Source organism: Nomascus leucogenys, chromosome 19 (genome assembly GCF_006542625.1).
Source record: "Nomascus leucogenys isolate Asia chromosome 19, Asia_NLE_v1, whole genome shotgun sequence".
Classification (NCBI taxonomy): Eukaryota; Metazoa; Chordata; class Mammalia; order Primates; family Hylobatidae; genus Nomascus; species Nomascus leucogenys.
Genome location: NC_044399.1, coordinates 60,408,570 through 61,558,432, shown reverse-complemented (window position 1 = coordinate 61,558,432; position 1,149,863 = coordinate 60,408,570). Strand labels below are relative to the sequence as shown.

Sequence of the window (1,149,863 nt, the reverse complement as noted above, 5' to 3'; positions counted from 1 at the left end):
AAAACATGGGGTGACTGCTAAAAGGTAAAGGATTTTTTAGGGTGATAAAAATTTTCTCGATGTGGTGATGGTCGTACGGTTCTGTGGATATACCCCAAAGCCACTGAACTGTACACTTGAAAGGGAAGCATTGTGTGGCACATAAATTATATCTCAATGTAGCTGTAACAACAACAACAACATGGCTCATGCCTATAATCCCAAAACTTTGGGAGGCCAAGGCAGGAGGAACATTTGAGGCCAGGAGTTCAAGACCAGCCTGGCCAATGTAGGGAGACCCCATCTCTAAACACACAAACAAAAAATAAATCAGCCAGGCATGGTGGCAGGTGCCTGTAGTCCCAGCTACTTGGGAGGCTGAGGCAGGAGGATCCTTTGAGGCCACGGGTTCGAGGCTGCAGTGAGCTGGGATCATGCCACTGCATTCCATCCAGGCTGGGCAACAGAGGGAGACCCTGTCTCTAAAAAAACAAGAAGAAGAAAAACCCCTCAGCCCTCCACAGGCATAAACAGTAACATCTGCCCTTGTACCAACGAGGACAGCAAAATGTCAAAAGCACACAAAGTAGACCTCCTAGCTGGGTGGGATGATTATAGGGATTTTTTTTTCTTTATTTCCCTTGAGGTTTTGTTACTTCCATAATGAAAACACTTGATTTATATATCAAAATATTGGCAAGCCCACACATTCCATGTCCTGGTCACCTGAGTTCTGGAATCACCTGCTCCACCAGCTACGTTCCCATAGCAGTTGACACAAACTTCTGCTGCCACACACAAGGCCAGAGAGATCATGCAGCTTGTCCAATAGCACTTCCTTCGAGTGGCAGAGGGGAAAGGGTTAGAGGAGGCTTCCTGGGGTAGTGGCTTTTATAGAGTGAGGGAGGCTTTGCAGTGGGGCAGTTGTTAGGAGTTTGCCCAGGGGTGCCATGCCCAGGAGAGTGAAGAGAAAAACGCCTAGTGGGGAAGGCTCTGGCTGACAGGCTGAAGAGTTGGGTCATCCTGCTGGGACGCCAGTCCGCAGAGGTCACAAGGCGGGGCGGGGATGGTCAGAGCACTATCCAAAGGAGTGGAGATTTTACAGAGGGAGAGGAGGCAAATGGTGTCCGGCTGGTTGCTATGAGTGGTTCCTGCACGCCCGGCAGCTGCTGGGCCTGGGCTCTGCTCCAGCATTTTCTGTGCCCAGAATCCCCATTTCCCCTTTTCAGAGCCCAACCTCCATCAGGAAACGTTCCCTGAATCACCCAATGTATTAGGCCATTCTTACATTGCTGTACGGAAATATCTAAGACTGGGTAATTTACAAAGAAAAGAGATTTATTTGGCTCACAGTTCTGCAGGCTGTAAACCATAGTGCCAGCATCTGCTTGGCTTCTAAGGGGCCTCAGGGAGCTTTACCAGTGTCAGAGGGTGAAGTGGGAGCAGGCATGTCACATGCGGAAAGCAGGAGCAAGAGGTGGGGGGAGATGCCACACCTTTTTTTAACAACCAGATCTAGTGAGAACTCACTATCATGAGGACAGCACTAAAAAGGATGGCACTAAACCATTCATGAGAAACTGCTCCCACAGGCCAATCACCTTCCACTAGGCCCCACCTCCAACACTGGGGATTACATTTCAGCATGAGATTTGGGAGGACAAATTTCCAAACGATAGCACCCAAGTAGGAAATCTCCAGCACAGGGCTGTACCCTGTTCCCTTCTATGTTGCAGTCCACTGAGTTTCATGTCCCTGGTGTCCCTCACCAGCAGAGCTTCCCCTTCTCCGTCCTCTCCCCACCCCAGCCCCACCTGGTGCCCTCTGACTCACAACAACAACCCGCCCCTCTTCACAAAGTCTATGTGAAATGAATCATACATTTTCCTGACTCCTTCAACCCCTGATCCATGCTAGGATTTGAGCTGGACTCACTGGGTCTATGGGGGTGCCAATTATTATTATTAAATATTATAATAATTATTATTAACAGGCTATTATTCAGGAAACACGAGGAGGAAGGGTGGAATCTGAAGAGAGTCATGGCATTTAGCTTTTTTTTTTTTTTTTTTTTGAAACAGAGTCTCACTCTGTCACTGAGGCTATAGCACCATGGTGGGATCATAGCTCACTGCAGCCTCAACCTCCTGGGCTCAGGTGATCCTCCCACCCCAGCCTCCCAAGTGGCTAGGACTACAGGTGCACACCACCATGCCCAGCTACTTTGTAATTTTTTTGTATAGACAACGTCCCACTATGTTGCCCAGGCTGGTCTTGAACTCCTGGGCTCAAGCAATCCTCCCATCTTGGCCTCCCAAAGTGCCGGGATTACAAGCGTGAGCCACTGCACCCAGCCGGTTTAGTCTTGAAAGCAATTGGTGTGCAGTGAGCAGAGCCCCGGTCTTAGCAACAGAGAACCCAGGTTTGATTCCCAGCTCTGCTGTTGATGTTGGACAAGTCAATTAATCTTTCTAAGCCCCTATTTCTTATGTATAAGATGGGATAACAATATCTACTTCACAGGGTCAGGCTAAAAAGGGACAGGAGGAACCATCTGCCATCTGACTACCTCTACATCCTGACTCCTGGAAAACAACTGCAGTGATGAAAGCATTTGGGTAGGTTAGGACTACAGCCCTAGAAACTCACGTGGGCCTTTCACTGGTGAAAGTGGAAGGGTATGTTTCGTGAACAAACTGACCCTCCATGGACCTCTTCCAGACTGCTAGTACACATCCTCTCATCTTTCACCCCTCTCATCCTGCCTCAACTGCCAGAGCAGAATCCAGGTGGCATACAGATGGTCCCAGAAATGTCATGAAAGGCCCAGGTTCTCTCTGTCTTTCTGCTCTGCCATCTTCAGTAGCTTTCCTCTTAGGCTTGTTGCCACATGGTTACAAAAAGGCTGCCACAGCTGCAAGCACTGCTTGCTCATGCAACCTCATTCAAAGCAGAAGAGGGCTAGCCTCCCTACCGTTTATCATGGGGTGAAGTCATGGATGACGTGCTACCCTACACCAACCATGAGCACAGGGAAATGGAATGATCATGCCTGGCTTTGACCAAATATGGTTTATCCCATGGGGAAGAGGGAGAGGCATACCTTTCCCAAATATGTTACCCTCCAAATAAACTTGGGGCTCTACAAAATAAAGAGGAAAGGAGTACAATGCACATTGCCCCTCAGTGTCTGTGTGAATGTCAGAGGGAAATTTTAACTCTAACCTGAGAGCTCCAGGCCTCACTGGCTTGTACATAAAGATGGCACACAGCAGGAGTCACAGGCTACATTTCAGAACAGCTGACTCTCTCCAGGCCTCAGCTCCCCACAAAATCCCTCAAGCACTTCTGGAAGTCAACAAGGGTTTCTTACTGTACCTCAACGTTCTACTTCTCTCTGACATCCAAGGACTTGTCACTGATTCAAGCTTGGGACTGGGTCCATTTTTACTGAGGATGAGCCCAATCCCAGGAGGCTCCTCAGTCTCCGGTCAGTGAATGACTGTTGGGTAGTTCTTGCCAAGTCTCCAGAGGCAGCTCTGCACCCCAGAGATGGACACGGCCAGACTCCTGCACCATTGCACACACACATCGCATGTTCCCAACACTGATGGGCTTTAAGTTCTTGGACTAAAAGACTTTGCCTTCTATTGCTTCTGTACTGTCTTTCCTAGGGTTCTTGAACAATGTTTGCAAAATAGTGAGCACTTAATACTGTTACCACATGTATTGTTTCAGAAGTAAAGTGGGTGCCAGGCAGTGCACTTCAATTTCCTCAAATCTGAAATGAGAATAAAGTTAAAATAAGGACCAAATTATATGATAAATATAGAAGCACATTAAAGAGTATTCATTCCATATATGTATGAAGTAATGTTACATATACATTCACTTTGCCCTCAGACATTCAGAGAAAATGTAACTTCTTTTTTTTTTTTTGAGACAGAATCACAGAGTCTCCCTCTGTTGCCCAGGCTGGAGTGCAGTGGCGTGATCTCAGCTCACTGCAAGCTCCACCTCCTGGATTCATGCCATTCTCCTGCCTCAGCCTCCCGAGTAGCTGGGACTACAGGCACCCGCCACCACTCCTGGCTAATTTTTTTTGTATTTTTAGCAGAGACGCGGTTTCATGTGTTAGCCAGGATGGTCTCGATCTCCTGACCTCGTGATCTGCCCGCCTCAGCCTCCCAAAGTGCTGCGATTACAGGCGTGAGCCACTGCGCCGTGCCATGTAACTTCTTTATTCTCTGAATTGTCCTGAACTTCTTCAGCCTCTCCCAATGAAAGAGGCAGTGGAGACAACTTGGATTTTCCAATTCACATTTTTTGAGTCCAATTACCAGGATGGTGGTGAAGGGAAGCCCCAGAATGTCTGCTTTGCAGCAGTCCTGGTTAATCAGTTCAGAGTTGTGTGAAAAGACAGAAGGCTCCAGGAGGAATGTTTCCAAGAAAGAGTAGAAAGAAGCAGCCAGGCACTGTGGCTTACGCCTGTGATCCCAGCACTTTGGGAGGCAGAGGTGGGGGGATCACAAGGTCAGGAGTTCAGACCAGCCCGGCCAACATAGTGAAACCCTGTCTCTACTAAAAATACAAAAAATTAGCCGGGCGTGGTGGCGGGCGCCTGTAGTCCCAGCTACTAGGGAGGCTGAGGCAGGAGAATGGCATGAACCCGGGAGGCGGAGCTTGCAGTGAGCCGAGATCACGCCACTGCACCCCAGCCTGGGTGATAGAGCAAGACTCTGTCTCAAAAAAAAAAAAGAGTAGAAAGAAGCAATTACTTGCTATGTTTGATGTTATGGAGAGATATTTGGTATACATTCGGAGATCTTAGCAAATAGTGATAGTTACTAAGAAACTAAACAAATAAGGGAGGTAATTAGTAACTATAAAAAAAGAAAGTTGAAGAGAGGAAATGCAATAACAGTACATGTTTCAGTGTAAACCTAATTATACAGTCAAAATACTGTGAAGCAGATTATTAACCAAGTGATACTGCCTGCTAAGCTCAAGAGGATGTTTAGAAATATGTAGACATGTTTTGGGTTCCCACTGTTATATAATCATTACTGGCAATTAGTGGACAGAGACCAGAGATGTTAAATATCCTTTACAATGAAGAATTGTCCCACCAAAATGCCAATATTGCTCCTACTGGGAAACTGATATAAACACTGAATAAGAGCCGGGTATGGTGGCTCATGCCTGTAATCCCAGCACTTTAGGAGGCCAAGGTGGGCGGAACATGAAGTCAGGAGATCGAGACCATCCTGGCTAACATGGTTGAAACCTCATCTCTACTATAACTACAAAACATTAGCTGGGCGTGGTGGCGGGCGCCTGTAGTCCCATCTACTCAGGAGGCTGAGGCAGGACAATCACTTGAACCTGAGAGGCAGAGGTTGCAGTGAGCCGAGATTGCCCCACTGCACTCCAGCCTGGATGACAGAGCGAGACCCCACCTCAAAAAACAAAACAAAACAAAACAAAACAAAACAAAACAAAACAAAACTGAATATTGATTTAATGAAAAAAGTTGATAAATCTCTTTTCCTTCCTTCCTGTCTTTCCTTCCTTCCTTCCTAACTTCCTTCCTTCCTTCTTTCCTTGCTTCCTTCCTTTATCCTCTCTCTCTTTTTTGACAAAGTCTCACTCTGTTGCCCAGGCAGAACTCCAGGACTCACATGATCCACTCACCTTGGCCTCCCAAAATTCTGGGATTACAGATATGATCCACTACAACCAGCATGATAAAACTGTCTTGAGGAAATGGAGGCGTGGAAAAGTGTGTGTGTTTAGGGGTGGGTGAGGGAAAAGTTTAAACCGCAGTTGCCTGAGATGTCAATACCAGGCAGGACTAACAAGAAGCTGGTAAAAAATTAAAAAGAAAAACTAAAAACTGACATGTCCATAGGAGGCTTTGAAAAGCTCTTATTCAGGCCAGGCATGGTCGCTCACGCCTGTAATCCCAGCATTTTGGGAGCCCGAGGTGAGTGGATCACTTGAGGTCAGGAGTTCGAGACCAGCCTGACCAACATGGTGAAACTCCATCTCTACTAAAAATACAAAAATTAGGCAGGTGTGGTGGCTCACACCTGTAGTCCCAACTACTTGGGAGGCTGAGGCAGGATAATCGCTTGAACCCAGGAGGTAGAGGTTGCAGTGAGCCAAGATGGCGCCATTGCACTCCAGCCTGGGTAATAGGAGCAAAACTCCATCAAAAAAAAAAAAAAAGAAGAAAAAAAAGAAAAGAAAAAAAAAAAAGAAAAGCTCTTATTCCTGGGAATATATAACACCTTGTGCATGTGCATAGGCCCAGGAAAGACATGAAAATGCCATAATCTGTCACCTTTGGCTGACTTTGGGGCTGTGCATAAGCAGGAAATGAAGGCTAAGGTAGAGTTGTCAGTCGTGAAAGTGTACCCCAACACACATCATAAGCCCTTTTGCAAAGGCTGGGGGACCTATAGATTCAAGGCATTTAAGGAAATTGCTATCCAATTATCAGCTGACCACTAAGCTAACTAGGCAGAGACTTTAGCTGCTGCATGTGACAAAAAATACAGACATCACAGAATTTGTCCAGGAAATTCACTAAACAAATGAGCAGCAACAACAGCAACAAACAGTATCAACCACAAACCCTAGAGTGGCAGGATCCAATTTTCAGAGTTGCCACATTGTATTATTTTAAATGTTGTGCTTTCAACAAAATATTGTAAGACATGCATATAAGAAGGAAAATATGGCCCACATACAGGAGAAAAAAGAAACAATAGAAACTGTTCCTAAGAATGTCAACATGTCGGATTTACTAGGCAAAGACTGTATGTATGTATGTTTTATTTATTTTTATTTAATTAATTTTTTTAGAGATAGAGTTTCACTCTGTTGTCCAGGCTGGAGTGCAGTGGCACAGTCATGATTCACTGCAGTCTCGAACTCCTGGGCTCCAGTGATCCTTTTGTCTTAGCCTCCTGAGTAGCTGGAACTACAGGCATGTGCCACCATGCTGGCCAATTTTTAAATTTTTTTGTAGAGATGGGGTCTCATTTTGTTTTCCAGCCTGGTCTCAAACTCTTGGCTGCAAGTCATCCTTCTGCCTCAGGTGCCCAAAGTGCTGAAATTACAGGCATGAGCCACTGTGCCTGAGGCCTAGACAAAGATTTTAAATCAGCTATTTTAAACATGTTCAAAAAATTAAAAGGGGCCAGGTGCAGTGGTTCATGCCTGTAACCCCAGCACTTTGGGAGGCTGAGGCGGGTGGATCACCTGAGGTCAGGAGTTTGAGACCAGCCTGACCAACATGGTGAAATCCTGTCTCTACTAAAAAAATACAAAGTTAGCTGAGGTGGTGGCTCACGCCTATAATCCCAGCTACTTGGGAGGCTGAGGCATGGGAAGTGCCCGAACCCAAGAGGCAGAGGTTGCAGTGAGACAAGATTGCACCACTACACTGCAGTCTGGGTGACAAGAGAGAGACTCAATCTAAAAAAAAAATTAAAAAGGAATCTGTCTAAAGAATTAAAGATGTCTCACCAAACAGAGAATCTCAAAAAAGAGATGGAGATGATGAAGAATCAAATAGAAATTCTAGAGTTGAAAAGTACAATAACAGGCCAGGTGTGGTGGCTCATGCCTGTAATCCCATCACTTTGGGAAGCCAAGGGGCAAGGAGGGCAGGTCACTCGAGGTCAGGAGTTCAAGACCAGCCTGGCCAAGATGTTGAAACCCCATCTCTACTAAAAACAAAACAAAAAAATTAGCTAAACATGGTGGCATGCTCCTGTAATTCCAGCTACTCAGGAGGCTGAGGTGGGAGGATCGCCTGAACTTGGGAGGTGGAGGCTGCAAGATCACGACACTGCCCTCCAGCCTGGGCAACAGAGTGAGACTCGATCTCAAAAAAAAAAAAAAAAAAAAAAAAAAAAGGACAATAACAAATGAAAAATTTAATAGAAGGGCACAACAGCAAATTTGAACTTGCAAAAGTAAAAATTAGTGAACTTGAATGCACTGGTTAATTGAGATAATCCAATTTGAGGAACAGAAAGAAAAAAGATAAAAGAAAAATCAACAGAGTTTCAGAGACCTCAGGGATATCATTAAGTGTACCAATATATGCAAAATGAGAGTACCAGAAAGAGAGTGAGAGAGAAACAGAAAAATTTAAACATAATGGTCAAAAACTTCCCAAATTTGATGAAAAAGAAATATGTATATCGAAGAAACTCAGTGAACTCTAAGTGGGATAAAATCAAAGATATCTACACCTAGACACACCACAGTCAAATTGTCAAAAGCTAAAGTCAAAGAGAATCTTCAAGGCATCAGGAGAAAGGTGACTTATTATGTACAAGGAACCCTCAATGAGATTAACATCTGACTTCTAATCAGAAGTCATGGAGACCAGAAGAGGTGTCTACTATGACATAGTAAAAGCTCTGAAAGAAAAAAACTGCCAACCAAAAATTCTCTACCTAGTAAAAATATTCTTCAAAAATGAAGCAGATATTAAGAGAGTAGATAAACAAAAATTCACTAAGAGATCTACAATAAATACTAAAGGGATTTATTCAGGCTGAAATGAAAGCATACTAGACAATAACTCAATATGCATGAAGAAATAAAGTACACCAGAAAAAACTACTACAAAGACAACTATAAAAGAGAGTATGAAATGTAAATACAGGCCAGGCGCGGTGGCTCACACCCGTAATCCCAACACTTTGGGAGGCCAGAGTGGGTGGATCATTTGGGGTCAGGAGTTCGAGACCAGCCTGGCCAACATGGTTAAACTCTGTCTCTACCAAAAAATACAAACATTAGCTGGCATGGTGGCATGCGCTTGTGGTCCCAGCTTCTCGGGAGGCTGAGGCAGGAGAATCACTTGAACCCAGGAGGCAGAGGTTGCAGTGAGCCAAGATTGCACCACTGCATTCCACCTTGGACAACAGGGCAAGACTCTGTCTCAAAATAGATAAATAAATAAATAAATACAAAAGACAGCATAAAACTATAATTAGAAATATGTACTGATGGGCACATAATGTATAAAGATATTACTTGTATGATGTTAATAGCCAAAAGGAGAGGAGGAAACAGAACGATATAGGAAGAAAGCTTTTTTATATCATTATATATTCTGAGATTTTAACAAATAATTGACAAGAGAATTAAAAGGATACACTAGATAATACCTATTTAACAAAAAAGAAGTAAACAGTGGAGGAATAGAGGAACAAAAAGGATATAAGATATATAGAGGCCGGGCGCAGTGGCTCACGCCTCTAATCCCAACACTTTGGGAAGCCAAGGTGGGCAGATCACAAGGTCAGGAGTTTGAGACCAGTCTGGCCAATATGTAGTGAAATCCTGTCTCTACTAAAAATACAAAAATTAGCCAGGCATAGTGGCATGCACCTGTAGTCCCAGCTACTTGGGAGGCTGAGGCAGAAGAATTGCTTGAACTCAGGAGGCAGAGGTTGCAGTGAGCTGAGATTGTGCCACTGCACTGCAACCTGGGTGACACAGCCAGACTCCATCTCAAAAAATAAAAAAATAAATAAAATATATACAATGATCAGGTGGGATTTATCTCAGGAATGCTAAGTTGGTTTAATGAATAAGATTTAATTATATAATATACATTATTAATAGAATAAAGGAAAAATAACATGATCATCTCAATATACACAGAAAAAGTATTTGGTAAAATCTAACATCCTTTCATGATTTGAAAAAAATCAACAAAATGGAAATGGAAGGAAATATCTTCAATCTGATAAAGGACATCTATGAAAAACTCAAAGCTAATACAGCATACTCAGTGATAAAACACTGCAAGCATTCCCTCTAAGATCAAGAATAAAACAAGGATTTCGCTCTCACTTCTTCTATTCAGAATTGTATTGGGGGTTCTAGCCAAGGCAATAAAGCCAAAAGAAAAATTTAAAAAACAAATAATAAGAGGCATCCAGATTAGAAAGGAGAACTAAAATTCTCTCTCTCTCTCTCTCTATATATATATATATACATATATATATATACATATATATATATATACATATATATATATACATATATATATATATACATATATATATACATATATATATATATACATATATATATACACATATATATATATATATTGCAAATGCCATAATCTTGTATATAGAAAACCCTAAGTGATCCACAAAACAAAAACAAAACCTTTTAGAACAAATAAATGCCCTTCAGCAGGGTTGCAGAATACAAGATCAGTATCTTGGACAAAATATAAAATTAATTGTATCTTTACTCAATAGCAATGAATAATCTTAAAATAAAATTAAGAAAACAGCTTCATTTATATTAGCATCAAAAACAAAATTCTTAGGAATAAATTTAATCAAAAAAGCATAAGACTTTTACAAAGAAAACTACAAAACATAATTGAAATAAATTAAAAAATACCCAAATAACTGGAAAGACAGTCCATGTTCATGGACTGGAAGACATTATTAAGATGGCAATACTACCCAAATTGATCTACATATTCAATGCAATCTCTCAAAATTTTGCAAAAATTGACAAGCTGATCCTAAAAATTATGTGGAAATGCAGAGGACCCAGAATAGCAAAAACAATCTTGAAAAAGAAAAACAAGGCCGGGTGCGGTGGCTCACGCCTGTAATCCCAGCACTTTGGGAGGCCGTGGCGGGCAGATCACAAGGTCAGGAGATCGAGACCATCCTGGCTAACACGGTGAAACCCCATCTCTACTAAATATATAAAAAATTAGCCGGGCGTGGTGGGTGCCTGTAGTCCCAGTTACTCGGGAGGCTGAGGCAGGAGAATGGCGTGAACCTGGGAGGCGGACCTTGCAGTAAGCCGAGATTGCGCCACTGCACTCCAGCCTGGGCGAGAGTGTGAGACTCTGTCTCAAAAAAAAAAAAAAAAAAATTGAAGGACTAACACCTCTTTTTTTCCCTTTATTTTTATTTGTTATTTTTAAATTTTTGCTTTAAATTTAAATTTTTTGTTATTTTTAAATTTCTTGATTTCAAAACTTATTACAAAACTATAGTAATCAAGACAATGTGGTACTGGCATAAGGGCAGACATATAAATTGATGAATTAGAACTGAGAATCCAGAAATAAATCCTTACATGTATGGTCAATTGATATTTGACAGGGGTTCCATGATAATTTAATGGGAGAAAGAATAGCCTTTTTAACAAATGCTCCTGGGACAGCTGGGTATCTACATGCAAAAGAATTAAGTTGAACTACTACCTCAAGTCATATACAAAACTCAACTCAAAATGGATCAAACACCTAAATGTAAGAGCTAAAACTATAAAAATCTTAGAAGAAAACATAGGTTGTAAATCTTCATGACCTTAGGCAACAATTTCTTTTCTTTTTTTTTTTTTTTTTTTTTTTTTTTTTGAGAGAGTCTTGCTCTGTTGCCCAGGCTGGAGTTCAGTGGCGCATGATCTTAGCTCACTGTAACCTCTGCCTCCCGGGTTCAAGCGATTCTCCTGCCTCAGCCTCTCCAGTAGCTGGGAATACAGGCATGCGCCATCACGCCCCTAGCTAATTTTTGTATTTTTAGTAGAGACAGAGTTTCACCATGTTGGCCAGGCTGGTCTCAAACTCCTGACTTCATGATCTTCTCACCTCGGCCTCCCTAAGTGCTGGGATTACAGGCATGGCCCACCACACCTGGCCAACAATTTCTTAATTATGACACCAAAAACCCAAGCAATCAGATAAAAAAATAGATACACTGAACTTCATAAAAGTTAAAAACTTTTGTACATCAAAGGGCACTATCAAGAGAATAAAAAGACAGTTCACAAAATGGGAGAAAATATTTGTAAATCATGTATCTAATAAAAGTCTAGTGTCCAGGCTGGGTATGGTGGTTCACACCTGTAATCCCAGCACTTTGGGAGGCTGAGGTGGGCAGATCACCTGAGGTCAGGAGTTTGAGAATAGCCTGACCAACACGGTTAAACCCCGTCTTTACTAAAAATACAAAAATTAGCAGGGCATGGTGGCAAGTGCCTGTAATCCCAGCTACTCGGGAGGCTGAGGCACGAGAATGGCTTGAACCCGGGAGGCAGCAGTTGCAGTGAGCTGAGATCATGTCACTACACTCCAGCCTGGGTAACAATGAGACCCTGTCTCAAAAAAAAAGACAAATAATCCAATTTTTAAAATGGGCAAAGGACTTGAATAGACACTTCTTCAAAGAAGATATACAAAAGCAAGTTGCGTAGCTTGTAACTTGATCCTGTGTAGAGAGGTGAAGTGGCTGAGGCTGCAGGTGACTGGATGACCTTCCCAGAGCCACCACACATAGCTGGTAAGTGGCAGAGCTGGATCTTAAGCCAGGTGTGTTTGCATTCCTGCTGCCCCTCTGGTGATGCCCACACCATGCCCATCCCAGGGCCAGATCTGCATGTGAATCCTTGCTAAGGAAAAGGACATGGAGGTCTTTCTTAGGCTATTTCTACCCAATGTTGATGTCCTTCAAAGATATCAGATCTCACTTCACACATGAGTGGGTGCTGGGGAGGACTGAAGGTTTCCAGCCTTCTGGAGTAAGATGAAGAGTTGCCTCAGGGAGACCTGGGATTTAGGCTCTTGGTAGAGGCCAGCATTGAAGCGCTAAGCTCCAAGGGTAAAGTTCCAGGTGGGATAACATACACATTACATATGGACATCCTGCATTTCTCTTTTCTTTCCTATCTGTGTGGCTCCTTTTAAATTTTTTGTAGAGATGGGGCCTTGCTGTGTTGCCCAGGCTGGTCTCAAACTCCTCGGCTCAAGCGATCCTCCTGTCTCAGCCTCCCGAAGCACTGGGACTACAGGCATGAGCCACAGTGCCTGGCCAGCACTGCATCTCTATCGTGTGTTTTGATATGTGCAGGGTGCATCCTCCTTCATTCTTATTCCAAATTTTCTTAGCTTCATCCTTCCCAGAGAACTCAGGCTTACTTGTCAAGTTCCAAACAAGTGCTGTCAGGCCAGCTGTGCTGAACAAACACTCAGGTGGATATTATGGATTTTAGCAGACACTGTTTTCTCTAAATGAAAAAATATGGACATTTTAATGATAGTTTTGAGATTTGGCACTTGAGACTGAGGTCAGGAAAATAACCATAATGCCCAGGGCCTGCTGTTTGTGAGCATTTCAGCTTTTTGCTGAGCCTGGGCTAAGCTAAGTGCCCATGGTGCTCTGCTCCACCCGATGCAAATCATCACCCTTGGAAATTCAAATGTCTCTGGGTAAGATCTGAGTGTGGCAAATGAGTCAGTGAAAGTTCTTCCTGGCCAGGCACAGTGGCTCACGTCTGTAATCCCAGAACTTTGTGAGGCCAAGGCATGCAGATCGCTTGAGCTCAGGAGTTCAAGACCAGCTTGGCCAACACAGCAAAACCCTGTATCTAGGAAAAATGCAAAAATTAGCCAGGTGAGGTGGTGCACACCTGTTGTCCCAGCTCCTCTGGAGACTAGGTAGGAGGATTGCTTGAGCCTGGGAGGCGGAGGGTACAGTGAGCTGAGATCATGCCACTGCACTCCAGCCTGGGTGACAGAGTGAGACCCTGTCTCAAAATTAAAAAAAAAAAAAAAAAAAGGAGACATATAAACCAATTGTAGTGTCTCACATTCAAATAAACCAACCACAAAAAAAGTATAAAAATTTAAAAAGTTCTTCCTAAGAGGCTCAACCGGGTCGCCCCAGGATGCTCACTGTTTCTAATCACCACAGCCCCGATTCTTCCTCTGCCTTGCAGAGCCCCTGCAGGGTGTGGGGTCAGAGACACATTCTGGTCCAATGCTGCAGCCTTCTGTCAACTGTGTGGCCTCGAGGCAATAGGATAGCTTCAGTTTCCCCAAGCTGACATTTTTTAACATCCTCTTAAACATTTTGATGGCATTAACCAAAATGTACATTCACATTATTGTGCAACCATCACCTCCATTCACCTCACCTTTCTCATCTTGCAAATCTTAAACTCTGTCCTCATTAAACACTAACTCCCCATTTTCCCCTTCCCCCAGCCCCTGGCAACCACCGTTCTACTTTCTGTCTCTATGAATCTGACTACTCTAGTACCTCATGTAGGTGGAATCACACAGGATTTGTCTTTGTGTCTGGCTTACTTCACTCAGCATAACGTCCTCAAGGTTCATCCAGGTTGTAGCACTGTGTCAGAATTTCCTTCCTTTTTAAAGTTGAATAAGATCCCATTATATAGATGAATCATGTTTTGTTTATCCAGTTATCTGTAGATGGACGCTTGGGTTGCTTCTACCTTTCTGCTGTTGTTCAGAGTGCTGCTGTGAATGCGGGTGGGCACCAGGTTGACTTTTGACACCAGGTGGAGGGAGGAGAGCACAGTGCTCCTCGGCCACCTCCACAAGGAAAGCCCTCCTGGCCAGGGCAGTCCCTCATGAACTGGGCTGAGAAGAGCATGGTCAGTGAGTTTCTTCCTTGATGGTTCTACTGCAGCCTCAGCACATCTTGGAGTCCACTCCATGGCTCCTGGGCTCACCTGGTCATTTCATTCACCTGACTCCAGAAAGTGTTCCTGGCTCTTTCCTGTTTTAGTCTGGATGCCACTTCACATTCCACACCACTGTCATCTCCAGAGGGTTGAAACATTCTTAAACTGACCTAAATGTCTACCTCTTCCTGACCCCCAAATTGTCAGTAGTCCACTGGGAACTCACGGTGTCAACTCACGGTGTCATCAGAAAACCCCTACATCCTCCTCAGCCTCTTCTCAGATGTCCCTCCACTCTCTCACTCTGCTAGAAGTCAGGTTCTCCCCTGAAGATGCTGTTTCTCCTGCAGCTCTCTCAAGGGGTGGCTGTTTTTGTCTCCCACACCCTGCCTTCTCTGAGGACCTGCAGCTGGCAGAGCTCTTCTCCCTACTTTTCCAGAATATTCCTCCCCTCTCCTTCCATAACAACCCAGCCTCTCCAAAAGCATGCTTGGGGACCACATCACCCTCAAGCCCTGCTTGCCACAGTCACCTCCAGACCTCCAGCCACTCTGACCACTCAGGGAAGGTTTCTCATCCTCCTCACACTGTCCTTCTGTCGCCAGACACTCCTGTGCTCATTTCTGGCAGCTTCAACAATGTTGCCCATGAATCCTCCTGCCTCTGCTTCCCAATATCTTCCTCCACAACCCTCTTTCCCTCCAACACACCTGACCCACCTTCATGGAGTCCTGGCCAAGGCTGAGACTTGTCACTCTCAGTAACTGCATCTTCTCCAGAGTTTCTGCTTCAGGTGTCCCCTCTTGGACAACTGCCTCCACCTTGCCAGCCTATTTCCTCTACCTGTCCCCCAGCCTTGTCTGGCTGACATCCAGTCCCGTGCCCTTGTACAGCTGCACCTGCTGTAGGAAGCAATGACACACCTCAGCCGCCAGCCTCTCCATGCTCAGCCTCCCTGCTCCATGTGTGCCTGGAATCTGGCTCCTGCCCCATCTCCCTGGCATTTGCACAACCTCCCTCACTGGGCATTTTCCCCCACAGGCAAGAGAATGCACTGTTATATTTCCATACTTTCAGAAAAAAAAAAAAAAAAAAAGGAAAGAAAACACTCTCCCTAACCCCACATCCCTTTCCGATGATCTCCTCATTTCTCTGTTCCTCTTTACAGCAAGACTCCTCCCAAGTGAGGTCTGCCTTCGGTCCCCACTCCTGACACCACCTTGTAAAGCCACCAGCAACATACGTCTCGCCAAACCCAATGGCCGCCCCTCAGGCCTTGCTTAACCGCTCAGCAGTTTGTCACCCATCACTTCCTCTTTCTTGAAACCCACGGCCTCGGCTGGGCGCGTTGGCTCACGCCTGTAATCCCAGCACTTTGGGAGGCCAAGGCAGGCGGATCACGAGGTCAGGAGATCGAGACCACCGCGAAACCCCGTCTCTACTAAAAATACAAAAAGTAGCCAGGCGTGGTGGTGGGTGCCTGTAGTCCCAGCTACTCGGGAGGCTGAGGCAGGAGAATGGCGTTAACCCAGGAGGCGGAGTTTGCAGTGAGCCGAGATCGTGCCACTGCACTCCAGCCTGGGCGACAGAGCGAGACTCCGTCTCAAAAAAAAAAAAAAAAAAAAAAAATCCCACGGCCTCCCTCCTGCCCACCCAGCTCAGCCGCTCCTGGGAGGCCCCAGGGCTTGGTCTTTTTTCTTCTGGGGCTTTAGGCTTCTATATTTCCCTGTCTACTCACCTTCTCCACTTGGATGTCGAAAGCCATCTTGCACCTGACTCTGGATCCCTGAATCTTCTCCATGTCAGCAGCAACAGGCACTGAGGGGCATCCCGGATTCCTCTCCTTCCTGCACTCCCCACAGCCGCTCCATCTGCTCTGCCCTTGCTGGGCTGAGTCCCCTCATCTCTCACCTGAACTAATGTAATGGCCTCCTAGCCAGACCTTACTTTTATTTTATTTTATTTTATTTTTTGAGACGGAGTCTTGCTCTTGTTGCTCAGGCTGGAGTGCAGTGGTGCAATCTTGGCTCACTGCAACCTCCGCCTCCCGAGTTCAAGTGATTCTCCTGCCTCAGCCTTGTGAGTAGCTGGGATTACAGGCGCCCACCACCACACCCAGCAATTTTTTTTTTTTTTTTTTTCCTGAGACAGGGTCTCACTCTGTTGCCAGACTGGAGTGCAGTGGCTCAAACTCGGCTCACTGCAGCCTCCGCCTCCTGGGTTCCAGGGATTCTCCTGCCTCAGCCTCCCGAGTAGCTGGGACTACAGGCGCGTGCCACCACGCCCGGCTAATTTTTTATATTTTTAGTAGAGATGGGGTTTCACCATGTTAGCCAGGATGGTCTCGATCTCCTGACCTCGTGATCTGCCTGCCTCGGCCTCCCAAAGTGCTGGGATTACAGGCGTGAGCCACTGCACCTGGCCTAATTTTTTGTATTTTTAGTAGAGATGGGGTTTCACAATGTTGGCCAGGCTGGTCTCAAACTCCTGACCTCAGGTGATCTGCCTGCCTCGGCCTCCCAAAGTGCTGGGATTACAGGCGTGAGCCACCATGCCCAGTCTATTATTTTAAACTCTTGTGCCTCTACAATCACTTCTCTGCATGGCTACCAAAGAGATTGCTTATTTTAAAATTTTTATTTTATTTTTTGAGACAGGGTCTTGCTCTGCTGCCAAAGCCGGAGTGCAGTGATGCAATCATGGCTCACTGTGGCTTCGAACGCCTAGGCTCAAGTAGTCCTCCTGCCTTGACCTCCTGAGTAGCTGAGACCACAGGTACACACTACCATGCCGAGCTGATTTTTAAAATTTTTTTGTAAAGATGGGGTCTCACTATCTTGCCTAGGCTGGTCTCAAACTCTTGAGCTCAAGCAATCCTCCCACCTCGGCCTCCCAAAAAAAAAAATTGTTTAGAAATGTAAATTAGGTCCTGCTCAGAACTTTGCCATTCCTCAGATAAAGCCAGGGAGGTTCTGCCCTACCCATCTCTCATGAGCCACTCCCTAGCAGCTGCCTTGCCCATTCTGCTGCTCACACTGGCCTTCTGCTGCCCCCCACACCCTGACCCTCTCCAGTGAACAAGTATGTCCCTGCCACAGGGCCTTTGGACATACTGTGCCCGCCCATCAAGCTCTCCCCAGATTGTCACATGGTTCCCCTGCATACCTTTCAGGTATCTGCTCACATCGTGTCACCCACTCAGGGACTTTCTCTGACCATCCTCCCTAGAATAGCACCCCTCTCCCTGGCTCTTCTTTCCTCGCCTTGCTCTGCTTGTCTTCCTAGTGCTTATCAACACCTGTCATCTTGTGTATTCGGCTGTTTCTTGTCTGCGTCCCCTACCAGAGCGTGAGCTCCAAAAGGGCACAACCCCATTTGTCTCACTTACTGTTCTATCTCCAGCAACTGGCAGGGTGCCTGACACATAGGAGCCTGTAGAGCATCTGCAGAGGAATCTTGGGGCTGCTCAGAAATGCGAGGCTGAAAGCGTGGAAGTAAATAAAACTTTTTATTTTATTTTTTAATTTTTTAATTTTTTTTATTATTTATTCAGAGGCAAATGCAACCAGCTATTTTAAACAATAAGTTTGTATAAGTAGAAAAAATTGCTTTGGAGAAAAAAATAAGGAATTCCTCTCATCCCATGCCTTACCCCTAAATCGGTTTTTTTTTGTTTTTGGTTTTTTTTTTTTTTTTGAGATGGAGTCTTGCTCTGTCGCCCAGGCTGGAGTGCAGTGGCAAGATCTTGGCTCATTGCAAACTCCGCCTCCTGGGTTTAGGCAATTCTCTGCCTCCACCTCCCGAGTAGGTGGGATTACAGGCATGCACCACCGCGCTCGGCTAATTTTTTTGTTTTTTTTTTTAGTAGAGACGGGGTTTCACCATCTGGGCCAGGCTGGCCTTGAACTCCTGACCTCGTGATCCACTCGCCTCGGCCTCCCAAAGTGCTGTCTGGTTTTTACACTTTTGCAAAGGAGGTCACAATTACCAACTCAGGTTAATTATTCAAATATGCAAAAAGAGAACAGTCAAATCCTAGTACTAACTGCATAGAAGTACTGACACAGAGTTCACTAACATTTATTACTTCACCTCTATTTGAAGGGAAGACCTCTCATGCAATATAACAATGAAGCATGCTTAAAATTCATGAAGTTAACATACAACAGTGTTAGATTACTATTTATAAATAGGGAGATACATATAAAAAGAAACTTTCAGGCTGGACTTGGTGGCTCCTGCCTGTAATCCCAGTACTTTGGGAGGCTGAGGTAGCAGGATCGCTTGAGGCCAGGAGTTTGAGACCCCTATTTCTATATATATTTAAAAAGTAGGCTCAATCTTGGCTGACTGCAAGCTCCGCCTCCTGGGTTAACGCCATTCTCCTGCCTCAGCCTCCCGAGTAGCTGGGACTACAGGCATCCACCACCACGCCAGGCTATTTTTTTTTTTTTTGTATTTTTAGTAGAGACAGGGTTTCACCATGTTAGCCAGGATGGTCTCGATCTCCTGACCTCGTGATCTGCCCGCCTCGGCCTCCCAAAGAATACTGCTTAACTTTTTAACAATAAGCTTGTATTACTATGGGAAAAGTAAATATACTTATTTAAAATGTATATAAATTCATACCCCACCATGTACATCAAGATAAATCCCAAATGCATCAAAGATTTAAGACAAAACAAGAAAGTTCTAAAAGAAAACAATGAAAGTTCTAGAAGAAAGTTCTAGAAGAATGAAAGTTGTAGAAGGTTATAAAGGAGCACACCTTTATAACCTTGGAATGGGGAAGGGCTTTCTAGCTTTGACTTATCCAAAGCCGCAAAAGGGCTGGGCACAGTAGCTCATGCCTGTCATCCCGGCACTTTGGGGGGCCAAGGCGGGTGGATCACCTGAGGTCAGGAGATCGAGACCAGCCTGGCCAACATGGTGAAAACTTGCCTCCACTAAAAATATAAACATTAGCTGGGTGTGGTGGTGGGTGCCTGTAATCCCAGCTACTCTGGAGGCTAAGGCAGGAGAATGGCTCGAACCTGGGAGGCAAAGGTTGCAGTGAGCCAAGATCATGCCATTGCACTCCAGCCTGGGCAACGAAAGCAAAACTCTGTCTTAAAACAAAACAAAACAATAACAACAACAACAAAAAAAACAAAGCTGCAAAAAAAGAGACAAAAATTTTAAAAATTTTCTGCATAGCAAAAACAAATCATCATAAGCAAAAACAAAGACAATCACTGGGGAAGCTATTTGCACCTCAAATCACAGACATCATCTCTCCAATGTACTAAAAGCTCCAAGATGAGGTTTCCAAACACTCACTAAGAAATATGGGCAATGGGACCGGGCGCGGTGGCTCACGCCTGTAATCCCAGCACTTTGGGAGGCCGAGGCGGGTGGATCACGAGGTCAGGAGATTGAGACCATCCTGGCTAATACGGTGAAAGCCCGTCTCTACTAAAAATACAAAAAAATTAGTTGGGCATGGTGGTGGGCGTCTGTAGTCCCTGCTACTTGGGAGGTTGAGGCAGGAGAATGGTGTGAACCCGGGAGGTGGAGGTTGCAGTGAGCCGAGATCGCGCCACTGCACTCCATCCTGGGTGACAGAGCGAGACTCCATCTCAAAAGGAAAAAAAAAAAAAAAAAAAAAAAAAAAAAAAAAAATATATATATATATATATATATATATATAGAGAGAGAGAGAGAGAGAGAGAGAGAGGCAATGGCATGGTGTGGTGGCTCACGCCTGTAATCCCAGCACTTTGGGAGGCTGAGTCGGGCAGATCACCTGAGGTCAGGAGTTCGAGACCAGCCTGGCCAACATGGTGAAACCCCATCTCTACTAAAAATACAAAAAAAAAAAAAAAAAAAAAATTAGCCATGTGTGGTGGCAGGTGCCTGTAATCCCAGCTACTCGGGAGGCTGAGGCATGAGAATCGCTTGAACCTGGGAGGCAGAGGTTGCAACGAGCCGAGATCACACCACTGCACTCCAGCCTGGGTGACAGAGCCAGACCCCATCTCAAAAAAAAAAAAAGAAAGAAAGAAATATGGGCAATGAATATGAAAAGGCAGTTCACAGAAAAAGGAACACAAATAGAATTTTAAAACATATTCAGTCTCATTTATAACCAAATGCAAATGAAAACTAAATTCAGACACCACTTCTCCCCTATTAGACCGGCAAAAATCCAAATGTCTGACAGCACACTCTGTGGGCCAAGCTGTGGTTAAAGAGACACTCTCCTATGATGCTCATGGGAGAACAAGTTAATCCAATTCCCACAGGAGCAATTTGGCATGTTCTGTCAGAAGCATAAACTCTTTGACCCAGCAAGTATATGTTTGAAACTTACACACATGAACATATACATATGCACATTAATGACAGCATTGTCATAAGAGCAAAAGACTGGAAACAGTCCCTATCTTCATCATCTATGGGGTGACCTTACATCCCAGTTTGCTTGGGACAGCCCTGGTTTACACCTTTGCCCCAGTATAATTAATAATAGAGCCCTGTTCACTCTTGAAAATGTCCCAATCTGGATGGTTTTATGGCTACCCTAATCATAGGCGACTAGATAACTGATGCTACACCCATATAATAGAATACCATGCAGCAGAAAAAAAGAATCTGGATGCTTTCTATGTATTGATAGGCAAACGTCTCCAAGACACGTTGCTAAGTGAAAAGAAAAAAACCCAAACAAAAACAAAAGGCCAGGTGCAGAATAAAATGCATAGCATGCTAACTTTGGGGTTAAAAATAAGAGGATATGATGCTACTCATATTTGCCTGTATGTGCCTAAGAAACTCTGGAAGGATACACAAAATACTGATAACAGTAGTTACCAGTGTGTATGCATCTGGGAAGGGAAGGGAAGACTGAGTGGCAGGGTCTTTCACTGTATATTTTTTCATAATTTTTTATTTTTGAGTCAAGTAAAAATAAATGTTTGAATCTATTCAGAGTTAAACTTTCAGATGAAAAAGTGTATAAATTGTCACAGACTTCTAATTCCCTACACAAGTCATCCTTCCTTTTTGTAACAGAACCCCAGATAGATTTCCCACCCTTCCTTGAAGCTAGGTGTAGCCATGGGACTAATGAAATATAACAGAAAGTGTCACATGAGTCTTCTAGGAAGACATAAACTTTATCCTGTCACCTGGGATAAAGTTGTGATAACTAGAACTCTGGTAGCCATTTTTATTTATGATAATAAATGACACTCCCTTAAGGATGTGAGAGCTAAAAGGTGCCTGGATCCCTAATAATTTTGTGAATTCAGCATGCTAGCTTTGGAAGTTTTACCTCTGGACTTCTTTTTTTTAATGAGAAGGGAGGAAGTTTCTTACCTTAAAGCACTGTTTTTCAGGACTCTATCCCTTGCCACTTAACCTAATTCTAACTGATACTGACGTGTGCTGATAAACTACCAAAAAATAAGTTAATTTTCATTACCCATTTTTGGTGTGATGACAGGACATTTTTATTTTATTTGTGCCTTTGGTAGTTTCTGTACTGAACATGTATTTTAGCATCAACTGTCACTTTAAAGCAACATTTGCAGTTACAGAAAACGGATATTCTAGTTTCTGGTTGTGTGTCAGGTAAATTTCACTTTCAAAGGAGATAATGACAGCAACCATCAAGACAGATAATATCTCCAGAAGCCATTTGCAGTAGTGCTTTGTTAGCAGCAGAGATCCCATAGCATCCCTGCTGCTGCAGAACAGGCTGAGACCTTCCAGTTGAGGAAAAGTCGCCTGTTGCTTTAAATTGTAAGCGAGACCTAGAAGATGCTTGGAGTCAGTTCTGATTGAGATTTGCCAAAATCTCCAGGCTCAGCTTGTCTGCTTTCTGCTGGGAAACAGGTTTCCATTGTCTACGACTGTCTGAAGCAGGGGAGAAATCCTCCATGGCCTGGGGAGATGGATGATAAAACTCACATGGGTGCCCCACTGGCTCACTGACTCATCCTGGAATGATCGGAAGGCCGGAAGGCTGGCACATGTTCTTGGACTCAAACATCGGTTTCCTATATCGCCATATACAAACAATTCCAGAGCGAGAGAATTTTTATAGAAGACCTGTTGAAAGTGGCTCTGAGAAGACCATCAGCAGGGAGCTCCCAGATGCCTGCAGTTGTGCAATCTGTGAGTCATCCTGTTGGCCCCCTGCTGTGCTTCTCCAGCTGGGCTCACAGCCTCCAAGGGATGAGGCCTGTCACAAATACCTGCACGGTGCTGTGATGCACCTTTCTGGCATGTCATTTTTATGTAAAAATTTGTGGTGGGGAAAGTTGTCTTTTTTTTTTTTTTTTTTTTTTTTTTTTTGAGAGTCTCACTCTATCACCAGGCTGGAGTGCAGTGGCATGATCTCGGCTCACTGCAACCTCCACCTCCCGGGTTCAAGTGATTCTCCTGCCTCAGCCTCCTGAGCAGCTAGGACTAAAGGCGCGTGCCACCACACCCAGCTAATTTTTGTATTTTTAGTAGAGACGGGGTTTCACTGTGTTGGACAGGATGGTCTCAATCTCTTGACCTTGTGATCTACCGGCCTCTGCCTCCCAAAGTGCTAGGATTACAGGCGTGAACCACTGTGCGTGGCCTGAAAGTAGTCATTTTTATATGAAACAATCACTGTTATGTCATGAGGGGAACAGAAACTATTTATTTTATATAAATTCAGGGGGTACAAGTGCAGTTTTGTTCCATAGGTATATTGAACAGTGGTGAAGTCTGGGCTTTTGGTATAACCATCACCTGAATAGTGTACATTGTACCCATTAAGTAACTTCTCATGCCTCACTCTCCCTTCTACCTTCGCACTCTTCTGTGTCTCCCATGTCTATTATTCCACTCTGCATGTCCATGTGTACATATTATTTAGCTCCCATTTATAATGAAAACATTCAGTATGTGAGTTTCTGAAAACTCTGAAGCATTTGTAAGGCTTCAAAATAAAAGATTTCAAAAAATTATTGTAGTACACAGCTTCAAACTGTGTTCTGAGACCGCCTAGGGTGCCACTGGGGTACGTTGGTCTAGGGAAAAGGTTTAAAACTCTGGCTTACAGGATTTCACGCTGACACTAATTGAAACTATCTTTGGGTCTGTATTATATCCAGTCTTGTCTAGACACATTCACCCAATTTCTTCATGAACAAAGGTGTTTTTTTTTTTTAAATTATTTTTATTTTTTATAAAAGGTGGCTGGAAAAAGTGGGTCTTTTCCATCCTGTAGACCCAGCTGGCCACTGGAGCCTCCTCTGCCCCACCTGGCATCCCACCTGGCCTCCCTTCCCTTCCCGCCCGCTGGGCACCTCCGCTGCAGTACCTGGTGGCTGTCTCCTGACCTCAGGAGGCTCAACCCTTGCAACATGCCTGCCACTGGGCTTCCACGCACCCATTTCCTGCTGAGGAGGTGGTGCCAGGACACACTAGGGGACCAAAGACACAGGTCCCTGCCCTGGCACAGCTTGTAGTCCCTGGTTGAGGGTGGCAAACAGACATTCACCCCAAAATGACACCCACAGCTGAAGAGTTAAACATGTGATGATGGCCCTGAAGGAAAAATTAAGGCCACATTTTTTCAGGGAGCCCAGTTTAATTGGGGTGGGGGAATGGAGAGGTGCTTCTCTAAAGCAGTCTTGTTTTAGGTAGTCCTGAAAGGTGAGTAGAAGCTGGTAGGTAGAGGACAGACACAGGGATGACTCAACAGGTTGCAGTGGGATTGGATGGGCACCTTCTGAAGGCTTTGGCTGGAAAATTCAGGTCAAATAATCCAAATTGGTTCCTACCAGGGCCTGGAATAGGCCACTGGGCTTTAGAACAAGACACCTCCAGTGGGCGCCATGGTTGTAGGAAGGCAGGGAGCCCATCACAGTTTCCTTCCCCAAGAGGTGGCAACGAGGAGGCCACGCTGCATCTGGAATGTATCTGCTTAGGGATGCCAGCAGTCAGGCTGGGCACTGGACAGCTGCCCAGGATGCAGAGGAGAAAATAAACCTCCTCCTGGAGACTGAGAAGGGACAGAAACTGGATGTTGGTGGGGGCGCTCAGGACCTGCCTGGGTGGTTCACTCAGGCTTCACTATTTGCTCCTCCTGCCTGGGCCTCTGGCTGTCCCCAGTCACACAGTGTGACCTGCCTGCCCCGAGGCTCTTACACAGCTGCCAGCAAAATCTGAAATTCAGATAAACAACCAATAATTCCTGAGTCTGTCCCAAATATTGCAGGAGGTGTACTTATGCTAAGAAATTATTCACTGTTGGCCAGGCGCGGTGGCTCACACCTGAATCCCAGCACTTTGGGAGGCCGAGGCGGGTGGATCACGAGGTCAGGAGTTTGAGACCAGCCTGGCCAACATGGTGAAACCCCATATCTACTACAAATACAAAAATAAAATGGGCGTGGTGGCGCATGCCTGTAATCCCAGCTACTGGACAGACTGAGTCAGGAGAATTGCTTGAATGCGGGAGGCGGAGGTTGCGGTGAACCGACCTCATGCTACTGCACTCCAGCCTGGGTGGCAGAGCGAGGCTCTGTCTCAAAAAAACAAACAAAAAGAAATTATTCATTGTTTATCTGAAATCCAAATTTAATTGGGCATCCTGTGTTGTATGTGGTGACTGTACTCAGCCTACAAACTAGGCCCGTACCGGAGGAAAGGTTTAAGACTCCGACTTTTAAGTGGCCAGAAGAGGCAAAAGAAGATATAAGCCCAGGGCAATGCACTGAATATTTGTGTCCCCCTCTCCAAATTCCTCTGCTGAAACCCGAACCAAGGTGATGGTATAAGGAGCTGGGGCCTTGGGGAGGTGATCAGGTCATGAGGATGGAAGGATTCCTGCCCCTGTAAGAGGAGGCCAGGAGCAGCTCGCTCTGTCCCCCAAGTGAGGACACAGCAAGAAGGTGGCCTTGGGCAACCGGGAAGAAGGCCTTTTCCAGAGCCCGACCACGCTGCCACCCCGAGAGCAGACTCCCAGGACCACAAGACAGTAACGTCGTTTCTAAGCCGCCCAGTCTAAGGTGCCTCGCGACGGCCCCCTGGATGGACAATCACCCACAAGGATACGGAGGAGGACAGCCCGGGCCCAGTGCAGGCTCGGGAGAGAGGGAGGGAGGGAAGGACAGTGGCGGGAGGCGGGGCTGGGACCGAGCCCGAGCACTCGCCTGTCCAGGCGAAGTTTGGGGCGGCTTCCTGTGGCAGGGCCAACGGGCCGAGTAGGCGATGACTGCAGGCCCCTGCCCTTGCCAGGCCCGGAGCGGTCGTCTGCTGAATGGAGCCCCCGATGCGGCCAGCACGGGCCAGGCTGGGCAGGGGCAGGAGCCCTTCGGCAGATCCCGGGTCACCGGCGCGGAGCCACAGCGTGGGGAGGTCCCTGCCGCTGGAGTCCCGCCCCGGGAGCGCGAGGTCGCCGGGCATCCCTGTTCCCTAGCCCGGAGCCCCGCCTAAGGGCGCCCTCCAGTGCCTGCGAGGGCAGGGCTGGGCCGGGGGTGGGGGAGTTGGGGGGGAAAGGGGTCCTCGGGCGTCAGACCCCAGCCCGGCCCGCACCATCCACGAGGTGCAAGGGCACGGTCCCAGGATGGGCAGCCGCAGCCCTGAGGGGATTTGGCCGCGCCGGCTCAGCCTGGCGCCTTGCGGGCGCCCCTTGGAAGCCCTGAGGGAACGTGCCCCTCGGGACTCCGTGGGTACCGCTGTCCCCGCCCAGCCCCCTCTTCAAGAGGACACCGGCGTACCGTGTCTGGCTCTGTTGCCCAGGCAGGGACGCAGTGGCGCAATCAGAGCTCACTGCAGCCTCTACCTCCTGGGTTCAAGTGATTCTCCCGCCTCAGACTCCCAAGTAGCTGGGACCACAGGCGCCACCACGACCGGCTCATTTTTAGTTTTTTGTGGAGATGCAGTCTCTTTTCATTGCCCAGGCTGGTCTTGAACTCCTGCTCAAGCCATCCTCCCGTGTTGGCCTCCCAAAGAGCTGGGAAGCCACTGTGCCCGGCCTTGTTTTTCAAGTAAGAGATTACAGCAAGTGCTCTTCCTTCTCCAGGACAAGTGGCCGATGGTGAGGCACTGAGCAGTGGCTAGGAGTGCAGGCTTTGGTGCCAGATCACTTGGGTTTAAATCCTTGCTTTGCCTTCTCCAAGCTGAGCTGCTTTAGGCAAATTATTGAGCCTGTCTTTGCCTCAGTTTCCTGGTCTATAAAATGGTCTAGCAATGACCTAATTCACTGGTGCCGCAACCCCTTCGAAGGGAGGAGACCACCCCTCATATTGTCTTATGCCCAATTTCTGCCTCCAAAGAAAGAAGAAGTAAAAACTAAAAGGCAGAAATGAAATCCACAGGCAGAGAGCCCGGCACCATACCCTGGGCCTGGTAATTAAAGATCGACCCCTGACATAATCAGTTATCTGTAGATTACAGACACTGTATAGAAAAGCACTGTGCAAACCCCTGTCCTGTTCTGTTCCATTCTAATTACCGGTGCAGGAGCATACAGCCCCCAGTCATGTACCCCCTGCTTGCTCAATTGATCACGACCCTCTCACGCGGACCCCCTTAGAGTTGTGAGCCCCTAAAAGGGACAGGAATTGCTCACTCAGGAGCTCGGTTGTTGGAAACGTCTTTATTCGGCTCCTGGCCGAATAAAGCCCTTCCTTCTTTAACTCGGTGTCTGAGGGGTTTTGTCTGCGGCTTGTCCTGCTACACTTCAACTCAGGGGCTGGCTCAGAACCACGGTCCTGCTGGGCTTCCAGCTGCAGTAGCACAAAGCTGCAGTCCCCAGTAAGGCTGACTTGTTTGGGAGAAGCCTGATTCCCATCCCAGGACACATATCAGCCTGCAGCCCATCCCGCTTACCAGTGCCTTTGGAGGGAGACAGCTCTGGGCTGCAAGAGTCTTCGCCTGTTCTTAAGCAGGCAGCCATAGTCAGTGCCATGTGACCCCCCCACCCCAGCTGACAGCCAGGGCAGCCGACTGCTAACTGGTTAGTGACCCGTGAGGTGATCCCATGTGAAAATCAGTGCCTGCTCAAGCAGGATGGGGAGACCTAACGCAGGCCGATCTGATTCTTCAGCTTGTGTGATGGTTAACTTTATGTGTCAACTTCACTGGGCCAAGGGATGTCCACATAGCTGGTTAGACATTGTTTCTGGGGTGGCTGTGAGGGTGTTTCTGGAAGAGATTAGTATTTGGGTTGGTGAACTGAATCAAGCAGATACCTTCCCTGACATCAGTGGGCATCACCCAATCCACTGGGGCTTGGATATAACCAAAAGGTGGAGGAAGATTGAATTCTTTAGGCCTTTGAACACCACCACTGGCCTTCCTGGGTCTCCACTTGGACACAGCAGATTGTGGGACTTCTCAGCCTCCACAGTCACATGAGGCAGTTCTGTATAATAAATCTCATTCCCTATCTGTCCACCTGTCTGTCTATCTATCACCTACCTATCTCCTATTGGGTCTGTTTCTCTGGAGAACCTTGACTAATACCGCTTGTAACTATAACTAGAAAATACAGAAAGATTCCATGGATTGTGAATGGGCGGAGAAAGAAAGAAGAGATGACTATGGCAGGCAGAATAATGGTCCCCAGAGATGTCCACTCCTGAGTCCCTGGAACCTGTAAATGTGTTAGCTTACATGGCAGAAGGGACTCTGCAGATGTGATTAAGGTTAGAGACCTTGCAATAGAGAGAACAGCCTGGATTCTCCAGATAGGCCCAATCTACTTACATGAGTCCTTAAAATCAGAGCGCCTTTCCCAGCAGCAGAGAACCAGGGGAGATGTGACTGGAACAGCCACAGAAGCAACACTGCTGGCTTTGAAGATGCAGGAAGGGGCCACAAGCTAAGGAATGCAGGCGGCCCCTGGAGGCTGGGAATGGCGAGAAGGCAGATTCTCTTCTAGAGCTCCAGGAAGGAAGCAGCACTGTGACACCTTGATTTTAATGCAGTGAGGCTATGCTGCACTTTTGAACCCCAGGACTGTGAGATACCAAGTTCCTGTTGTTTTAAGCCACTGAGTTTGTGATAATTTGTTACAACAGCCACAGGAAGTGAATACAATGACAGTGAGCAGTCATGACCCAGCCCAAGATAGTCACGAAACGAGGGTTGCCCCAAAAGACCTGAACTTTGAGGAGAGTTGCCTAAGAAGTTAGGATCTGAAGTCAGTGCACAAGTTGGAAATTCTCCTGTGTCAGTTGCCATCAAGCTACCATCTGCAACATCTAAAAATCCTCTCAAATGGCCCCAACACAGCCAAGTTTTCCTCCAGGGATGGGCTGAGCATTAGGTGAAACAGTTCACTTGCAGTTAAGGCCCATACTGTGTCCAAACAAACAAGCAAGCAAAGAAAGCTTTAAATGCTGAAACTGCACTCAATGTCATGGGACACTCACACAATGGGTGACCCACAGGAGCTGAGGCTGTAGACGGGACCAGCTACATGATTCGTGCTTGCTCTGGGGCACATGATTATTGGCTGCAATGGCAGGTGACAATAGACACATCCTGTTTTTTAACAGCTGGGCGCAGTGGCTCACACTTGTAATCTCAGCACTTTGGGAGACTGGGATGGGAGGACCACTTGGGGCCAAAAGTTTGAGGCCAGCCTGGGCAACAAAGCAAGAGCCCTCTCTCTACAAAAAGTAAAAACATAAAAAGTCAGCTGGGTGTGATGGCATGCATCTGTAGTCCTAGCTACTTGGGAGGCTGAGGTGGGAGGATCCCTTGATCCCAGGAATTCAAGGTTCTAGTGTGCTAGGATTATGCCACCACACTCCAGCATGGGCAACGGAGTGAGATTGTCTCAAAGAATTTTTTTTGAATTAACCTTGTTTTTTCTTCCAACTATAGGTGGTCAAATGTGTGGGAGTAAAATGTGAGTTCGAAATGCCTTCCCAGGACTCAGTATGGCTCATTTTCCTCCTTGCCATGAGCTGCATGTCTGTCCCTGTGATTCCAGGCAGCCCGCCTGGGTGTCTGTTCCTAGCTATCAGAAGAGCACAGTGAAGTCCTCCTGCCCCTGAGAAGATCGAAGACTCTGCTGTGGTCAAGGTTCCTTCTCCAGCCAGATGTGTTGTCTAGGATTAGACTTTTCAAACGGTGGCCAGGCCTTCTGAGGTCACATGCAGCAGTAAAAGCAAGCTGCGGCTAACTTTTCCCATGTTCCATTTTCTGTTTTGCTATTTTTCTGATATGAGGGTAATGATCTGGTTTAAACGGTGATATAAATAGTAACCCAGATGGACATATGGGAGGGGTGACGGGACCAGCCCTTTGGCCTGCAAGATGTCCAGGCCAAATCTTTTTATAGCATATTTTTCATAATCTAGAAAAATCTTGGTAAGGTTTTAGTAGGGCAGGTGAGTCAAGTTACAATGTATCAATTTAATGAGTTTGGAAGGTTCAGAGATTCTGCTTGGAAATTGTGTCCATTCATGACACCACAAGTGATATTAGCAAAGAAAGAAGGAAAAATGACAAAGGTCTTAGAATGGCCAGGTTTTGAGTTTCCCTCCACGGGTGTTTCTTGTTTGCAATTCTGGGATTTTCACCATCAATCTGGAAAAGGCTGGAAACAACTGTTGACAAGATTGACTGCAGCTCTGAAACCAGGCTGGATGCGGAGGTGTTTATTCCTGGAGTTCAATGAAGAATTCCAAGTCAGAATGAGGGTGAGTGGGAGCTGGATATTTCCACTAATTAATCAAAAATTATCTATTTAGCAACTGTTACACATTAGGCTGTAGCATTTTGAGCCAGTAAATACACAGCTCTGCTTCCAAGGAGCTCAGAGTGCAGGGTGTAAATGCACAGCCTAAGAATCCAAGCCCTTCTGGCTCAGGGAAGGAAGAGCCAGCTGTGGGCCAAGGGACACAGGGTGGGCAAGTCCCCGTGGGCTCCCGGGCAGCAGAGACCACTGCCACAGACAGTGCAACAACAGATGCCTCAGGGGGCACATTGGGAGCCTCTCACCTGACACCTCATTTAATACGACCACTTTCTAAGGTGAGTGCTTTCTCTCCGTCACCATATGAGGAATCTAGGCTACAGAGGTGGAGGAAGAGGCCCTGGAGCTTCAGTGCAACTAAGTGGCCTGCAGCCAGGTACCTGTAAAGTGTGTGTGCTCAGACAGCCCAGGCTTGAAATGTCCACGGATGATGCTTCATTCTTGTAGTGGTCCAGGCCACAGGATGGGAACCTCCCTAATGGGGCCCGAACAGTGGCAAATACGGAAGAGATCATCCCAATTGCTAAGTCATTGGCCCTCCATAAAATGCCCATGTGTGCATGTGTGTTTGTGTGTGTGTGTTCACATATGCATGTATGAACCACTGAGCAGCTGAAGACAGCTGCACGTGATCAGATGCTGGGCAAATGAGACGTGGTATCTCCTGGACACAGCTTCTCTTGTCACCTGACAGCCCAAGAGGGAAGTGAGCCGTGGCTGCTATCCTGGCTAGGTGATAAGTGATGATTCCTTATCCGAGCCTGTGCTGTCTGAGAAGATGCAGAGGCCCTAGGGAGAAAAAGGCTGGGACAGTGTGGCTTCCCTGGGAGGAAGAAGTGAACATTTCAGGACAGGCAGCCTCACTGCCCTGAAACACCACCTGCATTTTTTTAAATTTGATACAGGTCTCCCTCTGTCACCCAAGTGGGAGTGCAGTGGTGCAATCATAGCTCACTGCAGTCTGAACCTCCTGGGTTCAAGCAATCCTCCCATCTCAGCCTCCCAAGTAGTTGGGACTACAGGCATGTGCCACCAGGGCCTGGCTTTTTTTTTTTTTTTTTTTTTTTTTTTTTGAGACGGAGTCTTATTCTGTCACCCAGGCTGGAGTGCAATGGCACAATCTCGGCTCACTGCAACCTCCACCTCCCAGGTTCAAGCGATTCTCCCTGCCTCAGCCTCCCGAGTAGCTCAGGCCCCTGCCACCACACCCAGCTAATTTTTGTACTTTTAGTAGAGACGGGGTTTTGCCATGTTGGCCTGGGTGGTCTCAAACTTCTGACCTCAGGTGATCCACCCATGTTGGCCTCCCAAACTGCTGGGATTACAGGTGTGGGCCACCACACTCAGCTGGCCTGGCTAATTTTTTAAAAAAATTTCTTGTAGAGATAGGGTCTTGCCATTTTGCTCAGGCTGATCTTGAACTCCTGGGCTGAAGCAGTCCTCCTGCCTCAGCCTCCCAAAATGCTGCCATTACAGCATGAGCCACCATGCCCAGCCACCACGTGTTATTTCTATGGACAGGACATGCCATTTCTCTTCTACATGCATGTCTATTGGCAAGTAAAATGGTAGTCAGGGAATCTCCTTGAGTTATAAAAATAAGTTGCACATGGCCTTTCTTTCATATGATGTTTCTTTCCTTCTTGTTAGCCTAAAGGGATCAGGATAGAGACCAGAATGGGTGAGTTTGGCTAAAGTAATCGGCAACTTGGGCTCCCACTGGAGAGCGGCTGGTATGGCTCCAGTGTGGAGGGAGGGAAACCACAACACCATCCAGCATAGAAACTGCTTTGAGCAGAGCTGGTTCTAGATCATTTACATGTAATCACTCAGAGCCAATCACAGTAAACACTGACTCCAGGTATCCCAAAACCACAACTGCCTCCCTACACAAACCCCTGGAGTAATTTCAGCTTAAACCCAACAACCAACAACTACTTGGGATATTACTTTCCCCCACTTCAATAGCAGGCAAAGTAGAAGCACAAGGAGAAAGAAAAATGCGTCGGTTATGTCAACAAAAGACAGTTGCGTGAAGCAGCACAAGTAATAACTCTCCGGTTGAATTGGTTCTGACTGTGCCTCAAGTTTCACTTAAAAACAAAGGCGTGGGTGATATAATGACCATCACCAAGCAGTTGCTCAGGAGCTCCCACAGGCTGCCTGCCCTGGGGCCACCAGGGAGATCCCTGACCCATTCAGTGGTTCTCCATCCAGCTGTGCATTGGAGTCGCCTAGAGAACTTTCAAAACATGTAGACTGCATCTCTGGTCCCATTCCAGACATTCTGAGTCAACCAACTGGGGCAACCAGTTTTCAAAACAGTGCCCTGAAAATTCTGATACAGAGCTGCAGCTGGGATACACTAACAGAGCCAGGGCAGACTCTCTTGTCCCCAGGTTAGTGGTGGCTTGAGACTCAGGGATCCACTGACCTGCAGAGCCCAGCTGCCACCTCTGCAAAGGTCTGGCTTGGAGGAGGGGACCGAGCTCCTGCCCTTTCCAGGTATGGGAAGGGGCTGAACCTGCAGCCCCTGGGGTGTCCAATCTTTTGGCTTCCCTGGGCCACACTGAAAGAACTGTCTTGGGCCACACATAATATACACTAACACTAATGATAGCTGATCAGCTAAAAGAAATCGCAAACAAATCTCACAAAAAGATTACATATTTGTAGGCCGGGCACGGTGGCTCATGCCTGTAATCCCAGCACTTTGGGAAGCCGAGGAGGGTGAATCACCTAAGGTCAGGAGTTCGAGACGAGCCTGGCTAACATGGTGAAACCCCATTTCTACTAAAAATACAAAAAATTAGCCAGGCATAGTGGCACATGGCTGTAATTCCAGCTACTCGGGAGGCTGAGGCAGGAGAATCACTTGAACCGAGGAGACGGAGGTTGCAGTGAGCTGAGATCGTGCCATTGCACTCCAACCTGGGTGAAACAGCAAAACTCAGTCTCAAAAAAAAAAAAAAAGTTTATGTATTTGTGTTGGGCCACATTCAAAGCCACCCTGGGCTGCAATGTGGCCTGCGAGCCATGGGTTGGACAAGGTTGCTCTAGAACGTGGCTCTGAAGGGGCTCAGATCAGCAATCAGAGATGTACTTTGAGTAGTAATGGCAGTCACTGTCATTCTCAGTGACTCACTGGAAGGATGATCCTTTGTCAGAGGAGCACCAACAGGCTATTTTGCACTTAAAACAGCAAGGGATGGGCATTACCCATTTCCCTCAACCACCTGTATGAGCCACACCCTCACTCGCTGTGTAGTGCACACTGATGTGCCCAGAAGAACACTGCAGAGCCACCAGATGGGCACCTGGGCTGGACCCAGCCCTTCTGAGGGACTGGGGTGGCTCTGGGGAGGGCTCTGCTGCCATTCAGGGTAACCAGTAGGGTGCCAGGGGCAGCTGCATTCCTTTTTGTTAATTAACAACAGGCCTTCACTGCCCACCCCTAAGGGCTTCTTTTTCCCATGCTGATGTAAGAGGCCTGGGAAAGCACTGAAGGCCAAGACAGTCCAGAGCCAAAATACTGTTGGGATTTGCTGTCAGCCCAGGGTCCCCAGAGGCACACACCCTCAGCCTGCTCAACCCTGCAAAGCAGACACAGGCCATTCCCACAAACATGACCTCCTGTCAAGTTCTGTGGGGGACAAGCCTGTGTGGGTGTGAATGGGAGTCTTAAAGAACCGGAGGTCAAAGGCGTGGGCAACGAGGACTGTGAGTTCCCTAGCATGAAAGAGGCCGGCCACTCCGGAGCACACAGACTACGATGGCAGAGGTGTGGGGCGCCTCCCAGGGACTCCAGCAAGGCAGCCAGGGGCTCCCTTGCATTATCACAGGCTTTCCTTTTGCTACAATGAATCAAATAAAGGACTATGAGAGCTAAAAATGTAATCAAGTTTTAGGTGTTAACGTTGTTACCTAGAATTCTCATATTTCCCGAAAGGCAGGGCCCACGTGTTTCCAGGTTGCCCTGAAGCAAATGTTTGTTTCTGTGTGTGTCTTTTTGATAAGAGAAAGCACAAGGTTCCCAAGAGCAAAGTTTTGTTGTTGTTGTTGCTGTTTTTTCAGAGACGTAGTCTCACTCTGTTGCTGTCACCCAGGCTGGAGAGCAGTGGCTCAATCATAGTTCACTGTGCCTCCAACTCCTGGACACAAGCAGTCCTCCTGCCTTGGCTTCCTAAAGTGCTGAGACTATAGGTGTGAGCGCTACCACACTCAGCCAAGGGCAAAGTTTTTATAAAGGCAAAAGCCAGGGTATTTTTAGCAAAAAAAGAGACTAATTTGGAGATGCTGTTTGTCTGAATCTCTGTGCAGATGATGTACCCGTTCACCCAATGTAATTAGCAAAACAAGCCTGGGGGTGGGGTCTTGGTCTGGAAGGAGGGAGGCTGCCCTCTTTAGAAGGGTCCCACGGAAGAGCAAAGCGTCCCCAATTTACACTCCAGCTGCGTTTGCATTTGAGACAGGTACGCTCTGTTTCTTATTTGGGTGTTGGTCCACTAGGATTGAGCCTGCTTTTGAAGTCCATCTAGCTGGGTGGTGGGGCAGAGCAGGGTCCGTGGACAGTAATCAGGTGCTTCCAGGACAAACTGCAGTGGGTGGCAGTGGTGGCTGTTCCAGGCCCTCAGGGGTTACATCCCAAAGTACTTGTAGATTTGGGCCACATACTGCATCACTCTCTGCCAGTCGGGCCAGTCTGTGTTCAGCATCTTGCTGTGAGCTCCTGCTAGGGAAGGGGATGGGGGACAGAGCACAAGGCAGGACATCACAGACTCCTTCCCCTCAGGGACTTCAATCCAGGTTAGGGCTTACACTGCCTGGAAACCCTCCACCTACACAGATGGAATATGAAGACCAGCACAGGTGGAGCTGAATGTGATGAGTTAAAAGACTTTTTCTCCCACTTACTCAGGAGATACTACCCCTTTCCAAAAATGGAAGACATGTTCTCCTGCTGCTTTCATCTTTTAACCGTATGACAGCATTTTAAAAAGGTTTAAAAAGAAAACTCAGGCATGGTGGCACACACCTGTAGTTCCAGCTACTTGTGAGGCTGAGGTGGGAGGACTGGTTGAGCCTGGGAGGTTGAGGCTGCAGTGAGCCATGATTCTGTTACCGCACACTAGCCTGGGTGCTCTGGGTGGACAGAGGAAGTCTCAAAAAAAAAGAAAAAAAAAATCACCTATAATTTAACGATTAAGATGATTTCCAAGTTTCTAAATTACATTTGAATACACATTTCTAATTCCCCAGGCTCCCAGCACAGTGCATGTGCTATTATGTGGGCTGAGCATTTCACACCCGGGTCCCCGTGCTGCTGTGCCATTGTGCGGGCTGCCATTCTAGTGGATGCACACTGACCAGGGAAACTGCTGTCCACAAGGGACATGGCGTGCAGTGAACGCTCACCTTGTCACCACCACAGACTTTGCGATCAGCATCTTTGTGCAGTATTTTCTTCTGTCAAACTAGTCCCTCAAGATAAATTACTAAGAGTGGGATTATCATGAAAATCTTGAACCAATTTCGAATGCAACTATTTATTTTACCAGCATTAAGTGTTACCATTTAATGTGTTTTTTTGTTGTTGTTGTTGTTAGTTTGGTGATTTTTTGCTTATTTTTATTTTTTGCTAATTTGCTGGTTTTTACTGATTGATTTACTTTTGTTCATTTTGCAAGCAAGCTTGTATTGAGCACGTATAAGGTCCAGCCCAGAAAGGGAGGGGCAAGGGCATCCTGTCAGGCACTCAGTCAAGCTTTTCTGAAATTTGTGTCACTGGACATATTTAATAATGAACTTTGGGATTGAATTTGGATTCCTGGGTGGTTACAAGAGAATAGTTGGAAAAGATCCTGATGTAAAGCCAGAAGCAGAGATACCATAGAAAAGTAAGGCTGAACTCAGCACACTGGTCCCCTGATTCAACATCTGAACAGACTTCATCTATTCTGCTTCCTGGTGATGCTAAAAAATTATCAGCATATCATTAGTCATGGGAAAGGTGTGGAAAAGGAGTGAAACATTCCAAGCAGGTACACCCAGAACAATTAAAAAAAAACCACTTTCACAGTATACAAGGATAGAAAGTCTCCTTCTACCTACACTGCTCTAGCCATGACTACACACAGACTGAAGCCTGGCAAGCTAAAATCCTTACCATGAAGGTCTGATAACATGACTTACAGAAAGCAAGTGATGAAGAATTGGGCATGCTATTTGGGGGATACAAGAGCTCTGGGCAAAGAAGGGATGCCTACAAACCCAAGAGAGATGGCAAGCTTTCCTCTGTATGATGGGAAGGGTGTCTTTAAACTCAGAGAGGACTCAGAAGTCCAATCAACATTCACAGTTTTACACAGACTATCTTACATGCTTGAACGTCATAATACTTGAACTAAACATATTTGATACATTGTTAACATCACATTTGAGAATTTGTGAAGAAATATTTTGCACATGTCAGAAGAGAGTATGCTGTATTAGGAATAATCTTATAATGCATGACATTTGTTTGAAATAGTAATTAAAACCTTTCAAAAAACCACCAGACCCATATGACTGCACTTGTGAATTCTAATACTTAAGGAAGAAATTATACCAATTCTACGAAATCTCTTCAAAAAATGGAAGAGGATGGAATACTTCCCAACTCATTCTATGATGCCAGCATTACCCTAATACCAAAACTAGACAGAGACATTACAAGAAAACTATAGGCCAATTTCTCACATGAATACAGACACAAAAACCCTTAACAAATATAGCAAATTGAATCCATTAATCTATAAAAGTATAATATATCATGATCAAGTGGGGTTCATCCCAGGAATGCAAGGGTGGTTCAACATTTGTAAATCAATGTAATTCATCATATTAATCAATTAAATGAGAAAAACCATATGATCATATCAACAGATGATGAAAAAGCATTACATAAAATTCAACAACCATGACAGTTATTTGTGCTAATTCTCAGCAAACTAGGAATAGAACTTCTTTTGCCTAATAAAGGATATGTGCAGAAAACAACAACTAACATTATACTTAATAATGAAAGACTTGAACACTTCCCTCATAAAATCAGGAACAAGGCCAGGATGTCTTTTCTCATCTGTCCTATTTAACACTGTACTGGAAGTTCTAGCTAGTGCAAAAAGACATGAAAAAGAAATAAATGGCATACAAATTGGAAAAGTAGAAATAAACTGCCTTTATTTGCAGATGACATGACTGTCTATGTAGAAAACCCCAACAGGTTTACATGCAGGTTTAGCAAAGTCTTAAGAATACAAAGTCAGTATACAAAATTCAACTGTGGCCAGGCACAGTGGCTCACGCCTGTAATCCTAGCACTTTGGGAGGCTGAGGTGGGCAGATCATAGGTCAGGAGATCGAGACTATCCTAGCTAACACGGTGAAACCCTGTCTCTACTAAAAATACAAAAAAAATAGCCAGGTGTGGTGGCGTGCACCTATAGTCCTAGCTACTTGGAGGCTGAGGCAGGAGAATCACTTGAACCCGGGAGGTGGAGGTTGCAGTGAGCCAGGATTGCGCCACTGCACTCCAGCCTGGTGACAGAGCGAGACTCCATTTCAAAAGAACAAAACAAAACAACAACAACAAGTCAATTGCTATCCTATATACCAGAAAAGAACAACTGGATTTTGTGATAATAAAAAAAAAAGCCATTTACAATCGCAACCCCCCCCCCCAACAACAACAACAAAAAGAACTAAGGTCTAAATCTAACAAAATATGTGCAGGATCTATATGCAGAAAACTACAAGATACAGATAAAAGAAATCAAATCTCTAAATAAAAGAAGATATATTCTGTGTTCCTGGACTGGAAGACTGAACACTGTTCAGATGTCAGTTCTTCCCAGTTTGATTTACAGATACAATGCAATCCTAATCAAAATTCTAGCAAACCTTTTTTTTTGGTAGATAATGACAAACTGAGTCTAAAATTAAAAAGGCAAAGGTACTAGAATAGCTAAAACATTCTGAAAAGAACAAAGAAGACTAGATTTCAAGATTTTTAATAATGCTATGTTAATCAAGACAGTGTAGTATTGGTAAGGAACAGATTATAAATCAATAGAACAAAAGAGAGCTCAGAAATAAAACCACACAAATATAGTCAACTAATTTTTGACAAAGGTGTACAGAAAGTCAATTGCTAAAGGACGCTCTAACAAATGGTGTTGAAATAACTGGATGCCCATATGCAACAAAAACAAAAAAAACCCAAAACCTATACTTTATTGTTTACACAAAAATAAATTAATTCAAAATGGATGATAGACCTCAATGTAAAAAGCAAAAGTACAGGCCGGGCGTGGTGGCTCACGCTTGTAATCCCAGCACTTTGGGAGGCCGAGGCGGGCAGATCATGACGTCAGAAGATCCTGGCTAACAAGGTGAAACCCCATCTCTACTAAAAATACAAAAATTAGCTGGCATGGTGGCGGGTGCCTGTAGTTCCAACTACTCGGGAGGCTGAGGCAGGAGAATGGCATGAACCCGGGAGGTGGAGCTTGCAGTGAGCCGAGATTGTGCCACTGCACTCCAGCCTGGGCAACCGAGAGAGACTCCATCTCAAAAAAAAAAAAAAAAAAAAGCAAAAGTACAAAAGTTCTAGGAAAAAATATAGGTGAAAATCTGTGTGATCTTGGCTTTGGTGATAAGTTTTTACAGACAACAGTAAAATATCATCAAGAAAGAAAAAAATTGGCTGGGTGCAGTGGCTCCCGCCTGTAATACCCGCACTTTGGGAGACCGAGGTGGGAGGACCACTTGACCCCAAGAGTTCAAGACCAGTCTAGGCCACATAGCAAGACCCTGTCTCTATTTTTAACTTAAATAATAAATAATTTTTTAAAAGTTAAAACTTTGTGCTAGGAGAGATTCTGCTGAGAGAATGAAAAGACCAGCCACAGACTAGAAGAAAATATCTAAAAATTATATATATGATAAATGACTTGTATCCAGAATACACACAAAAAAAATTCTTAAAATTCAACAGGAAAATAATCAGATCAAAAAATGAGTAAAAGTTCTGAATAGTGACTTGACCAAAGAAGATGGGCTGGGAAATAAACCTATGAAAAGAGGTTCTACGTAATTTGAAGTAGGGAAATACCAATTAAAGCCACGAGATACTATCTACACATATTAGAGTGGCTAAAATCTAAAAAATGGTAATACCAAATTCTGATGCAGAGGTGGGGGCAACAGGAACTCTCTTACTTTTGAACTCCCACTTTTCACAACTAAAACCACCACCAAAAAATCAAATCATTTATGGAATAACTTTTGTAATGTGGACACAAATTCTTTCAAAAGATATTAATTCACCCAATAATTTTCCAAACAAGAAATTGAAAACCCACAGGGAGATAGCAAGTGAGATGCTAGGGTGGCGATAGGATGGGAGGCTTGACAGTGGGTGCTGGAGGCAATTTTGAAGCATAGGTGCATAGGGAGGGTCTCCGGGTAGCATTCAGCCTAGAAGGTGCTTTCTTCCCCCTACGTAGTGCTAAAGTTGGCCTTTCTAAGTAAAATTTCCAATTTACATAAAAGGTGAATTTAGCAAAGTTCCCACTGTATCTAAACAAAAATACAGCCTAAAGTGGGTAACCACAGAAAATAATATATATTTTTCATTTCAATCTTATATTTTTCATTTTAACCTGAAATATACAACTATACATACTCATTTGCCCATCTAATGATTTGAACCTAGGCCTTTTATTTGAACATGGTCCAAGGTTGAGGGCTTGATGCCATCTTTCTTGCAAAAGCCAGACCCAAAATAGACAGTCTAGAAAGCCCTAATTTACTTTTTAAAAATTTTCAAGTGGAGCAAAAATTTAAAGACAGTTATGAAGCAAACTGCAGAATCCATCTAGATGTTTATAATTGCTTCCAATCTTTTAATAACTACTCATTGTGAAACATAAGATACATTTGAAAAATATATAAAATATAAATTCATAATTTAATGAGTTATTATAAAGCAAATATTATATATAATCACCTCCCAGATCACAAAGTAGCACCCTATCTGCATCCCAGAAGCCCCTGGGGGCCCCTTCCCATCACAACCTGCCATGACAGGTTGCCAGTGAGCCCTCCAGAATCTTCTGCACTGTTCATCTGACAAGAAGAATGCTTCTACTTTGCATCTGAAGCTGATTCTGAACTTCAAGGCTACTGAGGAACTGCAGATCCAGAAGCTGAGTAGCCTTTGTAATAGTATGTCAGCTCTGAGATAGGGAAATCATCCTCCCATGTGGTTTGGTGTGGACAGCCATGGGATAGATTAGCATGGAGTAAGTATCCAATTCATGGGATGCTGAAGACAGAACAAATAAGATGGAAGAGAAAAAGGCTCCAGCCAGGATGAAAATGAACTTGGTTTGGAAAACATTGGCTGATGATAAATGGATGAGCAAAATGTGGTTTATCCGTACAATGGGATATTATTCAGCCTTAAAAAGGAAGTGACCCAGCGCAGTGGCTCACGCCTGTAATCCCAGCACTTTGGGAGGCTGAGGCAGGTGGATTACCTGCGGTCAGGAGTTTGAGGCCAGCCTGGCCAACATGGAGAAATACTTGTAAAAATACAAAAATTAACCAGGCTTGATGGCGCAGGCCTGTAATCCTGGGAGGCTGAGGCAGGAAAATCGCTTGAACCTGGAAGGTGGAGGTTGCAGTGAGCCAAGATCACACCACTGCACTCCAGCCTGGAATGACAGAGCGAGACTGTCTCAAAAAAAAAAAAAAAAAAAAAGGAAGGGAATCCTGGTACATGCTAAACCTGGATGAACTTTGAAAACATTATGTTGAGTGAAATAACCCAGTCACAAAAAGACAATTCCCATATGATTCCACTCAGATGAAGTACTAGAGTACTCAGATTCACAGAGACAGAAAGTGGAATGGTGGTTGCCAGGGGCTGAGGGGAGGGAGAATGGGGAGTTAATGTTTAATAGGTACAGAGTGCCGGTTTGAGAAGATGAAGAGTGCTGGAGAGGAAGGTGGTGACAGCTGCACCCACAACATGAATGGACTCAATACCACTGAACTGTAAACTAAAAATTAAGACGGTGACTCTTATGTGTATTTTACCACAATAAAAAACAAACAAGATAAAACTTCTTGCTCTCGGGAGCTCGTGGTCTTGCGGAGGTGGTGGGGGGAGATTTGCCGTATGATCAGATAAATTACAATATAATAGGGCATGTGCTCCATTATACCATGAATAAATTGTGTTTTAGGAGCCAGAGGGTGAACACAACTGTCACCATGGTTGAGGGCATGGGCTCTGGAGCCGCCTGCCTGGACTTCCCTCTTGCCTATGCTACCTATGAGCTGTGTGCCTCAGTTTCCCCCTGTAGTGTATTCATTTTGCAGAACCTCCGTGAGGGTTCAATAAATCCATGCATGGAAAATGCCTAGAATGAGTAAATAGTAAATATACATAGTAAATACGAAAAAAAGTGCTTTCCATGTAATCAGCTCAAATTAGCTTTTTTTTTTTTTTTGAGATTGAGTTTTGCTCTTGTTGCCCAGGCTGGAGTGCAATGGCGTGATCTTGGCTCACCACAACCTCCGCCTCCTGGGTTCAAGGATTCTCCTGCCTCAGCCTCCTGAGTAGCTGGGATTACAGGCATGCACCACCACACCCAGCTAATTTTGTATTTTTAGTAGAGACAGGGCTTCTCCATGTTGGTCAGGCTGGTCTCGAACTCCTGACCTAAGGTGATCTGCCCACCTCAGCCTCTCAAAGTGCTGGGATTACAGGTGTGAGCCACTGTGCCCGGCCTCAAATTAGCTATTTCAGTATAGCTAATCAAGTTCAGACTGCAGAGTAGGTGCGGTCATGCCTCAGGAATCACTTTGTGGTGACCTCTCTAGAGGGAGCCTGCAGCACCCAGTCTGTGTGTGCAGCTGCTGTCCTGGTGGGCATGCTGGCACTCAGTGAGCAACAACCCTCATGGACTAAACGGCCTGGTACAGACATGGCAGTCCTGGGGACATACGTTCTGACTTTTTTTACAACAGCGATGTCACATATCCTCCCTCACCAAATTCTTTCTGTGGGGAATTGCTCACACTTGCAACTGGGCTGGCTAAGTTGCTTTCCTTACATGGTAGCCGAGGAGGAACACTTTCTAAGATCTGGGGAACGCTGCAGAACTTCACTTTTAAAGATTGCATCCTCTCACACCAGTCAGAATGGCTACTGATAAAAAAGTCGGGCTGGGCACGGTGGCTCATCAGTACTTTAAGGGGCCAAGGTGGGAGGATTGCTTGATCCCAGGAGTTCAAGACCAGCCTAGGCAGCATGGTGAGAATGCATCACTACAAAAAAATTTTTTTTAATTAGCTGGGCATGGTTGCACATGCCTGTAGTCCTAGCTGCTTGGGAGGCTGAGGTGGGAGGATCACTTTAGCTTGGGAGGTCAGAGCTGCATGAACTATCATCATATCATTGTGCTTCAGCCTGGGTGACAAGGCAAGACCCTGTGTCAAAAAAATAAAAAATAAAAATAAAAAGTCAAAATATAACAGATGCTGGTGAGGTTGAGGAGAAAAGGGAATGCTTATACCCTGTTGGTGGGAATGTAAATCAGTACAGCCACTATGGAAAGCGATTTGGAGATTTCTCAAAGAACTTAAAACAGAACTACCATTCAACCCAGCAATCCCATTACTGGGTATATATCCAACAGAAAATAAATCATTCTACCAAAAAGACAAATGCCCATGTATGTTCATTGCATCACTACTCACAATAGCAAAGACATGGAATCAACCTAGGTGTCCATCAGTGGTGGACCGGATAAAGAAAATGTGGTTGGCTGGGCGCAGTGGCTCACGCCTGTAATCCCAGCACTTTGGGAGGCCGAGGCAAGCAGATCACGAGGTCAAGAGATCGAGACCATCCTGGCCAACATGGTGAAAGCCCATCTCAACTAAAAATACAAAAATTAGCTGGGCATGGTGGCACGTGCCTGTAATCCCAGCTACTCAGGAGGCTGAGGCAGAAGAATCACTTGAACCAGGGAGTCAGAGGTTGCAGTGAGCTAGAATCACGCCACTGCACCCCACCTTGGCGACAGAGAGAGACTCTGTCTCAAAAAAAAAAAAAAGAAAAAAAGAAAATGTGGTACATATAAACACCATGGAATACTATACAGCCATAAAAGAGAATGAACTCATGTCCTTTGCAGAAACATGGATGCAGCTGGAGGCCATAATCCTAAGCTAACCCACATAGAAACAGAAAACCAAATATTGCATGTTTTCACTTATAAGAGGACACTAAATACTGGGTAGTCATGGATGTAAAGATGGGGACAATAGACACTGGGGACTACAAGAGAGGGAATGGAAGAAGGGAGGCAAGGGTTGAAAAACAACTGGGTGCTATACTCACTACCTGGGTAAGAGGATAAGTCATACCCCAAACCTCAGTAGCACACCATATACCCATGTAACAAACCTGCACATGTACTCCCGGAATCTCAAGTAAAAGTTGAAATTATAAAAATAAATTAATTAAAGCTCTCATCCTTGCTAATATGTTACACCCAGAAACTTCTATGTACTTGAATATATACATATAAGAAAATTTTCCCTGCATAATCTAACTACAGAACTTGATGGAAGATTTATGGATTATTACTGCTGTCACTTCTGACTGGGTGTAGTTTAAAAGTGTCGTGTATAATTCAATATATTATTTCTCTTTCTTTTTCTTTTTCTTTTTTTTTTTTTTTTTTTGGAGACAGAGTCTCGCTCTGTTACCCAGGCTGGAGTGCAGTGGTGCTATCTTGGCACACTGCAACCTCCGCCTCCCGGGTTCAAGTGATTCTCCTGCCTCAGCCTCCCAAGTAGCTGGGATTACAGGTGTGCGCCACCATGCTCGGCTAATTGTTGTATTTTTAGTAGAGACGGGGTTTCACCATGTTGGCCAGGCTGGTCTAGGACTCCTGGCCTCAAGTGATCTGCCCACCTCGGCCTCCCAAAATGCTGGGATTACAGGCGTGAGCTACTGTGCCCGGCCCATATTATTTTTCAATCCACATCACGGTATTGAAAAACAAATGTAAGAATGTAGGAAATTTCTATTTCGTTGGTGGAATAAGCTGGTTAAAATGTTCATAAACACTCCTAAGTGACTTTAAGATTAATTATCATGTGTGTCAGCAGCTCCTCACAGACCATCCATACAAATAAAATCCCTGGCTCTGACAATTAGGACCATGATCTCATTCTCTTCCCAGCTAACTTCTATAGTGCATTAGACAAAAATTAAGACAAAGATAACAAATTTAAAAAGCAAGGCTGGGCGCAGTGGCTCACGCCTGTAATCCCAGAACTTTGGGAGGCTGAGGCAGGTGGATCACGAAGTCAGGAGTTCGAGACTAGCCTGGCCAACATGGTGAAACCCCATCACCACTAAAAATACAAAAATTAGCCATGTGTGGTGGTGGGTGCCTGAAATCCCAGCTACTTAGGATTTTGAGACTCCATCTCAAAAAAAAAAAAAAAGTGGGAGATTAAGAAAGTGTTAAAACCCAGCTACTCGGGAGGCTGACGCAGGAGAATCGCTTGAAACCGGAAGGTGGAGGTTACAGTGAGCCGAGATCGCACCATTGCACTCCAGTCTGGGCAAAAAAGCAAAATGCCATCTTAAAATAAATAAATAAATAAATAAATAAATAAATAAATAAATAAAAATAAAAAATAAAAAGCAAATATTAATTACAACACTCCAAAGAAAAATGTCTTCTGCATAGAATATAATCTTCCAACAAGGTCTCATTGTATCTTTATCCTTATTGATCTCTCTGTTGGTACTGGTTAGTTTTGTTGTTTCTGAAAGGAGGTCCCTGCTACTCCACCCTAGTCAGATGTGTAAGTTTCCTCACTCCTTTTTAAATTCCCTGGACTTGTAAATACACAATAGGGATATGCTTCTTAAAGATTTGTTGGGACATTTTTTGCTTGTGCGACTACATTTTAAAGTATGAATTCAACCCCTTTAATGGTTAAAGTTTTACTTCTTTTTGAGTAAGTTTTGGAGAAATATTTACATTCAATATTTGAAGAAATATATTTATATTTTTCTAGAAAACTGTCTATTCTGTTTCAGAAATATTCTGGCATAGCACTGTTCATGGTGTTGAGCTTTCTACAATAGCTGTACTTTTACTTTCTTATTTCTTAGACTCCCCACATCCTCTGAGGGTTATCAAATTATAACTCACTGTTATTTCAACTTAGATTTTCCTGATCACTAATGAGATTAAACATCTTTAAAAATGTCTATTGGACATTTGTGATCTTCTTCTGTGACTTGTCTGTTCTAGCCTTTGATAATTTCCTGCTAGGTTGTCTTTTTATTACTGGTTAGCAGAAAGCTGTGGGGGGTTTTTTTGTTTTGTTTTTGAGACAGAGTCTCACTCTGTCACCCAGGCTGGAGTGCAGTGGGGTGATCTTGGCTCACTGCAGCCTCGACCTCCTGGGCTCAACCAGTCCTCCCACCTCAGTGTCCCAGTTAGCTGGGATCACAGACATGCAACATCACACTTGGCTAATTTTTAAATGTTTTGTAGAGATGAGGTCTTGCTATGTTGCCCAGACTGGACTCCAACTCTGGGGCTCAAGTGATCCTCCTGCCTCAGCCTCCCATAGTACTGGGATTACAGGCGTGAGCCACCATGCCTGGCTAGAAATTTTTAATAGATTACCTATCTTGTCTTTGCTCTTTCTGCAGTTTCATTATAATGGGTCTAGATGAATACTTTCTTTTATTCATCCAGCTTGAGATAAATGAACAATCTGTGAACTCTTGTCTTTCATCATTCTGGAAAAATTTCAGGTGTCTTATCTTCAAATATTGTTTCCACTCCATTCTTTCTATCCTTTTCATCTGGAATTCACTGTGGGCATGGGGTATGGCCATCGTCTGATCTTTTGTTTTGTCTATGTCTCTTAAGCTCTGAGACAGACAGTATTAGATAGACCAACAGTCATTCCCAAGCTCTCTCTCCCTTGCAGACTTCCCACTAAAGAAGCTGAAAAATGTTATATGTTCCCTTCCTCAAATGCCCTTGCAGCCTGGGACCATGTAACAGAGTACTGCCAATGAGCCAGAGGAACCCGGGGAGCCTTTTACTTTTATTCTTTAAAGGGAAAAAATAGGAGGGACTTGTCCTATCTCTTCTTCTTCTTCCTGCCCTGCAGGTGGAAGTGATGTCTAAAGTTTGGCAGCTAAAAATAATCAGCCACACAGGAACAAGTATGGGGAAAAAGCCAACAGATTAAAGATAGTGAGCATGGAGAGGAGAAACTCTGGGGCCCTGATTACAACACTGAGTGGTGAACCAATCCTGAAACTACTTTTGTTAAAAAAGAAAATTAACATTTTTAATGGTTTAAGCAACTGTTGGTTTCTTCAAGGTAAACACATACTAACTCAACCCCTCTATTATATTTTCTATTTTTTTAACATCTCTTTTATATTCTGAGTAATTTCCCTATATTTATTTTCCAGTTCATTAGTTCTCTCTTCTCCTGCATCTGATCAGTTTGGCAACACATCTCATTGTGGTTTTAATTCCAAATTTTCATTTCTAGAAGTGTTATTTGATTCTTTTTCCAAATTTCTTTTTTAAATAGAATCATTCCTTCCTCGTGGTTTCTATTGCTCCCTTTATCTCTTTAATATGTTTAAATGCAGTTTTTTTGTAGTCTTTTATTATTTATCATCTCAAGTTCTGGTAGATAATCCTTTCATTTGCTGTATTTGCTGACTAGCTCAAGTAGATAATTTTCTCAAGTGTTTTGTCATTTTTAAAGCAGCTATTGTGTACTATAAGCCCAGGGGCTTCCTGTATCTGAGAGCATAATCTAAGGTCTCTATGCAGCATAGATATTATAAATCTGGACTCCAAACCTCATCTGGCCTGGTTTTCTTTCCTCATAAGAGACTTTCTCTCTTTTTCTCTCTCTCTCCTTTTTCTCTCTGCCCATACCCAAAAAACACCAGGTAGAGACCAGCTTCCTTATAACCTCCCTGGACTGGCAGGTGGAGTTGCAAAAATTTCTGCTTTTACTAAAAAGAGCAGCATGTTGTGAGCCTTGGCTTTACACAGGGGTCTTGGTACTAATGCTGTGTTTATGGGAGTGCAGGGCTTTGTCTCTTTTTCCTGTGTGGGCAAACACTGGGTTCCCCAGGTGTGTTCCTCAATCCTCCCTCTCTATGCTTCCCTAAGACCGAGGGCCCGGATGCTCTCCTCCACTCTGACAGCTTTAAATACCATCGCTGTGCCTGCCCTCTCCAACATAGCAGCCACACGACGTGGCTATTTTAATTAAAATTAATTAAAATTAAAATTGGAATCAAAAATTCAGTCTTCAGACACACTAGCCATATTTCAGGGACTCAAGACCCCATGTGGCTGGTGGCTGCCATGAAGGCAGCACAGATACAGAACATTTCCATCGTCTCAGGAACCTCCATTAGATGGCATGGATCATGGATGACCCCCAGATCTGTGTTTCCAGCTCTGCTCTCCCATCCCGGCTCCGGATTTGTCGTGCAATCGCCTGCCTGCCATCATCACCTGCATATTTCACAGCACCTCAGACTCCACATGCTTTAAATAAATACAACCTTTCCCCCAGAATGTTTAATAATCCTGTCCAGTCTGCTTCATGAACAAAGCACCCCACAGAAAAGTAATTTAAAGATTTTAATATTCTGTGATGGTTAATTGTATGTGTCAAATTGGATAGGCATGGTACCCAGATATTTGGCCAAATATTATTTTAGATGTTTTCGTGAAGGTGTTTTTTAAAATGAGCTTAACATTTAAATGTTAACATTTAGTTTAAATTAGTAGACTTATTAAGTCTACTTAGATGAGGACCATCTAATCATGTGGATGGTCCTCATCTAGTCAGTTGAAGGCCTTCATAGAAAAACACTGACCTCGCCCAAGAAGAGGAATTTTGTCAGCAGACGGCCTTCACACTCAAAGCATCAACTCTTTCCTGATTCTAGCCTGCTGGCTTACCCTGAAGATTTTGGAGTCGCTAGCTTCTATACTCTTGAGCTAACTTCTTAGAATAAATCTCTCTCCCCTCACCACTACCCCCAATATTCTACTGATTCTGCTTCTCTAGAGAACTCTAACATCTTAAAAAATTAAATTACTTTGCTCAGTTATTGTCATTACCATGACCATTCTTTGGACTTTATTTAAATCCTGATGTGGAGTAATCAAAACAGAGCTTTTAAACATATCTATGCCCTCCCCATCTCGGAAAATGGCCCTGTCCAAACAGACACCAGGGTGCTGTCTTTGACTCCTTCCTCTCCTCCTCCCCTACAACCAATCTGTCACTAAGTCCAGTTGATTCTAAGACATATTTAGAATCTTTCTATGTCTTTCCATCTGCGTTGCTACCACCCTCGTGGTTACTGGGTGAGGCCAAACCTGAGCCATGGAAGCTCTGCAGGCCCTGCCCCCTTGGACTCCCTGGATCAGCACAGCCTCTCTGGCCCCACTAACTGCATCCAGCCAACCGGCTTTCTTCCATGTCCTGGACCACACCAAGGTGTTTCCTGGCTGCAGCTACTCCTTCGCCCTGGCTCCACACTGCTGCCTCCTCCACCTTCTGACACTGGTTTTGACATCACTGCCACTGTCTCCCTGGTCTAAATGTGATCCCTGTCACTCACTCTCACAGCACTGAGTTTCTCTCTGGGCTCTTTGACGACTTATCCTTGTTCATTAATTACTTGTTACAAAGTCTACCACTTGCTTGTCTGTGTAGTTCATGAGGGCATGAGAGTTCAGAGTTCATGAGTTCAGAGGACATGTCTCTATTGCTGACTGCTGTCTTATTACGGTGCCCGGTCCTTGGCAAGAAATTCTTGAGTGACCGAGTGTAGGGCCCAGCACAGCATTTTCCAAAGTATGTTCTGTGGGACATATTGTAGGATGTTCTAGGTCAGGGGCTGGCAAACTGCTGCCCATGGGCCAAACAAATCTGGCTTATAGCCTGTTTTCATATAATAAAGTTTTGCTGGGACACAGCCATGCCCATTCATTTACAAAGTGTCGAAGGCCTCCTTAGCCTGATGGTAGAGTTGAATAGTTGCGACTGAGACCAACTGACCCACTGAGCCTATTACGTGGCCCTTAACAGGGAAAATCTGCCAACCCTTGTTATGGTGATTGTAGTAAAATAAACAAAAGTTAAGAGGTTATGTGGATCTGATCTATGTTGGGTTAAACAGTCACACAGATTTCTTAATGTAGGACTTCTTGAAGTCTTTAATGTGGTAATAGGCACTATGCTGTCTACAAATGTCATGTAATATACAGTGTTCCAGCAGGGAATGTTTTGTTGGTGCTTGCTGGTTCTTTGGAATAGGCTTTGAAAAATGCTGGCCAAGGTCTTGAAACATGAAGGTGAGATTCCAGCGGGGCCTTCTCTGGAAAGCAGTGATAGGAACTTATCAGTGGCTACAGTGGGGAGCAAGAAAGGGAGGAGGGAGGGAGGGAGGGAGGGAGGGAGGGGAGGAGGGAGGGAGGGGGGAGGGAGGAGAGGAGGGAGGGAGGGAGAGAGGGAGGGAGGGAGGGAGGGAAGGAAGGAAGGAAGGAAGGAAGGAAGGAAGGAAGGAAGGAAGGAAGGAAGGAAGGAAGGGCTGATTATCTTAAGGGGCTGGAGTGTGGTGTCCACTCTGAATGATAACATTTAGAATTTATGTACAAGATTTATTGGGAGGAAAAAGCAGAGCAAAAACAGAAACTTAACTGATTATTTTTCCCCAGGGAAATGGTACTCATTGCAAATTATCTCTAACTTTCCCTAGGATATAAATACCTTAGAGATATTTCTCAGTAGGATATGGGACTTTTTGATAGAAGGAAGTCGCAGATATAAAAAAGGTTAACATTCCAAGCATCTCCAAAATTAGTTAGGTCTCTAAGAGAGCTTAGACAAATATTGTGTAATATACAGAATTTTATTTCCCTCAATGCAGCAAAAGTCATTTGAGAAAAATGAAGATATTGAATTGCACATGGGAAGGTAAAATCCTAATTTTAGTGCATATCCAAGAATATCTTCCCAGAGTGTTGAGGTTGTACTAAAGTTCCCGACGGGGGAATGTAGAGACAGTACTCATGAATAATGCAGCAGGACGGGGCAAAGCCAAGCCACAGAGCCCACGGCATTTGCTTCTAGAAGATGCTTTCGCTTGCCTTGATTGCCTGGTTACTTGCCTTGCCTTGGTTACTAACATTTCATAAAGACATCAATCACTGTGGGGGAGAAGCTGCAGGGTACACACTGAATTGTGTACTGTGCTAAATTCCACTGAGGACACAGTTGGATTCGTGGCTGCATTCCCAGTACTTCTTCACCTTTGCCAAGGTCCTCTAGGTGCCTCCATGAGGTGTCTATTAATGAATTGACTCTGTGTACACTAATTGCTCAAGTCAAAACATAAAAAAAAAGAAAGAAAGGAAGAAAAAAGCAAAGCTTCTTGGGAAGGAGGCAGGAGACTGATTAGAAAATGCTGTATGGGCCAGGCATCATGGCTCATGCCTATAATCCCAGCAGTTTGGGGGGCTGAGTCAGTTGGATCACTTGAGGTCAGAAGTTCGAGACCAGCCTGGCCAACATGACGAAAAAATTTGGCTGAGCACGGTGGCTGACACCTGTAATCCCAGCATTTTGGAAGGCCAAGGCGGGTGGATCACCTGAGGTCTGGAGTCTGAGACCAGCCTGGCCAACAGGGCAAAACCCTGTCTCTATTAAAAATACAAAAATTAGTCAGGCGTGGTGGTGCCTGTCTGTAATTCCAGCTACTCAAGCTACTCCTGCTGAGGCGGGAGAATCGCTTGACCCCGGGAGGCAGAGGTTGCAGTGAGCCTAGGTCACACCACTGCACTCCAGCCTGGGCAACAAGAGTGAAACTCTGTCTCAAAAAAAAAAAAAAATTAGGCCAGGTGCAGTGACTCACGCCTGTAATACCAGCACTTTGGGAAGCAGGGGTGGGCGGATCACCTGAGGTCAAGAGTTCAAGACCAGCCTGGCCAACCTGGGAAAACCTCGTCTCTACTAAAAATACAAAAAAAAAAAAAAATTAGCTGGGCATGGTGGTGCATGCCTGTAGTCCCAGCTACTGGGGAAGGCTGAGGCAGGAGAATTGCTTGAACCTAGGTGGTGGAGGTTTGCAGTGAGCCAAGATCATACCACTGAACTTCAGCCTAGGCGACAGAGGGAGATTCCATCTCAAAAAAAAAAAAAAAAAAAAAAAAAAGCTGGGCGTTGTGGTGCACGCCTATAATCTCAGCTACTCAGGAGCTGAGGCAGGACAGTCACTTGAACCCAAGAAGTGGAGGTTGCAGTGAGCCGAGATCACGCCACTGCACTCCACCCTGGGTGACAAAGTGAGACTCCATCTTGAAAAAAAGAAAAAAGAAAGTGCTGTACATTCATTCTTGCAGGAACCAGCTGTCTCAGGCTGATGGCGATCTAAACAGCCTCATTCCCAGGATCTCTCTGGGGTTTTCCCAATAGGTCTTTATTATTACAGCTGTGGAATCAGTTTGAGTTTTTGGGAAAATGTAACAGTTTACAGATCACAGAGGATAAAAGCAGCTCATTCCTCACTGGAGCTCAGCATGTGCAATAAGAGCCCAGGGAGGACCACACTTACATTAAAGGTCTGGTTAGAGAGAATACAAAGCAAATGCACACATAAGCGGGTTCATGTGAAATCTCAGCAAATGCAGCCTGTGCTCCTTCCCTGCTGTGTATTCAGTGTTCAGTCCTTGCCTGGGACAGACATATACACATATCCAATTTTATTTATTTATTATTTATTTATCTATTTTGAGACAGAGTCTCACTCTGTCACCTAGGCTGGAGTGCAGGTGGTGCAATCTCGGCTCACTGAAACCTCTACCTCCCAGGTTCAAGCGATTCTCCTGCCTCAGCCTCCTGAGTAGCTGGGACTACAGGGGCCCGCCACCGCGCCCGCCACCACGCCCGGCTAATTTTGTATTTTTAGTAGAGATGGGGTTTCACCATGTTGGCCAGGCTGGTCTTGAACTCCTGACCTCAGGTGATCTGCCTGCCTTGGCCTCCCAAAGTGCTAGGATTACAAGCATAAGCCACTGCACCCAGCCACAGATATCCAATGTTAGTACCTCTGTTCCAATCTCAGGCTGTCTGGTAAACCTCGAGTGGCCTCGTCCTGCACATGGAGAGCACAGCCCTTGGGCATGGGCTTGTGGAGACCTGCACATAGGCTCCTGGGTCCCCTCTCTTCATAGCATCCTCCTTTCTAATGCCCCATTCCATAAAATGGGCTGCTTCAGCTGCCCTCTCTCATCACCGCCTTCTTAGCCAGTGGGGCTGCTGTGCTCTGCTCAGAGGCCAGCTCCCTGCACTGGGAGCTGGATATTGTTCCCAGGCAGAGAGCTGGTGAGCTGGCCATCACTGCAGGAGTTTCCCTTCTCTCAGGGATTAGTCCCACACTGCTTGTTTCCTAGAGATGAGTTCCAGATGGCTAAGCTTAAAAACCAAAATTATAACATTATAAAAAGAAAATACAGAAGAACTAAGATTATAATCCTGGGGAAAGAAAGCCATATAAGGCACAAAATACAAAAAAATAAAAATAAATAAAATAAATAAAATAAAGGACTGAGAAATTTGACTACAAAAAACTAAGTTTCTGTATGACAAAATTAAAACCAGTATATATATAGCAAATGACTAATATCCAGAATATATTCCTATAATCACTAAGAAAGAGATAGGTAACTCAAGTAAAAATTGGCAGGGAAATGAACCAGTAACATACTGAAGAGGAAACACAAATAGTCTGAAATGTACGAAAAGATGTTCAGTCTCATAGAAAATGAAAATGGTAAAGTATCATGTTCACTCACTAGACTGGCAAAAATTTAAAAAGACTCTTAATCTACAGCGTTAATGAAGATGTGGGGAAATGGGTAGTCTTATATTGGTTGATGGGAACATAAAATGGTACAGGCTTTTAAGAAGGCAACTGGAAGTATTTTTTAGAAAATGAAAATACGATTTGACCCAGTAATATCACATCTAGGTGTCCAGTGGAGAGGAAATGGACAAGACACACCCACAAGGACGTTTACTGCAGCATTACTGTTCAAAACGGGGAACTGAAAATATCTGAATTATCTATCAATTAGGCTAACAGAACTTTTATTTATTTATTTATTTTTTGAGACAGAGTCTTGCTCTGTTGCCCAGGCTGGAATGCAGTGGCATGATCTTGGCTCACTGCAACCTCCACCTCCCGGGTTCAAGCGATCCTCTTGCCTCAGCCTCCCAAGTAGCTAGGATTACAGGCGCACGCTACCACACCCAGCTAATTTTTGTATTTTTAGTAAAGACAGGATTTTGCCATGTTGGCCAGGCTGGTCTCGAACTGCTAAGCTCAGGTGATCCACCCACCTCGGCCTTCTAAAGTGCTGGGATTACAGGCGTGAGCCACCACATCCAGCCTAGACTGAGTAAACATTTAAAAAAATTTTATAAAAAACATCTATTACTCCATTTGCTAATCTTCAGACATTCCTGTAAAGCTCATGGCAAAACTGATGCTCTGATTTTTGATGGGTTTGCTATATGCAGCACCTTCTAGGTACTTGATGTTTTTCACTAATTATTTGATACATGTCAACCTAAAAGGTTGGACCTGTGCATTTCTACATTTCCTAATGTGGTCAAAGAGGTCTGGGAAGGATAGAGAATAGCAAATTAATAGATTTAGTATCCAAAAAGATTTCGATATGCCAGAAATAGGAACCAAATTAAGTGAGCTGACATTTGATTCTTCTTCATCTTAATGTGCGAGTGTTTAAATTTTTTCACAATGACCAGCTATTACTTTTACAAATTACACATTTATAAAAATAATACACATGATTAAAAATATTAGTGGCGGGCTGGGTGTGGTGGGTCATGCCTGTAATCCTAGCACTTTGGGAGGCCGAGGAGGGTGGATCACCTGAGGTCAGGAGTTCGTGACCAGCCTAGCCTGGCCAACATGGTGAAACCTTGTCTCTATTAAGAATACAAAAATCAACTAGGTGTGGTGGCGGGCACCTGTAATCCCAACTACTGGAGAGGCTTAGGCAGGAGAATCGCTTGAAACTGGGAGGCGGAGGTTGTAGTGAGCCGAGATAGTGCCACTGAACTCCAGCCTGGGCAACAAAGTGAGACTCTGTCTCAAAAAAAAAAAAAAAAAAAAAAAAAAATATATATATATATATATATATATATACACACACACACATATATATACACACATATATATGTATATGGCAATGTGTATTGTATTATATTGTATTGTAGTGGCTCGCCCTTTCCTGAAGCCCCAGAGTTCATCCTGCCTCCTGTACACCCCAACCTCCGGCTGTCCTGCCTGCCTGTGCCACAGCACGGGTGAACCACGTGCGGTAGGACCACACTTCCCTGCAGGTGTACTCCTCAGCCCCTCACGCATGGAGGGCTTTGGAAATGTTTGTGTGGACTCTACTCCCAGCCTTGAGGGCTGAACTGCTAGTGAATCGTGCAGGTGGCTCATGAGAAGGTGTCTCCAGCGTTTCCTTGGGGGATGCCATATATATATGGCATCACATATAGCTAAAACAGGCCAATGTGGATTCCAAAGTCATGAATAAATAAGAGTTCTAGTAATTATATGATTCTGTGTCAAACAAATCGTGAGGGATTGTCTTCTCCTTTTTATTCCAAAAATTTTGAAGAAGACTTGGCTGTAAATGAGGGAAGCAAGATGCAATTAAATCCTTGCCAGAAAGGCAGACCTTAATGTTTTTACCTTATGTGATAGGTTAAAGATGTCTACAGATTCTGGGACATCCTCCATTTAAGAGACGGAATCCAATTCTTTTCCCCTTGAATCTGGGCTGGCCTTAACAATTTGCTTGAATGAGGAGTAAGTGACTTGGGACTCAGAAGACCAGTTCCTAAGAAGCTTGAAGTTCCTACCCAGGATTCTTGGAATGCTCTCTTGGACCCCTGAAGCTCCTGGGGTGTGTGGAAATTCACGCTGGCCGAGTATACAGGCTGCACGGAGAGAGATGGTGACCCCACTGTCCCAGCCGCAGCCATGAGGGCTGGTGACCAAGGAGCAGACGGCAGTCATGCCCAAACAAAATGAACACTGTTGTTAATTCTAACCCACTGTGTTTCAGGGTGGTTTGCTCTACAGCTATAGCAACCAGAACACCTGATCTGACTTCTTTCATATCTGCTGCAAAGGAGTGAATCACATCGCTGTGGTGGTGGAAAGCAACCTACTGTCCCCCAAGCAAATAACCCTGGGGTTCCTTGGAATTCTTTTCCAATTCTGATGCTGTTCATATTATTGTTCTAGTCACCTTATTTTATATGGCTCATTATCTCCCAAATCAAGTTTGGCAACTTCTGCTTTTTTTTTGTTGATGGAGTCTTTGCTCTGTCGTCCAGGCTGGAGTGCAGTGGCACGATCTCGGCTCATTGCAAGCTCCACCTCCCGGGTTCATGCCATTCTCCTGCCTCAGCCTCCCGAGTAGCTGGGACTACAGGCCTCCATCACCAAACCCGGCTAATTTTTTGTATTTTTTTTTAGTAGAGACGTGGTTTCACTGTGTTAGCCAGGATGGTCTCAATCTCCTGACCTCGTGATCTACCACCTCAGCCTCCCAAAGTACTGGGATTACAGGCGTGAGCCACCGCGCCCAGCCTGCTTATCTTTTAAAATTTAAAAAAATGCAGACCTCCTCAACCCACTCAGTTCAATGTCATTACTACTCTGAAACATGAGTTGCAGGGGCCACGCTCATGGTTGTTTCCATTGTGTCTTCCCTTCCGCAGTGCTAGGGTGGGCAGAATGACATGTGAAGGGGGCCTTCATAACACCTTTCCAATCGGATAGGGCAACCTGCCTTCATCAGCACTCTTTCTTTAAACTTTCTTCTTGTTTGTTCTTCCATGTGAATTTTTAATTATTTTAAGTTCAAGAATAAAGAAAGTCTGTTGGGATTTCAATTGGAGATTAATTTGGAATAATTCGCTTTTTAAATGGTTCCTCTCACTATCTGCACTGACGGCACTGAGGGTTTGAGACTGGGAAAGAGGAGACAGTGACCATGGTGAGCTGGTCCAGGAAGCAGTGCCCTTCCCTTTACTCCTCTGTGGGTGAGAGCCTTCCCATGGCAAGAGGATGGCTATGTCCCAGAGATGTTCAGGTGGATGCTGCATAGCCTCTCCCTGGAGACAGAATCACAGGAGATTTACATCTCAGGAGTGGCTGGGGCCCCATCTTTCTTACTTCCTCTGTTTTCACTTGACAAACACTCAGGAGTCCCCACCTGCAGCGTTTCCTCCCTGAGGTTCCCTGGCTTTGGCATTGTGACACAGGGTCTGGTTGCCTTGCAAGCACGGGCCAACACCTCCTGCCCCCTGGCTGGGTCCACTTCCTCTGGCCCACCAGCAGCTCAGGCAGTGGTGGCCTTGCACAGCGCCTGAAGGCAGGCGAAGCCCAGCGGCTCAGCAGGGGCCTCTGGTTCTTCTGTGGCATCCTGAGAGCAGGTCTTCTCTGTGCCCTCAGTTCAGGACCCACACGATTCCCTGCCATCTTCTGTCCCCAGGACCATGCTCCCGGCCTCTGGACAAATACTTTCCTGGAATTTTCTTCCTCTCCTTTCTTCTTCTGCCTTTCTGTTAAGTTGGCTACCTCATTTTCATAAATTCCACTCTTCTTCCTTGCTTGCTGCTTCTAAAAAAGGTCATAGCTATGCACAGCTCTGCTGGCTCCTCTCCTCCTGGAGTCACCCAGGGTCAGTGGACTGGAAGCCCCCCTAAGCCCCATCCTGCTCCTTGCTGAGCATTTACCTGTGTCCGGAAGCTCCCCCAAGGAAACGCTGGAGACACCTTCTCATGAGCCACCTGCACGATTCACTAGCAGTTCAGCCCTCAAGGCTGGGAGTAGAGTCCACACAAACATTTCCAAAGCCCTCCATGCGTGAGGGGCTGAGGAGTACACCTGCAGGGAAGTGTGGTCCTACCGCACGTGGTTCACCCGTGCTGTGGCACAGGCAGGCAGGACAGCCGGAGGTTGGGGTGTACAGGAGGCAGGATGAACTCTGGGGCTTCAGGAAAGGGCGAGCCACTACAAGATTCCTCATGGAGTTCTGGGAGCCCGGGAAACAAAAGTCTGGTTCATTCTTTCTTTTATAATAAGTCCTCACTTAATGTCACTGAGAGGTTCTTGGACACTGTGATGTTAAGTGAAATGGTGATGTGCTGTGTGACAAAACCAGTTTCACTGTAGGCTAACTGATATGAGCCACAGTTGAGTTCCCATGGCTTATGGTATGTGGTTTCACCCAAAGCTGCAGTTTCCAGGAACCAACTGGCCACGCTAAGAACTGAACTGACATCAAATTGAATGAAGCCCCTGGCTAACCTAAATGTCCACTGCTCTGAAGAGTAACAAACCAACCCAAACTGTGACCAGCTCCTCCTTCTCTCATTAAAGCAACTCAGTGTGACTTCAGGAAAATGACTCAACTTTTCTGCCTTTAGTTTTCTCATCTCTCAGATGAAGTGGCTAGATTAAGTTAGTGGTTCTGAAATAAACAGTTATGAAAACTGTTCTTCCAACTTCACATTTCTGCAGAGGTTTATTTTTTGTTTTTGTTTTTTGTTCTTTTGGTTTTTTTTTGATACGGAGTCTTGCTCTGTTGTCCAGGCTGGAGTGCAGTGGCATGATCTCAGCTCACCGCAACCTCTGCCTCCCGGGTTCAAGCAATTCTCGTGCCTCAGCCTCCTGAGTAGCTGGGACTACAGGCACGTGCACCATGCATGGCTAATTTTTGTATTTTCAGTAGAGTCAGAGTTTCACCATGTTGGCCAGGCTGGTCTCGAACTCCTGACCTCAAGTGATCTGCCCACCTCGGCCTCCCAAAATGCTGAGGTTACAGGCGTGAGGCACCATGCCTGGCCTGTAGAAGCTTTTTTAAAGGTACGGTTTGCAAACCGCAAAATCCAGTGATCTTTTATTTTACAACCTCTGTCTATGTTTTACCTTGCGTTGTCCCAAAGAACAGCCAGCAGCCACACATGGCTGTTTAAATTAGTTAAAATCTTAAACAAATTTACAAGAAAAAAACAACCCCTTTAAAAAGTGGGCAAAGTACATGAACAGACACTTCTGAAAAGAAGACATTCATGTGGCTGAGAAACATATGAAAAAAGCTCAACATCACTGATTTAGAGAAATGCAAATAAAAACCAAAATGAGATACCATCTCACACCAGTCAGAATGGCGATTATTAAAAAGTCAAGAAACAATGGATGCTGGCAAGTTTGTGGAGAAAAAGGAATGCTTTTATGCTGTTGGTCAGAGTGTAAATTTGTTCAATCATTGTGGAACACAGTGTGGCAATTCCTCAAAGACCTAGAAGCAGAAATACCATGTGACCTAGCAATCTCATTTCTGGGCATATGCCCAAAAGAATATAAATCATTCTATCACAAAGATACAGGCATGCATATGTTCACTGCAGCACTAGTCATAAGAGCAAAGACACAGAATCAGCCCAAATGCCCATTAATGATCGACTGAATAAAGAGAATACGGTACATATACACCATGGAATTCTATGCAGCCATAAAAAGGAACGAGATCATATCCTTTGCAGAGACATGGATGAACCTGGAAGCTATTATCCTCAGCAAACTAATGCAGGAAAAGAAAACAAAACACTGCATTTTCTCACTTATAAGTGGGAGTTGAATGATGGGAACACATGGACACATGTGCACGAACAACACACACTGAGGCCTGTCTGGGGGCGTGGAAGGAGTGAGAGCACCAGGAAGAATAGCTAATGGATGCTGGGCTTATTCTTAGTAAGAATTAAGATGGGTGATGGGTTGATCTGTGCAGCAAACCACCATGGCACATGTTTACCTATGTAACAAACCTACACATCCTGCACATGTACCCCAGAAGTTAAAAGTTGAAGAAAAAAAATTTTAATAAATTTTAAAATTAAAATTCAATTTCTTAGTCACATTAGCCACCTTTTAAGTGCTCAGCAGCCACCTGTGGATAAGGTTCAGCCAGCACAGATCTAGAACATTCCCATCATTACAGAAGGTTCTACAGGACAGCGCTGCCCCGCACTTACGCAAACATACATGCATAGTTCCCCTCTTTTATGCAGATGGCAGCAAGTTCTACTCCCTTACCAAGATATACAGAGCTAGGTCCTTCATGACATCTGGAGGAACAGTTTCAGTGTGGAGGCCAAGGGACTGGATGCTGGGCCCAACAGCAGGAGTTCAGTCCCAGGTCTGACCCTTACTAAAGTGTGACTCTGAGCAGTCATGGGGCCTCTTGCTGCTTTAGTTTCATATTCATAAACTGGATATAAAATGCCTAACTCATGGGATTGTGGTCAAGACCAAATGCACTTAGACAATGTCGGTCACATGGTAAATATTTCATCACTGCTAGCTTTACTTCCGTCACCACTGCCTACCTCACTCTCTGATGACACATGCAGGTCCATCACATAGATGGAGACAGCAGGCATTTAGGGTGTTTCTAGTCTTTGGTTATCACAAACACTACTGCAATAATTATCCTCCTAAGCACGTCTCTACACACAGGTGGAATCCATTTTGACGGATTCTGCCAAATTGCCCTCAAAGAGGTTCTTCCACCTTAGACTCTGCCTCCCAACAACACACGTGTGACTGTGTCCCTCCACCATACAGCATGTGCCCTTTGATGACCGGCTTCTTTTTACTCAGCACAGGCCCATCCGTGTTGTGGTGTGTGTCAGCCACACTGCTTCTGCATCCACCCATCCACCTTATTCTCTCAATGCCCCAATCCCTATCATGGTTCAGGAGTTGTGGGTTTCCTCCTGTCCTCCAGAACCACAGTTGTGGCTGAGAGACCACCTGCCACCATGGCTTGAAAACCCTTTCCAACTCTGTATTAAACCCATATTCCTGGCCTATGTGGAAAGACATTAAGTCATAAGTTAATCCACAGTTTTAGAAAACATGATTTTGTTCACATTACAATGTTCTAGCACTCCAAAGAGAACATTTTTAGTAAGTGAAAAGTTTTTAAAGGAAACAGCACTTCTATATTTTTGGATGTGCTTACTAAGAAAATAATATGTAATAATTAAAGAATTAGTTCTAAGGAATTTTGTTCCAAGATTAAGTTTATACTAGAAAAGTAAACTTCAGCCCCCTGTTAACCTCTTATCCTTAGAAAGGCTGAATTCAGCCTCTAAAATCATAAGTGTCTTGTGGTGAAATTACTTCTCTTTCCCAAATGGACAACATTTCATGAGTAAGGGAATGGAAAAAATGCTCAGTGCAGATTCACGTGGGACTGTAATTATCTAAATAGGCTCACCTGCTGTCCTGGGGGGATGGAGAGGGAAAAGCAGCAAATATCAAGGCCTCCTTTTTCTGAATGGTGACATGATGGTTTTGGTGTTGGGTGGTGTCATGCTGCAGCACCAGCTGCTGGCATATTTGACCTACTGAGTCAAACCTGAGACAAACGGCCCATGGGAGGAAAGAAGACAAAGAAACTTGAGAATCACCCTCAGTCTCCAGGGGGAGGACACATTCTGACAATATTTTATTTTGAAAATCCTATTTTTCCTTCCTAAAGCTGGCATGACATCTAGTATTTCTATTTATACAGAAAAAAGTGTAAATGGGCAGTTTTGATATAGATACTTCCTTCAAATGACCCTGGAAAGCCAGAAAATGAGGCTAACTCATGATAAGAACCTTTCTTTTGTTTTAGAGACAGGGTCTCACTCTGTCACCCAGGCAGTAGTGCAGTGGCATGATCACGACTCACTGCAGCCTTCAACTTCTGGGCTCAAGCAATCCTTCTGCCTCAACCTCCCAGAGGGTTGGGATTACAGGCATGAGCCACTGTGCCCGGCCAAGAACCTTTAACTGGAGTCCAGTGCAGTCTCTAAAAGCCCACCTCGTGAGTTCCCTCACTTCCTCCCACGTTTCACAGGAATTTGGCAGGTCGGAAGAGGCAGGATGTGGGCCCTTAGCCTGCAGGGTGGCTGAGTTTCTGGTCTTCCTAGATGCTCCTCTCAGCCACCGGCCACCACCTCCAGGGGACATGCTGGCCTCTGCTCTCCCTCCACAGCCCACTGGAGCCTCCGCTGTTATCCTCTGCCTCTGTTATCCTCTTGCCTCTAATTCTCCAACATGGACCTCGATGAGTTGCCTTGATGATGGCCTGGAGCCCAAATTGCTGGCAACCAAACACTCTCTCCTTTTCCTTAAGGACACGGAGGACCTAATCTTCCCGTCTTTCAGGTAGGTGGTGGTGAGGACAGGGAGGGGAGCTGCGTTCCATACCTCTGAGAAAAGGGAGAATAAATAAAACAGCTAAGTACTCCTATTAGAAAAAGCCAGTCTTTCCACACAGGCCAGGAATATGGGTCTAACTCCGCTGGCTACAGAGTCAGTACGGGTTTTGAAGCCATAGTGGCAGGCGGTCTCCCAGCTGTGGTTCTGGAAGACACAAGGAAAACCACAACTCCTGAACTAGGATGGGGTAGGGGCTATGGAGAGAAGAAGGTGGACAGATGGATGCAAAAGCAGCGTGGCTGACACACGCCGCAACATGGATGGGCCTAAGGACACTGTGCTGAGTGAAATCAGCCCCTCATCAAACAGCACAGGCGGTGTGGGTCCACGTCTATGAGGTGCCCAGAATGGGTAAATTCAGAGACAAAGCAAAACGGTGGTTAGAGGCTGAAGACCAGGAATAGGAAGCTCCCTCCCCAGTGTTTAAAGCATACAGAGCTCAGTTTGGGATGATGAAAACATTTTGGAAATAGAAAGTAGTGATGACTGCACAACCAGGTGGACATGCTTCATGCCTCTGAACTGTACACCTAAAATAGTTAAAATGATAAATTTCATGTTATGTCTACTTTACAATAAAAAATAAAAAAAGAGGCCAGGCGTGATGGCTCACATCTGTAATCCCAGCACTTTGGGAGGCCAAGGCAGGTGGATCACGAGGTCTGGAGATCGAGACCATCCTGGCTAACACAGTGAAACCCCGACTCTACTAAAAATACAAAAAATTACCCAGGCATGGTGGTGCACGCCTGTAGTCCCAGCTACAAGGGAGGCTGAGGCAGGAGAATCGCTTGAACCTGGGAGGCGGAGGTTGCAGTGAGCCAAGATCGTGCCACTGCACTCCAGCCTGAGTGACAGAGCAAGACTCCGTCTCAAAATAAATAAAAATAAAAAAAGAAAATCCAGATCAAGAACAAGGCTAAAGGGACAGACCACGCCCCTCTTCATCAAAGCACCAATAAAAGGAGCTAAGTGAACTTCATTTGGCAAAAATGGATCCTCCCTGTGAAATTAAAAGTACTTTCATCTGGCATCATCATTTTAAAAAAATGTTTAAAAAGTACTTTAAGCATATGCCCTACTTCAGAAAATGGTAAGTAATCTTGCCCAATTAGGATGAAGAGTTTCCAGTTATCCCTTTAAAGAGCTGCTAAGGAGTTCTGCTTGGCCATGTGGTTGTTTCTGTCCAGGGGCACCCTGGTGCTGCAAGGCTCAGTCTTACAGAAGCGTCAGCTCACGAATCCAGGCACGACCCCGTGCGTGCTGGTGACTAGGCATCAGATGCCACAAAACGCTGGTGTGGATCCCTGAGTGGGCCACGTCTGTCCTTCTCTGTTCACACTGCTTTCTCACCACCCTCACCCTTGTAGGCTGCTGTCCGACCCCAACTCCTCCAACTCACAGTGCTTCAGATCTGCTCTGGGTCTTTGGAGTCCCTCTTGCTCCCAGGCACGGCCCAGACTTTTAGGTGCTCCCCTGGCAACAGTGGCCAATGGTCTTGGCCCTTGCCTAAGGCTCTTCCTCCATTCTACCCTAGAAAGCAGCCCTGGCAAGAGCACCTGGGCCCAGACCCTGCCTCCAACTCTGATTTCTAACCTCAAAACACAGATGGAAACAATAATATTAGTATTGTAAAATGTATACTTCAAGATTAAAAGGACTAACTAAAATTAAAGGTAAAAGCCACCAAGAAGACAGGGCTAGAAACCTTTATGTATGGTTTGACATAATCACCTAGAAATCAAAGCTTTTGACATAAACCACAGTTAAGAGTGAGAGACTTCAACACATCTGACTCAGAATTCAGCAGATCAAGTGGCCACACGGGATGGGAGACACTCGATCTCCCACTGAGGCACAGGGGTCGATGACGGGCCTCAGACCACTCACACCTTGAGCCCTGAGAAGAGGAGGAGGCCTAGCCTTACTTCTGTACAACTAACAGGTCCTTTCAGAAGACTTTCACCAAAACAAGAGTATCAGTCCCAGGGAAAACTTCAGTCTTCACGGTTAGAGAACATAAAAATTGTCTGGAACTTTTAAATGAGAAGTTTCCCAACTTCCAACCAATTTTTTTTTTTTTTTAAAGCTTCAAGTTTTAGTTTGTCAGATTGGAGAGTCAGAGTCTCATACCCAGAATATAAAACATCTTTGGCCAGGTGCAGTGGCTCATTCCTGTAATCCCGGCACTTTGGGAGGCAGAGGCAGGCAGATTACGAGGTCAGGAGATCAAGACCATCCTGGCTAACATGGTGAAACCCCGTCTCTACTAAAAATACAAAAAATTAGCCAGGCGTGGTGGTGGGTGCCTGTAGTCCCAGCTACTCGGGAGGCTGAGGCAGGAGAATGGCGTAAACCCGGGAGGCGCAGCTTGCAGTGAGGGGAAATCGCGCCACTGCACTCCAGCCTGGGTGACAGAGCGAGACGCCGTCTCAAAAAAAAAAAAAAAAAATCTTTGGCTGAGAATTAATTCTGTCACCAACACTACTAGAGAAGGTAGTAAAATAAATACCTATACCTATTATTTTTTCTTTTTTTAAAAAAAAAAAAAGTCAGGGACTCACTCTGTTGCCCACACTGGAGTGTAGTGGCATGATCACAGCTCACTGCAACCTTGAACTCCTGGGCTCAAGCAATCCTCCCACCTCAGCCTCACAAGTACCTGAGACTACAGGCATGTGCCACTATGCCCAGCTATTTTTCTAAAACGTTTTTGTAAGGGGAGGTCTTGCTATGTTGACCTGACTGGTCTCAAACTCCTGGCCTCAAGCAATTCTCCCACCTTGGCCTCCTAAAGCCCTGAGATTATAGGTGTAAGCTACTGTACTTGGCCCTTATTGCATTTTTGACTATATAAAAAGATGATACAGGGTTTTAGAGCTCACTAACATCATAATTTAAAATATCAGGCCTTATTAACACAAAACTTCATTTACACTTAAAGCAAGCAACCACAAGCCAAATATCTCTTCATGAATAAGAGTATAAAAAATAATATGCTTCATACTAAATATTAACCATAATCAAGTAGAGATTTCCCACAACAGTAATAAACCATAACCAAATTGGAATTTTGCCCCCAGATATGTAAGAATGTTTTCCTACTAGAAAATCTATTTATGTTATTAATTACATAAATAAGTTTAAAAAGAAACCATATGAATAGCTCATTAACTGCCAAAAAGGAATTTGCTGTAATTCTTATCTATTTTGGATTAAAAAAAACTCAGTAAATTCAAAACAGATGCAAGCTTCCCTTAATTGATAAACTATTCATCAGAAAACAATACAAAAATCTTATTTAAAGTAAGATACTGCTATTAATGGAAAATAAAACAAGAATGTCCAGCATTAGTAAGTATTAGTTGTTCCGGCCTGTCATGAATGCAATAAACCCAAAAAAGTACAAGAGGTATAAACATTGGAAAGAAGAAATAAAATTATCATTATTTGTAATAATTTATCTAGAACACAAACAAGTATAATGAAATAATGAAAAATGCCAGGGCATAAAGGTCATCATGACAATGCGCATCACAGCACTGGCTGACACTCACGGGGTCCTGGCTGAGACACAGGACGCTGTGCCGCACTCAGGTCACGCTCTCATTTCTCTGCTCAGCAGCAACCTGTGGCAGAGGACCAGACCCACAGAGCTGCAGAAGGGAACAGCAAGTTCAGGCACCACTCAGTTCCCATTCATATCCTAGGCCTATCAGGTAGTTCAAGAGAGATGATGAAATAAATGATGCTGAAATAAGTGGCCATCCAGAACAAAGGAATATGTGTATTTATATAGTGTGTGTGTGTGTGTGTGTGTGTGTATGTACGTGTGTGTGTGTGTATATATATATATATATATATATATATATATATATATATATATAAAGCATATCTGGAACCTCTGTGACAGATATGGTTAATATCCTTCAGAAGAAACGAATAAAGCTCTCTGAGGCCTCTTGGCAGACAGCGATGAAACGCAGGCACTCACAATCTCATTCCGTTGTGAAGCCCCACGAAACCACAGAAAGGAATTTCTTTTTTTCCCCCAAAAGCATTAACTGACAAGGAAAAAGAAAACAGGAAAGAAAATAAAACACTGGCAGCTGAAAAGCTGATGGACAAGAAATAACTAACATAACAGACCTAAGCAAACTAAATCCCAAGCCAGCAGTGGGGAAGGGCAAAGACTCCACCTGATTATGGTACAAAATCCCCCAAAGGCTCAGGAAATTAGTGGCAAGAGGTGCTTCAGATGGGGGAATGAAGGTGGTTAAAAACAGGAGGATTGGGTTCGAGATCTGTTCACAGAGCAGCCAAAGCTCCAGACACTCTTCTCTGCACACCAGAGGATAAAATGAAGCCTCTGGACCAGGTGGATATTGAGCAGCTGAGGCACAAGTGATGCATCGAAAACAAGGGAATTAAGTGAATTTACAAGGTGAGGGCTGAGATAGTCATTCTCCACCCCCAGGCCTCTTCTCTGACTGATCCCATAATCCTGGCTGCCAAGTCTAAGCCCTCAAGCAGGAGACTGGAAGGCCCTTCTCTGGGGAATGGATGAGCCCAAGAGGAAGGACCTAAAGACACTGACATCAGGAGTTTGTCATGGACTTGCCACGGGGAACAGCTCTCTACTATTAAGACCATAGTTGCAGGCTGCATACACAGGCCCGGGCAGTGGTCAGCTTTGCAGAGCCTCCACCTAAACATGAGCAGTCAAACCTCGAGCATAAAGATAGAGACCTAAACATACCAATGGATCAAAGGAACTGTAGGAAACAATCCAGGTAGGGAGATTTGGTGATAGAATCAACCTACAATCTTCAGCAAAATTCATATGTGACATTACATCTAGGAAACAAGAACAGGATGCTATAAAAAATTTAGGGAACAAAAAAAATCCTAGAAGTTAAAAATATGATAGCAAACATATATGATGGAATTTTATTCAGCCTTAAAAAGAAATGAAATTCTGACATGCTATAATATGGATGAACCTTGAGGTCATTACGCTAAGTGAAATAAGCCAGACAAAAAGGACAAATACTATATGATTTCACTTATATGAGGTACCTAGAGTAGTCAAATTCATAGTGATACAAAGTAGAATGGTGGCTGGGGGAAGAGGGGAATGGCAGGTCAGTATTTAATGGGTAAGAGTTTCAGTTTTGCAAAATGAAAAAGTTCTGGAGACTGGTTACTCAACAATGTGAATATACTCAACAATACTGAACTGTACACTTAAAAATGGTTCAGATGGTAAATTTTATGTTATATGTATTTTGCCACAATTAAAAATAAGAAAATTGAAGTGATGCAAAAACAAACAAAAAAAAGATAACAGAAATGAAGCATTTAATAGAATTTGGAAGATTAAACTTAGGGAAGCCTCAAGTTTAATCCCAGAAAACAAAACTGTAAGGCAAAGAGACAGAAAACAGGAGAAAAAAAATATGATAATTAGGGGACCAGGGTAAAGGGAGTTCCAGAAAAAGAAAACAGAGTAGAAGAAATTACCAATGAAATAATTCCAGAAAATAAAGACATGAATTACTGTATTGAAAGGATGCAGTGAGTGACTAGCATGATAAAAAACAAACAAAAAACCTTAAGCTATACAGCAAGGCAAACCACACTGAAAGTTTAGAATCCTGGGAACAGCCTGAACCTCCTATGAGCTTTTGGAGAGAAAAACGTCACAAAGGACCGGAATTATTTTCTTCTTGCTGCAACACTGGCAAATAGAAGACAATGGGGCAATGCCCACAAGATTATAAAGGGAAATAGTTTCTGACCTAAAATGTTATACCCAAGGAAACCATCAAGCATTAGGGTAAAACAAAAATGCAAGGCCATAAAATTTTACCTTCTATGAACCCATTCTCAGGGTGATACTGGAGGAAAAAAAAGAAAAAGAATAGGATGTAGGATACAGAAGACCAAAAAAGAGAGAGGCAAAGAACTAACAGGGAATCTGTGTGCCAGGCAGAGAGGGCAGCCATGACGGAGGAGGTCAGAGGCTCGAGAGAGATCTCAAGATGACACTGCTGTGATCCCTGACCCCTGTGATATGTGGGGATATCTCACAAAGAGTTGGGGTTGAATTAATGACATTTACATAGAAAACTAAGTAAAGAGGCTGGGCGCGGTGGCTCACACCTGTAATTCCAGCACTTTGGGAGGCCGGGGTGGGTGGATTACCTGACGTCAGAAGTTCGAGACCATCCTCGCCAACATGGTGAAACTCCATCTACCAAAAATACAAAAATTAGCTGGGTGTGGTGGCATGTGCCTGTAATCCCAGCTATTTGGGAGGCTGAGGCAGGAGAATCACTTGAACCCAGGAGTAGGAGGCTGCAGTGAGCCAAGATCGTGCCATAGCACTCCAGCCTGGTGACAGAGTGAGACTCCATCTCAAAAAAAAAAAAAAAGAAAAAGAAAAAGAAAACTAAGTAAACAGACAAAAATATGATAATTTTAAGTGGAGGGTGAATAAAAGGTTGTGTAAAAGAAAAAGCAGCAGCAGTGTATACTACTACATGGCTAATCTATGAATGACACTCACAGCATCTTAATGTGAACTCCAGGTACACAAAACCACAATCAGAGAATGCAAAGACAGGAAGCACAGAGGCTGGGGGCTGAAAAGAAATAAATCCTCATCTTTCACAGTAGGAGATCAAAATATAACATCTAAAATGAAAAACTAGAAACAGCAGTGATAAGCATACTATTTAGCAATGTAGAGGTAAATGCCAAAAAATCAGCAAGGTGACTTGAAAATGCTTGACTCTGGGGAGCAGGAAGCGGAGCTCTCAGGCCAGGCTAACTGCTTTGCTCATCAGGATCTCTGCAAACTTGATTATGGGAACACAGAGCTTTCTTAGAAATAAAAAACAACACAAAACAAAAAACTGTTGCAAATTTTGAGGAAAAAAGAAGAACATGCAAACAGAAAAGCAAGCAAAGCAATTGTACTAGTAATTCACGGAAGAAAGATGTAAATGACTAACAAACTGATAAAAAGTGCTTCACTTTCATCTACAATGAAGAATTAAAAGGAATGCCATTTTCTCCTCTTAGGCTGAACAAGATCAAAAGAGTACACGTATCCAGTATTGGGAATGTGTATAATCTTGCACATTGTGTAGAGAAGTGTAAATTAAATAGCCTTACAGGAGAGCAATTTGAGAATATATATTAAAATGGAAAGTATAACACACCCTTTTGCAAAGCAAATTCACTTCTAGGAACTTATTTTACAAAAATTTAGCAGCATTTCACAACTATTTAGCACAAGCATAAAAAGGCACGATAAGTGATATTCATCATTATGGCCATTTTTTATCCCCAGAGATGGTGTCTCTCTTTGTTGCTCAGACTGGAGTAGGGTAGCACGATCATAGTTCACTGCAGCCTTGAACTCTTGGGCTCAAGCCATTCTCCATCTTCAGCCTCTCAAGTAGCTGGTACTACAGGTTCATGCCACCAAAGCTGATTATTATTTATTTATTTTTTGGTAGACACAGGGTCTCACGATGTTGCCCAGGCTGGTTTCAAGCTCCTGGCCTTAAGTAATCCTCCCACCTTGGCCTCCTAATGTGCTGAGATTACAGGAGTGAGCCACTGTGCCCAGCCATGACACTTTTAAAAAATAGGGTAAAATACATATATTTTAATTTTATTTTATTAAAAAAATTAATCCCCCTCCCTACCTTTCCCTTATGAGTCTCTAAAGTCTACCATACCACTCTGTATGCCTTTGCATACCCATAGCTTAGCTCCCACTCATGGGTGAGAACATATGATTTTTGGTTTTCCACTCCTGTGTTACTTCATTTAGAATAATGGCCTCCAGCTCCATCCAAGTTGTTGCAAAAGACATTATTTCATTCCTTCTTATGGTTAAGTAGTATTCCATGGTGTGTGTGTGTGTGTGTGTGTGTGTGTGTGTGTGTGTGTGTGTATGTAAAATCACATTTTCTTTATCCACTTATTAGTCAATGGGCACTTAGGTTGGTTACACATCTTTGCAATTGTGAATGTGCTGCTATAAACATGCATGTGTGTCTTTTCCATATAATGACTTTTTTTCCTTTGGGTAGATACCCAGTAGTGGGATTGTTGAATTAAATGGTAGATCTATTTTTAGTTCTTTAAGGAATATCCATACTATTTTCCAAAGAGGTTGTATTAATTTACATTACCACCAGTAGTGTATAAGCGTTCCCTTTTCCCCACATCCATGCCAACATTTATTGTTTCTTGACTTTTTAATAATGGTCATTCTTGCAGGAGTAAGGTGGTCTCTCATTGTGGTTTTATTTTGCATTTCCCTAATGATTAGCGAGGTTGAGTATTTTTTTCATATGTTTCTTGGCCATTTGTATATCTTCTTTTGAGAAATGTCTATTCATGTCCTTTGTCCACTTTCTGATAGGATTATTTGTTTTTTACTTGCTGATTTGTTTGACCTCCTTGTAGATTCTGGATACTAGTCCTTTGTTGGACTGTAGTTTGCAAATATTTTCTCCCATTCTGTGGGTTTTCTGTTTACTCTGATTATTATTTCTTTTGCTGTAAAGAGCTTTTCAGTTTAATTAGGTCCCATTTATTTATTTTTGGTTTTGTTGCATTTGCTTTTGGGGTCTTAGTCATGGATTCTTTGCCTAGGCTGAAGTCTAGAAGAGCTTTTCCAAATTGTCTTCTAAAACTTTTATGGTTTCAAGTCTTATATTTAAGTCTTTGATACATCTTGAGTTGATTTTCTGTACAAGGTGATAGATACACAAGTCAATAAATGTGACATCGCGTAAACAGAATTAAAAACAAAAACCATATGATCATCTCAATAGATGCGGAAATAGCATTCAACAAAATTCAGCATCTCTTTTGATAAAAGCTCTTAACAACTAGGCATAAAAAGAACTTGCCTCAAAATAATATATATGTGGATATATGACAAACCCACAACCAGTGTAATACTGAAGGGGGAAAATTTGAACACATTCCCCATGAGAACAGGAACAAGACAAGGATGCCCACTTTCACCAATCCTATTCAACATAGTTCCGAAACTCCTAGCCAGAGCAATTAGGCAAGAGAAATAAATAAAGGTATCCGGATTAGAAAAGAGGAAGTCATATATCTCTATTTGCAGATGATATGATCATATACCTAGAAAATCCTAAAGACTCTTCCATGAGACTCTTAGATTTCATAAACAAATACAGTCAAGTCTCAGGTTACAAAATCAATGTACACAAAGAAGTAGCACAGCTATACACCAACAACGACAAAGCTGAGAATCAAATCAAGAACTCAATCCCTTTTACAACAGCTGCAAAACAAAAACAAAAACCTAGGAATATACTTAACCAAGGAGGTGAAAGATCTCTACAAGAAGAACCACAAAACACTGCTGAAATTATAGATGACACAAACAAATGGAAACACATCCCATGCTCATAGAATCAACATTGTGAAAATGATCATACTGCCCAAAGCAATCTACAATCTGCTGAATGAAATTCCCATCCAAATACCAACATCATTTTTCACAGAATTAGAAAAAACAATCCTAAAATTCTTTTTTGAGACGGAGTCTCGCTCTGTCGCCCAGGCTGGAGTGCAGTGGCGCAATCTCGGCTCACTGCAAGCTCCGCCTCCCAGGTTCACGCCATTCTCCTGCCTCAGCCTCTCCGAGTAGCTAGGACTACAGGCACCCGCCACCATGCCCGGCTAATTTTTTTTGTATTTTTAGTAGAGACGGGGTTTCACCGTGGTCTCAATCTCCTGACCTCGTGATCCGCCCGCCTCGGCCTCCCAAAGTGCTGGGATTACAAGCATGAGCCACCGCGCCCAGCCAAACAATCCTAAAATTCATATGGAACCAAAAAAGAGCCTGAATAGCCAAAGCGATCCTAACCAAAAAGAACAAATCTGGAGGCATCATATTACTGGACTTCAAATTATACTAGTTACCAAAACAGCATGGTATTGGTATAAAAGACCAATGGAACCAAATTTGTATATTTAAACCAGTTTAAAGTGTATAGTTCAGTGGCTTTTAGTACATTCCCAATGTTGTGCGACCATCACTAGTCCAGAACATTTTCATCACGCAACAGAAAACTGTACTCACTAAGCAGCCACCCCACTCCCTATTCCCCTCTCTCCTCAGCCCCTGGCAACCACTCATCTGCTTTCTGTTTCTGTGGATTTGCCTATTTAGGATTTTTCTTATAAATGGACTTGAACAAGATGTAGCCTTTGCACCCAGCTCTTTCACCTGGCATGACATCTTCAGTGAACATTCATATTGCAGCCTGTGTCAGTGCCTTACTCCTTTTTAAGGCTCAGTAAAAAGCCCATGTTCAAAGATCAGAGGGAGGACCCACAGGACGCAGCATGAAGTCATGGCCACAGCTATGCACAAATTTATTACAATGAAAGGACACAAAGCCAGATCCGCAAAGGGAAAAGGCGCAGGGCGTTAAGTCCAGAGGCATGAGCTTCCAAGAGTCCTCTCCAGCAGTCACGGGCACGTTTAATTCCCCCAAGGAATTAATTAATTAGTGAGGGAAACTCATTAGGGACTCTGCATCCAGCGTTTTTATCAGGGGCTGGTCACATGGGCCCCTCCTGCCCAGCATATACCACATTCCAGACTCCTCACAGGAAAGCCGCTGTTCAGCACAAACCACGTGGTTACACCAACAGTTTCAGCACCGTGAGCCCGTCTCATCAGTTCTGGGAATGGTGTGAACCCTCCTGTAATCCTAGTTCTCAGACTCCAGCCGAGGGCCAGCCTTGCAAGCAGCCTTGCTAAGGAGAGCCGTCCCAGGCCTCCTGGGTTAACTCTTTTCTGCACAGAGGCAAAAACAAGGCTGCCAACAGCATCTGGGCTTTGTATTTTAAGGTGATCTTACTCAGTTTCGTTTCCAAAATTCCCGAGGAAGAGGCTGATGGGCCCAGCTTAGACTTGTTGGGGCTGCTTCTTTGGTGTTTGTGTACATTAAAGTGGGAGAATGCGTCCCTCCCCATCTGCTGTGCGAACAATCTGACAGGTCTCTACACTGTTTGATATTTTTGTTTAGAAAGCCATTTTTATTCCTCAAAGTTTCATACCTCTGGGAGTGCACACACCACTAAGAGTGGGAGCCGGTGCCCCAAAGCACACTGGCTCGTGACAGAAAACCAACCAGAAACATGGCCATCAGGAGAGGACTGTGTCTCCCACAACATGGGAAAGCCCTTCGTCTTTATTTTCAAACAAACTCCACTGTTAGGCTGTAGCACAATGCCTGTGCCACTTCAGAAGCCACTGTGTCACAAAAGGCACAGAAGCAGGGAGAGCGGGTAGAAAAGGCCTCAACAGAGTGGAAGCCCACGGTGCCGCACATCTGCTATTGGGGCTCTATCTTCATAATGAAGTCAGGGAAAGGACCACTCTGATGGCAATAAATAAGTCAAAGGATTTATGTTTTTTGAATTGTGCATGTAGCCCTCAAGAGATCTCTCTCAAAAAAGACAAGAAACAGAGCCCCAGGTGGGCTGATATTTCAGGGGCTGCTTGCTATTGGCTAAGGAGATTTTAGTGCTTGTCTGCGAGAACTCAGAGACAGAAAAACAATTTGCCTGCAACGTAGGTGTTCTTTCCAGATTTAAAACAAGATTCAGTTTGGATAACACTCTGTCATCCAGGATGGAGTGCAGTAGCAGGATCTCGGCTCACTGCAACCTCTGCCTCCTGGGCTCAAGCTATCCTCCTGCCTCAGCCTTCCAAGTAGTTGGGACTACAGGTATGTGCCACCACAACCAGCTAACTTTTTTGGTATGCCCAGCCTGGTCTCGAACTCCTGGGCTCAAGGGATCTGTCTGCCTCGGCCTCCCAAAGTGCTGGGATTACTGGTGTGAGCCACCCTGCCAGGCCCCAAATAGGATTTGAACTACAGGAGATACATGCATATATCTTCATCTAAGGAATATGTGTATTAGGTTGGTGCAAAAGGAACTGCAGTAATGGCAAAAAGACACAATTACTTTACACCAACCTAATATATATCTTCATCTAAGTAAATTTTTTCTATAAAGTGTCAAATTGTAAATAATTTCAGTTTGGTAGGTCATCTAACTGAAAAATTTCTGTTGCAACTACTCAGCTCTGCAGTTGCAGCAAAAAACAGTTCTGGAGAATATGTAAATGAACGTGTGGAGCTGTGTGCTTACAAAACTGATTTACAAAAACATGTGGTGGGCTGGATTTGCCATTCATCTGACTCAAGACTTAAATCTAGTTTAACAGTATCACATTACTATTTCAAATTGCAAAAGCTTTGATGATATAAAATGCTCACTTTTATTATCTTTATAAAATAAGAAGGGACCATGTCAAAATGAGAAAATTCTGAGTTACAACACAGTATATGCAATTCGGGCTAAGGGCATTTTTAGGTAAGCCACTTGGAAAAATGCCATTTTTCTGAAAAATGTTTTTATCACTCTTTTATGTGTATATTTTAATTTAAAAAGTCACAGTTTAGGAAGAAATAACTGACTTGTGAATTGTCACAGGGCTGTGAAGTGGGATAGCAGCACTGTGGATTGTGCCCAGCTCAGAAGGCCCCTCAGGTCCATTCCTGATGCTGTCATTCCAGGAGAGCACCCTCCTCATGGGTTTTATTTCTCCATTTTAAATCTTTTCTCAGAAAGCATCTGGTTTAATTATTAACCACAATACTTATTCATGGCCTTTCCTTCAGATTTTCCACCTCCAAATTGTAGGTCATAATATAACCTTTGATACAAAGAATATGCTTGGATTATGAATGATAATAACAAAATAAATACTTGTGAATCCTGCCTCCCAAGTAAAAACTAGATTACTAATAACTTGTATCTATCTCTTTTACTTTATTGTTTTGCTTCAATTATTATTATTATTATTATTATTATTATTATTATTATTATTATTATTTGAGACGGCGTCTCGTTTTGTCACCCAGGCTGGAGTGCAGTGGTGTGATTTTGGCTCACTGCCACCGCTGCCTCCTGAGTTTGAGCAATTCTAGTGTCTCAGCCTCCCGAGTAGCTGGGATTACAGTTGTGCATCACCACGCCTGGCTAATTTTTATATTTTTAGTAGAGATGGGTTTTCACCATGTTGGCCAGACTGGTCTCAAACTCCTGACCTCAGGTGATCCACCCACCTCGGGCTCCCAAAGTGCTGGGACTGCAGGCATGAGCCACTGTGCCTGGCCTTCAATTATTTTTTAATATACAAAGTAATACATGTATATTTTTTAAATTATAGTTTGATAATATTTATAATTTAAATAGCAGCTCCTACTCCACCCAATGTACTCCCTCCCTCCCAACATCTTCCTGATCCCTCTACTTAAGCCCTTCAAACTATATTTATTATTTTTAAATAAATAACTTACTGGTATATAAATCACACAACACAAAACATACCCTTTAAAAGTGTGCCATTTGGTGGGGTTTTTTTTGTTTTTTTTTTTTTTGAGATGGAGTATCGCTCTGTCACCCAGGCGGGAGTGCAGTGGCATGATCTCAGCTCACTGCAACCTCCGCCTCCTGGGTTCATGCCATTCTCCTGCCTCAGCCTCCCGAGCAGCTGGGACTACAGGCGCCCACCACTAGGCCCAGCTATTTTTTTTTTTTTTTTTTTTTTTGTATTTTTAGTAGAGACGGGGTTTCACCATGTTAGCCAGGATGGTCTCGATCTCCTGACCTCGTGATCCACCCATTTTAGCCTCCCAAAGTGCTGGGATTACAGGCGGGAGCCACCGCGCCCAGCCTTATTCAGTGGTTTTGAGCATATTTACAAGGTTATGCAACCACCACTGTCCACTTCTGGAACATTTTCAACCCCCAAAGAAGCTCTGTCTTATCAGCAGTCACTCCCCATCCCCTCTCCCCAGCTCCTAGCAACCACCCATGTCCTGTCTCCATGGATTTGCCTATTCTGGACATTCCATACAAATAGAATGATACAAGATGTGGCATTTCGCACCTGGCTTCTTTATGCTAAAAAAACGCAATTTTAGAAACATTTTTTTCCGTTAAAAATACAACATATTTAGCCGGACACAATCGCTCATGCCTGTAATCCCAGTACTTTGGAAGGCCGAGGCGGGTGGATCACCTGAGGTCAGGAGTTTGAGACCAGCCTGGCCAACGTCTCTACTAAAAATACAAAAAATCAGCCGGCGTGGTAGTGTGTGCCTTCCCAGCTACTCAGGGGGCTGAGACAGGAGAATTGCTTGAACTGAGGAGGCAGAGGTTGTAGTGAGCCAAGATCTCGTCACTGCACTCCAGCCTGGGTGACAGAGTGAGACTCCATCTCAAAAAAAAAAAAAAAAACAAAACAAACAAACATACACACACATACACACGCATACATATATATATATAAGATGTTCATTGCAGAAAATATAAAAATACAGACAAGCATGAATAAATTTTAAATATTCACCCAGAGATAACCAATGTTAACATTTATATAGATCTCTTTTGCAAAACTGAAATTATACTCCCGAGACTTAAAATCTGCTTTTTGACTTAACGTACTGTGCACATTTTTTCCTGTGCCTTTAAATAGATTTTCCCAACCCATGATTTTTAAGGGCTTTATAATATTCCACCATACACATACACCATAATTTATTTAGTTGATTCCCCTATTGTTAAAAATGTATACCATTTCCAGTTCTTTTAAAATAATTATAAATAAAACTACTATGAACTTACTTGCAATTACATCTTTACAGGCATCCATGACTATATCCTTCACATAAATATCTAGAAAGACAATTTCTGTGTTAAAGAACATACTCATTTTTAAGATTCCTGATACACACTGCTAAATTGTCCTCCCCAAAGGCAGTATTCATCTGCACTCCCAATAATGGTGTAGTAGGATTCTCATTTGGACCACCTTTTCATTTTGAAAAACTTCCAATATTGTAAGCAAAGAAATAGCATTTCACGCTGGGCACAGTGGCTCATGCCTGTAATCCCAGCACTTTGGGAGGCCGAGGTGGGCGGATCACCTGAAGTCGGGAGTTCAAGACCAGCCTGACCAACACGGAGAAACCAAAAATACAAAATTAGCCAGGTGTGGTGGCACATGCCTGTAATCCCAGCTACTCAGGAGGCTGAAGCTGGAGAATCGCTTGAACACAGCAGGCAGAGGTTGCAGTGAGCCAAGATCGCACTACTGCACTCCCGCCTGGGCAATAGAGTGAGACTCCATCAAAAAAAAAAAAAAAGAAAAGAAATAGCATTTCATTCTTTCATTTGCATATCTTTGGTGACCAATGGGATTGAGCAATTTTACATTTAGTTTATAAAACAATTTCAATATTTCTGGCTATTTATAACCATCTACAATGCTTGTTAATGATTGAAACTAACCACTTTAACTTATGTAGTAGTTCACCACATTGAGCTCCAGGATCTACAGTCAGAGGTGGTTGTCTGAGCCTGTGCTGCAGAGAAGATGTTCAATGCTCTGGGAAGGCAGGGTTGCCACATTAAATCCCTTGGCAACACATGGGGGGGTGCGACAAACGCAGGCACTAAGATGTCCATGACTTCAAGGGTAGCTACTTTCCAGCTGGGATGGAACAAAGGTCAGGCAGCCATCACCTTTTGGGGGCTTTGAACCCTCACGCAGAAGCCCCATTTCCAGTAGAAATAATAAACCTATGATGCAATATTGGTTCAACTCTCCAATCTCATCACGCCCACTCTGTGCCAGCCAACCATCACCCTGGCCACAGAGCCTTCTTCTGTCCCCCTAACATGGCAAGCTCCTTCCTGCCCCAGGCCCTTGGCTCTAACTGCTCCCTGTACCTGGGATCCTTCCACCCCATCTCCACAGGGCTGGCTCTTCCTCTCATTCTGGTGCAGGTGTACACGTCACCTCCTCAGCAGGCCTTCCCAACCTGGAGCACCCCAGGCACTCCTGTTCATCCTGTGCAATTCTCTGCACAGCCCTTGGGCCTGTTCCCCTCCCCCTTCTCTTTCTTTATTGTCTGTCCCACTGCCTTTGACCCACCTTTTTCCTGGGGGTCTAGGCCTGGTTGCTGAGCACAGCATCCAGCAAGTATTTAGAATATATTTACTGAGTGCACACATGTGTGCACAGAGTTAGCCTGAAGACCGCCCCTCCTCCATCAATCCCTTGGACTGGAACTTGTTTGGTCATTCCACAGTCATGACTCACCTAATGGACTGTCTCAGGTTGGGGCTGAAGTATCCCCATGATGTACCCCCCAACCCTGAAGCTGCCCTGAACTGAAAGTTCTGGATGCAGCACTGCCCCCGTCAATAGCGTCAACAGCAGCGCCCAGTCTCCAACACCTGCTCTTCCTGCAGCCTCAGCAAGGCTCCATTCATCCTCTGACTCTACTCCTCTGGGCCCAGTGCTTGCAAAATAAAATCATAGGCCCCTCAAATGTTGATTCAGCCTGGATTACAATGAAAAGATAAAACGTGAATCACAATGATGTGCAAGGAGTGCTTGGAGAAGAAACATTCCTGCTGACATTGAAATTCTCTTACTAAATTGTCTTTTCTCAATGATCTCACGTCAGTGACCTCACTGCAGGCACATAAAGGATGAGGCAGTTAGAAGATATTATACTCCAGCGACTATAAACGTACTGGGAGGAGAAGCATGATCAGAAGAGGGCAAAGGTCTTACTTGAGTTTAAACATGTGGTGCTTCGCTTACTCATCAGAAATCACAGTCATTCTGTTCAAAACGTCCTGAGAAGGAGAAAGTAGCTCCCTGAGCTACTCAACCATCTGCTATAGTTTTTGGTTTAGTTTCTCATAAATGAAGTCCTTAACTATGAAGTATACTACGGTAGCAAGGCTTGCAAACAGGCTCGTTATAGAAAATAACATCTGCTTATTATCATACAGGATATAGGAAAATGGATTTCTGTTAAGAGGTAAATGAACTCAAGAGTCGTGAGGTGAATGACCCACTCCATGGGCAGTGTAGGGCTTTCTCTGTCAGGAGGCTTCAGAATCTTTAGGTCTGGCCTTGTAGGATGCTTGACATAAGGGGTGCCTCTAGTGAATCCAAATCCAACTATGGAATCTTCGTTCTTCCTTGGTGCCTGTGGGCTGACTGGGACAGGCCAGCACTAAAGCATTAAAGTGCTGAGGTTGACAACTGCAAGTGTGGTGCCACCGGGTCCTTTGTCCTCTCTCTCCTTGTCCTGATAGGCAGGAGATGGTCAGTTTGCTTTGCCCTCTGCCTTCCCCTTGCTGAAGGACCTTGGCCTGTAAGTCACCTGATAAAAGTGTGAAATTCAGCCCTAGGTCTCTTCTCAGTCCTCTGTCACTTCCCAAGAAGCATGACGAGGCACAGCTACCACACACCTCCATGGCTCACACCTTGGCTGCGTTCCTAGGGCTCTGCCATGTCCTAGACTTTGTGGCTGACAATGGTGATGTGGTTGAGGTCATAGGGCAATTTTAAAAGGGTGAAGTCTGCCAACACTGGAGTGAACTTGGAATCAGATTCCTTCCCAGAGCCTCCAGATAAGAGCCCAGCCAACACCTGGACACATGGAGCAGAGAACCTACCTGGGCTCATAGGGGCTTCTGATGTACAAAACTGTGAGCTGCTAAATGGGCATTGTTTAAATGACTTTGCAGCATTTTGCAGCAACAGAAACCTGATAGAGTGCAATTACTGGGACCAAGAAATAACAGAGAATTCCGCAGTTCCTTAGGATCAGATTATTTTCCTGGCCTAGATGGTGAAAGAGTGGTGGTCTCTTCTTCAGGCCATCAATGTCTCCATCGTCATGTCCACTGTGTTTCTCATCTTTTACAGCATGCAGACGGCTGGCAACTGGAGACACAGAACTGGAAAGAGTTCTCTCAGGCTTAGGCATGAGTTTTAGATCAGAGGTTCTCAATGCTGTCTGCATGTTAGAATCACCTGAGTAGCTGTCCTAGGCAATTCTGTGGCTACAACAAAGTACCATGGGTGGGGTGGCTTATAAACAACACAAAGTTCTTGTTCACAGTTCTGGAGGCTGGACAGTCCAGGGTCAAGGCAGGTTTCGTGTCTGGTGAGGGCCCATTTCCTGGTTCATGGGTCACACCTTCCCATGTGTCCTCGCACGGTGAGAGAGGGAAAGCAGCTCTGAGGTTTCTTGGATAAGGGCTCTCACCCCAGGAGGGGACTGAGTCACCTCCCTAAGGCCCCACTGCCTAACATGGTCACATCGGTGATTAGGTTTCAACATACCAATCTGGGGTTGGGATAAGAGGAACACAAACACTCAGACCACAGCAGCAGCTTTTTAGAAACCCTGGTTCCTGGGGCTCTCCACATTAGAATTTGATTCTTTAGATCCAGGGTTAGGCCCAGACACAGGTATTTTTAAAAGCTCTCTAGGTGGTTCCAATCCATAGTCCACATTGCGAACCCTGCCTGAGGGGCTGAATTATAAGACGCCCCTATGACTTCTACTCCCTGGTGTCAACCTGATGTTATTCCCAAGATTACCTATGGCAAAGGGATTTTACACATGTGATTAGCTGATTAATGAACTGATCCTAAGGTAGGGAGAAGATCGGGTGGGCCTGACCTAATCACATTGGATGTTTAAAGGCAGAGAGTTCTCTCCAGCTGGTGGAAGAGGAAGTCTGAGATTGGAGGCACGACCATGAGGGCACTGCCATGCGGGATCAGCCTTGATCTAGGAGCTGAGCGTGACTCCTGGCCAACAGCCAGAGGGAAAATGGGGACCTAGGTCTTACCACCATAAAGAGCTCATCAATCCCTGGATAAGCATGGATGCAGGCTCTCCCCAGAGTCTCAGGGTGAGGGCGCTGCTCAGCTGACGCCCTGACTTCAGCCTCAGGGGACCCTCAGTGGACAGCCCAGCCTCACAAGCCAAACTTCTGACCTGCTGGGAGCTAATGAACATGTAATGTTTACCTCGCCAAGTCTGTGATAATTTGTTACCCAGTGAAAGAAAACTAATGCAATGACTTAGATGAAAGCAATAAAAGTACTTGGCCATTTCTAGCCAAACTGTTTTCAAAGTTATGTTTTCCACAAGAGTGAACTTTGCTGTCACTTTACATCTTTTCTTTTCTGCTACAATACTGCTCTAATATTCTAAACTGACACGTGAAACCAGAGGACTTTAAAATTCTTAAACTTGGCCCATTGTAACTTCCTAAGGATTATGGATTCCAGCTTTGGAGATGCAGGTGAGATGTATGGACTCCCCATCCCTGCCCTTGCCTGATTCACCAGTATTGGCAAAGGGCCCAGGGAGCACAGCTAAGGTGCCACCCATGAAGGGGCGAGGCAGCTGTACCTCTTGATGCTTCTTGGGAGGTGACAGAAGACTTAGAAGAGACTTAGAGCTGAATTCTACACATTCATCAGAGTGTCTTTTTACCCCAAGATCCCCCAGCTGAGGGAAAGCAGAAGGCAAAGCAAACTGAGAATCCCTTGGCCTAGCTGATGTATGAGGGCATCAGGCCAGGGACAGAGGACAAAGGACCTGGTGGCACCACACTTGCAGCTGTCAATCTCCAAACTGCAGAGCACCCCATGTGACAATTTCTGGCCACGGCAAGGACCTCAGCACTAATGCTTTAGTGCTAGAAAGTCCCTGTTTCCTGCTGGCTGTCAGCCAGGGGCCCTTCTCGGCTCCTTCTCACGTGCTCCTCCCTCTTCAAGCCACTAAGAACACAAAGAGTCCTTTTCACACTTTGAATTTCTCCGATTTCTGCCACAAGCCAGAGACATCGCTTGGCTTCTAAGGGGCTCTGTGATTAGGTGGGGCACATCCAGACCATCTCCCTGTGTCATATAAAGGGATGGACATTATACTAGGGAGAGTCATGGGGGTTATCCTTAGAATTCTGCCTGTCACATTCACCCTTTTGGCTTTCTGTCCTTTCAGAATTCTTACTGGTAATTACATTCCAGATAGAGATTTTCCCATCATAACACAAAACTAGGAGCTCAAAGTAGACTTTTAGACGAAAGAAAAGGAGGTGTAGGGGTTCCCTGGGTCAGGGCTGCCTTTATCTTGGAAAACAGCTAACAGGCATCAGGAGCATGAAATGTGAAGACTGAGAGTAATTTGCAGGGCCTTCCTAGGAGTGACTTATTCCAAAAAGATCCCAGGGTGCCTGAGTTGAGCAGAATGTGTGGAAGGGTCTCCTAGGAGCATCATTTTGAGCTCAGTGAGGGCCTCACTTCATAGTGAGGGCAGACTCACATCCTTTCACTGGGTCTCAATCCTGGGCCACTCGAGATGTCGGGCAGCTGGCTCGGGGCTCGGCAGGTGGGTCTGGCTGTGACGCTTACTTCCCAGTGCTGCTGACCTGGGACGGCCACCATTGTGTCACTTCAGCTCCAATCGCACAGTCACGGCAGTGAGGACCTCCTTACTCTGACCCTCCACACCTAGTCCTTGGTGGGACATAAACCTTCATGCAGACACCAAAGCCCTTCAGGGGAGGGGAGCAAGTGCTCAAATGTCACCTCCCTGACCACTGTGTATAAACTGTACCATTCACCCAACATTCCCAATCCTCCTTTCCTGCTTTATTTCTCTCCACAGCAATACAACCTTCAAATACGGTACACGTTACTTTTTAATTTTAATTAACTGCCAGTACCCCTGAGAATTTAAGTTCCATGACAGCAGGAACTTTTGCCTATTTCATTCACTGTGTAATCCCCAGCAACTGCAATTACCTGAAGCTGAAGAGGTCTCTCAATAAAAATTCATTGTTGAAATAATATATAATTCAATTCATTATTGAATAATATATTAACAAAGACCAACAGAAACAGATTACAGAAGCCAGAAATAAAGCTGCATACCTATGATCATCTGATCTTCAACAAAAACAAGCAACAGGAAAGGGCTTCCTATTCAGTAAATGATGCTGAGATACCTGGCTAGCCATATGCACAAGAATGCAACTATACACCTACCTTTCACCACATACAAAAATTAACTGGAGATGGATTAAAGATTTAAATGTAAGACCTCAAACTATCAAAAATACTAAAAGAAAACCTAGGAAATGCCCTTCTTGACATTGGCCTTGGCAAAGAAATTTTGGCTAAGTCCCCAAAAGCAACTGCAGCAAGACCAAAAATTGACAAGTGGGACCTAATTAAGAGCTTCTGGACAGCAAAATAAACTATCAACAGAGTAAACAGACAACTTATAGAATGGGAGAAAATATTCACAAACTATGCATCTAATATCCAGAGTCTATAAGGAACTTAAACAGATCAACAAACAAAAAACAAATAACCCCATTAAAAAATGGGCAAAGGACATGAACAGACACTTCTCAAAAGAAGACATACGAGTAGCCAACAAACATGAAAAAATGCTGATCATCACTCATCATCAGAGAAATGCAAATCAAAACTGCAATGAGATGGCCTTCTCATCAGTCAGAATGGCCACTAAGAGTTGAAAAATAAAAATAAATAAATAAATAAAAGTTGAAAAATAACAGACACTGGTGAGGCTATAGAGAAAAGGGAACACTTATACACTGTTGGTGGGAATGTAAATTAGTTCAGCCAGTGTGGAAAGCAGTTTGGAGATTTCTCAAAGATCTTCAAACAGAGCTACCATTAAACCCAGCAATCTCATTACTGGGTATGTACCCAAAGGAAAACAAATCATTGTACCAAAAAGACACATGTACTCGTATGCTCATTCCAACATGAGTCACAATAGCAAAGACATGGAATGAACCTAAATATCCATCATTGATAAACTAGATAAAGAAAATATGGTACATATATACCATGGAATACTACACAGCCATAAAAAGAAGGAAACCATGTCTTTTGCAGCAAGATGGATGCAGCTGGAAGCCATTATCTTAAACAAACTAATGCAAGAAGAGAAAACCAAATACCTCATGTCCTCAGTTATAAATGAGGGTAAACATCAAGTATATGGAGACAAAAAGATGGGAATAACAGACAGTGGGAACTCCGAAAGAGGTGAGGGAGGGTGGGGAGCAAGGCCTGAAAAGCTAACCACTGGGTACTATTCTCATTACTTGAGTGACGGGATCAATTGTACCCCAAACCTCAGCATCACACAATATACCAATGTAACAAACCTGCACCCCTGAATCTAAAATAAAAGGTACATGGCTACTGGTTTTCAAAAAGACTATGAACCATCTGACTTTCACCCGTTCTTTTTGCCTTCCTAATTCTGAGAGAACAAGCCTATGAGCCATCTTACACAAACAGGTCTAGACAGAATATTTTGTGAAGAGTAAATGAAGCAGACACATATTTATATTTCTAATCTTACAGAGATTTAATAACGAATGGAAAGTACTCCAGGCAAAATGAGTTTCGGGTTTCATTAAATGTAAAATGTTATGAAAACTAATATAAGACATTCAGAAAAACAAACAAAAAAAGCACTCCAGCAGGAAATACTATTCTTAGGATCATGACTGGAAACATCTTATTTTCTGTCTCTTCACTGCAATCTCATTACAACAAGGTTACATCAAAAATGTGAATTGCCTTTTCATATCCACTCTGGCAGCTGCCTCAGTCCATTTCTGTCAGGTGGGGGACAGCACAGGTAGCATCAGTGACGTCATTCCTTTTTTTTTTTTTTTTTTTTCCTTTTTCTTGAGACGGAGTCTCACTCTGTTGCCCAGGCTGGAGTGCAGTGGCACGATCTCGGCTCACTGCAACCTCCACCACCTGGGTTCAAGCAATTCTCCTGCCTCAGCCTCCCAAGTACCTGAGATTACAGGCCTGTGCCACCAAGTCCGGCTAATTTTTGTGTGTGTGTGTGTGTATGTGTATATATATATATAATATATATATATTTTTTATATATTATATAAATATATATATTAAATATATTATATATATATATATTTTTTATATATTATATAAATATATATATATTAAATATATTATATATATATATTTTTTAATAGCAATAGGATTTCGTCATGTTGGCCAGGCTGGTCTTGAACTCCTGACCTCAGGTGATCCACCTGCCTCGGCCTCCCAAAATGCTGGGATTATAGGTGTGAGCCACTGCACCTGGCCAGTGGTGTCATTCTTGAATGATTGCTCCTTTTAACTGTTTTCTTCAATTTCTCATTACCATTCCTATCTCCTTTATGCTAAATCTCCTGCTGGCAGCTGCCTCCCTCTGGCTTCTTATTCTTTCCCATGTCCTTGGCAGTGTGGCTGATGGGCTAGGGAGGCTGTAATCAAGGGACCTTCCTTCATGGCATGGTCCAGTCTGGGAACAGGGCAGAGGCAGAGTGGACAGAGTAGCAGGAAGAACAAACAGGAACAAACAGGGGTCTAAGGCACGTTTATACTTTGGGAGCCTCTATTACTGGTCAGTAACATGATAGACCCCTCCCTCCCTCCCTTTTTTGAGACAGTGTCTCCCTCTGTCACTGTCACCCAGGCTGGAGTGCAGTGGAGCTATCACAGCTCATGGCAGCCTTAAACTCCTGGGCTCAAGTAATCCTCCTGCCTCAGACTCCCAAAGTGCTGAGGTTTTTTTTTTTGTTTTTTTGTTTTTTTTTCTGAGATGATGTTTCACTCAGTTGCCCAGACTGGAGTGCAGGGGTGTGATATCAGCTCACTGCAACCTCTGCCTCCTGGGTTTAAGCGATTCTCCTGCCTCAGCCTCCTGAGTAGCTGGGATTACAGGTGCATGCCACCACGCCCAACTAATTTTTCGTATTTTTAGTAGAGACGTGGTTTCACCATGTTAGCCAGGCTGGTCTCGAACTCCTGACCTCAGGTGATCCTCCTGTCTCGGCCTCCCAAAGTGCTGGGATTACAGGCGTGAGCCACCGCGCCTGGCCTCTTTTTTTTTTTTTTAAACATAAAGTGAAAAGAAGCTAATGGCAAAGATACAAGATACATACACTCTGGGTAGATTCTGGTTTTAAGACATCTGACTGCTGATATGACAGAGACTCCCAGTTCTGCTAATTTACTATCTGGGCTGCATCTTGGCTGAGACTGGGTTTTTCCTTCCACCTTCTTTCTCTCCCCACCTCCCGAAAAAGCTTGAGGCTGGGAAGGGAGTGTTGTGGTGCCAGAATCGTCAGAAAGTTTGGCAAAATATTGTAAGAATGCAGTAGGAATTGGTGATTTTAAAGAGAAACCAGTTTCTATTTAGTGGGAAAGATACAACAATAAAGCTTTTACAGGAAAAAGTGAGACAATATGTTTATGATCCATGAATAAACAATTTTTTTTTTTTTTTGAGATGGAGTCTCACTCTGTTGCCCAGGCTGGAGTGCAGTGGCATGATCTCGGCTCTCTGCAAGCTCTGCCTCCCGGGTTCACGCCATTTTCCTGCCTCAGCCTCGTGAGTAGCTGGGACTACAGGCGCCCGCCACCATGCCCGGCTAATTTTTTGTATTTTTAGTGGAGACGGGGTTTCACCGTGTTAGCCAGGATGGTCTCAATCTCCTGACCTCGTGATCCGCCCACCTCGGCCTCCCAAAGTGCTGAGATTACAGGCGTGAGCCACCGTGCCCGGCCATAAATAAACAATTTCTTATACAGAATACAAAAAGCACTAACCATTAGACGAAAGACTGATAAATTAGACTTAATTAAAATTAAGAACTTTGTTCATCAAAAGAAAAAAATTTAAGGCACACTGGGAGAAGGTATTTGCCATATATGTATTTGACAAAGGACTTACATGGAGAATACATAACGAACTCTTAAAAGCAATAAGGAAGAGAATGACATCTGATTCTTAAAATGGACAAAAGTTCATATCCTGTTTACAGAGCCAATACTCACCCTCCCCACTGCCAAACAAACAAATAAAGTGGGCAAAAAACCTGAGCAGGTGCATCCCAGAAGGGACTAGCCACATGGCCAATTTGCATATGAAAAGGTGCTCAATCTCCACTGCCAAAAGAAAAATGCAAATCAAAACCACAATGAGACACTACTACACATTACCCACATGACCTCCAGTAAAAAGACTGATGCTACCAAGTGTTGATGAAAATGCACAGAAATTGACCTCTCATAAATTGCTGAGAAGACATAAATTATACAAATATTTCAGGCATCTGTTTGGTATTATCCTAGAATGTATGCATACCCTAAGACCCAGGAATTCCATTCCGAAGTATGTAACCAACAGGAACAAGCACATATGTGTTTCAAGAGACATCGACAAGAACATAACGGTGCTATTCACCTTAGCCCCAAACTGGACTTGACTCAACTATCTATCAATAATAGAATGGATAACTAAATAATGCTATAATCCTACAATGGGTTACTAAATGGTGAAGAAAATGAACAAATTACAGTATAGGTGACAACATGAATAAATCTCACTGATTCAATACTGTGTAAAAAAAAAAAGCCCCCCTCCATCTCTGTACAGGGGAGCCTCCATTTTCTGCCTTCTCCCATCTTTCTTGCCTATTAAACTCTCCGCTCCCTAAAACCAAAAAAATAAAAAAGATAGATGCAAAATTACATAGTTTTTAAAATTCCATTTGTAATAAAATTCAAATGCAAGCAATACTAACATAATATTTGGGGCTGTATACTTTCGTGAAAATCCATAAGGAGAATAATTGAGGACAATGGTTATCTTAGGGAGTAGTAAGGGGTTATGATGGGAAAGTTATAGGAAAGGTCTGTGGGAGCTGGGTTATCTTAGGGAGTAGTGAGGGGTTATGATGGGAAAGTTGTAGGAAGGTCTGTGGGAGCTGGCGATGCTCTTCTTCTGGATGCGAGCGGAGACTGTATGACTTTTCACTTCCTCATAGTTCAAGAGACTATCATTTGAGGCCAGGAGTGGTGGCTCATGCCTGTAATCCCAGGACTTTGGGAGGCTGAGGTTGGCGGATCACCTGAGGTCAGGAGTTTGAGACCAGCCTGGCCAACGTGGTGAAACCCCATCTCTACTAATAATACAAAAATTAGCCAGGTGTGGTGGCTCACGCCTGTAATCCCAGCTACTCCAGAGGTCGAGGCAGGAGAATTGCTTGAACCTGAGAGGCAGAGGTTGCAGTGAGCCGAGATCACGCCACTGCACACCAGCCTGGGCAACAGAGTGAGATTCCATCTCTTAAACAACAACAACAAAAAACTATCATTTACATTTTGTGCATTTTTATCTTTGTGTATAGTGTTTCACATGCACAAAAAACTTAAACTTATACCAGGTATTAATTCCTTTTCTGAACAGAAAACAGATACTGTCCTAGTAAACAAAAGCTCTTTAAACTAAATGCAAACAACTCTGAAAGCAATAGAAAGAAAATATTTGGAGAAGTTTTGGAGGCTCATTTATGTAGGGCCTTTATATGAATTAGGCAAAGCACTCTTCTTTGGGAGTGTAATTTAGCAAAAGCTGTATCCTTGGGTGGAGGCCCCACTACAGCATTCTTTCATGCATTCCCACTGATCACAAAACCCACACCACTACCTCACTGACGCCATACCCACTAACAGTCACGCAAAGAAAACAGCCATTCTATATTGTTCTTCAGTGCTCTCATAATGTTTAACCTTGCCTTTTACTTAAAGGATTATAGGAACTGGCCTTAGGAGATCCAAAATATCCAACCAAGGTTGCAAGTATCCCACCTCAGGAAGGAATGCTAAACAACTGATTCATACAGCCTTGCTGCCACTAACCAGAGCACCAGGTGGCCCATTACTCAAGACAACCATTGCCAGCAGATAAGCTGACTCACGTCCCCTCCACTCACGTTCTCTACCCTGCCCAGCCCACATTCCCTACCTTGACATCAATTTCCGCACAATTGCCTAATAAAAGAAATCCCTATCAGCTCATTTCAGGGAGTCAGTCAGAGAATCCTCCCTCTCCTGTGCTTCCTCCCTTGTGCCTGGGCATATGCTCCAATAAAGCCTTGCTAGGAAAACTCTTTTGGCCTGGTGAGAATTTCTATTGCCTCAAGAGCCTAAGAACCCGTGGTCGGTAACACTTTGAGCAAAGAAAAAGGTCCCCCTTCCCTAGGGAGATGCAGCTCTGCATGCACCCATATGTTTGCTGGGTGGAGAGCAAACTGGCTTCCCGTTGCATATGCCTGTCTAGGAGAATAGAAAGATGATAATTACATGCATATTGGCCCACCAAGCACAGGCACACATGGAACATGTACTGGCACAGGACTACTACTGCCCAGGGCTGGTGGAAGCTGGCTGACGTTGTCCCTTACCACATAACCTTCTGTCTTCTTCTGGTACCATTTCACTACAGCGTTGCACTTGAAACCGCCATATTCCTGGGCCAAGGCCACCAGAGGGTTTCTTCTTTCCACACTGGTTAGAGAGAAGAGCACATGTTAAGGAGAAGATGCTAATGTTCAGAATCCTCAAATTCACAAGAAATAAATGCCTACTTTAGAAAAGCAAATGTCTAGTTTATTCAGCCAGAATCTGAAGAAACAACCACATTAGTTACATTAATAACATATTTGATGTCTCACAGTGTGAAACAAACATGAAATTGTGCCTCCTGACTGTCATGAGTCTGGGGAGAGTTTTGCTACATTTTGTTTTAAAATCCATCTGTTGCTCATCCATCTAGTCTTTTATTTGTGTAAATATAATTCAGGCTAGAACCTTTAATTCAATCTCATTTGAATTAAGGATATCTATACAAAAGCATTCTACAGGTTTCAAGACTATATCAGTATCTAAATAACATTTAAAAGGTAGAGACTGGCACAGCACAGTGGCTCACGTCTGTAATCCCAGCACTTTGGAAAGCTGAGGCAGGAGGATTACCTGAGCCCAGGAGCTTGAAACCAGCCTGGGAAACATAGTGAGACCTCGACTCTGAAATAAATAAATAAATAAATAAATAAGCTGGGCATGGTGGCACATACCTGTAGTCCCAGCTATTCAGGAGGCTGAGGTGGGAGGACTGCTTGAGGCGAGGAGTTCAAGGATGTAGTGAATTATGATTATACCACTACACTCTAGCCTGGGCAACAGAGCGAGACCCCCATCTCTAAAAAATAATAAAAAAAAATTTCAAGCTATATTGGAAGGTCATATTAAAAATACCAGATTTCCTGCCATTGCTTTATCTCAATGAGATAAATGTAAAATTGAAATAAATTGATTTTACTAATTTAACTTTTCACCATGAAAGATAAAACATCAATAGCATATTAATATACACATAGCCTTCCTGTATGCATTTCTGGTATAATGAAAAGGAGAATTTTAGAATAGCACTAATTCTGGTTTTTAAAACCTCTTTTGATTATTTAAATCTCATGCATATAAACAGGACAATATATAATATCTGAGGCTTTAAATTAAACCTCTGAAATATATGACTTCATCTATTTGGGTGCAAATATAGGCTACATCCAAAAGTATAACAATAAGACCTAGCTTATTCATTCAGACTTCCATAAATCCTTTGACAGTACCCTTATTAGTAATTATAATATTTATTAAAAAGCTACTACTAGCTACTTGGGAGGCTGAAGCAGGAGAATTACTTGAACCCGAGGCAGAGGTTGCAGTAAGACTGTCTCCCAAAAAAAAAAAAAAAAAAGCTATCACTCCAAAAGTAGCCAATTTTGTATATTGATAAACAATACATTCATATTGTATATGAATGAGCATACTCATTCATAAGTTTTACTGAGTGAAATGTTATGTGTGTTGCACAATGCAAGCGGCTGGGAGAGATACCAAATGTAAGCTGAACATTTACTGTCCACTAAATTACAGCATAAATGGAGATAAAGGCACATATTGTGCAGAAGTTATCCACACCACAAAGCAGTACAGAAATTAAACACTGGAAACAGTGTAAGACACCGAAGTCAGAAAAGGGAGATGTTGGCCAGGCATGGTGGCTCACACCTGCAATCCCAGCGTTTTGGGAGGCTGAGGTGGGCAGATCAGGAGTTTGAGACCAGCCTGGCCAAAATGGTGAAATCCCATCTCTACTAAAAAAAATACAAAAATTAGCTGGGTGTCATGGTGCATGCCTTTATAATCCCAGCTACTTGGGAGGCTGAGGCATGAGAATCACTTGAACCCGGGAGGCAGAGGTTGCAGTGAGCCCAGATCACGCCACTGTACTCCAGCCTTGGTGACAGAGTGAGGATCTGTCTCAAAAAAAAAAAAAAAAAAGAAAAGAAAAAGAAAAAAAAGGGAGAAGGGAGATGTCAATGCTGCCAGGTGTTAGCTATAACTTCATGAAAGTTTTGACCTTTAAATAAAGAGAACAGTATTTAGCACGTGAAAGGACAAAAGGAAGACAATTCAAGTTAGAACCTTATACACAAAGACTTACACTCAAATATGCTTGTGCAATATTGCTAAGGCACGGACTAAAACAGGTTCAGGTGGAGGGAGAGGCCGGGCCATTCTGGCAGGTAGGCAGGGGTGGTGCTAAGTAGTGGAGCATCTAGAAGATCAGGATGAGGAGTGAGGATGACAGAGTCATGGGAAATTTCTGCAAAGTCTGCAGCAGTATGTGCTCAGTGCTTCAGAAGATTAACCAACACGAAAAAGGAGGAAGACATGAGAGAGGAAACAGTTGAAAGAGGTTTGCTGTAACCTGCATGACCAGGGGCACTGAAAAGGGAGGAGGTGACAGAGGTGTGGCAGCAAAGACCAGCTCTTAGTGACCACCCTGCTGGCCTTGCAGTCCTCTCCCTCTGCCAAGCCCTCCTTCACATCCCTGCAAAAGTCCTCCTTAAACACTGATTTCAAAATGCCTCTCTAATCCTTATATGCCACTGTTTTCTGATGACTCCTCCTTAAAATATGGGTCCAATCTCACTGTACCATAACTCACAAACAGGAACAAAATCCCACAAACTTGGTGGCTCCTGAGTGCTTTACCAAAATAAAGCACAAACCTCTTCCTTAGCAATGAAGATTTGCAACATGGCTCCAACCTGCCTTCCAGCTGGAAATGTCCTAGTCACCTATCCATCCACCCAACAAATACTGACAGAGAGCCTACCATACATATATATGGCAGAGTCCCTGGCCTTAGCAAGCCCACAGTCTAGTTCAGACACACACTACCACCCACATTCCCTGAACTTCTACTTCTCTCTAGACTTCTTATGACAACTAACAACTCTCAAGTACTTTGTCTATTCAGTATTGTTTTTTTACAGCTCTTAATTTCATCTTGCACACTACTTACTGTCCAGCATCCTCCTTTTAAACTCACTGAAGACGGGCACTGCATCTTAATTATTTTCATGCAGCAAATATTTGTCAAAGTCAATTGGCCAGGAGAACAAAACAGAAGGAACAATCAAAGCTGATCAGCCCTATGTTTTTCTGATTTCTTACTGTTAAAGACATGATACCTGAAACTGCTTCGTGGTTCCCTCTTTCTTGGGGCCACTTCCACTTTCCCTCTGGTGGAGGTGCTCAGCAGTCTCACGTCCCCAAAGTCCAGAGAGGGGGGGTCTGCTGAGTGACTCCAGCAAGGAACTCTTGCAGAGGTGGGGGTCTGGCTTCAGTTCCTAGGTCCTTCCCTTTCGAAGATCTGTGGGAACGACCACATGATCACCTATTCCTGAAGAAGAGGCTCTTGATTGCCATCAAACATCATACTGTAGTACAATACAGTTCTCATTTTATCCTCAAGTATAAACATATATATGTTCTGATGTAATGAAAATGCAATAGGGACGTGGATTCTCCAGGCAGGACCACTACATCCTTTATAGGATGTATATCTGAATCAACTCTTGTTCAAAAATTATTGTGAATTTCAAGACGATGTCATCAGAGCATTAAACCAAGCTTGCACCTTTCTAAGGACCTTATGAAATTGCCCTTACCTGGAGAAAGACATTACCTGCCCCCAGGTAATGTTTTGTTTTAATTGACAGACATCTGAGAGAGAGACAGACAGAGAGTGGCAGGAAAACGCCTCATGTGATGATCAGGTCACAGGCAGCGGCAGACAAGAAGCTGGGAACCAAGAAGAACTATTTTACATGAGAAAGGCCATTCCAGCCACAGGGCCTGGTTCAGTAAAAAAGTAGAAATCATTCTGTAGCAGATAGAGCTGCAGATAAAACCCCTCAGACACCGAATTAAAGAAGGAAGGAGTTTATTCGTCCGGGAGCATTGGCAAGACTCCTGTCTCAAGAGCCGAGCTCCCCGAATAAGCAATTCCTGTCCCTTTTAAGGGCTCATAACTCGAAGGGGGTCCTCGTGAGAGGGTCGTGATTGATTGAGCAAGCAGGGTACCCTGACTGGGGGTTGCATACACCAGTAATTAGAACGGAACAGGCCGGGCGTGGTGGCTCATGCCTGTAATCCCAGCACTTTGGGAGGCTGAGGTGGGCGGATCACGAGGTCAGGAGATCGAGACCATCCTGGCTAACATGGTGAAACCCCGTCTCTACTAAAAATACAAAAAAAAAATTAGCCGGGCGTGGTGGTGGGTGCCTGTAGTCCCAGCTACTCGGGAGGCTGAGGCAGGAGAATGGCGTGAACCCAGGAGGCGGAGCTTGCAGTGAGCCGAGATTGCGCCACTGCACTCCAGCCTGGGCGACAGAGCGAGACTCTGTCTCAAAAAAAAAAAAAAAAAAAAAAAAAGAACGGAACAGAACAGGCCAGAGATCTTCACAGTGCTTTTCTTATGCAAATAATTGATTAGGTCAGGGGTCGATCTTTAACTACTAGGCCCAGGGTGTGATGCCGGGCTGTCTGCTTGTGGATTTCATTTCTGCCTTTTAGTTTTTACTTCTTCTTTCTTCGGAGGCAGAAATTGGGCATAAGACAATATGAGGGGTGGTCTCCTCCCTTAATTCTTTCAAGGCTCATTCTGCTGTCATATTAGTCAGAATCAAAACAGATAATGAAATAGACTGAATCCTCTAGATGGTATTTCTTTTTCTTTTTTAGATAAGGGGTTTCGCTATGTTGCCCAGGCTGGATTTGGACTTAACCTCCTGGGCTCAAGTGATCCTCCCACCTCAGCCTCCTGAGTAGCTAGGACTAAAGGAGCATGCCCTGATACCTGGCCAGATGATATTTCATAAAGGACCATAAAAATATAGAACAGGAGAAACCTTTCAAAGATTGTCTAGTCTATAGTTATAGGGGAAACTGGAGCTGAGAGAACTAAGTGCCTTGTTTAGAGCTACACAGCAAGCCAGAGACCAGGCCCACAGTTGCTGCCCATGACCCACAAATACTCACGGAAGAAAACAATCCTTCTACAGCTCACAGCCACCAATTATGGGTACTAAAGTTGGGAGTGGGGCTAATTAGCTCTAAATAGCAGAGAAAAACAGTATTTACATCACTAAAGAGAACAAAAACAGCCCATTAATCCCTGTTTCTGCAGCTTCTGATGACCTCAATGTTGACAAGCAACTTCTGGGGATTGCTGGAAGCAAGCAATTGTCACTGTGATCCTTTGTTATTACAGTAAATAGAATCATCCAAGCAGACAGGTGCCTGGAGGGGGCTAAGTGGGGAGTATCGTCAATGAGGTATTTACTTCAGGGCAATAGTTGTTGTGGTCTCAACTTTAGTATGCATCTTGGCAATTAAAAGAATGGTTTTTTTGGCCAAGCATGGTAGTTCACATGCTTTGGGAGGCTTAGGTGAGAGGATTGCTTGAGGCCAGGAGTTCAAGACCAGTCTGGGCAACAAAGCAAGACCCTATATCTTAAAAAAATCAGCAACAAAGTTCCTGTCTCCCTAGCACAAGCACACTAAGAGGTGGAGCTGGCAGGAGATAAGACATTTATTCCTTGTGTCGGCTGCACTGCTGGATCTAACGTCCATGACACGTCCATTATTCTAGGGTTGAAACTGCAGTAAATCAAAAGGCTTTTATGTTTATATAATTTACCTGAGAGGGGAAGGTCAGGAAGGTCCAAGCATTGAGTCATCCCTTTGCTGGCCGACCGCACACTGCTCTAAGCCGGATGCCTCTGTAAAAACCGGGGGGGGGGGGGGGGGGGGGGGGGGGGCACCAGAATGGTGAGCTTGTAACATCAAGAACAGCACCAACACAGGTGCGTGTGTGTGTGTGTGTGCGTGTGTGTCCAACAGTTCTTAAACACAGTGGAATAACTGGGGGAGTTTTTAATTAACTCATTTATTCAAATAGGTAATATATGCAATAGACACAATCCTCAAAAGAAACAAAAAGGGCAAATAGTGAAGAGAAAGTCTCCCTTTCATTCCTGCACCCCAGTTCTCCTTCCCAAGAGTACTCATTACTAATCAGCTTTGTGAATCTTTCCTGGAACGTTCTCTATATTCAAGGATGTGTGTAAAAGCATTCTATTTTGAATGGTCAACAAGTATATGAAAAGATGCTCAACATCACTAATCATCAGGGAAATGCAAATCAAAACCACAGTGACATGCCACCTCACACCTGTTAGGAAGGCCATCATTAAACCCAGAAAAAAACAAGTGCTGGTGAGGAGGCAGAGAAACACTTGTGCACTGTTCATGAGAGCGTACAATGGTGTAGCCATTATGGAAAAGAGTATGGAGGTTCCCCTCAAAAACATAAAAATAGAACTATCAAATGATCCAGTAATGCCACTTCTAGGTATTTATCCCAAAGATGTGAAAACAGAATCTCAAAGAGATATTTACACTCTCATGATCACTGCGGTGTTATTCACAAAAGCTAAGAGGTGGATGCAACCCAAGTGTCCACCACCAGATGAATGGATGAAGAAAAGATGGTATATAATATACAATGGAATATTATTCACCCATAAAATGGAAATATTATTCACCCATAAAAAGGAAATCCTGTTCCATGCTACAACATAAATGAGCCTTGAAGACATTATGCTAAGTCAAAGAAGCCAGTCACAGAAGGACAAATGTTGCATGATTCCATGTATGTGAGTGTATTAGCCCGCTTCATGCTGCTATAAAAACAAGCCAGTTACCTCCAAGATACAATGGGAGTACAGGCATTAATAAATGCTCCTGTTCCAAATGGGAGAAATTGACCAAAATAAAGAAGCCACAGGCCCCATGCAAGTCCAAAACCCAGTGGGGCAGTCATTAAATCTTAAAGCTCTGAAACGATCTCCTTGACCCCATGTCTCACATCAGGTCACACTGATCCAAGGGGTAGGCTCCTATGGTCTTGGGCAGCTCCATCCCTGTGGCTTTGCAGGGTACAACACCCCTTCTAGCTGCTTTCACGGGCTGGCGTTGAGTGCCTGTGGTTTTTCTGGGTGCACGGTACACACTGACAGTGGATCTACCATTCTGGGGTCTGGAGGACGGTGGCCCTCTTCTCACAGCTCCACTAGGCAGTGCCCCAGTGGGGGTTCTGTGTGGGGGCACCAACCTCACACTTCTCTTTGGCCCTGCCCTAGTAGGGGATCTCCATGAGGGTTCCATCCCTGCAGCAGACTTCTGACTGGTCATCCAGGCATTTCCACACATCCTCTGAAATCTAGACAGAGGTTCCTAAACCTCAGTTCTTGACTTCAGTGTACGCACAGGCCCGACACCACATGGAAGCCACCAAGACTTGGGGCTTGCACCCTCTGAAGCAATGGCCCAAGCTGTACATTGGCCCCTTCTAGCCACCACTGGAGCTAGAGCAGCTGGGACACAGGACACCAAGTCCCAAGGCTGCACAGAGCAGGGCGGCCCTGGGCCCAGGCCACAAAACCATTTTAACTCCTAGGTCCCTGGGCCTGTGATGGGACAGGCTGCCACAAAGATCTCTGACATGTCCTGGGGACATTTTTTCCCACTGTTTTGGTGATTAACATTCGGCTCCTTGTTACTTATGTAAATTTCTGCAGCTGGTTTGAGTATCTCTCCAGAAAGTTGGTTTTTCATTCCTATTGCACTGTCAGGCTGCAAATATTCCAAACTTTTACGCTCTGCTTCCCTTTTAAACATAAGTTCCAATTTCAGATCATTTCTCTCAAGTTCAAAGTTCCACAGATCTCTAAGGCAGGGACAAAATGCCATCAGTCTCTGCTAAAACACAGCAAGAGTGACCTTTGCTCCAGATCCCAATAAGTTCCTCATCCCCATCTGAGACCACCTCACCCTGGACTTCATTTTCCACATCGTATCAGCATTTTGGTCAAAACCATTCAACAAGTCTCTAGTAAGTTCCAAACTTTCCCACATCTTCCTATCTTCTTCTGAGCCCTCCAAACTGTTCTAACCTCTGCCTGTTACCCAGTTCCAAAGTCACTTCCACATGTTCAGGCTATCTTTATAGCAGTACCCGACTCTACTAGTACAAATTTACACTATTAGTCAGTTTTCACGCAGCTATAAAGACCTTCCCTGAGACTGGGAATTTATAGAGTAAAGAGGTTTAACTGACTCACAGTTTCGCATGGCTGAGGAGGCTTTAGGAGATTTACAATGATGGTGGAAAGGGAAATAGGCACCTTCTTCACAAGGTGGCAAGAGGGTGGGGGAATGGGGGGGACAGAGAAAGAGAGAGTGCGTGTGGAGGAGGAACTGTCAAACACATAAAACCAGGAACTGTCAAACACTTATAAAACCATCAGATCTCGTGAGAACTCACTCACTATCACAAGAACAGCATGGGGGAAACGGCCCCCTTCACATCCCACCAAGTCCCTCCCTAGACACATGGGGATTACAGAGATTACAATTCGAGATGAGATTTGGGTGGGGACACAGAGCGAAACTGTATCAGTGAAGAATCTAAAGCATTCAAACTCACAGAAGCAGAGAGTAGAGTGGTGGCTGCCAGAGGCTGTGGGGAGGGCAAGTGGGGAGTTGTTCAGTGGGTACAGTTGCAGTCAAGCAAGATAAAAAAGTTCTAGAGGACAAAAAGATGGCAACAATAGACATTGGAGAGTGGTAGAATGGGGAGGGGGACAAGGGTTGAAAAACTACCTATTGGATACTATGCTCACCACCTGAATGATCGGATCAATTGTACCCCAAACCTCAGCATCCCACAATATACCTATGTAACAAACCTGCACATGTACCCTGAATCTGAAATAAAGTTGAAATTTTAGAAAAAGTTTCTGGAGATCTGCTGTACAACATTGTGCTTATAGTTAACCGTACTTAAAAATTTGTTAAGAGGGTAGTTTTCATGGTATATTTGTTCTACCCCCATTAAAAAAAAAAGCATTTCAGAATGCAGGTGAGAGTGATATTATTCAAGGAAAAACCTTGAAGAAAAACCCTCTGTTATTCTAAAAACACAAATGTTATCACAGGATTCCATTGCTTTGCATACCGCTTTGCTTCTTTCACTTACTGGTCATTCTCTACCTACCTTCTTGGTGGCTTCTCATGGGAAGTGTCACACAAGAGGCCAAGCACAGGGCTCTGGGGCCAGATAGCCACCAACTAGCTGCAAGACTCTGGGTTACTTCATTCTCTGTGCTTCATTTTCTTTATCTATAAAATGGCACTGATATAAATAGTACCTACCCCAGAAGATTGTTGGGGGGATTAAATGAGTTAAATCTGGTCGGGTGCGGTGGCTCATGCCTGTAATCCCAGCACTTTGGGAGGCCGAGGCGGGTGGATCACTTGAGGTCAGGAGTTCAAGAGCAGCCTGGCCAACATGGTAAAATCCCATCTCTACTAAAAAAATATAGAAGTAGCCGGGTGTGGTGGTGCACACCTGTAATCCCAGCTACTTGGGAGGCTGAGGCAGGAGAATTGCTTGAACCCAGGAGATGGAGGTTGCAGTGGGCCAAGATGGTGCCATCGCACTCCAGCCAGGGCAACGAGCAAAACTCCATCTCAAAATAAATAAATAAATAAAAAAGAGTTAAATCCAGTTAAAACAATCAAAACACAGCCTGGTACATAGTAGACATTCAGTAGATTTTAGCTATTTTCATTGCCATAATTTATTTGATTGATTCTCTGTTAATACTGGCATTGATATTGATTTGAGTATTAGGAAATGAACATCCTGGTACATCTGTCTGTGTACATGAGTGAGCAGGGCCATTGTGAGGCTTTCCAAAGCATTCTTTCCCTCAGAGCTCCTACTCCACATCGCATTAAACATAATTCCATGTATCCATGCCCCACATAAATATAATGGTATACAGTTTTCAAAAGTAGTTTTATATCTTGTTTTTGAAATGAGCTGAACAAAAGTGACAACATGGGGCATTCCTATCTCATTCACAATCTTGTGGGAAAACGTCCAATATTTCACCATTAAGTATGACGTATGATGTAGATATATAATAGAGACCCTTCATCAGATTAAGGAATTGCCCTTCTATTCCTAGTTTTCTAAGACTTTTCATTAAGAAAGGTATTAATCTTTATTGAATATATTTTACTGTCATCTACTGAGATGACTGTATACTTTTTATACCTTTGTTAATGTGGTAAATTAACTCTGGTTGGTTTCAGTAGTTAAAACCACCTTGCATTCCTCGAATAAACCCAATTTAACATGATCTTTTAAATGTATCTCTGAGGCCAGGCGCAGTGACTCATGCCTGTAATCCCAGCACTTTGGGAGGTCAAGGTGGGCAGATCATCTGAGGTCAGGAGTTCGCGACCAGCCTGACCCACATGGAGAAACCCCACCTCCACTAAAAATACAAAATTAGCCAGGCGTGGTGGCGCGTGGCTGTAATCCCAGCTACCTGGGAGGCTAAGGCAGGACAATCACTTGAACTTCGGAGGCGGAGGCTGTAGTGAGCCAGGATCGTGCCATTGCACTCCAGCCTAGGCAACAAGAGTGAAACTCCGTCTCAAAAATAAATAAGTAAAAAATAAATAAATGTATCTCTGAATTAGGTTTTCCAAGATTTTGTTCTGGATTTTTGCATGGAGGTTCATGAGAGAGACTGACCTTTTAATTTTCCTGTCTTTTAATGTCCTTGCAAGAATTAGGTATCAAAGGTATACCTAATGGCCTCTTAAATGGTCTAAGAAGCTTTACTCTTTTTTCTAGTCTTTTTCTAGTCTCTGTATGAATATGTAAGATTGGTGTTATTTCTTCCTTAAATGTTTGGGAGAGTTCATGATGAAACCATCTGGGCCTCCTGGCATTTCCTTTGAGAAAAATATTTAAATTACAGACTATCAGGATTTCCTACTACTTTTTCTTATGTCAGTTTAGTAAGTGATGTTTTTCTAAGATTTTGACCATTTCATCAACATTTTCTAATTTATAGAGTAGTACTATACAGAGCAGTAATCTGTAATCTCCTCATCACTGTTTTCATAATTATGGGATCTTTAGTGATACACCCCTTTAAAAATTCCTGATATAGCTAATTTATGCCTTTTCTTTATGTCAGCCTTGTCAGACGTTCGTCAATTTTAATAATCTTTCAAAAGAACAAACCTCATGCAGAACTTTTTAAAACAATCTTTTCATCACAAGTACACTGGTAAAAAAGAAATCTGTTTTTGTTGGACTGAAAGCATCTTTCTTTTGTGTTCACCTTTGAAGGGTATTTTCACCAAGTACGGTATTCTAGGAAAGCAGGCATTCCTTCTGCATTTTGCAGATGCCACTGCATTGTCTTCTGGCTTCCATCATTTTTGTTGAGAAGGCAGATGTCAGTTTTAGCTCTTGCTCCTTTGACATTAAGGTTTCTTTTTTCCCTTTGAGGGCTTTTACGATGCTTTCTCTTTCATTACTAGCAGTTTTAGCCTAATGTGTCTAGGTGGTTTTCTTTGCATTTACTTTGCTTTTGGTTCATATTGTTCTTGAATCTAGGGCTTGACATCTGTTTAGTTTTCAAAATTCTTGGCCATTATCTCTTCCAATACTGCTTCTGCCCTATCTGTCTTGTTTTTCTTGTTTTCCCTTTTAGGGACTCCAATTACACATTAGATCTTTTTGCCCCATCCCATATAGCTCTTATGTCCTTTTCTCTATTTCCTATTCTTTGTTTTCTCTGCGCTTCAGTTCAGATATTTCTATCAACTTGTCTTTAGTTCCTTTAGCCTCTCTGAAAATGTTTAATCTACAGGTAAACTTTGTTGAGTCTTAAATTTAGGCATTTTATTTTTAAGTTATAACATTTCTAATGGATTCTTTTTCATAGATTGTGGTTTTCTGCTGAAATTATCCACCTTGTTACTTATTTTCTTTACTGGATTAATCTCAGTTGTTTTAAAGTCCGTGTCTAATATCTGGATCTCCTGTGTCTGTTTCTGTTGCCTATTTTTCTCTTGTTTTTTCATCATTTGGTATTATCTATTTGTATACTTAGTATTTTTAAAATTGACTATGACACCATATTTTTTTTAATGTGGCTATAAGTTGAGGTTCTGGATGATGTAATCTTCATTCAAAGAGTATTTATTTCTGAGTCCAGAAGGCAGTAAGATAGGGAAAGATCACTTAAATTCAAACCCATGTTTCTATGGGTTTTAAGACTGAACAAATAAAAGACTTCTTTAAGATGTTAAGGAAGAATATTTTCATAATCTAATAGCTAGAAAGGTCTTTTTAAGGCAGGAAACAAAACACTTAAACTCATAAAGGAAAGCACTCAACACAACATGCAACATTTTTCTTCAGTAAGATATAACTTCAAACAAAGTTCAAAGATAAAGAAAATAACAGCATTACATATAAAAAAGTTAAAAAGCACAATATATCAAGATTTCTTACAAATAGGAAAAAGACTAATACCTCAAAATAAATACAGGCAAAGTATGTAAGTTTTCATTCACACATATAAAAGATAGATAAACGGTCTGTAAACATATGAAGAAGTGTTCAACCTTACTGAAGGACAAAGTAAATCAAGATATTATTGCTCATTTAATCTTTAAAATTTATAGAGTGTGAAAATTCTGGGAAAACAGTACCTTGCATGCTATGAGTGGGAGGGTAAACTGAAGGGCAACGTGTCTGTCAAGTTTTTCAACGTGCCAGGACAGGTCAAATACACTTCCTTTTCTAGGACTCCATTTTCCTTTTCTAGGAATCAATGTGTGGAAGATCTCAGGACAGGCTCACTTGATTCCATCCTTGTCTCTTTGAAGGGTGACTTACTGACTTACATGAGACTGGAAAGCTAAGGGGTGTATTTGCCAAAGTCCTTAAAGCTTGGCTCATCAAGTGGCTTAGTTTCTGTCAAACAGGCCCCTTCTCAGAGGATGTGGAAGGTATAGGGAGTAGAAGGCTGCCCTTCTGCAGCTTCTCCTGGCAATCATGGCTGGGAAGGCATTTGCTGTTCTGTGGCAGGGAAGTGGAGATTCTTGGGTCTGTTCCACCATCTTCTGGGCAGTATGTGGCAGGCACAGAGCATGGTGTGCTGGCATGGACTACACCTGTGGCTGTGTGGTCCCAAGGCTGATCCTAGATCTTGGCAGCAGTGGTGGACCTGGGCATGTACCTACAGAAAGACTTCCTGATTCCGGCAGGAACAGAAGCTCCTTTACTGGACCAGCATTGAGATGCTCTGGGAACCCTTCCTGGAAGCTCAGTGGACGGAGCCTACTGCCTTCTCCAGCCCTTCCAGTACCAAATGCCCTGGATTAAATCCCTTTCTGCTTAACTACAGTGATCTCTCATATTTGCAAATGAATCTTGATCCACCCTTATGCAGAAATAGCCCCTTTAGTGGTCAAAAAACTGCATAAGGATCTTCACTTTATTGTTTACCCCATGTAACCTAAAATCTATCAGTAGAAGTATGGCTACATAAATTGATGTGTATTATGTAACCTTTACAAAAAGGAACCATTTCTCCAAATGTTGCAATGTAAAGATGTCTCAGACATATTCCTTTATTCATTCAACAAATATTTGTTGAGCTTCTATCATGATGTGACCATGTTTCACTCCCTGTTATCGACAAAAGATACATTAGCAAGCAAAATAAACAAAAATCTTGGTCCTCACGGAGCTCACATTCCAATGATAAAGTGAAATGAGTAAGTATTGGACTAATGTAGTATAATCCAATTTACACAACACACCCTCTCTCTACACACACAGACACAGACACACACACACACATACGTATAAAGAAAAACACCTAGAGGGATATAGAACAAACCATGAGCAGTGGTTATTCCTGGGGCTCATCTACCTGGCAGGAGAGACAGCAGCTGCTGGGGAGGTCCTCATTGGTATTTCACTTAGGGGGCTTCTAAGGGCCTTATGGACAGAAGTATTCTGTCCAGTTCCACTTGCCAAGAAAAGAGATGGGAACATTTACATGTTGTTCCAGTTCAAAATAGCAAATAATACTTTTTGATTTACCTTTTTGGTGACTTGAGAAGTATTCCATGGTGTTTAGTGTTGTATTTATTATCCTTTTCTCCTCTGGACTAGAGCTGAATTGGAGAAATGAGAGGGGAGGAGGAGTTAGCTGAGTGGAGGCCAGTCCTAGATGTAGGACAACGGAGTAAAGCGAAAATGTTTAAATAATGAAGTGCCTAGGGGTGGAAGGAACAGGAAAGTTCTTGCACAAACTGTTACTGTTCATTTCCCATCTTCACAGACTCACTCACTGGGCTTTCATGTCTTTCAATATGTGTAGTTTAATCTTCATTTAATTTAATTGCAAACTATTTTAGCAGAGATAATAACCAGGTACATTCTAAGATTAATTTTTACTACAGTCTTTTTTTTTTTTTTTTTGAGACAGAGTGTTGTTCTGTTGCCCAGGCTGGAGTGAAGTGGGGCGATCTTGGCTCACTGCAAGCTCCGCCTCCCGGGTTCACACCATTCTCCTGCCTCAGCCTCCTGAGTAGCTGGGACTACAGGCGCCTGCCACCATGCCCGGCTAATTTTTTGTATTTTTAGTAGAGACGGGGTTTCACCGTGTTAGCCAGGATGGTCTCGATCTCCTGACCTCGTGATCCACCCGCCTCGGCCTCCCAAAGTGCTGGGATTACAGGCGTGAGCCACCACGCCCAGCCTACTAGAGTCTTTCAATACAATGGCATGTTCATTGCAGTCCAGGAAGAAAGATACTGTTACAGTGGACAGATGCATATTCTGTTTCTTCTATTTGCTATCTTTATGTGTACAGTATATGTATGAAGTATAGCTATGCATCTTTCTCATATATGAAGATAAGCATGACTAAAGGGGTATTGTGAGTCTATCAGAAAATTCCAGGAAAAGCTGGGAGCACACCAAGATCAGGAGTGACAGATCAACACAGGTGCTCACATACAAGACCAGGTAGAAAAATGTCTAGCAGGCTGCAAGATGGGGATGGCCAAGGGTGCCTACAAAAGGGTCAGGTACACAGTTGTGACACCTGGTTTCCTTGGAGATGAAGCCTCTGGCTGACCATGCTAATTCTCATGAGATAAGAAAATGGCAAATAGTAGTGACCTGAATTTAATGGCTATGAGAGGCAGAAAAGAAATGAGGCAAGGCAGGAACTGGAGAGGAGGAGGAGGCAGAGAGGAAGAGGCTGCTTTTGTGTTATTCATGAGTCAGGCTCTCCATCAGTGCCTCCCCAGAGCCTCGGCCAGGCTCCTGCATGCAGTGGCTGCATGTGGTAGTACCTGGAAAGTGCCCTTGTGGTTGTAACAACGTGGGGCCAGGGTAGAGTCGAGAAACGTTTGATATGTCGGGCCAAAGTTTGAATTTGGAGCTTTGCTTATAGAAAAAAATGATTAAATACCAGGGCATCCCAAATCAAATGACTTGATGAGTGACTTATGGTGGTCATGGGCTCTGAGGGCATTGGAGATGTTCTGTTAACACAGACACCAGGCCACTGGCCAGCAGCATCGACCTTGGAGGACGCTGGCTCTTCATCCACAGGTCCGCATGGCAAAGGTCAAATCAGACTGAAAAGGTGGAGGACATCCCCGTAGGAGAAAAAGACACAGGAAAACAGAGCTGATGTGGAGAAAATAAAGCTGGAAGGGAAATTCTAAATTTAACATCCTATTTTCTCTACCAGCTTTGCATTAGGAAATAATGTAGGCATTGCTCTCGATATTTTAAAAAGCTGTTTCTTGAGAAACGGTCAAAAATGATATTTTTATATGTAGAATGACTTGACATTAGCTCTAATTAAGAAGCCTGTATGCTGGAAATTGTGAAAAAATGCAAATGTTACTGATCATAAACATTTTGCTTATTGCCAATGGTGAATGCAGTGGATTGGCTTGTTGGCAAATGCTCCAAACCCCACGTAACATAACACACAGAGGCTGGAAAGATGAAATCTCAGAGCTCTCCTGCAGCTGGGATTTTGGGTGTGATTTAAATTTCACCAATCAGAAAGACTTGGGCAAGACCTGGAGTGGCACCTGAGTCAGGGGGAGAGAGGCAGGGCACAGGGCGTTCACTATATGCACAGAGACTGTAGCAGAAACAAGATGCTTCTGGTGCTGTTAACTGTGCTGGCAGCTTTCCAACTGGGTGGGCAGCTTTCTGAAGTTAAGGCTCCTGTCCTGGTGGAGGGAGCAGGTTCCCTGGTGGTCCAATTCTGTGTGGAGACTTTGGGAGCTGCTCCTGGAAGCTCAGCCCTCCCAACAATTCTACAAGCCATTTAACACCTTGCTACCTAAGCCAACGAGAGTGCAATCCATTATACACAACATAATCCTGACTCAGACATTCTGTCTTCTAAGCCTAAGAATCGTAACACAACTCTAAAATAACACTGCAATTCTGCATGAGGTGAAGCTCCTGCTCTCACCCAAATTCCCTGGTGTGTTCTTTGTGAGGTTTCTAAGTTTAAGCACAGACTCACAGAAAGTCTTTTATGATAGATCATTGACCCAATCCTCAATCCTCTCATGCATGGCTTCCTCATCTAGGGGACTTTGGCATGTCATGTGATCTCCCTGTGAATGAGCCAAGACAAGGACTCCCAACCTTCTGATTGCTAAATCATTGCTCTCTTCATTATATCATATTGCCACAGCTGTTTTGCAAGATGACTAATTTATGAGAATAGTTCAACCAACGTATCTGGAAGTAGATTTTAAAAAGGTCAGTGGAAGTTTAAAATATTTATTTACTGATTGTTTTGAAGTTAATCTAGCTACTCATAAGCTTCTGTGGTTGAATTTACAGTGTACTTAATTCTCTAAGCTTTCCTCTGTTGCTCTGTAAACATGAATAGAATACATTTCACAGAAACAGAACTTAAAACAGTTAACCCACACTGTCTTACACTCTTGACTTCACAGCCCCTTCTTTTGAGTGGAAAAAAAAATCAGTAAACTGAAAACTTCATTGGAAGAAACCATCAGGAACTTAACAAATTGTAAGGGGTTGGGCTTTTAAATAATTTTTAAAGGTTTACTGACAGGAACTGGTTTTCACATTTTCCCCTTTATGTTACACAGAATAAAATCAGGTGGCAAATATGCAGAAAGAGAATGAAATCAGGTTAGGTCTGAGGAGAAAAAAATCTCCTCTGTCTGCACCAGCCATTCTCAGGAAGGTCATCAACAAACAAAATGGGCCACCTTCTTATCAGTCCATTTAAATGACTTGGTGCCCAAGGCCTCCAAGGACAATCACTGTAAATAATTCATGTTCATTTCCTTATTTGATAATTTAATAAGAACAAAATAGAGACGCCTACATTCTGCTGAGGTATTCCTTTCAGTTATCTAAGTTTCTCTGCAATTCAAAATATTGAATGATAAATAGACTCATTTAGAGTGTATAAGAAAAAAGCAAGGCCACAAGAATTAATTTCCAGATGTTATTTCAAATGCTCAGTCTGCTTGGCTAGAACAATATACAAGTCAGTCTGAGAAAACCCTGCATCATTTAAGCAGATTAGAGAAATACCCACTAAATACTCACCATGTTATATAACAGCAATTGTGTGTGTGTGTGTGTGTGTGTGTGTGTGTGTGTGTGTGTGTGTAGGTGTATGTGTGTGGGAGGCATTCACAAAACAAAGCCTGAACCGAATAACTAAAGAAAATGGTTATTAAGAATGCTATTGGTGGCTGGGCACTGTGGCTCATCCCAGCACTTTGGGAGGCCGAGGCGGGTGGATCACTTCAGGTTAGGAGTTTGAGACCAGCCTGACCAACAGAATAAAACCCTGTATCTACTAAAAATACAAAAATTAGCCAGGCGTGGGTGGTGGTACACATCTGTAATCCCAGCTACCTGGGAAGCTGAGGCAGTAGAATCACGTGAACCCGAAAGGAGGAGGTTGCAGTGAGTGGAGATTACTCCCACTCCAGCCTGGGTGACTGAGCGAGACTCTGTCTCAAAATAAAAAATAAAAAATAATTTTAAAAAATACTATTAGTATCCAGGCCTGGTGGCTCACACCTGTAATCCCAGCACTTTGGGAGGCCGAGGTGTATCACTCAGGCTGGAGTGTAGTGGCACCATCTCGGCTCACTGCAGCCTCAATCTCCCAGGCTCAAGCGATTCTCCCACTTCGGCCTCCAGAGTAGCTGGGACTACAGACGTGCACCACTACACTTGGCTAATTTTCTATTTTTTTTTTTTTTAAGAGATGAGTTTTCACCACATTGCCCAGGATGTTCTCGAACTCCTGGACTCAAGCGATACATCTGCCTCAGCTTCCCAAAGTGCTGGGATTACATGCATAAGCCACTGAGGTTGGCTCTTTCTTTAGTTACATCACTGATGAAATAGCAGCTTTGTGTTTAGGGGCCATATTTAACACAACAAAATGAAGCATGTGTTCTGCTTGTCCCCAGCATATAAAACTATGTTAATAATTGAAAATTTCACTGAAACAAATATGCATACATAATATGGTTTGGTTCTGTGTCCCCACCCAAATCTCATGTTGAATTGTAATTCCCATTGTTGGAGGTGGGGCCTGGTGGGAGGTGATTGGCTCATGGGGGCAGTTTCTAATGGGTTAGCACTGTCCTCCTAGTGCTGTCTTGGGATAAGCGTTCTCAAGGGATCTGGTTGTTGAAAGTATGTAGTACCTCCTGCTTCATTCACTCTCTCTCTCCTGCCAGCCATGTGAATACGTACCTACATCCCCTTCACCTTCCACCATGATTGTAAGTTTCCTGATGCCTCCCTAGCCATGCTTCCTGTGTGACCTGTGGAACTGTGAGTCAATTAAACCTTTTTTTTTTTTTTTTACCTTGAGACGGAGTCTTGGCTCTGTTGCCCAGGCTGGAGTGCAATGGCACGATCTTGGCTCACTGCAAGCTCCGCCTCCCGGGTTCACACCATTCTCCTGCCTCAGCCTCCTGAGTAGCTGGGACTACAGGCACCCGCCACCATGCCCGGCTAATATTTTTTGCATTTTTAGTAAAGACGGAGTTTCACCATGTTAGCCAGGATGATCTCAATCTCCTGACCTTGTGATCTGCCTGCCTCAGCCTCCCAAAACGCTGGGATTACAAGTGTGAGCCACCGTGCCTGGCAATTAAACCTCTTTTCTTTATAACATACCCAGTCTCAGGTAATTCAATTTTTTTTTTTTTTTTCAGACTAAGTCTCGCTCTGTATCCCAGGCTGGAATACAGTGGGGTAATCTCAGTTCACTGCAACCTCCGCCTCCCAGATTCCAGTGATTCTCCTGCCTCAGCCTCCCAAGTAGCTGGGATTACAGGTGCGTGCCACCATGCCTGGCTAATTTTTGTATGTTTAGTAGAGACGGGGTTTTGTCATGTTGGCCAGGCTGGTCTTGAATTCCTGACATCAAGTGACTCTCCTGCCTTGGCCTCCCAAAGTGCTGGAATTACAGGCATGAGCCACTGTGCCCAGCCTCAAAGTAGTTCTTTAAAGCCAAGTGAGAACAAACTAATACAGTATAACTCCACTGTATATGACAGGCACAGTACCGTGTGTCTTAAAAATGTTATCTGATTTAATTTTCCACAAAACCTCCACATATTATATCTTATTTTAGAGGAAAATTTGATGATGGTCACATGGTTCATGAATGGTGAATCTGGGATGCAAATCCAGCTCTGGCCATGCCTTCTCAAATTTTCTGTTGTGCACAAGTGTTCTGTGAGAGGAATACAAGGTTCTAAAAATAATGCTGATGGTATTTCTTCTTAAAATATAATAATATTTAAGAAAAAACATTCCCAATATTTCTTTCAACATTCCTATTTTTGTATAATAATCTGTTCTTACAAGGTGGCAACCCATACCTGTGAATAACATTTGGAGGCCAGACTTTCTGATGGTGTGTCACACACAGCAGGTGACATGCACGCACCCTATAAGCAAGCAGGCAGCATCTCCACAGAGCACAACAAGGCGCACGGCCCTCCTCACTGAATGTTGGTCTGCCTTCTACATCTTACCTTGTCATTTAAGACCATATACATGTATGTCTGTAATTATTTCCCTTTAAAACTTTTATTTAACCTCTCTAATTTGTTGCTTTCTTTGTTATATTAGAGAACAGAGTCTTCAAATGCCAGTGATTGTCTATAGCTTTCACTTCCTCAAGACACCAGTTTATGTTGTTTATTCTGATCCAGGCACAGGTGAGCTCCTATACATGATTTTTTTTTTGTTTTAATGTTTAGTAGAAACAGGGTTTTGCCATGTTGGCCAGGCTGGTCTTGAACTCATCACATTAAGTGATTCATCCCCTTTGGTCTCCCAAAATGCTGGGATTACAGGCGTGAGCCACCATGCCCAGCCCATGATGATTTTTGTTTATTTGTTGTTTTTTTTTTTTTTTTTGAGACAGAGTCTCGCTCTGTCACCCAGGCTGGAGTGCAGTGGTGCAATCTCGGCTCACTGCAAGCTCCGCCTCCCGGGTTCATGCCATTCTCCTGCCTCAGCCTCTCCAAGTAGCTGGGACTACAGGCGCCCGCCACCATGCCCGGCTAATTTTTTTTTGTATTTTTAGTAGAGACGGGGTTTCACCGTGGTCTCGATCTCCTGACCTCGTGATCCGCCCACCTCGGCCTCCCAAAGTGCTGGGATTACAAGCGTGAGCCATCGCGCCCGGCCGATGATTTTTTAAAGTATTCAAGGGTAACTCCATTTGGGAAGCGTTGCATGGCACCACTGCTACCTTCACAACTGGCAGATTAATATTTGTGAAGAGGGCGGGTTGTGCCAACCACCTGCTCATGCCTGCTGGGATCTTTTCTGAACAACTGGATGAAGCCCAGCCCCAGACCTTTCGATTGATCTCCCATGAGTCCCCTCTACCCGTCTAGTTTTTGGACTATACACCCAGCCACCTGAAGTTTTTTTTCTTTTATGTCCTGCCTCTGTGCCTTTGCTCATTCTATGCCCTTGCCTGGAGTGTAATTTTCTCTAAATACTTCTTACTGTTTTACACAAAACGAATCTAAGAGAAGTTTGTCCCTCTACTGTGAGACAGAAATTATGAAATACTCTGTCTCCAGATGTCAAACAGTATCTTCTGAATTTCACTTTCATATTTCAATATAAGCATATTCAACAATAAAATTAAACAGGATAAGATGGCAATTTGAACACAAGCATCTTCATCTACAAATGTGAACAAAAAGAATAAAAGAAACAGTAAAAATCTTGTAGTCAGGTATCATCTACAAGCCTAGACTTTGAAGAATTTCTGCTAATAGAGAGTATGTGGTGGGGGGGAAATCAAAATAAAATACCAAGAGCTTTCCCCCAAATCCCTTCCAAAGAAAATGGAGATAAAGGAAACCCTCCACTAATGTCCCCCACCCTAGAAGGCCAGGGCTGGCGAGGAGCACAAGCCCAGAGAGATGCAGGGCATTCTGGCAAAGGATCAGGAACAAGAGGAATTTACATCTGAGGAGGCCAAGGTTGGTTTACCCCAGACACAAAGGACAGTAGTGACAAGGGACAGGGCAGGAGAAGCCACAGTGTGCATCTAAAATGGACGAGGGGCATGCAAATATAGACCCAGAGAGTTGGCTCTGTATTCCAGGCTCACTAAGCAGAGAACAAACTGGACACAGGCGAATTTCCCCGTTAGGCACTCACCCTTTTCTACTCTACCTGAGCTTCTGTACCTTTCAATATGTTATATATGCACCTTCAAGAGCCTTCCAACACGTTTCAGTCATAAGAAGATCCTAAGCACTGTCAGGTAAAGGCAGTGGAACTGAGCAGGATCCAGACACTGACCTGGGCCAAATGTCAGGCCCTGCCACACCTGGATCTGCTTCAGCAAGAGAAGGTGACAAACAAAATAATGCCCTGCTTGATGCAAATATTTTTTTTAAATTTTTATTATTTTATTTTATTTTTTTTGTGATACAGTCTAACTCTGTCACCCAGGCTGGAGCGCAGTGGCACAATCTCAGCTCACTGCAACCTCCACCTCCCGGGTTCAAGAGATTCTCCAGCCTTAGCCTCCCAAGTAGCTGGGACTACAGGCACGTGCCACTACGCCCAGGTAATTTTTGTATTTTTTTAAGTAGAGACGGGGTTTCACCATTTTGGCCAGGCTGGTCTCGAACTCCTGACCTCAGGTGATTCACCCACCTAGGCCTCCCAGAGTGCTGGGATTACAGGCATGAGCCACCGCGCCCAGCTGATGCAAATATTTCATAATACAAAGTGAAGGGGACACTGCATGCAAGAGAGGACCAACGTTTGTAAATTCATGACCAGAAACAATTTGACACTGATAGTATCTACCTTAAAGTTCAATAAAATAAGACATAAATTAAAGATGACAATTTAAAATGAAAGGTGTGTTAAAAATAATATAATCAATCTAATAACTCATTAATATTTTAAAGCAGAACTAACTCAAAAGAAAAAGAAATGGGGGCATACTTAGGGCAGTTCTCTCTGAATGCAGATGAAATGAACCACGTAAAGGTGGGATTTCAATTCAGTGGACAAAGGATGGTGCTGATAATAGTGCTGGCATGACCAGCTATCTAACCGGGAGAGAAAAACCCACAGCTCACATCAGATTAAATAAAGAAAGGTGGATCAAACGCCTGCGTGTGTGTGTGTGTGTATCTCTGTGTGTGTGTCTGTGTGTGCATGTGCATAAAATAGATGATGAAACTTAATAACTTATTTGTAACAAATAAGATTGGAGAGGGAAAACCTTCAAACAAACAAAAAGAAATAATAAAAGAAAACACTAACAGTTAACATTATATAAAAATAAAAACTTTTCTATGATACAGATGTTAAAGCCAAAGGCCTGTGGTACACTGGGGATAAAAACACGTCTTTGGGCAAGCACAGTGATTCACAATTGTAATTCCAGCGATTTGGGAGACTAAGGTGGGAGGATCACTCAAGCCCAGGAGTTGAAGACCAGCCTTGGCAATAAAGTGACACCCCATCTGTACAAAAATTTGAAATAATTAGGAAGCCATGGTGGTGTTCGCCTGTAGTCCCCGCTATTTGGGAGGCTGAGTAGGAAGATTATTTGAGCCTGGGAGGTCAAGGCTTCTGTGATCGTGCCACTGCACTCCAGCCTGGGTGACAAAGCAAGACCCTGTCTCAAAACAACAACAAAAAAACCCCCAAAACAAAACAAAACAAAAAAACCCCGACACATCCCTAATAAAATATTGACTTATAAACTGATGAGAAACAATCAGCTCAGTGAAAAAATAGGCAAAAGTGCTACGCTAGCAATTCTAGAAGGGAAAGTGCAATTGGTTAGTAAACATAAAAATATGCTCAGAGAAATACAAATTAAAATCTAGTAAGATAGTATTTTTCACTTATCCTATTGGCAAAAATAACATCAGTGCTTTCTGTGGCTGCTCAGACTATGCAGAGATGGGCACATTCATCAAGAGTGAAATGTCGGCCAGGTGTGGTGGCTCACGCCTGTAATCCCAGCACTTTGGGAGGCCAAGGCGGGCGGATCATGAGGTCAGGAGATCGAGACCACCCTGGCTAACACGGTGAAACCCCGTCTCTACTTAAAAATACAAAAAATTAGCCAGGCGTGGTGGTAGGTGCCTGTAGTCCCAGCTACTCGGGAGGCTGAGGCAGGAGAATGGTGTGAACCCAGGAGGCGGAGCTTGCAGTGAGCCAAGATCGTGCCACTGCACTCCAGCCTGGGTGACAGAGCGAGACTCCATCTCAAAAAAACAAACAAACAAAAAGAGTGAAATGTCACAGCAGTCAGGTGAGTAAACTGGAGACCTCTATTAAGATAAAAATGTGTATATTCTCTAGATCAGCATAGTTTCAGAAATTCATCCTATAAAAATAAAATCACAACTATATAGGACTATATGTATAAGGACTCGTATTACAGCATTATTCGTAACAAAGAAAACTATAACCTTGCTGGCATTAGTAAGACAATATTTGAATATTCCAGGGCACGTCCCTCCTGCGGAAGGCCATGCAGCTCTTAAAATGAGTTCGCTTTGTATGTATTGACCTGGAAGGATGCCCATGTTACATGAAATAAAAAGTGAAGGTGCAGCGTACTGTGTAGAACACAGTCCTGTTTATATTTAAACATATATAAATGAAGCCTATACATTTTATGATTAACAAAAAATATACACACTGTTACCAGTGATTACCTTGCAGGGTGAGTACTGAAGGAGGAGAAAGATTAGTATTTTTCTTGACACATCTCCATTTTGCTACCAGTATACCTAAATATTACTTCATAATTAGGAAAAAATCCAATACATTGATTCACCAATCTATTCATTTTTAAATTTCAACAAGACATATCTAGATTAAAAAGTCCATGCTATATTTTCTGAGATTCTACAGTTTTGCTTAAAAATTAATTCATGCAAAACTAGTGTTTTTGCTCCACGTCCTCTTGTTCTAACAATAAAATCATTCATATCCCAGCTCAACCTTCTATCTACAACTTATACTTAAAGTCCAGTTTGTTTCTCCTTCAAATTATATTATTTGAGGAGGCTTTGAAGTTCTGAAACTATATTCATGAAAAAACGTAGAACAAAATGACATAAAGGCCCTGCAGAAACATAGCTGGTGATTAAAACTCAGGCAGCAGGCCAGGCATGGTGGCTCACACCTGTAATCCCAGCACTCTGGGAGGCCGAGGTGGGCGGATCACAAGGTCAGGAGATCGAGACCATCCTGACTAACACGGTGAAACCCCATCTCTACTAAAAATATAAAAAATTAGCTGGGTGTGGTGGCGGGCACCTGTAGTCCCAGCTTACTCAGGAGGCTGAGCCAGGAGAATGGCGTGAACTCGGGAGACGGAGGTTAGTGAGCCGAGACTGCACCACTGCACTCCAGCCTGGGCGATACAGTGAGACTCCGTCTCAAAAAAAAAAAAAAAAAACCTCAAGCAGCAGACAAGCTTCTGTATAATAACATTATTTAGCATTTTACAAATGCTTACAGATAAAAATACTCAGCAGTACCTGGAGTAAAGATAGGACAAAATGTGGGGTGCAAATACAGTGGTGCCTTTTAAGTTGAGGTTGCAGTTTTCTAACTGTTTATATTTAAAAACATCCAGCAAATGAGTTTTAAATCATCCTAACAACTCTGAATACGAGGTAAAGAGCTCCCAGAATATGCAGTCCTACTCGCAAGTATTTAAGTTATTTTTACACAGAAGATATCAATGTCTCTTCTTTCTCACACCAAGCTAATGTTTCTAGTGATTCTGTGCTGTCTGGTTTGACACCCCAAAACATCTTCCTGAGTTTAAAGAGCATTCCTGTTCCTAATTTTCCTTTTATTAGACAGTAACTCTTGCCTTGTCTCATCCTTTGGATAAGATACATACTGGCTTTAGGTCGGGCGCGGTGGCTCACACTTGTAATCCCAGCACTTTGGGAGGCCGAGGCGGGTGGATCACGAGGTCAGGAGATCGAGACCACGGTGAAACCTCGTCTCTACTAAAAATACAAAAAATTAGCAGGGCGTGGTGGCGGGCGCCTGTAGTCCCAGCTACTCGGAGAGGCTGAGGCAGGAGAATGGCGTGAACCCGGGAGGCGGAGCTTGCAGTGAGCCGAGATTGCGCCACTGCACTCCAGCCTGGGCGACAGAGCGAGACTCCGTCTCAAAAAAAAAAAAAAAAAAAGATACATACTGGCTTTCCTTTGGATAGCTAATAGTTCCACGCTGAGAACTGCAGGAGGTTTCTGCCTGATGGAGGTTGCTGAGTTGGATTTGGATCTTCACAAACACAGGTATTTCCGGAAGTTTAAAATCACATTTCTGGAAGTTTAAAATCCACATAAAAATTGTGGATCGCTCTGAGTTGAACACTAAGTTTCCAGGGTGAGTTTCATCCATGAGGCTTTTGGTGTAGTTGTCATTCAACTGTTTTCCATTAGATTTCTATTGCCACTGTCACAATGCTTACCTATCTGGCTTAACAGCATCCTTTATGATCAACTGCCGAGACCAGCTTGGTCGGGAGACCCTAACCCAGCGGCGCTAGAGGAATTAAAGACACACACACACAGCAACATAGAGGTGTGGAGTGGGAAATCAGGGGTCTCACAGCCTTCAGAGCTGAGAGCCTCGAACAGAGATTTACCCACATATTTACTGACAGCAAGCCAGTGATAAGCATTGTTTCTATAGATTATAGATTAACTAAAAGTATTCCTTATGGGAAACAAAGGGATGTGCCGAAATAAAGGGATGGGCTCTGGCTAGTTATCAGTAGCAGGAGCATGCTCTCCTTAAGGCACAGATCGCTCATGCTATTGTTTGTGGTTTAAGAACGCCTTTAAGCAGTTTTCTGCCCTGGGTGGGCCAGGTGTTCCTTGCCCTCATTCCGGTAAACCCACAACCTTCAGCGTGGGCATCATGGCCATCACAAACATGTCACAGTGCTGCAGAGATTTTGTTTATGGCCAGTTTGGGGGCCAGTTTATGGCCAGATTTTGGGGGCCTATTCCCAACAATCAATGAAACATCTACTTGTGTTTAGCCCAGCAAGATTCTGGAAATCAAACCAAAGCTTAGTGGCACTTAGTTTCAGATGAGGTAATGAAGTCAGACCCTGTGTGAAGAGGCACAATCAAGACCCCACAGAAGGAAGCCAAACTTTCTGACTTCTTCGGAATAAGCATTACTCAGATCTGCTCTCAACATTCCAGCTGCAAATAACTCTCCTTCATGAGACCTGTACTTTGTTTTTTCAGTACAACTTCATTTTATTCTCCAAATAAAAGACTGTGGAAGCTTCTGAGAAAAAGAAAAAAGAGTGAAGGATCATCTTTGATCATGCGGTGAGCTGATTCCAAAATGTGGACAAAAAGCAAAGACTCAAAGGCAATGATTCCGACAAACAGTGAATGTCACAAGGAGACACCTGGGCTCTTTATAAAGAGGCAATTTCTCTTCTACACATTCCCCCTTTCACATAGAGATGGCTGTGGCTCCCAATCATGGGAAGAGCTGGGCTGTCTTTCTTCCACCAAATGCTCTGCTAGCTGACAGAGCCCATGGAGAGGTGAAAATAGAAATGGGGAGGGAGAGGCTGTAAAGGAGTTACCTAAGGCAACACGGTCTTAGTTCACAAATGCAAGAATTTCCAGCTTACACTGTCCTACAGGGACAAGCTAATGTCCAGGATAGGCCAATGGGTTTTAATTCCTACTGTTCCAATTTTTTGGAAGCCAAAGATTTTCGGACATAAAAAACTGTCAGACTACAAATGCCTGTACTAGGCTCCTCCACCAGAATTTCTCCAACAAAGAACTGTGTGGTGAAGCAGAGATGCCCACGAAGAACACCACAGGCCCCTCCAGAATTTACAGAGAGGCTTGTGCTTCCCTCTACTGTCAAGGCCAAAAAACTTTTTTTCTTTCATAATTTCAACCTAAAAATCCTAAAGGCCTAAGAGAAGCTTATGTCCACACTGTTCAAATCTGTAAAGATGCGGTTTTGGAAACAGGGAGGCAGACACAGCTATTTAGAATTACAGACTGTGTATCTATGTCATACATGTAAACTATAAAAAAAAAGTACTAGGTGAGTCAACAGATAATGCTGGCTACAGTAATAGGATATGAGAGGACCAGGTTCTACATTAAGGTCCAAATTAAATGCCAGAAGCCCCTGTTCATCACGGCTTCTAAGGTGAGGTCTGTTCAGAAATTGTTTAGGAATCCTCAGCAGAATGGGCCCCCTCCACCTGGGACAGGGGCTCGGTACCACAGCATCTGCAGCAAGAGAGCTTGAAAAGGGACCTTAGGGACCCAAGAATCTATACCTCCAACTTCCACCCTTCCCCTCTCCGCAGCAGCTGGAGAACATGTGCTGAGCGGCTGTGACCCATTAGAGCCATCAGAGCAACACAGAGGGCAGTACGGGCACATGCAGTGACGCTCGGGCTGACACTGATGTGCACACACGGAGTTAAGCCAATTCCAGTGGAGTCTGCACATGCTGTGCTGCCACACTGCTCACCTCCGAGAGGGGACAACCCAAGAACTGGTGGTGCAGGCAGAACACATTCGAATCACAGACATTCTATTTAGATACCAATAGCATTAATTAGGCACAGATGTTAAGTGTGTTTAACGATTTCTTTTAAAGATGTTTTCCATGGATGTTTACTGGTGTTATATAAACACTGTAAGAATTAGGTAAGTCACCCTGAAATAACAGCATTTACTGTTTCAGAACAAGAGAAATAAACAAACACAGTAAATGCAGAGGTCTTTCCCCGCACTGCTCATCAACAATGGGGAAACCACTGTGTCAAAGAGGTTCAAAGGATTGCATCAGAAAGATGCTAAGGCTGGCACAGGAATTTCTGACTCTCCTACCAGGGAAAGGTCAGCTGACCAACCAGTCCACAGAATAGCAGAGCTTAAACGGACCTTGAAAACTACTCACTTTTCCCACCTCTTTTAACAGAGGCAGGAGACGGGGCTGGGAATGAGATATTGCCAGTTGGCTGCAAAGATGAGGCTGAGAATGAGATACTGCCGGCTGGCTGCAAAGATGAGGCTACCACCTGCCTTCCCCACATACCTTAACATCAGTTATTCTAACTCTGAAATAAAAATATTTTTGAAAGTGTAACAGGGCTGAAGATCATTGATGAGTTAGATAATACCCCACTGTGTAGTCACTGAGTTCCGGTAATAAATGCTGATTTGCATTCCTGCCTGGGCGCTTCATCTCATGCCTATCAGCCTGGCTGCAACCATCCCCGTTGAGTGCCCACGGGGGCAAACAGAGCTTAAGAACCAGGTAATCCCGTGTCAGGATCCAGGTGCTTTTTGGGTGTTCTTACCTTCTCTCAGTTATACTTGAAGATCTCATCAGAGAACGTTCTGCAAGTTCTTTGGCTGTGGCTGAACCAAGGATGACTTTTGAGTTCTCATTAGACGACTGCCAAAGTCAAATTGAGTTTCAATCAAGAACTCATTCAGCCAAGATGGAAACACTGGCTGGCTTTTGGAGCTTGGAGGGTGTGAGTTGGTTTTAGTTCTTGCTCATGGGGTAGGTTCCAGAAGTGACCAAGCCATGAGGGAGTAATTGCCCAATAGTCAACTCTTCAGAGGTGACAGCTTGCCAGAGAAGTGCAAAATCAAACAAGAAACCATCACTGGCACTTGTCTGACTTCCTGCAAAATGCGATTACAGGCAAAATCATTATGATGCCTGATTTCAGTACCATGACATGTTCTCATTGGTGTCAGTTCTAAAATTTTGAAATGTTTTGTGGTAAGGGATTAAACTGCTATATTGAGAAAGTAATGTTGCAAATCACTGGAAAATCAAAAAAGAAAATTCTGTGTTTAAAAAAACAGTGACGTTAAGATTGAAGATGCAGGATGCAGCATAGGGAGTCCTAAACTGCCAGGATGCATGTGGAGATTTCCTAGAATATCAGGGTTCACACTGCATGGTATGGCCTGTGTCTCACAGTATACATAAGAAATGCAGCAGCTCATACAAGAACCTGGCTATTCAGGGCTACCATGGAAACTTAGGACTTATCTTTTACCATTTATCATTAAAATAACGTCCACGTGAAGCAACACAAGTTCTGACTGGGATCTTCTTCCAATGACAGACAACAGGGAAGCAAGACAGAGGCAAACAAACAACAGTAGACACAGAGGCCACCCAGAATGGCCTCACTGCTGTTTCAATAGGGAACACTGCAAAATCTAGTTTTCCTAAAATCCACATCCTTTGGTGGCCAGAGGGTAGAGGTCTGGCTATAAAGTAATGATCTTGTCTGGTGCAACTGTAGTCCCAAATACTCTTAAATGTCGCTATTAGCAGAGCTCTCTGGGCTGATAGGCTGTGTGTTTCTTCCCGTCAAGAGCAGAGGGGAATGTCATACATCAGCCAAATGCATGTTTTCCACTCTTTTTAAAATAAAGTGAGTTATGTCAAGGCCTTTTCAAGTAGCCCATGGGTGTTGTCAATAAGTAGGCACATCCCTGGGCCAGGAGGAATGTGTCCTTATTTGGTGACTCCTCCCCTCGGGAGTGATTCCAGCTTCTCCCACTGCATGGGAGTGACCTGTGTAAGGTGGTGGATTCATATTTATTAGTGTGCACTCCCTGCACTAATAAATACTAAGATTCAAGGAGCATCCTAGACTGGACTTCTATTCTTTAAGCCTAGCAGGATACTTGGCTAGAACTTGCCCTTCGTGGCCGGGCACGGTGGCTCACACTTGTAATCCCAGCACTTTGGGAGGCCAAGGCGGGCGGATCACGAGGTCAGGAGATCGAGACCACGGTGAAACCCCGTCCCTACTAAAAATACAAAAAATTAGCCGGGCATGGTGGCGGGCGCCTGTAGTCCCAGCTACTCGGAGAGGCTGAGGCAGGAGAATGGCGTGAACCCGGGAGGCGGAGCTTGCAGTGAGCCGAGATTGCGCCACTGCACTCCAGCCTGGGTGACAGAGCGAGACTCCGTCTCAAGAAAAAAAAAAAAAAAAAGAACTTGCCCTTCGTATGTGAGAAGCTTAGCAGCCCCTTATGCTGCTAAGCATGGCAGAAACTGGGCACTGGACAGAACGTTCCTAGTGGTGCGGTGGCGCTGGTAATGCAGACTGATCCCAGAAAAGAAACAGCAAAGCCTTGCACAGAGAGACATGAAGCGTCTCATCCCCACCAGGGAGCCCCACGCAGAGTGAACAAGTGAAAAGCAAGCATGGCCTGGGTGCCCACTAGACTCACGGAGAGGCAGCTCTGCTGGGAACCACCCTGCCGCGGCCCTGCACATCCCCCAGCTCCTTCTGCAGCCAGGCATTCTCCTCCTCCTTCTCCTCCAGCAGTTCAGCAGTTTCCTCTTCACAGAGCCCAGCTCCTGCTTCTCACTTGACATTGTTGGCCACTGCCACCGCAGTCTGCAGATCCAGCTGGAACCACCTCCATTCCATAGTCTCCTTCTGAAAATGCCAGAGCCCACCCGTGTCAGATGCCTGCCAGGGCTGGTGCCTGGGCAGAGACTCCAGAGCCCCTGTGTCAGTCACCAAGAAAGAACAGCCAGCAGTGCTTAGTGAGGCCCTGCTTTCACGGTGTCTCGCTGCTAGGAAAAGGCACTGGTGGAAATTATACCTTCAGGTTATGAGAGCTCTCCATCCTGACAACAAATGACTGCTTTGATTTTACTTCCTGCTGGCAAGAATTTACAATTTCAGGGCCCATGCCATGAAAATGTTCCAAGATAAAGCAGGATGGACAGAGTGATCCAGACCTCGGAGCGGGTAATTTATAGGAAGATGGTGGTGAAGGCTCCTGCCACATCTCCCCTGTATCTGCTCAGTCAGAGTCTTTAGCTGCCTCCCCAGATCTGACTTCTGTTTCTCCAGCTTGATCACATTACTTAGAAATAGACAATTCAGACAGGCCTTGGAAGAGTTGTGAGACTCTCGAGAGAGGATAAGTCAGGTAGCAAAGGGGCAGCTCCATATGCCACAGCAGGTGTTCAAATCTACTCTAAATGCATTCTACTCTAAATGCAACTTTTAGCATTTCAATTTACCCTGCAAAGAGGGGCTGGAAGCAGTAAGTTCCTCCAAGATAGGGAACACGATGATCTGAAAAATACGTGGTGCATATTGAGGTTACAGTCTCAGCAGACAGGATGCACAACCAAATAGCAGCACTACGGGAAGAGGCCTCCATGGCCACACACACTTGCACACCGAGCCCAGCCTCCCTTCCACTCACACACAATCATTCTGAGTGTCCTTTATTGCTGTGAGATAGAGGCTTTCACATAACAGAGCACATGACTGCTTATTCCTCCTGTGGTTTGTAAAGCACTTTCCAGAGTCATGGGTCTCAATGGCAGTTAAGCCTCTGAATCACTGGTGAAGCTTTTCAAAAGCACCGATGTTCTAGTCCCACACTCCAGACACCTGGAGGCAGAATCTCCAAGGGCAGACAGAACCCGGGGATGTGTGCATTTAACATCTTCCCACGTGGCTTGCCTGCCTCTCCCCACTTAAGGACACCTGCAGCCCCTCATTCTCCTCGCCTCCAGTTCTCTCCATATGGCTGAGTCATTCGAGTTTAAATCTGATGGTGTCAGTCACCAAGCTGAAATTCCTCAATAGGTCCTCATGCTCTAACCTAGAGCAGTTTTCTATGAAGGATGTGGATCAGAATCACCAGAGAAGGCTAAAAAGATGCTTGTGGGCAGGTCCTGCCCCAGCAGTTCTAGTTCTAGTGGGCCTGGGAGTCTGCGTCTGGGATCATTCTGCTGAGTAGAAAACACTCCCTAATTTCCTTTTATTTTTCAGTCCATTTCTCTCCCATCAGGATCCCATGGGAAGGAGTGATCGATCTAGGGCTGGATTCGTGTGTCTCGGGGTCTCTGAGCAAAAAGATATTTGAATAATACTTCAAAATCCTTTTAAAAAGTTTAACAGCTTTTCAAAAGATGGCTTGGGTTATTGTCAGTCTTGGATATATGATGATATAACCACAGGGGTGGGCCTAAATTTTGCTGTGGACATTAATTATACACTGGTTTCCTTGGTGTGTCTGTGCTGACTTTTAAGGATTTAGGGACAATACAACCCCATTCTCAACAGCAAAATATCACAAAAACAAAAACAAAACAGAACAGAACTTGTTTTCTTTGACTTTTCTTCTCAATCATGGTGCTGGGTTTGGAAGGATACACTGATGATGATGGCGTCCAGGTTTTCAGTTGTATCCTGAGAACAGCCTGGATGGCACCAACACTGAATGCTGAGGTTCCGCAGTTCTACTGCGTGTCATGTTCAAGAAGAAATGAGGCAGGTGCTGTCAACCCTCACTCTAACCAACTAATCAATATCTGGAATACACAGTCAATTCTCAGGTTCGTGCACAGAGTTGCCATGCACACCAAATCAGCAAACACTGAACTACTGTGAAAAATACAAGTTAATACAGGTTAGGTTCCTGAGATCCTCTGGTCACAACATTCTCATCAACTGAAATGCCATTTGCGTTATATAGGTTCATCTGCCAATATCTCCATAAAACAAGCAAGTCTCATCAGCAGTGGAAACCCATTCTTCCCACTTCCTTCTTCCTAACACTGAGCAAGTATTTTTAAATTCTTCCTCAGCCTCCCGATCTGCAGAACCTGCCTTGCCTGCAAGGTTAACCGTTCTCACACCTTACAGCCTTTTGAAACCTAGGAGCCGACCAGCACTAACCAAGAAGGATTTAATATTTTCCTGACCTTAGGCGATGTGCACGTACATGTCTTTGGTTTTCAGTCTCACAATAATGTTGCCCACTGCTTTTCAAAATTGGCTGTCTTCTCATGAATCCGTGAATTTGGCTGCTTTTCCATCTTTTCCACAGCTGCATCACACTCTACAGATGTCCCTTTAGCACGTCAGGGCAGCTTTACATACATATTGTCAAACTTCCTCTCCCTTTCTCTGATGCACTGTCTTGTCGATTCAGTAACTCAGGCTTAACAGCACAAGAGCTCATGCCTTCACGAAACTTCTCTAACACACGTGTTTTCTCTGCAGGTCTCTCTCAGCCTCCCTGTGCTTAGGGACAGTGGACAGCACTGCAGCACTGCACTTGGGGCCATTTTAAACAGCGAAGTCACCAAAACCAAGCAAAAAAATGCTAAAAGCACGGTCCTAAACAGACCATGGAAAAGACACATGTACTGTATGAGAAGGTAAAATGTCTCTCTGACCTCAGTGGGAAGCATAAGCACTGGATGACTCAACTTTTCACTTCTCTGTGCATGTCCAAAAATGACAAAAATGACTCTGTGGAAGTGCTCTGTGTGTTGATTTAGGGGTTAAAACACATTTGAGCAGCTGGGCGCGGTGGCTCATGCCTGTAATCTCAGCACTTTGGGAGGCCGAGGTGGGTGGATCACCTGAGGTTGGGAGTTCAAGACCAGCCAGACCAACATGGAGAAACTCTGCCTCTACTAAAAAAAGACAAAATTAGCCGGGCATGGTGGCACATGCCTGTAATCCCAACTACTCGGGAGGCTGAGGCAGGATAACGTCCGGGGAGCCGAGATTGCACCACTGCACTCCAGCCTGGGCAACAAGAGCAAAACTCCATCTAAAAAAAAAAAATTTAGCAAGCAGGTGAATTCACAAATGTTAAATCTGTGAATCTGTGAATAAGGAGGATCAACTGCACAGGGTGGAGAACTTCTCAGGCAACTGACCAGGCTATTCTTAGTAATGGCTGGTGTGACCTAAATGCTTTGTCCATTAAACCTTTTTTTTTTTTTTTTTTTTTTTTTTGAGGCAGAGTTTCACTCTGTTGCCCAGGCTGGAGTGCAATGGCGTGATCTCAGCTCACTGCAACCTCCACCTCCTGGGTTCATGCAATTCTCCTGCCTCAGCCTCCTAAGTAGCTGGGATTACAGGCACCTGCCACCTCACCCGGCTAAATTTTGTATTTTTAATAGAGACAAGGTTTCACAATGTTGGCCATGAGGTCTCGAACTCTTGACCTCAGGTGATCCACCCACCTCGACCTCCCAAAGTGCTAAGATTACAGGCATGAGCCACCACACCTGGCCACGTCCATTAAGTCTTTTATCACAAAAGCGAAGCACATTAGATGTGATAATTTGATAAGGCTCATTTGGACAAAGCAGGCAATGTTTAATCCCTTTTAAAAATTTCTTTCCCAAGTCAAAGTAAACAATGAGCTCATAAGCCACATAATGATGCCTCTTCAGCAACTAAGTGGCCAACATCTGTAAGTTACTTGATATCCTACCATCAATGGCACACATGCAGGAATTGTTTTCTTCCTTAGACCAAGAGCACGCATTTTTCATCCACTCTGACACCTATCATCCATCTCTATCAGCTCCAAGAGACAACACAGTGTCAATGCTTGGTGACAACACAGTGTCAATGCTTGGCAAGGTACTTCTTCTGAATAACCCATTCCTACCCCACAGAATGTCCTTAGGAAGAGTCCCTGTGAACACTCACACAGTCACAGCTGAAGTGTCCCAACTTGTGGCCTCCAAGCCGATGAGGCTGCTTAGAGACAGTGGCAGCAGCATGGCTCACACACAGCACAAAACAAGAAACATTTGTGGCCAGGTACAGTGATTCACATCTGTAATCCCAGTGCTCTGGGAGACTGATTTGGGACGATCGCTGGAGCCCAGGAGTTTGAGGCTGTGGTGAGTATGGTCAAACCACTGCATTCCAGTCTGGGCAACAGACTGAGACCCTCTCTCTAAAACAACAACAAACAACAAAGCATTTGCAATTTTTCACAGTCACTTATGTTGCTTACTCTTTTCTTCTGTTATCCAGTTTTCAACTTAGTTTAAGAGATTAATGATTGTTTCTTAGGTGACATTCTTCCCGGGAGATTATAGCACACTCAAATGAAAGACTCTTCATAAACCCCAGCCAACACACGGTCAAAAACCTTCCCACAGTCACCCACTGCTGCTGGGTTCTTTAGTGTCCTACTCACTCCCGTTCCACATTTCACCTGGGCTTGATCCCACTTATTTTTTAGCTCACTGGTAAGTTGATCGCTGTGTAACTTGACAGCCCTGTGCTGTTCCACCTGATCTTCCAGTGCAAACATGGTTTCTTTCATGTCTTTGATCTCTGCATCACTCTCTGATGATGCTTCTTGCAGCTTTAGGCTGGTTCTGTTTAGCTGTTCTGCTTGGTGATTACACATCTCCTTCAGGTATGAATAATCTTTTTCCACTTACAATAAAAGGAAAGTTCCCTGGTCGGTTTAACAACAAAGTTCCCACAGTCATCAGTCCACTACAAGCCAAAGCCCCATCATGACACAATATACCCATGTAACAAACCTGTACATGAACCCCCTCAGTCTAAAATAATACATCACAAAAAGCCCCTGGCAAGTCAGCAGCAGGCTCATGGACACAGTGGCAAAGACGCCTTTGGCATGTGCCGTTTCTTGCATTATTAGCCTCAGAAACAGCCGAGGCCACGAACAGTCAGAGAAACATGATGTACGCTTCCAAATGGCTGGATTCTGTGCCCCTTCCTACAAGCCAAAGGGAAATCTGCACGCACTTAAATATTCTCTTTCCTGCTTCCCTGGAAGGCACTGGCCCTGCCTGGTGTGGCCGCCCCACCGCACATCAGCTATGGGGTGGCGCCCTCTGCTGCTGAGCTGTGAACAACGCCCCTGAAGCAAGGCTGATCTTCAATCTCCTTAGCCATGAGATACTTTGCAGTAAGTTACAATGTTTCTTTAGAGACATACACTATGAAGGTGATAGAGAACCACAGTGGAAGGCACAGAGCACTGAAACGTATGCATACCAGAAGCAGAAAAGTGGCACAGTGCAGTCCTTCCACCTGTTCAATTTTCGATTGTTAAATATTTTAAATATAGAGGAAACTACCAAGAATAATGATAAACAGGTACCCAGACTTAACAGTAGTTAAATTTTGCCACACTTGCAAAATCTTTTTATTCTAGGAAGAATTTTTTAAAGCTTCAATGTTCCCTCCCACCTCAGAGAGTAATAAGCATTATCCTAAAACTGATACGTGGTCATCCCTTGAATGGTTTTTCACTTTTACTATATATGTATGTATCCATGATAACATGTAGTATTGTTCTGGGTGTTTTGAATGTTTTACACAATGTTATACTATATTGTGCTTTTAGAGTGTCGGGTTTGTAACATGGTAATATGCTCTATCCCTCACCATCTTATGCTTATTATGCCCTTGCACCTTGTTTTTAGCTGTGTTTTCAAAATGTATCCATACTGATATACATCCTGCTAGGTGGCTACTTTAGTTGCTGCATAGTATTCCACTGTCTGCAGAAGAAACTATCAACAGAGTAAACAGACAACCTATAGAATGGGAGAAAATATACATTGTTAAGGTATATATTAACAAAGGGAAGCCAGGCAGGTGGCTCAGGACTGTAATCCCAGCCCTTTGGGAGGCCGAGGTGAGTGGATTACCCAAGGTCAGGAGTTTGAGACCAGCCTGGCCAACATGGTGAAATCCCATCTCTACTAAAAAAATACAAAAAATTAGCCAGGCGCGGTGTCTCACGCCTGTAATCCCAGCACTTCAGGAGGCCAAGGCAGGTGGATCACTTGGTCAGGAGATCGAGACCATCCTGGCCAACATGGTGAAACCCTGTCTCTATCAAAAATACAAAAATTGGCTTGGCGTGGCGGCGTGTGCCTATAATCCCAGCTACTTGGGAGGCAGAGGCAGGAGAATTGCCTGAACCAGGGAGTCAGAAGTTGCAGTGAGCCGAGATTGCACCACTGCACTCCAGCCTGGTGACACAGTGAGACTCTCTTAAAAAACAAAAAAACAAAAAATTAGCCAGGTGTGGTACCGGGCACCTGTAACCGCAGCTACTTGGGAGGCAGAGGCAGGAGTATTGCTTGAACCCTGGAGGTGGAGGCTGCAGTGAGCTGAGAGCACGCCATTGCACTCCGGCCTGGGCAACAAGAGTGAAACTCCATCTAAAATAAATAAAAATAAAAAGGAACATAGCGAGAAGATATAACAATTATAAATTTATATAAACCTAACAGCAGGATCCCAAAATATATTTTTAAAAATTGACAGAATGAAAGGGAAAAATACTCTTACACTAATATTAGGATATTTCAATACACCACTTTCAATAACAGAACAACCAGACAGATCAATAAGAAAATACAGGACTTGAACAACACTACAAACCAACTGGACACAACAGACATATACACAACACTCCACCCAATAACAGGAGAATACACATTCCTCTCAAGTGCACATGGTACGTTCTCCAGGATAGACCACATGTTAGGCCACAAAACAAACCTTAACACATTCTTAAAAATTTTAAATAATTCAAAGTATCTTTTCTGATCACAATGTTATAAAACTACAAATCAATAACAGAAGGCGAACTGGAAAATTCACACATGTGGAAATTAAACACACTCTTCTTCAACTGGTCAAAGAAGAAATGACAAGGGAAATTTGAAAATATCTTGAGACAAAGGAAAACGAAAAGGCAACATGCCGAAAGTTATGGGATACAACAAAACAATGTGAAGAGGGAAGTTTATGTAAACGCATACACTGAAAAAGAAGAAACATAACCCAATCATAACCTAATTATACACTTTGAGGAAATAGAAAAAGAAGAGCAAACCAAACCCAAAGCTAGCAGATGGAAATAATGATTACGGAAGAGATAAACAACATAGAGATGGAAAAACAATAGAGAAAATCAACAAAACCAAAAGCTAGCTCTTTAAAAGATCAACAAAATTGGCAACACATTAGCTAGACTAATAAAAAGAGAGAAGACTCAAATTATCAAAATCAGAAATGAAATTTGTTAAGAAAAAGAGAAAACTCAAATTATCAAAATCAGAAAGGAAATTTACTAAGAAAAAGAGAGAAGACTCAAATTATTAAAATCAGAAGTGAAATTGGAAACAGTATTACTTATTTTGTGGAAATAAAAAAGATTATAAGAGAATACTATGAACAGCAGTATACCAATAAATTTTATAACCTGGATAAAATGGGCATATTCCGAGAAATACACAATCTACCAAAACTGACACATTAAGAAATAGAAAATCTGAATAGACCCACAACTAGTGAGGAAGTGAGGAGACTGAATCAGTAACAAGAAACCTACCGGCTGGATGTGGTGGCTCACACCTTTAATCCTAGCACTTTGGGAAGCTGAGGCGGGTGGATCACCTGATGTCAGGGGTTAGAGACCAGCCTGACTAACATGGAGAAACCCTGTCTCTACCAAAAATACAAAAATTAGCCGGGTGTGGTGGCACATGCCTGTAATCCAGCTACTCAAGAGGTTGAGGCAGGAGAATTGCTTGAACCCGGGAGGCGGAGGTTGCAGTGAGCCGAGATTGTAGCATTGGACTCCAGCCTGGGCAACAAGAGCAAAACTTTGTCAAACAAACAAACAAACAAACAAACACCAATGACAAGCACAAGACCAGACTGCTTTACTAGTGAACCCCACCAAAATATTTAAAGAATCAACTCTAATTCTTCTCAAACTCTTCCCAAAAATCAAAGAGGAGGGAACACTTCCTAACTCATTCTAAAAAGTCAGCATTACACTGATACCAAAGCCCAATGAAGCCATCACAAAAAATTACAGATGCAAATTTGTATTTAGTATTTAGATGCAAAAATTCTCAATAAAATATTAGCAAAGTGAACCCAACAGCATATCAAAGAAATTATTCACCATAAGCAAGTGGAATTTATTCCTGGAGTGCAAAGATGGTTCAACATACAAAAACAATCAGTAAAATGCACCACATTAAAAAAATTAAAAGGCCAGTGACAGTGGCTCATGCCTGTAATCCCAACACTTTGGGAGGCTAAGGCAGGTGGATCATGAGGTCAGGAGATCGAGACAATCCTGGCTAACATAGTAAAACCCCATGTCTACTAAAAACACAAAAAACTAGCCGGGTGTGGTGGCAGATGCCTGTAGTCCCAGCTACCTGGGAGGCTGAGGCAGGAGAATCGCTTGAACCCAGGAGGCGGAGGTTGCAGTGAGCCAAGACTGCACCACTGCACTCCAGCCTGGGTGACAGAGTGAGACTCCATCTCAAAAAAAAAAAAAAAAAAAAATTAAAGAAAAAACTACATTCATCTCAGTTGATGCAGAAAAAACAATTTAAAAAATCCAATACTTTTTCATGATAAAAACACAAGAAACTAGGGTAGAAAGTAACTTCCCTATCATAATAAAGGCCATATTTGAGAATCCCACAGCTAACAACACTCTCAGTGGTGAAAGAGGGAAAGCTTTCCCCTAAAGATCAGGAACAAGATCAGGATGCACACATGCCACTTCTCTTCAACACAGCCAGAGCACTTACACAAGAAAAAGAAAGAAAGGTATAAACATTGGAAAGGAGAGCATAAGATTATCTCTGTTCACAGACAACATAATCCTCTATGTAGAAAACACTAACAATTCCACTCAATGGGGAAAAAGACAGTCTCTTCAACAAATTATGCTGGAAAAACTGGATATCCATATGCATGAGAATGAAGCTGAATCCTTACCTGACACCATATACAAAAATTAACTCAAAATGGACTACAGGCTAAAACAATAAACATTTAAAAAAAAAAATAGGAGAAAAATTTCCATCAACTGAATTTGGAAATGATACTTTGGATATGGCAACAAAGGCATAGACAATGAAAGAAAAAAATTAGATAAATTGAACTTCATGAAAATTAAAACTTCTTTTAATTTTAATAGGACCAAAGGATACTACTGAGAGAGTAAAAAGACAAGTCACAGAATAGAAGCAAATATTTGCAAATCACATATTTGCTAAGGGATTGATATCCAAAATACATAAAGAACTCCTAAAACTCAACAGTAAGTAGTGTGCAAAATGAAATTAAGGGCTGTAAAAAACAATACTGAATAGGCAAAGTACTTGAGAGTTGCTAGTTGGCTCAAGAAATCTAGAGAGAAGTGGAAGCTCAAAGAACGTGGGTGGTGTCGTATGTCTGGACTAGACTGTGGGCTTCCTGAGGCCAGGGACTCTGCCATATATACGCATGGTAGGCTCTCTGGCAGTATTTGTCGGGTGGATGCATAGATGACTAGGACATTCCAACTGGAACACAGGTTGGACCCATACTGCAAACAGTCTTCATTGCTAAGTAAGAGTATCCAGAATATATCAGTATCCAGAATATATTAATATAAAGAATGCTTATAACAGAATAATGAAAAGACAAATTTCAAGAGACATTTTACCAAAAAAGACATATGACTGGACAACAAGCACATGAAAAGATGCTCAACATCATTTGTCACTAGGGAAATGCAAATCCAAACCACACTGAGATACCACCTCACACCCCCTGGGAAGGCTAGAATGAGAAAGGTGGTCAATGACAAGTGTCGGTGAAGATGTGGAGAAATCGGAACCCTCATGCATGAAGTGAATTATAAAATAGTGCAGCTGCTTTGGAAAGCAGTTTGGCAGGTCCTTAAAATGCTAAATGTAGAATTATCACACAACTCAGTAATTCCACTTCTAGGTATCCATCTACTCAAGAGAAATGAAACATGTTCACCCAAAACTTGAACCCAAAAGCTCATGGAGGCATTATTAATAATCACAGTGACCACAAAGTAGAAACAACCCAAATGTCCATCCACCAATGACTGGATAAGCCACATGATATATCCATAAAGTGGAATGTTATTTAGCCACAAAACTGAAGGAAGTACTAATACCTGCTACAACATGGATTGCCCTTGAAAACATTATGCCAAGTGGAAGAAGCTAGTCACAATATACCACATATTGTATGATTCCATTTATGGAAAATGTCCAAAATAGGCAAAGCTGTAGAGACAGATAATAAATTAGTGGTAGCCTGGGGTAGGGGAGGAATGAAGATTGACAAGGTTTCTTTTTGGGGTGATCAATATGTTCTAAAATTAGTTAGGGTGATGGTTGCATAACTCTGTAAATACACTAAAAAACAGACTTGTACACTTTACACAGGTGAACTTTATGGCATGGAAATTACATCCCAAGAAAACTGCTTATTCGAGGGGAGGCAAGAAGGGGGCAGTTGGTGGACAAAGAGGGAAAAAAGACTTTATTGTATCTTTCAATACATTCTGAGTTTCAAACCATCTGACTATAATATCTATTCAAAAGCAAATCTAAAATCAAAGGATCAAACAATTAAAAAGACTCCTAATTCTCCCCCAATTTGGGCTGGGGAATGGAGAAGGAGGCAGCTACCACCCACCCTGCCATAGTGTGAAGCAGTGGCTGAGTAAAGTCCGGCAGTGGGGTCCTATGTGACAAAGGCAGCCTTGGGGAGGTTCCAGGGCCCATTCATGGCCTGGAAGCCACCAAAGCCACTGGACCTGAGGGGGAGATAATGCCCGACTGACCAGATGGCAGATGCCCAACTGACCAGAGGAGCTGTCCGTGCCCTTCCTCCTCTACCACTATCTCGACCTACATAAAGTCCCAGAACCCCCATCAAGCCCAAAGAGGAGCACGAAAACCGTAAGACTGACACCAGCCAGGCGGAATAGAAGCTTGAGGGAGAAGCTCCATTAACAGAAAAGGAAGAAAGGGAATTCCTCTCTGACACTAGCTCTGTGGGCTGGGCTTACACCCTGGACTACCGCAGACTGGGATGCAGCATGGAGACTCTCCCCTGCATCCCAAGACCAGAGAGCAGCCAAGGAGTGTGATTCTCAGAGCTCTCGACTGCGCCTGTAGTCCCAGCTACTTGGGAGGCTGAGGCAGGAGAATGGCGTGAACCCAGGAGGCGGAGCTTGCAGTGAGTCAAGATCGCGCCACTGCACTCCAGCCTGGGCGACACAGCGAGACTCCGTCTCAAAAATAAATAAATAAATAAAACAGAGCTACAAATATTCTAAGCAAAATATCATATGAATGAAGCCACCTATGAAAACACAGTAGATCAATACTAAATGGAATATACACCAAAATGCAAGGTCCTTAATATTCAAAAAAAATCATGTAAGTCATCCCATTAGCAGAAAAATACAGGAGAAAATAGTAAGATCATTTAGCTGAAAAGTTTTTTAAAGCATTTAATAAAATTTAAAATTGAACCACAAACACACAAAAAAAACTTGAGTAAAATATAAAAAGAGGACGGGCCAGGCGCGGTGGCTCACGCCTGTAATCCCAGCACTTTGGGAGGCCAAGGCAGGTGGATCACCTGAGGTCGGGAGTTTGAGACCAGCCTGACCAACATGGAGAAACCCCATCTCTACTAAAACTACAAAATTAGCCGAGCATGGTGGCACATGCCTGTAATCCCAGCTACTCGGGGGGCTGAGGCAGGAGAATCACTTGAACCTGGGAGGTGGAGGTTGCGGTGAGCCAAGGTCACGCCATTGCACTCCAGCCTGGGTAACAAGAGTGAAACTCTGTCTCAAAAAAATTAAAAATAATAAAAAAAAAAGAAGGCAACTTCTGGCTGGGCATGGTGGCTCACATCTGTAAACCCAACTCTTTGGGAGGCCGAGGCGGGGGAATCACCTGAGGTCAGGAATTCAAGACCAGCCTGGCCAACATGGTAAAACCCCGTCTCTACTAAAAATACAAAACTTAGCCAGGCATGGTGGTGGGTGCCCGTAATCCCAGCTACTCAGGAAGCTGAGGCAGGAGAATTGCTTGAACCTGGGAGGTGGAGATTGCAGTGAGCTGAGATCGAGCCATTGCACTCCAGCCTGGGCGACAAGAGCGAGACTCCATCTCAAAAAAAAAAAAAAAAAAAAAAAAAAAAGCAACTTCCTTAATTTGATGAAATCTGATGAAGTGTAATACTAGCCAATAACAAACAACATAATTAATAGAGAATTATGGGAAGCTTTTTCCCCCAGTGCAGGACCAGACGAGGATGCCTGCTATCACTCTTTAATCAGCATCGTAGTGGAGAAACAACACAGTAAGAAATAAAAAAGCATTGGGATTAATTTTTAAACCAAAATAATTATCATTATGTGTATACGACACTATTACATGCCTAGACAATCCCTGAAAACCCCAAAACTGTTACAATTAATAACTCACTGGATACATTATTGTTATCAACCAGATTACTATATACTAGTATGAAACCAATAGAAAATAATGATCAAATTAGAGAACAAGTATCTATGACACAAATGAGCCAATAAAGGATCAATTTGCAGATTTAAGATAAATCCTTCAAATCAATATTTAAAAAGGACCCTACAAAAAGACGCACAAAATGAGCAAAGCATATGAAGAAAAGGCACAGAAGCCAATAAACATTTGCTAAACTCTACCTCACATGAAACCCGCCACTGCAAGTTCCAGGTGAGAGGATCCCTGCAGAAACACTGCAGGGCAGGATCCCAGGAGGCAGGACCACCAGGGAAGTGATGGAGTCCCTGCAGTGGGGAGGGTCTCAGGCCCAAGAGGGCCAGGTGGCTCCAAACCTCCTGCTCCAGCTTCCCCTTACTCCCCACACCAGGCACAGCCCCACGTGAGTGCCCCGATGCAGGGAGGATTCTGACTGGCCATGTCTTCTCTGCCACTATGCAGCCTGCTGAATAGCAGCCTCCTTGCCCATTACATCATTCCAGGCTTCCCTTTCATGGGTCACCTTCTCCCTCCCAACACAATGCCAGAATCCACCCCAGGAGGATAGGGACCGGGAACCAAACTGTGGCACCATGAGTGGAGACCCTGGAGGCAGACATGGGTGTAGGCACAGAGTGGAAACATGCTAGGCCTAGCCAACGGGTGACAATCACAGAGGATGGGGACATTCAAGGGCAGACACGGGCTGCAGGCACAGCAGAGAAGACCTGGGCTACAGTCACAGGGGATCCAGACAAAAAGGGAGCTCGCTGGCTACAGCTGCATGGCAGAGAGGCACACCAGGGACAGACATCGGTACAGGTGCAGGACAGAGGAGTAGGTGAAGGTTGGTGTGGGCAGGGGGCACAGAGATAAAGACACCCGAAGGCAGATGTGGCTGTAGGCTGAAGGGTGGAGTCACAAGAGTCCTAATGTGGGCTGCATGGACAAGGGCTGGAGACACAGGACGACAGGCATGGGAAGCAGGCACACTCAATGACAGGCCTCTGCTGCAGTAACAACAGATGGAGACACTCAACGAAAGAGACTGGCTGCAGGTACAAACACTGGGGATAGTTTTGGGCATAGTCTCCTGGGGGAAAGGATCCAGAAAAAGGACAGAAATGGGCTGAAGGCACAGGGTAAGGAAACACACGAATGCAGACATGGCCCAAAAAGCATGGATGAAAACACTCACTGTGGACATGGATTAGGGGGACAAAGAATGTAGCAAACAAGCTGGCATGGGCAGAAGCTCAGGGGACAGACAGACAAAAACATCAGAATGGGCTTCAAACACAGGGATTGAGGCACTGGAGGACAGCTACTGCCTGAAGGCTAAGGAGATGGCAACATTCAAGGCAAGCAATGTGCTGCAAGCACACAGGATGGAGACTCACACAGCTGGCACGGGCTGCAGGAGCAAGAAATGGAGACTTCTGACGGGGCATAAAGTGAAGGCAGAGGACAGACCAGCTGACAATACACAACGGCAGACGTGGGCTTCAGTCATTACGGGATGGTGATACTGGCAAGAAGAAACAGGCTTCAGGCACAACGATGGAGACACACAAGGCCTGGTATGGCTGTAGGCAATACGGGGTGGACACTGGGAGGTCAATGCGGCTGCAGACACAGGGTTTGGAAATATCTGACGGAAAATGTGGGCTGTCAGATAAATCCCTGCTTAGAGAGAAATTTACAGCCTTAAGGGAATGTGTTAGAATAGAAAAAAAGGTTGACAATCAATCACTTAAATTTCCTTCTCAAGAATTAAAAACAATCAAAATGAAAGAATGCAGAATTAAAGTAATAAAGAGCAGACATCAATGAAATAGGAAAAAGAATGCAACGGAAACAAATCAAGGATAAAAGCTGGCTTATAAGGCCAGGTGCGGTGGCTTACACCTGTCATCCCAGCACTTTGGGAGGCCGAGGCGGGCAGATCACGAGGTCAGGAGATAAGAGACCATCCTGGCTAACACGGTGAAACTCCGCGTCTACTAAAAATACAAAAAATTAGCTGGGTGTGGTGGTGGGCACCTGTAGTCCCAGCTACTCGGGAGGCTGAGGCAGGAGAATCACAGGAACCCAGGATGTGGAGCTTGGAGTGAGCCGAGATCCCACCACTGCACTCCAGCCTGGGCAACAGACAGAGACTCCTCAAAAAAAAAAAAAAAAGTTAGTTTATAAATATTAATATACTTAATAAACCACTAGTGAAACTAATTAAGGCAAAGAGAAAAGACACAAAAGACCAATATAAGGAATCAAAACAGAAGCCTGCTCTACAGAGCAGTGTATTAAGACACTACAAGGGTTCTGTGAAATACTTAGGACTACAAGCTTGACAACAGAGATTCAAATAACATCACACTGAAAAATAAACTTCCTAGGCCGAACACGGTAGCTCACGCCTGTAAACCCAGCACTTTGGGAGGTCGAGGTGGGTGGATTACCTGAGTCCAGGAGTTTGAGACCAGCCTGGCCAACATGCAGAAACCCCGTCTCTACTAAAAAATACAGGCGGGCACAGTGGCTCACACCTGTAATCCCAGCACTTTGGGAGGCTGAGGCAGGTGGATCACGAGGTCAGGAGTTTGAGATCAGCCTGGCCAACATAGTGAAACCCCGTGTCTACTAGAAACACAAAAATTAGTGGTGCATGGTGGCACACACCTGTAATCCCAGCTACTCGGGAGGCTGAGGCTGGAGAAATGCTTGAATCCGGGAGGCGGAAGTTGCAGTGCGCCGAGATCGTGCCACTGCACTCTAGCCTGGGGGACACAGTGAGACTCTGTCCCCTAAAAAATAAAAATAAATAAACTTACTAAAATGGACACAGAAATAACATAAAACAAGAAAACTCCTACATATACCAAAGGATTTGAATTATTAGAAGTCAAACCAGCCAACAAAAATACTGTTCCACACGGAAAATTCCATACCTAAAGAAATATTCCCAATATTTAAGGAAGAAAAGGAAGAAAACACCTAAATTTCTCAGACTCTTCTAAAGAGAAGTAGTATAGGAAATATCTTTCAGTTTGTTTTGTGAAACCAGCATTACGTAGGCCCTCTCTTTCATTAACAGAAATACAAATATTCTAAAAAAAAATCATACGAATTAAACCACAAATGAATTAAACCACATATGAAAATGTAACACATGGATACCAAGTGGGATATACTAAAAAATTCAGGATTGGTTAACATCCAAAAATAGTTCATGTAAAATATCCTATTTGCAGAAAAATAGGAGAAAAACATATAATTTACAGTACATGTAAATACACTGTACAGCAAGAAAGAAATAGGAAATAAAATTAAGGTACAATGACCAGACTAAGAAACAACTATCTGCACTAGAAATGACCCCATAAAGGATTAATTTATAGAATACCTTTTTAAATTCTTCAAATCAAAGTAAGAACACAAATGACCCAACAGAAAAGCCAGCACTGAAAATGAAGACAAAGACGCAAAGGCCAATAAATATTCACAAAACTTCGCTTCACTAACTTATTTCCAGCTCCAGATGACAGGAGGCCCTCAGGGACCCAGGAGGCAGGACCACAGGGAGGTGACAGCGCCAGCAGCAGGAGGGCGGGCCTCTGTCTTGGCCCGAGCCGGCCACAGCTCCTGGCGGGCTGCGGGGGCCAGGAAGCCCGAGCAGCCTGGCGCTCCTGGCCCCTGCACACACTTCCCTCCCTCCACGCCGTTCCTCTCTCTCTCTCTCTGTGCCTTGGGCCCCGTGGGATGCGCTCACATCCAGACTCACCAGGCCCGAGACGTTGGGAGAATGGAGAAGCGCCTGCGAGCCGAAGGGTCCTCCAGGAACACCTGAAGGAAGCTTCGCCTGCACCTGGGACACCCTTCCCTGATGCTGGCCTCAAGGCAGGCGCGCCGCACACGCTTCCGGTCCATGACAACCACACCGCAGAGCAGCACGAGACCCGAACCTCCACGAAGAGAAAATGGCGGAATGGGCCTTCGCCTCCCTTTTATCGTGGCTGTGCTCAACCGCTGTATCTTGTAAGCTTGGTTCTGATTGGGTGAGAAGGAACTTTTTTCGACAACTCTTATTGGATAATAGTCTCCATCTCTGACTGGATAATCTTAACTAATCAGAGTTGGAGACTTATCCAATCTGTGTTGTAGTACGAGTCTGCTCTCATCCTATCAGAAAGAGGCTTCCAGGATATGTCATTTGAATACAGACACTATAAAAGGGAGGCAAAGCTCTACACCTGCCATGGAGGTTGGGCTCATGTGCTCCTCCGCATTGGAGTTAGCCAAGGAGCGTGTGCAGAACACTTGCCTCGTAGGCAAGCCGTAGAGAAGGATGTCCCAGGTGCAGGCGAAGTTTTGTTCATGTGTTCCTGGAGGATTTTTCCCGTGGCAAGCGCTTCTCCATCCTCCAGCATCTCAGGCCTGGTGAGTCTGGATGTGACCGCTTCCCATGGGGGCCCCAGGCACAGAAAGATGCAAAGGAGGGTGGATGGAAGGGGAACGGGGGCAGGGCCCACAGAGCATCAGGTTGCCTGTTTCACCAGGCACCCCTGCTCCGGTGCAAGGCACAGGCCGGCCAGGCCCCCACCCAGCGCCCCTCCTGGGCTCTGGCCCTGGCACCTAGACCCATCCCGCCATTCTCCGCAGCTCCACTGCTCCGCAGGCAGGAGCTGCCGGCGTGGAACCTGCGGGCTGCAGTGAGCAGTGGAGGCAGTAGCCGCTGCTCCCTGGATTCCCCGGGATGTTTTTCTTTGGCTTTTTTCTTTTTCTATTTTATTTTAGATTCAGAAGATACACGTGCTTGTTTGTTATATGTATATCACATGCACAATGGGGGGGGGTTGAGCTTCTAGCATACCCATCACCCAAATATTGGAGGTTGTACCCAGTAGGTACGTTTTCAATTCTTCCCCCAACTTTTTGAGCCCCCAGAGTGTATTCTCTCCATCTTCATGTCCCTGTGTACCCACTGTTCTCACTTAATACATGAGAACATGCAATATTTGGCTGTTTCTGTATTAATTCACTTAGGATAATGACCTTCAGTTGCATCTGTGTTGCTGCAAAGGACATGATTTTGTTCTTTTTTATGACTGCCTGGTACTTTGTGGTGTATATGTACCACATTTTCTTTATTAGTGAACCGTTGGTGGATACTTACCTTGGTTCCATGACCTTGCTGTTGTAAGTTATGCTGCGATAAACATGGGAGTGCAGTGCCTTTTTATATAATGATTTCTTTCCCTTTGGGTAGACACCCAGTAGTGGGACTGCTGGGTCGAAAGGTAGTTGTACGTTTAGTTATTTGAGATACCTCCCTACTTTTTCCATAGAAGTTGAACTAATTGACATTCGCACCAACAATGTATGAGCATTCCCATGTCTGGAAGAGTTTTCCTAGGTTTTCTCCTCGGATCTTTATAGTTTTAGGTCTTACATTTAGGCCTTTAATCCATCTTGAGTTAATTTTTGTACAGGTGAGTGATAGGGGTCCAGTTTCATTCTTAAGCATATGGTCAGCCACTATTCCCAGAACCACTTAGTGAATACGGTGTCCTTTCCACGTTAACTTTTTTGAAGATCCATTGGCTGATTTTCCTAGCATTATTTCTTGAGCAAAATCCTTCAGTAGAATGTTGATGGAAGTAGTCAAAGTGATCACTCATGTATTGTTTCCAATCTTATGGAGTAAACATTCTTTACCCACTAACTTAGTTTAGGATGTTTATTGTAGGTTTTCTTAGATGTACTTGACCAGATTGTGGAAGTTCTCTTCGATTTCTAGTTTGGTTAGGGTTTTAATCATATGATGGATTTAGCCAAATGCTTTTTTTCCTGTGTCAATCATATTATCACATATAAGTCTGGTGGTCAAACCTGTAGACGTGTATAGTCTTATTACACACTGGATCGTGGGTCATTCTTATCTCTGCTTTGCCCATGCAGTGCACCAGCCTTCCTGTGCCCATTGATGGACTGAGAGGAAGATGAGCCCTTAGGATGCCTGCCATGCTCACTGTTAAGGTAGGACTCATCCTTCTCCCATGAGCACCAGTGTTTCTCCTGCCCATCTCTCAGTGGCCATTTCCTATCATTGGCCTGGACATTCTGGCACTTCAGTTCCCCAACTGAAGGTCTTGCCCCACCAAGTTCTTTGCACGGAAGTAGGTCATGCCTACCGGGAACATTTGCAGCTCCCCAGACTCCTCCAGGTGGTCAGTCCCTCATAATATCACCCAAGCAAGGCACAGAGGGAATCTGCCCAGTTAATAGAGCTTGTGTTCTGAAACCCACCATCTCACCTTTTAACTCACCAATGGCCCTTTCTCAAGGCCAGGGAAAGGAATGAAGGCTCATTGCTAAAAACTGCAACCTCAACAAGGCTGTACTTCCTTTTAGAGTCCCCTTACCCAGCATTTTCATTGCCTTGGAAGAAGTTCAGAATGCTTCTTTCTCTTGGTTTTGTTACTGACCTGGCAGACATGTTCTATTGTGTTTATTTGTGAAGAAGATCAGGTGCAGTTCACCTTCAGATTTGAAGGCTGACAGTACACCATTAGGAGGCATCTGATGGACTACCTCAACAATCCTCTGCTGGCTCAAGGTTGCGTTGACTAGATCTAGCTACCCTCTGACTGCCACCTGATGTCCACTTGTGGCACTATATGGATAATGTCCTTCTGCCCGATAACAAAGAGGGAGAGGTTCAATGGGCCCTCATATTGACAACTCAATGGGGATGAGCCATTGTCCCATATGATACAACAGCCTGCCATTTTCATCAAATTGTGGGGCTATATTTACTTATTTTTTTGGATGTAAAATGTTAGTTTTATAGGAAGAATGGAATTTAAAATGGCATTCTTTAAATGTGGAGTGTCCAAGTTCAACAGTCTGTACTCATTGATTTCTTCCAAAAACAGAAAAATTTAAGGGGCAGACCTGAACAAGTCACTAATTACTTGAAGCTATATGGTTTGCAAATGTTTTGCTCTTATTTCAGTACAGTTTCATATAATGAGATGGGATTTTTCCAAAACTGATACACTATAAATCTCAGTGGACATGCTAGTATCCTTTCAATAAATTTGCATTTCAATAATATGGACAATATCCAAGTATTATATACAGAAGGCTAAGAAACAGGAGAAATTGCCAGACTATATTATTCAAAACATCAAGAAACTGATGTCCGACTAATGTATTCAATCCTTGTTCTGGAGATCAACATTGTGAATGCATGAATTTCTAAGGGAAAAATTTAAAATTATAATTTACTCATATCATAAATTTTGATGTTGAGAAAATTAGTTTTTGGAATATATCTTTGATTTTTGTCACATAATAGAAGAAAAATCTCCAGCATACTAAATAGCATATGACATTATTTATGGCAAAACAATGATTCTAATTGATGTTTCCTTTTAAAAATCTAAAGAGTACTCATCCCTTGACCTTTCTGAATTCCCAAATATACTCCCTTAAATTAATAAAATTGAAAATGTAATTGTATCAGGAAAGAACTATTATATTCTTACATTCTTTTCAACATTGTTAAGCTATTGTTACTTTTTTAAAATTTTAGTAGGTTTTTGGAGAACAGGTGGTGTTTGGTTACGTGAATAAGTTCTTTAGTGGTGATTTCTGAGATTTTGGTACACCCATCGCCCAAAGAGTCTATACTGTACCCAACGTGTAGTAGTCTTTTATCCCTCACCCTGCTCCCACCCTTTCCCTGCCGAGTCCAAATTGTGAGGCTATATTTAGAGTAAGGAAGGCAGACAAAATCTACAACCAGTCGGCCTCAGGCTCTTCCCTCAGGGATCCCATCTCCACCAACAAGACCCAGGGCATCACTGGTATTTTTGGCTTCTGGGGAAAACATATGCCAAACCTCCAGTAAGTTCCATTTTTCAGGTCATCTATGAGACATCCACCTTCACTCAGGCCCTTCTCCAGAAGAAGCTTTAAGGGCTGACCAGCAGGCAATCCAGGAGGCTCTTCTATTGGTCTTCTGGAGGAAGGATTTGGAGATGTAGGCTTTAGGTTTCAAGGATGTCACTTTTGACACACAGAGGCTTTAGACTACCCAATCCAGGTCTCTTCTTCCAATGAGCTTTTGGCATAAATCCTGTGTTTAATGTGTTTGACTCTCTTGAGACAGCTGGCTGCAGCTTACCTAGCCCTCTCTGACATGGACACTAACGGGATCCAAGCCCATTACATTAAAAATAGATCCCCATTGTGCCTTGGGTTTGGGATCCTCATCTTTGTAAACTGGGCACCACCGCTGACCATCTCTTGCCAAGTGGAAATGGTACTCACAGGACTGAGCCAAGCCCGAATACTTAGGAGTTTCTGTGCCTCATGAGGATTTCAGTCTCTGCTCCTCCAATGTGCCTGAGGAAGACCTCCAATCAACAGCTCCCACTCAGCCTTTGGTTAGTTGGGGCCCTTCCACCAGCTGGGGGGCCATCACATTGTTGCATCAGGCGTATGCCTGCTTCACTGATGGCATGCAGAGGTGCCATCTGGGTAGCTACTAGCCATCCTTCTGCTTCAGACACCCCCTTCCAGCTGCAGAGGAAGGGTCACTCAGCTCAGTGGAGAGAAATTACAGCCATTGTCCTGGTTCTACCATCCAAGGCCATCCTGAAATCCACATCTTCACCAATTCTGAGGCCTTTGCTGATGGCTGTGGGTGGCGTCACACTGGATGACCATGACCAGGCACTGGGGTGGGGTTGCTTCCCTTTAGGGGTACATTGCTGATACTTAATAATTGTGCCACTTGTTCACCATGTGTCAGCTCACAGCAGTCACCAAGATGCTGTCTCTCAATATGACCAAAGGCAGACTGCCTTACCCACATCTCTACCCTTATAGCTGAGACTGTGGTACTTGGACTGGCTGGACCTCCTGGGCACACCTGACTTTGGGACATCTAAGCTAGGCCTAACTGTCAACTTGGATTTGCACATGGGGCTTCCTTGTCCCATCCAGCTCATTTGCTTGGGCCATCCAAGACTGGCTGCTCTGTTGATGAGACATCACTCTTTTTTCTCCCTTAGTCACATTTGGAGAGGTGACTACCCACATGCCAAGTGGCAGGTCGATTTTATTGGCCTACTCCAGCAAGGAGTAGGCCTCACCAGCTATGCTCACTATTGTTGACGCTTACTGCAGCCTGCTCCTTGCTTTTCTGTTGATGTTGACAGCCCAGAAGGTCTTCCTACCTCAGTTCTGACCCCTTTGTGGAACCCCCATGTCCTGTCCCCCATGGGACCTGTCGTGGGTGGGGGGAGGGGGGAAGGATAGCATTAGAAGATATACCTAATGTAAACGATGAGTTAATGGGTGCAGTACACCAACATGGCACATGTATACATATGTAACAACCCTGCACATTGTGTACATGTACCCTAAAACTTAAAGTATAATAAAATAAATAAATAAATAAATAAAAAGAAAAAAATCTCTGAAGGTTTGGAAACAAATTGGATGGAGCAGATAAAGATGAGTGCTAATTTTGACTTCACCCTTAGTCAGTGGCCATAGATGTTCTATTACTGTAATTGTACCCTTTACCTCTTCTAGGACATTTAGAGAGGTCTCCAGGGCTAGTTACCTTGTTATTTCAATGCAGAGAACAGTAAGTACTTCAGGGAAAATACATGTGAGTATCAATCATGGGGAAAATACTTGAGAGAGTAAAATGTGAATCTGTACATGAAAAAAAAAAATCAATACTGAGGCCGGGCAAGGCGCTCACGCCTGTAATCCCAGCACTTTGGAAGGCCGGGGCAGGCGGATAGCTCAAGCTGAGGAGCTCCAGACCAGCCTGAGCAACATAGTGAAACTGCATCTCTACAAAAAAAAAAAAAACAAAAAAAAAAAAACATAAAAATTAGTCGGAAGTGATGGCACTGCACCTGTAGTCCCAGCTACTTGGGAGGCTGAGGTGGGAGCATCACCTGAGCCCAGGAAGTTTCAGTGAGCTATGATCACACCACTGCACTCCAGTCTGAGCAACAGAGCAAGACCATGTCAAAAAAAAAAAAAGAAAAAGAAATGTCTTTCCTTTTTGGAAAGCTTGGATGACCACAAGGGGGTTGAGATTCTAAAAGCCGAGGGAAAGCTTCCCAGGGCCCAGCCTCCCCATACAATTCACAGGACAGGTCTGGAGTGAATGAGGACTACTATATCCATAAAAAGAAAGAGAAAGGAAAGACAAGACAATATTGCCCAATGAGTCAAGCGTGATCGTAGCACAAAGAAGCAGGGCACTCTTCCCCAGAGCAGGCCAGTTCAGAGAGGCGGTCCAGGGCTATGCCCCAGTATGGATCCCACCGTGCTCCTGCGCGGTGTCCCAGGGCCTCGTGGCACCTTCTTATCATCAGCCCGGGGCGAAATGCCAGACCAGATGGTAGAGGCAGAAGTCATGCAGGCAGGTGCCGTCCAGGGCATTCCAGGCCAGCTGAGTGTGCAGCCAGCGCCCAATTCAGACAGCGCCGCAGGCCGAGGCTGGCCCGCATAGGGACCGCGCTCGGGCTGGACGTCGCGCTCAGCGCGCAGGGCCCCCATGGACGTCGCGCCGCTGACCTAGCTGTCAGACATCGCCGCGAAGAGTAGGCAGGCTCGGGAGGCCGAAACGCTGTCCTCACCTAGAGCACTGCCAGGCTGCTGGAGAGGCTTTCCGGGGCATAGAGGCATTGTTCACAAAAGCCAAGAGGTGGAAACGTGTTCATCCACGGTGATATGGTTTGGACATGTGTCTCCTCCAAATCTCATGTTGAAATGTGATCTCCAGTGTTGTGGGTCCTATTAGGAGGTGTTTGGGTCATGGTGGTGGATCCCTCATAAATGGCTTGGTGCTGGCCTGGTGGTAATGAGTGAGCTCTCGTCCTATTAGTTCATGCAAGAGCTGGTTGTTTAAAAGAACCTGGCATCTCTTTCCGTCTCTCTTGCTCCCTCTCCTGCCATGTGACATGCTTGCTCCCCCTTCACCTTCCACCATGAGTAAAACCTTCTTGAGGCCTCCCAGAAGCCCAGCAGATGCTGGCACCATATTTCCTGTACAGCCTGCAGAACTGTGAGCCAAATAAACTTCTTTTCTTTATTAAGTTCCCCAGCCTCAGATGTTCCTTTATAGCAATGCAAAATGAGCTAACACACACAAATTAATGGATAAAGAAAATGTGGTATACACTCAAAGTGGAATACTATTCAGGCTTAGAAAAGAAGAAATTTCTGACATATGCAACAATATGGATGAGCTTTAAGGACAATATGCAAAGTGAAACATGCCAGTTACAGAAAAGGAAATAATTCTACTTCTATCAGGTACCTAGAATAGTCAAATTCATGGAATCAAAGAGAGGAATGGTGGTCACCAGGGGATGGTGGGAGGAGAAAACAGGGAGTTACTAATCAATAAGCATAAAGATCCAGTCAGGTGGCTGGGTGTGGTGGCTCATGCCTGTAACCCCAGCACTTTGGGAGGCCGAGGTGGGTGGATCACCTGAGGTCAGGAGTTCGAGACCAGCCTGGCCAACATGGTGAAACTACGTCTCTACTAAAAATACAAAAATTAGCCAGGTGTGGTGGTGCATGCCTGTAATCCCAGCTACTTGGGAGACTGAGGCAGGAGAATCGCGTGAACCCAGGGGGCAGAGGTCGCAGTGAGCGGAGATCATGCCACTTCACTCTAGCCCTGGCAAAAGAGTGAAACTCCATTTCAAAAAAAAAAAAAAGGCCGGGCGCGGTGGCTCACGCTTGTAATCCCAGCACTTTGGGAGGCCGAGGCGGGTGGATCACGAGGTCAGGAGATCGAGACCACGGTGAAACCCCGTCTCTACTACAGATACAAAAAAAATTAGCCAGGCATGGTGGCGGGCACCTGTAGTCCCAGCTACTCGGAGAGGCTGAGGCAGGAGAATGGCGTGAACCCGGGAGGCGGAGCTTGCAGTGAGCCAAGACTACGCCACTGCACTCCAGCCTGGGCGACAGAGCAAGACTCTATCTCAAAAAAAAAAAAGAAAATCCAGTCAGGCAAGATGAATGAGCTTGAGAGAGCTGCTGTACAGCAGTGTCCTGTACAGTCAACAATAATGGATTGCACATTAAATATATGTTAAGAAGGCAGATCTCCCACTAAGTGTTCTTACCTCAATAAAAAAATGAAAGAAAAGAAAAAGAAATACTGGTGCTGATGCTGGGCCATCCCTCAATTTGAACGTGGTTGTCCTGGGGTGGGGCCCAGACAGATAGGGTGGACGTGGTGCAACCAGACACTTTTATGGCTGTGCTCTGCACTTAGTAGTAATTACTATTATTTATTGAGCACCTGGCGTACTAAGCACCTTGTTGCTGTTTCATTGAGGCTTCCTAGTACCCTGTGAGGTTGGTGTTGTCATCCCCACCTGAGAATCAAGGAAACAAAACGTGAGGCCGTTTTCCTTCGGTCATCCAGCTGGAAGTCACTAGCGCCTGCGTTCAGCCCTGGTCAGCCTGACCCCAAAGGCTATGCTCTAGCTGCTCTGCTGTGGGACTCAGGCTCCTGCGGGACACAGACGTGGGCACCACATGCCCTTTCCTTCCACTTCTCTGTCCTTTAAGTTTTAGGGTCAATAGTGTAACTTTGCCCTGCACCTGTCCACACTGAATGGCCATCATCCAGATGGAAAAGGGGGTGGCTTGTGGCTCAGCATTAAGGAAGAACTTTCTGGCACTCAAAGGAGCTCCATGGTGAGATGGGCAGCCTGGAAAAGCAGAGGGCAACCACCACCATCCCTAGGAACCCACCATCCCTTGGGCACCCACCCCCATCCCTGCACATCCCCCACAATCCTTGGGCACACATCACCATCTCTGGGAATCTACCACTATCCTTGCACACTTACCACCTTACCTGCACACTGACCACCATCCCTACACACTCACCTCTGCCTCTGGGCACCCACTGCCATTCCTGAACATCTACCACCATCCCTGGGCACCCACCACCACCATCCCTGCACATCCACCACCATCCCTGGGCACCCACCCCCATCCCTGCACATCCCCCACAATCCTTGGGCACACATCACTGTCTCTGGGAATCTACCACTATCCTTGGGCACTTACCACTGTTCCTGCACACTGACCACCATCCCTACACACTCACCTCTACCTCTGGGCACCCACCGCCATTCCTGAACATCCACCACCATCCCTGGGCACCCACCACCACCATCCCTGCACATCCACCACCATCCTGGGGCACCTGCTACTGTCCCTGGGCACCCACTTCCATCCATGCACACCCATCACTGTACCTGGGCACCCGCCACCATCCCTGCACACCCACCACCATCCTAGGGCACCCACTACCATCCCTGGGTACCCACTACCGTCCCTGCACACCCATCACTGTGCCTGGACACCTACCACCATCCCTGCATATCTGCCACCATCTCTGGGCACCCACTTCCATCCCTGCACATCCATCACTGTTCTTGCACACCCACCACTGTCCCTGGGCATATCCACCACTATTTCTGGGCACCGACCACCATCCCTGCACATCTATCACCATCCCTGGGCACCCACCATCATCCCTGTGCACCCGCTACCATCCCTGCACACACACCACCATCTCTGGGCACCCACTACCATCCTTGCACACGCACCACTGTCCTTGCACACCTGCTACCATCCCTGGGCACCCATCACCATCCCTGGGTGTCCACCACTATCCCTGGATAATCATCTGAAATATCTGTTGGGAGAGGAAGTGTCATCCCTCAGTGTAGTGTGTGTGTGCGCGTGTGTGTGTGTGTGCTTGTGTGTACGTGTGGGGGGGGGGGCAGAGGTGTGCAAGGGGGCTGGATTAGATATCCTGCTCTGCCTCTGGACCCTGAGTGGAAGGGCTCAGGTGGGCTAGTCAAAGTTCCGTGGTGGAGCTGTTTGTGGAAGATGAGCTCACAGAGCTGGAGTTCTAGAAGGCCCTCCGTTGGCCTGGAGCCTGCCTTCCCCATTGTTCTCTTAACACTGGGTGCCTGGGGCCCTGGCAAGGTTATGGGGGACATCCTGAGCTGAAGCAGGGTTTTGGGCCACTGCTGCTGCTGCCATTGTCACCATAGTCTCAGCTCTGCAGGGAGCACCCCTGATCAGTGAGCCCCCTTTCCCTTCTTCCTGGGGCTGTTAACAGGGGCCCTGGGTTGGTCTGGCCAGAGAGGGATGGAGAAAAACAAGGTGGTGGTTAGGGTGGGGGTGTCCTGGCCTGGAAGAGTGACCAGCTGAGAGAGAGAGAGAGAGAGAGAGAGAGAAACTCTGGAGCTGCTGTGAAATGCTCAGGATGGAATTCCTTTTAAGTCACTTTTCTACAAAAAAAAAAAAATCAAAAACAGTCCATGTGTAGCAGTCAATTTGGTTTCCTCCTCTACAACTTCGGGATATTAATCCCACTCCTTTCAATTGCTGAGAGGATTGGATGACATTAAGTTAGAAAAGCTCTGGGAAAGGCCTGGCACAGTGTTCAAAGACTTGACAAACTCCACCAGGTTGGCTGCCTCCTCCTTCTCACTCCCCTCGCGGTGAGGAGAAGGGCTCATGCCCCTGTGGCCACGCCTTTTGTGGACTTGAGTTTCAGAAGCAGCCACAGAGCAGCTACTCCATGCCAGCAACTCTGCAGATAAATAAGACTGGCCACCATTCTTCAGAAGTTAACTTTGTGGTGGGAAAGACTGACATCTATTCCAGCCTGGTGTGACAGAGGAGGTGGAAGATCGGGTGTGTCAGAGTGTGGGGGGTGGTGGCCTGCCAGGAGACTCTCACTGGGGAACACACCTCTGATGAGACTCTTCAAGTATAAGTCAGAGTTAACCATGTAGAGGAAAGGAGAGGGTGAATGTTCTAGAGAGCAAGGTCATTGTGAGAGAACAAGGTGGCATTGCTGGAACATAACGTGTGAGTGAGGGAGTGGGCCGCAGGGCTGGGCTGTGAAGGGTCGTGAAGGGCCGTGTGGACCTCGAAGGGGCAGTGATGGTGGGAGCCATCCAAGGTGTCACAGGGCTGGGCTTTTCATTTAACAATTTGTTCTGATGGATGTGTATAGAATAGCTTGGAAGAGTGGTCGAGACACGATACAAGAAGACCATGAAGGAAGCCCGGATGGAGGTGTGAACCTAGGAAAGGACGGTGCTCTCGAAGGGAAGGTGGAATCCACAGGACATTGGGACTGATTGGTTGGAACTGGGTGAAAGATATCACGGGGAAGCAGTGAAGAATGACATCCGTATTTCCAGTTTGGGTAAATGGGTGGCCTATCATGTTTTAAAGCACGTAAGGAAAGTCACAAGGCAGAAGCAGGCATTGATGGGAACAGTGGTTCTGTTTAGATGTGCTGAGTTTGAGGTGCCTGCAGGGCATTCAAGTGGAAGTGTCCAGCCAGTAGTTGCCTCTGAGGTCTTGGGGAAGATGCCACAGGGGTCGCCAGCCTGCAGGCGGTGGCTAACAGCAGGGCTGCCCAGAGGGTTTCCTCAAAGTGGAAGAGAAGAGGGCTCAAGGCAGGAAGGCCTTGGAAAGCAGATAAGCATTTATGGCCTGGGCAGAAGTGGATTCCACCGAGGATAAGGAGGAGAGTCAGCCAGAGAGGGAGGAGGAAACCTGGGAGAGGGGAGCATCATGGAAACCAGGAGAGGCAAGCCTTTCAACAGGGGGTGGGGGACAGCATGAGTGCGGCTGAGAGCTCCCAGAAGACAGAGCCGAAGGGGGCCTCCTTGGACCCGCAGAGCAGTTTCAGCACGTGGTGGTGGCAGGGAGGCCAATTCACCAGATTGGAAAACAAATGGGAGGGGAGAAAGTGGTAGTTTTCCCCAGGAGTTTGGGCGAGAAAAGGGGGAAAGAGACAAGGGAGTACCAGTCAGCATGAGACTTGAGGGAAGGCATTTAGAAGCTAGAGACTGAGAAAGTCTCTACGAGCAGGGGCAGGAGGAGCAGGAGAGGAATGGTGCTAGCGCGCCGGGAGAGGAGGGACAACGGATGGAGCAAGGCTTGGAGATGAAGGACAGATCTAGAGCTTGGAGGGAAGATGGGCCTGCCTGGGAGTGGAGGCCCCACACCCAAACAATGATGGGGTGGAGATGAGGGTGAGGAGGCTACTGATGAGTTTGCAAGTGAGCGGGGCTAAGGCAGAAAGAGGAAGAAATTCCACAAGTGAGGACCTTGCTTTTCTTAGTGCAGCAGGAGACCAGATCATGTTCCGGGAGCCAAGGGGTGGGACAGCGTGGCGTGCTCAAGGACAATACCGAGGGTTTTCATTTCCTGTGAGGGAAATGCGAGAGAGAAATCTGAGCAGAGACAAGCGCGAGTACCAGTGCTAGTTGTAGTTCATAACAGAAACAACAACTCACTTATTTTTAGTGCCAAGAGCTAAGCTGTGCCCACGCCGTTTCTCATTTATTCTTCCAACAATCATATGAGGCAGGTGTTACTCACGTCCTCATTTTATAGAGGAAGAAACAAGGCTCAGGGAGGGCCCAAAGTCAGAGATGGAGCAAGGAGCAGAGGGGGGGTCCAAGCCGGACCTTGCTGCAAAGCCATGCCCTCAACCACTTTGTCATCCTCGGTGGCATTCAAGGTCCCGTGGAGGTTGGAGACCAGGGACACTCATTGGCACAAACAAGAGTTTGTACAACTCTCACTTTTTGACTCTGTGAAGGCGGAGAGCCTTCACAGGTGTGGAGGTGCAGAGGTCAAGAGAGGCATGGGAAGGCTTGTCAGAGGTGGTGGGCAGTGGGATAGGAGCTCACAGAGGTGGGGAAATGCAGGTGAGGACAAGAAGCAGGGATGACCAGGGCAGGGAAGGGACTGGCTGAGACACAGTGGAGCCGGAGGGGACTAGGTCTGGGGAGATGAAGGAGCCCTGAGGCTGTGACACCTAGGTGCTAATGTCCTCTGTGATTTGGGGGACTGGCCACACACAGCCAATGATGACAGGGCAGGGAGGTCAAACCAGACAGGCAGGCTGGGCTTCCAGGGAGAAGGGCTTTTTGCAGGTTATGGTTTAGAAGGGGTGGTGGGGGTGGAGGAGACTCTCGGGACATCTCGGGGTCTTGTGTGTGGAGAAAGAGCAGCTTCCCCTTGAGCGGGCTATAGGGGAGCAGTGTTCTGGGGGAGACCTTGTTTCAGTTAAGATCTGGAGATGGAGGGTCAATGCCAGAAGGGCTGTCCCTTGACAGCTGGGCTGAGAGACCCATGAACACACTGCCTGGCCATGCTCTCCAGGAGCATCTGCTCAGTGGGGCTTTGGATTTATAGAACTTTGTCTCTATCCAAACTTTGCCCCTTCCTAGTTGTAAAATCTTGGGCCTCAGGACTAAATAATCCGTAACATGTAATATGGAGCTTACAATAGGTTAGTTTTCTTCCTGTTTCTGGCCTGGGTGGTGTGAAGCAGGATGGGGAAGGAGAGGGGCTGGTCTCAGGGCAGGGTGATGCCAATCAGGAATGCAAGGGGGCTGATACGTGCTGCTGGAGCCTGGCCTTCTGCCCACCCCTTCTCTCCTCTCCCCTTTCCCAGGGGTGCACTCAAGCCCTGTTTCTTCTCCTTCTGTGAGTGGACCGCGGAGGCTGCTGAGCTGCCTGTCATCCCAGAGCTCAGCTCTGAGCCAGAGTGGTGGTGGCTCCACCTCTGCCGCCGGCATAGAAGCCAGGAGCAGGGCTCTCGGAAGGCGGTGGTGCCCAGCTGGGATCATGTTGTTGGCCCTGGTCTCTCTGCTCAGCTGCCTGCTACCCTCCAGTGAGGCCAAGGTCTATGGTCGCTGTGAACTGGCCAGAGTGCTACATGACTTCGGGCTGGATGGATACCGGGGATACAGCCTGGCTGACTGTGAGAACCCCTCTTCCTGGCTGGCCCTGGCTTCCCCACACCTCCCTGCCTCTTTCCCTCCCTCTCTCCTTCTCATTCAAGGGCTGTGGCTTTGGGAGCTTTTAGAGCCCTCCTGTAAACCGAAGATGATTTGAGATGGCAGGTAGAGAACAGCTGGCGCTGAGTTAAACACGCAGTAGGCAAGCAGCAGGCAACCAAATTGGAGTCATCCCTTCATTTTCCCCTGCTGCTAAAGTCGGGATCGAAGGAAACAAGCAGCTCAGTCCCCTAAACTTAACTATGGCCACAAGGATCAGACATTCCTTCTGAAATTAGAAGACAAACTGAACAGAGCAGTCATGCCAAACTTTTCAAGCTGGTGGTAGTTTTAGATGGCCATGTGGGAAGGGCAGTCACGCCGGGGCTCATCTTTCCAACAGGTCCAGCACCCTCTGTAGATTCCACCTGGGTCTTCCAAATCTTGTTACTGAAGATTTAGCACTTGTAGGCTGGGCGCGGTGGCTCAGGCCTGTAATCCCAGCACTTTGGGAGGCCAAGGCAGGTGGATCACCTGAGGTCAGGAGTTCGACACCAGCCAGGCCAACATGGCGAAACCCTGTCTCTACTAAAATTACAAAAATTAGCTGGGCATGGTGGCAGGTACCTATAATCTCAGCTGCTTGGGAGGGTGAGACAGGAGAATCACTCGAACCCGGGAGGCAGAGGTTGCAGTGAGCTGAGATCACGCCATACACTGCAGCCTGAGCAATAGAGTGAGACTCTGTCTCAAAAAAAAAAAAAAAAAAAAGATTTAGCACTTGTAGATTCATTCAACAAATTTATTGGGCCCTATTATGTGCTGAACAATGAGATAGTGGGAAGATTGCTGGGCTAAAAGTCAAGAGGCCTGAGGCCAGCCCCGACCCATGCTATTTGGTAGCTGGATGGGACCCTGGGTGAGTCGCTGTGCACCTCTAAGCCTCAGTTGATTGGTTTGCAAAGCAGGTGGGAGGGCACCTGCCCCAATCACCTTGATCAGGCAGGTGAGGCTCGGTGGAGCCAGCCTGGGACCTGTGCAGTGAGCACCCTGGTCTGGGGTGGCCGTAACTGTCTGACCCCCAGGCCTGTGCTCTGCCCTATGCAGGGGTCTGCCTTGCTTATTTCACAAGCGGTTTCAACACAGCTGCTGTGGACCACGAGGCTGATGGGAGCACCAACAACGGGATCTTCCAGATCAACAGCCGGAGGTGGTGCAGAAACCTCACCCCGAACGTCCCCAACCTGTGCCGGATGTACTGCTCAGGTAGCTGGGCCTGGGCCCAGGGCTGGCAGGAGTCAGGCCCTGCATTAGCTTTTGTTCCATTCCCAGTTTAGTTTGCTACCCCCATCTCTAAGTGAGGGTTCCCCCACATCAGGCTGGGCCCACGGAGGAGAGGGAGATGGGACAAGGGATGAGGATAGGTCTTCCATCAGTCTGAATTGGGGTCCCAGATAGGAGACTGCCTTAGGGCTATAGGAATGGAGGGAGGATTGTTTCTGATGGAGGGGGAGGGGGATAGGGTTGTACCTGTGCTTCTGGAGTGGTTGAGCAGGATTGGATTTAGGGGAGTGGAGTGTGTGTGTGTGTGTGTGTGTGTGTGTGTAGAGAGAGAGACACACACACACACACACACACACAGCTGGATGTCTCCTCCTCTCTCATTGTGTTTCTCTGCCTATCACCCCAGATTTGTTGAATCCTAATCTCAAGGATACCGTTATCTGTGCCATGAAAATCACCCAAGAGCCTCAGGGTCTGGGTTACTGGTAAGTAACTTGGGCTGGAGCCCCGCCGTGGTGGTATGGTTAGGACTGGTGGGCAGCAGCAGGGAACAAACCCCTTTCCTTCCTCACTTCTGGTTTAGAGCCCACACTCTCCTTCCTGTTCTTCTCTGCGCAGTGACTGGGAACTGCAGCTGATATGATCTCTCCTCTTCCCTGTTCTCCATCCTCAGGGAGGCCTGGAGGCATCACTGCCAGGGAAAAGACCTCACTGAATGGGTGGATGGCTGTGACTTCTAGGATGGACAGAACCATGCACAGCAGGCTGGGAAATGTGGTTTGGTTTCTGACCTAGGCTTGGGAAGACAAGCCAGCGAATAAAGGATGGGTGAATGTGAATGTGGCTCTCAGCGTGTCTGCAGGTGCCATGTCAGAGCCAGAGCACCTCCGTTTTCCCTCACCTCACCTGTCTGCGTGGGCTGGGCTTCCAGTGGACTCCAGAATGCCCAGCACCAGAGGCTTACCTCCATTTCTGGTGGCCTGGGGGCAGGCGTTTGGGGAGGGGGGCACCAGTGCATTTTTTGTCTACCACACCTGGCAAAGTTTGGGTCTAGGGTGGCCAGATTTAACAAAACAAATACATAACAACAAAAACAGGATGCCCCAGTTTAATTGAACTTTGGATATACAACAAATAATTTTAGGCATGTCCAAAATATTGCAAAGGAACATATTTATATTAAAACTATTTGACGTTTATCTAAAATTTAAACTTAATTGGGTGTCCTGTGTTTTACCTGGCAACCATAGCTGGATCTAGGGCTGTGCACCTCTGGCTTGATTGGGAAGGTCCTTGGGTCACTTATTTTCTGCAGCTTTGGTTGCAGATGGTGGTCACTGTGCTTTGGCCCTCCAGCTGTGACTACTAACACACACCCCTGCCACGCCGGGGTTGCTGCTTGGTCGCGGGAGAATGACCACTGGAGCTTCTGCTCTCACCTTGCTCTCTGGTGCCCTCTCGTGGCAGAAGATTCAAGTGCCGCTGATAGAGGCGGTGCGCTCACTTTGCCCACTACTGCTAGGAGGTTGGAGGATGGGATGGGAGTGACCGTGGCTTTCAATCCATGCAGTCTTCTGCCTTAGTCAGCACATAGGAAGCCCAGAAAAAGATAGCGTGGTCCCCTGCTAATCTGAAACGACTGCCTCTAAAGGAGGAAGGTGGGTGGGTCTCAGGATCACAGTGGATGTGGTGGCAACAGCAGCAGTTGCAGGGACAGGATGATGTGTGAGAAGCCTGAGCCCTGAATTCAGATTGTAGATTCTTCTGGAAAGGCTCCAAAGAAACCTGCAAGTACTGAACTGTTGGTTGAGACATGGCTGGTGACTCTTAGGGAGAGGAGGGGACGACAATGTCGCCCCCCACCATCCTCCTCCACCTAACTAATTCAGCTACCCTGAATGCTTCCAAGTCAACAAACACCAGAGGGGCGTGGAACGTCCACAATTAGCGAGGCAGGCCAGTTTCCTTCCCCTGCTGGTCTGGTCAAGATGATGATGAAACTTGAGAGCGACTCATGCAACGGGACAGAGTGCTGAAGAACCCTGCTGGGAGTAGGGGCGTCAATGACTAATGGAGCTATTAAATCATAAGTAGGGAGAAGCTGCTGTCTTTTCCACATTAAGGCAAACACGGTGTGCCTACCATGTGCCATGCATTATCTAATCTAGACCCTAGAACAATAGCTATGATGCAGGTACCATTATGACCACCATTCCATAGACAAGGAGAAACAGAGGCTCAGACGAGATAAATTTGCACCCAGCTCAGTGTGACTCCACATGTATGCTTACTCACGGGACTTCACTGACGGGTTGTTGTTATGGTCATCTGGCCTGGGACTCATGACCCATCCATCTTTCTTTTTTTAAAATTTTATTTTTTGTAAGATAAATTTAAAAATTTATTTTTATTTGTACAACTTATGGGGTACCTGTGCGATTCTGTTACAGATTGCATAGTGGTCAAGACAGGGCTTTTAAAGTATCCCTCATCTAAGTAATGTACACTGTCCCCATTAAGTAATTTTTCATTGTCCACCCCCCCATACCCTGCATTGTTCTGAATCTCCATTGTCTATTATTCTAGTCCTTTTTTTTGAGATGGAGTCTCACTCTGTCGCCCAAGCTGGAGCGCAGTGGTGCAATCTCAGCTCACTGCAACCTCTACCTCCCAGGCTCAAGAGAGTCTTGTGCTCAGCCTCCTGAGTATAGGCGCCCACCACCGCGCCTGGCTAATTTTTGTATTTTTAGTAGAGATGAGGTTTCACCATGTTGACCAGGCTGGTCTTGAACTCCTGACCTCGTGTAATTTGCCCGCCTTGGCCTCCCAAAGTGCTGAGATTACAGGCATGAGCTACTGTGCCCGGCCCCTATTATTCCACTCTTTATGTCCATGTGTACACATTTTTTCACACCCACTTAGGAGTGAGAACATGTGACATTTGACTTTCTGTCCCTGGCATTTTTCACTTAAGATAATGACCTCCAATTCCAACCATGTTGCTGCAAAAGACATGATTTCATTCTTTTTTTAGGGCTGAATAGTATTCCATTGTGTATATATACCAAATTCTCTTTTTCTATTCATCCATTACACTTAGGTTGGTTCCATATCTTTGCTATTGTGAACAGTGTTTTGATAAACATATGAATGCAGGTGTCTTTTTGACATAATGGTTTCTTTTCCTCTGGGTAGATACCCAGTAGAAGAATTGCTAAACTGAATGGTAGTTCTACTTTTAGTTCTTTGAGAAATCGCCAAACTATTTTCCACAGATGTATTAATTTACACTCCCACTAACAGTGTATAAGAGTTCCCTTTTTTCTGCCTCATCACCAACATTTGTTGTTTATTGCCTTTTTAATAAGAGATATTCTGATTGGGGTGAGATGATATTTCATTGTGGTTTTAATTTGCATTTCTCTATAATCAGTGATGTTGAACATTTTTTCATATAACTGTTGACCATTTATATGTCTTCTTTAAAAATGACTATGTCCTTTGCCCACTTTTTTTTTTTTTTTTTTTTTTTGAGAAAGGGTCTTGCTTTGTTGCCCATGCTGGAGTGCAGTGGTTTGATCATGGCTCATGGCAGCCTTGACCTCCTGGGCTCAAGCAATCCTCCCACCTCAGCCTCCAGAGTAGCTGAGACTACAGGCATATGCCACCACCATACCTGGCTAATTTTTGTTTTTTTATAGAGACAAGGTTTCACTATTTTGCCCAGGTTGGTCTTGAACTCTGGGACTCAAGCAATCCTCCTGCCTTGACCTCTCAAAGTGCTGGGATTTTAGGCATAAGCCACCATGCCTGGCTTGCCCACTTTTTAATAGGATTGTTTCTGCTTTTGAGTTGTTCGAGTTCTTTGTATATGCTACATATTAGTCCCCTATTGAATGAATAGTTTGCAAATATTTTCTCCCATTCTACAAGTTGTTTATTCTGTTGATTATTTCTGTTCCCATGCAGACGCTTTTTAGTTTAAGTCCCATTTGTCTATTTTTCGTTTTGTTGCCTGTGTTTTTGAGGTCTTAGTCATAAATTATTTACCTAGACTAATGTTCAGGAGAGTTTTCTCTAGGTTTCTTTCTAGTATTTTTATAGTTTTGAGTCTTACATTTAAGTCTTTAATCCATCTTGAATTGATTTTTGTATATGATGAGAGACAGGGGTCGTTTCATTCTTCTGCACATGGCAGAAGTTTTCCCAGCACCATTTGTTGAAAAAAGCATCCTTTCCCCAATGTATGTTCTTGTCAGCTTTGTCAAAAATCAGTTGGCTGTAAATATGTGGCCTTATTTCTGAGTTCTCCACCCTGTTCCACTGATCTGTGAGTCTGTTTTTTATACCAGTACCATGCTGTTTCGGCTACTATAGCCTTGTAATATAATTTGAAATCAGATAATGTGATGCCTCCGGCTTTGTTCTTTTTGCTTAGGATTGCTTTGGCTATTTGGGCCCTTTTTTGGTTTCATATAAATTTTAGGATTTTTTTTCTAATTCTCTGGAAAATGATGTTGGTATTTTGATAGGGATTGCATTGAGTCTGTAGATTGCTTTGGGAAGTATGGTCGTTTTAATGATATTAATTCTTCCAGTCCATGGTCCAACCATCCATCTTTGAAGGATTCGTGCCTTCTACTTCAACTTCAGACTTCTGTTGCCTGCCTGGCCCGGTTGCTTCACTGGGTCCCATTCGGCTTGTCTGGGAGAGGAGCCCAGGAGTAGGTGTAGTGAAGCTCTTGGAACCAAAGAGAACATTGTTAAAGGATTTGGGGGCTGTGAGCAGTGATGATGGCCACAGTCTCTTCAAGATGGGGCTGGGCTGGGATCAGGCCTGGACAAGGGACCCTGAAGGCCTGGGCTGGGTGGTTGACCAGGAGCAGGTGAAGACGGAGATGGAGAAGGAGTAATTAGGCAAGAGGGCCCTGATCAAAGCCAGGGAGGCCTCCCCTGTAATGAGGGCTACAGAGTGTTCAGGCCCATCTGAATGTAGAGGCCAGGGAGCCTCTACGTTGAGAGCTCAGCTCCTGAGGGACATGTTCAGGTTGGTGAGAGTGACCAGGCCATGTCCTGATGTCTCTCTCCTTCCATGTCACTCACCCCACTTACCATGGGCCATTAAGTCTTACCTCTTTTACTTTCTTTATATCTCTAGAAACTCTCCCTCCTTTCTATCCACATGCAGCTGCTTTAAATCAAGTCCTCATCACCTCTTCCCAAGGACAATTGCAATGGCTTCCTAAGAGCGTTCGTGTCTCTAACCTTGGTCCTTGGCACTCCACCTCCTCCCTCAGAGTGAGCTTTCTATCTTGTTTCTGCCTTGCATCCTAGGCCCAATAGCTTTTCTTATCTTTGGGTTAAAGTTCAAGTTCCTTGGCTTGGTATACAAGGTCTTTCATGACCAAGACTCAGCTGACTGCTACAGATTCAACTCTCACCTGTTCGGAAACTTTTGCTCTAGCTGGTTTGTGTCCTTGGTGGTTAGTTTCCCGAGGCTAGCATGCTGCTTCACGCCTTTCATCATCACCGACCATTCTTCTCCCATTCATTACACTCTGTCCCTTGAATGCAACAAGCCGTTTGCACCACAGGGTCTCTGTACCTGCTCTTTTGTCTTCCTGGAATTTTATTTCTTCAGATCTTTGTTTTGATTTTTTTTGAATTTCAAACTGTAAGATTTTTTATTACAGAAAAAGTTTTGGTGCCATGTGTTTGTCGTAGCGAGTGAGTAGAATACAAAGATAACCAAAGGTAACCAGTGTTAACCCAGGGCTCACTTGTTCACACTTTACATTTCCAGTTTTTTAAATAGATTTAATTTTTGGCTGTAGACTCCTATCCTAGCTGTTTGATTGCTTGATACATAATTAAACCAAACATGTCTAAAGCCACACTCAATCCTCCTAAAACAATATCCTTACCTTACTTGTGTTAATTTTAGTATTCTTCTTCCAGTCACTCAAATTTGAAAATACTGTCATCTTTGACTTTTTCCTCTCCATTTGCCACAGCCATCCTATAAGGTCTCCGTAATATCTTCAACTTCCACCGCCCTTTCAGATCTTGTTGCTTCCAGTCAAGTTTGAACTGTGCCTCTCATATAGTATTCTTTTTTGTTATTATACTTTAAGTTCTAGGGTACATGTGCACAACGTGCAGGTTTGTTACATATGTATACACGATTACATGTGTTTTGGTTTTTTGAGACAGGGTCTCGCTCTGTTGCCCAGGCTGGAGTACAGTGGTGTGATCATAGCTCACTGCAGCCTCCTGAGTAGCTGGGACTACAGGTGGACGCCACCACGCCCAACTAATATTTTGATATTTTTGTGGAAATATATTTCCTCAGACCTTTGGGTGACGCTCCCTTTTTCTTCAGTCAGGTCTTGTTTCAGTTTCACCTCCTCAAAGTGACTTCTCTGACTGCTGTAGCTGAAGGAGTCTTTCCCCTCTTTGTCACTATCTTAGCACTACAGCATGCTCCATTATCTGAAATTATTCCATGTACCTCTGAATTTATGTGTATCCCCTTTTCACTTGCCTATGCTAGATTATAAGCACCATGAGGGCAGAAAATTTGTTTGTTCCTTATATGTCTAGCACCTAGAATAGTACCTGGCACATTATACTCAATAAAAAAAAATGAACCTGTCGAATGCATGATTGATGCATGAATGAATGAATGGTAGGCACTCAGCTAATGTTTGCAGAATCAGTGAGTGAATAGGGCTTGCTACTATCTAATATGCAACAATTGATTCAATGATATTACTTAAGCACTACCTATGTGCCAGACCCTAGGCATCTCTCCAGATGGACCCACTGCCACCCCCTGCCCCGTGCCCCCAGGGATCCCTCTCTTGGGGATACTCTATCCCTCAGCCAGGTAACCACTCTGGCTGCTTTTCATACAAGACCTGCCTGCCTCCTCCTCGTCCGTACATGGTGTACAGTTTGGGCAGTTTGGGCAGAGGTGGAGCAATGGGGTTTTCTCCTTTTTCCTAGCCACCTGACCTTGGAAAAGTCACTCCACCTCTCAGAGCTCAGTGTTCCTCATGGGCAAGAGGAGCAAATGAAGGCCACCTTGGAATATTGTATCAATTGCACCTATAATCTATCATTGTAATCTATAATATAGAGCAGTGACGCACCCTGCATAGTGCCTGGCACAGAGTGGGGCTTCAGAAATGCCGGCTCATCTGGTTTTCCTGAGCTCTGGGGGTAGCAAGTTCCAACCTACCTGGGGAGGAATGGATGGGAACAGGACATGCCTGCCCCAGCGACCAGGGCTTCCTTAGGAGACCTGTACTGTGTCCTTCTCACTGTTTGCTAAGAAGAGAAAGAGAAAGGGGAAGGTGTGAGGAGAAGGAGCAGAAGGGGAATGGTTTGGGAAAAGTAGTAGAGAGTCCTATGGAAAGTAGGGGAGAATTAAATGAATTTTTATTACTTTTGGTAAGTCTCCCCCTTCTTGGATTAGTTTGGCTCCAGGAGACAGATTTAAAATGGGCTTTTCTATATCTTTTGTGCTAAGAGTGGACTGAATGTTCCTGGGGATGATTGGCTTGCTAAGGTGCTGTCCCTTCTCTACCTGTAGGTACAGGTGAGGGTTGCAGATGCCCCTGGCAGCTGAAGGAGGCTTTGCGGGGTGCTCTTTCTTTGTGGTCCATGCCCTTAGCTGGGTATGGCAGTTTTTCTCCACTCTGAGCACTGGCCTGAAGCTTCTAGGGCAGGGGAACTGTGGGAGGTGGGCCAGTCAGAGGGCACCCAGAATTTCCTGGACCCCATCACCTCTGTGCCTATGGCAGACATTGCAAACTGAGTACAAGCCTTTATCTTTACTGAGCTGGCATGTGTCCAGGAATCTTTCTTTTCTTTTTTTTTTTTGGAAACGGAGTCTCACTCTGTCGACCAGGCTGGAGTGCAGTGGTGCGATCTTAGCTCACTGCAACCTCTGCCTCCCAGGTTCAAGCGATTCTCCTACCTCGGCCTCCCGAGTACCTGGGACTACAGGCGTGTGCCACCACGCCCAGCTAATTTTCATATTTTTAGTAGAGATGGGGTTTCACCATATTGGCCAGGATGGTCTTGCTCTCTTGACCTCGTGATCTGCCCACCTCAGTCTCCCAAAGTGCTGGGATTACAGGCGTGAGCCACCGTACTGTTCGGGTGTTTCTGTACGTGCCTGTTGCCCACCTCTGCCCACCTAGACTGTGTCTTCTTGATATATGAATTCCCAGTACCTAGCTCAGTGCCTGGCATATAGTGAGCACACAGAAAATGCTCATGGAGTGATGGGGTCAGGGCAGAGACTCCAGCATGGTGCTGGGAAGTTTCCTTCCGGGAGGCTGGTTGAGCTGGGTGTGCTTTGGTGCCCACCAATCACTTTGTATTGGGCCTATTTTAACTCAGAACTGCTTTTGTAAAGAAGCCACAAAAGGCAGAATTACACTAAAGACAAATGGCCTATAATGATGATAAGTTTGCCACTTCCTTCAGAGGCATGGGGGAGAGGACAGCTTCAAGGAGGCAAAAAATCCGAATTCTCCATCCCAAAGCATCACTCACAGTCATTATCAAGGGGCGGATTTTCTTTTCAACAAAAAGCAAAACACATTGTGGCCTTGCTCAGAAACAAATGAGATGTCAGCAGTGGGGCGTGTTTGGGGGCTCAGTGGCAGCCAGCGAACATTATGCATGCATTCCCGGGTGCAGGGCATGAAGGGGGCATGTTCTTGAAGAACCAGGCCATGGACGTGTCTGCAAAGTGGATGCTACGGTTGCTTTTTATGTATACAGGTCTCTTCCTTCAGCCTTCTAAATCTCCACATGCATAAAATAATTTTATGAAATCACGTTTCCAAGTTTTTGTGTTCATATTCATTTGCTGCTCGTTCATTCATTTTGCCATCTGTGAGAACGCACAAGCTGCAGCAGGTGCCAAAGGTTTAAAAAAATTATGGCAGAAAGCACTTAACACTGATCAAATGCTATCTGTCCTTTTATTTTTTCTTCTTTCTGTAAATTGAAAAATGACAGTCATTATGTGATTTTAGGAGAAGAAATGTTGGTTGCATTTTGTGGTACTGTGGTGTTCTTTTGGAGGATTGTTTAGCACTTTCCCGATCAGGGTGACTTTGCCTAGCATCGGTGGATCCCTAGAGGATCACAGATGAGCTCTGGGGGTCCATAACCCTCCTGAAATTCTATGCAAAAATTTTGTTTTGTCAAGTAGCTGGGACTACAGGCATGCACTGCCACGCCTGGCTAATTTTTTGTATTTTTCATAGAGATGGGGTTTTGCCATGTTGCCCAGGCTGGTCTTGAACTCCTGAAGTCAAGTGATCCTCCCACCTTAGCCTCCCAAAGTGCTGGGATTACAGGTGTAAGCCACTGCACCCAGCCTGTAGGCAAAATTTTACGTATATCTATGTGACCATGTGCATTTTTTGGGGGAGAGAGTTTACAGCTTCATCTTATTTTTAAGAGTCAGTGATCCAAATAAGATTAAACATCAATGTTCTACAGGAAGAAAAAAGAAGAAAAGATAGAAAGTGTTTTATACACTTAAACTTATTTAATCCTCATAATAAGCCTGAAAACTAAGCATCAGCATTTCTGATTTATAGATGGAGAAATGGGGGCTCTGAGCAGTCAATTAAATATTTGCTTAGATGCCTGACATTCACTTACAACTTCAACTCATAGACTGCTAGAGTCGGGAGGCACCAAAGGGATTATCTGTCCATTTTCATCTCCTTCCTTTTTATAGAGGAGGAAACTGAGGCCCATAGAAGTGAAGTGAACTGGGCCTAAAGTCATGTGGTCAGTTTGCAGCAGAAACAGATTAGAAACTCAGTCTTCTGGCTGGGCATGGTGGCTCACGCCTATAATCCCAGCACTTTGGGAGGCTGAGGTAGGCAGATCACCTGAGGTCAGGAGTTTGAGACCAGCCTGACCAACACGGTGAAACCCGTTTCTACTAAAAATACAAAAAATTTGCCAGGTGTGGTGGCTGGCACCTGTAATCCCAGCTACTCGGGTGGCTGAGGTAGGATAATCGCTTGAACCCAGGAGGCAGAGGTTACAGTGAGCCAAGATCACACCACCGCACTCCAGCCTGGGTGCGACAGCGCCAGACTCCATCACAATAAAAACAAAAACAAAAACAAAACTCAGTCTTCTGACTTTGACCAAAGCCTTTGCCAACCCACTGCTTTATTCTTGAAAAACAAGTGAGTATTGGTTTCATCAAATGTTAAATTGAATTAGTAAGAGATTCTCCTCCTTCCACCCGTCCTCAAGCAGGGTTGGGTCCTACAGTCCTGTTTCATGTCCCCATGAACCTCATGCCCCCTAGAATAACTTGTTAGCCTTAGGAATACATAAATGCCTGCATAAAACGATCCCATGTGCTAAGAGGCTAAGAATCTCCAATGAGTGGGGAGAAAGGCATTAGCTCAAGAAATCAATCCTTGGCTTGGAAAATGTCTTCATAGCCTCCTGGGGAGCAAAGGAAAGAGCTTGAAGGACTTTAGCCGTGACACTCCTCTCAGCATGGTGGCCAGGCCCTTCATCCTTCGGCACCTGCCTACCTCTCATGCCCCTTCATGTCTTTGCTTGGGTTCTCCGGATCTCTTTGTAGAAACCCAGGATCTTTTCTTTTCTTTTACCAAGTGCTAAAGTTAAAGTCCACCATAATGTTTTTTCCTTATTATTTTCCCCAAATCCTTTTTCAGAGCTGAAGAGTCAATATGCTTTCTCCTTTCCAAAAACAGCAGATTGAATGACATGTTTCCCTGTTTGCTCTGTTTTCTAGGAAGGTCAGAGGCCATTTTATTATTATTCATATTTAAAACATACAAATTTATTATGTTACAGTTTAGCAGGTCAGAAGTTAGATATAGGTCTCATTGGTCCAGAATCAAGGTGTTGGCTGGGAGGCTGATGTTCTTTTTGAAGGCTGTAGGGGAGAATTCATTTCCTCGCCTTTCCCAGCTTCCAGAGGCCACCCCCACATTCATTGGCAACCCACATGTATCGACTACCCACATTCTTCCATCTTCAAAGTGAACAAGTTTGCATCTCTCTGACCCTTCTTTCATAGTCACATCTCCCTCTGACCCTGGCTGGAAAAGGGGGATCAATTTTGAGGACTCTGATTAGATTTGGGCCCACCTAGATAATCTCCCCCACTTAAAGTTGGTAACCTTAATCATTTTGGCAAAGTCCCTTTTGACAGAGGCAATTTTAAAGATCAGTAATTTAAATCTTAGATTACTAAGGAAATTGCTGATAACTAATGAAATAATTCAGAATGTAGCAATGAGGATGTTCATTTCAGCACAGATTATCACAGAAAACAATTGGTAATGAACCAAATGTCAGTCCCCAACCTACCTGGGTAATCACTGTTATGAATTCTCTCACCATAGGTTGGCTTTGCCTGTTCTCAAACTTCATATAAATGAAAGCTTACACTATGTGCTTCTTTCACTCAACATAATGTCTTTGAGGTTCATCTACATGGTTGTTTGCACCAAGAGTTCTTTCAATTACTGAATAGTTTTCCAGCATTATGTATGACTACACTACAATTTGCTTATCCATTCACTTGACAATGGGCATTTGGATTGTTTCCAGTTTTTGGTAATCATGAAAAAACTCCTATGAATATTTATACATAAGTCATTTTGTGGACATATGTTTTCTCTTGAGTAAATGGCCAGCAGTGGAACAGCTGGTTCGTAAGATAGGTATAGGCATGACTTTATAAGAAACTGAGCAACTGTTATCCAAAGTGGTTCTTCTATTTTATATTTCCACTAGTAGTGTCTGAGAATTCTCATTACTCTACATCCATGCCAAATCTTGACTTCGTCCACCTTTTTGATTTTAGCCATTTTTGTAGGTATATCGTTGCGTCTCATTTGTATTTGTGGTTCCCTGATGGATGATTTTGAGCACAATTTTATGTGTTTATTGGCGATTCATATATAATCTTTTGTGAAATGTCTGAGTATTTTGTCCATTAAAAATTATTATTTTTTAACTTTTACTTTTGGGTTGTAAGAGTTGTTCGTATATTCTGGATTCAAGTCCTTTGTCAGATACATGTATTGTAAATATTTTGTCTATACTGCCTAGAGTCTGTGGCTTACCTTTTCATTTTCTTAATGGTATTTATTTTTTAAAATCAACTTCAGAAGATATAATTTATATAAAAATGCATCCATTTTAATGTGCAATTTAATAAATTTTTACAAGTGTATACACCCTTGTAACAACTACCCTAATCAGATATAGAACACTTCCACGAACCCCCAGAATTTCCTATTTGCAGTCACTTCCTCCCTGCCAACCCTCAGGCAACCCCCAATATGCTTTCTGTTGTTATAAACTAGGTTTGCCTGTGTTAGTATTGTATATAAATAGAATCAGACAGTATGCATTCTTTTGTGTCTGGCTTCTCTCAGCATAATGTTTTTGAGATTCATTCATGCTTTTGCATGTATCAGTAGTTCATTCTTTTTTATTTCTGAGTTTTACTTCTTCCTGTCTTTATTATTATTTTTCTTTCTTTTTCTTACCTTGCTGCATTAACTAGAAACTCCAGTATCATGTTGGAATAAAACTGGAGAGAGAGGATATCTTCCCTTGTTCCTGATCTTAGGAAGGAGGGTTCATTATTACACCATAATATATTAGGAATATATTTTTCTTAAGTGTGCTTGCCACATTGGGAAAGTTCTGTCTTATTTCTCATTTGCTGAGAGTTTTTATCATCAATGATATATATTTTGGCAAATATACTTTCTACTTCTATTGAGATGATCACATGATTTTTCTCCTTCATTCTATTAACACAGTGAATGGTACTGATTGATCTGAAGAAGCTGAACCCAACTTACATTCCTGGGATAAACTCCACTTAGTCATAATTTATTATCCTCCTTATATATTGCTCTATTCAATTTGCTAATATCTCGTGGAGGTTTTTTGCATCTATGTTTATGAGGCATATTATATTTAATTTACTTTTCTTATAATCTCGTCAAGTTTTGGTATTGGGAGTGTGCTGACCTCATAAAACTAGTTATCAAGTGTTTCCTCTTTCTCAATTTTTTGAATTTGTATGGACTTGGTACCATTTCTAACTTAAATGTTTGATAGAATTTGCCAGTGAAGCCATCTGGACCTGGTGATTGTGTGTATGTGTGTGAAGATTTTTAATTATGAATTCAATTCCTTTAATAGATACAGAGACATTCAGATTTTCTATTTTTGTTCTTGTGCTAGTTTTGGTAAGTTGTATTTTTTTTCCCAAGGAATTTGTTCATCTAGATTTTTGAATTTGTGGGCATAAAGTTGTATGTAACATTCTCATCATTTTTTAATGTCTGTAGGATCTACAGTTATGTCTTTTCATGCCTGATTATTGGTAATTTGTATTCTATTTTTCCTTATTGTTAATAATTTCTAATTTCATTATGCTTTGGTCAGAAAACATCCTCTCCATGGTTCCATTTCTTTAACGTTTATTGAGATGTTTTTATGATACTGGACAAGAAAAATAAATCAATGTTCGATCTTGTTGAATGTTCCACGTGCACCTGAAAAGTATATGCATTCTGTAACTGCTGGTGTACTGCTTTACAAAAGGCAATTAGGTTTAGTTGTTTAATAGTGTTGCTCGGCCCTTCTATATCTTTACTAACTTTTTCATCTACTTATTCATCAGTTATGAGAGAGGACTATCAAAACGTCTAACTATGACTATGGATTTGTCTGTTTCTCCCTTTAGTTTTCTCAATTTTTGCTTTGGGTATTTCTGAAACTTATTAGGCATATACATATTTAGGATTGCTACATCTGCCGGATGACTTGATCCTGTCATCATTGTGAATAATCATCTCATACAATGTCCTTGTTTTGAAGTTTACTTTGCATGATAACAGACATGGCAGCTTTATTCTCCGACTATTTATCTTTCTCCATCTATTATTTTGTTTTCATCCTTCTACTTTTAACTGTCAGAATCTTTACATATTTAAGGTCATCTCTTTTTGAATGTGTTTTTAAGGTACATCTATTTGAGTATTGTATTTTATCCTGTCTGACAATCTCTGCCTTTTAATTGGAGGGTTTGATCTATTTACACTTAATGCAATTTTTCATATAGTTGGGTTGAAGTTATCATGTTGTTCTTTGTTTCCTATTTGTCCCCATTTCTAGTTCTTCTTTTGTTCACTCTCTTCTGACTCTTTTTGGGTAGGTTGAATATTGTTTTAGTAGTTCATTCCGTTTTCTCCATTGAGTTTCAATTTATACCTCTTTGTATTATTATTTTTAGTTGTTGCTCTAGGATTTACAATATTCATCCTTAACATCACAATATACCTTGAAGTAATATTATCCCAGTTCACATATAATTCTATTTATATTGCTTCTGTGTCATATATTTTACTTCTACATCTGTTATAAGCACTATAATACACTGTTGTTTTTTTTTTTTTTTTTTTTTTTTGAGACAAAGTCTCACTCTCTTACCGAGGCTCAAGTGCAGTGGCGCGATCTCTGCTCTCTGCAATCTCTGTCTCCTGGGTTTAAGCAATTCTCCAGCCTCAGCCTCCCGAGTAGCTGGGACTACAGGGATGCACCACCATGCCCAGCTAATTTTTGTATTTTTATTAGAGCCAGACTTTCACCATGTTGGCCAGGCTGGTATCAAACTCCTGACCTCAAATGACCCACCTGCCTCAGCCTCCCAAGTCACAGGCATGAGCCACTGTGACTGGTCACACTGTTAATATTATTTTTGCCTTAAGCAGCCCGTTGACTTTAAAGAAGAAAACTTACATTTTATATTTATCCACATACATCACATAGGACAGTAAAGAAATACATAGGTTTTCCCAAGGTAGAGCATCACACAGGAGCTCCTCCCTAAACCTAAGACCAAAATTTATATCCTCAGTATAAAGAAGAATCAGAGCTAAATTAGTCCCATTTCACATTCCCTGGAAATGGCAAATAAAAATGACTTGAGATTGGACAGATTTAAAGAAACTCAATCATTAGTGATTTACAGCAATTAATTTAAAAATTCAAATGTGCAGTCCAAACATACGTCCAAACACCTTTAGGCCAAGAATTAACATAATGTCGTCTCAGAATGGTGGTGCCTTTAGTAGACTCACAAAAAAATTCAAATTCTCTTTGGCAAATTTTCTTCCTACTAATCCTCAAAAGTGCACAAAAATAATTTTCAAAGAAAAATAAATATTTGTCATTCAAAGGCATCTAAGTACACAAGGAAATGACATTCCACCATTTGAAAGGAAAGCAGAAAAAGAGTACAAACAGATCCACAAAGGTTCATTAGTAGAAATATCACTGTTAGATTATAAAGCACATTTGCTTTAAAAAAATTTAAAAAAAAAGAATATATTTTTAGGAGACTAAAAAATTGATGTAGCAAATTTGAAAAGTAGCTTGTATAAAAATAGAGTATTTTAAATTAAAAACTCAAAAATAAACTCATCAGATTAGACACGGCCATGGTGAGAGTTAATAAATATTTCAGAATGCATTACAGATAATTTAAAAAAATGCAAAATGTGGACAGAATCATTAAGAGACATGGAAGAGACAGTGAGAAAGTGTAGCATGGGTTTAGTGAGTGTTCTCATAGAAGAAGGGAACTGCGAAGGGACAATATGTGATGGTATTTTGGCTGAAAGTTCTCTAGACTTTTGTAAGACACTAATCCGCATATTCAAAAATTCAATGCATGCTAAGCAAGCTACAATGGAGATAAACCTTTTCATTTTCTTAATGGTATTTATTACCTTTTCATTTTATACACAGTATCTCCTAGAGAAATAGTAAACAATCAGGAAGGGAAAAATCTTTCAATTAGCACTAGAAAAATCAAATTACCTTTCATCATATTGAAATCTGAAAGAATGAAAGGTAAAATAAACAATATTATTTGTTAAGAATAATAATGCCATTCTGAAATTCTCAACCAAGAAAAATATTCATCAACCTATGGCTAAATAACATATTTAGAGACAAAAAACAAAACGCCACCAGCAGAATTCCACTAAAGAAACTAAAAAGAAACTCTGAAAAGATGCTTCAGAAAGGTTGAAGTTCTGAAATCAAAGAATGAACAAAGAGCAAAATATATTGTAAACATACAGATAGATCTAAATAAAAAAATTAGGTGTTGAAACAAAAAGATATTTAAAATTAGATAAGCACTGCAATATGTATGTTGGGAAGCAAATTATTAGGGCTGAAGTATTCAAAGACCCCTTAATTGTCTGACAAGAGCAGAAAGGTGAGTATGACTTTGCAACTTTTTTTTTTTTTTTTTTTTTGAGGCGGAGTCTCACTCACTCTTTCGCCCAGGCTGGAGTGCAGTGGCGCAATCTCGGCTCACTGCAACCTCTGCTTCCCACGTTCAAGCAATTCTCCTGCCTCAGCTTCCTGAGTAGCGGGGATTACAGCTGCGTGCCACCATACCTGGCTAATTTTTGTATTTTTAGTAGAGACGGGGTTTCACCATGTTGGTCAGGGTAGTCTCCACCTCCTGACCTCGTGATCCACACGCCTCGGCCTCTCGAAGTGTTGAGATTACAGGTGTCAGCCACTGCGCATGACGGACTTTGGAACTTTAATAAATTCACTGGACATTATGCATTTCTCTGTTGTATCTAGGAAAACAATAAAAATAAAAGTCATAATTTAAAAACAAGACAGAAACTGATAGGAGAAAATGAGACATTATATATATATATATACAACAAATTAATAAAACAAATTAAGTATAAATGATCCAAGATTAACTTAAACCTAAGTAGACAATGCTTCTGTTAAAATACAAAGATTGGCAAAATTAAAAAATCCATCTCTATCATAGTTACGAGAGGCAACTAATATATAAATTTACAGAAACTTTGAAGTTCAAATAATAGATACTGTGTATATATGATATACATACAGACATACTACATGAATATAATTTTTTAAAAGGTTGCTATGTAGACAAAATAGAATGTAAGTTAGAAACATTTATTAAAATAAGTTAGTCTAACCAGTGTGATAAAAGTTTTAAGTTATTAAGAAGATGTGATGACTTCAATGTGCATTAGCCTGATACATATATACATATATACACACACACCACACACTCTCTCTCACACACACACACACAATTTAGAGACAGTCAAATTATATAAAGCAAAAATATCAGAAAGTAAGTAGAAATGGATAAGCCCCTAAATCATTATAGACATTTCAAACACACATCTTTCAGTAATAGATAAAAGAAAAAATTAAAAGAGTAAGTTTTTTGTTTTTTTTGTTTTTTTGTTTTTTTTTTTTGAGATGGAGTCTCGCTCTGTCGCCCAGGCTGGAGTGCAGTGGCGCAATCGCGGCTCACTGCAAGCTCCGCCTCCCGGGTTCACACCATTCTCCTGCCTCAGCCTCTCCGAGTAGCTGGGAATACAGGCACCCGCCACCACGCCCGGCTAATTTTTTGTATTTTTAGTAGAGACGGGGTTTCAACGTGGTCTCAATCTCCTGACCTCGTGATCTGCCCGCCTCGGCCTCCCAAAGTGCTGGGATTACAAGCGTGAGCCACTGCGCCTGGCCTAAAAGAGTAAGTTTTAAAAGAAGCTAGTGGATCTTAAAAAGGGCAAATGTTATATAAGGAACATGGATATTATAATTCATGTTATTTTCATGTTCATACAGAATACTTACAAAAATTAACATTTTCTAGACCATACCACAAATTCAAACAATTTTCACGGAAATAATGTGACACAGAATACATTTCCTAAACAAACAGCAATGAAGGTAGATATCAATACAAAAAAAGAAAGCTAGAAACATAAGTCTAATAATATTGGTTGGAAGCTATTTTAATGAATATTGAAATATTTTAAAGGTGAATAGTCAATACAAATGAACCAAACACTTTTGTAAGGCCACTAAGATGCATGTGTAATGTGTAATGCCTCCTTTAATAAGGAGTAAATCTGTAACATCACCTGGGCTATTTGACAACTGCAAAGTGAATGTGAGAAGGAGAGAAACAGTGAGAGAGAGATAAAACCAGTAAAATAAACATAAAGAACGAAGGAAATAGCCAGGCGCCATGGTTCATGCCTGTAATGTCAGCACTTTGGGAGGCCGAGGCAGGTGGATCACCTGAGGTCAGGAGTTCGAGACCAGCCTGGCCCAACATGGTGAAACCTGCTCTCTACTAAATATACAAAAATTAGCCTGGCGTGGTGGCATGCACCTGTAATCCCAGCTACTCGGGAGGCTGAGGTGGGAGAATTGCTTGAACCTGGGGGGTGGAGGTTGCAGTGAGTAGAGATCACACGCCACTGCACTCCAGCTTGGGCAACAGAGCAAGACTCCATCTCAAAAAAAAAAAAAAAAAAAAGGAAGAAATAGTACATGAAAAAGCAGAATTAAAGCAACTGAGCATATATTTAAAAATGCAAAAGCTCACTTTTTCAGAAAAATATTAAAATATTAAATCTAACAAATATCTAGGTAGACTGATGGAGAAAAATACAGAAAATGCACAAAAAAACAATTACCTGGAATGCGAAGGATACAAAACGTCCACAGTTGTAGATTTTAAATAAGCAATGACTTTGAGTTCAACCATGATGGGGTATATTGAAAAGAATCTCTCAGAAAAAAAGAAAAAGAAAACTGTTATAAAGCTATGTACAAAATGTTAAGCACTATTAAAGTCTTCCAATTCTACCAGTTATGGAGTTACTGGTCTTGGACTAACTCTCCTGAAAAGAAAAAAAAAACAAAACTAAAAACCTGGATAAAATAGCCTACCGTGGGCACTGGCAATGCAACCAAGCAGGTAGGAAATGGGTGCTACATTCTCTTTGTCAGAACACGAAGCATTCATACACTCTTCTCACCCTCACTCTCACCTTTTAATCTTAGATCTACTATTAAATGTATTCAACATTACTATCAATCCTTTGGTCAAAATTTCTTTACTCACATTTTGCTTGATGCACTTGGATAGACTGTTCAAGAAAGTGTGAGTAGTGAATTCCTCAAACTCTTGCATGTTTAAAATTACATTTTTGAACCTTGATGCTTGAAGTGTAGCTTGGGTAACGGGTGGGCTTTAAGCCATTTTGGCATGCAAGGGGTTGAGTTTATTAGGCATCAGCACCTCTGAAAATCGCGGGGATGCAGGCTTAATTTCAACACTATTCTAAATACTTGAAAGACGTTATATAATTCTTTAATAAACTCCTGTGTCTCCAAATGGTTCAGATTAACTCAATATCCATGATTAAACATCTACAAAATCAAGGCACTGTTATTTAGTGGAGACTTGCTGGCTAGTCTATGAGAGGAGGTATTGTTATTGTAATCTCATCCTCTCATAAAAGTGTATCATATTACTCATAACCAGCCCTTCATATTCTATTCCTATTTTGGTATTTTAAAATAATATATCTTTGAAACACTTGAATTCAAAGAGAGAATCTGAATAGTTTTTAAAATGTCAATGAAATGCCATTTCTTCATGCTTGAACAACTAAAAATTGACTGAAGTGCTTCTCTTCAAACTTTCTGGAACATTTTTTATCTAAATTCTAAAACAATCACAATAGGTTTTAACCACAAATGTGAGAATATTCTAAACGTTAGGGTGGAAAAAATTTTTAAATAATTTTATAGTAATTTTTTTCATCACAGTGACAGTGTGTTACAGTTTTTTAAGTCAAATATTACTGTAGACATTTAAGTCAAGATTCTACAAAGTCGTTCTAAAGTCCAAAATTTAGTTTCATATACAATATTATATATATTTGCATATAAAATTAATATATGTGAGCCATGTTTCAAATAGTTGAGAGATTATTATATCAAAGATTCTTGATTATATAAAATGCCAATTACTTATAGGCACACATGCTTTAAATAATTAAAAGGTAATTGTGGTTGATTCTACTCTTGCTACTGGCGTTTATATGGACATAATATTATGGTCTGAAGAATATTCAGTCAAATTTATCCCTCATATGATCAGAAGAACAATGCAAGATAGTTTACATCTGAAAGGAAAAAAAATCTTTATATGGTTCTGAAAGCCTAAATCATCAACAACTTGGATAATAATTAGCATAAAAATACACAAATATGCCCTCTTCCTAGCAGTAAGTACACAGTGACAACAGAATCAAAGCATGTGGCTATGTGCATGTTTATATTTCAAGATGCAGAGCACTCTATTCCTCTTCTCTGCCCTTTCTAGATGGCACAATTCCTCATGAATCTAACTGCAGTCATAGGGTGGATTAGGGTGACCTGCCATTTGTATGCAATTGATCTCTATTTTGGAAGTAATTAAAGTAAAAATATATTTTTAAAAGATAATTTCAAATTTCAGTGCAAACTAGCATGGTTTCACCCCTTTTCTTTGTAACATTTTTTCTAAGGTGGGAAAAGGAAGGTAGGCTTTCGTACGACTTTTAAGTTTTCAAAGTGAGACGCAAAATGGTGGCGCCAACACATTTCAAATCTGCTACATTTTGAATACACTTATTGGAGAAAAGATCTTCTCATCATTTTTCTCTTACAGGAAAGGAAATAACATGTACAGTTGACCCTTCAGCAACACGGAGGTTAGGGGTGCTGGCCCCCCTGCACAGTAGAAAATCCACTATAACTTTGACTCCCCCAAAACTTTACTAATAGCCTACTGTAAGCCTTACAAATAACACAACCAGTCAATTAACACATATTTAATATGTTATGTCTTATATACTGTATTCTTACAAACATGCCAGAGAAAAGAAAAAGAAAATCATAAGGAAAATATATTTACTAGTTATTAAATGGAAGTAGATGATCAAACAGGTCTACATCCTCATCCTTTCCATGGGCAGGGTGTGGAGAAGGATGTAGAATTGTTGGTTTTGCTAAGTGGAACTGCACAGTTCAAACCCCTGTGGTGCAAAGGCCAACTGTATAGCTATTGAATACCAATTTATTTTTAGAAATTAACCTCACTAAAATACTCTTAGAAGGATGCCAAGAAAAAAATGAATAAGTATTTTTGGTTCATCTATTTCATCATTTCATTTCATCCTTTCATTTCATCATTTCATTTCCTCATTTCATGATTTCATTTATTTCATTTCATTTCATCCTTCATATCATTTCATTATTTCATCTCATCATTTCATTTCATCCTTTCATCATTTCATCTCATCATTTCATCATTTCATTTCATCCTTTCATCATTTCATCTCATCATTTCATCATTTCATTTCATCATTTCACTTCATCTCATCATTTCATCATTTCATCTTGATTTCATTTCATCTCATGATTTCATCATTTCATTTTATCTCATCATTTCATCTTTTCATCTCGTTATATCATTTCATCATTTCATTTCGTCTTTTCATCTTGTCATTTCATCATTTCATTAATTCATCACTTCATTTCATTTCATTTCATCATTTCATATAATTTCATCACTTCATATCATTTCACCATTTCATTTCATCATTTCATCCTTTCATTTTGTCATCTCATTTCATCATTAATTCATCATTTCATTTCATATCATCATTTCATCATTTCACTTCATTTCATTTCATCATTTCATATCATTTCATCATTTCATATCATTTCATCATTTCATCTTTTCATTTCATCATTTCATCATTCACTTCATTTCATTTCACCATTTCACTATTTCAACATTTCATTTCATCATTTCATCATTCCATGATTTCATCATTTCATCATTTCATCTCATCATTTTATCATTTCATCCTTTCATTTCATCCTTTCATTTCATCATTTCATCTCATCATTTCACTTCATCTCATCATTTCATCATTTAATCTCATGATTTCATTTCATCTCATCATTTCCTCTCATGATTTCATTTCATCTCCATTTCATTTCATCTTTTCATCTCATCATTTCATCATTTCATTTATTTCATTTCATTTCATCATTTCACTTCATTTCAGCATTTCATTCCATCATTTCATATCATTTCATCATTTCACTTCATCATTTCACTTCATCATTTCATTTCCTCATTTCATTTCACCATTTCATCATTTCATTTCATCATTTCATTTCATCTCATCATTTCATCATTTCACCATTTCATTTCATCTCATCATTTCATTTCATCATTTTATCATTTCATCATTTCATTTCTTCATTTCATTTCATTTCATCATTTTGTTTCACCATTTCATCATTTCATTTATTTCATCATTTCATTTCATTTCAGTGACAGATGTATTTAAGTGCTAATGTGATGCCCAGGAGACACCCTATTTCCCTTTGTAAAACACCTCCTTCAACAAAAGGCAACCTCTCATGGCTGGCTAAGTCTACAGAGATACCAGCCTCTCTTCAACCACCCAATTTGATTTGGAACCTCAAACAGCACCTCAGTTTCATAAAAACCTAAAACATAAACACAACACTTGGTTGTAAATGAGCCAACAGTTTCTTGTCTCTTTCTCTGCTCAAGGCTTAAGGCCGTGTCTCCGCAACTACGTTCAGTGGAAGAAAAGATCCCCTGGACAAATAAGTTTGAGAACTGTTGTTGCAGGACTTCTCAGAACCTTTAAAACACAAATCCTCATCCGCAGGGATCTTCAAGAGGGAGATGGCTGATGCAGCACAACTTTCTTTCACAAGAGCATCTTGCAGAATACAGTATGAGATACAGAAAGGCTGCATTGAGTCTTTTTAAGGGCCCGGGCCTTGGTGGGGGTGGGGTAGGAGCTCTCCAGATAGCATCTAATGAGTAGGAACATTCAGGTTGCTTTCTTTTTTTCCTTATTGGCAAAACTGTGTGTGCACCATGAATGAAGCTGGTCTCCCTTATCTATATCAAAACTAAACCCAAATATGAAATTATCCATATCAAAACTAAACCTAAATTGGGACTCAACACCTCCAGGAGCCACGCGGAAGAAAGTCCCACCACACTTTAAAGTAGCTTACCTCATATTTGCGGAAAGCAAAACGCTTATGACCAGTATGCTGGTAATACAAGTCTATAGATAATGCTGTATGAAAAATTGTTTTTCCCAATCATAGCTGGCATAGTCCACATTTTGCATTACACTTTCCCTTCTTTTTTTAAATTTTAAACACAGGTCTTTTTCTCTTCTTTTTTTAAATTTTAATTTAATTATACAAGACGGAGTCTCAGTATGTTGCCCAGGCTGGTCTTGAACTCCTGAGCTCAAGCGATACATCTGTCTCCACCTCCCGAAGTGCTGGGATTACAGGCCTGAGACACTGTGCCCGGCCTTAAACACAAATCTTAATTCATTCTTACAATTATCCTGAGGTTAGAAAAATGGAAGGGGAAGAAAAATGGCAAGCAGGTAGGCTGACTTCGGCTTCATTATTTGGAAGGACAGTTTGCTCGGTTAAAACACACTACTGCCCACAAAGGCCAAGACAACAGAAAAATACAGACTTATATAAATAGATTTTATGTGACAGCAGTTTGAATGGAGACCTTTTCAATGCAAATGACAAACAGCTGTGCTTCGGAATAATGACAACAAATTTTTTATCTCAACAGCTGTCCTGAGAGCACGTCTCTACATCTCTACCTGCATTCTGGAATCAGGGAGAAAGCCAAAATGGACGACAAGACGCTAGATCAGCCGTGTCCAACCCTTTGACTACAAGGACTTTTCCGCCTATCTGTGGTGGTAGGTATCATGAAAATTATGCATAAACTTTTTTTTTTTTTTAAGCTCATCAGCTATCGTTAGCATTAGTGTATTTTATGTGTGGCCCAGGAGCATTCTTCTTCCAACGTGGCCCTGAGAAGCCAAAAGACTGGACACCTGTGCACTAGATCAAAAGGCTACTCCTTCTGGAAGCAATTGTAAAGAATTTCTGACATTATCTTAACATGAAAACCAATGGATAGTGGGACAGAATACAAAATCTTCAACAATTTTTCTTGTTGGTTTTTTTTTTTTTTTTTTTTTTTTTTGAGTTAAGGTCTTGCTCTGTGGCCCAGGCTGGAGTACACTGGGTGCAGGTTCAAGTGCTCCTCCCGCCTCAGTAGTAGCTGGGACTACAGATGGGCACGACCACCCCTGGCTAATATTTTATTTTTTGTAGAGACGGGGTCTCACTATATTGTCCAGGCTGGTCTCAAACTCCTTGACTCAAGGGATCCAGGACAGGATAACAGGTGTGAGCCACCACACCTGGCCATGTGCATGAACTTTTAAGACAAACACAAGGCCCCACAAAAGTTAAGGTTTTCCCACCTAATTTCCAGGGGATCTTTTGGTGCAAGGATGAGAAGCCCTTCAAAGTACACAGACAACTCCAAAGATTCAAGACAGTTCATTCGGGCTGAGCCAGCCCACTGGGCAGACTGACCTTCAAGAAAGGCCCACCCATGACATACACCAGATGGCTCTCCAAGAATCTCTCCAGTCCAGGCCGGGCGCGGTGGCTCACGCCTGTAATCCCAGCACTTTGGGAGGCCCAGGCGGGCGGATCACGAGGTCAGGAGATTGAGACCATCCTGGCTAACACGGTGAAACCCCGTCTCTACTAAAAAAAAAAAATACAAAAAATTAGCCGGGCGAGGTGGCGGGCGCCTGTGGTCCCAGCTACTCGGGAGGCTGAGGGAGGAGAATGGCGTGAACCCGGGAGGCGGAGCTTGCAGTGAGCCGAGATCGCGCCACTGCACTCCAGCCTGGGCGACAGAGCGAGACTCCATCTCAAAAAAAAAAAAGAATCTCTCCAGTCCTCAGGGTCCCTAAAGCACTGGACAGAGCTAGGAAAGCAAACCCATTTGCTTCTTCCTGCAGGAAACCCCTTGAGGTCAAGACCCCACAATCAGAGGAGGATGGAGTGGCTCACCCTCAGTCAACAGGCCAGACTAAGGTGGTATAATCTCTTAACCAAGGGTGTGGGCCTCCAGGTCTGACTCCCAACCCAGTGCTCCTTTAATAACCACCCTATGTTAATTCTCTTTAACAGGGGTTCCTGGCAAGTCAATTCTCCCTCAGGCATTCAGTTTCCTCACCTACAAGATGAGAGGGCTGGACCAGATGGAAATTCGCGGCGGGGGGGATGTCCGCGCGCAGCCCACTCCGCCCACGGGCCCCTCGAGCCTCCATCCCAGTTCCCACCACGCACCCGCCCCACAAATCCTGCCCAAGGTGAGGGCTGGTCCCGGGTCCTCTGGCTGCCGCATCAGCGAGTGCAGGAAGGAGGGGAAGCCTCCAAGGGGGCGACGCGGGCTCAAGGACGCAACTCGGCCAGGAGTGAACTAGGGCCCGGAGGGAGGTGTCCGGGCCGCTCCTCGAGCCCAGCCCGGGTCCCCGACCTGCTTACCTCCAGGGTCCGTATCTCCTGCTGGGTGAGGTCGTTGGACACAGCGCACTTGGTGCGCAGCCCGCGCAGGCTGCCTGTGGAGATGCCGATGAACTTCTGGAGCTCCCGCACTGCTGCAGGCGCCCGGCTGGCCGCGGCCCCTGCGCCTCCCTCCGCGGCCGCCGCATCACCCCCGCCACTGCTCTCCTTCTTCTCTCCCATCCAGGCGGGGAGACCGGGGCTCGGGGGCCTAGGCAAGGAACCCCCGAGCCAGGAGAGCTGGACCAGGAGCGCCCCTCGGCGCTGCCCGAGCCGGGACGCCGGTAGAGCTGGCAGCCGAGTCTGCCGCTCCCGCACTGGCAGCGAAAATCCGCGGCGGCGGCGGCGAAATGCCGGCGACCCCACCGCTGCGGCTCCCATAGCCTTTAAGTGGTGGCGGGGGCCGGGTCAGGGCGGCGGGGCATGCTGGGACTTGTAGTCCACGCCGCGCACCTGCCGCCAGCCCCCGCCTTGGGGGCCCGGACCGCGCCCGCACATCCCCCCCAACCCGCGAGCCCTCCTCTCCCCTCCCCTCCCGGCGGCCGCGGCGATGCAGGCGGTGAGGGCGGCCCCGACTGGGAGCCCTAGATGGGGCTGCTCCGCGCCAAGTCCTCCCTCGGGCTCCGACAGTCAGGGGACCGGCTTCTCCCCGTCCGCCTCCGCCCCCCCACCCGGCCTAGGAACTTCCCGCGACCCCCGGATGGGGCAGCGTCCCCTGGACGCCTGGCGGGTGTGCGTCCGCAGTTCCTCAGCTGCAGCCAAGCCCTGGAAGATGGGGACCAGGGAGGTTCCAGGATTTGCATGTGGGTTTAGGGGCTGCCATCTAGTGGGAAGGGGCTTACAGCACTTCTCCTGTAGAGCTGGCTCACAAAGCGCTCTGCTCTGGACTGCCTGAGCCAAAAGGATTGCTCAGGCTTGGAGAAAGACGAAGAGCTTTCTTCTGAACCGCATTTACCTACCAAAATAAGTGTCCCATTCCTCCGCCATTCCCCCGCCATTCCCAACCCACCAAGCCCACCCAGACACGGGGGACAGCACGCTAAATTGTCGGTAGCTTCGGAGCAAGTGGCCAGGACTCAAATTCTCACTCCACCACTGTGTAGGGTGAGACTTTGGGCACGTTCGATTTCCTGTGAATGCCCGAGTCTCCTCATCAAATAACTCCTTCATAAGGTTCCTTTGAAGAATGAGTTAATACATGCACAGCACCTAGATTGAGTACTCGCATCTGTGGTCCCTGGATAAATGTTAGCAATTCTTACTATCTAACCTCAGATCTGAATGTGGCCCTGGACCCAAGTAGTGGCCATGGAGCAGTACAGTACTGCCAAGGACTGGTAGTCCTCTGTCCTCTGTGCCTTTCTGTGCCTCCTAACCCAGCAATCAAGCCTCGACCATCTGTTCACCCTCCCCTCCCATTAGTTCACCCCATGTGTTCTATTATCTGGCAAAACTGAAAAACCAAGTCTCTGATCAAAGCTCCCACACCTTCATATTTTCAACATCTGTCAACCAGAAAAAAAGTCTCCCCTCTGAATTTTCTCTTGTAAGCTGCTTGATTGCAGAAGCCACTAGCTATTGTACCCTCTTTATAGTGCCAGATGTATAGTGCATGGGACACAGTAAAGGCTCCAACGTGCCTCAGGAGCTCTTTCCGCTAGTCGTACGGGATGTTTCTTTTACCTCTCAGGCCAGCCAAGGGTGTGTGTGTGTGTGTGTAGACAGTTGTTTTTTTGGTTCTGTTTTTGTGTTTGAGGATGAGAATTGGACAGGAGGTGGGATCCAAACATTATAGACCCTAAAACAATCAATACTAGGTGGCAGTTTATATTACACCTTCCTTTAATGTTTATATTACACCAGCCTTCAAAATAAATTAAGGGCTGGGCACCGTGGCTCATGCCTGTAATCCCAGCACTTTGAGAGGCCAAGGGGGAAGGATCACTTAAACCCAGGAGTTCAAGACCAGCCTGGGCAATATGGCAAGCCCCTGTCTCTAAAAAAAAATAATAAATTTTTAAAAATCAGATCTAGAAAGCAAAACTATAACTTTAAAATTTGTTTTTGCAAATTAACCCCTCCTCTGGAGATTTTCCAAATGCAAGGAGGTTCCTCCCTAACCCCTGGCCTTTCCCATTGAGAGTCATTGATCCAGTCCTCACTCAACTTATAAAAAGACCCCCTGCACGATATTATGAATTTCTCAACCTGTTACCTTAACCCCACCCGATTCCTTGCGAAGTAGTAACTATTATGAAAGGGAAACTAGTTGTGGTTCTCAAACTTGAACATGCATCAGGACCACCTGGAGGGCTTGTTAATTCCCAGAACCATGGACCTCACCTCTATAGTTTCTAATTTTGTAGATCAGAGGACAGAGCAGGAGAATTTGCATTTCTATCAAGTTCTCAGGTGGTACTGATGTGGTTAGTCTGAGCCCAGTCGCAAGTCTATACTTTGAGAAGCCTAGGTACAGAGGAAGGTCAGTGGGCAGAGAACTATCTCAAGGGACTATCCACAACCCAGCCTGGCTGGTTCAGAGCCTCTGTCCAGCAGCCAGAGCTGCCAGGCTTGAACGACTCAGTCATTCTAATGCAATTCACAGAAGATTTTTTTTTTTTTGAAACGGGGTCTTGCTCTGTCACTCAGGCTGGAGTACAGTAGCATGATCATGGCTCAGTGCAGCCTCGACCTCCCAGACTCAGGTGATCCTCCCACCCCAGCTTCCCAAGTAGCTTTTTTTTTTTTTCAGAAATGGAGTCTCTCTACATTGCCCAGGCTGCTGGTCTCAAACTCTCGGGCTCAAGCAATCCTTCCCCTTCAGCCTCCTGAAGTGCTGGGATTATAGGCGTGAACTACCATGCCTGGCTCACAAGAAATTTTCTGCTAAGTGCCTATTTATGCACTTACATCGAACTTGTTATTGCCACTGGGGCCTGGTCATCACATTCTCCCTCTAGGGCCACTTTATGTGGGAAGCCACATCCTGAGAAGAGCCACTGCCAGCTTGTGGCATTCATGCCCACCCATGTCACCACAGGGGTGATGTCAGAGCCTGCGACTGGACAAATGCCAGCTCCTTGGTTACTCTCCCGCCAGGTTCCATGCAGCGAGTCTCTCCTCTGTGGATACAATCTTCCCTCTGATTATCCAAAGCATTCAGCAGGCCACGGCTTTCCTTCCTCACAGATGGCCTCCAGCCTTCTTGCCTGGATTTGAGTCATCTGTCAGCCACGAGTTTACAGAACTGCCCCTTAGAGGTGGAGAAACTTTTTTGTTTTTGTTTTTTGTTTTTAAGAGGCGGGGTCTTGCTCTGTTGCCCAGGTTGGAGTGCAGTGGCGCGAGAAAGCTCACTGCAGCCTCAAACTCCTGGGCTCAAGCCATCCTCCTGCCTCAGCCTCCTGAGTAGCTGGGACTACAGGTACCTGCCACTGCATCTGACTAATTTGTAAATTTTTTGTAGTGACAGGGTCTTTCCATGTTGTCTAGACTGGTCTCAAACTCCTGTTCTTGGCCTCACTCTCCCAAAAGTGCTAGGATTACAGGCATGAGCCATGGCACCTGGCCAAAATAAGTATTTTTAAATAATCCCTTCATTCGTCCTTTTAACATTCAGTAAGCATTCATGAAGTGCCACGTACATGGCAGGCCCTGTTCTGGGCTCTGGAAAAGAGTAGCGAACAAAACCAATATTCTTACCCTTAGGGAATTTATGCTGTGGTAAGAGGAAACAGACAAGCAGATAAATGTACAGTGTGTTAGTGGTAACAGGTGGTATGGCACTGCAGGGAAGGGGACGGGGAATATGGCCTTTACAACTTTGAATAGAGCTGTTTTAGAGAGTGGGGTAGTCAGCTCTGTCTCTGAATCGTCGTATGACCTTTGGTGAGTCTTATATGACCTCAGGCAAATCTCCTAATCTGGTAGCGCAGCTTCTTATTTGCAAGATGGTGGTAATGTTTTATGAGGATGAACAGATTATGTAACACAAAGTAATGGTCATAAAATAAGAGTTCAGCATATTTAATTATTTGAGAAATATTTACTATATGTCTACTGAACTTTTCCAAATGCTTAACTCATTGAACTATGCATTACTTTCTTCCCCACCTTCCAGAATAAATCTCTTCTAGTTAGATGAATTCATCTATGTGTTGATTCAGGGTTTCAGCATCACCTCCAGGTTCTTGAGGCTTTTTCGGAGGCACCTCAGTAGAGACAGTTTGCTTACTCTCTCCTTCCTCTCCTCTGTCTCAGGTCCCTCCATTGCTTTTCCCAGCTTGTCTGCATCCAAACACCAACAGCAGCGGTGGGAGCATTTTCATGCACAGGCCCATGAAACATGAAGAGGACACTTACCATGCGCCAGGCTCTGGGGTAGGCTCAGAGCAAAGGAAGCCAAGTCCTTATCCCTGTGGAACATACATGAAGGGAAGGACAGGAAATGAATGCCAACAAATATATTACCAAAATAAACTGAGAATCATAAGCGCTATGCAGAAGAAGAAAAAAGCAAATAGCCGAGAGTCTCTGGTGGCTAAGGTACTTTATTAGGTGAAGTGGACAGAGAATTACTATCTCACCACTGAACTAAGATGTAAATAAAGAAAAGCAAACCATGTGGAATGTTCCAGGAAAGGAGCACTCCAGGTAGTGGGAACATCGTGTGCGAAGGCCCTGAGGTAGGAGCAGCTTGGCATACTCCAGGAACACAGTGAAGGCCAGGGGAGCCATAGCAAGATGAGGGAGAGGAGCAAGGGCTGGAGATGACATGGGAGAGCTATGCAGGGGCCAGATAAAGTGGGACATGGGAAGGAAGTTTGGATTTTTCTCCAAGCCTTTGTTACTCCTAATGCAGTCCAGGAGCAGCAGCAATTGCATGACCTGGGAGCTTACTAGAAACGCAGTCTTGAGCCCAACCCAGATAACTGAATCACAAACTGCATCTTAGCAAAATTCCCACATGACCCAAAAATACATTAAATTTTTAGAAGCACAGTACTCTAAGAAAGCCATGTTCTTTGCAGGTTGCACAGCAAGTTAGTGCAGAGCTGGGATTTGAACCCAGCAGGCCGGCTCTAGGAACTGTGTTTCTAACCACTGCACTGCCCTTTCCCTTGCCTCACAGGTTCTCCAACATCTACTGAGGACCTACTATGGCCCACTGCCTGTCCTATGCTTTATGCATAGGGAAAGTCTGTGTATTGAAGGAGCTTCCAGCCTAATTAACAATTTCCCTGTGGGTGGACACTTAAAGTCTTTTCTCCTTTTAAAGATAGCTTCTCGAGGAATGAAGCTTTTGTAATCTCAAAGCTGGACAAAAACTGTGCATCTAGTGGGTCAGAAGTTCTGCTTCATAGGCTGGGAGTGGTGGCTCATGCCTGTAATCCCAGCACTTTGGGAGGCCAAGGTGGGCAGATCACTTGAGGTCAGGAGTTCGAGATCAGCCTGGCCAACATGGAGAAACCCCGTGTCTACTGAAAATATAAAAATTAGCTGGATGTGGTGGCACATGCCTGTAATCCTAGCTACCCAGGAAGCTGACGTGGGAGGATTACTTTAGCCTGGAAGATGAATGTTGCAGGTGAGCCGTGATCATACCATTGTACCCCAGCCTGGGTGATGAGCGAGACCCAGTCTAAAAAAAAAAAAAAAGTAGTTATGTTTCATAGCTCTTGTTCATGCTTTCAGATTGCTTTCCAAAAGTGCAGAGTCCACTTAAACCACAAGCACCAGTGTGTATCTGCGAGTGACAATCTCGCCAGAACCTCCCCAGCACTGGGCATTGTCTTGCCAAAAAAGGTTTGGTACTCCATGAGTTCCACAGGCAGCTTCTTCCTCTGTGGGGTTCACATCCCAATCCAGTTGCAAATGGAGGGAAAAGTTTGTTAAAGGTGGATGGAATATTAAGTGACAGAGAGGATGGTGGATACACGTACGACTATGAAGTGGGCCAGATTCACGGGGCTTTTGCACTTAGACTGGGAAGAGTACTATCTTTCCGGGGTCTAATCTGAAAATGTTCCCTTGAGGCAGTGAGATTTCAAGAGCAAGAGGCTCAGACAGAGAACATATAACTTTGAGTTGAGATGTGCAAGTAAAAAAGGAAAGAAGACAGATTGGGAACATTTCTCCCCAAACATCCCACAGATAATAAATATTCCACATTATCATTTAATGTCACCAACCTCTCTTGTTCCCATCGCATTGTATTATAATTGTTTATACATCTGTCTTGTGAGCAGACCAGGATTCTAGACAGTTTCCTGACGTAGATAGTGACGCACTTTGTGTGGCATGATGTGCCAGACACACGGAAGATTCTCTGAGAACACTCGTTGAACTGGTCTGAACATCCCACACTATTGTATTATGCTGGTTCCTAACACTCGTACTGCAATATAATTCTGTGAAGAAGAATCACGTGCACTCTTTTCTTAGTGGGGCAGCAGGGCACGGGGCAGGTGGGAAGAGGTGAGCAAGAGCGAGGCAAAGCTTGAAAACTGTGCAGGGGCCAGGTGCAGTGGCTCATGCCTCACACCTGTAAACCCCGCAATTCTGAAGGTTGAGGCAGGTGGATCCCTTGAGCTCAGAAGTTTGAGACTAGCCTGAGCAACATGGTGAAAACCCGTCTCTATCAAAAAAATAAAACAATCAGCTGGGGTGGTGGTGCACTCCTGCAGTCCCAGATACTTGGGAGGCTCAGCTGGGAGGATCACTTGAGCCCAGGAGGTGGAGGCTGAAGTGAGCTGAGATTGCACCACTGCACTCCAACCTGGGTGACAGAGGGAGACCGAGTCTCAAAAAAACAAAACAAAACAAGGTATGGGCGCGACGGCTCATGTCTGTAATCCTAGCACTTTGGGAGGCTGAGGCGGGTGGATCATGAGGTCAGGAGTTTGAGACCAGCCTGGCCAAGATGGTGAAACCCCGTTTCTACTAAAAATACAAAAGTTAGCCAGGCATGGTGGCGGATGCCTGTAACCCCAGCTACTTGGGAGGCTGAGACAGTAGAATCGCTTGAAACCAGGAGGCAGAAGTTGCAGTGAGCTGAGATCGTACCACTGCACTCCAGCCTGGCGACACAGCAAGACTCCCTCTCAAAACACAAACAAACAAACAAAACCAAACAAAACAAAACAAAAAACTGTGCAGGTTATGGCAGAAGTCCACTGTCAGAAATACTCAGAAGCCCTCAGTACTAGGGAGAGGGGCACAGAGGGGCTCCACAAACTGCACCAGTCACCTGGCATCACCAGGGTGGACCCCCAGATGAGGGTAGGCCCCAGCCTGTATTGAGACAATAAGCAGTCAGAGTCCTGCAAAACTAGGCCCAGCAACCCAGCCTGCAGCAGTGGAGATGCATTGATTTGCATCTGAAAATAAGCTGCATCTGTATCTTTGCCACTGCTTCAAAAGGAGAGTAAAAAGAGGTTGTTAGCAAAGCTGGTGGGCAGGGTTGCAAAAGGAGGCTGAGTCTGTGGCTAACTGGGTTGTGCGCCGCATCAGACATTTGTTCATCTGTCCTAAGAGCCTGAGGGTGGTGGAGATGTTTGATGACAAATAAGGTGGTTGAGGGGGTCGGGGTGCCAGAAGGACCACAGAGGCCACACGGGAAGACAGAAGCTTTAGATGGGGCTGCTTCCTGCCCTGGGGATGAGGAACAGGCGAGGGGGCGGTGAGCAGGTATCGAGGGAGGGGTGACTTGAGGCTGACAGTGCACTCCTAGAGTGGCAATTCCATGCAGCCTGCTGTGCGCCTGTCAGCCTCTTGTCATCACAAACTTTTAAAGAGCCCAGAAGACGCATGCATGTCTCTGGGCTCACAGATCCACGTGTAGAAAGTTATTCTCCATGGAGGTTCCCACAGCACACACCCAGACATGTACCATAAAGCAAATCTCCCTAACTGTCCAGCCATAGGGAGGGCCAGGTTCACCATGTGGCAGGATGTTAGGAGCCTTTACAAAGAAAGCCATGAAGCTGTAGGAAGAGAACACAGAAGTTCCGGAATCGTAGTTCAGTGATTATAATTGTATATATGTATATATATACACATATATGCAAACGTGCATATATACATATATATACACATATATACAAACGTGCATATATACGTATATATACACATATATACACACACTTACATATATATAAAATGTGTTGCAAAGCTTAGAAGGATGGATTTATACCAAACTCTTTTTTTTTTTTTTTGAGACAGTGTTTCACTCTTGTTGCCCAGGCTGGAGTGCAATGGCACGATCTTGGCTCACTGCAACCTCTGCCTCCCGGGTTCAAGCAATTCTTCTGTCTCTGCCTCCCAAGTACTTGGAATTACAGGCATGCACCACCACGCCCTCCTAATTTTGTATTTTTAATAGAGACGGGGTTTCTCCATGTTGGTCAGACTGGTCTCAAACTCCCAACCTCAGGTGATCAGCCCGCCTCAGCCTCTCAAAGTGCTGGGATTACAGGCGTGAGCCAGTGAGCCCGGCCGTATACCAAACTCTTAACAGTGTGAACCCAAAATATCTGAGACAGGTCTCAGTTAGTTTAGAAAGTTTATTTTGCCAAGGTTAAGGACGTGCCCATGACACAGCCTCAGGAGGTCCTGATGACATGTGCCCAACGTGGTCGGGTTACAGCTTGCTTTCATACTTTTTATTTTTTTCTTTTCTTTTCTTTTCTTTTCTTTTTTTTTTTTTTTTTTGAGACAGAGTTTCACTCTTGTTGTCCAGGCTGGAGCACAACGATGTGATCTCAGCTCACCGAAACCTCTGCCTCCTGGGTTCAAGCTATTCTCCTGCCTCAGCCTCCCGAGTAGCTGGGACTACAGGCATGTGCCACCACGCCAGGTTTAATTTTGTATTTTTAGTAGAGACGAGGCTTCTCCATGTTGGTCAGGCTGGTCTCAAACTTCCGACCTCAGGAGATCCACCTGCCTCGGCCTCCCAAAGTGTTGGGATTACAGGCATGAGCCACTGCACCTGGCCACTTTCATACATTTTAGGAAGACAATACATCAATCAATATAGGCAAGGTTTACATTGGTTTGATCTGGAAGGGCAGGACAATTCAAAGTAGGGTGCAGCTTCCAGAGGTCAGATTTTAAAACTTTCTGATTGGCAATTGATTGAAAGAGTTATTATCAGTAGAAAGGAATGTCTGGGTTATGATAAGAGGTTGTGAAGACCTGGGTTTTGTCACACAGACGAAGCCTCCAAGTAGCAGGATTTAGGGAGAATAGACTGTATTGTTTCTTATCAGACCTAAGGTCCCCGTTGATGTGGATGCTGGAGGGTATAATGAGGCATCTCCCACCCCCTCTTCCATCATGGCCTGACTAGATTTTCAGGTAACTCTGGAGTGCCTTTGGCCGAGAGGAGGAGTCCATTATTTTTGGTTTACAACAATGAGAAGTGAGTTGGGGGAGAATTGGACTTTTATTTGGGTTATATTTTATACACATCTCTATTGTTTGGATATTCTGCAGCAAACATTAAAAAATTTTTTTAATGCTAAAGTCAAATTGATGCCTTCAAGTCTATGAACACTGTCATCCCAGCTGTTGCCTCTTGATGGCTGAACCTTATTCAAAGTGGCCAGGGGAAGTAAGTGATTCAATGCTTAGGGCTGGCTCAGTCACCCAGGGCACAGAGAAAGGTAGGGGAGGCTGCAAAGAGTATCTGGAGACACAGAGATTAATCAGGACATGCGGTAAGTCCAACTTGGGACACTTTTCTAAGAAAATCATCTGCCATGTGCTCAAATATTTTTTACAAGGATATGGACGGCAATATTATGTACTGTTTCAAACAAGCCAACTTAAATGTTCAACAGTAGAAGATTCGTTAAATAAAAAATATTATGTCGGCTGGGTACGGTGGCTCACAAGTCATCCCAGCACTTTGGGAGGCTGAGGCAGGAGGATCACTTGAGGTCAGGAGTTCAAGACCAGCCAGTCCAACATGGCAAAACCCCGTCTCTACTAAAAATACAAAAACTAGCTGGGCATGGTGATGCATGCCTGTAGTACCAGCTACTGGGGAGGCTGAGGCAGGAGGATCACTTGAGCCCAGGAGGTTGATGCTCAGTGAACTATGATTATACCACTGTGCTCTAGACTGGGTGACAGAATGAGACCTTGCCTAAAAAAAAAGAAAGATCTTGGCTCACTGCAACTTCTGCCTCCCAGGCTCAAGCAATTCTTGTGCCTCAGTCTCCCAAGTAGCTGGGACTACAGGCATGTGCCACTACACACAACTAATTTTTTGTATTTTTCATGGAGACGGAGTTTCACCATGTTGGCCAGGCTGGTCTTGAACTCCTGGCCTCAAGTGATCTGCCTGCTTCAGCCTCCCGAAGTGCTGGGATTACAGGCATGAGCCACCATGCCCGACCTAGTTTTGTCTCTTTTTAATCTATCCCACCATACAGCACCAATATAATTTTGCTAAAGCTCAATCAGTTTCTGTTTCTCTCCTTTTAAAATCTTGCGAACATTCTGCATTGCTTCTGGCATGAACTGGAAGCTTCTCTGTCACCTGACCCCTGTCTACCTCTTTGGCCTCGTGGCTTGCCATGTTCAGACTTCCTGAAAACCAAGACTCAGTGTTTTTACACTATCTGTGGTTCCTTAAATGTGCAGCTGTCTTTCCTGCTTTTGATGAAAGAGGTGTTGACTTGATAAACACAATTCCTCAGTATATCACAACACTATGGAATTCATCCTGAAGAATGCTGCACTCTGGGTAATTGTGTACTTGTTTCTTCAATCCACAATTCAGCTTCTGCTCCCATTTCCCCCAAAGTGACTTGGATACCATACTAGCAAAACCACACTACTTGGCTCTTCTTGGTTTATTATCTTGGCAAAATGACCCTATGTTCCAGCTCTCCTTGGCTTTCCAGTCTCCACATTTGCCCTCTAGGAGTTCTCTAGTTCTAGGCATCCCACCTCCTGGAGGCTATTTCTTTGCCTCGACACCCGGTGGTCTCCCCAACACTCTAGGAGAGGCCAGGATGTCCAGATTGACTGCCTCTCTTTCCTGATCCTCAGCACTTTTGTAATCTCTTCTGAGAGTCTGCTATTATCAGAGATTTCCCATATGTGTAATCTCAGAGAGTCATACCTGTAGAGGGACTGTGGTCATCTCTGAACTGGGAGTTGAAGACCTTGAATCTTGATATGCATCTTCTGTGACCTTGATCAGTCTTTTCACTTCTCTAGGTTTTGCTTTCCTAATCTGTACCGTGGCAAAACATATTGGGACCAGGTAAAACCACAGGCCATGGATATGCTGAGGAAAATGAAAAAAATACCAGGACATTTTCAAGGTCATGTTACTGCTGTGGCTGCTGGGCCTGCTTACAGCCTGGGAGGTTGAGGACAACATGACAAGACAAATGTAAAAATGCCCAAAATAGAGTTATCAATACAGTGGTGGTAAGGATGTGGAGGGGAGACCTCTTTATGACCGCAAGTGAGGCAGAAAGAAGGGCTTCCCTGCTCAGGGGTGAGGGGGTGGCCCTCTGAATGGAGCTCCCTGGAACCATGGATGACCCTTGCTGTCACTTCTTGCAACCCTGAGCTACAAAGAGTTGAGTCCATGTATAGTATCCATTATAATAAAACTACTGGATGCGTGGGTTGAGGGTGGGGGAGAAGGGAAGTATCACACTATCAGGGCTGAGGAATCACATTTTGGGTGGAATGTCAGAACACCCAGTTCACTCATACTCGGTTTACTCATTTGGCTACATAGGGGTTCACATCTTGAGTCCGTATTACTCATCACATCCCCCCCATGGAGATAAGCATAACACGGTTTCTGCATCAAGGAGCTCACTTTCTAGTCGGGGAGGCAACCATGTGAATAGATAAATATGTGATAGGTGGTAAGAAGGAAGTAGTTCAGGAGACTGCAGGAGCACAGGGAAGGATACAGAATTTATTTGGGAAAGAGGTCAGGGAAGTTTCTCTAGAGAAGATGAACATCTTTTTTGTCATGTATTTGAGTCATTTGTTATCATTGTTTATTGGCTCCCCTTGGCTTTCCAGTCTCCGCATTTGCCCTCCAGGAGTTCTAAATGGCACCAGTGCCTAAATTTTGGAGTGGGGGGAGTTAATATGGCTAAACAAAATGATACAAGTCGTTTTCAAACTCAGTGTGGACTTCCACTGGTGCAGACACAGTATCGTTATTAGGATCTTCACGAAGATCCCTCAAAACCGTTTACCTCCATGAGCCAAAGATCAGATCAAGGCTAGGAAACAAAAGCCAACAGACAAATGCATTGTATGGCTCAATGATGACTAATCACCCATTTTATCAATCATTATTCTCTGGAAGCCCCAGGACAGGCATCCTCCTAACCCCTCCACCCTGCTCATTCATACAGCTGCTCTAGTGGGAATTGAGACTTAACTTGGAATTACTTGTCTACAGCTGATAGACAGCCTTCTCCATCCTTCAGGCTTCCTGACACTTTGTTTCTTCCTCTGACATGACACTTAGCTTATTCCACCTCATGGGGTAGTTATTTCTGTCACTGTCAATGCCATCACTAGACACGCAACTCTTCGAAGGCAGAGATGGGGCTTCGTTCAGCTCTGCCTGCCCTGACAAAGAGCAGATGGTTAGTACATCGGGTTGAATAAAAATGTCATAGATAACGAAGTCTGTGTGTATCCAGAGAACATGAGACACATTCTGCTTTCCTTAAAGTAAGGTCCTTGATGCATGAAGATGAAACTACACTAACTAGGAAAGGCCAGGAGAGGTACTAACACACGTGCTATCAGGGAACACAGAATGTTACAGCTGGGGGCAAGGGTCTTGGAGAAGATCAGAACATTTGAAGCAAGAGCTGTACAAAGAAAAGGGAAAGGACAGAGAGAACAGATGAGAGAAGTGCCACTTGTGTGTGCAGGTGGGGGTGAGGGAGAATGCTGAGGTAGAATGACCTTGTGCTTTATGTAATGACCCTGAAGTACCCCAGGATGCTGCTCCAACCTCTCCTATGGCTCCCAGGTGCTGTAGGTCCCTTTTTTGTTTTTAACTTGTACTTCAGGTTCAGGGGTACATGTGCAGGTTTGTTATATAGGTAAATTGCGGGTTGCGGGGGTTTGGTGTACAGATTATTTCATCACCCAGGTAATAAGCAGAGTACCCGATAGGTAGTTTTTTTTATCCTTGCCCTCCTCCCACCCTTCACCCTTGAGTCGGCCCTGGTGCCTGCTCTTCCCTACTTTGTGTCCATGTGTACTCAATGTTTAGCTTCCACTTGTAGGTGAGAACATGCAGTATTTGGTTTTCTGTTCCTGTGTTAGTTCACTTAGGATAATGGCCTCCAGCTCCGTCCATGTTGCTGCAAAGGGCATGATGTTGTCGTTTTATTTAATAACTGAGAAGTATTCCATGGTGTATATATACCACATTTTCTTTATCCAGTCTACCATTGATGGGCATTTAGGTTGATTCCATGTCTTTGCTATTGTGAATAGTGTTGCGATGAACATACATGTACACATGTCTTTATGGTAGAACGATTTCTATTCCTTTGGGTATATACCCAATAATGGGATTGCTGGGTTGAATGGTAATTCTGTTTTAAGTTCTTTCAGAAATCGCCAAACTGCTTCCCACAATGGCTGAACTAATTTATATTCCCACCAGCAGTGTTCAAGTGTTCCTTTTCTCTGCAACCTCACCAGCATCTATTATTTTTTGACTTCTTAAAAATAGCTATCCTGACTGGTTTGAGATAGCATCTCATTGTGGTTTTGATTTGCATTTCTCTAATGATTAGTGGTGTTGAGCATTTTGTTTGTATGTTTATTGGCCGTGTGTATGTCTTCTTTTGAAATGTGTCTGTTTATGTTCATTGCCCACTCTTTAATGGAGTTGTTTGTCTTTTGCTTGTACATTTGTTTAAGTTCCCTATAGATTCTGGATACTAGACCTTTGTCAGATGCATAGTTTGTAAATATTTTCTCCCATTCTGTATGTGATCTCTTTACTTTGCTGATAATTTCTTTTGCTGTGCAGAATCTCTTTAGTTTAATTAGATCCCATTTGTCAGTTTTTGGTTTTGTTGCAATTTGCTTTTGGCATCTTCATCATGAAATCTCTGCTAGATCCTATGTCCAGAATGGTATTGTCTAGGTATCTTACAGGATATCATATTTTTTATAGTTTTATAGTTTTAGGTTTTACATTTAAGTCTTTAATCCATTGTGAGTTGATTTTTAGATACGATGTAAGGAAGGGATCCAGTTTCAATCTTTTGCATATGGCTAGCCAATTATCCCAGTATCATTTATTGAATGGGAACTCCTTTCCCCATTGCTTGTTTTTGTTAACTTTGTCAAAAATCAGATGGTTACAGTTATGCAGCACTATTTTGGAGTTCTCTATTTGGTCTATGTTGTTTTTGTGCCAGTACCATGCTGTTTTGGTTACAGTAGCCCTGTAGTATAGTTTGAAGTCATGGCTCCCTCTTTTTACTCTTCTTTCTTCTTCTTCTTCTTTTTTTTTTTTTTGAGACAGAGTCTTCCTCTGTTGTCTAGGCTGGAGTGCAGTGCTGGTTCATGCCATTCTCCTGCCTCAGCCTCCCCAGTAGCTGGGACTACAGGTGCCTGCCACCACACCCAGCTAATTTTTTATATTTTTAGTAGAGACAGGGTTTCACCGAGTTAGCCAGGATGGTCTTGATCTCCTGACCTCGTGATCTGCCTGCCTTGGCCTCCCAAAGTGCTGGGATTACAGGCGTGAGCCACCGTGCCTGGCCTACTCTTCTTTTTTCTTTCTCAGAGAAGACTGGGGTTAGGGGTGAGCAGGTGGATTAGAGTTGTAGACCTAAAGGCAGACAGAGATCTTGATCCAATTATCCTTATTCCCCTCATTTACCCAGCTTCACACACTCCTGTATTCAGTGCCTTTGTAAGATTCACCTTCTGCACAGGTGCCCAGCAGCTGTCAAACCAGCCAGGGCTTAACACAAGCATGAGCATTCCCTATGGACTGGTTGGGACACACCCACATCCTTAGATTACACATTTTGTCTGTAACATAGATAAACTCATTAAGAGGTATACAATTCTGTTTTGTTTTGTTTATTTTGCTTTGCTTTGTTTTTGAGACAGGGTCCCGTTCTGTCACCCAAGCTGGAGTGCAGTGGCACAATCACCACTCACTGCAGCCTGGACTTTCCTGGGCTCAAGTGATCCTCCCACCTCAGCCTCCTGAGCAGCTGGGACTACAGGTGTGCATCATCACTCCCAGCCAAATTGTTTTTGGTATTTTTTTGTAGAGACAGGGTTTCTCCATGTTGCCCAGGCTGGTCTTGAACTTCTGGGCTCAAGCAATCCACCTACCTTGGCCTCCCAAAGTGCTGGGATTACAGGTGTGAGCCACTGCACCCAGCTCAATCCTGTTTTTATACTAGAAGAACATTCTCAATCTGAGTCTTCCAAACTTGATTCTTATGGGTTTATTTGTCCTGTTCTTTTATCGGTCCAAGAAAATATCCTGAAATCTTTATTTCTCCTCCATTACCTCCTCGTTCTAGGACAGACTAGCCCTACCCCTTTCCTGAATTAAGTCTGAATATAATCGGTCTTTGAGTGTGAAATAGCTCCTAGCAGTCTACCAGTCAACGGTTTCTCTTTGTGGTCACACTCTGTGTTTATTCTGGAGACTACAGCATGGGAAGAAAATGGACTTTGGAGTCAGATGAATCTTGATTCAAATCTTGGCAGTGCCACTCATCAGCTCTGTGGCATTGAGCACATCAGTGACCACTCTCTGATCCTCAGTTGCCTTATCTATAAAGTGAGATTACACACCCCTGCTCAGGTTTATGGTAGGATTAGATATAATATGTGTAAGACAGCTTTCCCAGTGCCTGGTGCATGGTAAGTGTCCAATAAGAAGTTACAAATGTTCCTGAGTCACCTTACTGGGTCCCTCTGCACATCCAATGCTGGACTCTTCATGCCCAAGGAAACATACAGAGCACAAAAGTCGGTGGCACTCAGCTCAGCAGAAGAAGGCACAGGAAGGGGATGGGGGAGTCTTGGCTCCCCCTTTGTCCTCGGGGCCAGGTTTGTGGACAGCCTGGAAAGACTGACATGAACCCTCCAGCATCCGGGGGTGACAACCACCAACAGCAGCACAATTCTTGTCTACAAGCCACTTGTACCAGGTGCGAACATTTCATCTTTTCCTCTGGGGTTTGCAACTCTCTCCCCAGTCTCGGTCACTGCCTTTGGTTGAGCCACTTCCCTTTTCTTCTTGCCTGCACTTCCCTCATCTTTCCTCTATGATGACATTGCCCTGGGCAAGAGAAGCTGAGAGGAACTCCCCACCCAGCTAGCTTCAGGACCCATGACATCATCTCTACCATGGAAATTCCACTCACTCCCCTGTGCCCCCACATTTGTCCCAGGCCTCACAGTCCCTATAAAGAGAGATTCCCAACTCAGTATCAGCACAGGACACAGCTGGGTTCTGAAGCCTGAGTTCTGCAGCCTCACCTCTGAGAAAACCTCTCTTCCGTCAACACCACGAAGCTCTGCATGACTGTCCTGTCTTTCCTCGTGCTAGTAGTTGCCTTTTGCTCTCCAGCACTGTCAGCACCAATTAAGTCTACTTTTGCAGCAGCTATTTTTTTTTTCTTTTTCTTTTTTTTTTTTTGAGATGGAGTATCGCTCTCTTGCCCAGGCTGGGGTGCAGTGGCGCGATCTCGGCTCACTGCAAGCTCCGCCTCCTGGGTTAACGCCATTCTCCTGCCTTAGCCTTCCGAGTAGCTGGGACTACAGGTGCCCGCCACCACGCCCGGCTAATTTTTTGTATTTTTAGTAGAGATGGGGTTTCACCGTGTTAGCCAGGATGGTCTTGATCTCCTGACCTCGTGATCCGCCCACCTCGGCCTCCCAAAGTGCTGGGATTACAGGCGTGAGCCACCGCACCCGGCCTGCAGCAGCTATTTCTATTTCCCTTGCAGTGGGGTGCCCAGCCTGGTGTGCGACCAGGCTGTGGGAAGGAGGAGAGACCAGGGACAAGCAGCCGGGATTAGCTTGGGCTCTTTCCCTTGAAGGTGGCAGAAATGCAAACTCAAAGCAGTCTGTACCCCGTGGGGTTCCCCACACGCCCTGGCTTCAGGCAGGGCTGGATTCAGGCAGCAGCTCACACCCCGTGGGGTTCCAGACATGCCCCAGCTTCAGGCAGGGCTGGATTCAGGTAGCACCCCGTACTCTGTGGGGTTCCTGACACGCCCTGGCTTCAGGCAGGGCTGGATTCTGGCAGCAGCCCACACCCTGTAGGGTTCCTGACATGCCCCAGCTTCAGGCAGGGCTGCATTCAGGGACAGGAGTTCCAGTAGCCTCAGCTTTAAGTGGGGAGTTAAGGGGTTCAATGTCGACAGGAAAAATAGAGTTTTATGAAGCTCTGAGCAAAGTCCTGAGTCCTCTCTGAATGGGCTCCTCAGGCTGCCGAGCCCCTGCAGCTGGGGGGTGTGAAGCTGTGACTGACAGACTTCGGTCTACCCAGACCACAGACTGAGGAGGCAGAGGCGGACCTTAAAACTAGATGGGAACAGACACTGTAGGGGGCCAGGTCCCCATCTGAGGCCCACCTGCCTCACTGGACCAGCACCAGGGCTCGAGCCTGCACCCCACCTACCCACCTCCCTGCAATGTCCCAGCCACCTCACGTAGCTCTCTGGACACTGTCCCGGCCGCCCCACACAGGTCTCTGGACACCTTTCTGCTACTTGTGTCGCACTGTTGGTTCTTGGGCCCGAGCTGTTCCCGCCTCCCATGCCCAGCAGGTCCCAGTTATATCCCAGTTATGTCCGGTTTACGTCCCGGTTATGTATAGGTTATGTCCCAGTTATGTTCCGGTTATGTCCGGGTTAGGGCCTGGTTATGTTCAGGTTATGTCTGGGTTAGGTCCCGATTACGTCCTGGTTAGGTCCGGGTTAGGTCCCAGTTAGGTCCTGGTTAGGTCCCGGTTAGGTCCGGGTTATGTCTGGGTTAGGTCCGGGTTAGGTCCTGGTTACGTCCAGGTTATGTCAGGGTTAGGTCCCAGTTACGTCCCGGTTACGTCTGGGTTATGTCTGGGTTAGGTACCAGTTATGTCCCGGTTCTGTACCGGTTAGGTCTTGGTTATGTCTGGGTTATGTCCCGGTTAGATCCCGGTTAGGTCCAAGTTAGGTCCGGGTTAGGTCCCGGTTGTGTCCGGGTTAGGTCCTGGTTAGGTCCCGGTTATGTCCTGGTTAGGTCCTGGTTAGGTCCGGATTAGGTCCTAGTTAGGTCCCGGTTATGTCCAGCTTAGGTCCTGGTTATGTCTGGGTTATGTCTGGGTTATGTCCTGGTTATGTCGGGGCACATCTGTCAGTCATTGCTGTGTCCCAGCGATGGCAAATTTCAATGTCTGCAGCCATGAGCACTCACATCTTTCTCAGCTCTGCGGGTCAGCTGCAGGGCTCCCATCCACCCCAGGGAGGAGTCATGCCCAGCTGGAGCCTGGGTGACTGTGTTTCCCCATGTGAGAGCAGGGGATGTGTGAGCCAGGCCTGTGAGGTATAAGGCAACGTCTGCAAGGGCATCTGGGGAAGATGCCCCTCTGTGATGAAGAGAGAAGGACACACAAAGATGTCATCCGTTTGTCATCCTGCCCACTTGCCCCACTCCTGGCTTTGAATGCTGCCCTGTGAGCATGTGCTCCCTGGAGCTGTGGCAGCCTTTTTGCACTCACGAGGCAGCGAGCTCCAGGAGGAAGAGCCAGCGTGCTGACACAGTGGGGCAGAAAGCCAGAGACAACAGAATGGGGAGCGGGTGGCCTGGAGCAGCTACCTCCAGACATTTCATCCGGGAAGTAGCTGTCTGTACAGTTCGAGCTGCTCTTTGTTGGACGTTCTGTTACTTGCATCCTATGGATTTGGCCTCTGGCTGCAACCTGACAGCATCAGTTTGGGGAAACAAAAACATGTCTGTATTCAGGCAGAGAGGCATTTAACGTGGGGACGGGTACACAAATGTCAGAAGGGCTGTGCGGCCATCCCGGACACGAGGGGGCTGGGACGCTCTCAGTGCCAATGGGACCAGACACGAGGGGGCTGGGATGCTGGGTCGGGTGCACAAACGTCAGAAGGGCTGTGTGGCCATCCTGGACACGAGGGGGCTGGGATGCTCTCGGGGCCAACGGGACTGGCTGGGGAGCTCCTGGTGACCTGCAGAGGACTCTCCCTTCTCTCTCTCTCTCTCTGTTTTTTTTTTTGACAGGGTCTAGACTTGTTGCCCAGGCTGGACTCAAACTCCTGTGTTCAAGTGATCCTCCCATCTCAGCCTCCCAAGTAGCTGGGACTATGGGCATGCACCACTGTACTCAGTCTCCCTGCGCTTCTTTTAAGCTGGCTTTTCCATATAGTTCTCACCTCCTCATGGTTCTTCTTCAGTTAGGCCAGCTCCTCCTTCAGGCTCTCAATCTGCATCTCCAGGTCAGCTCTGGCCAGGGTCAGTTCGTCCAGCACCCCAGCACCCGGTGCATGCCATTGATGTTGGCCCCCACACTCATGCGCAGGTTCAACTCTGTCTCATACCTGGAACGACCCCAGAGAAAAGGAATGAGACACCCATCCTGACCACAGTGAGGGCTTTGTTCTCTTCTCCCTGCAGCTTCTCCCACAGCTGGTGCCTTGTGGGTGGTTTAAGGAGCCAGTCTTGAAAATGGCGTGGTTGAACACAGTGCCCATTGATTGCTCAGATATGAACATTCCTGGGGCCTGGGGCCTGGGGATAAGGCAGTTCATCTTGCTGCAGAATTCAGGAAGGGGTTGCGCTTCTAGCTTCAGCCAACAAATAATGCGTAAGTCCTCCAACTATGATTCCCTCCTGTACTTCAAGGGCAGTTGGGGAAGTGGAAAGTGCCTCTCCCTAAAGCAGCGGTTCTGAAACCTGGCTGTGGACCAGAATCACCCAGGTAACCTGCTATAAATAGCTGAATCAAAACTCCAAGGGTGGGGCCCAAGAGTCTTATTCTTTTATAAGCACCCCAGGGAGTTTGCATGCAGCTATTCTGGCACTGGCTAGTTCTATTTGGGAAACACTGCTCCAAAAATGCCCTACTTTAGGGACACTGGATGTTCTGGCCCACCACTGCAAACTCGCTTGGTGCGGAAGTCATCCGCGGCCAGATGGGCATTGTCAATCTGCAGAAGGATGTTGGCATTGTCCACTGTGGCCGTGAGGATCTGCAGGATGGAAAGGGCACAGGTAATTTGTCAAATGGACTTCACAAGCTGGACTTCACTGTAACCTACATTAAGCTCTTGCTTCATGTTCTTGCCTGAATTCCCCTTTCCCCCCACAAAACTTGACCATAGCAACCTAAAGGAAAACAGATGCCCCAGGCCTGTCCTAAGACTTTGCTAACTCATGGTCAACAGAGGGGGTAGATGCAGCCCCAGGCTTAGAGTCAAAAGCCCAGGAGTTCTGGTCGCAATTCTGCCACTGACTTGCTGCAAAACCTAATGGGTCTTGGGGCTTCAAGTTCCCCACCTCCAAGTGAGGAGAATAATCTGAGGCTCCCTAGCCCTCCTTCCTGATCTGGCCTCTCTTCTCTCTGCATCAGCCAGCCCTGCCAGTCCTCTGCAGAGATGCACATTCCTTTTCAAGCTCACGGGCCATGGGACTTCAAACGGAACTTTCTCAAGAGATAAAACCCAACTGACACAAGGGATTAGAAAAGAGGACTCAGGGGAAGAATAAGAAGATATATCGGCCCCTGAGCCTGATTGGAGTTCCCCACCTCATCACTGAATTTCCCTAATCCATGCAAGGCATTAGAGCCCAGCAGACTCCCGAAGGGAGGGCTCCCAGGTGATGTGGGAGCAGGGAGGAGGGGGCTGGAGTCAGGGCACAAGCCTGCCAGGCTCCCTTTGTGCAGGGCACATCAAGGGGCCACACTGATTGTCTCTGCAGGCTCTCCATGCCTTCCTGGCTGTGGGGAGGGACCAGCCTGTACCAAGGCTTACGGGCGGTGGCAGCCACAGCCCAGACTAGTGAGCTAATGAGCGGTTTGGATGTCTTGCCTGGTCCCGTTAGAGCCTCACTCCTCCCCTGTGCCGGAAGGTAGGACACAAGGGCCGCAGCCTTGGCTCTGCCATTAATTTGCCATGTGACCTGCAGCTGGTCACAGCACCTCTTGAAGCTTCAACTGCTTCCTCTGTAAAATATAAGGACAGGAATGACTGATCTCACTTGATCTGAGGATTTGAGATCAGAAGGGGATGAGCAGGCTGGGGAAGAGAGAGCATCCTCTCGCTGATCAGCTGTTAGGGCATCCAAGACCTCAAAAGAAGGGATCTGGGGTGGACTCTGTCCTATAGAGAAATCTTCAGGTGTCAGTGGCCTGGGGCATGTATTGTTCCCAGAAGGAGCTAGCTGGAATGGCACCTTCTGCTGCCCATTCACCCACCTCGTTCCTCAGATCCTCGATGGTCTTGAAGTAGGGACTGTAGTCTTTGATCTCAGCAGGCCGCTGCCTCTGGTACCAGTCACAGATCTTCACCTCCAGGTCAGCGTTGGCCTCCTCCAGAGCATGCACCTTGTCCAGGAAGGAGGCCAGGCTGTCGTTGAGGTTCTGCATGGTTACCTTCTTACTGCCCAGCAGAAGCCCATCACCATCAGCAAAGCCACCACCCAAGCCACCACCGAAGCCACCACCGAAGCCACCACTGAAGCCAGCACCAAGGCCACCACCATATCCTGCCCTGAAGCTACTACCAAAGCTGCTGCTGCTGCTGAAGCCACCGCCATAGCCGCCCCCCAGCCTGTAGCTTCCCCCAGAGGAGAAGTGGGAGGAGGAGACAGACAGGCTCCCCTGTAGGTGCTGGGGGCACAGCAGGACCCTCTGACCAGGACAGAGGAGATGCGGCTGGAGCCGCCCCTGATGCTGCCCCCGATGCCGCAGGAGCGCTTCATGGAGCTGGAGGAGGTGAACTGGTGGCTGCAGGTGCTCATGGTGCCGAGGAGGGAGGTGAGCGAGCGAGCAGTTGGCTAAAAGAAGGGAAGGTGCTCAGGAAGGCTGAGAGCGTGCTGTGGCTGCCTTCAACCCCAGAGACCTTTATATGCACCTGGGGAAGGCGGGACCCTCCTAATTGCTGACTCCAGGTCCCCCTCCGGATTTCATCACTCCTGGTCCTGTCCAACTCCTCGCTCTGGATTATTCAGCCCACGATCAACTCCGCTGTGTGCCGGCTCGGAGTTCCCACCCAGCTTTGAGAGTGTGGGGCTGAGAGAAAAACACACAAATGTGAGTTGTTGGTGACTCAGGCTAGGTGGCTGGGAATCAGGCTCCTGTTCCTGGAGCCCTTGGGGCCAGTGGGGCCTTGGCACAGGTGGCTTTGTGGCAACTGTGTCCCCAGGTGGTGAGTCAGCCCTTCAGAAGAACTCCCTGCCCCACAGTGATAGCCTTGGCTGAAAGAGACCTCAGTGATGCCATCCTGGGCTGTCTTGGGGAGCAGTTGCGGGGATCCTACACGTCCCACTCTGGGCAGGGGCAGAGTTCGTGTCTTCACTGTGCTTGCTGTGTGGCCTGAGGCTCCCCACCTCCCACCTCTGGGCCTGTTTCCCCTCAGTGGTGACCAGGCTGGACTGGGTGACTGCAGAGTCCCTTCTGGTTCTAAAAATCCTATGACTCTCTTTCCCCTCTTGGATCTAATTCCAGTTCCGGAGGCTGCCTTGAGCCCCCGGGATCTCCAGAAGTGTGTGCACCATACAAACAGCACTGGCCATGGAGCCAGACAAGCGGCACTGAGTCCCTGCTCTGCCTTTACCAGCTGTACAGCACACCCTGGTCCTATAGCCTCTTGGTCCTCAGTTTTCTCATCTGTAAAAGGGGATGACACACCACTAGCCACAAAGAAGCATGCATGAAGGACACCAGCGGCCCTTCCCCAAGGGCCAGCTCTGCCCCTCATCCTCCCTATCCTCCCCCTCCAGCCACCTGCTCCTCATACTTACCTCTACACACTGACACCCTCCCGCACCGCTATGCGGGGCCCTGTGCCCCCCACACTCCCAGCTGAAAAACACCACAGCCCCACACCTAGCTCCTCCGCTCCTCTATCACCCTCTCCTAATCACAGGCACCCCATCTGCAGGCTGGTGGGAGGGAGCCCCATCCTGCCACTACAGCCAGGTGTGACCCCTGTCCCCGCTGTGGGCCTCAGAGGCACCCCCTACCCTGTAGAAACAGGACTGGCTGGGGATCTGTTCCCAGCAGTTCTCTCTCCTGTGTCCACAGATCCCAGGCTGGGCCTGGCAGCTCCATTCATCCAGCTGGGGGAGAGCACTGGTCATGGGCCCACTCAGGCATGCATGGAGAGCCTGGTGTGTGCCGTATGGTTCTGTGAGCGGGGATGACGGGGGTGTTATTCCTGCCACCAGTCCTCAGGTAAGGGAGCTGGGATTCAGGGAGGATAAGTGGGCTTCCCAAGACACCAGTCACTGGAAGCTGAGATGTGAACCTACCTGCCTGTTCTCCTTGCCTAAGCCTGTTCCATCATCCTGAGCCCTCTCTCTGTGCATCTCAAATTTATATCATTTTCTTGATCAGAGGGGACAGAGGGGTAACCAGAGACAGGTGGAGATTCACTCAAAGTCACTCTGCTTTAAGCTGCAGAGCTGCAACTAGAACCCAGACCTGGGCTTTCTCCAGGCTCCCACCATGCCTGCAGGCGGGGCCAGTATACCCAACTCTCACCCACCTCCCCATGATCACTGGCATGAGGACTGCCTGGGGTGGGCGTGGCCTTGGCCTGAGAGGCTGGTCCAGCACCAAGGACTGGAGGGAGGAGGAGGGGTCTGGGCACCAAGACAGGGCCTCCTCAGGGTGCTGTGGGGCGTCCCTCGGTGCTGGCCATTGGCCTTGCTCTGCAGTGCCTCTGTGGAGGTGAGGAGCCCAGAGACAGCCTGCTTCTGCCTGGGCTCCACTGGGGCAGGCAATTCCTTGTCTCAGCAGAACCAGGGTTTTGTCGCTGCTACATCTCCCCTGGTCACTCATCCCAGAGATAAGAGCAGAACGGATGCACATGCCTTCAGAGCCAAACCTGGGAGAGGCAACGTGACGCTCCCCACCTGAACGGGTGGCCTGCCCATCCACACCTGTGGGTGTTTCTCATCGGGTGGGATGAGAGACTGAGAAAAGAAAGAGACACCGAGACAAAGTATAGAGGAAGAAAAATGGGCCCAGGGGACTGGCACTCAGCATACGGAGGACCTGCGCCGGCCCCAGTCTCTGAGTTTCCCTCAGTATTTATTGATCATTGTCATCTCCAAGAGGCAGATGTGGCAGGACAATAGGGTAATAGTGGGGAGAGGGTCAGCAGGAAGACATGGGAACAAATGTCTCTGTGTCATAAACAAGGTTAAGGAAAAGGTGCTGTGCTTTGATGTGCGCATAAACATCTGGGTGCATTAAAGAGCAGTATTACCGACAGCATGTCTCACCTCCCGCCCTAAGGCGGTTTTCTCCTATCTCAGTAGATGGAATATACAGTCGGGTTTTACACCGAGACATTCCATTGCCCAGGGACGAGCAGGAGACAGATGCCTTCCTCTTACCTCAACTGCAAAGAGGCCTTCCTCTTTTACTAATCCTCCTCAGCACAGACCCTTTACGGGTGTTGGGCTGGGGGACGGTCAGGTCTTTCCCTTCCCACAAGGCCATATTTCAGACTATCACATGGGGAGAAACCTGGCTTTCCTAGGCAGAAATCCCTGTGGCCTTCCACAGTGTTTTGTGTCCCTGGGTACTTGAGATTAGGGAGTGGTGATGACTTTTAACAAGCATGCTGCCTTCAAGCATTTGTTTAACAAAGCACATCCTACATAGCCCTAAAGCCATTAAACCTTGAGTCGACACAGTGCAAGTTTCTGGGAGCACAGGGTTAGGGGTAGGGTTACAGATTAACAGCATCTCAAGGCAGAAGAATTTTTCTTAGTACAGAACAAAATGGAGTCTCTTATGTCTACTTCTTTCTGTATAGACACAGTAATAGTCTGATCTCTCTTTCTTTTCCCCACCCCCACCCACACCCCAAAGAGGGGCAAAGGGGACCCCAGAATCTTGGACAAAAACTTAGTGTTCAGGTGTCAGGGTGGGCCTGGAGTTCCGGTCCAACCACAGACCCATCACCCTCAAAACTGAAAATGGTCTTCAAGGTCACCAAAGGCTGTCAATACCCCAACCGGAGAGGGCAAAAGCCTTATCCAAGTTAAGCAGCACAAAAGTGAGAGAGCAGAGACTCGAGCCAGCTCTAACTCCCAAGCCAGGATTCACACCGACTCCCGCAGTGGAGTCTCTGAGAAGTCTTCACTCTCTGGCCCCACCGTGTGTGCGTACACACACACCCCTTTCTCATTGGCTCACTGCCCCCCGCCAAGTTCCCCATACCAGGAGGTGTCAGGGCGGGATTATACACAAGCCCAGCACTGCAGACCTGAGGATCTGCGTGGGCTGAGAAGCTGCAGGAAGTTGCTGACTAATGCGCTAAACTGCTCAGCCAACTCCATAGATCAAGCACCTGCCTGCTGTGTGCACAGCTCTCGGGGGCTGGGGGTGAAGAGGGAGATGATGACATAGTCTCTGACCTCAGAAGAACTTATCATTTGACCCTGGAGGGAAAACTAACCCTGGAAAATACAGAACCTGGCTAGAAACCCTGGGTTGCTGGGCTTGCCTGCCACGCCCACACCACAGGAGGCAGCTGGGGTAAGCATTACCCCGCTGAGCCTCAGCAGTAGAGGAGGGGGCTGCCCTCCTGGCCTTGATCCCTGAAAGGGTCCTAGCAGAGGGAGGCACTAGCAGGGCCTCAGAGGATCTGAGTTAACAGAGGAGGAGGAGGCGTTTCCTCTGCACCAGTGATGCACACCTGCCCCAAGATGGCCAAGAGCCAGGACCACTAAGCCTGGTGAGCACAGAGAAGCCCGGTGGGCGTCCTCCAGGCAGAGGATTCCTCCCTGAACCCTGCCTCCTTCCTCCCTCCTTCGTCTTGCCCATGTCAAGCATGAGGCATGAGATCATGGCATACCTGAGGCGGCTGGGAAACACCATTGGCCAATGCCACGCCTTGGCCTGCAGTGATTCTCCAACCAGACAGATCATCAGAGTCCGCAAGAAGATTCGCAGCCCTGCTCCAACCCCCGCATCAGCACCGCTCAGAACAAGCCTGCTGGTGGGGCTGTTTTACAAGCTCCCCAGCCAACTCAGGCTGGGAAGGCAGGAGGCAGCTTAGGGGGCTGAGGAGGGGGACAGAGAAGCTGAGGGGAGAGGGGGGCTGCTGCAGGGCCCCCAGCCCCGAGTGGACAAGCCAGAGCCACAGGCTTCAGGGCAGGAGGAAGGAAAAGTAGAGCCCCACTGAGCCAGGACAGAGCAGCCTGAAATCGGGGCAAGCAGGGGCAAAACCTTGGGCAGGACATTCAGCCTCTCTGAGCCTCAGTTTCCTTCTCTGGGAAATGGGAATAACAGCCCTGCCTCACAGGCATATTAAGGGATTCGAGGCCAAATAAAGCACCTGGCAAAGGCTGGTGGCTAGCGTTATGTTTATGAGCAGGTGTTTATAAAGCGCCTACTATGTGCCTGGCACTGTGCTGGGCACTCAGACTCAAAGAACGAGACAGAGAAGCCCTAGAGACATAGTCTTCTGGGGGAGAAGGTGGTAAAGACAATCCCAATACACTCAAGTCAGGCCATGATGGGGTACTGGGGCCCTGCAGAGAAACAGAGGGAGCAGTGTCCCTGGGGGAGAACGAATGTCCAGGCCCAGGCTCTGCCCCTGTGACGTCTCCCGGGATCTGGGGAAATCTGTGAGTGCCAGGCCCACCTTCGGGGGTCCTCTCCCCTCCTGCATGTTTGACGCCCCCCTTCTGAAGGTGGGGCTGTCATAGCCCTTCACAATCCAACCACAGATCTGCAGCTTCTGCCTTGATGACGGGGTGAAACATTCTGTGCAGTGGGCAGGGTGGGTGTGGACGAACTGTGAGTCCCTCCATGAGTCCCATAGCTGGGTCCCCAGTCCAGCCCAGGCACATGTCCTCAGCAGCCTGGGCCCACTTGGGGTGCCTGTTCTGCAGAAACAAAGGGCCCGGACTCCTGTGCGAGTCTCAGGAAACCCCTAAGAGGGGCTCCCATTGCCCCCACCCCAGGAATGTGAGCGGGAAGCTGGTGCCCCCAGGAAAGGCTGCGGACCCCAGGGGGGTGTGGGAGAAAGAGTGGGCCTCTCTCAGGGATGTTTCTTCAAATGGTCACTATAGCTCAGGGTGAGGATGGGCCTCTGTCAAGCTCAGGTATCCCCTCGGCTCTGTGCATGGGGGGAGACCTGCCTGGCTCTGCTCCCTCTGTTCCCCTCATCTCCCCAGAACCTTGGTTGCCACAGGAGACCCACACTGCATAAGGGCTGAGGGACTGTTGTCAGTCCCTCAGGTCCCCTCAGGGCAGGCACTGTCTCTCGGGATCAGGACCGATGTCTCCTCCTTCCCCTGGACTCAGTGCAAACCAGACGCAGAACAATGTCATGATGTGGATGAGTGTCCCTCACCACATCCGTCCCCCTACAAGACATGCTGCCAGGTCAACCCCTGCAAGGGGGGTCTGGAGGCAGGCTACCACTGGCGTGGGCCTGACCTGAGAGTCCTATGTGTGTGTCCATCACATGAGACCAGGTATGGCAGCTCCATAGGGCAACCACAGATCCACAGCTTCTGCCTTGATGACAGGGGGTGAAACATTCTGTGCAGTGGGCAGGGAGTGTGTGGATGAACTGTGAGTCCCTCCTTGAGTCCCATAGCTGGGTCCCCAATCCAGCCCAGGCACATGTCCCCAGCATCCTGGGCCTACTTGGGGTCCTTGGACAAAGTCACTCAAGTCTCCCCACCAGCCCCTGGCAGCCACTTCCTCTACTGGCTCAGCTCTCCGGGCACACTGGGGGGCTCCCCCATTCTGGCCTCCTGAGCCTCCCACCCACTCACTTTGTGGAAAAGGGCTTCTTCCCTAGCAGAGGGGCACACTCTGGGACTCTCTCTGGTCCTTCTCACACTCTGACCCCTCCTCACTCGCGCCATCAGTAATTGTGGACCCCAGGCTCTACAGGAGGGAGAGATAGCCCTGCCTGGGGCCTGAGGTGGGGGAGGAGGTGGGGCTTGGTTCCTCTTCCAAGCACGGAAGCGGGGCCCACTCCCCTCCCATGCCCGTCTCCACTATTGACACCCCAGGCTCCGGGACAAGGGCTGAGTCACTGCTCCTTGGAGCCTCAGTGTCCCCATCCACACAACAAGGCGCCTTCCCCCAGACCCTCCCTGCTTCCTGGGACTATTCAGATAAATGAAGTCACCCTCCAGAATGAGCCATCTGCAGCCCAGGGCTGGTTCTTCTGGTTGTGGTGGGGGCCTGGTGCGAACAGTGCCTCCCTCCTGCCCTCCATGGCGCCATATTTGCTGCCAGAGAGCAGGGAGACGTCAGCCTCTGACGGAGCAGAGCCTGCCCTTGCTTTGAGCCGTGCAGATGCCGCTGCAGGTGCAAGTCCGCGACTCCAGGCAGCCATCTCCCCTGCGGAGAGAAACACTCTCCCGGATGTCGTAGCTCCGAGGTTCAGGGAGGGCCTGTGACCAGCCCAAAGTCACCCATACCCCAGTGGTCAGTACCCACCCCCATCCCTGGCCTCTGCCAGTCCCAAACCCCCACCAACCCAGGCTCAGAGGGCTCTGGTCACTCCCATTCTCCTCGGGCCTGGGCCCCACCCCCAGCCTCCAGGCACCAGGAGAGAGAGGGTGTTTGGGGGCCCTGGTCTGATTCTGCAGCAGCAGAGACACCACAGGTCCAGCAGTGATGAAGTGGAGGCACCCTCCTCCCACTAACCCCCTGCTTGAAGAAAACCAGGAAAGCAGGCCAACCCGCCTGGCAGTTTCCAGATTTACTAGAAGGAAGATTTCCAGGTGTTAGGCTCACCTCCCACAGACTGCTCCCCACAGCCACGTTTGCTGCCACCGGCAAGCGCTGGGGCTGGTGCTCAGAGGGTGCCGGGAGTGGCTGAAGCAGGACTGTTCCTTCTCATTTTCCTAGGAGGCAGTTTCTACCCTCCCTCACGCCACTCCTGTCCCTAGTGGGGAACCAAAGAGGATCCACACCGCCAGGGAGAGTGGCATTGCTCCCTGGGCACAGCCACCCCATCTGCAGTGGCCCCCACTCTGCCCCGTCCACATCCTGAGCAACAGCTGACCATGTGAGGAAACATCCCTGAGACAGGCCCCACCCTTTCTCCCATACCTGCCTGGGGTCTGTAGCCTTCCCTGAAAACACCAGCCTCCTGCTCACATTCCCAGGGCGGAGGCAATGGGAGCCCCTCTTGGGGATTTCCTGAGACTCACACAGGTGTCTGGGCCCCAACCACCCAGGCTGCCTCCCCCACCCACCCTACTTTTGTGCTTATCCCAGCCCTTGACCACCTCCTGCCCCATGTAGGGGGAGGGCACAGCCCACAGGACGGGAGGAGCAACTGATTGAGTGAGTCATCTCTGAGGATTCAGGCTCCCATACCTGAGATCTTCCCATCCATTTATGGATGAGAAAGCAAAGCTCAGTGAGGGGAAGTGACTGCCTAACTTGCCGAGGTCACAGAGCTACTCACAGGGCAAGCAGTGGCCACCTAGGACCACACCTGATACACTGACTCCACCCTGGGTCTAGCGCAGCCTGGACCACCCCCTGAAAATCTCCAGCCCTTGGGAGATGCGAGCACCCCCCTCCAAACTCTCCCCAGACTTACTCTTTATGCTGGTCTAAGCTGACCCCTGACCTGCCAGTCAACAACAGGGGGTACACAAGCACCATCTCCCCTCACCCTCTCTCCTTCCCATTTCACCCTTTTGTCCCTAGTGCCCACTTCAGGGGCCAGAACAAGGACACAGTTCATAGCTGAGTCAACGAGCTTTATTGTCATCAGGCAGGGAAGCATGGGGAAGGGACTGAAACCGGGGGCTGAGGCTGGAGAGGCCCGGGACTGCGGGGCAGATGGGGCAGCTGCCTCCCTGCCTCCTGGGGGGCTGGCCGGGGAAGCTGATTCTGACCCAGTGTGTCCTGCCAGGGAGGAGCCATGTGGACTCCATGAAATCTGTCTCCATTTCTCTGCAGTCTCCAGGACATAGATTTGCTCCCATCTCCCCCATCAGACTGGGATCACCAAGATAAAAACCAGGCCCCTATCTCCTCCATTAGACTAGGAACCCTGGGGCTAGGATCATATCTTCTCCATCAGACTGGAATTTGAAGGACAAGGACCATGTCCCTATCTCCCATCAGGCTAGAGTCCCCAGAGACAGGACTGTTTTTGCTCATCCAAAAGCTGTCAAAAGCAAAGATCGTGAGACCATGACAGGTCCAGAGCTGGGACCTGTCTCCTCCATCAGACTAGGATCTCCAAGGTAAGGACCAGTTCCCTGCCCCACCCCCATCAGACCAGACAGCGTCTCTCTCATTTGATCTTCTCCTGAGTATCAATCCTCAGTGCTAATGGGTCACTTCTCCCACCCCTGCTGAGGGACAGCCATCAACTCCTGGAGCTCCTGGGGACCCTGCCCCAGCAATGTGCAGGTGGGCTGCCTGTCCCATGCACCCAATCCCCAAGGCCTCAGCCACGAAGATGCTTATGTTCTTTCTTGTACTGAGTCTGCCTGAAAGAAAAAAAAAAAAGAGAGGAAATTAGATGTGAGTCTGAGAGCCCCACCCCTGCCAAGAGGCCCCCAGCCCTGACCCCAGGCCCCCCCCTCACTGGGCATTCTCGCCCTCCAGCAGGTGGTGGTAGGTGGCGATCTCCTGCTCCAGCCACGTCTTCACGTCCAGGAGGATCTTGTACTCCTGGTTCTGCTGCTCCATCTCGCAGCGAAGCTGGGCCAGCTGCTCCTCCACGCTGCCAATCAGCCCCTGGATCTGGGACAGCTACATGCAGTAGCGGTTCTCTGTCTCCACCAGATTGCCCTCCAGGGATGCTTTCTGCAGGATGGCAGGAAGACCAGGGGTCAGTGAGGGTTGTCAGTGTCCTCTTTTGGGCCCACCACCGTGCACAGGACTCTTCCTACCATGCTGGGCTGGGACTGCTCCAAGGCCTGCATGGTGCGCTGGAGCTCCAAAACCTCGCTCTTGCCGCTCCGGACCAGCTCACTGTTGGTAGCCACCTCGAGGTTTAGCTCCTTTGTCTGCAGACAGGACACAGGACAGGGTGGTGTGAGCCTGGATCCCTCTCCCAAGTCAGGCCTCCTCCCAAATCTAACTATGGAGAGAGTGGTGCCTTCTCATCAGCTTCCCATGTCCCAAAGCCCAGAAACATGCCATTTGAAATGTTAACTTTTTATGGTTAATCCCTGTGTGTGGGAGGCACAGACCAGAAACTTGAGAACCAGCCAGAACATGTAGCCTGGCTCTTGGTGCTAGTTCCTGACTTCTTGAGAGAGAGGTGAGGACTCCCAAGGTCTTTACCCTCCGCCTTTATTCTGTGGGGGCTCCCTACCTCCCCACCCACCCCCCAGATCCCAGCTTGAGCTCAGCTCCAGGTCTGTTGATGCAGCGGGTGACCCTGTGGTCCATGCAGCTTGCTGAGGAGGGGGCACCTCCAAGACACCTGGCTGTGGGCTTACTGTCAGTGCTAAGGCCCCTGAGCCCCAGCCCCTAAGAGAGACCTCTGGCCTGCAGCAGCCCTCACCTTGCTGAAGAACCAATCCTCGGCATCCTTGCGTTTCTTCTCTGCCATCTCCTCATGCTGATCACGCATCTCGTTCAGGATGCGGCTCAGGTCCACGCCTGGGGCAGCATCCATCTCCACATTGATCTCACCGCCCACCTGGCCTCGCAAGGCGTTCATCTCCTATGGAAAAAGGGGATGTGGATGTGTGCATCTGGACCCATCCTGACCTCTCACTCCCAAGCCTTCCCCCACGAGGGGACCCCACTCCCCACAAGGACCCCTCCTTTGTTCTCCCTCTGCTCTATCTGACCCTCTAAATGATTTTTATTCATCTGCTCAGTATTGCCTCCACCATCAGACTCTATCTCCCCCATTAGACCAACCGCTTTCCAAAATAAAATCTAATTATTAGGCCTATGTCCCCAAAATTTCCCCTCTAATTTCCAAGCTTCTATGTAGATGTTCAGCTTTGAGAGTTTGAAATGGGACAAGAAGGAGATTTCCTTACTTATCCCCTGCCCTCGTGAGGGAGGCCAGGGCAGGTAGAGGGAGCCTCTGTGGGACCCTGGGAGGTTCCTTGGGTACAGAGAAGCAGTGTGGTACAAAGAGGAGTCTGCCCTGCATGCTGGACCCCAATGATCAGGGCTCTGCAGACAGGGAAGCTCTCTAAGGTGCCTAATCCCAGTGCACCTTCTCTGCTTTCTCCCACGGCCTCAGCCGTGGCCCAGCCCCAGGGCTCTGCCACCCACTTCTCAGCATCTTTGACCTTCTGCCCCAGCCACCTCACCTCCTCGTGGTTCTTCTTCAGGTAGGCCAGCTCCTCCTTGAGGTTCTCAATGTGCATCTCCAGGTCGGCTCTGGCCAGGGTCAGCTCATCCAGGACCCTGCGCAGGCCATTGATGTTGGCCTCCACACTCAGGGGCAGGGCCTGCTCTGTCTCAAACCTGCGGTGGGAATCAGGGACTTCAGCCCAGGCTGCTTGGACCTGCAGGTCCAGGTCCTGGCTGCTCACCTGCCTTCATTTTGCCAGGACTCTAAGGGGTTGGAAGGGCTGACGAGAGGGTCTAGTGGAAACAAATTCCAGCCCTGGGGCCCTGGGACCATCACAGGGCCAGATCCCACGCCCATTAGCTTCCTTACTTCTCTCTGCCTCCCACCTCCCCTCCCTCTCTTCTATTCCCTGCCTAAGCCCAGCAACCTTCAGAACTGGCTGCCTTTACTGCATCCTGGACTAAGGAGTGGGGCTCCTAGGAATGTCCCACCCTGAGCTCCTGGGCCTTGCCACAAGCAACCAAGGAGTCCTGGGGTCAAGAGGGGTACCCTGAGATCCTCCCTCAGCTGGCCCAGGCTGCCCAAGCCCACAGCTAGAACTCACTTGGTGCAGAAGTCAGCAGCAGCCAGATGGGCATTGTCAATCTGTAGCAGGATGTTGGCATTGTCCACGGTGGCTGTGAGGATCTGAGGAGATGCGAGAGTAGTCAGGTCACTGGATGGGGGTGGCTGAGCCCACACCAGGGTTCTGAGCAGATCTTCCTGCCTGGGGGCCTCTCTTCCCGCCCAGCCCCTCCCTTGCCCTGTGCTGTATTATTGGCAGAGGAGGGGCAAGCAGGAGTCTGAAGGGCTGAAAGGTGCCTCTTCTTCCCCCGCTACTCAGTACCCCACCAGACCCCCATGCCAGGCTCAGCCTTAAAGGAGAAGAGACAGCTGGCTGGGAGTATGAGGCAACCAGAAAAGAATGGGAAAATGTCCGCAGGGCAGAAGCTGTCCCAGAATTCTAGAACAAGGGAGGAGATGTGGGCAACCCCGTCGTTTTACAGTCAGCTAGAGGGTGCCCCTGACAGGCTCCCCAGAAAGGAGGCTAAAGGAGCCCTCACCAAACAGTGGTTCCAAATCAGAAGTCAGGACCCCTCCTAATCCCTAACCCTGGGCTCCAGCCAGCCCCGCCCCCTGGGGTTTGCTGAGCCCGTCTTAAGGGACAGGAGGAGGAAAGGAGAAGCCAGAAAAATCCCCAAATAAGGCACATCAGAGGCCTTCCCCACCCTGAGGTTCCACCCCCTCCTTTCTGCCTCCCCCTGCAGCAGGTGCTATTGAGAGCTCAATCAGACACCCCCACTCCACATCTCCCAAAACCCCCTCCTGCTGACCCCTGCTCCAAAGGAGCAAGACACCACGCATCCAGCGGCTCACCGGCCCAGCCCTCCATCTGCATCCTCCTGCCTCATCCTACAACCTCTCCAGGTGGAGGAGCTCCAAGAGGGAGAAACTGAGGCTCCAAGGGGCTCCACGAGGCCTGTTTGTTCCTGACTCAGGCTGCTGCCCCCAGAAAAGGGGGATGTGGGCCACACAGCGGCCCCAAGGCAGGTTCCCAGAAGCTTTGCCACAGCCAAACTACCCTTGGCTCCCTGATACCCTATGGCTGGACTCCAGGCCTTTGGCCAGGGCAGGAGTTGGGGGGAAGAAGTCATGCCCCCTGGAGACCCCTCCCGCCAGCAGGCCCTACCTGGTTCTGCAGCTCCTCGATTGTCCTGTAGTACTGGCTGTAGTCACGGGCAGGCCCCGGGGCCTGCCTCTGGTACCAGTCACAGATCTTCACCTCCAGCTCAATGTTGGCCTCCTCCAGGGCGCGCACCTTGTCCAGGTAGGAGGCCAGGCGGTCATTGAGGTTCTGCATGGTGGCCTTCTCACCTCCGGCCAGCAGCCCATCAACGCCCCCAAAACTGCTGCCATAGCCACTGCCAGAGCCAAAGCTGTAGCAGCTGGACTAGCTGCTATCCCCGAGGGCGCTGCCCAGGCCACCAGCAGATCCCAGCCTGCAGGAGCCGGCACCCAGGCCGCCAGACAGCCGGCAGGAGGTGCGGGACGAGCTGCCCCCAGGCCAGAGGAGCCCTTGATGGAGCTGGAGGAGGTGAACTGGCGGATGGTGGCGGTCATGGTGGCGGCGGCAGGAGGCAGGCACACAGGGGAAGGGCTGGAGAGGAGAGGGGCCCCAAGTTGTGTAGGGCTGCCGGGGTTCACACGCTTCCCTGGGCTTTCATCATCACGGGCCACCTGCCAGCTCTCAGATGGCTGGGGACCCCCTCCCCACCCATCATCAGGAATTTGCCTCATTTCTCCAAATCCTCGTGCTGAGTGCTGTGCGTGTGCATGTGTGTGCCACTGCTCTCAGGCCTGTCACCTGTGATTCGGGCGAGCCCTCCAGCTACGCTTTCCCATGACCTAATACGGAGAAGAGGAGAAGGCAGAACTTCACCGTCCCCAGGCCCTCCCAGGCAGCCACCATGCCAGCCCGGCCCGCCTCAACCCTGTCTGGTGGGGAAATGGGTTGCAGTGTCAGGTGACCCCCCCGAAGTCGCTGTCTTTCACCCCACACTGCTCCACCCACGGTGCTGGCCCGGGGCTGGGTGCTGAAGAGAAAGAGGGGACCGAGAGCCTATCCTGCCTTGGAAACTGAGCCCAAACCCACCAGGCCCACCTCACAGCACAGAAACGCCATCAAGCCTCGGAGACCAACCCACAACGCAGATAAAGAAATTGGGGCTCCAGAGGGGTGCAGTGTCCACACTGGCCCCTTTTGCAGAGCCTAACACCCAGAATGCACTCTAGGAGCTACAGTTCCATCCAATCAGCTTCTGACCCTGCCCCATCCCTAGAAGCCCTTGCTAAACCAGTCTCCTCGTGTAAACCTTTCCCCAGGTTTACACTCCAGGCTGGGGTGGGCAAACAGGGGCTCAGTTATAGGATGGGGAAATGGTGGGCTGTGCTAAGAGAGGATCTAAACCAACTGAGAGGGGGATGCCCCCTTCCACTCCTCTCACCCTTCTGTACCCCAAGAGACCTCAGGGTCAGGTGAGGGGCATTTATCTCAGGTCTCAGCCCATAGGAAACCTAAAGGACATTGCCCAAGAAGAGGCTCTTGCAGAGACCCCAGCCAGCCCCCTCCCCACTCCGGGCTCCCCAAGATGTGGCTCCTCGGGTGGGCCATGTGCCCCACCCCACAGCCCCACCTTGCCCTGCTCACCACCCCAAGCCCGGCCCTGGGTCCCTGGCCGGCCTCTCCCTTGCACCGGAGCAGGGGTGCCTGGTGAAACAGGCAACCTGATGCTCTCTGGGCCCTGCCCACGTTCCCCTTCCATCCACCCTCCTTTGCATCTTTCAGTGCCTGGGTCCCCCATGGGAAGCGGTCACATCCAGACTCACCAGGCCTGAGATGCTGGAGGATGGAGAAGCGCTTGCCACAGGAAAAATCCTTCAGGAACACATGAACAAAACTTCGCCTGCACCTGGGACATCCTTCTCTATGGCTGGCCTACGAGGCAAGTGTTCTGCACACGCTCCTTGGCTAACTCCAATGCGGAGGAGCACATGAACCCAACCTCCACGGCAGGTGCAGATTTTTGCCTCCCTTTTATAATGTCTGTATTCAAATAACATATCCTGGAAGCCTCTTTCTGATAGGATGAGAGCAGACTCTGTACTACAACACCGATTGGATAAGTCTCCAACTCTGATTAGTTAAGATTATCCAGTCAGAGATGGAGACTATTGTCCAATAAGAGTTGCCGAAAAAAGTTCCTTCTCACCCAATCAGAACCAAGCTTACAAGATACAGCGGTTGAGCACAGCCATTATAAAAGGGAGGCGAAGACCCATTCCGCCATTTTCTCTTCATGGAGGCTGGGTTCGCAGCTGGTCCAGGCGTGCTCGACTGCTGTGTGGTAGTCATGGACCGGTAGCGTGTGCGGTGCCTGCCTTGAGGCCAGCATCAGGGAAGGGTGTCCCAGGTGCAGGCGAAGCTTCCTTCAGGTGTTCCTGGAGGACTTTCGGCTCGCAAGCGCTTCTCCATTCTCCCAACGTCTCGGGCCTGGTGAGTCTGGATGTGAGCGCATCCCACGGGGCCCAAGGCACAGAGAGAGAGAGAGAGAGAGAGAGAGAGGAACGGCGTGGTGGGAGGGAAGTGTGCAGGGGCCAGGAGCGCCAGGCTGCTCGGGCTTCCTGGCCCCCGCAGCCCGCCAGGAGCTGTGGCCGGCTCGGGCCAAGACAGAGGCCCGCCCTCCTGCTGCTGGCGCTGTCACCTCCCTGTGCTCCTGCCTCCTGAGTCCCTGAGGGCCTCCTGTCATCTGGAACTGGAAATAAGTTAGTGAAGTGACGTTTTGTGAATATTTGTTGGCCTTTGCGTCTTTGTCTTCATTTTTAGTGCTGGCTTTTCTGTTGGGTCATTTGTGTTCTCACGTTGACTTGAATAATTTAAAAAGGTATTCTATAAATTAATCCTTTATGGGGTCATTTCTAGTGCAGATAGTTGTTTCTTAGTCTGGTCATTGTACCTTAATTTTATTTCACATTTCTTTTTTGCTGGTAAATAAGAAACTAATTGATTGTGTAGATTGATTTTGTGTCGTGTTACCTGGCTTAATTCACATAGTCATAGCCATCATTTTTGGATTGTGGTGGGTTTTTCGTGTACTTATGTACATGTAGTTATGTACTTACGTACTTAATACTTATGTACTTAGTGTCAGCCACATATAATAACAGCTATATTGCTTAAATGTTGGTTCTTACACCTTTATTTTTCTTTATTGTCCCGATCACACCTCCTGAACACAGTGTGCCTGGTTCTGATTCCAGGGAAAAGGTTTCAGTGATCCTGTATTCCTTATGTAGTTTGCTGTAATTTCATTTTAGACAAACTTAATCCAATTAAGGAAGCTGCTTTCTTTTACATATGCTAAGAGTTAGTTATGACTAATTGTTGAGTTTGAATAAATGCTTTTTTTTACATATACTGTAAATAATCATATATTCTTCTTCTATTTTTCTGAAAATAGGATATTTTACATGAACTATTTTTGGATGTTAACCGATCCTGCATTTTTTAGTATATCCCACTTGGTATCCATGTGTTACATTTCCATATGTGGTTTAATTCATATGATATGATTGTTTTAGAATATTTGTATTTCTGTTAATGAAAGAGAGGGCCTGTAATTTTTTTTTCTAATGTCCTGTTCAGATTGTGGTGTCAACGTAATGCTGGCTTCACACACACACAAAAAAACACTGAAAAATATTTCCTGTATTTCTTCTCTTTGGAAGAGTCTGAGAAATTTAGGTGTTTTCTTCCTTAAATATTTGAAATATTTCTTTAGGTATGGAATTTTCCATGTGGAACAGTATTTTTGGTGGCTGGTTTGACTTCTAATAATACAAATCGTTTGGTATATGTACGAGTTTTCTTGTTTTATGTTATTTCTGTGTCCATTTTAGTACGTTTATTTTTATTTTTATTTTTATTTTTAGAGGGACAGAGTCTCGCTCTGTCTCCCAAGCTAGAGTGCAGTGGTGCGATCTTGGCTCACTGCAACTTCCGCCTCCTGGATTCAAGCAATTCTCCAGCCTCAGCCTCCTGAGTAGCTGGAATTACAGGTGCATGCCACCACGCCCGGCTAATTTTTGTGTTTCTAGTAGACACAGGGTTTCACTATTTTGGACAGGCTGGTCTCGAACTCCTGACCTCGTGATCCACCTGCTTCAGCCTCCCAAAGTGCTGGGATTACAGGTGTGAGCCACAGTGCCTGGCTGTATTTTTCAGTACAGACGGGTTTTCGGCATGTTGGCTGGGCTGGTCTCGAACTCCTGGCCTCAGGCGATCCACCTGCCTCGAACCTCCCAAAGTGCTGGGATTACAGGCGTGAGCCACCATGTCCGGCCTAGTAAGTTTATTTTTCAGTGTGATGTTATTTGAATCTCTGTTGTCAAACTTGTAGTCCTAAGTATTTCACAGAACCCTCCTAGTGTCTTAATACCCTGCTCTATAGAGCAGGCTTCTGTTTTGATTCCTGATAATTGGTTTTTTGTGTCTTTTCTCTTTGCCTTAGTTTCACTAGTGGTTTATTAAGTGTATTAATATTTATAAACCAACTTTTTTTTTTGAGACAGAGTCTCACTCTGTCGCCCATGCTGGAGTGCAGTGGTGCAATCTCAGCTCACTGCAAGTTCCGCCTCCCAGGTTCAGGCCATTCTCCTGCCTCAGCCTCCCGAGTAGCTGGGACTACAGGCACCTGCCACCCCGCCCGGCTAATTTTTTGTATTTTTTAGTAGAGACGGGGTTTCACTGTGTTAGCCAGGATGGTCTTGATCTCCTGACATCGTGATCCGCCTGCCTCGGCCTCTCAAAGTGCTGGGATTAAAGGTGTGAGCCACCGCGCCTGACCCTATAAACCAACTTTTTTTTTTTTTTTTTTTTTTTTTTTTTTTGAGACGGAGTCTCGCTCTGTCGCCCAGGCTGGAGTGCAGTGGCGCAATCTCGGCTCACTGCAAGCTCCGCTTCCCGGGTTCATGCCATTCTCCTGCCTCAGCCTCTCCGAGTAGCTGGGACTACAGGCGCCCGCCACCACGCCCGGCTAATTTTTTTTTTTTTTGTATTTTTAGTAGAGACGGGGTTTCACCGTGGTCTCGATCTCCTGACCTCGTGATCCGCCCACCTCGGCCTCCCAAAGTGCTGGGATTACAAGCGTGAGCCACCGCGCCCGGCCCTATAAACCAACTTTTATCCTTGATTTATTTCTGTTGCATTTTTTTTTCCTATTTCATTGATGTCTGCTCTTTATTACTTTAATTCTGCATTCTTTTATTTTGATCGTTTTTAGTTCTTGAGAAGGGAGTTTATATGATTGATTGTCAATCTTTTTTTCTATTCTAACACATTCCTTTAAGGCTGTAAATTTCTCTCTAAGCAGCCCACATTTTCTGTCAGGTGTTTCCAAACCCTGTGTCTGCAGCCGCATTGACCTCCCAGTGTCTCCACCCTGTATCTCCTACAGCCATGCCAGGCCTTGTGTGTCTCCATCGTTGTGCCTGAAGCCTGTATCTTCTCGACAGTATCACCATCCCGTAATGACTGAAGCCCATGTCTGCCATTGTGTATTGTTACCTGGTCTGTCCTCTGCCTTCACTTTATGCCCTGTCAGAAGTCTCCATTTCTTGCTCCTGCAGCCCGTGCCAGCTGTGTGAGTCTCCATCCTGTGTACTTGCAGCACATTGCTTGCCTTGAATGTTGCCATCTCCTTAGCCTTCAGGCAGTAGCAGTCCTCCTGTGCCTCAATCCCTGTGTTTGCAGCCCATTCTGATGTTTTTGTCTGTCTGTGCCCTGAGCTTCTGCCCATGCCAGCTTAACGTTTGCTACATTCTCTGTCCCCCTAATCCATGTCCACAGTCAGTGTTTTCATCTGTGCTTTTTGGGCCATGTCTGCATTCGTGTGTCTCCTTCCCCTGTGCCTTCAGCCCATTTCTGTCCTTTTTCTGGATCATTTCTCCCAGGAGACTATGCCCAAAACTCCTATCCCCAGTGTTTGTACCTGCAGCCAGTCTCTTTCGTTGAGTGTCTCCATCTGTTGTTACTGCAGCAGAGGCCTGTCATTGAGTGTGCCTGCTTCCCATGCCTGTCGTCCTGTGTCTCCAGCCCTTGTCCATGCAGCCCACATTAGGACTCTTGTGACTCCACCCTTCAGCCTACAGCCACATCTGCCTTCGGGTGTCTTTATCTCTGTGCCCCCTGCCCACACCAACCTTCACCTACTCCTCTGTCCTGCACCTGTACCGATGTCTGTCCCTGGTGTGCCTCTCTGCCATGCAGCTGTAGCCAGCGAGCTCCCTTTTTGTCTGGATCCCCTGTGACTGTAGCCCAGGTCTTCTCTGCTGTGCCTACAGCCCGTGTCCGCCCTTGAATGTTCCCATCCTCTGTGATTGTTACCCGTCGGCCCGGCCTAGCATGTTTCCACTCTGTGCCTACACCCATGTCTGCCTCCAGGGTCTCCACTCATGGTGCCACAGTTTGGTTCCCGGTCCCTATCCTCCTGGGGTGGATTCTGGCATTGTGTTGGGAGGGAGAAGGTGACCCATGAAAGGGAAGCCTGGAATGATGTAATGGGCAAGGAGGCTGCCATTCAGCAGGCTGCATAGTGGCAGAGAAGACATGGCCAGTCAGAATCCTCCCTGCATCGGGGCACTCACGTGGGGCCATGCCTGGTGTGGGGAGTAAGGGGAAGCTGGAACAGGAGATCTGGAGCCACCTGGCCCTCTTGGGCCTGAGACCCTCCCCACTGCAGGGACTCCATCACTTCCCCGGTGGTCCTGCCTCCTGGGATCCTGCCCTACAGTGTTTCTGCAGGGATCCTCTCACCTGGAACTTGCAGTGGCGGGTTTCATGTGAGGTAGAGTTTAGCAAATGTTTATTGGCTTCTGTGCCTTTTCTTCATATGCTTTGCTCATTTTGTGCATGTTTTTGTAGGGTCCTTTTTTTTTAAGCTGATTTGAAGAATTTATCTTAAATCTGCAAATTGATCCTTTATTGGCTCATTTTTGTCATAGATACTTGTTTTCTAGTTTGATCATTATTTTCTATTGGTTTCATACTAGTATATAGTAATCTGGTTGATAACAATAATGTATCCAGTGAGTTATTAATTGTAACAGTTTTGGGGTTTTCAGGGATTGTCTAGGCATGTAATAGTGTCATATACACATAATGACAATTTTTTTGGCTTAAAAATTAATCCTAATGCCTTTTTATTTCTTACTGTGTTGTTTCTCCACTACGATGCTGATTAAAGAGTGATAGCAGGCATCCTCGTCTGGTCCTGCACTGGGGGAAAAAGCTTCCCATAATTCTCTGTTAATTGTGTTATTTGTTATTGGCTAGTATTAGACTTTATCAGATTTCATCAAATTAAGGAAGTTGCTTTTTTTTTTTTTTGAGATAGAGTCTTGCTCTTGTTGCCCAGGCTGGAGTGCAACGGCTCGATCTCAGCTCACTGTAACCTCTGCCTCCCAGGTTCAAGCGATTCTTCTGCCTCAGCCTCCCGAGTAGCTGGGATTACAGGCATGTGCCACAATGCCCAGCTAATTTTGTATTTGTAGTAGAGACGGGGTTTCTCCATGTTGGTCAGGCTAGTCTCGAGCTCCTGACCTCAGGTGATCCGCCTGCCTTGGCCTCCCAAGGTGCTGGGATTACAGGTGTGAGCCACCGCGCCTGGCCCGTCCTCTTTTTATATTTTACTCAAGTTTTTTTTGTGTGTTTGTGGTTCAATTTTAAATTTTATTAAATGCTTTAAAAAACTTTTCAGCTAAATGATCTTACTATTTTCTCCTGTATTTTTCTGCTAGTGGGATGACTTACATGATTTATTTTGAATGTTAAGGACCTTGCATTTTGGTGTATATTCCATTTAGTATTGATCTACTGTGTTTTCGTAGGTGGCTTCATTCATATAATATCTTGCTTAGAATATTTGTAGCTCTGTTTATTTATTTATTTATTTATTTTTATTTATTTATTTTTTTTGAGATGGACTGTTGCTCTGTTGCCCAGGCTGGAGTGCAATGGTGTGATCTTGGCTCACTGCAAGCTCTGCCTTCCAGGTTCATGCCATTCTCCTGCCTCAGCCTCCCAAGTAGCTGGGACTACAGGCACCCACCACCATGCCCAGGTAATTTTTTTTTTTTTTTTTGTATTTTTAGTAGAGATGAGGTTTCACGTGTTAGCCAGGATCGTCTCGATCTCCTGACCTCGTGATCTGCCCACCTCGTTCTCCCAAAGTGCTGGGATTACAGGCATGAGCCACTGCGCCCAGCCCCTGCTCTGTTTATTAAAAAGGAGATACACACTGTTTATGAAAGAGGTGACATAATTTTATTCATTTGTGTTCCATAATGTGTCCTGGTCCAATTGTGTCCTCAATGTAATGCCAGCTACACGAAAAATTTTAAAAATATTATCTTTATTTTCATTTTAATGTTTTTCTTTGTATGGACTATTCCATAATTATGAGCTGGGAGTTTTACTTGTGGAACATTTTTGTTTGTTGGTTTGATTTTTTTTTCCAAGAATTTATTCAATTTGTTTAGTAGACCAGGAGTTTTTCTATTTCATGTTATGTTTGGGTCAGTTTGGGTAAGTTGGTTTTTAAATGTGGTGCGTTTTGTTCTCTGTTGAATTTTTAGACCCACATATTTCACAAAGTCCTCTTAAGTTCTTGTTAAGGTCCACAGGCCCAGTGAAGAATGTGTCTGTGTTGATTTCTGATATTGATGGTTTGTGTTAACTTCTCTTTTTCTTAATCACATTGACTGATGGTTTATTGATGTTATTTGTTGATTTGTTTTTGTTGTGCTTTATTTTTTACTTATTTATTGATGTCTGCTGTTATGTTTTTTATTGCCTTTATTCGGTATACTTCCAGTTTGATTGTTCCTTAGCTTTGATCCCTGAGAAGGAGCTGAGATGATTGATTTTCAGTCTCTCTTTGTTCTGACATTCTCACTTAGGGTGTATGTTTCCACCAAGCTCTGATCTAAGCATCTCCTGTATGCACTCAGCTGTTTCCAACCCCTGTGCCTGCAGCACTGTCTGTCTCCCAATGTCTTCACTCCTGTGTCCCTGCAAACATGCCATGCTTTGTGCATCTCCATCCCAGTGCCTGAATTCTGCAGGTTATCTCCATGTCTGCCCTTGTGTGTTGTCAGGTTTTGCCATCCTCTCAGCTTGCAGTACAGATCTTGCCTAGATTGTCTCCTTCCCCTGCGTCTGCCTTCCACGCCAGTCTTCATTTGTCTTTGGTCCCTCTGCGCGTAGCCCATGTCTTCCCCCACGTGTATCCATTCCTTGTCCATGTGGCCCACGTTAGGATACCTGGGTCTTCACTCATCACCTAGAGGTCCATATCCATCCTCAGGTGTCTTCATTCCCCAGCTGCCCTGTGCCTGCAGACATATCTGTCCTCAAGTGCTGCCATACCACGTGCCTGTGGTCAGTGTCTTCCTTTTGTATCTGAAATCCTTGTGGCTGCAGTGCTGCCTTCTCATGTGTCTGTCCCCATTTCCTCTGCTGCACCCTAAAGGTCTCGTGTCTCCACCACCTGTTCCTGCCTCGGGTTACAAGCGACACAGTTTGGTTATGTGTTCGCTGAAGGACGATTTGATTCCTTCCAGGTTTTCATCATTGTGAATAAAGCTGCTGTGTGTATTTTCTTGTTGGTTTGTATGTGGATGTGTTTTCACACCAGTTGGGTAGATGTGTAGGGGCACGGTTGCTGCATACTATGTGATGCTGCAGTTTCCTTTGCAATAACATGCCATGCTGTCTTGTGAAGTGGCTATGCCATTATGCAGTCTCCCCAGTAATGAAGGAGAGTTCCTGTTCTGTATTCTCGCCAAGGATTGGTAGTGCTGGCTTTTGCTTGTTTGTTGTTTATGTAACTGTCCTAATTGATGTATAGGCTATCTATCTCATTGCTGTTTTAATTTGCTTTCCTTAATGTACAGTGCATTACTTTTTTCTCCTAATTCCCTAGTGTTCACCATGTCTTTATGTGCTTATTTTCCATCAGAATATCTACTATTAGGAGGTATTGCTACATATATTTGTCCATTTGTTAAATGTAGTTTATTTTCTTACTTTTGAATTTCACAAGTTCTTGGTATATTTTACATGCAAGTTCTTCTTCAGATATGTGTTTGGTAAATGCTTTCTTTAAAGATAAGTCTGGCAAGGATGCCCTCTCTCACTACTCCTATTTAACATAGTATTGGAAGTTCTGGCCAGGGCAATCAGGCAAAAGAATGAAATAAAGGGTATTCAAATAGGAAGAGAGGAAGTCAGATTGTCTCTGTTTGCAGATGACATGATTCTGTATTTAGAAAACCCCATCATCTCAGCCCCAAAACTCCTTAAGCTGATAAGCAACTTCAGCAAAGTCTCAGGATACAAAATCAATATGCAGCAATCACAGGCATTCCTATACACCAACAATAGACAAGCGGAGAGCCACATCATGAATGAACTCCCATTCACAATTGCTACAAAGAGAATAAAATACCCAGGAATACAACTTACAAGGGACTTGAAGGACCTCCTCAACGAGAACTACAAACCACTGCTCGAGGAAATAAGAGGAGACACAAACAAATGGAAAAACATTCCATCCTCATAGATAGGAAGAATCAATATCGTGAAACTGGTCATACATTGGACATAAATCCAAAGAAAAAAACTACTTTAAATTTCATGTGGAACCAAAAAAGAGCCTGTATAGCCAAGACAATCCTAAGCAAAAAGAACAAAGCCAGAGGCATCATGCTACCTGACTTCAAACTATACTACAAGGATACAGTAGCCAAAACAGCACGATACTGGTACCAAAACAGAGATACAGACCAATGGAACAGAACAGAGACCTCAAAAATAACAAGACACATCTATAACCATCTGATCTTCAAAAAACCTGGCAAAAACAAGCAATGGGGAAAGGATTCCCTCTTTAATAAATGGTGCTGGGAAAACTGGCTAGCCATATGCAGAAAACTGAAACTGCACCCCTTCCTTACACCTTATAAAAAAATTAACTCAAGATGGATTAAAGACTTAAATGTAAAACCCCAAACCACAAAAACCCTAGAAGAAAACCTAGGCAATACCATTCAGGACATAGGCATGGGCAAAGACTTCATTACTAAAACACCAAAAGCAATTTCCACAAAAGCCAAAGTTGACAAATGGGATCCCATTAAACTAAAGAGCTTCTGCACAGCAAAAGAAACTACCGTCAGAGTGAACAGGCAACCTATGGAATGGGAGAAAATTTTTGCAATCCATTCATCTGACAAAGGTCTAATTTCCAGACTCTACAAGGAACTTAAACAAATTTACAAGACAAAACAACCCCATCAAAAAGTGGGCAAAGGATATGAACAGACACTTCTCAAAAGAAGACATTTATGTAGCCAAAAAACATATGAGAGAAAGCTCAACATCACTGATCATTAGAGAAATGCACATCAAAACCACAGTGAGATAACATCTCACACCAGTGGGAATGACAATTATTAAAAAGTCAAGAAACAATAGATGCTGATGAGGCTGTGGAGAAATAGGAATGCTTTTACACTGTTAGTGAGAATGTAAATTAGTTCAACCATTGTGGAAGACAGTGTGGCAATTCCTCAAGGATCTAGAACCAGAAACACCATTTGACCCAGCAATCTCATTACTGGGTATATACCCAAAGGAATATAAATCATTCTACTATAAAGACACGTGTACGCGTATGTTTATTATAGCACTATTTACAATAGCAAAGACATAGAACCAACCCAAATGCCCATCAATGATAGACTGGATAAAGAAAATGTGGTACATATACACCATGGAATACTATGCAGCCATAAAAAAGGATGAGTTCATGTCCTTTGCAGGTACATGGATGAAGCTGGAAACCATCATCCTTGTTTGTTTGGGGGGTGAGATCTATTGGCCCTGTAAGCAGAACATGAACTTTTGCCCGTTTATAAAATCAGATTGTCGGCTGGAAGCAGTGGTTCATGCCTATAATCCTAGCACTTTGGGAAGCCGAGGTGGGCAGATAGCCTGAGGTCAGGAGTTCGAGACCAGGCTGGCCAACATGGTGAACCCCTGTTTCTACTAAAAATACAAAAATTAGCCAGGCGTGATGGTGGGCGCCTGTGATCCCACTTACTTGGGAGGCTGAGGCAGGAGAATCTCTTGAACCTGGGAGGTGGAGGTTGCGGTGAGCCGAGATTGTGCCACTGCACCCCAGCCTGGGCGACAGAGAGACTCTGTCTCAAAAAAAAAAAAAAAAATCAGATTGTCATTATCTTCCTTACTGCTTTTAAGAGTTCTTTATGTATTCTTGGTATAAGTCCCTTGTCAAATAATTGTGTGGCAAATACCTTCATCCAGTGTGCCTTAAATGTTCTTTTGATGAACAAAGTTCTTAAGTCTAATTCATCAATCTTTTCTCTAACGGTTAATGCTTTTTGTATTCTGTGTAAGACATTGTTTATTCCAAGATCATGAAGATACTGTCCTATGTTTTCCTGCAAAAGCTTTATTGTTGTATCTTTCACACTAAATAGAAACCCTCTTTAAAATCACCAACTCTTACTGCATTCTTAAAATATTTTGCTAAACCTTTAGAAGATTCTGGCACCACAACACTCCCTTCCTAGCCTCAAGCCTTTTGGGGAGATGGGGACAGAGAAAGAAAGAAGCTGGCAGGGAAATCCCAGCCTCAGCCAAGACCTAGCCCAGATAGTAAATTAGCAGGGCTGGGAGTCTCCGTCATATCAGCAGTCATATGTCTTAAAACCAGAATCTACCCAGATTATATATATATCTTGTATCTGCCACTGCCATTACTTTCTTTTCACTTTATGTCAAAAAAAGAAAAAGAATACCAGCACTGAGGCAGAAGGATTGCTTGAGCCCAGGAGTTTAAGTCTGCATGAGCTGTGATAGCACCACTCCACTCTAGCCTGGGTGACAGAGGGAGACCCTGTCTGAAAAAAAGAAAAGAAAACCTGTCGTGTTACTGACCAGTAATAGGGGCTCCCAAAGTATAAACTCGCCTCAGACCCCTGTTTGTTCTTCCTGCTATCCTGTCCATTCTGCCTCTGCCCCGTTCCAAGGCTGGACCATACCATGAAGGAAGGCCCCTTGGTTACAGCCTCCCCAGCCCGTCAGCCATGCTGCCAAGAACACTGGAAAGAATAAAAAGCTAGAGGGAGGTGGCTGCCTGCAGGAGGTTTAGCATAAAGGAGATAGGAATGGTAACAGGAAATTGAAGAAAACAGTTAAAATGAGCAGTCATTCAAGAATGACTGCACTGATGCCACCTGTGCTATCCCCTACCTGACAGAAATGGACCGAGGCAGCTGCCAGAGTGGATATGCAAAGGCAATTCACATGTTCATTAGTGCCCTTTTATGATGTAACCTGGTCATAATGAGATTGCAGGGAAGAGATAGAAAATAAGATGTTTCTAATCTTGATCGTAAGAATAGTATTTCCTACTGGCGTGATTGTGTGTGTGTGTGTGTGTGTGTGTGTGTGTGTGTGAATATTTTGGATTAGTTTTCAAAACATTTTACATTTGATGAAACCCAAAACTCATTTTGCCTGGAGTAATTTTTATTCATTGTTAAATCTCTGTAAAATTAGAAATATAAATATGTGTCTGCTTTATTTACTCTTCACAAAATATGGTGTCTAGACCTGTTTGTCTATGATGCCTCATAGGCTTGTTCTCTCAGAATTAGGAAGCCAAAAAAAAGTGGTGAAAGTCAGATGGCTCATAGACTTTTTGAAAACCAGTAGCCATATGCATTTTACTTGAAATCACTTTCTTTTTACCTCACCAAAGTACAGCATGATAGGTTATGTTCAATCCCTCTCTCTCTCCGTGTGTGAGAGAGATATATATATGTATTTTAGATTGAGGGGGTACATGTGCAGGTTTGTTACATTGGTATATTGTGTGATGCTGAGGTTTGGGGTACAATTGATCCCATCACTCAAGTAGTGATCATAGTATACAGTGGTTAGCTTTTCAGGCCTTGTCCCTGACCCTGCCTCACCCCTTTCAGAGTCCCCAGTGTCTGTTCTTCCCATCTTTGTGTCTCTGTGTACTCTATGTTTAGCTCCCATTTATAAGTGAGAACATACAGTATTTGGTTTTCTGTTCCTGCCTTAGTTTGCTTAAGATAATGGCCTCCAGCTGCATCCATCTTGCTGCAAAGGACATGGTTTCCTTCTTTGTTATGGCTGTGTAGTATTTCATGGTGTATATGTACCGTATTTTCTTTATCCAGTCTATCATTGATGGGTATTTAGGTTCATTCCATGTCTTTGCTATTGTGACTAGTGTTGGAATAAACATGAGTGCACATATCTTTTTGGTACAATGATTTGTTTTCTTTTGGGTACCTATCCAGTAATGAGATTGCTGGGTCGAATGGTAGCTCTGTTTGAGGATCTTTGAGAAATCTCCAAACTGCTTTCTACTAAAGCTAATGGCTAAACTAATTTACATTTCCACCAACAGTGTATAAGTGCTCCCTTTTCTCTACAGCCTCACCACCATCTGTTATTTGTTTGACTTTTCAGTAGCCATTCTCACTAATGTGAGAAGGCATCTCATTGTGGTTTTGATTTGCATTTCTCTGATGATGAGTGATGATCAGCAATTTTCATATGTTTGTTGGCCACTTGTATGTCTTCTTTTGAGAAGTGTCTATTCATGTCCTTTGCCCATTTTTTAATGGGGTTATTTGTTTTTTGCTTGTTGGTTTAAGTTTTTCTTATAGATTCTGGATATTAGATACATTGTTTGTGAATATTTCTCCCATTCTGTAAGTTGTCTATTTACTCTGTTGGTAGTTTTCTTGGCTGTGCAGAAGCTCTTCAGTTTAATTAGATTCCACCTGTTTTGGTTGTTATTGCAATTGCTTTTGGGGACTTAAGCCAAAAATTCTTTGCCAAGGCCAATGTTGAAAAGGGTATTTCCTAGGTTTTCTTCTATAATTTTAATAGTTTGAGGTCTTACTTTTTTTTTTTTTTTGGGACGGAGTCTCGCTTTTTTGCCCAGGCTGGAGTGCAATGGCATGATCTCGGCTCACTGCAAGCTCCGCTTCCCGGGTTCACGCCATTCTCCTGCCTCAGCCTCCCGAGTAGCTGGGACTACAGGCGCCCACCACCACGCCTGGATAATTTTTTGTATTTTTGGTAGAGACGGAGTTTCATGTATTAGCCAGGATGGTCTTGATCTCCTGACCTCGTGATCCACCCGCCTCGGCCTCCCAAAGTGCTGGGATTACAGGCGTGAGCCACCGTGCCTAGCCGATAAGAGTTTTTGAAAACAGAAATCAGTATGTATTTTATCAAATGATTTAGAGTACAAAATTTTCTTCTCTTAATGTGTTACAACAACAGAATGACCTTGAAAAATTTTTTAATGTAGAACCAGTCCTGCATTTCTGAGATTAATTCATTCAACAATTCATTCATCCAACAAATATTTATTGAATGCTTATTATGTACAAGTAGTGTTCTCAGCACTAGGAGGAGGAACAAAAGAGAATCAACAGAACAGCAGTGAATAAAACAGAATCAAAATTCCTGGGCCATACCACCCGGAACAGGCCTGATCTCCCCTGCTCTCAGAAGCTAAGCAGGGTTGAGCCTGGTTAGTACTTGGATGGGAGGACCGGAGTGCCTACCTGCAGGAAGTACCCATTCTAGTTTGGGGGAAATGGAGAACTTTTGTTAAAACAATGTAAAGTATTCTGGAGAAAAATAAAACTTGGAAAGGGAATATGAAGAGAAGTGTGTTTGTGTGATTTTTTTTTTTTTTTTTTTTTTGAGATGGGGTCTTGCTCTGTCACCCAGGCTGGAGTGCAGTGGCGTGATCTTGGCTCATTGCACCTCCTCTGCCTTCTGGGTTCAAGCGATTCTCCTGCCTCAGCCTCTTGAGTAGCTGGGATTACAGGTGTGTGCCACTACACCCGGCTAATATTTTCATTTGTAGTAGAGACGAGGTTTCACCATGTTGGCCAGGCTGGTCTCGAACTCCTGATCTCAGGCGATCCACCCACCTTGGCCTCCCAAAGTGCTGGGATTATAGGCATGAACCACCATGTCCGGCCTGAAGTGTGTTTGCGTGATTTTTAAACGTGGTTAGGAAGGAAGTGCAGGAGAGGGCCAGGTGACTTCCTGGAAAAACATTCCAGACAGAGGGGACAGCAAATACAAAGGTTCTAAAGAAGCAAAATCTGGGCTGTTCAGGAAACAGAAAGGACAGCTGCAGAGCTTCAGTGGAGTGAGCAAGGGGAAAGAAGTGGGAGGTGATAATAGGCAGATCATGTAGGTCACTGGAAAGACTGGCTTTTAATCTGACAGATTAAAACGGGAATCACGACAGAGTTTTGAACAGAGCAGGGATATGATGGGAGTTACACTTTAAAAGGATCCCTCTGACTGCTCTGTGGAGACTATGCTAAGGTGGAGTGAAAACAGAACCAAAGAGACCAGTGAGGAGAATGCTGCAGTGATTCAGGTGAGAGAGGAAGATGGCCTGGACCAGGGGGTAACGGGAGATGATGAGAGCTAACTAGATTTGGGGGTCGACTGGATCTGCAGAAAGATTGGATAGGGTGTGTAATAGAGAAGAGTCAAGAATGACTTCAAAGTTTTTGCCTCCAGGTTAGATTGGACATTAAGATGGTGGAGACTGCAGGAAAGCAAGTTTAGGGAGAAAAGTAGGAATTGACTTTTGAGCATATTGCCCATTTGAGATACTATTTATGAGAGTTGGATTTATGAGTATGGAGTTCTGAGGAGAACTCCCACCCAGCAAGAGATAGAAATATGGGAGTCATCGGCTGGGCATGGTGGCTCACACCTATAATCCCAGCACTTTGGCAGGCCGAGATGGGTGGATCACGAGGTCAGGAGATCGAGACCATCCTGGCTAACATGGTGAAACCCCATCTCTACTAAAAATTTTGACAAATTTTGCCTAGTGTTTGCTAGCAGTTTTTACCACACTCCTTCCCACAAGTCTAATTTTCACACACACAAAATACTCCAATGTTTTCCAAAACTTCCTTCATAAACTGACTCTAAACCAACGCCTTGATTTGCAGCTGAACCTGAAAAACTCAGATGGAAATTATTCTAATTTCATTCAACAAGTAGCATTTCACCTACGCAAAGACTGAATAGGTGAGAGAAGACCTATACTTAGCAACCATATCCTTAGGTTTAAACTTAATAGTTACAATATTCAATTAAAAAAAATAGTTTAAACCCATATTGAAATAATGCTAAAAATAGACATGCTGCCTGTGCCAATTATTTTCCCTAGTGGGAGACTTTCCAGGTTAAACATCAATGTTGGTGGAATTCCTTCCCATAATTAAGGAGAGAGTGAAAAAGAAGGAACCTGCAACACCTACTTTCCTGTACAGGAAAGAAGATCTCTGACAAAACATAGCCCCTGGAAACCCCAAAGCCTTCTCTCAAAGACTACAAGGATCTCTCTCCACTGTCACTTCCTATAATGTTGAAGGATTTCTCATTGCCTGTCTTTGGAGAATCCCATTCAGTGTGCACACAGCAAAACTGCTGTTAAAAACTCAGCTGAAATCTGGATTAAAATTTTAAACATTTTAAATTCATAAACACAAACTTTACATGGGCCTCCAGCTCTGCCCAACAATCCTATTATATTTCTCTAGTTTGTTCACTCCCTTACTCTCTAAAGTGGCTATTTCTCTTTTCAACCTTTCTCAAGCCACCTTCCTTCTCTTCTCACCCTTAGCTGATAACTTGGCTCCTTATTTCACTGAGAAAATAGAAAAGATCTTTTTTTTTTTTTTTTAATCTTTCCACTCCCAAATCCATCATTCTACCAGTATCGGCAACCACGGAATCTGCCTTCCGTCAGGTTACAATGAATGGATGAACATCTAAGGACAAACCCTCTCTTTATGTGCTAGGTCCCATTTTCTCTCTCCTACTTAAGGATTTTACTCCTCTAATTAATGCTTATCCATGTTTATTTTTTCCTTTCTATCGGAACACTTCAATCAGCATACAGATATACAATAATATCACCCATTAAAAAAAGAAGCCCTGTTACTTCACATCTTTCTTCCAGCTACTGCTCCAACTCTTTAGTCCCTGTTTTTACAAAAGTCCTGGAGTTATTTCCCTTTGCCATCTGCATTATGTACTACCCATCACTTCTCCACAATCTGTGTTCTCCGTAGGATTTCCCCACCCATGCCTCTTTCTCAGAACTTAACCCAATTCCATGTGACGTGGACTGGATCTTTTCTCCAAGATGCTTCTCTGCTCCTCCTCCTTTTACAGAAACCAGAGTGGCTCCCCTCCCTTCTAGGCTTTCATTCAAAAGCTCCAAATTCCCTTTACTTAACCTTAAAAACCAATTTTATGGCCCGGTGCGGTGGCTCACACCTGTAATCCCAGCACTTTAGGAGGCCAAGGCAAGTGGATCATCTGAGGTCAGGAGGTCGAGACCAGCCTGGCCAACATGGTGAAACCCCGTCTCTAGAAAAATACAAAAAATTAGCTGGGCGTGGTGGCGGGTGCCTGTAGCTCCAGCTACTTGGGTGGCTGAGGCAGGAGAACGCTTGAACCTGGGAAGTGGAGGTTGCAGTGAGTTGAGATGGCACCATTGCACTCCAGCCTGGGTGACAAGAGCGAAACTCTGTCTCAAAACAAACAAACAGCAACAACAAAATTTTGCTTTTTCTTCCTCAACTTGTTCCTTCAGACTCTGTGTGTGTGTGTGTGTGTGTTGAAGGTGGAGTTTGAGAGGTTGTGGTATTTCCCTTTTCTAAACCAAAAGCCCTATTTAGGGATTTTTGCCAAACAAAAAACCATCTGCTCTGGTTTCCTCCTCTCAAAGCACAAAGCTTTAGAACCATTGTTTTCTTTAACTTGTTGCATGTCAGTTTAAAAATAGACCTCTCTTATCCTACCTAACAGCTCTAGGCATGGAAAGAGGGCAGTAAGCATTTAGAATGTCTTCTCCTGCCCACACATGATCACTGCATTGGCTCTGAGAAAGGGGAGAGAATATTTTTGTATTATCCCACCTTTTGTTGCAAATGCTTCATAATTCATTTTATTGTTTTTAAATTTAAAACATATGTTGGAACTAATATGCAAATTCAGTGAAGTTCCAGAATATGAAATTAACATACAAAAATCAGTAGCATTTCTATACACTAATAGCAAACCATCTGAAAAAGAAATTAAGAAAACAATTCCATTCACATAGCTACAAAAAATATATATATATATACTTAGGAAGAAATTTAGCCAAGGAGGCGAAAGACTTGTATGCTGAAAAATATAAAATATTGATGAAAGGAATTAAAAAAGACACAAATAAATAGAATAATATTCATGTTCATAGATTGGAAGAATTAATATTGTTAAAATGTCCGTGTTACCCAAAGTGATCTACAGATTCAGTGCAATACCTATCAAAATTCCAATGACATTTTTCATAGAAATAGAAAAAACAATTTGTATGAAACTACAAAGGCCCCTGAATAGCCAAAGGGATCTTGAATGAAAAGAACAAAGCTAGAGGCATCACATTATCTAACTTCAAAATATACTACAAAGCTATAGTAATCAAATCAGCTGGTACAAATACAGACACATAGACCAATGTAAGAGAATAGGCAGTTCAAAAATAAACTCACACATTTATAGTCAATTGATTTTCTACAGAAGTGTCAGGGGTTGTCCAGGGCTGCAGTCTTATCTGAAGGGTCAAGTGGAGGAGGATTTGCTTCTAAGCTCACTCAGTGGTTGTTGGCATGATTCAATTCCCTTTGGGCTATTGGAAGAGAGCCTCAATTTTTTACTGTTGACCTGTGACTTCCCTCAATTCATTGCCCTTCAGTCCTTAAAGGAAAATTGGATGGCACAGTATAGTACCCATGACAATACACTCTTTTTTTTTTTGGGCTTGATCCACTGCTTTGTATGCTTTCTGAGAATAGCTCCTCCAGGATTCTGATAGACCTCTTTTCTTGGGTGAAACTCAGTAGAGTAAGGTTAGTGAGATAAACTACAACACCTGATGCTGCAGTTGGCCTTCGAACTGCAACTGATACTCATCTTCTTCCTCCACCACCATCCATTTCGTATTCTCCTCACCCTTGGCTGGCTCTTCTGTTGGTCTCAGTGGGTCTTCTGGTGGTGTGACAAAGACCTTCATCCTTGAGGGGTCTGAAAGGCCTCTCTGCCTTTCTGATGTTTCTATGATTTTTATAATCAAAATTTTATCAAGGAGTACTGAGGAGGCAGCAGCCCTATTTGCTCCTGATGATCAGGGTCAATGACCCTTTCTAAGATGGTGAGATCTTTGCTTGCTGGTTCCTTGGCAAAAGGAGCCCAAAGTTGCCAGGCACCATCTATAGTTTATAGTTCAATAGGACTTGCTGTGCCCCTAGTGGAAGTGTTTCCTTTTTGGAAACAAGGCCTTTTAAACGATTTATAGAGTTCAGATGTGGAACAAAAGTGTAAGTGTCCCCAAGTGAGTCAAGGGGAGATATAATAACTTGGCTACTGCTGCTTCAAATCCTTGATTCCCAGACCCATGATTGTTCCTACTGGGGAGACAATGAAGATGTTTGATTTAAAGTATATACTTCATCATAGAGGATCATATCTCAAAGCTGGTGCTTTGATTATGCTTTCAACAGGCCATTTCAAGGTTCTATCAGCTGGCAGCATCTGGATGGTTTGGTAGGTAATGTGATCAGTTGGTCCTGTGGTCAGGGGGCCTATTGTCATACCTCCTTTACTATAAAATGGGTTACCTGGTCTGGTACAATGTTATGTGGGATCCTGTATCAGTGGATTCAAACTCCATAAGTCCTCAGATAGTGATGCAGGAAAAACAAATGCATATCCAAATAAGTATTGATTCCTAGCATAACGGATCTGTACTCCTTCAGTAGAAGTAGGTCCAGTGCAGTCAACTTGATACCTTATGTGCCAGTGGGTCTGCTTGCGAGATGGTATCATCTTGGAGGCTCAACATTGGCCTCTGGTCTCTGTTGCTTGCCAGGTTGGACATTCAAGCAAGGCAGTATCCAGATCAATCTATATAAGTAGGAGACCATGCTGTTGGGCCTATGAATTATCTCCATCCTTGTTACCATAGCCATTTCAGTCATGTGGCCATTATGCCAGCACTGGGGTGGCCAGTGTTAGAGGCCAGATGCTGTCAACTGGCTGAGTCTTTTTCTCTATCTGGTTATATAGTACCTTGCTAGTGGGAGTTAACATGTGCATCAAAGGTCTTCACACTTTGTGCCCACTCCATTTATTGATTCACATGCCTCTACTCCTAGTCCTCTTTGTACCTGATCTACCCATCCTTCTTCTCACCTCTCAGACTCTGTCAAGCCGCTACCTATGAGTTCATATATATTCTAATCGTAAGCCACTTCTTTTTCCACGCAAGAAAGATGACCATCCAAAATTCTTCCCATGGGGAGGATTTTTTCTCACCACTGTTTTTCAAGATGCTCTTCGAATAAGCTGTATTGTAGCTATCATTCTTTTGTTTACCTACACACATGTACAGACCTTCATGTCCATGAACCAAGCTCAGGCTTTTTCCTCCGCTCTAAGCTGGTCTTACGGGATCATATGGGGTCATAGGGCTATAGATGTGCACTTAGGAATGTCATTAGTACAACAGTGATGGATGATGTGGAATTTTGACCTTCTGATCATGTAGCTTCAGGGTATATCCATTGTCATCTTATCGTGCGTTGTTGCTAGGCACACTTGACCTTACGACTTGGTGGGTATGACAGAATATAGCTGGTGATGGGCAGCTGTAACTGCCTGGTCACTTGGTGCCTAGCATCCAGTATATTAGAAATTGTTTCTCAAGTGGCATCTAATTCTCCGCTGTGGATGACATGGCCCTGCTTTTTAGTCTTCTTAGATCTAGAAGAGTTCCTCCATTTTTATTCCTCCTTTCTTGCAATCTTTATCTATCTATCTATATCTATATAGATATATATAGATATAGATATATATATTTGAGATGGAGTCTTGCTCTGTTGTCCAGGCTGGAGTACAGTGGTGCGATCTCACCTCACTGAAACTTCTCCTGCCTCAGCTTCAGGTAGCTGGGATTACAGGTGCTCACCACCACGCCTGTTTAATTTTTTTTTTTTTTTTTTGGTTAGTTGAGACAGGGTTTCACCATGTTGGCCAGGCTAGTCTTGAACTCCTGACCTCAAGCGATTCGCCCACCTCGGCCTCTCAAAGTGCTGGGATTACAGGGGTGAGATGCTGTGCCCCCCTCACAATCTTAATATTTTTAAAGAGTAGAGGACAATCATTTGGGTTTGTCTGATGTTACCTTATGATGCGATTTCAGTTGTATTGTTGCTGGGATTACAAGAGAAATGAGATTGTAATCTTAGTGCATCATATTAGGAAGTACATGATATCAATTTATGCCATTACTATTGGTAATGTTAACTATGATTACTTGGTTAGAAATCTGATGTCTGCCAGATTTCTACATTGTAATCTTACTATATTGTACTTTGTAACTAATTAATCAGTATCTCATGGGGAGATACTTCACAACTATGTGAATATCCTGTTTTTCATCAAATTTTCATCCAGTAATTTTAGATTTTTACCTAAATCAATTGTTTTTGTGATGGTTGCCAATGAGTAATTTTTTTAATTTATCATTCCTTCTACACTTATTATTTCTCATTCTGCTGTAAGGAAGTACTTTCCCATTTCCCCAAATTAATTTGTTGATTAATATTAGTGTAAACACATGGATTCTTATTTTATTCAGTGAGTTATGATTCACTAATATAATTATTTATCCGGATGCTTGAGTTGTACAGAATTGATCAGTAGGAGCCACACAGTGGCTCATGTGTCTTTTTGATATGTCTCTATATCCTTTGGGTACTTTTTAATTTTATTAAAAAAAATTTTTTTTTGAGATGTTTTGCTCTTGTTGCCCAGGCTAGAGTGCAATGGCGCGATCTTGGCTCACTGCAACCTCCGTCTCCTGGGTTCAAGCAATTTTCCTGCCTCTGCCTCCCGAGTAGCTGGGATTACAGGTATGCATCACCATGTCCGGTGAATTTTGTATTTTTAGTAGAGATGGGGTTTCTCCATGTTGGTCAGGCTGGTCTCAAACTCCCGACCTCAGGTGATTCGCCCACCTCAGCCTCCCAAAGTGCTGAGATTACAGGTACCAGCCACTATGCCCGGCCCAGGACTCTGAATTCCTTCTTTGTACTTTTCTGAATTTTGTATTATCCTTTTGTACTCCTTCTTTGTATTGTCCTGACTTTTGAGGAAGCTCAAAACAGTTATTTTGAATCCTCTGTACGAAAGGTCACATCTCTCTCTCTCTCTAGGATAGGTCACTGTTGCCTTATTTAGTTCATTTGGTGAGGTCATGTTTTCCAGCATGGTTTTGGTGCTTATGGATGTTAATTGTTGTCTGGGCATTAAAGAGTTAGGTATTGTAGTGTTTGCAGTCTGGGCTTGTTTGTTGGGAAGGCTTTCCAAGTATTCAAAGAGAATTGAGTGTTGTGATCTAAGTCTTTGGTCACTGCAACCATATGTGCACTAGGAGAACCCCCAGCCCAGTAATGATGACTCTTGCAGACCTCTTAAGATATCACTTTGGTGGTCTTAAGTAGGATCCAAGAGAATTCCCTGGATTACCAGGCAAAGACTCTTGCTTTCTTCTCTTACTTTCTCCCAGACAGAGTCTCTTCTCCATGCTGAACTGCTTGGAGCTGGGTGACACAAGCAGCCTTGTGGCCTCAACAACTGGGACTGTACTAGGTCAGACCTGAAGCCAGCACAGCACTGGGTCTTGCCTGGCTACCGTCTGTTGTTCACTCAAGGCCTAAGGGCTCTTTAGTCAACAGGTGGCAAATCCAGCCAGGCTTGTGTCCCTCCCTTCAGGGCAGTGAGCTCTCCCTAAGCCCAGGGCAGGTCCAGAAATGCTGTCAGGGCAGGGCCTGGAGTTGGGAACTTTAGGAATCTACCTGGTGCTCTTTCCACTGCGCCTGAGCTGGCACCCAAATCGCAAGACAAAGTCCTTCCTACTCTTCCATCTCCTTTCCTCAAGGAGAAGGAGTCTCTCCCCCTGGTCACCACTATCCCAGGCCTGCAGTGATTACTGCCTGGCTACCAGTGATGTTCACTCAAGGCCCAAGAGCTCTTCAGTCAGCTTGTGGTGAAGGCTACCAGGCTTGAGTCTCTTCCTTCAGGGCAGTGTGCTCCCCTCTGGCTTAGGGCAAGTCCAGAAATGCTACCCAGGGGCCAAGGCCTGGAATCAGGGACACCAGGATCCTGCTTTGTGCTTTATCCCACTATGGCTGACTTGGTACCCAAGCTGCAAGACAAAGCCCCTTTACTCTTTCCTCTCCTTTCCTCAAGTAAAAGGAGTCTCTCCCTGTGACCACCACAGCTGGAAATGTGCTGGGTCACACCTGAAGCTGGCATGGCGCAGGATCTCACTCAAGTCTTGTGGTGAGTACTGCCTGGCAACTGGTGGTGTTAATTCAAGTCTGAGGACTCTTGGATCATCCGGTAGTGAATCCTGCCAGAACTGGTACTTCTCTTTAAGGTGTGGCTAGAGTGTGTCAAGAAATGTCCAGCAAATAGGTCCTGGAATGGGGGCCTCAGGATTCGGCCTGGAATGGGGGCCTCAGGATTCAGCCTGGTGCCCTATTCTGCTGTGGCTGAGCTGGAATGCAAGTTGCAAGACAAAGTTCTCTTTACCCTCCCCTCTCCTCTCCTCAAGCAGAAGGAAGTAGTCTCTCCTGGAGCTGCAAGCTGTGCTGCCTGAGGTTGTGGGAGGGGTAACACAAGCACACCCTTGGCCACCTCAGCTGTTGTCTCACAGATTGTGGGCACCCAAAGACCACTGGCTCCAAGCCCAGCACAGCACTAGGACTTGCCTAGGAATTTCAGTCCTTGTGGCCTAGACCACCTTTCAAGTTTATTTAGGACCCCAGAGCACTTTACCCCATGGTTGTGGGGCTAGTTGGAACTCAAGTTCTGTCTGGCTGCTGGGATGGATGATTCTTTTCCGGCTAGGGCCGGTCTAAATGTTTCCCTCGTGGTTACCAGGTGAATTCTGCCCTGTGTGGCTTTCCGCTGTGACAGACAGCACTGAATTCCAATGCAAAGTCCCACAAACACTTCACACTCGCTCCCCCAAGCACGCAGATTCTCCCTCTGCACCACATGGCCACTGCTGGGGATGAACGAAGGGTGGTGCCGACAACTCGAGATTGTCTTTCCCAGCCTCTTCATTGCCCATTTCCTTGATATAATTTTAAAGCCAGGTACAGGGATTTTTGGTTATGATGGTGTTTTTTTGCGTGGATGGTTGTTCTATTTGGTGTTCCTGTGAGGGGGATGATCACTGGGGGTCTCTATTTGGCCATCTTGCTCCACCCCCATCTTTGAGCACTTCTTTTTTTTTTTTTTTTTTTGTTGAGGCAGAGTCTCACTCTGTAGCCAGGCTGGAGTGCAGTGGCACGATCTTGGTTCACTGCAGCCTCCGCCTTCCGGGTTCAAGCAATTCTCCTGCCTCAGCCTCTGGAGTAGCTAGGACAACAGGTGTGCACCACCATGCTTTTGGTTAAAACACAATACTCCAAGCTCGTCATAATTTGTAAACCTCAGCTTCCTAAACCTCAGCCATTTCCCCAATGAAGTGAAGATAACGGTGTTTAGAAATGAAAGTCTGGGCCGGGTGCGGTGGCTCGTGCCTGTAATCCTAGCACTTTGGGAGCCCGAGGCAGGTGGATCACGAGATCAGAAGATTGAGACCATCCTGGCTAACATGGTGAAACCCCTCTCTACTAAAAATACAAAAAATTAGCCGGGCGTGGTGGCGGGCGCCTGTAGTCCCAGCTACTTGGGAGGTTGAGGCAGAAGAATGGTGTGAACCCGGGAGGCGGAGCTTGCAGTGAGCCAAGATCGCGCCACTGCACTCCAGCCTGGGTGACAGAGTGAGACTCCATCTCAAAAAAAAAAAAAAGAAAGAAAAAAAGAAATCAAAGTCTGCATTGTGTCTGAGTGTAGTGCTCATTGATACTGAGGCATCACTGCTTCTAGGTCCTCTTCAACAGACAGAGCTAGGAAATACATACACATATTTATGTACACATACACTACTCATATACACAATAATTAGGTCTGCATTTTGATAATACCAGATAGTCAGCATGCCTAACTTTGACACCTCAGCACTTCTGTTTTAAACCCTTAGCACCTTTCCAACACTCCTCCCTTCCCCAGCCTATTCTACAAAGAAGCTCCTGGGATATGGCAAGTTTGTTGAAGGTTGTGTTTTGTGCCATTTTGTTCACTGGAAGGCATTTTAGGCTGCTGGATAGGTTTGGATCCCTGAAAAATAATCAGAGCAGACTTTAGAGCTTAGACGATAGTCCTGATTCCTCTCATGTAATGGTATTTTCACAGAAATAAAAATCTGCTATTTTTGTAATTGGAAGAGGCAATTTGGATTTGAGGAGTCCATCGGTAGAAACTGCCCAATTGCAGCCCCTCTATTTAGTGATTATGTGGTCCATTTTGTGCCATAAGTAGATTCCCTTTTTCAAGCGTTTTTCTTCTTAAATGCTTTGCTCGCCAGGTTGCCTGTCATCACAGTTCTGCTGTACCCTCCCTAGCCATAGTTTGCAGTGATCTCCCCCTGCTGGAGATGGTACAGGAAGTACTAACTGCCAAGTGAAGAAAGAACTGCAACCATAAGGAGCTGGTTATCATCCTCCTTTTTTTTTTTTTTTTTTTTTTGAGATGGAGTCTCGCTCTGTCACCCAGGCCGGAATGCAGTGGCGCAATCTCGGCTCAGTGCAAGCTCCGTCTCCCGGGTTCATGGCATTCTCCTGCCTCAGCCTCCCGAGTAGCTGGGACTGCAGGCACCCGCCACCATACCTGGCTAATTTTTTGTATTTTTAGTAGAGACAGGGTTTCACTGCGTTAGCCAGGATGGTCTCGATCTCCTGACCTCATGATCTGCCTGCCTCGGCCTCCCAAAGTGCTGAGATTACAGGCATGAGCCACTGCACCCGGCCCATCCTCTATTTTTGCACAGTTGAACTGAATCTTCCCAAAGTAATATTACTCACCTAGCAATCATAGACTAAATGAACTCTATAAACTATATAACTATAACTCTACAAATTCATATAACTATATTACTATACATTCTATAAATGCATATGGCTAGGGAGGTCTTCTTCCAAGACAAGTAGGTCCCTGAAGGTGCTTCTCAATGATCATCTTTTTTCTCTCAGTTTATGGCAGGATGGCATTCTAAATGCAAAGGAATCAATGTTTTCACTTATCTCTTATGCTATATTTCTGCAACAAGTTTATAACATAATTCTCTCATTTCTAATACATGGACCAATCTTTCAATATATAGGGTCTCTTTCCTGTGCCCCAAACTTAATAATAAGTACTACTCCTCAGTGACATTTCCTATTAGCCTGAGGATTGTTCCCTGCTTTAATCTCTCAATAAAAGATTAAAAAGATAAAAGAAAGAAAAGGAAAGAAAACAGCTTGAGCTGTGTGCATGTGTGTGCCAGTATGCCTGTGTGTGGGTGAGAGTGTGTATGTGGTTGCTGTGCAAATGTGTGAGCATATTTGTCCCTTTTGTGTGAGTGTGAGTATATATGTGGTATGTGTGGCATGCATGTGGATATGTGTATGTGGTTTGAATGTGCTTTGCATATGTGCCCATGCGTATGCATGTGAGAGAGTGTGTGTGTGTGTGTGTGTGTGTGTGTGTGTGTCTGCGCATGCACGTGCACATGATAATTAGTTCTTTGTGTGCTATTGCTGCCTCCTAGTGGCATCTATTTCTTTCCAAAGTGCTGGCAAAACAGTTGGGAAAGAAAAGAAGCCCTCATATTGAAGTCTCCTGTGTCAGGCACTGGGTACATTTTTTCTATATATCTCACTTTTGTTAATTCAATCTCCCCAATCATCCCATAAGGAAAATAAATAAACTGAAGCTCAGGAAGATTATGTAACTTAGTTTACCCAGGTCACAAAGCTAATAAGTGACAGAACCAGATATCCAAACTTCAGAATGATATCTTTCGTACCATTTTTATACTGCTAGTTAAGCTACAATTTTTCCCAGTGGCTTCTTGGAAATATTTGCATTCTAAAGTTGGCGTTTTGCAGCCTACTCCTGAAACAAGTTGGTAGAAAAGATTGTTGTATATGCAAGGCTAGGAAATATCCTAGGTTGCTAGTTTTTATGGATACTGGCTAGGGCATTATGGCAATATGTATATCACTGAAGGGAAGGGAGAAAGAGTAGCCAGTTTATCTCTGTTAATATCCTATAGCATGAATTGCCCCAAGAGGCTAAGATAGAATAAGCAGCAGAAGGAGGAATGAAATGTTGAATATTGCTTAGTTCTAGCATAAGGAAGAAATCCAAAGTCACTGTGTTAAAGGCAGTGACTCTTTTCTTAGTAGTGAAGAAAAGAAAATATGCCTCGTCATTCTTAGTTTCTGCAATCTTTATACTGTATTTATTTATTTATTTAACTAAAAAAATAGAGACAGGGTCTCGCTGTGTTGCCTAGGCTGGTCTGAAACTCCTGGGCTCAAGTAATCTGCCTGCCTCGGCCTCCCACCGTGTTGGGATTACAGGCCTGAGCTGCTGCGCCCGGCCTATAATGCATTCATTTGTGGTATAATCTATACTTCTGTGGTCTGTAAATAGAAAGTTCTGCATTACTTACCATTCAATTTAAGGAATTTACCAGGTACAGGATTGTTTTCATATTTGTCTCTAATGTGTTTATGTAATAATTACAATTCTTGGTATTTACAAATTGTTTTCCATCTAGATAGCTAAAAGTCATTTACATTTTTCACTCTAATGATACAGAGTATCTTAATAATGCAAAATGGTGGATCATGGAAATTTGATTGCTTTGAATGTTAGCTTATGCATATTGCTAATTTTGAAACAATAAATTAAAAATGTGGAAGATACTTATCTAATATATCTATATAACTATATAAAAAATTCCACAAAAATAGATAAAGGACAAAAGAGATACTTTGCAGAAGAATAAAAGACTAATAGAGATATTTAAATATTCCAACTTCTCTAATAGTGAAAAATGCAAAGTAAAAAGACATGGTTTTTTTTTTTTTTCATACGATTAGCACAGATCTAAAAAACCATTAATGTGAGACAGTCATTTGCACAGACCATTGAGTGAAGTTGCAAATTTGCAAAATACTTCCAGTGAGCGATTTGGCAGTACTGATCAAAAGCCTTAATGCTTTTATAATGCCCATAAGAATATCTTTTATGGAGAGAGCTAAAATTTCAACTAAGGTGTATATATTCAAAGGCATTTATTGCAACATTATTTATAAGGGCAAAAATTGGTAACCACAGGAGAGTAATTAAGAAAATTGTCATATCCACATGATGATATAATAAGTAGATATTAAAAATAATAATATAGATATAAAAATTTGAATATATACAAATGTTAATAGTAGTTATTACTTAATGGCAGGATTACACATAATTTTTTTTCTCCTTTAAACTTTCCAGTATTTTTCAATTTCCTTATAAGGGAAATGAAACTTTGAAACCATGAAAACTTTTTATTTTTATTTTTTTATTTTATTTATTTATCTTTTTGAGACAGAGTTTCGCTCTTGTTGCCCAGGCTGGAGTGCAGTGGTGTGATCTTGGCTCAATTCAACCTCCACCTCCCAGGTTCAAGCGATTCTCCTGCCTCAGCCTCCTGGGTAGCTGGATTACTGGCATGTGCCACCATGCCCAGCGAATTTTGTATTTTTAGTAGAGACGGGGTTTCTCCATGTTGGTCAGGCTGGTCTCGAACTCCCGACCTTGGGTCATCCCCTCTCTACGGCTTCCCAAACTGTTGGGATTACAGGCATAAAGAAGCTATTTAATACACGTTTTACTTTTTCTCCTCTTTCTTTACATCACTCTTTTCCTTAACTTTATCTTTCCCCTTGTCAGCTTTTCTATCTTTTTGCTCTCTTCTTTCTCCTGCCCTTCTTTCTTGTCTCCATCCTGGTTGGCAATCTTGTTGTTGTTGAGGTTGTGCAGGGTGACCACAGAATGGATCAGTGAGGCCAAGTACACTACCACCATCTGGTCGTTGGTCCTCAGGTAAAAAGCTTTAATAGACTCCTGCAGGCTGATGTCTGGCAGCAGATTGAAGACGTCCTGCAGCTCGTAGATGATCTGGTGGTTGATGGGCAGCTTGCCTGTGGCTACTTTTTCCAGGTAGCTCCTGATATCCAGAAGCTTGGAGTTCAGTCCCTTCAAACCATGGACCTGGTTTGTGATCTGCTGGGACAGAGTGCCCACCGTTGTGTCTTTGATGTCTCATAACAAGTGTTTAACTTCAACTTCCTCAGCTTACTCTGCTCCAGTTTCACTGGTCACGTGTTCAAATGTTTTCAAGGTTGGAGTTCCATCATCATGGACTTCTTCCACTGAAATGTACGCTTCTGTGGGCAGCCCTAGGTCCTTTGGATTCACGTCAATAATGATCAATACTGAGTTATGATAGTATCTTTTCATGAGTTCATTGATGGTAATGTCATTCTTGTGTATATTCTGGCCTGTGTGGTACCAGCCAACTATTCTTTTTCTGGCATTGACTTTCTTAAACATTCCACACATGTTTTCCAAATAATCATGATCTAAAAACCACACAGAATTGTCTTTGTCATCTTCATCAAAAGGAACTGCAGAACTGTTCGATACATCAATTGCTTTCTTTTGTCATGACCCCCAAAACACACCAACAACGCGCTTCTGGTTTCCAACCTTGCCGATTCGGTTGAAATGATCCACCACGCTAAGCAGCACCGGGGGTGGCCCACCACCTTCTGTATTGCCAGCTCTGGCATCGAGACACACCTTGCCCAGGCCTGGCTCCCTGCGACCTGCAAACACTGGCAGCGGTAGTGATTTCCCTGGGGCTCCATCAGGCCTGGCTCTTCTTCTTCCCTCAGGTTTACATTTGACTTTGCAAAACAAAAAACCCAAGTAACAGTGGCTTAAACAAAGGTAATCTCTAGGTCTCCTACTATAGTTACCTTAATTTTATGGAGCAAGAGTTTAAATTACACAGATTGGCCAGGCACGGTAGCTCACGCCTGTAATCCCAGCACTTTGGGAGGCCAAGGTGGGCAGATCACCTGAGGTCGGGAGTTTGAGACCAGCCCGACCAACATGGAGAAACCCTGTCTCTACTAAAAATACAAAAAATTATTTGGGTGTGGTGGCACATGCCTGTAATTCCAGCTACTGGGGAGGCTGAGGTAGGAGAATCGCTTGAAGCTGGGAGGCGGAGTTTGCAGTAAGCATGCCACTGCACACCAGCCTAGGCAACAAGAGCAAAACTCTGTCTCAAAAAAAAAAAAAAAATGTATACAGATCATCAGATTTAATCCTTCAAGATGCAGGTTAGTTCAAATTACAGATGAATACTTATCTTTCTAATTAATAAAAGCTCACATTTTCATATTTTTTTTGTAGAGAATTGAATTCACATTGTTCAATGTCATCTAGACTAATTCTTAAGTTTATATTTTGAAAATAAGCAGATCCCTTTCAACGTGGGAAGTATAGCACAATTATCTTCCCACAGAGGAAAGAAAATTTTTTTAGGGTCCTCTTTATACTACCATTATCAACAATGTCACCATTTGATTTTTAAAAATTGAGATGTCATTTGTTTTTGAAACAAACCTACTTTCATTTAAGTCATTTGTAGCTGTTAGGAAACAATATTTTCAATAGAAATAATGTTTCAATGTCACTCTCTTTTTATCAAAGATAAAACAAGGTTCTGTATATATTTTCCTATACTGACTTTATAATCACAGCACAGTGTTTTCTTTATTTCCTCTCTATCCCAAAACATGATTTATATACCTTTTTTTTCTTTTGAGACAGACTCTAATTTTTTGTTTGTATTTTTAATAGAGACGGGGTTTCACCATGTTAGCCAGGAGGGTCTCGATCTCCTGACCTCGTGATCCACCTGCCTCGGCCTCCCAAACTGCTAGGATACAGGTGTGAGCCACCACGCCTGGCCGACTAGAGAATATTTATCTGGCTTCATCCTTGAGGTTCCTGAATAGGCTCTGAGTTCAGCAATTTCTTCCCAAATATTTGTAGAGGTCCCCAGGGTGAGTTACATGGGTGCTCTGTATATGATGGAACTACCCTATCATAGTGCTCTGTCTCTGACTGAACTACTTGGGAGGCTGAGGTGGGAGGATTGCTTGAGCTCAGGAGTTGGAGGCTGTAGTGAGCTATGATTATGCCACTGCACTCCAGCCTAGGTGACAGAGCCAGGCTCTGCCTCTAAAAAAAGAAAAAAGAAAATTCCCAAAGGAAGTTGTTCACACTGTAGGATTAGGAATCACTCTCTTACACAAAGAGGAAGATGCTACATGAAGGGCAACTCATGGCCAATACTTTGTTTCATGCATCATATCATCACTTTCCCCTTCAATTTTGCATATTGCCATTGAACCAGGTCTCTTTAGGATGACTTACTTTTTCTTTTTTTTTTCGAGATAGAGTCTCGCTCTGTCACCCAGGCTAGAGTGCAGTGGCATGATCTTGGCTCACTGCAACCTCCGCCTCCTGGGTTCAAGTGATTCTCCTGCCTCAGCCTCTTAAGTAGCTGGGACCACAGGCGTCCCACCACCACGCCTGCTAATTTTTGTATTTTTAATAGAGACGGGGTTTCACCATATTGGCCAGGCTGGTCTTGAACTCCTGACCTCATGATCCACCTGCCTCAGCCTTCCAAAGTGCTGGGATTACAGGCATGAGCCACCGTGCACAGCCAGGATGACTTACTTTCTAGGAGGTTCCTTGGTTCTCAGGTAAGGAGTTTCCAAGTGAAACTTGCCTACTAGTCATCTAAACATGACATGTAGGCTTGAGTTCTAAGGTGAATACAGCTCAGGCTCAAGCTGGTATCTCTTTCATGTTATATACACATAACATAAATAATAAAACTCTATATGCATATCTTAATATTTTTATTTGCATGTGTGTATATGAATGAAAAATATATAAATGAAAATGATATATATAAATGCAAAAAGTGACAATCAGCTTGTTCTTAAAAGTGGGAAGGGAGATCTACTCATCTTATTTTCACCTAAGCAGAGGAAATATTTAAAGACATTTTCATTTTCAGTTATATTTTTCTGCTATAGTTATTTCCTTTGAGATGAGCTTGAGCTTGTTACATTTTTTCTTTGATTTATCTTCTATTTTTCTTTTCATGTTCATTTAGACACCATTTGTCAAATTCATTTCATATCTTTCAGCAATGCAATTTATGATTCTAAAAATTGCATATATGTATTATGCACAACATTGTGAAATGACTAAATCAAGCTAATTAACAAGTGTTGCTTCACATATTTATCAATTTTGTGATGAGAACACTTAGGATATGCTCTTTTAGCAATTTTCAAGAACACAGTACATTACCATTTACTATGGTCACCACGTTGTACAATAGATCTCTTAGACTTACTCCTCCCATCTAACTTAAATTTTGTTTCCTTTGACTAATATCCTCCTCCTCCTGAGGCTGGAGTAGGGTAGTTTATCTTTCTTTCTTTCTTTCTTTTTTTTTTTTTTGTGACAGAGTCTCGCTGTGTTGCCCAGGCTAGAGTGCAGTGGCACAATCTCGGCTCACTGCAACCTCTGCTTTCCGGGTTCAAGCAATTCTCCTGCCTCAGCCTCCCGAGTAACTGGAATTACAGGCGTGTGCCACCACGCCTGGCTAACTTTTTGTATTTTTAGGAGAGACAGGGTTTCACCCAGTTAGCCCGGATGGTCTCGATCTCCTGACCTCCTGATCCACCCGCCTTGGCCTCCCAAAGTACTGGGATTACAGACGTGAGCCACCGCGCCCGGTCAGTTTATCTATCTTGAATGTATTAACTGACTGGTTAAATTCCTGCAATTGCATGCTTGATTTTGCATCCTTGATTCTCAGTACTAATGATCTGGATTATAGATCATTGCCTAGTTATAAACATGTTCAAGTATGCTTTTGAAAACTAAACATTCTTAAAAGCATTCTGTACCCTTTATTTTCCTTAGCATGATTTGTCTTTGACACAAGGAAGAGCTGTTGGTGTTTACTTCCAGTGGAATAGGTTTTAAAAAGAACCTTTTAAATAATTTGACTTGGGTTTTGACATATCAGAGAGAGGAAATTTTCACTTGAGACTCATTCAACTCTGATGTCTGTCCACATAGCGGATCACCCCTTCTGTGAACATCCTCCAGCCGCCCCATTTTCTGTGCCCCTATTCTTTCGCCACGGCCCCTAAGGTGATCATAAGCGACTCAGCGTGGGATGCGGGAGGGCAGCAGCATTCAAACTGCTGTCGGGTTATCCCGGAAGCTTCGACCGGGGACCCGCCAAGGGGCCCGCAAGCTGGGATGCGAGTCTGGCGGCTGCTAGGCCAGCAGGAGCGTCGCCATGGCAATGGGGCGGCGCGGACGCCGCCGCCTGTGGGCGGAGAAATGCCAGCGCGGAAGTCTCCGCCCCCAGCCTGGGGCACCGGTGGTCGCAGCCGCCGGGAACGTCGCCATGGCAACCGCACCGCAGGCTAGAGGGGTGGAGTAGGGGGCGGGGAAATGCGAGCGCGAAAGTCCCCGCCCCCGGGCTGTTGGGCGGCGGCGACCCAGCGGCCCGCAAGGATTTGAAACCGTTTGGCAGGGGCGGCGGCGGCGGCGGCGTTGGCGGCAGCGGCCGAGCGGAAAGCTTGCGTGTGGTGGTGCCAGGTTCTCATTTTTTTTTCCGAATTTCCTTCCCCCGCCCCTCCCACCGGGTTCTTGAGTGTAATTTTGCGCCGGTGGCTGCCGCGCCGCCCTTGCGGGCCCGTTCGGGAAGGGGCGTCGCCCTCAGGCCCTGGGCCCGTTCTCCGGGCCTGGGGGGCGTGCGCCCCGGGGGTCCCGGCGCTGCCCGCTGTGGTGTCCCCGGCAGGCAGAGCGCGATCCAGGCCGGGACGGCTTGGGAAAGTTCTAAGTAAAGTTTGATAAGCCGGTTTGATCGGTCTGACGTGGTCCAGGAGTCTGACCCAAGGGTTTGCGACTGGGAGAGGAATCTGTGTCCTGGATGAGGTAGGAGCGCGGCCTGGGCCTGGGCCTCGGCGGGCTGAGGAAGGGACTGCCAGGAAGGGCACCGCTGGAGTTTTCAATTCCGTCTCAGAAAAGAGTCTCAGAACAATCAACTGGATTTGCGGGGACAGAACCAGGGCGCTGGTTGGTTTGCAGAAAGTCATAGGCCTCTTGGAGAGGCCCTAGCCCAGCACCGCCGCATGTAGGATACTACCCTGTGTTTCTGAGTTAATTATTTTTAAGTGTTCAAGAGAACGACATAAGTAAATGTGAACAGCTTTTCTGATCATTGCACGGCTATTTTTATTTGTCTTTAATATTTTAAGATGTCAAAATAAGATAGAAAAGGCACATTAAATTCCATGAGCCTCTCCACAGTGGTCAGGCTGCAGCTTAGTGGAATGCATGGTATTAATAATTTGTGCAGTGTTCAGGCCCAGCTGTCACTGTCCCCTAAGAACCTAGGACAGTGATTTCACCTCACTTAAGCCTCAGCTTCTTCCTCTGTGAAATGACCATGGAAATGGTGCGGAAATTATAGGGCCCGGCCAGAAAATAAACTGAGATTTGTTTCTAAAGCACACACTGAGCTACGGGTAGGGTCAGGGAAGACTCCTGTCAAAACATCCACACGTGTAAGCCAGAGAAAACGTGCACCTGTAATCCTTTTTAATTTGGCGACATTTCCAGTTTTCTTTAATGACCCAATATACTTAAAATATGATTTGATTGAACAAAATGGATTTTACGCAACTTCCAAGAACGTTTGTTTTGTTTGGCAAGGAGTGTGATATGAATGAAGTGTATTCTTTGCTTGGCAGTTGTGACTCCTTTTTTTCCCAGACCTTTTAATACTCGTGGCTTGGTTATGTTTGCTGACTCTAGGGTAGGTAAGCCCATTTTGTAGCTGTCCAAAAAGAAGTTTAAAAAAAAACAACATGGGTGAGTTTAATAAAAGACATGATCCAAATATAGATTGTAGCTATAAGCAAGAGTCACCCAATTTACTTTTTTACCTTTGAAATTATTTATTTTTTTGACACAGTCTTGCTCTGTGGCCCAGGCTGGAGTGCAGTGGTGCGATCTCAGCTCACTGCAACGTCCGTCACCTGGGTTACCTTTGAAATAATTTATATAACTAATAGGCACACTATAATTACTCTAAGCCTAAGCCAAAGATGTTGCTTTACCTATTTTTCAATTCTAGTAATTTAAATTTTCAATTCTGATAAATGGTATGAAACTTTTGATAAGTTGGAACTTAGATACAATTTGTCAATATGATGTAATTTGTTTTAAAATTATTTTTCATTTTCAATTTTTTTTTTTTTTTTTTTGAGACGGAGCTTTGCTCTTGTCACCCAGGCTGGAGTGCAGTGGTGTGATTGCAGCTCACTACAATCTCTGCCTCCCAGGTTCAAGCGATTCTCCTGCCTCAGCCTCCTGAGTAGCTGGGATTACAGGTGCCTGCCACCATGCCTGGCTAATTTTTGTATTTTTAATTGGCTAGGCTTGTCTCGAACTCCCGACCTCAGGTGACCCGCCTGCCTCGGCCTCCCATAGTGCTGGGATTACAGGTGTGAGCCACTGCACCCGGCCCATTTTCAGTTTTTTTGAGACAGGGTCTCACTTTATTGCTCAGGCTGGAGTGCAGTGGCGTGATCTTGGCTCATTGCAGCCTTGACCTCTTGGGCTCAAGTGATCCTCCCACCTCAGCCTCCCAAGTAGCTGGGACTACAGATGCATGCCACCATGCCTGGCTAATTTTTGTATTTTTTGTAGAGACGGGGTCTCACTATGTTGCTCAGGCTGGTCTTGAACTCCTGGGCTCAAATGATCCACTCACCTTGGCCTCCCAAAGTGTTTGGATTACAGGCGTGAGCCACCACACCTGGCCAGTAAGATGTGATTTGTGTAGCAATAAATCCTTGAAGGTTTGAAATGTTAGTTTTTTTGTTTCTTTTTCCGTTTATTTTTTTGGAGAAAAATTAAAGGATAAGAAGAAGCAGATTTTTAGTTTTTACCAAATGTTACTTTGATTCTTGTTTTTTTTTTGAAGTGTATACTTCAATATTGCATGTCAATATAGCAATTCCAATTGCCTTTCTACTTTTCAAAATACTTTTTTTTTTTTTTTTTTTTTTTGAGACAGCGTTTTGCTGTGTCACACAGGTTGGAGTGCAGTGGCACCATCTCGGCTCACTGCAAACTCCGCTTCCCGGGTTCAAGCGATTCTCCTGCCTCAGCCTCCCTAGTAACTGGGAATACAGGCGTGTGCCACTTTGCCCAGCTAATTTTTTTGGTATTTTTAGTAGAGACGGGGTTTCACCATGTTGGCCAGGCTGGTCTTGAACTCCTGACCTCAAGTTATCCGCCTGCCTCAGCTTCCCAAAGTGCTGGGATTACAGGCGTGAGCCACCGCGCCCGGCCTTCAAAATACTTTTTAATTAGTTGGAGATATTGCTCACTTATATGTAAATTGTCAATATAATGGATCTGAGAGCTAGAGGTTTCAGAATGTTAATCTGAGCTTTGTGCTTGATTTCATGATTTTGAGTTAGTCATTTAATGGTTGAATTTTAGTTTCCTCTAATGTTAAACACTAACATTTCCTGCCCATGTCAAAGGATTTATTGAGAATTAGTGATTATGAGGAATCTTTTTTATTTAGCTTTAGCTATAGATGTTCTCAGGCAAATGTTTGAGTACATGGGCAGTATATAGTCTTTAGGCCCCGGAGTACATCTAGGCCAGAGCTGTGCTTTAAAACTCTGGGTTTATGAGTTTCCATTGGTTTTGTTCATCCATTTGAATTGTTGCTTTTCAACATTATGATCTCACATCCAGCACTGGTATCATAGCCTTCTGTTACCAAGTGCATAACTGATGGAATATATTGTATACATGTAAAACAAAACCAACCGACCAAACAAAAAATGATGAGTACCAGGTAATAAGCTAGGTACTTACTAAGATGTGTAAATCATGGTCCCTGCCTTCTAGGAGCTTCTCACAGATAATGGAAGATGTATGCATAATAATACACAGATGTGTAAAAAAAGATACATGCTGTACACAGATGTGAACAGTTTACACTGAGAACAGAGCAACAGCCAGTCTAGGGCAAGGGAGGGGGGCCAGCTTCACTCAGGTGACATTTGAGCTGCATTTACCTGACTCCAGGTGGAGGGAATAGCCTATGAAATTGCAAAGGGGGTGGGATCAGATAAGTCCTCGGGGGGTTTGACCATAGTGAGGAGTTCATTGTGGCAAGAGGGAAGTGGGCATTGGTGGGTTGGTGTAGTTAGGCAAAGTGTGTGTGTGTGGTGTGAGAGACAGGCCTAAATGCAAAGGTACTTGTATGCCTAACTTTGGGTTTGGATAGTATTCTGTTTTAGGCAGTCACGAGAGATTTTTAAACAGGAAGTGATAGGCTTAGCTTTGTCATTAGGAAACTCATTCTGGAGCAGGTGAAGAAAATGGACTCAAGTAGAGAAAACTGACAGTAGGGAGACAGATGATGAGGCTGCCGCAGTAGTTCAAGTAAGTGGTGGGCAGGCCTTTATCTGAGATTGTGGCAGTGAGAATAGGGAAGCAGGCAGATTTTGAGATATTTCTCAGCATTTATTGATGTATTGGTTTGTGGGGGTTTAGAGGATGGGAACATTGAAACTTCTAGCTTGGGAGATAAAGTAGATGATGTCATCAAGCAGAGTACAACATAGATTTATGGAGAAAAACATCAAGGATTTTTTTCTTGGACATATAAATCTAGGTAATAAACAGGACATTAGTGAATAGGTCCAGGAGCTATTGTAAATGAGTCTGGAGTTGCAAAGAGAGGCTGGAGTTTGAAATAAAATTTAAGGGTGAATGGCATGAAACAAATACTTGAAATGTTGGTACTGAATGCAATCACTAAGCGAGTATGAAAAGTCGGATCAAAAGGAGACTAAGGAAAGAGCACTGGAAAGTCCATATTGACTGTAGAAGCCAGAGCTATTGAGAGACCAAGAAGGAATGATCTGAGGCAGTAGGGGAGCCAGGAGTGAATGGAATCACTGAAGTCAAAGAAGAGTTTCTTAGGAGCAGGGAGTTGTCAGAAGTGGAAGATGCTGTGAGATGTCAAATAGGATGCAAACTGAAGACAGCCCATTGGATTTGGCAATTAGTGGATCACTGGTGAACTTTGAAAGATTTTTGCTACCATGATGGAGATAGAAGAGGTAATATACAGGGGGTGAGATCTGGATAGAAGTTGATGAAGTGGAGAAAGTAAGTGGATTTGGTAAATGGAATGCTAGAGTGAGGGGAGATTTTTAAACAGGAAGTGATAGACTTAGCTTTGTTATTAGGAAACTCATTCTGGAACAGGTGAGGAAAATGGACTCAACTAGAGAAAACTGACAGTAGGGAGACAGATGGTGAGGCTGCCGCAGTAGTCCAAGTTAAGTGGTGAGCAGGCCTTTATCTGAGATCGTGGCAGTGAGAATAGAGAAGCAGGCAGATTTTGAGATGTTTCTCAGCTGCTATCAGACGGGAAGGAGTCAGTGGAGATGGAAAATTTTACATAGCGGATAGGCAATTGATAGAGGACAGATAGAGGGAGAGTTATTGTGTCTGATACAGGAGCAGAGGTGGAAGAGTGTTTTCTCTGAGAGGTAAGTTGAGAGGTGGGAGGAACAACATCTTGGGGTGGTACCACCTGGCTATTATTTTTTCCATGAAGCAAGATGTATGATTTTTAAATTGAGAGGAGAGGCTGGAGTTATTCAAGGGGCTGTAAGATATTTGGGAAAAGTTTTAAAGCTGCTTCGTGGAGTAGGAAATAGCGAGACTCCTGAGGGTTCAGGTAATGTTGGAAGCTGACTACATACAAGGCAGTGCCATTTTTTTCCAGCAACCCTGTAGAGCATGAAGGAGGGCATCAAGGGATTGCGGCCTTGCCAAGTAGAAAGGAAAGATCTAGTGGAATAAGAAGAGAGCATTTAAGAGGACAAGAGGCGGCCGGGCATGGTGGCTCATGCCTGTAATCCCAGCACTTTAGGAGGCCGAGGCAGGCGGATCACGAGGTCAGGAGATCAAGACTAGCCTGGCTAACACGGTGAAACCCCGTCTCTACTAAAAATACGAAAAATTATCTGGGCGCGGTGGTGGGCGCCTGTAGTCCCAGCTACTTGGGAGGCTGAGGCAGGAGAATTCCTTGAACCTGGGAGGCGGAGGTTGCAGTGAGCCGAGATCATGCCACTGCACTGCAGCCTGGGTGACAGAGTGAGATTCCGTCTCAAAAAACAAACAAACAAACAAACAAACAAAACGAAAAGAAAAGAAAAAAGAGGACAAGAGGCTAGTTTCAGACGGATTTCTTTGCAAGATGACAGAGATGAGAAAGGGGAGTACGTGGTAGTCAGATGGTTGGAGCGTTGAGCCTCATGAGGGATTTTGGGGCTGAGGGAGGAAGAGCAGTAGTTGGGAAGTGGCAAGATGGATCTTGGTAAGTGTTTTCCTTCCACTGCGTGGTTGAGTGGAGAAAGTGAAAGACTACAGAGGATGCATGAGAGAGCAGGTGGGGAGAGAGAGAGAGAATGAGAGAGATTATGAGAGACCTTGGCTTACCTCTAATGACTGAGGAAAGTAAAGTCAGCAAGTAAAAGCTAGGATTTACTTACAGAGACAGGGTAGAGAGAACTTTCTATGAAGAGGTTGTTGATGATGAAATGGTGGAAACCATATGATAATGTGATAAATATTAGAAGCTGGTTTAGCAGATAGAGGGCAGTTTGTGGAGCAAGATAGCTTATGAGGCAGAACAAAGCTTTTCACCAAATATAGAATTTGTAAATGGAATAAATGAAAAATTGGCACCATTCATAATGTAAAGGTAGCGCACATCCCTATCAGGACATTTCACAATTTAAAGGAACATGTAGAGTGTGGATGTATTTTTAACTTAACAAATTTTGTCAAAACCTACACTTTTGATTTTTGGGATTCACCCCCTTTGTATTCAGTGTTTTTCTTGTTAATTAGAAGTATGATGACCAATATTTTATAGTTTTTAAAGAGGATTAAAAAATTTATATTTGGTGGGTGCAGTGGCTCATGCCTGTAATCCCAGCACTTTGGGAGGCTGAGGTGGGTGGATCATGAGGTCAGGAGTTCGAGACCAGCCTGACCAACATGGTGAAACTCTGTCTCTACTAAAAATAGAAAAATTAGCCAGGCATGGTGGTGTGTGCCTGTAATCCCAGCTACTCAGGAGGCTGAGGCAGGAGAATCGCTTGAACCCAGGAGGCGGAGTTTGCAGTGAGCCATGATTGTGCCATTGCACTCTGTAGCCTGGGCAACAGAGCAAGACTCCGTCTGAAAAAAATTTTTTTTAAATTTATATACAGCAAATGCACTTTTTTTTGGCATGTAGTTCTATCAGTTTTTACACACTGTAGGTTCTCATAACTTCCTACATAGACAGTGTACAGAACAATTCCAACATGCCAAATCGTTTCTTTGTGCCATCCCTTTGTGTTGAGACTCTGCCGCCACTGCTAACCCCATGAGCTGCTGATCCGTTCTTTATGTCTATATTATTTGCCTTTTCTAGAATGTCACACAAATGGAATTAGGCAGTATGCAGCCTTTTGAGAAGGGCTTCTTTCACTTAGCATAAGGATTTGAAGTTTCCATGTTGTGTGTGTATCAGTAGTTCATTCCTTTCTGTTGCTGAGTACTATGTTATTGTGTGGATATACCACAGTTTATTTAGTCCCCAGTTGAGGGACATTTGGGCTGTTTTCAGTTGTTTGGTGGTTATTTAAAAAAAATCACATTTGGATTTTTGTGCGTATATAGATTTTTCTTTTCACTTAGCTAAATACCTGGGAGTGGGATTTCTGGGTCATAGGCTGAGTGTGTGTTTATTTTTGTAAGAAACTGCCAAACTGTTTTCCAGAGTGCCTGTACTATTTTGTATTTCTACCAGCAATGCATGAGAGTTCCTGTTGTTGTACATCCTCACTAGCACTTGGTATTGTTTGCATTTTTAATGTTAGTGGTATCTCAGTATAGTTTTAATTTGCATTTCTGTAATGATATTGAGCATCTTGTCATGTACTTACTTGCCATCTGTATTTCTTCTTTGGTAAAGGGACTAATTTTTTTTGCTGATTATCGGGGTAGTTTGTTTTCTGATTGTTGAGTTTTGAGAGTTCCTTATGTATTCTCGATACAAGTCTCGTATGAGATGTATGATTTGCAAATATTTCGTTCTGGTCTGTGGCTTATCTTCTCAATTCCTTAACAGAGTCCTTTACAGGACACTTTTTTTTTTTTTGTGAAGTTCAATATATCAGCTTTCTTTTTTATTTTTGAGATAGGGTCTTGCTCTATCTAGTACCGAGGCTAGAGTTTAGTGGTGCGATCATGGCCCACTGCAGCCTTGACCTCTCACACTTTCAAGCAATCCTCCCACCTCAGCATCCCAAGTAGTTGGGACTACAGGTACGTACCACTACACCTGGCTAATTTTTATTTTTTTTTTGTTTTGTAGAGATGGGGTCTCACCAAATTACCCAGGCTGGTCTTTAACTCCTGGGTTCAAGCATTCCTCCTGCCTGGGCCTCCCAAAGTACTGGGATTACAGGCATGAGCTATCGTGCCTAGTCAGTTTTTCCTTTAGTGGGTAGTGCTTTTAATGTTGTATATGAGAAATCTTAGCCTTACTCAAGTTTGCAAAGATTTCCTCCCATGCTTTCTTCTAAGAGTTGTATAGTTTTACATTTTTACACTTAGGTCTGTGATGCATATTGAGTTAATTTTTATATACAGGATGAAGTTTAGGTTGAGGTTCAATTCTTTTTTTTTTTTTTTTGTATATGGATATCCAGTTGTTATGACATCATTTGTTGTAATAACTGTCATTTCTTCATGGATCACACCTTTGTTGAAAATCAGTTGTTCATGTTTGTTTTGGTCTGTTTCTGGACTTTCTAATCTTTTCCATTGATCTATCTTTTCACCAATACCAATTGTCTTGACTACTGTGGCTTTGGAGTACATCTTAAAATCTGATAATGTGAGTTCTCCAACTTTGTACTTTTTCAAAATTGTTTGGGCTCTTTAGTTCCTTTACCTTTTCATGTAAATTTTAGAGTTAAGCTTATCTCTACAAATAATACAGCTGGGTTTTGATTGGAATTGCACTAAATCTACAGGTCAGTTTGGGGAGAACTGATATTTAACTCTTATGAGTTTTTTTTTTTAAATGTCTCTCATCAGAGTTTTGTAGTTTTCAGCATACAAATCCTTAATATTTTGATTTAAAATCTTTTACAGATTGGATTATGGAAGTGGGAAGTGAAGAAGAAAAATGGGAGAAGCTGGATGCAGAATTTGATCACTTTGTGGTTGATATGAAGCCCTTTGTTCTAAAATTACCTCATAGGACAGGTAAGATTATGTTTGAAAATTAGATTCTTAAGATTAAGTTTTTTCTTTATATTATTTAGTCAAACCAATGAACTATCAACATGGAAGAAAAACTGATTTTCTCTAATAACAATTTTTGCCATTGACATAGGACTGTTTACACTGAGTTGTTCAAGGGTAGATAGACATTCAGAGATAATGTCTTGCCAAACTGTGGACAGATCTTATTGTGATGCCTCGTCTCACATGTCATGAGTTTACAGCACATGGATCTCTAAAGTTAGCTACAACCTTTTTTCTTGCATCTTTTTCTTTTCTCTATGGAAATTTTTCTTGCAAAGTTTTCTTCTTTCTATGGAAAGGGCCAGAGACAGGAGGAGCCTACTGTTCTCCTGTTCTCTGGCCCTTTTGTCTATCAAAGCAGAAAATAATCTATTGGCCTTTTATGCTTATTTGTTGGCAGAACAAAATCCAGTGTGAATAAAGTTTTGTTGCTATCTTGTCTCAAATTCCTGGCCTGTTATTTCTAATTATGGAATGAAAGTCTTTTTCTCAAGTTAGATAATTTTCATGTAACTTAAGGCACTAGAGAGCAATTGGAGAGAATTTTGGGGACTGGGAAGATTCTCTAAGCCATAGTAGGTATAAGATTGTCTGTAAAGGTAAATGTGACTTGGTAGCTTTTGAGTGGTAGGTTTGAAGTGGGACCAGGAAACTATGGCTTTTACTTTTTCCAAGTTGCCTGTTTCCCTGAGGTGTCTGAGTGGACTCTATATTCAGTGAGGAACTGACTCAGTATTAAATATAGCAATCCCCCCTAATCTTGAGGAATACATTCCAAGACCCCCAGAGGCTGCCTGAAACAGCTGATAGTACTAAAACCTATATGCGCTCTGTCTTTTCCTTTACATACACACTGATGATTAAATTTCGTTTATCAGTTAGGTACAGTATGAGATTGACAACAATAGCTAATAATAAAATAGAACAATTATAACAATATAATGTAATAAAAATTGTGTGAAAGTAATTTCCCTCTTTCTTTCTAAGTATCTTATTGTATTGTACTCACCTATTTTTGGACTGCATTCGAGTGTGGGTAACTGAAACAGAGGAAAGCAAAACCATGGATAAGTGGAGACTGTTGCCTTTATTCCAGGGAGCTGTGTTAGGAGAAGGGAGTATGATATATAAATTATGCATTCTGTGTTCACCTATTGTTCTAGGGCCTTCAACCTTTCCTAGTCCTGGGTAAGTTGCCATGGTCTTCCCTTGAAGACCTCCTCCTCTGCCTTCTGCTCTTGACCTTGTCGGGCTTTAACCTCTTCTTTCTTCCTCTGATATTTTTCAAAGGAATGTTTCATGTCCCATGACTCAAGTTCATGATTATTTGAATGATATCTAATGATATTTTTATATTGCATCCTCTTCTAATATTCACTACCTTTTTTTCTTTTTGTCTTAGATTTGCTGATTAGGAAACATTTGTATTAAAATTTCTCATTGTAAATGTATTTCAAATCAAACCATCCTCATATTTTATCTTTTTTTAAAAAAAGATTTTAGGGGCCGAGCACGGTGGCTCACGTCTGTAATCCTAGTACTTTGGGAGGCTGAGGCGGGTGGATCATGAGGTCAGGAGATCAAGACCATCCTGGCTAACATGGTGAAACCCTGTCTCTACTAAAAATACACACACACACACAAAAATTAGATGGGCGTGTTGGCGGGCGCCTGCAGTCCCAGCTACTTGGGAGGCTGAGGCAGGAGAATGGCGTGAACTCGGGAGGCAGAGCTTGCAGTGAGCCGAGATCGCACCACTGCACTCCAGCCTGGGTGACAGAGCAAGACTCCATCTCAAAAGAAAAAAAAATTAGGTACATAGAATTCATTAATTGTAATCTTTGATTCCTTGACACATTGTCAGTATTGGTACATCCATGGCTTTCTTTTATTTAATTAGTTTATGATAAGCAATCCGAAACTCACATCTTAAACAAGAACTAGAAATTCATAATAAATTACATCTTATTGCTAAATTCAACTTGTGATAATGGGTTTTCCCATTATTTTACATAGAGGAATGAATTCTTTCATTAACCAAATTGTACTAAATTCTGGACATTAGGATATTATATAGATTGCAGTTTGCTATGGGATGTGGAAAGTATGTAGATTGAAAAACTATTTACTTAAGTTTATCAGTTTCACTTTTGTATTTTCTTCTTGTTCAAAGTGTTCCCAATATTTCATGAAGTTTGTTTCATGATTATATAATTTTCACAGCAAAAAATACAAGAAATTTTAAAGGCATAAGTTTCCAACCTGAAATGATGTTTGCAACATAGTCAATCCGGTCTTAGTGATTTTTGTAGGTAAAACAATAAATGAATATGACCTTTGTAAACTAAAAGATTAGAGCAGATTTATGATTTGCATTAGATATATAATCCTCAAATTGACTTAGACTGATAAAAAATTAATACCAGAATAGTTTTCATGAGACCTAAAACAATCCTGTGTCATGGCAAGATAATATAGACCATTATATGTGGGTTAAACTGTGCTGTGATTTTTAGGTAGGTTTTGAAAAGAATAATTATTTCACAAAATGACATGTAAATAGTGCTCAATTATTTTTAAAGATGTTAAAACCCTCAATCAGTCAGCTACAAATCCCTGGGTATTATTGGATTTCATAAAACATTCAAGATTTAATTTTAGAATAAGTTGAAAATGCTTAGATAAATCAGAGATTGCATTTTATCTCTTTCAAGGTTTACATAATTAAAATTATGGAAAGATTTTTCAATACATCTAAAATTATTTTAGAGATGCAAAATTATAACAAAATTTTATCACAGAAATTTATTTATAAAACGTCTCCCAGCAAAGAAAAGCCCTGGACTTGATGGCTTCACTGATGAATTTTACTAAACATTTAAAGAATAATACCAATCTTACTCAAACTATTCAAAAAAAATAGGGGAGGGAGGAGTATTTTCAAAGTCATTCTGTGAGGCCAGTATTACCCTGATACCAAAACCAGACAAAGATACATCAAAAAAAAGAAAACTACAGGCCAGTATCCCTGATGAACATTAATGCAAAAATCCTCAGCAAAATACTTGCAAACAGAATTCAACAATATATTAAAAAGATCATTCATCATGACCAACTAGGATTTATTCCAGGGATGCAAGGATAGTTCAACATATGCAAATCAATCCATGTGATAAATCATAACACAATGGTGGACAAAAACTATATGATCATTTCAATTAATGCTGGAAAAGCGTTTGATAAAATTCAACATCCCTTCGTGATAAAACCCCTAAAAAAACTGGGTATCGAAGTAACATTCCTCAACATAATAAAATTCATATATGACAGACCCATAGCTGGTATTGTACTGGATGGGGAAAAACTGAAAGCCTTTCCTTTAAGATCTGGAATACAACAAGATTGCTCACTTTCACCACTGTTATTCAACATAGTATTGGAAGTCCTAGCTAGAGCAGTCAGGCAAGAGAAAGAAATAAAGGGCATCGAAATTGGAAAGGAAGAAGTCAAATTATGCTTGTTTAAAGATGCTATGATCTTATATTGGAAGTACCTAAAGACTCCCCCAAAAAACTATTAAAACAGATAAACAAATTCAGTAAAGATGCAGGGTACAAAATCGACATACAAAAATCAGTAACATGTCTATATGCCAACAGCAAACAATCTGAAAAAGAAATCAGGAAAGTAATCTCATTTCCAATTGCTACAAATAAAATAAAATATCTAGGAATTAACCAAAGAAGTGAAAGATGTCTATAATGAAAACTATAAAACATTAATGAAAGAAATTGAAGAGGACACAAAAAAATAGAAAGATACTGTATGTTCATGGATTGAAATAATCAATATTGTTAAAATGTCCATCCTACCCAAACCAATCTGCAGATTCAGTGCAATCCCTATCAAAATACCAATGACGTTCTTCACAGAAATAGAAAAAAACAACCTTAAAATTTATGTAGAACCACAAAAGACCCAGAATAGCCAAAGTTATCCTGAGCAAAAATAATAAAACTGGAGGAATTACATTACCTGACTTCAAATTATACTACAGAGCAATTGTAACCAAACCGTCATGGTACTGGCATAAAAACAATCACATGGACCTATGGAACAGAATTAAAAACCCAGATACGAATCTATACATTTATAGTAATTTCATTTTTGACAAAGGTGTGAAGGACTTATACTGGGGAAAGGACAGTCTCTTCAGTAAATGGTGCCATTTACTTAAGTTTATCAGTTTCACTTTTGTATTTTCTTGTAAAAAGTAATCCCAATATTTCATGACTTTGTTTTGTGATTACATAATTTTCACAGCAAAAATGCAAACATTTTTAAAGGCATTCTTCTGTATATGGATATCAAGTTTTCAATATCCCTATACAGAAGAATGAAACTAGACCCCTATCTCCCACCATATACAAAAATAAAAATGGATTAAAGACTGAAATCTAAGACCTCAAACAAGAAAACTACTAAAAGAAAACATCGGGGAAAATCTCCAGGGTATTGGTCAGGGCAAAGATTTCTTGAGTAATACTTCAAAAGCACAGGCAACCAAAGCGACAATGGACAAATGGGATCTCATCAAGTTAAAAAGCTTCTGCAAAGGAAACAATCAACAAAGTGAAGAGACAGTCCAGAGAATGAGAGAAAATCTTTTCGAACTATTCATCTGACAAGGGAATAACCAGAATATATAAGGAGCTCAAACAACTCTATACAAAAAAATCAAATAATCTGATTTAAAAATGGGCAAAAGATCTAAATAGACATTTCTCAATAGAAGACATACAAATGGTAAACAGGCATGTGACAAGATGTTCAACGTCACTGATCATCAGAGCAACACAGATAAAAACTACAGTGAGATATTATTTCACCCCAGTTAAAATGGCTTTTATCCAAAGACAGGCAATAACAAACACTGGCAAGGATGTGGAGAAAAGGGAACTCTCCTACACTTTTGGTGTTAAAGCAAATTAGTGGAGTGACTATGGAGAAGAGTTTGAGATTCCTCAGAAAAACTAGAAAATAGAGCTACCGTGTGATCCAGCAATCCCACTGCTAGTTATATACCCAAAAGAAAGGAAATCAGTGTATCCAAGAGATATCTACACTCCTATGTTTGTGGCAGCACTGTTCACCATAGCCAAGATTTGGAGGCAACCTAAGTGTCCATCAACAGACAAATGGATAAAGAAAATGTGATACATGTACACAATGGAGTACTATTCAGCCATAAAAAAGAATGAGACCCTGTCATTTGCAACAACATGGCTGGAACTGGGGGACATTATGTTAAGTGAAATAAGCTGGGCACAGAAAGACAATCTTCACATATTCTCCTAATTTTTGGGAGCTAAAAATTAAAACAATTCAACTCATGGAGATAGGAGGACGGTTTGCAGAGGGTGGGAAGGATGGGTGGGGAGGAAGTGGGGATGGTTAATGGGTACAAAAACATAGAGAGAATACGACCTAGTATTTGACAGCACAACAGAGTGATTACAGTCAATAATAATTTAATGGCATATTTAAAAATAACTAAGAGTATAATTGGATTGTTTGTAACACAAAGGATAAATGCTTGAAGTGATGGATAGATACCCCATTTATCCTGATGTGACTATTATACATTACGTGCCGGTATCAAAATACCTCATGTACTGCCTAAATATATATATCTACTGTGTACTTACAATAATTAAAAATTAAAAATTAAAGTTATTTAATGATAATCTAGAGATTTTATTTTTGAGAAAATATTTCTTTGTGTTTGTCTTTCTCATTTACCAATTACCTAATAAAGTTAAATTGTAGACCAGGAGTTAGCAGACAATGGCCCATGGGCCAACTCCTGCCCACAGTCTTTTTTTGTCAGGTTTTATTGGAACATAGTCATGCCATTTGTTTACTTACAGTCTCTGAGTGCTTTCCTGCTACAGTGGCAGAGTAGTTGTGCCAGAGATCATATGGCCTGTGAAGCCTAAAGTATATACTCTCTGGCCTTTAACAGAAAAGGTTTGTTGGTCCTTCTTTTAGACTAAAGCAGGTGCTATTATAGGTCTTTGTAATCGAATGTTTCATTTTATAAAAAATCAAGTTTCTAATAGTTCTTCTGTATTTATAGAACGGCAGAGGTGTGCTCTTTGGATTAGAAAGCTGTGCGAACCTTCAGGAACAGGTGCAGGAGTAATGGGGAGGAAGAATCGGAACCTGTATGCAAAATTATTATTGCATATGCTTAAACGAGGTGTGCTTGAAGGCCCTTTTACACACCGACCTGAACCCGGGACACTAAAAATTCTACCTTCATACATGGTAGGTATCAATGAACAAAAGATATATATTAGTTTCATTTAAAAAAAAGCATCAAGTTATCATCCCTTTGGGGAATGGTAATACTATTAGATTGTATGTGCTAGATAATATATTAAAATTGTTTTTTTCTTCATGATTCAGTTTTTTCCACCTTTAATAAAATACATGTATTGCTTATAAGGGGAGTATCCTTATTGATTTAGTTATGCCTCAGTATTCAACAATATTTCTAAAAAACTGAAAATGAAATTTTTTATATTGAGCTTTACTTTTTGCTAATTTTCACTGGATTATAATGGTAATTTTTATGTAATTCAGCAAATTCTAGTTTTTAAACTCATATATATTATTTAAACGTTCATGAGAGATTGGAGTGCACGATTTGTAAAAGTTCCTTTTTACTCTAATAAAATGACAGTAATAAATTGGAGTTTAAAAGTCATTTTCTGTACTTAAATTAATTTCATTGTCAAAATAAAGGCAGTTATTATGCTTGGTGGATAAATTGTCACTGTCCTGGTCCTTGTAACCATAAAATATAACTTGGTTTGTGTGGTATTTGAGTGCCTGTACTTAAGAAGGAGTACTAGGTATTGGTAGCTTTGGTAGTTGCTGTTAGGATATATATGTATTTTTTTAATGAACTGCAGAATTCCTGTGTGATGTATTTTAAAACTTTTTATATTTTATCAGTTTACTTAAAGCACAACTTAGTCAAGTTGCACGCTGAGCATTAGAGAATAATTCCTGTTTTCCGTGGCACAATGCCAAAAGTTTTAATGACTGTGTCATTTAAAAAGAAATTTCTGTGCATGTCCCATATGGAGTGGAGGATCTTGTGTCATCCTCCCTAAAGAACAGTGCCTTGAGGATTTTGTCTGTAGGATTGGGAGAATTGTTGCAGAGGTGTGCAGTCAATGCAGAGTTTTCTTTAGAAACGTGTAAAGGTAGAACATTTTATGAAGCACATCTGGATTTGAAGATACGAGTATATTGTATCATGTTTTCCCATTCACACAATTTCATAGAATCAAAGGGAAGGACTTTATTTAACAAATAATAATAATGTGAAAGTTTAGAGAACTCTCTTGGGTTTCCCAGCTAGTTAGTAGTGTGGCCAGAACTAAATCCTAGGTTTTTCACTCTGCTGTTCCCACCTTATCAAGGGATTCCTAATTTTAATTCCTGGGTTGCATTGTTTGTGTTTCTCATCCCACTGATTTCTTTTTGTGTGTGTGTAAAGTAGTTAGTGATTACAGAAAGAGATAGGATAGCATATAATTAAAAAAAAACTTTGTATTTAACTTTTCGTATTTAATATTCCTTTTGTAATATAAACATTACTATCAGATTTATCTGTTATGTACTTCTGTTTATTGTGTTTCTTAGACAGTAGAGTGCAACTAAAATGTAAATATGTTATCACTTAATGTATTTTAATATCTCATAATTCAATGTACATTTAATTTTTTAAATGTTTGAATGTAATTGAATTTGAGTATTTGAAAGGCTGTTATCAAACTTGAAACTTGGTGGAAATTTTAGTGGTTTTATTATAGTACATTTTGAAAGAATAATTTTTCTAATTTTTAAAAATCAGTCCATCTATTTTGATGAACCAAATCCAGCACAAGCAAAAGGTTCAAGCCCAGAGGGATTACCAGCCTGGGTACTGGGTGAGCCGGAGACAAGTGAACACAAATTAAATGAATCATGGAAACTCTCTTCTGGAGAAGATGACACTTTGGTACAGTCACCAACTGATGTCTACAGGTATGCTAAGAGAATGGGATTTTGAATGTGTTTCATCATTTAGTCTGTCTTTGGAACTGATTTATACATTCTGTTTTTCCTTTTTTTTAAAATGGTAAGTAGTTTTACTTTTCCCTTAACTGCACATTCAAGATTATTTTATATTTTTAGCCATTTAATAGATACCTGTTAACTTCATATATATTTTTGATTGCTTGACAAGTGGTCCCTGAGCATCTTTAAATGACACAATTATGTATTTTCCTTTATGACAAGCATACATTAAAAGCATTATCAATAACTTGAACAAAATATAATATCCTGCAAATCCACCTTGAACAATATTTGTTTTCACTTAATGATATAATGAATGTAAGCGTAAACCCCATTAGATGGTGCTTTCTTACTAGAGTATTAAATAGGTTTTTTTTTAGTGCAAATAAAAATAAATTTCTGAATTTTTGAAATGTACAAAAAGGCCATTATTGTGGTAGCATAATTTTTGGCTTTAGGGAAGGGATAGATGTAAATTTGGACTTTTATCAAATTTTTACTTTTCCGTTTGGCCTTATTCCTTGAAATGTTAAAATACAGGACAGTGTCAATTACCATGTACCATACTTTGTAGTTCAATCCTCACCATTCTCTTGGTAATTTTAATTTTAGAAATCTGTTTCTGTTAACAGTATAATCTTTCTTGTCCACTATAATTTTTTGGGTTTGTTCCTTAAACAGATATAGAAATATCATTAGTAATTTGAAATGTCTCCACAGTTGATGTAGTCTGTTTATATGTTTTTCAGACCTGAGATATTATGGTCGAAAAATATAAACAGGCTGGGCATGGTGGCTCACACCTGTATTCCCAGCAATTTGGGAGGCCGAGGTGGGCAGATCACGAGGTCAGGAGATCGAGACCATCCTGGCTAACACGGTGAAACCCCATCTCTACTAAAAATACAAAAAATTAGCCAGGCGTGGTGGCGGGTGCCTGTAGTCCCAGCTACTCAGGAGGCTGAGGCAGGAGAATAGCATGAACCTGGGAGGTGGAGCTTGCAGTGAGCCGAGATCGCGCCACTGCACTCCAACCTGGGCAATAGAGCAAGACTCTTGTCTCAAAAAAAAAGAAAAGAAAAAGACAAAAGTGAGAGATCCAGTCCATATGAAATTATTTCAGTAGAAAGGAGAAACAGAATGGGGAGGCAAAAAGGAAGAGGTGAAATAATTAAGGGCATGTTCAGAAGAGTAAAAAGAAACGAATAGATAAGTCTGTAGGAAGTGTGGTTTTAAAATACTTATTTTTACATTCATAGGAGAATTACAATTAGAAGAGGTGTAATTGTAGAAGTTTTGTAGCCTTTGAAGCAATCTTTTTATATGGAGGTATAAAGAGATTGTGGTCTGTGTACAAAGAAAAATATGATTCTTAGTTTAGCTGCAAAATACATCAGTTGTTTCCCAAAATATCTGCTAAGAGTCCAGCTAAATTCTGGGTTCCTTTCTAGATGTAATGAATGTGGAGTTTACAGTATAAAAGTGAACAAAAATAGTTTCGTGTATCTTAGAGCTTAGAGCATAGTTTGAAAATGTGTGATCTTCCTGAACTGAATGAATCGTGTGAGTAGATTTGTTTTGTTGGACTTAAACAATGTCTTTAACAATTTTAAATGAGTTGTCAAAATTAACATTTGGGGAATTTCATATAAAAGCCCAACTTTCTGGCTTCTCTTTAAAACTGGACACCTAGAATTTTTTCCAGGAGACAGCCATAGGTTGGAGCTAAGTAGTTCTTGGTTAACCCCCTTAGCGTATGCCTTCACGATTTTCTTCTAATTCCTGACACCAAATTTGATGTCTATTGCATCTGTTATTTAGCTTGAGTTTTTCCCCCCTTTAAGTAGGGTTAAGAGGAAAATGAAGTATTTGTTTTTCTATTTTTATGTTGTAGCAAGTGAAAGAAGAAAGGTAGAAAAGAGGGATCATGTGATTTAAGAAGGGAAGAGGATTGGGCACAGCCTGTGCGTCTGTGGTCCTAGCTATTCAAGAGGTGGAAGCAGGAGGTTAGCTTGGGCCCAGGAGTGTGAGGCCAGCCTGAGCAATAGAGTGAGACCTCATCTGTGAACAAAAAACAGAAGGGGAGAGACAGACACTACGTCTTTGTAGCAGTGAAGGATATCCTTATATCTGGCAGTATGATAACTCATCTGTTAAGCCCTCCAGACTTTTGATTTATAACCATTGTTAGATGAGTTGGGGAGAGAGATGAGCACATGGATAGTTTCAATGCAGTGGCTATGCGCAGTCATGGAAGTATTTGCAAGGATTCAGGTGTGTATAAGAGAAGGGTTCAGGATAGGAATAGACTTGAGATTTCCAGGGAGTCCAGGTGAGTAGATTTTTTTCTTCTTTGGAATACAGGATAAAGTTTAAGAAGATACAATGAGACTATCCTTCAACTATTACTCACTGACTTTTTTGAGAAATGAAACCGTAGTAAAATCCCCACAATTGTAAAAAATAACTTAATTCTCTTTGTTGGTCACCTATTATTAAATGGCATTTTAATGCAAAAGGATTGCTAGAGTATGAGGCATTCGTTGTCAGTTATATAATAAGTAATGGGAGAAACAGGCACTCTTGTGATCCTGGTGAGTCCTACCCATCCTTCAGAGATCGCAACGTGAAAGAAGCCTTATCTGATACCCCAGGGCAGTTTAGGCGACCCCGCTATTTACTCCTTTAGTACTCTGTGTTTCTTTGCTGCCTTCATCCCATGCGTAGAGGCTTACTATCTGTCCTGTGTGCTAGATTGTAAATTTCATGAGGTAGGAACTTGTGTTTTTGCTGTTTGCTGTATTTGCTATATTTCCAGCCCCTAGCACTGGGCAGGAACGTGTTAGGAATTCTGTAAGTATCTATATTCAAGAGTGAATACATGCATGAATGAGTAGATTGTGTTAGACACTGCCACATATTTAATCTGTACAAAATCCCTTTGAAACGGGTATATTGTGACAGAGGAAATGGCCTAAAAGGATTTTTTTTTCTTTTTAACATTTCAGAAAACGTTGAGGGAAGCATAAATTTTAGAAAACATGGAGGGAAGCTTGGATGTAGTTTATAGCGATTCCCTTCACACACTGTGAGGAATATGACAATGAAGGAACTGGAAAGGACATGCTTAAAATATCTTCTGTCAAATGTCAGAGTCACTAAGGTCAGTTAGGGCTGCCAAAACAAAATATCTCAGGGTATCTTATGTTTCTTTTAATTTAATAGTTTTAACTTGATTATTTTTACAATTTTAATTTGATTTAATTAGTTAGCAGATATTTGTAGTTTTTACATACATGAAGACATTTAAAAATAAAACTAACATTTACTTTAGCTAAAACCAAGAAAACTGATCTTAAGGTGAAATATGTATCATGTGTGACATCAGATCACATGTGGTGAATCAGCTACTGATGGTTCTGTCTTATTTCTTTTCTAAATTTCCTCCTTTAAGTGATCATAGTGTGCTAATGAAAAAGTTAGTATCTGCTAATCTTGACCTAATATATCTAATCAGTTCTGCAAGAAATTGTTTTAAAAAGTTTAAGAGGCTTATATTTGACACATGTATGTTTTTATAGTGAATAATTTATTGTTAGTTAGAACTGAAGTTTAATGCTGCCTCATAAATTTTACAGCCACTTCAACTTGTCCTTTGAAAAACCTCTTTAATCTTAAAAGATTTTTCCCCCTTAGTGTTTCTTTTTTGATCACTTTATAAAATCCTGCTTTACTTAGACCTTTTTGTATGTGAAGTATTTCTAATGGCATTTTAGATGATGCTGTTTGTGTCCTAGCCTTTTTATATTATTAAAGATGCAGAGTCCTTTTGAAGCCTTTTTGTTAGGACTCCCTATTCAGTAGAGATGGCACCTTTCCTTTACTTTTATTCTTCCTGTAGGATATGGTATATAGCCTTGTTCCAAACTTGTTAGAAGTATGGTGAGGTCATACTCCATCTGGCTTATTCTCACGCTTTATTTTTTCCTCCAAGTATACATTATATACTAGTGTACTTAGCATTTCACACCAAACAGCTTCAACACTTAGCTAGTAGTCCTCTCCTGGTTCTCTTCTTTGCTTTCATTTTTCATATTTCTTGGTTTAAGGTAATCTTATTACCCATATTTTCTATAAGAAAAACTACTGTTCCACATTGCATTGCTATTATATATCTGTTACTGCATTTTTATGTCAAATATCTGCCTATTTTCTTTTCTTTTTTTTTTTTTTTTTTGAGATGGAGTCTTACTCTGTCACCCAGGCTAGAGTGCAGTGGCTCAATCTCGGCTCACTGCAACCTCCGCCTGCCAGGTTCAAGCGATTCTCCTGCCTCAGCCTCCAGAGTAGCTGGGATTACAGGCGCATGCCACCATGCCTAGCTAATTTTTGTGTTTAGTAGAGACATGGTTTCACCATGTTGGCCAGGCTGGTCTCGAATTCCTGACCTTAAGTGATATGCCCACTTTGGCCTCCCAAAGTGCTGGGATTACAGGCATGAGCCACCATGCCTGGCCTATCTGCCTATTTTCTTGACAATGAAATATTTTAGTTATATTTGAGTTTGGAGCATTTAGAAAATGTTACTAAGGAGACCATAGACTTAGATCTCATGCATGTATAGTTTGGTTAATTTCATTTAGATCTATAATCATGAGCTATATCAATATATATTATCTTTCTGATCAGCCTTCAGATACTTACTGTGGAGGTCTGATAAAGACCTTAATTGTCTTGATGGTGGTCTTCATGATCCTTCTTCTGGTGTTCATACCCTTATATAATCCCCTCCCCTTGAGTATGGGCAGGACCTGTGACTTGCTTCTAACCAATAGATTATGGCAATGGTAATGGGATATTATTCCCAGGATTACATTACTTCATCTTGCTAGTAGACTTGCTGTCATTCCGTTTGCTGGCTTTGGAAGAAGCAGCTGCCACAAATCATACATGAATCAGATAGCCGTAAGGAACTGAATGCTGCTGACATCCACACGAGTCGAGAAGTGAATCCTTCCCTAGTAGAGCCTCTAGATGAGAACCCAGGTCTGGTCCAATCATGATTGCACCCTTCCGTGGCCCTAAACAGAGGACCCAGTTCAGCTGTGCCTGGACTTCTGACCTGCAGAAACATGAGAAAATTTATGTGTGTTGTTTAAAGCTGTTAAATTTGTAATAATTTGTTATACAGCAATTGATGACTAGTACAGTCTTTATCCTCATTTTAGAAAAGTATGCAATCTATATATATAATACATGTTAATAAAAACCTCAGTATAGAAATATTTAGAGTAAAAAGTCACAGTCCTTCTCTCTGTGTCCTCTTTATCCCACTTTCGAGTGGTAATCACCATTAACAATTTTGTGCATATCATTTTACAATAGACATCCACACCTATATAATTACAGGCCGGGCACGGTGGCTTATGCCTGTAATCCCAGCACTTTGGGAGGCCAAGCAGGCGGATCACAAGGTCAGGGGTTCGAGACCAGTTTGGCCAATATGGTAAAACCCTGTCTCTGCTAAAAATACAAAAAATTAGCTGGGCATGGTGGTGGGTGCCTGTAGTCCCAGCTACTTGGGAGGCCGAGGCAGGAGAATCGCTTGAACCCGGGAGGCAGAGGATGCAGTGAGCTGAGATTGCACCACTGCACTCCAGCCTGGGTGACAGAGCGAGACTCTGTCTCAGAAAAAAAAAAAAAGAAAGAAATTACAGTTGACTCATGTTGTACATGCTGTTCTGAGACTTGCTCTTTTTTTTTACTCAGCTGTGTCTTAAACCTGTATCATGTGGACTTTTAAATTATAGATAATCCATAATGTGGATATACTATAATTTAACCTGTCTCTTCTGCTTTTAATTTTTGATTGTTATAAAGAATGCCTGAGTTAACATCCTAGTAATCCATCATCATGTACCTTATTTAAAAATGCACCGAGGGTTTGTTTTAATCAGATATTATACGATGACAGACGTAGAGACAAGTTGCCTTTGAATGAAGAGTTCATTTCTCACAGTTTCCAAGAGGAGGGAGGCATGCCACATCGTGCAGGCCAGGTGGAGAAGCACAAGGGTTGGTCAGGAGGCAGAAGGAGCAAGGAGAAGCATGGATGAGAGCCTTTTTGTACAGTGGTGGGATGTTCCCTATTAGACAGAAAGTGAAACACCAATGTTGGGGTTTGTAGTTGGAGGGTTTGTAATATAATTTCCAAGTGCCCACAAAAAGACAGGGATGGTAAGGATGTGAACAACTTTGACTGTTAGTTTGGTCCATGATTTCAAGATGCCAAATTATCAATTAGAATATCAAGAATGATTATTATATGCCTGCATGTGTTTTGGGCTATTATGGATTCCTAGATGAGAAATTGCTTTGTTGGTGGGGGTATTAGTTGGTTCAACATCTTGTGCAATGGTTAAAAAAAAAAAATATATATATATATACACACACACACACATATACGTATATATGTATATATGTGTGTGTATATATACACACATATATATATAGGTTATTATGGCAAGGTCTAATAGGATAAAGTTAAGAAGTACATAAACTATAGGAAGCTTCCATTTGCATTTGTGTATATGTGTTTTAGAGGCTGTATGGATACATATGTGTTCGTGTGCAGGGAATCTTTCTGGGTACCACACATGAAACTGTTAAAGGTGGTTAGCTTTAGGGATTGGGACTATTTTGGAGTGTACATTTAAAAACATTCTTGTAAAAAAAATGTGTCTATGGTATTTTTAATAATCACACTCTTCTATTTTGATAGATACTGTCCAGTGCCTTCCGAAATATCTTGTTAAAATGTTTGTGCATACACATTGCAAATTAATAAATTTGTATAACGAATATATATACATTTAAACATAAAAAATTTTCTAGTAAATAAATGTTTGTGGATTCCACTTGTATTTCTAATTTGTGAAAGCAGAGGCCAAGTGAGGCAAGTCATACCATTTGTGGATCTCCTACTGCATGCTAGGTACTGTTCTGGAAATCTTTTCCAAGTCATCTGATTGAATCCTCTCTACAGTCCAGTGAGGTTGACATCATTGCCCTTTTGTATTTATAGACGAGGTAACAGCTTCAGGAAAGTCCAGTGACTTTTCCAGTGATGGATCCAATATTGGAATGCAGGGCCTTATGATTTCACACCCATGTTCTTTCTAGTGTATCATATAGGCATAAGTACTTTATGCTGCAAATATGGAAATTTCAGTTTTATCTGTTTTTTTCCATTTGTACTGCGTCAGCAATCCTGGGCAGCTATACCTTTGTTTTTGGTTATTTCTAGGTTGAGCTGAAAGAAAGCAGTTTGCCTTTGTTCACATTCCACTTCTGACACTTGGCAACCGTCTGTCCTCAGGCAGGTTACTTAATTTCTCTAAACCCCAGTTTCATCATTTGTAAATGGAGATAGTGGTAGTACTAACTTCGGGGTTAGTACTACCACTGTCTCCATTTACAAATGGAGTTGTAAGGACAAAGTGAAATAAGGCGTGTAGAGCCCTTGACAGAGAGCCTGTTAAGTGTTAGCTGTGGCTACCACCATCATCACTGGTATGGTGATTGTTATTGTAATAGTTCATCAGGGCCTTGCTTGTTAGATTGTTTGACCATTCTTTTGCTTCTCTAATTACTAATCCTCCCAAAGGTGTTATCTTAAAGTCTGTTGGTCATTAATTATTTTCAGTTACTAAAATTCATTTTGTATTCCCTGAGAAAAATAAATTATGATTCTGCAGAAAGCTTATGATTGTAAGTATGAATCCTGCACAATATCAAAATAAAGAATGGTAATTGTATTTTAAAAGAGGCTTTATAGGAATCTTTAAACAATATAACAGGCCTCTTTTTCAAGGATAGAAGGAACACAGAGTGGCTGGCCTCATTGTTTACATTTTTTCACGCCATGTATTTGAAGCTGCCTAAGTAACTGTTTTTTTTTTTTTTTTTTTTTTTGAGATGGAGTCTTGCTCTGTCACCCAGGCTGCAGTGCAGTGGCACGATCTCGGCTCACTGCAACCTCTGTCTCCCGAGTTCAAGCGATTCTTCTGCCTCAGCCTCCTGAGTAGCTGGGATTACAGGCATGTGCCACCATGCCTGGCTAATTTTTTTTTTGTATTTTTAGTAGAACGAGGTTTCATCATGCTGGCCAGGCTGGTCTCGAACTCCTGACCTCAGGTGATCCCCCTCCCTCGGCCTCCCAAAGTGCTGGGATTACAGGTGTGAGCCACTGGGCTCAGCCGGTAACTAATATTTTGATTTTAGTTCACATCATCTATATACTCTTCATGCTTTATCTCAAAGACAGAACACAAAAGTAATAGGTTGTATTCTTGCTTTACAATTCTGTGAAAAATGTTTTGAAGCTTCTTGTTAATGGCTTGCAATTATTTTATGTCTTTTCAGTGAAGTATGTGTGGTCTGGTAGCTTATCACCAAAGTGCAGTTAGGTTCTGGGATAGGGAAAGATGTAAAAAAAATGATTTAATAGCACTTATTATTTTTACTGAAAACTTTGATTAAAAGTTAGGGTAGGGTGAAGAGGAGTAATGTTAAATAAACCCTGACTTTTAAACACTGCTTTACAGTGGAAGAAATACGTTGCTTCTGCTTATTTGAGAGGAATTTATTGATGAAAAAGAAGGCATTTAATTAGATTTCTTTAGGTGCCATTTTATTAGGAGCCTACACCAGATTGCTTAGGATTTCTAGGAGAGTGCAAATAATTATTATTAACTACCTACTATTTTTACCATATCAGATTTAGGCTAATTTTATATAAATTATATATATCTTTTAACTCATGTTGGGTCATCTAAATAATACATGTGTTCATACCTATAAGAAAGAACTTGGAGAATGATTATCCTATTTTAAATGATTATAGAGGACTATAGTTTTTACATCTTTGCTTTAATGAGATTTTGCCATGGGTTATTTGATGCTAGATTTTAGTTTGGAATGAAGATTCTAATTATGGTCCTGCCCTTATGGAAAATGTGACTTGCTTTATAATGATCCTCTTTATGATGTGGTTTTCCAGGAATGCATTGTGGCAAAAAGCTGGGATTCTGTATGTCTTACCCCAATATAGCTAACGTTTCATTTTGTGTATGCAGTTTAATAACATGGCCAGCAGATGGTGATCAAGTATAATGAAAACCCACTTGTGGTTGAAGAAGTTAATCTATGTGAGCAAACATTTTTCACTTTAAAAATATTGATTTAATTTTTTAGTCTGGGCACACAAAAGAATCTTTTTACTTTGTTAAACTCCATTTTTATATGTAAATGATACTATACTAACATTATAAATTGCTCCTCCTGAAATTGTTGGATAATTTATCAGGGAGCCAATCAATACCTTTCCTTCTTAGTAAAACCTTCTTAAATATTACCTGCCAAAAGCACATTCATTTTATTTGTGAATAACCCTGATGTTTGGGCAAATATGTGTTCTACAGCAGTACTGTTAAATAGAACTTTCTGATGGTAATGTTCTATAGGTGGCACTGTCCAATATGGTTGCCACCAGTAAACGTGACTATTAAACACTTGAAATGTGGCTGGTGTGATTGAAAAACTGAATTTCTAATTTTAATTAACTTAAATAGCCACATGTGATTAGGGGCTACTGTGTTGGGCAGAACAGTACCAGATCTGAATCTTCTGCTTGGCCATTGGAAAACCTGACTGACCAGATGGAGAGCTGGTGGCCAGTTCTCTGTCTCGGGGATGTGGGGTGGGGATGGGGACTAGAGCTTGGGTGCTGGTGCATAGAAACTGGCTCTGCCACATGGGAGACCTTTCTTCTGTGCTTACTTGCATTTCATGGGCAGCTCCCTTTTTTGGTGATGATCACCCATGGTCAACATCTAGTTGCTCTTCTCTTGGTCAATTTCTGCTGTCAGAGGAGCTCCTACTAACAAAAAAGAAACTGTTTATAAATACACACATACACACACACACACACATATGTGTATATTTTTACTGAAAACTTTGATTAAAAGTTAAGGTAGGGTGAAGAGGAGTAATGTTAAATAAACCCTGACCTTTAAACACTGCTTTACAGTGGAAGAAACACATTGCTTCTGCTTATTTGAGAGGAATTTACTGATGAAAAAGAAGGCATACTGAAAAGACATAAAATAATTCCAAGCCATTAACAAGAAGCTTCAAAACATTTTTCACAGAATTGTAAGGCAAGATGGAATTTCACTTTGTCACCCAGGCTGGAGTGCAATGGCACGATCTCGGCTCACCACAGCCTCTGCCTTCCGGGTTCAAGCAATTCTCTGCCTCAGCCTCCTGAGTAGCTGGGATTACAGGTGCCTGACACCACGCCCCACTAATTTTTGTAGTTTTAGTAGAGACGGGGCTTTTCCGTCTTGGCCAGGCTGGTCTTGAACTCCTGACGTCGTGATCCATCTGCCTTGGCCTCCCGAAGTGCTGGGATTACAGGCTTGAGCTACCATGCCTGCCTTTTTTTTTTTTTTTTTTTTTTTGAGATGGAGTTTTGCACTGATACCCAGGCTGGAGTGCAGTGGTGTGATCTCGGCTCCCTGCAACCTCTGCCTCCCCGGTTCAAGTGATTCTCCTGCCCCAGCCTCCCGAGTAGCTGGGATTACAGGTGCCTGCCACCACGCCTGGCTAATTTTTGTATTTTTGGTAGAGATGGGGTCTCACTATGTTGGCCAGGGTAGGCCCCAACTCTTAACCTCAAATGGTCCTCCTGCCTTGGCCTCCCAAAGTGCTGGGATTACAGGTGTGAGCCACTGTGCCTGGCCAAATCTGACTAATTTGACAATCTTTTATACAATGGACACTTGCTGATAGACTCTTAACCTTGTACTCTAGAAATAGGACTGCTACATAAATGAGAAGTGAAAACTGCTTCTTAGAGTACTCAATAAAATATAACATTTCACACATATAAAACCACTTAGTTACTCATTAATTTTCAACATTAATGTGCTAATTAAGTGTCACTCTTAGGTATTTACTAAGATGAGGCCAAGTGGCAACTATTTGTAACTGGGATGGAGCAGCTTTGAAAATAATGGTCCTTAGGCCATTATTTCTCTTAGGCTTTTTTCTCCCCCAGTAAATGAGCTTTCTGACAATTGAGTCACATTTCTCTCTTTCTTTCTTTTAGTGAGTGAGGCTTTGTAATAACATCTTTTAATTTCACAAACAAGTTTCTGTTTGTCAGGTAATATTGAACAGTTTGGGTTGTCCTTTTTAATAAACAATAATGGATAACAGCTTATAAGTATATTTTGACATTTAATTTTAATGAAATTTAAATACTGAGTGTTCTAAGTCAGAGATATATTAATAAACAATGATTTAAATGTACGATTTTTTAAATTTGTTTAAGTTTTAAAATCAAGTGCGCCATTTTAAAGTAAGTAGTTGGAAATACAAAGTCTTAAAGTGTTTTTGGATCTGTGCTCACCTTTTTCTAGTTTTGTTAAGCATCTCATTTTTTTCATTTAGTTTTCTTTTTCTTTCTAATAAAGTTCTTTTTGAAAAATTAAAATAAGTATGTTGTGGCTCATTGGAAGTTATTTTCATTTTTTAATTTTCAGCATTATTTGATACTTTACTGGATTATTAATTGTTATTTATTTTTATGTTTCATAAGTATATTTAGTAATATACCCAAAGAAGACTGTTCTGCAGATGGTATATAACAATATTACCTGCTGCTCAGATAAATGAAAAGACAGGAAATCAGAAGTTCTCATTTTGGTTTTCTGATAATTTATAATTCAGTAGTTGTATTACTCTTAAAATATTTTACAGCTGTGAAACATAGCATGCATACAAAAAATGTGTATAGTGCACAGGTACAGTTTAAAGAGCCACTAGAAGATAAACATTTCTATACTTTCAACCTAGCCAATAAATAGTATATTACAGTTCTTCAGAAGACCGCTGGGTACCCTTCTCCGATTGCCTCTTCTTCCCTTTGCTTGAGAGGAAATTACTGTCCTATGTTTTGTGTTAATCAGTTATTTACCTCTCTATTTTGAATTTCATATAAGTAGAATCATACTGTATATATTATTTTGAGACTTGCTCCTTTCACTCATCATATTTTTCAGATTTATCCATGTTAATAAATATAGCTAGAGTTCATTCTTTGTCTTTTGGTAAACTGTTAAAATCAAAATACAACACACATGCAACAAGACACATCAAAGTGTAAAGCTTGATGAAGTTTTACAAAATGTATATATCCATGAAATCTCTTTCCAGGTCAAGATAGAGAATATAGCCACCTCCCCAGAAACTCTTTCTTGCTCTCTTCCAGTCATTTATCACCTCTTGAAGAAGGAACCACTATTCTGTATTATGTTACCATAGATTCGTTTTCATTGTTTCTGATTCATAAAGCATGTTCCCTATTGTTTCTGTCTTCTTTTGCTCAACATTATGTTGTGAGATTGATCCATGTTGTTGCATTTAGCAATGGATTTTTAAAATTATTGTATGAATATATCACAATTTATATATCCATTGTACTGTGGTTGGACTTTTGGTTTTTGATATTACAAGTGATTCTACTGTGAATACTCTTTTACGTCTCTTAGTACACAAGTATACACATTTTTTTGAGTGTTGACTTAGAAGTGTAATCATAGTAGACACTGCTATAAAGTTCCTCAAAGTGGCTGTACCAGTTTACATTTCCACTAGCAAGAATGAAAGTTCCCGTGGCTCTCCATCCTTGCTGAAACTCGGTTTGTAAGTTTTTTGTAATTTTAGCAATTATGGTATGGCAGATGTATAGTTTGAATTTGCATTTTCCCTCATGACTAATGATATCAAGATCTTTTTTAAAGTTTATTGACCATTTGGATATCCTCTTATGTGAAGTTTCTGGTTGTCTTTGATCTTTTTTAAGTATGAAAAAAAGGTTTGTCTGTCTTTTCACTGTTGATTTGTCTTTGTATATTCTGGATACTAATTCTTTGTTGAATACATGTGTTGCAAATATCTTTTTTCACTTTGTGGCTTGCATTTTCACTTTCACTGGTGTCTTTGTCCATTTCGTGCTGCCGTAAGAGAATACCTGAGATTGGGTGATTTATAATGAACAGAATTTATTGACTCACTGTTCTGTATCTGATTTTTTAAAAAATTATACTTTATAAGTTTTTTTTACAGTGTAATGTCATATGTATTTACTTATTTTTAAATTCGTGCAGAGTTTATTTTTTTTTAATATCCTTTAAGTTCTAGGATACATGTGTAGAACGTGCAGGTTTGTTACATAGGTGTACACATGCCACGGTGGTTTGCTGCCCCCATCAACCCGTCATCCACATGAGGTATTTCTCCTAATGCTATCCCTCCCCTAGCCCCCAACCCCCCGACAGGCCCCGGTGTGTGATATTCCCCTCCCTGTGTCCATGTGTTCTCATGTTCAGCTCCCACTTATGAGTGAGAATGTGTGGTGTTTGGTTTTCTGTTCCTGTGTTAGTTTGCTAAGAATGATGGTTTCCAGCTTCATCCATGTCCCTGCAAAGGACATGAACTCATCCTTTTTTATGGCTGCATAGTATTCCATGGTGTATATGTGGCACATTTTCTTTATCTGGTCTATTATTGATGGGCATTTGGGTGGGTTCCAATTCTTTGCTATTGTGAACAGTGCAGAAGTAAACATACGTGTGCATGTGTCTTTATAGTAGAATGATTTGTAATCCTTTGGGTATATACCCAGTAATGAGATACTGGGTCAAATGGTATTTCTGGTTCTAGATCCTTGAGGAATTTCCACACTGTCTTCCACAATGGTTGAACTAATTTACACTCCCATCAACAGTGTAAAAGCATTCCTGTTTCTCCACATCCTCTCCAGCATCTGTTGTTTCTTGACTTTTTTTTTTTTTTTTTTTTTTTGAGACGGAGTCTCGCTCTGTCGCGCAGGCTGCAGTGCAGTGGCGCAATCTCGGCTCACTGCAAGCTCCGCCTCCCGGGTTCACGCCATTCTCCTGCCTCAGCCTCTCCGAGTAGCTGGGACTACAGGCGCCTGCCACCACGCCCGGCTAATTTGTTGTATTTTTAGTAGAGATTGGGTTTCACCATGGTCTCGATCTCCTGACCTCGTGATCCGCCCGCCTCGGCCTCCCAAAGTGCTGGGATTACAAGCGTGAGCCACTGCTCCCGGCCTGTTTCTTGACTTTTTAGTGATTGCCATTCTAACTGGTGTGAGATGGTATCTCATTGTGGTTTTGATTTGCATTTCTCTAATAACCAGTGATGATGAGCTTTTTTTCGTATGTTTGGCCACATAAATGTCTTCTTTTGAGAAGTATCTGTTCATATTGTTTGCCCACTTTTTGATGGTTTTTTTTTTCTTGTAAATTTCTTTAAGTTCCTTGTGGATTCTGGATATTAGTCCTGTGAGAGATGGATAGATTGCAAACATTCTCTCCCATTATGTAGGTTGTCTGTTCACTCTTATGATAGCTTCTTTTGCTGGGCAGAAGCTCTTTAGTTTAATTAGATCCCATTTGTCAATTTTGGCTTTTGTTTCCATTGCTTTTGGTGTTTTAATCATGAAGTCTTTGCCCATGCCTATGTCCCGAATGATATTGCCTAGGTTTTCTTCTAGGGTTTTTATGGTTTTAGGTCTTATGTTTAAATCTTTAATCTATCTTGAGTTAATTTTTGTATAAGATGTAAGGAAGGGGTCCAGTTTCAATTTTCTGTATATGGCTAGCCAATTTTCCCAACACCATTTAATAAGTAGGAAATCCTTTCCCCATTGCTTGTTTTTGTCAGATTTGTCAAAGATCAGATGGTTGTAGATGTGTGGTGTTATTTCTGAGGCCTCTGTTCTGTTCCATTGGTTTATGTATCTGTTTTGGTACCAGTACCATGCTGTTTTGGTTACTGTAGCCTTGTAGTATAGTTTGAAGTTAGGTAGCATGATGCCTCCAGCTTTGTTCTTTTTGCATAGGACTGTCTTGGCTATGTGGGCTCTTTTTTGGTTCCATATGAAATTTAAAGTAGTTTTTTCTAATTCTATGAAGAAAGTCAATGGTAGCTTGATGGGGATAGCATTGAATCTATAAATTACTTTGGGTAATATGACCATTTTCACTATATTGATTCCTCCTATCCATGAGCATGGACTGTTTTTCCATTTGTTTGTGTCCTCTCTGATTTTCTTGAGCAGTGGTTTATAGTTCTCCTTGAAGAGTTCCCTCTGATTCCTTATAAGTTGCATTCCTAGGTATTTTATTCTCTTTGTAGCAATTGTGAATGGGAATTCACTCATGATTTGGCTGTTTGTCTATTATTGGTGTACAGTAATGCTTGTGATTTTTGCACACTGATGTTTGTATCCTGAGACTTTGCTGAAGTTGCTTATCAGCTTAAGGAGATTTTGGGCTGAGACGATGGGGTTTTCTAAATATACAATCATGTCATCTGCATACAGAGACAATTTGACTTTCCCTCTTTCTATTTGAATACGCTTTATTTCTTTCTCTTGCCTGATTGCCCTGACCAGAACTTCCAATACTATGTTGAATAGGAGTGATGAGAGTCTTGTGCCGGTTTTCAAAGGGAATGCTTCCAGCTTTTGCCTATTCAGTATGATATTGGCTGTGGGTTTGTCATAAATAGCTCTTAATATTTTGAGATACATTCCATCAATACCTCGTTTATTGAGAGTTTTTAGCATGAAGGGCTGTTGAATTTTATTGAAGGCCTTTTCTGCATCTATTGAGATAATCATGTGATTTTTTGTCATTGGTTCTATTTATGTGATGGATTACGTTTATTGATTTGCATATGTTGAACCAGCCTTGCATCCCAGTGATGAAGCTGACTTGATCGTGGTGGATAAGCTTTTTGATGTGCTGTTGGATTCGGTTTGCCAGTATTTTATTGAGGATTTTTGCATTGATGTTCATCAGGGATATTGGCCTGAAATTTTTTTTGGTTGTGTCTCTGCCAGGTTTTGGAATCAGCATAATGCTGGCCTCGTAAAATGAGTTAGGGAGGAGTCCCTCTTTTTCTATTGTTTGGGGTAGTTTCAGAAGGAGTGGTAACAGCTCCTCTTTGCACCTATGGTAGAATTCGGCTGTGAATCCATCTGGTCCTGGGCTTTTTTTAGTTGGTAGGCTATTAATTACTGCCTCAATTTCAGAACTTGTTACTGGTCTATTCAGGGATTTGACTTCTTCCTGGTTTAGTCTTGGGAGGGTGTATGTGTCCAGGAATTTATCCATTTCTTCTAGATCTTCTAGCTTATTTGCATAGAGGCGTTTATAGCATTCTCTGATGGTAGTTTGTATTTCTGTGTGATCAGTGGTGATATCCCCTTTATCATTTTTTATCATGTCTATTTGATTCTCCTCTTTTCTTCTTTATTAGTCTGGCTAGTGGTCTATCTATTTTGTTAATCTTTTCAAAAAACCAGCTCCTGGATTCATTGATTTTTTTGAAGGGTTTTTTGTGTCTCTTTCTCTTTCATTTCTGCTCTGATCTTAGTTATTTCTTGTCTTCTGCTAGCTTTTGATTTTGTTTGCTCTTGCTTCTCTAGTTCTTTTAATTGTGATGTTAGGGTGTCAATTTTAGATCTTTCCCACTTTCTCCTGTGGGCATTTGGTGCTATAAATTTCCCTCTAAACACTGCTTTAGCTGTGTCCCAGAGAATCTGGTACATTGTGTGTTTGTTCTCATTGGTTTCAAAGAACGTCTTTCTTTTTTTTTTTTTTTTTTTTTTTTTTTGAGATGGAGTCTTGCTCGGTCGCCTAGGCTGGAGTGCAGTGGCACGATCTCGGCTCACTGCAAGGTCCACCTCCCGGGTTCACGCCAGTCTCCTGCCTCAGCCTCCCGAGTAGCTGGGACTACAGGCACCCACCACAACACCCAGCTAATTTTTTGTATTTTTAGTAGAGACGGGGTTTCACTGTGTTAGCCAGGATGATCTTGATCTCCTTACCTCGTGATCTGCCCGCCTCGGCCTCCCAAAGTGCTGGGATTACAGGCGTGAGCTACCGCGCCTGGCCAAGAACATGTTTATTTCTACCTTAATTTTGTTATTTACCCAGTAGTCATTCAGGAGCAGGTTGTTCAGTTTGCATGTAGTTGTGCAGTTTTGAGTGAGTTTCTTAATCCTGAGTTCTAATTTGATTGTGCTGTGGTCTGAGAGACTGTTTGTTATGATTTCTGTTCTTTTGCATTTGCTGAGGAGTGTTTTACTTCCAATTATGTGGACGATTTTAGAATAAGTGTGATGTGGTGCCGAGAAGAATGTATATTCTGTTGATTTGGGGTGGAGAGTTCTGTAGATGTCTATTAGGTCCATTTGGTCCAGAGCTGAGTGCAAGTCCTGAATATCTTTGTTAATTTTCTGTCTTGTTGATCTGGCTAATATTGACAGTGGGGTGTTAAAGTCTCCCACTATTATTGTGTGGGAGTCTAAGTCTCTTTATAGGTCTCTAAAAACTATGAACCTGGGTGCTCCTGTATTGGGTGCATATATGCTTCCGATACTTAGCTCTTCTTATTGCATTGATCCCTTTACTAGTATGTAATGCCCTTCTTTGTCTTTTTTGATTTTTGTTGCTTTAAAGTCTGTTTTATCAGAGACTAGGATTGCAACCCCTGCTTTTTTTTTTGCTTTCCATTTGCTTGGTAAATATTCCTCCTTCTCTTTATTTTGAGCCTATTTGTGTCTTTGCATGTGAGATGGATCTCCTGAATATAGCACACTGATGGGTCTTGACTCTTCATCCAGTTTCCCAGTCCATGTCTTTTAATTGGGGCATTTAGTCCATTTACATTTAAGGTTAATATTTTTATGTGTGAAATTGATCCTGTCATTATGATGCTAGCTGGTTATTTTGCCCGTTAGTGGATGCAGTTCCTTCATAGTGTCGATGGTTTTTACAATTTGGTATGTTTTTGCAGTGGCTGGTACTGGTTTTTCCTTTCCATATTTAGTGCTGCCTTCAGGAGCTCTTGTAAGGCAGGCCTGGTGGTGACAAAATCTCTCAACATTTGCTCGTCTGTAAAGGATTTTATTTCTCCTTCACTTATGAAGCTTAGTTTGGCTGGATATGAAATTCTGGATTGAAAATTCTTTTCTTTAAGAATGTTGAATATTGGCCCCCACTCTCTTCTGGCTTGTAGGGTTTCTGCCAAGAAATCTGCTGTTAGTCTGATGGGCTTCCCTTTGTGGGTAACGTGACCTTTCTCTCTGGCTGCCCTTAACATTTTTTCCTTCATTGCAACCTTGGTGAAACTGACAATTATGTGTCTTGGGGTTGCTGTTCTTGAGGAGGGTCTTTGTAGTGCTATCTGTATTTCCTGAATTTGAATGTTGGTTTGTCTTGCCAGGTTGGGGAAGTTCACCTGGATAATATCCCGAAGAGTGTTTTCCAACTTGGTTCCATTCTCCCCGTCACTTTCAGGTACACCAATCAGACATAAATTTGGTCTTTTCAGATAGTCCCATATTTCTTGGAGACTTTGTTCCTTTTCATTCTTTTTCTCTAATCTTGTCTTCACACTTAATTTCATTAAGTTGATCTTCAATCTCTGATATCCTTTCTTCCGCTTGATCGATTTGGCTGTTGATACTTGTGTATGCTTCACGAAGTTCTTGTGCTGTGTTTTTCTGCTCCATCAGGTCATTTATGTTCTTCTCTAAACTGGTTATTCTAGTTAGCAATTCCTCTAACCTTTTTTCAAGGTTCTTAGCTTCCTTGCATTGGGTTAGAACATGCTCCTTTAGCTCAGAGGAGTTTGTTATTACCCACCTTCTGAAGCCTACTTCTGTAAATTCGTCAAACTCATTCTCCGTCCAGCTTCGTTCCCTTGCTGGTGAGGAGTTGTGATCCTTTGGAGGAGAAGAGGCGTTCTGGTTTTTGGAATTTTTAGCCTTTTTGTGGTGATTTTTCCTCATCTCATGGCTTTATCTACCTTTGGTCTTTAATGTTGGTGACCTTCAGATGAGGTTTCCTTTTTGTTGATGTTGATGCTATTCCTTTCTGTTTGTTAGTTTTCCTTCTAATAGTCAGGGCCCTCTGCTGCAGGTCGGCTGGAGTTTTCTGGAGGTCCACTCCAGACCCTGTTTGCCTGGGTATCGCTAGTGGAGGCTGCAGAACAGCAAAGATTGCTGTCTGTTCCTTCCTCTGGAAGCTTTGTCCCAGAGGGGCATCCGTCAGATGCCAACTGGAGCTCTCCTGTATGAGGTTTCTGTCGACCCCTGCTGGGAGGTATCTCCCAGTCAGGAGGCACGGGAGTCAGGGACCCACTTGAGGAGGCAGCATGTCCCTTAGCAGAGCTCAAACACGGTGCTGGGAGATCCACTGCTCTCTTCAGAGCCAGCAGGCAGAAAGGTTTAAGTCTGCTGGAGCTGCGCCCACAGCTGCCCCTTCCCCCAGGTGCTCTGTCCCAGGGAGATGGGAGTTTTATCTATAAGCCCCTGACTGGGGCTGCTGCCTTTCTTTCAGAGATGCCCTGCCCAGAGAGGAGGAATCTAGAGAGGCAGTCTGGTTACGTCGACTTTGCTGACCTGCAGTGGGCTTTGCCCAGTTCAAACTTCTCCATCGTGAGGCGAAAACCGGCTACTCAAGCCTCAGTAATGGCAGACGCCTCTCCCCCAACCAAGCTTGAGCATCCCAGGTCGACTTCAGACTGCTGTGCTGGCAGTGAGAATTTCAAGCCAGTGGATCTTAGCTTGTTGGGCTCTGTGGGGGTGGGATCCACTGAACTAGACCACTTGGCTCCCTGGCTTCAGCCCCCTTTGCAGGGGAGTGAACGGTTCTGTCTCGCTGGCATTCCAGGTGCCACTAGGGTATGAAAAAAAAACCTTCAGCAGCTATCTCAGTGTCTGCCCAAACAGCCACCCAGTTTTGTGCTTGAAACCCAGGACCCTCGTGGTGTAGGCACCTGAGGGAATCTCTGGGTCTGTGGGTTGTGAAGACCATAGGAAAAGTCTAGTAACTGGGCCAGAATGCACTGTCTCTCACAGCACAATCCCTCACGGCTTCTGTTGGCTAGGGGAGGGAGTTCCTCGACCCCTTACACTTCCTGTGTGAGGCGTCACCCCACCCTGCTTTGGCTCGCCCTCTGTGGGCTGCACCCACTGTCTAACCAGTCCCAGTGAGATTAACCGGGTACCTCAGTTGGAAATGCAGAAATCAGCCGCCTTCTGCATTGATTTCACTGGGAGCTGCTGACTGGAGCTGTTTCTATTCGGCCCTGACTCACAGTTCTGGAGGCTCAGAAATCCAGTATCAAGGTACTGGCATCTGATGAGGACCTTCTTGTTGTATCATCCTATGGCAGAAAGTGAGAAGAGAAAGAAAGAGAGAGGGAGGGAGGGAGAAAGAGAAGTGGGCCTAACTAGCCCTTCTATAACTAATCCACTTTGGCAATAATTATTTATGAGAGCAAAGCCTTCATGGCCTAACCACCTCTTAAAGGTCATACCTCTTAATATTGTTATAATGGCAGTTAAATTTAAACATGAGTTTTGGAGCAGACAAACCATAGCAACTGGTATCTTCTGTTGAATGTTATTAATTTTAATATAGTTTTGTCAGTTGACTCTGTTGTTGTGTTTTTTGTTTCCTGTTTGAGATTTCTTACCTCGCCTGTTACAAGATCAGAGAGTACTCATCTATGTTATTTTCTAGAAGCTTCTTATTTTACCTTTCTCATTTAGGTATGTGGTACATCTGGAATTGATTTTTATGTATGAAGTGAGGTAGGGGTCATGGCTAATTCCCTCTATCACAATGGATATGTGTTTGATCTAGCATGATTTTTATTTTTATTTTATTTATTTTTTCTAGACAAAGTCTCGCTCTGTCGCCTAGACTGGAGTGCAGTGGCGCGATCTTGGCTCACTGCAGCCTCTGCCTCCCGGGCTTAAGTGATTGTCCTGCCTCAGCCTTCTGAGTAGCTGAGCTTTACAGGCTCCCGCCACCACGCCTAGCTAATTTTTGTATTTTTAGTAGAGACAGGGTTTCACAATGTTAACCAGGCTAGTCGTGAACTCCTGGCCTCAAGTGATCCGCCCATCTTGGCCTTCCAAAGTGCCTAAAGATTAAAGACATGAGCCACCATGCCCAGCCTAGCATTATTTTTAAATGTCATTCACACTGCTGTAGTTGGCCCCCCCCCCCCTTTTTTTTTTTGAGATGGAGTCTCACTGTCGCTAGGCTAGAGTGCAGTGGCGTGATCTTGGCTTACTGCAACCTCCGCCTCCTATGTTCAAGAGATTCTACTGCCTCAGCCTCCTGAGTAGCTGGGATTATAGGCATGCACCACCACGCCTGTCTAATTTTTGTATTTTTTTTTTTTAGTAGAGATGGGGTTTCATTCTGTTGGTCAGACTGGTCTCGAACTCCTGACATCAAGCAATCCACCCACCTCTGCCTCCCAAAGTGCTGAGATTACGGGTGTGAGCCCCCATGCCCAGCCCTTGGCACCATTTTTGTAAACCAGGAGATCTTGTTTGTGTAGGTTTTTTCTGGTTTCTAGTTTCTTTCATTGGCCTGTTTATCTATGTGCTAATATTACACTGCCTTAATATTGTAGCTTTAAAATAAATCTTGATATTTTATAGTGTAGTGTAGGTCCTTCTTTTTCTTCCTCAAGATTGCCTTGGCTGTTCTTGGTTCTTTGCATTTCCATATACATTTCAGGATTAGCTCACCAGTTTTTACTTGCATATAAATGTGATGTGTGCATGTGTACGTGCCTATTGAGATATTTTATTATGAATGCATTGAATCTATAGATAAATTAGGAGGAATTGGTATCTTTATAATATGGAGTTATACCCAGAGCCCCAGGCAAACAGTTATCTTTTTTTTGGCCTTTTCTATAAATTTCATGGGTAATATGTAGTCCTATGTATCTAGTTTTTCCACTTACAATATTGTTTTTGAAGTTCATATTGTTTCTTGTATCAGTAGTTCATTCCTTCTTGTTTCTGAGTGGTATTTCATTGATGAGTATACCACATTTTGTTTATCCGTTCACTAGTTAATGGATATTTGGATTGTTTTCAGTATTTGGCTATTATGAATGTTGCTGTTTTGGACGTTCATTGCAAATTTTTATTTGAACATATGTTTTTCATTTCTTTTGGACAGATATCTAAGAGTGGGTTGTGTGGTAAATTTATTTTTAACTTAAAAAATCATCAAACTCTTTTCCAAACTGGCTGTTCCATTTTATATCCCCATTACCAATATTCCAGTCTCTTCACATGAGTATTCTCGTCTTTTCACATCCTCATCAGCTCTTGGTATTGTCAGTGGCTTTGATTTTGTCCATTTTAGTTGGTATGCAGTGGTATCTCATTGTGGTTTTAATTTGCATTCCCCCAGTGACTAATGACACTGAGCATCTTATCATGTGCTTATTGGCTATTTGTATATCTTCTTTGAAGAAATGCCTGTTCTAATAGTTATCTGCTCCTAACACACCCAACATACAATGGGCCAAGCAGAGGATAACCTCTACAGGCATTTCTAAAAAGTCACTAGTTTATAACAATTCTGAAATCCAGATAGGCAAGTAGTAGAATTTTCTTAGTTAAGTCATTCTTAAGTTTTGTAGAGGCCCTCTTGTTTGATTGAGGGGATCTGTCAGGCATACTCTTAATCTTTTTAAGGGATCTGTGGATGAATGCATAGTACTCTGAGATACACCATCTTTTATCTTTTCGATCTTCACAAAATATTTTACATTTATACCGTTGGCTTTATATCTATGCAGTGTCCAAAGTTTGCTTGGACTTTCTTAATTTAGGATGTTTTGCCATCTAGAGAGGCCGAGAATTTTTAAAACCATGAAGTCTTAGTTCCATTTTCTTTAACTTTCCTTGACTCAGTTTTACTCTACTCTTGCACCTAAGAGCAACAGCACTTAAAGCAATAGCAAATACTTTGTAAATCTTCTTAGCTATATTACTCACTTAGTTCATCAAGCATATTTTCTAATTTTCATGTTACTGAAGATGATGGTGTAGCTTTCTATCTCTAGGTAAAAAGGATCCCCCTTCTTCCCATTTCCAATAACAGGTTTCTTACTTCCTCTTGAGCCCCACTGGCAATATCCTCAAATTCCAAATTCCTACTGATGACCTCTTCAAATCAACTCTGTCTTTAGCACACTACACACAAAGATGTTTCCATATTCTTGGGCTGTACTTCGCTTTCAGATACCAAAATCTGTATTATCTATAATACAGATATCTGCAGTTATCTATTGCATGTCTTTCTAGCTATATGTTTTTAATTATATGCTTAGTATTTGTTCTAAGTATGTGCTAGGCAACATCTAAGAGAAATTGCATTACAAATTACTCCAAATCTTAGCAGTTTAAAGCAACATTTATTTTTTAATTTTTTTTATTTTTTTCTCATGGACATGGCTTAGCTGGGTTTTCTGGCTTAGGTTCTCCTATAAGGTTGCAAACAAAGTATTGACTGGGGTTGTGGTCCCAACTGAAGTCTAGATTGGGGGAGAATCCACTTCTATTCTCACTAATATGGTTAATAGGATTCAGGTCCTTGCAGGGGTATTGCTCTGAGGGCCTCAGTCTTTGCTGGCCGTCATCCAAAAGTCTCTCTCAGTTTTTTCCTATTCGGGCCTCACTATAGGATAGCCTACAGCATGGCAGCTGGCTTCCATCAAAGTGAACAAGTAAGAGAGCAAGAGAGAGGTAAGCATGATGGAAGCTAGAATCTTTTTGTAAGCTAATCTTGGAAATGATAGCTTATCACTTTTGTCGGATTCTGTTTATTAAAAGCAAGTTTCTAGGTCCAGACTATACTCAAGGGAAAGGACATATCACATGGGCATGCATACCAGGAGTTGGGGAAAATTGGGAGCCATCTTAGATGTTGCCTAGCGCATACTTAGAACAAATACTAAGCATATAATGAAAAGACATATAGCTAGGTATAGCTAGAAAGATGTGTAACTAGAAGGATTAAAATGGAATAATATAAAATATTCAGTGAACATAAAAGAAGGCAGGGAAGGAAAAATGAGGAGCAAAGAAGAGCTGTGACAAAACCAATAGCAAAATGACAGACTAAATAGAACCATAAATAATTACATTAAATATAAATGAACTTAACACTGGAAGCCAAAGACAATGATTTTTAGATTGGATAAAAGAAGCAAGAGCCAACTTTATATTATTTATAAGACATATACTTTAAATACAAAGATAAATAGGTTGAAAGTAAAAGGATGCAAAGAGATGTATCATGGAAACAAGCATGAAAAAGCTGGAATGGCTATACTGAATATCAGATAAAATAGACTTCACAATAAGGAAAAATTATAAGACAAATAGTCATTTTGTAATGGTAAAGAGTCTATTCATAAGCATGATATAATGATTATAAATGTGTATTTAGCAAACAAAAGAGCTTCAAAAATACATGAAGCAAAAACTAATAGTGCCAAAGGGAAAAACAGACAAATGCGTAAACATGATTGCATTTATTCCTTTTCTTGGGAATTGATGGAGCAACCTGACCAAAAAATCAAAAAGGATGTAGAAGATTCGAGGAATACTCTGAACTACCACAGCCTAATTGACATTTATAAAATACCCCATCCAATAACTGTAGAATGCACATACCCCAGTGTGGGGACCTTCAATACGCCGGATAGAACAAATGACAGAAGGTTAATAAATAGAGGACTTGAACAGTTCAGTAGACCAGCTGAACCTAACAGATATGTAAAGAACACTCCAGTGGCTGGGTGCGGTGGCTCATGCCTATAATCCCGGCAGTTTGGGAGGCTGAGGCAGGCAGACCGCTTGAGGTCAGGAATTCAAGACCAGCCTGGCCAACATGATGAAACGCCGTCTCTACTAGGGGTATTGTATTGTATTTTGTATTGTAAAAATACAAAAAAAATTAGTTGGGCATGGTGGCACATGTCTGTAGTCCCATCTACTTGGGAGGCTGAGTCACAAGAATTGCTGGAGCCTGGGAGGTGGAGCTTGCAGTGAGCCAAGATTGTGCCACTGCACTCCAGCCTGGGTGACACGGTGAGACTCCATCTTAAAAAAGAAAAAAAAAAAAAAAAAAAAAAAAAAAAAAAGAATGCTGGGTGCAGTGGTTCACGCCTGTAATCCCAGCACTTTGGGAGGCCGAGGTAGGCGGATCATGAGGTCAGGAGATCGAGACCATCCTGGCTAACCGGGTGAAACCGTGTCTCTACTAAAAAAAAAAAAAAAATTAACTGGACGTGATAGCATGCGCCTGTAGTCCCAGCTACTCGGGAGGCTGAGGCAGGAGAATCACTTAAACCCGGGAGGCTGAGGTTGCAGTGAGCTGAGATCACGCTACTATACTCCAGCCTAGAAGACAGAATGAGACTCCATCTCAAAAAAAACAAAAACAAAAACAAACAAAAAAAAAAACAAACTAAATTTACACCTTAAGGAACTAGAAAAAGAACAAACTAAACTTACTAAAGCTAACAAACGGAAGGAAATAATAACATATGAAACAGAAAAACAGTAGAGAAAATGAAACTACGAGTTGGGTTTTTGAAAAGATCAGCAAAATAAGCAAACTTTTAACTACATGGAATAAGAAAAAAAAACAAGACTCATTAACTAAAATCAGAAATTTAACACAAAGAAAAAGGGTTGTAAGAGAGGACTGTGAGCAACCATATGTCAATACATTTGATAATGTAGGTGAAATGGACAAATTTTTCACAACACATGACCTACCAAAACTAAATTATGAAGAATAGAATATCTGAACAGACCTTTAGTAAGCAGATTGAATCAGTAATCAGAAATCTCTCAACAGACAAAAAACTCGGGACCAGGTGGCTTCACTGGTGAATTTACCAAACGTTTAAAGAAGAATTAATGCCAATCCTTCTTCAAACTTTTCAAAAACATTGAAGAGGAAACACTTATAAATTTATCACGTGAGGCCAGCATTAAGTTGATACTAAAACTAGACAAAGGTGGTACAAGGAAAGTATAGGCCAATATCCTGACAAATATTTGCTGCAAAGGCCTCAGGAAAATACTTGTAAACTGAATTCAACAGCACATTAAAGGTTTACACATCATGACCAAATGGGATTTATTCGTAACTTGCAAGAATGGTTCCACATATGAAAATCAGTAAATGTGATATACTACATTAGCATTAACAGAATCAAAGGAGAAAATCCTCACACAGTCATCTTAATTGATGTAGAAAAATCTTTTCACAAAGTTTAACTCCCTTTTTTGATAAGAAGAAACTTAAATTGGGAAGATAAGGAAATTACCTCAGCACAATAAACACCATCTATTTAAAGCCTATAGACATATTCTTCTTATAGTGAAAGACTGAAAGCTTTTCTTCTAAGATCAGGAACAAAGAAAGTATGCTGTCTTTTGTCTTGTGTATTCAACATAGCACTGGAGGTACCAGCCAGGCAATTCGCAAGAAAAAGAAAAAAAGTCATCCAAAATGAAAAGGAAGAAGGAAAATTATCTTTGTTCACAGACATAAGCTTATATGTAGAAAACCCTAAGGATTTCACAAAAGCTGTTAGAACTAACAAATGGATTTAGCTTAGTTGCAGGATACAAAATCAGTGCAAAAAATTAATTAAATTTTCATATGCTAACAATGAACAATCTGAAAAGCAAATTAAGAGAATAATCTCATTTACAATAGCATCAAAAAGAATAAATTACTTAGGAATAAGCCTCAGGAGGTGAAGGACTTGTACACTGAGAACTACAAAACCTTGATGAAAGAATCTAAAAGAACACCAATGAATGAAAAACATCCTGTATTCATGGATTGGAAGACTTAATATTATTAGGCTGTTAATACTACCCAAGATGATCTACAGATGCAATACAATCTCTGTCAAAATTCCAACAGTGTATTTTTTTTCAGAAATAGAAAAATGCATCTGATATTGTTAGGTTGTATCCCCACCCAAATCTTACCTTGAATTATAGCTCCCATAATTCTCACATGTTGTGGGAGGGCCTCAGTGGGAGATAATTGAATCATGGCTGTTTCCTCCATACTGTTCTTGTGGTAGTAAATAAGTCTCACGAGATCTGATGGTTTTATAAGGGGAAACCCTTTCTCTTGATTCTCATTTTCTCTTGCTGCCACCATATAAGAAGTGCCTTTTGCCTTCTGCCATGATTGTGAGGCCTCCCCAGCCATGTGGAACTGTGAGTCCATTAAACCTATTTTTCTCCCCAGTCTGGGTATGTCTTTATCAGCAGTGTGAAAACGGACTAATACAGTATCCTGAAGTTCATATGGAATCACTTGGGACATTGAGTAGCTAAAACAAATTTAGAAGAAAAACAAAGTTGGAGGTCTTACACTTCCTGATTTGGAAACTTGCTGCAAAGCCACTATTATCAAAACAGTGTGGTACTGGCATAAAGACAAATATATAGACCAATGGAACACAATAGCCCAGAAATAAACCCTGACATATATGGTCACATAATTTTCGATAAGGGTGCTATGACCATTCAGTGGTAAAAGGACAGTCATTTCCACAAATGGTGTTGGGAAAAAAGGATATCCAAATGCAATAGAATTAAGTTGGACTCTCACTTTGCATCATATATAAATTAACTAAAAATGGATCAAAAACCTAAACATAAGAGCTATAATAGGGAAACATAGGGAAAAGCTTTATGACATTGGTCTTGGCAGTGATTTCTTTTTTGGATATGAGACCAAATATACAGACACATAAAAAATAGATACATTGAACTACATCAAAATTGAAAACTATGTACATCAAAATTAAAAACTGTACATCAAAGGACATAATCAACTGAGTGAAAAAGCAGTCAATGGAATGGAAGAATATATTTGCAAAGCATGTATTTGAAAAGGGGTTAATATCCAGAATATATAAGGAACTCATCTCAACAACAATAAAAAAAACTAGATTAAAAGATGGGCAAAGGACTTGAATAGACGTATCCCAAAGATAATATAAAAATGGCCAGGCTGGGCGCGGTGGCTCACGCCTGTAATCCCAGCACTTTGGGAGGCCGAGGCGGGCGGATCACGAGGTCAGGAGATCGAGACCATCCTGGCTAACACGGTGAAACCCCGTCTCTACTAAAAATACAAAAAATTAGCCGGGCGAGGTAGCGGGCGCCTGTAGTCCCAGCGACGCGGGAGGCTGAGGCAGGAGAATGGCCTGAACCCCGGGGGGCGGAGCCTGCAGTGAGCCGAGATTGCGCCACTGCACTCCAGCCTGGGTGAAAGAGCGAGACTCCTTCTCAAAAAAAAAAAAAAAAAAGGCCAACAAACACAAGAAAAGTTGCTCAACATCGCTAACCATAGGGAAATAAAAATCAAAACTATGATGAGATGTTACCTTACATCCATCAGGATGGCTACTATGAAAAAAATGTGTTGGTGAGAATGTGGAGAAATTGGAACCCTGTGCACTGTTGCTAAGAATGTAAAATGGTACAGCTGCTGTTGGAAATGACATGGTAGTCCTCAAAAAATTAAAAATAGAATTACATTTTCGAGCATTCCCACTTCTGGGAATTCTTTTTACATCCAAAAGAATTGAAAGCTGGGTCTTGAAGATATATTTGCATATTCATGTTCATAGCAGCATTATTTGCAATAGTCAGGAGGTAGAAGCAACATAAATGTCTATCTACAGATGAATAGATTAGCAAAATGTGGTACATTTAGAATGAATAATATTCAGCCCTAAAAAGGAAGAAAGTCTTGTCACATGGGACAACATGGATAAATCTTGAAGACAGTATGCTAAGTGAATAAACCAGTCACAAAAAGACAAATACTGTTTAACTTATATGAGGTCTCTAAAGTTGTCAAATTCATAGAAACGGAAAGTAGAATGGTGGTTATAGGGGCAGTGGGAAGCAGGGAATAGGGAGTTATTGTTTAATGACTGTAGAGTTTCAGTTTTTCAGGTTGAAATCTGGAGACAGATGGTGGAGATTATTGCACAACAATGTGAATATACTTAATACCGCTAAACTGTATGCTTAAAAATGATTAAGACTGTAAATTTTGTGTTATATGTATTTTACCACAATTGATAATAAAATATTTTAAAAAGAAGATATAATAATATCAGGAATGAAAGAAGGGACTTGACACAGATCCTACAGATGTTAAGAAGATAAGAGAATGTTATAAATCACTTTATACCAGTGACATTGTTGATGAAATAGACACACTGCTTGAAAGACACAAAAACTAAATACTGACTCAAGAAATGGGAAATCTGAATAGCTCTATATATACCAAAGAAATTGAATTCATAATTAACCACCTCACAAATCTCTTAAGCCCAGATGGTATCACTGGTGAATTCTTTAAGGCTTTTATGGAAGAAATTTTATCAATCTTCCCTGAGTTTTTTTTTTCCTACATGAAATAGAGAAGGAGGGAATGCTTCCCAAGTCATTTTGTTAGGTCAGTATTTCTCTGCTTCCAAAAGAAGACAAAGACCTTACAAGAACAGAAACCTACCTAGCATCATTCCCTTATCAACATAGATTTTAAAATTCTTAATTATCAAATCAGATCTATTAATAGATGGAGAGAATATTCTGAATAATTTGAGATTAACATTTGAAAATTTATGTATTTCATCATAGTTATAGAAATATAATCATCTCACTAGATACAGAAAAAGCATATAACAAGATGCAACACTCATCCATGATAAAAACTCTCAGCAAATTAGGAATAGAAGGGAACTTCCTCAGCCTGATTCATTATCCATGAGAAATGAAAGCAATTATAGAAAAGAAAAGAAAGTTAGGGGACTTCACTTTCCTGATTTTTAGGCTTAAAATCAAGCTGTAGTAATGAAGACAGTAGTATTGGTGAAAAAATAGATAGATTTATAGAATAGAATAGAAATTCCAGAAGTGAGCCCTCATATACATGGCCATTTGATTTTCCACAAAGATGGCAGTGGAATTGAGGGAAGGAAGGTCTTTTTATCAAATTTATAAATTTATAAATTTTTAATAAATTTTTATAAATTTATCAAATTTTTATAAATTTATCAATTTTAATAAATTTTTATAAACAACAATTTTAATAAATTTTTATAAATTTTTATAAACTTATCAAATTTTTATAAGTATATCAAATTTTTATAAATTTTTATAAATTTTTATAAGTTTATCAAATTTTTATAAATTTATCAAATTATGCTGTAAGAACTGAATATCCACTGGGGAAAAACTGAAATGAGTTATAGGCCTAAATGAAAATGCTGAAAGTATAGAGTTTCTAGAAGAAAACAGGAAATCTCTGTGATGTTGGAATAGGCAAAGATTTCTAAAATAAGATAAAAAAACACAAAACAATGAAGAAAAAATTTACAAACTGAACTATCAAAACTTTTTTTTAAAAAGGCACCATTTGGAAAATTATCTGGCAGGGTACAGAATGGGAGAAAAATTTTCATCACGTATATCTGATAAAGGACTTGTGGCTAGAATACATAAAGGATTCTTACAACTTAAGGGAGCACACAATCCAGTTAATGTGCAAAAGAGTTTATAGACACTTCACAAGAGAAAATATGTAAATGGCTAGTATACATACATGAAAAGATGGCCAACAGCATTATCAGGGAAATGCAAATTATAAAGCACAGTGTGATACCACTGCATACCCATTAGAATGGCTAAAATTATAAAGACTGAGAAAACCAAGTATGGTGGTGAGGTGATGAAGCTGAAAGTCTCATACACTGTTGATGAGAGTATAATATTGTACAACCACTCTGGAAAACAGTTTGGCTATTTCTTATAAATTTTAAGATAACTTATCATGTGACCCAGCAATTCTATTCCTAGATACTTGGTAAAGAGAAATGAAAACATATGTCCACATAAATACTTGAATGTTCATAGCAGCTTTATTCATAATAACCCAAATGGGTAAACAATCTAAATGTCCATCAACACATGAATAGAAAAGCAAATTATGGTTTATGTATATAATGGAGTACTACAAAGCAATAATGAACTTTTTTTTTTTTTGAGATGGAGCCTTGCTGTTGCTCACACTGGAGTGCAGTGGTGTGATTTCAGCTTACTGCAACCTCCACCTCCTGGGTTCAAGCAATTCTCCTGCCTCAGCCTCTGGAGTAGCTGAGACTACAAGTATGCAGCACCATGCCCGGCTAAATTTTGTATTTTTAGTAGAGATGGGGTTTCATCATGTTGGCCAGGCTGGTCCTGAACTCTTGACCTCAGGTGATCCGCCTGCCTTGGCCTCCCAAAGTGCTGGGATTACAGGTATGAGCCACCGCACCTGGCCAATAATAAACTTTTGATATGTGCAACAACATGGAGAAATCTCAGAAATATTCTTGGCCAGGTCAAGCCAGACATAAACATGTACATACTGTTTAATTTCATACATATGAGACTCTCGAAAATACTGCTTGTCTGGAATTGGAGGAAGAGGTAAGTTGACTCTTACCTCTCAGGCTCAAAGAATTTTTGGGTGTGATGGAAATAATATGTATATTGTGGTGGTGACATGTACTTTTGTCAAAACTCATCAAACTCTGCATTTTACAAGGATATGGTTTTATTGTATGCAAGCTATACCTCAATAAACAATAAAAATCAGGTACAGGTGTGGCTGAGTCTTCCATTGTGTGGCTTCTTTCAGCCTGAACCTGTGAACTAAAGGAAGACATTATTCTTTCCCACACACCTGCACAGCCAACAATGGTGAGAGAGGGACCGGAGAACTGCAGTAAACTTTCCCATTCAAAGAGCAGAGAAATGGGAGGCAGATTGCAATGATAGTTTATAGCAGTTCTGAAATCTAGCCAGGCATTTGTTGCCCGTTTCATGATAGGTCTTAGTGCTGCTTCTTGGGAGTGGTTCTTCATGGCTGTTTGCTCTGTTTTTCATGATCTTGGCTCTTCCCTCTGAGCTATCTTTCTGTTACCATAAGAAATAATTTGCTTTCAGCTGAATAGTTTTTTCAGCCTGCTTTCTGTTTGTATGAATTCGGGGAACCAAATGCATATTTTCATCTTGAACTCTTTCAAATGAAGCTATAATTCCTTTAAAAATTTTGCAGCTTTCTGTGTATCAAATTGTAATCCATTCCATTAGACAAACACCATATTCACAAATTTCTTTGAGACAGACTTTCTCTGTTTTGGTCCAGGAATCAGGATGCTGTGGTACAACACCCTTATGATTCTTAGAATCCCTCTTATCTGTCAGAGAGCTTCTAAGAGGTACAACATGGAAACGTTTAGAAGCCTTTTTGTTTTCCTTTTTTCAGGCATTGCCCAAATCTTTCTGAGGTCTTAACCAAGTGTTTAAAGTTGTGTCCTTGAAATTTTGATCCTGAGTCCATATTTTACTGGCAAAACCTTGGATTTGATCTTTGCCCTCGGATTGTTTCTTCCTTCAGAGCTTTTACTAGTGGAAGAAGCTGAGAATGAAAAATAATTTGCTTTTACCATCTTAAATTTCCTATGTTGGGCATCTGAATATATCTCTGGACCCTGCTTGAAATCTGAGCCTTGTCTTCTCTACTTCATTTCTCTTGATTTCTTCTGTTTCATACACAGCTAAAATAATCCATTTGGCAACAAAAATCAAATAAAATACCTAGGAATAAATTTAACCAAAGGTGTAAAAGATCTATACACTGAAAACTATAAAACATCAATGAAAAAAACTGAAATGGAAAGATATCCTGTGCTCATGGATTGGAAGAATTAATATTGTTAAAATGTCCATACACAAAGCAATCTACAAATTCAATGCAATCCCTATCAAAACTCCAATGGCTTTTTTCACAGCAATAAAAAATCCGAAAATTCGTATGGAATCACAAAAGACCCCAAATAGCCAAAGCAATCTTGAGCAAGAAGAACAAAGCTGGAGAAATGATGCTTCCTGATTTCAAAGTGTATTACAAATCTATGGTAATTGAAACAGTATAATACTGGCATAAAGACAGACATATAGACCAATGGAACAAAATAAAGAGCCCAGAAATAAACCCACGCATTTACAGTCAACTGATCTTTCACAAAGGTGCCAAGAACACACAATGGTTAATGGATAATCACTTCAATAAATGGTGTTAGGAAAACCGGAAGTCCACATGCAGAAAAAGAAAATTTGGCCCTCATCTTGCACCATACACAAAAATCAACTAGAAATGGATTAAAGACTTAAACATAAGATCTGAAGCTCTAAACGACTAGAAGAAAACACAGGGGGAAAACTTCTTGACATTGGTCTAGGCAATAACTTCTTAGATATAACCCCAAAACACAGGCAACTAAAGCAAAGATAGACAAATGGGATTTTATCAACTTAAAAATCTCCTGCACAGCAAACAATCAACAGAGTGAAGAGACAAGCTACAGAATCAGATAAAATATTTGCAAGCCACATATGTGATAATAGGTTAATATTCAATCTATATGAAGTACTCAACTGCCCCAAAACAACCCAATTTTAAAATGGGCAAAGAACTTGAATACACGTTTCTCCAAAGTGGACATACGATATATAACATGTTCAACATTACGAATCATCAGCAAAATGCAAATCGAAGCCACATGAGATATCACTCACACCTGTTAGAATGACTGTTATCAAAAAAAAGTTATCAAGTGTTGTCCAGGATTTGGAGAAAAGGGAATCTTTGTCCACTCTTTGTAGGAGCATAAATTGATATAGCAATTATGAAAAACAGTATGGAAGTTCCTCAACAAATCAAAAATAGAACTACCTTATGATTCAGCAAATCCCTCTTCTGGGTATAAAGCTAAAGAAAATGAAATCAGGATCTTAAAAAGCTGTCTGTACTCCTGTGTTCACTGCAGCATTATTCACAATAGTCAGGATGTGGAAACAACCTATATGTTCATCTACAAATGAATGGATTAACAAAACATGGTATATACATAAAACAGAATATTATTCAACATTAATAAAATGAAATGCTATCATATGTGACAAGATAGATGAAGCTGGAGGACTTTTGCTGAGTTAAATAGCCAATCACAATAGAATAAATACTATACAGTAGTCAAACTTATAGAAGAGGAGAGTAGAATGGTAGCTGCATAGAAGAGGAGAGTAGAATGGTAGCTGCATAGAAGAGGAGAGTAGAATGGTAGCTGCATAGAAGAAGAGAGTAGAATGGTAGCTGCCAGGGGCTTACAGACAGGGAAAATGGGGAGTTGCTGTTCAATGCATATAAAATTTCAGCTACAGAAAATGAAAACGTTCTAGAAGTCTGCTGCACAACACTGATGAGAGCTGCAATACTGTGCTGTACACTTAAAATCTTAAGTAGATCTCATGTTGCGTATTTTTACCACAATAAATAAAAGAAAAAAACTATTTTTAAAAAGGGAAATTTCTAAAATGTTTATTTAATTTTTGTTTTCAATATGATTCAAGCAGACATTTCATATGTGAAAAGGGGATGAACAGTCTGATGATAAAAATGTGCTTACAATTGAAAAACATGATTAGTAAATCTGAAAATCACGATGGAAACAGAAAACAGCAGATTAAATATTACAGAAAATCAACTCAGTGAATTAGAAAACCAGCTCAAAAAGTTCTCTGAGAAAACAAAAGAAAAAAATAAAAACATGGCTATAACTAATGGAAGTGTAAGAGATGAAGAATATAGATTCAAAATCCCCAATACAGAGATAATATGTATTCCAAGAGGAAATAGAAACTGGAGAAGCAATAAAGAAATAGTACTCACAATGCTCATCAAGATTATATGGAAAAGAGCCTTAAAGAATGAACTTAGGGCTGGGCACGGTGGCTCACGCCTGTAATCCCAGCACTTTGGGAGGCTGAGGTGGGCAGATCACTTGAGGTCAGGAGTTTGAGACCAGCCTGACCAACATCGTGAAACCCCAACTCTACTAAAAATAAAAATAAAAAAATATTAGCCAGGCATAGTGGTGTGTGCCTGTAATGCCAGCCACTCGGGGAGGCAGGAGAATTGCTTGAACCCAGGAGGTGGAGGTTGCAGTGAGCCAAGATTGCACCATTGCACCCCAGCCTGGGCAACAAGAGCAAAAATAACAGTAAATGGGATTGCTCTCTTGATTTCTTTTAGGATAATTCATTGTTAGTGTAAAGAAGTGCTACCGATTTTTGTATGTTGGTTTTGTATCCTGAAATTTTACTGAATTCATTTATTAGTTTAAATAGTTATTTAATGCAGTCTTTAGGGTTTTCTGCATATACGATTATGTCATCTGCAAATATAAACCATTTTCCTTTTTACTTTCTGATTTTGAACGCCTTTTTCTTGCCTGACTACTCTGGCTAGGACTGCTGTACTATTTAATAGGTGGTGACAGTGAGCCTTCTTGCCTTGTTCTTGATCTTAGAGAAAAAGCTTTTTTTAGCTTTTCACTGTTCGAGTATTATGCTAGGTATGGGCTTTGTCATATATGCATTTTATTATTTTGATGTACATTCCTTCTGTACTGAATTTATTGAGTTTTTATCATAAAAGAATGTTGAATTTTGTCATACTCTTTCTGCATCGATCCAAATGATCATACAATCTCTATTCTTCATTCTGTTAATGTGGGGTATCACATTTATTGTTTAGCATATATTGTACCATCCTGGCATCTTAGGGATAAATCCCACTTGATTATGGTATATGATTCTTTTAATGTGCCATGGAATTCAGTTTGCTAGTATTTTGTTGAGGATTTTTGCATCTATGTTCTTCAGGTATATTGGCTTGTAATTTTCCTTTATTGTAGTGTCTTTGTCTGGTTTTGGTATCAGGGTAATGCTGGCTTTGTAAAATGAATTTGGGCGTATTCCCTCTTCTTCAGGGTTTTGAATGGGTTTGAGGAGGATTGGCATTACTTCTCAAATGTTTGGTAGAATTCACCAGTGAAGTCATCTGGTTCTGGGCTTTTCTTGGTTGGGAGATTTTTAATTACTGATTCAGTTTCCTTACTAATTATTGGTCTGTTCATATTTCTGTTCTTCATGATTCAATCTTGGTAAGTTTTGCATTTCAAGTAATTTGCTCATCTCATCTGGGTTATCCAATACATTGGCATACTGTTGCTCTTAGTACTTTCTTACAGTTCTTTTTAGTACTTTTTTTTTTTTCTCTTGAGATAGGTTCTCACTCTGTCACCTGGGCTGGAGCACAGTGGTGCAATCACTGCTCACTGCAGCCTTGACCTTTTGGGCTGAAGCAATCCTACCTCATCTTCCCAAGTAGCTGGGACCTCAGGTGTGTGCCACCACATCCAGCTAATTTTTATTATTATTATTTTTTGTAGAAATGAGGCTCACTATGTTGCTGAGGCTGCTCATGTACTACTGGGCTCCAGCAGTCCTCCTGCCTCAGCCTCCCAAAGTGTTGGGATTACAGGCATGAGCCACTGCACCCAGTCATTCTTTTTATTTCTGTTAAATTGAGTGTAATGTCTTATCTTTCATTTCAGATTTTAGTTGTTTAGTCTTCTCTCCTTTTTTCTTATTCTGTGTAGCCAAAGGTTTTTCAATTTTGTTGATCATTTCAGTAAATCAACTCTTAGTTTCATTTTCTCTGTTGTTTTTCTATTTTCTGTTTTATCCCTGCCCTAATCCTTACTATTAATATTTACTTCCTTCTGCTGGCTTTGAGTTTAGTTTGTTCTTTTTTTAGTTCCTTAAGGTGTACATCTAGGTTGTTAGAGTTTTTTTCTTTTTTAATATAAGCTTTTACAGTAGTAAATTTTCCTCTTAGCACTGCTTTCACTGAAACCTACACATTTTGGTATGTTGTGTTTTTGTTTTCATTTGTCTCAAGATATTTTCTAGTTTCCTTTATTTTGCTTTCTGATTTGACTCGTTGATTGATGAGAATTTGTTGTTTCATTTTCACACATTTGTGGACTTAATAAGTCATTTTGGGCTGGGCGTGGTGGCTCAAGCCTGTAATCCCAGCACTTTGGGAGGCCGAGGCGGGTGGATCATGAGGTCAGGAGATTGAGACCATCCTGGCTAACACGGTGAAACCTCGTCTCTACTAAAAATACAAAAAATTAGCTAGGTGCGGTGGCGGGCGCCTGTAGTCCCAGCTACTCGGGAGGCCGAGGCAGGAGAATGGTGTGAACCCAGGAGGCAGAGTTTGCAGTGAGCCGAGATTGCGCCACTGCACTCCAGCCTAGTGATAGAGCCAGACTCTGTCTCAAAAAAAAAAAAAAAAAGTCATTTTGTTAATTGCTTTCTGACTGTTATATAGTTCCTTTGTTCATTTCTTCCTTATATTTCTTTGTGATCTGATGATTTGTTTGTTGTTGTTGTGGTTTGCTTTGATTTTTAAAAAATATTTTGTGTACCTACTATATTTAAAGAATTTGTGTTACCATAAGGCTTACATAAATCATCTTATAGTTGTAACAACCTATTTTAAGCTGATAACTTCGATTGCATTAAAAAATTCAATACTTTTACTCACTCACACACTTTGTTATTAATGTCCCAGTTTTCACCTTTTAATATGCTGTATTCATTAACAAATGATTTTGTGGTATGAAACCATCCAAGTTGTCCCATAAAATGGATGTTTATGGTTTTTTTGAATAAACACAGAAGTTAACCCACCCAGTCTTAACACTGGAGAAACTTAACGGTTGTCTTATTTGAGTTCCTTTCTCTGGAAACCAACCGTCACGTATTCCAGATAGTATCAAGGAACTGAAACTTACCAAATCACTGCATCTAGACAATGTTATGCCAGACCCCTCACCTATCATGATTGCCTGACCAACCATCTGCTTCCTGTTGACGAACTCCGCTTCCTTACCACTCCCTAATTCCTGTTTTCCCACAGGTAGTTAACATTTCTTCCCTCTATATAAACTAATTTTAGTTGGGCGAGGAGATGGATTTGATACTGATCTCCCATATCCTTGGCTTCAGTGCCCAAATAAAGCCTTCTTCCCTAGCAATACTCATTGTCTCATTGATTGGCTTTCTGTGCAGTGAGCAGTGGGACCTAGACTGGACTCCTTGTGTTTCGGTAACAGTTATAGTTATTTTTAAGATTTTCATCTTTTCATTTTTATGTTGAAGTTGAAAATGATTTATGCACCACTATTATATCAATAGAGTAATCTGTATTTTATATATAATTACTTTTATCAGTGAGTTTCATATTTTCATGTGTTTTCATGCCACTAACTAGTGTCCTTTCATTTCAACTTGAAGAACTCCCTTTAGAATTTCTTTTAAGTCAAGTGTAGTGGTGATGAACTCCTTCAACTTTTGTTTGTCTGGGACTGTATCTCTCTTTCATTTTTAAAGGACAGATTTGCATGGTATATACTAATATCCTTGACTGGCAGTTTTTCTCTTTCAGTAATTTGAATATATCATCCCATTCTCTCCTGGCCCATAAGTTTCTGTTGAAAAATCCTTTTACAGTTTTATGAGTCTCCTTTGTATGTAGTGAGTTGCCTTTCTCTTTTTGATTTCAAAATTCTTTGTCTTTGACTTTTGGCAATTTGATTATAATGTGTCCTGGTGTAGATCTCCTTACATTCAACCTACTTGGGATTCTTTGAGCTTCATAAATCTGGATGTCCATTTTTCTCCTTAGATTAGTTCTTTAAATAAGCTTACTGCTTTTCTCTCTCGTCTCTGTCTCTGACTTTAGTAATATGTAAATTGGCCTGCTTGATAGTGTCTCATAAGTTTCTTATGTCTTTTAAAAACATTTTTGCTCTGTGGAATCTATAATTTCAAATGTCCTGTCTTTGAGTTTACTGATTCTTTCTTGTACTTGATCAAGGCTGCTGTTGAGCCCCTTTAGTTAAATTTTTAGTTCAGTTATTGTATTCTTCAGCCTTCAAATTTTTCTTTTTAAAAATATTTTGTTTGTTAAAATACTCATTTTGTTTATGCATAATTTATCCTAAGCTTATTGAATATTTTGATTATGGTTATTTTTAATTCTTACCAGCTAATCCATTTACCTTCATTTCTTTGGGGTTGGTTTCTGAAGATTTATTTTGTTACTTTCTTTGGGCCATTTTTCATTTTCCTTGACCCTTTGTATTAATGTCTGCATATTTGAAAAACAGCCACTTCTTCCAGTCTTTATGGATTGGCTTTGTACAGGGGCAGACCTTCAGGAATTGGCCTGAGTAGAGATTATGGAGTCCTCATAAACTTTTTCTGTGGATATGTCTTCTCTGGACTTCGGTGTGTAAATTTCTAAATAGTGGGATTTGCTGGTTTCTGTTTTTAGGAGATCATAATCTCTTATTCCTTCTTATTCTGTGTCTTGTACTATGGGCCTTCTGGAGCTAGTAGCACACTGGCTCAATCCTTTTTTGGTTATTACTTGCTTTTTTATTTTCAGCTGCCCCTAGGCACTTAGTTTATGCTGCATCCCACCAGTGCTTCAAGACAGATGAGACAGAAACAAGTTCCTTGGGCAGTCCCCCAAGAGTCTGAATGTTGGATATATGCTTTAGTCTTCTCTTTCCCTCCCCAGGGAGAAGCTGTGGACCATGAGTTTTTCTAATTGTGTCATGCTGAGCCAGGGGTAGGAGCTCTGGCCGTGAGTGCTTACTAGTCCAAACCACCACCTTTGTTCTTAGTGGTCCCCAGGCATTTAGAGAATACTAGTCCTGTGAGTACTTGCAGAATCCTGTCCCTTAGGCAGCCCCTTCCAAAAGCCAGAATGTTGGACAGATGCTTCAGCTTTTTCCTTCCCCAGGGAGAGGTTGGGACTGGGAGTTTCCACCTGCTATTTCTGAGCTGGTGGGAGGGGCTATGGTCAGTTACTGCATACTAGTCCAAACCGGAGGCTTTGTTCTCAGCAGTTCCCAACCTGGGACCTTTTCCTGTCAGAGCTAAGATTCAGGCAAGACAGCAACAAGTCCCTTAAGTAACCTTGCTTATGGCGCAAGAGGATTCCACAAATTTTACTAGTGGCTTCAGTGTGGTTGGTTTCATGCTTGCCTGGGGTACAGGAGCCTCTCATCTGGTCTCTGGATGTCTCACAAAGGGAATTTTGGTCCATGTATTGTTGTTGAATTTATGTGTCCATTGAGAGAAGGAGAGTCTTGCTGACATCACCCCCTAAAGTAATTTTCTTTTACAGGAGGACATTTGATTGGTCTTCCTTTAGGCTTTTGTATCTTTATATATATATATATATATATATATATATATATATATATATATATATATAAAATATCATTCCTTATTTCTTTATCTGTACAAGGATAAGTTTATATTTTTCTAGTATTAAGAATCAGCATTGATACTTTGAGAGTGTTTGTGAATTCCTGTTGAAATATTTTCTCATTAGCAAAAAGTGAAAGGGAAAATTTATATTCTCCTAGTTTTATGGCTTAAGAGTAAAGGGCATGTCAGGGAATGTTACAAATGTACTGAATTTTTTCTTTCCATGTTGGTTTTGGCATCCTGAAATTAATTGAGGCACAATACCGCTTTTCTGCTTGACACAAGTACCATATTATGAGCTCACTGTGATCAGGTCCCCTGTACCAGTCGTAGGTTGTCCTTATAAGCACCAGGAGTTGCTGTTCTGTGTGGTGTGTGGCACTTGTTATTCATAAAAAGGCTTTTAAGGTTGAACTTTTCTCCCACTTTCTGTTTTCACTGTTCACCCAGACCACCAGCGCCATCACTGAATTTCAGCCTTTGTACTTACTTAGAGTTTAAGTTGTTTCCAGCTGGAGACAGTCTTATGGCAGAAAATGAAACTTCTGTACCTAATGTCCTGTTTTTCTTGTGTCAGCCAGATTTTAACAATGATACCGACCTTCTCCTTCAGTTGACTCAAATGCCCTCACAAGAAGCTGGCTTCCACAATGCCTCTCCATTACTTGGCCTTCATTGGTGCACGTATTAGGGGTAACATAATAAGTTTAGTTAATAATAATGGACATGTTGAATTGGAAGTAGGGCTATTCAATTTGTATTTGTAATGGGTTTGGAGGCCAAGAGAGAAATTTGGACTACAGATGTAGATTTTGTAAGCAAAACTTATTATTTGAAAAACTAATACATTGGATCATCCAGAGAAAGCATGTAAAATTAAAATAAATTAGACACAGAACTCTGGGATCACAGCATGTATGGATGGGCAAAGAAAGCTAGTGAAGGTTATTGTGAAGGGGATCTCTGAATGATAGGACGAGAACCATGGAAAAATAGTTTTTATTTGTTCGTTTGTTTTTAGACAGGGTCTCACTCTGTCACCCAGGCTAGAGTGCAGTGGAACAGTCACAGCTCACTGTAGCCTCAACCTCCCACAGGCCTCAAGTGATCCTCCTACCTTAGCCTCCCAAGTAGCTGGGACCACAGGCATGTACCACCACGCCCGACTGACTACTTTTTGTCACATGTTGCCCAGGCTGGTCTCAAACTCCTGAGTTTAAGCAATAGGCTGACCTTGGCCTCCCAAAGTGCTGGGATTACAGTTGTGAGCTACTGCACCTGGCCAGAGAATGGTTTTATGGAGCCATTGAATTCAGCATCTTTAAACTACTGTCTCTAATGTTTTAGTGACATCAACTAAATTAAGGACAGATTATGACTCATTTGCTTGAGTGTCTAGGAGACTGTTGATGACTTTAGTTATAGCACTTTTGGGATGAATGCAAGTCATATTGTAGTTGATTGAAAAATATATGACAAGTTAGAGCATGGATGCAATAACATTTTTGAAAATTTATTGTGAGGGTAAAGAGTTTGGTACAGAAGGACAGCTACAAGTGAATCAAGAGGGTGTGTTGTTTTATGTATGCAACCCTGTGCAATAAATAGATAAATATTTCAGGCTCCTTTTTAAATTAGTATTTTTTTATGAGAAGAATTTTAGTATTAAGCATTTTTCAATTTTTAAGTATAGATCTTTTTATGATTATTTAATCTATTCTTAAAGAAGAATAGGCCACTGCTTAGTATGACATATCAGGTTACCTCTCCTGATAGAGTTTTAAATGCTTATATCAGCTGATGCACATTGACTGGTATAATTATACTCAAAATATTAACTTTGCCCATTTTTCTCATTTGCTTTTAACTATTTGGATGTTTATGATACAGAATAGGGGTATAAAAAATAAGCAGCTCTCTTTAAAACAGCTTTTTCAGCCATTTTACGTTACTTATTAACTAGTCTAAGGAATGTTATTCTATCAGTTTTAGTTACAAAATACATTCATTTTAATATTGTCTTCTGAATTAATATTCTGTCTTTTGGAAATACTTAGCATAGGTCACAGTTCGTGAAGGAAATCCTGATATGGTTTGCAGTTGAATGTTAGTGACTTTAATTCGTTGTATAATGGTTATTTTCCATTTAATGTATCTTGAAGCAGTTGTTCAGAGAATAGGTGTTCATAATCATGGAACTTTCACTGAAGTGGTTTGAATAAAATCATATAAGAGAGACTCCAGGCTAAAGGAGGCCATTTAAGAATGTATTTTACATGATATTTATATTAGAGAAGAGTCTTTTTGATGAAGTCGATTTAAACTTGTTTCCTACTTACTCTGCATTTCACATTTTACCTAAATCAACATGGTGTGTTTTTAAATAGAAGACTTTGATATATCTGTGGTTTCTGACATGCTTTCAAATTAATTAAAACTTTAAACTACGTGAAGGTTTTGTTATTTTATATATTTTAAGGCTTCATGTTGATGTGGAACGTGAATCCAACCAAGTTTGCTGACCATAAAACAGTATTCTTCCCGTAGAATATATGCTTCATTTTCTCTCTTTTTACATTTGGGAAAATGGGAAAGGAGGAGAAAAGATTTAAATACAGGTGATTTATTATAGTCTGACTTAAAAATAGCATTTGCATAAGCAAGTCTGTGGCATTTATATAACCTCTTATAATTTAAATGAAATGAAATATAAATAAAATGGTTATTTGTATTTCTTTTCCTTTTTTTTTTTGATGTGGAACATCATTTTGTGTGTGTGTATTTTTTTTTTTTTTGTTGTTGTTGTTGTTGTTTGAGATGAGTCTCGCACTGTCTCCCAGGCTGGAGTGCAGTGGCACAATCTCAGCTCACTGCAACCTCTGCCTCCCAGGTTCAAGTGATTCTCCTTGCCTCAGCCTCCCAAGTAGCTGGGATTACAGGCACTCGCCACCACGCCCGGCTATGGAACATCATTGTTAATACAAACTATCATCTCATTTCCAAGGGAAAAAAAATGGTAATCCTAGATTCTAATACTCTGTGTCCTCTGAATTCTCCAAATGGTGATTGTGATTATTTTGGTCTCTTAGCAGGGAACAGTACACTGGGAAGCTCCGAATGAGATCACATTCCTTGAGTCCAACTCAAAGAGAAGATGGACAAAATAATATCCCAAAGATTTGTGTAAGATTAGATTTTACTTTTGTTTGGTTTTTGCTTGTTGTTTTAAAATAGCTGAACAAAGTTTTAATTTCATTTGTTGAAGTGCCAATGATTGCTTCAAAACAGAATAAAGTTGGATGATTCTGGTGAACATCCTGATGTCAAAGAAAGTGGGGTGTTTGGTATATAGTGTCGTATCCCTTCTACTTCCTCAGTGATTCTGAGGTGTTATATTCATCAATCTGTTGTTTCCCCTGTGTATCAAAGAATAACATTTTCCCTTTATTCAGAATATATGTGGAAATGATTATATACCCGATGATCATAAAATTAAGAAGAAACTGGAATTAACTTGTAGTGAAGTAGGGAACACTGCTTTTCTAATGAAGGTAAACTGTGTATATTTTGAAATAAGAATGTCTGTCTTGCATCTATTTGTTCAACATAGATTTGGTTTGGACAAGGTGCTAATGAGTACTCCAGTTAGCGTTTTTTTGTTTTGTTTTGTTTTTTTGAGATGGAGTCTCACTGTTGCCCAGGCTGGAGAGCAGTGGTGCAATCTTGGCTCCTCACTGCAACCTCCGCCGCCTGGGTTCAAGCCATTCTCCTGCCTCAGCCTCCCAAGTAGCTGAGACTACAGGCATGTGCCGCCGTGCCTGGCTAATTTTTGTATCTTTAGTAGAGACAGGGTTTCACCATGTTGACCAGGCTGGTATTGAACTCCTGACCTCAAGTGATCCGCCCGCCACAGCCTCCCAAAGTGTTGGGATTATAGGCATGAGCCACTGCGCCCAGCCCCAGTTAGCTTTGAAAAGAGAAACACTGTGCCTGCTTATTCCAGTCTTTATTGCCTAACTCTGGCTGTCTTGAGTTACATGACTTTTAGTTACAAGAGAAAGCATGTGTAACACATGACTGCTTTTGTTTTAGTTTTTTTGAGACAGAGTCTTGCTCTGTCGCCCAGGCTGGAGTGCAGTGGTACCTGCATGATCTCGGCTCACTGCAAACTCCGCCTCCCGGATTCACGCCATTCTCCTGCCTCAGACTCCCGAGTAGCTGGGACTACAGGCGCCCGCCACCACACCCGGCTAATTTTTTGTATTTTTAGTAGAGACGGGGTTTCACCGTGTTAGTCAGGATGGTCTTGATCTCCTGACCTCGTGATCCGCCTGCTTCGGCCTCCCAAAGTGCTGGGATGACAGGCGTGAGCCACTGCGCCCGGCCAACACATGACTGTTTTAGCACGTAGCACTATAAACATAACTTATTGCATTTTATCGAATGATAATTTGGAATTAAAAAAATATAAAGGGCAGCATATTTTAAATAGTGATAAACTACAATCATTATATTTACTCAGAATAAGCAAGGCAGGTACATTTTCTTATTTAAGAAATTCTTGTTGATGAGAAAAACATACAAAAAGCAGAGGACCACTAGTAGAAGTGATAATGAATTTTAATATAGTATTATAAATAATAATACAGTATTGTATTGAAAAGAAATGTAGAAACTCAGTAAAATATGAAGAACATTTTAGTGCATTTAAAAAAATTACTTCATAGTAATTTAAATGACCATAGATATAAATAGATACATTTGTTAGCAATTAAGCCTTCTAAAAGCATGAGAATGCTGTATCAACAAATCTAATTTTAAAATATACTTTCTGGGCTGTAAAATAGCCATTCTTTTCCACAGACCTACCTTTCTAAGTTTTTATGGTTTTCTGGTCATTGTCAATTTCTGGGCACAGATCTTAGGTTGTCTCTAGTTCATTATAGTTTTAATCTGGGGCTGATAAATGTGTAATACAAAAATTATACATGAGGGAAAAAAGCATGGAATTGTTATGTTTTAAAAAGTGAAGAATCACCATAATTGTGTTTTTTTTTGTTTGTTTGTTTGTTTTTGAGATGAAGTCTCGCTCTGTCGCCCAGGCTGGAGTGCAGTGGCGTGATCTTGGCTCACTGCAAGCTCCGCCTCCCAGGTTCACACCATTCTCCTGCCTCAGCCTCCTGAGTAGCTGGGATTACAGGTGCCCACCACCACGCCTGGCTAATTTTTTGTATTTTTAGTAGAGACGGGGTTTCACTGTGTTAGCCAGGATGGTCTTGATCTCCTGACCTCGTGATCCACCCGCCTTGGACTCCCAAAGTGCTAGGATTACAGGCATGAGCCACCGTGCCCAACCATAATTGTGTTTTTATGATGTGAGTCCAAAGATTATTTATCTTTATATTCAGTGTATGGGTGAGAATTAATTTAAGAACAAAGAGCTTCTTGGACATCAGCACAAAACTTCCCTGTTAACTATTTTTTATGAGAATAATTCATCTTTTCATGTCGCCCCTGTCCCCCACAACATACTTTAAAGCTACTGTGGTATGCCACAATTAAAACTTTTTGTAAAAGAACTTAAAGAGAAGAGCCTGGATTGATTTTTAATTTTTTTTTTTTTTTGAAATCTAGTTACTGTGTGAATATGTTGTTAAGGCAGCACATAGCCCTAAGCAGTCATTACTTAGAACTAAGAACTCTAGTTCAGTTGTAACCTAATCCTTTCCTTTGAGGGCAATACAGCATTACCAGACAAGCACACAAAACTCTCATTGCGCTGAATGACATGTATTTTGTCCTTTTTTTCTCCCTCCCTTCCCACTTCTTTCTCTTCTTTTCCTCCCTCTCTTCCTCCGCTTTCCCTTCTTTTCCTCCCTTCCTTTCTTCCTTCTTTCCTTTTTTCCTTCCTTCCTCCCTTCTTTCCTGTCCTTCCTCTTTATTTCCCCTTTTATCTCTTCTATCTTTTCCCCTTTTATCTTTTCCATCTTTTCCTTTTATTTCTTCCATCTTTCCTTCCTCTCCTCTTCCTTTTTCCCTTTTGTATTTCAGGAAGCTTATTCGAAAAAATCTCCTGTTTCTTTGGATGATAGTGACATTGAAGCTCGCCTTAATAGTTGGAATCTTGGGGTAAAAAAAAGTATTTGCTTTATGTATATATAGATGTGTCAAAATCATATTGTATGTGGATAATATCTGAACTAATTTGATTTTATTCAGTGAACGTTGGATGTTAGATATATGTTACTGTGTGGCCTTGAGAAGAGCTTAAGTATAGGAAATAAATAACATTCTGAACAAACATAAAATAGTCCCTGTCTCCAACAAGCTAACTTTCTTATGTGTGAAATAAGAGATATACACATGAAATAGTTAAATAATAATAAATAATAATTAAAGTTAGTATATGGTAGAATACCAAGATGAGTTATGTGAGTCACCCGAGGTGGAGGGGAGGGAAGGGAGAACTTGAAGCAACACAGCCATTTGGGTTAAAAACACTCAAGGGGACCCCATGGATGAGCAGCTGTTATGGAAAACAGCTTATAGAGGCTGAGGGTCGTGAACGTATTTGGTGAGGTAGAGAAGTGGGAATTGGAGGCAGAAATAGGCACGAAGAAAGATGTGGGGTATGTGAGCTGTTGTGATTGGGTGTTTGGAATTTATGTATGGAATCTGTGGGCACTGTGTCAGGCTGCGTTGCATTGGAGCTTTGAATGCTAAATTGAGAAGTTTAGCTTTTAAATTTTAGGCAATATTGAGCCCTGGATTTTTTTTTTCTCATTTCACTTTACATAAATGCTAACTGTTTAAATGCTTTTTTTATTTTTTTATTTTTATTTTTATTTATTTATTTTTATTATTATTATACTTTAGGTTTTAGGGTACGTGTGCACAATGTGCAGGTTTGTTACATATGTATACATGTGCCATGTTGATTTCCTGCACCCATTAACTCGTCATTTAGCATTAGGTATATCTCCTAATGCTGTCCCTCCGCCCTCCCCCAACCCCACAACAGTCCCCGGAGTGTGATGTTCCCCTTCCTGTGTCCATGAGTTCTCATTGTTCAATTCCCACCTATGAGTGAGAACATGCGGTGTTTGGTTTTTTGTCCTTGCGATAGTTTACTGAGAATGATGTTTTCCAGTTTCATCCATGTCCCTACAAAGGACACAATCTCATCATTTTTTACGGCTGCATAGTATTCCATGGTGTATATGTGCCACATTTTCTTAATCCAGTCTATCGTTGTTGGACATTTGGGTTGGTTCCAAGTCTTTGCTATTGTGAATAGTGCCACAATAAACATACATGTGCATGTGTCTTTATAGCAGCATGATTTATAGTCCTTTGGGTATATACCCAGTAATGGGATGGCTGGGTCAAATGGTATTTCTAGTTCTAGATCCCTGAGGAATCGCCACACTGACTTCCACAATGGTTGAACTAGTTTACAGTCCCACCAACAGTGTAAAAGTGTTCCTATTTCTCCACATCCTCTCCAGCACCTGTTGTTTCCTGATTTTTTAATGATGGCCATTCTAACTGGTGTGAGATGGTATCTCACTGTGGTTTTGATTTGCATTTCTCTGATGGCCAGTGATGATGAGCATTTCTTCATGTGTTTTTTGGCTGCATAAATGTCTTCTTTTGAGAAGTGTCTGTTCATGTCCTTTGCCCACTTTTTGATGGGGTTGTTTGTTTTTTTCTTGTAAATTTGTTTGAGTTCATTGTAGATTCTGGATATTAGCCCTTTGTCAGATGAGTAGGTTGCAAAAATTTTCTCCCATTCTGTAGGTTGCATGTTCACTCTGATGGTTAACTGTTTAAATGCTTTGAGGAAACAACAAAAAGTGCTTAAAATGATTTTAGAATATGTTTTATTATAAAAATAATTTATAATTTGAAAAATATAGAAAATCAGAGGAATAAAAATCAACAGAGACCTGTGTTAACATTTTGTTATATAACATACCTTTTCCTCCCTTTTTTCTGTGTGTTTTTATAAGATTCAACAAAATTTATTATAAATGCTATCTTATATGCAATTTAACATTTTATATGAGTTTATAAGAATTCTATATAAATGACTGTGAATGGTAGCATTTATTTTTCTTTTGGATGGATATTCCATAAACTTTTTAAGTGTTCTGCTATTTTTGGACATCTGAATTGCTGCCAGTTTGTTTAACACAAGTAATTTTGCAGTAAAATTCCGTATAAGAATCTTTTTATACATATTTGGTTGCTTTCTTAACTTACATTACACCTTTGTTACATTGTCTTCCAGAAAGTTCATATCAGTTTCAACCAGCCGTATCAGTTGTCCATTTTCTTCGACCAGCAGTATATCAGTTGTCCATTTTCCACCTATTCACTGACATTAGGGATTGTTATTTCAAAAAACTTAAAAACTTCCTACTAATAATGATCTTTAATGAAAGCAGTGCTTTAGGGAAATTGACTTGGTGGGAATATGAAAGTTCTATTGGATATGAGTAGAAATGGAGACAAGGTCCTGATTATCTTTTAGGTCTTTTTTTTTTCTTTTTCTTCTTCTTCTTTTTTTTTTTTTTTTTTTTTGAGATAGAATTTTGTTGTGTCACACAGGCTGGAGTGCAGTGGTGCTATCGTGGCTCACTGCAACCTCCACCTCCCGGGTTCAAGCAATCCTCCTGCCTCAGCCTCCCAAGTAGCTGGGATTACAGGTGCGTGCCACCATGCCTGGCTAATTTTTGTATTTCTAGTAGAGACGGGGGTTTCACCATGTTGGTCAGGCTGGTCTCGAACTCCCGACCTTCAGGTGATCTGCCCACGTCGGCCTCCCAGAGTGCTGGGATTACAAGTGTGGGCCATCACGCCTGGCTGTTTTAGGTCTTTATAGTGGACTGCATGTTAGTGTGATTGCTGGGAGGAGGGAAAGGTAAAAAGGAAAAACTTTTGAGAGAGTAAAATGTGCTAAGTGACTGAAAGGCTGAACTGAAGGACACCTAAAGGCTTGGTTCTGAGAAACGGAAACGTTGGCCTTTTGTCAGTTAATTGACTGTCAGATGAGGGCGGACCCATTTTAACGGTTTTAATTTAGATAGTGGAGTTTGAAAACTGGTAACCAATTTTAACGGTTTTAATTTAGATAGTGGAGTTTGAAAACTGGTAAGGTTAAATGGGGTAGTTCAAGGCCTAGAGCTTCTTGAGAGTCAAGAGCTGGAGGTATATGTTGGAGTCACACTGTTTGAGGAGGCAGCTGCGCCCAGAGACTAGGACAGCTCTAATCTTTGGAGAGCTCAGAAAGTCAGGAGGTCTGGGTGGAGAGCAGAGTGAGGGAGGATGTCTGGCTCATGGAATGGGCACAGTTAGAAGGTTGGGAAATGGATAGGAAATTAAAGTAATGTGGGCCTCCTATTAATTTTGGGAGTTTTCTAGAGAAAGAGAGAAGTAGAATTGATGAGAGAAGGATAATAAATCAAAAGAAAAACATTTTCATGTGTTAAGGTGCAGGGGAAGTTGCCATTGGAGGGAAGTGCTGTTACCAGTGTGGGAGAAGAGCACAGGAAATCCTTCAGAAAGACAAATTCCTTTTGCCAGAGAGCAACATCAAAGTGGAAAAGAAAATTCTGGAGCTATCCTTTTAAACTCGCCTTTGCCCTTAGCCACTTGAAACATGATATACATTACTTAGCACATAGAGTACTTTTCACGGTTGTTTAACTGTTTTGAGAATTAAATCTTTCCTTGGTATAATAAAATTAAAATAAAACATTTAAGATATTGTGAGGTAATACCTTAAAAGTAGGTCTGTCTAGGGTTTTGTTCGCATTTTTATTGTTCAAATACACTAACTGTAAAATATAAAAGTCTTGTATTTTTATATATTTATACCATATAGGCATTAATCAGGCTGAGCTGTATCTCTTTAAGTAGAATAATTTAAGTATTCAATTTATTAGAAAGCTTAGATTTTGCTTTGATTTTAGTTTTGTATGAGAATGTGTGACTGGCTTGTTTTCTTTCTTCCTCTGAGTGATCCATTAGTAGCCAGAGTTAATTTTTGTGCTCTGGACTACGGATACATTTTTTATATTACTGGTGTTACTGTCAACACCTTCATTCAGATGCCTTAGATGTTGTAGAATTTGAATTTTCTAGTTTTTGTTAAAAAATCAAGTTTTTCCCAAATATATTCTTTATTTTCCCAGAAATCAAATTCTCAAATATATTCTTTATTTTCCCAGGAGTATGTTAGTATTTTTTCTAAGAATACATAATTCAAATAGAGATTTATTTATTAAAAACTAGCAACGATATTTTTCTCTTGTATTTTTTCTTAATATTTAACTTTTTCAACATTTAGTTTTTGTGACGCTTTCTTGCTTACTCAATATATTGTATACCTATTTTGTGTCTGACTCTCTAAGTCACAAGCTGAATGGTTGTGCTGTGGGTATTCGCTATTCGTAAGTTCATTTGAGTACTTGCATGGATGGAGGCTTTGGAACATTCTCCCTTTAGTGACTCATGGATCATTGTGAAACACTATGTGTGTACCCATTTGAAAAAAAACTTTAAAAATTATGTCTTATTTGGTTTTTCAAGTTTTAGATTGTATTATTTATTTTGCAATTAATGTAATATCTTAAGATCTATGTCAGGAATATTGGAAGTTTTTGATGTTGACTAGGAATTATTTGTAGCTTCCTTTTTAAAGTGCTACAGTTTTAAGGTAGTAGAAAAAAGTCATAAGTATGTACATTCTGGTTTCTAGAATGTGCTTGTGAATTTTCTTTGATAAGTGAGGCATGTAATATTAACATTCATGAAATCACAATCATGAAACAAGTTAAGCATCCTGTTTCCCTTTGAATTTAAATCCCTTTATCTACTTTATAGGTATAGAAGTGGATGGGAAAAATTAGCTTTCTGACACAATTGAAATCTTCCATTGAATGAAGCTTTTAAATTGTAGCACTAAAAATCATGGTCATTACTGACTGATGGTTTAAAAGAAAAATGACCATACATAGAAAGACCAACTTTTATCCTAAGAAAATTATGTTACTCTTGTGTGATAATTGAATTGATAATATTTTCTTTGCAATTCTAATTACACAGAGATTTGTAGTCTCTTTTCTTATTTTTTCCTTTTTCTCCTTTCTCTTCTCTTTTTTTCTCTTTCTTTTCTTTTCCTCTTCTTCATGGGTCTTTATTGTAATTTTACTTAAGGTTACGGAGAAGGGAAATATGTTGTGTTCATTAATGGGGTACTTTGTGGTATGATTAGTTGGGACAATTCTCATTAAGTAAGCATCTAATTTCAGCTGTCTTATCTAGTTTTATTTTAGGCAATTTCATGTTTTTTTTTCATGTAGGTTAGAAACCTGCCCATTTTCTTTTTTTTTCTTTTTTTTAGAGACAAGGTCTTGTTCTGTCACCAAGGCTATCAAGTGCAGTGGCATGATCATAGCTCACTGCAGCCTTGAACTCATGGGTTCAAGTGATCCTCTTGCCTCAGCCTCTTGAGTAGCTGGTGGTGCACACCACCGTGCCTGACTCCTGTCCATTTCATACTACACAGTGGTCTTGGAGAGAAACTGAGCTGAACATTCTGATATTTTAGGCTTCTCATTTGGCTGTAGTTTTCCACAAATGAGTGAAAGTGTCATATTTTGAGACTAGGATAAAGTTACCCAAATGAAGAAGAGTTATGAGAGTGGTTTACATAAAAAATTAATACTTTGATAAGACAAATGTCTTTCTCTAGAGTGTAAAAATATCTGGAAGTATCTACTCAAAATGGTAACTGATAATTCCCCATGGTAAAATATCAGCACTTATTTTCTTAACATTTTAAGTGTTTTTTTAAATAGGAGTGTAACTATATTCAGAGTTTTATTTGAGAAGTTGACATTTATTTCTTTTAAAAGTGAATGTAAACTTCTGGCCATGAGTAAATCTATTACAGCCAGGTTCTCCCACAACCAAGAATTCTGGACAAAATACAAAAAGCGAACCACCTGGGGACTCTGAAAAGTCAATAATAACAGGCCGATTGAGAGGGAAGTTGGAATATGAAGAATCACTGATACAGTGGCAGGAAGTTTCCTGGTTTTCTGTTTGTGTTTTTTTCTTCCTTAACTCCCAGCTTTGACTCCAGGGTGGGCCAAATTGAGCGATTGTGTAGCAGGCGTGGATGGCAGAAACTTACAGAGCAGCCCATCTTTTTGGCCAGAGAAGTGGGAGAATGGAAGAATGTGAGGGGATTTTTTTTTTTTTCTTTCCTGGCCCTGCCTCTAGACCAGCCCCAGTGGAAAAACTATGCTATCGTGGTATAAGGGCAGCAGTTAGCGCCCATCTGTTTGGCTAGATCAACAGATAAAAGAAACCTATCTTCATGCAAAGAATATGGGAGGAACATTTTATATACTTTTTTTTCCCATGTCTTTTCGCTTGCGATTATACTTTCCTCTGAGAGTATGCCTGGTCACATGGAACTGTACAATAGTGCAATGAGGTTCCTTCAGAGTTTGGCCAGTGGGACTGAGAAGGAAGCTCTCAAAGCCAGAGAGTATGGAGGGAAATCCAGGAATGGGAAGAGTGGGAGAAGGGGATTGCTAGTCTGTGTATGAACCATACAAGTTCCAGTCTTTCTCCAAGGTGGACATGTGTGGAACATACCCCCCAAATCATAGTCTCATAGAAGTCTTAGAGAACTGAACTGTGATGTAAACTATTGCCCTAGTCCCAGACCACCCCCTGAGTGGTACATGTGAGAGGCAGACTCAAATGACATAGTAAAGACTTCAAACTTGGAACTGACACCAGAGCTACTGTCCGTAGGAGAGATGGAATTTGCAGACTGATCTGAACGCAGTTGATTGTCCACTGAGACAAACAAACAAGCATCGCCATTTTTCAGAACCTCACAATATAATTATAATTATTAAGATAATAATTTTTCAGATCATAGAGAATTAAACTAGAGATTGTTAACAAATTATTTGGGAAATCCACAAATATTTAGAAATTAAACAACACACTTCTAAATAATCCAGGGGTAAAAGAAAAAATCTTAAGGGAAATGAGAAAATATTTTAAAATGACAACACAACATATCAAAATGTGTGGGATGTAGCCCAAGTAGGTTTCATTGGGAAATTTACAGCATGAAATACTTATTTTAGAAAAGAAGAGGGGGATTCTGTTTCTAGAATGGTAGCATGAGGAGCTCCACAGATGTGCTCCCTAGCAAAACAAGCATAATTGGTAATTGGTAATTAAAAGTCTCTGGAAATTGTCCTAAAGGCATAGAGCAAATGAAGACATTTATTCAAGAAAATCAACTACAGCTTGGTAAGAACAGCAAGAGTTTTGGCACTTGAACCATGACTTGCTTTCACTTTTCCCCTGTTCCTCCTCCAGCTCAGCTTCACAGAAATTCCATTCCCCGTGGGTGTGGCAAAGAAGATGAAGTTTCTCTCCCCTCAGCTCCCAGTCAAGGGATACAGTATCGTATTGGGAGGGGCATGCTGCCAGCATTTCTTATCCCTTTGAAGTCTGAGTGGAGGTGGCTAAATTCCTGGTGAGTGCAGCTTAGTGGTTGGGGGAAAGGGCTCTCTTCCTCCACTCAGCCAAGACTGACAGGGCAGAAGCTCTGCCTCAGACACAGTAGGTCAAGAATACTGTGGCTTTCATTGTCCTTACCTTGACTTGTTCATAGGATAGAGATTTCACTCCAAGAGATGCAAACTGGGAACAAGAAAGCTATCCCTCTGCACAGTGCCCAGTGTAGTAGCTCATAGATTTTTGCACAGGGGGAGAGGCAGTCTGAAAACCAGTGAGATCAGAAGCTCTCCTCAAAGAAATGGACTAATGGAAACAGTGTTGGGAAGTTCAAACCTAAGGATGCTGTAGAAAACAATGGAGATTTTAAAGAGGAGTCTGGTGGTTCCTACTAATTAACAGCAATAAGCGAAACCACAGGCTAGTACATTCACCAGAGAGAACCAGGGACAGCGACAGCTAAGAAGAGTCCTCCTGGGATCAGAACAATCCTCAGAGACTACCTCAGCATCTACCCCTGCCTGAATTTAATTGGATCAGGCTATGGAGCAATTTATGACCAGGGTATTGTTGAAAATAATAGAACAAACAGCCAGCAATTAGTAGACATAATAGCTGGGTGTCATATCAAATTAGATTTACAGTTTGACAGAAAGATAAGGGGAAAAAACAGAGGAGCCCTGCCAAATCCACTGTCATCACAGGTGACTGTATGCATGCCCAAGGCTGCATACACTGAGGGGTGATTCCAAAGTCTTCACCCTGTGGGAGAAATATACTTTATGAAATAGTCTAGCCAAGCCACTAATCAAATAAACAAATGAAAACAATTAAAATTACTCATGGAGAGGGGAATCAGTGTCCAAAGTTGCTACATTGTATTACCTAAAATGTCCAAGTTTCAAGAAAAAAATTATAAGACATGCAAAGAAACAGGAAAGTATGGCCCTTATAGAGAGAAAAATTATGCAACAGAAATGGCCTGTGAGAGAGCTGAGAGACCAGATTTAACAAAGGCTTCAAAATAGCCATTACAAATGTGTTCAAAGAACTAAAGGAAACGATGTTTAAAGAAGTAAAGAAAACTGTGATGGGCCAGGTGCAGTGGCTCATGCCTGTAATCCCAGCACTTTGGGAGGCTGAGGTGGGCGGATCACGAGGTCAAGAGATCAAGACCATCCTGGCTAACATAGTGAAACCCCATCTCTACTAAAAATACAAAAAATTAGTTGGGTATGGTGGCGCACACCTGTAGTCCCAGCTACTTGGGAAGCTGCGGCAGGAGGATCACTTGAACCTGGGAAGTGGAGGTTGCAGAGAGCTGAGATCGCACCATTGCACTCCAGCCTGGGCGACAGAGTGAGACTCCATCTGAAAAAACAAAAAAACAAAAAACAGAAAGCTGTGATGACCATATCACATCAAATACAGAATATCATAAAGAGATTTAAATTATAAAAAAGAACCAGAGCTGGGCACAGTGGCATGCACCTGTAGTTTCAGCTCCTCAGGAGGCATAGCCACTGTACTCCAGCCTGGGCAACATAGTGAGACCCCCATCTCTAAAAAAGCAAAAAAAAAAAAAAAAAAAGCAGATGGAAATTATAGTGTTAAACCATATAACCAAAGTGAAAAATTCACCATAGGGGCTCAGCAATAGATTTGAACTGGCAGAAGATTCAGTGAACTTGAAGATAGATTGATAGAGATTATGCAGGCCAAAGAAGAGAGTGAAAAAAGAATGCAGAAAAATGAACATTGCCTCAGGGAAATGTGGAATACCATTAAGTGCACCAACATATGTGTAATGGGGGTACCAGAACAAGAGGAGACAAAGGAGCAGAAAATATGTTTGAAGAACGATTGGCTGGAAAATTTCTAGTTTGATGAGAAACATCAATTTGCACATCCAAAAACCTCAATGCACTTCAAGTTTAAATACAAAGAGTCACACCTAGCCACAGTACTAAAATTGCTGAGAAACAAAGAGAAATCTTTTTTTTTTTTTTTTTTTTTTTGAGATGAAGTGTCGCTCTTGTTGCCCAGGCTAGAGTGCAATGACATGATCTCAGCTTACTGCAACTTCTGCCTCCCAGGTTCAAGCGATTCTCCTGCCTCAGCCTCCCAAGTAGCTGGATTACAGGCATGTGCCACCATGCCTGACTAATTTTTTGTATTTTTAGTAGAGACAGGGTTTCTGCATGTTGGTCAGACTGGTCTCGAACTCCTGACCTCAGGTGATCCACCTGCCTCGGCCTCCCAAAGTGCTGGGATTACAGGCATGAGCCACCGCACCTGGCCAACAAAGAGAAAATCTTGAAAGCACCAAGAGAGACAAGAAGAAAGTTGTAAATTATGAATCTAAACGCCCATCTAAAGAAACTGGCGAAAGAACAAGTTAAACCCAAAGTAAGCAGATGAAGGAGATAATAAAGATTAAAGTAGAAATCAATGAAATTGAACACAAGCAATAATGAAAATCAGTGAAACCAAAAGCTGGATTTTTAAGTGATGAATGGAATCAATGAACTTTTAGCCAGACTGACAAAGAATGAAAAGAAGAATGGATTTGCTAATATCAAGAATGAAAGAGAAGATACCATTACAGACACAATAGATACTCAAAGTATAATAAGAGATTACTGCAAGCAACTCTCTGGGCATGAAAGGGAAAAAGTCCTTGAGCAACACAAACTACCAAAAATTCACTTAAGATGAAATAGATAACCTGAATAGTCCTATAGCTATTAAATAAATATAATTTATATTTTAAAACCTCCCAACAGGCTGGGCGCAGTGGCTCACACCCTATAATCCTAGCACTTTGGGAGGCCAAGGTGGCCTGATGACCTGAGGCCAGGAGTTCGAGACCAGCCTGGCCAACATGGTAAAACCTCGTCTCTACTAAAAATACAAAAATTAGCTGGATGTGGTGGCATGTGCCTGTAGTCCTAGCTACATGGGAGGCTGAAGCAAGAGAATTGCTTGAACCCAGGAGGTGGAGGTTGCAGTGAGCTGAGATCGTGCCACTGCACTCCAGTCTGGGCGATGAAGTGAGACTCCATCTCAAAAACAAAAACAAAAACCTCCCAATAAAGAAAACTTCAGGCCTGCGTGGTTTCACTGACAAATTTAATTAAACAATTAAGGGAGACATAATACCAATTCTGTACCATCTCCACCGGAAGAGGGAACACTTTCCAGTTTGTGTTGTGAGGCCAGTTTTATCTTAGGGAGATATTCACATATCTGGCAAATACCTTTATCCAGAATATATAAAGATTCTTAAACCTCAACAATAAGAAAACAACCTAATTAAAAGATGGGACAAAAGATGCTGTGATGAGATACCACTACACACCTATTATAATAGTGAAAACAAACACCTAACAATACAAAATGCTGGTGAGGATGAGGAGCAACTGGAACCCTCACCTCTTGCTGCAAAATATTACTTGGAAAACAGTTGGCGCTTAAAAAAATTAAAACACATTTATCACATGACCCACCAATCTCACTCCTAAGTATTATGTGTGATGAAAGTCTGTGTTCACACAAAAACCTTATATGCAAGTATTTAGAACAGCTCTCTCTCTCCCTCTTTTTTGGTAATTGTTCAAAACTGCAAATAGTCCTAAATGCCCATCAGCTGGAGACTGGATAAACAAATTGTATGTACATGTATACAATGGAATACTCTTTAGTAATGAAAAGGACTCAATTATCAAATCACAAAATAAAGTGGATGAATTTCAAATATATTATATTGAATGGAAGAAGCCAGACTAAAAAGGCTGTTTTGTTTTAATTGCATTTATATGGTATTGTGGAAATGGTAAAACTATAAGGATGGAGAACAGATTAGTAGTTTCTAGGTGTTGGGCTAGAATTTGGCCACAAGGGTATAAATAGCACTAGGGATTTTTATTTTATCATTTTTTAAGTTTTGGGGTACATGTGCAGGATGTGCAAGTTTGTTATATACGTGTGCTATGATGGTTTGCTGCACCTATTAACCCATCGCTTAAGCCCAGCATGCATTAGCTCTTTTTTCTAATGCTCTCCCCACAACCCTCTAGCCTCCCCTGACAGGCCCCAGTGTGTGTTGTTCCCTTCCCTGTGTCCATGTGTTCTCACTGTTCAGCTGCCACTTATAAGTGAGAATGTGTGGTGGTTGGTTTTCTGTTCCTGCATTAGTTTGCCGAGGATCAGGGCTTCCAGCTTCATCCATGTCCCTGCAAAGACATGATCTTTTTTCTTTTTATGGCTGTATAGTATTCCTTGGTGTATATGTACTACATTTTCTTTATCCAGTCTATCATTGATGGGCATTTGGGTTGATTCCATGTCTTTGCTATTGTGAATAAGCACTAGGGATTTTTTTTATTTGATGGAACTATTTTGTTATTTAAAAATTTTTAATTATGGATACATATTAGTTCATATTTATGGGGACGTGATATTTTGATACAAGCATACTATGTGTTATAATCAAATCAGAGTAATTGAGGTATCATTTACCTCAAATATTTACCATTTCTTTGTGATAGGAATATTTCAATGCCATTTTTCAGTTATTTTAAAATATACAGTAAGTTATTGTTAACTATAGTTACCCTACCATGCTACTGAACACTAGATTTTATTCCTTCTATCTAGCTACATTTTCGTACCTATTTACCAGTCCCTATTTAACCCTCACTCCCCACTACCCCTCCTAGCCTTTGGTAACCATCATTCTATTTTATACCTCCATGAGTTCATTTTCTTTTTTATAGCTAGCACATTAGCACATATGAGTGAGAACATGTGATATTTGTCTTTCTGTGCTTGCCTTATTTCATTTAACATAATGTCTTCCAGTTCTATTATTGTTGTTGCAAATGACAGTATTTCATTCTTATGGCTAAATAATATTCATTTGTGTATATATACCACGTTTTCTTTATCCATTTATCCTTTGATGGGCAATTAGATTGATTCCATATCTTGGCTACTGTGAATAGTGCTGCAGTAAACATGGGAGTTTACCATAAATGCAATAATCTGTCCCATGTTTACTACAGCACTATTAGATATCTCTTCCATATACTGATTTCCTTTCTTTTGGATGTAGACCCAGCATTGGGATTGATGAATCTTATGGTAGTTCTATTTTTAGTTTTTTAAGAAACCGCCATACTGTTCTCCATAGTGGCTGTGCTAATTTACATTCCCACCACCAGTGTCTAGGGGCTCCCCTTTCTCCATATCCTCGTCAGCATCCTTCATTGCTTGTCATTTTGATGTAAGCCATTTTAACTGATGTGAGATGGTATCTCATTGTGGTTTTGATTTGCATTTCTTTGATGATTAATGATTTGAGTATTTTTTTCATATACCTGCTGGCCATTTGTATGTCTTCTTCTGAGAAGTGTCTATTGAGATCTTCTACCCATTTAAAAATGAGGGATTTTCCCCCTATTAAGTTGTGTGAACTCTTTATGTATTTTGGTCATTAATCTCATGTCAGATACTTAGTTTGCAAATATCTCACATTTTGTGGGTTGTCTCTTCACTTTGTTGATTGTTTCCTTTGCTGTGCAGAAGCTTTTTAGCTTGCTGTGGCCCCATCTGTCCATTTTTGCTTTGGCTGCTTGTGCTTTTGAGGTCTTACTCAGATAATCTTTGCAGAGACCAATATCCTGGAGTGTTTCCCCAACAGAACTGTTTTCATTGTATTTTGCTGGTTATACCACTGTATTCTTTTGTCAAAGCACACAGAGGCATAGAGAGAATTTAAATTTAAAAAATTTAAAAAGTTAATATATTCTGCTGTTTTCCATGAGGAGTCAGCCATGAGCAACGTTTTATTTTTTTTGTCTTGTGTTTTATTTATTGTTTTAAGGAAAAGGAAGAAATTATTTGTGCTCCTGACCTGCAAGGATATATTCCATTTATAGCTGTAGCTAACGATGGGTAAAAGCGCTGAAGCCTATCAGAGTGACTAATAATTTCTGATTTTCTGTGTGGTATGTTTCCGTTTAAAAATCATGATTCACCTAGAGTTACCTTTTTGAAAGAACTGAAAAAAATTTTGAGACTGGGTGTGGTAGCTTACGCCTGTAATCCCAGCACTTTGGGAGATCGAGGCGAGTGGATCATGAGGTCAAGAGATCCAGACCATCCTGGCCAACATGGTGAAACCCCATCTCTACTAATTTTTGTATTTTTGTAAAAATTTTTGTAAAAATACAAAAATTAGCTGGGCATGGTGGCATGTGCTTGTAGTTCCAGTTACTCAGGAGGCTGAGGCAGGAGAATTGCTTCAACCTGGAAGGTGGAGGTTGCAGTGAGCCGAGATTGCACCACTGCTTTCCAGCCTGGCAATAGAGTGAGACTCTGTCTCAAAAAAAAAAAAAAAAAAAAAAAAAAGGGGAGATTGGAGAAATTACCATGCTTCATGTATTATTATTATTTTTTTTAATTTGATCACTTGCGTTTATTCTATTCTTTTTTAATATTTTTTTATTTTTTTGCACACAAAACAAACATTTTCTAAAAATACATGCAAACAAAAAGATGCATATCAAACGTATTAGGAAGGTTGCACATGGGAAGACGGGGAATAGAAATGGGGGTGGGAATTAAAAGAAAATAAATGAGAGAGGGACTTTGTATGGATCAACGATAATAACTCAATCCTCTGTTTGACAAAGGAGAAGGAAGAGGAAGAAAAAGAAAGTGGGATAAAGGATCAGAAAGGGAGGAAAATAGAAAAAATTAGAGTATGACTCCAGGGTAGACCTGTTTTGTTGTTGCTGGGTTGGTTGGTTGGTCTGTTGTATTTTTCATATGTTTCGCCATGTTGGCCAGGCTGGTCTCGAACTCCTAGCCTCAAGTGATCAACCCGCCTCGGCCTCCCGGAGTGCTGGGACTACAGGTGTGAGCCACCACGTCCAGCCCCCACATTGCGTCTGGCCTCCGTGGTAGACCTCCCAGAGGGGGCGTCCGGGCAGAGGCGCTCCCCACTTACCAGACGATGGGCGGCCGGGCAGAGGTGCTCCTCACTTCCCAGACGGGGCGGCCGGGCAGAGGCGCTCCTCACTTCCCAGACGATGGGTGGCCGGGCAGAGGCACTCCTCACTTCCCAGACGATGGGTGGCCGGGCAGAGGCGCTCCTCACTTCCCAGACGATGGGTGGCCGGGCAGAGGCGCTCCTCACATCCCAGACGGGATGGCCGGGCAGAGACGCTCTTCACTTCCCAGACGATGGGCGGCGGCCGGTCAGAGGCTCTCCTCACTTCCCAGACGGGGCAGCGGCCGGGCAGAGGTGCTCCTCACTTCCCGTCTTTCCCAGACGGGGCAGCCGGGCAGAGGCTCTCCTTACTTCCCAGACGGGGCGGCCGCCAGAGGCGCTCCTCACATCCCAGACGAAGGGCGGCCGGGCAGAGACGCTTGCTCCTCACTTCCTAGACGGGGCGGCGGCCGGGCAGAGGCGCTCCTCACTTCCCAGATGGGGCGGCCGGGCAGAGGCGCTCCCCACTTCCCAGATGGGGCGGCCGGGCTGAGGCGCTCCTCACATCCCAGGCGATGGGCGGCCGGGCAGAGACGCTCCCCACCCCCCAGACGGGGCGGCGGCCGGGCAAAGGCTGCAATCCTAGCACCCTGGGAGGCCAAGGCAGGCGGCTGGGAGGCGGAGGCTGCAGCGAGCCAAGACCATGCCACCGCACTCCAGCCCGGGCAACACTGAGCACCGAGTGAGCGAGACTCCGTCTGCAGTCCCAGCACCTCGGGAGGCCGAGGCGGGCAGACCACTCGAGGTCAGGAGCTGGAGACCAGCCTGGCCAACATGGCAAAATCCCACCTCCAGCCAAAGGACAAAAACCAGGCAGGGGTGGTGGCGCGCGCCCGCAATCCCAGGCAGCCCGCAGGCCGAGGCAGGAGAATTATGGGAGCTGGAGGCAGGGAGTCTGCAGCGAGCCAACTACACTCCAGCCTGGGCAACAGAGAGAAGAAAAGAGAGGAAGAAAGGAAGGAAGCTTGCTTCATATATTATTTTTAAAATGGTATGGCAGTTTCTAAAAGTGAATAAAAGGTATGGTTCCCGAACAAAGACCAACTAAAAGAATGGGATATGGATTTATAGACTTTTCACATAGTCATGGGATAGTTACAAAACTGATTTAACTGGGGCATAAAGAAATGCTAATTAAATGAGTTCATTTGAATAAAGCTAGACAGTAACATGAAAAGGATAGTTCCCTTTCCATGTTTTCACCTGAAAGCTTAAAATGAAGTACAAACACTCCTGAATAGCTTTGTGTAAAAACAGTAATGAAAACCAAGTGCAGATTAAAATAAATAATGGTAAAATTTGACAAAACATTCTGTGATGTGCTCAAAGTGATATTGAGGATCAAAGATCCCTTATTTAATTTAATCAATTAAAAAAAAAACCACGCCAAAATAAAAACAAAAACCTACAAGAAACAATCAAAATTTCCCCCAAAACATTAGAACTAATCAATGAAACAGAAGCTGGATCTTTGCAAAGAACAATAAAACGGAAAACTTTATGGTGTCTTCAGTGTGATCTAGAAACAAGAAAGGACAAAAAAAAAATGTTAATTGTTGAAAAGAGATCATAATGGTAGGTACAGAGCTCTCACAATTATAGGTAAGCACTGTATCTGCTGGTATATAAAATGCATCAGTGTGTAAGGAACGTTACAAATTTCAAGGAAAAGTTGGTAAATACTTTTTATTACTTACCCTTCCCTTGTCTTGTAGCTGGGTCAAATTTTTTCTTACCCTCTGCTGGGTCAAAATTTTCTTCCTCTGTTCTTCCTGTAAGAAATGTGGGAAGCCTGGCCATTGTACTCAGTGTGGCCTTCATTTTGGGGCTGATTTAGACCTGCTTTAACCTGCATTTCGGGGCTTATTGAGGGCAACTGTCAAACTGGCATAGCCAACAGACAAGGAAGTCCAGCTGAGATTGTTACTGAAACACCAGGGGTTCAGTCTAGGCCGTGCTGCTTGCTGCACAGAAGGCCAATCACTGAGACAACAATTATTGCCAAGGAAGAAGGCTTTAATTGAGTGCTGCTGCCAAGGAGATGGGAGATCAATCTCAGATTACTCTCTGAGTGACTAAAATTAGAGGTTTACATAACAGGGAAGAACTGTAACAATGTGTAAGAAAACAGGAACTAGGGAGGAATAAAGGAGCAATCATGGTGAATGAGGGGTCCAGCATTTCATTGTCTGGATGTGGTGATCTGGTCAGTTTCAGTTCTTTGATATTTTGTTGAGATGCCTGAGGAGGGAACTCAGATAAAACAAATGCAAGTTTCAAACTTTAAGACCAGAAGAGCCCATTTCTATGTTTATCCAAAAGAACCGTCTATGGGACTGTTGGGTTGATTTCAAGAATGCGCTGTCCCAGTAGATGAGCTGCCCAAGTTGCTGACTCACAGAATTGGGTGCTAAATAAAATGGTTGTAGTTTCAAGCCATGAAGTTTTGGGGTGATCTGTTATGCAGCAAAAAGCTAACTGATATGATAGATATTGCCAGTTTTCCAAAGTGACTGTGCCAATCTACCTTCTCAGCATCACTGTGTGCTAGAGCCCATTACTGTGCCTGTTCTTCGATACCTAGTATTGTCAGGGTTTTTTTGTTTGTTTGTTTGTTTGAGGCAGAGTCTCTGTCACCCAGGCTGGAGTGCAGTGGCATGATCTTGGCTCACTGCAACCTCTGCTTCCCAGGTTTCAGTGATTCTCCTGCTTCAGCCTCCTGAGTAGCTAGGATTACAGGTGTCTGCCGTCATACCTGGCTAATTTTTATATTTTTAGTAGAGACAGGGTTTCACCATGTTGGCCAAGCTGGTCTCGAACTCCTGACCTCAGGTGATGCATCTGCCTCGGCCTCCTAAAGTATTGGGATGACAGGCATGAGCCACTGTGCCTGGCCAGGTAATTTTTTTTTTTAATTAAAAAAAAGTAGCCATTCTTGAGAGTAGTTAGTGACATTGTATTGTGTGGTTTTAATATGTTTTCCTGATGACTAGTAAAGTTGGGTGCATTTTAATATATTTATTGTCAATTTGGATAGCCTCTCAAAGTAAAGTGTTTACTGAAAGCTTTGTCAGTTTTCCTGTTGTCTGCCCTTTTCCTATTCCTATATAAGAGCTTTTTCTCTATTCTGCATGAGAGTCCTTTTGGAATATAGTATTGTAAATTTTCTGTGGAAAAATGGTGTTAAAGTTCTAAAATATTGACTTAAAACATAATTTTGGAGCATATTCAATTCGGTGTTGAAGAGTGAATCTATTTTGTTCTATGGAGAGAGTTTCGGCACTTCTGACTGATGCTGTGATTTAAAAACATTTATTTTAGTTGTGTTGCTGGTAATATATTGCTTGACAATGTCCTTCTCGCTAAGATAGTATATCAGATAAAATGCCTTTTAATTTTTCTGGAAATGTAAAACTTCTCTATTTGATAACCATTAGTTTATAAGAGGTTCTTTGCTTATGTCAGTTTGACCAAATGCCAAGTAATTTTAAAAAACAAGTGGACAGAAAACTCTAACAACCAACAAACAAATCTGCTAAAAAAACCCCAAAATATCAAAAGCCAGTTTTCATTAAAAAGTATTCAGATGTCTGTTTTCATGTCTAGCCTAAGTTATTACATATTTTATTATTGTGATTCTATTTGCCTGTTAAGCAAGAAATGTGCAAACATGTTATTTATTCGTGCCATTGGAACTTAATTATTTTCAGCTTTGCTTTCTATACAGTATTTTCTTTGACTTCAGTGTTTCATTTAAGTCTTTTATTTTCCATTTTGGACATTTATTGTGGTATTCTTTTTTTGAGGTAGTATGAGAGAACAAGAACTTTTCTAAAAGAGCATAAAAAAGTAAATGTTAAGACTGTTTACAGATTGCTTCAAGTTCCATGTTACTTGTGGATTACAAAGTGGGAACATTGAACTTCAAAGCACATCTGGCTGCTGTTATGAAATCAGAAAATAGATTGCTTATTTCCCCCAAATAGACTCAAGAACATGCTTTACCATGAATAATTCCCATTGCATATTAAAATTGGTTATGAGACAAACTCAGTGTATTGTAAATGAATAACAACATAATTCACTGTTGTTTACAGTGTTCATTGTTGCTTTAAAAAATTAGAATAGACATTTTCTATTTATTTGTCAACTTGGGAAAGAAAATTTATGATGCTAGAATGAATCTTTAAATTATTTAATGGCTTTTAAAGATTAAGAGGATGAAATAGGAGTTACTTCTGCATAGTTGAAATGCTACATTATAATTAGCTGAACCAATATTTTGTACTCTGCTTGTAAATGTAGAGCCGAATAAAAATAAATCACAGATGGTTTTCTTGGCTTTTGGTTTTAAATTTTAAACTTAATTAGAGCTTGAGCATCTTTGGAAATTCCTGTTTCCTCTTTATTTTTTCCATTATATTTTGATTCTGCTTCATGAATTGGGTTTTGTATATTTGCAGAATTACATGTATCTTTGAAGAACTTACTTTCTATGCTGCCTTATACAAAACCCTGCAACATTCCAAAAGTAAATTATTACCTAATATATGGTATATATATACACATATACGTATACATACGTATACGTATATACATATACGCATACATGTATACATGTATACATATGTATACGTATACATGTATACGTATATACATATATATATACGTATATATACATACGTATATATACGTATATATACATGTATACGTATACGTATGTATATATACGTACGTATACGTATATGTATATACGTATACATATGTATATATATGAAGGTGTATATATATACCTTCAGCTGGTACATATTTAATTGCATGTACTTTGCTGCCTGCTGGAAATTTGCTGCCTCTGTTTTTCAAGTTGCAGTGTGTATATGGCACTGTGCTACTTATTTTTATTTTATTTTATTTATTTACTTTTTTTTGAGACAGAGTTTTGCTCTTGTTGCCCAGGCTGGAGTGCAATGGTATGATCTCAGCTCACTGCAATGTCTGCCTCCCAGGTTCAAGCGATTCTCCTGCCTCAGCCTCCCAAGTAGCTGGGATTATGAGACAGAGTTTCACTCTGGCACCCAGGCTGGAATGCAATGGCATGATCTTGGCTCACTGAAACCTCTGCTTCTCAGGTTCAAGCGATTCTCCCGCCTCAGCCTCTGAAATAGCTACGATTACAGGTGCGCACCACCATGCTCTGCTGATTTTTTTGTATTTTTAGTAGAGAAAGGGTTTTGCCATGTTGGCCTGGCTGGTCTCGAACGCCTGACCTTGAGTGATCCACCCGCCTCGGCCTCCCAAAGTGCTGAGATTACAGGCGTGAGCCACCATGCCTGGCTGGCACTGTGTTATTTACTGAAGAATATGCGCATTTCTCTGGTACCATGTATATATACATGTATACGTATATATACCATGTATATATATGTACGTATACATGTATATATACGTATATATACGTATGTATATATACGTACGTATATATGTATATACGTATACGTATACATGTATACGTATACATATGTATACATGTATACATGTATGCGTATATGTATATACGTATACGTATGTATACGTATATGTGTATATATATACCATATATTATGATTGCATTGTTATCTTAATAATTATTTCCCTGAGTAAAAGTACCAATTCATATACCCACTAGTAGTGTTTCACATCTTGAACATTTTTATTGTAAATTTTTAATTTATGCCAGTCTATAAAATTGTAAAATATCACCTCATTGTGATATTACTTTATATTTTTTATATTTCTAAGTATATTGACCGTATTTTATGTTTATGAGCCATTCATAATTCCTCATCAGTGAAATGTGCCCCAAGTTTTTTTCCTCATTTTCTTCAAGTGTGTTGACATGTTTTTTTTCACCTTTTTTTAAGTTTTTTATCTTTTTGAGACGAAGTCTCACTCTTGTCACCTAGGCTGGAGTGCGATGGCACAATCTTGGTGCACTGCAACCTCCGCCTCCCGAGTTAAAGTGATTCTCCTGCCTCAGCCTCCTGAGTAGCTGGGACTACAGGTGCCTGCCACTATGCCTGGCTAATTTTTGTATTTTCAGTAGAGATGGGGTTTTATCATGTTGGCCAGGCTGGTCTCGAGCTCCTGACCTCAGGTGATCCACCCGCCTCAGCCTCCCAAAGTGCTGGGATTACAGGCGTGAGCCACCACACCCGGCCTTTTCATTGATTTTTAAAGGCCTTGTTTACACGTTTTGGAGACTAATCATTTGTGCAAACATCTCTCAGTTTATGACTTGTTTTTATCATTTTCTTGATGATATATTTTTTGGAGAGGTTCTTAAAATGGTCAAGTTTATTAATTTCTCTCATTGATGCTTTTTTAAAACTTTTACTTTAGGTTTGGGGGTACGTGTGAAGGTTTGCTACATAGGTAAACACATGCCATTACCCAGGTATTATGCCCAGTACCCAATAGTCCCCTTTTCTCTCTTCTCCCTCCCCTCTCAAGTAGACTCCAGTGTCCGTTGTTTCTTTCTTAGTGTTCTTATGTTCTTGTAATTTAGCTCCCACTTATAAGTGAGAACATACAATATTTGGTTTTCTGTTCCTGTGTTTTTAATAGTTTGCTAAGTATAATAGCCTCTAGCTCCATTCATGTTCTTGCAAAAGAAATGATCTCATTCTTTTTTATCACTGCGTAGTATTCCGTGGGTATATGTACCATAGTTTCTTTATCCAGTCCGTCATTGATGGGCATTTAGGTTGATTCGATGTCTTTGCTATTGTGAATAATACTGCAATGAACATTCGCATGTGTGTTTACTGTAGAATGATTTATATTCCTCTGGGTATATATGCAGTAATGGGGTTGCCTGGGTCAAATGGTAGTTCTGCTTTTAGCTGTTTGAGCAATGGCCATACTGCTTTCCACAATGGTTGAACTAATTTACATTCCTATCCACAGCGTATAAGTGTTCTCTTTTCTCCACAACCTTGCCGGCATCTGTTATATTTTGATTTTTTTATAGTAGCGATTCTGACTGGTGTGAGATGGTATCTCATTGTGGTTCTGATTTGTATTTCTCTAATGATAGTGATACTGAGCTTTTTTTTCCGTATGTTTGTTGGCCACGTGTATGTCTTCTTTTGAGAAGTGTCTGTTCATGTCCTTTGCTCACTTTTTAATGGGGTTGTTTTTATCTTGTAAATTTGTTTAAGTTCCTTATTGATGCTGGATATTAGACCCTAGTCAGATGCAAACATTTTCTCCCATTCTGTAGGTTGTCTGTTTACTCTCTTGATAGTTTCTTTTGCTGTGCAGATGTGCAGAAGCTCTTAAATTTAACTAGATCCCACTTGTCAATTTTTGCTTTCATTGCAATTGCTTTTGGTGTCTTTGTCATAAAATCTTTGCTAGGACCTATGTCCAGGATGGTATTGCCTAGGTTCTCTTCCAGGGTTTTATAGTTTTGAGTTTTACATTTAAGTCTTTGATCCATCTTGAGTTGATTTTTTGTATTTATGCTTTTTTTTCATTTCTTGTTTAGCAAATCTTTCCTAGATTGAGGCCATAACATGATTCTTCTAAATTGTCTTCTGAAAGTTTTTGTAGTTCTGCTTTTAATAAGATTTAATCCATTGGGAATTTATTATATATGGTGTGAGGAAGTGATCTGATTTTATATTCTTCTATTTTTTGAACATTCCCTTCTTTTCTCAAAAATTGGCAATGCTAGATCTTTCACAAATTACATTATAGTTGGTTCAATTGGTTTGTCTACATTACTATAGTTTTATTGTATCTTTTCTTTTCTTTTTTTTTTTTTTTTTTTTTGAGCTAAAGTCTCATTTCATTGCCAGGCTGGAATGCAGTGGCGCAATCTCTGCTCACTGCATCCTCCGCCTCCCAGTTTCAGCTGATTCTCCTGCCTTAGCCTCTCAAGTAGCTGGGACTACAGATGTGTGCAAACATGCCTGGCTAATTTTTCTTTTTTTCTTTTCTTTTCTTTTTTTTTTTTTTTTTTTGAGATGGAGTCTTGCTCGTCACCCAGGCTGGAGTGCAGTGGCGCAATCTCGGCTCACTGCAAGCTCCGCCTCCTGGGTTCACACCATTCTCCTGCCTCAGCCTCCTGAGTAGCTGGGGACTACAGGTGTCCGCCACCACGCCAGGCTAATTTTTTGTATTTTTAGTAGAGATGGGGTTTTACCATGTTAGCCAGGATGGTCTCGATCTCCTGACCTCATGATCTGCCTGCCTCGGCCTCCCAAAGTGCTAGGATTAGAGGTGTGAGCCACCATGCCTGGATGGTTTTACTATATCTTTATAAGTTGCCAGTTGCCCCACCTTGATTTTTTTCATCAGGCATGTCTTCACTACTTTTGCCCTGTTTTTGTTTATATACATTTTATAAGGTCATTGTAAGTTTTACAAAATCCCTGTTGGAATTCTGGTTTGGATCACATTTAATTGCTAGATCAACTTAAGAATTGACATTTTTTGCAACATCGAGACTATCCAAAATGGATTCTACTCTCTATTTTTTTTTTCAGTCTTTAGCCCTAATCTTTTGATGAAGCTTATTTGCTCTATAAAGGTCTAGGGTATCATTTTGTCAGTTTATCTAGGAATTGTACAGCATATTAGAAATTATATCTTTGTAAATTCTTCTCCTAGATGATTTTTACTCATTTCAGAAATGCAGTTGATTTTTTGAAATGTAAAAAATTTTAAATTTGTATGGGAGCATAGTAGGTATGTATATTTATGAGGTAAATGAGATATTTTGATAACAGGCATATGATACATAATAATGACATCAGGATAAATGGGATATCTGTCATCTCAAACATCGATCCTTTATTTGTGTTACAGACAATCCAATTACACTCTTATAGTTATTTATAAATGTTGAATAAATTATTCTTGACTGTATCACCCTATTGTGCTATCAAATACTAGATCTTATTCATTCTAACTATATTTTCGTACCCATTAACCATCCGTACTTTCCCCAACCCCCTCTATCCTTCCCAACCTCTGTCAACCATTATCCTACTGTCGATCTGCAGAGTTCAATTGTTTTAATTTTTAGCTCCCACAAATAATTGAGAACATGTGAAGTTTGTCTTTCTGTTCCTGGCTTATTTTGCGGAATTTAATGATCTCCAGTTCCATCCAAGTTTTTGCAAATGACAGGATCTCATTCTTTTTTATGGCTGAATAGTACTCCATTGTGTATAAGTAACACATTTTCTTTTTCCGTTCATCTGTTGATGGACACTTAGCTTGCTTCCAGATCTTCACTATTGTGAACAGTGCTGCAACAAAGATGGGCATGCAGATATCTCTTTGATACACTAATTTTCTTTCTTTTTTGTATATACCTAGCAGTGGGATTGCTGGATCATATGTTAATTCTATTTTTAGTTTTCTGAGGAAGCTCTACCCTGTTTTCCATAGTGGCTGTGCTAATTTGCATTCCTATTAACACTGTACAAAGGTTTCATTTTCTCCACATCCTTGTTAGCATTTATTATTGCCTGTCTTTTGGATAGAAGCCATTTTAACTGGGGTGAGATGATATCGCATTGTAGTTTTGACTTGCATTTATCTGATGATCAGTATTGTTAAACCTCTTGTCATATGCCTGTTTGACATTTGTATGTCTTCTTTTAAGACATGTCTATTCAGATCTTTTGCCCATTTTCAAGTCGGATTATTGGTTTTTTTCCTATAGAGTTGTTTGAGCTCCTTTGCAAATATTTTCTCCCATTCTGTGGGTTGTCTCTTCATTTTTTGTGATTGTTTCCTTGGTTGTGCAGAAGCTTTTTGACATGACGAGATCTCATTTGTTTATTTTTGCTTTGGTTGCCTGTGCTTGTGGGGTAATTACTCAAGAAATCTTTGCCCACTCCAATGTCCTGGAGAGTTTCCCCAGTGTTTTCTTTTAGTAGTTTCCTAGTTTGAGGTCTTAGATTTAAGTTTTTCCTACATTTTTTTTTTTTTTTTTTTTTTTTTTTTGAGACAGAGTCTTGCTGTCGCCCAGGTTGGAGTGCAGTGGCGCGATCTCGGCTCACTGCAGGCTCCGCCCCCCGGGGTTCACGCCATTCTCCTGCCTCAGCCTCCCGAGTAGCTGGGACTACAGGCACCCGCCACCTCACCCGGCTAATTTTTTGTATTTTTAGTAGAGATGGGGTTTCACCGTGTTAGCCAGGATGGTCTCGATCTCCTGACCTCGTGATCCGCCCGCCTCGACCTCCCAAAGTGCTGGGATTACAGGCGTGAGCCACCGCGCCCGGCCTTTTTCCTACATTTTTATTTGATTTTTATATATGACAAGGGATAGGGCTCTAATTTCATTGTTTTGCATGTGGATATCCAGCTTTCTCAGCATCATTTATTGAGGAGACTATCCTTTCCCCAGTGTATGTATTCTTGTGATCTTTGTCAAAAATAAGTTCACTGTAAATATATGGATTGACTTCTGGGTTCTCTATCCTACTCCATTGGTGCGTGTGTCTGTTTTTATGCTAGTACCATGCTGTTTTGGTTACTGTAGCTCTGTACGATAGTTTGAAGTCAGGTAATGTGATTCCTCCAGTTTTATTCTTTTTGCTCAGGATAGCTTTGGCTATTCTCAGTCTTTTTTTGGTTCCATATAAATGTTAGTATTATTTTTTTCTATTTTTGTGAAGAATGTTGTTGGTATTTTTATAGTAATTGCATTGACTCTGTAGATTGCTTTGGGTAGTATGGACATTTTAACAATTTTGATTCTTCCAATTCATGAACATGGAATATCTTTTCATTTTTTTGTGTCTTCTTCAAATTCTTGCATTATTGTTTTATAGTTTTTGTTGTACTGATCTTTCACTCTTTTATTTAAGTTAATTTCTAGGTGTTTTATTTTATTTGTATCTATTGTAAATGGAATTACTTTGTTGATTTCTTTTTCAGGTTGTTTGCAGTTGGCATATAGAAATGCTATTAATTTTTGTATGTTGATATTGTGTTCTGCAGCGTTACTGAATTTGTCAGTTCTTATATTTTTTTGTCGTAGTCTTTAAGTTTTTTTAAGATACAAGATTATATAATCTGCAGACAAGCATAATGTGACTTCTTCCTTTCCAGTTTGCATGCCCTTTATTTCTTTCTCTTGTCTGATTCCTCTAACTAGGACTTTCAGTACTACGTTGAATAACAGTAATGAAAGTGGGCATCTTGTCATATTCCAGATCTTATAGGAAAGGCTTTCAGTTTTTCCTTATTCAATATAGATATGAGCTGTGGGTCTGTCGTGTATGACTTTTGATGTACTGAAGTATGTTTCTTCTTTCCCAAAATTTTCAAGATTTTTATCATGAAGGGATGCTGAATTTTATTAAATGCTTTTTCAGCACCAATTGAAATGATCATATGGTTTTTGCCCTTCATTATGTTGTTATGATTTATCACATGGATTGATTTGCCTATATTGAACCATCCTTACATCCCTGGGATAAATCCTACTTGGCCATGATGAATGATTTTTTTATGTGTTGTTGAATTCAGTATACTAGTATTTTGTTGAAGATTTTTGCATCAATGTTCATCAGTCATATTGGCCTGTAGTTTTCTTTTTTTGATGTGCCTTTGTCTGGTTTTCGTGTCAGGGTAATACTAACCTTGAGAATGAGTTATGAAATATTCCTTCCTCGTCTGTTTTTTGGAATAGTTTGAGTAAGATTGATACTTAGTTCTTTTTTAAATGTTCAGTAAAATTCAGCAGTGAAGCCATTGGGTCCTAGGCTTTTCTTTGTTGGGAGATTTTTATTACAGCTTCAATCTCATTACTTGTTTTTGTTCTGGTCAGGTTTTAGATTTCTTCCTTATTCACTCTTAGTAGGTTGTATGTGTCTAGGAATTTATCCATTTCTTTTCAGTTTTCAAATTTATTAGCATATAGTTGCTCATAGTAGCATCTAATTTTTTAATTTCTGCCGTATCAGTTGTAATGTCTCTTTTTCATCTCTGATTTTATTTATTTAAATCTTCTCTCTTTTTTTCCTACTTCATCTGGTTGAAGGCTTATTGATTTTATCTCTTGAAGAAACTTTTTGTGTTGTTGATTTTTTGTGTTTTTTAAATTTTCATTTCATTTATTTCTGCTCTGATCTTTATTATTTCTTATTATACTTTAGGTTTTAGGGTACATGTGCACAATGTGCAGGTTTGTTACATATGTATCCATGTGCCATGTTGATTTCCTGCACCCATTAACCCGTCATTTAGCATTAGGTATATCTCCTAATGCTGTCCCTCCCCCCTCCCGCTACCCCACAACAGTCCCCGGAGTGTGATGTTCCCCTTCCTGTGTCCATGAGTTCTCATTGTTCAATTCCCACCTATGAGTGAGAACATGCGGTGTTTGGTTTTTTGTCCTTGCGATAGTTTACTGAGAATGATGTTTTCCAGTTTCATCCATGTCCCTACAAAGGACACAATCTCATCATTTTTTACGGCTGCATAGTATTCCATGGTGTATATGTGCCACATTTTCTTAATCCAGTCTATCGTTGTTGGACATTTGGGTTGGTTCCAACTCTTTGCTATTGTGAATAGTGCCGCAATAAACATACGTGTGCATGTGTCTTTATAGCAGCATGATTTATAGTCCTTTGGGTATATACCCAGTAATGGGATGGCTGGGTCAAATGGTATTTCTAGTTCTAGATCCCTGAGGAATCGCCACACTGACTTCCACAATGGTTGAACTAGTTTACAGTCCCACCAACAGTGTAAAAGTGTTCCTATTTCTCCACATCCTCTCCAGCACCTGTTGTTTCCTGATTTTTTAATGATGGCCATTCTAACTGGTGTGAGATGGTATCTCACTGTGGTTTTGATTTGCATTTCTCTGATGGCCAGTGATGATGAGCATTTCTTCTGATCTTTATTATTTCTATTCTACTAATTTTGGGTTTGGTTTGCTCTAGCTTTTCTCATTCTTTAAGATGTATCATTAGGTTGTTTATTTGAAGTTTTTCTACCTTTTTCATATTGATACTTCTTGCTATAAACTTTACTGTTACTACTGCTTTTACTGTATCCCATAGATTTTGGTATATTGTATTTTCATTTTTGTTTGTTTCAAGAAAATTTTCCTTCTTTATTTCTTTATTGACCCATGGGTCATTCAGGAGCATATTTAATTTCCATGTGTTTGTATAGTTTTCAAAATTCTTCCTGTTACTGTTTTCTAGTTTTATTACCTCATGGGCAGAGGTAATAAAACTTGATGCAATTTAAATTCAAAAAAGTTTTTAAAGACTTATTTTGTGGCCTAACATACGGTCTGTCCTTGTGGATAATCTGTATGTGGATGAGAAGAACGTTTACATCCTTTGGATGAAATGTTCTGTAAATATTTATTAGGTTCATTTTTTTGAGATGGGGTCTGGCTCTGTTACCCAGACTGGAGTGCAGTGGTGTGATCTTGGCTACTGCAACCTCTGACTCCTGGATTCAAACCATCCTCCCACCTCAGCCTCCCACGTAGCTGGGACTACAGGTGCACGCAACATTGCCCAGCTAATTTTTGGAATTTTTGTAAAGACGGGGTTTTGCAGTGTTACCCAAGCTGGTCTTGAACTGCTGAGCTCAAGCAATCCACTCACCGTGGCCTCCCAAAGTGCTGGGATTACAGGCATGAGCCACTGTGCCTGGTCCAGTTGTGTTTTCATTTAGCTACTCTATGTCTTTTGATAGGAGAGTTTAGTTCATTTAAATTGAATGTTATTATTGATAAGTAAGGACTTACTCCTGCCATTTTATTAGTTGTTTTCTGGTTGTTTTGTGGTCTTCTCTTCCTTTTTCTTTCCTTCCTGTCTTCCTTTTAGTGAAAGCCATTTACTCACATGGTATGTTTTAATTTCTTGGTTTTTATTTTTTGTGCATTTGTTGTAGGTTTTTTGGTTTGAGGTTACCATGAAGTGTGCATATAATTTAACGCATTATATTAAACTGCTGATCATTTAACACTGATTGCATAAACAAACAAGGAAAAAACTAATAACTCTACACTTCAGCTTCATCCCCCCACTTTTTAACTTTTTGTTGTTTCTATCTTATTACACTATGTCTTCAAAAATTGTTAGTTATTATTTTTGAGTGGTTCATCTTTTAGTCTTTCTACTTCAGATATGAGTAGTTTACACACCACAATTACAGTGTTATAATAGTAATATACTTACTATACTAAGTATAATACTTACTATTACCAGTGAGTTTTATACCTTTAGATGATTCATTATTGTGCATTAATGTCCTTTCCTTTCAGATCAAAGAAATTCCTTTAGCATTTCTTGTAGGATAGGTCTGGTGTTGATCAAATCCCTCAAGGTTATTTTTGCTGGATATACCATTCCAGGATAAAGGCATTTCTTCCTCAGCACTTTAAATATGTCATGGCCCTCTCTTCTGGACTGTAACATTTCCACTGAGAAGTCTGCTGCCAGAAATGCCTACCAGGACCCAAGGCCTGGAATTGGTGACCCCAGGAGCCTGCTTAGTGCTCTTCCCTACTATGGCCAAATTGGTATCCAAAGTTGAAAGACAATGTTCCCTTTTGTCTTCCTTCTCCCTTCCTCAAGCTGAGGGGATTTCTCCCCATAGACACCACATCTGGGAATGTGCTGGATCATTCTTGAAGCTAGTATGACCCTAAGTCTTACCCCGGGCCCACGCAAGTACTGCCTGGCTGTCACTGCTAAGTATTCAGAGACCGAGGGCTCTTTAGTCAGCAGATGATGAATTCTGCCAGGAGTGGGTCCTTTCTTTCAATGTAGTGGGTTCCCCTCTGACCTAGTGTGTGTTTAGAAATGTTTGGGAGCTAGGCCCTGGACTGGGGGCCTCAGGACTCTGCCTGGTGCCATAGTCTACTGTGGCTGAACTGGTATCCAAGTTGCAAGACAAAATTCTTTTTACTCATCCCTCTCGCCTCTTCAGGCGGAGTGAAGGAGTCTCTCTCTCAGAGCTGCAAACTGTGCTGCCTGGGGGTGACACCAGCACTCTCTTGGCTACCCTGGCTGGTGTCTCACTATGTCACATGCATCCCCAAGCCCACTGGCTTTGAGCCCAGCACAGCATCAGAGATTGCCTAGGACTTGCAGTCTTTGTGACCTAGACTGCCTTTCAAGTTTATTTAGGACTCCAGTGCACTTTAGCCCATGGTAGTGGTGGAGTTTGCTAGAACTAAGGTTCTGACTGCTGGGATAAATGATTTGCCTCTGGCTAGGGTTGGTCTAAATGTTCCTCTGTGGGTGCACCCTGAATTCTGCCTGCTGTTTCTTTCTGCTGTGACAGGGCAGCACTGAGTTTCAATGCAGAATCCCACAATCACTGTGCTCTCCCTTCCCCAAATACACAGATTCTGTCTTCATGCCATGTAGCCACTGCTGGGGGATAGGAGAAGGGTGATGCAGGTGATTTAAGACTGTCTTTCCTACCTTCTTTGGCGCCTTATTCCTTAATATGCTAAAACCAGGTACTGTGATCACTCACCTGATTTTTCCTTCTTATGAAGGTGCTTTTTTATGTGAATAGTTGTTCAATTTGATGTTCATGCTGTGGGGAAAATTGCTAAAGGCTTCTATTCGAGCATTTTGCTCTGCCTCTTTGATTGCAGTTGACTTTTATATGTTGGTTTGGCATCTGGCAACTTTGCCAAACTCTTATGAGTTCTTTTATTTACTTGTTTATTTATTCATTTATAGAGTTCTATGTAGATAGGTATCTGCAAATGATGAGGTGTTCTAGTTTTTACTTTCTAATCTTGTACCCTCTTCTTTATTTCTATCCTCCTCCTTTTTCCTTTTCAAAAAACTGCTGTTTAGGATTCCACAACAGTGTTGAATAGGAGCATGTTCATAGTGGGTGGTACTCATTGTATCATTCCCATTCTTAAAGGGAATGCTTTCAGTTTTTCATGTTTTTTTTTTTTTTTTTTTTTTTGAGATGGAATTTCGCTCTTATTCACTCAGTGCAATGGCACTATCTGGGCCCATTGCAACCTTCACCTCCTGGGTTCAAGCAGTTCTCCTGCCTCAAGCCTCCCGAGTAGCTGGGATTACAGGCGTGCACCACCGTGCCTGGCTAATTTTTTGTATTTTTAGGAGAAACAGGGTTTCACCATGTTAGCCAGTCTGGTCTCCAACTCCTGACCTCAGGTGATCCGCCCAGCTCAGCCTCCCAAAGTGCTGGGATTACAGGCATGAGCCACTGCACCTGGCTAGTTTTTCATACTTGTAGTTTTTTCTTACTTATAGTTTTTTTTTGGTAGATTCCACTTATCAAATTAAGAATGTCTCTATTTTGTCAGGATATTTTAAAAAATCATGAATGTTTGTGGAATTTTTGAATTCTTCTCTCTCTCTTTTTTTTTTTTTTTTTTTTGAGATGGAGTCTTGCTCTGTCACCCAGGCTGGAGTGCAGTGGGTGATCTCGGCTCAGTGCAAGCTCCACCTCCCAGGTTCATGCCATTCTCCTCCCTCAGCCTCCCGAGTAGCTGGGACTACAGATGCCCACCACCACACCCGGCTAATTTTTTTTGTATTTTTGGTAGAGACGGGGTTTCACCATGTTAGCCAGGATGGTCTTGATCTCCTGACCTTGTAATCTGCCCACTTTGGCCTCCCAAAGTGTTAGGATTACAGGCGTGAGCCACCACGCCTGGCCTGAATTTTTCTTTATCTTTTGAGAGGATTATATAGTTTCTTCCTTTAATCTATTAGTGTTATAAACTCCACAATATATTATTTTCATTATATTATGTTTTTGTTCGTTTTCCTTTAAATAGTTATATATTGATTAAATGGATTGAAAATATAAGATTAAAAGCCTTATATATTTATGCAACCATTTACCATTTATGGCATATTTATTACTTTATGTAGAGTTTCCATCTGCTGTTATTTTCAGGTGTTTACACTTCTTTTTCTCACAGCTTGTCATAAACGTCTCTCAAAGTACCTGGCACATGGTAGATGTTTAGTATATAATTGTTGAAAGAGTATGATATAACCCCAGGTGTGACACAAGAAATTATTTCTTTGAAGGATCTCTGATATTGTTTTCTAGTTACATACGTACTCTCAGCTTTTTTGTCTTCTCAAAACTATCATGCTTTTATCTATTAAGGTGGAAAAGTAACTGTTGAGATGGTGAAACTTTTCTCAGCTTGATATTTTCTAATCTACACAAAATAATTTTCACATTTTTCTTAAAAAAATAACAAACCATCTCTTCTTTCTAAAATACATTTATAGCTTCTATCTAATAGCTTGTATTATTTTAAATTCCATGGTGATTTCATTTAGCTAGTCCCAAATAACCACTAAGTTTTTTGCAGTGTCTTTTCACAAAAACTCAGCATGATTCTGTTTTTTTTTCTCAGAATTAACATTATTTAAAAAGCATTTTTTTCCAGCATGTATTTAAACTATACAGTAATCAGAAACTGCCATTTAACTGGACTAATCAATAGTATTTGGTTTCCCAAAATCAAAATATAAGATAATTATCAGTTTGGTTTGTGCTCTCTTATTAAAGAAACCAGTTTTTCTTTTTTTTTTTTTTTTACAATTTTTATGATGAAAATTTTCAAGTAGAAAAAGAATAGTACAACAATAACTTATTGCTGCTGCTTTTTAAATTTTGTGATTTTGCCTTATTGGAACTATTTGAAAGTAAATTTCAAATGTTAGAATACTTAATCAGGAAACACCAGTCTGTTGACTGAAGGTTCCTTGATTATCTTTTTTTTTCCCTCTTGATTATCTTTTAACTAAGATAAAATGCTCATGCTCTAGTAGAGTCTACTGAATGGACCTTGTGATACAATATTTTCTGAATTCTTGCATGTTTCAAATGGTTTCCTATGGTCTTGATTCTTGGAGGAAATCTAGATTGTATATAAAATATTTGATTTGCATTTTCTTTACCTGAGTTCCTTAAATATAATGTTTTATATGATGTATGTTACAGTTGAGAAATGTGATACATACTTTTCATTTTTCATAAATATATAAATAAAGTTATAAACATCTTATTCTTTTTGACTGAGGGTCCAGAGAATTTTTAAAAAATATAAAGTTTAATATTTGGACTTTTATATTGTACTCTGAAAGATATTCAATATATCACATTGGATTTTATTCAATATATTGCACAGTCATCTCTCAGTATCAAGAGTTGATTGGTTCCAGAACATCCTCCTTCCTTCCCACAGATACCAAATCAGCAAATGCTGATGTTTCTTACATAAAGTAGTACAGTATTTATACATAACCTATGAATCATTAAATAATCTTTATATTACCTATAGTACCTAATACAATATAAATGATATGGAAATATTTGTTATACTGTACTGTTTTCTTGTTTTCTAATTATTACTTTGAATATTTTCAATTTGGTTGGTTGAATATGTAGATGTAGAACCCATGAATATGGAGGGCCAACTGTTTATGTTTCAGTCGATGGTCTTAGGTCAGTTTTCCAAGGTAAAGAGTGAGAATATTTAATATGATTCAGGTATTATTTTATTTAAGAATATTTTCTTAATAATTTAAAATATTTAGTTGCATTTACTTTATTTTCTTCAGGGAATCCAATTATACATTTGTTGTATTCTTGTTTCTCATTTTCTTTATTCATTTCCCTTGGATCCTTTTTAAATATGTTTTTGTTTCAGTTTTATTTCCTGGTTTTTGGCTTCAGGTCCTATCTTTATCTCTTGCTGTTACTATAGTTATCTTTTCTCTCTTGTACAACTCTTTTTTTTTTTTTTCTTTTTTTTGAGACTGGAATCTCACTCTGTTGCCCAGGCTGGAGTGCAGTGGCGTGATCTCGGCTCACTGCAAGCTCCGCCTCCAGGGTTCACGCCAGTCTCCTGCCTCAGCCTCCTGAGTAGGTGGGACTGCAGGCTTCTGCCACCACGCCCGTCTATTTTTTTTGTATTTTTAGTAGAGATGGAGTTTCACTGTGTTAGCCTGGATGGTCTCGATCTCCTGACCTTGTGATCCATCTGCCTTGGCCTCCCAAAGTGCTGGGATTACAGGTGTGAGCCATCACGCCCAGCCTCTCTCTTGTACAACTCTTAATTTAGTCTTCATTTCTTGGATGATTTTTGTTACTCTTCCATGTTTTTTTTTTCCTGAATCTAGTCACCTCCTATTTAACATCTTTGTATTTTTGTCTTTATTTTGATTTAGAGTATTTTTATGCCTGAAGTTATTTAAAAGTTATATTTGGGCCGGGCGCAGTGGCTCACGCCTGTAATCCCAGCACTTTGGGAGGCCGAGGCGGGAGGATCACGAGGTCAGGAGATCGAGACCATACTGGCTAACACGGTGAAACCCCGTCTCTACTAAAAATACGAAAAATTAGCCGGGCGAGGTGGCGGGCGCCTGTAGTCCCAGCTACTCGGGAGGCTGAGGCAGGAGAATGGCATGAACCTGGGAGGCGGAGCTTGCACTGAGCCGAGATCACCCACTGCACTCCAGCCTGGGTGACAGAGCAAGACTCCATCTCAAAAAAAAAAAAAAAAAAAAAAAGTTATATTTGAATACCTGTTGTCCTAGTGGTGGTGGAACAAAAGTATTATGAAGTATTGACATGTAGGAGAGCGTCCTATTTTAAGTGGGTTGCACAAAAACCCTGATGTATGAGAGTGGGGAGACATGGGAATCAAAAGGAAGCCTGTATTACTGTTTTCCTGTATTTTAGCTTTTTAAAAAAGTGTTTCCTTCTGCTGGCAGGTTTTGATTTTATATTTTCTATTTTATATATTTTGTGGATATTGGATTCTTTTTTTCTGTTCATGATTATCTATTAGATTTTTCTGAACAAATAATAGCCAGTGATTGTGTGGGAAGTGGTAGTGGGTGGCTTACTTTATTTGTTATTTCTGGACAGCCCTCCTCCTCTGCTACTCTGAAGTTTAATTTCTTTATCAAATGGTGCCTTTTGTGGTTGTCAGCCTGGCTTGTCTTCTTCTATTTTTTTTTTTTGAGACGGAGTTTTGCTCTTGTCACCCAAGCTGGAGTGCAGTGGCATGATCTCAGCTCACTGCAACCCCTGTCTCTTGGGTTCAAGAGATTCTCCTGCCTCAGCCTCCTGAATAGCTGGGATTATAGTCACCTGCCACTACGCCCAGCTAATTTTTGTATTTTTAGTAGAGACGAGGTTTCACCATGTTGGCCAGGCTGGTCTTGAACTCCTGACCTCAGGTCATCTGCCTGCCTTGGCCTCCCAAAATGCTGGGATTACAGGTGGGAGCAACGGCTCCTGGCCATGGCTTGTCGTCTTTTGATCCTTTGATTGTATCTTGTTTCTGCAGGGCCCTTATCTTCAGCTGCTTTATTTCCCTTTATCATGAACAACCTTCCTTCAAAGGTGCTTCTCTCTACCTCAGAAGTGATTCCTTCCTAGAACTTCCTCTTTGGTTCTTCATAGTTGCCAAGCCACTTCTTTTGTGCCCATCTCTGGCACTCTGAGCCATTAAGTTTTTTTGTGTGGCCCACTTAAGGTAGGCCACTCTTCTTTGACAGGTCAGTATTTGATGATATTTAGTTCCACCACTACTAGGACCTGGAGGTACTTCCTTTTTTCCCCATGCTACCACTCTGGTTTGGCTTAGGATCTAATTCTGCTGATTTGATATCTTTATTTGGCCACCTACATATTAATCCAGGGATTTGTATTCCCTTTCTCCTTTTTATGATGTAGTCATGGATGATGGGCATTTTTATTTAGTCTCTTTATCAATCTGTATGGGTCTTTGGAGGATGGGGAGAGACAGTTAAATTCATACAGTTGCCATTACTTTATAGGATCCGGCGTCCACATGAAAGAATTGTTTTGTGTATTTCCTTTAATCTAGATGCTAAAATAATTACACTTTATATCCTCTCTGTTGCTATACTCTTTTTAAGTTTTACTTGATTGGATTCTATTATAAATGTTATGACTTCTACATTTTTTGATTAATTGATTCTTCATTCACCCTTATCTTTATTGTCAAATTGGGTGTGGATTGTTCATTTTCAAGAATTATTAACCATAATAAATCATTTGGGGAACTTTTTCAAAACACAATGGGATTTTGGAGAAGTAGAATCCAATAATTTATATTTGAAATGTTTATCACTTGATCCTCATAGTACACTCCAGGATGTTAAAAGAAAAACCTTAAAGAAATTAAATTGAACAGAGTTTAGTAGGCAAAGAGTGATTCATGGATCAGGCAGCCCCTGAATCATAATAGGTTCAGAGAGGCTGCAGCGCTGCAGCACTACTGGATGATTGAAGATTTATGGACAGAAGAAGGATAATGACCTACACAAAATGGAAGTGAGGTACAGAAACAGTGGGGTTGGTTACAGCTCTGCATTTGCCTTATTTGAATTTGGTTTGAATGATTGATTGCCTTTAATTGGCCAAAACTCAGTGAGTGGCACAAAAGTAAGCTGTAGTCTGTTTACACATCCAGTTAGGTTACAGTTCACCATGAATGGAGAAACCTTTAGGCTGAATTAAAAATATCTGAGGAGGCAGCTTTAGGTTAATCTTAATTTAACAAGTGTAAGAACCACTACCCTAGGTTGAAGTGATAGTTTGTGTTCTTGTACTTTTTGAGATTATCCATGTAGTAATTTGTGGGTTTGTGATATGAAGAAATTAGACTTTCATGGTAATGATTTTTAATTATCACTTTATTTGTGAGCGAAATAGTAGAGATAACTATCAATGTGTCTACTTTATCATATAGTATATTCATGCAATAAATACTTTATTGAAAGGCTACTATACATTAGATATTTTGCTAGGTCCCAGAGATACAAAATTGAGAAGACGTCATCCCAGTACTCCTTCTGTTCAAAGAGAGATGTGGAGACATACTGATAAACACTCAAAGTATTACATAAGGGCTATGAGAGAGTGGACATAGGATACTTTAGGAGCTGATAAGAAGGTGGAATCAGGTACAGGTGACTCCTTTCTTTCCTCTTGTTTCTTCCTTCTTTCTGAAGAAATACTCATTGGGCACTGAGTTGGGTGCTAGGGATAGAGTGGTAAACAGGGCAGTCATGGTCTCTGCTTTCAGAGTCCACACGGTTTTGAAACAGGGAGATGCCAGATTGTAAAAGGGAACCAGCATCCAGGGTACTACTGGAGTAGTAGGAACTAAGTTTCCTGGGGGAGATGATTTTTAAACTGTGAGTCTTGAGTAAGTTACCCATGTGTAGAAGTTGGGGGAATGATCTTACAGGTTGCAAAGACTCAGACATGGGAGACAGTATAGTGCTTTTAAGTTAAAACAAATTGTCTGGTGTCCTTGGAATGTGGGGTATGGCGGAGATAGATGAATCTGAAAGGGAGATTTAGGGGGAGTCCCAAAGGAATTTTGTGTTCTCTTTGCTATTAGAAAGGTATGTTTAAGGATTCATATACCAAATACATCTGGGAGTGCAGTGATTAAATTGAGACTCTAAGAACAAATAGGTGTGTGCTTACAGGGTTTGGAGGGCTGGGCAGAGAAATTCAGAGGCGGACAGGCATGGCAACATCTGCCATGTTCTGGTAATATAGGTCATTGTGGATCCTGGGAGCATAAAATGTGAGGTGAAGGGTAATGGAAGATGAGAGTGGGCAGTTAGGCAGTGAGAGGATCATGAAGGTTCATTTTGGCATGCACAAGGGAGTTTATGTTTTATGTTTTATTTGTAGGGAGCCACTAAAAATGTATCATACAATACCCATTCTAAAAATGAATTAAATATTAAGAAATCTAGAAAATGTTTCATATGGCAGCTTAATTCTATATTTTATCAAATAATAATTAAAACTCAAAAATTAATAAATCCTTATTTTGTTTTATTTTTAAATTTTCAGATAGAAAATCCTCGATACCTGAGACAGAAGCCTATCCCAGTTTCTCTGGTATGTGAGAAATCCACTGGACTTTTTCTAGGGGCAGGTATTTTAAAATAAAATAATCACTAAGTTATTTATAGAAAATAATGCAGATATACATTAGGAAACATAATAGTTTTTGAATTTTATCACTTGGAAGTGATTTTTTCCTGCAGTGTTAGTACTATTTTGGTATGGGCCTCAGGCAATTTAGAATTTTTCTTTGGGGTTAAGGATAAACCAGGTCTGAAAACATGTTAAATAACTCCTGTTCATTCAGCAGATGACACCGAAATTCAGCCTGAGAAAATCCAGCGGTTTCTATGATGATCATTTTCTCTCTCGAATACGTGAGAAGGAGGTAGGAATGAGATATTGCTGATAAACCCTTTGATAATACAGTTTTAATATTTTATATAATCTAGGTTTTCAGGTTTTAGTTAAAATAATGGTATATTCTAGGAAGAGGTTGCATTTGAAACAAATACAAAACGTGATGCATGGTAGGCAGGATTTGTCTTTCTGTTTTGTTTTTTGTTTTTGTTTTTGTTTTCCAGAGACAGAGTCTCTCTCTTTTGCCCGGCTGGAGTGCAGTGGTGCGATCAGAGCTCACTGGGATCAAGCAGTCCTCCCACCTCAGCCTCCTGAGTAGCCAGGACTACAGCTGTGCCACCACGTCCAGCTAATTAAAATATTTTTTTTTGGTAGAGATTGGATCTTACTGTTTTTCCTAGGCTGGTCTTGAGCTGTTGGCCTCAAGTGATCCTCCTCCTGCCTTAACTTCTCAAAGCATTAGGATTACAGGCATGAGCCACCACACCTGAACAAAATTGTATATGTTTATTTTGTACAACATGATGTTTTGAAATATGTATACATTGTCAAATGGCTAAATTGAGCTTGATACATGAATCAACTCACGGACTTATCTTTTTTTTGTAATGAGAATACTTAAAATGTACTCTCATTGTGATTTTTGAAACACAATCCATTGTTATTAACTAAAGTCACTATGCTGTACAATAGATCTCTAGAACTTATTTCTCTCATCTAACTTAAATTTTGTATCCTTTGACCAGTATCTCCCAACTCCACTCTTTGTCGCTTGGCCTCAACCACCATTTCTCTACTTTTGTGAGTTCACCTTTTTTAGAATCCACATATAAGTGAGATCATGTGGTATTTGCCTTCCTGTGCCTGGCTTATTTCACTTAACAGCATGTTCTCTAGGTTCATCCATGTTGTACTAAATGACAAGATTTCCTTCTTTTTAAAAACTGAGTAACATTTCATTGTGTGTGTGTATGGGGGGGGATATGTATGTGTGTATATATATCACATTTTCTTCATTTATTTGTTGATGGACACTTTATTCTATATCTTGGCTATTGCTGCAGTGAACATGGGGGTGCAGGTAGCTCTTCAATATACCAATTTCATTTCCTTTGGATTTATACCTAATAGTGAGATTGCTGGATCATATAGTAGTTCTATTTTTAATTTTTCAAGGAATCTTCATACTGTTTTTCTATAATGGCTGCACTAATTTACATTACTGCCAACACTGGGCAAGGTTTCTCTTTTCTCCACATCCCCTCCAATACTGATCTTTTTTCTTTTTGTTGATAGCCGTTCTAATAGGTGTGACATGATATCTCAATATTGTTTTAATCAGCATTTCTCTGATGATTAGGAATGTTGGGCAGTTTTTCATATATCTGGTGGCTATTTGCATGTCTTCTTTTGAGAAATGTCTATTCAGATCCTTTGCCCATTTTAAAATCAGGTTATTAGTGTTCTTACCATTGAGTTGTTTCAGTTCCATATATATTTTGGATGTTAACCCCTTATTAGATATATGGCTTGCAAATATTTTTCTCATTGTGTAGGCTGTCTTTTTACTCTGTTGATTGTTTCCTTTGCAGAAGCTTTTTAGTTTGATATAATCTCATGTGTCTATTTTTTCTTTTGTTGACTATGCTTTTCGGTTCATATCCAAAACATCATTGCCCAGAGCAATGTCATGGAGCTTTTCCCCTATTTCTCTTATAGTAGTTTTAAAATGTCAGATCTTACATTTAAGTCTCTGTTTTGAATTGGAGAGAAGGGTCTAATTTCATTCTTCTGCATGTTGGATATCCAGTTTTCCAAGCATCATTTATTGAAGAAATTGTCTTTCCCCATTGTGTGTTCTTGGCATCTTTGTCAAAAATCAGTTGACCTGGCCAAGCATGGTGGCTCATGCCTGTAATCGAGCACTTTGGGAGGCTGAGGTGGGCGGATCACTTGAGGTTAGGAGTTTGAGACCAGCCTGGCCAACATGGTGAAACCCCATCCCTACTGAAAATACGAAAATTAGCCGGGTGTGGTAGGGCATGCCTGTAATCCCAGCTACTCAGGAGGCTGACACAGGAGAATCGCTTGAACCTGAGAGGCAGAGGTTGCAGTGAGCCAAGATTGCATCACCGAACTCCTGCCTGGGTGACAGAGCAAGACTCCATCTCAAAATAAATAAATAAATAAATAAATATATATAATAATAAAAATCAGTTGACACTAAATGTATGGGTTTATTTCTGGGTTCTCTATTCTGTTTCATTACGTCTGTGTGTCTGGTTTATGCCAGTTTTTACTATGCTTTTTTGATTACTATAGCTTTATAGTGTATTTTGAAGTCAGGTAGTGTGATGCCTTCACCTTTGTTCATTTTGCTCAAAATTGCCTTGGGTATTCAGGGTCTTTTTGGTTTCATATAAATTTTAGGGTTTTCTTTATATCTGTGAAAAATGCCATTGGAATTTTGATAGGGATTGCATTAAATATATAGATTTCTTTGGATAACATGGACATTTTAACCATTATTAGTTCTTTCAGTTCATGAACATGAGATATCTTTCCATTTATTTGTATCTTCTTTAATTTCTTTTATCAGTGTTTTACAGTTTTCATTATACTGGACTTTAATCTCCTTGATCAAATTTATTTCTAAGTGGTTTCTTTTTGGTACCTAGTAAGAGAGGGATTGTTTTCTTGATTTTGTATCGTTCATTGTCAGTGTATAAAATGGCTACTGATTTTTGTATGTTGATTTTGTATTCTGCAACTTTAGTGAATTCATTTATTAGTTCCAGCATTTTGGTGGAGTCTTTAAAAAAATTTTTTTTTACATATAAGATCATGTCGTCTGTAAATAGAGACCATTTCACTCGTTCCTTTCCAATTTGGATACAATTTATTTATTTATTTAGGAGACAGTCATGCTCTGTCGCTTAGGCTGGAGTACAGTGGTGCAATCTCAGCTCACTGCAGCCTACGTCTCAGGGGTTCAAGCAGTTCTCATGCTTGAGCCTCCCCAGTAGCTGGCATTACAGGCATTTGCCACTGTGCCCACTATATATATATATATATATACACAGAAACATGACTTGTGTGTTATTTATTTTAAAAATAAATAACACTTTTGGAAACTGTGAAACAAAATCCAAGAGTCTAATATACATGTAATTGGGGTTCCTATAGAAGCAAATAAGAATAGGGAAAGATTATTTAAAGAAATAATGGCCAAAAATTTCCCAAGTTTGATAAAATATAAAAATACTGACTGAGAGAACAAGATGCTGAATGAACTCTATGCAGGATAAATGCAAGAAAACAACACCTAGAAACATCACAAACTGCTGAAAAACAAAAACAAAAAGAAAAATCTTGGCTGGGCACGGTGGCTCATGCCTATAATCCCAGTACTTTGGGAGGCCAAGGCGGGCAGATCACAAGGTCAGGAGTTCGAGGCCATCCTGGCCAACATGGTGAAACCCCGTCTCTACTAAAAATACAAAAATTAGCTGGGCGTGGTGGCACGTGCCTGTAGTCCCAGCTACTCAGGAGGCTGAGGCAGGAGAATTGCTTGAATCCAGGAGGCGGAGGTTGCAATGAGCCAAGATCATGCCACTGCATTCAAGCCTGGTGACAGGGTGAGGCTCTGTCTAAAAAAAAAAAGAAAAAGAAAAAAAAAAGAAAAATCTTAAAAGCAGCCACAGGAAAACAGGCATTACATTCAGAGAAACAACAGGCTCCCCAACAGAAACAATAGAAACCAGAGGACAAAGGAATAACATCTTAGAAGTGCTAAAAGAAAAATTCAGATGACTTAACTTATCACCAGTAGAACTGCACTAAAACAAATAGTAAAAGATATTCTTAAAGATGAAAACTTAGATACTCTGAAATGAAGGAAAGTACTAGAAATAGTATGTAAGCAGAGATACATAAAAACCATTTTTATCTTCTCACAATTCCCCAAAACACAACTATTTAAAGATAATACAACAACCTTGAAAGTTAGGTTTCATAAGGTATTTAGAACATGACAATAGCACAAGTGATTGTAGGGTTAAATTAGATTATACTGTTTTAAAGTTATTAGATTTATGAGGTGGAAATTAGAAAATGGGAAAAGTCCAGTGTAAGCAGCACAACACTGACACTAAAAACTGACTTTGATATGGTAAGGATGCATAATTTTAGCCCAAAAGCAACCAATAAAGAAAACATACAAAGGGAAAGTATAGCCAAGAAGCCAATAGAAAAATTAAAATAGAATAACAAAAAAATAACTAAAAATAAGACAAGAAAGGAGCAACAGAGTAGTGAAAAATAAAAAAGGGGGTACCAGTGGAAACGGACACCAACAAGGTAGATTAAACCTAACCATATTGATCAGTAACTACATTAAATGGACTAAACACTCTAATTAAAAGAGACTGTTAAAAAATTAGCAATGGGATCTTGAATGGGAATCATTATGGTGGATGGGAGGCATGAGGACTAGATTGCAGCTCCAACTTGGACAGACAGAGCAGCGTGCAGAGGCTTGCATCGTGAATTTTAGCTCCAGAATGACTGCAAGAATGAACCAGGAATCCCGAGGGGACCCCCAGACCCTCTGAAGGAAGATGACTGCTCCTGCATGACCCGGGAGACACCCAAATACTGTGAGTTCCCAAACTGCAGAAGTGGGAAAGGGAGACCCTCCACTCCCAAACACATTTCCCTCTGGGAAAACTCAAGGTCTCGTTTCCAGAAGACGCTTCCGACCTTACCCGAGGCTGGGTCAATTTAGAGGGCTGAGCGAAATACAGGGGTAGAGGAAGTAGTAGGAAAGGCCCTGGGAGCTCGCTGGGTCCCCAAGCAGGTCATTCCTTCTTGGTACCACAGGGACCTTTCACGAGGGCAGCTAGAGGCATAGGGGGGAAATACCACAGAGAGAAGGAAGTCTCCAGCTGAACTTTATAACAATTTGAACTGGGCGAGAAGGCTCTGGGCCAGAACTCAGAGAAGGGTGCGAACCCAGTGTGCAGACTCCACAGGCGGGGTAAGAACCAAAGCCCTCTTCTTTTGCAGCTGGGAACTAGGTAGCCTGGGGCAAGTTCTCAAGCCCTGCTCACCCACTGCCTGGAAATAGACTCGGGGCTGCTAGGGGGACATGGTGGGGGTGAGATGAGCCCTGAAGACTGTGTGGGAGCTGGGGGAGAGCTGTGACTGCCAGCCTTCCCTCACTTCCCTGACAACCTGCATGACTCAGCAGAGGCAGCCATAATCCTCCTAGGTACACAACTCCATTGACCTGGGAACCTCACCCCTATCCCCCACAGCAGCCACAGTAAGAGCTGCCCAAGGAGAGTCTGAGCTCGGACATGACTAGCCCTGCCCCCACCTGCTGGCCCTTCCCTATTCACCCTGGTAGCTGAAGACAAAGGGCACATACTCTCGGGAGTTCTAGGGCCACGTCCACCACTGGTTCCTCTCCATAGTACCACAGCTGATGCTCTCTGGAAAGTGCCACCCTCTGGCAGGAGGCCAACCAGCACAAAAATAGAACTGTAAACCACTAAAGCTAAGAACCCTCACAGAGTCCATTTCACCCTCATGCCACCTCTACCAGAACAGGTGCTGGTATCCATGGCTGAGCAACTCATAGTTCACATCACAGGACTCTGTGCAGACAACCCCCAGTACCAGCCTGGAGCCAGGTAGACTCGCTGGGTGGCTAGACCCAGAAGAGAGATAACCATCACTGCAGCTCGGCTCACAGGAAGCCACATCCGTAGGAAAAGGGGGAGAATACTACATCAAGGGAATACCCCATGGGACAAAAGAATCTGAACAACAGCCTTCAGTCCTAGACTTTTCTCAGAGCCTACCCAAATGAGAAGGAATCAGAAAATCAACTCTGATAGTATGACAAAACAAGGCTCTTTAACACCCCTCAAAAAATCACACTAGCTCACCAGCAATGGATCCAAACCAAGAAGAAATCCCTGATTTACCTGAAAAAGAATTCAGGAGGTTACTTATTAAGCCAATCAGGGAAGCATCAGAGAAAGGCGAAGCCCAATGCAAGGAAATCCAAAAAATGATACAAGAAGTGAAAGGAGAAATATTTAAGGAAATAGATAGCATAAAGAAAAAACAATCAAAACTTCAGGAAACATTGGACACACTTAGAAAAATGCAAAATGCTCTGCAAAGTCTCAGCAACAGAATAGAATTGAACAAAAAGAAGAAAGAAATTCAGAACTTGAAGACAAGGTCTTCTAATCAACCCAATCCAACAAAGACAAAGAAAAAAGAATAAGAAAATATGAACAAAGGCTCCAAGAAGCCCGGGATTATGTTAAACAACCAAACCTAAGAATAATCGGTATTCTTAAGAAGAGAAATCTAAAAGTGTGGAAAACATATTTGGAGGAACAATTGAGGAAAACTTCCCTGGCCTTTCTAGAGACCTGGACATCCAAATACAAGAAGCACAAAGAACACTTGGGAAATTCATCACAAAAAGATCATCACCTAGGCACACTGTCATCAAGTTGTAGATTCTGGTCATTAGTCCATTGTCAGATGTATAGATTATGAAGATTTTCTGCCACTCTGAGGGTTGTCTGTTTACCCTGCTGACTGTTCTTTTACCGTGCAAAAGCTCTTTAGTTTGACTGAGTCCCAACTATTTATCTTTGTTTTTGGGGTTCTTGGTCATGAAATCCTTGCCTAAGCCAATGTCTAGAAGTGGTTTTTCCAATGTTATCTTCTAGAATTTTTATAGTTTCAGGTCTTACGTTAAGTCCTTAATCCATCTTCGTTTTCATGTAAGGTGAGAGATGAGGTTCCAGTTTCATTCTCCTACATGTGGCTAGCCAATTATCACAGCACCATTTGTTGAAAAGGGTGCCCTTTCCCCACTTTATGTTTTTGTTTGCTTTGTTGAAGATCAGTGGGCTGTAAGTATTTGGGTTTATTTCTGGGTCCTGTATTCTGCTCTATTCTGTGGTTTTGTATCTTTTTTTTTCTTTTCTTTTTTTTTGAGACGGAGTCTCACTCTGTTCCCATGCTGAAGTGCAGTGACACGATCTCAGCTCACTGCAACTGTGCATCCCCGGTTCAAGTGATTCTCCTGCCTCAGCCTCCCGAGTAGCTGGGACTATAGACATGTGCCACCACGCCCGGCTAATTTTTGTGTTTTTAGTAAAGACGGGGTTTCATCAGATTGTCCATGATGGTCTTTAACTCCTGACCTCATGATCCACCTGCCTCAGCCTCCCAAAGTGCTGGGATTACACGCGTGAGCCACTGCGCTTGGGCAGTGCTACATCTTTTAAGTGGAGCATTTAGGCCATTTACATGCAATGTTAGTATTGAAATGTGAGGTACTATTGCATTCATCATGCTCTTTGTTGCCTGCATACTTTGGGGTTTTTTTTGTTTTTTGTTTTTGTTTTTTAACTTGTATTTTTGTTTTACAGGTCCTGTGTGATTTATGCGTTAAAGAGATTCTGTTTTGATATGTTTCTAGGATTTGTTTCAAGATTTAGAGCTCCTTTTAGCAGTTCTTGTAGTGGTGGCTTGGTAGTGGCAAATTCTCTTAGCATTTGTTTGTCTGAAAAAGACTGTACCTGTCTTTCATATATGATGCTTAGTTACACTGGATACAAAATTCTTGGCTGATAATTGTTTTGTTTGAGAAGGCTGAAGATAGGGCCCCAATCCCTTCTAGCTTGTAGGATTTCTTTTTTTTTTTTTTTTTTATTAATTTTTTTTTATTATACTTTAGGTTTTAGGGTACATGTGCACAATGTGCAGGTTTGTTACATATGTATCCATGTGCCATGTTGATTTCCTGCACCCATTAACTCGTCATTTAGCATTAGGTATATCTCCTAATGCTGTCCCTCCCCCCTCCCCCCACCCCACAACAGTCCCTGGAATGTGATGTTCCCCTTCCTGTGTCCATGAGTTCTCATTGTTCAATTCCCACCTATGAGTGAGAACATGCGGTGTTTGGTTTTTTGTCCTTGCGATAGTTTACTGAGAATGATGTTTTCCAGTTTCACCCATGTCCCTACAAAGGACACGAACTCATCATTTTTTACGGCTGCATAGTATTCCATGGTGTATATGTGCCACATTTTCTTAATCCAGTCTATCGTTGTTGGACATTTGGGTTGGTTCCAACTCTTTGCTATTGTGAATAGTGCCGCAATAAACATACGTGTGCATGTGTCTTTATAGCAGCATGATTTATAGTCCTTTGGGTATATACCCAGTAATGGGATGGCTGGGTCAAATGGTATTTCTAGTTCTAGATCCCTGAGGAGTCGCCACACTGACTTCCACAATGGTTGAACTAGTTTACAGTCCCACCAACAGTGTAAAAGTGTTCCTATTTCTCCACATCCTCTCCAGCACCTGTTGTTTCCTGTTTTTTTAATGATGGCCATTCTAACTGGTGTGAGATGGTATCTCACTGTGGTTTTGATTTGCATTTCTCTGATGGCCAGTGATGATGAGCATTTCTTCATGTGTTTTTTGGCTGCATAAATGTCTTCTTTTGAGAAGTGTCTGTTCATGTCCTTTGCCCACCTTTTGATGGGGTTGTTTGTTTTTTTCTTGTAAATTTGTTCAAACCTGACAAAAACAAGAAATGGGGAAAGGATTCCCTATTTAATAAATGGTGCTGGGAAAACTGGCTAGCCATATGTAGAAAGCTGAAACTGGATCCCTTCCTTACACCTTATACAAAAATTAATTCAAAATGGATTAAAGACCATAAAACCATTAAAATCCTACAAGAAAACCTAGGCAATACCATTCAGGACATAGGCGTGGGCAAGGACTTCATGTCTAAAACACCAAAAGCAATGGCAACAAAAGCCAAAATTGACAAATGGGATCTAATTAAACTAAAGAGCTTCTGCACAGCAAAAGAAACTACCATCAGAGTGAACAGGCAACCTACAGAATGGGAGAAAATTTTTGCAACCTACTCATCTGACAAAGGGCTAATATCCAGAATCTACAATGAACTCAAGCTTGTAGGATTTCTGTTGAGACATATGAGGGGCCAACAAACATATGAAACATCACTAATCATCAGAGAAATGCAAATCAAAATCACAATGAGATGCAATTTCACACCAGTAAGAATGGCTATTACTAAAAGGACAAAAATAATAATAATACTTAACATACTGGCAAACCTGCTAAGAAAAAGGAATGCTGCAGGGCACAGTGGCTCATGCCTATAATCCCAACACTTTGGGAGGCTGAAGTGGCTGGATCACCTGAGGTCAGTAGTTAGAGACCAGCCTGATCAACATGGTAAAACCCCGTTTCTACTCTTGCATATGTATATCAGGATACACATATAAGGTTATTCATAGAATTATTATTTTTAAAGGCAAAAAATTAGAATAAAGTATCAAAAAGCAAGAAATATGACATTCATTAAATAGAAAACAGTGCAAACAAACCTATTACAATTATATGGCAGAACATGGATGAATGCCTCTGACATACTATTGGCAAAAGAAGCAAGACATAAAAGAATATCAAAAGTTTAGTTCTCTTTGGACACAAACAAATGAAAAAACATTCCATGCTCATGGATAGGAAGAATGAATATCATGAAAATGGCCATACTGCCCAAAGTAATTTATAGATTCAATGCTATCCCCATCAAGCCACCATTGACTTTTTTCACAGAATTAGAAAAAACTACTTTAAATTTCATATGGAACCAAAAAAGAGCCTGTATAGCCAAGGCAATCCTAAGCAAAAAGAACAAAGCTGGAGGCATCATGCTACCTGACTTCAAACTATACTACAAGGCTACATAACCAGAACAGCATGTTCCTGGTACCAAAACAGGTATATAGACCAATGGAACAGAACAGAGGCCTCAGAAATAACGCCACACATCTACAACCATCTGATCTTTGACAAACCCGAAAAAAACAAACAATGGGGAAGGGATTCCCTATTTAATAAATGGTGTTGGGAAAACTGGCTAGCCATATGTAGAAAAATGAAACTGGACCCCTTCCTTATACCTCATACAAAAATTAACTCAATATGGATTAAAGACTTAAACATAAGACCTAAAACCATAAAAACCCTAGAAGAAAACCCAGGCAATACCATTCAGGACATAGACATGGGCAAAGACTTCATGACTAAAACACCAAAAGCAATGGAAACAAAAGCCAAAATTGACAAATGGGATCTAATTAAACTAAAGAGCTTCTGCCCAGCAAAAGAAACAGTCGTCCGAGTGAACAGGCAACCTACAGAATGTCAGAAAATTTTTGCAATCTATCCATCTGACAAAGGGCTAATATCCAGAATCTACAAGGAACAATTTTACAAATTTACAAGAAAAAAAAACAACCCCATCAAAAAGTGGGCGAAGGATATAAACAGACTCTTCTCAAAAGAAGACGTTTATACGGCCAACAAACATACAAAGAAAAGCTCATCATCACTGGTCATTAGAGAAATGCAAATCAAAACCACAAAGAGATATCACCTGACACCAGTTAGAAGGGCAATCATTAAAAAGTCAGGAAACAACAGATGCTGGGAGGATGTGGAGAAACAGGAATGCTTTTACACTGTTGGTGGGAATGTAAATTAGTTCAACCATTATGGAAGACAGTGTGGAGATTCCTCAAGGATCTAGAACCAGAAATACCATTTGACCCAGCATTCCCATTACTGGGTATATACCCAAAGGATTTCATTCTACTATAGAGACACATGAACACATATGTTTATTGCAGCACTGTTCAGAATAGCAAAGAGTTGGAACCAACCCAAATGCCCATCAATGATAGACTGAATAAAGAAATGTGGCACATATACACCATGGAATACTATGTAGCCATAAAAAATGATAAGTTCGTGTCCTTTGCAGGGACATGGATGAAGCTAGAAACCATCATTCTCAGCAAAGTAACACAAGAACAGAAAACCAAACACTGCCTGTTCTTACTCATAAGTGGAGTTGAACAATGAGAACACATGGACACAGGGAGAGGAACATCACACACCGGCGACTGTGAGGGGGTAGGGGGCTAGGGGAGGGATAGCATTAGGAGAAATACCTCATGTAGATGACAGGTTGATGGGTGCAGCAAATCACCATGGCAAGTGTATACCTATGTAACAAACCTGCACGTTCTGCACATGTATCCCAGAACTTAAAGTATAATAAAAGAAAAAAAATTAAAGAAAAAATAAAAATAAATAAAAAGTTTAGTTTTCTTCATATAAAGTTCAAAATCTGGTAAAATAAAAATATTTCAATTTTCAAAGATGCAGGTATTAATGCTAAAATCAATATTAAAACAAATAGGTGAAAATTATCATCAGAAAAATCAGACGTGGTTACTTCTAGGAAAGAAGGAAGAGAATATGATTACAAGTGGTCAGACAGCAGGCTTCTTAGGATATTGGCAATTATCTAATTCTTGCCTGGGTGGCATTTACAATGGCATTCCTTTGTACAATTATTTATCAAATTATATGACATTATGCATATCTGAATGCTATGTTTCATAAGAAATCTATACTTGTTCTCTCATTATGTCAATAACTGTGGCTTTCTTTATCCTGGAGTTATTTAAATTATATATTTGACTAGCAGACTCACAGACAAAAAAAAAAAAAAAAAAAAAAAGGCCTAATTCCAAGCGCAGTGGCTCACGCCTGTAATCACAGCACTCTGGGAGGCTGAAGCAGGCGGATCACAAGGTCAGGAGTTCAAGACCAGCCTGGCCAACATGGTGAAACCCTGTCTCTACTAAAAATACAAAAATTAGCCGGGCATGGTGGCCCGCATCTGTAGTCCCAGCTACTTGGGAGGCTGAGGCAGGAGAATCACTTGAACCCAGCAGATGGAGGTTGTGGTGAGCCGAGATTGCGCCACTGCATTCCAGCCTTGGTGACAGAGCAAGACTCCATCTCGGGGGAAAAAAAAACCAAAAAAAAAAAAAAAGGCCTACTTGGCATTACATGTAATAAAGAAGCAACATCTCTTTTTAGGCAATAGATGGAAACATTCAATATGGGTGAAAAGAAAGGTCAAAGGAAATTTTTTTTTTCTTTTTTTTTTTTTTTTTTGAGACGGAGTCTCGCTCTGTCACCCAGGCTGGAGTGCAGTGGCGCGATCTCGGCTCACTGCAAGCTCCGCCTCCCGGGTTCACGCCATTCTCCTGCCTCAGCCTCTCCGAGTAGCTGGGACTACAGGCGCCCGCCACCACGCCCGGCTAATTTTTTTGTATTTTTAGTAGAGACGAGGTTTCACCGTGGTCTCGATCTCCTGACCTCGTGATCCGCCCGCCTCGGCCTCCCAAAGTGCTGGGATTATAAGCGTGAGGGAAATTTTCTGTTTCACAAAAAGAGTAATTTTTTACTCCGGTTTCTCTTCAGATTGTATAAATCTTTCGCCTTTTACCAAAGGAGCAGTTTCTACCATCTGTTCTCTGAAAATTGACCTCTTCTTGTTGTGTTGTCTCTTCTTTCATTTTCAGTGAGAGCATTTTTCCAAATGTCATAATGTCAAGAAGCCTTTTTTCAGATTACTAAAAAAAGAAAGAAAGAAAGACAGACCCATTGCTTGATGATGCTCACTGTCACACAATTCTGTGATGTGGATATCAGAGAAAATGTGTTAGCAATTACAAAGGCAAGCAAGTCCAAGTATGTTTGTGAGTGATGGGCTAAAGTTAAAATAAAGGATCACTGTCACTGAACATATGTTTTCCCATAACATATGAGAAATATGCCCAAAATAAATTGAAAAATTTTAAGAACATCTTAAAATATTTAATATGTGGGTCAGGTGCGGTGGCTCATGCCTGTAATCCTAGCACTTTGGGAGGCAGAGGCAGTGGATTCACCTTAGGTCAGGAGTTCAAGACCAGCCTGGTCAACATGGCAAAACCCTGTCTCTACTAAAAATACAAAAATTAGCCAGACGTGATGGCGTGTGCCTGTAATCCCAGCTACTTCGGAGGCTGAGGAACCAGAATCACTTGAACCCGGGAGACAGAGGTTGCAGTAAGCTGAGACCACACCATTGTACTCCAGCCTGGGTGACAGAGCGAGACTCTGTCTCAAAAAAAAAAAAAAATTTTTATATGTGTATCTGTAGCCACCAAAACAAACCAGTATAATTCTTTAACTCCAATAAAAGTAGATATTAATAGTAATATTAAATAATATTAGTAAATTAGATTAAATAATTGCCTTAATTCAATTAGTAATTTTACATATGTTACTCATGTTAACATCAAAGGTATCTTCCGAACAATTATGGATTTAAAATGGAAGTTGTATTTTATTAAATAGCTCCATTTCTAAAGGCTAGTTAAATATTTTAAGACTCGCTAAAACTTCAACAAAATTAAATACTTCAATAAATCCTTCATGACTGATATGGTTTGGCTGTGTCCTCACCCAAATATCATCTTGAATTGTAGCTACCATCATTCCCATGTGTTGTGGGAGGGACCCAGTGAGAGGTAATTGAATCATGGGGAAGGATTTTCCTCATGATGTTCTCATGATAGTGAATAAGTCTCATGAGATCTGATGCTTTTATAAAGGGCAGTTTCCCTGCACTTGCTCTCTTGCCTGTCGCCATGTAAGATGTGCTTTTGCTCCCCTTTTGCCTTCCACCATGATTGTGAGGCCTCCCAGCCATACAGAACTGTGAGTCCATTAAACTACTTTTTCGTTATAAATTACCCAGTCTTGGATATGTCTTTATTAGCAGCATGAGAACGGACTAATACAATGACACAGATGAACTCTATAATCTGTAAAAAATTGGTATCAATTAATTATCTCCAGACTTACTGGACCCTTCAATATAAGTATTTCAAACTCCCAAATTTTTATTTTATACCATTAAAAACTGACTAATGAGGTCAGGTGTGGTGGCTCATGCCTGTAATCCTAGCACTTTGGGAGGCCAAGGTGGGCAGATTGCCTGAGCTCAGGAGTTCGAAACCAGCCTGGGCAACATGGTGAAACTCCGTCACTACTAAAAATACAAAAAAATTAGCTGGGCGTGGCAATGAGTGCCTGTAGTCCCAGCTACTTGGGAGGCTGAGGCAGGAAAATTGCTTGAACCTGGGAGGCAGAGGTTTTATTTTTCTGTTTAAATTAGGGTGATTCTATTATCTTAAAAATCAATTCTTCAATCGTTTTTTCTCTCAGATAATTTCTGTTGTTCTGTTATCAAATTTACACACTCCTTTATCTGCTCTCTCTAATCCGTTAAGCTCATCTAGTGAATTTTTGTTCCTTTGAATTATTGCACTTTTCAATTCTGGAATTTTCATTTGTTTCCTTTTTATAATTTCCATTTATCTGCTGAGATCCCCTATCCGTTCTTTCATTAAAATAATATTTTTCTTTAATTTTTGAATATGTTTTCCTTTAGTTCTTTGAAGGTATTTTTATGAACTTCTTTAAAGTGTGGTGTGCTGAAGTAGAGTCATCTTGGGCCTTATTAACTTCTTTTATTTATTTATATTGATTTTGCCTAAGGATAAAATTTTCTTTTCTTTTTTATTTTTTTGGTGCATCTTTATTACTTTCTAGATAAAGGACCTTGTGGTTGATACCTTGTAGGGACTCTGGATTCTGTTGTTTTTCTCCATAGAATATTTTTTTTGTTGTTGTTCTTATAGGCTGTTCAATTACTAGTTAATCACCTTTAAGTTGTGTAGACTTGGTTTTTACATTCTGTTAAGGCAAATACATAGAAAGCCAAAGATATTATCCAACACCATGGGACCTGTCTTACAAACTATCTTTCTTTCAGTCCTTGTAGGTAGGTTTAGAATAGTCCTAAGGTGTGGCCTTTATGTTGTTTCAGCTGAATTCCCAGGTATTTGCAAGTTGTTAGGAAGCTGTCTCCACCTGGCTGGGCAGGTCTTTGGTGCCTCCCAGCACTTTAACCTGTAGCAGCTGTTACATTTTCTACTTTGTAGCAGTAATATTTTGTTATTCACCCAGGGTGCCCACATCCCAGCCATCAGCCTGTGGTTGAGGAGTGACAGGGAAATCTTTTGGGAAGCTTATACCTCTTTAGTGCCCCGCATTTAAGATTCTTTAACTGCCCAGAACTCTGACCTCTGCCTTCTCAGCTCAGTAGGCCTGTGGTGCTCTACATGGACTCCAGTTGTTGTACCCAGGCGGAAAGTTGGGACTATCGTGGTCTTCAATTCATGAGGATCACAGTACTGCTTGCCTGTTGTCCAATACTTGAGAATGGTTATCTCATATATTTTATCCCATTGTATGGTTAACAGTGGAAGGTTAGTGTGGTACTCTACTTCATTATAGCTTGAAGTAGATCTGCAAGCCTAATTTTTCCATCTTAAATTTGAAATTGATAATGTATATTCTGATGTCAGAAAAAGAAAAGTGTTTTTTGAAGTTAGGCTTCCTTGGAGGTCAAACTAATTAGAAATGTTTTTCAATTTCAGTCTATATAGATGAACACATAGGTACATATCTATATTTACATCTACATCTATATCTAAATCTGTATCCTTATACTGTCTTTATATACCATAGTAGCAAGATTGTTTCTCTATTTTAATCCTGGTGTTTCATCAGGAATCATGCCCTAGTTGTACATAATACATCCAGGATTCCTACTCTAGAGTACAGAGTGGAAATATAGAGCTATTCTGTAGCATCAAGGTAAGAGTTTCCAGAGATGAGATACTCTTAACTTTTTAAAAGGATGGCAGTGGAGAGACTTTCTTTGTAATATTACCCTTAGAGAAACTTGGTGCTCACTGTATTAACCAAGTTACTGAGCTGTACATTGGAGATATTGGGACAAACTAGCCTCCTTCTAATGTGATGCAATGAAAAAGGACACAGTATCACTTTAGTGTCATTCTTGCCAAAATCTCATAAACCTAGTCATGAGGAAACATCAGACAAATCCTAATGGAGAGACCTTTAATAACGGTCTGTACTCTTAAAACAAGGTCACTAAACACAAAGAAAGGCTGTTCCAGATTAAAGGAGAAATAAATAGTTGATGTGACAACTAAAAGCAATGCGTGATTCTGGGTTGGATCCTGGATTATGAAAAATAATAGCTATAAATGCTATTACTGTGATAATTTGTAAACTTGAGTATAAACTGTGCAGTAGATAATATCATTGTGTTAATATTACATTTCCTCAATTTTATAACACCACTTTGGTTATCAAAGACAGTGTTCTTGTTTTAAGGAAATATATATTGAAGTTTTTAGGGATAAAGAGACATGATGCTTCTAATTTACAAATAGTTGAGGAAGTAATATGTGTGTATATATATGTAGAGGTAGATATAGACATAAAATGACAAAGCATATAGGGCAAAATATAAAAAATTGGTAAATCTGGGTAAAGGGTATATGGGAGTTCCTTGTGCTGTTATTGCAACTTTTCTGTAAGTTTAATATTATGCCAAGGCAAAAAGTTATAACCAGAAGAATAGAATTTAGATAAATATCTTTGGTTGTAAGAACAGAGATCCATCAAGCTATGTAAAATAAAAAGAGACACAAAAATCCTTTTGAGTTCAACTAACCCTAGTGTCATTGAGATCGTTGGAGTGTCATTGAGATCGTTGCTTCCCTCGTATTTCAGATGCTATGTGATTTCTAATCTTTATTTGTGTATTTGCTCTACTTTTTTCTATATACTGGATTCGCCTGCTTTCTCTTGGTTGCTGCACTTTAGAACTTGGATTTGCTCCCCAAAATAGCTAACTTGGTGTGTTCAGATTCTTGAGAGAGAATCTGAATGATTGTTTGCTATCTAATGGATTGCTTAAGCATATCTCAGGTATTTATTCCTAACTTGGTCAATACATAATAAGGTGGGGCTGGTGAGAGGTGTTGTGTTGGGGTTATGGTAGCACACTCGATGGTATTTAGGGCTTACCGTCAGAAGCTGAGGGTATGATAAGTTCTCTGGAAGGTGTTATGGAAAGATCTGGCAATGAATCATGTCTCTTAGACCTGGCCAGCTTTGTCATACTGTTTTTTGGCTTTAGTTCCTTTTTAATAGACCCCAAAAATGCTTCTATGAAGGATCTTTACATGGAATTAGATTGTCTAGCCTCCTTTCTGCAAAAACGATGAAGAAATATTGTGTGAGTTAGAGGCAAGGGAATTGAATTTTTTTTTTTTTTGCATAGTAAATGGTTAACTGTCTCTTTCTCCACCATTCATAACATTTAAGTCATGAATTTGTATTGTGTTAACTTTTGTTTGTGAAATATAAAATCTCAGTTTGATATGTTAATATGATATGTATGTTTATCTTGCTAAATTTATATTATTTTGTATTTGAAACAGTAATTGTAAATATAAAGTGTATTTCAAAAATTTTCAAGAAAATATTTTGAAGGTACATTAATAATATTAAAATTTTTTTCCTAAATGTGGTTGATTGATATTTTTGCATACTTACTTTGTGCCACACATTGTCCTGGGTATGGTCAGTTAAATTATTTTATTGAATATAATTTTCACAATCCACTGAGGTAAGAATACTTTTCCTTAATTAGCAGGAGAGGAACTAGAGTGTCAAAGGGTCACTTGCTTAAAGTTGCAACAATGCATATATGGTGGAATTAGAGTTGGAAAAGAGTTCTGCCAGACTCCAATGTATAATACTTACTCTCTTAAATTGTGAGGAATCATGTGGCCAAATACTTTCACATTTGAGATAATCAATTTTATGTTGCTCTTCTTGAAACCTGTCACTACTGCTGTTTTAATTCTGGGATACACTTCTTATATTAACAAGATTGGTTACATTTTTGGCTTTGCTCAGAGCACCGTTGCATGTGGTGTTGGTTTGGAGAGGATAGAAGTTAAGGAATGCTTGGAAGGAGATAAAGTCACTCCCTTGAGGGAGCAGGGGTCTATGATTCTGGGAGAGAGAACTGGAAAACTGTCGAAAGATACGCACTTATCAGTAATTTGCCATTTTTATGGATATTCGTTCTCAAGTCGTATTTACATATGTAGGTTAATTAGAGTATTTTAAAATGAGCAAGTAGATCAAAGAAAAAAAATAAAAGGTTGGAAGAGACTTACTGAAATGAAAAATAATGAAGAGTAAAATACTGTGTGGATTTAAATGTAAAAGCAAAATATCACTTTAAAATGCCTTTTTCTTTTGTGCGGGAGAGAATGGGGAGAGTAGTGAATCTGTACTTAGTATTGTCAGTTTTGCCTACCAGGTGAAATTTATTTGAAAGGCTTTTAATTAGTTTGAAATTAATTAGAGGACTGAAATAAACATATTGGTATATGTAATGTGATTGCTAGAATCTGTGACTACAAGGTAGAGGTGGAAAATGATAACTGTCTTTTTTATAGGGAATTATTTTAGTTTAATTGTGTATTTTTTGCCAAAGGGAAAGTAAATTAATAACACCTTTGAAATATTTTTCTTGAAGTTGGACATGAAAACAAAAATGATGGAAGCTAAATTTCATGAAGAAAAGCTTAAACTGCAACAGAAACATGATGCTGATGTTCAGAAGGTAGGATATATATCTCTTGTTTTAATTATATTGAATACTAAAAATATTCTAGGTCTTATGATGATCCATCCAGTTATTCATCCATCCATCCATCCATCCATCCATCCACTTATTTATTTACTTTATGACATTCTGTTATAAGTGGAATATGCTAAACTAATATCCCAGCAAAAGTTGATTTTTTAACTTTATTAGCTAAACATATGTGTTTATTTAAAACCTTATATTTACATTACCTTTTAGTTCTTCTTTAATTGTTACATTTAGGCTGACCTTCTTATAGTCTTTTATCTGCATTCTGTCATTACCTTTCATGAAAGTTGAAATAAGACATCAATGGCAAATACTAGAATTTGTTTTATTCTAATATTCTTTTGGTTTTCTGGTAATTAAATTTCGTTTTTAATTTAAAAAGGAACTCTTGGACTTGTATGCATTTTAATGCTAGCACTGACAATAAAGGCTTGTTTTTCAAGTAGCTCATTGGGATTGATGCTTTCTAATCTTTCAGCCTGTATTTTCAAATAAAACTTACTTTTTTTTCTTAGCTGGCACAGCAAAAATCATTAATTATGGTTATCCTACATGGGATTTGGGTTGTGACTATATTTTAGTAATGATTAAAACATTTGGTGATAATAATGTATGTATGTGTTTTTTTGAAATACATGGAGGTTGATCCAAATGGAAACTTTGCATTTACTGTTTCAAAACTAAGCCTATGATTCTGCTTCCCAAAACTGAGTACTAGAGACAGAGGCAGGTAGTTGCAGTAATTACAGCATCAGGATTATGTATCCAAGCTTTCTTAAAAGCTTAATATACATATATAAATATTTAGTAAAGTACGTATTTGGCTCGTCCTTCAAAGCAATAAGGAGGAAACCACTGATTGGATATTAGAGAAAAAAAAACTGAACTCTCTTTTTCCAATTTCCTCTCACCCATTCAGATATTACAGGCAAATTTTTTTTGCTCTTACTAGAGTTTTACTTTAGTTTAAATTGTTTAGATAATAGTTCTCCCTATACGTATGTTAGAGAGTCAATAATATAATTTCAATATAACATGTACAATTGAAATAGAGTCTATTGATGTATAAGATAAATGAATATAAAAATTTATTTGGAAAAATTATGGTGATGGAATTTGAAATAGGTTTCTTGGTATGTCTGTTACAAAGATTTATTCAAACTAAAATATTTAATAATTCTTTCCAGAAATTTCTCTTTAAAATAAATCCTGAAATTTATTTGCAGAAGACAGTGCAACTAGTTTGAAGTGCCATGTAAAATACAAATAAAATTCTTAACTTTATGCTAGATTTGAAAAGTATATTCATCAGTTTATTGCTTGTCTGGCATTTTCTAAGCATCAGGAATTGGCGAGGTGTAAAATTTAGAGTGTTTTACCTATTAGTATACATTCTTTTTCTTTTTTGCTTCTTTATGGCTATTATTATCCAGAGATGGGATCTTGCTGTGTTTCCCAAGCTGGAGGAAGACAGTGGCTATTCACAGGCATGATCATGGCTCACTTCAGCCTTGAATTCTTGGGCTCAAGTGATTTGTAAGCCTCCTGAGTAGCTGACTATAGGCATGTGCTACTGTGCCCCGTTCTTTTTTGTTGTTCTTGTTAAGCTGACTTTTGGGTGTATGAGAAATATACCCCAACCATAAGAAAAGTAGATATTCCTTTTTCCCCTTGATTAGCATTTTCTCTTACTTGCTATCTTTTTTACATTTTGGTTATTTCTGTAGTTTTTGTGAGTATAGATGTATTTTGAAGTATAAAATTACAAATTTTATTAAATGATTACGTTTAAAACTTCTGACACAATATAAATTAACAATAGATTTTAATGCAATTTTTGACATATTTTGAGCTGGTTTTTCTGATTCACAGTAGCAGAGCTAGATATAAAGGAGGCCGATTACATGTCATCTCCTCATGTATCTGGGAATTCTTTTACTGTGCACTAGGAGGATAGAAGGGTGCTTCTGGGTGGATCCAGGAACATGCCCAGTTGAAGAATGTTCTATCCCAGTGCAATGTGATGAATTATACTCTCCCAACCTGGCAAGTTTCTGAGGGCTTCTCTCTGCCACTTTATGACAGCTTAATTTCTCAATTACATTTTAGGGAATCACCTAAATTATTATTTATACTGTCCTTAAAAATTATTATATGAAAATGTCAAACAAATAACATATTTCTTTCAGATAATCAATTATTCTTGTATATTTAATAATTTTCTTAATGCACTATAATATAATTTTTACAGTTTGGGGGAAAACCATTTATGAGATTAGCTGAGATAGACTTACAAAAATATTACGCTCATTGAAAAGTTATGTGATTGGTTCTTTACGAGTTTCTATTAATGTATACCTGCTGATTCACCATTCACTTATTATCTGCTGGAATTTGCTAGCAGATAAACAACAGTAGATATCATAGGTATAAGAAAAATATGTGAAGAGAAACATTAGACACATACAGTTTCACCTATTTTTATGCTATCTGAGAAAAAGAATCCCTAACTCCCTTTCAGGACAAAACACTTCTACCTAATTTACAAAACACTGACATTTGAGAATCAATTTAAAAAGTCACTTAAATCACTACAATGCCAATTTGCAGCAATATTCACTAGTCAAAAGGAGGAAAATCTCACAATTTCAGGCAACTTGGAAGCTTCCAAGTGTGGCAGATCATATAGATTCTACCTCCTAGCTGCAGCAAGAGTAAAATGTGAACTTCTGACTAGGCTAGAATTATTAACATGGACATGCACAAAAACACACGCATCTTACTGAAACAGCAGACAGTAAAGCCATGGATAAGAGGTACTACTTTATGTGTGTGTGTGTGTATATAATTTCACAGTGTAGTCATATTTGCTACAATCACTTTTTCTGTTTATGTTTTAGAATTAAATATATCAGCGTTCAAAAAAAGTGTCCTATATGTAAAGTAATACAATATACTGAAACGTTGTAAATTTATTTGCAGATTTTAGAAAGAAAGAATAATGAAATAGAGGAACTGAAAACTTTATACAGGAGTAAACAACATGAAACTGAAGAGACTATTAGAAAGCTTGAAAAGAAAGGTGATGTTGTGTTGTTACATACATCTTTTAATAACATTCCGTTTTATTTTAGTGATGTGGAGAATAAAATTTGATTTCTGACCTTTTATAGTATGAGATAGGAATATTTATGTGGGCTTTCATCAATGGATAAATTTCTATAGGCTTCCATATGAAGGGGCAAAAACTGTGTTTGTGTGTGTGTGTGTCTGTGTGTGTGTTTGTGCAGTGACAGTGATGGGGTAGTAGTAGTGGTTGGTTTAGATACGGAGTTGGAAGAGTATGTTGCTTTCACTCCCTCTTCTTAACTCTAGCCTCATTGGGATACAGCTGCCATAGAGTATTGAGGGCAGTCATAGAATTAGGACTTACTGGCTTTCATGAGGAAGTCAAAGGAAATTATTCTTCTTTATCTAGTAAAATTCATTACATTAAGTATCTACTTTTATGTCTGATAGTATATGCTGGTATTGTGATTGGCAGAAAAAAATTAAAAAGTATTTCCTATTTGCACTTTTATTAAGAAGGAAAAGAAAGCATGTAATCAAGTATTAAGTTGACTATGGACAGATGGAAAGTCCGGCATGAGGAGGTAACCGCTTGAGCTAACTCTGACCCTAATTGACTATGATTATGGGTTGAAACATCTACAATCAATAAGTGGTCATGAGAGAGAGTATTGAAAATATTGTTTCGGGAAAGGAACTTTTGTAAAATTTTGTGAAGTTTTAAAGTCTTGGTTAGTTGGAGAGAAGAGCTGCAGGTACTGGGATGGAAATGCTGAAATAGGTAAGTTTTAGGAAGGGTACTTCTCAACTACTTAGCTAGAGTGGATACCCCATGCATTAAGAGATAGATTTTAGGCCGGGCGTGGTGGTTCACGCCTGTGATCCCAGCACTTTGGGAGGCCGAGGTGGGCGGATCACGAGGTCAGGAGATCGAGACCATCCTGGCTAACACAGTGAAACCTTGTCTCTACTAAAAATACAAAAAATTAGTCAGGCATGGTGGTGGGCACGTGTAGTCCCAGCTACTTGGGAGGCTGAGGCAGGAGAATGGCGTGAACCCGGGAAGTGGAGCTTGCAGTGAGCCGAGATCGCGCCACTGCACTCCAGCCTGGGCGACAGAGTGAGACTCCGTCTCAAAAAAAAAAAAAAAAAAAAGAGAGGTATATTTTAAAATATTAAGATAGTTGACTTGGGGCTACATTAAGTATGACCTTGAATTTTAGATTTAGAAGCTTGAACTTTGTCCTGTAGATGCTGGATGTAAAGAGCCAGGGAAGGATTTTGAGATGTGAGTTTTAGGACCGCATGTTTTGGGAGGAGTAGCCTGGTAATGGAGGGTGTGTTGAATAGAGTAGGCCAATTCCAAGTCTGTTAGGCAGAGGCAGAATGGAGTGAGGGAGAGAGCATTCTACTTACTAGAAAACATAGGCTCTAATCCCAGCTCTGTTACCAGTGTCCGACATATGATAGCAAGTCGTCTCTGGGCCTTGGTTTACTCATTATAAAATGGTGAGATCAGAATAAATAATATATAGAGTCCCTGCCAACTGAGAGATGTTCTGCTTCTGTGCTGCTGTAATTTTGCATGTTAAGGTGAGAAGGATTTCTGAATGATGGCACTGGCAGTAGTTAGAATGGAACCGAAGAAGAAATTTTGAAGAGTGAATCATGATTTAGTGAATGAGAAGATCTAGGCAATGAATAAGAGAAAAGGAGAAGGGAAGGTTTTCATTTAGGATTTTCTGTATGGAACTTACTGGCTCTTCCCCAAATCACCAAACCTGAGTGTATCTGAGTGAATGATAATGGCTTTGACAAGTTAGGGCAGCAATTACATAGATAAGTTAACCAATTAAATAAATATTTTTAGATTCATTTCCATCCTTAAATGTTGGTAAAAGCAATTATAAATTTGTTTAGGTTTTTTCTCCAAATATTATCAGTGTCTAGAAGAATATTTTAAATTTATTTCCAGGTTTTCTTCTTTACCCAGATTCAAAATAGGCAATTCAAACATGCCTAAGATTTAAAAATGACGAGGTTTAAAAAATAATGTTTCTAAAAGCATTTGGAATTGCAATCAGATTTTAGTTTAATTTTGGAAGTGTAAAGTGAAATACAGTGTAGATGGGAAAGACTCACATTAGGTTAACTTGGATTCATCTCCTCTTCTTATTTGTTGCATAGTTGAGGTATAAGAGTGAAAACAATTTTTAGGGAAATGTTTACAAAAATGTTGCTGTCTCGAAGTAAATGAATAAAAACATTTAGTAAGCTATGATAATATTATATTCAATTAAAATAGAGCTGAATTTATTTTACTATCCAGAAGACATGAATATATTAAACACATTTTCACTTAAATCAGTGACTGTTTAAATAATTTTAGTAAAGAAGATAGAAACATAAATGATTTATAAGGCAAATATTTTATATAATTTAAAACCTATTTCATTTTAGTAACATAAACTTCAAAAATGATTTAAAAGTATCTAGCAGCAACAATATATTGAAATGAGGGGTTCCTTTATTTATTCATTCAGTACGCATCTTTTTGAGCACTTGCCTGTGTGGCACTGTTATGCCCTGTGGATAAAAAGTTGAAATCTCTTTCTCCTCTGTGAACATAGTCTCATTAAAGAGGAAACAGGCAAGTAAATCACTATAATGCTAGTAAGTGATTTAATTGAGAAATACTCGAAGTTTCATGGGAATAAAGAGGAATTTCTTTCTGTCACTGCAAGGGGAGAAATCTGGTTGTGTGAATCATGATTTAGTGATTCTTTATGACTGGTTCATAAAGAAGGTGTGATTTTTGAGTTGAGAGTCTAAGGATGAGTAGGAGTTTTTCAATAAGGGAGGGAAGGGCATTCTAGGTAGATAGACGATCATATTTAGGCAGTGATATAAGGTAGAATATGAACTCACGAATCTGCAGATAGGTCGGTGTGTTTATAATACTGGTTGAAAACATGCAAGTGGGAAGAGATATGGCGCACTTGCCATATGGAAGTGGGCACTGCCATATGGAAGAGGAACTGTTGTCCATGTCAGAAGCTTTGACCTGTATTTATCTTTTAGATGAGGAGAGCTGTAGAATGTTTGTAAGCCTGGGTGTAACTACCAGATTCGTACCAGTGAAAGGCCTCTTTATTTATTTAAATTTTTAAAATTTCAGTAGCTTTTAGGGTACAAGTGGTTTTGGTTACATGGATTCATTGTACAGTGGTGAAGTCTGAGACTTTAGTATACCCATCACCCAAGTAGTGTACGTTGTATCCAATATGTAGTTTTTAGCCCACACCCCCTTTTCCACCCAATGCTTCTGAATCTCCAAAGCCTATTATATACCATTCTGTATTCCTTTGCATACCCATAGCTCAGCTTCCACTTATAAGCGAAAACATATGGTATTTGGTTTTCCATTCCTGAGTTACTTCACTTAGAATAATGGTGAAAGGTTTCCTCAAAGCAACAGAGGACTCCTTGGAGGGGAATGATGCTTGAGGCCAATACACTGTTAAAATTGTCTAGGGAGCCAGTAATGATGAATTTAACCAAGGCTGTCTGTGGTGGTAGAAATAGAGAAAAACAGCAAGGAATAAAAGATATTTTAGAAGAAAGCATTGAGAAGACTTGGTGAAAAACTGAGTTACCTACTAACTGGTGCACTAAATTTTATATCATCAAACTCTATGTACCTAGAATTGGTTTAACTATGTTTTCAAAATTTTTGACAGTTCAGACACTGATACGTGACTGTCAAGTTATCAGAGAGACTAAAGACGACCAGATTGCAGAGCTAAAAAAGATATGTGAACAAAGTACGGAATCTCTAAATAATGGCTGGGAGAAAAAGGTAAGCTACATAAAATACTAATGGAAAACATAAAAGTTTATGCTTCCAAGTAACATATTTAATTATAAAAGTAATAGATTTCACAGAATATACAGAAAAATATAAAAAATAACTAAAATTCCAGGCTGTTTAGAAATAGCTACTGTTCATGTTTTGGTATATTTTCTTCTGGAAGTCTGTGGTCTATAAAATAGTTTTCATTTAGAAAATATTCTTTTGACTAGCTCTTGAATTTAATTAATGTTCTTATCAGCCAACAGATTTTAAACAAAATTAGTTAAATAGCACTAAAACAATTTTTGGAAATTAAGCCATTTTAATTTTGTATTTGGGCCATTGGAGCATTTCTTTCCTGAAATTTTAGATAATACAATATGGACTAGAATTTATTGTATAAACTTATTTTATTTTTGATTGACATGTAATGATTTTACGTATTTTTAGAGTACAGTGTGATATTTCAATACATAGATACATTATATACTGATAAAATCGAGTAATTAGCATTTCTATCCCCTCAAACATTTATCAGTTCTTTTTCGTGAGGACATTCAAATTCCTCTCTTCAAACTTCTTGAAATATATAATACATTATTATAAACTATAATCACTCTACTGTGCATTAGAAAACCATAATTTTTTTCTCCTATATTATTGTATTAGTTCGTTTTCATACTGTTATAAAGAACTGCCTGAGACTGGGTAATTTATAAAGGAAAGAGCTTTAATTGACTCACGGTTCAGCATGGCTGGGGAGGCCTCAGGAAACTTACAGTCATGGTAGAAGGTGAAGGGGAAGCAAGCCACCTTCTTCACAAGGCGGCAAGGAGAATGAACACAGGAGGAACTACCACACACTTATAAAACCATCGGATCTCATGAGAACTCACTCACTATCATGAGAACAGCTTGGGGGAACTGACCCCATGATTCAGTTACTTCCACCTGGTCTCTCCTTTGACACATAGGGATTATGGGGATTACAATTCAAGATGAGATTTTGGGTGGGGACACAGCCAAACCCTATCAATAACTGTAACATTATACCTGCTTTTTAACTTCTCTCTGTCCCCTTTCCTCCCTCTCCTCCCCTGCTTCTTGTAATCGCTATCTGTTCTCTACTTCTATGAGCTCAACTTTTAAAATTCCACGAGTGTGATTATGTATTTGTTTTTCTGTTTCCAGTTTATTCCACTGAACACAATGTCCTTCTAAGTTTGTCCATGTTGTTGCAAATGGCAGGATTTCATTCTTTGTTATGGCTGAATAGTATTCCAGTGTGTGTGTGTGTGGGTGTGCGTATCTGTCACATTTTCTTTATCCATTCATCCTTTGATGGGCACTTACATTGATTTCATATCTTGACTATTGTGAATAATGCTGCAGTAAACGTGGGAATGCAGATATCTCTGACGTACTGATTTTATTTTCTTCAGATATATATCTAGTAGGGGGATTGTTGGATCATATGGTAGTTCTATTTTTAATTTTTTGAGGAACCACATTGTTTTCCCTAATGGCTCTACTAATTTGTATTCCCTCTAGCAGTATATAAGGGTTCTCTTTTCTCTATATCCTCACCAACACTTGCTATCTTTTGACTTTTTAATAATAATCATTCTAACTACAGTTAGATGATATCTCATTGTAAATTTGGTTTGCCTCTCCCTAATGATTAGTGAGGTTTAGCATTTTTCATATACCTTTTGGCCATTTCTGTGTCTTCTTTTGAGAAATGTCTATTTAGGTCCTTGGCCTAAATAAGTCATTAGGTTATTTTTTAATCTTCAGAATATTTGTTTTTTTGCTGTTGAGTTGTTTGAGTTTCTTATATATTTTGGATATAAACCCCATATCAGATGTATAGTTTGCAAATGTATTTTCCCATTCTGTAGGTTGCCTTTTCACTCTATTGATTTTTTTTTCCATGCAGAAGCTTTTTAGTTTGATGTAATCCCATTTGTCTTTTTTTTTTTTTTTCTTGCTTTTGTTGCCTGTGCTTTTGAGGTCCTGTACAGAAATTGTTGCCTAGATTTATGTCATGGAGCTTTTCCTCTATGTTTTCTCCTAGTAGTTCCCTAGTTTTAGTTCTTCCATTTAAGTCTTTAATTCATTTTGAGTCGATTTTTGTGTATGGTGAGAAATACAGGTCTAATTTCATTGTTCTGCATGTGGATATCCAGTTTCCCCAGCACCATTTATTAAAGAGACTATACTTTCCTCATTGTATGTTCTTTGGCATTTTTGTCAAAAATCAGCTGGCTGTAAATGTGTGGATTTTTTTTCTGGGTGCTTCATGCTGTTTTATTGGCCTGTGTGTCTGTTTTTATGCCAATGGCATACTGTTTTAGTTACTACAACTTTGAAGTATATTTTCATGTCAGTTACTGTGATGCCTCCACCTTTGTTCTTCATGCTTAAGATTGCTTTGGCTATTCAGAATCTTCTTTGGTTACATGCAGATTTTAGGATTGCTTTTTCTATTTTTATGAAAATGTCATTGATATTTTGATAGGGATTACATTGAATCTGTATATTGCTTTGAATATTATGGATACTTTATTTCATTTTTAAAAATAATTTCAGCTTTTATTTTAGATTCAGAGGGTACATATGCAGATGTCTTACATGGTTATATTGTGTGACATTGAGGTTTGGGATATGAATGATCCCGTCATCCAAGTAGTGAGCATAGTGCCCAACAGTAGTTTTTCAGCCTTTGTCCCCCTCTTTCCTCTAGGAGTCCCCAGTGTCTATTGTTCCTATTTTTATGTCCATATATACCAATGTTTAGCTCCCACTTGTAAGTGAGAACATGCTTGGTTTTCTGTTTCTGCATTAATTTGCTTAGGATTATGGCCACAAGTTGCATCCACATTGCTGCAAAGGACATGATTTCATTTTTTATGGCCATCTAGTATTCCATGGTGTGTATGTACCACATTTTCTTTATCCAATCCACCATCGATGGACATCTAGGTTGATTGCATGTCTTTGCTATTGTGGCTAGCATGGCAATGAACATACAAGCTCATGTGCCTTTTTTGTAGAATGACTTATTTTCCTTTGGGTATATACCCAGTAATGGGATTGTTGGGTCAAATGGTAGTTGTTCTAAGTTCCCTGAGAAATCTCCAAACTGCATTCTACAATGGTTGAACTACTTTACGTTCCTATTAACAGTATATAAGCATTCCTTTTTCTCTGCAACCTTGCCAGCATCTGTTGTTTTTAATCTTTTAAATAACACCCATTTTTTACTGGTGTGAGGTGGTATCTCATTGTGGTTTTGAATTGCATTTCTCTGATGACGTGTGATGTTGAACATTTTTTCGTATGTTTGTTGGTCGCTTGTATGTCTTTTTTTGAGAATTGTTTGTTCATGTCCTTTGTCCACTTTTTAATGGGGTTATTTGTTTTTTGTTGTTGAATTGTTGAGTTCTTTATAGATTCTGAATATTAGACCTTTGTCAGATACATAGTTTGCAAATATTTTCTCCCATTCTGTGAGTTATCTGTTTACTTGATAGCTTCTTTTGCTGTGCAAAAGTTCTTTATGTTAATTACGTCCCACTTGTCCATTTTTTATTTTTGTTGCAATTGCTTTTGGGGATTTAATCATAAATTCTTTACCAAGGTCAATGTCTAGAATGGTACTTCCTAGGTTTTCTTCTAGGATTTTTACAGTTTTAGGTCTTATACTTAAGTCTTTAATCTATCCTGAGTTAATTTTTGTATTTTGTGGGGTATCCAGTTTCATTCTTCTGCATATGACTAGCCAGTTATCTCAGTCTCATTTATTGGATAAGGGATTCTTTCCCCATTTTTTTTGGTCAACTTTGTCAAAGATCAGATGGTTGTAGGTGTGCATCATTATTTTTGGGTTCTCTCTTCTGTTTCATTGGTCTATGTGTCTGTTTTTATACTAGTACCATGTGGTTTTGGTTATTGTAGCCTTATAACATAGTTTTAAGTTGGGTAATGTGATGCCCACTGGCCTTGTTCTTTTATTTTATTTTGTTTTTGAGACAGGGTCTTGCTCTGTCACCCAGTCTGGAGTGCAATGGCACCATAACAGCGCACCACAGCCTTGAGCTCCTGGGCTCAAGTGATCCTCCTGCCTCAGTCTCCTGAGTAGCTGGGACTACAGGTGTGCATTACCACACCTGGCTAATTTAAAACTTTTTTTTTTTGTAGAGGTGGGGTCTCACTATGTTGCCCAGGCTTGTCTTGAGCTCCTGACCTCAAGCAATCCTCCTGCCTCAGCCTCCCAGTAGTGCTGAGATTACAGGAGTCAGGCACCATGCCTGACTCATTCATCTTGCTTAGGATTGCTTCAACTATTCAGGCTCTTTTTTGGTTCCATATGAATCTTAGAATCATTTTTTCTAATTCTGTAAAAAATGACATCAGTAATTTGATAGGATAGTGTTGAATCTATAGATTGCTTTTTAGTTGGCTCTTTTCTAGTTTTTATTTTGTTATTTCTAGTCACGTGGTTTTTCTTTCTCGTATTTTGGTTTTTATCTTTTCTATAAATTTGGCATATTTTTGTATTTGCTTCAAGGACATTGTGTATCTAGCAGGTCCCCTTCTTTCCTTTGTCTGAATTCGCTAGTTTCATATATTCTAGTTTAAATTGTCAGGTATTTGAAGAGAAGAGGCTTCTGTCACTTACAAGGGTACGTCTTTTTCTTTCTGCTGGACTAGTAAAGCTTTTTTTCTAGGTATACAATAAATACTGGATGTGTAAATACATAAACCTGTTTGAAGTTTTTTTTAGTCTTGCCCTGTCACCTGGCCTGGAGAGCAGTGGCGCTATCTTAGCTCACTGCAGCCTTCGCCTCCTGGAATCAAGCTCTTCTCATGCCTCAGCCTCCCAAGTAGCTGGAATAACAGGTGTGGCCACCACTGCCTGGCTAATTTTTGTAGTTTTTGTAGATATGGGGTTTTTCCATGTTGGCCAGGCTGGTATCGAACTCTTGGCCTCAAGTGATCCTTCCGCCTTGGCCTCCCAAAGGGCTGGGATTACAAGTGTGAGCCACTGTACCTGCCCCCTCACTGAAGGCTCTGTGTGTGTGTGTGTGTGTGTGTGTGTGTGTGTAGGTAGTGTAATTTTATGTAAATCTGGGCTGAGGATGAAAACTGAGTACAAGCAGGACAGGCACCAAAATTAATAAGCACATTATAGATTCACTTTGTTATTTATGTAGTCATTCATTCAACAATTATTATGTATTCTACATGGACAAGGTGATATATGTATGTGTGTGTGTATATTCCCTAATAGAAATATGCATCCTATGTCTCTCACCTTAAGTCCCAGTTATTCAACTACCTATTTAAAGTCTCTCCTTGGTCTGAATTCCATCATTGTCCCTAAACTTCATCTTCTTCCTTTGTTGCTAAAATGGGCATTCCCTTTTTCCCTATCCCATGGAGAATACCTATCCCATGGAGATGCCTATCCCATGGAGGGATATACCTGCCCAGTAGGGTATTCTCTATGGGATAGGAATCAGTTCAGCTACTTAAAGACCCTTCTTTTTGCTTCAGCTCACACATCTAATGCCTTGCCAAGTTCTGTTAATTATCCATCTTTTGAATGTATCTACCACTCTTTCTTCCTTAGTTCAGGAGACACCTGTCTCTTGCCTAGATCACCTGTAGCTACCTCCAGTCTGTCCCTCGTCATTCCGTGTCCCACAATACAGCTAAATTGGTCTTTCACAAACACAAATCTGGTTGACCTCACAACCATGTTTAAATCACTCTAGTGGTTCCCATTGTCCTAGTGGCTCCCATTGTTTCCTTAGTTCTTAGGACTTACAAGGCTTTTCATGATAAAGACTCTGGTGATCTTTCAAGCCTCATCTTTGCTCACAATTCTTCTTCCTGTCTTGACTTTTGCCCCAGCTGTCAACACGTTTTGCTGTTCTAATCTGTGGGCCTTTAAAAAATATTGAGTTATGGTTTACATGCCATAAAATTCACCTTCTTAAAGTACCCAATTCATTGTTTTTTTTTTTATGTATTCACAAAGTTGTGCAACTTCCACCACAATATAATTTGCAGACCATTTTCATCGCCCTGGAAAGAAACCTTTACCCATCAGCAGTCAGTTACCACTCCCCACACCCCAGGCTCTTCAACCACCAATCTACTTTTTGTCTTTTTAGATTTGCCTATTCTAGACATCTCATATAAATGCAATAATATAATATGTGGCATTTTGTGACTGGCGTCTTTCACTTACCGTAATGTTTTTAAGTTTCACCCTCACTGTAGCATGAATCAATAGTTCAGTCAGTTTTATGGTCAAATAATATTGCATTGCATGGATAGACCACATTTTGCCTATCCATTCATCAGCTGATAGACATCTGAGTTGACTCCACTTTTTGGATATCGTGAATAATGTTGCTGTGAACATTTGTGTGTGTTTTTACATTCTGTTAGGTGTAGTCCTAGGAGTAGGATTCCTGGGTTATGTGGTAACTCTGTTTATCTTTTTGATAAATTTTTTGAGGAACTGCCAAAGTGTTTTCCACAGTGGCTGCGTCATTGACCTGTGGGGTTTTGTAATACTTTTCCCTTCATTTGGGACAGATTTCTGTTGCCTCTGGGTCTCCTCTGGCATGAGCCAACTATATGGTTAAAGACGAATATATAGGATGCTGGGAAGGACATTTGTGTCTCCTGTACCCATTATCAAACTCTGGGTAAAAATTCTTCTTGAGAATTCCTATGGAGCAACTCATTGTTATATCCTGTGGTTTCATAAACTCTAGCAAGATTTGTATCCTATAGCCTAATAATATTTGCTACTAAGATAGTTAGGAATGTTTGCCCTTTAAAGCCTCCTAGACTGAGTGACCTGGACTCCAATTCATTGTTAGGTTTGGGAAAGTGCTCACTGATGCATTATGACTGGTACATAGCAGGTACTAATAAAATCTGTTGAATGAATACATTTTAATCACCTCTGGTTAGACTATTAGACCAGATGCCTATCTAGTCCTCAAACACATCAGCCAAGTAATAGCATACTTGTTTTTGCCAGTGCCATTTTTACCCTTGTAGTCTCAACTACAAATTCTTTGGATGAGTGTTGTAGACTGACTTACAGATACCCCTCCAACAGCAACAGTCTGTTTATAAAACAACTGTGGAAGACACGTGAGAAACCACTAAGTGTTGATGGGCTATTAGATTTTTGACATTTGGCAGGCATATGTTCTAGGGGCTTTGGGAGACCATAAACATGAGGAAACCACTACATTGTATAATTGCTCCTGTAAGTACAACTGTAAAATTCTAAATGACTCCTTTAGAGCCCATTATCTGAGTTACTATCATGTCATTCGACAGCTGTGAAGGAGCACTGAGATTTGGGTGCAATGTACCAGCTACGTGACTCACTTTTGAACAACAGACCTAACACTGCTTTACAATGTTTATTTCAGCAAAACTAAAAATTAGATACATCAGAGATTTTGGGGACCACTTACAAATAATCAAAACTGTGTATGTTAAACTTGCAAAATCCAGGAGTCTTCTGTATGGCTATTACTGAGCATCCTCATTCTTCCTATTCAGCTAGAAACTAGAAGAAGAGTTCTTGAGACCTTTACCAGTACAATTATCATAATTATTGCCTGCATTCTGCCCTAGCTTCCATCTCTCACAGGTTTTCCCTGTCCTTCCAGTATCTTCCTAGTCAAATAAGAGTCCACACTGCCTGTATTGTGTCCTTTCTCTCTTCCCTATTTATAGGTAGTGAATCAAATATATCATCTGGGGCCAGCCACGGTGGCTCACACCTGTAATCCCAGCACTTTGGGAGGCTGAGGCGGGCCAATCACTTGAGGTTAGGAGTTCGAGACCAGCCTGACCAACATGGTGAAACCCCGACTCTACTAAAAATACAAAAAATTAGCTGGGTGTTGTGGCGGCTGCCTTTGATCCCAGCCACTTGGGAGGCTGAGGCAGGAGAATCACGTGAACCTGGGAGGCGGAGGTTGCACTGAGCTGAGATTGCACCACTGCACTCCCGCCTGGGTGAGAGTGAGACTCCATCTCAAAACAAAAACAAAAATAAAAAGCCAAATATATCATTTGGACTGTTTGGACTCCTGGTCTCTTCTCCTATTGGGTAGGTGTGGTGTTGGATGCAGGGAATGGAAGTTAGACTCGGAATTGTACCCCCATTAAGATAAGTGAAGGAATGCCCACAAGGCTGGGAGCACAGATTTTCAACCCCTTTTGGAAGTTGTCCATTGAAGCTTGTCTGGACCTCCTGTATTTGCCTTTGTTTTCCTTACCTTAGTTTGTGAAGAAATTTTAAAGCCTCATCCATTTAAACAGTATATACATAATGATTTTTATAAATAAAGACCTCCGTACATATAGTATACAATTCTGCTTAGTCATCCTACCCATACTCTATTTGGTTGATAAATGTGATCTTTTTGTCTGTTTTTTAATAGATTAGGGAATGGCTAGAAGTAATTTCTTGTTTGAGGTGCGGGTAGGGGAGAAAGCGGTTTTTAACATTACTGGCGTACAAAATTCCATGCAAATAGGATGAATAATGGGGACAATGGGACAATATTCCTAATTAGTAACAGTATTATAATGTTTCTGTTTTCTCATTTCAGACTAATACTAGTAATGTTCACTTGTGTTATCTGCCTGATTTATTTACCATTTCTACCTGAGGCAGATAATTCTTTTAATATTTGCTCATCCATTAAAATTTTCAATTCAGGAAAGTAAAGGAAAAATTAAGTGTTTCTTGATCCTGCTTTTTATATGATATCTTTGCCTTTAATGTTTATTGGTGGTTTTTTATATCTTTTGGTGTTCAGGTCATCATATATATAAATAGAGGAATATAGGAAACCATTTTTTCTGCTGAATTACAAAATAGTCAATTCCATAGTAGTAAAAGAGTCAACTCTCGATTTCCTGATGTAGCTTCACAATGCTGTAGCAGAAATGGAACAGGAAAAGTTTGATCTTCAAAAGCAACACACTGAAAACATTCAAGAATTGCTTGAGGATACAAATGTGCGTCTGAATAAAATGGAGAGTGAATACATGGCGCAAACACAGTCCACAGTGAGTCTTTAAACCTGTTCTTGACATCTTAGAACCTGTCTTCTCAATTTCCATGTCCTCATGCTTCCCTGATGTGCACAGTGTAGAAAGAAGTGTGTTACAGAATCAAAAGAAAAACTTTACCTTCCTACTGCATACAGATTTATGTGTGGCCATGGACAGACCTTTGAAATCTGTGGGGGATTTGACTCTAGAGTGTTTGATGCTGCTTTTTATTTATTATTATTATTATTATTTATTTTTATTTTTTGAGATGGAGTCTCACCCTGTCACCCAGGCTGGAGTGCAACGGCATGGTCTTGGCTCATTGCAACCTCTGCCTCCTGGGTTCAAACTATCCTCCTGAGTAGCTGGGATTACAGGTGCCCTCCACCATGCCCAGCTATTTTTTTGTATTTTTAGTAGACGGGGTTTCACCATGTTGGCCAGGCTGGTCTCGAACTTCTGACCTTGTGATCCACCCTCCTTGGCCTCCCAAAGTGCTGGGATTACAGGTGTGAGCCCCTGTACCTAGTCTTGTTTATTATTTTTTAACCCTCAGAAGCCTTCACAAATCTTTCTTCTTCTTCTTCTTTTTTTTTTTTCCATTGACTTTCAGTTCAGAGATAATCTCTTTTCTTTTTTTTTTCCTTCGAGACAGTGTCTTGCTCTGTTGCCCAGGCTGGAGTACAGTGGCTTAATCTTGGCTCACTGCAACTTTTGCCTCCCAGGCTCAAGCGATTCTTGTGCCTGAGCCTCCCAAGTGGCTGGTACTACAGTTGCATACCACAGCATCCTGTTAATTTTTATATTTGTAGTAGAGACAGGGTTTCACCATGTTGGCCAGGCTGGTCTTGAACTCCTGGGCTCAAGCAGTCTGCCCGCATTGGCCTCCCAAAGTGTTGGGATTACAGTCATGAGTAACCACGCCTGGCCATTTCTTTTCTATCTTTTTTTGTTTGTTTCATTTTTTTTAAATGGAAGACTTGATTGTTTTTCTGAAAATAATGCTAATGTGAAGGAAATCAAAGAGGGAGATTGGAGTAGTGTGACCACTCTGACCAGTGTTCTTAATAGATCATATTGACTCAGGAGCCAGACATAGACATCACGTGGGTAAGCCCAAAATGTTCCTTACTGAAATAATTCAGAAGGAGGTCACCACAGTCAGGCTACACAGCAGAGAGACCTGTGACACTGGTCAGGGTGAGATAGAGGATCCCCCAAAGAGACTCTTCATTGATTATATATGGCTGTGGAGTCTAGGTCTGAGGAAGTGACTGTCTTCAGCTCTTTAGGAGCCTGCCTTACATCTCAAGATCCATAAGCCTGTAACAGTTCTGCTGGAAAGCTACTCTGCATGTGGATCAGAGCCCCTCATGTCCGTGGCCAGTGCGTCGCATCAGTCTTGTTACTGATACAAATGGTCCCCTACTTAACGATGGTTTGACTTACAATTTTTTGACTTTATGTTGGTGCAAAGGTAAGATGCATTCAGTAGAATACCAGATGCTCCTCAATTTACTATGGGCTTATTTCCCAAAATGGTTGCATGGGTACTTAAAGTGATGCATATTGCTTTTGCACTGTCGTAAAGTCAAAAAGTCATGTAAGTCAAGCCATTGTAAGTTGGGGACCATCTATCTGTACATTCATTCTGTTCTTCACTTTCAATATAGTATTCAGTAAATTACATGAAATACCCTATATTTCATTATAAAATAGGCTTTGTGTTAGATGATTTTGCCCATCTGTACGCTAATGTAAATGTTCTGAGCACATTGAAGATAGGCCAGGCTAAGCTATGGTGTTTGGTAGATTAGGTGTATTAAATGCATTTTTAAATTAATGATATTTGAAACTTAGTGATAGGTTTATTGGGACATGATCTCATTTTAAGTCAAGGAGCATCCGTATGTAATATGACCTTATAGAATGATCAAGTGTTGTATCCCAGGCATGAACTCTATCTCATTTACCATTCACAACCTCCCCAGGCCAGCCTGGCTTGGTCCAAGTACTTTCTTGAATTTAAAGCTGTGGAATTAGAACAAGAGTTGTTACCCAGCCATATCACACATATATCTTAGAGTGTGTTACCTTGCACCCTTAGACCAGCACTAAGGTCTACCTCACATTGAAAAAGAAATGAGAAGTGGTATGCACAGTTGTTTGGAACCTGGACTTTAGGGTCAGACAATTGTGGGTTCAAATCCCAACTCCTTAATAGCTTGGGTGTCATGTAAGCTCTTCGGATGTTAATTGTTCTTATTTGTGGAATAGAATAACAGTAGTACAATATAATGTAAGTTGTTGAAAATATTATATTAATATACATAAATTAAGTATATAATATATACATATATTAATATACATAAATATATTAATATACACAGTACACACTCAGATCATTGTTAATATTATGTTCAAAAATGAAACATACAAGAATGACAATCAAGAGAGACATACAAACGAAAAAAGAAGGACTCAGTTTAAGAAGTTCCCAGCACTTTGGGAGGCTGAGGTAGTCAGATTGATTGAGCCCAGGAATTCAAGACCATCCAGGGTAACATGGCGAGACCATGTCTCTTCAAAAAAAAAAAAAAAAAATTAGCTAGGCCCAGTGGGGTGTGCTTGTAGTCCCAGTTACTTGGGAGGCTGAGGCAGGAGGATTACTTGAGCCCATTAGGTCAAGGTTGCAGTGAGGTGTGATCGTGCTGCTGGATGCCAGCTTGGGCAGTGGATCCAAAAAAAGAAAAAATTAACACATTTGTTTGATGAAGAGTGGAAAACTGTTTGGGTCTCCATTCCCTTCCATGGAAATAATAGGACTAGGGTAAAGAAAAAGGCATAAGCCCTGATGGACAAAGAGAATGAGAGAGCAATACAATTTTTGGAGTTGGAAAGGCAATGGATTTGTTGAAATTGATATAGCAGGCTCAAGAAAGCATAACCCTAAATCAGCAGTGAAGGAACCTGAGAAGTAAGATGAATTACACCATGGGAGCTCCAGAGGCTCCAGGCATCTCTGGAAGAGGGGTGATAAGTGGCCCTTCAACATATAAATTGCTAGAAGGCCTATTTAAGAAGCAGCTAGATGTTTAATTGGAGCGTTAGGTACAAAGGGGTTTTTTATACTCTTCCTTCTAATTTTGTAGATATTTGATAATATGACTTTTTAAAAATAATAAAAAATGACCAAATCTTTATATCTTCTCCCCCATTTTGTGAAACATGGGATTGTCTCTTCTACAACTCAGCAGAAGACAGGTTATTTTCTGGAGAGAATACAACAGTCTCTGGATTGGGAGACTTCAGGCACAGTTGAGGTTTTTACCATGGCAACTGGCCAAGTGTGGTGAACAGATCCCTTGAGTAGTCCTTGAGGCTCTAGAATCCTTTGAGTGTCCAAATTGTAAACCACTGACATTGTCTCCCATTCCCCTACCCTAAAGAAAAAACAAAAAATTAAGTCACTAATATGAGGAAAAATGCAAAATACCTTTAGGTTTCTTTATCTCAATATCCATTGCCAGAAGACACTGGAGCCACATCTATTAATAAAAAATAAACATTAGAAAAAAATGTGACCCCACTTGGTTTTCAAGTATGAAGATCTGAGATGAGCAGTTTTGAACATCATCTCTTTGATTTTTATATATGTAAGTATCACTATAATGTCTCTAGTTATGGACTTTTTGGCATTATTTTGAGCCCTTTAAATTTGTTTTTTTTTATTTAGTTCTGAGTATTTGCAATCATTATTTCTTTGAAAAGATCTATCCTTTCTACCTCTTAGGTCTTATGCTATATTTTCTATCTCTTTGTATTTTCTTCTTCTTCTTTATTTCTATGATAGTTTCTCATTCTGTTTTTACTCTCATCAGTTAATTCTTTGGTAGAGTTACTCCTGCTTAGGGATCTATTACTTTTTATTTCAGTGATTATTTTTTATGCCTAGTATTTTCATTTGACTCTTTATTTATTTACTTTTTTGAGATGAAGTTTCACTCTGTCACCCAGCTGTAGTGCAGTGGCACAATCTCGGCTCACTGCAACCTCCACCTCCTGGGTTGAATCAGTTCTCCTGCCTCAGCCTCCAGAGTAGCTGAGATTACAGGTGTGTGCCACCACGGCCCGGCTGATTTTTGTATTTTTAGTAGAGATGAAGTTTCGCCATGTTAGCCAGGCTGGTCTCAAACTCTTGACCTCAGGTGATCCACCCACCTTGGCCTCCCAAAGTGCCGTGATTACAGGTGTGAACCACTGCACCTGGCCTCATTTGACTCTTTATTGATTAAGCTTATTTAAAATTCTTAGTTCATCAGTTCTCATAATTTATCTTCAGAATGTTATATAAGTCATAATGTGCTGTGTATTATGAACGATAATATAGGTGATAATATTATTATATATATGCAAGTACTGCTGACTTTCTTTCATAGTGTTTTTTTGGAGGTATCTAGGTATTTTGGACTCTGAGCCCATGTCCCTTGGGTTTATAAGTTACTCTTAACGCATATTGGGGAAAACCTGGAAGACTAGGTCCTTGTTTTGGTCAATTAGAGACTGTTCAGGTAGCAAAGATGGGGTGAACCTCAGGGAGAGATCTCCATAATAGCACAGGACCACTGTTGAACTCTCCTTTGCAAATTTCCATGTGCAATCAGCAAGCCTTGTAATCCTAAGGGAGAGAAATACAACTTTGTAGAGCGACAGCCTCCTAGATTGTAATATATCAGCTGATAGGATTTGGAGGGAGAGATGGTCTTTTGATGAAAGAAGTTCTTATTTTAACTTAGTCAAATGTATAAGTCTTTTATAATTAGTGCTTTTTTGGCCTGGCGCGATGGCTCTCCCCTGTAATCCCAATATTTTGGGAGGCTGAGGTGGGTGAATCATCTGAGGCCAGGAGTTCGAGATCAGCCTGGCCAACATGGAGAAACCCCATCTCTACTAAAAATACAGAATTAGCCGGGCATGGTGATGCATACCTGTAATCCCAGCTACTCAGGAGGCTGAGGCAGGAGAATTGCCTGAACCCAGGAGACAGAGGTTACAGTGAGCCGAGATTGTGCCACTGCACTCCAGCCTGGGCAACAGAATGAGACTCTGTCTCAAAAATAAAAAAAACAAAATAGTACTTTTTATGTCTTGTTAAACAAATCTGTCTCTATTGTAAGTGCCAGAAGGTTTGCCTATATATTCTATGAAAAACCTTAAAGTTTTGCCTTTAACATTGAGGCCTTAATCCTTCTGGAGTTAGTTTTGTGACTAATGCAAGATAGAGATTTAATTTTGTTTTTTTCTATGTGGATAACTTTTTTTTTCCAGCTTTACTTTAGAGTAATTCCTCCTTCCTTCATTGATCTGTCATGCCTACTCTTAGATATTGAACTTCTATATATGTGAACATTGGATAATTTCTCTGGCTCTGCAATGATTATACTGTTATCTCTATTACAGCTTCATAATTACTCTTGCTGTCTGATAAGGAAGTCTTCCTTCCTTGTTCATCAGAAGGGTCTTGGCCACTCTGGGCCCTTTCCTTTTACAAATACAGTCAGCTGTCTGGATCTGTGGGTTCCTCATTTGTGATTCAACCAACCACACATAAAAATATTCAAAAAAATTTTAAAAAAACAATAAAAATGATACAACAATAGAAATAATACAAATAAAAATACTGCATAACAGCTATTTATGTAGCACTTACATTGTATTACACATATTGTAGGTAATCTGGATATGATTTAAAATATACAGCAGGAGTGTGTAGGGTATATGCAAGTACTATGTCATTTGACATAAGGGACTTGAGCATCTCTGGATTTTGGTATTGTAGGGGGTCCTGCAATTAGTTTCCCACAGATGGCAAGGGATGATTGTATATTTAGAATCAATTTACCAAGTTAATAAAGAAAACAGTACTCTGGGGTCTTTAGGACATCTTTTGTAATATTTATTCCTGAGTCTCAAACTTTTGTTGTATAAAGTTTTATATTTCTGCTGTATAAAAGACTCAAAAATAGTATTCCATGGTGTATATGTGCCACATTTTCTTAATCCAGTCTATCGTTGTTGGACATTTGGGTTGGTTCCAACTCTTTGCTATTGTGAATAGTGCTGCAATAAACATACGTGTGCATGTGTCTTTATAGCAGCATGATTTATAGTCCTTTGGGTATATACCCAGTAATGGGACGGCTGGGTCAAATGGTATTTCTAGTTCTAGATCCCTGAGGAATCGCCACACTGACTTCCACAATGGTTGAACTAGTTTACAGTCCCGCCAACAGTGTAAAAGTGTTCCTATTTCTCCACATCCTCTCCAGCACCTGTTGTTTCCTGTTTTTTTAATGATGGCCATTCTAACTGGTGTGAGATGGTATTCGTGTCCTTTGTAGGGACATGGATGAAACTGGAAAACATCATTCTCAGTAAACTATCGCAAGGACAAAAAACCAAACACCGCATGTTCTCACTCATAGGTGGGAATTGAACAATGAGAACTCATGGACACAGGAAGGGGAACATCACATTCCAGGGACTGTTGTGGGGTGGGGGGAGGGGGGAGGGACAGCATTAGGAGATATACCTAATGCTAAATGACGAGTTAATGGGTGCAGGAAATCAACATGGCACATGGATACATATGTAACAAACCTGCACATTGTGCACATGTACCCTAAAACCTAAAGTATAAAAAAAAAAAAAAGACTCAAAAATAAATGTGTTAGAAATTTCAACCCTTTACATGTATGTAGCAAATATTTTATAATTTATCATACACTGACTAGAACTTACAGAAAAATGTTAAATAATGGTGACAATAGTGGCTTTAAAATGGAAGTTGTTATTGCAAAAGATATACAAGCTCACTATTGAAACTTTAGAAAAGAGATGATGAAAAAGAAAAAAATTAATATCTACATAATAAAGTTACTCTCTTATTGAAAGTATATGTGAATGTCCATTCTTCTACATTTTCAAACCAAAGATGGGTGTTTTAATTAAAAACAGGCTGGGTGCAGTGGCTTTCGCCTGTAATCCCAGCACTTTGGGAAGCTGAGGTGGGCAGATCACTTGAGGTCAGGAGTTTGAGAGCAGCCTGGCCAACATGGTGAAACCATGTCTCTACTCAAAATACAAAAATTAGCTGGGCATGGTGGCGTGTGCCTGTAATCCCAGCTACTCAGGAGGCTGAGGCAGGAGAATCACTTGAACCCAGGAGGCAGAGGTTGCAGTGAGCTGAGATCATGCCACTGCACTCCAGCCTGGGCAACAGAGTGAGACTCCATCTCAAAAAAAAAAAAAAAAAAAATAAATAAATAAATAAAAACAAACCGAAAGTTGGCCAGTTTGATAGATATGTTGATTTCCTAGGGCTGCTGTTGCAAATGACCACAAACCCAGTGGCTTAAAGCAACAGAAATTTATTGCCTCACAGTTTTGAAGGCCTGAAGTATGAAAGCAAGGCACCAGCAGAAGCTGCTTTTCTTGAAGGTTCTGGTAGAGGAAAATTCTTCTTGTCTCTGTGGAGCTTCTGGTGGCTGCGGGTGGTCCTCGCCATTTTCTGGCTTACAGCTGCAGCATGGCAGTCCTGCTCTGTCAACATTTGCATTTTCATTGTGTATTTCTGTGTCTCGATGTCTTCACATGGCCTTCTCATAATCACAGAAGTTGTTGGATTTAGGGCCCACCCTAATCCAGTATGATATCATTTTAACTTGCTTACATCTGCAAAGACGCTATTTCCAACCAAATAAGGCCACACTCATAGGTACGGGGGATTGTCCTTCAACATATCTTTTTGGAGGGCACAATTCATCTCACAACAATAGGTAAAAAATGTGATTTAATTTTTGCTTTAATTATGTTATTATAAATGAAAATATTGAAAATTAAACCATTGGATTTAAAAAGGAGAAAAGCTTAATATGCACATGCAAGATCCTTGTAAACGATCATGTTTTCTATTTTGTTTAGGTTGCTCAGAGTCAAATTTGGGACCCATTTTTAGTAGTTAAACACACTAGTGTGGTGCATGCTTTCTTTGGGGACTATATTTTTAAAAACTTTTTGGCCGGGTGTGGTGGCTCACGCCTGTAATCCCAGCACTTTGGGAGGCCAAGGCGGGCAGATCACAAGGTCAGGAGATTGAGACCATCCTGGCTAATACAGTGAAACCCCATCTCTACTAAAAATACAGAAAATTAGCCAGGCGTGGCAGCATGCGCTTGTAGTCCCAGCTAGTTGGGAGGCTGAGGCAGGAGGATGGCGTGAACCCAGGAGGTGGAGCTTGCAGTGAGCCGAGATCCCACCACTGCACTCCAGCCTGGGCAATAGAGCGAGACTCTTCTCAAAAAAAAAAAAAGGAAAAAAAACTTTTTAACCTCTGTCTTAGAAGGCAACTGGATTCTCATATCTGTCTTTGCATTTATTCTGTTGTGGTATCACGTGTCATGTAGCCTCTGGAAAACTCCACTGTACACTTGTGAGGAAATGATAGTGAAATAGGCAATTTATGTCTTTGTATAATTATAGAAATAGTTTTGACCTTGTAGATCTCCTAAAAGAGTCTTTGGGAAGCTCAGGAGTTTGTTGACCAAACTTTGAGAACTGCTGCTCTAAGCCATTGGCTTTCATTTCATTTTTGACCATGACTCCCAGTAAGAAATTTTATAAATTATGCCCAGAACATACACAAGTACATATATGAGCACACATCTGTCTGCATATTTATAACTCAAACAAAAGTTTCATTTTTATTATTGGCCATTTACTGTAACATATTCTGTAGTTTTCATTTTGTTTAATTTCATTTAAAAACTGCTGGGTTGTGATTTAAAACTTGATTTCACATGGGTTGAGACCCACAATTTGAAAATCACTGCTTTAGGGAGTATGTATTTAAGAGTGTAATTTCTTTTTTTTTTCTTTTATTATTATTATACTTTAAGTTTTAGGGTACATGTACACAATGTGCAGGTTTGTTACATACGTATACATGTGCCATGTTGGTGTGCTGCACCCATTAACTCGTCATTTAGCATTAGGTATATCTCCTAATACTATCCTTCCCCCCTCCCCCCACCTCCCACCTCCTCCCACCCCACAACAGTCCCTGGAGTGTGGTGTTCCCCTTCCTGTGTCCATGTGTTGTCATTGTTCAATTCCCACCTACGAGTGAGAACATGCGGTGTTTGGTTTTTTGACCTTGCAATAGTTTGCTGAGAATGACGGCTTCCAGTTTCATCCATGTCCCTACAAAGGACATGAACTCATCATTTTTTATGGCTGCATAGTATTCCATGGTGTATATGTGCCACATTTTCTTAATCCAGTCTATCGTTGTTGGACATTTGGGTTGGTTCCAAGTCTTTGCTATTGTGAATAGTGCCACAATAAACATACGTGTGCATGTGTCTTTATAGCAGCATGATTTATAATCCTTTGGGTATATACCCAGTAATGGGATGGCTGGGTCAAATGGTATTTCTAGTTCTAGATCCCTGAGGAATCGCCACACTGACTTCCACAATGGTTGAACTAGTTTACAGTCCCACCAACAGTGTAAAAGTGTTCCCATTTCTCCACATCCTCTCCAGCACCTGTTGTTTCCTAACTTTTTAATGATGGCCATTCTAACTGGTGTGAGATGGTATCTCACTGTGGTTTTGATTTGCATTTCTCTGATGGCCAGTGATGATGAGCATTTTTTCATGTGTTTTTTGGCTGCATAAATGTCTTCTTTTGAGAAGTGTCTGTTCATATCCTTCGCCTGCGTTTTGATGGGGTTGTTTTTTTCTTGTAAATTTGTTTGAGTTCATTGTAGATTCTGGATATTAGCCCTTTGTCAGATGAGTAGGTTGTGAAAATTTTCTCCCATTTTGTAGGTTGCCTGTTCACTCTGATGGTAGTTTCTTTTGCTGTGCAGAAGCTCTTTAGTTTAATTAGATCCCATTTGTCAATTTTGGCTTTTGTTGCCATTGCTTTTTGTGTTTTAGACATGAAGTCCTTTCCCATGCCTATGTCCTGAATGGTATTGCCTAGGTTTTCTTCTAGGGTTTTTATGGTTTTAGTTCTAATATTTAAGTCTTTAATCCATCTTGAATTAATTTTTGTATAAGGTGTAAGGAAGGGATCCAGTTTCAGCTTTCTACATATGGCTAGCCAGTTTTCCCAGCACCATTTATTAAATAAGGAATCCTTTCCCCATTGCTTGTTTTTGTCAGGTTTGTCAAAGATCAGATGGTTGTAGATATGCAGCATTATTTCTGAGGGCTCTGTTCTGTTCCATTGATCTATATCTCTGTTTTTGTACCAGTACCATGCTGTTTTGGTTACTGTAGCCTTGTAGTATAGTTTGAAGTCAGGTAGCATGATGCCTCCAGCTTTGTTCTTTTGGCTTAGGATTGACTTGGCAATGCGGGCTGTTTTTTGTTTCCGTATGAACTTTAAAGTAGTTTTTTCCAATTCAGTGAAGAAAGTCATTGGTAGCTTGATGGGGATGGCATTGAATCTATAAATTACCTTGGGCAGTATGGCCATTTTCACGATATTGATTCTTCCTACCCATGAGCATGGAATGTTCTTCCATTTGTTTGTGTCCTCTTTTATTTCATTGAGCAGTGGTTTGTAGTTCTTCCTGTAGAGGTCCTTCACATCCCTTGTAAGTTGGATTTCTAGGTATTTTATTCTCTTTGAAGCAATTGTGAATGGTAGTTCACTCATGATTTGGCTGTTTGTCTATTATTGGTGTATAAGAATGCTTGTGATTAACACCCCACTGTCAACATTAGACAGATCAACGAGACAGAAAGTTAACAAGGATACCCAGGAATTGAACTCAGCTCTGCACCAAGCGGACCTAATAGACATCTACAGAACTCTCCACCCCAAATCAACACAATATACATTTTTTTCAGCACCACACCACACCTATTCCAAAATTGACCACATAGTTGGAAGTAAAGCACTCCTCAGCAAATTTCTGTATCCATAGTAAGCTTTTCAAAGTGGTTATACCAGTTTATGGCACTGCTCAACAAGAGTAGGAATTGTCTTCACATCCTTGCCGAGACTTGGACTTACAAATTTTAAAATATTTTGGCCAGGCACGGTGGCTCACGCCCGTAACCCCAGTACTTTGGGAGGCTGAGGCAGGTGGATCACTTGAGCCCAGGAGTTTGAGACCAGCCTGGGCAACACAGCAAGACTCCATCTCTACAAAAAATAAAAAAATTAGCCGGGTGTGATAGTGCACGTTGTAGTCCCAGCTACTTGTGGGGCCAAGGTGGGAGGATTGCTTGAGCCCAGGAAGCCAAGACTGCAGTGAGCTTTGATCACACCACTGCACTCCAGCCTTGGTGACAGAGTGTGACCCTGTTTCAAAAAAAAAAAAAATTTTTTTTGTTTCTAACTTGAAAAATGTATTGCTTTAATTTCTATCTCCCTTTTGGCTCTTATGTTTCTTGGTCTTTTAAAATTGCCAATTCATCCCCCTTGTCTATTTTTAAATTCAGTTATTCTTTTCCTTGATTTATAGGAACATTTTATATGTTTAGGATACAAATAAATCAATTGTCACATTCTTTTTCCTCATTCTTTTTTTTATTGAATAGATATAACATGAAATTTACCATTTTAATAATTATAAGTATATAGTTCAGTGGCATTAAGTACATTTACATTGTAGTGCAACCATCACTACCATCCAGCTCCAAATTTTGTCATTTTTCCTAATACTTTGTACCCAGTAAACAATAATTCTGCATTTGCCCTCTTCATTCAGTTCCTTACAACCACCTTTTTACTTTCCATCTCTTAGGAATTTGACCATTCTAGGAAACTCATATAAGTGGAATTATGCAGTATCTCTCCTTCAGTGGCTGGGGTATTTAACTTCGCATAATGTCATTATGGTCCATTTATGTTGTGGCTTGTGTCAAAATTTCTTTTTAAAGGCTAAATAATAATTCTGCTCTATACCACATGTGTGTCCATTCATTGGCAGATGGACACCTGAGTTGCTTCTGCCTTTTGGCTGTTGTGAATAATGCTGCTGTGTACGTGGGTGTACAGACAGCTCTTTGATATTTAAAGGCATGGACAAAAAACAAATTTAAGTCTAAAATGCATTTTCATTATTTCAACATTCTAAATCTTCACAAAGTGAATATATTTAATAAATATATTAAATAATATTACAATGGGAATTTGTAAAATATATTGCTTCAATGTTTGTTGCATAGGTATATTTTATTTATTAAATAATATTGAGAGAAATATTCACAATGGAATTTTTAATTTTTATAAGTTTGAAATAAAAAGAAAAGTCATGCTTTGGAGCCAAGAGGTAGCTGTCAGAGAACCTTCATTCTATTTTTAATGAAAACTGAATTTTAAAAATTAGCATTCAGACCTTGTCATAGGTAATACTAGTAAATATAGAGAAAAATGGACGGAGTCTGTCAGCAGGATTGAATTTAAGAATCGTCAAAAGTAGACAGGTCTTGCTGAGCAGCTCCTGATTTAATAATTAAACAAGGTAGAGTTCAAGGCCTGGCTTAAGATGAAAGACGGGGCTGTCACTGAGAATCAGTTTCTCTGTTTTGCTGTTCTTTCAGGCTTTTTTCTTTTTTGTTGAGTCTTGTGTTGTCTTATTGCCACTTATTGTAAGCAGACACTTGTATAGATTATGAGACTTATGCATTTTGGTACTGGCAGGGATTTTCTTATGAGAAACTCATAGTGAAAATATGCAAACAATAGATTTTTAAAACAAATATTACAACATAAATATAAAAATTATAGCTTCCTTGCTAGATGCTTGGGAAGATGAAGGCTATAAAATGATATGGCTCTATTGACATTAGGGTTTAGACACACTGAAAATCTGTGGGCGGCTTTATTGAGATTCTAGTCTTTCTTACTGGAGTTCTTAACATCTTTTGTACCATGGACCCTGCTGGGAATCTGGTGAATTCTGTGTAGTCCTTCTCAGAATAGTATTTTAAAAATAAAAGATTACAAAGAAAAATTATATTGAGTTACAGTTGTTAAAATATTCATAAATCCAAACTGTGATCAATTAATACATATGCTTCTAAATTAATGCAGTTAAATATCAAAATCTAGCAGTAGGCATGATAGTAATTTCTAATGAGGGTAAACAATATATAGTGATTGCTCAGTAGTGTAATGAACTATAAAAATATCCATGATTTCTGTTTGTCCCGGGTATTGCTAATGCTACCTTTGTCTGATGACTACATTCACAATTGAAGGGAAATGTTAACTTTCAGTTAGGGTAGTGAAAATGAAAGTGAACTTTAAAGAAAAAATTCAAATTCAGCGACAGTCTGAATTCCATCCATGATCCTCTGTGGTAGGTTAAGGTAGGTTAAGATCCTTTACTTTAAAGAGTGCCAAAAGCCTTAGACATCTGAAATATTTAACTATTGTTAGTAGTGACATATGATAATTCATAGAACTACTCATGGACGCACTGAGATAGCTAGAATTTGATTTTATAGTTTCTATCACCATTTCTTCCCCCAAGCTCACAATGATTATAATGGAGAGAAGCTCTAAATAGCACCAATTCATCATGTTGAATAAAATGACCATTTAAAAATAGACACTGTTTTTGAATAGTTTTAGATTTACAGAAAATTTAAGAAGATAGTACATAGTATATATTCCCATATAACCTCCACTCAGTTTCTCCTGTTTTTCACATCTTACATTATCTTGATACACTTTCACAATAAATGAATCAATATTGGTACACTATTAGCTAAAGTCTTTAGTTTATTCAGATTTCCTTCATTTTTACCTAATGTTCTGTTTCTTTTCCAGGATCTCATCTAGGATACCACATGACATTTAGTTGTTAGGCCTCCTTACTTTCCTCTTGCTTGTGATAATTTCTCAGACTGTCCTTGTTTTTTATCACCGTGACAGTTTTGAGGAGTATTGACTGGTCAGGCGTATTGTAAAATGCCCATCTAGTAGAAACTGTCTGATGCTTTCCTCATGATTAGACTGGGGTTGTGGGTTTAGGCAGGAAGATCCTCAGAGTTAAAGTGCTATTCTCATCATATCATATCACAAATACATATTATTATTATTTTATTATTTTATTTTGTTGAGACAATCTCTCTCTGTCACCCAGGCTAAAGTGTAGTTGCGCGATCTCAGCTCACTACAACCTCCGCCTCCTGGGTTCAGGTGATTCTCCTGCTTCAGCCTCCTGAGTAGCTAGGATTACAGGTGTGTGCACCATGCCCAGCTAATTTTTGTAGTTTTCAGTAGAGACAGGATTTTGCCATGTTGGCCAGGCTGGTCTCGAACTCCTGACCTCAGGTGATCCGCCTTCCTCAGTCTCCCAAAGTGCTGGGATTACAGGCATGCACCACTATGCCCAGCCATGAATACATATTATCAACGTGACATCATACCTGTGCGTATTAATTTTGATCATCTGGCTGAGGTAGTGTTTATTAGGTTTCTCCAGTGTAAAGTTACTTCCCACCTTTCCATACTGTATTCCTTGAAAGGAAGTTACTGTTTGGCAGCCCGTGTTTAAGAAGTAGGGAGTTTTACTCCCTGTTTTTGAGGGTGGGGTATCTATATAAATTTTTGGAATTTTTCTGCATGGGAGATTTTTCTCCTTATTTATCAATTTATTCTATTATTTATTCATACTAATATGAAAATGTGGATATTTATCCTATGCTTTGGGTTATAAGCCAGTATTTTTTCATTTTGTTGCTCAAATTGTTCCAGCTTTGGCCATTGGGAGCTCTTTCATTTGACTTCTGTGCTTCTTGAACATGGCCCCATCAATACGGATTATATGGAGAAATGGTATTGGAAACCAATATCTGTGTGCTAGGTATGCATGCTGCTGTTGGGGTATCATTTCTCTTGCACCCTCTCACCTGACCAAGGAAATACTGACCTGTGCATATAGTATATACTAGCCTGTGTATACAGTAAGTCCTTATTTAATGTCATTGATAGGTTTTTGGAAACTGATTGTAAGTGAAGTGACGTATAATGAAACCAAATTTTTTTCTCATTATTATAATGAAATGGTGTTATTTGAGAACCTGCTATACACTGTTTTGCTTAAAGGTTTTTTTAAATAAATTAACATTTAAACTCTGCTCTATTTGCCACTTAGGTCAAACATAATGTTTTTCCTTGTTTGACAAAAATTTTAATTTCCTACAATACTTATTTTGGTGATGGCTATATTTTTTGTTTCTCAATGTATATTCATTATATAATAATTCTGAAATAATTTTCTCCTTGTTCTTTTAAATTATGGGGACTAGTAATATAATAGTTTCAATGAAAATTACAGTTATTTACTTTTTTTTTTTTACCAAGCCATTTACTGTGAAAAGTGATTCTTTCAATAAATTGGTCAATTGAATATTCATATGGAAAAAATGCATCTTGAACCTTCACATCATTTAATAAACCCATTTTAGGAACATGTTAGAATTAAATGTGCAGATAAAATGATAAAACTTATAGAGGAAATCTTAGAATATCTTCTTGGCCTGGACTAGTCAAAGATTTCTTAAAAGGGAAATTAAATGTTTACCTTAAAGAAAGATACTAATAAATTAGAATATATTAAAATTAATACCTTTTGATCACCAAAGGTATCATTAAGAAAGGGAAAAGAGGCTGGCATGGTGGCCTACGCCTGTAATCCCAGCACTTTGGAAGGCGAAGGGAGGCGGATCACCTGAGACCAGCAGTTTGAGACCAGCCTGGCCAACATGGCAAAACCCTGTATCTATTAGAAATACAATTTTCCAAGCGTGGTTGGTGCATGCTCCCCAGCTACTCAGGAGGCTGAGGCACGAGAATCTCTGGAACCAGTAGGTGGAGGCTGCAGTGAGCCGAGATCGCACCATTGCACTCTAGCCTGGGCAACAGAGCACAGCAAGACTCTGTCTCCAAAAAAAAAAGAAAAAAAGGGAAAAGGCAAGTCAGAATGGAAGAAGATATCTGCAATTCCTTTATTCAATAAATGTCTTGCATTTTAAATATGGAAAAAAATCAATAAAACAATTCAATAAAAAAGAGCAATATATTTGAATAGGCAGCACACAAAAGAAGCTGTTCGGATGATTAATAAACACTTAAAAAGGTGCTCAAATTATTAATAGTCAGGGAAATGTAAAGTCAGTATCTCTACATACCTACAAAAAGGGCTAAATTTAACAAAAACAATCACAGTACAAAGTTTTGACAAAGATACAGAATAGTCGGAAGTCTCATACACTGCTGTAAGAAGTTCAAATTTTTATATCCAGTTTGAAAAGCTCTTTGATAGTAACTACTGAGGCTTGACATAGGCACATCTTATGACAGCGGTTTCATTGCAACATGTATAACCAAAAGAAATCTGTGCATGTATGCATCATAAAACATGTATGAGAGTTTTCATAGCCACATTACTTTTAATGGTCAAAAACTGAAGACAAACTCATCAATAGAATGGATAAATTATTTTAGCATTCTGTATACAGTACTGAAAAAGATTACTCTTACGTTCCACAACATGGATGAATCCCATAGGCATTTAATATGCATGAAGAAGCCTGACCCCAAAAAGTTATATACTCTGTGATTCCATTTATACAAAGTTTGAAAAAGGACAAAATTTATTTGTACTGATAGAGGTCAAAATAGTGGTTACCTTTGGGTGGAGGGTAGCTAATAAGGCTTTAGGGAGGCTGGCAGTGTTCACATCTTCTAGTGGCTCATGAGTTTTCAATTTGTAAAAAAGTTATCAGAATTTATTTTTAAGATTTGTGATTTATAACTTCATAAATCATAAACGTGTGTATCTTTCAGACTTAAGCATGTTTTGTCATAAATCATAAACTCTATCTTTAAGACTTACGCAGTCTTGCTCTGTTGCCCAGGCTGGAGTGCAGTGGCACACAAACTTCTTATGAAAATAGTCCTATTTTCATGGATAAATTATTCTTCTTATGAAAATATGTCCTATTTTCATAAGAAGTTTGTGAAATAAGATAAAATTAGTTGCTCTTTTTGCCATAGGAGTTTGCCATAGGAGAACTGTGGATACCAAGTAGTTGCCTAATACTAACCCTTTTTAATTTTTAACTCCTACAAGGTTTCAAATTAAGTTTATATGTAAAACTCCAACATTTATATCTCCAGTACTGACTTCTTATATCAGTAGATGTTGTACAATGAAAAGACCATGAGACATTTTATATTTTCTAAGACTTAACTTATAGAAGTTCATACCTATGATAATTAATACCAAAATAATACCCTTTCCCAAATTTCCTCTTGTCAGTTGGCATCGTCATCATTCTGTTGGCACATTAAATTTTGAACCTGGAAGATTTATGTTTTTCCCGCTTTTCATCTCCCTTATTTAGTATGTTACAGAATCATCCATTTTACCTCTCTGAAAATTTTCTTGGATCTGCTCTCTTCCCTTCTGTTTCCACAGCTACCAATTGAGTCCTGGCCATTGTTGCCTCATTCCTGACTCTTCGAGTAACCTGCCAATTACTCTTCCCTGTCTCCTCTTACTCCATAGCCAACAAATGCATTTTTTCTCATTTTCCCATGATTAAGAACCTGAGTTCCTAATATCATGCCTATTATAATTAATGCTTACAAGTTACATCGGTTCACGAAGTTCAACCTAGTTTTCCAAGTGCTACCTTTGAGTTCCCAATGTGGGAAGATATCCTGTTCATACAAGGTAATCTGTTCATCATATTCTGTACAGTAACTTACTTCTTCCTTGATTCTGTTGTCATATACCACTGAATTCTGCTTCTGCATTGTCTGTTACAGCTGGCAAAACATAGTTCTACATCAGCATTCTTTTTCTTGACTAATTTTTTACTCCATTTTAAGAACTCCACTATTTTGCATCCTCTCAGCTCTTTTATTCTGTTTAAAAAATTAATTTGTCAAATGTTGTTGTTTTTAAGATACTTTATATATGCCTATAGGCTTTCTCTTGACGTTGTAGGTTCAAAATTTATGTACTTTGTGTGTAAAATTGTGTGCAGAACATTAGTGTTCAGAAAATGCTTTAAAAATCAAAAATAAATTGAGTAAGTGACGTCACATAGTTTGCTTCTTCAGTCAGAAACTTGGCATCAGTATATACAAAAGTATTTGTTTGACAAATACAGATCTTAATGCAGAGGCCACTTTTTCATTTCATATAATACTTATCTGCACGTGAGAAAGCATGCCAGCTTCTAACAACAGTTATGTCTTGGCAGGTGTTCAGTGTTTGAATAAATTGTATCAGAATCTTCTTTTTTCTTTTGTTTTCTTTCTTTCTTTTTTTTTGAGACAGAGTCTTGCTCTGTTGCCAGGCTAGAGTACAGTGGCGCGATCTTGGCTCACTGCAACCTCCGACTCCCTGTTGTATCTGGTACAGCCCCAGGACTTCCTAATCTTATGTCAGCCTTCACAGACAGTACCAACTAGATTGGTTTTGTCCATCTGGTGGGCCTCAGATATATAATAATCATATCTATGTATATACTTAAAATCTATATTATACATAGCATTCTTTGAGTTATTTTCTGAAGAATTCTCAGAAGTAGTCTTTTGACAAACTGGTAAGGTTTGGCCTCAGGTATGTTGTAAAATTCATTTTAAAAAGTAGTATGAGCCTGATGGAATATGGTGAGTAGTGTGCTGAAGGGACTGGTTCTGGGGCCTGTCCTTTTTATTTCTATTACTGATGAGGTAATTGGGAATGTACTTTTCATACTTTTATGGTACTAGAGTAAGAATTGTTGTTATGAAAAGACAAACATAATCTTGTAGTATTAGAAAAATCATCCTATGGAAGTCATGATAAAATTCAAGATGGGCAGTTTAATTTGCTGAAATGGGGAAAGACTATGCATAAATACTGGAAAGAAAGATGAGTTAATCATTATTTAGCATTATAGTTAGAATTATTCAATATAGTTTGAAATGCAAAAGCCAGAAGATAATCACATAATACTCCAGTGACATTAGCATGACCAGCGCCGGAGAGCCATAGGAGAGAGGAGAGAACAGGGAGAGGAGAGAGAGAGGTGGTCACGGGGAGAAGGAGAGATGGAGAGTGGATGGATATTGAAATGTTATTTTTAGAGCATTCTGGTTGTATATTTTAAAATTTATTTCTTAAAAATTATTATATTTTAAACCTGATAACTTTTGACTTTATTAATCTAAGCTAACTAAAGTATATGTTTAAGAAATCATTGGATAATGAGCCACTTTTATTTCCACACATATTTAGGAGACATTTTATGGTAACAGATTATTTCTACTGGTCTGTTCCTTTAGCAAATAGATTATAATATCCCATTTGTGAGTCTCATTTCTCCTGGAATGAGCATTTTAATAAAGGGGCTTAGAAATGAGTAGAATTTCACTAGCCAGCCCTTTATTATAATAGATTGTTCAAGGTAGAAAACACTACAGCCTTCAAATTACACAATTAAAAAATATCTTGAGACTGGTAATAATAGCAGTAATAATGTGGGAGGTTAAGAAAGAGACCTCAAGTATTGCAGTGTTGCATTTTAGCTTTTCTTTGTGTACCTTAGGTTTTGAAATGATATGTCTACCCGAGGTATTTTTGCACATTTATTTTATGTTAATTCCATGAGCAGAATATCAAAGTCCTGGAGAAGATGTAATACAGTCGAATAGGTTTTGATTCAAGGAGATCTTGGATCACATTCTTTTTTGCTGCTTACCATTTTACCAGTAGGGCAAGTGTGGCCGCGTTAATCAATTTTCTTAAGTCCTAGTTTTTTCATATTTAAAGTGATGTTAATGATACCTACCTCATAGTTTTGTGGGGAAGAGAAATGGCCTAAAGCTGGTAAAACACTTAGCACAGTGCCTGACCTATAATGAGGGTTCACTGGTGGCTGTTGTCATTATATTCATCATCAAAATATGTCGGGGGTCCATGAAGCCTTGGTTATTGGGCAGGAATTTTACATGTATGCGCATTTAATGTGGTGTTAAGTTTTAGCCGTTGTTTTCTCTTTTTCTTTTTATTGTGGTGAAAAACATATAGTGTGAGATCCACCCTCTTAACACATTTTTAAGGTACAATGTAGTATTAGTAACTATAGGCACAATATTATATGGCATATCTTTAAAACTTTTTTTGTCTTGCATGACTAAAACTCTGTACCCATTGAGTAGCAAATTCCCATTTTCCATTCCGTCTAGCCCCTGGCAATCACCACTCTACTTTGTTTATACGGGTTTGACTATTTCAGTTATTTCCTATAACTGGAATCATGCAGCGTTTGTTCCTCTGTGACTACCTTGTTTCATGCAGCATAATGTTCTCAAGATTCATTCAAGTTGTAACATAAAACAGGCTTTCCCTTTTTAATGGCTGAATAATATTCCACTGCATATATATACCACATTTTCTTTAGCTATTCATTCATCCATGGACATTTACATTGTTCGGGCTCCCCAGTGTGGATGTGTATTTGGAGGCTGACTTTCCCCCATCACACTTCGGGAGCTCAGTTTTTCGGCTGTCTTGTGGTGTTTGCAGTGGCAAGCTGTTTTATTCAAAGGGTCTGTGAATTCTTTTGGTTTTCCTGGTATGTTTCTGTGGTGGTTCTTGGAGCAAAAGTTCACAATGTGAGTCTCCAGATGCTGTTGTGTCCATCCAGGAGAGAGCTGCACATTAGTCCCATCTCCTATTCACCATTTTCTCTGGTTAATGCTATGCTGTTTATACATCTTGGCTATAGTGAATAATTTTGCATGGGAGTACAAATATTTCTTTGAGATACTGACTTCAGTTCTTTGGGATAAATAAGCAGAAGTGTGATTGCCAGATCGTTTGGTAGTTCTATTTTTAAATTTTTGAGGAGCCTCCATACTGTTTTGCATAATGGTTATACCATTTTTCATTCTCACCAGCAGTGCACAAGAGTACCAGTTTCTCCACAACTTCACCAACAGTTGTTGTTTTCTGTTGGAACCTGAAGGTTTATCAACAGGTGAAGACAAATAAGGATGGGCAAGTAGCACGTTCACAGAGGTACTCACTTGTCGGTACTTACAATACATGCATATCCTCAAAAAGACTGGCCAGTAGTGCAGACCACAGCATTTCATAGGGCAATGAACAGGAACCACGTCCTCTCATAGTTCTGCTCCTTTTGAACAGGTAGAGTCCTTGGGTTACCTATTTTAGTCACAAATCTCTTCCTTTCAGATCTGAATGTTTTTCATCATTTTAATAATTCCTTAGTCAAAATGTCAAGTTCAGGCTGGGTGTGGTGGCACACGCTTGTAATCCTAGCACTTTGGGAGGCCGAGGTGGGCAGATCACTTGAGGTCAGGGGTTCAAGACCAGCCTGGCCAACATGGCGAAACCCCATCTCTACTAAAAAAAATATATATACAAAAACTTAGCTGGGCATGGTGGCACATGCCTGTAGTCCCAGCTACTTGGGAGACTGAAGCATTAGGACTTGGGAGGCAGGGGTTGCGGTGAGTCGAGACTGTGCCACTGCACTCCAGCCTGGGCGACAGAGTGAGACTCTGTCTCAATGAAAACAAAAACGAAAACAAAAACAAAAAAAATTCAAGTTCACTTTATCACTGTTACTTTGTTCAGTGATATACAGATATCTGAGGTCACAATATTGCTTCAATGTCTATCATTTTCTTCTCTGATTTGTTGGATATCTTTCTCTTTTATCTCTTTTTTTCTTTCTCTCATAAAAATAGTTTTATGCTTTTATCTGAGCATTTTTTCTCTCATCTCTGCTGTATTTAATTATTCACATTGTAGAAAGAGAGCTGTCTGGTTTTTCTGGCTAACAGAAACCCTTTTTCTTTAGGCAAAGTCTGTGAATTTATTTATTTGTGTAATTCAACCCCCTTTGCCTTGGTTTATTTCTTTAGCAATTTGATATTTTCTAAAATTTTATGATGTTCACATTTATTTTGGATTCATATAAAGAAAAAAAGAGATTTCCAGAAATTCCTTTAATATAGAGGGGAATATCTTTACCTCTATGTTGGATTTCTTATATTTTATCTCTATTTTTTATAAAACATGCAAAAAACATTTTGATATATTCTTTATTGGACAGATGTTTGTTATTTCCTCATTGTAACCCTGTTATAATCTTATAAAATGCTAATATTTTCTATAATATGGTCAGAAATCACTCCAGTTTTGAATATGGAAGGGACATTTTGATATTTTAGCAGTTATCCTGTTTTTATTTTTATTTTATTTTTATTTTTATTTTTTTTTTGAGACGGAGTCTTGCTATCACCCAGGCTGGAGTGCAGTGGCATGATCTCGGCTCACTGCAGGCTCCACCCCCTGGGGTTCACGCCATTCTCCTGCCTCAGCCTCCTGCGTAGCTGGGACTACAGGCGCCCGCCACCTCGCCCGGCTAATTTTTTGTATTTTTAGTAGAGACGGGGTTTCACCGTGTTAGCCAGGATGGTCTCGATCTCCTGACCTCGTGATCTGCCTGCCTCGGCCTCCCAAAGTGCTGGGATTACAGGCGCCCGGCCACCTGTTTTTATTTTTGAGAATACAGCAGTGCCTTGGTATATGCAGGGGATGGGTTCCAGGACCTCTGTGTATATCAAAATCGGCACATATTCAAGTCTTGCAATCGGCATTGTGCAGTCTGGGTACAGGAAAAGCGGACCCTTCATGTAAGTGGGTCTCACATCCTGTGAATATTGTATTTTTGATCACCATTTAGTTGAAAAAAAAAATCTGCATATAAATGGACCCACACAGTTCAAACCCGTATCGTTCAAGGTCAGCTGTTTTGATAATTGGCAAATGTTTATTGAATACCTACTACAAGCTAAGCAGTGTGCTAGAAAGAAACAGGAGATCTAATGCAAATAAAGCAATGTCTTGGCTGTCTCAAGCTTATACTTTATTGTAGAAAACAACAAAGAAAGAAAAAGCAAAAGAAAGGGTAAGAGGCCACAGAAATATAGGCAGTAGAGATCTGGTTATTTAGGTAGAATGGCTATGGAAAGATTCCTTCACAAGATGACATTTAGGTGGAGAACTGAAAGAAGTGAGGAAGTGAGCTACGCAGGCCCCTGGAGGAAGATGCTTTAGGCAGAAAGAACAGTAAATTAAAAGGCTTTGAGGCTAGCTTGATGACTTTGAGAAACAGCATGGAGGCCTGTATGGCTGGAGTATAGTAAATAAGAGGGAGGGTGGTGGGAGATGAAATCAGAGGCCATGATAGTCACTTCTTATTCTGAGTGATAAGAGAAGCCACTGGAGGGTTTTTTTTTTAATAAGCATTAAAAGTTTATTAATGTCACTGTACACAGCCAGTGGGAGATAGAGATGCAAAAGCTCTGGTCCTTTTACAAGAGAGTGACATGTCTGATTAATGCTTTAAAAGGATTATTTCCTTGAAGTTTAATAATTTTACTTATGTCTTGGCATTCTTCATTCTATGTGACTTTTAAAGTATACCCTTTCTATTTGTATATTATTTTCATGTATAGTTTTCTTGTAGTATGTCATTTGGTATATTTTCTTGTTCTACCATTTCTGTTCATTAGGTACACCAACTAGGTAACTGGGGGATCTCCATTTTGTTTTTTTCTATGTTGGTTGTTTGCTTTTACAATTTTTACTTGCTCATAATGTTATTTCTTTCCCTTAATCAATGTCATCCATAGATTGCTTTGTGCAAAAATGGTTTGTGTGATTTTTTCATTCAGCATAATCTTTCTTGCTTCTTTTTCGTGCCAGATTATGTTGAAAGAAGCCTACAGTCGGAACGTATGCATCTGTTATTATTGAACCAGCGATGTTATTTGCATGCCACTTAGTTTATACAAGTGTGTTCTGATGACATTTTCTAGGATTTCCAGCCATGAGACTTCTTCTGGACTATTCCTGTAATTATATTTGATCTTCACTTAATTTTCTGTGATGTCTCATATATTTTGAGTCACGAAAACACATGCCTCATATGTTTAACAATTTCAATATATGGGGCATCTGCATGTCTATTTCTATTTTCTTTTTTTTCCTCTGATTTTATTTCTTGGTATGCCTGTTATTTTGTGATTAATTGCCAAACATTGCACACAAAAAATAATAAAGGCTGTGGATGATGTTATCTTCTTCCAGAGAGGCTCTTCTCTCACTTCTGAGAGGCAGCTGGTGTAGAGACAGATCACTGGATCTGTTCAGGGACTGAATTGACTCAAGGCTGAGTTGCAATCTTTGTAATCTTTGGTCTACTTTTGACTAACTTTCACTCCTAGTGGTAGTCCTCAACACAGGTCTCAGCTGAAAGCCTGTGATATTATTAATACTAGGGGCTCTCCTCCTTGGACAATCTATTTTACTCCTAAGTACACTGATAACTGCAGAAAACTCTAGTGTGCTTTTCTGAGGTTTTTTTTTGTTTTTTCACTTGGTTTCTTGGCTTCCTGCCCTGAGAATGCTAAGACTTTGACAAATTTGGCCAGGCACAGTGGCTCATGCCTGTAATGCCAGCACTTTGGGAGGCCAAGGTGGGCAGATCACTTGAGGTCAGGAGTTCAAGACCAGCCTGGCCAACAGGGTGAAACCCCCACCTCTACTAAAATTACAAAAATTAGCCAGGTGTGGTGGTGTGCACCTGTAATTCCAATACTCAGGTGGCTGAGGCAAGAGAATGGCTTGAATCTGGGAGGTGGAGGTTGCAGTGAGCTGAGATCCAGCCTGGACAGAGTGCGACTCCATCTCCAAAAAGAAAAAGAAAAAGAATTTGACAAATTCCCTTGAGAAAACTGCTGGTGTGGTGCCCACTTCTCTGTGCGTTGCTTTTCTCAGGGATCTTGGTTCCTCAAGTCCTGGCTGCCTCGGCCACCATCTGCCTTTGTTTCCTTGCCCCATCCTCATCTTCCACCATTGAAAAATACCTCTAGGGTAAAAGCACCTTACAGAATGATGCCTCATCTCTATGATGTTTTCAAACTGCCTTAGAAGTTCTCAAGTGCTTTCCTACTAATTAAATCTTTCCCTGGCCATGGTGGCACATGCCTGTAATCCTAGCACTTTGGGAGGCTGAGAAGGGTGAATTGCATGAGTCCAGGTGTTTGAAACCAGCCTGGCCAACATAGCGAGAGCCCATCACTACCAAAAAAGTACAAAAATTAGCCAGGTGTGGTGGCATGTACCTGTAGTGTCAGCTGCTCAGGAAGCTGAGGTGGGAGGATCACCTGAGCCTGGGAGGTTGAGGCTGTAGTAAGCCAAGATTGCGCTATGAGACCGTCTCAAAAAAAAAAAAAAAAAAAAAAAAAAATCTGGGTTTTTCAGTTGTTAGCATTGGGAGTGTCATCTGCTGCAAGCTACTCTTTTATAGCCAATAATAGAATATCCTCTTGTAGGGTTTATTAGGATGGAATTTGCATTTCTATTTCTAGTTTATCTTGTCTGTTTTTGGTTTCCGAGAGAAGAAGGAATACAAATCATCTTTATTCTGCCATCTAAAACTGGAAGGCAAAGTATATGTTCTTTGTTTCTTCCAGTTAATGAATACACAGGACATAAAGAGTGTTTAGAATATATATTAGGAAATGGAAACTATTTTCTGAAAGGAGCTCATAAAGCAGAGGGATAATGAAGAGACAAAGTGAATAAGATGCAGGAAGAATAAATCAGAACTTCTGATGTTTGTCAGTCTAGAACTGTATGCATTTAAAGAAGTTAATCTATGAACCATGCTTTTAAGTTAGATAAGTCATTTATATAGATTGGAAGCTGTTACACCAAAATGTAACTTGTATACCTATTTGGTATTGTAATGAAGAGAGGATGTCAGGGTTATAATATTATCTAATGCTTAAACTGCATCTTTAAAATGGTTCTCTTAGAACAAGTATAACACAATAATTGAGTGCAACATCATACTGACCTATCCTTATTGCTCACACTTATTAGAAGTTTAATTTTAAAACTGAAAATTAATTGTCCCTTCATCTAATGCTTGCTTACCCTAATTTTAGATAAAGTATCTAAAAGATGATAAATACCTTTATCCATGTTTTAAATTGCAGTTCTACAAAGGGGAAAAATTCTAAATAAAAAATAATAGAGAAATGATTTAGTTGAGTGATAATCTTAATACTGTGGAAGAGTGGAGAAGTGCATTTTACAAAATGGCAAAGATGTTAAAAAATGAATAAAAATCTTGCACACTAACACAAGTAATTAAATGTTCCTATACACTTAAAAATAAGTGTATCACTTAATGTGAACACACTGTGCTACAATTTTGGGGTTATGGATTTCCTTTAAAAATACTATTACAGTTTTCCCAGCACCATTTATTAAATAGGGAATCCTTTCCCCATTTCTTGTTTTTGTCAGGTTTGTCACAGATTGAACAATGAGAACTCATGGACACAGGAAGGGAAACATCACACTCTGGGGACTGTTGTGGGGTGGGGGGAGGGGGGAGGGACAGCATTAGGAGATATACCTAATGCTAAATGACGAGTTAATGGGTGCAGCAAACCAACATGGCACATGGATACATATGTAACAAACCTGCACATTGTGCACATGTACCCTAAAACCTAAAGTATAATAATAATAAAAAAAAAACAGGTTGTTTACAATAAAAAAAAGAAAAAAAATACTATTACATTACCCTTATAGCACATTTCAAAAACTTAAACTCAGAGAACACTGGTAAGTAGTCAGCTAATGGCTGTACGTATAAAGAGGCATAGAGACTGAAACCTTCCTGAGGATAGGAACTTTGTCTTATTTACTGCTGTGTATCCACATTCTTGAATATTACCAGCCTCAGTAAATATTCATTAAATGAACAAAAGGCTAAAAGTATATAACTGTGATGTTCTTATGTTTGTGGTAGTATGCATTGTTTTTTTAAAGACTTGTTTAAGTTCAAGGTTGATTTAATTTCTACTACCATGGTTTATGATACATTTGTTTTATTTATGCTTATAGATTATACATTTTCCTCAAGCTTCTTACAGATACAAACGTGTTACAACTGAGTCAGAGACTTTCTTAACCATGACCTGTTCTTTTAGAACCACATGATCAAAGAACTGGAGGCCCGTGTCCAGCAGCTGACTGGAGAAGCAGAGAACAGTAATTTACAGAGACAGAAATTAATTCAAGAAAAAGCAGAACTTGAAAGATGTTACCAGATAACTTGTAGTGAATTACAAGAAGTAAAGGCAAGGTATTGTCTGAAATCAGATATTTATCAGGTGTAGCTATAAAGTACTGATATTAACTCTATAAGTTATCTGCCAAAATTAATTACACCTTGTGTGTTTAGCCTTGGGAACTTTCTAAACTAAATACTGCTGTTTGTTTGTTTGTTTATTTATTTATTTAGAGACAGGGTCTCTGTCACCCAGACTGGGGTACAGTGGTGTGATCATGGCTCACTGTATCTCAAACTCCTGGGCTCATATGATCCTCCTCATCCTCCCAAGTAGCCAGGACTGCAGGCATGCACCACTGTGCCTGGCTAATTTTTCTATTTTTATTTTTTTGTAGAGACAGGGTCTCACTCTGTTGCCCAGGCTGGTCTCAAACTCTTTTTCTGAAGTGATCCTCTTGCCTTGGCCTCCTCAAGTGTTGAAATTTCAGGCATGAGTCACTGTACCCAACCTGTTTTTAACATAAGCAGAATGTTTAGAAGCAGTTGACAAAATTGTGGATACTTATTTAATATATTGAATGGAAATGTATTTGGATTTAGCTGATTAAAAATTTCATTTTAGAGATTGGTTTTAAATACATTGGAAGTCTATTTTATTCTCTTGTTTTTAGGCGTAACACACTGCATAAAGAGAAGGACCATCTTGTAAATGATTATGAGCAAAACATGAAACTGTTACAAACCAAATATGATGCTGATATAAACCTTCTAAAACAAGAACATGCTCTTTCAGCTTCTAAGGTATTACTTATGTTAATAGATAATCCACATGAAGTATTTATTCACTAAGCCTAGAGCCATAGATAGCCAAGTAGAAATAATTTGGCATTTGAAATTAGTATCTCTTTCACGTTATTCTTAAATTAACAGGAACTTCAGGAGTTTTTATTGGTATTTAAAATGTTTAAAATTCTAAATGTCTACTATATAGCACAACACAAATATTTAATGAACTGAATTCTGCTATAAGCTAATCATTTTAAGTGCCAAAGTCTTAAAAGGAGGAAACATATAAATTCCAATGCTTAGTTGTATGAATAATACATTTTATAGATTAACTATATGCGTTATTATTATTTTGAAATCTTGGTTCTGCTTTCGTTTTATAACTAAAATTTTGAAGTTTTCTGTAAAGCTATTATTTTTATGTCAGGGTTACATTTCCATAACATTAAATATTATGTAGCATTTAATTTCTATTTTTACTTTAAAAGATTATATTTTTATGTCAGCATTACATTTTCATAATATTTAATACTATGCTGCATTTAATTTATATTTTTACTTTAAAAGATTAATTTTTCTAGTATCTTTTAAAAACATTTTTCATTCAAATTTCTAGATAATTTTAATTCTGATTGGACTTTCAGGGGTACAAAAGGCATATTTTTTCAATCGGAAAGTATATGGTACAAAACTCAATATTCTGCTTTTTATTCTTCTTAAACTCCTTCTAGGCATCTAGTATGATTGAAGAATTAGAGCAGAATGTCTGTCAATTAAAACAGCAGTTACAGGAATCAGAAGTTCAAAGAAAGCAACAACTAAGGGTGAGTCTTGTATTTCTACACAGAAGAACAATGGTCAAACACAGTTTTCTTGATTTAGATGTATAATTGAGAATCAATTAAAAAAATAAAACTCAGAAATGCAAGTCGTCTTTTCTGATTCTTTTATCGCATTGTATAATTTTACATTTTATTTATCTTAATAGAGATTGATGCTAAGGAGACGTAGAGAATAAAGTACAATAATTTGAATTGGAATGATCTCTTTTGAGATTAATTTTAAAAATAAATTTTATTTAAATATATTATTATTTTAGAATAATTTCCTTCTTTTAAATTATCTGCCAATCTTCATAATTTCTCTCTTTCTTTCCCTCTTTCTTTCTCTGCCTCTCTCTCTCCCTCTGTCTCTCTCTTTTGCACCTTTTAGATCTTTTCTCTCATGATCAAAAAATACCAAGGACTGTTATATGATGTAACTTCAAATTTATCATTTCCATATTTATTGACTTAGTCATTTATGAAGTATCTCTTAATCCTAAGGGTCAGAAAGATTTTCTTATACTGTAAAGCAAGTACTTTTGAGAACAGTAATATCTTCAGGTGACTAAGATTTTATGCCTCGTAATATAAAGCTACTCAAATTTCTACCTGTAGGGCTTACTTAATAATATGCAAAACTCTGAACTAAAGTTTGACATTAAGTAGATTTATTGATTTCATTAGGTTGCTAATTTTATTGACTCTAGTATAATTTAAAGTATAATAAATATAAACATTTATCATTCACAGGATCAAGAAAATAAGTTTCAAATGGAGAAAAGTCATTTAAAACACACCTATGAAAAAAAGGTAATATGTTTTATGGGAAGCTATAAAATATTTAAAATAGCAAGTGAGGCATTAACGCGGACTGATTTTTATGAAACCATACATTCTCACCTTTAAAGAACAACTTGTTTCTTTGTCTTTTTTTTTTTTAGACAGAGTCTTGCTCTGTCACCCAGGCTGGAGTGCAGTGGCGCGATCTTGGCTCACTGTAGCTTTTGCCTCCTAGGTTCAAGGCATTCTCGTGCCTCAGCCTCTTGAGTAGCTGGGATTACAGGTGTGCACCACCATGCCTGGCCAATTTTTGCATTTTTAGTGGAGAGGGAGTTTCATCATTTTGGCCAGGTTGGTCTCAAATTCCTGGCCTCAAGTGATCCATCCGTCTCGGCCTCCCAAAGTGCTGGGATTCCAGGCATGAGCCACTGCGCCCAGCCAAGAATAATTTGTTTCTAAGTTAATTTCAGCTAACCAGTAATTAAATTTTGCTTACTTATTTTTCCTGTTTATGTAATAAACAACTGCTTTAGTTCAATTATTAGTTATATCAACATTAAAACACTGCTTGCGTGTTATATTTAATGAGGGAAGAGTACAGTTGGCCTTTCATATCCATGGATTTCACATCCGTGGATTCAGTCAAACATGGATCAAAAATATTCAGGAAAAAAAGATTACACAAAGGTCCAAAAACCATAACTTGGATTTGCCGTGTGTCAAGTACTATGTTGAATCCATGTGAATGAAGTGATGTGTAAGCATTGGATTAGGTACTATATAAGTTATTATGAGATGACTTAAAGTACATAGGAGGTTGTGTGTAGGTTATATGCAAATACTACACCATTTTATAAAAGGGACTTGAGCATCCATGGATTTTGGTATCCTCAGGGGGCCCTGGCACCAACTCCCCATGGATGCTGGGGGACAACGATATTATTATCTTAACCTCTCATAATAACATGTTGAAATTATATTTTCTTTCTACTAGTTTAGAACTATATAATCAATGGGATGTATTTGGTATTCTGTTGTGTCATATGTGCAACAAGAACTTTAAATATTTAACAAAAGAACCTAAAACAATGAAAGTACTGACTACTACTTGAAAAAGATTAGCAATTGTTCCTTGTTGTTTATGGTACCATTTCAACTGACATATGTTCATATCCCTCCTGTAATAACTAGGGGGTTATTGACAAACTTAATACCTTAGTCAGTAAAGTGCAGAGTTTTATAGATTTATTTTTTAAATTTTTATGTAAATTTAATGGGTACAAGCGCAGTTTTTTTACATGGATATATTGCATAATCATGAAGTCTGGGCTTTTAGTGTAACCATTACCCAAATAATGTACCCATTGAGTAATTTCGCATCCCTTGCCGCCTCCTAACCTCCCACCCTTCCAAGTCTTCAGTGTCTGTCATTCCACACTCTCCACACTCTATGTTCATGTGTACCCATTATATAGCTTCCACTTATAAATAAGGACGTGGCATTTGACTTTCCCTTTTTGAGTTGTTTCATTTAAGATAATGTACATACAAATGGGGTGTGTGTGTGTGTGTGTGTGTGTGTGTGGTCTATATGTATCTATATATGTATGTGTGAGTGTGTGTGTGTGTATGCCACATTTTCTTTATCCAGTCATCCATTTATGGTCACTTAAGTTGATTCCATATTTTGCTATTGTGAATCATGCTGTGAGAAACCTATGAATAATGATCTTTTCCTTTGGGTAGATACCCAGAAGTGGAATTGCTGGATCAGATGGTAGTTCTATTTTTAGTTCTTTGAGAAGTCTCTATACTGTTTTCCTTGGAGGTTATACTAATTTACATTCCCACCAGCAGAGTGTTAGTGTTTCCTTTCTCTGCATCCTCACCAACGTCTGTTATTTTTTGACTTGTTAATAATAGCCATTCTGACTAGAATAAGATGATATCTCATTGTGGTTTTAATATGCATTTCTCTAATATTCAGTGATGTTAAGCATTTTTTCATAGGTCTGTTGGCCTTTTCTATGTCTTTTTTTGAAAAATGTCTACTCATGCCCTTTGTCCACTTCATAATGGGGCTATTAATTATTATTATTATTATTATTTTGTTGCTGTTGCTGTTGTTGAGTTGTTTGAGTTCCTTGTAAATTCTGGATATCAGGCCCCAGGCCAGATGCATAGTTTGCAAATATGTTCTCCTATTCTTCAGGTTGTCTTTTCACTCTATTGATTATTTACTTTGCTTTCTACAAGCTTTTTTAAAATTAAGTCCCATTTGTCTGTTTTTGTTGCTTGTGCTTTCGAGGTCTTAGTCATGAATTCTTTGATTAGACCAATGTCTGGAAGAGTTTTCCCTAGGTTTTCTTCTAGTATTTGTAAGGTTTCAAGTCCTACATTTAATTCTTTGATCCATCTTGAGTTGATTTTTATATGTGGTGAGAGAGGGATTCAGTTTCATTCTTCTGCATATGGCAATTCAATTTGCTGAGCACCATTTATTGAAAAGGGTGTCCTTCCCCCAGTATATGTTTTTGTTGACTTTGTCAAAGATCATTTGGCTGTAGTTATGTGGTAGTGTTTCTGGGTTCTGTATTCTGTTATACTGACCTGTTTTTATGCCAGTTCCATGCTGTTTTAGTTACTATAACCTTGTAGTATAATTTGAGGTCAAATAATGTTATGCTTCCAGTGTTGTTCTTTTTGCTTTGGATTGCTTTGGGTCTTCTGGCTCTTTTTTAATGCCATTTGAATTTGAGGATTGTTTTTTCTAAGTCTGAGAAAAATGATATTGGTATTTTGGTAGGGATTGCATTGAATCTTAGATTGCTTTGTGTAGTATGGTAATTTTAACAATATTTATTATTTAAATCTGTGAGGATGAGATGTTTTTCCATTTGTCTGTGTCATCTACAACTTCTTTCATCAGTGTTTTGTAGTTTTCCTTTTACCTCCTTGGTTAAATATATTCTCAGGTATTTTTTTATAACTTTGTAAATGGGATTGCTTTTTGATTTGGTTCTCAGCTTGTTTTTGATACATAGAAATGCTACTGATTTTTATACATTGATTTTGTATCCTAAAATTTACTGAATTCAGTTATAATATTTAAGAGGTTTTTTTGGGGGAGAAATTGTTAGGGTTTTTTTAGGTATAAGATCATGTTATCAATAACAGATAATTTGACTTCCTCTTTTTCTATTTGGATGGCTTTTATTTCTTTTTCTTGCTTGGTTGCTCTGGCTAAGACTTCTAGTTCTATGTTGAATAGGCATGGTGAAAGTGAGCATCCTTGTCTCATTCCAGTTCTTATTGGGATTGCTTTCAGCTTATCCCTGTTTAGCGTGGTGTTGGCTGTGGGTTTGCCATACAGGTCCTTTAATATTTTGAAGTGTATTCCTTCTATGCCTAATTTGTTGAAGATTTTTATCATTAGGGTGTGGTCAGTTTTATCAAACGCTTTTTCTGCATTTGTTGAGAAGGTCATATGGTTTTTGCCATTAATTCAGTTTATGTGATGAATCACATTTATTGATTTGCATATACTGAATCATCCTTGCCTCCCTGGAATAAAACCCACTTGATCATGGTGTATTATGTTTTTGATGTGCTGTTGGACTTGATTTCTTAGTATTTTATTAAAGATTTTTGCATATGTGTTCATCAGGGATATTGGTCTTTACTTTTTTTGTTCATGCTTTTAAAAATCAATTTTGTCAATCTTTACCTTTTAAGTAGAGCATTCATTCGATTTGCATTCAAGGCTAATATTCATATGTGAGTTTTTTCTTGTTATAATGTTGTCTAGTTGTTTTCTAAATTATTTGTTTCTTTTTTCTCTTTGTGAGTTGTTGGAGTTTTGTCATGTTGTTATTTAATTTCTTTCCCTTCCTCCTTTGTGCAATTGCTTTGTAAGACCTGTGAGTTTTATACTTAAATGTGTTTTAATGATGGTGAATACTGACCTTTCATTTACATGTTTAGAACTCCTTTGAGCATTTATTATAGAACCAGCCTAATAGTGACAAATTCCCTCAGTATTTGCTTGTCTGGGAAATACTTTGTATTTCTTTCGTTTCTGAAGCTTGTTATGTCAGGATATAAAATTTGTGGTTGACAGTTTCTTTTTAAGCACTCTGAAGATAGGATCCCAATCTCTTCTGGTTTGGAAAAGGTTTCTGCTGAGAAGTCTGATGTTAGTCTGATTTTTTTTCTTTATAGGTGACTAGATGTTTTTGTCTCACTGAGTTTAGGATTTTTTTCTTCATGTTGACTTTAGACAACATCTGATGACTATTTCTCATGGTAAATTGCATCTTGCAATATCTTTTTCTAGTGTTTGTTGCACTTCTTGTATGTGGATGTTTAAATCTCTTGCTAGACGACAGAAGTTTTTGCCAATTATTTCCTTAAATAGGTTTTCTAAACTTTTTGCTTTTTCTTCTCTTTCAGGAATGGCAATCATTTGTAACTTCAGTTGCTTTATGTAGTCCCATACTTCTCAAAGGCTTTGTTCATCTTTTTAAAATTTATTTTTAGTTTATTTTTGTTTAACGGGATTAATTCAAAAGTCTTGTCTTCAATTTCTGAGAATTTTATTTTCTGCTTGGTCCAGTCAATTGTTGAAGCTTTGAACTGTATTTTGTAATTTCTTAATTATTCATTTCCAGAAATTGTTTTTTTCTAAGATATCTATCTCATTGGCAAGTTTTTAAAATTTATATCCTGAATTGATTTTGTGATGTCTGTGTTGGTTTTCAGAATATCTTTTATCTCACTGAATCTCTTTAAAATCAGTATTTTTACTTCTTTATCTGGCATTTCTTTTTTTTTTTTTTTCCTTGAGGTGGTGTCTCGTTCTGTTGCCCACACTGGAGTGCAGTGGCACGATCTCAGCTCACTGCAAGCTCTGCCTCCCAGGTTCACACCCTTCTGCTGCCTCAGCCTCCCAAGTAGCTGGGACTACAGGTGCCCGCCACCATGCCTGGCTAATTTTTTTTGTATTTTTAGTACAGACGGGGTTTCACCATGTTAGCTAGGGTGGTCTCGATCTCCTGACCTCGTAATCCATCCACCTCGGCCTCCCAAAGTGCTGGGATTACAGGCATGAGCCACTGTGCCCGGCCTTTATCTAGCATTTCAAAAATGTTATTTTGGTAAGATCCATTGCTAGAAAATTACTGTGTTCCTTTGTGGGTGCTATGCTACCCTGCTTTTTCATACTTCTGGTATTATTATGGTGATTTATTCACATCTGGAGAAATAGTAACTTCTTATTTTTGAATTTCATTGAAATTCAAACTTCTTGAAAATTCATTGAAATTCAACTTTTTTTCTTGTGGATAAAACTATGAAGTATGTTGAGTAGAGCTGTTTACTTCTGGGTATGTTGAATGTTAAGGCTTTATATGATTTCCTTGGTAATAAATAGACTTAGTGTGGTGGCTTTCTCAAATACTGGTTGTAGTAGTGGTGTACCTAGAAGGTAAGCAGGCTCACAGCCTCCTGAGAACCACAGTGGCATTGATGGTTGTGGTAGCAAAGGGCATGGGAATCTTATGTCATTCCCAAGCACTGTGCATTTGTGTCAGCAGATTTATTATGGGGTTTGCAGGTCAACCTCCAGACCAGTAGGTGGCACTTGCAGGTAAAAAAGCCAGTTGCTCTTGTAGGAATAAAGTTTATGCTTGATCTTTGTTAACCATGAGAAGTACTTCATTGCCCAGACAATGGCTGGGCCATGGAATATTCAGTGGACTGGGTCCTGTGCTCAGTCTCAGTGGAGGCCAAATCTGGGCAGAGCTGGACTGAGCAAGCCTGCATTCACATCTCCCAACAGTGGGCACAAGCACCAGCCCTGACAGGGGTGTAGAGGTAGTCAGCAGGTGGCTGGAGATAAGGCTGGGCAAGAAACAGAGCAACCACTGCTGCTGCACCAAGTTCTCTGCATGGCAAGTGATGGGTGTCCCACATGCCTACTCCAGGTGATCAGGAGGGGGACCCACCTCTCACTCTTCAGAGCTGAGGGGGCTCACACCCCTATTCCAAGCAAGGCAGCCAGTTGGAACACTCAGAAATGTTACGTGCAGTTTTTTTACTTTATTTTTCAAAGCTGCCTGTGGCCACAAAACCCGCTACCCAGGCAAAACCATGCCTCTTCAGCAACTCTCCTCCTAGTTCGGTCTATGAAGGAGGGGTATCCCAATTCTAGCACCCACAGCTGGATTGCACACCACACTTACCTCTAAGTTCTGGCTGTAGGGGCTCTTCCCCTGCTCCAGATCCAGCACTCCAAATCCTGGCCCAAGACTAATGCTGGTGCTGCCGCCACTGCTAGGTTTCAGGGACCCGCCCAGCTTGATATGAGTTAGAATCAAGAATGGCATTGTCCTCTTGGGTCCCAGGTCTGGGACAATGCCTGGGGTACTTTCTGGTATCATTCCTTTTCACACGCTCTTGGCCTCTCTCCTACTTATATCCAGGGCTTGGGAGGGATGGGGTGTTCCCATGGCCTAGGTTGCACAGTTCCTCAGTAGACAGGTAGATTGCAGAGGGACATTCTCTTCCCCTCTCCTATATTGGAGCTTCACTCAGTTCTCAACCAGACCTAGCCACTGTCTCCCTGCTCACCTTCTCTTCCCCAGTATCTGAAGTTTTCTTTCACTTTCTGTTGATTTTTCATTTCCTTCTTGGACAAAATTCTTCTGAGTAGATGAGGCATGTTGGAAAGGCCTCTGGTCCACCATCTCGGGAAAAACAGAGTTCTATAGATTTCTGACTATGAAACTTAAGTTTCTAAATTATTTTTTGCTATAAGATATAGAAAATAAAAGAGTAGTTAAATGGCAAAGGTTTTGTTGCTGCTTTTGTCACTATCTGCTGTTTTAACATTTATCAAATCAATCTACTTGTAAAATACAAAAATAATAGAAAATGAAAAAAGTTAACCTTTGAACTATTTAGAATACATACAAGTTAAAATTAAATACGGTTTCTATCACAAAATGTTAAAAAACACTTTGTAATACTACCATCTTGTTTATCCATATAGTCACTCAGCAGATACCCATTAAATGGTTATATTGGGGAAGGTATTATATTAGGTAGTGGGGTGGGGTTGAGGATGAATTAGACATAGATTCTGCCCTTCATGAGCTTAATGTATAGGAAGAAATCTGTTTCTGTCATTTGGAAAAGTGTTTTTAGCAACACGTATTGACCTGCATGTGTGCTCTTTAAAATCATAATAAATTTCCTTATTGTTGCAGTTTTAATGCAGCTCAATACAAAATGTTAAGTATATTTCATATGAAATGGACATACTTTTTCATAATCCTTGATTCCTGTATAAGGCATCAGTATGCTTTAGGTGCACTTGTTTGTCCACTGTTCATTCTTTGGGCAGATCACTGGCTGTCCATCCATTAAGGAACAGCTTCCTGGCTTCCTGCTCTGTTGCAGTCTGGTAAGCTCTCTTCCTGATATTCTGGTACGTATGTACCTGTGAGACAGACGGGCTGTAGTGAGGAGAAAGGGATGCACTGGCTATTTGTAAAGTAAGGTGTTCCTATCCCAAACTTCATTACATCCTGCTGAGGACTGTTACACACATAGAGATAGACCTAGAAAGGAAATCTTTCCTCTACCATTATCTTTTCTTGGGTATTTAGCCTCAAAGTAAACTAAGGTTTCTGCTATCAGTCTCCCTCCTTGGTGAATGTACACTAGAAAGGGAATATTGGAGCTCAGTTCATCTGTATCCAGTAGCCTGCCGACCATTCCTATTCTATTTCACTTCAAGGAGCAGACCTAAATCCTTTTTATTAGGTATCATAACTACAGTGATTCCCTTTCCATGTGGTATCAATTGGCCTAGCTTTTTAATAACATTACTTGTTAATGTATATTAGTTGTTTTCATGTAAATAAGAATTGTTTAAAATAATAACAATCTTTAAAAGAAAAATAGCCATCGTTGTTCATATTGCATATGTTCCTAACATTATTTACATTGGAAGAAAATGTTGCTCAGCATGCCACTTTTTATTTTACAATTAATTTCATAATCTCCCCCTTTTATATTGACATCTGTTTTTCTTTCTTTATTAAATCTGCTGTGATCTTAAGCCTTGAAGTTTTGATGTCTTATATTCCTCTCAGGGAATATCCTTTTTGATAGCTCGAAGACCTGACATAAATCTTCTGTAGCTCTGGACTATGTAACTGTGGAGCTAAATGGGATGTGTAGGGCTTTTTTTGTTGTTGTTGTTAGTGTTACAGGTGTGCACATTCAATAACTTTTGATATAAAACTTAGTTCTAAAGATCTCTTCAGGGGGAGGAAATGCCATCTGAATGACATTATTTTATCCTGCCTATGAGACAGCAGCAGGACAGGAGCATAGGATTCTAACTTGTCTTTGAGGTAAAAGAAACAGCATCAGATGCTGTCCCTAATTTAAGCACACGCATATTATGTAATGGTCTTTATTGATCTCTAGTGGCTATTGTCTGCTCTTAAGATCTTTGAACATCAAACAAATAATAAGTAGTAAACCGAAATGTCATTGTTGATGAATTGTGTCCTCATCTGTTAAATCAGGAAATGGTTAGACTAAATGATTTGACTAGCAAGGAAACACCTGCCCCCTACCAATAACATATTGCTTGTTTTCCAAACAGTTCCAGAGAGTAAAAGATGGTGCTGTTTACCTAGAGAAACATGCCAGACTTATGTTAAGCACCTATGTTCTAAAATGTACCGAATTGAAATATCTACTTAAAATCATTCTGATGGAACTGTTTAACAAATGAGATACGAAGTCTAATGGAGTTCACAATCCTTAAAATATAGTTATTCCAATGCCTAGCAATCATGTATGCTTTTTAAAATCGTGTTTAAAATAGTTGCAGCTTTATATTTAACATATTGGATAGTATTTTTGAACTACCACTGACATGATTTTTAAGAGTACTTGTGCCTTTAGTGATGTTTTAAAACATGAAATTGTACAGTGAAAAGATTTAGAGAAGTTATATAACCTATCCCCCGTATTTTTCATATTGGGAAGCAGAGGTCATAGCAGTTAAGAGGCATTGTGGAGTTATTCAGCTAGCCAGTGTTTGGGTCAGTACCTCCTCTGTGCACTTTACTGTACTATGCTGTCTGCCACAGTGTATCTAGTTTCTGATATATAGCACAATCTCTTTCTTATTTACACAATATTCCTTTTGTGATTACCTAAATTCTTGGGATGCAAGGGAGCAAAAAAAATATATTCAGTGACTATTCAATAAATGTGCTTATGGCTACTTAAATCAATTATTTATAGAAAATTCTCATGTTTGAGAGTGTATTACGTATCCTTGACTATCTGGTTTGTGTTGTCATTACCTATCACTTTTAAATACTTTTCTGGTATTAACAATTTAAAGTGGGGAAAGGATTACAAGCAAATCATTTATTGCTTACTACCATTTGTACATTAAAAAGGAAGGGTTGGAAATAGCATTATCTCTTTCTAGGTTGTTTGTTCTTTAATTGTCTTTTATGTACAAACAAGGATTTTTTTTTTTTTTGAGATGGAGTCTTGCTCTGTTGCCCAGGCTGAAGTGCAGTGGCACAATCTCAGCTCACTGCAATCTCTGCCTCTCGGGTTCAAGTGATTCTCCTGCCTCAGCCTCTCAAGTAGCTGGGATCACAGGCATGTGTCACCATGCCTGGCTAATTTTTCTATTTTTCGTAGAGACGGGGGTTTCACCATGTTAGTCAGGATGGTATCAATCTCCTGATCTCATGATCTTCCTGCCTCAGCCTCCCAAAGTGCTGGGATTGCAGGCATGAGTGACCGCGCCCAGCCCAAACAAGGATTTTTTTTTAACCCACCAAAAGTATTGATCTGTTCTCTTTTGCCAAGATCTGTATGCAATGATCTCTCACTTTTCTGGTGTTTACTTATGTCACCCACAACTATCTGGAACATAGGTAAAAACTAAAAATGCAATCCAAAAAGGCTCTTAAACAATACAGATATATTCAATTATGAAAAAACAAATTTAAAACAATACTTATTGACTATTGGAGTATGGGCTAGATATTATCCTGGGTCCTAGGGATACAAAAATGAGAAACAGCTTCTACCTTAAGAAACCCCCAGCTCAAAAGTATGGTCATTGACACATTGATGTTTACCTCAGAGGGGAGTCCCTTGTTTTCCCACCCAGATAATTTCATTCTAATAATTTTAGAAGCAATAAATTAGATCAAGGTGCTTGTGCTAGCACACTGACCAGTGTCAAGGAATGGCAGCTAAAAACTTGTCAGAGGTGAAGATTCAATAATTAATGATAAAAAGCAGTTACAAAAAGACAAAATGCTTAGCAATTCAGGTACTACTTTCTGAAAAGGTAGACAGACTAAGGGAATTACCATGTTGTGGCACATTGTGATTTTGGGTGTTCATAATAACCTTGAGTTATTCAATCTGAGAAGGTATAATAATTTTTCACATATACTGATCATTTATTATGTTCCTAATATTGTTCTAAGGTCTTTACATCAAGTAATTTATTAACTTATCACAATTCTTTGATATACTCATTGTTATCCCAATTTTTCAAAGGAGCCAGCTGAGGCACAGAATGTTATGTAGTTTGTGAAGGAATAAGGACATAAATCCATGCCATCTGATTATGAGCTTGGACTCATAATCATCGTGTAATTTTAGAGATAGATTTTTCTCAAAAATTGTTAATTTTTTGAAGCTTCCCATTTAAAGGGGTAAATCTCAACTGTGCTTTTATGTGGCAGTTCTGAGTCCCAGAAAAAAAAATCAGCAGTAAATAGAGGGGAAACTACTGGTACATGGTACATTGGAGGCACAGTGCTAATTTGCAAAATACCTATTGACTTGTCAGCAACTCTGATAGCAGTTCCTTGTTGGTTTCCCATGTAACATATCATTTTAGAGTACCAGTGAAGCAGGCCGTGTAACATATCATTTTAGAGTACCAGTGAAGCAGGCTGTGGCTTGAGGAGAAACGTGCCTCCTCAGTAGAGCAGTGTAACCTAGTTCAAACCCTCCTGGGAATTGGTTTTAGCTATATCTCTGAGAGAGAGATCACACTTAGAGACATGTAATAGAAGCACAGTTACAGCCCCTATAGTTTTTGTCAAGCAGCAAACTGAATGCTGTTCTGAATATCAAGCACCAAATCTGAGTGGTGTACGGTGTTCAAGAATGAGTAGAAGAACAGAACCAAAATGGAGTCTCTGGGAAAGTATTGTAGAGGAAAGGAATGACAGCATTATGCAGAAGATTCAGAGGAAGGAGTTTCTCCTGAAAATGTGTTACTCCAGAAGAAAATGTTTAAAAATTCACCAGTAGCATACAAGAAGATACGATATCTATGAAGGAGGAACAGATACCATAAGGAAAGAAAGGGATGAAGTGAAAATTGTCATAAGGAAATCGTAAGGAAACCAAAAGTACAATAGCAGACTTAAGATCACATAGGAGCTGGTTGGGTTAGGTCAGATTTTGTAAAGAATTAAATCAGCGATACGAAGGCAAGGCATAATGACCTTTCAGACTGCAAAAGAAAGGGACAAAGAATCAAAAATTTTGAGGAAGGTGATATTAAGGCAGAAAATAGAAAACCAGTATATAACAACTGATATTTCTGAATGAAGGCTCAGAATAAAGTAACATAAAAATAACTAAAGATTTGAGAAAACTTTTCAGAAGGTCTGTGTATGTAATTTTAAAGATTTCACTCTTTATCAGCTAAAAATCAATACAAGATTAAAAAATGTTTGAATGACAGTACAAAGAGAATCATTTTGATAAATGTCCAGACCCCAGGGGGAGGGGAAAGCAAAGTTTAGATGACTTTAGTCTTCTTATTTGCAAATCTAAATGTCATAAAACAATAGAAAAACTTAACATATGCTGTGTTTTAGGCCAAAATGTTGTGACCTAAGAATATTAAACCTACAATTTCTTTCATGTGTAAAGGCAACAGAATGACATTTTTGAATGTGCAAAGCCTCAGAAGATATATCACTAGGATATTTTTTTTGAAAAATAAAATGACTGGATGATGGACTTTAATCAACCTAAGGATAAGCAAAAGATCAAATCAAACAAAAAAAAATACTCAAGAATGAAAAAGTACTGGTGAATGCCAAAATTAAAATACAGATGAATTTAAATATTTATTGTGTACGCAATATAAACAATGGAAATGTCAGAAGAGAATCTTGAAAAAGAAGGCGTGTAAAGTTAAAACAATTTAAAACCACTATCTGCCTCAGCATCTCAAGATTATATAAAAGAAAACCAAAATGACTAGGAGAGGGAGAAGTAAACATATGCCAAGCTATTATTTTAACAGGGCAGAGATATAAATTTTTAGCTTGCTAAATATTAGAGGGATGTAGATTAAAAAAAAATTGTGAACTATTTGTGGCGTCATTAGTGTAATTAAAATCTGTTTCCAAAGACGGTGTCCTTGACAAAATACTAGCAAACCAAATTCAACAGCACATTAAGTGATCAGGCACCACGACCAAGTGGGTTTATTGTTGGGATGCAAGGATTGCTCAAGATAGGTAAATCAATAAATGTGGGAAATGATGGCTGACTAGATGCAGCTAGAAAGAATATCTGCCACCAAGGGGCTAGGACATTGGGAAGACTGGCGCATTCCAAGTCGATCTTCAGAGGGAAGTTATTGAGAGTGGACAGAGGGAGGACAGAGACACTGGGCTGAAAGGGGAGGAAGCTGGGAACCCTGCATGGGGCTGCCACGCACTGGGTCTTCTTCCTGGCTCCTAATGTCTCCTGGGGAATGGGTGAGTTGAGCAGGCAAGGAGCAAGCTGCTCTTGCTTTGGACTTCTGGAATCCTGGCATCAGAAGACCCCATGACCCCCACACTTTAGCTGGCAGAGAGAGTTGCTTAGAGAGATGGTTGGGGCAGGACTCCAGCCTGTACAGAGCCCAGAGAGTTTTGATGCGGGAATGTCTGCAGGGGAGCATGGCCGGGGATGCCTATTCCCTCAGGCTGGCCATGTTCCTCTGGGAGACTCTAGCCTTAAAAGAATTGTTGAACCTGAACAGAGCAGATGAGGCCAGTCTTACCTGAACTCTCCCATCTGCTGGCCTCTCCTGGGGCCATAGCCTGGCTTTGCCTGCTTACAGTGCAGTCTCAGATGCTCAACCAGGATGCCTCCCTAGGGCCCTCATCATAGCTCCTGTGCTGGCAAACTGTGCCAGATTGTCAGAGAGCTCCAGCAGAATGGCCCCCACTGACATGCACCGGCCCACTCACATTCTCCCTCTACTGCAGCCTCCCCCATGCTGCTTTACCAGCAAGCACTCACCCATGGCCATCCCCCTGTTGCCATATTGGCACATGTGTGCATGGGTGAACCTTGCCCTTCCATGCTGGTGCGGTGATGTGCGTGCATCCCACTGCGCCATTGCTGCCAGCATTAGTGTACCCGTCCCCCACCTGCTGCTGTGTTGCAGTGCTGCCATTTCTGGTGTGAAAGCACTCAGGGAGGCCAGTGGCCCTGCCTCCCACCACCATTGCCACCACTGTGAACATGCACAAGGAGTTTGCCAACCCCACCCCAGCCAGAAACCCACTGCTATGCCAACACTGCCACCAGTGTGAATGCACACACAGATGCCAGTGACCCCTCCCCTCCATGGTGCCACTGCTGCCACTGTGAATGTGCATATAGAGGCTGGCAGTTGCTGGTCTGCCAGCGTCCCACCCCAGCTGACAAGAGTGAACCCTGGTGTACTACCATTGCTGCTGGCACATGCAAACAAGCATGAATCACATTGCCACTGCCTGATGAAGCGCTTTGGCTGGCACCACTCATTGGAGTGATGTGGCCATTGGACCAGGAACACTTTGGCCCATTTAACACAGCAGGTTCCCAACTTTGAGGGACCAGAGAACAAAGCCAGTGACCCGATACCAGCCCCTTAGAGTGTACAGTGTGGGAGTATTGAGCTGAGCCTTGGCTCCTCAAAATCTACTAGAAATGAAGTGAATCGATGGACCCCACCTTATGCCACAAACCCCCAAGGACATCAATGGAGATAAAAGCATAAAACAAAACAAAACAACCCCACCATCCAAAGGACAGCAACTTCAAAGGTTGAAGGGACATGAGCCCATACAGATGAGAAAGAACCAGAGCAAGAACTCTGGCAACTCAAAAAGCCAGAGTGTCTTCTTACCTACAGACACCCACACTAGTTCCCCAGAAGTGGTTCTTAACCAGGCTGAAATGGCAGAAGTAGAATTTAGACTATGAATAGGAACAAAGATGATTGAGATTCAGGGGAATGTTGAAACCCAATCCAAGGATTATAAGGAATACAATTAAATAATATAGGATATGAAATATGAAAATGCCATTTTAACAAAGAACCAAACTTACCTGATAGAGCTGGACAACGCACTTCACGAATTTCAGAATACAGTCACAAGTGTTAACAGTAGAATCAACCAGGCTGAGGAAAGAATATCAGAACTTGAAGAACAGCTATCTGAAATAACTCAGTCAGACAAAAATAAAGAAAAAAAAAGTAAAATTAAAACAACTTCAGAGAAATATGGGATTATGTGAAGAGGCCAAATCTATGACTTATTGGTGTCCCTGAAAGGGAAAGAAAGCAAGTAGCTTGGAAAATATACTTCAGGTTATAATTCATAAAAATTTCCCCAACCTTGCTAGAGAGAGCAACATTTAAATTCAGGAAATGCAGAGAACCTTTGCAAAGTACTACACAAGAAGACCATCCCCAAGACACATAGTTATCAGATTCTCCAAAGTTGAAATAAAAGAAAAAATATTAAAGACAGCTAGAGAGAAGGGGCACGTCACCTACAAAGTAAAGCCCATCAGGATAACAGCAGACCTTTCAGAAGAAACCGTACAAATCAGAAGACATTGGGGGCCTATATTCAGCATGCTTAAGGAAAAGAATTTTCAGCCAAGAGTTTTATGTCCCACCAAACTAAGCTTTATAAGCAAAGGAGAAATAAGATCCTTTTCAGGCAAGCAAATGCTAAGGGATTTCATTACCACCAGACCTACCTTATAAGAGGTTCTGAAGAGAGTTCTAAACATGGGAAGGATAGACCGTTAACAGCCACTACAAGAACACACTTAAGTACACAGGCCACTGACACAATAAAGCAACCACACAAACAAGTCTGCATAATAACCAGCTAACAACATGATGACAGGATCAAATAAGCACATATCAATACTAACCTTGAATGTAAATGGGCAAAATGCCCTAATTAAAAGGCACAGAGTGGCAAGTTGGATAAAGAGGCAAGACCCAATGGTATGCTGTCTTTGAGAGACACATCTCATAGGCAGTGACACCCATAGGCTCACAGTAAAGAGGTGGAGAGAAATATACCAAGCAAGTGGAAAACAGAAAAAAGCAGGGGTTGCTATTCTAATTTCAGACAAAACAACCTTTAAATCAACAAATATCAAAAAAGACAAGAAGGACATTACATAATGGTAAACTGCTCAATTCAACAAAAAAACCTAATTATCCTAAATATATATGCACGCAACACAGGAGCACCCATACTCATAAAGAAAGTTCTTAGAGACCTATGAAAAGACTTAGACAACCACAGAATGATGATGGGAGACTTCAATACCCCACTGACAGTATTAGTCAAATGTCAGATCATCAAGGGAGAAAACTAACAAAGATATTCAGAACTCAAATTTGACACTTGACCAAATGCATGTATAGACATCTACATAACACTCCACCCAAAACAACAGAATATATATTCTTCTCATCTGCACATGGCACATACTTTAAAACCAAGCACACAATTGGACACAAAACAATCCTCAGCAAATAAAAAAAGCAAAATTATACCAGCTACACTCTTGGACCACAGTGCATTAAAAATAGAAATTAATACTAAGAAAATCGCTCAAAACCATATAATTACATGGAAATTAAACAACCTGATCCTGAATGACTTTTGGGTAAATAATGCAATTTAGGCAGAAATCGAGAAATTCTTTAATGAGATTAAAGATAAAATGTACCAGAATCTCCGGGATGTAGCAAAGGCAGTGTTAAGAGTGAAGTTCATAGTGCTCAGCACTCATATCAGAAAGTTAGAGAGATCTCAAGTTAACCACCTAATAGTACAACTAGAGCAACCAGAGAAACAAGCAAACCAACTCCAAAGCTAGCAGAAGATAAGAAATAACCAAAATTAGAACTGAACTGAAGGAAATTGAGATGGAAAAAACCATACAAGAATACTTCCCAATACTGTACCAGGAAGTAACTGAATCCCTGAACAGACCAATAATGAGTTCCATAATTAAATCAGTAATAAAAAGCCTACCAACCAAAAAAACCCCAGGACCAGAGGGATCCACAGCCTAATTCTAGCAGATGTGTAAAGAAGAGCTGCTACTATTCCTACTGAAACTATTCCAAAAAATTGAGGAGGAGGGACTCCTCCTTAACTCATCCTGTGAGGTTAGCATCATACTGATACCAAAAACCTTGCAGAGACACGACAAAAAAAGTAAGCTTCAGGCCAATATCCTTGATAAACATTGATACAAAAATATTCAACAAAATACTAGGAAACCAAATTCAGCAGCACATCAAAAAGCTAATTCATCACAATCAAGTACACTTTATCCCTGGGATGCAAGGTTGACTCAACATATGCAAATCAATAAATGTGATTCATCACATATACAGAATTAAAGACAAAACCCACACGATCATCTCAATAGCTGCAGAAAAGGCTTTTGATAAAATCCAACATCTCTTCATGTTAAAAACCCTCAACGATGTAGGCATTAAAGGAACATACTTCAAAATAATAAGAGCCATCTGTGAGAAACCCACAGCCAACATAATACTGAGTGGGCAAGAGCTGGAGACATACCTTTGAAAACCTCAGCAAGGCAAAGATGCCCTCTTTCACCACTCCTATTTAACATAGTACTGGAAAACCTGGCCAGAGAAATCAGGCAGGAGAAAGAAAGAAAAGGTATCCAAATAGGAAGAGAGGAAGTCAAATATCCCTGTTTGCAGATGATATGATTCTATGCCTAGAAAACCCTATAGTTTTTGCCCCAAACTCCTTGATCTGATAAACAACTTCATCTGATAAAAAAACTACATTTTTTCAGGATACAAAATCAACGTACAAAAATCACTGGCATTCTTACACACCAGCAACATCCAAGCTGAGAACCAAATCAAGAATGCAGTTCCATTCACATTGGCCATAAAAAGAATAATATACCTAGGAATACACCTACCCAGAGAGGTGCAAGATTTCTACAATGGGATAAAAAACATTGCTCAATGAAATCAGAGATGACACAAATAAATCAAAAAACATTTCTTGCTCATGGATAGGAAGAATCAATATTGTTAAAATGGCCATACTGCCCCAAACAATTTACAAATTCAATACTATTCCTATCAAACCACCAATGACATTCTTCACAGAATTAGAAAAAACTGTTTTACAATTCATATAGAACCAAAAAAGAGATTGAATAGCCAAGACAATCGTAAGCAAAAAGAACAAGCTGGCGGCATCACATTGCCTGACTTCAAACTATATTATAAGCCACTGTAACCAAAACAGCATGGTACTGTTACAAAACAGACACATAGATTAATGGAACAGAATAGAAAACCCAGAAATAAGACTGCGTACCTTCAACCATGTGATCTTCAGCAAAGTCAACACAAACAAGCAATGGGGAAATGACTCCCTTATTCAGTGAATGGTGCTGGGATAACTGGCTAGCCATATACAGAAGATTGAAACTGGACCCCTTCCCTACACCATAAGCAAACAAAGTCAATATGGATTAAAGACTTAAATGTAAAACTGAAAACTATAAAAATCCTGAAAGTTTACCTGGAAAATACCATTCTGGATATACAAAGTGGCAAAGATTTACAATCAACAGAGTGAAGAGGCAAACTACAGAATGGGAGAAAATATTTGCAAACCATTTATCTGATAAAGGACTAATATCCTAAATATATAAGGAATTAAAACAACTTTATAGCAAAAACACAAATAATCTGATGTTTAAAAAATGGGCCAAGGACTTGAGTAGACACTTTTCCAAGAAGATATACAAATAACAGGTGTATGAAAAATTCTAGACATCACTAATCATCAGGGAAAGGCAAATCAAAACTAAAATGAAATATCACCTCACACTTGTTAGAATGGCTTTTGCTAACACACACATACACACACACACACACACACACACACACACACACACACACACACACACACACACCCCCAAAGGGATAACAAGTGTTGGCCAGGATGTGGAAGAAAGAGAGCTTCTATACTCTTTGGTGGGAATGTCATTATGGTAAACAGTGTGGAAGTATCTCAGAAAATTGAAAATAGCACTACCATATCATTCAGCAATTTCCACTTCTGGGTTTATATCCAAAGGAAATGAAATCAGTATGTTTAAGAGATATCTACACTCCTGTGTTCATTGCAGCACTATTCACAAGAGCCAAAATATGGAATCAAGCTAAATATTTATCTCTGGATGAATGGGATTGACCTAAGTGTTGTATCTATGGATGGAAGAAACTGTGGTATATATACACAGTGGAATACTATGCAGCCTTAAAAAAGAAAATCCTGTCATTTGCAATAACATGGAAGGTCCTGGAGGACAAGTACTGCATTATCTCACTTATACGTGGAATCTGAAAAAGCAATCAGACTCCTAGAATCAGATAATAGAATGGTGGTTACCAGGGGCTGGGTGGGGAGGGATGTCAGGGAATGGGTAGATGCTGGTTAAAGGGTACAAAGTTTTAGTTTAGGCTGGTCACAATGGCTCATGACTATAATCCCAGCACTTTTGGATGCCGAGGGAGGTTCACTTGAGGGCAGGCATTTTATACCAGACTGGGCAACATAGTGAGACCCTGATTCTAAAAAAATATTATCCAGCTATGGTGGTGCATGCCTGTAGTCCTAGCTACCTGGGGGGCTGATGTGGGAGGATCACTTGAGTTCAGGAATTTGAGGTTACAGTGAGCTATCATTGTGCCACTGTACTCCAGCCTGGGTGGCAGTGAGACCCTGTCTCAAAAAAAAAAAAAAAAAAGTTTTAGGAGGAATAAGTATCTGGAGATATAATATGGTGATTATTATTAATAATAATCTGTAGTATACTTGAAAATTGCTAAGAGAACGAACTTTAGATGTTCTCATCACAAAAATAAGTATATGTATGATATGATGAATATGTGACTTAGCTTGATTTAATATTCCTACAATGTATACATATATCAAAACTTCACGCATATCATATGTATATACAATTTGTCATTTTTCAATTAAAATTAATTTTAAAAACACCATGTTGTATACCTCAAAGATGTATAATTTTATTTGCCAATTATATGGCAATAAAGCTGGAAAAGTCATTTTCTGTCTCTGTGTCAATCTGTCAGAACATGGAGGAGTTGAGGACAGTAACAAAAATGCTATGTATAAAAAGTAACATAAAAAATTAGGGAACAGGAAAAAACGGCATAAATAGTATTTTAGTGCTAGCAATAAATCTAAGAAGAAAATGTATGATTTGGGCCAAATTCAACTTGCGAGAGAACTTGACTAACAAAGAACGATTAAAGCAAAAGGAGAGGTGAATGTGTATAAGTAAACACCAGTGTAAGATAACATCTCACATATTAGTTTCTCCCTTTAACTTTCTTCCGAATTGTCCTTCCCCCACACTTTCACTTGAATACATTGACTTTTCTCTGTGTGTTTTTCCTAAGTTGGTGGGTGATTTTTCACTTAAGATTTTATTTTTTACTGATATAAAAACATGTTTCCAGGATCTTTGTATTAGGTCATATCCGAATTTCATTTTGAGGTTTTAGTCTTTTGACTCTGTACATTAAAAAGACTAGATTTGCGTTGAAATGGTGCTTTTGTTGCTTTAGTAATGTTTGTACTCCAGTGTAGTATGCTTACTATGTGCCAAACACTGTAATACATATTAGAGATCCAAAATAATAATTAAACACTTGAACATGGTAAAAACTTGAACAGCAGACTTCTTTTTCCTGCATGTAAAATAAAATAAATGTAGTGGCAAAATTTTGCAAGGCAAGTTGCTCTTTCTCTTTCTCATAAGACAAATAGTCTTTATGAGATACTTTAAATTTACCATTTAAAATATGGGGGAGGGTGGCTACAGGTTCCTAATTCTCTTGCTTTTTCTTCTCTGCCTCTCAGTGTATTCTTACTTTTGAGATTATCATCATAGCAGCCCATAGAAGCTTTTCGATATTATCTTGGAAAATTTCCTGTCTGAAAACATTGATTTTATTAATTTATTTATTTACTAAAACACTGAGAGCAGAAATCCAAAAGAATTTTAAAAAGAAGAGGTAAAAGATAGGGTTTGAGTTAAATAGGTCTCCATTTAAGCTGATGTAAATAGCTAAATACAGGTATTTTTGGCTAGCCCTGATTCAGTGTTTGATATGGTTTGTCATAGTATATTTGTTTTATTGTTGTTCTTGTTGTTTCTCTCTTAAACCTGTTGGCCACTCGTTTCACTTTCAGCCTTACCTTGCTTACCAGCAGGTCTGTAGCGGGTATTCCCACCCCACCAAGTAACTTGAGCTTTCCCACCTCCCAGCTGGGCTCTGCATCCTCAGTTGCCATGTATGTGGAGCCATGGCTGCTGTTTCATTCCTTCCTTTTCGTCCAGCGGTACCAAAGTTTCCCTTTTACATTTTAAGATCCGTAAAATGTCCACATTGGCTATGTTTATCTGCATATGCATATGAAGAGCTTTTTGTGAAGACATTTTTTTTTTTTTTTTTGAGATGGAGTCTCACTCTGTTGCCCAGGCTGGAGTGCAGGGGTGCGATCTTGGCTCACTGCAACCTCCACCTCCCGGGTTCAAGCAGTTCTCCTGCCTCAGCCTCCTGAGTAGCTGGGATTACAGGCACGCACCACCATGCCCGGCTAATTTTTGTGTTTTTAGTACAGACAGGGTTTCATCATGTTGGTCAGGCTGGTCTCGAACTCCTGACCTTGTGATCCGCCTGCCTCAGCCTCCCAGGCGTGAGCCATCGTTCCCGGCCGAAGACAAATTTTCATTTAGCCCTTCTTATTGATGCTGCCATCTCATTTATTCAAATGATCCACATTTAGGAAAGAGGTAGGCATGGTGGGGGGAGAGGGGAGGGGTGGCAGTTTCCTTCCAGACTCAGTAAATGGTTATACAAATTATTCCCAGCAGTGGAAGAGAAGACCATTTCATCATAACCATTATGTGTTCAGGGAATATAGACACATTGTTCACTGTATTCTCTTGAATCTTGTAAGATTTCTTTTCTTTGATTAAAATATAATTTAAAAAATCTAAAGTATTCCTTTTTTTTATTTTCTTTTAACTTATGAATTTATTTTAAAAGAATTCACCTGCAGGTAGACTCAAGAAATTCACTTTGAACAGAAAATAGGTATTTGAGTATAGTATTGAAATCATTCTATGGTAGACCAAGTTTCTATCTTGAAATATCTAAATCTGATTTTATATTAAAAATGGATTTTTGATCACTGTTTCATTGTTTGTATGTCTCTTTGAAGTAAACTTTACTTGTCTTCCAATAAATTTTCCATGTTCTTGTCATGGCAGGCTCATGACTTGCAGAGTGAACTTGATAAAGGAAAAGAAGATACTCAAAAGAAAATTCATAAATTTGAGGAAGCTTTGAAGTGAGTAAAATTGTAATGCATTTGATTTAAAACTACCCTTTATTAAACTGTGAGCCAAATTAAGTAACTGGGACCTAAACACTATATTTTTATAAGAGCTTTGCTATGGATTCGTTTGTATCAGTTTTCCTTCACAAATCTCTATCTTCAGGATTTTATTACTAGCCAGTAAATTTTTTTAAAAAAAGAAAAATCAGTTCAGCTGTTTTTAAGTGATAGGAATGTAAAAAAATAGAACTTAGTGGTTTCAGATGCTCTCTCCCTCTTAAACGAAAACAGATTTTTTAAAAAATGAGATTTAGGTCTTAGGACATTTAGAAATTCCTCTGTAGATTTTGTTGAGCAGTTTGGGAAATGAAATGTTCCAGTTGTTATAATTGAAAATGGATTACTATACAGGCATTATTTAGGAAAGAGTTTGTCTTATGATATACTTAGTATTTTAGTGTTTTAGTGTACTTAGGCATACATTAAAATATTAGATTTTATTTGTCTTCTCCATTTATTTACTAAATTGATTGGACTCTCCTATTACTAGGTTTGACCTTGCAGTTTTTAGCTGAAAAAACATTGATTCATTTAGATAACTTAAAACATAAATTATTGTGAGGTGTGAACTCAATAAATATCGAGTTCCCATCATGTGTCAGCCAATGTTCAGCACATTCCCATAGAACCATATAGTCTAGTTGGAGAGATATTCAAGACATTTGGCAGTTTGTTACAGAATGATAAGAGTTTAATTGGAGGAAGGTCAATACGGTGACTGACCCAAGAAAGTGATTTAAGATTAAGCTTTCTTGAGCTCAAAAAAGTGATTTAAGATTAAGCTTTCTTGAGCTCAATATACCTAGCTAACTCCCAGAGAATCAGTAATTTTATTTCACTTGCTTCCCTAAACCTCCAGATAAGAATGACTTACAGAAAGGCCAAAAAGAATACCCAAGATCAAACACATTTAGTATCGAATTCTGCCTGGGAAGATTGCATAACCATTCCTTCTCTCTCACTTTGCTTGTTAATAAAATATATTGGCTCAGTTCCTGAATAGAACATTTTAATGTGATTTATAAACAATGGCATCACAAGACATCCATGTTTTTATCTACAGAGGGACTTATTTGTTTACCTTGTCAATATGCATTAGATGAAATCAGGAGAGAACAATAATATTCATTAGATATTAAGTCAAATAAATATTGAACAAAACTCGGGCAGTCTTGTTTTCTTTTTTTGAGATGGAGTCTCACTTTGTCACCCAGGCTGGAGTGCAGTGGTGCAATCTCGGCTCACTGCGACCTCTGCCTCTTGGGTTCAAGTGATTCTCCTGCCTCAGCCTCCTGAGTAGTTGGGATTACAGGCACACGCCACCATGCCCGGCTAATTTTTGTATTTATTTATGTTTTTTAGTAGAGACTGGGTTTCGCTATGTTGGTCAGGCTGGTCTTGAACTCCTGACCTCGTGATCTGCCCGCCTCGGCCTCCCAAAGTGCTGGTATTACAGGCGTGTGCCACCACACCTAGCCCACTCTTGCTTTTGTTAATGGATAGGATGCTCTCTATTCTTCATTAGTTCATTTTTTCTCTTTAAAATAATTAACTACTTTCTTCATGAAGATTTCTCCATGAACTTTATGAAATTTACCATAATTTTTCTCTCTTGTTCTACTTTGCCTTTGTTCTTTTTAAATTTCTTTATCCTTTCTTCATTGGTTTATTGATTTATATTTTATAGGTCTAAGGAAGGGATAATTTCTTTTAATCAGCGGTCCTCAAACTTTTTGGCACCAGGGACCAGTTTTATGGAAGAAAATTTTTCCATGGATAGGAGGTGGGTAGGGAATGGTTTTGGGATGAAACTGTTCCACCTCAGATCATCAGGCATTAGATTCTCATAAGGAGTGTGCAAGCTAAATCTCTTGCTGGCACAGTTCACAATAGGGTTCACGCTCCTGTGAGAATCTAATCTGACAGAAGGCGGAGCTCAGGTGGCAATGCTGGCTCGCCTAGGGCTCATCTTCTGCTGTGGCCTGGTTCCTAACAGGCCGTGGACCTGTATGGTGCCGGAGGTTTGGGACCTTGGCTTTAAATAGCAGTAAGACAACAAATATTTGTTTAGTACCTACAATGTTTACACATTGTAATATCATACTAAAGGAAATAAAAGGTTTAGAAGACAGCTCAAGATGTAATGATGTTCTTAATGATTTTCCAGTCCAGGTTAGGCATTTGAAGTACTTAAAATAACTAGGTATTAACTTGTTGACCATAACAGCAATTAAAGTTCAGAAAGATCCTTTCAGTGTGATATTAGGAGTTTATGTATATAACAATATAGTATCTTTTAGTGGTGCTGGTAGATAGTCAAAGAGCCCTGAAGTTTCTGCAGTTTTCTATATACAATATAATCATTTTCTGAGCCAAGTAACCCTCTTTAGGTACTTCAAAGGTCTTTGCCAAAATACTGAATTTTACTTGGAGTTAAAAGAAGATATTTTAGAATGTTAAATAAAATTCTTCTGTAGATTATTTATCCATCCTCCATATAGTTAATACCTTCATTTTGGCTAAATGTCTGGATGATCTTAACAGTACAGTACCCAGCATAGTAATAATAATGTAGTCTGAAAGTAAAAGAGTAAATTATTGTGAGGTCTAACTTCAAAGTAAACAGCACAAGTTGGCTGTTTTCCCAAAGGAGAATATTGTGACTGCTACTGCTTTTGAATCTAAGAATAGCATTAGATCTGGTTGGCCCAGAGACGGTTCCATTTTGCTACAAGACAGCTTTGTGATGTAGAAATTTGCCTTGACTATTAACAAAATTTTTTGTTTAAAAATACACAAAGATGGAAAATCTCAGTTTTAGAATGTAGTGTTATTCATCCATGTAGTTATTCTTTCTTTCATTCATTTAATAAGGGTTTATTTCTTCTGTGCATGTTGAATATATAGTAGAGAGGCTATCAGAGAAAACCAGGATATATAAATATGAATTTATGTACATATAAAAACATGATACATGCTGTATAAAGCAAAATACTTTAAAAAGCATAATAATAAGGTCATAATCAGTAATAATAAGGTAATAATCAGTAAGATGTACTAGTAATGGGAGGCATCTTAGAGAAGGAAAAGTCTTTAACTGAGTTGTGAAGGAAAAGTGGAGAATAAATTATCCTGGGAGTTTGGTCCCATCCTCTCCTGTCTGTCTAGAGATGCTAGCCTCTACTAGTTTTGTCTCTTTCTTTTCTATTTCCCAGCTCTCTTTCTTCACCTTGTTACATGACCAGATATATTCCTTCGATAGAATACCTTTCCTTTTCTCCTAATGACTTCTAAGTGTCAAGTTCTTTGATTCTCTCAGATTATAGAATTTTGTGACCATGTAGGGATAGTCTTGTGAATCGGGATGATGCATAATGTGTTTGAGATGTTAATGGAAAAGTTGAGTGGCTTTATTCTGACACAGTAATTGTATCAAAGACAAAAAGGCTGGGAATTTTTCTATGAGAGGATGATGTGCTTGATATTTATACTCTCTCCAAGCAATTGAAACTGTCAACTCATCTTTGGTTTAGAGCTCAAGTTGATGTTTCAGAACCTATCATTATTTAAGAAGGAGGATTGTAGTTAGCATTTTTCACTTTAAATGCTAACTCCTTAAAGCTAATTTGCCTATTGCTATTGTTTCTAAAAATGAAACTAGTTTAATGTTGTTGCCTTACTATTCTTTTCTATTTTTGTTCTACATATGTATTAAATACTTTTGCTTCCTATTTCGTTTTTTGCTGTAGAAAATAATTTTAATAACCTCCAGAAATGGAAAGTTATCTGAAGCTTTAATGGTATGAGTTGTACATGTTCATGTTTCATTTTTCAAAGATAAATAATTAAAGCATATGGGAAACTAAATAGACTCTAATGAAAGGAAAATGATGGTATAAAACCAAATAATTGTATTTTTGGAGGAGTTAAAATTCATAACAACAAATGTGGATAGTACAAATTTGGTTTATTCCTTTTTCAATATTCTTGTGTTATCAAATTTAATTTTTAAGTTTTTGGTGCTGTAAACATAATAAAGAATTATTTTGAGACAGTGTATAGTCTATTTTAAAGTTTTCAATTAAAACTTCCAAAACCATCTTTTTGATTAACTTTTTCAAACTCTGTTTTTACAATAAAGTACAAAAATGCCTTAACATATTTATTCTGATATTTTAAACTCTTTTTGCATTGTCATAAACATTCTAAATATTTTTAACCCTAACACTAATGTGGACAAGCTTTCTATTTTTCAGTTAGTATTAAATATATGTACAGTAGTAGTTCACTAGAATATGAAAAGAAACACAACCCACAGAATGGGAGAAAATATTTGCAAACTATGCATCTGACAAAGGTCTAATATCCAACATCTATAAGGAACTTAAACAAATTTACAATTAAGAAAATCCATTAAAAAGTGGGCAAAGGACATCAATAGACTTCAAAAGAAGACATACATGTGGTCAACCATCATATGAAAACAAGCTCACGCAGACCACACTGGTTTGCTGTCACCACTGCTACCATTGTGCCAGCCCTTCAGGTCTCCCCGAGGCCGGGTGACGCTCCAGAATGGGAGACAAGCCCATTTGGGAGCAGATTGGATCCAGCTTCAATCAACATTGCTACCAGTTATTTGATAACGATGGAACCCAACTAGGCACAATTTACATTGACGCATCATGCCTTATGTGGGAAGGACAACAGTTCCATGGAAAGCTGCCATTGTAGAGAAGTTGTCTAGCCTTCCGTTTCAGAAAATCCAGCACAGCATCACAGCACAGGACCATCAGCCCACGCCAGATAGCTGCATCATCAGCATGGTTGTGGACCAGCTTAAGACGTGAAGACCCCATCATGGAGTTCCACCAGATGTTCCTATTGAAGAACATCAACGATGCTTGGGTTTGCACCAATGACATGTTCAGGCTTGCCCTGCACAACTTCGGCTGACCTCCTCTCAGCCTGGCACGCTGTTTCCTCCTCCCTCCTCTTCCCAATACTATTCCCGCTCCTCCAGATGCTCCAAATATCATGCACAAATGAGCAGCGCTGCGGTGAGAGTGGGCGCAGTGCTCTGCTGCCACCGAGGTGCTATGAATGATGTTTGGACGCTAGACTAGTTGCATCTATGGGAGAAGTTTGTGTTGTACCAGCACATGCCTTGGAAAGACTTAAATAATGCAAAAGGTTGTCCTTTTTTTTTTTTTTTTTAAATCTACTGACAAGTTGCTCCTAGTAATCCAAAGAAGTGAAGGAGAAAGCAGCTGCCTCACCGCCCAGACATTGATTTGTTCAGATGTTTCAATGCCTCATAATACAATAAAACCACAAACATTTTCTTAACAGTTTAAAAAAAAAAAGCAAAAAAGTTCAACATCACTGATCATTAGAGAAATGCAAATCAAAACCACAATGAGATACCATCTTACATCAGTCAAAATGGTTATTACTAAAAAGGCAAAAAAATAACAGATGCCAGTGAGGTTGCAGAGAAAAAGGAACACTTATACACTGTTGGTGGGAGTGTAAATTAGTTGAGCCATTGGAAGACAGTGTGGCAGTTCCTCAAAGACCTAAAAACAGAAGTACCATTCGACCCAGCAATCCTATTACTGAGTATATACCCAAAGGAATAGAAAATCATGTTCTATTATAAAGACACATGCACATGTAAGTTGATTGCAGCAATATTAACAATAGCAAAGGCATAGAATCAACCTAAATGCCTATCAGTGATAGATTAGATAAAGAAAATGTGGTATATATACACCATGGAATACTATGCAGCCATAAAAAAGAAATGAGATCATGTCCTTTGCAGGAACATGACTGGAGCTGGAGGCCATTTTCCTTAACAAACTAATGCAGGAACAGAAAACCAAATACCGCGTGTTGTCACTCATAAGTGGGAGCTAAATGTTAAGAACACATGGACACATAGAAGGGAACAACACACACTGGGTCCTATGGCAGGATGGAGGATGGGAGGAAGGAGAGGATCAGGAAAAATAACTAACGGGTACTAGGCTTAATACCTGGGTGATGAAATAATCTGTACAACAAACCCCATGACACAAGTTTACCTATATAACAAATCTGCACATGTACCCCAGACTTAAAAGTTAAGTAAAAAAAAAAAAATGCTTTCATGATTATATCACTTAAATAATGAGTAAATATAGGAAAAATAATTTAGTAATTTCTGGCTGGGCGTGGTGGCTCACGCTTGTAATCCCAGCACTTTGGGAGGCCGAGGCGGGTGGATCACCAGGTCAGGAGATCGAGACCATCCTGGCTAACACGGTGAAACCCCGTCTCTACTAAAAATACAAAAAATTAGCCGGGCAGTGTGGCGGGCGCCTATAGTCCCAGCTGCTCGGGAGGCGGAGGCAGGAGAAGGGCGTGAACCCGGGAGGCAGAGCTTGCAGTGAGCTGAGATAGCGCCACTGCACTCCATCCTGGGCAACAGGGCGAGACTCCGTCTCAAAAAAAAAAAAAAGACTTCAGTAATTTCTATTGGAATTCATTTCAGCAAGTAAATATTTCCTGCATTTATAAAACACTGATACAGTGAAAGTATTACAAGAAATGATGAATAAAATATTTGTCTTTACTTCTAGAACAGACTTAAAATGACTTATAAACACATATTAACATGTAATTAAAATATAACAAATATGTAGAGAATGGTAGATATTATTGTACTAGATATAAAATATTTCTGTATTTAAATTCTAAATTTGCTTTGACTTGAACTCTTTTTGGTGGTTTTGGGAGTAGTTTGAATTTAGTGTGGATTAAGAGCATGGACTCTGGACTTGGTTGTCATCCATCCAACTTCTAGCTTAAATTACTAACTGTGTGACCTTAGGCATGATGCTTAATTTCCATGTGATTCAGGCTTTACATCTGTAACATGAGGATAATAATAAGATAATAAGGTGTTCCCTCTAAGATTATTGAGAGGCTTAGAAGAGTTAATATAAAGCATTTAGAGTTGTGTCTGTTATATGTATGTATTATTAATATTATTATTATAAGGGCTATATTATATATGTGTATTAGCTCTGTTTTCTTAGTTTCTCATTGCCTTATAAAATCATATAAACAGGTTTTCCAGAAGAAGTAATCTTTTCCTGACAGGAAAAGATTATTTCATCATCCAGGGTTTTTTTTCTTTTTAAAGAAAATAGCTTTATTGAGATACAATTCTCACACCATAAAAATAACTTGTTTTAAGTGCACAATATATGATTTTTAGTAAATTCACAGAGTTTTGTGTTTTGTAACCATCACCATAATTCAACTTTATAACATTTCCTTTTTTGGGGGACGAGGCCTTACTCTGTCACCCAGGCTGGAGTGCAGTGGTCTGATCTTGGCTCACTGCTACCTCGACCTCCCAAGCTCAAGCGATCCTCCCACCCCAGTTTCCTGAGGAGCTGGGACCACAGGCATGCGCCACCATGCCCAGCTAATTTTTTGTATTTTCGGTAGAGACGGGGTTTCACCATTTTGCCCAGGCTGGTCTCAAACTCCTGGGCTCAAGTGATCCATCCACCTCAGGCCTCTCAAAATACTGGGATTACAGGTGTGAGCCACCACCCCCAGCCCAATTTTAGAACATTTCTATCACCCCAAAAAGATCCCCCATGGCACCAAATTTTAAAATAAAATAATGATTTTTTTTTCTGACAAGGTCTTCAATAGTCATTTTGCAGAAAATACAGACTATTTCTTATTTTGACTTTCAATAAAAGCTGAAAGTTATTATATTAAGATGTGCTTTGGCATATTGTAGAGACCTAAGCTAAGGTAGCCTTAATATGTTGTTTCCTGGTTACTTTGCTCTCCAATATTTTAACTTTGATACAAGGGTGAATTTAGAAAAAAGATTGTGTGTGTGTTGGGGTGGGTGTTTAGGATGTGTGTATAAATGCATTGAAAGGGATCTGGACATTATATAAAAACATACATATATATGTATGTTTTATAGCTTATGACAATAATAAAGACAAAATAAACCAATAAAGTTTTAGAAGGAAGAATTATAATAAAACATTAATAGTAGTTAAATATTGTATGCTCACCCTAGTTGGGAAGCATATGAGGTTTTAAAAAATTTATGTTTTGCATGTATTTTTAATTAAACGTGTCTGAGGTTTCCTCGAGGTCCTGAAATGCTTTCAATTTGTCCCAAATCACTTAAGCCAGTAAGGGGTGGAGCAGAGTGTAAACCAAGTTTCTGGAAATAGCTAAAAGTCTATTTTGAGTTTTTGACTGAACAGCCTTCTGTGTATTTCATATAATAAATGGAGAGTTGTCAGGGATGAAACACTTTTTTTTTTTAAACAGGTGAGAGTTTTTCTCACCTGGAATGAAAGGGTACCCTACCACAGCCTGTTAAGAGAGGGTATTAGGAGGCTTATGGAATATAGAATACGAAAGAGAGCTTTTTAATAAGTGTACGATTAGGATTATTATTATTATTTTAGACGGAGTCTCACTCTCTTGCCCAGGCTGGAGTGCAGTGGCATAATCTCGGCTCACTGCAACCTTTGCCTCCCAGGTTCAAGCAATTCTTCTGCCTCAGCCTCCCAAGTAGCTGGGACTACAGGTGCATGCCACCATGCCCGCCTAATTTATTTTGTATTTTAGTAGAGACGAGGTTTCACTGTGTTGCCCAAACTGGTCGTGAACTCCTGAGCTCAGGCAAGCCACCCGTCTCCGCCTCCCAAAGTGCTGGGAATACAGCCATGGGCCACCGCGCCCATCTAGGATTTTTTAATGAAAAGAAAAAGTATTCTCCATGTAAGAGGCTTCAGGCTTTCTTCTTGTGTGAATTCGTGTGTAATACATAGATTCATCTTCTACTTTTAATTTATCAATCTTACTTTGTAAACTTGAATCTGATTTTAGCATACTTATTTTGATTCCTAAATATCCTAACATTTCAGGGTAAGTAAATCTCATGAATGAACTATAGTTTAGGGAGATTATCCTGGCAGGAATGAAAATATAAATTTAAGTAATGAGAAAGTGGAAGCAGGAAAATAACAAAGATGAAGCTATCATAATTGTCCATGTAAGAGACAGTGGACTCTGGGACAGTGGTGAGCCCGTGATGGAGAGAGAGGATGTTTGCAGCCACAGTGGATCAGACGTGCCAAGACAAGGAGCTTCTCTGGAACTCTCCAGTCTCGTCTGAGTACCTTTTCTTCATCGCAGTTAATAAACTTTGACAAATAATTTCTAAGAGATAGCTGATGAGAAGCTGCATTGTTTTATATTTTTGTTCCATATAGATATAGATTAAGTGGAAATCTGAAGTACAAATACTGATTTTAAAAATATTTTCTTTTAGATTCAGGGGGTGCATGTGCAGGTTTATTACATGGATATATTACATAATGGGGGGGTTGGGGCTTCTAGTGAAATACTGGATTTTTAAATACAGTTTCATGAATTATAAAGATACAAATATAATGATTTTAAAAACTTTGAAACACTGGAATTTAACTTACTGTATTATACACACACGCGCACGCGCACACACACATATTTTTCCCCATGGTGTAGGATTTGAGTCAAAACATGCCATGATGAAAAAATATTTAGGAATTGTATTAGGCCATTTTCATGCTGCTGATAAAGACATACCCAAGATTGGGTAATTATGAAGAAAAAGAGGTTTAATGGACTCACAGTTCCATGTGGCTGGGGAGGCCTCACAATCATGGTGGAAGGCGAAAGGCACTTCTTACATGGTGGCAGGCAAGAGAGAATGAGAGCCAAGTGAAAGGGGTTTCCCCTTATAAACCATCAGATCTCGTGAGACTTACTGCCACAACAACAGTATGGGGGAAACTGTACCCACGATTTAGTTATCTCCCACTGGGTCCCTCCTACAACACGTGGGAATTATGGGAGCTACAATTCAAGATGAGATTTGGGTGAGGATACAGTTGTTAGGGTAAAAATCAGACATTTTTTAAAAGAGAAATTTCAATACAACTTCAGAGATAAATTGTTTTTAGCTGTTTCTGTTTATTGTATTGCCTAATAAATGCCCAGAATGCACTGAGGACTGAATAAGCCCACTGAGGGAAGTGCTGGATGGGTCGTGGAACAAGAGCACTTGTCCTGGGTAACTTTTTCATGCCCTAACTGGAGACATATCAGGGACCAGAGATGGAGCAGCAGATTTTGAACTGTACTTGAACCTCAGTCAAGGGAGCTGCTATCTGGAGAACATCTAGGTGTACCCTCTTCTATTTTCCCACCTATATCAAAGATGTCTATTTGAACAGAATCCAGTTTTGCCTTTTCTTTTTTTGAAATGATCACTTCTGTATTTCATTCTCCTTTGTCCAACATTTTGTGAAGTTTTAATCTTTGAAGATAAATTTACCCACTTCCTTGTCTCCAAGGAAGGAAGAACAAAAACAATCAAGGCCAGGTTAGAATTCCGAGAGGAATGGAGAATAAAACTTGCCTCCCCACCCCGCCCCACTCCAAGAACTCTTCAGCCTTTCCATTTTCTTTTAATCCCTGACAACACGGGACTCTGATGATCAGGCTCCTTGCTGAATTCAACTTGAAACCCGAAGGCAAGGGAGCCCTTCGGGTTTGATGGAGATCAAAGAGACTCACCTCTTTGGCACAGAACTGGGTGGAAAAGGGTAATGAGTATGCCGAAGGGGCACATGAAAGATGTTTAGTTCAGGGGTTGATGGTGGAGCCCTTAGAGGCAGCATTCTCACTTGTGATTAGGCCAGTGGCACCAGAGAGAGAAAGAGAACCGAAAGTGGCCCCACAGCAGGCAGGGATTCAAATGAACTGCCCCAAATGGTCACTTAGTATTGTAATCACTTGACAGGGAGTGTTGAAATTGGAATGTTCTTTTCCTTTCAAGGAAGTGCCATGAGTGTGTTCTTTTTTACATGTTTGGCTCTCCATGTGTTTCCTATTTTCCCCCACATCCTATTCTCCTAGAACTATTTTGCTGTATATTGTGGACAAAATTCCTAGTAGAAGTTAAATGAGGGCTGTGTGCAATGGCTCATGTCTGAAATCCCAGCACTTTGGAAGGCCAAGGCAGGAAGATTGCTTGAGGCCGTCTAAGTTGGAAACCAACCTAGGCAGTGTAGCAAGACCCCATTTCTAAAAACAACAACAACAATATTAGTTGGCTGGGTGGCACATACTTATAGTCCTAGCTACTGAGGAGGCTGAGGCAGGAGAATTGCTTGAGCTCAGGAGTTGGAGACTGCAGTGAGCTATGACCACGCCACCATACTCCAGCTTGGGTAAGAGAGCAAGACCCTGTCTCAATAACAACAAAAAGAAGCCAAATGATGTTTTGAGGTACCATAGATTGAGAGGTAAACCACATATGCGGTCAATTCAATGAAAGCCTAACTATGCAAGGGAAAAAGTGCATGGTGACGTTTCTGGACTTGCACTAATCCTGTTCTTTGATATCTTACTGTCATGCCCAGATTAGGATGTTTATTTCATCTCAGATTATGGGTTTTAGAAAACACCCTAGCCACAAGCCCTATTGGCCATGAATTGGAGATGTCTTCTGCTCATATGTATCGGATATTGACATATAACACCCCTTTTCTGACTCCATGTAGTTTTTTTTCCTATGAACTGAAGTTTATTGAGGGGACTCATCCTGCAGTCTCCTGGTTTTTGTAACTTTTTATTGAAGTATAACATACATACCAAAAAGCACACAAACTGAACACACCCATGTAAGCAGCTCCTAGATCAAGAAGCTGAATATTAACAGCATTGCAGAAGCCTCCCTCCCGAGCCCCTAACCGTCACTGCCCCACCTTCAAGAGCAGCCACTATTTTGACTTTTTAATCTATTTTTGAACTGCACATAAATAGAGTCGTATAGAATGCAGTTTTTTGTGCCTGGCCTCTTTTGCTCAATATTTAGGTTTGTGAGATTCATTTATATTGTTGTGTATCATTGTAGTTTTTACATGCTCATTTGTTGAATAGTGTTTCAATATGCCGCCATATATTTATCCATTCTACTGTCAATATTCATTTGGGCTGTTTTTGGCTTGGGGATATTATTAATAGTGCTGCAATGAACATTGTTATATGTTTCTTTTGGTAACTAAATATACACACTTCTGCTGGGTATATATCTTCATCATGCTTTTATGTTTTGTTAAGAATACACATATTATACCCAAAGGAATGTAAATCATTCTATTGCAAAGATACATGCATACGTATGTTCATTGCAGCACCATTCACAGTAGCAAAGACATGGAATCAACCCAAATTTTCATCAATGATAGACTGGATAGTATACACCATGGAATACTATGCAGCCATAAAAAGCAATGAGATCATGTCATTTGCAAGGACATGGATGGAGCTGGAAGCCATTATCCTCAGCAAACTAATGCAGGAACAGCAAACCAAACACCACATGTTCTCACTTGTAAGTGGGAACTGAACAATGAGATCACATGGACACAGGGAGAGGAAAAACACACACTGGGCCCTGTTAGAGGGTGAGGTGGGGGAGGAAGAGCATTAGGAAAAATAGCTAATGCATGCTGGGCTTAATACCTAGGTGATGGGTTGATAGGTGCAGCAAATCACCATGGCACACATTTACATATGTAACTAACCTGCACATCCTGCACTTGTACCCTCGAACTTAAAATTAAAAATAACAAAAAAGAATACACATACGTGGGAAGAATTAAGCCTTCCAGTTTACCCAGGAGCTTGAATTTTGAATTTTGGTAGACAGGGAGAGCTAGGTTAAATTGGTCTTGTATGGGATTTTAAAGTATAACTGAATAGTAGAAATCTGAATTTAGTTTTAAGATTGCCAAAGTGAGGAATTGTGACTTGATCATTTTGTTTGTAAGGTTGGTGAAAAATATCTCAAGGAATTAATAGTGATATTTAAAATGGAGAAAAAATTGAATTAAGGAGACATCTAGAAATAGCCTAAAAGAAAGCCTGCAAACTTGAATAGTAAACATAAAGATTTCTGTACCTAATAAGTAAGCGAAAGCATCTTTGTAGGGTCTCCTTGATAAGAAATTTCATTCTGTTTAGAAAACAAATTTGAACTTTCAAAAAGTATTCTTGAAAGATTCATTCTAAATACTATTCTACCACAACATAAAAGTAACCTGTAACTTATGATACTTAATAAAGAAGATATGGTGCTGTTTTTAACTGATGCATATCTATTTAAAGATTAAGTTTGTAACTTTTGAATATATTTTTTCTATTGCTACTATTACTAAAATTAGGAACACATTCAATTTATAATGTATTATTCAACCAAAATATGTCAGATTTTCATATCTGAGTATAACGTTACCTCTCACAACATAGATACTGTATAGAGTTGGGGAGCAAGAGGGAAATATTTGACATGTATGAAATCAACTTTGATTCCACTTAACTAGAATTCAATGAGTTATATCAAAGTTCGATTAAAAGTAACCAGAAATTGCTGAATTATATTATAGTTAAATTATTTAAAAAGTTTATTCTTTGTCGTGGCCGCTCAAGTTCTAGGGTAATTCAAAAGATAATTATTTTGTATACCATTGTAATAGAAGGTTGTGATAAAATGAACCTATCCAGAGTTCTGAAACCAGGACATCTCAGAGCCCGATGCCCAAGTTGTATTATCTGGGTATTGCTGTTGGTTATTCAGGGACCAGGGGCTCTTTAGTTAGCACGTGATGAATCCTGCCAAATCTCCACTGTGACAGGGCAGCACTGAGTTCAATGTGAAGTTCCCCAGTCGCTGCTGTCCTCCTCTCCCAAGTACACAGATTTCTCCATGCCAGATGGCCACTGCCCAGGGCTTGGGAGAGCTGATACAGGCATTCCCTTGGCCTTTCTGGCTGGTGTCTCAGTAGGTTGTATGCCCCTCTAGTCCACTGGCTCTGAGCCCAGCTCAGCACTGGGATTTCCCTAGGAATTGCAGTCCTTATGGCCTAGACTGCCCTTCAAGTTCACTTAAGGTCCCAGAGCACTGCAGCTTGTGGTAGCAAGCCTTGCTAGAACTCAAGTTCTGACCTTTGGGATGAGCGATTCACCTCTGGGCATGGGCCAGTCCAGGTGCTCTCTGTGCAGGCAGATGTCAGCTGACTACAGCCTGGTTCTCTTTTCCACCATGACAGTGCAGCACTAAGTTCAATGCAAAGCCTCACAGTCTCTGTGCTTTCCTTCTCCTAAGAGCACAGATGCTATCTGGCTGGTGGATGGGGGAGGAGTGGCATCAGCAATTCAAGACTTTTTCCAACTACTTTAAAGTTCATATGGAAGCAAAAAAGAGCCCGCATTGCCAAGTCAATCCTAAGCCAAAAGAACAAAGCTGGAGGCATCATGCTACCTGACTTCAAACTATACTACAAGGCTACAGTAACCAAAACAGCATGGTACTGGTACCAAAACAGAGATATAGACCAATGGAACAGAACAGAGCCCTCAGAAATAATGCTGCATATCTACAACCATCTGATCTTTGACAAACCTGACAAAAATACAAGCAATGGGGAAAGGATTCCCTATTTAATAAATGGTCCTGGGAAAACTGGCTAGCCATATGTAGAAAGCTGAAACTGGATCCCTTCCTTACACCTTATACAAAAATTAATTCAAGATGGATTAAAGACTTAAATGTTAGAACTAAAACCATAAAAACCCTAGAAGAAACCCTAGGCAATACCATTCAGGACATAGGCATGGGCAAGGACTTCATGTCTAAAACACAAAAAGCAATGGCAGTAAAAGCCAAAATTGACAAATGAGATCGAATTAAACTAAAGAGCTTCTGCACAGCAAAAGAACCTACCATCAGAGTGAACAGGCAACCTACAGAATGGGAGAAAATTTTTGCAATCTACTCATCTGACAAAGGGCTAATATCCAGAATCTTCAATGAACTCAAACAAATTTACAAGAAAAAACCCCATCAAAAAGTGGGCAAAGGATATGAACAGACCCTTCTCAAAAGAAGACATTTATGCAGCCAAAAGACACATGAAAAAATGCTCATCATCACTGGCCATCAGAGAAATGCAAATCAAAACCACAATGAGATAGCATCTCACACCAGGTAGAATGGTGATCATTAAAAGTCGGGAAACAACAGGTGCTGGAGAGGATGTGGAGAAATAGGAACACTTTTACACTGTTGGTGGGACTGTAAACTAGTTCAACCATTGTGGAAGTCAGTGTGGCGATTCCTCAGGGATCTAGAACTAGAAATACCATTTGACCCAGCCATCCCATTACTGGGTATATGCCCAAAGGATTATAAATCATACTGCTATAAAGACACATGCACACATATGTTTATTGTGGCACTATTCACAATAGCAAAGACTTGGAACCAAGCCAAATGTCCAACAATGATAGACTGGATTAAGAAAATGTGGAATACTATGCAGCCATAAAAAATGATATGAGTTCATGTCCTTTGTAGGGACATGGATGAAGCTGGAAACCGTCATTCTCAGCAAACTATCACAAGGTCAAAAAACCAAACACTGCATGTTCTCACTCATAGGTGGGAATTGAACAATGAGAACACATGGACACAGGAAGGGGAACATCACATACCGGGGCCTGTTGTGGGGTGGGGGTAGTGGGGAGGCATAGCATTTGGAGATATACCTGATGTTAAATGATGAGTTACTGCTTGCAGCACACCAACATGGCACATGTATACATATGTAACTAACCTGCACGTTGTGCACACCTACCTTAAAACTTAGACGTATAATAAAAAAAAAAGACTGTTTTTCCTGCCCTCTTTGATGTATCTTTCAGCCATATGAAATTAAAAGTAGATACTGTGATTGCTCACCTGAGTTTTGGTTCCTGTGATGGTGCTTTTTGTACATAGTTGTTAAAATTTGGTGTTTCTGTTGAGGGGAAGAATCACTTAAGCTTCTATTTGGCCGTCTTGCTCTACCCTACACTCTATGCCTTTTTATTGGAGAATTGAATTCCTTAACATTCAATGTTTTTATTGATCAGTAAGGACTTACTATTATTATTTTGTTGTTTGTGTTCTGGTTGTTTGGTAACTTCTCTTTCCCTTTCTTCCTTTATGGTTACATGATTTTCTTTGGTGGTATGTTTTAATTAATTGCTTTTTATTTTTAGTAAATCTATTATAGGTTTTTGCATTGTGGTTACTATGAGGCTCACAAAAAGCATTTTATAGCTATAACAAGTTATTTTAAAGAGATGAAAATTTATCTTAGATCTCAAAGTATAGAAACAAAAAATGAAAATACTTATATACTTTATCTCTCCACATTTAGACTTTATGTTGTCTCAATTACACATCTTTATATTGCGCGTCTCTTAACAGGTTCCTGTAGGTAGTATTGTTTTTTATAGGTTTGTCTTTTTGGCTTCATACTGGAGTTATGAGTGAATTGCACAGCACAGTTAACAGTATTAGACTATTCTGGGTTTGTTCATATACTTAATTTTACCAGTGGGTTTCATACCTTCAAATGTTTTCTTTTTGCCCATTAGTATTTTTTTCTTTCTAATGGAAAAACTCCCTTTAGCATTTGTTTTAAGATGGTTCTGGTGTTGGTGAATTCTCTCAGCTTTTGTTTGTCAGGGAAAGACTTTATTTCCCCTTCATATTTGAAGGATAGTTTTGCTGTATATAGTATTTTTGTATGACAGTTCTTTTTTTTTTTCTTTCAGAACTTTGAAACTGTCATCCTGCTCCCTCCTGGGCTGTATGGTTTTCCCTGAGAGGTCTATTCCCAAATGAATTGGAGCTTCTTTATATTATTTGCTTCTTTTCTCTTGCTCCTTTTAGGATTCTGTCTTTGTCCTTGGCCTTTGAGTGGTCGATGTTTATATGCCTTGGGATAGTCTTATTTGGGTCAAATCTGTTTGGTGTTTTCGTCTTTTCTTTTCTTTTCTTTTTTTTTTTTGAGATGGAGTCTCACTCTGTCGCCCAGGCTGCAGTGCAGTGGTGCAATCTTGGCTCACTGCAAGCTCTGCCTCCTGGGTTCACGCCATTCTCCTGCCTCAGCCTCCCAACTACCTGGGACTACAGGTGCCCACCACCACACCTGGCTAATTTTTTATTTTTTTGTATTTTTAGTAGCGACAGGGTTTCACCATGTGTCAGCCAGGATGGTCTCGATCTCCCGACCTCATGATCTGCCTGCCTTGGCGTCCCAAAGTGCCGGGATTACAGGTGTGAGCCACCACGTCTGGCCCTGTTTGGTGCTTTCTTACCTTCTTGAACCTGGACATTTATCTCTTTCTTAAGTTTTGGGAAGTTTTCTTTTATTATTTCTGTGAATAAGCTTTCTACCTCTCACTGTCAACTCCCTCTTGGACACCAATAATTCTTAGATTTTGTCTTCTAATATAATTTTCTGTATCTTGTAGGAGATCTTTTTTTCTCATTCTTTTTTCTCCTCTCAATGTGTGTTTTCAAATTGCCAGTCATCAAGCTCACAAGTTCTTTCAATGCTTGATCCATTCTGCTATTGAGAGTCTCAAATGAATTTTTCAGATCAGCAAATGTATTTTTCAACTCTAAGATTTGTTTGATCTTTTAAAAATTGTTTTAATTTCTTTGTTAGATTTCTCTGATAAATTTATGAATTACTTTTCTGTGTTATCTTGGAGATCACTGAGTTTTCTTAAAAATGCTATATTGAATTCTTGGTCAGAGAGTACACATATCACCATTTCACACTAGTCAGTTGCTGGTTCCTTGCTCTGTCTCTTTGAGGAGTTCATGGTTTGTTGTTTGCTGTTGTTTCTTGAGGATGTTCATCTGTGTCTTTGCATTGAAGGATTAGTTATTTATTCAGTTTTCCTTGCCTGACTTGTTTTTTATTGGATATGTTTGCTTTAGTGATTCATTATAATTGATTTGTTGATTTCTTTCTTTCTTATCTCGCTAGATCACTGCCTCCTTTTTGTCACTAGATGGCACCTTAAACCCAGGTTTTGCTTGGTTCTAGTAAACAATCAGAGTGTCACCTGTCCTGAATATGGGACGTCCTAAGTGGGATATCCTAGTAGTGTGGGAAGGCGAGTTAGGAGTTTGTGGCTAGGGGACCTGTGCTGTTGAACAGTCACTCTGATTTGGTGTCTTTTTTGGCCAAGTTACAGAACAGAGTTTCCAGGACTGAGAATGATAGACTCACCTCTCCCTTTGTCTCTGGCTATCCTCAGGAATATTTCTCCCTTCAGGAACTCACAATCTTTCCTGTGGCTTAAGGCAGAGACAGGTCTTCTACCAGGGAACCCAAGATGTTGGAGAAGCTGGTTGTCCACCTTGATCTTTTTCTAGTGTAGAAACTCTGGGTTGAGGGGAAATTTTCTGTATGCCTGGGCAGATTGGAGGGGAGGGACATTGTATATATGGAAGTGTGGTTCTCCTACTCTCGGCTCAGAGGTTTTTTTTACTTCTCTGTGGTCCTGGGAACTGCCTCATTCTCATATTTGAGTTCTGTGATATTGCTGGTGATAATCTCAGTGCTGTATGTTTGTTTTTGGTTTTCTGTGTAGGAGAGTGAAGCCAGCTTCTATGCCACCATTTTGAAACCAGAAATCTGAATCAGATGTAATTCTCTTTTTTTCTGTTTGTGCTAGGATACAGTAAGACATCAGCATTTTAAATTTTCCCTTAAAAAGTGTAAGCTTAGTGAGTTTATTTCCAATATTGTTTTCCTTTTTTTAGCATTTATTTTCCGTTTTCGCTTTTGTAGCTCTTTTATCATTCTTTCATATTTCTAGTTTCTCATCTTTTCATGTGTTGTTTTTGTCCTCTAAGTATATGGGATGGTTTACAACACCACTGATTTGCATTTTTGCTCTTTGCCACTTCCATTATGAATTTTTATTGTGCTCTGCATTTTTGCTTCTTTCTATTTTTCATCGTAATCATACCCCCTTTTAAATATTATTCTGTTCTCTTTTTGTCTTAGCTAATTTTTAGGATTTTACCTTCTATTTCATAGAGATGGTCTTCTTTAAGATTCCTTATACTTTTTTGATATTTTCTTCTGGATATTATATGAGATTATTTTTATGGTATATTTTTATTCTGTGTTTATAGGATGTTGTTCTTTTCCCCTGATTCTACAATAGCTTTTAGTCTCCAACTGGTATTTTTTTCTCATTACTCAATAATGAATAAGGGAGATTTTGTACAGTCTTGGTGTTTCATTTATTTAACAAACACTTGTTGAGCTCTCACTGTACACTTTTGTAGGGACTTTCTGACATTAGTCTACTGTGTATTTTGGGTATGGATTGTCTTGTGTCTTCTCCATGTCAACTTGTATAATGGTCATATTCTCTTGAAGATTTTCAGGTGGATAAAAACATTGGTCAGCTGCCAATGAAGTTCCAAGTTTCTAGGATTATTTTACCTGTAGAAACTCTGCTTTACTGGTGATATATCTTTTTATAACTTATACGTCTTTGATTTTTTGAATGAAATAATGAATTGTATAGTACTCAGTATGTTTTGAACTCAGATTTTTTTCCCTCTTTTTGTGTCCAGGTGTATTCCTTTAGCTGTCGAGATGATGGCTCCCTACATATAGTACGCCAACATCATTTGTACTTTACTTTAATCCGATGTGTTTTGGGAGTTGCTGGCTCTGAATGGTTGTGTGTAAAACACTAGTAGATGTTAGAAAAATGTACCGCCATGGAAGGAAAAGGCATTATCATAGAAGAATCACACATAGTAAATATTTTGATTTTTTCAACACAGAATCTTTGACATGAGGGAGGTAGAATGTGTCTTCCTATATAATTTTTCTTAGGTTCTGTTTCCTGATGCTAATTTACATTTGCTTTCAGGTAGATCTGTATAGATACATTTTTAATTAGTCTATTTCCATGTACTTTATAGTTGTTGGAGATTCTGCCCAGGTTCTTTCACTGTGTTTTCTGTTTATCTGAGTTATTACTGTTACTGCGATGTTTTATTTTTTTCCCCCTTTCTCTTTCTAGGTATTTTAGTGAGCACTTGGGGGAGACTATTGGAGAGATGTTAGCCAGTTATCATTTTATCTATGAAACCTAGAGCTATTCTTCTTTTGATTTTTTGATAGAATTCTTTTTGAAATGTGGTCTATTACTTCAATTCTCTTTACAGTTGCATAATGAACAAGTTTAGGATAAGTCAGCATCATCACTTTTGGAATAAATTATCGTGATTTGCTGTAGATTCAATTATAGATCAGTTTATAGGCCTAAAATCTAAATGCACACTGACCTTTCCATTACTTTGAAACTTGATTTCTTAAAAAAAAAAAAAACAAAAAGCCCTTGATCTCACCTTGTTTTGTGGTCTTATGCCTCATCTTCAAGAGGATGGAGTGAGGCATGCAGAGCTGTATGACCTCCTGAGCAGTGGAACACGGTTAGCTTTCTACAAAATTAATAAGTGAATCAAAGGCTGACTCATGATCTCCCAAGTGGTTTTTCTTTTACTCCAGAAAAATAATCATTTTCCCTGTTGTCATGAATGGTTCTTTTATTTTTCACACCATTGAATATATGCTTTATTAATATAGTAGACCATAGACAACTTCTTTTGAAGCTTTTATCCCTTAAAAAATTATTCCTGGCACCATTTGTTCATGGAGTGTATAGTAAAGCCTTAGCCATCACTTTTAGACTGATAGGTGGTCCTCCTCTACCTCTCCTGTCATCCACCACTGGTTAGATGTAAAAGTGATACTACTTCTATTCTTGAGATTCCAGGCCAAAATATTGTTTCTGGTTTCATTAGTGTTCTTTTAAACTCTTGCCTTCTTGTATTTTGTTAATTTATAGGGTGTTTTCTTTGTACCAATCCTTCCACCAGTTGTTTGCTTCCTCTTACAATTATTGCATCTTCCTCCATTTTGAAGTCTAATTCAGGGCCCTCTTGGTATCTCTTAACTACATTGGTCCTTTCAACACTTAGACATGAGTAAGTATCCATCTTAAAACTTTTTTCTTAATCTCACTCCAACCCCTTCAACTGTGGCTTCTCTCTCCTTCTTTGCTTTTATATTCAGGTTTCTTTAAGGAGTTATTTTACTCATTGCCTCAGATTTCTCATCATCTACCTTCAAGCCAATGCAGTTTGGGTTATTCCCTGATGTTACCAAAACTTCTCCTCCCAGGGATACCAGTGACCTCCAATCTGGATTTTGTTCCGTCTTTCTTCCTTAGGACATTTTCTTCTTCATTTTCTGTGGCACACATTCTTTTGGTTTTCGTCATCCCACTTGGTCTTTTTTGCATGTTCATCCTACTCTTGTCTTACTCTAGATTATTTCATGAGACAATCCAGTTCGAAAGTTTAGCTTCAGTAACTATCATTCTGTGCCATCCTTACAGCAATGATATACAAATGTGTATCTTGGCCTTGGGCTATTTGCTTAATTTTCTTTATGGCACTTATTAATATATGATATTTTAATATTTTTATGTTCCAATTTTAAAATTCTACTTTAAAATTTGTGTTAGGCAGAGTTCCAGGATTGTGTATATAAGCCATTCCTTTCTTTCGTAATATTCTCCTGTAGCTTACTCGTATCTTTGCTGCTTTTGTGCTTTTTTTCTTGTCTGTTTTGTTGGTCTTCTGTTCAGGTTCAGGCTTTCCAGTAGATGTTATAAATTCCTGGGCTGCAGGTTGAGTCATCTGCATATATATTTAGTTTGGCCTGTGCAATGTTTTGAAAATTTTCAATTAGTTGCCAACATTATAAAATCAGAAGATTTCACATAAATTTTAGATTTCTAGTTTCTTTTGAACTATGTGCGATCTGGCACCACTGACCCCTGCCTTGTCAAGGCAACAAGTGGAACTGATTGGTTATATTAGAAGTCACAACTGCCTTTAAAGTATCACTGTCATAGAGATGACATTTTATGTTCTCTGTGCAACCAAATTAGAAATCAATAATAAGCAGCCAGTTTTAAAAAAAACCCTTGGATTTAAGTTTGGAAATGTAAAATTGTATTTTTAAATAAGTTAGGGTTAAAAAGAAAATCACAATAAAATTGTCAAATATTTAAAACTGAAAGATAATGACAGCATTACTCATTAAATGTTGTAGAGTATCTCTAAATTGGTATCTAGACTGAAATAAGCTAAGCCTTAACCTCAAAACACTAGATAAAAAGCAACAAAGTAAATGTGAAAAATATAGTAAAACTAAGAGCAGAGATCAGTGAAATCAGAAACACAATGTAGAGAGATAACAAAACCAATTTAATAAAATAAGTGAACAAATTAAACAGGTGTCTGTTAGACGGGTCAGAAAAGACTGTGTTAGTCTCCATTTTCTCTGATTCCTTTATATCATTTTGCATTGATATAAAGGAATACCTGAAGCTGGGTGATTTATAAAGAAAAGAGGTTTATAGTTCTGCAGACTGTACAAGAAGCTTGGTGCCGACATCTGCTTCTTGTAGGACCTCAGGAAGCTTTTACTCATGGTTAGAAGGTGAAGGGGGAGTAGGTATGTCACAGAGCAAGAGACCGAGCAGGAGGGAGAGGAAGGGTTGCCACACTCTTTTAAACAACTATCTCTGGCATGAACCAATGGAGTGAGAACTCACTCATCACCAAGGGAATGGCACCAAGACACTCATGAGGGAGTCACTCCCATGAGCCAACACCTCCCACTAGGCTCTACCTCCAACACTGGGGGGTCACATTTCAACATGATATTTGGAGGGGACACATATCCCAACTATATCAAAGACTAAAAGGCAAAAATTAAACAACATTAAAGGAATATAATTACATGGCGGGCATGCGGTCTTTGGTTCACTCTCCTCATTTTTGTTAGTTGGCCCCTGTAGGCATTTGAATTTGGACTCCTGCTCCACAGTTACAGTTACATTTATTTTTAAATTGAAGTAAAATTTACATAACATAAAATTGACATTTTAGAGTAAGCAATTCAGTGGCATTTAGTACGTTCACGGTGTTGTGCAACTACTACCTCTATTTAGTTCCAGATCACTTTCATAATCACAAATAAAATCCTATACTTATTAGGCAGTGGATTCCCATTCCCCGCCTTCTCTCAGATCCTCCTAACCACCATTCTGCTTTCTGTCTCTAGGGATTTATCTTTCCTGGATATGTCATAGAAATGGAATCATACAATATGTGACCTTTTGTGTCCGGAGCTACTTTCACTTAGTGTAATGTTTTCTAGGTTCATCTACAGTGCAGCAAATATCATCACTTCATTCCTTTTGATGGCTGAATTATATTCCATTGTGTATATATACCATAGTTGGTTTATCTACTCAACTGTTGATGGCCATTTGGGTTGTTGCTACCTTTTGGCTATTGTGAATAGTGCTGCTATGAATATTTATGTGGAATTACTTGCTTGAGTACCTATTTTCAATTATTTGTGTATCTACCCAGGAGTGGAATTGCTGGGACAGCTTACTGTTTGTATACTTGGCTTTCAATATTGGTCTCCAAAATAATACTCTGGCAGTTGGCACACACATTTCCCTTTTACCCTAATTGGAACTGCGGCTATCACCCACAAAAGGAGAAGAGCCATTGAAAATTATTTAAAGGGTTTCCAGGCACTTGATAAAAATATGTTTTTCTAGTGGGCTAGTCTGTTCAAGAATTCAAACCATCAGTTGAAATGTTGTCTGATAATCATAGAATTATAACTAAGAGAATTGGGTGTTCTTAAATGCTGTTTTCTATCTAGTTAGGATAAGCAGTTAAGTTGGGCAAGTTGCCCTTCTCTACTTCGGGGATATTTTGCCTGTATGTCTTATGCCAGCTATCATAAAGCACATTTTTCTCTGCTAATCAGTACCAAAGGCACTCTTGACCAATTTTTACCTTCCATATCCATCCATGTATAATTATTATCATAAAAAAAGCATATAATTGGATTGTTTGTAACACAAAGGATAAATGCTTGAGGTGATGGATACCCCATTTCCTCTGATGTGATTATTACACATATTAGGCCTGTATTAAAATATTCCTTATACTTCATAAATATATATGCCTACTATGTACTCACAAAAATTGAAAAGAAAAATATTTAAAAATATATAGTAAATAAAAACATCATTATCTTATACCCAGAAAGTTACAATAAATTCTTAGGTTGTTATACTTGCTGGCCATTTTTACTATATCAATATTGCCATCTTTTCCTGTAGCAGCTCATTTACGTATTTATTTTAAATTTTTTTGTATATTTGCAAATCCAAAAAATAGTGCCAATCACAATGATAACTGAAGTTTTACAACCAAAACATGATTGAAGGCCAAGGTGGATGGATCACTTGAGGTCAGGAGTTCGAGACCAGCCTGGCCAATATGGCGAAACCCCGTCTCTACGAAAAATACAAAAATTAGCTGGGCATGATGGCGCATGCCTGTAATCCCAGCTAGTTGGGAGGCTGAGGCAGGAGAATCACTTGAACCTGGGTGGTGGAGGCTGCAATGAGCTGAGACTGTGCCACTGCATTCCAGCCTGGGCGACAGAACGAGACTCCATTTCAAAAACAAAAAAACCAAAAAAACAAAAACCACGATTGAGAAAAGATCAGCCATACTGAAACAATACTTCTTTAACCTCAATTAGGTTCACATTGGACTTAAGCCTGTGTGTTAAATTTTAAAGGAAGAAAGCAAAATTAAATAGTGCTCTGAAATATAGGAAAAACATCTTCCATGTTGGTGACTTCTCATAGATATGTTGGCTCTTAGCTATCGAATATGCTGGTTTCTTCATAGAGACTCAGAAAATAAGTTTCATAAGTAATAAATTTCCATAAGTTAACTGTTAATCTGGTACTAATTTTAGTAGTAGATCTCTTCCTAATGGTGTTCCCAAGTTATATCCTGAACACCTGAACATCTACCCTATAGATTTATTCTTCCATATAGTAAAATTACCCAGGAAGTTAGAAGATCATGAACTAATATGTAGAGATGGAGAGTGCAAGGGTGTATGTGAAGAAACCTAAGAAGATGGCTGGGTGCGGTGGCTCACGCCTGTAATCCCAGCACTTTGGGAGGCTGAGACGGGCTGATCACCTGAGGTCAGGAATTCGAGACCAGCCTGGTCAACATGGAGAAACCCCTCTCCATGTTCTACTAAAGACATTTCTTTAGTAGAAACGTCATTACTAAAAACATAAAAATTATCTGGGCGTGGTGGCCAGCACCTGTAATTCCAGCTACTTGGGAGGCTGAAGCGGGAGAATCGCTTGAACCTGGGAGGTGGAGGTTGCAGTGAGTGGAGATTGTGCCGCTGCACTCCAGCCTGGGTGACAGAGTGAGACTCTGTCCCCCTCAAAAAAAAAAAAAAAAAAAAAAAAAACTGAGAAGATGAGCCAGCTGGAACAGAAAGCGCAGGGCCTGATGGTACACTTTGAGGGAGACCTTACATTCCCCCAAATGGTGAATGGTTGAAGAATTGGTAACAGAGTATATGATCAAAGTGACATTGGAGAAAGGCTTACTTTCCTGAATATTTCTTGCCAATAAGCTAAGTTTTGAAGGAAGGGACAGAAAATAAACTGGTGGAGGAGAGAGAAGGAATAACATGTTCCAAGGGCATGATTCCTTCCAACCAGAAGGAATAACATGTTCCAAGGGCATGATTCTGATGACATATTAATGTCCAAGCATGAGGTTAGAGGTACAGCAAACAGACCTGATTTTCTGGAGGAAAGATTTTGTCAGATTATAATAAACAATAGATAAATAAATGTCAAACATTTCTATCCTTCAAAAACTTGTGTTTATTTCCTCACTGAATTTCCTTTATTCCTTCCTAAATCATAGTCCCTGAAGTTTGATGTCATGAATTTTAACAATGGTCTTTTAAAACTGGTTACTGTTAAAGCCTGAATCCTCAAGTTTTTTATTACTTGATATAAAATTTATTCATTTTAGTTGTAGAATACACAAATGTCGAGGGACTTTGAAGAAACAGTAATTTGAACCATATATCTCTATTCTTAGTGAAAAATGAAAACACCCCAACAGAGTTTTATGTGGAGTAAACTAGGTCTGGAAATGGTCTGTATCGAGAGACCTAATGGCCTTTTGATGTCTGATTCTTTGATTTGGCTTTTTCTTTTTTAAAGGGGTGTTATGTGATTATAATTAGAAACATTTTAAGTTCTTGGGAAGTTAATTGTTCCTTAGCTTGCTTTATTATGATGAAATCTTGTAGTTGAGAATGGTGATAGCGTTTGAAACTATTATTAAGGAGATTCACCGTGCTTACCAGAGAATGTTACAGTTCATCATGCAAGGTTTATCTTATCCATACTGGGTACTCATTCATTTTGCAGGTTGTGGCTATGATGTGAATATATGTTTATTATATATTAAAGATGTTTCATTTTAATAATTTTCTAAATTTACTGGGAATATAATAGTTTGCTTTTCTTGCAACTGGAATCGTTATAAGTTGAAAATGATAGCTAAATTACTAGAAGGCAATAACAAGAATTTACATTCTTTTCTGGTAGGCACATTTAAGGTATTCAGTTTTGTATTGATATAATCATTTGTGTGATACTGAGAAAAGTTATCCCTACCATTTAGAAAGAGCCTAAGGCCAGGCACAGTGGCCTCACACCTGTAATCTCAGAGCTTTGGGAAGCTGAGATGGGAGGATTGCTTGAGGCCAGGAGTTCAAGACAAGCCTGGGCAACACAGTGAGACTCTATCTTTACCAAAAAAATTTTTTATAAAAATAGACCCGCGCAGAGGTGTGGACCTGTAGTCCCAGCTCTTTGGGAGGCTGAGGTGGGAGGATTGCAGGAGCCCAGGAGTTTGAGGTTATAGTAAACTGATTGCCACTGCACTCCACCCGGGGTGACAGAGTGAGACCTTGTCTCAAAAAGCAAAAAAAAAAAAATAAATAAATGCCTAAAACCTTTGAATATAATTTTCTTCTTAAAAATAGCTCTCTTAAGTATCAATGGTGGGGGTGGGGAGCAGCTGTTCTCTTTTCTCCTCTCTGCTGGAGCATCTGCAACCATTTTAGATCCAGAGCAGGCAAGGTTTCCAGTTTATTGTAAACATTCCTTAGCTCCAGTGAACATGCTGGCTTAACCCTCCAAGAAGCACAATGTAAAGCTTGAAGAGAAGAGAGCAATGTGTGGTGACCTTGCTTCCAGTTGAGAGGGAAATTTTCATTCTGTGAAGTATTTCTTTGTAGATATGCCTTTATAGAACTCAGCACTTCTCACAAAAACATACTGCTTTGGATGAGTGTCAGTAGAATATGATGGTCAAGAGGCCTCTACTGACAGAGACATTTTGTGACACAATTTCACACAACAGGTTTAATTTGGAACATATTTTTTACATTTCTTGGATGCTTTCCTTAGGAATTGAGTTTGCAAAACCCATTTTTTAGCAGTTTATATATTTAGCTTCTTGAGTTTTACTGCAGTCAAAATTTGCATTAGCAATGAAGTGCGAAATAAATGTAACCCTTATGAGGAGTAAAATATGCTAATAAAGGACAATAATACTTCCTTGAGTGTTTTCAAGTTAACAAAATGGTTTTAATATATTTATCCTCGAAAGAATCCTATGTGGCTGTTTGTTATTATCTGCATTTTGAAAGGAAGAAACTGAGGTTCATAGAGATTTCACCGATTGTTCAAGCAATTTGACCACTATTGCAAAGTTGGCATGTGACTGAGCTGGGCCTTGCCCCGGGGCACACTGAGTCCTACTTCATTGCTCTTTTCCTGATAGAATGCCAATGTTTACCTTTATGTCACCAAAGTCATTTTCCTTTTGTGCTTTTTAAATGATTGGATCCAAATCATTCAAAGATGGCAACATATACTAGATATGTCATTACTTATTTTCTTTTTTCTTTTAGAGATAGGATCTTGCTCTCTCACCTAGGCTGGAGTGCAGTGGCATGATCACAGCCCACTGCAGCCTCAACTTCTGGGCTCAGGTGATCCTCCTGCCTCAGGCCCCAGGTAGCTGAGACTACAGGTGTGCACCACCATGCCTGGCTAATTTTTTTATTTTTTATTTTTTATTTAAAAAAATTTTTTTGAGACAAAGTCTTACTCTTGTCCCCTAGGCTGGAGTGTGATGGCATTATCTCTGCTCACTGCAAATTCCACCTCCCAGGTTCAAGTGATTCTCCTGCCTCAGCCCCCTGATTAGCTGGGATTACAGGTGCCTGCCACTACGCCTGGCTAGTTTTGGTATTTTTAGTAGAGAGAGGGTTTTACCATGTTGTCCAGGCTGGTCTTGAACTCCTGACTTCAAGTGATCCACCCGCCTCAGCCTCTCAAAGTGCTGGGATTACGGGTGTGAGCCACTGTGCCCAGCCTTTTTATTTTTATTTTTGGAGACAAGGTCTCACTTTGTTGCCCAGGCTGGTCTCAAATTCCTGGCTTCAAGGGATCCTCCCACCTCAGCTTCCCAAAGTGTCGGGATTATAGGCGTGAGCTACTGCACTCAGCCACTTATTCCTCACTGAACCCCACATTGGGGAATCTGCCCTGCCCACAACTCTGACCGCTGCCCACCATGTTCTTTGCTATAGGACCATCTTCCCTTCTCTGCCACATTCACTGGGTCTAGAGTGGACACCTGATCCAAAGGCAGCCGAATCATTTTGTTCTGAGGTACAAAGAGCTTAAGTCACACAGCTGGTGGAGGTGCCAGGATTTGAAATTGTGTGTGTTTGACTTGAAAGCCTCTATTCTTAACCACTGTGCCATACTGCATTGCTTTTCTTCCCTGAAGCTTGGGAATTTGGAACTGGAAAACCGCGAGACTGACTCAATGCAGAAGCTGAAAACCTGGAACGTTTCTATGAGGAAGGTTGACTAGGCAGCCACTATGGGCCATACGCGAGCTAAAGTGTCGAGTAGTTGTATTGATGCCAAGAGGAAAATGGGGCAGATGCACAAAGAGAAGCACAGATGCTGTAAGAAATGCAGCCATGCATAGCAGAGTCTCGTTTATTCCAGTTGCATCTCAAGAGACACCTTCACTGAGAGCTCATGTCTTTATAATATACAGCTGTTTTCATTTGGTTACCATGAGTTAAAAGGCATTTTAAACATTTGTTTAAAAAGTGGCTGGGCCCGGTGGCTCACTCCTGTAATTCCAGCACTTTGGGAGGCCTAGGCGGGTGGATCACCTGAGGTCAGGAGTTTGAGACAGCCTGGCCAACATAGTGAAACCCTGTTTCTACTAAAAATACAAAAATTAGCTGGGCATGGGGGCGCATACCTGTAATCCCAGCTACTTGGGAGGCTGAGGCACGAAAATCGCTTGAACCTGGGAGGTGGAGGTTGCTGTGAGGTGAGATTGAACCACTGCACTCCAGCCTGGGCAATAGAGTGAGACTCTGTCTCAAAAAAAAAAAAAAAAAAGAGAAAGTTATAAGTTTACTTTAAAAAATAGATAAAATATGGCCTATATAATGTTATTACAATATGTATTTTTTTAAAAAGATCTTTTTAAGAACAAATAAAGGTGAACTTTAATATCTCACCCCTGTCAAAATTATCACAAATTCTTACTAACAAAGTCTGAATTCGTATGTGGATGGCATACTTCTATAGATTCCTTAGAAATTTTAAGAAAGATTATTCATGAAAATAAAATTAATGACATTGCTGCTTTATTAGGAACAATGCATTTCAGGTTTTTTTCTGTAGTTATAAACTACTCTAAACAACTATAAACTAGTTATTGTAAGTTTGTATAGAACCTAAAAAAAATGGTAACGTTTCTTATTTGGGAGACAGTCAAGGCCAATAAATAACGTGCCCTTCCCCTCTCAAATTTAGAACACATTCAGGAAGATAGAAGAATCCTATAGATGAAGTTGTGGTTTGGGTGTGTGGCCAGGTGAAGGTTGGGAATCCTTTCTCATTAGATTAAATGTGCTCACCAGGTCACAGCTAGAGCCGCCCACTACAGCCTGTACAGGCAGGGGAGGAGGACATTCTGACAATAGGCTCTCCCTGGAGAGACAGGCAGGAGGCTGAACACTGTGTTCACACTTGCTTATCCGAGTCCATGGTGATTAGTGTGTGCGAAGAAAGGGCAGCAGTTCTCTTGTTGAAAGCGCTGAAGAGCTTACTTTATAGGTCAAATTAGGGAAGGCGGGAGGATTGTGTAACACATCCAGCACACATGTATGCATTTAACAAATGGTAACTTCTTGGGATATTCATTTCAGATTCTTTTTGTTTAAAGAAAAAATTACGATAGGTATGGGTTTTTTCTCTCTCCTTCCCTGGAGATAATCACCTTTCTTTTCCACATGTTATGCTTTTGCCATGTCATTTCAAGGCTATGTTTAGTCCCAAATTAGGACTTCTCCTGAGTGTACCTTAAGTAAAACAGAATGTTCCAAAAAAGGCTTTCAGTTGCTTTTCCTATTCTATCTTATGCATTGAAGGTTTTAAATTGTTTTAAGAAATGCTTAAGTTGTATCACACACATTTTTATATGTAGTGTGTTTTTGTGGTTCAGTTCCAGTATAGTTCATGATTTTCAGTATGATTTCTTATTTGACACTGAGAAATTATCTAAAAGTATGTTTTTTTCCTTTCCAAAGAAATTGCTTTTAGCCCCTTTCAGCAGGCAGAATTAGGAAACAAATGAATATATAGACACATACATATACATCCCTGTGTGCGTATATATTTGTGTGTGTTTATATATTTACATATGTGTGTTTTTATATCATACACGTATCCCATACTTATACATCTATATTTCTATATCTCGCTAAATATATAGAAAGCATGAACTCACACTAATTCCATTTCTAGTCAAATTCAACAGTGTTTTTTCTTATATGTTTTATTACCCTCTGACTGTGAGAAACCTGATTTCCATTATATATTTACTTATTTGCTCAAACCTAGAATAGCAGGAAATGGTTTTTCAGTTGATAGACCATATCTCTGTGAAGAAAGAAACCTGTAACTAGAGTCTAAGAGTTCTTTTGTGTTCTTTTCGTCTTCAGCCTAAGAGCACATGATCCAAAGATTGTATTCTAAAGTTGATTTGGTTATTTATTCCCCCTTCAGTGTGATTATTAATCATTTGAAATACAAGTATGTTTATTTGTTTCTGTTTGTATTTCATTTCAGAATTTCCCTCTCCTGTCCGGTTTCTTTTTTTTTTTTTTAGTAAATAAAACATTAATATGATTCCAAACACCAGACCTGGACTATTAGGTATATTCAGAGAGGTGTCGTCCTACCTTCATTCCTTCTGTGTTGTCTTTGCCATTCCAAGCCACTTCTGTGGATATATGATCTTATTAGTCTCTAGTTGATCATTTCTGTGTTTGTTCCTGCACAAATAAACAGATACACGTATATCTCATTGTTTTCTCTTCCTCCTTACACGGAAGGCATGGATACTTTTGTACACATTGCTTTTTTCATTTATTATAACCTAGAAGTCACTCATTCTTTTTACATCAGTGTAGCATGCCAGTGTATTTATGCAACCACTGTTCTACATCTGGGTATACAGGTTGTTCCCAATATTTGCAGTTGCTTGTGATGCTGTCATGAATAACCTAATGGATATGAATTTTTGTATTGTTTGGGATATAGATTCAAGGTAACTTTTTAGGAGTGGGAATACTGGGTCAAAATGACATGTATGTAGTATTGTTATGTAGTGGCAAATTTTCCTCCATAAAGGTTACACTGACTTAAGTTTCTCTTGGCTGCAAATAAGGAGGATGCCTTTTGGGCTGGTCACAATCGCTCACACCTGTAATCCCAGCACTTTGGGAGGCTAAGGCGGGCAGATTTCTTGAGCTTAGGAATTTGAGACCAGCTTGGACAAATGGCAAAACCCCGTCTCTACAAAAAATGCAAAAAAATTAACTGGCATGGTGTCGCGTGCCTGTAGTCCCAGCCACTTGGGGGGTTGAAGTGGGAGGATTGCTTGAGCTGGGGAGGCTGAGGCTGCAGTGAGTTGTGATCTTGCCACTGCACTCCGGCTTGGGTGACAAAGTGAGACCCTGTCTTAAAAAAAAGAAAAAGAAAAAAAAAAGCGAAGCCTTTTAGACTCCCAAGTAGAATGCTGTTACAATTTAAACATTTTTGTAAATCTGGTAGGTGAGAAGTAATGACACGGTTTTAATTTGCAGTACTCTTGTAAGTGAGATTAAACATTTAATAAAATGTTTAATTTTGTCTTAATAAAACATTTAAGGGCCATTTTAACAGCCTTATTTAGTTAGAATTGTCATACAATAAATTTCACATATTTAAAGTATACAGTTTCATATATTTTGAACTATGTACATAGTCATGAAACTACCAATTCAAAAAAGATATACGTGTGAACATATGTATCATCCCAAATGTTCTCTTGTTCTCTCGTGCTTTCATGCCATCCTTCTGGTCTACCCCTTTCCACCTCCCCATATCCAGGCAACCACTGATTTCCTGTCCTTATATTTTAATTTCCAGAATTTTAGATAAATGGAAGCAGACAGTATGTATAGTTTTTCCAGTCTCTCCACCTCTTTCCCAAAACTTGATATCATCAGTGTTTTAAATTTTCACCTTGCTCACAAGTGTGTAGTATTATCTTATTGTGGTTTTCACTTGCATTTTCCTAGTGACTAATTCATGTCCTTATTGGCCATATGCCTATCTACCTTGGAGAGTGTTCAAATCTTTAGTCCATTTTTAAATTGGGTTGACTGTTTTCTTATAACTAAGTTTTGAGATTTCATGATATATTCTGGATGCCAGTCTTTTATTAGATAGATGTTTTTGTGTATTTTCTCCCAGTCTGTGACTTGCCTGTTCATTCTTTTAATGGTTTCTTTCAAAAAACAGGTGTTTTTAATTTTGATGAAGTCTACTGTGTTTACAGTATTTGTTCTTCTGTGGATTGTGCTGTTGGTGTCATATCTAGGAAATCTTTTTCTAACCCAAGGTCACAAAGGTTTTCTTCTGGAAGTTTTAGAGTTTTAGGTTTTACATTAGGACTTTGATCACTTTTTAGTAATTTTGTATATACTGCGAAGAAGTAAGGATTAACATTTTTTCTCAGGCTGGGAGCGGTGGCTCACACCTGTAATCCCAGGACTTTTGGAGGCCAAGGCGGGCAGATCACCTGAGGTCAGGAGTTCGAGATCAGCCTGGCCAACATGGTAAAATCCCGTCTCTAATAAAAATACAAAAATTAGCTGGGCCTGGTGGCAGGTGCCTGTAATCCCAGCTACTCGGGAGGCTGAGGCATGAGAATCACTTGAACCCGGGAGGTGGAGGTTGCAGTGAGCTGAGATCACACCACTGTGCTCCAGCCTGGGCAAGAGTGAGACTCTGTCTCAAAAAAACAAAAAACAAAACAAAAATTATTTTTTCTCTTCTTTTATGATACTGGTTTCTTGTCCTTTTAACACATATAAAATCTGTAGTGACATAACCACTCTCATTTGTAATATTGATAATTTGTATTGTTTCTTTTTTTTCTGACCAGTCTAGCTAGAGGTTTATCAATTTTATTGATCTTCTCAAAGAACCAGCTTGGGGGTTCACTGATTTTTGCCTAGTGTTATTCTGTTCCCATTTTATTGATCTCTGTTTTGATTTTTATTATTTCCTTCTTCTACTTATTTTGTGTTTTACTGTTCTTTAAAGTGAAAGCTAATGCCATTGTTTCGAAACCTGTATATCATTTTCTAATACAAACGTTTAATTCTATAAAGTTTCCTTCAAGTACAGTGTTAGCAGCATCTCTCTAATTTTGATATTTGTTTTCAGTTTCATTAATCCAAAATGCTTTCTAATTTCTCATTTGATTTTTCCTTTGGTCCATGGGCTGTGTAGAAAAACATTATTTAGTTTCCAAATATTTGGGAATTTCCCAGATATCTTTCTTTTATTGATTTCTAATTTCATAATGATCACAAAATATTCATTGCATGATGTGAATCCTTTTAAATTTATGGAGACTTGTTTTATGTTCCAGAATAATCTATCTTGATAATGTTCCATGTACTCTTGAAATGAATGTGTATTCTTCTTTGATTGCGTGGAATATTCCATAAGTGTCCATTAGGCCTAGCTGGTTGATAGGTTCTTCAGATCCTATTTATCCTAGCTCTTTATTCTTGTCTGTCTACTTGTCCTATCAATTATTGATAGAGAGGGATATTGAAGTCTCGAAATGTAATTGTGCATGTGTTTATTCACCCTTGCATTTCAATAAGTCTTTGCTTCTTTTATTTTCAACATTTGTTTCCTGTTGATATGACTCTTTAAGTACTGTAAGTTTACTTTCTTTAGTGTTGGCAAAATTATTTGCCCTGGAATAGGCTTTGTCTGATATTAATATCACAACTCCAGCTTTCTTATGATTAGTGTTGATAGAGCAATATACCTGCAATATATGAATGCATGCATGTGATATGAATGTAATATAATGCAGTATGCAAGGTATATACATATATGCACGCAATATGCATGCATGTGATATACATGCAACATACATGTAATACACATGCAACATACATTTATGTGATACACGTGTGATGTGCATACGTGATATGTATGTGACATGCATGCCATATACATGTATGATACATGCATACAATATGCATCTATGTAGCATGCATGTAAAATACATGTGTGCACCATGCATGTAACATTACATGCATCCAATGTATGCGGCTTGGGTGCAATATACATGCTATATACATGCAATGTACATGAGATATACGTGTGTTCCTGAAATACAAGTGCATGTAATATACTTTTAAGACATGCAAAACACGTAGCATGCATGTTATATGCATGTGCTATACAAGTGTGCAGCATGCATGTGATATGCATGTTATGCACATATGTAATATGCATGATACATACGTGCAATATTTGCGTGTTATACATGTGCTACACATGTAATGTACATGTGTCATGCACACATGCAATATAAATCTCACGCATATAGCATGCATGTTGTACATGTAATATGCACACATGTAACGAATGCATGTAATACGCATGTGATATATGTGATATGCATGTGATGTGCATGTAACGTGCATGTGCACAATACGCATGGAGTGCACATGCATGTGATATACATGTGATATGCATTCGTGCATGCAATGTGCATGCAGTGTGCATGCATGTAATACATATGCAGTATGCATGCAATGCACATGTAAAATATACATCTATGTAATATGCATGTATTATGCATGTATATACCATGCATGTGGTATTGATTTAATATGCATGCATGTACTCTGCATGTAATATACATGTAAGGCATGTGACATGCGTGCATATAATAGACATGTAATATAAGCCTCTTAAAAATTTCCAGTAATCTTCCAAAATGAGAAGCCTTTTACGAAGTTTTTTTAGATCAGCCTGGCCAACATGTAATAGGTATGTAACATATGTATAATATGCATGAATGTAATACACATGCAGTGTGTGCACGATATACATAGTAATGTGTATGCATGTAATATACATGCCATATACATGTGATATGAGTGCAATAACTGCATGCAACATACATGCAACATACATCTGATATACATGTCATGTGATGCAGCATGCACATGATATACATGCGATATGCATGTGATATGCATGCATGCAATATGCAAGCATTATAAATATGGCACGAATGGAATACATGCATTATGTGGCACGAATGTGGAATGCACGCAACATGCATGTGACATGTATGTGATATGCATGTATGTTACATGTATGCGATATTCATGTGATATGCAGGTATGATACATGCATGTGATAGACGTGATGCAAATGTAGTGCACATGTGATACACATTTGTTATATATGCATGTAATATGTCACATGCCTATGATAAAATATGCCATGCATGCAATATATATGTGTCACACGTGCAATATACATTATGCATGCATGTTACATGTAATATACATGTAACATACATGCCTATAATGTGCATGTGTTAATGCATGCATGTGATAAAGGTACAGGTCATATGTATGTGTGTAATATGCATGTGTGATATCCGTGTAATATGCATGTATGTAATATACATGCATGCATGCAATATGCGTCCATTCCATATGCCTGCAATATACAGGTAATATATAAAATGCATGCAATTTGCATGTAATATGCTGGTAACTTTCATGTAATATGCATGTTTTATACATGTATTTAATATGCATGCATATAATATACATGTGTGCGTGCATGTAGTATGCATGCAATATGTATGCATGTAATATAGGTACGGTGCACATGCATGTAATATGCATGCAGTTATACATATATGCAATATACATGCAATATATGACATCCATGCTACATACATGCATGTAATATGCGTGCAACATGTGTGTAATTGATATACATGCATATAATATGCATGTGTATGCATGCCATACACATGCAGCATATATGCATGTGAATACAAATGTAATATACATGTTTGCAATACACGTGCAAAATACATAAATGCAATTTACATGCAATATGCATGTGCTATGCATACCTGTAATATGCATGTAGCATGCATGTTTGCAGTACATGTGATACGGTATGCATGTAATATGTATGTGGCATGCATGTTTGCAATACACATGTGATATGCCTGTGATGTGTGTAGCATGCATGTGCTATGCATGTCATACATGCATTTAATATACCTTTGAGATGCATGTGTGTAGCGCCTGTGATATGCATGTAATATGCATGTGTTAATCGTGTATGTAATTTACACATAATGTGCATGTAATTTGCATACATGCAATATATAGATGTGCTTGTAATATGCATGCAGGTAATATACATGTGATGCACATGAATGTAATATGCATCTGTGATTTACATGTAATAAGCATTCGTGTAGTATGCATGCAATATACATGTATGTGATATTCCTGTATGCATGTAATATGCATACAATACACATACATGCAATGTGCAGTAATATACATGCAATATATACATGCAATATGCGTGCAATGCATGCGGCACACATGTAATATTCGTGTATGCAATATATGTGTATACTTGTGTGTAATATACATGCATGCAATATTCATTTAAATAACATACATGCAATATACATGCAAGTAATGCAAATACAATATACATGTGTGTAATATGCATATATTATACATACATGTAATATGCATGTGATACATGTGTGATGTGTATGCATGTAATGTACATGTAATATGTTTATATGTGATATGCATGTGGTATGCATTATGCAATGTACATGTAATATGTTAATCTTCTTAAATATTACCAAAATGAGAAGTCCTTTACGATGTTTTCCTAGATCAGCCTGGCTAACATGGCAAAACCCCGTGTTTACTAAAAATACAAAAGAGTTAGCCAGGCATAGTACTGCATGCCTGTAATCCCAGCTACTTGGGAGGCTGAGGCAAGAGAATCACTTGAACCCAGGAGGCAGAGGTTGCAGTTAGCCGAGATTGCACCTCTGCACTCTAGCTGGGGTGACAGAGCAAGACATTGTCTCAAAAAAAAAAAAAAAATCCACACACACAAAAAAAACAAAACAAAAAACTGATATAACATCTTGATCATTTTTGCATTTCTGATACTGAGCACAGATCTTGGCATGTGATAAATGTTGAGTAAATGCTAATGAACATTTTAGGTTTCAAATGCTCTAGATATTTGATATACAAATATTGCTATATTAGGATAAATTACAATAAATAGTTATAAATTCAGCTAATTAATATGAAATGGTAACTTAATAAAAAATGTATGTACAGATTTAAAGAAATAAGGTTACGTGTAGTGAAACTACTTTGGACTTCCAGTCAGATGGGTTGTTTTCATCGCTTGTTCTGGCACTTTTATGTGAACTTGAGCAAATCACTTAACTATTCTAAGTTTGTTTTCATCTAAAAAATGTAGTAACTTTTCTAATAGAACTTAGATGAAGTAATGTGTGAACTGCCCTAACTGTGATGAGCAGGGTAGACATTCAATAAGTGTTCACTCTGCTTCATCGTTTCCAAAGATTTGAAAATTATGGCTATGCTATAAATGTTATATTTTGTAGCAAGATAATTCTCTAAAAGTAGTGGGACGTATCTATTGCGACTTTTCATTTCATATCACTTAGAAATCATCTATAATGAGCAGAAAAGCGTCTCTCACATGATAAATATTACATTTATATTTGATAAATAGGAGAAAATTTGCCTGCTTAAAATTTGATCTATTTGTGCATAGTGATGAATATAAGTGAGAATATTTTCCAGTTACTTTGAAATATTGAACTGCCCTGGGACAAGGCATGGATAATGTTTTTGAGGGAAATAAATATTTCAGATTCACATTTCAGCCTTTTTTCTTTATTCCTTTGATCTGGCTTTGGTTTACTTATCATTCTGCTTGAGTGACTTCATACTGTCTTTCTTTCTCTCCTAGTAACAAGAAGTGGTCCTCACCTATTCTAGAATATTTAGGTTTTGTCATTTTACAAGAATAACATGTATTTCTTTATTATTCACTGATATAATACTACATCTGTAATGAAATATATTAGTATGTATGTAAACTGCATATATGATGTACAATTTATAAATGGAAGTTTTAATTGTTTGTTAAATATAGGGACATAAACGAAAATAGCATAATATGTGGGATTTATTTTGAAGTTTAAAGAATTTAAAGATTTTAAAGGAATTTTTCTTCACCGTAAACCATGACTGCTTTATCTTTAAGGATAATTTTCTCAGTATTTTGTTAGTTTACCATAGAAGTATTACTTGCTTTTGTATTTGCCGAGCTAGAGTTTATTTATGGACCCATATTACAGGCAGAAGTTAGTTTAGCATAGAATTATTATGTAAACTTTGAACTGTTTAAAACTTTCGTTTTTACTTATATAGCTTTATTTCCTACCTTACACATAAATTTGATCCTCTGAGCGTTGTTTCTTATATAGCCTCTTACTTCATTGTTACATTCTTTGTATTCTTTTAGCACTTAAAATGTGTCACAAGATTTAATGTGTACGATATTGCATCATTTTATTTTTTTCCGTATATTTTCATCTTTTCCCTTAGTCAGATTATAGTTTCTGCAAGGTAGGAACCATGTCTTACACTTCTTTTATGTTTTCTATAGTATTTGAATGAGCAGATCTTAGAATTTGCTGCCAGCACCCTTATTTCTGCTCCCAGAACAAACTAACTTACTGAGAATAAAGGCTACAAGGTTGGTGCCAGAACTAGTTCTTTTGAATTACAATTTAAATCCAGTTGGCGTCATAGATTTATGGACGTCCTAGCTGACATCCATATCTTCTTAACAGGTTTTTGAATTGTTTAAGGAGATTCCTCATTTCTATTTACAACTAACATGCTTCAACCAACAGGCATGGTTTTTAAGACTGGTGTTTGACCCTGGGGGCAAGCTCTCTGGGTAAGCCTACAGTGTTGGCAATAAAAGGTCTTTGTCAGAATAGAGTTCTGTAGCACTTCTTTATGCTGCTATCATGCCTATTTCAAGCTTTTCCCTTAGTAGCGTGAGAATAATTTCTGATTTAGTGGTTTGGATCATCATAGTTTCATTGAGCTTATGAGAATAATCCATTCTTTGCCTTTTCCGTCTTCTACACACTTCCCCAGTTCCTTGGCTTGTGGCCCTGCATGCATTGATTATGTTGAATCTGTAGATCAATTTGGGAAGTATTACCATATATTCAGTATTAAGACCAGTACTAATTTTCATCTTACTGGGCATTTCTTTCTGACTCTTGAAGTATCAAATGTTTAGCTGTCTACGGGGTTTACCATTTTTAAACTAGAATTTATCAGAGACTACTAGTTTTAGAAGTCAAGTGAAGAAGAGGCCAAAGCAGTTTATTCATCTGTCATGCTTATGAAAGGTATTATTTTAAATATTTTTGACTCATTCAGTTTAATCAGTTTAAGTAACAACCAGCAGCCATGAATATAGGTGATATTGCCACTTGTGAGTCTTGTTTTCCAGCCCAGCTGGAAAGGGCAAGGGCGAGGGGACTCTTCTAGCTGTTTTTCAGACTTGTTTGAAGTTTCTTGTTTTGTGTTGTTTTTCTTGGAGTTTCCAAGGGAGATGCCAAGCTGGCAGCAAATGAAGTATACTGTAATGTGAAGCCTTATACATACACGTTGAATTGCGGCCATCTTTATCAAATGTACTGGGACAGAAATGTGCAAAAGGAAGATTTTCAAATTAAGGTTCACTCGTACATATACATGTTAGCTTGTAAAGCTCAAAAATACTAAACTGCCATCCATTAGTTCCCTACATTTTATTGCCCTTTTTGGAATAATCATGTACTTCAGAACATCCTTTAATTTGAGTTGGCTTGTGGTTGTTTAACAATGCAGCTTCTTTTTTCTTTATCCTTTATATACTCAGATGAGGAAAATTTACTGCATTTTATAAATAAATCAGAGCTAAAAAGCAAATTTTCTTACCACCTTTTTATCTTCATGGAGGCCTAGCTTTAAGGCATTTGAGTGATGCATTTCTACTTGGCCCCACAGCTAGTTCCACTGGAAAAAAAAAATCTTCAAAGTCCTTTTTTCCTCCTTCTTGCAGGATGCACTATTGGGATCACAGTAAAAAGGAGCACTGTTCCTGTGATAGGAACAGACCTTTGTCTGTTTCAAAGCTTCAACATTTTCACTTCTGCTTCATTGCTATGTAGAAATTAAAATGGATCTCTCCTTAAAATGATTATCACCTCTTTATTTGAATTGACAGATTTAATTTATATTAAGACAGAGGGGCCAGGTACAGCAGCTTATGCCTGTAATCCCAGCTCTTTAGGAGGCTGAGGTGGGTGGATCGCTTGAGTCCAGGAGTTCGAGACCAGCCTGGGCAACTTGACAAAACCCCATTTCTACAAAAAAGAAAATTAGCCAGGGGTGGTGGCTTGCACCTATATTCCCAGCTACCCAGAGGCTGAGGTGGGAGGATCACCTGAGTCCAGGAGTTCAAGGCTGCAGTGAGTCCTGATTGTGCCACTGCACTCCAGCTTGGGTGACAGAGCAATACCCTGTCTCAAAAAAAAAAAAAAAGGGCAGAAGGTTTCTAAATATTAGTGGAGCTCAATGTATTCATTATGGTTTTACTGGACAAGAACATTAAATTACATTGAATGAGGCCACTTTTGATATTTAGTGTTACTATTAGTTCAGACAGTATGGCGGGACTGGAAACTAGATTTTACATATTTCCCTGTGCTTATAATTGAATATAAAACAATATTTGCTATTTGTAAATCAGGGTAGAAATGATCAATTAAAAACAATGTGCCTTATTGTACAAGGTTTTCACATTTTAAAATGGCCTCTAATTACCTGATGGATAGCTAAAGATTATGACTTTGATTTATGTGGTCATAAATTAGTTATAAAGTAAATGAACTAAGCTTAGTAGGTAAGAATGGCATGTTATAGAGAAAAAGATTTGTCCTATTAAATTAAAAGTGTTTAAATAGTTCATGTGAATTATTGCACAAGTAGTATAAAAAACTGACTTTCAACATAGATAGGACAAAGTTGCTATTTCAGCTATAGGTCATATATTTTTATAAAATGTGTTATCTTTCTTTTGGCTATTTAATGTTCCATAATTAAAAAGTAAATGATATATAAACTTCTAAAGTTTTCAAATCATGTTCAATGTACTTTCTTTTGTATTTATATACAAACTGACCAAAGGTAATCCTTTGATAAATGTTAATCTTAATTATAAAATAGTCTTCCCAAGTGCTTTTAGAAGGGCCTCAAAAATTAAAGAGGAACATAAACTAGTCACTATAATCTCTGAAACGATCATTGCACTGCCTAACCCCAGTGCCTTGTAAACAGTGCCACCGTTCATCAACCACAGCACCCTTGCCCTATGAGCTCGCTCTCAGAATCCTTTAAATAGAGCATTCCAGGCAGCCCCTTCCAGTCGGTTGGGACCACCACACCTATTTGCCAGAGATCATCTATTTGCCAAGCCAGGTCTAGACCATGGTACCCAATAACAATTTACGTGACTTTATGTTGTTCCCATGTGCTGTTTTAGTATTTAGATATTTTTATATTCAGACAAATTATTCAACAGTTGTAGCAGGGAAATCCTACATACAACTTAAAGCCTCCTGTTCTTGCGCAGAATAATATAGGAAGAGTCAAAATGCACCAGAACAATTTAAAATTCTCTATAGCCATCACAGTGCTCAGCCTTTCATATAGTGGTGCCCCCGAAATCCGCCTTCAGTATGATATCCAGTTATTAATCACCATTGTCTTTGAGCTAATATTCACATTAGGTGGCTAAAAAGCCTCACTAATGTTAGGATTTTAGAACTTAACAGCCAGTTAACATTAAGGCCATTTTGCTTTAACAACATGTAAGAAACATGGTGAACAACAAGATATTCAGGTCCCAGTTCATTAAAGTAGACAAGTTGAAGAATAGCTTTTAAAAACTTCCAGAATCCTGTACCCCATTGCTGCAAAATGCAGTTACTGAGAGCCACATGTGGCATGCCTCATGACTTGGAATGGCTTAACTGCAAAATGCAGTCACTGAGAGCCACATGTGGCATGCATCATGACCTGGAATGGCTTAACTGTCATGCAGGGCATCACACACCTTGGGGCAGTATTAAACTCTGTAGGTCATAAAAATGGTGGCTACATCTGTAAAACAGACACATAAAGGAACAGGGATTTAGTGGAAAAACTGTTTTGTTTATCATGGGATTGCAATGATTATTGTCACCTTCAGGTAGATGGATACATGGGATATGAAGATATACATAGACACGAGGTCGTGTTTAAAATGACAAATAAACATGCACGATATGCTCTTTCAGCCCGTCAACAAAAATGTGCCTATTTGCGGATCCCAAATACAGGGGTGGGGATGGGATATGAGTGCAAGGAAAAAACACACTCACACACACACACACACACACACACACACACACACACACCTATCTATATCTATATATATCGATATCTATATTGATGATAACCTCATTATAAAGGGACAAGAGAGTCTTGCTGAAGTAGAAATTAGGTGACACATTTTTTCTTATCAGTCTTTTGACCACTTAAGCTTTGAAAGAGGTTTTCAATTTGGTGGGGGGGAGGGGAGAAAGTTTGGTATTTTGATATGTGATATGTATATGATATGTAAGTTTTTATTGAAAAGCCTAGAAATTTTTGTGTCTTAGAGTGGATTTTAAACTCAGATGAGTAACCTGGAAAAACTCATATTACTTTTTGCCCAAGTCTTAAAAGATTGCATCATCTTGTTTTAGAAATGTCTTTTCTCCCCTTTATGATATTTCTCTAAAATTTGGTTTGAGTGAGTTAAATTACCCACCCCCACCCAGCATCCTTCAGTGTTACAGCTAATAGCAAGAACATATTTTATACGTGTGTAAGCTTTCCCATTTAGGGAAGGTGAGCTAAGTTAATCTTACCTGTGGCATCTGGAAAATCAGAAAAGCAGTGTGGCATAGCAGCCAACAACAGGAACTCTAGAAGCACACTGTCAGGACTGGAATCCTGGCTTGACCTGTTGTTACTCTAGGTGTGTAACCTTGGAAGTATTCTCTAAGCCCTAGTTTCCTGTTCTGTGTAAGTAAGGATGTAATAACACTCTTATACTGGTTTACTGTGAGAATAAATGAGAGAAGACATAAAATTCTGTATTAGTCCATTTTCACACTGCTGATAAAGACATACCGGAGACTGGGCAATTTTCAAAAGAGGTTTAATGGACTTACAGTTCCATGTGACTGGGGAGGCCTCACAAACATGGCGGAAGGCAAGGAGGAGCAAGTCACATCTTACATGGACGGCGGCAGGCAAAAAGAGAGCTTGTGCAGGGGAACTCCTCTTGTTAAAACCATCAGATCTTGTTAGACTTATTCACTGTCATGAGAACAGCATGGGAAAGACCTGCCCCTATGATTCAGTTATCTCCCACTGGGTCCCTCCCACAACATGTGGGAATTATGGGAGCTACAAGATTAGATGTGGGTGGGGACGCAGAGCCAAACCATATAAAATTCCATTGCACAATGCCCAGCACCTAGTTAGAACTCAAAGTTAGCTATTGTTAAATGGCATGCATTTATAAACTGAAGGCTTTAATTTTTTCTTCTATCAACATGCAAAGATTCCGTTTGTTTTGTTGGACCCTTTGAGCTATATAGTTTCTGCCTAAGGTATGAAGAAATGAAATGGTCTTTTAGGCAATCTGCTAGAAGGCAGTCAAATAATTTTAGGCCATCATGTTTCTCTGTTGCATTGACTTCACTGCAGATTAACTTCTGGTAGACATATATCTTTCTATTTGTACATTTTTTTTTAATGAGATATAATTCACATACCATAAAATTCACTCCTTTGAAGTGTGTAGTTTGGTGGATCTTAGTATATTCACAAGGATGTGCAACCATCACCACTATCTAATTCCAGAACATTTTCATATTTTCCTCATTTCATATCCCTTAGCAATCACTCCCTGTTTCCCCAGCCTCTCAGACCCTAGCAACTACTAAGGTACTTTCTGTCTCCATGGATTTACCTATTCTGGAAATTTCATATAAATGGAATTATACAATATGTAACTTTTTGTGACTGGCTTCTTTCACTTAGCTGGATGTTTTTAAGGTTCATCCATGTTGTAGCAGGTATCAGAACTTCATTCCTTTTTAAGAATGACTAATATCCCATTGGATAGCTATTCTGCATTTTGTTTATTCATTCATCACTTGATGGAGACACATGGTTTTACTCAGTTTTGTTTTTAGGGAAATCTTTGAAAGCAGTTTTGCCTTCATCAGAATACACAATACATGTTTATACCCTTTTTCTCTTGAGACAAATTAGTTTATTGTCAAATTTCTAAAGGGAAGTTTTGTGGGATTTGGATCAAAAAAAAAAAAATCTGGACTTTATTTTAGAGGGGGTTAAATATTGCTCTTTCATTCAGGCCTAGCTCTTTTATATTTTAACTCTGAAGCTTCTCTGAACCTTTCTAGGGAAAAAGAGGAGCAGCTAACTCGTGTGACTGAAGTTCAGAGGTTGCAGGCCCAGCAGGCAGATGCCGCTCTGGAAGAGTTTAAGCGGCAGGTGGAACTGAACTCAGAGAAAGTCTATGCTGAAATGAAAGAGCAGGTAAGGAGGCTGCCACACCATCCCTTTTGAAAGTCACTCTCTCAGTAGGAAGGTACATTCTCATCTTAAATATGACAGAAACATTTCACTTTTTAAAAGAGCTGTATCAAAATTAGCCATACAATCGGGTCAGAGATTCAGAATGAGAAAGAGATGTTACCACTTGATTCATCCTTCAAGCAATGCCAGAATGATCATTTAAAAGTCCCCTGTATAAATATAGTAATGGCAAGCATGTACCTTTCTTTGGAAGGATAGGTAAGCCTAAGAGAAAAATCCCATGACTGATCAGTTTCTTTAGAGCAGGGGTTCCAGTTAACCATGTCTGTGTTTCTTCATGTTCTATACATAGTGTCTTATTGATCAGCTACAGCAAATTATTTTCAACTGGCAGTTGTGAAGAACAAAGCCTGTCTCCAATTCTTATATAAGATGGGTAGTTGTTTTTTTTTTTTTTAGTTTTTAAAGAAAATACAAAATTTGTAAAAGAATAAAGGGTAAAAATTATTACAAACACCTGGGTACCCATCACAAAGATGCAATGATTGTTAACGCGGTTTATATAAACTAAAAAATTCAGGTGAAGTTTTAGTTTACTTTGTTTTCATGTCTAAACACATTATTCTTTCTTCCCTGGAGAAATCCAGTATAATTAATTGAGTGTATACAGTCAGCCCTCTGTATCCATGTGTTTTTGTATCCGTGGGTTCTGCCTCCACAGATTCAACCAACCATGGATCGAAAATATTTGGAAAAATTTGACAGTGCTCCAAAAAGTAAAACTTGAATTTGCCATGTGCAGAGGACTATGTTGAATCCATGTAATAAAAGTGACATGTAGATGTTGTATTAGGTATTAGAAGTAATCTAGCAATGATAACGTACACGGGAGGATGTACACAGGTTGTATGGAAGTACTAGACCATTTTGTATGAGAAACTTGACTATCTGTGGATTTTGGTATCTGGAGGGGTTCTGGAACCAATCACCCATGGATACTGGAGACGGCTGCATTATTTCAGTTTATTTTATATGCATACATAATGCCCATAGATAATATGTATGTATATATTATGTATGCATTAATATGTTATAGGCATAAATTTTTTTTTAAATTAGATAAATATGAACAGATTTTAAGTAGTATTTCTGTTCGCCCTTTTATATCTAATATTATGTATCTGTGTGCTAACCATGCTGTTTTAGTGCAATCTTTTTAACACTAAATTTATTTTATCATATGAATATAGTATATTTTATTTATCAGCTCCTCTACTCAAGCATATTTAGTTTATTTTCAGTTTTTCCTGATTATAAAGAATGTTTCAGTACTCGCTTATGATTTTACACTATAGTTATCTTCCTTAGGAGCCCCAAGCACACACTGGGTGGGAGAAATGTCCCTAAGGAAGGTTTCATGTTTGAATCTGACTGAGGACTGAGCTGTGTGTTACGGGATCCCTAGGGTGTCGCTTTTTTGGCCAGAAACCTCTGTGGCTAGTGGCACCTTTGCCTGAGTTTTGCTCAGGCCCACTGGGCTCATTCCACCCACTCGGCCTGACACGCTGCTCTTGGCTCATGCAACTGCCTGGATCTGACACCTGCCAAGGGTGAGTCAGGCATGGAGCAGCGAGGGGTATGTGAGCAAGCGTGGGGTCTGGCCACAGTGCAGTCAGGTATGCCACCTGCCGCAGTGGGTGGGCAGCTCCAGGTGTCAGCGTGGATGTCAGCTCTCTGCGAGGCTGTGGCTGGACCAGGTATACTGCAAGCAGCTTCCACAGCTGTCATTGGGGAACGTGGTGGCACCTGGAAGCTTGCAGATGCCAGGAACCACAGGAACCCAAGGAGGAGCCAGGAACCACAGGAACCCAAAGAGGAAGTCATAGCCCTGGCTCGGGAGCGCCCAGGTCTGGGGCTGTAGCTCTTCTCTCTTTCTCTTTGCCTGCAATGAGGCGAGCAAGGAGCATGTTTCAGCCCTGTTTTTGTTGCAGCTCTTTTAGCCCTGCCATTCGACAGGTCCTGAGTTCTTGTCCTGTGACTAGGAAAAATGAGGTATGCAGACAAGTGGAGGGTAAGCAAGACAAAGAGGAGCTTTACTGAGCAATAGAACAGCTCAGAGACTCATAGTGGGTAGCTCCTTTCTGCAGCCAGGATGTCCCAATGAGTGTTCAGCTCCTAGCAGAGAGGAGACATTGGAGTGGTAAACCCGTCTCTGCAGACAGGTAGTCCCATCATCTCTGCAGCTCTCAGCAGAGAGGAAGCCCTACAGTGGGTTACTCTTCTCTGTAGGCAGGTCCTCCTGTCATCTCCCCAGCTCTCAGTAGAGAGGAGACCATGGAATGGGTTGCTCCTATCTGCAGCTGGTGGTCCCGATGTCTCTGCAGCTCTCAGCAGAGAGTAGGCCCTGGGATGAGTTGCTCCTCTCTGCAGCTGGTTGTCCTGACATCTGCAGCTCTTAGGAGAGAGGAGGCCCTGGAGTTGGTAGCTCCCCTCTGCAGCTGATTGTCCCCACATCTGCTCTTCTCTGGCTGAGCCTGGGGCTTTTATGGGCCCCAGAGGGGAGGAAGTGCACACCAATTGGTCCATGGGTGGCCATGGGCAGGCCCAGAAAAGGCACCACGAGTTCCCACTCCAGTCTGTGGGACTTGCAGCCAGGCCTCCAGCCTTCAGGCCCTCCCTGGCCTGAAGGTGAGGTCTCACTAGGGACCCATCCCCTTATGAGCAGGAGCCTGTCTGCCCCCTGCTGCTGTTCATGGTGCCCAGGCTGTAGGTGTCAAGGGTTGCTTGCAGGCCAGCATTGAGCTGCCATCAGCACCCCCTTGGCTTCCCTCCTATGCTCATTGGCAGCCAAAGTGCAGAGGTGGCTGAGGCAGCAGGGGGTGGCATGTCAGCACTGCCCTGAGTATGTGCCCACCTGGCTGGCTGCAACAGCACCCAGGCTCAGCCCTAACTTTGCTCCAACATTGGAGTGGGCACGGACAGCAAGGAGAAGCCAGACAGTGGGAGCAAGCACTTCTGAGCCAGCTAGGGCAGCGGGGACCTTCCCCAGCCCCCAGAAGTACAGAAATGCCTGGATCCACAGCCATGGTATGGTAGGCTGAAACTGCACTATTCTTGTTACATATAATGTAATGCATGTAATATACATGTATGTAATATGCATGCAGTAAAAAAAATGTGATTCCGTTTTATACACAACCAAGGAGTTTTTTGCTTACAAAAACAGTAAGAAAACATATTCTTATATATAAGAGCTCACATAATATATACCACATTTTTCTGGAAAAAATTTGTATGAATACATGAACCAATCCGGAAATGAAGCATAAGACTTCTCACACATAAGGAAACCATCATATGAAAGGATGAATAGAGAACCCTGGAAACCCAAAGAAGTAGAAACAAATTTAAATAATTGTTACAAATCTACTTAAGAATAGAATTCTAATATTAATTGATTTTTTGAAAAGGAAGGTATATAAAACAGAAAATACAAATGTATTAACAACTTGAATTTATATCCCTAGATTACATTAACAAGGATCAAAAGTAGATGAATAGCGAGAGTTGGAGAAGCAAAGTATACTAAAACTCTTTGTCATAAATATGTGAGACTCATAAAATTCTTAAAATTAGGGAAATGTAGGTAAAAATAATTTTGTAATGTTTAAATACGAGCATTAATAAAATTAACAAGTTGTACATTCTCATAAAAATCTTGAAAAGATAGAAAGCAAAGCTTGAGAGGAGAGGCTGCCAAAGGAACAGAAGCAGAAATACAACAAAATGTCCAAAATAAGATAGAGTATATAATTGTAATAATAAACATTAATAGGTTAAATTTTTCTAGTAAAATGGTATTGATTAGAAGACTTAAATCCATAAATATACTATTTGTAAAAGTTATAACTAAAATAAAGTTAACACAAAAATTAGAATAAATGGATGATGAAAATATATCACTTATATTCAGAAAAAAAGGAAAGTAGGATTGTAACACTATCATACAAATTAGATCAATACAAGTCAATAAACTGGACAAAGGGATATATTTTTGCATGCTAAAGGCAAGACTACTCAGTCAAAATACGAAAAGATGTTAGGAACACATGAAGAAATGGGCATAGATAGTCATGGGATGTTTTCATATATTTTTCTCCATCTCTGACAGGTCAGTGGGTAAAACCCAAATGGGGTGTAACTAACAAATTATATGACAGCTATATTTTGACTTTTTCTTTTTTAGCATTTTATTTTTTTACTTTTACTTTTGTAGACATGTTTCCATTTTATTCCAATAAGTACAGTAGTCCCACCTTATCCAAAGTTTCACTTTCCATGGTTTCAGTTACCTTCCATCAACTACAGTCCAAAAATATTAAATGGAAAATTCCAGAAATAAATAATTCATAAGGTTTACATTGTGCACTGTTCTTAGTAACATGATGAAATCTCATGCCATCCTGCTCTGTCCTACCCAAGGCATGACTCATCCTTTTATCCAGCATATCCATGCTGTATACCCTACCTGCCCTATACAATGCAGCTATATAGCAAAAACCATAGTGCATATAGGGTTTGTTACCATCCAAAGTTCAGACATCCACTGAGGGTCTTAGAACGTATAAGGAGGGACTACTGTACCTAGGAGTGGAATAGCTGATCAAGTTTTTAACTTTTTAATTTTTATGTATTTATTTTTAAATTTTTTATTTTTTTATTTCAATTTTTGGGGCACAGGTGGTGCTTGGTTACATGAATAATTTCTTTACATGAAATTACAAATTACATGAATAATTTCTTTAGTGGTGATTACTGAGATTTTGGTGCACCCATCACTCTAGCAGTGTACACTGTATTCAATGTATAGTCTTTTAACCCTCACCTCCCCCACCCAAAGTCTTCCCCCTGAGTCCCCAAAGTCTATTGTATTATTCTTATGCGTTTGTGTCCTCATACCTTAGCTCCCACTTATGAGTAAGAACATCTGATGTTTGGTTTTCCATTCATTTAGAATAATGGTCTCCAATAACATCCAGGTTAATGTGAATGCCATTATTTTGTTCCTTCTTATGACCAAGTAGTATTCCATGGTGTGTGTGTGTGTGTGCGTGTGTGTGCGTGTGTGTGTGTGTGTGTGTGTGTGTGTGTATAAATATGTATGTATATATATCACAATTTCTTTATCCACTCGTTGATTTATGGGCATTTGAGCTAGTTCCATATTTTTGCAATTACAAATTGTGCTGCTATAAACGTGTGTGCAAGTATCTTTTTCATATAATGACTTCTTTTCCTCTGGGTAGACACCTAGAAGTGGGATTGCTGAATCAAACGGTAGACCTACTTTTAGTTCTTTAAGCAATCTCTACAGTGTTTTCCATAGTCATTGTACTACTTTACATTCCCACCAGTATTTGATATAATTTCGATTTTCTTAAATTTACTGAGACTCGTTTTGTGGCCTATTATGGTCTATCTTGGGGAATGTTCCATGCCCTTCTGAATAGAATGTGTATTCTACAGTTGTTGGGTAGAATGTTCTGTAAATATCTGTTAAGTCCATTTGTTGTAGGGTATAGTTTAAGTTCATTGTTCTTGTTGACTTTCTGTCTTGATGACCTGTGTAGTGCTGTCAGTGGAATATTAAACTCCCCCACTATTATTGTGTTGCCACCTGTCTGATTTCTTAGGTCTAGTAGTAATTGTTTTATACATTTGGAAGCTCCAGTGTTAGGTGCATTCATATTTAGAATTGTGATATTTTCCTGTTGGACTAGTCCTTTTACCATTATATAATGTACCTGTTTGTCTTCTTTAACTGCGGTTGCTTTAAAGTTTGTTTTGTCTGATATAAGAATAGCTACTCCTGCTCGCTTTTGGTGTTTATTTACGTGGAATATCTTTTTCTACCCCTTTACTGTAAGTTTATGTGAGTCCTTATGTGTCAGGTGAGTCTACTGACGACAGCAGAAATTTGGTTGGTGAATTCTTATCGATTCTGCCATTCTGTATCTTTTAGTTGGAACATTTAGTCCATTTACATTCAGTGTTAGTATTGAGATGTGAGGTATTATTCTATTCATTGTGCTATTTGTTGCCTGAATACCTACTTTTTTTTTCATTATGTTATTGTTATATAGGTCCTGTGAGATTTATGCTTTGGTGTATTTTGAGGATTTGTTTGAAGATTTACAGCTCCTTTTAGCAGTTCATGTAGTGGTGGCTTTGTAGTGGCGAATTCTGTCCACATTTGTTTTCTGGAAAAGACTGTATCTTTCCTTCATTTATAAGGCTTAGTTTCGCTGGATACAAAATTCTTGGCTAATAATTGTTTTGTTTAAGGAAACTAAAAATATGATCCCACTCCTTTCTAGGTTTTAGGGTTTCTGCCAAGAAGTCTGCTGTTAATTTGATAGGTTTACCTTTCTAGGCTACCTGATGCTTTTGGCTCACAGCCCTTAAGATTCTTTCCTTTGTCTTGACTTTAGATAACCTGGTGACTATGTGCCTAGGCGATGATCTTTTTGTGATGAATTTCCCACGTGTTCTTTGTGCTTCTTGTATTTGCATGTCTAGGTCTCTAGCAAGGCTGGGGAAGTTTTCCTCAATTATTTCCTCAAATATGTTTTCCAAACTTCTAGATTTCTCATCTACCTCAGAAACACCAATTATTCTTAGGTTTGGATGTTTAACTTAGTCCCAAACTTCTAGGAGGCTTTGTTCATTTTTAAAAAATCTTTTTTCTTCATCTTAGATGGATTGGGTTAATTTGAAAGCCTTGTCTTCGAGCTCTGAGGTTCTTTTTTCTGCTTGTTCAATTCTATCACTGAGATTTTCCAGTGCATTTTGCATTTCTCTGAGTGTGTCCTTGATTTCCAGACATTATGATTGTTTTTTATATATGCTGTCTATTTCACTGAAGATCTCTTCTTTTGTATTCTGTATCATGTTTTTGATTTCTTTATGTTGGACCTCACCTTTCTCTGATGCCTCCTTGATTCGCTTAATAATTGACCTTCTGAATTCTTTTTCTGGCAATTCAGAGATTTCCTCTTGGCTTGGATCCATTGCTCGTGAACCTTGTTTTGTCATATTTTTTTTCTGGTTCCTTCTTATTTGGGTAGACTATGTCAGAGGGAAGATCTGGGGTTTGCTGCTGTTCAGATTCTTTTGGCCCATGGGGTGCTCCTTTGATGTGGTGTTCTCCCCCTTGCCCTAGGAATGAGGCTTCCTAAGAGCAGAGCTGTAGTGATTGTTTTGCTTTTCTGGTTCTAGCCACCCAGTGGAGCTACCAGGCTGTGGGCTGGTACTGGGGAGTGTCTGCAAAGAGTCCTGTGATGTGATCTGTCTTTATGTCTTGTAGCCGTGGATACCAGGACCTGCTCTGGTGGAAATAGCAGGGGAGTGAAGTGGACTCTGTGAGGGTTCTTGGTTGTGTTTTTGTTTAGTGCCCTGGTTTTGTGTTGTTTGGCCTCCAGCCAGGAAGTGGCACTTCAAGAGTGCATCAGCTATGGTCCTATAGGGAGGATGCAAACTTGCCCTCGGGACACCGGCTTAAGTATTCAGTTTTCTCAGGCAATGGGCAGGGCAATAGACCTCACAAAAGATTACGATTTTTGTCTTCTGATACCAGGGTAGGCAGAGAAAGACCACCAGGTGGGGGCAGCAATAGGCATGTCTGAGCTCAGCGTCTCCTTGTGTGGGGCTGGCTGTTACTGCTGTGGGGGATGGGAGTGTGGTTCCCAGTCGAGTGGAGTTATATTTCCAGGGGGATTATGGCTGCCTCTCCTGAGCCATACAGGTCACCAGGGAAGTAGGGGAAAGCCAGCAGTCACAGGCCTCACCCTGCTGCCACACAGCCCTCAGTCCTAAAGTCCTGTCTAACTCCTGCTGTGCCCTTCCAACAGCACCAAGTCCATTTCCAGGCAGCTGGCAATCAATCAGGGCTGAGAACTTGCCCCAGACCACGAGCCTCCCATTGAGAAAGCAAGCAGACTCAGTTTTTTGTTGTCTCAGGGAGCCTGCAGCAGTGATCCAGTTCTTTCAAAGGCTCTGTGGATTCTCTCAGCTTTCCTGCTATGTTCCTGCAGTAGTTCTTGGAGCCAAAGTTCACAATGTGAATCTCCATACACTGCTCTGGCCATCGGAGAGGAGCTGCAAGCTAGTGCTGCCTCCTGTCTGCCATCTTAATCTGTATTTCAACTTTCTACCATTTGACATGACATATTAAATCTCCGTTCTCATAAAACAGTTAAGACTTAGTAGACTGTAAGGGAACCCTCAGTATATTTCTAAAACTTAACATGTCTGAGAACACATATTTCTTACCACAATGCAATGAAACTGGAAATTACATTTCAGTTAAGATTGCTACATTGGACTTCACCAAAACTAAAAACTTTTGCTCTTTGAAAGACATCATAAAAAAAAAAAACAAAAAAACAAGGCAAACCAGAAAATGGAAGACAAGGCTTACAATACATGTATTTCAAAGAACTTGCATCTAAAATATAAAAGAAATCTTACAACTCAAAAGGACAATCCAATTAAAAATAGGCAAAAGATTTGAACAGACACTTCACAGAAGATATACAAATGACTAATAACCACATGAAAAGATGCTCAATATCATCATTCATCAAGGAAATGCAAATTAAAAACCAAAATGAGATGCCACTACACGTTTATGACTAAGATGATATGTTAGTTATGACTAAGATGATAAAGACTGGTTGACAATACCAAATGCTGACAAAGTTGTGGTGCAATTGAAGCTCTTATACACTGCTGATGGGTACATAAAATAGTATAGCCACGTTAGAAAACTGCCAATTTTCTTAAAATGCTAAATACACAATGACCATATGTCAGTCATTCCCTTCCTATGTATTTACCAAAGAGAAATAAAGACATGTCTAGACAAAGACTATTGCACAAATACTGACAGCAGATTTGTTCATAAAAGCTCAAAAGGGCAGCCAAAATATTCCTCAAAAGGTGAAAGGACAAATGAAAAGTGGTACGTACAATTAAATATTACTCAGCAGTGAAAAGGAATGAATTATTGATACAACAGCATGGATGGATCTCAGAATCCTGCTGAATGAAAGAATATGCAAGCAGAAGAGTATATACTGAGTGTTTTGTAATCTCTGAGTCCTGTTAGAATTCCCAGTTCTTTTCAGTGAGAAAGTCTCGTCTCATCTTCTGTGGGTGGATTCCAGTTTCAGTTGTTTCAAAGTCTTTGCTGTGCTCCTTTGGATCTGTTTGTACTTGTGCCACTCATGGGTAAGTCTGAGACTTGGGTGATGATTTAAATCACCCCACCCAATGACTGCAGGCACTCATGGAACATTCTCCAGGATAGCCATATGCTTGGATACAAGACAAGTCTCAAATTTAAAAGGATGGAAATACGAAGTATGTTCTTTGACCTCAACGATAATAAATTAGAAGTAAACAACAAGAGAAAATCTGGGAAATCCTCACGTATTTGGAAAGTAAATAACCCACTTTTAAATAACTAATGGGTCAAAGAAGGTATTACAAGGGAAATTAGAAAATATTTTAAACTGAATGGAAACAAAAATATGGCATATCAAGATTTTTGGAATGCAGCTAAAGCAGTGCTTAGAGAAAGATTTATAGCTTTAAACACCTATATCCAAAAATAAAGTTCTCAAATCAGTAACCTAAACTTCACCTGATGAAACTAGAAAAAGAAAAGCAAAGCAAACTTCTAAGCAAGTGGAAGAAAGGGGAAAAAAAAGATTAGAGCAGAAAGCTAAGATTTAAATACATAAAAATATGGAAAATTAATGAAGCCAAGTACCGGTTCTTTGAAAAGATCAACAAAATTGACAAACTTTAGTGTGACTGACAAACCATAAAAATGAGGAGCTAGAAATTGCCAAAATTAGGAGTCAAAGGATAGGATACCACTATTGATTTTATAGAAAATGAAAGGATTATAAAATGATATTACTAAAATCTTTGTATACCAACAATTTGTACAACATAGATAAATGGACAAATTTCTAGAGAGATACAAATGATCAAAACTGTCCCAAGAATAGAAAATCTGAAGTGAAATATAAGAAGAAATTTAATTGCCAATTAAAAATATTCTCACAAAGAAAAGTCTAAGACAAATGGCTTCACTAGTGAATTACATCAACTATTTAAAGAAGAAATAATTTTAATTCTTTGAAAACTCTTTCAGAATATTGAGGAAGAAGGAATACTTCTCAGTTAATTCTGTGAGGCCAGTATTACTCTGATATCAAAGCCAGACAAATATTTCGCTAGTAAACTATAGATTGATACCTGTCATGAACATAGTCACAAAAGCCCTTCATGAGATTTTGGTAAACGGAATCTAGCAACATATACAGGCAATTATACACCACGACCAAGCGGGATTTATCGCAGGAATCCAAGATTGTTTTAACATTAGGAAATCAGTTAATGTTACATATCATATTAATAGAATAAAGGAAAAAAATCACATGATTGTCTTGATACAGGCTGAAAAAGCATTTAAAAAATTCAAGCACCATTTATGATTTAAAAAACTCTTGGCAAATTAGGACTAGAAGCAAATTTACTCAACCTAATAAAGGACATCTATGAAAACTCCACAGCTAATAAAATTAATGTTCAAAGATTTAATTCTTTTCCTCCTAAGAACAAGGCAAAGATGTCTGCTTTTGCCACTTTTATTCAACATTGTATTGGAAGTTGTAGCCAGGGCACCAAGGCAAAATAATAATAATAATAATGATAATAATAGTAATGTATCCAGAATGGAAAGAAGTACAAATGTATCAGATATTATGATCCTGTATAGTGAAAATCCCACAAAATCTATTAAAGATATACTAGAACTAATACATGATTTAAACCAGCTTACAGGATAAAATATGTAAAAATCACACTTTTATATACTAGCAGTGAAATATTTGAAAATGAAATTAAGAAAGCCATTTAATTCATAATAACATTGAGAAGAGTAAAATATTTACAAGTAAACAAATAAAATGAATGGAAGACTTAAGCATTAAAAACAAAATATTCTTGAGAGAAATGTTAAAAAGATCTAAGTAAGTGGAGAGCTATTCTTTGTTTATGGATTAGAAAGCTCATTGTCAAGATGGTAATTCTCCCATAAATGACCCATAAATTCAATGCAATTTCTTTCAAAATTCCAATGTAATTTTTGGTAGAAATTGACAATAAGAAATCTTTATTTTCACTAGTAAAGTTGAAAAAAATTAAAACAGCAATAAGCTATTTTCCACCTAACACATAGAAATTCATGAAGGCCTAAGGAAACAGGTAGTGACATGCATTTCTGCTGGGCATGTAAAGTTGTGTAACCTTTCTGAAGGATCATTTTAACACTATGTCTCCATTTACGTGTTGATTCTGCTTCTAAGACTGTTTTTTTAAAAATACAGTGTGCGAGATATCTGCTGACGGATGTTTATTGTGATGTTATTTATTAATGAGGAAAAGTTAGAAAATACATGTCAAAAAATTGGAGAGAATGGAGAAATGATTAATTTTTTTAAGTTAAAAAAAGAATCTCCTATTTCTGTGAGAGAATTGAAAGCCCCGGAGATAATATAATCTCAGAAACCTTAAGGACCCTAGCCAGACAAAATGAGGCTGTTACCAGATAAGGATAGCCAGGGATGAAAGATCCTATTTGTGGAATTGGTTCCAGAACTACCCTTTTAATTGGTCCACTCCTCATATCATCTCTGACTGTTTTGTTGAATGCCTGGCTCATAGTCTGTATTCGATCTTACTTCTTCAATTTTGCCAGACCTACTTGAGTCTCCTTCTTCTTTACCTAAGAGTTCATGTGTTCCTGTTGTCTTAGTATTACATTGCTGTGGACTGGTTAAATGATCCAATGAAGAGCCCAATTTGGCGCATGCCTCTAGAATCCCCCCACATTCCCCCCACATACCTGATTCCTATGTCCCATCTTTCTGAGCAGCCCTCACTGGGCCTGATTTGTCTGTCTAGTGTGCTAGATTCAGACTCCTCGAAAACTAATAGTAACCGCAACCCATGAACAGGAAATTATTTTGGTTGTCTTCTGTTGAAGAAATGTTCTTCAGTGGTTTCAATTATACATAGTTTTGCCCAGTGCAGTTGGGTTTCTGAAATAAAGAAAGCACCTTTGGTGTGAATGTAGTAATAAGGGACCCCATTTAGAACATAATCCTTATAGCTAGGCTGGTTCGCAAATCAAGTAATTCTTACATGGCAAATTTGAACAAATATTAAAATATTAAAATATATATGTCAAACATGGTAAATTGTGTCTTTGATTCCAGATTGTCAGTTGATTAAAAAAGTGAATCTGATATAACTCAAATTCTAAAAGAAATCAATCAGCAGATTCATTATTTGGAGAATCATAATGTGTTTAGATTTTTCCATAGTCTATATTTTTAAGTCTTCCTTTTCTGTTCTTGTTTTGAACTGCTTTTCTCTTCTTACAGAAATATTTTGTGTAAAAGCCAGCAGAGCTGTAGGGCATCTTTTTCCATTTGGAAACTGCTGCAGATTGCAGACAGTGGGATTTTGAATTAAAAAATAAAAACTTTGAGTTTGTTTTAGAAAGAGAATTGCTGTTTCAAAAATGAGGCCCATGAGACAAAATGTAACAGACTTAAACTTTTTAAAAAATTGCTGCACACTCTTTCTTTCACTTTGAAGAACATTTATCTCATTTAATATTGCTTAAATAATCTAATTTATACTGAAATGGTGAAATTTATTATAAGTTTAGCTCTCAGCAACTAATTGTGTAAAATTTACATATTTTAATTGTGAAAATGCATTATCGTTAGAATTATTTCTATGTATATAATCATATTTTTCAAAGAAATAGTGTTCTATATTTACCTATTCTCTGTGAAACACATAAGTGACTGAAAAAGACAGCTATGTTCTCTGAAGTATTGGCAGCAATTCTATTAAAGTAAATCTTTTAAATCTTGTATACCAACAATATGAATGTCAGCTAACTAGTTCCTCCTGGGGCTTCCACTAGCCACTTGACTTTCCTAATTTATTTTTCTTCTCTTGAAAATACATCCTTATTAAATGCGATTTGCTGCTAAATATCTGGCTTTAAATTCTACTCCTTTTCTTTTTAACAGTCATTAGATATATGATGCTAACTTTATACCTGGAAAACCCACTGGTTTGTCATGAAAACAAAGTTTTGAAAAGCGCTGCTGTTGATGAGTGAGGTTTATCCTGGCTTCTAGCACAACTGAAATTGGCTAGTCAGTTCCTTGCATTCTTAGAGATTTTTAAGTTTCAGTGCATCATTGTATTATTGCTACTGAATTAATGAAAAGAATTCTCAACTTACAAGGAAGCAAGAATGCTATCTGGATATGTTTGTGTCATTATATGTCATTGGATAAGAAATAGAGAACAAAACCAGTCATCATACAAACCATTCATTATGACTTGGACCTTTGTCTTATTGTCCTTTTAGGCTTGTATTAGCTCATGTAATTTTAAATAAGCCTTTTAAGACTACTTTTATGATAATAAGAGACCCAATATAAATAGAAGCATTTTCTCTCGGTTAATTATTGATGATAATGGAGAAATGTCTCTATTAAATATTGTCTTTAAATAAGATTAGGTAGCAGAGATAAAATTTTAGAATACCTTTAAATGTTTAAATAGATGCTATTATGATAATTAATGAATTCTACATGACAGATTCCAAAGAATGTGTATAAGTATTTGGCTTTGAAAAACAAAAAATAAAACACTTAAAACTTGTATCTTTAAGTGCTTAATTGGATAGTAAGTGAAGCTTTTTCCTACTAATATTCGTCAGTGACTAATCTCTTTTGCAGAAAGAAAATAAGCAAAATAATCATCTATTGAGAATGTTAGTCTAGAAAACATGTCATTATGTCTTCACTTGGCTGATTTGTGAAAATAGTAACATTGTTATTTTTTAATACAGGGACTGTTTTATTGACTTACTGGCCAGTCAAAGGATTCAACAGACTGGATTTTTTCTTTCATTTATTCATAAAAAATTTATGAATACCTGCTCTCTACTAGCCACTGTTGTAGATTCTGGGAATACACAGATTATTTATAGGCATGTTTGTGGCTTGTGTGATAGACCAATGCATAAAGGTGTATGATTATAATAGATGGTGTAACTAGTGGAGTTCACAGGTCATTAAGAGAGCACGGAGGAGAGTCATCTAAGGTAGCCCAATGAGTTATGCACTTATCTGCATTGTGACATCTTTGTGTGACTACGAGTTTCTTAAAATGTTTACTTGTTAAAATGTTATCGGTAATGAACTTAGGTCACTAAATATAAATAAATATACAAATAAATTTTGTATACAAATATACAAATACATTTTACAAATACATTTTATTCCAACCTACCAGCACAAATACAAAATAAAACTTGAAGAAGATGCCATTTATAATAATATCAAAAAGCATCACTTACCCAAGAATAAATCTAACAAAAGATGCACAAGGTCTCTGTTCTGAAACTGGAAAGTGTTGTTGAGAGAAACTAAAGAAGACCTGAATAAGTTGAGGGATATATCATGTGTATGGATTTGAAGTCTCCATGTTATAAAAATGGCAGTTCTCAAATGTATGGAATCACCATAATTATAAAAATCAAAATCTTAAAAATAAAAATTTTAAAAAATCAAAATCTTAACAGGGCCATTTTAGGGGAACAGAGGGGGACTCTCAAGCTGATTTCAAGATGTATATGAAATGCAAAGTGAAGGCAGTCTTGAAGAAGAATGCAATTGGGGAACTTATATTATCAGATATTGAGGATACTGTTAAACCATGGTAACTAATACAGTGTGGTATTGGCACAAGATGACCAGTGGAACAGAAGAAAGACCAAAAACACCCACACCTATATGATCAGTCTGATTCATGTCAAAAGGAGCCAGAGCAGTGCAATGGGGAAAAAAAATGACCAATAAATGGTGCAGTATCAAGTAGATAATCATATGGGGGAAAAAGAATCTTGCCCCTTATTTTACCCCATTCATGAAATTAACTCCAGAAGGATTGTAAATATACAAATGAAGGGTAAAACAATTAAATTTTCAAAAGAAGATGTAGGAACATTTTTGATAGTTGGGAAAAGGTAAAGATTTTCTAAATAGGAAACAAAAAGGCATAAAAAACAAAATATTTTAAAATTTGGTTTCATTTAAATTAAGAACTTCTATTCATCAAAAGAGGCCAGTACAAAGGTGAAAAGGCACTCCAGGTTAGGGAAGATAATTGAAATTCATATGTTGAACAAAAGACTCATACCCAGAATAGATAAAGAACTACGAATCAATAAGGGCTGACTTCAAATGGACAAATGGGTAAAATACTTGAACAGATATTTCACAAAAGTTGATTTCATAGTGGCCAATTAACATATAAAAAGGGGCTTAGGGCCGGGTGTGGTGGCTCATGCCTGTAATCCCAACACTTTGCGAGGCCGAGGCAGGCGGATCACCTGAGGTCAGGAGTTCGAGACCAGCCTGGCCAACATGGTGAAACCCCATCTCTACTAAAAATACAAAAATTAGCTGGGCATGATGGCAGGCGCCTGTAATCCCAGCTACTCAGGAGGGCTGAGGCAGGAGAATCACTTGAACCCGGGAGGCAGAGGTTGCAGTGAGCCGAGATCACACCATTACACTCCAGCCTGGGGGACAAGAGCAAGACTTCATCTCAAAAGAAATAAATAAATAAAAAGGGGCTTAGTTTCTTTAGTCATCAGGGGAACGCAAAAATAAAACCACAGTGCTATACTATTACACATCCAATGGAATGCCTTAAATGAAACAGAAAATAAAAAGTGTTTACAAGAATGGTGGAACAATGAAACTGATGTACATAATATGAATATAAATGGGTACAACCATTTTGGAAAACTATTTGACAATATCTAAGAAAACTAAATATATGCGTGCCTTATTCTCAGCTATTCTGCACCTACGTATATGCCCTACTGAAATATGTATGTACTTGACAAAAAGGCATGTACTAGAATATTAATAGCAGCATGATTTATAATAGTAAAATACTGGAAAATACCCAAATCCATCAGAAGTAACATGGATAAGTAAACTGTGGTCTAGTCACACAACGGAATACTATACAGCAATGTGAATGAAGAGTCTACGAATCTACCATAATAACATGTTTGAATTTCACAGATGTAAAGTTGAACGAAACCAGCCACAAAGATCACAAAGTTTTTATTATATGAATCCATTTATGTTAGAACAGAACCAAACAAAATTAGTGAATGCAAGTTATTCTTGGATGGAGAGGTAATGACTTCTGAGATACAGTTTATTGACCTGAGTGCTAGTTACATGGAGGTATTCAGTTTGAGAAAATCATCCATGTTCCTTTTTCTTTAGCTTTATTATATTTCAATAAAAAGTTTTTTAGAATGTTAATACTTGTCCAAAAGTAATTTATTATTTTAATATGTTAGAAAGTGTTTTGGCCAGGCATGGTGACTCATACCTATAATCCCAGAACTTTTTTTTTTTTTTTTTTTGAGACGGAGTTTCGCTCTGTCACCCAGGCTGGAGTGCAGTGGTGCGATCTTGGCTCACTGCAAGCTCCGCCTCCCGGGTTCACGCCATTCTCCTGCCTCAGCCTCTCCGAGTAGCTGGGACTACAGGCCCCTGCCACCACACCCGGCTAATTTTTTGTATTTTTAGTAGAGATGGGGTTTCATTGTGGTCTCGATCTCCTGACCTCGTGATCCGCCCACCTCGGCCTCCCAAAGTGCTGGGATTACAAGCGTGAGCCACCGCGCCCGGCTAACCCAGAACTTTTGAGGTGAGATGATCACTTGAGCCCAGGAGTCAGTCTGGGAAACAGAGGGAGACTCCGTATCTTGACAAAAAATTAAAAAATTATCTGGGCAAGATGGCATGCACCTATGGTCCCAGTTACTCCAGAGGTTGAGGTAAGATGATCACTTGAGCCCGCAATTTGGGGTTATAGTGAGCCATGGTCACACCACTGCACTCTAGCCTGAGCGACAGAGCAAGACCCTTTCTCCAAAAAACAAAAACAAAAATAAAGTTTTAATTTCTTTAACTGTGTTTCCAAAATGTTAGTGATATTCTGCAACAATTATGATGTTCATGAAAATAACTGTAATAATAACCCATTTAACTTTATTCCTTTTCTTTTATTAATAAAGAAATATGATTCTTAAGATATATGAAAGCTGATTATCTAAAAGTAGAATAATGAAATAAGGGGCAGTGCTTTCAGCAGGGAAGAATAGTTAATTCATTAATGGATTTTTAAAAAATGTAATTTGATTTTATTTTAATTCTGGGATATGTCACACCTGCATGTGTAGGACATGCAGGTGTGACATAGGTAAACATGTGCCATGGTGGTTTACTGCACCTTTCAACCCATCACTTAGGTATTAAGCCCCACATGCATTAGCTATTTATCCTGATGCTCTCCCCTCCCTGTGTCCATGTGTTCTCTTTGTTCAGCTCCCATTTACAAGTGAGAACATGCAGTGTTTGGTTTTCTGTTCCTGTGTTAGTTTGCTGAGGATAATGGCTTCCAGCTCCATCCATGTCCCTGTAAAGACATGATCTCATTGCTTTTTATGGCTGCATAGAACTTCACAGTGCAACGACAAGTCTCAATAGCTAAGTAGACCGGGAAAAGAATTTCATAGCTTGAAGACTGTCTTGCTGAAAGAAGACAGGCAGAAAAGATTAGAGAAAAAAGAATGAAAATAAATGAACAACACCTCCGAGAACTATGGGATTATGTAAAAAGACCAAACTTATGACTGATTGGTGTACCTGAAAAAGACAGGGAGAATGGAATCAAGTTGGAAAACACACTTCAGGTTATCATCCAGGAGAACTTCCCCAACATAACAAGACAGGCCAGCATTGAAATTCAGGAAATTCAGAGAACCCCAGTAACGTACTCCATGAGAAGACCAACCCCAAGACCATAATCATGGCATTCTCCAAGGTAGAAATGAAGGGAAAAATGTTAAGGGCAGTCAGAGAGAAAGGCCAGGTCACCTATAAAGGGAAGCCCATCAGACTAACAGCAGACCTCTCAGCAGAAACCCTACAAGCCAGAAGAGATTGGAGGCCAATATTCAACATTCTTAAAGAAAAGAATTTCCAACCCAGAATTTCTTATCGGGCAACTAAGCTTCATAAGCGAAGGAGAAATAAAATCCTTTTCAGACAAATAGATGTGTTAGGCTTGTTATTTTGTCTAGGTAAACTTTTAAACTTTTATGGTGTTAGTAATGTAGTTAAATGTCTAGAAATATTTCTACATTTCCTATCTCTCCTATTTCATACCTTTCTTCATCCACACTAACATACATATAAGACATGTTGTCTTTCTTGTATCAATTAATGATTGTCTTTCACAAATGAACTACAGATATCATCAGTTAACATGGTCATTGATTTTCTTTGTTGAGAACATTAGTTCCAATTGGTTCTTTAGCCAGGCACAGAAATAAATATTTATCTTTCTGCCATTTATATCTATCTGCCAGCCTGCCTATCTATTCATATCTATGTATGTATCTAGCTACATATGAAAATATTTGAAGGATTATTTCTTACACCTTAAATAGGTATTAAATACAACAACATATATTTTGAATTGTATACTTATATACAACTGCATAATTGTTTAATATGAATTGTATATGTCAAATTACTTAGAATATAATAACACAATAGTACTTTACTGGAGAAAGAGTAATGACTTATTATGACTGTAACTGATGGAGACTGCCAGGTGCTCATCCAATATACATTCCTACTCTCTTAGTAATAGAACCTTGATTTTATTTAGGGCAACATGAGACACAGTTTTAAAACTATACTCTTACCTGGTAGATGGAGATGGACATTTAATGTAGTTCAAGTGAGTTGAGATGCAAATAGGATAATTAATTTGCTATCAGCAGGAACTTGCAGGAAAGCCCCCTAAAAGGGGATTCAACTCACCTGATACTTACCCTTTGCCCTTCAGTCTTTACCCTTCACCCTTTACCCTTCCTTTTCCAGATATGCAAAGCTACAGAAACCATTTTGCAACTGCTAGAAGGTTGAATTGCAGTTGCCCTGACATGTTTGAGCTGCAAATGTAGCAGACTACTTCTGAACTTTTTGTTACATAAAGGGAAAAAAAAATAAGCACCTATACTATTTAAACCAGCAGTACCCAACCTTTTTGGCACTAGGTACTAGTTTTCTGGAAGACAGCTTTTCCATGGACCTGAAGGATGGTTTGGGGATGAAACTGTTCTACCTCAGATCATCAAGCATTAGATTCTCATAAGGAGTGTACAACCTAGATCCCTCGCATGCACAGTTCACAATAGGGTTCAGGCTCCTATGAGAATCTAATGCCAACACTGATCTGACAGGACGCAGAGCTTAGGTGGTAATACTCACTCACCCTGCCACTCACCTCCTGCTGTATGCAGGGTTCCTAACAGGCCAAGGACCAGTACCAGTCCATGGCCCCGGGGGTTGGGGACCCCTCTTTAAAGCTATGGATACGTGGGCTTTCTCTTACATATACCAACAAGTAATTCTTGAAGCACCATATCAGGAAAATCTAATACACTTCAAGCCGGGTGCGGTGGCTCACACTTGTCTGTAATCCCAGCTACTCGGAAGACAGGAGGCAGGAGAATCGCTTTAACTGGGAATCAGAGGTTGCAGTGAGTTGAGATTGTGCCACTGCACTCCAGCCTGGGCCACAGAGCGAGACATTGTCTAAAAAAAAAAACAAACAAAAAACAAAACAAAACACTTTATTATCTTTGAACACTAAACAGCCACAAAAATGTACTCAAGCCCTTTTCTGTACCTTTTTTGGCCACTAGGTTTTAATCTTAGGTTCTCTTGAAGCCTGAGCTACACAATGAAGGAGTTTCCTTTATATATTTCTTTTTACTTGAAGTCGAATGGAATATGGAATGATGCATGATGAAGCAGAATGTTGTGTATCTATGGCAACTGAGAACGCTGTGTTTTTCTACAAAGTGTTTTATAAGACGATTTTTGAATTTTAAATTGTGAAAAGAGAATGGAATGGGGTCTGGCATTATTGGTCAGTATCACCTAAAATAACATGTATTTTGTTTTGTTATAATATCAGTTGTTATTTACTTTGGATTTTTTTAAATGTTTTGGTACAAAAGCCTTTTAATGTGTTTTAAATTATTTAGATAGAAGGTAATCTATTTTTACCAACTTTGAGTACATGCAATTCTTCTATTTTAAGTACTTAAATGTTTAACATTTTAAATATTTTAATGTTTATTATTTATTTTTAATATTTCAACTTGCCCGAAGTAAAAGAAACAAAAAACAATTTTATATGTAGATTTGTCTTAAAAATACTAAATATATCAGGCCTACCATCCTTGATTTATCTTCTGTTTAGTTCCTGTATCACTTTTGCTTACCATTTCATCCTTTAAAGAGTTTTTTGACCCCAAATAATTTTAATTTTAATTTTTTATATTTTTAATTGACAAATCATAGTTGTATATATTTATGAGATACAATGTGATGTTTTGATATATATAACAAAATGCATACACACACACAATGTAGATGATTAAAACAAGCTAATTAACAAAGCCATAACCTCATTTACTTGTTTTTTGTGGTGACTATTTGAAATATACTCTCTTACCAATTTTGAAATATATATTATTAACTATAGTCACTATGCTCTGCAGTTGATCACTAGAAAGTATTCTTCTTGTCTAAGTGAAACTTTGTACCCTTTGAACAGTATCTCCCTAATTCCCTTTTCCTACTCTCGCCCAGCCTCTCCTAACTACCATTGTACTCTCTATTTCTGAGTTTGACTTTTTTAGATTCTACCTGTAAGTGAGATCATGCCATTTTGTCTTTCTGTGCCTGACTTATTTAACTTAAAACAATGTCCTCCAGGTTTATCCATGTTGTCACAAATGACAGAATTTCCTTATTTTTAAAGGCTGAATAGTATTCCAAGGTATATACATGCCACATTTTCTTTATCCTTTTATCCTTCAGTGGATATGTAGGTTGATTCCCTATTTTGTCTATTGTGAATAATGCTGCAATGAACATGGGAGTGTATCTATCTCTTTGAAATTTGGATTTCAATTCCTTTGAGTTATGCTGAGCAGTGGGACTGCTGGATCAAAAAATGGTAGTTCTATTTTTAGTTTTTTGAGGAAATTCCATACATTTTCTGTAGTGGTTATACTAATTTACATCCTCACCAGCAGTGTACAAGGGTTCCCGTTTCTCCACATCCTCAGCAGCACTTGTTAACTTTCATCTTTTTGATGAAAACCATTCTAACAGTTGTGAAGTGATATAGTTTGAACTGGCATTTCCCTAATTAGTGATGTTGAGAGCATTTTGTTCCATCAACTTGTTGGCCATTTTTATGTCTTATTTTGAGAAATATCTGGTTAGGTCCTTTGCCTGTTTTTTAATCAGTTTATTTTTCTTGCTATTGAGTTATTTGTGTTCTTAATATATTTTGAATATCAATCCCTTATAACATGCATGGTTTGCAGATATTTTCTTTCATTCTCTAGATTTTTTTTTACTTTATTGATTGTTTAGTTTCCTGTGCAGAAACATTTTAGTTTCATGTAATTCCATTTGTCTGTGTTTGCCTTTGTTGCCTGTGCTTTTATTGTCATATCCAAGAAATCTTTGCTAAGACTGATGTCAGGAAGCTTTCTCCCTGTATTTTCTACTAGTTTTATAGCTTCAACTTTTATATTTAAGTCTTTAATCCATTTTGAGTATATTTTTTATATGGTGTATGATAAAAACCCAATTTCATTTTTTTCTGTATGTGAATAGCCACTTTTCTCAATACCATTTATTGAAGAGACCATCCTTTCTCCTATTGTGTGATTTTGACACCTTTATTGAAATCAGTTGTCTATAAATGGATGTTTATTTCTGAACTCTATCCTGTTCCTCTGGCTACTGTATCAGCTCTTGTGCCAATACCATGCTGTTTTGATTAATGTAGTTTTTTAGTATATTTTGATGTCAGGTAGTGTGATGCCTCCAGCTTTGTTGTTGTTATTTATTGCTCAAGATTGCTTTGGCTTTTTGGAGTCTTCTATGGTTCCATACAAATTTTCGGATTGGTTTTTCTATTTCTGTGAGAAATGACATTGGCATTTTGATAGGAATTGCTTGAATCTGTAGATTGCTTTGGGTAGTATGGGCATTTTAACACTATTAATTCTTCTGATCCGAGAACACAGGATATCTTTCTACTCATGTTTTCCTTAATTTCTTTCATCGGTCTTTTATAGTTTTCAGTGTATACATCTCTTGCCTCTTTGGATAAATGAATACTAATTATTTTATTTTTATTGCTATTATAAATAAGATTCTTAAAATTTTCTTTTTTGGGGCTGGGAGTGGTAGCTCACACCTATAATCTCAACACTTTGGGAGGCTGAGGCAGGTGAATCAGCTGAGGTCAGGAGTTCCAGACCAGTCTGACCAACATGGTGAAACCCCATCTCTACAAAAAATACAAAAATTAGCTGGGCAGGGTGGCAAGCACCTGTGATCCCAGCTACTCAGGAGGCTGAGGCAGGAGAATTGCTTGAACCTGGGAGGCAGAGGTTGTAGTGAGCCGAGATCTTGCCATTGCACTCCAGCCTGGGCAACAGAGCTAGACTTTGTCTCAAAAATAAAAAAATCTTTTTTGAATAGTTTGTTACTCCTGTATAGAAACAGATGATTTTTGAATGTTGATTTTATTCAACTCTACTGAATTCATTTATCAGTTCAGTTTTATTTTTTTTGTGTGTGGAATCCTTAGGGTTTTTTGTATATAGATTATGTCATCAGCATACAGAGACAATTCTACTTCTTCCTTTCCTACTAGGATGCCTTTTTTCCCCATTATCTTGCCAAATTACTCTGGCTAGGACTTCCACTACTATGTTGAAAATAAGTGTGGACATCCTTGTCTAATTCCAAATCTTAGAAGAAAAGCTTTCAGCTTTTCGCCATTGAGTAGGATTTTACCTGTGGGCTTGTCATACATGTTGTTTATTATGTTGTGGTACGTTTTTTTCTATACTTAATTTGTCCAGAATTTTTATTATGAAGTGATGTTGAATTTTGGCAAATGATTTTTTTGCATCTATTGAGATAATCATGTGGTTTTTATTCTTCATTTTATTAATGTGTTGTTTAACATTTATTGATTTGCACATGTTGAAACACCCTTGCATCCAAGGGATAAATTCCTCTCAGTCATGGTTAGCTGATCATTTTAAAGTGTTGTTGAATTCAGGGTTTTTGGGTTTTTTTGCTAGTATTTTATTGAAGATTTTTGCATCTGTGTTCATTAGGGATATTGGCCTGTAATGTTCTTTCCTTGTGTCTTTGTGTGTTTTTGGTATCAGGGTAACACTGGCCTTATGATATGAGTTTGGAAATATTCCCTCTACTTCAGTTTTTTGGGAAGAGTTTGAGCAGGATTGATATTAGTTCTTCTTATGTTTGGTAGAATTCAGCAGTGAGCTTCTGTTGAGAAGCTTCTCTTTTTCATCATGTCCTGAGCTTCTCTTTGTTGAGAAGTTTCTTGCTAATGATTCAGTCTCCTTAGTTATTGCTGATCTGTTCAGATTTTCTATTTCTTCATGACTCAGTCGTGGTAGGTTCTACATGTGTAGGAAATCATCTGTTTCCTCGGCTATACAATTTGTTGGTGTATAGTGGTTTGTAATTCTCCCTTGTTTTTGTGTTTCTATATTATTGGTTTTAAAGTCTGCCCTTTCATTTCTGATATTTATTTGAGTCTTCTCTTTTTTTCTTAGCCTAGCTAATGTTTTGTAAATTTTATTTTTTTGAAAAACCAACTCGTAGTTTCATTGATCTTTTTTATTGTTTTTCTAGTTTCTATTTCATTTTTTTCTGCTCTGATCTTTATGACTTCCTTCCTTCTCCTAACTTTAGGCTTAGTTCATTTTTCCTATTTTTAGTTCTGAGGTATAACATGAGGTTGTTGATTTGAGGTTTGTCTTTCTTTTTTTAAAAAAATTGATACAGGTTTTTTTTGCCATTAATTTCCCTTGTAGAACTCCTTTTGCTATATCCCATAAGTTTTGGCATCCTGTGTCCCATTTTTGTTTGTCTCAAGTTTTTTTTAAAAATTTTCTTTTGATTTTTTTGACTTACTGGTTGTTCAGGATTATGTTGTTTATTTTCACATGTTTGTGAATTTTCCAAGGTTTCTCCTGTTAATTGATTTTTAATTTCATACCATTGTGATTGAAAAAGACACTTTATATTATTTAAATCCTCTTAAATTTGTTAAGACTTGTTTTGTAGCCTAACATAGTTCTGCAGAATGTTTCATGTGTACTTGAGACGTTAAGTGTATTCTGTTGCTGTTGGATGGAATGCTGAGCATATGTCTTTTAGGTACATTTGCTCTAAAGTGTAGTTTAAATCTGATGTTTCCTTGTCGATGTTCTCTGTGGATGATCTGTCTACTGCTGAGAGTGTAGTATTGAAGTTCTCTCCTGTTATTGTATTACAGTCAATCTCTTCCTTCATATCTATGAATATTTGCTTTATATATTTAGGTGCCGTTATATTGGGTACGTATATATTTATAATTGTTATATCTTCTTGAGGAGTGGAGCCCCTTATCACTATATTATGACCTTCTGTTTCTCATTTTACAGTTTTGACTTAAATTCTATGATATGGTTTGGCTCTGTGTCCCCATCCAAATCTCACCTCAAATTGTAATCCCCATAATCCCCACATATGAAGGGTGGGACCAGGTAGAGTTAATTGGATCATGGAGGTGGTTTCCCCCATGCAGTTCTCTTGATAGTGAGTGAGTCTCATGAGATCTGATGGTTTTATAAGCATCTGGCATTTCCCTTGCTTGTACTCACTCTGTCCTTTGCCCTGTGAAGGAGGTGCCTTGCTTCCCCTTTGCCGTCTACCATGATTGTAAATTTCCTGAGGCCTCCCCAGCCATGCTGAACTGTGAGTCAATTAAATGTCTTTCCTTTATAAATTGCCCAGTCTCAGGTATGTCTTGATAGCAGTGTGAGAATGGACTAATGTACTCTATTTTATCCAATTTAAATATATCTACCCTTGCTCTCTTTTCATTTCTATTTGCATGAAATATCTTTTCTATCCCTTCACTTTTAGTCTATTTGTGTCCATAAACATGATGTGAGTCTCTTGTAGGAAACATGTAGTTGAGTTTTGTTTTTTTATCCAGTTACTTTTTGTCTTTTGATTGGAGAATTTAGTTCATTTATATTCAAAGTAATTATTGATAGGTAAGGATTCGGTACTTCCCATTTTGTAATCTATTTTCTGGTTGTTTTGTAGATTCTTTGTTCTTTTTTTCTTCTTCACTTGCTATCTTTCTTTGCAGTTTGATGATTTTCTGTAGTAATATGCTTTGAATCCTTTCTTTTTATGTTTTGTGCAACTACTATAGATTTTTACTTTGTGGTTACCATGAGACTTACAGAAAACATCTTCTACTTATAACAGGCTACTTCAAGATGATAATAACTTTATTGCATATAAAAACTGTACACTTTTATTCTCCCTTAATTTTATGTTTTTGATTTTACAATTTACAGCTTTTTATAATTTGTATCCTTTAACAATTATTTTTTTGAGACAGAGCCTTGGTCTGTCAGCCAGGTTGTAGTGCATTGGTGTAATCTCAGCTCACTGCAACCTCTGCCTCCCAGGTTGAAGCAATTCTCATGCCTCAGCCTCCCGAGTAGCTGGGACTACAGGCACACACAACTGTGCCCATGTAATTTTTGTATTTTTAGTAGAGATGGGGTCTTACTATGTTGCCCAGGCTGGTCTTGAACTCCTGAGCTCAAGTGGTCTGCCCGCCTCAGCCTCCCAAAGTGCTGGGATTACAGACATGAGTCACCACACCTGGCCTCCCTTAACAATTTATTGCAGTTATAGTTGCTTTTTAAAGTTTTATTTTTTAACCATCATACTAGAGACAAAATTGCTTTACACACCATATTTACAGCATTAAAGTATTCTGAATATGACTATGTATTACTTATACCATTGAGTTTTTTACTTTCCTATGTTTTATGTTATTAACATATGAAAGTGACTGTTTCTCAGCTTAAATAACTCCTTTTCATAATTCCTGTAAGGCAAGGCTCATGGTGATGACCTCCCTCATTTTGGGGGGAAGATGGAGGTGAGGGAAGATTTTACTTCTCTCTTATTTCTGAAGGATAACTTTGCCAGGTAGAGTATTCTTGATTGGCAGCTTTTTTCCTTCAGTACTTTGAATATATATCTTCCCACTGTCTCCTGGCTTGCAGGATTTCTGCTGAGAAATCTGCTGATAGCCATGTTGCAACTCCCTTGTATGTGATATGTATCTTCTCTCTTTTGGTTTTCAGAATTCTTTCTTTGTTTTTGATTTTTGATAATTGATTATGATGTGTCTCGGTGAACTGTCTTTGGGTTGAATTCGATTGTAACCTCTGAATCTTCTGTACCTGGATATTGACATGTTTTTCTAGATTTGGGAAGCTTTTAGCCATTATTTTCTTAAATATGTTTTTTGGGGGGCATTTCTCTCTCTCTTCTCCTTTGGATCTCCTATTATGTGAAAGTTAGGTCTCTTGATGGTGTCCCATAATTTTCATAAGCCTTCTTTATTCTTTTTACTTTTTGCTCCTGTGACTCGATAATTTTAAATGTCCTGTCTTTGAACTCACTGATTCTTTCTTCTATTTGTTTGAGCCTGATGTTCAAGCTTTTAATAAAATTTTTCAGTTTAGTTACTGTATTCTTTATCTCTAGGATTTCTGTTTTTAAAAATAATTTCTGTTCCTTTGTCAAACTAATTATTTTGACTGTATATTGTTTTTCAAGTTTTATTTACTTTTCTATCCATATTTTCTTATAATTCTATTGATATGGTTTAGATCTGTGTCCCAAACCAAATTTCATTTCAAATTGTAATTCCCAGTCTTGGAGTTGGGGCCTGGTGGGAGGTGATTGAATCATGGGGGTGGGTTCTCATGAATGATTTAGCGTCATCCCCTTGGTGCTGTTCTCATGAAAGTGACGAGACCTGGTTGTTAAAAGTGTGTTGCACCTTCGCCGTCACTCTCTCTCTCTTGCTCCTGCTCTAGCCATGTGATGCACCTGCTCCCCCTTTGCCTTCTGCCATGATTATAAGTTTCTTGAGGCCTCTCTAGAAGCTGAGCAGATGGTAACATCATACTTCCTGTACAGCCTGTTGAACTGTGAGCCAATTAAACATCTTTTTCTTTATAAATTATCCACTCTCAGGGCTTTATAGCAATGCAAGAACAAACTAATACATCTGTGATCTTCTTAGAAGGATTATTCTGAATTGTCAGTCATTTTATAGACCTTCATATTTTTAGGGTTCACTGCTGGAGCTTTCTCTCTTAGTTTTTTTTTTGTGGTGTATATTTCCTTGATTTTTTTTTGTAATCTTTGTGTCCTTACCTTGGTGTCTGTGTGTTTGATGAGTTGGCTTCCTCTTTTGGCCTTTGCAGATGTCCTTTGGTGGGGATGGACACTTTCAATATTTAGTCTAGCCTAAGATTCTGGATGGGCCAGCTGATAGTGACCATGAGCAAGCAGATTTTGCTATTGGGTTCTTTAGTTACGAGGGGCTGCTGCCTGTTCTATGAAGTCAGGTGTGGCTCCTGGTTTTGCTTCACAGTCCAGTGAGACCATTGGCTAGGCTGCACAATCAAGCACAGCTGCTGGCTGGGCTCTGTGATAACCTCTGATTAGGCAGGGTTGCAGGCTGGGTTCCCTGGCATGGTGGTACTCAGGTTCGAAATCTGTAGTTGGACAGGGCTGAAGTTCAGACTCCAATGCTGGCAAGGTCTCTGGGATTGCTGCTCAGCCAGACACTCAGATGGGCAAAGCCAGATGCTATGCCCACAGTTATGTATAGTTTTGGGCTTGGCTCCCTGCCTGCACCTCAGGCTGGGCTCCAACACTAGACAGGGGCAATCACTGCTAAGATTGGATTGGACTACATGCTCTGCTCTGCAGATATGCAGGGATCTGGGCATGCCTCTCAGCCTGGGGAAGTATGCCAAGCTCTGAGGCTGAGTGGCAAATCTGGCTAGGGACTTGAGCTTGGCAGATCTGTCAACTGTGCTTCCTGCTCAGTGATGCTATTTGTTGGTCTCTCTGGTTGGGTGCCTCCACTGGCCATAATGCAGAGGTTGCTGTGAGCTCCATTTTCCCTTCTTTGTTTCTAGCTGATCTCAGATATTCTAGCCCTGCTAATACTCCTAATGTTCCTTTTAAGGCAAGGCAGAAGTGGGCCTCCTGCCAAGCATCTTGGAATGCTGGGAAAGCTGGATGTTCACCTCCAGATCTCTTTCCCACTGTAGAAACCATGGGCCCAGGGGAATCCTCTCTGTGTGGCACTATGGTGGTTTGTTGGAGGGACGATACAGTCAACGTGAAACCATTTCTATTATTTTTGTAATGCGACTTTTGTCAGTTCTGTGATCCAAGAGCATGTCTTAGCCTCACTCCCATGTTCTGGAATATTCACAAAGGTTTTCTTGTCTGTGAATGGTTGCTAGTTGGATTTCTATGAGATAGACTGGAGCTGGGGAACTTTTATTCCACCATCTTGCTGATGTCCCATCTCCTCATCCTTAAGAATTTAATACATCTTTACTTTGCATACCATGGCAGCTATTTAGTAAATATACAAAAGAAAGACTTGTCATAGTTCTTTTATTTGTGGGCTCATTATCTGCATTACTAAACAAAGCTTACACATTTGAAACATTTCCATTTTATAGAGAAATACACAATGTGCTAGGAGAATAAAGATGTTAAGTCCTAGAGCATAGAGAGAAGGAAGGCATTTATTCAGTTAGTGGGATTAAAGAACACCTTAGAGAAGAAGGAAAACTTGAGTCAACTTTGAAAAGACTGACTGGATGAAAAAAAAAATGAAAGGACCTACCAATAGTATGATGGACAAAAGGCCCTAGAGTCAAGAACAGCCATGGCTTGCTTGGAAAATGTCAAGGGTACTGGAGTCTGGATTGCTGAGGACAAATTAAGGAGCCTCTCACTTGAGGTCCAATATGAAAAGCATTGAAAGAGAGAGAGCCTTGAAACCAAAGTCTTGAGTTAGAAACAAAAAACCAAAGTGTGCTTGACTGTGCTTCCTTTAATCATTCCTTAAATTTATTCTTGATTACAATACTAATTATCTATGAATCAGTAATCTTAGAACTCTAATTGAATTTTACTTTGATGACTTAATATTTTTGGGATTGCAATCCTTGGTATTTACAAAGAAATACTTGGGTGCTAATATCATGCTATAATCTAGAGGGTGTTCAAACTTCAATGTAAGAACCAGAAACTGGAATGTGGTGTTAGACACAGTAGTGGGTGGTAATATGCATTTTGTTCTCATGCAGTGAAATTGGTTGCCTTTCACTGAACATCTTTGTTCCTAGAACCTTAAAGTCTAATCATGTCTGAATAAACGCATTGAAATGTTTTTTTCAAATATATTGTGAAAAACTGTGAAAGAAGCATTTTTCATAGTTCATTTCCTCCAATATTCGTGTCTTAACTAATCTTAGTGCTTACCAAAAGGTAACCTGAAAGAAGGCATTGTGTGCAGGCTGAACAGAGTAGAAGTAGTTCCACATACCAGTGAAGCAGAATAATAAGTAATATAAAGTAGCCAGTGGTAGAATGGTTGCCACGTTAACTGGTAATTGCCTCAGACAAAAAATATTGTCTTAAGTTATACCCAAATGTGCAGGGGTTTAAAGACAAATAAAATACTGCATTGCTTTGAATAAAAGGCACCATTTTCATGTTGTTGACATGGAGAGCTTTTTCATGACTGTAAGAACATCTCTTTCTCATTGCATCTGATCATAACGTGGACAAAGTGATAGAAAAAGTTAGATCCAACATGCTTTTATTTATTTTGTGTGTGTTTTAAAGAATTTGGAACTAAATGTTGGAAATTGTAAATTCAGCAAGTCTTGAACCAAGTTGGGTACACTGTGCAATCTTTGTTTTCATTTGATTAGTATTTATTGATTCCCTGTATGTGCCAGGCACTGTGATAAATGGTTGATACTATTTCACTGATGATAGTGAACATGGGGTGACGTTACACTGGGGGAGAGAGACATTATAAACAGCCCTAATGAAGATGTAGATTATATAGTGAATCTGAAGGTGATATATCCTGTGGAACAAAAGGGTAGCAAAGCAGGGATAGGGGAACTAGGTGGACTTAGGAGCTGGGGAATTGCAATGTAGAATTTAAAATTGAGTGGTCTAAGAGGTCTCAGTACAAAGGTGATGCTAAACAAAGCCTCAATATTTTGAGAAAGAAGCTGTGTGAATATCAGGCAGAACCTTCTGCCCACAAGGTGAGAGCACTTCTGACACATTATAGGCCTGGGCAGCAGATAGGTGGACTGTGGTGGTGGTAGTGGGATAGAGCAGTAGAGATGAGCTATGAGAGGTCACTGGGATTGGATTATGTGAGGCCTCATGGGTGTGGTGGAATCTTTGACTTTTCCTTTTTCCGTTTTCTTTTTTAATAACAGCTTTGTTGAGATAAAATTCACATACCAACAATTCACTCATGTGTACGATTCAGTGGTTTTAAAAAATGTATTCAGGATGTTATGTAACCATCATCACAATCAATTTTAGAAAATGTTCATCTTCCCCCAAAGAAATACCATACACTTTAGCAGTTACCATCCCAGATCGCCATCTCACCCTAGGCAACCACTAATCTGTTTTCTGTTTCCATGGATTTGCCTATTCTGGAAATTTAATATAAATGGAATCCAACAGTATGTGGTCTGTTGTGACACTTAGCTTAATGCTGTCAAGGCTCATCCATGTTATAACATGTGTTAGTTTTTTTTCTATTTTTAATTATTATTATTTTTTTTCGGGACAGGATCTTACTCTTTTTCCCAGGCTGGAACGCAGTGGTGCAGTCATGGCTTACTGCAGCTGCAACCTCTGGGGCTTAAGCGATCCTGCTGCTTTAGCCTCTCGAACAGCTAAGACTATAGGACCGTGCCACTGTGCTCGGCTAATTTTTTTCTTTTTCGTAGAGACACAGTCTCACTGTGTTGCCTACACTGGTCTCAGACTCCTGGGCTCAAGCAATCCTCCTGCCTCAGCCTCCCAAAGTACATGTATTAATACTTCTTTCCTTTTTATGGTTGAATAATATTCTACTGTAAGAATATACCACATTTTGTTTATTCATTTATCAACTGATGGATATTTAGGTGGTTTCCTCTTTTTGGATGTTATAAATAATGCTACTATAAACATTTGTATACCAAGTTTTGTGTGGATGTATGTTCTCATTTTTTACCTTGGAGTGGAACTACTAGGACACATGGTAACTCTATTTAACGTTTTGAGGGATTGTCTGACAGACTGTCTTCCAGCATGTCTATACCATTTTATATTCCCAGCAGCAGTGTTGAAGGTTCTGACTTCTCTACATCTTCACCAATACTTGTTACTATTTGTCTTTTTTTATTATTGCTATTCTTTGGGCATGAAGTGATATGTCATTCTTGTTTTAATTCATAGTTGCTTAAAGACAGTGATGTTGAACATCTTTTCATATGCTTTTTGGCCTTTTGTATATCTTTTTGGAGAAATATATATTCAGGCTCTTTGCCTATTTTAAAATTGAGTTTAATTATCCATTTATTATTGGGCTATAAGAGTTCTTTATATATTCAAGATATAAGTCTCTTATCAGAGATATGATTTGGAAATACTTTATCTCATTCAGCACATACCAAGGGCTTAATTAAATTTTGTTGAATAAATATTAGAATGTCCTAAATTATATTTTCACTACATTATTGTTTTAATTTTAGAATTTAGTCAATTATATACCAATTTTAATTTCCCTCCTTAAATAATTAAAATGTATTAAAATGAATTGATAAATGTTTCATTATTTTAATACCTTTAAATTTATCATTATTATTGGTGATGTGTTTAAAATCTGTCATTTAAACAAATGGGCAAATTACAAAAACATGGAACACAATTGTTTGTTTTAAAAATTAATATTTGATTTTTAAATTTTGTAGATGGAAAAAGTGGAGGCAGATCTAACTAAATCCAAATCTCTTCGTGAGAAACAATCAAAGGAGTTTTTATGGCAACTGGAGGACATCAGACAGCGGTATGAACAACAGGTTGGTCTTTCATTTTGATGCTGCCATTAGATTTTTAAAATACATATATAATTTATCTTTTAAAAATCACTATCACAAAATATCTGCATAATGAAAATATTACTAAGAGCTGTTATTACCATTATATTTAAAATAATGTTTGTTTCAATAAAATCTGTAAACAGAATTTTAACACTCCACTGAAGTTTATTCTGACAGTTTAATCTGAATGTTTGATTGAAACATTGATTGTAATTGATGAGACTGGGTAGTTTATAAGAAAAGAGGTTTGATTGGCTCACAGCAGGTTGTATAGAAAGCATATGGCCTCTGTTTCTGGAGAGGCCTCAGGAAGCTCCCAATCATGGCAGAAGGAAGCGGAAGCAGGCACCTTACATGGCAAAAGCAGGAGCCAGCAAATGAACCAGTGAGAGAGAGAGAGAGAGAGAAAGAGAGAAGTGAGGAGGTGCCGTACACTTTTAAATGACCAGATCACTCATGAACTCAGGTGATCTGCCCACCTCAGCCTCCCAAAATGCTGTGATTACAGGTGTGAGCCACCATGCCCAGCCTGAAGAGTGACTTATGAAGAAGAAAAGATAATACCTTTACAGCCTTTGCTAGGTGGAGGGTGGGAAGGGGATTACTAGCCTTGAATAACTGATCAGGGTTTCCCTGACATTTGTGCTGAGTTCTGAAAACTAGGAAGGAGCCAGCCATAAGCTCTGGAGGAATAGTATTCCAGTCTGAGGGAACAGCACTTTCAAAGATCCTAAGAAGAGGGCAAGCTGGAAGTGTTCAAGGAAGATAAATGATGATAGAGACCAGGTTAGCCACAGTATGGGGAGAAAGGTTTCTGCTATGGGAGATGCAGGGGAAGAGGGAGGTTAGGACCAGGATGTGTAAGGAGTTGAGATTTTGTCCTCAGTGCTCTGCCTCTTACTTAGTAATACAAAGTTTTATTTTCTTCTTTTAAAAATGTGTTTCTGCTTATTCCCAGAATACTTAAGATTACTATTAATTTTTAGCTTGGTTTTGCTTTGGTAAACATGATCCTAAACCTCAATGGCTTAGAACAAAAAAGGCTTATTTCATACTTATGTCACGTGTCCTTTGAGGATTGACTGCAGCTCTGCCCCATGTCATGTCATCTTGAGTCCAGTTTTTAGAATGAACTATCTGGAACATTGCTATGGGAAATGGAAAAGGAAATACTTTGAGCATTTGCTGGCTTCTAAAATTGACTCAGAAGTAAGTTTACTCACATTTTATTGGCCAAAGCAAACATGGCCTCCCTGGTGTAATCCTCCGCCTGGGAAGGAGCATCACAGAGAAGACCATCAAATGGGGTTAGCATAAAACAATTTACCATGCTGACTACGATTGCAAACTTAGAAAATGTAAAAACGTAGGAAATGCTGGAACTGGATTTTAAAGGCACATTCTTCATCAAGCAGCACAGGCATTATGACACTGGACCAGTAAAAAAGGAAATGTAGTCTTAGCAGACAAAATATTCATCATTGAACAATATGTACATAGACACAATAATTAGATGACATTTATTGTTTTCAACTTTAAAAACTAGCTTAGGGTTACAGAACAGGACATAGATGTTACCAACTGTATTAGTCTGTTCTCACGCTGCTAATAAAGACATACCAGAGACTGGGTAATTTATAAAGGAAAGAGGTTTAATGGACTCACAGTTCCACATGGCTGAGGGGGCCTCACAATCATGGCAGAAGGCAAAGGAGAAGCAAAATCACCTTTTATATGGTGGCAGGCAAGAGAGCTTGTGCAGGAGAACTCCCATTTATAAAACCATTGGATCTCATGAGACTTATTTACTACCATGAGTACAGTACGGGGGAAACTGCCCCCATGATTTAATTATCTCCACCTGGTCCCACCCTTCACACATGGGGATTATTACAATTCAAGGTGAGATTTGGGTGGGGACACAGCCAAACCATATCACCAGCATTGCTATTGTAACAGTAAAGGTTAAGATGGTGTAGGTATGGAAGCGGAAGAAAGGGATGGAGGGGCTGGGAGGGGAAGGGTGAGAGCACTGAGGTATTATCATGAAGTGTGGATTTGAGCAGCTGCCCGTATCATGAAACAAAACATAGAGGCTTTAGTATATTCCTAATTACAGGGTTGACCACTGGAGGAACTGAGAGGAGTGGAGTAACTAGTAAAATGGTGACAGGAGTGGGAGAGAGGAGCAAGGGAGCGTAAATGAGCTAAATCCCCATTTGTCCTAGTAGAAGGCCTATAAGGAATGTCTAGCTTTGGTAAATTAATAAAGAGCTATGTAGCATATTTTGTAGAGGTAGGGAAGTAATCACCAGAGAAAGGAGCACAGACATGTTTTAAAAGAGTTGCCACCAATACAGGAGTGGGATGGGGCAAGGACCTGTTACTTTTTATTAGAAGATGATCTTTACCATTTTATTTTTAAAAATCATGTGTGCATGTATGCAGACACATATGCACATATGAATATGTACACTATATATACATATTCATATATAGGATATATATGTTCTGTTTTTCCAAAAAACTAATTCATATAGATTTTAATCCCAAAATTTTATTTCTTAGAACCTATCCTATAGAAATACTTACACATGTGCAAAAAGATGCATGTTCACATATGTTTCGGGAGGATTATTTGTAATATTGAAAAAAGTTATGAATAAAATGAATGATTAAATAAATTATGCTGGCCAGGCGCGGTGGCTCATGCCTGTAATCCCAGCACTTTGGGAGGCCGAGGCAGGCAGATCACGAGGTCAGGAGATCAAGACCATCCTGGCTAACACGGCGAAACCCTGTCTCTACTAAAAATGCAAAATGTAGCCGGGCGTGGTGGCAGGTGCCTGTGGTCCCAGCTACTCGAGAATGGTGTGAACCTGGGAGGTGGAGTCTGCAGTGAGCCGAAATCACGCCACTGCACTCCAGCCTGGGTGACAGAGTGAGACTCTGTCTCAAAAATAAATAAATAAATAAATAATGCTAAATACCTACTGTGGAATACTATATACTTATTAAAAAGATTGATATAAATCTGAAGGTGCCAACATATGCAGATTTCTAAGACATATTGGTGAGGGGAATGAAGCACTTCTTAGAACACTTTGTATATTATGATCCCGTTGATGTAAAATTAAAACATACGTGTCTCAAAGTTAGATATGTAAATTCAGTGAAAAAATTCTGTAAGATTATACGTGACTATGGAATTGGCCTGGGATTATGGGCTAGGGTTATGATGAATTGAGACTTTCACTGTATGCTCTAAATAAAACTTTTTTACTTCAAATTTCATAATGAGCATGTTATGCATTACTTGGATAAGTAAAACATTAAAATTATGAATGCTAAGAAACAATAAAGTGGAAAAAATATTTTGGAGCATTTATATTATATATATTTTTTCTTAGAGATGGGGTCTTGCTCTGTCTCCCAGGCAGGAGTGCAGTGGCATGATCATGGCTCACTGCAACCTTGAACTCCGGGGCTTGAGCAATCCTCCTGCCTTAGCCTCCCAAAGTGCTGGGATTACAGGCATGAGCCACCATGCCTGGTCTATATTATATTCTATAATATTTTAAGTGGATAATAAATTTGGATTAATGAAATAGAAAGTAAATTCAGACAATTTATATTCAATGTAAAAAATGACCAATAAATGAAAAGCCTAAAAGAGAAGATAGATGATAGAGCTGACAGATCATTTTCAACAGTGCCAAAGTATGGGTAACTTCAGGCTTTCTAACTGCAAAAGCCAGTGCAATGGAGTTATTCTATCAGATTCTTTTCTTTTAAAAAATGATTTCATATAAAAATGAAGTAGTTGATTTCTGATTAATATGTGATGGCAACTGAAAGTCATTCTGACACATGCTAAATTAAAAATATGTATTTCTCCCGAAATACACTTTTATCTAAAGAGCCATGGAGGATATTTTCCACAACTTTAGTAATGGGAGGAAGTTGCTTGGAAACTGGTTTCAGAAACTAGGTTTAGAAAACTAGATGAAGAATTGGAGGCTGGAATTGGGGAGGAAGGGGTGGTAAGAGGGAAACAGAGGTAATAATCAAATGTAAATAAAAATATTAAGGAAGGGCAATGAATGTTACTTTTTATTATGCTATAGTTACAAAGTATAATTGAGGTAATTTTGGATTAAAAACAATATTAGAAGCACTAAGAAAAATAAGAAAAATGTCAGTTCCTCTAAGTAAACTGATGAAGGAACAGGGGAGAAGGGAAAACCAAATTTAAAGCTCTTTATGTAACACAAATGCTAGTCAGAGGTTATGATACTACAGGGTGAGTATAAGATGTTGCCGAGTTCTCTGTGGGAGTTTTAAAATTATATTCTCATTTTTGATGATAATCACATGGGTCACAAATTTATAACCAAGTGTGGCCAAATGATGTCAGCACCTGATTTGCATTTATTTTGTAATTGTTTTGGCACACCACTGACTTTGAAAGTCAGACACAATAAGAAAAAAAGGCCAAGGAAAATTGAAATGCATTTGACTAAATAAAAAGTATTTTGAGTTAAAAAAGTAATTGAAGAAATAATTGAAGCAGATATCTTAGGCAAAGAGTAACTCTCCTTATAAAATTAATAAATGTATAATATATAAAAATAATTAGCAGATAAATATAGTAATTAGCACAAATCATAAGAAAATCATTAATGTCCCAATAAGTGACCTGGCAAAGGAAAGACAGAGATAAGAAATAAGTGAACAGCCGTGTAGAAACATCGTTAGTCTTGGTGTTAATAAAAATGCAAATTAGAATTAACCATGATGTGCCATCTAAAGTCGGTAAAAGTTTAGTGAAATTGGTACTTTTATACATGCTAGTGGCATTACAGGCTTTTTGGAAAGCATTTTGGCAGATTCTACCAAGAGTCATGAAAAACGCTTACACCCTCTGACCCAGTTATCCTTAATCTCAAAAATCAGACAGAAATAGAAAAACAATGATGTTAATTATTTTTTAGAGGATGGAATCATGGTGAATTCTTTTTTTCGATACCTCCTATTATCCACATTGTGACAGTTTCACTTTTTTAATGTAAAAAATATATATAAATTTGTCTGGAAGCACGTAAACTTCAAAGGCTTTTCTCAGAATGATAGATTTTAAAATCTATCAAATTTTTGTCTTTGTATTATCTTGATCAAAAATAATACTAGCACAATAAGGGATACCGATAAATTTTTTAAAGAATTGATACTATTGATGGAAGCCATACACCATTGCATCAATATTTCTTTTTTTCATGAAAAGAGATGATACAAATGTAGTATATAACAGGAATGTAAAAACACACACAAGGGTACCTCAGGTGGGTGCAGATTTCACCTGTTTTTATTCTTTCTATATCTAGAGATCTATACATTAGAATCAATGCTGAGAACGAAGATCCCAGGTGGTAGTTCACTAAGGAAAGATGAAGGCAGGAGTATGAGCTAGTACATTTTAGGAGAATATTTATTGATGTGACAATATACAAACTTTTTTAGTTAGCTTTTTTTTTTTCAGCAGAATATTCTATTAACTGTAACGGTATTTCCCCTGACCACTCCAAATTGTTATGATTTTTTCCTGTGGAAGTTTATCATGACAAACGATATGCATACAGTAGTGAGCTCTACAAGCCAGCATGAGTACACTAAGAATGAAGCCGATTAAACTAAGCTCATTTCCTTCTTTGAACAGGGCAGCCAGGCTGGTAGATAAGGAAATAGGAGTAGATGTAATATATCTGGCTTTCGTGGAGCCATCTGACGGTGCCTACATGAAGGCAGTATGGGGAAATATGGTTTGAATATTGGTACCTTTATGCAGTTAAGTGATAGTTCAACGGGCTATCTCTGAATGATTAGTGTCAACCTGAAGTGAGATTTCTGTGTCTCTCAGTCAGTCGAGGATGATAAGGGATTAAAAAAAAAAAAAAAGTTTAAAGTTTCCCAAAGCTTAGAGTTCTGAGGAATAGTTAATATGTAGGATTAAAAAAAAAATGAGTTTTCTGCAGCTTTAAACTGGCTGGAATTAAGAAGATTACATTTATTGAGGTTGAATATAAAATGCCATGCTTTGGTTTAGAAAATCAGTTGCAAAAGTAGAAGGAAGACAGAAAGCCACAGAGATAAGGGGAGTGTGGTGCCTGGGACACAGGGGACAAAAGGGCTGGCAGATATGGTCCCAGGTATTGTTCACATTTCAGGTCACATAAGGAATAGATCGATTTTGTTCACCACATTTTAAGCAGGCCACTGACAAACTCGAACATGTTCAGAGAAGAGTTTTCAGAGTATAGAAAGGTCTGGAACTATGTCAGAGGGGATATTTAAAGGGAGGATTGCATATCTCTCTGTTTGTAAATTTAAGGTCTGAATTTCAGGGAGCACTGGGCTTGCTCTGTGTGATAAAAATCTGAAAAGCCCACAGTTATTAGGATCTACCCTGGACCGGGCACTACTCTGCATGCTTTACACATATTCAGCCACTCCCCATCTTCACAGTTATATATATATATATATATATAAAATATATATTATATATATATAAAATATATATTTTATATATTTTGTATATATATAATTTTATATATATATTTGTAGACAGAGTCCCACTCTGTCACCCAGGCTGGAGTGCCAGTGGCGTAATCTCAGCTCACTGCAACCTCTGCCACCCAGGTTCAAGCGATTCTCCTGCCTCAGCCTCCCAAGTAGCTGGGATTACAGGTGGTGTGCCACCACTCCTGGCTAATTTTTGTATTTTTAGTAGGGATAGGGTTTCGCCGTGTTGGCAAGGCTGGTCTCAAACTCCTGACATCAGGTCATCTGCCTGCCTCTGCCTCCCAAAGTGTTGGGATTACAGGCGTGAGCCACTGCACCTGACTCACAGAAATCTTGTGAGGTAGCTACCACTGTTTATTGTTTTCATCTTCTAGTTGTAGAAACTGAAGTACATCCATTTAAGTAAATGACCTAGGGTCCCACACAGTTCATAGGTGGTGGATTCGGAATGTGAACCTGAGCCCTGCTCTTGACCCCCACTCTAAATGCACTCCCACAGAGTTCCAGGGGGCAGAAATTGAACCCATACATAGATGGTACCATGAGGAATATTTTGAATTGTTTCAAGGTAGTTCTTTTCTAAAGAACTCCTCCTTCAAATGTGCAACAGTTTTTCTTGTGAGAAAGTAAGTTTCCAGTGTGAGTGGGTTGCGGTGTGTTTTTGGAGTATTCTGGAGGGATACTGTGCTTTCCAGGGGCTGTCCTACTGTAGTGGTCTTCCAAAACCAAGATTCTGGGACTTTCTGTTCATCTGCCTGATTAGATTCCCAGCCCCTCTTGACAGACCGAATTCTCTGATTCCACCGCTGACTCATTCACTTAGGTACCTGTCTGGCTGGATTTCCCTGTATCAGGACTCTTGCCTACTTTCTCAGTTGCCATTCAAATGGAAGCGTGAACATTTTTCTATTATTTTGTTTTACTTTTCTCTAAAAGGTAAAATTGTCAGTGTTATGATGATAGCATTTCACATCAGGAGGGGATTTAGATGCGGAGCATCTGGGCTGTTGCTTCTCCAACTCAGGTAAGGTGATCCCCAGGGGAGTGTGAGCAAGTGCCAGGGGTTCCTGAGGCTGCGTACATGCTTCCTGGAGTGTTGCATCCACTCAGTTCGATTGTGGGAAAGCAATGTAGTTTTACTATTGAGGTAACATTCCTATTAAAACAAACATAGACTTTCCTGTTTTGTAAAATGCAAAGTTCTCATGAATTTTTAAGACAAAATAGGACATTTCAAAGAAACTTCCAGCTTGCAGAGGCTGCTTCAGGCTATGCCCTCAGATCCCTCAGGGGGGTCCTATTCATTTTCACTGCCGCTAAGAGTACTTTGGTGGAAAAGTTTTAAAAGCACTTATCCGGTCTAATCCTCACATTTTATAATGAGGGAACTGACTGACATTCAGAGGGAATGAATGGGCTTGTGCCTTCTGGGCCTCAGTTTCCTTCTCCAGTTTTAATTTTTGAGCCCCTCTCTTACAGAAAGCATCGTGCCAGGAACTGTAATGAAGTGAAAACAGCAAAGTAGTATTTTAAAGTATCTTAGCCAAAATCCAGGCATAAAGTGTGCAGATGTGGAAAGAAAAACATCAAACACATGGGCTAAATGCTCACACAAATATCCTGTAAAGCCCAAGCTTTCATCAAGATTTCCTGTTTCTTTCCTGTATAACCCATTGGAACAAAAAGACAATTCTAATTGTCTTTTCACAAACCTCATTCAAGTTGGAAACAAACAACCAACCAGGCATGCTAGGACTTCCTGGACTATAGAGATTTCTTTGGCAACTCCATGATATCATTCTTTAATCTTGTGTTTTATATCTTTGCTTTCCACTACAAAGCCTTGAAGGAGAAATGTAGTTCAGCAGATAAACAAGTGGCCAGCTTCTCCAGAAAGAATAAGTGCTTATTGTCCATGATTACAAAAACAAAAAAAACAAAAAAAATTGAAGGGCCAACTTCTTACAAGCCGCCATTATTTAAAACTTAAAATATTTTGTTAGCAAAGAGAGTAGCAAAGACAAAACAAATTATGCAAGATAAGCAAGTAGGAAATTTTAAGTGAAGGTCGGTTGGGATATTTAAAAGGCAGGTAGCACGCGATTCCCAATCCTTGTCCTTTGTAAATATTCTAGTCATTAATTAGCTAGGTTGTATAACCTTCAAACTTAGGCTTCTTTTATTTTTATTTTTATTTTTATTTTTTTTTGAGACAGTCTCGCTCTGTCACTCGGGCTGGAGTGCAGCGGCACAATCTTGGCTCACTGCAACCTCCGCCTCCCAGGTTCAAGCAATTCTCCTGCCTTAGCCTCCCAAGTAGCTGGGACTACAGACACACGCCACCACGCCTGGCTAATTTTTTCTTGTATTTTAGTAGAGACGGGGTTTCATTGTGTTGCCCAGACTGGTCTTGAACTCCTGAGCTCAGGCAATCCACCTGCCTTGGCCTCTCAAACTGCTAGGATTACAGGCATGAGCCACCGCGCCTGGCCAGGCTTCTTTTAAGTGAAACTATTTAGTCTACACTGGAAAAGGAGATGGTGGAAAGGAAGAGAGAGAGGAAAGGGGAAGATACTCACTAGCGTATGTTCCTAGGAAGGTGGAGATACTGGGCAGCTCCCCACATCATGCGGGGAGCTGCTGGCCTCGGATGATGGCCAGGACTCTCTCCTGTGCCTCGTGAGAAAAGAAGGGAAGGCCAGGTGTGTAGAAGTTTGTGGATCTGCAAAAGGCAGATGAAGACATTCTTATTACTGAGGTTTTTCTTTGTCAGATAGGCGGCAAGATCATTTGCTGAGACTGGAGGAGTTACATGGACAGGAGAGCAAATAAAAGTGGGAATTGTTTAAAATTATTTGGGTGATAGCAAGACTGATCCAAGTAGAAAGACTTCGTAAACTTTCTCTTCGGTATTGAGGTAAATGACCATGGATTTGTGGGGCTCCCTAAAATCCCTTCAAAATGGATTTCCATATGACTTATTGATTTCTAGATATATATGATTTATTGTACATCCAGTATGCTGCTCTTACCCTCTTTGTTTTATTCTTGCTCACCTTATCATATTCTTTTTGAAAGTCTTTTTTTGCTTGACCTTCCTCTTCCAATTCCTAATAAATTTTTGAACCCCAACTACGTATCAGCCCCTGTGGTCCTCAGTGGTGATGGAGACAAATGCAATCCTTGATCTAATGATGCTTCCTTTCAACTTACTTCTTTGAATAAGCACCAAATTCAGGGAATGCAGCTACACCACAAGTCACAGACTGGTCCTGCAGGCAATGGCAAAGTACCAGATTCCCAGCCATTAGGCTGCCAGACTCAGAGACCCAGGTAGTGAAGCTACAGAGCCTGGGCCCCTGTGTCCAGGTCCAGTGGTCGGAGCCTAGAGTCATAGAAGGGGTGCTGATATTTAGTGAAAGTCAATTGAAGAGCCTTCTCTTCCTCTTTTTTTTTCTTTTGGCCTGAAGCTGTTGTCATCTAGGTTAAAACAAGTGGCACCTTTAGCTAGAGTGAATATTAAAAGAGCAAAGATGTGCTGGGTGCAGTGGCTTATGCCTGTATTTCCAGTAACTCAGGAGGCCCGGGAGGGAGGACTGCTTGGAGCCAGGAGTGAGAGACCAGCCTGGGCAATGTAGTGGGGCCCCTATCTCTATTAAAAAAAAAAAAAATAGGCTGGCATGGTGGCTTGCACCTGTGTTCCAAGCTATTTTAGAGGCTAAGGTGCGAGGGTTGTTTGAGCCTGGGAGTTCAAGGTTACAGTGAGCTTTGATAGCACCACTGCACTCCATCCAGCCTGGGTGACAGAGCAAGACCCCACCCATTTCAAAAAAAAAAAAAAAAAAAGTTTTCCTGGATAGTGATATGAACTAACTCATTATTCCTTCTTTAATTACATTTAAAATATAAAATAGAACTAATGCCTTCTCAATCATTCATTATTTCACACATGTTTATTGAGTGACTATGTGCTAAACACTCTTCCAAGTGCTTAGGATATAACAGTGAGCAAAATATAGAGTCCTTTACCCTTATGATGGAAGAGAAAAACACTACCACTACCCACCACCACTACTAACACACACACACAAACACACACACAAACACACACACAAACACACACACACACACACACACTCTTTTTCAAAACATAATTTAAGGTAGGGTGAGGTAATGATAACTTGTGAAGAAAAATAAAGCAAGCTAAAGTGTTTGTGAGTGAAAGGGCTACTTTATAAATGGTTATTATTTTATACAAGGTGTTATTGTAGATAAGATTGTTCATGAAGGACTCTACTGAAATGATATTCAAATTAAGACCTGGATGAAGTGAAGGAGGAAACCATACAAAAACCTGAGGTAAGGAAAGAACATTCCAGGTGGATGGTTGCAACAGCCATGAGATGGGTTAGTTTGTAGCTGGAATGGAGTGAACTTGGAAGAGTGGTAGGAGCCAAAGTACAGTACAGGGTAGATTTTATCACATCCTATGGACCATGGTGGGAGACTGGATTTTATTCTGAGTGTGTTGAGAAGCCATTGGAGCGTTTGAGCAAGATCTGGTTTGCTTTTTTTTTTTTTTTTTTTTTTTTTTTTTTCTTGAGATGGAGTCTCACTCTGTCACCCAGGCTAGAGTGCAGTGGCGTGATCTCAGCTCACTGCAGCCTCCGCCTCCTGGGTTCAAGCGATTCTCCTGCCTCAGCCTCCCAAGTAACTGAGACTACAGGCACCCGCCACCACGCCTGGCTAATTTTTTATTGTATTTTTAGTAGCGACAGGGTTTCACTATGTTGGCCAGGCTGGTCTCGAACTCCTGACCTCATGATCCACCCATCTCAGCCTCCCAAAGTGCTGGGATTACAGGCGTGAGCTCCTGTGCCTGGCCTGGTTTGCATTTTTGAAAGATCTCTCCAGCTGCTGTGTGGAGCTTTGATTATGATGGAGGCAGGAGAGGATGCCGGGGACCTAGTTAGGAGATGATTGCAGTGGGCTGGTTAGAGGTTACCCGGGCTGAGACTAGGGTGGGAGTGGCGGAGCAGACGGCGAGTAGTCAGATTTGGGATCTATTTTGCAGGCAGGACTTGTCAATGGTTGTGAAATAGAATGTAAGGTAAAGAGGGGGCTAAAATGTGACTTAGAAGTTTTCCAACTGAGCAACCAGGTGGATGGTAGTGACAGACACTGAGACATGAGTAGAGAGAAAAGAAAGGAACTTCCAGGACTGAGTCTAGGGGCTGCCAACACTTACATATGAGGAAGAGGTGGAGGAAGCAGCAAAAGAGACTGAGAAGAAACAACCAGTGAGGTAAAAGGAAGGTCTAAGAAGGTGGGATTTCCCATAAGCCGTGTGCAGTGTTTCAGGAAGTGAGTAACCACTTGTTTCAGGTGTTGCCAAGAAGGGAAGTTAGATGGGGACAGAGAACTGACCGCCGGATGGCGAGGTCTTTAGCCAGCTCAACAAGACTGGTTTCAGTAGAATGTGGGAACCAATGCCTGAATTATGTGGGTGGACAGACAATGGGTTGCGAGCAGCCATTTTGAGGAATTTTGAAAGAAAAGGGAGCAGAGAAATGGGTAGTATTTAGAGGGACATGTGGGGTCAAGGGAAAGTTTTTTAAAAATGAGATACGCTGAAAACATGTTTGCTTATTGATGAGACTGATCCACTAGAGAAGAAAATGTTGATGATGCAGAGAGGGATGGGATAATTTCAAGAGCAACATGCTTAATTTGGCAAGAAAGGATGGAATCCAATGTACAGATGAAGGGACTTGCCTTAGGTAGCTGCAAGGCCAGCCATGCGTTCAAGCCATAGGTAAGACAGGGTCTTTGCAGGTGGACCAGCCAATTTGGTGATGGGGAAGATGAAGCAGCTGTCTTCTACCTACTTGTAATTCTGTTTTTTGAATGCCACCTTGTTTCATTCAAAATGATGAATAATTTACGAAGCATTGTGGTAGGCAAGATAAGGAAAGTAAAAAGAAAGTAAAGACATAGTACTATATATTGGAAGAGTTTATAACCAGGTTGACCTATTTGTCCTTCTAAATTACGAACTCTAGCTGGCAAACTTACATGATTTTTATACTTCGTGTTCATTCAAAAGCAGTGACATACTAGATTAAGACATGGACATTTCCTCGAGAACTGAATGTGTTGTAGAGAAACACATAAAGTAAAATGAATTAAAATATACAGTTAAGACATGTTTTTTTCTAAAAATTTTGAACTCCATCTATATGGAGTTTATTAATTTAATTAGTTAATTAATCTTAATTAAACTTAGTTTATTTTCTCAATTTGTGTGGCTTGAGTTGTCCATTATTAAACCATGAAAAAAAATCCTTTTGAAGCATTTGACTATCTGGCTTCTTCCTGAGTTTCTACTGAGATCTGGCAGATAAAAACACAGAAAGTAATAGCTCATTTTTCAAAAAGTTTTAAAAACTCAGGATAATTGTGACTCATCACCTACAGGTGCCGGAGAAGTGTTTTGAAGTGTTAAATGGGAAGATAACCGCAGGAGATAGAGCCTGCTTCCAGCCTTGCTTCATCTATCAGCTTGCTAATCACAGCTGTGCTTCCAGCCTTCTGCTCTCCCTGTATCATGAGCTTTGGGAGCTTCAGCAGGCAGTAGTCCTGGCTGTTGATGGTTGGCTGGAGAGGAAAAGGAATGAAGAATCAGTGTATGCTGGCAGGCCCTGGTACCATCTCTAACAGCGGTTATCACAGCAACATTAAACTTTTAAATAAGGAGAACTTCCATGCGTAAACTGAACTGTTGATTGACAGATTTCATGGATGGCCCTTTTTGTTGTAGCAAATATCTAATCTGGGAGCCACATGGCCATCCCCAAATGACACATTCTATTTCTGTTCTTGACACACTGCCTGCTTTTTACAATTTTTTTGTGCCTATTTCTATTAAAGTTTTCAGAAAGTAAGACCAGATTGTAGTATTTTCTATGCTAAAATGTATTTTTACTCTGACTCCAAAGACTCAAGAGAAGATTGTATATGTCCTTATTTTATCTTTAAGGGAGCTTTTCTCATATAGTGAAGTATCCAATAGCACGTTTTATATCCATATAACTGTGACTAAAAAGCAAGATTCGAACATCTTTTAGTGAGGATATAAAATCAGTCTGTGAAACTACTACCTTTACGGTAGACTGCCCCATTAGCTCAAAATTTCTGCAGCTCTAAAAAATTTAGCAACTTATTTTGACATTTCAAGTGTGCAATTTTGCAGATGCAAATTGTTGAGAGACATAACCTGATGATGTTAAATATATATCTCATTACATGAAAAATACCAGGGCCTGATGTACCTGTTGCCTGTTTCTTAGTATGCATCTTAACATCATGAGTCTAATGACCTATATATTAGGTTGGTGCAAAAGTAGTTGCGGGTTTTGCCATTGAAAGTAATGGCAAACACAACAATTACTTCCACAATTACTTTTGCACCAACCTAATAAAACTAGTGCTAAATTTTGCAACCAAGAAGCAAAGGTTTTCCACAGAGAGCCCTTGAGTAGAACATGAGAGGAAAGTGTTACCTGGCAAGGCCTGTAGAAAAATCTGTCTATTAATGGCCACCACTTTAAAGCAGTGTGTCCCTTGAACTATTAATCTGATGATCAATATAATTTTGGATACAGTTTACAGTGTTTGAACTGTCCTTCATCTTTATTTTTAAAAAATGTGGCATGTTGATAATTGTTTGTGATTTTTACTAGGCAGTAGTTTTTCTGCTACTTACTTCCCTGCTACTTCAGCCATGACAGAACTGCCCTGGCTTACTATGGAGGAAGGGTCAAAGTATCAGAAAAGTAAGAATATGAGAGTGGTTTTGTTGCTTTAGGCCAGAGAAGCCAGTGCATGGGAAGCCTAGAGGATATGGCCTTTACTAGGGTGCTAAGGTGCACTGGTGGGACGGGCACTCATAGCACTGAGCCAGCTCCATGGTGGTTTCCTCTGTATTCCGGGGCCGACAGTAGGAGATGCTGCTATGGAACTGAGCTGCCTACTTTCAACAGGAAAGTTGGGTTCCAAAATGGCAGGCACTACGTGGGGCACTTGGATATCAGATGGAAGGTAGACATGATTACTGTACTGGATAGTAAGGCTAGACAGGCCCTTCAGGTGTCTTGCCCTGCAGGGATCTGTGGTGATAATGAGCTGTGTTCTGAGTGACAAGATAGCCAGTGAGAATACTACTTGGCTTGCACAACATCAAGAAAAACGTCCAGAACTGGTGAGTGAAACTGAAACAGTTTTCCACTTAGGGTGGAAAATCATAGTCCTCTACCTAGTTTCCCAGATCTGAGTCGGTTCGCAGACCCAGAACCCATTTGTTATAAGAGAGACCACATCCCTTGTTTAAGAGTCTTGTACTGCCACCAGAAGTAAATATTGCCCCCCGAAGGGAGCTACTGGCATTTGGCATGGTCCTGCACACAAAGAAGAAAACAAAAATTTTACCCAAATCTTACCTTCCAGAAACGACTGCTGTTAATCTTAGGTGAGCATTATTCCAGAAATTTCTATGAGAGATTGACAAATAGAAGGATAAGTAGATATATAGACAAAAACAATTTTCTAGAAACAGGACCATGCTACATTTGCCACTTTTAATTAAAATATTAAATTATATGTGAAATTATTTGAAGAAACAAGGGAAACGGAAAGACATTTTTCCTTTTTTATTTATTTTTTATAGAGATAGGGTCTTGATACATTGCCTAGGCTGGTCTCGAACTCCTGGGCTCAAGTGATCATCTCACCTCAGCCTCCCAAAGTGCTGAGATAACAGGGATGAGCCACTGTGCCCAGTGGAAATGGAAAGATTTCTAAAATTTAGAAAAACATTTTTTTAACCACAGAAGAGATTATTTTTAGAATGTTAGAAATTAAAAATACATTGAAGTTAATTTTTAAGTTTTGTGGTTCAATTTTGAGGGCATTAGTTAACTCCTTATTGGAGAAAAATTAAACTGCCTATATTTCCTTCCACCTACTTATACCAGTCTATTTTGTCAACCATAGGATTATTTATACATTGTTGGAGTTTATAACATTTATATTTTGTTCCATAACCATAATTCTCACAGTTATATAAACTTAGCTTCTTATTTAAATCAATTATGTGCTCACCACCAGGATTTTTGCACAACTTCATACCTGAGTTCTTACTTTGATCTATTATTGACTACTGAGATTTCATCAAGTAGCTTTTCCAAGAAGGGCTTATAGTTGTATTCACTGCATTTTTGCATGCTTGAGCATCACTATGTGTTCTCTTATTTGTGAAGGATATCTTAGCTGGGCATAAAATTTTTTGATCATTCTTTTTTCCCCTGTCACTTGGTACACATCATCCATTGCCTTTTGGTGCAAACACTGGTCTTAAAACAGCTTCTCTGGTCATCTCTTGCTTGAAATTTATCCCCAAGTGTTTTTTTGTTTCAAGAGTGGTTTGGGGACTATAGTCCTTGAGTTTCTTTCATGTTTCTTTTCCTGAATTGGAATCTATTTTTCTTGGTCTACAGTGTGTCTTTTTGATATACACATTTTATCTCTTCATTCATTTTAGGGAAATTTTCGGATACTGTGGTCTGTGTTTACATGGATTTTCTTTTCACGTTTCCTACTTTAGCTTCTCTTTGTCTTTTTCCTGGACCTTTATTATGATTACCTCAAGCCCTTTATCTATGTCAATGATTTGATTTTTCACCATGTTTATTCAGCTCATTGTTTCTGATTTAGAATCAATTTCATGATGGAGTTATTTGGGTCCTTAGTTAATTATGTTGTTTTATCTTGTTATCCTTGCATTATTCTTTCATTACACTCATGTTCTTATTAAGTTCTCTTACAATTGTTTCTGGTTTTTAATGATGGGCCTCTTCCTTACTTTCTTCTTTGCCTCTTCTTTGTCACTAAGTTCACCTTTTTCCTAATGTAATTAATGTTTATTTAGTTTTCAGATACTTTTCTCCCTCATCTTGCTTGGGCTTAACGTGGGCACCTGTGTCCAAATCTGTTAAATGGACTGATATAATATTCATGAATTCTCTTTGACCACTTTTCAGCCTGTCTGTCCTCCTCTGAATTTCAGTATGAAGGCACAGGTATTTCATTGCATTTACTTTTTTATGAGATCATGATAGGGATGGAGAAAAAGAGCTTAGTTGCAGTTCTGAACAACTTCTGTTAGAGAAACTGATACTGGCTCTGTCTTTTAACAATTTATTAATGTCTCACACTGGGGTTTTTCTGTGTATTAGAGAGTGTTTTCTTTTTTATGTGAACTCTAAATCTTATATTCTATCAGAGAGAATCAGCCCAAGTTTCCTACTTTCCTAGCTTTATTCATCTCTCTCCAGTAGCCATTTTTACTCCATTGAAATTGTCCTCCTTATCTTCCACCCAGGCAGAAGGGGGAAAAGTGAATGATACATCTTCAGTTCATTTTTCTCTAAAATTGGGATACTGGAAAATAATCCTCAGCATAATTTCAACTTACCAGTTCTACTTCTAGGGTATAGGGACAAAAGAGTATGCGTCACCAAACCATTTCAGAATCTTCTCTTTCCTTCCTTGACTACCTCCTTTTGAAATTTGTGGCCAAGTTATTATTCTTCTTTCCTTGTTTGTTCACTGCCAGAGAATGTTCTCATGTTCTCTATTTAACGTTTGTTTTTATTCTTTTCACAATTTTCAGTTTTTCCTATTATCTTTACCCAGAGATTCTAGCGCCAAGTATGTTCAGTATGAGGCATTGGTTTCTCTTGGAATACAGTTATTCTCCTGTTGGTAAAATCATTCCAGCAGCAGCTGAATGACCAACTATCAGGGTTTTATAGGGAAGGTTTTTAGATTAAGATTAGCATTGTATTAGCTAGCCTCTAAGTCCTTCCAAATTCTTAAACTTTCATACTTCTACTCACTTAAGGGAGAGCAATTATCATTGAGTTGTAGGACAAATATAACCTCAGGGCATCTAACTGTGACTCCCTCTCTTCCTCCTTTTCTAGCCAGAGAATATGGAGAACCACTCTCCCTACTTTCTCTAGCTTTAGCCCATTTTTACACTAGGGCTATGTAGAATATAAAGTTTGTAATTTGATTACCTTCAAGATTATTTTGGTTAGTATTTTATACCATCATTTCCCTTTTCAGTGTGTTGTGGTACATCCTTCTATAATTTATATTTTTAGCACTGGCGTTCCTGACATTAAGTTATGTTATTGGGATATATTAGTCTTCCACATATTGTATATTGAGAAGAAATGACTTTTTCCATCTCCTTTTCTATTTCTTTATATGATTATTAAAAGTGGTTCAGGCCATATTTGCTAGCACTAATTTCACTGTAAAACAGTTACCAGGACTTAAAATATATATCCCAAGATTCCTAGGGACTTGGATGTCCAGTGGCTCCATCTTGGTCTTTCTTGGGACCTAGAATGTACTTTTGGCCTTAGGCACTTACATGAAAGTTCAGTTGGAATGAAGACATCACCATCAAGCTGTAGAAGGATTTCGTCTGTTCTGAAATGGAGGCTGATGCTTTTAGGAACTTCAGAACTTCAAAACTTTACTCTTAAATTTCAAGTTCTGCATGTGTTGTGGAGTAGCATAGTGGATGGAGCAGGACCCTTTTTCTTTTTCTTTTTTTTTTTTTTTTGAGACAGTTTTACTCTTGTTGCCCAGGCTGGAGTGCAATGGCGCGATCTTGGCTCACCGCAACCTCCACCTCCTGGGTTCAAGCGATTCTCCTGCTTCAGCCTCCTGAGTAGCTGGGATTGCAGGCATGCACCACCATGCCTAGCTAATTTTGTATTTGTAGTAGAGACAGGTTTCTCCATGTTGGTCAAGCTGGTCTTGAACTCCTGACCTCAGATGATCCACCCGCCTCGGCCTCCCAAAGTGTTGGGATTACAGGTGTGAGCCACTGCCCCCAGCCCCTTTTTCATCTCCTGTTTTGACCTTAAAAATGACAATTTCCTACGAGTCAACCCAGTATTTTCTAGACAATGAACCCCAACCACCAAGCTGTCAACCCTAACATCTCAAAGGACTATCAGATGCCACCAGGTGCTTGCACATGAGCACTGACACTACCATTGTCCCTGGAAGACATGCCAGTCTTCTTTAATATGTTTAGGGTGGGCACATACCCAGTATTGTTATCTGTCTCATAGCTCAATGCTTTTGGATTATGGAACTTGAAGCCTTCCCCCTTTTATTACAGGGAACTCCTTAGCCAGCCTTAATTAAGCAGGGTCCTTGATCATGGTGCATCCAGTTCTCCCTTGTAGCATGTACTATGGGTCCAGACATCCCACACCCCTTAACTTAGGGCTTATTAACCACTTAATATTCATTTTGTGGGTTCTGTCTGCTTTTATGTCCTCTACATGTCCATAGTTTACCACCTCCTGGTCATCATTAACTCCGTTAGACATTATTGTTGGTCAACCAAAGTATCTACTAGTCCAACATGAAGAACTACTTTGTGTTTACCTTTGAGATGTGTCAACAAGTAAAGGACAAATGGAAAGTCCAAATGACTCTTTTAACATTTATTTACATGGATGGGGCTAGGCACCCGTAAAACTTTTTATTTACAGATCTACCTTGATGACATCCTTTGTAGTTACGAATACCATCGTCAAGATATTCCCCCAACATTAGGGTTTCTTCTCTGGACTCTACCATTTATCTGGAGAAGACACCCTTGCCAGAAGATGCTGACAGTGCGGAAGCCTAGGAAAAGACCAGAAAGGGCTCATGACATCCAGAAGTTAGCCATGTAGTGTTGAGCTTAGCAGACAAGCCTGAGCTATTGCATTTTAAATTGAAAATTATCCTCCTTATTCTCCATTCAAGCAGGAGAGGTAAAAGTGAATGATATTTAAAAGGCTTTGGCAACCTTGAGATTTGTTCATTAAGTAGAATCACGAGCAATAGGCGCTGGCAAAATATCTAACAATCATTTATGACTGTGTTTATGCTTGAAATGTGATAATCACTATTTCCTTTTTTCCTGATTTTTAAAAATGAATAAAGTGAAATTTGAACATGGACATGATCATTGATGAGTCTATAAGAAACTTCAAATGTCTCTGTTTAGAAAGTTACTGTGAAAGTGCATTACTACTAGAGCACAAAACAAGGAGGTGTCATTACTAATGATCTCACAGCTAGTTCTAGTCATGTGTTTTCTGTTGGGAGAAAATTCTGCAATTCTTTTGCCCCAATTATAGCTCATTTGGTTAGTTTTCTCATTCTAGAATATTGTAAAGTATTTTGCTTTTAATCAATTTTAAGTCACATTCCTTCTCCCAATATTTCTGAGGCTTTCAAGAAGATCTCAATAGAACTTTCTACCTCCCATTTCCCTTCACTGTGTTACATACTTAAATGATTTTGATTAAAGTTTATAATTTTATTATAATGATCCTTGGTGGTATAACGCTGAGTAGAAATAACATGTCCAAGAACTAAAAATATTCCATCTCAGTAATTCATTCACTCAGCTTCCTGAGCAAAATGTCATAACAGCAATACAATATGAAATCTCTCTTTTGTTGGGATTAACATAGTTCTGTGAGACACAGAACAAAGCATACACATTTATTTTAAATAAAGAAAACTTTCTTACTCGGTATAGTATCTATTAGGAGAAAATGTTTATCTATTTTTTCTGAATATTGCCAATAGTAGAATAATATGGGGAAAAGCCCTAAATTTTAAATAAATATAAATTCACGGTAACACATCACTCTTCTGAGATGCAAAATACATTTTGCCTTATTATTTATACATTATTTTATTGTTATAAGTGTATATGTTCAAGAGTTTGCATACTTATTCTAAATAACAATACATTTATGGTTAGAAATACATTGTTGATTTTCTAACTCTTTTTTTTTATTATTATACTTTAAGTTCTGGGATACATGTGCAGAACATGCAGGTTTGTTACATAGGTATACACATGCCATGGTGGTTTGCTGCACCCATCAACCCGTCACCTACATTAGGTATTTCTCCTAATGCTATCCCTCCCCTAGTCCTCTACCCCCCCACAGACACCTGTGTGTGATGTTCCCCACCCTGTGTCCAAGTGTTCTCATTGTTCAGCTCCCACTTATGAGTGAGAACATAGGGTGTTTGGTTTTCTGTTCCTATGTTAACTTGCTGAGAATGATGGTTTCCAACTTCATCCATGTCTGTGCAAAGGACATGAACTCATCATTTTTTATAGCTGCATAGTATGGTGTAAATGTGCCACATTTTCTTTATCTAGTCTATCATTGGTGGGCATTTGAGTTAGTTCCAAGTCTTTGCTATTGTGAATGGTGCTGCAATAAACATAAGTGTGCATGTGTCTTTTTTTTTTTTTTTTTTTTAAGACAGAGTCTGGCTCTGTTGCCCAGGCTGGAGTGCAGTGGTGCTATCTTGGCTCACTGCAAGCCCCACCTCCCAGGTTCACGCCATTCTCCTGTGTCAGCCTCCCAAGTAGCTAGGACTACAGGCACCCGCCACTACGCCCAGCTAATTTTGTTTTTGTTTTTGCATTTTTAGTAGAGACAGGTTTTCACCATGTTAGCCAAGATGGTCTCCATCTCCTGACCTCGTGATCCACCCGCCTCAGCCTCCCAAAGTGCTGGGATTACAGGCATGAGCCACCGTACCCAGCCGTGCATGTGTCTTTATAGTAGAATGATTTAAAATCCTTTGGGTATATATCCAGTAATGGGATTGTGGGTCAAGTGGTATTTCTGGTTCTAGATTCTTGAGGAATTGCCACACTGTCTTCCACAATAGTTGAACTAATTTACACTCCCACCAACAGTGTAAAAGTGCTCCTATTTCTCCACATCCTCTCTAGCATCTGTTGTTTCCTGACTTTTTATGATCACCATTCTAACTGGCATGAGATGTTATCTCATTGTGGTTTTGATTTGCATTTCTCTAATGACCAGTGATGATGAGTTTTTTTCCATATGTTTGTTGTCTGCATAAATGTCTTCTTTTGAAAAGTGTCTGTTCATATCCTTCATCCACTATTTGATGGGGTTGTTTTTTTCTTGTAAATTTGTGTAAGTTCTTGTAAATTTGTCTAAGTTCTTTGTAGATTCTGGATATTAACCCTTTCTCAGATAGATAGATTGCAAAATTTTTCTCCCATTCTGTATTGTTGCCTGTTCACTCTGATGATAGTTTCTTTTGCTGTGCACAAGCTCTTTAGTTTAATTAGATCCCATTTGTCAATTTTGGCTTTTGTTGCCATTACTTTTAGTGTTTTAGTCATGAAGTCTTTGCCCATGCCTCTGTCCTGAGTGGTGTTGCCTAGGTTTTCTTCTAGGATTTTTATGGGTTTAGGTCTTATGTTTAAGTCTTTAATCCATCTTGAGTTAATTTTTGTATAAGGTGTAAGGAAGGGATCCAGTTTCGTTTTTCTGTATGTGGCTAGCCAGTTTTCCCAACACCATTTATTTAATAGAGAATCCTTTCCCCATTGCTCGTTTTTGTCAGGTTTGTCAAAGATCAGATGATTGTAGATGTGTGGCATTATTTCTGAGGCCTCTGTTCTGTTCCATTGGTCTGTATATCTGTTTTGGTACCAGTTCCTTGCTGTTGTGGTTACTATAGCTTCGTAGTATAGTTTGAAGTCAGGCAGCATGATGCCTCCAGCTTTATTCTTTGTTCTTTTTGCTCAGGATTATTTTGGACTCTTTTTTGGTTCCATATAAAATTTAAAGTAGTTTTTTCTAATTCTGTGAAGAAAGTCAATGGTAGCTTGATGGGAATAGCATTGAATCTATAAATTACTTTGGGCAGTATGGCCATTTTCACAATATTAATTCTTCCTATCCATGAGCATGAAATGTTTTTCCATTCGTCTGTGTCCTCTCTGATTTCTTTGAGCAGTGGTTTGTAGTTCTCCTTGAAGAGGTCTTTCACATCCCTTGTAAATTGGATTCCTAGATATTTTATTCTCTTTGTAGCAATTGTGAATGGCAGTTCACTCATGATTTGGCTCTCTGTCTATTATTGGTGTACAGGAATGCTTGTGATTTTTGCATATTGATTTTATATCCTGAGACTTTGCTGAAGTTGCTTATCAGCTTAAGGAGATTTTGGGCTGAGACGATGGGGTTTTCCAAATATACAATCATGTCATCTGCAAACAGAGACAATTTGACTTTCTCTCTTTCTATTTGAATACGTGTTATTTCTTTCTCTTGCCTGATTGCCCTGACCAGAACTTCCAATACTATGTTGAATAGGAGCGGTGAGAGTCTTGTGCTGGTTTTCAAAGGGAATGCTTCCAGCTTTTGCCCATTCAGTATGATATTGGCTGTGGGTTTGTCATAAATAGCTCTTAATATTTTGAGATACATTCCATCAATACCTAGTTTATTGAGAGTTTTTAGCATGAAGGGCTGTTGAATTTTATTGAAGGCCTTTTCTGCGTCTATTGAGATAATCATGTGTTTTTTGTGATTGGTTCTGTTTATGTGATGGATTACATTTATCGATTTGTGTATGTTGAACCAGCCTTGCATCCCAGGGATGAAGCCGACCTGATCATGGTGGATAAGCTTTTTCATGTGCTGCTGGATTTGGTTTGCCAGTATTTTATTGAGGATTTTTGCATCAATGTTCATCAGGGAAAATGGCCGGAAATTTTCTTCTCTTGTTGTGTCTCCACCAAGTTTTGGTATCAGGATGATGCTGGCCTCATAAAATGAGTTAGGGAGGAGTCCCACTTTTTCCATTGTTTGGAATAGTTTCAGAAGGAATGGTACCAGCTACTCTTTAATCACAATAAGAAAACATTTTGAAACCTATGTTTTAAAGCAAATTTCATTTGTGTTTTGATTCTTGATTTGTCATAAGGGATAAGAATTTCAAATTTAAAAAGAAAACTTCTGAAATTTAGTGCAGTGTGCATGCCTGGAGAAATGAATGCTATAGCTTTAAGATAAGGTAGTCTGGTGATTCATTGCACGAAACAAGATCGATTTGGAGCAGGCTCCTACTGTTAGCTTTCTTGAAGATGGATTCTCACGCTGAAAATAACACAACATATTCTAGATAACAGCAGTTTTTCCCCCTGAAATCCACCAAAACTGAAGAAAAATCCAAGTGACTGTTCTTAGCAGCTGTGTGGCCTGGAGTTCACTGGGGAAGCTGGCTTCCTGCCGTCCCCTATTCATCACCTGCTTCAAAGACAGCCTGGCTGGCTATAGTTTGCAGGCCAGGTAGGGTGCCATTGTGCACAGTCTGGGAGGATTAGTATCAAAGCTGCGGCAACCAGGCCCTTGGTCTCGGGCTGCCATTCAGTCTAGCAGGGAGAGGCTAAGACTGGCCAAGGTCACAGTCTCCAGTGTGGAGTGGACTGGGAAAGGATCCTGAGAATAGAATGCTCTTTATGAAATCATGGCGCAAGCTTGCAGCACAGCAGGTGCCCTTCTGGAACACATAACATCTGTTTATGTTGGTATACCGTAGCTGACAATGAGATAATAGAGCTTTGAAATTTATCATTTTATTTTTTAAAAGACAACTGTATATACAAGAATCCAGATGCGTATTTAGCTCCGATCTTTTATTTGAAAATCATGAAGAAAGCTGACTGATTTAATTGCTGCTTTTTACATGTGTATATTTAAGCAAAAAGCAAAGCGTACTGACTATTAACCATTTATAACCATTGCTGATCAGTAATACCCGAATTTTTGGGGAGGAAGTGACTAGCATTTGAGATAATTTTTTTCAATGTTCAGACATTTGTGTCAACAGATTGAAGAAGGATTTACTGAATATGCCCAACTATTTTGAATATTAGGAGGTTTGCATAACCACCACCCCAACAAATGAGAGTATTTCGAGGGTGAGGTAATAATGATGCAAAAATAAAAATTTTCAACTTGGACAAATTAGAGAAAAATTAAGCTGTACATGAGTTGTCATGACGACAAGGATGTTCTGTTGATGAACTGTCCTCCTCATTGTCCAATCAGATAGTAGAGCTGAAGCTGGAGCATGAACAGGAGAAGACGCACCTATTACAGCAGCATAACGCAGAGAAGGATAGCCTAGTCCGAGACCATGAACGGGAAATTGAAAACCTGGAAAAACAGCTTCGCGCTGCCAATATGGAGCACGAAAATCAAATTCAGGAGTTCAAGAAACGAGATGCACAGGTAATTATCAATAATATTTGATAAAACGGGTATCTGTTTTTAAAAAGTCATCAGCGTTTAATGTTTTCTTATTATTCTTGTTGATGCACGCTGTTTGATCATTTGCAAAACTGACATATAAATGTGATTTTTTTTTTGTTTTTCTCCCCCCCACCCCCCTCCCCCCCCCGTTTTGGGATGAATAAAGCTTTAACTACAGAAACCACAGGTAGCCAGATTAAAAATCCCATGGCGCGCTATAACTTGGCTCCCTTTTTTATAATCTTGTCTCAATTCCTTTCATGATGGATTTTTTTAAGGTATCTGCCCCTTACCCCTCCCTTCAGCCTTAGCAAATCCCTATGAAATATATCAGCCTCACTCCTTGCTTTTTGTTTTAATCTATGTAGGTAATCAAGCAGCTGTTTTAATATTTGCTTTTCCTTCCTAGTGTTGCTGTTTTCATTAGACTATATTTGCTTAGATCACTCAGATGGTAATTGATAAAAATGACTCCAGAGAAGGGCTATTTCCCATCAGGTCTGTTGCTTTTTCCTGCACACACACATGCCTCCTAGCCCACATCTCTGTAGTCCCTGTTGGAAGCCATTTGGCAGAATAACCCCCAGCTGTGGTAGCATTTGACTCCTCAAACTTGTGGATGAAATGTGCACTGTCAGCATGGAAAATTATCTTTATAAATTTCAGATGAAAAAAGAAATCTATTGGATGTGTATCTTTGTGATACAATACATTCTTTAGAATATATATAATCAAGGGCCTTTAGTGTATCCTCTTGAGATTGCTGTGAAATTGTATTAAAGAAAAATTTAAGAGCAATTGATAACAATAAAAAGATAATGTTCTTTTCTAATAAAAACATATTGTATACTAGGTCTAAATACCCCTTTTCCCATTGAAATCTAACCATGCTAACCACACCACACAAGCTTCTCCCTCTAGTTATTCTTCCTCCCCAAATAATATAATTTTCAAACAAAACAAGCCTTCTATTATATTATGTCTTTCAACAATTTTATAATTATCTAAACATAAACACTACTAATTAAGTAAGATGTTAATTTTTTTGAGTGGACAGCGGGAGGTGGTAAGGCAAAGAATGGGAGTTATTGGTTATTTTTCATTTGACCTTGAGTTGTCTTCTATTTTCAGAGAATAACTGATGCAGTATGAATATACACAGCACAGGTTTTGTTGTCAGTGGTATACATTTACAGTACAATTATTTCAACTTGTTTTATGGTGGTTTGCTACCTAAAAAGGTAGTCATTGTAGTGCCCATGGTACCAGAATACTCAGGTGGTTCCTGTTAAATCATCGTGTATTATATTTTTGCCACCAGGCTCATTAGAGCCTTTGTGAAATATATGCTGGTGTTTTGACTCTTAGCCGTTCAATTTATTAGGAATATTTTCTAGTTCGTATTCTCTTTCAAATATGATGTTAAACCTTACCATTGTTTTCACATGGTAAGAGATATGGGTTCTGAGTCAGTGTAGGATTTGTTTGCATAGTAGAATTGTATAATGGATAAAATAAAATACACTAATTTACATAACTTCTTATTATTTGGGGGCTTCTATGGGAAGCCGATACAAGTGGAGGCCAAATTTAGAGGGAACCTTTGTGATTTTGCATGAGTCATGTCTGCCATATAGGGTGCGGTTCATCCAATCATAACAAAAGGGAAATTTTAGTTCTATTACGTATAATAAAGCCACAGGGATAGTACAATGAAGCTATTAATTGAATTTCTTCCTATTGAAACATTAAGTATGAGGACTATATGACCTCCTCAAATGTTGTAATTTAGGATTGTATTTCTCATATTTCATGTCTTTCTTGGAATGTTTTACTAATTGGAATTGTTGTCAAGGGAATGCCAGTAAGCAATGGAAACAGGCTAAATGCATTCTTGCTCAAAAGGAAAATAATTTTGTGTATGTTGTACTTCGTCATTCTTAGAGAATACTGTTTTTAAAACTTTTAGCAATGAGCTGTATTTTAAAAAATCTTATCATATGTACCAAAATACTCATAATTTGTATTTGTCTTTGGTTATTTACTGAGGATATTAATTCAGTTTCCTTCAGGTAAGTCTTAAATTTTCAAAATCTATCTCTTCATGGTTGTGGTCTAAATAATGTAATGTATAATACCTTTTAAGTTCTAAATTCATTCACAAATTTCAAGAAAACAAAGTAGGCATATAATTTTCAAAATAGAAGATCTTTTTCAAATCACTGTGTTGTAGTTTGATGCAGAGCAAACATATTAAATATTAGATTGTATAATTTTTTAATTCGATTTTCAGTTAGAGATTTGATTTTCAGTTAATGTGTGGCTATTCTAGTTTAGCAATGGAGGCCATTTTGTAAAAAGGACTATTTGAAATACTTAACCAAAAGAGGACCAGTGAAATATCTATTTTGAAATCTATGACTTTGTTTGCTGCTTCCCTTCCACCAGATTCTTAAATGAGTACAGTTTCCTTAAAATCTATTTTTGACTTCTTCCAAATATGTAGTACATTGTATGCTGATTAGAAAATCATTATTATAAAGTATAGTTACCAACCTTAAGGTGAATCATTCCAACTAGGGACTCCCTTTTGGTGAATATATTTTATAATTATTATAGGTTAATTGTTATTCTAATAATTTCTGTTTTAAAGAGCAATGATAAGACATAGAAATGCACCAAGGACAATGAACTAGTCTCCTCATTTTGTTTGGTTCAGTTAGTAATTATTTTATGTCTATGTTATATTTTTGTTGTAGTACTTTGATTTTCAATGGCAGGATATATTTTGATACTTAAATTTGCTAATGTGCACATTAAATTTTACCACCATCATACCAGATGTTCAGTCTGGTATCTATCTAAGGTCATATGTTTAAAAAAAAGCATTCAGACCAGTAGAAATCAAGACTTGTAGAAATTCATAACCTCATTGTATAATATTTCTCATTTACCAGGTCTCTCTTATTGAAATTATTTTGGAGAATGATCGCATTGATTCAATCATATTTTAATATGAAGAAAATTTATAAATATAATCTTAGCTTCTTCTGACATGGAAGTTCTACATGTAATTCTTATTTTGCTTTTGAACTATAATGTAATGAAAGAATTTCTATAGTTTATCCTGTTGAATTAGAGGAAAAATAGAACATAGGTTCCTTGATCCCTTACTTGTCCTTTTAGGGCCCTGAACTATTTAGTGATTACTTGATGTTTTACATTTGTTGCCATACTGAGTAGTGTGTGTGACTACTGTAGAGACTGTTGCATAGAACCTTTGTGATCCTCCCCAGAGGTGGCGTCACCATCTTAGGACCGCTATGTGACCTGTTGCAATAGAGACATTCAGGCACCTAGGGTAACCAGCAGCCATTGTGCATCACCATCAGTATCATGCAAATTAAATGCAGCAAACTTGCCGAAGGTCATCAGCCATATCTGAAAAATATATTGAATTTAGCATTTGCATATAGTACAGTGGCTCTTGCAAAACATTGGCATCTAAATGCCTTTCTTAATTCCCTACACTGAGAATCATAAATCTAATATGAACAATTTTTACATAATAAATGGACAGATTATCTTGATTTTGCCATAGTGATTCACATTAAGAGCTGAACCTATCACTGATTCCGAAATGTAGAATTTGTAATAATTCTTTTCTACTTAGAAAAAAGTTTTCCTAGAAAGATATTGATAGGGCAATTTTAATTTTAAAAATTGTATCTCAATTGCATTACCTGATTTTCCATGCATTTGCAAATTTGGGCCCAAGATAAAAATCGCCATTTGTAAACTGAGTGTGTGCCTGCATCCAGGGGCTTGAACATTGGCTATCATTCTTTAAAGATTACTCGAAGGGTAAATTTAACAATATGTATAGTCTGAACATTCTTATTATACCTATATACATGGCTTTTGGTCTTTGGTAGCATTTTTCTAGTGAAAACATTTTAGTTTTTTTATATGCCAGCTACTATCAAAAGGATCTAAAGCAGCATTTTATAATAAACATACACTTAAAATAACTGAAAATAATTATTAAGCAATAAATTATATTAACCACATTAGAGAATCTATACTGAAGAAAAAATATTACAGTTAAGCGGAAATTTTAGCTCTGCATTTGCCTAGAAGCCACAGCAAAGAGGGAAGCTTTGCTGTGAATTGTATAATTCTAATTATGTAATGAAAAAAATCATAGCAGTTCTTTTTTTTTCTAGTTCTCAGTTCTGAGAGAAATTTATGCCATTAGACTTAATATAAAGGACGTTGACCAATATAATTGATGATATTTTCCATATGTTAAAACATTGGAAATAAAATCTGGTGGGGAAACTTTAGATTCTTTAGTATTTTCATAAAATGTAATTACTAGATTTTATTTTAATGTGCCAACATTTCATTTTAATTTATTGAGAATATTATTATTCTCAAATCAAAAAACAAAGTGCTTTATGAAATGCAATTTTGTAGATATTATGAATCATAAGAAAGTATATTTTAAGTCACAGCCTAGCAAATTCTAGTACAGTTGTTTTATCACTGTGCCAGGAATACTTACAAAGTGTCTTTAGGAAGTAGAAATTAGAAACATAGCTGAGATTAGAAATTATTTAGGAGTTAATGCCTAATACTAATTTCCAAGTGTGTTATTAGCTTTCTTATATCTGATTTTCTTGTCTCTGAATTTGTTATGAAAAACTATAAAAAGAAATTATAAAATCAAATGGTAATTCACTCCAAAAGATACTTACACCTGTATTAAAATGATTCATATCCTACCTGCATAACCAAAATAGTATTTCATCACTAATATTTATTCATTAATGCCATTTGCTTGGTCCTGAGGTAGCATATATTTTTGTTTCTTTGGATAAAACTGGACTGATTGCTTGGAAAAACCAGGCCATGTAAACTCTATTTTTCCCCCAGCCTAATGAGGCTGTTGCTGTTAATGTAACCCTGTTTTTTGTTCCCCTCTTCTCCCTAGTGACACACATGGTCACATCAGAGTGGTGGCCTGGTGTTCCAGCTGTGTACACACCAAGCTGTGCTACTCATCCCCTGATGGACTGAGTTATTTGTATTGAGAAGGCAGAGTGTGTTTTAAGTATTAAGTGGGCTTTACTGCAATGTACAAAGTTTAATGTTAGGCATTAGAAGGTTGGTGGGAAAAGTTTTTATTATTTCACTTTTATTTTGTAAAAAGAAAATAAGATAATAAGATATTTTTGGTGGACTCCTGGTAAAACCACACATTACAATTCTCTATTTTCTTTAGATGAAGTTTTATCGTATTATCTAAGTGCTGTATTTAAGATAGCCCAGGAACTTTCTGTATATATTCAAAATATTGATAGAGTTTTTCATAACTAGGCCATTTAAAAAAGCGTGTGGGGGAAATACTGTTTTTCTGACACCAAAAGCATAGGTCATACAGAATTTTCCAAATAGAGGGGGCAAAAATTCTCATCATATTTTGGTTTGGATGCACTGATGTGAAGATCGTGTTTCATTAGTATGCAATAATGTCGTGTCTATTAGTATTACATGTGAATTTAATAATACATTTGCATTATTTATATATTACTATACACATTAATACGTAAAATAATACTATTTCTTAAGTATTTAGTTAGCGGAAAATGCTATTTTAAGTAAAGCTTACATTTTGTATAGGTCACCAGCTTTCTTTTTCCATTATAATTCTAAAGTTCTGTAATTGTTTTCATCCTGAAGGCATAAAACTAGTGTATATATACCTGTGATTAAACTATTATAAACAATTTAACTTTGTCCTCATCATGGAGAAAATTATATTGTTTAAAAAGCAAAAAATATAAGCTGAGGCAGGAAAAATGATTTCTCTAACAACGATCCATTTGTAGAAGATACAGTGTATCTTTAGTCCTGTGCATATTTTTTAAATGTGGCAGTTACCATGGAAACCACATTCTGTGGTATTTGGTCCACTTTTAGATAGGGAGCATTTCTTTTAAAGACAAACCTTCTAAATAATACCATAAAGTATTCCATTTGCATTAGTAACTTTGTGTCAACTAATAATGATTGTTTTAAAAATCTGTCTTTTGTTCTCATTATATTTAATGGATTTCTTTAGAAATATTAAAATTGTTCTTGAAGAAGAGGTAATTAAATATGGAAGAGATTTTAAATAGGGAGTAAAATATGATCACTGCAGTGGTGAGAACTGAGAGGGTTGCAAGGGACCACAAGTCATTGTATACCATATGTTCTGCCAACATGAAGCTTTTAGTTATATCAGGTGTCTAAGTATCTAGCAGTAGTATAGTCAGATAAAGTAATCTAAAGAGATGACCACATCCAACTGTATTCCATTTACAGATAAGAAACCTTTGATTCAAGGACAGTCTCTTGCCTAAGGTCACAGAACTAGCAAACCAGGGCTTCTTAATCTAAATTTAGTGCTCTTTCTATCATAGTTTCCTCCAAGAAAGATTTTAGATTTTTGGAGAGACTTGGACATGGCAAAAAAGGAACAGGATTATATAGGAATCTTTGCCTGGCATGGGAGAGAGAGACACTGGTACTCTGCTCCCCTGCTGAGCTTGTCATAGCAGTTTGCATTTCTTTCAGCAATTTGCCATATTTGATGTTGCTCCAAAGTCATAATATTGCTTGAATAATGCTGCCTGATTTCCAGTTTGAGTATGTAGTAGCTCCTCCAACAACACTGAGTTTTTATGTTTGTATGTGTTTAACAGAAGCAGTAGCAACAGCAGCAACCACAACAACAACAACAATTTATGGTGTGCTTTCCATGTGCCAAGCTCTCTGCTGGGTCCTTTGCATTGCATTCTCTTATGCAACCCTTTAATACCTTATGAGGATGACATTTGCTATCTGGAAACTCTGTTTTGATCTTTTTACCTAGGTCAGAAGATGACTATATGTATTTTCATTTTACCAATGAGGAATGATTCAGAAAGCATAAATAAATTGCCCAAGGTTATGTAACTAAGAGTTAGTGTACTGGGACTCATAGCAAAGTCCTCTACCCCATATGCCTGCTAGTGTATGAGCACATTGTCTCTGAATTTTATTTATTCTGCGTAAATCCATTATATTCCTCATTTTGGATTGTCACTACCTTACTAGATTTAAAATACTGATACTCATAATTCAAACTATGTGTATCCAAATCAAGTATTAGCTGGTAGTTTCACTCTTTCTCCAAAACCACAAGCCATGACTATGTCTTTCTTTTGAGGTAAATTAAACTCTAAAGAGATATGCAATCCTTAATATTTTCTTTGGAATATGGTTTCTTCCAACAAGTTTCAGAATTTGTAGAATAGAAGAGTGAGTAGTGAGTACATTTTTGAAATGGGTTCACTTTTGGTTTCACATTATTACTGAAATAAGAAGGAGTGCCCAGAGTAAGAATCCACCAAGTTTTTGGGTCAATGAGGCCTACCAGTCTTGATAAAAACAGCATAGGAATTTGTATTTAGTAGTGGTAAGGTATGGTTTTTTGTGAATGGTTTATGATCTGTGGATATTTGTTATATTCACATACTAATTTGGAATATTACATATGATCCATTCATTTTATAGAATGAAATTTTAACTTTCAGAGTTCAATGTTTGTTAGTATTTTTTTCCTAAAGGAACCTGAATGAGGATCCTATTGCATGACAGAATTGTTTGTTAGTATTTTTTTCCTAAAGGAACCTGAATGAGGACCCTATCGCATGACAGAATCCAATAAAAGCCACTTAGAAATGAGGTAAAAGATTATGAAGTTCAAACCTGGAGATTTTTTCATGCTGATACAAGGGTATAATTAGAAAATGTGTTTCTTCTAGACTCCTCAAAAACAATTTATATTGATGCAGTGTTAGCTTCATCCTAGAGCTATTTTGCTCAAAGTAAAAACTTTTAAGATGAATTCTTTTCTAAAATAAATACTCCAGAGATAAAGCATTATTCTGCATGCAGAATGTCATTTCCACTGACATAAGGAAATATGCCTTGAGTTATTTTTAGCATATTGCTCTTCCTTCTCCTTTTCACCTAGGCCTCGATGAAATTACTAGGAATATTGGCAGAAATTATCTCTGAGAAAGTATTGGATGAATAACTCTTCTTCCTTAATGTCTTGGAGAAGTCATTTTTGGATTTCTGACTCAATCGGTTCTGTAAGAGACATCCCCGATGTCTTCATTTGTATATTTGTGGTAATTTTTTGTGACAGAGAGGTTGAAGCCAAAGTGCAAGAAATGATTGGCAAAATGGTGATATCATCAAATGTTCAAAGAGCCGGCAAATTGAAGCTTATTAAACTGTCATTTTGTCTCCCATTCAGGACTAATTGGAATCATGCCTACTTGCATGGTATGAAAGATACTTAACACCTGAGCTTTTCTCATGACAAAAATGTCACAAATTGGTGTCAGGGAGACCTTAAATGCCTATTTGGAGAAGAGAACACAGCATTATATGAAAATAATGGTCTGTTTTCAAACTACTGTAATATTTGTGTACAGAAAATATTTTATAAATATTGTCATTAAGTGGAAACTTTTAGATAATAAAAATGGGCTGAATTGAGCCCCCAAGTATTGAATCAGTAGGTTAGTGTGCAACTTGAGATAATGTTTTTTGATTGAAACAAATATTAAAATTCAAGGAAAATTATACTTTTTCACTTGTTTTAATAATTATTTTAAATTACATCTTGATCTCTTGAGTGCTTTTGGATATTTGTGTACTGGGAGGTTGGGAAAAATCATAAGAAATCACAAAGAAACAATACACAATTAGACTTCCAGGGTTTGAAAATGTGTTATTTTTCTGGTTTATTTTTACTTGTTTTGCTTAGGTATGAAGTCAAGTATTAGTCAATACTGAAAGTATTAGTAACATTTGAATATGAGTTAATGGTGTCCTCAGAGATTGAAGTGTGCTGAATTATGTAACCTGGATCTGGGTCTCTTCCCTCGTTTGTAGGGACAGTTGTAATGCTGCACTAGTCTCGAGGAGTGTGTGTGTCCTTTCACCGGATACTGTGGCTCTGTGATACAGAAGAGCTTTCAGTGAACAGAGATCCAGTAGTTCAGCCAGGCCCACCATCTTAAAACAAGGAAATTTTCCAGTGGAAAGACCTGAAAGTCGCAGGTCTTTAAAAAGGTTAAAATTAAATTGGTGATTCATTCATCTTAAGTTTGCTCCTTAAGTCAGTATTTATTAAGAAAACAAACCCCAGATCCCTAGGGTCAAGTGGGACCTTACTGATTTCGTTACTTTCAAAGATGTCATTTAATGTACAAAATGCATGTGTTCACCAAATGTTTCCTGAAAAGCTAATTTTTTGAAATGTAAATGTTATCCTCACTTGTTGGCTAAAATGATAGCTCCAGTTATAGTGATGTTGACATGCGCAACAAGAGAAGTGGAGTGTGAGGGTTGAAAACTTTTGCTCTTCAATTATCCACCAATTACTGCCAAAGCTGTCATTAGACAAATGCCATGAGTTCAAGAGCTGCAGTGTGTTCCAGGCTCCCCTGTTAAAGTCCAGACTGTGCATAGATGTTTCAGACTTGGGGCAAAATTTGGAAATGCGCTCTTGTGATGTCACCTCTCTAACCATTTCTAGTGGCACACAAGAAAAAAAAATCACCATCTACTGCCATAATGTTGCTGTTTCTTAAAAACATTATTCAATTCAGGAACAAGAGTAGTAGAGTGAATCTCAAGAAAAATCGTAATTATTGTTAACCGTTTTGATTGCTTTTTGAAATCTCATTGTTTCAGATTAATATAGAAAAAAATGGAACTCTGTGACTTGGACATTTTATAATTATGACCCTTCAGATAATATGTAAATCAAATTTATTTCCCTGTAAGTTTGCTGGCCAAAAATTAGGCAGACATCAACTTTTTTCAATTTTATTTCATCAAGAATTTTGGAGTGCTTACTCTGTGCCAGGCCCTAGGGCTGGGCATGCATACCTTTAGGAGGTGCCTTTCACATCCTGATTTATGTGAATGTTGCCCCAGAGTTGTACAGGGCATGGCCTATATGGCCGTAAGGGTATTCCTGTACCCAGTGCAAGATAGACCAGTACTCTGCTCTAAAGGAAATTACAGTTGCAGTGGGGAAGACAGATCATAAGACAAAAACCAAATTAACAAGGAGAGTATCACATAGCAATAACTTGTAGGTGGAGAATTAAAATTGAGAGATATGACACAGTGACAATTGTGTTAGCTGGCCATCAGAGAACGCCTCTCCAAGGAAAGGATATCTCATTTAAGATCTGATTGATGAGAAGCCAACCAGACCGAGGCAACAATTGGTGCAGAGACCCTGTAGGAAAATAAGTTTTGTGTGTTCTCGAAATGAAAAAGGAGACCTGTCTGGCACGAACATAGCAGGTGTGAGAAAGGGGGCGGGGAGTAGCAGACACAGGGCTTTTTAAGCCCTGGTGAAGAGTTTGAATTGCATTTTAAATGTGATGGGAAGACAGAGGCTGTAAGCAGTAAGGTGACATGATTTGATTCATGTTTTTAACAGATCGCTCTGTTTGTGAACAGTCCTAGATGCCTATATGACATGCGTATGAGGCAGCAGGACTTGCAGATGGGTTGGGTGTGGGGAATGAGGGGAAGAAGTACGAGTAACTCCTAGAGTTTTGGTTTGAGCAGCTGTATAGATGGTGGCGTCAAATATGAGGAAGATTGCCGGGGAACAGAAGCAAAAGCAGGAGGTCTTTTGTTGCCAAGCTAAGTGTGAGCTGCATGTTAAACATCCAGAGGGAAGTGTGTCAGACAGCGAGTTGGATATGCAGGTTGAGATTCCAGAGATGCGAACTGGGCATATAGATAATAATTAAAGCATGGGCCCAGATGCAATTACCTATTTCTTATTGAATATTAAGATAGAGATGCTGGTTCATGGCCAGTCTCTATCATTTACTGGCTCTATAAACCTGAGTTCATATTAGCTAATTACCTTAATACCCCCGATCATCGTTTTCCACACCTGTGATATCCATTCATTCATTTAGTGGCATTCATTGAGCTCCTACTATGAGCCAGGCCCCTATGCCAGGACCTAAGTATATAAAAAAGGAATGGTTTCTCCCTCAAGCTTACAGTCTATGGGGAAACAGGCATTCTGCATCTGTCATAAATGGAGAATACTATGATTCACACCAACAGATATGAGTAAAGAATGTCTTCCTTTAACATAGACAGAGGATGCATCTTACCACACATCAAAGGCTGCGTGGTATAGGAGACACAGTAACAATAACCCTGGTCAGAAGGACAAACTCCCCTGGCTCTCACATTGTTATGAAGGCACCCTTTGCTGATGATATCACCTGATTGCTGTGATGATTTAATCAGGCCCTTTAAGGAATGTTCTTTACCATTCTTTGGTATGGAAGGAGATTGATACCCTCTTGGTCCATTTCTACTGTCTAGAAACATTGAATATACGCCTGCCTGCCCACCAGGTATGTAACTGATGACAGTGTCAGCATCTTTCTGAGAATGACAGAGGGAGTATGGAAATAGAAGGTTATATTCTGCGGCCTCCTCTAGCGTGCTCACCCTTCAGGCCTGCCAGAGTTACAGCAAAGTACAACAAAGTCATAATGAAGCTTTGATCCCAAGAAAAGTAGAGATGGAAATTATGGGATGTCGGGGCATCGGGTCTGAGGAGGTCATCAGAAGAGGTTCCATTAGAGTAGACATCAGATGCTTTGAGTTTTAAAAAATGACTGAAATGTTCTATGCAAATTAGAATGGAAAAAGCATTCTAAACAGAAAGAGTAGCATGATTAATATATGAAGAACATGTACCATGTTGAGAAGTCCGGACTGGGTCTGCTTGGCCAGTGATCCCCAGTTTGTGGTTTATACTGTCTGTGCCACTATCTGCAATGCCTCTACCATTCCTCCACTTTAATATTCCACTTGTTGCACTTATTATCCCATTTAGTAATTATTTAGAGCAGTGTTCTCCCAAGTGAGGTTCACTAGGGTATAGGAAGAAAAAACCCAGAACTTCTGTTAATGTGTGTTTGAATTTTGTCTTTAAAAATACTTATTTTGTGCAAATTTGTATAATGTATTTAACATATTAATAGTGTTACAAATTTGTATATATACATGCACTGTATATTTTATGATAGGCATGTCACAAAAAAGTTTAGAGACCATAATTGTCAACAATCGAAAGTCATTGCAGAATTTTAAGCAGAAGATTAAGAATTAGCAGGCAGTGAGACTGGAGCCTGGGTGACTAGTTAGAGTCACCCTCGTGAGAGATGATGAGGGCCTTAGCCAAGGCAGTGACAATGGGGAAAGTTGATGTGGCAGTGAGAGAGAGAGAACAGACCTCGAGTTGTGGTTTGACATGCTGTAGGACATTTATGTGTTGATGCTACTTAAGCAAGTAGAAATATAGGACTGACTTCAAAAGACAGCTCTTCATCTCTATTGAAAATAAGATTAAAGAATCATGAGCATGGAGGGTAATGGATACCAACAGTGAAGATGAGATCTCCTATGGAGGGAAAGAGAATTAGAAGAAGACACACACTACTTAAAGAGAAGGTGAAGGAAATAGAGCTGGACAAGAAGACTAAGAAAGTGGGAAGGTGGGTCGAGAGAGAGGCAGGGAACCATGAGAAAGTGGTATTTCAGGAGCCAGGAAAAAAGTAAGAATAATACCTAACTCGTGGATTATTGTGAGAATTTGGAATGGGCAAATGCTTCTGAATAACCCTGTCAATATTAGTTTATTTTCTCGAGTTGTGAATTGTGGTTATACATGAATGGACTACTACACCAAATGAACAGCAGTCCATGAACACTGGCTGTTTCTCACCAAATTCTGAAGTGGTTGTGGGCTGTGAGATCAGGGAGTCTATTTTAGAGGTGGAAAACAAGATCCAGACGAAGGAAGCAACTTGGGCCATTACTGAGAGACACAGGCATGATTTTCAGGCAGCAGTAAACTGGGCTTGTTTAGTGATATGGGGAGGATCAATACAACACCCAACCAGCCCAGCATCTCCAGTCCTACAGTTGCTCCTGAAAGCAGTAAGATTTCATGTCCACAGATAAATTTGCCAGTTAGGTACTAAGAAAGCTTTCATGCCTCACCTAGGGAAGCAGGGATTAACTGGCAGGATCACCCAGTGAAGCACAAACTCAATTCTGATAGGAAAAAAGGAATAGGTTTTGCCTGGGCCTATCTAAGAGCCAAGAGTTTGAGGAACTGATCAGCGGGAGAACATATCTTGGATCAGCTAATGGGAGATAAGGAGCTTCCAACCACGAGCTGCATGGAAGCTCCTCTAAAATGCCCAGATTCCTAGACTGAGTCACTCGGTGTAAGAATGCTCCTACCCCACATACTTTACTGTGCCTGGAATCTGTCCACTACATTGCTTGAAGTATCTCTAAGTAGAATTTGTTTGGGCTGAGTAACATTCTCTCTTTGATTTTAATTTAGTGCATTTGCCTTGAATAAGTAACTCATGAATGCATTCAAAAATTCAAAATGGATAAATATATACAGTAAAATGGATACCTGAATAGACAATTCCTGAACAGTGTTAAAACTTAAATGAATAATGATATATGGTAAAAAAAAAAATGATGATTTTAAGGATGAAATTGTATCTTCTTTCATTGATCTCTTTGTTCGTTCGTTTGTTGAACACCTTCTTGTAGCAGTCACTGCGCTAAGAGGAAGTATACAAAAACAAGACAAAGGCCTCCCCTGCAAGGGTTCTTAGCAGAAAATTTAGCAAGTGGATGTAGCATGATAAGTGGGATAAAGGCTATCTGCCCTGTACCCCAAGCCAGAAGACTGATTGCCTGAAGGAAACGGGGGAGTCTTCATAGCAAAGGGAAGATCTGAACAGCATTGAATTGGGCAGGAAAATAGCTATTGTACGTACCATATTGTGAAATTGTTTCTAATTAAATTACTCTCATCAAGCTGAAATCCATTACACTCAAAAAATGGGAGTTTTGATGTATGGAAAGACTGTAAAGGGAGAAGGAAGAGTGATATTGCTGGAAGATAACCTGGTGGGATGCCCTGGGGGAGTTTTTGGAAGACGTGGACATCTGGAGGTGGGTTGGAGCAAGGCAAGAAAAAAACAGGGAAGTGCAAACAAGAGGGTAGAAAGATGCTTAAGGCAAACTTTACCTGCTTTGAAATTGTCCCCAGGGTTAGTGATACAAAACTATAGTCACCTAGAGACCTGAAAGAGGAAACACCCCCTCCCTGAGGAAAGTAGACTCCAAGATGCTTCTGTTTCCAGAGAAAACCTGAGGGGTGGCAAGAGGACTGCAGGTCAGCTTCTTCAGGATCAGGCTGCAGGGCTCCTGCCTGCTGCAAGATCTGCTCTCTCTGGGTTGGGGGCACTGCCTACTCCACCTCTCTGCTTCCTAGGTCTCTTGCCTGATCTTGCGTGAGAATATTATCTCTCTCCTGCATCCCAGCCTGAGCCCTAGCACCCCATTTGCTGAGCGGCCTCCATGGGTGTGCTCGCAGCACTGGGCTGAAAGTTAGATGTTCAGACACAAATAGGTGTACGCTTACAGGTTTGACCAGTCATGGTCATATAAGATTACAATGTAAGGATGGAGACAGTACTTACAATCTATTGGTCCTGAAGCAGTGGGAAATTTCAACATCCACTTTTAAAAGAATGATTATTCTCATTAAAATGTGATTTTGTGATATATAAACATTTTCAATCAGAAAGTGGCCTAATTTTAAATTTTCTGTATATCATGTAGTTTGAGAAAGGAACAATATTACGTGCTAGACACCTTCACATGCTTTCTGGGAGGAGGCACTTATGTATTGTCTCAGTTTTTACAGGTGGGAAGATAGACCCAAGCTATGCAGCTCTTAAGTGCAAAGGCTAGGATGTGAACCCAAATATGTCTGACTTCAAAGCCATGAACTCTGTCTCCCCTGCACCTCATCATGGTTATAAGTTACAGGCATATCCACTGGTGGGGAAACCTGTTTTCTTTTCTTGCCACTACTCACTAGAGACTTGTGGTTAACATTCGTGAATATTGTGAGGGCAATTTCACAGAACAAATTAAATTGACATGTTAGAACTATTTAGAAGGGCATATAGTTTGGAAATATTCTAAGTCCCTCCCCTAAATCTTAGAAGAGTGTCCCCCAGCATTTTGCACATAGTATTCCAGCTCGTTTTTTTGAGTATGCATTAATGTTATATTATAGTTATAGCTGCATTTTCTCCCCTAAGCAACGCTTTCTCTTCTGAACCCTATGGCAGCCTGCGGTTGTGTAGATTGAGCTCAGGAATGTCTTAAAACATTAATTTGGTTTGACATGACTTGGTGCACAAATTAATTATTCAGCTACATATTGTTCCATGTACATGAAAAGAATGAAACTGTAGTGAATTGTATTTTAAATACCACATGTGAATTGTAATGTTATTAGCAAACAGACTATTAAAGAACAAAAGTTGGCAACATATAGTAATTCCGAATTGGGCCAGTCCCACAAAATTAGCATAAATATGTGAATCAATCAGAATAGTTTTGGACTTCCTAGGAAAGTGTCCCTATTCTTATCTAGCTCTAAAAGAATGTGAAATAAACTATTCATTTAACCAAGTATAAAAATATGCCTGCTATGCTGTTATAATCATGTGTCATTAATCAGAAAATACTGCAGAAACTCTGACAAATTAAAAACACAAGGATGTGTCTGCAAGGGTTTTTTTAGCCATTAAAAAGCTGCTTCACCTCTCCGGCAAGCTCTTTTATGGCAACTTCTTACTCAGTGTACTGACATCTTCAAAGGCTCTGACATCTGTCGGCCTTTGAACTACCATTAAAAAATATTATCCCATTTCCATTCTTTTATGCCCATTTTTTTTAATTATAGTCCCTCTTTCAAGTTTGGGAACATGGTTGGTTTAAATGATGCTGTCCTTTCGTTTTCAGCCACCCAGCTGCGGTTTGAATAAATTGATGTGGAACCAAAGGCGGGACTTTAAAGGAAAAAGGTTTGATGGACTTGGACTCCGAACCAGATGAGGTTTTATGATGAAAAGCGTTTAATCCCAGCACAGGCATTGCTTCTATCAGTTGAGCAGTACAAAGCAATTCATATATATAGGTTCACGTGAAATGATCTATTTTTTTTAACAGCAAAGATCTCTTCAGGACTTGCAAATGTGGCATTAGCTAATATCCAGAGAGCTGATTTCCTTTCATCCACCAGAAGCTTATGATTATAGTACAGTTCTCGAATTGGAAATGAGAGCTGCAACACAGATTTAAAGCTGTGCTGTCTGATTTGTATTCAATATACATGTCACTGCAGGACAGGCTAGTCTGGGCCAAGCTGGTTCAATACAAGGAAAAACAGTTTCATCATCTGAGAGTCTTAGTCAAAAATATCACCAGCTAATTAAAACAGCAGTCTCATGACTATTAGCGAGGTGTTTGGTTGATTGGTATCTCTTCAAATTTGACAAGAAGGATTTGAAGATGCAGCTTCTCTTTTATTACATATTCTTCTTGCAGTGTAAATGTGTTGAAGTGCATTGCGGGGTAATGAAGCATAGGCAGTTCATTCAAACCGTTTTTTTTTTAAAAAAGGAAAACAACTTAACTTTAAAACAATGACTTGTTTTGCGTTAAAATAGTTCCCCTTACTCTGCTATTGATCTGGAAAAAAATCATTTATGAAAGCAGATTTCAACATTGTCTTTGCCCTGTTGCTGTTGAATGATAAATATTCTCTTGAGCCAAATAGTTAAGTAACTGAATGAGTTGTTTAGGGACATTACAAACCTAGAAGGTAAACCCAAGTTCACTTTAAAGTAAAAAGTGATAATTTTTAATGTTCTAAATATAAATCAGTATAAATAATCTCAATCCATTAGAAAATTTTCTCAAGATAATCTGCACCTGCTTTATATTAGAAATCTGCTATTTCTCAGAATATAAAAATGGTTCTTCCATTTACTTGGGAGGTTAGGCATCATTTAATTGTGCAGACTTAATAATTATACAACATTCTTTTCAAGCTCTTCAAATAGGATTTTTATTTGAAACTACAAACTAGGCCGGGCGTGATGGCTCACACCTGTAATCCCAGCACTTTGGGAGGCCGAGAAGGGTGGATCACCTGAGGTCAGGTGTTCAAGACCAGCCTGACCAACATGGAGAAACCCCGTCTCTACTAAAAATACAAAATTAGCCAGGATGGTGGCACATGCCTGTAATCCCAGCTACTCGGGAGGCTGAGTCAGGAGAATTGCTTGAACCCAGGAGGCGGAGGTTGCGGTGAGCTGAGATGGCGCCATTGCACTCCAGCCTGGGCAACAAGAGCAAAACTCCGTCTCAAAAAAAAGAAAGAAACTACAAACTAATATCCAAACTATAGTTGGAATAAATTCTGAATATGTATAGTTTTAAATTTGCAAAACATCAACCATTGGGAAAAGTCCTATAGATGATGTCTATCGCCTATCTCATATTCTAGAATGTTTCATAGACTTTTTTTCCCTCTTTAGAAGAAAACCTGAAATAAGACACTTTTGTATAGGATGTATCAGGAAACATTTTACCTACTCCTTACATATTTTCTGTAGATACGTAAGAGTTTACTGAATTACATGGAAGAAGTTGGATTCCTCGCAGTGTAACTCTGTTCACTCTGTAATTCTGTTTTAGTTCCCTCTTTTTTATTACCCTGACTAGCTAGTCTTCATTGCTTTTCATCAGGTAGCTAGATTTTCATCACTGCAAGTAACTCTTTCATGCTGTCTTACCGAATTATCTGTATCTTCCCAATTCTCCTTAGTTTTCCTCCTGCTTCTTCCACTTCTACTTCTCCACGTTAGTTTCTGTTTTCTCCACTAGCTCCTCTATTTCACGTTGAACACTGGAGTCTGCCCCCACTTTTTTCTCTATTCATGTTTCTGTTAAGTGATTACCTGCATTTCAGTGGCCTTAAACAACTATGTGCTAATAACCTTCAAGTTCCCATCTCTCATCTGTGTTCTGTGCTCTTGACATCTTCTATTAGCTTGTCCACAAACACCTCAAACTTCATAGGTCCAGAACCGAAACCTCTCCCTCCCAACCTCCCTATGTACCGTACATTCAGTGCTCAAGGCAGAACTTGGAAGTAATTCTTGATTTTTTTCCTTTCTCTTAACCTGTCATTAAATTCTATAGATTCAGTCCCCCAAATTGATCTCCAATCCATTCACTTCATTCACTGCCACCCACTCCTCTAGTCCAGGCCTCTATGTAATCTTATAACTGATAACCTTGCCTTATCTCTTATTTTTCTCAACAGACATAATGATCTTTTTCAAAATGTACATTGGGTTAGAAAACTCCCCTGCTTAAAATCCTTTCATAGCTTGCACTTAGAGTAAAATATAAACTTCTGGCTGGGCACGGTGGCTCACGCCTGTAATCCCAACACTTTGGGAGGCCAAGGAAGGCAGGCAGATCATGAGGTCAGAAGTTAGAGACCAGCCTGGGCAACATGGTGAAACCCTGTCTCTACTAAAAAAATTACAAAAAATTAGCTGGGCATGGTGGCAGATGCCTGTAATCCCAGCTACTTGGGAGGCTGGGGCAGGAGAATCACTTGAACCCAGGAGACGGAGATTACAGTGAGCCAAGATTGTGCCATTGCACTCCAGCCTGGGTGACAGAGCAAGACTCTATCTTGGGAGGAAAAATGTATGTGTGTATACACACACATATACATCATATATATATATATATAATATGAAGTGTATATATATATGAAGTATATATATGAAGTGTGTGTGTGTGTGTATATATATATATATGTATGTAAACTGCTTAGCATGAGCTGCAATACCTTGTATGATCTGACCTAATTGTTACCTTCCCAGCATCTTCTTTTGCTGTTTTCTCTCAGAGCACCTTGTTTGTGAACTTCATAACACTTTTTTCCATTTCAATTGCAGATTTATTATTCTGTTTGTTTGTTCCACCCTGAGACTGAAACAAAAGAGACCTTACTAATTTTCCTCACTTCTGTATACCCGATGCCTAAAAGGTTCCTAGTACAGACTGTGACCTCAGCAAACATATGCATGTGGCTATATTAATGAAGGCAGATTCACTGATGAATTGGAGCCACAGAAAAGCCAAGGAAGGGCCCCTTGAGGAGTCAAACTAAGAATTGAGTAGGGTCACAGGGAAAGAGGCTCATGGCTTGCTGTGTTCTCAGAGAAGCCACCAACTTGTTTTAGTGTTGGTTTTGTTTGTTTCCTCTTCAGTGGATGGTGGCTTTGCCAGTGTATTTATCATTCTTATCTCTTTGAGCTCTCACAAAATTTTTAACATACAATGACAAAGACATATGTATAACATAAGCCTATACTTACTGTAAAGTCATTATCCTGTGCATGTTTGTGTCTTCCAGAGGAGGGATTATATGTTGTCTGTTTTGAATCCCAATAACCTACTAGAGCACCTGGCCCAAGTGCTGATGCTTAATCAGTGAACGAGGGAACACAAATCAATACATTGAACTATGCTGCAGAGATTGCTTTAGATCTGGGCTTTGCTTGTTTCCATATCATATTTTTTAACCCTCAGATTTCTAAAATATGCAGAGATGGTCATTAAATCTCCAAATAATAATGATTTCCGAGAACCATTCTGGCAATATGATTGAAATGAAAGAATATTTGTCCAACATGTACCACGGGCCTTCTTAGTTTAGGCACATTGCTAGCTGCTGAAGATGCCAAAATGAATAAGACACAGTTAATCCTAAGGGGCAAAAGGCAAAGAAGCATACATATGAAATTATGTGCTCAGTACAGTATTAGAGACGTCATCAGTTGTGATGAACCATGAAGAAGGAGATGCAGGCCATTCTGGGAGCAGGCAGCAGGCAGAGGGGAGGTTCTGTTTTTCAGTAGCGCATGCCCTGTGGGCACTGCTCTTGTGGACTTTAGTTTCAATCAGTATATTATTCAATGAGTATAATTTTCCCCCTTTATTACTCCTTTAATGTTTTTCAGTAAGTACAAAATTTTACTTCCATATAATTTCTCCCTGTGGAGGCTACCATGTCCATGAAAAGCAGGAACACAGTCAAAAGTCCCATATTTCGTTCTTTGCTAAAAGCTACCACAATCAACCAAGTAGTGAATCGTACTACCGATTCCGCAGTGAGGGAACAGTAGTATTCCTACGTAGTGTTAATTTCTCCTCCATAGTTTATATTGAAATCTTCAAAATGCGGTTCAGAATAGAGAATGCTTTCAATTTTGTGGTCTCCTTGTGGTGATTCTTGAGATTGATGTGGTTTGACTTTTTAGGTGCTTCTCTGGTGCATAAACTAAATTCAGTATTTAGAGATATTTCTCTTATACCATTAGCATGTTGTCATTATGAGGATGAATGTGGTATTTGTGTCATGGGGCACTGCTGTACCACAGAGCCATCACTTGTTCTTTTTATCCATGTCCAGTGGGTATGATGTTATAATTAAGGATAGTTAATTGACAAAAGATTGTCTGAGATCATCTTCAGAAACCTCTTTAGCTCTTTCCAAGGCAATAAATTAACTTTTAAGGGATAAAATAATAAGATGGTTGTTTGAAGCTATGTCTGATGGCCAAGGGGAAAACATGCAATATGAATGTATATGTATGTGCATACACACACACACACACACACACACACCTGTTTTCTGCTTTGCTTCTGAAGTTAATGTGTAAAACTTGGCTGTGTCTGTTCTCATAAAAATGATGCAAAAGGGAAAAATACATCAGTTATAAAAAAAAAAAGTAGCATTCCTCCATGTTCCAGAGAGCATTTGACTTTCCATTCCATTTTTGTGGGGGTTTTTTTGGGTGTTTGTTTGAGACAGAGTCTCTCTCTGTCACCCAGGCTGGAGTGCAGTGGCGGCAATCTTGGCTCACTGCAAACTCCGCCTCCCAGGTTCAAGTGATTCTCCTGCCTCCCAGCATGCCTGGCTAATTTTTTGTATTTTAGTAGAGACAGGGTTTCACCGTGTTAGCCAGGATGGTCTCGATCTTCTGACCTTGTGATCTGCCCTCCTCGACCTCCGTAAGTGCTGGAATTACAGGTATGAGCCACCACACCTGGCCCATTTTTGTGTTTTTATCATAATTATAAGCTTTCTCATTTGAAATTGAGTTCATTTTGGAATTCATAAATGTTGCTCCTTTATTAGGTAAAGACCCGAGGTTGAACAATCAAAAGATTTTATTGCTTGAATAAAAAACATTAAGATGTTAAACTGATGTTGAGCACTGGCCACATGTGTCCATACTCTGGTCAGAGGTGTGAGCTAGCCCCAGCCTCAGAGCACATCTTCACACCTCACAATTACAAGGTGGTTCATTGCCTCTATCAGTTATGTTCTAACTCTAAATCAAGGAACTTAGCAGACAAGGAACTCAGAAAGCAGGCAATGCTAGCTTCTTTAGAAGAGACGATGAGCCTAACTTAGAAAGGTCTTTGATAGTAAATAGTCATTGCATTTTACAAGAAAGAAGTCATAGCTTGCACAGTTAGTTGAATTAATGGAAGCTGCCTTCAGCACATTGTCTGCCTCCATAGGATCGCCCCCCGTTTTTTAAATTTGAAGTTCGTTGGCTTTTAACCTGTTTTTAATACGTATGTTCTTCAAAATAGTATTTGCTCATAGTAACAAAAATCATGATGATATCCATTATCATGACTTTATCTCATATTTTAAAGAAGTCCCTGTCTCCATAGTAAGATGAGAAAAAATAAGGTAAGATTGGAAATCAAGAAACAGAATTATTGTTATTATAGGTCATCTAAATAATAGTTTGACAGTTCCTAAATCTATTAACAATTAGGCAAAATAACTAGATATAAAATCAATTCTGTATACAAAATCAACTGTATTTTCATACATGAGTAACAATATACAACATATTTAAAAAAAAGTACTGTTTACAATAGCACAAAACCACAAGGTTCCCAGAAATAAATCTAACAAAATATGGGGGCTTCTAAAGTTTCATTATTGATGTGACTTGGTACAGGTTCCTTTCCATGTCTGGAAAATTCCCCTGGATGATTTCTTTGATAATTTCTGTCTTCTAGCTTTGTTGTTGTTGTTTATTGTCTTTTCTGGGCTTCTGTTAGTTGTATATTGAACCTCCTGGATTTGCCTGCATGACTTTTTTTTTTTTTTTTTGCAAATTTTTTTTTTCATTTTGTCTTTTCACTTAATTTTTTTTAGATTTGCTTTCCCTTATGCGCTGGAATCATATTTTTAAACTTGAAAAGATCTGTTTGTACTTTTCCTATTTCTTTTTCAGAGCATCTTGTTTTCATTTAATAAATATAATAAATTTTCCTCTTTCCAAGTTGATGAATTAGACCGCTTTTTAAGTTCTATTCTCTGAAATGTCTCTTTCCTTCAGGGTTGGTTTTTCTGTTTATCTTTCATAGTTATTTGTCGTGGCTTTTCTTATCTGCTTGATGATTCTTGCTTTTGAGTCACATTTACGAAAGGGAAATGGTATTAGTTTCCTATTGCTATTGTAACAAATTACCACAAGCTTTCTACCTGAAAAGAACAGAAATTTGTTACTTTACAGGTCTGAAGGTGAGAAATCTGAAATTAGTCTTACAAAATTAAAATGAAGTTGTTGGAAGACTTGGCTCCTTCTGGAGGTTCCGGGGGAAAGTATGTTTCCTTGACTTTTCCAGCCTCTACAGGCCCATAGCATTCCTGCTTGCAGCCCTACGTCATGTCACCTGTCCTCTTGGTGCTGTCATTGTCACAATGCCTTCTTTCTGACTCTGACACGGACTCTGATATGGACCCTCATGATTATGATTACCTTGGGCCTACAACATATTTCAGGGGAATCTCCCGTCTCAAAATCATTGATTTAATCATATTTGCTGAGTCCCTTTTCACATATAAGGTAACATTTTGGGAAAGGGATGCATTATTCAGTTCACACAGGTGGGATAGTGATTTGTTGTGTAAAGAGAGTTTCTTTTCTGTCCCGTCTCCCAATATATCTCTCCCTGAGTGGGAATTTAGAGTGAGTTCTGGTTTTGGGGGAATAGATGTGTTAGAATTCAGGCCCCTTAAGGGCTTTAATGAAGAGAGGCTTTATTCTGGAGTTGTAGAAGCCATACTAGAAGCCATAGGTTTTCCCAGATTGTTCATTCCATTTTTTTTTTTAGGGAAGAGCCTTCTGTTTTTCACCTGGACTGCCTACAATCTGTAGGTTGGGGTGGGTCCAACCCCTCTGTATGCAGGCTTTTGGGGGCTCGTCCTTATTTTCACTTCTCACTGTTTTCTCCATGTTTATAGTACCTGAGCCCAGAGCCTCTTGAGAATGTGTGATAGCTAAATGGGTTCCCAGGTCTGCTGAAGCCTCCCCACTAGCTCTGGCTTTCACAGCATGTTCCATTCCTCAACACCTCAGTATTGTCCTATTTTCTGTCCTCCAAAAGTGGTGGAAAGCTGTTCTTAACTGATGAGTGTCCCCCAAACATGCCTGCCCATTTTTTGTTTTTATGGTTGGCTTTGTTTTGTACCTATATCATTTTGTTTTACTCAAGGTCACTTAGCAGTTCACTAAATTGGTTAAAGGTCACTAAAAGCAGACTTTTAAAAAATGTATGTATTTGCTTCATCGTTTTTTCAGCTTCATTGGGGGTATAATTGACAAATAGCTTTATATGTTTAAGATGCATGACTTGATGTTTTAGCATACATATACATTGTGGAGTAATCACCACAATCAAGCTAATTGACACATCCAACATCTCACAGTTTCCCTTCTTCCCTCCCTTCCTTCCTTCCTTCCTTCCTTCCTTCCTTCCTTCCTTCCTTCCTTCCTTCCTTCCTTCCTTCCTTCATTCTTTTTTTGCAAAGAGAACAGGTAAGATCTACCCTCATAACAAGTTTCAAGTATACAAAACAGTATTGTTAATTATAGTCACATTGGTGTATATTAGATCTCCAGAACTTACTCATCTTGTGTAATTGAAACTTAGTATCATTTGATCAACACCTCCCAATGCTCCCTGGAATGAGGAGTTGCCTATTCTGTTCTCTGTTTCTATCAGTTTTACTATTTTAGATTCCACATATAGGTGGCATCATATAGTATTTGTCTGTCTGTGTCTGGCTTTTTTCACTCGGCATAATATCCTTCAGGTTCATCCATTTTTGTCACAAATATGAAGTTTTTTTAAGGGTGAATAATATTCCATTGTATATATGTGTACATCTCATATCACATCACCTAATTTGATGCCTACTAATTTTTAAACTAATGGCCATTGAAATCGACTGGAATGAAGGATAACTAGACATATTCATAGAAATCAGCCTACCATTTTCCTTTGCAGTTTTACATAGTGTTACAAAGAACCTTATTAAGAGCTTCAGTTTGCATGGTATTGTCTTAGTTTTGGGTTATTCTAGAAATAGAGCCCCTGAGACAATTTATTTGAGATGGCGAATTCTAGGAGTCTGAAGTGAGGGAATGAGGAGAGTGAGACAGAAAAGGGAGAACAACAAATAAAGGGTGCCTCCTTGAGCAAGCTACTACTTTAAGAGTAAGGGAGACTCCATTCCACTGAGGACCCCTGGATAATCTTTTAGAATGTGCACAGAGTTGTTCCACCAAAGAAAGGGAGTCTGCAGCACTTAACCCTGGACTTCCAGCTCTTTGTGTTTGAGGGTGCTCCCAGAGGGCATCTGCCCCTGCATTTCCTGGCCACACTTGTACTTCCTGCATGGCCCTGCACTTCCTGCCTCTTCCTGTACTTCCTGGTCACACCTGCAGTTGGGCTTAGCAGCCTTCCCTGAGTTTGGAGAAAGCCCAAGGTGGGAAAACTGGATTAGATTTGAATTGCAGCTGGGCTGCAATCAGACAGACCAAGGAGATGTCCTGGACTGCAGTAAACCGCTTACCAAGCCAACTCTAGCCACACACACGTGCAGGACTTCTCATCTGCATTTTACTGCCTTGAATATGAACAGATAATCCCAGATTATCTGAAGTTTAAGGCTGGCCTGAGAGGCATGAGAAAGACTAAACAAACAAACAGATGACCACAGAGAAAAAACAAGAACCTCAGGATACAAAAAAGAAGATTTAAGGAAAGCAAAACTGAAATATCGAAAATGATGTAATATTCATAAAAGAAGAACAGGCTGCTCTGAAAATGTAACAATGAAAATAAGAAAGGGCTCTTAGAAATTAAATTTTTTTAAAGGCCAGCCAAAATTGATATCAAGAATATCTTTCACAAAACAGAACAACAAGCAGAGACAAAAATAGAGTGTAAAAATATATTTCAAAAAGCTAAGACATAGATGATTAACCAAGATGTTCAAGAAACAGAAAATGTTGTGGAGGAATTAGCTACGTAATAATGATAGTGAAGTCAATGAAGTTACAGGGCCAAAGGGTATAGGTCTATAGGTTGAAAAGGTTAATAAGTACCAGCATCACAAAAGAAAAGGTCCACGTCTCCACATATCATTGTTACATTTCAGAACAGAAGGAATAAAAGAGAGATCCCAAAAACTCCCAGAGGAAAATCAGGTCCTCTATGTAGGAACAAGATAGATTGGCATCAGATTTCAAATAATAAATGGTAAAAGAGAAAAATGCCTTTATTAGAACCATGAAAAGGAAAAATTACAAGTCAGACTTCTATACATAAGCCAATATTCAATATTATATAGAAATCTCAGGTTGAATAAGACATTACAAACATGCAAGGATTTGGAAAGTTTATCTTCTGCATTTCTTTGGAGGTTGCTGTGGATGTTATTAAGTAAAATGGAGGAATAAATATGAAAGAGAAATACAGAAGATTCGTTGAACCAGTGGATCTTGTTCAGGAGAAGAGAAGAGACAAGTTGCACAGTACAGTTGTGCAGTGAGTCTGGAAAGAACATCCAGTCCAGATTGGAACAGAAGTGGAGTGTGAGGAAGAAGACTCTAGATACTATTCATGAGAATTCTCAACAATGTTAGGAGGCAGTAAAAGCAAAAAATGCAAGGGAGAAAGAAGAAAATTAGAAGCCTCAGGAGAAACAAAAAACTGCCAGAAACAAGATGTAGTTATGTAACATATTATCTGGTTGTGTTTTGAATAATGATTAGACTCTGTGTATTAAATTTCGCATTTTGAAATCAGTTTATACATAAAGCATAGAAAATATACTCATGGTTACAGACACAACGTAAATGTTTCCAACTTTAACCAAAGTGCAGGTAACAGAAGTGAAAATGTAGATAATAGGGGTTGTGAGAATGAATAGGCCAAATGAAGGTTAGGCTATACTAATATTCTCATCGCATGAAGTGAGGAATTAAAAGATGCTACATAATTTCTGGAAAAATGAAAGTTTAGTTATTCTATTGAAAGTTATAGAAATAACCAATAAAGGAATTAAAAATTGTGACACAACTGTATTTTGAAGCGAAAAAGAGTAAATGGTGTAAGTAAATGAAATATTTTTTATAGCAGAAAATCAATGAGTTGTGAATAAATTAATTTATGAAGTATGTAAAGGTACGAAGGTAATGATCATCAGAGTTGAAAACAGATAACTGAAAGAATAAAAATGTGTCTGCCTCTGGGGAGTGACTTGCAGATGGGTAGTCATAAGTCATAATGTAGTGATTTTATTAAGGACATTTCTATGCTACTTGGTTTGATTATGTGTATTTTTAAATTAAAACAAACACTTCAGTGGAAAAAGTTCATAAAGAAAACTTTTGGCAGTGCAGTGGTCTAACTGTTCTTTTTCTATTTGTGTCAACTTTCCTGATATGTTCCAAAGAATTAGATTCTGTGGTTTGGACAAATTTCTGACTAAATAATTCATCATCAATTTTTTTTCAGAGAAATTTGGAGATATTTAAAAGACATTTCAGGTCTCTATCTGATGTTTTGGAATACAGCTATCTTGCCTCCTGTAAAACATTTTTTGATACCATCATTTACTGTGTTCTTATGAGAATGGTCAGTAAGATATATCTACTGTCAGTGGAACAAAGGTATATAATATTTTAGGGTTAAGAAGACAAGGATAAGTATCATTTAGCTAATTACTATCATGAACAGTTAAGGTAGCATAGGGAAACCATAGATACTTTAAAAAGATTGACACATTTGTGATTACAATGCGAAGAATAATTTACAGGCATAGTTTTGTCAATATAGAGAATACATTAGATAATCCCCGTGATATAGTTGTCTACATGGGTAGTAAGTTGAAGATATCAAATCTCATAGAAGGATTAGGAAGAATGCTGTAAGAAATAGAAATTGCATGGAAAACCAAAATATTAGTGGCAATCAATCAAAGACAGATTGAGTCAAAATTTTCATAATAAGTCTTGAACATCCTGTTGAAATGTAATTTTATGATGCAATAAAATTTTAAGAGAGAAGCAAAATTACAGGCTTTAATAAAATGACATTATTTCAGAGAGATAATTTGCCAATACATGGGAAGTAACTTCATCTGGATGAAACCAACATGTGCTTTCTCCCTCTAATGTTACTTTGGTTTTCTTTTGTATTGACATGTTAGCTGAATCAGTGTTATTGGTCCAGCCAGCAATTGTTGATAAAGTAAAACAAAATTAATAATGGTCATTAAAGATTTTGTTAAAAATTTAAGAAAGTGCCCTCATTACTGGAATCTAAGCCTCTAAATAATTTCTATGATATCTAGAGCAATAAGCTTTTGTTAACTAAAAGACAGTGCTGTCTAATAGTACAAAAAAGTGAAATCAGAAGGTCTGGGTGTCAACTCTGATTGCTGCTTGCAAGATTTGTGAATTAAAGCAGATACCTTAATCCCATCTTTTTGAGCACCCATTTTTATCATTTTCAATGGAAATGACAATACCTACATATTTATAAAGATGTCAAATAACTATGAAGCTACTTGTAAAATTTTAAGCAAATAGAGTGTCTGTACACACATGCACACATACAATGGTTTTCTAAAATGTAAAATTGAAATGCAGAGTATTATTTAACTGATATGGTTTGTATTAAGCAGAGCGTTTTAATCAACAGCATCTACTTTATTATATGCACTCAATTGTAATCATACAAGACTGGGAAAAATTCTTCCCTTATGACATGAAATTGGTATATGCTAATATGGTATACCCATATTCAAGGCATCTTTTACTGGACAAAGAACAAAAACCAAACAAAAACCCTTTATATAATTTTCTTCTAATAAAAGTAATATGTAGTTTCTGATTTCTTCGATCACATTCTTAGTTAAGTTCCTGCCTCGTTATTGGCTAGTTCTTTGCTTTGGAACTGCATGGAATAAAGGTTAGGTCATAAATATAGTCTGTATCCATGGCAACGTGCATTTCTGTTTCAACATTTTGCAGGTAGTTATCTTCCTGCTAGAACTTACTTAGGTGTGCTGGGGGATAAATGGATATTTATTTACTAGAATAAATCTAGTAATCTCAATACTGCAAGGGGTGGCAAAGGGAGGAGAATAGAAGCTGGATAGCTAAGCTAAGCATTAATAGGGACCATTAAATTATTAGGAGAGTCAGATGATGGGTCAGAAACTCAAGTAAGTCAGCTTGAGGTTAATGAAGTCAGATCAAGAGGTCAAGGAATGAACTTCAAGAGTCCAGGTAGTTAAAGCAAGAGATAAAAGAACATAATTACCGAAAGTCAAGAATCTAATCACAAAACAATTTGAGGAACAGGTGGTAACCTCAATTTAGCCAGAAGCGTAAGGTCAGAAATCCAGATCAGAGATGGAGGGTAACAAAAGGTTTAGTCAGGCAAGTGAGCCCGATGGGACCATGACCAAAGTTCCTAGCTGCGAGCCCATCTTGGAGGCAAGATTCATTTTGGCTTGAATGTGGGTGTGTCCTTCCTTCCCAGGGAATGATACAATGAGTGGGAGGGAGACTGCAAGCTGGTGCCTGAAATTGCATGGGATAGAGAGGATGAAAGGAGTTTCTGGACCTTTTAGGTTAACAAAAAGGAAAACAATCTCATAAATTATGTACCTCATTTACTATCAGGTGACCTTGTTCTGTACTCTAGGTAAGTACAACATGCAACTAGTAGGCTACCAATCGTTTTAACAGGCATTGGAAACCCATTGAATACAGACTTGTAGAAGTTACATGGACAAAGCTTTTTAATTGCAGAATGTTTTTAGAAGAGCTGTGAGCTAAATTGGGTAGAAGATTTTGTTATGAAAAATGTCAATCTCAAAATACATTTGATGTTTATTAGTATTCAGTGAAAAACTTAATTCACATAGCTATTTTAAAATGTTAAGCCAATGAAATCACATTTACTTTTTTAGTTGTTCATCTCTAAACTTGCTTACTGCATTTCTCTGTGGTTTTGAAAATCTATTGGTATCCGTGGTTTTGATCTAGGTAGTTTTTGTTTCTTGGTTTATTTTAAACACTGTTATAATTAGGATCATTGTGTCTGTAGCTAAATGGTTGAATATCTAAGATTAATAAGTTTTCTTAAATTTCATAACTGTCTGGTTTTACCAGATGAAAGAATATAATGTTGACAAGAATTTAACATTATATTTAGTAAGATGAATTCTTAAAAATGGTAGTCTAAATCCCTCTGTAAATTAACTTAAAACCCTTATTTTTATATTATTGTTCTCATGTATGTATGTAATAATCATGTATTATGATTCTAATGTCTATAGGCCAGTTTTTATTATAGAGCTATTTATACCTTTCGAATATACACTTGAATTTATTTAAGAATAGCCTTATTATGTTAAATCTTATAAAAGCCTCAGCTAAAAGAAACCCAAAAATGTTAATATAATTAAAAGGTAATAATTTAGTTAGTGCATTTTTTCTAGTTATTTGCTTTGGCTTTGCCCACACAATTTATTTTTATATTAGGTGAATTCATTTTATGAATAGAGAAAAAAAGCAGCAAATAAGGTGATGTACAAAAGTACAAATTATTATAGTGAATTGATTGTTGCATAGTCCCATGGGGTTGCTTCGTTGATGTAAAAGTCATCCAAAATGCTTTGACAAGTGTAGGGATTAAGAGCAAGGTAACTCCACTCTCTACTGACACTATAAACATAATGCAAGGTCATCTGACACTGAAGATATCTTGGGGAGGCCCACCTGGTCAGTAAAATTGTCCTTTGAGGTCGAGTTGTCTAGCGAGGATACTATGCTGCTGTCCTGGAGATATTCAACACCAACGCATTAATGGCATTAGAGTGATTTCCTTTCTCTGTATGTATTTATTTATTTAATTAAATTAATTAATGTATTTATTGAGACAGAGTCTCGCTCTGTCACCCAGGCTGGAGTGCAGTGGTGCAATCTCAGCTCACTGTAATCTCCGCCTCCCGGGTTCACGCCATTCTCCTGCCTCAGCCTCCCGAGTAGCTGGGACTACAGGCGCCTGCCACCACGCCTGGCTAATTTTTTGTATTTTTAGTAGAGATGGGGTTTCACCGTGTTAGCCAGGATGGTCTCGATCTCCTGACCTCGTGATCTGCCCGCCTCGATGACCTCCCAAAGTGCTGGGATTACAGGCGTGAGCCACCGCGCCCGGCCTGCATGTATTTAAAGTGGTAGTTGCACAGAGTGAACACAGTGCACCAAAACGTGCACATAATGGGAGGGAAATGCCGTTAGAAGTCATGATAAGGGAGGGCTCACCATGATGATTCTGACCAAGGCAGCCACTGGAATCCACTTCACAGGGGGCAGCACTCTCCTTTCTTTCATCGGCTCATTGTTAAAAATTCAACTATTTGTGTGCCCATGTTCTAGATTTTCTTATATTTAAGCAACCAAAACTTTACTTTAGTAATGTCCTACCATTGTTAGCACAGTAATTAGTGTGTTCTGAATGACATTCATATAATGTGGGTGGGTGGTTGCAACCTTAGTGTGTAGCGTGTTTGGGTTGAGCAGCTAATACAGAACTGGCAAAAAACCTAGGTCAAAACTCTGCTTCCCTGGAAAGGGGAAGTACAGTAAGCGGAGAGGGTGTTGAAAACCTTCTCTCCAATTACTTGAATGACATTCTTTATAAAAGTAGTTTTCTGGTGAAGAATAATTCAGGCTGAATTTTATTCTTCTTCGAAGGCCAAATAGGTTACCTGTCACTCCTGGAAACTCTGTCAAGAAGATAACTTTAAGTGTTTCTAGATGCTGCAAATAACATCTTCCTGACATGTAGTCCTTCTGTTTGTTAGCCCTGATGTTGCGCCAGCGTGAGTTATGGATAATTCACCTGTATTGGCTTTTTAATACTGATTTTCTGCATTTTTCAGGATAAGGCTATTAAAAGTGCAATTTGAAGGTATTTTTGTTTCAGTGTCATTCAATCTCAAGTGGAATGTTTCTACTTTTATAATTCTATTTGAGTCTAGAAAAAAAAATATATAGTACTTCTAATACCTTTAAAATCATTTAATTTATGTAGTAAATGCTTCTACATAGCTGTTTTACGTGTAGTAGATATTTCATTTGCAATTTTCCAAAATAGGTCAACGTGCTATGAACCTTCTTTTTTCTTTTTTAGTTTTAACTTAACCTAGGAGCAAATTGTTATGGAGTTTTTAACTCACTTTCTTTAAGATCTATTTTTAATTAGATGATTTGGGTAGTTCTTTTAAAATAAAACTAGAAATTTCAACATCAGTTATGAATCTTTAGCAGTATCATTACTCACAAAAAAACAAATGTAGCCATAATGCTTTCTAGTTCATGTGACTCGTAACATGTTTTAATTCTCCTTTTGAAGTTTTCTCCCCCTTCAGATAAGCATATACACTGATTGCCTTTTTTTGTATTTTCTTTCTTTCTTTCTTTCTTTCTTTCTTTCTTTCTTTCTTTCTTTCTTTCTTTCTTTCTTTCTTTCTTTCCTTTCTCTTTCTTTCTTTCTTTCTTTCTTTCTTTCTTTCTTTCTTTCTTTCTTTCTTTCTTTCTTTCTTTCTTTCTTTCTTTCTTTCTTATTCTCTACCTAGAGTACTCTCGTTTTTTACAGGGAGGATAATTTTTTTTCTTGACATTAGACCTTTGTAGTGTGCTCCAAACCTGGGTATTAATTGTTCTAAAACTTTTAACAAAATTAAAGTTTATCGGCCAGGTATGGTGGCTCATGCCTGTAATCCCAGCACTTTGGGAGGCCAAGATGGGCGGATCACGAGGTCAGGAGATCGAGACCATCCTGGCTGACACGGTGAAACCCCGTCTCTACTAAAAATACAAAAAATATTAGCGGGGTGTGGTGGCAGGCGCCTGCCTGTAGTCCCAGCTACTCGGGAGGCTGAGGCAGGAGAATAGTGTGAACCCAGGAGGCATAGCTTGCAGTGAGCTGAGATTGCACCACTGCACTCCAGCCTGGGTGACAGAGCGAGACTCTGTCTGAAGAAAAAAAAAAAGTTTATCTTGCCTTTCCTATATGTTAAGTTCTGTCCTCTACTTCATCTTGTAGTTCTAGTGTCATTGTGAACAAAGGTGCCACACTTTAGTCTTGTGTATAGAATTCCTTCCACAGCTAACCTATTCTTTGGAGTTTGGGTGAATTTAAGCCTCTTCTTCATCTGTACAAGTTGCAGAGGAAATATTTTCACCAAACCACAAGATGGGCTAATGATTTCATTTCCAATTACTAGGTCTAATAATAATAGTAGAACAAGAGTTGAAAAACACACATGCATTTCAGATAATACCAAACATGCCTTATTGGCTCTCAGAACAATTTTCGAATCACTTTAAAGGTAATCTGCTGGATGTATTTCTAAATAGCTCTTGGTCATTTAAGGGATCTTAAAAATATTTTCCACTTGATAAAGCACAGATAATATTAGTGAAGAAAGTTATATTTGCAGGTTAGAATGCAGCAGGTTAAAAATAGAAAATGTGCTGGCCTGGGCATCTGAAGAGCTGGTTTCTTGCCCAGACTTCTGTATGACTTTACCTGCATCCCTAATGTGTCTCTTTTCTACTGTTACCAGCTACCTGTCTATGCAATAACTTACGAGAACACGTGTTCAAGTTTGAGCCCTATAAAAATACTATAAAAAATATAAACTTTAATTCAGAAACTTACAGCAAAACGTTGCCTCACCTCTAAAATAACTATGTAACTTGTGATTTAATTTGAAATCAGTCATTTCCAAAAAATGTTAAAATGCATATTGTATAATTGTATAGTAAAATATGCTTTTTATTTTCCCTGTTTAGATGAATTTCGGTTTTTAAATGCTAATGAACATATATATAGTTGTATGCATTATATAAATTCAATCTCCATGAAATAAATTGACAGGTTGAACCTATCTAAAATATTCTTTTTTATTGATACAACAGTATTTTCCTAATATATTCTATTATTTTTTAATGTGTATGCTGTCCTTTGAAATCTGAATATTCAATTTCAAAACATCAATTCTATATATTTGATAAATCTCAAAATGCATATTTCTTTCAATGTTTTTTTTTTTTTAAATTTTGAGACAGAGTCTCACTTTGTTGCCCAGGCTGGAGTGCAGTGGCACGATCTCGGCTCGCTGCAACCTTCGTCTCCTGGGCTCAAGCGATTCTCCTGCCTCAGCCTCTCGAGTAGCTGGAATTACAGGTGCCCGGCACCATGCCCAGCTAATTTTTGTATTTTTAGTAGAGGCAGGGTTTCACCTTGTTGGCCAGGCTGGCCTTGAACTCCTGACCTCAATTGATCCATCTTCTTCGTCCTCTGGGAAGTGCTAGGATTATGGGTGTGAGCCACTGCACCTAGCCATCAATGTATTTCTTTTATTAAAAAGTAAAATGAGATATTTTATTTTGGTGGAGGAAAAGTTTTAGACAAATAAAAGTCTGAAGTTTTGCCTCATTCATAACATTGACATAAGGAACAAGAACCAAATATAACAGAAAGAAGATCTCTTCTTTATATTTTAATTTTGAAAATTTATTAATACATATAATATAAACTCATAATACATAGATACTTTGATTATATATTATAAATAACAGAAATATGTATTTTCAAACCTAGTCATCAGGTTTTTATTTTTTCCCCCTTCAACATTATTTGAAAAAATAGCCATGGGTGACTTCATTCCCCCTTTACTTCATAAGTTGGCTGCTGCAGACACTAAAAGTTATCTCCCAGTATTTCCAACTTGACAACGGTCTCAGTGAAATTTTAGGGACATATAACTAAGAACAAATTTGGGGTGATTTATATAAAAACATTAAAACGGGAAATACATAGTAATAAAGCTAAGTTATTAAATAAGCTCCTTATTATTTAGAATCTAAAGAAAAAGAGGTAAGGAGAATTTAAATGTATAGGCTCCATAAAAGTAAATAGCTAATAACAAGAATTTTTTTTTCAAAATTACAGGATATTCATCTGGCTTCTGTAGATTAACCCCAATCTCTTAAACTTTATACATTTATGTGACTTTACATTGATAATTGGTCTTTGTAATGACTTTGAATTACTGTATGGTCCTGGAGTATTTTCAAAATCTTCAAAGTAAGATTAGAGTATTGTTACAGGATACTTGGGGTGTTGCTTGGCCAGCCGGAAACTTCTGTGGCCAGTGGCATCTTTGCCCGGATTTTGCTCTGGTCCTCTGGGTTTGTTTCGCCCACTTGGCCTGGCAGGCTGTGTCAGCTTGCATTACCTGCCTGGATCCCACTCAAAGTGGTGAATAGTATGTGAGCAAGCGTGGGGTCCAGCTGCTGTGCACAGGCGGGCATGCCGGCAGCAGTGGGGCGGGCAGCTCCAGGCGTGCTAGCTCCCTGCAAGGTTGCAGCCGGACTGGGCATACCATAAGCAGCTGCCATGGCTGACACAGGGGAATGTGATGTGGCACCCAAAAGCTTGGAGACATCAGGAACCACAGAGCTTTAAAGAGGATGTTACAGCCCTGGCTTGGGGAGCTCCTGGGTCTGGGCTCCCTGAAGGGCTGCAACTCTTCTCTCCTTCTCTCTTTTCTCCTCTCTCCTTCTTGTCGCCTGCAATGTGGTGAGCAAGGGGCATGGGTTTGTTTTTTTGGCAGGTCCCAAGTTCTTGTCCTGTGTCCAGGAAGAATGAGGTATGCAGACAAGTGGAGGGTGAGCAAGATGAAGAGGAGCTTTACTGAGCAATAGAACAGCTCAGAGGAGACCCAGAGTGGGTAGCTCCTCTCCGTAGCCAGGGTGTCTAGACAGGTGTTCAGCTCTTAGCAGAGAGGGTAGCTCCTCTCTGCAAGCAGATTGTCCCAATGAGTGTTCAGCTCTCAGCAGAGAGGGGACCCTGAGGTGGGTAGCTCCTCTTGGCAGCTGGTCATCCTTTGTCTCTTCTGATCTGGCTGAGTCTGGGGCTTTTATGGGCCTCAGAGGGGAGAAAGTGCCTGTGATTGGTCCATGGATGGCCATGGCAGGCCGGGAAAAAGCACCACAGGTTTCCACTGCCATCTGCAGGGACCAGCAGCCCAGCTCCCAGGCTTCAACCCTTCCCTGGCTTGAAGGTGGGGCTTCACCAGGGACCCACCTCCTTTCTCCCAGAAGCCTGTCTGCCTCCTGCTGCCATTCATGGTGCCCAGGCTGTTTGTGCCAAGGGGTGCAGGCCAATGCCAAGCTGCCCTCAGCCCCGCCTTGGCCTCCCTCCCGTGCCTGTTGGTGCCCAAAGTCTGGAGGGGACTGAGGCAACGGGGCTGCTGTGTCCGTGATGCCTCCAGGGTGCGCACAACTGACCAGGCTGCAACAGCACCTGGGCTCGGCCCCAACCTTGCTCCAGGATTGGAGTGGGTGCCGGGAGCAGGGAGAGGCCAGGCAGTGGGAGCAGACATCTCTGACCCTGTTGGGGAAATGGGGGGCCTTCCCAGGCCCCCGAGAGTGCAGAGATGCCTGGGTACATGGCTGTGTCTGGGTGGCTGCAGCTGTACCCAGGATGGTAGGGCTCCTGCCTGCTTCTAGACCCCAAGAGCACAGGGAGGCCCAGGTCCACAGCCATGACCTGAGTGACCCCAGCTGCACCCAGGAGGGTGAGGCGCGTGCCTGCTCCCAGCTCCCACTGGCTGTGTAGAGCGCAGCACCACCCTGGGCCCAGCTCTGCCTCAGGGCACCTCTCTGTCCGCCCCTCTGTGCCCAACCGTGCTGCTCCCCCACTGTCAGGTGAGGCGGCCGGGCCCCATCAAAACAGCTCCCAGAGTGGCGGTCTCTGGGGGACTCCCAAGAGTGGGTTCTGCACACTGCCCACCTTCTCTCTGCATTTTCCCTGCTGCAGTGGCAGGTGAGGGGCAGGTGGCCTGGCAACCCCAGCCAACCCTGCCCAAGCAAACCTGATGCTCTTGGTACCGGCTTCACGAGTCCCCAGCTGCACCTTCAGCCACGTGCTGGTGGGCTCCTGAGACCTGTGGGGAGGGTGGTTGAGGCCATGGCAGAGGCTCCAGGCCTGGAAGCGGTCCTGCCCAGCTGTGCAAGGGTGTGGGTGGTGCAGTAGGTTGCCTTGGGGATCTGGACGGCCCATTGCTGCCATCAGTATTATATAGCAACTTGCCCACCTCAATATGGTATGCTTAGTTCTCACTGTATGATACTTACCATAAGCTAATTATCTCACTTATATACAAGCCATGCACACCAACTGCAACAGTCCTTCTTGGCTGGGTGCAGTGGCTCACACCTGTAATCCCAGCACTTTGGGAGGCCAAGACGGGTAGATCACTTGAGCTCAGGAGTTCCAGACCATCCTTGGCAACATGGCAAGTCCCTGTCTCTACAAATAGTACAAAAATTAGACAGTCATAGTGGCATGGCGCCTGTGATCTCAGCTACTGGGGATGCTGAAGTGGGAGGATCGCTTGAGCCTGGGAAGGTGAGGCTGCAGTGAGCTGAGATCATGACACTGCACTCCAGCCTGGGTGACAGTGAGACCCTGTCTCAAAAAAAACCCACAACACACACAAAAGAACAGTCTTTCCTGTATAAAGTAAAATGAAAGGACCAAGTGAATAAAAGGTACATAGATACGTACACACACACACACACGCACACACTCTTGCTTACCCCTAAAAAGCCCGCCCACTGCAGGAGTGGCTATAGTGGTATAGTAGCGCTCTGACCTTTTCTACATGACGTGACCAGTCGAGAAATTAGATGTTCATTTTACACCTTTACTCATCTGGGAGGTTTTCAGTCCTGCGGCATTTACATCCTTGTAATAATAAAGATGCCGATGGTGTTGTACTGCTCTTTAGCCAACAGCCATGAGCAGGCACGCCTCCGCCTTTCTAGTCTACGCTCACCCATAATTTACATAAGAAGCACAAGTATATTTGAATTCTGTGACATTGAGCTCTCAGAAATCTGAATGAAGCAGTTCTGATAATGCCTGACCAAAGGTTAGTCACTTCCATACTGTATCACTAACTAATTGTGTTTGTGACCAGCTGAAGAATGTCAAGGAAGATGGGAGAATGGCGTCGGGGCCCCAGTTATTAGGGTCCTTGCCCTTTCACTGTGGGAAGAAATTTCCAGTGACGAGGAAGTCAGGAGCTTGGACTGCTTCTCTTGAAATCTAATCCACATCTTGAAAATTGTGCTTCCTTGCTACATCTTGGGTATAAACAAGGCTACAGCTCTTCTGAAAGGGACACTCAGGCACATTAACATAGACAACCCAGCATCTTAAAATATGACTCGAAGAGGTAATGGATAGTTAGGTGGACACATGGAGTGGCAAACTGCCCGAGGATCAAAAATCTGAAAGATCTGAAACCTGTGTCAAATCCAGAGTTCCCAGGAGGCACTCGTTTTTTTTGTTTTGTTTTGTTTTTTTGAGATGGAGTCTCACTTTGTCGCCCAGGCTGTAGTGTAGTGGCACGATCTTGGCTCACTGCAACCTCTGCCTCCCGGGTTCAAGCGATTCTCCTGCCTCAGGCTCCCGAGTAGCTGGGACTACAGGTGCGTGCCCCCTGTCCAGCTAATTTTTGTATTTTTAGTAGAGACGGGGTTTCACCTTGTTGACCAGGTTGGTCTCGATCTCTTCTCTTCACTGCTTGCCTTGGCCTCCCAAAGTGCTGGGATTACAGGCGTGAGCCACTGCGCCTGGCTATGGAGGCACTCACCTTTCTAGGAACACCTCTGCCTCAGACTGTGCTGAATTAAAACCTCCTAATAGTCTGTCTTCTACCATTTTGTTTCTTTTTTTTTTGAGACAGAGTCTTGCTCTGTCACCCAGGCTGGAGTGCAGTGGCGCGATCTCAGTTCACTGCAAGCTCTGCCTCCCAGGTTCATGCCATTCTCCTTCCTCAGTCTCCTGAGTAGCTGGGACTACAGGCACCTGCCACTGCACCTGGCTAATTTTTTTTTTGTATTTTTAGTAGAGACGGTGTTTCACCGTGGTCTCGATTTCCTGACTTTGTGATCTGCCTGCCTCGGCCTCCCAAAGTGCTGGGATTACAGGCGTGAGCCACCGTGCCCGGCCCATTTTGTTTCTTTTTAATCATGCCTATGGCCTGAACCCATGGTGCTCATGACACACCGTTCTCCTGCTTCAAAACAGAGCTGATTAGTATTTAATTATTGTATTTAGTATGTTAGAAACGAATTAACCATCTGTCATTATTTCTAGTAGTAACTTTTATCTTTGGAAGGCAAAAGCCAGGTTTTCTTTTAAGGTTAAATTATTTTATGCTTAAGGTCTTATGGGAGTTGTTTATAGAATGAAAGAAAATTCTTTTGCATGTGACATTTACAAAATAATATTAGGAGACTAAAAGACCGTAAATTAAAATAATGTATTTTTTGAATTTATAAGCTTAAATCCAAGTATGTGTATTTATTGTGTCCAGAATAATGAAAATGGAGGAATAATTTTGATACATTTCATACAATTTAAAATAATAAATTTGGTGGCCTTAATATTAACAATACATAATTAAAATGTATACTAGAACTACTAATACGTTATTCTGAAGAGAATATATTATTTTTTAATTAACTTTATTAAATACTAAACAAAAGTAAGGAATAATGAAGCCATGTAATATTCAAAAACATAATTAGAATTAAGTGTCTCCTATGAAATATTCACAAAAAAAGAAAAATTGTTGGGCTATGTGCATTTCCATAATAAATAGTAGCACTCTTACAATGTATCAAAAATAATTATTGTTCTAAAATTTAAGAAATTATCTTTTAGAAGCATTCTTCTTGTCAGCTGCGCTTAAAACGTCTGCATCATCTTTTTAAAATTTTTATCTAGTGTCTGATACATACAAAGAATGTGTGTCATAATTAATATTTAATTACTAATACATACAACAAAATGAACATCATGAACTGACCACTCAAGTTGAGAATTGGAACATTACTATTATTATTATTTTTTGAGGCTGAGTCTTGCTCTGTCGCCCAGGCTGGAGTCAGTGGCACGATCTCGGCTCACTGCAAGCTCCGCCTCCCGGGTTCACACCATTCTCCTGCCTCAGCCTCCCAAGTAGCTGGGACTACAGGCGCCCACCACCATGCCTGGCTAATTTTTTGTATTTTTAGTAGAGACGGGGTTTCACCATGTTAGCCAGGATGGTCTTGATCTCCTGACCTCGTGATCCACCCACCTTGGCCTCCCAAAGTGCTGGGATTACAGGCGTGAGCCACCATGCCCGGCCAAGAATTGGAACATTATTAAGATTGCTGCCTGTACCTGTGCGCTCCTTTCTTTCCCATATTTCTTACCACCCTTCCCCAGAGTTAACAGTTATTCATAATTGTGTGTTGATAGTTACCTAACAATGTTTTATGGCTTTGTTGTACATATATATATTCTCTGAACAAAATATTGTTGATTTTTGTTTGTTTTTGAACTTTGTAAAAATGGTTGCATGTTGTAGGTAATCTGATTTGCATTTTTCATTCAGTGTCTTATGTTTAAGATTCACCCATTGTGTTGTGCACAGCTCTGGTTAAATCATTTTGCTGTATATAATATTCCATTGTATCAAGATAAATCAGTGACAACCATGAGGGACAAGCTGAGTTATGGTACAAATACTGCTGTGTACATTCTTGGGCATGTACCTAGTGTTCATGTGTAAGAAATTCTCAACACGTATAGCTTATGAACGTGTCCAACTTTCCGAGGTAGTGCCAAGTTAACTTACAGTAGGGTTTTATCACCTTAACACCGAAATCAGTAATGTGTAAGAGTACCCATTGATACACATTCTTGCCAGCATTTGGTATTGTCAGACTTCCTAATTTTTGCAAATATGGTGATTGTAAAATGATATCAAAATAGCCTTAATTTGCATTTGCGATGACTAATGAAGTTGGGCACCTTTTCATGTTTACCATTAAAATGTTGCCTTTTATGATGTGCCTGGTCATGTATTGTTTTACTTATTTTCTGTTGGGTTATTTATCTTTTACTTGTTGATATACTTTAGACATTATGAATAATATTCTTTTTAAGTTACATATGTTGCAGATGTTCCCTTCCAGTTTGTGATTTAGTTTTTCGTTCTCTTTCTTGTGTCTTTCGATGAACAAACGTTCTTAATTGTATTGCAATCTAATTCATCAGTCTTTTAAAGTTAGTGCCCTTTAAGTCATGCCTTTCCTTACTTTGAAGTCATAAAGCCATCTCCCATATTTTTAAAAGTTTTGTCTCACGTTTGGTCTCTCATCCACTAAGAATTGATTAAAAAAAAACAGTTTTATTGAGATATGATTGCCATTCCATACAATTCACCTATTTACACTGCACAATTCAGTGGTTTTCAGTATCTTCAGGGTTGCAAAACCATCATCATCATTAACTGTGTCACCTCTCTCCAAAAACTCAGACTCATTAATGGTCAGTCTTCATTTCCACTCAACACTCCCAGACTTAGACAATCCACTAATCTAATCTGTCTCTATAGATGTGCCTGTTTCAGATATTTCATGTAAAATATTGGAATCACACAATATGTTCTGACTGGCTTCCTTCACTCAGCATGTTTTCAAGGTTCATTCCTACTGTAGCATGTATTAGTTCTGCATTTCTCTTTATTGCTGAATAATATTCCACTGTGTGGATATACTGTATCTCATTTGCGCATTCATCAATCGATGGACATTTTGGTGGTTTTTCCTCTGGGGCTGTTATGAAAATTGCTGCTATGAACATTCATGTTACAAGTTTTTGTGTTAACATAGGTTATATTTCTCTTGGATATACACCTAAAAATGGAAATAACTTATTTTTGTCCATTGTGTAAGATGGGGGCCTGCTTTTATTTTTCCCAATGTGAATAACTTCTTTTGTCAGCATAGTTTTTAGAATACATTGGCTTGTCACATCCCCACTACACTGTAATGCCAGCTCTGTCCAGTGTGAGCCTGTTTCTAGGCTCTCAATTCTGTTTCATTGGTCAATTTTTTTCCGTTCTCTATGATAAGACTATACTGTGTTGATTATGATAACATTATGTTAGACCCAAATTTCTTGTAGGGAATATCACACCACCTGTTCTTTTTAGGGGTGTCATGGTACTATGTTTGTCCCTGTACATATTAGATTCACCTTGTCAGGTTTCTTGAAAGCTTTTCTTGAAGTTTTAATTGGACTTACACTCCAGATTAATCTGCAGAGAACTGATGAAGAGACTTCCATCACCCTAACATATCTCTTAGTTACTTAGATCTTCCTTTTATGTCTTTCAAAAAGCCTTATATTTTTTTCCTTAGGGTTTTGCACATCTTTTGATAGGCTTATTTCTAAGATTCTTTGTTGTCATAGTTGTAAATGTTTATAATTTTTTTGCTGATGTATAAAAACTGCAGTTGCTTTTTTAACATTGATCATTTATTCAGACATCACTCTAAGCTCTTATTATTTCTAATAATTTGTACATTGATTTTCATTTTTTATATATACTGTCATGGCATCTACGATTAAAGATAGGTTTTTTGTTTTGTTTTTTTTTTGAGATGGAGTCTCGCACTGTCTCCTGGGCTGGACTGCCGTGGCGCAATCTTGGCTCACTGCAACCTCTGCCTCCCGGGTTAAAGCAATTCTCCTGCCTCAGCCTTCCAAGTAGCTGGGATTACAGGCGCCCACTACCACATCCAGCTAATTTTTTTTTTTTTGTATTTTTAGTAGAGACAGGGTTTCACTATGTTGACCAGGCTAGTCTCAAACTCCTGACCTTGTGATCCGCCTGCCTCGGCCTCCCAAAGTGCTGGGATTACAGGCATGAGCCACCGCACCTGGCCCAGTTTTTTTTTTTTTTATGTTCTTGTCATACACTTGTGAATACAAGTAATGATAGTAGACCTTCTTCTCTTCTTCCTCGTTTAAAAAGGATATTTTACAACTTCACAATAAAGAATGAATGAAATTTGATGAGTCTTTTGGCAAATACCTTTTATCTGGTTAAAGTGATCTTTTCTATTTCTATCTTGCTAAGAATTTTTGTTGTTTAATTTTATCAGATGTTTTTCTGTGTATTCAGATAATCATAATGTTTTTTCTTTTCTTTTTTTTTTTTTTTGAGATGGAGTCTCACCCTGTCACCCAGGCTGGAGTGCAATGGCATGATCTCAGCTCACTGCAACCTCTGCCTCCTGGGTTCAAACGATTCTTTTGCCTCAGCCTCCTGAATAGCTGGGATTACAGGCACCTGCCACCCTGCCCAGCTAATTTTTGTATTTTCAGTAGAGACAGGTTTCGCCATGTTGCCAGGCTGGTTTTGAACTCCTGACCTCGTGATCTGCCCACTTCGGCCTCCCAAAGTGCTAGGACTACAGGTATAAGCCACCGCACCTGGCCAGTGTTTTTTCTTTTAATGCATTGATGGAGTAAACTATATTATAGGTTATTTTCAGACGTTACATCAACCTTAGGTTACATTCAATTGTTTCCATAAGATAAAATTAAGGTAAAATTAAAAGCACTTTGAATTGATCTCTAGAATTAGACCTAAAACAGTTTTGACACTTTTTACATTGGTACTATTTTGGGTGGGGATGAGGTGGTTATTGATGACAGTCCGGGTGAGTGGAAGATAGTTTACTGTATCTACTTTTGTGGCTTATAAATTCTTATCAATGTCAACGTATTTCCTAATCAAAAATAAATTCATAACATTTAAATTAAAATACTTAGAAATAATTGATAATGAAAATAGTACTTCTCAAATCTTGAAGGATGAAGCTAAAATGAGAGAAATGGGTACACTTTACCTGCCATTTATTTTTAAATGGTTAATTGTTAATGAAGTAGGCAACCAGCTTAAGAAGTTAGAAAAATGAAGTATTCCTGTAGGACTGATCAAAGAACAAAGTGCAAATAAACAGTATTGGGAACAAAAATAAAGCTATGGTAATGTTATCAATAAAAGATATTAACATTAAATTTTAAAAAGGATATATTGCAGATCATCAGAGATTAAAAAAATAAGGTATTAAAAAGCATTATGTCAATAATTGGAGAACCCAGGTGAAATGGACAAATTTCCAGGAATACATAAAATGCTACAAGAGGAAACAGGAAACTAAATAATCTAATATAATTAAGCAAATTTTAAAAAGAGTTAAAAATCTTTCAACAAAGAAAACACTGAGTTCATATAATTTTACAGGTGAGTGCTATAAAAATCTCCCATGGGACAGGTCACTCTAGTCTTTTACAAACTTTTCCAGAGAAGAGAGAAAGAGAAAAATACTCTCAAACCAATTTAAAAGATTATAATATTGATAGAAAAGATGACTGATACAAGAAGAGAAAGAAAAATTCCAGACCAACTCATTCATGAACACACACGTACAAATCTGGAATTATTAGCAAATCAAGTCCAATAATGTATAAAAATAAAGTATGTAATCACCAAGTTGTAGAGAATGCAAGGACATAGAAATTTACAAATGCCAACAAATACAAATTTAGGTGAAGAGGAAAAATTCCTAAACTATAAAAATTTACTAAAACTGACTCTGTAAAAGACCAGAAAATGTGAATCATCCTATAACCATCAGAAAAATTGAACTAGTAGTCAAAATTTTTTCCAGATATACAATATCAAGCCCAGATGGCCCTACTGGCCAGTTCCACTAAATATTTAAGAAACAAATAACTCATCTTATACTGATTCTTTCAGAGGATAAAAAAGGTAGCATCATTCAGCAACTCAATTTATGAGACTAGCATAACATCAATTTAAAAATATGCCAAGGAGAGTCCCCCACCCCCCCCAAAAAAAAAACCTCAGGTCAATCTCTCAAAAATCATTAGCAAATTATTAGCAAACTGAATCCAGTAATATTATCTTATGGAAAAAATTGAATGTAACCTAAGGTTGATGTAACATTTGAAAATAACCTATAATATAATTTACTCCATTAATGCATTAAAATAAAACACATTGGCCAGGTGCGGTGACTTATGCCTGTAGTCCTAGCATTTTGTGAGGCCAAGGCGGGCGGATCACGAGGTCAGGAGTTCAGTTAGCAAGCCATCAATATCAAGACAAGACTCTACACCAGCAAAAAGATTAGGACTTAAGAATGGCTTAGATGATAGTTAACACTTCTTAGCAATAAGGTATTTTAAATGAAGGAATGCACATTGTTTTTTAGACATAATCCTCACTGAATAAACTGCAAGCTTGTCCAACCCACCTTATTTTGCTGTTGTTCTGTTTTGTTTTGCTTTAGGCTTTTAGCAGCCAGAAGCCATGGTTTTTAAGTTTCTGTCTCTAGTGATAAGCAGAAAAGAGGGATGAGGAAGGGGCTTTACTGGCCCAACCAGAAACAGAAACTAAGAACCCATGACTGTATTTTCTCCCTTGGACACTCCTGAATAGTGTATAACTTTTATATGCGCTGGGAAACCAACCAATTTATGTGACTCACTTTATGGAGATATTTGCTTCATTGAGATATTCACTTCATTGCAATATTTGCTTTATTGAGGTGGTCGGGAACCAAACCCACAGTATCTCTGTGATATGCCTGTCCTGGAAGGATGAAATACCAGGGAGCTACTAAATGTGACAAATATGCTAATAAATGGGAATTAAATTAAAATTGGGTGTGTGAAAATATAGAACAGTATCTACACAGTGATGACAATGTGCATAAAAATACTTTTATATACATTGACAGAGATTGAAATTCAATTTGGGATGGTCTCAGTGCTTTTGGAAAACTAACATTTTTGCTCATTTAAAAAAAATTTTCCTAGTGGGCACAATGTATAATATTTGGCTGGTGGTTACATTAAAAGCCCAGATTTTACCACTATGCAATATATCCAAGTAACGAAACTGTACTTATGCTCCCAAGTCTATAAAAATATTTGTATTTTTTAATTTTCAAAAAAGACATTATGGCCCTATGGCTTTTTATTGTGAACTTTGTACTAACCGTAGTGAAAATTAGGGGATAGAAATGCATAATAACAAATTAATAAAGTACAATAAATATGTACTCTTCCTTAAGATAAATTCTTAATACTTTGAGATGATACAGTATATGATAAAAAGCAGGCTTTCAAATCAGCTTGAGCTTGGGTAAAATCTTTCCATATCTATTTTTCTCAGACTCTATTATTTAGATGTTGTCACTTCCTCTGTCCTCCACAAATATTAGCTTTTCTTTTACATTTTCTGTATTATTATCTTTCTCTGCTGCCTCCCAGGGAGTTCTTCAATCTTACCATCCTTCCAATGCACAATTCTATTCTTTGGCTTTAGCTAACTTGCTCTTTTTCCTATCATTTTTACTTTTTCCTTCTTCTATGACTTATTAATTGCAGCTTCATGTCTGTAACTTCTTCCATTACACTTTTCAGTATATTAAGTATATATGTTACTATTTGTATGTTTATTATAGACTTTTTTTGGAGATAAGATCTCCTTCTGTCACCCAGGCTGGAGTACAGGGTATGACCACGGTTCACTGCAGCCTCCTGGGCTCAATTGATCTTCTCTCCTCAGCCTCCTGAGTAGCTGGGACTACAGGTGCACCCCACCACACCTGACTCATTTTTCTATTATCTGTAGAGAAGGAGCCTCACTATATTGCCAAGGCTGGTCTTGAACTCCTAGGCTCAAGCAATCCACCTGCCTTGGCCTCTCAAAGTGCTGTGATTACAGGCATAAGCCAACACACCCGGCCTATTACGCACTTAAAAAATTCTTGTTTCATCTGTTCCAATTATACTGCTTCAGATAATATATGTTATTTAGGTGTCTCTTTTTGGTAGTAGTTTTGCTCCTTAGGTTTATTTATTTTGGCCAGGGAGCCCATTTTCCCCTGGGACTATCAGATATCCCGACTGGGGAAGAGCAGAAGGCCCACCTTTAGTCCCTGACCTGTTGGATGAGCTTATGGAAGGATGAGATTATGAACCCCAAGACAGAGCCCTTCATTGCCATACCACTCCCTTTCACAGTTACTTCATCAGGAAAACCTGCTGCTCGGGAATTTATCTAAGCTCCTGGAAATAAGTGTCTAATGACTGAGTCACTAGTCCTGGGAGTTTGGAGGGAAGTGTTTGGAAGGGAGAATACTCAGGGAGTTCAGAGAAGTCTGTGCCTGTTTTCTTCAACTCCTCACCCAAGGAGGGCTTTGCTTTCCTTGGTATTGACTGACTGATGTCAACACTATGTTGAGTTCTTGCTCCCAACATGGTAATGGAACAGATATGATTTTACCTGGCAACAAAAGAGAGAGACAAGAGCAGAAAGTAAAGCATTCCTGCAACCCACCTTCTTACAGCGGTTTTCTATTATTTTCTTCTCCAGGCTGTACCCCCTTAGGACTGTTTTTATTCCACCCAGGAGCTTCTCAAAATTTGCTTTTGTTATGTTTATTATTGTTATAATCATTAGTATCTCAGATTCGTGCTTCCTGTGCTTTCTCCAGGGTTGATTTTGGGGAAGGGAGCCAGCAGCCCATCCTTGTCTGCCATGTTGATATCCCTGAGCTTTTTTTTAAAAAAAGAATGTTCTGCCTCCCAAACATGTAACTGTTATCACTGCTAAAGTCTGTCTGCTTTCAGAAGATGTATCCTCTATTTCAGAATCTGATTGCATTGACTATCTCTTCTCTTGGGTTCAAAAGAATCATTATAAAACAAAGAACAAAAGGTAAAAGACTGTTTTCATGGACAGTTGATCCACAGCTGATTATTGATATACTGATATCAATCTATGAAATAGAGAAACAAATAGATGTTAAAACATTGCATAGATTTCCTGAAGAAAAAATAACTAATTTTTCCCCTACAGGTTTACAAGTTTCAGCCTTTTATATAAAGTCCTCTCACACATTCCTTTGGGACTAGTTCAAGTAAGCTTTTCTTAGAAAGGCCGGATAAAAATGGGACATCCTATCACCTCCAGCCTCGAAGGCTCAGATTTATTACTGTAAAGCATTTTCTTTCCTCTAACACAAATGTTACTGTTCTAGATGTCTTTTCCAGTCTAGGGTAGAGAGGCCACAGGGTTAATAGTTGAGCTAATGTATACTGAACACAATCCAAAATAAGATGCCTGGTGCAAAGTAAACACTCAAAATTATAGCAATTATTATTTATCATGTAGAAATCACAAAATTGTTAAAATTAAAAATAGGATGAATATAATATTTATATTGAAAACGAAATAATTCTTGTAGATATTTTGACGAAAGCAACTTCTCATCATTTAGCTTTGTATTCATCTTCCCAGCATCATAATGTGACATTTGGATTCCTGTCACTTTTTTATTTTTCTGGTTTCCAGTCAAGGAAATGTTGGTTTAGGCTGTGCTTGTTGAACGTACATTAGGCATGAAATGAAACATTTATCATTGTGTTTTGGAAAATGTTGCATTGCTGGCTAATGTGTTAGTGGCAATAAGTAAGTGACAGAAGATTTCAACAATGTAACAAGCTTGATATGTTAGGCATGTATAGGATATAGCACTGAAAACTGTAGAAAATACAGAACAGACATTTCTTAGCAATCATACATAAAGCTTTTAAAAAATTGACTATATAACTTGCCATCAAACATTCTCAAAATTTGCAAAGAATTAATGGGAGATAGACTACATTCTTTGGCCACGATGCAATTAGAAGTGAATGACAAAACAGTAACCACTGAAGTCCATTTCCTGAGTTGAATGGTGTGCCTCTCAAAATTTCCTGTCTACACAGAACCGGAAATAGAATTTTTTTTTTTTTTGACATGGAGTCTCACTCTGTTGCCCAGGCTGGAATGCAGTGGCGCTATTTCAGCTCACTGCAACCGCCACCTCCCAGGTTCAAGCAGTTCTCTGCCTCTGCCTTCCAAGCAGCTGGGATTACAGGTGCCCACCAGCATGCCCAGCTAAGTTTTGCATTTTCAGTAGAGACAGGGTTTCACCATCTTGGCCAGGCTGGTCTTGAACTCCTGACCTTGTGGTCCACCCCCCTTGGCCTCCCCAAGTGCTGGGATTACAGACGTGAGTCACTGCACCTGGCCGGAAATAGAATCTTTGCAGATGTAATCAAGTTAGGATTAGGTGATGCTGGATTAAGGTGGGCCCTAAATCCAGTATGACCAGTGTCCTTATAAAATAAGGCACCACAGAGACATAGACACCCAGAGAGAACAAAAGCATCTGAAGACAAAGGCACTGATTGGAATGATGCATTTACACACCAAGGCACAGTGATTGTCAGGAAATACCAGAAGCTAGGAGACAGGCATGGAACAGCTTCTCCTTCAGAGTTTCCAGAAGGAACCAACTCTGCCAACACCTTGATTTTAAGACTTCTAGCCTCCAGAACTATGAGAGAATAAAATTCTGTATTCTGTTCTTTTAAGCCATTTAGTTTGCGCTACTTTGTTATGGCAACCCTGGGAAACTAATATGTCCCATATGCTTGGGAATTAAGAAACATACTTCTAAATGGTTCATAAGTCAAAGACAAAAATCATAATGGAAGTTAAAAAGTATTTTGAACTAAATGATAATGAAAATACCACATATCTAAACCAAAGAGATGGAACTAAATCAATATTCAGAGAGACATTTGTAGTCTTACATTTATAAATCAGAAAAGAAGAAATGATAAAAAATAAATGAGTTAAGTATCCAAAATAAGAAGTTAGAAGAAGGAATACAAAATAAACCTTAGGAAAGTAGGAAGAAGGGCATAAAAATAAAAGCAGAAGTCAATCAATAAAAAGTAAAAATCCTATAGGGAACATTGGATGAATTTCAGGAACATGATGATGTTGAATATTTGAAAAGGCAAGTTTCAGAAAAATACATGTAATATTCCATTTACATAGATATTAGAAACAAGTAAAACTAAACAATATGTTGTTTAAAGATCCAAAAGTATGGTAAAATGTTCCAGGTGGTATTTGCCTCTGAGCTAGGAAGGAATGACATGGGAATATGAAATGAAGGAAGTAGAGGAGGGAGGGAGGGAGCGAGGGAGGGAAGGAAGGAAGGAAGGAAAGAAAGGGAGGGAAGGAAGGAAGGAGGGAAGGGAGGGAGAGAGGGAAGGAAGGGAGGGAAGGGAGGGAAGGAAGGAAGGGAAGGGAAGACAGGAGGGGAAGGGAAGGAGGGAGGGAAGGAAAGGGAAGGAAGGAAGGAAAGGGAAGGGAAGGGAAGGAAGGAAGGGAGAGGAAAAGAAGGGAAGGAAGGAAAGAAGGAAGGATGGAGTACAAGCTAAGCTTTCTATTCCATATGTTCATATTTCATTTATTGGCCTTTTGCCCATTGGTTCTTCTTTTGTGACTCCCCTATTCATATCTTCTGCCCATTTTTCCAATTTTAAAAACAAGGTTGTTGCCGACATGGAGGCCCACATTCACAAGTTGAGAGAAGAACTGATCAATGTGAACTCACAGCGGAAACAGCAGCTGGTAGAGCTTGGTCTTCTTCGTGAAGAGGAAAAGCAAAGGGCTACAAGGGAACATGAGATTGTCGTCAATAAACTGAAGGCTGAATCAGAAAAGATGAAAATAGAGCTGAAAAAGACTCATGCTGCTGAGACAGAGATGACACTGGAAAAGGTAAGATATTTGGTTTTTTAATAGACAGTTGAAACCCACGTTTAAAATCCATTGCCACCACCCTTATATTTAATCTCCAAAAGGTAGTAGACATGGCATTACTCTTTAAATGTATAAACTCTTCAATCGAGGAATTTAAGTATCTTGCTCCTATGTCTAAGTACCAGTAAAATAATCTGGGGAATTTCCTAGCTTTTCTCTTGACTTTCATGGAAGGGATTATATGGAATATCCTATTCCGTAGTAGTTAAATACACATTGTAATAAAGTGATATTATAATATTTTCCAATATTATTTTGATTAGAAGTTCTGGGGCTGTATCCCTACATTTTCCTAGATGGAGACTAAGTTTCAGATCTTCCCTCAGTTGTCTAATAAGCATTTCTAGATTTTACAGTTTTTTATAACAGTGTCACATAAATGATGACTTAGTTTCCCAGGTTGATATTTCAGTCGAGATAAGAAAAGTCTTTTTAGAATTATATATTATTGGAATAAATGTCAATATAATGTTTACACATTTTGATTGGACTTACATTCAAGGTACAATCTCAAATATTCTTTCTTTTGATGTTCAGAAAAAGTATAACTATTTTAGTCAGGTACTAAATGTGAATTGCTATTTCCAAAATTGCCTCTTGAGTTTCTTAAGACCAGTCTTTGTCTTGGGAATGAGAAACTTGAAAAGGGTAACTTAAGAATCATCTAATTTTGTTTAATTTCTTTCCACCTATCCCTCTTCATCTTCAATTATTGTTGAGCTTTTAAAGAGTATGCAATACCATACTAGCCATTACTACACTTATTTTACATAGACTGAGATCCTAAGGTACTTGCTTTATTGTACTTTAATTCATTTGAAAGTCAGATTTCAGCAGATTTGGCCCTTGACAGCATAGCTATGAACCCAGAAATAAATAGGAAAAAGGACTGTAAATAGGCAGGAGTGAGCCTGACTTCTTGGGGGAATAGCAGGGAAAGTGGTGTGTCTGGAAATGATGAGTGAGAAGAAGAGGGAAAGTGATGAGGCCAGAGAAGAAACCTCAGGGTGTGGGTCCAGGTCACATAGGTCTGAGTAGGCCAATGAGAGGGCTTTGCTTTGACTCTCTATGAGTAGAGGAACTTGGCAGATTTTGAGCATAGGAATGACATGATTTGACTCACACTTGAATAGGATGTCATCTGCTGTGCTGAGAATAGACTGTATTGATGGTAAAGGAGGAAGTAGAACAGTTAAAACGCTGTTGCAAAAATATAGAGGAAAGGTAATAGAGAGTTGAGTCTAGCCAGTAGCAATGAAGGTAGTAAAACCTGATCAGATTTGGGATATGTTCTGAAGGTAGAGCTGACAGCATTCACTGTTGGTTCATGGGATATGCTGGGGGGTGGGGAGTAGGGTGGAACAGTCATGGGCAGCACCAAGGCTATTTTCCCAAGCCAGTGGACAGATGGAATTCCTCTTTGCCGAAAGGAAGAAGACTACAAGACTAATAGGTTGGGCCACTCAGGACATGTTCAGGCTAAGTGGGATGTTAGTGATAATTCCCTCACAGCAGGATAAAATAATAATGTCTGGATGCTGAAATATACAGTTCAGAAATTAGGGAAATATTCTTTTTTTTTTTTTTTTTTGAGACAAAGTCTCACTCTGTCGCCCAGGCTGGAGTGCAGTGGCATGATCTTGGCTAACTGCAACTTCCAGCACCTGAGTTCAAGCAACTCTCCTGCCTCAGCCTCCTGAGTAGCTGGGATTACAGGCACCCGCCACCACGTCTGGCTAATTTTTATATTTTTAGTAGAGATGGGGTTTCACCATGTTGGCCAGGATGGTCTCAAACTCCTAACTTTGGACAATCCACCCAACTCGACCTCCCAAAGTACTGGGATTACAGGCATGAGCCACCGCGCCCGGCCAGGAAATATTCTTATATGGTATAGTCTCGGACTTTGACAACAGCAGATGAAAGAGAGACTGATGGAAAGTGAAAGTGGTGTTGCCACTTACCTTTTCTGTTAACTCTTACACACACCTCACCTTGGCTTCAGTCAACTCTTCTAGCAGTTCAAAGTATTTCTAAGTAAATGTTCTTAAATAGCACAGATACCTGTGCACCTTGATTTAAGAAAATTGGATATGCCAAAGTCAGACATATAACACATCCAATTTAGGCCATAATTTTCCTGCATTATATATTCACATTCCAAATGCCTCTTTTTAATAGGAGATGAACTTTGTCAAACAGGTTTATACGTGATGCTAATTTACAGGGTAAAGATAATTTAAAAATTAGTATCAGAAACCTGAATTTTTATATCCCAGAAAGGCATTATCCCAGGCACTGTGGGTATATAAAAAACAGGGGAGGGGGCCACTGTCCTCAAATAGAAAAAATAATAGTGACTGCAAGAAAAATACTGCAAGTACACTGCACAGATAACTATAATGCAAGACAGTGTGAATTTGGGAAAAATCATTTTCTGCTGAGGAAATCAGGGAAAATTAATTGGGAGAGATGTCATTTGAATGAGACATAAGTAACATAGGTAGGATTTTAATTAGTAGATATGTTGGATGGCATTCTAAGTCAAAAGAATAAGGAAAGCAAGAGCAAACAAAACCGCTTCCATGACATAGAGGTTGATCCAGGAGAGAGCTAGCGACCAAACTAAGATAGCTTCGGGATCATTGAAAGTCTCCAAAGCTGTGATAAGCATTTTTGCTTCATTGGGTAAACAGTGAGGAGTTGCTGAAGGTTTTAGGGAAATGAAGTGTCAAGATTTCAGTGATTCTTAGGAACATGATTCTCTTGGTGTTGGCAAGATGTGGTAGCAGCAGCAGGAGGTAACAAGGACTGGATTAATCCAGGCAGGAGGTCCTTGAGGGCACAGTAGATGTGCATCAGAAGGCAGTGAGAGTGTCGGCAGTAGCAAGGGGACAAAGAGGATATTTGAAAACCATCATAGAGATAGCACTGATTAGGCTGGTTAAATATAAATCGACCAGGAATGTAGAAGTTTCTGGTCGGAGGAGGAGGAAGCTGAACTGAGTTAAGAACATGTGGAGTTTGAACTGACACTACACTTTCCCTTGCTGTTGAAAGAATGCTTCTGGATATCCCAATAGCAGGCAGGATTGGAGACAAACAGCTGTGGGAATCACCCACAGAGAAGGCCTGGCCAGTGGCCTTGAGAGTGAGTGGGACTGTTAAAGCAAGGGGGAAAGAGGCGGGGAGGGAGGGAGAGGGAGGGCAACTGTGAAGGAAGAACTTGGGGTACAGCTCCATTTGAGAGGTCAGGGAGGAAACAGTAGAAGAAGGGTCATGAAGGTAGAAGGAACATGAGAAGAATGCATTTTTATGGAAATAGAGGAAAAGACTATTTGGAAAGGGGGATTGTCAAGAATATGACCCAAACTCAGGAAGGATGAGGGTTGAAGAAAGGTCACTGGATGTGAAACCACGAAGTCATTGATGATCTTGGACAGTGCGCTGAAAATGATTGTGTGCCCAGAAACAGGGTTACAAAAGATAAGTCTGGAAGTGGAAGTGAGGGAACATTCTGTTGTTTGGGAAAGTACAATGTTAAAAGGAAGAAGTAGTTCCAAAGAGCAGCAGGAGTTAAAGAGAATATATTTTGGGGCTGAACATGGGTTGAGCATTTTGAAGTACATACGAAGGGACTAATGGAAAGAACAGCTTAATGATGTGAAGAATCAGAGATCACTGATGGCTTGTGATCTGTGAGGTGGTGCAGGTGGGAATGGCATCCCCAGCACAGACCCAGCACAGGCCCACCTCAGCCCTCGGCTACAAGGCTGCAAGGGTCCATTGGTCTTTTCCCAGAATGTGCCACACTCTCCCCTACCTCCAGGTCTTTGCAGCTGCTGTCACCCTCTGCCAGAATGCATCTTCGCATGATTTTTTCGATGGCCAACCTCCTTAACATCATTCTACACTCCTCAGAGCATCCTTCCCTGACCTTTTCATCCAAAGTCTGGCCTACCTATGCCACCTTTTTTTGTCCCATTGTCTTCATAGCTCATAGCATTGCTTGAAATCATCCTTTTATTTGTTCACTTATTTATTTCCTCCCACCCTCTAGAACATAAGCTCTGTTAGCAGGGCCTTGTCTATCTTGTTTACTTCTGTACTGCCAGTGCCTAGAAAACCCAGCTCAGGGCAGGTGCCCTCCGAGTATGACGTGAATGAGTGACAGGAGGCATGACCTTCACCGGGGAGGAAGGAAGTCAAGGATTGGTAAAGATATAGAGAAGCTCTCTGACAAGACTTGAAAATACTTTGTAGTTAATAGCATCTGTATTCTTAGCAAAGAATCAGAGTAGTCTGCTTAGGTGAGGAGTTTCAAGAAAAGCGAAACAGGCTTCCAGCTGAACAGTGGAATGCCTTGGAAAGGAAGAAGATGTAAGGGAATTTGTTCCTATAGAATTGGAGTTCTGCAGGTAGAGGAGGGAGCATGGGTATCCTGCATCTGGAAGAATGGAATGCTCCTGGATTGAAGTGAGAACACAAGGGATCCCAGAAGGTAGAAAGGAGGTTTGAGGACAGTTCTTTTAGCTGGCATGGGTAGAGGTACTGAGATGAACCAGAATGGAGGGACTTGTTGACAAAAAGGGAGAGTCTGGGGAAAGGGAAGACTCTCTTTTACATAGACTGGCGTTTAGTGCGATGAGTTTGGTTTTTGTCCAGTTGGTGGAATTCACCAACCTCAAAGCCCATATGATGAAATCTAAATCCTGTGCCCACATCGAGTAATTTGTATTTCTGAATGATTGATATTTTTACATAAATAGTCAAAGGAGTTCAGCATTTTCAAATGCAGTGAAGACCTGGACTCCGAATTCCGTGAAAGCAGGAAATATTTGTTTCTAATGCCCCAGGAGCTTGCATGGTGCCTTACACAAAGTAAGCACTCATTAAATATTAAGTGAGTGAATAAAAGAATGATAATCGAGGCGGGCGAATCACGAGGTCAGGAGATCGAGACCATCCTGGCTAACACGGTGAAATGCCGTCTCTAGTAAAAAATACAAAAATTTAGCCAGGTGTGGTTGCAGGCCTTTGTAGTCCCAGCTACTCGAGAAGCTGAGGCAGGAGAATGGAGTGAACCCGGGAGGCGGAGCTTGCAGTGAGCTGAGCTCATGCCACTGTGCTCCAGCCTAGGCAACAGAGCGAGACTCCGTCTCAAAACAAAACAAAACAAAGAGAATGATAATCTACTGAGAAATTCAAGATAGCCTCTGCCTGGTCATGTGAATAAACTGTTATTGATTTATCCACATTTGATCTCAAATCATTATAAATACTTTGGATAGGATATGATACATCCTTGTATTCAAATACTCATTTACATGTTATTTTAGTGTTTTGATTTCCTTCATATCACTTAATAAGTTAAAAACATAGCATTAATCTTTATTCAGACATACTTTGAATTTTTCTACACAAATTTTTTAAAATTTGAGTTTTTACTATAAGAGTTTGAATTAAAACTAACAAGCTGCTGATTCTGTTGTGAGTCTGTTGTGTCATTCTGCCAGTTACTTGAACTCTTCTCACTATATCTTTTTAAAAGTTTGATGTTTTTATCGTGTTTAAATAAATCTGAAATTTAAAATATTTGCCAGTAGTTTAAAACCCAGTCAAGAATTCAGAGGTTTAGAAGTTCATTTTCTATCATTGAGTGTATAATTGAGGAGAGGACAATAACATCAGAATAATAAATAATCTCAATGTAACATTCTATATGGATCTGTGTTGTTTCAGTAGCACTTACAATGTTAAGGTTATAAAAGAATTCCTAAGTCCAGATCCTACCTGAGTTCCTGTCAGCAGCAGTTTAGACCCAGATGATACCTTCAATGATTTTGAGTTCAGAGAAACATGAAATACCTCCACAAGGTCAAAATGCTTCAAATAGAGAATCCAAGAGAGTAAATGATTGACATTTGCGAAGTGAAAGCTTCTTTTGTGGCCTTTTAAAATCTTTTCAAACCGAATTGAAACAAAGTCCATAAAATATGAACTTTTGAAAAATTAAAGAACATTACTAAGTGATGATAGTGGGTAATTTTCAGAAGATTGATTAAAACTTTGGTATCTAAATTGGACAACTGTTTTAGAAAGCTATTCAGCTATTTTAAAAATAACCTTCCTTGAAATAGAAGATATTTTAGAAAATAGGGAAGGTGGAGAAAGGTGTAAAATTCCGTTCCTACCACCACCCAGCTATAATAGTAATAATTTAATGTACATGTAAAATAACCATACTAACTTAGCTGCCTAAGATCATACTAATTAATTCAATCTCTTGCTTTTTAAAGCATTATACTAAGAATATTCCAATGTCATTTGAAATTCTTTGAAAATATTGTTTTCATTGTTTCATGATATCCTGTTTTACGGGTATAACAATTTTTTTTTTTTTTTTTTTGAGATGGAGTTTCGCTCTTGTTGCCCAGGCTGGAATGCAATGGTACAATCTCGACTCACCACAACTTCCACCCCCCAGGTTCAAGTGATTCTCCTGCCTCAGCCTCCCAAATAGCTGGGATTACAGGCACGTGCCACCATGCCCGGCTAATTTTATATTTTAGCAGAGACACAGTTTCCCCATGTTGGTCAGGCTGGTCTTGAGCTCCTGACCTCAAGTGATCCACCTACCTTGGCCTCCCAAAGTGCTGGGGTGACAGGCATGAGCCACCTCATCCAGCCTTTGATATAACATAATTTTTCTTTTTTTGAGATGGAGTCTTGTTCTGTCGCCAGGCTGAAGTGCAGTGGCACGATCTCAGCTTACTGCAGCCTCTGCCTCCCGGGTTCAAGCGATTCCCCACCTCAGCCTCCCTAGTAGCTGGGACTACAGGCGCGTGCCACCATGCCTGGCTAATTTTTTGTATTTTAGTAGAGACGGGGTTTCATCATGTTGACCAGGATGTTCTTGATCCCCTGACCTCGTGATCACCCACCTCGACCTCCCAAAGTGCTGGGATTACAGGTGTGAGCCACCACACCCAGCCAGATGTAATTAATTGTGTTATTTCTTTATTTTAGAACATTTAGGGTTTTTTTTGTTTTTTTTTTTGAGATAGTCTTCCTGTCACCCAGGATGGAGTGCAGTGGCCTGATCTTGGCTCACTGCAACCTCTGGCTTACGGGTTCAAGCGATTCTCCCGCCTCATCCTCCTGAGTAGCTGGGACTACAGGCATGCGCCACCACATCCAGCTAATTTTTGTATTTTTAATAGGGACAAGGTTTCACCACGTTGGCCAGACTGGTCTCAAACTCCTGACCTCAGGTGATCCGCCCACCTTGACTCCTAAAGTGCTGTGATTATAGGCGTGAGCCACTGCATCCAGCCAAACTTTTAGATTTTATTTTAATTGTTTGATGTGGAGATTGGCATCATTATACATAAACTTTTGTTAACACCTCTGTTGACATTTTCAATTTCAATTTTTTTAGGTTAAAATCCTAGTAGAATTAACAGGTCAAATTGCATTTCAGAAAGTTTATACTAATGTATATTTACTTCAGTAGAGTATCTACTTATCTGTAGATTTATTAGTAGTTTTACCTAATTTGTAGTACATGTTTGTGAAAAAACAGTTTTAATTTGTATTTTTAAGTGTGAGAGATTGAACATTTACAATGGATTTACCTGTTATTTATTTATATTTCATTTTCTGGAAATTGCCTGTTCTTGTCTTTTGCCAATTTTTCTTCCTTTAGGGTCCTAATGTTTTTCTCATCAGCTTATCTAATAAACTCCTTTTATATTTAGAATGATAAAACCCTTATCTTTGTGGCAAATATCTTTGGCATTTGCCTTTTATGATTTAATTTTATGATACACAAACATTTTATTTAAATTTAGTCTAATCTGTTCATCTTTTCCTTTGTAAATTCTCGACTATAAATAGTTGTTTTCAGCTTCATGTTTTGATATTTATAAATATACCAACACATCAAACGTTTTCTACAACGTACTCTACTCAGTAAAAGGCTCTTAGCATTTTGACATAGCGTTTACCAGCTTGGGTTCCTGGTCTGTAATTTTAAGTGGTGTCTGAAGGATTATACTGGAATTCTGCCAGCCTGAAGTCATGAAAAGGCTTTGAGCAACAATTCAGCATCTTTTTCAAGTTTAAGAAAAGCTCCATATGGCATAATTATTCAAAGTTAAGGTCATAGAAACTACTTAAACCTTTAAAATTTATGATTAAAGGATTAATATTAACTTATGAAGACATTGTCATTTTGGCTTAAGATGGATTTCCAACCTCAATTTTGTTCTTTTTACTTTCATCTTTTCCATGACTTTTTCCTTTGCTAAAAAATGTGAAGTTTTATATCCTTAAACTTTAAATTAAATGTTATCCTCAGGTTAGAATTATAAAATTGATTGGCCAACAATATCCCGTATATTTTTTATTAGGTTCCACAAATATTGGTGAACTTAAGGTCGGCATTTTCCTCTGGATATATAAGCTATAGCCTGGTGTAATAGATAATGGCACCTGTAAATATAACAATAATTTAATTTACCAAGTAAAAACATACACAAATAACTTGGAAAACTTAGGATGTGTACATAATTTGAATGTGATGAATTGATGTTAATTTATATGAAGGTTTATATTAATGTGCTTTTGAATGACCTAAATTGTAAAGCTTTCTTATGACAGGGGTTATAATCTTGTCTTATACAAAAACTAAGACTTTTTATAGGATAATTTTTTTATTTCAACTTTTATTTTAGATTCAGGGGGTACATGTGCAGGTTTGTTACATGGGTATACTGTGTGATGCTGAGGTTTGGAGTACTATTGTAGGATGAGTATTTAAAGAAATAAAAAATTAAAAAGCCAAAAAATCCTTTAAAAATACTTATTGGCATAATTAAAAAGAAAAACTAAGACTTTTGTTGTTATTTTGACAGAATACACAAATCAAACCAAATCAAATATTTTAAATATATTTATGTATCTCCTATGGAACAAGAAGAAATCGATATTCCTTAGACCCTATTTTACATGAGCCCCAGCTCTCCTACTTTATCTGGTTTGTATGTGAGGCACTCGTATCACAGTGAGTCCACTAAACAAATGTTAGAATAATATCTGGAGCATTTGTTTATTAACAAAATAAGCACGGGTACCTATCATCATTAATGCTTGAGTATTTACGTGTTCAAAGGTCTATCATCCTTACCTGAGAGGGACTACAAAGCTCAATGTCAGTGTGGAGTCATGGATGTAGATAGAAATAGACTGCTCCCTTCTGAATGGCTTTCACAGTTTCCCCAAGAATCCCTCTTTCTCCCTCTGCCTTCTGCTGCACATTAATTAAAGAGCACTTTATTTTCTGGCAATCCAGGAGAGCAAGTCAATAGCTTAACTTCAAAGTCTAGTTGTCTGAAGCTAGAAAACTATGTTTTACTTGGAGAAAATTAAAAGAGAGTATATTTTATGTTAAGATTATTTGAAAATAAAACCTAGAATTATAAATGAATTAGTTTAGTTTTAAAGTAGGCATTTAAAAATTACAAGATTAATTCTCCTTTGTCCTTCTGTAGCCTAATTTTTAGTATTCTAATAGAACCATTAAAAATTGGAGTTCTGTATTCCTCAGAGGTTTTTGGTTTTGTCTTTTTGGACGCCCTGAGATGAAAAAAATTCTATTTAGAATAAATGAAAATGCCTTAGGTCAATACAGCAAAAGATAGTGACTGGACTTGGAAAGTTATTGAAAGTAGAAGAGCTTATTTGCCATCATTAAAGTTTTATATTTAAATGGAGAGAAGTGGGAGTGAGTAAAATAAGCAGATATTTGTGCCCTAAGTCTCGTGTGTGTGTGTGTGTGTGTACGCATACGTGCACATACAGTTTAGGTCTGGGGAGACTTTTTTGGTTTATTTTTTGTTGTATGTGTGTTTGTTTAAGATTAGTGCTGATAATTATGCAAACCTTTAAAAAATTTATATTGATATGTAAGAATTGTACATATTTATCAGATGTATGTGAGATTTTTATACATTCTTGCAATGTGTTGTGATCAAATCAGAAAAATTAGGATATCCAACACCTCAAACATTTATCTTTTCTTTCTGTTAAGAAGATTTCAAATCTTTTTTTCTAGCTATTTTGAAATATACAATAAATTATTAACTATAGTCACCCCACTGTGCTATCGAACACTAGAACTTCTTCCTTATGTTTAACTGTATTTTTGTATTCATTAACCAACCTCTTTTTATGCCTTCTCCTCTTTACCCTTCCCAGCCTCTGGTAACTGTCATTCTACTCTCACCTTCATGAGATCCACTTTTTTAGCTCCCACATATGAATGAAAACATGCAATATTTGTCTTTCTGTGCCTGGCTTATTTCACTTAACATAATGACATCTAATTCTATCCATGTTACAGAAAATGACAGAATTTCATTCTTTTTATAGCTGAATAATATTCTGTTGTGTATATATTGCACATTTTCTTTATCCACTCCTTTGCTGATGTGCATTTATGTTGTTTCCATATCTTTGCTATGGTGAATAATGCTCCAATAAACATGGGAGTGCAGATCTCTCTTTGGTATACTAATTTCCTTTCTTTTTGATATATATTCAGCAGTGGAATTGCTGGGTTATATGCTAGATTATTTTTAGTTTTTTGAGGAACCTTTATACTGTTTTCCATAGTGACTATACTAATTTGCATTCTCACTAACAGTGTATTAGTGTTCACCATTCTCTGCATCCTCATAAGCATTTGTTTTTTGTCTTTTTGATAATAACAATTTTAAGTGGATGAGATATCCTCTCATTATTGCTTTGGTTTGCATTTCTCTGATGATTAGTGATATGGAGCATTTTTTTCACATGCCATGTTGACAATTTGTATGTCTTCTTCGGAAAAATGTGTGTTCAGATCATTTGCCAATTTTTAAATTGGATTATTTGTTTTTTGCTATTGAGTTCCTTATAAATTCTGATTATTAATCTGTTGTCAGATGGATAGTTTGCCAATATGGTCTCTCATTTCTTTTTACTCTTGATTGTTTTCTTTGCTGTGCAGAAAGTCAGTACTAATGTATATTTACTTCAATATTTTTCAATATTTTTACCTTGATATAATCCCATTTTTCTACTTTTGCTTTGGTTGCTTGTGCTTTTGAAGTCTTACCAAAAAAAATCTTTGCCTAGACCAATATCTTCTTCAAGTAGTTTCATACTCTCAGGTCTTACATTTAAGTCTTGAATCCATTTTGATTCGAGTTTTGTATATGGTGAGAGATGGGGACCTGGTTTCATTCTTCTAAATATGGATATCCAGTTTTCCCAGTACTGTTTATTGAAGGGACTGTCCTTTCTCCAAGGTATGTTCTTGGCACCTTTGTCAAAAATGAGTTAGCTGTAAAGGTGTGTTGGGTTCTCTATTCTGTTCCATTGGTCAATGTGTATATCTCTCTGCCAGTACCATGCTGTTTTGGTTATGATAGCTTTGCAGTATATTTTGAAGCCTGATAGTGCAATTCCTCTAGCTTTATAACTTTTGCACAAGATCACTTTGGCTGTTTGGGGTCTTTTGTGGTTCCATACAAATTTTAGAATTGTTTTTTATATTTCTCTGAAGAATCTCATTGGTATTTTGATACAGATTGCAATCAATCTGTAGATTGTTATGGGTAGTATGGTCATTTTATCATTGTTAATTCTTCCAATCCATGAGCATGGAGTACCTTTCCATTTTTGTGTTCTCTTCAATTTCTTTGATCAGTGTTTTAAGTTTTCAGTGTAGAAACTTTTACTACTTTTGGTTAAATTTTTTCCTAGATTTTTTTTATAGCTGCTGTAAATAGGATTGCTTTCTTGATTTTTTTTTCTCAATTGTTCACTGTTGGTGTATAGAATTGCTACTGATTTTTGCATGTTGATTTTATGTCCTGCAACATTACTGAATTTGTTTATTGGTTCTAACATTATTTTGGTGGAGTCTTTAGGTTTTTCTTAATATATGATCATGTTGTCTGTGAATACAGATAATTTGACTTCTTCCTTTCTAATTTGGATGCTCCTTATTTTTTTTTCTTGACTAATTGCTCTGACTAGGACTCCCAATACCGTGTTGAATAGAAATGGTAAAAGTGAGCATCCTTGTTTAATTTCAGATTTTAGAGGAAAGGCTTTCAATTTTTCCCTTTTCACTATGATGTTAGCTCTGGGTTTGTCATATATGGCCTTCACTGTTTTGAGAAGTGTTTCTATTATACACAGTTTGTTGAGAGGTTTTTTTTTTAATCATAAAGGGATGTTGAATTTTATTGAGTGATTTTTTCAGCATCTGTTGAAGTGACCATATGGTTTTTGTTCTTAGTTTCGTTAATGTGATGTATCACATTTATTGATGTATTTATGTTGAGTCATCCTTGCATCCCCAGGATAAATCCCACTTGATCATGATGAATGACCTTCTTAATGTGTTGCTGAATTCAGTTTGCTAGTATGTTCCTGAGGATTTTTACATCTATGTTCACGAGGGATATTAACTTCTAGTTTTCTTTGTGTGGGTGTATGTGTGTGTCCTTGTTGGGTTTTAGTATCAGGTTAATGCTGGCCTTGTAAAATAAGTTTGGAAGTATTCTCTCTTCTTCATTTTTTTGTTGACTTTGAGTAGAATTGATATTAGTTCTTCAAATGTTTGGTGGAATTCAGCAGTGAAGCCCTCAGGTCCTCGGTTTTTCTTTGATGGAAGATTTTATTACTGCTTCAATCTCATTATGCATTACTGGTCTGTTCTAGTTTTCTATTTCTTCATAGTTGAATTTTGGTATGTTGCATGTGCCCAGAAGTTTATCCATTTCTACTGTTAATAGGCTTTCCATTTTGTTGGCATGTAGATGTTTATAATAGACTCTACTGATCCTTTGTATTTCTGTGGTATCAATTTTAGTGTCACCCTTTTTATCTCTAGTTTTATTTATTTGGGTCTCTTCTCTTTTTTCTTATTTAGTCTAGCTAAAGGTTTGCCAGTTTTTGCTTATCTTTTTTTAAAAACAACTTTTTGTTTTGTTGATTTTTCTTTTTTTTGGTTTCAATTTCAGTTGTTTTTGCTCTAATCTTTATAATTTCATTTCTTCTACAAATCTGGGGTTTGGTTCGTTCTACCTTTTATATTTCCTAGAGGTGCAGTTGTTAAGATTGTTTATTTAATGTCTTTCTGCTTTTTTGATGTAGGCATTTATTGTTATAAAATTCCCTCTTTGAACTGATTTTCCTGTATCTCATGGGTTTTAATGTGTTGTATTTTTATTTTCATTTGTCTCAAGAAATTTTAACATTTCTCTTTGAATTTCTTCATTGATCCATTTCTTATTGGGGGGTCTGCTGTTTAATATCCATGGATTTGTACAGTTTCCAACATTCTTTCTGTTATTAATTGCTAGTTTTATTCCATTGTGATCAGAAAAGATACTTTATATAATTTTGATTTTTAAAAATTTGTTGACTTGTTTTGTGACCTAATATATGGCCTATACTGGAGACTCTTCCATGTGCTGTTGAGGAAATGTTCTGTAAATGTGTGCAGCAGTTGGGTGGAAAATTCTGTAAATGTCTGTTAGGTCTGTTTGGTCTAGAGGACAGTTTACCTTGAATATTTCTTTGCTGATTTTCTGTCTGGATTATGTGTCCATTCTGAAAGTGGAATGTTGAAGTCTACTACTATTATTGCATTGCAGTCAGTCTCCCCCTTTTGGTCTGTTAATTTTTGTTTTTTTATATTTGGGTGCTATAGTGTTGGGTGCAGGTATATTTACAATTATTATATTATCTTTCTGTATTAATTTCTTTGTTATATAACATTCTTTGTCTCTCTTTTTACAGTTCTTTACTTAAAGTCAATATAATCTAATATAAGTGTAACTATTCCTGCTCTTTTATGGTTTCCATTTGCATGAGATATCCTTTTCTATCCCTTCACTTTCAGTCTGTGTGTGTCTTTATAGGTGAAGTGAGTTTCTTGAAGACAGCATATAGTTGAATCTTGTTTTCTTTTATATCCATTTAGCCATTCTGTGTCTTTAAATTGGAGAATTTAACCCATTTACATTCAAAGTTATTATTGATAGGAAAGAGTTTACTGCTGCCATTTTCTTACTTGTGTTCTGATTGTTTTGTAAATCCTTTCTTCCTTCTTTACTGTCTTCCTTTGTGGTTAAGTGATTTTCTTTGGTAGTATGTTTTGATTCTGTGCTATTTTTAGTGCATCTATTGATTCTGTGCTATTTTTAGTGTATTTACTTTGCTTTGTGGCCACCATGAGGCTTACAAAAAAACATCTTTTGGTTATGAGGTTATTTTAAACTGATAGTGACTTACCTTTGAACACAGCCAAGAGAAAAATAACAAAAAAAAACTGCACTTTAACACCATCCCCTTCACCACATTTTGACTCTTTGATGCTTCAATTTAAATCTTCTTATATTGCCTCTTAGCCAATTATTGTAGTTATTATTTTTAAAATAATATGTCTTTTAGTCTGCATGCTCAAGACATAAGTGGTTTAAGTGCTTCTGTTCCAGTATTAGACTATTCTGAATGTGTCTGTTTTGTTTTTCCAAGTCAGTCTAATATCTTTAGATGTTTTCTTGTTACATGTTAGCATTCATTTCTTTCTTGCAGATTGAAAAACTCCCTTTAGCATTTTGTGTAAGACAGGTCTGGTGTTGATGAATAACCCCAGCTTTGATTTGTCTGGGAAAATCTTTATCTTTCCGTCATTTTTGAAGAATAGTGAAGTTGGGTATGTATTCTTAGTTGTCAGTCTCTCCTTTCCACCCCCAACCCCTAAACTTGGAATATAGCATCCTACTCTCTTCTGGCCTTCAGGGTTTTTGTTGAGAAATCCATTGAAAGCCATACTGGGGCTCCAGTGAATATGTTATGTGTCTTTTCTCTTGCTGCTTTTTTTGTCTTTCATTTTTGCTAATTTGATTATTGTGTGCCTTGGGGATTTCCCCTTTGGGTTAAATTTGATTGATTACTTCTTCCTGTGCCTGGATGGTATAATTTTTCTTGGGATTTGAGAAATTATCAGTCATTATTTTTTTAAAATATGCTTTGTGGGCCTTTTTCTGACTTGGGAATTCCTGTTATGTGGAGATTCATTCACTTGCTGATGTCCCATAAGTCTTTTTTTTTTACGTTTATTTTGGGTTTGGGGGTACATGTGAAGGTTTGTTGCATAGGTAACATCATTTAGCTACTACTTACAAGTGAGAACATGTGGTCTTTGGTTTTCTGTTCCTGTGTTAGTTTTCTAAGGATAATAGCCTCCATCTCCATAAAAGACATGATCTCATTCTTTATGGCTGCATAGTATTCCATGGTGTATATGTATCACATTGTCTTTATCCGGTTTGTCATTGGTGAACATTTAGCTGATCGATGTCTTTGCTATTGTGAATAGTGCTGCAGTGAACATTCACATACATGTGTCTTTAGGGTAGAATGATTTATATTCCTTTGGGTATACACCTGGTAATGGGATTTCTGGGTTGAATGGTAGTTCTGTTTTCAACTCTTTGAGGAATGGCCATACTGCTTTCCACAATGGTTGAACTAATTTACACTCCTGCCGACAGTGTATGTGTTCCATTTTCTCCACACCCTTGCCAGCATCTGTTATTTTTTGACTTTTTACTAATAGCCATTCTGACTGGTGTGAGATGGTATCTCATTGTTGTTTTAATTTATATTTCTCTAATGATCAGTGATATTGAGCTTTTTTTCATATGCTTGTTGCCACATGTGTGTCTTCTTTTGAGAAGTATCTGTCCATGTCCTTTCCAACTTTTTAATGGGGTAGTTTTTCTCATAAATTTATTTATGTTCCTTATAGATGCTGGATATTAGATCTTTGTTACATGCATAGTTTGCAAATATTTTTTCCCATTCTGTAGATTGTGTGTTTACTCTGTTGATAGTTTCTTTTGCTGTGCAGAAGCTCTTAAGTTTCATTATAGCCCACTTGTCAACTTTTATTTTTGTTGTGATTGCTTTTGGTGTCTTTGTCATGAAATCTTTGCCTGTTCGTATGTCCAGGATGGTAATGCTTAGATTGTCTTCCAGGGTTTTTATAGTTATAGGTTTTACATTTAAGTCTTTAATTATTCTTGAGTTGATTTTTGTTTATATTGTAAGGAAGGGATTCAGCTTCAGTCTTATGCATATGGCTAGCCAGTTATCCCAACACCATTCATTGAATAGGGAGTCTTTTCCCTGTTGCTTATTTTTGTCATCTTTGTCAAAGATCAGGTGGTTATAAATGTGTAGCCTTATTTCTGGGCTTTCTGTACTGTTTCATTGGTCTGTGTGTCGTTTTTGTACCAGTACCAGGCTGTTTTGGTTAATATAGCCCTGTAGTATAGTTTGAAGTTGAGTAAGGTGATTCTTTCAGCCTTGTTCTCTTTACTTAGGATTGCTTGGGGTATTCAGGCTCTATTTTGGTTTCGTATGAATTTTGCAATAGTTTTTTCTAATTGTGTGAAAAATATCGTTGGCAGTTTGGTAGGTATACCATTGAATCTATAATTTGCTTTGGCCATTTTAATGATATTGGTTCTTCCAATCCGTGAGCATGGGGTGTTTTTCCATTTGTTTGTGTCTTCTCTGATTTCTTTGAGCACTGTTTTGTAATTCTCATTGTAGAGACTTTTCACCTCTGTGGTTAGCTGTATTCCTAGCTATATTATGTATTTTATTCTTTTTGTGGCAATTGTGAATGGATTGCTTTCTGATTGGGCTCTTGGCTTGGCTGTTGTTGGTGTATAGGAATACTAGTGATTTTAGTACATTGATTTTACATCCTAAAACTTTGCTGAAGTTTTTTATCAGCTGAAGGAGCTTTGGGGCCGAACCTATGGGGTTTTCTAGATGTAGAATCATGTCTGCAAACAGAGAAAGTTTCACTTCCTCTTTTCTTATTCGAATGTCCTTTATTTCTGTCTCTTGCCTGATTGCTCTGGCTAGGACTTCCAACACTGTGGTGAATAGGATTGGTGAGAGAGAATTCTTGTCTTGTTTTGGTTTTCAAGGGAAATGCTTCCGGCTTTTACCCATTCAGCATAATATTGGTGGTGGGTTTGTTATAGATGGCTCTAATTATTTTGAGGTATGGTCCTTTAATGCCTGGTTGATTGAGAGTTTTTAACATGAAGGGGTGTTGAATTTTATTGAAAGCCTTTTTTTGCATCTACTGAGATAATCATGTGGTTTTTGTCTTTAGTTCTGTTTATGTGATGAATCACATTCATTGATTTGTGTAGGTTGAACCAACCTTGCATTCTGGGGATGACGTCTACTTGATCGTGGTGGATTAGCTTTTTGATGTGCTGCTGGATTCAGTTTGCCAGTATTTTGTTGAGCATTTTTGCAACAATGTTCATCAAGTATATTGGCCTGAAGTTTTCTTTTTTTGTTGTTTTGTCTGTTCCAGGTTGGTATCAGGATGGTGCTGGCCTCATAGAATGAGTTGGGGAGGAGTCCCTCCTCCTCAATTTTTTGGAACAGTTTGAGTAGGAATGGTAGCAGCTCTTCTTTGTACATCTGGTGGAATTTGGCTGTCAATCCATCAGGTCCTGGAGTTTTTTTGTTTGTTAGGCTATTTATTACTGATTCAGTTTTGGAGTTTGTTATTGGTCTGTTTGTGAAATAAATTTCTTCCTGGTTCAGCCTTGGCAGGAAGTATGTGTCCAGGAATTAATCCATCTCTTCTAGGTGTTCTAGTTTGTATGCATAGGCATGTTCATAGGAGTTTCTGATGGTTATTTTTATTTCTGTGGGGTCAGTGGTAACATTTCCTTAGTCGTTTCTAATTGTGTTTATTTGGATCTTCTCTCTTTCTTCTTTATTAGTCTAGCTAGCAGCCTATCTATCTTATTAGTGTTTTTTTTTTTTTTCCAAAAAACAAACTCCTGGATTCATTGATCTTTTGAATGGCTTTTTGTGTCTCAGTTTCCTTCATTTCACCTCTCATTTTGGTTATTTCTTCTCTACTGCTAGCTTTGAGGTTGATTTGTTCTTGCTTCTCTAAGTCTTTCAGTTGTAATGTTAGGTTGTTAATTTGAGATTTTTCCAACTTTTTGATGTGGACATTTAGTGCTCTGTGTAATTTCCCCCTTAACACTGCCTTAGCTGTGTCCCAGAGATTCTGGTATGTTGTATCTTTGTTTTCATTAGTTTCAAAGAACTTCCTAATTTCTGCCTTAATTTCATTATTTATCTAAAAGTCATTCAGGAGCATGTTGTTTAATTTCCATGTAATTACATGATTTTGGATGATATTCTTAGTCTTGCCGTCTATTTTTATTACACTGTGGTACAACAGTGTGTTTGGTATGATTTCAGTTCTTTTGCCTTTGCTGAGGATTGTTTTTTGTCCAATTATGTGGTCAGTTTTAGAGTATATTCTATGTGGCAATGAGATGAATGTATATTCTGTTGTTTTCCCTATAAATCTTGTAAGCTTTCTTCACTCATTTTCTTTTTCCTTTTTCCTTCTGTGAGTAATTTTATATGTTCTGTCTTTAGGCTCACTAATTCTTTCCTATGTTTTATCAAGTCTGCCGTTGAAACTTTCAAAAGAGTTTTTCAGTTCTATTATTGTATTATCTTTTCTAAGATTTCTATTTGGTTTTTTATTTATTTCAATTTCTTTGTCAAATTTCTCACTTTGTTCCTGGATTGTTTTCCAAATTTCTTTTAGTTTTGTATCCATATTTGCTTGTGATTTTCTGAAATTCTTTTTTTTTTTTTTTTGAGGAGTCTCACTCTGTCGCCCAGGCTGGAGTTCAGCTCACTGCAAGCTCTACCTCCTGGGTTCTGGCCATTCTCCTGCCTCAGCCTCCCGAGTAGCTGGGACTACAGGTGCCCGCCACCATGCCCACCTAATTTTTTGTATTTTTAGTAGAGACGGGGTTTCACCGTGTTAGCCAGGATGGTCTCGATCTCCTGACCTCGTGATCCGTCCGCCTTGGCCTCCCAAAGTGCTGGGATTACAAGCATGAGCCACTGCGCCCGGCCTGATTTTCTGAAATTCTTTGAAAGTATTATTCTGAATTCTCTGATATTTCACAGTTCGTCAACTCTTCTGAGTCTATTGGTAGTTTCTTTTGGTGGTGTCATAGTCCCCTGAGTTTTCACAATCCTTACATCTTTATATTGATGGCTGCACATTTGAGGAGACATCCACCTGCCCTATTTTATGCACATGTTCTTTGGTGGTATCAGACCTTTACTACTTAGCATCAGAAGTTAAATGCTGGCCTGTTGTTACTTCCCATTCTGGGGAAGACTTACAGTGAGCATTAGAACTAAAACACTGCACTGGAACAAACTCATTGCCCTGCCATTTTTTTCTGGTCTGGGGAAGATTTATAGTGAACTCCAGAACTTAAATGCTTCTCTGAAACAAAATCACTGCCTGCCACTGTTTTCTGGTCTGGGGAAGACTTATAGTGAGCATTGGAAGTTAAACATTGCCTTTGAACTACCTTGCTGACCTGCCATTTTTTCCCAGTGTAAGGAAGACTTAAGCAGGCACCAGAACTTCATCTCAACTGTTTAGTTGTTTCTGGCTCAGGGCAAGGCTCCATAGAGCACTTGGGGTTTGTGGAAAAATCTAGCCAGGAATTCGAGTCTTCCCACAGATTCTGCCCCCCTGCAGCAGTACAGCACCAACCAGTCTCTTTAATATGGCTTCCTCACTGATTGAAGTACAGAGTAGCTGCCAAGATCCATGTACTAATTCAAGTAATCAGTGCCGGCTGTTTGTCCCCAGTTCACCCCAGTTGGTTCAGTATTCCTGGCATTTCCATTAGTTCCTGTGGGACAAGACTAGAATGGTCTTCCTGTGAAGATTCCCAGACTGTGGAGGAGATCTAATGTCTACAACCTCTTACCTTGGAAACTGAATCTAGATAAATTTTGCGTGAGGGATGGCTTGTGGGAGAGGGCAGCATAGTCCGACATTAATATTTCTCTTACCAGTCATGGCTTCTCTCGATTCTGGGGGCTCAGGGAGTTTCTCTGCTTTTCCTCCAAGTTCTGGTGAACTCAGGATGGTATTCTTGTCTTTGGATAGTTTTTAGTTATATTTTTGTGGCAGGAGTGATGCCAGACAATCTATTCCACCATCTTGCTGATGCCACTCCCAGTCTTTGCCTGTATAAATCTTTTGATCCTTTCAACTTCATGACTAAATTTGTAATAGCCTAATTGGACAGTGCATCTGTGTTTTATAACACTGAAGTTAATAAAATGGAAAAATATATTTTACTAGGATCTTTATCAGTGATGAAATGATTACAAATAAGAACAAATAATTACTTATGGTACTACTTTGATATCTTACCATTAATAGGGTGTCTATACATCTTGATTTGACCAAAACATTCTGACTTTTACCTGTTGTCTCAGTATCTTGTATAGCCGTATTTCCTGCTATCCCTTTCACTGTTAAATATGTCCCAGCTTTCATGCTAAGTTATATGTATAAGAGTACTTTTTATGTAAAAGATATACCTTTTCTTTTTTTGTTTTCTGTACTTTAATTATTGAATATCATTGTAGTCACTATGTATATTTTAAATGAGTGCTTTTTTGACAGTAATACCAAATTTAGCTTATAGATAGCTAGACTGTAATTATTTTAATATTCCAAGCAGCCTTTCTGATGTTTTTTCCACATCATATCGACATTTCAAATAGCATTTTATGCACTTAGAACCAAACTTATTTTCTCTTTATTAAGAGACTCAGGAATGTTGGGATAAAGGGACAGAGCCTCTTATTTCACACTCCTGGCTCCTATGTTTAGACCTTCTTTGAGGGGAGGACAGTTGAATGAGCTGATGGGCCTAAAGCTGCATAGATATATTATGGGTCTAGTACAGTGGAAGGGTTCTGTGTTGAGAGTCAGGTCTGGTTCTAACTCTTATTCATAATGGAAAAAAAAATTCTCTATGGGCCTGGTTTGCGTGATCCAGCTTTGTGCAGATTAAATAAATTAAAAATTGAAAGTGGTTGAGTAATTTAACTAAATTGAATACATTATGGGACATGGTAAAAAAAATAAATAGAAAGTACATGACCACTAAAACTGTAGTTGGCTTAAATAAACCTCTTCATTCTCATAAGTAATAAAGAAAATGCTAATTAAGACATACTATTTTTTTAGTATATTGAAACAGTAAAATAGTTTAAATCATACCAAGCATAATTTTAAATTAATAACACCAAAATGCCTAGGGTGCAGTGAATAAACACTCTAAAATGCTATTGTTGGGAATATAAATTGGTACAACCTTCCTGAAAGCCTTTGGTTATCTATATTGTGAACCTTAAAAATATCCCTATCTTTTGACCTAGTAATCTATTCCTTAGTTAGCATAACATCAGTGTCAAAACTGAAAAAAAAAAAAAAACTCTCTAAAAACATATTAATCTCACTTTTGAATATTATAAAAAACTAAATATTAGGCAAGAGAATCTAGTAGCACATTTAAAATATTGTACATCATGGAATTTATTCCAGGAATGCAAAGATGGTTTGATATTAGGAGCACTATTATTAATAATATAAATCACTATACTGATAAATCAAAAAAGAAAAATTATTTGTGATCCTTTATATACTAGTTAGAGTAAGCCTAAGTTGCTGTAAGAGGGAACCCCATAACGCAGTGGAGAAATTAAATAAGAAAGTTTATTTCTGTTTTGCATAACAATCCAGATGTATTAGGATGGCCCAGCACTAGGATCAAATGGTTCTCTTTCATGAGGTCACTTAGGAACCTAGGCTGACTAGTGAGATTCCTCAGTCATCCTCAACATGCTGTCTCCATCTCTGCTTTAAAGGCTGCTCTTCCGATGGACACCATTTCTTAACCAGCAGGAAAAGAGGAAAAAGATGAGGAAGACAAATATTTCCTTTTAGGGAATTGCCATGGAAGTTGTGCATATCATTCTGACATTTTACTGGAGAAAACAGTCCCAGGGGCACACCTGGGGAAGCAGGGACCTGTTTGCATGCACTGTGCTAAAAGTTGCAGGGAGACTATTTTGAAAAGAAATGAAGAACAGGTACTGGGGAACAGTTAACAGACTAATGGCACACACTCATTGCTTTCAGCATTTTGTGCCTAATTTTTGTACAATGGCCCTAGGCACTTAGGATATAGCAGTGAGCAAAATGGCATATATCCCTATCCCCTCAGAGCTCATTCTAGTAGGAGAGATACATTGTTAGCCATGAACATGCTGCATAAGTAACTTATATAGAATTTTTTTAAGTGTCAAAGTGCTATTGAAAAGGAAATGATAGAGAAGATTCAGGGAGACTCTCAAGTACCAGGGCTGGTACCATTTACGTAGTGTGGCCAAAGCTGGCTTCATCAAGAAGGTAACATTCAAACAAATTTGAAGGAGTCGAGTGAGGCATGTTGATATTCAGAGGAAGCAATTGCTGATAGAAGGAAGAACTAGTGCAGAGACCCTAATGCAAGAGCATGTCTGGCATTGCTAGGGGACTTAAGGAAGCCGGTGTGACAAGAACATAGTGGACATGGGGGAGTTGGAAAATACGTTAGAGGCATTCCAAGGCCTGGTCATGTAGGGCCTTTGAGGCTGTTCCAGTGACTTTTACTTTAACTCTGAGTAATGAGAGAGTAAGAAGGTATTATACCATGAAAGGACATGATCTGACTTAGGCTTTAAAAGATCATTCTAGCTGCATGAGAACAAAGGTGGGAAACCAATGAGAAGGCAACTTTGGTAATCCAGATGAGAGGAAATGATGGTGGCTTAGACCAGAGTGGTAGCTGGGGAGGTGATCATATTCTGGATATATTTTTAAAATATACTTTAAGTAAGAGTAAATATGATTTTCTGATGGATTTGATAGGGGGCATGAGAGCAAGAAAGTAAGCCATAGATAAGCTTCGTGTATTAGTCAGGGTTCTCTAGAAGGACAGAACTAATAGGATAGCTGTATATATGAAGGGGAGTTTATTAAGGAGTATTGACTCATAAGGTGAAGTCCCACAATGGGCCTTTGGCAAGCTGAGGAGCAGGGAAGACAGTCCAAGTCCTAAAACCTCAAAAGTAGGGAAGCCAACAGTGCAGCCTTCAGTCTGTGGCTGAAGACCTGAGAGCCCCTGGCAAGCCAGTGGTGTAAGTCCAAGACTCCAAAAGCTGAAGAACTTGGAGTCTGATGTTCAAGGGCAGGAAGCATCCAGCATGGCAGAAAGATGAAGGCCAGAAGACTCAGCAGGTCTGCTCTTTCCACCGTTTTCTGCCTGCTTTATTCTAGCCATGCAGGCAGCTGATTAGATGGTGCCCACCCAGACTGAGGGTTGGTCTGCCTCTCCCAGTCCACTGACTCAAATGTTAATCTCCTTTGCCAACACCCTCACAGAGACACCCAGGGACAATACTCTGCATCCTTCATTCCAGTCAAGTTGACACTCAATATTCGTCGTCACACTTACACACAGGAAAACATGGAAAGAAATATGCTAGTTCATTTCTCTTTGAGATGGGATATGTGAATTTGGAATTGTATTTTTCTGTATTTCTAAATGTTCTCTATTATGCACTTTATAAGCTGAACAGTGATGCACAGAAGTCAGCCTTTCGTAGTGATGCACAGAAGTCAACCTTTCATTATACTGTTGCCTTGTCCCCAAGTCCTAGGGCATCTTTAGCCTGCTTCCTATTTTCGGCCCCTGGGAGACCAGAATCACAAAGAGGGTGTGCTGGCCCTTTAGCCCTGGCATCACATTAGCTGACATCAGGAACTGAGCAAGGCAGTGTGGTTATGATGTCACTATCTCACCTCACCCCCACCTAAGAGATAGTGGTGGGGAATCTCAGAGACTCTAACCCTCTGGGCCCAAGTCATCTTTCTATCAGAGGAGGGAGGCTGTGCTCTCACTAGCTTCTCGTTAGAAGTTCTGCCTGCCCTACAGCCTGCGCTGAGGGCTCTCATCACTGCTTCTGAGATCTTAATGGGGGGTCAACGAAGATGTGGGCTTCTCTGAGTTTAGACCATCCATCTGCCAAGGAAAACCAAGCCCTGAGACTGATAGAGATGAAAGAAGAGAATGGTAATGCCCCCAAGACAGAGCAGGCAGGAAGTTTGAGGCCTCTGAGGGATACAGGAAAATCTAACCTCAAAGAGAAGAAGGTAAGAACAGGACAACCTCTGTCCTCCTGACATTGGGATCTTGCTGAAAAAATAAATCACATTGCTGAGCTGAGTTAGGCATTGGTAATATAAAAACAGCCCCTCCCCTCAAGGAGATGAATTTTGATGGGGCAGGGATGATGGAACAAACTGCGATCACATTGAACAGAAATAAGGGCCATCATCTAGATATGCTGGACTGCATGCCCTGGGAAATGCAGGGAGGTGTCTGACATCTGGAGGCAACAGGCAGAATCCGGCAGAACTTTCTGGAAGAGGTAGATTGTGAGCTAATGGCATTTCCTCCCTTGCTCAAAAACTTACAAAGTGCTGTAGCCCAAGAAAAAGTGAAGTTGCCACAGCTTCCTAGTTTTCTGGCCAAGGATTTGCATAATTTCATTTCCCCTCTGTACCTTTCCTAGTTTTTCTTCCTTACGTATTTATTTTAATTAATTAATTTTAGTTATGATAACTATTTTTTTTACTGTACAGTTCAGTGGTGTTAAGTACATTTAAATTGTTGTACAACCATCACCACGATCCGTCTCCAGAATTTTTTTTATTTTGTAAAACTAAACCTGTGCCCACTGAACAATAACTCCCATTTTCTCCCCCTCTAGCCCCTGGCAAGCATCATTTACTTCCTGTCTGTATGTATTTGATGCTCTAGGGCAGGGGTCCCCAGCCCCTGGGCTGCAGACCTGTACCGGTCTGTGGCCTGTTAGGGACCAGCCTGCACAGCAGGAGGTGAGCAGCAGGTGAGCTACTTCCTGATGATCTGAGGTGGAACTATTTCATCCCAAAACCATCCTTCTATCCCCATCCTGTGGAAATGTTGTCTTCCATGAAACCTGTACCAAAAGCTGGGGACCGTTGCTCTAGAGTACCTGATACGAATGGAATTATATAGTAGTAGTTCTTTTATGACTGACTTATTTCACTTACCATGTCTTCAAGTTCATCCATGTTGTAGCATGTGTCAGAATTTCCTCTTTTGTTAAAAATGAATAATATTCCATTGTATGTGTATACCACATTTTGTTCATCCATTCTTCTGCTGATGGACAGACACTTGGGTTGTGTCCACCTTTTAACTATTATGAATAATGTTTTTGTGAACATGGGTATGTAAATATCTGTTCAAGTTTCTGCTTTCAGTTCTTTGGGGTATATATGCAGAAGTAGGAATTGGTCGATATAATTCTGTTTTTCATTTTTCAAGGAACTGCCATGTATTTTCCATAGCATCTGCATCATTTTACATTCCCATCAGCAGTGCACAAGCGTTCTAGTTTCTCCACTTCATTGCCAACAGTGTTTATAATAACCATTGTAATGGGTGTGAATTGATATCTTCTAACTTTCTTAACTGTGTCTCCCACCACAGATAACAGTCTGTGCTGTACCCACTCCCAGACAACTCTGTTTTCCATAAATAGGCTGTAAATAGTCTCCCTTTGTGGCTTCACACACATTTTCCCCTCTGTCTGGAAGACTTGGTAACTCATCTTTCTTCCTCAAAGATGTCCCTGCCTTCCTCCTTTCCACACCAACTCAGAAGCAGTCAAGCTCTTTCTTGTATTCCTCTAACTCTTCATTTATTCCTCTTTTTAAAACAAATATAACTTATATACGTTATTTGCAGTTCTGCAAGTTTTGACAAACCATCACCACATCAAGATAAAGAACAGTTCCATCACCTGAAACATTTCTCCAGACCTTTGTCATCAGCCCCACTTCTTTTCTCATGTCCCAGCTCCTGGTAATCACTCATCTATTTTCTGTGACCATAGGTTCTCCTTTTCTGGAATGTCATGTAAATATTCAGTAGGTAGCCTTTTGAGTCTGGCTTCTTTCCCTTTGCATAATGCATTAGAGATTCACCCATGTTGTTGTGTGTCACTGTAATCTGTTCCTTTTTATTGCTTAGTAATATTCCATTGTATGGGAGTACAAAAGCTTATCCATTCTCCAGCTGGAAAATATCTGGGTTGGTAAGCATTCACATAAAGATTTTGTGTGAATATGCACTTTAACTTGAGTAAATAGAAAGAAATGAGATTGCTGAGCTGTATGTTAAGTATATTTTTAAATTTTATTAGAAACTGCCAAACTGTTTCTCAAAGTAGCTACGTAATTTTGCACTCCCACCACCAGTGTATGAGAGTTCCAGTTCGGTTGCACACTTCATATTGTGGAGTTAATAATGTTATTTTAGTCATCCAAATACACATATCTCACCATTCATGCATTTCCCTAATGACTAATAATGTTGAGCACCTTTTCCTGTGTGTATTTTGTCATCTGAATATCTTTTTTGGTGAACTATTTATTAAAATCTTCTTCTGATTTTTTATTGCTGTTTTCTAATTATTAAATTTTGAGAGTTATTTATGTATTCTGGATTCAAGTTGTTTATAAGATATGTGATTTGCAAACACTTTCTCCCAAATCAAAGAGCAGAGATTCTTAATTTTTATGAAGTCTGACTTATCAGTTTATTCTTTTATAGATCATCTTTTTGGTGTTGTGTATAAAAAATCTTTGCCTGACTTAAGGTTACAAAGCTTTTCTCCTGTTTTCTTCTAGAATTGTATAGTTTTACGTTTTATTTTTTGGTCTGTGGTCCATTTTGAGTAGATTTTTGTGGATGCTGCAATGTGTGGATTAAGATTCGATTGTTTCCATATTGTTTGTTGAAAAGACTATCCTTTCTCCGTTGAATTGCCTTTGCAGCTTTGTTGAAAATTATTTGACCACATATGTGTGGCCTACTAGTGGACTTTGTATTTTCCTTCTATAGATCTATATGTCTGTCCTTTTCCAATACCACACCATCTTGATTACTATAGCTTTTATAGTCAGTCTTAGAGATAGGTAGTGTACGTTGTCCAACACTGATCTTTTTCAAGATTGTTTTGCCTATGATGATTTCTTTGCTTTTCTTAGAATCAGCATAATAAATTCTACACAAAATCCTACTGAGATATTTTTTAAATTTGTGTTTAATCTACATTAAGGTTGAAGTCTTAATGAAACTGAGTCTTCTGATCCATGACCATGGAAGATCTTACCATTTATTTAGGTTTTCTTTAATTCTTTTTTTTTTTTAATTATACTTTAGGTTTTAGGGTACATGTGCACAATGTGCAGGTTTGTTACATATGTATCCATGTGCCATGTTGATTTCCTGCACCCATTAACTCATCATTTAGCATTAGGTATATCTCCTAATGCTGTTCCCTCCCCCCTCCCCCGACCCCACAACAGTCCCTGGAATGTGATGTTCCCCTTCCTGTGTCCATGAGTTCTCATTGTTCAATTCCCACCTATGAGTGAGAACATGCGGTGTTTGGTTTTTTGTCCTTGCGATAGTTTACTGAGAATGATGTTTTCCAGTTTCATCCATGTCCCTACAAAGGACACGAACTCATCATTTTTTATGGCTGCATAGTATTCCATGGTGTATATGTGCCACATTTTCTTAATCCAGTCTATCGTTGTTGGACATTTGGGTTGGTTCCAACTCTTTGCTATTGTGAATAGTGCCACAATAAACATACGTGTGCATGTGTCTTTATAGCAGCATGATTTATAGTCCTTTGGGTATATACCCAGTAATGGGACGGCTGGGTCAAATGGTATTTCTAGTTCTAGATCCCTGAGGAATCGCCACACTGACTTCCACAATGGTTGAACTAGTTTACAGTCCCACCAACAGTGTAAAAGTGTTCCTATTTCTCCACATCCTCTCCAGCACCTGTTGTTTCCTGTTTTTTTAATGATGGCCATTCTAACTGGTGTGAGATGGTATCTCACTGTGGTTTTGATTTGCATTTCTCTGATGGCCAGTGATGATGAGCATTGCTTCATGTGTTTTTTGGCTGCATAAATGTCTTCTTTTGAGAAGTGTCTGTTCATGTCCTCTGCCCACCTTTTGATGGGGTTGTTTGTTTTTTTCTTGTAAATTTGTTTGAGTTCATTGTAGATTCTGGATATTAGCCCTTTGTCAGATGAGTAGGTTGCAAAACTTTTCTCCCATTCTGTAGGTTGCCTGTTCACTCTGATGGTAGTTTCTTTTGCTGTGCAGAAGCTCTTTAGTTTAATTAGATCCCATTTGTCAATTTTGGCTTTTGTTGCCATTGCTTTTGGTGTTTTAGACATGAAGTCCTTGCCCACGCCTATGTCCTGAATGGTATTGCCTAGGTTTTCTTGTAGGATTTTAATGGTTTTAGGTCTAATATTTAAGTCTTTAATTCATCTTGAATTAATTTTTGTATAAGGTGTAAGGAAGGGATCCAGTTTCAGCTTTCTACATATGGCTAGCCAGTTTTCCCAGCACCATTTATTAAATAGGGAATCCTTTCCCCATTTCTTGTTTTTGTCAGGTTTGTCAAAGATCAGATAGTTGTAGATATGCGGCATCATTTCTGAGGGCTCTGTTCTGTTCCATTGATCTATATCTCTGTTGTGGTACCAGTACCGTGCTGTTTTGGTTACTGTAGCCTTGTAGTATAGTTTGAAGTCAGGTAGCGTGATGCCTCCAGCTTTGTTCTTTTGGCTTAGGATTGACTTGGCGATGCGGGCTCTTTTTTGGTTCCATATGAACTTTAAAGTAGTTTTTTCCAATTCTGTGAAGAAAGTCATTGGTAGCTTGATGGGGATGGCATTGAATCTATAAATTACTTTGGGCAGTATGGCCATTTTCACGATATTGATTCTTCCAACCCATGAGCATGGAATGTTCTTCCATTTGTTTGTATCCTCTTTTATTTCATTGAGCAGTGGTTTGTAGTTCTCCTTGAAGAGGTCCTTCACATCCCTTGTAAGTTGGATTCCTAGGTATTTTATTCTCTTTGAAGCAATTGTGAATGGGAGTTCACTCATGATTTGGCTCTCTGTTTGTCTGTGATTGGTGTACAAGAATGCTTGTGATTTTTGTACATTGATTTTGTATCCTGAGACTTTGCTGAAGTTGCTAATCAGCTTAAGGAGATTTTGGGCTGAGACAATGGGATTTTCTAGATATACAATCATGTCATCTGCAAACAGGGACAGTTTGACTTCCTCTTTTCCTAATTGAATACCCTTTATTTCCTTCTCCTGCCTGATTTGCTCCGGCCAGAACTTCCAGCACTATGTTGAATAGGAGCGGTGAGAGAGGGCATCCCTGTCTTGTGCCAGTTTTCAGAGGGAATGCTTCCAGTTTTTGCCCATTCAGTATGATATTGGCTGTGGGTTTGTCGTATATAGCTCTTATTATTTTGAGATACGTCCCATCAATACCTAATTTATTGAGAGTTTTTAGCATGAAGGGTTGTTGAATTTTATCAAAGGCCTTTTCTGCATCTATTGAGATAATCATGTGGTTTTTGTCTTTGGTTCTGTTTATATGCTGGATTACATTTATTGATTTGCGTATGTTGAACCAGCCTTGCATCCCAGGGATGAAGCCCACTTGATCATGGTGTATAAGCTTTTTGATGTGCTGCTGGATTCGGTTTGCCAGTATTTTATTGAGGATTTTTGCATCAATGTTCATCAAGGATATTGGTCTAAAATTCTCTTTTTTGGTTGTGTCTCTGCCTGGCAGGTTTTGTTTAATTTCTTTCATCAGCATTTATAGTTTTCAGCATCTAGAGGTTGCACATATTTTGTTAGATGATATTGAATCATGATTTTATCTTCAATTCCCAATTGTTCTTTGCTAATATATAAATATAATAGATGTTTTAATGTTGATATTGTACAGTGTGACCTTTCTAAACTCATTTATTAATTCTAGTCACTATTTTTGGTAGATTCCTTGGAATTTTTCTACATATATAATTAACTGAATACCTGTTGCTTAATAGTTTTCCCTATGAGGGATTAATTTTAATTATGCCACATATGTCAACATATTTTATTTTTCACAGTGGTATGTGTTATTAATAAACTGGCGAATTTTGGAAAATGACTCCTGAAAACAAATCTAACCTATGAAGAATCAAATGTACCAGGGAAAATACATGAGCATTTGTAATTTTTCAGTTTATAATCTGTCTTCTGTATCTGTAGGTTCTTTACTCATGGATTCAACCAACCGTGGATCAAAAATGTTTTTAAAAATATAAAAATAACAATATAACAATAAAAAGTAATACAAATGTCAAAACAATACAGTATAACAACCACTTACATAGCATTTACATTGTGTTAGGTATTACAAATACTCTAGAGATGTTTTACAGTATGTGAGAGAATGTTCATAGTTACATGCAAATACTCTGCCATTTTGTTTAAGGGAGCTGAGTATCTTTGGATTTTGGTATCACTGGAGCCCTGGAACCAATCCCCTGTGGGTACCTAAGGAAGACTGTACTTTGTTGTGTCCTATGCCATACATCTGATTTTCTTTTGATAACAACAATATAAACCAACATGGATAGGAAAAGTGATCTATGTTTTTAAATATCTATTTTTAAGATACAAATTATTCTTCATCCTAACTCGCTGTAGTAATCATTCTTTTTAAGAATAAAATGATATGGAAATATTTTAAAGTAGTATTATATATGCATGTATTCTAAATATTCCATTGAACTGGGAATTTTGACTACTTAAATATTTTTAAAATTTTGCAAATCATTTCTTTTTCAATATCAGACCAAAATATATTTTTCCCCACACGTATTTTAAAAATTGTTTTTATAAAAGCTTTTTAAAGCATTGCTTGTGATATCTTCTTAGTGAATTAGTGACCTTTTAAACATTTTTTTAAAGAAACAATATTAGGCCGGGCATGGTGGCTCCTGCTGTAATCCCAGCACTTTGGGAGGCCGAAGTGGGTGGATCACCTGAAGTCAGGAGTTCGAGACCAGCCTGGCCAACATGGCGAAACCTCATCTCTACTAAAAATACAAAAATTAGCCAGGTGTGGTGGCACGTGCCTGTAATCCCAGCTACTCAGGAGGCTGAGGGAGGAAAATTGCTTGAACCTTGGAAACAGAGGTTGTGGTGAGCTGAGTTCACGCCACTGCACTCCAGCCCGGGTGACAGAGCAAGACTCCATCTCAGAAAAAATATATATCTATCTATATAGATAGATAGATATATATTAGTTTAATAATTGATAATTTTTTTAAGTATTGGAAGCCCCAAATTGTGTAGAAAATCCCTTTAAGTTCCATGCTTTATATTCCCTTTAAACATATTCTATTTCCTTTAATTGGTTTGTTACATCAGTAGAGTATATTTTGAACTTCATATTCTACATATATGTATATATATATACACATAGTATAATATGAAGAAGCCTGAAATAGATGCCAGAAAGTGTTATTAATACACAAACACATACATATTTCCACAATTTAGAGTACACTAATCAATTTCAGTAATTACATAGCCTGTATCACTGCACTTACGGCTAAACACTGGTTACCCAGCCAGGTGTAGAGCATTGTATAACATTTTTTGTTTTTTTTTTTTTTCAGAATGTATTACAAATTATTATTTTAAAAAAGAGCTACATTTTAAGTGTGTGCAGATGTGAATTTTGGCTTACATAACTGTTTTTAATATTCATCTATGGTATTTTCTTGGCAAAGAAAATGGACATTTGTTCCCATTGCATGACTTTAACAGATCAGTAGACATCCTAGGAATACTCTAAGGAAGCAACCCCGGGTCATGGAAAATATCTCATCAAACATTGGTATCTTTGAATCTTATTTGTGACAATTGCTTATGTTATTGTACATTTCATATTAATATTGAATGCGGAATTCTAACAGAGTTTTCAGTGACCTTCTAAAGATTTATAATTTAGGCCTATATTTCTATAAATTTAGGCCTGTTATTTCTATGGATTCTGGTGTTTATTCAACCCCAACTACCTTATTAAGTTGAAGGAAGTATCATACATTTTACATTGTAAAGACTTCCTGAGAATAAGAAATTATCAGAATTGCCATACTTAGATTATAACTAATGGCCCATTCAGTCCTGTATTTGATGTCGAATTTCACAGAGAGGCTCTAAAATGGATGATGTGAACTTACAAATCTCTAGTTTCCTTAAATAATTTATGTGTGAATGAGTCAACGTATATTTAACAAGCATTTACTGTATATTTAGGTCAGTGCTGGGGAAAATCATGAAAAGACATGTAACTTTGTCACTGCATTCTGGGAGCTTTTCTTATTCCAGTGACAATGAGAAATACGGTAAAAAAAAAACTAGAAAACTAATCATGCATGGTAAACTTCTACTTTAGGGTACAATGCTGGGAAATTTGAGAAGGTCCGTAGGAATCAGGATCTTTTATGGAAGAGGGACAATATTTGAATTGGCACTAGATATGAAGAATTTTCTGAGGCAGTCAAAGGGGATAACACGAGGAAGCTATGAGCTTAGGAAAAATTGAAAGAATGTCAGACAGTAATTGTTTATGAAAATCCCACTTATTTTAAAAAGATTGAAGATGGCTTTTTAACATTTTTGTTTTTAAACTTTTATTTACACTTACTGAAATGTTACAAAAATAGTACAGGGAATTGCCATATGTCCTTCACCCAGCTTCCCCTAATGTTAACATCTTATTTATCTATAGTACAGTTGCCAAAACCAGGAAATTAACAGTGGCACAATCTATTAAATAACTACAAATCTTACTTTAATTTCACTAGCCTTTCCGTTAAAGTCCTTTCTTGTTATTGTTCTAGGACCCAATGCAGGATCTCACAGTGCATTTATTTGTTATATCTCTTTATTCTCCTTCAATCTATGACACCTCTCCTGTCTTTCCTTATCTTTCATGACTTTGACGCTTTTGAAGTATACTAGCTGCTAGTTATTTTGTAGAATGTTTCTCACTTTGTTTATGATCAGATTGAGGTTATGCATTTCTGGCAAGAATAATACAGAAGTGATATTGTGCCTTTCTCAGATGCATTATATCAAAGGATGCATGGTATCAAAATATCTTGTTATTGGTGATGCAAACATTGATCACTTTTTAAAGATGGTATCTGCCAGGTTTCTGTGCTGTAAAATTAATCACTTTTCATTTCTAAGATGTAAAATATCTTGGGAGACATAGTTTGAGACTATGCACATATTCTTAGACTTTTGTTCACTAACTTTGTCTGAACCATTGGTGAATCTTACCTGAAATAATTACCTGTTCTTTTACTCACAGTTACTTTGAAGTTTTGTCATTTTTCTAGCTTTAAGTTATGCTGAGGGTGTGGGGTTTTTGTTTTTATTTTTATTGTTTCATATCATTAGGAGAGAAAATATTGGAAGCTCAAGGTCGCTTTTAAAATGCAGGGTTCTTTTAAAGTAAGGAATCACATCTAACAGAAAATAAAAGAAAAAATAAGGTGAGGCTAGTGGTAGTGTTCATGAAAACACAACACACTGAGCATTGGATAAATTCTGCTGAAGGACCTATATTTGACTCCACATTTTTCAGTAGCAAATGTCAATTTATAAAAAGCATCACAATTAAAACAAGATTCAGTGCAATAAACTTTTAAAAGTCATTATTTCAAAAATTAGTGGATTGAAATCTTTAGAGAAAAAATTACAAGAGATTCTCACCAAGAGGACAAGTGTAATATGGTTAATTAACATCTTCAGCAACATCCTAATGAAACATATTTTTTCCTTAGAATGGAGGTGTAATAGGTATTATTTTGATTTTAACTTTTCTAAAAATACAGTGACTATTAGTGTGAGACATAATGTATTAAAAGTCAATCTGAACACCAGAAGTTCTTTAAGAAGTCACAAACTGTATTGTTTTGTGAAATCATTTTGTGATTAAACAACTTAATGACCATATAGTATTTACTTGAACAAAAATTGAATTCCTGCTATTTGAATGCTACTGTGCTAAATAACCAAAACCCTGTTATAGAAGTATTTTTTTCTGAAGTAGAAATCATTTAGTCTCAGACCATCTAAGGGGGACTAAATGGGGGATGTGTCCAGATAACCTTATTACAAGATAGTTTTATAATACTAACCTTGAGGAGAAAGCTGTAACAAAATTGAGACTTGCCAAGCATTTGCCTTATTTGTTGTAATTTTTGAAAGATTTTTGCTTCAGATTTTGCTTCTGATGATCATTCACTGGAACGGAATCCTGAGGAAGGATGGTGGGGGAGTAGTAAGGAAGGGGCTGAGATATTATTTGCTGATGGTGCTATCTTTTGCTAGTTTTCTATTTCTAAAGAGCTAAAAATATTTAAGATTTTGATATCTTAAAATATGTGGCTTTTGGTGTTCTGCAACGAGGGCTTTGTTATTTTAACAAAAAGTTTTTAAAAACTCTTTTCATGATAGTTAGGTAAAGGGCTGCTTACCTGAGGAATGCAAAGTAAATATATTTGTATATTTAGAACCACTTCAAGTGAAAGAAAAATGTGTAATTACTTCCTTCACTGTATGTCACACTGATATCTGACCCTCTGGGTTACTTTGTAAATTGCTACAAGACCAGTTTAGTTCGGTTAAACTTCACGTTCAAGTTTAGCATTTATTGAGTAATGACAATGTAAACTGGGCAGCTTGTTAAGTGTTGACAATACAAAGAAGAAAAGACATCATAATTGATCAGGACCTAAAGGATGAAAATATATTTTAACATAGGTTTTTAAAAGAATACAAATTAGTTTATTTCACATAAAATATAGCTAAGAATAAAATAGCCCCAACATAGTAGCTCAAACTAAATAAAAAGCTTACCCAGGGTAAGCAAATTACGTTTGTCAGGCTCTGTAGAATTTCCATGTTATCTGCATTTACTAGGTTATAATCTGAAAGTAAAATACTATAAAAGTTTCCAGAGTGGTGTTTCAGCATGATTTTTAACTGCTCTGTACCAGCTTTTTAAAATATGCCTTATATGGCCAAGGAATTAGACAGTACTTTGATAAAAAATCCAGATGTTGGAATTGGTTTATTTTTGAAATACCCCGTGAGATCTAATGAATAGAGCCAAAACAAAATTTGTCCAATTTTTATAAGCCTAACTGTTATTGTTCAAGAAGCTAGAAATAAATAGGACAGTTTTTGAAAGACAATTTTTGGAGAAATCAGACTTTTTAAAATCACAGGAACAGGAACTTGCATGAACCTGAAGGGAATCTTGATTTTTGCTTTCATCTGATCTTGCAAGAAGGAAAGAAGAAAGTTATTTAGGAAACGATTTTGTAATCTTTCTCCATAAAATAGCTATTGGTTGTTTCAGCCCCATATTTTCGCCCCTGTTTTGAAACGTTTTTAACTAGACACTATTTTGATTTTGTTCTCATAACCTAAATGGTTTAATTAACCACCAAATTAAATGAAGAATATTAATCAATATGCTAAGTATCTATGTTTGTTAAATAATAAGTAGCAATCTCCTTATACCTGGGTTTTATAAATAGCCCTTAATATTATACTTCATTTAAAATTAATTTTGTATAATATATACCTATATAAATCATCACTGATATTGTTTGTTCACACACAAAATATTTTTAAGTGAGGCAGGAAAAAACAAAGGTATGTAACATTTTAGTTTTTGCTTTCACAGATACTTATTTGGCAATCTCTGTATGCAAGTAACTGCTAGCATTTGCTGGAAGAAAGAATTGTAAGCAACTGCCTCCACAATGTTTTTATGGAATTAGTTTAGGAATAATGAATAAACAAGAGTATTTTATACCAGGTGACTTCACCAGTGAATTCTACCAAACATTTAAGAAAGAAATAATGCCATTTCAACGCAAACTGTTTCAGAAAATAAAAGAGAAACATTTTCCAAGTCACCTTATGAACTTATCATTATCCTGATAACAAAACTAGATATTAATATTGCAAGAGAAAAAGAACTACAGACTACAGACACACACAAAAAATCCCTTAACAAAATATTAGCCAATCAAATCCATCAATATATAAAAAGGATAGCACATCAAGGTCAGGTGGGGTTTATCTCAGGAATGCAGAGTTGGTTCAGAATTTTTAAAAAATCATGTAATTCACTATATTAAGACTACAGAAGAAAAATCATATCAGTAGATGTAGAAAAAGCATTAAAAGTTTAACACCTATTCAAAGAGCCAATAAAGAACAGATGGCATTAGAATGATACAAAGGACTTTGGGGACTCAGGAGAAAAAGGTGGGAAGGGAGTGGGGGATAAAAGACTACAAATTGGGTGCAGTGTATACTGCTCAGGTGATGGGTGCACCAGAATCTCACAGATCACCACTAAAGAACTTACTCATGTAACCAAACACCACCTGTTCCCCAATAACCTATGGAAATAAAAATTTTTTTTAAAAAACAACTTAGACTGTAGTGATGGTTGTACAACTTTGAACTGGACATTTTATAAATGTACAATTCAGTACAACTACTGAATTGGACATTTTATTTATTTATTTATTTTTTATTATTATTATACTTTAGGGTACATGTGCACAATGTGCAGGTTTGTTACATATGTATCCATGTGCCATGTTGTTTTGCTGCACCCATTAACTCGTCATTTAGCATTAGGTGTATCTCCTAATGCTGTCTCTCCCCCCAACCCCCACCCCACAACAGTCCCCGGAGTGTGATGTTCCCCTTCCTGTGTCCATGAGTTCTCATTGTTCAATTCCCACCTATGAGTGAGAACATGCGGTGTTTGGTTTTTTGTCCTTGCGATAGTTTACTGAGAATGATGTTTTCCAGTTTCATCCATGTCCCTACAAAGGACACGAACTCATCATTTTTTATGGCTGCATAGTATTCCATGGTGTATATGTGCCACATTTTCTTAATCCAGTCTATCGTTGTTGGACATTTGGGTTGGTTCCAACTCTTTGCTATTGTGAATAGTGCCACAATAAACATACGTGTGCATGTGTCTTTATAGCAGCATGATTTATAGTCTTTTGGGTATATACCCAGTAATGGGACGGCTGGGTCAAATGGTATTTCTAGTTCTAGATCCCTGAGGAATCGCCACACTGACTTCCACAATGGTTGAACTAGTTTACAGTCCCACCAACAATGTAAAAGTGTTCCTATTTCTCCACATCCTCTCCAGCACCTGTTGTTTCCTGACTTTTTAATGATGGCCATTCTGACTGGTGTGAGATGGTTTCTCACTGTGGTTTTGATTTGCATTTCTCTGATGGCCAGTGAAGAGTCAATATCATGAAAATGGCCATACTGCCCAAGGTAATTTATAGATTCAATGCCATCCCCATCAAGCTACCAATGACTTTCTTCACAGAATTGGAAAAAACTACTTTAAAGTTCATATGGAACCAAAAAAGAGCCCGCATCGCTAAGTCAATCCTAAGCCAAAAGAACAAAGCTGGAGGCATCACGCTACCTGACTTCAAACTATACTACAAGGCTACAGTAACCAAAACAGCACGGTACTGGTACCACAACAGAGACATAGATCAGTGGAACAGAACAGAGTCCTCAGAAATGATGCCGCATATCTACAACTATCTGATCTTTGACAAACCTGACAAAAACAAGAAATGGGGAAAGGATTCCCTATTTAATAAATGGTGCTGGGAAAACTGGCTAGCCATATGTAGAAAGCTGAAACTGGATCCCTTCCTTACACCTTATACAAAAATTAATTCAAGATGGATTAAAGACTTAAATGTTAGACCTAAAACCATTAAAATCCTACAAGACAACCTAGGCAATACCATTCAGGACATAGGCGTGGGCAAGGACTTCATGTCTAAAACACCAAAAGCAATGGCAACAAAAGCCAAAATTGACAAATGGGATCTAATTAAACTAAAGAGCTTCTGCACAGCAAAAGAAACTACCATCAGAGTGAACAGGCAACCTACAGAATGGGAGAAAAGTTTTGCAACCTACTCATCTGACAAAGGGCTAATATCCAGAATCTACAATGAACTCAAACAAATTTACAAAAAAAAAAACAAACAACCCCATCAAAAAGTGGGCAAAGGACATGAACAGACACTTCTCAAAAGAAGACATTTATGCAGCCAAAAAACACATGAAAAAATGCTCATCATCACTGGCCATCAGAGAAATGCAAATCAAAACCACAGTGAATTGGACATTTTAATGGGTGATTTTTATGGTATGTGATTTATATTTCAACAAAAATGTTTTTTAAAAACTTTTTTGAAAAGAAAAGACGCCAGAAAAAGAAAAACCAACAACTAAAATCATACTTAATGATGACAGACCATATTATTTTTTCCCAAGATTGGTAACAAGGAAAAGACATCCACTGTTACCACTTCTATTCACTTTATACTGGCGGTCCTAGCAAGTGCAACAAGGCAAGAAAAAGAAATAAAAGGCATACAAATCAGAAAGGAAGAAGTAAAACTGTCTCTATTTGCAGACATGTCATCTGCATGAGATAAAAGGAATCTGCAAAAATACAAAGCTACAAGAACCAATAACTAAAGTTAGCAAGATCACGGTGTACCAAATCAATATGCAAAATCAGTTATATTTTTATGTACTTGCAATGAATGTTGGAAATTGAAATTTTTAAAATCAGCTATTTACAACATCATCACAAATATGAAATACTTGTTTAACAGGATATATCCAAGATCTGTATGCTGACAACTAAACTTTTGTGGCATAAAGAAAAGATGTAATTAAATGGAATGAAATACCAAGTTCATGGGCAGGAAGACTCAACCTCGTAAGAATGTCATTTCTCCCAGATTGATCCTTAGATCAAGTGCAGTCCTCATCAAAACCTAAGCAGTTTTCTTGTTGAATTTGACAAGCTGGCTCTAAATTTCATTAGAGCATTGTCAAATCAATTTTGGAAAAGAACAGGGTTGGGGAAATGACACCTCCTGATTTCATGACTAACCATAAAGCTGTGTAATCAAGAGAATGTGGTATTGGTGTAAAGATTAACATATCAACCAGTGGAACAAAATAAAGAGTCTTGAAATATACCTACACATTTATAATCAATCAATTTTTGACAAAAATGTGCTAAGATAATGAATGGGGGAAGGATAGTCCTTCCACAAATAGTTCTGAACAATTGGGTATTCACATGGAGACAAAGAAGACCTCAACTTTTACCTCACAGTTACACAAAAGTTACCTTGAAATTAATTGTAGACCTCAACATAAATGCTGCAAATATAAAACCCTTGGAAGAAACATAGGACACCTTAGTGATGTTGATTTAGACAAACATTTCTTCAATTGGACTCAGAAATTATGAACCATGGAAGAAAAAATTGATAAATTAGAAATCCTTAGAAATGAAACTTTTGCTCTTCAGAAGACACTCTTAAGAAAATAAAAAGACAAACCAGTCCTGGAGAAAATATTTGCAACATATGTACCTGAAAAAGTATTTTTATACAGCATATATAAAGAACTCAGTAAGAAGAAAACATACTTCTAAAAATCAGAAAATGATTTAATAGGCTCTTCACCACAGAAGATAGACTGTGGTAACTGAAATTTTAACTATGTTGGTGGGGCACTGAGTTTGTTTAAACTAAACCATGAAAACTGAAATTTGTGCCAATTGGAATTGCCTTTATGTAACAAACATAATCACACAACTACTTTCGAAGTTTATTAATTTTATAGGTTTGCAATTCCTCTGAGTGTTTGACAGGGGACACATCCTGTGCTATCTTTGGGGAGAGCACCACTCTGTGTTGGACATCCAGTATTAAACACTCCTTGCCTTAATTATCCTTACTAATAATACAAATAGCCAACATTTATTGCACGAAGTGTCAAGCATTGTTGTAAAGGTTTATTGTCTCCTCACTACATCTCTGTAAATTAAGTGCTTTTATTCTTTTTGGATGCTTAATTCGTTTGAATAATTCAGAGAGACAAGACTCAAACACAGTTTGACACCAGAACCTATGCTTTTAACCACTCACTCCATTATCCACATGGTAACAATATGCCTGATGACTGTGTTGAAAAGGGAAATATAGAAAGCTATGAGAGCATACAGAGCAGACAGCTTGGTTTTGGGACCAAGAAGGGGCTTCCCTGAGGAAATAATGCGTACACTCCTTCTTTGGTAAGAATATGTTAGACACACATTCCACAAGAGATGTGAGTTCTAGCAAAGCCCTGTCAATAACTAGCTAAGCAGCCCTAGACAAGTAACCTCTCTGAACAGATTCTGCTCTTGCCTTACATGGGTACTGTCTTTTGAGGCTTTCACTTTTCATGTCTTCTCATCTCTTTTCTATTATGAGAAAAGGGCACCTGTAGAGGATATAGGTATTTATTATCTGAGTTCAACTATGTTTGCAAATTCTTACTTTGTTTATTACCCTCTCTTCTAATTTTCACTCCCAACAGATTGATCAGGAAATACCAGATTTTAAAATAGAATTGTTTGTGTTAAACGTTGACATTGTCAATGTCATGAAAAAAATGAACGATCTTCTCTGTATTTTTTAAAGTCAGACACAACACAGATCCTTAATTCCACACTTCCTTGTGCTCAAATAAATTCCTGAAAATAATTGGTGTAAGTTAAACAATAAGCAATATACAGGTGTACTGGCCTAATGGAAGAAGATACTGATGGTGTGCCTTCCATGTGTAAAGCACTTTCATGTACCTTATTGGTTTAATTCTCCCAACTCATTGAATGCCTTAGAATTGTAGAAGATACTGAGGCTCAGAGGAATTACACAACTGGCTCAGAGTTACACAGCTACAAGTTGCAGAACCAAGATTCTAGTGTGTCTTTCTCCAACACCTATGTCAGGAATGTTGGCTTCTCATGCCATTTCCAAGCAAATCCAACCATCTCTTGGCTCAGATAGGTCACTATGAGCAAAAGATAGAAGCAGCTCTTGTTTCACAATATCATTGGTTTTATGAACCAATTCATGCTTGTTGCCCCATTCTTTATTCCCCAACGAGGCTCTGATTCGGTTCCTAATTCCTCATTGCCCACACCTTTTGTTCACAAGTCCCCTTCCCTATTTCTTGTTTCTATGTTGATGAGTTTCCTTGAGTATTTGGTACTTGACTGATCTTTCAGCTATTATTTGATCACTTTGGACTTGATCTTAGATCCATTTGACTTAAGGAATCCTCTCAGTATGCCTTTGCTCAAAGAATTATTGGTCCTTGTCCCTGGAGAGACACCAGACCTTTTCTTGGTGTTTCTGTATAGGATAACCAGAAGTGTAATCTTCCCATCATGCCCTGCTAGTCACCTGGATTCAGAGGAAATGCTCACTCATGCATGCATTATCTTATTATTTGAAATAATGTTTTATTCTAGACTGTTTCTCTGTGCTTTAATTTGCACTGTAGATTTTTACTTCTGTATGAATATTTTTTCTGCTCAATAATGGCTTTGGAAGAGCAATGTTTGCTTTTGTTTTCAATCCTAGAAATGTTGAAAACAAGCCTTTATTCTATATAAACTCTAAAGTGTATACATTTTAAACGTGTTACTTCTTTTTTTAAATTTTGCATTGGCATCTGTAGAAATTTCTGTCAGTTTAAACAGCAATGCTTGAAAGTCACTTTGACTTTTCAAGCTGCCAGATTGCCTTATCATTGTCTTTGAGAGATTAGGGATGTTTGCTTAGAAGGTTGCCTTTTGTCTAAATAAAAGTGAAGTTTTGTTGTCCCATTGTAATATTCATTTTAATGTAGTTGTTTTCTTGTGGAGATAATATATAACAGGATCCAAAAATAGTTCAATAAAAGCCTTCAATTATAAACGGGCTGACTTGGATTGCTTCAGGTGCCCTTGTCAGCTGCTTCAGACTGCAGATTCTGATAAATGTGGAGACATTTTCTCAGAGCTCTTAGGGTCTGTTTTGGAGCAATGAGGTATAAGCCAGTTCTGTTCCTTTCTGAACTGAATCATCTACAAGGAGGAAAAGGCCATTTTCTTCCCCATGTAAATATCCTGGAGAACAGAGAAAATGAAAAATCAAGGGAAAGTGAGATACTTTTCAGCTATAAAAAATTCTTTCAATCGCTGGGTGCGGTGGCTCACATCTGTAATCCCAGCACTTTGGGAGGCCGAGGCGGGCAGATCACGAGGTCAGAAAATCGAGACCATCCTGGCTAACATGGTGAACGCTGTCTCCACTAAAAATACAAAAAATTAGCCAGGTGTGGTGGTGGGTGCCTGTAGTCCTAGCTACTCGAGAGGCTGAGGCAGGAGAATGGCGTCAACCCGGGAGGCAGAGCTTGCAGTGAGCCGAGATCAAGCCACTACACTCCAGCCTGGGCAATGGAGCAAGACTCCATCTCAAAAAAAAAAAAAAAAATTAATACATATGATTAGGATTGGAAAGCAGCAATGACAGAAAATTGTGTATTAATTATCGAAAGAAAAAGAGAATAATTTACACGTATTTTAGTAGTAAAATGCCACTTCAATTTAGAATTGTAGACCAAAAATGAGGCATTCTGTTATTACAGAAAAGCAAGGCTCTTTAGTTTTCAGTTCTAAATGGGAGATTTATAAAGTTAAGAAAAGCAATTTTTCAAGAAATTTTCCTTTAAATAACACTTTGCTTGTAAAAATTTAGATATTGCTTCACCCTATCTCATTCACAGCGCTTGATTTTCGTGGCTATAACTTGTACGTGATAAAACTAGCACAGGAAGAACAAAGCATGTCCTACCCTAAATCATAATTGTTCATAGCCAAGATGACGTTGGATGGATTAGCCCATGAATGAGATTATTGCAACTCATTGGCCTCTCGGTTTCTTGAGCTCATCAGTTCTCCACCTCAGCCACCTGTTCATGGATATGACTAGAGTCTTTAACAATTCCAGTAACTGTACCACCTTGAAAATTTTGGTTTCTGGCATTCCATTCTCTCTGCCCTCCCCAACCCCCATGTTTCTAACTCAGTTAGGTTAGCATCCTCACACTAGCAGTTTTTTGCCCTGTGAGAGTTACAATCGATTAACATCATTTTCCACTTTCCATTAACTTCTTCATGTTTTCACTTCTCAGCTTAGATTTCATGGTCCATCAGAGTAACCACTTCCTTGAACTACTCTCAACTTCCTTGCCCCTATTTACCTTCACCTTCCTCATTGGCAATCCCCAACCCTGGCTAAACCAAACACTCATATACCCTGCTACAGTATCTAAACACTTGACCATGGTTCAAGAGAAGAGACACTTATGTTAACTATCCTTCCCTCTAACTTAAGGCCAAAAGCTCCAGTGGAGCCCACAGCACTGCAATGTTAATTCATTTTCCTACTAGAAAATTTCATCTCCGTCTATTCTTCTCAAACCTCTAACACTGCCTTTTCCTTTCTATTCTGAGATGATGACCTCAATTTCACTGGAAAAGTGGAAGCAAACAGAAGAGAACTACTTTATCTGCCCATCCCAAATCTACTCTGCAATTGCATCTATATCCATGTTCCACCTTCCCTCCTTTAGGGTAGATGAATTTCTTCCTTATGGAAATGTGTACCTCTGTCTAAGGTCTTCACTAGTGCACTACACTCCTCATCCTTTTTCAAGGGTTTTTCTCCTATAATTATCCACCATTTCTCTTACATCAACATTTTTCTCTCTGATAAATTATTTCCAAAATATAAAAATATGAAATAATATGTTAAAGAATTCTCTGATCACCTATGCCGAATTATTCTAAGTTATACTGTGGTAGCAAATTGACCCCCACATCTCAGTGGCTTCACTCAGCAAAGATTTGTTAAGTGAAACCATAAGAAATTGCTGTTTTTATAAATCTAGACTGGTTAGTTATCAATAATTTAATGTGATTAATACTTTCTCAGATTGTAAGTTCAATGTTGGTTGATAGAAAGATTCCATTATCTTGAACACTACTGGTCAACAATGGCTAGAGAAGACAGGATATGAAGAGCTCACACCCAATTCTATGTACTTTGGCCCAGAAATGACCCATATTCCAATCACAGTCCATTAGCCAGAACTAGACAAAAGGCTCCACCTACCTGCAAGGGGCTAGGAAATGTGTGTGAGGAAGAGGAGATGCAATAGGGAGGCAGGTGTATATTCAACTACCAGTAAATGCTCTGTTGCAATCCAAATCTCACTTCAATCACCGTACCACGTCTTTGTTTATCTTTGTAACCAGTCTTCAAAAGGTCTTTCTATTAATACTTAATTATTCTACTGCCTTATATTCTCTTCTTTCTTTCATCCATGGCAGTGAGGCTCTTAGCCACTTCAATATGTTGAAACATTTGTCCAATCAACAAATGATCTCTGCACTAAATGCAGTGCTCAGTCTTTAGTCTTCATCGCAGTTGACTTCTCAGAAGTTTTGACACCATTGATCACTCCCTTTTTTTTTTTTTTTTTTTTTTTTGTGAGACGGAGTCTCTTTCGCCCAGGCCAGACTGCAGTGGCACTATCTTGGCTCACTGCAAGCTCCGCCTCCTGGGTTCACGCCATTCTCCTGCCTCAGCCTCCCGAGTAGGTGGCACTACAGGCGCCCACTACCGCACCCGGCTAATTTTTTCTGTATTTTTAGTAGAGACGGGGTTTCACCGTGTTAGCCAGGATGGTCTCGATCTCCTGACCTCATGATCCGCCCGCCTCAGCCTCCCAAAGTGCTGGGATTACAGGCGTGAGCCACCGCGCCCAGCCTGATCACTCCTTCTCTGATAGGTTTTAATCACATTATCAGTTAGGAAGAACATCATGATCTCCAGGAATTTCTCTTAATTGGCTAGCTGCTCCTACTCCCATCTCCTTTAGTGGCACCACCTTGTCTTCCCTCCCCACTTCCTTTACTCAGTCCCTAACTCATCTTGTGCAGTCTCACTGCTTTAAATGCCATCTATATGCTGATGACTTCCAGTTTATATCTCTAGTCCTAGTCTCTTTCTGAAGTTCCAGGCTGGTATTCAACCTTTTCCTAGACACCTTCCTTGAAATTCTAATAGATGTCTGGCACTTAATATTTCTGAAACAGAGCTCTTAATTCTTCCCCAATATTCTTCATATCAGTAACTAGTACTGAGTCATATTTGATGCATTTCTTTCTTTCACGCCTACATTCTTCCTATCAAAAAGTCCTGCTGCTTCAAATATATCTTACATCAAACTACTTCCCATCACTTCTGTCATTACCACCCAAGTCTAAAATAAATCTAAATTGACTCTTCACTGGACTCTTGCAGTAACTCCCACCTGGTCTTCCTATTTTCACACCTACTTCCTCCAACAGTTCATTTGTACAACAATCAGATCTGTTGGAAAATAAATGAGATTATCTAATTCCATGCTTGAAACCCTCCAATGGCTTCTCATCACTATTGAAACAAAATGGAAATCTGGCCCCTGTCCATCTCTTCAACTTATCCCCTACTCCTCTCCCCCTCAGTTACATGGATCCAGCATGTGGTTTTCTTGCCATTTATAAGTATTTCAAGCTTGTTCCTACCTAAGGCCTTTAAACTTATTTTTTCTCTTTGTCTGGATTTCCCCCGTCAGATCTTATCTTAGTCCATTATGTGCTACTATAACAGAACACCACTGGGTAATTTATAAAGAGTAGAAGTTCCTTGGGCTCATGGTTCTGGAGGATGGGAAGTCCAAGATCAAGGTGCTACATCTGGTAAGGGCATTCTTGCTGTATCATAACATGGCAGAAGGCACGTGGTGAGAGAGAACAAGAGGAGGGCCAAACTCACTTTTGTATCAAACCCACTCCTGCAATGATGACATTAATCTATTCATGATTGTATTCGTTCATTTTTATACTGCTGTAAAGAACTACCCGAGACTGGGTAATTATGAAGAAAAGAAGTTTAATTGACTCACAATTCTGCAGGCTTAACAGGAAGAATGACTGGGAGGCCACAGTTCTGCAGGCTTAACAGGAAGCATGACTGGGAGGCCTCAGGAAACTTACAATCATGGTGGAAGACTAAGTGGAAACAAGGCACATCTTCCCATGATGGAACATGAGAGAGAGAGAGAGCAGGGGGAAGTGCTATACATTTTTAAACCATTAGATCTCATGAGAACTCACTGTCACAAGAACAGCAAGGGGGAAGTCCACCCCCATGATTCAATCACCTCCTACCAGGCCCCTCCCCTGACATGTGAGAATTACAATTCGAGATGAAATTTGGTTGGGGACACAGAGCCAAACCATATCATTCTATCCCTGGCCCCTCCAAAATCTCACATCCTTCTCACATTTCAAAACCAATCATGCCTTCCCAACAGTCCCCCAAAGTCTTAATTCATTCCAGCATTACCTCAAAAGTGCAAGTCCAAAGTCTCATCTGAGATAAGACAAGTCCCTTCCACCTATGAGCCTGTGAAATCAAAAACAAGGTAGTTAATTCCAAGATACAATGGGAGTACAAGCATTGGGTAAATGCTCCCATTCCAAAAGGGAGAAATTGGCAAAAAGAAAAGGGCTAGAGGACCCATGCAAGTCCAAAACCCAACAGGGCAGTCATTAAAGCTCCAAAATAATCTCCTTTGAATCCATGTCTCATATGCATGGCATGCCGATGCAAGGGGTGGGCTCTCACAGCCTTGGGCAGCTCTGCCACTGTGGCTCTGCAGGGTACTGCCTCAGCAGCTGCTTTCATGGACTGGCATTGAGTGGCTGCAGCTTTTTCAGGTGCAAGGTGAAAGTTGTCAGTGGAACTAGCATTCCAGGGTCTAGAGGATGGTGGCCCTCTTTTCACAGCTCCACTAGGCAGTGCCCCAGTGGGGACTCTGTGTGGGGGCTCCAACCCCACATTTCCCCTCTGCACTGCCCTAGTAGAGGTTCTCCATGAGGGCTTTACCCCTGCAACAGACTTCTGCCTGGACATTGAGGCATTTCCATACATCCTCAGAAATCTAGGTGGAGGCTCCCAAACTTTTGCCTTCTGTGCACGCACAGGCCCAACACCATGTGGAAACCACCAAGGCTTGGGACTTGTACCCTCTGAAGCAATGGCCTGAGCTGTACATTGGCCCCTTTTAGCTACAACTGGAGCCAGAGAGGCTGGGATACAGGGTGCCATGTACCGAGGCTGCACAGAGCAGAAGGGCCCACAAAACCATTTTTCCCTCCTAGTCCTCCAGGCCTGTGGTGGGAGGGGCTGTCACAAAGGTCTCTAACATGCCCTGGAGACATTTTCCCCATTGTCTTGGCTATTAACATTTGGCTCCTCTATGCAAATTTCTCTAACCTACCTAAATCTCTCCCCCAAAAATGGGTTTTTCTTTTCTACCACATGGTCAGGCTGCAAATTTTCCAAACTCGTATGCTTTGCTTTCCATTTAAATATAAGTTACAATTTCAGAACATCTCTTTGTTCATGCATATGAGCATACACTTTTAAAAGCAGCCAATCACATCCTGAATGCTTTATTGCTTAGAAATTTCTTCCACCTGATACCCTAAATCATTTCCCTTGAGTTAAAGTTTTAGAGATCTCGAGGGCAGGGGCAAAATGCAGCCTGTCTCTTTGCTAAAGCATAGCAAGAATGGCTTTTACTCTACTTCCCAATAAGTTCTTTATCTCCATCTGAGACCACTTCAGCCTGGACCTCATTGTTCACATCACTGTCACCATTTTGGTCAAACCATTTAACAAGTCTCTATGAGGTTCCAAACGTTCCCACATCTTCCTGTCTTCTTTTGAGCCCTCCAAACTGTTCCAGCCTCTGCTCTTTATCCAGTTCCAAAGTCACTTCCTCATTTTCAGGTATCTTTATAGCAGTGCAGAAATCCTAGTGTCAATTTTCTGCATTAGTCCATTTTCACACTGCTATAAACAACTGAGACTGGGTAATTTATGAAGAAAAGAGGTTTAATTGACTCACAGTTTTGCAGGCTTAACAGGAAGCATGACTGGGAGGCCCCAGGAAACTTACAATCATGGCAGAAGGTGAAAGGGAAGCAAGACATATCTTCCCACCCATGGTGGAACAGGAGAGAGAGAGAAGGGGGAAGTGCCACACATTTTCAAACCATCAGATCTCATGAAAACTCACTCACTATCACGAGAACAGCAAGGAGAATTCTGCTCCCATGATTCAGTCACCTCCCACCAGGGCCCTCCCCCAATATGTGGGGATTACAATTTGAGATGAGATTTGGGTGGGGACACAGAGCCAAACCATATTAATGATAGTAGAGCCCTCATGATCTAATCATCTCTTACGGTTCCCACTTCTTAACACAGTTGCATTGAGGATTAACTTTCCAACATGTGAATATTGTGGGACACATTCAAACCATAGTGGATCTTGTATTTTCCAATGACTACCTACTCTCCACCCAAATGTTAGAATATCCCCCATCACTTTCTATTATTGTACACTGCCTTTTTTCTGTACAATACTTCTCAATCCTTATGATTTATTATTACTGTTTTTGTTATTATTATTAGCTTACTTGTTTATTCATGCTTGTTTCCCCTGGGCACATGCCTGGCATGTTTTAGGCACCAGTACAAGTGTGTCGAATAGATAGATGGATAAATCTTTAATGTTTTCCAACTATAGCACCCTAATTGAGACTGAAAATATTCTGTCAAGAATAATTCTTGGGTCTTGATTTCACCAAACAGTAGTATTGATACAGATACTTCTAACGCTCTGGAAACAGAATAGGACAAAATAATAAAATATTTTTTTCTGCTTTTGTGTCAAATATTATGTGAATGGATCCATAATGCAGCTTAAAATTCTGAAAATAATACAAAACTGGTAAACATTTGAAACAGGAAAACTAAAGTGATAAAGAGAATGAAGCTGTTTCCATATGAAGATATTTTTAAAGTTTTGATTTTAGGCAGAACATTGAGAGATTCTGTGGCGAAATTTGCTAAAACCATGGATAGGTTAATTCAGATTATTTTTTCAACAAGGCACTGCTTAGAAGAGTTTTGAAGAGATTGTTTCAAGCCAAATAAAAGGAAGTACAGGAATACCTCATTTATCAGATATTGTCCAGGAATAAAATGTTCTGCAAGTCAGTTTCCAAAAAACTAAAATGTAATCTCAATCTATGTGCCAAAGCTTACCATTTTGAAGGATATTTTTCTAGCACGCTCTACTTCTCTACTCTTTTAAACGAAAAATGCTAAAGACATCAACTCAGCGTCATCATTGAGAATGTTTTGATACCACATAAAAGATTCCCTACAATAAAATCTACCCCACATCGTTATCCCAGTTTTCTCTCCTTTTTATAGTTCTTCCATTGCCTCCCTTTTCTTTCAGTTGTTAATTTATGCTTTTGGCAGCTGCTTTTAATTTGTTGACTGAGTTTATACACCAAGTAGCATGAGCAAGGGACTAAGGGCAGCTCCTAAATAATACACACCATTGCCACTGAAACTCTGATCTCTGGGCAAATGAGGTATTACAGTAGTCATAGAAATAGTAAAATATCATAAAACACATGAAAATGATGATGTTAATGAGGACATTTATGACTCTTCCTGCCACTATAAAGATTACTTGTAGGCCAGGTATGGTGGCTCCTGCCTGTAATTTCAGCACTTTGGGAGCCAAAGTGACCGGGTCAGTTGAGCTTAGGAGTCTGAGACCAGCCTGGTCAACATGGCAAAATCCCATCTCTACTAAAAATACAAAAATTAGCCACATGTGGTAGTGTGCACCTGTACTACAATCTACTCTGGAGGCTGAGGTGGGAGGATTGCTTGAACCCGGGAGGTGGAGGTTGAGACACCACTGCACTCCAGCCCGGGTGACATAGTGAGACCCCGTCTCAAAAAAAAAAAAAAATCAATTGTACAGAGGTTGTCCTTTGCTAGATGGACTGTGGCCCTCACCTAATGTGATGATATTTAATATTGTTAATATCATACTGAGGATATGATTCATATTTAGAATGACCACAGTTTCCAGTTTCAATGCTTATTTTTTAGTATAATTCTTAACATTACATTTATTCTAAAAATTTGTCTAGTTTTGATAATTTTCTATTTACCCTCTATATAATACATTTTAAATAATTCACAAAGCAGTAGTAATTTTTTCATTCAGTTTCTTATTCTGCCCAGAATGCAGCAGACTGGAATTAGAAATTAAAATTAAAACTCAGAGAAGATACTTTTTAAATGATGTCATCAGAAACACACTTAATGGAAATTATGATTAATGTATTAAGCAAAATGAAATGTCAATTAAAGAAATTTTTCCTAATATCTCTTCTAGGAGAAATTTTGTGTCAATATGGGGCTCCAAACATACGTGTTGAGTGAATAATTAGATGTATTCATCTACATTTGAAATGGAAAAGTGACTGAAATTTGTTCTTTTGAAAAGAGCTTTATGGACATAGAATACAAAACAGTATTATGAGCATAGATTGCTCATCTAATTTTAATAATTCAGAGAAATTTTCTTTTATATTTGTGAATCAAAATACAAAGCTTCTCTTGTGTTTATTTAGATTAACATGTCTTTTGGCTTAGGGAAACCAGACGAAACACATTTTTAAAAATTATAAGTAATCAATCCCAACTCTTTTTTTAAAACATGCTGAAAGGCTATTGAAAGGTAGAAAATTCTTCTGGATGAGGCTTCATTTAATGTTGTTTCTTTTGTCTATGTTAAGTAAGCATCTGTTCTAAAGAAATGTAATCTTAAGATATTAACAGCTATTAGCTTGAGGTTAAACTTGTGTTACAAACAGTGGATTTGTCTACATCTAGGATATATTGAATAGTTCATTATTAAGTTTATTAAATTTTGCTGTGTAAAAAATAAGAATCAAAAGAAATGCTCATGATTCATAAAAATACTCTTTTGACTAGGAAACTACAAAAACACAGTAAGACATTTAATTTAGCAACAGTTTGCCTAAGAGCAGTCAATGCATGAACATGATGCACTTAGATATTATAGTACTAGAAACTTCTAACGTGGATGATCCAGAAATTATCTTCATGAAATTATCTATTGGGAGGGAGTAAAGAACAGGGGTTTCACCTTTTAAGATGGCATGTGGTACTGATTAAATAGTGCAGACATTTGTGTTTTGAGAAAATAATGCAACGCCTAAGGTATTTGGAGGAAGGACTTCCTTGCTAGATGTATGTTCATTTTGTATCCACATTAATTACATCTTGAAACTTTTTGATATAAGTGTGAGATAGTTTTGTTTTGAGCACATATTTAAAACTATTTTCCACTTTAAAATGATGCATGGTAGAGAAATGAAAGGGGGATATTGATATATCTCCACTCTAATCTTCATTTCTTCATTTATTGTTTTAGTTATCTAATGTTGTATAACAAAATCACCACAAAATGTGTAGTGGCTTCAAACAGCAATATTATCTCTTACTATTTCTGGAATTTGGAGGCTCGTTAACTGAGTGGTTCTGGCCTTAAGTGTCTCATGTGGTTTCAGTCAGACAGTAACTGGAACTGAGGTCATATTGAAGTCTTCTTCACTTACCCTCCTGGCACTTGGAGAGGGAAGATACATATAGCTGGAGCTCCTCTGGCATCTCTATCTCTATGTAGTCTGTCCACGTGACAGCTTCAGGGTAGCTGGATATCTCACATGTTAGCTCAGTACTCCATGGCTCATGTCCTGGGACAGAAACCAGGTGGAATTCATATCACCTTTTAGACTTAGACTTAGATTTCAAGTGGTGTCATTTCTGTCACATTCATTTGGTTAAGGCACTTGTAGAGGTCTTCTAACGTTCAAGAGATGAGAGCTCCTTGACTCCACCCCTTGATGGAGCATTAACACTATATGGGGAGAAGAGCATGTGGGAAGAGGAATATATTGATGCGGCCATCTTTGGAAAATACAGTCTGCTACACAGATAAAGCATTTGGCTGACTATAATGAGTTAGGCATCATGGTGAGTCCTAGAATAAGATGATAAATATATACAATTCCTGCTCACAAGATGCCTATAGTCTAGTAAGAACATCCATGTAAATAAATGCTTTACATGGGGGTATGTATAATGTGATAAGATAATGATGAGCCTGGTGGAATGTTGTAAGATTTGATAGAAGGTGTTTTAGTGAGGAATTGAAGATAAAGGAGTAGTCTAGTATGCCTCCCAGTTTTCTAGTTTGTGTGACTGAGTGGGTGAGTGGTTTAAGACCTGTTGAGCTAGAGACATCTGTAAAACATACACATAGAAATGACTATTGGTCATTTACAAATACATCTTCCAGGGAAAATGTTTGTGCTGAGGATGTAGTTTTGCAAGTTAATAAATTTTGGGTATAATTTTAAGACCTAGATGTGTATGATATTGCCCAGAGAAATTTTGTGGAATAAGAGAAAAGGGGAAAGAATGTAACCCAGTAGAAAACAACAGTGAACAAGTGTACTGAGAGGATGTCAGGGAAAATGACAAAGTAAAAGCCTCCACAAAGTCTCTTCTCCATAAAAGCAATGAGAAAACTGGAAGACTTATTGTTTGCAGACATTTAAAGAAACCTCTACCCAATCATTAGCTGACCACTAACTAGCCAAGCAGAAACTTCAGCTGCCACACATGACAAAGAACACAGACTTTACAGCATTTGTTCAGAAAAGTCACTAAATAAACACTATCACCACCACTATTACAGCAAAAGTCCCCATCAACAACAACAAACCCTGAGGGAAGGAAGAGAATCTGATTTCCAGAGTTGCCATACTAAAATATTCAAAACGTCCAGTTTTCTGCAAAATAATTATGAGACATGCAAAGAAACAAAGTGTGGCATGGGCACACTTTATTTCCCATGGGCAGGGGGAAAAATAATAGAAACTGTTCCTGAGGAAGCGCGGGTGTTGGATTTAATAGACAAAGACTTTAAATAAGTTACTTGAAATATGTTCAAAGAACTAAAATATTATGTCTAAAGAAATAAAGATTAACAGCTAATTTCTCTTTGGAAACCATGAAGGTCAGAAAGCAGTGGAATGAAACACTAAAAGCCCTTAAAGAAAAACACTGTTAACCAAGAATTCTACTTCCAGTAATGTCCTTTTAAAATGAAGAATATTCTCAGATAAACACAAACTGAGACAATTTGTCAATAGCAACTTGTGAGACCTAAATGTAAGAACTAAAATTATAAAACTTATAAAAGTGTAAAACATACCAGAAAATGTTTATGACCTTGGATAAGACAATGATTTCTTAAATATCACAACAAAAGCAGAAGTGATAAAAGAAAAAAGAGGTAAATTGGACTTCATCAAAATTAAAAACTTTTGTACTTTAAAGAATACAGCAACATCAAGAAAATGAAGATGGCTGGGTCCAGTGGCTCATGCCTGTAATCCCAACAGTTTGGGAGGCTAAGGCAGGAGGATTGCTTAAGTCCAGGAGTTCAGACCAGCCTAGGAAACATGGTGAAACCCCATCTCTACAAAAATTAGAAATATCCAGATGTAGTGGCATGTGCTTGTGGTCCCAGCCACTCAGGAGGCTGAAGTTGGAGGATGGCTTAAGCCCAGGAGGTGGAGGTTGCAGTGAGTGCACCAGTGCACTACAGCCTGGGTGACAGAGTGAGAAAAAATGAAGAAGATGAAGAAGACAGAAAGAAAGAAAATGAAAACAACCCACAGAATGGGAGAAAATCATCCAGCTGATAAAAGCCTAGCAGACTATATAAAGAATTTCACAAGTCAACAACAAAAACACATAATACAACTGACAAATGTGCAATGGAGTTGAATAGACATTTCTCCAAAGAATGTATACAAATGACCAGTAAGCAGATCAACACCATTGATGCTCAACACCATTAGTCATTATGGAAATGCTAACCAAAACCACAATGAAATACTAGTTCACACCCCCTAGGATGGCTATATTAAAAAAGACAAACAATAGCAAGTGTTGAAAAAGACATGAATAGACATTGGAATCTTCATATTTTATAATGAGAATTTAAAACCGCCCAACCACTTTAGAAAACAGTTTGATGGTTTCTCAAAAAAATAGAATTATAAAATCCAGCATTTCCTCTCTTAGGGGATATACCAAGATAATTGAAAACATAGGTTTGCATTAAAACTTGTGCACAGATGTTCAAAGCAGCATGATTCATAAATAGCCAAAAAGTGTAAACAACCCAAATTCCCATTCACTGATGAATAGGTAAACAAAATGTGGTATATCCATAAAATGAAATATTACTCAGCTGTAAAAAGTAATGAGTTCCTAATACATACTATGACACAGATAAACCTTGAAAATACTATGTGAATAAAAAAAATCTGGACACAAAAGCCCACATATTGTATTATTACATTTATATGAAATGTTCAGAATAGACAAATCCATAGAAACAATGTGGATTAGAGTTTCATTCGAGGGAAATGGGGAGTAATGGCTATTGATTTCCTTTTGGGGTAGTGAAAAAAAATCAGAATCAGATCATGGTGATAGTTGTACAACTTCATGAATACAGTAGAAACCATTAAAATGTATACTCTTAAAAGGTGCATTTTGTGGTAAATGAGTTATATCTCAATTTTTAAAAGAGAGTTGGCTATGGAAGAAAAGGCAGTTAGTAATATTGAAAAGGAGTCTATCAAGAGGCAGAAGAACATGTGAGAAACTGATTTCATGTTCAGAGGACAAGTTTCTTATTCTTAGTTTCCGAGGAATTATGTATGACTAACCTGTAGTTTATATAAATCTCTTAATACATCATCTTGCATTTTTTCTAGTTGCACTCTGAGAAATGTACCCAAGCTTAAAAAATTTTAAACATAAAACAACTATAGGAAGATCCATTTGTGAATGTGTCAGTGTGTGGATACCAGTGTGTGTGTGAACGATGGTAGAAGGGTAGAAAGGTAGATGATGCATAAAGGATTATTACCTTTTGTTTAGTTATTTCCTTTTGTTCAGTTGTTTGACTTGCCTCAATGTGGCTTTCTCTTTCAGAAAGAGGCACAAGGCTGAGATAGCCCCATTTCACTGCCTTTGTCTCCTCAGAACTGTAGTTGCTTTAGGACTTTAAACAAAAGCCCTTGCCTAAGGGCAGCAGTGCTCTTTGACTATTGCCACAGTTGTCTCCTCTGCTTTTCTGGATCATTCTCCGCAGTCCCAGAGGATTCATCTTCCCAACTGGACTTTTATTCATTTTATTCTCTGTTCACAGACCTCTTGCCCATCCCACTGCATCCAGAATGAAATCCAGTTTCTTGGCCTGTGACCCCTTGATTTGACCAAAACCCTGAATTGTTGACCCTGAAGCCCCAGAATTGAATGGGAGACAGACATGAGATATAACCAACAATGAGATGTGTGTGGGTAAGGTAGAGGATCCGGTGCCAGCTTACATTCCCAGCTCCCTATCCCAGCATTGGAAGTTTGTTGTCTGAGCTGTTAAGAGGACAGTGTTTCTATTGGTAGATATTCTTAAAGACCTTCTGTTGGGAGCCACAGATTTGTTTCAGAAGTGGAAGGGAAAGAAAATACACCTTATTCAGGAAATTTTTTGCCTCGAAAATATTTTCTCTTAATTTCACCTCAAAAGGGAAGTAACACTAGATAATTAAATACTACATTATCATATACTTAAACCTTTTAAACCAAGTGGAAGGGAACAACTTTTGAGTCTAATTTAGGGTAAAATATGTGTATTATACCTTTGAACAGTCAAGGAAATTCAAACATTTGGTTTCTGCCTCTTTGGCTAATAAATGAGTTAGTTCATTTTTTTGTGTATTTTAATATTCTGAAGGCTTTTGGTCATTAATAAAAATTAAGATTCACTAAAGCACTCCAGAACAAATTCTGGTTCCTAATGCATTTTCGAATTTAGAATTTTATTTGCTCTTAATTTTTTAGTGAATGGAAAACCATGGTCATGTAGTTCATCAGAAAAGCACTTAAAGGATGTCAGTAGCTTTGGATTCTAAAGCAATTAACTATAACCTTTCTGAACAAGAGACAGTAAAAATTCTTGGATTTTTCCAAATTCTTTTCTGCTATTACAGTACTGGAGATCAGTGCTTGTGACAAATAACAGATATTAAGCATGTCATCAGGCTGGTTTAGAATGCAAGCAAGGTGATGTGCAAATCTAAATGAAATTGAATAATGAATAGAACATAGGAGAGTAGGGAGACATCCCTAGAACCTAGGTCTACTATAACTTTAGTCCGTGAGTCAGTCTTTAAAAATAACCACACAGGGGTACTGACAACATTGAATTTTTGTACAAAAAACAGGGAACCAGATTATGATGCATGGTGGATCCTACTGATGACTTCAGAAAAGGTGCTTGAGTATTCTTAGAAGCTAGCCAGCCAGCTAGCCTTTCCCCAGTATACACTAATTCAGATAAAGAATATTTCACTCAGATACATATGAGAAGATAATAGGTTTCAAATTTTTGAAGTTATAAATATATAATGTGTTTTTTTTTATGACTAAATACCTGGAGAGGAGATCAGGAGGTAACTCTCCATTGATCAGGGTCATAGGCTGACAATTCCTGAAGCTCCAAGGAGTGTAGAGGGCTGGGGGCATTTTCTTGAGAACCATAGTGATGGAAAACCAGTGGGATTCCAGAAGGGACCTTGAAGCTCTGCAAACTCAGCTAGACCATATGGCTGAGGCCCACACTCATATACCACCCAGTCATCTCCAGGGGGCACTATGCAAGTAAGATGCCAGCATCTCCCACCAGTTTCCACTTTAGCCAGTAGCATGAGAGACCCTTGTATGCGTGTGCAGCCTCCCCCACTACTAAAACCACAATGATACTCTTCATGAAGGGTCCCTCCACTGATTTATCAGGGTCAAGAACAAGATTAAATATGATTGTCAGGCAAAAGAAGATTTTCACAAGTGGATAGAAGAGGTGACTAGCATAAGCACTGAACCAGCTTTCAACTGGGCTTAAAAAATGACTTAATCCTCTTCAAACTTAACCAGATTCAATGAAGAAAGTCAATGAGCCTTCCTTGAACTGGCTGTGTCTTCCTTTCTAAGCTATTCAGGTGTGTGGTATGAAGCTACTGGACATTTTTATAATCAAGTGATATTTTGAAACTGGAAACATGACTCATGTCTGTCAGCATGACATTGGAGTCAAGTATACAGGAAAAGCAAGACATTTCAATGAAGGAAAATCATAAGCTGAATTTGCAGATAGGATAAACAAACATGCTAGTGAGGTAGATATGACAGCCTAAGAGATCAGCAGGTATCTTTATCCTCCCAAATGGTAAACAAACTGTTTAAGTACTGAAGAATAAGCTAGCAAACAGGCAGTAACAAATGAGCCAGGGTTAGATGCTGGTACCGGGTACTAGAAAATGCATCTATGTCCAGAAGCTAACATTATAATCAGTGGACATCTCAACAATCTCTTTGCAGATGAATATCCACAAAGTTGTGTCTGGGCTTGGGTGGCGAGTGTATGACTCCAAATGTTATGCTGCTCCAGCAGAACCAGTCACTCTTGTGGAAGCCAAGGAATGGGAACAGAATATGAAATCAGTGGTACTGATCATGAGTCTTAATATCCAAATGAATATCATGGTACATACCATGATGGCTATCAAAGATGGGGTTTTTTTTGTTTGTTTGTTTTGTTTTTTGAGATAGAGTCTTACTCCATCACTCAGGCTGGTGTGCAGTGGCACAATCATGGCTCACTCCATCCTCGACTTCCCCAGGCTCAGGTGTTCCTTCTACCTCAGCCTACCAAGTAGCTGGGACTACAGGTGTGCACCACCAAGCCCAGCTAATTTTTTTTTCTATTTATTTATTTATTTTGTAGAGACAGGGTTTTACCATATTGCCAAGACTGCTCTTGAACTCCTGGACTCAAGCAGTCCACCCACCTCAGCTTCCCAAAGTACTGGGATTACAAGTGTGAGCCACCATGCCTGACCCAAGATATTATTAATATAATGAATGACCAAGGCACCAATATTAAAGACATATACATTTTTACAATATTCTACTTTAACTGGTATTTTCAAACTATATGAGGTGTTTGAGGCATTTTTGTTTTGTTTTGCTTTTAGATTCAGGGTCAATCACAGCTCACTGCAGCCTTGAATTCCTCAGCTCAAGGGATCTTCCTGCTTCAGTGAGGTTTTTAAAAAAATAGAATTTAGTATCTGATTTCTACGTAGAAGAAATTTAAATGTTTATATTGCTTAAGTACTGTTTGCTAATTTTTAAAGTAATGATCAATGAGTACAAAAGAAAAATACCCTCATATACAGAGTTGGTGTATTATCCTACCTGCAACAGATGAGCCCCAGGCCATTCTCTCAGTTCATTCAGCAGGCTGCAGTGGTTGATTTTGCACAAAGAACTGTGCTAACCTTATAAGAGTTTCAGAGAAGGTTCCTGTGTTCTGAGGAATCATAGTCTAATAAAGGAAGACAAACATACCTACATAACTGCTACAGACAAACTGTTACAGAAGCCATCATTAGAGGTACACAGTGCTCGTGTAATCAAGGGGGAAGCAGAATTCATCATTCTCAGTGGTGGAATCTGAGAAAGCTTAGAAGAGATGTAACTTTAACTACTTCTTCTAGGATGGGCTGGAACAAGTGGCAAAGGCTTTCTAAGTAAGGATAGAGAGGCCCAGAAAACATTCAGAGGGCGGACCCCATGTGGCCAGGGCAAACTACATGAAATGACTAAATGAGAGCTAATTACCAAAGTGTGAACAGTGTTAAATGCCTTACTCAGGGGGTTGGGCCCTTATTTTTTGTGGATTAGGCGCCATTGAAGATTTTTTAGTGGAATAAAATGGGTAAGTTTTATTATTTATTATTTATTTATTTATTTATTTTGAGACAGAGCCTCACTCTGTCCCCTAGGCTGGAGTGCAGTGGTGTGATCTCAATTCACTGCAACCTCCACCTCCTGGGTTCAAGTGATTCTTATGCCTCAGCCTCCCAAGTAGCTGGGATTACAGGTGCACACCACCATGCCCGGCTGATTTTTGTACTTTGGGTAGGGAAGGGGTTTTGCCATGTTGGCCAGGCTGGTCTTGAACTCCTGACCTCAAGTGATCCTCCCGCCTCGGCCTCCTGAACTGCTGGGATTACAGGCATGAGCCACTGTGCCTGGCCAAAATGGTGAGTTTTAGAGAGATAATTCTAGTATAGTACTTGTGGGGAACCAGGGGTAGTCTAGAATTTTGGAGTCTGAATTCCTGCTTTGTAGCTTACCGTTCTTTGACAAGTTGCTTAAACTCACTGAGGCTTAGGTTACATAATTGTAAAATGGGGTAATACCTCTTCTGTAGAATTGTAATTGGTGAAGTAATTATGCAAAGCCTTGGCACTTAGTAAGAATTCATTAAATAGTAGCTACCCCTTTAATCAGAGTAACCAATTCTTAAGAATCTGAGTGGTTTAGACAGTTAGTAGTGTGATTATGAGCTGGTGTTTCAGAGTGAGACTGGCTGACCTGGCTTCAAATCCCACCTCCCACACTTATTAGCTCTGTGACTAGGACAGCTTACCAAGTGACAGTGTTGCCATCTATAAAATAAGGATGACAATCCCAGCCTCATAGGTTTTGTGTTGATCAAATGAGAGAGTATATATTAAAGGGCTTTATATGCCCAGCACTTAGTTTATTCATTCTTTCAACACGTTTGCTGAATACCTGCCTTGTGTCAGATACTGTTCCATGTACTTGGAATGTATCAATGAACAAAACAGATCACAGTCCCCACCCTTGTGGAGCTCACATTCTAAGTGACCACTGTTATTGTTGAAAGGGAACACTGGTTGAAAGACTATTGCAGTTGTCTTGGGAAGTGACACAGGTTTTGGACTAAGGCAGTGGTGGTGGAAGGGGAGATGGTAGAAGCTGCAGATGCGATTCCTGACTGGGTGTGGGTGGAAAGGAAAGGGAGACTTGAGGAGGATGCCCAAGGTCGTCATGCCATCCACCAACTTACAGAGGGAGCATAGAGGAAAGGCACATTCAAAGGAGAAAACGATGGAGTTCACATGTTTAATGCCATCAGGATACCCATTTGGAGCTTTCTAGTAGGCAATGGGAAATATTTTTCTGAAATTAGAGAAGTTCAGAGTTTCGCCAGGGGGAGTTTCCTGTAGGTAATTGGTGACCCTCAGTAAACCAATTTCAGTAAAGTGGTGGGATGTGGAGAAATTAGGAAGTAGAAATTGTAGGCACAGACTAACCATTAAATGTATTATAGAGGGAAGGAAAGGAAAGAAGGAGAAAGCAGCTTGAGAAGTAGCTTATTCTGTCTTCAGATTTGGCAAAGGAAATGAGCCAGTGGAAAGAGAAAGATTGAAACTATGAAACAGATCATTTTTCTATTCTTTTAATGAATATTTATCCTTTTTCTATGGTTTGCGAAATATTTTGTCATGGGGATGCGTACAAAGATGAAAATGATTATTAAGAATATGGCCTTAAGTGAGTTTACCCTACAACAGAAGACTATACATGCCAATACAGCTTTTTATTACTCCCCATTGGAGTGTAACTTCTATGACAACATAAATTTTGCCCGTTTTGTTCACTGCTGTATCCCCAGTGCCTGGAAGACTACCTAGAATATAGCAGGCATTTAATAAATGTTGAATAGATGGAAGTTTCAGCGGAAAGAGAATATCTGAATTATTCAAGAAAACTATCATTCTTTTTGTTTCATCAGGAATAGTTCTTTTCCATAATCACTGCTTAGTAGCTATGGAGTAGAATGGGGGCACTCACAGAGAAATGAGATGTAGGTCAAACTGAAGGAATAAGAGAAAGTTAATGAAGTTAGGATTATTGTACAACAAAGATTATCCTTTCCAGAAGAACTTTTCCAGGAATACACAAATGCTATTTTTCTGTAGAACAATTATTGGAGCAGAAGAATATATTAACAAACCTAGAGGGTATAGATTTATCTCAATTTTAGATCCAGTTTTCATAAATGATGGACTAAGTAAGGATGAGAAATAAAGGAAAATGTGTCTATGTTCAAAGTATTAGCAAAGCAGATTCAGGTAAGTTTGCCACCTGTTGCCTCAAGGGCAGAGAAAGAGAGAATATATGAGATAAAGTGTGAGTTCTTGTAGGAATTAGAGGAAGACATTTTTAGTTTTTATTTTTTGTTTATTTTTTTTTCCAACTTTTAAGTTCAGGGGTACATGCGCAGGATGTGTAGGTTTGTTACGTAGGTAGACGTGTGCCATGGTGGTTTGCTGCACAGATCATCCCATCGCCTGGGTATTAAGCCCAGCATCCATTAGCTGTTCTTCCTGATGCTCTCCCTTCTCCCACTCCCCACCTTCCAACAGGCCCCAGTGTGCGTTGTTCTCCCTCATGGGTCCATGTGTTCTCATCATTCAGCTCCCACTTATAAGTGAGAACATGCGGTATTTGGTTCTCTGAATAAATGAATGGGTAAATAAACTGTACTACCCAAACAATGGAATATTATTCAGTGCTAAAAAGAAATGAGCTATCTTCACTCTTCACTCTCTTGCTCTGGGTTATTATTTCGTATTTCATGCATCCCTCTGTTACTCTGTTATTGGTCTATATGTTTATTGTGTGTGCCCCCTCCCTCGCCCCCCACCAGTGCAGGGTAAGCTTTCTGTAGACAGGAGCTTCGATTTGGACATGGCTACATCCTCAGTGCCCACGAGGTTGTCAAGCTAAAAAGAGGTGTTCAATCGTGTATTTTCTTGATTATTAAAAATGAATTAACAGTACCTTCTAGATTACTAAGGAAGTTATATAATCTCTGGTATAGGCAATTTCCTCCATGAAATTTTTTTTTTTAATAGCCACTACTAAAACATATCAGTGCCAGCCATATGTTCTGACTTAATAGTACCCTCTTTTGGTATATAGCTTCTGTTCCTGTTTTCAGACATCTAAGTTCAGGGGTACATGTGCAGCTCAGAGAAAATTCAGCTCTAGCAGCTTCAGAGACAGGTCTTGATTCCACCTAATTCTGGTGGTTCTCTAGACAGTACCTAATTATCTAATCTCCGCTTTTTATGTAATGTAACACAACGTAAATTTACTTTTTTTTAAGAGTTTTTAGCTTCCTGTATGATGTATTTCTTCACTTACTTGACAATGGAGAAATTTAGTACTTTTCTTTGAGAATGGGACATCAGTATGTAACTAGTTCTGCATTGTTTTAATGAGAACAAAAACAAAATGTTCCCGAATTACTTGCTTGCAGCTACAAAGCATGTTTAAGGAATAAAAATCTCCTTCATTAAATGCATGATGAAAAAAAGAATTGTTTTGAAGTTCTTAGGATCAGCTTGTATAGGCTTCAATGTAAACTGATACTAAAGAGTCCCCATTACGATCTGTGTATTTTGGTGCCAGAAGGTTTTTTTCTTATGCTAAATTATTAAGTTCTGTCAGCTGCTGGGCTGTCATAGAGAGATATAGTAAATCACATTATATTTTGTCATGGATTACATGGAGCAATAAATTTGGGAATAAAGATCAAAGTAGTTCCACAATCACATCTGAGTGTAGGAGCGCTGTTTAACTTGTAGAAAACTGATTTAGGTAAAGCTGCGGCAGTTCTTGTGTGAATTGGAAATGAATTTGGATATTTGGTTGAAAATGAATGAGGATCAAATCCCAAAATGACTTTCCATTTTTGTATTTAGTTCAGAGAAGTTAATTCCAACACCTAGCTGCATGACTTGAATTAGATAAATAATGACATGCTGAGAGTTGCAGACTCAGTGAAAATTGTATTCATGTATTTTAATTGCTTTTGTGATTAAACAGTATATTTCATTGTATTTTATTTGTTTTTTTTTTTAGGGGGACCACATAATTAAATATTCTTGTAGCGATGCTGTCTGATTCCTTAGAGCTGAGCTGTTTGGTTTTTACTGCATTTAAAACCATTAAAGTAAGCCAGTTTAAGCACACTAAGCAGTCTTGATTAGCTAGATCTTGATGGTTGTTATCTTTGTTCTGTGTTACTATAGAAACTCTTTAGGGGTTATCAAAGTTGATGATATTCATTTATTTAGAATAGACAATCTCAACTGGTTGAGTTCTTTTCAGAGAAAAAGTTTCCATAGAAATTAGATAATATGGCAGAAGTGGTTAGCAGAAATCATGTGTTTTGTATCAATTACTGTCCTTATACTTTTACTTAGGGAAGTGCCCTCTGTTTTGTCCTCATTAGCTAGAACAGTGGTTCCTCACCTAAAGCTGATTATCAGAAGCAACCAGGGAGCTTTTAAATCAGATTCCTGGGCCACAAGATCCTGGTGGCTGATTCGGTAGAAAAAGCTCAAAAGCGTTTTTCTCCTGTTACTCTGGCATCATCTTTCCTACTTTCTTTCTTCATTCTAATCCTATTTGGAGAAATATTTTGAAATGCTATAGCCCATTAACAGACGTTTAAGCTTTACAAAATTATTTCTCAAGATTTTGTTTTCTTGTTTTATTTTTCATCCCCTACTGTCATCCTTTTATTGATATTTTTCCTCTCGTGAAATATAAAAGATTTACACTAATGCTGTAATAAATCAGTCTGACATTAATCAAATCCCCCCCAAAATCATATGAAGATTAAACCTCCCCCCCATTCCAAATGGGATCAAAATAAAGTGTAATTGGAATATAGATAGGGTAGCCTGCATTGCTGATTTTGGTCTGAAAGGAAATAAAATGCCAGTTGGTGCCTGTATGTCGGGTACATCCCCAACGCAAGGGTGTTAGACTAAGATGGAAGGTTTAGCAGTGATGCTGCCAAGGCCTAGTTAGAAGAGACTGAACAGTTTGAAGAACTTAGCAGAAGATCACAGATTCTATTTACAAGCCCCAAGCTCTTCTAACAGGCTTTTCCTTAGGTCCTCTGATAATGCTGAGATGCCTCCTAAATCTAAGGCCCCTGGGTGGGAGCCACTATGTTAGAGCATCACTGTGAAAAGCCAAAAGCAAGCAGAGCTTTCAGAAAATGGCCTGAGCCCTGTGTTTAGAAAATATAGATCCTAATTCAGGCTACTTCCATGCGAGGAATCAAAGGAGCTGAGGACTGGAGAGATTGAGACTGAAGAGAGAATGATTTAGAGCACTTAGACTGGGCCCAGTCGCTGAAGCCAGCTGGGCCCAAGCTGGTGGTTTTTGAGGACTGCTGCTTCAAGAGTATAGAAGTGCAGCTTGCACATTCAGCACCTGCTGGGCCTCGACTGAACTGACCCCTGAGGAGCCCTTGTAGTCATGATCTGCATCTTCCCTAGTTACTGCTCACCTTTGTCCTTACTCCCCAGGCTTCTACCTGGGTCCTTGGTCTCAGTTCCCATCATAGATCTGTGCTGGGATTTGAATCAGGCCCTGATCCCTAGCTTGGTTTATTGGAAACCTTGACCCCTTGTAGTCTTTGCTTCTGATTCTTCTTATAAAGCCAAAAATGGCTGTCTTTCCTTTAGGACACAAATGTCAAGAACTACCCCTGTCTAGAAGCTCTGCCTTCCAAGTCCCATATTGCATTCTCAAATTAAGCACTTTCAATAGCAAACTGTCTAATCTATTCTTGCCCAGGATTTAAGCTGCTAGCTTCTTCTACAGGCAGGGAAGAGACAAAGGCTACCCATTTTGTTTTCCTCTGTTCCTTTGGTCAGTTTCAGCTGCTGCTCCCTTCCTGTGAGGCACACTGAGCCTGTCAGGCAACAGTTAGGATATAGACTTGGAGCAGAAGGGTGGGCTACGATCCAGTTCTCTCAAGGAAGCTAAATTTGCATCCTGTTATGTGCCAGATGCTTGGAGTTAACATGTATAACATATTCGCCCCCACTTAAAGAGTTGTCAGTCTAGTTGTATAGATAATTTTAATATAATATAATAAGCAATAAAATAATTGTGTATAGTCTGATAGAGAAATGTGACTTGGCCCAAACAGATTTCTTGAGGTTTTGTGGAAGACTTCCTGGAGGAGATGATGCTCAAATGATTATTGCAAGATGATTAAGATCCTACCAAGGAAATAATGATATTCATGAAAAAAAAAAGATGGGACAAAAATACAGGGTGTGAAATAGCATATTCAGGGAACTACAGTCTGATGTTCACAGAGGCATAAAGGGTGGAGTGGGAAATAGAGAAACATGAAGCTGGAGAGGTAAAGTCCTGGCCCTGAATGGTGCTGTATGCCCCATTAAGGAACTTGAACTTTAGTATTTGCTAAGAAGCAATGAAAATTGCTTCTTTAATTACAAAGTGATATGATCATATTTATACTTTAGATAGAGTATCAGTTGAAAGATGGTGGGTGGATCTATATAAGATAGCAAAAATGAAATATCTAGAGTGAATAGGACAATAAGTTAGAAGGCTATTGGAAAAATTCAGGAGAGAAAGGTGAAAGTCTAGAAGTAAAGTTGGCAGGACTGTCAAGAGTGAGAGAGAGGGATTCTAAGAAATTCTATTAAGTTTCTTATTTGGGTGTCTAAATGTAAGTGCCACTAACTAAGATAAGGAGGAACAGACTCAAGGAGAAATGATTGAGTTCAGTTAGTTGAGTGCCTTTGGGACATCACAGAGAGGTGTCTGGATCTGGGAACCAAGGCTGTAGTGCCTAGGGATGAATTTGGAAGTCATATCAACAAAAAGATGATTTACTATCAGAATGGATTAAAAAGGGAGAGGTTGCTATGGTAAGGAAAGGGCAGATGGCATGGGGCAATTATTTAAAACCAGCTATAGATAGATAAGCAATTGTCAGAGAAGTCCCTGGAGAACCAGGAGAAAATAAGGACATAGATGCCATAGGAGTTAGAGGTTTTAATTAAAAATCAGTAATTCGGCAAACGCAAAGTTTGATCCTTTGAAAAGACTAGCAAAATACATACTTTTTAGAAGACTGGTCAGAAAAATAGGGAGAAGACACAAATAGGGAAAGGAGGAAATAGGAAAAATGACTGCTGATTGAGTCAAAAGACATAGAAAAGATAATTTAATGAATAACTTTATGCCAATAAAATTGAAAATCTGGATAAGATGGAAACATTGTTAGAAAATGTGATTAAGTGAAAGAAGAAATAGAAAACTCTAATAGTCCTGTAGAAATTAAATAAATATAGCATTTAATTTTAAATATTTTATTAAAGAAAACATCAGACTCAAATGATTTTGGTCAAGTTCTTACCAAACATTCAAGGAACAGATAACTCCAATAATAAACAAAATCTGTGACAGGAAAAAAAAGAGGGAATATCCCCTGTTTATTCTAAAGCCGGTATAGTCTTGATATGAAAGTCAGCCAGGAACAGTAAAAAGCAAGTTACATACCAATCTTACATTTAATTTTAAGTGTAAAATTCCTAACCAAAATTTAGAAACAGAATCTAGCAGTACATAAAAATGATTATACATTTCAACCAAGCTGGACTGAATGCAAGAATGCAAGGGTGATTTCATGTTAGAAATCCATTAATATAATCTATCACATTGCCACACTGAAAGGAGAAAAACCATGTGATCATCTCAGGTAAAGAAAAGCATTTGGCAAAATTCAACTCATATCTGTGATAATCTTAATAAGCTAGGAATAGGAGGGAGTATCCTTACCCTGATAAAGAATATTAATCAAAAACTTAGAGCAAACATCATTTTTATGGTGAAATGTTAGAAGGATTCCCTTTAAAATCAGGAAAGGAGAAGGATGCCCATTATCACTGCTGCTGTTCAACAGTGAAATACAGATGCCATTGGTCACAGCTAGACAAGAAAAGGAAATAGGATACAAATTAGAAAGACGGGAGCAAGCCCAATATTATTCACTGATGATGTGATTGTCTATACATAAAATCTATACATAAAACCTAAGTGGATCAGTAAACCATTGGAAATAATAAGATAATTTAGCAGTTGTCTAAATATATGATCCAGCAAGAAACAGAAAACATAATTTAAAAACGATTCTGCTCACACAGCAAAATAGAAAGTGTATAGGAATGAATCTAAGAATAGCCGTATAAGTCCTATTTGGAGAACTTTTAACTGTATTAAAAGAAATTAAAGAAGACCTAAATCATGGAGAAATATACCCACTATATCTTGAATACCTTAAGTATCTTAAAGATGTCAGTTGTTCTCAATTTGACCTATAGATTTAATGCAATTCTTTGGATTTATCTGACAAAAATAAATGTAATTTTTTAAGACAGGATCTCACTGTCACCCACACTGGAGTGCACTGGTGCAATTATAGCTCACTGCAGCCTTGAACTCCTGGGCTTAAGTGATCTTCCCACCTCAGCCTCTCAAGTAGCTGGGACTTCAGTTGCACACCACCATGCCCAGCTAAATTTTTAAAGTTTTTTGTAGAGGTGGGGGTCTTGCTTTGTTGTCCAGGCTGACCTTGAACTCCTGGCTTCACGCAATCCTCCCACCTCGGCTTCCCAAAGTGCTGGGATTACAGGTGTGAGCCAACCTGTGCCTGGCCTAAAGCCCAAGAGCAGCCAAAATTATTCTGAAGAAGAAAAAGTCAAAAGTATTTGCCTCCTACCACATACAAAATCAAAATTTGCTACAAATCTGTGGACATTAGTAGTTTGGCACTGGTACAAGTATAGATAGACTGACCAAAGGAACTGAATAGACAGCACGTAAAGCTATATATTGATATATATAGATGATATAGATATAGTTATGGAAACTTGGCATAATATTCTTTTATTAAGCTCTTCATTTCTAACACACGCCGTAGAAATTTGGCATGTGTCAGAAGTGAAGAGCTTAATAAAAGAATTGGCTGAGGCCAGGTGTAGCAGCTTATGCTTATAATCCCAGCACTTAGGGAGACGAAGGCAGGAGGATCACTTGAGCCTAAAAGTTTGAGACCAGCCTGGGCAACATAGTGAGACCTTATCTCTACTAAAAATAAAAAGGTAGTCGGGTGTAGTGGTGCATGCCTGTGATCCTAGCCACTCAGGAGACTGAGGCAGCAGGATAGCTTGAGCCCAGGAGATCAAATCTGCAGTGAGCTATGATTGCACGACAGCATTCCAGCCCAGGCAACAGAGTGAGACCCTGCCTCAACAACAACAGCAAAAAAAAAAAAAAAAAAAAAAGAATTGGCTAAAGACAAAACAGCATTTTACAGAGGTGTAAATATCAGTAGCCCATAAATACATGAAGAACTGCTCATATCGTCAGTAACCAAGGAAATGAAAAATAAGACACTAATGAAATGTTATATCTAATAGATTGCCAGAAATTAGGAAGTCTGGCAAGAAAAGAAAAGTCATCCAGATTGGAAAGGAAGAAGTAAAATTCTATCCTCAAATGACAAAATCTTGTGTACAGAAAAATTCTCAGGAATCCTACCAAAAAAAAAAAAACTATTTGAAAAATAAGAGTTTACCAAGGTTTCAGGATACAAGATCAATATAGAAAAATCAATTGTATTCCAATACACTAGGAATAAACAATCTGATAATGAAATTAAGAAAACAAATTCGTTTAAAATAGCATGAGATAATTAAATACTTAGGAATATTTAATTTAACAAAAGAAGTGCAAAATATGTATCTTGAAAACGCAAAACATCAATGAAAAAATTAAAATCTACATAAATGGAAAGGCATTCATATTTACAGATCAGAAAGCAACATTGTTAAGATGCCAGTATTACCCAAATTGATCTACGGATTCAGCACAATCCTACCGAAATCCCAACTGCCTTTTTTAGTATAAATTGACACACCGATCCTAAAATTTATATGGAAATTCAACGAATAGTGCTGGGACAACTAGATATCCATATGCAAAAGAGTAAAGTTCAACCTCTACCTCACAAGATACACGGTAAAACTATAAAACTTTTAGAAAAAAGCAATATCAGAGAAAAATGCTATGAAACTCTTAGAAGAAAACATGCAAGTAAATTTTCATGACATTTCAGGATTAGGCAAAGAATTCTTAGATATGACACTAAAAGCACAAACGGCAAAGGAAAAAATAGATAAACTGAACTTCATCAAAATGAAAAGCTTTAAAGGAAACTTCCAAGAAAGTAAAAGAACAACCCACAGATGGAAGGAAATAAGCACAAATCATGTATCAGAACAACAGTGAGATACCACTTCATACCCATTAGACTGGATATAATCAACAAGACAGATGAAAGTTTTGGCAAGGATGTGGAGAAATTAGAACCTTCATACTTTGCCGGTGAGATTGTAAAATGGTGCAGTCATTTTGGAAAATAGTTTGGCAGTTCCTCAAAAAGCTAAACATAGTTACCACATGACTCAGCAATTCAATTCCTAAGTACACACACGAGAACTGAAAAAATATTTCCCAAAGAAACTTGTACAAGAATGTTTACAGCAGCATTATTCATAGTAGTCAAAAAGTGGAAAAAACTCAAATGTTTGACTGAGGAGTGGATAAACAAAATGTGGTATATCTACACAACAGATTTGACTAGGAAAAGGAATGAAGTGCTGATACATTCCACAACATAGATGAACATTGGAAACATGCTAAGTGAAAGAATCTGGTCATGAAAGGTCATATGTTGTATGATTTCAATTATGTGAAATGCCCAGAGTGGAAAAATCCCTGGAGACAGAAAGTAGATTAGTGGTTGCCAGTGGCTCAAAGGATGGGAGAATGGTAAGTGACTGTTAATAGGGATGGGTTCTTTTTTTGTTGTTTTTTGTTTTTTTGAGGTGATGAAAATATTCTAGAATTTTGTTGTGATAAATGTACAGATCTATGAATATACTAAAAGCCACTGAATGGTGCAGTTTTAAAATATGAACTTTATGATATGTGAATTATATCTTACTACAGCTGTTATTAAAAATAGAAAATCTGGCTGGGTATGGTGGCTCACTCTGCAATTCCAGCACTTTAGGAGGCTGAGGCAGGCGGATCACGAGGTCAGGAGTTCAAGACCAGCCTGGTCAATATGGTGAAACCCCGTCTCTACTAAAAATACAAAAATTAGCCAGGCGTGGTGGCATGTGCCCATAGTCCTAGCTACTCAGGAGGCTGAGGCAGGAGAATGGCGTGAACCGGGAGGCAGAAGTTGCAGCCAGCCAAGATCACGCCACTGCACGCCAGCCTGGGCGACAGAGCGAGGTTCCGTCTCAAACAAACAAAAAAAAGTAGCAGAGCACCCCAGTCTTGGGGACATGTCAGGAAGAAAATTGCTTCCCCAGTAAAGAAGCTGAGGCAAATAGTTCTTTTGGGTTTAAAGTGGAAAGATGAATAAGAAAGAGTAACCAGAATCTACTGTAAAAGACTGCTTTGGTAGGTATCTTTTCTAACAGTCTGACCCTGCAAGTTTATAAGCTCAGCTATAGTAAAGTAACTTCTGTTATATCTTGTTTCCACTTTAGACCATGCAAAAATGTAGCCATGCCTTAGACCTAACATTACTTGCCTAGTTCACCTCCAAGATTTCAGTCTACCTTTTGATCACTCTTGCCTTGCATTTTATTTTTCCTATTTTCTCACGCATAAAGAACCTAGAGTTTGTCATCATTCCAGTGCTGACTCACTACTCTCTAATCCATTGCCATCTTGCACTTGCATCACTCCTACATTGCTAAACCTCAGTCCTATTTAATCTTTATTGTCCACTTTATCTACATGTTATAAAATAGTACCCAGGAAAGTTAAATGATTTGCCCATGGTCACACCACCCAGGTTGGTTTAACTTCATAGCCCATGCTGTTAACCACATGCTCTACTGCTTACCAGCTGGCAACAGTTGAAATAGTTAATCAGAGGAACTTTATGTAATGAAAAAGATGGTGGGAGTAGATTTTAGGGTCTGGGTGATGGGAAATTCAACATAAAGCAACAGAGCCAACTGGACACCTTATTTTTGTCAACCGAACGGGGAAATAAGACATGTTTTGTATGGGCATCATACTCATTGCTTTCAAACATTTTGAATATTGTATTTAAATGAAGTGGCAAAGTAATTCAGTCTCGATGTAGATGATTCTGGAAAACTAGATACACTCTAAGTCATTTTCTTTTATTTATTTTTATACAACAATTTTCTTATCCATTTATTGGTTGATGTACATTCGCATTGCTTCCACCTTTTAGCTATTGTGAATAGAAGTGTTATGATAAATTGTGTACAAGTATTTGTTTGAGTACCTGTTTTCAGTTCTTTGGAGTATTTACCTAGGTGTGTAATTGCTGGGTCATATAAGAATTCTATGCCTAACTTTTTGAAGAACTTCCAAACTGTTTTCTACAACAGCTGAAACATTTTACATTTTTATCAACAATCTAGGAGAGTTCAAATTTTGACACATTCTCATCAACACTTGTTATTTTCATCATCATCATTATTATTACTATTGTCATTCTACTGGGTATGTAGTTGTACCTCAATGTGTTTGATTTGCATTTATTTAATGACTAATGATGTTAAATAACTTTCAGGTGCTTTTAGCCTTTTGTGTATCTTCTTTTGAGAAATGCTTATTCGAGTTCTTTACCCATTTTTTAAATGTGAATTATTCTTTATTTTTTAAAATATTTTTCTTGAAAAGTAGTAAACTTTTAGTGCAGATAATATATGTTGTCTTAAAAGTTTGCATAGTCTTCTATTTCTTTTTCAATTTTATTTTTATTTTTTTCAACTTTTATTTTAGATTCAGTGGGTACAGGTACAGGTTTGTTACCTGGGTATATTGCGTGATGCTGAAGTCTGTGGTACCAATGATCCTGTCACCCAGTTACTGAGCATAGTACCGAACAGTTAGTTTTCCCACCCCTACCCTCTTCTCCCTCCCACCTCTAGTAGTCCCCAGTGTCTGTTGTTGCCATCTTTATGTCCATGAGTATCCAATGTTTAGCTCCCATTTGTAAGTGAGAACATGTGGTATTTGCTTGGGCTAATGGCCTCCAGCTGTATCCATGTTGCTGCAAAGGACATGATTTTGCCCTTTTTATGGCTGCATAGTAGTCCATGGTATATATGTACCACATTTTCTTTATGCAATACACTATTGATGGGCACCTGGGTTGATTCCATGTTTTTGCTATTGTGAATAGTGCTGCAGTGAGCACTCATGTACATGTGTCTTTTTGGTAGAATGAATTATTTTCTTTTGGTTGTATACCCAGTAATGGGATTGCTGGGTCCATTTTTAGTTCTTTGAGAAATCTCCAAACTGCTTTCCACAGTGTCTGAATTAATTTTCATTCCCACCAACAGTGTATAAGCATTCTCTTTTCTCTGCAGCCTCACCAACATCTGTTTTTTGACTTTTTAGTAATAGCCATTCTGACTGGTGTGAGATGGTATCTCATTGCGGTTTTGATATGAATTTCTCTGATTACTAATATGGAGCATTTTTTTCATATGTTTGTCGGCCACTTGTATGTCTTCTTTTGAGAAGTGTCTGGTCATGTCTTTTGCCCATTTTTTATGAGGTTGTTTTTTGTTTGCCCAGTTGTTTAAGTTCCTTATAGATTCTGGATGGACCTTTGTCAGATGCATAGTTTGCTAATATTTTCTCCTGTTCTGTAGTATGTCTGTTTACTCTATTGGTAGTTATTTTGCTGTGCAGAAGCTCTTTAGTTTAATTAGGTTCCACTTGTCAATTTTTGTTTCTATTGCAATTGCTTTGGAGGACTTAGTCATAAGTTCTTTCCCAAGGCCAAGGTCCAGAATGGTGTTTCCTGAGTTTTCTTCTAGGATTCTTATAGATGGAGATCTTACATTTAAGTCTTTAATCTATCTTGAGTTAATTTTTGTATACGGTAAAAGGGGTCCATTTTCATTCTTCTGCATGTGGCTAGCCGGCTATCTATATCCCAGCACCATTTTTTGAATACGGAGTTCTTTCCCCATTGCTTATTTTGGTTGACTTTGTTGAAGATTAGATGTCTGCAGGTGTGTGCTTTATTCTGTGTTCTCTATTCCATTCCATGAATCGATGTGTCTGTTTTTGTACCAGTACCATGCTGTTTTGGTTACTGCAGCCTTATAGTATAGTTTGAAGTCAGGTAATGTGATCTTCCAGCATTGTTCTTTTTGCTTAGGATTGCTTTGGTTATTTGGGCTTTTTTTGTTGTTGTTGTTCCAGATGAATTTTACAATAGTTTTTTTTCCAATTCTGTGAAAAATGACATTGGTAGATTGATAGGAATAGCACTGAATCTGTAGACTGTAAAACGCTTTGGCAGTATGGCCATGTTAATGATACTGATTCTTCCAGTCCATGAGCATAGAATGTTTTTCCATTTGTTTGTTTCATCTATGATTTATTTTAGCAGTGTTTTGTAATTCTCCTTGCAGAGATCTTTCCCCTCCTATTTTTGTGAGTGTGTAGCTATTGTAGATGAGATTGCATTCTTGATTTGGCTCTCAACTTGGAAGTTATTGGTGTATAGAAATGCTACTGATTTTTGTACATTGATTTTGTATCCTTGAGTCTAGGTCATTTTAAATTAGAAACAGCTAATGCTTAAATCTCAAGAACATCCTTTCAGCAGCTATTCTAAACTCAAAATAATCCAGTATAGGAAATAGAGCTTTTGTTAAGTATTGAGATCACTGTTTTATAATGAACTGTCTACAAATCTGACATAGCATAGCTTAGTACAAATATATTATTTTATAAACTTTCCAATTAATATACATTACTTTTTTTCTTACCCAAATAAACAAAAAAGTAAAAAATTTTAAAAATAAAAAGTAAGATATTATGAGCATGCCAAATTGGGGCATCTAATGCCTAGATTCAAAGCTTATAATTCAAATGCTTTATTACTTGGCTGATTCATGTCATTTGATCATTGAACAATGTCAACTATTTTTTAAATCTTTGAAGTCAAAATTTGACATAGGTGTTCTATCTGCTTCCTAAGAGTACTATACCACAGAATGGCCACTCATATGTAAATTCTGTGTTAAGTATATTTAAAGTATAAATTATGCTTATTAAAATTTGTTAAATACAGTAGTCAATTTCCTTTGACATTTTTCAAATCACACAACATTAGATTTTAGTATAAAGTGTAACAGTGTCAAAGACTCAAAAATATTACAGAAGGTAGAGATTTAAAAAAAATTAATTGACCCCATTTACATTTGGTCTTTGATGATAAATTCTTTTTTGCACATCAGAGAATAGTTGCTTCTTCCCTAGAGCAAAGTAAAGTTTTTTTTCTCCCTCATTCTCTTAAAGTTTGTATTTCAGCCCAAGTAATAAATGAGTTTCAGTTTCTGTGGCCTTTGCTTCAGAGAGCTTCTCTGAGGGTGAGCTTTGAAATATGATTAGATCTTAATTCTTTAACTATTTCCATAAGCTGTTTCACAGTTTGCTTTCTTATTCAGTGAGTAGGGTGGGGAAATGCATGTAAATCTTATGTGATCATTTATGGGTGTTAGCCATGTAAATATATGTTGCAATGGTGAGAAAATTCGTCCTGAATTATAGTGAGAGAAGAAAATCAACTGTCCCATGCTATTCCTTAGGTTAACTGCCATTAAATAAATATTATAAAAGTCCACAAAACTGGCCACAGTTACTAACTCTGTGTGGACAGAGAATGTATCCAATAACAATAGACATGTTCAGAAATAGGGCCAAATTCAGGAATATATGGACATTTCTTCTTAGAATGGATTCATCAGTATTTAATGAGTAGGTACTCAGTAGGTCCAGTATAGGAGAAAGAGCTTTTGTTAAGTATTAGGAAATACAGATATTGATAAGCATACACTACAACACTTCTCAAAAACAGTCTTGTTTATTCCTTCTTTAATAAAGTATGTGGCTTTTCCATGGGATTCTTATAAAATGAATAGGCAGTGACAAAAACCTGAACACTTGTAGTTCCTAATTATTAGCTTCTGTTTCTGGGTAAAGCAACCATCTAACATGATTCAGTCAATTTTCTAGAAACAAGTTGAAACTGAGGAGTCACTAAATATGGATCAGTGACATTTGCAGATGTTTTGCTATTTAAACTAGTTTGCCATTTTCTCGAGTTGGGATTTATATGTAATGATGAAAAAGGACAAGAATTCTTGAATTAAAGTACCCTTTCTTGTGATGATGACATCAAACTGAGAACTTGTCCTTGACTTAAGATAAGATTCAAAAGTCTTAGGATACAACATCAAGAACTAAATCTTATTCATACCTGACGTTTAGTAGATAGTCCACAAATGTTTGCTCACTTCCTGCCACTCTCCTGTCTTGATCACTCTTTTCAAGAAGGGGCTTTGAAATTAGAAATGTGATAATCAGAAGTGTTGTAAATGACAGTCTGCCTACTACTTAATAGTAACTTGCAAGGAACAATTATTAGCTTTTGTGTTTTCAACTAAGTAAGATTTTATTGTTTAGTACAATGTTTGGGGAAGTTATAACTGAAATGTGAGAGTTTTTTCTTTGAATTAATATTAAATTATGTCTTTAAAAGGTTATTTTTTATCATCAACTTTCTTTAAATATTTGAATTATTTTAAAATGCCTTAAACTATTTATGGCATATAAAACAAATTGTTTACCAAGACAAAAAATGCCCTTTTTTTTTCAGAGACAAGGTCTTGCTCTGTTACCCAGGGTGAAGTGTAGTGGTGCAATCATAGCTTACTATAGCCTCCACCTCCTGGGCTCAAATGGTCCTCCTGCCTCACCTCCCAAGTAGCTGGGATTAAAAGTGCAAGTCACTGCACCCTGAAAGATGCCTTTTTTTTTTTTTTTGGTAAATTTATGTCCAATTTTCATTTTACCCCAAATTCTCTTTTATCTCCACTTAGAAGAAATAACAAAAAAGTATAGTAAATCATATTTTTCTATACTTAGAAACCTTTTCACTTCCACCTCTCCCTCTGCCTTACCTTTAATATGCTAAGTGGAGATAAAGAAATAGCCATCTTTTTATCTAAAAGCTATAAAAATCTCACCAATTCAGCCCATACAGCCTTCTTTTTTTTATTAATTCATTTAACAGTGTTTTTCAAGCAACTACTAAGGGCTGAACAATGATGCCAAAGCCATGAGCTGTGTTAACCTATTCGGAAAGAAGACACATTTTCGAAAGACTATAGAACAGCCATGCATGTTACCAGGACTCTAAATACTAAAGAGCAAAAAGTAAATCACTTCTAAGGGAAATAAACAAAGAAAACAATGTTAGCATTTGAATTAGTCATGGTATATTGGTAGGATTATGGCAGAGGGACAGAGACTGCAAAGCAAAAAAGTGATCTGGAAAACCCCCATTAATCCATATTAGAAAACGTTCATTCATTCATTCATTCATTCAGCAGTTATTGGTTGTGTTGTGTGTTGGTCTTGGGATATATCAGTGAACAGAACAGACAAAAGATTCCTGCCTTTGAGAAGTTGATCTCCAATAGGATAAAGGTGGTGTTTGAAAGAGACATGGGCTCCATATCACCAAGGACCTTGAGTACCAGGGTGGGGACTGTGGACTTGGTAAGCAGGACTGATTCTTTGGCAGGACAGTCACCATAGAGGTCCAGGGCACATTAGAGATGGGCTAACGACTGAGGTGGGGAGACAGGTCAGGAGAATACTGTCAACATGAGATTGAGAAATAACTGAATTGGGTAAGGCAGTGGAAATGTGATGGACCAATGAACTGAAGAAAAAGTAATGGTTTTCAGCCTGTTGGTGGGGCAGAATGGTGGTTCCAGTGTGTCGTAGGTACAGTGCCATTCACACTTCTTTGAGTCATTTAGTCCTTTGAAAATATATGTTGAAATATTTAGATTCTCTTCCAGAAAAAAATACAGGATATATATAAAAAATTTATTTATGAATAAAATATAATAAACTAAAATAAAAAGTTTGAATAAAACTTTAGGGAGTGGTCTATGGACTCTTAAAGCCTAGCTATAGCTCCAGATTAAGAATATTCATGAAGGGGAGGAGAACTTCAACCACTAGACACATATTGAGTACTTCGATAAGCACCTGCTTATTGATCACTGGCCTTGGTGTGTAGTGTGTGGGTAGTGGGATGATAAATGACTGTAGCACAGCTCCTACCCTCAAAGTACATAGAACTGTCGAGATGTGAAATTTTTATGTTCTCAGGGGGACAGCTTAGATGGAAGTGGCAAGTCAGCAGGTGGCAAATCAGAACAGAAAGTCAGGAAATATGGCCAATAAACAGGGGTGTATTCATTATGATTAGAATCATCAGCGAATCACAGAAAATTCCAAATCTAAATGGTGGCTTAAACAAAAGAGTTTATGTCTGTCACGTTCAGGTCACGGTCTGGCTTACCCTGTGCCTATGGTGCAGTCCTCAATTTTGTGGTCCAAGCTTGCATTAAAGCCTAGGCATCAGAATGAGGAGTGGGAAGTGGACAAAGAAGAATCCAAGTTCACCTACATGGCGCCTCAAAAGGAAGTTTCCAGAAGCTGCCACACAGTGCCTCCATTTACATGCCACCTACATGCGGTCGCATGACCACGTCCAGCTGCAAAGGAGGCTGGAAAATATAGTCTTTATTCTGGACAGCAGATGCCCAACCAAAAATTTTATTCCTATGGAAGAAGGGAGAATAGGTGTTATGGAAACAACTAGCATATTCATTCTCAGAAATAAATACAAATTAAAATAAGAAACTATTCTTATTACATTGACGAAGATTGTATTAATTGAAATACTTAATTCTTACAAACATATAGCAGAATGGGCAACCTAGACAATGATATATATGAGTGTAAATTGATACAGTCTCTCTGGAAAACACTTTGACAATATTTATAAAAATCTGTAAAACCACTTCTATCCATTGACTTAGTCATTTCACTTTCTGGGATTTATCTTAAAAATATAATCAGTGGTGCAATTAAACATTTTTATGTGCAGATAAATACCACAGTTTTATTTATAATGATAAAGCATTGGAAATAATCTAAATATCCAGCAATAGAAGAATAGTTCAATAAGTCATGCTATCTCCTGTCAGTATCTCAAATAAAAAGAGAAAGGCGATCACTTACTAACTATAAAAAGGGGCAGCCATGCCGGTCAGGCACAGTCCCTTTGAACAGAGCAGATGGTAGGTCTTGTATAGGGTTTGGGGTGGCATAAAGATGGGGGTGGGAGGTCCTTCCAAAGCCACGGCTTGACATTGTCAAGTAGAAGTCCAGAGACTTGTGTGAGGCTGTTGCCGACTGGTTGGCCTCAGAGGTATGTTTGTTGCAGCGAGTCCATCTCTGATTAGCTGGCTTTTCCAAGTCAGGGGCTGACACCTCTTGGTTGATTATGAAAGTGTGTTCACCAAAGCCAGTTGTCGTTGATTAATTGAACGGATTTAAAACCAGTTCTGATGGCTACATGTTACTGTGGCTACAGAAGAATCAGTTTTTTCCTGAATTTATGGGAACATTTTAAAAGTCTCAACTCACATGATAAAATACTAAGCTTTTAAGAATTAGGTTTTGCTGGGCGCAATGGCTCGTGCCTGTAATCCCAGCACTTTGGGAGGCTGAGGCGGGTGAATCACTTGAGGTCGGGAGTTAGAAACAAGCCTAGTTAACATGGTGAAACGCCATCTCTACTAAAAATACAAAAATTAGCCGGGCGTAGTGGCGCATGCCTGTAATCCCAGCTACTCGGGAGGCTGAGACAGGAGAATAGATTGAACCTGGGAGGCAGAGGTTGCAGTGAGCCAAGATCGCACCGCTGCACTCCTGCCTGGGTGACAGACCGAGACTCCACCTCAAAAAAATAAAATTTAAAATAAAATTTTAAAAATTAGGTTTTGAAATAATTTTAATTACATGAGAAAATGTTTATGATATAATGCAAAGTGGGGAAAACTGTGATAAAAATGCTTGTGCTTTCCTGCCATCTCTACTTAACCCCCTTCCTCTGCGTGCAGAGGCAGCACTGATCTGGTGAGGACATTGTCTCTGCCATGCTTGAGGGTGAGCAGGGTCCCTGGTGTCACACTTTCACGGCCCTAGCTTACTCTGACTCCTTGTCCCAGCTGTGCGGGTATGACAGGGCTGGAGCCTTCCCAGGCAGGCCCAGTTGTCTCGCTCTCTCTCTTTAGGTCTAAGTGAGCTTGCTGTGGCTTCAGGTTCCTCTACCCTATGTTGGCCAAAAGATGGTCAAATGCTGATTTTCAAGCTTGGGAGAAGGGAGTCTTGACCTCCTGGGGCTCAGAAACTGAGCCTCATGTTCCCACCCGCTCGCCACATCAAGGGTATTGAGCACAGAAGCAGCCTGTAATAAAGCAGCTTTTTGTGTCTCTGCTGCTGCTACTACTTTCCTGCGTGTCTCCTTCATGAAGAGGAAGCAGGGCAGCAAACCAGGATCTGAGCCACATACCACCAAAGCCTCGCCAAACCCTTCCTGCTGATACACTGTGAAGGGTCCGGATCTCAGGCCATAAACTCAGAGGTGCCTACTTCACTGTAATCCATTTCTGTTTTGAATCACCATTTGGCTGTGCAGCAGAAACTTGCTACTTGCCTTTCATCACCTTAGGCCTCAGTCACTCCCCTGGTTTAAGGATAGCATGTAAGCCCCAGTGGCTCTATCATGCCATGGGGTAGGGCCTCCGATCCTGGATGTCACCAACCCACCCAGGCACCCACCGAGACATCGATTATCCCCACTAATCTTTGATTTGACATTATTTTGGCTACATCCGTGCTGCTCTCAGACACCCAGGAAATATTGTATTCTTCCTGTATGTGGTCAGGGGGCAGTGGGGAGCCCACAGGAAACAGGTCCTGCAGTCTTGCTGGCCAGCCTGAACACACGCTGCCAAGCTCATCTGTGCTTGTGTCTCTGCTCTACAGTGTGGCCCCACAGCCTCTCACCTCTCCTGACCTGTCTGTGAACAGCAGCTCCTTCTGCTCTCAGAGGATCCCTGACCTATATGGGGCTTCTGTTGTTTCCCCATCTCCCAGGCTTAATGGAGAAGGCAGAGTAAGAAATAGGGTCTTTTCTCGGGAACAAAACCGCAGGTAAACATTTTCTCCTTCATTCCTGATTATGCCCCATCCCTCTTTTCTAGTCTTGGGGTGAGGGAAGCAGGGAGGTAAAACCGACTTTCAAGTAGTATTCTTATGCCCTGCCCTGGATCCAGTAAGCCCTGGTTATTGTTTAAATCTAAAAATGGACTCTTTTTTTTTTTTTTTTTGAGACAGAGCCTCACTTTGTCACCCAGGCTTGGAGCGCAGTGGTGCAATCTCAGCTCACAGCAACCTCCACCTCCCAGGTTCAAGTGATTCTCTGGCCTCAGGCTCCCAAGTAGCTGGGATTACAGGCGTGTGCCACCATGCCTGGCTAATTTTTGTATTTTTTTAGTAAAGACAGGGTTTTGCCATGTTAGCCAGGCTGTTCTTGAACTCCTGACCTCAGGTGATCCGCCCGCCTCGTCCTCCTGAAGCGCCGGGATTACAGTCGTGAGCTACTGTGCCCAACCTCCTTTCCTTTTTCTATACTTCTGCCATCCTTTCCCATGAGGCAGTGAAGGTAGAATGACAAGCCGGGCAGGGCTGAGTAGAAGAAAATATCAGGTTTAAGACTTCAGAAATATCCAGGTAATGTGCAAAACATTGCACGGAAAAATCACTAGCTACATGCGGTGATAGATTAGAGGAGATAGTCACCGTATGTATTTCTTTCTATTTCCTGGTTTTTCTACAATGAGCATTTAAGTATAATTTACATTTGGAGACATTCTTGTTTTGTGTCTGGTTCAATGATTTTTAACAGATTTACAGAATTGTACACCATCATCACAATCTGAATTTACTTTTATAATCAAAAGAAAATGAGTATTATAAAAAAAATGGCCTCATTACAGCAGTAAAAAGGTAGTTGGCAAGTTGAATAGAAGGGACAGGGTCAAATTTCAGGTCATCAAGGAAAGACTGGGTAGTCACCAAGGAGCTCAGTAAATATTTCTTGAACTAATAAGGAAATGAAAATGAAGGCAGAGGGTAGATATTACCTTTCAAGAAATGTGCCTGTGAAGGAAGGAAAGAAGCTTGCAGCCTCAAATCTACCTACCATGCTTCCTCAAGCGTCTGTACCTTTACACGTCACTCCTGTCATCTGAAACTTTCTTCTCTCTCTTTCAGTCAACTTGATTCGTTTTCATTCCTAGCTGCATAGCCGTAGACAAGTTTTTTATCTGCTGGGTCTCTCAGTTTCAGTGAGGATAATAGTGCCTACCACAGAGTTTTTGAGAGGTTTAGATTTGTTCATATGTGTAACACGTTTAGCCAATATGTGTCAATAGAGTAAGAGAAAAGTAAACAGTTATTTTGTTGTTGTTGCTATCATTATCATTGTCATTATCATCATCAACATCATTATCATCATTACCCTTTAATATTCACCTCCTTATGGAAGCCTTCTCTCATGTAGGGTATCTCATATTTTTTCCTTAATAACACCCTGTGCAGATCTCTTTCATGACACTTATTATGCAGTATTTTATTTATTCACTCATCTGTCTCTTCCCTCCCCAACTGCATTAAATCTTTTACTTCTGTAAACATACAGTGCCTAACCCGGAGAAGGTCCTCAAAGTAAATGTTTGCAAAACTAACACAGTGCAGAGGGGTATATCAGGATTTCAGAAAGGGCTGTGTGTGTGTGTGTGTGTGTGTGTGTGTGTAATAAATAGAGGGGTCTTTGAGTTTTCTAATTCTTGAGTCACTTGGAGTAATTTCTGTCACTTAAGAGATTTATCTGTTTTGTTTAAATTATCAAACATTTGTAAATATGATGTTCATATTTTCTTATTACCCTATTAATGTCTACAGAATCTGATAGTAATGTCCCATCTCTATTTCTGATATTGTTAATTTGTGTCTTCTTTTTCAGATCTATCCATCTAGAAATTTATCAATTTTATTGTTCTTAACCAGCTTTTGGTTTCATTAATTTTTCTCTATTGTTTTCCTCTTTTCTAATTCATTGATTTCAACTCTTATATTTATTTTCTTTCTTTTGCTTACTTGGTCTTTAATTTACTGTTCTTTTTCAGGTTGCTTCAATTGAAAGCTTATACCACTTATTTTTGAACTCCCTTCTTTGCTAATAAAAGAATTCAGAAGGTAAAAATTTCCTCTAAGTACTGATTTAGCTGCATTCTATAAGTATATGCTTCCATTTTCATTCATTTCAAAATATTTTCTAATTTCCTTTGCAATTTTTTTTTCAGGTACAGGGTCTTGTTGTGTTGCCCAGGCTGGAGAGCAGTGCCACTATTACAGCTCACTGTAAACTCAAACTCCTGGGCTCAAGCAACCCTCCCACCTCCCAGCTCCCAAGTAGCTAGGAATACAGGCATGTACCACCACACCTGGCTAATTTTTAAATTATTTTTTTTTTCTTAGACATGGGGTCTCACTATGTTGCCCAGGCTCATCTTGAATTTCTGGCCTCAAGCAATTCTCCTGCCTTGGCCTCCCAAAGCACTGGGATTATAGACATGAGCTACCATGCCTAGCCATGATTCTTTTTTGGCTCAAATATTAGTATATGTCTATCTTTTACTTTACAAAAATTAAGATAAATTTCTGTTATGGATTTCTAATTTAATTTCTTTATGGTCAGAGCATTTACTCTATGAGATCAATCCTCTTTAATTTACTGAAATTTATTTTATGGCCCTGAATATGGTCTGTCTTGATTAATGGTCAAGTAGGTTGATAGCAGTTTTTGAACTATCTATATCCTCACTAATATGGTCTACTTGTCCTATCAATTCCTGTGAAAGGAGTTTTGAATTATCTTCAGTTGTCATTTGTGAATTTCCCTATTTATCCTTTCATTTCTGTCAGGTTTTGTTTCGTGTATTTTGAAGCCCTTAAAATTAGGTACATACATATTTAGGATTGTTATATCATTTTCATGAATTCAATTTTTATCATTGTGGAATGCCCCTCGGTATCTCTACAGAGATACAGAACAGCTTCTTTGTTCTGGAATCCACTTTGTTTGATATTCATATGTTGACTCCACTTTTCTTATGATTACTGTTTGCATGATACATCTTTTGTCATCCTTTTAATCTTAACGTTTTTTAAAAGATTTTTAAGCATTTATCTTGAAAGCACCATGTAGTTAAACTTTTTTAAAAAACACAGTCTGATAAGCTTTGCCAATTAGTTGGAATTTTTAGGCTACTTATATTTAACATAGTTATTGATATTGTTAGGTTTTAATCCACCATTTTGCTATTTCTTTTCTATTTGTTTCTCCTCTTTTCCTACCTTTTATTGAATTATTTCTTTTTTTTTTTTTTTTTTTTTTTGTTTGTTTAGACAGAGTCTCGCTCTGTCACCCAGGCTGGAGTGCAGTGGCTGAATTAATTATTTCTTAACATTTTATTTTATTTCTACTATTAGCTAATTAGCTATACCTCTTCACTGTTGGTTTTTATAGTTGTTGATCTAGGTTTTATTATATACATCTTAATTACAGTCTGTCTTCATCTGCTGTTGTACCAGATCATATAAAATGTAAGTTTCTTAACAGTATACTTCCATTTCCCCATTCATACTCTGTTTCTGCAAGTATTATAAACCTCACAATATACTTTTGTTATTATTGCTTTAAATATTCATTGTCTTTTAAAGAAATTTGAATGTGAGAATAAAAAGTAATTTATATTTACACGCTTTTTTTTTTATGTCCAGTACTATTTGTTCACTTGGTTTCATCCAGGTTTCCGTTTAGTATCATGTCCATCTGCCTGAACAACTTATTTCAACCTTTTTTGTAGTGTGCATCTACTGGTGACAAATTCTCTCCAATTTTTCTTTGAATATGTGTGCTTTTCACTTTCAGTTTGGAAAGATAGTTTCACTGGATATGCATTTCTAGATTAACAGATTTTTTTTTTAATTTCAGCACTTTAAAGATTCATTGTATTGTTCTCTGACTTACATAGTTTCAAATGAGAAATCTTCATTGATTCCTGTCTTTTTAATGTGTCTGTTTTCTCTGGCTGCTTATAAGATTTTATATTTATTTCTGTTCTTTGCTTTTATTATGTTATGCCTTGATATGGTTTTCTCTGTATTTATCTTGGTTTTTTATTTTATTTTATTTTATTTTATTTGTTCGATGATCTTTTGGACTTGTGGTCTTAGAGGGTTTTTTTTTTTTTCATTTTGGAAAATTTTCAGCCATTCCATCTGCAAATATTTTTCCAAACCTCTTTCTCTTTCTGGGATACAACCACGCATATGTTAGTTGATGTGATACTATCTCAGAGATAACTGAGATTATTCAGTAAACTTACTCCTTGTCTCTCTGGGAGCCATTTGGATATTTAAAATGTTATTTTTAGCTTAATTTCCAGTTTCTGCTCTGGCATGTAAGGTGCTTGGAAGTTGCCATTCATCTTAACAACAAGTAAAAAGCAGAAAAAAAAAACTGATCAGCATTTTTTATATTTATCAGAGAAGTAAACTCACAGGGCAAACTGCTGGCCCCAAATTTGGAGAGACAGTTGATTTTTATGTATGGTGTAAGATAAGGGTCCAACTTTATTCTTTTACACATAGAAATCCAGTTTTCCCAGCACTATTTATCGAAGAAACTTTTCCTCATTGTGTTTTCTTATTGCCCTTGCTGAAAATTAGTTGGCCATATATGTTTGGATTTACTTCTGGGCTCTCTCTACTGTTCTATTAGTCTAGGCATCTGTTTCTATATCAGTACCATACAATTTTGATTGCCACGGCTTTGTAATACAATTTTAAATCAGGATTTGTGATGCCTCCAACTTTATTTTTCTCAGAACTGCATTGGCTATTTGGGGTCTTTTGTGGGTCCTTATGAATTTTAGGATTTTTTTTCTATTTCTGTGAAGACTGTCATTGAAATTTTGATAGGGTTTGCATTGCATCTATGTATTCCTTTGGGAGTAGTATGGACATTTAAAAAATATTAGTTCTCCCAATCCAAGAGCATGGAATATCTTCTCATTTATTTGTGTCCTCTTCAATTTCTTTTATTAATGTTTTATAGTTTTCAGTGTACAGTTCTCTCCTTGGTTAAATTTATTCCTGTTTTATTTTTTTGATGTGATTGTAAATGAGATTGTTTTCTCAATTTCTTTTTTGGCTACATCGTTGTGTATAGAAATGTCATAGATTTTTATATGTTGATTTTATATCCTGCAGCTTTACTGAGTTAATTTATTAGATCTAATTGTTTTTTTATGTGGAATCTTTGGGATTTTTTACATACAGGATCATGTCATCTGTAAATAGAGATAATTTTACTTTTTTTATCCAGCTTGAATACCTGTTATTTCTTCTTACTGTCTAATTGTTCTTGATAGCACCTCCAGTACTCTAAGTAGAAGTGGTAAGAGTTGGCATCCTTATCTTATACCAGATCTTAGAGAAAAAGCTTTCAGTTTCTCCGCATTGATTATGATGTTAGCTGTGGGGTTTACTCAAATAGGCTTTATTATGTTGAAGAACTTTCCTTCTATATCTAAACTGTTAAAAGTTTTTATCAAATCAGACATTGAGCTGTCCTGAATGCTTTTTTGTCAATTGATATGATCATGTGGTTTGTTAATGTGATATATCACATTGATTGATTTGTGTATATTAAACCAGCCTTGCATGTCAGGGGTAAAACCCACTTAATCATGATGTATTGATGTGTTGTTGAATTTGGTTTGATAATATTTTATTGAAGAGTTTTGCATCAATGTTCTTCAGAGAGGTTGGCCTATAGTTTTCCTATGTTGCTTTGTCTGGCTTAGGTGTCAAGGTAATGCTGCCTCATAAAATGTGTTAGGAAGTAGTGTTGACCCTTGAACAACGCAGGTTTGAACTGCATGGGTCTACTTATCTGCAGATTTTCTTCTGCCTCTGCCACCCCGAGACAGCAAGACTGACTCCTTTTCCTTCTTCTCAGCCTACTCAACATCAAGATGTCAAGGATGAAGACCTTTAGGATGATCCACTTCTCACTTAATGAATATTAAATATATATTCTCTTCTTTATTATTTTTATAACATTTTCTTTTCTCTAGCTTATTTACTGTAAGAATAAAGTATAGGATAAATGTAATATATAACATATGTGTTAATTGATTATGTTATCAGTAAGGCTTCCAGTCAACAGTTGGCTATTAGTAATTAAGTTTTGGGGTAATCAAATGTTACATGCAGATTTTTGACTGCATTTTGGGGTGGTCAGCACCATTAACATCCATGTTGTTCAAGGGTCAAGTGTATTATCCAGTTCTTTTTTTTTTTTTTTTTTGGAAGCATTTAAGAAGTATTGGTATTAATTCTTTTTTGAAAGTTTGATAGAATCCAGCCATGAAGACATCTGGTCTTGGGCTTTTCTTTCTTGGGAGATTTTAAGTTACTACTTCAATCTATTCATTTGTTATTGGCCTGTTCAAGCTATTTCTTTGTTATTCAACCTTCTTCAGTTATATTTTCCTAGGAATTAATCTGTTTACCCTAGATGATCAACTATGTTGACATATAATTGTTAGTAATAGTTCCTTATGATCTATTTCATATCTGAGAACATCTGTTGTAATGTCTCCACTTTCATTTCTGAGTTTATATATTTGAATCTTCTCTTTCTGTCTTCTTTTTTAGCTGATATAACTAAGAGTTTATCAGTTTTGTTCATTTTTTCAAAAACCAACTCTTAGTTTTATTGTTTTTTTCCTATGGTTTTTCTATTCTCTATTTATTTCTTTTCTGATATTTATTAATTTCCTTCCTTCTGCTACCTTTGGGTTTAATTTGTTCATTTTCTAATTCTGTGAGGCATAATGTTAGGCTATTTGGGATCTCCTTTTTTAATGTAGACATTTATTGCTATAAGCTTTCCTCTTATGGGAAGTTTATGCTTTTGGGCATCCCATAGGTTTTGGTATGTTGTGTTTTCATTATCATTTGTCTCAAGATAGTTTTCAGTTTATCTTTTGATTTTTCTTTGATCCATTGATTATTCAGAGCCAGTTGTTTAATTTCCACATATTTGTGAATTTTCCAAAGTTAATTCTGTTATTGATTTCTAATTTTGTACCATTGTGGCCAGAAATAATACTTGACATGATTTTGATCTTCTTAAATTTAAGACTTGTTTTATGGCCCACCATGTAGTCTATACTGGAGAATGTTCCATGTGCACTAAAGGAGAGTGTGTGTTTTGTTGCTGTTGGACAGAAAGTTATATATAGCCCATTTTGTCTAAAGCACAATTCAGTGTCAGTATTTCCCTTTTAATTTTCTGTCTCATTGATCTGTCTGTTGTTGATGGGGGATATTGAAGTCCTCACTATTACTGTATTCCTATCTATTTCTCCCTTCATGTCCATTAATATTTGCTTTATATATTTAGGTGCTCTAATGTCTAATGTGCTCTAATGTCTAATATATATTTAGGTGCTCTAATGTCTAATATATATTTACACTTGTTATATCCTCTTGATGAATGTCCTCTTTATCATTAGGGACTTTCTTTGTCTCTTATGAAAGTTTTTGACTTGATGTCTATTTTAAATCTAAATATAGCCACTTCTGTTCTCTCTTCTTTTTACCATTTGCATGCTGTTTATTGTCTCCTGGTTGTTTTGTATATCCTTTGTTCCTTTTTTCCTTTCTTATTTGCCTTCATGATTTGGTGATCTTCTATAGTGCTAGGTTTTTATTCTTTTTTCTTTATTTTTTGTGTATCTGCTGTAGTGTTTTGCTTTGTGGTTACCACAAGGATTACATAAAACATCTTATAGTTATATAATAATTGACTATTTTACACTGATAACAGCTTAATTTTTTCCACATACAAAAACTCTAAACATTTATCCTCCACTCTGCTTGATCTAGTCTGCTATTGAAGCTCTCTATTGTATTTTTAAATTTCATTCATTGAATTCTTTAGGTCCAAGATTTCTGTTTGGTTCTTTGTTATGATACCTATCTCTGTTGAATTTCTCATTCAGATCATAAACTGACTGATATCATTAAATTGTCTCTCTATATTCTCTTGTAATTTTTTGAGTTTCCTTTTCTTATTTTGAATTGCTTTTCAAACAATTCATAAATTTTCTTTTCTTTGGGGTCAGTTACTAAAGAATTATTGTGTTCTTTGGTGGTGTCATATTTCCTTCCTTTTTCATGTTTCTTGTGTTTCCAAATTGATGTCTTCACATCTGATGAAACAGTCACCACTTCCAAACTTTACAGAGTTACTTTCATAGGAAAATATTTTCATCTGCAGATAGACCTTAACGTGCTGGTTGAAAAGGATGTGCTGGCCCCGCTTCTGAATAGATGCAGTGGTCAAGCCTCCATGCAGCTTCTTCAGCTGTGATCAGTATCACAGATGACTGTGGGTACCTCAGTGCTGTAGGCTATAAGAGTTTAGGGCAGCAGTGGCAGCAACATATTGTGACAGTTCACAGTAGCAGGGGCTCTTGGGGTCCTTCTGTTTAAATGTTCCCCACAGTGGAGAGTCTTAGCTGAGGGAAACTCTCTTGGTATTGAGTCTAACATGGCTTGCAAGCAGCCATAGCAGTGTTGGGCTTTTGTGAGTTTTGCCCCCAGGAGCTTGACCAGGTTCTCATCATGAATATTGTGGAAAAAACCATTTGTGCTTCTGGCAGGGGAAGGAGAAAAGTGACCATTGTGAAATACACCAGAGCACTTTGTTGCACTTAACAAAGCCTACCAAAAAATACTGTTTTACAAGCAGCTAAAAAAGGAAGGAAATATGACACCACCAAAGAACACAGTAATTCTTTAGTAACTGACCCCAAAGAAAAGAAAATTTATGAATTGTTTGAAAAGCAATTCAAAATAAGAAAAGGAAACTCAAAAAAATTACAAGAGAATATAGAGAGACAATTTAATGATATCAGTCAGTTTATGATCTGAATGAGAAATTCAACAGAGATAGGTATCATAACAAAGAACCAAACAGAAATCTTGGACCTAAAGAATTCAATGAATGAAATTTAAAAATACAATAGAGAGCTTCAATAGCAGACTAGATCAAGCAGGGTGGAGGATAAATGTTTAGCGTTTTTGTATGTGGAAAAAATTAAGTTATCAGTGTAAAATAGTCAATTATTATATAACTATAAGACGTTTTATGTAAGCCTTGTGGTAACCACAACGCAAAACACTATAGCGATACACAAAAAATAAAGAAAAAAGAATAAAAACCTAGCACTATAGAAGATCACCAAATCATGAAGGCAAATAAGAAAGGAAAAAAGGAACAAAGGATATACAAAACAACCAGGAGACAATAAACAGCATAGCAGTAGTAAGTCCTTAAATGTCAATAAGTATAAATGGATTAAATTTTCCAATCCAAAGACACAGAGTGGTTTAATGAATAAAAAAACAAGATCCAATTATATGCTTCCTATGAGAGACCTACATTAGCCTTAAGGATATACATAGGCTAAAAGTGAAGGGATGGAAGAAGGTATTGCATGCAAATGGTAAAAAAAGAGAGAACAGAAGTGGCTATATTTAGATTTAAAATAGACATCAAGTCAAAAACTTTCATAAGAGACAAAGTCACTAATGATAAAGAGAACATTCATGAAGAGGATATAACAAGTGTAAATATATATTAGACACTAGAGCACATTAGACATTAGACATTAGAGCACCTAAATATATAAAGCAAATATTAATGGCCATGAAGGGAGAAATAGATAGGAATACAGTTAATAGTGAGGACTTCAATATCCCCCATCAACAACAGACAGATCAATGAGACAGAAAATTAAAAGGGAAATACTGACATTGAATTGTGCTTTAGACAAAATGTGCTATATATAACTTTCTATCCAACGGCAACAAGATATCAAGAAAAACTGTTTTACAAGCACCTAAATTATTGGGGATTTTTCAGAGCCTAACCAATCTGGGGGAAAGGAGATAACCACCTACAGCCAACTCTAGCCTTCTGTATGGGGGATGGAAAATGTACAAGCCCAGATCCCTCCAGTCTTGAACCATTCTGGTTGAGCTAGGAGGGGGAGAAACTGAGAAGCACCGTGACATTTACAGCCCAGAGGCACAGGCTTACTAAAAGACTGACCTAGTTATAGGACTATAGAATACTTCGTCTTCCCTGACACCTTACCACCACGATTAAAGACTTTTTCACTGCAGTTCCATATACCCAATACATCGTGTCCAGCCATAAGGAAAAAAAATTACAAGGCATACAAAAAGGCAAAAAACACAGCTTGAAGAGACAGAGCAAGCATCAGAATCAGACTCATATATGACAGAGATCTTAAAATTATCAGACCAGGAATTTAAAACAGCTATGATTAATGTGCTAAGGGCTTTAATGGATAAAGTAGATGTCATGCAAGAAGAGATGGGCAATGTAAGCAGAGAGATGGAAATTCTAAGAAAGAATGAAAAAGAAATGCTAGAGATCAAAAACACTAACAAATGAAGACTGTGATAGACTCATCAGTAGACTGGACCTGGACACAGCTGAAGAAAGAATATCTAAGCTTGAGGATATCTCAGTAGAAACTTCCAAAGTTGTAAAACAAAGAGAAAAAAAAGGCTGAAAAAAAAAAATCTTTTGTAGTTGAGACATCTACAAAAGTTGTAATGTACACATGAAAATAAAGGAAGGGGAAGAAAGGAAGGAGGAGAAGAAATATTTAATGAAATAAAGACTGAAAATTTCCCCAAATTAGTGTCAGACACCAAACCACAGATCTGTAAGCTCAGAAAACACCAGTCAGCATAAATGAAAGATACCTAGGCATACCGTATTCAAAATGCAGAAAATAAAAAATGTTTAAAAAGTATTGAAATCTGCCAGAGGGAAAAGAAGAACACCTTACATATAAAAAGGAGAAATGAGAATTACATCAGTTTTCTAAGAAATCATGCAAGCGTGAAGAGAGAGAAGTGAACAATCTCAAGTGTTGAGAGAAAACACCTCTACCAGTCTAGAATTCTGTACCTCAAAAAATTATTCTTCAAAAATGGAGGAGAAATACTTTCTCAGACAACAAAAATTGGGGGAGTTTGTTGCCAGTAGACCTGCCTCACAAGAAATGTTAACAAGTTTTTAGATAAAACGAAAATGATATAGGTAAGAAACTTTGACCTACGTAGAGCATCAGAGAATGAATAAGTGAAGATAAAATTAAAACTTTTATTTTTCTTATTCATAATTGACCTAACAGCAGTTTATTCAAAATATTAACAGCAACAATATTCATATATATTTATACACACATATATACTTACATAAGTTTACATATATGTGAAATGAATGACAGCAGTAATACAAAAAATAACAAGGAGTAGATTAGGATTATTTCATTCATATAAGGTACTCCCACTATCCATAAGATGATATAGTGTTATTTGAAGGTGGAATTGGATTATTTATAAATGTATATTATAAACTCTAGGGCAACCAGTAAAAAATATGTTTTAAAAAAGAAGCATGGAGAGAAAATGGAATATGCTCAATTAAAACCCACAAAATGCAGAAAAAACAGTGTAAGACAAAAATAGGAAAACTGAGCAAGGACAATGAATAGAAAGTAGTAGCAAATATGGTAGCTATGATCTAATTATATCAAGTAATCACTTTGGATGTCAGTGGCCTAAACATACCAATTAAAAGGCAGAGATTGTCAGAGTGGATCAAAAAATAAGACCCAAGTATATATTGTCTCCAAGAAACCTGCTTTAAATATAAGACATATATAAGTTTAAAGTAAATGGATAAAAAAATATATGCCATACTAACACTAAGCAAACGAAAGGATTAGTAGTTATATTAAATTCAGATACAGTGGAACTTTAGGACAAAAAATTATCAGGGATATGGTAGCCATTACTTAATGATAAAGGGTTTAATTCTCCAGGAAGACATATCAATCCTTAACAGGTGTATACGTACCTAACAGAACACCAAAATACATGAGGCAAAAAAAACAAAAACGAACAAACAAAAATATGTGAGGCAAAAACTGATAGAACTGCAAGGAGAAATAGATGAATCTACTATTATAGTTGTAGACTTTAATACCCACTATCATAAATGGACAGATCCAGCAGGCAGAAAAATCAGTAAGGACATAGTTGAATTCAACAACACCATCAGTCAACTGGAAATAATGGATATCTTGGACTACTTCATCCAACAGCAGCAGCATACACATTCTTTGCAACCTCACATGGACCATTCCCCTAGATAGACTGCATTCTGGGCCGTAAAATGTATCTTAACAAATTTAAAAGAATAGAAATCATACAGTATCTGATCTCAGACCACAATGGAACTAAACTAGAAATCAACAGAAAGGTAGCTGGAAATCCCCAAATACTTTGGGATTATACAACACACTTTAAAAATCACACGGGTCAAAGAAGAAATCTCAATATAAATTTAAAAATATTTTGGACTAAATGAAACTACAACTTACCAAAATTTATGTGATATGGAGAAAGCAGTGATTAAAGAGAAATTTATAACATAGAATGCATTTATGAGACAAGAAGAAATATCTAACATCAATAGCCTAAGCTTTCATTTGGGAAACAAGAAAAAGAAGAGCAAATTAAATCCAAAGTAGCAGAAGAAAGGAAATAATAAAAATAGAGCAGAGCCAAGGGCAGTGTCATGTACCTGTAATCCTAGCTACTTGGGATGCTGAGGGATCCCTTGTGCCTAGGAGTTTGAGTCCAGCCTGAGAAACATAGTGAAACCCTGTCTCACTATGTGGTTCCCAAATTGTGGTTTCCTCCTCTTCTGTTACACATTTGTTCAGGTTATGCTGCTGGTAGTTGTTTAAAAATTGTGTTTCTATATACAAATGATAGCTATAAAAATAAGACTTGGTTTAAAATAACTAAGCCTTCCTTTAAGCAGGGAAATGAAATGTACACTCAGTACCATCTTGATACTAAAGCTATTCAAAAAATGCTTTAGGGACAGTTTGCCTGATAAGTTAGCCATGAATTTTCAACCATGATAAACCAGAGCTTTTTAGATTTATATAATAGGGGTTCAGGAATTCAGGCAGCTATGATTTACGCTGAAGAAAATATTAATAGTAAAAACCACAAAAGTTGACCAGTTAATTTTATTCCTTTGATTACTCTTATTCTCCAAAGTATTGATTCTACTCTGTTTAGCTGTTAGCAAATTCCAGAAGTGTTTCTGTATTACAGACTGGCCTCATTTTAAATTTAGCATTGGCAATTTCAAGTGGGTCCTGATGCTTCCTGGAGTCCTGGGACTCAAACTGGATTTGTCTGTCTTTTCCCTTTCCTGCTTTTTTTAGATGACTATTTTATGCCTTCCTTCGCTTCTGAAATTTCCCAAAGATGTTTTCTACCTTCCTCATGCTCAGCTGATGACTCTTTCTTCCTACTTTGTAGAGATAACGAGAGCAATCAGAAGCTCCCATCGCTGTTCCTGGGGGATCATTTGCCTGCACTTCCAGCAAAGGCCGTCTCCTCCCCTCGTGCTCGAGGTCCCACCCTGTAGTAGTTGGCTTGGGCTGCCATAACAGAACACCACAGACTGGGTGGCTTAAACCATGGAAATTCATTCTCTCACAGGTCTGGAAGCTAGAAGCCCAAGATCAAGGTGGTATCAGGATTGCTTTCCTGAGGCCTCTCGCTGCATTCTTGCTATTTCCTTTCCTGTGTGTGTGTACAGAGAGACAGGCAGAGAGAGATGGGTGTCTCTTCCTCTTCTTATAATGACACCTATCCTCTTGGAGTAGGGCCCCACCCTTATGACCTCATTTTGCCTTAATTACCTCACCAAAGGGCCTATCTCCAAATACAGTCAAATTGGGGTTTAGGGTTGCAACATAACATAGGAATTTTGGGAGGACACAGTTCACCCCATGACATATCCCTCTCCTTAACTCAAGGACATGTGTCTAGGAAAGCTCTGGCATCATCTGGTTTTTTTCCTCCCTCTCTACTGCTAGATCTTTCCTATCAGCCTACAAACATGCCGTTAATTTCCTCAACTTACCAAAAAACAAAACAATTCACCTCTCTATTCACCCACTTCTCGGGCAGCTTCCATCTCATTTCTCACCTTCCCTTTATAATAAAATTCTGAACAAATTCCAGTGCATCTCCTCTCTGAACTCCCTTTAATCCAGATTTCATGTCTGCCACTACAACAAAATTTCTTTTATCCTTATCACCAGTGACTTCCGTGTGGCCAAACTACTGTGATCAATTCTCAGGCCTCACTTTTTAGGGCCTCTCTGTAGCAGTTGACACAACTGAGTAGTCCTTGAAACACTTTTCTTCAGTTGGCTCAGGATTCCATATTATCCTCATTTCTTTTTTTTTTTTTTTTTTTTTTGAGACAGAGTCTTGCTCTATCACAGCTGGAGTGCAATGGCACAATCTCAGCTCACTGCAACCTCCACTTCCCAGGTTCCAGTGATTCTTCTGCCTCAGCCTCCCAAGTCGCTGGGATTACAGGCTCCCGCCACCACGCCCAGCCAAATTTTTTGTATTTTTAGTAGAGATGGAGTTTCACCATGTTGGTCAGGCTGGTCTTGAACTCCTGACCTCAGGTGATCCACCTGCCTTGGCCTCCCAAAGTACTGGGATTGCAGGTGTGAGCCACCAGCCTATCCTGATTTCTTGACTCTCTGGCTGTTTCTTCTGTCTGTTTCCTCCTCGTGTCCCAGCCTCCTAACATTTGCAGGCGCAGGGCTGAGTATACTTAGACCTCTGCTTTCTTGTGTATACTTGGGATCTCATCCAGTATATACACTAGATTCTTGGGATCTCATCCAGTAGCATGGTTTCACACACTCTGTATAAACTGATGACTTCTGAATTCATAGTTTTAACCTAGACCTTAAACCATTAACTCAAGACTTGAATACCCAGATACTTCAATACTGCACATTTAATAGGCATCTCCAAGTTTAATAAGTGCAAACTGATCTTTTGATCTTCTCTGCAAAAACCTATTTCACCTATAGCTTTTCCCATGTTAGGTAATGACAACCTCATTCGTCTAGTTGCTTAGGACAAAAATCTTAAAGTCATCCTTGACTCGTCTCTTTCCATTATACAGTATGTCCAGTTGGTTCTACTTTCTAATTTTTCTCTGATCTGACCCCTTCTCACCACCTCCTCTATTGCCATCCTAGATTATTTGCAGTGCCCTCCTAACTGTCTTACTTGCTTCATTCTTGCCCCAAACAAAAGCTGGAGTGTCCTTATTAATACCTATGTCAAATTAATACCTATGTCAAACCTATACTGAAACCCTGAAATGGTTTGGGTGTGTGTCCCCACCCAAATCTTAGGTCAAATTGTAATCCCCAGTGTTGGACGTGGGGCCTGGTGGGAGGTGGTTGGATCATGGGGGCAGATTTCCCCCCTGATGCTGTTCTTATGACAGTGAGTGAGTTGTCATGCGATCTGGTTGTTTGAAAGTGTGTATTACCTCCCCACCTCTCTTTCTCCTGCTGTGGGCATGTGAAGATATGCATGTTTCTCCTTCAACTTCCACTGTGATTGCAGGTTACCTGAGGCCTCCCCAGCCATGCTTCCTGTACAGCCTGCAGAACCATGAGCAAATTAAGCCTCTTTTGTTTATAAATTACCCAGACTTAGGTATTTCTCTTTTTGTCATTTTTATTTGTTTTTTTATTTTCTTTTTCAACTTTTAAGTTCTGGGGTACATGTACAGGATGTGCAGTTTTGTTACATAGTAAACGTGTGCCATGCTGGTTTGCTGCACAGACCAACCCATACCTAGGTATTAAGCCCAGCATGCATTAACTATTCTTCCTGATGCTCTCTCGCCCCGCAACCCCCAACAGGCTCCAGTGGGTCCTGCCCCCATGTGTCCATGTGTTCTCAGCGTTCAGCTCCCACTTACAAGTAAGAACATGCGGTGTTTGGTTTGTAGCAGTGCAGGAATGGACTAACACAAACCCCTTCAGTGACTCTCTCTTTCACTGATCTTAAAAGCCAGATTCCTTACAATCACATTCAACACCGTGCAGGACCTGGTTCTGTCACAGCCCTGTGTTGTCTGAGGGAGCCAGTGCTCCACTGGTTGCACTGATCCAACCACACTGGCCTCTACACTGTATTTTTGTGTGTGTGTGTATGACAGAAGCTTGTGCTGCCCAGGCTGCAGTGCAGTGGCACGATCTCGGCTCACCGCAACTTCCGCCTCCCAGTTCAAGTGATTCTCTTGCTTCACCCTCCCAAGTAGCTGGGATTACAGGCATGTACCACCACACCTGGCTAATTTTTGTATTTTTTGTAGGGACAGGGTTTCACCATTTTTGCCAGGCTGGTCTCGAACTCCTGGCCTAAAGCGATCTGCCAGCCTCAGCCTCCCAAAGTGCTGGATTACCAGTGTGAGCCACTGCTCTTGGCCTCTATACTGTGTCTTGAACATGCTGTGCATGCCTCTGCCTCAGGGCCTTTGCACTGGTTCTTCCTTCTGCCTGGAATGCTGTTTCTCTAGAGGTTACCCTCATCTCCTACAGGTTTTTGTTCATACGTCACCCTCTCAGGGAGGCCATCTGTTACTTCAGTATTTTTAAAATTATAAAGTACCCCCTAACTTTTATTACTTCCTCCTTCTCTTTCTTGATTGATACTTCTCCATAAGCCTTGCACCATGTAACTTTTCAAAGTTACTTTGTTTACTCTCTAGATGTTTCATAAAAATGGAGAGGGATTCTTGCCTGTTTTGTTCATTGCTGTTGTCCAGCTGCCTAGAGTTGATGAATGAATTGGATATTTAGTTATAAAGGAGCTTCATTGGGTTTGTGAAATTTGGGGACTGGCCATAAACTCATGAAGAGTAGCTCACACCGAGACACAGGCTTTCCTGCACTAACTATTATCCATGACTCTAGCATTTTTAGGGAAAAGTAACCTCATCTTTATGACACTAGAATTAATTTTTAGATTTTCTAGTGGGTGAATATTTTTAAAGCACTTAGAACAGTGCCTGGGACATGGTATGAGTTCTATTAAGTGTTTATTTTAAAAGCAACAAATACTTTATTAAGCATTTTGTGACAAAAAAAAAAATAGTGACAGAATGTGAGCCAAGACAAATAAACCTCAAGAGATTCAGAGTAGCCCTAATTCTGATGGAGAGTGGCTTTAATCATAATACAGCTGGAGTCAAGTCTGATGACTTACTAGAAAAACAGCAATAGTCACATGCCCTCACTATTCTGGAAGAAACAAAACTACCCTGTGTACTCGATGGGATTATAGATACAAAGAGGTTTATGGAATGAACTCTAAAGAACTGGTTTTGAACTTAAGTCCATAAAAAAAATGGTTATGAAAAGAAAACTTCAGAGGTATGGACTGAGGCAATAGAAGAGGAAAAGGTCTTGTACGGCATCCACTCATTCATTAGATGGACAATTATGCCCCAAACACTATGTTAGGGGCTAGGAGCTGCCTTCTAGGATCTCATTATCTAGTGGGAAAAAGACAGGTTAACCAGCGATGACCAATTCAGCCTTAGTACTACCATAGAGGTGAGCCTGGAGTGGGCTGTGAGCATGGGATTGCTTCCTCACCCTATTTGCGATATGAAAATAAACAAATCATTTGCTTCCAACTAAAGGTAGTGGACAGAACTCACCTGTTCTTATCTCCACTCCCTGAGGAAGTCCCATCAAAATGAAAGTAAGGAAATTGAAAAAGGCATGAACCAGTGGTTTTTAACCTTGGCTGAACTTTTGAAATAGCAGCAGAGATTTTTAAAAATCCTAGTGTCCAGCCTGTAGCCCAGATAAATTGAATCAGAACCTCTGCAGATGAGACTCAGGCATCAAGATTTTTATACTATAATTTTTTTCAAAGAAAATAAGAGACAACCATACACATAAGAAATCAATAGCATTGAGAACTTGAAAAAGGCTGGGCCTGAAATTAACTTAGCAGAACTAAGAATCCTAAAAACTGAACAATTTCTGGGGGAAGGGAGACCTGAAGGATACCAATTAGAAGCAGCAAGATTTTTCCTGTGGTAGAGCTTTGGGAAGGTTCAGGAATTGGAGAGACTGGGTATGGGGTGAAGTGAAGAACTGGAAGCTTGGTTGAAAGTCTGCATTTGGAACAGATGGCCCAGATTTTATCCCAAGACTGCCCCCATCCCTATCTCTGGTTTGTTCTCTGGAGAGGTAGAATGAGAAAGGGCCTCAGGTACAGTTGAGGAGAAATGTGAGGTTAGCCTTGCACAATAGTCACTCTCCTGAACACCTCGATGCCCTTCTGAAAATACTGGCCATCAGATTTGTGCTGCCTGGCAGGAAACTGGAGGATGCAGCTCTGGGCAAACTGATCCAAGAGGGAAATCCAGTCAGATGCTGGCATGGGAGAGTCCAGGCCCCTTTGTAACACACCCTGTGGTGATGCCCAACCATCCACAAACCCATACACACATGCAAGATTCTTTTATCCAGCTTTGGAGACCTCACTTTGAATAAGAAAGGACATCAAAGATCACCAGATATTTGAGGAAAGTATCTAAAGTGAAAGACAAAGACCAAAACAGACAGGTGAAAGTATATAAACAAAGGTAACTCAGAAACACACACACACACACACACACACACACACACACACACTCAGCAGAAAAAAATTAAAATATATGTGTAGATAGATAGTTATAGACATATAGAGCAGATAGATGATGGATGGATGGATGGATGGATGGATGGATGGATGGATGGAAAAGTAGATAGATAGATAGATAGATAGATAGATAGATAGATAGGTAGATAGATAGAAGGACTGTATTGCAAGGCATGACACAGTGCTCTCACTGGTGGAGCACCTGTCCTCTGCAGCCAAAGTGTGAGTTTGTGTCCTGGCTTCATCACTTCCTAGCTGTGTGATGCTGGGCAAGTTACTTACCCTCTCTGTGCCTTAGTTTTCTCATCTGTAAAAAGAGGGATGATAATGATGATGCTGTTCAAAGAACAAAAAGGAACTGTTGGAAATTATGAATATATATATATGATGGCAGAATATAACGTTTTAGGTAAAAGTTGAGGAAATTCTAAGAATAATCAAAAAGACAAAGAAATGGAACATAGAAACAACAAGAAAAAGAGATACTAAATCTAAGAGGTACAAAATCAGAGTTGCAGGGAGAGACATACTCAGGGAAACAGACGGACAGACAGAGAGACAAGAGAAATGAGAGTAATGACCAACCTTTCCCAGTAGTAAAGGACACAAGTTCAGAGTGAAGAGCCTCTTTAGTGGCCACATGATTGATGGGAAAAAGACCCAGTCTAGGGCACGTCACTGTGACATTTTTAAACCTTGACGATGAAATAAAGATCCCAAAAGTTTCCAGAGAGCAGAAAACAGATCACATAAAAAGAATTGGAACTTGAGTGGCAGAGGGGATAACCAAGTTCTAAGCAATGTGGACTGATTCTGGAAAGGCCACCCTATTTCCAGGACATAAAACTTGTTTGATTTAGATACATTTGTCACTGTAGAAATTAGCTCTTATGTATTTGGCAGAGTCAGGGCTCAACTCTTTGCTCAGTGATTCTCAAAATCCCGTATCTCCTTTGTCCAGAATCATTTATTTCTTTTATTTTTTTAATTAAGGTGAAAAAGTACTAAATTTACCTTCCTTTCCTCTTCCTCCACTTCCCTCTCCCTTTTCCTTGCCCCTCTTGTTTCTTCTCTCTTTCCCTTACTTTACCTTCTGAGCCTTCATACTTTTGCTGTGTCTATTTCTCTCTCTTTCTCCCTTTCTCTTTCTATCCACAGAAGTCTTATGTTTGTCTAATAATTGGCAGAAGAGATTTTTTTTTTTTTTTTTTTGCTTTTTAAGTGATGAATAGTTGGCGTAACATCAAAGACAAGCCCTGTGGTTTTCTGGCTGCCCCAGAAGGGTGGTGCAGCTGGCAGGCATCCCAGCTGCCTGGTGATAGGCATGTGGAAGAGATACCAAGCTCACAGGTCACTGTGTATGTGTTCATGTACGTGTGTTTTTCAGGCCAACAGCAGGCTGAAGCAGATTGAAAAGGAATACACTCAGAAGCTTGCCAAATCTTCACAGGTAAGCAACATTAAAAGACATAAAACAAGGTAAAACCAAAACAAAAATGAAACCTCCACATAAAAGCCTTGGCACTTTCAAGTTAAACTTCATTCTTTTCAGTTTTTTTTGTGGAATGGTATCATATTTTTATGGGTATACAAATAAACAGAATATGATTTTAATATTTCAGTCATTAAAAATCAAGAAAAATTAGGCATATTTAACCATTTGAAACAACACACACAAGCGCGCACGCACGCACACACACACACACACACTCAGATGTTGTAAAACCAGCCTGTACACTTAAACAAGCCCAGGCTGAAACATACTTCACAAGAACAGGAGATATACACCTACATTTGTGATGTAAGCAGTTTGGTACCATCTGTGCTTTTTTCTGTAATATTCCATTTTGCTCTACCTAAAGGCTTCTTCAAACAAAAATCAAAATGACAAATAATTCTAGGTTAAGTCTACAGCTCAACTGTTGACTCCTTTCGGGAAAAAGAGAATTCTAAGTCCCTACATCCATAACTTGCTGTTTGTACTTACTGTCGTAGTTTTAGTATAAGAAAGGCCAATAATTGAATGCCTGTCTCTACTTGAAATATGATGCTCAGAGTACTTTTTCAGCATAAGTTGTTACAGTGATATCCAGTAGTATCATTTAAGGAACTCCAAGTTTTCCTTACTTGCATAAGTGATTATAGAACAAATAAATACTACTTATCTTTACTTTGCAGGTAGGTAAGTTAAGCCATTTGGTTTTGTGAGCATATCTAATGATTGTTAAAATCAGCTTGTCTTCATATTTTTATATATATACAATGGTATTTGGTAATAAACTAGAATTTACCATACTACCACATAATGCCACATAATAGTAGTAACAACAACAAAAAAGATAATAATATCTAATGTTCATGGGGCACTAACCATGTTGACTCATTCAGTCTTTCACAATAACTCTGGAATTAGGAACTATTATTGGTGCCATTTTTCCATTTGTGAAAACTGAGATTCAAGAGATAAGATCACACAAGTTGGCAAGTGACTAAGCCAGGACCCAGTCTGGATCTGACTTCAAAGTGGAAGTTCTTAACCTTAACACTACCAGCCTGGCCAAATCTCTCCCATTTATTTTATTTTATTTTATTTTATTTTATTTTATTTTTTTTTGAGACAGAGTCTTGCTCTGTTGCCCCAGGCTGGAATGCAGTGGTGCAATCTTGGCTCACTGCAAGCTCCACCTCCCGGGCTCACGCCATTCTCCTGCCTCAGCCTCCCAAGTAGCTGGGACTACAGATGCCCGCCATCACACCCGGCTAATTTTTTATATTTTTAGTAGAGACGAGGTTTCATTCTGTTAGCCAGGATGGTCTCGATCTCCTAATCTTGTGATCCCCCTGCCTCAGCCTCCCAAAGTGCTGGGATTACAGGCATGAGACACCACGCCTGGCCCATCCATTCCATTTTTAATGTGGCAAAATTTTGGTGATAGTTATAAAATTTCATTTTTTTGTCTGTTTTTGAGACAGAGTTTTGCTCTTGTCGCCCAGGCTGTAGTGTTACCGCATGGTCTTGACCCACTGTAACCTCCACCTCTGAGTTGGCTTCAAGTGATTCTCCTGCCTCAGCCTCCTAAGTAGGTGGGATTACAGGCACCTGCCCCCATGCCCAGCTAATTTTTTGTATTTTTAGTAGAGACACGGTTTCACTGTATTGGTCAGGCTGGTCTCAAACTCCTGACCTCGGGTGATCCTCCCTCCTCAGCCTCCCAAAATGCTGAGATTACAGGCATGAGCCACCATGCCTGGCCTAAAATTTCAGTTCTACTAATTCACAGCCCATTAGAAAAGCAAAAAGTCTTTGTCCAAATGAAGAGTCTTATGTGTTTATGTAAGAAATGATGATTATGTCTTGATTGCCATTATTCCAGCCCTTCCTTGAGGAAGGAACATGGAGAAATATCCTTTTAATCCACTAAAAAAGTTTCTTGCAATCAAAAGAAATCTATTTAGGCCAAAAGTTAAAGTTTAAATTAAAACATTAAAAATCCCCAGTTGGCATATCCTAACATCCTGCTTATTTCGCTTTATGTTAAATTGGGGAAGCAGACCGAGAGTGAGATATAAGATAGCTAATAAAAATGCCTAAATAATGAGAGTGTAAACAGGAGTATTTATCTAGAGGAATGTATGAAGAAGCCTGATTAGTTGATATTAAAACAAATTAAATGTAAGTTAATGCAGAAGAAAGCCTGAGCTCTGGAGTCCAGCACCCCTGGATTTGAATACCAGCCCTACCACTTCCGTGACCTTGAGCAAGTTACCTGCCCTCTTTGGAATTCAATTTCCTCATTTGTCAAATGGAGGAGCAGTACTAACCTCATAGGATGGTTTTAACTATTAAGTAAAACAATGCCAAAAATGTGTTCAGTATAGTGCTTAGCACACACTAAAGCACTTAATGAATGTGAATTATTATAGTATCAGCACTAAAATTGCCGTAGAGAAAGAGGAAAGGAGGGAGGGAAGAATGAAAAAAGGTTTGGAAGGTGGAACAAATTATTGCTTCAGACACCATGTTTTTGAGTGTTCACAAGTTGATAAAATCTCCCTGAAAAGCTTGGAGAGGCACAGGGTTGCTAACTGTTTTCCCAAGAAGAGACTTGAAGGTGGAGAAGGAAAATGCAAATAGTAACAACTACCATATACTATTACCATCATTTCATTGATCAAGGGACAGCGCAACACCAAAAAAACTTAGACAGGATGTAATATAATAAAAGATAGTCCATCCTTCTCATAAAAGTTAGGATGATAACCTTACATTGATAATATTTTGTTTGCCAACTTCTAAATATTTATATCTGTGAACTGGCATTTGAGAAGCATTAGTCTACAATGCCAGTCAGTTCAGAGAAGCATGTCAGATTATTTAAAAATGAGCATTATAAAACAAGACTGTGGATTGGATCTCTTCATATTTAAGTGATAGTTTGTTGGAATCTCTAACTCATATCTCATTAGGCTGATGAGAACACTAAAAGCAAAGTGCTTAACTCTGTTGGGCTTTTTAAAATCCCTCTCTGAAAAAAAGAAAGTGAATGCATTAGTAATGAATGTGTTGGTACCTCAGAGAGCATAAGATTAAATTTGGAAAATATTTTAAAGATTTTCCTCCTTTAGAGGAAGCTGCTTACTTTTCACGATTTTATCAAGCCTGTAGGACCTAATAGACTGTGTACACTGAACCCTTGGCACACCTGAGACCTGTGCCCCGTTCTGAGATCTGCAGCACTCACCCTCGCCACCACTGCAGCGTTTGCATCATCTCTGGGCACGCCCCCAAATATCATTTCCATCAGAATCACATATTTTTTTTATCTTAAGAATGGAGACAGTGCATACACTGCAGTGGTGGTGAGTGCTGGAGTTTATTCCGCTTAAAACATTGAAATAATAAGTGATTATGTATTAATCTTTTGCCTCTTCAATATTAATATAGTTTTTCCACTCAGCCTAGTCATCTAGTGGCCATTTTTCAAGGAAAGATACTGCCAGTTTGCCAGAATGTCCATAGTTAGAAACATGGGCAGGACTGAAGTTGGAATGCCAGTTGAGCTTGCCTGCTGCCAAGGGACGAGTGTCTCCCACCGCTGCCCCACACTTCCCAACGCCTGATGCATATTAGTACCTGGGAATATTCCACATGACCCCTGTGCCCATCTCTATGCCAGCCTCCTGGGGGCCAACCCAGAATGCACAGGGCATCCACTTATTTTATGAGGCGCGTCACCGTTCACCTAATGTTCGTAAGCATGGCTTCCTAAGTGGCTTGTCTTCTCTATTGTATTATATTTTAAAGAAGAGTTTTATAAAACTCTCAAACTGTACTACAATCTGAAAAACAATAGAATGAGTTGAAGATGAAATCCTAACCCCTATTTAGGATCCTGTTTGGTTTTTTTTTTAAGACCACTGACATTTTTGCAAAGCATTCATTGCTTAACAATTATTAACTATTATGACTTTCATGAGTTCGGTTGCTTACACCATTAGCTCAAAATAGCTCTCCTTTTGTTTCTGAAAATACTAACTTTTAATATCCATATGAAAATTCTCTAATCCACTTCTTTCGTTGAAACTAATACAGTATAAACATTTAGTTGAGTGCTAGCATTTTGTTCTATGGTTTTTAATTATGATTCAATCAAAACTGGAGGGTTTTGATTATGATTGTATATATTAGCTTTCATTTTTCTTAGAAACTTTTAACATTATTATTCTATGAGAAGGGTAGGTTAGCTGAATACAATTTGCCAGGTGATGGTTTTTTATTACTTACCATGATTATAGTTCTACCACTTAAACTGGGTGCCAGTTATTACATACACTGAACTAAGGAGAAAGTAGTCCATTTTCTTATACTCTAGGTCTATGACCAGTAGAGTTTTGTTCCTTACCTGAAGCATGTTAATCTGATTATTATGATTATTTCTCAGTCTTAAAGTATTAAATCTTGTTTTTTAAATTATCCTTATTTTAGTTACTGTTCCATATCCATATCACCTGTGAGTCTATTCGACCAAATAATTTATCTGTATATCTAGCCAAGTTGTTTCACCTGAAGTGTTTTAACATTCTCCCCCTTATATCGCCTTCCTAAGTTTTAGAAATAGCTTTCCAAAAATAACCTCATTATTTCCCACAAAGGAATCTCCCGTTATTCCCCCAAAGAATGTAAGGTTTTATTTCCCACACAAAAGCAAGCATGTCCTTCTTAGAACATCCTGGACTTCACTTGTAGTCCTTTCCAAAACCTGCATTTTTTTCTTTTCTTTTTGTTTTGTTTGTTTGTTTGTTTGTTTGTTTGTTTGTTTGTTTTGAGATGGAATTTTACCCTTGTTGCCTAGGCTGGAGTGAAATGGCACGATCTTGGCTCATTGCGGCCTTTGGCTCCCTGCAGCCTCTGCCTCCTGGGTTCAAGTGATTCTCCAGCCTCAGCCTCCCTAGTAGCTGAGATTACAGGCATGTGTCACCTCACCTGGCTAATTTTTTGTATTTTTAGTAGAGATGGGGTTTCGCCATGTTGGCCAGGCTGGTCTCGAACTCCTGGCCTCAGGTGATCCGCCCGCCTCAAAACCTGAATTATTTTGTCCTAAATGTTCTGAAAATGAGAAATGTCCCTGTTCCATGGCCTTTGACCGTTTGAAGTATCCCAGGATATTCTTATCTTTATTCTTTGGTCAGTTACAAGCTAGTCTCAATCTTAGTATTTTTTAAAGAAAAAATTACTTTGTACTTTAAAAATATATCACATGACTGCAGTTGTGGATATATGAATCTATACATGTGTTAAACTGCGCAGAACTAAACACACACACACACCCTCTCTCTCTCATTCTCTGTCTTGCCCTCCTTCTCTCTCCAGAATTAAACTCACGTCTACAAAGTTATAGTTTACTCAGCTTAAAACATTGAAATAGTAAGTTGTTTTTTACTATTTGGCCCCATGTTCTCATAAAAGATCAATCATAAATTTCATATTAGGCCAAGGAAATCTGACTCTTTTTTATCCCTGGCTCCTGTGGCTCTGTGACTGTGAGTTGATTGTTTTGTGCATCAATTTTTGACATTTACTATGAGAATTTAACCTTTCCTGTTTCACAGAAGTGCTATGAGAATTAATTGAATCGATGCCAGAATGGAAACAATATTTAATCAAAATTCAGAAGATGGATGAAAACATCTTCATTCTCAGTAAATGAATGCCTCCACTCATAGCAGAAAGCCCAAGTTTGCATGTAATAATATTGACATGTTGTTATTATGTATTTTGTCATTTCACAATTGGCTAAATATCTGATTATTGACAAATTCCAAGTGTCAAACTTTGGTACAGTGAATTTGCTCACTTCTCAAAGCATAAATACTCCATATTTTATTGTCAAGATGCTATTATTTATGTCAGTAGTAACAACTAGTATTTCTATAGCATTTGGCTTCTGGGGGACTCCAGACAGTTTCTATTTATTGCCTTATAATGCTGTAATCTTGTTTTGTCACCAAATAATGGTTGGAAAAACTGAGCTTCAAGAAAGATAATTGTCCAGAGTTTCTCACCAACTGCCCTCCCCTCTGCTTAGGACCAAAAGAATTATATTCTAATGCGGGTCTAATGTTATTTCTTTTATTAGAAGAAACAACTATTTCCTGCTTTTAAAAAGTCATCACTATTGAATTTGCAAGGAAATGGATACGTCCAAACCAAAGGAAGGACAGTGCTCTCAGAAGGCCAATTAAATATAAAAGTTTCTCATCAGATGGTTAATTTGAGAAGTTAGAAGAACGCTGTCTGGAGACAACAGATTCTTAAATGCAGGGAATACTACAGGAGTGAATGAAAATGGCACCATGTAAACCAAAATAACTATCCATGAGTTAGGAAGAAGACAACCTATTTGGAAGTATAAACTTCCCTGCAATACCAAAACCTTGTTTTAAAGAAACATAACAGAGTGGCCAAGCATGGTGGCTCACACCTGTAATTCCAGCACTTTGGGAGGCCGAGGAGGGTGGATCACAAGGTCAGGAGTTCGAGACCAGTCTGGCCAATATGGTGACACTCGTCTCTACTAAAAATACAAAAATTAGTCGGGCGTGGTGGCCTGTAGTCCCAGCTACTCGGGAGGCTGAGGCAGGAGAATCGCTTGAACCCGAGAGATGGAGGTTACATTGAGCCAAGATTGCTCCACTGCACTCCAGCCTGGGTAACAGAGCAAGACTCCATCTCAAAAAAAAATAAATAAATAAATAAAAAACAAAAACAAAAAAACCCATAAAGTCGGCAGGTTAAAGGACCCAGTTACTGCAGTGATTGGTCTGACTGCATGGTTCAAATCCTGCCTGTCTCTTTAGTTGAATGTCATTTTCAACAATGTAAGATATTTGTCCTCTTTCTGTGCCTCTGCGTCCTCATTTATAAAAGATAGGCAGGCCGGGCACAGTGGCTCACACCTGTAATCCCAACACTTTGGGATGCCAAGGTGAGTGGATCACCTGAGGTCAGGAGTTCGAGACCAGCCTGGCCAACATGATGAAACCCCATCTCTACTAAAAATACAAAAAATTAGCTGGGCATGGTGACGGGCACCTGTAATCCCAGCTACTCGGGAGGCTGAAGCAGGAGAATCACTTAAACCCAGGAAGCAGAGGTTGCAGTGAGCCGAGATCACGCCATTGCACTCCAGCCTGGGCAACAAGAACGAAACTCCATCTCAAAAAAAAAATAATAATAATTAAAATAAAATAAAACAAAAGATAGGCAATAATGATACCTGTTTCACAGTAGTAAATGACATAAGAACTTAAATTGTTAAACACAATACACAAACATTAGTGAATTCCCAAAAATTACTGTATAGAGTTAGGTGACTGAAGAATAAACTCTGTTCATTATTTTCTTTGGTTATTACAGTTCGAAGTATTATGAAAAGCAGAATAGCTTTTCTCATTCTAGTAAGTATATTTCTCAATAAAATAAAATCTGACACTTTTCATATTTTTGAGATCACAGATGTTCTTTCTTCTGATGAGTAAATATTGTGGAATGTTAGAGTGGAAACATCTTCCAAGTATATTTGGTTCAGCAGTTGTTCACCATTCACATTTTTATTAGTCTCTTATTGTGTGGCATTTCATGCATTATAGTGTGTGATATGTTAATTGAAAATATTTAATTTGTAGAATAAAGTTTTGCCAAATTCATTCTTTTGTTAAGCATCAATACATATAAAATAGATGCCTCTCCCAGAAGAATTTGAAGTTATAGCATGCTGTTTTCATTTTAGATCATAGCAGAACTTCAGACAACCATTTCCTCTCTGAAAGAAGAGAACAGCCAGCAGCAGCTTGCTGCAGAAAGGCGGCTCCAGGATGTTAGACAAAAGTTTGAAGATGAGAAGCAGCAGCTGATTAGAGATAATGACCAAGCAATCAAGGTAATCTGAAGACTTCAGTAACCAGTGGTACCAGCTGCTTTAATGTAATTAAAAGGAGGGCTGAAATCCCAGCAGTGGGCAGATGAATGCGGGTATCTGGCGTGTTCACACAGCCTGCAGTAATTCCATTCACTGGACTCTACCTTTGATGTATCCAGTGACTCAGGCTGATTTCCCTCTAAGAGATCGCATGCCAGCATAAAAAGTCATTTTTGGCAAGCCCAATCCATTCACATTGAACAAATATTTTAAAAATACCCTGTCCTTTCTCTTGAGAACCACTTTGGAATTGTCTCTTGAAATTAGAATGACTGTTTGAGCCCAGCACTGCTGGCTGTTAAAGTCAGAAGTCAGCTTCCAATTTGCATTCTGTTCTTTGCCCACATCCTTTCATTATGTATTCACATAATGAAAAATAACCTGTTCGAAGCTTGGAATGCCAACCATTTGATGTGCTTTGACACAGTACAGGATAGATGTGTTGCTGCTGAGAAACTAGGTTGTTTCCAAATGACTTCAGAGAATCACACCCTTAATAGCAACAGAAAATTCCCTGGACCCCAATTCTTTCAGTGATAGGCAGTTAGATCTCCAAGTAGTTTTTTCTTGGCTTCATAGCAGTGAATATTATTGTATGTGTCTACATCATACTGGGTTTAATGTGTGAAGATAAGCATCTGGAAACCTTTATAAATAAGGCTTAAAAGAGAACAAAAAATTTTTAAAGAATTCCCAGCAAAAGATTATTTTTCAGCGACTTTAGTTTGACATAACAATACTTAAAGCATGTGGAGTAATCATACAAAGCAAAGAACAATAAAAGAAAAATTTGGGTTTTATAGCTGCCCTTTCCTGCCTCACCTCTGCATCTTCTTTTTCTATAGCCTATTGCAGGCAATCTGAGTAATGTTGGGAAGAGTTAATGTTAACGTCAGTTGCTTTTTATATATTCCCTTTAAGCTGAGACAACACTAATAGAATAAAAAGCCTTAACAGATGGACAAAACCTTCAAGGCCATTACATCCGGCCTCCTCACTTTACCATTGAGGACTTTTTTTTTTTAATGACATTTTTCCTATATATTTCCACCTGCAAGCTTATTTCCCCTACCTGTGTTATGAGACCAAAAAAAAAAAAAAGAGAGAGAGATTTTTTTTTCATATTCTGGTGGTTTAAAAACATCTTTCAAGTTTTTTTCATTTACAAATGCACAGGAAGTGCCTCCATTGATCTATGGAACTGTTTTGCTTCACATAAATTGCATTACATATTTTGCTTAAATTGTTTTAGTTCTATAAAATTTACATATTAAGTGCATTTCTGTTTCACTTTATATCCAAATACCAAGTGGTAGGTAATATCCAAATTTTAAATGAACAATCAAATCTCAATATAAGCAAAAATGGAAAATATGAATGTACTCCTGACAACATAGTTCTGGTATTGTTTCTTGATGATTAAAAAAATCTTGAAAGAATTATAATTAGTACAGTTGCTCATTTTAAACTAATTCTTACCGTTTTAATTATTTAATTTTTAAATTAATAATAATTTAATTATAAATCCTTACAGTTTTATAATATATATAAAAACCATATGTACCATATGTTACCTGAAAATAAAAAATTAAAATTACAGTATAGGTAAGATATAGCTCAGTTTTGATTCACTCACTTAGATTATACATAAAGTAAATGACATTTCTTTTTTACTAACCTACATTAAAGTTGCTAAGGTAATTGATTCATTAGCGTTCATTGCCTTGGCTCTTTTTTTAAGGCTATATCACAAAAAATACTGTGAATAATAGCTGATATTTACTCATCATGTACTATGTTCCAGGCTCTGCCATTTTCATTCATCTCATGTTCCATTATCTCATTTAAGCCTTATGGTAATCTTCATGAGGAAGGTATTTCTGTCATCCCCATATACAAATGGGGAAACTGCGACTATGAGGTTAAATAACTAGCCCAAGATCATCCTGCTGAACAATTGGCAGAGGCAGTTTCAAGCCACAATCTGTCTTACTTGAGAGCCTCAACTATTAACTATTATACCATACCCCAGTGTACTACATTCTGTCCATAAAAATGAGTCCAATGACCAAGTGCGAAAATGAACCTAGATATTCTCATTCTATTCTTCTCTCTGCATGAATGATATAACATTTTTGCAACAGTTGTTTGATTTGGACATTCTGATTATATTTAAGTGTTTTGTACACATAGGTTTAGGTACATGAATAGATATTGATACTCAGAGAGAGGCACAGCCGCTATGAGGCTTGATTTTCTGGGACCAAATACATTTGTCTGCCGATATATTCAATAGTGCCGTAAAAGTAGCGTGCATGCTAATTGTGAGACATACTTCACTCCTTTTCTGGGTTGATGATGAACTGACCTTTTTCAAGCTGGTGATCAAGAATGGAGACAGAGAGTAAACCTAGTACTCATTCTGTCAGAGCTTATAATAATGTTTCCGCAGATAAATCATTAAAGTAATTCTAGAGAAAATTTGAGTATACTGAAATCCACTTAAAGGGTCACCAGTCATGTGCAATATAACTTGATAAAACATTTCTGAAGGATAATTTGGCAATACCTATCATTATTAAATTGCCTGAGAGATATACCTAGCCTTTGACCCATTTTCAGAATTTGCCCAAAGGTGGCAATTAATAATCGCACTAAGCTTTAGCTAATCAAAAAGATGCTTATTCTAGCTTTCATCCTTTCAGTCAATAGTTATTTATTCAGCTCCTCTTATGTGACAGGTACCTGCAACACCAGCATTCTCTATATCCTTTCTATATTTTTAACTATAGCAAATACACTGAAAACTGTGCACTATAGGAAATGATGTTGGAGAGCATATTTAAGGATATTGAAAATGTTCACATGATATTTTTCAATGAACATGCACATCCCAAAACATAGATATGAGCTCATTTTTGCAAAACAAAAGTATAACTCAAGAGAAAAAAAGACTACAATTATATCAAAATTTTACTAATGGATATCTCTGAGTGGTAGAATTTATGATTTTTTAATTTTATCTATATTTAAGCTATAATAGCACTTTTGCACAGAGAAGCAATAAAAATTGTTTGGTAAAAAGGGAAAAGCTACCAGCCTGAAGAAATCCATTGAACATTATGGGAATAGTGGTAGGTGAGACAAACAGCAGGCATGATCCTCACTGTCCAAGAAATAACAGATGAAGTAAGGTCTTTTACAAAACAGAATTCCTTTAGTGTAAAAAGAGTTACACAAACGAACAAAATTCATAAGAGTAGATTTTTTTTTTTTTTCTGAGATGGAGTCTTGCTCTGTTGCCCAGGCTGGAGTGCAGTGGCACGATCTCAGCTCACTGCAACTTCTGCCTCCTGGGTTCAAGCAATTCTCCTGCCTCAGCCTCCCACCAAGTAGCTGAGATTACAGGTGCCCACCACCACACCTGGCTAATTTTTGTGTTTTTAGTAGAGATGGGGTTTCACCATGTTGGCCAGGCTGGTCTCAAACTCCTGACCTCAGGTGATCCGCCCACCTCAGCCTCCCAAAGTGCTAGGATTACAGGCGAAAGCCACTACACCCAGCAAGAGTAGATCTTTTATGCTGTAACACCCTATCTTCTAAAAATCAATAGCAAAAAAATCGTCTTTGTCACTTATTTACTGCCTTAGCTCACTCCTTACATTCAAAGTCACACCTTTCAAAAGAGTTATCACCACTGCATACCCCAAAACTTGATGGCTTAGAGCAATGTCTATCTGTCCATAATTCTTTGGATCAGAAATTTGGGCAGGGATCAGCTGGGTGGCCCATCTGCTCAATGTGTGGCATTGGCTGGGGTGCCTCATGAGGTTACGTTCAGCAGAAAGCTTGGCTGGGGTTGGAATGTCTGAGCTGGTTTCAGGCCCATGCCATATGGCCTTTTTAACAGATTAATCAGACTTTTCACCTAGTAGCTGATGTCAAAGAGAAATAATTAAAAGGGGTAAAAGCAGAACCTGTATTTCCATTAAGCCCTGCCCTAGAAAGATTCACAAAGTCACTTCCACCACATTTGATTGACCAAGATAGGTCATAGGGCCAGCCCAGAATCTAGGAGAGGAGAAATAGTGGCCGTTCTCTCAGTGGGAGGAATGGCATAGATTTTGAGGCCATCTTAAATATACCACAGTAGTCTATACTAAAGGTCCGGTTTTTATCTCCCATTTATGCCTCCACTATACAAAATAGTACAAAGAGGAAAATATCTATATTCCTACTACCTATAATCAACATTATTTAACATCATGGCATATTTGCATCCATCTTTTTTTATAAAGAAAATCTATTATCTTGTTTTTGAAGAAGTAGAAATGTCATATGCTCATTTATAAATAATTTAAAATGCAAGAATAAAAAACGGTAACAGTTTTTAAAGTCACCCCAAATCCTATCATCCAGAAATAACCATCATAGAATTAAGGTAAACATTATTTCTTATATCCTACTGTGTATAAGGGAAAAAGAACAGAAAGCCGAGTAGGTTTTTGAAATGAGTACTATAGATTTTTTTTGTTGTTTTAGAAAAATCTTTAATTTTACTTTAATTCAACAGATGAAAGAAACTAGAGTAAAACAGAGGAACTGTTGAATTTTTGGACAGAACATGTTGATTTTGGCTGAAAAACGTGTACTTTTGCACCCTCATACTTTCTCCCGTAACCCTTCCCTGCCACCTCCTACCTTGGATAGTAGTAGTATTTTCACACTGTCCGGGTTTATGATATTCACAATTTTTAAACCATATCCTACAGTTTAATTCTCATGCTATATTCCAATCTATGCAGTGTTTATACTAGGCCTTTTACCATAGTGGCTCCATTCCCACAGTTTTTACTTTGATTTGTTTCTTAATTGATTGGATGGTGCTGTCTTCCCTGAGTTTTTTCATGTTTAAGAATGTCTGCTGGCTAACCTGTATGATTGAATGGCATGTTACGTGGGTGCGTTGTTCCTGTTCACATTTTCTTCCCGTGTGTAAACACGGCTCATCGAGTGTTTAAGATTGCTATGAGAAGCTTGGGCTAGACAGACCAGCAGACATGACCCCGCAGACTTTTCTGTCTGCAGACCAGCAGACATAGACCGAGTGCACCTCCATGGAAGTGATTTGCATTTTCTAAGGCATTCCTGAAGAAGTCTTCTCATGTAAGTTTAGTAGATTAACCAGGATAAATTCTGTAAGCGACTGAGATATGTCTACATGTTCAGTATTCAATAGCAAATGCTTCTGAGGCATAGTGGTTCTCCTTATAAGAGAAACTGACTTGTAGTGAGTGTCTCTGTGTGTTCTCTGACCTGAGGGAAGGGGAAGGCAGAGCTGGCGCACAAGCCAGCATGCATCTGGCTGAACTGACTGTTCTCGTTTTGAGATTATGTTAAGTGTGTTTTAGGGTTCACACTACCTACACGGGAGCAGCATCTTCTATTCCTTTGAGTTTGTAATGATCCCAATTTGGTGTATGTCTCTGAAGTCCTTTCCTCAGAGGTAGCCAGCCCTGATGTTTATCTGTTTTTCTACCACATCCATCTCCCCTACTCTCAGCCAGAAGAGGAAAAAAATGAGGCTGCCATGCCATTTGCTTCTGTCCAGATTTGGTGACAGTATTGAGAATTCTCAGGATTTTGACTCATAAAAAAATAGTGATCCTAGGGGCATGGGCAAGTTTTGAAGTTGAGCGCCTGTGTAACGCTTCACTGTGCTCCAGAATTACATTTCTTTCCTTGACCACAGGTTTTTGATGGTTTTTGTATGATGTCTACCTTACCACCCAATATTGTTCTGTTGGTGCATTTTTGCTAGCTTTTACTCTTCTTTACTGATTTTATTGGTGTTGGGAGAGGGACATTCAATCTACTATCTAATCTTGAGAAGCCTATCTGACTTCTTTATAACATTTAACAAGGATCTTCTGCTGCTCAGATATTACAACAATAATGCTGCCTAACAAACACTTTTGGAGACTCAGTGGCTTTCACTCACATTTTTTTTTCTTGGAACATGTCTGCGGGTCGCTGTTGTGGTTCAAATTCAGAATGTGCATTGACTGACTGGGTTTGACTCCAGGCTTTAGATCGGATTCAGGCCAGCTCTACACGTCTGTACAGTTGGCTTGGACTAGTAGTTGTCCAGAATATCCTGTTCGTGGTAGATTACAGAAGTGCAAGAGGATGGGTTGAAAGAAATCACTGCATCCTCAGCCTCATTTCTGTCCACATCAATGAGGCAGGGAAATTATATACTGACTCTAGTTAGAAGACCATGAACATCTGTGAACAACGATTTAATCTGCACATGACTAGCCTCTAAAAACTTCCTTAGCTCTATGGCAGCACTTTCCTGGAGCATCTACCTTTCGGAACCCCTCTTTCCCATTCTTGTTGCCGTCTCCTCTTTTTTGCACTGAAATAATGGTATTAGTTAGGGCCTATTTTGTTTTCTCTGTATATACTGGATTGTCCCTGGACAATCTCATCCCTCCATGTTAACTTCCAGACAAATGAATTTTGAATTTTCATCGCCATTCAAACTTTTCTCCTGAGCCCTCAGTCCACATTTCTGACTACTACTGGACATTTCCATTTGGATGGACCATAGACTGTACACTCTAGACTTGTCATAAACTGAATTTATCTTCCTCTTGCTCTTCTCCCAGCCCCAGCCTGCTCTTCTTCTTGTATTGATTATCTGAATTAAAGTACCACCATCATCCACCTACTCACTGAAGTCAGATTTCCTAGAAATCCCCCTGAATTAATTATTTCCTTCCCTTACCTCTTATAGGTCAGTTCCTAGAGAAAACTCCTAAATATCTCCAAACTCATACCCCACTCCCCAATCACTACATCCTACCTTCTAGGTCAGATTGTCATCATCTTTGACCTTGCCTAGCACAATCACCCTTATCTAGAATCACTGCCAATAACTCGACCCTCTCAGATCTATGCCTCACACTATTGATAAGGTAACTTTTCTAAAACGCAAATATGGGCATGTTGTTTTTTCTTAAAATTCATCAATGGCTTTCTGTTGCCTACAGGATAAAACCTATACTTGTCAGCATGGCATACAAAACACTTTATGATCTAACAGCAGCTCTTAAGGTATTCTCTGCAGACTCCGATGACTCCCTGAGACCTTTACAATAGCCCCACAAGGTCAAAACTATTTTCGTAATAACACAAAGACATCACTTTCCTTTTTTACTATATTGATACTTGACAGATGATATAGAAGCAGTGGTGGGTAAAACTGGTGGTGGCTTCACACAAAACAAGGCTTTAACATGAAACCATATGGCTGGTCATTATTTTCTTCACTACCATGTACTTATGGTTAAAAAAAAAAAAAAAGCAATAAAATATACAGACGGTCCCTTATTTACAGTGGCTCAACTTACAATTTCTCGACTTTATGATAGGTTAATCAGGGTATTAAGTGCATTTTCAAGTTAACGATATTTTCTACTTACATTGGGTTTATTGAGACTTAACACCATCTTAGTTGAAGAGCGTCTGTATTGATTTTGTTAAATCTCAAACCTCGAGGACACATCTCTTTTAATATTAATAGGAAGTACACATGAAGCACTTCTGCTGCATACTGAAGTAGGATGACTGTCTTAGAGAAAAGCAGTTCTGTGTCTGTATGAGTATGAGCTGAACTCTAGTCACTCTGAAAGAACAATTGACAGGCAACCTATGCTTATTCACACTTGAGTATTTGGCAGATGTTTTCTTGAAAATGAATGAAATGAAACAAGCCTGACATTTCAAGGATAACAACTGACTATATTGTTGCTAATGATAAAATTTGAGCTTTCAAGCAAAAATTAGAATTTTGGAAAACTAATACCACCACTGTGAACCTGACAGCCTCACAATACTTACAGACTTTTCTGTTAAGATCAGTGATATTATTAGTGATGTGGATGGGAAGGAAGAGAATGAAGTGTATCAACATTTGGAAGATTTGTATAACTCACAGAACCATGTTTTCCAAATGACAAACACCTGATGTTACAAAACCATGCCTGAGTAAAAGATCCATTCAAACTACAAAAGAGACCAATAGATGTTAGTGTAATAGTATGAAAAGCTCACTGATAGAGTTTCAGATTCCACATTGCAACTAACTTTTAAGAAGCTACCACTTGTCAAGTTTTGGCATAGTAACAAAAATATCCACGGTCATCTAAAAAGGCTACTAAAATACTCCTCCGTTTTCTAACTTCTTATCTGTGTGAGACTAGATTTTCTTCCTATTCTTCAATCAAAGTAACATCTTGCAAGAGATTGAATGCAGAAGCATATTTGAGAATCAGCTGCCTTCTCTCAAATCAGACATTGAAAAGATTTGCAAAAAATGAAACATAGCTAGTTGTCTCACTAATTTTTTTTTGCTTTGGAAAATAGTTATTTTTCTATTAAAATATTATATTTATGTTTACACATAATAGGTTTATTACTATTTTAATGAATAAAATGTTTTAATATTTCTTAGTTTTAACATGTAATATGATAAATTCAGTAGATGTAATCCACATATACAAAACCTCTTTGGGGTTGTCAGTTTGTAAGAGTGGAAAGGAATCCTGAAACCCAACACTTGGAGAACCACTTGTCTAGACATCACCCTCCAGTCCCCCTCATCAGCTGCCAGTGCTCAACATAGATGCCATGTTCTCTATTTTCCCATGCCCCATGGGAAATGCCCATGAGCTCTGTGTAAAGTGTCCTTTCCCTTTGACTTAAGGTCATCTTTTCTGTGAAGCATCAGATTGAGAAACTCATGCCAACCTTATTCATCCCTCTAATGAAGTGTTTGCTGTGTTACAATGCTGACCCACAATCCCTCACCCAGTCCAAATCTGCAGGTTCTAGGAAGGTGGTGCTTGTGCTGTATCTGCATTGGGTCCTGGGATAGCACAGTCTACTCAGACAAATACAGGAACAGTGAAATGTGTGAGTGTCCCCAGTGAATGAGACAAGCAGAGATTATAAGTACCCACCCAACATCAGTCAGGTTTTTTTCCCAAAGAAGTTAACTGCAGACTTTCAAAAACAATTTGTGTTTTGCAGAGGATTTTTGGATTTCAGGAGTGCAGATAGAACCTTGTGGACCTGTATTTAGATTATCTTTCTCACCATCTAGACTGTGAGGTTTTTGAGAGCAAGCTTTAGTGCAATGTTTGTTTCAATGGAAGTGCTGGAAATAACACAGAGTAAACGAATGATGTTCCCTCATAAATCACAAAAGGTTCTGATAACAAATAGTGTCACTTTATTCTCTTGTGATTTTATTTTTAGTGGCAGCAAGCTCATAAATATTTTGTAATGGTATAGCAGATATTGGGAGAGAACTCAGATCTTGCCATATATTTTGCCTAATTATGCAGATTCTAAAAAAATATGTGCTTGTATATTCAGACACACCTCATTTTATTGCACTTCATTTTATTGCATCTCACAGACATTGTGTTTTTTACAATTCAAGGTTTGTGGCAGCTCTGTGTCAAGCCTATTGGCACCGTTTTTCCAACAGCATGTGCTTACTTTATGTCTCTGTGTCACATTTTGGTAATTCTCGCAATATTTCAGACCTTTTCATTATTATATCTGTTATGGTGATTGATCTGTTTTCAGTGATCTTCGATGTTACTATTGTCATTGTTTTGGGGTGCCACGAACTGCACCCATGGGAGACAACAAACAATAAGTGTTGTGTGTATCCTAACTGCTCCACTTCCTGGCCATTCCCCCATCTCTCTCCATCTCCTTGGGCCTTCCTCTTCCCTGAGACACAACAATATTGACGTAGGTCAATTAATAATTCTACAATGGCCTCTAAGTGTTCAAGTGAAAAGAAGAGTCACACATCTCTAACTTTAAACCAAAAGCTAGAAATTACTAAGTTCAGTGAGGAAGGCATGTTGAAAGCCGAGACAGGCCCAAAGCTAGGCCTCTTGTACCAAACAGCCGCATTGTGAATGCAAAGGAGAAGTTCTTGAAGGAAATTAAAAGTGCTTCTCCAGTGAACACATGAATGGCAGAAAGCAAAGCAGCTTTGTGGTGATAGGGAGAAAATTGTAGCAGTCTAGTAGAAAATCAAACTAGCCACAACCTTTCCTTAAGCGAAAGTCTAATTCAGAGCAAGGCCATAAATTTCTTCAATTCTGTGAAGGCTGAGAGAGGTGAGGAAGCTGCAGAAAAAAAGTCCGAAGCTAGCAGAGGCTTGTTCATAAGGTTTAAGGAAAGAAGCCATCTCCATAACGTAAAAATGCAAGGTGAAGCAGCAAGTGCTGAAGCTACAGCAAGTTTCCCAGAAGATCTAGCTAAGGTCATTGATGAAGGTGACTACACTAAATGGCCGATTTTCTGTGTAGATGAAACAGCCTTCTATTGGAAGAAGATGCCATCTAGGACTTTTATTGCTAGAGAAGCTTTAAAACTACAAAGGACAGGCTAACTCTCTTGTTCAAGGCAAGTGCAGCTGGTGACTAAGGCCAGGGCTCATTAACCATTCCAAAAATCCTAGGACCCTAAAGAATGATGCTAAATCTAATCTGCCTGGGCTTTTTCAGTGGAACAAGAAAGCCTGTACTGCAGCTTGGTTTACAGCATGGTTTAGTGAATATTTTAAGTCTGCTATTGAGACCTCCTGCTCAGAAAAAAAGATTCCTTTAAAAAAAATTACTGCTGATTAACCATGCACCTGGTCACCCAAGAGCTCTGATGGAGATGTACAAGGAGATGAATGTTGTTTTCTTGCCTGCTAACACAGCATCCATTCTCCAGCTCATGAATCCAGGAGTCATTTCAACTTTCAAGTCTTATTATGTCAAAAATACACTTCATAAGACGATAGCTGCCATAGATGGTAATTCCTCTGATGGATCTGGGCAAAGTAAATTGAAAACTTTCTGGAAAGGCTTCACCATTTTAGAGCCATTAAGAACATTTTTTATTCATGGAAGAGGTCAAAATATCAACATTAACAGGAGTTTGGAAGAAGTTGATTCCAACTCTCACGAATGACTTTGAGGAAGTAACTGCAGATGTGGTAGAATAGCAAGAGAACTAGAATTGGAAATGGAGCCTAAAGATGTGACTGAATTGCTGCAACCTCATGACCAAACTTGAATGAAGAGTTGCTTTTTTTTTTTTTTTTTGAGACGGAGTCTCGCTCTGTTGCCCAGGCTGGAGTGCAGTGGCGCAATCTTGGCTCACTGCAAGCTCCGCCTCCCGGGTTCACGCCATTCTCCTGCCTCAGCCTCTCCAAGTAGCTGGGACTACAGGTGCCCGGCACCACGCCCGGCTAATTTTTTTGTATTTTTTTTTTGGTAGAGACGGGGTTTCACCGTGGTCTCGATCTCCTGACCTCGTGATCCGCCCGCTTCGGCCTCCCAAAGTGCTGGGATTACAAGCGTGAGCCATCGCGCCCGGCCGAAGAGTTGCTTTTTATGGATGAGCAAAGACAATGTTTTCTTGAGATGGAATCTGCTCCTGGTGAAGATGCTGTGAACATTGTTGAAATGACAGCATAGGATTTAGAATATTTTATCAACTTAGTTGATAAAGCAGTGGCAGGATTTGAGAAGCTGGACTCCCATTTTCAAAGAAATTCTACTGTGGTTAAATCAAACAGCATCATATGCTACAGAGAAATCTTCCGTGAAAGGAAGTCAATTGGTGCAGTGAACTTTATTTTTATCTTGTTTAAGAAATTGCCGCAGCCACCCCAGCCTTCAGCAACCACCACCCTTATTAGTCAGCTGCCATCAGCATCAAAAGCAAGACCCTCCACCAATAAAAAGATTAGCACTCTCTGGGCGCTCAGATGATTGTTAACATGTCTTAGCAATAGGAAAGTTTTAATTAAGGTATGTACATTGTTCTTTTAGACATAATGCTATTGCACACTTAATAGACTACAGTATAGTGTAAACATGACTTTTATATGCACCGGGAAACCAAAAAATATGTGAGACTCTCTTTATCATGGTATACACTTTATTACAGTGGTCAGGAACTGAACTTGCAGTATCTCCGAGGTATGCCTGTATTATCTAAGAACATAATTTGTATATTCCAGGGGCAATGCCCACAAAAGGCTGTATGCCAAAGCCAAGTTATCTAAATGTGAGTTAGCACTATCCACTGAGCTCACAGAAGTTCATTTGGGGAAACGTTAGAAATAGTTCTTTAAAGAGACTGTGGAACATTCTTCTGGCATCACTGCACCACCAGGGCTAAGTCCTTTCTTTGAAGCTAGCGTATTGAAAGTTTCTCACTGTGAAGCCAGATGTCCAAGCAGAGATTTCATATCGAGGAGAAATGTTGTAAAATTTTTGCTTGCAGACATAGAAAAGAGATTTTACAGCATTGATGCTTCTCTCCCTTGGCTACTGACTGGAGTTCACAAGAAAAGGTCAGCTGCCAGTAGGACATCTAGCAATCTGGTCTGTGTTACCAGAATTGCTTGGTTGGGGGCAGGGAGTGGGGGGTGTAGAATATTTCATAAGATTGGGCAATTCTTACTGTGCTAAAAGCTTACAGGAATCAATTTCCCAAAGAATAAAATTACAAACCTCACTGTGGTGTTTTAGTAGCATTGAGAAACGGGAAGAAATCTCGATGCCTAGCATCAAATGGCATTGTTTGGGACCTGTTCATTATTTAATTCTTGTCTCCCCTGTATGCACGTCCTAAGGGCACAAGGAAAGTGGCATTTTCTTTGTGCCCTCCTGAATTAGAATTAATAATGCTAAGAATAGAAATATATTTTCCATCCCACCTAAGAAGGTTTGCCTGCTCACTCAGAAATGAAGACAGAGCCATTCAGTCATAGTAGCATAAAGCATAAGTGCCATTTTTCAGGAAGAATGCTCTGGAAGATAAGCTTGGATACACTGTAGCCGTGAATGACCTTGCTTCCTAGAGCAAGGAGAAGCAGTAGAAATAAATGAGCATAGAAGAAATGAACAGTTCTCTCTCAAAAGTTTTTTTTTACCCCATAGCTTCCATCCGATTCTATTCTCTGGCAGTTTTTATTTTATTTTAAAACTAGTCAAATAAGATTCTTTGTTCAGTGGACAAAATCCTTCAAGTGCTATAAGAGCTATTTTTAGCCACTGGAACATTGCCTTGTGTACGTTAAGGAATCAAGGTTTGATGAGCGAATGCACGAATGTGTGAGTAGAGAGAGTGTGATCAAAAGAACACAGGTGAAAGTAGATTCCTCTTCACCAATGGCTAAATTGTACTCTTTGGAAGTCACTAGGTGACTATATATGGTTAATTAGTTTTTCTGTTTGTTTGTTTGAGACAGAATCTCACTGTGTGGCCCAGGCTGGAGTGCAGTGGCATGATCTTGGCTCTCTGCAGCCTCCAACTCCTGGGCTCAAGTGATCCTCCCTCCACAGACCCCAACCTTAGTAGCTGGGACTACAGATACAGGTCACCACGCCCAGCTAGTTTTTGTATTTTTAGTAGAGACAGGGTTTCACCATGTTGCCCAGGCTGGTGGTTAATTGTATTATTGCATGGTCCAAAATGAAGTACTTTGGTTAATAAACTATTGGAATATATATGGATAATTTTAGTTTTTTAATTTTAAAAATTTAACAAAAAACTACTTGGACATTGTTAATCTTTAATAATGATAAACTGTATTGGAGATAATTCAAAGGCAGTATAATGAACATAATGATCATTGAGTGACATAAATATAAGCCTCAGCAACCAAAATTACTGAATGATCAATTTAATATGTATTAGGTGGTGCAAAAGTAATTGCAGTAATGGCAAAAATCGCAATTACTTTTGCACCAGCCTAATATATGCTACATAGGTGTATATGCACATATTTATATATGCAGTCATATGTCACATAACAACATATCAGTCAAGATGGACTACATAGATGATGGTAGTCCCATAAGATTATAATGAAATAAATGATGAGAAATCCTTACTGCCTAGTAACTTCTTAATGATCCTGACCCTTTGTAGGCCTAGCCTAATGTGTGTGTTTTTGTCTTATTTTTAACAAAAAGTTTACAAAGTAAAAATAAAAAAAATAGAAAAAAGTTTATGGAATAAGGATATAAAGAAAAATAGAATATATACAATTACTATCTGTCAAATAAAAATAATTTTTAACAAAGAAAAAATATTTTATAGCTGCACAATGTGTTTCTGTTTTAAGCTGTTATTATGAAAGAGTCAAAAAGTTTAATTTTTGTGTGTGTGAAGTTTATAAAGTGAAAGTATTCCAGTAAGCTAAGGTGAATTCATTATTGAAGAAAGAAAATGTTGTTTTATAAATTTAGCATAGCCTAAGTGTAGAGTATTTTAAAGTCTACAGTAGTGTACAGTAATGTCCCAGGCCTTCACATTCACTCACCACTCACTCATTGACTCACAAGTACAACTTCCAGTCCCACAAGCTCCATTCATGGTAAGTGCACTATGTAGGTGCACCATTTTGTATCTTTTATACTGTACCTTTTCTTTGTTTAAATATATTTAGATAATTGCCTATAGTGCAGTAATGATAAAGTAATGTTACAGTATAGTAACATGCTGTACTATAGGCAATTATACCACAATGTCATAAGGTGCAGGAAATACATTTACTCAAGTACCACCGGTACAACAGTTCTCTTTCTCCCATGTCCTTGATGAAATTGACTCACAGCTCCAGGCCCTATAGGCATGGCTAAGCTCAATAAGCAGAGTACGGTCTCTAGACAAGTGGATAGACTGTATGGCATTGTTTCTCTTGCAACCCTTCCTAGCTACCAACCAACCTCTTGTTCTTTTTCTGATGTGTATATGATTCAGCTCTTCCATCTATTCTCTTAAAGTTCCTTTTGTAATCCCACCATAATATAGAAAGTTTACAGAGTAACCTATCACCTCTTCTCTAAATTCCACAGTGTTTTTCTACTTCTAATCATCCTCTAGCTCTATGGAGCATTTGACTATATTGATTGACCAACAATTTTCCTTCTAAAACAGGCGTTGTCAAACTTTTTCTGTAAAGGGCCAAATAGTAAAAATGTTAGGCTTTGCAGGCTATATAGTCCCAGTTGAAGCTATTTAGCTTTTAGCATTGTGGCCTGAGAGCAGCCATAGACAGTATGTCAACAGATGGGCATGGCTATGTTCCAGTAAAACTTTATTGACAAAACCAAGATAAATGCTAGATTTGGCCAGCTGGCTGTAGTTTGCCAACCTTAACTTAGCTTAGCTTATATGATACTTCTTTTACTTGTCTGTCTTCTGCTGGTCTCTCTTCCTCCCAGTGGGTGTTCCTCGAGTCTATGTCCTGGGCTTTGCTTCTCCTTTTCTTTTCCACACTAAGATCATCTCCTCTGTGATGTCAGCTGTCACTTCTATAGAGATGATTCCCAGAAGCCCTGGCCTGATTCCTAGTTGGGTCCTATATCTTGCACTGCCTGTGAATCATCTTCATTTGAAGATGCACTACGATTTCAGAGTCACCATCTACAACATTGAGTTGTGATCTTTGCTTCCAAATTGGCCCTTTTTTCCAGTCTATCGGGGTTACCTCCAGTCTTTCTGTTTCCTGTTAGAAACTTTGAGTTCATCTTTGTCCTTTCTTTCCTTCATCCCAATTTATCTCAAGTCTCTCACCAGAGTCCTTGAATGTATTTCTTATTCCTCTGATATGATCCTATTCAGAGCTCTTCTCAACTTGTGATTGATTTAAAACAGCCTCCTCTCAGCCGATATCCCTGCCAAAAGGCTCTCAGCTTCAGTCCAGTGTGAAGAACTCTGCCAAAGAAATCTTAAATCACTGTGATGTCCTTGTCTTACAAAGAAGGTTTGGAAATCAATAGGAAAACTAACAACCTAGTGGACAAAAAGAGCAAAGAACATGAATGCAGAATTCATAGAACATCAATGTCCAGCAAACTTATGAAAAAAAAAATGCTCATTCTTACTCATAATCAAATAAATGTAAATCAGAAGTCCAAAGTTTTGAAGGGACTGACTGCCACCCGACCAGTGTAAGTTTTCATTTTGACAACGTGGTCAATGATGAAGATACGGGGAAACCAGCAGGCTGTAGCCCCATTTCTGGGAGTATAAACCAGTGTGGCCTCTGTGGAGGGCAGTATGGTCGTATCTACCAACATGGAAATGCACATAACCTTTGGGCCAGCAGTTCCCCCTGACGGGAATCTATCTGTGGATATACTTGCAAGTCTATACAATATCTTTGCGGGATTGTTTGAGCAAAAAGCTGGGGAAAGCAAATTATGACACAGCCACACAATGGAATATTATGAGGCCATTTTTAAAGAATGAAGTAGATCTCTTTGAAAATGAGGCAAGATTGCTAATATGTAATAAATGAAAAGAGTGCAGCATGTCATATACATAAAAAGATGTCCTGAGTAGGTCTCCAGATGGGTAATAGTAATTATTTGAGGGGAATAGGACTTTCCATTTTTTATTTTATATCTTTTGATGATATCTTAATTTCTTACAATGTCGTATGACTAAATTCATCATCATGAATCAAACTCTTCTGCTTAGCTTTCAGAGCCCATCCAGGTTTCTCACTATTCCTTGACACACACATTCTCTTCCAATCAAGCTGGTTCTCACCATCCACAAGCACCTTGCCAGCCACACAGCCTGCCCTCTCTCATGCTGTTCACCTTCCTCCTCAGCAGCATCTTTAACCCTCAGACTTGTCAAGTTTTATCATCTCAAGGTCTTATCTCCCTCCTCCATGAAGCTCTGCTGACTACCCCAGTCCTCAGGAACCTTACACTTTCATGAGGTCCTGTTATTAATCCTTAATAATTCTTTTTTTTTGTTTTTTGAGATGGAGTCTCGCCCTGTCACCCATGCTAGAGTGCAACGGTGCTATCTCAGCTCACTGCAACCTCTGCCTCCCGGGTTCAAGCAATTCTCCTGCCTCAGCCTCCCAAGTAGCTTGGATTACAGGCACCCACCACCACGCCTAGCTATTTTTTGTATTTTTAGTAGAGACAGGTTTCACCATGTTGGCCAGGCTAGTCTGAAACTCCTGACCTTGTCATCCACTCACCTCAGCCTCCCAAAGTGCTGGGATTACAGGCGTGAGCCACCATGCCCAGCCAATAATTATTTTATTATTTCATGTCTCACACTTTTGGTTTCTGCATAACACCCACAGTACTGGGTGCTCAAACATAAAGACTTCATTGACTTAAAGAATATAATCCCTGGATACTGGCCTGGCGTGGTGGCTGATATGGCTTGGCCGTGTCCCCACCCAAATCTTATCATGTACTCCCATAATCCCCACATGTTGTGGGAGGGACCTAGTGGGAGATAATTTGAATCATGGGGACAGTTTTCCCCATGCTGTTCTAGTGGTAGTGAATAAGTCTCACAAGATCTAATGGGTTTATCAGGGTTTCTGCTTTTTCATCCTTCTGATTTTCTCTTGCCACCCCCATGATTCTGAGGCCTCCCCAGCCATGTGGAACTGTAAGTCCAATTAAACCTCTTTTTCTTCCCAGTCTTGGGTATATCTTTACCAACAGCATGAAAACAGACTAATACAGTGGCTCACACCTGTAATCCCAGCACTTTGGGAGGCCCAGGTGACTGGATCACTTGAGGTCAGGAGTTCCAGACCAGCCTGGCCAACATAGTGAAACCCCATTTCTATGAGAGGCAAAAGATTAGCCAGGCGTGGTGGTGCGCACCTGTAATCTCAGCTACTCAGGAGACTGAGATGGGAGAATCACTTGAACCCAGGAGGTGTTGCAGTGAGTTGAGATCGTGCCACTGCACTCCAGCCTGGGTGACAGAGTGAGACTCTTTCAAAATATATATATACACATATAATCCCTGGTTACTAAATATATTAATTTATTTTATACCTATTATTGCTTGTTTTCAAGGCAGCTTTAAACACATCAACAGGGGCCCCATATCCCCACCCCTACAAAATGTTAGTTCTTGGATTAGTTAAATATCTAAGCCTTCAGTTTAACAAACTCCTCTTTTAAGATTGAGACATCCTTGATGTATTAACATATTAAACCACTTGAAGTAATTCACACTCTAATGTGAAACTGTTTAATCAGAGACTTTGTTCCTAACAATTAGATGAGATCATCTCACTTGAAGGACTAGGAGGTGGTATTTGGAGCGGGGAGGGAGAAGAAGAGGGCAAGGAAGTCATTTAGGAACCTGAGGAATAGAGCTTGAAGGTGTCTGCAAGAGGGGAGCGGGCAGCCTTGGGGGCAGCAGGAGGGGCTGTTCAGTGGAAGAGGGGTAAAGGGGCTAGACTGAAATGGGAAGAATTACCCCTAGGGCGGGACTAGGCTGAGAGCCAGCCTGTTGGTGGACTTCATTTCAGATCATCTTTGTTGCTGTAGAACTTTAACACCTGACTTCAGAAGTCTTTCAAACAATATTGTACCTGATCCTATATTTACATGTATAGGTTGAGACATATGTATAATTTTTTTAAAAGAAAGTAGAATGTATGCGTATGTTGTAGATGTGTGTAAACATTTCTAGAAAAAGAATGAATATATGCATATATATGTATATTTTCCAATAGTAGTTATATGCTACTGAGAGAAAAGTGAAGTTATGAATAAATAGTTGTATTATTATAACTGATTCTGCATAACTGTGCCTTATAAATCGTGGAACAATTTAAAGACATTTCTAGCTCATTCTGTTTTACATTTATATAGAGTTATTTTTAAGGAACTTGTTGCTACTCCATCAGGAAATCTATAATATCGCATGGTAAATTATACAGTTTCTAAGGAACTGAACCAAAATCAATAAATTAAGCAAAATAAGCCTAGTAGTACACATGTATCATGTTTTTCAAGTGTATGTAATTGGCAAAAATTAATGTGATGCTGTCCTGCCATCCAAAAAGACCAGGCTGTTATTTCCCGAATTGTCAATGGAAGGCTGTTGCTATAATAGCAGCAGTAGTAGCAGCAAAAGCAAAAGATTTGGAGCAAGAAGGCCGGGATGGTTGGTGGGTTACAGGAATGCTTTAATGTTGGAAACACAGAGGAAAAAGTGGAATTAAAAAAAAGAACAACCCCCATTTTTTCAAGAGAAGCAGAATCCTTCAGCTTTTATGTCTCTGTCACTTGCTGTAGGATTCTTCATAAAGCCCTCTAACCACCTAAATAAATATTCATATGGCTGCTCAACATCTCATTAATAAAACAGGATTTGGTGGTAAAATATTTCAGAGTAACAGATGATTTGCATCTCACCCTTGTTTAACTTTAAATCTCAAGCAATTAATAAATTAGACTCGAGAGCTTTTTAAGAAGTAACATTTTACATGTACCACAAATTGCATTATTTTTATGTGTAAATAATGATGAAAGGGGAGATTGTTCCTTTGATGTCTATAAACTACACTGTAAAATATGCAGAAACATTCTTGAGTTTAGTTGGAGCCAAAACAAATAGACTAGTTCATAAAACAAAGCAGCAGCATTCTTACAGACAAGCATTATTTTTCTTTTCTTCCCAATTGCTTTTTTCCCATCTTTTATATTCTTGCCATTTCTAGTAGCAGATTCATTCCAAATTCACAAGTGATGTTAGCCTGTATTCTCTCATCTGGAGAACTGAGCTCTTCTCAGGTTCCTCCCAATAAACTTGGCTTCCTGTACAACGCTTACAAGACCTCAGCTGGACTGCCAGTTTTAATGCAGTTAATCATTTTTGTAGGTAGTATTTCATTGCTGCCTAAAAAACTAATTATTCCATATTTTAGCAAATATTGATGTTCTTTGGAGAGATATATTTACTTTCCTTTCTATTTTCCAAGCTGGCTTATCTGATTTCATTTTGTTTTTAAAAATAGCATCAGCAAATTCTTATTTACAAAGTCTCTGAGTTTGGCCTATTTTTTTTCTTTGGCATGGTTAATAAATAGCATCTCGTTGTAAGTTCATGTCCACCTACCATGGAACAGAACACAGAAACAGTTTGGGCTCCGTTTGAATATAAAACAAGTGTGTCATTAACATCACAAGATGGTTTGTGTTCTACATCTGATGCACATGTAATCTTTGTGAACACACTGTATAGTGTTTGGTTAGATACTGTGTAGATAGGCTTATTTGGAGAAGCTCAGAATGTGTGCTTGACCTCAAATCCCTCCCAGCTAGACAATGGATATTCTTCCATGTTGTGGCCTCTGTTTCAGCCTTGCTGTTCACAAATCTACCATTTCACTTCTTGACCTAATGCTTTTTCACGAAGACTGATCCTGAGCTCCGATCACTTCAAATATCAGACTTGTCTTTCAGATCCTGTGCCCTATTTTTTCTAGCTAGGTTTTTATTCTGATCTTCTTTTCTTCTAAATGGCAGTTTTCCACTTAAGCTCACCATCACTCTGTTCTCAAACATCGTGTTCTCTCTCATCCATTCTTCCTCTGTTCTTAACAAAGCTTAATGAGCGGAGTATTAACTATACTGGATTCATGTGAATCTGTTTTCTTTTATACCAGCTGAAATCATAATTCCATGTTATTTCATTGATTAACAGAATCTTGAAGCTGAAAAGAATCTTTAAAAAATTGGCTCTACTGGCCAAGCATGGTGGGTCACACCTGTAATCCCAGCACTTTGGGAGGCCAACGTGGGCAGATCACCTGAGGTCAGGAGTTTGAGACCAACCTGGCCAACATGGTGAAACCCCGTCTCTACTAAAAATACAAAAATTAGCTGGGTGTGGTGGTGCGTGCCTGTAATCCCAGCTAGTTGGGAGGCTGAGGCAGGAGAATCCCTTGAACCCAGGGGGCAGAGATTGCAGTGAGCCAAGATCACACCACTGCACTCCAGCCTGGGCAACAAAGCGAGACTCCATCTCAAAAAAAAGAAAGAAAGAAAGAAAGGAAATTGGCTCTACTGACCTCCCAGTCTTTCTACCCTCATCTCCCATTTCAAAAATGAAAATCTTAAGCCCACCTGAGGGTAAGTGCCTGGTTCTTTTTAGGCAGCTCTTAGCAACACCAAGTCTGAAATCCAGAACTTCTAAGTCTGGTCTTCTCCTCCTACTCCACGTAGTCAAATGCACAAGAAACTGAAAACACTACTTTTACTTTACAATATATGTGAGCTGCTAAAATGGATGGAGCATCTTTCTCACCTCTACTGTGGTTCCTTGCAATTCAAGCAGAAATTTCCCTTGGCTTTTAGAGTGGGGCTCAGCAAAGCCATTTCTCATGTGGGCAGTCTGAGAAATGTTTGTTTCCTTCAATAGTTGGCTTTGTTGCTTGCTGTGATTTTTTTTTTTTTTTTTAATTATACTAGTGGTCCTTGCAAACAAAATGTCCAAGTCCAATTTAGAAAAGAGGTTATGATTTGAAAAGGCATCTTTTTAAACACTAATTTAAAGAGCATTCCAAAGGAAGGAACTGTTGATCAATAACGATCTCTTGCAGCCTCATAGATGTGGAGGCTCCGCAAAGACACTTACGCCAAGATTGATTTGCAAGAAGCCTGAGGAATTTGTCTTCTAAGAGGAAGCCAGTTGTTTTGAGAATCCATTTAGTTCAAATGACTTTATTTCTATGGTGCTAAATGATCAATGTATAAATAAAAGAGATCAAGACAGCAGCATTCTTTATTTTTGGAAGGATACCAGCACAGTGGTATGAAGATGTCAGGCTCTGTGCTACTTTAAGTAATTTTTCAACCTTTGCCAAACTATGAAGTATTACCTGGAGCCCAATCTTTTTAAATGCTACCACTGTTGCATTTTTCTTAAGGCTTAAAGTATCCCCTTAGATTATCTTCCATGTGTTGTGTTAAAGAGAGATATAGAACTTAAAGGCCAGGTGCAGTGTCTCACGCCTGTAATCCCAGCACTTTGGGAGGCCAAGGCGGGCAGATCACAAGGTCAGGAGATCGAGACCATCCTGGTTAACACGGTGAGACCCCGTCTCTACTAAAAATACAAAAAATTAGCCGGGCATGGTGGTGGGCACCTGTAGTCCTAGCTACTTGGAGGCTGAGGCAGGAGAATGGCATGAACCCGGGAGGCGGAGCTTGCAGTGAGCCGAGATCGTGCCACTGCACTCCATCCTGGGTGACAGAGCGAGACTCCGTCTCAAAAAAAAAAAAAAAAAAAAGAGAGAGAGAGATAAAACTTAAAAACGTGGATTTTGGAACCAGGCTGCCTGAGTTCAAATCCCAGATCCACCATTTAGAAACTATGGGACCTCAAACAAGTTATTTAACCTCTCTGTGGAGCAGTTTCCTCATTTCCAAAATGAGAGAAACAATAAAGCCTGTCTCATAGGAATTGCAAGAATCAAGTGAATTAATGCTTGAAAAGCATTGGAATAGTGTCTGCTACTTAATAGGTCCTACATATATTTATGTAACTGTTAAATTACTGAAAAAGACCCTATTCAGTAAGTGTTGAGATATGTTCAAGTGTAGCCCATATTAAATAAATCTATCTTAATCCTGTTTCCCTTCTAGCTTCTGTCTGTACTCCATCCCTGCTCATTTCTTATTACTTTACAGTCCAGCCTCTGTTGCCATCAGTCCACAGAAACTGTTCTTCCGGTTGCCAGTGACATCCTTGCTGCCTCTGTCTTTACCAGCTTGACTCCCCTGAAGCACCTGACACAATGGGATGCCCTCTGCCTCTCTGACAGCTCTTTCCTAGAAACCTTCACGGCCCCTGTTTGTCTCTTGCCTTGAAACCCTGTTGCTCCTCAGGGAAGCTGTTCCTGGCTTCCTTTTCTTATTAGGCTCTGCAATCTCTCTTAGGCAACCTCAGCCACTACCACCTATGTTCTGACAACTGGCAACTTTCTATCTCTAGCCCAGGTCTTTTAGATCATAGTGTGTTCTAGCCCTTTCCAAAACCTCCCTGGATATCAAAACAGATGACATGTCCTACTGAAAACTGAAACTCTCCGTGTCCAAAATGAAAATCATTATCTGAATCCCCTTAAACCTGCTGCTGCTGTTCGTGTGTTACCAAACGCAGTTCATGGCAGTGTCCACCTATTTGACCCAACCCTTCCTTTCCTCCTCTCTTTCATTGCCATGAGCAGTCCATCACCCAGCCCTCTGAGCCTCAGCTTGGCTCATCCTCTTCTGTGCATTCACAAGGCCCTTCCCCTAGTTGAGGAGAGTACTGGCCCTCCCCTGCTTCTGAACAGGCTCCCGCCCCCAGGCTTGTCCCCTTCCAAGCCCTCTTCCACACCACATCCAGAGTGATCTTTGTTCACTGGGTCCCCATGGCCCTGAGGATGCAGCCCAGATGCGCTCGCAAGGCTGCCCTGCCTGCCCCAGTCTTCTCTCTCTCCTCTTCCATTCCTGCTGCTCACACCCCTACCGTTGCTGATCTTTTAAAAAATCTTCAGTTAGGATGAGCTTTCTCTCATCCTCAGCCTTTGGCATATGCTGTTTCTTCTCCCTTTTGCCCCTTTCCCTGGCCAACTCCTACTCTTCCTACAGGTCCCATCTTGGATGTCTCTGTCTCTAGACAGATTTCCTGGACCATTCCAGCCTCTAGGACTGGTTTATGTTCTTTATTTTATTTTATTTTATTTATTTTATTTTATTTTATTTTTGAGACTGAGTCTCACTCTAACGCCCAGGCTGGAGTGCGGTGGCATGATCTCAGCTCACTACAACCTCTGCCTCCAGGGTTCAAGTGATTCTCATGCCTCAGCCTTCCAAGTAGCTGGGATTACAGCTGGCCACCACCACGCTGGGCTAATTTTTGTATTTTTAATTTTTAATAGAGATGGGGTTTCAACATGTTGGCCAGGCGGGTCTGGAACTCCTGACCTCAAGTGATCTGCCTACCTGGGCCTCCCAAATTGCTGGGATTACAGGCATGAGCCCCTGCGCCGGGGTAATGTTCCGTTCTTTATTCACCTCTTGTGCCCTTTGGTTCTCCTGCTGTAGCAGAGCCAGATGCAATGGACTGGGTGCTGTTGCGCCTCCCACTGGCCCCTAATCCTGGCAAGAACAGGGCTGTTCACAGCAGAGCCCTGTGCCTAGTGTTCACAGTCAAATAGACCACTGTTGTATGAAAGGTATACAACAAAAAAGAGTTCCTTTCAGAAAGCACTTTCTTTTTTCAATGATGTGACAACACATATGCAGAGAAAACAAGAAATTTAACTTCTTAAGTATCCCCACATCCTCAATTTTCCATGCTTGGGGGCGAGTCCTCAGATCTATTTTCCCACTTGCCTTTTCTTTCCCTTTCTCTCTACCTCTCTCTGATGCAAATTATTTATAGTGTTTCTCTGAATGTTTCACGTGGAAGCATCTGACAAAATTTTTAGGGCTAAGAGAACAATCACACTTACAGGCTTAACCCCAAGATAAGAACACTTTCTGGTCTGTCCCTTCTCAATCGTCAGTCCCTAAACTATCTAGAAGGTCTGCAACGTTGGATTTCCCTTTCCTTTCTTCTTATAATGTTTCTCCAAGTTTTTCTTTCATCCATGTTAAGGCCATATTATTTCATGACATAAAAATCCCTTTGATTTTATCAATAAGCATAAACAAATAGATCAAAAAAAGAAAGAAAGCTAAACTAAACCCTCCCAAAATAAAGTCAATAGAATTTAGTAGATACTCATTGAACTTCTACTGAAATAGACATTAAAATTAAGGGGCTCATGAAAACATAGTATTGTAATGGGATGAGTTGAAGGAAACACTTTGCAAAAACTCCATCATTGATTATATTCTACAGACAAAACAGTAAATTTTTTTTTTTTTTTTTTTTGAGATGGAGTTTCGCTCTTGTTGCCCAGGCTGGAGTGCAATGGCGTAACATCGGCTCACTGCAACCTCCACCTCCCGGGTTCAAGCAATTCTCCTGCCTCAGCCTCATGAGTAGTTGGGATTACAGGCGCCCACCACCAGACCCAGCTAGTTTTTTTGTATTTTTAATAGAGACGGGGTTTCACCATGTTGGCCAGCCTGGTCTCGAACTCCTGACCTCAGGTGATCTATCTGCCTCGGCCTCCCAAAGAGCTGGGATTACAGGCGTGAGCCACCGTGCCCAGCCAAAAGTAGTAAATATTTGATTGAAATTTAAATGGTAAATGCAACTTCCAGTTAAAATATAGCAAAATATCACATTTATGCCCCCGTGATTTTGTTTAGTTATATATGGATAGTTGAAGAGACAAGTCAAATTTTATATTAATAGAGAAAAGTTATCAGAAAAAAAAATGTACAGGATTTTTTTTTTTTTGTTCCATTTGGTTTTTAACAAGTGAGCCCACAACCTTAAATGACTGTCAGTGGACAGTTCAGTTCAGTTGGCTTCCCTGCTTTTGTGTTGCTTATTTCTTCCTGGCCAAGAAGTGAGGGACCCTTTTAAACATTTTCACCGTCAGCCACTCATGCCTTCACTTGAGCACACATTGTCTAGCTGCCAGCTTTCCAAGAAATCATGAGTGGGAAAATTAAAACTCAAAAGCTATGAGAGTTTGGGATACAGGGTTTGAGAAGAAAAACAAACATTTTGCAAAGCAGTGCTTTTGTATTTACTGTATAGCATCCATAAAGTAGGCCCACTGTGCTGGACACTGAACACGAATAAGTACTTTCAAATATCTGCCTTTTGGTTAAGTCCCGGAACCAGAAGGAAGAGCTAGGATTCAAAAGCTAGGGAGGAAAAACCAACCAAAAGAAAAGATAAATATTAAGGATAGTGGTCATAATATGGCAGTTCTGAAAACCAGCAAATAAGTTTCAAAACCTTACTTTTGTCCTATTTCTAGTATTTTTTGTGGGGGAGGGGCTGAATCTTCTCTCTTCTGGGACTGACTTGTTTTTGTGTTTGTGAGATCATTCTAGATTAAAGAGAGGATGATGTGTGTGCTGAATACCGCCCATCTAGCCACTTGCCTGAGGCCCACAACAGCCTTTTAAAGGCTGTTTCCAGAGGCAAGGAGCCTTTTTAAATTCATAGCAAAGACTTGTAAGTGTGATGTGGTTACATGTCCTGAAATACACAGATTTATTTAGCTGAGCAAATTATATTTCCCAATGAGAGCCCAGTCATAAAGGTAGCATTTTTCTAGGAATTTTAAAAAATGGAACATGTAAATAGAAATTTTATTGCAGCTGAGAATGTCTTCAGGTTTGAATTGTTTGCACCATTGTTTACAGACTCCTGGCTTCTGAAGTTTCTAAATGCAATTTCATATTTAAAGGTGATGGCAATAATAAATGATTTCTAGAATCCAGACCTGTAGTCAGGAAAGCATGACTCCCAGCCTTCCATTCCTGTCACTTTCTTGCCCCAGCATGTTCCTAGCAAGGGCCTCGGAACCCCTTTGTCCCTGAAATGCCCCTCTACAGCATCATGCACTTCAGTTTTTTTTCCTCATAGTCTCCTGGTTCCTTTTCTCATTTTCATCATTATCCTCACATTTTGAATTGATTACGCTACCAAGACTATTGCAAGGAAGGATGTGTTCCTTGTATCCCAGATGGAAACTTTGAACACATTTTCCAACAGAAACATTATTATAAATGGTGGATGAGTCTCACAGTACAATTAGCACAATATAGTATTTCAGACACATAAAGGCTAAATAATCTTTTTCAGATTCAGATCTTTCCTAAAACTTTGACTTGACTCCAAGTAGTCCCTCCCCTGCCCCTCTCTACTTTCCCCGCTCAGTCTCTTTCAACCACCAAACTCTTAAAAGAATAGGGCTGGCTGGGCACAGTGGCTGACGCCTGTAATCCCAACCCTTTGGGAGGCCAAAGTGGGCGGATCACTTGAGGTCAGCAGTTCGAGACCAGACTGACCAACATGGTAAAACCCCGTCTCTACTAAATATACAAAAAAAATTAGCCTGGCATGGTGGCGGGCACCTGTAATCCCAGCTGGTCGAGAGGCTGAGGCAAAAGAATTGCTTGAACCTGGGAGTTGGAGTTTGCAGTGAGCTGAGATTGCGCCACTGTACTCCAGCCTGGGCGACAGAGCGAGACTCTGTCTCAAAAAAAAAAAAAAGAGTAGGCCTATGCCTATATTCTCTGCTTTTACCATGCATTCATTTCTTATTCTTTGCTTTGTACCCAGTGCTCAGCTTGGTATAAATACTCAGTAAATTTTTGTTGAATGAAGAAATTGATTTGTTTATTTACATCTATCAACCAATAAAACTACATGCTTAGAAGTAATCCATTTCCTCCTACATATTTTTAGTATTAGCAACAGTAATAGTAGTACTGTAGTAGTAGTTGTTCTTGTGATTGTTGTTATGTTGGTGATGATTATAAGGATAATGTTAATCACAAATCCCCCCTAACTCCCCTGATCGGCATTCAATTCTGATAACCACGTCCTGGAAATTCTCTCCTCCCTTGACTCCCCAGATTCTACACTACACTTAAAATTTCTTGGCCGGGCGCGGTGGCTTACTCCTGTAATCTCAGCACTTTGGGAGGCCGAGGTGGGTGGATCACAAGGTCAGGAGATCGAGACCATCCTGGCTAACATGGTGAAACCCAGTCTCTACTAAAAAATACAAAAAAATTATCCGGGCCTGGTGGCGGGTGCCTGTAGTCCCAGCTACTCCGGAGGCTGAGGCAGGAGAATGGTGTGAACCCGGGAGGCAGAGCTTGCAGTGAGCCGAGATCGCGCCACTGCCCTCCAGCCTGGGCAACAGAGCAAGACTCCGTCTCAAAAAAAGAAAATTCTTCTATGGTTATTAATACATTTGCTGCCTCTTCTTTTCTCTTCAGGGACTCTATGTCTGCCCCAGAGTTTTATGTTTTTCTCTCTATTCTTTCTCTGTTAGCAAACTCACTCACTCCTACAATTTCAACTATAAATCCTCTTGCAGAACAATCCCGACTGAGCACCTGACCCTGGCTTCTCTTCAGGTTTCAGACTGAATAGACACCTCTCCATTGATGATCTTTTGGCCTCTAGAACTCAGCATATTTCCCCTCCATCCTTATTACTCCTAACTTAAATTGGAGCGAGAGTGTCAGCTGACTTCTTCCCTTCCTGCTTCCTACATCATATCAGTTGTTTCCTGACTCTCTATTACTCCTTTCCTTTCTGTTACCATTACCCTAATCCACTTTACACTTACTACTTCTCCCCTGGACTCTTCCTGGGTCTCCCTGCTCCTTCTGCTCCAACTGCTGCTTGTATTATTACCATTGCAAATAAGTCAACCATATATCATTCAGGTCTAATCATACAGCTCCCCTACTCAGAAACTTTAAACTGCTCCCTGCTGCCTAACAGCTCCACTAGCCTGCCTACCCCTCATCCTCCATTGTACCTACATGTGCCCTAAACATCATCTAAGGTAGACTATTTTTTTCTGCCTAAATATACCAATATTTTCTTGTATATAAATATTTGGTAATGCTATTTTTACCAGAATATGGGATTGCTTAATTTTTCAGACATGCATCAATTCCAAATAATAATACAATACTATTGTGAGTAGTCAAATGGGTTTCCAAAATGGAGGTGAAGCTAGGAGAGAAAATGAAAGAACTGATAGTATGACTAGGTACACAGGTGGCTAATGAATGAAGACGTCCAAGTCATGTAATTGTTAGGAGCTGGGGAAAGCGATGCTAGGTCTGGGCTCACATTCTGAACTGACAGTAAGGGGACAAGAGTAAACCAACAGATACATATACTATTAAAGAATGTTCATCTTCATTTAAATGGCTAATAATTATTTTAAAAAACTTTGATATTCATATGGATCCAAAAAATAATAATATCATAAAATATATAGTATTGACTTTTTCACATTTTGATCAGTTGGGTTATCACAACCCAGAATAAATTAGATGTAACAAGCAGAATTAACTAAATATGTTTCATCTTTACATTGTGGGCAAGATTTATGTACATATGTACATGAAGAGAGAGATATGCACATATACATATACACACACACATATATATATAGGTGTGTGTGTTTACATATGTATGGAAGAGAGTGACAGGAGAGAGATGATGCTTGGATCTCAAAGGGATATATTCTCTTGGGAATCATCAGACTTTGAAGAGGGGAAGGCAGAGGGTACTTGCATAATTTAGGCAAGGGGCATATTCAAGGCTTAGAGAACTGACATTCAAAGCTCCTTTCGAAGGGTGGCCTAAAAAAGAAAACAAAATCCAATTGATAGATGAAGACTGGCCAAACTGAGAGAGAAGAGGTGGCTTTGGTGTTCTTCAGCTCCTTGGAGATGAACTTATGGAAGAAGGAAAGTCAATTGACAGCTGGGCGTGGTGGCTCACGCCTGTAATCCCAGCACTTTGGGAGGCCGAGGAGGGCGGATCACGAGGTCAGGAGATCGAGACCATCCTGAATAACACAGTGAAACCCCATCTCTACTAAAAATACAAAAAAATTAGCCAGGCATGGTGGCGGCACCTGTAGTCCCAGCTACTTGAGAGGCTGAGGCAGGAGAATGGTGTGAACCCGGGAGGCAGAGCTGTCAGTGAACTGAGATCATGCCACTGCACTCCATCCTGGGCAACAGAGCGAGACTCCATCTCAAAAAAAAAAAAAAAAAAAAAAAAGAAAGTCGATTGACTTGACATGAGAGGGAATAATAGCTGTTAAAGAAATGGAGGGATCAAAATGAACTATTATTTGTGAAATATTTGAATTTTGCCTTCACAAGAGTATGTTTTCTAGGAACCAATGTGTAGCACAACACTTTGGTACAGCTCTTAAAATAAATTCTAAATTGTTCTTTAGACAGTATAGGTTTTCATTAGCTATATTTAGATTTTCTTATGTTTTTGTTTCCAAAGTTAATATAATTTGTATCCTGTGCAGATTTGGATTTGCCGTTCCCCAAAATAAAAACAGCAATTTCAGAAGGCTCATAATAATTTTAAGGATTTCCACAGGTTCTAATTGTCTGCCTACCTGGTAACCCCCCGGACCACCACTAGCTGGTAGAAAGGCGTACCCTACTCACATAGTATGCATTTCCATAAAGCTGCCAGAATCCTGAGTTGCCATGTACTGTCTACCTACCTTTCTGTAAAGCACAGCAATGGAAACAGCATGCAGGGAAAGTGAGAACGACCAATGTATGGTGATTATACTGTGGTTTCGGTTATCAACGTGCTACACTTTGAATGTGTTTTCCAATTATTTTGTGCCTTATGTCTGCCATTCATATTTTTTATGTCCAGTTTTCTCTTTCCTGACCCAACATTAGCAAATGTCACTTGGCAAAGGTGATTTTCGGCATGAATGCAAGCTTCATTATAGTTCTTCGCTGCTGATAAGCACAGCTCTCTGCCTTACTCAGTTCTTGCTTTTGAGTATCGCCCACAGCACCCACCTACAGAGAGGGCAAAGTCTTTGTTCACATCTCATCAAAAGTGAAAATTAGAGCGGGACCCAGACAGTTCTAACCCGCTTACTTTCTAGTACTATTTTGGTCACTATTTACATTTGCTGGTGAAAAAAGCAGAGGGTTTTTTTTGTTGTTGTTGCTCAAAGCCCTTTTGAAGCCCCACAGCATAGCAGAAATTATATGTTTGTCTGGGCTTTGCCAGTCAGATGGAAGAGGGCGGTAACTACATGATGAGGATAGTGACGCGAATAGCCCTGACCTGTTTTATGTTATTTCTGCAAGCATTTTTAATATGCCATAAATCAAAAGTACTTGAAACTATTTCTGCCTGAGATATAAGCAATGTTAGCCATCATTTCTCCAGGCAGCGTTTCCACCTGACATATAAATACAGAATATTTCAGTCTCCTTAGAGATCTAAAAAAAGTGGATAAGGAGGTGTTTATTTTTTGTTCTACTATTCATCTTCTGTATATCATAGCCATGAATTACAGAAGAAATGATCATAATTGCCCCATGGGGGCCAGAACCATTAATTTCATACTCTGATTTTCCTTACTTATGGCATCTCAAAAATTATTTTGTTGAGCACAGTGGGCATTCAAGAGGGTGGTGGTGAGTCTCCCTTTCAACATGCTGACTCTCAGATGTTGGTGTGACGGTGGCAGTGCTCTCTGACCAAGCAGGGAAGGGCTGCTGGGCATGCAGCATTCACAGCAGTCGGTTGACTCTGTGATGCAAATTAACCTGAGCAGTAGGAGCCTCTGGCTGTGGGGAAAGTGGTAGTGGTGTTTTATTTTTGCTTTGTTTCTACCCTTGTACTTTGACAAAATGCATGCAGTGAGTACATGCTACTTTGGTAATGGGCAAAGAGTCGAAGGAGTTATGTGTTCAGTCATGTGGTTGTTTGGTAATGGACGTGGTACCTGAAACAGAAAGTGGAATCTCTCTGCTCTACCAGAAGATCATGAATGAGCTCCCAACCCTCTTGCACTTCTTGTACTTTATTGCCATTTGTTCATTTTTGTGACTATAGCAGGGGGAGATAGAGGGAATGAAAATGTATGTTAAAAATGTTTTGACTTCACAAATGCTTTGACTCAGGCGTTTGATAAAACCTTGATGAATTTCTAAAAAGCTGGAGAGTCCCAGCTTGGTCAGCAGTATACAGTTAGATGGCCCTAATACAGAGTTTCCATAAGAAAAATAATTACAAAAACTTAACAAAAGTGTGATATATAATCATATAGGTAAATATGGTTGCCCATTTCTTATTCCCCAGTTGTGATAAAATAGCAACTAACATCTATTGAGCTCTTATATGTGCTAACATTATGTTTTTATGTAATAATCCTCATGTCCACCATATGAGATAGGTACTGTTATTATTCCTCTATTTACAAATGAGTAAACTGAGGCCCAGAAAAATGTAAATAACTTGCCCAAAGTCACATGACTAGCAAAGAGTTGAAGCAGTCATGAACCAGCTCAGGCAGCCAGACTGGAAACCTTGAATGCTTCATTACTCTACCATGCATTTGAATGTTTCACCACTAGACTAAATGACCTCTCTAATATTAGAAACTCAATTGATTGTATAACAGTTGAATTTAGTGCTGGGAGATGACCTCTCAAATGTCTCGCTGTGATATAGATGAAAACACAGGTTCAAAGAGGTCACATGTCTTGCCTCCAGCCACGCTGCTAGAGAGAAAGTGAAGCTCCAGTTCGCCACCCACTCGTCACCACCAATGAGCCATGCTGTCTTACCCAGGAATGCCATCACAAGCAGTTGACTGTCATTACATGAACCCGTTTGTTGTCTTATGTCTCCACAGGAATTAATTAGTTTTTAGACAGAAGCACCCAGTTTTCACCTTTTAATGAAGGTTGCCACTTTGGAGCCCAGCTCATGACAGAAAAGACCGACAGCAGAAAGTCCTTATTTAGAAAAGAGCGGGGACACAGAGTAAGCTGGGACCTGGATGGCCAGCACTCTTCTTAAGCTACAGAGAAACCTAGACCTCACACTGTGACATCCAGCCTGCCACCAGCCTTACCACCAATGCTCTCTTGCCTCCATATCTTCAATTCCTCTCACACAAGAGGTTTCTATGGAAAATACCTCTAGGTTTGTGATTAAAGTATCTGACATGAGACTTCTGCACACACAGACAGGTTGGATTGGGAGAAGTTAGCACTGGTGTTAAACATACCATTTAGGGCAAGGGAAGGCCAGGAAATGAAATATTTATTGACTTTATTACTTCCTTGCCGTCTTACACACATACAAATATCATGGGCTCATACCTCACCAAATCCCCAAAAGTATTTCAGGTGACTTAGAGAGATGCATATGGTACAATAGGATAAAAATTAATAAGAGCCAGGCACAGTGGCTCACGCCTGTAATCCCAGCACTTTGCGAGGCCGAGGCAGGCGGATCACGAGGTCAGGGGTTCGAGACCAGCCTGACCAACATGGTGAAACCCCGTCTCTACTAAAAATACAAAAACTAGCTGGGCGTGGTGGTGGGCGCCTGTAATCCCAGCTACTCAGGAGGCTGAGGCAGGAGAATTGCTTGAACCCGGGAGGCAGAGGTTGCAGTGAGCCGAGATCACGCCACTGCACTCCAGCCTGGGCGACAGAGCAAGACTCTGTCTCAAAAAAAAATAAAAATAAAAATAAATAAGAAAATCACAATAAAACAAAAAGATATGAAAATATGAAATCAAGAATAGAATTCATAAACAAAATGCCTGCCATGAAGTCCAATAAAGCTGCTAAAAGGAGAGTTCCATGTTTGGCCTGGGCTTCATAGCAGCTAAAGACAAGAAGAAATCGAATTTCAGTAGCCCATGTCCTTAATAGAAACCAAGTCAAGTGCTTAGGAGAAACACAGCTTTTCCTAGCACTGACACCAGAGAGGAATTTCAGCTGTAGGACCCTCATGAAGGGTGCACTGTGTAAGTGCTTCTCACACCTGAATGTGCCCGCAGGTCACCTGGGAATTTTGGTAAGATGTAGGCTCTGATGCTGTCAGTCTGGGGTAGGGCTCAAGATCCTACAACGCTGCTGGCATTCAGAGCAGGCACTGAGTAACAAGGATACATGCCACGCTTACGGGTCTGAAATTATTCTGTAGGTAGAGAAGAACTACTGATGATTTTTCAGCAGAGGATCTAGGTCAGGTTTGTTTTGGAAAGATCATTGGTAGCAATGTAGAAGACAATGCAGAGCAAAGAAAGATCAGTGGAAGAAAAACTGTAAGATGTAGCTGATGTTCTTAAGAATATTCTTACAGAAAAAGCAGTATCAAGTTTCTCAGAGCTATTTTGTATAATGCTGCTCAATGTGGACTGATGGCACACACCTAAAGCATATGCTTCCACCTGGGACCAGATGATGGTTTTATCCATGCATTAAAATTTGAATATTGATATGGTTTTGCAGTGTCCCCGCCCAAATCTCATCTTGAATTGTAGCTCCTATAATTCCCACGTGTTGTGGGAGGGACCCAGTGGGAGATAATTGAATCATGGGGGCAGTTCCCCCATACTGTTCTCATGGTAGTGAATAAGTCTCATGAGATTTGATGGTTTTATAAGGGGAAACCCCTTTCACTTGGCTCTCATTCTCTCTCTTTCCTGCCACCATGTAAGCTGTCCCTTGCTCTTCGGCCGTGATTGTGAGGCCGCCCCAGCCATGTGGAACTGTGAGTCAATTAAACCTCTTTCCTTTATAAATTACCCAGTCTCAGGTATGTCTTTATCAGCAGTGTGAAAACAGACTGATACAAATATCTAAGAATTGTTGTAACATATATATATATATATTGCAAATCTTTATTATTGTTATTAGTTAAAGTAATCTTTTTATTAGAATTAGGCCGCAGATTTAATGTTTTACTCTCTTGCAAGAACCTGGAGTTCAGGCATCTCATTTCCCTGTGAAGGGAAGATTATTGTTATGTTTTACCTTTATCTGCAGAAGGGAGACGAGAGTGAAGAGGAGTATTCATCCAGCAGGCCAAGAAAAATGCACAGAGACCTGCAACAAAGGGCTGAAGCTGGGGAAACAGGGTAAAACAGACGTTGAGGGATATTCCCAGAGGAGAACAGAATATAAAAACTAGGAGAGTGAGGCCAGGAGACACCTACATATCCAGTCCAATCTTAGTCATCATTAGGAACATTGGTGTGTGAGGCAGGCACCATACCCACCCCACTAAGGTTCAAGTCCCTGGGTCAAAGACAAACAGGAAGTAAAAGTACCTTGATGATAGGTCAAATAATGGTGTTCTGGAATCCTTTAGATATGTCTTGCCTTACATCAGATTGCTCTTAGGAACCATTTAAATTTTGGTTGGGAACGATCTAAATGGATTAAAACTTTGTGTGCAATTTCAAGTGACTGCAGGACTAGAGTGACCTGAAAAATCAAGAAACCCTTCTGAATTTTCACCAAGGGGCAAGAGAAGAACTGCCTCCACTAAGCCGGATTAAAGGAACAGTGGGAGATGAGAGAGAGAAGCTTCTGTGATTACACTCAGGGAGCCCTACAGAGCCAACATGCCAGTGTCATATGAATAGGAAAAAGACGTGGAAAGAAGGCACTGTGCTAATAGTGGTTATATCTGAGTGCAGGAATTATGGAAATTTTTTTCCCTCTTGATGCTTTTCCATTTTTCTTCAATTAGCCTGTATTATTTTATAATCTGAAGTAAAACATAAATTTTTAAAATTGATACTATGTCCTAAAATAGGATTTGATCCCTTAGTGGGAGATCAAATGCACTTAGCATTTCAGTGGACTGACAAACCATACTAACAGTACATCAATGGGGAAATAGAATTTTTTAGAATTAATTTTAAAAGTCAGATTTCCTAGACCACAATTATTTCAAGAAGACTGGTCATGTAATACAAAAAAAAGGTGGTTGGGGGGGAGGTGTCAGTTTTGAAAAGAAACACTATATCTTAAGCTTTAGATGTTTGGTTTGTGGTGGTTCATTTCAAAGAAGCCATGCTAACCTTAGCGTTTTAGTTACAGGCATGATTCATTAGCAAAGGAAAGCCTTAGATGAAAGGTTAAGGTTGAACACATTTTAAACTACATTTGTTGGCTACACTGCCAAGAACCAGTCTTGGTTTGTGCTTAATAATATATTTTTGACTATTTGCATTCCTCTGTTAAGTATGCTGGGTGTTCGGAATCACACCAGTTCTTACACAGTACATGAAGTTCTGATTCACCTTGCACATTGTCTCTTAAAGTTACTTTGAAAGGTGTTAAAACAATATTAAGAGTTTTTCTTTGTAAAACACATATTTTCTATTCCTTATATACTGCTAGTGTGAGAAGAAAATGCTTATACATTCCTGACAAGAAACTTTAATCAGAAAGACTAAAGATGAAAGAAGGGAAGTGCTAATGGTAATGAATTTGTAAGGTTCAGAGAATAGTAGGAAGGCAAGTGTGGCTGGACCAAAGTGGAGACTGGTACAAGGAGAAGCCTGAGAGGCATGTGGAAGCTGCACCTTATAGGGCCTTCTAAGCATGGTGAGGAGCTTAGATAAGTGTAATTGTAAGTCACTGGAGAACTTTGAGCAGGTAAGAGAGATGAATGGACAGACCTGACATGTAGAATGTATGGGAGGGAGATGGAGACTACTATGCTATTGGAGTCATATTTAGGTAAAAGATGGCCATGACTTGGACCAAGGAGGTGGTACTAGAGATGGAGAGAAGTGGGTAGGTTATGCATGTTTTTAAGGTTTTTCTTTAAAGACATAATTTTCTATTCATCCTGCGCTACTCCTAGTGAAAATGGAATGTGGCAGGGTAAAGTGAGGAAAAGAAGGGATTCAATGATAACTCCTAAATAATGGCTTCCAAAGTAAGTGGCTGCTGTATGAAGATGAGACCAAGGGGAGCCCAGAGGAATGGATGGAGACCAGAACGGGGGCTCTGACAATATAATCAGAGAATGTCAGTAAAAATGGCATGAAGTGGACCAAATTAAAAGAGATTGAATCCACAGGGGTTAGTGGCAAATAAACAGGAGTCTTTGGAAGGGAACAGGTGGAATAGAAGCAAGTTGTGAAAGAGATCTGAGTTTTTGCCTTGGGTAATTTGATGGATCATGTGGGTGGTAGTGGTACTGTGCAGTGAGGTAGAGAAACTTGAAGATGATGGGGAATATTGCTCTGGCAATAAGTAATTGGAACGAAGAGATCTATGAGTGTAGTCATCGTCCAGAGGAAAAGAGACAAGGACAATAGCCATAGGGCTGAAGAGGAGAAATATTTGGAAGGCTGGTAAATGGTTAGATGGCAAAGAAAATTCAAGGGTGTCCTCGCAGTTCCTGATTTGGATAACTAGGTGAATATGGGTTCCATTAATCTAGATCTGAATATATAGGAACATAATTAGATTGAGGCAAAAGGATGAGTGGAAGGAGAGGGAAATAAAGTGGGAAAACTGATAAGATGTCCAGTTTTGAACCTGTTAAGCCTGGGACACATGTTGTAAATGTCTAGGAAGTAACTGTGTGTATCTTTCTTGATTCTAGGCATTGCACAAAAGCCCCTCTCCTTTTCACCAAGTTAAGTGTAACTAAAGCCTGTGCTCTGAAGTTCACTGTGCTCTGGCCTCCTCTTTTCAGGTCTGCCTCCCCTTCACATATTCCAGGTCCTGCTCCAGGGACTGCACACCCTTTGTTGAGCACACCCCCATTTTCCTTGTATTTACTTTTGCAAATGCAACTTCTTTGGCAGACAATTCTTTCCCCTTTCCACCTTAGGCCTGTCAGAACTGTAGCTATTATTCAAGGCTTTTCCCAATACTACTTCCTTCCTGAACACGTTCCCAATCTCTCTTTGTGTTTTTCTCATATCATTTTACTGTACATAAAATGTTTGTTTCTTTTTTAGTTTTATTATGAAAATTTTCAAACATACCCAAAAGTAGAGATAATAGTACTATGAACTCCTGTGTACCTGTCGCCTACCTTCAGTAACTATCAAGATTTGGCCACATTTACTTTGTCTTTTCCCCCTCATTCTTTGCTAAAATATTTTAAAGCAAATTCCAGACATCAAGTCGTTTTACACTGTGTATTTCAGAATGCCTCTCAGAAACCATGGGCATTGTCTTACACAGTCACAGTGCCATTGTCATACCTAAGACAGTGAACAAGTATCTTTTAGTATCATCTAATACTTACTTCATAACTAAGTATCCCAAATTAACTTTAAAATGCCATTTTACAGTTGATTTGTCTGAATCGGGATCCAAACATTACATTTGATTGTTACAGCTCTCGTGTCTTTTCAAATCTAAAGCAGACCCTTCCTTACTTTTTTCCCATGTCATTGACTTCTTGCAGAAACCAGGTTGGTTGTCCTGTAGAATGTCCCACATTCTGGATTTATCTGCCTGCTTCCTTGTGGTGTCATTGAACGTCTTCTTCTGTCCTTCCTTTTTCTTTTGTTCTCTCGATTGAACACTTAACACACTCACCATGCTCTCCTGCTTTTTGTCCTTATCACATACTTTCTATGATAATGTAAGTGCTGTAAAAGGTGAGGCTATGTCTTACCCAACTCTGTACCTTCTAATACATTGTACAGACTCAAAAAATAGTATTCGCTTGAATTATTCAGAAAGAGTTTTATTCCTCTTGCCAAAACATGAACTGAAGCTTATTCTCAATCTGAAGAAATTTATATTAGGAACTAAGTTGCCAGAGGAATCTTCTCAATAATGTAGGTCACTATTTCCTCATTTGCACTGAAAGAATTACAGCCTCACTTGAAGTGGCAGATTCTTATATCTGAAAATTCTTGCAGTTTGGAGCATTATGATACAAATGAAATTTCCATGTCCCTTGTATTATCTCTAGGTCCATATAGAAGTGATTTCAGAAATCAATGGTTTTGTGCATTCAGCAGGAAAAGTAGGTCACTAATTATTTTTCTGATCAGGAGAACTGAATTTTGCTTAGTAGTTCAGAAATCAAACTGAAAGGCTGACTCTAAAAACACCATCACGTGTGTGCTTTGTTGTTGATAACTAACTGCAATCCAAGCTTTAATAACTAGAAGGGAGTGGAAGAAACTTCAAAAGGTTGCATGATAAATGTTTTTGACAATGTGTCAGCTGAACATTAAACAGGATCTTTGTAAATCCTCTCATTCTAAGTGGTTTAAATGGAAAGTTTTAAACTTCTTCCTTCATGAGTATTGGCTCCAGATATCACAGAATCCTAAGGTTAAAAAAAGCAAAACACTTTATCTGGCATGAGTGATTTCTATCCATCATGTGAATGTGGGGTGTGAGAGGCAGGCCCACCTGAGGATCTCCACCTCTGCACCTCAAGCAGTATCTCTTTCATCAGCTAAGAAGGAGCCATCATTCTGTTGGAGTGGCTTCCTTAATGATCTGATATGACCATGTACACACACAAAATTAAGAAAATACCGATAGATAAATATAACATAGTAATACCCTAATGCCATTTTCCAGATTGTCTCATAATGAGTGGACTGTTGGCCCTCACATGGGTAAAATGAGGTCTAGTGGGACTGGGTAGTTGAAAGAAATGTTTGGTGCGTGTGTGTATTTTACACATTTTAGAAGAGAAAATGTGGAAAGCAAGGGACGTTTCTTCCCATGTGTATTTGTTTCCTAGTGCTGCCGTAACAAAGAACCAAAAACTGGGTGGGCTGAAACAACGAGAAGCTATTATCTCACAGTTCTAGAGGCCACAAGTCCGAAGTCAAGGTGTGGGCAGGGCTGCGCTCCCTCTGAAGGCTCTAGGGAGGAATCCTTCCTTGTCTCTTTCAGCTTCTGATGTTTCCCAGCAATCCTTGGTATCCATGGCTTGTAGATGATCACTCCCATCTGTGGCCCTGTCGTCGCACGGCCAACCTCTTCCTGTGCATCTCTTGTTGTGAGGACACCCGTCATACTGGATTAAGAGCCCACTCTACTCCAGGGTGACCTCGTCTGATTATGTCTGCAAGGATCCTATTTCCAAATAAGGTCACGTTCTGAGGTAATGGGGATTAGGACTTCAACATGTCTTTCTGGAGGATATAATTCAACTCATCACTTTATGTAATACTCTGTCGTTTTGGCTCCATACTCTAATACGGAAGCCATCGGAATCATTACGACTGTTGAATCCGTGACACAAAAACTTGTTTTTCTTTTTTTTATACATTTTAATTCGTTAAAGTCTAAATATTTTAATATTAATAGTAAATCCAGAGCATTTGGGGACAAAGAAGGCTTTTGAAGGATGGAAGTAATAGCAGGAGAACGGCATTCTAGATATGATAAGACCCACAGAGCTCACAGGGCAATGTGTGGAGCTGGGCCTGTTGGTGGCAAAAGGTGGAGGCTGAGAGGCAGAGGGACCTGGGCCATTTCCTGTCTGCAAGACTTCGCAGCTGGGTAGCCTTGAGTAGCCTCCAGGAACCTTAGCTTTCTTTTTTTTTTTTTTTCCTTCTTTTTTTTGAGATGGAGTCTCACTCTGTTGCCCAGGCTGGAGTGCAGTGGCACGCTCTTGGATCACTGCAACCTTCGCCTCCCAGGTTCAAGCGATTCTCCTGTCTCAGCCTCCCAAGTAGCTGGGATTATAGGCACCTGCAACTACGCCTGGCTAATTTTTGTAGTTTTAGTAGAGACAGGGTTTCACCACATTGGCCAAGCTGGTCTTGAACTCCTGACCTTGTCATCCACCCGCCTCGGCCTCCCAAAGTGTGAGCCACTGTGGCCACCCCTTCGCTGTTTCTTATAAGGTGAGGTTTCTACCTCAGAGGGATGTTGTGAAAGTCAGTAAAGCTGTTAAAGCCACAGCATAGTGCCTGCACATTGGAGCTAGCATGACAGCTTTGAGTTAGGACAGCAATCCCCTCTTATGCACAGGGGTTCCATTCCAAGATCCCAGTGGTTGCTTGAAACTACAGATAGCAATGAACCTGATGTATCATATGTTTTTCCTGTATATACATACTTACTGGTATGGTTTGGCTCTGTGTCCCCACCCAAATCTCACCTTGAATTGTAATAATCCCCACGTGTCATGGGAGGGACTGGAAGGGGGGTAATTGAATCATGGGGGTGAGTTTTTCCCATTCTGTTCTTGTGATAGTGAATAAGTCTCACAAGATCTGATGGTTTTATAAAGGGCAGTTCCCCTACACATGCTCTTTTTCTGCCTGCCTCCATGTAAGATGTGCCTTTGCTCCTCATTCACCTTCCACCATGATTATGAGGCCTCCCCAGCCATGTGGAACTGTGAGTCCATTAAACCTCTTTCCTTTATAAATTACCCAGTCTTGGGTATGTCTTTATTAGCAGCATGAGAATGGACTAATACATTTATTATGAAGTTTAATTTAAATTAGGCACTATAAGAGATTAGCAACAATAATAAAATAGAACAATTACAACAATATACTATGATAAAAATTATGTGGTCTTTCTCTCTCTTTCTCTCCTCTCTCACAAAATACATTCTTGTCTGTAGTTGTACTCACCTCTTTTTAGACCACAGTTGACCACGGGTAACTGAAACTATGGAAAATAAAACCACAGATAAATGGGGATTCCCGTATATTGAGCACAGTAAGAAAGAAGTCCAAATGGATACACGAAGCTAGTTTAGGAAGGGATTCAGAGCCAGGGAAGAAATTTTAACCTTGACAGGATAAGGATGCAGGGTGCAGGATGCTAACCTTGACACATCCTACATGCCAGGATACAGGAGGATACAACTGGGAAAGAGTCTGGAATCCAGGTGTGCAGAAATCAGGACATAGAGTGGAGTCATTTCAAATAGAAGTTAGGCCAGGTGCAGTGGCTTATGCCTGTAATCCCAGCATTTTGGGAGGCCGAGGTGGGCAGATCACCTGAGGTCAGGAGTTCAAGACCAGCCTGGCCAACATGGCAAAACTCCATCTCTACTAAAAATATAAAAATTAGCCAGGTGTGGTGGCGGGTGCCCGTAATCCCAGCTACTCAGGAGGCTGAGGCAGGAGAATTGCTTGAAGCCAGGAGGCGGAGGTTGCAGTGACAGCCTGGGCAACAGAGCAAGACTCCGTCCCGAAAAAAAGAAGTTGAAGGAATGTGGGCAACTAACTAGGAGGGAGAACAGAGAGAGTGGGGCTTACAAATGATTGTGAGATTTAAAACCAGGAACTGGGTAATTGAATGAATGACTTTGTCATTAATCAGCAGGACAGTTGGAAGGGAAGCTGGTTGAGGGGGAAAATTATGAGTTTGGTCTTGGACTTGGTAAGTTTGAGATGATGGTGAGGCCACCATATACACACATAAGAGAGACAGTTGGAGATGTCAAATTAGAGGACTTCTGCGATCCTGGGTATGGAGATGAGTGTAGGAGTCATCACCAGGCAAGCCCTAGTTAGAGCTAGTGTTTCTGTTGCCCATATCAGGCAGGAGAGCTGGATGTCGTGATATGCATTCAAACTCAGTGACTCTAAAATGGAACTCATGATCTTACTTCCCCAAAACTGTTCCTTCCATGATTTCTTTTTTGACACCATACTCTAATGGTCAAGCCATTGGCATCATCATTCCTGTTGAATCCGTGTCATGCAGAAACTTATTCTTCCCCTTCCTTTCTGTATATTTTAATTCTACTGTGTTCTCTGTCTTAGTTAATGACAGCACCCAAGCCACCTATTCTGAAAGCCTCAGAGTCATTCTTTAAACTTCCTTCTTGCACATGGCACATTCATTGCATGACCAAGCACTGCAACCTGTCTTGTGGCTCTGCTGCCACCCCGGCACATGCATTCCCCCGGGCCCATCATTCTCGCCCTCTCTTGTCCAAATCAAGCTCATCTCCCACGTGATACTGCATGGCCTCCTAATGGCCTCCCAGCCATGGCAGAGTGAACTCCTGAGACAGATTTTCTTGGATGTTTGGTTACACAGTCTGTAAAATTGTGCTTTTTTATTCTTTTCATTTTTAGAGTTTCTAAAGCATTTCTCATTGACCGAAAATTTAATATCCTAAGCCTCATTCTGTATTCCTGGCCATTTTACAAACAATCATGAAGCTTACAGGTGTATTTTTCTGGGCCTGGTTTTCTCCTGTATACAGAGAGGGCTGAGTGGAAACTCATCCTTGCCTCTGTCCTGTCCCATAGATTCACCTATGTCTTGCCAAGACTCTGTTAATTGTCCCTAGCAGGCCTCCCTGCCACCATTTTCCACATTGTCACCTGAATGTTCATCCTGTATTGTAAATCTGATCATCTTAGGCCCTTTTGTGGTTCCCATTCCTACAGGGTAAAATCTATAGTCCTCCTGGCACACAAGGCCCTTGAGTTTGGTCTTGGACTTGATAAGTTTGAGATGCAACCCAGGCAGCCTCTCCTGGTTCAGTGCCACCCCTCTGCTTGGCCATGCCTTTGGTGTAGCCAACACGCATTGCAGGTCTATGCCGCCATGCCTTTCCCTCTGCGATTCACTCCCCAGGACCACTCTCCTCTCCTGGGAAACCCTCCAGCTCCCACGTTACCTCCTCGAGGAAGTTCTCACTGTATAAACCTTCCCCGGCATTTGTTGCTTTCCTCCTGTGTTCAGTCACAATGCTCGGTAAGACTTTTTAGCAGTATTCATGTGGTATCGTAATATTTCCTTTATAAGCTTGCTGTTCACATTAGATTAGATGCATTTTGAGGGTAATGTTTAGTACCACGTCTGGTACATGCTATATGCCCAGATTATAGAAATACTTCCATTAACTTATGGAAGTAATGAACCAAAGGACACAGTGTATAAAAAGAAGGCTAGAGAGGTAAGAACCTAGTTAGGGAAATATCCACAAGTGAGAGAGAAGAGGAGGAGGAGGAGGAGGAGGAGCAGAAAGCATGTGGGAAGGAGGAGGAGGACAGCATGACGGTGGTGTCAAAGGGAAGGATTTCTGGAAGGAGAGTGTTCTAATAGTGCCCAGTACAACAGAGAGGTCCAGGAGAATAGAGTTGTGGAAAAGGCCACTGGATCATCAATAAGAGAATCACTGCTGACCTTGCAGAGAAAAATAACTGAGTTTTACCCGGTCTGCTCCCTCGAGTGTCAGAAGTGGCCTCCCTTCTGGAGTCAAACACTTGAGAAATGTGGCCAACAAAAACAAAAACAGCCAGGTGCGGTGGTGCACCTCTGTAGTTCCAGCTTCCTGGGAGGCTGATGTGGGAAGATCACTTGAGCCCAGGAGGTCCAGGCTATAGGGTGCTATGATCATGCCTGTAAGTCACTGCACTCCAGCCTGGGCAACATAGTGAGACCCCCGTCTCTTCAAACAAACAAACAAAAGAAATGTGGCCAATTTCTTGAAGGGCAGACGGGTAAAGACAACATGCCAGTGTAGATACTGAAAGGGACTTAGCAAAAGGGAGAGAGCAACAGTGGTGGCCAGCCCTCTAGATCATGAAAAAAGGGCACTGATAGATGTGTTGTTATTAAAAAACAAGAAGGGAGGCCACTTCTGACACTCAAGGGAGCAGACTGGGTAAAACTCAGTTATTTTTCTCTAGGGACAGAATGAGAGGAAATATAGCTTAAGGGGGAAAAAAATCTGAGAATTTTAGTGGGATCACCCCAACTGTTTTAAATGAAAGGCAACTTGCTCTTTATAGAGTTGGTTGATGTTACCAGTAAATGCTCATTACTGTAGTGTAAATAACACTTTACCAAGCATTTCAGAGACTGCTTAACAAATAATGGCGGGGCAAAGGCTGTTGCTCTGGTGAAGTTCAGAGCCTAAAATGAAAAAAAAAGTTAGATAAATTCACAATAGGAAGAGATCTATAAATATGTTATCATATAGGGAATATAATGACAATGCGAAATAGTTTAATCTGTATTTGAAATATTTCATGGAAGAAATGAATCTTCAGTTTTCATGGAGGAGAAATACACAGTTTGGTGGAGGGGACTGGAAATGATACTGCAGGCTCAGGGGATGGCATGTGTGAATGATTAGTCTTTGTAAGAAAATCGAAATTTAAATGAATGGCTTATGGGTCCTCCCTCTTCACTGGGCTTGCGCCGAAGTGGGGTGGTCTGTGAGGATTTAACAGTTAACAGTCTGTTCTGCAGAGACTGAACTCAAGTTCGAGTGCTTATCCTCCTGGCCAGACAAGGAAATTCCTCTGTGATCTTGCAAAATCCTAGCTGTGGTTCTTGAATTTGATCCTAGATTTCTACCACCCGAGATAAGAACTTGTTCACAAGTGAAGCTGTCTAGAGCCACAAAGGGGGGGAATGTGCTTTGAATTTCCTGAGCAGAAATAGACTGGCCCCTTTAAGAGGAGACGTGGGTAATGTCAGGATGGTCTTTTGTGTGACTAGGAAAACATGAATGAGGTGCGTTAGGAGATTCCGGCTTCCTTAGATCATCAAAGTCTTGAAATAACATGATTTCTTTTCCTGGAACCTCTGTTAAGACCAGGAAACATTAACTTTTTAAAAAGTGCATTTTTAAGACCTTTAAAGGAAGTCCTTTAGGAATTTTAAAGGACTCAAAATAGGTGAGAGAGAGAAGGAAAGAGAAAAAGTGAAAACTTTCGTACTTGGAGAATAACAAACAAGAAAAACTCTTGCTTTATATAGTGGCCACAGTATTTTTGCCTTTTATGTTGAATCAGTAGCCTAATAAGTACTATAGCAATAGCTCATATGAAAATGCAATTTCTCATGCATGTGGTTTGTCGCAACAACAACTAAAAAGTTTTCACGTGAAAGGAATTTTGCCTTATGTGAAGAGTAACATATGTATTGGGTAAAAACCTCACATCAGTATCACAAAAGAGATAGAATTATCAGGGTTTTTTTTTTTTTTTATAAGTGTTGCTTGGAATGTGAAAAAAAGCTGAAAACCTGAACAAAAAATAAGTGTTGCTTGGATGTGGAAAAAAAACTGAAAAACTGAACATAAGCCGTAGAGGAAAAAAAATTATACAGTTGTGTTGTGAATGCATTAGTGGACTCTGCAGTAGTAACTGCGGCTCTGGCTTTAGATCTGCAGCATAACCCGTTTTCCATGACTGTAGAATCACTAATAAAACTTTTTTTATGGTTTGTTATTCATCCTGGGTAGGTCTGAATGAAGAAATCACTTTAAAAGAAATCTTGAGTGGCATTTCAGTTGAAGAAGACTAGTTACCTTTGTTAGTAGATTTAGCCTATTTAAAAATAATAATAAAACAGAAACCATAGTGGCCTCTGTAAATAGCCCATGAGACCACCCAGTAAAAATGTCACGCTGCCACTGTGTCACTTTCGGTAGCCCCAGATTTATCGCTCCTTATGGGGATGACAGGGCTTGATCCTCTTGCTTTGTCCTAGTCATTTACAATATGATTAAAAAAAATAAGTCTGTACATCTCACATGAAAATAGAGCGAGATTTTACTGCTTTATTTGTATTTTACCTTAGCCTTCATTTAGCAGTAGTAGAAAGAAAAACATTTACTGTTTCGGTGTCAATTTACATGGCAAAAGGAGACCTACTCATCAGAAATATTATCAGCCCAGTTAATAGACTGAATTGGAGTAATGCTGCTTAAACAAATGTGGGCATTATTAAGAAGGTAATTAAGGTTTAAATGAGAGTCACCCTTATTTCACCTTTATAATTAGTGTCTCTTCACTGTAGTCCAGCTCAGGCATCACGTCTGTCTGAAGGACCAAGCAGCCAGGGGAAGAGAGGTTTACGTCAAGATTTTATAACTTAACAAATATTTTATGACACACATTTAAAAATCATCTTACATGTTTTAAATGGAAAACAGACCATTACCATGAAAAAAAACATTGAATTGGATTGTATGTAAATTATACCTCAATAAAAATAAAAATAGGCCTTCCTTTTCTAGTTATCTTCTCCTTCAGTCAAAATATGCATATCCTACCCCCCTGGTCTCTTCATTCTGTGTTCAAAACATTCATGGGGTAAATCCTCCCGCATCCCTCCTCCCCACTGAGTGGCGAATGAATCATCTGTTTTCTCCAAAGTAGGATAGTAAATTCAAGCCTCATGAAGGAAAGGATATGATGACCTCATTTTTTTTTAAGTGGGACTTTTTTTCTTTTTTCAATGTTTTGACTTTTTATTATGGAAGCTTTTAAACATACACAAAAGTAGGGAGAAGAGTACACAGATCCGCCGTCTACCCATCACCCCACTTGAGCAGTTTCCCGCAGTTTGCCAGGGTGACTTCTTCTTGGCAGCATCTTTAGTATAAATACTCTGGCTTTTTCTTCTTGTTAAAACTCAGCTTTGCAGAGCTTGCAGCTCGCAAGGCCCCTCTCTGCGTTTCACCCAGCAGAGGTTCATCTGGTTCCTTGTTTCACGGCCACAGACTGTCCCCAAGGCCCTTAAAATCCACAACTCTACCAACCCCAGTTTTATATTTATATAGGGCAAAACTTTAATCAACACTCTTTTTGCTTACATATGATTCAATCCAGTTTATTTTAAGTAAGAGAACACTATAGCATTCAAGCTTCCCACTTCCCAGAGGACACGTGGGTGAACGTACGGACAGAACCGAGGACAAGATCCATTTACTCTCTGCCCCTTCATATAGGGCAGGCCCAGAAGAACGTGCTCATAGACCTCATGATGATTGGTGAAAAGGCCAGGCACTACTAGTATGTTACCAAGGCTTCACAACACAGAATGAGGCAGAATATGTGTCAGACACATTAAATTTCAACTCAATGAGAACTGCTTTGAAGCTCTCTAAAAGGGAGCAAGAACGCCACTCTACAAGCTGCATGACAGAAAATGTGTAAGAGAATGTGTCTCTGCAGTCCACTCTGCTAGGACAGTGTTTCCAGGACCACGATTCAGAAGGGTGACTTTTATACTGCTGATGATTCTGTCTTGATTTGCAAGTGGATTTTTCCAAATGTCTCATAAATGGAATTTTGATAAAGATGGGAAAGTAGAGTTTGAAATTGTATTCTCTGGTACGAACTTAGAGTACCAATATTCTGAGCAATAAGCTGAAGACCAGTTTGTATGTTTAGACAGCCTGTTGGGAAAAGGGTAGTAAGGTAACAGCTCTTGGGTTGCTGGAATGGAGCTGGCTAAGAAACGGGCCAAAGGCGAGAGCAGAAATCTCTAGAAAGACGTCTGGTCTTGCTACAGTAATACATCTGAAAGCCTCTCTCTGTTATATACCATGTATTCTGGGAACATTTTTTAAAAAATTGTTTTTATCATTGTGACCTAGTATTTTTCTCTTCCAATAAAGTTTTCCTTTATTAAAAAACCTTTTAACCACTTTGTAATTGAAATGAACTTGTGTTTCATTTATTCATTATTAAAAGGCATGTATCTGCCATCACTTTATTCTTGTTTAATTGACTCAGAACTACAAGAGAAAACTTTGGTAAGACTACACATAATTCCTTAATGCATGGTTTTACAAGTTAAGGAGTGGCTTGAGCTGAATTATGTTCATACATATTATTAAAATAGCATTGACTACTCTTTTTCCCCAAACTCACAGGAAAGCCCTGTACTGTCACAAGTGCCATTCAATGGGCATATTAGCTACCAGGTCCTTTTCCTCACCCTGAAGAGCCCATTAACATGTTCAATTTTTGACACTTTAATTTGCTCTCATTATTTTCAGATTTGAAACAAATCAAATTATCCTACAACGCTCTCCCTTTTAAAGAGTGCGGTGTGCACTCATTGTTCTTGTGGAGCTGCTTATGTCATTTACATTTTTCTTCTGGAAAGTGTCATTCTTTACTCCCGACCAGCAGACAGCACTCTGAAAGTCAGGAGCGGTGTATCTTCCCACAGCCAGCTGACTTACAGCATATTTAAAGGCAGATTTAATTGGGAGAAAAGAACTGTCTTTTCAGTAATGATGCCAGTTAACACTGCAGAGCTAGGAGAGGAGGGACAGTTCTGCAGAATAAACAATTTAACTGTTCAAGTTGGGTTTTGTTTTATATTTTTGACCCAGTGTTGGACATTCTATTCTTTAATTATCTTGGGCTTTTCTCAGGAAGAAACTAAAAGTTGTGATTTTGTATGTGTGTGTGAAATGTCAAATTTGAAGCTTTTTTGAATAAGGAAGACACAACTTAAAGTCCCCGGTTGTACTTATTGAGCAATTGTGGTCAGTTTCACATAGTCCTTATGTCAAATTCTGAGGTTGGAACTCTAATAACCTAATAATCTTTTAGAATATAAAACCAAGACCAGCTGCCAATATAAACTGCCATTTTCCTTTCATGCCATACATTTTCACTTTTTTGAAAGTGAAATATTATTTGGTGACTTTTCAGTTTTTTAACTGATCTTTAATAGGTAACGAAAGTCATTTCTAAATACAACTGCTTTCTCTGATTAACTTTAGAAAGATCACACTTTACATCTTTATGAGGAAATTTTTAAAGGCCTGCCTTTTTGAAAAGCAAATGTAATTTGAATTCCATTTTAATAATATTGATAAAATATGGTTGACTTCGTAGTCTGTTCACTATGTGAAGTGCGGAAAAAGATCAGATCTAGTTATGTTACCCTGCCTTCTTTGGAACTTTCTTTCGGCTAGATTTCCGTAATATGTCATCCTAACTTCTCCTCAATTGCCTCCTGCCTATCTGGACTTTCACCAGATTTCTTGGCCTCCATCTCCTCCTCTGCCTGTCTGAGTGTGGGCATCACCCAAAGGGCAGGTTGTAGAACCTCTTCTCGTTTTAGGAAACTTCCCTAAGGAAGTTTCCACATTTGCGCCTCTGTCTGAGAGCATGCCCCACTGTTCAGACGCACTGAGCAACGTGATCTGCTAGCTAGGGGTCCTAGTGAGCTCTGGTTGCTGTGACAATATCCCTTGGACAGGGCGGCTCCTAAACACAAAAGCTTATTTCCCACAGCTCTGGAGGCTGGGACATCCAAGATCAAAGCACCAGCAGATTCAGCGTCTGGGGAGAGCCTGCCTGATTCCTAGTTCATTGACACCCATCTTTGTGCTGTGTCCTCCCATGGTGGAAGGGGCCAGGGACCTCACTCAGAGCTTTTAGAAGGGCACCAGTCCCATTCTTGAGGACATTCCCTCCCAGAGGTCCCGTCTCCTAATAACCTTGGGGGTTAAGATTTCAACATATGAATTTGGAGGGGGCACAAATATTCAGACTCTAGCAACAGTTCCTCCTTGAAGTCCCACCAGCACCTTCAACCCAGCATGTGAGAAAGCACAGTGCCGCACCGCTTCTGACTTGTGCTGAGCAAGAATTCACTGTTCTCTGGTCATTCCATCTCAAAGCCTTGGGGTATCTCTGAGTCCCTTTTTTCCAATCCCCTGTCAATGGTTCCACTACACCCATCCCCTTCTCCATATCTACCACCCTCTTTCCAGGACTGTTGTCTTTGGCCTTCACTTTTGCAGCATCCTCTTTTTTTTTTTTTTTTTAATCCCTTGACTTCACTGAGCAGAATTATTTCCTCAAAATTCCAGAGAAAAACACAATTGGGTGTGGATAGGGCCAAATGCTTCTGTGGAAAAAGGAAGAAAGTTAGCTTCTGGCTTTGGCATTTGGGAGATGACAAGTGACTGGTGTGAAAACTGACTCAGGAGAGCAGTGGGGACAGGGGGCAGGTGTAACGGGGTATGTAGTGAATGGGGGAGGATGTGGGACGCCGAGTGTGGCACTCTCAGGGTTCTGCAGGTGAAGGCAAGGAGGGAGAGAATCCAGGAGGTGGGGAACAACTCTTCGTTTAAGAGAAGGGAGAGGCATGCCATCTTTCTCTTCTGTGAAATAAAATTAAAGGAGTATTTTTTATTGTAGCAGAAACCAGATAATATATTATCAATTATTATCATTATGATATGTGTGTGTATGTTCAGAGATAGATACAGACATTTGGAGGATATATTTGTATATTTTGTGTCTCAGGACACATAATCACCTTTGGTTAAATGTGCCACAGTCAGAAGCCCTGACAATTGAAGTAAATGTCTTTAGGGAGTAGAATTCAAATGTTTATGAGTTCCTTCCACAAACATGACTTCAGTGTCACCTGTGTACCAGGCATTGAGCTGGCTTGGCACTGGGCTTGCAGAGATGAAGAGAGGAGAGCCCTGAGCTGCAGTTGCATGCAGACAGTTGCATGCCACCCAGACATGGAAATTAATTCTCTTAAACACTAGATGAAAGCCCGGAGAAGTCCATTACTTAGCTCTTGTATAGATTAGGGCAATTACATCATTGAGCAGAGTAGGTGCAGTAGAGACTTCCAGGCAAAGAAAAGAGAAAATCAGTACAGAGTGGGAAAGAGGCAGCATGGAGTAGCACAAACATATTGAATTTGAAGTTACAGAAATGTGTTAAAATTCCAGCCCAGGCTGGGCGTGGTGGCTCATGCCTGTAATCCCAGCACTTTGGGAGGCTGAGGTGGGCAGATCACAAGATCAGGAGATCGAGACCATCCTGGCTAACACGGTGAAACTTTGTCTCTACTAAAAATATAAAAAATTAGCCGGGCATGGTGGCACATGCCTGTAATCCCAGCTACTTGGAGGCTGAGGCAGGAGAATCGCTTGAACCCGGGAGGCGGAGGTCGCAATGAGCCGAGATTGTGCCACTGCACTCCAGCCTGGGTGACAGAGCAAAACTCCGTCTCAAAAAAAAAAAAAAAAATTCCAGTCCAGTGCCTTACTACTAACCACATGGACTTGAGCAAGGTAGTTAACTGCATGGAGCCTCAATTACATCCTCTCTAACGTAGATGAAACAATACTGGGTGCACAAAATTGTCATAAGGGTTAAAAATAAAATCCACTCCGTGGATGATAGCTTCTGTTGTTATTGCTGGTAATGACATCTGCACGGCATGCCAAGGCTTCCTATGGCGCAGCGTGGCTGGAGACCAAGCCAGTTGATGAAGGCCCTTGTATGCTGTGCTAAGGAGTGAGAGTTGTCTCTCAGCGGGGCTGGAGTGTTGTTTAAGCATTTCAGTCAGGGAACAACATAATCAGATTTAAGTTTAAGAAGATCACTCTGACAGTGGTGTGAGGATGGATTAGAGAGCAGGAAAGAGTGGGGACAAAAATAATAGATAAATATTCTTCCCAATACAGTAATCATTACTTTCCCCAATTATGCCATAAAAGAAACTGATAAGATCCTATTTGTTGGTAGCTATGAAAGTGGGGGGCGGGGGAAAGGCTACCTCATCAACAAGCACAGGAACTATTGCATTCATCCTTTTGGAAGTAGAACAGAACAACAGAATTATAGACAATTCAAGAATGGAGAGATTTCCAAGCTCATTCTCAGACCTGGTTGAGTTGTAGATTTATAATCAAGTCTAATATCAAAGACACCCTAAAGCATGCAAGCTCGTTCACAGACCATTTCACTTTTTAAATTAGTTCTTAGCCTGGGGTCCATTCACAGATGGGCTTCAGGCAATCTATGAATGCCCTACAGTGAGAGGCAAAATCATACAACTATGGTTTTTCTCCTTCTAGGGAGTAACTACATAGCTTTCATCAGATTCTCAAAGGAGTCTAGAACCTCCCAAAGGGTTAAGAACCACTGTTTATCTGGACATAAAAAAGGCTGGCATTGTGTTGGCAGGAATCTTTAATGGACACTAACTTAGCCATTGTGTCTGAACTCGTGTCTCCACCTGGATGTGTAATAGGCATTTCAAACTGAACCCAACTGAGGCTGAGCTCCAGCTCCTCTCCACCAACACCTGCCCTGTCTCTGTGAATGCCAACTGCAGTCTTAGCTCCTCAGGCCAGAATCCCTGGGGTCCTGTTTTTTCCTCTCTCTGCTTCCACTCCCTCAGGGCCATCATCCCTATTTCATACCTAGACCTGATCCTTCCTTCATCAGCTGCTACCACCTGGCCCCACTCTCCCTCTTCCCTTTCCCGGTGTTGCAGTGGCCTCTCCCCTGCTCTCTGCCTCTGCCTTGCCCCTCAGTCTGCTCTTCAGACAACAATGAAAGCAGCACCTGCTCCCCACCCCCCAGCAGCTTCCTGTCTATCTCTGGGCAAAATCTAAAGCCTTTGACCTGCGAGACTCCACGTGACCTGATGTGACTTGAACCCTGTTATGTCCTTGACTTCACTGCTGCTGCTTTGCTCACTCTCAACAGTGACCTTATGGGTTCCACAAACATACCATCTCGGAGTCATTCCACATGCAGTGGCCATTGCTTGGCAGGCTCTTCCTGTGGAAATTTACGTGTGACTTGCTCTCTCTCGTCCTTCAGGTCTTTGCCCAGCTAGGCCTTCTTGGACCATCTGTTTAAAATCACAATCCCCCCTTCCTCACACCACTCCAGAATGTCCCCTTCCCTGCTTTATTTTTCTTCTGCACTCATCATGGTTATATAATATACTTACTATTTGCTTATTGCCTACCTCCACCCCATTATAATCTAAGCATGTGAATGCAAGGATTTTTTTTTTTTTTTTTTGAGACAGGGTCTCATTCTGTCACCCAGACTGGAGTGCAGTGACACAATCATAGCCCACTGCAGCTTCAAACTCCTGGGCTCAAGTGATCCTCCTGCCTCAGTATCCTAAGTAGCTGGGACCACAGGTTTGCACCCCCACACCCAGCTAATTAAATTAAAAAAAATTGTAGAAATCATCTTGCTATGTTGCCCAGGCTGGTCTTGAATTCCTAGCTTCAAGTGATCCTCCTGCCTTAGCCTTTGAAAGTGCTGGGATTACAGATGTGAACCACTGTGCCTGACCAGGGTTTTGTTTTGTTTTGGTCTATTTTCTTTCACTGCTATGTCTACAGTACCTATTGCAATTCTTGACATAGAGCAGGAACTCACTAATATTGACTGGATGAATTGAATTTTGTGAATTTGGCACCTTTGCTGTTACCACCCCATGCATTCTGCTCACTGTAACTTTCCATGTAGTAATTCTATAATTACACTGGATTGTTTGAATGGACAATCCAGTGTCATTATAGAAATAGTACATGGGAACTACAAGGTTTTTTTCTAGTTCACTTCTTTACTTAACATAGTAATTGATGCAGTGGTAATTATTGGTCTTTGTGGTTTCCATTTCCCATATTAACCTGAATGCTATTTCAAACAGCTCCTTGGCAATGGAAAGAGTTCACCTCTGTCCATTTCTTACAAGTTCCTCAAATTCCATACCATCCTCTCTGACTTTATAAAGAAATTCCTTTAAGGCCACTACAATTTACTCAAATTATCATAATATAATTTTGAAAAATGTTATGCTGGTCAGATACTACAATTCCTATCTGTCACAATGATATTCAGAGTGTAAGTGTACGTTGCAGGTGTCCTGAGGGAGCCATTTTCATTGCAATAGTGTTGTGCTTTATTACATATGCTTTATTACATGCTTGTGGTTCTGTGCTGGGAATATGAGACATTTTAATATATAATCGACATCTGCCAATCTGTCTATAACTTTGGAATTTTTTATACTAGGTATTCTTCAAGCAGAAAACATCTTGGCCTGACACACAAAAGTCTGATATTGTTTGCCTGAATGCTTTGGAACAAGAGTAATAAACTAGAGATCTGAGGCCTTTTTAGTGCCAGTTCATGGTGTAAAACTATTTTTTCAAGTGTGCTAACTATTAATGATATCTTTATTTTATACTGTTTCAGGTTTTACAAGATGAATTAGAAAACCGTTCTAATCAGGTGCGATGTGCAGAGAAAAAATTACAACACAAAGAATTAGAGTCACAGGAACAGGTACCCACTCCTTTACTATTTGACTCTCTTGTTTACTTTCTCTAGGTCAAGAAGTGTGTGCAGCCAGGTGCAGTGGCTCACACCTGTAATCTCAGCACTTTGGGAGGCCGAGGTGGGGGGATCACCTGAAGTCAGGAGTTCGAGACAAACCTGGCCAACATGGCGAAACCCCGTCTCTACTAAAAATACAAAAATTAACTGGATGTGGTGGCAGATGCCTGTAATCCCAGTTACTTGGGAGGCTGAGGCAGGAGAATTACTTGAACCCGGGAGGCAGAGGTTGCAGTGAGCCGAGATCGCACCATTGCACTCCAGCCTGGGTGACAAGAACAAAACTCCATCTCAAAAAAAAAAAACAAGTTTACGCATTGCCTGTTTCAGTTAAGATACTTTGGGTGCAAGTTACAGAATATCCCACCCATGGTTGACATAAAAAATAAAGCAATTTATTACCTCACAGAACAAGAAGTCCACAAGTAAAGCATTCTCATGACTCTGCCTCCGGTGCTGGCTTCATTCTAGAAGCAACTTCAAGATGGCTGCAGCAGTGCCAGGCATTCTGTCCAGATCTGCACTCTTTGGAGGCAGAAAGAGGCTGCCGGTTTCTAGGGCCTAATGAGTAAGGAAATCTTTCCCGGAAACTACCCCCTCCCTTTACATGTCATTGGCCAGAGAAGGTCACATGCTTAGCCTGGCATACCCAATCCCTGGCTAAACAACTGAGTATACAAAACTAGCCTAGAATAATCAGGACCCACCTGCTGGTGATGAAACTGGGAGAAGGAAAACTGGAACAAAAAGAAGGGGAAATGGAGTGTTGAGTATGCAGCCAACAGTGTCTGCTATGTTATCATTTCAAAATAAATGGATATTATTTTGCTTAGAGGCATAAATCATGTTTTCTTTTGAATTTTAGTTTTCTCCTCTTTCTTTCCATTCTTTTCAAAATAATGTAATATAACCCAGAATAGTATGGCTATGACAATAGCTAATGACCTATTTTATTTTTAAATGACAGTATTATTTTCACCCAACTCTTCTGGTTATAATAAATTACACTTAGTGGTAATTTTGACAATTTAAACTAAAAAGTCAACATGTATCACTAGAGACCATGAATCTTGATGAAACCCTTTATAAATGCATTGTCCTCAGCCATTGAGTATAGCATTGCTAATATTGATCTAAGTGCCATCAATCCATTATGTACAGAAACAGTCATAGGAATTGACAGATGTTTATACTTTGGTTGTAAAACTCAGTACAGGAATACTGGCATATTATATTAGCTTATTCTGAATTTGGGGGAAGGGGAAACACAAAAGTAAGGCTAATAGGTTTTCTTTTCTTCTTTAATCTCTGGAGATGTTTACAAACAGGATCCCATGATAGAGGATTGTACAAAATGATGAAAGTAAGCACCTAATAGATGCTGACTGTTAACACTTACTGAATTGACTTGCCCTCCTATAATTCCTTCCTACTCTCTAATAAACTCTGTGTCATATGTATATCACATATGTATGTACATATCATGTATATGAGATGCATAAATATACATATATACATATACGTTTTATACAATGTCTATGTAATACACCCAACAATAGGATAACAAAATAGAATAATACTAGAATAAAAAATTAATAATAACTAGGCCAGGCGCAGCAGCTCACACTTGTAATCTCAACACTTAGGGAGGCCAGGGTGGGCAGATCAATGAGGTCAGGAGTTCGAGACCAGCCTGGCCAACATGGTGAAACCCTGTCTCTCCTAAAAATACAAAAATTAGCCAGGCGTGGTGGCAGGTGCCTATAGTCCTAGCTACTCAGGAGGCTGAGGCAGGAGAATTGCTTGAACTGGGGAGGCGGAGGTTGCAGTGAGCCGAGATCACGCCACTGCACTCCAGCCTGGGAGACAGAGCAAGACTACATCTCAAAAAAAAAAGAAAAAAATTAATAACTATACCTTATCAAATGCTGACAAGATGACAGACACTGTACAAGAAATGTTATACATATTGATTCATTTAATTTTCACAATAACCATGTAAGATCAGTATTATCATCTGCATTTTGTGAATAGCACGCCAAAATCCACAGTAATTAACTCATCCAAGATCACGCAGCAGTAGATCCAAGATCACACAGTAGTAGAAGAGTATTCAGATCCAGATTTATCTGAACTCCAAACTTTTGCTCCTTCCATGACAATTCTCAAGTTACATATCTAGCAAATAAAAAAAAAAAAAACTGGATAGCAATGATAGAGAAAGTAAACTTATCAAGGATGGCAGGCAAACAGACATCGTATTCCTGCTTCCTGGTAGAGGGGCAAATGCCGTTGACTTTCCATGGGCAGAGAAAAGCAGCAAGCAAAGGAAACACAAGCACAGCAGACTTGCCCATCATGTGCCAAGTCAAGGAGATGAAAATGCCTCCTCGGATGGGAGCATGGATTTGTTCATGTCAAATCAGCAGGTCTAATCGTCACTGAAGGTCAACTGAGCCCCGTCCTCTGTAGATGATGCTTGTAATTAAAAGAAGGAGAAAAGACAAGCTTCTTAAAGGCAGGAAAAGGTGTTCTCTGGAGGACTGGGGTTTCTCTGTTTGTGGTAAAATATGACTTAAGGTAAAACTTTTGTTGACATCAATTTAATTCATGGCAAAACTTCACACAGAAAATTCCATAATATATTGAGAGTAGGGAAATTAAGAAATCCCAAATGAACAATAGAGAAGGATTCAGGAACTACTTTCAGTCTTTTTTTATTGACTTCTTTTTGATCATCAAAGTTGCTTTCATCTTTGTAGTGACAATAGCTTTTTAGAATATTTCTTACACTAATTCCTGATATCTTCTATTAGGCTACCGTTTACCAAAGAAATGTCAGGAAATACCCATGGGTAAAGCTGAATATTTCATAATCTTTGTAACCAAGAGATGTTGGGTTCTTTCCACAAGGTCCTAGGGTGTAGCTAAAAAAAAAAAAAGGCAGTTGTTTCAATTAAACCACATAACAAATAATAGATATTTAACAAATACTATTCATCTATATTTAACTTAATCTTTTATCTAAATTTGACCTATGTCCCCCTTTAAATTTGTGACACTAATACAAGTAGTCAAAAATAATTAGAACTAGGCTGGGCAAGGTGGCTCATGCCTGTAATACTAGCACTTTGGAAAGTCGATCACCTGAGGTTAGGAGTTAGAGACCAGCCTGTCCAACATGGTGAAATCCTGTCTCTACTAAAAATACAAAAATTAGCCAGGCGTGGTGGCATGCGCCTGTAATCCCAGCTACTGGGGAGGCTGAGGCAGGAGAATCACTTGAACCTGGGAGGCGGAGGTTGCAGTGAGCCGAGATTGTGCCATTGTGCCATTGCACTCCAGCCTGGGTGACAGAGCAAGACACCATCTCAAAAAAAAAAAAAAAAAAAAAATTAGAACGATTGTCATAGACACTTTTTAGGATCTGCTAAATATGAGTTTACTAAGGATATCTAAAATGTTGAGATTGTTACATTATGAATGTATTTTTTGCTGTTCATCAAAGCAACTTCAGTAACAGTAGCTAGTCTCACATCAGCCAATCGAACAACTAAAATGTGTTTGAAACAGCCCCTGAGGACTATCTTCTCTTTCTTTTCAAGCAAATATTGTTATCCTGATACTAGTTGCATTAAGGAATCAAAATTGAAACTGGCAGAATTACAAAAGACAATTTCCTAAGCTGCTTTTTTTAACTTGCTTGCTTTAAAAATGTTTCAATGGTTTCTGGTTTTCATTTAAGAAAAATTTCTGCGTTTTGATTCTATAAAAACAAGAAATGAATGAGGCATTGTAAAAGTTATGTTTTTAATTAAAAACAAAAAGCTGCTTCTCATCAGGTCTTGATGGGTGGCATCTTTGCTGCCCACCACATGCCTTGGTGCCACCAACTCTCCCTTCTGTCCCCTCACGTGGACAGATCAGCACACAGAGTCCCCAGGGAAGATGTGCTCACTGGGAGGCACAAAGGGTTAATTTTCTCCTTGGGCAGATTCAAGAGAAATAACACTAATAGAATCAGAAAATAAATTTTCTAAGTCAGCTTTACAGAAACATGATGTTTTCTCGAATCAATAAACAGCAATTTAAAATCACCATTATTTTTATTCATAGGAGGAGGTAATAATTTCTAATTCCAGTTTATTCTGAGCAAGAACCCCATAATTTCATCAAAGAAGGGAGATCAGAGCTTGAGTCAGACTTTTTCATTGTGCAAAGAAACTGAGTCATCAGGAAGGATGTGACTTCCCTAATGTACAACACAGTAGTGGCAGACCCAGGGTAGGTCTGTAAGTGGTCTGCTTACTCCCAGAATATTATTTTCCACTGCGTTAAACACTGTGTAAAATGGATATATGCCATCTGTCACTCGGGTGCAGGTACAGATTAAAATACTATGGGTAAAACTAAAATTCACTTAGTTTCATTATTCACAATGGGGAGCAAACAATGTTTCGTTATTCACAATGAGACTAGATAATTTGGTTTGATAAATTATAGAAAAGAAAAGGAAGAAAATAGTCTAAAAGTTTTCTTGTTATTCTTAACACTGTGTAAAGCATGTATTTATAACAAAGACACCAAACAATGTCAGATTCTAACATACCAATATGTGGATATTAATATACACAAGCAAAACCCCCTGCTTCAAACTGGCTATCTTAAAATTTGAAAGTATGAATAGCTTTAATTACATTAATCACTCAGTTTCCCAGAAGAATATTTTGTTAAACAAATTAGTGAGAAAAAACAATATTTTAGAGATGTTCTAATAAGTAAAATACAACGCTGAGTGTTTCACAGGAGACTCAGTCTTTTTTTACTCAACATTTTATTCTTTTAACAGGTGTATTTTGCTAAACAGTGTTAGGTCTGAGAAGAAACGAAGATGAATAAGTTATAGATTTTGCCCTCAAGGAGTTTACAGTCTGATAGAGTAAATGGGATGTGTATAAAATGTAGACCCCAGGCATGGAATGGAAGTTAGTTCTTTTTTTTTTTTAATGACAGAGTCTCGCTCTGTTGCCCAGGCTGCAGTGCAGTGGCACTATCTTGGCTCACTGCAACCTCTGCTTCCTGGGTTCAAGTAATTCTTCTGCCTCAGCCTCCTGAGTAGCTGTGATTACAGGCGCCTGCCACCACGCCTGGCTAATTTTTGTATTTTTAGTAGAGACCGGGTTTCACCATATTGGCCAGGCTGGTCTCGAACTCCTAACCTTGTGATCTGCCCACCTCGGCCTTCCAAAGTGCTGGGATTACAGGCCTGAGCCACCGCACCCAGGTGGAAGTTGGTTCTTTTTCTCAATGGCTTGGAGGCTCAGAATCACAATATGCAGAAAGAATACAAGTACTGGTCCTTCCTTCCATCTTCCCTGATGCTATCGGAAGGAAGGAGAGGATCTTTACCCAGGAAGAGGTTAGGGTCCCACTGCCTAGGCAGTGTGTGGCACTTGCTAATTTGGGGTTGTTTCAAGAGCTTGCGGCCCTCTGGGGAACCGGGTCCTTCCAAAGCTGGTCGGAAGGAATCAGCATTCTGCCAGCCTTCTCTTGAAGGCTCCTGGCTTCTACCTTGTCTTGCTGTCTTGGGTTGCCCCTGGGGTCCTCTTTGGTTTTCTGCTCAGTATTTTTTGCAGCCAGCTGGTTTAGTTCTAAGCCTCATCTGGTTTTGCAAGCATTAAAGGTCTGGACTGTGCAGGCACAGTGACTCATAAATTATTTTAAAATAGTTAAAAGTCACACTTTAACATTTCGATCACAGCTTTGCAGCAACCAACTTCATATTTAAGGCCTAGACACATCAACTAATTTAGGAGAGACACCAGTGACCAAAGACAGTCTCTGTGGTAATCGTGTGTGTTTAGGGGTTGCAGGGTGGGGAAAGAGGTTCCCTCTTGGGTTGCAGGGTCCCAGAGACTCTCACCAAGGCACAGGGAGAGAAACCAGAAGAGGCTTCAAGGACTGTCGTGATCTAGTGGGAAAAGTGCTGCTGGTTCTCAGTCCACCTTTGTCACTACTAATCATGTGATCATGGGTAAGCCACTCAACCTTTCTGGATAATGGGTTCCTAATCAGTAAAATGTTAGTAAAATATCTTCCCACAGCGTTCTTGGGAACATCAAAACAAGATAAAGTGTGTAAAAATACTTCAAAAACTATCAAACATCATAGAGATGCAACGTGTGTGATTATAGTTATTTATAGAGGAGAAGGGAACATCTGGGCTGGGCATTAACAGAGAGGAAGGACATTCTAGTTAGAGGGCAGAGTGAAGAGCAGAACATGCCGAGTGTTGAAGGGACATTGAGTAACATCTTGGCCAGAAGGTGTGATATCAGTGAAGAGGAAAACAAGACCAGAAAGTTCGTTTTGTTCATTTCATCCATTAAAAAAAGGGAAGAGGGATCCTTTGTTACTCAGTATCTACTCTTTACTGAGCGCTGTGTTGTGTGTCAGGACCAGCAGCCAATTCTGGATGGAATGCTGAGCAGTTCAGTCATTCGTTAGAAAGCAGTTGTCAGCAATGGGGCACTTTTTATTTGCTGGGGAGTGCTAGATGACTGAGGTTATATTTTACAAAGATTAGTCCAGCAGGGAAGATGAACAAGAAATGAAAGGAGACCAATTCAGAGGTTATGGCCTAAAATTCATATCACTGGTCACAAGAGAAATACAGAAGGCTTGAGCTGGATATTGTCAAAAGGGGTAGAAAGAAGAGGATAAATGTGAATACGCATTTAAAAACAAAAATTCAGGCCAGGTGCGGTGGCTCATGCCTGTAATCCCAACACTTTGGGAGGCCAAGGTGGGTGGATTACGAGGTCAGGAGCTCAAGGCGAGCCTGACCAAGATGTTGAAACCCTGTCTCTACTAAAAATACAAAAATTCGCCAGGCACGGTGGCAGGTGCCTGTAATCCCAGCTACTCAGGAGACTGAGGCAGGAGAATTGCTTGAACCCGGGCAGCAGAGGTTGCAGTGAGCTGAGATCGCACCACTGCACTCCAGCCTGTGTGACAGAGTGAGACTCCATCTCAAAAAAAAAGAAAGAAAGAAAGAAAAGAAAAATTCAGGCCTGGCGTGGTGACTCATGCCTATAATCCCAGCACTTTGGGAGGCTGAGACAAGCAGGCTGCTTGAGCCCAGGAGTTCCAGACCAGCCAGGCCAACATGGTGAAACCCCATGTCTTAAAAAAAAAAAATGCAAAAATATTAGCCAGGTGTGGTGATGTGCACCTGTAGTCCTAGATACTCAGGAGGCTAAGGTAGGAGGATCCCTTGAGCCAGGGAGGCAGAGGTTGCAGTGAGCCAAGATTGCACCACTATACTCCAGCCTGGGCTACAGAGGGAGATCCTGTCTCAAAAAAAAAAAAAAAAAAAAAAATTAAAAAAAAGGAAAAATTCACAGAATATAGAGATTTAGAGAGTGGAAGAAAGGAATGTGTTGAAAATAATACCTTGTTTTTAATTGATAAGCTGGTGTATAGTGGACAATGACACTATCATTTTTTTAGATGTTGCATCCTAGATGCTAGCCGGAGGACATTCATTTGGAGGCATTTAAATGAAAATCTGAATCCAGAAGTCAAGAAAGAGCCCTAGGACTTTAAGCATGTCAGAGTCATCTTGATGCAGATATAGCAGAAACCCAGAACGTATGGATAATATTGACAAAGAAGAGCATAGAGGGATATAAGAGGGCCATGAGCAGATTGGTAGGCAGGATCACAGCCAAGGGACCAGAGAAGATGGAGGATACAAAGAGGATTGAAAAGTAATGGGCAGGAAGAGCAGAGCCAGGAGAATTTAAAGGCAGGAAAACCAAAGAGAATTTCCTACTAGACATTACGCCCCTTAGGGTAAGGACCCAATTTGTCATCTTCATGGCATCCACCAACGCTTGTTGAATTCAATCACTCTGTAAGGCCTTTGCTTTCCGGAGCCCCTATCCTCAAAACAGCCCTGCCCACCTGATGTCCCACTTTTATCTATCTGTGCCTTTGCAGCACTTCCTATGGCCCCCTGATATGGTTAGACTTTGTTTCCCCACCCAAATCTCATCTTGAATTGTAATCCCCTGGTGTTGAGGGAGAGACCTGGTGGGAGGTGACTGGATCATGGGGGGTGGTTTCCGCCATGCTGTTCCTGTGTTAGTGAGTTCTCACGAGATCTGATGGTTTTATAAGGGGCTCTTCCCCTTTCTGTCACTCACTCTGTCTCCTGCTGCCTTGTGAAGAAGGTGCCTGCTTCCCCTTCCGCCATGATTGTAAGTTTTCTGAGGCCTCCCAGCCATGCAGAACTGTGAGTCAATTAAACCTCCTTTGTTTATAAATTAACCCGTCTTGGGTAGTATCTTTATAGCAGTGTGAGAACGGACTAAAAAGCACCCCCCCCACCCCCCGCATTAAAACTTTTTCCATCAAACTCCCTCAGTAGATGGTACACTTTGAGGGTGGGATCTGAGCTGGGACTGTGTCATGTTTATCCTTGTATCCCAGCATTTAGCCCAGCATCAGGCCCAATGGTGTTCGGTGAATTAATGGGAGGAAGAAGGAATGGATGGAAAGAGGGAGAGGGAGGGTGACAGATGGAGAGAAGGAGGGAGGAAGAATTAGCAGCATCACAGGCCACAGGGACTTTGAGAAGGAAGAGTTCCAAAAGTTGCTGAACTTGGGGAACTTGGGTGCTGATCACAGGCCCTTGGTATTGGGCCTCCTAAACATATTCTAAGTGACTTTTTCTAAGTGTATTCTTGTCTAGACTTTTATCAAAACAAATACTAAAGATATTCTTTTATCATTTTCATCCGGGGTGGTCATTTCATCTGGTAGGGTCATTCATGGCTTCTCTGGGCCCTCAGCTATTCCTCAGACATTATAGCACCAAAAAGCGTTCACAGGTCAGGGAAAGATGGAGAGAAAGCAAAATGCCAGTGCCCTGCCCGTGCGGCCCACCTTTCTGCTCTCCTCTAAAGCGACAGATTTTTATTTCAAATCTCTCCTATAAGAAGGCCAAAGCAGAAAAGACACCAAAAAAGTCCTTGATTTTTCTCTATAGATGAACTTAGCATTCTGCTGATTCCTTCCTAGGTCTCTGGGTTTTTAAAGAATAAAACTTGGTCCCTTTAGTATAAGTAGCTTTCAGGCAGTATTAGACGACTCTGGAAGCTCCTTAGCTCCTTCCACCTGTTATACCATTACAACTAGTATCATTTGTATTCCCAAAGAGTTCATTTGCCTCCCACAATGCCCAGTGATGTATCCAGGAGTAGCATGGATATTAGGAGAACCAAAATCAATAAATTTAAAGCTTTCAGTAGATAGCACTGCTTATCTTTAAACCACCTCAGCCATCATCAAGGTTAACCAACAAATCTATGGAGTCACAGACAACCTTAAAGAAGAAGATGCTATAGAGACAGAAAATCAATTGTGCAACAATTGTGACAATTGTTAAAAAAGAATTGGTCTTCTACAGATTTCCAAGCCTTTAATTTCCATTTTCCATAAAGGATTTTAAAACTTCACAGTCTTAGCTGCTGTTGGCTAACTCATCTGCAGTGAAGTCTATTTAGAAGTACTAACAACTCAAAGCTGTGTTTCATCCCAAAGCACATTATGAAAACAGGAATTGCAACAGAAATGTAATTCAAAGACTCTTATTGACTTTTCATGTTTAATGGTTATTATTCTGGTTTGTTTTGAGTAATTTTAATAACCACAGTTTATTTACAAAATTCAGACTAATTCTTTTGTTCCCATGCCAACAAAATACATTTGTTCCCAGACAGCTGGTATGATGCATCATTCTAAGGCTTGTTATGAGAGATAGAACCACATTTAATTTTGGCCACATGTTATTCTCCGTGACAGTTTGAATACTTGCCTCTGCTTTCTGAAAAAACAAACAAACAAACAAAAAAACCTTGAACCACAGTGTCAAGGACATTAGTATTTTTATTAAATACACATCTTATCAAAATATTTCTTATAAATTAGTTATTCTAATAGATTTTGGTGGCAAAGCAAGTCAAACACTTGTACCCAAAACCCTCACTAAAAACCATACACAATGATTGCAATGCCATTTTTAAAGGATCACTTAAAGCACTCTTCTGGTGTGAACGTGCTCTGTTTCATCTTTGCTTTCTTGAGATTTTCTTTGTTTTTAACCTCACTGGGCTGAGTGTGCTGGGGGAGGAGAGAAGAGGCGGGATCCTCTATGTTCTTGCTGCATGTTTTTAATCCCGTGCTTTGCTGACATATCAAATCCACATGTCAGCAAAGCACCGACTGCATTGCTGCAGCTGTTTTTCCATAAAGCATTTTCTACATTGTTGAAGTGGCTCTTCGTCCCTACAATGAATACTGAGGGATGACGAAGACCATGGGGAAGGCCGCAGGAGCACACAGGGCTCTGACCTGGGACTGGAGGGTTCAAAGCCAGGCTGTGCCTGCCTTGGGGCCGGATCTCATCTTCTATTCTTAGAATGAAGTAATGTTGTGGTATAGTCTCATGTCTTTCCGTTTAATTTTTAAGACAGTTTTGGCTTTAATTTTAGCCTTATTAAAAATTATGTTTTCGATCAAAACATATGATTTACTCCAAACAAGTAAATTATGGAGGCTCTTAAAGAAAAAAATAGAAAAAACTTAAAACCAAGATGTGTTCTATCCCACCTTTTAAAATTTGTGGGCAAGCAGAATTAACAAGCATTAACCTGGGTGATCAAATATAGTTTCCCAGGAAGATAAAAAGGAATATATATGTTTATGTTCCCACAGTATTCTGTCAAGGCTTACTGTTCTGACAGCTACTAAGCACGGAATTCATAGAATTCAGTGAACAGGTAGAAAGAGAAAGTAGAGATCAACACAGTGATGTTAAAAAGAGGGTGGGGTTGAGTCAGCAGAGAGAAATGTTTGATGACTACTGATTGTGCTTGTCATGTTTGGAAAAACGTATCAAACATTCCGAGAGGCCACTTAACTTGCAGTTCCTTTTTTTACTATAGTCCAGCCCTTTTCCTGTTGAGAAAGGGCTATTTTGAGGTAGAAGCAATTGCAATTGTTTATTGGCAAACAAATGAAAAAGCAGAGATTTATTTATTTATTTATTTATTTATCTTTTTTGGAGATAAAGGTCTTGCTCTGTCGCCCAGGCTGGAGTGCAGTGGTGCAATCTTGGCTCACTGCAGCCTCTGCCTCCCAGGTTCAAGCTATTCTCATGCCTCAGCCTCCTGAGTAGGTGAGATTACAGGCGCGCACCACCACACCTGGCTAATTTTTGTATTTTTAATAGAGACCTGGTTTTACCCTGTTGGCCAGGCTGGTCTTGAACTCCTGACCTCAAGTGATCCACCCACCTCGGCCTCCCAAAGTGCTGGGATTACAGCGTGAACCACCACACCCAGCCGAAGCAGAGATGTTTTAAAGGTACCAGATATACATCAGTTTAAACTAGAAACAAGGAAAGAAAGTTGATTTTTCAATACAACAGACAATTCAGAAGTTTAAAAGGCCATTTAAATATATGTTCCATGTAGATATCCTATTGGATTTATATACAAAATTAGAAGGCATAGTTCCAGTAGAAAAAAATACGTAGTTAGAAAATGTTCAAATGCATGTAACTTATTGAATTAAATGAAAAAATAAGAATCAGTAAAGAATATAATGTAATTGGCATCATTTAAATTTTATTAAGTACAAAGTTTCTTTTGAATCCAGCAACTTAATACATACTTAGCTCTCAGTATATACAAATAGCATAGAAAACGTGGTTATACTCTAGGAGCTTCTATTATAATAAAGGAAAATAAATAGTTTAAAGATCCTTCTTAGGTTTTGTATGTGAGATTTACAGCCAGGTTTATTCTAAAATGATGAGAAGAAATAGGAGGTAAAGAGCATGCTGACAGCCAGATTGTCCAGTTTTTTATTATTAATAAGAAGGAATTTGTAGCCGGTTTGTCTTGGCCCTGACAAACTTATCTGGGGGGCTCTTCTCAGCTCAGTTAGGTAGCAGCCATGTTGGAGAGGGCACAGACATCATGTTCAGATGCTTATCCTGTTTCTTAGGGTTGGTAATCCAAGGGGTGGTGCTCTGGGCCAGGCTCCCCCGGTTGAAACCAGAGCAGCAATTTATCTTATTTTTCTACCCTTCAGCTTAAGATTTTATTTGCCTGAATGCCCTGAAGAAAGAATGAAAAACTAAACTGAATGATCCCAATTGCTCCATTCAGCATATAAGATTTTGAGGCTTTGTGTGAGTTCATAACCAGGAAGGTAAATGAGATGGTATATCAGAATGTGCCATGGTAACTGAATGAAGCTCAGCATGAACTCTTACTGTAAACTCTTTAGACAGTTTGAAACTTCAATTCACCAAACATTTACTGAGCACCTACTATATGGCCTGGATATACGTTGCTGAACAAACCCAACAAAAATCTTTGCCCTTGTGAAGTTTACATTTCAGTGGTAGGTTCTTCTGATTTCTATATAAATTTTAGACTCGGTTTGTCAATTTCTAATGTTTTCCAGTCATTACTGTGAACATAGTATATCCCTCTACTTTATTTAAACATTAATTAATTTTTCTGTTATGTTTTACATTTTCTATGAAGATATCGTTAACATCTTCTGGGTGGTAGGATTTGCTCCTATTTATTTAACATATTATAAAGCTATTTTTAACGGCTTCTTTTTTTTTTTTTTCTTTTAAGACAGAGTCTCACTTTTTCACCCAGGCTGGAGTGCAGTGGCATGATCTTGACTCACTGAAACCTCCGCCTCCTGGGTTCAAGCAGTTCTCCTGCCTCAGCTTCCCAAGTAGCTGGGATTACAGGCACATGCCACCATACCTGGCGAATTTTTGTATTTTTAGTAGAGATGGGGTTTCACCATGTTGGCCACACTGGTCTCAAACTCCTGACCTCAAGTGATCTGCCCACCTCTGGCTTCCCAGAGTGCGCAGTACTACGTGAACCACTGTGCCTGGCCTTAAATGGCATTTTTAAAAATTGCATTTTCTCACAGTTTGTTGCTAACATGCTGAAATACAATTGACTTTGTATAGACTGCCTTCATGACAGTAAGGAATTTTCTTTCTATTCTTACTAAGAGTTCATTTTCCATTTTTAAAATCACAAGTAGATGTTGAATTTTCTTAAATGCCTTTTCTCCATCTTTTGAAGTAATCATATGAATTTTGTTTCTTATTCAGTGAATGCAGTAAAATTTACAGGTTTATTTTCTAATGTTATTGATATAATAATATTAATAATATAATAATATTGCATTCATGGAATTAATCCCATTTGTTATCCCTTTTTTTTAACCTGTAGATGGATTTTGGTCTACTAATATTTTGTTTAGGATTTTTGCATCTATGTTTCTCAGGGAGATTGGCCTATAGTTTTCTTTTATTATAACGTTCTCATCGGATGTTGGTGTTAAAGTTTGCTGGCCTCATAAAACAAATTAAAGTATTCTCTATTTTCTGGAAGTATTCGTATCAAGTTGATAGTCTTTCTTCCTTTAAAATATTTGGGGTACCGAGCATGGTGGCTCACACCTGTAATCTCAGCACTTTGGGAGGCCAAGGTGGGTGGATCACTTGAGGTCAGGTATTCGAGACCAGCCTGGCCAATATGGTGAAACCCCATCTCTAATAAAAATACAAAAATTAGCTGGACATGGTGGTGGACACCTGTAATGTAGGTGGTGGAGTTCACTGATGAAGCCATCGGGGCCTAGACTTTTCTTTGTTGGAAGATTTGTAATTAATTATAGATGTACTTTTTTTAGTAGTTATGGTATTTAGATGTTTCTATTTTTACCTCTGCCTAACTCTATCTCTCTGTCTTCCTTCTGGAAATACAATTATGTATATATTAGGCCTTCTAGCCCTGTTTCCTATGTCTGTATTTATTCTGGATATTTTATTTTTACCCAATCTCTAGCTCACTAATTCTCTCCTTAGCTGTATCTAACCTACTGTTAAACTCATTCTTAATTTTGCTTATTATATTCTCCAGAGCTAGACTTTCTACTTAGTTCTTTTTAAATTACTTATTCTATATCAAAATTCACAATCATTTTTCTTATTCTGTTGGCCCTATGTCTTGGTTCTTATAAAGTCTAAGTCTTGTAACCGTGATCTGGAGCTCGCAAGGATCTTGTTTCATTGTCATTTGTTTCTCTTGGCATGTTGTCTTGCTTCTTGTGAGTCTGGCTATTTTTAATTGAGTGCCAGATATTTTACATGAAAATTTATAGAAACAATTTTAAGACCTAGGATGATGTTAATTTCCTCCAGAGAACTTACATTTGTTTCTAGATAGACGGGTAGTGGCACTTGTAATCTCGAATAGCCTTAATTTATTTTCAGAGATTGAGATGACTTGAAGCTAAACTTCAGTTCTGGAGAGAGCTGGTTTATTTCCAATTCACTCCTACTCCTAGAGTGTAGCCCTTTGGAATCCACCCACAGTATAGGGATTTTATCAGACACTCCCCCTTAGTGAGCCCTGGACTGCAATTTTTGTCTCTCTGGATTTTTTTATGTGAAACTATTAAAAGAAAGATTTGTTCAGCTTCTCAGCCTCTCACCAACCACTCTAGAATTGGCAAAGGCCACCATGTAAAAATGTCCCCACATGCCAGCTTTACAAATTCTCCTGCTTTATGTCATCTCCAGGATCTTGACTCCATAATTCTTCCCTGCCTTGCCTAACATTTTGAAACAGACCTGGGAATGGATTATCGAAACATTCATTACTAAGAGTGGAAAGCATTTTCATGTCCATGATTGCCTGATCACATTTATTGCTAATTGTTTCTATTGATTTGTTTTTCTAATTTGATCTATAGAAGTTTATTTTTTGGCCGGGCATGGTGGCTCACATCTGTAATCCCAGCACTTTGGGAGGCTGAGGTGAGCGGATTGCCTGAGGTCAGGAGACCAGCCTGGCTAACATGGTGAAACCCTGTCTCTACTGAAAATATGAAAATTAGCTGGGCTTGGTGGCGCACGCCTGTAATCCCAGCTACTCGGGAGACTGAGGCAGGAGAATGGCTTGAACCCAGGAGGCGAAGGTTGCAGTGAGCCAAGATTGCACCACTGTACTCCAGCCTGGGTGATGGAGTGATACTCCAACTCCAAAAAAAAAAAGTTTATTTTTTGCATAGTCTGTTTGTTAATTATTTGTTAGTTAGGTAAGTTGCAAATACTTTCTCAGAATTCAGAATCGCTTATCTTTTAATTTTTTATTCAATATTTTAATTTTTTGAGAAGATTATCTTCTATCTTTTTCCCTATGGTTTCCAAGCTTGCTTAGGAAGGTACTCTCTAACCTAGATTATGAAATATATTCTCTTTTCTTATACTTTTGAGAGTTTCGTTTCATACATTTAACTCTTTAATCTACCTCAAATTTATTATGTTATGTGAGATATATTATGTGGGAGAAGGATTGGGGTAGACAGAATGGCCCCTGAAGGAGGTCCATACTCCAGTCCCTGGCATCTGTGACTATGCACATTGCATTGCAAGAGACTTTGCAGATATAATCAAGGTTACTAATGAGTAACCTTAAAAAAGGGAGATGATCCCAGATTAGCCAAGTGGTGGGGCCGATCCAGACACATGATCACTAAGGGCTGAGAACTTTCTGCAGCTGGGGGCAGGAGAACATGGCAAATGTGGCAAAAAGGGGCGGGGGGGGCGGCTAGAGAGATTTGAAGCCTAAGAACCATTGCACCATTGCCACTTTAAAGAGGGAGAGGACAACATGATGAGGAAGAGCAGTTGCAAGGAGATGAGAGGGATGCCCAGCTCACAGCCAGCCAGGAAATGGGAACCTCAGCCCTGTAGTGCCAAGGAAGTGAATTCTGCCAACAACCCAAATGAGCTTAGAAGTGAATTCTCCCCCAGATCCTCCAGATAAGAGCCCAGGCTAGCTGACATCTTGATTTTGACCTTGTGATACCCAGAGCTGAGGATCCAGCTGAGCTCCCTCAAACTTCTGACCTACAAAACTGTGAGGGAATAAATCTGTGTTGTTTTAAGCTGCTAACTTTGGGTAATTTGTTACAGCAATGATAGAAAACTAATACAGGAATCTTACAAGTTTCCTTTCCAAATAGGTAGCCAGTTATTGATACTAATACCATGTATTGACTGAGATATATTTCTTCCATTTTTTGGAAATGCCATCATTTTCAAAAATCAAATTTTTGATATGCGTGTGAATCTGGGATTTTTTCTTCTTTCCCATTTATCGATTTCCTGTGCCAATATGAGCCATCTGTTATGGTACTTAAGAGCATGAGCTCCAGAGCCACAGTGCCTGGCTTCACATCCCAGCTCTGCCACTTCCACTTACTTGCTATGGAACCTTAAGCAAGTTACTTGCTTGATTTGCCTCAGTTTCCCTATCTTGGAAATGGATTAATAGTGGTACTCATCTTATGAATTTGTTGTGAGGATTCAATCAGATATTACAAGTAAAACCTTTCTGAAGAGTACTAATATGTAGTAAATATCATCTATACAGAGAAGACTCCTCTCATCATCTTTTTAAAGCATTGTCTTAGTTATTCTTAAGCATTTTCTCCTTCACATGAATCTTGGGCTAAGATTGTAGAGTTCACTTTTTTTTAATCCCACTGATTGTCTTATGGGGACTGTATTGAATTTACGAATTAGTCTCAGGACAATTGACATCTTTGCAATATTGAGTCTTCCCATTCAGGAACTTTACATCTCTTTGCATTTCATTAGTTTTTTCATTACAACTGAAATCTATCCTAATATGGATGGAAGTGTTGTACATTTCTTATTAAACTTGTTCCCAAACATATTATGGTATATTTTCTTTTCATGGATTTCCCTTGTTTTTTCTAAATGGGTAATTCTGGTATTTAGGAGTATTACAGTTGTCTCAGCAGAGCCCTTACCAACATTACTTCTAATGATCTTTCCGTTGATTTCTTAAATTTTCTAAGTAGGCAGTTGTATCATTCCTAAACAGATATAATGTTTGTATCTTCCTTCCTATATTTCATCCTTGTTTATTAATGTTTGTCATATCGCACAGGTGAGGCCTCCAGTTCCATATCAACTAGTACCAGTGATAGTATGTGTCCTTGTTTTTTTCTTATCTTTAATGAGAATGCCTAAGTTTCACTGAAAGAGTTTGCTTCCTGAGGATTTCTAATAGCTACCTTTTGTTGAGTTCAGACACATCACCTTCATTCTAAATACTTGTGGACATATTTTGTCATTTCCACTAGACTAAGGCTCCTCTGAGGGCAGTGAATATATTATAGTAGGAATACACACACACATAACATATGTAATAAATATATATATACACATACACACACAAGTACTATAAATATACATACACATACTATATATATACATACACACATACATACTATATATATACATACACACACACATACACACACACACACACACACACACACACATATATGTTGTGTATTGGTGTATATAGTACGTCTGTTTGTTCCACAGTCAACTTTCAGCACATAGAAGATGAACAGAGTTTATCTCCAGTTGGTTCAGGGAGTTTGTACCAATGAGAGACAGAAAGCCTCCAAGTCCTCTTGCATATGCAGGATGGAAACACCATTCTTCTTGTCCTTACATCAGTCACAAAGAGACTTTTTGACCCTTTTCTCTTACACTCATCATGGGCTCCCTCAGTGCAAGATCCTCTTTTCTGAGATGTAGCATTCCCCGTATATGGGGGTGCTTCTCCCCTTATTGATGCTGCCTCCCAATTTCCCCTTCGGGAGCTCTGAAAGTATAGTCAGGGCTCTCTTTTCTGTGATGTCACCCTGTGGTATGACCTTCAGATTCCTGACCCCCAGTGACTACTGTTTTCCCTTTTGCCACCTGCTTATAGTCCTTCTCTTTCCACCAGCTGCATTCTATTTGTTTTACCCACCCCCTTGTCAGCCAAACAACCCCAACAGACATCTGAGAAATGTGTTTCCTTTTAGATATAATAGTGGATATTTAGATATTTATATTTTTTATATAATCTGTTATGTTGTTTTGATACATTTCTTTATAATAATGGGTTATTTTTTCAACGACTGTAGTGTGGGTTGATTCCCCAGTTATCTGTATTGAGCTTAATCTTGGTCTGCCCCCACCCCCCCACTACCACAGTGCTTTGTACAAAACAGGCATTCAACTGCATGATCAGTAAATACAGGAGTAGTACCTTCCATAAGGTTTTGGACCCTGAGTTGGCTGGCAGTCAGATTCGTAATTCTGAAGTAGTATCTACTTAGTTTTCATTAGTCCTTAAAACTGCTAAATTTTTGGTTCGGTGTACACTGACCTTTTTAGTGGAGCTCGTGAAAAACTGTAGCCTATGTGAAAATTAATATATAATATGTATTGATTGATGGTAGCATCTGTGAAAATTAAGTTGGTTAATTGTTGCAGGCTCTATTTCTTTGTGAGCCATGATATTTTGGAGCTTCTAAGTCTGGAGGAAGGTGGGGTTAAGGTGAAGCCTGAAGAATGCATAATGGGTTTTAAAAGTTGACACTTGCTGGTATTCAGTTTTTAAATAGGGGACAAAGAATAATAAATGTGTTTGCATTTGTGTATATTAATATACTGCCAGTAAATAGAAAAGTTCTTGAGAATTTCAATTATGAGGGTTTTTTTTTTTTAGTTACAACTGAGTTATAAAAATATACAGAAGGTAACAGGACCCAAACAGTGAGTTGAAATTCTGCCTGTTGGGAAATTCTAGCTATGATACCTATATAACTATTAGGGTATAATTAGAGGATATTTTGAAAATAACAGAACACAAAAGTTTCAGACCGTCTTTTAAGCATCAATTAAAACAACAACAACAAAAAAACCTCAAAGAACATATGCCCCACTGAAGGGACAAACAGGTTATTTTTAAAAAGAGAAGGCACTTATTCAGCAAACATTTATTCCGCACCTACTATGTGCCAGGAGCCATTAGCCTTGGACTGTAAGGTAAATAAGAGAGTCTTTTTCCTGAAGGCGCTCATAGCCAAGTAGAAGAGATTCCTAAGGTTAATTTGCATTGACTTCTTACCCCAGCATAATCCTATTTTTCTTCTCCTTTTTTTTTTTTTTGAGATGGAGTCTCGCTCTGTCACCCAGGCTGGAGTGCAGTGGCACGATCTTGGCTCACTGCAACCTCTGCCTCCCGGGTTCACACCATTCTCCTGCCTCAGCCTCCTGAGTAGCTGGGACTACAGGTGCCCCCCACCACGCCTCGATAATTTTTTGTATTTTTAATAGAGACAGGGTTTCACTGTGTTAGCCAGGATGGTCTCGATCTCCTGACCTCATGATCCACCCGCCTCGGCCCCCCAAAGTGCTGGGATTACAGGCATGAGCCACCGTGCCCGGCCTTTTCTTCTTTTTTAGACCGCAGCTTCTCAATCTCTTCTATTGACTTCTGATTTTTGGCCTCCCCCGTATAGTAAATAATCTCTGTTTTCTGGTATCTATTCCCTACTTCTTTCCCAGCTATACATTCTCTCTGCCTCAATGATATCATCTATCCCCATTGTCTTCAGGTCTCATTTATTGTGGTGATTCTCAAATTGTTGTCGCCAGGCTATACATACTATTTTTCAAACTCCAACCCTACGTTTATAACCCTGTGGTAACACATGCATCTCAATCTGGCTCATCAGACTCTAAAGTCTAAAACTATTCCTTAGAAGATAATTTCTTGCCACCAAGTCTAGTTTTATACTTGGATTTGGGGCTCGATGTCATAACGTATTTTCAAAAGGAAAGAGAAATGAGTCAGTAATAGGCAGTAGTAAAAGAATCAATCTTAACACCAGGCGAAGTCATACTGGTAGTGTGGTTTCAGTGAGGAGAGAAAGGCCAGCTGCCCCTCTCCCAAAATGCTTCCCCTGCCCACCTGCTGAAAACTGAACTGAGGAGGGCCAAAAAAATTCAGGTATTAGGGACTAGAACTTTACCTGACAATCAGAGGCTTTCTAATGCAAGTTACCCATTGAAATTGTCACACATTAGAGATTTTACCAAAAGAAAGTTTGCTAGGAGAAAATGGGGAGAAAATGTGACAATGTGGGGCATTAGATGGGGAGGGCAAGATTCTGTAAGTGGAGTGATGGAGAGAGAAAGGAGAAGCCAAAGGAACCAAAGAAAAGCATCTCTTGCCAATTTTGTATGGTGCTTGCCTGGCAGTCGAAAACAGCCTGTTCAAAAGTGACTTTGGCTAAAAGGGTGGCACGAACTCTTCCAGCCAATCAGTAACACTGAGTTGAAAGAATAGAAACCATCCAAATTCTATCAAACATGGAAAAGAAAGGAAACACTTCTTGTTCCATCCCAGGAAAGAAGGGAAAGTACCTCTAACTTGATGCTGTTGTCAGAGAGCACTTTTATTCCTTTTCAGCTTGTGTGATCACAGGAATGTTGCTTCCTGAAAGCCACATACAGGCAGGTGGTTTTAGAGTTTTCTCTGCCTTCTCTGCCCTTGCGGTTATGAATTATATAGACTTTTAGTGCTTAACTACAAACAGAAGATCTTCCAGGTGGGGGATCTGAGTTAGGAAAAGAAAAATGCAGAAATACAAGTCACAGGGGTAATAAGGTCTCTTGGATGTGGGTAGAAAGTTCCTGACTTAATGCCAAAGGCTTAACATGTATATTGAACAGCTCGGCATACCTGGAGGGCCCTGAGGGTTAGTGAAAGAGCAGGGCAGAGATGTTTTCAATGTGTGAATTGTTTACAAGCCAAAAACAAAATAAACATTGGCCCTGTCACCAACTTGTAGTTTATTGAAATGGAGTAGGTCCCCTAAGAATAGTGCCCAAGGAGGCCGGGCACAGTGGCTCATGCCTGGAATCCCAGCACTTTGAGAGGCTGAGGCGGGCAGATCACTTGAGGTCAGGAGTTCGAGACCAGCCTGGCCAACATGGTGAAAACCATCTCTACTAAAAATACAAAAATTATCCAGGCATGGTGGTGGGCACTTGTAATCCCAGCTACTTGGGAGGCTGAACCAGGAGAATCACTTGAACCTGGGAGGCCGAGGTTGCAGTGAGTGGAGACCACGCCACTGCACTCCATCCTGGGTGACACAGCGAGACTCAGTCTCAAAAAAAAAAAAAAAAAGTGCACAAGGGAGTGGCGCAGGCATTGGCCTCCCTCTGAGCACAGTGGCTGCTGCAGGTCAGACGTCACTGCTAGGTGAGCTTCCATGGGTCCTGCTGTGACTCATTATTGAGTGTTTTGCTCTTCATGGTTCTACAAGTTACGTTTATCCTCAGTATACAAATACCACAAACTGATTTTAATCAGGTTTCTAAGTTTGTCTAAATGTGAGAAATTTAAAATACTATATACCTGTACCTAAAATTAATGACCACCTTAAAATATTATTGCTTCTAATTTTTAGCCTGTATGAGAGATTCCTCTCGATAGGTTTTGTGTGTTTGTGTGTGTAAGAGTACAAATGTTGTTAAAACTCATATCCTTCTTAAATTGTAGATGTACGAGTGAAAATAATATATATTTTTTTGCTTTCTAGCACATTATAGTGGGACCACAGTTTTAGTCAATCCTATAAAAGATAACAACTCAGAATATGTCATTTTACTCCCCCCTCCATTGCCCTGGAGTTGTGATTCCTCCGTAATTCATCGGGCTTCTACATTTGGTTCCCTGGACATTCTCTGAAGCTTGTTCAACCATTAGCCCTCTGGAGTTCTGGGTTTAAGTACTGTCAGATCAGATTTAAATCATGTGTTAAGGCTTGGTGGGTCCATCATTGTCCTCAATTTAAGAAGCATTATAGAGGTCACGACATTGCTACAAAGAAGGTGGCACTAATCCCTCACTTTATAAAAGGGAATGCTGTGGTATGCATTACACCAAAAGACCTAACCCCACCAGCACCACAGCCCAGAGAGCCAGCAATGTGCTCATTTCCTCCACCCTCCCTGCATACTTCCAGGGATGGGTAGTACAAAACCAGATGTAAACTATTTTTCAAATACTCCTCTGACTTAGCATGAAGTTTCCCTTAGAGCAGATGCCAGTGTTTAAATAATATCCTGAAGGATCCAAAGAGAAGGAATTACTCATTGTGTTTCATTCATATAAAACCTGAAATACAGAGGGCAAGAGTACAAAGGAACCAAGTACCTTGAGTATGCCTTGCCAGAGTATAATAATTTGAAAAGAATACTGCCTCACTTATGAATGCTCAAAAGTGAAGTGTTTTTTTTCTTTAATTATCAATTGAACTTTCCATTATTTGTTATTAGTGCTCTTTAGGAAAAACTAAAAGCAAACCATTATGATTTCTTTTGCAAAGCAATTTGGTTATGTTTTCAGGAAATTGAGCAACACTTGCTTTAAAGTGGCTCTGTCCTTTAATCACTTCCATTTACTTATTTTATTGATTTATACCTTGTTCTCTGCAATTCCTACTTTGATGGCTTGCATCAATTAAGACATACAGCAAATAACTAAACTCTTTGTCTTTGTGTAAAGTTATTTTCTCTGGTGCTCCCAAAGTATTACCAAAGGCTTCACCCAGCACAAGGGACTAATGAACCCTAGATTACACCAGGGTCAGTCATCAGCATGTTGATCATCATGTAGATCATCAGTAATGTTGGCTACCAAGTATGTGGGTGTCCCATGAGATAGACATTGTATGAAAAAGGCCCCCACACTGTGTAAAATAGAGATCAGTTAAAGGTTGACCAGCAATGGAGAAGGTCCTTTGAGGCTAAATAGCATGAATTTGTAGATGACCCTATTGAAACAGCATGAGTGTGTTTTATTATTGTTGTTTACTTTCTGTAGCAACAGAAGATAGCCTGGGGATAAAGCATGCAGGTGTCAGGGAGCTCCCAGAGTTCAGGTTTGGCCCAAAAAACCTGGCAACATAAGATTTTGTGTATAAATTGTAGGTTAAGTCACCAAGAGACTACACGAGGAAACTAACTCATTAATTCAGAAAGTAGGCAACTTCTGAGTGATCAGGGTTGAAATGCAGATGAACAGTGAGGTAGGCAAGGTATTTGGAGATATGGAAGTTGGTTTGAGAGCTGGGGCAGGTGTCAGTACCCAAAGCAATCCAGTCCAGCCAGTAGGGTGTGGCAGAGTTTAAACTGAGTGGCCCTCACTACCTTGCTGGGGGACTGCTGGGGCCAGCTCATAGGGTACAAAGTCTAGGTCCTTGGCAGGGAATCTCAGCCCCAGTCAAATAATTTATTAGAAATAGCTGGTTGAAGAACAGATGGTTTAACCAGTAAGAAGAATATGTTGCTTCAGGTAAACTGAGAAAGTAGCATTGGCTTCAGGGGAGGCTTAATCCAATAGCTTAAATTATGTGACCAAAAGCCAATTATTCTCTCTCCATTTTTTAGCTGTTCCCTTATTGTTGGCTCCATTCTCCACAAATTGTCCTTTTCATGGTTGCAAGATACCTGCTATCAGTTCCTGAGCCTATGTTTCCAGGCTTGTGTCAGAAGAAAAGAGAAAGTTCTGTTCCACAGAACCTCGCGCAGTATCCTAGGCTCGTCTTTCATCTGCCCTGTGCGCTAATTCTAGCAGAGACCTAGAGCAGTAGGCAGGAGGGAATGGCAGAAGCCCATGCATATGAACTGGGTTAATGAAGCACACCCTTGAGTTGGTCCTGAGGCCCCTGATACTGGGTCTGCAATAGCAAGAAGAATTCAGTTGTCTCCAGCTGATGGACTGAGGCTCTTAATGTACCTCCTGTCCTGACCTGCATTGTCTCAGCAGTTTGGTGTAGGGCTAGGCTTGCCAATGGAAAGGAGGCCAGTGACACAGCAAAGTGGGGGTGAAAAAAAAATCTATGGTGTTGAAATAAAAGGCGTTAAAATTGAGGTGGTATTATGGGCTGAATGTTAATGCCTCTCACCCTGCCAAAATATTGAAGCTCTAAGCACCAGTGTGATGGTATTGGAGATGGGGCCTTTGGAAGGTAATTAGGTCATGAGAGTAGGGCTTTCATGGTGAGATTAATGCCCTTAGAAAAAGAGACATAAGAGAAATATTGCACTCTCTCTGCCATGTGAGGATACAGTAAGGAGGCAGCCATCTGCAAGTCAGGAGGAGAGCCCTCACCTAAACCAGACCATGCTGGTACCCTAATCTTGGATTTCCCAGCCTCTAGAACTATGAGGAATAAATGTTGTTTAAGCCACCCAATCTACAGTGTTTTGTTATAGCAGCCTGAGCTGACTAAGACAAGTGGAAACCAGGAAAGATAGTTCAGTGGGGATGCTGAGTCCTTGATGGTGTTATCAGGATTGAGAGGAAGACTGCTGGAAACCTTGGCATTCATTGTCTTGGGCTCTACCTGCTGCATTGGTCACATCTTATAACTATTTCATCACCAAGTCATGTTATTTCTACCTCCAAAATGTCACTTTAGTTCCATTCATCTTCTCCATTCTCCCCATGGACATCTTTGTTTGACTCTTAATCACCTTGGATTTGGACAAAATGGTCTCTTCCTAGCTGTGTCACATCTGGGCAATCTTCCTAAAATACCATTGTCATCATGTTATTCCCCTGCTCAGAAAAACAACTGCCTCACACTCACTTATTGGATCTCTCTGCCAGACTTTTAAGTTCTCTTAAAACTTAATTAATGGACTGTCCAATATTATTTCTAAGCACTCCCCAGCATCTCCTGTCAAGCCCTCAGCCAAGTGTGGCTGCTCAGCTCTCACACCAGCCACACTCATTTTCGCCTTGGCTCATGCTTTTTCCTTCACCTGAAATTTCCTTTTGCCAAACTTCTGCCTGTCCAGCTGCTACTCAGCTTTGGGAGCACAACTCAAGACTCACCTCCCACAGACCTTCCCAAGCAATGCCATGGCCAAAGATCTTTTTCTTTCCCCAAATGTCTATTATACTTATACTGAGTTTCCCTGTAGCTGGATGTATAATATTTATTTTATTTTTTATTTATTTATTTTTTTTGAGACAGAGTCTTGCTCTGTCACCCAGGCTGGAGTGCAGTGGCGCGATCTCGGCTCACTGCAAGCTCCGCCTCCCGGGTTCAGGCCATTCTCCTGCCTCAGCCTGCCGAGAAGCTGGGACTACAGGCGCCCGCCACCACGCCCGGCTGAGTTTTTGTATTTTTAGTAGAAACGGGGTTTCACCGTGTTAGCCAAGATGGTCCCAATCTCCTGACCTCGTGATCTGCCCACCTCGGCCTTGTATAATGTTTATAGGTTAATTTTGCTTCCCCCCAAAACTGTTACTTCCTTGAAGACAGGGTTTGATTCTTCCTTTGTGTTCTGCACAGAACAGAGGCTACTTCTGGTCAACTCTTAGGCATTCAGCATTGATCAGGGAGGCAAAGGAGGAAGCTGGCATAAAATGCAGATGTCTAATTCTGTGCTGGGTTGCGGGCTGGGTTTCCTAGGCAGCTACACCATCCTAGCACTTTCTCACCTAACTACCCACCAGTCTCTAATTGGCTCAGAATAGTTTTAAGAAATATAGGGAGCTCCTACCTTCTACTGGCCACCCCCCTTTTTCTCTCAGACTTCCTATGGTTGCCATATGTGATCCACAAACTAAGTTGAGCTATACCATGTGTAGACTAAATAAAAAAATCTCAGACAAGTCTTCTGAAAGTTCTCATTGCATCAAACATCTACTTTGCCATAAGAGACATTTAAAGTATATATTAACCTAAGTTTACAGTACAACAACCATTTTATTTCCAAGATTACTGGATATGACAAAGATCACAGAAGATTACTGGATATGACAAAGATCACATAAGCCACCTTTAGTACAGGGACTTGGTTTCACCTATCTTAGTATTTTAAAGCTTCCTAAGGACATAAAGAAGCAAGATTAATTCAGCTCATCAAAATGAAGGAGAAAAAAAGAGTTTTCTCAAAGCTGGATGAAAAAAAGTTAACATCATACAAGATAAAATAGTATCCTTATCCCTAAAATCTTAGCCTTTCTGCTGCCAACATCAGTTTTAAATACATGTGCAAGATAAAGAGAGGGAATGAAATTGCTATAGAGACCTAAGTTGCCAACTTGGGCACTCAAGCTACACAGAAAGATCTTTCAGATAGGAGCCTCTTATGGTTGGAAATAAAGCAAAAACACACCCTCTAGAACTCTACTTGAATAAGAAAAGATGCCCTTTCTGTTTGTTTTCACTTATAAATGAAGTTGGAATTTTCACCATAATGTGTTTTACCATGTGGGCCAATAAACATGAAGAGTGGCATTCATCGTAATATCCACACACATTTAGGATTTTTTTCTAATTTTAAATCGTGAATTTTTTCTGCCATTTGAAGTAAAGAAAAAAGCTGGCCCAATGAGGATCCCGCAGCCCTCAACCACCAGTGATTGTTGAGAGTTTTTTTCTTTGTCTTTTTACTCTTTACCATGAATTCTTTTCAGACATCATGAGAATATGATTTCTACATTTCAGTACATTTTTAATATTAAAGAAATGCCTTCAACGGAAAGAACAAAATCTTCCTGCTCTTTATTTGACCTTTTTTGGTTTGATGTGATTTAAAAAAAGATCTGGGCAACAGTTTTATAAAGAATGCACAGAGACATTCCTGAAAGAGCACACTAGTGAAAATAATCATAAAAAAAAGATTAGAAGATGCAGCCTCTTGCCCAATCTAACATAACTATTGCTCTCCCAGTACTGTTTCTTAAGGTTGCACTGGTTTTGTCTAAGTCAGTAGCAGTGTACTTATCTTTTTCATATTCTTACGTAAGTGTTTCTAACAGAAATTGTACTTTCATGTATGTCTAAGTGGACCAAGCCAAGTTAATATTCGTTACCACCAGGCTGGGCAACATGGCAAAACCCTGTCTCTACAAAAAATACAGAACTTAGTCAGGTGTGGTGGTGCCCACCTGTGGTCCCAGCTACTCAGGAGGCCAAGATAGGAGGATCACCTGAGCCCATGAAGTTGAGGCTGCAGTGAGCCATGATTGCGTCACTGCACTCTAGCCTGGGTGACAGAGGGAGACCCTATCTCAAAAAAAATTTTTTAATAAATAAATAAACATATATATATATATACATATATATATTCATTACCAGTTTATCTGCTATGTAAAAAAAAAATAGATGTCAATCTCTCTTGAAAGATGGAAAGTGAACTACTAATTGGCTGCTGTTTCTCCATCTCACCTAGAGCAGATGTAATGCCGATTAAGTGAGCCCAGGTCTACGTGGTTGGATATGTTCTGCTTCATGCAAACTCCAGCCTATATAATAGGTTAGCAAAAATGTCTTTACATTGGCAAAAACAGTCCATGTAATGATCTCAAACTTCAAAAGAATAATTATTTAATCTTACATACTTTTGAAATAGCATTGATCTCCGGTTCAACATAGAACTTACTGTCAGGGAACCCACAGTCTAATAGGAGAAAGCAGTGTGCAAATCAATAGTTATAATAGTATCTGATAATGAAGTACAAGCGGAGGCTCTCGGGTAAGGAAGACCTTGTACAGGTCCCAACTCAGGTACCAAGTAGCTGTGTGACTATGGATAAGCCTATTTCTTCTTATGTAAACAGCCATAAAAGTACCATGTAGCATTCGTAGAAGATTAAATGAAATATAATATATGCAAAAGAGTACAATATGGTGCCTAATACATAGAAAACACTCCATAAGTGTCAATCAGTAACTGTTAGATGAACATAATACCAAGGCATTTTAGTGGAGGGGTTGGTTACCATGACTAGAAGGCTGAGGGAGGGTGTCATGGAGAAGGTCCTATGTGAGAGTGGAGAGTGGTTCTCTAGCCAGCTCAGGGAAAGGAAGGGCGCAGAGGAGCACAGAACAGCATGTGCAAAGGCATGAGTCACAGCATGACATGGGACTTTTGGGGAAAATGCCAAGTCATTACTGGAGCACAAGGTCCTGGAAAATTAGTCTAAGATTATATGAGAAGGTTCTTAGATGATCCATGCAAAGGAGGTTGTCTTTAATCTACAGATAAAAGAAATCACAGAAATGTTTTTATATGGGAGTGGGGTTGGGGTGAGATGATCAGATCTGCATTTTAGAGAAACATGCAAGAGTGTGGAGAATGAGTTGGAGAAGAAAAAAATAGAAGCAGGATGGTGACATTAGGGTTCTCTTCCTGTAATAGAAATCAAGGTATGGCCAGGCGGCACTTGGGGAAGCCAAAGCGGGTGGATTGCTTGAGCTCACCTCAAGCAAGTGGATTGCCCAGCCTGGGCTGGGCAACATGGCAAAAACCTTGTTTCTACAAAAAAAAATACAAAACTTAGCAGGGCATGGTGGTACATGCCTGTAGTCCCAGCTACTTGGGAGGTTGAGGTGGGAGGATCACCTAAGACCAGAAGGTGGAGGCTGCAGTGAGCTGTGGTTGCATCACTGCTGTTCAACCTGGGCAGCAGAGTGAGAACGTGTCTGAAAAAGAAACGAGAAGAAAAAAAGAGAAGAAGGGAAGAAGGAAGGAAGGAGAGAGAGAAGAGAGAGAGAGAAAGGAACAAGGAGGGAGGGATGGTGGGAGGGAGAAAGGAAGGGAGGAAGGAAGAAAGGGAGGGAGGGAGGAAGGAACGAGAAAGAAAAAGAGAAAAAGAAAAGGCAGGAAAGAAAGAAAAAAGACAAGGAGGGAGGAAGGAAGGAAGGAGAGAAAGAAAAAAGAAAAAGAAAGAAGGAAAGAAAGGAAGGAAGGAGAGAGGGAGGGAGGAAGGGAAGGAAGGAAGGAAGGAAGGAAGGAAGGAAGGAAGGAAGGAAGGAAGGAGAAATCCAGGTATATTAGTCTCTAATCAGAAACCTTGAGTTAGTTTTTCCATTGTCTTCAGAATAAAGCCCAGGTACCTTGGCATAAGCTTCAAAGTCCTAACCACCTTGTCTCCACCTATCTCACTTATCCCCTGCCCACCCCATGACCTCCACCCATACTCTACCCTGTGACAGTCCCTAAGCATGCCACACACAGTCACCTCTGTGCTTCCTGCCCTTTCCTCGGCTAGCAGTTTTTTCTTCCTCTCATCCATCTTGAAAGTTCCTACTCATTCTTCAATGTCCCAGTCAAATCTCATCACGTCTATGAAGGCCTCCATTATCCCACATAGGAGTTACTGATGTCTCCTGTTCCCTTCCTGGCCTATTATATGTCAGTTATGTATTTCTGAAGCTCCTTTTTACTTCTCGTGTAAAAAGTATAAGCTTTTTTCTTTCAGAAAGCCTAAAGGAAGTATTTTGATGACGTCACACTCCCTAAGTTTTAATTGAACAAAAAATTCTTTTCTCTCTGCTGTGTAAAGGTGAACAACTCCTGAATGGAGTCAGTGTTTACAATGGTGTTAAGAAATGTTCTGCTGTGAGGTTGTGGGGTCTCGGTTCCCTTTAGCTGGAAGGTGGGAGATTCAGGCACAAAATCCTCATTAGTGTTCATTCGAGCTGCCTAAGTAAATCCGGGGTGCACCGGTGGGACAACGGCTGCCTTTGTCTTCGTATTTTGTGTTTCGTATAGAATACCATATCTGGCAAGACATGCCTTCTCAAACATAAGGAGATAATTGGTACTTTGAGGGAGAGGTTTAGCTTATTTATAATTGTCAAGAGTTTAAATATGCAGAAAAGAAAGAGCAGTCATAGCTTGCCTCTTGAAAAATGCCCTCAAACCAGGTCAGAACTCTCTGTCTAAATCAGATATTTTGAATGATATTTAACTGAAGGTTAGATGTGGATCTTTTATTTTAAGTTTTGCTTTAAAATAGGAAACTGTATGTTTATCAACAAATTAATTTCTTCTTAAACCCCTCTTATTTGTAGCACTGTTGTTCACCAAAATCCCTCATGATTAATCTGCTATCTAGACCATTCTATTTCCTATGCGGTGGTGATATTCAAGGCAGGGGATAGAAATGGCCTGGTCTTCCTTTTTTTTTTTGAGACAGAGTCTCGCTCTGTCACCCAGGGTGGAGTGCAGTGGCGTGATCTTGGCTCACTGCAACTGAAATGGCCTGGTTTTCTTGCTTATTTTCCTTGATCTTGGCAGCACCTAACACCTACTTTCCCTCCTTCCTGTGTGAAACCCAAAGCCTTACTCCCTGCTCTCCTAACTTTCATCTCATCTCTGGAGCCATTTCTGGTCATTCCCTGCTTCTGCTTCCTTCTCCTACATCCTAAATGTGGAAGTCCCTTATAGATGAGCCTTGGCTCCTGGGACATTCCTGTTTCCCCTTTCCCCTTCAGAGAGCTCTTCCATTCCCGGGGCTACAGCTTCTTCTTCTGGCCTGTAATTCTTGAGCCTCTAGTCCTGCTTTTCTCCTGAGCTCTACTCACATATTTCCTCATGAATGTCTCCTCTGCTCCTCAAACTAAGTAAATGCAAACCCCCAAACATACCTTGTGTCCTACCCACACCCAGACCAACTCCCTGTACTGTACCCATTGCCTTGTCTCTGCAGGAACATCACCCTTCTAGGCACATGGCTGAAGCATATATTCTCACATAACTCATCTCTTGCTTCTATTCTATGAGACAGGTAATTAATCAGCTTCTATTTTATGACCTTCCCATAGCCATCACCTCAGATCAGACTAGGAGTTCCTCACTTTCCTAGATCACTCCAGCAGCTCCCAGCTGCCCCCCTGAATCCCAGAATCTCCTCTCCTGAGATTTCATCGCAATATTTCCATATCAATCCTCTTCCCTTCTCCACCTCCTGGTAATAAATGGGCACAGTACAGGGTTAGATGTCAGGCTTCAATCGTGGTTCTAGCAGTTACGCACTGTGAACCTGCTTCCTTCTCTATGGAATGAGTAGATAATGTCTGTCTTCCAAATTGTATGTAAGAATTAAATAGAATCATCACAGTATGTAAAAGATTATGCATCAATTGCTTAATACAGTATCTGGCACATATAAGGTGTTCATAATGTGGGGTTTTCTTTGCTTTTTCTATTTTTTACTACATTCAATCTAAATTTGTTGACATAACCTTTACTACCTTCCATAATTTCAAGGTGCCACCTACCTATTCAACAACAACTTTGTTCAGCCTTTTACTCATTAAAACAATATTTACTAAGCATTTGCTATGTGCCCAGTGCTCCAACCTTACTTCTGTGTATAAATTGTAAATATCAGGGAGACTCCAAAACCCCCATCAGCCTCACTGAGTATCAGCCTTATTCTGTAGGTTTTCTTGGGTCTTTTATTAACAAAGTCAGTATAAACCTACCCTTTGGTTGGGGTTTTTGTCCTTTGTTGATGAAAACTACCCTTTTTAGGAAGTCTGGCCCCAATCAAAAAGACCTAGTCACCCTCTTTCTGAGAGGAAAGTCAGACATTGTAAACAGAAGTGAAAAACACCCTATCCCTCCCCTAGGTTTTCCCCAAACGCTTTCAGGGATGTACCTTGCAACATAGAGAAGATGCTTCCTTCTAACTTGTTTAAACTTGGTCTTCCATATATTCATGTTCTTCAACATGTACCTGTCCAGACTTTCCACATTCAGCCTTTCTCATCCCATGCCTATAGAATTGCTATACTGCTCAAACTGCTTTAGGACCTGTACCAGCTCTTCTTTAAAAGAATGGAGTATTCATAGTATATATCAATCTAAGGAAAGAAAAAATATTAAGAATGTTATTATTAAGAAGAAAAACATTAGAAATGAGACCAAAATTATATATTCTAGCAAGAAAGGAGCTGGCATTTGGTTTTAGAAGAAAAGAGGCATGAGTCATTGACTATCTCAACCATATATAAAAAGTCTGATAGTGAGTAAACCGGAGAAACACAGAAGAGGAAAGAGCATGATGAAACCAACTCCCCTCCTTCGGGGTGAATCTCTAAGATCCTCTTTGATCTCAGCAGCCCCGTAGGCCCTGGTGTTTGCCTCCGACTTTCTCAGCTTTGAAGCCAGCCTACTTATTAATAGCCACTGTGCTGATTAAGAACTGCAATACTGAGATGACAGAATCTTCTCTTTGTCTTTAGGGAAAGCATGTGTGATGAGTTTACTCTAGACATTCTGAAGACCTTGTCATTTTGAGACAAAGACAGACTTAACACCAAAGGTTGTAAGCTCTGTGTGATTCATTCATTCATCAGCAAATATTTATTGTATTGAGTTGCTAGCATATGCCAGGCACCATGGTAAATGCTGAGGCCATAGCAGTCAGCAAAACAAACACAGTCCCTACCTAGTGGAGCTGGGTCTAGTCACAGGGGTCAGCCAACTTTCTATAAAGGGCCAGATAACAAATGTTTCAGGGCTTTGTGAGCTATAAGGTCTCTGTCAAGACTACTCAATACTGCCATGGTCATGAGAAAGCAATCACAGACAATAAGTAAACAAATGAGCATGGCTGTGTTCCAGTAAAACTTTATTTACAAAAACAAGCAGTGTCCCAAATTTGGTCTGCAGGCTGAAGTTTGTTGACAGATGGTTTAACAGATGCGATACACATAAATGTAAGTGAATATTTTGCATATTCTGTGTTGTTTCAATTCAGACTGTTTGGGTTGCAAGTGACAGAAAATCTAACCCAAACTGAAAAATCCAAAGACAGGGCTAACTTTAGGTACAGATTGATAAAAGGGCTTAGTTTATTTTTCTCCACTTCTCAATTCTTCCCCTGGCTTGTCAAAACCCTCAGTTCACTTCGTACTCCATGATAGCAAGTTGGTTGTCACAATTCCAGAATGACATCCATGGGGAAAGTCCAGTGGATGAGAGAGTCTGCATCCTTTGACTGTCAGTGACTCTGGTTACCTGGACTTGGATCATGTTCCCAGGCCCTCAATAGTTATGGTCCAGATAATGCGACGTGATGATTGCCTTAGGGTCCCGTCACATACTCTACCCCTGACCCTTGGGTGGGACAGAGAATGGGAGAGGGGTAGATTCCAGTTACCAGAAAACTGGTGAATAATGCTGGAGTAAATGCTGGAATGAATGCTGCTGAATAAAATCTGCACTACATGTGTCTTGTGAAGTTCTAAATGAGTACCTCCCAAGGCCACATTTAATAGGAGCTCTGTAATATGGTTTCAGCTTTTCCATCTCCATCAGGAAGTAAAGGGTACTGCTTATATGCAAAATACTGTCCAAAATTTTAATATTCACATGTGTTTATTTTACATCACAACCTCAATCTTTTTTTTTTCCTGTTATCAGTATTTTTATTCAGTTTAGCCTATGCTAGAATATAAATACATAACAATATGTCCTTTCTTGTCATGGGTAGTCTTTTACATAACTAAAATCTGTGGCTAGCAGTTTATATAACAAAAGAAAAGCTAAATCTGTAAATTATCGTAAAAGAAGCAAGGATATAGGAAAATAATACATTTTATATGAATTATAAGGGATAGTTACAATGAAAATCCATTACTTTCCTCTCAACCCAATTTTACAAAATAAAGTCAACGTGTATTATTCTGTGAGTTGCTAAGAGTACATAAACACTGTGGTCCATTCAAAAGATAGCAGTCAAAGACAAAATGTTATCTGCATTTCATGTACTGTTCTTAGTTCTTTACTGGAGTTGAGCTTCCTTTCATAGTCTTCTTTAGGTGGTGGTAATTTGGCAAGATTTTCATCGAGAAATCCAGCTGTAGTGTCTGAGGCTGCGGTCGCTCAGCCTGCACCCAACGAAGGCAGTCTGCACCATAGATCACCGTATTCTCAGGGATGACTTCAAAAGTGTTCAGGTCGCCACAAGCGCCAGTGAGACAGCCACTTGTCAATATTACATTTCTGCCTACATATGCTTTTAATTCAATGACATTATTATCTCCCATCTTCATGGCTTGGGAATGACAGCCAACTTCAAACACATTATTGGTGCCAATGATCATAGGTTTTGGTTCTGGATCTCCAGTGTCAGGAGTGATATTATCCGAGGAAGCATTTATGATAAGGCCCTGTTCTTCTATCAGGTTCCCTTTGCCAATCACTATTGGCCCGGTTTCCACAATAATTCGTGCTTTGGGATGGATCACTGTCCGAGCTCCTCTTCTGAGTCTTTGCCGCCATGGTACGGCCCCAATGACAACCTCAATCTTATTTGGAATTTAAGTCTTCGATTCATGAACGAATTCAGACAGTTTATTAGTAATTTTCTGGTCTTTGACTGTGTTATCCATTTTCTATCTTTTCTCTGTGTGTGAATCCTTAGAGGTAGACTTACCAGACCTTTGTTTTCTTTTTGGTGTCAGAGAATCTTTTGAACTACCTGAAGCTGGATTTAGAGCATCTAAACCTATTAATGTACTGGGTTTGAACCACTCACTCATGCTAAAGCCACCTTTTTCTCCACAGGATCAGAAAATGGTCCTGAAAATATAACCCTTTCCAGAAACTAGTTCATGCCACCCTTCAAACAACAGAGGTCAGCAACTGCTTCCTGCACCAGCCACCTCCTTGCCTTGGAGTCCCAGGCCTGTTAAGCAGCAGGTTTCACTCCCTTGCGGTGGAATGGTTCCTATGAACAGGGAATGGAGGACTCTTATTGCGCTGCACGCTTGGTTTGAGAGGACGCCAGTTAGAATAAAGAACCTAAAGAGGAAATGATATTGAAGAAAGGGGGCAAATGAATATTTTTAAGATTGTTAAGAAAATTGCAGTTATTTTTACATTTTCACTTTATACTTCAGAATCAAAGTACATGAGCTCTGCAGCAGAGCACCTTTCTTAAAACGGATTTTTCTTGGCAGTTGCTGTGGCAACACATGATACTTTAACCCCAATAAAAAAATGGAATTTCTTAGAAGGCGGCACATTTTCTCACCTGTACTACAGCATTTTTTTGGCATCATCTTTTACTACTATTTCTTTCATTCCTATTCTTTTTTTTTTTTTTTTTTTTTGATGGAGTCTTGCCCTGTTGCCAGGCTGGAGTACAGTGGTGCAATCTCGGCTTACTGCAACCTCTGCCTCCTGGGTTCAAGCGATTCTCCTGCCTCAGCCTCCCAAGTAGCTGGGACTACAGGTGCGCACCACCACGCCTGCCTAATTTTTGTATTTTTCACAGAGATGGGGTTTCACCATGTTGGCCAGGCTGGTCTCGATCTCCTGACCTCGTGATCTGCCCGCCTCAGGCTCCCAAAGTGCTGGGATTACAGGCATGAGCCACCGCGCCCAGCCCTCGTTCTTATTCTTGAAACCAAAATATACTCATTTCCCTAAAAAGCCTATGCAAAAACGTTTGGCTGCATAAAGGCCCATCCCTCAGAAACATCCTCCACATTCCTGTTTGTGTTACATCTGATCCCTCCCAGCAAGCCTTCCTGTGCCCAGCTCCTGCCCACCTCCTCTGGCCCTTCGCCACCCTTCAGAAGCCCTTTGTCTTTTTGCTGCACTCTTCTTACACCAGATGGCCAATTGCAGTGCCTGCCCTTGTCCACCCTGCCTCAGAGTACATGCCATGCTCCAAAGTCACCTCTTTTTCTCCCTCCCCTCCTCCTGCCCCCTTCAATCTACCCACCAGTCAAACTCACTTTACTTAACACATTCTGCTAAGCCAGGCATTCAAAGAACAATTTCTGGATAAACTAATCCACAACGAGTAGAAGTATATGTTATTTTCCCTTAATCCTCCTATGTATTGGTGGAAATCCAGATGGAAAGAGAGTTTTGAGCTGAGATCCTTCCCTTAAGTCATTTACAATGAAGCAATGGTTCCCCACCTGTGGACCAGAGTTATTGACAAGGATCTGAGAAAATTCATGTGTGCACTGCTATACAATGAATGTTTGTGTCCCCTCCCAAATTCATGTGTTGAATCCCTAATCCCCAGTGTGATAGTATTCGGAGGTGGCCTTTGGGAGGTAATTAGATCTAGATGAGGTTATGAGGGTAGGTCCCCCATAATGAGATGAATGTCTTTATAAAAAGAGGAAGAGAGACCAGAGCGCATCAAGGAAAGGCCATCTGGGAAGGTCCGCATACACATTGCTATAAACTGGAAGCAGGAAGAGAGCTCTTGCCAAGAACCTGGCCATGTTGGCACCCTGATCTTGCACTTTCAGCCTCCAGAACTGTGAGAAATATATGCTTATTGATTAATCTGCTCAATCTATGGTATTTGTTATAGCAGCCCAAACTAAGACACTCACTAGCCATTGTTGGTATCCTGGATAAACAGGCACTACTGTTTTTCAAATATATATAGATTGTCTGGAATTATAAAATCTAAATTCATTCAAAATTGATTCTGGATTCATAGGAGCTTTTGGTAAGGTATTTTCTCAATCCACAGATACCAAAAAATACAAAAACATTTCAGTGGAGTCCTCAATCATTAATTTATGCAAATAATTTGCTATAAGGATTTCTAATGTTGCAAATAATTAGGAATAGCAATAAAGTTTAATGATAGAGAATTGGCTAAATGGAATATATATATAAATATAATTCATACTATATACATAATATGAAATATATATAATAAAAATCTATTAAGTCATAATGATAACTAATGTTTATTGAACATTTATTATGTGCAACTGTTAAAAAAATTTTGCAGGTGTTAAATCATCTAATCTTCACAGTGGCCTTGAAAAGTTATTTTCCTGATAAGGAAACTGAGGCACAGAGAAGTTACTCTTCCTGGGAGCACACAGATTAGGGGCACAACTCAGACCCAGCTCCAGACCGCAGTTTCAGCATCTGGGCTCTTAATCCCTACACTTTTTTAAATCAAAAGATTACAAAACAGTCTGTCCTTTTCTACTAGATGGCTCTATTAGGTCATATTACCAGGCACCCCCTCAGCTCCAAACACTCTACAATGATTGATAAAATATAAAGAGATCTCATTGTGGTTTTGATTTGCATTTTCCTGATCATTAGTGACGTTGAGCATTTTTGGCCATTTGTATACCACCTTACACTCTCAAGAATGGCCATCATCAGCTGGGCGCAGTGGCTCATGCCTGTTATCCCAGCACTTTGGGAGGCCAAGGCAGGCGGATCACCTGAGGTCAGGAGTTGGAGACCAGCCTGGCGAACATGGTGAAACCCTATCTCTACTAAAAATACAAAAATTAGCTGGGTGTAGTGGTGGTGCATGCCTTAATCCCAGCTACTCAGGAGGCTGAGGCAGGAGAATCACTTGAACCTGTGAGGTGGAGTTTATAGTGAGCCGGGACCATGCCACCGCACTTCTGCCTGGGTGACAGAGTGAGACTTTACAAGAAAGAAAGAAAGAAAAGGAAGGAAGGAATGAAGGAAGGAAAGGAAAGGGAAGGAAGGAAGGAAGGAAGGAAGGAAGGAAGGAAGGAAGGAAGGAGAAAGAAGGAGAGAAAGAGAGGAAGGAAGGAATGACCATAATCAAAAAATCAAAAAATAATAGATGTTAGTGTGGATGCGGTGAAAAGGGAATACTTCTACACTGCTGGTGGAAATGTAAACTAGTACAACCACTATGGAAAACAGTGTGGACATTTCTTAAAGAAGTGAAAGTAGAACTATCACTTGATCCAGCAATCCCACTACTGGGTATCTACCCAGAGGAAAAGAAGTCATTAAATGAAAAAGATACTTGCACACAACTGTTTATGGCAGCACAATTCACAAGGGGTGCATAAATGTGGAACCAACCCAGATGTCCATCAATCAGTGAGTGGATAAAGAAACTGTGGTCTATATGCAACAGAATACTACTCAGCCATAAAAAGGAATGAATTAATGGCATTCACAGCACCCTGAATGGAGTTGGAGACTATTATTCTAAGTGAAGTAACTCGGGAATGGAAAACTAAACATCGTATGTTCTCACTCGTAAGTGGGAGCTAAGCTATGAGGATACAAAGGAATAAGAATGACACAATGGACTTTGGGGACTCAGGGAGAAAGGGTGGGAAGGGGGCGAGGAATAAAAGACTATACACTGGGTTCAGTGTATACTGCTCGGGTGATGGGTGCATGAAATTTTCACAAATCACCACTAAAGAACTTACTCATGTAACCAAATACCACCTGTTCCCCAAAAACCTTATGGAAATAAAAAATATATATACATAAAAAATACATATAGAGAGAGAGAGAGAGAAAGAGAGTGAAAGAGAGAATTAGAAAAATGTATTTGTTTTCTTGGCTCACTGCAACCTCCACCTCCTGGGTTCAAGCGATTCTCCTGCCTCAACCTCCCTGAGTAGCTGGGACTACAGGCACTCGCCACCATGCCCAGCTAATTTGATTCTCCTGCCTCAGCCTCCCTGAGTAGCTGGGACTACAGGTACTCCCCACTATGCCCAGCTAATTTTTTTTTTTTTTTTTTTTTTTTGTATTTTTAGTAGAGAAGAGTTTTCACCATGTTGGCTAGGCTGGTCTTGAACTCTTGACTTAAGGTGATCTGCCCACCTTGGCCTCCCCAAGTGCTGGGATTACAGGCATGAGCCACCGCTCCCGGCCAGTATTTGGTATTAAAAGCAAGACGAACATCTCTGTGATGTAGAAACAGAGCAGAACCCAAGTGGTGAGTGAAGCCACAGCTTCCAGGTACTGAGCCCAGCAGCAAGCAGAGGCAGCTGGGAGGAAACCTGTTAGGGATGACAGGGACTAAAAATGCTAGAAGTGCTCCTTGCCAGGAAAGTGCTAGGAGCCTGGGTTGCAGCTTGAAAGCAAGGGCTGGTGTGGGGCCTGTTTTTGCTAATGAAGCTCGTGCCTGCCACACTCAGGGCTATATGGCTTGTCTAAAGGGGAGTCAGTTGGCCCCAACACAGCCTCATCATGAAGGTCTGTCCAAGCTCCCTCCCCCTGGGTGCCTAGATCTGCCCCCTCCCTGACATCACCACAGAGCAGGGGCCCCCAACATCCAGAGGTCCAGATGGACACAGTGGCAAAACCCCACACAACAAGAAAGAATAATCAGAGAAAAAAACGAACCATCCTGTTGTGAGAAAAAGCACAGGGCATTGGTGAATGAATTGAAAGAAAGCAAACATGTCTGGTATTCCAGAGGCCAGGTGACTCTCTGGAGTTGCAGGAGGTTAGGAGGTGGATAGGGCCAGACAGTACAGGGCCTTGTTGGCCATATATAGGATATGAATTTTGATCTTAAAAGTTAAGCAAATTCTGCTTGAAAAGCAAAACCAACATACCAATATTGCAGTCATGCAGGTGCAAGATGAATGTATTGAATGTATTCTGGATTGGGATGGTACCGGTGGCAAAGTGTAAAGAGATTCAGGAGATAACATCAATAGAATTCTTACTTAGTTCCCCTTTTTCTCTGCTGAACTGACCCCAGAAATGCTTGTTGGGCTTTGTAAAGTAGTATTAGGCACACTTTTTTTTTTTTTTTTTTTTTTAGACAGGGTCTCATTTAGTTGCCCAGGCTGGGTGCAGTGGCACAAACATAGCTCACTGCAGCCTGGATCTCCTGGGCTCAAGTGACCCTCCCACCTCAGACTTTCAAGTAGCTGGGACCGCAGATGCATGCCACCATGCCCAGCTAATTTTTTTTTTTTATTTTTAGTAGAAATGAGATCTCATTATGTTGCCCAGGCTGGTCTTGAACTCTTGAGTTCAAGCGATACTCCTGCCTCAGCCTCCCAAAGTGCTGGGATTAGAGGCATGAGCCACCACACCTGGCCTCATGCACACTTATTTTCCTGAACTGCTTCACCCTTACCTCAAAATATGATAATAAAGGACTATGCAGAGACATATAAACCACCACTGTAGCATAAACCAGTGGCGATGTAATAGGTTCCTCTTTTCTCAGCTCCTCAAAAGACAATTTTGTGTTAGGCATATTGGAGCTTGCAATAAAATAACTTGCATTTGAGGCCTGTGCCTAAGCTGATTGCACAGAGCTGCACATTTCCATCTTAGTTTTTGTTTTATTATAAACAAATTGACATATTTGACATGGTTTTGACATATTGACATGACTGGTTGATACAGTGTTTGTTTGTTTGTTTTGAGACAGACTGTCACTCTGTTGCCCAGGCTGGAGTGCAGTGGCACGATGTTGGCTCACTGCAACCTCCACCTCCTGGCTTCAAGCGATTCTTCTGCCTCAGCCTCCTGAGTAGCTGGGATTACAGGCGCCTGCCACCGTGCCTGGCTAATTTTTGTATTTTTAGTGGAGACGGGGTTTCGCCATGTTGGCTAGGCTGGTCTTGAACTACTGACCTCAGGTGATCCACCCGCCTCGGCCTCCCAGAGTGCTGGGATTACAGGCATGAGCCAATGCACCCGGTCAATACAGTGTTTTTTCAATAAAAACATCATAAAATATGTTTTAGTTCTCCCTTTGCTATTTTTAATGAAATTATAGATTTTCAAGGCTCCTTTTTTCCAATGTCACTCTGAATTTTTATCTCTAGGGACCCTTTGGCTCAAGTCAACTGCACATTCCATACACCTTATAGTCTCTTATTTATGCAAATGAGCATTTGTCTGGTTACCCATGATTTCAGTTTTACTTGATTGGAACATGAAACTCTAGTTAGGGATGGTCTTGGTCTTCACAGTTCACTTTAAAAGTTAAGGGAATCATAGTGTCAGTGCCATGCCTTGGAGGGAAAAGTGGGCAGTCTGTTGCCACGGAGCAGGGCATAGCCCTTTGGTCACATGGGCACCATGTTATAAAGACCCCATTTCCACTCAGCTTACAGGAGTCATTACTAATTATAGAAATGTCATTATCACAATGTCCTGAGTGAGTTTCCTAACTTTATTTTGCTAAAGGAAGGAAGATGAAGGAAGGTAGAGAGAGAAGTAACCGTGGTGGAGAGAGGGAAGCCCCTCTCTTTGGTGCGATATGGTTGAGGGATGTGGAAGAGCATGTAATTATCCACAGTGCTTTTTGAGGATGGTGGGAATGGAGAGAGGATGGAAATGAGCCACAGCAGAACAGCCTTTGAATACCTTCGTGTTTAATAGAAATCACTCACTGGTATAATAGGACACTTTATGCTAATGAGTTTAATATTCAAATATAATAATAAAATACATGTATGTGTAAAAATTTTGATCTTGAATCAAAGGAATTGTGTGTCCATCAAACCCTTTGCCTAACTCCACTCAACCTCATCTTGCTTCGTGGTCTGTTGTAAGGCCAGATTGTTTCATAGTCAGGCAGTTCCAAGTTCATGAATAGTCCACAGGTAAAAGTTCTCATTCCCTCATTGTTTCCCCTTAAACACAGCCTGGGTCAGAGGTGGGGATAGAAAAGCAGTAGCAAAAGCCAGGCATGGTGGCTTATGCCTATCATCTTAGTACTTTGGGAGGCCAAGGCATGAGGATCACTTGAGCCCAGGAGTTTGAGACCAGCCTAGGCAACATAGTGAGAAACTATCCATATGGGGAAAAAAGAAATTAGCTGGGTATGGTGGCACGCACCTGTAGTCCCAGCTACTCGGGAGGCTGAGGTGGGAGGATCACTTGAGCCTTGGGAGGTTGAGGCTGCAATGAGCCGTGATTGTGCCATGGCACTCCAGCCTAGATAACAGAGCAAGACCCTGTCTCTTGAAAAAAAAAAAAAAAAAAAAAAAAAAAAGGTCAGGTACAGTGGCTCATGCCTGTAATCCCAGTACTTTGGGAGGCCAAGGTGGGTGGATCACCTGAGGTCAAGAGTTCGAGACCAGACCAACATGGAAAAACCCTGTCTCTACTAAAAATACAAAATTAGCTGGGAATGGTGGTGCATGCCTGTAATCCCAGCTACTCAGGAGGCTGAGGCAGGAGAATCGCTTGAACCCAGGAGGCGGAGGTTGCGCTGAGCTGAGATCATGCCATTGCATTCCAGCCTGGGCAACAAGAGCAAAACTCAGTCTCAAAAAAAAATAAGTAACAAGAATCAAGAGTGATATATAGGAATATAAACTAATTATTTCCTTTTCTTTTGTCATTTTGCCATGTGACATATTTACATGTATCCTTCACTGGTTGGATTTTTGAATATGTACTTCTTTGGGGAATTTGTGGAACTTTTATTTTAGGTCAGACATGTACGTTGCATTTGTGTAGGTTTTCTTCAATTGGTCATATATAAATCCGTACTAAGCTAAAATTTTTAAATCAGTGGGAAAGTGTGGGGAGTCCTCTGGAACCAGTTGTTGTTGTCATTGTTGTTATTGTTGTCACTTTTTTAAAAAGATCAATGACTAGATGGATGTCTGGAAGCACTGCAGTTCAACGCCCCATCCCCTGGCCCTGGCCCCTGTTGTGCTGGGGAAAGCACTAGAGCGTGGTAGCAAAGACTCCTCTAACCCACGTGTCTCTGGCATTCTCTTCCCCCTAGGGTGGAAAAATCAACTCAGCATTTAGAAGGATTATTTGAGAAACTGTAGAGCAAAGTGGACAATCATATGTGCTTGAGAGTCAGACTACCTGAGTTCAAATCATGTTTTACCTCTCTGTGCTTCCCTCACTGGGTGATCAGAAGGATTAAGTCCATATAAAAACCTGGAGAGTCACACCTGGCACACAGAAAGTCCTCAGTAGATGTTTGCCTGTGGTAACTTTATTAACCTCATAAATAGAATGAAAACAGATTGGTTAAAGTTTTTCATGACTTTATTAAAGTAACAGGATTCAGCTTTATATAATGATTTTTAAATTGAGCATTTGAGTTTAAGGATTCAGGGTAGTAATATTTTCCCAGTTGACAGTCTCACTCATACATGAGGTAATTTCATATTTTCCAGAGGCTTATTTTAAATTCATTCAAATTCACTGAAATCACAAAAACTAAGAATAAAGGAGTAGACAGGAAGTATAAATGCACAAATCTTCAATAAATGTTGGAAAATGTAACTTCTGAATTTGAAAAGTGATGGAAGGAATAATGGTGATCAAAGAGCAACCTTAGTCACACCCAATCTTCTACTCTCGATGGCCTAGACTCCTGCTAGAGAGAAACCATCACATGTGAATAGTGGGCAGGGTGGGAGGAAGGAGAGTCAAGAGAAACCAACCATGAGCATGAACCAAAAGGCTTAAGTACTTGGCCGTGACCTCCAAAGTACTTGAACACTGAGGGACATAGGCCCCCAGAGCAAATGAAATCATAGATTTGGTCAAAGTGTAATGAAGACAACAAAACCAAAGCATAGCTGTGGCCTGACCCCAGCTGCCCCTGCCACACCTCAACGCTCAGCAAATAGTTGGTTCCATTCAAAAATGAGGTGTAATTTTTCTTTTAGAGAAAGCAACTAGCATATTATCTTTGCTGGATTAAAAGAGAGGAGAAGAAAGAATGTGAGCAAATAATGTTCTGTATATCAAATGGAAAATTACAGGAGGAAGGTTCAGACTAATTACAGTTCTTTATAACAGCTCTTCACAGTGTCAAAGCATTCACAAAACACATTTAGACATCTCTCAAGGAAAATGGTGGAGGGAGATAGAGAAGTAGAAAAAAGAAGAGACATATTTTAAGATTATATAAGTCAACAGACAGATGAAAAGTGATCTCTCAGAGCTTAGGAAAAATGGTAGACAAAAGCAAACGATTACAGAGATTGAAACCATAGTAGATGAAACAAAAATAGAAAAATCATAACTAAAACCATCCAAGGAAATATAGTAATTAGGCTAGAGGCTATTATACAAAATGAAATGAAAATATAAAATAGAAATAAAAGATAAGAAGAGTTTGGTGCAGTGATGTGTGCATGTAATTCCAACTACTCAGGAGGCTGAGGCAGGAAGATTGGTTGAGTCCAGGAGTTGGAGACCAGCCTGGGCAACATAGCAAGACCCTGTCTCAAAATAAAATGATATGAAAGTATAAGTGATAATAGAGAAAATGTATAATTATGGGAGATTGTCAAAGAAGGGTCAACACATGCAAAGTTTGTGTCTCTGAAGAAGAGAACCAACAGAAAAATATATATATAAAAATATATATATAATAAAATACAAATAATTATTCTAACAAAGGAAACTTTTGTTCAAATAATGGAATGTAAAGGTAGAAAGGGCACACACAATGTCTCAGGAAAATTAATATAAAATAATTAGTATCAAAGCATTTCCCAGTGAAGTTACTAAATGAAGGAAAAAGAAAATCATAGCATCTAAGCAGAAAAAGAAAGTTATATTTAACATGAAAAAAATCAGATTGGCCTCAGACTTTACCATGGCAATATGTAATGCCAGAAAACACTGGAGAAATGTTCTGAGGGGCTCAAGTAATCCTCCTGCCTCAGCCTCCCAAGTATTTGGGACTACAGGTGCACTCCACCATGCCTAGCTAACTTGATCTTTGTATTCACAAAGTTATGAGAGAAAGAAAGTGGGATTGAAGCATTTTTATACCCAGCAAAGTTGTCTTTTAAATATACAGGCAATGGATAGACTTTTTTGTTTTTTTTACTGTGAATATACTTTATAATTTGTGTTTACAATTGAAATTCTGGAAATTCAAAATCAACATCTTTGCCTATGAGCTCCTTATAAACACCAGAAAAAGTTTTGACCTTGTGTTCCATATTGTTCTGCTGTGCTTTGTCCAAATTAACCTGTATGAGCTGGCTGCCATCCAGTTTGATGTGAGAAGACCAAATCCTCAAGGACTGCATTGTAAATGCAACCGAGCTAAGCCTTGAGGTCCGAGTTCATCTCCAGCTTCAGAAGACCCTGGAAAATGCCAGACTTGAACTTGTCCGGCTTCTCACCATTGGGCTTCACCATCTTGGCACTCAAACGGAACATGGCCTTCTTGCTGAGTGCCAGCTTAGGAAAACAGATAGACATTGTAAACAGGTAAGGATGTAAGAAATAGTGCATGCCCCAGTTCCCCAGCTATGGCCACTTTCTGGTCCCCGACACAACCATAGCTGAAGAACAACGGCAAGTTGAGTTGTTCGTGAAGGCTGGCAGTGATGGGGCCAAGATTGGGAACTGCCCCTTCTCCTAGAGACTGTTCATGGTGCTGTGGCTCAAGGGAGTCACCTTCAGTGTCACCATCATTGACACCAAGAGGCAGACCGAGATTGTGCAAAAGCTGTGCCCAGGAGGGCAGCTCCCATTCCTGCTGTATGGCATGGAAGAGCACAAGGACACCAACAAGATTGAGGAATTTCTGTAGGCAGTGCTGTGCCCTCCCAGGTACCCCAAGCTGGCAGCTCTGAACCCTGAGTCCAGCACAGCTGAGCTGGACATATTTGCGAAATTTTCTGCTTACATCAAGAATTCAAAGCCAGCACTCAATGACAATGTGGAGCAGGGACTCCTGAAAGTCCTGAAGGTTTTAGACAGTTACTTGACATCCCCCCACTCAGAAGAAGTGGATGAAACCAGTTCTGAAGATGAAGGCGTCTCTCAGAGGAAGTTTCTGGATGGCAATGAGCTCACCCTGGCTGACTGCAACCTGTTGCCAATGCTCCACATAGTGCAAGTGGTATGTAAGAAGTACCAGGGGGGCCGGGTGTCATGGCTCATGCCTGTAATCCCAGCACTTTGGGAGGCTGAGGCAGGCAGATCACTTGAGGTCAGGAGTTCAAGACCAGCCTGGCCTACAAGGTGAAACCCCGTCTCTACTAAAAAAAAAAAAAAAAAAATTAGCCAGATGTGGTGGTGCGTGCTTGTAATCCCAGCTACTCAGGAGGCTGAGGCAAGAGAATAGCTGGAACCTGGGAGGCAGAGGTTGCAGTGAGCCAAGATCATGCCACTGCACTCCAGCCTGGGCAACAGAGTGAGATGCCATCTCAAAAGAAAAAAAAAAAGTACCAGGGATTCACCATCCCTGAGGCCTTCTGGAGCGTGCATCGGTACTTGAGCAATGTCTATGCTCAGGAAGAATCTGCCTCTACCTGTCCAGATGATGAGATCAAGCTCGCCTATGAGCAAGGATCCAAGGCCCTCAAGCCCCTCTTGGGACTCCTTCAGCCCCCTCCATTTGCTCCACAAAGGCCCTGGTGGTTTCCACAATGCTACCCAAAGGATACACTCCAGAATGGCCAGTGGACAGGGAATCCTGGATCACTTGTCCCGGGATGGTGTGGTGGAAGAGGGGATAAGGGAAAGAAATAGGGAGCCTGGGTGAGATTTTTACTGTGGGGTGGGAATGGGTAGGACAACATATTTCAGTAGTAAAATACAGAATAAAATTTGTTTAAAAAGGAAATAGTGCATGCATGAGTTGTTTTTAAAAGAGTTGAAACTCAAACTTTCAGAACCAGCGTTGAGTGATAGAAAAAAAAATAGTCAATATATAACCCATGAACCCTCAATAAATGTTACCTTGAGGTCTGGTTTATAAAGCATGTGTTTTGCTTTGCATTTTTCCTTCATTTGAGTCAGCTAACTGACCCAAGTAAGTGAGTAGCTGGAACTGGCTCACTTGGAAGTAAGTTGAAGAAGAGAAGGTGAGAAAAATCAGTAGATGGGAGAATCAACAGATATTTCATCAGTAAAGACTTTGCATCTGTGGGAGAGATCATGTTTTATTATTTCTTTTTTTCCTTTAGGTATAAGTCACAGGATTATAGCGTATCCCAAAAAAAGCACTTTGCCAAAAATTGGAAATTTATATTCTAGAACAGTGGCCACAGGATTTTAGTAGGTGATGAAATGAATTCTTAAGCACATTTCTTCCTTAATTCAGTTTAGTGTAAGAAAAGTTGGGTCTTAAAGACTGTTAATTTTAAATTATCTTCAGCAAATTGATAGGCTTATCCAACTCAACTCAGTTGTACACAATTTTCAGAGTATATTGCCTATTTCCAGGTGTGTATAGTGTGTATGATGAATCACTTGGTACGATACACTGCAACTCAGCTTTAATGTTTGGTTAAGTCATGCACAGCACATGCAACAGATTTTTAAAATAATTAATTCTATCATATTTCATAGTAGGAGGAAGAGAAATGCAGAAACACAGCTCGAAAAGGACACCAATATCTTTTTTTTTTTTTTTTTTTTTATTATACTTTAGGGTTTTAGGGTACATGTGCACAATGTGCAGGTTTGTTACATATGTATCCATGTGCCATGTTGATTTCCTGCACCCATTAACTCGTCATTTAGCATTAGGTGTATCTCCTAATGCTGTCCCTCCCCCCTCCCCCCACCCCACAACAGTCCCCGGAGTGTGATGTTCCCCTTCCTGTGTCCATGAGTTCTCATTGTTCAATTCCCACCTATGAGTGAGAACATGCGGTGTTTGGTTTTTTGTCCTTGCGATAGTTTACTGAGAATGATGTTTTCCAGTTTCATCCATGTCCCTACAAAGGACACGAACTCATCATTTTTTATGGCTGCATAGTATTCCATGGTGTATATGTGCCACATTTTCTTAATCCAGTCTATCGTTGTTGGACATTTGGGTTGGTTCCAACTCTTTGCTATTGTGAATAGTGCCGCAATAAACATACGTGTGCATGAAAAAGACACCAATATCTACACATGCATATTCATGTCTCATCCATGCACATCTTCATCCTATTCAGGCATATTCTTCCAAAGGCTTTTCTTCTACCCTCTCACTCCTTTAGCCTTGAGAGAGATGAACGGGATGAGCCACCAACCTAGTTTTTTTACTAGCCCAGTGAGCATCAGTTAGTTAAACACAGACCCGATAGTATTCAGGAGGCAGAAAGAAACCAGGAACCAGGAACCTTCCTATGCCCAGTGCACTCTACCTGTCTACTTGTGTCAAAGGGGGTTGGAGACATAGCTATGCAGATTCTCCTTCATTCATGTCTTCATGATTATATGAATCACATTTAGTGCCCCAACTACCTGACAGTTTGGAGGAGTAGGAATTTTGGGGGGTTTTTGGGGAGAAAGTCTCACTCTGTCACCCAGACTGGAGTGCAGTGGCCCAGTCTTGGCTCACTGCAGCCTTGATCTCCTGGGCTCAAAGGATCCTCTCACCTCAGCCTCCCAGGTAGCTGAGACTATAGTTGTGCACCACCATGCCCAGCTAATTTTTATATTTTCTTAGAGATGCCCAGGCTGATCTCAAACTCCTGGGCTCAAGTGATCTGCCCACCTCAGCCTCCCAAAGTGCTGAGACTACAGGCATGAGCCACCACACCCTCAAGGAGTATTTTAATCAAAGCAAAGACATGCTATGAGTTGTCCTCAGATGACAGCTTGGTATGGTTGGAGTTCACATCCTGATCAAGGAGAGGCTGCAGGGCTAGCATAGTGGGGAACCTCATGAGTGAAAAGGAGAGAACAATTATTTTACTTATTCAGATGCCAAAAATTGTGTTCACAAGGATTTTAAAGAAATAAAGCATTGTTACAGGGACCATCTCTCTCAGAGTCACAGGGTCAGGCTGGGTAGCCTTTTCAGTTTTTAACTTTTTCTTCTTATTTCATCTTTATTGTCTGGTTTCTGACCACATGTAACAAACCTTTCATTGTGATCAACAGATACTGTTCTGAGACTTCTTAAATTCAAAACAATCATTTATGTGGTAAAAAGATAACTCTTAATTTTTTTCCAATTTAGATAATTGACATACGACAAGAATATGAAACAAAATTGAAAGGATTGATGCCAGCATCCCTAAGACAAGAACTTGAAGACACCATTTCCTCCCTAAAATCACAGGTAATTATTAGAATCAAGGCATTTTCCAAGGATTTAGGGGATACTCTGAAAAGAAACTTGCAAATAAATCTGATTCCAAATTGATGCCACAAATCAATGTGATGTCATTGCATAACCTACTACTCAGGATAAATTTTCATTTTGTTTTAAATTTTTTTCTTACTTGTTTAATAACTCACTGTCTCAATAAGAATTTCTTTAAAGCACCCTTAAAATTGAAAAGTTCAGTCAGTTATAACTTCAATTCATTTACAGTCTACCTTCTAATATAGCCTCATCATTTTATTCTTGGTATCAGGTCCAAAATGCCATCACTTAGCATATGGCTGATTCCTCACTGTGTAGAAGTGCAGAGAAATTGAAAGCACAGTTATGTTAGAAGCACTTTAATTCTGGTGTGTATTTTACATGATCGTTAGAGATAACAAGATGTATTCTAAGTTCAAGGCAAAATAATGACAAGGTATTCAAACAATTAGGTTAAATAGTTCTTGTTGAAATGTGTGGTTCTTGTCTGGGTGTGGTGGCTCATGTCTATAATCCTAGCACTTTGGGAGGCCAAGGCAGGCAGACCACTTGAGGTTAGGAGTTTGAGACCAGCCTGGCCAACATGGCAAAATCCCATCTCTACTAAAAATACAAAAATTAGCTGGGTGTGGTGGCCCATGCCTGTAATCCCAGCTACTTGGAAGGCTGAGGCAGGAGAATCGCTTGAACCCCAGAGGCAGAGGTTGCAGTGAGCCGAGATCACACCACTGCACTCCAGCCTGGGTGACAGAAAAAGACTCTGTCTCAAAAAAAATATATGTATATATATGGTCAGATGCGGTGGCTCACACCTGTAATCCCAGAACTTTGGAAGGTCAAGGCAGGCGGATCACCTGAGATCAGGAATTTGAGACCAGCCTGGCCAACATGGTGAAACCCCATCTCTACTAAAAATACAAAAATTAGCCAGGCATGGTGATGCGTGCCTGTAATCCCAGCTACTCAGGAGGCTGAGGCAGGAGAATCACTTGAACCTGGGAGGCGGAGGTTGCAGTGAGCCGAGGTCATGCCCAATGCACTCCAGCCTGGGTGACAGAGGAAGACACTGTCTCAAAAAAGAAAAAAAAAAAGAAAAGAAATGTGATGTGGTTCATGATGTGAGAAAAACTTCTAACATGTTTGAATGTTTTACGTGTTGTTGGTGTCGTGAGAAAGAGTTTACATATTCACATTTCCAATACACTTTGAATTTTTTTTTTTTTTTTTTTTTTTTTTGAGATGGAGTTTCACTATGTCACCCAGGCTGGAGTTCAGTGGTGCTATCTCAGCTCACTGCACCTTCTGCCTCCCAGGTTCAAGCGATTCTCCTGCCTCAACCTCCCAAGTAGCTGGGATTACAGGTGCACGCCACCATGCCCAGCTAATTTTTAGAGACAGGAGTTTGTTTGTAGAGAAGGGATTTTGCTGTATTGGCCAGGCTGGTCTTGAACTCCTGACCTCAAGCAATTCGCCCACCTCAGCCTCCCAAAGTGTTGGAATTACAAGCATGAGCCACTGCGCCCAGCCCACTTTGAAGTTTAAGACATATTTTTCCTTGAAAAACTCCATGAAGGAAAGGATTTCTTTACTCCCTGTATCAAGTACTGTGCCTGGCACATAACAGGTGCTTAATAAATATATTTATGAATAAAATAAATGGTATGATTTGATGATATCCACGTTATCTATTTATAATATGTAAGATAAAATGTGGAACACATTTTAGCTGCTCTTTTTATATTCCCCTAGTAAAACTTCTCTCATCTGAAAATGAAATGTTCATAATCTCAATCCATATGCTACTGTTTGCAATTTTGCTTCTAAGGGCTATGAAATGTTGTTCATGCCTGCATATAAAAATAAGTAGTGGAGGAGATGGGAACATACAAAGGGTTAAATAATCTTTATTTACATGAAAAGCTCCACTCCAGGTGTGGTTTACCCATTAAGTTTGTAGGTGAGCTACAGATAGTGTCAGCTAGGTAGGACCTGACGCCTTCAGAGGAGTTTTTTTAGGAAGAGGAAAAAAAAAGGAATCTGATACCCACCTGCAGGGCTTCTGTTATCATTCATATCATTTCACTGTAATAAAAGCCACTTCAGCCTCCTAAAACTGGATGCTGACCCAGAAAGAGAGTGCTGCCAGCTGCGATAGGGCCTCAGAGTTGGCAGCTGCACGGAGGAGTCACAGGCCATACAGTGAGCAAATTTAGTTTGAAAGCACAGGTGCCTGTGTTTTTTGAGAATTGTTGGAATTCCGATTACAGAGCATGGTTGGGGGAGGGAAGTTGAATCAGTGTAATCCCTGCATCTGTCAAAATTATCAATTGTCCTATGGGTCACTTGAGCAATTGGATAAAATGAAGACCAGGGTGCTATACAAATAAGCAAAACCAGGAGGACCACTTTGAGATGCACCCATTTAGAAAGACCGTGTTTTCTTGTCTTTCAAGCACATTTTCTGTTCTGCCAGCTGTACTCTCTTGCATAACTGTGTTTCGGGATCAACTGTTGCCATGGTTTCAGTTCAGACCGAAGATGCAAGAATAAACAATTCTGAAACGATCAAATACCACTGACTCTTGATTACATTATAAGTTGGCCCCAAACCAATTGGGTTGTGTAAGGTGCTTTTGAGTCCATGCCTGATACAGGCATCTTTAACAGTATAGAAATGTATGCTTCACAGTAATCAAATGCTTTGTAAAGGTCTGATTTAAGAGAATATGCTAAACAACCCAGTTTCCTCCAGCCTCCTAAGAATGGCGATCTGGGGGTTGTACCTGCTTTGAGCTCTGCACTAGGCGGTTTCTATGGTTGTTTCATGTCATCCTTATAACCTTGGGAAGTAGCTGTCATTAATCCCATTTCACAGATTAAGCATCAAGAGCTTAAGTAATTCTCCTAGAGCCACAGATGGCAAGCCAGGGATTGAACCAAAGTTGGCCTAACTCCAGACAATGCTCGGGCTCTTTCCGCTATGAAGTTCTGTCTCTCCAACCTCAGGGAATCCCTAGGATGGATTGAGGTTTCCAGAAAGCAGTAATTTTCTTTACACTCACTCACTCATTCATTCATTCATTCAACAGCTAGTGAAACCAGCTACAAGCCCAGCCCTGTGAAAGAAACTGGGGTGGAGAGACAGAAAATCATTCCTGCCCAAGAGAAGCTCTCAGGCTTAGGGAAGAGATATGAAAACAAATAACCACAAAGCAGTTTGAGAAGTACCAGTAATAGAGGAGAGGAACACAGAGAAGGGGACCGCTGGCTTTGTCTGGGGCTAGGAGGCGAGGAGCAGCTGGGGAGGAGGTGAACGATTCCACAGGAGAGGTGACATTTAAACCAAATGGTGGAGGATGAATGGGAGACAGAAAGACATGTGTTCCAAAGAGAGAAAGTGGCCTGGGCCAGAGAGCAATGGAGTGAGAAAGATGTGGTGTAGAAGAGCAATGGTGGGCAGGGCTTGAGGACAGGTAAAGCCACAATGATGGGGGCAGGCCAGATCAAAATGGCTCTGCGATGAGGAGTTTGAACTTTATTCTGTTGTATCTGATGGATTTTCAATAAGGATGGGATGTGACCAAATGTAAAAAACACAACATTGACATTCAACAAATCCTCTGAGTTTTATCTAGGGAATTGTCTGAATTTAAATAAAATCTTACCATACTATTTGCATAATATTGACATGTAAGCCACATCCACTTCTTCTCACACAAGGTGTCTTTTCTAGGTTAATTTTCTGAAAAAGAGAGCTTCCATCCTTCAAGAAGAACTGACTGCATATCAAGGCAGAAGGTACAGCCCATAAGCAAGTGTCTGTCTCCTGATTAGTTTGTGTTGTGTCATCTGTGAGCCTCCTCATTTGGCCTTTGTCTTTATTAAAATGCTTGGACATAATACCAGTTTTGAAAAAGACTTGTTTTTAGTAAGTAGGATGTCTTTAAGAAGTCACCCCCCTTCTCATCCCAGTGCTTAGTCTGTACTATCAAAACAAGATGAGATAATCTGCCGGGCACAGTGGCTCACTCCTGTAATCCCAGCACTTTGGGAGCCCAAGGCAGGAGGATCACCTGAGGTCAGGAGTTCAAGACCAGCCTGGCCAACATGGTAAAACGTTGTCTCTACTAAAAATACAAAAATTAGCTAGGTATGATGGCACACGCCTATAATCCCAGCTACTCAGGAGGCTGAGGCAGGAGAATTGCTTGAACCTGGGAGGCAGAGGTTGCAGTGAGCTGAGATCACACCACTGCATTCCAGCCTGGGCAACAGAGTAAGACTCTGTCTCAAGAAAAAGAAGAATGAAAGATGAAAGATGAAAGGATCTGCAGGGGCATGGCAGGTCCAGGCCTTACCTGGACAAGAGGACAGGACGTTGTCTTGAGACCCAGTGATGGAGGGAAGGAGACACGATCTTCCTTTAAGATAGTGAGATGATGCAGTACTTGCTAGGATAGCTCACATCTTCAAAGTCCTTTCCCCTAAGGGTTTGGTATTGTTCTCCAGACCAGAATAGATCAACAGCTCAGTGATCCGGCACTCACAGTGACTTGAGTACCCTCAGTGCTCTTTCTGGGGATGCATGAGACCTTTTGTAGTCAAAGGTTCCCAATGCCATCACTAACATAGATTGTGTTTACCTGCTGTAATTCCATCAAACGCCCTTCCTGTTTCTGCAGTGAAAGACTGAACTACTTATTTGGCTTTGAATTAAAAGGAAAGATCTTATGAATCGCACATTTTTCAAAAGATTCTGTTTGCTTGGTGTAGGTAAGATTTGATCCCTTATAGATAAGCATCAATTATGAAATTTTGATATCAAATATCCTTTTCAACCCCTATCAACTTCTCCAGAATTGAAGCTTATTTTTTGATTGACATACCTGTTAAACCTAGAGAAAGTCGTGACTGTGATTTTTGGTTTACAGGTAACTGCACAAGAGAATGCAATGGATGCAATTTCCAGGCTGCGCTGTGGACTTCTTCCAGCAGGTTTGAAGATTTGGATATTGTAAACTGTGAGATCAGTGACATTTTTTAAATCCTTAAATGTAATTAAGATCATAAAAACATGCATCATTCATACACTAGTGGGGTGGTTTTATTTGTCTGCCTAAGTTTTTTTTTAACATTCCTTTACTTCCAATTTTCATGTTTGTGTGCATTTGAGTATGTGCTGAGAACTGCTTATATTGGGCAAAGTGATTTCCTATGATATGCCTTGTTAATCCTTTGCATAGAATTTTACAGTTGCGTACAATCAAAATCACGTTTGTAGTATCATATCAAAAATTCTAACCTGTTTACATTGTTTTCATGTTCATGTTCATATATTATTAAAATATTATTTTGTACTGATCAGTTTTATTTCTACTTTTTATTGAACCTCATTTGCTAAAATAAGTGTGACATATATATGGTATTTTTCCCAAGCAAATGTTAGCAATCTTAAATTGTACTTTGGGAAAATATACCTTATATCATGTCAACAATCAAATCCATAATTAGTGCATGAATTGGTGTTTAGGATAAAATCGCTGGATCATCTGATATCAGTCCAAGTATTTGTCTTGTTGGTCTCCAGTCACGTCCTGGAACCCTAGAGGCAGAATATGGTGTAACAATTTTAGATAGCTGCTGTGGTTTTATTGTTACTTTCTTGATCTCCTTTTTTATGGTTGTTGTTTTAATTATAATATCAATCGATGATCCTTAAGAAAGCCTAAAAAATGTGAGGTCAGGTTATGAGGACACAACACATTGGCAAGTAGTCACAGAATGTGCTTTACTTGGTCCGGTTTGCATGTGGGCACCGCCTGGTTGAGAGACTATGGTGTTGCTTCCATGAGTGGATGGTTAAGTCTGCGTCCCTCTCCCCGTTCAAATGCCCAAGAGCTGTTCTGTGATGATTGGTCAACCCATTTGCCAAGGAAATTTTGAATTGCGGAGAATGAGTGAATGGATGCTCCAAATTCTTTCGACTGCATTGTGGTGTGTGCCATGGGCGTTTTGAGCTCTCTAAAAATCTGGCTCATGGGCGGGGCTGTAATCCTCTGGTTTACTGTAAAAGGACGGGACACAAAGTTTATTTACACTTTTTCAAAATTCTTTTCTCTTTCCCACGCCCAAGTCTGTTGTTTGCAGCCCAAGGATTAATTACCCCTTTTTGTACTGTAACTGAGCCACGAAGATGATAAGGAAGTAACAGGTTTTACGGCCACTTCCAAAGCCAGGGAGGGAATTGGCATAAACAGGGCTGGGCTGTGGCCATCAGTAGGAGGCCTGGGATTCTTGCACTAACTCATTTCTGTGGGGCTACCACTCAGCCTGTTAATGTTCAGACACCCTGACACCTCCCCCAGGAATATAAGTTTCTGTCTTTTGGAAGATGAGGTTTTTCCTGCATATACAATAAATTATAGTACTGGTTTCAAGAATATTTAGGAAAAAGCAAAATCATTGCAGATGCTGTTAAAACAAATGAGGATTATTGGTACTCAGACTATGATTTAGTCTGAATGGAAAGATTCCTACAGGATTCCTGTTAAGTACTTCTTTCTGTACAGACCATGGAAAACAAGTTGAAGCTCACCAGATTTCATTAGTAAGGTTATTAGGTGCTTGAGGTGAAAATACTTTGTGAATTGTATTGTATGCTGGCTTTGGAACTCCCACTCAAGACTATTTGTTTTCCATGAGTAAATATCAGTAGGTGTTTTGGAAGGTTGCCTGCCATTCTTTCTTTTCCTTATTTCAAGGGTTATGAAATTACAAACACTGGTGAACCTTTGACATTACCCAGATCCTGTTTCCCTTCTGAACCATGTCTTGTACATCTGGGAGTAAAGGGAATGAAACTTTAGGTCATTTTGATTGTATGTGATAGGAATGGATGGTTGACACTAATGTCTTTGTGAACGTTCTCTGATAAAGGAAGAGAAAGAAAAATTGCATTTGGCATGTTTGAAATTCCTTACTGAGTTGAGCGGTGAGTATAGAAATGGCTACTGGGAGAAAAAGAAAGTGCTCAGGAAATAAATTATAAACACTGTGCCTTATTATAAAATCATCTAAGATATAATCCGTTCTTTTATCTGCTGGAAGATCAATTGTTCATCACAAGTACCTAATTTCATTACATCTCAAGTTATCATTATTGGCTGCTGTACCTGAGTCATCCACCTGTGCTTTTTCTATTTCAACCCGTAATTGTCAACAGGTAGTGGCTGGTAAAGGATTTGGAACAAGCCAAGCAGAAGAAACACTGCAACCCCAGGTTCTTGGTGTTTGTTATTATCCACTTACAGGGTCAGGGAAGAGAAGGGCTAATAGCAAAGTTAGCTATTCAGTCATCCACATATGTCACAATTTTGTTCTAGTCCACCATTTCTGCATCACCAAGCAGTGCACCCTTTCAGGGGTCTGAGCTCTGATTTTGCAACCTCCCCACTCAACAATGAACTTCACAGAGGGCAGCCATCAGGGGCATAATGAAGAAAACAGGAAGACTAAGAGGGAACAGAGAATGACGGACTTGCTTCATAGACTGTACAAAAGAATTGACTGTGATTCAAGGGAAATAGCTCAGATTCAAACATTATCCTGTAATGTCACATATCAACAGTGATTTCTTCAGAAACGGGTATATGCTTACAGTGGTGAGCAACCTCATTAAAGGCATCTGCAGAGACAGTGCAGACAGAAGAAACTGTGAGTTGGAATTAACAATTAACAGCTCTCTTATTAAAGTGCATCACCATCCATAGAAGGCAGTGATGTTTTAGCTTTCTTTCTAAGAGTAAAAAGGAAAGGTAAAACATCAAAAATGGTGGGAGAAAAGTTTCAGAACACAAGGTCATTTTAATTCATAGTTTCCCTAAAAGAACTATCTCTTCCGAGCTTTCATATTTTGTTCAGAAGTGTCGTCTCTTTTAAGCCTTGTCATTAAAGACGGTTTGCTCTTTAAAGTGAATTATCAAAGGGTATAGAAATTGCAAGTTACTAAAACTAAAATGCATGATCAATTTTAAGTCTGCTAACTAAAGCCTACTTAAAATTGGATGTGCTTTTGTCCTGGCAGCCCCTTTGATAAAACCAGAAAAAGATACATCGTTGGTCAATTCAAAGTAGGGAATGAAGATAATTAGATAAAACTTTTTTTCAACTGATATTGAAGTGGTTCTTGGCTTTGGAGACTTGATTAGGAACCGGTGGCATAGGCTGTAATGGTATTTGAAATGTGGAAATGGAGGCCAGGCATGGTGGCTCATGCTTGTAATCCCAGCACTTTGGGAGGCTGAGGTGGGTAGATCATGAGGTCAGGAGATTGAGACCATCCTGGCCAACATGGTGAAATCCTGTCTCTACTAAAAATACAAACAAAAAAATTAGCTGGGTGTGGTGGCATGCACCTGTAATCCCAGCTACTCAGGAGGCTGACACAGGAGAATCGCTTGAACCTGGGAGGTGGAGGTTGCAGTGAGCTGAGATGGCGCCATTGCATTCTAGCCTGGGCGACAGAGCAAGACTCTGTCTAAAAAAAGGAAGGAAAGTAAAATGGAATACCCTAGATTTTGACCTGGTTAGTGTTAACATTCTTCACTATATTGTTTTAAAATCAGATCATATTATTTACTTTTCATATGGAGGAAGAGAAATTAAATTTGTAACATAAGACTGAAGAAATTTTAAAATCTGGATTCCTCACCGATAGCTAGCTCCACTGAAAATCTGTTCTTCCAGACATTTCCATTTTAAGCGAGCATTTCCATCAGGCAATGTTTGTTTAGTTTTGTTTGTTTCTTTTTAAGACGGAATTTCGCTCTTGTTGCCCAGGCTGGAGTGCAATGGCGTGATCTCACCTCACTGCAACCTCCACCTCTGGGTTTAAGTGATTCTCCTGCCTCAGCCTCCTGAGTAGCCGGGACTACAGACATGCGCCACCATGCCCAGCTAATTTTGTATTTTTAGTAGCGACAGGGTTTCTCCATGTTGGTCAGCTGGTCTCGAACTCCCGATCTCTGGTGATCCACCTACCGTGGCCTCTCAAAGTGCTGGGATTACAGGCATGAGCCACCATGCCCGGTCCAAGCAAGTGTTTTAAAACCAAAGAACCAAGATGTTGCTATGGGTTCTGCTATTTTGAGAACGCTTAATCTAGACTTTAGGCTAATACATATTTTTTTTTTTAATTTTTTTTTTTTTTGAGGCGGAGTCTTGATCTGTCGCTCTGTTGCCCAGGCTGGAGTGCAGTGGTGCGATCTTGGCTCACTGCAACCTCCGTCTTGTGGGTTCTAGTGATTCTTCTGCCTCAGCCTCGCAAGTAGCTGGGATTACAGGTGTGCGCCACGATGCCCGGCTAATTTTTTTTATTTTTAGTAGAGACGAGGTTTTGCCATGTTGGCCAGGCTGGTCTCAAATTCATGGCCTCAAGTGGCCTGCCCGCCTCGGCCTCCCAAAGTGCTGGGATTACAGGTGTGAGCCACTACACCTAGCCTAATTCATATTCTTATATCATCTTTGGAAGTCTGCCACGTAAAAGAGGTCTCATGGAAAATAGCTAGTTGGACACAAAGACGTTATCATGGAACAGAAAGAGAGGGCTACCAAGTTAGGAGCCTGATCTATTTAATTAGCTAAAATGTGGCTATGGGAGGGAAACCATTGTATCCAGACCCTTTACTTTAGCCAAGAAAGGAGATTCGTTCACAGGTGGAGTCTAACAATTAGTTTTGTTTCCTCGGGCAATTCTCTTGACCTGTCTGGCTCACTTTTCTAATCTACAACATAAAAGGGTATAACTCAACCAATATTTCCCAAACTCTACCATTTCAACCTTCTCATTTATTGTTTCTCAGACTAGCATTCCGTCAAGCCCTGTTCTGCAAGATTTGTCTTGAAGTATTCAGGTGTCATATTTAGGAAATGTGGCGTGCTATACCACCCTCTGGAAGATTCACACTTACACCACTCACTCAGTCATTCATTAATTAAATAAATAGTTGCTGATTGCCAACTGTGTGCCATACAGCAACATGAACCACCCCAAAACTTACTGGCTTAAACAGTAACTTCCTGTCATCTCTCTCAGTGCTGAGGGTTCATCGGGCTCAGCTAGGCTGTTCTCACTTGGGTTTCATTGCAGGTGCAGTCAGCTATTAGCTGGGGTGGCAGTCATGGGAGGCAAGGGCTCAAGCCCACAAGACCCATTCACATGGTGAGCAACTGACACTGCCTGTCTGCTGGGGAATGGCAGCTTTGAGGAGCCCTCCGGTGCAAGCCCAGCCAGAGACCAGACATCGAAGCTACCAACCCCATAAGGCCAGTGCCCAGAAACTGGCAGGATCACTTCAACTGTCAAAGACAGAACCCACCCAGAGACAAGGGCGGAGGACGCAGACCCAGCAAAGGCAAAGAATCTGTTGCCGTCTGTAAGCTGCCACATCCTTTGCTAAAGAAACCAATTTACCTTTCTTTTTTCTTTTCCTTTTTATTTTTTTTTTAAGAGAGTTTCGCTCTTGTCGCCCAGGCTGGAGTGCAATGGCGTGATCTCGGCTCACTGCAACCCCCACCACCCGGGTTCAAGTGATTCTCCTGCCTCAGCCTCCCGAGTAGCTGGGATTACAGGCATGTGCCACCACGCCCGGCTGATTTTGTATTTTAGGTAGAGACAGGGTTTCACCATGTTGGTCAGGCAGGTCTCAAACTCCTGACCTCAAGTGATCCACCTGCCTCAACCTCCCAAAGTGCTGGAATTACAGGCGTAAGCCACTGCGCCCAGCCTAACTTTGTTTAATCTGCAATTTCCTAAAATGATTCGATCCGTAGAATTATCTTTCAGCTTCTTCTGTGACTCACATATTTTATTGTAGAGTTCTGTGAAATATTGATCAGAGATGCCCAAACCTAAGATATTGCTTAAAAGTTCCTTCCTGTTCAAAAATTCTGTTCATCTATGTTGCATTTCTAGAATCACAGGTCCAGTTGGGGATTTAGAAACACTTCTTGGGAAACCCTGAGTTAGGGATATTTAAGAGGCCATGTCTTTTTTCTCTGTTCTTTTAAAAGATGGAAGCAACCTTAGTTGAATTTTTTTTCACCTCTCCTCGGCTTGAGGTTTGGTATGCATTACTTGACTTAATTATATTAGCAAGTGTATCATTAAAAGGTCGCTCAAAACTCATACCCTGTGCTCAGGAGCCTTCTTTCATGGAACTATCAGGCACATGGAAGGCTGTGGACCTGATAAGCCTGCGAGAGGAAATTTCCTGAACCACAGAGCACTTCAAAACTATTCAACTAAGTAGAGCATAATCATCTAGTTAAACAAATGAATCAGCCTTCTAATTGCCCCGTTAGCTTTCTCACTTTCTCACCACCACAGCCCAGTTCTCTCTCTCCTGGCCTCTTAGCCCATCTCCTGGATCTCATTCTTCTCAGCCTGAGCCTGGGGGTTGGGGGAGAAGGTAACTGTGTAAAGGGAGCCAGGTGCAGGGGCTGGGCGGCCCCTCTGCTCTCTTAACTCTCCACATCTTACTGAATGCCACAGTCACCAGACAATTGGTCCAACCCTGCGATCCGCAGGTGTTTGGAAAATATCTAAACAGGCTGGGCAAGGTGGCTTGCACATGTAATCCAGCACTTTGGGAAGCCGAGGCCAGCGGATCACCTGCAGTCAGGAGTTCGGGACAAGCCTGGCCAACATATCATGAAACCCTGTCTCTACTAAAAAAAATACAAAAATTAGCTGGGCGTAGTGGTGCTGCCTGTAATCCCAGCTACTTTGGAAGCTGAGGCAGGAGAATTGCTTGAACCCAGGAGGTTGAGGTTGCAGTGAGCCGAGATCGCGCCACTGTACTCCAGTCTGGGTGAGAGGGTGAGACTCCATCTCTAAAAAAGAAAGAGAGAAAGACAGAAAGAGAGGGAGAGAGAGGGAGGGAGGGACGGAAGGAAGAAGGAAGGAAGGAGAGAAAGAAAAAGAAGGAAAGGGAAGGAAGGAAGAAAGAAGACATCTAAACGGTTGGTTTGACTGGAATTCAGCTCAGTCCAAGAAGCAGAGCCTGTGAGAGTTTGAGGGAGAAAGAAAAATAAAAAAAGACACTGTTTCCTTAAGAAGAAATATTTGCCTAAGAGGATTGTGGAGGGTCCTGCGAATCTTGCAGTTTTTAAAGAAACGTCTTGCCATCGACTGAGATTTCTCAAAACTGAATTTTTCATTTTCCACTTTTGCTTCCTGTGAGGTGACAGCAGCTGTCACTAACCTGACATCAACCCTGATGCTGCTCGTCAGGTTCGTGTAAGCTCGGTTCTAGCCCACTTTCCCAGCTACTGCAGTGTCACAGTCCTGTGTGCAATCTTTGTCAGGACTGATCTTTTGGCCCATTATGCATCACCGTGTTTGTAATAAAAATATTTACCCAAGCTGGGCCACAGTGGCTGCTGCGTGAAGCCTCAGCGGCATTGACTCATCATGTCTCCACCTGTTCTTTCTCAGAGTTAAGGATCTGGTAGCAGTTTTCTGCCTAGAGTGATATTTCCTACAATGTTAGGGAACCTTTCGCTGACTGAGTTCCCACTTGTGTTATCTGATTTTCTTCTCCAGTATTTTTATTTATTGCATTCGGGCATGTGAATTTGGAAGCTGCTGAAATAGAAATGGGGTAGATTAAGGGTTTTCTTTTAAAACCCTTTCTACTGTCTTATTTGGATTGTGGGGTGTGTGTGGAAGGGTGTGTGTGCATGCACGCGAGAGTGATGGTAAATCCATATACCTTCAAAGGCAAATCCACACATCTTTATAGTGCCAGAAATCTTTTTAAAATAGGCTAATTAAGATAGCAAACCTAAGTAGACCTCCTACCGCTGGTCCCTGCTGTCAGGTACTTTGCCTAAAACCATATAATGTTCACTCTATCTGCCTTTTTATTGGCAAAGGAGAAAGACTAATTGGCCCCATCTCCATCTCACATTGTAATTACTGTTCTCCCTGTGATATCACCTCTAACACATGAGGAACACGTTCACTTCATGCAGACTGTAGATTGAGCTCAATTCTTCAAAGCTGGATTAAATTTGCGCAAAAATTAAATATTCTACAGAACTTTGCAAGTGCCTCATCTGTCCCAGGGACTGAGCCTGGAACTAAAAGGCAAACAAGGTTGAATAAGACTTTGGCAACATGCTCCTTGCCCAGAAAGAGTTTGTGATTCAAGAAGGAAAATAAAACATAGCACAAAAGGGAAAAAAATGATAATACAAGCAAAAACATGATCTTTGCATAAGAGACATGGCAAGTATTACGAGATTTCCAGGGAGGCAGGAACATTTGCAATCAGGTCTTCTAGGAAAAGATGACACTTAGCTAGAGCTTAGGATAGCAGTAGGATTTTAATAGGTAGAAATGCGGGGAAGGGCCTTGTAGGTGGAGTCACAGCCGGTCAGGTAGTTCAGACCATGGAGATGACAACTGCTGGGAGAAAAGTGGCATGAGACAAGCTTTTGAAGGTGTGTCAGAGTCAGATTATGGAAGACAAAGGGAACTGCATGCACTGACTACCTGCAGCACTAGGCGAGGCCTCAGCACGGTCAGTTAAGGATCTGGAATTGGGCTGGGTGCTTAGCTTCTCTGAGTCCGAGTTTCCTGATCCTAAAAAATAGAGGAATAAGGCCAGGTGCGGTGACTCACGCCTGTAATCTCAGCACTTTGGGAGGCCAAGGTGGGCGGATCACCTGAGGCCAGGAGTTCAAGACCAGACTGGCCAACATGGCGAAACCCCATCTCTACTAAAAATACAAAAATTAGCCAAGTGTGGTGGTGCATGCCTGTAGTCTCAGCTACTCAGGAGGTTGAGGCGTGAGAATCACTTGAACCCAGGAGGCGGAGGTTGTAGTGAGCCAAGATCGCTCCACTTCACTCCAGCCTGGGCGACAGAGAGAGATTCTGTCTCAAAAAAAGAAAAAAAAGAAAAAAGAAAGAAAAGAAAAAAAAAAGAAAATAGAGGAATAGTAGAACATGGTTATGAAGATTAAATGAGGTGTTGCATTTTAAAAAGTCTATAAACTTTCAATAAACGAAGGCTATTTTAATTTTATGACAATTCTCAATAAGTTTATAAGTCTTATTTATATTTGGGGAAGCTGAAGCAAAGAGAAGTTTGGAAACTTGTCCAAGGCCACATATCTAACATCTGGCAAAAGCAGAAATTGGAACCCTTGTGTCTCTGATTCACTCATTTTTGGTCTTTACAATGCATTGTCTCCATGCAGGAAAAGTTTGGAGGTTATTTTATAAGCAAGAGGGAGCAATTAGAGTCATTTGAACAGGGGAATAACATCATCAGAAATTGCTGTATAAGCATTTATCCAGCAACAGCATGAAATGGGATGGATTTTTTTTTTTTTTTTTTTTTTTTAGATGGAGTCTTACTCTTTTGCCCAGACTGGAGTACAGTGGCACAATCTCGGCTCACTGCAACCTCCGCCTCCCAGGCTCAAACAATTCTCCCTTCCTCAGCCTCCTGAGTAGCTGAGATTACAGGCACCTGCCACCACACCTGGCTAATTTTTGTATTTTTTCGTAGAAACAGGGTTTCACCATGTTGGCCAGGCTGGTCTTGAACTCCTGACCTCAGGTGATCTGCCCACCTCGGCCTCCCAAAGTGCTGGGATTACACGCATAAATCACCGCACCCGGCGGAGATGGGGTAGATTAGAGCAGCGGTCCCCAACCATTTTTGGCACCAGGGACCAGTTTCATGGAAGACAATTTTTCCACGAACAGGGTAGGGGCAGGGGGTAGGACGCAGTGGGGATGGTTTCAGGATAAAATGGTTCCACTTCAGATCATCAGGCATTAGACTCACAAAGAGCATGCAACTTAGATCTCTCGCATGCACCGTTCACAATAGGGTTCACACTCCTATAAGAATAGAATGCCGCCCTGATCTGACAGGGTGGAGCTCAGGTGGTAATTCTTGCTCCAAGGCGGCTCATCTCCTGTTGTGAGGTCCCATGCCTAACAGGCCACACAACAGTACAGGTTCTCAGCCCGGGGGTTGGGGACCCCTAGATTAGAAGAGACAAGAGGCTGCAGGCAGAGAAAAATGTAGGCAATGTGTGCAGTGTTCCCATAAATTGGTCCAAGTCGTCAGTGAGAGAGGCATTTCTCTGTGAATGGAAAGGGGCAAAGATTCAGTAGCCGCCATGACATCTGAATAAATGAGATGATTGCAAAAAAGAAACAGATGTGGGGCCAAGGCTTCCAGCTTCAGAAGACATGGGGCCAAGGCTTCTAGCCTCAAAAGATGTTTGGCACAAGTTTGAGTCAGGGAAGAAGGATGAGTTTGGGTTTAGACATAATGAGCTTCATCAGGCAACTGGAAACCTAGGTCAGGGCCCAGAGATTTGTCAAGCCAGGGTTACAGTTGATACTGGGAGAGCCAGTGGTTTCACCAAGAAGGGGAAGGTCTTGGGGAAAACAGAAAAAGAGAGGAAGAGGAATAGGAGAGGACCAGGGGAGAGTGCACAGTCCTTTCTGGAAGCTGAGGAAAGGAGTTAGTTTGTTTTTTGTTTGTTTGTTTTTTGAGATAGGCTCTCGCTGTGTCACCCAGGCTGGAGTGCAGTGGCACAATCTCAGCTCAATGTAACCTCCACCTCCCAGTTCAAGCGATTCTCCTGCCTCAGCCTCCTGAGTAGCTGGGATTACAGGTACACGCCACCATGTCTAGCTAATTTTTGTATTTTTAGTAGAGACGGGATTTCACCATGTTGGTCAGGCTGGTCTCGAACTCCTGACCTTGTGATCCACCCATCTTGGCCTCCCAAAGTGCTGGGATTATAGGCATGAGCCACCGCGTGAGTTTTTAAAAGAGAAGTAGTGGATAAGAGAAGGATGGCCAGCAGGGTTAGACAAAGGGTACTTCAAAGAGGATAAAGTCCTTTGAATTTGCCTTTGAGGAAGAAGTCAGAATGGGCAGTGGGTTAGAGGAGACACATCTAAATTCCTTGAGGGTCCAAACTAGAGAATGTGGTGGCTCCCAGACATCTAGAGTCCTGAGCTTAGTGGCCAGTGGACCAGACATTCTGAGAGTTCCTTAGGGATTGGAGGAAGTTCCTTCCTTTGATGCTAGATAACAGTTTGCAGTGGGGGGGTGCTCCACCAGACACTAAACCCACAAAATCACTGAAGCTCATAAAGGCCTGGCCATGTGAATTGGTTTCCTGGATTCTTTATGAAAGTTCAGGGAAACGTTTCTGAAAGTTCAGCTCTTCTCTCATCCTACAGTCTGCATCAATTTATAAATTTTGTAGAGGTGCTAAATGGAGTTAGCCACTTTGCCAGCTAGCCCTCCCTTGGGATAAATCCTGATAATAAAATGGATCCTCTGAGAGGGAAGTTCCTCTGCGCTCAGTAAAATATTTTTGCTTCCGATCCTTACTAATATTAAGTCCTGGAATTATCATTGGTTTTCAGCCATTTTTATTCTTACAAACAACAACAGAATGTCAACTTTGACTTAAGCTGATATTTAGGTAGAACTTAACCTCAAGTTAGTATACTTATTCACAAAACTACTCTTATTAATAATGTCCAGCACTCCCCTCAAAAAACAAGCAAACAGTAGTTAACCCAGGCAAATGATTGTGAAGACATTGTATTAGGCCATTCTTACATTGCTATAAAAAAAATAAACCTGAGATCGGGGAATTTATAAAGAAAAGAGGGTGGCGCACAGTGGCTCAGGCCTGTAATCCCAGCACTTTGGGAGGCCAAGGCGGGCGGATCACAAGGTCAGGAGATCAAGACCATCCTGGCTAACACGGTGAAACCCTGTCTCTACTAAAAACACACACACACAAAAATTAGCTGGGTGTGGTGGCAAGTGCCTGTAGTCCCAGCTACTCAGGAGGCTGAGGCAGGAGAAGGGTGTGAACCCAGGAGGTGGAGCTTGCAGTGAGCCGAGATTGTGCTACTGCACTCCAGCCTGGGCGACAGAGCGAGACTCCATCTCAAAAAAAAAAAAAAAAAAAAGGAGGATTCATTCGCTCACAGTTCTGCAGGCTATACAGGAAGCACGGCACTGGCATCTGCTCAGCTTCTAGGAAGGCCTCAGGATACTTCCAATCGTGGTGGAAGGTGAAGAGGAAGCAGGCACCTCACATGGCAGGTGCAGGAACAAGGAGGTGGGAGCAGATGCTACACACTTTTAAACAACCGGATCTCATGAGAACTCACTATCAAAAGGACAGCATCAAGGAGATGGTGCTTAATCATACATTAGATATCTTCCTGTTGGCCCAACCTGGTGCCTCATGCCTATAATCCCAGCACTTTGGGAGGCCGAGGAAAATTGGATTGTTTGAGCTCAGGAGTTTGAGACCAGTGTGGGCAACATGGCAAAACCCTGTCTCTACAAAAAATACAAAAATTAGCCGGGCGTGGTGGTATGTGCCTTTGGTCCCAGCTACTTGGGAGGTTCAAGTGGGAGGATCGCTTGAATCTGGAAGGTCAAGGTTGTAGTGAGCCATGATCTCTCCACTGCATTCTAGCCTGGGCAACAGAATGAGACCTTGTCTCAAAAAAAAAGAAAACAATAAAAGAAATATGCCCCAATGATCCAGTCAATTCCCACCAGGCCCCACCCACCTTCAACATTGAGGATTACATTTGAACATGAGGTTTGGGCAGAGACACACATCCAAACTATAGAAACATTTTGGGGGTAGAGAAGATTGCATTAAAAACAGCCATGTAGGCTGGGTGCGGTGGCTCACGCCTGTAATCCCAACACTTTGGGAGGCCGAGACGGGCAGATCACCTGAGGTCAGGAGTTCAAGAGCAGCCTGGCCAACATGGTAAAACGCTGTCTCTACAAAAAAAAAATACCAAAAATTAGCCTGGCATAGTGGCAGGCCCCTGTAATCCCAGCTACTTAGGAAGCTGAGACAGGAGAATTGCTTGGACCTGGGAGGCGGAGGTTGCAGTGAGCTGAGATCACGCCACTGCACTCCAGCATGGGCAACAAGAGCGAAACTCCGTCTCAAAAAAACAAAAAACAAAAAACAGCCACGTAAGGGGCTTTAGTATTGAACACCGGAAGATGATACAACTCTTTAAAAGGGAAATTAAACTTGTTAAAATTCTGTAAATACTGGTAAGACTTTCTTACTACATAAAAACACTTTAATATCCTAAATTCTTTAGTAAATTTTGTAAATGCTTACTACAATGTCTAGAAGTCATAAATATCTTCCTTTGCTTATATTTTTCATAGTTTGGCACCAAAATTCCTTCATGCCAACACTAAAAGTTACTAATATGGACTTACAAAGCAAGGCAAGACATTACAATTCTGTCAAATAGCTTCGATTGTGAGCGTATTTAGAGGAAGGAAGGGGGAAAATGACTTTTTTCTACTAACGAAAATTGAGAACAGGACATTTGGGTACTTTACAGTCTCCAGGGGTGGGGAGGGAGCTATAGAAGTAAATTCAGTAAATGCTTTTGATCTGCTAACTGTCCTTCAAAGAAGTGGCAAAGGAAAGCCAATTTGTCCTGATGCCCTTGAGATGTTGGGTGAATTCAGTCAACTCAAACTGACTGTACCATAGCTTTGAGAGCGTGTTGGAGGTAGCATTCCCCACTGGGAACGTCTGTAGAATTGACTATGGTTTGAGTAGATGTGCCAAAAACTGGGAGCTGTGCCACCATGAATCCAGCCCTGGATTTCTCTTTTAGTAATAGAATGTGCCTCTCCCAGGTGGAAAAAGAGAAGTTGAGACCAAGTTGCAACTTTAAAGCATGTCAGTTAGCTAGTCGATTGCAGAGATCGAACAGTGAGAGAGAGGTTGGTAGCATGGACTTGGGATTTTTCGGTGGCTGGTGTTGTAAAAGCGGTGCCACTTTTCTGCCAGGTGGCATTGGCTGAAATCAAGCTAAGAAATGCTGGGGGTGATGGTGAGCTTGATTTTAGACTACTTACCACTCATTGCTGAGCAGGATGTGCTTTTCTCCCAGGCACTTCAAGTAGAGAGGATCCCAACACAGGAAACTTGTAGTATCGTGGACAAGCCCTGAGTTTCGTTCCCAGAAATATATGTAAAACTGGGAGTAACATTTCTCTTCATCTGAAAGAAGTGTTCAGGCCAAAAATAAATGGAGTCTTATTCCTGACTAGCTGTAGTATAATTTAAATAATTCCATTTTATGTGCTTAGCTTATGCCATAATTCCTACTTGGTCATAATGGTTTTATCTGTATTAGTAAAGTGATTACACCCCTAAGGATAGTTGAATTTTACTTTATTGCCTTCTGACCATGGAGAAAAGAAGGTATAATTCTACTGCGTCTTCAGGCATGTTATCAAATTTTTTATAGTGAAAGTATAGTTCACAATACTTAAGGAAAGAGCTTGTATTGATAGCCAGATTCCATTTCTAACACTTTGGTTAAGTTGGCCTTTAGGCTAGCCACTTAAATTCTGTATGCTTAGCTTCCCTGTCCGGATAAATAGACAAGAGATAATGACTACAGCCTTATCATACTAGTGATGTGTTTAATATGTAGAAGCCACAATGTAGAAATCACTTAGACCATCTTTTTTTTTTTTTTTTTTTTAATGGAGTCTCACTCTGTCACCCAGGCTGGAGTGCACTGGCACGATCTCAGCTCACTGCAACCTCCGCCTGTCAGATTCGAGCGATTCTCTTGCCTCAGCCTCCCGAGTAGCTGGGATTACAGGCGCATACCACCACACCCAGCTATTTTTTGTATTTTTAGGAGAGACAGGGTTTCACCATGTTGATCAGGCCAGTCTCAAACTCCTGACCTCAAGTTATCCACCCGCTTCGCTCTCCCAAAGTGCTGGGTGGGATTACAGGCGTGAGCCACCATGCCCGGCCCGCTTAGGCCATCTTGAAAGAGAAATGTTACCTGCAGCTGATATTGACTGTGAACAACCCTTCACCCTTCTTACTGAGCAGCTAGTCTTACTATCTGTCCCTTCTTTTTTTTTTTTTTTTTTTTGAGATAGTCTTTTTTTTTTTTTTTTTCGATTTATTTCCATAGGTTTTGGGGCAACAAGTGGTATTTAGTTACATGAAGTTCTTTGTAAGAATTTGGTGCACCCATCACCAGAGCAGTATACACTGAACCCAATTTGTATTCTTTTTTTTTTTTTGAGACAGAGTCTTGCTCTGTTACCCAGGCTGGAATGCAGTGGCGTGATCTCAGCTCACTGCAACTCCCGCCTCCCGGGTTCAAGCAATTCTCTGCTTCAGCCTCTCAAGTAGCTGGGATTACAGGTGCCCGCCACCACACCTGGTTAATTTTTGTATTTTTAGTAGAGACAGGGTTTCATCATGTTGGCCAGGCTGATCTTGAACTCCTGACCTCGTGATCCACACACCTCAGCCTCCCAAAGTGCTGGGATTACAGGTGTGAGCCGCCACGCCCAGCCCCAATTTGTAGTCTTTTATTCCTCACCCCATTCCCACCCTTTACCTTGAGTCCCCAAAGTCTATTGTGTCATTCTTATGCCTTTGCATCTTCATAGCTTAGCTCCCACTTATGAGTGAGAACATACGATGTTTGCTTTTCCATTCCTGAGTTACTTCACTTAGAATAATAGTCTCCAGTTCCATCCAGATTCCTGTGAATGCCAATAATTCATTCCTTTTTATGACTGAGTAGTATTCCGTAGTATATATAAACTACAGTTTCTTTATCCACTCGTTAATTGATGGGCATTTGGGCTGGTTCCATATTTTTGCAATTGCAAATTGCGCTGCTATAACTCTGCCACCCAGGCTGGAGTGCAGTGGTGCAATCTCAGCTCACTGCAACCTTCCCCTCCCAGATTCTAGTGATTCTCATGCCTCATCCTCCCAAGTAGCTGGGTCACAGGCATGCACTACCACAGCCGGCAATTTTTGTATTCTTAGTAGAGATGGGGTTTCCCTGTGTTGGCCAGGCTGGTCTCAAACTCCCAACCTCAGGTGATCCCCCAACCTGGGCCTCACGAAGTGCTGGGATTACAGGTGGGAGCCACTGTGCCTGGCCCTATGTGTCCCTTCTTTAAGGTCTTTTCTTAACCAGAGTTAAGACCCCCACTAACCACAAAAACCTGTATTTACTATCACCTATATCAGTCTTACCAGTCAAAGTCAAGGTTGCCAGTGATTCATCCTGAGCATCAGGGAAAAAAAAAAAAAAAAAAAAAACAGATCTTTTTGGCAACACTTCATTTTTTAAAAAATTCAAGTATTAAAATGTTTTCATGCTTCACTATATTTAAGGAAAGTAAATGTGATGTGCAGATTCTCAAATCAATAAAATGATCAAGAAAGGCCATAGTTTTGGAAATAACGCATTTAGTCAAAAGTAAGAGGTTTCATTTGATAGCGAGCACAATTTTCTAAGGACACAAAGTATTTGAAGCATGTAAAGTGCCAGTTCTTCAGTTATAAGAGAATGTGATAGACTCTTTTATGGAGGAGGAAAAATTTTGATAGGATACTACAAACCTAATCAGATGAGATGAATCCATATGTTTCAGAATCAAGCAGTAGTTTGAGCAAAAGAACCAATTCTCTTCCCTTTTTTTTTTTTTTTTTTTTTTTGACAGAGTCTCGCTCTGTTGCCCAGGCTGGAGTGCAGTGGTGCGATCTCGGCTCACTGCAACCTCTGCCTCCTATGTTCAAGCGTTTCTCTTGTCTCAGCCTCCCGAGTAGCTGGGACTACATGCACGTGCCACCATGCCCAGCTAATTTTTGTTTTGTTCTGTTTTGTTTTGTTTTGTTTTGTTTCGAGACACAGTCCCGCTTTGTTGTCCAGGCTGGAGTGCAGTGGCATGATCTCGGCTCACTGCAACCGCGGCCTCCCGGGTTCAAATGATTCTCCTGCCTCAGCCTCCTGAGTAGCTGGGACTACAGTCACGCAGCACCACACCCAGCTAATTTTTGTATTTTTTAGTAGAAACAGGGTTTCAGTATTTTGGCCAGGCTGGTCTCCAACTCCTGGCCTCAAGTGATCCACCTGCCTCAGCCTCCTGAAGTGCTGGGATTACAGGCACCAGTCACTGTGCCCAACCTAGAACCAATTTTCTTCTAAACACATGAGAACATGTAGACATTTTTAGCACCACCAAAGCAGTGTTTCATCACTTCCAAAAATGAACTTGTTGGCTTGATGTCAAAACACAAGAGAAAGCTTTAAAAACCTATTCAGAAGCATCAAAGAATTGTGCAGAAAAATCAATGAAGGAGACAAGGGAATTTTTCTCTTCCTGCAGTTACATTCAATGGATTTCTAGATCATCCATGCACAGTAAGTCCACAGTAACTATTTTCTAGAGATGACTCTAATTTTGAATGCAGTTCCAAGGCCCTTGGATCAATGAAAAATGCTGATATGAAGGTAATATTTTCTGTCCAACATCATTGAGCTCATATTTTTAGAAAATTCAACCAGTTCAGCCCATGAAGAAAAGCCTTCGAAAAGGAATATTTCAGGCTGGGAACAGTGGCTCAAGCGTGTAATCCCAGCACTTTGGGAGGCTGAGGCAGGTGGATCACCTGAGGTTAGGAGTTCAAGACCAGGCTGGCCCAGGTGGCGAAACCCCATCTCTACTAAAAATACAAAAATTAGCCAGGCGTGGTGGGCACCTATAGTCCCAGCTACTTGGGAGGCTGAGGCAGGAGAATCACTTGAACCCAGGAGGCAGAGGTTGCAGTGAGCCAAGATCATACTACTGCACTCCAGCCTGGGTGACAGAGTGAGATTCTGTCTCACAAAAAAAAAAAAAGAAAGAAAGAAAAAAGAAAAACATAAGAATAATTTAACTTGTTACCAGCTTGGTAACCAATTAGGTTGTGGAGGATTGTTTGTCTTTATTTAGTGAATCTGGAGCCAAGAATTGTTACGTTCACGTCTTCCAACTTTTATAAAGATAAAACATGTAGAACTTTTCATTCTAATAACCCAAGAAGGGTGGAAAGAGTAGAGCTGTTGGGTAGTCAGAGAAAATGGCCTTTGCTGAATTAAGAACTTTCCAAGAATGTGTCTGGAAGATTCCTTTCCTCAGATCAGCTTAGCAAGTGACCCATGTGGCTGCTCCTTTGGCAGATAGCTTTCATCAACGGTTCAGTACCACTCTGAGGATAGAACTGGCTAAGAAGCGACCCGCACCGTCTAGGAGAAGTTGGGTGACAGACTGGGCCACGTTCCTCGACAGAGGGCACAGTGCCTTCCACATACCACTGTAGGAGCTGCACACTCTGCATGGCATGGTGTACTTTACCTCGTCTGCCCAGGCTGTAACCAGTCCCCTTTCTCATTCACCAACTCAGGGAACATTTTCCAGTCTGCTTGATATCCTCTGGCTGGGTCCCTACCCAAATCTCATCTTGAATTGTAGCTCCCATAATCATGGGAGGGACGGGTGGGAGGTAACTGAATCATGGGGGCAGGGTTTTCTGTCTGGTTCTCATGATAGTGAATAAATCTTATGAGATCTCATGGTTTTATAAGGGCAGTTCCCCTGCATATGCTCTCTTGCCTGCCACCGTGTAAGACATGACTTTCCTCCTCCTTTGCCTTCTGCCATGATTGTGAGGTCTCCCCAGCCATGTGGAACTGTGAGTCCATTAAGCCTCTTTCCTTTATAAATTATCCCGTCTTGGGTATGTCTTTATAGCAGAATGAGAACGGACTAATACACTGCTCATGTTCAGACTCCCCATTTCCTTCCTTTGCTTTATAAGAATAACATGCCTCATTTAATTTTTCATTCAAGATTCATCCTGCAGGTAGATGAATACAGAGCCTGTGCCTAGTGTTGCCAAACTGGCCAGTCACAAATTTGGGCACAGTCATAATTATCTAATGAGACGGATTTCCCCCAGTTCTCCCAGCCCCCTGTAGAGTGATTGACCCTGGTTGGAATGAGGCCAGTTTTTCCCTTTGGTGTAGCCTATCCAGGTGGCCACTACTTAGCAGATTTTAAGATTCAGTGATGCCCAATGCAGTGGCTCACGCCTATAATCCCAGCACTTTGGGAGGCCGAGGCAGGCGAATCACCTGAGGTCAGGAGTTTGAGACCAGCCTGGCCAACATCTCTACTAAAAATACAAAAATTAGCCAGGCATGGTGGCATGCAACTGTAGTCCCAGCTATTGGGAGGCTGAGGCAGGAGAATCACTTGAACCCGGGAGATAGAGGTTGCAGTGAGCCGAGATCATGCCACTGCCCTCCAGCCTGGGTGACAGAGCAAGACTCTATCTCCAAAAAAAAAAAAAGATTTAGTGATTCAGGCCAGGTGCAGTGGCTCATGCCTGTAATCCCAACACTGGGAGGCTGAGGCAGGAGGATTACTTGAGCCCAGGAGTTTGAGACCAGCCTGGGCAACATACTGGGACTGCATCTCTACAAAATAATAATAATAATAATAATAATAATAATAAAATTAGCTGGGCATGGTGGCACGTGCCTGTAGTCCCAGCTACTTGTGAGGCTGAGGTGGGAGGATGCCCTGAGCCCAGGGAGGTTGAGGCTGTGGTGAGCTGTGATCGTACCACTGCACTCCAGCCTGGGTAACAGAGTGAGACCCCATCTGAAAAAAATAAAAATGAAAAAAGATTCCATGATTCATTCTGTGTATATTCAAGACACATCCTCTGTGTGTCAGGCACTGATTCAAAGATGAATTGGGCACAAGTCCCGTGCCCAGGGAGGTCACAGTCTAGAAAAAATAAAGTGGTATATAAATACCTGTAATGTATAGGATTTGGCGGTACATTTCATAAGAGGGTTCTAAATAGGAGCCCAGGAGAAGTGCTTTCTCCTAACCTGAGAGTTCAAGAAAGGGTAGCTGGAATGCTCCAGGATTCAGGACGAGTGAGAACTTGTCCCCTTTCTAGAACAGCGTGTTCCGTTGGAGAAACACTGGTATAGGCAAGGTCAGTGCGTGTCCTTCCCAGCCCTGCATGAGTGCGACCCCATCAGAGTAGCCACAGGCTCAGCTTCATATTCTCAAGTGTAAGGGAGCGTGGAATTCAGTGGAACTGGATGGGAGTAAAGAAAAGGCCGCTTTCTGGTGAAGACAGCCAATCACGATGTTACAGGGAAGAGAAAACTCGGGTCAGAAAGGTAGAGCTAGCTGTTTATACACGCCTTCCAGAAGCCCGTGGCTGAGCAGACCCTCTTAGATTGCAGTACAGGGCAGATTTTGGACACTCTGTGTAAGAACTTTTGTCCGCATCACTGTTAGCCATAGAGTAGACACGGGAGGAAGAAACGTTCTCTGAATCTGCCTAGAACTCCCTTCCATCAAATCTGACCCAAGTCTGTGTGGTTTAGAAAGCCCCTTCATCCCCCTTCAAGGGAAGCTGCCTGACTCCTTTGGCTATTTTGTTTCTACTTTAAGAGTGTGTGGCCTGGGTGTGGTGGCTCACACCTGTAACCCTAGCACTTTGGGAAGCCAAGGCAGGTGGATCACGAGGTCAAGAGATCGAGACCATCCTGACCAACATGGTGAAACCCCATCTCTACTAAAAATACAAAAATTAGCTGGGCATGGTGGCGCACACCTGTGGTCCCAGCTGCTCGGGAGGCTGAGGCAGGAGAATCACCTGAACCCAGGAGGCGGAGGTTGCAGTGAGCCAAGATCGCACCACTGCACTCCAGCCTAGCAACAGAGTGAGACTCTGTCTCAAAAAAAAAAAAAAGGAGTGTGCAAAGTTTGCCTTGCACAGTTGGTATTTGTAACCCAGCCTGAACCTAATAAAACGTGCACCTGTAGCTGGGTTTGTTTGACAGCTCCAGGTCTGACTCTATTTGGCTCTTTTTTTGTGTTACAAATTCAGGTTCCCAAAGATGTATACTAAGTCTAAGATAAGCTGAGAAATCTCAGCTAGATGTATAGCTTAGACTGGAAGACCAGTGTGTTCAACCATTCTATCTCAGGGATGTAGAGAGGAGGTCAGCGAATTTTTTCTATAAAGTGCCAGACAGCAAATGTTTTCAGCCTCAGGCCATATGCTCTCTGTTGCAACTACTCAATTCTGCAGTTGCAGTGCAAATGCAGTCATAGACCGTGTATATCTGCATTGCAGTACAATTTTATTCACAAAAACAGCAGACAGGCTTTGGCCCACAGGTGAAGCTTGCAGTGGATTGATTTCCTCGTTTGTATGCTTTTAATTAGAATTTTTTTTTTTTTTTTTTTTTTTTTTTTTGAGACAGAGTCTCGCTCCTGTTGCCCATGCTGGAGTACAATGGCGCGATCTCGGCTCACCGCAACCTCTGCCTCCTGGGTTCAAGCAATTCTCCTGCTTCAGCCTCCCTAGTAGCTGAGATTACAGGCATGCACCACCACTCCCTGCTAATTTTGTATTTTTAGTAGAGATGGGGTTTCTCCACGGCTGGTATTGAACTCCTAACCTCAGGCGATCCACCCGCCTCGGTCTCCCAAAGTGCTGGGATTACAGCGTGAGCCACCGCACCCAGCCTAGAAACTTTTTAGGCTCATAAAATCTCTAGGTTGCCAGGAGCCCTTAAGGTCACTTCTGGCTCCGTCTCTTGTGGAATGAGGCCCAGGACGGAGGGGTGGAATTCAATGGATGATGGAAAAGTAGCATCCAAGTCAGGCTGCTTCTGGATGGTTCCCCGGCATCATCATGTGCTGGTCTTGAATCAGCTAAATGCTTCCAGTCAAAAGGTAAAATTTTTATCTTCCAAGACAATCCATTTCACTGTAGGAAACGCTTCTTCGTTGGAAGCTGTTCTTTATATTGACTCAAAATTGTCCTTCCTATAACTTCTACCCATTAGTCCTAATTCTGCTCTTTAGGAATACCTGAAAGGAGATGAGTTCTTCTCCCTTATGACAGGCATTTGGGTATTTGAAGAAGGCTCCCTCAGCCACCAGCTCGGATGAAGAATCCTCAGTTCTTTTAGTAGTTCCTAAGTGCCATTGTTTCCAGATCCTTCATCCACTTGTGGGACCTCCTGGGAACACTTGGTTTGCTGATCATCCTCTTAAAAAGCGGTGCCCAGGCCGGGCACAGTGGCTCATTCCTGTAATCCCAGCACTTTGGGAGACCAAGGCGGGCAGATCACCTGAGGTCAGGAGTTCGAGACCAGCCTGGCCAACATGGCGAAACTCCGTCTCTACTAAAAATACAAAAATTAGCCGGGCATGGTGGCAGGTGCATGTAATCCCAGCTATTTGGGAGGCCGAGGCAGGAGAATCACTTGAACCCGGGAGGCTGAGGTTGCAGTGAGCCAAGATCCCGCTATTGCACTTCAGCCTGGGCAACAGAGTGAAACTCTATCTCCAAAAAAAAAAAAAAACAAAACCGGTGCCCACTGGACACCTTCTTCCGGACATGGTCTGGCTGGCTCTCTTTCCTTCAGCCATGCTTTTCTTAAAAGCTGTTACACGTAGGTCTCCGCTCTCCAACCTTTCTCTTACTTTTCAACCCACTACAGACTCGCTTCCCATGCCTGTAACTACTGAGACTGCTCTTGCTAAAGTTACAACATTGTCAAATCCAAAGGATATCCCCAGTTTTGCCTCACCTGCCTTTCTTCCACTCTCTACTCTCTCAAACTCTTCTCCTATGGCTGGTTCACCCTGACCCCCACCCCCCGCCGCCACGTCTCTGCCATTGCAGTCTCCTTTATGGGCTTCTCTTCTGCATTTGTTTTGTTTGTTTGTTTGTTCGTTTGTTTGTTTTTGATGGAGGCTCACTCTGTCGCCCAGGCTGGAGGGTAGTGGCGCATGATCTTGGCTCAACCTCCACCTCCCGGGTTCAAGCAATTCTCCTGCCTCAGCCTCCTGAGTAGTTGGGATCACAGGCACCCACCACCACACCCGGCTAATTTCTGTATTTTTAGTAGAGACAGGGTTTCACCATGTTGGCCAGGCTGGTCTCAAACCCCTGACCTCAGGTGATCCACTCGCCTCGGCCTCCCAAAGTGCTGGGAGCCACTCACCCGGCCTCCTGCTTCCCTTAATTGTTGGTTTCTGTAGACCTCATTCCATATATGATCATTTCCGTATCCAGGCTTCAGCTTCTACCCATCAACTGTGACACCCACCCAGTCCTTTCTTCTGAACTTAGAGCCATTTCTTCAACTAACTACTGGATGTCTCCACCCTCATGCCCAATGAGCAACTGAATTTCAAAATGTCTAAGACTAAACTTGTCCCCTTTACTAGTCACCCACATCAGAAGCCCAGCAGATGCTTGAACCCTGCTTTTCCCTTCATGCTTACATTTAATTAGTTCCCAACTTCTGCAAGTTCAAGCGTCCACAGAGCTTTCTGGCTCTTCTCCTTTTCTCTGTCTTCACTGTCAGCACTGTAGCCCAAGCCTCTGAGATTTCTCAACTATTGTGGTAGCTTCTTCAGCAGCCTCACTGCTCTGCTGTCCATTTTCCCCACCGCCTCCAGCCTATCTTCTGGGAACCCAGCTCTCACCCTGTTACTCTCCTGCCTGCACTCCTTAACTTCCGTTTTCCCCTAGCCCCTGCTCTAGCTGATCTTAATCAAGGCCATTCTCCATATCATAGTACTCAATATCCTTTACAATCTGAGATGCCTCCTCTGTGAGTCCATAGCAGGCAATGAGCACATCCTATGCACACAATATTGTCCATGCCTGGATGTCTTCCCCAATTGGACGAAACTCCCTAAGGGCAGAGTTGTATTGTTTCCATCTTTGTATTGACAGAGCCTTGCATCTAGCAGGCACTTCGCAGGTGCTAATTTCAGTATTTCCCAAGTGAAGCAGTCTGACCCCCAGCAGCCACCTCTACCGTCCCACCCACAGGCATCCGTGCCTTGCTACATGATTTGCAGCTTTCTGGCGGGGCCATGTGGCCTCATGCCTTGTCGTATTGTCACACGCTATTCCCTCTGTCTGGAGCTCCCTTTTCCAGGCGGCCTCCTGGCTAACGCCCACCCATTCCTCTGGACTCAGCTTGTATCAACCATCACCTCCTCAGGATAAAGAATGTCTGCTCTGATTCTCACAATGTGATGTCCACATCACTCTCATAGCTCCTAATGCACTGTGTGTGTGATAATAGTTTATTTCTGGGTCTCCCTGGACTTTGAGCTCTTTGAAAGCAAAGATATAAAATTTGAATTGGCACATAGTAGACTTTCAATAAATGTTTGTTGAGGAATGAATGAATGAGTTTTGTCCCCTTTGTTTTGTTTGTTTGTTTGTTTTGAGATGGAGTCTCGCTCTGTTGCCCAGGCTGGAGTGCAATGGCACGATCTTGACTCACGGCAACCTCCACCTCCCGGTTCAAGTGATTCTCCTGCCTCAGCCTCCTGAGTGGCTGAGATTACAGGCACACGCTGCCACACCCAACTTATTTTTGTATTTTTAGTAGAGGCGGGGTTTCGCTATGTTGGCCAGGCTGGTCTCAAACTCCCAACCTCAGGTGACCCACCTGCCTCAGCCTCCCGAAGTGCTGGTATTACAGGCTGGAGCCACCATGCCCAGCCGGTTCTACCCACTTTGATCTGGATCCTTTACATGTATCACTGCAGCTTAGGGGTATGTATACTTTCCTGGTTGCTGTGTCAGGTTAAACCTCAAGACATCTGCCATACTCACGGCACCCTCTTTAGGGGACCTGCCCTTCCCCTAGCCCCTGTTCTAGCTGCAACCAACCCAGCCCCCTTCTCAGTCACTGGGCCAGTGACCTGTGGCCTGGCCTCATCCAAGAAGATTCCCATTGACAGGAGTTAAAGCTCAGAGCTAGCAAAGGAATGAGGCTGATGTGCTGGTGATGCCACCCACTTTATTCAAGGCTGACAGAGGAGTTTCTGCTCCTTGCAACCACTCAAAGTCCATTGTTTTGGCTTCACTGACCTGTGGCCAACCAGAAGCCTTTTCCTCGTTTTCCTTCCTTTTACTTTCATACTTTTAAAAAAACCTTTGCATGGTTCTTTGACCCAAGGCCTTCGTTTCTTTCCAGAATTGGTCCCTCTTGTTATAATGTCTTCTTGCCTTAGGAATTAAACATACCACCTCCCTTTCATTTGACTTTATCGTTATAAAAATCTTGTTTCATCCATTAACTCGATTTTCCCAAAGGTGTGGACAAACCCTTATAGCTGGTATTATTAATGTCCCCCACATTTTTTTTTTTTAATAAATGAGAAAGCTGAGAATCTCTAAGGTAAAATGAGTTTTCTGAGATCAAAGGTCAGCTACCTAGTTGCTAAAATTAGGTCTAGAATCCAAGTTTTTGGCTTCAAAGTCTCTTTCCTGTTACTTATTCCCTGACATCCTGATATGGTTTGGGTCTGTGTCCACACCCAAATCTCATGTCAAATTGTAATCACCGATGTTGCGGGTGGGGCCTGGTGGGAAGTGATTGGATCGTTCAGGCAGATTTCTCCTTTGGTGCTGTTGTTGTGCTAATGAGTGAGTTATCAGAAGATCTCACTTCCTTCTGCTCTGGCCACGTGAAGACGTGCCTGCTTCCCCTTCACCTTCTGCCGTGATTGTAAGTTTCCTGAGGCCTCCCCAGCCATGCTTCCTGTGTAGCCTGGAGAATCATGAGCCAATTAAACCTATTTTCTTTATAAATTACCCAGTCTCAGGTATTTATTTATAGCAGTTCAAGAATAGACTAATACACACCCACAGCTTACTGTGGAGTATTAGACACATCAACTTAACCCATGGTGAGATGAGCCAAGTCTTTTTTCTTTACAATGGTCACTCATGGGCCAATGTCCATCTACCGGTTTCTTCAGGATTTTATGTGTCTTGGGATGTAGAAAGGTTGAAAGGCTTAGTCTGCCGTGGCCCTGGGAACAGTGTCTGTTTGGAAATGTAGGATTCAGCAACAAAGCTTAATTTCATAAACCATCTGATAAGACATTTTATAGGAGAACAGCACTTGGCCAGAGTCCCAAACAGTGGTATGTGCAAGAGTCTGCTCTTGGGTAAGAGTTTGAGAAATGGAGTGGGAATTGCAAGAGGGGAGTCCTGGCATCCCTTCCAAATGGCTTCACTCACTGTTGATTCTTCCATGCCTGGGCCCTCTGTTTCCTCCCAGTTCTCTGGAGAGAGATTGCTCTGGGCAGTTGGGAAAGGATCCATGGGGAAGCTGCAGCCTTTCCCATTATTTGCGAGGTCAGAGTTACCATTTGAGGTAGGTCTTCCCTTGTCCTTGAAGGTAGCGGGCCCTCATTCCTCTAAGTCTTGGAGCAGTGGTATCAGGGAAGCAGTAGGAGATGGGAGATTGCATTATGTGAGCCCGTGATCTGTATCTCTCGGGTCTTTGTAACGCCAAGACTCTATGACAAAATCTTAGGAAGCAGATAAGTAGCTAACCTTGAGCAATGGGTGGGGAAAGTATGAAGCAATCAACAGATCTTTGATGTCCAGCCAGATGTCCCCACACTGGGACATTATTAAAACTGGATCCCTTCACAACACCTCAGACACATAGGATTTGGCTTTCACATTGCTGATGTCTCTAATTTTCTGTTTGGAGATGATGGAAAAACAGCTGAGGAGAGATGTGGATGGAATGTTTCTGGTTCCTAGGACAGCCAGGAAGAAAAGAAGCTGAGCCCCCTCTTTTCCAAGTTTGATTCTCTCTGTGGCCAAAGACAGATTCAAAATGTTACATTCTTTTTTGTTTTGCTTAAAATAAAATGCTCCAAGAGCACATAATGTTCAAATCATATCTCAGGAGCCAGCAGCTTCCAAACCCTTGACAGTCAGGAGGCAGGTTTCCTTCAGAATAAGCCTGGAGCCCCACTTTCTATAGTTTACACAGAGGTGAAAAACGGGGTGTAGACCGTTCCTGAGTCACTGGCTGTATTTATTCTTTTTTATTTTATTTTATTTTTTTGAGACAGGATTTCACTCTGCCACCCAAACTGGAGTGCAGTTGCATGATCACGACTCACTGCAGCCTCGACCTCCTGGGCTCAAGGGATCCTCCTACCTCAGCCTCCCAAGTAGCATGGGAGTGCTCCCAAGTGTGTACCACCATGCCTGGCTAATTTTTGTATTTCTTTTTTTGTAGAGATGGGGTTTTGCCATGTTGTCCATGCTGGCCTAAAATTCCTGAGCTCAGTAATCCATCCGTCTTGGCCTCACAAAGTGCTGGGATTATAGGCATGAGCCACCGCGCCCGGCCTGTTCTTGAACAACATAAAACATGAAAACTTTGAACTCAGAGTTTTCAAGTGTGGATCAGTTCTGATTGTAAATCATCTATTTTTGGAGGACATGGCCCTTTTACAGGCATTGCTCCCTGAATCCTCTTCATGGCCACTGTATGAGGTAGAGTCCCTTAGCTCTTCTTTGCAGATGAAGAAATGAGTCTGAGAGGTTATCTCTCAAGGAGAAGCAGCCGTGGTGATGCAGTAGGGCCTGATGAAGACTTCTACTAACTTAGGAAGAGGGCACAGTGCCTCTTACCACGGGCTGCACATCAAAATCGCCTGAGGAGCTTCTAAGACACACCCAGGCCTGGAGCCCACCGCAGACCAATTAAATTAAAAGCTCAGGGCTGGGGTTGCGAATGTGCGAATATTTTTAAAGCTTCTTAATGATTCAAAAGTGCATCCAGGATGAGAACCACTGTTAGAAGACCTTCCGATGTCACACTTCTTGGTTTTTCTTTTTTTTTTTTTGGAGACAGAGTGTCACTCTGTTGCCCAGGCTGGAGCACAGTGGCATGATCTCGGCTCACTGTAACCTCCGTCTCCTGGGTTCAAGCAATTCTCCTGCCTCAGCCTCCCAAGTAGCTGGGATTACAGGTGCCCACCACCATGCCCTGCTAATTTTTTTTTTTTTTTTTTTTTTTTTTTTAGTAGAGACGGGGTTTCACCATGTTGGCCAGGCTGGTCTCAAACTCCTGACCTCAGGTAATCCGACGACCTCGGCTTCCCAAAGTGCTGAGACTACAGGTGTGAGCCACCGTGCCTGGCCCTCATTTTAGACTTTATAGAGCTTTACAAGAATTTCTTACAAAGAATGGAGAAGGAAGTCACCCGGGAGGAGGGAATGTGCCCAAACTGGCCACTAGATCAAGGCTTGGTTGCCGCTTTGAAGCCTTTTCTGGTGGGTGGGAGTGAATGCCTCATGGTGGAATGAGGTTTCCTATGAGCTGTTCATGAGGCGTGTCCCTGCCTCAGCTGTCGATACTGGAGAAATAAATCTGTGAAGGTAGGGGACCCCCTGCACAGTGTGGCCATTTGGCTGTCTATGGGGGAGGAATGAATAATTGGGGCCTGCACTGCTTCAAAGTCCAGTGTGAACTTGGAGCTGCCGGGTGGTGCCCTCTTTCCTGCAGATGCTTTTATTGCCCTCATTACCCCTTGCATTGGAAATGAATGGAACACATCCTTGCCTCTGCGTCTCCCAGCCTGAACGGAAGCTCTCCCAGATATCCACTTCTCATAAGAACCTGTGCAGTGATGTCTGCCAGCCCTTGGTGCCAGCAAAGAAACAGAGGCACTGTCCTCAGATCCCCTACCCCTCTGTCGTAAGCCTCACTCCTTAGGTCAGAAAACCTGCCACATGTGGTTGCTGTAGGATTAAAGGCAGTGGTGCCCGTCATGCCAAGCCAGGGCCTAGCACCTGCAGAGCACCCCACATGGTGACAGGAGTGATGGCAATAAGGAGGAGGACACTGTTTACTTTTCCAGTGTGCTTCTCTGCTTTGATGCCCTGCCCCTTCTGCCAAGCCCGGGGTCTCAACACCAGGTTCTTAGGAATACACAGGAAGGCACTGAATCCAAGGCCCTCCTACTGAGACGTCCCCTGCCCAACACCAGCATCCCACAACCCAGACTCTTCCTCATCACTCTCTTCACTTACGGCTCAGCCTGGGACTGGCCCATTCCTGGCCAGGGGACTGTGGGTGCTAAGGCATCTGCTCCTAAGAAACCTAGGGAACCAGCATGCACCTGACCAGGGCAGAGTATGGCTCAGACCTGACTCAAGCCTGAGCTGCCTTCAGGTCTGGTTCTGGCATTGACTAACTGCAACCTTGGGAGGCAACTTGGTCACACTGAGTTTAGTCTCTCTGCCTGCAGAATAGGGATATTACACCTACCCTACCCCTCATTGTATGAAGCCTAGCACTGCCTCTTCCCCTCCAAGGTGACACATCATCCCAGCCTAGACAAAATACTTCTTCAAAGTCCCAAGATGAGCAGACATTTGGGGCTGGCAGACAAATACACCTCTTATCAAAATCCCTAAAATTGACTCCTAGAATCAGTCCTCTGCCTCCTACCCCTTCAAAGTTTCCATCCCCAACCCCAGCTTGTCCTCACTTCCGCTCCAGAGCACATCATTTTTTCAAATGTAAAGTACTTTAGGATCCATCCTCATTCTCTTCCAGATCCCAGGGAGCATTGTACAACCAAATCCATTTAAATAAAGATCCTATTATACCATTCATTGTGTTTTCATAATGACCAAAGGGGACCAGAGGTTAACATGAAATTTTATTTATTTATTTATTTATTTATTTATTTATTTTGGATGGAGTCTCGTCCTGTTGCCCAGGCTGGAGCGCAATGGTACGATCTCAGCTCACTGCAACCTCCGCCTCCGGGGTTCAAACGATTCTCCTGCCTCAACCTCCCGAGTAACTGGGATTACAGGTGCCCGCCACCACGCCCAGCTAATTTTTGTATTTTCAGTAGACACAGGGTTTCACCATGTTGGCCAGGATGGTCTCGAACTCCTGACCTCGTGATCCACCCACCTCAGCCTTCCAAAGTGCTGGGATTACAGGCGTGAGCTACTGCGCCCAGCCCAAGATGAAATTTTTCTAATTGAAAATCAATAGGACTTTTCAAACTTCATTTTAAAATTCCGTTTTGAAAACATAGCAAGCATTGCCTTTAAATCTACAACCTATGTATCCAATTCAAATACGCCTCCCCCTTCAGTGGCAGCATCTCTCACGGGTGACCTAAGAATTATGGTGAGTCCCCACACACACCACAGATGATGTGGTCTCTACCATGAAGGATCCCCAGTGTTTATCCCAATGCCCTACCCCCACGGATGCTTAGGAAAATTTCAAATAGGAGCATACACAGCCATCTCCTTGAATACTATTTTCCTTGACACCACCCCCTCCAACATACACACACACAAATATACACATACTCTAGATATTCCAAGGTATAATGGGCTGAATGTGTCCCTCAAAGATCATGAGTCAGCAGCTTAATTCCCAACGCAATGTAATAAGTGGCCTTTTTCCTTATGGAGTTGGTTAGTGCTGGCAGAAGGGATTCGGGTTGACAGTCAGCTATCCTCCAGCCCTGGCGCCATGAGATTTAATCCCCGCTATCTGATCCTTGAGGAAATGAAGAGACACTGCACACAGATATTGTGGAGACCGAGGTTGAGGAATTTCATCCTAAGAGACCACGCAATGGCAAGCATCCGCAAGCGCTTGTGGAAGGTGGGGGAGGGGAGATTTGCAGACAGAAGCAAAGCAAAAGTGGAAGCATTTGGGGACATCCTTAGGTCAAGGCCAGTTGGGATGGGATGGTAAGGCAACCACAGTGAACTTATGAAGGGGTCTTTGGCCCGAGTTCACAGACTAGAAAATTGCAGAGCTGAGCCTGATGTGACCTGTAGCCATAGTCATGTGGCTTTGTTTAGTCAATTGAATTAGTGAACCACTAAAATGCCTTTTCTTTGATTTGTTAAAAAACAAAGGGAAGCAAATACATCACTATTGTTATGAGGGGCTGACTTAGGCATTTGGAAGAGCAGTGCAGTCACAGCTCATGGTGTCAAATCAGTTGTGATGGGATTTCTTGATGGATGAGATGTGTCGTGTGACAGAGAAAATGTAAGCTCCAAAATGATTGGCCTGGCCGAGCATGGTGGCTCACGCTTGTAATCCCAGCATTTTGGGAGGCCGAGGCAGGTGGATCACCTGAGGTCAGGAGTTCGAGACTAGCCTGGCCAACATGGTGAAACCCCATCTCTACTAAAAATACAAAAATTAGCCGGGCTTGGTGGCAGGAGCCTGTAATCCCAGCTACTCAGGAGGCTGAGGGAGGAGAATCACTTTAACGCGGGGGCAGAGGTTGCAGTGAGCCAAGTTCACGCCACTGCACTCCAGCCTGGGTGATAGAGGGAGACTCCATCTCAAAAACAAAAAACAACAACAACAACAAACAAAATGATTGGCCTGAGCAACCCAAAGCAGGTAGTTTTCCCGAAAAGAGATGAGAAGACTGCAGGTGGAGCAGATTGAGAGCAACAACCAGGAGCTTGGTTTTGATTGTGATGAGTCCGAGATGCGTAGTCAGCTTTTGCTGGCACCCACCAGGTTTATAAAGTGCCATGCGCTGCACGGGAGGTGCTCAAGAATTAATGGCTGCAATTTCCAGATTGTCATCATCAACACTACTGCTCCTGTGCCACCTTGAATCCTGAAGGGATTAGAGCTTTAGAAAGGACCAAACAGATTCCACAAACACATCCTCATCATTCGGGTGGCTGGCTGTCCTCATGAATATGCATCGGAGAAGTGAGAGGGCCAGGGGATCCCCTTCCTCCCAGTGGATCTCATGCCCAGGCTGAGCTGCAGCTGACCACCTGCAAGTTTCCTGTGAAAGGAAGCTGCCTCAGGCCAAGATCACCCTGCAGCTTTGAGCTTCAATTCAAGTCCCCCAGCAGAAGTGTCAGCAAGGACCCCTTTGCTATCTGTGAACCACAAACACATTCATGTTCTTGTTTGACCACAGCAAGGAAATCTAGGTCATATGGCTAGGCCCTCATCATTTGAAGATGAGGAAACTGAGACCAAATTATAAGAAGAGACTTACCCAATATCATATAGCCAGTTAGTGATGGACCTAAGATTAGATGTTGCTATGGCGTGAATGCATCCCTCAAAGATCATGTGTCAGCAACTTAATTCCCAATGCAACAGTGTTGGGAGGTGGGGCCTAATAAGAGGTGATTAGGTCATAAGAGTTCTGCCCTCATGAGTGGATTAATGTTGTTATCTCAGGAGTGGGTTAGTTATCACCAGAGTGGCTTTGGTATAAAAATGAGTTCAGCTCCTTTTGCTTGCTCTCTTGCTTTCTTGCCCTTTCCCCTTCCATCTTCCACCTTCCACCATGGGATAAAGCATCAGGAAGGCCCTCACCAGATGCCAACACCTTAATATTGAACTCCCAGCTTCCAGAAGTGTGAGAAATACATTCTTCTTTATAAATTACCCAGTCTATGGTATTCTGGTATAGCAACACAAAATGGACTAAGACAGGTGTAAATTTTTTAATGCCCAAAGTACCTTACCACACAGCTGTTTTCAACTGGGACTAAATGATTTGCCATAAATTGCAGTGTTTCTGGGTGAAATTTTGTTGTTGTTGTTGTTGTTGTTGTTGTTGTTCTATGACAATGTTATAAGATCTCTGAGAGCAGGGAATTCAGTTCAGGTCAACATTTGCTGACTTTTGATTTTGTGCAAGATGCTTTCTTGGCCCCAGTGCCTCAGAAGCACAGATGGTGAGGTCTCTACCATGAAGAATCCCCAGTGTTTATCCCAATGCCATAGCCCCACAGATGCGTAGAAAGATTTCAAATAGGAGCAGACCCAGCCATCTCCTTGGATGCCATTTTCCTTGACACCACCCCCTCCAACATACACACACAGAAATATACACACATCCTAGATGTTCCAGGGCATAAGAATCACCTCCACAGGCTGGGTACAGTGGCTCATGCCTGTAATCCCAGCACTTTGGGAGGCCGAGGCAGGTGGATCACGAGGTCAGGAGTTCGAGACCAGCCTGACCAACATGGTGAAACCCCATCTCTACTAAAAATACAAAAGTTAGCTGGGTGTGGTGGCACGCGCCTGTAATCCCAGCTACTCAGGAGGCTGAGACAGGAGAATCGCTTGAGCCCAGGAGGCAGAGGTTGCAGTGAGCCGAGATGGTGCCATTGCACTCCAGCCTGGCCAACAGAGTGAGACTCTGATTCCCATCTCAAAAAAAAAAAAAAAAAAAAAATGCCCGGTGCAGTGGCTCACGCCTGTTTTCCTAGCACTTTGGGAGGCTGAGATGGGTGGATCACAAGGTCAAGAGATTGAGCCCACCCTGGCCAACATGGTGAAACCCTGTCTCTACTAAAAATGCAAAAATTAGCTGGGCGTGGTGGTATGTGCCTGTAATCTCAGCTACTCAGGAGGCTGAGGCAGGAGAATCACTTGAACCCAGGAGGTGGAGGTTGCAGTGAGCTGAGATCACGCCACTGCACCCCAGCCTGATGACAGAGTGAGACTCCATCTCAAAAAAAAAAAAAAAAAAAGGCCGGGCGTGGTGGCTCACGCTTGTAATCCCAGCACTTTGGGAGGCTGAGGCGGGCGGATCACGAGGTCAGGAGATCGAGACCACAGTGAAACCCCGTCTCTACTAAAAATACAAAAAAATTAGCCGGGCATGGTGGCAGGCGCCTGTAGTACCAGCTACTCGGAGAGGCTGAGGCAGGAGAATGGCATGGACCCAGAAGGCGGAGCTTGCAGTGAGCCGAGATTGCGCCACTGCACTCCAGCCTGGGTGACAGAGCGAGACTCCATCTTAAAAAAAAAAAAAAAATCACCTCCACAGCATTTTTCTTATTTTTTGGATGAAAGGATATGTTAATTATATAAAAGATTAAGAGACAAAGATCAGAAAGATTGTGTCAAGTTCCACTTCCAGTAATAGAGCTGGTTCTCTCATTTGGAACTATTATGAATATAGCTGCTATGGATATTATTGTATATGTCTTTTGGTGAACATGTACAATTATTTCCCCTGGATATGTACCAGAAATAGAATTACCAGCACATAGGACGCACATATGTTTAGCTTTAGCAGGTATTGCCAAACAATTTTCCAAAGTGGTTGAACGAATTTACACCCTTATCAACAAGGTACGTGAGATCCCATTGCTTCATATCTTTGCCAACACGTGATATTGACAGTTTATACAACTTAAGCCATTCTGGTGAAAGTATAGTGTTAACTCATTGTGGTTTTGTCTTCCCCAGTACCACATGATGTATATGTTGTGTTGTCCAGCAACTGGCACAGACTGGGGTATACAGTGGGCACTGAGGGTTTGTTGGTTTTGACTGAGTGAGCTCACTTCCTGTGCAGCTCTTCATCAGCCTTCACCCTATCTCACTTTTGCAAAGAGACTATGGGGCAGACTTTTCCAAAAGTCAAAATGAGAAATTGGTAGTGGGGAAGCAGGGATACATACCTATTCCCCACCTTAAGGCCTTGCCTTTGAAATAGGGACATTGCGTCTACATCTGTATTCCAAGGGTCCTAGAACTGGGCATTCTAGACCCTTTATTTCGAGGGTCTAGAATTCTTCACAACACATCTGTCCAGTGAGATCAGTGACTCAGGACTACCCCTATAATTTGGCTCCAAGAAGGAAAGTGGTTGTCAAAGGTCATTAAATCAAGATGGTAGCAAAAATAAGATGTGAACACAGGTCACCTGGCTGAATCTAAACCCATGGCTGATCCCCTACAACATGCAGTCCGAGGCAAGCTGCACTTTGATGCCTTCAGAAGACCATCAGCTCTGGACCCATCCTATTTTGGGGCAGTAGCTTGTTGCCAGGTGGCAGATATGTGGAAACCCTTTGCCTTGGGCCCTGGATGGGAAGGACTTCTTTTCATCCCTACCTAGATATTAATCACTTTGCAAGCTGCCAGCCTGTTGCCAGCTGCATTCCTTGATGGCCCATGTTTTAATAAGGCATGAGCACTCCTGGCAGGCTGGAATACAATGTGTGGATTCACCAGACAGGATTACAGAAGGGGCTTTTCTTTGCTGCAATGAGGGTTGGGGTTTGTGTGCATTTCTGCTTCGACACAGCATCTCCAAGGAGGTTTTCACTTTCTGAGAACGATGCTACCCACTGAGCTATTCAGAGTGGGTAAATGAGAAAATGGGTTAATAAAATACATGCTAGAGAAAAAGAAAATAAGATTAGAGGCCTGATGTTTGGGCTGAGACTGCTTTGCTGGGCCCCAGGAAAAATAGAAAAACATGATTATTTTCTTTTTTTGGCCCAAAGAACGTCATGCCCAGAACACCACCACTAATCCAATTTTCCTGTTCTGACAAGTATTTTATCAACACCTTTTTACAAGTTCAATTCTTCTACTGACTAGCCAGTAGCTCCACTTTATAGATATATTTTCAATTTCTTTGGCAGAACTTGACTACACAATGCTTATTTGTCCTGACACAGGGGGAGTGGGGTGTGTTCAATGTCATGTTTCTACCACAATCACAATTTTAGGGTTTCTCACTCTTAATGGCCCAAGAACCTATGAGTTTTTGTTTTAAAAAGATACACTGGGACCTGATTAAGAATCACTCAGGTAATGTAGACGTGAAAAGCCGGCAGCCAGCACCGAATGCCCGTCCCTTTCCCAGGCTGATTAGAATTGACCTTGTTTGGTGAACAGACAATAATAATTTTTCTCCTTAACCAAAGGAGGGGGAAGGGAAGACACAGGGAAGCTAAGAACTGAGAGTTTCGTCAGTTAAGACTCTTTCCCAAACTTTCAAGCTGAAAAGGTTTTTGAAGAGTTTCAAGGATGTTTTTGCAAGACATTAAAAAAGAAGAAGAAAGGTTAAATATAAAAATTGAAGTTTGGCAGGCAGTATTCCCTGAACTCAATGCATTGCTTGTGGTATTTTGAAAAAAGAAAAGAATTTTGCTTTGAAAATGTCATACTCCAGGGAAGTTTTTGGAAGTGATTTCTAGGGGAGTTGACTCCTATTTAGTTGAATGGATGATTTGACTGTTCCTTTAAAGATATTTCAGACTGTTCCAAACAGTCTCTCTTTTTTTGAACAACAGAAGACCTACCCTACACGACGTTCTAGTAAAACAGGGTAGGAGAGAAGACATTTCCATTTCAGTGGAGAAATACTAATTACAAAAATACTAAGATGTTAAGGCTCATGCCTGATAATCTTCTCCAAAGATATGGGAACAAATGCCATGCAGCAGCTCCCAGGAAAGTCCCCAGATGTTAGGCAATCAATCAGGTGACTATCAGAAGCCCCGCAAAGGCGAGGAACGTCTGGGAAGAGCCATTGTGCCATCAACATGGCTGTTTTAGAGAAAGAACTCTCCCTGTCTTTATTCTTCCACCTCAAATAGCCCAACTGCCTCCTTCCCCTCAGGAGGTGCTCAGAGAAGAGTGGATATGCTGTCATGTACCTAACTTGTTTCCCTTCGCGTCAGGGGACAGGCATGGCATCAAGGCCTTAGTGCTTTGGCAGTTCTAGTAAGGAGCCTGCCAGAATGGATGGCACCAACAGTGATGAGGCGCTCAGGAGGGAGGGAGCAGGCTTTTGATAGAGGAAAAAGACATCTGTGTGTGAAGAGAGATGATGTGGCAGAACATGATTATGACAGACAGTGAGAAAATTTATTACTACCCTTTAGTAACACTGTGTTTATCCAGAGTGATGGCGATTCCCTGCTCTTTTCCACACGGAGCATGATGCTTAGAATGTTTTTGCTGAAAGAGACTTTGGAGATGATCTAGTCCAACCCCTCACTTTACTGAAGAAGCAACTAATTGACAGAATATAAATGGCTTGGCCACAGCCACATGGTTAGCCAGGGATCATCAGTACTGCTGAATTGCTCCAATGACTCTAACACAAGGGGAGCACGATAACAAATGTGTCCCCTAGAGTACCCCTTTTGTGGTGCTCTAGTAGGGCTTCAGTCCTTAGCACAGTGCCCAGCACATAGTAGGTGTTCAGCGACTGTTCATGGAAACAAGTGAATAGACAACCTCATCAGATTATCTGCACGGCGCCTCTTCCCAGGAGCAAACACTACGGCAAGGGCATGACACTCACGGGTTCCAGGGAAGATCACTACGAAGTGAATCCTATTTTCCCATTAAATTCTATTGCAAGAGTGGAGTTACTGTCTCCAGGTGGAGAAAGGGAGCCTTTCCAGTTGGTCAGCCCAGTCCACAGACCATCCATCAAGGCCATGATTTTGAACCGCTCTTGGTGCATCCCATTTTTTAATGTGCCACCATTAGAAATTGTGCCCTAGTCAGTCATTTTACGTGTTTGTGGTGGGTCAGGAAGCTCAGACGAGATAGCTAGGGCAGATGGAGGCAGATTTATCTCAAGTGCTGGCCAAGCAGAGCCACTCCCTAGGATCAGATTCTTGTGGGAAGGATGTCTGTGGCATGTTGGATGTGCTTAGTGGCCCAGGTGTGGCAGACTGCCAGCAATTTGAGAACTTGGTAGCATTTGACTCTTCCTAAGTTGAGATGCCTCCTCCACCTTTATCTCCTCTTCTATTGATTCTAGGGGTTGAGGATCCTTAAACTCTGAACCTCCTCCTCTTCTTCCTCCTTTGCAATGTCTAATAGACTCATGTTGCATTTCCAAGCTCTATCAGTAGGTGCCCCTGTTTCACACATCACAGACTTCAACTTGTCCTTAAAGTGTGCCATCTGTTCGATAAAAGTAATATGTCCGCTTTTAACAATCCTGTAAGATTATGCTTTTTTTTTTTTTTGAGATGGAGTCTTGCCATTGTTGCCCAGGCTGGAGTGCTATGGCGTGATCTCAGCTCACCACAACCTCCACCTCCTGGGTTCAAGTGATTCTCCTGCCTCGGCCTCCCAATAGCTGGGATTACAGGCGTGCACCACCACGACCGACTAATTTTGTATTTTTAGTAGAAACGGGGTTTCAACATGTTGGTCAGGCTGGTCTTGAACTCCTGAGCTCAGGTGATCCACCAGCCTCGACCTCCCAAAGTGCTGGGATTACAGCCACCGCACCCGGCCAAGATGATGCTTTTGTAAAGCAAAGACTACTGTAGTTCTCATCCCCTACCCTCTCCTGACCAACAGCAGTTCTCCAGTGACCTATAACAGTAACCACAACCGTGTATTAGTGTCCATCATACGCCCAGCAGTGTGCTGGAACTTGAGGCTACAAAGTGAGATGCAGTTCCTACTCTCAGAAAGCTTACAGTCTTGGAGCCTCAACACAACCCATTCTTACCTGTTTTTGTTCACACAGAAGAATTATTGGAAAATAAGCCCAGGCGCGGTGGCTCATGCCTGTAATGTGAGACTGGACGGGAAGCATCCATCCCCCGAGTGGGACCAAGGCCCTGTTTCTGCTTTGAGGCTGGGGACTTATTAAAAAGAATATCCCTGGCTTCGGGCCCTCTCCTGCTTCCAGCAAAACCACCTTTAATAGGAGCCTGTTCCTGACACCTACTCTCATCACAAACGAAGACTTCCTCTCTGAAAACAACATGAAAGGGAAGCCTTTTACTTGATTCCTAAAGTAAGACTTCTCTCTGTAGCTGCAGCTTCTTTCGGAGAAGGCTCTTCATAAACTGGGGTTTAGCTTCACTTGGTAATTAACATCCGTTTTCTCTTGCGGCAGAAATGTTTGTCACATCAACAAACAGCCCCCACCACCAACACTATGTAAAGGTGAAATATTGGCATATTCCAGTGGGTAATATGGAAAAATGATACTGGGATCAAGCCAATCCCTGACCCCAGTTACCCGAAAGCCTTCAACGTTGCCCAGCTAGACTCCTGGGGCCTCAGTGCCAGCCCAGAGCCCTCTTTCCCCATAGTCCTTTCTGCCCAGCAGAATTACATATCCAAAGCCAAGATGAGACTGTCCCAAAACCGATCATCAAAAATATACTTCAGACCAGGCACGGTGGCTGTGCCTGTAACCCAGCACTTAGGGAGGCTGAGGCGGGCAGATCACTTGAGGTCAGGAGTTCGAGACCAGCCTGGCCAACGTGGTGAAACCTTGTCTCTACCAAAAATACAAAAATTAGCCCGGTGTGGTGATACGTGCCTGTAATCCTAGCTACTTGGGAGGCTGAGGCAGGAGAATCGCTTGAACCTGGGAGGTGGAGGTTGCAGTGAGCTGAGATTATGCCACTGCACTTCAGCCTGGGCAACAGAGTGAGACTCTGTCCCAAAAAGAAATAAAAAATTTTAAAAATAAAAAAATATATATACTTCATGTCATGTCTTCCTTTTGTGAGGAGAGAAACTTTTAGAATAACCCAGGGCATTTAAAAACTCTTTACAAAATCCAGGCCCTTCATAATGGTTTTTTTTCCCCTCCACATAGAAAATAAGATGCTATAAGGATCCCCAAGTATCTTACTTTCCAATATACAAAGAATTGAAAACCACCATAAAGTGGAAAATCCTAAAGTGAGGAGAGATTACAGTTATTCTTAATGTGGGCCAATTTAGGCTTACCATGTTTTTTGTTTGTTTGTTTGAGACAGGGTTTCACTCTGTCATCTAGACTGGAGTGCAGTGGTGCGATCTCAGCTCACTGTAACCTCCCCATCCCAGGTTCAGGTGATTCTCATGCCTCAGCCTCCTGAGTAGCTGTGATTACAGGTGTGCACCACTACTGCCCAGCTAATTTTTTTGCATTTTTTTTTTTTTTAGTAGAGGCGAGGTTTTCCCATATTGGCCAGGCTGGTCTCGAACTCCTGACCTCAAATTATCCATCCTCCTCAGCCTCCCAAACTGCTGGGATTACAGGCATGAGACACTGTGCCTGGCCTTACTGTGTTTTTCAGATCTTTTATTTCTTCACAGTAGAAATGCTTGAGCAGTTGTAGTTTGGGCAGAAAAGCAAAGGAGTCCCTCCAATTCAAGTAGAAGTTCCTCCAGGGTCTGCATAAATTGTATTATAAAGCAGCTTTTAGGTATCTAGAATAATGACACTTGATCTGAAGAAGTTTGCTTTTTGTAGAGCTAACTTTAGCATTCGCTTTCATCAGGAGCAGATACATCATAGCATCCTGGACAGCCCAGCATGTTTGGTTCACATATAAATACATGCATGTCTGTCTAGGCACTGTATCCAAGATCATTACAGCTGAGGACATCACCACCCTGGCCATTGCTCAAGCCATCCTAAATTTCTGTGACTTCTCATTGGCTAGGCCTGGATCATGTGACTCTGTCCACCAGCCCATCATCACTCAGGCTCTCGTTCTAACTAACCCTCATCCTCCAAAGCAGGATGACCAGGGCCCTGTGGCTCATTTTGAGTGACATGCCCACATCTGTGACCCCTTGGTTTCTTTAAATCCAAGAAATGGAAGAGTGACCTAAAAGAAATGAGGGCTAAGGCTTTAAAGGATTACTGTCTCTGAGAAAAAGTTCAGTCCCTGGGAGAAGAGAGCCCTAGGCCTTTGGAGAAAGTATGAGAAACATTTCGATCTTTTCACATAAACCACTCTACTTTTCAAAACCTGCTGTCTTTTTTTTTTTTTTTTCCCAGAGTGCTAGCTGACTGTGTGTGTAAATACGAGAGAGGAAATAAAAACCCAACACAGGATCGTTTTGAAATAAAAACCCAACAGGCTCATTTCAAATTGAATCCCAAGCATACACATTAGGGTCTCCAAGCTGTTTGTCCTTCTTCCCGGCACTGGCAGGAGGGCCTGACTCAAGTTATTCCCAGGAACATGAGAATGCTCAGCCATTGCTTCCTGTCTGAACAGACTCAGGGGGCTACCGCCTGCCTCCCTTAAACTCAGAGTCACATGAAGCCCAGGCCCCAGAACCCAGGCCAAGGGGACCCACGCTGGCTCCAACATCCAGCAGGCAGAGGGCAGGCCTGTTTGTCTGACCCCCTCCCAGGCTTTCTCACCAGGGCTTCCAACCCCCAGCCTTCGTGACACATTGCAGGAGGAGATGCTGGCTTTGTGGTTGCAAACACCGTCAGGACCTAGCAGATGGAGAAGGGAGCTTTCCAGATGTTGCACACAATAAAAGGAGTTTTTATTTTATTATTTCTTTTTTTAATGAGGAGTTGGGGAGTTGTAACAAGGGCAAAATGTGAGCTTTCAAATCCTCAATTGGCGGCGTTTGTGTGTGCATGTGTGTGTCAGGCTGAGAGGTGCGGGCTGCGCGGTGGAGGGGCAGACGCGGCTCTGTCACATCTAAAACCAGGCTGGGGCTGCTCCTCGTTACTAAAGAAGGCTCCTTGCTCATTCCAGTGCCACTGGCTCTCCCCCCGTGTGTTTTCATCTTCTCTGTGTAGACAAGCATTCCAAATGGGATTAAATGAAAAGGAGAAATGAAACACACATTGGCAACATTCGTTAGTGCACACACACTCCATTTTTGTTGTTGTTGTTGTTTTGTTTCCTTCTTCTCTCCTCTCTCTCTCTTTCCTTCTCTCTTTAAACAGAGAGAGGCCAGCACCAAGTATAATGATCCTGAAAGGGCTGCTGCCTCTGGGAACCCAGAAAGACTTTTGCAAAAAAAAAAAAAAAAAAAAAGAGTTGTGATGTTTTTTCCTCCTGATGGTGAGGATCGAAGTGAAACTGGCTTTCCTCTTTGGTGGGAGAAGCGGCATGGAAGTTTCCCCTCTTTCTGACAGCGTCTTTGGGGGATGGATCTTTTTAACAAGCCATTTCCTGGCGCTTGAATAGTTGGTCCCCCTCCCCCTTTAACAGTGTCATGCACCATGTCAGACATCAAAGCCCTAATTAAACCCATTCTTTAATTGTGTCTTTTTGCTTCATTACTTTCCCTTCCCCTTTGATGAGGGCTGCACCTCTCTGATCGCCCCCAAATTATCATTTTCTCTTTATTTTCTAGAAGATCTGAAAATTGCTTGCTGGGTCATTATCAGGTACCCCCACTTCCTTTTTTACTTCTTCAAGTTGGGGACACAGGGCCTTCTCGGCCCCCATTCCCCACCCCCCACCCCCCACCCCCCACCCCCCACCGCCCTTCCCCCCAACGGTTAAAGGGATATTCACACCTTTTCCCCTCCCGGCTCTTCTATTCTTATGAAGTTTCCATTGATTATTGTCCTGAAATTCCTTGGTCCAGTCATAGATAAAAGGATAATGACTTCAAAGGGAAGAGTTAAGAGTTTAACCCCAAGCGAAGAGAGTGGACAACTAGGTAATTGAGGGTAATAACCCATCACAGACTTGCTTTCAAAGGATCGCCCAGCTGAACTCTCAGGTGGCTTTAATTTTATTAACATTTGTAGCCGCTGACTTGAGAAGACGGTCTGGAGTCGTTACGAGCTTCAAAGCTCCAGGTAACACTCCGCCCGGCCAGGAACCTGACATCAATTTGGGCCTGAGCGCCCCCCTCATACGGATGGCAGTGACTGCTGCTAACCCCAAACTTCTCTGCCGAACCACAGACCCCAGAAACTCGGGCGGCGAGATCAAAGGTCCCACTCAGCCACATCCCTCCACAATGGCAATCAAGAATTCAAATCAAACAAAGACACTTAAAGGCACAAGGTTTGGGGGCAGAGGGGAGGAAAGCCTTCCTTTCTTGGTGTCAGTGGACCTGGGTCTTCATGGGTGCACCCAGGGCACCCATGAAGGCTTTGCAGGGCAGGCTGGGAATCCCCAGGGACCAGGGAGCCCTGTGGGTGGGAGGAGGGCTTGATCCCTCAGGGGCCTCCCCCACATCCCCCACCTCTCTCACTCTCCTTGCGTCCTCTGAGACGTCCCTGACACCCATCAGAGAGGAGCAGACCTGGTGACCGGGCCAACATCTTTATTTTATGAATGAGAAAATCACATTTCAAAAGCCAAGATGGCTTGCCTGGAGAGCACCCGTGAACTGGTAGTAGCAGAACCCCCACCAAACGCAGAGCTGACTCCCACAGCTAGAGCTGGATGAGCAGACAGGACCTGGGGAAGAAAGGAAGACTGCATCCAACTAGAACATCACCCCAGGGAGACCCAATACTTGTATGACACTGGCGTCAGCCCTGGCTAGCATCTTTCCAAGGCCTCCTGGCGCCTTCCTGCCCTGCACACCTGTGCGTTGCCCTTCAGTAAATCCCAAAGCCAGAGGGGGCCTCCCCTGGGTCATCATGGCCCCTGGGGTGCCATCCCCTGATTTATTGGGCTGATTGCCCAGCTCAGGTCTCCATTCTAGGGGTTGGAGGGGTTGGAGGGGAGCTCAATAGACTTCCTGGCCACCAAAATTGGGAGGCCTTCCTGGCGCATGGCTTCAGGCTGTCCTTTCGGCTGTTAAAAGTTTAACAAAAAGCCTTTGAAATGGATAGACGCTTGACCAGCTGCCAGGGCAGCTATAGCCTCTCTGCAAACTTCAGGGCAGGGCTCTCTGACCACATTCCTAGGCCCGACCAGTGGGAAGGCTGGGTGCTGGGGGAGGTTACTAGAATATCCTCACCACTGCCAACATGCCTCAGCCCCACCAACCCTCCTTTGGGCTTCTACAGAGAGCCATCTGAGTCCTCCAAGGACCAGGAAATGCACCCTAGACCACCAGGGCAACACAGTGCTCCACACAGAGTGTGATTCTGTAAATGTTTCCTGAGTGCAGGCAGAGTGCAGAGGCCTCTCTCCAGCTCTCAGGAGACAGTCACCAACACACCTGAGAAGACTGTGGCCCCATCCATCTGCAGCCCTCACTCCATTCCTAACAAAAGATGGCTGTCACAGTGGCTCATACCTGTAACCCGAGCTCTGAGTAGGAGGATTGGTTGAGGCCAGGAATTCAAGACCAGCCTGGGCTGGGTGACAGAGTGAGACCTTGTCTCTGTAGGGAAAAAAAAAAAAAAAAAAAAAAAATATATATATATATATATATATATGGGGGCGGGGGGTGGACAGGGTAGAGAGAGAGAAGATCTCACTCTGTCACCCAGGCTGAAGTACAGTGGTTTGATCATGGCTCACCGCAGCTTGAGGTGAGCTCAAGGGATCCTCCCACCTCAGCCTCTCCAGGTGAGTTAGGACTACAGGTATGTACCACGACATCCAGCTAATTTTTAAAAAATATTTTGTAGAGATGAGGTGCTACCCAGACTGTTCTCAAACTCCTGGGCTCAAGTGATCCACCTGCCTCAGCCTCCCAAAGTGCTGGCATTACAGGTGTGAGCCACCATGCCTAGCCTCTGTCTCTATTCTTTAAAAAACCAGAAACACCAAAAGCTTCTCTGAAGCCGTATACATGTACCCTAGGGAAAGAGACTGCAGCATCTCAAGACACAAGCCATACTTGGGTCTCAGGTGGGAGAATCAAAGGAGAACAGGAGAGAGTTGGGGACCTCCTACTCCCTCTGCAGCTGACTCTTGTACCGTGGTGTGGCTGCCCTGCAGCTGCCAGACCTTTGCAAAAAGGCTGTGTTGGGAAGATGACTCTGGCCAGAGCCAGCGGCCCCCTTGATTTTATTACGTTTTAACACTCATGATCTAACTAGCTGACCAAATTTCACTTCCAACCTTTTATCCCCCTTTCTGGCTTTTTAAGCTCAGAAAGAAACACTGTGGCCGGGCATGGTGACTCACGCCTGTAATCCCAGCGCTTTGGGAGGCCCAGGCGGGTGGATCACGAGGTCAAGACCAGCCTGGCCAACATGGTGAAACCCCATCTCTACTAAAAATACAAAAATTAGCCGGGTGTGGTGGCAGGTGCCTGTAATCCCAGCTACTCAGGAGGCTGAAGCCAGAGAATCACTTGAACCCAGGAGGCGGAGGTTGCAGTGAGCCTAGATCGTGCCACTGCACTCCAGCCAGGGCGACTGAGCGAGATTCCATCTCAAAAAAAAAAAAAGAAAGAAAGAAAAAAGAAACACTGTGGCCAAAAACTATGCCTGGATTATCAGAGATCGTAGAGAGTGTTCCCTGAAGAAGGGCAGGTAATGTGTAATGGTGTGTAACATAGACTCTCCATGATCACAGATAGGTTATGCATTCATTTGATTTGTTCTTGGAAAATTCTGATGATTAGCTGGGCATGGTGGTGTGCACCTGTCATCGCAGCTTACTTGGGAGGTTTGAGGTGGGAGGATTACTTGAGCCCAGGAGTTCAAGGCTGCCATGAGCCATGATCACACCACCGCACTCCAGCCTGGATGACACAGACAGCCCCTGCCTCAAAATTAAGAATAAAAATAAATAAAATAAAATTATGACGAATATTCAGTGTAGCCTGATGGGGGAAATGATATGATTTGTTCCACAATCCAATCCAAAAACTTTGAGAATCATCTGCTAATTTAGTTTTTTTGTTTGTTTGTTTGTTTGTTTGTTTTGTTTTTTTTTTTTGAGACAAGGTCTTGCTTTGTTGCCCAGGCTGGAGTGCAGTGGTGCAATTTCGGCTCACTGCAACCTCCACCTACCCAGTTCAAGCGATTCTCCTGCCTTAGCCTCCCAAGTAGCTGGGATCACAGGTGTTTGCCACCACACCCAGCTAATTTTTGTATTTTTAGTACAGATGGGGTTTCACCATGTTGGCCAGGCTGGTCTCAAACTCCTGACCTCAGGTGATCCACCCGCCTCGGCCTCCCAGTGCTGATAGCTCATGCCTATAATGAGCCACCGTGCCTGGCCACTAATGTAGATAATATACAAGGCAGCCTACATCCTCTTAGAGAAGAGAGAACTTGGTGTAACTGAAAACATCCATAGTATGGCCTGTCCTTGCCCCCAGAGAGGCTGCATGTACAGTGCCCTCTGCAGTGTCTTCCCCAGAGCCCCTGTCAGCAAAGGGGTGCCTGAAGCCAGGGTCACCAGTCCTTGGCTCTGGGACAAAACTGGTCCATGTGTGAAACTGGATGCTGCGAACGTATTGCCAACCTTTGATTTTTATGATGTTGTAAACCCAGATGTCTTAGCTCAGACATATGTGTGATGTATTGGAACACGCCCAGACTTTGAAGTCGGACAGACATGTGTTCAAGTCCAGACCCTGCCGTTTACTGACCAGCTTAGCTTGGGCAAGTCCCACAGGCTCTCAGATCCTCAGTGTTCCCGGTGGTGTGTGGTGAGTCCTGCATCAAAGACTCCTACCCTTGCTGGGCCCCTGCTTTGGGTGAAGCTCTGGAAATGCAAAGGTGAATGAATCTTTTCCTTGCCCTTAAAGAGCTCACGTTGTAGAGCTGTGGGCAGAGGTTCCCGTGCCGGGCAATGGGGTGGGGACTTTGATGTAGACACTGGGGGTGGCCAGGAGGGCCTGGCCATCCTGTAGCATGGCACAGACTCCCCGTCCCCCTCACTCTCATCCCCACATCTGGGGCACCAGGGTTCCCACAGTGAGGTGGGGCATGAACCCTGGCAGAGAGGCCGACAGAGGTTATACAGGAGTTCCCTGACGGTTCAGATGTTGCAGTCAGAGTCTCGTTGTTTTCTCGCAATCTTGAGGCTCCAAGACAAGTCAGCTTTGTAAATGGGCCTGGGGCGCAGATTTGAATGTTTCAGAGGGAGATGCTCTGCTTTTGGGTCTATCAGTGGCAGGACCCAGTGGGCTGTCAAGGGGAAGGGGGAAGGGATGGTGTCCCAGCCACGTCATCCACAGTCCTGATTTTCCAAGAGAAAGATGACTTCCATGCGCCATTATAACAGGGAAGAGGTTAACCTGGAAGCTCAATGGCTCTGGGACACTGTGGAAGGCTGGCCTGGCCCTGGAGGGTGGGGGGCAGGACAGGCAGTTGACATATGGGTGGCTGAGTGTGTCTGGCTGGATCACGAGTGCAGTCGGCCAGCGAGCTGGCACCGGGCCTGGTTAAAGGCCTATCGGAGTCTCATTGACTGGCTGTCTTTGATCTCTGTTTATTCACAAGTCTGAAGAGGTAACGCCCGTGCTCAGTGATTAATTGCATTTTGGGTGGAGACCACATGCCTTAGTGATAGCTGCAGCCACAGGGACAGACCAAGGTTTCTGTCAATATCCAGCCTTGAAGGTCAAAGTTCTCCCTATGCACCTTCTCATCACCTGCATGAAGCTTGCAAAGGCAGCCGCCAACCTGTAGGGGACATTGTCAGTAAATGTCACTTTTCTCCCTGCTGGCCCTTGTCTGACATTACTCAGCATTTCAGAAGTGGCATATACTATGGACCTACAACAAGCCTTGAACATTCTTGGAAAACTTGCCCAAGCTGGAATCCCATTTTTATCTTTATAACCGTCTTAGAGATGAGTAGGGCAGGTAGAGTCGTCATGGTTGTGGAGATGAAGGTCACTGAGTAACCGATGGATGAGAACTTGACCTTCCCCACATCAGTTAACCAGTCAGTGGCAGCCCTTGGATGGGCCCTGATTCTTGCAGCAAAGCCCTGTCGTAGCCACTGATGTGGTTCTCAGTTAGCTGGTGAGGTCAGTGTGGGGCATTCCTTGCTTGCCAAATTCCTTGTCCACTCCCAGCTGGAAAAAATTTTTTCAAGTTATAAAGTCCCCATAATCCTGGAAAAGGAGCTGATGCGGCTGTCCTGTTTTGGGCTTTCCTCGACATTCTAGATTTGAACTATACTAAGTTCTTCCCAAGCAGGAATTCCTGGCTGGCCCTGGCTAGTCATGAGATGCACTGGAAGTCCTTGGGCAGCCTCACATGGCACCAGATGCCCTCAGTGCTCTGCTTTCCAACCCCCTCTCTCCCCACCCCCACCCCACCCTGGACACCAGCTTCTTCCTGCTTCACTCGCAGTGTTTCCTGCTGCCTCTTTGGTGGAAGCTGCTAGAATGTGTTTTGCTGGCAACTTGGAGAGCAGCAAGTGTCTCCATACCCTTAATCTCCTCCCAGCCCTTAACTAGTGGTGGACAGATGCTGGGGTATAAATCCTCCAGCTCCCTTGTCCCCAAGCCACGACAGTGGTGAGCAGTGACCTACGCTGTCTCCGGATTTCCCCGTGGGTGGAACCAAAGTCCCCCCTCTGCGGACACTGCTCGGTGTCACAGCCTTGCTTGGCTTCCTTCCCTTCCATTCCCTTGCTCCCCTGCAGGATTTTCCTGAGACTTTTCCTAGTAATTCACATGCATTCCCCTCACAGGGTCAGTTTCTGGGGAGCCCTATCTAAGACAGTTGCTGAAATAGAATGTGAATATCTAAACAAATATGATCGCTTACATTCGTGTAATGGACTCCCATGGGGTCCCTGCTGCCTGAATCCTACCTCTCATTACATCCAGCCGCAACACGCCCACAACAGGGAGCTTTCTAAAACCCAGCTCGGGTTACGTAGCTCCTGCACTACCCGGTTTAAGACAATTTATCTGCGAAGTCAAGGCCATGCTCCTAGCAGAGCCCTGGGTTTCTCCTTGATCTGGCCACAACAACCTCCACTCCAGACAGCCCCCTGGGAGTTATTTGCTTTCCAGCTCCACAGGGAGCCACCCCCTCTCCCGAGGCTGCATCGAGCTTCGGAGCCTGTGCTCATGCTGTTCCATCTTCCAGGTTTGCCCTTCTCAGTTTCCTTGAGCTGATTTTACCCCTTGTCATCTCCTCTAAAGTAGACTCAGTGCCCCCTCTTGCTCCCTTAGCACCCTGGGTACATCTCCACCTTGGTCATTACCCTGTTTCTATGTTGATCTCTCACACAATGAGGGCTCCTGAGGAGCAAAAGTCTGGGTCTGACCATTGCTGACACTGCCCCCAAGCCTAAGCCAGTGCCCACCTGGCAGGCACCTGACATGTGGGTCAGATCGACCTGGTGATGCTCCCAGAGGAGCTCCATGAAACATGGTGCTACGGACCCAACTGTGTCTCCCCAAAATTCCCATGTTGATGCCTGACCCCCAATATTCAGAGATGGGGCCTTTGGGAGGTGATTAGGTTCAGATGAGGTCATGAGGATGGGGCCCTCATGGTGGGATTAGTGCCCCTATAAGAGGAGACACAAAGGCCAGGCACAGTGGCTCATGCCTGTAATCCCAGCACTTTGGGAGGCCGAGGCAGGCAGATCACCTGAGGTCAGGAGTTTGAGACCAGCCTGGTCAACATGGTGAAACCCCGTGTCTACTAAAAATACAAAAATTTGCTGGGCATTGTGGCATGCACCTGTAATCTCAGCTACTGGCGAGGCTGAGGAAGGAGAATCGCTGGAACCTGGGAGGCGGAGGCTGCAGTGAGCTGAAATCATGCCACTGCACTCCGGCCTGGGCAACAGGAGCGAGACTGTGTCTAAAAAAAAGAAAGAGATGCCAGAGAGCTTGCTCTCTCCCTGTCTCTCAGCCATAGCAGGACATAGCCAGAAGGCAGCCCTCTGCAAGCCAGAAAGAGAGCCCTCACCAGGAACCAAAGAGGTCAGCATCTTCATCTTGGACTTCCAGCCTCCAGAGCCATGAGAAGTAAATATCTGTGATTTAACCACCCAGTGTATGGTGTTTTGCTACGGCAGCCCAAGCTGACTAATGCACATGGGTACAGTAAACCCAAATGTATATTTCTGGGCAAATACCAAAGATCCTGTACTAGAATTCAGTGTCAAGACCTAACAAACATTTTTTAGGATTGATTTTTCTTAATTCTGGGAGAAAGGGAGAAAGAATTGAGGCATTTCTGTCCATTAATTTTATCTGTATGTAATGACAATTACATCCATTTGCTTTAGGTTATCTTGATCCAGAGTGGTCTAAAAATCACTGGGCTAAGCTGCTGACCCCTCAGCCTGACCTCCTGAGTCTCCAGAGAAAAGCTCTGGAATCCGGCTTTGTGTAGACCTCCCCCAGGACTCTGATGCAGAGAACAGGTGCAGCCCATGGTGCTGTCTGGCACCCCTGGACCTAAGAGCTCTAAGGCCAGGTCTGAAACTGAACTCATGAATGCTCTCACTCCAAGATCCCACTTGATCTGTTTGATCTACTTGATCCAGCGTGATCTGTTTGATATTTAAGTTTTATGAATTGTTTGCAAGTGACATACAATGTCAACAGTGAGTCAGGCATCCCCAAAGCCAAATAGGGTGGATTCATCAGAGATAAAAGCAGCCAGTGAGACTGGCCTGCAGGAGTCATCCCGGCCACTCTCAAGGCACGTGAACGTTAGCCTCACCTTCCAAGGCCCAAAGTCCCCAGTCTTCCTGAGGTTCTCTTGGATCGGCCAGAGGGGCCAGTGCATGCGCTCTGCATTCTATCTCAGGTTGGGGGATTGGCTAAGAAGGGATCTCCTAGCTTCTGGCCCCTGAGCAGCACTTAGAGCCTCCTGGGGCCTGCAGGACTCCCTGGTGGCGCCACCAGCCCTTTTAGTGCCAGCACGTTGGCCTTGGCTTTGCTGGCTCTTCCAGCAGCCAGCACTGTCCCTGCCAGGAGCTCTTAACTGTAATCCCACAGCCAAGGCTTTGTAGCCTCTTCATGGAGAGAGAGGCTGTGCAGCTTCCTCTTCAGCTGGTCCAGGGCCCCTTGGGGTTCCCTTTCTTCCAAGGCCACATGCCTTAAGAAACAAAGCAAGTCCTTCTCAGGTGCTCGTGATCCTTGCAGGGGGTGCCTCAAGGACCTTCCAGGCAGGTGGAGAGAGGCAGTGACCCAGTCTTGCAGGAGGAAGTGCCCTCAGTCTTCATGCAGAAAGCCTTGGGGACCTGGGCAAGAGAAGAGTTAATTTCTGGGCTGAGGCTTCAGTGTTCAATTTCTTTATTTCCTGTTGATGACATTATTGCCTTCCTACAACCATTGACACATGTTGCTTTCATCTGTTTCATTTCAAGACATGAGTACACTCGCTGGAAACTATGCTTAATAGCTAAACTCAAAACATTTGGATTTCCTTTTCTTCTGTGACTCTTTGCTGGTATGCTGAATTCTCTAGTTTTTTTGGGTGGTGGTGGCGTGTGTGTTTTTTTCAGCCACCATTTCTAAGCAGCAAAAAGAGAAGTCACTGGCTCTCTGGCCAACTGCCTCAGGCCCATCTGCTGCATATGAGATATTTCCCTTCGCTGGAGGAGGCCTATGTTTGCCCCATGTTGTGGTGGTTGGAGAGCATCTCTTCGTCCTCTTCTTTTGCCCAGCTCTTTCCCCTGCCTGTCAGGGAGAGGACCAGCCTTGTTGAACTACAGGATGGGCAGATGGCTTCTTCCAGTTGCTGTGTGCCCTGGAGCCTACACCTACCCTTCCCACCTTCCCCAATGGCGCAGGGCTCCATGACTCATGGCTTAGACCTTCTGAACACAGCCTCCGGAATAGAGAGGTGAGCTTGTCAGTCTGGACCCGAGGACTCAGGAGAACAAATAGGCCTTGCTGCCTGGGCTGCCTGTGGAGGGGATCTGGGCAAAGCTCCTCTTGGCCAGACCTTGGATGGAAAGCAGCCGTTGGAAGCAGGCCAGCCTCATCTGGTTGGAATTGGGTTTGACACGTGTTTCCAAACCTGGTCACAGAGCTGCAGCCGCCACTAGCCTTTCCCTGGGCCCGGACTGCACTGCCCATTGACAGTGTACAAAGCAAGCAGTCAGTCTGCTATGGAAGCGTCTGCAAGGTGGATGCCCCCCAGCCTGGGGTGACTGCCCAGCCCCCACCAGCCTCCTGGGAGGGACATATTCCCAGGAGGAAGCCAGAGGGGAGTCGGAAGGGAAGGCAGCCACAGTCTGACTCCCTAAGATGAAGAAAGTCACTTGCAGTATGCATGGACCTTTATGTCCATTTCTCATTTTATCCTTCCTGTAACAGAGCGGCTTATTCCCATTTTGCAATTGGGAAAAGTGAAGCTCAGGAAGGGTGAGAGATTTGCTCAAGCTAGGCCAGGTGTGGTGGCTCACACCTGTAATCCCAGCTGAGGATTACAGCTGGGAGGCTGAGGCAAGAGGATCACCTGAGGTCGGGAGTTTGAAACCATCCTGGCCAACCTGGTGAAACCCCATCTCTACTAAAAACACATAAAAATTAGCAAGTCGTGGTGTCAGACACCTGTAATCCCAGCTACTCAGGAGGCTGAGACAGGAGAATCACTTGAACCCGGGAGGCAGAGGTTGCAGTGAGCCAAGATCACGCCATTGCACTCCAGCCTGGGTGATAGAGTGAGACTCCGTCTCAAAAAAAAAAAAAAATCAGAAAAAAGAAATTTGCTCAAGCTCACAGAGTTGGGTTTGTTTTGTTTTGTTTTGTTTGAGACAGAGTCTCTCTCATACTGTCACTCAGGCTGGAGTACAGTGGTGCTATCATGACTCACTACAGCCTTGACTTCACAGGCTCAAGCAATCCTCCAGCCTCAGCCTCTCAAGTAGCTGGGACCACAGGTGGAAGCTTTCATGCCTGGCTAATTTTTAATTTTTTTTTGTAGAGATGGGGCTATGTTGCCCAGGCTGCTCTCGAACTCTTAGGCTCAAGCAATCCTCCTGCCTCGGCCTCCCAAAGTGTGGGATTACAGGTGTGAGTCACTGCCTTACACAGCTTTTAAATGCTGAAGTTGGGATATGAGCCCAGACTTGAGGTCACCAAAACCAGTTTTCTTTGGGATGCATCAAACCTGTCTGCTTGGAGGGAGACGGCGGTGGGTGCACTAGGCTTGGTGGGTGCACCAAGCTAGACTTTAAGAAGACGGCCAGGCTTGGTGGCTCACGCTTGTAATCCCAGCACTTTGGGAGGCTGAGGCGGGTGGATCATGAGGTTAGGAGTTCGAGACCAGCCTGGCCTACATAGTGAAACCCCATCTCTACTAAAAATACAAAAAATTAGCCAGGTGTGGTGGCAGGTACCTGTAATCCCAGCTACTCAGGAGGCTGAAGCAGGAAAATCACTTGAACCCAGGAGGCGGAGGTTGCAGTGAGCTGAGATCGCACCATTGCACTCTAGCCCAGGCGGCAGAGCGAGACTCCATCTCAAAAAAAAAAAAAAAAAAAAAAAAAAGAGTCCATACTCCTCCCCTTTTTCTCCTCGGTCTCTCTCTCCCACTTCATCCTGGGCCTCTTCTCTTCAGCAATCCACATTTCAGGCAAAGAGGAAGAAAGTCCGCTAATAGACAGGTAAGCGTAGTTGTGTGCATTTTATCCAGGAGGAGGAACGTTTGAGGCCATTCCGCTGTGCCTTTCAAGTCCGCAGATCTGGCCAAGAGCCTGAGATAGCAGGAAGTGTGAAGAACAGAAACTTCAAGGGAAGAAGTGTGTGAGGGGATAGAAATGCTACAGGCTTATAGGGCCAGGAAAGTTATCACTCCTATCTGTCTGTACTCACTCACAAAAGTCCCCTCACGCAGGAAATGGACTTCCGGTTCTATCAAACTCATTATATATTTTCTTCCACTTTCTTGTCTGGTATTTCCAGGCTGCTGGTGTCCTGGTTTGGGTGTGTCTGAGCATCTGTGTGTGTGTGTGTCAGCATATGCATGTGTGCGTGCACACGTGTGTGAGTGCATGTGAGAGAGAGAGAGAGAGGTTGGGCACAGTGGCTCACAGTTGTAATCCCAGCACTTTGGGAGGCCGAGGTGAGCGGATCACTTGAGGTCTGGAGTTCGAGACCAGCCTGGCCAAGATGGTGAAAACCCATCTCTACTAAAAATATGAAAATTAGCTGGATGTGGTGGCGGGCGCCTGTAATCCCAGCTACTCTGGAGGCTGAGGCAAGAGAATTGCTTGAACCTGGGAGGCAGAGGTTGCTGTAGGCCAACATTGTGCCACTGCACTCCAGCCTGGGCGAGAGTGAAACAACATCAAAAAAAAAAAAAAAAAAAGGGAGAGAGAGCTGAGAGTGTGTGAGGCAGTACAGAGACCACATGTAAATGGGGATCCACCAAACGTTGTCTGAGGATGTGATCAGCACAAGATAGGCAATGCCAAGGTGCCTGTCAAAGGTGACGAGGCCCTGCTGCCCTGGCAGTTCGTTGCCAACAGGCCCTGGCTGAGACTGTCTGATGGCAAAGCCCCAGATGGACATCCAGGGATGCACAATGTCCCAACAGCCTAGAACTCTAGCTCTTCTATAGCCCTGGTGGAAAGACACAAGACCAGGCAAATTTATAGTATGTGACTGGGTATAAGAAGGCATTCCAAAATGGCAGGGTCACCTGACATGCTGTGGATTTCCCTTTTTGGTGGTTCTCTATTTTATTAAAAGTTATATAGGCTGCATGCGGTGGCTCACACCTATAATCCCAATACTTTGGGAGGGTGAAGAGGGAGGATCGCTTGAGCCCAGGAGTTCGGGATCAGCATGGGCATCATGGCAAGACTCCATCTCTACAAAAAAATTAAAAAAAAAAAAAAAATTAGCCAAGGCCAGGTGTGGTGGCTCATGCCTGTAATCCTAGCACTTTGGGAGGCCGAGGTGGGTGGATCACCTGAGGTCAAGAGTTCGAGGCCAGCCTGGCCAACATGGCAAAACCCCGTCTCTACTAAAAATACAATTAGCCAGACATGGTGGCAGGCACCTGTAATCCCAGATATTCGGGAGGATGAGGCTGGAGAATCCCTTGAACCCAGGAGGCGGAGATTATAGTGAGCTGAGATCATCCCATTGCACTCCAGCCTGGGCGACAAGAGTGAAATTCTGTCTCAAAAAAATAAAAATAAAATAAATAAATAAATACATACATAAATTAGCCGGGTATGGTGACACACACTGTAGTCTTAGCTACTCCAACGGCTGAGGCAGAAGGATCACTTGAGTCCTGGAGTTCAAGGTCAGTTAGCTATGATAGCACCAGTGCACCCCAATCTGGGCTGCAGAGTGAGAACCTGTCTCAAAAGCAATAATAATAATAATAGTATAGAGCCACAGACATTTTGGAAGGTGTAAGATAACATTTTTCAGTTGCAAGGACCAGAGACCCTCTCAGTTTACCTCAAGGGAAAATGGGAGTGTGTTGCAAGAATAAGGTTGCTTGTGGGGGAATTGGCCAAGGTGGCTGCTGTTGACTTCTCTGTCCCCAGGACTTGGCTTTCTCTGCTGGCCTCTGGCCCCTGCCCCCTCATAGCCTCAACAAGCCCCTCGCCCAAGGTGGCCATTCCTCCAGCAGCGTTCTGGTCCCCTCCACAGCTTCAATCCAGCGGAGCAAAATTTTTTCTTTGTTTCTCAGTTCACATTTCTGAGCTCAAGAGGAAAGCTGAACAAATAACTCAGCTCATCTTTCTAGGCCAGACTACTCAAGTCACATGGTGTTGGCCTGCCTATAGCTGGCTACCCACAAGTGACATCCCAGTCAGCTGTGACTGGGAAGGGGGAAGGGGGAAGTGGGTGGGGGTCACATGGTACAAAATATAGCCAGCCAGGCCTGGCTTCAGGAAGGGGCTGGGGTGGCCAGCAACAGAAACATGCTAATGCAAATACAAAAAGCAAGAAAAAAATGTTCCACGATCCCATCATCTGTACTGGTTGTTGTTGTTGTTGTTTTGTTTTGTTTTTTGCTTTTGAGATGGGAGTCTCACTCTGCCACCCAGGCCGGAGTGCAGTGGCATGATCTCGGCTCACTGCAACCTCCACCTCCCAGGTTCAAGCAATTCTCCTGCCTCAGCCCAAGTAGCTGGGACTACAGGGGCGTACCACTATACCCGGCTAATTTTTTATTTTTAGTAGAGACAGGTTTTCACCATGTTGGCCAGGCTGGTCTTGCACTCCTGACCTCAGGTGATCCACCTGCCTCGGCCTCCCAAAGTGCTGGGATTACAGGCGTGAGCCACCACACCTGACCCTGGTTGTTTTTTCCTGTGTATTTTACCTGGCTGAGTACATATTCTATCCAGTTTTGCACTTTGCTCTTTGGAGTTAATATTACGTCATAAGCATTTCCAATATCATTACAACACCATTACCATTTCAATGACTATATAATGTTCCCATGTGCAGGCACGGTTTTCTTAATCCCCTATAGGCATAAATGTTATTTCCTAATTCCTATGATTATACATAACCCCACATGCTTGGAATGGTTTCAGGAATGTACAGGATGACATCTTAGACTCCACTAACTCCAGGAGTGTTTAGGAAACCTGGCTCTTTCGCTTGAAGTGGAGGTACGATGGCTTTTTGGAAGAGGCCACAGGGATAGCGGGAATACGTTGGTTGGTCCCAACCTCTTAGCATCTGCCTATATCCTTGCTGTTGTCCTTGAATGCTGTACCTGAGAGCTAGACTCAAGGCCAAGACCAGGACCTCTCCTCTCCCTGCCAGCCTCCAAAGAGGCCAACAACAACCCAGGCTGTGAAAAGGGAAGAAGAGTGAGTGGGTGCCTTCTGAAGTCTTTGCTCTGATGAGTCTGTCCACCTTGGAGGTGAGGCTGAGCTGCCTCCCAGACTAACATATGCAGTGAGGAAGAAGAATGGGGCTAGGAGAGCCGCTAATGTAAGAGTCATGGAGGCAGAGGCTGATGTTCAAGCCCCTCCTTGTGTAGATGAGGATTTCTGGCAGCCCAGAGTGTCTGGGGTCACGAGGGAGCTGCAGCCAGCACTGGAATGTAGGCCTCTGAGCCCAACCTGGACTCTCACCACTAACCCTCCTGGCTGTCCATTTAATTGATAAGAACATGTAGTCAACCGGAAAATTAATAAAAATGCCACTTGAGTTTGATGGCTCTGCTCTGAGAAACAGCAGCTCGGACTAGCTGCCTTCAGAGTTGGGGGCCTATGAGCACTGACGCCTGTTAGAGAAGGGAAAGCTAACACTGGATCAGGGGTTTAAGGAAACGCCTATCTGCAAAAGAGGGCACAAGACAGGCAGACCTCAGCCCCGGGCCTGAGGCAGGTGAGTTCCTGGTGGTAGAGTCCACACTTCCAACCTGGAGGACATTTATGCAGCAGCTCCTTCCAGCCCTGGCCACCACCGCTACCCTAGCAGGGTGTCTAAGAGGATGGAAATGCTAGAGGATTGTAGGGCCAGGAAAGTTATCATTCCTATCTGTTCGCACTCACTAAAAAAAGTCCCCTCGCTCAGGAAATGAGCTTACAATTCTATAAAACTCATTTCATAATATATATATGTATGTATTTTTGTTGTTGTTGTGATTTTTTTGTTTTGAGACAGAGTCTCATTCCCTCTGTTGCCCAGGCTGGAGTGCAGTGGCATGATCTCGGCTCACTGCAACCTCTGCCTCCCGGGTTCAAACAATTCTCCTGCCTCAGCCTCCTGAGTAGCTGGGACTACAGACGTGTGCCCCGACGCCCGGCTCATTTTTGTATTTTTAGTAGAGACAGGGTTTCGCCCTGTTGGCCAGGCTGGTCTTGAACTCCTGACCTGAAGTGATCTGCCCCCCTCAGTCTCCCAAAGTGCTGGGATTACGAGCATGAGCCACCATGCCTGGCCTCATTATATATTTTCTTCCACTTTCTTGTCTGGTATTTCCAGGCTGCTGGTGTCCTGGTTTGGGTGTGTTTTGGGTGTGTGTTTTGCTTGTCTAAGCAAGTAGAGACTGACATCTTCCAAGACAATGGCCTATCTTGAATTCCCTGCCTTATTGGAAGAACCCACCTCTCAGGGAGCTGTGTGACCCTCAACAGCTCCCTGACCCTCTCTGAGCACTGTCCATCTTGTAGAAAGGACGGGAAGAACTAAAAGACCCACCCGGGGCTTTGTCCTATCCCACTGCACTGTGTTCACATGAGAGCCACCGCTTCTTACTATCATGTGACCTTTGTCAAGCGTCTCAACCCCTCTAGACAGGGTCAGCTTCATGGACATGAGATTGGTGCAGTCACACAAGGCCCCACGCTCAGAAGGATGCCCACTAGCTTCAACCTTCTGTGGTTGCCATCTTGAAATTCCTAATAAATGGTGCAAAAGGGGGCTGACGTTTGCATTTTACACTGTACCCTGCACATGATGTAGCAGATCCTGCCTCTAACCCGGGTCTCCTGAAAAATAGGTTGGTAATGGGGGGGCTGTCTCACTCTCGGTTGGGTGGGAGAGCGAATGAGGTGATCCCTTCACAGTGGCCTGGTGTGCAGGAAGTGGCCTTCGCCCGAGCCACCCTTTTGGTGTTATTCCACGGCCCCTTCTGTAGCCTGCCTCTTGGCCTTCGTCAGATGCCCCCTCCTGTCCTTTCCTGTCCCCTCTGATGGTTTCTCCTCCTTGATCTTCCCTCTGTGCACTCTGACCCAAGGATTCAAACATCCAGGGCACGCGAGCCCAGACTAGGAAATCACAGCAGGTCTCCTCCAAACCCTTGAAGCCCTTATCAGAAAGGAAACTGCTAAGGACTCTGGCTCCAGTTTATGGCGGCTCCTCCCTCTGCGTTTACAGCCTTTTACTGCTCCTTGGCCCTGGGGGTTCAGACAGTGCCGCTCTTTTGTGAGGGAAGATGGCGCCAAGGAGCTGAGCTGTGTTGCTGGTCCACCTTCCCTCTGAGGGCCGGGCAGTGGATTCCCTGTGGCTGGTGCCAGGCCAGTCTGCAAGGGTCTACAGGAGCGCCTGACTTGGCCTAGCAGCCATACTTACAGGACAGCCTGATTACTCTGGCCAGGTATCCAAGGTTGGCTTTTTGGATTAGAGCACTTCCGAAGAAGATACTACACCAACCACAAGGCCAGCAGACGTTCTGCTCCCTCTGTGCCAGCAACTGTGGTGGGCACCTTGCATATATTATCTTGTTGTTTTTTTTTTTTTTGAGGCGGAGTTTCACTCTAGTTGCCCAGCCTGGAGTGCAATCTGGCGCAATCTCCGCTCACTGAAACCCCCACCTCCCAGGTACAAGCAGTTCTCCTGCCTCAGCCTCCCAAGTAGCAGGGATTACAGGCGCCCACCACCATACCCGGCCAATTTTTGTATTTTTAGTAGAGATGGGGTTTCACCACGTTGGCCAGGCTGGTCTCAAACTCCTGACCTCAGGTGATCCACCTGCCTCAGCTTCTCAAATTGCTGGGATTACAGCCGTGAGCCACCATGCCCGGTTTGCATATATTATCTTGATACCCACAATATCCTGGACCTGTTAGGTGGGAAACATATGGAAAAGGATAGCTCGGCCGGGTGCAGTGGCTCATGCCTGTAATCCCAGCACTTTGGGAGACTGAGGCGGGCGGATCACTGGAGATCGCGATTTTGAGACCAGTCTGACCAACATGGAGAAATCCCGTCTCTACTAAAAATACAAAATTAGCTGGGTGTGGTGGCACGTGCCTGTAATCCCAGCTACTGGGGAGGCTGAGGCAGGAGAATTGCTTGAATCCAGGAGGCAGAGGTTGCGGTGAGCCGAGATCACACCATTGCATTCCAGCCTGGGCAACAAGAGTGAAACTCCGCCTAAAAAAAAAAAAAAAAAGGATAGCTCACAGGTGATTTCACCCAGCGAATGAAGGATACCCTCACAAAGTGGGTCTTTATCCTTAGCTCCATTTTATGGATGGTGATATTAAAGCTTAAAAAGGATGTACAACTTACTCAAGGTCTCAGCTAGTCAGTGTGGGGTCAGGATTTGAAATCTGATTTGTCTTTCTGACTCCAAAGTCCATAGTGTGATGTTACTTCTTGTTCATTAATTTCCTCGCTTGTTTCTTTCTTTTCCTTTTTTTTTTTTTTTTTTTTTTGAGATGGAGTCTCGCTCTGTCGCCCAGGCTGGAGTGCAGTGGCGCAATCTCGGCTCACTGCAGGCTCCGCCTCCCAGGTTCATGCCATTCTCCTGCCTCAGCCTCCCCAGTAGGTGGGACTACAGGCACCCGCCACCACGCCCGGCTAATTTTTTTGTATTTTTAGTAGAGACGGGGTTTCACCGTGTTAGCCAGGATGGTCTCGATCTCCTGACCTCGTGATCTGCCTGCCTCGGCCTCCCAAAGTGCTGGGATCACAGGCGTGAGCCACTGCTCCCGGCTCACTTGTTTCTTAATATCACATGGTGCTGGATACAAAACAAGTGGAAGGCTTGGCTCTGGCAACTTTCATGGCACCATGTTGGTTGGGCTGTCTGGACAAGCACCTTTAGAAAAATCCAGCACCCTGTAATCCCAGCACTTTGGGAGGCCGAGGCAGGCGGATCACGAGGTCAGGAGATTGAGACCATCCTGGCTAACATGGTGAAAGCCTGTCTCTACTAAAAAATACAAAAAAATTAGCCGGGCATGGTGGTGGGCGCCTGTAGTCCCAGCTCCTGGGGAGGCTGAGGCAGGAGAATGGCGTGAACCCGGGAGGCGGAGCTTGCAGTGAGCCGAGATTGCACCACTGAACTCCAGCCTGGGTGACAGAGTGAGACTCCATCGAAAAAAAAAAAAAAAGAAAGAAAGAAAAATCCAGTACCTCATATATGCAATAAAAACAGCCTTGCCCAGGCTGCATGCAGACACGTGGCAGAAAATACTTCTGAGAGAGGTTCACTGTGGCTTCCTACCTCTGTGCATCCCCTCCTTTGTCCCCTCTGGACCTGGTCTTGGGTGCCCCCTGGGGCCCACCTTACAGCTCTTGGGAGGAGGAACAAGAATTATAGAACAAGGCTGGGCGTGGTGGTTCATACCTATAATCCCAGCACTTTGGGAGGCCGAGGTAGGTGGATCACCTGAGGTTAGGAGTTCAAGACCAGCCTGGCCAACATGGTGAAACTCTGTCTCTACTAAAAATACAAAAATTAGCCTGGCGTGGTAGCACAGGCCTGTAATCCCAGCTACTACAGAGGCTGAGGCAGGAGAATTGCTTGAATCCAGGAGGCAGAGGTCGCAGTGAGCTGAGATCGCGCCATTGCACTCCAGCCTGGGCAACAAGAGCGAAACTCCATCTCAAAAAAAAAAAAAAAAAAAAAAATTATAGAACACATCAGTGCAGCTTTTGGTGCCAGAGGAAGGCCTGGGGGTTAGTGGTGATGAGGGCGCCTAGCAAGGCTGGGGGCTGCGATGCTGTAAAGAGTTCAGGGCTCCTGAATTCAAAGAACACTTGATCATTTGCAAGTACCTAGAAGTCCCCGCTGTCATCACAGCAAGACTTGAGCATGGGAGTGGGCACATTCTGATGGAGACTCACCAGGGGTCACCTGGCTGCAGCCGCTACCCCTAGCTGAAGACTTACAATGAGCAGTGAAAGGATTAAATGTGCGCCAAGACCTTTATGGGCCTTGGGAAGCCATTTGTGCCAGAAAGCTGAGCACTTACGTCTTTCAGAAACTAAATGTACTGGCTAGACTATTTCCATTCAAACCTAACCTTAAATCTGTCATATTTCATTCCCACTTTATAGGGAAGGGAGGGGCATCTTTAAGAGCCCAATAACTTGTAGGACCTCCCTAGCTGGGGGAGCAGGGCCCTAGGCCAGGTTGCTCTCTTTGTTTTTTTCCAAAGATGTCTAACCCTTACCAGGTATTCCCTGGGCATCAGGGGGGTTCTAACCACTTTACTGCATCACTTTTTTTTTTTTTTTTTGAGACCGGATCCCACTCTGTCGCCCAGACAGGAGTGCAGTAGCTCACTGCAACCTCCTCCTCCTGGGTTCAAGCGATTCTCCTGCCTCAGCCTCCTGAGTAGCTGGGACGACAGGCACATGCCACCATGCCCGGCTAATTTTTGTATTTTTTGGTAGAGTTGAGTTTTCACCATGTTGGCCAGGCTGGTCTTGAACTCCTGACCCCAAGTGATCTGCCCACTTCGGCCTCACAAAATGCGGGGCTTGCAGGCGTGAGCCACCGCACTCGGCTGCATCACTTCTTCATTTAATCCTCCCAACGACCCACCAGACAGGCACCGCCATTCCTTCCATTATACACTTGGGGAAACCAAGGCACAGAGGAATGACAGACTCTCCATAAGAAGCAGGGCCGTCCATTTCCAGAGCCTCTGTGTTGAACCATTGAGCCACACTCCCCTGGCTCATCCAGACACTTTGGGATAAAGAAAACACCTCTTCCCCGCGGCCCACAGTGCTCTGCCAAGCTGGCCTAGGCCAGTCTGCCCCACCTCACCTTTCTCCCTCCCTTGCTCTTCCTGGTTCTCAGTTTTTATGAGTTTCTGGAAAAGGCAGAGCTTTCTCTTGCCTGGGGTCTTTGCAGTTCCTGTTCTCAGCTGCCCACAGTCTCCAACTCTCCTGTGCCCTGTGTCTGTCTCACCTCTTCTGCCGATCATGTGGCACAAAAAATATCAAAACAGGGATTATCGGCGTCCTCTTCCCACCCTCCCCCAGACTGGGGGCTGCTGAGGGTGGAGACCCTGCTCTTGGGTTCCATTTGGGGCCCCAGTGCCCACTGCCTTGGGTGCCTGCTTTCCTCGTGCTGCCCTGGCTCCCCGAGAAAAGACCCAGCCCCATGTTCCCAGGCACAACTGCCTCCCTAGGGGTGTGCAAGACCCTCCATTGTCTTGTAGAGTTTAAGGTTAATGCCTTTTCACAGGGAAATTCAGAGCAGGGCATCTCCTGGGGACGGCGAGAGAAAGGAAAGCAGGTGGCCTTTGTTGGGGAGAAAAGGTCAAAGTTCAACGGATGGGAATGGAGTGGGGGAGGGCCAGGTCTGTTACAGACAAGCCAGGTTCGGCTGGAGGAGCTGCTGGACCTGCACAAAGTGGGTGGCTGCCTGAGCGAGCGGAAATGGGTGAAGTGCCCCCACAGCGCCCCATACTCCCTTCCTGGGTGGCCCTGGTGCCTTTCTTGGTCTTGACCTCGGGAATCTGTTCTACAGCTGAGGGTGTCCCCAAGGGCATTCTCTGAATATCCACTCTGCAGACAGCGACCCTACCTCCCCCTCCTTCCCTGGGCAGGCCACGTCTAGCACCTGCCTCTCACACCTCTGTGCTCTTACAAATTGCTCTGGCTCCTCTCTGACCTTGGAGTAGAAGAGAGGATGGGGATGGAGCCCCTTACTTACTGCAGTCTGCTCTTTGTGACCGTATTTTTTGACCCCCAAGTCAGACCGCCAGGTCTTGATCATTTTCTGCTTTGTGAACCAATGGATTCCTGTGAAAAGTTATACAAAGGTAGACAGATGAATGCATTTAACAAATTGAGCTTCTTGAAAACAAGGCAGTTTGCAAAAAGAAAGACTCGTTTCATTGGGGGTGGTGTGGGGGCAGGGAACAATGTTAACAGCTAAAAGATTTGCCTTGTCACCTAAGCTGACTCTGCTTAGCCCGTTGAAGCTGGTGGGATGTCTTGCTCCAGTCTTCCTTATCTGAAAAGCTGGGCTAGCTAAATACTTGTTTTTCACTGAATTTTTTCTCACTTTCTTTTCTTTATTTTTTTATTTTTCAGGGAGACAAGGTCTCACTCTGTCTCCTAGGCTGGAGTGCAGTGGTGCGATCTCGGCTCACTGCAACCTCAAACTCCTGGACTCAAGTGATCCTCCCACCTCAGCCCCCTGACCCCAGTAGCTGAGATTACGGGTGTGCGCCACCACACCTGGCTAATTTTTATTTTATTTTAAGTTCCAGGATACATGTGCAGGATGTGCAGGTTTGTTACATAAGTACATGTGTGCTATGGTGGTTTACTACACCTATCAACCAATCACCTAGGTATTAAGCCCAGCATGCATTAGCTATTTATCCTTATGCTCTCCCTCCCGCTCAGCTAATTTTTGTATTTTTGTATTTTTATAGAGACGGGGTTTCACCATGTTGCCCAGGCTGGTCTCGAACTCCTGGGCTCAAGTGATCCACCCTGCCTCAGCCTCCCAAAGTGCTGGGATTACAGGCGTGCACCACTGCACCTGACCAGTTTTTTTCCCCCCAACATCCCTTAGGTGTTTGGGTGATTCACTGAAGCTATCAAGATAGATTTTCTAGTTTCAATAATTATTGTATCTTTTTCTATGCTCGAAAGTTATCAGCAAAAGTATTTACCAAAAGAGCATGACTACCAGGAGGTGAGTCTCAATTTACAATTCTTTTTTTTTTTTTTTTTTTTGAGACGGAGTCTCGCTCTGTTGCCCAGGCTGGAGTGCAGTGGCGCATTCTTGGCTCACTGCAACCTCTGTCTCCCAGGTTCAAGCGATTCTCCTGCCTCAGCCTCCCGAGTAGCTGGGACTATAGGCACGTGCCACCATGACCGGCTGATTTTTTGTATTTTTAGTAGAGACAGGGTTTCACCATGTTAGCCAGGATGGTCTCTATCTCCTGACCGCGTGATCTGCCGCCTTGGCCTCCCAAAGTGCTGGGATTACAGGCGTGAGCCACTGCGCCTGGCCAATCTACACATTTTATTGTTTGTGATAGTAATGTTTTTGCTAAGAAAGCTATTAACGTTCAACCATACTGATCTGTAGACCATTTATCCTTGTTTGTTTAGAGAACATACTCCCAGGGCACACTGTCATTAAAAGGGTCATCAAATACCAAGATTTCTTCAAAGTCTTTCTGAGCCATACCATTCAGGAATCCTCTCCGCCAATCCCCGCCAATCCCCGCCCCCACCACTTCCCATCTAAATTCAGTGACAGGGACTCCGAGGTCTGCTTTCTAAAAACCATCATCATGCATAGAATTAGCCCATGTCCCCACTAATTTTGCCACCACATTTAAGTCACACGATACTCTTATTAGCCTCTTTCTCCCAAGTTCCTAGTCACTCCATAGGGAAGATTCATTTCCTCTCCTCTAATTTGAATGCAATAGTTTGCAAGGACTATTCACATTTACCTCCTAGACCAATGAGTTCTTTCCATTTGGGAAGAAAAAGTGGCAGCAAAGCAAATATTGCTTTTGAGTGTGACCAAATGTCTCTATCCTGTAACTCAGTAACATCTCAAAATAATTTGATATTTCTTTATTAATCTATTAGGAGAATTTTGATATATTTCAATAGGAATTTCCAGTAACCTTTGAAGAACTTCAAATATGTGATATTTATTTATTTATTAGACGGAGTCTGGCTTTTCTCGCCCAGGCTGGAGTGCAGTGGCACCATCTCAGCTCACTGCAACCTCTGCTTCCCAGGTTCAAGGGATTCTCCTGCCTCAGCCTGCCGAGTAGCTGGGATTACAGGCGCCTGACACCATTCCCAGCTAATTATTTCGTATTTTTAGCAGAGACAGGGTTTTGCCAATTTTGGCCAGGCTGGTCTCAAACTTCTGACCTCAAGTGACCCACCTGCCTTGGCCTCTCAAAGTGCTGGGATTACAGGCGCGAGCCACTGGGCTTGGCCCAAATATGTGATAATTATTGCCAATAGCTTATGCTTGTCGTCATTGACCATCAATGTGCCGTCATTTCATAAAGTACAGAAAAGGGCCGGGTACGGTACCTCACACTTGTAATCCCAGCACTTTGGGAGGCCAAGGCTGGCCAATCGATCACTCAAGGTCAGGAGTTCGAGACTAGCCTGGCCAACATGGTGAAACCCCCATCTCTACTAGAACTACAAAAATTATCCAGGCATGGTGGTGCACACCTGTATTCCCAGCTACTCGGGAGGCTGAGGCAGGAGATTCACCTTAACCTGGGTAGCAGAGGTTGCACTGAGCTGAGATCACGTCATTGCACTCCAGCCTGGGCAACAGAGCGAGACTCTGTCTCAGAAAAAGAAAACATATAAAGAAAGAAGAAAGAAGAAAGAAAGAAAGAAAGAAAGAAAGAAAGAAAGAAAGAAAGAAAGAAAGAAAGAAAGAAAGAAAGAAAGAAAAGACAGAAAGAAAGAAAGAAGAAAGAAAGAAAGAAAAAAAGTATAGAAAAGATTCACAACCTGTATGTCTTGCAACTGAGTTCTTACCATTAGCAATGTTAACTGACAGGGCAAAGTCTCATCAGCAGGTCGGTTTTCACCACTCCCCTCCCCAGAGGATACATCTTCATCTGTGGGTCCAGAATCTGGACAAGACTTAGCTGGGTGCCTCCTCCTTGAGGTTTCCATGAGGCTACCAGCAAGCCAGCAGCTGGACCTGCATCATGTCAAGGCTTGCCTAGGTGGCATTCGGCTTCTGAGATCACTTGGTTGGTGGCAGGGCTTGTCCCTCGTCACACGGATCCCTCAACAGGGATGCCTCAAGATTCTAGGGAAAGCACCTAAGGAGGAAATCGCAGCCTTTTGATAGCCTAATGTGGAGTGGATGTGCTGTCACATCAGCCATACTCTATTTGTTAGAAGAGAGTCAAATGCCATACATGCTCAAGGGGAGGGAAGTATGCAGGGTGTGGAACTAGGAAGCAGGGATCATCAGGGCCCAACTTAGAGGATGCCAACCACAGCTCCTCATGACACAGCGACTACTGGCTTGACTCTGGCAAGGGGTTTCCAAGACCCTGTTCCAGACCCTAGGCTGGTATCAGTTCTGATTGGCCGGTACACAGGTTTCACCAGCTGTTAAATATCTCCCAGGTCCCTCCTTCCCACAATCTAGTTCAAGGGATGCAAGCATCACAAAACACGGTCCCTGTCCTCAGAGAGTTCATGGTGGAGTGGGTGGGACAGAGAAGTAGATCAACCACAGTGTTTGCTAGAGGTGAGCCCCAGATGCCACAGGAGTAGGAGGACAGGCTCTAGCCCGGTCTCGGGGGATGAGGTGGGAGAGGACTGACGAAGTGGCAGAGGGAGGGCAGTCGGCCAGGGAGGAAAAGGAGAGGCAAGCCACTATGCATATGGTAGGGACAAGGGGTGTCAGCAAGAAATAGAGCTGGAGAGCCGGGCATGGTGGCTCACTCCCATAATTCCTGTACTTTGGGAGGCCGAGGTGGGTGGATCACCTGAGGTCAGGAGATCAAGACCAGCCTAGCCAACATGGTGAATCCCCGTCTCTACTAAAAATATGAAAATTAGCCAGGCATGGTGGCATGTGCCTGTCATCCCAGCTACTCTGGAGGCTGAGGCAGGAGAATCACTTCAACCTGGGAGGCGGAAGTTCCAGTGAGCCAAGATTGGGCCACTGCATTCCAGCCTGGGCAACAAGAGCGAGGCTCCTCCGTCTCAAACAAACAAACAAACAAACAAAAAAAGATAGAAAAAGAAACAGAGCTGGAAAAGGGCCTGTGCCTGGGCCGGCTACCTGCGCACCACACAAAGGGTTCTGGGCCTTATCCTGAAGGTTATGTGCAGCCGGGGAGGATCTGAAGCAGGAGAATGACATGGGTGGCTTTGCACCGCACAATGTTTACCATTGCAGCACTATGTAACGGGGGTCAGGGGTTGGGGCTATAAACTGTAGGTGTGAAGCATCATTAGAACATTTGGCTGTCCTTGGCAAGAGCCGTGATAGCGGTTGTGGATTTGCGGAGCAGGGGGTGGTGGTGGGAGATTTTTTAGAGGCAGAATCAACAGGGCTGGGTGAATGAATGGAGGCGTTTGAGGGAGAAGGCGGAGTCTAGATGTGGCCCAGGTTTCTTTTTTTTCCTTTTTTTTTCTGAGACAGAGTCTTGCTCTGTCCCCCAGGCTGGAGTGCAGTGGTGCCATCTTGGCTCACTGCAACCTCCATCTCCCGAGTTCAAACTATTCTCCTGCTCACCCTTCCAAGGAGCTGGGATTACGGGCGTGTGCCACCACGCCCGGCTAACTTTTTGTATTTTTTTTAATAGAGATGGGGTTTCACCATATTAGCCAGGATGGGCTCGATCTGACCTCGTGATCCGCCTGCCTCGGCCTCCCAAAGTACTGGGATTACACGCATGAGCCACTGCGCCCAGAGGAGAATAAGGCAACTTATTTCAAGCTCAGCTAAACTTTGCTTCCCAGAAGTTGTTTAAAATGAGCAAAATAAGATATCAGAAGGTGAGGAAAATGTCTACGGGGGGCGGCTTAGGAACACGCGTCGCAGGTTGGCGTGATGACTTTAGGGGGATTCCTTTCTATTTTTCAGTTCCTTTTCTAAAAATGACCTTGGGGGGCTGTTTTCTCCCCCAACCTCACCCTTTGTTTTGGTGTCTCTCGCTGTGGAGAAGATCACTTAAGAAAACAGAACCTCTGGGCTGGGGGCGGTCGCTCATGCCTGTAATGCCAGCATTTTGGGAGGCCAAGGCAGGCGGATCACAAGGTCAGGATGGGAGAATCACAAGGCCAACATGGGGAAACCCCGTCTCTACTGAAAATACAAAAAAAAAAAATAAATTAGCCGGGCGTGGTGGCGGGCGCCTGTAATCTCAGCTACTTGGGAGGCTGAGAAAGGAGAATTGCTTGAACCCAGGAGGTGGAGGTTGCAGTGAATCGAGATCATGCCACTGCACTCTAGTCTGGGTGACAGAGCGAGACTCCATCTCAAAAAACAAAAATAAATAAATAAATAAATACATACATACATACATAAAATAATAATAATAAAGAAAAAAGAAAGCAAAACCTCTTTCTGGGTATGTTTTAATATAGGTATATCGGTGCTCTCCTCTGGTTACAAGCTCAGGCCAACTCCTAAAAGCCAAACTTGAAGACCACGAAGGGTGAGACGCCGAAAAAAAATCAGCAGTTTGCAGCTCTATTTACAATCCATAATAAAAGCACTCGAAAGTCAATCCAATTAGGAAGTTTTAAATTACTGTTTAACTGTGTTTTAATTTCATATAAAAAAAGATATTTTATCAACAAATAAATTCCCCCAACACTTCTGAAGATGGGATTTCTTTTCTTTTTTTTTTGAGGCAGAGCCTCACTCTGTCGCCCAGGCTGGAGTGCAGTGGCATGATCTCGGCTCACTGCAACCTCCGCCTCCAGGGTTCAAACGATTCTCCTGCCTCAGCCTCCCGAGCAGCTGGGACTACAGGTGTCCGCCACCACACCAGGCTAATTTTTGTATTTTTAGTAGAGATGGGGTTTCGCCACGTTGGCCGGGCTGGTCTTGAACTCCTGACCTCAGCTGATCCGCCCACCTTGGGCTCCCAAAGTGCTGGGATTACAGGTGTGAGTCACTGCACCTGGCCTTGAAGATGGGATTTCTTAGGGAAACCTTACTTTTCCCCTTGTGGCTTCAAAATCTCCACCTTGGCATTCCCGGTCCCTCCTCTGCAAAGGGGAGAGGAAGTAGGTCCATTCCCCCTTAGGTGGATCGACTTCACGGAGATGCCCATGTAAATGGCCGCCACTCTAAAAGATGTGGGTCGAACTGTCCCAGATCAGGCTGTGGGTAGCCCAGCTGGCAGAGTCAAGGCAACCTACCTACAGGTAGGGGCTGGATGAAGCGTGCTTTAGAGGGATTTCAGACAGAAGCCCTGTTGTGATTCTTTTAGGAAAGCATCCCAGATTGTATGTATTAGTCCTGTTGTAAAAGTCAAGACCTCCAGATGGTCCTGCCCCCTCCAACTCAGCCAGCCCCACCCTGGGTCTCCTTACTGTGGTGTGGAGGAAAAAGAGACTGGGCCAGGATTCAGGACCCCTCAGAAGTTCCAGCTCATCTCTGATACGGGCAAAGTGATCCTGGGGAAATCTCACTTTCTCTTTGCTTAATTTGTCCGATTTCTTTCTTTTCCTTCTCTTCTCTTCTCTTCTTTTCTTTTCTTCCTTGAGACAGAGTTTCGCTCTTGCTGCCGAGGCTGGAGTGCAATAGTGCGATCTCTGCTCAGTGCAGCCTCTGCCTCTCAGGTTCAGGCGATTCTCCTGCCTCAGCCTCCCGAGTAGCTGGGATTACAGGCATGCATCACCATGCTCAGCTAATTTTTGTATTTTTAGTAAAGACAGGGTTTCACCATGTTGGACAGGCTGGTCTCGAACTCCTAACCTCAGGTGATCCGCCCACCTCAGCCTCCCAAAGTGCTGGGATTACAGGTGTGAGCCACTACACCCAGCCAATTTGTCTAGTTTCTTAAATGAAGGGTTGGAGTAGATAACACTTGAATGGCCCCTGGGCTTATTTCTTTCTGCATAGGACTGTCCTTGAAAGATGGTAGCAGGCACAGCCTCCTTTATCTCCTTTAGGCCCCCCGTGGTCAGCCTCCTGGGGTCACACTTCCCCAGACTGTCGCTCCCAATGGACGGTATCTTTGCTTTGGAGATAGGGGGTTTCTTCCCAGAATAGGTAACAGGCTATTGAGGGAACAGAGTTACTCTGTGAAAATAACCACCATGTTCTATTGTGTGTCCAGCTCTGTGCCAGGCATTTATTGTATTGCTCAGGCTCACAACAGCCTTTGCAGGGGAGGTTTCCTCCAGTCTACAGGTGAACAAATGGAAACTCAGCGTGGTTAGGTAACCTCCAGTCTTAGGAAAGGTTACCTGTGTCTCTCTTCGCGTTCCTCCCCAAACAAACGTACATTGTCTAAGGCGGCACTTTTCCAAAGGAATAAAAGACAAAGTTACTGAATCTGAGAGAGCAATGTCCTGGGTCTCAGCTCCTCTGAAGTCCCAGCTGGTGTGACTTCCCCTCCACAGTGGTTTTTGTGGGGCTGACTAAAGGTCAGAGATCTGGCCAGATGCCTCCCAGGGAGCCCTTAGTCCTTGTTTTCTGGGATTCTAGGATTTCAACCCAGTATATAATTCCAGCAAAGACTCACTCTCTGCTTTATTAAACTTGTCTGCACTTAGGCAAAGTGGACTCTTTATCCTCTGTAGGGTTTTTCTTTAAAGGTGGAGCGGGGGGGTGAGTGAGCATGTGCAGAAATCCATCACCTTGCTTTCCAGTTTCCAGGCAACCGTGCAGGATTACAACAAGTCACATGATAGCGCTGCTGCCAGGGACAAGGGGAAAATGGAAAACGTGCTATCTTGAGAAAGGGGCTGCTATAAGCACAGGACTTTGGATTCTCCTCTAGAAATATCATCAACAAGTAGTCAGAGACCCAGAGGCTAGAGAGAGGGCTTTCCAGCACTTGGTCCAGCCTCCTGCTGGGAGGGAAGTGTCCCACCAGATATAAAGCTGTAGGAAAGGGGACAGGCCAGGGGTGATGGTGGAGGGAGTCACTGCCCTAAGGTGACCCAAGCACCTGTTCTGGAAACCATGCTCTCAGAGGAGTTATTTTTTATTTATTTTTTTATTTTTTGAGACAGAGTTTGCTCTTGTTGCCCAGGCTGGAGTGCAATGGCACGATCTCGGCTCACCGCAACCTCTGTCTCCTGGGTTCAGGCAATTCTCCTGCCTCTGCCTCTCAAGTAGCTGGGATTACAGGCATGTGCCACCACGCCCTGCTAATTTTGTATTTTTAGTAGAGACGGAGTTTCTCCACTTTGGTCAGGCTGGTCTCGAACTCCTAACCTCAGGTGATCCATCTGCCTTGGCCTCCCAAAGTGCTGGGATTACAGGCGTGAGCCACCGTGCCTGGCCCTCAGAGCAGTTTTGTTTTTTTTTTTTTTTTTTTTTTTTTTGAGACGGAGTCTGGCTCTGTCGCCCAGGCTGGAGTGCAGTGGCGCAATCTCGGCTCACTGCAAGCTCTGCCTCCCGGGTTCACGCCATTCTCCTGCCTCAGCCTCTGTGAGTAGCTGGGACTACAAGTGCCCGCCACCACACCCGGCTAATTTTTTGTATTTTTAGTAGAGACGGGGTTTCATCATGGTCTCAATCTCCTGACCTCGTGATCCACCCGCCTCGGCCTCCCAAAGTGCTGGGATTACAGGCGTGAGCCACCGTGCCCGGCCCTCAGAGCAGTTATTATTGACTGAGAAGATCCAAACCAAACCGGGCCTTGCTCTTGGGTCCCCTTCCCCTCCCCCGCTCCCACAGGCCCATAGCTGTCCACTGCCTCAGATCCCAGTCCCCTCTTGCTACGGTCGCAGCCATGGGATAATGAGGTAGTCCTTTGGTTAAAGTTGAGCCTACAGTGATTAGGGCTGGTTGCGGGAGGCAGTGACTGGTCAGTGGGGACAACTGGGAGGAGAGGAAAACCGCCCATGAAGAGCAAGTTTCCACTTCCTTTTCGAAAACCTCTTTTTTCTGAACATTGTTTATTTTGATTTTAGATGTTTTGATTTTTCTGTCTCTCCCCCACCCCCCACATTGTGTGTGTGTGTGTGTGTGTGTGTGTGTGTGTGTGTGTGTGTGCCTTTACTGTTGTTTATACGGTAGACACTTTTATGGCAATCCATACTCCTCTGTCTACACTTCTGTTCCAGTAATAACACCCTCTGTGGCCTAAAGACTCCCTGGAACCACAGTGACAGTTTTACTCTTGGTACTCCTGGGGTGGCCAAAGGTGGTGGCTGTGTTCTTGGCCCTGGGCCAGCTCAGAGCTGGTGGCTAAGAGGGTCCATGGGCCACTGAACCCCCAGAATACCAGCAGGCCGGGGATTTTAGAGCCCGCTGGTTTCCTCACACCAGCAGTTGTCCTAAGGCAAAGATGATTCATCGGGCCACACTCTTTCCCTGGCCTTCCTGGCTGGCTTCAGGGCCACATTTCAGAGCTGGTACTGCTGTCTTTATGCCAACCTGGCTGCCTGGGGTCGAGAGCCTGGAGGGACAGACCATGGGCACCGAGAGGCAGGTTTTGGGGAGGAGCTGCCACCTGTCATGGCACCCACGAGCCAGAGTCCAGCAGCATGGCTCTAAGAGCTTTCCAGTCCCTGTCCCAGCCCCTTACGCTGAGGGCAGGTGGCGCACAGTCCTGCAGCCTGCCCCTTTCCAGCAGATCATGGGTGATGGATCTTCCTCCTCTTTTTCTTTCTTTTTTTCTTTTCTTTTCTTTTTTTTTTTTTTTTTTGAGATGGAGTCTTGCTCTGCCGCCCAGGCTCACTGCAACCTTAACCTCCTGGGTTTAAATGATTCTCCTGCCTCAGCCTCCCGAGTAGCTGGGACTACAGGCGCCCACCACCACGCCTGGCTAATTTTTGTATTTTTAGTAGGGACAGGGTTTCACTATGTTGGCCAGGCTGGTCTTGAATGCCTGGCCTCAGGTGATCTGCCTGCCTTGGCCTCCCAAAGTGCTGGGATTACACTGAGCCACCACACCCAGGCTCTTCCTTCTCTTTTTCTATGGATACCTAGATAGAGCCACAATTCTTTCACGTTTTAAAGTTCTGAAGGCCTAATGACAGGCCATCTCGCAATTAAAAGGGCTCGTCATCCATTAAGTTGGAGAGTTAAGAGCCTTGCACAGTTCTGAGGCAGGGACTCTGCCTTTCACTTCTTGGATATCTTTGGTTCACACCTTTGTGTGTGTGTGTGTGTGTGTGAGGGAGTCTCGCTTTGTCACCCAGCCTGGTGTGCAGTTGGCGCCATCTTGGCTCACTGCAACCCCCCGTCTCCTAGGTTCAAGCGATTCTCCTGCCTCAGCCTCCCGAGTAGCTGGGACTACAGGCAAGTGCCACCACATCCGGCTGATTTTTGTATTTTTAGTAGAGACGGGGTTTCGCCATGTTGGCCAGGCTGGTCTCCAACTCCTGGCCTCAGATGATCCTCCAGCATGGGCCTCCCAAAATGCTGGGATTACAGGCGTGAGCCACCGTGCCCGGCCCTTTATGTTTTTTAAAAGGAAGAAAAGTTAATTATTCGCTCATAACATAAGGAATCATTCTATAGCAGCAGAAGAATAAATACATAATGCTCTGGGTTTGTGACATATTTTCTCATTTTAAGGGAGAAGAGAAGGTTGTGTGTGCCTTATAAACAAACGTTTTTGGGGAAATGTGGGAGAAATTCAAAGGTGACAATGGGGTGAGGAGTTTTCGATACATTAAAACGGCATGCATGCCTTGTCGTTTGGAGCGGGGAAAAAAGATATTCCATATCGGTTTAATATGTAACATATGGCAGAAGAGGGGACTTTGGAAGAGTAACGGGTATGCAGTTGTTTGGGAGAGATGGCCAATGTGTGCCGCTATGAGGGTCTTATGCCCAGCAGGTTAGGAAGCTGGACCTAGGTCTTCAGGTCACTGAAGTATACCTCCTAACTGGTGTTAGCACTCAGGCCTATACTGGCGGATTCACACTCCACTTTCACACATGCACAAACGCAATTCATCCACCAACTGCAGTCCTATATTTACCCGAACTCAGATGCACGTGCACAAGCGCGCACAGGCATGCACACGCCTCCAGCGGCTGGGCCCGAGTCCGCCCTATGACAGCGGGCCAGCCAACCCCAGGGCCGGAACTCCCTTTATAAAGTCCTCCAAGTCCAAATTCCCAGGGAAACTTGAATAGAGGTAGAAAAGCGTTTGATGATAGAAAAAAAAAATTTGCTTGCTTGCAGTTCTTGCGATGGCCATAATGCTACAAGAAACTGTTGCATTCCAGAGCCTGGGAGAGCGAGGGCAGGCAGGGGGAGGAGGCGGGAGCAAAGAGGCCGGAGAACTTGAAAGAAGAACTCAGAACTCCGGCTGAGAACGCCCTCGGGGCCGCGGGGGGCTGGCAGGGGGCGGAGGAGAGGCCGGGGAAGGGTTAACGCGGGAGCGAAGCGTGCGGCGGGGGCGGGCCGGGGCGGGGCGGGGCGGGCGCCGGGGCACTGTCCCTTTAAGGCGGGCGGCGCGGGCCGGCCGAGCGCGGCTGTGATTGGCGCGGCGGGATCACTGGCTCCGCGAGCCTGGCCCGGGGGAGTCGGCTGGAGCCGGCTGCGCTTTGATAAGGTCCTGGCAACTCAGTAACAGCTCGAGAGCCGGGAAATAAAAATAACCCCTCAGAGCGATGGATTTCGGGGCCGCCCGGCGGCCGAGGCGCCCGCCGAAGGCCCTGCTGTAAAAGGTGGGGGTGGAGGCTCGGCCCCAGCGGAGCCGCTTCAAAGAAAGCCCCCCTCGGACGGGGGCGAGGTCGCACCGAGCCGCGGCGTGGGCGCAGGGGGCGGGAGGGGGCCCGGCCAGGCGGAGGCCGGGCCTGGAGGGGGACACGGGCGGGGCGGCCCTGCGGAGCGGCGGCTGGGCTACGGGGGGCTTCCCGGGGTGCGGCCGGCGCGTACCTCCCTTTCAGGACCGTGCGCTCGGCTCGCGCCTTTGAAGTGCACAGTTAAATCCACAGCGCAGTTTTTGTTGGAAGCGCCCGGAGGACATTTGGTGCGCCGAGTGACTGCTGGAAACAGGACCTGCGTTGAAAGCCGGGCCGGGCGGGGGCCGCAGGGGCCGGGGGCGGCCGCGGCGGGGGCGGAGGCCCGCTCGGATCTTTTGCATAAAAGGGGCGGCGGGGCGTGCCGTTCCCCCTCCCCGGCCGGTGGCTATAGCTCTGATCCCGGGATTGTTGTTTCCCGCACCCCCTCCCCCGCCGCGCGACTCCCCATGTTCCCCGACGCCGCGGCCGGCCCGGGGGGGCCCGGGGCTGCCGCCGCGAGCCGAGCCGGGGGCTGGGGCCGGGCCCCTGCCAGGGGCGCCTGCGAGGTCTCGCCGCGGAGCGCGCGCGGTGATCAATGGTGAGTGCCGAGGCCGAGGCGGCCGGGCGGCCCGCGCGCTTTGATGTGCAGGGCGGCCCTTTGAAGTTGGCAGGCGGGCTATTTCGGGGCGCGCTAGGGGCCGGCGTGGAGGGGAGCGGCGGACCTGGCGCCCAGCGTTCCGGGGGGGCTTGGCCGGGCAGCCCTGCGCGCCCTGCGCCGGAGCCCCCTCCCCAGCGCGGGGACCGGGTTGGCGGGGGGCCCGGAGAGGAGACTTCTCCGAGTGGCGGCAGTGGCGGGGGCGGAGAAGGGGCAGATACCCCCCGGGGGTCGCGTCGCTGTCGCGGTTATGGGTGTGAGTTGGGGTGTGAGTGCGCGCGGGAGTGCCTTTGGGAGGTGGGATGAAAGGGTAGCGGCGCCCCCCGCTTGCCCTCCCCCGCCCCCCGCCTCTCCTCCGCCCCATCCTCTCCTCCTACTTCTCTCCCCCCTCCCCTTCTCCCCTCCCTGCCGCGGGTCCGCGCTAAGGGGCCCACAGCGCTGGCAGAGGCTCAGTCTGCGCGCAGGACCGGCCCAAGTCCGGGGCGCCCGCGTCCCTCGCGTCCCTCCTCCCGGCCCGGGCCCCGCGCCCCGCGCCCGTGGCCGCCCCGGCCCCTTTTGCGGAGAGGCAGAGACTCCGCGCGTCGCCATTTCTGGACTAGGCTGCTGCTTTCTGTGCTTTTTCTGCGGGCGCCTCTGCAAGCGGCGGCGCCAGGGACCGACCCCCCGCCCGGGCTTGGGGCGCTGCTGGCGCGTCCCGGGGCTCCGGCCTCGAGGTGTGCCTGCCGGGGCTCTGGAGGCGTTCGGTTGCATTTGGGCCGGGGGACCGGGCCGGAGGGGCTCGGAGGACATGAGAGCCCGGTCTCGGCGGCCTTCGTCTTCCAGGTAACGGGGCCGCTCCACCTCCCACCGCCCGGGTAGCGCGGTGCTAACGGCAGCCCACTTCTCCATGGGCCGCGCCGCCCAGTCCCGCGGCTCGAGGCTCTGGTCGGGGTTAGCGTGCACCCATCCCAGATCCGGGGTCCCTGGCTTCTCGCCCGGGGTTGCACCCCGTTCCCCAGTCCGCCCTTACCCTTCTTAGTTTGATCCTTTCCGTGCTAGGGAAAGCAGCTTGTTTATTGGTTAGATAAGACTTTTTTCTCTGGAAAAAAGACAGGCTTGAAATCAGTAGAGTTTGGGATTCTTGGCACAGGCAGTAGTGGCGTGAGACGGTTAGTGATCCAGTTTTGTAGGTTTCGCGGCTCCGGGAGGTGGGTTGGGGGCACGGGGGCGACGGTTCCGAGGCTTCCCAGTTCTCACTCAAAGTTTGAAGATCAAAGTCTCCACTGAGTGAGTTGGTTTCTGGTTTAGGGGAGGTCAGGGAAGACAGAGGTGTTGACTGAGCTGGATTCTTGGCGGGGGTAAGGGGCGCGCAGCGAACACTCAAATCTGAGTTGGGGAGGGGGCGTTTGCGTGCTGAATCTGGGAGTCCGGGAGCCCAATCCGCCTATGCTGGGCGGGCTTCTCTTGGGCCAGGATCTTCTGAATTTTTAAGGAGTGGGAAGAGGGAGCGCAGAGGGAGGGGGTGGGTGGGGAGAATGGGAACCAGATGCCGGGGAAGGGCATGTTTGGAGCGCGAGTTATCTGTGCAGAGCCGAGTGGGGAAATATACCGAAATTGGTTTCACCTGCACACAGCCTAGCGGCTGGGAGTGCGCCTTTTTGGAGTTGATGGTATCGGGGGAGGGCAAGGGAGGGGAGGCGAGGCGCGGGCTGAGCTGCCCTGCATGCGCCCTGGTCGAGTGGGTTTTTGGAAGGTTGTGTCTTACACCTCCGGTGTCCCCCTGCCGTCCCCAGCTCTTGCCTTCCTCTCACCTTCCCCGCCTCTTTCCCAACAGCTCCCTCCCACCCCCAACCCCGAAAAGTGTGCAGGGAGCTCAGATTTCGCCTTTGAAAAGCAGCGCCTGATACTTTAGATGAGCACCTCGCAGATAGCTGGGTTGCTTGATTTGAATTTGAGGAGTTGAAAAGCCTGTTTACTTTCTTGCTTTGATGTTGGGTAAGATCTGGTTTTGATTAGATCAATACCCTTTTCTCTCTCCCCACCTTCCCCCTTCCTTTCTTTCCAGAGAGGAGGCTCAGATGAGCCCCTGCTGACTTGAGAGAGACAGAGAGACCACGCCGATTGCTGAGAGGAACTGGAAGAAGAAAAATTCCCAAACTCAGTGGGAAGAGCTCCCTCACCATGAGTAGCGCTATGTTGGTGACTCGCCTCCCGGACCCCAGCAGCAGCTTCCGTGAGGATGCCCCGCGGCCCCCAGTGCCAGGGGAAGAAGGGGAGACCCCACCGTGTCAGCCAGGGGTGGGCAAGGGCCAGGTCACCAAACCCATGCCTGTCTCTTCCAACACCAGGCGGAACGAAGATGGGTTGGGGGAGCCGGAGGGGCGGGCATCTCCGGATTCCCCTCTGACTCGGTGGACCAAGTCCTTACACTCCTTGTTGGGCGATCAAGACGGTGCTTACCTGTTCCGAACTTTCCTGGAGAGGGAGAAATGCGTGGATACCTTAGATTTCTGGTTTGCCTGCAATGGATTCAGGCAGATGAACCTGAAGGATACCAAAACTTTACGAGTAGCCAAAGCGATCTACAAAAGGTACATCGAGAACAACAGCATTGTCTCCAAGCAGCTGAAGCCTGCCACCAAGACCTACATAAGAGATGGCATCAAGAAGCAGCAGATTGATTCCATCATGTTTGACCAGGCGCAGACCGAGATCCAGTCGGTGATGGAGGAAAATGCCTACCAGATGTTTCTGACTTCTGATATATACCTCGAATATGTGAGGAGTGGGGGAGAAAACACAGCTTACATGAGTAATGGGGGACTCGGGAGCCTAAAGGTCGTGTGCGGCTATCTCCCCACCTTGAACGAAGAAGAGGAGTGGACTTGTGCCGACTTCAAGTGCAAACTTTCGCCAACTGTGGTTGGCTTGTCCAGCAAAACTCTGAGGGCGACAGCGAGTGTGAGGTCCACGGAAACTGTTGACAGTGGATACAGGTAAGACTTGGACAGGGGCGGGTGGGCTGATGCTGTGGACTTTGCAGATGTTTTAAGTATGGTGGATGGATGGATGGATGGATGGGTGTGCTGCAGAGACTGACAGGTCTGTTGAGAGTTAGGACTACTGGCCATGAACCCTTTTTGATCTTGCTTTTTGTTGTTGAAAGAGGGGGAAAGTGATGCACATACAGTAAATACCTGCAGTCTTCCAATGCTGACATCAAACAGTGGCAAGCAGTATTCACTAATGTGGGTTACTTATTATCCCGGGCTAGTGTCTCAGAAGAGGTTGAGAGAGAGAGAGGACAGCAGCTTTTGATGCCTCTGAGTCATCAGATCCACTAAGCGCCGGTTTTGGAAGGGGTCACTTCACCACTAATCAGTAGAGGGTGGAATTAATGTGGCTAGGGAGGCAGCTGGGTTGTGGTGGAGGCACAGGAAATAATATGTGCACCCATTGAGGGGTAAGTGGGATTTTTTTTTTTTTTTGAACTTTTCTGTTAAGATAAGAGCCAGCAATTGACTTAACTGAGCTTGTGGTTCCCTTTGTAGAATTAGATATTTACCCAGCAAGAAAGGCCTCTAACTAGGGAAGGTCCTGTGACTTTCCCGAATGAAGGACCCTTAACTTTAGAGCCTGCTGGCATATTAATCCAGGTTTTAAATGCTCATGAGTCCGAGGGTCAGACTTCAGTTGATTATTTTGTTAGTGCTGATGGAGAAGAGATTTTGGCCCGGGAGTACTGGGGCCCTGGAGTACTTTCTCTTTGAGGCTTCAAAGACAAATAGTTCTTTGCAGAATGGCCAAGTCTTAAGATTCTTGACCTTTGGAGGCAACTTCAGACCTCTTGTTAGAATGAGTTTTTCTGTTTTCCCCCCTCCTCTCGACTTCCAAATATCCGAAACAACAAATGAGCCTCTTAATTCTGGGGTGTGGTTTATGACAGGCAGGGGATGGGGCTGCGCTTGACTGCTCTCAGAATGGTTTATCTTGCCCTCTGTGTGGATCTCTCTGTGTGTTAGGGGCCCAGGATGCGATCTGATAGCTGCCTCTGGATTTCCCTTTCTCTGTAGGGTGTGGTCTCCAGTGCCCAGCAGCAGGAAGAGAGGTGGGCACCAGATGGTTGATCTTGAGCCTCCCCGGGTGGCCAGGTCTTAGCCTAGCGGGCCATGATTTTAGGGGGCGGCCGAGAGAGTTGATTGTTGGCGAGGTGGGGAAGGGCTTGTTCTCCAACCACCAGGGGGCGCGCTTGTGGCTTGGGAACCAGTTTTACTCAGACATCTGGTCTACACCTAAGTGGAACCAGGTTGACTTTTGCAAGGAAGCACAGGTTCCAGGGAGGTGTTTCAGCGTCTTTATGCTTATGGAGTCAGGTTGTCTGGGAGGAAGATCTTGGGTCTGGCCTCTGCAGTAGGTCAGTCGCTGGGCACCTGCTACGCCTGCCCACCCCATTGTGAGACCATTTGGGTAAGCCTCTGGCGCTGGCCTCCTTGCCCTCTAGCCTGGCAGCCAGAGCTGAGACTACTTAAGGGCCATGGTAAAGGCTGCTTCTCCAGGGGCCTCCTGACTGGGGCTTCTGTGTCTCCCACTGTCGGGACCGGAGTGTCACCTTCGTAAATAGCACAGTGTGTGGTTTTGGATGCCCTCCCGAGGCAGGACTCTGCTGTGAACCCTCCCCTTTGTGGGTGGGCACTTGAGACCCAGCCTGGGCTTGCCTCATCTGGGATATTACCAGGATTCAACTCATGAAGCTTTTGTGATCCAGAAGGCAGGGACAGAAGCTCCTGTTTTCCAGGGCTGCCTTCTTGGCTGTGAACTGTGGACATCATTGATAAAGAGGTGACAGCTTGTCATTGACCTGAGAGTTTCCATACTAGATTCATGTGTGCCTTCTCCCACTGTTGGGTTGAGACGAAGCATCTTAAAGGACTCTCTGAAGCTCATATGTCTTAACTGGGCATATTTAAAGAGAATTTAAGACATAGCCAGATGATCTAACATCATTTTAACGTGTAAGATATTCGAGTGTGTGCACAGTATATGGAAAGGTCTGCTGACTCCTTATTCAAAGGCTTGCATTCCAGCCCGGTCCACCACTTACTACCTGGGTGTTGAAGCCTTTCTGAACTGCATGTGCCCATCTGTAAAATGGGTGGGCACCATTCTTTCTGTCTGTGTCATAGGATCGTTATTAGGACCAAAATAATAAACATGAAAGCCTTTTGTGGAGAGAAACGTTTTGAACAGCCGCAAAGTGTTATAATTAGTATAATTAGTAATGATGATGTAAATAGGGCAACCAGGTTGAGATGTCACTTTTGAAGGGTGACTCTTGGTCTAGCCCATTTTCCATTGTAAGGTTTTAGAGTGGCCCCCTGTCCCCCATGCCTCAACTTTCTTGTTGAACTGAAGTCTGTTTTTCCAGCTAGTTCTTGGAATGTAGAGATCCCATCTAAGGTTTAAGTTCCCCCCTTCCCTCCCCCGCACACTCACTCATTCTGCAGAGTACCTGACATCTGGGATGGGCTTAATAAGTTAGTAAAATGAATGAAACAGAAACGTCAGTCCTGCTGAGGAGGGTCTTTCTTCATCAGCTGCTGAGGAGCGGTCTTGGCAGCCGGATGCCTGGGGCACTGACCAGGCTTGCAAGCCCTGTGTTTACCTCGGGCACTCAAAGGAGCCTCGTTTTTAACGACTTGTTTGTGTCCTTACTGATTTGGTGTCAGGTTTAATATAAATAGTTGGGGCGGAAGAGCAGGAATTATCCTCAGAGGGCAGGACTCTGGTCTGAGTGGTTGAGGGGGATGCCTGGGCTTTTGACGTTGGCTATAAATAACCTAGAGCAAAAGCAACTTGTTGGTAGGAGCACGTGTAAAATCCGTGGCACACAGACACACACACGCGCAGTGTCGGCACACAGACACACACACGCGCAGTGTCGGCACACAGACACACACACGCACAGTGTCGGCACACAGACACACACACGCGCAGTGTCGAGGTGTGTGCGAAGGGGGGTTGTGGGATTAGGCACTGGGTCCAGCATTTATTTTGGGGAGGAGAATACGGTGCTGGGTGCACAGAGCCCTCCCTGTGTCCTCGCCTTTCTGCACGGGCCCTTGTGTGTCCTGCCCAAGGTGGGGCTCATCTGCCTCCCATTGGGCCCTCTGCTCTGGCCTCCCTTAAAAGAAGTCGGGCCCAGCAGATGGCCCTCTGCTGGCTCTGAGTGCTGCTTCCAGTTCTCTGAAAGAACTCGCTGATGAGGCCCGTTTTTGTGCGGAGCCATTGGAATCAAGCTTGGCTTCAATTATCAAAGAAAATGATGCCATAGGAAAGATATGCTGGAAGCAGTAGTCCACAATTAGAGGATGGAAGCTCTGGTGAGGGCAGTTTGCTAAGATCCACTTGTAAAAGTTTGCCTGTTTTCAAAAGGCCCCTTTGCCCAGTGCTGTTGGAGTCCTGGCCCCTTGCCGAGTGTCCCTTGATCTTGCCTTAGAAAATGCTTGTTGAAGAGGGTATCGCCTTTTGGGCAGTGACCTTGTGAGTAAATTTTCAGAGGGCTCTTGGAAAGCCCTGGACGCACAGACTTAGAAGCACATACTTTTGAAGTTGCATTGTTTTGAGAAGGGAACGTGAGGAGGGAGGAGGAAGAGGAGGAGGAGGAGAAGGAGGAGGACCCCTTATGGTCAGTTCTGTCAGGTCAGTTCTGTGCTCCCTGTGTGGAGGCTCCCCTCTGGTATATGGGGAGGGGCAGGGCCACAGCATCTCATTAAGGGGAGATAAGAACAGGATAGGGGAAAACAGAAAGCAGCCAGCACCTCCTTTCCCTGAAGGTTCCGGGGGTCTCTGCCACCTGCAGGCTGAAAACCCTTTGCTTACTGAGGTTGCAAACCAGGTCTGTGGATGTGAGGCCGATGCAAAAGCTGCGGCATAGGCCTCTACTCTGTGTAGGAATTTAAAATCCTTGCAGCAACTGGAAGCACAACAGTCCTGAAGAAATGAAGCATCTGGGTACAATTACTGTAGCATGGTTTGAGTTTCTTCCCCCCCCCTTTTTTTTTCAAGTAATCACAAGAAAACAGCCCCACTCCGTTTTCTTAAAATTATGTGGCACTTTTGACAAAGGTCTGGGTTCTGAAATACTGAGTCTCTGCCTCTCCCCACAACCCTGCCTCCTTTCTCTGCCCCGTCTTGTTATGATTGTAGGACAATCCAAGTACTTTATTGCAGTCAACTGAGTTAAGAGCAGTATATTCCATTTTTAATTACTGGTCACACAGTAGTCCTCTATTTTGGAAGTGAAGGGAGACAAGTTTATTTTGGGATCCATGTGTTAAACAACGAGTGCAAAGCTGTGTGAGCACACATAGGGTTTGAGTTAGGTGTCTTTTTTGCTGGGAGGAAGGAATTTTCTATTGAGTCATTTTCTCCCCACAGAGGTTGAAGTATAGCTCTTACACTGGAGACATGGTTGATGTGTTAATACCACCAAGATAGCAGGACCGAAGGCATGGAAGAAAGAGTGTTTGAATGCTATTTAAGGCTGTTTTGGCTTTTTTGGTGTTGCACCATGCATGTTAAACTAAAAAACTTCCAGCGACCCATCTGATGGTCTTAGGTCCTTTAAGGAGAGTCAACAAGGTTTTGAGTCCCTGCCACGTGCCACTCACTACTTTCAGCATTGGAGATTCGTGTGAGGACAGGGCTGTCCCTCATGGAGCTTACAGTCTGGTTTCACAGGACAGGTGTTCAACATGGAAACACCAGTGCCCAGTCATTATAAATCATGATAAAGATGATGAAGGAAATTAGGGTAGTTGAGAAAATAGGAGCTCTCTGGTTTTTTTTTTGTTTGTTTTTGAGATGGAGTTTCACTCTTGTTGCCCAGGCTAGCGTGCAACGGTGTGATCTCTGCTCACCACAACCTCTGCCTCCCGGGTTCAAGCGATTCTCCTGCCTCAGCCTCCCGAGTAGCTGGGATTACAAGCATGTACCACCACGCCTGGTTAATTTTGTATTTTTAGTAGAGATGGGGTTTCTCCATGTTGGTCAGGCTGGTCTCGAACTCCCGACCTCAGGTGATCCACCCATCTCGGCCTCCCAAAGTGCTGGGATTACAGGTGTGGGCCACCGTGCCTGGCTGGAGCTCTCTGCTTTTGTTGGCACTTGGTTTTTTCTTGGAATTTTCCTGTGATTTCCCCCAAATTACTGTGCCTTTGTTGGTTCATTTGGAGGACCCCAGAACTTGGTGCAGAGGCCATGATCCAACTGCCTGCTCTTCAGGTGGGTGCCCACGTCTGGAGGGGTTGTGACTCAGCCCAGCAGCGAGTACTGCAGCCAAGCCGGCAGCAGTGCCCAGCCTCTGACTTCTGGTCCCTACTGAGAGTTTACAGAATGGCCTCATCACTGGATTCCTAACAACAGGAAAAGGCCCCAAGGAAGTCATCTTGTGCATCCTGCTTCAAGGCAGTATCCATGCCTCACTTACGCACCCAGATGGCTGGGCACTTTGGCCTGTTTTAAAGACTTGGGTGATTTCACAGCCTGTCCCCACCTACTTTATGGATTTCCTCTGACCATTTAGAAGTATTTTTTTCTTTCTAACTTTTGAAGCCCATTTCCCCTTGTTCTTCCTTTAGTGGGGTTGCTGAACAGAGAGTCCCCCTTCTCAACTACGAGGCCTTTTTCACTGAATCAACCTTCTCTTCTCCAGAAGAATGAACTGTTCTTTTTACTTTCACCACTCCTCTCTGCCCTTGGTGTTGGGGAATTCCGGATTGAGGACACACGGACCAGGAGGAAGGCCTGCAAGATCTTACCATTCTCATTTAATCTTCACCAAAAAATCCCAGGAGGCCGTGAGACTTTCTGCCCTGTACAGATATGAGAACAGGGTCAGAGTGTCCAAGTGACAGTCACAAGTCACTTGGTCAAAAGTGTTGAGGGGTTCATGTGCAGCGCTCCTGGTCTGCACCTTCTGGTCAGTTCTATGCCTACAGCATATCTCTAAGATCTGACTTGATGCAGTCTGACAGGATCAAGGGCACAGCTGTGGTCCAGCTCCCCTGGCCAAGTCTGACAAGGCCTTTGGCCCACATGGTGCTAAGTTACCTCCTTCGGTGGTTGTGATGATTACAGGGGTCCCTTCTGGCTTAAAAAGTTTATGGCCCTGTAACTTTTTGTGTCTGTTTGGTGACTCCAACAAGCGCAAACTCCTTAAAGGCAGAGACTGCCTCTCCCACCTTCTTTTCCATCCCACCATCCCCTGTTGAGACAGACCCTCACACCAAATTGTGGCGGTGGCTTCCCCCAGGGCTCCCTGCCTGTACCTACCCCTCCTTTCCGTCCAGCCTGGTGACAGACCTCGGGTCCTATGTGCTGATGGGAATGCTTTCTCCCTGCCGGTCCCCTGGCACCCCTGCTGTCCCCTGGCCTCCTGGCCCTCCCCATCCAGGTAAGACAGGACTCTGACCTTGCACTGAAGACCTATGTCCTTTGCCAGGCCTTCTTAGCCTGGCTAATTAGACCCCTCTCTCTCCCTAGTCTAGGGAGAGCTTTTCACTGCCTTTCCCTTTACCCAGTCCTGGGTGTCATCTCCTCAAATTCCTGCTCATCCATGAGTCCCATCTGTCCCAGGGAGTCCCCATTAGTCCCATCAGTCCCATCTGTCCCAGGGAGCCGTCCCCAACCGTCCCTCCTAGAAATGTTCTGTCCGTCATTTGGGTTACTATACTAACTCATCCTTCCCTTTTTATTCTGTGAGAACTTGGAAACATGTTGAGTCTAGTCTTTGTATTGGGAGGCAGGCTGATGGAGAGGCACGTGACTCAATCCATGCCCACCAGTTCCGCTGTGTGATCTGGGCAGGCTGCCGGAATTCTGGACTCATCTGTAGAATGGGCACAGTCCAGTGCTCCTTCTCCCCTCCTCGTGGGCCTGTGATAACACTGAGTGTACCTCCCTCATGACACCCCTACAGTATGGTGACATGCCCCCACCAGGCCATGGGTGCCGGGAGACCAGAGTTCAGCACGCAGCAAATGAGTAGGAGCTTGGTGAACATGTGCAGGCAGCTGACTGTCACCTTTCTGGGTCCTTTTCATTTGCCAACCCCACGGCCATCTTTACAGACCAGCTGCTGTGGACTAATAGAATATATTCTCTTTTCTGAGCCTTTCTTTTCTCCCTCACTTGATTTCTTTGCTGCTGGCATAGACTTGGTGGGACCAGTGGAGGATGCCAGTCTTTGTAAACAGGCCTTAGCGTGGTCCCTTCCTGCAGCCTGCCGACCTATCCGCCCCTTCCCCCTACTTAAGCCCCTCACTGGTGACACAAGAGGAATGCGGCCCAGCAGGAGATGTGCACACTGGTAGTTCTGGAAGGAGATCAAGAGGGTGAAATGAGGAGCCAGAGGCCATTGAAACAAAAGGGCTGGAGACACCGGAGGAGGGGCCTGGGCTTTCCTTTGAAACAGCTGTGTTGCTCATTTCAATCCTGCTGCACTAGCCAGCCCTGGGGAGAGGAAGCTGGGGGTGGGGGAAGGGGCATGGCAACGGCTCATGGCAGAGCTCACAGGTGGGATTGGAGTCCTGAACGTTGTCTTGAACTTTTCTGTCCCATCTGTCCAGCTCACTGTGGGCCCAGGGTCAAAGTGAGAAGGCCACACGCCTCTAGCTGTTGGCATCTCTGGACTGGGCTAACAGACCCCAGACAAGGAGTTTGGATACTTAAGATGTCTTGGGGCCCTGAAATTGTATTCTTTGGTGCAGGATTGGATAGGGAGGTGGAGCGGAGAAAGATATTTCATCTTCACTGACTCGTTCCCCTCTTCTATTCCATGGCCTCCTCTCCTAAAGCAGAGTCCAGTTCCTTCCTCTAAGTGCATTTAGAGCTTCACGGGATCCCCTGGGCTGCCTCTGGAATACCCTCTGCCCTGGCAGACCCACCACTGGGGGCAGAGGAACCAGCTTGCTTTCCCCAGGGTGAGCCGGTGGCTCAGGAGGCCTCGCTTTTGTGGCCCCTGCTTTCTGCCCAGGTGAGCAACTGGACCTGGGCAGCAGGTTGGCGTTGAGCACATCGTGGGATGGTGCGCTGGGTTGTCCTGGGGTCACCTGATGACCTGGGTTTCTGGTGAGGGTCAGTGACTGAACCACTTTTGTGCTTTGCCCATAGGTCCTTCAAGAGGAGCGATCCTGTTAATCCTTATCATGTAGGTTCTGGCTATGTCTTTGCGCCAGCCACCAGCGCCAACGACAGTGAGATATCCAGCGATGCGCTGACGGATGATTCCATGTCCATGACGGACAGCAGTGTGTGAGTATCCTGGCCGCCCTTCTGTAGGCTTGCTTGGGAGTGGATACCACCTGGGCACTTAGCCAGAATCGTCTGTCATCCTCAGCTGGCTTTGCAGACCTCACCTGTGCATGTATGGACATCGGTTGGGTGGGAGGGGAGTGTGACAAGGCTATGGTGCTGGTTAAGGAGGATGACATGGTCATCTGGGTAGGGTAAAGCTTAGAGCTTTGAAAGTTGGGAGGATATTGTAACAGAAGAAAAACTAAAGGACAGTAGAAGATTAGGATGAGTGAATATTTATAGATTCCTTGAGTTTAAAAAACCTTCTTCTGGTTATCATCATCTGGTTGTCCCTGTAGGAACAGTTGCTTGGCTGGTCCAGAAACCCAGGTATCCTGTCTGTAGAACCAACAGCTGGGAGACAAGGTGGCATTAGAAGGGTCTGTGTTTAGGTATTCATTGTTTTTGGAGGAAAAGGCATTGCAAGTGGGGGTGAGAAAGCCAGAAATCTCTAAAGAGCCACAGCGTGTAATGTTCCGCATTGTTTTGTTTTTAAATGGACATTGTTTATTCAGTAAGTGTGGGTGGAGTGTTAGATACTCTGTGTTAGATACCGAGGACCCTAAGTAGGGGCTGTCTCCAAAGTAGTGTCTGATCTGGATCTTTGGCAGACAGCCTTTGATTTTTGAAAGTAACCCAAGACATTGGCGTGGTCTGAGGTCAGAAGGCCCTTAGTCAAGGTAACATTTTGAATTTTAGGTCATCTGATGTCAAGTCATGGCAATCTCTGTGGATGGACAGCAGTGATCCTCAGTGAGTCTCATGAGGAGGGATGTGTAGCTGTGGCCTGGGTATCCCCGTCTCCGGCCGTCCTTTGAGGTTTTGGTTCAGGAGACCCAGAGTGGAGCCTGGGGATGGGGGGATGGGTGAAATTCCCCAAAGGCTTCTCACCCAATACCCGGTTGAGATTCGTTGTTCCAGAAATGGTCTTTGAAAGCTTTTCAATGTTTTGGAGTCAGAATTTCACCTGCTAAGGGAACAATTTTGAAAGGCAAACCCATTGAACCGTGTAAGTTCTGGCACACTTATTTAGAGTTTGTTCCTTTTAGCTTCCTAAAACTGGACCATCTATTCTTCCAGTTTGTTTGAAACTATCTGGTTTTTATTGGCCAATGTCCTGTTGCCTGGCCTGTGGCATGGGACCAATTGGAGGGAAAGTTGATGAGGTGAGTTTGGGAACCTACTATTTATTTTGCTGGTGGCTTTTATTGTGTTACCTCAAATTCCCTTGTTAGTAAAGGGAGAGAGATCCTCAAGGTGAAAGTTTGAATTTTAATAAAAATAGCATTTTGGCATTAGTACACATCTTTCATCCAATATGGAAACAGGAAAGTACACATCTTTCATCCAATATGGAGATATGAGAAGTTTCACAGAAGCGAGTTTTCCATATTGACTGAACTTTCGGTATCCATACTTGAAAAAATTATGCTTTGATAATTCTTTGGTGGACATATTTCTTAGATTTTGCTCTGTCATTATTGAATAGTATTAGGGCATAATTTACCTCTCAGTTATCCAAATAATATCAAGATCTGTTTGTGTACTTTGTTGTGGTATTTCTTTCATAGGCAATGAGGGTGCATAGGGTTATCTGACCCTTTCCCCTTGGAAAAGTTTCTCTTTTCTCTTTTCATTCTCCCTGCTGTCTGTGTGCTTGCTTCTAGCGTGCATTCCTCCTGTAGCATATATTACTGTGTGGATTGTGTGGGACTCTTAGCATTATGTGTAAAATAAGAGTAAGTTGAAATTGATTGAAGGCATTGAGTGAATCTCCTAAGTCAAATGCAGTTTACGTAAGACGGTAAGACTTCTGTTTAGTTTTCTTAGAGACTATTTTTGGCTTGTTTCCTGGTCCTTGGCTGCATGTCAGTCCCCATCATTGAGGTGTTATTCTGGGTTCATGATGAGATAACTTGGGTGTAGTCCCACACTTATTTCTGTTTGATCCTCCCAAGACCCAATCAGAAAGGTAGGCAGGCAGATACTTGGGACTTTACAGATGAGGAAATAAGGCCTGGTGCTTCCACAGCCATGCACCTCTGAGACAGACTTCAGGTCCAGGCCAGACACAGGCCCTGCACTTTGCCCCTGCTTTGCCCTTCCCCCAGGCACGAGCGTTCTCAACGTGAGATCTGTGAATAGGACCAGTTGGTCATGAGACCTTTGAGCCACTTTGGGTTTCTTTTATTTATATTTCTTAGTAATCAAGACTGCTTTTTAGAAAGACTGGTTCCGGGAGGGGTAGAAGGGAGCAGGTTCTAAGTTCTCCCCTGCAGCCTCCCCATTTACTTCCTCTTCTTTTATCCCCTTCCCAGAAGAAAAACTTTCTTTTATTTTGAGGTGACTTTAAAACTTTCACCCTTCCCCCTTTAGCTGAAGCATTTTGGATTCCAAGCATGGGGGAGCCACTTTTCAGGGATCAGGTTACCTTTGCCAGTCCCTATTCTAGGTGGCAAGGGTTAGTGTGTAGTTCAGTGAGGTCCACTTGGATACAGAGACAGAAGAGGGCAAATCTCTCATGTAGCGGCTTTCTCTTTGGGGCACAGCAGATACCTTTGGGTCCCTGGTGGCAGAACCTGTGAGTATTAATAAGCCTATTTTGTGGCAAAGCTGCCTTGGATGGATAGTGAGTAAACCAGGAAGCCAGGAGGAAGTGCTGCAAGGCCTGGAGACCCGTGGGCTCATGGTGTCGGCTGTTCGTCCTGGTGGTGTTGAATGGCTCTGTGCCCTCTCCGAACCAAGTGCGCAGGTTATCAGATTAACTGTCACAGTTGTGCCCACCTGGGCATTTATACTAATTAGGAGTGCATTTGGCATCCATTTGGGGTCACTGTCTCTTGGGCGTTGTCTCACACTGCCTCTAGTGGGGCTCACTAGAAAACATCAGTAGGGTCTCCAGACTTGTTGGCACTGACTCAAGCTGCCATTGGGTGCCAGGCATGGGGGTCTCTGGGGCCCTCCTCACTCTGCTGCAAGCAGACTTGGCGATGCAACGTGTTCTCTGGCCGACTGGCCCTGGGTGTGTGTGATCCTGCCCAGTGCTGGGCGGTCACCCGGGATTCCCAGGGTTGGGATCAGACCCCCTCTTCAGAGCTCTGCCAATTGTAGGCCTCGTGCAGATGAGAGCACCAGGCGAGAAATAAAGTGTGTGGGGGATGAAAAGCTGAACTGAATCGCTTTCAGCCCATTGTTCATCCCGGGAAGCTTAGAGGGGATAAGAGGGTAGCAGGCCCCTTTGAAATTTCCTTGAACAAGTGAATAGGAGCGCCCCATAAAGCATGAAAAGAGCCCTGGCTGTTTCTCCCGTCACAATGGCCAGTGCGGGCTGTGAAGGGGCTGGGGAGGGGGGCTGGCTGCCCTGCTGGGAGCTGGGGAGGGAACAGGGCTGGGGGGGGGCTGGAGAGGGAGAGAGAGGGGGTCACAGGCAGCCTTCAATAGACTCCAGAAGGTTGGAGTTCATTAGACACAAACCCAGGAAAGCAATCATCTCATTTGCGACAGAACCAATTAAGTCCCGGGGGCCTTTGCAAGCGGCCTGGGTAGAAGTTGGGGCAGCGCTGGCCTGCACTTGGTTATTCCAGGGAGCCACACGCCACGGCCTGCGTGTGCAGAGCAGGCAGGGGCTTTAAAGAAATCATTGCCTTCTCCCAAAGCCTACTGCTGACTTCTGTTTTCCTGCTAAGTAAAAAGCCCTGTTAAAGATGGCTGGGGATTTGGGCCTCTGAGAAGGCTGTTTTATGAGCCTGTTACTCTGAAACCTGCATTCTCGGAAGAAATGGCTTAATTTTTTTTCGAGACGGAGTCTCGCTCTGTCGCCAGGCTGGAGTGCAGTGGCACGATCTTGGCTCACTGGAACCTCCATCTCCTGGGTTCAAGCGATTCTCCTGCCTCAGCCTTCTAAGTAGCTGGGACTACAGGCGTGCGCCACCACGCCCAGCTAATTTTTCTATTTTTAGTAGAGACAGGGCTTCACCATGTTGGCCAGGATGGTCTCGATCTCTTGACCTCATGACCCACCCGCCTCGGCCTCCCTAAGTGGTGGGATTACAGGTGTGAGCCACCGCAACCTGCCAAAAAAATTTAACGTTAACTGCCAGACTCCCACCAAAATCCTTGCAGCACTGGAGGCAGAAGGCTGTGGGGCCATTCCAGGGCATCAGGCTTAGGAGGATGGAGTGAAGAGGCTGAAAACGTCAGAAGCAGCAGACTCTTTGCCGCCCAAGTGTAGCCATGGTTAGATGTTGCCAGGAAGCATGAAAGCTAAGTCAGTGGCGTGGACGCCTTTGTCTCTTCTTTCTGCTAGGAGTTGCACTTCTAATCGAGATCAGCTACGTTTGTATGTTGCTTCAGCTCTGAGTGTCCCCAAATCAGCACAAGATGATTTTTTGATGTTCCACACAGGGAATGTCGCGAGTTACTTATTTGTATTTCTTTATATCTTATTTATGGGGGTTTACTTTGGACACCAGGAAATTCATCTGAGTGAACTTCAAATATTAACCTTTTCCTACAAACCAGGCTTTTGATGTTGGCTGTGATCAGAGGCTGCCTTCAGAGTGGTTGCCAAATGAAGATGCGAGTGGACGCATGTGTGCATGCGTCTGCTATTTCAAAGTCGCCAGAAAATGACATTCAGGTTAGGTCGGGCACGGTGGAGTCAAAAGGCTAAGCTAATTGGCTTGGCTCAAATGGCAGCTAAGTGGAGTCCATACTTCAAAACCATGCTCCCCAGAAACAGCTGGGCCCGGCAGCAGGCTCGTTAACTAAAATGTTTATAATTAAAGGAGACCGTATAGGGACCAAAACTCTGGTGCTCTCCAGCCCACAGGCTTGAGCAGCCAGGAAACTGATCATAGACTTTTAGAGCTTGAATAAAAGAGAGGCCCCCTTTTGGAATGAGGGGCTGTTTTGGAAGAAGATTCTTGGCTGGAGGGAATTAAAGCCACATTTCCTTGAAGGCGCCTGTTAAGCCTTTCTGAGCCTCTACGGGCTGACATCTTCCTTTTCTGCTCTGGTTACAAGTTGCCTTTCCAGCAGTTGAGTCCTTCACTTGCCCTGGGTAATGGAGTGTGTGTGGTGGTGGTGGTGGGGGACGGGGGGCGGGGTATGAGGTGCTTATGAAATCATTTGTTCCTTTTGCCTTCAATATTGCAGTTATCTACTCTCCTCCCCATCCCTACCCCTATCCTGTTTTTTTTTTTAACGTTATTATATGAAAGAAGAAAAAGAGGCATAAAAGCTCTACCATTGACTTTCATCTGGGAGAAGGAAAAGGAGAGTGAAAGCTACTAGTGGAAATGTTAGTCTTGGAGGGGGTGGATGGGGGACTCTTCTAGGACTCTTGAAGCCTTATGTCGCTTGTGTCATGGTGGGTCCATGGAGTGCTTGACTCCTGCCCCCAAGACTGTCAGGAACAGGGCTGGAGCAGAGTCATCCACTGTCTTAAGTCCCTGGAAGAAAGACAGAGGGTAGACGTTGTCTTACAGCCCTAGGACAACAGAATTTGGTTAGACCAGCATGAGCCCAATCTGTGGGATACCACCACCCCTACCATACAAGATATCTTAGGTGAGAGATGGGGATATTCAGCGTGGCTTGGGAACCACCTGGCAAGCCCCATAGCTAGTGAGTACTAGGTGGTTGGGGAGGACTTTCCAGAAAATTCCACAAATTTCCCCCTCATGCCTTATGAATGTCAGGTGACTGTGTGGGGTTTAGGAAATGGCACTTCCACATTCAGACCATCAGGAAGCTTGACTGCTGATTGGGGCTGGGAAGGGCATCTTAATGAAATGACCAAGTGTAGGTTGTTACAGATGCCTGTTCTGGAGTTCAACAGTGGCTTGGGTATGAGTTCTCAATCTGCTACTGACTGTAACACTAGGTGAGCTATTGAGCATTTCTGGTCATCTGTAAAATGTGGCTCATTAAGGTTCTTAAGAGAATGAAGTCTGATTATAAGTCCAATGTCTGACGTACAGTAGGGACTCAGTATGGAGGAGCTGGCATTCTCAGGTTGGCATCAGTTGCCTTGGGTGCGATTTGGTTTCTGGTCAAGCCAGGCATGCTTGTAAGTCCCGTTTTCAACTACCCAAGGTGAAGACACAGAGTTTTGATAAATAATCTTTAGATGGGCTTGGTCAAGTGCCGAGCCTCATGAGTAGGAGGCTGACTGTTTCTCAGTCATGAGTAGGAAACGTTTCTCCAGCACTGGTCAGCCAGCTGCTGCGAATCCTTCCCACAATGCCCTGTCACTGCTCCATACTCACCTTTCTTTGGGGCAGTACTCACACTTGGGGGTAAGCTGTTGTTCTGGATACTGATCTCTCTTCTCTCCCTTCCCTACTCCCCTCAGTGCAATTATCCTTTATGCACTCCTTAGCCAGGGTTTGGTTAACATACATTGGTTTGTTGATCTATTGGAATCTTCATTGTCCCTTGTGTGGCCCTGTTTTCTGACCTAGGTCAGCAGACTTCCTGAAAATGCAGCTATTTAGAATTCTAGGGCATTTCAGATAAGGAGCTAGAGGTTGACCAGTTACTCCTGGCTGCCCCCTGGGTATTTTTAGACATTGCTAATTATCCTATTTTTCTTCCACCCTATGATGAACCAGACATTGGGGAAAGGGAGGTAGCCAAACACCCAATTTCAATATTTACAGCCTCCAAGTATGATTCATTATGAAAATGTTTGCACCCTGAGGCTTTTGTAAATAAGTGGCCTCCTGAAGGGACATCAATGGGAAAATAGTCACACCTTGACCATTCTGCTTTTAAGAAGGAAATTCTTTGTGGAAAAAATCATGGCAACTCCAGGTCATGGGTATAGTGAACACTAGCTGGACTGGAGGCTTTTTAAAAATTCTTCCACTTGTTAATGTTTTTAAAAATGTAACGGATAGGGGCCCATACTTCTTCAGGTCTTTGCCCAAAGGTCCCTTTCTCAATGAGGACTTAACTGACACCCACATCCAATTTAAATTTGCAGCTTACCCACTCACCAGTGATTCTCTTTTTCCTTCTATTTATTCATAGTACATATCACTAACGTACTATTTTTTATTTTGTTCATTGCCTGTGCCTCCCCATTAGAATATAAACTTCAGGGCAGTTGTTTGAATTATGTATCCACTTTGTCTACTGCTCTCTTGCCTAGTGCCTAGGAGAAGATCTGGCACATAGTAGGTGCTAATCTTTAAATGGATTGCACAGACCACCACATAGTAGGGGCTTTTCTCTTCATGCCCACATTGGTCATGTGTCTTTGAAAATTCCTTGGTTGGGGGTGGTAGGGTTTGGAGCTGAGAGAATGGGCCAAAATGTTATATATTCTTTTTATTAATCACCCTGTACTGGTTTATAAAAAGAAATACATTTGGAAATGACTGGGAGGTTGACTTGAAGAGTTATGCATGCTTCACTAATGCCTGATTTAGCCCTCTGTAGGTTTGGTCCTTATCCCTACAACTTTCTGCCCTGGCCCTATCCGTAAGGCACTGGTTCCTGGTTTGAAGCAGTGGGAACAAGTGGGAGAACCAATGGGGCCTGAGAATCTCCTACTTGGGGCACCTGTAAAATAGGGGAGCCTTTGCTCTGCCTGGGCTGGCTGGAGTGTAACCCAGTTCTAAGATAACAGCCCAAGAGATGAACTTTCCAGGCTCTTTCCAAGTCGATGCTTCTGCATCCGAGGGAGCCAAGTTTCCATAGATGATTGATGGGCAGGATTTAAATTTGATCTTGGGTGGGTCCTTCCCTGTGGGAACACCGATGGTATCTGGAGACATGTGACACTCCTATGGAAGCATGTGGCCCTGTCGGCGGGATCTCAAGATGGAATATGAGAGTAGCTCATGTGCTGAAAACATCCTCGTAAGCCTGTGGATTCTGTCTTTTCTTTTCCCTTAGAGATGGAATTCCTCCTTATCGTGTGGGCAGTAAGAAACAGCTCCAGAGAGAAATGCATCGCAGTGTGAAGGCCAATGGCCAAGTGTCTCTACCTCATTTCCCGGTGAGTACAGTCTGGAGTGAGGAGGCAGCTGTTTTCTGCTGTGTTGAGTCCTAAAGAAAAGAAATGGGTGGTGGAATGGGGAGAGGTATAGGGAAGGTAGAAAAGAGCAGTACCTAAGGTCCCCTAGGGCAAAGGGAGAGAAAAGAAGAACTGGACAATAGACATCACGTGGTTTTTTGGGTTGTGATGGTGAGCACAGTGATGTGATGATGAGGTATCAGTCAGTTTTGCTATAAAGGAGGTTGAGTAATTTATAAAGAAAAGAGGTTTATGGCTGGGCGCAGTGGCTCATGCCTGTAACGTCAGCACTTTGGGAGTCTGAGGTGGGCAGATCACCTGAGGTCGGAAGTTCAAGACCAGCCTGGCCAACATGGTGAAACCCCACCACTACTAAAAATACAAAAATTAGCCTGGCGTGGTGACGCGTGCCTATAGTCCCAGCTACTTGGGAGCCTGTGGCAGGGGAATCACTTGAACCTGGGAGGTGGAGGTTGTAGTGAGCTAACGCCAGTGCACTCCAGCCTGGGCAACAGAGCGAGACTCTGTCTCAAAAGAAAAAAAAAAAAGAAAAGAGGTTTATTTGGTTCATGGATGTGCAGGCTGTACAAGAACCATGGCGCCAACATCTGCTTCTGGTGAAGGTTTCAGGGAGCTTTCAATCATGATGCAAGGGGAAGGGGAGCCACTTTGTAATATAGGGAGAGAAGCAGCAAGCTGAGGTTGGGGGAGTGGTGGGCAGTGCCATGTTCTTTCAAACAACCAGATCTCATATGAAATACAGGGAAAACTTGCTCATTACTGCAGAGAGGGCACCAGACACCTCCCACTAGGCGCACTTCCACCATTGGGGATCATATTTCAACATGAGATTTGGAGGGGACAAACATCCCAACTATATCAGAGGTTTGATGACCTATTTTTGAACCTTTGCATTTTCTGAATTCAAAAAAAAATTCCCTATGAGAAAGAAACTGAAGCACTTATTTCCCAGAAACAAGAAATGCTAGATGATCCATGCTTCTCTACAGCTTGGTGAGCTCACTGTATTTCCATTAGAATGGAAGCCCTCTGATGGGAGGGAGTTTTATCTATTCTGTTAACCTCTGTATGCACAGAGACTAGAACAGTACCTGACACATAATAGGTGCTCAATAAACATTTGAGTGAATGAATAAGGAACCTCTGCCCCCTTGGGACATTCTCCTGCTCTCTTCACTGGGACATTCTACTTCTTGTGTCAACCACAGGACTCCAAGTCATTTTAGTCAGCGATTTTAGTCATTCATTTATGTATTCATTGACTATTTCTCCTCCTGGCTCCTGAAGCCCTAGAGGGTAGCTGTTCCTTTCCAACTCCAGAACTTGGCCTGGTACCTGCTGGTGAGTCTGTGCCTATCAAATGCAGAATGAATGAAGTGTTCAGAAGTGAGGATCTCCTGAGCAGCTTCTTCCTGTGACTGAGATGGTGGATGAAGGGCTTTTCTGGGACCTCTCCTTTTCTTTCCATGCTCGCTAAAGCAGCCAGCACATGGCTGTACTCAAGAGAACTTCCCCATCTACATTCCCATTTTAGGGCTGTGCTGTTTACAACAGTCTCAGATCCAGGTTGCAAGGACACTCTTCTTTAAGGAGGGGAAGAAAGCACCCAGCTCATAGCAGGTGTTTATGAATCCTTCCTGCCAGCTTCAGAGAATCTAATTGGTCTGTCTGGTTATGTTGTGTTTAAAAAATTAACACATTGAATTGCTAAACCCATGTCGCATTAGTGCACAAACTATAGCTCTTCTCTGAAAGCTCCTCACACAGACAAGGGCAGACTTACCTTGTTTTAAAATTAGCATATTAAAATTGCTTTTCTGAGGACCTCTAGCATCCCTTCCCTCTACAGATAACAAGTATTGATGACATACTATCATTGTTTTTTTTTGACTGGGGGATATGTGAGTTAACAAAGAAAAGTTCTATCGCCCAAGCTTGTAAATTAGATGATTTTGTCCTGGGGTGTGCAAATCGACTTTCTCCATCAGGCAGCGCTTTGATCAGGGCCTGCAAGAAGCCAGCCTGTGTGAGAATGGCCACCTACACAGGAGCCTTTCTGTCCTCTCCCAGTTTCTGCAGCTAAGTGGTTGCCGTGGCAAGGCCCATCTTTTCAGCTGGCGGAGATGCTAGCCTTTGCAAGTTAGCTTTCTGGTACCCCCACCTCACCCCAAAGAAAGGAGCTAAGCAAGAGGGAGATTAGGAAGAAGGAGGTAGAACAACTGGAGAGGTGGGGGGTTGGGTGGGGGGAGCGAGATGACAGGAAAAGGACAGAAAGCTGGGCAGCAGGGGTTCTCTCTGTTTGCTGCTTTTGGCAGGCGTACTCGGTGCCTTTTTATATTCTGCACTTGATTTGGAGATGTTCCCTTTTCCCTTGATAGATCAGCTTCAGGCAGCCAAGCTCAGCAGTGTTCTGCTACTAGCCTGCAGCAGCTTTCTTCATTTTCTGTACAAAGAGAGAGGGAGGAGGGAAGGAGAAAAACGAGGGAGATCGAGGACAGTGTTGAGACAACACCACCTCAAAGGTGCGCAGTGTGCGGCCAGGAAATAAATTACCACTTCTTCTCTGATCCAGGCCGTTTGACTCCCTTTTTCCCCCCCTTTCTTCCCTCCCACCTCCTTTCCAATCTTATTTTTTTAAATTTTCAACTCCCTTTCTGTTTAGATTCTACTTTCTATTCCTTGAGTTGGTCTCTCCCCTCCCCACCTCAGAGGACTGCCTTTTTTTTTTTTTTTTTTTTTTTTGATGTTTGACAACAGTCTTTGAAGATTTTCTACTTCAGAGTAGCTACTGATGGGCTGGTTGTACTACAGAGAGAACAAGCAGGGCCTCTCGGAGTGCGACCAACTGCTCCTGCCCAAGGCAAACGCTGGTGGGGACCATGGCTCTCCATGAGGCCATGGCGCTAGCGCATAAAAGTCCCGAGCAGCCCAGGCCGCCTTGCCATCCACTCTCCACCCGAACATGGGTTTGCGGTGCACAGTGCCTGGTGCGGGAAGCTCCGGCCAAGCCACCGCCCACCCGGCCTGCTGAACGTGCCTCCTCCCTTTCCTTTCCACGTCCTGTAGAGAACCCACCGCCTGCCCAAGGAGATGACCCCCGTGGAACCCGCCACCTTTGCAGCTGAGCTGATCTCGAGGCTGGAGAAGCTGAAGCTGGAGTTGGAGAGCCGCCACAGCCTGGAGGAGCGCCTGCAGCAGATCCGAGAGGTAATGCGGCCTAGGCCTTCTTCCGGCTTCCGTACATGGCGTGCGCGCACGTATGTGTATGCGCATGTGCGATGCATGCGCATGCGCTTGGGCTGCGTGTGAGTGTGTGCCTAGGCTTGGGCTGTGTGCGCATGCGCGTGGGTTGCGTGTGAGTGTGCACACGCGTGTGGATATGTACTTGTGTAGGCGGGCCTTGCGTGTGCGCATAGGCGTGGCTGTGGGCGTGCACATGGGTGTGCGTGCTCCTGCGTAGGGAGCCGAATGTCGTAACCCCAGGGCCTCTGGCCCTTCTGCTTCCTGGGTCACTTCTTCTGACGTCTTCCCTTTCAGGATGAAGAGAAGGAGGGCTCCGAGCTCACACTCAGTTCGCGGGAGGGGGCGCCCACGCAGCACCCCCTCTCCCTACTGCCCTCCGGCACCTACGAGGAAGACCCGCAGACAATACTGGACGATCACCTGTCCAGGGTCCTCAAGACCCCTGGCTGCCAGTCTCCGGGCGTAGGCCGCTATAGCCCACGCTCCCGCTCCCCGGACCACCACCACCACCACCATTCGCAGTACCACTCCCTGCTCCTGCCCGGTGGCAAGCTGCCTCCCGCGGCCGCCTCGCCGGGCGCCTGCCCCCTCCTCGGGGGCAAGGGCTTTGTGACCAAGCAGACGACGAAGCATGTCCACCACCACTACATCCACCACCACGCCGTCCCCAAGACCAAGGAGGAGATCGAGGCGGAGGCCACGCAGCGGGTGCACTGCTTCTGCCCTGGGGGCACCGAGTATTATTGCTACTCGAAATGCAAAAGCCACCCCAAGGCTCCGGAAACCATGTCCAGCGAGCAGTTTGGGTAAGTGCCGGGCGGACCGCAGTGTCCCGTGTGGGGCTTCTCTCCCAGCCAGGTCCATGGGCAGGTGCGAGGTAGGAGCCGCATCACAGGCATTTAGTTTCTAAGAGGGCGGCAGAGGGCACGGCCGGGTGAGGGTGCGGGGAGCAGGTGCATGGGTCTTTCGTGTCACCGGCCCCCCGATTTGCTGAATTGTCTGATTCTAGGAGTCCCGGAGATTTAACCGGGTTTCTGGGTTGGGTGTGGTTCTTGGTTCCCCACAGCGGCAGCAGAGGCAGTACCTTGCCCAAACGCAATGGGAAAGGCACGGAGCCGGGCCTGGCCCTGCCCGCCAGGGAAGGAGGGGCCCCCGGCGGAGCTGGGGCCCTGCAGCTTCCCCGGGAGGAAGGAGACAGGTCGCAGGATGTCTGGCAGTGGATGCTGGAGAGTGAGCGGCAGAGCAAGCCCAAGCCCCATAGGTAAACACCGCTTGCCGCCGCCGCGGCCGCGAGGGTCACGGGCACTCAGTACGGAGGTATTGTGGGAATGGCTGTTTTTGCAGTCCGCCGAATACAAATGTGACTGTTTGCTCCTGCCATCATAATATTAAACGTTGGACTGAGCAGACCACAAAAATGTCATGTTTTGGCACTGACCCCTGTTCGTGTTATGGTAGTTATTTTTTTTTCTCTCTCTCTGAGCAGAATAGACAAGTTTCTATTGAAGTCACATTTTCCAGTTCTTCTAACCCAGTTTCTTTCCTTCTGTTTTCTCTCTGCTCATTCCTTGTTTAGTGCCCAAAGCACAAAAAAGGCCTACCCCTTGGAGTCTGCCCGCTCGTCTCCAGGCGAACGAGCCAGCCGGCACCATCTGTGGGGGGGCAACAATGGGCACCCCCGCACCACCCCCCGTGCCCACCTGTTTACCCAGGACCCTGCGATGCCTCCCCTGACCCCACCCAACACTCTGGCTCAGCTGGAGGAGGCCTGTCGCAGGCTGGCTGAGGTGTCGAAGCCCCCAAAGCAGCGGTGAGTGGAAGTGAGGGGGTCCTAGGTTGAGGCAGGGATTGGGTTTGGGTGGAGACCTGGTCTGTGGCTAATGGGGAGGGCCTCTCTTTCTGCCTGGGTCTCAAACCCTCCCATGAGAGGAAGAATTACTTATGGATGAGTAAGCTGCTGCTTTCCAGCTTCTAGAAATTGTTCCTTTCAGTTATGTTCATTCTACCAGAGTTAAGCCAGGATCTGTGAGGCAAGTCATGCCTAGAATTGGGAGAATGAATTTCAGCAATTCCTTACAAATCCCATTCCTTACAAATGTCTTGATTGTTTAAGGCTGGTTAGTTGAGTATATAAGAAGCTGTGAGATGGAGGATCAAGAGTCCTCAGCCCTTTGCTGGGGCTGAGAGTGTCCCATCCTGGGCTCCCAGGGGGGCTTAGAATGGCTATTCCAAGACGTCTTCCCGGCCTCTTCAGCCACTGTTAACCCAGGGTCTTGGTTGGGTCTCCATAGGGATGGAAGTCGGGTTCGTGTCTCTTCAGGAAGCCAAATAGTAATTTTCTGTCTGCTTTTCAATTGCTCTGGGGACAACAGTGCACCTCTAAATCCCTCGCCCTGGCTGTGTCCTCAGGTGCTGTGTGGCCAGTCAGCAGAGGGACAGGAACCACTCGGCCACTGTTCAGGTGGGAGCCACGCCCTTCTCCAATCCAAGCCTGGCTCCAGAAGAGTGAGTGTCTTTACCTGACATTACTGAGATCTGCCGAGTGGTTTGTGTTTCGGAATATTCGCTATCTGGAGTTTCATTTTCATGAAGCTTTTTTTGGTTTTTAAAATCACTTTGATTTTAGTGCTAGGGATGAGGAACAGTAAACGTAGATGTTGCCATCCATGTCCTGCCGACAAATGCGTCATAGCAAAAGTTTTTCTGGTCATACACAAATCAAAAGCTGGGACTTGAAGCCATTAGCAGAAGGGTAGAAGGGACCTCAAATTCAGCTGGAAAAGTTGTCCCCATTCAACTTGCAATTTAGTAGTACTGGAAACATTTGTCACCCCTGAGCAGAAAGATCAGTCTCCACTGTGGCAGAGATGGAGGGGCCCATCCTTGTGTTTTTGTTTGGAGAAGACAGAATATCTTCCCCAAAATTGGGCAGTGATTCTTCTGGTAAATTTAGTCTCTTTCAAAGTAGGTTGAGGAGCTTGCTCAATTTAATTACTGGATGGTGCAATTAAAAAGAAATCTGCTAAAGAGATCTAAAATGGTCTATAGAAAGTTTTCTTTCTTAGTGTCTTCATCCTGATCAATGAGCAATGTTTGAAGTCCTCAATAGGCCACCACCCCGGACCCTTTCATTGTTTCAATTGGTTGACCCTAAGTGTACCAGCTGTCCGGGTCTGGGCCAGCCACTTTTTTTTTTCTTTTTGAGACGGAGTCTCACCCTGTTGCCCAGGCTGGAGTACAGTGGCTCAATCTCGGCTCACTGCAGCCTCCGCCTCCTGAGTTCAGGCAATTCTCCTGCCTCAGCCTCCAGAGTAGCTGGGATTGCGGGCGCCCACCACCACGCCCAGCTCATTTTTTGTATTGTTAGTAGAGACGGGGTTTCACCATGTTGGCCAGGCTGGTCTCAAACTCCTGGCCTCAAGTGATCCGCCCACCTCGGCCTCCCAAAGTGCTGGGATTACAGGCGTGAGCCACCACGCCTGGCCTAGCAGCGTTTTTTTCAAGCCATTCTACAAAATCTCAGAATAAATGGGGAAATGGACATGACTGTGCGATAGCCCCCATTAGTTGTTCTCATTCTGCTGGAATAAGGGGTGGGCTTTAGGCATTCTGAGTTCATGCCATCCCAAAGGTGTCCTGCTCTGGGTTTGTCTCTTTAGCACTCTCCAATCCAGGTGAGACCCAGCATCTCTGTGATAATTTCTCTTCTCTCATCTTCTTGGGGAAGCACCCCATTTATGCCAACCTGAAAGAGGCCGCTGTATACCTTCATTTGGTGGCAGTGGGGGAAATGATACCAATCTGTACAACCAAAAGGCAATCATCCTTTTCTGCATGCTCCATGCAGCACATGTGGGGTTGGACTGTGTGTCCCTGAGAGCTGCCTGACTCTGGGATGTAGGGCTCTGCCCTAGCCCCCACTTTGGGTTTACAATTGCAGCCCTAGTGTTTGGATACCCTGTCACTTATGCACATGTGTGCACGTGTGTGTTTGCTTTAGATGTGTGTCTGCTTTAAAATGCTAAACTTGTTCCATTCCATCTTATTTTCAGTCACAAAGAGCCAAAGAAACTGGCAGGTGTCCATGCGCTCCAGGCCAGTGAGTTGGTTGTCACTTACTTTTTCTGTGGGGAAGAAATTCCATACCGGAGGATGCTGAAGGCTCAGAGCTTGACCCTGGGCCACTTTAAAGAGCAGCTCAGCAAAAAGGGAAATTATAGGTAAGAGTCCTGTGGCTTTTTTCTGCTCTCAGTTTGTTTGCTCAGAACCAAGAGCCAGAGCCTGGAGCAGCTCCCCTGGCTGAGCAGACCTGGGCGGGGCAGGATGGGAGGGGGATCAGCAGGCGCTGGGGGAGGCTCCTTCTCATTTCTTCTCTCCCCTCACACTAGCAGCAATAACGAGGCAGCAGCCGTAAGAGGGAGGCTGCGTGGAGGGTTCTCTGGGGGACCTGGCCAGGCTCTTTCCACCAGGTGAACCAGACTGAGGAGAGAAAAGGAGCAGCTGCTTGCTCTGACAGGAGAGTGGGGCTCAGGCCGCACTGCAGAGGCTTTACCTGCAATTGAGGGACTTGTGAGCGAGCGGGGAGCAGGGAGAAAAAAGAGGGACAGGCACACTGATTAGGAGGGAGGGTCTGGAAGCACCGCCCTCCTGGCTTGAGTTTAGGAGAGACCCCACACTGAAGTGAGGAACCATGCCTAGGAAAAGTCCGCCATGTTTTTCTTAGCCTGCCTTTCCACCTGAAGAGCCTCCCTGGGTTTTGTGGGCCATTAGAAGCAGGGATGCTCCTTTGTCCATAACAGAGAAGGGGCTGGACCTGCGGATGGCCACAGGGTGAATAGGGCAGTCTACTCCCCCTGTCCGGGCCCGGCTGCCTTCTCCCCTGCAGGGGCTTCAGGAAGGGAACTTCCTGGTCTCCTTACCTTGTCTGTAGAGTGGACGAAGGTGCCCTTGAGAAGGTCCATGCTGACTTTTTAGGGCCCTTGAGAGGGTTCAAGAGCTGAGGAGGATGAGGGCCAGCCCTAGGCCATTCCTTCTCTTGATCACTTCCCTCGTAAGGAGCAAGTGATGACTCTGCCTCAGTTCATCTGGAGTCCTCCCTTGCCCCTCTCCATGGCCTGCAGCCCAAGAGAATGTGTGGATTCTGCTCCAGTTCTGTCCCAGGTTTAGGGCTCCAGGCTGGGACAAGGATGAGACAGGGGCACCCTAGTTTAAGGAGGTGCTCACTCTGGGGTCTACACCTGAGACAGAGTTCCAACTCCTCAGCTGTGTGCCGTTGTCACTGCCAGGACCACGGTCTATGCCCAGGTGTGAACCCATTGCCGCCACCAGGGCCAGGGGCGTGAGTGGAAAACTCTGAATAGCACTTGGTAACCTGCCAGGTGGGCATGGGCTCCTCGACGGGGGTGAGTCCACCTGCAGGGCTCTGAGACACCCTCCCCTCTAGAGCAGGCCCTGTGTAGTTTTACCAGCCACCTTCATCTGGGTGTTAGTGGGGGCGGGGGCTCAAAGTGATTCTCTTTGGAAGGGGGAGGGGATGGAGGTTGCACTGAGCCCCTGGAGGTAACTGGCCAGCAGGGCGTGTCGCTGGGTCTGGATATTCCCTTTTACACCTGGGCAGAGGCAGTTGTGAAAAGGTATCAAAGGGATGGGGGAACAGGCCTGGCTGCTGCTGCTGCTGCTGCTTTTATCTTGAAAAGACACAAGGTGAAACTAATGACACAAGTGTGCCCCTCTGGGGATTCATTTTGATCTTGGCTTTGTCTGGGCTGGACTTTGAGTGGAACTGCAGGTGACGTCGGAGAAGAGCCATGTGGCGCTGGCATAGGCTTGTGGGGAAGGTGCCTCCTTCAGCTGCTCTGGCCACATCTGGCTCTGATTTTTTTTTTTTTTTTTTCTCCCCAAGGCACAGTTAATAAGCCTGGCTTTGAAGCCCTGGCCTCCCTTTTAATGCACAAAGACTTGCACAAATGGTCAACTCTCCGATCCTCTCCAGTTCTTTCCTGAGTGGATCAGGCTGTGGGAAGGCCTTCCCAGCTGCCTTATCTCTGCAGGGCCTGAGCTAGACTCAGTGCCCTCCTGGGGTAGGACAGGGACACAGGGTGTCATGCCTCACCCTTCCAGCAGGGCTGGTGCTTCAACATCTCAATTTGTACGAATACAACCCCCATTCAAAAAAATAAAACCCAGTGAGGTTGGGGCCGTGGAGCAGGGGTGGGAGGTGGGGGGACCTGGGATGCGTTGAGTAATCTCAGCATGGCAGGGGTTCAAAAAGCAAACAGTCCCTTCAGACGCGCCAGACGCTATTGGTGCCAGATGTCAGAAGAAAGCAAAGTTTGCCACATAAAGCATGTTGCAGTGGAAAAGCCTGTTTCTTGGAGAAAATGAGGGCAGTGCAGTGCATTTGAAGTCCTGGGGGTGGGGCCGAGAGAATGTGGCCTCTCTCCTCTCTGGAGGAGGTTGCAATTATGTAAAAGGTCGCTGCGTGTTTGCTCAGACATGCTGTGAAAGCCCAACTTGGTAAACCCCGGAGGGGTCGGAGCTGGGGCCAAAGGAGTCTGAGGGTGGCGTTGGGATTTGAGCCTCTTATGTGGAGAAGTGACTTTTCCCCCCACTGTCCCCAGTCTCCTGTGCACAGAGCCCCTCCCCATTTTCTCACTGTCTCCTCACGCTCCCCCGAGAATTTTGACCCCTTAACATGACGTGTCTTCAGTGCTGCCTAGTCAGATCCATGCCGTTGTTCACCCCACTGCATTAGCTGGGTCAGGAATGCTAAAAACAAAGAACCTTGACTAAACCCAGCTGTTCACTGTATTTAGCCTTATCTCCTACAAAAGTATTTGGCTTGCCTTTATTAAAGAGGGAAAAAATTGAGCTCTAACCAAGGGGAGTTAATTTTTTTTTTATTTTTAAAGGGAAAAGACAAAGCCCAACCATAACCCTGAGACACAATTAAATGCTTGAAAGGTTCTCCCATCCCCCCAGGGGACTGTGACCTTCCCTCTGTGAGTGGCCTTTATGGGCTGGAAATGACAGCTTGCAGGGGCAAGTTTAATCCCTCTGAGGGGTCTCCCTTGGCTGGGGACAGGGAAGGAAGAGGCCCTCGCTTAATTTCCTCAGAAGGGGTTTGGGGGTGGGCCTGGCCCAAGAGGACAGCAGTTGTTTCCGAATGTGGCGCTCCTGAGAGGCCAGGCATTTGCATCTGTACAATTAAACAGCCTCAGAAGAAAGAACGCTGGGGAGGGATGAAAGGAGCCTTTAATCAACGAGCATAATAGAAGGGCCTTTGCTGTTTGACCCTGGAGGGGTGGGATGGGAGAAGAGGCCTGGAAATGGGGAGAAGAGGGGAGGGCATCATGGGGCCAGTGCCGTCTGTTTGGCCCTGGGAAGCTGTGTTGGGCTGGCTTGCCTCCTGTGTGGCTGTGCCAGGGCCATCCAGGAGTGTTGCACTTGGTCCCTGGAGGATGGCAAGGCCGAGAGGCTTCTGGACTGCTAAACCATCTGGAAGTCAGCCTTTTACAGACTTCAGCAGGTTCCGGCTCTCCAGGTGTGATGGGTTCAGGACGGCTGAACCTGGAGATAGTCTGGAGTCTCTTTGAAGGACCTGCTTGGCTCCTGCTGCAAATGAACTGCAGGCATTTGTCCTTCCCTTCCCTCCCCCACCCCACTGCTGAAAAAGGTTGGAGGGGAAAAGCAGCTCTGCTTTTCACAGTGTATGTGTGTCAGGAGACAGCAGAGGTGCTGGGCTGAAGATTGTAGGTGGCAGGCCCAGCCCAGGCTGCTGCTCAGTAGGTGCCCGGCCTTCATCATCTCGGCCCACCTGCTGCTTGTGGTGTGGCCAGTCCCAGTTGCCATCTTAAAGCAGATGTGGGCAACAGTGTCCAAGCACACCTGCCATAGCAAATTCCTAGGATACCTCAGTCCTCCATGTTGGTATGCTTTTCTTTTCAACAATGTGGAAAATGCAGTTTACCAAGAAGCTTTTCTGGTTTTCCTTTTAAGGTATTACTTCAAAAAAGCAAGCGATGAGTTTGCCTGTGGAGCGGTGTTTGAGGAGATCTGGGAGGATGAGACGGTGCTCCCGATGTATGAAGGCCGGATTCTGGGCAAAGTGGAGCGGATCGATTGAGCCTTGGGGTCTGGCTTTGGTGAACTGTTGGAGCCCGAAGCTCTTGTGAACTGTCTTGGCTGTGAGCAAGTGCGACAAAACAATTTGAAGGAAAATTAAACCAATGAAGAAGACAAAGGCTAAGGAAGAATCGGCCAGTGGGCCTTCGGGAGGGCGGGGGGAGGTTGATTTTTATGATTCATGAGCTGGGTACTGACTGAGATAAGAAAAGCCTGAACTATTTATTAAAAACATGACCACTCTTGGCTATTGAAGATGCTGCCTGTATTTGAGAGACTGCCATACATAATATATGACTTCCTAGGGATCTGAAATCCATAAACTAAGAGAAACTGTGTATAGCTTACCTGAACAGGAATCCTTACTGATATTTATAGAACAGTTGATTTCCCCCATCCCCAGTTTATGGATATGCTGCTTTAAACTTGGAAGGGGGAGACAGGAAGTTTTAATTGTTCTGACTAAACTTAGGAGTTGAGCTAGGAGTGCGTTCATGGTTTCTTCACTAACAGAGGAATTATGCTTTGCACTGCATCCCTCCAAGTGAAGACAGACTTTTTTAGACAGACTTTTTAAAATGGTGCCCTACCATTGACACATGCAGAAATTGGTGCATTTTTTTTTTTTTTCCTATGCTGCTCTGTTTGTCTTAAAGGTCTTGAGGGTTGACCATGTTGCGTCATCATCAACATTTTGGGGGTTGTGTTGGATGGGATGATCCGTTGCAGAAGGAGAGGCAGGGAACCCCGCTCCTTGGGGCCCCAGGTTGATCGTGTGACTGAGGCTCCACCTCATGTAGCCTCCCCAGGCCCAGGGCCCTGAGGCCTGCTAGAATCACTGCCACTGTGCTTTCGTGGAAATGACAGTTCCTTGTTTTTTTTGTTTCTGTTTTTGTTTTACATTAGTCATTGGACTACAGCCATTCAGGAACTACCCCCTGCCCCGCAAAGAAACGAACAGTTGTAGGGAGACCCAGCAGCACCTTTCCTCCACATACCTTCATTTTGATGTTCAGGTTTTTGTGTTAAGTTAATCTGTACATTCTGTTTGCCATTGTTACTTGTACTATACATCTGTATATAGTGTACGGCAAAAGAGTATTAATCCACTATCTCTAGTGCTTGACTTTAAATCAGTACAGTACCTGTACCTGCACGGTCACCCGCTCCGTGTGTCGCCCTATATTGAGGGCTCAAGCTTTCCCTTGTTTTTTGAAAGGGGTTTATGTATAAATATATTTTATGCCTTTTTATTACAAGTCTTGTACTCAATGACTTTTGTCATGACATTTTGTTCTACTTATACTGTAAATTATGCATTATAAAGAGTTCATTTAAGGAAAATTACTTGGTACAATAATTATTGTAATTAAGAGATGTAGCCTTTATTAAAATTTTATATTTTTCAAAACATCGGCCTCCTCGTCTTTGAATCCCCAGGGTGGGAACAGGGCCGAGGGGCCCTTTTGTGTGTAGACATCTGTGCTTGATTTCCCATCTTGCCCAAGCCCCGTCTCTGACCTCGAGCCCTGACCTGATCTGGACCCACCTGGAGGTTTTGTAAAACCATTTATTCAAATCACCTGGCTACTGGCTGAGGCTTTTCTTGCCTTGGAGCAGGCTGTAGATGACATCTCCTTTGGGGTCCTCTTCCCTGTAACACCTCCATTCAGCCTCTTCCTCCTGGGCAGATTGTCTCCAGTCCGGCCAGGTAGGTGCAGGGGACCAGGGGATGAGAGAAGGCCCTCCCAGGAGTTTCAATAGGTGTCTCCGACATGAAAGCCGTTCAGCAGATGGTTTCATAGACCTGGAATGTCCACGTGGGGCCAATGGACTTAGAGATCAAAGCTAGCCAGGCAACCCTCCCCATTCTGGGAGCTGATCAACAAGGCTGACTATTAATCCTATCTGAGTATTTTATCGTGGGCCATCAGGCCCAGGGCCGGTCAGGGAACAGAGCAAGCAGGTGGTTCAGGAGGAGGCGACACGGGCAGCTTCTGCACTGCTCAGTGGACAGGTGTGCTTGTGTGGCTGAGGACCTCAGCAGGCAGTTGCCCGCTCAACTAACGTGCCCTCCCTGTACCCTGAGCACTTGGCATGCATGCCAGGCCATACTTCAGATCTGGGAAAGCAGGTCTTTTTAGTGGAGTCCTAGGAAGAACCCTTTTTAAAAATAGAGGATCTGTAACTGCACTTAGACTTGACTTCTTTTTTTTTTTTTGAGACGGAGTCTTGCTCTGTTGCCCAGGCTGGAGTGCAGTGGCACAATCTTGGCTCACTGCAAGCTCCGCCTCCCGGGTTCACCCCATTCTCCTGCCTCAGCCTCTCCGAGTAGCTGGGACTACAGGCGCCTGCCACCACACCTGGCTAATTTTTTTTGTATTTTTAGTAGAGACGGGGTTTCACTGTGGTCTCGATCTCCTGACCTTGTGATCCGCCTGCCTTGGCCTCCCAAAGTGCTGGGATTACAAGCGTGAGCCACCGCGCCCAGCCTGACACTGAGCATCTTTTCATATACATGTTGGCCATTTGTATGTCTTTGGGGAAATGTCTATTTTTTTTTTTTTTTTTTGAGATGGAGTCTCACTCAGCCACCCAGGCTGGAGTCCAGTGGTATGATCTCGGCTTACTGCAACCACTGTCTCGCAGGTTCAAGCGATTCTCCTGTCTCAGCCTCCTGAGTAGCTGGGATTACAGGCACCTGCCATCATGCCTGGCTAATTTTATATTTTAGTAGAGACGGGGTTTCACCATGTTGGCCAGGCTGGTCTTGAACTCCTGACCTCAGGTGATTCCCCCGCCTCGGCCTCTCAAAGTGCTCGGATTGCAGGCATGAGCCACCGCCCCCGGCCAAGAAATGTCTATTAAAGTCTTTAACCCGTTAAAAAATTGGGTTATCCTAGCACTTTGGGGGCCAAAGTGGGGGGATTGCTTGAGCCCAGGAGCTCAAGACCAGACTGGGCAACACAGCAAAACACCATCTCCAATTAAAAAAAAAAAGAAAAGATTGGGCTATTAGATTTCTTGTTATTGAATTGTAGGAGCTCTTATCTATTTTGGAACTGTATATTTCTGCCTCTTCTAAGAGGGGCCCATTTTTGTGCTTCTCTCTCATATTAACATTTAGGGCCTCCTAATCCCGTGTGGATGTGCTTTTGGGAGTTGAGAGCCCTTGAAACTGTTCACAGTATCACCTGCGTATGCCTTCCTCTGAGGCAAAGGTCTATATTTTTTATTTGATTCTTAAAGGGATTTGTGCCTCCAGAGAAAATGCTAAAACCCATGGCTTGGGCTGTCAGCTTCTCTATTCCTTGTCCCCAAATAATTTAAGACCCAACTCTTCCAGAAACTCTTCCCTCCCTCCCCCAGGCTCTCGCTAGTGTGGTCTGAGGACCATGGAGCGGACTCATGTGGGAGCCTGAGAGAGGCAGAGGCTCACCCCATTCCATTGGATAGACAGGACCTGCGTGTTTCCCGCCTCTCCAGGGGACTCGTGCACACCGGCGTCCTGTTGCCTTAATCCTCCTCTGATCTTCCTCTTTTTCATCTCTAGCTTCAAATCACATAACTTCGTCTTCACTTCCTGGGCTTTTCTCTATGTTCCTGCCTTATTTATCTGATTAATTCTTAACCAGATGATCAGAGGTCAAGAGCAGGCTGTGGGTCGGGCAGACCTGGGTTTGAGTCCACTCACAGCTGGGCTGCGTAGGGAGCCACGGTTTCCTCATTTGTTCAGTGAGGATAACACATGAGTCCTCTGTCTAGAGTGGCTGTGATGGTGACATGGGTGAGGGTCTCACCCACTTGTTACCATTTGCTCCTCGTGTGGAATCCACCCTCACAGCCTTCCTGCTGTACTACCTGGGGGCTGCCATCTGCTCTCTTTCCCAGGGTAGTGGGAGAGTGGGTTTGTGGCTTGCTTTATTTGGAAACAGACTTGCTGCTGGAGGCAGCCTTTGGCCACAAAGCATCTGTAAATTTTTCTTTATCAAGCCCAAGTCCTTACAGTACTTGGGAATTCTCTATGGGCTCGCAGCCAGGATGGCAGTTTGTGCGAAAGAGTCTGAAATGTTGGATTTTGGGGGGAAAATCCCATTTTATTCTCCCCACCCTAGAAAATTTTAGGGCCATCATCATGCTGTCAAAAAGAAGGAAATTGTCAATTATCAATATTAGAAAAAATATTACAGTCTACTTGAATAATCAGGCAAAGTTGTTTTTGTTTTAGGGTTTAGAAAAATGTTCCTCCCCCCCTTTTTTTTTTTTTACCTTTAGTAGATAATGTAGTTGTATAGAAACACCTCAAATTACACAAAAGTTTCAAAAGAATGCTTTACATTCTTCTTAGTGGTTATTATCTCACTTTATCAACCGTATTTCTTAGAAATCTGGTATGAGTAGACACTACTCCATGACTTGTCTCAGGAAGTGGGTAGTGGTGACTTAGTTTCAAAACAAAAACAACCACCACCACCAAAAAAAAACAAAAAAACAAAAAAAAAAAAACTTTTTTTTTTTGTTTTTTTGTTTTTTTTTGAGAGAGAGTCTTACTCTGTCTCCCAGGCTGGAGTGCAGTGGCACGATCACGGCTCACTGCAGCCTCAACCTCCTGGGCTCAAGCAATCCTCCCAACTCACCTCAGCCTCCTGAGTAGCTGGGACTACAGATGCACACCTGGCTAATTTTTGGAAAAAAAGAAAAGAAAGGCATTTTGATAAATGTTGTCTATTACCGGAATTATCCCAGGGAGCAGGCCGCCTGCTTGGTACAGTCTCTGAGCCCAAACAGGGAGAATTGGTATAGGACCTTAGGTCTGGCAGCTTAGGAGATGTGTGTGTAGGGAGTGTTTAGAAGGGTCTGCCTCAGGTAGAACCACCACCCCTGAACAGGGCCTCCTCCACCTCATCCAATGCCTAGTTTTGAAAACAAATCCTCTGTGCTCCCTCCAGGCTGACCTTCTTGTTCCCCTAAACCAGGGGTCCCCAGCCCCTGGGCTGCAGACCTGTACTGGGCTGTGGCCTTTTAGGAACCAGGCCACACAGTAGGAGGTGAGCGGCGGGCGAGGGAGCCTGACTGTCTGAGCTCTGCCTCTTGTGAGATGAGCGGTGACATTAGATCGCCACAGGAGTGCAAACTGTGTGTGAACTGCGCATGCGAGGGACCTAGGTTGTGTGCTCCTTATGAGAATCTAATGCTTTGATGATCTGAGGTGGAACAGTTTCATCCCAGAAACATCTCTCCCACGCCACCCTTGTCCATGGGAAAATTGTCTTCCACGAAACCAGTCCCTGGTGCCAAAAAGGTTGGGGTCCACTGCCCTAAAGTGACCTGCTGCTCAGGAGTTTGTGTATGCAACCCCTCTGCTGGGCACGCACCCTTCTTCACCCTTTCCTACGTTTGTCTCCTTTTAGCCTTCGGGTTTTGTCTCAAATGTCAGAGGTCTTCTCTGACCGTGGGATCCATGTGTGTGGCTGTCTGATCCTCTCCATTGCAGAACTTCCTTTATTTGTTTCCCTGCAGTTTCTAATTTGTAACGAAACTGTGATTATTTAATTGCATACTTATTTACCCATGAGACAGGGAGTAAATATATTTTGTTTGTTTGTTTGTTTGTTTTTTGAGACGGAGTCTCACTCTGTTGCCCAGGCTGGAGTGCAGTGGCGTGATCTTGGCTCACTGCAAGCTCTCCCACCCCAGTTCATGCCATTCTCCTGCCTCAGCCTCCCGAGTAGCTGGGACTACAGGCACCTGCCACCGTACCCGGCTAATTTTTTGTATTTTTAGTAGAGACGGGGGTTTCATTGTGTTAGCCAGGATGGTCTCGATCTCCTGACCTCGTGATCCACCCGCCTCAGCCTCCCAAAGTGCTGGGATTACAGGCGTGAGTCATTGCGCCCGGCCTCTGTCGACTCTTTAAACAAAATTCAAAGTGCCAGATTCTCTGTATTAATTTACTTTCTGTTTAAAATACTATATTCATTTCCTAGGGCTGCTGTAACAAAGTACCACAAATTGGAAGGCTTAGAACAACAGAAATGTATTGTCTCACAGTTCTGGAGGCTGGAAATCTGAGGTCAAGGTATCAACAGGGCCATGGTCCCTCTGAAACCTTGGGGGGCAGGAGCCTTCCTTACTTCTTTCAGCTTCTGGCAGCCCCAGACATTCTTTGGCTTGTGGCAGCACAACTCCAGTCTTCACGTGGCTTTCTACCTGCATCCCTCCACACAGTTGTCTCTCTGGACATGTCTGTGTCCAAATCAAATCAAATCAAATGTCCCTCTTTTTTTTTTTTTTTTTTTTTTTTGAGACAGAGTTTCTCTCTTTTGCCTAGGCTGGAGGGCAATGGCATGATCTCGGCTCACTGCAACCTCCACCTCCTGGGTTCAAGTGATTCTCCTGCCTCAGCCTCCCTAGTAGTTGGGATTACAGGCGCCTGCCACCACGCCCAGCTAATTTTTTGTCTTTTTAGTAGGGACAGGGTTTCACCATGTTGACCAGGCTGGCCTCAAACTCCTGACCTCAGGCGATTCGCCCGCCTCAGCCTCCCAAAGTGCTGGGATTACAGGTGTGAGCCACGAGGCCTGGCCTCATCTTAACTTGATTACATCTGCAAAGACTTTATTTCCAAATCAGGCACATTCTGAGGTACTGGGAGTTAGGACCTCACCATATCTTTTTGGGTGGACACAATTCAACCCAAAACAATGATCTAGAGTGCTGTCTGTCTCTGGACTGATAAAATTATCACAGCTGTCATTTTCTCCATCCTAACAGAAAAAGAAAAGGACAGATTTTCAAAAAACAAAACTTTAAGCATCACTTCCAGGAGAAACGGACATTATCACGTGCAAGACATCAGCACTCCTCCCTGCAAATCATCTCAGTAACTACCTTTCCCCTGCCTACCTCCCTTCACAAACCTGAGCAGGCTAAGCCAGATTTTCTTGGACTTACTCTCTCCTGACTACTACACACAGCTCTAGTTTTCATTTCTACCCAGCCTGGACCAAACTGGAAAATCCAAGTTGCCTGTCTTTGCCCAGCTGAAGATGAAGATAGGATCTGAGCCTTTCCCTCTATGCTCATGGAAGGCAAACAGGATGAAAAGCAGGAGATGTGCCAGGTGCGGTGGCTCACACCTCTAATCCCAGCACTTTGGGAGGCCAAAGCGGGCAGATCACGAGATCAGGAGATTGAGACCAGCCTGGCTAACACGGTGAAACCCCGTCTCTATTAAAAATACAAAAAACTAGGCGGAGCTTGCAGTGAGCCGAGATCACGCCACCGCACTCCAGCCTGGGCGACAGAGCGAGACTTCGTCTCAAAAAAAAAAAGAAAAGCAGGAGAGGCAATGGTTCCTCCAAAAACCATCTCAGTTACCAGGATATAAAACTCTGCAGTAGGTCATTGGGAGAAACTATGAAATCTCTGTCTCCAAAGATTTCCAGGGAGATAATATAAAGCATTGGATCTTCCGTGGCTTTTGGACCGCCACTGGCCTGGAGGCTGTGTCTTCCGCTAGCTGTCCAAAGTTCTTTTTCTCTGGGATTCTGAGTCCAGCACAGGCCCGTGAGTGTGATTCCACCATATTTTTTCCAAGGGAAGGAATTAACTACTGGGTTGCTTGCGGGTGGGAGTGGTCTTACTGACTCTTGGGGAGGGTTTCCTGTGCTGGCTGGGACCTTTGTTTGTAAATTAAGTCTCAACTCCCATCCCCAGTCAGGCAATGGGTGTGTGGGTGTCTAGTTCCACTAGGGTAAAGTCATTTGTGATCATCAATTGTATAAATGATTTGTGGATCATTGTTGAGCCCTTGGCGGGCTGAAGACAGCAAGAAGCAATTAGTCTTCTGATCTACATGGTTTGTCAACATAAAAGGTTTGGGCTGACACGTCCTCCAGATGACACCCATTTCTTGGCATGGCTGACTTGGCCACAAGGCCTTTGTTGTTCATTCATCCCGCCTGAAGAAGCCCAGGAGGTGAGAGGAGGGGGAGGGATCCAAGCTTGGGGAGGGTCACAGCTGCTGGACATCTGAGTCCCATTTCATCAGCAGCAGCCGGGCTCAGTGGGAACTACTGCTAGGGCTTCCCGGCCCAGCCTCAGCTGGGAGAAGCAGGGCCCCCTCCCAACCTCACTTTAGGGAATAGGACTGCTTCAGCCACTGCTTCCAGGCAGCCAGAGGCCAATTATCCAGACTGAGGGATACCCAGGGTGAGAAGCAGAGACACAGCGAGAAAATAAAATAAACGGAAAAGTGGATTATGATCGTGAAAGATTGGCTTATACAGCATTTGATAGGAACAGTTTAGGGATGTTCCCCCCGCCCGCCCTTTAAATTGTATTTTTCCTGATCACAAAAATAAACAGTCATGGTAGAAAATTTGGAAAACACACAGAATTATGAAAAAGACAAAGAAATTCAACTGTAATCCCCACTACCCGGAGATACCATCTGATAATATTTTGGTGTATTTCCTTTCAATAGATGACATCTTCTCTTGACCAAATAAAGCATTCCGAGCATCTCATAATTTTTCAGGATAAATTTCTCCATGTGTGAAGACTTTCGTTGCTTCAAGCAGAGTTTGTGGACATTTCTGCAAACTACCTCCATCCCCTTCTAGAACTGCTTTGATGCCTCCACTTTTTCTAACAAGAGGCATAGCATAGCCTCTCCCACTTGGAGGCAGGAGGTAGGCTGAGCCCAGGGTAGGCTACTGACTCCCCAGGAATTGTATCATTGACTTCTGGACTGGGACAGAATTTGGCTTGGAGTTCCTGCCGCCTTGCCCTGCCCCTTACCTATTGGGAGGTCCTACTCTTTGGTCACCTGCTCGGCTTGTCTACTACTTGCCTGGTTCCATTGCTCCACACCTTCCACCTTTGTACAAGATCTGATGAGATCTTGTTTCTGATCCTAGTTTGTCTCTACCCTTTCATCCCTAACAGGATTTAGGGTAGTCTTCCTAACAGGGTAGTCTTCCCAGCCACCTCCCTCTAAGAATCTCCATAAATGGCACCAGTGAGATTTGTTCTTGCAGTGGTTATCTGTTGTTTTAGCTGGCCCAACATCCATGTTTTCACCTCCTGATGTTAACATCTTGGTATTCCTTTGGGGAACACCCTTCAGCTGCAAAGATGCTCATATGATCTGGCCAATTAGTAGAGCCCATCATTTTGGCTACTGTGATTGGTCCAGGGAGGGACATGTGACTTCAGTTGTTCCAATGAGAGTCACACCTGGGACTTGTGCCATGAATTCAGAGAATGAGGTGCTCTCTCCCTGTTGAAGCTTCTGAAATGGGATAACCAAATCCTTGGGCCTCTGGGGCCATGGTATGAAAGGCTCCTATCTGGGATTGAAGCCACTAAGGAGGAAATCAGAGCCAGAAGGTGGCAGGGTGGGGGTAAAGAAAAAGATCCACTAAGTCCTATGACTTTACTTGGGTCCTTAGATTCAACTGCTCTGAAAGCCTAGCCTTGGGAGTCAATAAATCCTGTCATCTTTTTTTTTCTTCCTCTTCAGTCAGTTTGTCTTGGGTTTTTGTCATGGCCAAAGCAAATAATTCTGACTAATAATATGGCTCCTGTCCTAGGGGTTGGGGGGGATCTATTCTCAAGGCCAATTTGGATGACAGGGAGCCCAAGTTCCTGGACATTCAGGTGCATACACCACATGGGGAGAGATGGTTAGAGAGGGGGAATGGGCCACTTTGGAATACAAGACGGGAGTGATGAAGAGATGCTCCAAGTTCCAGTCACAGAGGATGCCATGTTGAGATGCTCATAAACAAAGCCTAGGGTATATAGCGGCCATTTTAAAAAGCGCTTCTTGGGGCCTAAGCCTCTTCGGCGGTCTTCTGCACATCACTGTCATTGCCAGCATCACCAGCACCTGCTGAGGACTACCATGGGCCTGTGCTGGGTGTGGAGAGGGTGGTATGGGTGGGGAAACAGACCATGAAAACGTGGTCCCCAACCCAGAGGAGCACCTGATTGAGAGATCATGATTCATTGGAGAAGTTGCTTGAATAGCCTGGCATGGTGGCTCATGCCTGTAATCCCAATACTTTGGGAGGCTGAGGTGGGTGGATTGCTTGAATCTAGGAGTTAGTGAATCTAGTCTCTAGGAGTCTAGGAGTCTAGCAAGGAGTCTAGGAGTCTAGTGAGACCTCATCTCAAAAAAAAAAAAAAAAAAAAGTTGGCGGGCGCACTGGTTCACACCTGTAATCCCAGCACTTAGGGAGGCTGAAGCTGGTGGATCACCTGAGGTCAGGAGTTGGAGACCAGCCTGGCCAACATGGTGAAACCTCATCTCTACTAAAAATACCAAAAATTAGCCGAGTGTGGTGGTGGGCGCCTGTAACCCCAGCCTGAGGAGGGAGAATCTCTTGACCTGGGAGGCGGAGGTTGTAGTGAGCTGAGATTGAGCCACTGCACTCCAGCGACAGAGCGAGACTCTGTTTTGGGGAAAAAAAAAAAAAAAGTTGCTTGAATAAAACTTGTCTGAACATCCAGAGGAAGGTCACTGCTGAGCTGAGACTTCGGGGGTCCTGGGGGTGGTCAGGAGGACAGTGGAAGAGTAATTCAGGGAGAGAGAGCAGTTTGGGCAAGGACAAGAAGGTGGGAAAGAGGTGAGAGTTGAGGCTATAAGGGCAAAGCAGGTGGTGGAGGGTGCCCTGGACTTTTCCAGGTTGGGGCTCTACCCAGACGAAGGGTGGGAGTCAGATCTGTTGTGGGAGAAGCAGACCCCGGTGGAGGCATGGCAGACAGAGAGGCAGGAAACAGCCGCAGCTGCCACCTACACAGTTTTTCACTCCCCCTCCTCCCCTATGTTCTCCCTCCTCCCACACCTCTCCCTCACCCCTCTCCCTGCTCCTTCCTGTCTTTCTCTCCCCTTTCCCTGCCTCCCCCTTTCACCCATTCTCTGCCTTCCGCATCTCTCTTCCTCATTCTTCTTTCCCCTTCTTGCCTCTCCCCCACTGCTCCTTTTACCCTCCCTTCCTCCACCCTCTGCCCTGTCTTCCTGCCCCCATTCTGCCTCCTTAGGGGCATAATCCCCCTGGGAGGGGAGTAGAACCTGCTCCTTGACCTCCAGCAGCCGCAGTCTCTGACAAGCTTATTTTGGCCAAAAGATGCCCCCTCCGCCCCCCATCCCCAGCCCTAGGAAGGGAGGCCCTGAGACAGGAGAGCCCGGGGTGGGCCAGGGTTGCTGCCAGCCAAGAAGGGAAGTGAGGATTGAGCTGACTTTCTTGTTATTATTTTTATCCCCTGGGGGCCACCAGCATAGCCTTCTGGGCTTGGAGTCTTTATAGATTCTCACTCCCTTGGCAACACAGCGCTCCTGTCCAACCTGGAGTGTTTAATTACCAAGGAAAAGAATGATTTTTTTTTTTTCCCTGAGAATCCATTTAATTATTTGATTGCACAGTAACCAAAGAGTGTGAGAGGCCTGTAGCCAGAAGGGACTTCAAAGCATTACCTTGATGTTGCTGAGTGGGGCATTAATGGGTTCTGAAGGCAGGAGATTGCTAAAGAGAGGGAAAGTATTCAAAGCGCCTCGCAATCCTGCCAGCAATCTCGAAAAATGCATAAACACTGGAATGCTCCGTCGGAGAGGGAAGGAGAGTTCAAAGGGACTGGGAGAGTTTTCATGTAAAGTTTAGAGTTTAAGGCGTGACTGTTGGCTATGGAGACTCAGCGTTTGAACTCTTGTTTATTAAAAACAGTTTCCCAGCCATTCAGCGGGTTCCCAAAGACAACAGAGAAATGCAGACTTTTGCAGGGAAGAAGGTTGAAAGGCTTCATTGATTTCTACCTAGGGTTTTCCCCGCCTGCTCTTTTGTGCTTGTTTGCTTTCTTTTCTTTTCTTTTTTAATTTATTATTATTTTTTTGATCAAGTTTTGAAAGTCCCACTGTCAGAGGGAGGAGGCCGCAGAGAGAGGTCTCCCCCACGAACCCCACCCAGGAGAGCAGGTTGCCCTGCCCCGCTGTTGGCTGTTGTGCTGGGAGGCTGGGGACTGCACTGGTGATGCTTCCACCTCCAGGTTCTTTAGAGGCAAAGGCTGTGGGCTGGATTCTGGGCCCAGCTCTGGCTTGCTCAGAGGGGCTCCTGGCTGTGGGGTTCTCCACTTCTCTCTGCTCTTCTTTGTTTGCCTGGGGGAATGGAGGCAGCCTAGGCTCTCCTGCATATGCCCTCAGATGGGGCTCAGAGAAGGCCTTCAACTTTCCAGGTCTCATTTCCAAGCCCAGGGACATGGGCTGGTATCTTGTAGTGACCCAACACTGTTCCTAAAATCCCATTTGAAAGATGGTTTAGCTGGGCGCAGTGGCTCACACCTGTAATCCCAGCAATTTGGGAGGCCGAGGTGGGCAGATCACTTGAGGTCAGGAGTTCGAGACCAGCTTGGCCAACATGGTGAAACCTCATCTCTACTAAAAATACAAAAATTAGCCAGGCATGGTGGTGTGCACCTGTAATCCCAGCTACTTGGGAGGCTGAGGTGGGAGAATTGCTTGAACCTGGGAGGTGGAGGTTGTGGTGAGCCAAGATCGCACCACTGCACTCCAGTCCAGGTGACAGAGTGAAATTCCATCTCAAAAAAAAAAAAAAGATGGTTTAAATGAAATCCATAGAGGAACGCTCAAGCTGCAGAACTGTCTCTGGCTCCCACCTCCCTCCCAAGCCTCAGCAAAAGCTGAGCCACACTTGGATGTCTGGTTGAGCACCTTGTTCCCCATATCAGGAAGAAGTCAACTTTGCCTCACAGGCCAGTCTGGCCCCCAGAAAATGAGAGACAGTTCAGGGCAGAGCCGCTTCTCGTGGGCAACTCTGGCCTGTGGGAAATGTTTCTCTCCATCCACCCTGACCTTGCTAGCTTGGAGAAGCAGCCAGGAAGTAAGGGGCAAGAAGCACTGGGCAGGATGCCTCAGCCCTGCCTGGCACTCACGTTGGGGCCCTTAAGCAAAACGCCTCTGTCTTCTCCAGCTTGTTGCAGGATGATGAATATCTGAAGCACATCACACAGGGACTGTGGCCAAGCCCTCCCTAAATTAGGGCTTCTCTGTCCTTCTTTTGAGAACATGGCTAAGATCTCACCCAACTCTATACTCTCATTCACCTTTATTCTAATGCAAAGAACAGGTTTTTAAACTAAACATTTTGTTTTGTTTAACCAGAAGCCCCCAGTCTACATTACAATTTTTTATTAAAATACCGTATGGAACCTATCCAGGCTCCCCACCCACACACCCTTGGCTTTTTGTTCATGGGAAGATGGATCGTCAAGGCAATTCCAACTGTCTTCGTGACATAAGAGGAAAAAAATCACAAATTTCAAACCACAATGTTCACGTTCACACCCATGTGCACTCTCTCTTCCGTATGAATTTCACTTCTTTCTGAGTCAGAGGCGGTGATGTGCTGGCAAACACTTAACGCCTGGCTCTCCAGGGGAACAAGCCCTGATGTGTCACATTTGCCAATTTCCATGGTGTAAAGACTTCCACCACGGTCGATTTCCGACTACCAACTTGAGGTCGCCAAACTGGGAGTTTGGAAGAGAAGCCCACGATCAGCTCTCAGAAGCCAGTGTGAACTCGTTCCAACTCACAACTGAGAAGGACCCCAAAACTGGTGAGTTTTCGAGAGGATTCCCATAGAAGCTGCCTTCTCTTCACAGTACCCTTATTCCAAAAGACTGCACCCTAGCTAAAAGGCTAAAGAGTCTTTTGGCTTGCTTTATTTATTTATTTATTTATTTATTTATTTATTTTTGAGACAGAGTCTCACTCTGTTGCCCAGGATGGAGGGCAGTGGCATGGTCTCGGCTCACTGCAGCCTCTGCCTCCCAGGTTCAAGCTATTTTCCTGCCTCAGCCTCCCGAGTAGCTGGGATTACAGGCGCGCACCACCACACCTGGCTAATTTTTGTATTTTTAGTGGAGACCTGGTTTCACCATGTTGGCCGGGCTGGTTTTAAACTCGTGATCTCAGGTGATCTGCCCACCTCGGCCTCCCAAAGTGCTGGGTTTACAGGCGTGAGCCACTGTGCCGGTCCTTTTGGCTTTATTTATTAAAGCATCGGTGGATGTAGAAATAAAAGCATAAAGAATGTGTCATTGAGGCAAAGGTTATTAACACTTGTTTTATCCTTTCTTTGTACCAGGCACCATGCAAACAGCACATGTGCAAATGGCTGTGTGTGTCTCCATACACACACATGTGTATGTGTGTAATAATATGATACTGTAATACTGTTGGTTGACGGGGAGGTTTCTTTGTTCTTGCTACTCTGTTGGTTCCACTCTCCTCAAATTCCAATTAGAAAACATGGATTCAATTTTGTGGGATGTGTGGGGTTTCCCAATTTCTGTACCTAAGGTCTCATCCAGTAAAGAAAATGGCTTCACTTTTGAGAGGTTTGCTCAGGGCAATTTACAAGGTAGTTAACTGATGGATGGGAATGACAAAAAAAAAAAAAAAAAAAAAAGTATTTTGAAGTAGCATTCAGAGTCATTTTTCTTTTTCTTTTCTTTTCTTTTTTTTTTTTTTTTTGAGACAGAGTCTGACTCTGTCACCCAGGCTGGAGTGCAGTGGTGCGATCTCAGCTCACCACAAGGTCTGCCTCCCAGGTTCACGCCATTCTCCTGCCTCAGCCTCCTGAGTAGCTGGGACTACAGGCGCCCGCCACCATGCCCAGCTAATTTTGTATTTTTAGTAGAGATGGGGTTTCTCCAGGTTTGTCAGTCTGATCTCGAACTCCTGACCTCAGATGATCTACCCAGCTTGGCCTCCCAAAGTGCTGGGATTACAGGCGTGAGCCACCACGCCTGGCCAGAGTCATTTTTCTAAAAGTCAGTTTTTCCAAGGTATAATTTGTGTAAAATGAAATACTTCCCTTTTACCACAACCAAGACCTAAAACATTTTCTCCACTCACATGCCCCTTTGCGATCAACCCTAACTTTCCCACCCCCAGCCAGTGGCAATCACCAACCTGTTTTCTGTCACTATAGATTACTTTTGTCCAGGGTTTCTCAGCCTTGGCACTATCGACATTTTGGGTCAATAGTGGATAATTTGGATAATTCTTTGCTGTGGGGGTCTGTCTTGTGCATTAAAGGATGTTTAGCAGCATCCCTGGCCTCGATTCACCAGATGTCAGTAGCTTATCCCAACTTGTGACAACCAAAAATATTTCTAGACATTTCCAAATGTCCCTTGGAGGCCAAAATCATCCACTGTTAAGAAGTCTAGAATTTCCTATGAATGGATCATACAGCACCTACTCTTTCATGTCTGGCTTCTTCTTCTTCTTCTCCTTTTTTTTTTTTTTTTTTTGAAACGGAGTCTTGCCCTGTTGCCCAGGCTGGAGTACAAAGGCGCGATCTCAGCTCACTGCAAGCTGCGCCTGCCGGGTTCAAGTGATTCTCTTGCCTCAGCCTCCTGAGTAGCTGGGATTACAGGTGCACGCTACCACGCCCAGCTAATTTTTTGTATCTCTAGTAGAAACGGGGTTTCACCATGTTGGCCAGGCTGGTCTCAAACTCCTGATCTGCCTGCCTGGGCCTCCCAAAGGGATTACAGGCACGAGCCACGGCGCCCGGCCTCATGTCTGGCTTCTTTTGCTCAGCATAGTTTTGGGATTTATTGTACACATAAATGGTTTGTTTATTGCTGATTATTAGTCCCTTGCATGATTATACCATAACATGTTTACCTGTTGATGGACATTTGGGTTGTTTCAAATTTCGGGATATTATGAGTAAATCTGCTACTTCAGACTTATCCATTGAGATGTTCAGTGGGGCCAGGTGTGGTAGGCTGAGGTGGGTGGACTGCTTGAGCTCAGGAGTTCAAGACCAGCCTGGGCAACATGGCGAAACCCCATCTCTACAAAAAACACAGAAGTTAGCTAGGTGTGGTGTGGTCCATGCCTGTAGTCTCAGCTACTCGGGAGGCTGAGGTGGGAGAAAAACTCGGGCCTGGGGAAGTTGAGGCTGCAGTGAGCAGAGCAGAGATTGTGCCATAGCATTCCAGCCTGGGGGACAGAGTGAGCCCGTCTTAAAAAAAAAAAAAAAGATGCTCGGTAAATGCCCAATAAGCATCTGTTTACAAGTCTGGATGGCCATATGTTTTCACTTCTCTTAAGAGTGAAATCATTGGTTTGTATGTAAGTATATGTCTAACTTTATAAGAAACTGCCAAACAGTTTTCCAAAGTGATTGTATCATTTTATATTTCCACTAACAATATGTGCAAATGTATGAGATTCCCAGTTGTCCCACATCTGCTCTAACGTTGATAAATCTTTTTAAACATTCTAGTGTCTACGTAGTGTAGTATATCTCATTGCAGTTCTATGATGACTAATGACATTGATCACCTTTTTGTGTGTTGTTGGTTGCTAATATGTCTTCTTTTGGGAAATGTCTGACCACATCTTTTACTTATTTTAAAAATTGGGTCTTTGTTTTATTTTTGAGGTATAAGAGTTCTTTGTATATCTTGGTACAAGTCTTTTGTCAGATATTTGTATTTCAATTTTTTTTTTGCCAGTCTTTGTCTTTCTTTTATAATTATTTAATGGTGTCTTCAAAGAGTGGATATTTTTAATTTTGATGAAGTCTGATTTATCCACCCATTTTTCTTCTTTTCCATAGTGCTTTCTGTATCCTTTCTAAAAAATCTTTGCCTGTGCCAAGATCAAAAAGATGTTTGCCTATTTTTCCTCCAGAATTCTTTGTGGTATTAGATTTTACAAAGTTTAGCTCTATGCTTGATGTTGGGTTAATTTTTATCTATGGTGTGAGGTAAGATTCAGGGTTCATTTTTTTCTCAGGTGTATGTTCAGTTTTTCCAAGAGCATTTTTGAAAAGGCTATTCTTTCTGTGTGAAATTATTTTAGCACTCTCACTAAAAAATCAATTGACCATATATGTGTGGATTTTTTTTCTGGATTCTCTGGTCTGTTCCATTTATATATTGATCTGTCTTTATGCCAAATAGCACAGTCTCGATTACTAGCTTCATAATAAGTTTTGACATCAGTTTAGATGTAAGTCATCCAACTTTATTCCTTAAAAAAAAACTTGAAAATTCTGGGGGACCAGTTTATGTCCTTTGCATTTCCATATAAATGTTATCATCACCTTATCTATTTCTACCTAAAAAAAAACAAAAACCCTCTGGGATTTTGATTGGGACTGAGCTGAATCTATAGATCAGTTTGGGCAAAACTAACATATTGACACCACCAAGTGTTATAGTTTGGCTCTGTGTCTCCACCCAAATCTCATCTCAAATTGTAGGCCCCACGTGTCAAGGGAGGGACCTGGTGAAAAGTGATTGGATCATGGGGGTGGATTTCCCCCATGCTGTTCTCCTGATAGTGAGTTCTCACAAGATCTGATGGTTTAAAAGCATGACACTTTCTCTCTCCCTCTCTCCTGCCACCATGTAAGACATGCCTTGTTTCCCCTTTGCCTTCTGCCATGATTTAAGTTTCCTGAGGCCTCCCCAGCCATGTGGAACTGTGAGTCAATTACATCTCTTTTGTTTATAGATTACTCAGTCTCAGGTAGTGTCTTTATAGCAGTGTGAGAATGGACTAATACACCAAGTCTTCCAACCCATGAACACAACATATCTTACCATTTGGTTAAGTCTTCTTTAATTTCTCTTGGTAATTTTTTTTGTTTACCAAAATTATATTCATGTATATATTTTGGATATAGTTTGTTAAATTTATCCCTAGGTATTTATGGATTTTTAGATGTTATTATAAATGGTATTTTAAACGTTGTTTTTCAATTGTTCTCTGCTAGCATATAGAAATATAATTGATTTATTTTGACCTTGTATCATATAACCTTGCTGAATTCCCTTATTTCTGTTAGATTGTTAAGTTTCATAAAGATTGGCTATGTCTAAAATCATTTTCTGCACAAACAAGAACCTGTAATAAATGTTAAATAAAAGTTACGAGATTAAATACCCTTGCTCATTTCAGATCTCAGGTGAAACGTATTCAGTCATTCATCATAAAGTTTGCTGCTGATGGTTTTTTGTAGATACTCTAGGTTAGGTTGAAGATGTGCCTATCTAGTTCTAGCTTTCTGAGAATTTTTATTATGAATGCAAGTTGTACTTTATCAAATCCTTTTTATATGTCTGCCAAGTTGACCACATGGCTTTTCTCCTTTATTGTTAATAGGATGATTCACATTAGATGATTATTAAATGTTAAATCATCCTGTGTTCCTGGGATGAACCCCACTTTGTCATGATGTATTATCTATTTTAATTCATTCTTGGTTCAAATTGCTAATACTTTGTTAAGGAATTTTCTGTTCATGTTCATGAGAAATATTGGTCTGTAGTTTTCTTTTCTTGTAATAGCCGTCTGGTTTTGGTATCAGGTTATGCTGACCTCATAGAATGAGTCGAGAAGAGATCTCACTTCTGTTTTCTGAAAGAATTCGAGAGAAGCTGGCATTAGATATCCTTAAATGTTTGATTGAATTTACCAGTGTAGCCACCTGGCCTGGAGTTTTCTTTCAGGGAAAATTTTTAATTAGAAAATCAATTTCTTTAATAGATTAGGCCTGTTTCTGACTTTTTATTTCTTATTGGGCTAGATTTGGTGATTTTTGTCCTTCATGTAATCTGTCCATTTTATCTAAATTGTTGACTTTATTTACATAAAGTTGTTCATGCTATTTGCTTATTATCCTTTCATTATATGTAAGATTTCTAATGAAGTCTCTCTTTCATTCCTTATGATGATAATTTGTGTGTGCTCTCTTTTTTCCCTTGGCTAGTCTAGCTAGAGGTTTATAATTTTATTAATATTTTCTAAGAATTAGCTTTGGGTTCCATTGAGTTTTTAAACTATAAGTCTATGTTTTATTTCTTTGATTTCTGCTGTTATTTTTATTTTTATTTATTTATTTTTTTGAGATGGCGTTTCGCTCTTGTTGCCCAAGGTGGAGTACAATGGCGCAATCTCTGCACACTGCAACCTCCACCTCCCAGGTTCAAGTGATTCTCCTGACTTAGCCTCCCAAGTAGCTGGGATTACAGGTGTGTGCCACCACGCTCGGCTAATTTTTTGTATTTTTAGTAGAAACAGGGTTTCACCATGTTAGCCAGGCTGGTCTTGAACTCCTGACCTCAGGTGATCTGCCTGCCTCAGCCTCCCAAAGTGCTGGGATTATAGGTGTGAGCCCCTGTGCCCAGCCTCTGCTCTTATTTTTATTGTCTCCTTCCTTTTGCTTACTTTGGATTTAATTTGGTCTTCTTTTACTAGTTTCTTACTATTTACTAGCTTATATATATATATATATGTATTTTTTTTTTTTTTTTTTGAGATGGAGTCTCGCTCTGTCACCCAGGCTGGAGTGCAATGGCACAATCTCAGCTCCCTGCAACCTCCGCCTCTAAGCCATTCTCTTGCCTCAGCTTTCCAAGTAGCTGGGATTACAGGCATGTGCCACCATGCTTGGCTAATTTTTGTATTTTTAGTAGAGACAGGGTTTCTCCATGTTGGCCAGGCTGGTCTTGAACTCCTGACCTCAGATGATCCACCTGCCTCAGTCTTTCAAAGTATTGGGATTACAGGCATGAGCCACCGTGCCCGGCTTTAAATGTTGATTTTAGATCTTTCTTCTTTTCTATTATAAGCATCACTGCTTTAGATGCATCCTCCAAATTTTGATATGTTGTATTTTCATTATCATTTAGTTCAAAATATTGTCTAATTTCCCATGTGAGTTCTTTCATGATCTATATGCTATTTAAATGTATTTTGTTTAGTTTCACATTAGTTCAGGGTTTTTCAAACATATTTTTCTCTTTTTAAAATTTTAACTTTTTTTGTAGTCAGCAAATATAATCTATCATCTCAACTCTTATACATATTGGAAGTTGTTTTATTGTATAGCAAACTGTCTATCTTGAATGTTCCATTTCATTTGAAAAGAACATGTCTTCTCCTGATGCTCAATGGAGTGTTCTATTCACGTCAATTAGGCCAGTTAGGTTAACAGGGTGGTTGAAGTCTTCTATATCTTTACTGATTTTCTCTCTGTTTGCTCTATCAGTTCTGAGAAGAGGTTTAAAATCTCTAGGTAGCGCCGGGCGCGGTGGCTCATGCCTGTAATCCCAGCACTTTGGGAGGCTGAGGCGGGTGGATCACGAGGTCAGGAGAACGAGACCATCCTGGCTAACACGGTGAAACCCCGTCTACTAAAAATACAAAAAATTAGCCAGGTATGGTGGCAGGTGCCTGTAGTCCCAGCTACTCGAGAGGCTGAGGCAGGAGAATGGAGTGAACCTGGGAGGTGGAACTTGCAGTGAGCCGAGATCGTGCCACTGCACTCCAGCCTGGGCGACAGAGCGAGACTCTGTCTCAAAAAAAAAAAAAAAAAAATCGCTAGGTAGATTTGAAGATTTCTTCATTTCACCTTTAAATTCTGTCAGTGAATACTTTATGCATTTTGAAGCTCTGTCTTTATGTGCATATACATTTCTGATTGATATATCTTTTTGAAGTTTTATTTTTTAAAATTTTCTAATGGATGTATAATCAATGTACATATGAATTAACTCTTAAATCATTAAGAAATATCTGCTGGGCGTGGTGGCTCACACCCGTAATCCCAGAACTTCGGGAGGCTGAGTTGGGTGTATTGCTTGAGCCTAGGAGGTCAAGATCAACCTGGGCAACATGGTGAAACCCTCTCTCTACAAAAAATTATAAAACTATACCAAACCCCCCCCAATTATGCAAAATTACAAAATTATACAAAAAAATACAAAAATTAGCCAGACATGGTGACACGTGCCTGTAATCCCAGCTACTCAGGAGGCTGAGGTGGGAGGTGTGCTTGAGCCAGGGAGGCCGAGGCTGCAGTGAATTGTGATTTCACCACTGCACCCCAGCCTAGGTGACAGAGGATGACTCTGTCTCAAAAAAAAAAAAAAAAAAAAAAAAGAAAAAGAAAAAGAAAAAAAGAAGTATCCTTCTTTGTCTCTTATCTTCCTTGTTCTGAAGTTAAGTTTGTTCAGTTGGCAGCTTTCTCATGCATGTTACATCTTTTTCCATCCTTTTTACTTATCTGTGTCTTATGATGTAGACAACAAAAAGTTGGCTCTTGCTGTTTTTTTCCAGGGTGGAAGAAATCTAGGTCTCTGACTTTTAATTAGAGTATTTGGACCATTTACATTTCATGTAATTATCAACATGATTGGGTTTAAGTCCTGACCATCTTGCTACTTTTTTTCCATTTGCCATTTATTCTTTTTTCTTCTCTAATTTATCATAGCTTACCTTCAAAGAGTTTTAGGGCCTTGCTGTAAAAGTCATCACAGTTGCTGATTTACTACATGTGAGGGTGAATGGGACAGCATAGTATCAAGGATGCCTTGCCAAGGATGCTTTGGTTCTAAGATTTGAGGGTGGATGACTGGGACAATAACTGGTAGCTGTGTGAGGGCCAACAGTGCTGTGCTGAAGCTGGCTCATTCTGGCTCTGGAGAGCCAATTCTGTGCATCTTTTCCTGTCTGTGTTTAGTAATGTTATGGCAGAAGCTTTAAATAAGCCTTGGTGAGATTGGTAAATGTTATAAATTGGGGCTTTTTTTTTCTTTAAGAGAGGTGGTTTACCAGCATACCACTGGTATCAGGAAAGTTTGCTCCTAGGAACCCCTTGGAGGAAGGCTCCGTCACTTTGTTTTCACAGCACAATGCCTAGTAACATGTTTATTGCATTCCACTGAATTAAATGGAAAAATAATGAGTGTCCTTTGAGACCTTGAGTTTCAGGAATCAGAATGCATGGTTTGAGATTCAGAGAAAAGTTGGAGCTGCAGATTTGGTTCTGCATGCCGTCTGAACTTCGAGGTAGAAATACAATTTCAGGGAGAATGAAGAACTGGAATAAAGGGGATAGGCCTGAGAGGTAGGGAGAAATCAGGACAAAACAGGGCAAACATTTTATGCTAAACTGTATGGGGTTTGGTCAACAGCATTTAATGGGCAGAAGTCCCCTTTCTTAGAGAGAGGACTAAGAAAAGACCAATAAGCAGGATTTTTTCTTTTTTTTGTTTTGAGATGGAGTCTTGCTCTTGTTGCCCAGGCTGGGGTGCAATGGCGTGATCTCGACTCACCGCAACCTCCGCCTCCCAGGTACAAGTGATTCTCCTGTCTCAGCCTCCCAAGTAGCTCGGATTGCAGGCATGCGCCACCACACCCGGTTATTTTTTTTTTTTGTATTTAGTAGAGACGGGTTTCACCATGTTAGTCAGGCTGGTCTCGACCTCCTGACCTCAGGTGATCCATCCACCTCGGCCTCCCAAAGTGCTGGGATTACAGGCGTGCACCACCGCACCCGGCAATAAGCAGGGTTTTTAAGAGGTTGTTGGTGACTTTTGAAAATCTGTTCAGCAGGGGGAGAGAGAGACACACACACACACACACACACACACACACACAGAGAGAGAGAGAGAGAGGTCTGAGGCAAAGGCTAATTGCTAGGCTTTTGTAGGAGGGAAATGGTGAGGAAAACAAAGCAGATAATGTCGTGAGCCTTTTTTTTTTTCTTTTTTGAGACAGGGTCTCTGACAACTAGGCTGGAGTGCAGTGGTGCAATCATGGCTCATTGCAGCCTCGACCTCCTGGGCTCAGATGATCCTCCCACCTCAGCCTCCCTAGTAACTGGGACTATAGGCATGTGCTACCATGCCTGACTAATTTTTGTATTATTTTTTTTTTTTGGAGATGGGGTCTTGCTATGTTGCCCAGGCTGGTCTCAAACTCCAGGGCTCAAGTAATCAGCCTGCCTCAGCCTCCCAAAGTGCTAGGATTACAGGTGTGAGCCACCGCGCCTGACTATCATGAGCCTTTTGAGAACCTGTCAGTGAAAGTGGGTGAGGGAGGCAGTGGAGAGGCTGTGAGCCTGGAGAGAGGGAAGGGCTCCACTTAGAGGGTGGAGTCAGGTAGTGGTGCAGGTGAGAGGGATGCGGCAGCTTGCATCAAAATGGGGGGTGGGGCATAGAACAGATACAGTAGACCCACTTTTTCCCCCAAAGTGTGATCCATGGACCAGCAACATCAGGGTCATCTAGGATCTGTTTAGCAACACAATTTCAGTCCCTCCCCTGGACATACTGAATCAAGACCTGCAGTTTAACACGATCCTCAGTGCTTCTCAAATGTGCTCATGAACCAGCTGGGGACTTTGCCATGTGGCTGAATCTGGTCCCTGGCAGAGCAGGGGCCTAGACTGTATAGGGCCACGCTTAGGCTTTCGGTTTCTGGCATTCCATGATGGCATGTGCTATGGTTTGGATATGGTTTGTTTGTCCCCGCCAAAACTCATGTTGAAATCTGATCTCCAGTGTGGTGGTGTTGGAGGTGGGCCTGGCAGGAGGTGCTTGGGTCATGGGGGTGGGTCTCTCATGACTGGCTTGGTGCTGTTCTCCTGGTTGTGAGTGAGATCTTGCTCTGGCGAGACTGGATTAGTTCTTGAGGGGATGGATTCGTTCCCACAAGAGTGGGTTGTCATACAGCCAGAAACTCATGGTACAAAACCCAGTACCCACTGTGCTTTGGCCACAAGTTTGTTGTTGGTGTGAAGCTCTCAGATGGTGGGGTCTGTGGTTCTCCCGGCCTCCACCCCCAGGCTTTCCCTGCATCCTCTCTGCTAGGCCAGCTCCCTAAAGGCTTCAGCACACCAGCATCCCAGGTGGGGCTTAGCATAAAAAGCCACCCTGAAGACATGAAGGAATCTACTTCAGGGAGTCCCCTCCGTTTCCTTGGAGCTTCCTCAGACAAAGGGTCCCTGCTCTCCAGGCTCCTGGGCTCTTCATCTTGGCTCCCTCTCGCCGCTTTGCCCTCCAGGGTTTGTACGGAGCTCTGGTCTGGGAGCCTTGGGACTCTCCTGGTGGACGCCCCAGTCTCTGTTTCTGGGCCTCACTCCAGCTCCATGTGCGGGAGCAGTGGCCCTCCTGCAGTCGCCCGGGCCCTCTGGGTGGGCTTGGAGGTCAGACTGAGACTCTGCTGCAAACAAATAGAATGCTAAACAATAAAATAAATGTAAGGAAATGAGCAGTTTTGGATTTCTCCCTATTTCAAAGCTTTTGGGAAATATGGCAAAATTACTTTTTAGGACCCTGCTTTGTAGGTGACTGTAAAGCACATGCTTCCACTGTCATTGAGAATTCCAGCATTGCAGATGCCACCTTCTCAATCTCCCCCTGCCCCCAACCTCCATCACTACCACCGCCACCACCACAATCAACTTTCTCAATTGCACAGATGACCTATATATTTGTCTATCCTGTCCTTCCTTCCTGGGGAAACCTCCTTGCCCGACTCCAGCTCACTCTGATGAGCTGTCAATCATAGAGCCCTACCTTTCCTGCCAAAGGACTGGACAAAAGATCTACGCAGAGCACTCAAGGACTCTCTTCTCTTGGCCATTTCTTTCAGCCTGTTTTTTATAAACCACATTTCCTTTGCTTCCCAGCTTCCTTCTACAATATTATATTGTGAATATTTCTGTATATTCATATTCTTTGAAATTATATATATATATCTATATATATATTTTTTTGAGACGGAGTCTCACTGTGTCATCCAGGCTCGAGTGCAGTGGCATGATCTTGGCTCACTGCAACCTCTGCCTCCCAGGTTCAAGCTATTCTCCTGCCTCAGCCTCCTGCGTAGCTAGGATTACAGGCTATTTTTTGTACTTTTTAGTAGAGACAGGGTTTCACCATATTGGCCAGGGTGGTCTCGAACTCCTGACTTAGTAATCCGCCCACCTCGGCCTCCCAAAGTGTTGGGATTACAGGTGTGAGCCACCGCACCTGGCGAAATTATGATTTTTATTGCTGTACAGCATTCTATCCAATATATTTATGCCAAACTATATTAAACCAAGTCCCTATTTGCAGACATTTAGGCTGTTCTTTTTTTCTTTCCTTTTTTTTTTTTTGAGACAGAGTCTTGCTCTGTCACCCAGGCTGGAGTGCGGTGGCACCATCTTGGCTCACTGCAATCTCTGCCTCCCAGGTTCAAGCGATTATCCTGCATCAGCATTTAGGTTGTTCTTTTTTGTTTTTTTTTTTTTAAGACGGAGTCTTGCTCTGTCACCCAGGCTGGAGTACAGTGATGTGCTCTTGGCTCACTGAAACCTTTGTCTCCCAGGTTCAAGCAATTCTCCTGCCTCAGCCTCCTGAGTAGCTGGGATTATAGGCGCACACCACCACGCCCAGCTGATTTTTGTAATTTTAGTACAGACAGAGTTTCACCATGTTGGTCAGGCTGGTCTCGAACTCCTGACCTTGTTATCCACCCACCTCGGCCTCCCAAAGTGCTGGGATTACAGGCATGAGCCACCGCGCCTGGCCTAGGTTGTTCTTAATTTAAAAATTATTATGAAGAACTCTTTGACTAACATCTTTATATGCAAATCTTTGTATACACTTCTAGTTATTTTTTTTTTTTGAGATGGAGTCTCGCTCTGTCACCAGGCTAGAGTGCTATGGTGCGGTCTCGGCTCACTGCAACCTCCAACTGCCTGGTTCAAGGGATTCTCCTGCCTCCGCCTCCAGAGTAGCTGGGTATACAGGCACGTACAACCATGCCTGGCTAATTTTTATATTTTTAGTAGAGATAGGGTTTCACCATGTTGGCCAGGATGGTCTCAATCTCCTGACCTCGTCATCCGCCTGTCTCGGCCTCCGAAAGTGCTGGGATTACAGGTGTGAGCCACTGCGCCCGGCCACTTCTAGTTATTTTCTTAAGAGACTTTCCTAAAAGTGAACGCGAGTAAATCATATAAAAGTTTTAATTCATACTGGCAAACTGCCCCCAGAAACGTTACATAACTTTATATTTTCAGTAGCTTTGAATCAGAGTTTCTGTTTCCTATAATCTTACCAACATTAAGCATTTATTTTTAATCACTGACAATAAGCTAAGTGAGAAAAAAAGGAATTTTACTGTTATTTTAGTTTGTACTTATTTTATTACTCAAAGGATATACTTTTTATATCTGTATGTCTTTATTTGTAAATTGCATATTTATGTGCATTGAACTTTTTAGCTGGGATTTTCCTTTTTTTATTAATTTGTAAAAGCTGTTTATATATTAAAGATATTAATTTGTTATATATATTTCAAATACTTTTTTTTTTTTTTTTTTGAGACGGAGTCTCGCTCTGTCACCCAGGCTGGAGTGCAGTGGCGAGATCTCGGCTCACTGCAAGCTCCGCCTCCCGGGTTCACGCCATTCACCTGCCTCAGCCTCTCCGAGTAGCTGGGACTACAGGTGCCCGCCACCACGATGCCCGGCTAATTTTTTGTATTTTTAGTAGAGACGGGGTTTCACCGTGGTCTCGATCTCCTGACCTCGTGATCCGCCCGCCTTGGCCTCCCAAAGTGCTGGGATTACAAGCGTGAGCCACCGCGCCCGGCCAATACTTTGTTTTTTAACCTATAAAATTATATATAGTTTCTTCCTATCTCTAGAAATTGTTTTTCAGCTGGGCACAGTGGCTCATGCCTGCCACCACTTTGGGAGGCTGAGGAAGGTGAATCACTTTAGGTCAGGAGTTCGAGACCAGCCTGGCCAACATGGTCAAACACTGTCTCTACTAAAAATAGGAAAATTAGCCAGGTGTGGTGGTGGGCGTCTGTAATCCCAGCTACTGGGGAGGCTGAGGCAAGAGAATTGCCAGAACTCAGGAAGTGGAGGTTGCAGTGAGCCAAGATTGCACCACTGCACTCCAGCCTGGGTGACAGAGTGAGACTCCATCACAAAAAAAAAAAAAAAAAAAAAATTTTTTTTTAATATAGAGAAATACATTTTTAAAATATATTCCAATCTATCACTCTTTCCATTATATGTTCTTATATGTGTGTGCTTAGAAGTGCTTCCCTACTTAAGCTCATAACTATTTTCTTCTGTTTCTCATAATTTAAAAAAAATTATGAATTTAGCCATTTCTTTTATTCCCTTATCTGCCTTTTTCTAGGTGCTCCATTTTCTCAGTTGGTGTCTGCCTCCAGGACTATACATTCTTTTTTTTTTTTTTTTTTTTCTTTTTTCGGGAGAATGGGGTCTCACTATATTGCCCAGGCAGGTCTTGAACTCCTGGGCTGAAGCTATCCTCCTGCCTCTTGCCTCTCTGAGAGCTGGGATTACAGGCGTGAGCCACCGTGCCCGGCCAGGACTATACATTCTTGAAACAACTGGGATACTAGCTCCTTTGCAAATTGGACCAAAATCTTCAAAGGAAAGAGAAAGGAAGATTGTCTGCTTATCAAAGCAGTCACTGGGAAAAGTGGGGTATCTCAAATCTCTTCCATCTCAAGGTTGACTCATCCCAACTTCTGGTTGTACTTCCTCTATGGAAAGATAAAGGAAAAATCTCTGAACCATCTCTGTTCACCTTAGGGATGGTGGTCTTCAAAGATGGCAGCCCAGGAAGGTCGAGGAAGGCCACTGTTGCCAGGCCTCAAACCAGTAACCAGAGGTGGATTTATTCTCCACGGGCACTTCCTTGTTTCCAGCCCTCCTCAGTCATTGCTGAATGACACAGAGCCAGGGCCCAGGGTACACTCAACACCATACACTCTTGAGAGTACTCAGGGGAGAGAGAGCTAACATGTTTTGAACACTGTGTGCCAGACCTCAATATATACATGTAACTTTACTTTCACCCTACCACCACCCTACCACTATCTTTCCACCACCCTACACCACCGTACCACCACCCTGCCACCCTAAAACTACCCTACCACCACCCTACCACCCTACAACCACCCTACCTCCACCTTACCACCAACCTATACCACACTACCACCCCCTACACCACCCTACCACCACCCTACACCACCCTACCTCCACCCTATACCACCCTACCACCACCCTACCATCCTACAACCACACTGCCACCACCCTACCCTACCACCACCGTACCACCACCCTACCACCCTACCATCACCCTACACCACCGTACCACCACCCTGCCACCCTAAAACTACCCTACCACCACCCTACCACCACCTTACCACCCTACAACCACCCTTCCACCAGCCTACCACTACCCTATACCACCCTGTACCACCTTACCACCACCTGACCACCACTGTACACCACCCTACAACCACCTTACCACCACCCTACACCATCCTACCTACACCACCCTATACCACCATACCACCACCCTGCCACCCTAAAATGACCCTACCACCACCCTAACATCACCTTACCACCCTACAACCACCCTTCCACCACCCTATACCACCTTACCACCACCCGACCACCACTGTACACCACCCTACAACCACGTTACCACCACCCTACACCATCCTACCACCACCGTACACCACCCTACAACCACAGTGGTCAGCAGTATTCAAGGCTCCTGAGATGTTGGACGAGAAGAGTAGACATGTCCATGAGACTCAGGTTTGGGAAGCCATTAGACAGAACTCCATGGGAAGGAGCCCCTGTGAACAACTGATGTGGGAGAAGATGTAGGGTCCTGGCATGTTGACTGTAAAGAAGAATGGAGATGGATGAAGGCAAATGCACAGGGCACAGTTAGGAGCAAACCATTCAAACTGCTGGAGTGAGGAGGGGTGGTGGCCAGTTGCCTACGGTAAGGCTTGGAGAGGTGAACTTTTTCTTGACTGCTGCCCAACATCTCCTACCTCTGAGACTGGAGAAACCAAAAAAAAAAAAAAAAGATGGAACAAAATCCTCCTTCCACTGCCCTTCCCACTCCCATACTCCCAACTCTAGTCCAAGTACCACCTATCCTCCCAACCCCTACCACGAGATTCACCACCACTTCAGGCAAGCTATGTTTCCACCTGCCTGGAAGAGCACTCCCCGAGGAGCCGGGTTAGGGAGCAGGAGGCTGGGGAATATCTTGGCACTGGCCAGATGAGGGATTCCTACTAACCAGTCAAATTTAAGCTGGTTTCCCTCCAGGGGAGAGAGGGCTGGGCTGGGGGCTGGGGCTCACTGTCTGTGATCCTGACACAGTGGAGGGACGCTGAGGGGGTGCTGCTGGTTTTTATTCCCTGCGGCATCTCATCTCACTGCAAGCACCCTCCTGAGGGTTGGGAGGAGGGTGGGCAGGAGGTGAGATACTGCCTTTGGAGGACACCAGCTGGCAGCCCTGATCCGAGGCTCCCTCCCTTACACATGTGGCAGTCGAGGCTCCCAATCTAGATCTTAGTAGCCCAGGGGCCAGAGAGCTGAGCAGCCTCTTGTTAAACCTCAAAGACTTCTTTGTTCTATAGCTGAGGACCAAAAATTCAGGGCAGCGTCTCTTGGCTGGTTGCTTGGAGGTTGCTGGGAGAATCCTTCAGTGAGAGGAAAAAGAGGTTTGGACCAAGATCACAAAAAGAAGCCAGTTCTTTTCTGCTTTCTGTTCCTCGCCTGGAGAGAGGCTCTGGCTACTTCCATTTTCTTTCTTTCTTTTTGAAATGAAGGAACAGAGCTTCAAGTTTTCCTTTGCACAGCAGCCTCCAGGAGCTTTAAAACCTACTGATGCCTCGGCCCCACCTTCAGAGATTCGGACTTAATTGGGATGGAGTGGGACTTTCCAGGGTATTCTAATATGCCACCAAGGTTGAGGACCACTGGCTTGTCACTGTGCTATCTTTTCCATGTTTACCTCTAACAATGATCATGGATCCTTTCCTCCCCGGCTGAGTGTATACAGCCTCACTCGGAGACCGAAAACCTACAGCGAGGCCTTTTTTGTTTGTGTTTTCAATTTGTTCATTTTATTTATTTATTTATTTGAGGATACTGCTTTTTATTACAAAATCAACAGTTAAAGCACAGTTTGGGAAAGCTAACTGGTAATGGTGGGTGAGAATCTCCATAAGTATTACAAACAAAGTATGAACAAACATCATTAAAAATAATCCCAGCACTTTGGGAGGCCAAGGAGGGAGGATCGCTTGAGCCCAAGAGTTTAAGACCAGCCTGAGCAACATAGCAAGATCCCATCTCTAAAAAAATTTTTTTTGTTATTAGTCATTTCAACTTTCTTTTTTTAAAAAATTTTTACTTTAGGTTCAGGGGTACAGGGACAGGTGCAGGTAAACTTCATGTCACAGGGGTTTGGTGTGCAGATTATTTTGCCACCCAGGTAATAAGCATAGTTGTTTTTCATTCCTCACTTTCCTTCCATTCTCTACCCTCAGTAGGACTCGGTGCCTGTTCCCTTCTTGGTGCCCATATGTACTCACACATTTGAGGCTTTTAATCAGTGGGTCTCCTGACCCACTCTGAAGCAGATCAATTTTTTTTTCTGTAATCAGGACCGGCCAAGGCAGAGCCTGAGGAGAGAGGATACAAATACTCTGAAAGCCTCTCCTGCCTCTGAGTTGGTGGTTTTCTCTCCCCACTCCATCACAAACCCTGATTATCCTGGAACTTAGTTCCCCTAGCAAAGCTTCCTCTAACCAGCCCAAATCCCCTTCCTCTCCCACCTTCCTTCCCCTGGGATCTCTCTGCCCTTTGAAAGCAGAAAAACTTTACTGGGGTTTGCAATCACCACCCCACCAGAAACATAAACCTCTTTGGGACAGAATGGCCTATTAGCCTCCTCTGAATTTCCTGCCTTTCCCGTGACAGTTGCTCAATAAACATTCTTTGTGTAGTGGATTCTGTGAGGCCACTTCTCCTGGGGCCCTCTGAGCCTCAGTTTCCTCATCTACAAAATGGGGATAATATTCACCTTGGGCCAGGTGCACTGGCTCACGCCTGTAATCCCAGCACTTAGGGAGGCTGAGGTGGGCGGATTACTTGAGGTCAGGAGTTCGAGACCAGCCTGGCCAACATAGAGGAACCCCATCTCTACCAAAAATACAAAAATTAATTAGGCGTGGTGGCACACGCCTGTTGTCCCAGCTACTCAGGAGGTTGAGGCAGGAGAATCGCTTGAACCTGTAAGGCGAAGGTTGCAGTGAGCCGAGATTGCACTACTGCACTCCAGCCTGGATGATAGAGTGAGACTCCGTCTCAAAAAAAAAAAAAAAAAAAAAAAAAATTTACCTCCACGAGTTGATGTGATGATGAGATAAAATGAATAGAACACTTTTCCTGTACCTGGCCATGCTCTAAGTGTGTTATTTGTGTTAACCCATTGAGTCCTCACAGAACCCTAAGAGGCAGGTCCCCATGTGACGGCCAGGAAGCAGAAACACAGCAGGGTTTGGTAACTAGTCCAGGGTCCCAGGATTGAACCTGGCCAGTGGGACACGGAGCCTGCCCTGCCTTTCTGGGTGGGCTTGATGGAATAGACGAAGCCCCCAATGCACCCGCCATGCCCTCCTCAACATCGCTGGAGCTCCCCCCCGCTCCCCAGGGGCCCACCTGCATGGTGTTTTCCCAGTGGCTGGCTGCTAACCATTGCCTCCCCCTCATTCCTGCCTTTCTGGAAGGTCCAGCGAGCCTTGCTTTTCTCTTCTGAGAAGGTTCTTCAAGGCATCTCTCAGCAGCTCACCTCTGAGAGGAATCCTGCCTCCCGCCTGGAAGGCAGGTGTTGCCATCAATGCTGGGTCTGAAAACCATTGTCCTCTTCCTGCTAAGCATGGAAGGTCCCCCGTACAAAGTTGACAATAATTGCAATTTCCCTTCCTTAGGAATGGGGTTTATCTCTGGAGGAGATCCCAGTCCTCCCTCCTCCTGCGCCCCTCCTACCCCCACCCCACTTTCTTTCTGCCTTCTCTCTTCCATTTAGAAATGTTGATGGAAAAACTTTGATTAGTGGGACTCCGGCCACAGGATAAACAGGCCCTGGAGGACTCATAACCTGGTCCCCATAGAACAGCCACACCTAGGGTGATCAGTGGGGAACAGAGGCACTTGCAATCCGCAACAATTACACATGAGAAATTCAGGGAGGGGGCCGGGGGTGCTGGCTCACCCCTGTAATCCCAGCACTTTGGGAGGCCGAGGCAGGCGGATCACTTGAGGTCAGGAGTTCGAGACCAGCCTAATACGGTGAAACCCTGTCTCTAAAAATACAAAAATTAGCCAGGTGTGGTGGTGTGTGTCTGTAATCCCAGCTACTCGAGAGGCTGAGGCAGGAGAATTGCTTGAACCTGGGAGGTGGAGGTTGCAGTGAGCCAAGATCGCGCCACTGCACTCCAGCCTGGGCAACAGAGCGAGACTCTGTCTAAAACAAAACAAAACAAAAAACCCCAGCAGAAACAAAAAACAAAAAAAACAAAAAAAAAAAGGAAGAAGAAAAACTAAAATTAAAAAAAATTCAGAGACATAGAGGTGGTCACAACTGTAGGAAGAAGAGGGGGACAGGAGAATGGGCATTGGGCTGAGTAAGGTGTATGGCCCAGGTCTGGAGGTGCGGAGGAGCTAAAGACATTCCAGAGCTGCAAGTTTGCTGGAGTGGGGGCCTGGGCTGGGTACAGCTAATGAGGCAAGGAGGGAGAGTAGGTCAGGCTCTGTCTGACTTGGAGGACATTAATGCCTCCATCCAGCAGACTGCGTTTTCAAAATGAGTTTGGAAACCTTCAGTGAATCCTGAAGCTAATATAGAAGGCTGCAATCAGCATTTAAAAAAAAAAAAAAAAGTAGAAAATGTGAATTCATTGCACATAATAGCAGCAAGAATTGTTTTGTGAGTTTTTTTTGAGCTTGCTATGTATGGATGTCTGTAGGTGTTGGCTGGGTCCCCACGGAAGATGCCTGTCTTACTGAGGGTTGCTGCAGTTGGAGGCTCGCTGCTGAGAATCACGGCCCCGTGGAGAAGGGTTCAGGGAATGCTCTTGCGGCTCCTTGGTCCATCTTGTGACTGCTCGGCCTGGGTGCGGAGAAGGGGAGGGGCCCTGCCTCGCCCCGCACCTGTGGGCTGCTGGCATTTCCTGAGGCTGCTGGTTGTTTGAAGGCTTAACTGCAACCTGCTGTGAAGCAGCTCTTGCTGAGTGCAAAGCATTTTTGAGGGAGTGGGGGTGGGGGTGTGGACTCTCTGCTTAATTAAAACAGGGAGAGGTTGACATGAGAGACCTTTAGTGGTTTTTGATCTCTCTCTCTTGCTCTGCCCGCTTTCTAACTTGAGGGGGGAAGAAAGCTTTTTCCTACTCTTTCTTCTTCAACCTCTCCCATCTTTCACAGACCTGGCAGGTGCGCTGGGCGTTCTGCCCTCCCTGAGGCCCCTCCTTCTCCATCTTGAAAGGGCTGCATTCTGGGGGCAGTTTATACACACGGTGTTGTTGCTTGGGGGGATTAACCATTCATTCATCCGCGAAATGACCTTGACCTTCTGAAGAGTCTTGACCTTCTAAAGGGTTTCAAAAATACATATATAACATATAAAATATAACATAGAAAAAATATATATTATATACTATATGTCATATATTACATATTACATATAATTATAAATGTATTATATGTAATTTTATATATAATTATACATGTATGTGTAGTTTTATGTATAATTATATATGTATATGTAATTTTATATATATTATTCTATATATCTGGTTTCCCTACAAAACGACATTGCAAATCTGGAAAATCTCTGTCGCTTGGCAAAAGCACTGTGTCTTGGAAGATACATAGGTGTTGGGACAAGCAGGTCCAGGTTCAAGTCCTGGCCCAGTCATTTATTAGCTATGTGGCCTTAGGAGTTGAACTTCCCTGAGCCTCTCTTTTCTCACTGGCAAGATAATTTGTTGTGAGGAAGTAAGAGATGAAACCTATCCAAAGTCAAGCATGTGCTTGCTGAGATAATTCAGTTGTGCTCAAACAGACTGTGTTGGGATTGCAGACATTATGGCTCATATCGCTCAAAATCTAATGCCTATCAATAGTCACAGAAGGTGGAGCCAAGGAGCAAACCATCCACCCAAGTCCCTTTCCTTTGCACATGGGGAAACTGAGGTCTTGAGACATTAAGCAATTTGCCAGCACCATGTGACAAACAGGTCAAGCATATTACACTTGTATTAAGGCCTCTGTGTTGCATTTATAACTAATCTCTCTAGAGAGTGGCTTTTAGAATATCAGAAAGATGCATTCTTCCCCACGCCCCCTTAATTCTCAGGAACACACTTACTGTGTTTTCACAAGTTGTGTGGGATCAGCTGACCATCTGGTAATGACGGCTTGAGACAGAGCCTGTTCTCCAAGCCCTTCCATTTCTATACTTTTTTTTTTGTGAGCCAGAGTCTTGCTCTGTTGCCCAGGCTGGAGTGCAGTGGCGACAGAGCGAGACTCTGGCTCAAAAAAAAAAGTATAGAGATGGAAGGGATTGGGGAACAGGCTCTTCCTCCCAGGTTCAAGTGATCCTCCTGCCACAGCCTCCTGAGTAGCTGGGACTACAGGTGTGCGCTACCATGCCCAGCTAATTTTTGTATTTTTAGTAGAGATGGGGTTTCACCATGTTGGCCAGCCTGGTCTTGAATTCTTGACCTCAGGTGATCCACCTGCCTCGACCTCCCAAGGTCCATTTCTATACCTTTGATTTTATTCCAGCAAACCAGTGGCAGGCAGGGCAGCTTGTGTCAGCCCCATACCTATTTTTCAGAGCAGGAAACTGAGGCTCAGAAGATTAAGTGACCAGTGCCAAGTTCATAGAACTAGAAGTGGTAGTTATGCGGCTTCCATTTGAGTGCCTCTCACTGATAGCTACCAATGGGGCAGATACCCTATTACCAGGGATAGAGCAGCCATCAGTTCAACACTTAAGAACAGACATACCAGCAGTGGTTCAACCTTGGAATCTGCTGGCTGGTGATGAATATCAAAGTATCCAATGAAAAGCACCTGTTAGTGATGCATATCTTCCATTAACCCTAGCACAAGTCAACTAAAAAAGGAACCCCTGAGAGGCACCAACTTGGATAGAATGAAACCAGCAAGTTCACCTGACTTTTTGTCATATCTTTTTTTTTTTTTTGAGATGGAGTTTCGCTCTTGTTGCCCAGGCTGGAGTGCAATGGCGTGATCTCGGCTCACTGCAACCTCTGCCTCCCAGGTTCCAGCGATTCTCTTTCTCAGCCTCCCAAGTAGCTGAGATTACAGGTGTGTGCCACCACGCCCAGCTAATTTTTTTGCATTATTAGTAGAAACGGGGTTTCGCCATGTTGGCCAAGCTAGTCTTGAACTCCTGACCTCAGGTGATCCACCCGCTTTGGCCTCCCGAAGTGCTGGGATTATCGGCGTGAGACACTGCGCCCGGCCTTGTCACATCCTTTTAGGCTGCAATGAGATGCATGAAGTTAAACTCATCAATCACTCCTGTCTACATGCGGCACAGAGCTAGGTCCTCAGCACTTTCTTCGCGCGGTGAATGTGTGTTCAGGAATTGCCCCTGTGTGGAACTGGGCTTACTCCCTTGCTCAGGGGCTGAGGGCAATGCATTGAGCCATTCCTTCATGCCTGTGTGAACTCTAAGGTGCATTTAAGGATTCAAGAAAATAGATCCTAATGTGAATCAGGCCTAGGTGCTCTGGGCACACTAGGCCTGTCTGTTCTCCAGGCTTTAGGTCTGGTTTCCATGGTAACCCATAATAAACCACAACCCGAGCTTGGTTTGCCAAAGTCTTCTAGAGCCAACTACCTTGTATTTATTGAGAATTCCTCAAGGGCCAGCACCTTGGTATGTGCGATCATAAATTATCTCATGTATAATTCTCACAACACTGTCACCCCATTTGGTACATGAGGACCTGAGGTTCAGAGAGGTTAAGTCACTTGATCAAGGTTCACACAGCTGACAGGTGATCAAGCAAGGTAGTTGCGGGGGTGACTCTGGCAACCTCATGACAAAGGGTCATGAGAAAGGCATCCTGCTACAGTTGATTGGCTGGTAGTGTCTCAGAGGCAACTAGGGATGTCTGATGGGGAAGGGAATGGGGCTTTGTTGGTTGGATCTACAAGGCCCATCGGGAGCCACTGTCTAAGGAAGGCATTTGCAGCGGAATAGAGTGAAGGTCCAGCCTTACACTTTCCCTCACCCCACCCCTTGTCACACCCAACCCTCTCCATTTTCCACTGTTAGTCAACGTGATTCTTGCTCTTATCCTGGAAGACCCCTTGCTGTCCTGTGGGCACCTGGTCATGCTCACTCCATCCCATCTTTGTCCTCACCCAGAGCCCCTCTCCTCTTCCTCTCCGAATTCTAACCATCCCTCCCAATGCCTGCCCCATCTTTTCCAGCCATTCTCGATTTCTCCTCGCCTTGATTTTGTACTGGAAATAGTAAGTGGCCTTTAAACATTTTTTAAGCCACAGATCCCTTCATTACAAGGAAATCATATCCAGAAATAAACACAAGTAAGACTGATGAAGGCAGAGCTGCTCAGATGAAAGCTAGGGTAGGGGAGGAGGCTGTCTGGGACCCTCCCCACTGGGGCCTTTTCCCTTGTACACACTCCTGGCTTCCCTCCTACCTCCATCTGCCTCTGGGAAGTTCTTGTGGCTTCAAAACTCCTGGCCCGGACAGTAGAACTTAGCATTTAACAAGATACGTGTATCATTCTTGCCTTAAACTTCTTGGGTTCTCTTCCCTGTCTCTCTTGCCCAGACAGCAACAGTTCTTTCCCAGAGAGCTTTTGTCTTACTCACCCTAAGCTCCTATCTTTCCATTCTCCTGATAGCAAGAGCAAAATTCTTGGGTTGCTGGATGCCAGGGAATGTGAACAGCAAGTCACTTACATTTGGGAGCCACCGAGGCTAGTGGGTGAGGCTGGAGCTAGGTGTCTGGGGGCTCCTATTCCAGAGCTGACTCTGTTGATAAATACCTGGGTGGCCCTGCCTCAGTTTACCCCCATTTATAATGAGGAGAGGCTTTGCTTAGGTGTATTTATAAACTGTCTGGATGTATCTCATTTCATGTTAACAGATGTATGTTGGGTGCCTGCCGGGGTACAGAGCTCTGTCCTAGTTTTGGGATGTGAGTAGGAAGACATGAAGGAGGCATGGTTCTTGCCCCAGAAGCTGATTGAAGGAGAGAGAAAGATGGACAAAGGAATGAAGCAGGGTGAAGGGGCAGGACTGTGCACCATGGGCTGAAGATGGCAGCTGCCTGACTCAAAGTCCAAGGCAGAACATGGTGACACTGTGATCCAGTGATCTGATTCCCTCTACATCCATAGCGGGAGGGGCTCATCTTCCTAACCCTAAGGTAAGTCCATGGATGGTAGAGACTCTAGTTCTCACTTTTCCTTTCCTTCACAGCTCTGCCTTTATCGTTCTTATTTGTGTTTATTTCTGTGTGCGATTTCCTTGTAAGAAAGGGATCTGTGGCTTAAAAAAATGTTTAAAGGACACTTACTATTTCCAGTACAAGATCAAGGCGAGGAGAAATCAGGAATGGCTGGAAAAAATGAGGCAGCAGTTGGGAGGGATGGTTAGAATTTGGACAGGAAGAGAGAAGAGGAGAGGGGCTCTGGGTGAGGACAAAGACGGGATGGAGTGAGCGTAACCAGGTGCCCATGGGAGAGCAAGGGGTCTTCCAGGATAAGAGCAAGAATCATGTTGACTAACAATGGAGCATGCTGACATTAACTGTGATTTATTTATTTATTTATTTATTTATTTATTTATTTATTTATGACAGAGTCTCACTCTGTTGCCCAGGCTGGAGTGCAGTGGCATGATCTTGGCTCACTGCAACCTCTGCCTCCTGGGTTGGAGCGATTCTCCTGCCTCAGCCTCCTGAGTAGCTGGGATTACAGGTGTGCACCACCATGCCTGGCTAATTTTTGTATTTTTAGTAGAGATGGGGTTTCACCATGTTGGCCAGGCTGGTCTTGAACTCCTGACCTCAGGTGATCCACCTGCCTCAGCCTCCCAGAGTGCTGTGATTACAGGCGTGGGCCACCATGCCCGGCCATCCGTTTATTAAAGTCTTACTCTGTGCTAAACAGTTGACATTCATTCTTGATGTTCACAACAACCCAATGGGGAAGATACTATTATTAACCCATTTTCAGAGGAGAAAACTGAGGCTCAGCGTTGTTAAGCAACTTAATGGAGGTCCCACCCAACTGGGTGGCAGTTGGAGTTTAAGCATCCTGAACTTTTGGGCCTAGAACTCACACTTCACTCCTATGCTAGACCCACTGGTTATTTGAGTTTTTTAAATTGGTGGCCAGGTTGATGGGCTAAGAGAAAGAACCCTCCCCCTTTAACCACTGCTCATTCCTGGCAAAGCTTGGGCCTCTCTGCCTCCTTCTCATCTCAGCAGAGGGTGAACAACCCCAGTGGGGTGTTTCCAGCAGCTACCACATGACTAAGAACATGTGTTCCTGCTCAGGGGAGAGGCGAGTATTTACGTCTGTCCCATGATAAATCAGCAGCTGGCTGTTTGTCATGTGGCAGGGAGTTCCTGCACGATCACCCCCAGCCTCATTAGCCTGATGATTTTTTATGATTGCTTTACATTTGTGGGGAACTCAGCCTGGCTCCCGGAGAGCTGGAAGAAAAGAGGCCCAAAGGAGGTGAGGAAGGAGGCAAGAGATGTGAAGAGGTGTTTTGACTCTCACACGGGAGCCTTGGTTCAGACTCAAAACTAGGGAGACAATGCCAGCGTTGGCTCCCCGTCTGTCCCATTGCTTGCCAGCTCTGCAGGTGGCCTGGCTAGAGGTAACAGAGACAGTGAGGAGGAGACGAGCTCTGAGACAGGATAACTGTGTCTGTTCCTTAGGTCACTTCCGCAGCCCTCAGTTGAGGCCCTGTGGGCCTTTCCAAGGTGGGAAGAAACAGATGATAAACAAAATAAGAGCAATTACTTAGTGTGTTGAAGGGTGCGAAATCCCCTAGAACACAGAACAAGTGGAGCAGCATAGAGAAGCGGGCGTGGCGGGACTTTGTGTGGGTGACCCTCTTGAATAAGGTGGTCAGTAATAAGGTGACTGCTGTGGTCTGAATATTCGTGTCCCCCCACCCCAAATTCATATGTTGGAACCTAATACCCAATGTGATAGTATGAAGAGGTGGGGCCTTTGGGAAGTGACTGAGTCATGAGAGCCCCACCCTCCAGAATGGGATCAGTGCCTGATATGCTTTGGATGTTTCTTTCCCTCCAAATCTCATATTGAAATGGGACTTCCAATGTTGGTGGGCCTAGTGGGAGGTGTTCGGGTCATGGGGGCGGATCTCGCATGAATGGCCTGGTGCTGTCCTTGTGATAATGAGTGAGTTCCCCCTCTGAGTTCGCATGAGATCTGGTTGTTTAAAAGAGTGTGGCACCTCCTTCCTTTCTCTTCCTCTCCCTCTCTCTCCCCTCCTCTCTCTCTCCCCTCCCTCTCTCCCTCTCCCTCCTTCCCCTCTCTCACTCTCCCTCCTTCCCTCTCTCTCCCTCCCTCCCCCTCTCTCTCCCTCTGCTTCCCTCCCTCTCCTTCTCTCTCTCCCTCCCTCTCTCTCCCTCTCCCTCCCCTCCCTCTCTCTCTCCTTCTCACTCTCCCTCTCCCTCTCTTTCCTTCTACTTCCCTCCCTCTCTCTCTCCCTCTCTCTCTGTTTCCTTCTCCCTCTCTCTCCCTCTCCCTCTCCTCCTCCCTTTCTCTGTCCCTCTCCCTCCTTCCCTGTCTCCCTCTCTCTCTCCCTCTCCCTCCCTCCTTCTCTCTCTCTCCCTCTCTCTCTCTTTCCTTCTCCCTCTCCCTCTCTCCCTCTCTCTCCCTCTCCCTCTCCTTCTCCCTTTCTCTGTCCCTCCCTCTCCCTCTCTCTCTCCTTCCCTCTCCCTCTCCCTCCTTCCCTCTCTCTCCCTCCCTCCCTCTCTCTCTGTCTCTTTCTCTCTCCCTCTCCCTCTTCCTCCCTCCCTCTCCCTCTCTCTCTCTCTCTCTCCCCCTCTCTCTGTCCCTCTGCCTCTCTCCCTCTCCCTCTTCCTCCCTCTATCTCTTTCCCTCTCCCTCTCCCTCCCTCTCTCTCTCCCTCTCCCTCTCTCTCTCCCTCTCTCTCTTTCTCACTCCCTGCCTCCCTCTCTGTCTCCTTGTCACTCCCCTCTCCCTCTCTTTCCTTCTCCTTCCCTCCCTCTCTCTCTCCCTTTCTCTCTCTTTCCTTCTCCCTCTCCCTCCCTCCCTTTCCTTCTCCTTCCCTCCCTCTCTCTCTCCCTTTCTCTCTCTTTCCTTCTCCCTCTCCCTCCCTCCCTCTCTCTCCCTCTCCCTTTCTCTGTCCCTCTCCCTCCCTCCCTCTCTCCCTCCTTCTCTCTCTCTCCCTCCCTCTTTCCCTCCCTCCCTCTCTCTCCTTCCCTCCCTCTCTCTCTCCCTCTCCTTCCCTCTCCCTCTCCCTGCCTCTCTCTCTCCCTCTCCTTCCCTCTCTCTTCCTCTCTTCCTCTCTCTCTCTTCCCTCCCTCCCTCTCTCTCTTTCTCCCTCTCCCTCCCTCCATCTCTCTCCCTCCCTCTCTTTCTCCCTCCCTCCCTCTCCCTCTCTCTCCCTCTCTCTCTCCCTCTCTGTCTCTCTCTCTCTCCCTCTCCCTCTCTTTCTCCCCTACTCCTCCCCCTCCCCCTCCCTCTTCCCCTCCCCCTTTCCCAGTCCCTCTCCCCTTCTTGCTCTCTCTCTCTCTCTCTCTCCCCCTCTCTCACCATGGGATGCACTGGCTCTCGCCTCGCCTTCCCTGAGGCCTCACCAGAGGCAGATGCCGGGACCGTGCTTTCTGTACAGTATGCAGAACCGTAAGCCAATTAAACTTTTCTTTATAAATTATTCAGTCTCAGGTATTTCTTTATAGCAATGCAAAACAGACTAATTCAGTGCCCTTATAAGAGAGGCTGGAAGGAGCTCCCCAGCCCCTTCCACCATGTGAGGCACAGCCGCAAGGTGCCATCTTTGAAGCACAAAGCAAGCTCCCCACCAGACGCAGCACCTGCTGGCCCCGTGACCTTGGTCTTTCCAGCCCTCAGAACTGTGAGCAATACATTTCTATGGTTTATAAATGACCCAGTCTAAGGCATTTTGTTCTAGCAGCCTGAACAAACTAAGAGTTTCCATAATAAATAGGGTCGGCCCCATGGAGTAGGGGTTTTCTCAATAAAACTTGACCGAGTTGAGGGAGGTGGCCATATGAATACCCGGTGGAAGAATGTTCTAGGCAGATGGCACGGCTAAGGCAGAGGCCTCAGGGGCTGCTTCTTCCTGGTAGAATATAAGCTGTCTGAGAGTAGAGACATTGTTTTCATCACTCAGCAACCTCGAGCCTGGCACTGTGCTTGGCCTGGGGTGGGCATGGAAGTGTTTGCTGAAGGAGTGAATGAGACTTTAGTCTCCTGCTGCCAAAGCCAGGAGCCACTAGTGTGAAGGGGGTTGTTTAAAATCTCTGGCAGTGGTCTCCGATTCTGACCTCCCTATAGAAAGATGCCCTTGAGCCCCAGAAACTTTTTTTTTTTTTTTTTAGGCGGAGTTTTGCTCTTGTTGCCCAGGCTGGAGTGCAGTGGCGCGATCTCAGCTCACTGCAACCTCTGCCTCCCGGATTCAAGCAATTCTCTTGCCTCAGCCTCCGGAGTAGCTGGGATTACAGGCACCCACCGCCACCCCCGGGTAATTTTTTGTATTTTGAGTAGAGATGGGGTTTCACCATGTTGGCCAGGCTGGTCTCGAGCTCCTGACCTCAGGTGATCCGCCCGCCTCGGCCTCCCAAAGTGCTGGGATTACAGGCATGAGCCATTAAGCCCTGCCGAAGATTTCAATCCTAATTCCTTGTTCACATATTTGTCTTCGATGTCCTTGAGTTCCCAGCACTTGGGCAATGCCTGGCCAGTGTGGAGGAGGCTGTTTAAAATCTCTGGCAGTGGTCCCCAACTCTGATCTCCTTACGGAAAGACGCCCTTGAGCTCCAGAAACTCTTTTTCCTCCAAACTCGATGCCCCATTTTATTCCCCTCCGTCTCATTTTCATTTTCCCTTGGGTCCCTCCCAGCCAGCCGGCTCTGCATGATTCTTCCGCCTTTACGTTGCTTCCCTTTAGCTTGGAGCCCTTATCACCTCCCCCCTTTGTGATGGGGCCAAGCTAAACATATTTGGGGACTGTTGTGCTTTTTTCATATTTCCCCATGAGTCAGTCTCTCCAGTGTTTTAATCATTTCTCCCCTGTGAATGGTTGGCAAGGAGCAGGGACCCAGTTCTCAGCTTGGAGACACAGAGATCTTCAGCACTCAGGCGCAGGCTGGGCCAGAGGGGCCTCTCAGCCACGGTCTCCTGGAGGGTGGGGCTCCCTGAGGATCTGGGCTGGGGGCCACCTGTTGGGTTAGAGAGCCTCCCACCCTGGCCAGTGACCGGGTATTGTGCCCGGCTGCCACTTCAGGCGTGTGTAGCTTATCTGGAGGGGTCTCCTGCTGACTTAAAAATAAAGTACAATTAATCTCAGACTGAGTTGAGAGACGGGGGCCCAGCTCAGTGGGGCGCAAGAGAAACTCTGTCACTCAAACGTTTGTTAAGCACCTACTCTGTGCCAGGCATTGCCCAAATGCTGGGAACTCAAGGACATCGAAGACAAATATGTGAACAAGGAATTAGGCTTGAAATGTTAACAGTGCCTGAAAGAAGTCCTTGCTATGGGTAGCCAAGGAGGGGACATCTCGTCTGCTTTGATGACAAGAGGGGTGGGGCATTAGTATTGGTTTAAGAGGCAAAAATGTAGACACAGGTAGATCTGGGTACAAATCTTGGCTCTGCTGCTACTTACTAGTGGTATGACCTTGGACCGTTTACTTTCACTGCCCAAACCTGTTTTGTTGTCGTTGTTTCTTTAACCCAGAAAGTGGGCATGATAATGCCAGTCTTATAGGGTTGCTGGAGGGATTAAATAAGATGATATAATAATGAGTACAATTATTATGATGGAAGGAGTCATGACTATGCATGTACTCGCCGCTACTCAAAGTGTGGTGTGCAGTAGGTGCTTATGTAAATTTTTCTGAAGCAGAGGGTTTATTACTTTCAAGTGATTCCTAAAGGGGCTTATGGAGTACGTGACTAGTCTTGCATTTGAGATCAGTGAAGTGCAGAGTGGACGGGGACACGGCGTTTTCATGGCAGTCCAGGTGAACGGCGATAAAGACATAAAGCAGAAATGACAGAGGAGGGGGATAACAGAAATGGAAGTAATCACGCAGGGATTTGTGTGAGTTTTAGGATTGGTGGTGGCGGAAGTGGGTGAGCATGAGCTATTGAGACTGACTTGCAAGTTTTTAGCATGAGTAGTTCCTGAACATGTGGTTGCTCTATTTGGCAACACAGGAAATGTAGGAGAAGGGGGACCTGTAAAGAAGGAAGATGGAGAGTTCAGAAGATGGATTGAAGGGAGAATATTCTGGGGGAACTAGAAGCAGCAGACTCTGCTTATAGAAAGCTTGCCTTCCCCTTAGCTGGAGTCAGTACTGGATAAATCAATAAGTTATTGATCTACAATACCAATGAATGCAATGCATAGTGAGTTTAATAGTGTCCATCCCCCGCCAAAGTTCATGTCCATCTAAACCCTCTTTGAGTAGAGATGGGGTTTCACCATGTTCACAATGTGACTTTATTTGGAAATAGGGTCTTTGCAGATGTAATTCGTTAGGATAAGGTCATACTGGATTAGAGTGGGCCCTTAAATCTAATGACTGTAGTCTTTATATTGTAAGAATAGGAGTGCACGCAGAGACACACAGATGGGCAAAGGCCGTGTGAAGGCCGAGGCAGAGACTGGGGTGATGAGCTACAGGCCGAGGAACGCCAAGGACGGCCTGGAGCCCCCAGAATCTGGAAGAGACAAGGAGGACTTTTCCTCGGAGCCTTCAGAGGAAGCGTGGTCCTGCCACACCTTGACTTCAGACTTCTAGCCTCCAGAACTGGGAAAGAACACTCTTTTTGTTGTTTTAAACCACCCAGTTTGTTTAATACACCATGGAAGCTGAACACAGTTGATAAGCCTGGAGAACATTCTCTCAAAGCCTGGCAAATAATTCCTAAAACACACCTGATGTGCAGAACCTCACCAGCTTGCTCTCCCTCCAGGCTCACCGAGCCTCAGATGTTTGCTTGCCCTGGGGGATCAACAAGGTTACTGTCAGGTACCCTCATGAACAGCACAGATTTGGGAGGTGGTGTCCTCTCCACATCTCTCTTGGGTGAAGTCTTTCTCCTTTCTTACCCTGAACTCCAAAACCTATTCCTGGCGGACCTTTCAGATTCTTCCTCTTTTCCTTTTCTTCCCATTCCTTCCTCTGCCGTCTCACCTACCCCCAGCCTCCCTCCTCAGACATTCCTGGCCCAGGGTTCTAATCTTCACATCTGCTGGGGGTATCGGGTGATGTGATAACATCTCCTCGGCAGGCCAAGAGTAGCATAAGATGCTGTTTTTCAAACTGGATTCCACAGAGGTGCCTGGGAAACTAGAAAATATTTGACTTGAGTTTAACGGGCCCTGGGGCCTCATGGAAGACAAAGGTCATGCATAAGTAGGGTCATTTGATCCTGGTCATCTGGGGACAGTTCCTGTCATCCCATTTAATTAATATCGCCCAGGTTGGGCAATATGTTCACTGTATCTATAATCCATATTCCAGATTTTTGCATTAATTTGAATAGCCAAACTGTATTAGTCTGTTCTCATGCTGCTAAAAAAAACAAACAAACATATCTGAGACTGGGTGATTTATAAAGGAAAGAGATTTAATGCACTCACAGTTCCTCATGGCTGGGGAGACCTCATAATCATGGCAGAAGGCAAAGGAGAAGGAAAGCCATGTCTTACATGGAAGCAGGCAAGAGAGCATGTGCAGGGGAACTTCCCTTTAGAAACCCATCAGATCTAATAAGACTTATTCACTATCATGAGAATCGCACAGAAAACCTGCTCCCATGATTCAGTTATCTCCACCTGGCCTAGCCCTTGACATGTGGGGATTGTTGCAATTCAAGGTGAGATTTGGGTGGGGACACAGCTGAACCATATCACTAACTATTCTCAATGAATAGCTTCGATAACAAGTAAATGTCAATTTGAACTTATAAAAAGCATTTATAGGCCGGGCGTGGTGGCTCATGCTTGTAATCCCAGCACTTTGGGAGGCCGAGGTGGGCAGATCATGAGGTCAGGAGTTCAAGACCAGCCTGGCCAACATGGTGAAGCCCCGTCTCTACTAAAAATACAAAAATTAGCTGGGTGTGGTGTCACATACCTGTAATCCCAGTTATTTGGGAGGCTGAGGCAGGAGAATCACTTGAACCTGAGAGACAGACGTTGCAGTGAGCTGAGATCACACCACTGCACTCCAACCTAGGCAACAGAGCAAGACTCTGTCTCAAAAAACAAAAACAAAAGCCAAACCAAAACAAAAAAAACCACTCATCATTGGATTTAGGGTTACCTGGTTAATCCAAGATGATCTCATCTTGAGATCCTTAATAGCAGCTTCAAAGACTCTCCAAATAAGGTCACATTCACAGGGACCAGGGGTTAGGACTCAGACATCCTTTTTTGGGGCCACAATTCAACCCAATATAAAGTCCTAAACTAAGCAGCATCTAATGGTGCAGTTTTCAGGCCCCATGGAAAAATGGCTCTGGGGTTTGTTGGTGGCGACCTTGAGGCTAGGCTTGCCTTTGTGTGGAACCTACCCACACACAGGGGCTGCCTTCTACTGGGTGCCTGTCTTAGACCATTTGGGCCACTATAAAAAGATACCATAAACTGGGTGGCTTCTAAACATCAGACATTTATTTCTCACAGTGCTGGAGGCTGGGAAGCCCGATGTCAAGACATCAGCAGATTTGGTGTCTGGTGAGGACCTGCTTCCTGGTTCATAGACAGCCATCATTTTGCTGTGTCCTCATGTGATGAAAGGGGTGAATGAGCTCTCTTGGGCCTCTTTCTTTTTCTTTTTCTTTCTGTTTAAGACGGAGTTTCACTCTTGTTGCCCAGGCTGGAGTGCAATGGTGCGATCTCGGCTTGCCGCAACCTGCGCCTCCTGGATTCAAGTGATTCTCCTGCCTCAGCCTCCCGAGTAGCTGGGATTACAGGCATGTGCCACCACGCCCGGCTAATTTTGTATTTTTAGTAGAGACGTTGTTTCTCCATGTTGGTTAGGCTGGTCTCAAACTCCTGACCTCAGGTGATCCGCCCGCCTCGGCCTCCCAAAGTGCTGCAATTACAGGTGTGAGCCACTGCGCCCGGCCCGCTTGGGCCTCTTTCATAAGGGTACTAACCCCATGAAGCAGAGCCCTCATGACCTAATCACTTCCCAAAGGTGAATACCATCACATTGCGGCTTGGGATTTCAACATATCCATCTCAGGGTAGTGGGACACAAACACTCAGACCATAGTAGTCAGACATAGCTGCTGGACAGCACCACCTTCACTCTCCAAAGAGCCTCTCACCCACTCTCATCTGCTATCCCAGCAGCCCAGGGAGTTAGGTAGGAAAATGTGATCATTGGCCAGGCGTGGTGGCTCATGCCTATAATCCCAGCACTTTGGGAGGCCGAGGTGGGTGGATCGCTTGAGGTCAAGAGTTCAAGACCAGCCTGGCCAACATGGCAAAAATCCGTTTCTACTTAAAAAAATACAAAAATTACCCAGGTGTGGGTAGCACATGCCTGTAATCCCAGCTGCTTGGTTGGGGGGGTGGGGGTGGTGGGGGTGGTGCTGAAGCAGGAGAATTGCTTGAACCTGGGAGGTGGAGGTTGCAGTGAGCCTGGATCACACCACACACTCCAGCCTAGGAGGCAGAGTGAGACTCCATCTCAAAAAAAAGAAAGTAATCATCCACCCTGTTTGACAGGTGAGGGCTTAAAGATGTTCAGGGACTTGCTGGAGGCCACATCCTTGAGCTGGAAGCACCATCCACATCTTCCAGTGTTGTCTTTTGGATCCCTCCATTGCTCCTGAAGGACATCTGAAGTCCAGGGCCAAGATAAGCAAAGGCAACTAATTCATTCATTCTTTCACTGTGGCTGCTCATGGCTAATATGGTCAGAGAAACTCACCCTCTTCTTCTTTTAAAAGTTTCCAGCCTTCTAGAGGGGAAGAAAAAGCCAGGATTAGAACATGTAGAAGCTTAAATATGGCACCAAGGACCTTACTGCAGCCTCATGTCATACACATCCCACAGTGGAGGACCGGTTTGTTGGGCCAATTGCTTCCCAATGATTGGGAATTGGGTAGGTATGTGTCGTCAGTAAACGTTGCTGACTAATGTCCACAACAGGTCAAGGACAAGGTCTCAGCAACTGGGCATATGGCCCTGGAGGCCACTGCCTGGCACCAAAACCCATGCAATAACTGTTATTGAACGAATGGACTGCAGAACCAATGAATCCTGATGCTCAACACCACCAAGGCTGCTGGATGGGAAGCACCAGAACCTTTTTGAAAGGCCAGTGGTTTAATTGCCTCCTATTCACCCAATGGGTGAGAAGGGGACTCCCACACTAGGGTTACTGCAATGGCCAAATACATAGCACCTGACACTGGGCAGATGAGCCCAACAGCAGCTGAGTGCAGGGGTTAGGCTGAGGTAGGCACAGAAGGAACCAACAGGGCTGTGGGCGGCAGGTTTTGTAGTATCAAGAGGGCGAGGTGGCCCCTCATTTCCATGAAGGGATGTGATTGGTTTGTTTGAATACGTCCATAGTTGGCAGAGAACTGAAACCCACTACTCAACGATAAGCAGGAACAGCACCTGGTCCCTTTGCCAAGGAGGGTTGTCTGGCTGGGGGATCTTTCCCATAGGAGTCGGGAGAGGAACCTGTGGTTAGGCCATGCAACATCTTCCCAGTCTCACCAGATATCAAGGCAGCATATTAATATTGGCCTTAATTTTAGTCCTGACTCCATGGCCAGGTCAGGAGAGTGGTATAGCAACAGCTTTTTGCTCTGCCATTTCTTCAGCCTTGGAGAGGATACTGGGTCAAGTCTCATTGCCATACATGCCAAGGCTGTTGCAATGTATTGATTTCCCTGGAACTCATTTCCAACATTTCTTCAACCCTGGAGATGACACTGGGTCAAGTCTCATTGCCATATATACCAAGACTCTGTTGAAATGTATTGATTTCCCTGGAACTCAGTATATTGGTTCTTGCCAGGGCTTAGAAATCTTTATATGACATAGAGGTTTTGTTGTGATGGAGTTTGTGGTAACCATGTGTGGTGGATACATCCTGATTGGCTGAAACTTCTTGATGGGCCACAACTGTTTCCAGTTCCTTCTCACCTCTTTCCTGATGGTGGATCCTTAGTCCCTGTGGCTGAAGGCTCAGCTCAACCTACAGGTGCTCAGGAGTCCTGAGTGTCCCTGGCAGTGGCTCAGACCCTGACTTTTAGGGGGCAACATCCAGGTCAGCCAGACTTTGTATCTTTGTTTTTTCTTCTGCACAGGATAATGAATTACTGAAGCATGTACATTTGGTGATGTGGTGTTATGTGGTATGTGTGATGTGACATATGTTATGTGTTATACGTTATGTGATACATATGTTGCAGTTATGCGATAAATGTTATAGGATACCATGTTATGTGATATATGTTATGTGATGTATGGTATGCGGTATGTTATATGTTGCAGTGTTATGTGATATATGTGATACTGTGCTATGTAATATATGTAATGTGATGATGTATGGTATGTGATGTGGTATTATGTGATATATATGTTGCAGTGTTATATGATGTGATGTATGTTATGTGATATGTTATATGTTGCAGTGTTATATGATCTATAATATGATGCAGTGTTATGTGATGTGTTATATGATGATGTAAGGTATGTGATGTGGTGTTATATCATGCATGTTATATGATGCAGTGTTATGTGGTGTGTATGTTATGTGGTATTTTGTGTTGTATATGATGCAGCATTACATGATGTATGTTCTATGATGCAGTGCTATGTTAAGTGTTATGTGATGTGTTATATGACAAAGTTATGTAATGTACGTTATGTGATGCATGTTATGTGATCTATGTCATGTGATACATGTTATGTGACAGGGGCTGGGCAGAGCAGCCTGTGCCAGGAAGGATCACTGTTCTTTTTTTTGAGACGGAGTCTTGCTCTGTAGCCCAGGCTAGAGTGCAGTGGTATGATCTCGGCTCACCGGAACCTCCATCTCCCGGGTTCCAGTGATTCTCCTGCCTCAGCCTCCAGAGTAGCTAGGATTACAGGCGCATGCCAATGCACCTGGCTAATTTTTGTATTTTTAGTAGAGACAGGGTTTCACCATATTGGTCAGGCTGGTCTTAAACTCCGGACCTCAGGTAATCCACCTTCCTTAGCCTCCCAAAGTGATAGGATTACAGGCGTGAGCCACCGTGCCCAGCTTTTCTTTTTGTGATGGAATCTCACTCTTGTCGCCCAGGCTGGAGTGCAATGGCACAATCTTAGCTCACTGCAACCTTTGCCTCCCAGGTTCAAGCGATTCTCCCACCTCAGCCTCCTGAGTAGCTGGGATTACAGGCGCCCACCACCACTCCTGGCTAATTTTTTGTATTTTTAGTAGAGATGGATTTCATCATGTTGGCTAGACTGGTCTCAAACTCCTGACCTCAGGTGATCCGCCTGCCTCAGCCTCCCAAAGTGCTGGGATTACAGGTGTGAGCCACCGTGCCCGGCCAGGATCATTGTTCTTAATGGAAACAGTCTTTTGGTTTCGTTAGCACTCTGTGGCTGACAGTCGTCTTTGGGGTTAAGTGTCCACAGTGAGCAAAACCTCATAACTAATCCTTAAGGGGGTAAAAAAGCTTAAGGCTCCAGCTATGCAAATATACACATACATGTGGAAAAGACTAAGGACTCTTACCTGAATACCTGAACGCATGTGGTGGGCTGCAGATTAGAAAGAGAGCCTTAATTTCCTTTCCCTCCTCTCACTTCTGTTTAAGGTGGGAAAAGAAGGCTTCAGTAGCTTTCATTCTTTAGTTGTAGGTCAGATAAACCCACGTGAACTAGCTTAAACCAGAATGGGGGCTTTGCTCTAAGAATACAGGGCTGTCTTTTGTAAATTGAAGACAGAGACATCATTGTTCTAGTGATCTATTGCTGCTTAACAAACCAACCTCAAATTTAGCAGTTTTAAATGACAATCATATATTGCTCCTGAATCTGCAATTTACATGGAGCTCAGTGGGGAAGTCTCACCTCTGCTTCATGTGATGTCACCTGGGCTGGTTTCACCGGGACTGGAGGATCTGCTTTCAAGATGGTGCAGTCACCTGGTGGCAGGTTGGTGCTGGCTGTCAGCTGGTTGCTCAGCCAGCGCTGAGGGCTGGGGGCCTCCATTTGTCTCCACGTGGGACGCTCCATGTGACCTGTGCTTCCTCAGAGCATGGTGGCTGCGTTCCAAGGATGAGTGTCCGAAGAGATAGAGCTGTGTGCAAGCTGCGTTGCCTTTTATAATCTAGCCTCAGCAATCACACAGCATCACTTCCGCCACATCCTGGAAGTGTGAGCAGTCACAAAGGCTCACCGTCTCAGGGGGAAGGGATATAGACACCATCTTTTGAGGCAGTGGCAAGGTTCTGGAAGAGCAAGAGTGTGTGGGATGAAAAATATTGTAACCATTCTGGAAAATCCATTCTGCCACATTGTCATGCCTCAGAAAGGGTCTGGAAGTGTGAATGGGTTAGCTCATTTTCTCTCTGGTGTCTTGAATCCAGTTTTCTTGGACATCAATTTCATTCTCTTATTTCTTTGTAGACTAGCCTTTTCTGTTCTTTAGTCCCCATGGCACTGCCAGCAGGCCCCTGGCTTATGACTGTTTATGTTACATTTCCAGTTTCTGCTGAGACAGACTCTTTTGGTCACCATTCCCAAGAGAGGGAGCCAGATTGGCCCAGACTGGGTCAGGTGCCTATTCCTGGACCAATTGGCTGTAGCCAAGGTCATTGTCATAAAGCAGAAACAAGGCACATTAGGAGCATCTCTGTTGAGATGGGCAGACATTTTGATAAGTGTCAGTCTTATAGCAGTGACTTGTGAGCAGGACGTGGTCCCAGACTCTTCGGAGATTGCTGCTGACCTTCTGGGGATGACCAGTGAATGAATGGTTTGATATGATTAAAGCAGGAATGATGATTTTTTTTTAAATGGTCAGAGCTTACATTGTTATTCTCTGCCCTTAGGAGATCAAACAGGAAGGAATGGGCTTAATTAAAATAGAAGAAACTTTGACTAGAATTTGATGGATCTTGGTGAAACCATCTGGTATACCCTTTCTATCTTCTGTCAGGTAAAATAGTTATATCCTCAGATGTGAAGATTGAGGAACAATAATTACCAAGTGACTGAGAGGGGGTCAGAAAACAGGCTCTCTTTCTTCTTGGCATAATTTTTTCCCTCTGTGGACAACTTCCTTGGTATCTAGAATAGGCTAATCATATAATGCAAAAAATAATAAATTCAACAAATAAATAAAAACATAGCTAACAGAGTATGTGTGCTTGCTGCCAACAGGCTATCTGCTAACCAATCTAGTGAGATAAGTATTATTACCCCCACTTTAGAGATAAGAGTTGAAATAACTCGCCCAAGGTCACAGTTAATGAACAGAAGAACTACATTTGAGCCCAGTCTGGCCTCACAGTCTGTACATTTAACCTTGATTCCATTGATACTTTTCTAACACTGTATATTTAGAACCATCTCTCCATCCACCATCTCTGCTGAGAGATCAGACCTGTGATTGTTCTGATATCGTGTAACCCCTTCCACCTCAGCTGATTGGACCGGAGGAAAGCACCTGACCCAAGAGCAACCAGTTCATTGGCTGGCTGGTAGCCTATGGGGAGGTCTGGTCTGGAACTTGCTTAGCAGGGGTAAGGGTAAATAAATTAGGTTCCTCAGAGTCTCTTTCTTTAAAATTTGAGCTGAAGGTATAGAAATTGAGAGTCTAGCAGTTAGTAGTGGGGATAGAGTCACATTAATAATCGGGTGCTACAGAAGATGCAAGAGAACAGTGTCTTGATTCCTGGTCTTCCTGTCATTTTCTGCATGTCATTTAACCTTTGGAAAGCCTGAGTTTGGAGCTGTTCTAGGATTTTTGTGAGAATTCTCTTTCTTACTGACCCAAGTTCCTTAATTTAAATTTGAGGTAGCCCTCAAATTTAAGGGGGTCCAATTCAGCCTCAGATCCTTGCTTCTCAAAGGCCGGAGGTTTTCATTGTGCAAATAGGAACAACTTGGATATCAAATCAGAATGGAGGCAATTAAGTGAAGAAAGGTGTAAGATTACTGTGCCAGGTGAGTGAGTGATGCTCTATCTATCTATCTATCTATCTATCTATATCTATCTATCTATCTATGAATCAATCATCTATCTGGAATCATCAATAGCTGGAAGAAAGGGTGAGATATTTGCCTGGTCAAAGTTGAGAAGATAAACTAGTATTCTGTGATCCACTGATAAGGGCTTGTCTGGAAACTGAATAACTCTGTGGGTGTTAAATGATCTCATCTGGATGAACTTCAGCACCTGCGAGTGCTTGATGAACTATAATTAGTCCTATCTATCTTGGTCAAGACTATTTGAGTTCTATATAATAGAAACTCATCTCAAACAAACTTAATATAAAAAGGAGAAGAAGAAGAGGAAAAAGAGGAGGAGGAGGAAGGGGAAGAGGAAGAAGGAGAAGAGAAGAGGAAGGGAGGGAGGGAGGGAGGAAGGGAGGGAGATCGATCGATCAAGAAATTTTTGGGACTCGGTTCAGAAATGGCAGTATCTGTGCTGTCCGACAGAACTTTCTATCATAATAGAACTCTCCTATATCTGTGCTGTATGGTGCAGTAACCACTAGCCATGCATGGCTATTAAACACTTGAAATATGAATAATGTGATTGAGGAGCTGAATTTTTTATTTTATTTTAGTTAATTTTTAGCTTTAGTTAATTCAAATTTAGATCTAAATAGCTACACACGGCTAGTGGCTACTGTATTAGACAGCACAGATCTAGATCCCAAACTGTGCTGTACCTCACTCTCCTGCGGGTGCTCTCGTCAGCTTTTCTTAGCTCATGGGTCCATGTCTGAACCAACTGTGTTCACGGAGATTGGGAACTGTGGCCAGGTCTGGGTCACATGTCTGACCCCGTGAACAAGGTTCACCTTGTCTGAACTACATGAAATGGGTCCCCAGTGGAAATCCTAGTGGAAAGGGGATTTCTGTATGAAAAGTAGAGGAAAGAGAGTTAGCTGGACTGGCAAAATCTCTATCCCTCAAAGACCACCCTCAAGGTGCCATATGTCTTGCTGAAGAGAAAGAAGGGATGGGGACAGGAAGGATGAGCATTCACCTGACAAATATCCATGGAAATCCTTGGTGCCAGACACTGCGTTGGATGCTGGTGACACTAATGAAGAAATCACGTCAACAGCAAGAGAAACAGACTCTCTGCTTATTCTCAGTCTGGTAGAGGAGGCTGACTCCTAAAGAAACAGTCACAAAACAGGCCAAACATCCCAAATATAGAGGAATGAACACAGCATTATCAGGACAGCTAATTTTGTGTAAATTTAGCAAACTGCTGATGTGCTGAGAAGTGATTTCTGTATTACCCCCTCCTTAAAGGAGCATTAAGAAAATTGCTTCAGTTCTCCCTCTCATTTTTTTTTTAATTTTAAATCGGAAAACAAAGTCCAGTCTCAGAGAGGGGCCAGAGTCTGGTGGATGGCTAGGCAAGAGTTGTCTAAAAATAGAGTGGAGGCTGATTAATGAATGTCTTTAAAACAGAGATCAAACCCAGAAGCTGTACCAACACAGCCGACATGCATTCCTCTGGGGCTTAACACTCCTTTAGAGAATTGCTCAAAACTGGGTTACTCAAGAACTTGGCCCGCATGCCCGACACGCCACTCAGCTAGAGAGGGAGCAATTCTCGGGTAGTACTGGCTGAAGGTGGCATGGGGTAGAGGCCTCCAGTCCCCTTGGCCTTCCTTCCCAGTCCCAGTCCTGCCAGGGCAGTGCCTCTCCTCATCCCACCAAGCCCTCTGTGGGGTCAGGACGGTCTGCAGCCAGCTTCACCATCTCCCCGAAACCTGCCCTGGCCTTGGTTAGCCTAGACCTCTGGGTGTGGGAACCCCAGGCAGCGGGGTTTTAGATTATTGAGGGATGTTTACTGACCATTAGCCCAAGTTATTCCTCCAACAAGCCTGTGAGCTAGATCCATATTAGCTCCAGTTTACAGATGGGAGAGATGAGGCACCCAGATGTCAGTAACTTCCACAAGGTCACAAAGTTCATAGATGGAGAACTGGGATTTGAACCCAGGAACTTGGTACCAGCGTCCACATGCTTGACCGCCTCCCACACTGTCCTTCCAGCTATCCTATGAATAGGTACTATCCCTATCCCCATTTTACAGATGGGAATGAAAATGTCTATCCGATTGAGAGAAACAAACGGCAAGGTGGATGGAGACCTGGAGCCCCAGGTCCTGGTTTGGGCTCTGCACCCAATATGCTCTGTGACCTTGGGATTGTCACTCACCCTCTCTGAGCTTCAGTCGTGTCATCTGTGAAAAGTGGTAGCATCTTACCTTGCCTTATGGTAGCCATTCCTTTGAGCTTCTAGAACATGCTGGGCCTTGCACTGGTCACTGCACATGGATTATCCCATTGAATCTTCCAAGAGCACTCAGAGGCTGAGGACACCAGGAACATATCCCAGGTCATCCACAAAGAGACAGAGTTAAGAATTTGTCAAGAATTTCCCAAGTCTTTTTGCTTCCAAAGCCCCTCAGTTTCTCTCTGTTTGACAATAGGAGGTTTACATGAAGTAACAGGTTAAAAATCTGCAGGGAGAAAAACACTGTGCCTTCTGCCAGTGAAAGGTGGCTGGATTCTACTGATCAGCCCCAGGATTTCCCTGGGGAGTTTTGGGTTGTGCAGAATGTCAGCAACCTAACCTCTGCTTCTTCCCCCTCTGCAAATGCAAAGGAAAGGTCTTGGTGAATGGAAGGCAGAGCCGGGGGGCTGTGGGGGCAGGTGACCATAGACAGACTGTGGCCACCAACGCTGAAGGAGGGAAGACTGCGGGACCCGCTGACTTCTGCACACCCCATTCTCACCTCCTCTCCAGAGTCAGATGCGTAAGTCAGGCTGTGATGAAACCTGCAGCCACCAAAGAGGTTTCGGTCCCCGCTTCCCTGCTGGTTGATAGATGGTTGCTTTTTGGCCATCACCTACTCCACCCTCCGATTTTCTATTTCGAAGCTTACTCAGCTGCAGAGAGAATTCTCTCTGTCTCTTGAGGACACTAAAATATGGTACAAACAGTCTCTGATAATAAATGCCTTTTTTTTCAGGGGATCAAAAGCTCCCCAGACACTTTCAAAGCGAGCCAGGGTGCTTTGGTTATATCGTGGTGATAGCCTGGAATTCAGAGTGGCACAGGGGTAGGGGAGTTCGAGGACTGGATCAAGGTGGTTTCCAGGCTCGTCTTGCTGAACAGAGGGCAACTGGGAACAGAGTGGGGGAGGGTTGAATTCCAGACCCCAGGGCTAAGGGGTAGGAGAGGACCTCTGCTTCTCCCCAGTGGAGCTCCTGGTGGAGGCTCCGGCAGCTGTGGGAGGCTCTGTCTGGAGGAAGGTGGCAGACTGGGCCGTGATGGGTACATCCCAGGGTGGCAGCTGGTACTCTGGGCAGTTCCAGGCTTGGAGGAGAAGCTCTGAATGGTGAGGGTTGCCATGGCCACTGGCCTGAGTGGGCAGCTTCCAAACAAGGTGAATACCCCTTCCTCTCTGCAGGGCCTCCCAAAACAAGGAAGGAGGCAGACAGCCAGCTGCCTCCAGCCCCTGGGCAACCCCACCTCTCCTCTTGAGCCAGGTCTGGACTGGCTCTAGCCTTCAGCATGGTGTCTTTGTGTGCCATTATTCCCCAGCCAGCTGGACTCTGATTAGAGGGGCTAGGGGAGGAAGGCGTATGGCACAACCTGAATATCCTCCTCCTTCTTCATCATGTGGAGTTTATGGGCATGAACTTTGAGCCAGGCACACTTGCATCTCAATCTTATTCTCATGCATGTTGTCCATCCTCTGTATTCGCTGTCATTTTCTCTGTAACACATTACCCAACCCTTAGAGACTTAAAAGAACTACTTAGGATGCTCAGGTAGGAGGATCGCTTGAGCCCAGGAGTTTGAGGATGCAGTGAGCTGTGATTGCACCACGGCACTCCAGCCTGGGCAACAGGGCAAGATCCCATCACTAAAAAGAGAGGGAGAGAGAGAGAGAGAGAGGGAGAGAGAGAGAGGGAGAGAGAGAGAGAGGGAGAGAGAGAGGGAGGGAGAGAGAGAGAGGGAGAGAGGGAGGGAGAGAGAGAGAGAGAGGCTTAATTTTTTTTTAATCTCACAGTTTCTATGGTGAGGAATTTAAGAGTGGCTTTCCTGGGTGGTTCTGGCTACAGGTCTCACATGAGGCTGTGGTAAACACGTCAGTTGAAGTTGGAGAATCTGCTACCTTGGCAGCTCATTTACTTGGCAAATTGGTGCTGGCCATGGACAAGAGGACTCAGTTTCTCCCCACGCCAGCCTCCCCACAGGGCTGTTTGAGTGTCCTCATGACACGGTGGCTGGCCTCCGCAAAGTTAGCCATCTAAGAAAGTGATGGGAGCTTCCATGTCTTCTGTGATGTAGCCTCAGAAGTCACACACCCTTGTTTCCACCACATCCTATTGGTTACATGGGTCAGCCCTATTTGATGTGGGAGAAGGTCACAGCAGGACATGAATACCAGAGGAGCACCGTGGAGGCTGGCTACCATATTCTTTTTGGGTTTTGGTTTTCTCTATCTGGGGATAATAACCACACCTACTTTGTAATATTATAATGTGGAGTGGTGATAATAGAAATACCATCAGCCATGGTACCTGGCACAGAATAGATGCTCAACAAATTATGATCTTCCTTCAGTAGTCATACAGTGGGAATAATATTATTACTTTTCAATGATAGAATAGTGCTTGGGCTACTGTGTTTCAAACACTATTCTAGTGCTTTATCTTCATGTGCTTATTTAATTTTCACAACAATCCCCAAGAAGTAGTTGCTATTATCACCTTTGTTTTACAAGAGGAAACTGAGGTCTGGAAGCTAGTGAGTGTGGAGATAGGACTCAAACCCAGGCAGCCTGACTTCCAAACCCATTCTGTTTACCCCTAAGCCCAAGAGGCCCCTCCTCTGAGAAGTCTTTTTGGAAGCATCTTCTATAAGCATCTATTACAAGCCTAATTAATGGCTTCCTTCTCCCTGCTCTGTAGATCTAGATGGAAATGAACTGGAACGGGAACATCTGGCTTGCCCACTTCCTCGCTGTGTGATCCTAGGCAAGTTTCTTCCCTCTCTGATCCTCAGATTCCTTGTCTATGAAATAGGGACACCAATCACATCCCAGAGCTGTTGAGAGGATAAAATGAGAGCCCATGAAATCACCAATTAAGTGAAGATGCCCAAGAAGATCACTCTGTACTTGCAATGACCTGCCCTTTTCTTGATCTTTGTTTTGTTTTGCTTTGGTTTTGAGACAGGTTCTCACCAGGTTGCCCAGGCTCATCTTGAACTCCTGGACTAAGTGATCCTCTTGCCTCAGCCTCCTGAGTGCCTGGGACTGCAGTCATGCACCGCTGCACCCAGCTCCTTTTCTCCGTCTTGTTCCTTTCCTTGTAACAAAACTGGTACTGGTTGCCTTCGGACGCTCAGTGATAGGATCCAATAATAAAGACTGTCAGTCACTCCTAAGCCTAGCACCTGCAACTTGACCTTGCATCAGAATGATTGGCCTGGACAAGTGGCTGAGTGTAGGGGAGGGGAGAAGGAGACCCTGCACCCCGTGATTCTAGAATCCTGGGGTAGTTTGTGGGTGGTGGTTCCAAAACTGAGCATAGGAACAAGGAGGAGATAGGATGTGGGGTCCTGTAAGCCCTGCGTGTGACCTTCTTTCTGTTTAGGCCTTTGTCCACTTCATGCACTGTGACCCAGGCACTTTGTCAGGATCATTTCTATCTCCTCGGTGCTTCACTGGTACACCCTAATCTACGGTAAGCACTTACGTAGGTTGTCGCTTGGGTGATGAGCAGTTACATAAGATGACATGTGGGTGATGAGTACACACTTATGTAGGGTGGCATGCAGGTAATGAGGACTTACATAAGATGTCATGCGGGTAATGAGCACTCATGTGGGATGACATGTGGGTGGTGAGCATTTACATAGGATGGCACACGGGTAATGAGCCGCACTTACATAGGATGGCACAGGGGTGGTGAGCATTTATACAGGATGCACAGAGGTGATGAACCGCACTTACGTAGGATGGCATATGGGTGGTGAGCACTTACATAGGATGGCACACAGGTGATGAGCACTCACATAGGATGGTGTGCAGGTGATGAGCAAGCACTCATATAGGATGGCACGCAGGTAATGGGTACGCATTTACATAGGATGGCACATTGCTGATGAGCACCTACATAGGATGGCACATTGGTGATGGACAACTAATAGGATGGCACGTTGGTGGTGAGCACTTACATAGGATGGCACATTGGTGGTGAGCATTTACATAGGATTGCATACTGGTGATGAGCACCTACATAGGATGGCACATTGGTGGTGAGCACTTACATAGGATGGCACATTGGTGGTGAGCATTTACATAGGATGGCGCATTGGTGGTGAGCATTTACATAGGATTGCATACTGGTGATGAGCACCTACATAGGATGGCACATTGGTGATAGACAACTACATAGGATGGCACATTGGTGATAGACAACTACATAGGATGGCACACTGGTGATGGGCACTTACATAGGATGGCACATTGGTGATTAGCACTTACATAAGATGCCACGTACTTGGAGTCAGGCATGAAAGTGCCTCTAACCTCAGTTGCCAGATCAGCCAAATGAGGAGCTTAAGGTATATCAACTTTGCACTGGGCAGTCGTGAAGGTTCAATGAGACAGTGCTTATCTAGCACCATGCTGGGCCCTAGACAGTGTTCAGTAGGTATTAACTAATAATAGCAATGATGGCCGCCATTAAATGAGCCACTGGATTCTGCTCAGTTAGTGAGGAGGCAAGCGGGAGACTCTGGGAGCCTCAGTCTCGCCACTCTCCTCCTTCTCTTTTCTTCTTCCCTAGAATCCTGAAAACAAAGTGTCCCTTTCTTTGGTTGGAAAACCAGTCGCTCTGGGCCTCGCAAGGGCAGCCAGCCCCCAGGCCTCCCAGCAGGAATCCTCCTGGTAGACAAGGCCTTGCTGTGACCTTTCACCTTTTGGCCTGTGGGTGAAGGACCATTAACCAAACTGCCTTCCCTAGTCTTTTGTGGAGGAGAGTCCTTTGTCCAGCTGTCCTCTAAAAATAAAACATGTGGAGTGATGGCTTCTATCCCCATGCTACATCTGAGCGCTGTGCCACCATCTTTGTTTGACCAGCCCTTTATCATTTATAAAATTCTTTCAGTGTGCAATCTCAGGTCTCCAGAGAGGTTATATTTCTTGCCCAAGGTCACCCAGCTGGCAAGTGGCCGAGACAGGACTGGCTCATGGGTCTTTCAATTCTTTAACTCATCTCTATCCACTCTCCCAGGCTGCCATGCAAGAGGCGGAAAGGGCTTGGGGGTAGTTTGGAGGGACCAGTTAGATTTGCCCCATGTGTTCCCGCATATTTCTTACTAGGCAGAATTTCTAGAAAAAACCAAGGGGAAGAGAGTTACTAGTTATATTTATTGAACTCGGATGTGTTTGGCTGTGTCCCCACCCAAAGTTTCATCCTGAATTGTAATAATCCCAGGTGGTGGGACCACAGGGAGATAATTGAATCATGGGGGTGATTCCCCCCATACTATTCTCATGACAGTGAGTGAGTTCTCATGAGATCTGATGGTTTTAAAAGGGGCCTTTCCCTGCCTCGCTCTGCACTTCTTGCTGCCACCATATGAAGAAGGATGTGTTTGCCTCCCCTTCCACCATGATTGTCAGTTTCCTGAGTCCTCCCCAGCCTTGTGGAACTGTGAGTCAATTAAACCTCTTTCCTTTATATATTACCCAGTCTTGGGTATGTCCTTACAGCGGCATGAGACTGGACTAATACAAGCTCCTTCTTTTGCCAGACACTTTATATAAGTTATCACATTGGTTAAAACTTAGCCTTCATGGAGAACCCTTGAGATGGGTGTTCTTTCTGCTTGCAGATGAAGAAATGAATAGGAGAGGCCAAGGAATGTACTCAAAGTCACACAAATGCGAGCCAGAGAGCAGGGATTTGTATTTTGATCTCCCAGCATTCAGAAGCCCATCCTCTCCACCACCTTGTGTGTCCTGGATTGTGGTGGGCTCCTGCAGTCACAGCAACTCAGAACAACTTGATTGCAGGCCTGGGATTACAAGTTTTTCCAAATAGCAAGATGGACAGGGTTTTGGGGGAGATGTATAATATGTGGGTTTGAGGAGAGCTCAGGTTTTGGAGCCCAGCAGACGAGGACTCCAATCCTGGCTCTGTGGTTCCATAGCTGTGAGCCTTGAGCAAACCTTAGAACCCCGTGTGCAAAATGGGGGAAATGTTCTCTGGCCTGCAGGATTGGTAATCATGGATATAAACTGTGTTCAAGAAACAGCAATTCTGCACCGGGCATGGTGGAGCACACCTGTAGTCCCAGCTACTTGGGAGGCTGAGGCAGGAGGATCACTTGAACCTGGGAGTTTGAATCTAGCCTGGGCAACCTAGTGAGACCCTGTTTTTCTACAAAAAAAAGCACTATATTAAAAAAAGAAATAGTAGCCCTATTCCTGGGAGATTGGGAGAGAAAGCAGAATGGCACAGAGAACTGCTTTGCTTTTTCTCTACTTCTTTCTCTTCATCCCTCTTACCCACCTTCATTCTACTGCAAATAGAACAAACTACCTCACAGGCCTTCAGTAACAGGCTCCGTTGTGCTCAAAGGGCTAGAGGGGTTTTTATTCTGAGTCACAAACTCACCACTACTTGCACAGGGACATGGATTGAAGGAGAGGAACCTGCCCCTCTGCTCCTCAGAGACAGAACACCTAACCCTGAAGGCCAACCATGGAAACTTGTGAAATTAAATGCAACACCAATTCAACACACATTTAAGGATAATCCAATTCAACACACATTTAAGGATCACTTAGTATGAGCCAGGGAAAGGACCCAACTGTATCAGTCAGGATTAGGTTCAGCTGCCAAGTAATAGAGTGCCCCCCCCCGCCGCCGCCCTCCCGCCCAAGTAACAGCAGCTTAAATAAGATGCCAATTTATTTCTTTCTCCCATCAAACCTCAGAGGCAGGTGGTCCAGGATGGGTGTGGGGCTCTGCTCTAGGAAGTATTATGGACCTGGATTCCTTCTGTCTTGTTGGTCCACTATACATGTCTCCATTCTCAATGTCACCTCATGGTCTAAGGTGGCAGCTCCAGCTCCAGCCATCATGTCCATCAACAACAGACAGGTGGAAGAGATAATGAAGAAAGTCAGAGTGTGCACAGCATTCGCTTTAGTGAAGATTCCTAGAAGCTGCCACTTGACGCATATGCTTCAATGCCATTGGCTGAACTTGGCCACAGGGTCACACTTAGCAGCATGGAGAAGTTGGGTGGTCATATGTCACTAAAAATTGGGGTCTCTATTGCTATGAGAAAAGGTGGCAATTGGCATTCTCCCGCACTGATGCATCTAAGCTTTTATTATGGGTTAGTACTATATGTTACCTTCTTTGCCCCCAACAACTCTGCAATTTGCTTATTAGGGTTGATGCAAAAGTAATTGTGGGTTTTGCAATTACTTTTGCACCAACCCAATATTTTTATCTTCTGTATATAAATGAGAAATCTGATCCTTAGAGAGGTTAAGTAACACATTCTAGGTCATCCAGGAAGGAAATGGTGAGGCCGGGCTTCAAGGCAAAGCCTGTTTGACTCTGAAACCTGTGTTGTCACCTTTTCTATAAGGCCTGTGCTAGGGGGTAGGGATTCCCCTAATGGAAAGAAACCTTCTGCAAACATTATTTGAGAAATATTATCATTGCTATTTTGTGGCTTTTCTGAATGAAAAGAGGTGACAGATATAGACTTTGTTTTTAAATTGTCTTTTAATTAAAAAAATTTTTTGTGGATACATAATAGGTGTATATATTTAGGGGTACATAAGATGTTTTGATACAGGCTGAAATAGATTTCAGATGCTGTCATGGATTGAATTGTGTCCCCTAAAATTCATATGTTGAAGTCTTAACCTCTAGTCCTGCAGAAGGTGACCTTATTTGGGAACAGGGTAATTGCAGATGTAATTAAGTTGAGATGAGGCTGTACTGGAGAAGGATGGGCCACTCGTCCAGTATGACTGGTGTCATATAGGAAGATGACTACGGAAAGTCACAGAGGCACAGGGAGCATGCCACGTGAAGGCAGGATTGAGGTGAAGCAGTAGAAGCGGAAGAACACCAAAGAATACAAACCACCGGAAGTCAGGTGACCGGCACGGAACAGACTTCCCCTCGCAGCCCTCAGAACAAACCACCCATGCCGACACCTGGAGCTTGATTTCTAGGCTCCAGAACTTTTTCTGGTATTTCAGCCACCCGCCTGTGGTATTTTGTTGTGGCAAATTAATATGAATACAATGTGTTGTTCATTGCTTTGCCATGGAAACGATTTCAGATGGCCGTGAGGATGTCAGATTTTCAGGAAGGCGGGGGCCTTGATTTTCATTACAAAGGGGGAGAGTCACTTTTCTGTGGGCTCTCCACAGATTTCACCCAGGGCCACAAAGTTCTATGCAACTTTTGTTAAACCCCTTCTAATGTTCCAGGCTCAGAGCTAGATGCATGGCCCAAAGAAACCGGGCCAGACTTTTAGAAGACATCAGGGTGCTTCTATTTACTCCAAAGGAAAGCCTTCATTTTGGCACGGGGCATCTCTAATTTAAGCTCAGACATTCCTGGTCACTGGCTACCTCATCGCCTTGGCATCGGGTAGGGTGAGAAGAGCAGGCCCGGGTTTGTTCAGCTTCTCAGCAAGGTGAGATTGACAAGCCCAGTACAGAAGCTGGTGTGAAAAGACCACGTCCTCTCCCAGCGGGTGCTGAGCCAAGTTGTCTTGGTATTTGAGTTGCTTCATCTGTAGCCTGTTATCTCACTGGGTTAGAGTGTGCTGCACTCATGAAGCCAATGTCCCAGTGTGCTCAGAGGCTGGCTGGAGTGTCCTGCTTATGAGTACAGCCTGTAACCCTGACTCATGGGGCTGATTTCCAGGCAAGTCCGTGCACTGCTGCAGCACTTCCTTGCTTTGTGTTTCAGGGATCTGTCCCATTGGCTCAACTCTATGGCCATCACCTGGAGTGTGTGTATGAGTGTCTGTTGGGAGGACACAGAGTGGCTTTTCTCCTGTTAAGAAGACCTAGTAGCGCCTGGCGCAGTGGCTCACACCTGTAATCCCAGCACTTTGGGAGGCCGAGATGGGCGGATCACAAGGTCAGGAGATCAAGACCATCCTGGCTACCAGGTGAAACCCCGTCTCTACTAAAAATACAAAAAATTAGACGGGCGTGTTGGCGGGCGCCTGTATGGCATGAACCCAGGAGGCAGAGCTTGCAGTGAGCCGCGATTGCACCACTGCACTCCAGCCTGGGTGACAGAGCAGCCTGGGTGACAGAGGGAGACTCCGTCTCAAGAAAAATAAAAAAAGAAGAGTAGTCCTACCCCTCACCATAAAAAAAGTACAAAAACCCAATTAGAGTCATGGGCAAAGAACTGGGGTAGACATTTCTCCAAAGAAGATATACACATGGCTAATAGAAATGTGAAAAGATGCTTGCTATCACTAATCATTAGGGAAATGCAAATAACGCAAATGAAAACCATGATGAGATACCAGTTTGCACCAATTAGGATGCCTGTTATAAAAAAAACAAAAAACAGAAAATAATAACAAGTGTTGATGAGGATGTGGGAAAGTTAAAATTCTTCTGCGTCGCTAGCAGGAATGTGAAATGATGCAGTCATTATGGAAAACAGTATGGATGCTTCTCAAAAAAGTAAACATAGAATTACTATCCAATCCAGTTATTCCATTTCTAGGTATGTGCCAAAAAGAATCAAAAGAAGATACTTGAACAGATATTTGTGTCCCTGCGTTCATAGCAGCATTAGCCACAATATCCAAAAGGTAGAAACCACCCAAATGTTGGTTGACGGAGGAATTGGATAAATACAAAGTGATATATAGGCATACAATGGAGTATTTTCGGCCTTAAAAGGAATGAAATTCTGATACTGCTACAACATCATTGAGGACATCATGCTAAGTGAAAAAAGCCAGACACAACAGGACAAATAGTGTATGATTCCACTTAAAAGATATACCCAGAGTAGCCAAATTCATAGAGGCAGAGAGTAGAATAGTGACTACCCAGGGCTGGAGGGAGAGGGGAATGGAGAGTTAGTGTTTAATGGGCACAAAGGATCAGTTTGGAAAGGTGAATACATTCTGGAGATGGATGGTGGTCATGGTTGTACCACAATGTGAATGGACTTAATTCCACTGAACTGTACACTTGAAAATGATTAAAATGGTGAATTTTGTCATACAATACAAATAGAGAATGGTTATTGATAATATCTGCCATTCGTTGAATATAGTATTCCCTAGACAAAGCATTTTATGGGCATTAGTTCCTCAAGGCACTCATTGTTACTAGCCTTGTTTTAAGGATATGAAAACTGAGGCTTAGAAAGGCTCAATCATTTGTTCAGGATCACATGGCTAACAGTGAGCAGTGAGGTTTGAGCCCAGCTTTGACTGGCCCTAGGGTCTCAGCTGCAACACACCTGTAGAGCCTCTTGGCTTCATCCTTGCATCTGGGACAATGCCTGGATCATAGTAGGCACGTGTCTACCTCCGATCACATCTAGAGTGAGGTACAGACCCTGACAAATCACTAGAGCTCACCAGAGGGTGGCTGCATCAACACTGTTTCTAGAGGAGACACTCACAGATGTCAAAGTTGAAAACATGTCTCGATGCAGTGGCTCATACCTGGAATCCCAGCACTCCAGGAGGCCAAGGTGGGAGGATCACTTGAGTGCGGGAGTTCGAGACCAGCCTGGGCAACACTGCAAGACCCAATCTCTACTAAAAATTAAAAAAAACGTAGCCAGGTGTGGTGGTGTATGCCTGTGGCCCCAGCTACTCAGGAGGCTAAGGTGAGGGTCGCTTGAGCCTGGGAGGCCAAGGCTGCAGTGAGCTATAATCGCAACACTCCAACCTGGGCAATGGAGCAAGGCCCTGTCTCAAAAAAAAAAAAAAAAAAAAAGTTGAAAACATGACTCAGGCAAATATAGGGAACATGAGGCTGGGGCCAGGACTAGGTGAGGCAAGGGAGTAGGAAACCAGCAGGATGGTAACATCGGCCCCAGGAGTATATGACAGACTCACGTAGATGTAGCCATTGAAAGAGGGAGTACTGAAAATGGTTTTGCTAAATCAAATTCAAAACTGGTTTATGTCCTATATATAGGACAATGAAACCATAACCTTTGGGGCTATCTTTTTTTTTTTTTTGAGACGGAGTTGCACTTTTGTTGCCCAGGCTGAAGTGCAGTGGCGCGATCTCGGCTCACTGCAGCCTCTGCTTCCCTGGCTCAAGCAATTGTCCTGCCTCAGCCTTCTGAGTAGCTAGGATTACAGGTGCCTGCCGCCACGCCTGGCTAATTTTTTTGGTATTTTTAGTAGAGACAGGGTTTCGCAATGTTGGCCAGGCTTGTCTGGAACTCCTGGCCTCGGGTGATCCGCCTGCCTCAGCCTCCCAAAGTGGCTTACAGGCATGAGCCACCGTGCCCAGCCCGGGGCTATCTTTTCTATCAGACAGGAATTGTTTGCATCTCTACCAGACAAACATTTGCAACTTAGCAATTTCCTTTAAGTTAGCATCTAGAATCTGGGCCTTAATCAGTAATAAGTACTAAGTCAAAGTGCCCATCCCTTCACATTGATGGACCCTCGGGTATTGCCCAGATCCCCTCTTTGGGGTTCAGCCCTGTCCCCCAGCTGCTGGGATTATCAGCTGCTGATATGGGTAGATGGCTTACAGCTCTGCTCTTACCTGGAAACCACCTGAGATGGAAGGAAACTTCCTCCCCCACGTGTATACCTTCCCTCCCTTACTTCTGGTTGGTCTTGAACAGGTGATACAAAGTCTGGTGCTCTTGCCTTAATTTGCAACAACACTGATGGCTACCTGGGCTCCAGAGCTTTCCATGGGACAGGCTGAGGCCTCAGGGGCAGCCTCGCTGCAGGTGAGCTTCTCCCTCACCCATGCCTCCCTTTCCACAAGAGTTCCTCCCCGGAGCAGCCCCAGTACACCCTGGTCTTGCACCTGCCTGTCTCGGAGTCCGTATCAAGGGAACCCAATCTAACACAGGACTTATTACACAATGCTAGGATGGCTTTGGGGAAAGGGCATGAAGGCGTCTTTTTGCCTCATTTCTGAGTTTTTAGATACTTTCTCTTAAGGAAGGTAGTAAAAAAATCTGTGGAATGAACAGACAGGAGTGGGTGGAGAAGGCTCAGGGGAAACCCTCCCCCACACCTGGAAAAACAACTCTGGGTCCACTGACAGAAGCCACAATCAGCCTGCAGACCCCGCGAGGCTCTGGGAACTCGAAGGCATGGCTCCCTGGCAGAGGTGAGAAATTTAACTGGACAGCAGTTGGTGCTTAAGATCAAGTGAGTTTCTCCACCTTCAGGGAGGAGCTGGAGAAAGCACGAGAAAGCGTGCTTAAATCCTCGGTGGGGGGGGGGGTTGTTTTCAGTTGAATAAAACAGCCTGATTGAAAACAAACGGCAAGGCTGAGTGCAAAGCCAGTGCCCGCCCCCCACCGCCTCTGCTTGGAGCCCATCATCCCCCACCCCGCCGACCCCCCAGGAGAGCCGATGCTAAGCTCACAGTGAGTAGGTGAATTGGAAGAATCCAGGTTCTGCTCTGCCTCTTCCTTTCAGAGACAAAAATAAGGTTCTGGAAGGTGCAACTTAAAATAGACCTTTCATAAAAGATTCATTCCTGAACAAGAATGTCACAAAAGCATGAAACGTGAAATAGGCTGCAATCTGAATTCCATTTGAAGTCTTTGGTGGCAATTATTTTAAAAATTCCCCCACAAAAGTGCTTTTCAATCACAGGACAGCAAGTAAGAGAGATCAGGGCCAGATAATTTCTTCAATGGGGGAAAAACCAGTTTCAAGTTTTAGGTACTGATTTAAGGCGTTTTGGAGAATATGCATGAGTATTAAATGGATTTAGTTTCTTTTTTTTTTTTAAAAAGCCTAGAGCCATTGCAGAAAAATGCCTGAAAAGCAGAGGCTCAAACGAGATGTAAATTACCTCCAAGAACAGCCTAATAAGCCATTACTAACCACCGAGTCACTCCCTGTGAACAATGTGTGCACTAAGGATTGAGAGCTATTGTATCCTCAGAACCTCTTGGGAGGTTGGGGTTGGAGTGATCGTGGTCCTGTCAGTAGATCTGTCTGCATTTGGGGACTAATTCCAGAGCTTGCTCTTTGATAGGAGATCCTGGGGATCCCCTCTGGAAATAGACTTGCTTTCTATCAGCACTGCGCTCACCTGCAAACAAATCTAGGTTGACAAAAGCAGCAATTTCTGGGCAGTCTCTCTGCTCCATCTGGTGTTCCTCACCTCATTTTGTTTTGTTTGTTTTTTTTTTTCCTCTGCAGATCATTTTACCTCACTCACTAGCAAGGGGGAGGCAGTGTAGGTTCTTCTCTTTCCTTTTCCTTGGGTGCTTGGCATGGTGTCAATAGCGTAAGTTAAAATTCTAGGCTCATAACAGCTTTCTACAGAAGGTTCTCAATCTCCTTCCTTGCCTCTGTAGGGTCTGCTTGGGGTTTCATTCCACCCGGTGTCCTCACCCCAGGTCAGTTTCCAGGGGTGAATTTCAGATCTATATGATTTCCCATAGGTTCCAGTTCTCCCCCTCTAGAAGAAAGGTCTGGAGTGGTAAATTTGAAGTGGGCTGGGTACAGTGGCTCACGCCTGTAATCCCAGCACTTTGGGAGGCCGAGGTGGGTGGATCACTTGAGGTCAGGAGTTCGAGTCTAGTCTGCCCAACATGGCGAAACCCCATCTCTACTAAAAATACAAAAAATTAGCCGGCATTGTGGGGTGTGCCTGTAGTCCCAGCCACTTGGGAGGCTGAGGCAGGAGAATTGCTTGAGCCTAGGAGGCAGAGGTTGCAGTGAGCTGAGATTGCACCACTGCACTCCAGCTTGGGTGACAGAATGAGACTCTGTCTCAGAAAGAGAAAACTGGCTTTGTCTTATATATGGCCCCTCTCCACACCCCTCCAGGCCAGAGAAAATAAAACAAAACCCCAAATGCTTGAAGTGGTTATGGCACTCATAATTCCCAACAACCACTGGGTTTTCCTTCTGATTCTTCATGACTGATAACGTTAATTGCGCCTCTCATCCACAGGTGTGCTTTCTGGAGGGTTTGGAAGGAGTGGCGTGAATGCTGGCAAGTCACTGGGGTTTGGGGTTCCAGCAACTCTTTTTAAGGTGAAAAGAGAACCAGTGTTAGGGTGGCCTCCAAGAAGAGATAGAGCCTAAGAGTGCAGGTGGCCCTGGGACAGGTGGGGTGGGTGGGGTTGTGCCGGCAGTGGGGCTGGGGCAGCAGCTTTTCAGGGACAGGAACTGGGCTCAGCTAGAGGATGGCAAGGCCAGTGCCAAGGAGTGAGGAAGGAGCAGAGAGGAGCCTGGCAAGGCGTTCACATCCCCATGAAAGCCAGAGGGACCAAGTTTGCCTTGAATGGAGCTGGGCACTGCAGGGCAGAGGACGCTCAGTTTCCACTTCATGTCTCCTTCTGGGAATAAGGTTTCTGACAATAAAGGACTGCCCTCGCAGTGGGGCTGCACTCCAGACAGGAGTCCTCATAGAATCCCAAACTCTCAGGGAGGGTGATCAACTTATCCTGGTTGGGCCAGCACATTCTGGGTTTTAGCACTGAAAGTCCCACCTCCCTGAAACCCCCTCAGTCCTGGTGAGCCACTTGCTCACCCTATGATCAGGTGTCCCCACCCCACTCCCCATCCCAGGAAGGAGCTGCAGAAGCAGGTGTGTCACAGCAGAATTATAGGAGCCCAAACTTACCTTTGCAACATCTAGCGCAGGTGGATTTGGGCATTTTATCACAGAACCCAGCTGTGCCCTCATTTATAAGTGAGAGAGGGAAGAGAAAGAAAAATCCCATGTTGGTCTTTGGAAATAGTGCCAAGTTTCTAGTCTTAAACACACACACAGTGTCCATGCAGTGTAGGTGCATTTTTTTTTTTTCAAACACTTGTCAGGCAAGGTTGGGTGGTAAAAACAATACCTCTTCATTAGTCCCTGAGTACCTACTGTATGCCAGCCACTGTTGCAGGTGCCTGTCATACAGGAACACATTTAATTATCAAAACAATTTCATGAGATGAATAAGATTTTCTCAGTTTTCAGCTGAGAAACTCAGAGAAGTGAAGACATTTGCCCTGGTAGCAAGTGGCAGAGCCACAAATAGAGGCAAAAGCAAAAAAAGAGGTGGAGGTGCTGTACAGACACAGAGAAGCGCATGGAATGATTGCTATGTAGGGTGAGTGGGGCGCTCCTGCTGGCACGTGGGCTGGGTGGGGGTAGTGGGGTACAATCATTTCATTTATTTAACAATTACTCACATAGTGCTTAACTTGTTAGGTACTGTCCTAAGAGGGTAAACCATTATAAACTCATTTCATTCCCATAATCAGCATTCATGTAGACAATCTTTCATGCCGTAAACAAGGGCTTCTCAACTGAAGGCAATTTTGCACCCCAGGGGACATGTGACAAAGTCTGGAGACAGTTTTGGATTGTCACAAATGTGTGGGAGAGTGGGGGAGGTGGTACTGGCCTCTCTGGGCAGAGGGCAGGGACACTGCTAAACATTCTTCAGTGCACAGGACAGCTCCCACAACAAAGTGTGATCCAGCCCAAGAGTCAGTAGCGCCGGGGTTGGGAAAGTGTGTTGTAACTAATGGGAATGACTGGGGCTCTGGGAGGTGCAACCTGAAAACGGTCAGTGTCCATGGCCCCTTCCCTTCTCCAAAATAAACCTGGAGTGGTTTTTCTATTGGTTTACTTCTTGCTGTCTTTTCTAGGGTTTGCCCCAGAGTTTAAGATCGACTTTTTAGTTGCAGTGCAAGCAGCTGCAGTTCTCTGGCAATGCCACCCGGCTTTGTTCTGGTTTGTTAAGACAGTGAGCTGGATTTTACAGTTATTGCCCTTGAAAGCCCCATAAATGGCATTCGCAGCCATTAGTGGGGCTGGGGGTTGCCAGATCGGTAAGTTTAACTTTGTAGGATGACTAACACTCCAACGCCTTCTAGGGTTCATCCAGCTGTTCAGTTGCCCAAGCCTTTGCCAGGTTGCAGAAAAGTTGGCCGCGGACAAAATGAGAGTTCAAACAGGCGCGAGGTGGAGCCTGAGCAGCACCACTGAGCTTGTGTTGGCTGGTTCCTCACAGCAGGCTGGCATCTGCTCTGAGTGGGGCAGGGAGGCCGCTTGGGGACCCCAGTCTCCATCCTTTCCTTCATCATGGACTGTTATTTTTAACTCCAGGGGATCTGAACTAGCTGATGTTGAAACTGAAACTTTCTCCTTAGGGAAGCTTAGCTGCCTAGGCCTGGAAGGGGTTTCAGGGGTCATGCCATCTCATCTCGCTGCCCAGCAGGATTCTCCCTAAGCAGGATCGGTTCCATCATTTGCCGTGCCTAGCACAAAATGAAAACGTGGGGCCCCATGTTGAAAAATTATGAAGAATTTCAAGATGGCATTTCAAGAGCACTTTTTCATGCTCTGAAGTATCAGAGCATGAAACCAAGCACGTGGCCCTCTGAGTGTGAGGCTGTGTGTGACTGTACAGGTTGACACTCATGAAGCCAGCCTTAATGCGATGTCACCCTGTGGTCCCTGATAGTACGTACAGGCTTGCCCAGGATGGGCTTGGTTTATTCCTGTTATGCCAATGTAATTATTGGGTGCCCCTTCCACTCTCAACACTGTCCTGGTTTAGACAACAAATTATATTGTGTGGTAACCTTATAATTACATGACAACTTTTTAGGTAATTTCCTCTCATCCTATCTATGTTGTAATGTCACACAATGTCCAGCCATTGCATCATTTTATGTAGGGGACCAAGTGATAATGACCCTTTTTTTTTTTTTTTTTTTTTTTTGCCATCATGGTTTACTGAACACAGGTGCATGTGCTAACTCACTTCTACTCACAGTGATATCAGAACAGGGGAGTATATATTTGCAGCTGAAGTAAGTGCAGCTTAGAGAGGGTAAATGGTGTCAAGTGGCTGGTGAGTAGCAGTTCTAGGTCCTAAGCCACGGTAGTATACGATTTCCCGCTGGAGTGATCAGTGGCCCCAGTTTGCCTGGGAATGAGGTTCTTTGGGCATGGGACTTTTTAGTTTTAAAACTGGATAAGTCTTGGGCAAGCTTGGACAAACTAGTTACCTGATTCCAAGTCCACCCCATCTTGCAGCTTTCATGAATCATTTTGAATAACTTTATTTAAACATTTTATGAGAACTCTAAGGTTGGACTTCCCTTTAGTATTCAGAGGATTCTGTCGTGACTGGTGGGTGGAGTATAAAGGCAAGATGTTCAAGTCCACAATGATTCCTAGAAAATGTTTTGCTGTATACCCTCCTGCACTTTTGACTCTGTGTGTGTGTGTGTGTTGTGTATGCCCATAAAACGCATTTTTGGAATCCTGCTTGGTAATAGTTTTTCATTTATAGCTGAGGTCAGTAAACATTACCATTAAAGAACCAGATAGTAAATATATTTTGCTTTGCAGGCCATAAGGCCTCTGTTGCAACTTCTCAACCTTGCTGCTATAGTACAAAACCAATATGAAGAGAAATGGACATGTCTGTGTTCCAATACAATTTTATTAAATGTAAATTTTATTAAATATGTGGCAGGCCAGATTTGCCTGGCAACCCATAGTTTGCCAGTCCTTGGTCTGTAGCATAGACACCTTTCTGTGCCAACTGTTACAGGATAATTTTCAAAAAGTAAAATTGTGACTGTCAAGCAGATATAAAATTGACATGTGTCAAAGATTTTATTCAGCTCATTAATTAACTAGGAATCTCAGTAATATGTTACAACCTGTTCAAAGGAGAATCTGAAGAACAGACATATGTATAGTGTTTTAGTCTGTTTGTGTTGTTATAAAAAAAACCTGAGGCTGGTTAATTTTTTTTTTTTTTTTTTTGAGACAGAGTTTCACTCTTGTTGCCCAGGCAATGGCGCGATCTCAGCTCACCACAACCTCCACCTCCTAGGTTCAATAGATTCTCCTGCCTCAGCCTCCCAAGTAGCTGGGATTATAGGCATGTGCTACCATGCCCAACTAATTTTGTATTTTTAGTAGCGACAGGGTTTCTCCATGTTGGTCAGGCTGGTCTTGAACTCCTGACCTCAGGCGATCTGCCCACTTCGGCCTCCCAAAGTGCTGGGATGGCAGGCATGAGCCACTGCGCCTGGCCTGAGGCTGGTTAATTTATAAAGAACAGAAATTTACTTTCTCTCAGTTTTAGAGGCTGGGGAGTCCAAGATGAAGGCTGGTGAGGGCCTGGTTTCTGTTTCTATGATGGCACCACGTTGCTGTATCCTCTGGAGGGAAGGAACACTGTATCCTCACGTGGGGAAGGTGGAGGGCAAGACAAGTGACTGCTGTACAAAGCTTCTTTTATAAGGGTCTTAATTTCATTCACGAGGGAGAGACCCTCAGGACCTAATCACCTCTTAAAGGCTCCTACCTGTTAATGCTAGCATACTTGCCATTAATTTTTAACACGTGAATTTTGGAGGCGACACATTGAAACCGTAGCCTGTAGGTCATCAGAAATATCCAAAATGATTTGTTAACAGATGCAAAACGGGTTACTATCTCCATGGCCATAAAATGTTACATTTGGAATCATATTTTCTGCAGGGTGGACAACAATCAGCAACAATTAGGGCAAAATTTATTTGTATTTCTATGAATAAGATTGATTTGAATGACTGCCTTTTATTTATTTTTTTTCAACTTGGAGAGTTGCAAAATAGCCTCATTAAAGACAATGCAAGGTGGAGACACCTATAGAATCAGATTACCTCAAAGGGCCCACTAGATGCCACGCAGCATTCCATGCAAATGACATTCCATACCCCTTTGCTCATTTCAAAATCTTTCGTTATTATCTCTGACACAACAGTAAAATTTCACCACATCATTTTTTAATGGCTATGTGGTACTCCGTTGTACTGAACTACTCTATTTCTCAATATGTAAACAAAGCTGCCATGAGCATACACATGGATACAGACATATTTGAGCACATTCCACATCCCCCCTCCCCACCAAATCCCTAGAACTGTAATTGCTGGGTTTAAGGATATATTGACTTTTAAGGCATTAAATACACATTGCTTGCTCAGTAGCCATGTTTGAAAGAGTGTCCATTTTCCCACATCTTTGCCAAAACTGAGAAACAGAGTCTTTCCATTCTTTTTCATTTTAGCTAATTTGAAAGGGGGAAAAAAACTGTCTTTTTTTTTTTTTTTTTTGAGACGGAGTATCGCCCTGTCACCGGGCTGGAGTGCAATGGCACAATCTCTGCTCACTGCAATCTCTGCCTCCCAGGTTCAAGTGATTCTCCTGCCTTAGCCGGAGTAGCTGGGACTACAGGCGCGTGTCACCACGCCCAGCTAATTTTTGTATTTTTAGTAGAGATGGGGTTTCACCATATTGGCTAGACTGGCCTTGATCTCTTGACCTCGTGATCCACCCGCCTTGGCCTCCCAAAGTGCTGGGATTATAGGCATGAGCCACCGTGCCCAGCCTGGAAAAAACTGTCTTGTTAAAAAAACTTTTTTTTAAATCAATGGCTTTCTCTCTCTACACTCTCTGCATGGTGTCATATGGGCCCATAACTCCCAATCCACCCAAGTGGGGAGACATCTACATTTAGATGTCCAATGGATATCTCAACTCAACCAGTCCTAAATGGAACTCTGCATATCTCCCCAAGGAGCACCCTCCTAAGCATGGTGCCCATCAGCCCTTACCCATCTCATGCCATGGCATTGACATCCATCCAGTTCTTAGCTAGGAACATGCCAGCCATTCTTGATCTATTCTCTTCCTTTCCAGTTTGTTTCAACATTTCAGCAAGATGGGTCCACTCCTCTTCCAAGGTAAGTTCAATAGATCTCCATTTTTTCATCTCCAAAATGAGGATGATAATAACAGTAAGCAGGTCATAAGCCTGCCCACTTCTCTGCTCCCCAGGGCCACCATTTGCAGTGGTGGAAGCCACTGTCCTCTCTCATCGGTCCCCTTATGTGGTCTCCTCATTTCTGTTTTTGCCCCTTCACAACCCTGACACGAGAGTGACCTCAAGTAAGTCAGATGACATCGTTTATTCACCTCTGATGTCTTCTCAAGTTCCTTCCCATTTACACCATCTGGTTCCTGCTAGCTTCAGGACTTCACCTTAGACCCCTCCTCATTGAACCCTACTGTACCCACATGAGCCGTTTGCTGCCCCTCTGCGTGCCTATCTTTGAGAGTGTCTTAGTTTGGGTTGCTATAATGAAAATGCCATAGACTGAATATCTTAAACAATAAACATTTATTTCTCACCGTTCTGGAGGCTGGGGAGTCCAAGACCAAGGCATTGGCAGATCTGGTGTCTGGTGAGCATTTTCCTCCGTGTGTGTAGACAGCCACCTTCTTGTATCCTCACACAGCCAAGAAAGAAATCAGCTCTTGTGTGTCTCTTCTTACAAGGACACTAGGTCCCATTCATAAGGGATCTACCCTCATGACCTAACTATCTCTCAAAGGCCCCACCTCCAAATACCATTACATAGGGGATTAGGTCTCAACATAGAATCCTGGGGGGACACAACCTTCAGCTCACAGCAGAGACTATGTTTGCTGTTCACCCTGACTGGGATGCACTTTTACTATCTCTTCATATAACTGGCTACTGCTTATCATCTTATTCTAGCTCCAACAGCAGCCTCTTCTTCTGCCAGATCGTCTCTGACCACATGCTCATTGCCCCCTACCTGATTACTCTCCCCTACTAAATCCTGACTCATTTCCTTCACAGCATTTTTAAAATGTTGTATTTATTTTCTTTGCTTGCCTGTAGGACACCTGTCTTTCCCAAGTAGAATGTGAACTTCCCAAGAGCAGGGTGTCTTGGCTGTTTTGATTGTGGCTTTATTCCCGATGGTTATAGTGCTGAGCCCAAAGAAAAGACTCAACAACTGTTTGTGGATGGAATGGATGGATGGATGAACTAAGTAAAACCTCTCTTCTGCCCCACCTTTGGTATCTTAGTCTTATCTTCTCCCACTTCTTTCCGTCTTTGTTCAGTCAGTCAGTAATATTTGTTGAGTGTCTGTGGCAGACAGAGTTGAGGCTCAGGATATAGCAATGACCAAAATAGACAAAACCCTGCTTCTGTGGCACTTATGTTATGGTGCTCCATTTGCTTCTGCATATTCTTCTTGATCTTTCTGGGAATCTTTTGCATTGGGCAACATTGTCCTCGTCCTTCTTTGCCCTCTGTGTCTCTACTTGTTTTCTCTCCTGCCCTGCTCTTTGCCTACTCCTTTGTCCCAGAGGCAGGCACCTCTATCCTCGTGTCCTTTTGACACCCAGACCCTCCTCTCTGCTGTTTCCTTCTCATACCCATAATTCATTTCAAGCATCTGGCTGCATTTTCCCTGAACTGTTTTCATTCCAAGCACTCCCTGAAATCCAGCATCCGCATTGCCCTGGTTTCTTCCAGAGCCTCTTTTCTATCCCTTCTGCTTTCAAAACCCAAGGTAACTAGCCAGGCGCTGTGGCTCACGCCTATAATCCTAGCACTTTGGGAGGCTGAGGAGGGCAGATTGTCTAAGCTCAGGAGTTTGAGACCAGCCCGGGCAACATGGTGAAACCCTGTCTCTACTAAAAAAAATACAAAAATTAGTCAGGTATGGTGGCATGCATCTGTAGTCCCAGCTACTTGGGAGGCTGAGGCATGAGAATTGCTTGAACCCAGGAGGTGAGGTTGCAGTGAGCCGAGATTGAGCTACTGCACTCCAGCCTGGGCAACAGAGTGAGACTCTTGTCTCAAAAAAAAAAAGCTTCTTAGGAAGCTCTTACCACCTAACTTGTTGAATTTTCTCTTTCCCTCTGGGTTGGCCAACTAGGCTTGCCTCCTGTACGCTTAGGCATGACTGTGGCTGCTTGGCAGCAATAGCCTCTCTCTCCTCAGAAATCATGTAGAACTGGCCTGTAGTTTAGACAGGATGCCATTTGCTTGAGCCAGTAAGCTTTCTTACCTGAACATTGTACTCAGTTTCCCAAACTGCAACTTTAGTACATTTGTGGCTTTCCCTGGTGTCAGAAAAAGGAAAGGTGAAATTGTATTTTCCAAACCCCAAATGAAGAAACGTAGGCTGATAAAAATTGTTTTCCTGAATTTCAAGGGTTTTTTTCCCACCAAAATGTATTACACTGGTATACAAATTAGGACATGAATGATGTATTTTCTATTATGTTTTATTGTACATAGAAGGAATCACTTTTATTTAAAAATAGGAATAGCACATAAAACCTGGGCTGTTTTGAAAAATCTGAGAAGAGGAATCACCCTAGAGGATAGACTAGTCTTTCTGTGAAAGGTAGAGCCAAATGGCTAAAGTTTGGGAAAGAAAGACATTAAGATTCCATCTTGTAGGAAGGTCCCTTTGGCCCCCATATTAGTTATCTATCGATGCATGACAATATTATCACAAATATGGCAGCTTAAAACAACAGGCATTCTTTATCTTAAAGTTTCTGTGGGTCAAGAGTTTGAGCACAGTTTATCTGGGTTCTCTGCTTAGGGTCTCACAAGGCTACAATAGAGGTGTCATCTGGGGCTGCAGTCTCCTCTGAGGCTCAACTGGGGAAGGATCTGCTTATAGGCTCATGTGTTTCTTGGCGGCATTCAGTTCCTTGCAGGCTGCTGAATTAAAGCCTTCAGTTGTTTTGTTTTGTTTTTGTTAGCTGTTGGCTGGAGGCTTCCCTCAGCTCTTTGTCATGTGGCCTTCTCTGGATGGTAGCTCACAACTGGCAGCAGGCTTCTTTAAAGCTAGCAAAGAAGAGGAAGTCTCTTCACAAGACGGGCATTGTAAACTTAGTCACATACACGTGGTCATGCACATCTCTTCACCTTTGCCACATTCTGTAGACCAGAGGTGATTAACAGGTTCTGCCCACACTCAAGGGGAAGGGACCCACAAGGGCATAGATACAAACAGGTAGGGCTCAGAGAACCCCCTTAAAATCTGTCCATCCCTAGCCCTCACCCCCAAGCTGAATTTCCCACTCTTTCTTTATACTCTATGCCCCAGGTATCCTTGGCCATGGCATCTTCATACTTTATTGTAAGGGTGCTGTCCTTGCTGGTCTAGACTGTGGTTCTTTGAGGTCAGGCACAGTCTCTGCCCCCTCCCCTCGGTCATTTCATTGCCTAGAAAAGAATCTGGCACCTGTTAGGAACTGCATAAGTTCCTTCTGCAGTTAGGAATGTTAGGAACTCAAATGTTAGGAACTGCATACATGTTTGTAGAAAGAAGAAACCTGCTATCTCAAGCTCAGTAGCCAGGAATCTTTCTTACCTCCTCCCCTCCTGCCAAAGTTGCTTCTCTTTTCTCACCTCTGTGACATAACTGAGTGCCTTCCTTGTGCTGGGCACACAATCTTGTTGACTCTCCCTCTCTCACATCTTACAGCAACCCAGCTATAAGATATCATGCTTGGAAAAGAACAAACACCTTTTCCATTGAAGGCTCCTATCACTAAGTGGCCCCCGCACAGTTATGTTAATATTTATGCTCAGAACTCAGTGCCTGCTTCAAAGCCCATGGGCTTGTCTGTAGGTGCTTGGGCCTCTCTGAGACAGCCAGAAATGTGGGCAGTGGTGACTTCATGTAAGGTTAGAAGCAGCAAGGCACTGTGGTTTAGAACTCTGGCCTTGAATAAGATAAATCTGGGCTTCTGTCCTGGCTCTGCCTCCTCCTGACTGTGAACCCTTAGATGTGTACCCTTCACCTCAATAGATCGCCATTTTTTCATTTCCAAAATGAAGACCATAAGCAGATCATAAGCTGTTGTTTGAATCACCTAAGATAGCCCAATGTAAATTCTTTAGCACAATGTCAAACTAGAGGGGATCCTCAATAAACATGGACTCTTGCTTTTGTCACCAACCAGGGTGCCTGCTAATTAACAACAGCTCCTTTCAGTGGTCTCTATCAGGGAGGCTGGGTCTCTTTCCTACCCCCACCCTCATTCTCATCTTACAGAGTACAGTGCTCCAAAGGGCTGGGAGGACCGGCCTTTGCTCACACTCCCTAGTCCTTCCCTATAGTGACTCTGTTTTGGGTTGAGGGGACATTGACTCTTGCTCCGAGTCTAAAGCACATATCCAGAGTGCTGCCTGCATACCTTACATGACTTGAACTTTCCAGTATGCTGGTATTTCACTTCTTAGCATTAATTTTTTAAAATGTAAAATTCTATTAAATTTTAAGATAGGCATTTTTACTAATTCCCATTGCCCCATCTGAATTATTGAAAAGTATAAATTAGGGTACATTTGGGAAAGTTTTACTTCCAAAAGCATTTAGTAAAGCAGTCCAGGTTAAGAAGTGTTGCCAAGTAGAAATTCTGCAGACCTACCTCAATGAATGGATGAGTGTCTTTTTCTATAATCCTATCACTTGGACTGTAGACAGGTCCTGCCAAAATGCTGAAAAGTTTGTTCCCTCGAGTAGATTAAACATTTCTCTTTAATTTTATTTTATTGTCTTGGTTTAGCTCATTCTTTCTTCATAAGCAAGATATTTCAGCCCAGTCCCTACTGATCTTGCCATGAATTCCAGATCAAAAGATTGGAAAACCAGACAACTGGGCTGCTCTGGTCCACTAGGAACCTCAGAGCCTTTAAGCTCCATGGTCCTGGCACTGCTCAGCAGCCTCTCCTGTTCCCCTCTGGTGCTGCTCAGAATCTTTACCACTGTCTCAGAGCTAGCCTGGTCACCCCATGCTTGTCCCCTCACTTTTGGCAAACACTTCTGCCCCCTAATTCTTTGAGAAAATCCAGCTTATCAGGCTGACCTCTCTCGACATCTTGCCTTCACACGGCCACATTTATCTAAATCTTGACGCTCCCTTCTCTTCTTTCCTCCAGCCTCAGAAGAGGAGGTGCATCCTGCCTTCTAAACTCAGAATCAATCCTCTCCCCACCTGCTGAGGGTCCTTAGGCACCCTGTAAACATGTCCAAGCCCTTTTACTCTCTTAAAATAATAACAGCCCAAACCTCTAAGCCTTAAACCCTCTCTCCATCCTGTGGCCCTATCTCTCTGTCCCTTCCCTGCCAAGCTTCCTGAAAGAGTTTCCTCAGACACAAGTCCATGTCATCACCTACCATCTTCCTATCCATCAACTGCGTGCTGGCTGCCGGTCCCATCATTTCCCTGACATGCTTGCCAGCAAAGCTAGGGACTTCTTTATTGCAAAATCCAGTGAGCACTGTTTAGTCCTTATCTGACCAATTTTCCTGCAGGCTTTGACTATTACCCTCTCCTTGAGAAGCTTTCCCTTCTTGGGCTCCTAGGTCACCCCTCTCTCCAGGTTTTCTTCATACCCCTTTATTTGTCTTCTGGGACTTTATACTTGGCCTGTTTCTTGTTCTATAAACTCTCCCCTGAGTGATACATTCAATCTAGTGCTCTAGTCACCACTCACATTCGTGGCTGTGGACATCCCGGGATAACTCCCAGCTGTCTTTCCAGCCCAGGTTGGAAGCCCCACTCCTCTGTATTCCACAGCCCACTGGCCTTGGCCCATTTCTTTCCTGTGGGCACCACAATCTCAAAACATCACAAAATATCTCATATGTTCCTCTCTCGTGCCCTCCACCCCTCTCACAAAAGCGTCACTTGTGCCAGGACCGTGGTGGCCACCTCTGACTCTCCACTCTCCTGCTCCCCCATAGCAGCCCTCCTGGCCTTGTCTGAACTTGCCCTGGAATCCCTCTCCAACCTGAGTATTTATCCCCATGGCCCCAGCACTGCTTAGCTTCAGTGGCCATTAGTTTTCACCTGGGTAACTTGGACAGCTTCCTAACAGCTCTCTCCACCTGCACACGTGCCCACGTCCAACCCACCTTCTGCACTGCATCTGGAAAGAACCCAAAACAAAAAAAGCCTCTGTCCTCTTTGGAGCTGCCGATGGCCTTCAGGTGTCAGTCGGGCCATCTCCTTTGTGCCCATTTAAGCATTGCCAGAATCACCAGCCTCATCTCCCTGACCCCCTGTTCCTACTCTCCACTTCGGTTCACACGAACCTTCTTTCCCACGTCCAACCCTGCTACCTGACAGACCCCCACCTTCTCCCTCTTCCTGCAGCCTTCCCAGTCTGGGCAGGTATATTTCTCCAGCTCTCTGAGCTGCCCAGGCACTTCTTAACCATTGCCTTCATCACATGGCTTTGTCAAGAGTCTTTCTCTTCCACTTCCCAAGAATGTGTATCCCTGGAGGACAGGGACTCACTGTGTCTGGGTAATCCCAGGGCTTGGCCCAGGGCCTGGCATCTAGTAGACAGGCCAACCAAACAAAGAAATAAAGGCTGTTGTTTCCTTGTTCCATTTTAGGAAGGTTTACAATTATTTTTTAAATTTTATCTTAAATTCGGAGATACATGTGCAGAATGCGTAGGTTTGTTACATAGGTATACATGTGCCATGGTGGTTTGCTGCACCTATCAAGTCGTCATCTAGGTTTTAAGCCCCGTATGCATTAGGTGTTTGTCCTAATGCTCTTGCTCCCTTTGCCCCGCACCCTCTGACAGGCCCCAGTGTGTGATGTTCCCCTCCCTGTGTCCATGTGTTCTCATTGTTCTCCTCCCACTTATGAGTGAGAACATGCGGTGTTTGGTTTTCTGTTTCCGTGTTAGCTTGCTGAGAATGATGGAGGAAAGCTTGCAGTTTTACCCATGTGGCTTGAGTAGTACAGAATGCAAGATAACAGCATGGACCTCAAATGGCTTCTGAGCTCTTCTGTCTTGGGACAGCCTCTTGGTGGACCTCTGGCTTCCTCTGTAACCAGCGTTAGTGACAATGTTTTTGACTTCAGGTAGGTTCACATGACTAGGGGTAGGAATGAGGGAGCGGATGTCAAGTTTGGGTGTAACCACTTTTTAGTTATGTGACCCCATGCAAGTCACTCAACCTGTCTGAACTTTTCTCTCCTTTATCACAAAATGACAATTAAAAATAGAATCAACCCTCCTAGAGATATTGGGAGTCTCAGATACAAAAATAAATGTAAAAATGTGTTATTAACTGTCAAGCCATTGGTTAAAATTTGAGGGATGGAAGGGTGCCAGGACAGGTCTCTTTCTGAGAGACTTAATTAAAAAACGAAAAAGTTTAATGAGAAACTTCAGGTTGATATTTTGCCATTAAGGCCAATGTTCCCCTAAACCTTATTAGACTGTGGGCTTCTCGCCAACAGGAACCATGGTCTTGTATCCCTTTTGTATCCCCTAGTGCTTAAGATACTGCATGGTCAAAAGTAGATGTCAATGAGTGGTTCTTATGTGGATGATATATATCCCAGGCTTGAGTGCAGTGAGTGGTGATCATGGCTCACTGCAGCCTCGACCTCCCGGGCTCAATCAATCCTCCCACCTCAGCCTCCCAAGTGGCTGGGACTACAGGTGCATGCCACCACACTCAGCTAATTTTTTAAATTTTTTGTAAAGATAGGATTTCACCATGTTGCTCAGGCTGGTCTCAAACTCCTGAGCTCAAGGGATCTGCCTGCCTTGGCCTCCCAAAGTGCTGGGATTACAGGCATGAGCCACTGTGCCCTGCCGCTGCTGGTATATTTTTATTTGTTTATTTATGTATTGCACATAAAGACTTAAAAACATCCAATTTAATACATTTTGGAAAAGCAAATGTAAAATGACTTGGGCTTTAGATTTTTAATTGACAAGGAGAAATTGTATATGCCATTGATATTTCAGGACCAGATGATAATGCTGTTACTTCTTATTTTCTTGTGAGGATAGAAAATTGCAAAAGAGAGTCACATGCAGGAGACAGAGCTGGGATGGGAAATAGTGGACACTCATTATTTTTTGATTCCCAGCATTCATTTACCAACTCCTAATGATGCAGTTCACTTTTTCTCGGGGAAACACTTGTCTTCCGCTCTCAGTTCTCAGGCTGGGGATGGAGTTGACTTTGCTGCTAGTTCTAGGTACAGGCCTGGCCAATCAGAGCATCATATTCCTCTAGCCACTGGGATGGGCATATGACCCTATTAGAGCCAACGGGTCTTGATGAGCCTAGTGCTTAGACTTTTGGGAGAAAGGCATATTCTCTTTCTGTTGGACTCAAACATGGGAGAATACAAATATGAAATTTGCCATTTTGTCACCATGTGGAGCTTGAGACAAAAGCAAATATGGAGTGAAACAGAGATACTGAGCCCTGTGACATCTTTTGAACTCCTGGATCAAACCATACCTGAAGCTAGTCAGACCTCTCTCAACTGTTCAGTTTTCTGAGTCAATTCATTTCCTTTTTTGTTTGTCAGTGTAAATTAGGTTCTCTATCATCTGAACCGAGAAACGGGGAGTTTTCTGACACTTGGAGCAATGAGACTCTTATGGGATTGTGGCCAGGGGGATTGTACCACCTTACCTTCAATTCCTCGTATACCTTGCTGCTCTCCCTGGTATTGATGGACAAGCTGAATATGACAAGGTCTATGCAGATTCAGACACTGAACACCTCCAGGATGATTTAAAGGAAGAGGTGGATTTAGGAGCTTCTCGGGGAACTCTGTTAACCCTGAGGTCCCCAAAGTCTACAAAAGAGCTCAAGGATTGTAACTTCATACTGCCAATAATGCTACAAAAAGTCTCATCTGGCTGTGGGTCAACTTCCAGAAAAACCTTAAACACTGGCTCCCCTTCAGTGTCAAATTATAATTCTCCTCTTTCATCTTCCCCTGCAGTTCCTTCTGTTTTTCATTTCTCTTGATTTCTTTCTTTGGGCTTTTGATCTGTTTTCTATTGTTATCATTCAGGCATCTCATGCCTGAACTTTCCAAGTCCGTGTAATCCAACCATAACAACATCTGGGATCTGTGGCCGTGTATTAATGTTAGTTCCTCCTGATGCATCAGGACTGGGTGCTTTGCTGGATTATTTTATGCCTTTGTTCCACAAAGCTGATTTTCCTCCAAATGTGAGCCCCAGGATTTTCCAAGGAACTTTCCAAAGTGGGCAGGAAGTAAGGAGAGCTCTCAGGGAATTTCCTCTGTTATCTTGTCTGGTTCACTTGCCCCTACCAGTGGCTTTCACATTCCTTTGCCCCTGATGACTGGCTCCTTGGAGTCTTGCTTCCAAAACCTTGGAATATTCCCCAGCACCCAGCCTTGGGTGGTGTCTGCTAGAGCTGGCTTGAAGGACAGCTCTGTTCTTTATTGGCTGTTTGCTTGACGGCAAGTCACCTAACCTCTTTGAATCCCAGTTTCTCTGGAGTAAAGCTGGTGATTTTAAAGTATAGGATTATGGTGAGGATCACATGGAATTTGGTACAATACTTTATATAAAACTCCTGGCACAACATGGTCATAGCTACCTTTTGTTGACTTAAGAAACTTCATTAGATAGCTTGCTTCTGTTATGCCATTTGGCCCTAGGATGACCATGCATAGGAGATATTATTATTCCCACTCTGCAGAGGAGGAAACTGAGGCTGAGGGTAGTCAATGTCAAAGTTGGCCTCTTTTCTCTCCCCATGCTGCCTGAGACAGAGTCATCACTTTCAGCATGGAAGCTATGATGTCTGTCCCTTCTCTCCACCGAAGTCACTGTGGCTTTTTAAACCGGGTGTCACCACCTGGTACTAGAACGTAGCAATTCTTCACTAAATCCTAAGACTGCATTGCCTACCTGTGTTCATCAAAACTATTAGCAACGGACAAAAAGCAAATTCAAACTAGAGTCAGTGGAAAGCACAAAGAAAACTGTGTTGCCTTAGGTAAGGGAAAACCCTGGGGGTAGATGTAATGCCAGCTCCACTGGCTCTGAGGCTAGATGGAGCGTTCACAGGCCCTCCTCTCCCTCTTCCAGCCTTTAAAGGTGTCTCTGCCTTGCCTCTGTCCTCTCTGGGTGGTGGCAGATGCCCTTGGCAGCACCGGGCTTTCCTGATTGGTCCAGCAAAAGTCCCCAGGGGGCCTCACTTGTCCTCTTGGATCACGTGTCCTTCCCCAGGACAATCACTATGGCCGGCCTGGGTCATAAGTGCACCTTGACGTGCAGGAATGGAGTCATCCCCACTGAAACCACGCTGACTCAGGCAGTGGAGGCACATGTGAACGTCAAGGGCCACGTTTCCCATTATACGATTCTGTGTTTCCTGAACTCACTTCTAAACTATGATGTTACTACACACTCTGGTTTCATCTCAAGCAATACTATTTGTGATATCACGGGTTTGGAGATATCTATATGTATGTAAAATTTATCTATCTATCTATCTATCTATCTATCTATCCATCCATCCATCTATCATCTATTATGTGTCCTTTCTAATATACATGAAGATAAATATATAGCTATGAAAAAATATTATAATCTCTCATCCCACCAGTATCTACATCACACTTTGGAAAACACTGATCTAATCCACCCTTGTCTTTTACAGCTGAGGAAACTCGGCACAGCAAAGCTAAGCAATTTACTCAAGGGCAAATCAAAAGTGACAGAAATGGGCTGGGCGCGGTGGCTCATGTCTGTAATCCCAGCACTTTGGGGGGCCAAGGCGGGCGGATCACGAGGTCAGGAGATCGAGACCATCCTGGCTAACACGGTGAAACCCCGTCTCTACTAAAAATACAAAAAATTAGCCGGGCGTGGTGGTGGGCACCTGTAGCCCCAACTATTTGGGAGGCTGAGGGCAGGAGAATGGCATGAACCCAGTGAGCCAAGATAGCGCCACTGCACTCCGTCCTGGGTGACAGAGTGAGACTCCATTAAAAAAAAAAAAAGAAAGTGACAGAAATGGGACGAGAAGCCTGATTCCAGCTTTGTATGTGCTTATATTTTATTTTATTTTATTTTGAGAAGAAGTCTCTCTCTGTTGCCCAGGCTGGAGTGTAGTGGTGCGATCTTGACTCACTGCAACTTCCACCTCCTGGATTCAAGTGATTCTCCTCCTCAGCCTCCTGAGTAGCTGAGATTACAGGTGCGCGCCACCACACCCAACTAATTTTTGTATTTTTAGTAGAGACAGGGTTTCACTATGTTGACCAGGCTGGTCTCAAACTCCTGACCTTAGATGATCCACCTGCCTTGGCTTCCCAAAGTGCTGGGATTACAGGCGTGAGCCACTGCTCCTGGCCCGTGCTTATTTTTAATTCCCCAAGGCAACATGGTTAGTAGCTCTGCCCCTTACCAGCTGTATGTCTTTGGGCAAGTTACTTAACTTCACTGTACCTCTGTGTGCCCATCTGTAAAATGAGGGACAATGATAGTATCTACTTCATAGAACTGTTGTGAGGGTTAAATGAATTTGTATTTATGAACCACTTAGGACAGTGCCTGGTATATAGTAAGCATTATATGTGTTTGTTAGATAAGCAGGACGTGACTTGGAGTCACAGCAAATGTAAGCTTGTAGTTCATATTCCAAATTCCCAGAGGAGGGAATTTGGATGGTTTCAGGTTGGCTCAGATGCCCACCCCTGAACCAACCAACTGTGGCCAGGAGGATGGGATCACATGATTGGGAAATGGCTATACCCACTGCAACCCCCAAAAAAGGATCTGCCAGGCACAGGAAAGAGGGGAGGAAAAAGTGAGAAGGTTGAAGTTGCTGCTTATTCAGGCTCTGGTGGTCAGCAGTGTTCCCTGGGATCCAGCGGAGGTATGCAGAGACTCTTACTGATCCCTGCCTGACTCAAAGCCCCCTCTTCCAGGAAGTCTACTTTGATTTACTTCACCTGTTTGGAAGAATGTTCTTCTCAGTGCCATCCATAAAAGGAGAGTTCACTTTTTGTCTGACTTGTTTTCCATAGCTGGTTAAAAAGTGTATGTTCTGCTTCTCCAAACAGATCACGTGCACCTTGAACATGGGTGACTAATACTTTACTCTTTTGTCATTACTACCAGGTATCTAGGTTAGGCCCAGCCAGTGTTCAAAGTGTGAATCCCTGTAAAATGAGCAATACTTTCAGAGACCTGATCCCTTGTTTTGAACCTCAGTTTGGCCAATAGATCTTAGCTGAAAAAGGCAGGGGTAAAACCATTAGAGAGATATCACTTTACACAAAATTGACGTGAATAAGAATTTTATAAATGCGTTCTTCATTTCTATTAATCTTCTCAGCTTCTCTGCAGCCTAGACAGTCTGTCAAGTTAATAACACCAAACACTAAGAACTAGAAAAGTTCTAAGGGGGTTCATTTCAAGAAGCCATGAGATGAATCTTTTTTTGTAAAAGAAATGTCCTTCCTTTGTCTGCTGTGTAAGTTTGTAAGCAAACCTGCCCAAACAGGGGTCATTTAAAAAGCAGGGACATTTCAGATGTGCCTATATGACCAACGTTAACAGCTTTGCCTTTTCCAGTGAATGCTTTTCCTCTGGAGAGGACAGCATTAGAAACTTTGCCTTTCTAGTCAAGCTCCAATATAAAGCACTACAATATCCCATTCATAAAGATCTGTTTCTTTATAAGGAAGTGATGATCTATGCAGGAGTTAGGTTGAATTTTACTTTGAATTAGCAAACTTTCTCCTCCTTAACTTCTTCTTCCTCCTAAATCAGTGGTTCTCAAAGGAGGAGGAGGCAGTTTTATTGCCCAGGGGACATTTGGGAAAATCTAGAGACATACTTGCTCATCACAACCGAGGGGGTGTTAACATGATCTGGTGAGGAGAGGCCAGGGATGTTGCTAAACATTCTCGACAGCACAGGACCATCTCTCACAACAAAGAATGATCCAGCGTCTAATGTCAATCGTGCCCAGGTTGAGAAACCCTGCCTTAAATTAACAACAACCACCGCCACCAAATGCTGCAAAGTATAAGAAGAGTTCAAATGGAATATGTAAAAGTGCTTTTTGTGTCTGGGTGTGTTGGCTCACACCTGTAATCCCTGCAGTTTGGGAGGCTGAGGCGGGCGGATCACCTGAAGTCAGGAGTTCAAGACCAGCCTGGCCAACATGGTAAAACCCCATCTCTACAAAAAAATGCAAAAATTAGCCTGGTGTGGTGGCGCACACCTGCAGTCCCAGCTACTTGGGAGGGAGAGGCAGGAGAATCACTTGAGCCTGGGAGGTGGAGGTTGCAGTGAGCTGAGATCATGCCACTGCATTCCAGCCTGGGTGACAGAGTGAGACTCCGTCTCAAAACGAACGAACAAACAAACAAACAAAGTGCTTTTCCTTTTTTAAATGCCCTTGAGCACTTAGGTGGACCTACCGATCTATAAACGATAGGCAGAAACCTCTCATTTGTCTGATATCCTTGAAGCAGTTTCTTTCTTAGTCTCTCCTGAATTTGCCTGATTTAATTTATCTTTGGGCGTGAAAGTAATGAGTGCATTTCTTAAGCAAATGTTGTTTATAACAACATCTTCTTGTTAATTAATTCTGGCCTCTTCTCCACAAGTTTCTCTGTAAGTGGAATCTGTCCATCTTCTTGTGGACGCAGAGGACACCTGCCAAGAGAGGGAAGGGCTAAGAGGAATCATTGTGATTCTGAGCTACCCACTTTCCAACTCCTTTGAGCCCAGTGCCAGCCTTGGCAAAAACACTGTCTCCTGAACAAATGCTGTTTAAAAATCCGAAGGCAGCTGTGTGGGAGCAAAGTCCAGGGTGGCAGAAGGGACAATGGACCCCTGCTGGCTTCCTGCCCACTGTTTTGATCAGCCAAAGCCTGGATTCTCCATCCCTTCTGTGTGCAGCCAGATGAAAGCCAGTGTCGGCATGCATCCTGTTTGTGACGAAGGGGTGTTTACTCACAGGATGGCACTGGGGAGAGCCTCGCCCATGCCTCCAGCAAATGGCCAGATCTGGAATTGCTCAGCAGGGAAATGATGGATGAATCTAACACCGCATCTGCAAGGACGGCTCCTAATGACTCACTCATCACTCAGCATTGGGTCCCACTGAGGGACTATGCTGTGTCCTTGAGTGTGTGTCATTCACAGGTCTGGGGTCAAGGAGGGCTGAAAAGAGGAGGATAAACGGAGGGAGAGGCATGCAAGAGGGAAGAGGGCCCTGCCGTGTGGGACGGCTGAGTGGGCTCAGCTGAGGAGCAGATTGGCTGGGCACTAGGTTGGCACTGCCGCTCGATCACCCCCTGATGGGGCAGTGGGCAGTGAGGCCAGGCTCAAGGCCCTTTGGGGTTTGAATCCTTTCTGTGGCAGCTTTGCTGCATCTCTCTGATCTTCCACCGGCCCTCACTGGGATCCTTATCTGGGGTTCCTCGCCTTGGCTGGGAGGCCTGACCACGCTTCTGCTTGCTGTTTGGAACTTGGACAAGCTTTATCCTGAGGGGAGGGTCCGTATCCAGTCCCCGACCTTGGCAAAATGAGAGCCTCAGGCTGCTCTCACAGACCCAGAAGCCAGGAAGACAAGGAGTTGATTCTGTCGCTACTCTGCTAAACCAACATCCCAGCCCAAGACGGGAAAAGCCTCTGAGGGTTCTGCTGGCTGTGCCTACCGTACGTAGGGCAGTCATGGTCTTGTCTGCGGGGCTGGCCAACCTCCCTACATGTGGCACAGAAAGCAGCAGGAAGCCCCTTCCCTCCCCAGGTCTGTGGCCGGGGTCCCTTCTCATGGTCACGACCACTCCCTTCATTAGGGAGCTTCCAAAAGGCTTTATAACATTTTCATCCAACTCTAAAGCATCAAAGAAGCCATGTCTGTAATCCCGCTAATCAATCACATGCATTGTTTACATTCCTCCGTGACCCCTTTCATTTTTCATCTGTAAAAATATATGTTTTTATGTAGTTATAATTACAGAACATATATATTTCATTAGGCATTATTTCCTGTGTATTTTTCCTAGGTTCTACCTAGTGCCCATATTTATTATTTTTGCAACTGCCTAATATACCATTGAGCTAACTACACTGAAATTGGCTCCATTATTCCACTATAATTCTACATTTATTTTGCTTTTAGATTCTTACGATTACAAAGAGGTAACAAACATCTGTACACAACTAGCTCTTTTTTCTTCTTCTTATTTTGAATGATTTCCCTCGGATAAATTCTTGGGAGTGGGATTACCAGGTCAAAGGGGATGAACATTTTTATGATTTTTATGGCTCTTGATATATATGGCCAAATTATTTTCCAAAAAGGTTGTATCAATTTTCATAGCCATAAGAGATGTGGGAGTATGTTTCAATGAGAGTAGGAGTAAGACTTAAAAATTTCAAAATATAATTTATTGTGTTTTTTTTTCCCCTCGTGCCTGTAACGGGGAAAGTTAAACCTGTAGTTATGTTTCAAGTGGTTTTCACGTACAAACGCTCTCTCTCTCTTTTTTTTTTTCTTTTGAGATGGAGTTTCGCTCTTGTTGCCCAGGCTGGAGTGCAGTGGTGTGATCTTGGCTCATTGCAACCTCCACCTCCTGGGTTCAAGTGATTCTCCTGCCTCAGCCTCCTGAGTAGCTGGGACTACAGGAGCGTGCCACCACACTGACTAATTTTGTATTTTTAGTAGAGATGGGGTTTCGCCATGTTGGCCAGGCTGGTCTCGAACTCCTGACCTCAAGTGATCCACCTGCCTCAGCCTCCCAAAGTGCTGAGACTACAGGCGTGAGCCACCATGCCTGGCCATAAATGCTCTTTTATCATTCCTAATGCCCTCATGGTGGTGGTGATTTCTTTCCATTCCTGTAGTGTGCTGGTAAAGGATCCAAACAGGAGGGGACGCTTTTGACTGGTAATGGAATTAGAGTCGATGGTAGACGTTGACTGATTAGATGTGGGCACTACCAAATGTGAAGACAAGACTCTCAGGTTTCTGGGTAGAAGCCTGGATTGTGATGCCTTGCTCAAAACCCGGCAGGAGAAACTGGTTGGGATAGAAGCAGGTCATAACAGGAACTGCAGCTGTAGTTGGAGAGAGGAGAAGTTTTGGAACAATGCAGGTTCAAATCCCAACCCTACCACTTAGGAGCTGTATGAAATTGGCAAATTATTTCACATCTTGGATGCTTTGTTTCCTTATCCGAAAAATGAGATGAAAGGAAGTACCTACCCTATGGAATTGTTGTGAGTTAGACAGCATGAGATGTTTCAGATGCCTATCACTGTGCCTGCCTTTTAGCAAGAGCATGATACATGGTAACTACATTATCTTAGCCTATCATTATTATTGGGTGACATTAAATCCCAATATGTTTTACTATGAATGCTTTTCCAAGATGCAAAGAAACAAGTACACTCTGGGAGGGCAAACTTTTTGTTGTTGTTGTTGAGACAAAGTCTCACTCTGTTGCCCAGGCTGGAGTTCAGTGGCACGATCTCAGTTCACTGCAACCTCTGCCTCTCAGGTTCAAGCGATTCTACTGCCTCAGCCTCCCGAGTAGCTGTGATTATATGTATGTGCCATCACGCCCAGCTATTTTTTGTATTTTCATAGAGAAGGTGTTTCACTTCACCATGTTGGCCAGGCTGGTCTCGAACTCCTGACCTCAAATGATCTGCCTGCCTTGGCCTTCCAAAGTGCTGGGATTACAAGGCATAAGCCACTGTGCCTGGCCTCGTTTTGTTTAAAATTTAGACTGTTATTTGCTGCTAAGTTAGAAATGCTGCTTTCCTCAGTAATTCATTCTACTGTAGATTGACCAACTAAAGTATGGGGGTGGGGTGGCTACTTTTCTTCAGGGAAGTTTCATTTTCAAGGGCTAAATGGGATCATCTGCTCTAGAATCATCTGTCAATTCTGCCCTCCTCTCTGCTGATTTGATCATTACAATCTCTGTTGCTGGAAACTTGATGAACTTCCTCTTGAGAGGCAGGGTGGGAAGCCAGCTGAGAGTGTTGACGGGCATTAGAGGTGGGAAAGTGGTCAGATAGACTGGGATTCAGTGAGTGGGACTTGGCCCTCCCACTCACTGTCTGATTATGCACATTGGTATACAATTATTTAGCCCCTCCAAGTCTCAGTTTCCTCATCTTTAAAATGGGGATAGTAAATTACTTTATTCAATAGGTTGTTAGAAGATTTAAATGGCATATTATACACACAGTACCCTTTGTAGCTAAGCAAATTCTAGTTGTTAATAATATTATTTCCATTAAAGAGGTGGTGAAGAAACAGGGATGTTATGCTTTAAAATATGTTTTTAGTATGTATTTGTATATATATGTATATTTGAGACGGGGTCTTGTGCTGTCACCCAGGTTAGAGTACATTGGCGTGATCATAGCTCATTGCAGCCTCGAACTCCTGGGCTCAAACCATCCTCCCACCTCAGCCTCCCAAGTAGCTGGGACTACAGTTGTGCACTACCATGCCTGGCTACTTAAAAAAAAAAATTTGTAGAGATGGGACGTTGCTATATTGCCCAGATTGGTCTCAAACTCCTGGCCTCAAATGATCCTCCCACTTTGGCTTCCCAAAGAGCTGGAATTACATGCATGAGCCACCGTGCCTGGCCCTCTTTTTCAAATTAATTCACCTTCCTGGTTACACTTGAATTAAGCTAATACTAAAGCCATTTGGTTTCTGTGGAATCTACTTCAACTGATTGTCAGAAGTTGCATCCCTGAGTGCATATTTTCATTTGCAATGACTGGTTTAGGATAAAAATGGTTGGCTAGGCTTTTCAACTTCCTGTGCCCTTTAAATTGGCATGGACTAAGGAGTATAGGATTAGGACAGCAGTGTGGAATGTTCATGTCTCTACTATTTAATACAGAGACTCAATTCTTAATAGTCGCACTAGATTTATGTAGTCGTTGATAGCATTTGCAAGGACCACCCAGGTGGGTTTATCCCAAACATTCCTACCTGATTTGTCATACCTGCCCAACAGCCTAATCACTGGATAGTCAGGTATTGGGTATGGAGGCCCCACCCACCGGCGGGTGCAGGGGCTGGAAAACCACTGGAATACTCATTTTAAGTGGAAAACAATAAGAATTCACTCAAAGCTGGCTAAGTGGCTATGCACAGTTATACACAATTATTCAGCCTCTCTGAATCTCAGTTTTCTCATCTGTAAAATGGGGCTAATGAAATACCAAAATGTTGGTACTTTAATATGATATAAACCCAAAATGGTTTTGGTTCCTTTCTTGCCACTATATTTCCAAATTTATTTGTTTTTCCCAATCTCTCACCCCAGACTTAATGTAACTGGGCCTAGGCCAGTTACATTTTCAGGGCAGAAGAACTCTCCTTTGGAACTGGGAGTCACCACCATCCATTTTTCCTATGAATGGTACTGATATCTGGGGCTTGAAGTGTTCACTGAGGGAAACGTATCAGCTAACTGTGTGTGCAGCTGCTGTAACATTATGAGCTACACTCCTAATTAATCCCTTGGAATTTCAGACATTTTTCTTTCTGTCCTCAGCTCTGATGAAGGTGCGTCAACAACTCCTTGCCTCCAACTTCCTAAATGAGCCCACACCCTCTGCCAGCACTGCTATAATTTTATCGGAATAGGCCCCATTCCCTTTGATCTCCTCTGGTTCTTAAACCCAGCAGTTGTGTGTTCGAACATCAATGGAAACGGGGTTTCAAGCTTCCTCTTTCATTATCTTTCTCAAAGATAAAAAAAGAGCAAAAGGGAAAAAAATGTCCTGAGCTTTGTAGATGAGGCAATATTTTTACAGTAATTTCTTTATCTGATTTTATCAGATCAACAAAGTTGTTTAGAAATGTATGTCCACTCACATCTCCCCATCTTAAAGGTGGTTTTTCTTAGAAATAAATAAAAATGAAATACATCCAAGACCTCCCTCACCTCTGTCTACCACGAGCACTAGCGGCTTCTTGTTTTGTCCATTATTGTGGGTGAGGGATAGTGTCTGTGGGTTTCTGGGCTTTGGAAATCTTGAGGTGGGTCTGAGAGCTTTGCAGATCAAAGACGAGATTCAGCCCTTCCAAGGAACTACCCTCTTTTTCCAAAATGAACTTTCTGTTCTTGGCAGTGTGGGGAGAATAGACTTCTAGATTAGAATAATTAAATATCTGACCCACAACTCCCCCAAATGCCTGTGGCTTCTTGGGCTTTGATGTGGGCAGCTTACTGTAGGACGGAAAAGTACAGCGTTTTCTCAAGGCTGTCAGCATCTGAAAGCGAGGAAGGCTAACAGTGAAGAACTCCAGGTCTCTTTCTTGAAAACAGACAGGACCTCAGCCAGAGTCTCTGGGCAGTGGGAATGTGAACAGGCATGAATCTTGCAGGTGCTACGCCTTCGCTTGGCCAATACGTGGGCTGCACAGTCTTGTCTCTGCCAACCACTGCAGCCTTATCTTGAATACACCATCTCTCACTCTGTTCACCTTCCTTGGCCTTTCCCAATTCTTCCTTCTTGCTTTTCTCGCTCCCACCACAAAGCCTTTGCATTGGGCCATTCTCTCTGCTAGAATGCTTTCACTTCCTCTCTCTTTATATATTTAGGTCCTATTCATTATTCAGCTCTCTGCTCAACTGTGTATTAGTTAGGGTAGGATGAGCTAAGCTGCAGTAACAAATAGCCCTTGAAAGCTCAATGGCTTAACACAATTAGTCTATTTTTTGCTACCTTTTTTTTTTTGAGATGGAGTTTCACTCTTGTTGCCCAGGCTGGAGTGTAATGGCATGATCTCAGCTCACCGCAACCTCTGCCTCCAGGGTTCAAGCAATTCTCCTGCCTCAGCCTCCCAGGTAGCTGGGATTACAGGCACATACCACCATGCCTGGCTAATTTTTGTATTTTTGGTAGAGATGGGGTTTCTCCATGTTGGTCAGGTTGGTCTTGAACTCCTGACCTCAGGTGATCCCACCACCTCGGTCTCCCTAAATGCTGAGATTACAGGTGTGAGCCACCGCGCCTGGCCTTTTTGGTACTATTAAAGGCTGATGTGTCTCTTTGAAGCAATCACTCAATGATCCAGGATCTTCCCATTGCACAGCTCTGTCATCTTGGAATGGAGGATGCCAATTTCAAAGAGAAATTGGAATGCGGTGGTGAGTGGCTATGGAAGACTGCATGAAGGATATTTGATGGCCAGGCCTAGAAATGGCTTACCTCACTCTGCCTTTACTCCACTGGCCTAAACTTAGTCACATAGGCCCAGCTATGTGTAAGAAAGGTTGAGAAATGTAGTCTTCCTATGTGTCCAGGAGAAAAATGGAAGTTTGATGACTACATAGCCTTGTTTCCATCACAAGTGCCATAATCTCAAGTGAGTCTTTCGTTACCGTCTGCATAGGGTGAAATCTCCCACGTGTAGGCACCTGTTACTTTGTTTTTCTCTCCTTTGGCGCTCTGTCACGACTGCAGCTTTGCAGTAGTGTGTGTGGCTTTTTGGTGAAAGTCTGTCTCCCTGACCACACTATGAGCAACATAAGTGCGGGTTTTATCCAGTTGTCTGTCTTTGGGATGCCCATATCTCCCTGCTCTGTATCTTAGGTGGTCAAGTTCAGTGTTCAGGGATTGAGTGCCCACAATTTCTTTACACCACACCATGAACTTAGGGAGAAGCCCAATAAGGATTGTTGAAAGGATCAACTTAGCATCCTGGGTATCATCATGTCCTGCCTGAAACACAGCAGGTGCTCAGTGACTATCTTTTGAGTGAAAGATTAGTCTGTTCATTGTATTAGTCTGTTCTCATGCTGCTGATAAAGACATACCCGAGACTGAGTAACATATAAAGAAAAAGAGGTTGAATGGACTCACAGTTCCATGTGGCTGGGGAGGCCTCACCATCATGGCAGAAGGTGAAAGGCACGTCTTACGTGGTGGCAGGCAAGAGAGAGAATGAGAATCAAGTGAAAGGGGTTTCCCCTTATAAAGCCAACAAATCTTGTGAGAGTTATTCACTACCACGAGAACAGTATGGGGGAAACCACCCCCATGATTCCATTATTTGGGGGTACTCGGTCCCTCCCATAACATGTGGGAATTATAGAGCTACAATTCAAGATGAGATTTGGGTGGGGATGTAGCCAAACCACATCAGCCATGAATAAAGTTTCTAAAGCCTCCTAATTCAGATGCTTCTCTGGACCACACCAGGATGGGAGGGGATAGAAGAGCCTTGAGAAAATATCTTTCTCTTTGTTATGAGGCTGGCTACGTAAGAGGGAACATACATTTTGGATAACCGGGGTGCTGTGTTAACTATCATGTTAGTCAACATGCATAATTGCAAACAACAGAACTCACTCTAGAGAGTGTAAACAGAAAAGAAATTTACGTAAAAATATTAACAAAAACCAGAGAACCAGGCCTGGAAGCTTTGCAGCCTGACACAATGTCCAAATGACCCTAAAACCCTGGTCGTTTTCCTTGGGAAAGGCAGGCAGAGCCTGGGACTTAACTGCCCCCACAGCCTCTGCTCTGGAAGCTCCACGTCTACGCTGGAAGCCAGACGTTTGGTTACATAGTCATCCTTTACTAAATGAATCCTGTGCTGTGCCCAGTTCTTGGAGGTGCTCCTGAATCCATATCCCATGAAGGTGCTTCTGATTGGCTAAGCCTAAGTCACATGACCATGGCCCTGCTGCAGAGGAGGATGGGAAAGTAAGTTTCTGGCTTCTGTCTTGGTGAGATGCAGACCATGAAGGGGAAAATAACTAATGTGGGGAATGCAGTGGTGGGTGGCTACTGTTCACACAGGACGCTTCAAGGTCTGTTTCCAACCTGGAGTGGTTTGGAGATGATGCTATGAGGGTGTGAGGAGACCGAACAGAGACTCCTAGAGTGACCCCAAGTGCACTAAAGGCACGCCATAATTTGTTGTTGTTGTTGTTCTCCTTTTCAAAGTTTGATGAAAAAGATAGGACTATAGAGCTAAAGATTGGGAGACACATTTTTTGGGTCATACTCTAAATATAAATTATTTCAACGCTTCACATTGTTTTTCACAAGTTTGCTTTGTTTTCCATTTGAACTTATTTTTAAAAATCAGACAGCAATAGAAACCCAGAGAGGCAGATGGGGAGGTGAGGGGGTTAGGGTAGCTCCAGCCCACCCTCTGCCATCCAGGCTTGGATCCCAGCTGCTTCTGCTGGAACTCTGGCCCTCTATGTCCATCAAGCAAGACAATGGTCTGAACCAGGCCGCTTGATCGCTGGTGCAGTGCTGGGAGCTGAGAAACCAGCAGCACAAAGCTTCCCCTTTTTCCTGCCTGGCAGGACATACTTTCAGGAATGCCATGAATGCCGGCTGCTGCAGCCCTGGGCATCTTCCAAAGGATGCTCAGTAAGTAGGTGGCGGGAGAAATACTGCAGGAACAGCATCGACAAAGCCTTGGCACCTTCACCAACCTGTGGAAGACAGAGTATGTTGCTGAGCAAGCTCTGTTAGGACCCAGAACTGGGGTTCAGTGAGGCGCAGGAGTCACAGGATCTCAGCCTTGAATCTGGCTACAGGATGTTGTATTGAAGTTACACTTCAGAGGGCATCTGTCTTCTAAAGGTTTAGCTTTGGTTTAACATGGTTAAAGCTAAGTGATGCGGTGGAGAATGACAGGAAGTGCAGGTCCAAATGTCCTTAGATGCCCTTGTAAAATCTGGAAGAGATGTACGAGTCTTACTATAAGAAGGTCATCAATCTCACAGAGGCCAGGGAATGATACAAAGGATTTATTTGCTTTTCCTAACCAGTCTTACTTTGGTGTCTTCATAATGGTCCTTGGAGAGACACCTGGATGTTCCTTCTCTCTCTTTTCTCCTGTATCAGTTAGAATAGGCTAGCTATGCTGCCATAACAAATACTCCCTCAAATCTAGGAGTTTAAAATATGCAAATGTTAGTTTCTCACTCACTTCATGTGTGCATCGTGGGTTGACAGGTGTTCTGCCATAGACTGATCTAGCTGCCATCATCGTGAACATCACCAGCTACCATGCTAACAGAAAAAGAGAGCTCTGAAGGGTCTCTCACTGGTAATCAAATACCCCAGCATGGGAGCAATGCCCATCACTTCTACTTGGCTTAGTTGGCATGAACTAGCCACCTGATCTCACCCAACAGGAAGTGGGCCAGGACATGCGATCTTACCTATGCAAGAACTGGAAACAATGGATGTTAAGCACTTACAATTACTTAATATCCCTTCCTCTTCTTCAAGATTCTCTCTTCTTTTTTGCCCCTCTCCTTTCTCTTCATGGAGTCCCGTTCCATGAAGAATGCTAATGGTCGCATTACCTCTTATCTCAATCTTAAGCATTAGTGTAAGAGGACATCTTGGTTTTTCGGAGTGAAGCCCCAAATGAGATCCTCCTTGCTTTTGCTGTTATTGATGGCCTCTCAGAGAATACCTTTGGTAGGTTATCATGCTGAGAAAGTCTGTTTTCTTTTATGCTGTTTTACTGAAGAACTCCAAGGGTTAGTGGAAGAGGGAGAGAGAGAAGTGGCTAAGGAATAATGAAAATCTTATCTTGCTACATATGTTTTCTCTTAAAATTAAAGGCATGATGGCCAGGCGCAGTGGCTCATGCCTGTAATTCCAGCACTTTGGGAGGCCGAGGCGGGCAGATCACGAGGTCAGGAGATTGAGACCATCCTGGCTAACACGGTGAAACCCCGTCTCTACTAAAAATACAAAAAATTAGCTGGGCATGGTGGCGGGCACCTGTAGTCCCAGCTACTGGGGTGGCTGAGGCAGAAGAATGGCATGAACCCAGGAGGCAGAGCTTGCAGTGAGCCAAGATCACGCCACTGCACTCCAGCCTGGGTGACAGAGCGAGACTCCGTCTCAAAAAACAAAACAAAACAAACAAAAAAGATTTAAAGACATGATGGCTGTGAGTCATTCTTCTGTTTCTCTGGTCCTGGGTGAGGAATACCAATGCTCTCTTATACAAGCATAATGAGGCAGAAGTTCACCCAGATATGGCTTCAAAAACTGTATACCAGCAGTTCTTCAGCTGTGGTCACTGGGCTGGCATCATCAGCATGACGTGAGAACTTGTTGGAGATGCAAATTCTCGAGGACCACTCCAGATTGATTGAATCTAAGTCCCTGGGGGTGCTATCCCACAATCTGTGTCTGAACAAGCCTCTCAGATGATTCTGCTACTCAGTAAAGTTTGAGTGCCACTGGTATATGCTATCACTTTCTGTGTGATCTTGGGCAAGGACCCTAATGTCTCTTTTTAAAATTTATTTTTAAAAAATTTTTATTTCTATAGGTTTTTGGGGGAACAGGTGGTGTTTGGTTACATGAGTGAGTTCTTTGTTGCACCCATCACCTAAGCAGTGTACACTAAACCCAACTTGTAGTCTTTTATCTCTCACCCCCTTCCCACCCTTTCCCCCTGAGTCCCCAAAGTCCATTGTGTCATTCTTATGCTTTTGCATCCTCGTAGGTTAGCTCCCACTTATAAGTGAGAACATACAATGTTGGTTTTCCATTCCTGAATTACTTCACTTAGAATAATAGTCCCCAATCCCATCCAGGTTGCTGCGAATGCCATTAATTCATTCCTTTTTATGGCTGAGTAGTATTCCATCACATATATATATAATATATATATATAATATATATATATATACACACACACACACATCATATATATACACATATGTGTGTGTGTATCTATATATGATGGAATACTACTCAGTATATATATATAATAAATATACATTTTGGAATACTACTCAGCCATAAAAAGGGATGAATTAATGGTATATAAAGGGTGTGTGTGTGTGTGTGTGTGTGTGTGTATGCATATATATATATATGCATCAGACATTGTGGAACAGAGGCCATATATATGCATACACACACACACACACACACACACACACACACACACCACAGTTTCTTTATCTACTCATTGATTGATGGATATTTGTGTTGGTTCCACATTTTTTCAGTTGCGAATTGTGCTGCTATAAACATGCGTGAGCAAGTATCTTTTTCGTATAATGACTTCTTTTCCTCTGGGTAGATACCCAGTAGTGGGATTGCTGAATCAAATGGTAGTTCTACTTTTAATTCTTTAAGGAATCTCCACACTGTTTTCCATAGTGGTTGTACAAGTTGACATTCCCACCAGCAGTGTAGGAGTGAAAAACCTGAACTTTTCTGAGCCTTCGTTTCCTCACCTGCAAATTCAGAATAAGGACACCCACGTGGCATGGTCAATGGAGTTGTTGGTGCAGAGAATCGAATACAGTCTCAAGCACCATTTCCATCCTTTCTTTTCTTCACTGTGTAAAATAATATTTTCCCAACATGACCACAACAGTATCTCCCATGCCATGCTCTTCTTATACTGTGACAATTCTCCCACTGAGTGGGGGCCCACGTCCCCTACCTTAAACCTGGGAAAACCTTTGTTCACTTCGTCTGCCAGTAGAGTATGACCAAAGTGATGCTGTGTGACTTCTAGGGTTAGAGCAGAGAAATACCACACAATTCCACCCTGCTCTCTGGGAATGCTCACTCTTTAGGCTCTTGAAATCCAGCCACCATGCTGTAAGGAAGACAAACTAGCTCATATGGAAAGACCACATAGAGAGGCCAGTGTAGGCCAACAACCACCCTGAGGTCTCAACTGAACTGATATCAACTATCAGATGTGTGAAGAATGATACCTTTAGATGATTCCAGTCACCTCTAGTCATCAAGTCTTCCCGCCTGAAGCATCAGACATTGTGGAACAGAGACCAGCCTGCTTCACACTACCATGTTCACATTGCTGCTCATATAACATCAGGATAATAGAATGGCTGCCTTATGCCACTCTGTTTTGGGATAGTTTGTTTTGCAACACTAGAAAACTGAGGTGCTACCCACATGTTGACCTGGGAATGAATTCAACCCAGCTGGCCTTCAGCACCCAAGAGTGAAGGGGCAGAAGGTGGCGACAGTTAAATGGAAATGTGAATAAGAGGCACAACCCCCTTTGTGGGAAATAGGAGACAAGAGAACTCTAAGGAGTAAGCAGTAGCAGGCAGAGATGCAGAGGAATGTGTAGCTGTTGTTCACCAAGAGATAGCCCCTCTGAAGATATCCCACCAGGCTCACCCCTAACATTTGTGGGGCTCAAGATGGGAGTACAAATAGAGGCCAATGCACCACATATCTAAACTATTGAAAGGGACAAATCAAGCCCACAAACTATTAAATATGTTCCATCCTCCCATTGTGACATATGTAAGTTCAGAACAACCTGGAAGGTCCAATTCTTGAATTCCTCAGAATGCCTTGCTGGATGGTGGTGACATATGACAATGATCAGATCTTCGTCCCTTCCCTTCCCACCCCCAGCTCTGTCCCAGTATCCTCATTTGTAAAATAAGGCTCCAGATGCCATCTACTTCTCAGCATGTGATGAAGATTAAACGTGATAACCATGTGCTGGCATGTAGTAATTACTCAATAAATGGGAATAGTAATAATAGTATTTTGCGGCCGGGCGCGGTGGCTCACACTTGTAATCCCAGCACTTTGGGAGGCCGAGGCGGGCGGATCACGAGGTCAGGAGATCGAGACCACGGTGAAACCCCGTCTCTACTAAAAATACAAAAAATTAGCCGGGTGTAGTGGCGGGTGCCTGTAGTCCCAGCTACTCAGAGAGGCTGAGGCAGGAGAATGGCGTGAACCTGGGAGGCGGAGCTTGCAGTGAGCCGAGATTGCGCCACTGCACTCCAGCCTGGGCAACAGAGCAAGACTCCGTCTCAAGAAAAAAAAAAAAAAATAATAATAATAGTATTTTGACTTTAAATATTTAAAGGGCTCTCACGTGAAGGAAATCTTTGATCTATTTTGTATAGCTCCAGGGCATATAATTAAGACCAGTGGTTCAAAGTTACAGGGAAGCAGATTTTGGTTCAACCTAGATGAATCTTTTTGTCATAAGAACGCACTGAAAATGGATTGAAATCCTTCAGGAAGTCGAAATTTAGAGCCACTTCATATGTCAGATAGGCGCTGGATTTGGTGGCCTTAAAGTTCACTTCTAATTCTGATGTTGTGTGAAATTACCTTTATTGCTTCTGGTTTGTACTTGGGTTTTATCCAATTGTCTGTCTTTGGGATGCATATATCCCCCTGCTCTATATCTAGGTGGTCAACTTCAGTGTTCAGGGATTGGATGCCCACCGTTTCTTTATACCACACCATGAACTTAGAGAGAAGCCCAGTGAAGATTTTTGAAAGAATCAACTTAGCATCCTTGGTAGTTATAATAGTTAGGACAATTCTAATTGAAGTTACTGAAACCCAGCTAGCTTAGCAAAAGAGGGGATCTTGCTGGAAAAATACTCGTTGTATTAGTCCGTTTTCACACTGCGGATAAAGACATACACGAGACTGGGTAATTTATAAAGAAAAAGAGGTTCAATGGACTCACAGTTCCACGTGGCTGAGGAGGCCTCACAATCATGACAAAAGGTGAAAGGCACGTCTTACATGGTGGCAGGCAAGAGAGAATAAGAACCAAGTGAAAGGGGTTTCCCCTCATAAAACCGTTAGATCTCGTGAGACTTATTCACTACCATGAGAATAGTATGGGGGAAACCGCCACCATGATTGAATTATCTTTCACCAGGTCCCTCTCACAACATGTGGGCATTATGGGAGATACAGTTCAAGATACAATTTGAGTGAGAACACAGCCAAACCATATCACTGGGGCATAATGTAGAATCCAAAGAAGAGTTGAACTCCAAGTGGCAAGAGGGTCAGGAAAGCACATGAGTTCAGGGCCACCTGGAATTGAGGGACCAACACATTGCCAAGATATCTTGTATTAGTTCATTTTCTTGCTGCTAATAAAGACATACCTGAGACTGAGTAATTTATTAAGGAAAGAGGTTTAATGGACTTACAGTTACACATGGCTGGGGAGGCCTCACAATCACGGCAGAAGGCAAATGAGGGGCAAAGTCATGTCTTACATGGCAGCAGGCAACAGAGCTTGTGCAGGGGAACCCCCCTTTATAAAACCATCAGATCTTGTGAGCCTTATTCACTCCCATGAGAACAGTATGGGGAACCCCCCCCACACACACACACACCATGGTTCAATTATCTCTACCTGGCCCTGCCCTTGGCACATGGGGATTATTACAATTCAAGGTGAGATTTGAGTAGGGACACAGCCAAACTGTATCGTATCTCTCCCCTAAATCTTTCTGCTCTGGCTGCCTTCTTTCTGCTCTCCCCGATTGGCTTTATCCGTAAGGTGGATTCCTACTGCAGCTTCATAGATTGATATTTTACAGCTTCAGCTACCAGAAGGCCTGGCTCTCTTTCTCAGTGCCAGTCCCACATTTCTGAGGAAGAGACCAGGAGCCTGCCTTTGACTAATCAAATGTGGCCAGGAAGGCAGCAGGGTTTTGTTATATAAAATGGTTGTTTCTATGATAGTCCCACGGTGGTGGGGGCTAGGGGGTGGCAGGATGGGAAACTGGACTGGGCAGACACATCTGCTGTCCAGGTCCCAGATCTTGGGCCTCTCTGCTGGGTGAGGGCCCATGCTTGGCGTTTGGCTCTCTTGATGGAGACTGGTGGGATATCTTCCTTGCTCTGGAGTGAGATGGAAGTGAAACAACGAGGATGTATGTAGGAATGTCACTCATTTGTCTAGGACATTGTGAGTGATTTCTTTGCTGAATTGGATAATGGCTTTTGAAGCCTGGAAGTCTTTCCTCAATCTTCTGTGTGTGCCATTCACAATGTAATGGCTATAGAAATGACACGCTTTTAATATTAACCTGCATTTTTAACATTTTGTATATCACTTTTTAAAGTCTAGAAGTCCAGAGGACAGTAAATCAAGCCCTGGTCTGTAGCATCTGCCAATTTCCATAGTGTAAATACTCTCACCGTGGTCAATTTCAAGGGACCACTGGGATGTCACTGAACAGGGAGCTGGGAAGGAGTGCGCAGCAGCACAGCTTTCTGCACTATTTCCACCCCGCAGATATTCCACAGGTGAATAACCCCAAGTGTGCAGGTAACAGTAGAAAGTTGTAAAATAATTTGGAGTGATACATTTTGAGCTGTCATTACCTGTGTTTCCAATACAATTTATTTAATTATACATTTATATAATTTAACTTTGAAGAATGGCTTTGTTTCATAACTGGTTTGCACAATTCTTGAAAATTTGACAACTGGAGATTGCGAGTTGGCACTGACCAGCTCTGGCACCCCATGGGGTTTCCCCAGCGCTTGGCATGAGACCTGCTACAGAGGAGACACTGAATACACGCCTGCCTGATGAACACATATTGTCCACCTGGTCTCTCTCTGAGGGCCTGGCCAAGTCACTCACCTCCTGTTTCTGTCCCTCTAATGTAAGAGGCTATTAATGCTTACTTCACAGAGGTGCTGTGAGAGTTAATTAAGGTTTGCTAAATGCTTTGAAATCCGTGGATGAAAGGCCCAGTTGGGGAGAACTTTATTATTATTCTCATGCATCATCTTAAGAAGTGTATGGTGATGATACCCACCTGGTACTTTTCATCTTCAAAGCATTCTCCAGACATTAGCCAATTAAACGTCACAGTTCCCTGCCCAGTCAGTGGGTGTCCTCCACGGAGGGAATCACGCAACAAGCGGGTGACTCCTTCCCCTCTTGGCCACCAGGGAGTGGTGGTCAGAGCCAGGATCCCAGCTCCTCCAGCTGCAGTCTTCCACTGGGCTCTGTTTTGACCCTCCCAGCCTTCCATCTTTTCTGCTACTGGGTATGGTGAGGACTGCTTAGGCTCCAGGACGCTGAAATCATGTTGCTTCTTATATAGTGTGTGTGATGCTACTCACTGAATGTTTTCAGTGGTGAGATGCATTTTTTTCCCTACAATTGAACATCCCTGAAATCAGTATGCATCTCATAACCGATGAAGGGTTATAGTTCAGTTAAAAGTGTTTTTCTTCTTACTAGTAAATAAAATAATAGTGCATCATACCATTGTTGTCGTATGTCAACAATTGTTGAAATACGATATTACCACGATTTCTATTTGTAGTTTATTGTAGATTTGTAGTTTTTTTCCTGCTAATTTTCTAGAAGAACCTTTCTTCTCTCCACCCCCATGATAACAGTAACATACGGTCATTATAGTACATGGAAAATGCAGATAATTAAAATGAAGGACAGGCAACAATAATCCCAAGTTTCACAACCCAGAGGTCAATGCCAGTAACACATTACTATATTTTCTTCCAGCCTTTTCTCTTTTCTTTATTAAGAACAGTTCCCTCCTCTGGTTATAAAAGGAACTTATGTCCCCTGTAGAAAAATCTGAAAATACAGAAACTGGTGTAATACTAACTACCAAACACTGGTAATCGCATCGCCCAGAATAACCACTATTGAAATTGTAGTAAATATTACATTTCTATATTACATAAGTGAGACATGTTAGTTATTTTTAAAAAGACAAAAAAAATCTATAGTTAACTTCCAGATAAATTTCCTTCTATCATATATCTCTGTTTGTCTATATTTCTATCTGGATATATATGTGTCTATATTTATATCTATGTACACACATACAATTGGAAACATAAAGCATGTATAATTTCCCCTGATTTTTAAATTTAACTTGTGTGCTGTTCAGTGGTATCTATCAGAGCTTATGATTATATGATTGATATAAATACTCTATGACTCAGCAACTCTATTCTTAGGTGTATGCCTATGTCAGTTTGCTAGGACGGCCATAACAAAGGACTACAGACTGGGTAACTTTTTTTTTTTTTTTTTTGAGTTGGAGTCTTGCTCTGTTGCCCAGGCTGGAGTGCAATGGTGCGATCTTGGCTCACTGCAACCTCTGCCTCCTGAGTTCAAGTGATTCTCCTGCCTCAGCCTCCCGAGTAGCTGTGATTACAGGCATGTGCCATCACACCTAGCTAATTTTTGTATTTTTAGTAGAAACGGGGTTTCACCATGTTGGTCAGGCTGTTCTCGAACTCCTGATCTCGTGATCCACCCTCCTCCACTTCCCAAAGTGCTGGGATTACAGGCGTGAGCCACCGCACCCAGCCCAGACTAGGTAACTTAAAACAACAGAAGCTTACTTCCTTATGGTTCTGGAGGCTACAAGTCCAAGATTAAGGTGTCAGGGCTGGTTCCTCCTGAGGGGTGTGAGGGAAGGATCTCTTCCTCGCCTCTCTCCTTGGCTTGTGGATGGCCGCCTCTACCTGTACCTTCGCATGGTCTTCTTTCTGTATGTGTGTGTATTCAAATTACCTCTTCTTGTTAAGATATCAGTCATATTGGATTAGGGCTGACCCCAATCACCTCATTTTTAACTTAATTACTTCTGTAAAGACTCTGTCTTCAAATATGGTCACATTCTGAGGTACTAGGGGTTAAGACTTCAACATATGGGGCCAGGCATGGTGGCTCCTGCCTGTAATCCCAGCACTTTGGGAGGCTGAGGTGGGCTGATCTCTGAGGTCTGGAGTTTGAGACCAGCCTGGCCAAGTCTACTAAAAATACAAAAATTAGCCAGGAGCAGTGATGCATGCCTGTAATCCCAGCTACTCAGGAGGCTGAGGCATGAGAATCGCTTGAACCCAGGAGGTGGAGGTTGTGGTGAGCTGAGATCCCACCACTACACTCCAGGCTGGGCAACAGAGTGAGACTCTGTCTCAAAAAAAAAAAAAAAAAAAGACTTCAACATATGAATAAGGGGGCACGATTGCACAATTTATTCCCTAGTAATACCCAAGTGCTTACGTTCACCAAAGAATGTACAAAAATGTTTATAGCAGCTTTATTCATAATAACCAAAAATCGGAAGTAACCCAATGCCCAGCAGCAGTAGAAAAGATTTAAAACGTGATACATTCATACAATGAAATACTATACAGCACTAAAAAATCAACTTCCGCTACACATAACAACATGCATGAATCTCACAGACGTGAAGTTGAGCAAAAGAAGGCAAACACAGGTCTCCAGGCAGTTTGATTCCATTTACATGAAATTCAAGAATATGCAAAATAAATGTATGATGATAAAGTCAGAATAGTGGTTAGCTCTCGGGTGGGTGTGAAGTGGAGATTACATAGGACTACCTATGCGCCTCAACTCATTGACTGTAAGCTTAAGATTTATGTACTTATGTTAGACCTCAATGTTTATGAATGCACTTACAGAGATTCCCTGTATCATTAGACATTTTTCTAAAACATGCTGTCCAGCAACTACAAAATGTCCCGTTTTTCATAAAATGACTAATGATGGCTTATCACTTATCACATGCCAGGGACTGTTCTAAGGACTGCCCGTACCGAGTGAATTAATCCTCACCAAACCTTATGAGGTTGGTTACCAACATCATCCCCATTTTGCAGATGAGGAAAACCAAACCCAAAAAGCTAACTTCCTTAGGTTAACATCGTGAGGGATCACCAGCAATCTGATTAAGAGGTCACATGCTCAACCACTCTGCCACACTGTCTTTCTGGTCAGGCATCATGACACCTGCCCCTCCCTCTCCCCATGCAAACAAATTGCAATTGATTGGCTATTAGGTTGGTGCAAAAGTAATTGTGGTTTTGCCATTACTTTCAGTGGCAAAATCCGCAATTACTTGTTGTCTTCTTGTTGGACATTCAGATCAATACCTTTTTTCTCTATTATAAATAAAGCAGCAATCAACAGTCTTGTATCTTTTTCCGATTAAAAAAAAAAGTACATCTTTTTCTGCATCCTGATTCTTCCTGTAGCACAGAGCCCTAGGTTCCTACTACAGCGTCCAAGTCTTTGAATTTAAGAGCACTTGATCCAAATTGCTAATTTGTTCTCCAGATAAGGTGGCTCATATACCTGCAATTAGCTGCTCATTTACATATCTCCGTAACACATCTCACTTCTATTAGGCCACCCAGAAAGGTCCCGGTCACTGGCCGTCAGTTGATTTGTGCTCAGAAAAGTTAGAATGAAAATGCTATTTATGTGTATATATGTGTGTGTGTATTATATAGATAATGTCGATGAAATAATTACCCACACATACACACATGCTTCCAAATTAGCCTTCTAACTCTGTTTGGTTCTAACGAATCTTAGAATGAAAGACCAGAAGGAATAGCTCTTTGAACAATCTTCACTTCATTTCCCATGCATTCTGGTGGATTCTGAGAGCTTTAATGAATTGATTCTAAGTGAAGAATGACCCTTTGGTTACAGGGGAGAGCATGATGTCAAAGGAGCATGTAGATTTTTTGATTTATTTTATTTTATTTTATTTTTGAGATGGAGTCTCGCTCTGTCGCCCAGGCTGGAGTGCAGTGGCATGATCTCAGCTCACCGCAACCTCTGCCTCCCGGGTTCAAGTGATTCTTTTGCCTCAGCCTCCAGAGTGGCTGGGACTACAGGTGCCCGTCACCACGCCTGGCTAAGTTTTGTATTTTTAGTAGAGAGAGGGTTTCACCGTATTGGCCAGGCTGGTCTCGAACTCCTGACCTTGTGATGCACTCGCCTCGGCCTCCCAAAGTGCTGGGATTACAGGTGTGAGCCACTGTGCCTGGCCAGGAGCATGTAGATTTTTAAAGTATCTTTTATTTTCTAGTTGTTTATCTACATGCCTGTCCTTTGAAGCAACATGATTTTACTTCTTGGTTGATGGGACCCGAGAAGCTGTTCCTTTCCTCCCAAAGAACTTTTATTTACATACTTATTTGTTGAAAAAAAGCATGTATCAGTAGCTATATCAGGGTTCAAATCACAGACAGCAAATGCCTGATAAATATCCGTTTGATTTGAGATTTTATATATATATATATATAAAAATATAAACACGTACTGTATTATGTTCCAAATTATTTTGTGATATTTTATTCAATAATTTATTTAATATATTAAACAACACTTATTGATCATCTACTAACTGATCATCTACTAACTGATCACCATTCTACTAACTATTGGGTAGATGATAAACATCTTGTGGGCTGGGCTTCTTATCCTGCATTGATAGCTTCTAGATCAGCAATAGGGCCCTTGGCATTTGAGTGTGGAACATAAAAATCTCCAGGTCCGTGACTTCAGCCGTAGAAGATAATTCCCCTACAAAATGCACTATGAAATAGTAGCACTGCTATCTTATAAACAGTCGTGCCTAATAAGTAACACCTCTTTCCTTTTTCCAAGTTCCAAATCAAGAGAGAGGAGTCAGATGGCTGGAGACAGTGACTGAAGCTGGACTGGAGGCATGGCTTAGGCATATGGTCCCAATGGGCTTTCTAATATTTCATTCCTGAGCTGGATATTCCTACCCACCCAGACCCTGGCACAGGCAAAGGCCCCCTCCGCCAGGGCGAGAGCCTTCCATGTGTCAGAGAAGCACTGAGAATGCATTGCCACTCTGTGGCCAACGTGAGCCCAGGAGGGACTGAGCTGAGTGTGCCTGGTTTCTCCTGCCAACCTCACCAATCATACCAGCAAGCCCTGCTCCCAAGAGCAGGGCAGAGATGGGTGGGGAGAAAGGCTTGGACACCACCCTGGTGGAAGCCTGAAGCCAGGGGGATGAAGTGCCCCTGACAGAAGCCCTTCCTGAGATCATGTTTCCTGCAAGAGGTCCTGGCTGAGTCTCACTTGGTTTAGCAACTTTTTCATCCCCATCAATGCTGTCCCGTTCATTGGCTGCACACAATTTTTATGCAGCTTGGAGCAGTCTCTGAAATTGCTTCACACATCACATTTTCTTGTTTCCAGAGGGGTGTGTGTACGTGTGTCTTTGCTGTTCACTGCCATCACCAAATTCTACTATTTATCTAAAATTTCTATTTGCTTATAAGAGACTTTATATGGGAGGCTGAGGCAGGAGAATCGCTTGAACCCGGGAGGCAGAGGTTGTGGTGAGCCGAGGTCCCACACCATTGCGCTCCAGCCTCTTAACTCTTTTTTTCTTTCAGGGCTATTGAGAGAAGGTGTTTTTGTTGTTGCCATCGTTGATGGTGGTGGTGATAGCAGTGGTTTTCCTTCCATCATCTCACGGGAATAACTTGCATAGGATAAGCTTCAGCTGCCTGGCTCAATCACTGTTCCTTCCTGGGACCTGCAACCCAGACCTGCCACATTGCAAATAGCATTCAGTTGGGTTATTAAATAATATCCTCAGATCGTTGAGATATCTCATGAGTAGCTGAAACAAAAATTACGGCATCTAAAAATATCAAGAATCTAGAACAAGGATTGGCAAGCTTTTTCTGTTCGGGGTCTGATAATAAATATTTTCAAGCTTTGTGGGCCATGTGTTCCCTGTTCCAGTGACTCAATTCCGCTGTTGTATTGGGAAACCAGCCATGGATAATATGTAAACAAATGTGTGTGGCAGTGTTCCAATAAAACTTTATTTACAAAAACAGACTGCCAGCCAGGATTGGCCCCAGGGGTTCTAGTTTGCCATCCTTAGTTTGGGCACTGAGTGGATCTTTCCTAAGCACAGTCCACCAGCGATTATAACAAACCACAATGGTGAGACAACGGTTCTAGTCCCAGCTCTGCCACTGACCAGCTGCGTGACTTTGGGTAAGTCACTGAGTGTCTCTGGAACTGTTCCGTTTTCCCTTCTGTAAAATTAAGGGGTGGATCTGCATCAGAGGCTGCAAACTGGCAATCCAAGATTGCGTCTGGCTCACAGATGTATGTCATTTGGCCCACGAAGTATCCAAAACATTTTGAATTCATTTCCAACATTTCAGATGGGAGATTTCATTTAAAAATCCAGATTTCTGGCTACTCTTGAAATATCAGAGAATCTGGCACCCCTGGGCCCACATTCTCACATGGCAGCCGTTGGCCAGGGCTGAGCGCAGGGTCTAGTTGCTGTGGCTGGGTGTGCGCCCACAGAACACAGCAGCCTCCCGCTGGCCCTCTTTGACCATTTGCATTATTGCCTGACACTGGAGCGTTTTGGTCTATGACCATGCAGGAGACCTCTGGTGCCTTTGAGTTTAACAATCTAGTGTTTGTTAAGTAGTCCAGACCATTACTTAATTATTGTGCAGTAGATGCCTGTATCTGCTTTTCCCTTCCCCTTTTCTAAAGTCCTCGGTCCATGCCAGAAAGCCATGTAGTGGTTGGGGAAAGAGAGCACTACTATGCACTAAGCCAATCAGCACATCCTGTCCTCTCCCTTGCCATACAGTTAGTTCAGGATTGACTGGGTGTGCAATTCATCGATGCGTCAGAGTGGCTCTCAGTCTTGGTGTGGAAGCTGGGAGAGAGCTGTACTCTCTTTATGTGGGGGTTGAGGAGTGAGGCCTTTGATTGCTTTGGAATCTTTGTTACTATAAGGGAACTCTACCCTAAACCAGTAACTACTGACTGGGATGGGCAGATAAATGCCCTACTCCCTTGCTCTTTGGGCAGGGTAATTTGAAGATGCATGCTCTACATTGTCTCCTTGTGTTGCTCCATGGGTTACACTATGGTTGCCCTTAGTGGTCACTTGCTTGATAACACACCTGTTTTCACCATCTTCCTTGTTCCCGTCTCATCTCCCCACCTCCTACTGGAGTTTTATGGGAATCCCAAATAAACCACTTGCCTCTGAGAATCCTGCTATCAGACTCTACCTCTCCAGGCACCCAACCAAAGATAGTGACATATTATAAAGGGCAGAGAAAATACATTCATGAAAAAAATCAATCGAGTCCTTATTTTAGTTTGAATGTCTGGATCAAACCACTCCTGAAGCTCACACAACCTTTGCGCTTTTCATTATAAGAACCAACAAATTCCCTTTGTAGTTAGGCTAGCTCGAGATGAGTTTTCTCGTTTGCAGCCAAAAACATCCTCACTGCTACATGGGGATTTATCTATCCATTTATTTAGATAAATAACATTTTTTATATTAAATACCAGACTAATGAATGAAGTCATGCATGCAAGCTTCAGGACCGGCGACACCTTCTTTATATGGAATTTCCTTGAGTTGCTTAACCAAAATGACCTTGGGCTGGTTCAGCTGAGATGTCACGTATCATGAAAGTTCCACACACAGGCTGGGTGTTGTGGTCACGCCTATAATTCCAGCACTTTGGGAGGCCGAGGTGGGTGGATCACTTGAGGCCAGAAGTTTGAGACTAGCCTGGACAACATGGTGAAACCCCGTCTCTACTAATAATACAAGCAATTAGCCGGGTGTGGTGGTGCCTGCCTATAATCCCTGCTACCTGGGAGGCTGAGACAGGAGAATTGCTTGAACCCAGGAGACAGAGGTTACAGTGAACTGAGATCGCACCCTTGAACTCCAGCCTGGGCAACAAAGCGAGACTTCATCTAATTTATAAAAAAAAAAAAAAAAGTTCCACACACAGGAGCATGCTTGTGTGTATCAGCAACCTTTAATCACATACTGCCTGTTATAAAGATGCACATTTCAACTCATACTCGTTATAAAGATGCCCATCTTGGCCGGGTGCAGTGGCTCACGCCTGTAATTCCAGCACTTTGGGATGGTGAAGTGGGCGGATCACGAGGTCAGGAGATCGAGACCATCCTGGCTAACATGGTGAAACCATGTCTCCACTAAAAATACAAAAAATTAGCTGGGTGTGGTGGCGGGCACCTGTAGTCCCAGCTACCACAGAGGGTGAGGCAGGAGAATGGCATGAACCCGGGAGGCGGAGCTTGCAGTGAACCGAGATTGCGCCACTGCACTCCAGCCTGGGCAACAGAGCGAGACTCCGTCTCAAAAAAAATAAATAAAATAAAAAAGATGCCCACCTCAATTCATACTCTGATGAATAAAATACAGAGTGGTTATTAATATCCAGATTATTTGCCAGTTTGGAGACAGTGCTGAGGAAAATGCATGCACAGAAACCCCACAGTAATGCCTAGGGTGGGGGTGGTCCATATAGTGGAGTTGGGATGGGAGAAGCCCCCACCTTCCTCCAGTTCATGGTGGTGTGGAAGCCATGCTCTTGGTGATCCCTCTGTCTGTGGCTCCCCTGGCTCCAGGGCCTGCCAGGGCAGAGAAGAGTGACTCAACAAACAGAGCAAGAAGGCTCAGAGAAGCCAGCCTTCCTGTCCCCTTTACCTGGTGATTGTCCAGAGAGGGGCTTGCCCATGCTCACCCAGCTTGTCTGTGGCAAGAGCTGGGGCTAGAACCCTGGGGTTTGCTCTTCCCTAGACTGGCATCCTCCAGAGAGCATGTCTAGAAACCCCCAGTTAGGGCCAAACTCAGGTTTTCTAGGGTCTGTAGCTTACACAGTTTTGGGGTCTCCTCTTTAAGAGAAAGATACAAATTTTTACAGAAGTATCAGAAATGCTTACAGAGAAGTGTGTCTTGATCGCCACCTGGCTTCTCCTCCCCACTAGAACATTCTAGAACTCCTAGCACCTGCCTGCACTCAGAGGGGCCCATGTGAGTGAGGGGTCCTGAAACTTAGACATCATCGGTATTGGTAAGGCCTTCCCTCCTCACAAGAGGAAAAGTGGAAGGTTCTGTGTGTTCCACAGACCTTGTTCTTCCAAGCACGCCAGCCGCACTAGGAAAACATTTGCCACACAGCTCAGCTGCGGCCAGAGATGATTCAGAATGGGAGGCCGGCATCCTGGAGTCTCTCTCACAGGTTGCCTTGGTTACCTGGAGTCTTTGATCTCATTTTTGAGAGCAGGCATCTTTACCATGAAGCTTTCAGTTGATGCACAAAGGATGCCCCTGTAACCTCAGTGACAAGAGCATTGGGGGAGAGGATGTTGCAGGGACAACTGCACAGAATGCTAGACTGTCGTCAGATCCTAAGCCTGCCCCAAGTTTCAGACTAAAATGATGTCACTCTGAAGACCAGGAGTAATCTAAGTGCCTTTCATCGATCGTCTGTGGCTGTCATAGTTAAACAACAGCATGTAACTCCCCAAGGACAAGGAGTTTCCTTGGGCTTTTTTTTTTTTTTTTTGTGAGACCGAGTCTCGCTCTGTCGCCCAGGCTGGAGTGCAGTGGCGCGATCTCAGCTCACTGCAAGCTCCACCTCCCGGGTTCAGGCCATTCTCCTGCCTCAGCCTCCCGAGTAGCTGGGACTACAGGTGCCCGCCACCACGCCTGGCTAATTTTTTGTACTTTTAGTAGAGATGGGGTTTCACCGTGTTTGCCAGGATGGTCTTGATATCCTGACCTCGTGATCTGCCTGCCTCGGCCTCCCAAATTGCTGGGATTACAGGCATGAGCCACAGTCCCCGATGCCCAGAGCTGTGCTCAGCACATTTCAGGTAGCCGAGAAATATTTGTTGAATAAATGAATGCATTTGTTGCACACATACTATGTGATGGGAGCCGTGTTTAAAAACTTCACTTTACTGCCAGCCCTGTCACTCTGAAGTAGGGGCTGTTATTGTCCTTGTCCAGAAGGGACCAGGAAGGCACAGTAAGTATAAGAACTTGTCGGGGACACAGAGCTCAGGAGTGGCAGCAGCAGTCTTGGAGCCTTGCTCTCTGTGCTCGTAACTACAGGCACACCTCACTTTATTGCAATAAAGTGTTATTTACAAATTGAAGGTTTGTGGCAACCCTGTGTAGAGCAAGTGTATCAGCACCACTTTTCTTTTCTTTTTTCTTATTTCTTTCTTTTTCTTTCTTTTCCTTCCTTCCTTCCTTCCTTCCTTCCTTCCTTCCTTCCTTCCTTCCTTCCTTTCTTCTTCTTCCTCTTCTTCTTCTTCTTCTTTCTTTCTTTCTTTCTTTCTTTTTCTTTCTTTCTTCTCTTTCTTTCTTTCTTTTTCTTTTTTTGATGGAGTCTTGCTCTGTCATCCAGGCTGGAGTTCAGTGGCACTATCTCAGCTCACTGCAACCTCTGCCTCTGGGGTTCAAGTGATTCTCCTGCCTCAGCCTCCCAAGTAGCTGGGACTATAGGCATGCATGACCATGCCTGGATAATTTTTTTGTATTTTTAGTAGAGATGGGGTTTCGCCATGTTGGCCAGGCTGGTCTTGAACTCCTGACCTCAGGTGATCTGCCTGCCTTGGCCTCCCAAAGTGCTGGGATTACAGGCGTGAGCCACTGCGCCCGGCCAGCACCACTTTTCTAACAGCATATGCTCACTTCATGTCCCTGTGTCACAGTTTGCTAATTCTTGCAATTTTTAAACTTTTTCATTATTTATCTGTTATGATCTGTAATCAGTGATCAGTAATCTTTGATGTTCCTATCATAATTGTTTTGGGGTGCCATGAACTGGACCCATATAAGACGGCAAACTTAATAAATGTTGTGTGTGTTCTGACCTCCACTGACCAGCTGTTCTTCCACCTCTCTCCCTCTCCTTGGACTCTCTGTTCCTTGAGAAACAGCTATAATGAAATTAGGCCAGTTAATAACCCTACAATGGCCCCTAAGTGTCCAAATGAAAGGAAGAGTCACACATCTCTTACTTTAAATCAAAAGCTAGAAATAATTAAACTTAATGAAGAAGACATGTTGAAAGCTGACATAGGCTGAAAGTTAGGCCTGTTGTGCCAGTTAGCCAAGTTGTGAATGCAAATGAAAAGTTCTTGAGGGAAATTAAAAGTGCTACTCCAGTGAACACACAAATGACAAGAAAGTGAGACAGGCTTATTGCTGATACAGAGAAAGTTTGAGTGGTCTGGATAAAAGATCAAACCAGCCACAAAATTCTCTTCAGCTGAAGCCTAATCTAGAGGAAGGCCCTAACTCTCTTCAATTCTATGAAGGCTGAGAGAGGGGAGGAAGCTACAGAAGGAAAGTTGGAAGCTAGAAGAGGTTGGTTCATAAGGTTTAAAGAAAGACGCCATCTCTTTAACATAAAAATACAAGGCGAAGCAGCAAGTGCTGTGGAGACGCTGCAGCAAGCTCTAGCTCAGATCATTGATGAACTTGGCTACACCAAACAATAGATTTTCAGTGTAGATGAAATAGCCTTTTATTGGAAGAAGATGCCATCTAGGACTTTTCATAGCTAGAGAGAAGTCAATGCCTGGCTTCAAAACTCCTAGAAACAGGCTGACTCTCTTGTTAGGGGCTAAAGCAGCCGGTGAGTTTAAGTTCAAGCCAATGTTAATTTACCATTCTGAACACCCTGGACCCCATAAGAATGATGCTGAATCGACTCTGCCTGTGCTCTATAAATGGAAGAACAAAGCCTGGATGACAGCACATCTCTTTACAGCATGGGTCATTGAATATTTCAAGCCCATTATTGAGACCTACTCCTCAGGAAAAAAAAAAGATTCCTTTCAAAATATTACTGCTCATTGACAATGCACCTGGTCACCCAAGTGCTCTGATGGACATACGTAAAGGTATTAATGTTTTCATGTCTGCTAACACAACATCCATTCTGCAGCCCATGGATCAAGGATTCATTCTGACTTTCAAGTCTTATAATTTAAGAAATACATTTCATAAGGCTGTAGCTGCCATAGATAGTGATTCCTCTGATGGATTTGGGCAAAGTAAATTGGAAAGGCTTCACCATTGTAGATGTCATTAGGAACATTCATGATTCATGAGAGGAGGTCAAAACATCAGCATGAACAGAAGTTTGGAAGAAGCTGATTCCAACCCCCATGGATGACTTTGAGAGATTCAGGATGTCAGTGGAGAAAGTTATGGCAGAGGTAGGAAAAATAGCAAGAGAATTAGAAGCTGAGCCTGGAGATGTGACTGAATTGCTGCAATCTCATGATAAAACTTCTTTTCCTTTTAGTTGAAATGGAATAATTGTACATATTTATGGGATACAGTGATATTTTGATACATGTATACAATACGTAAAAATAAAATCAGGGTAATCAGTATATCCATCACCTCAAATATTTATCATTTTTTGTATTGTGAACATTTAAAAATCTCTCTTCTGAGCCAGGTGCAGTGGCTCACGGCTGTAATCCCAGCACCTTGGGAAACTGGGTCAGGTGGATCACCTGAGGTCAGGAGTTCAAGACCAGCCTGGCCAGCATGGCAAAACCCCGTCTCTACTAAAAATACAAAAATTAGCCAGGTATGGTGGTGGGTGCCTGTAGTCCCAGCTACTCAGGAGGCAGAGGCACAAGAATCACTTGAACCAGGGAGGCGGAGGTTGCAGTGAGCCAAGATTGTAGCCACTGCACTCCAGCCTGGGCAACAGAGCAAGGCTCTGTCTCAAAAAAAAAAAACAAAAAACAAACTATCATTTTGAAAATATACAATAAATGATTGTTAACCATGTATACCCTATAGTGCTATACAACAGGGGTCCCCAACCCCTGGGCCGTGGATTGATACCGGTCCAGCCTGTTAGGAACCAGGCCACACAGCAGGAGGTGAGCAGCAGGCCAGCCAGCATTACCGTCTGAGCTCTACCTCCTTTCAGATCAGTGGTAGCATGAGATTCTTGTAGGAGCATGAACCCTATTGTGAACCGCACATTCGAGGGATCTAGGGTGTACGCTCCTTAAGAGAATCTAACCGATGCCTGATGATCTAAAATGGAACAGTTTCATCCTGAAACCATCCCGCCCTAAATCTGGTCAGTGGGAAAATTGTCTTCCGTAAAACTGGTCCCTGGTGCCATAAAGGTTGGTGACTGCTGTGGCACCTACTTAGTTCTAGTAGTGTGAACACTAGAACTTATTCCTCCTATCTAGCTGTAATTTTGCATCCATTAACCAGCCTCTCCTTATCCTCCCCTCACCCACCCTTCCCAGCCTCTAATAACCAGTATTCTACTCTATTCCTGTAAGCTCAATTTTTTTTTTTAGCTCCCACATGTGAGAGAGAATAAGAGATATTTATCTTTCTGTGCCTGGCATATTTCACTTAACCTAATGTCCTCCGGGCTCATCCATGTTGCTGTGGATGACAGGATTTCATTCTTTTTTTATGGTTGCATAGTATTCCATTGTGTATACATACCACATTTTCTTTACCCATTCATCCGTTGATGGACAATTAGGTTGATTCCACATCTTCTCTCTTGTGAATAGTGCATGATAAACATGAGGATGCAGGTAACTCTTTGGTATTCTGATTTTCTTTTCCCTTTGGATAAATACCCAGTAGTGGGATTGCTGGATCTTACGGTAGTTCTCTCTTTCGTTTTTTGAGGAACCTCCATACTGTTTTCCACAATGACTACACCAATTCACATTTCCACCAACAATGCACGAGCGTTTCCCTTTCCCTGAATCCTCACCAGCATTTATTATTTTTTTGTCTTTTTTTATAATAGCCATTCTAACTGGGGTAAGATGATATCTCTTTGTGGTTTTGATATGCGTGTCCCTGATGATTAGTAATATTGAGCATTTTTATATACCTGTTGGCCATTTGTTTGTCTTTTGAGAGGTGTCTATTCAAATCTTTTGCCCATTTTAAAACTGAATTATTTACCTTTATGCTGTTCTTTGTAAATTCTAGATATTAGTCTCTTGTCAGATGAATAGTTGGAAAATGTTTTCTCCCATTTCGTGTGTTGTCTCTTCCCTCTGCTGATTGTTTCCTTTGCTATGCGGAAGCCTTTTAGTTGATGTAGTCCCATTTGTTTATTTTTGGTTTTGTTGCCTGTGCTTTTAGTCTTACTCATAAAATCTTTGCCTAGAAGATGTCCTGAAGCATTTCCTTTATGTTTTCTTCTAGCAGTTTCATAGTTTCGGGTCTTACATTTACATCTTAAATCCATTTTGAGTTGACTTTTGTATATGGTGTGAGATGGGGGTCTACTTCCCACCTTTTGTGTATGGTCATCCAGTTTTCCCAGCACCATTTATTGAAGAGGTTGTCCTTTCCCCAAAGTGTGTTCTTGATATCTCTGTCAAAATCAGTGGGCTGCAAATATGTGGATTTATTTCTGGGTTCTCTACTCTGCTCCATTGATAGAACAGTGGTTTTTTGAGATGGAACCTACTCCTGGTGAAGATATTGTGAACACTGTTGACATGACAACAAAGGATTTGAAAGATTACATAAACTTAGGTGATAAAGCAGCAACAGGGTTTGAGAGGATTGACTCCAATTTTGAAAGAAGTTCTACAGTGAGTAAAATGCTATCCAACAGCATCTTATGCTGCAGAGAAATCTTTTGTGAAAGAAAGAATCAACTGATATGACAAACTTCATTGTTGTCTTATTATAATAAATCGTCCGAACCACTCCAGCTTTCAGCAACCACCACCTGATGAGTCAGTAGCCATCAACATCGAGGCAAAAAGATGATGGCGGGCTGAAGGCTCAGATAATTGTTAGCATTTTTAAGCAATAAAGTGTTTTTTAATTATGTCCTTTTTTTTCCCCCAGAAATAATGATATTGCACACTTAATAGACCACAGTATGGTGTAAACATAACTTTTATAGGCACTGAGAAAACAGAAAAATTTATGTGGCTCACTTTATTGCTGTGGTCTGAACTGAACCCGCAATATCTGAGGTATGCCTGTGCATTGCTTCCCAATCTATGGGATGTGTGTGACTCCTAGGAAGGAGAGATGATTTTAGATTGTAAAGGAATACAGCCTAAATAGCGTCGAATCACACAGCAAGAAAGTTACCCCTCCTTGCAACTTTCTTTAAATCCTCTTGATCTCAGGCAAGAAGAAAGGCTCAGCCTGGGATGAGAGTGGCTTTAACACCCCTCTAACCTGCTAATCTCCTCTACCTTTAAATGGCAGAGAACAAGATCCAGGCTTAGAACCCTCAGCTGAAATAGGACCCACATAGAATCTAATTTAATGTTGCTTTGTTCCCACTGCATTGATTTTTATGAGGTATCTTTTATGCATGGCAGTCCTGCTTCTTTTCCATCAAAGGGATGAATATAACATTTCCTTTTAAAATAAGTATTTTAATAATATTGAACTGATTTTAAAATTTAAACAATATTTTAAAATAAATATGTCAATAACTTTAATAGTATTTTAATCATTAATAATATAGTAAGAATCTTTGAGTAAAATTCATGAATCTTATATGCAGCAGAAGGTATGAAGCTAGCACAAGGATGCATACTGAATCAGTCCATGGAAATGTAGTTTTGGAGTGGGACAGAGCAAGAACTGATGGTCTTGGACCAGTTTCAGTTGTTAGCCATCTCCTGGTACAGGGTAGGGGCCTCTGGAATCAGTCTGCAGATGACACGGTGCAGCTGGGCCTGGCACTGAGAGAGGAAAGAGCAGCAGGAGGTTAGGAAAGTTGTGGTCCATCGGACAGCGAAGTTGTGGGGCTGGAGAACAGGACCGAGAAAAAGACTGGGAGAAGATAGTTGGCTGAGTGAGGGAGTGTTAGGAGCCATTCCGGAAGGTGCTGGGAAGATGATGGAGCAATTGCCCGTGGGCTAATAGATTCCTCGCTCCACAAAGCATGCTAATGACAGCTCAGCTCAGTCCCAGGGCAGAGCTCATCAACCTTTTACAACACAGGCCCCAAGAAGAAGGCTTTGTTAGACTTGACTCTCTGTGGTCTGTGTTATGAATATAACATCTCCTTCCCCAATTCTGATATGCAGAGTCATCTCCATGTTTGGACTCTGAAAATTACTACCTTAGAATCATCAACAACAAATCCCAACTCTTTCTCTCATTCTGGGAACATTCCAGTGGAACATGCATGAGTAACTGGGGGTTCCCCAACCACTGAATTCAATTTCTATTTAAAAAAATCAAGACTTTCAAAAACTGTTATCAGCAACAACAGGTCTACACATGAGTGTTAGCTACCAAATGGTAACACATCAGAAACCACCAATGTCTTTCTTAACTTATTGTCTCTGTAGGTCAATTTAAATCCTTGTCAATGTGTCATTGATTAGAAAGAATGAATTGCTTTTTTCCTAAGTTCAGGCTTTGCAGGTTTGTTCACATGAAATTTTGCACTGCCACAGCTGGCGTGGGCTCGACTCCATTCACAGGCAGGCAGAACTCAGGCACGTCTGCTCCGTGCATGTTTTTGGCATTCTTGTCAGTTGCACAATAATGAGTAAACATAATATGTGTCCTGAAAATATGGTATTATAGATGTTTTCTGCACTTATCCTAGGTTAAAGATGCTTCCTCTTTCACTTCAATATCTACAATAAAGAATGTAAGCCAAGGTAAGATATTGTGTGTATTTCAACTTGGAAATAAAATTTCAAGCTACTTCTCTTTTGAGTCTTCAGATCCACTTAAAATTGAAGAGTATTGAGATTGCAAGGTGAGGTGTATAACAAACAAACCATTCTCAGCCTCTAGTCTGTGTGAATCAAAAGTTTTTTATTGCTGTATAGCCAAAATGAAAATGTAGAAATAATTTATACATTGGATGTTGAGGCTAGTTTAAGAATGAGTTATCATCTAGAAGAGGGATAGGCAAACTCTTTCTATAAAGAGCCAGATGATAAATTGCACGTGGGACATGCAGTTTCTGTCCTGATTACTCAACTCTGCCCTGGCAGCAGAAAAGCAGCTACATACAATATGTAAAAGACTGATTATGGCTTTGTTTCAATAAAGCATTATTTGTGGACCTTGCAATTTGAATTTCATATATTTTCATGTGTCATGAAATGTTCTTTTGATTTTTTTTTTTGCAACCACGTAAAAAGGTAAAGCCTTTTTTTTTTCTTTTGGGACAGAGTCTCGCTCTGTCACCCAGGCTGGAGTACAGTGATGAGATCAGGGCTACCTGCAGCCTTGATCTCCCAGACTCAAGCAAACTTCCCACTTTAGCCTCCTGAGTAGCTGGGACTACAAGTGTGTGCCACTATACCTGAATAATTTGGTTATTTTTTGTAGAGAGGGGGTTTCACTATTTGCCTAGGCTGTTCTCGACCTCCTGAACTCAAAGGACCCTCCCACCTCAGCCTCTCAAAGTGCTGGGATTACAAGTGTGAGCCACTGTAGCCCTAGAAATCATTCTTAACTCACAAGCTGTTTGCTGATTTTGCGTCTGTAACCCTAAATTTAACATTGTTTTCGTCAACTGAAACAGCTTCATGATGGCAGAAAACTCTGGTGGGTGGAAGGGGATGTGATTGGAAAAGGGCAGGGATGGGGGGTGGAAAGGAAATTGAGACTCAATTTCAGGCAATGTTCATTTTCTTCACATGGATGGTGGCTACCTGGGCATCGACATTGTAATTATTCGTTAAGCTCCACATTTATTTTCTATGCATTTTCATATGCATATGTAATCTTTCACAATAAAAATTGTTTAAAAATAAGTAGTATATAAATTACCATATATAAAAATCATGTTTATCACCAACTTTGTAATTAGTAGATGTTATTAATTTGACATTATTTTTAAAATTATTACTTTTTTCAGACAGAGTCTTACTCTGGCTGAAGTGCAGTGGAGGCTGGAGTGCAGTGGCACAATCTTGGCTTACTGCGACCTGTGCTTCCTGAGTTCAAGCGATTCTCGTGCCTCAGCCACCCGAGTAGCTGGGCTTACAGGCACATGCCACCATGCCCAGCTAAATTTTGTATTTTTAGTACAGACGGGGTTTCACCATGTTGGCCAGGATGGTCTCGAACTCCTGGCCTCAAGTGATCCACCCGCCTCGGCCTCCCAAAGTGTTGGGATTACAAGCGTGAGACACTGCACCTGGCCTAATTTGACTTTAGAAAATAAATAAATGCTAATTGAAGTGGCACTTTTGTTTATGTGATACACTGAGGTTTCATGTGTGTGTGTGTATATATATATATATATATATATATATATATTTTTTTTTTTTTTTTTTTTTTTTTTCTTTTTTTTGTGATGGAGTCTTTCTCTGTCGCCTGGGCTGGAGTGCAGTGGCACTATCTCGGTTCACTGCAACCTCCACCTCCCAGGTTCAAGCGATTCTCCTCCATCAGCCTCCTGAGTAGCTGGGACTACAGGCGCCCGCCACCATGCCCAGCTAATTTTTGTATTTTTAGTAAAGACAGGGTTTCGCCAAGTTGGCCAGGCTGGTCTTGAACTCCTGACCTCAGGTGATCTGCCCACCTCGGCCTCCCAAAGTGCTGGGATTATAGGCATGAGCCACTGTGCCCGGCCCCCAATAGAATCTTCTGTGATGGTGGACATGTTCTGTCCATGCTGTCTACATGTATCAGATAGCACAGGTTTAAAATCTTTTTTTCACTTGATCTCCACACTGTAATTTTATATGTATACATGTTTGTCTGTGTTCAAATCTCAACTACACCATTAGGTAGCTGTGTGATCTTGTGCAGCTTGCTTGACCTCTCTGTTCTTGTTTCATTTTTGAAATCTAAATAATAATAATACCTATCTCATAGTGTAGTTGAGATTAAATAAGAAAGGTTTATGTGCCTAGTACCGTGCCTAGTCCATACTAAGAATTCAATGAATTTGCCATTATAATTATTGACAATTTCATCCTCACAACAGTCCTATAAGCTTTATAGAAGAGGAGATCAAGCTCTCACAGATAATGAATTGCAGGGCTGGATTGAAATCCAGGTCTATCCAAGTTCTCTTGGACTTGGATATGTCACTTGGACTCCCCAAAGAAACTGTCATGGCAATATAGCAATTAGAGTGACCCACTGCTGTAACGGCCCTCTGAGGAGTGGAATATTATATTCACATAAAACAGAGTGGGTTCTGAACTCTAGTAGGTGTCCTTCTGAGCTTATGTAAAAAAAAACCCTGGCTGGGCTCAGTGGCTCATGCCTGTAATACCAGTGCTTTGGGGAAGCCAAGGCAGGAGGATTGTTTGAGCTCAGGAGTTTGAGACTGGCCAACATGGCGAGACCACATCTCTACAAAATACTAAAATATTAGCCAGACATGGTGGCTCATGCCTGTAGTCCCAGCTACTTGGAGGACTGAGGCGGGAGAATGGCTTGAGCTCAGGAGATCTAGGCTGCAGTGAGCTGAGATTGCGCCACTGCACTTCATCCTGGGGGATAGAGTGAGACCTTGTCTTAAAAAAAAAAAAAAAAAAAAAAAAAAAAACCCCTCCAGAAATACTTAATGAGTGAATAAAATTAAAAATGATGGTAATAGGTAGTTACCTGTAGCCCCAACTAACACAAACTTACCTATTAGCCAGGCAACTTCCCTATTGGCTAAAAGTTAAGTTATAAGGAAGGAAAAAACCAAAAGCTTCACTCCAGTTACAAGCAAGCCTTTAAAAATTGACTTGGACAAGCTTATTTTCCTAGAACTTTTCCCATGGCCAGCTTTCACGAAAGGAAAGACACTTGTCCTGAAACTCATCCCAGAGCCTCCAGACCACACTGGTACGTTTGTAATGGGTGGGGTGGAGATCCAGGGATAAAGCTCTTGGGGGATTGAGATTGATGTTTATGACTCTGTCTGTCCTTGGTGCCTTTGATCTGTTACACTGAATGGATGGGGCAGCAGGCATTGTTTGTGGGAGTGATTGAGTTTTTGTTTTATCAGATTCCTACACACAGAATATAAGGGTGGAGAAATTACAGTACAGGTTTGGAATTCGGATGGGTTTGGTCGCTTGTGCTGTGGGAATTTGTCAAACTTGAGTTTTGCTCGTCGGGGCTAGATTCTGGGCCTGGGTGGGAATGGGGGGGGTGTGGACCATTGACTCCACTCTGCGACCCTGGCCCCATCAACATTGCCCTCACGTAGCCCCGGCTCGTAGCCAATTGGTGCGCTTGGGCTGAACATAGTTAGGCCTCTGTTGGGGGCCAGAGGTCTAGGGAAGAGATGAAAAAGGCAGACTATCTCTCAACAAAGCATAAAATGTCCCGCCCCCCAGCTGCTTCAACAATGAGCTGGAGGGGTCCCGGTGGGCGACTGTTGGTGGATAGAGCCCGGAGCCGCGGGCCTTGGCATATGGCATTGCCCCAGCCACGGCGTTGACCCTCCGTGCCCTGGCCACCAGTGTCTGGGCTGCCTGGATCTCCACTGCACAGAGGCCTGTCATGGCAACAGCTGGGGGGTGGGGAGATGCAGGTCAGCCCTGCCTGCCTGATGGGCTGAGATGGATGGGCTGCCGGCCATGTGCCTGACGGCCCCCGCCCTGCCCCTCCCTGGGGTCTGTGGAGGGGCTTGGGGGCACAGCCTGGGGAAAAGCAGGAAGGCCTTGTTTTCTGAGAGGCTTAGAGCTGGGACATTGGTGGGGGTGGGGGGGACCCAAAACTGTAGATGTCCCCAGCCAGAAACTCCCCTACCCACTCTACTCCCCACATCCCCCATGGAACAGAATAAGCCCACAGACTGGCCGTAGCCTACTCAGTTTTCTTGGGAATGCCTGGAGGGGAGGACTCAGCAGACTGACTTACTTGGACCCCAGCTGAGCCAGGATGACATTTTCCTTCCTGACTGTCTCTTCCCTGATGAGATTTTTTGACAGGTGGCCCATCTGTCCTCCAGCATCTCCACGGTCATCAGCTGGGATGAGCTGAATGAGGCATTTGATTTGCACATGTTAGGGGTATTCTCTGCCTAGCTAGGAAGTGGGGCCGAGTGCCGGCTGGAGTGCAGAGTGGTTGCATGGGGGTGAGAATATGGTGCTGTGTCACCCAAGACACGGGATGGCTCCCAGCTCAGGGCTGAGCCCGATGTGGAAGCATCTGCCTTCTGCTCTCTGTCTGCAGGTCTCAGGTTTATGACTGTCAAGGCGTTTATGGTCAGTATGGAGCAGAGAGAAAATTGGATTCGTTTTCTTGGTCATTCACTGACACGGGTATACCCAGACACATTTTTGGTACCTAAATCAGAACCTTGAAGGCTGAACTACTTAATGACACTTCCTCTACCTAACTGATAAATAGAAGAAGGACTGTTTCATATGGTTGCTCTCAAGTTCAGGCTCTGGTGAAAGCCATGAGTTGATGCTGTGCTGGACTTAAATTCAGTGCCGTATTGGAGGCACCGAGTGTTTCTATGAAAAAACTTGCCTGATAACTTGCCTTTGCTTGGCTGTGGATCTGGATATAATTGCTTGGTGCCTTTCCAGATACTCTTCTCTTGGTGCTCACACTCTGTTCCAGTTTTGATTCTTTTGTTCATATATATAATATATATACATATATACACACAGAAAAAAATATATATATATTTTTAAAAATCAAGGCCTGCAAGAAAGTAAGTCAAATTCTGGTAAGCTGATCACCTCAAAATTAGAATCAACTAAAAATTAGGACATCTAAATAGGCTTGCAACCATACAAGGGAGTTGTGTTGGAAAGGAGGTGCTGGAACTCAGCAGGAGTCTTAAGACATTGTTAGGGTCTCTTTGATAGGGCATCTTAAATGGAAATTATCAAATGGCTCTTTAAAACATGCACCCTTTTGTTTGATTAGCCTACTATAGATAACCTTTATTAAACCTGATCTGAAATTACAGCCATGGCCTGGTGCTTCTTTGATGCTGTGGCTGTTTCATTTCCTGTTTATACTATGATACACGTTGCACTAGGAGATAAAGCACTTCTGAGGGATATTAAGACATAAAAGTCCCTTGGCTATTTGCTGGCACTGTTTTGATGTTTTCTTGCTCCCTAGAAATTAGCATATCCTTTTCAAAGCCTGCCTCTGATGAGAGTAATCCTTTGCCATGATGTATTTGCTAAAAGTCATCAACGATAGTATATTGTGTAAAGAAATGACACATAAAAGGCATAATGCTAGATTATTGATAATGAGGCAACTTGTGTAACGGTTGCTTTTGGCTTTTCTAAAACATATTTTGACACCGTAAATACACTGGGTTTATATTAATGAGGATTTAATGCTTCTGAGGTTTTAAAGAAACTTGCACAGAGCAACTTTTCAAAGGAAAGTGTTAGTAGGGGGCAATGTTTTTACTAATTTTAGTAAGTTATGTTCTACAATATCAAAACATTTTATTGTCTTGGAAATAAGAAGTGATTGTAAGCTTTTTGCTTTTGTTTTCACAGCTTGGAGCTAATGAATAAGTACTGCATGGAACCAATTTGGAGAAAGTGTTTTGCCCACATATCTAGAATTTAAAAAAAATTAAGCAAGGAGAAAGGAAAAGGCTATGAAAGAAAAGCAGGAAAGAATAAACAGAAAGACGTAATAGAAGAAAGCAAAGAGAAAGAAAATAAAGGAAGCTGACAAAGAAAGATAAAAAAGGAAAAGCACAAAGGAGAGAAATAAAGCAGCAAAAAGAAAGAATAATGCAAAGAGAGAAGAAGGAAGAAGGGAAGGAAGGAAGGGAGGGAGGGAAGGAGGGAGGGAGACAGATGAAGAGAGGGAGGGAGGGAGGGAGGAAGGAAGGAAGGGTTAAAGAAAAGAGGAGCAAAAAAATAGGCAGGAAAGACAGAAAAAAAGGATGAAAAGAGGAAAGGGTGAAGAGAAGAAAGGCAAGAAAGGTAAAAGTAAGAGAAAGAAGGATTAAGAATGAAGGAAAGAAGAAAAAAGAAAAAAGAAGAAAGGACAAAAAGAAGGAAGAAAAAAGGAAAAGAAAAGGTAAGAAAGGAAACAGGAGGGAGGGAAGGTGAAACAAAAGAAAGGCAGGAAGAAGGACGGGAAGGAAGATTCTGTTGGCTGCCTGTTGATAAGGTATTCAAGAGAAGGGCTCTGTAAAAACTCAAGTTCAAAGTACATTTAGGAAAAGCATTTTTAATTAAGCTTATCTGAATCAATCAATAGACTTATCCTTAGTTTCAAGTTAGTTATCCTGGGAGTTTAAACTTGGAAGGAAGCTGAGCTCCCATTTCTGGGTCATGCCCATTTCTAGGCAGAACTGTATCCAACTTATTCCTGTTAAGATCATTCTTGAATTTTAGTTCTTTCTGTTATGATTCAATACTAAGAGATACTTAACCATTCTCTCCTGATTGCTGAAAAGTATGAAAGAACAAAGCAGTATGTAACACTCTGGCCGAAGAAATTTTCTTCAAACCACTGTTTTCACGCTGATGTGACTGTCAATTAATATTAAGCCAAAATTTAAGATACCCTCAGCAGGAACATTTTCTTAGAAATCTGCATATTTAAAAAAATGAAACGTTTCAAGTTTTCAGCTTTTTTTTTTTTTGGTCTGGTCCTCTGTGCATTTAACATGTGTTGGTTTGCCTGTTCAAAGATTAAACTCTTCTCTTAATTACAGACATACTGTTTTTGGATGGTGGCTTAAAATATTTTTCTCTTGGGTGTTTGATTCCAACTTGACCATTAGAAGATCTGGGAGTAGGCTGGGTGCGGTGGCTCACGCCTGTAATCCCAGCACTTTGGGAGGCGAGACAGGCAGATGACCTGAGGTCAGGAGTTCGAAACCAGCCTGGCCAACATAGTGAAGCCCCGTCTCTACTAAAAATACAAAAATTAGCCAGTGTGGTGGTGTGCACCTGTAGTCCCAGCTACTCAGGAGGCTGAGGCAGAAGAATTACTTGAACTGAGGAGGTAGAGGTTGCCGTGAGCCGATATTGTGCCACTGCACTCCAGCTTGGGCAACAGAGCAAGACTCCATCTCAAAAAAAGAAAAAATGAAAAAGAAGATCTGGGGATCTGGAGATGACAAAGGGGATTGGCAGGTGGTGTGAAGAAGAATGACACTGGGTACCATGCCTCCAGCTGCTGGAAGTTTCTAAAGGCCCTTTTGAGGCATGTCCCCTAAGTGAACATATTGGTGCAAACTCACGTTTACAAATTTAAACCTAGGAAATGATCAAGGAAATTCATTGACTAAGATGGGGACCAGGAAGAACTGTTCTTGTGCTCACCATCACCACACCATCATGAAGCACCTCTGATACCTGGCCTCGATGGGCAAACCTGTTATATTCTTGAGCCACTCAATGACAAAAGAACTGACTCAAACTTCTCTCTGATCAAATATTATGTCTGTAAAGAGATTTATAAAGGGAGAGGTTTTGAGCCTTGCATTACAATTTCCAGTAAGTGGAAAGTTGGGGATCTGGATGTACCTGGGAAATTAGATTTGTTGGGCTTAGAATTTGATCCACATAATGGACTCAATTCATGTTCCATTTACTGTCCTGGCAATCTCCAGAACAAGAGAGTTATATCCTTCCCCTTTAAATCAACTCCATTCTCTCCCAAATGCCTGCTTCTTGGCTTGGAGGGACATGTTTACCCAAAGGGGTTTACTTAGTAGAAATTGAGATCTCAGCTGGGCACCATCGTTCATGCCTGTAATCCCAACACTTTGGGAGGCCAAGGCGGGTGGATCACTTGGAGCTCAAGACCAGCCTGGCCAACATGGGGAAACCCTGTCTTTACTAAAAATACAAAAATTAGCTGGGTATGATGGTGCACCCTGTAATCCCAGCTACTTCAGGAGGCTGAGGCACGAGAATTGCTTGAACCTGGGAGGCAGAAGTTGCAGTGAGCCAAGATCTCGTCACTGCACTCCAGTCTGGGTGACAGACCAAGACTCTCGCTCAAAAAGAAAGAAATTCCAATCCCTATATTCAACTCTGTCCAGCAGCAAGATGCTCACCTCTGCAGAGAATATTGGTTCCATGACTAAAATGGTCTACAATGATGCTTCTTAACCTCACTGTGGTTATTTATTTTATTTTAGTTTGCACTAATTTTCAGCCAATTGCAGACCAACATGCAGTTCTACTGCACAAGACTGGTGTCAGGCATCACCAAAATGACTTACCAAGGGAGTCAGACAGCTCCAGAAATGATATATACACTGTTCAATGAGACAAGTCCACTGATCATTTGGGATCATCTAAGATGTTGTGGCAAAGTCAAATCAGTTCATGGGCCAACATCGGTTTGTGGACCACGCTTTGAGTGCCTTGGCCTAGAGGAGGCATTCTCAGTAGGTCCAATTTTTACTTCAAGTGTTGCAGGTTACTTTGTTACTCACGATACAATGGATGCATAATTCTATTGGTGATGGACATTGTAATAATGGGAAGGAATGCAAGAGGTTATCCTCTCGGTCTCTATGTTAATCAATGGATTAGGATGGATTCCAATGTATCGCAATAAGAGTGCCAAGCCAGTCATGAATTACAAATACTGATATATCGTTGAGAGTTGTGCCAGTTGACTTATTATGGCCCTTAAGAGCTGTGATTTTGAGAGATAGGTATTTTTTATTTTGCCTAAGAATAAATTTCTAGCAAGGAAGAAGGCAAGGACAGATGAAGAAAGTATGAGCAAGAATAATATTATTTGCATTATCACATTGAAAATGAGTAAATTCTGTGTTATCCTAAGCCATAATATTATGTTCATCTTTGCTCATTCATCAATAATACATTCTTGCCTTGCTGAAATTATCTGTGGAGTAGAGATAAGGGGAAAAAATCAACATGTATTTTTTTAAAGTTCATTCTTCTGAAAAATTATGGTTGCCTATTTTATTCATTTTCCCTTGTAATATGACCAATTATATTATCTGTAACTTGACTATTTAATTCCTTATAGACTTATAAAGTGCTTCAGGGAATACCATGCCCACCCCCCAGAAGGCTGCCCTATTTCCATTTCTTCCTTCTCTCACTAAAAAATTAAATTACATGCCCTATGGCATTGGAGCTTGCACAGTTTATGGCAGTATGTGGCATGCTGTAAGTACCATGTCATGTTTTACAGCAGGATCCACTACCAGATTTTTTGGCAGTCATTTTCTCAACCACCGATAGCCATTAGAGCAGTATGAATAGCTTGATGGTTTTTCCTTTCCCTAGTCTATTTCAAACCCACTGAAATATACCTTCGGAGAAGTTGGGAGGGACCATTGAATGGTCTTAGTACTTCTTCAATAAGGGTGCTTCCACTAGAATGCAGGTGAAGCTGGAGGCTTGCTGGGCCTCGCAGCAATGTTTCATGGATCTGTATTTAAGACACACTCATGGGGAGCTGGCTGCAGTAGGTCCTACCCTGAACATAATTAGTATTGGACTCTGAGAGAGGAGCTCATAGTAGAAGTGGATAGAGTCCCAGATGGGCATTCTAATGATCTGGACAACAGGTTGATATTTAACCATCTTGTGATCTTGCTTCAGGCATGACCCGACCACTTCATTCATTCCTTTTTAACCCGGGGGGTTGCGGCTTCCTCCCTCTGCATACCTTCTCCACTTTCTTCCGGATACTCCACAAGCTTCAGAGGATGTTGGAAGATTATTAATGAGCTCAGGATTCATAAAGGATATAGGAGTGCTTGGATGTGAGGACAAAGTACACTTATGTACCCGACAGGCTTATTGGGAGGATGTGCTTATTAATGAACAGGGATTCTTTGAAAATGGCAAGCATGATATTATAATAATTGCCAAGCTCCTTCATGTTCTGGCTTCCTCATCTGCAGAATGGGGATAATCACACTCATCTTGCAGGGGTGTTGGAAAGATCAATGTTAACTCTGTCCTGTGTTGTGCTTTTAAATTCAGGAACGATATTTAGAATGTGGTGCAACTGCACATCAAGTGAACCCCATGGCTCAGAATTTCCATGTACAGCTCCCCTCATTATGCAGGAAATGTGAACATGATTTTTATTATTATTTATTTATTATTTTAAGTTCTGGGATGCATGTGCAGGACATGCAGGTTTGTTACATAGGTAAATGTGTGCCATAGTGGTTTGGTGTACCTATCCACCCATCACCTAGGTACTAAGCCTCGCATGCATTAGCTATTTATCATGATGCTCTCCCTCCCCTCATACTCCCTGACAGTTCCCTGTTTGTATTGTTCCCCTCCCTGTGTTCTTACTGTTCAGCTCCCACTCATAAGCGAGGCCATTTGGTGTTTGGCTTTCTGTTCCTATGTTAGCTTGCTGAGGATAATGGCTTCCAGTTCCATCTATGTCTCTGCGAATTACATGACCTTGTTCCTTTTTATGAATGCATAGTATTCCATGGTGTATATGTACCCCATTTTCTTTAACCACTCTATCATTGATGGACATTTGGGTTGATTCCATGTCTTTGCTATTGTGAATAGTGCTGCAGTGAACATATGTATGCATGTAAGAAGGTATTTTATCTTAAAAGCTGACAAAAGAGAGAAAGGAATGCCTTCCTGAAAATTTTTGTCTTGTAAAAATTTGCTCAAATTGCATAAGAATGCATGTGTTATTTTTAGCCTCTGGGGAGACAAAAAAATCACAGAAATAGGGCCAGAGACACTGTCTATATCCCACTAACCCTCCCCTCAAAGAGCAGATGACTTAGGATTATGTTTTTCCACAAAGGACAAAAGGCCCCAAATAGCAGCCTCTTCAACTACAAAGAAGCTTCATTTATTTTTTCTCCCATGAGGAATCTGGAGTCTGGCTGTCTATGACAGATGGTGATTTTTCACTGCGTCCTCATAGGGAAGGGCGGGGCTAGCCCTCTAGGCTCTTTTTAATAAGGGCACCCTGGATCCCATTCATGAGGACTCCACCCTCATGACCAGGTCACCTCCCAAATACTATCACTTTGGGGGGCATGACTTCAACATAGCAATTCTGGACGGACACAGACATTCAGACCATAATAAGTGGGTCTTAAGAGCAAAAAATCTGAAGACCTAGGGTAAGACCCTTGTCCTCATAGAATGAAAGTGTTACTCTAGTTCAGGCCATCATGTCTGCATTGCAGCCAGCAGGAAGGAGGAAAGAGGGAGGATAAGAGCACACTCCCTTCCCTTTGAGGATGTTCCCAGCATGGCACCTACAGCTTCCTGTACCTCACTGGCTAGTGCTTAGTCACTGCAAGAAAGGATGGTCAATATAGTCATCAGGCCACATGCCCAACTCGAAAGAGCTAAGGAGAGTGCCATTCCTGAGAAAGTAGGCAAGAAAGGCTACTAGCAGCCTTTGCTACTGGTGAAAAGTGCAAAAACAATATTCCTGCTCATGAGAAGTGGCCCTGCCATCTGCAGGCTTTCCTTCTGCAGTCCAGGCAGATGGCTCTGAGGACTTTTGTGTGTCCCAAAGTCCTCACCCCCACATACTTGGCTGCACAGGTTGTTCTCATTTTCATTCACCCTCAAAACTTGGCTTGACCTGTGAAGTAGTCTTGCAAGCTGAGCCCAAAGGATCTCTGTGACTTGGTCCAATCTCTGAGTCTCTCCAGCTAAGTAAGTGCTGAAGGGGAGTCATTATTTTCCAAAGAGAATCACAATGGAGTTTAGTGAGGAAGAACTGGGGTGAAAATTCTTTCATGTGTTAAGAAACCTAGAAGAAAAAGGAGGTGAGCAAACTAGAGCATGAACTGGTTGACAAGCGAGAACAGCATTAATGTGTCCAAGACTTGAGGGGTTGCCTTGGGCCAGACGGATCAAATAGTTTTGCTCAGACCAAATCTTTAACCTTGATCTTCCACCTTGCAAATATCTGCAGTTTGTCACAAGACACACTCAGTGGAGAAGCACAGATGGTTCAACACAACTTACCCCATCTAGTGTTGGAAAATCACCTCCTAGTCTGTGCTCTTTTGACGACAGGTCCACAGAATGATCTTTATCTTGACTTTTCTGGCTTATTTCAGAGGGCACATGGGGCTACAGGGATGTAGCCCTCACATCAACTGTCACAAACTTTTATGCATAGAATTCTCTTTCTCCTAACTGATTCCATTCAAAATCTATGGTTCTGGTTGGGTGCGGTGGCTCATGCCTGTAATCCCAGCACTTTGGGAGGCCAAGGCAGGTGGATCACCTGAGGTCAGAAGTTCAAGACCAGCCTGGCCAACATGGTGAAATGCTGTCTCTACTACAAATACAAAAATTAGCCAGGTGTGGTGGGCGCCTGCAATCCCAGCTACTCAGGAGGCTGAGGCTTGAGAATTGCTTTAACCTGGGAGGTGGAGGCTACAGTGAGCCAAGATTGCACCACTGCACTCCACTCTGGGCGATAGAGTGGGACTCCATCTCAAAAAAAAAAAAAAAAAAAAAAAATCTGTGGTTTTTTGGCCTGGAAAGAGAACCCAGTTTGCTCATTTGTTTTCTTACCTTTAGCTAAGATTGTTTCTTGAGGTTCTCATGAAAAGTGGCTAAAATGTATTTGGTTCTTTGCTTTATTTAGTACATTTTCTGGTCTTCAAAGAATATATGTGGATGTGAATTGATGTTTCCTATTTTGCAGTCCCACCCACCACCTTCCTCTACCTTCTTTTTACCAAAGATGAATTACCTCCCTTGAAAGATGTGATAATGTCTTGGCTGATCTCTACTGGAAGACAGTTTTTCCCAGAATATTTCCCAGGGTCCCAGAGCAGGGCATGCTTCACCAGGCATCCAGGCAAAGTGGCTTCCTTCCCACCCACCTGTCCTAGCATTGTCAGTCCCTCTCTGATGATTTCGAGACTGTTCTTTGCAAGACGGGAGCCTCAGCATCAATGAAAGTTGACTGTGGGTTGTGTGAAGTTTGGCATTATAAAAGCAAAAACCCTAAACTCTTTCAGAAAAATCCAGGCTCAAAGTCAGACTTGCAGAACAGCGGGTACAAGCTGCAAGTAACAACAAAGAAGACAAAAGAAAATGGTTTCCTTTAAGCTTTCGGAAGGCATGATAATTATGTAACCTCTCCTCTCTCTCAACCACAACTAAACAATGTTGGGCATCTTGCTTGGATAGTAGGCATTGCACACTGCAAACCAGCCCCCGACTGGACTCTTCTAACCTGTTTCAAAAGTTTCCTTTCAACCTGAACCATTGAATTCTGTCTTTATTCCTCGGCTTTTATCCATGTAACTATGGCAGTGCTCTCTGGAGAAGAGAGGAAAATCAATGATTCACCTGCCTACAAACCAGACTCGGTTAACCTGGCTTCAAAGGGAAGAGTATATTTCCCTCAGCCTCTCTTTGCCTGTCACTAACACTTTACTTCTCTCCTAAAGAAAACACGCCAGGATTTTGCAGCACAGAGGGAAAAACCTGGGACCCATTTGATAAAAGAACATTCCCAAGGGTCTTGGATGTTTTAGGAAGCATGCTTTTCAGAACAATGTGGAAAATGAGGCCACATCAATTTTCTACGTGGCTGAAAACTTCATAGCCATATTTTGGCATCTTGATTGGCAAACACATCCTACAGTTGCTGGCTGGGCCTTGCTAAAGTAAACTCAATGTCTGTCATGTCTTTTTTTTTCTTTTTTGAGACAGAGTTTCACTCTTGTTGCCCAGGCTGGAGCGCAGTGGCCCGATCTCGGTTCCCTGCAACCTCCGCCTCCCGGGTTCAGGTGATTCTCCTGCCTCAGCCTCCCTAGTAGCTGAGATTATAAGTGTGTGCCACCACGCCCAGCTAATTTTTTGGATTTTTAGGAGAGACCGGGTTTCACCACGTTGGCCAGGCTGGTCTCAAACTCCTGACCTCAGGTGATCCACCTGCCTTGGCCTCCCAAAGTGTTGGGATTACAGGTGTGAGCCACCGTGCCCGGCCTGGTCTGTTGTGTCTTTTAAGCAACTGAAGCCTCTTAGGGATTGTATTATACAGTGGTTAAGGATGTGTGTTCTAAATTCAGATGGCCTGGGTTCAACTCCTAGCACTAGCATTCTCTAACCACACGACTTTGGAAGCCTCAGTTTCCTCATCTGTAGAAAGGGATGATAATAGTACTTACTTCACAGTTTTGCAGTAATATGTAAAGTACTTCCCACAGAGCCTGGCCTAATGGATCCACACAATTAGGATAGGATACAGGCGGGTTAGATTTGGTTTGGTGTCCTTGTGGGTGGCGGTTATGCAGACTTGGTGACCTCCTCCCTTTTTAATTCCCTTTTCTAAGATGTCTGATTGGGAGGTAACAAGTCTTCCTGTCAACTTTTTTGTTTTTTACTCAGCATTGTAATTTTTTTTTTAAAGAGGCAGCTAAACTTTTCTTATAGGGAAATCCTTACAGCCCTTCTTTTATTTATTTATTTATTTTTTACATTATTTTGAGACAAGGTCTCATTCTGGTGCCCAAGCTGTAGTGCAGTGGCACGATCATGGCTTACTGCAGTCTCGACTTCCTGGGCTCAAGTGTTTTCTCCCATCTCAGCCTCCCAAGTAGCTGGGACTACAGGTCCATGCCACCATGCCTGACTGACTTTTGCATTTTTTGTAGAGACAGGGTTTTGCCATGTTGGCCAGGCTGGTCTTGAACTCCCAGCCTCAAGCAATCCCTCTGCCTTGCCGTCTGAAAGTGCTGGTTCTACAGGTGTAAGCCACCATGCCCGGCCCCTTACAACCCTTCTAAAGCCTCCTTGTCAGGCCGGTGCAAAGCTCTTGACCATCATTTGAGCAGCACACGACTGAGCTCATTATCCAGCCCCTTCCCTCCACTCTCTTCTCTCCAGATCCATAGTAGATGCCCTCTCTCCCCACCCCTCACCTCTACTTCCTTGTCCTCTGTTAAGTCACATCCTTGTTCTGGTTGCGCAGCACTCCTGTAAGGAGTTTCTGAATGCCCATTCTTCCCAGGAGCCTGCTGGGATTGATCCCTGCTTTTCCTTCTCTACAGTTGGAACTCCCTTTGCCGCCTGTCTGCCTCACATCGTCTTTGTTCTTTGTTTATATTTTACTCCTTAGAGTTGCTGCTTGTGTTTCCATCTCAGATTGTGAAGTTCTGGAGGGCAGGACATTGGCTCTGTAATTTTCTAGATTAACCTTTGATGACGGTCACCATCATCAGAGATGCTGTGGCCTGAAGTGATGCTTTCCTTTTGATGAGTGAAAATGAAAAGCCCTTTGGGCGTGGCCCAGCAAGGGTTTCCAAGCTCTGGGTTGCTCTGTCCTAAACCACCGTCACTTCTGCTCTTCTTACTTCACTCTCTTATTTCTTCCAAATCACACACCCTGAAGCTTGAGCACCCTGAATCCACCTGGCCCTCTCACTTATTTACGTGGACCCATTTCCTAGAGCAAACACCTGTTTCAGATCCAGCTTAATTATTATTCACCAGGTTCGCCAGCTGGACTATATAAAGAGCCACTCTATCCCTCATCCTGGGCTCTGAAGTTCAGCCTTCCCTGTTATTTCCCTTCCTAGGCCAAGAGGTTGATTGGCTGTCTAGGGAAGGTGGGTTTAATGACAGTTTTATAGGAGCACCAGCCAAGCAGGGAACATCACACCAAATGTGGTTTGATACTTCTCCTGCCCCTTTGCCTATGGCACAGATGCTGTGGCAGCTCCAAGTCTTGCTCTCTTTTTTTTTTTTGAGACAGGGCCTCACTCTGTCACCCAGGCTGGAGTGCAGTGGCACCATCATAGCTCCCTGCAGCCTTGACTTCCTGGGCTCAAGCAATCCTCCCACCTCAGTCTCCCAAGTAGCTGAGACTACAGGTTTGTATCACCATGCCTGGCTAACTTTTTTATTTTTGCAGAGATGGGGTCTCACTACGTTGCCCAGGCTGGAATCAAACTCCTGGGCTCAAATGATCCTCCTGCCTTGCCCTGACAAAGTGCAAAGATTACAGGTATGAGCCACCATGCTCGGCCTTTCTCACAATTCTTCACCCTGGCCTTTATGTTGGAGCGAGAGGGCATCCTTTCCACCCCTTGATTTTGGGCTCAGCTGCATCACTTGCTTTGGTCAATGAGAAGTTAGTGGATGCGACGTAAGCAAAGACTGAAAATGTGCTCGTGTGGCTGGGCTTGCCCTCTTGTGCCTCTTCTCTTGCCATGAGAAGAATGGCCCCTGGCTGGCTGCAACCTTTCAGCACAGACTCCAGAATGGATACATATTGAGCAGACTCAAGTCCAACTCACAGCAAGAAGACAAGCCCAGCTGGACGGCAGCTCGAAGCAGAGCACTCTTGGCCTGTCAGCCTTGATTAGCCAAAGCACGGCTCCCATAGAGATAGGAGAATAAACATAAATGATTCCTGTCTTCAGCCACTGAGTTGTGGGGTAATTTGTTATGCAGCATTATTGTGGCAAGAGCTAGCTGGGGCAGATGGCAGATAGGTGTTCTCTTGAATGCCAGCTCTATTCAGTTGGTAGTGATTGAGCAGAGTGCTCCACTGAGTGGAAAAGGGTTGTGACGAATTTGGGCTATGAAAGAATTCCAGGACTGATTAGTCACATCTGCCGTAGGAGTCGTGGCACAAGTGCACGACTTTAGATGTTATCCTGCATCTAAAACTTCTCTAGATGACTTATCTTGGGGCTGAGTGTGGCTCATTGAACAGTACTAATATACACAGGACTAGATGACACATCCTCTGCGGTTTGCATATTTATTCATATCTCAGGCTGTCACCAGTATGCAAGGTACCACTAGCACATGCTGCTTCTTAGAAAAGTGCACTGCTACAAAGATGCGTGCACAGGGTTGCCAACTTGGTGAGCAGTTAATATTTTAGGGGGGGATTTCATGGGGGGTGCTTCTTCTTCCAAGAAGATGTATCACTTTCTGGGGTACATGGCCTTGGTAAGTGTAGCATGGACTGCATTTCAGCCCCTAATTGCTCCCTTGGCTGTAAGCATTTTTGTGCAGTGCACAAACTGCACCGCTGTACATGGCAGGCCCACCAGCACAAGTTGGGATGAAAGTTTGTTTGTTTGTTTAGGAAAAGAAGAACCAAGATGAAAGGAGTAGAGCCTGCCCTTCTCTGATGTCAGTCCCGCCCACCTCCTTGGCTTTGGAGTTTTGAATGAGTCTCTTTAGCACAATCTGATCTTGCGTTCCAGCCCCAAAGTGCTTGGGCATTCTGGAAAGCTGGAAGAATGATTGAATTAAAGGTGGGGATGTCTACTACTGAAAAGGCATATTCTATTATTCCAAAAGAGGATACAGTCTGTCCCACTGAATCTCTAGGCCTGGAAATGTTGGAAAGTGCTAAGCTGAGAACAAATTCCCTAAAATCTTTTGCCTACTTCTGCTTGTCAGGGACCTTGGAAAAGCAAACGCTGTAATGTAAAAGGATCCTCTTCTGCAAGGTAACCGAAAACCTGCGTAAAGTCTGACCCTAGAATTAGATTGCTTGAGCTTGAAGAGCCAAATAAAAAGGAGTCACATCTGGTTCCATTTTTCTTGTGAAATCATCTCACACTGACCAAGTAGGTCCTTTCCTGAGTATATAAATACAGAAGACACACACATGGTTGTTATCAAACAGTATTGTGCAAAATTAAGTTGGCTACTTTATGGTGAAATGGAGAAGAATGGCAGGCATTTCAAACACATGAGTTTCTCTTCATTGGGTCTGGAAGCAATCACTCATGAAGACAGCTACTTTATCTCCTAGAGTGAGGGCCATGCTAGAAAGGACATCATATTGGGTTAAAACCAGTGACATGGTCAGCCCTGCAATGAATCAGAGTACACAGAGCTCTGATTGCCCATTGACTTGGGGGACGATGTGGCTGTGTTAACGACAGAAATCACCTCCACCCCATGTCCCAAGCTGGTCTTTTGGACAAGGTCTCCAATGTGGTGACCATATGTGAACTCAAGGCCAAAGGGAATGGACTTACGGGGATTTTTCAATTATCTTTTGGTCTCAGAGACTCACTGTATTGTTGCTACCTGACTCTCATCACCAGACTGTTCCTGGGGAATATACAACAGACGAGAAGCAGAAATCAAGGAAACACCCCAAGCGTTAGCTGTGGCGAGCCTTGAAATTGCTCCATAGTAAGCCAGATGGAGGGAATGTTGAAAGGGGCAGGGTTCTTCCTAGCTGGGCCTTTGGTTGAGCCTGTTCTCATCCAGTGGCTACTCCGAAGGAACACGAATCCCCCTCCAGATTAAGTGTCCCATCGGACCTGTGTGAACAGAAGGATAGTGGTGAGAGGTGGGAGAAAGAGCGAAATCATGAACTGTGAAGCAATAAAAACTAACGAGGTTGGGAGAGGGAGAGGAACCATGAAATTGTTTCCCCTATCACCCTGCCTTGGAATTCCCAGATGCTCTCATTTTTATAGGCTGGGTTGAAGGCTAAGAAGCTTGCACAAAATTGGGACCCATGAATGGTACATAAGTGGGCCAAAAATGAAGAGCACTGTGAATGTCCCAGGGATGGGAGTGGGGTCCTTGCCCAGAATTCGTTCTTTTCTTTAACTTTGGTGTTTCCAAACTTACTATACTGTCGAGACCTTGTTATTGCACGAACTGCCCAAACCAACTCTCCATGCAATCAAAACAGTCTCAAGCTCTTGCTAATTGTCTCCTGACACATTAGTCAATGAAGATTGCCACTGTGGATGCCAGCAGTCTCTTGGAATATATGGAATCAACATTTGAAATCAGTTCCTGGAAAGGTATTTCTGGTCTGTATCTTTTCTTTGTAACATTCAAAGGAATTGTGTCTAACAGGGAAAAGAATTGGAGAATAAGGTCTTTTCTTCTGTCTCTGCCCAGAGGATTAAGATGACCAAAAGGGTCCTTCCTTTAAATGGAAAGTGAAAAATAGAAATATGTCTTATATAAGCCCTGGGGAAATCGTAATGTGGTCCACTCCTTCGTAACTGGGGTGTGGAAAATGTGGGAAATTTTGATTCATGATAGTTCAGACTTCTCTTGAAGGGTCCTGGTGGGGCACTTGAAAGAAGAAACCTGTTTTATGGAATGGAGTTTTCCATTTTCAAGTGCAAGTTGTAGGTGTGGTCGTAGGAACAGCATGGGGTTTTTAAGGCAATGTGATGTGAACTTGAAACCTAATAGTGCGGTTCTCTTAGCAATCTTGGTTGGGGTGGTTTGAAAGTCACTGTCCAAGGAGCCTGCAGAGAGTTGTGCAATCAGCTTTCGTTGCCAGTGTTCCACAGACAAGCGTCACTCAGCCTAGAAATCCTAGACTCACTCAGCAAGTATTCCCTGCAATGGGCCAAGGGCATGAGTCTAGGACTGGTCCTTCTTGAGACCAGTAAGTGCATTCCCCTTCCACATCTTCTTAGGGACAGCCTTAAGATTCTCAGCATTTGTGTTTGCCTATCTGAAAAAATGGAAATGACAACCCAGCTTATGCTTTTTCTGAGTGTGAATTTATTAACACTCAAATGTTTTATTAACACTCAAATGTTTGCTAATTGTCAAAAGCTTGCAGCCTTCCTCAGCCCTGAATGCCCTCTGCAGAGCCACTGGCACCCCACAGGTACTAAATTAAAGAAAAGGAATATGCAGAGACCCGGCGCGGCAGCTCACGCCTGTAATTCCAGCACTTTGGGAGGCCGAGGCGGGTGGATCACTTGAGGTCAGGAGTTGGAGACCAGCCTGGGCAACATAGTGAAACCCTGTCTGTACTAAAAATACAAAACAATTAGCCAGGCATGCTGTTACGGGCCTGTCGTCCCAGCTACTTGGGAGGCTTAGGCAGGAGAATAGCTTGAACCCTGGAGGCAGAGGTTGCAGTGAGCCGAGATCATGCCACTGCACTCCAGCCTGGGTGACAAAGCAAGACTCTGGAAAGAAAAGAAGAAAAGAGAGGAGAAGAGAAGAGAAAAGAAAAGAAAAGAAAAGAGGCAGGGAGGGAGGAAGGAAAGAAGGAAGAAAGAAAAGAAAAGAAAAAAGAAAGAAAGGGTGAGAAAGAAAAAAAGAAGAAAGAAAGAGAAAGAAAGAGAAACAGAAAGAGGAAGGAGGAAGGAAGGAAGGGAGGGAGGGAGGGAGGGAGAGAGAAAAAGAGAGAGGAAGGGAGAGAGAGAGAGAAAAACAGAGAGAAAGAAAGAAGAGGAATAGGCAGGGAAGGACGGACAGAAGCAGGGTCTGGCAAGACAGTCTACACCGTGGCGTGGCGAAGGCAGCGTCTAGTAGACATGCCAAGTGCCAGCCCCTAACCAGGGCCAGGCCAATGTTCCAAGCCTCAGCAGTGGCTGCTGTCCTTGCCCTTCCTCCCCTGGCACTTATACCCATGAGGAGTGACCAGGAGGCTCCCAGGACTACCTCTAGCCCCAGGAAAGCAAGGAGCTCTATCTGACAAGCTTCCCAACTGCCCTGAGAATTTGAAGCTACTCCAAGAATGAGAGGAAATAAAGTCTGGAAAACCTCGGCAAGAAAATGGCCAGGTTATTCCACCTCATTTCTTCAGCCTTTTCTTGGCATGAATTATCGAGAAAACTAACTGGGTGGAACTGCAGGTGTCTAAGAAGAACTTTGATTTTTCTAAACATTTACAATTCTCTTTTATGTATGCAGTCAGAAAATGGGCGAGGAAATCGAAAATGTAAATCTTTCAGCAAACGTGTTTGTCAGGGAGATGCCAGACTCCCTTCAGAGGAGCAAATTATCATGAAATAAGCCCAGAGAGAAAAAACCGTAGAGAGAATTTCCAGAGAACACTGGCTCCTCCGAACCGGAAGTGGAGCCTTAGAAGGAAGGGGCAGGGCTTTCCCTGAGAGCCAACGGGATGCCCGGCGTGGTCGGGGCAAAGATGGCGGGCGCCTGTGGGAAGGGCCCGGGTCCTTGTGCTCCCGGCCTCTCCTTAGCTGAGAAATAGTCTGTTATTATAGAATGATGTGGGAGAATTGTATCTGGTTCTTCTGACTCTCCAGTTTTTAGAATGGTGTCCTCAGACATACCATCTTTCCTTTAATGGGTGTCACCATCATGAATTGAACCTTCCCTAGAATCTCTTGGGAAGATAAAGGCAACACTCTGAGGTTGACCAAATTTGCTTTTATCTCTCTTTCCCTCTTTGGTACTCCTGTCTTCTTCCCATTAATAAAACTACTCATGTCAGCTGTGGTGGCTCACACCTGTAATCCCAGCCCTTTGGGTGGCCGAGTTGGGAGGACTGCTGTTCAAGACCAGCCTGGGCAACATAGCAAGACTCTATCTCTACAAAAAATAAAAACGTTAGCCAGGCATGGTGGCACATGCCTGTGGTCCCAGCTACTCTGAAAGCTGAGGCGGGAAAATCCCTTGGGCCCAGGATTTTGAAGCTTCACACCATTGTACTCCAGCCTGGGAAATAGAATGAGAACCTATCAAAAAAAAAAAAAAAAAGAGAGAGAGGAAAGAGAAAGGAAGAAAGAAAGAAAAAGAAAGAAAGAGAGGGAGAGAGAAAAGGGAGGGAGGGAAGGAGAGAGAAAGAAAAGGGAGAGAGAGATGGAGGGAGAGGGAAAGAGAAAGAAAAGAAGGAAAGAAGAGAAAAAGTTAAACACCTGTGCAAAAATAATAATCAAATAGAATATACCAATGAAATATCAAATGCTAAGAATAAATTTAATAAGAATGTGCAGAACTTACATGAGGAAGATGCTGTTAACATAAAGAGGAAACTAAACGGGGAAATATCCTTTGTTTTTGGATAGGCACATACGGTATTGTTAAGAGGTCCTTTCTCTCTAAACTATTCTGAAAATTCGACCCAACATTAATCAAAACCTCAACAAGTGTTTTGGGTACTTGATAAAAATAATTCTAAAATTAATCTGGAAGAATATAAAGGTGAGGATAAACAGGAAATCCTTAGAAGGAAAACAAGGAAGAAGTAGCCCACCTCCCCCCACCCCAGATAATAAAACATGCTATACAATTGCGGTTATTTTAATAGTGTCACTGAGAAAGGAAAAGACAAAGTAGTGGAACAGATTAGAGGTTCCAGAAATATCAACATGTAAATCTCAGAATTCAGTCTATGATAAAGGGTATTTTCAAACAAGCAAGGGAAAAGATAATTTATTGAACACTATTGGGACAACTGACTAGCCATTTGGGGGGAAGTGCCATCATCCCCCCAAATAAATTCCAGATGCTTTAGATGTAAAAAATAAAGTCATGAAAGAAAGCACTGATGAATACTTGTATAATCTTTGGGTGGAAATGTGTAGGCATGGCACAAATGCCATAAGCCATAAAGAAAAAGATTAGGACTTGTGGCAACATAAAAAATTAAAAACTTCTGTACAACAAACACTGAAAACAAAGTAAAAAAATAAAACACAACTAGAGAAAATGTTTAGGACACATGTCAGGAGGTTAATATCCCTAATACTGAAAAGTTTCCTTCTAGTAAGCCAAACAACCCAATAAAACTCTAAATGATACTTCATGGGTTGATAAAATGATTTCCAACTTGAGTTGTCAGACAAAACATTTGAGATAGACTAACAAAATTATTGTTTATCTAAAACTCTAATTGGGCATATTGTATTTTTATTTGCGGAAGGTGGCAACACTATTTCAGACACTTGTTCTCATATGGCCCTGCAGTAATTCAGTGAGATGGGGAAAGAGGTTAATTAACCTCTCCAGCAGCAGTTTCCTCATCTGTCAAATACAGTGTGAGAATTAAATTGGATAATATAGGTACTGCACCTCAGGCAGGGCCTGCCACATAGGGAGTATTTAACGTATGTTGGTTTCCCCTTCCTCTACACGGGGCTCATTTTACAGAAGAGAAAATGGAGGTTCAGAAAGAGGAAGTTACTGGACCAAGTTCATTCAGCTAGTAGGACAGATTCATTCCTTGCATCCCAAGCCAAAACTACCTCATTCCCTGCTCACCCCTACACGATGTCCACCGTCTTCTCTGGGTCGGGGTCCCATGTGTCAATGTGACTGAGCCTATTGAACATTTGGTCTGTCCCAGGTGTCTGATTTTTGTCCTGTACCCAACTAAAAGTGCTCTCCCAAGTGACTAGAGTCAACCTAATTAACAGATTTGTGCTACAACGCTGTTTCTCAACCCTGGCTGTATGTTAGAATCACTTGGGGAACTTTAAAACTCTGCATGCTCAAGCCACAGCAGACCAATTAAATGAGAATTTTGGAAGTAGGACCCAAGCATCAGTATTTGTTTATTTGTTGTTTGAAAAAAACTCCCCAGGAGAGTTCCATGTGCAGCCAGGATTGGGAATCACAGTGCTAGGGTATTGATGGCTGATCCTGAAGTTGTAAAATGGTTGCCCATGAGATTATCTAGTCTAACTCTCCCATTTTATAGATGAGCGAACTGAGGCCCAGAGAGATGAAAAGACTTGACTTAGATGGCCCAGCAGATTAGAGAGGCAAAAGGGAAATTAGAACCCAGCTCATTGTTTCTTCTTTTGTAAATGTGTTCAGAAGATTTTTGGTTCTTCCCCAAACACATACAACCCTTGTTTTTTCAAGCGCCTTCAGCCACAGAAAGAACGTAGGGGTTGGGTTGCAGTGATTGAGGCATTTGACTTCAGCCTCCCCACCCCCACCCTACAAACTTTGTTCCCATGAATTTCATTCCATCTGCCTTGACTTCCCACCACCACCACCCCACCTTTTTTCTCTTTCCTCAATTATCAGCTTAATTTCTGAAGAACATTTTGAACATTTCCTTCCAGTGGCCAGGCCTGAAGCCTAGTGGCAGATATTTCTCCTTTTGGTCTGGTGGCACTTCCAATGTGTCCCTGCTCCTAAAGATAGCCCTGCAGGCGGTGGCTGTTCCACCCCAGTGAACCCACCCTCATGTTTTCTGATTCAGCATCCTCTACAGACACCAAGTTCTTGTTAAGACTTACCTCTTCTATTCATACTCAAGTCTCTAGAGGGTGACAAGAACTAAGCTGATCAACTAATATTGCCTTAGGTGTCACTCATTGTTTAGTGTTTATTGCTTAGCCTTACAATAATAAATAATTTCTGTTTCCTCTTCATCAGCTGTTTTCCTGCTCAGAAAATCTATTTGAGTTTTGTCTGGGGCTTTGTGGCCAGAGATGCTCAATCTGTGGTTTATGGATGGCCAACGGGTCATAGAATTCAAGGGGTCCATGAACATGGCTGGGAAAATATGTTTTTATTTTCACTAACAACAAAATACGTATTTTTTTTTTTTTTTACTAAACAATAAAATACATCATTCCATTCTCAAACCTTTATGGAAATTTGGCATATGTTTTTGTTATAGATGCAGGCAACAAACCATAGTAAAATGGTTTTTACTGTTTTACATAGTAAAATAACACTTACAGAATAAACACTTACAGAATAAACATTTACGTAGTAAAAGTGTCTGTGATTTTGTTGATTTTGTTACCATCAAAACAAATAAATATTTTCATATGAAGTTATAGTCGTTGCAAATATCTTGAGGTTAATTATTCTCAGTGTTACTGAAATTATGATAGGTATAAACCTGTCACTAGAGTTTCTAAATGCAATAATAACAAGTGCACGTAATACTATGTCTCGATTTTAAAATATTTTAACTGCTTTTCAATGTAATTGGTTTCCTTTGTAATCCTATGTATTTTATTTTTTGCATTTAAAAATATTTAAACGATTTAAAAGCATTATTCTGAGAAGGGCACCATGGCACAAAGCAGGCCAAAAGCCTTGCATCAGCATCTTTTGGATGTGGCGGTGGCACTGGGACATAGGGATTGTCCTTCTGAGCCTCTTAAATTGCCTCAGTAGCCGCTACCTGCCTAGGCTCACTTGGCTGTGTTAGGCTGGGGCTGTTGGAAAGTTGGGCTCTTCTGAAAAGCTCACCTCAGGAGTTTCATCGTCTTTGGGCAGTTCCATTAGTGTGAGAGTCCAGCTTCCTTCCACAACCCAACAATCTTAACAGGGAATTACATATTAAAGAAGGACAAATGGCAAGCATGAGTCAAAGCTGTTTTGGTAGCAAGGAAGAGAAATCTATTCATGCTGGCTCAGAGCAAGGTGTTGGTGTACTGACCTAGAGTTCTCATGAAACAGAGCATAGCAGGCTATTTGCAGAGCAGGAAGCTGCCCAAGACTGAAGCATCTATTTTCTGGATCTCTCAAGAGCCTCCTGCTCTCTGATTCTCCCTGCACACCTGCCTCATTTTCTCTTTTCTGACCAGTCTCTTCTGTTTTCTCCTGAGGTCTGCTCTCCTATAACCTCAGCTCTGGCTTCTTCTAATGTCCACTCAAGCCCTGGTACTACATGGCCTTGCAGCCCACCTTCTCACAGCTCACTGGCTCCTCACTTCTCCTGGGTCTTGGGAAGACTGCACGTCTCTACGCCATTGCAAGCAGGTGGGGCCATATGACTAGCTCTGGCCAATGGGCTGTGAGAGGAAGGAAGCATGTGTCGCTTACCAGTCAAAGCTTTTAAAGCCAGCATGAGTCCCTTCCGTGGTTTCTTCCTCTGCTAAGGTGAACCCTGAAGCTTCATGTAGAGATGACAGTGTCATAAGATAGGTGAACCTCAGTCATCCTGGGGCCTGAGTGATTATGTGGAACAGAGAAAGTCTCCCACCCCCACCCCACACTTGGCAACCTACCTTTGCATGTAATGCCAGGAATAAACAGGTGAGCAAAGAATAAATTATTTTTTAATCCACTAAGATCTGAGGGTTGTTTACTGCTGCATCATATCCTACCCTTTCCTAATTAACAGACCGTCTCCCTGTGTGAATACAAATTATTGGTGGAAGAATTTGAGTGACATAGCCTGGGTCAGTTGTCCATCTCAGTTCAATAAGATGTAGTTGGGGCTGAGATAAATCATGATTAAAATGTGCCTGGCTTCATCATTTCCAAAAGGAGAGTTTGTAAGAAAAATATCTTACTCTTCAGAGAGGAGGCATCCGAGGTCTTTAGTGAGAAATGCACTCATAATTTAGGGAAGATGAATATACTGCCTAGGGGTTAAAATGGTCTCGTATGGTATATTAGTCCGTTTTCATACTGCTGATATAGGCATACCCAAGACTGGGTAATTTATAAAGAAAAAGAGGTTTAATAGACTCACAGTTGCACATAGCTGGGGATGCCTCATAATCATGGTGGAAGGCAAAAGGCATGTCTTACATGATGGCAGGCAAGAGAGAATGAGAGCCAAGCAAAAGGGAAAACAAACCATCAGATCTCGTGAGACTTATTCACTACCACAAGAACAGTATTGGGGAAACCGCCCCCACAATTCAATTATCTCCCACCAGGTCCCTCCCACAATACGTGGGAATTACGGGAGCTACAATTCAAGATGAGATTTGGGTGGGGACACAGCCAAACCATATCAGATGGCTCTGATGGGTTTGCCAGTTATACAACCTGTACTCAGGATTTTTCAACAGTGGCACATTTGACATTAAGATGGAATAATTCTTTGTTGTTGGAGCCTGTTCTGTGCCTAGGAGGATGTTGAGCAGTATCCCTAGCTTCTATGCAAGAGATTCCAATTCTACACTCACACCCTACCCTCCCAGTCATGACAATCAAAATTGTCTCCAGACATTGCCAAAACTGCCCCTAGTTGAGAACTACTCTATAATTTCAGGGGCGTCAAATTTTAAAAATTCTATTCCGTGAGTTCCATGTATTCTCCTAGTCATAAGACCATTTGTCTTCATCTTTGATTCGGAAATTAAGGTCACATTTATAACGAATTTATTAGCAGCCTGGGACTGAATGCCATCAACTTTTTGGTTTTCACTATTTTTTCCCTATTGCTTATCTTGTAAAGACCTGATTTGGTAAACGAAATGACCCCTGACACTTTTCTCTTTTCCTAGCACCCACTCTAAGCTACCTTAGGTGAGTAGGATCCACATTTCCAGACCTATACACAGCTCCCTTGGGAACTCTGCAGGTGGCCATGAGCAGGTTGGAAATGCAGTGGTTATGCCTGAAGGACACCATGGCTCACACCCCTATTCCACACACTCCCTTCCTTTGATTTAGTTTTTCCTTTAAGTGGATTATAGCAGCCAAATTTAGTTTCTCTGTGACCCCCTTTTCTGTTGAGCCTTGTCAGAAGACCATGTGCCCCAGCCTTCCTCCATTTCTTTGTCCCTGCTTTAATTGGAGGGGTTTCCTCTCTGCTCTGCCTCAAGTGAGAGAGAAAGGCTCTTTGCCATGTGAAGATGTAATAGGCACTGTATGAAAACAGTCACCTAGCAAACAAGATCCTTGGAGGCGTCTGGTGTGTGACTAGTTCAAAGTGACTGCTGGCTGACCAGTAATTAGCTTGGCTGAAGCCTGCACAGCAGACCTGGTGAACTACAAAAGGCAACTTTTAGGAAGAAGCTTCTTGAAGGAGAAGCCAGGAACCTTTCTTAGAGGTACTGTCCAAGTCTTTCTTGTGATCTTGCACAGTGGAGCTGAAAAGTGGATTAAGGCAGGAAATAATAAGCTATGTGTGTGCTCACGTGCACACACATGTTCACGCACGGCTTCGCTTGCTCATTTACTTTCTATATTAAAGGGCCTGCTGACCTCTGTAATCCACCCCCTCAAATTCAGAAGCGACCAATAGGATGCATTCTGACTTTGAATGCAATGGAGAGCTTTGAAAAGATGAAAAATCAGCAACGTATGGGCTGAGCAACCCAAAGAGACTTGAACAGGGAAGGAAATGGCTAAATGAAGTTTCAGATGTCACTGCCATCCTGAGGCTGGTGTTTGGATGTATAGGTAGCTTCGTGCGGTTATGCAAAGGGGAATCAGGGCCTCTCTGCCCATCCCTGACTTGACTCCCTGTATGAATCTTTTCATTTCCTTCTCTTTTCCATGCTCTGCCAAATGAGAATGAACTTGCTTCTGCTTGGAAATGGTCCCCATTCCGTCTTTAGGACATTCTGCCTGATGGTATCAAGATAAAGGAGACTGATTTTCTCAAGCGTATTTCTCATTTATTTTCTTCACCACATCTTTTCTTCACCGCTAGCTCTTGATCTTATCCTCAGAACTTCTCTGAAATGGATGAGATGCAAATGGTGCAGTAAAGTTTATCCCCAGATCCCTCTGTTCTGCCTGGAGAAAACAGCAATTGCTTTAAGTCCCTTGTGTTAGTCCAAGCTCTGATGGTTGCAAGGTCAGGAAGCTAACTTAAGGTAGCCTAAGCCAAAACATTGTTTCACTTAAGAGCGAAACATTGTTTCACACAAGAGCGAAACATTGTTTCACACTTAACAGTGGGTGTGTACTATGTTACAGGTGCTCCGGAAACTTAGATACTGTCAGGATTCCATCGCGCTCTAACTCCGCCGCTATTTGTGTCTCCCTTTGCACATTGGCCTCATTCCTGCCTACTGTACATGGATGGGCTTTCTCCATACAGAAAAACATGCCCCTCAGTGGTGCATCAACTTAACAATTCCAAAGGAAAGAGAAGTATAACTGTCACAGCTCACTTCTACAAAAATCTAGAGAAAGACTCTGATTGGCCCAGCCTGGGTCATGAGCCACCCCTGGACCAATCACTGTAGCTGAAGAGATGGGGTTCTCTGACTGGCCAGTTCTGGATGAATGGCACTTCCTGCGTCTAGAACGGGCCACCAGAATCACATGAAGGAGGTTTTGGGAAACAGGTGTCTAGGGAAATGGAGGAGTTATAACCAGAGAAAATGAAAAAGGGATGCTAGGCAGACTTAAACAGCAGTGTCCACTATATCAGTTATCAGGCCAGGCGGGCGTGGTGGCTCATGCCTGTAATCCCAGCACTTTGGGAGGCCCAAGGCAGGAGGATTGCTTGAGGTCAGGAGTTCGAGAGCAGCTTGGCCAACATGATGAAACCCCCGTCTCTACCAAAAAATACAAAAGTTAGCCGGGCGTGGTGGCACACACTTGTAATCCCAGCTACTTGGGAGGCTGAGGCAAGAGAATCACTTGAACCTGAGAGGCTAAGTTTCAGTGAGCTGAGATCACACCACTACACTCCAGCCTGGGTGACAGAGTAAGACTCGGTCTCAAAAAAAAAAAAAAAAAAATATATATATATATATATACACATATATACATATACATATATACACATATATATACACACATATACATATATACACATATATACATATATGCATACATACATATATACATATATATACATATACATATATACACATATATATACATATATATACATATACATATATATACATGTATATATATATCAGTTATCAATAGAACATTGCCCAGTGTGTAGTTTTTTGGGGCTGCTATATTGTGTATCAGAGGACCAGAATCTGGTGGCTTAACACAACATGAGGCCAGAAGTTCAACATCAAAGTGTTTTCAGGGCCACGCTCCCTCCAGAGGGTCCAGAGGAGTTTCCTTTCCTTGTCTCTTCCAGCTTCTGGGGTGGTCAGCATTTCTTGGCTTGTGACTGCTTACTACAGTCTCTGCTTCCATCTTCATATGATCTTCTTCTCCTCTCTGTGTCTTCTCCTCTTATGAGGACACTTGTTATTGGATGTAGAGTCCATTCAGACAACCCAGGATAATTTCAAAAATCAAGATCTTTAATTACATTCGCAAAGACCCCTTTCCCATAGACTGTCACATTCATACGTTCTGAGGGTTAGAACATGGACATATAGTTTGGAGTCACCATTCAAACCACTGCAGCCAATGTGGGGTGCCCCCCGCCAAGTGGCAGGGAAGCATTTGGACTGGCTTTGCCATCCACACACCATGAATGTTTTTACAGGTACCCAAGTCCCATTCTCAAACTTGCCAAGTCCACAGGTGGGTTTCTGAAGACTTAGATTGGGACCTGGACACGGCTTTGCTTCATGCTAGTCTTCCATGGTGCCTCTTTTCTTGCCCTTTCTCCTTTCTCATTAACGTGGCTCACTTTCCTCTATACAGGTGTATCAAGGTGGTTAAGATTCTCTCTTGCTGGCCAGGCGCAATGACTCACGATGCTGGATAATCCCAGCACTTTGGGAGGCCGAGGCGGTAGATGACTTGAAGTCAGGAGTTCGAGACCAGCTTGGCCAACATAGTGAAAACTTGTCTCTACTAAAAATAGAAAAACTAGCCAGCTGTGGTGGTGCATACCTGTAGTCCCAGCACTTGGGAGGCTGAGGCAGCAGAGTGGCTTGAACCCAGGAGGCGGAGGTTGCAGTGAGCAGAGATTGTACCATTGCACTCCAGCCCGGATGACAGAGTGAAGCGGTATCTCAAAAAAAAAAATTATCTCCTGTCTTTCTTTACTGGCTATGTGACTTTGGGCAATAACTTATCACTTCTCTGAACCTCAATTCTCTCATCTGTAAAATGGGGCTAATAATAGCACCGATGTCATAAGGTGACTCTGAGACTCAACTAAGGTCATGTAAGACTTACAAAGCACTTACAACCATACCCTGCACCTGGTAAAAACTGCGTAAAAGCTGTAATAGATAAGCAGGTTGTATCTTCTAGCTTCTTTCTTTACCGTTTGGTTTTTCTGGTTACTTCTTCATTTTTCCTTTAGGTTTTCTCTTGCCTAGTTCTTCTTGTCAGGGCAGAGACTGACTATAGTGTGCACATGAATCACCTGAGGAAGATTTAAAAATGCAGTTGGCTGGGCCCCACTCTGGGGATTTGAATTCCATAGGTCTGGGGTAGGTCTTGGGCCTCTTCGTTTTTGACAGGTGCCCGCATGATTCAGATGTAAGTGAACTTTGAGACCCCTGGTGATGGGAGGGGCACTAGGTGAGGCGGTTTTAATTCCATGATTCCTTAGTTTTCTGTATAGCCATGGGTTGGTTACTTGATCACAGCTTTCTTATCTTTAAGAAAGAGATACTATATCGATAATATATCTTCCAGCCAGGACCAAATGAAAGCATGCCTACAGTATCTAAATATCTTGTAAAATTTTAAGACCCAAGATTTCTGATGCATTAAGAGTGGTGGAAAGTTTCACATATATTACCCCACTTAACTCTTTCAAATAACTTGCAGGCTTGAGGCCTGGTTTTCACTATACAGAGGAGGAAACTGAAGCTCATAGGATAATTAAGAGGCTCAAATAAGTTCATGTCTGCAAAGCACAGTGCCTAGCACACAGTGAGTGGGTTTCCCCTTGATTCTAACCTTGGCCTTCTTTGCCCCATAGCAGCAACCTTTGTGCAAAGGTTTTGTGTGTGGAAGTGACATTGAATCAGTCTCCTGTTTTCTGTAATGGAAAATAGGGAATCTCAAGATCGGCTCCTTGCCTGGTACAAAGAACTCCTTGTCCCTAGCTTGCAATTTAGTTCAAGGACTAAAATGTTCCAAAGTACAGGGACCAACATCCATAAAGCAAACCCTCACAAAACTCTATGCAGGTGATCTGAATGCTGCCCCTTCCCCTTTGCGTGTTGGCCTTCCAGGGAGAAGGGAACCCACCCAGGGCACCAAGAAACTAGGCCACAGAGCATAACCCCAGAGCAAAAAAGCCCCTGGGCAAAGCAAGTCCGGGTGAAAAAACATGGGCCAGCATGGCTCCAGGGAACTGCGCTGCTTTTCATGAGAAAAGAATCCAGCCTCTCTTGCAACCTCTAGTTTCTTCTGAGCAGTTGCTCCTCTCCCACCTCTTACTGGTGCACCTGACTTAGGGGTTTCCAGGATGTCCACAACGCCCTCCCATGCCTGCTCTGACTTCTTGGCACACCTCTCTGGCCTCCTGGATCCTAAGCCGGATGTTTGCTTTCTGCATGGATTGTTGATCTGGCCGCCCAGGAGCTGGACTCAACCTTGACTTTCTCCCTGGCCCTGCCTCAGAGCTGCTGCACAACCTGCATGCAAGTTTGTGCATGTGATTTATTTGTGAATAAACTAGCTAAGCTTTTTAAAAATAAGTCAAGTTATAATTCCCCTACCATACAATTTACCCATTGAAAGCGTACATCTCAATGCTTTTTAGTATATTCACAAAGTTGTGCAACCAACACGATCAATTTGAGAATATGTTCATCAATGATGAGAAAGAAACTTCCAATTCCTTAAATTATCACTCCCTACTTCCCCAACCCCCTTAATCCCTCCCTGGAAGCCACTAGTCTACTTTCTGTCTCTGTAGATCGATTTCCCTTTTCTGGACATTTCATATGAATGGAATTATATATGATGTGGCCTTTTGTGACTGGCTTCTTTTACTTAGCATAATGTTTTCAAGGTTCATCCGTGTCGTAACACGTGTCAGTATAGTCGTTCCTTGGTATCCAGGGGGAGGATTGGTTCCAGGACTCCCTTCACAAACCCAAATCCACAGAGGCCCAAGTCCCTTATGTAAAATAGCATAACATTTGCATCCAACCTATGCACATCCTCTCATGTATGTCTAGATAACTTATAAATACCCCCGAACAAGGCTAGACATCACTTCATTCACTTGGATTCAGTGTAGTACTTAGGGTATGGCAAATTCTGTTTTGCATTTTAGAGCTTCATGGTTTTTTTCATTTTTTTTTTCTATTTTTGATCCATCGTTGGCTGAATTCGCAAATGTGGAACCCACAGATAAGGAGGACAGACTGTACTTCATTCCTTTTGGTGGCTGAATAATGTTCCTTTGTGAGGATATGCAACCTTTTTGTTTATTCATTTAACAGTTGGTGGAGATTTATGTAGTTTCCACATTTTAGCTCTGATAAATAATGGTGCTATAGATAGATATTCACATGCAAGCTTTCATGTGGATGTATGTTTCCAACTCTCTTAATTACATACCTAGGAGTAGAATTGCTCCAGAAATCCCCTGGTAAGTCTATGTTTAAAGTAGCTAAAGCTTTTAGTGTGTTAAAGAAGTTAAGATCAGAGTTCATGCAGGACATTAAAGGTTAAAATTATTTACTGCATTGGAGCTACCTGAAGAGATATTTATTTCTTATCTGAGGATATTTATACCTGATGGGGGAGAGAAGCAAGCCAGAGAAAGACTTACAAGTGGTTGTTGAAACTTCATAGTAAAACACGGGTGCCTGTACCAGCCTCTGTTTTCTCACCATTTAGCTGAGCAGCATAACGAGATTTGTCTTTCCCCATATGGCTCTGTCTCTGTGAGGTCAGGAGGGAATGAGAAGCTCTTGAAGGATATGAACCTCTTTAAGGATCCTTAAACTGAGCTTTTCACAGAAGGCACTGGGGATATAGTTCAGGACCTGCTTTCCTTCGGGGAAGAACTTTCCCTCTGGGGACCCTGTCTGCATGGAGATAACTCACTGTATTCTTGTTACATGGACGACAGTGCTAATTAGTGTTGCTTAAATTTTTAGTTTATATTTCATAGCATAAAGGTATTATATACTCATAGCCCATTTAGAAATTGAAAAAAGTAGATGGAAAAAAATTAGGCTTTATCCCACCAACCAAAGAAAGAAAATCACCATTAATATTTAGAGTATTTCCCTCTAGGTGGGGTTTTTCTCTTTTGTTTTGTTTTGTTTTTGTTTTTGTTTTTGTTTTTCTGCATAGGATTTTTTACTCTCCAGGGAAATAACTGCTAGGCTTATATGACGGCTCCCAGATTTACATATGAGAGAGTTTGGGGGCATCATTCTGGTAGAAGGGGAGGCAGGAGGATAAGTCTTAAAGCTGTGTTTGCAAAACAAGCATGTGTTTACTGGGCGGCATAATAGCTTGTGCAGCTTTTGGGAAGAGCTGCTACAAATTGGGAGGGATGTCAGTTTCACACCTCCCATCAAATGAAGGTGAGAAAATCCACTAAACTTACAACCTCCAGGCCAAAAGCTAGAAAGTATCCTTTTCCCTGCTTGCTCCCAACTCAGTGTCCCTGCCGTCCTGGCGGCATGGTGCTCCTGTCCCCAGTTTAAGGTGACTCACCCCGCTTGCTCAGGAACGAAAGAGGTCAGTGAGCAGCTTGCTCTTCACCCCAGCTTCTCTAGAACTTAACTCAGGGCTGAAAAGTGACCTAAGCAGCCCCCCTGGCTACTCAGTGTGGCCTCTTAGAAACCAGAAAGGGGGCCAGGCGCAGTGGCTCACTCCTGCAATCCCAGCACTTTGGGAGGCCAAGGCAGGCGGATCACGAGGTCAGGAGATCGAGACCATCCTGGCTAACACAGTGAAACCCCGTCTCTACTAAAAATACAAAAAAATTAGCCAGGCATGTTGGTGGGCGCCTGTGGTCCCAGCTACTCGGGAGGCTGAGGCAGGAGAATGGCGCGAACCTGGGAGGCGGGGCTTGCAGTGAGCAGAGATCGCACCACTGCACTCCAGCCTGGGCGACAGAGCGAGACTCCATCTCAACAACAACAACAACAACAACAACAAAAAGAAACCAGAAAGGGAAGGAGCCACAGGCAAAACTCAAGGACACTATATTTGCCTTAGGTTTGTTTTAAATAGGGGTCTGTCCTTTCGAATCCCTTCTAACCCTGAAGCTCTAGCCATGTTGCCGAGACAACCTGCTTGGAAGACTGAACAGGTAGGATACGGCTTATCATTCTACTAAAGTACAGCGTGCAGCAAGTCCATCTGACACGCTTGATGACGTGCACAGTTACGGAGCCACACGGCAATCAGACCCAGGGAACAGCATTCTGCTTCATCACCTCTAATTTGTGGTGGTGTTACAGAACCAACACCGTTTTTTTGTTTGTTTGTTTTTGTTTATGTTTTTTTTTTCTTTTCTCATTTTATTAGTTCTTCTGGACTGAACCAATAATCAGTATAAATAGTGAGGGATTTTCCCAAGGTCTCATGTCCCTGATGACTACAATTTTTGTCCTTTTTCCTGTCTCTCTCACCTCACGCTTTCTTCCCCTTCTGTTCCCTGGACCTCAGGAGTCCCCCAGGCTTTCTCCCTGCTTCCTGCCCCCTTCAAAGAGTACCAGCACCAACAAGCACCATGCTGAAGGACTTGTGGGCCAGGAGACCAAGGACTGCCTGGCAAACCTGCTGACTTTGGCAGGGAGGAAGGGGAGGAGAGGGCTCAGGGCGAAAGGGCTTTGGATCCCAGCATCAGGGAGCCTGGAGGTCTGGCATGAGCCAAGTTGGGGACTGGCCCAACCACTTCATCTGAACTTGGCCACCAACTCATTACATAACCTTGGAAGCCACTTCTCTCTCTGGGGCTTAGTTTCACCATGAGCATGGGGGACAAGGATATACTCTGAAGTCTTTCCCAGCCCTAGCAGTCTATGATGTGAATAGAGACATGGACTAGGACCGAAATCTAGTGACATGTGCCCAAAATGGTAATAGAATTGAAAAAGCCTTAGGTTAGGTGTCAAAGGTGTTGAGTTCTCTCTCGGTCAGCAATGCGTAATGACCTTAGACAAATCGTGCCTTAGTCTCTTTATCCATAAAACACTTATCTATTTATATCTCAGGTTGGTGAATAAAATACAGGTGAAACAGCAGGTGGGAATTGTAAAGAAAAGATTATGAAGTTACTCAGCGGAGATCAGGGCCTTGGTGGGGGAGTTTGGAGGCCTACTTTGGGGACCTACTGAGGTACCATAAATGCCTGAAGGGTCTGGGAAACCACGCCTCATGGGAGAGAGGACTGGATGTCTTGGCATTTACAGGCAATTGTGTGGCTCAGGCAAGGCAGAGGAAAATGGAACCATTTCCTAACTCCTAGGGCTGTGGTCTTGGTGGACAGAAGATTCGACTTGAGCAGGGGGCAAGTGAGGGGCAGGGTGTGACATGTTGCACTGGACATTGTCTTTAGCCCAGTTCAGGAAGGGGGTGGTAAGAAATGAAATGGCACAGTTACTCTAGAGCTGTGACACTGGGAGTATTCCAAGAAATAAAAGGAGAAGTCTAGGCCACTCATCAGTCTGTTTTAGGAGAGGTGTAATACTTAAGATAGGATGTGGGTAACACCACAAGCCCGAGAGCACACATGGCCACCAGGGCCGCCTGTCTACCAGGGAGGATACCTGACCCCGCCCGGCACTGGGCCCGGGAAGGGAGGCACTGAGACCCTGGGGCTCCCGTGACTCCACTGGTGCAGGCTCGGCTCTACAGATGGTCATTGTTCTCCACACCCCTTTGTTGTCCTTTCCCAGGCGCCAGGCGGGTGGGAACTGAAGAGTCATGGCTTACCCAGAGATAAGGTCTTTTTATGAGCTTCCTGATTTCGCTGAGGGAGGAACTTGGCCAACTGGCACAGATGATGGACAGTCCCCTCTACCTGGTTCCTTCTGGGAGAGTGAAGCTCTTTCCAGTGCAGACGGGAGGGCACCGACCCGCTGTGGGGAGACTCGTGCTGAGGTGCTCAGGTGCAGAGGTCCAACCCAGCAGGACATCAGCAAGAGAGAGGAGAAAGCTTTTGTTTATCCTGCTGCGGTTCACAGCAACAAATGCTCAGAACAAGTCCAACCGTCACTTCTGGAGGTGGACACACTAGCACATCATTTCCCAAGATTCTTCTGGAAATGTCTCCTTTCTCCTCCAGGGAAAAAGACAGTGAAGGAGATTAAAAGAAAATCCAAGAAACACCCATATATTTTATTTAAATTTGAAAACGCAGGAGAGACTTTAAGGTGAACCCTCGAAACATCATTAGTCAGGTCCAAGGGACTTTAAATGAGGTAGTTTGAAATGTTCATTCTGGTGAATTCATAAAGAAACAGGGGCAGAGGCAGAGGAAAAGACACAGAGAGAGTTAAGAGAAAGAGAGTTTAATCAAGGTAAACTTTTAGTATGGAAATACATGTGCTTGGTAAAATAGTCAATTAAAAAAGTATGTAGTGGCCGGGCGCAGTGGCTTACGCCTATAATTCCAGCACTTTGGGAGGCTGAGGCAGGTGGGTCACTTGAGGTCAGGAGTTTGAGATCAGCCTGGCCAACATGGGGAAACCCCATCTCTACTAAAAATACAAAAATTAGGCGCGGTGGCCCACCCCTGTAATCCCAGCTACCTGGGAGGCTGAGGCACAAGAATCGCTTGAACCTGGGAAGCGGAGGTTGCATTGAGCCAAGATCTCGCCACTGCACTCCAGCCTGGGTGATAGCGTGAGACTCAGTCTCAAGAAAAAACAAAACAAAACAAAAAAAACAAACAAAATAACAACATATAGTGAAAAGTTGATCTTTAAATCCCTACTCTTCAATTCCTTGGCTTGTTTCCCCAGAAACAATTACTGTTACCAGTATGTTGGGTATTCTTATTTTCTTATTCTTACTCGGTAGTTTTTAAAAATGTTTCTTGAAGATCTGTGTGAGATTAAAGTTGTTGGATATCTGAATATTATCTAATGCAGAAAGCCTTCAAGAGATGCCACTCGGATTAACTCAAACCTGCGCATGTACCCCTGAACCTAAAATAAAAGTTAAAATATTCTTAAAAGAGTATAAATTTTAAAAGTAACAATTTCATTGTACACTTAAAAATAACAAAAAGGGTATAATGGAATTGTTTGTAACACAAAGAAAGAATAAATGGCCAGGCGTGGTGGCTCAAGCCTGTAATCCCAGCACTTTGGGAGGCGGACCTGGGCAGAATATTTGAGGTCAGGAGTTTGAGACCAGCCTGGCCAACATAGTGAAACCCCATCTCTACTAAAAAATACAAAAATTAGCCAGGCGTGGTGGCAGATGCCTGTAATCCCAGCTACTCGGGAGGCTGAGACAGGAGAATCGCTTGAACCTGGGAGGCAGAGGTTGCAGTGAGCCAAGATCATGCCACTGCACTCCAGCCTGGGTGACAGAGAGAGACTCCATCCCCCCCAAAAAAAGAGAAAGAAAGGATAAATGCTTTAGGTGATGGATACCCTGTTTACCCTGATGTGATTATTACGTGTTGCATTCCTGTATCAAAATATCTCATGTACTGTGTAAATATATATACTTACTATATAACCACAAAAATTAAAAATGACAAAAGATATGTACATTTTTTAAAGACAGAATAAAAAGAGAACAAAGCTTCTGTCCTGATGGTGGGAATAGTGGCAGGCACCGAGGTTCGAGGTTCGAGGTTCGGAGAATCCAGCCATAAACAAACACACAAACAGATCATAAAATGTGAGATACTGATAAGTGTTAAGTACTATGCAGAGGATTAAAAGAGACTGATATGTTGGTAAGTAATTGGGTGGTCACTGCCAATCTCTTTGTGAGCAGATGGCTTTTAAGGTGAATAATATGAATAACTGGTACATCTCTTCCTTCTTTGTTAGCTTTTTAATCTCTAACAGTTCTTAATGTTGAGAGTCGCTCCGATGCCATGTGTATGTCATCTCTCACTTATACAGACTCACAGTGACATTCACACATTAACAGTCAAGAGGCAGCCTCAGACCATCCACCGTCTGGGACCGCCTATTGTTCCCTCCACCCCCTTTCTTGTATCGGAACTAAGACCCCATTCTCCCCTGTCCTTATACACTCCACATGTCCCCCACCCCATCTGAGGAGTTCATGAGCAGCATGTTGAGTATATAAAGTGTATGATACAAGTTGGAGATTGCGGAAGTGTGGGAGGCCATCCTGAATGTCTGCTAGCCCTAGACCGTCTTCTAGATGCTCTTTGTTTTTAATACATCTCTGGAGTGAACCACCTTAGTCCTCTTTTGTTTCTCCAAAGGACTGCAGAAGAAAATAAGCCAATTATGTAAACATTCTGGCTAGTAAACTCTTGGTACCTACTAACCATAGATCTAAATGTTGTGTAGTAATGCTAAGGACTCCAAGTTCCTAGGAAATCCTCATTATTTTTACTCTCATTCCTAACACACTAACTCTCTGAGTTAGGAGAGGACACCACTTCTCCCCAGAAATAAGAACACTTCTCGCTTCCTTCCCTCCTTCTCCTTCCCCTCTGCCTTTCTTTCCTTCCTTTGTTCCTTCCTTGCTTCCTTCCTTCCTTTCTCTCTTCCTCTTTCCATGTTTCCTTTCTTCTTCCTTCTCACAGTTTCACGCTTTACATATGTATCCGTCATCAGTTTATTGTTTACTGTTGCCATTTTTGCACTTTGTATTAATGAAATCATACACATATGCTATGGCTTCTTCTATGACACGTGTTTCTTTGTTCATCATTTTTTCATGTTTTTGAAATTTATTCACGTTCATATCCACAGCTGTTAGATATTTTCTCTAAACAATAGTTTTTCTTTATATTAAAATGCCACAATTTTTCCCTTCTGCTGATGGGCATATAGGCGGTTTCTGGTTTTCACTATTGCATATGATGCTGTAATGAACATTCCCTGTCCTGCCTCATGGTGCACATGGACATATATTGGGGAACGGAATTGCTGGTTCAAAGTGTTATGAGCAGATTCAACTTTATCAGACAAAGCAGAACGTTTTTTGGTTTTTTTTTCCAGAAAAGCTGTCATTTGAAGAAAGCTCTCTGTAATTAGGAAAGGGGAACATATGTCCGGGTGGGTTCAAAAGTAGCTTCTCTAACCATTACAAAGAAATTTATTAGTTTTTCTTAAAAAGTAAGTCTGCAATTTTAATAAATAAGAATCCACATAAACAAAGTACTTTGGCATATGTGGAAGGAGCCCAAGCTGTGGGATGCATCAGTGAATACAGGGTGCTTCTCCTGTTAGATAGTGAACTGCCTTAAGTAGGCAAAAGTGTGATGCACATAATTGTGATGTGTTTGAGGTAAAGCCAAAGGAGAAAGAGTCAGGGAATGCTGGGGGCTGCCCATGGCACTAACTAGTTGGGGTCTGGATCGCAGTTTTCAGGTGGAACTGTCCCCTCTAGCTCCTCAGTCAACGTGAATTTGCTTGAAGGACCATCAGTTCCTTAAAGCCTCATCTCCCCCAATGGGTGTTGTTTTATCAGCCTCCTTCTCCCTGTGTGGGGAAGCCTGCCTCGCTCACCCTCACTGTTTCATGTAAAACTGGCCGATTCCCTCATTTAATTCATAATAATGAAAACTGAACATATGACTGCAATTTTAAATTGTTTTGTGTTTTGTTCATAATGATGCAAATAGGAACGCACAGATTCATAGATATACACAAAAGAAAATCAAGACCATTGTTTAACCCCAAATGGATTTTATACACAACATAGGCCAAAGTGAATTTCAGTGAAAATACTGCTGGAAATTCAAATCTGTCATGGGTGCCCACAGTGGTGATTCCATGGTAGGCTTCCTCCACCCACACCAGCGAAGCGTGGGCGTGGGAAATGACTTCATCCTGTGCTTCCATTTTCTGATTGATTTGCATAATGCTTAGGAATTTGTGAAATATTTTCACCAGCGTTGTTTAATTAGATTTTCATAACCTAGTGAGTGAGGAAGAAGGGATGATCTCCAATTATGCAGAATGAAGAAACCAAGGCCCAGGGAGGTTGACAGTCTTGTCCTGAGTCACCTTTGCTCCTCTCCCAAGTGGGTAGGGTCCAAGAGGGCTGGATTGCGCCACAGTCGATGGAAACTTGTTCATCTCAGGGGGCATCTTGGGATTATGGTGGTATTTCTCCATGTCCGGGGCTAACCGAGCTTAAAATCACTAAGGAGAAATGGGCACCCACAGAGAGAGGCGGCCATCCATTCTGGCGCCTCATCACGGCCCTGGCCCCAGCAGCACCTTCCAGAGGGACTCGAGCCCATCCAGGGAGAAACCATTAGCAACACAGTGATGATAATTGCACAGTAGGCAGGAATGAATTTCAGATTCCCACCTTGCTCTGATTTTCAGGCCTCCCTTCTGTGGTGGAAGGTAAATATCCCAAGAAAAACAAACCTTGGCTGCAGCTGTCTTCAGGGATCTGTGTACTTTCAAGATAAAGGTGAGTTGCCCCAATCATTTTATGATCCTAATTGTTGGGGAACAGGATATTCGTCCTCAAACACATCACTGTGACCCTCCCGGCTTCCTTCTGTGCTGATTAAGATGAAGGCATTTGCTTATGAAGCCCCCCAGACCTGTGGCATTGATAGTCATTTGTTTCCTCTCCCTAGAAAACCTAATTTCCAGAGGGTATGCCTCACCACAGCAGGCCTCCACGTGGCTTACACAAATAATGCAAAAATCTCCAACAACCCCTACAAAGAACTTGCTCCTGGTGCATGGGCTGCATTTTATTTTGTTTTGTTTTATTTTATTAAAATTTTTTTAATCTAATAACATTTGAGCTGTTGTTTTCCTTACCCCTGTCCCCCAACACCTTCGATTGTACACAGAGTAATTTCAAACTGTAAGCTACTCCTGACTTAGCTACTTATTAAAAACACTAATATCCTTGGCTGCTTTGATGTCTACGGAACAACAAAGGAAGAGAGTTACTCTGGGTCACTGTAATCCTTGATTTGTCACTAAGTTATGACACCCAGCAGAGCCGTGTGACAGTGCAAATCAATCATCCCATGTGCTCCGCGGGGCCTTCCCTGCCTCCCGCCGAGCCGCTGCAGTTTAATTAGCTTTTTTCACACTACCACAATGTACATCTGCAGCTTCAGCAAGAAAAAGAGATGGAGGCGAGTTCACCGGGAAGCGGGAGCCTTAAAAAAAGTTCATATCGTGGAAAAAAAAAAAGTCTGAAGAAGGAACATCAGAGACCTTTGTAGTTTTTGCTTCAGAGGCATTAAGACTGAGATACACAGGCCTGGGGTACACCGGATTGTTAAATGTAGACTTTAAAAACAGCTCCACCAAACCCTGTGCTGAGGAGCTACCAGACGGTGTTTAAAGGACTTTTTCTTCTTTTGGGGGCAGTCTGTGTCTTCTGTTTTCCTCCTGCCTCTGTACCCCACCTTTGGTTGATTGTGCAGAAATTCTTTGAGCCCAGACCTTCTTGAGTCCACCAACAGGAAGGAGGTGAGACCTTGATTCTGCCCAAGTTTTGCAAAACTTTCGATATGTTCCTCCCGAAGGGTGGTGTCCTTGAGTGAAAAGCGTGTTCCTCTGTTCATTTTGCAGTGCTAAATAACGGCAGCCAAAGACTAAAGGCAGGAATGAGGCCTCGAAGGTTGGGAGTCATTGACGGGGACAGCAGGGGTGAGAGCAAATCAGGCCTCGGTGTCAGGCACAGAGTGACACTTTTGTCCTGGCCCGGGAGGGAATTAGACAGATGAGATCAAGCTGACCCTGCCTATGCTGGGGGTGTTCAGGACACTGTCTGGTTTCTCTGGAAAACCACCTACTGGGGGAGGGGCCGGGAGACAGCCAATCTGCTTTTCCTGGCCAGTTCCTGGGCAGCTGTTACGGCTCGTGGGCTGGTGAGCTCAGACCCTGATGACAGTGATTTAAGGTGGGTTGGAAGTTGGGTTTTCTCCTCCCAGAATTCTCTTTCCCTAGTTAGGGGGAAGGGAGCAGGGCGGAGCATGGGGGTACTGAGGGGTCACCTTGTCACAAGTCATCATTCTCTATTCAGGTGATGGCTTTTGCGTCACTTGCAGGGAGGTGTGTATCCGAGGATGCGAAGAGCCCATCTCAAAAGCTCTCCCTGGAGCTCCTTCTACCCATTTTGTTTGGGCTTTAGCAACAGCCTGGGCTCATTTCTTCTGTTTCTGTCCCTCACGTGTTGGCACATCTCAGCTGATGGAAGCAGGCTCTGCTGTGTGCAGCCGTTCTGAGACTGCACTGCCAGACGCTAGAGGGTCTCCCATGAAGATCCTGGCCCAACCTGCAGAACCTTCAGCCCCATATCAAAAGGTGACAGGGTCAGTACTAAAAAGAAATGAGCTAACAAGCCACAAAAGGATGTGGAAAGAACTTAAATGCATATTGTTAAGTGAAAGAAGCCAATCGGAAAAGGCCATGTACTGTGCAAATCCACCCGTATGACATCTGGAAAAAGGCAAAACTATAGGGGCAATAAAAAGGTGAGTGGTTGCCACGGGGGAGAGGGAGGAGGGTGAATAGGTGGAGCACAGGGCATTTTTAAGGCAGTAAGACTCTTCTGTATGATATTGTCATGGGTACATATCATTGTATGTTTGTCAAAACTCATAAAATATACAACACAAAAAGGAAACCCTCGTGGAAGCTATAGACATTAGTTAACAATAGTGTATCAGTATTGTCTTATCAATTGTACCAAATTTACCACACTAATGTGTTATTAACAAGATGTTAATAATAGGAGAAATTTGGTGGTGGTGTAATATGGGAACTCTGTTATTTTCACTTATTTTTTGTAAATTTAAAACCACTCTAAAGAAGAAAGTCTAGTGCAGGATCTGGATTAAAATGAAAAGAATAAAAAAGAATAAAGTCTGACTGGATGAGGCGGTTCACGCCTGTAATCTCAGCACTTTGGAAGCCCAAGGAGGGAGGATTGCTTGAGTTTAGAATTTCAAGGCTAGCCTGGGGAATATGGTGAAACCTCGTCTCTACTAAGAATAGAAAAATTAGCCAGGCGTGGTGGCATGTACCCACAGTCCCAGCTACTCAGGAGGCCAAGGTGGGAGGATCGTCTAAGCCCAAGAGGCAGATGTTGCAGTGAGCTATGATCGCACCATTGCAATCCAGCCTGGGTGACAGAGCCAGACCCTGAAAAAAAAAAGAAAGGAATACAATTTATTCCTTAAATTTTTTTTTAAAGTCACAGGGACAAAAGCCACAAAAAAGGAGGGAGAGTAGAGGTGAGCAAGGGGAGGCTTCCCTCCAACCTGGAATGTTTATTTTGTAGTTAATTGCCAGCAGGCATTCACTGAGACCTGTGGTTACCTGGGAAGCATCCTTTTCTTCTGAGACAGGCTTCCTCCTGACTTTGCTTTGAGCACTGAGCAACAATCACCTCCCTGTTAGTGACACGTGAAACCTGACTCTAATTCTCCTTCCCTGTTGACCCCCAGGGACATCCAAGTGCCATGTTTTATGTAATGGGTGGATGTAAACAGCATTTTGATATGTAGAATCGCCTTTTGAAATATACAAAGAAAATATTCTCTAGTGAACTCCTCTGGAGAGGAAAGAGGCACATAATTTCAGGGCAGAAATTATTCTTCTAGATCATGTGGTCCCACCCCCAGAGAGGTTAATTGACCTGATCAAGGTCATACAGCCAAGCCTGGACCAAACTGAGACCAATTTGAGGTTTCCTGACTCTCCATTCTATCCAGCATCCTTCCACTGGGGTGGCTGATAAATGGTCACCAGGATGGTGGAAAGTTGGCCTGCTGACCTTTCAGGAGACCTGAGTCCCAGTTCTATGTCTGTTTGTCAGGGGTTGTGTGGCTTCATTAAATCTCATAACCTCCCTCTACACAATCCCAGATGAATTTCTTTGTCTCCAAAATGGAAACACTCATCATATTAGAACTCTTGGCTGGCTGTGGTGACTCATGCCTGTAGTCCCAGCACTTTGGGAATCTGAGATGGGTGGATCACTTGAGGTCAAATGTTTGAGACCAGCCCTGCCAACGTGGTGAAACCCTGTCTCTATTAAAAGTCCAAAAATTAGCTGGGCATGGTGGTGTGTGTCTGTAATCCCAGCTACTTGGGAGGCTAAGGCAGGAGAATCACTTGAACCCGAGAGGTGGAGGTTACAGTGAGCTGGGATCATGCCACTGCACTCCAGCCTGGGCGACAGAGTGAGACTCTGTCTCTAAAATAAAATAAAATAAAATAAACAAAATAAAATAACTCTCACCAGCAGTTACCAGGATTGAGGCATTTTTGCAGAGTAGAAAGCTTGTCCTGTGCCAGTTAATGCTGCGTTGGGTTACTTTCCTCTCCACTGCAGTTTGATTCCAGACAGGGATTATATCTTCTTCCCAGAGAGAGGCAAAGGGGTTTTTTACTCCAGTGGAGCAGTGCTCCTCAAACTTCCACATGCACCCGAATTCTGGTGGAGGGATCTTGTTAAGATGTCCATTCCAATTCTGTAGGTCTGGGGTGGGGATCCAGGTCCTGTGCTTCTTCCCAGCACCCAGATGGAGATGATCAAGCTGGTTCCTGGCCCACACCCTGAGTGGCAGAGCCCTGGAGGACAAGGGGCCAGGGGAGGGGCCCACAGGGTGAGAATCCCTTCAGTGGGTGTCTCTGGCTGCTTTTGTCAGGGATAGGGGGCCTGGGGGACAGGTCCCCATCTTTGACTTCAGGAGGGGCAAAATCAGAAGCTCCTGGGGCCCGGGGCCTCCTCAGCATCTGGGGGATCAGCTGTCAGGGTTGACAGCCTAGCAGGGAGGGGACAAGGACCTCGAAGGGCCCTCTGGCCCCTTGTTCATTTTGGCTCCTGTTCAACTTCAGACAAGGCTCAGCACCTTTCTCCATCCCCTGCCCTTCCCACCTGAGGAGCCCACACCCCCCTCCTGCCTGAGTGTCTGATGCAGAACTTTCAGCTGCTCAGAAGCTCGGCCTCACCAGACACTTCAAATACTTTCCCACCAAGGGGCTGGGACATCCCATGAAGCCCTCGCAGCCCCAGCACCGGGAGGTCAGCTTCAAAGACAATGTGTGACTGGGGGCCGGCTCCCGCTCAGAGAAGCCTCAGCACTTTGGGGGTGACTCCCTGGAGGAAAGCCCTCTTCATCGCAGAGGGGAAGGACATCCCTTTTGAGAGATAGACCTTGTTTTCCTCCTCCTCCCACCCCCTGTTTCATCTGTTTCATGTCATCTCAGTCTGGGTCCAGGAAGACGTACATGGGTGGGGCTGGGAGGGGTAGGAGTTTGGCAACCTAGGACTCTCCTGGTGTGTGATTGCGTCGGGTGCTTTTGTTTGCACCTCAGGAATGATGGTGGCGCTGGGTAGGTTCATTGGAGACTGTTTTTGCACCAGTGTCTTGTTTCGCATTTAACTAACATTCCCCAGAGGCAGGGCCCAGCAAGCATGGAGTGAGGGCTCTGGGAAGACAGCGGGCATGAAGCCCCCAGCTGCCACCAAGCCCCTAGCTGCCACAGGCCCACTGTGAGGGGCATTTAGCATTCTTGGCCTCTTTCTACTAAATCAGAGCCCTCCCTAGACATGCGACAATCAAGAAATATCCCCCCACAGGTCCAAATGCCCCCTGAGGGGACGGGTCCCTCTCCTGGTTGAGAAGTAATGAGGGCCTCAGTGACAGTGGAGACCTGCCCCTTTGGCCAGCCATGCAGACCTCCTGGCTGGGGGTTACGCACCTGAAAATTCATGGGTATAACCCGGACAGAGCAGGGCGCTGAGACTGGTCTCCTTCCGTGGCTCTTGGGTTCTGTGACCGTAGTTCATCCAGGACACTGGAGCGCAAGTGTCTGTGCCTCCTCCTGCCTTCCACCCTTCTCCCCCTGCCTGCTGACCCCAGAACACCCACACACATAGAGTCACTCCCACTTACATACACCTATGCACACACACTCATGTACACACATACTAACACATGCACACACACATGTGTGCACTCACACATATACATCTTTCCTGACACACACACTTACACACTGTGATGTCTGCTCACACACTCATGTACACATACCTACACACCTGTACACACTCACACACTCATGTACAGGCACTCACACAGTCGCACTTACACACAGCCGTGCAAAAGCCCAGGTTTCCCTACAGGCTCCTCAGAAGAAACACCCCAGTGTCCTCTAAGGGAGTCCCTTTTTCTCAGAGTGCCCGGGCAAAGAAGGAGGAGGTATTGCTGCTATCCTTGGGTCAACCTGGCCCTTGGGGACAGAGAAGACAGGGCTGGACAGAGACATAGTGTCACCTGTGTCACCTGCCACCAGCCCAGACAGGAGCAGAACTCTAGAGGGCAGCTGCTTAGCTATTTAATAGTTTTGTCCCTCTGGACACCAAAAATGATGATTTAATCTAGTTCCTCCTCCATGCCATCAGAAAAACAATTCATGATTATACAGAAAATGTAGAAATGACAGAAAAAAAAATACTCCACAACACAATCTCACTGCTCACTGAGAGATAACCATTGTTAACAATTCTGTTTACACTTTCTAGTCATTTTTCTAATTGCCTATTATCATGCTTAGTTTAATTAATCACGCCTTTTCTTTACTCTAATGCTTTAACATCTTGAGGACTTGCTAACCCTGGAGGTACGGGCTCTTCCAAGTTTAGTCAATTTCTAGAGATAGTAAGAGATTCACTCAGAGTGCCTCACACATGCAAACCAACGAATCTAGAGCCCACACCCCAAGCACCTCCTTTATTGATAATATGGTTGTGCTGTGTTCCCACCCAAATCTCATCTTCAACTGTAGTTCCCATAATCCCCATGTGTTATGGGAGGGGCCTGGTGGGAGGTAATTGAATCATGGGGGTAATTGAATCAGCTCATTCTCCTGTTGCCTTGTGAAGAGGTAGGTGCCTTCTGCCATGACTGTAAGTTTCTTGAGGTCTCCCCAACCATCCAGATCTGTGAATCAATTAAACCTCTTCTTTATAAATTACCCAGTCTCTGGTATTTCTCCATAGCAGCGTGACAATGGACTAATGAAATTGGGCTCTTACACTCAGGGCTACTTACTATTGCCCTTCTCCAGTCACTCCAGAGCCAGCTGTCAGCAACTAGGGACAGCCCCCATGCCCCAGAGCCCAGTGAAATAATTTAGGTGAGTCAATCCTAAGCCTGCCTACCCTGACTCACCCATTCCTTCCTGCAGAAACCACAAAAAAGTCTCTTGCCTGCATTTTCCCCTCACTGTCTCTGCTTCCTAACAGATCCTGGTGCGCCCCTGTGTGCCTTCCCGTCGTCCCCACTGTGGCATGGTGTACCCCTCCTCATGGGATGTGTGAGCATAACCATCGGTTCAATGGCAGTCGCCTCCTGATGTGAATACTATACCTGAATAATAAAAAACCTGCATTTTAAGACACTGTAGTATCCAATTATTGAATCAAATTACTGATCTGGATGTTGCAGGGAAGGTATTTTGTAGATGTGGTTAACATCAGCAATCAGTTGACTTTGGATAGAAAAGATTCTCCTCCATAATCTGGCTGGCCCCTGACATGGTTTGGATCTGTGTCTCCACCTAAATCTCGTGTCGAATTGTAATTCCCAGTGTTGGAGGTGGGGCCTGATGGGGGGTAATTAGATCATGGGGGCAGTTTCTAATGTTTTAACACCATCCTCCTAGTGCTGCTTCATGATAGAGTTCTCATGAGATCCGGTGGTTTAAAAGTGTGTGCCACCCTACTCCCAACCTCCTTCACTCTCTTCCTCCTGCTGTGGCCTTGGATGATCCTGCTTCCCCATCACCTTCCATCATGATTGTAAGTTTCTGAGGCCTCCCCAGAAGCCAAGCAGATGGCCAGCATCATGCTTCCTGTACAGCTGGCAGAACTGTGAGCCAATTAAACCTCTTGTCTTTACAAATTACTCAGTCTCAGGTATTTCTTTATAGCAATGCAAGAATGGACTAATACAGCCTTCATCCAAACAGTTGAAAGGCCTTAAGAACATAACTGAGGTTTCCCAGAAAAGAAGAAATTCTGCTGCAAGACTGCAATATCAATTCCTTTATATGTACATACATACATATATTTCCTATTGGTTCTGTTTCTCTGGAGAATGCTGACTGATACACACCTATCCATTCATCTATTAATCCACCCATCAGTCAATCTGAATCATATGCAATTTGCACCCTACTTTATTCACTTCACATTTCTTCCATATCACCATTTTATTCTCTTTTCTGTTTGTTTGTTTTTTTGAGACAGAGTCTCACTCTGTTGCCCAGGCTGGAGTGCAGTGGCACCATCTTGGCTCACTGCAACCTCCACCTCCCAGGTGGAAGTGATGCTCGTGCCTTAGCCTCCTAAGTAGCTGGGACTACGCGCACCCACCACCACATCCGGTGAATTTTTGTATTTTTAGTAGAGATGGGATTTCTCTGTGATGCCCAGGCTGGATACCCAGAACTGCTGACCTCAAGTGAACTACCCGCCCTGGCCTCCCAGAGTGCTGGGATTACAGGCGTGAACCACAGTGCCTGGCCCATATCACCATTTTAATGACCATGTAGTAGCTCATAATATGGTTACACCACAGCTCACCCAAATTCCCTATTATTGCACCTAATTTTTGGTCATTATAAATGTTACTATGAAAATTTTGTATATTAATTATGCATCTTTGATCAGTTCTTAGGACAAATTTCCAAGAAGGGCACTACTACGCTGATGGGAATGAAAACATCTATTTCTCTGTTGAGAAATATTAATATTTCCAAAATGCCCTTCAGAGCCTCCACCTCTAAGTTTAACCTGTACTTCTGCATTCAGCCACAGAAGCCTCTGAGTACTATCAATTTTGTTTCCTTTTAAACCAAAAAAACTGTAATTTCAAAATTACTGCAAGAATGTGTGATTATAGACTTACCGTAAATATTTCAAACATTTCAGACATTGCAGAAGTATTAGACTGGTACAAAAGTAATTGTGATTTTGCCATTAAAAGTAACTGCAAAACTGCAATTAGTTTTGCACCAACCTAATATATCAGATAAAAAATGAAGTCTCTCTCTCTCCCTGCCTGCACCTTGCTCCAGCTCACTTCCATTCCTATAATAACCCCCAAGAGTGGGTCACTGGGATTCCTTCCAGATCTTCCCCCCGACAGCCACAACCACACACAGGTGGCAGGATGATATCACATAATAGGGACCAATGTCGATTTCTTTCTTCTTCACGTTTTCTTCCTACCTCTTGTTGCCCTGAGGGAGAGTTGTGACAACAAATGCAGAGAACAAAGGCATCAAAATATCTTGGCATTTATGTATTAAAAAGCCAGAGTCCAGGAGACCAACTTCCTTGCTGAGTTTTTCCCCACCAGCCTGGAGCACGCACTGTCTGGGCAGAGGAAGAGGAGGAGTCAGAGAGTCAGATGCTGGTGGACGTGAACCCTACACAGACCCCTACTCACAAGCTGCCCTCACTTCCAGCAAGCTGCAACAGAGGGAAGGCGGCAAAAGAACCCTCCCTTGGAAATGTCTGGAAATCCACCAACACAGTGGAACTGTGCCTCTGGGTGGGAAGTGGCTGCCACTGAGGAGCTCTCGGTCTCCACGATGTGGAAACAATAGTGGCAGCCACGAGGGCTGCCAGGGCCAGAGAGGACCTGAGGCAGTGCCACTGGGTGTCCCATGGTCCTAGGGGGGAGCTGGAGGGAGAGCCGACCTCATGCGCCTCTGCTGTTGTGAATAAAAGGACTGCTGCAGTAGCTAGAAGGGAGGCTCAGGAGACCTGGGAGGTAGGGAGAGAGCAGTGGAGACCCCTCCAGTGACGCAGGTGTGGTTTGAGCCTCTCCTGGGGGCCAGACTGGAACATCCATCAACAGGGAATCTGGCGTGGACAGACACAGCCCCCAGACGAGACCCTTCTTCTAGCAGCAGGACACTCTCTGAGAACTCTTCTTTCCAAGGTCAGAGGCCATCTGGGGGGAAAAAAAGAGGAAAAAATCTTATGGAGTGAGTTTCCTTAGAATCGACTATGACTTATTTCCTACCACTAAGTTGCATTTCAAAGTAGTCAATTATTTTGAACATCTGGACATGAGTTTCAAAATTTGTAATACTTACATATATATGTATATAATTTTTATTGCTAAATCATCAGATTATCTCATATATACATAATTGTATATCATTCTGTGACTTCCTTTTTGAACTTGGCTATCTACCTATCTACCTATCTATCTGATCTTTCTATTTCAGTTCATGTCTTCTGCCTCATTCTTTTTTTTTTTTTTTTTTTTTTTTTAAATAGAGATGAGGTCTCACTATGTTACCCAGGCTGGTCCCGAGTTCCTGGGCTCAACTGACCCTCCCACCTCAGTCTCCCAAAGTGCTGAGATTATAGGCGTGAGCCACCATGCCCTGCTCACCTCATTCTTTTTTAACACTGTCATCATCTCTCTCTCTTTTTCTCTCCTCAGACTGGATGCAGTGGCTCACTCCTGTAATCTCAGCATTTCAGGAGGCCAAGGCAGGAGGATTTCTTGAGGCCAGGAGTTTGAGACCAGCCTGGGAAACAAGGCAAGATCCCATCTCTACAAAAAATTAGCTGGGTGCAGTGGCACATGCCTATAGTCCCAGCTACTCAGGAGGCTGAGGAGGGAGGATCACTTGAGCCCAGAAGTCTGAGGATGCAGTGAGCTTAAGATCAACCCACTGCAATCCAGCCTGGGTGACAGAAAAAACCATGTCTAAAAAAATTTTTTTCAATGATTGTAATATACACTTATAATAAGAAACCACTACGACAGTCAGTCTCCCCAGCCCGGGTTCCTCATTCCCCTCTCCTCCCTAGGGGTAGCCATTGAAGCAGATGATGATGGCTTTGTTGACTGGAAGAGTCTGTTTTCTTCCGAGGTATGGAGATGGGCCAGGGTCTCAAGCCTTGTTTGGTGTAAAGAGTCACTTCCTCCTTGGAGAGGCTGAGAGAGGATCCCTCATGGGGCATAAGAATGGACTCGCATATTACTTCCTGTTCCACAGTATTTGCATCCATCCCTCTTCCACAGGGGTTCAGCAGGAGCTGCTGAACATAAACCCAAGATTGACAACATCCATATAGAAAGGTGTACAAAGCAAAAATGTATGGCTCAGTATATTACTACAGTTTTATTGTGAATACCCATGTAGCCAGAACAAAAAACACACTCTAATATCCCCTCCCCATCACTGATCCCTCATATCCCCTCATACCCCTTCCCCATTACTAATCTTTCCCTCCCCACCATGAGTAAATTTTATAACCACTTCCTTACTTTTCTTTATAGCTATATCACCTAAGTGTGCGTTCCTAAACACTAGAGTAGTTTGCCTGCTTTTTTGAATTGTATATAAATTGAATCATACAGGATACAAAGGAACACGTTTTTGCATTTGATGTCTTTTGCGCAACATTGTGAGATGGATCCACTCTGTTGTGTTACTTTGGTTCGTTCAATTTCATTGCCAGATAGCATTCCATTATGTGAATATTCCACAATTTATCATTCATTCTGCCGTTGACAGACAGGTGGTTTGTCTCCAATTTTTGGCCAACATGAATGATGTTGCTAGGGACACTTGTGTGTAAGCCTCATGCTACACAGGTACATATATTTCTGTTAGGCATATACTTAAGAGTAGAATTGCTCACAGGATAAGCCTATCTTCAACCTCAGTAAGGAATGCCAGATAGTTTTCCTGAGTGATTGTAATAATTTACACTTCCATAAGCCATGCACGAGAGTTCTAGTTACTTCACATCCTTACCAATTATTAGTACTAGTGGTTTTTGCTTTTTAAACATTAGCTATTGTGATGGGTATATAGAGGTAAGTCATTGTGGTTATAATTTGCATTTCTTGATGACTAATGAAAGTAATCGCCTTTTCTTGTTTAGAGGACCTTTGAATATCCAATGTGTAAACTACCCACTAATATCTTTTGACCATGTTTCTATTGGGATTTCTGGCTTTGTCTTATTGATTTGTAAGAGTTCTTTATATATTTTACATTGAGTTCCTTGTTGTTATATTTACTGCAAATATCTTCTCCCATCATGTGGCTTGCCTTCTCACTTTATGATGGTGTCTGTGGGTTGGGGGGGGAAGGATATTACTAATTTTGATGTAGTCCAATTTGCTAAACTTTTACTTTATGGTAAGTGCTTTCTGAGTTCTGTTTAAGAAATCTTTGCTTACTCTGAGATCACGAAGATGTTTTTCTGCATTGTAGTTTTACTATTTACACCTAAAATCTAACCAGAATTGATTTTCATAGATGGTATAAAAAAGAATCTATATTAATTTTGTTCTATATGCATATCCAATTGACCCAGCACTATTTATTGTAAAGATGTATCCTTCTTTTTTCATTGTCCTATAGTGCCAACTTTATAGTATATCAAGTTTTTATACATGTATTGGTAGGTTTCTGAATTCTCCATTTTATTATTTTGGCTAATTTATCTAACATGTCACCATTACCACAATGTCTTAAACATAGCAATTAATGTCTTCATATCAAGTACAGCTGGTACTTTTATCACTCCTTCTCAATATTATCTTGGCTATTCATGGCTATATGCATTTCAGTATAAATTTTAGGATCAACTTCTTAATACATACACACATAAAATATCTATTGAGATTTTGATTGGGATTGCATTGAATCTACAGATCAGTTTAGGGAGAATTAATATCTTTCAATATATGAATGTGATATAATTATCTATTTTTAAAAATTATCTTCAATTTTCCTTAATAATCTTTTGTAAATTTTCTGGTAGTGGTCCTGAATAGCTTAACTAGTTTTCAGCTTACTTATATGTTTAATGGCTTTGTACGTATGTAAAAATGAAATTTTATTTTCTAATTGTTGCTGGTATATAGCAATATATTAGATTTTTAATATTAAATTTATATTCAAATACTTTTCTAAATCTCTTATTTATTTCAGTTAATCAGAGATTCTTTTACATTTTCTACAAGCACAATTGTGCTCTTTGTGAATAACATTTCTTATACCTTTATTTCTTTTTCTTGCCTTATTGCACTGGCTAGGTCTTTTGGTATAATGCTAAATAGAAGTGGTTGTGGTGAGCAACCATGTGTCTTTCCTGATCTCAAGGGGAGACTTTATAAATATAATGTTTGGGCCGGGCGCGGTGGCTCACGCTTGTAATCCCAGCACTTTGGGAGGCTGAGGCAGGCAGATCACGAGGTCAGGAGATCGAAACCATCCTGGCTAACACAGTGAAACCCTGTCTCTACTAAAAATACAAAAAATTAGCTGGGCGAGGTGGCGGGCGCCTGTAGTCCCAGCTACTGGGGAGGCTGAGGCAGGAGAACAGCATGAACCCCAGGGGGCGGAGCCTGCAGTGAGCCGAGATCGCGCCACTGCACTCCAGCCTGGGCGACAGCGAGACTCTGTCTCAAAAAAAATAAAAAAATAAAAAATAAATAAATATAATGTTTGTAGTAAGTTGTTTTGGGTAAATACCCTTTATCAGGTTAAGAACGTTCTCTTCTATTCCTAATTTATAAAGACTTTTATTTTTTGATCATAAATGGTTGTAAAATTTTATAAAGCAAATTTTCTACATTTATAGAGATAATACAATTTTGCTTATTTATTTTGCTAGTATGGTGAATTGCAGTGGTTAATTTTCTAGTGTTAAGCAAAGTTGAATTTATTACTGATATAAAAGTCTACCCAGAATTACTGCAATAAACTCAACTTGGTTATAATATATTATCTTTTTTTACTATCTCAGGATTTAGTTTTCCAGTCTTGTGTTCAGAATTCACGTCTTTATTTATATGATACATCAGCCTGTAATTTTCCTTTCTTATAAATGCCTTATCAGATTTTGATGTCAAGGGTACACTGTCTTCATAAATTGAACTGAAAAACTTTTCATCTTTTTTTATTTTCTCAAAGAGTTCACACAAAATTGGTGTTGTTTTTTTCTTAAGTGTTTGAAATAATTTACTGGTGAAGCTATCTGGACCTGAATCTTTCAATGTTGAAAAACTTTATAATCACAGATTTATTTTCTATTAGATTTAGAACTATTCACATTTCTCAATTCTTCTAGTGTCAGTTTTGGTAAACTAAATTTTCCTAAATGTTTGTTACATTTAAATTTCCAAATGTATTAGTGTAAAGTTATTTATAATACCTTCTTTTGTTATCATTTTCATGCCTTTAAGAATCGCAGTAATGTCTCCTTTTAAACTTAATTCCTGATAATGGTTATTTGTGCCTTCTTTCCTTTTTATTTGATTAACCTTATGAGGGAATTATCAGTTTTATTAATTATTTTAAAGAATCAGCTTTTGGCATTATTTAATTTCTATATTTTTGTTTTCTATTCTATTAATTTCTGCTATTAGCTTTATTTCTTATTACCTTCTACTTTGTTGGGGAGGGAGGTTAATTTACTGTTCTTTTTTTCTAACTCCTCAAGTTTGGTACTTAGATTGCTGAGCTTCAAGCTTTTTTTTTAGTCTAATGTATGAAACTAAGGCTATGTAGCTTACTGTAAGCATTACTTTAGGTGTATCCCACAAATTTTGATGTGCCACATTTCATCATTATTCAGTTAAAAATATTTTCTAATTTCCATTATGATTTATTCTTTTACATGTGTATGTTTTAGAAGTATATCACTTAATAAACATATGGGAATTTTCTTATTGTTTGATTACTGATTTCTAGCTTAATTGCATTGTGTTCAGAGAATTTATTAAGTATGATTTCAATATTTGAAATTTATTGATACTTGCTTTATGATCCAGCATATATTCATTTATAGATCATGTTTTTAAGGAATGCTTGAAAAGAATGTGTATTTGGAGTTGTTGATTCCCACATTCTATACATATCAATTAAGTCAAGTTTCCTAATTATGTTATTCCAGTCTACTATATTCTTACTGATTATTTGTCTGTTTTATTGGTAACTTAAGAACTGTATTAAAATATTTCTCTACGACTGTGGACTTATTCATTCTCCTTAACTTCTGAAAATTGTCACTTTATGTATTTTAAAGTGGTCTTGTTTGCTGCATACAATTCAGAATTACTATCTGACTTGCTTATGAATTTTAACTTTTCGCATTTTAAACTTTCTTGTCATTAGTAATTATTTTTTCCCTTAAAATCTACATTGTCTGATTGAATACAGTTATACAGGCCTTCTTTTGTTTTATGTTTACATGGTAAACCTTGTTCCATGCTTTTACTTTGAACCTTTTTATATCCTTATATTTCATATGAATCTCTGGGGAAAGTCAAATAGTTAGGTGTTATTAAAAAATAATCTAAGTTGGTGGCCAGACACAGAGGCTCATGCCTGTAATTCCAGCACTTTGGGGTGCCTAGGCAGGTGGATCACCTGAGTCAGGAGTTCAAGACCAGCCTGGCCAACATGGTGAAACCCCATCTCTACTGAAAATACAAAAATTAGCCAGGCATGGTGGCAGACGCCTGTAGTCCCAGCTACTTGGGAGGCTGAGGCAGGAGAATAGCTCGAACCTGGGAGGCAGAGGTTGCAGTGAGCCAAGATTGCACCACTGCACTCCAGCCTGGGCAACAGAGCGAGTCTCTGTCTCAAAAAATGTATATACATAATAATAATAATCTAAGTTGGCAATCTTCGCCTTTTAATTGGCACATTTAATCCATTTATATTTGACGCAATTACTGAACCATTTGGGTTGACATCTATGATTTTACTCAGAACTGCCTATTGTTTCACCATCCTATTGTCTTTATTTTTTTCCTTTTGAGAGAGTGAGGGTTCATTTGGATTAAGTATATTTTATTATCCTATTTTATTTATCTAGTAACTTGCAAGTTACACACTCTTTTGCTCTTTCTCTATTGGTTACTCTGGAACAATTTTTCTCAATGGGGGCTATTTATCGATCTCTTTTATTACTGTTTTAGACAATCCATTTAGATTTATCCACATATTTTCATGTTTTTGGTCTTCATTCTTTCTTTCATTTCCTATTTTTTGTCTGAGATAACTTTTCCTCTGTCTGAAATACACTTCAGTATTTCCTTTAGTGTAAGTGTGCTTGTGATGAATACTTAGTTTTTGTTCATCTGAAATGTTTTTATTTAACTTACTTTTTTTTTTTTTTTGAGAAGGAGTTTCACTCTTGTTGCCCAGGCTGAAGTGCAATGGCATGATCTGGCTCACCGCAACCTCTGCCTCCCAGGTTCAAGCAATTCTCCTGCCTCAGTCTCCCAAGTAGCTGGGATTACAGGCATGTGCCACCACACCCTGCAAATTTTGTATTTTTAGTAGAGATGGGGTTTCTCTATGTTGGTCAGGCTGGTCTCAAACTCCTGACCTCAGGGGATCCACCTGCCTCAGCCTCCCAAAGTGCTGGGATTACAGGTGTGAGTCACCACGCCTGGCTCCAATTTGTTTTTATAACATCACTTTAGTCTCTCCTTCTCTTTCTCTCTCCCTTATTGTGATTATGTTTGACCTACCTTCCATTTCACTAATTCTCTCTTCAGTTTTGTCTAATTTTATAAAAAAATCTATTCATTGAGTTCTAATTTTTGTTATTATATATTTTAGTTCTACATTTTCTTTTTGGTTTCTTTTAAAATATGCTATCTTCTCTCTTTTAAAAAAAAGTATTTTAGAGTTTCTTGCCAAAAATTCTCTCTTATCTTCTTCTTCATGATCATAGTAAGCACAGTCATTTTAAAGTCTGTGTCTAATAACTTCAGTATCTGGAGTCCCTGTAGATCTGTTTCTATTATCTTTATCTCACTAGTTCTCATTCATGTTTTCTTGTCTTTTTTTTAATTTGATGATGATGGTGATGATCATAACGATGATGATGACTGTGAGCTAGGCTTTGTATTTGAAAAATGATTTTTGGGAATAATTTGTGGACTAAGATGATGGCTATCTTCTAGAAAGAATTTTCTTTTGCTTCTATAGGGAACATTAGCAATATGGCATTGCCTTAATCCCATTTCCATTGAGATTACTGAAACCTGGACTGTAGTCTTTGCCATAGATCTTTCTAAGTGCAGATGTCTTACCAGGTGCCATTCAACCTTGGAAGACACTGGACAACAACTTTATTCTCTTACTGCTGGGAGTCTGCCGAACGTACTGTTCAGCCTTTCAGCTTCTCAGTGTCTCTTGTAGAATTGCCAAATGCTCCCAGAGGAAAAGCAGTCCTGAAATCCAGGCTCATCTCTCTGGGTTGCCATCCGCTCCTAGATCTTGGCCCAATAATTCTTCAGTACCTTGTTAATAGTCTCCCGCCTTAGAGTGATTTTAAGACTACTTTATCCAACTTATCTCATGGTACATAGTTTGGGAGATTAGTCTAAATTACCTTGGTTACCTTGTTCTTCATTCCTGGAAGTGAAGTTTGAGATGGCATTATTTAATCATCACATACTCAGTATTGTATGAATTGCACCCATCTTACAAGGAGACTTTGCTATATCCCCTCAATATGTAGTATAAACCACTGGATTTGGTGTGTAGATTTAGAAGTAGTAAGATCTCCTGGACCAATCAATGGACTGCCTGTTAGAATACAAGCTGTTTTCTCTCCCTGTCACTGACTGCATGTGGCTCAAACTGCAGTGGCCTTAGAGTTATAACATTTCAGTTTTATCATTTGTTCCCACTTATTTTTTACTTAAGGGAGAAAACTCAATAATGCCTATGATAAGCCTAGAATTCATGGCAGAGGAATTCTGTGCCTGATATAGTTTATGGAAGAAGCCCTCTCTTTCCTTACTTTTGAAGATGTGCTCTGGATTGAGGCAAACAAACCTTGATTCTGTACCCTCCTTCTACTTCAGAGTGCTGACAGGCATGATTAAGAATTTTATTAGCTAAAGCGGAGAAAAAGTGGAATTTCAAAGCTTCTACCTAGCCTTCAGGTAGCTAGGATGGACCTAAAGAGTGCATGACTCTTTGTGAAGGTAATGGAACAGCTCCCATGTCTTAGGTCTGGTGGACATGTTCTATAAGCAGAAGAATTCATAAAAAAAGAAAAATAGAAATTTCTCTGCCTATATTTCTGTATTAGGGACTGCGAAACTCTTGATCAATTATGTCATTTTAAGAAAATATTTATTACTCTGAATACGAGTTTAGGTTCCACTATCTTTGAGAGCTGCATGATACCCATGGAAGTTATATGTATTCTGTCCAAGTCTAAAGTCTCACTGGTGCCAAGAGTTTGAAAGAGACTAAACTTGCAGCACCAGTGCCCACCCTGGCTTGCCCCACAGAAGACCCCTACAGTGTTACTGCAGGCTGTGTAACTCAGGTGGTTGGATTCTAGTTCAGGGATGATTATATCCCATGAATTGTACTGGTGGGTGGCAAAACAGCTCCCAGACAAAACAAACGTTTTGTTTCATGTTTCAAACACTTTTTTTTTTTTGAGAGGGAGTTTCACTCTTGTTGTCCAGGCTGGAGTGCAATGGCACGATCTCGGCTCACTGCAACCTCCGCCTCCCAGGTTCAAGCGATTCTCTTGCCTCAGCCTCCCAAGTAGTTGGGATTACAGGCTTTCTCACCACGCCCAGGTAATTTTGTATTTTTAGTAGAGACGGGGTTTCTCCATGTTGGTCAAGCTGGTCTGGAACGCCTGACCTTAGGTGATCCACCCGCCTTTGCCTGCCAAACTGCTGGGATTGCAGGCGTGAGCCACCACACCCGGCCTCAAACACTTTTAGGAAAAACAAAATGTTTTTCCTAAAGAGAAACAGAGATAAAAGGATTGAGGTGACTCTATGTCTAAAGAAAGAAGGAAAGACAAAGCCCTTAAGGCAAGGAAGCTCGGCTTGGAAGAGTTTATCTTATTTTCTCTTTTCCTGATTCCCTACAGATCTGGAAACCTTCATATTCAGTTTGAAACACTTTTCCTCACATTATTTTTTTTCTATTTATCTCTATACTTTCAGTAACATCCACTATATAAACGACAGCCTTATTGTTGGCAATGTATGCGTGCTGAGGGGAATTAAAGAGGTCAAGGGAAGTGGGGTCTGCCCCGGGACTATCCCTCCTCTGAGGGCACCATAACAGCAGCAGCAGCACTGTGTCAAATGGGGACAGCATGTCAATCAGCAGAAAAACTAACAAGCCCTGACCTCCTTCTACCCCACCGTCCCCCATAGACTAGAGGAAGATGCTCTTTGAAAAGAGAGAACAGATGCTGTGTTACACTGAATGCCGGCTCAGAAATACCCACGTTTATTGAACCTTCTTGTTTGGGCTGGATAAAGGGTGGGAGGATCTGACAGAGCCAGGATTAGGGTGAGGCAACTAAGGTGAGTTGTGCAAGCACGTGGCCCAATCCTGCCTCTATTTAAAATTTTGTCACTGTTTTCACCATCGATTTTTTTGTATTAATTTTGAGTTTTTAAAATCTTGCATGGACATTTTATTTATCTTGATGACTGAGGTTGTTCTCTTGTTGTCTCCTTAAATTTGGGGCACTAGGCAAAGGCCTCACTTGCTTCACTCTAGTCATGGCCCTGCGTCTCACACACACACACACACACACACACGCACACGCACAACTGGTACCCCATTCTCCATCCCTACAAAACACATCCCAGTTTTTTTGAGCTCCTCATACTTTGCTACCAAGGGTGTCTGCTGCTTACAATGCCACTTTCTCTTCTCCACTCATTCGCTTATCAAACTCCTCAGTTAACTTTCAAGACTTGAACATCAGCATCAATAATCTCCCTAGAAAGAAAGAATCCCTGTTTCCCCTGTGTTATTTCTTCACCCTGAACATACGTCTTTCACTGTACTCTTCCCGCCAGACTTTAATGATCAATTTATGTGTCCACCTCTCCTACTAGAGTGATTGGTCTTTGAAGGCAGGCATCTGGCCATCTTGATGTCTTTCTATTTCCAGCAGCTGGCATGGAGTAGGTGCGCAAGAGAACACACAGTCAACGAGGAATAAAGACAAGGCATTGTCCCCATTTTATAGAAAAGGAAATAAAGTTCAGAGGGTTGGGATGGTTGTTCAAGGTCACACTGGGTCAGCTGGGGCTCAAAGCCAGGTCTGCAGTTGCCCGCAGCCAGTGCTGCTTGCACTATGCAGAATAAATGGTGCTCTTTGTAGAGGGCCAAGCCTCTCCATTTTGGGGAAAGCCAACATCCCTGCCAACCACTGTAGCTCTCTGCCCAGGTCTTGCACCCAGCCCTGGCCCACCCTGGGCAGTGCTCCAAGACTTCTCTCTTCATCCTCCTCCCTCCAAGGAGACTGACTCATCTGGATTCCAAGCAAAGTTCCTGGACTCTGGTCCTGCTGGAGCTGGCCACCAACACACCCTCTGATTACTGTGGCAGAGTTTCCTGGGACAAAAGGCATCTCCTCATCTCCAGAGTGGAGAGCCAAGCCTGGCCCACAGCCTGGGAATGAATGCCCAATGTACCAAGGTGTTGCCCTCTGATGGAAGAGTGTGCAGCTTGAAATGGTCTGCTCTTCACAAGACATTTTTCTGGAAAGGCTCAGGTCGTGAAAGGGAGCCGCTTAGGCATTCAGAAAGAATTTTTTTTTTTTTTTTTTTTTTGGTTTTTTTCTCCCCCTTTTCTTTTTTTAACCTTCTGCTTCTGACTCTGCCAGTCTGTGTCTCTCTCTCACCCCTGGAGCTTTCTTTTCAATACTGGTCATTCGTGGAGTCGGCTCTGCCCTCTCCGCTTGTGACTGGTGGGAGAGCTGAGCCGCCTCCCTCTAATGAGGGGCCCTCCAGGCCGTGCTGCCCTCATTTTTGATACCTGGGGAGAGGATGTACAGGCAAGGGCCAATTGGATCAGAAAGGCCCCACTGAACAGACATCACAGCCAAGCTCAAAGAGTGCAGGAAGTAGAACAAAGAACAAAAACATTTACAGAAGTGCTACAGTGTAAGGGGAAAAAGTACTAGCAACTCTAACAAGGTCAATGGTGAGGGAAAAAATTTTTTTGAAAGGAATTGCTGAGGGAAAAAAAAAAGAGAAACCTGAAAAAGGGGCCGAGGATTCCGAGTAGGTCCTGCTGGTTGGCTCCTGGGACGCCTTCCTTGATATCTTCCCATGAAGCACTGTTTCTACAAGACTTCAATACATTGGAAAAGTTTATGCAATGGGCCAGGAGGAGGGTTAGAAGTTGTGAGTCACCGTCATCAGCCCTGCGTGTGTTTGCTTCCTGTGGGACCACATAAATGGAGCCTTTCTGGTTCTTTGGCATGCGTCGAGGTGGGTTGGGGTGGGGGTGTCTGGCCAACCTATTTTAAGGGAGCGTGGGGTACTAGGCCCCCGTGGCTCCTAAGAATGGAACAAATGAGCTGACCTTGCCTTGTACTTGGTTCTCAACGTCAAAGACTAACAGGAGGAATTTAGGTACTAAGGCTTAAATTCCACGACTTGGGGCAAGTTTTCTTTCTTTTCTTTTTTTTTTTTTTTTTTGTGAGACGGAGTCTCCCTTTGTAGCCCAGGCTGGAGTGCTGTGGCGCGATTTTGGCTCACCACAACCTCTGCCTCCCGGATTCAAGCTATTCTCCCACCTCAGCCTCCCGAGTAGCCGGGACTACAGGTGCCCACCACCCCACCTGGCTAGTTTTTGTGTTTTTAGTACAGACGGGGTTTTACCATGTTGGCCAGGCTGGTCTCGAACTCCTGACCTCAGTTGATCAGCCTGCCTCGATCTCCCAAAGTGCTGAGATTACAGGTGTGAGCCACCACACCTGGCTACTGGCTTTACTTGGGGCAAGTTTTCTAAACACACGATATTTCAGTTTTTTTACCTGTAAAATGGGTGAAATATGATCTCCTTTGCGGGGTTATTATGACACCCAGTCGGCACGCCAAAGAGCATATTTAAACATAGAAAACATATCTAAACCTAGAAAAGGTGCAGTAAAAATACAATATAAAAGATACAAAATGGTGCACTTGTACAGGGCACTTAGCAGGAATGCAGCTTGCAGGACTAAAAGTTGCTCTGGGAGAGTCAGTGAATGAGTGGTGAGTGAACATGAAGGCCTAGGATGTTCCTGTCCACTACTGTAGACTTTATAATACTCTACACTTAGGATACGTGGCTATAATTATTTTCATAGCTCCATACATACATAGCTCCATACATGTCAGCACTTTGAGAGACCGAGGCTGGTAGATCACCTGAGGTCAGGAGTTCGAGACCAGCCTGACTAACATGGGGAAAACTCTTAACTCTTTTTTGTTATCATTATTTATCACCAATAATGGGAATGCTAAAATAGAACTCTCCAAATCTTGGGCTTGTTACCTAAAAGAATGGGCTCTTATAAAGCCTCTTTCCTAGGAGATTTTTTTTTAAATTTTATTTTAAGTTTTGGGATACATGTGCAGATTGTGCAGGCTTGTTACATAGATATACATGTGCCATGGTGGTTTGCTGCATCTATCAACCCATCATCTAGGTTGGTTTTTTTTTTTTTTTTTTTTCTGAGATGGAGTTTTGCTCTTGTTGCCCAGGCTGGAGTGCAGTGGTGCGATCTCGGCTCACCGCAACCTCCTCCTCCCGAGTTCAAGCGATTCTCCTGCCTCAGCCTCCCAAGTAGCTGGGATTACAGGCATGCGCCACCACACCTGGCTAATTTTGTATTTTTAGTAGAGATGGGGTTTCTCCATATTGGTCAGGCTGGTCTCAAACTTCTGACCTCAGGTGATGCATCAGCCTCGGCCTCCCAAAGTGCTGGGATTACAGGAGTGAGCCACCCCACCTGGCCCCATCATCTAGGTTTTAAGCCCCTCATGCATTAGGTATCTGTCTTAATGCTCTCCCTCCCCTTGACCCCCATCCCCCGACAGGCCCCACTGTGTGATGTTCCCCTCCCTTCCCAGGAGATTTTTAATGGAATAGACAGCCATCAGTTCTCAGGTGTGCTGCTAAATTTCATCTCATTTTGTGGATCACCTGTACGAAAATGTTTAAATCTTTCTTTCTTTTGTGAACCAGCGAGTTTTAGGGTTGTTTCTCCTTGCCCTCCGTTATGTGGACTTTATCATGCAATTCATTTGAACATCATCCTACCAAAATATTTGGAAAGCAGAGCTGCCACATGAATAATTATATAGAGTATGTGTTTCCTTCACACACACCATATAATGTACTGAATTTAAACTTACTTATTGTTTATTGTTGGTTGTCCCTGTCCACCTACTAAAATATAAGTCCACGAGGGTGGGAAGTTTTTTAAAACACAGTTTTTTATTTTCAAAGAGTTTTAGATATACAGAAAAGTTGCAAAGATAATAGAGTTTCCATGCACCCCACATCGAGTTTCCCCCATTGTTAATTTCTTACATTATTATGGTACATTTGTCACAACTAAAGAAATGACAGTGGGGCCAGGCGCCGTGGCTCCCACCTGTAATCCCAGCACTTTGGGAGGCCGAGGCAGGTGGATTATTTGAGGTCAGGAGTTCAAGACCAGCCTGCCCAACATGGCAAAACCCTGTCTCTACTAAAAATGTAAAACTTAGCCAGGCCTGGTGATGCATGCCTGTAATCTCAGCTACTCAGGAGGCTGACGCATGAGAATCACTTGAACCAGGGAGGCGGAGGTTGCAGTGAGCTGAGATCGCACCACTGCACTCCAGCCTGGGCAACAGTGCAAGACTGTCAAAAAAAAAAGGAGAAGAAAGAAAGAAAGAAAGAAAAGAAAGAAAAGAAAGAAAGAAAGAAGAAAGAAAGAAAGAAGAAAGAAAGAAAGAAGAAAGAAAGAAAGAAAGAAAGAAAGAAAGAAAGAAAGAAAGAAAGAAAGAAAGAAAGAAAGAAAGAAGAAAGAAAGAAAGAAAGAAAGAAAATGAAATGATATGAGTGCATTACTATTAACTAACCTGCAGACGTTATTTGGACTTCGCTAATTCTTCCTCATGTCCTTTTTCTCTTTCAGGGTCCCTTCCAGGATCTCACATTGCTTTTAATTGTCATATGTCCTTGGGTTCCTGTGATATGTGAGAGTTTCTCAGACTTTCGTTGTTTTTGGTAATGACAGTTTTCAGGAGCACTGGCCAGGTATTTTGAAGAATGTCCTTCAGGAGGGAGTTTATCCGATGTTTTTCTCATGGTCAGGAGTTACGGGTTTTTGGAAGGAAGAGCATAGAGGTAAAGTGTTACTCTCATCCTTTATAGCAAAGGTCATGTTATCAACACAACTTATCACTGAAGATGTTAACCTTGATCCACTGACTGAGGTAATGTTTGCCAGGTTTCGCCACCGTAAAGTTACATTTCCCCCTCTTTTCTACAGCTTACTCTTGGGAAGCAAGTCAGTAAGCACAGCCACTGTAGGCTGAATGTGCTCTCCCAAAATTTATATTTTGAAGTCGTAACCTCCAGTATCTCAGAATGTGACCATATTTGAGATAAAGTTTACAAAGAGGTAATTAAGTTAAAATGACGTCTTTAAGATGGGCGCTAATCCAATATGACTGGTGTTATTTTAAGAAGAAGTTTGAACCTGATATGCATGTGCACAGAGAAAAGACCACGTGAAGACACAAGAAGACGACGGCCATCTGCAAATCAAGGTGAGGGGCCTCAGAAGAAACCAAACCCACTGACATTTGATGTTGGACTTTCAGACTCCAGAACTATGAGAAAAGAAATCTCTGTTGTTTAAGCCATTCAGATTGTGGGATTTTGTTGTGGCAGCCCCAGAAATACAATAGCTCATACTCACTGATGGTGGAGCACCTACATAAATTATTTAAAATTATTCTGTCTAGGGGATTTATCTCCTTTCTCTCATTCAACTTTTATTTATTTATTTATTTACTTATAGGATCAGGGATACATGTGCAGGTTTGTTACACAGGTAAATTGCATGTCACAGGGGTTTGATGTGCACATTATTTCATCACCTGGGTAACAAGCATAGCACCGGATAGGTAGTTGTTTTATCCTCTCCCTTCTCCCACCCTCCACCCTCAAGTAGGCTCCCATGTCTATTGTTTACTTATTTGTGTCACTGTGTACTCAATGTTTATTTCCCACTTATAAGTGAGAACTAATGTGGTATTTGGTTTTCTGTTCCTGCATTATTTTGCTTAGGGTAATGGCCTCCGGCTCCATCCAAATTGCTGCAAAGGACATGATCTCATTCTTTTTTACGGCTGCACAGTATTCCACAGTGTATATGTACCACATTTTCTTTATTCAGTCTACCATTGATGGGCATGTAGGTTGATTCCATGTCTTTGCTATTGTGAATAGTGCTATGATGAACATATATATGATTGCGTCTTTATGGTCGAACAATTTATATTCCTTTGGGGTATATACCCCATAATGAGATTGCTGGGTTGAATGGTAATTCTGTTTTAATTTCTTTGAAAAATCACCACATTGCTTTCCACAGTGGCTGAACTAATTTATATTCACACCAGCAATGTCTAAGCATTCCTTTTTCTCTGTAATGTTGCCAGCATTTGTTAGTTTTTGGCTCATTCTGACTGGTGTGAGATGGTATCTCACTGTGGTCTTGATTTGCATTTCTCTAATGATTAGAGATGTTGAGCATTTTTCATATGCTTGTTAGTCACATATATGTCTTATTTTGAAAGGTGCTTGTTCACATCCTTTACCCACTTTTTGATGGGATTTTTTTTGCTTGTTAATTTGTTTAAGTTACTTATAGAGTCGGGATATTAGACCTTTTTCAGATGCATCATTTGCAAATATTTCCTCCCATTCTGTAGGTGTCTGTTTATTGATAGTTTTTTTTGGTTTGTTTGTTTTGTTTTTGTTTTTGTTTTTTTTTGCTGTGCAGAGGCTCTTTAATTAGGTCCACTTTTTCAATTTTAGTCAATTGCTTTTGGCATCTTTGTCATGAAATCTTTGTCAGGGTCTATGTCCAGAATGATATTTCCTAGGTTGTCTTCCAGAATTTTTATAGTTTTAGGTTTTATATTTAAGTCTTTAAGCCATCTTGAGTTGCTTTTTGTATATGGTGTAAGGAAGGTGTCCAGTTTCAATCTTCTGCATATGGCTAGTGAGTTATCCCAGCACCACTTATTGAATAGGGAGAACTTTTCCCATTGCTTGTTTGTTTTTTGTTTTTTATTTATTTTGTTGATGGTTGTAGATGTGCAGCTTTATTTCTGGGCTCACTATGCTGTTCCATTGGTGTATGTCTCTGTTTTTATACCAGTACCATGCAGTTTTGGTTACTGTAGCTTTGTAGTGTAGTTTGAAGTCAAGTAACATGATGCCTCCAGCTTTGTTCCTTTTATTTAGGATTGCTTTGGTTATTCAGGTTCTTTTTTGGTTTCATATGAATTTTAAAATGGTTTTTTCTAACTCTGTGAATAAAGTCATGGTAGCTTAATAGGAATATTATTGAATTTATAAATTGCCAATTTATAAAATGGCAATATAGCCATTTTAACAATATTGGTTTTTCCTGCCTATGAGCAGGGACTGTTTCTTCATTTGTTTGTATCATCTGTGATTTCTTTGAGCAGTGCCCCCATTCAATTATTTATGCAATCATTTTTATATCAGTATTGACTCATGAATATTTATTTTATACCCTAGATTATAACCCAATACTGTTATTTATCTTGTTACTCAGTTTTGGCTATTGGGATCCCTTTTTGGTTGGCACCTATGTTATTGATATGCCTCCATGGTTTTGTTCCTTGAGCACTTTCCTACTTTCTAACACTATAAGATGCTACAAGCTCATCTTGTATATTCTGTGCCCAAAGCCCAGGAACAGCCATTTCTCCAAGGAGTCCTGGTTCTTTGTATTAGAGAATGGTATTAGAAACCATGATCTGGGCTCCAGATGTGATTATTGCCACTGAGTTGTTATTGCTCACAGGCCCATTGAGACAGAATTTTTATCTCTTCTGTGAATCTCAAGCACTACAATACCTGTCACACAGCAGTTGCTTAACACATATTTGCTGAATAAATTAATGACTAAATAATGTTCAAAACAACTCCGTAAAACTGGCATTTTATTATTATCATTTTATAAATAAAGTAACAGGGTCAGGGGGAATAAGAAACTTGCTAGTCATACAGGTAGAAATGCCAGAGCAGGGATTTAAAACTTGTCTGACTTCAAAGCCATTGATGTTTTATTATCTGCCAATTTGAACTACTTGCTTGACTGTTCTCTTTGTTTAATATGGTCATCTGAAGATATTTTTACAACAGTGTAACTTTTCATCTTTTTGGAGTGGTGTAGCCTAGCAGGATGAAAGAGCTTGGATGGTAAGATCAGACGGACCTGGATGAAATCTGAACTCTTTCTCTTAGTAGCTGTGAGATCCTAAGCAAGTTGACTTATTAATATCTTCTTTTTGCCTCAATTTCCTTAACTATAATATGTAGACAGTAACAGTATTGGCCTTAAAAAATTGTTGAAATATGAAAAACAATATCTATGATCTAAAGATTCTCCCTTTCCCCACCAAAGATATTTGCTACTCATCACATACTTCTAAGAGGTAAACATTGTGACTTCCCTAAGTCTAAAGAAAGCTTTTGTTTCCCACTACTGGATACAAGGAAAGAAAACACATGCATGAACAGGACAAAAATATCTACGGAAATAGTGTTTAGCCTAACTAACTCTAAAGGCTGTAATTCTCCATGGCAGTGGATCCCAACCTGTTAGTTGCAGACATCTAGGGGTGGTGGGGTTACTTCAACTTAAGCATATTTGCAGGAGCACCAGGCACTATGGATAGGCTATATAAATACTATGTCTCGTACATATATTCCATCCTGCGTTTTCAATTATAGGTAGATGATATTATGGTTAATCAAATGTAATTCTCTTTTTTAAAAAAGTGTAGAATTTGTGGTATAGCAGACTGTTAATAAGTAGCAGCTATTGTTATTTTACTCAGTGGCAGGAAGTTAACTAGATTTATTTATCGCAGTCCCTTGTAGCCCTGGATGCCTGACTCTGGCTCAATGTGCAATTTATACCCAAGTAATCAACTTTAAAAATTATACTAATAGTTTGAATAGGTTTTATGTAGAGTCTTTAAGAATTTTCTATGTGGAAAATTGTATCTTTGCCAATACTGTTTGTTCTCTTTCAAACTTACCTCTCATTTATTTTTCTTGTCTTATTTCATTGGCTAGGATCACCTGTGCAATGTTGAGTAGACACATGAAACAGTGATAGGGACCATATTTATATCATTTCTGACTTTAAAGGGAAGCTTGTAATGTTTCTACATTAGGTATGAAATTTATTAAAGTTATTGGATGAGGGAGTTCCCTTATATTGCTGATTTGTTGGGTGGTAAATTTATTGAATATTTTATGTTACATTTACTAAGATGATAATATGGTTGCCATTTAAAAATCTGTTAATGTGTTGAATCACATACCTAGATTTTCTTTTCTTTTTTTCTTTTTTTGTTTGTTTGAGACAGAGTCTCACTCTGTTGCCCAGGCTGGAGTGCAGTGGCACAATCTCAGCTTGCTGCAACTTCTGTCTCCCATGTCCAAGTAATTCTCATGCCTTGGCCTCCCAAGTAGCTAGAACTACAGGCACACACCACCACACCCGGCTAATATTTTGTATTTTTAGTAAAGACAGGATTTCACCATGTTGACCAGGCTGGTCTTGAACTCCTGATCTCAAGTGATCTGCCTACCTTGGCCTCCTAAAGTGCTGGGATTATAGGTGTGAGCCACCATCCCCGGCCACACATACCTAGATTTTCTAATGTTAATTAGAAACAAATTCCTAGGATACTTTCTATGGAAGTTAGGCTTACAACTTGGTCATATATATATATGAATATATATATGGATATATATATGGATATATATATGGATATATATATGGATATATATATGAATATATATGGATATATATATGGATATATATGTGAATATATATATGGATATATATGGATATATATGAATATATATATGTATATATGGATATATATGAATATATGTATATATATGAATATATGGATATATATATGAATATATATATGGATATATATATGAATATATATGGAGATATATATGAATATATATATGGATATATATGAATATATAGGGATATATATATGAATATATAGGGATACATATGGATATATATATGAATATATATGGATAGATATATGAATATATATATGAATATGTATATATCTGAATTTGATATGCAGTATTTTTTTTACTCTCCACAGCAATTCTTCTTTCCTCTTTTACATTTTAAGAAATGTCTTCCTAGAACCTTTTGAGGTATAGATGACATACACTAAATTGCACATATTGAAAATGTACAATATGTTAAGTCTTGCCATATGTATGCATCTGGAAAATGATCACTGCAATCAAGATAATGAGCATATCCATCACTCTCAAAAGTTTTCTCACGCTCCTTCATATTTCATCCTTTCTTCCTCTCTGCCCCTTCCCCTCTTCCTGATGGTCCCCAGGCAATCATGATCAGCTTTCTGTCACCATAAATTAGTTTGCATTTTCTACAATTTTAGACACATAAGATAATTTAGTGCTCTTTTTTGTTTGAATTTCCACTCCGCATAATGTAGATATGTTGTAATGTGTATCAATGGTCCATTTCTTTTTATTGTTTAGTATTCCACTGTATGAATATATCATAGTTCAAGGACATTTATGTTGTTTTCAGCTTTGGGCTATTACAAATAAAGTTGCTTGACATTTTGGGCTGGATGATTAAAAAAACAAATAAATTTAAAAATTAAAAAAATAAAGTTGCTGTAGACATTCATGCAAAAGCCATGTAGAACATATGGTGTCATTTCTTTTCAGTAAATACCTAGGAGTAAAATGGTAGGATCATATGGTAGCTAAGTATTTAATTTTTTTTAAAAAATGGAAGCCAAGCATGGTGGCTCATGTCTGTGATCCCAACACTTTGGGAGGCCAAGATGGGAGGATCGCTTGAGCCCAGGAGTTTGAGATCAGCCTGGGCAATGTAATGAGACCCCATCTCTATTTTAAAAATTTTTTTAAATAGCTGGGCATGGTGACACACACCTGTAGTCCCAGCTACTTGGGAGGCTAAGGCGGGAGGATCACTTGAGCCCAGAGGGTCAAGGCTGCAGGAAGCCTTTGTCTGCCACTGCATTCCAGCCTGGGTGACAGAGTGAGACACACAAGGAAAGAAAGAAAAGAAAAAAGAAAAGAATGAAAGAGAGAGAGAGAAAGAGAGGAGGAAGGAAAGAAGGAAGGAAGGAAGGAAAGAAGGAAGGAAGGAAGGAAGGAGGAAGGAAGGAAGGAAGGAAGGAAGGAAGGAAGGAAGGAAGGAAGGGCAAACTACTTTCCAAGGTACCATAGTATGACATTTTACATTTTACACTTCCCTCAGAAGTGTATGAGAGTTACAGTTCCTCTGCATCCTTGCCAATACTTGACATGGTCAGACATTTCCAATTTTAAACATTCTGATAGGTATGTTGTTGTATCTCTCTCTGGTTTTAATTTAAATTAATCGATGTTGAGGATCTTTTTACGTGCTTATTTGCCATCCGTATATCTTCTTTGATAAAGTTTCTTTTCAAATCTTTTGACTATTTTTTAATTAGGTTTTTTTGTTTTTGTTTTCTTATTATTGAATTTTGAGCATTCTTTACATATTCTAGACATAAGTCTTTTATTAGATATATGCTTTACAAATATTTTATTTTAGTCTGTAGTTTGTCTTTTCATTCTCTTAACAGTCTTTTTTAAAGGGCAGAAGTTTTAAATTTTGATGAAGTCCAATTTAATAATTTGTTCTTTTATGAATTATGCTTTTGGTGTCATTTCTGAGAAACTTTTGCCCAACCCTCAGGTCATCAAAGTTTAGTTCCTTTCAGACACTTTATAGTTTTAGGTATTAGCATTTAGGTTAATGATCCATTTAAAGTTAATTTGTTTTCACATGATGTAAAGTATGGCTCAACATTTCTTTATTCATTTTTGATGTCCAAAGTTCACTTTTATTGATGACCAACTTTATTTCTTTTTATTGTCCATTTTTATTCATGTTCAATATTTTCCAGTATGTCCAATTCATTTTATTGATACTCAATTGTTCCAGCACCATTTATTGAGAAGATTCTTCTCTCTCCACTGAATTTATGTCCAATTCATTTTATCGATACTCAGTTGTTCCAGCACCATATGTTGAGAAGACTCCTCTCTCCACTGAAGTGTGTTTACACTTTTGTTAAAAGTCAGTTGTTTAGATTCCAGGTATGCATGGGTCTGTTTCTGGACTCTCTATTCTGTTCTGTAGATCTGTTTGTCTTTATACCAATATCGCACTGGCTTGATTACTGTAGCTTTATAGTAAGTTTTGAGGATGAGCTGTGAGTCCTGTGGGAGGCTGTGTGTATCTGTGAAGAAGAAATTCAAGTGCTAACTTAGAGAGGTGCCAAATGAGGCACTCTAACTAATGTAAGAAACATCACAGGGCCATGGTAAGTAAGAGCTAGTAGGGTCATTACAATGTATGATTATTTCACTCCATTATTAACTAAGTGTTTAGTACATTTTAGATTCTATGCTAGGCACTGGGGATAAAGTGAGTATATAAAATCAGACAATACCCTTATTCTCATTGTGTTTATACTTTAGGAAGAAAAAGAGGGGCTAATCAAATAATCACACTAAAATATGTAATTACAACCTGAAATAAATGTTGTAAAGGAAATGAATAGGCTTTTAGGATGGAAATAATACTTCCTTGTCAAAGTAATTGTTCACCTAATTCATAAATGGGAGTTTACTAGGAGAAGGAGGGGAAGGTAAGAGGATACTGTATCACAGACTACTAGCTATACCTCAATACCTGGTATATCTATTGTTTCCTCAATAGTACTAGAGGATTTTTAATATATTTCAGTTTGAACTAAACTTTTGACACATTTTCAACAAATTTTAGTTGTGTATACTGTTGTTCAGAATGAAAACAATATTTCCCAGCCTCCTTTGAGGGAAGTGAGGCCATGTGATTAAATTCTGGCCAATAGGATATAGGTGGAAGTCTGCGTGCAACTTCCAGGAAGTGTCTTTTAAAGGAGCCGATGTGCCTTTTGCCTTAACTTTTCAACTTTCTGCTAGCTGAACGTAGACATGATGGCCGAAACTGAGTAGCTATATTAGCCACAAGGTAGAAACTGTGTTGAGAATGGTGCAACAACAAGATCGAAGGAGCTTAGGTCCTTGATTGCTTTGAAACTGGTACCTCAGCTTTAGACTACCTACCTGGAGAGAAATTAACTCCTATATCTTTTTACGTGCTGTTTTTTTTTTTTCATTAAAGATTTTTCTCTCTATGCAGCTGAATTTAATCCTAACTATGCTAACTAACTAATTTAATACTAATTCCGTGCCCTAACTATGAGCAAAAAGTCCCAATGGTGAGAAGGAATGAGACACACACAGGGAATGGAGTGTGTGTCTCAGCTGCACAGCTGAAGTGCAGGGCCTAGCCCTTTCCTCTCTCATTTTATGGACAAAGCAATCAAGAGCCAGAGAAATAATTAACTTAGCTCCCACTGGAGTCATGGGGGCTGCTATCCAACCATAGCGGTCATTATTCAGAGCTTTTACAATGTCTGCACTACACGCCTGACAGTTATTTGCTCCTTGAGTCCTCCCAGCAACATTGAGACATCATGTGTCACTTAACAATGAGGATACATGATGAGAAATGTATCACTAGGTGATTTCATCATTATGCAAGCATCATAGAGTACTCTCACACAAACGTAGATGGTATAGCCTACCACATACAGAGGCTATACGGAAGAGCGTATGGCTCCTAAGTTAGAAATCTGTGTAACATGTGACTGTATGGAATACTGTAGGCCATGGTAACACAATGGTAAGTATTTGTATATCTAAACATAGAAAAGGTACAACAAAAATACAGTATAAAAAATTAAAAATGGTACACTTGGATAGGACACTTACTATGAGTGGAGCTGGCAGGACTGGAGTTGCTCTGGGTGTCAGTGAATGGTGAGTGAATGTGAGGGCCTAGGAGGTTACTGTACATGACTGTAGACTTATAAACACTGTACTCTTAGGCGACACTAAATATTTAAAAATCTCTTTCTTCGGTAATAAATTGACCTTAGCTTACTGAAGCTTGTGTTTAGCAGGTCTGAGAAGGAAAGAGAAAATCTGAAGGATGATTATTCCTCATTTTATTATTGGTGAATCCAACCCCTAAGAGTAGCAATAGACAAAGGCAGCATTTTTGCTTTTGTTTCCTGGATTTTTTTCTTAAAATTAGTTGTAATGCTATGCATTTGAGGCCACCATGCTGCCAGCCTCCTGGACCTAAGGGATACATGTTTGGGATATAGATGTGAAGTGGGTAGGGAGGTTTGGATACAAATTAAAATAATGCATTTCTGTGCATAATATACACAGAAGTAAGAAGACAGCAGGAAGACTTAACCAAGAGCAGTGGCTTGCCCCTGCTTGCAGCTCTGCCTAGCATGGGAAAATGCTGGGATGTCAGAATGACCTGCACTCTCTGGGACATGCTGCTCTGAACATCAAGCAAAGCCAGGCAGGCCCAAGCATCTAGCCACTGAAGATTAGTTCTGGGTGGGGTAGAAATCTATCATCTAGGCAAGCAGCGTATCCTCTTTCTGGAATTATTTGCTCACTCACCTACTTACAATGTGGGAGCATGGATACCGTACCAGACATTCTGTAGGCATTGAGGACATAAAACAAATAAGAAGAGTCTCAATAGGGCTTTGGGGAAGACAGACAGGTAAATGACATCATCACCATGCAGGGTGGTGACAGTCATGAGGGCAACTCAGGGCCCTAAGGGACCTCTTGGGAAAGAAAAACCTGTTCCTGGCATGTTTGCCTGATTGGGGAACTTCTATTGGATGCCATTGCAACAGCAAGTTTAGAGGCTTGTCTTTAAGTCCTTCCTGCTTGTCACTCCTTCCCCCTGCTTGTTCAAGGGGGATGAGAAAGTGTGTGTATTATCATGTGGTCCACTCTTGGCTATCTGTGCCCACAAGAGGGGAGCAGAATTATAACCAGGGAATGTGACCCTCTGATATGGTCTGGCTCTGTGTCCCCATCCAAATCTCATCTCCAATCATCATCACCATTGTGTCAACAACCCATGTGTGGAGGGAGAGACCTGGTGATTGTATCGTGGGGGCAGTTTCCCCCATGCTGTTCTCATGAAAATGAGTGAGTTATCATGGTTTTATAAGTGTTGGACAGTTCCTCCTTCACACACTCTCTCACCTGCCACCTTGTAAGATGTGCCTGCTTCCCCATCTGCCACGATTGTAAGTTTCCTGAGGCCTCCCCAGCCATGCTGAGTCAATTAAACCTCTTTTCTTTATAAATTTTCCAGTCTCAGGCATTTCTTTATAGCAGTGTGAAAACAGACTAATACACCCTCCAAATCTGCTGTATTTGACTATGGCAGGTATTTTGGAATTCAGGAAGTCTGATCTGCTCCCCTTACTCCTGCTGTCTACTTTATCTCAGGTGGAGGCTGTAACCTGATGCAAAGTTCCTCACACATAACAACAGAAACTGTCTCTGACTTGGACAATGGGCTGGAACCAGGGCCACTCTTGCATTGGGAATGCAGTGGGTGGAGAGAAGCAGCAGGCAGTTCTGAAAATGCCTCTGTTGGAAAGAATTTGCTGCGACCACTGTGTCTTTAGGTGACTCAGCTCAAGAGTCACCTCCTAGGATTGGCCTGGTTTATGTCATGTGGCCACACATTGGCCTCGATGAGAGAAACAATCTGCCACAAAGAAATGGGGCTGCTTTCCCAAAAGTAGGGGGCAAAGATTATGGAGAGCTAAAGCAATCATCACCAGGAGGCTCCGGGCAAGCCACTCCCTTTCCTCAGTTTCCCACCCATGTAATAAGGACAATAATATCATTTATTTCATGGGGTAGGAAGAGGTTAAGGGTCACAAATGAGTGACGTGCTTAGAACAAGTTTGGTATGCAGTGTGTTCATTTCTATTGTTGTTGTAATACATCACTACAGACATAACGGCTTGAAAACACACACATTTATTAACTTACTGTTCTGGAGGTCAAATGTCCTAAAATAAAAGTACAACAGGTCTGTGTTCTTTCTGGAAGCTCTGCAGGAAAATCCATTTTTGTGTCTTTTTCAGCATCTAGAGGCCACCCGCATTCCTTGGTGCATGGGCTCTTCCTCGAATTGCTCTGACCTCTCTTTCTATTCTCATATCACCTCCTCTGATTCTGACCCTCCTGTCTCCCTCTTATAAGGATTTTTGATTACAGTGCATCCCCCGAGATTATCCAGGAACATCTCTGCATCTTAAAATCCTTAACTCAAACACATATGCAAAGTTCTTTTTGCCGTATAAGGTAACATATTCACTGGTTCCGAGTATTAGGATGTGAACATATCTGGAGGGCATTATTCCGCCTAAATTGTAAGTATTCAGTGAAGACAAAAACTGTATTGATTGCCTTTGTGGTTTAGACTGATGCAAGGTGCAGCCCTAGGATTTCCCCTTTCTGAAAACTTCGCTTGCACAAGAGACAAGAAGGTTTCCAATGGCCTCGTTTAGAAAAGCAGTATGGAAAGTAGAACTAAATATAAAATTCTAATATCAATAAAGCTAGTGATCGAGCTAATAGTGTTGCTGGATGTCAGCAAAGTCCAAGGTAAGATTTGCTGCAGTCAAAATGTATCCCAGTTGTACACCCATGTCATGGCAACCTTATCCACGATAGCCAAAACCTGGAAGTAACCCAAGTGTCCATCAACAGACAGACGAATGGATAAACAAAATATGGTACATACATACAGTGGAATATGATGCATTCTTAGAAAGGAAGGAGATTCTGACACATGCTACAACATGGCTCAACCTTGAGGACATTATGCTAAGTGAATAAGCCAGCCCCAAAAGGACAAACATCGTATAATCCCACTTATATGAGGTCCCTAGAATAGTCAAATTCATATAGAAAGTGAATGGTGGTTGCCTGGGGCTGGGGGAGTAGGGAATGGGAAATTAGTGTGTGTTGGTTTTACAGAGTTTTAGTTTGGGAAGATGAAGTGTTCTAGAGATGGACAGGGGTGATGGCTGCTTAATGATGTGAATGTACTCAACACCTCTTTATAATTAAACATGGTTACAATGGTACATTTTGTGTTGTGTGCTTTGTACCACAATTTCTAAAAATTAACTAAAGGAAAGAAAGAAAGAAAACGAACATGGATAATTCTGCTCTGGATAATGGAGAGCCGAACTCACTCTTAAAGGAGGGTTGTTCACCAAGCAGAGCTGAGGAGAGTGGTCCAGGCAGAGGGATCGGCAGAGGCAAAGGTGGGTGTCTGATTGAGACCTCATTTGGAGGTTGGTGTGGTCACCAGAAGTGGGAGTGGAGCTGTGGGGTGGCCAGTGGGGGAGTGAGAGAGTGGAGGGAGGCTGGGGGTGGCTCCTGGGCCCTGTCCCCTTCCCAGCTGCGCAGCTCTAAGGCTCTCACTGTGTCAGCCTGCGGTGGGCTGAGGATGTCAGAGTCACTTGGTCACTCTTCCCAGAGTCAGTCCGTCCCATTCCCACCCAGGATCAAAGCGAGCTTCCCTCCACAGGAACCCTTTGTTTATTTCCTCGATTTCCTGGTGACCTAGTTTCCAGTCCCTGCTCTGTATTCCTACTCTCCCAACACCCCTTCATCCCACTCCTGCTGTGCTAGAAGGAAAAGACTCTGGCCTTCCAGCCCAGATGGTGGCCCCTAGGCTGCTCCCGGCTCCTCGTGCCTGTGGGAGCCTGATGAGGCCTCCGGTCCCTATCAAGCCTTGCCCTGTGACTGCGGGAGATTCTCCAAGGACCAGTAGGAACGACTGTCCCTTTGTTCTTCCAGCCCCCAGGAGCAGAGTTTCTCCCAGAGCCTGAGGAGTCAGCCACAAGCCCTGTCTTCAGCCTTTCCAAAAAAAAAAAAAAAAAAAAAAACACTCTTTTTTTCTAATTATAAGCAATGTACACATGTTCATTGTAGAAATCTGGACATTACAGAACATCAAAAATTATTTTAAAAATTATTCATCATACTCTCCCAGGGAGGTGAACTCTTAGCATTTTATGTATACTCTCCCTCTCTCAATCGACTTACCTCTAAGTTTATATGAGGATGTATTTTATTTTTTACATAAGAGTTAATACCTGGAAGGATTTATTTTGTTATCAATACATACAACTATATCATACTTATTAATAATATAAGTAATAACAAATACTACATGATGTAATATTTGTTCAAGTGTGCATGTTTTTTCTTTTTCAGTTAACAGTACCTAACAAACATTTTTCTTGTCATGGACTCTTCTAAAATATCCATTTAAATGACTATAATATTCCATCATATTGTTCAGCTTCTTAAACTGGGGTCCACAGTCCCTGGAGGATTTATAGGGATTCATAAGTTCACTCTGGACACTTTTTTAATTCTTATTTTTTTGGGAGGTCAAGGCAGGTGGATCACCTGAGGTCAGGAGCTCAATACCAGCCTGGCGAACACGGTGAAGCTCCGTCTCTACTAAAAATACAAAATTAGCCGGGCATGGTGGTGCACGCCTATAATCCCAGCTACTTGGGAGGCTGAGGCAGGAGAATCACTTGAACCCAGGAGGCAGAGGTTCCAGTGAGCTGAGATCACACCACTGCACTCCAGCCTGGGCAACAAGAGTGAAACTCCATTTCAAAAAAAATAAATAAAAATAACTTCTCATTTTTTAAAGATATAAGTAGGAATTACAAGGAGACGGAATTAGGGACGAGCCTCCAGAGAAGGTAGAGAGCCCGTGCAATAGTGTTGAGGTATGAAGGAACAGGTTTCAGATATTTAGGATGGTTTGTTGGGGGCACAGGGGAAAGGACCTTGCCTGATGGGGACTGATGGAAAATGAGTTTATTTTGGTAGAACGGGAGCCATGTCAGGCTTTCCACTTCCTTCCTGCTGCATTGACAGGTATTGAGGCATTTTGTGGCAGGACATGGGCCATTTGCCTCTTTTCAATAGCACTGACCATTGAGTCTTGTAAGACATTGTCATATTTATTCATTCATTTTTTACTCATTCATTCATTCACCAAGAATTTGTGGAGAATATATCAGCTGTCTGTTACTGTGCGATAGATTACCTCCAAAATTTAGCAACAACAATAAACATGTATTATCTTTTATAATATCTACGGCTCAGGAATTCAAGAGCAGCTTGGCTGGGTGGTCTCAGCTCAGGGTCCTCCATGAGATTGCAGTCAAGAGGTCAGCTGGGGCTACAGTTGTCTGAAGGCTTTATTCAGCCTGGAGGATCTGCTTCCAAGTGGCTCATTCACTCACATGTTGGCAGGAGACTTCGGTTCCTTGTCATGTGAGCTCTCCATAGGGTTCCTTGAGCATCCTTACACCACGGCAACTGGCTTCTCCTACAGCAAGTGATTTAAGAAGGAACAATGAGGAAGCTGCAATATTTTTTACAACCTTGGCTAAGTAGTCACTATCATTCCTGCAATATCATGTTCACTCATGGGCCAGCCTTATTCAGGTTGGTCCTACTCAGTGTGGGAGGGGTTTACACTGGGTGTGAGCCTCAGAAAACAAGAATGATTGGGGACCATCTTGGAGGCTGGCTATCACAGAGTGGTGAGCAAGGCCAAGAACTAAGGACAGAAATTGAATTAGATGTTCTTGCACTCAGGAAAATTACTGTGCCATTTATGTGCACAATTGGAGCTCCAGATGGAGGTCCAGTTGGAGATCACCTTAAAGGTACAGACAAAAGCTCCAGTTGGATGTCACCTTAAAGATACAGGCAAAAAGGGTTGGTCTCGGCCTAAAGGCCTTCTCTGCTCACTGTGAGCCAGTATCCCTGCACTGCCAACAAAGGCTCATGAGCAGAACCCTCTTCAGCAAAACCAAGGACCAGAGTCATGGTCTGCAACAAATTTGGGTCTATTTTGTTCAACCACAGGACAGTCAGTATGAAGTGATATGAAGTAAAAGAGGACCAGGAGGTCAGGCCCTAGCTCAGATTCCCTGCCTAACCTAGAGGTCATCTCACTTCCTGTTCTGACAGGTGCTTTTAACGCTTCCTAGAGCAGCCTTAGGCCTACACGAGCATAGGAAAAGACTCTGGACTCCAAAGGTTCTCTTCCTCCTTTGGCAATAATAACATGTACGTTTCCTCCCATCATTGGAAGACAATTGATGCCCTGTGCTTTGTTTTGAGTTAGGCTTAAGGGCGCAGGTTCCTTGGTTCTTTCCTTTCTTCCTTCCTTGATTCCTTGGTTTCTTGGTTTCTTTCTTTCTTTCTTGGTTTCTTTCTCTCTCTCTCTCTCTTTATTTCTTTCATAGGGTCTTGCTCTGTTGCCAAGGCTGGAATACAGTGGCATGATCACAGCTTACTGCAGCCTTGACCCCCTGGGCTCAAGCGATCCTCCCACCTCTACTTCCCTAATAGCTGGGACTACAGGCATGAGCCACCACATCCAATTAATTTTTATTCTTTTTTTTTTTTCTAGAGATGGGGGTCTCCCTATGTTGCCCAGGCTTGTCTAAAACTACTGGCCTCAAGCCATCCTCCAACCTTGGCCTCCCAAAGTGCTGGGATTACTGGCATAAGCTACCACACCTGGCCCAGGTTTCTCCTGTTTCAGAACTTGGGAGTGGAAAAAGGTCGCATAACTTGTTGAGAAAATCACAACTATCAAAGTATGAAATCACTGAACTTCAGTAAGACAGAAGGGAAAGGCAACAGAGAGAACCGAGGTCTCTGCTGATGTGCAAGGAGCCAAACCCTGTGGATGCCACCTCAGCTCTATTACCAGGAAGCCTTGCCCCAACAGAATAACATCCAAACCTCCAAGAGAAAGCTTCTACCTGATGGACCTTGGTGTGATGACACGTGGACTTCCCGGTTAGCATTGCTCCATCACCCTTTCTGGCCACTGGTGGGTGGAAGGTGAAGGGGGCTCATTGAACTGTGATGGTACCCCAGCATAGAGTGACCCTATCCTTGTGGGCAGTTGCTGTCTTCATCTCCACACAGTAGCGTCTCAGCAATATTTCCCAGGAGATCAAGGGAAGACATTGGCATGGCAATGAGTTCAAGCAGAGTCTGTGCCCGTGGAATGAATTCAGGTCCAATCTGGCAGATGGGTGGACCTTGGCAACGTCTACCTCCCTTATCATGCCAGTTGGACTTCAGAGAAGAGAAATGACTATGAAGGGGATTTGGAAATTGGCTTCCACAGATGAACTGAGAAGGCTCCATTTTCTCCCCAGGGACCCTACTAGACCTGCATTTTGGCAAGAAAATGCCAAAGGAACCACAGAAAGTAGAGGTTTATAATATGGAAAGAATATATATGAAACATGAGTCTCAAAACCCATCCACCTGGAAGGAAAATACATGGAAACCAGAATGGATGTATTTGAAGACCCATCTCTGAGGCTCTTGATGGTTCTGTGTCTGAAAACCACTATCGTAACCACCAAGACCATTTTTAATGCCACCACAACAGGGATGATTTTGAGCATGAATGTGATTCCAATGTCAAATTTTCTATGGCATGTCCAAACTGAGTCATGATGATTATGAAAAAAGCTTGGGTCAGGAGACCTGGTTCAGGTTCTGTTTCTGTCATTTACCAGCTATCTGACCCTAGACAAGACACTTTTCCTTTCTGAGAATCAAATTCCTAATTTATGCTACAAAGAGGTTGAACTGTTCATCCATGAGGTTTCTAGTTTAAGGACTCAAGGAGACATTGTTCTAGAACTGTAGCTCAATTGGTGATACACAATTAAGCTAATTGGAAGACAATTATAAGGGGACCCAGAAATTCCACAACCTTACTGAAAATTCAATGGAACATTCAGTCCCCTTATCCTCCCTCAGGACTGATGTGCCATCTTCAGCTGACTCTAATTTGCATGATTATTCTTTTGAGACTATGGTTTGCAATGATGCTCATACTTAGATTTCTTCTAAATCCACACTGTCATTGCCCTTCCCTCTCCCATAAGTTTATTTTATTTTATTTTATTTTATTTTATTTTATTTTATTTTATTTTATTTTTGAGACAGGGTTTCACTCTGTCATCCAGGCTGCAGTGGCATGATCAACCTCTTTCTCCCAGGTCTAAGCAATCCTACCACCTCAGCCTCCCAAGTAGCTGGGACTATATGAACACATCATCACACCTGGCTAATTTTTGTATTTTTGTAAAGATAGGGTTTCACCATGTTGCCCAGTCTGGTCTCAAACTCCTGGACCCAAGCTATCCACCTGTCTCGGCCTCCCAAAGTGCTGGGATTACAGGCATGAGCCACCATGCCTGGCCTCCCTCCCCCATAAGTTTCTTTGATGTGCTATTCCCTACCAGCCCTGTCTGTCACAGGTTTATTGTGTGGCTATTTATTTTCAGCAATTACTAGGAAAGCCCTCCACCCCACCTGGACTCTTTCTGCTTTCCATCTCAGGCGTGTCCATCATTGCTGTGATGGCCACCCATTCCCTCCACCCTATCCCTGGCCAAAGGTTACCCACCCACTGCTTCCACATTTCTATCTTTAGGGGTGGGGTTGGGGAGCTAACTTCATCCTGGGCAGCCCTTCCCCTAACCAGACACATGTTTGAAGGGTATGGGAACGTTGAACTGAGCTCTGGCTCTCTGTACCATTTCCGCCTTGGCACTTGCGTCCTCATCTACAAGACAACTCTCCAAAATGTTGAAACCCAGCATTTATGTAGCTCTGAGGCTTCCCTTCTCCAAGGGAAGGAGACTTGGCATCTTTAGCTGTCCTTCATTTGAATACTTTTTAATCTCTTCACCCTCCTGGTTGAAATCCTCCAAATGTGTTCCAGTTTCTCCATGTTCCTCCTCAAATGTTTCCCAGAACTGAAGGCAAAGCTCCAGATACAGTTGGCCTGAGCAGTGCAAGATTCACTCCTCTTGCTGCAGCCTAAGATCGCCTTTGCTTTTTGGCAACCTCATAACACCGTTGCCTCATATTGATTTGCAGGCAACTAAAACTTGACAGCATTTGTTTTTTCTTAACATGTGCCCTTGTTAAGTCATTCTGTACTTGTACTGCTAATTTTTTTTTGACGTAAGTACATGATCTAACATTTGACTCTCCAAGAGTTCCTCCTCGTGCAGCTCAGCCCATTCCCTAGTCTGTCAAGTTTATTCAAAATCCTGAGCCGGTCATCCAGCTGTCCTTCTGGCTTTGGGTCAACAGCCAATTTGATTCGCATGCTTTCTAGAACTTAATCCAAGCCATTGATAAAAATGTTGAATAGAACCTGACCAATGACAACAGCCCTGTGCTACTAGAAATCTTTCTTGGGGTCAGAAGCCACATACTGATGGTCTGATTGCCAAATGTGGCCTGCAGATGTGTTTTGTTTGGCCTGCATAATGTTTTCTTTTTTTTAAACTTTGAATTAGTGGCCAACATCTGGACTTCTAGCTTTCTCTGGAAGATCAAAGATGTCTAAACACTGACTCCACAACTCAACAAGAGCAGCTATGTGTGATTGTATAGGTTGTAGACTGCGCATTCCACCTGGATGCGTGTAGTGACCGCAGCCACTAGGCAAAACATGGGCTGTCTATGTTGCCTCTGTCCCCACACTATTCCTTGTTCCAAGCACCTGACCACTCGCACTCATTGATGATACCTGTCTCACTCCTAAAGGTATTGAGTTAGTAGCCTCTTCTCCCAATTTATCAGCACCTTTTGGGTATGATTTCTCAACCAGTTATAAATCCACCTAATTATAACATCTGCCAGGCCATATAGTCTCCCCTGGATTTTATAAGAGATCGTGTTAAGTGATGCATAAAATTCAGTTATCAGGGTTCACTGCATCTCCTTGACTTACAGATTATTATGACCATGGAAGATAAAACTGCAACTAGCCTGGCCTGTCTTGATTTGGAGAACGATGCTGACTCCTTTTTTTTTTTTTTGCAATGGAGTCTCACTCAGTTGCCCAGGCTGGAGTGCAGTGGTACTATCTTGGCTCACTGTAACCTCTGCTTCCCGAGTTCAAGCAATTCTCTGCCTCAGCCTCCCGAGTAGCTGGGATTACAGGCACGCCCACAACCACGCCTGGCTAATTTTCGTATTTTTAGTAGAGATGGGTTTTCATCTTCTTGGCCAGGCTGGTCTTGAACTCCTGACCTTGCGATCCACCCGCCTTGCCCTCCCAAAGTGCTGGGATTACAGGCATAAGCCTCCACACCCATCCTATGCTGACTCTTAACTATCACTATTTACCTTTCTAAGATCATACAAACCATCCTTTAAAATATTGTTTTTAGGACTTTCTAGGACTTAACCCGGGATTGGTCATTAATACACCAGCAAGCATGCATGAAAACACCGTCTTCTCTTTTATAACAATTAGGAGTGCATTTTACCCATCTTTGATTGTCAGATGTGTTTATTGTTATTTGTGACGTTTGATTTGGCACTATTTTATCAAGTTTTCTTGCGATCTCTAGGGTAGAACCATCCAGTCAAGAGAGTAGATCCAACTGGAGTCAGTAAGTATTTCTGGTTGGGCTTTAATTCCTTCTTACCAGTGTCAGCTCTACTCTAGTCAGTCTGATTATTCTCTTTCCAGACAGAGAATCAAAGCAAGAGGAGATGAAGAACTTCCTATTCTTTTTTCCATTATAAATTCTCTAACATTAGACGCAAAAGGAAGGTCTACCCCTTTCTTGGTCATCTTCTTGCTTTAACTATCACTTTAAAAAAGAAAAGTCTTTCATGTTGCTGTAACAGAGACAGCTGGATATCCACCAGCAATGTATCCCTTCCCTTTCATGGTGTAGGGTTTTACCTGGGAAGGACTGCTTGCCAAGGACTACATTTCCCAGCCTTCTTTGCACCTAGAGAGGCCATGTGACTAGTTCTTTCCATTGAAATGCTAGAAGTGATAAACGTCACTTCTGGGCTAAACAGCTTAGGATGTAAGTGATATTTTCCTCTTCCTCTACTCCTGCTCCTGTGGGATGACAGCAAAGGGCTCTGAGGCCCTGGAGGAAAGTGGAAACACAAGGTGGAAAGCACATGGATCCCTGCATCACCACATGGAAGGCCTCCTGCTGATAAGGACACCCTCACTGAACTTACATGAATGAGAAAGAAGCTTTAATTATGATATGCGCATTGAACTGTGCTTTGTTGATTTTAGTGGCTAGTGTTGCTCTAATTAATAGAGTCATCCTAAGTATTTTTCAGAAGTCTCACCTGCCTGATGTTATTCTTCTAATTCTAAACTACTTGTCCACAATTGGAATCTTTGTTCTTGGTTATGTGACCTCTTCACCTTTTGTTATACGTGTCCTTTAGAATGTAAGCTTTCTGGGAATTCCCTTTACATTTAGTTTCTTCAGGCATATCCCCTTGTGCGTCTTCACTGGGACCATTTGAAACTGCATAGTCACAGCTACATTTTTACAAGCTTCCAACTCTCTTGAGGCTTATTTCCATGCTAGTCACTGCCATAGAATTGAGTCCAACATTCCAGAACCACCCCCTTGCCAACATCCCACAGCCTCTAGAAACCTCACAGTGCAATGCTGTGAATTATATCAGAGACTTTATGTTAGTTAAGATAGCACTAAATGCTCATTAACCTCCAAGATGTATAAGGGATCATGCAAAATAGATGTTTGTTACTTATTTACATAAAATCAAAATAAGTCGGCCTAATTGGTGACTTGGTGGCAGGCTTTCCTCACATGGACATTCAGAGATGCAGTCTCCTTTCATCTCATGGCTGAGCTGTGTCCAATGCCTGGCTTCCCAGGTATTTTCATGGCCAGGTTTCGTGCTACCACACTGCCACATCAGCAAGAGTCTAGGAGGCCTGGCGTGATGGCTCACGCATGTAATCCCAGTGCTTTGGGAGGCCAAGGCTGGTGGATCACAAGGTCAGGAGATCAAGACCATCCTGGCCAACATGGTGAAACCCCATCTCTACTAAAAGTACAAAAAAGAATTAGCCAGGTGTGGTGGTGTGCACCTGCAATCCCAGCTACTTGGGAGGCTGAGGCAGGAGAATCGCTTGAACCCAGGAGGCAGAGGTTGCAGTGAGCCAAGATCGCACCATTGTACTCCAACCTGGCGACAGAGCAAGACTCCATTTCAACAACAACAACAACAACAACAACAACAACAACAAAAAGTCTAGGAAAGGGAGAAGATGCCTAGCTACTCAGCCTCTGCCACAAAGTCTAAGGTTCCTTCTACTTTGAAGACCACTTTCATAGGTATTAACTCATGTTTTTCTTTTCTTTATCCAGTGCCTCAAGATATATTTGTTAAGCACCCATTGTGTGCTCAAGAAGACATGAGTGGTCTTCTGCACTTCCTCTTTGTCCCTAGAAACATTTGTGGGTGCTTCTCTGCTCACAGGTTTGTCTCCCCCTTAGGTATCCTCCTGGCTGGGCTGAGGAGAGCTCACTCTTGCTCTGCTACCTGCACAGTGACTTGACTCCAGCCCTTGGGCTAAGCAGTTTCAACTTCCAGACCACCACAGAATCTTTCCCTACAGCTTTGTCCTGTTGCCAGGCACTACACAAGCCACAAGGGATATAACAGTTAACAAGAGGGACTCTATGTTCAATATAATTCTGTAAGGTAGGCAGGCACATATTTTTGTTCCTATTTGAAAGCTGAATAAATGGAGACCAGAGAGGCAACTGGGTTGCCCAGAGTTACACCTGCAGTCAGCAGTAGAGGAGGACTAGGGTGCAGGTCTCCTGGCTGAGGCCATACGTTGCATTGCAGTGATAGCTGTAACAGTGCGTATCTCAGTTCACTTTTATGCTTCCTGCTCATCTGTGCAAATTAGTCCAAGTCTGCAGGCCTGACCTCAGAAAGAGACTGAACTTTGGGGAAGAAACACTTGAACGAATGTCAAAGCCTGGATCTTGTCCTTGATATGTTTTCTAGGTTGGTAGGACAGTGATCCTTTTGGCTTCCCTGGTTGAGAATGGTGGAATTTGTAAGTGGAGACTCCCTGTCTAGGGCCTCCCATGTGGTAATTGAACCTTATGGTTTGGCCCCAAAACTGAGGCTGTTCCAGTCTGCTGAATTTCTCCTCCCAGACATTCAGGCTGTGGATTTGTTGGCATCCTCCTGAACAAAGCCCCAAATGTTTGTCTCTTAAGTTACCACCTTGCCTAACGCACTTTGGTTCTGCTTCTAAGTAGCACGGCTACAGAAATGGTGCTATCTACAAAAGTCCCAGCCACTGAGTGGCCATTGCCAGGTTCTACTTGGCCCAACAATGTCAGCCACACACGAGGCCTACTTGGGAACCAGCCTCAGGAGATTCTCTGATCTGGGCACTTCTTAGGCTACTTCAGAGCAGAGAAAGGCAGTGCTCCATGTCATAAAATAACCCTAGGCTGGGGGCGGTGGCTCACACCTGTAATCCCAGCACTTTGGGAGGCCAAGGTGGGCAGATCACCTGAGGTCAGGGGTTCGAGACCAGCCTGGCCAACATGGTGAAACTCCGTCTCTACTAAAACTACAAAAAATTAGCCATGCGTGGTGGTGGGCGCCTGTAATCCCAGCTACTCCGGAGGCTGAGGCAGGAGAATCGCTTGAACCCAGAAGGCAAATGTTGCAGTGAGCTGAGATCATGCCACTGCACTCCAGCCTGGGCGACAGAGTGAGACTCTGTCTCAAAACATAAAATAAAATAAAATAACCCAAGATGTGGAGGGATGGGGCCAAAGGATTTGCTAAAAGTGAGGCCTGCAGGATTCACATGTACCAAGTGGATTAAAATCACTTGGATCAAAAGTCTGAAGTTTATAAACACTTTTTTTTCTTATTACACCAAGTAAATTATGTTTATTGTAAAAAAAAAAAAATTGGGTGGAAATAAAGGAACTAAAAATCTATCATCAGCATCATTTGCATATAATTACTGTTAACACTTTTTTCTCTGCTATGGATTGAACTGCGTCCTTCCGTACTTCATATGTTGAAGCCTTAACCCCAAAGTGACTAGATTTGAAGATAGAGCTTTTAGAGGTAATTAAGGTTAAATGAGGTCATAAGAATGGGGTCCTAATCTGATAGGATTGGTGGCCTCACAAGAAGAGGAAGAGAAAGAGATCTCTCTATTAAATATACACATGCACTGAGGAAAGACCATGTCACCCCAGAGAGAAAAAGTGGCTATAAACCAGGAAGAAAGCCCTCAACAGGAAACAAATCAAATTCACTTTGATCTTGGACTTCCCAACTTCTGAAGCCATAAGAAAATCGATTTCTGTTGTTTAAGCCATCCAGTCTATGGCACTTGGTCATAGCAGCCTGAGCAGGCTATCTCTGCACCCTTCTTTCTCTGTGAATGTGTTTATTTCCTATATATGAAATCTTACTATATATTACTTTGTAAGTTGCTTTTTATCTTAATTGTATGGTATGCATTGTGTACTATGTCATTAATTACTCTTTCATATGTCATATGTAATGGCTGCAACATGTTTAATATTGAATATTCTTTGTTGTAGACCTACTTCAAATTATATATGCAATATTCTATTTTTTGGATATTTAGATGGCTTCAAATTTATCACTCTTATAAAAAGTGCTGCAGGGAACATCCAGCTAAATCGTTGTGTGTATGTAGGCTTCTTTTAGAATAAATTGCTAGGTGTATTGAAAAGTGTGTACATTTTTAGGGCTGTTTATGTTGGTTTAATTGCCCTCCAGATAGGTAGCACCAGTTTACTCTCCCACCCTGAGAGTATGAGAGTGCCTATTTCCCCACATCTGTGCCCACTTTGAGTTTTATCTTTTTTTAATCAGAAAGGTAGAACAGCATTCATGAGCACCTCTCTGCTCACATGTTTGTCTTACCTTGGAGATCCCCCTGGCTGGACTGATAAGAGCTTTGCTCCTGCTCTGCTACCCACACAGTGACCTGGCCCATCTCTTGGCAGTGGGTCCTGATCACCATGGAGGATTCTTTCTCCAAAAATTTATCCTGCTGTCCTTATCTGAGGCCTCTTGGGAGACTTTCTGGAGCATTCTCCTGTACACCTGCCATGGCTTCCTTCTAAGGTTCGGAATCCCGTGCAAAGGAGCACACATAGATGAACTGTAAGTTTAGAGAAGTTCTTATGTCTCTGGAAAAGTTTTTAAAATAATATCGAAGATGAATTCATAATCTCCAAACAAAAGTGGGTCATGGTATAATACTGCCCTAATAGGCCGGGCATGGTGAAACCAACATGATGAAACCCTGTCTCTACTAAAAATACAAAAATTAGCTGGGCATGGTGGCATGCGCCTGCAATCCCAGCTACTCGGGAGGCTGAGGCAGGAGAATCGCTTGAACCCAGGAAGCAGTGGTTGCAGTGAGCTGAGATTGTGCCATTGCATTCCAGCCTGGGCAACAAGAGTGACACTCCATCTCAAAAAAAAAAAAAACAAAGCGTAAATACTGCTCTAATATAGATATAGATAGTTATAGATATAGACAGACACAGATAAAGACATATAGATATAGACATATAGATACAGATGATATAGATATAGATACATAGATATAATCTTGATTCTACCGCTTACTAGCTATATTGCCTCAACTATGTAACCTAACTTTGCTATGCCTCAGTTTTCCCCTTGTAATAATTGCAAAATCTCATACACTTGACATGAGATTAAATGCACTGATATATATTAAATGTTTAAAACAGAACCTGATACATAATAAGCACTTGGTAAATGGAATCTGTTGTTGCTGTTATAAAACATAGGGGCCATTTCTTCCTGGATGTTACATCAAAACAACGGGAGTCTTTGGGATGTATATAATAACTTCTAAGAAAAAATAAAAAGCAACACTCGATGGGAAATACTACCCTGGTATTCACTTAGACAACAAAGCATTTAAATAGGACAGTTTTTGTAGGAGATAAAGTATAAGGTATCCAAGCACGAAAGAGTGGTTGGGCATAAAGGAATTTATGAACAGGCAGAATCTCATTATCCCAAATACCAAGTAGTCTGATGATGGAACTAAGCCATGGATGCTCAATGTCACTTCATCTTTAAAGGCAAGGCCACGGACCTCCTGTCTAGGGCCATCTTCCCAGTGGAAGAGTTGGTTGCTCTGAGTGCTTTATCTCATCTCACTTCCTATCTCTGGTCATGTTCATTGTCAAGGGCTGGTTGAGCCGGGGAGAAGGGTCAGTTTCATGGCCCTGGAAAACAGCAAAGTTAATTGTATTTCTAAAAACTCTAGGCTTGGCAACCAACTCCGCTACCTGGACTTTATCAATGAGAACAACATCCAGACATCCAGAACATGGACTCTGGAGTCTGAGTGCCTAGGTTCAAATCCTCGTTCTGCAACTCACTAGCTCTGAATCTCAGCCTTTTCACCTATAAAATGGAGCCAATCAAAGAACCTGCCACATAGAGTTGATGTAATGATCAAATATGTTAATCTGTGTAAAGTGCTTGGAACAAGGGTCAGCACAGAGTAAATGCTCAATAAATATGGAGTGGATTAAGAGCCGTCTCAAGGCCACAGGATGAATTTGGTGGCCCCCCAAGGTTCTTCTGGTCCAGGTCACCTATGCTGTATTTTCTACAAGGAGGTTGCAGCAAGGTCGCTTCCAAGCCCCTTCCCCTTCCTCATTTTCTGCCCAGAGTAAGTGCAGCTCCTACTCCAACATGCACAAAGCAGCTGATACCCTGAGACTAGGCTGAGAGCTACGCAGCTATGGGTAGCAAGCTCCTGTGCCCTTCTGTGCTCCCAAATACTAGGGTCTTGAGAAAGAAAACCAGACTGTCCCCAAAGGAGGTAAAAACAAAACCCATTTTGTGGTTTGTGCTGGAAGACACTTAACCTGAGAGTGTGAGTAAATGAGTGTGTTTCTTGTCCTAGAGACCCCAGTTGAAGAGAGTGGAATCCCAGTTAAACATCTCTGCTCCCCGTCTTATTAATAGCAGTCCCGTCTCAGCCAAAAGAAAGGGAGAGAGAGGAGCAAAGAGACCAGCAGCCTCACTCCCTCAAAAAAAAAAAAAGGAATCCAGATTTCAAACGCTCAGACTTATTTTTCTTTCAAAGCAACTTCAGAAACCTGTCCACCCCTCCATCAAAGAGTGGAGCTGTTTGAAGCAGCCCCCTCCCCAAGCCTACCTGCTGATTATTCAGGAAAATATTATATTGACATGACTCTTTAGAATATCAAGAATTTGCAGTGTTTGGGCCCAACCCTGTGACTATCTTGCATCCACACATGATTAAAAATTTAGATGGCTAACTTTGAAACAATCAAATGCGTTAGAAGCTTCATAATGAGCCGCTATCTGAACTAAAACACGGCAAACTTCAGAAAAGTGCTTCTGTGGAAATTCCATCATCTTTGATCCGGTAAAGTCACGGCAGGGTGGATTTATTTCAAGTTTATTTTTTGGCATACTGGTCCTCCCGAAATATTGGGAGATATCTTTCTTAGCAAGATGTGGGAGAAAACAATGGTGCTGTCTCTTTCATTTATCTGCAATTTGACAGGAGTGCAGTTTATTAACTTGAAAAGAGGCAGAGACATTATCTGAAGCCCGGAGACTCTAGTGGGGATCGCCTCCCTTTTGTACCAGTGGGAGTTGGCGACATTTTGAACCTGCTCACCATTAAATGCCTTCCTGAGTGGTGGAAGAGCCTTTAAAAAGAAAGCCGATGCATTTATGATGTAAATTCGTTATTTTGACAGTCTTTGAAATCTGTCATATTCACATCTGATTTAATGCCTTGCAAAAAAAGTCCCTTTTCTTTTAAAACACTTTTAAGATTTTCAAAGCCATTTTCATGTAGCAAACTATTGTTATACCTAACACATCCTGAAAGTATTTTAGCAAAGGAACTTAGAGGATTCTGTTTTAAGTCGTGTCGAGTTTTAAAACATGGCAGTCTTCAAATAAGCTTTGACCAGGATATCTCTTTTTGATGAGTGAAAAGCTGTTCTTGATTTTCACGTACACAATTAGCCAGCACAGATGCACTTATCAGCTTAGGCAATCATTTCGTATACAAGAAGTTGGCCTTATGAGCAGCTGCGTATGTTGTTGTATATTTTGGGTAACTGAATCTTCTAGTCCATAGAATATAGAGGTCTCCTATCAACCATCTATCTGTCCAGAACATTGCTGAAATCCTAGATCAGAGTTTCTCAACCAGGGGCAATTTTACCTCCCAGGGGAAACATAACAATGTCTAGAGACAGACTTGGTTGTCACAGTGAGAGAGAGGTGCTATGGTATCCAGAGGGTAGAAGGAGTTTAGGGATGCTGCTTAACTCCTCAGGATGCATAGGTCAGCCTCTTACAACAAAGAATTGCCCCTCTCAAAATGTCAATAGTGGCAAGCCACAGAGGCAGGCAGTAAAGGTCTCTCCCTGCAGCCTGTGCACCAGCTGGCAGTTACCAAAAAAGCATGCAAACACCTTGGGCTGCTTTTTTATTTATTTATTTATCTATCTATTTTTTTTAATTTATTTTTCACTAGTTTTGGGGGAACACGTGGTGTTTGCTTACATGGATAAATTATTTAGTGGTAATTTCTGAGATTTTGATGCACCTGTTACCTGAGCAGTGTACTGTACCCAGTGTACAGTCCGTTATCCCTCACCCCCCTCCCACCTTTCCCCTAAGTCCCTAAAGTCCATTATATCATTCATATGCCTTTGTGTCCTCATAGCTCAGCTCCTGCTTATAAATGAGAACATACAATATTTGGTTTTTCCATTCCTGAGTTACTTCACTTAGACTAATGGTCTCCAACTCCACCCAGGTTGCTGCAAATGCTATTATTTTGTTCCTTCTAATGGCTGAGTAGTGTTCCATGGTGTGTTTATACATATATATATATATATATACACACATACATATATCTCACAATTTCCTCATCCGTTCATTGCTTGATGGACATTTAGGCTGGTTGCATATTTTTGCAGTTGTGAACTGTGCTGCTATAAACCTGCATTGCAAGTGTCTTTTTCATACAACTTCTTTTCCTCTGGGTAGATACCCAGTAGTGGGATTGCTGGATCAGATGGTAGTTCTACTTTTTGTTCTTTAAGGAATCTCCATATTGTTTTCCATAGTGGTTGTACTAGTTTATATTCCCACTGGCAGTGTCAAAGTGTTCACTTATCACCACATCCACACCAACATCTGTTATTTTTTTATTTTTAAATCATGGCCATTTTTGTGGGAGTAAGGTGGTAGCTCCTTGTGGTTTTAATTTGCATACCCCTGATAATTAGTGATATGCATTTGAGCATTTTTCCATGTTTCTTGGCCATTTGTGTATCTTCTTTTGAGAATAGTCTATTCATGTCCTTTGCCTGGGCTGCTGTTGAACAAACAGAGATTCTCAAGAACCCATTCCACACCTACTGAAACAGGTCCTCTAGGGCAGGAGTTGAATGAATCCTCATTGTTTAGATATTCCTGGGTAATTCTGCTATGGTTAATCCACAAATGAGTGTCTGGGGACCATCACAATAAACCATAGGCATCTTTTCTTTTTGAGAAAGAGTGTCTGCCTTCCTCAGAATTATTAACTTTTACTTTTTATGCAAGTCTAATAAGCTTGTCTATTGCCTTCTGAGTTCAGGACGTTTGGATGGTGCTTAAAGTCATCACTTAGGGCTGGACAGGAGAAGGGGACCAGGACAGGGCACCAATATGGAACAAAAACAAAGGGAACTGCAAAAGAGAAGCAGCAGACAGAGGTCAAGGGTAGGAGGAAACCAGGAAAATGGTAGGGAGGTGTTGCCGGGGGGAGCGAGTGGTTAACCACGTCCCTGATGTCAACCACAGCTGGGTATGCTTCTGTCATACAATTGCATGTGCAGGGGAATAGTGAAAATACTTAGCCAGTGATAAGACACAGGCCAGTCAGAGTGGATGCGGGCCCTAGCAGCAGGTTCAGGGACCCAGAGACCCTCTGTTTTGTCAGTCATTCACTCTCAGGTGTCTGAAATGTGGGGAAGTCCAGCAGGTCCTGGGAGAGGGGGCAAGTAGTTGGGACAGCAGATGGCACTCAGAAAACTAGAAGCCGTGGCTGTTTATCAACCATTAGCCCAGTATTTCAATATTTTCACCCCAGTGCTAGGATGTCCCACTGGATCACAGCCCTGCATATGTGGCATTGGGGCCACTGGTCAGCTGGTTCTAGAACAGTATTTTAAAAAATCTAGTCTTGCCCTGGGTACAGTGGCCCATGCCTGTAATCCTGGCACTTTGGGAGGCTAGGTGGGTGGATCACCTGAGCTCAGGAGTTCTGGCCAACGTGGAGAAACCCTGTCTCTACTAAAAATACAAAAACTAGCCGGGCATGGTGGCGTGCCTCTAGTCCCAGCCAATACTTGGGAGGCTGAGGCACAAGAATTGCTTGAACCCAGGAGGTGGAGGTTGCAATAAGCTGAGATGGCGCCATTGCATTCCAGCCTGGGCAATAGAGTGATACTCCTTCTCAAAAAAAAAAAAAAAAATCTAGTCTTGATCACTTTAGAAGCCCCTGGAGTCTTATTAAAACTCCAGTTCACTAGGTCTCAACCTAGACTATGCAGATAAGATCCTGCGGCAGGATCGCCCCAAGAATCTGCATTTTAACAAGCTCTTTGGGTGATTTGAACACCTGATGAAATTTGAGAACCACAACGTAGAGGAAAAGTGATAACCATTTCTGAAATTGAAGGACTTTCTGAATGGGAAGGTAGGGGCACTCATAGTGTCTGCAGGGTGGGGCTGGGGGGGGTGGTGGGAGACTGGGGTTTGGGTTCATTTTCATGGAATCCAAATCTCACATTTTTTTTTTCAACACAGTCTTCAATCCAAACAAACCTTCTCAGGTTCACTAATCCCTATTACCGAGTGGATTTTAGCTGGATCCGCACTTCTTTATCAGTTGGCAAGACATTTTCATCTCATACAGAGGTCTTCCTGCAGTTCTACTTCAAAGCGGCAAACCCAAGAACATTGGGGAAGGAGTTTCAGAGAGTGTTTACAGATGCCTTATCGCTCTGGGGGCAGGGAGGGAGAGTCAGGGAGTTTGGGTAAAGGAACACAATTCTCCAAAGCAGTTCAGAGCTAGCTAATCTGGTAAGGCTATCAAACAGTAGCTTAAAAGATCTCTCCTACAAAGAGGGAAAATTAAGTTTTCTGGCTTGTCAATCACCCAGGATCTAGGCTGGTGTCTTCAAGTACACAGAATTGTCCTTTATGGGGTGTTAATTACAGGATCTGGAAGCAGATGCATGAGGGTGTAGACACACACACACACAAGCACACGTATCATCTCATATGTGGATATTTATGTATGTGAGTGGGTGTCCATATAATTAGGGGAATAAAATGGCTTTCCTCCAACTACACTGGAGAGGGAAAATGGAAACCATTATCTCTATTTCTGAGTTGAATTGGGGGTGGGAGGAGAGGGAAGGGGATTGGTTTTACCAAGTCACCCTCTAATTCCTTTAATTGCCTGATATGAGAAAGGGACAAACATATATGTTTTTCTTTTGTCACCTAGAAATACACTGTTCTTCCCAATGTTTCCCCCTGGAGAAGGGAAGTTGAATGTTTCAGAGACTCAGAAAAATGAACTGGAAGGTCAGCAGGTGGAGATCAGAGTCACAGAGAGGAACCATCTGGGGATGTTTGGTGTTTGCCCTTCCTCAGTCTCAAGCGGAGAGTGGGGCTCAGGGATGCAGCTCCCATGGTCTGACCCGTCTGGCGTAAGGGAGGCCTGACTGCTAGAAAAAAAACAAATAGTTTGGAACTTGGCGTAATAGACTTGAGCCCCGTTCAGAATATAGTATGCCACATAAACCACCAGAACAGTGCATGGGAGAGAGAGGGTGACCCCGTGTTTGGATAAACCATAGGGTATTTCCTTCGCAGAAAGCATATTTAATCATATTTAAGTATAGGTTTGTTGTGGCACGGAAACAGTCACTGCCATCATTGATTTTCCCACAGAAGGGCTTGGTTCTCCCAGCATCAGCAACCAAGCACCAGAGAGTTTCCCTGGCCCTCTGCCTTCCCAGGGAAGCGAGGCTGTGGGCTCAGCCCCACAGGGGCCTTTCTCCTCTGATAATCACAGGACTCTGTTTCTTTAACTGTTTTTGCACATTAGGGTTTCTCAGAATTCTCATCCTTTTCGTTTCTTTTTGAAGTTTCCTCATTTTCTGATGGCATTATTTTGGAAGATGAATTACTCCTGGTTAAAGAAGGCTGAGGCTGCTTAGACCTTGAAGGATCTGTGCGTTCTTGGCCCCTGGGAGAGACTTTCTGAGAGGGCAGTCAGCATGAGACAACAGCAGGAACTCCACAGCCAGACAGCTCGGGTTGGAATGCTGGTTGCTCCCTGACTCTCTCTCTCTCTGTGACCTTCGGGAAGTTGCTTAACTGCTTTGTGCCTCAGTTTCCCGTAAAGTGGGATAATCATAGTGTCTGCCTTATAGGGTTATTTGAGGACGAGACCAGAGTCAATGCATAAGTGCTTAGCAGAGTGCCTGGTACAGGGAAACATCCACAGACTGCCAGCTACTGTGATTTTTCTGCTTCTTGCCTCATGCCCCTGATGGCTACATGTAAGGGGTTTAATCACCTGAGCTGGCCCATTGTATAGTGTGGGACAAGAACTCACAGCTGGGGGCTAAAACAGAGGCTGAAACTGCAGCTGCTGATGGGAAGGGGGAATGTTTGGGGATCTGTCTACCCAGAGGAGCGTTTGTGCCAGTGGAGCAGCTGCTTCAAGAGGGAGCTCTGGGGAGGGCGAAGTTGGTGCTGACCCCTCTGGATGGTGCCTACAATGGGCATTATCACTGTGCTATGTCTAAGCAGGCTGAGCCCCATCCCAATGGGCTCCATGTGGTCTATTTGTGCCCTGCATCGGCCGCCTCCCAGGCTCAGCAAAGTATCAGTACCGGTGCTAGGGTTTTGCTAACTGGTGTTGTTCCTAAGACTCCTCTCTGCACGGTGTAAGATGCATAGGCCTCCTCCCTGACACTCCTGACGGGTCTCCAGCTTCTATTCCAACCCATCCCTCAACACCAGAGCCATCTATTTAGATCGTGAATCAGAACATTCTGCTCCCTGCTAGAATCTCACCAATAAAATAAAACTCTAACACCTTCCTATGACTTGCGAAGGCCCCCTTGATGTGACCTTTTTGGCCTGAGCTCATGTCTCTGCAGCCATGCTGGGCCAGTTTGGGGTCCTTCAACTTGCCAGACTCAGTCCTGCCTCTAGACCTTTGTCCTTGCAGTAATTTCCATCAGGATTTTGCTTCTCCTAGTTCCTTCTCCTCCTTCAGATTTCAGCCCAAATGTCACCTCCTGACCCAAAGTGGACCCTTCCCTGCCAGGTACTGCCCCCTTCTCTCTGTGAAATTACCACAATCTTTAAGGACCCAACACATGCCAGACTCTCCAAGGGCTTGGTCTGCATTTGATACACCCCTTTTCCCCAATGCCTAGGATAAGACATGGCACATCTTGCCAATGGAAATACACATTTTTTTAAAATTAATGGATAAAATGCTGCCCTTTGTGTATTTCCTGGGAGCTCTTTGAAGTGCCTTTGACTTAACATGAAGACTTTGGGCAGATTTGAGGAACAGCTTGGCTACTTACCAGCACTAGGACCTTCTATAAGTTACATAAATATGTTGGGCCTCAATGTCTTCATCTACAAAATGGGGACAATCTCAGCCTATTTGTTTTTTTTTTTTTTTTTTTTTTTTTAGACAGAGTCTCACTCTGCCACCAGGCTATAGTACAGTGGCGTGATCTTGGCTCACTGCAACCTCCACCTCCCAGGTTCAAGAGATGTTACTGCCTCAGCTTCCTGAGTAGCTGGGATTACACATGGGTGCCACCACGCCCAGCTAATTTTTGTATTTTTTTTTTTAGTAGAAAAGGGGTTTCACCATGTTGTTCAGGCTGGTCTTGAACTCCTGACCTCAGGTGATCTGCCTGCCTCGGCCTCCCAAAGTGCTGGGATTACAGGTGTGAGCCACCATGCCAGGACAGTCTGGTTTGGGACAAAATGAGCATGGTGCCCAGCCTAGAATAAATGCTTAGTAAATCCTCTGGTGGCTCTGGTGGTAAGTGTTCGGGTGGTCATTGTCACTGTTGTAATTAAAGGGCAGGGGAGGCAGATTGCCCAATGCATCTCTTCAACCCAAATGCCAATTGTCATCCACTCAGCCCTTGACACAAGGTCTGAATAATTAATAAGAACATTTTCCCAGAAGGGGAACCCCAGTCACCCATCCGCCTACATCACCCTCAATATACGTTGATTTGTAGGCTGACAGCAGGAGGGCTCCAAGAAAAATAAAAGCAAACTCATTTAAGAGTAAGAGAGGGGGCTGGGTGTGGTGGCTCATCCGTGTAATCCCAGCACTTTGGGAGGCCAAGGCGGACAAATTGCCTGAGCTCAGGAGCTCGAGACCAGCCTGACCAACATAGTGAAACCCTGTCTCTACTAAAAATACAAAACTTAGCCAGGTGCAGTGGTGCACACTTGTAATCCCAGCTACTAGGGAGGCTGAAGCAGGAGAATTGCTTGAACCCAGGAGGCGGAGGTTGCAGTGAGCCAAGATCATGCCATTGCACTAGCCTGGGCGACAAGAGCAAAATTCTGTCTCAAAAAAACAAACAAACAGGCTGGGCACGGTGGCTCATGCCTGTAATCCCAGCACTTTGGGAGGCCGAGACGGGTGGATCATGAGGTCAGCAGATCGAGACCATCCTGGCTAACATGGTGAAACCCCGTCTCTACTAAAAATACAAAAAAATTAGCCGGGCGTGGCGGTGGGCGCCTGTAGTCCCAGCTACTCGGGAGGCTGAGGCAGGAGAATGGTGTGAACCCAGGAGGTGGAACTTACAGTGAGCCGAGATCATGCCACTGGACTCCAGTGTGGGCGACAGAGCGAGATTCTGTCTCAAAAACAAACAAACAAACAAACAAACAAGAGTAAGAGAGGGATGAGATTGTCCAGGTCAAGTACAGACCACCTCAAGAAAGTCAGACACCTTGACTCCCCAGAGACACCAAAATATGCTCAAGTTCTAACTTACCAGTTGGCATCTGTAGGATGGGCAGTTTGAGAGTATGAGGGACCCAGGGACAGAGTGGAGGGTTGAGGTGGAGCAGGGGCTGAGCAGTGAGGTTGTGCAGATTCAAGATGAAGGGCATCTACTTTGCAGTCTTGACCTTGGCCTTCAGCCATCATTGCCCCTGGCTGGAGAGACCCAGGAACCCCAGGTCAGCCCACTCTCCCCACCTACAATGCCTCCACCTGTCCCTGGAGTCCTTCTCCAGCCCAGCCTCCCAGAAGCAGCCTGTGGGGTGCCAAGGTCAACTCGACCGTGTCCCAGGCTAAATCCTCTTGTTCTGCCTGGCCTTGGTTCCTCCCTCTCCCAGCCTAATCACTGTCATCATCTGCTGTGTCAGGCAGTTATTGCTGGGATTAAAGAGCTCTGAGATGGAAAAACACTTTGAACTGTGTGCATGAAAGGGTTCGAAGAAGAGTGTTGGAAAAGAGTGAGATAATGGACTATGGGGATAAAGTGCCACTTCTAGGTATTGCAAGGAAAGTTGCTTTACTTCTCTGAACTCCCCATCACCCTTATTTTTTATTTTTTATTTTTTTTTGAGATGGAGTCTCGCTCTGTCACCCAGGCTGGAGTGCAGTGGTGCGATCTCGGCTCACTGAAGCCTACACCCCCCAGGTTCAAGCAATTCTCCTGCCTCAGCCTCCCGAGTAGCTGGGATTACAGGTGTGCATCACCACACCCAGCTAATTTTTGTATTTTGTAGAGATGGGGTTTCACCATGTTGGCCAGGATGGTCTTGATCTCCTGACCTCATGGTCTGCCCACCTCAGCCTCCCAAAGTGATGAGATTACAGGCGTGAGCCACCGTGCCCGGCCCACCTTTTAATTCAGTAAAAGCCTTTCTGCCATTATCATCTTTTCTTCCCTCCCTCTCCCTGCCCACCCCCATACATAGAATGGGATAACTCCTACTGACCCCCAGTCACCTGGAATTGCTTTGGGCTAAAGAAGTGCATTTCAATAGCCTTTTCCATGACTTGTAGAAAGGGACCATCAGAGAGTTAAAGATCACTTTATCATTCACTTAAGTGCAGATGAGCCAAACACCCATAGAAGGTTAAGGATCACTGGAAAGAGGAAGGTGAACAAATAAGAAGGCCACTGAGGTTTCACTAACTAGAGAGGCAGTTGTGATCAATTTTCTCTTGCCGGGTACAAATCAAAGTCTTTTCAACTGGGCTTGAGCCAGCCCAGAAGACACTGGGGTGTTTGCCCTGTGGTCTGAAGACAGTGGCTCATCTGGAGAGAGGAAGCATTGGCTAGAACTGAAGACTTGGCCAGGTAGCCTAGGGACCGGAATGTGTATATGTGCCACCTTCTTAGAAGGGCGTTTCCTTAGTTTGACTTCTCAATGCCTCAGGAATAAGAGTACAGAGTGGGGAGAAGTCTGGAGCACACTGGGTTTTCTTGAACAACAGGTACGGGTTTGAGCTCACAGTTCCCTTGCAGAGCTCTGGCCAAGCCCACCTTACTGGGGTGCGGAGTGAGATGTGAGAGAGAGAGGGAGGGAGGGCACAGGGCTGGAAGGGACTCAACAGCTGCAGCGGAGCTGGTGGAAAGTGCTTATTTCTGATTCTAGAGAATCTGTGACTACCCTTACTGGCAGTGTTCTCTTTCTTTTCTTCTGAAGCCCAAAGCAGTTGGATTGCCAATGACAAGAGCTCAGGGCTTGGGGAGAGACTTTGAGGGTGTTTCTTCGTGGATTAATAAAAACCTCCAAAAGAAAATGCTTAAAAGCTTAAACACTTGCTGATGACCCAGATGGGATTTTTATATCTACACCAGTGCCAGAGGCAAATGTGGACCATGCCTAATTGTCTGAAAACAATTCTTCCTGGAATCGCTCTAAAATTCGGTCTTCTTTTAGCATTCCAGTGGGGGTGGGAGTCTTGGGAGAGAGGATAGAAGAAGGCAGTAAGAAAAGGGAGTGTGGAAAGCAAGACAAAATCATTTTTTTGAGATTCTCTTTTTAAAGGGGCACCCTCTGTAATTAAAACTGTGAAGCAAATTCATTTGGACATACAAGTGCTCTCATTTTTCAAGTGTGAGATTGCAACTATTACTCTTTTCCTGTTCTGTTTTCTAGATAGATAGTAGGTACGTAGGTAGATAAGTAGGTAGATAGATGATAGATAGATAGATAGATAGATAGATAGATAGATAGATAGATAGATAGATTTTCCCCTCACTTTTGGACCATTTGAGTAGGTTGCATACATTGCGGCCCTTGACCTCTTAATATTCTGATGTGCATTTCCTAAGAGCAAGGACATTCTCTTTTATAACCACAGTAAATTACTGAATTTAAGAAATTTCCATTAAGACAATGCATTATCTAATCCACAGTTCTATTCTAATTTCATCAGCTATCCCCCAAACGTGTCCATTATAGCAATTCTTGTTTTCTGGTTCATGATCTATCCAGAATCACATAAAGTAAGGATGGTCTTTAGGCCTTCATTGAACCCCATCAATGTCCATGCTGTTTGGTTTATGAACTCTCCACTGGGTTTCAGAAAGAATTTCAAACAGCATACAAAAAAGACATAAATATATTATAAGATAAAATACAAACAACAAATATCAGATGAAAGAAAAGAAACAGAGGGGATATGAGAAAAGAGAAGCTGAAGCTGGGGATGAGATCATTTCACAAGGATGTACCTTGAAGTCCTTCATGTTTATTGCTTAAGTAAGCCATGCTTTCACCTCTAAGCTTTCTAGTGGCCAAGGCAAGGAAGGAAACAAGCATGGATAGGCAGGACAATGAGATGGTCCCACGTTGGGAGTTCTATCTTGTGAGATAGCTTTTGTTTTAATGTTAATGTCTATAGTTCATAACTGCAATACAAACTCTCTTCTCAGCTTCTCCAAACTCATGTGTCCCTGACCTCTGAGCTGAAGGGAGACAGAAGCTGGAAGAAACCTCTTGGTAAACAGTAGTTCACACACACTTGAGTGTGCATTGGATGATTGCTTCTCTCCCTCACTGGAGGGCTGGACCTCATTTGTTTTGCTCCTCACTGTCTCTCTAAGGCCTGGAAAAGGGGTCCCCAACCTCTGTGGCCTGTTTCTGCACAGCAGGAGGTAATTAGCTGGTGAGCAAACCAAGCTTCATCTGTATTTACAGCCGCTCCCCATGGCTTGCATTACCACCTGAGCTCCACCTCCTGTCAGATGATCAGCAGCATTACATTCTCATAGGAGCACAAACCCTATTGTGAATTGTGCATGTGAGGGATCTAAGTTGTGTGCTCCTTATGAGAAGCTAATGCCTGATGATCTGCCACTGTCTCCCATCATCCCCAGATGAGACCATCCAGTTGCAGGAAAACAAGTTCAGGGCTCCCACTGATTCTACATTCTGGTGAGTTGTATAATTATTTCATTATATATTACAATGTAATAATAAAAGATATAAAGTGCACAATAAATGTAATGCACTTGAATCATCCTGAAACTACCCCTCCCCCCACCCCAGCCCATAGAAAAAATTATCTTCCATGAAATAAATGACTGATACCAAAAAGGTTGGGGACTGCTGGCCTAGAATAATCTCAAGCATGGAGTGAGAGCCCAAGAGGTTTTCTTCTGAATAAATGAATGTCTCCAGGAACCAGCCTCTCCCCTTCCACACATGTCCCATTGTGTGTCAGCCCTTCCTCCCAGAGAAGTCTAGAAACCCCAAAGGAGCGGAATAGTTTCTCTGCTCGAATGTGGAATCTCAACTCTCAGAGGACAGCCGGGCAGCTGGTGGACACTCGATAGCACTTGGGGTGGGAACAGAGTCTGGCATTGGCTGGGGAGGTGAGTACACCCACCCACCTCCACTGTGTGTTGCAGTTGCACAAAAGAGCCATCTGGGCCACACCTGGCTGGAAGGGGTTCCTGGTGGTGCCAGTATTCCTTGGGAGCACTGGGCAGCCCTTCGCCTGGCCCCACCACCCTCCTTCCCTGCAGCACTCACAACCTCCAGAAGCGCCGTGTGGCATTAGGGCTCCAGTTCCTGGCCACATGCTGGGGTCCCAAGGGTGCACCACCATCACACTTTCCCCTGGCACCTTGGGGTCACTTGGAGAGAATTCAGCTTAGATCCATGTGCCTGGTCTTCCCCTACTGCCCCCTCTTCCTGCCCCAGCCCTCTTCTGACACCTCCACCTCCCCTTCCCCCATCCCATACTTGAGGCTGGCCCTAGTTCCTTGGGATTCAGTCAGAGCCTCCAACACATCTTTTATTAATATTAATTCTAAAAAGAATTTTTTCAGTGCTATTTACCATCTGTTTTCTCCCTTGGCTGAAAATAATTGGAGATGAAATGCCTGCTGCTTGGTCCCCTGCACAGTCTCAGAAGAAACAATGGAGGAAGACAGTGACTGCATTTCTTTTTCCCCAAGCAAAACAAGCTGGAATAAACTTTCCATGCTGGGTTGCAGAAGTTGCACTTAATCAAGCGGGTCTCCAATCCCCGAGTTCCTTATCTTCTGCACATTCACAGCCCCTTGCATTTTGGGACCAGAAAGCCTTCTCTGGGGCGGGGGGTGGGAGGGGAAGCTCTTTGATTTTGATTAGCCAAGTTCACTAATTTTCCTCTATCCTAACGACATCTGGCACATTTGATGTTCCACTCAAGTTTGCACCATCTGTAAGTATAAATAGCCTGGTCTTGATTCCATTAGAGTCCCATGAATGGAACAAAAATATTCCAAACTGACTCTGTCATGTCATGGATTCAACAAGATTGGGCTCCTGCTTTGGAGAAGGGAAGGGGATGTGGTGTGGTTTCCTCCTTCCCATGGAGCCAGATCTTTTCACTTCCTGGGCCAATAGGCTCTAAGCCTCCCTAGATGCCCTCACGATCATGTAAAGCCATGTTGTCACTATTGGAAGGGAACTTACAGAGGGGCACTGGGCAGATAAAAAGCCGAGGCCAGAGTGGACCACCGCAGGTCAACCCAACTGGGTCCGCAGCAGAGGCAGGAGGAGAACCTGAGCGCTCTTTCTGAGGCGAGGCGTCATGGGGCCACCCCCTCCCTGGGAAGCAGTAGCCCCTAGCCAGAGCTCCCCTGGGGATGCCACAGCCTGAGTCACTCAGGGCACCACTGGGTACTTTGCCAACGTGATGCTGAGCCCTCATCCTGCCAACTCGTCCAGCCCTACTGCCCTTGCACCCACCAGTGGGCATGAAGGGTTCAAATTTTGCAGCAGAGCAAGTCGCTGTCAACCCATGGGCTCAGCATGGGTCTGTGGCACTGGATTCAGTTCTTACAGACACTCACTGATTTTGCCTCCATCCTGCTATATGCTTTGCCTCCTGCCGGGTCATTTTGTGTCTACCCCTAGGTGTCCAGGCTGTGCTTATTCAATCTTCAATCTCTCTCTCTCCATCTTTCTTTCCCTCTCCCTCCCTCCCTCCCACCCCCTACTCCTTCTCTCTCTCTCTCTTTCTCTCTTTCAATCTCTCTCCAATTTCTCTTCCCTGTCAATTTCCAAGAAAAATACTAGGATCCTTTTCCTAGATGTTATGGTCTAAATGTTTATGCCCGCCCCCCACCCCCTGCCAAATCCATATGTTGAAATCCTAACTCCACAGTAATGGTTTTAGGAGGTCGGGCCTTTGGGAGGTGATTGGGCCATGAGAGTGGAGCTCTTGTGATGAGGTCAGTGCTCTTACAAGAAGAGACACAGACAGACAAGTCCTCTGCCTCTGCCCCATGTGAGGACACAGCCAGGGGGAGACTGTCTGCAAAGCAGGAAGGGCACCCTTGTCGGACACCAGATCTGCAGAAGACTTGATCTTGGACTTCCAGCCTCCAGAATCATGAGAAATAAATGTCTGTTGTTTCAGCCACCCAGCCTGTGGGATTTTTGTTGTTGTTGTTACAGTAGCCCAACAGACTAAGACACTAGGTCTCCTGCGTACCTCTCAGCTTCAGGGAAAATCTGCTCTTTGTAGAGTGACCTGAAGTTTGACCCAAGAATGGCCCTGAATTCTGCCTGTCTCACCCCAGCTGAGCTTCGTCTTATGTCTCCTGTTTTCCTCTGTTCACCATAGCCTCAGACAGCATCTGGACACGACCGAATTTCCTCCCTAAGCTCATTCACCACTCTGCCTCCAGTTTCTCTACCGGGAGACTTTGAAAAACCTGGCCCTGTGGGAATTCCCCACCCCAGCACAGCTATCTGGGGGTGCCTTGCCAGGCAGCCCTAACACAGGCCACCGCTTCTATAAGAATGGCTTCCAGAACACAATGTTTTGGAGATACACGCCAGCCAAGGGGAGATTTGCTAGATAAATAAGTTTGAGATACTGGGTGCTATGGATTGAATATGTGTGTCTCCCCCCAAATTAATATGTTGAGGTCCTAACCCCCAGTGTGTCTGTATTTGGAGATGGGGCCTCCAAGAAAGTAATTAAGGTGGAGCTCTGATTCAATGAGGTTAGTGTGTTTATAAGAAGGGACACCAGAGTGCGCTTTCTGTCTCTGTCTCTCTCTCCCTCTCTCTCTCCTTCTCTCTTTCTCTGTGTGTAATAAGGAAAGGTGATGTGAGGATACAGTGAGAAGACAGCTGTCTGCAACCTAAGAGGAGAGCCTTCACCAGACACCAATCCTACTAGACCTTGATCTTGGATGTCCAGCCTCCAGAACTGTGAGAAAATACATTTCTGGGGCCAGGCATGGTGGCTCACACCTGTAATTCCAGCACTTTGGGAGGCTGGATCACCTGAGGCCAGGAGTTCAAGACCAGTCTGGCCAACATGGTGAAACCCCATCTCTACTAAAAATACAAAAAAAAATTTGCCAGGCGTGATGGCGCATGCCTGTAGTCCCAGCTACTCAGGAGGCTGAGGCAGGAAAATCACTTGAAACTGGGAGGTGGAGGTTGCAGTGAGGCAAGATTGCACCACTGCACGCCAGCCTGTGCAGCAAAGCAAGACTCTGTCTCAAAAAAAAAAAAAAAAGAAAAAAGAAAAGAAAAGAAAAAGAAATTTCTGTTGTTGAGGCCACCGAGTCTATCGTATTTTGTTATGGCAGCCTGAGCAGGCTAATATACTATGGTAAGCCAAATGAACGGGTTTCAACACAGTCATTCATTCATTCACTTGTTTGGTCAATAAATATTTGCTGAGCTCCTCCTGAAGTCAAGGGCTGGGCTGGGCTGGGCTGGGCTGAGTTCACCCGGCATCCTCTGCTCCTTCCACACTCTGTTGTGCTTTGTGGTTCTCAGAGAAGGGGCTGTAATATGCATGGCCCCCACTCTTATCTGACCATAGAACACTTTTGGTGAGAAGCAATGCATCCCAATGGGCACTTTCAGAAACACTCAAATAATGCTTTGGTCCAATGGAGAGATGGACTCTTTGGGTTGTGTTTTACCATAGCTGTTATTTGATTCAGCAGAACTGGGCACCCATACTGGGTATAGCATCAGGCTGAACACTGGGGAGGTTGAAAAGCAAAGAAAAGATAGGGAGTCCGGAGAAAACGCGGCATATTTTAGAGGGCAGGAGCCTTAGAATAAAGCGGACTTGGTTTCAAGGCTTGGGTCTGCCACTTTTATGATTGCTGTGGCTTCTGTTTAGTTACCTCTCTGTGCTTCTGTTTCTTCCCATATAAAATAAGAATATCTTGAAATGTTACCAAGCCTTGAAATAAAATAGATACAAAGGACTTGGTACTCACAGCACCTGTCATAGGTGGTAGTCATCACTGTGGTATACAAAGACTGTTCCCTTCATGGGCAAAAATCAGAGGACATTGGATCTCCTGTGGTCCAAGATCTATGAGCAAATCCCACAACCCCCTCCCAAGGCTGCTTCCCCATCCAGAAACCAGCTTCCTCCAGGGAAGCCAGATCCCGATGATCTCTGGGGGCCCCTTAGAGCCCTTAGCACCTAGGACTGCCCTCTCCTGTAGACTCCATCTCCTACCTTGACCTGTAGAGCTGGAGCTGGGCTGTGGAACTTTGTCATCTATTTCTATTAATTCAGTGTTGATCACGCCCCTGTACTGGAGTGGAGGTCTGATTATGAAGGCCTAAATCCACATTTTCCTAGCATGGCGATGGCCAGCATGTTCTTTCATCTGAAGGAATTGTCTGATAGTTCAAGACGCACTGACCCATTGCATTATCCCCCTGAGGAACCAGTTAGGCTTTTTCAGACTTGCATTTATTTTATTTTTAAATTTTTATTTCTTTTTGAGACAGAGTCTCTCTCTGTCGTCCAGGCTGGTTCCTCAGAAGATTCCTTCAGATGAAAGAAGAACATGCTGGCCATCGCCATGCTAGGAAAAATGTGGATTTAGGCCTTCATAATCAGACCTCCACTCCAGTACAGGGGCGTGATCAACACTGAATTAATAGAAATAGATGATTAAGTTCCACAGCCCAGCTCCAGCTCTACAGGTCAAGGTAGGAGATGGAGTCTGACCCATTGCATTATTCCCCTGAGGATACAAGATCTGGACTCTCCCTAAACTGCTCCTAAGATCAGTGCAACCTCCACCTCCTGGGTTTAAGCAATTCTCATGCCTCAGCCTCCAAGTAGCTGGGATTACAGTCATGCACCACCAGCCCAGCTAATTTTTGTATTTTTAGTAGAGACGGGGTTTCGCCATGTTGGCCAGGCTGGTCTTGAACTCCTGACCTCAAGTGATCCACCCAACTCAGCCTCCCAAAGTGCTGGGATTACAGGTATGAGCCACTGCACCCGGCCCCCAACTTGCATTTTAAGAGCACCTTGCCAAGCCCTTCTGCCCATTTGCTTTGCAATTGACAGGGTCTTCTTGCCCACGTTTGGGTTCCCTATTAAATAAAACTCTGTGTCTCCACATTATGGGATGGGAAGGCCTGTGCCTGCTGAGCTGCAGGATGGAAACACAGCCTATGTCAGCGAGGGTTTGACCTTCCAGGCAGGTGTTGCCCACTGTTTGTGTTTCTTTCTCTCCACTATGTTCTGGAGGGTCATTAAAGGAGCACTGGACTCGGAGTGCCAAGAAAGGGATGTGAATCTATTTCTGCCACCAGCTCTCTGTGTGACAGCGGGCAAGTGACTAAGACCCTCCAAGTCTCTGTTTCTTCTTTTTTAAAGGGGGTTAATAACAGGTTATTTTGAGGGTTGCCCAGTGTATTCTTTGTAAGGGACTGCCATCAGTCCCTTACAGTCTGGGTGGCTTCAACAACAGAAATTTATTATCTTGCAGTTCTGGAAGCTGGAAGTCCAAGATCAAGGTGTCGGTTTCTTCTGAGGTCTCTCTCCGTGTCTCAGCTGGCTGTCTTCTCCCTGTCTTTTCTTTTTTCCTTTCTTTCTTTTTTTTTTTTTTTTCTTTTTGAGACACGGTCTTGCTCTGTCGCCCAGGCTGGAGTGCAGTGGCATGATCTTGGCTAACTGCAACCTCCACTTCCCAAGCTCAAGCAATTCTCCAGCCTCAGTCTCCCGAGTAGCTGGGACTACAGGCATGAACCACCAATGCCTGGCTAATTTTTGTATTTTTAGTAGAGATAGGGTTTCGCCATGTTGGCCAGGCTGATCTCGAACTCCTAACCTCAAGTGATCCACCCGCCAAGGCCTCCCAAAGTGCTGGGATTACAGGCGTGAGCCACTGCACCCAGCTACCTCCCTCTGCTTTCATATGATCTTTACTCTGAGGGTAGCTGTGTCCCAACCTCCTTTTCTTATAAAGACATCAGTCATAGTAAATTAGGACCTGCTCTAATGACTTCATTTTAACTTAATTACCTCTTCAGTGACTGTATCTCCAAATGCATTCACAACTTGAAGTACTGGAGGTTAGGACTTCAACACATAAATTTGGGGGTGGGGGTAGGAGACGCACAATTGAGCCCACAACACCTGAGGTAACAGGGGGAGTGGTGATATTACATTGTATAGGGCACATTGCTGAACCCGAACCTGGTGACAGCTCAATGCCTTCAGTCATTTAAGGAGTTTTTGTTGTTAACAATCACCCGCAAATTTCATGCTGTACCGTATGAAATGAGGGTGCATTTTTAAAGGACACTTGTAGGCTGGGCATGGCAGCTCATTCCTGTAATCCCAGCACTTTGGGAGGCTGAAGTAGGAGGATGGCTTGAGGCCAGAAGTTCGAGATTAGCCTGGCCAACATAGCAAGACCCCAACTCTACAAAAAATAAATTTAAAAAAATTAGCCAAGTGTGGTGGCAAGCACCTGTGTTCTCAGCTGCTCGGGAGGCCTAGGTGGGAGGATCCCTTGAGCCCAGGAGTTCAACACTGCAGTGAGCCATGATCGCCACTGCACTCCAGCTTTGGTGATAGAATGAAACTCTAAGATCCTGTCTCAAAAAAAAAAAAAAAAGGACACCCATAAAGGACACTTGCTGTTGGAGATGTAGTCTGAAGCATCATCTGCACCCATCACTCCCTAGTGTGCACCCTAGCCTGCATCCATCACTCCCTAGTGTCCCTAGCCTAGAGTCTGTAGCCTGCACCCATCACTCCCTAGTGTAATGAACTCAAGCTAGTTACATAACTTCTCTGTTGGGCCTCCACTTCTTCATCTGAAAGGCAGGGACAGTCATAGGACTGTTGTGACAATGAAATGAGATAACCACGCCAGGTACTGAGAAAGCTGGGAGCATCATAAGTTCATGATCGAAGTGAGCGATTGGTTATTGCTTCCGTTTGACCCTGCAAATGAAAGCTGCAAGTGGCAGGAAAACCAAGGCTAACGTTAGGTTTGTGTGGTTCATCTCTGAATTTGGGTGCTTCAGACTCTGCCTCGCTTTTTCGAGGCAACCCACTTCTAATTCCTTTAACCTTTCTTTACAGGGCCCAGTTTCCAGTTCTTTGATCATTTTTGTGTCTCCTGCCTGGACATCCTCCAGCCTCTCCAAGCCCTTTTAGGAGGGAGTGACACAGACTCGACTCAGCAGTCTAATAAGGGGCTGACTAGTGCAAGACTTGCGAAGGAGGATGACTTGGGGGCCGCAGCATGTCATGGGCCTTTTATGTGTGTGGAATCCAGGGAGCTTTGAAGGAGGCAAGGTGCTCTGTTGACTGCGACCAGATGCCCTGGATTTTCCAAAACGAGTTCTTCAGAGATGGCTCAGATTTCAAATATTCTATTTGATTGTCCCCATAAACCAGTAAAATGTCCCAGAACTTCTAACTGTTCTGCTTCCCACTGCAGACTCCAGAGTGCCTCTAACACATGGACGTGACACCAAAATGTTCCCCTAGCCTGGCAGGGGGCAGATGACATCCTGATGTGGTGAGGTCACACGATGGCAGTCCTGGAATGGGAAGGTTGCTCTGATTTCAGAGATCCTTCCATTATGCAAACCAGAAGTTGTAGCTCATGCCAGACCACTTTGTTAGGATTTTGTATTCCGACAATGGGATCCTGGGGACGATCTTGCTCACGTGTCCCTGGCCCATGGACTTTGATCCTTACCAGGTCTTTTTTTCCTAAACCTATGCCTGGCACCAAGCCTTATCTCGAGGTCAGTTACCTGGTAGGGGTTCACCTGGTAGTTGCTGACCAACTGGAAGCTGGTCCTGCCTTCATTCTAAACATATGGTGGCTGTTTTTAGCCCTAAATATATCACCTTATAATTGCACTATTGAATTTCATCTTGTTTTTGTAGGGCCATGTTTTCAATTTGTCATGGTTGTTTTGAATTTTATTCTTGGCTCTCTGAGTGTGAGCCACCCCACCAAATTTAGTATCATGTGAATATCTGATGAACACAAGCCCCATCCTTTTGTTGTTAAGTCATTAGTAAGATAGGTCCCAACAGTTAATCCCCAGAGGAGTGGCTTTCTTTCAAGTAGATGCCTCATCACTGATTATGCAATAAAGACTGAGCTTTCTTTTGGGCTCTAGACACATATGTTCATCTAGAACATTCGCAAAGTGCAAATAAGCATAAGAAGGAAACAAAAATAATTTGTAATCCTACCATGAAGACACAAATGCTGTCATTTGGTATGAATCCTTCTTGTTAAATATATACATTAATCAGTATAGATTAAGTGGCATAGATTGTACTGTGACATGCTTATTTGCAGACCTGATAATATAGCATGATCCCAGAGCTAGTTATTCACACTTGACTGCCATAAAGACATTCTGAAATCAAAAGTTCTTATATGTAATAAGAACTTTTAGATTGATTCTTAAGATTCTGCATCCTTAGATTCAACCAACCACAGATTAAAATTGTCTTTTAAAAATTAAAACTAACAATACAATAATAAAACACATTTTTAAAATAATACGCCAAGTGCAGTGGCTCACGCCTGTAATCCCAGTACTTTGGGAGGCCGAGGCGGGTGGATCACGAGGTCAGGAGTTTGACACTATCCTGACCAACATGGTAAAACCCCATCTCCACTAAAAACATAAAAATTAGCCAGGCGTGGTGGCGCACGTCTGTAATCCCACCTACTCAGGAGGCTAAGCCAGGAGAACCTCTTAAACCCAGGAGGCGAATGTTGCAGTGAGCCGAGACCATGCCACTAGAGATGATTTAAAGTATATGGGAGAATGTGTGTAGGTTACATGCAAATACTACATCATTTTATACAAGTGACTTGAGCATCCGCATATTTTAGTATCCATGGCGAGGCCTGGAACCTATTCCCTATGGATACTGAGGAACAATTGTATTGCTAATCCCAACTATATTCCATGAATACTAGCTCCATGAGACGTTCCAGGAAAACAAGAGTAGCATGGTTTATTCCTTCGAGAAATGCTTTTCACTCTACTGGTCTCTAGGAAAGTCACAGTGTGTGTAGACATATTAAATGCTCTGAGAAGTTCTGCAACTTAAAAATCTATTAATTTTTAAAGTCACAAAGTGTGTAGACATATTAAAGACTCTGAGAAGGCCGAGCATGGTGGCTCACACCTGTAATCCTAGCATTTTGGGAGGCCGAGGTAGGCAGATCACTTGAGGTCAAGAGTTCAAGACCAGCCTGGCCAACATAGTAAAACCGTGTCTCTACTAAAAATACAAAAATGAGCCAGAGATCACTTGAACTTGGGAGACGGAGGTTGCAGTGAGCCGAGATCATGTCACTGTACTCCAACCTGGGCAACAGAGCAAGACTACTCTAAATAAAATAAAATAAAATAAAAAATTTTAAAAAAGGCTCTGAGAAGTCCTACAATTTAAAAAAATCGATGTAACTTTTTTCTAATTCAGCATTCCCCAAATGTAATAATCCATAAGATCCTGTTTCTAGAAGCACCTATGACTATTCCTTTGAGAAACATTTGGAGAAATGCTGTCATAGATTATATCTTGACATCAGGATGAGGAATAATAATAATTTCTTAAAGCATTTAAACTCAGGAGACCCAGTCCCTCCTTTGCTCTTAATGAGCTTATGACCTGGATAATTTTCTTTTTTCTGGGTCTTCGTTCAGCAAAATGATCAGATTCCCCTTGTAGCCCCAACCTTCCACGTTTTCCCCTTAAGTGAAGATGAATGTAAATGATTTGGCTGGGACAATGTGGTCTTTACAACACCATTTGGTTATTCCCTCCTGTCTCACAGTAATAGTCCTCATTTATTTAGCCCTTCACACGTACTAACTCATTGGATCCTTACAATACCCTCATGGGGGGTAGTAGGCACTGTAGTGGTTGAAGTCACTTGCCCTACAGCCACATAACCAGTTATAGCCTTAGTATTTACTTAGCTTAGGGACAAAGAGCTGAGGCCCTTACTGTAGCAGAGCTCCTGCTCTTTGTCCCTAAGCTACATCACCCCGGTGTCCCTCGGATGGTTGGTGTTCAATCCTAGCATCTTCTCAAGGAAGGCTAAGCCTGCTGGCCATTGGCTAACAGGCTGGTCTGCTCTCATTTCCTTCTTCAAAGCTGAGCAGTCATTTGCTGCTTTCCATTTGGGGACCCCCTTGTCCTATGTGATGCCACTAAAATAATAGCTCCACCCTGACTTGTGCCAGTCCCTTAGGGACCCCTTGGGTAACATCACCACAGGTCCTGCTGGTTTGCATAGATCTGGCTTCCAAGTTTTCCAGTTGCTTCTTCTTCTTCTTCTTCTTCTTCTTCTTTTTTTTTTTTTTTTTTTTTCTGAGACAGAGTCTTGCTCTGTTTCCCAGGCTGAAGTGAAGTGGCGTGAACTTGGCTCACTGCAACCTCTGCTTCCCAGGTTCAAGAGGTTTTCCTGCCTCAGCCTCCCGAGTAGCTGGGATTACTGGCACCTGCCACCAAGCCCAGCTAATTTTTGTATTTTTAGTAGAGATGGGCTTTCACCATGTTGGCCAGGCTAGTCTTGAACTCCTGACCTGAAGTGATCTGCCCGCCTCAGCCTCCCAAAGTGCTGGGATTACAGGCGTGAGCCACCGCACCCAGCCTCCACTTGCTTCTTTAAGAGGGGTGAGGAGTGGGCAAGTGGGGCAGGAGCCACGCAAGTTTGCACCAGCTTCTCCTGAACATCTTGTCGAATTAATAAGAAATAACTCAGATGTACTGAGTGCTTACTAGGCAGCAGGCACTATTCATGTGGACTCTCACTTAAAGAGCCCAACACCTCTATGTGGTAGTAGGGTCTTCAATTATAGATGAGTGAGTGGCAGCAGAGAGGTTGAATCACTTTCCTAAAGCCCCACAGCCAGTAAGAGCTAGAACTTCAGTGCAAACCCCGCCCCAGCCCTTTCTCCGGGGGCTGTGTACTGAACTCCTCTGTAAATCCTGCCTGCCCTCGGCCTTTTCCTCCCTCCCCGCTTCTCCCCACCTTTCCCCAGCAGGAATTGTTCCACCTTCCAGCTCCTCTTCCACTGTGCAAACCTGCACTTGCCCTTCCCTCCATCCCTTCACACTTGGTCCTGCCTGCCTAGTCTTCGCTCCTCTCCCAATCCCTAAAATGCCCTTTCCTGCTTCCTCCCAAGACGGCAGTGCCTGAGGAACCCCCAGAACCTCTCTGAGCAACCTGGGTAAGAGCTGAAGGCCTTTCTACGTCTGCTCCGGTGCGAGTCCTCAAATAGTGTGTGATGGAGACACCTACTGGCTGCTCTGAGCACAGGCCCCTGGAAACCCAGGAACGTGGCTCAGGGCCCCCATTCCACCGAGAGCCTGGTGAGCAGAGCCATTTGGTAGAGTTTCCTGTGGGTTCTTCGCTGCTCTTGGGCCAAGCTGGACGGGTCCCTAAAAAACACCTGGGAGGACCTTTGTCTTCCTCCGGTCCTACCCTGAGCACAGAAGCAAAAGGGAAGGGGTAACTTTGACGGCAAAGCACCAGCCCCCTGCACAAGGCTGATCCCAGCTTGGTAAAGTTGCCAGGAAGGCTGGAGACAGGACCATTCACAGATAAATAAACCGAGGGTGGCTTTTCTGTAATGCAAATAGAGAGAAATAACCGCTTAGGGCAGGTTGATTTGTTATTTGAAGTGGGGCGTGTGATTCTGGAAGGCCCACCCTCCTGGGCGCGCTGTCTCTCCTCCCTCCCTTTGAATCATCCAAGGCTGGCACCACTTGATGCAGAGAAATGAGGCCCCCATTCTGGTTAATTGCCATCATTTGCCGGTTCAGATAATGAGCGGCAAGTTGGATGGAGAAGAGGGGACAGCCGCTTCGTAGGAAATCACTAACCTAAAAGACAGCAAAGGAGATTGTTCCTCAGATGTGCTGCCAAACACTAGGGGCCACCATGGCCAGCAAGGCCCCCATCAGTGGAGGGAAGGACATTTGGGCTGGGCCCAGCCATGCATAGTTACAGTGGACAGCTGTTTCTAGCAGAACCAACTCCCATTTGATTTGTCCTTCTGAATGGGGGGCCCATTCCCCATTAAACTAACTAAGAAATATTTCTGAATCCACAGATGTGGCGTGTACAGTGTGGAGGTTTTAGGCAATAGCAAGCAGCTTAAATATGATCACCATCTCTCTCCAATGTGAGAGGATGATCCCTCACTTTAAAATACGCTCTCTCATTATTCCAGTGAGTATATTCACAGAAGGCAAGTACTTTACAAACTTAATAAGCAGTGTTTACAGAAGATCTAAAACACACAGAAGTCTTTCAGACATTTGAAGAGTGAAGAAGAGCTAAAGAAATGAAAAACATTAGCCAGCCATGGTGGCTCAGGCCTGCAATCCCAGAGCTTTGAGAGGCTGAAATGGGAGGACCTCACTTGAGCCCAGGAGTTTGAGGCCAGCCTGGACAACACAGTGAGACCCCATCTCTACAGAAACATTTTTAAAATAGCTGGGCATGGTTGCTCACATCTACAGTCCCAGATACTTGGAAGGCTAAGGAGGGAGGATTGCTTGAGCCCAGGAATTCAACAACAGTGCACCCTGATTACTCCACTGCACTCCAGCCTGGGCAACAGGTTGAGACCTTATCTCTTTAAAAAAATTAACTAAACAAAGATGCAAAGCTAAGGAGTGATACAGTCTATTAAGATCAGTTTGATACCAGAGTGTCCTCGAGACAATTGGATGAATGTTCCCAATTAATTGGTGCTGACATGTTCTAAAGATAAGAAAGGTCACCATGGAAACCCTGAAGGCTTCTGGGAAGGAGAAGGATTTAAAAGGGTCCTAACAGGTAAATAGGTTTTTTCGGGCAGAAATAAGGAGGGCAGGATGCCAAATGAGAAAGAGGCAAACAGTGCAAGGAAGTGTACCCATTTGGTTGGAACAGGAAGTAAAGCCCGTGATGATGATGGCCTCCCGAAGGGGGACTGTGGCCAGTTTGCAATGGGTTTTGAAGCTCCAGCTAATGAGTCAGGGCTTCCTCCTCCGGGTGTCATGAGGGAGCCATCGAAAGTTGTTAAAGAGGGGTTAATAGGGTCAGAGCAATGCGTCTGCTAGTTTGCAGAAGAGATGAGAGTCAGGAACAGTGGTTGAGAAACTGATGGAGTGGTACTAGGGTGGCAAAAACAGCAGGACCACGTGACCGGGTGGCACAAAATGCAGATGCCCATGGGACAGGGGCGTGACCAGAGTTAGTGTGGAGGAGCAGGCTGATTGAATCCTTCCTCCTTAGTGCTTTTGATGGGGTGAAATTTCAAAGACCATCTTTTCAAAGACTGTCTTTTTAAAGATCATCTGAGGATGATCATTAAAAATCTCAATTTAGGGGCTGGGCATGGTGGCTTATGCCTGCAGTCCAACACTTTCGGAGGCCCAGACAGGTGGATCACTTGAGATCAGGAGTTCCAGACCAGCATCACCCACATGGCGAAACCCCGTCTCTAGTAAAAATACAAAAAGTAGCCAGGCTTGGTGGTACACATCTGTAATTCCAGCTACTCGGGAGGCTGAGGCAGCAGAATTGCTTGAACCTGGGAGGCGGAGGTTGCAGTGAGCCAAGATCGTGCCACTGCACTCCAGCCTGGGCAACAAGAGTGAAACCCTGTCTCAAAAAAATAAATAAGTAAATAAAATAAAAAATAAAAATCTCAACTTAGAGTGCCAAGATGCAGCAGAAAGTTCTCTAGGAATTGGGGAGGGGAAAGGCTAGGGTAAGACAGAGGCAGCCCCAGGAAACTGACTTCGCAATGTTGCCTAAAGGACTAATACAAGTGGAGGCGAGCTAAATCAGCACTGTCCAGTAGAGATCTAATGCAAGAAACGCATGTAATGTTTAGCCTTCTCGGGGCCACATTTTAAAAAGTTTTAAGAAGAAACAGTTGAAGTAACATATTTTAATTAGCACAATGTATCATGAATATTCTTTTTGACATGTAATCAATGTTTAAAGATTATTATTGAGATCTTTTACATTTTTGTGTACTAACTCTTTGAAATCTGGTGTATAATTTACACTTAGAGTACATCTCAGTTTGGACCAGACACATTTCAAGTGCTCAAAAGTTGCATGTGGGCCAGGAGTGGTGGTTCATGCCTGTAATCCCAGCACTTTGGGAGATGGGTGGATCAGCCAAAGTCAGGAGCTCAAGACCAGCCTGGCCAACATGGTGAAACCCTGTCTCTATTGAAAATACAAAAATTAGCCAGGCATGGTGGTGGGCACCTGTAATCCCAGCTATTCAGGAGGCTGAGGCAGGAGAATCGCTTAAACCTGGGAGGTGGTGGTTGCAGTGAGCCGAGATCTCACCACTGCATTGCAACCTGGAGGACAGAGCGAGGCTCTGTCTCAAAAAAAAAAAAAAAAAAGTCACTTGTGGCTAGTGGTGACTGTATGAGAGAACACTGAGCTAACCTCTGCAGTATTGTTTCTCAAACCCAGGTGATTTGGCTCCTCTCAAGGACATTTGGCAATGTTTAGGGACAGTTTTGGTTGCACAACTTGGGATGAGGGGTGCTACTGGCATCTTGTGGGTACAGACCAGGGATGCTGCTAAACATCCTACAATGCATAGGACAGACCCCTACAACAAAGGATGATCTGGCCCCAAATGTCCACAGAGGCAAGTCACAGCTCCACATAATGCTAGAGGAAGTGTGTGCCCCATGCCATGTGGTCAGGGAGATGCCACTCAGACACTCCCGCTGGAACCCAGGCCTCGCCTCAGACAGGGCAAGTTTCCAGGCGCCAGTGTCAGAACTTCCTGGTGCTTTGTGATATGGCACGGACTACACCCTGAGCCACTCAGATAAGACAGATTGTGTTTGTAATGATTTTAGTCCTGCAATTACCCTCACTCCACCCCACCCAAACCTCAGCATTGCAATTGCCATACAGTGTAGTTCCCATGCAGGGCAAGTGTTCAATGAAAACGATGTGAACAGTACCCCCTACAGTTGTGCAGTATACAACCTATGCAACTGTACCTGGCAGCTTCACTCCCAGAAACCAGGGGATCATGCCTCATCATCACAGCAGACCTTCCTAGTTTTCTTCTTGGCAATGCCCATGTTTAGAAGCCACAAAGAAGTAGAGCAATTAATGGCCGTGCATGTACTAGAAGAAGGCTTTCACTTTCAACTTGAGGGCTGGGCCATAACCAGAAATTGAAAATGCTACTGAATTTCTATCCAGGGTTTCTTCTCTTAAGACAGGGGCCCTGGTCTTTTTATAAGGACAACCTTTCCTTCCTTTGTTCCTTCCTTCCCTTCCTCAAAGTGTTTATTGTAGTGCAAAGTTGTGGCTAATCAGGGGGTTGGGCTAGGCCTCTGAGCAGATATGGGCAGAAAGATCATAGCTGGTTGCACGACATCTCTGCAGGAAGTCAAGATAAACTCCTACTGTCAACAGCAAACTGTTTTCAGTAGAACCAGTTCGGTTGATGTTAACAGGTGATCCAATCAAAAAATAAGGGCAGTTTTGAGATCAAGCAAAGTATGTATATAGCATGGTGATTATGAGCACTCACTCTGGAGCCAGCCTTCCTGGATTAGAACCCAGGTTTCTCTACTTGTTAACTATATTAACCTTAGACAAGTTACTTAATAGCTCCGTGCCTCAGTTTCCCTGTTTGTGAAATGGGATAATAATTCCTACCTCACAGGGTTGTAGTAGGAATGTTAACAAATTAATATATGTGAAGTTCTTAGAATCCTGCTTGTCATCGAGTAAGTGTCCAGTAAATATTACCTTATAAGTTAAACAGGTGTTTGGGTTTTTTCCACTGCGGAACTTCTCAGGGCCTTTGACGTGCTTATGGGCATTGCAACCTGCCCTCTAGGTGAGGAGCAGGGTAAAGTATGTATGATTCCTAATCTTTTTTTTTTTTCTTTTCTTTTTTTGAGACGGAGTCTCCCTCTGTCGCCCAGGCTGGAGTGCAGTGGCACAATCTCAGCTTACTGCAAGCTCCGCCTCCCGGGTTCATGCCATTCCCCTGCCTCAGCCTCCCAAGTAGCTGGGACTACAGGCGCCCACTACCACGCCTGGCTAATTTTTTTTTGTATTTTTAGTAGAGATAGGGTTTCACCATGTTAGCCAGGATCTCGATCTCCTGACCTCATGATCTGCCCGCCTCGGCCTCCCAAAATGCTGGATGATTCCTAATCTTATTTGACCACTGTTTTGGACTGGGTCCTCTAGAAAGCAAAGCCTGGAAAAAAAAAAAAAAAGATGAAAACCTGGCACTTTATTTGCAAGATACAAGCCCAGAGCAGCGAGGTGAAGAAAGGGAAAAGAGAGCAAATTGAAATGGGAAGCAGTATCACAGTGCCTCCTTTACAAGGAGGCTGCTCAGCAGGTGTGCTGTCTGAGCCTACAGGATTTCTCCCGAATGTCCATGAGGAGGCAAGGCACTCAGAGTTTCCCCACTAAAGAAAGAGGGAAATATATGTGTCCAGCTCCTTCCCAGGTCCCATTGGTCAAATTTCCCTCCACGAGTAACTGACTCCATCTGGTTGTGTCATCTGGTTCCTTTGTAGCCACGCCAAATTCTATATCTGAAGGTACGAGCTTCCATTGAAGTCTAAAAGAGAAAGAGTGTCCCAGCAAGGTGGGATACCAGCCCAGAGGGAGGAAGAAAAGGATAGTGAAGCGAATCTGAGCAGACACACTGGTTCATGTTAATGTCTGCTACAAACATGGAACTATTCAGAGGAAATCTCTTAGTAGATGCCCTGAAAAAGATGCTTAGATCTGCCTGGAATGGCTCAGAGAGCCACACTCCTGACCCCTCACCTTCCAGGAACTTGCAACTGGGGATGGGAGTGGGAGGGACGGATGGCAAGCAAACAGAGCATTGCTTCAATAAGAAAAAAGGTGATGTATTTCTGGGGAATCTGACTTAGGCCGGGGAGGTCAGGAGGTGATGTCTGATGTGGCGAGAATGGGAAACATGATATGTTTTGGGAGAATCTGACCTGGTTTGGAGAGGTCAGGATGTGATGTCTGATGTGGTGAGGCTGGGAGATCAGTAGGATGTAGGCGCTAGAGTGAAGGCAGAAACGATATAGGATTGGGTGGTGGCAAGGGCATGTCCATGCTGGGGCTGTGGGATTAGTGTCTTAGTTTCCTATGAGTTTCCTAGGACTGCCATAACAAAGGATCACAAACTAGCTGGCTTCAAACAACAAAAAGCTTTTCTTTCTCAGATCTGGAGGTTAGAAGTCTGTAATCAAGGTTTTGGCAGTGGCCGTCTCTCTTTGAAGGCTCCAGGGAAGGAGATCACCTTGCTTCGCCCTAAACTCTCATGATTGTGGACAACCCTTGGCATTCCTTGGCTTGTGGCTGCATCACTACAATCTCTGCCTCCATCTTCACATGGCATTCTCCTCCCCATGTGTCTCTTCTTATAAGGACACTGGTCATATTGGTTCAAGGGCCTACCCTTCTCCAGTAGGATCTCATCTTAGCCAAGTATGTCTGCAAGGACCCTATTTCCAAATGAGGTCACATTCTGAGTTTTCTGGGAAGGATATGAATTCTGGGGGGGGGGACACTATTCCACCCAGTACATGCGGGGATAGCGGGTGCAAAGGCCTGGAAAAAGAAAGAGAACGTGGGACCAAAGAAGGGGGTCAGTGAGGCTGGAGCACCTCTTGAGAGAAGAAGCAGCAAAAATGAGGCTGGAGAGGAAGCCAGCCTGGTCCCCAAAAGCTTTGAAAGCCAGTGGATTCTCTTGAGCAGGGTGGTTGCTCTCACCAGATCTGTGCCACCACGTGGAGTATGGTTTGGAGGAATCCAAGTTGGGTGAGCTAACCTGGGAAGGCTTCAGGATGCATCTGAGATAACAGCTAAGTTTTGACCAAGCAATGGATTGGCAGGGAAAGTGGGATGGACATTCGAAGTGAGCATGAAGGATCCAGAGCCAGGAACAAGTTGTTTGTTGACTCCATAAACAAGCTTTCACCTTCACTCTAATGGAGGTGTCATGGTGGAGATGGGAGCAGTGCAAGATGGCCTCTGAGATCCAGGATGAGGGCAGCCTCCCATTGTCTGAGCACAGACCCAGTCACAGCAGGGAGATGACTCTGCTTGCCTGTGGGGTGGGTCAGTTGCCTCTGAAGTTGGACCCAGCATGCACTGAGTCACAATCCTGGGCTCTTGATTCTAGACATCCCTTGAAGAGCCCCCAATATCTCATGACAACTTCTGGAACCCTTCCTAGAGATGGATTTTCTGAGACAAAGCCACAGAGGAACTGCTGCTTCTTGTCCCTGGTGAGTGGCTGAAGCCTCCCAGCCCATCCTGCCCTCTGCCCCTCCTTCTCTGGTGCTCCACTAACCACAGAGGTGGGAATGCTTAAGATAGCTCTACTGGAGAATGCTGGGGTCAG

General features: G+C 41.9%; 4 protein-coding genes, 1 long non-coding RNA gene and 6 pseudogenes across 18 annotated transcripts; 5 read left to right on the top strand and 6 right to left on the bottom strand.

Moving 5' to 3' along the window:
* Window positions 1-92,344: 92,344 nt before the first annotated feature.
* On the bottom strand, window positions 92,345-103,167 carry LOC115831476. Its single transcript, XR_004026973.1, has 4 exons — window positions 103,094-103,167; window positions 94,739-94,820; window positions 92,706-92,838; window positions 92,345-92,407 (listed from the first exon to the last, which is right to left on the bottom strand). It is a non-coding gene; the product is annotated as an uncharacterized LOC115831476 (long non-coding RNA).
* Window positions 103,168-146,847: 43,680 nt separating this feature from the next.
* On the top strand, window positions 146,848-152,831 carry LOC100588482 (sperm acrosome membrane-associated protein 3). Of its 2 annotated transcripts, none has more exons than XM_012501378.2 (5): window positions 146,848-146,973; window positions 150,384-150,692; window positions 151,816-151,974; window positions 152,399-152,477; window positions 152,666-152,831. In XM_012501378.2, exons 2-5 carry the CDS (start codon window positions 150,557-150,559, stop codon window positions 152,730-152,732), a joined length of 441 nt encoding a protein of 146 aa, XP_012356832.2. In that variant the 5' UTR covers window positions 146,848-146,973; window positions 150,384-150,556; the 3' UTR covers window positions 152,733-152,831. The 2 variants fall into 2 exon arrangements, with proteins under 2 accessions (XP_012356832.2, XP_012356833.2); XM_012501379.2 differs by lacking the exon at window positions 146,848-146,973 and adding an exon at window positions 147,826-147,979 and having other exon boundaries at window positions 151,794-151,974.
* A 15,760-nt stretch (window positions 152,832-168,591) lies between these two features.
* LOC115831537 (kinase suppressor of Ras 1-like) lies at window positions 168,592-177,931 on the bottom strand. 4 transcript variants are annotated; one of them, XR_004027044.1, is made up of 3 exons: window positions 177,430-177,931; window positions 170,619-170,711; window positions 168,592-168,716 (listed from the first exon to the last, which is right to left on the bottom strand). XR_004027044.1 is itself a non-coding variant. In XM_030800259.1 (2 exons), exons 1-2 carry the CDS (start codon window positions 177,826-177,828, stop codon window positions 168,696-168,698), a joined length of 420 nt encoding a protein of 139 aa, XP_030656119.1. In that variant the 5' UTR covers window positions 177,829-177,931; the 3' UTR covers window positions 168,592-168,695. The 4 variants fall into 4 exon arrangements, 2 of the variants coding, with proteins under 2 accessions (XP_030656119.1, XP_030656120.1); XR_004027045.1 differs by lacking the exon at window positions 177,430-177,931 and adding an exon at window positions 176,464-176,560; XM_030800259.1 differs by lacking the exon at window positions 170,619-170,711.
* Window positions 177,932-194,672: 16,741 nt separating this feature from the next.
* LOC100600684 lies at window positions 194,673-199,476 on the bottom strand (annotated as a pseudogene).
* An 8,800-nt stretch (window positions 199,477-208,276) lies between these two features.
* Window positions 208,277-212,207, bottom strand: LOC100607467 (annotated as a pseudogene).
* Window positions 212,208-241,615: 29,408 nt separating this feature from the next.
* On the bottom strand, window positions 241,616-242,579 carry LOC100589154 (annotated as a pseudogene).
* A 3,701-nt stretch (window positions 242,580-246,280) lies between these two features.
* CEP112 (centrosomal protein 112) lies at window positions 246,281-803,129 on the top strand. 6 transcript variants are annotated; one of them, XM_030800675.1, is made up of 27 exons: window positions 246,281-246,504; window positions 255,172-255,285; window positions 261,467-261,657; window positions 263,258-263,430; window positions 306,862-306,955; window positions 309,824-309,901; window positions 347,304-347,351; window positions 347,608-347,685; window positions 366,154-366,240; window positions 369,256-369,355; window positions 373,083-373,201; window positions 382,181-382,324; window positions 409,454-409,608; window positions 410,208-410,337; window positions 411,054-411,146; window positions 411,897-411,956; window positions 433,692-433,771; window positions 478,974-479,109; window positions 511,424-511,531; window positions 536,182-536,364; window positions 586,301-586,531; window positions 686,796-686,858; window positions 694,699-694,848; window positions 748,997-749,086; window positions 797,644-797,745; window positions 801,506-801,570; window positions 802,704-803,129. In XM_030800675.1, the coding sequence occupies exons 2-27, from the start codon at window positions 255,180-255,182 to the stop codon at window positions 802,705-802,707; spliced, it is 2,868 nt and encodes a 955-aa protein (XP_030656535.1). In that variant the 5' UTR covers window positions 246,281-246,504; window positions 255,172-255,179; the 3' UTR covers window positions 802,708-803,129. The 6 variants fall into 6 exon arrangements, with proteins under 6 accessions (XP_030656535.1, XP_030656534.1, XP_030656537.1 ...); XM_030800674.1 differs by having other exon boundaries at window positions 347,605-347,685; XM_030800676.1 differs by lacking the exon at window positions 246,281-246,504 and adding an exon at window positions 246,519-246,843.
* Window positions 438,263-438,775, top strand: LOC101179501 (annotated as a pseudogene).
* Window positions 782,747-788,979, bottom strand: LOC115831560 (annotated as a pseudogene).
* Window positions 793,976-795,212, top strand: LOC115831559 (annotated as a pseudogene).
* Window positions 802,407-909,812, top strand: AXIN2 (axin 2). 5 transcript variants are annotated; one of them, XM_030800681.1, is made up of 12 exons: window positions 802,407-802,545; window positions 802,704-802,767; window positions 879,695-880,625; window positions 888,802-888,942; window positions 896,893-896,995; window positions 900,101-900,241; window positions 900,572-901,083; window positions 901,344-901,538; window positions 901,854-902,087; window positions 902,687-902,782; window positions 904,330-904,497; window positions 908,276-909,812. In XM_030800681.1, the coding sequence occupies exons 3-12, from the start codon at window positions 879,811-879,813 to the stop codon at window positions 908,400-908,402; spliced, it is 2,532 nt and encodes an 843-aa protein (XP_030656541.1). In that variant the 5' UTR covers window positions 802,407-802,545; window positions 802,704-802,767; window positions 879,695-879,810; the 3' UTR covers window positions 908,403-909,812. The 5 variants fall into 5 exon arrangements, with proteins under 5 accessions (XP_030656541.1, XP_030656540.1, XP_030656544.1 ...); XM_030800680.1 differs by lacking the exons at window positions 802,407-802,545; window positions 802,704-802,767 and adding an exon at window positions 876,740-876,938; XM_030800682.1 differs by lacking the exons at window positions 802,407-802,545; window positions 802,704-802,767 and adding an exon at window positions 877,467-877,593.
* Window positions 909,813-1,149,863: the final 240,051 nt, after the last annotated feature.

Bases quoted from the DNA above. Each gene is read 5' to 3' on its own strand.
- LOC100588482 (XM_012501378.2), top strand. From the start codon at position 150,557: ATGTTGTTGGCCCTGGTCTCTCTGCTCAGCTGCCTGCTACCCTCCAGT. The intron at 151,975-152,398 runs GTAGCTGGGCCT...CTATCACCCCAG, and splicing joins GTGCCGGATGTACTGCTCAG to ATTTGTTGAATCCTAATCTC. The intron at 152,478-152,665 runs GTAAGTAACTTG...CTCCATCCTCAG, and splicing joins CCTCAGGGTCTGGGTTACTG to GGAGGCCTGGAGGCATCACT.
- AXIN2 (XM_030800681.1), top strand. From the start codon at position 879,811: ATGAGTAGCGCTATGTTGGTGACTCGCCTCCCGGACCCCAGCAGCAGC. The intron at 888,943-896,892 runs GTGAGTATCCTG...CTTTTCCCTTAG, and splicing joins TCCATGACGGACAGCAGTGT to AGATGGAATTCCTCCTTATC. The intron at 896,996-900,100 runs GTGAGTACAGTC...CACGTCCTGTAG, and splicing joins TGTCTCTACCTCATTTCCCG to AGAACCCACCGCCTGCCCAA.
- CEP112 (XM_030800674.1), top strand. From the start codon at position 255,180: ATGGAAGTGGGAAGTGAAGAAGAAAAATGGGAGAAGCTGGATGCAGAA. The intron at 261,658-263,257 runs GTAGGTATCAAT...TTTAAAAATCAG, and splicing joins AAATTCTACCTTCATACATG to TCCATCTATTTTGATGAACC. The intron at 686,859-694,698 runs GTAAGCAACATT...TTTTCATTTTAG, and splicing joins AGCTTGCCAAATCTTCACAG to ATCATAGCAGAACTTCAGAC.
- LOC115831537 (XM_030800259.1), bottom strand. From the start codon at position 177,828: ATGGGAGCCGCAGCGGTGGGGTCGCCGGCATTTCGCCGCCGCCGCCGC. The intron at 168,717-177,429 runs GTAAGCAGGTCG...TTGTTTTCCTAG, and splicing joins AGGAGATACGGACCCTGGAG to ATACAACAGAGAAATGCATA.